This window comes from Bubalus bubalis, chromosome 19, assembly GCF_019923935.1.
Source record: "Bubalus bubalis isolate 160015118507 breed Murrah chromosome 19, NDDB_SH_1, whole genome shotgun sequence".
Classification (NCBI taxonomy): domain Eukaryota; kingdom Metazoa; phylum Chordata; class Mammalia; order Artiodactyla; family Bovidae; genus Bubalus; species Bubalus bubalis.
Window position 1 is genome coordinate 56,782,011 of NC_059175.1, and position 1,153,433 is coordinate 57,935,443.

The 1,153,433-nt window shown below is 41.0% G+C and overlaps 3 protein-coding genes and 2 long non-coding RNA genes across 5 annotated transcripts; 2 read left to right on the forward strand and 3 right to left on the reverse strand.

The window, feature by feature from the left end:
- Positions 1 to 778: 778 nt before the first annotated feature.
- Positions 779 to 7,587, reverse strand: LOC112580646. Its single transcript, XR_003104980.2, has 3 exons — positions 7,125 to 7,587; positions 5,228 to 6,968; positions 779 to 1,102 (listed from the first exon to the last, which is right to left on the reverse strand). It is a non-coding gene; the product is annotated as an uncharacterized LOC112580646 (long non-coding RNA).
- A 308-nt stretch (positions 7,588 to 7,895) lies between these two features.
- On the forward strand, positions 7,896 to 124,932 carry MARCHF11 (membrane associated ring-CH-type finger 11). The gene is made up of 4 exons (XM_025270689.2): positions 7,896 to 8,650; positions 9,837 to 9,992; positions 99,202 to 99,394; positions 124,283 to 124,932. Exons 1-4 carry the CDS (start codon positions 8,120 to 8,122, stop codon positions 124,603 to 124,605), a joined length of 1,203 nt encoding a protein of 400 aa, XP_025126474.1. The 5' UTR covers positions 7,896 to 8,119; the 3' UTR covers positions 124,606 to 124,932.
- A 162,590-nt stretch (positions 124,933 to 287,522) lies between these two features.
- Positions 287,523 to 745,782, reverse strand: FBXL7 (F-box and leucine rich repeat protein 7). The gene is made up of 4 exons (XM_025270690.3): positions 745,594 to 745,782; positions 618,211 to 618,300; positions 298,014 to 298,625; positions 287,523 to 288,827 (listed from the first exon to the last, which is right to left on the reverse strand). Exons 1-4 carry the CDS (start codon positions 745,628 to 745,630, stop codon positions 288,091 to 288,093), a joined length of 1,476 nt encoding a protein of 491 aa, XP_025126475.1. The 5' UTR covers positions 745,631 to 745,782; the 3' UTR covers positions 287,523 to 288,090.
- Positions 745,783 to 746,310: 528 nt separating this feature from the next.
- LOC112580647 lies at positions 746,311 to 770,666 on the forward strand. Its single transcript, XR_003104981.2, has 3 exons — positions 746,311 to 746,538; positions 748,302 to 748,361; positions 769,738 to 770,666. It is a non-coding gene; the product is annotated as an uncharacterized LOC112580647 (long non-coding RNA).
- A 353,327-nt stretch (positions 770,667 to 1,123,993) lies between these two features.
- On the reverse strand, positions 1,123,994 to 1,124,573 carry LOC102393804 (eukaryotic translation initiation factor 1). The gene has a single exon (XM_044932449.2). It carries the CDS (start codon positions 1,124,428 to 1,124,430, stop codon positions 1,124,086 to 1,124,088), a length of 345 nt encoding a protein of 114 aa, XP_044788384.2. The 5' UTR covers positions 1,124,431 to 1,124,573; the 3' UTR covers positions 1,123,994 to 1,124,085.
- Positions 1,124,574 to 1,153,433: the final 28,860 nt, after the last annotated feature.

Genomic DNA, 1,153,433 nt, shown 5'->3' on the forward strand with positions numbered 1-1,153,433 from the left:
CTTGTCAGAACATGTACTTTTCTAAGACACAGGGAAACAGACCAGTGATCCCATTCTAGGGAGAGGCCCTGTGGGAAAAGTAGAGACCCTAGGATTCCATGAGCAGAGAAACCAGGATTCAGGTCAGGAATGCTTCAGCACGAAGGACTGAAGCCAAGCTGCAGCACAGCATCCTTGCATGTTTCCTGTTGTTGCATGTGGGATGCAGTTCCCAGACCACGTGTTGAACCTGGCCCCCTGCATGGGGAGAGTGGAGTCTTACCCACTGGGCCACCAGGGAAGTCTCCCTATCAATAACTTTTAACAAGTAAATGGTCATTTATTTGACCCAAAGTTTCTGTTAATATTTACTAATTTGTTGTTGTTTAGTCGCTAAGTTGTATCTGACTCTTTTGCAACCCCATGGACTATAGCCTGCCAGGCTCCTCTGCCCATGGGATTTCGCAGGCAAGAATACTGGAGTGGGTTGCCATTTCCTTCTCCAGGGGATCTTCCTTACCCAGGGATCAAATATGTATCTTCTGCATTGAAGGTGGATTCTTTACAGCTGAGCCACCAGGGAAGCCCATTTACTTATTTAGTACACATTTACTGAACTCCTACTGTGGCTCAGCTGGTAAAGAATCCGCCTGCAATGCGGGAGACCTGGGTTCGATCCCTGGATTGGGAAGATTCCCCTAGAGAAGGGAAAGGCTACCCACTCCGGTATTCTGGTCTGGAGAATTCCAGACTGAGCAACTTTCACTTTCACTTTAAGTGTCAGTGGTCGTAGTATATGCAGATAAATGATTCATTTAAATAGGCTCAAACTACAAGTAGGTTACAATCTAGCATAAGAAAAAATAGATGCAGATAAGTTGCATGCCTAGTCTCAAGGCAAGGTATAATATAATAGAGGTCATAAAAATCATATTTAATATGTGAGTTTGGTTGAAAAACAGATGATTTTCAGCAGAGGGGAATCAGAGCTGATTTTATTCAAGATCCTTGTAAAGCTTGGGTAGCTCTGTCAGGTCATGCTGATTCAGTTGCATTCCAGATGTCAGTCAGGTTTAGAATTTCCAGTGTACACAGTGATGGAACATATTTCTATGTCTTCAACCTGTCAGGTAAAAAGCCCTTCTGTATTTCCAAGTTTCAAGGTAAGGAGACCAAGGGAGAAAATCATGCTTGGTTATTTTTGAAATTGTAAAAAATTCAATATGATCCTTTACAAATCAAACATGCCTTTAAGATGTTATTTTATTGTTTTGAAGTTCTCAAAGCTATGCTTTTTCAAAGCTAAGTTCTTTAGTCAAAGCTAGGTTTTTCTAGTAGTCATGTATGGATGTGAGAGTTGGACCATAAAGAAAGCTGAGTGCCGGAGAACTGGTGCTTTTGAACTGTGGTGTTGGAGAAGACTCTTGAGAGTCCCTTGGACAGCAAGGAGATCCAACCAGTCCATCCTAAAGGAAATCAGTCCTGAATATTCATTGGAAGGACTGATGCTGAAGCTGAAACTCCAATCCTTTGGCCACCTGATGCGAAGAACTGACTGCTTAGAAAAGACCCTGATGCTGAGAAAGATTGAAGGCAGGAGGAGAAGGGGATGACAGAGAATGAGATGTTTGGATGGCATCGCTGACTTGACGGACATGAGTTTGAGCAAGCTCTGGGAGTTGGTGATGGACAGGTAAACCTGGTGTGCTGCAGTCCATGGGGTCGCAAAGAGTCGGACACGACTGAGTGACCAACCAAAGCACAGGAAGCTAATATAGCTTTGAAAGCTCTTTATGCAGAGTTTAAATATCGGTGAGCTTTCAGAGAAGATGCCAACTTCTTGGAGAAATGCCAGGTCAAAGGAAGCTGGTGAGGATCAAGGCATCTAGTAAGGGTAGAGAGAGGACTGGCCGGTCAGCTTGGATATGGAAGCCTTTATGAGTGGAAGAGCCAGCAGGGACAGAGAACAGGGGAGGGATGCAAGAGGCAAAGACAGAAGGATTGAAAGAAAGTATGGTAGGAAACCTACAGGTTGAATCAACACATGTTGGAATGCAGTGTAGTATAAAATCAAAAGAGGAGCATGATGGATGGTCAGTGAAATTGCTCAGACATGGATACCATCCATCCATATGCTTTCACTTTCCCTTAAGACCAACGGTGTGTGTTTTTAAATTTCTGATATCTTAATATTGGGTCAACTAAGAGTTTGACTTAATATGCCTAGTAGCAAATGACAAATTAGGCAGCAAATAAAACATTTCTAAGGAAAATAATAATTTTAGGTAATTTGGCTAAGAAATGAGAAAAAATGGCATCACATTGAATGCACCAAAATTCTGTGACTGTGTCCTTGTCCTACAGATTTCATTCCCACCTGGAAACTGTGGTTTAGCCAGCTGCACAGTGCCTTAAACAAGAAAGCTGATTAATAGTCACCTGCTCAATTGCCTGTGAGTGAAACTTCGAGTGAGTGAAAGTCACTGTCTTGTCTCACTCTTTGTGACCCCATGGACTGTAGCCTGCCAGGTTCCTGTGTCCATGGAATTTTCCCAACAAGAATACTGGAGTGCGTTGCCATGCCTTCTTCCAGGGGATATTCCCGACCCAGGGATTAAACCTGAATTTCCTGCATTGCAGGCAGATTCTCTACTGTCTGAGCCACCACAGAAGCCCCAAATTTTTCATATACTTGTTCTATAAGATTGACTGAACACTCCTCTGACCAGGCACTGTTCTAGGCACTGAGGATAGAGCAGCAAACAAAATAGTCTTCAACAGAGCAAGTGTTCCAGTGGGACAGTGACACAGAAGTCTGGAATTCAATAGTGGGAAACTATTCCAGTGATTGGAGAAGGAAATGGCAACCCACTCCAGTGTTCTTGCCTGGAGAATCCCAGGGACGGGGGAGCCTTGTGGGCTGCCGTCTGTGGGGTTGCACAGAGTCGGACATGACTGAAGCGACTTAGCACCAGCAGCAGCAGCATTCCAGTGATCCAGATATTAGATGAGAAAAAAAAGCAAGCGAAATACGTGCACATTATGTAAATATATACATAGCAGTAAGTCAACCTAGGAAAGTATAAAACTGGGCAAAGGTTAGAGTTAAAATGGGGGTGGAGGGTTCTATTTCAGTTCAGAAGGTTGAGGAAGGTCTTTCTGTTGAAGTGTCTCAGAGCACAGATCTGAGTGAGGGAGTGAGCCATTATAACTGGATGAAGAGTGAGAAGGGAATCTACTTGGGGCATAGCAAGGAGGCCAGCATGGCAGGAATGAATAATAAGGACCAGGAGAGGGTGGTGGAGAGGATATAGAGATAGATGTCTTTAGAGATGTAGCCAGGAGCTACATTGAGGATTTGTAGGGCATGCTAAGATTTTTGACATTTGCACCAAGAGTGATGGGAAGCCATTGGTGGGTACCGAGCAGGGGGATAACGTGATTGGACTTTCATTTGAATTGGATCATCCAGGCTGCTGTAGGCAACAGACTCAAGAATAAGAAGCAGGTGACAGGAGACTATTTTGATAAACCTGGCTTATCATGGTGGTTTGAACTGGGATGGTGGGAACAGAGGTGAAAAGCAGTGAACTTTGAAGTATAAAAAATGCACATGTGAGAGAATTTTTTGCCACACTGACTGTATGAGCTGAACAATTAAAGTCAAAGGATGACTCCAAGGATTTTGGCTTAAGTACCTGGATGAGTGAAGAATTGGTTTACTGGTTATGATGAAGATCGGGAGATGGGCAGGTTTGGGGTTGTTTGCTTTTGGACTGGGTTAGTTTGGAATACTCTTAGGTATCTATGTAGAGCAGTCATAGTGGCAATTTGACACAGAAGTTTGGAATTCGGTAAAGAGGTTAGAATATGGGATATAAGTTGTCGACTTTTCTGTACATGGCATTGTGTGGTATGGTGCTGACTGCTTCATTTCTAGCATACAATGAAGCTGTTCTCTGCCCCAAGGACTTGCGACCTACTGCTGCTGCTGCTGCTAAGTCGTTTCAGTCGTGTCCGACTCTATGCGACCCCATGGACGGCAGCCCGCCAGGCTCCCCCGTCCCTGGGGTTCTCCAGGCAAGAACACAGGAGTGGGTTGCCATTTCCTTCTCCAACTTGCAACCTACAAATTGCACTTGACTCTCCTCTTTAAAATTACCCTCCCACTCACACAACATAACCTCGTTGCTCTATAATATACTGAGTTCTTAACTACTTTTCTCTCAGATATTTGAAGACAATTGAGAATTCTCTGTACTGTACTCAATAACCACAGAGATAAATAAATACACCCCAAAGATGCCAAGTCAACAATTTTGGAACATCTCTAAAAGTTAAACTTAATTGAAAGGCAACTCTTAAATATTTTTCATTGAAGTATACTTGATTTACAATGTTCCAGGTGTACAGCAAAGTGATTCAGATATATTATGTATTTATATACATATATTTAGGCATGTTCGTATATGTATATATGCATATACATATATATATATTCTTTTTCAGATTCTTTTCTACTATTACAAGATACTGAATATATTAATAGTTACCTGTGATATAAAGTAAGTCTTTGTTGTTTATGCATTTATATACAGTCCTTTGCATGTTAACCCTGGATTCTTAATTTGTTCCTTTCCTCCCCCACCCCACCCCCCATCAACTTCCCCTGTGGTAACCATAAGTTTGTTTTCTATGTCTGTGAGCCTATATTCTGTTTTGTAAATAAGTTCATTTGTATCTTTTTTAGATTCCACATGTAAGTGATGTCATATATTTATCTCTGTCTGACTTCACTTAGCATGATAATCTCTAGGTCCATCTGAAAGGCAGTTTTAAAGAGCTCTTCAGGCTAACTCTATTGGAGGACAGATCAAGGTCATCACACCTAGTGTAGCTTCAAAGTCGTTCCTGAAAAACAACTCTGACCTAGTGTAGCTTGAATTGTTTTCTACCTAATATCCCGAGGTGACTTCAGGGAACAGCTTCAAGATGTGGTCACAGGGAAGTTCAAGGAGAAAATCGTACAGATATCCATTAATATCACCAAAGAAATTTTGGGGACATACTTGCCTGGGGCTCTTCCATCTCTCTTCCATCCTTGGATTCAGCTCAAGAGACTCCTGGTGGCTAAAGAGTTTGCATGCTCATAATGAAAGACCTCTTTTGGTAAAGGTAAGTGTAACTCTGCACATATGGGTGGGTGGGGTGGGGAAAAACATGAGGATGGAGACTTTTCAAGCATTACCTGTATTACTTAGATCTTTCTCTTCCTTTGTATAGGTTGGATGTGCCTTTCTTTGTTTGCTCAGATTGGTAGAATTGCCTCTCCCTTCATCCATTTCTTAGTTGGTGGACGCACATCAGCCATTGGATGGCTGTTGGTGGCTGTGGGTGCCCTGTGGTTCTTTATGTGATGTCTGTGTCTCTCCGTCAGCTCTCCTACTTGGGTGCCAGCAGCTGAGAGTGGTTTATCCTTTCAGTACACTCCATTGTTTTTATATATTCATGGCAGAGGATGCAGCCAAGGTTACAAAGGTATTTTTTTCCTTGATCCATTGAAGACTCACCGAGTTAACTGAATATTACAAACAAGTTTCCCTTTGTTCAGGTCAGCTTTGGAGGTCGCTGCTGCTGCTGCTGCTAAGTTGCTTCAGTCATGTCCGACTCTGTGCGACCCCATAGACGGCAGCCCACCAGGCAGATGCTAGCAAATAATATTTTTACATGGCTACTCATCATCATAATGAAAGTTAATTTTCTCTTAACAGAGTTATTTTTCAACAATCAACTGAAAGAACACATCTAGCATTGTGGCCAGTTTACTCTTTTATACATGTTACTTTGCTGCCTGAGTCATTGCACATTGTTTATCCAGACCTCACAGCTTTTATATGCTGTTCTGCAAATAATGATGGACTGTGTCATATTTGGGAGAAATGTATTAGTTGTAAACTGAATTATTTAGGGGGGTTAAAAAACAATTTAGACACCTTTTAATTCAAGAATTTAGGATTAAGGCTTATGATCATATTTTGACTTGTGGCAGTGTACAGTCTTGTGCAGTGTCATTTTGACAGGTGAAGACAGAAAATGAAAGCAGTATCTACAACCATATTTCTTCAGTGTGATAAGTTCCTAGGGCATTCAAGGATTATTACTATTTTTTAAATGTGCTTGCTGCTTGCCATTCTGCTACCGAAAACAAGCTAGTCAGAGGAGGCTAAGTGTTAGAGGACATCTCTGGGAACTCTCATCTGGAATCACTTGTGACAAAGCATTCTTGACTTCTTTTTTACTACTTCCTTCTCTGCTTTCCAACGAAACCAATTTCTGTTGAAAGAGCTGGACTATTTTTTTCAAGCCAGATATACTTCTTACTGCCAAATGTATAGTGGAAAAATTAAAGTAGGCTGGTAATTTATCTTAATCATTCAAGAACATCTAGCTATTAATGGAAGTCAGTGCCACCAAACATGCCATGTATTATTAATACAATATTGTTTTAGGGGGCAGGAAACAGAATTGGGGGAAAAATCATTCGGTGTTTGAGTCAGAAAATCTGTGGAGTCAGGGAGCTCAAAAGTTCTTTGTTAATAGTTCTGTGACCTTGAACAAGTAACTTTGCCTGTCTGATCCTGGCTCTACAGCTATGAAATGCAGCCAAAAACGACCGACTGGAGAGCAAGTCAGTTGTGTCAAAGACATCAAAGTGTTACACTAGTGAAAAGAACCGATGCTCTGAATAGACACATTGCAGTATATAAATCTATGGCTTTGTGATTTTACACTGTACGAATTTGGAAGCTTCGGCATGTGCACCGGTTTTCCTCCCCCCCAGTCTAGTTCCCTGCAGGTGAGGTAGTTTATTTTCAGAAAAGAACTGAGTTTGTTGCCCTGCAGGAAGAGGAGGTTTTTCGGAGGGGAGTTCCGGAGAAACTGGCTGGCTTCGGGGTGCATAAAATCGAAATCCACGGCTGCAGCAACTTCTGCAAGAGAGGTGTCATTTGAGTCCTTTTTGTGGCAAGGGTGAAAGAAACCACCCGCCACAGAAACGTGGTATCAGGGTTCACTAGGAGGAACCACTGTAGGACATGATATTTACAATGTCACCAGAATATTTTCAAATAAACCAGGATACTCACTGCAGGAGGGAGTGGGCGAGGGGGGCAGAGAAGGAAGATGCAGGTTTCAATGACTTCTGTTTTGGAGGCTCCGGAGGGTCAGTGAGTGTGCCCTTCCCTTGAGGGAGAGGGCTCAGGGGGCTGGAAGCGATCTAGGGGGAGCATCCGTTAGTCCCCAGGGCCCCGCGCGCCCTTTCCTTCGTCCCCTGCTTAGGAGGCAGCTGGGGCGCGCTAAGGGCAGCAGTGTCGCGAGCCCCCCGACCCCCTCCATTCCCACGCGGGTCTTGGGTTCGATCGCCCCTGCCCCGTCCCGCGGGCATCACCCTGGCCCGTCCGGTAACGGTTTCTGGACCCGGTGGCCCCCGACCCTCCCCCCCAACCCCGCCTCCCCCCACTCACCGGAGCCGCAGTGCTGCGCGGTTCCGAGAGGGGTAATCCGCCCCGGAACAGACGTGAGCGGCCCTGGGGCGGGGTCGCGGGAGGAGGCCCAGGGATTCCCCCACCCCCCTCCCCCCAATTCCAGCCTGCCCGCCGTCTCCGCACCTCACCCGGGGTTTGCGCTCGCCCCCCACCCCGGCCCCTTCCCCATCCCCCGGAACGACCCCTGGCTCCTCCCCTCCTACCGCCCGGCGCCGGCTCCCAACGAATACCTCCTCCTGGGCCCAGCCCCTCCGCGGCGCGGCTCCTCCCCCTCCCCTGGTTCCCGGGTCCCCCGCCCTCGCTCCCCCCCCGACACCCCCCCGGGCCGCGCCGCTCTCTCGCGCTGCCGAATCGGGCACCGCCTCCATCAGAGCCGAGCCCGCGGCTCCGCGGAGCAGCAGCCTCCGCCGCCGCCGCCGCCGCCGGACCCTCCGCGTCCCCTCCCCGTCCCGCCCCTCAGTCCCAAGCGCCCGGGCACCCCGTCACCAACCTCCGCCCGCCCCTTCTTCCTTCCCTTCCTCCTCCGTTCTCCCTTAGCCCGCAGCCCGAGCCGGGCCCGCTCGCCGGGCTGGCAGGAGGGCGGCGGCGGCACCACCATGAGCTTTGAGGGCGGCCACAGCTGCGGCCGGCGCCGTGAGGCGGAGAGCGGGGACTCCGAGCCACCCCCGTCGCCTCCCCCGCCGCCTCCCCCGCCGCCGCCGCCAGGAGAGCCGGCTTCGGGCCCCGCGCCCCCTCGCTACCTGCCAGCGCCGCCCGCGTCCCCTGAGCGCCGCGCGGGGCCCGACGAGCCGCCCGCGGAGGTGGTCCCGCGGCACCGGGGCGCCGAGGAGCTGCCGCCGCCGCCGGCAGGGCAGGAGGTGTCGGCGGCCGGCGACTCTGGCGAAGGTCCGAGGCACCTTCCGGAGGCAACGGTCCCCGAGGCGGCGGCAGGGAAGGGCGGCCCCGGGGAGCCCGAGGCCGGCGCGGGTGGGGAGGGCGAGCGGCGGGGCGCAGGCGACCAGCCCGAGACGCGCTCGGTGTGTAGCAGCCGCAGCAGCAGCAGCGGCGGCGGCGGCGACCATCGCGCCGGGCACCAGCATCAGCACCACCAGCCCATCTGCAAGATCTGCTTCCAGGGCGCCGAGCAGGTGAGGCCCGGGGGGACGCTGGGGCAGAGGGAGGTGGGCTCGGGAAGGGCTGGGCTGGCTCCCGGTCCGGATGGCCGACTTTCAGCACCACGGACAGCGTCCGCTTCTGGGTTCCGGGGCTGAGCGGTTGCGTGGCGGCTACCTAGTGTCCCTTTCCTGCAAAGGCAAATAACCTTTGTCCCGGTGGCGATTAGTGCTTGATTTGGTCTACACTTTTTTTTTTTTTCTACTTGGTTTTGCAGTTACACACTCCTCAGGTGTTTTAGTGGTAATGCTATAAGTATCTCTTTTGTGAATTACTAAATGGATTTGGTTTATACATAGAAACCAACCTATATTCCTTTATCTACAAGTATATCGTGAGGCAGATAGCCTTAGAGCACAAACAGGGAGTGAGTCATTTCAAAACCAAAAAGGGCAGAGTCTTTCCTTATTGCAAATTTTGGTGACTCAGTCTCACTGAGGTGAAAGGCATGTTAGAGTTTTTAATAGGACAAATAAAAATGGACTTTGATCTTGTGAAAGAAAGCCTATTTAGCTAACAATGTACTTGATTAGAAACAATTCTAAAATTATTAACTCCGTTAGAAGTGCATGCAAACTTATAAGCAAGTAATCGCTGGGGAAACAGGATATACGTCTCTCTTATGAAATGTGTGGTCTCAGAAAACATTAGGTTTAGTATTTTTGTAAGTAAGGAAATTGCATAAGAACATGTAGGCTTTCAGTAATATTGTGCCCTAAGTCAATATTTATGATGCTACATTTAGAAAAAAAAAAAAAGCATAATGCTATTGCAAGCTACTTTCTGGGATGGCATGCATTTCTTCTTTAGCAATGATTAAGAATAACTGCAGAGGAAATGCATCTGACCATCCACTTAAAAGTTATTAAAGAGATTTAATAGTACAGCTTTCCCCCAAGGGTACTGAGAGCTATAACTTGCAGACATTTTGTATGTTGGTAGAACATTTATGTCATGACTCTAAGTAATATCTTTGAAATAGTTTTAAGACTTTAGTTTCATTCCCACCAGAGATATAAAAATTTAATTTCATTTTCTAAGATAGAGTTTGATGCTTGTATCGTTCTGAGTAAATGGCTTTGCAAGAAAAGAAAGCAAGTGTTGGGTTTTTAAAACAGAAACACAAACATAAAGATTCATGCTGAGTTGTTTTCTTTTCAGGGGGAGCTGTTGAACCCCTGCCGATGTGATGGGTCCGTTCGGTATACACATCAGCTGTGCTTGCTAAAATGGATCAGTGAGAGGGGTTCCTGGACCTGCGAACTCTGCTGTTACAGATACCATGTCACAGCCATTAAAATGAAGCAACCCTGCCAGGTAAACTGATGTGACATTTCCTTCCCTCGAAGTCATTTTGCTACTAAGCATGAGGATATCTGCATATGCTACTTATCATTCTATGCAAATCACACTAAAACCAAGATTTAGAATTTGTAGAGATGTTCTTTGAGAAGTTTGTGACATTTTTATCTGAGAAACTCCAAAGCCATTTTTATTCAAATGGCTTACTTTATTAATTGGTTGTTTATGGATGAAATTATACTCATCCTAGTTTATAAATGGGCAAGTTGGTAAAAAAAAATACTCCAGTTAATTCAATTTTATTAATTAGAAATGTTACACAAATTATTTTAGTAGTATTTTGTTAATTTAAGCATTGAAACTCTAAATGGGCTCCATTTACAGGAGATAGATGCAAGTAAAGCAAAACTTTACTAATCTGGAAACTCTGGTGGAACCCATTATTTCTAATCTGAGCCATTTTTTCACTTAACCAGCCTTGTTTTTTCATGAGTATTTTTCCACAGTTTTATTTTGGCTACTTTCATTCATTGCTCTTTTCAACTACACAGTGGATGCAGAAGTATTCCCAACATTTGCTCTCAATAATATTACTGAAATTTTATATATTCTTAAAACTTTTAGTGCATAATCACATGATCACATAATGCTCATAACCAGACAAAAATTCTTGGAGAGATAAGCTTTTTTTTTTTTTTATGGTAGAACAGATTCAGGTTCTTGGAATAGACTGGGGAGATGTAAAATAATACTAAGAAAGACATCTTAGATTAAAGCAGAATAGTGTGTAATTGATAAGATCTTATAGTGACATGGGATTGAAGTTTAGCCGATATAAAAGAGTAGGTTCAAAATATAGAAATGAAGGAGATAATGGAAGGAAGAAGAGGAACTGAAAGTTAAGAGGGTGAGAAAGTAATAAAGTCCCATGTTCCCTGTTTCACTTTAAATTACCAAATTTAGTTTGCATTGAGCAATATAAAATAGATGGAATTGTTAGTGATGGCAGTAGGAATATGGAAGCTGAATTCAGTTCAGTTCAGTTCAGTCGCTCAGTCGTGTCCGACTCTTTGCAACCCCATAAATTGCAGCATGCCAGGCCTCCCTGTCCATCACCAACTCCCGGAGTTTACCCAAACTCACGTGCATCGAGTCGGTGATGCCATCCAGCCATCTCATCCTCTGTCGTCCCCTTCCCCTCCTGCCCCTAATCCCTCCCAGCATCAGGGTCTTTTCCAATGAGTCAACTCTTTGCATGAAGTGGCCAAAGTACTGGAGTTTCAGCTTCAGCATCAGTCCTTCCAATGAACACCGAGGACTGATCTCCTTTAGAATGGACTGGTTGGATCTCCTTGCAGTCCAAGGGACTCTCAAGAGTCTTCTCCAACACCACACTTAAGAAGCATCAATTCTTTGGCACTCAGCTTTCTTCACAGTCCAACTCTCACATCCATACATGACCACTGGAAAAACCATAGCCTTGACTAGACGGACCTTTGTTGGCAAAGTAATGTCTCTGCTTAATATGCTATCTAGGTTGGTCATAGCTTTCCTTCCAAAGAGTAAGTGTCTTTTAATTTGCAATTAATTTGCATTTCTGTTACTCACCATTTAAGGCATGATTAGCTGGCATGAAATAAAACTATGAATTTTCTCAAGCTGACCTAAGGCTGGTAAATAATTTGGAAAGATGAATAACTAATGTGAATGAATGATGACGATGGTAAAGATAGGCACAAACCTGACATATTTTCTCAGAACCACTAACTGATTGACCTACTTGGGTATCGATTTATAGATCTGTCATAATTGTCTTCAAAAGCAGAGGGAACCATGCCCAAATAACAGGATATGAGTAGTATAATTGAATCTATAATAATTTTATGAATAGAATGTGTGGAGATGAGAAATGGAGAGCTTTGAGGCTCCAGTGAAAAGTCCCATGAGAAGTGCTATGGTCAGATGTTCCAGAGCTGATATAGATTGTTAAGTATTTAAAAAACTTCAACTTATGCCACTATATATTAATTCGCTTGGTGTGGTTAATTCTAAAGTAAATATAAATAGGTACTTGATGTAATTTTAAAATAGAGAAGAGACAGAGAGTTGGGGCAAAATGATATTTACTAATTCTAAACCTATAGCAGTATAGATTATTACTGTATTTTGCTTCATTTAAAAAATCAGTAGTTTTGCTTCATTTTAAAAATCAATAGTTATTTTAACAAAAACAAGTCCCCAAAGTGTGTATGTAATATGACTGAAAAATCAAGGGGAACAAAAAACAACCAAAAACCAAAGGCTAACCTGGTATTACTAATTAATACATTTAGGATTAATTTTATTATGACATGTGCAAATATTGTCATAATCTGATGAAAGTGAAAGTGGAGAGTGAAAAAGTTGGCTTAAAGCTCAACATTCAGAAAACGAAGATCATGGCATCCGGTCCCACCACTTCATGGGAAATAGATGGGGAAACAGTGGAAACAGTGTCAGACTTTATTTTTCTGGGCTCCAAAATCACTACAGATGGTGACTGCAGCCATGAAATTAAAAGACGCTTACTCCTTGGAAGGAAAGTTATGACCAACCTTTTGATACCATATTCAAAAGCAGAGACATTACTTTGCCAACAAAGGTTCATCTAGTCAAGGCTATGGTTTTTCCTGTGGTCATGTATGGATGTGAGAGTTGGACTGTGAAGAAGGCTGAGTGCTGAAGAATTGATGCTTTTGAACTGTGGTGTTGGAGAAGACTCTTGAGAGTCCCTTGGACTGCAAGGAGATCCAACCAGTCCATTCTGAAGGAGATCAGCCCTGGGATTTCTTTGGAAGGAATGATGCTAAAGCTGAAACTCCAGTACTTTGGCCACCTCATGTGAAGAGTTGACTCCTTGGAAAAGACTCTGATGCTGGGAGGGATTAGGGGCAGGAGGAGAAGGGGACGACAAAGGATGAGATGGCTGGATGGCATCACTGACTCGATGGATGTGAGTCTGAGTGAACTCCGGGAATTGGTGATGGATAGGGAGGCCTGGCGTGCTGCAATTCATGGGGTTGCAAAGAGTCAGACACGACTGAGTGACTGATCTGATCTGATCTGGTGGCCTGACCTATTTGTTCCAGTGAACTACAAAATAATATTTAGAAACAAAATTGGTACGAGCATGATGATGATAGTTCAGATCATGCCTGAAAACACAACTTTCCAGGACTGGAGTATATGCTTATAAAGCTCAATACTCTTAATGAACAGAACTCAGTTATAAGGTTCCCATAGCATAGATTGCCATACCTAGGAGCAGATTATCCTCAGATAAAATTTGAATGATTGACTGACCTATCTGTTATTGATGACCCACACACTGAGCATTTACTCTGAGTTTTGGTTTCCTCTGGTGTGAAGCTAATCAAATTTAGCATTTGTCGAACTCATATTTTTATGACATGGCAGAGATCCATCTCCTCACGGTATAGGATCAAACAGGAACCATGTCATGTCCTTCCCTTGCACTTTCTGAACCCCTTCATTTTAAATAGTGAGCCCTCCCATAGCTGTGAGTGCATAGTTACTTGGATGTAGAAGGGAAAAAGATTAAGTAATACTAGTAAGAGAAAGCATTTACTGAACACTTACTTTGTGCCAGGCACTGTTCTAAGTGCTTTACATATACTATTACTGATGTTTAATCTTCAAAATAAACTTATGAGGTAGAGAATATTATCTCTATTTAATACAAAAGGAAACTGAGGTACAGCATAGCTGAGTACCTTTTACTATGCTCATATATAGTAAAAGACAAAGCCAAGATTCAAACAGTCTGAGGCTCTGAGGTCCATGGCCTTAGCCACTGTGCCCTGGTTGGAAAGTGTTCTTCTCAACTTCATCATAGCCATCCTGATGTTTCTGGGTTCATCACGACTTATCCTGTGTTATGCTGAGTCAAGCAGGCACTGGTTTCAGCCTGAGTCTTGATGATGGTCTAGAAAGGCTTTATCTATTGCTGTTTAACAAACTACCTCACACACTTAGTGGTTTAAACAACATCCATCATTTATTATCTCTTAAGAGTCTGTGGGTTGACTGAGATCAGTTGGGAGGTTCCTCTCGATATATGGCATCATTCTGGAGCCGTGAGGTTTGACTGGATGGGAACATCCGAGAGGGGTAACTTTATTTGACTTGATTGACTCAATGGACATGAGTTTGAGTAAACTCTGGGAGTTGGTGATGGACAAGGAGGCCTGGCGTGCTGCAGTCCGTGGGGTCACAAAGAGTCGGACAGGACTGCGTGACTGAACTGAACTGAACTGACTTGTGCTGGTTGTTGGTTGGAAGCTCAGTTGGGGGTGTCAGCTGGTGCTTCACTCCTTTCTGTGTGTCATTTGGGTGTGATGATTGGATTCCAGGAGCATAAAAGTTACAGGTCTGTTATGACCCAGCCTTGGAAGTGACATGGTTTTATGTCTGCTGCATTCCCTTGATTGAAGCAAATCAGAGGACCAACCAGATTCAAGAGAAGGAAAAATAGACTTCACCTGTGGAGCCTGCCCTTCTTTAAAAAGAGTGGACATCTTTAATTCCCTGTGTGAGATAGCTTCTAAAATGGTGCCGTCTACCTACCCTGGTGTTTGCATTTGGTCCTCATCAGGTCCAGATTGGTCAACATGTACCACCATAACTCCCCTTTCAGGGATCAGAAATAAAGAAAGTTAAAAAATGGATGGGAGTTGGACTCTATCGGCAGTGCTTGATGTATCCACTAAAGCACTTTCAAAAGTGACTGTTGCCATGATGCTCCTCTTGGTGCCCAGAGAGATGTGGGGACAGAGAAGGAAAGGAGCAGCTAACCAGGAAGCACGTGTGTATGCAGGAAACATGTTGCAGTGAATCTAAAACCTTAGTTCTACTTGTTTTTCTCATTGAGATTAGAATTCTTTGAGAATTTGGGTGTAAATCTCCCCATTTTGTGAGCTTTTAGTGATGCTCATCAACATGACCCAACAGAAATCTGATGTAGCCTGTAGAATATATTTAAATCTTAATTACTGTATCATTAGCAGTAGGAGCTAATTAAGACATTAGAAGTAATTAACATGCATTTACGTTCCTACTACCTCCTTGCAGAATCTCTTTTATTGATTACCATATTCAAGATGATGCATTAGTGATAATTTTAAGAGTAAAAGCTAATTCTGTTTTGAATCTCATACTGTGGTATAAAATTAGTGCAATCTAAGAACATATAAGATCAAATTTATTTTGAGATGTTGGTGATATTTTAAATTAATTAAGCAAGTATATTTAGCTTTATGAATGCTTTCAGTACTTTTTCAAGAACTAGAGATGTTTGAAGAGAGAACATTTACTAGATGCAGAATTGTATGGGAAACTTTAGACATGCTATAAGACATGGACTATAATGCCTAAAGATAGAAAAATAAAATGCTAATGGAAGGCAGTAGCTATGTTACCTTGGCTGAGTTAGTTAACTATTTGTGCCTCAGTTAACTCATCTTTAAAAGATAAAAATGGCACCTATTTTATACATTTTTTGAGGATTAAATATGTATATACCTGTAAAATGCTTAGAATAGTGCCAGCACGTAATAGGTGCCATTTTGATGTCGACTCTGATGACATTTACTTGTTCAGTCGGCTAAGAGATGGGGACCTTCGCTTGCTCCCACCAACGGTTCCTGTTGTTTCCTTCAGTCTCTTGTCACCAAAATAAAGTTATTGACTCTTCTTTCCATATCATTCTTTATGCCTGCATGTTTACTCTCTGCTTTTTCTAGCAGAGCCCACCTAGGTTTCTGACCAGATTGGTTATTATAAATAAAGAAGGAATCAGGAATAAAAAAAATCAGATGTAGTGAGATATAAAATGATCTCAGCCCGTGGGCGCATATTTACTCTCCAGCTGTTCCTCCCCATGAGTCTTTATTGGAGTCTGCTTGTAATTGGAGAGATGCTTTTTCATGGTCAAGCACAGGGCAGTACCCTCCAGTGTCACTGAGTGGCATTGCGTGTTTATGCTCTGGAAAGGGCCCTGAGTTTGGGGTGTGTGTGATAAGCAGGAGGTCGAAGAAGCTCCAGAGATCCTGGGGTGGGGGCAGTCACAGAGGGCACAGGCAGGTGGTCCGGCATCAGTCACGGTGAATCTGGTATCCATCAGCTTTCCTTCCTCCTCTGTTACTCAGGGCACCAACGTCTGGCAGAGGGCTTGTGCAGTAGGGTCGGAGACTGCCACGTGGGCCCTGCCTTTATAGATAACAGGGCCCTGGCCATCTTTACCAGCCAATAACATTTTTGTTAGTCTGCCCCTGCTGCTTTTCCTTGAAGCTCTTATAATGGGCTGTCAGCGACAAGTCTTCTTCCAGCAGTGAGACGGATTGGAGCGACTCCTTGGAATGAGAGTATTTTTCATTTTATCCATGTTCTTTTCCTGATGGGATTCATTGTGATAGTTTTGAATTAGAGATGAAGTTGACACGAGGCAGCTTCACGTTGGCTACCATTCTAAGGTACAGCTTCTGGACTACGTGCAAAGCGTTTATAGACCTTTCATGAACTTCTTGAGGGCCCCGTGATCATTATTTTGCTAAATAGGGCTCTGTCGTGAAAGGGGTATTTCCTCCTTCAGAGGTGATTTAAGTTGTTCTCATGATGTAGCTGATGCAGTAGGAGAAGCTGACAAACTATCATTGAAAATTGACTGTGATTTTAGACATGTATTAGGGAAACATCAGAGCATGAACTTCAGCGTTGCTGTCTGTTGAAATACTCAAGGCATTTGCATTTAATGGATTAAGAATGTCTGCATACATTCAACATGGCTGAAGTCGTGAAGCCTCCACTTTTACTTTTTCTCTGTTGCTCTTGTTAGCATCTTTGTAGGTTTCACAGCAAATGACACGTCGAGGGGAAGCTTTTCATTACCGTGCCTGAATATCTGAGAAATGGTGCTGAAATGTTAAAATTTAAATACATGTACTGATGTATGTAATAGGTAATTAAAAATATCAAAATACACAAAGAACACATCACGAGGCATCTCCCTGGCCTTTGAAGTGATTTTTGTTTCATTTGCTTACTAATTCTCAAAGCACTTAGATCTGCATTTTACTGTAGTTAAACACTGAACAGTTAAATCTGCACTAGAACAGATTAATAATCCTCTAGTGAATAAAACATGTAAATTATACTGCATCTACTACTATAGCCATCTTAGTTACTGTATGGGCTGTGTGTACAGTAATTTTACAATCTGTTTCAAAGCCAGATGGTTCCAAGATGGTAGTAAAAAAAAAGATGGAGACCCTTCAGGGTATCGTGGACTGGTACTTGCTTTTATCCTTTATGGAGAGAGGACCAGGGATGACGTGGTCCTGATGGATGACACTCTCCAGAACTTTCTTTCCCACACGTGTCTGCTTTTCTACATTCATTCTAGCTTTTTTCAAGTACATCTTCCTTTTGACCCTTTCTCTTCTTTGCTCTCTTGGCCTCTCCACTCAGTTGCTTGTAGAAGAAGAATCTGTCCCTAAAAATCTGTGGGACAGATTTTATTAAAAAAATGAGGTAACACAGATGAGTGTAGCTTGGCAGTCACTTTCTTGGTCACTTCGTGGGCATTCAGTGAATATTTGTAGTAGGCATGAGTGAATGAACACATGAGCAAGTGTTTTAGAAAAATAGAGAAGATCATGGGGGTCATGTTCATATTTCTGTGGTGAGAATGTGATTTAAGGAAATTAAGTTGCATTTACTGCTCACCCATTAGCCACCTACAGTCAATTTTCAACTCCTTCTTAAATTGACCTCATACTACTATTCTGAATCTGCCTGGGAAAATATGTTCGGTTCTTCAGACCACAGGAAATAAAAAATCTTAAAAGTAGGGTCTATTTTTAAAAACCTAGAATAAAAAAAAAAAGGTTTCCAGTGAGACAGATCTGCTCTTTTCAAAAACTAAAATGTCAAGTAAAAGACTCTGTGAATGTGAAATTACCCATGTGTGACACACTTGGTTTCTTGAGGTTGTCACTGGTTGAAGGATTTCATCTAGCATTTTGTTCAGAGAAATTGAATAATTTGTTGGAAATTTTACTGTATGATCGCGGGTATAAATGAACTGCTAAGAATGTCTGCTGGGTAGTTTTCTTGGTGTGAAATCTGCCACCTGGCTGAAAACTAGGTGATGGATTTTTTTTTTTTTTTTTAATGAGCAGTTGTACAGTTGTAACATAACTTCAAAAATGATTTTCCACTGGTGAGTACAATACCCCAACACAGGGCGATGCAGCAAGGGAACAGACCATGTCTCCCTTACTCATTTCCTGCTTTGTCTTGGCGTGTGGCTTTGCCGTGATGTGACTGATGTTTGCTGAAGGGACTGGAACAAAGGAAACTCAGCTTCCTTCTATTTTTGGACCTTCTAAGAGTAGGATGGGATGACTCTGAGGGTGAAGCTACAGTGCTTCCGACCCTTCAGAGCAGCGGGGAATGGACAAGATAATCACCTACAATTACAAGTAAATGGATAGCGGACACTGAGGACATTGCCTGGAAAAACTGCACCGTGGCTTGTACTTTCTGTATCCTTGGATATTTAACAGCATCTTCCCTGTACCCATAACTTATAATTCAACAACTGTTCTTATGATTTAGCCAAATAAAGTCCCACATAAGTAGAGGTGGTCTGGAAGCAGTCCCATGGGAAGACGTGACAAAAACGTTGCTGTGTAAAGTCAATGAGAACTTATTGGGGAGATATTTCCTATTCAGTCCCTCCTTTTAGGTATATATGCTCTGAAAGCGACGTCTAAAACCCTGTTTTCCCCTCTGTTTTCATCTCTTCAACAAAGTTGGTTTTGAATAATGACACCTGGGCAATGCATGTGTCCTTTACATGGTAACAGGGTTCCGTTGCCCTGATATGTTTTTCAGCTTTCTTTCTCATTTTGGTATGCTAATTATGTGCAAGTGGCCAAGGCCTAATCTAGGCACAGGGGCCCTCCCGGTATGAATGGAGCATCCAGCTCTTATTTCAGGAACCCTCTGGGCACTCCTTTGTTATATATGGACCTGCAGTTGTGCCCTGACACTTACATGTCATAACTCCAGGGTACAAAATAGTTCAGATAAACAAGGAACTATTTCAAGAAATGTATACAGGCTTGCCTTGGTTTGTTCAGCCTGTTTAAAAAAAAAGTCTTTAAGAAGGGTAATATCTCTCACAAATATTAGTGGATTTTATTTATATTCCTGTGGCAGAATATTCCAGAAGCCACAGGAAATACTTCTCTTTTCTTCCCACCCCAGTGTTAACTTCTTTTCTGTGTTACATTTGCAGATTTTAATGTAAGTATGTATGTGAGTGTCCTCACTATCAGTTTTTAAAAGAAAATAAGAAAATCAAGGGCTTCCCAGGTGGTACTAATGGTAAAGAATCCACCTGCCAATGCAAGAGATGCAAGAGACTCAAGTTCAGTCCATGGGTCAGGAAGATCCCCTGGAGTAGGAAGTGGCAACCCACTCCAGTTTTCTTGCTAGAGAGTTCCATGAACAGAGGAGCCTGGAGGGCTACAGTCCATGGGGCTGCAAAGAGTCAGACATGACTGAGCAACTGAGCACAAAGAAATTAAAAACTTTACCAAATTTTGGTAAAATTAGTTGTAATCTTAAGAGTAGAGTAATAATAAAGAGCACAGGATTTTCCAGGCATATACTGAGCATTCCGTAAATATTTCTCTTATCCTCCTTCCATCTTTCTCGTCCTTTTCTTGACAACATCTTATCCTTTTTGTACTGAAGATAACTAGATGGGAGGTTTCCAGGGCAGCCTCCAGTTCTTCAGAGAGAAAAGACCCAGTGAACAGGGTGACAGCCCTTGCCCACGATGTGTTCTCTCGAATCAACAGGCATGCCTTAGGGCAAACCTGGAAGTGGAAAGAAAATCTTGAATGTAGAATCCCTTTCAGTCCCCTCTCAAACTGTCTTCCTTTTACCTTTCATACTACAAAAGCTTCTATGAAAGACATTTTCAGAGCTAGACAAGGCTTCTCAATAATTCGAGAAATAGTAGAAAGAAGAAAAATGCTAAGTCAACAAAATTAGAACTAATTGTACCAAAATTTGTCAGGTAGCTTTGAGTGACACGTGGTCCCTAGATTTGGGGGAAAAGACTTCCTTGAGCAGTTTGCTGAAGCATAGGATGGGTGAGGAATGTCCTTACCTCCTGTCTGCCTCTTCTGTCTGACCTACACCCTACTAAGACTGAAGTAGTATACGTTGCATAGAAGGAAATCTGAGATAGAAATGTGTTACTTTCATTTTGGGCATAATTAAGCTCCACTATAGTAAACTTTAGGGGGAAATTCTCAAGCATTCCTTGAAATGCTTTTGGGGAAACTTTCAACTCCTAGTGATGGTGAATGCACAGTGATTATTGATATAACAGAGCATAGAGTTGGATTAATATCTGTTTATTTTTCATTTAGAAGATGCTCTTACTCATGTCAAGGGTTAGCCTCAAAATATTTCATCTTTTTTTCTACTATGAATTAATTGATGATATTTATTGACTATTTTTTCACTCATCAGTACATTAACCACTCCCACGTTGCAGGCACTGTTCTTGGTTCTAGAGCTATGGAATTTGTTGAAACAGGCCTCTGCTTCTAAATTTAAATTCTTGATGATGAAGGACAAACAATAAACAATAAGTAAGCAAACTAGGTAATTTTAGATTAAGTTAATAATTTCAGTAGGAAAAATCTGGATGATTAAAAAAATGATTAAAAAATGATTTAAAAAATGCAATGAACCATGTGATACTGGGTTAGAGTTGGAAACAGTGTAAACTCATGTTTTGCTTAATATAGATACAAATGGTTACATATGGAAATATTTATAGATATGTGCTTGTGCATGGGTTAGTACACACAAACCCATTTCTTCTCTCTGTCTCTTGAGAAGGCCTAATAGTAAAACCCCAGTTACAGTTTACCTAGCACCAGATCTTGGTTTCCAATATCATCCTCCAATAAAAGGAACCAGTCTTATACAAGACGTTCTTCTATGAGGCTGGAGTATGTTGTTCCAGAAAAGAAAATGCTCAAAAAAACACAATGATGGGACTCAGCAAAAGGACACAAGAGCCAGCCTGGAAGAGTCCCCAGTGGCTAAATTTGGAACAATTTGAGCAATAAAGTAAATAATGTAGTATTGGGTTATAATGTAAACTGTAATATGAACTTCCATGTATGCATATTATTATAAATAAATGACTGCATGAATAAGCAAATGCAGGAAAAGAGACAAATCTCCCACAGATGAATTCTAAATTATATATTTATATACTGTCCTCTCCAGGAGGTGGAGCCCGGCTCCCCTTGGCCCTTTGTACTTAGTGGCTTGTTTTCGAAGAGTAGACTGGTTTCAGGATAGAATGTGGGGAGAGGGATTAACTTAACAGTAGAGAAGTCTGGCAAATGCTGCCTAAGCCTTATGGCCAAGTTTAACATTATCAGTGATAAGCCATGTTGCTAATATGTGCCCTTGATATGATGTGATGAGACTACCTTCCTTACCTTTGTAGTCTTCCTTCTAAAAATCCATAACCCTCATTGAACCATGAGAAAAACAGCAGACCAAACCAAACTGGGGCACAGCCTACAAAATACCTGGCCAGTACTCTTCAACACTGTGAAGAAAAAACAAGAAAAGTCCAAGAAGCTGTCACAAGCCAAGAAAGCTAAGGCTATGTGGCGTGCATGCCCCTCTGTCCATGGGGTTCTCCAGGCAAGAATACTGGAGTGGATTGCCATGCCCTCCTCTAGGGGACCTTCCCAACCCAGGGATCAAACCCAGGTCTCCCGTATTGCAGGTGGATTCTTTACCATCTGAGCTACCAGGGAAGCCACCAGGAGATGCGGTAACAAAATGTTATGTGTCCTGGATGGAATTCTGGAAATAGAAAAAGGACATTAGAGAAGAACTAGTGAAATCCTAGTGAAGTGTGCTGGTGGTTTAGTTTCTAAGTCGTGTCTGACTCTTGCGACCCCATGGACTGTAGCCTGCCAGGCTCCTCTTTCCATGGAATTCTCCAGGCAAAAATACTGGAGTGGGTTGCCATTTCCTTTTTCAGGGATCTTCCCAACCCAGGGATCAAACCCAGGTCTCCTGCACTGCAGGCAGATTCTTTACCAACTAAGCTACCAGAGAAGCTTAGCAAAGCTTAGTAAAATGTGGAGCTTAGTCAATAGTAACGTACCAGGGTTGATCTACTAAGTTGTGACAAACGTACCTTAGTGATGTTAGATGCTGACCGTAGGAGAAACTGTGTGTGGCATATATGGGAACTCTTTGTGCTATCTTTGCAACTTTTATGTATATCTAAAGCCACTCTAAAAGTCATTTTTTTTAAAGGTATGGGAAACACTAAGTGTATCCAGATAGAAGGGGTAAGTAAGGAAAGTCTTTCTGAGGTGATGATAGTTGAGCTTAGATCTAAAGATTGATGCTAATCACCCTGAAAGGAGGAGCAGCTAGCTTAAAGACTTGAAATAATGAAGAGCTTGTTGTACTGGACGGAATAAAAGGAGATCCATGAGTGAGGAAGAGTAGGAGATGTTGGGGAGGTAGGGATGCACCTTACCGCACAGCCCACTGTGATAGATTTGTGTTTCATTCTAAGAGCCATGGGACATCATTGTAGAGTTTCAGGCAGAGGAGTAAAATAATAAAAATAACAAATACCTTTGGTTGCTTTGTAATGCCTGGATTAGAAGGAACCTGGGCTGAGAGGAGGGATGCTGCTAGAATGCTCCCTGATGGATAGGAAGGAGGTAACAGGGGTTCCTATTTGGATGATGGCAGCAGAGATGAAGAGAAGTGTATCCAAAATGCTTTGAAAGTAGAAGCAAGAGTTAACAATTTTTTTGGTAATTTATTTCATGACAAAACACCTGAACTGAGTTGAAGCTATTTATAGTCTTTCTAAGGTAGTGTCAGTTTTCATATATTTTGCTGTAGAAATATTGTGATGGATTACAGGATATTGACCTAGACCTTGCTGAGCATGAAGGATCTTATATAATACAATAAAAATGCAACATACTTTAAAAATATGGACAATTTGAAATTCTGAAACACATATGGTCTGAAGTGTTTTGGGTAAGGGATTTTGCTCTAACATATGGTCTATTCTGGAGAGTATTCCATGTGCTCTTAAGAAGAGTATATATTCTGCTCTCGTTGAGTGATGTATTCTATAAAGATCTGTTTGGTGTAGTTAGTTTATTTCCTTGTTGGTCTTCTGTCTAGTTAAAAGTGAGGTATTGAAGTCTCCAAATGTTATTGTTAAATTGTCTATTTCTCTTTTCAATTCTCCCAGTTTTTTCTTTATGTATTTTGGGGCTCTGTTATTAAGTGCAGATACATTCATAAGTGTTACGTCTTGATGGACTGACTTTTTTTTTAATGACAAAATGTTCTTGGTCCTTAGTAACAATTTTATCTGTAAGATACTAGTATAGCTATCCCAGCTGTCTTTTGGATATGTCTGTATGATTTATCTTCATTCTTTTTGTTTTCAGCCTATTTGTTTCTTGAATCTAAATTGTGTCTCTTGAAGACAACACATCATTGGATTATTGGGTAAAAGTGTTTGGACCTGTATGTAGTTATTCCTATAATAGTGTCTAAAGAAAATCAACGAATGTTGTTAGCATTGCTTGAAAGGAACTATATCACCTGAGGCTTGATGTGAGTAATTGAGAATTTGTGGAATCCTAGGCTTTTCTAATAAATAGGATATTCTTCTAGCCATTCATAAATACTCAACTATTTCTTCTAAGTCTTCAAAGCCCCCTGAGTATGAGCATTTTGACACAATTAACCTTTGTAATTTTAGATCTTTTTATACACTTGTTATACATCTTCTAGAGGAGCTGAGATTATATGTAGGTCAGTGTGATATAATGGACAAAACATAGACTTTAGCAACATGCAGACCAGGGTCTAAATTTTAGCTCAGCTACACACTAAGTTGTGTGACCCACAGTGATACCGTATGTATTCATTCCTTAGTGTTGTTGGAAAGTTAAATCAGGTAGCATTTTCAAAGTTCTTGGGGTGTAACTGTTTTAGTAGTTCTGTTAGAACAAGAGTTTGAACACATAAAATTCTGCTAGGTTTTGGATTTGTTGTTTATTCATTTACATTCATCCATTTAATCCAACAAATATTTATTAATTACTTACTAGGCCAGGCACTGTTCTAAGGGTTGGAGATAAACAGAAGACTAAGCAAAAGAAATAAAATTCCTGCCCTCAGAGGGCATATACTCCAGAGAGGGAGACGGATAATAAACAAATAAAAATTCCAAGTAAAAAAATTAGTAAATTAATTCATTGTAAGTGCTAAGGGAGAAACTTTGGCCAAAAAGAGGGGTATGAAAAGCTGAAAGAGGTGGTTAAAATTTTAGATGAAATGGTTAGAAAAGTCTACCCATGCATGAGATTTGACATTGATTGACAGAAATTTTCTGTATGTGGCTTTCTAGAGATATGAAGTAGGATATATTCATGAATGTTTAGGGGCTTCCCCAATAGCTCAGTGGGTAAAAAATCCACGTGCAATGAAGGAGACACAGGAGCCATGGGTTCAATCCCTGGGCTAGGAAGATCCCTGGTTTGAGAAGATCCCCTGGAGTAGGAAGTGGCAATCCACTCTGGTATTCTTGCCAGGAGAATCCCAGGGACAGAGAAACCTGGCAGGCTACAGTCCAAAGGGTTGCAAAGAGTCAGACATGAAAGCATGGCAGTGATGTTTACCATGGTTAGTTTTCTTAGTAAAGTACATTCCATTCTGGGTTTTAGTTTTCCATGAGTAGACTGACGAGGTCAATATTTTACAGCCTATAGTTTTCAAGTTTACATACATATATTAAAAACCTTGGTGAAAGTTGAAAGTGAAAGTTAAGTCGCTCAGTCGTGTCCGACTCTTTGTGACCCCATGGACTGTAGCCCGCCAGGCTCCTCCATCCATGGGATTCTCCAGGCAAGAGTACTGGAGTGGGTTGCCATTTCCCTCTCCAGGGGATGTTCCCTACCCAGGGATTGAACCCGGGTCTCCCACACTGTAGGCAGAGGCTTTACCATCTGAGCCACCGGGGAAATCCTTGGTAGTGGCCCTATTTCCTTGACCTGTTGTATATCTTGGATATTATGGTGAATGTTCAGACATTGGTTTTAAAAGCAGGGAAAAAGACTACACAGTCATATATATATTAAGAGAAAAAAAATAGTGAAAAGTGTATTTTGGATTTTAAGAATCACAGATGCTCAATTTGTACTTCTTGAATTATTTAAATCATTTATGTTGCCACATTCACTGTTCAATCTATAGAATTATCAAGGGGTTAGGATCTTAAATACAAACTATCATATATGAGAAACATGAGAAATTCAGCCTGTTTGGATTATAATTCTTTTTAACACTGATTTTTATAAGTACAATATATTTTATAAATACAGTGATAATAAAACGCTCTTCTGGGAGAAACACATTTTTTTTTTTTCTGTTGAGAAACACACATTTTCTGAGATGGATTATTTTGAAGGGAAGCTCCATCACCTCATGGAATGTCATCCGAGAAACTTGATTATCTGGAGAATGAATGTGTGAGGCTGTAATTTTCAATGTACTGTAATTAGGAGCTTTTGACATGGCATGTACATGACTTGTAATGTACATGTACATGGCCACTCTGAAAGTCTCGCAGGGGCTGAAAGTGGAGAAGTGGCTTTTTATGTTGCTCCTGGAACTACAGAAATTGATATTTGGGTTTCCAAAATCCACTTGACATAAATGGCTTCCATTTGTCAGTGCGGTGGAATGCAGGGTACCCATCTTTTTTGAATCTCAGCCATTGACAGAGAATGAGCACAAAGGAGCTGTGAAGGTTGAACACTTCTTCTTCCTCCTCAGAAAACTTTTAATAATATGGAGACATTTTGTCTCAGCTTATGGTGCTTAGCTCACCAAAATGGGATAATCAGTTCCTCAGATTTGACATGAAATGTCATCTGTAACTTAAAATCCCTGGGTTTCGAAGGCAGGAGCATAAGTGGGTTATTGACAATCTTTTATTCAGGAGAAAAGTGATGGTTACTTCACGGGGAGTGACATGTTATAAACATGTGCAGGAAGGAAGATAGATGTCCTTACAGCAAATATTCTCCATGGAACTCCAGTCTGGGTGTCCTGTGTTTGACTGTAGTGAACTAGTTTAGATCTTCTGTTAAAAATCTAAAGCCTTTCAAGATAACTCAGTATCTTGAGAGTTTGTATAAAGGGCAAGCATCTGATGACTGATATCCCCTTCACCAGTGAGATGTCAGAAAAACTTCACCATGCAACTCCGCCCTCTAGTGTTTCCTGATAACTACAGTCATGGTCTCAAAATTTGACCCATGGTGCCCAGAATTTCACTAGGTTAGAGATATTTCTATATATTTCACATCTTGTTTGAAAATAAATTTGGCCCAGGTTTCATTTGTGTAAAAGGCTTTGACATCTGTTTTTGTTTACCTAATTTGTTTCAGAAAAGGTGCTCCCCCCATTTGATTAGATTTTGATTAAATCAAAATTGTTTTCTTTATTCCACTTTGCAAATATGGAGGATTAAAGTTTAGTCCATTGAGAGACTTTGGAATAACTATGTCTTAAATAGTTTAAGAATATAAATCTGTGAGCTCAAGAAGAATGTTAAATCCATTTAAAGTTATTTTAAGAAGCGCATTCACATGTGATTCCCCACTGAATATCTACGTGCAACAAGTTTACATAGAAGATGATTATGACATCTTACATCCCTGTCAAAGCTGTGGTTTTTCTAGTAGTCATGTATGGATGTGAGAGCTGGACCATAAAGAAAGCTAAGTGCTGAATAATTGATGCTTTTGAACTGTGGTGTTGGAGAAGACTCTTGAGTCCCTTGGACAGCAAGGAGGTCAAACCAGTCTATCCTAAAGGTAATCAATCCTGAATATTCATTGTAAGGGCTGATGCTGAAGCTGAAGCTCCAATATTTTGGCCACCTGATATGAAGAACTGACTCATTGGAAAAGACCCTGATGCTGGGAAAGATTGAAGGCAGGAGAAGGGGATGGCAGAGAACGAGATGGTTGGATGGCATCACCGACTTGATGGACATGAGTTTGAGCAAGCTCTGGAAGTTGGTGATGGACAGGGAAGCCTGGTGTGCTGCAGTCCATGGGTTAAACATGACTGAGCAATTGAACTGAAATGAGCATCTTTGTCAAAATTTTGCAATATATTGATGATCAAGTATTTTATATATTTTGGAAAATAGACAAAAATATCCTTAGTATTTGGATTAATGTATTTAAGAGAAACTGCCTCTGTTGTTATTCAGTCACTAAGTCGTGTCCAACTCTTTGCAACCTCATGAACTGCAGCAAGTCAATTTTCCTTGTCCTTGACCATCTCCCAGAGTTTATTCAAACTGATGTCCATTGAATCAGTGATGCTGCCTCATCTCATCCTCTGCCTCACGCTTCTCCTCTTGTCCTCAATTTTTCCCAGCATCAGGGTCTTTTCCATAAGTCAGTCCTTTGCATCAGGTGGCCAAACAACTGGAGCTTCAGCTTCAGCATCAGTCCTTCCAATGAATATTCAGGGTTGATTTCCTTTAGGATTGACTGGTTTGATTTCCTTGCAGTCCAAGGGACTCTCAAGAGTCTTTTCCAGCACCACAATTCTAAAGCATCAATTCTTAAGAGAAACTATTGATCAAATATTGGGGCGGTTTTATTACTTGAAAGAGAAACTGATCACATTTCAGCTTCTTTTGTTCAGCTTCAGATTTTTCAAAGAGGCCCTTTTATTGTGCTGCAGGCAACATTTTTAAACAGAGAATTAGATGAGAAGCAATTTTCATGATGTAAAACTTATGAACTATATGTGAAAATGAGGTTTTTAACTACTGCTGATTGTTTTACTAATGGTGAGCCATCTTGCTTGAGGGAGAAAATTTTTCCAGGAGGCTTAAGTTCTTAGTTAATAACCAGAGGAACCTTAATTAAGCAGTTACTATTGAGGCCCCAGCCACCTCCTGAGGTTTATCACTGTGGGGAGGGATGGTGGAGAGAGAGTGTTTCTGTCTGGTTTGAGTACCCTCAAAATAACTAGAGTAAATAAAAAGAAATAGCAGAAGGAAAAGGAATGATAAGTAGAGTTTTCTTTTTACAAGTGGGGAATATAATTTTATTTTAGAGATACAAAGGTTTCCAAGAATATTAATAGGGGTATTAGACAAACTTAGTTGTCTTGAAGAGTGTTAATATCCTTTCAAAGTCAATGAGGCCATAGGTAGTCTTGGTTCCATGCTCAGAAACTAAGACCTATTAGTTATTTTGTGTGTGTGCGTGTGTGTTAAACTTGTGGTTTATTTTCTAAGTAGTCTTGGTAATGTGGTTATATAAAATTGCTCGTGGTTAGAAAACTCAGATGTTTTTAAACTTTATATTTTACATTGGAGTATAGCCGTTAACAATGTTGTGATAGTTTCAGGTTTTCGGTAGAGACACTCTATAGCCACACATACACAAATACTCATTCTATCCCATACTCCCCTCCCAACCAGGCTGCCACATTAGCATTGAGCAGAGTTCCCTGTGCTGTATAGTAGGACCTGTTAGTTATTGAAAATGAATAATACGTAACTATCGCTAGGTCAAAGAGCTCAGTTTGTGATACTGTCCCTGCCTTCTTGGCTGAGTAACTCAATTATCAAGAAGTACAAGAAAGCATGGTAAAGGTGGAAGGAATGTTACACTCTGTTGGAGAAAATGATTTCAGCACTGTGGTGTCCAGCCTCATAGGTGGGGCAGGGGGCTTGTAGAAAGCTTCTGATAGACAATTATGTAGGCATAACATTCATTAAATATATTTTAAATAGGGATAATGTGAGGGGGATTTTAAGTGAACAGATAAACATTTAAAAGAAATACACTGTCTCTTCCATAAAGATGCACATTTAGTTCTTTTGCCTTATCAAAAATTGAAAAGTATTTTGAGACCAGTGTAGATTTCAGACAAGATTTTAAAAAGCTGAACATGATAATAATTGCATAAATTAGCATGATAAATTTACAGTTGAGTATCTTGGTCGTGTATAAGTTTTAGTTTCGACAGCTGGAAAAATGTTCTTCATCAGATTTTCATACGGTGAGAAAAATGGCTTACATTACTTGGTAAATGCCTTTTTCTCTCTGAGTAGCAAACCATAGGTGCTAAATGAAATAAACACAGAGTAAATTAAAATTATTTTGCAAGGGTGATAACATGCTTTCAGTGGTTAAATCTTACAGCAAAATGAAAGCATATTCATTTTTACGGTGTTATTGCAATGGAGAGTTAATAGCAAATTGGGACAATTTTCAATGAAATAGCATAACGTTTCATTAAGAGTAAGGGGAGGAATTCTTATATTAATCGTGTATATGCATTACTCGTTCTGTGTGAAAACATATTCGTTTAACCATTTCCCAGCAGCTTCACATAGATATAAGACTAGTATTTCCATAAAGAACTACGAGAATAATGGCCATCATTGAAGGCAGTTTTAGTTTATAGTTTGAAGACAAGGCCCTAACTTCAAATAAGGTGCTAATTATATATAGATGACAGTTCTGCGATATGAAAAGAAAACACAGAACTCCTTATCAACTGTGAGTCAGAATTTGGCCAGCACATTAGAAGTAAAGAGAAGCTCATTTCTCATACGGTATCAGAATCCAGTGATGGAATTTCTTTTCGATATCTGGTCAGAACTAGACAGTGCCAGCAAAGTGACTTTACAATGATTAAATTATACAATTACTATCTTTTAAGTATCTAATAAATCCACTCAGAACTCAGTACAAAATTATATTGCTTTATCTACTTAGAGATATTTATGGATTAAAATGAACTTGATTGCACAGTGAGCAGCAGTGCAAAGTGATGTAGATTAGACAAGCGTTTACTTTAAGCAAATCCCAATATGTCATTTCCAGGACTGAAAATATTTCTAAAGTATGGTTGAGAGCTATCTGCTATAGGAGGATTAGAGTACTTTTGAGCATCTCCCCTTGGACACGCTTTCTCTGCGGCAGAGCCTTTGAAGAGCTCAGAAAATAAGTGTGTTTATTGTAAAGTTTGTGTCGCACTACAAGACACCTATGGAGATTCTTACTGATAATAATAATAGCTGTTGTTTATTGAGATATTAGGTGCTTAAGAGGCATTGCCTCATTTAATTCTCAAAAATACTGTAAGAATTAACATCTGGAAAGATGTATCTTACGTGGAGGTGCTTCAGTTTAAATTTGTCCACATTTACAGGATCAGCCAAACTCTCTGGAGTTCAGTGAAGTTTAAATCAGTTGGGGAAAATGGAAAAACCCTTTCCAATCAGTTAAGGAGACTGAATGCTAGTTTATGAGTCACCGCATATAGTGGCTCAAAGGTGAAGAATCTGCCCGTAATGCGGGAGACACAGGGTTGGTCCCTGGTCCAGGAAGACCCCCTGGAGAAGGCAATGGCAACCCACTCCAGTATTCTTGCCTGGAGAACCCCATGGACAGAGGAGCCTGGCGGGCTACAGTCCATGGGGTCACAGAGTTTCAGACACAATTTAGTGACTGAACAACTACAACAAGGACAACAACATGTCACTCTGAGATTTGGGACAAATTGAATAATTTACTGAACTGTTTTTACACAGATAACTCAGGAAAACATAATATTGTCAAAAAGCATGTTAAAATTGTAATAATTGAGATAATATAGAGACCAGTAAAAAATGAATAATCTTTCTCTTTATTGATCCTCAAGGCCCCACCCCAATCCAAGTAATCACTGTTAAAACATTGGTCTGTATACTTCAAGTCCTTTTTGAAGAATGCATTTACATGTATATACATATATGTTTGTGCAATTATAGTATTTTTTCCTCACTTCATGCTTTATTCTTTAGTTTCTTTTACTTGATAGTATGTATTACTATGACTATTATTTTTTAAATTAATACATTATATTCTTCAGACTGAATCTAACAGTTCACTGAACAGTTTTTCTGTTGAAGGACACTTAGGTTATAATTTTTCACTGTTATAAAAGTGCTGCAGATAACTCTACATGCATGTTGGGAACATAACAGTAGGATGGAGCCAGACATGGAAATGTTTGGGTATAGGGTATGTACCATAAACTTTTGAAAGACAAAGTCACTTCCCAATTGACCACCATCTCCACTGTCTTAATATGACACTCCATCAGCAGTGTAGGTGAGCATTTTCCGTATCTTCACCAACACTGGCAATCATCAATTATTGATAGTAAACTAAATTATTAATGTTTTATAAAAACGATACTTTGCTATTTTAAATTGCATTTCCTTAATTATCAGTGAGCTGGAGCACTGCTTTTTGTGTTTAGTGACCATTGGCATTTCTCTGTGTGTGCAGATTACATGCTCATACCCTTGGTTTGTTTTTGATTGAGACCAAGTTTATTAGTTTTAAAAATTTATGTTCATGTCTTTACAGATTTTCCCCTTTTCTTGACCAGCTTGGTCCGTCAGTTTCTCTTATATAACTTAGAATCTATTGGGTTATAGACATTAACAAGTCATCATGCAGTTAATTTTTAAATGTACAACGATTATCTTTGTGTTACTGATTTTTAATTGAATAGCCTTGTGATTAGAAAACATACTTGATAAGAATTCAATGTTTCAACATTTGCTGAGACTTGAATTTTGGCCAACAGTATGGGTAATTTCTGCAGATATGTAATGTGTGCTTGAAAAGAATGTGTTTTCTTCAGTTATTGGATGCAGTTTCTCAGGTCTGATTGGATTGTCCAGTATGGCTTGCCTCACCCCTTACAGAATTCTTGAGTTCCTAAGGTGAAGTTAACAGATTTGCTGGATGTGTGACTACAAAAAGCCTCTTGCATCACTTTCTCAACCGTGTCAGATAGGATTTGGTTTAGATGCCAGTGGTGAATATCCAAAATACCCAGAGCTCAGAAAAGATAAGAATTTCTTTCTCTCTTTCATAAAAATGTCGGGTAAGGTGCTCTGGTCCTGTGCAAGTGCTCCATGTGTCAGAGCCCAAGTTCTTCCTCTTCTTGTCCTGATATATGAGACCCTCATCTCATGGTCTCCTTGCCGATGTTGGCTGCTTCAGCTCCAGACATTACACCTACTTTCCATGATGAAGGGAAAAAGAAGGGAAAGAATCTTCCTCAAGAGATGTGTGGAAATGTCTAGAGGCCGCTTCCCAGAAGTGGTGCACAGCACTTCAGACTATGTCCCATGGTTCGTAATTTAGTCTTATGACTTTATCCAGCTAGAAGGCAAGTTAAGAAGGGTTTGGTCTTTATTCTGTCACCTGCCTAATCTGGGGAGTTCTTTAACAAAAGGGATGAATAGGTATTGAGTAGCAATTAACTGTCTCTGCCATAACCAGTTTCCATCAATATGTACATATATCAATTAATACTCTATTGAATGCAAATGTCTTGAAATGTAAAGAATACCACTTTAACTTCGTGTGCCATCTTTGTTAAAATACTTAGAACTCCACCTTTCTACATCCTAAACATAACTCTGAGCATCTGTATCCCTTCTTAAGAGCTTTTTCAGCAACTACCGGTTGCCTATTGAGTCACATTCTTGCTCTCTAGCATGGTGGTCAAGGTCTTAATTGACCTTGTCATAGCTTAAGTTACTGATGTATGCCTGCTTCCTGGGCTTCTTCTTGCAATCCTGGTAAAGAGTTATTCTTATTTTCCCAACATGAACCATGAACCCTGCCGTAGTTCCTATGCTGGTGATGCTCCTTTGTCATCTAGGAAGTGTGCGTTCTCTATTTTCTACATGGAAATCTCTTGCTTTCCAAGTCTAATCCGAAAGCCACTTGTCCATTGAGCTGTCTCTGATCACTCCAGAATGTGCATTATCTTCCTGTTGGAATGACTATGACACTTTATCTTTTCTGTAATTGTGTACATATTTTGTCTCTCTGCTACACCGGGAAACTTGTGAGGGCAGATCTAGTGCCTGAGTTACTTTCCATCCTCTCTGCCTGCTGCTGCTGCTAAGTCGCTTCAGTCATGTGTATAATATTGGGCAATAATACATCAATAAAGTGGTAAATAAAGTGAATGATTGATTGCTTGTAAAATGTGTGTATTTAGTGCCATAATATTTATTTTATACAAATCTATAGTATTAAATTACATTCATATAATTCTTTTTCTGTGTGGTCCAAATGATATGGTTGGTTCTTGATCACAGTAATAAGCAGAGATGCTTTCAGTTCAAAGATAACATGACCAGCTGCAGGCGGTGAGAGAAACATGATCCTACTTACTGGCATATCTTAATATTTTAACAGATTTATTCTTAGCCAAACAGAGGAAGCAGAATTTAGAAACAATGCCAGTTCCTGAAATTGGATTCATCAGGGGGCACATTATTTCATAAACTTTGGGAAAGAGTGATGAAACATCTCGGGTTCCATTTGTGTCTCTGATGGAGGGTAAGAAATGGATGTCCGGTTTTGCTGTGAAAGCTGTTTGTAGGTAATTTTATCCTATGGTTTTATATCTATCTTGTCTCAAACAGGATTTCTTTACATCAGACTGGATCTTGCCAAAATTTGGTTTAGTGTCTCTAAGATGAATTAATAAAAAAAGCTTGATATGGTTTGTGACACGGATCTTGATTATACTGTTATTACTCTTACATTGTACATATACTCAGAACATGTGCTTTAACTCTATTTTTGCAAGTTGGTGCAGAAACTTGGAACAAATCTCATGTTTGGACAGAAACTGAAAAAAGGTCTTTGTTAGACAGATGGGTAGGCAGGTAGAAACTGTCTGGTTCATATCACACTCACCATGAGTATCTCAATCAGTGTGTATTCATCTTGATAGATACACAAAAGCTTCATTTGGAAAAAGTCATTTAATCATAATGGAACTGTGAGAGAAATATAAATACAAATATAAAACTCAACTAAAAAGTGTCTTGTGCTTGATAACTGAGATGCTGGAAACGTAACCACTAACGTCAGGTCAGAACACAAGCACCGATGTCGTCACAGCTGTTTGAAAAATTTCTGGAAGTGCAAGTTAATGCAATTCGGAAAGAGATCCAAAAAAATGGACATATGTTTCTTTCCCTGACACTTGCCTCAAGAGAGAATATTACTGTTTGCCTTTGCCTCCAAATGACAGCAACAAAAAAACAAAACCCAAATAGTCATTATTATTTTATTTGCATTCTTTTGGTTAGTGGGAGTTTGGATATCTTTTCATATGTTTATTGGCGAAGTTAAGAGTGAGTGTTGAAATGTTTACTTATGGCAATAACTAGAGACATGGAAGGGAGAATTCTGATTGACATTACTTTTCCATAGCTCCCATCTCTCTCTCTCTCTCTCTCTCTCTCTCACACATACACACACACACACACACACACACACACACACACACACACGTGTGCTCTTAAGGCGAAGTAAATAACTAAGCTGCCAGGTTTGTCTTTCTAGGAGAAGGCAATGGCACCCCACTCCACTACTCTTGCCTGGAAAATCCCATGGACAGAGGGGCCTGGTGGGCTGCAGTCCATGGGGTCGCTAAGAGTCTGACACGACTGAGCAACTTCACTTTCACTTTTCACTTTCATGCATTGGAGAAGGCAATGGCAACCCACTCCAGTGTTCTTGCCTGGAGAATCCCAGGGATAGGGGAACCTGGTGGGCTGCCATCTATGGGGTTGCACAGAGTTGGACACGACTGAAGCAACTTAGCAGCAGCGGCAGACAAAGTAATTAATCAGTCTCCAAGAGTGGGATGTGTGGGGGAGTGGTTCTGGGAAACAGATTTGGGTCCTATAAACTGATACTCTGTTTTAGGAAAGTAATCTAGGAATGTTTATACAAATATAAAATCTTCAACTCTTTGACTTGGCAATCACACCTTGAGATTTACTCTAAGGATATAATTATACAAGTCTGAAATGGTGTATATACTATGATATTGACTTCTGTCTTGTTTGTGATAGAAAAATATTGGAAAAGATTTAAATGCTCATCCATCAGGGTGTTGTACACCATATAGTAGTACGAAACCAATGAAATGTATGGACTTGGGAGAATTTCTGCATTGTTACTTTGAAAACAAAATGAAGGTTCCAGAGCACATGTATGTTCTAATTCTACTTCGTAGTTGGATAGATAGGTAGATTCATATCTATATATCTAAACATATCTATGAATGTAAAGAGATAGTTAGAAAAAACATTTGCTAAAATATTGACATTGATAATTAAAAATCTAACTGGGAAGATGAGCTGGTAAAGATTCCACCTGCAGTGCAGGAGACCTGGATTCAATCCCTGGGATTGGGAAGATCCCCTGGAGAAGGGAATGGCTACTCTCTCCAGTTTACTGGTCTGGAGAATTCCTTGGACTGTATATAATCCATGGGGTCGCAAACAGTCAGAAACGACTGAGCAACTTTCACTTTCAACTGGGCTGCTGCTGCTGCTAAGTTGCTTCAGTCGTGTCCGACTCAGCCCACCAGGCTCCACCATCCCTGGGATTCTCCAGGCAAGAACACTGGAGTGGGTTGCCATTTCCTTCTCCAATGCATGAAAGTGAAAAGTGAAAGTGAAGTCGCTCAGTCATGTCCGACTCTTGGTGACCCCATGGACTGCAGCCTACCCGGCCCCTCCGTCCATGGGATTTTCCAGGCAAGAGTACTGGAGTGGGGTGCCATTGCCTTCTCCGTTCAACTGGGCAGATACATGCAAATTCAAAGCTGATGGGGAGTAATGAGAGATACAGTGAATTCTTAAGGTCTCAGGGTTTCAGAGAAGGGGAAGCTTTGTGTAACAAGAAAGGTCAGAGGGGCTCACATAGTAGGAAGAGCTTGGATTGATTCATTTACCCAAGATAGGGTTTGAGTGGGTAAAGAGGTGGAAACAGCATCTTAGGTGGGAGTAAAGCATTCATCTGCCTCATTGATATGAAGCAGTGAGGGCAGGCACCAAGAATCACGTATAAGTTATGGCCTGCAGACTGAAGGAGCTTATAGTCTAGTGGAGAATAAAAGCACCTAAGTTACAATCCAGTGTGGAACATGCATCTATAAAACTGTGCCCAGGGCACTGTGAGAATACTGAAGATGGGTACTTACCTAAGTCTAGAGGATGGTGAATGAGGGGGAGGAGGGACGGGGAGGGGCTCCATGGGGGAAGTTTCCAGGAATGGTGAGTGTGAGCTGAAACTCAGAGGGTGAGTTAGCTATGTGGGGAGTGAATAATGCTAGAAATAAATGTGAATGTTTACCTCAGTTTTGATGGTTACATGGATAGAAGAGGCTGTCTGCAACCTACCAACAGGAAATGAATGCATTGATGAAAATGAAAGAGGAGAGAGAAAAAGTTGGCTTAAAAACTCAACATTCAGAAAACTAAGATCGCGGCATCTGGTCCCATCACTTCATGGCAAATAGATGGGGAAACAATGGAAACAGTGACAGACTTTATTTTGGGGGGGCTCCAAAATCACTGCAGATGGTGATCGCAGCCATGAAATTAAAAGATGCTTGCTCCTTGGAAGAAAAGTTATGACCAACCTAGACAGCATATTAAAAAGCAGAGACATTACTTTGCCAACAAAAGTTCATCTAGTCCAAGCTATGGTTTTTCCCAGTAGTCATGTATGGATGTGAGAGTTGGGCTATAAAGAAAGCTGAGCACCTAAGAATCGATGATTTTGAACTGTGGTGTTGGAGAAGACTCTTGAGAGTCCCTTGGACTGCAAGGAGATCCAACCAGTCCATCCTAAAGGAAATCAGTTCTGAATATTCATTGGAAGGACTGATGCTGAAGCTGAAACTCCAATCCTTTGGCCACCTGATGGGAAGAACGGAAGCATTTGAAAAGATCCCGAGGCTGGAAAAATTGAAGGCAGGAGGGGAAGGGGACAACAGAGGATGAGATGGTTGGATGGCATTGCCGACTCAATGGACATGAGTTTGAGTAAACTCTGGGAGTTGGTGATGGACAGGGAGGCCTGGCGTGCTGCAGTCCATGGGGTCACAAGGAGTTGGACATGACTGAGCAACTGAACTGAACTGATCTTGTGTGGGTGTGATACCTCCTCTTCTGTGTCCCCTGCTAGGAGTACAGGTCCCTACAGGACTGTGTCTCCTCCTTTCCTACCAGACTCTTTGTGGATCTTTCTTTATTGCTTTGCTTGTAGAAAAGGCCTTTCGCCAGCCTCCTGGTCATCTTCAGTAAGAGGCGCTCCTCATGTGGTTGTATTTTTGACATGTTCATGGTGGGAGATGAGCTCAGCATCTGCTTACTTGACCATCTCCAGCTCTATCACCTAGTAGAGAGCATACTGGTATACCCACATCCAGTCTTCCTCATGATTAACATATTAGTTACTATGGATGAAAACAACAGAATGGGAAAGACTAGAGATCTCTTCAAGAAAATCAGAGATACTAAGGGAACATTTCATTCAAAGATGGGCTCGATAAAGGACAGAAATGGTATGGACCTAACAGAGGCAGAAGATATTAAGAAGAGGTGGCAAGAATACACAGGATAACTGTACAAAAAAGATCTTCACGACCCAGATAATCACGATGGTGTGATCACTGACCTAGAGCCAGACATCCTGGAATGTGAAGTCAAGTGGGCCTTAGAAAGCATCACTACGAACAAAGCTAGTGGAGGTGATGGAATTCCAGTTGAGCTGTTCCAGGTCCTGAAAGATGATGCTGTGAAAGTGCTGCACTCAATCTGCCAGCAAATTTGGAAAACTCAGCAGTGGCCACAGGACTGGAAAAGGTCAGTTTTCATTCCAATCCCAAAGAAAGGCAATGCCAAAGAATGCTCAAACTACCACACAGTTGCACTCATCTCACACGCTAGTAAGGTTATGCTTAAAATTCTCCAAGCCAGGCTTCAGCAATATGTGAACCATGAACTTCCTGATGTTCAAGCTGGTTTTAGAAAAGGCAGAGGAACCAGAGATCAAATTGCCAATATCCGCTGGATCATGGAAAAGCGAGAGAGTTCCAGAAAAACATCTATTTCTGCTTTATTGACTATGCCAAAGCCTTTGACTGTGTGGATCACAGTAAACTGTGGAAAATTCTGAAAGAGATGGGAATACCAGACCACCTGATCTGCCTCTTGAGAAATTTGTATGCAGGTCAGGAAGCAACAGTTAGAACTGGACATGGAACAACAGACTGGTTCCAAATAGGAAAGGGAGTACGTTAAGGCTATATATTGTCACCCTGTTTATTTAACTTATATGCAGAGTACATCATGAGAAATGCTGGACTGGAAGAAACACAAACTGGAATCAAGATTGCCGGGAGAAATATAAATAACCTCAGATATGCAGATGACACCACCCTTATAGCAGAAAGTGAAGAGGAACTAAAAAGCCTCTTGATGAAAGTGAAAGTGGAGAGTGAAAAAGTTGGCTTAAAGCTCAACATTCAGAAAACGAAGATCACGGCATCTGGTCCCATCACTTCATGGGAAATAGATGGGGAAACAGTGGAAACAGTGTCAGACTTTATTTTTCTGGGCTCCAAAATCACTGCAGATGGTGACTGCAGCCATGAAATTAAAAGATGCTTACTCCTTGGAAGGAAAGTTATGACCAACCTAGATAGCGTATTCAAAAGCAGAGACATTACTTTGCCAACAAAGGTTCGTCTAGTCAAGGCTATGGTTTTTCCTGTGGTCATGTATGGATGTGAGAGTTGACTGTGAAGAAGGCTGAGTGCCGAAGAATTGATGCTTTTGAACTGTGGTGTTGGAGAAGACTCTTGAGAGTCCCTTGGACTGCAAGGAGATCCAACCAGTCCATTCTGAAGGAGATCAGCCCTGGGATTTCCTTGGAAGGAATGATGCTAAAGCTGAAACTCCAGTACTTTGGCCACCTCATGAGAAGAGTTGACTCATTGGAAAAGACTCTGATGCTGGGAGGGATTGGGGGCAAGAGGAGAAGGGGACGGCAGAGGATGAGATGGCTGGATGGCATCACTGACTCGATGGACGTGAGTCTGAGTGAACTCCGGGAGTTGGTGATGGACAGGGAGGCCTGGCGTGCTGCAATCCATGGGGTCGCAAAGGGTCGGTCATGACTGAGTGACTGATCTGATCGGATCTGATGGTGCACTTGTCACAGCTAAGGAAGAAATACTGGCACATTATGATTGACCAAGCTTCATTAAAATTTTGCTATTCTCCCCACCCCCAATAAATTTTGTCTGGCTCAGAATCCTCTCCAGGGCAGCACATGATGTTCAGTTGTCGTGTCTCCCTTAGGCGCCTCCGGGCTGTGACATTTCTGAAACTTTCTTTGTTTTTGATGACCTTGACAGATTTGAGGAGAATTGGTCAGGTGTCTTCTAGAATGTTCCTCAGTGTGGGTTTGCTGATGTTTTTCTCTCTTAGGTAGACTGGGATTATGATTATGGTTTTCAGGGAGAGGTGAAGTGTCATTCTTAACACATTGTATTAAGGATGCCTGCTACCACTAGGAATTGTAACCACTGATGTTAACCTAGATCACACAGTTTGAGATAACATTTATCAGGTTTCTCTACTGTAATGTTCCTCTTCCCACTTCCTCCCATAATTTCATAATTTACTCTTTTGAAAACAAGTTAGTAAAGTACGGGCTTCCTTGGTGTTTCAGATGGTAAAGAATCTGCCTGCAATGCAGGAGACTCATGTTTGATCCCTGGGTCAGGAAGATCCCCTGGAGAAGGGAATGGCCACCCACTCCAATATTCTTGTCTGAAGAATTCCATGGACAGAGGAACCTGGCGGGCTATAGTCCATGAGATCACAAAAGAGTCAGATGAGACTGAGAGACTAACATGTCCAGTATTCAAAGGGTAGATCTTTGACTTTATTAAACAAATGTGTTGAACTCTTTTCTATTACCCTAAACTGTTGAAGTGAGTCCCAATTCTTATCCTTATCTAATGGGAAGTTTTTAAAAAAACATTACTGAAATACAGTTGATTTACAATGTTAGTTTCAGGTGTATAGCAAAGAGACTTAGTTATACATATGTATACCTGGAAAAAGAAATGGCAACCCACTCCAGTATTCTTGCCTGGAGAATCCCATGGACAGAGGAGCCTGGTGGGCTACAGTCCATGGGGTCACAAAGAGTTGGACACAACTGAGGGCTTAACGTAGTTTTGTTTAGATTCTTTTCCATTATAGGTTATTAAAAGACACTGAGTTTAGCTGCCTGTGGTACACAGCAAGTCCCCGTTGATTATCTACTTTATATATAATAACGTATATATTTTCATTCCAAACACCTAATTCATCCCTCTCCTCTTTCTTTCTCTGGTAACCATATGCTTATTTTCTATGTCTGTGAGTCTATTTCTGTTTTTTAAATAAGTTCATTCATATAATTTTTAAAAAGATTCCACATATAAGCAATATCATATAATATTTGTCTTTCTTTGTCTGACTTCATTTAGTATAATAATCTCTAGGTCCATCCGTGTTGCTGCAAATGACATTATTTCATTCTTTTTATGGCCAAGTATTCCATTGTGTTTATACCACATCTTCTTTATTCATTCCTCTGTGGATGGACACCTAGGTTGCGTCCATGTCCTGGCTATTGTAAAGTGCTGTTGTGAACGCTGGGGTGGAATTTTCTCTTGTGATTTGCCTGTAAGCTCCATGTATTCTCTTTTGTCATTTCTGTCAGCTATCATTCTTAACTTTGCCCTTTTTTCTTTCTGTTGTGTGTACATGGCATTTAAAATCCAGATTAAGATTGAAAATTTTAGTCAGCTATCCTCCTGTTTCCACTTAATTTAAATGTTTGCCTAATAGCCTAAAAATTCAGATAACAAACTGAAAATTGTTTTTTAATTACAGATTTTGGCAGTGTATGGTGATATACTTACTTTGGCACTGTGAATTTCTCACTTTGTTATTAAATTATATATAATTTCAAGGGATGTGGAGCCACATGACTCATATTTGAGCATTCCTCTGTGGGCTTGATAAACAGATTGCAATATGTTGCTTTGATTAAGAATCAGTGGGCTGCATGCTTTAACTAAAAGTGAAAACCCCTAAATCAATCATATGGGCTGCTGGAAAAACAAGTAAGGTTAGGGGATAGAGAGGAGAAGGTCAGTGAGCACATGTTTAATAGTGCTGGAGAACAAAGAGAGAGAATAGGACTGTAAGTGATGCTGTTAGGAAGTGTTCCATTATGGAGAGGGCTGAGAGGACCTGCTGATGATGGCAGGTGATGGAGATGATACCGCACTGGGAGAGCATATATGGTCTAGGCAACTCGGAGCAACTTGATAAGTTTTATTTTAGAGGGCACAAGTCATCTCAGTGAATATTTAAAGAGTATTCAAGAATGCAGCTATGGGCTTCCCTTGTAGTCGGTAAAGCATTTGCTTGCAACGCGGGTAAGACCTGGGTTCAATTCCTGGGTCGGAAAGTTCCTCTAGAGAAAGAAATGACAACCTATTCCAGTATTCTTGCCTGGAGAATCCCATGGACAGAAGAGCCTGGCAGGCTACAGTTCACGGGATCCCAAGAGTCAGACACGACTTAGTGCTATCTTTCTTTCAAGAACACATTCTTGACTTTTTTCTTTACTAAACTCATTTTTACAGTGTTAATTCTGAGTTTCTCTGAGAAACAGTAAATTAACATTTTCTTCTTGTTTTTCCTTGCATAAAGTGCTTTCACATTCATTCACTGAATAATCCCATATGAAAATATATGATGTTAATTTTTTTCTCAGTCCCATTTTACAGATGGGTCTTTCGAGGCTTGGGGAGGTTAACCAACTTATTCTGGCTCACCTGCTCAGAGATAAGCAGGAATTTCTATTAATTTCAGTTGATTGGCTTCAGTGAACATAAGTGAGTAACCTTGACTGAATGAGAGTGAGTTGTACACCTGGGTCTCCAAACAGCTGCTCTCTACACTGGAGTCCACTGCAGTCTATTTAAATCAGAAAATTCTGAAGTCCTGTCACTGTTGGAGGAGATTTTACTATCAGGATGTCTAGGGAAAGTTTCTGTTTTGGGAGGTGTCACCCAGAGGAACCTGGCAGGCTACAGTTCATGGGGTCGCAAAGAGTCATACACGACTGAGCGACTAACACACACACACACACGCACATGCACACTCACACACACAGACACCCAGACTCAGGCTTGATTATGACTACACCTTCTACTCAGTGCCCACACTCCACTAGACTCAGGCAAGATTCTCTGCAATGCCTGCCTCCCTCTCTCTGACCTTGCCCTAGTCACCCTGGTTTTGGTAAAAAGGGTGGATTAGGGTTAGAGGAAAAAATCCCCTTTTTCTTGCAACATTTCCTGAGGCTTGGCTCTTACTTAGGACAGTTCTTTTTCTTGAACACATTCTTGTTGAGTGATGTTCAGGTTAGCTCCAAGACAGGCTCACCTCAGAAAGGGAGAAGGTCCACATTCAGTGGCACAGTGACCCACTCTGGGGAGTCAGTGAGGAGGAGCAGACTGGCCAGGGGGGCCCAGGAGACCTGGCATCAGGGTCTTAGAGGGACAGGGAATGACTCCACAAGAGGAGCAGTGTGTCCCATCAACTGTCCTCGCCAGCCCCCTGTCTACCTCCCCAGCTCCAGCACGTTCACAGCACTCTCTTACTCCCCACCTCCCTGTGCTGCCTTAGAAATAGGATGCTGCTGCTGTTGAGTCGCTACATTGTGTCCCATTCTTTTGTGACTCAGGCTCCTCTGTCCATGGAATTTCCCAGGCAAGGATACCTGAGTGGGTTACCATTTCTTTCTCCAGCGGCTCTTTCCAACCCAGGAATCAAACCCGGGTCTCCTACTTGGCAGGCAGATTCTTCCCCAGTCTGAGCCACCCACCTGGGAAGCCCCAGAAATCGGGATGGAACAAAGCTATCAGCTAGAAGAGCTTCAAATAGAGTGCTGAGCCAAGGACAGGTGAAACTGAGAAAAAGAGAAAGCAGAGGGAGGAGATATGGGCTTAGGGGGGTTTGTCTCTTTTAAGGTCTGATACGATTTGTGTTTATACATTAGAGGGTGATATGCCTGCATCCCTATGCCTGTCCTGCAAATAGGTTCATCTGTACCATTTTTCTAGATTCCATCATATATGTGTTAATATACATGATATTTGGTGTTCTGTTAGGACAGACATGGTAGGGGAATGGGAGTGGAATGGGAGAGGGGGACGAATTGGGAAGGTAGCGCTGATATATATACTACCGTGTGTAGAATAGCCGGCTAGTGGCAAGCCGCTGTATATAGCACAGGGAGCGGTGGAATGGTGGAGCAGGAGGGAGGCGATTCATGTTGTTGTACAGCAGAAACTAACACAACATTGTGAAGTAATGATGCCCCAATATTAAAATTAAAAAAAATTTTTTTAAATGAGCATTTTTAAGTATTTTTGAAAGAAGGTAAAATACACAGAGTATAAACAGGGCTTTCCCTCTGAGCGGACTAAGAGGAGAGGAAGGCAGGGGTAATGGAAGCTGTGGTGTGATGACCTCCGCCTGGTCCACCAGAGGGCACAGCACCCTGTGCGCCACCAAAACGGCGGCTTCCGGAACTTGCCGGCAGTTTGAATCCTCAGGGCAAAGCCAGGCTGCGTTTTACGGTACTTCCTCTAGGGTATATATATTTTTAATCTGGTTGCCTTAAGAGCCATCCACTTGGCAGAAGACACTGTTGGACTCAGAAGAGGAATATTTGAAGTCTGTCCCAGTGGTCCTGGAGCGGAATTACTCTTCCTGTTGTTATTTTAACGAGGAAAGTGAGTGTGAGCAGAAGAGATGATGAAGGTACCAGGTCCGCCCGGAGGACTGTGTTCTGGTTGTCAAGTACTTGGATGCTGTTGCCTCTTAAACATCTCACCTCAGAAATGACTTGTCTTTGTCAAACAGAACACCATTTAATAGCTTCCCCTTCATTTTAACTACTTGTCGGGAACTGTTTCGGTTTTGGAAACCGCAATGCCAGCTCTTCAGTGAGGGTTTTAGTCATGTTGGCCTGAGTTGATCCTCTGTGAATAAGACAGAATCTGCTGTTTTTTCCTTTGAAAAATGGTCACAAGACTGGGCTCCTAAATTTCTGGCAGTGACTCATGTGGAAACCACGGGGAGGCTCTGACTTGCCTTTTAAAAATCTCTGTGTTAAAAGTGATTTGCCAGGAAAAAGGGAAAGAAGTCTCTTAAAAATCCAGCAACATCCTGATAGCGGAGGGCCTTGAGGGGCTTCCTGTACTGCGAGGTAATGACCATGAAGTGCCCAGATCCTGGAAAGTACCCTTGACAAGGCAGAGGGTTTGTAGGCAACACCACTCTTACTTGCTCAGGATCACAGTATATTGTTCTCATGTGCTTCTTGGCTCTTGAGCCTCAATCCACATTTTCAAGATGAATGAAAGGAAAATTTTATTGGTTTTTAAAAAATGTCCTTTTCCTTCAAACTATTAAAGTGATCCTGCTGTGCAGATGAGGGTGTCCTAAGCCACTGTTTAACTTCTGATGGGTGTGTTTCTTTCCTACTTCTGTTTCTGAATTTCCAAAGACACCCTTTTCTTTTATTTTGCCAATAGGATATGACAGGGTAGTCATGGTTCCTGGTGACACTTAGCCTGCACAACCCATGGGCACCTTGAGAAGGACCACGGTTTTGTATTCATTTAATCCAGTGCCTGAGGTTTGGGGAGTGTTTGCTAATAATAAAGAGGATTCTTACTACTAAGTGCTTCATGTATTTAGATTTAGGACCAGAATACGAGACAGATGAAGACAGTTTATTCTCCTGGTAAATCTCCAGCACCTAGAACCATATCCGGCAGCCTGCAGGCACTCAATAAATACTTGCATGTTCCACGAGCGTGTCTGCCATCTGATGAGATATGCATCGGCTGTTGGGTAAAGCAGAGCACTTGCTGCACAGTCCCTGTCTAGAGGGTCCAGCGGACTCTCAGAGGTAGGCTTTAGATGTGTCTTTTTCTGGTTTGGCAACCAGATGATTCCTGCAACTTTCAGAATAAATCAAGGGTCCTACCTGCTGGGCCCTGCCTCCCTGCTTCCTCTGTTCCCATTGCCCTTGCCTTACTTTCAGAAAAGAAAAAAGAAAGAGTCTGAATAAGTACACATCCACCTTAAACACCACATAGTAAACACTTTATAAATATTAGTTGTTATTATGATGTTACTGAAGTCACATGTTCTTCTATTTTATTTTTTTTAAAAATCAAGTGAATAAATTTTAAATTTTATTAAATTTTGTCCAATTAATTTTTAATGAAAAACATAACATTTCTCTTTTTATTTATTATTACAATGAAAAGTTATGTCAATATTATTCTCTAATGTTGAACAGTCCAAAATTTTATTGGATTATAGTTGATTGATGGGCTTCCCAGATGGCTTAGTGATAAAGAATCTGCCTGCCAAGGCAGGAGACACGGATTCAATGCCTGGGTTTGGATGAGCCCCTGGAATAAGAAATGGCAACCCACTCCAGTATGTCTTGCCTGGAAAATCCCAGGGATAGAGGAGCCTGTCGGGCTACAGGGGTTACAAAGAGTTGGACACGACTGAGTGACTGCACATGCGTGTATAGTTGATTTACAATGTTATATTAGTTTCAGGTATACAACAAAATGAGTCAATTATACATATAAACACTATTTTTAGATTCTTTTCCCTTATAGGTCATTGTAGAGTATGGAGTAGAGTTGCCTGTGCTATACTGCAGGTCCTAGTTTTTATTTATTTACTATTTTGGCCATACCATGTGACCTGCAGCATCTTAGTTCCCCAGCCAGGGATCAAACCCATTCTCCCTGCAGTGGAAGTGCAGAGTCCTAACCCTGGACTGCCGGGGAAGCCCCTAATATTGAACAGTCATTGAACGCCTCTTGTGAGCCCCAGTGAGCTGCATAATTTGGCTTACATTAATTTAGGACTTTTGCATTGAGAACATAAGTGAAATTTGTCTGTAGTTTTGTTTCCTGTGGGTGTGCCATCTGCAGATGTTGGTGTTGATTTTATGCTGGTTTTGTCGAAAGAGTCAAAAACTTCTCTTCCTTTTCCATGTGCATTGTAAGTAGCTGTGAAATCTGATCCTTTAAGGATTTGTAGAATTCACAAGTGTGAAATTGATGAAATCTGGTGCATTTTGGGAGGGTTTATTCTTTTAAAAATGTACTACAGTTTCATTTGCAGTAATTGGTAAAGTACAAAAATCATCCATTCATTTAGGATGTTACATTTATTATAATATTTTTCAGCCAAGTAGTTTTTATGATGCCCATATTCTATGAACAATTTGTGGTTATTTCTATAGTCTCACTACTGTTTCTTTTTCTTTATTTTGGTTAGTCAAAAGTTTATCTTATTTATTGGCCTTAGAGTTCTTAACTTAAAAAGAAGACTTCATATATATATATATATGTATATTTATATAAGTATATTTATATATATATATATATAAAAGTAGTTTAGACCGTGAATTTTCCTTTGAGCACATCCCAAACATTTCAATAGAGAGCATTCTGTTTTATTATATTCTGCATATTCTGTATTCTTGGCTGTTTTATTATATTCTGCATATTCTGTATTCTTGGCCATTTTATTATATTCTGCATATTCTGTATTCTTGATTTTGATTTCATTTTTGACACAAAGTTTATCTTAGAGAATTAAAAATGTTTCAGATGGTAGGATCTGAAAAATTTTTTAAATTTTAAAAATTAAAAAAAATTTTTCAGATGGTTGATCTTCTGGTTTTGTTATAGATTATTATTTTACTGTGAATATAAGTTATTTTTATCTCATGTTAACTTTTGTAATTGATTGAGGCTTTATTTTTGACCTAATAAATACTCAAAATAGAGTATTTGTAAAGAAGTTGTATTCTCTGTTCTAAGATATGGAATTCCATTTATATATCAGTTAGAACAGTTTTGTGTCTTATTATTTCTTGTTCATGTGATCATTCTTCAGCAGGAATAAATTGTCACCTGTATTTCTTATACTTCTGTGCTTCAGATAATTTTTGTTATATAAATGATGCTGGCACATCTATAAATGCTTACTGTGGATTATACTCTTTGCAGGTTTAAAGTAGCCTTTTCCCTTGTAGCTAAGTTGGTAAAGAAACTGCCTCCAATGCAGGAGACCTGGGTTTGATCCCTAGGTCAGGAAGATCCTCTGGAGAAGCAAATGGCAACCCACTCCAGTATTCTTGCCTGGAGAATCCCATGGACAGAGGAGCCTGACAGGCTACAGTCCATGGGGTCGCGAGAGTCGGACATGACTTAGCATCTAAACCAAAACTTCTTATTGGATACTCTTTGCTTTGAATTCAATGTGCCTGATACTAAGATTAAGATTTCTGATTTTTTGTTGGTACTTGCCTGGCATGCTTTTACCCAAACTTTTATTTTCAAATTTTCTGAGTCATTTTATTTTAGGTGTTTCTGACATAGAGCATACAATTTATTTTTTTCCTTTGAGAACCAGGTTGGGGTCTTTTTGTTTTGATTTTGGAATATAATGCACATATGTTTCTTTATAATAGATGTGTTCAGCCTTAATTCTATAAATATACTTTATGCTATTCTTTGCTTTATTACTTCACTTTTTATTATATGGTCTCAGTTTAATTGTATGTTTTTCTCCTGTTATTTGGAAAGTTCTTGCCCATCATGCCATAACTGTTTTAGTGATAACCTTTACAACAATAGCTTCATAGTTAATTATAATCTGTTAACCAGTTTCTATCTATGCCTCCTAAAACTCATGAAGAAATGAGTATAATTCTACTTATTTCTACATTCCATTCCTTCCTTCTACCATCTAGTTTTAGTTGATTATACTATATATTTTTAGTTATTCTATTTCCTTTTATATTTTTACTTCACTTAAATTTCCTTTCCTTTACCAGATTTGAATTTTATGTTTTTACCCTGGCAATAAAAGATGAGTCAACCAGTGCATTCCACGCTTCTTGGCTTCTCTTTCTGCGCGCCCCGAGTTTTGTGGGCTACCTCATTTCTACACCATTTTTGTTCTGTTCTATAGCCACAGTTCCCATGGTGGCTTTAATCCTCATTCCTTCATTAAATGCAGCCAGTGCTCAGTACTAGGCATTTTGCTGAAGGTTTTTTTTTTTGTTTTCTCATCATCTCTTGGTTTACCTTGCCTAAGGACTTGTTGCCTGAGGTCTTCTACCATGTCTTAATATTGAATGTTTCTGGGGGAGAAACCAAGGTTAGCTCACATCTTTTCCTTCAAGATAAAGTCATCTCTTTATCTTATCTGAATGCCCAAGGAATTTTCTTTATTATTTGAAGTCCACCAGTACTCTTGCCTGGAAAATCCCATGGATGGTGGAGCCTGGTGGGCTGCAGTCCATGGGGTCGCTAAGAGTCTGACACGAATGAGCGACTTCACTTTCACTTTTCACTTTCATGCATTGGAGAAGGAAATGGCAACCCACTCCAGTGTTCTTGCCTGGAGAATCCCGGGGATGGGGGAGCCTGGTGGGCTGCTGTCTATGGGGTCGCACAGAGTGGGACACGACTGAAGCGACTTAGCAGCAGCAGCAACAGCTTCATGTTGGTTGTTACTTAGCAGTTTTTCCCCTTGGCGTCCGATGTGCACTTTCAGTCTGCTTTGAATCTTTTCTTTCTAATATTTTCTTGTATTGCTTACCTGTTGTATGTACATATGTATGTATATAAATATTTATCTATCTTACTTGTTTTTCCTTTTTTCTACAGCATTTATACAAATATAGTGTCTCTTTGTTTAATTGCTATCACTTTCTCCCTGAATTTTTGAATATCAGATTACATTTACTCCTTAATTTATAGATGAGAAACTGAGGCATACTAAGAGACAGGACTGGCAAGGATTCAAACGCAGGTCTACCTTTTCTGTGTCTTTGTAGAGGGACACCTGTCTTCCTACTGAAGATCTTTCTAAGTTTGTTCCTCCTCTTTCTCTCCTTTTTTCCTTACCTTCCCCCACCGCATACCTCTCTCTCTGCCCTTCCCTCCTCACTTTCATTCCTTCTTCTTGTCTTTGACATCTTTCCCCACATCTTTTCACTAAGGGACATGTTCTAAATAAAAATGTGGCTGTAACAATGTGTCATTGGAAGCAGTGGCAGAAGAGAAGGAGCTGGCATGAAGGTCACATTACTGACTCATACTGTCTTGGAGGCATTTCCTTCGGTAGACATGGAGACCTCAGTTACTTTTCATGTACCCTAAGACTTCTAAACTTTTCAATAGTGTCCTCTTTGGGCTATGTGATCTTGTTTCTGAAAAGGTACTGTGACATATGATGTTTTCCTTTAAGCCTTTCTTTTTAAACTTTGGATCAAAAACTATAGGTGATATTCATTAAAGACTGAACATGGCCAATGGAATGGGAAGGAATTCATCTCATGTTTTTATTAGTCAATGTAGATTTCCATAATGTACTTGATTTTATACACAGTTTTTTAATTCATGTTCATTCAGTTCCTGGTCCACTAACCCCTAGATCCATTTTAGACACACCTGCACGCCCTCTCTGTATTGCCTAGTGTAATTAATGCATGTATTTACAGAGGATGAGATACAATATGCATGTTCTGTAAATGACCCAGCAGACATCTCTTTTGGATCTCATCCTATTTATTTCTGATCACTTCAGCGTGTAACAATGTCATTCTGAATTCATAAAGTCTTCTGGTTTGGTAAAAGATCCAAAGCTATTATGTTTATACATTGCACCACTGTGTAGTGACCAATGGAAAGATTATAAAATGTACTGAGCCAGGAAATGGCTTCAAAAATTCATCCAAAACTGTACTAATTGTTTTTTCTTCCAGTTTTACTGAAATATATTTGACATACAGCATTGTAGGAGTTTAAGGTGTAGAGCATCATGATTTGACTTACATACATCGTGAACCGATGACTGCAGAGAGGCTAGTGAGCGTCTGTCATCTCACATCGATATAAAATTTGAAAAATAGAAAAAATATTTTCACCTTGTGATAGGAACTCTTAGGCTTAACAACTTTCCTACATAACATGCAGCCATGTTAATTATATTTATCATGTTGTATTAATACATCATATCTCTAGTACTTATCTTATGACTGGAAGTTTGTATCTTTTGACTGTCTTCTTCTAATTCTCCCTCCTCTCACCCCATCTCTTTATCCATTCATTTATTGATCGGCACTAAGGTTGCTATATAACTTATTCCTTAAAAAGTGAATTTACTGATTGTATTTATAACATCAATGTATGCTTACAGTAGGGCTTTTGAAAACTGTGTGTGTGTGTAATGTTACACAAGCGTACTCCTGCAAGCACAATGATTACTTAGTATGCTTTGTGTTTCCTTCTGGTCTTTATATACACACCTACTTTTATTAAATTTTAGTCATGCTGAAATATCTAAAATTGAGCATTGTTTTTCTCTTTGTATTGCTATGTTATTTCATTTTGGTAAATATTCTTTATTTATGGTTTCTGTAATGGCTACATAATTTTAAATAAGGCTATACCAAATTTTAGTCACTCCCATATTATTAAACCTCTTGTATTATCAGATTTTCTTGAAGAGATCCCTAGTCTTTCCTATTCTGTTGTTTTCCTCTATTTATTTGCATTAATTGCTGAAGAAGGCTTTCTTATTTCTTCTTGCTATTCTTTGGAACTCTGCATTCAGATGTTTATATCTTTCCTTTTCTCCTTTGCTTTTCACTTCTTTTCTTTTCACAGCTATTTGTAAGGCCTCCCCAGACAGCCATTTTGCTTTTTTGCATTTCTTTCCAGTGGGAATGATCTTGATCCTTGTCTCCTGTACAATGTTACGAACTTCATTCCATAGTTCGTCAGGCACTCTATCTATCAGATCTAGGCCCTTAAATCTATTTCTCACTTCCACTGTATAATCATAAGGGATTTGATTTAGGTCATACCTGAATGGTCTAGTGGTTTTCCCTACTTTCTTCAATTTAAGTCTGAATTTGGCAATGAGGAGTTCATGATCTGAGCCACAGTCAGCTCCTGGTCTTGTTTTTGCTGACTGTATAGAGCTTCTCCATCTTTGGCTGCAAAGAATATAATCAATCTGATTTTGGTGTTGACCATCTGGTGATGTCCATGTATAGAGTCTTCTCTTGTGTTGTTGGAAGAGGGTGTTTGTTATGCCCAGTGCATTTTCTTGGCAAAACTCTATTAGTCTTTGCCCTGCTTCATCCCGTATTCCAACGCCAAATTTGCCTGTTACTCCAGGTGTTTCTTGACTTCCTACTTTTGCATTCCAAGATGAGCTCGATAAAGGACAAAAATGGTATGGACCTAACAGAAGCAGAAGATATTAAGAAGAGATGGCAAGAATACACAGAAGAACTGTACAAAAAAGATTTTCATGACCCAGATAATCACGATGGTGTGATCACTGACCTAGAGCCAGACATCCTGGAATGTGAAGTCAAGTGGGCCTTAGAAAGCATCACTACGAACAAAGCTAGTGGAGGTGATGGAATTCCAGTTGAGCTATTCCAAATCCTGAAAGATGATGCTGTGAAAGTGCTGCACTCAATCTGCCAGCAAATTTGGAAAACTCAGCAGTGGCCACAGACTGGAAAATGTCAGTTTTCATTCCAATCCCAAAGAAAGGCAATGCCAAAGAATGCTCAAACTACCGCACAATTGCACTCATCTTACACGCTAGTAAAGTAATGCTCAAAATTCTCCAAGCCAGGCTTCAGCAATATGTGAATCGTGAACTTCCTGATGTTCAAGCTGGTTTTAGAAAAGGCAGAGGAACCAGAGACCAAGTTGCCAACATCCGCTGGATCATAGAAAAAGCAAGGGAGTTCCAGAAAAACATCTATTTCTGCTTTATTGACTATGCCAAAGCCTTTGACTGTGTGGATCACAATAAACTGTGGAAAATTCTGAAAGAGATAGGAATACCAGACCACCTGACCTGCCTCTTGAGAAATTTGTATGCAGGTCAGGAAACAACAGTTAGAACTGGACATGGAACAACAGACTGGTTCCAAATAGGAAAAGGAGTTCGTCAAGGCTGTATACTGTCACCCTGTTTATTTAACTTATATGCAGAGTACATCATGAGAAATGCTGGACTGGAAGAAACACAAACTGGAATCAAGATTGCCTGGAGAAATATCAATAACCTCAGATATGCAGATGATACCACCCTTATGGCAGAAAGTGAAGAGGAACTAAAAAGCCTCTTGATGAAAGTGAAAGTGGAGAGTGAACAAGTTGGCTTAAAGCTCAACATTCAGAAAATGAAGATCATGGCATCCGGTCCCACCACTTCATGGGAAGTAGATGGGGAAACAGTGGAAACAGTGTCAGACTTTATTTTTCTGGGCTTCAAAATCACTACAGATGGTGACTGCAGCCATGAAATTAAAAGATGCTTACTCCTTGGAAGGAAAGTTATGACCAACCTAGATAACATATTGAAAAGTAGAGACATATTTTGCCAACAAAGGTCCATCTAGTCAAGGCTATGGTTTTTCCTGTGGTCATGTATGTATGTGAGAGTTGGACTGTGAAGAAGGCTGAGCGCCGAAGAATTGATGCTTTTGAACTGTGGTGTTGGAGAAGACTCTTGAGAGTCCCTTGGACTGCAAGGAGATCCAGCCAGTCCATTCTGAAGGAGATCAGCCTTGGGATTTCTTTGGAAGGAATGATGCTAAAGCTGAAACTCCAGTACTTTGGCCACCTCATGCGAAGAGTTGACTCATTGGAAAAGACTCTGATGCTGGGAGGGATTGGGGGCAAGAGGAGAAGGGGACGACAGAGGATGAGATGGCTGGATGGCATCACTGACTTGATGGACGTGAGTCTGAGTGAACTCCAGGAGTTGGTGATGGACAGGGAGGCCTGGCGTGCTGCGATTCATGGGGTCGCAAAGAGTCGGACACCACTAAGCGACTGATCTGATCTGATCTGATTATCAGAATTTGTCCATATTTATATCTGTTTTATTAAGATAATGTCCAAGTATAGAATTAATAAGTGAAAGATCATGATTTTTTTTCAGTGCCAATTTATTTGTTTGCTGTTTCATTGTGAAATGTTACATGTATAGAAATGTAACATAAGCATGAGCCTTTTTCAGACTCAAAATATGAGACTAATCATAGGAATGGCTTTTTATTTTTACCTTCTCACCAAGAATGTGTTCGAGTGGTTGCCTTCCCATGCCACACTCAACATTTAGCCTGTGGGCTTTAAATTTTATTGTCAATTTAGCATGGAAAAATGGCATTTTGGGGGGGTTTAATTTTTGTTTCTTTCATCTATGGAGTTGTGTGGACTGACTATGATATTTACTATCCATTTGTATTTTTTTCTGTAAATTGTCTAAAGAAGTTCTTTGCCCAATTGTCTGTTGGTGTGTTGAGTTTTGCTTATTTCCTTCAAAGGCATTTCAAATATTTCAATATTTTTCATATACTTATATGTATGCATATGTGGGTACATGTGTATGCATGTTACAATATTTTTGTTCTTATTTAGGTAAATTAGTTAGCTAATTAGTTAGTAAATTAGTTAGTAACTAATTAGTTAGTAACAAAAAATTATGAAACTCAGTGTCTTACACTTATCCTTTATCATTGTTTGTTAGTCTTTGGGCAGTCTTTCTATGGGTTTTTGATCCTGACTGTAGTGTCTAATGTCTTTGCTGTCAGCTATGGGGTAGGGAGATGTTTCTGCTGATCTTAGTCAAGATTTCTTGCATTTTAGGCAATGACAGGCTGGCTGAATCCTGATGACCTAAGCTGGGGCAACTGAGTTCTCTCTTCTTCAGGAGGCTAGATGGCTTGTTCAAATGGTAGGATTTCCAAAAAGCTTGGAATGGGTACACAGCTATTTTTGGTACATTTATTGGCAAAAACCAGAACCAAAGTCACAGAACCAACCCAGATTCAAGAAATGGAGAAACAGACTCCACCTCTCAGTGGGAGGAACTGCAAAATGCATTGCAAAGACACAGATAAAGGGAGGAGGGGATAGTTGTGAGCACTCTTTAAATTTCCCACAGTAGCTAACTAGTTTGGTTTTTGTTTTTCACTGAATCATTTTAGGATATTTCCTCACCTTTTTGTTTCAAAGATTTTTCTAGGAGATATCTAAAAGACATTTTAAAAATTAATTTTACTTTTCTTTAAGTGTAAGATTTTCTCAAGTATGTCTTTGATTATTGCATCTATTCCTGCTTATGTGCATGCTAAGTCACTTCAGTTGTGTCTGACTCTTTGCGACGCTATGGATCGTAGCCTGCCAGGCTCCTCTGTCCATGGAATTCTCCAGGCAAGAATACTGGGTGGGTTGCCATGCTCTCTTCCAGGGGATCTTCCTGACTCAGGGTTCAAACCTACGTCTCTCTTACATCTACATTGGCAGGCAGGTTCTTTACCACTAACACCACCTGGGAAGCCTCCATGTATTCCTATTGCCTGTGTTAATGTCAGTTGCTTACTCCAATGTGAATTTTGTCTTACCTGTTATGTTTTATTATTTCCTTGCAATTATTTGTCTCTGTTGTGGCAAGTTGTGTTTCTATCTGTTCCTGTTAACTTTTCATCTGAGGGTTTTCTGCCCTTGTTATTTTCTGCTTCTAGCTCTTATAAGGCATTGCTTCTTTTATTCTTGAGGCTTCCAAGAAGTCTTTAAGAGGTTCTCTGGGTTTCTTTAATAAAACATCAGCTCTCTTATTTTTGGTCTCCAGACTAACACTCCACACTGTCTTGTTCTCTGACACTTTAAATATAAATCATCCATATCCAAATGCAACCTTTGATTTGCCTGTTTCTGAACCTTTTTCCATATTTTAGTACCTTGCTTATAAAGAGCTCTCCTTATACAGCTAAATTTTCATGTCCTGTTGACCCTTGAACAACATGGAATTGAACTGCATACATCTGCTTACACATGGATTTTTTCATAAATGTTACAGTACTACACATCTGTTGGTTGAGTGAACAGATACAGAACCTCAGATACAAAGGGCTGCCTGTGGGACTCAACAGTTCACAGATTTTGGTCCTTGAACCCATCCCTTGCAGGTACCAGGGACAGCTGTACACACTTTTCACCATTAAGCATCCTTGGTTCTTGCAGTCCAGACACTCTAGGGGGTTTATGAAGGTCATGTTAGGGAAGAAGAAGCCAAAGATGGATGCAAAGTGTAAGCTCCTAGACCAGCAAGGAGTGGAGCCCTGAGATGGGTACTAAGTTGGACTGGTAAGATACACAGGACTGGCCTGAGGCTGATAAGATCAGACCCAAAGGAACGTATTAAAAACGGGGCCCATTATTCTCTTTATCATCACCTTTCCAGACATATTAGTTTCTTTTTGCTTTTAAGCCATTCAAACAACTTGAGAATAAGTCACCTTATGCTTGGTTCTGACCATGGCAACAGCTCCTGCCTCATTCTGCATCACTTGGGCAGCCTCTCCAGCCACAGCTGGGCATGCTTTGAGCTCTTGTACTGAGGGCATGGATCAGGAATGAAAGGAATCCTTTGTAGCCAGCTCTGGGCTACATTCTGGGGCCTAAGTCCTTGACCTTGTCTCTGCTTTTCCTTTCTGTTCTTTCTATGTGGGTGAACCCTACCCCACCTCAGAGCATCTGTGACTTTATCATTGCATCTCCCTTTTAAATGCTACCACATCACTACTATTAAATATTTTGCTTCAGAAGTTGTCAGAAGATAGAACTGAATAAGTACTTAGATACAAAAGGACATATATTCCAGTTCCAAGCACAAAGTAAAATTATCTTTCTATTTAAGCTGTTCTTTGTGAAATGGCAATGTTCCCAGGTTATTTGACCTGAAAAGGATCTAAGAGATTATCAGGTGTACCTGGAAGAAGCTGAGCCCCAGAGGGGTAAGGATGATTCATTCATGATTCCAATATGGGAATTCAGATCCAGGTCCCATCAATCCATTGCTTTTTTTATTCTTAACTTTCCTTCTGGTTCTTCACACTACTTTGCTGGTAACATATTTTATTTTAGATTGTGTGTTGTTTTTTTTTTTCTTTTCTCTCTACTATACTTAATCTCCCAGTTGTGTCTGACTCTTTGCAACCCCCATGGACTGCAGCCCACCAGGTTCCTCTGTCCGTGGGAATTCTCCAGGCAAGTATACTGGAGTGGGTTGCCATCCTTTCCTCCAGGGGATCTTCCCAACCCAGGGATTGAGCCAAGGCCTCCTGCATTACAGGTGGATTCTTTACTGCTTGAGCCATCAGGGAAGCCCAAGAATATGGAGTGGGTAGCCTGTCCCATCTCCAGGAGATATTCCTGACCCAGGAATCAAACCGGGAAATCCTGCATTACAGGCGGATTCTTTACCAGCTGAGCTACCAGGGTTCAAATCTTTTTCACCTTTGTTCTATTTTGTATACTTTCTATATTTCAAAACTGAAAATATATCCAGAATCTAATAGAAAGTCATAAGTAAGAAATTGCAACTTACTATTTTCTGCTTTCCTTTCTCCATAGTAGGTAATTCTAATGGCATTATGTTACTGCTTATGAACTAGAGTACATTACTGCCTGCTATTTCTTTCATAATGATTGTTTGGTTTCTTCCTTACAAATTAATGAGGAGTTACTGCAATTAGGATTAGAATGTTGAACTTTTTAAAAAAAGAATTATGTTGAACTGTTTTATTAGCAAGCGTTGCCTTAAGTTGCGTGTGCGTCCTGGTTAGCTGAGCCTGTCCTTCTGTCCGAATTCCCCAGGCTGTCCCCTATTAAATGGAACAGTCAAGCCACTGCTGGCTTTAAAGTGTGTGTCTAAAGGCATTTGTAAGTATTCACCATTATTTCATCTATTTAAAATGAAATATCAGTCCCATCAGATCTCATTTGCCTGGTAACTTAACATGAGCCTTCAGACATGTTGTTTAGTCACCAAGTGATGTCCGACTCTTTGAGACCCCATGAACTGCAGCACATCAGGCTTCCCTGTCCTTCAGTGTCTCCTGGAGTTTGCTGAAACTCATGTCCATTGAGTCAGTGATGCCATCCAACCATCTCATCCCCTGCTGCTCCCTTCTCCTCCTGCCTTCAGTTCATTCCCAGCATCAGGGTATTTTCTGATAAGTTGGCTCTTCCCATCAGGAGATTAAAGGATTGGAGCTTCAGCTTCAGCATCAGTCCTTCCAATGAATATTCAGGGTCTATTTCCTTTAGGATTGACTGGTTTAATCTCTTTATAGTCAAAGGGACTCTCAAGAGTCTTCTCCAGCTCCACAGTTCAAAAACATCAATTCTTCAGTGCTCAGCCTTCTTTATGGTCCAACTCTCACATCTGTACATGACTACTGGAGAAACCATAGGTTTGACTATTCAGACCTTTGTTGGAAAAGTAATGTCTCTCCTTTTTAATATGCTGTCTAGGTTTGTCATAGCTTTCCTTCCAGGGAGCAAGTGTCTTTTAATTTTGTGCCTGCAGTCACCGTCTGCAATGATTTTGGAGCCCAAGAAAATAAAATCTGTTACTGTTTCCACATCTATTTACCATGAAGTGATGGTACTGGAAGCCATGATCTATAGGCCACAATAAATTTTGTCAGGTGGAAAAGATTTAGGAAGTGAACTAATTTCAGTAAGAATGGAAAGTGTTGTCTACTATAGAAACATATCTGGAGTAAGACTGTCAGCTTACAGTTGGATCTCTGGCAGTGTTACTGGGTTGATTTGTTGGTGACACGATTGTCTTCTGCCTCAATAATGACAAATTAGAGTATATTTTGAGCACTCTGACTTTGTTTAATAATGCTGTCTCAGTTGTATTCACCTATAAAATTGTTACTGCCTTTTGCCATTTTGTGTCTATCCCTTTCTGTATATCACCATCAGACTTTTTTTTTTTTTTTTCACCAGAACCAAGGATGTTTTATTTTCCTTCATTGAGTAGCACCCTGCACAGATTTTGTTCTGTAATATCCTACAACTCTACAGAAGTCTGAAAGACAGTAAAACTATCTTTATAATGCCCAAATATCATGGGCACATTTTGTGTCACAATATCCTAATTTTGAGTGTGTTTAGCATAACAGAAGTCTTCAAGTTCAAGGTTTGTAAACACTCGATCTTTTCAAATAGCTCATGATCTTCATTGATTGGAAACACTGACCAATGTTTAACAAATGGATAGTAAAAATATGAATGCACCTATTATGTATGTGTGTTTATCACCTAGAATTGATGGTACCTCCATCAGCATAGCAATTAATATGAACTGTTAGCTGAGAGGTGGACCAAATTTCCAAAATTAAATCTGGGTTTAATTATTGAGTTTATTAAAGTGAGATTTTACTTGTATTTACATAATTCAGTTAGACAGAATCTTAAGGGCAACAAATAACTATCTCATTTTCTCTGTAACTGATGTAATATTTTGTCTTTATTAATTTACTAGGCAATTTTCACATCTTGAAATGCTAAGAAAGGGAAGACATGGAAATTTCATCCTCTTTGCATTTACTAGCACACATTTTTAATTTCATAGCACAAATGCATAGCATTGAATTCTCTTAAATAAAATTTTGATTTATTTTTGTTTTGGTCCTTTATCACTGATAGGAATTCCTCACTCTGAAAACAGTCCCAGTGCCATGTAAGGACAAAAATAAGTTGGGACAAGTGGCATAAAATGACCTCAAATGAAAGAATTGTGTAATTTATTGGGATGAATGTCAACTGGAAATTACTCTTTCTCTATTGTTTCTCTCTGAAAACAAACTCAAAAATGATGTTAGTGATATCTTACTCAATTCTACAGCTAATTTTTATAAAGTCTTTTTTGGAGCACTGAAACTCAGTATAGAAATAAAGTATTGCTCATCCAGCAAGTTGCTTGAAAAGTAATTTACTTAAGGTATAATGGGAATGTAAAATAATCCAAAAATAAGTATTTTAAATATCTCTATTTGGACATCTTTATAAAGGGCTTTCTAGGTGGTAAAGAATCTATCTGCCAATACAGGACTCACAGGAACTGCAGGTTCAATCCCTGGGTCGAGGAGATCCCCTGGAGGAGGAGATGACAACCCACTCCCGTATTCTTGCTGGAAAATCCCATGGACAGAGGAGCCTGGTGGACTACAGTCCATAGGATTGCCAAGAGTTGGACACAACTGATATGACTGGAGCACACATTACATAAAATTAAATTTGACATAGCTATTTCATATAAAATAGTTGCCTTAAAAATAAGGAAATGTTTCCATTTTAAACTGTGATTTTAAAAATTGTTATAGTCTATTGCTTCATAGAAAAACATGAAGGGCACCAACTGTATGCTAGAAAAATGTTTCCTGAACAATGCCAAGAAAATGTACTCAATATACACTGATAAATAGTATGAAGATGATAGATAACATTTCCAGGCATTCCACAACTTTAAATACCTATAAATGTCTTTGGATGGTTTGACACAATACTGTTTTATTTGTACAACATCTGGGTTTTCCAAAATGAAAGAAAGTATTGTGCCAGGGTAAGCAGCAGCATAGCAGCTTATGTCAATTGTATGTCAGTTGCATCAATTGCATGAACTATGATTAACAGTTGAGAGATTCAGGGTTGCCACATGAAGGACTGAATGATGATTCCATAGGATTTTCCAGGCAAGAGTACTGGAATGGGGTGCCATCGCCTTCTCTGATATTAGAAATAGAGACATTCATCTGTAAGATCACCTTTTAATCAACCCTTACTAATCAAGGGTTCATGGGACTTGTTTGCATAAGCATAATGTTGGAAGGGAGTGTCCTTGTATACAAAAAAAAAAAAAAAGGCACTTTGGAAAATGAAAGCAGCTAGGCACAGAAGGGCAGAGTAAGTGAAAGTCTAAGGTTTAAATATCCATCTGGAATTAGTGTTTTATAAGTTACTTGCATGAACAGATGGCCAAGCTTGCTTACATTTTTTCCCCTGAATTTTGGAATATTGGATCAGTTTTCCTATGAACTTTAAAAGACTCATTTGACACATACACACACACTAAAGTTTAGTATATGACTGGTAAATTCATTCCAAGGAAGTCATTTCTTTTGCTAGGGCACATGCTATTACTCAGAGACTTTTCTGACACCTCAGTCTGGAATTACACAGGGGCTGACAGCAAGAGCATTAAATTCTGGTTCTCTGGTTCTTGCCTCTCCTTTCTAGGGAGGAACCCTGAACAGCTTCAGACCATTTCCAGATACTCCTGGGCTTGCCCAGGGGCTGCTGCAGTGGGCTTGAATACACCTTGGCAGTTAGTAGTTGTTCCGCAGTGTTCAAAGCTTCGTGGAAAGAGCCAGCCATGACCTCTTGAGCCTGTACTCAAGCTGTCTGCAGACTGTCACAGTCCTTGCGGGTCCCTCCACCCAACAGGTGTGAGGATGAGACTCACTCACTAGGGCCCTGAGGTGCCCATGGGTCTCTGGGAGTCTGCATGTAGCCCAGCTGCTCCGGGCCTCGAGTCAGGACAGGGAGAACACCTCACTTTCTCAGTTCAGCTGTATTTCACCTGATGAGGCCACTTTGTGTCTTAGTGTCTTACCATTATTTCAGGAAACATAGTTTTAGCCTTTTAAATTACACGCAGTCTGAATCCAGCCCTGATAGGAAACACAAAGATCTCTAGATATGTCTTGTGGATGCTGTGAGCAGGATTTGTGCATGCTCAGTCACTTCGGTCATGTCTGACTCTTTGTGACCCCTTGGACTGTAGCTCGCCAGGCTCCTCTGTCCGTGGGGATTCTCCAAGCAAGAATACTGGAGTGGGTTGCCATGCCCTCCTCCAGGGGATCTTTCCGACACAGGGACTGAACCTGTGTCTGTTACATCTCCTGCATTGGCAGGCAGGTTCTTTACCACTTTTACTGCTAGGAGCACTTGTGAGCAGGGTAAAGCGAACCAACAAGAGACAGTGGACAGCTTGGATGTGAAGGGATGGGGGAGGGTTCTTGGAGATTGTTTAGAACTGTGCTGTGGAAGAGGAGGTGAGCTGAGGTTAGAAGAATGTAGCCAGTGCCATGTTCATGTCAGGTAAGGAGGGAGCAGGGAGAGCAGACACCCCACCTTCACTCTGCTCCTTCCCCTTGACCTCCTGCAGGCTCTTCCCATCCAACCAGAATCCCGAGGGTTGGGGAGCTGATGTGAGGGTTTCATAAAGAAGACAGCAGACAGAATGGAGATGCTTTGCACTAACAGTGCCAAACTAACAGTGCTTGGCACACCGACTTCCCCTCCCGCCACCCTTGCCTCTCCTGTGCTGCAGTAGACTGGGTCCTGGGAGCTGGGTCCCAGTAGAAATCTGCAAAGCAGGTGGCTTGTCACACTCAGAAGAGTGCCTCTGTGCAGAGCAGTGACAGATCGTAGCTGTGGTGCTTGAGCTCACATGCAGAAGGCTGGCTGCTCAGGCAGATGCGCTGCTGTGTTGACCCAGGCAGTTCTCAGACCTGCCCAGACATGCCTCGTATTAGTCAGAGGAGGTCAGGCTGCACTGTGGATCAGACTGCAAAATCCCGGAGAGTTTACCCACTTAACCCAAAGAGAGCTGATCGCTCACGTTCTAGTTCAGGATGGGTCAAGTGCTTTCTGTCTTGGAGATAAACCATCTACAACACAGAGTCTCCAGAATTCAGAGAAGGAAGAGAAAGGGAGGCTTACAAAAGATAATTTTATGGCCAGGCCTGGTGGGGCTGACATCCGGCCACTCACAATCTCTTGACCTCTTAGTTACATGGTTCCACATTGCATGCAAAGAAAGACAGGACTTTGAAGAGTTTTGACAGCCTCTATTGTGTGCCTGAAGCCCAGCAATGAATGTAACTTAGAGAGAGTGGAGCTCCTTAGGACATGTTCATTGAATACTCAGCCCCCGCTGTATGGGTTCTCAGTCACTCAGTCGTATCCAGGTCTTCATGACCCCAGGGACTGAAGCCCACCAGGCTCTGGGAGAAAACCCATGGAACTTTTTTTCAGGCAAGAGTACTGGTATTGTCCCCCTGCAGGGGATCTTCCTGAACCCAGGGATCGAACTCAACTTCTCCCGAGTCTCCTGCATCACAGGGAATCCTTTACCACTAAGTCATAGGGGAAGCCTCCACAATTGTACATATCCATTAATTCTTGTTATCCTGGGGATTTCCACTGTAGCCTGTGAAACCTGAATGTTTTACTAGTTACTCTAGATCTTTAATTATCCAATTAATTAATTTTATGTAACTTTAATTATCTCCACCATTTATGTTCGGAAGAACCATTGGGGGGTGCTTTTTACTTATTGATTTTTTGATTGAGTTGAGATGATGTAAGTAAGTAGATTAATGTTGTTATTAGAGATTTACAGCCCTTCAAATATATTTCCTCAATTTTTAGTACCTTAATCAAGTTATTAATTTGTCTCCTTATAAAGCATCCATGCCCATTAAAAGTAGATGCTTATCAAAGCAAGACTTTTAGAGATGTCATATCTTAAGGTTAGAAAAAACAGTATTATGGTGGGCAGTTACTATGGTGCATTGATTTAATGTCAGTACTTATTAGAATTTTAAATCTACAACTGGAATCTAATTCAATATGTCCCATTACATAAGCCTTTGAAATATTTGAAACCAAATATTTAGGACTAAAGAGAGGTGCAAAGGGAGAATATGTCATTGAGCTTTTCTTGCCTTAAGAAATACAGGACCATCATATAACACTAATATTTTTCATTCTTATAAGCACTTACTTCTTATAAAATGTCTCTGCAGGGCATTAAAAAAGTAGCTGTTGTAACAATAAGAACAATATAGAAAGCCTTTGCAATTAAAGACTTAAGTTGAATTCCAGCTGCAAAGTGTTATGATTTGAAATAGAGTACAAAATAATTCATGTGTTAAAAATTGGTCTAACTGCCAACTTTTTTTGTAAAAGATTTAGTTGTTAATTAGAGGCGTTTATATGGCACTTTCTTGGCATGCGACTTCATGGAATTGGTGAGCACTGTGCAGATGAGAAACGGATTAATCTTAATTCTTGATTCTCCTTTATTTAGATGTCAAGTGATCCGTATGAGCCCCTTACACCCACCACCACAACTTTAAACCATCCATGGTTTATGTTAAAATGATGGCTCCTTTTTTCCTTCGTTAACAATTTCTCCTTGACTGCACCAGGTTGCAATGCTTAATTTGCACAATAACTGTTAGCTGGAGTGATGTTATTTAAGAAACCCAAACTCAACTGAAGCAGTTAAGGGATTCATCTGAATTCTTTACAGTGAACACTTTCTAAAGACTTGCCAGCAAGAAGTTATGTTCACAAATCAGAATGAGGAAATTCTCATCACACTGACTTGGTATTAATATATAGGGGTTTAAGGGCCCACGTGTCTTTGTTCTCACACATTCTGGATTTCTTGACATGGATCCCTTTGATAGTATAATGAAGCAGAAGTCAACAAGAACTTACAGACTGCCAGGGTTCCCCTGCTGAGAGAAGTCCATGGCTGAAGCAGTCCTAAAGTCCTGGCTACTTTTACAAGCTCCAAATCCATCCTGAGATGCCCGCCTTGGGGCTAGATTCTTCATGGCAGGCCAGGTATTGCTGGGAAGTTATTCCATACTTTAAAAGCCACATGGCAAGTGGCCATTTTGGAGACCAAACAGCGCTGAGAGCTCGAAGATAATAGGATTTATTGAACTTGAACCACATGCCATCCCAGTCATAGGATAGTTACATGTATTTTACTCAATCTGGGTTTCCAGGTGACTCAGTAGTAAAGAGGAAGGCAATGGCACCCCACTCCAGTACTCTTGCCTGGAAAATCCCATGGACAGAGGAGCCTGGTGGGCTACAGTCCATGGGGTCGCTGAGTCAGACATGACAGCGACTTCACTTTCACTTTTCTCTTTCATGCATTGGAGAAGGAAATGGCAACCCATTCCAGTGTTCTTGCCTGGAGAATCCCAGGGTTGGCGGAGCCTTGTGGGCTGCCGTCTATGGGGTCGCACAGAGTCAGACACGACTGACACGACTTAGCAGCAGCAGCAGTAGTAAAGAATCCACTTGCCAATGCAAGAGACACAGTTTGGACCCCTGGGTTGGAAGGAACCCCTGGAGGAGGAAATGGCAACCCACTCCAGTGTTCTTGCCTGAGAAATCCCATGGACAGAGGAGCCTGGCAGGCTGTAGTCCCTGGGGCTGCAGAGTTGGACACAACTTAGCAACTAAACAGCAACAGCAACATCCTTAGTCGACACAGGAGCAGCATTCAGTTCAGTTCAGTTCAGTCGTTCAGTCGTGTCCGACTCTTTGCGACCCCATGAATCGCAGCACGCCAGGCCTCCCTGTCCATCACCAACTCCCAGAGTTCACTCAGACTCACGTCCATCGAGTCAGTGATGCCATCCAGCCATCTCATCCTCTGTCGTCCCCTTCTCCTCCTGCCCCCAATCCCTCCCAGCATCAGAGTCTTTTCCAATGAGTCAACTCTTCGCGTGAGGTGGGCAAAGTACTGGAGTTTCAGCTTTAGCATCATTCCTTCCAAAGAACACCCAGGACAGCCTTACTGATATTTAATATACGAGTTGGCTTTTGTGCCAGTATTCAGTTCAAACGTCAGATGGTCATGAATATGCTATCAGCAATGTTCCAAAGAAGGAACCTTGGCAGTGTCATCCTCACTGGGGTTGCATTTCAGCTTAATGTGACATATCCTGTTATCAGGACCCCATGGGATAGATATTGCAGATTACAGTACTTGGTTTAAACTCCACTTTACCATCACACAACTGACAAGAGGCTAAAAAACATTCCGGTAAAGAAAGCTTGGCTGAAAGGCAATTATAACAATGCACACCTAATCAAACAATAAGAATACGGTTCAGCTGGTGTTCCTTGTACCAGTGCAAATCTAGCACATCTGACAAAACAGTTAGCCCACAACTTAGAAATGATTAACAGATGAGTAGAAATCGAAAGATGTAGATTTGCATCTTCTATTCATAATTATGAGTCTTGCCCATAAGTGTAATGTTGTGTTTGAGATATAAACTAATGATTTTATAAGTCTCTGGCTTGGAAATTCATGCCTGGAAACTTCTAGGGGCACCACTGGATATTTCAATTTTCAGGAAAATACGGCACCATCTGTCTGGAAATGGGTGAATTGCTAGCTCAAGGTAGTTCATGGTTTCAGGTTCCAGCTTCCTTTTGATAGCCTAAGTTTGTAAAGTCAGATTTTCAGGATTGCTGGGATACGATGAAAGTGCTCCGTGAAGATAGAGCTGAAGCAGGGAATGGAAGAGGCAGTGTCTTCTCTCATTTGAAAACTTGAGAAGCCGATCAGGGTGCAGCAGGGATCCATGTTATGTTACAAGTAACTGTGGTCATGGAATAATGAAAATTATTATTATTTCTTCAAGTGGCTACTAAGTTGTTTTAAAAAAAACAGTTATTTAAAAAGTTATTTAATTATCTGGATCTGACTACTTCATAAACAGGACTTTAAGCTATTTTGTTTGGCTTAGAGGCAATGTGAGAAAATTTATTGTGATGGTAGGGGCCCTGTGAAACATTTAGGATTCTTGCCTGTAAATCCATCATTACCAAGACCTTTTCAAAAATTAATAGGCAAAAAGGAACAAATCTATTACATAATTTCTCTAAAGATAGTTTCAAATCACATTTTAACAAAGCAGACCATTTTTACTCATGTGCCTAGAACCTTTATGAATGTCTTATGAAACCTGCTAGTTCTCACCATGTCTGCAAATTTTTATTAGGCTGGTCTCAGCTCTTATCTTGAGGCATTATTCACCCTGAATTGGTGACTGAATTTGCAAGAACCATGGCTTACCTTGGGTTTTCATTTCATTATGCAGCTGTGATGATGCAGGCTGAGGATGCAGCCCAAACACCAGATTCCCTGTAGCCGTCACTGACGTGAACGGATTTGAGGTTCCTTAGCAGGGGAGCGTGTTTCAGCCTTCCCTTTGGGAAGTAGTGATCAGTATTAATAGAACATATGGGGAAGGAGGCCATGCCCTCGTTTTGTCTTCGCTTCTAGGGAACATGCTTTTGTACTCCCTGCACATCTCTTTTCAGTCCATTTTGTTGACCTCCAGCCCTAGCTATCCATCTTGTGTAGAAGTATGGTCCCCGACTCATGGTTCTGTCCTCTCCTGGATTAGTGAATAAGAGAGGTCATAATTTCTGAATTACTGTCTCACTTTTGAATTTCAGGTTGAATTAGAGTCCTTGTTATCCCCGCCACATCCTAACAATACCAGGCAACCAACTCAGCCTCAAAATAAAACCCTCAGTGTTCAGTGATAAGGCAGCACAGGACATATCCTAAGGCCTTTTACTGTGTATGAGTTGCTACGGCTGCAGTAATAGAGTGCTGCTGCACACTGGCCGTCATGAACCACAGAGATTTCTAGTCTTACAGTTCTCAGGCTGAAAGTCCGATCGAGGTGTCAGCAGAGTGGTTCCTTCTGAGAGCCGTGAGGGAAAGGTCTGTTCCTGGCCTCTGTCCATGTCTTGGAGATGGCTGTTTTCTCCTGTGTGTTCATGTGGTCTTCCCTGTATATGTGTCTTTGTGTTTAAGTTCCTGCTTCTTACAAACACACCTATTATACTGGATCAGGGACCACCCTAATGACCTTATTTTATCTCAGGTACCTGGTGTTATGAATCGAATGTAAGTATACCTCTCAAATTCATATATTGAAATCCAGTCTCCAGTGTGATTATATTAGGAGGTGGGAGGTGGAGCCCAGTGATGGGATTAATGCCCTTATTAGAAGGCCAGAGAGATGCCTAGCTGTCTTTCTTCCATGTAAGGATATAAGAAGGCAGTCTTATGGTATCCCTGGGCAGACTCAAGGAGGCATCTTCACTGAACCAATTATGCTGGCAGCTCTGGGGGCTTCCCCAGTGGCTCAGTGGTAAAGATTCTGCATGAACTGCAGGAGACATAAGGGACATAAGGGACATGGGTTCAATCCCTGGATCAGGAAGATCCCTGGAGAAGGAATGGCAACCCATGCTAGTATTTTTGGGTTGCAGAGTCAGACACGACTGACTGACTAGCACACACACATATCATTTTATAGATTCCACATATAAGTGCTATCATATGATATTTCTCATTCTCTGACTTCACTTAGTTTGAAATCTCTAGGTCCATCCTTGTTGCTGCAGTATAGCAGCAAAAATATTTTATGTTACATTGGAACATAGTTGATAACAATGTTGTGTTAGTTTTGGGTGTACAGCAAAGTGATTCAGTTATATCCCTGTCTCTATTCTTTACAAATTCTTTTTGCAGAATATTGAGCAGAGTTCCTGTGCTACACAGTAGGGTCTTGTTTGTTATCTATTTTAAACATATCCATGTGTACATGTTCATCCAAAACTCCCAATCTTTCCCCTACACTAACCAATTCTGTTGGTACCCTTATCTCTTGATCACCATAAATTTGTTTTCTAAGTCTGAGTTAGTTTCTGTTTGTAAATAAGTTCCTTTGCATCATTTTTTTTTTTTAGATTCTACATATAAGTGATATTATATGATACTTATCTTTGTCTAACTTACTACACTCAGAATGATCATCACCAGGCACATCCATTTTGCTGCAAAAGGCATTGTTTTATTATTTTTGTGGCTGAGTAATATTCCTTTTTATATATGTACCACATCTTTATCCATTCATCTGCTGATGGACATTTAGGTTGCTTCCGTGTCCTGGCTATTTTAAACAGGACTGCAATGAACACTGGAGTACATGTATCCTTCCAAACCATGCTTTTCTCTGGATATATGCCCAGGAGTAGGACTGCCCCAATTGCTTGTGTTTAAATCCAGTACTACTGATTCAGTTCAGTCCAGTCGCTCAGTTGTGTCTGACTCTTTGCGACCCCATGGACTGCATCAGCACGCCAGGCTTTGTTGTCCATCACCGACTCCCAAAGCGTACTCAAACTCTTGTCCATGGAGTCAGTGATGCCATCCAGCCACTGCTTAGCACATACCTAAATTCTCTGTCCCCTAGTTTCTGTCTGTACAATGAAGATGATCATTTTACCAATGAGTTAAAATGCATAGTGTACCATAGACAGTACCTGGAGCAGTACAGTCACTTGAAAAGATTCCTATTGTGATTATTGTTACCTGTGATAGGGTAGCTATAATGATATTGATGGCATACCTGATAGGAGAGGCCATGAAAGACTGCCTACTTCAGGACGGGTACAAAGCTCTAGCCTTCCTTTTTGGATCTGTCGGTGGACACTGACCCTCGGCAGTTATAGTGGATTCAGCCACGATCGGAAACAACGGCATTATTGGTGTGACACTTACTTGCAAACTGAAGGATTTATTCCGGGGTTCACACAAATGTCACTACCTCAGCAATTCCTTCTGTCACCTCCAAATCTAAAGGAGACACCAGTACAGTTACTATCTCATCATCCTATTTTACATTTTTTTATACTGGTTATTACTATCTTATGTTTCCTGGTTTGTTTCATTCACTCATTGGCTTACTCATTTCCTACCATGTGCTAGGCATTGTGTCAGTTACAGGAAACATAAGCATGATGAAACAAGAAAAAGTCCTGGTCCTCATGGGACTTATATTCTAATGGACAAGGTAGATTCAAAATAAATAAATATATAAATGTATGGTAAATATCACATATTAGATGATGAGAAACCTCATGAAGAAACACAAAAACAGTGCTGGGCTGCAGTAGGTAGGTGAGTTTGCAGTACTATATACTGTGTGCATTTCAGACTCTTGTTGACTATGAGGGGTACTCCCTTTCTTCTAAGGGATTCTTGCCCATAGAAGTAAATATAATGGTCATCTGAATTAAATTCTCCCATTCCGGTCCATTTTAGTTCACTGATTCCTAAAATGTCGATGTTCACTCTTGCCATCTCCTGTTTGACCACTTCCAATTCACCTTGATTCATAGACCTAACATTCCAGATTCCTATGCAATATTGTTCTTCATAGCATCAGACTTTACTTTCACCACCAGACTCATTCACAACTGGGTGCTGTTTACTACGTTGGCTCAGCCTCTTCATTCTTTCCAGAGCTATTTCTCTGCTCTTCTCTAGTAGTATATTGGGTACCTACAGACCTGGGGAGTTCATCTTTCAGTGTCAAATCTTTTTGCCTTTTCATACTGTTCATGGGGTTCTCAAGGCAAGAATGCTGAAAGAAGAACCAATCCCAAAGAAGGGCAATGCCAAGAATGTTCAAACTACTGCACAATTTCACTCATCACCAACTCAATGGACATGACTTTGAGCAAGCTCTGGGAGATGGTGAAGGACAGGGAAGCCTGGCATTCTGCAGTCCATGGGGTCATGAAGAGTCAGACACATGACTGAACAACAATACTGTGTGCAAGGAATGTCTCACTAAAGGCTCACAGCTGGGCTGAGATCTGAAGAGTGTGATATATGTGGATATCTGGTTGAGGAGTGCTCTAAAGGGAATAGCAACTGCAAAGGTACACAGTTTAGTTGTATTCATGTGACAGTAAGGAAGTGGGTGTGGCGGGGATGAAATGAGTGAGGGGAGATGCATCAGTTGGCTTTTGTTGTGTAATAAGCCACCTCAAAGCCTAGTGGTTTAAAACAGTGACCATTCATTTAGCTTAGTAACTTATTTGTGGGTAGTTTAGCTGGACAGTCTTCTGTTGGTCTTGATGGAGCTCAGTCACATATCTCTGGCAGCTATCAGAAGTTGAGTGCTGATTGGCCTTGGGGACTACAAGGATGGCTTATCTCTGGTCTGCATCCTCTAACAAGTTATTGGAGGCTTGTTCATATGGCAGGTCACTTCTCCCACATTCTGTCAGTCAAAGAAGTCTCATGGCCAATCCCAGGTTCAAGGCCTGGAGAATTTGACTGTTGACAGGACAAACGGCCAAACACTGTGTCCATTTTTTGCAGTGTGCCCTAAGGAGAATGGCAGGGCATGAGGTCAGAGAGGATTTCAGCCTTGCAAGTTGTAAATGTGAGTTGATATTTTATTCATAATGTAAGTCGCAAATGTAAGCTGGAAAGCCATCCAAAGGTTTGGAGCAGAGCTTTGACATGGTCTGAATTAATAATTGAAAAGTGTTTCTTTGGCTGCTCTGTGGAGAAGAGACCATAAAGGGACAAAGTGGAAGTTGAATATCCGGTTAGGAGGCTGTTGCAGGAATCTTAAGTGAGGCTTGGTGGCAACTTGAACTGGGGTGGAAGCAGTGAAAGAGGTGAGAATTGACCACATTCTCCATATACGTTGAAAGTCATCCCTGGCTTATTCTCACTCTCTATCATTTTGAATGAAAACTCCTTGTGGGCAAGGAATATTTTATTTCCCACAATTTTCTCAGCTCCTAGGACCATGGCTGCCATGTGGTAGATGTTCAAAGCATATATGTTGAATGAGTGAATGAGTAAATGAATCTGCTGGACTTTAGATTTCCAAGGTGAACTTGTGGAAAGAGATAGAGCCCCATTCTCAGAAACTCCTCCCGGGATTCCAGTGGCTCTGGGCTGCTCATGGATGCTGCAGAACAGCAGGTGCAGGCCCTGCTTGCTGTCCTTGGACCATCTGCTGGGAGGGGAGTGTCCTTGAGTTAAGCACTTAGCCGTGTAAGTAAGTATGGGCATAAAGCCTAGGGGAAATCCATTTGTGAAGGGTTATTTAGTACACAGTGCATTTTAAGCTAGTTCATTTTACTTCATTTTATTCTGCATGTTTATTTGAATCTGTGGGTTGAGTTTTTATTACCATAAATAGAAGTAATAAAACACTGAGCCTTGGGTTTTTTTTGCCTTAGAGGAATAATTGGTGGAATAAACTCAAAATTGGAGGATTCTTAAAAGGTATTGTCAGCAAGTCAGTAAACATAATTGTTCTGTTGGCTGATTGGACTTCAGCATCACCAAACAGAGAGTCTTCATGGGCAGGCATCTTTTAACATCTTAAATTCCCAAAGCTTCCAATCTTCATGGCTCTGGGAATTTGGATTAAAATCAAGTTTTCCTCAAGCTGTGTGTATAATGTCAGTGATGCTTCCAGCATGATCTCTCCCCAACTTGGACCAGAGAGGGAAGAGCAGCCTCTTCAGAGCTCATAACTCTTCTCTTGCTCCAGACCTCAGCCCTCCCTCCCCACTACCAACAGCTCAAGTCTTTTGTTCCTTGGTTGTTTCTTCTCTTTCTTGACTCTTCAATGTCTCCTCTTCAATTGGATTATTTCCAAGAGTGGTGGTTCAGAGTTCTATAGTCTCCTCCCCCCATTCTAAGAACAGAACTGAAAAAGCAAAAAGCTAACAAATAAACCTACCTTTGACCTACTCAGCTACTATTTCCTTTTTCTTTCCCAGCCACACTCCTTAAAAGTATTGCCCATGATTAACTGTTTCTACCTCTTTGCTTCCCAGCCATTCTTCAACCCACTCTAAGCAGGATTCTTCTGTTATGTTCCTGAAACTGTTCTGGTAAAACCAGTGATGGCATGGAAGAGGAGTCTTCAGACATTCCAGAATATGATATAGTGGGTGATGCCCTCCTTTCTTCTATTGCTCTTGATTTCCCTGACCTGGGTTCTTATCTTCTCTCTGACTGCTCTGGCTTTTTTGTTTGTTTGTTTGAATTTTTATCCTGGTTCTTCCTTCTCTATGTAGTGTGGTAATTCTTTCATGCTCATAAATCCAACTACCATCCTAATATCTCCACCTGAATGTTTAGTGGGAATTTCAAACTCAATGTCTATAGCAGAACTGTTGGTCTTTCCCCTTAAACCTTGTCCTCCTCCAGTCTCCCCGTCTCTGAGTGCTGTACTTCCACTCACTTGCCTTCTCTAACCACCATCTATCTGTCTCGAGTCATGGCCACCTCTTATTTGGACCGCTTGAATGTCCATTTAAATGAATTTTCTACTTCTCTTCTACTCAGATCCATTCTCTATCTATACAGCAGTGAAGGAAACATCACCTCTTGTGTTAAAATCCTTCAGTGGTTTGTTTCCCTGTGAGCTTGGAAAAAAATTTCAGTCCTTAAAATGACTCACAGGTTCTGCCTGACCCGGGCCATGCCTACATCTTCAAGTTCCTTTCATGTTGCTTGCACGTTCACCTGCCACTTTCCACCTCTGGTTCTATATGTTCCTCAAAGTCCCCCTAGGTGTTCAGTGCTCTTCCCCTTGCTGTGCACACCTGTCCCCAAGCTCTTCTCCTGATGAACTCTTGCCCATCCCTCAGGTCTCAGGATAAAAGAGTCTTTTGGTTGAAGGGGCTTTCCTGAACCCCTAAACCCATATCCCCCCTTCCTCCTTCAGAGCAGCCTGTGCTGTCTCATAGCAGTTGTCACAATTTATAGTTACTTGCCAGCTTCCTTTGTGCCACTTTGGGTCTAATTTCTGCGCCTTCTGCTGGCTGGTAAGCATCATGTGAGCAGGAACTTGCCTGTCTTTTCACCAACACATGTCCTACATCAGGCGCGTGGTAAGCACGTTACAGGATGAATGAGTGAGTTTTATGTCTGAGTTTATTGGGGAAGAAAGCAGTCATCAATTCCCTTGGGCCTGTGGCCTTCCTGAGGGACCAGGTCCACCAGTAGGTGTGGCTGGGCTCTGTTGCTGTGTGTAGAGTCCTTCCTACGTGCACGTTATTTTTTCCTGGATGTATAAATGGATGTGAGTTCAGGACTGCAAAGAAAGAAGCTGGCCCTGAAATGTGTTTATGCAAATGAATCAATTTAAGCAAAGAAAATCTGATAAAGTCAATTTTTATCAGATGGCTTTAAAAGGTTAGTGAGTCAACATGCTGAATGGGTCCACAGTCAGGAATAAATAATTCACAGCATCCCAAATGAGCCCTATTACAGCACAGCTGATTCAGTCATATTTTATTTATCTCTGGAGTGAAGAAAATCAATTTGAGGAGATTTGCAGGGCGATCCCGGTATCCTGGTACTTACCTGCTGTGGATAAGTGGGTAAGCACCAGATAACCAGATGTGTTAAGTTAGTTGCTTCTTTTCAAGTGAAACAGTGGCAAAACTTTGTCCTGCTCTTTCTACCTCTCTGGTAAGATCTCCACTGCAGGTATTCAACACCACCGCAGTTTTTGCGCATTTGTTCTTCTCAGTGCACGTCTGACTTGTAATTTAAATGATGGCTCTGGGGTTCTAATAGTCAGAATGACATTTACATTAGAGTTTAGTTCTTCTCCTTTATCCATGTCTTCCCTAAACGTCCTAGCTGGACAATGTCAGATCTTCTCCTTGAGCTTTTATTCCTGTGCCCGAGAAAGTCTTAGCACTTCCTAGTACCTGACCCTTCATGAGGTGATAGGACTCTGAGAAAGCAACTTCTGTTATAAGGGTGCTTTGGGGGAATTTTACCCAAACTTGATTGCTTAAACATTTGTCCCTTGATTTAGATAGCTCTTTATTTAGATGCATGAGTGTGTCTGTGTGCTCAGTCACGTCTGACTCTTTGCGACCCCTGGACTGCGGCCCGCCAGGCTCCTCTGTCCATGGGACTCTTCAGGCAAGAATACTGGAGTGGATTGCCATTCCCTTCTCCATCATGAGCATGGAAAGCAGGCAATCCCAGCTCCCTGCTAGGCAGGGCACACATCATGAAGGTAGCGTAGTGGGTGAAGTATATTTTCTGGTGAGAGGGATTCAGTTCCTGGCTCTAGGCACTGAAGTGTGGTCAGTTTGATTTCTTAGTGTGAGATTCAATTTTGTGGTTGTTGACAGACAGACAGAAGAGACTGAGGACAGTAACGTCAAGAATATGTTCATTGACTTTGAAATACTCAAGCATAAAGAGACTGGTTTTCTTTGTCGTCTGCAGGGTCTCTTTTGATGGTCATTAAGAAGTACATGCCTATTTGAAAGGCGAGAATCATGTCACTAAACTTTGCCATCTCTCTCTCAGTGATGCTCAGCCTCACAAAATGCACGGCAACATGGGCGTCCAAGAGTATCTAGTTCCCACAGAGAAACCCGCAAAGCCAATCTCAACACAAGTGTTCATACTGAAATGTTCCTGGAAAAAAGATGAGTTTTAGAAAAGTAAGCAAGCTCCAAGTTTTCAGTTTAACTGATAAAATTTTCCTATCAGTCTTTTTATTCTATCCTGCTTACCCAATTTTTAAAAAATTGTAGATGACTCCTAACTTACATGCTTCCTGTAAATGCTTTTAAAAAAATTTATTTGTAAATGCTTTTTTTAAGAAAAAAATATTCTCTTTGTATGTCATTGCTTCTATCTTCTCTTCTACCTTCCAAGGGTCTTGATTCAAATTTAGAGATATGATCCTTTAATCCTACTCCTGGGCATATATTTGGAGAAGAACATGGTCCAAAAGGATGCATGCACCCCAATGTTCATTGCAGCACTGTTTGCAATAACCAAGGCATGGAAGCAACCTACATGCCCATTGACGAATGAATAAAGAAGATGTGGGAAATATTACTCAGCCATTGAAAAGAATGAAATAATGCCATTTGCAGGAATATGGATGGACCTAGAGATTGTCATACTGGGTGAAGTAAGTCAGGCAGAAAAAGTCAAGTATCATATATCACTTACATGCAGAATCTTAAAAAAAAAAAGTGATACAAATGAACTTATTTACAAAATAGAAACAGACTCACAGACTTAGAGAACAAAGGTATCCTTACCAAAGGGGCAGGGTGGTGGAGGGAGAGAGAGTTAAGGAGTTTGGGACTGACATGTACACACTGCTATATTTAAAATGGATAATCAACAAGGACCTACTGTATAGCACAGGGAACCCTGCTCAATGTTATATAACAACCTAAATGGGAAAAGATTTGAAAAAGGTTACATGTATATGTATAATTGAATCACTTTGCTGTACATCTGAAACCAACATAACATTGTTAATCAACTATACTCCAGTATAAAAATTTAAAAAAAAAATGGATTTAGTGACGAGGTCATTCTTCTCTCCTACACTCATGAGGCTGTGGCATCAAGCTGCACTTGACAATTCTCCTCAGCCAAGGAGAAAGCCAGAAACTCCAAACACGCACTTCAGGGAAGCACAGGAAGAGGGCCTGAGTGCATAGTGAATGCAAGTGTTATGAAGGAAATGGATGAATTAAGGAATGAGAGGGCACTCATTACAAAATAATGGCTTAAATTGGATTCACAGATTTTATCTTAAGAAGCCGACTGACGAAATATTTCATTTCAAGTTATGCTCACTGCAAGATGCCCTTACAAGGTCCCACCTTAGCCTCCATTAAAAATGTTACTGCAGAGTCAAGACTCATAATCTTATTCATGACCTTCACCGACGACAGGAATTTATTCACTGCAGAAGGATAAAGTAATCGCGAGAGGGTGCGCCATGGTGTGCAGCTAAATACTGTAAATACTGTCAACTAGAAGAGCTTAGACTAATGGCTTTTGATTCCACAACACAGTTTTGTTCGTTTTTTTTTCTTTTATCTTTTTTTAATTCTTAAAAGAACAAGCCCAGTAATAAAAGTAGATTTAATTAAGGGAAAATATGAGACCCCATTGCATTTCTTTTTCATATCATTAATTAAGGCAGCCCATGTCTTCCTGATAACAAAAGAGTTCCAATAATGTCTGCCCTGTATATGTACCACAAGCTCCTCCTCACCTACTGGTCCACAATGTGGTACTTCTGGACCAAAAGGTAGATTGCCACTCAAGAATGATGATGCTCCCTGGGAAACAGACAAGTTGAAGATAAGAAAAAAGGGCATGCTGGCAACTGACCTGCAAGCCTAATCAGTTCACAAATGAAACATCAGAAATCTTTTTCAGATTTTGGCTTCCTTCTGTTTTTTTTTTCTTGAGTTGCATAGATCTCAGTTTGTATGTTATAACCAAAGTTTATATTAATTTTGTTAATTCTTATACTATAAAACAGCTCTGTGAAAAACTAAGATAATAGCCTTCCTTTGAAAAAAATATATGCTCTTGATATAAAGTATTGGTATTAGGAGGGAGGATTGTATTGTTAAAATTTTTTCAAAAACATTGTGGTGTTTTGATGTACAATATTGTATAAGTTTCAGGTGTACAATATAGTATTTTAAAGGTTATGCTCCATTTATAGTTACTATAAAATATTGGATATATTCCTTGTGCTATACATTAAATCCTGTATCTTATTTATTTTACACATGATAGTTTTTGCATCTTAATTCCCTACCCCTTCTCTGCCCCTAATCACCTTCTTGCACCCCGTTGGCCACTACTTGTTTGTTATCTATATCTGTGAGTCTGGTTCTATTTTGTTATATTCACTATTTTATTGTGTGTTTTATAGTTCACATATAACTGTTATCATACGGTATTTGTCTTTCTCTGTTTGACTTATTGCACTTAGCATAATACTCTTTAAGTCCATCCATGTTGTTTCAAATGGCACAATTTCATTCTCTTTTTATGGCTGAGTTAAGATAGGCACAATAAAGGAAAGAAATGGTATGGACCTAACAGAAGCAGAAGATATTAAGAAGAGGTGGCAAGAATACATAGAACTGTACAAAAAAGATCTTCACGACCAGTTAATCACCGTGGTGTGATAATTCACCTAGAGCCAGACATCCTGGAATACAAAGTCAAGTGGGCCTTAGGAAGCATCTCTATGAACAAAGCTAGTGGAGGTGATGGAATTCCAGTTGAGCTATTCCAAGTCCTAAAAGATGATGCTGTGAAAGTGCTGTACTCAATCTGCCAGCAAATTTGGAAAACTCAGCAGTGGCCACAGGACTGGAAAATGTCAGTTTTCATTCCAATCCCAAAGAAAGGAAATGCCAAAAAATGTTCAAACTACTGCACAATTGCATTCATCTCACATGCTAGTAAAGTAATGCTCAAAATTCTCCAAGCCAGGCTTCAACAGTACATGAACCATGAGTATCCAGATGTTTGAGCTGGATTTACAAAAAGCAGAAGAACCAGAGATCAAATGGCCAACATCCATTGGCTAATCGAAAAAGCAAGAGAGTTCCAGAAAAAACATCTGCTTATTCTTTATTGACTACACCAAAGCCTTGTTGGGTGGATCACAACAACTGTGGAAAATTCTGAAAGACATGGGAATACCATATCACCTGACCTGCCTCCTGAGAAATCTGTATGCAGGTCAAGAAGCAACAGTTAGAACTGGACATGGAACAACAGACTGGTTCCAAATAGGAAAAGGAGTACATCAAGGCTGTATATTGTCACCCTGCTTATTTAACTTATATGCAGAGTACATCATGTGAAATGCTGGACTGGATGAAGCACAAGCTGGAATCAAGATTGCCGGGAGAACTATCAATAACCTCAGATATGCAGATGACATTACCCTTATGGCAAAAAGTGAAGAAGAAACTAAAGAGCCTCTTGATGAAAGTGAAAGAGGGCAGTGAAAAAGCTGGCTTAAAACTCAACATTCAGAAAACTAAGATCATGGCATCTGGTCCCATCACTGCGTGGCAAATAGATGGGGAAACAATGGAAACAGTGAGAAACTATTTTTGGGGGCTCAAAAATCACTGCAGATGGTGAATGCAGCCAGCCATGAAATTAAAAGATGCTTGCTCCTTGGAAGAAAAGCTGTGACCAACTTAGACAGCATATTAAAAAGCAGAGACATTACTTTGCCAACAAAGGTCTGAATAGTCAAACCTGTGGTTTTTCCTACAGTCATGTATGGATGTGAGAGTTGGACTATAAAGAAAGCTGAGCACCAAAGAATTGATGCTTTTGAACTGTGGTGTTGGAGAAGACTCTTGAGAGTCCCTTGGACAACAAGGAGATGCAACCAGTCCATCCTAAAGGAAATCAGTTCTGAATATTGGAAGGACTGAAGTTTAAGCTGAAACTCCAATACTTTGGCCACCTGATGCGAAGAACTGACTCATTTGAAAAGACCCTGATGCTGGGAAAGATTGAGAACAGGAGGAAAAGGGGATGACAGAGGAGGAGGTGGTTTCATGTCATCACTGTCTCGATGGACATGAGTTTGAGTGAGTTGGTGATGGACAGGAAAGCCTGGCATGCTGCAGTCCGTGGGGTCACAAAGAGTTGGACATGACTGAGCAAGTGAACTATACTAATATTCCATTTTATGTGTATATGTATATGAATATGGTGCTTCCCTGGTGGCAGTAAAAAATCTGCTTTGTATGTATATATATTCACATCTTCTTTATCTGTGCATCTGTGAATAGACACTTAAGGTTGCAGTCATATATTGGCAATTGTAAATAATGCTATAAACATTGGGGAGCATGTATCTTTTTGAAATAGTGTTTTTATTTTTTTTAAGATATATACCCAGGAGTGGAATTGCTGGGTCATATGGTAGTTCTGTTGTTAGTTTTTTGAGGAAGCTTCATATGTTTTCTACAGTGGCTGCACAAATTTTTATTGCCACCAACTGTGTACCAGGATTCTCTTTTCTCCACATCCTCACCAATATTTGTCATCTGTGTTCTTTTTTATCATAGCCATTCTGATAGGTATGAGATGCTATCTCCTTGTGGTTTTAATTTGTATCTCCCTGATGATTAGTGATGTTGAGCATTTTTTCATGTGCCTATTGGCCGTTTGTCTGTCCTCTCTGGGAAAATGTCTATTCAGGTCTTCTGCTCATTTTTTAATCAAATTGTTTTTTTTTTTTTTTTGATGTTTCATTGTATGAACTGTTTATACATATTAGATATGAACTCTTTATTGGTCATATCATTTGCAAATATTTTCTTCCATTCAATAGGTTGTGTGTGTTTTTTAATTTTTGTTTTTCTTTTGGTATTTTCAGTGATTTCCTTTGCCATGCAAAACTTTTAAATTTAATTAGGTACCCCTTGTTTATTTTTGCTTTTATTTCTTTTGCTTTAGGAGTGGGATCCAAAAAAATATTGCTGAAATTTGTGTCAAAGAGGGTTCTGCCTATATTTTCCTCTAAGAGTTTTATGGTCTCTGGTCTTACATTTAGGTCTTTAATCCATTTTGATTTTATCTTTTTATGTGGTGTGAGAAAATGTTCCAATTCCATTCTTTTTGTGGTAGCTGTCCAGTTTTCCCAGCACCACTTATTAAAGAAACTCTTTTTTCTCCATTGCATATTCTTGCTTCATTTGTTGTAGATTAATTGACCATAAATATGCGAGTGTATTTTTAAGCTCTCTATTTGCTTCATTGACCTGGGCCAATCCATGCTGTTTTGATTACTGTAGCTTTGTAGTATAGTGTGAAGTCAGGGAGCATGATACCTACAGCTTTGTTCTTTTTTCTCAAGATTGCTTTGTGAATTCGGGGTTTTTTGTGTGGTTCAATATAAATTTTAGGATTATTTGTTCTGTTTCTGTGAAAAATATCATGTGTATTTTGATAAGGATTGTGTTAAATCTGTAGATTTCTTTGGGTAGTATCAACATTTTAACAATATTAATCCTCCAATCCAAAACACATTATATCTTTCCATTTCTTTGTTTCATATTCAGATTCCTTCATCAGTGTTTTATAGTTTTCCTAGTATAGGTCTTTTACTTCCATGGTTAAGTTTATCCTAGATGCTCTATTCTTTTTGGTGAGATTTTAAACATAATTAGTTTCTTGCTTTCTCTTTCTGATAGTTCATTATTAGTGTATAGAAAAAGGGTCAATTTCTATATATCAATCTTGTATCCTGTAAGTTTACTAAATCCATTTATTAGTTTTAATGGATAGAGTCTTTAGGGCTTTCTATATTAAATATTATGTCATCTGAAAATAGTGGTAGGTTTCATCTTCTCTTCCAGTTTGGATGCCATTTATTCTTTATCTAGTCTGATTGTTGAGGCTAGGACTCCAATACTCTATTATGCAGAAATTAAGAGAGTTGAAATTCTTGTCTTATTCTTGATTTTAGAGGAAAGGCTTTCAGTTTTTCACTGTTGAGTATGTTAACTATGAGGTTGTCTCATGATAACATGGTCCCTCTGTACTAACTTTGATGAAAATTTTTATCATGAATAAATGAATGATGAAGTCTACCAAATGTTTTTCTGGGTCTACTGAGATCATGTGCTTTTTTTCCTTCTTTGCATTAATGTGATATATGACATTAATTAATTTGCAAATATCAAAGTGTCCTTGTATCCCTGTAATAAATCAGTTGATCATGGTGTGTGATCCTTTTTTATATTGTTTGATTTGGTTTGCTATTGTTATTTCTCCCTTTTCATTTCTTTTTTTGTTTATACCTGTCTTCTCTCCTTTCTTCTTGATGAGCCTGACTCATAGATTATCACTTTCAAAAAACCAGCTCTTGGTTTTATTGATCTCTATTTTACTGGAGGGGATCTCTGTTTTATTTATTTCCTCTCTGATCTTTATTATTTTTTCCTTCAACTGACTTTGGGCTTTGTTCTTCTTTTTCTAATTCTTTTATACACCAAGTTAGGTTGTATATTTGAGATTTTTCTTGTTTCTTGAGGTAGGCCTTCTAAATGCTTTTTTTAAACCTCTAATGTTTAGTTCAAATAAATGCCTGCATGCTAAGTCGCTTCAGCTGTGTCCAAATCTGTGCGACCCCATAGACTATAGCCTGGCAGGCTCCTCTGTCTATGGGATTCTCCAGGTAAGAATACTGGCTTGGGTTACCATGCCTTCGGGGGATCTCCCCAATCCAGGGATCAAACCCATATCTCCTGCATTGATAGGCAGGTTCTTTACCACCCGCGCCACCTGGGAAGCCCATAAAAGTGAACACTAACCCCAACATGATTTGAACACACAATCTTTTGATCTGGAGTCAGATGTGCTACAGTTGTACCACAAGGCTGGCCTCAAATAAATACGTATTTAATATTATATAATTGTATTGTGTTCTAATTGTGCATTCAGATATGAAAATGCTGCTCTTCACCCACTGCTAAGTCGCTTCAGTCGTGTCCAACTCTGTGCGACCCCATAGATGGCAGCCCACTAGGCTCCTTCATCCCTGGGATTCTCCAGGCAAGAACACTGGAGTGGGTTGCCATTTCCTTCTCCAATGCATGAAAGGGAAAAGTGAAAGTGAAGTCACTCAGTCGTGTCTGACCCTTAGCGACCCCATGGACTGCAGCCTTCTAGGTTCCTCCGTCCATGGGATTTTCCAGGCAGGAAGAGTACTGGAGTGGGGTGCCATTGCCTTCTCCGGATCACCCACAACTAGTAACCCACATATAAGCAGTGAAAAATGCAATGATTTTTTTCTTTGAGTTGTGTGATTTTCTTCTTTATATCTGGTTTCCTTTGAGTCCAGTGACACAATTTAATGATTCATTTGTGCAAAACAGACTTACAGGTACAGAAACTGAATTATGTGATCTTGATCTCAGTTAGTGTCCTAAACAATAGTCTTTGTATTGTTCTTGTTTTCTAAAGGAGGCCTTTAAAATTACATGTATTAGAAATTTTCTAAATTAATAAAAACTTACAAATATAATTTGTCTAGACATCTAGGAAGAAAATATCTAGAGATCTAGGAAGAAAATATCTTTTCTATGTTATCAATATGTTGCACCAATGGTCCTGGTGGGAAAAAAAGTGACAGTTGCTGTTTTTGCCTATTGGATTAAACATGCTGGGCGTGCCTTCTCTCAGGGCTCAGCTGGTGAATTTCTGTGAACTTTGACCTCTTTACAGTTAATAGCTAGATGCAGTCCTTTGAACCCTTCTGTTCCAAGGATGCCACTAAGTGCTTAATAAAATCATCTCCTGTGATGCTCACAGCAATCCTATAAGGTAGGTATGATTATCCTGTTCTGAAAATGAGGAAACTGAGGCTCTGAAAGGTCAAGCAGATTTCCAAGCTTATGTAGGAAATAGCAGAATTAGGACTCTCATTGAGACTAGACCACACTGAAGCTTGTTCAGTTCAGTTCAATTCAGTCACTCAGTCATGTCGGACATTTTGCGACCCCATGGACTGCAGCACGCCAGGCCTCCCTGTCCATCACCAACTGCCATAGCTTACTCAAACTCATGTCCATTGAGTTGATGATGCCATCCAACCATTTCATCCTCTGTCATCCCATTCTCCTCCCGCCTTCAATCTTGTGCAGCATCAGGGTCTTTTTAAGAGTGAGTTCTTTGCATCAGGTGGCCAAAGTATTGGAGTTTCAGTTTCAGCGTCAGTCCTTCCAATGAATATTCAGGACTGATTTCCTTTAGGATGGACTGGTTGGATCTCCTTGCTGTTCAAGGGACTCTTAAGAGCTTTCTCCAACACCACAGTTCAAAAGCATCAATTCTTTGGTGCTCAGCTTTCTTTATAGTCCAACTGTCAGATCCATATATGACTACTGGAAAAACCATAGCCTTGACTAGCTGGACCTTTGTTGGCAAAGTAATATCTCTGCTTTTAAATAAGCTGTCTAGGTTGGTCATAACTTTTCTTCCAAGGAGCAAGCATCTTTTAATTTCATGGATGCAGGCAGTATCTATAGTGATAAAGTCTGTCACTGTTTTCATCGTTTCCCCACCTATTTGCCATGAAGTGATGGGACTGGATGCCATGATCTTAGTTTTCTGAATGTTGAGCTTTAAGCCAACTTTTTCGCTCTCCTCTTTCACTTTCATCAAGAGGCTCTTTAGTTCTTCTTCACTTTCTGCCATAAGGGTGGTGTCATCTGCATATCTGAGGTTATTGATATTTCTCCCAGCAATCTTGATTCCAGCTAGTGCTTCATTCAGTCCAGCATTTCTCATGATGTACTCTGCATATAGTTAAATAAGCAGGGTGACAATATACAGCCTTGACATACTCCTTTCCCAATTTGGAACCAATCTGTTGTCCCATGTCCAGTTCTAACTGTTGCTTCTTGATCTGCATACAGATTTCTCAGGAGGCAGGTCAGATGGTCTGGTATTGCCAGGTCTTTCAGAATTTTCCACAGTTTGTTGTGATCCACACAGTCAAAGGCTTTGGCATAGTCAATAATGCAGAAATAAATGTTTTTCTAGAACTCTTCTTGCTTTTTCTGTGATCCAATGGATGTTGGCAATTTGATCTCTGGTTCCTCTGCCTTTTCTAAATCCACCTTGAATATCTGGAAGTTCACACTTCATGCTGAGGCTTGTGATATTAACTATCATCAATGCCAGGCAGGGGACATAGGTATGTGGTCATAAACACACATACTCATGTATACATGTGTGTGTTGACTGAAGAAAAAAAAATACAACATACAAGTTGTAAATTTTTATTTGGAAACCTTCAGTTCAGTTCAGTCACTCAGTTGTGTCTGACTCTACAACCCCACATACTACAGCACACCAGGCTTCCTTACTGAGGATTATAGCCTGGGATCCAGCCACTCAACTCTGAGGAACAGTTCCAAAAAAGTAAGGGAGGAGCCAGGATATATAGGAATTCTTGCGGAAAAAAGAAACACGTAGTCAAACACCAAAAGATTACTGCTAATCACACAAAAAATGATTATAGTGCTTTTCCATGTATAGGAAAGTGCAAGAGTCTGGGCTCATTGAAATGATTTCACAGATATGCATCTTAACTATCCAGGGCCAGTATCCAGAGTACAGAACATTTCCTGTTTTTCTTCATTCTGAATTCCCCTCAGGGCACACTGCTGGGTACCGCTGCCAGGGCTGGTGGCTTGCTGGTGGGCAGCACTCGTAGTTTACTGGAATGGCTGGCAATGTTCCTTTTTCATAGGCATGCACGCACACAGAAACACACACACAGACGCCGCACACACTACACAAATGCTGTCTGCACAGAGCTCTGCTCCTGCAGCTGCAGGAGCAACTCAGACCAGAGCATGCCTTTCTCATGCCCCTTAGCTACCTGGAAAGACACTGGCACTGTTTTCCGTTGCCTGCTCTCTCGGGCCACTGCAGCTCGAATCTCTCAGTTTGCAGACCCCCTTCTCTGCCCCAGGTCGATAAGCCTTCTGGAAATGAATGGAACTGATCCTCTCTGCTCCACCTTTTCTCCAGAGCTTGTCCTACCTGGGGATGATCCTGCCACCAGCAGGCCCCCTTTCTCTTCCCTGACAGATGTTAAGACAGGACATTCCAAGTTCCATGCCCATCACTGCAGCTCTGTACCTGCCCTCCTCTCCCATCTCTTAGCCAGAGATTTAGGCTATATTTCTTTAGCAGGAGCACATTTAATATTGTAGCTATTTAATAATTTATTAATTACTTGGGAGCATAGGAGGCCTTATTTCACTGTCTGCAAAGCATGCTTAGTTTCAGTCATTCATTCTTCCTGCTTCCAACTATACAACTTTTGTCAGAGAAGTTTTTTGAAGAATAGATTTTTATTTAATAAGGATATAACCTCCTAAAAGGACTTCCCTGGTGGCTCAGCCGGTAAAGAACCCTCCTGCCAACGCAGGAGATGCAAGAGATGCAGTTTCAATCCCTGGGTCGGGAAGATCCCCTGGAGAAGGAAATGACAACCCGCTCCAGTACCCTTACCTAGAAAATCCCATGGACAGAGGAGCCTGGTGGTTTATAGTCCATGGGTTGCAAAGACTCAGACATGATGCACGCACACATACAGCCTTCTAAAAAGCAATAATATGGTAATCTAATTTCCAAAAAAAAAAAAAAAAATCAATAGTGCTTCCCTCAAGCCCTTCTCTTTTCTCTAAACTACTTACTTTTTTCACTCTAAGCATTTCTTGGGGAAGGGAAAGCTCTGGAAAAGTTGCCTTCACATCTCCTCTTAGATAAATTCTGTTCATAAATGAAGTGGCTTAAAAGCTAGGTCAGCTGTCACGTGAATAATTTAATATTCATCCCTTCTGTAACGTGCATTATTTTGGACCATTTCTCAGGATAGACAGATTTCCTAAGAAGTAGAGGAGCAGCTTAGTGAACACCTGACCTGTAAGGCAGGTCCCTGGCAAGTGTTGAGGATCCTCCCTGAGTGGCCTCTGACACTGTGGGTCGTGGGGCAGGGAGTTTCTACCACTATCATGAGGTATGGGCTGGATCCGTGGGCTTGACGAGGAAGAGTTAAGAGTGACTAGTACATTAGCCCATAGGAGTGAGAAGATGGCCCAAGTTGAGACAGGAGAGGTGTCAGGGTAAGTTCAGAGGCGTCACAGCAGAGTGGCTGGACCAACATCAGTGGTCACGTTCATGTCCCAGCAGCCAGCTTGGTGGCATTGACTAGCAGTTTACTTCTCTGCTGGGACCTCTCTTTTCTCTTCCTTAAAATGAAGGGCCTCTGAGCAGCTTTCTGCCTCCTTCCACATGTGTTTCTACGAGGATGGGTTCTTGGTTGTGCATGTTCAGATCTGAAACAGGTTGATCTCTGTGCTCAGTAGATATGGTTTTCATCTGCACCCATCATTTCTCTATAAACCAGATTATCTTTGTTTTTCTCTTATCTGAAGAGCTCTCCTCTCTCCAGGACCACAGGATTATTTAGTTTCTAGGGTAGGTTCCCTCTCTGATGTGCCTAATCCAGAAGCTGTTTGGTATCAGAATGTTAGAATTACCCTAAAGTTGTTGAGTAACTTTCTTCTAGTTTCTAATCAAAAATCATAAAAGGCTAATTTGGGTTTCTTCAGTGTATGGAGACTCTGTGCAGGATGATAATACAGCATTATGGATGCTTTAGTGATCTTGGCTGTGGCCTTGGATGGGGGTAAGTCAGTCTGTCTTTCCATCTATCCATTCATTTATCATCCATTTGTCTACCTATCACCCATCCATCCACCCATCTATCCTTCCCCTCTCTCTCCCTCCCTCTGTCCCTCCTTCCCTTCCTTCCTCTGTCCTTTCCTGCCTCCCCCTTCCTTGTTTCCATCACTCCCACCCTTCCTTCCTTCTTTCCATCTCTCCCTCTGTATCTGGAGTTATAAAGAAATCTTTCCTTTAGCAACATGCTTTTCCTTCCTTTATCAATGCTTCACTGAATCATCTGTCATTCATTTCAAAAATTAGCATGCTGGGTTAATAGATGCCTGTAGCTTATTTCATGCAGAATCACAAGGAATTAGAATTTTTTTTTTTAATTAGCACATTAGTCACCGTCTGACATTGTCCTCCCCACACCGTTTCTCACGCATTTTCCAGCTGAGTCACCATGTAATGCAGTTGGCTGGCTAATGGGATGACCCCTGACACTTTTGGACATCACCGCTCTTAGGTTTCTCAGGAAACTACATTGAATTATCTTGAAAAGAATCAGGCTTTTTCCCTCTCATTTTCTTTCTTTCTTTTTTTTTTTTTTAATGTAAGCATACTGTAAGTTCAGAAGGGAGTAAAGCCAAAATACCCACGATCTAAACACAGTGTCTATTTTGGTCTTAAGTGTGATAGACTAGTTTCTCGACCTTGGCACTATCAACATTTTGGGACTGATAATTTTGTGGGGCTGACTTGTACACTGTACGATGTAAGCAGCTTCCCTGGCTTTTACTTCGTAAATGCCAGGGGCACCATTTCCAGTGATGATAAACAAAAATGTCTCCAAATTCTGTCAAATGTCCCCAGGGGAGAAGGTGGGCAAAAATCATCCTTGGTTGAGAACTAGACCAGAAAGTTACAGTGACTTTGGGATCCTTTCATGCTGTCAAAACAAATCACTCGCATAAAGAGATAAAGCAGAACTAAGTCTCCTTCACTGACTCAGTGTGAGTTCTGATGATGTGCCAGGCACAGTGCCAAGTGACAAGGATTCAGTCAGACATTGATAAGGTTTTGTCCCTGCCTGCACAGAGCTCCCAGCGAAGTCGGGGAAGCAGACGTGTAAACCGATCATCATGTATTGATGGGACTTAATAGGGAGAAAGTCATATTGCTGGATGTTCTGTGTCTATCAGATTGTAGACCAACATCACTTCTCAAACGATTCTTCTGGGGTCCTGCGAATACAGCCTGCCTTTAAATCGGGCACCCCAGAAGCATCCCTTGTTCTTTCCTTCACCTTGGAGCCTTGCTCAGGTTGTTCCTCCTGAAAGATCTTATGTCAGACTTTTACATCTCCAGATTTCCCCTGTCACTCACAGGTAGGCCAGGGAGCCATTCTGGATTGCTTTAATTTGCGTTGATGTCTGCCCACCTAATTCCCATTATGAAACTCACAGTCTCTTCTGCACAGTTGATGGCTAAATTGCATGCTGTATTGCTTGATTCCCCTGTTTCTCATGCATTGGTCTCATCCCTCAAGTAGATTATGGGCTGTTTGAGGTGGAAGGCAGGTATTATACTCAAATGTTTGCATTAATGGCCTAAGAAGTCACTATTTGACTGCTGTTGGCTTACAAAACTAAGTGTGAGAATTGAACTCAAATCTATTATAACAGACAAGTAAAAGAATTATAAAATGAAATGAAAGCAAAACCTGTAGCCAAAGAGAGAGAGGTGCTTGGTCTTCTGCCTGGCACATTCTTTTCTGCCTAATGAACCTCTACTGATCCATCAAAACCCCCGAGCACATTACCTTCTTCGTTATGCTTTTGTGGCTCCAGATTGTGAAGCGCTCTGCTCTGCACTTTGAGAGTGCTGTGTGCACAGATGTGGTTGCTGGGGAATCCCCTGGGGTGAGCTGCTGCCTTGGTCTCTAGAACCCAACTAAGGAAGGAGTGCTCGGTGTGAAGATGTCCCTACATGTTATTCTGAGACGACTATGTCAGATGTCATTTCACAGTGAAGAACACTGAGGTCCTTAGGAGAAGAGTAACTCACATGGTAGAACAGCCAATTCCAGTTCTCTTTTTGAACCAGTCCCCCTATAGCCAAGGAAAGCCACCGTGTAAAGACTGCATCAGTTACACAGAAGAGCTGGTTTTGATTCATGCTCTGGTCCTTAACGATCAGGGGTACTGTTCTGACCCCCAGGAGAGTATACGGTGTTCAGTCTTCTCAATGAAAATAACCAATAAACCATCTATGGTAAGAATAGAAAAGAGCTTTATCTGAGATAAATTGAGGACTGTATCTCAGGAGAGACCCTCTCACTAACTCCAAGGAACTGCTCCAGAGAAGCACGGTTTTCCTGCTTGTCAGAACAAAGAGCATGAAACAAGTCAGGGATACATTCCTGGAAGGTTTCAAGAAAAACAGATCAGGATGTCCACAGCCAGTCAGTATGGCTCTGGCACCTGGGAAGACAGTCTTATCATCAAAGGAGGACCACCATTGGCACCTCAGGAAGGGAAGCACTCAATCTTTATTTTTAGCATGGACATTCTCTTCTGCTCCTCAGTGCACCCTTTTCTTTAATAATTAAAGCAGGTGTGCAACGTGTGTGTGATGGGCCACAAACAGGATGTTTTAGTTAGCATAAAATTCATGTCAACTCAAGTATAAGCCGAATGACTTCCCTGTACCTCAGGATGTGAACGTTACTTTCATCAGTCTGCATGAACTGAGTATTTCAAAAGAGAAGGTAGTTGCTTTCCATGCAAATCCTGTTCCAAAAGCAAGGCTGAAAAAAGTAACAGCCCATTGAGAGTTTTAGTAAGTTCCATTAACAAAGGTAGCTTTCAATTCGTGGAGAGAACAAGTAAATACGATTGTGACCACCTACTAATTACTTAGAGATGCCCTGGGGAGTGTGTGTTCAAACATTGTGCTAATACATGCATGCTCAGTCGCTCAGTCATGACCTTCATGGACTGCAACCTGCAACCAAGCTGGTTCCTCTGTCCATGGGATTTTCCAGGCAAGGATACTGGAGTGGGTTGCCATTGCCTATTCCAGGGGATCTTCCCAATCCAGGTATCAAATTTGCATCTCTTGGGTCTCCTGCATTGGCAGGTGGGTTCTTACTGCTGCACCACCTGAGAAGCCCGTTCAAACATCATTAGTACCAAATATTGAGAAGAGTATTGAAACAAAAGTGCTTTATATGCAGGCATACACTTTTAATTCATATGGGATAAAATCTAGTTATTGAGATTAACTATATTAGACAGTTGACACTTGAGGCAAATTTCCATGATTTGAAATAATGGATAGCACTTGCTTTTGTTGCAAGAAAGAATTAACACAGAGAGGGAAAGGGCAGTATAAGGTCTTGAACACTGAAGAGCTGAAGTGTATTTTTATTTGAACACTTGGAACGTTAAATCTGGATCAACATGTCTTTGACAAGTATGGACATCTACAACAATCAAAACAGTTGAACAAGAGATTACCTTGAGGGATGAGATACGGATGGTTCAGAAAGAATTAGACAAATAAAATACAGGAGTAAATATGCATTTTCTTAAGTGAGATACAGAATCTTTGGTATCTTCATGTAGACTCCATACCCTACAGTTGCTAAAAAAAAATACTAGCTTGTGGCCCTAGTGGTAAAGAACCTGCCTGCCAGTGCAGGAAATATTAAGTGATGTGGGTTCAATCCCTGGGTCAGGAAGATCCCCTGGAGGAGGGCATGGCAGCCCACTCCAGTATTCTTGCCTGGAGAATCCCATGGACAGAGGAGCCTGGAGGGCTACTACAGTCCATAGGGTCGCAAAGAGTCAGACACGACTGAAGTGACCTAGCACGAATTACTTCAAAAAACTGTTGCTCCTGTTAATACCAAGTCATTTGAGAGATTTTTTTCTCAGTGAGGCAAAACCTTACATCTAACGATACTCATCTCTTATGAAAAAACTTCACACTTTCTGCTCCTTTGATCTGCCATCTTCCTGTGACTCTGGAGACAGCTAGATAGGTTCAGCCTCCATTTACAAAGACTTGGGATCTGAATAGAGGACAGCTTTGGTTAGAAGGGTTTTTCTGGACAGATATTTTGGAAAGGCTCATCTGACATATGGAGTTAGTGTCCATGTCTCTGGCCATTCACAGACACGTCTCCTGTTCAGCTTCCCTCCCTACTCCATGTCCATGGGCTCTGCTAGTCCTGCTTCTTACTTAGTGATGAAGCTTTCTCTTTGTTCCTCTCAACCTGGAGTTGAATTTTCAAACTTGCTAGGCTTATCTGATCACTCTGGCCCAGCCCTGAATTTTTGATCCCTTTGCTGTTCCACATGGCCTCAGGCCAGTTTAACATTTTTTTCCCTGATTCATCCAAGACTATTCTCCTGGAGTTAAAGTCAAAGGGCAGGCTTGCCTCAGTTCAGTTCAGTTCAGTTGTTGAGTCGTGTCCGACTCTTTGCGAACCCATGGACTGCAGCATGCCAGGCCTCCCTGTCCATCACCAACTCCCGGAGTTCACCCAAACTTATGTCCATTGTGACAGTGATGCCATCCAACCATCTCATCCTCTGTCGTCCCCTTCTCCTACTGCCTTCAATCTTTCCCAGCATCAGGGTCTTTTCAAATGAGTCAGTTCTTCACATCTGGTGGCCAAAGTATTGGAGTTTCAGCTTCAGCATCAGTCCTTCCAATGAATATTCGGGACTGATTTCCTTTAGGATTGACTGGTTGGATCTCCTTGTAGTCCAAGGGACTCTCAAGAGTCTTCCCCAACACCACAGTTCAAAAGCATCAATTCTTTGGCACTCAGCTTTCTTCATAGTCCAACTCTCACATCCATACATGACTACTGGAAAAACCATAGCTTTGCCTATTTATGTGTAAATTCCATGTGACCCCAGTTGTCATGAGGAAACCTGGGATGACTCTCAACACTGGAGGGAAATCTTCTTAGGGTCCGCCTTCTCTCAGAGGTTTCCTTCCTGGGAGAAGAATATTTCTCTCCTACTTCATAATACTTCATAATCCAGACACATAGTTCTGGACACTCATCCCAGGAAGTGTGCACATTTTGAGGTACAGGGAATGCTAAAACATCTTGTTTGTGGTCCATCAAACACACTTTGTGCTGGGCTTCCCTGGTGGCTCAGTGGTAAAGAATCCACCTCCAGTTCAGGGGACTTGGGTTCAATCCCTGATCCCGGAAGACCCCCTGGAAAAGGAAACGGCAACCACTCTAATATTTCATGCCTGGAAAAAAGCCATGGACAGAGGAGCATGGCGGGCTAGTCCATGAGGTCTTAATGTGTCTGATAGAACCTAGCAACTGAACAACAACAAAACATACATTTTACACCTGCTTTAATTATTAAAGAAAAGGGTACAAAGACCAGAAGTAGTGAATGTCACTCGTGCTGCATTATTATATTTATATATTGATGGATTTGATTTGCTAATATTTTATAGAGGATTTTTTTTTTCATCTATGCTCATAAGGAGTGTGGTCTGAAAGTTTTTTTTTTTTTTTTTTTCTTGTAATGTTTTTGTCAGGTTTTGGTACCTGGTTGATGCTGACCTCATAAAATGAGTTGGGAAATATTCTGTCTTCCTTTATTTTCTAAAAGAATATGTGTAAAATTGACATTTTATTTTCTAAATGTTTGATAAAATTCTCCAGTCAAACTATCTGGTCCTGGAGATGTTTGTTCATTTGTTTGTGAAAGGCTTTGGATTAAAACTTCAATGTATTTTATATAGCATTATTCTATTTCTATACATTCTATTTCATCTTGAGTCAGTTTTGGTAAGTTTATTTTTTTCACAGAATTTGTCTATTTCATATTTGTAATTGAATCCATTGGCATAAAGTTGTCTACAGTGTTCTCTTAGTGTTCTTTTCCTCTGCAACATCAGTCATCACATCTCCTCTTTCATTTCTTGGTTTTATTGATTTTATTAACATTTAAAAGAAGCAGTTTTGTGTTCCCCTAATTATTTTTCCTAGGTCATTTAGATTTCACCTTTCTCACACAAAGCAAATTTCTCTTGCATGACTTTTATCTCAGGTCTGACAAATTTATGAAAATGCTTTTCTCACAGAGAAGACTCACATTAAGCCATGAAATCATTTTTAATATGCAACCTATAAATGAGAGCCTTCAAAGAATAGGCATATAATTAACTGAATGTTTTATCCACCCATCAAATTGATTACACATTGAGATGTTTTCTGCCAGCGTTTCAAATTCCAACTTTAGTGGTTCAATTTAAACACCATCCAAAGATGATTGAAAATGGGTTTTCATTTTTCTGTAGAGGACCCTTCTTAAGAACAGGTGTTTTCTCCTGTGACACTGGTAAGTAATACCACCTGTCACACTGCATGTTATAAATCACTGTTCTGCAAATCTATTAGCTGTGATTCATATCTGACCTGCCTTGTAAAAACAAAGCTGAAGCAGTGCTTCAGACTGAATGATTTAATGCACACTGAAACAATCTTCTTTCTCTGAGTTTAGCCTCATTCCCTCCTCCTATTTTCAGGGAGGAAATTGGTTCTAAATTGAGAGGCTGTATTAACTCTTTCAGACAACAGAATGACAGGAACACATCTTTCTAAACAGCTTCCTGGAGGCATGATGGAGTGCACACCTTTCTCTGGTTCTCATCTTACTGGCTAGAAGTGATTTTTACAAGGAGGGGACTCGATCTCGTCATGGCTTGAGCTCCCATCATTTCTTTAAAGAAAATTCCTGGCTTTTTCTTCCATCCTTTTTTGTCTGAAGACAGTAATACACCTGTGATTGTATTGTTGTTCAGCTGCTCAGTCGTGTCCGACTCTTTGTGACCCCATGGACTGCAGCATGCCAGGCTCCCCTGACTTTCACCATATCCCAGAGCTTGTTCAAACTCATGTCCATCGAGAAAGTGATGCCATCCAACCATCTCATCCTCTGTCAACCCCTTCTCTTTCTGCCTTCAGTCTTTCCCAGCATCAGGGTCTTTTCCAATGAGTCAGCTCTTCGCATCAGGTAGCCAAAGTATTGGAGCTTCAGCATCAGTCCTTCCAATGAATATTTGGAATTGATTTCCTTTAAGATTAACTAGTTTGATATCCTCGTAGTCCAAGGGACTCTCAAGAGTCTTCTCCAACACCACAGTTCAAAAGCATCAATTCTTTGACACTGAACTTTCTTTATGGTCCAACTCTCACATCTGTACATGACTACTGGAAAAACCATAGTTTTGACTAATAAGGACCTTTGTCAGCAAAACAATGTCCCTCCTCTTTAATATGCTTTCTAGGTTGGTCATAGCTTTTCTTCCAAGGAGCAAGCGTCTTTTAATTTCATGGCTGCAGTATGATTTCATTGGTAATGGCAACAGTTAGTGCCATGGTTTCAGAGCAGTTTATAGAAATTATTGGGGTACATATCAAGTTTCCCATGAAGGGGATGCCAAACCAATATGGACCCTCACACAACATCATACCCCATTTGGGGCCACACACACTTGTCTGTGTCTTTCTGGTACTGATGGACCTTACTTGGTACATCTCTGAACAGTCATATATAAAGAGAATATTAAAAAGTTTCCAGTATGAGTTTATTTAATTCTTTCCAAACTTTGTTAAAAATTAAAGTAATATAATTCCACTAGCATGTCATCATTATGTTAATATTCATTTATGTGTATGTATATGTGCTTAGTCCCTCAGTCGTGTAGCCCTCCAGGCAAGAATACTGGTGTGGATTGCCATTTCCTTCTCCAGGGGAATCTTCCTGACCCAGGAGTTGAACTCGGGTTTCGTACTGCAGGTGGATTCTTTGCCATCTGAGCTACAAGGAAAGCGCAATATTTATTTACAAACTGCAACTTTCATACTGAAGAAGTATATGAGGATCCCATTTGAAAAGCTATTGGTCAGGTTTAGTTGGTATTCTGCTGAGCTGCTTTTTGCATTTGTTGACCTTTTTCATCCCTAGAGTTACCTTTAGATACCTATAGCTATGTCCTCTTTGGTTTTGCTTTTAGATGAAAGATGTGTCAATTTAAACAGACAGAAGATGTGAAAAGCAGACACTGTGCAGAGGAAGACACTTAAGAAAGAAGTCAGGCTTTGGAAACAAATCTGAGTTTAAATTCTCACTTCTTTACTCACTGGTGGCTTTGCCAGAGCTGAACTTTATCCTGTCGGCAGTGATAGAATAGATGTGGAGAGAATGTTAATCTGGCAATCAGATAGGTGATGGAAACTAAAGTCAGGTATGGTGTATTTAAAGCATTGACTAGGTGTGTTCTGCTCTTTGGTGAACACAACGGGAGATGAGACACAGCTTCTGCTATCATGTCATGCAATGTGTGGATGATAGGATTCCAAGACAACATGGGAGTCCAGTGAAAGAAATCCATGCTAATCAGAGCTATACAGAGTGGCTTGTGGGGTCCATAAGGAGGAATTCTGCTTAGAAGAGAAGGGGCAGGAGGGGGCTGCCTTTTAAGAGGAGTTGGCATTACAGCAAGTTATGGATAGATGAGGGATTTCATCAAGTGAGAATGTGCTCAAAAGCAGAGACGGGACCGAAGTAAAAGGTACACAGCCTTTGAGAGAATACAGAGAATCAGATGAAGCTGAATTGAGGAGTATACCTCTCTCTCCTCTCTCCGTCTCTTCCTCCTTTCATCCCTCCTTCCCTACCTTCCTTCTTTCCTTCTTCCCTCTTTCTTTCCTTCTTCCCTGTCTTCCTTGTAATATTCTTCCATCCCTTTCTTCCATCCTTCCTGCAACAGTTATGTGCCAGGCACTGGGAATATGTGCTGAAAAAAATATTTAGCCTCCTTAATGGAGCTTAGAGTCCAGCCCAGTGGGGGCAGGTTTTCTTTCATTAGGAATATAGATTTGAGTGTTTAAATAGAGGATCAGCAAGTGACTCACAGCTGGCTATGCAGCTAGAAAGCTGTCTTAATAGACCAGAAAAGACAGTCTTGAAGCTTTTATCAAAAAACTGCCATGGCACTGAAATGATAGGGTGTAGGAGAAAGACATGTCAACCCACTCCAGCATTCCTGCCTAGAGAATCCCGTGGACAGAGGGGCCTGGTGGGCTGCTGTCCATGAGGTCGCACAGAGTCAGACACGACTGAAGCGACTTAGCATGAATACATGCAATTAACTGTTATCAGAGCTCAATGAAATTATTACACAGAATAGTAACAGGGTTAAAAGCATGACCTAGAGGCCAGACTATCTGGGTTTATATATCAACTCCAGTTCTTACAAGGTGTTTTAATTTGGAGCAATTGTTAAGCCTCTCTCTACCTGTTTCCTTATCTGTAAAATGGGGATTGTAATAGTACCTCCCTCCTAAGGTAGCCAGGGAAATTAGATGAGTTAAGATGTATAACTTCTTAGAAAAATGCCTGGCACATATTAGTCCTGGATAAATACAGGCCATGAATATTACATTACTTCTTCTTGTACACTAAATTAGAATGAACTTCCCAATGAGGAACCAATTGGTCCAATTGGTCCAATTGGGTCCAATTGGTCCCATTTTTTCTAGAAACAATAGGTTCAATAGTTGCGTAGAGGTGAACAGCTTTTTGGAAATATAAAAGAGTCATACATATTCACATATTATAGACTGAAAGAAAATAACAGCAATTATTGGCTTTAAACCAATCTGATTATTGTTACTTTCCTTTCCAAACTTGGGAAGACATTTAAGTGAAAAAAAAAAAAAAATATATATATATATACATACTTATGTATGAAGTTTCAGAGGAGAAAAAAGTGTGCTCAGCAGTTGACAAATTTTGTTCAAGATTCAGAAGTACCTTACAAACTGCAGTCCAGGCCTTCAGTATTATTGTGGTAGAGAGAGAAGCCCCAAGACACTCGTCTACTGTTTTTATTGTCCAAGCTAATGGTCCATTAACACAGTTCCTTTAGGCTGAGCCTGGTAGATAATGAGTGTCTTCCAGGAGCGTTTCCTTGTGGTGGGAAGTAGTATTTTTCCTAGGGGAAGAATGTGAAAAATCCCACTTTTTGTACATAGTGGTAAAAATAAGAGAGCGGTATACAGTGGGTGAAGAAATTATCAAGATGGTGTCAGTGTTCAAAGGGCAATCTCTAAGTTCATAATTGGGTTCATAAATTTTATTCAGTAACGGTTTGTCCTCATTAGCTATTCAGTGAAATAGTACTAATTTTAAGGTTCATCAGCATGTGAAGAATATACATGCACTTTCAGACACACTTGCACGCACATTTGCACTATTAGCGAAGTAACAGAAAACCAAAATTGCAGGGAGTTCATTACAGATTTTGAACAGTTTGTCCTTCTTTAAAAATAAATTTCAAAAATCTCAAATTACTTCTTATATCCACCACAAAAAAAATCATTTCTATGATAGTAAATAATTGAGCCTCCAGGTGTATTGTAATCAAGAGTTGTTCTTTTTTATCCTAGCTTCCTGATATAATTTTAAATGCATTGATTGCAAACAGCCAGGCATTTGAATTTTAAACCATTTTAAATTTGGTAACACCAAACAAGTGTGAAGCATCAATATTTCCTTTTTTTCTTGTTGGGTTGACTTACAATGCTGTGTTAGTTTCATTTGTACAGTAAAGTGTTTCGGTTATACATATGCATATATCTGTCTTTTCAGACTCTCTTTGCTTATAGTTCATTGCAAAATATTGAGTACACTTCTCTGTGTTATACAGTAGGCCCTTGCTGGTTATCTATTTTAAGTATAATAGTGTGTATCTTTTAATCCCAACCTCCTAATTTATCCCTTCCCTCCCCCACCCTTCCCCTTTGGTAACCATAAATTTGTTTTCTATGATTGTGGGCCTATTTCTATTTTGTATATAAATTCATTTGTATCAGGATTTTTTTTCTTAAGATTCCAAATATAAGTGATACCATATGCTTCTTATTTCTAGTAAGTCTGTCTTGTTGTTCATTCACCTTTCTCGTCAAGGAAAGGCTGAGCCTCATGTTTGGGAAGCCTGCCGCCTGAGCGTGGCCTCCCTGTCCTGGCAGTCAGCTGACTCTGAGACCCAGAGTCACCAGCTTCCTTGTCCCAGGACACACCACAGCACCATAAGACCATCCCCACCAGTTCTCCCAAATCCAAGTGCCTACGAGGGTGTCTGTGGCCACCATGCTGTTACTCAATTGTCATGCAGGCAGCCTGGATCAACTAATTAATTAATAAGCTTAACTGGAGTGAAATATAATTAATTATACAATATTGAGCTGTTCAAATTTAACGCCAGTGAAATTACATAATGAATCTGGCAAAAGGAAAATAGATATCAGTATATAAAGTGCATTCCTGGTGAACCCTCTTCACACACTTTTGACTTTCTGACTCCTGTGATGCAGGCGTATATATTTTGAAACTTGTAGCCCATCCTGTGAAAATCAAACACACATACATACACACACAAATTGGACATCTTTGCCTCATGGGTTTAAAATGATGCTTTGTTTCCATCTGTGTGATGTGATTAATAAATTGATAAAGACTAACATAGTGTATACAGACCTGTTAGCATCCATCTAAGTTGGAGATTAGTTGGAAGCAGTTTTCTATGTTGCTTACCATGCTGTTGTATTTAATGCAGACTTTAATGGGCATAAAAACTAAACAAGACCACAGACACTGACACTTCACACTTGGCTGGCAACATCAAATTTTAAATGATTTAAAATTCAGATGCCTAGTCATTTAAAGTTAATATGCTTAATGTTATGTCAGGAAGATAGTGAAAAAAAATAAAGCTTCAGGTACATGCTCAAAATATAATACTGATTTATTTGTAATGATATAATAATGTGATGATATTGACTAGTTCAGTTATTATTCATGCAAATTTATAAAAATAAGGACCACTTTTCAATAAATTAATCTTCATATTAAAAAGATTAAAAATGTCTTCATTATAGAATCCACAAACTTTGTCATTTGGTTCTGGTTTTTGTTTTGTTTTTTTTTAAGATAAGCCAGTAAGTGACTTGAGAGAATGAAGTATTTTGAATTCATTTTGATATTTAATCTTTAACAAATGTAGCCTTATGTGTCTTAAGAATACGCAAGGTTCAAATCATGCTTAAAATCATTATATGCAACTTATTTGTGGTGAGAGACCGAGGCGATGAGGAAGAGAGGGAAGTTATGAGTAGTGATAGACTTCTTTCCGGGGATTCACATATTCACACTCCAGGTAAGTAAAGAGTTTAAGGAGGTTGTCAGATTCACCCAATGGATTCTGACTGTTGAAGCTCATTTGTTTTTTAAAGGTTATTTAAACTGTTTAGCAATTCTTCTGACAAGCCCTATGTTGTAAGAGCTACAACTCTCACACACAAGGAGACTGAGCGGGTTGTTTTGAGTTTCATTGCTTGACTTACTGGCAGACCATAATAGCGATTCTAGTTGTGTTTCTGTCTCAGTGATGCAAAAGTGAGAACATGATTAATTAATTCTCTCAAGTTGTTAGCACCCTTGAAAGATTTTTCATCATTTGTACAATAAATCCTCTCAAATGTTGATGCTTTGGACACCAAATTATTGTCTCCATTGAATGGTGGTTCCTTATACAGTTTGTGAGTTTCAAAGATACTCCTTCAAGTACAAATTCTAAATCTTGACAAGAATGGCTTCATGGATTGCTCATTAGATAATAAATAGCCAATAATATCTGAGCATATGAAATGTAGCAATAACAGATAACATACAGTTTTATAGTTTCCTTATAATTATTTCAGTGTGTTAAATGACTTTTTCACAGATGTTCTTATATAGCTTCTTTATTTACTTTTTACATTTTTTCACAAAAGGAGAGACTTCCCTTTTTTGCAGTAGCCAGATGTATTAATAGCAAAATAAGTTTCCAGGCAGAGGAGTCCTCACCATGTGTCTTCAGAGTGCATTTAATTTCATGCATGTGTGAAAGATGACAATGTGATTCCTCAGTACTAAATATTCCTCAGCCATTCTCACTCAGTATGGTTATCTGGAACAAAACTAGATTATATTTGCAGAGTGGTGAATTACTGGAAATAATGAAGTTGAGGCAATTCATTAATCTTTATCTACTGGTCTATTTTTTATACACTGAATGAAATGGGAAAAAAAAAATTCATTTGGGGACCAATCAAATTGAAAAGGGTCTAACATGAAGAGAAACATGGGGCTAAAAATGTTTTTTTTTTCTTTTTAAATTATCCACAGCACTTTTTCTTACATGCCTCTGTTTTTCTTTTAGTGGCAAAGCATTTCTATAACACTGGTTGAGAAAGTTCAGATGATCGCTGTAATTCTAGGATCCCTGTTCTTAATAGCGAGTGTGACCTGGCTCCTCTGGTCAGCCTTCAGCCCCTATGCAGTGTGGCAGAGGAAGGACATCCTTTTTCAGATCTGCTATGGAATGTATGGTTTTATGGATCTAGTGTGCATAGGTAAGACCATGACGTTCAACGCTAACAAACTGTCAGTAATCCGTTTCTTCCAGCTCTTTTGTTTCCATCAGTCGGATCTAACCTAGAATGTGGTGGTTCACGGGATCTTGGTTCTCTAGCTCATTAACTGCCTGGGGCACCACAATCCACCACTTTTCTCAAAAAGCATAGCATCTCTGTTCCCAAGTAATCTGAAAAAAAAAAAATGAACAGGATAATGCCCCTTTAAAGTGGTTTATTTTGCACCATAAAGAAGGAGGAGTTGAAGAAATTATTTGGGGATGGGCGAAGGAAGGATAGTCATTTAATTTCTAAGGATGAACAGCAACTAAATCCCCCTCACGAAGCTGGGAAGGTATTACTAATGTCAACGGCCATAGCGTGCGTCCGGGGAGAACACGGATACCTGGAGGTCTTACGTCGTGGCCTGGCAACCTCAGACTCCCTGCCCAGGACATAAAGGGCTCCTTGGAAGGGTAAGGACTTGGGGACAGTTTTCCTTGCCATTCTGTGCCGCTTAGTTTCACTTATTACATTTAGTGGTTCAGAAGAGGAAAAGGATGGGATGCTTTAGCCAAAATAGATGCTACAGAAAGGGTTCTTTACATGTTTCACTGGCCCAATCTCATTTCCCTTGTACCATGGAAAACAGAAGCCAATTCAGGCAGCATCTACTTGATGTGTATGAGATGCCACAGGCATTGCGATGGTGACCAGTTGGCACTGGGGGACAGGCATGGAGAGCAACCGTACCTTACCCAGGAAAGCCCCTGCTCAGATGTGGCTGACAACTTACAGGATGTAAAACAAGTCCAGGGAGGAAAGTGTGGTCCAAGGACCACCCTTGGCCGCAGCAGCATCTGCAGCGCCTTATAAAGAAATGCACGTTCTCAAGACCCGCCCCAGACCTGCCAAATCCAACACTTCAGGGTACCCCCTCTCCAGCCACCATCTGTGTTCACAAGCTCACCGACAGGCAGATAATGTGAGAGCCACTGACTTCAGGGAATGGACTCAACCTCCCATCGGGTGCCTTGGTTTCTAACCCTGGCCTCTGCTTGGACAGGTCAACCTTGTCTCTCTCTATTTCTTTTGTTTCCCCTCACCTATAAAAATGGGAATAAGCCTCCATAGCACACAGACTTAAATAAAGGAAAAGACTATTATAAAATAATTATGTTAGTAACTGGGAGTTGTAGATTAAGTGTGTTTGAATAAGACACAAACACTGGAAGACTTGAAATCACTTAGATTGCCTCTACTCACAAAAGCCTTTCAATTAGCAGCAATTTCAATATTCTCAGTCAGTTTTTCTAAGACAACTTCGTATGTTTAAAAACTATGATCAGCTGGAATTTCACCTCTTTTTCTTTTTTTCGCCATTGTTACTAACACAAGACTAGTAAGAAAGAAAAGTATAAAATTTCAAGTCAAGAAGGAAAAATGAATGGAGGGAGATGTCATGAAAAATATGTAAACTGAGCAGATGTGGCCTGAATAATTGGGCTAATCATGTATATGAACAATTTGCATTAAATGTGATAATACATATGTAGGCATTTGGAAATTCCAACTCTATTCAAATAAGTCTCTGGGGTATGACTCTAAATTGAGATGGATTACAGAATTGTTCTACCAATCCCTCAACAAATTCAGAAATAGTGTTTTCTATCTTTCAATATAAAAGTTATAAAATGTGGTATTCCATTGATATTTAAAGGAGAGATGAAAAATGAAAGAACCATTGGGCTCCCAATCTGACCTGAAGGGAAACAGTTGACTTTATTACAGCACTGAAAAGGCCAGGCCTTTCTTGCTTAGGAAATCATCTTTTTGAATTTCATAGCTTGCATTTAATACTGAGTTATTATATCTTAAATTTTGATTGCTGATGCCAGTCTTTTAATCAAGATTATTAGGATTCTGGTTTTAAGAGCACATACATAGGAACTAATGATCTTTTTGACAACGTAAGATGTATTTGGGCCTCCCTTTTGAAATGTGGGTGTTTGCCCATTTTATAAAGTTAAGTTTCTTAGGAAAAAAAACCAGTGGAGATTTTCCTGGAGAAGCTCTGAAGAGTGAGTTTTTATCTAGGTTTTAAATATTGACAATGCTTTTCATTGTCTTTTGGCTCATCTAATCAAAATCCCATCACTCAATGATTTATTTGTATATTTTAAAAAATATTAAAGAATTCAGATTGAACAACAGTATTTATTTCACTTTGCAATGTCATTAGTTAGCCTTTTTGGACCCAGAAGTGAACTGAGAATCGCTCAGTCGTGTCTAACTCTTTGCCACCCTATGGACTGTAGCCCGTCAGGCCCCTCTGTCCATGGAATTTTCCAGGCCAAAATACTGGAATGGGTTGCCATTTCCTTCTCCATTTTGGACCCAGAGAAAAGCTTATTTTTCCCCCAAGAAATTGGAAACCTATTACATTTAGAAAGCAAATACATGTAGGCTACCAACAGCCAGCTGGATCATGGCAGGTAATTATTCCTGCTAACATTTCAAATTAATTAAAATGTCAGCTAACTAAATGTAGACAGTAACAAAGTAGCTTACATTGATTATACCTCAAATACCCATGACTGCAAGACCAGAGTCAGAGTGAAAAGCGTACATCTTTGTGTCCAGCTTGTTCAGTCCAATCAGCTTTCTAGGTGTCAGACACAGTGCCAAGTGCTGGGAATGCAAATGAGAGCCGGTCACTTTCCTGCCCTCTAGGAGCTCCCAGCCACACAGGGAGGACAGACGTAAGTAACTAGAATTCAGCAGGATGTGCAGGGATGGACTTAAGCACAGGAGATGGTAGTTGAACAAAGCGGGAGGAGATTGACACTGGTTGTTTTATGTGGGAAGGGAACTGTTTGAGGCAGATTTCATGGGGAAGTGATAGCTGAGCAGGCTGATGGATGAAGAGATGCTTGGCACATGGGGAGATGGCCCCCTTGTCACCACCGGAGGCTGTAAGATTGGCTCCCCATTTGGAAGGCTTTAAGGCGGCTGGAAATATTCCCATATTCCTGTTCATCTAATCTTTTCAAACTTATTTATACCTAAACGGAAAAGGAGCAGATTGACAGCTTCATAAATGTTCTTCTTAAAAAATATTTCTGTGAATTCATAGAAGATTATTCCAGAATCAAAACAATGTTATAGTCCAGTCAGGGTAAGTAATGTGTTGTACTCAGTCAGTCACTCAGTCATGTCTGACTCTTTGTGACCTTTGTGACCCCATGAACTATAGCCCTCCAGGCCCCTCTGTCCATGGCATTCTCCAGGCAAAATACTGGAATGGGTTGGCATTTCCTCCTCCAGAGGATCTTCCAGACCAAGGGATGGAACCCACATCTCTGGCGTCTCCTGCATTGGCGCCATCCAGGAAGCCCACATAATGTTTAGGAAGATAACTTGGGGAAATTTACTTATTCCCAAAGTTAATTTGTTACTTTCATTTATTATCAAGTAATACATCTGCTTTCCCAAGATTCAATTTCTTCTTGCTGTTACAGTTTTGAATTCTCCCAAGGGTCTGGGTACCATAATAGTTTAAATACTTAGATCAGGGCTGTCCAAAGTTCTCCAGAACTTGCTGCAATGAGTAAAATGTTGTGTATCTGTGTTGCCCAGTACCATAGACACTAGCTCCATTTGTCTGTTGAGCACTTGAAACGTACTTAGTGTGAATGAGAAACTCAATCTTAAATTTAATTTTACTGAACCTTCACGAAAATCACCACCTGTGGCTCATGGCTACCATATTGGACAGATTTCTAGATGATGGGATGGTAAATGTGTAAGGGTTTGGTCGACAAGTTCCACCTTTATAACAGGTTATAGTTCCTAAATGATGAAGTAATTCTGTTTCATGAGATGAGTAAAGTGAAAATGAGTGCAAGAGGATTGGGAGAAGGGTATTAACAGTGAGAGGGTGGTGGTCCAGAGCTAGACAGAGAGCTGTCAGAGGGAGGCTGTCTTAAGGAAATGGGAGTACAGAGAGATGTAACTTTAGATTATATTTGGGGAGCTCTTTCAAATACTTAAGTAGATGGCATTCAGACTATGACTGTGTACTAGGAAAACTAATATAAAGGATCTAAATCACTGAGATGCTGTAGCCCAGGGGCAGCAATTTAGGGAGAAGTAATAGTCACAGCAGGCTCACAGTGGCTCCCTCCTAAGAAGTTTTGCACAGTGGACACAGAAAGATGAGCCAATTCAGAAATTAAAAGCAAGTGCCTGGCAGAGGGCTCTGGGTACAGGACCTGGTTCTCAGCTCCATACATGGCACATGGAAAAAACAAGATTCCTGCTTATATCGGCCGTGTCCCTCTAAGGATGCTTGGACCACAAAAGGAATATGTTTCTGAGTGACTTGAAGAAATGAGGGATTGAGACGCGACCATAGGATGGGGAATCCTCTGATGAACTTGCATCTGGAAAGTGAGGGCCCTTACCAGGTCCCCTCAGTGTCTGGTGACCCTGAGGAGGTGAGTTCAGCCTCTCATAGAAGCTGTAAACTAGAACAAAAGCCTCATCATGGTCCCTGTTCTGTGGGATTCCCGAAACAGGCAGCAGTGCTTATACCTACCTAGTCTCATGCACACGCAAGGTTAGTGCCAAAACCACATCTGGAAGATCTGTATCTTCCTTGGAATGATAAGGGAAGGGTGATGAGGGTTGTGGCTACAAAATTTAGAAATTTGGATCACTGTTGTTCTTTTAAAAGGTTTTGTTAGTCATCCACATAATATAAACACATACATATTCAGACTAAAACACCTTTCATGTTTACAATTGCAAAATTATATAAAGTTTAAAAAAAAGACCCTTTCCCTCCCACTGCCCTTTTTCATTTCACTTCCTGTGCAGAAATGTCCCCTCTCCAATGTTGATGTCTATCTTCGAGATCTTTTTCACCATTTCCTTTTTTTGACATGGTGATCAGTAGTTTGGATTGTATTTAACGCCATTAGAGTAGTTTTCTTAAAATCCATTCTATGACCATCTCCCTGGAGAAGGAAATGGCAGCCCACTCCAGTTCTTGCCTGGAGAATCCCATGGACTGTAGCCCACCAGGCTCTTCTCTCCATGGGGTTGCAAAGAGTCAGACACGACTGAGTAACTGAGTGCATGACTATCTAGGTTTGTGGGACAGGTTTGTCTAAGAAAGTGGGAGTGGCCACTCCGGACCTTGCTCCTATGCGGCTTGTCCTGTCTGGCGTCTCTCAGGGACATCAGGATTGCCATGTGCAGATTTCAAGAGCAGGACAGTGTAAATTCCATCCTATAATTTATCTCATTATTTCAAAAGCATCCTGCGAGGTAGTTCTGGTTCTTGCTCATTACATCTGTGTGTGTGTGTTTGAGAGTACGTCCTCTGTTCTACATGCTTGTACTTGAGTTTGAGAAATAGAATAATCAGGAGAGTCAGCAATAACAGAATCGGGACGTTAGCCACAGAGCCATGTGACAAAGAGAAGCAATTTTTCTTAAAGCAATTTCTGGGAGTGTTTACTACCTGAGGAAAAGAGATTGAGCAGTGAAAGCCTTTCAGTGTTAACAGTGTAATAGGCATAGAAGAATGTGACCCCAGAGCTCCTGGATGTGCTGGAGGAGGTGGGGGTCTTGGGAGCAGTGATCTGGATCGCCCCTGCTGGATTTTGCTTTCCAAGCTCTTCAGAGCAGATCCAGTATTTCAGTATTGTATTCAAAACTAACCCCAGACACACTAGAATAAGGATCAGATCAAGGTGCCTTCTTCTTTCTGTATCAATTATAGTCAATACTGAACAGTGCTTCTTCTGCAGAAATTTCATGCTCTCCAGTATAAGGTTTTCCTAAGTTTCAAGTCCATTTTTTTTTAATCTATATAAATTTTGTATCTATCATGGCCCTTTTGAAAAATCTGTTTTTCATAGTTGACAATATATCTAGCTAAAGCTACTCAGGCAAATGCAAGAAAACTATTTAAGAGTTACCAGTTGATAACTTTTATTCACATTTCATTCTAGAACTTTGGAAGAACAAATAAATACAACAGATTCCTGTGGTCTTGGATTGACCTGTATTTACTGTTTAAAAGGCACAGTAATTCTCTTTAAAAGGCACAAATTCTCTTGCTTTTGACATTGCTTCACTTCTTTTTTTTTTTTTTCCTTCAGGCAGAACAGCTAAAAGTAACACAGGATTTAACATTTGATTGATGGGAAGTGTAAAATGCAAATTTTCAAAAATTTTTTTTTATATTATATGAGGAAAGATGAAGAAATTTGACAGAAACTTTCAGGATATTCTGAGTCTTGGTTACAAGGAATGAATCCTTGCCCTGGAGGATGACCAGTGTATATTTCATGGCAGGGTTGTTTTCCCCTAAAATGATGCTTCTAGGTCATCTTCCTTCCTGTGGCTGGATTTCAACACATACAACCTAATTACATAAGTGAAGCATAATTGAGAAAGTGAATCAACTAAGGGAAGAAAATCCTAATGCATATTTATATTTCTGAACAAAATATAAGTGACGTTGAAACCATCCCATTTAAAATTTTCCATGCTTTCTGGCACTTCCCAGCATGATTCAGAAGTTGACAATATTTCTTAGAGTATTTTAGGTGAAAAACACACTTACTGGAGGAAATTAGTATTGGAATTGAAACATGCCACAATAATTTACAGCAGAAAAAAAATGGGTTTACTGAAGAGCACCCCCTTCCCCGTTCTTACCTTGTCACATGGGATCATCATGAAACAGAGGCGCAACTGTTGGTGAGGTTTGTAAAATGTGCAGTCCCTGGGTTGTGATAGAGAGACAGAATTTTCTTCTTTTTTAAAAAAAAAAATGTATTGGAGTACAGTTGATTTACAATGTTGTGTTAGTTTCAGGTGTACAGCAAAGTGAATCAGTTATACAGATACATATGTCCCCTCTTTCTTTAGCTTTTTTTCCCATTTGGTCATTACAGAGTATTGATTTGAGTTCCCCATGCTATACAGTAGGTCCTTATTATTGATCTATTTTATATATAGCAGTGTGTACATGCTGAGAGACAGCATTTTCTTAAGCTGTAGAATATGTATGGGTAAATATAGAATTTGCCAAACACTCAATTTCACCACACTCCTAGGGCCAGTGAGGTCCTGCACAGAGCAGGTATGGATGTCCTCCAGGGTCACCTCTTGCCCGGTCCTCCCAGCAGAGAGCCTGGACCACAGAGCCCCGTTTGACCTGAAGTGGGGCATCTCCACTTGAAGAGGCTTTCTCTGTGGGACATGGGACCACTTCTCTTCTTCTCTTCTGCCCAAATGACACACCCCCGACTCATTCAAACTTGCCAGCAACTTTGATCATGAGATTTCAGATGTATGTGAAGTAGATTTTTTCGGGGGGAGACAGTCCACCCTGTCCCAACCCAGTCACCACCACCACCACCACCACCAAATCTGGGATCTGAGTCACTGGAATCACCTGGGAAAACAGAGCTTAGACTGCCAGTAGGTCCACATGGAGCCTTGGGGAGAGGATGGGGATGTGAAAGTTACTTGTGTGCCCTGGTTGGTGCTCTGGGTTGCAGTGAATGGTGGGGGTTGTGGTTGCCTTTGTGTCACGCCTATTTTCATAGGAAGCACGGATGTGGGTGCATCTGCGTGAATCATAAGATGTGAAAAGGAAAGAAGCTCAACTTAAAAAGTGTTTGGCAAAATAACTAGAAAAGTCAATTAGCCCAGTGCTTCCTTTTTGAGTCTTCCTATTACAGTTTTCCCTCAAGACAGGAGAGGACCAGTCAGCCACTTCGGCTCCATTTCCTTCTTCTGTTTCCTGGTCTATAATTTGACTGGGGACCAACATCCCTCCAGCATCTCAGTTTGGCTACCTGGGAGATCTCGGCCCAGCTGCTGACTTAGGACAGACAGAACCCTTCTTCTCCAGCCTGGAGCTCCTCTGGGTTTCTCTTCAAACATCTCCCCAGGGGAAGACTGGGCTGGGAGGTTGGTCACGCTGGCTGGTCTGTTACCCTTGCAGCCAGGGCTGTTAACCAGATTTGAATGCTCTCCTGGTTCATTTAGAATTATTTCTTAGAGCAGAATTCCTTTACAAGCCCAGAAGAACTGCCCCAGAGACAGTTTTTCCTGATTTCAGAATATCTTGGTGTGCTTCATGCCCCCAGGAAATGCCCCAACTTCACTTAGAATCTAGCCAGACCCCTTGGAAGGAGAGGCAGAGTGGCCTCTTGTAATTCAGCATCATTAGGGAAAGAACAGCTCTTTACCCTTTATATGCTGTGAGAAGTAAGCTGTTATTATCTCTTTACTCTGGAGGTACAAATTATAGGCTTATCTATGCCTTAATCATACTGATGTTTACCAGTTTTTCCAAAGATTACTATCATAGTTGGTTATTAGTGGTACTGCTGCCTTTAAAACCCCAGGGAAGAAAGCAGAAGGGATCTTGCTTTTGCTCCTTACCCTCAGGGCTGTGCTGAAACGGTCTCTCAAAGTGAATTCACTCTTCAGCCCTCCTCCTGGCAGAGAAAACCCAACCCCAGACCTTCCCCTCCTGTGACTGGGTACAGTTCAAGTTTTTTTTTGGCGAAACATGGACATGATTAGCTGAGCAGCAGACCAAATATATTGTTGTTGGTGACTTTGTTTCCTCCTTAGGAAAAAGTGTGAATCTTTCAACCTCTCTCAATTGGTGGCTCAGATGGTAAAGAATCTGCCCACAGTGCAGGAGACGCTGTTTTGATCCCTGGGTCAGGAGGATCCCCTGGAGAAGGGAATGGCAACCCACTCCAATATTCTTGCCTGGAGAAGCCCATGGACAGAGGAGCCTGGAGGGCTGCAGTCAGACACAAAGTCGCAAAGAGTCGGACACAACTGTGCCACTAAGCACGCATGATATTGGGGGCGGTTTAGCCAAACAAGTATTAGTCATCTATTGGGCCAACATTAATTGGGTATTTATTGTGTCCCAAGCCTGGAGCACAGGCTAGAGATACAATTAGTTCAGAGTCTGCTGCCTGTTTTTACCATCCAAGATCTAAGAATGATTTTTACGTTTTGAAATGGTTGAATAAATATTAAAAGAATATTATTTCATCACATATGGAAATTATGTCAAATATAAATTTACATGGCCATAAAAAATGTTTTGTTGGAACCCGGTCCTATCCATTCATTGATGTGTTATCAATGAGTGGTTGCAGCCTCAACAAAGAGGGACTGTGATATCTATGTAACCTATAGTACTTACAGTCTGGCCCTTTGCAGAAGAGCTTTTGGACTATAGCATCCTCTCTGCTCTCCAGCTGCTGGCGAGAGACAGTCAGGGAAATGAGCAATTAAGATACAACATGGAAAGTGCCAGGAGAGAAATATATGTGAGAGCAGATGGGGGAAGGGTAATTATCCTTAGGGTTGGAAATTTGAGCTGGGGCTTTATATCTGGTAGTTGAAACCAGCGTCTGCAAGGGAAGTGATTCAGGAGAGATGAGCAGCATTTTGAAGAAGACAGACACAGAGCAAGCAGAGAGATGAGCATGGCCAGAGAAGGAGAGAGTGGGGTCGGCTGAGGTGAGGAAGGGACTTGGGGGCGGAGGAGCAAGCAGCTGACAGTGCCAGCTGCTTTATCAAGAGTAGGTGAAATCAAGCCAAAATGCATCACTGGATTTGGCAGTGTGGGGGTTGGCTGGATAGAAACGGATTGCAGAGAATGGCTGGGATAGGCAGAAGGGGCTCAGGATGTAAGTTTATAAATCATGTTTGAAAAAGAGCACAGTCAAATGAGGGTAGAATCTTGAGGTGGGGGTGTAGAATTGAGAAAAGTTGCCATTCACTTATTTTCATGGCAGAGTGAGGTTTGAGCAAATGTTGAGAAGACAGACTTAGAAGGAATCAGAAGGCAGATTGAAGATCCAGGGGGGTGGGACAGCTGGATGCTCTTGAGGTGCAGAGATGGAACTCAGCACTCAGGAGAGGGGTCTGTCTTGCATAGGAAGGGTCCTCCCAACCCTGAGATGGGCAGGCAGGGGAGGAGAGGGTGGACATGGCTGTAGATGCCTCATGCGCTGCTCTGGGAGAGTAAACAGAGGGACCTCCTTGCAAAAGATCTGTTGCTCAGGCAGTAGGTGGATGTGTGTTCAGTCTCTCAGTCATGTCCAACTCTTTGCGACCCCATGGACTGTAGCCCTCCAGGCTCCCCTGTCCATGGAATTCTCCAGGCAAGAATACTGGAGTGGGTTGCCGTTTCCTCCTCCAGGGGATCTTCCCAACCCAGGGATTGAATCTGCCTCTCCTGCATCTCCTGCTTGGTAGTAGGTCATGTGGTCCTCTGCTGAGGTGGAGAAGGCACTGTGTGGGGAGAGGAGTCTGTCGAGAGCATTATAAGTGATGGTCAGCTGCAGAGAGCTCTGGGGAGAGGAGGCTGAGCCAGGAGACAAGAGGAACCACAGGACACGGCTGACTGCCCTCCTGAGGCTGGGCCAGGGGTGCCCCAGTCTATAGGGCCAGGAGGCTGTATGTTTTTACCCATTAGGGCTGAGGAGTGAGTACAGAGGGGTGAAATAGTGAGGCTAGGCTAGGATGAGGCTTTATATCCAGAGTTGCTGGAACACCAGCAAGGACAAAGATCAACCTTGTCCTTCACCTTGAGAGGTGGAGAGTAATTACAGGATGGGATTGCTTTCTCAGAGACTGGGGAAGGAACCAAAGCCAGAAAGAAGCTGACCAATTGAGGAAGATTGCCCAATAGAGGGGCTTGAAGTCATAAGGAAGCAGAATAGGGTGCATTCATTGAAATGAAGTAGCTCAGTTGGTAAAGAATCTTCCTGCAATGCAGAAGACTCAGGTTCAATTTCTGGGTTGGGAAGATCCCCTGGAGAAGGAAATGGCAACCCACTCCAGTATTCTTGCCTGGAGGATCCCATGCACAGAGAAACTTGGCAGGCTGCAGTCCATGGGATCGCAAGAGTCGGACATGACTTAGTGACTAAACCACCACCACCTTTAAAATGGAGAAAGTGGATGAGTGAGAAGCCCTGGAGGCGGTGGTTGCCAGCAAAGCTGGGAGAGTGTCAGGGCTTGTGGTTGGACCAGTTTCTGGAAGGGAGAGGCCTGAGCTGAAGTGAAGGAGGGACAGCAGAGGGTAAGAGTTACACAAGTCAGGTCACGGTCAAGTCATCCACATGGACAAGAAGGGGGTGGCTGTGTGGGGCTGCAGAGATCCAGGAGCCAGGGAACCAGTCATCCGAGATTATTGGGAGCAGCTGAGGGGTCAGGAGGGGACATCCCTTGTGGTTTCATTCTGTATGTGAGCATGCACACGTGTGTGTGTGTGTGTGTGTGTGTGTGTGTGTGTTTTGTGCAACTTCACTCTCTCTCCAACTTGACTGTTTTCCACAAGAGTGGTTGTGTGATTTCTAAACACATGAGGCTTGGAACAATTACAGCAACTTTGGAGAGAGCTGAATATATCCCTAGGCTACTCTAAAATGAGGTTATTAAAGAGGCCAACTGAACTTGGACACTGGAAGTTTTCCTTGGAAGAGAAAGCAAAGGCGCCCGTGGTAATGGGAATGGTGACGAGAAGCAGTTCCCTTAACTTCAGAACCTAGAGATGGTTCATCAGAACTGGCACCCAGTCTTTGGGGACCTCCTGACTTCAGACTATTTTGCAACAAAGAACTTTCTCATCAAGGAGAGTGTGAATGTGATTCTTCTAAACGATGTTCCTACTTGGAACACAGGTAGGTGTCCTGACAGGGTTCCTCTGGGGTCAGGAAGAACCACAGAGATGAGTGCATTTCCAAACATGTCAAAAAGAGGTTTTCAAAACAAATCTCCAGTGATGGCTAAGATTATGTTTACTCTGATCCAAGCAGCATTCTAAGCACTTTCCCTCGGTTTTTAAACTCAATCTTCATAACAGCCCTATGGGGTGCAGGTACTCTCTTCATTTCAGAGGTGAGAAAACTAAGGCACCATTAACTAGTTTCCAGAGGCCATACAGATTAGAAGAGGGACCCAAGATTGTGGCTCCAGAGCCTGTTACAGGCTGAGCTTGAACTGGTAATTTATAAAATATTCCTGTCTATTCAATAAACTGAAACTACTTCTTTAGTTACTGTCTCAAACACCCAAGGTATGATACCAGAAATAAATATTTCTTTTAACACTAGTTTTAGATCAGAAATGGAGAAAAAAACTTCCCTAAAAACCCAAAGTAATTAGCTATTTTGTGACTCTTTTATTTATTGTTAATTAATAGAACAAAAAATATACAGAAACATATTAAAGATAAAATTTAATATTACCATACCAAAATCCATTTCTCTCTCCATTGTTTTAAGTGAAGCAATTTCTTGATAAGAATTATTTATGTAAAGAATCACATCTCAACCTTGAATTTTCTTGCTAGATCACAGGATAGTATATTTAGGAAGCCTAAGGTCTGAGCCGGAGAAGGCAATGGCACCCCACTCCAGTACTCTTGCATCGAAAATCCCATGGATGGAGGAGCCTGGTGGACTGCAGTCCATGGGGTTGCTATGAGTCGGACACAACTGAGCGACTTCACTTTCACTTTTCACTTTCATGCACTGGAGGAGGAAATGGCAACCCACTCCAGAATTCTTGCCTGGAGAATCCCAGTGATGGGGGAGCCTGGTGGGCTGCCGTCGATGGGGTTGCACAGAGTCGGACACGACTGAAGTGACTTAGCAGCAGCAACAGCAAGATCTGAGCATTTTTATATTCAGGTTAAAAATTCTAATTAACATCAATTCAAATATATCAAATTTAACTGATAGTCTCAGCTACAAAATACTACTGATGTTATGAGGATGAAGTCAAAGAGTTATACATTTTACTTATGCTGAGACAACAGCTTCTGTTTGGAATATTTACCCACAGTCTGTGTGATTTAAGAGAAATGAAAAGCAAAGTCAACAAAACTGAACTAGCCTATGTCAGGTCCAAAGATAAACAGGTTTTAATTAGATATTTCAATTAAAACTTCTAAAATATTGTTCTTACCCCATGAAATGAAACAATCAATACATGTATTGTTTACCCTTAAGGTAAATAAAATCATAATCTGCAAGTTTGCAGTAGACAGTTTATCCATTGGAGATGGAAGGGAAATTTGCATATACATATTTCAGCTTGCCACTAAGAAAAGTCCACTAATAGCCTCCTTCTCAGTACTGGCTTTGGTCCAGAGTGTGGGAAACAAATGGAAATCTACCAAGGTAGATCCTGAATCCTTAAAGAATTAATTCACAGAAGATAGACATCTATCTTTAAACCAGATGCTGTAACATTTGAGGTTTGCAGAGTTATTTATTAATATTTTATATATTGTGAAGGTCACTACAGTCCTCCCCTCTCCTACCCAGATGCAGCCATGCACACTTTAGGATAAAGGTCAGAGGAGAGCTGACCACCGCAGTCTCTTGTGTTACTGAAGAAAGATTTTGACTGCCTAGTCATAGTCAGGTAATATCCCTCGGGTCAGAGACACACTTGTGAGGACAAGCTTTGGCCAGGGATGGCTCCTGAAATCTGAGTTCTTGCAGAGGAGTATACTGAATCAGCCTTCAAGGGTCTAGCTCTGATTCTGGCTTTGAATGTAACTGTGGCCCATTGGTCAAGCTATGTCACTTCTCTGGGCTTCAGAGACTTCATTTCTGCATATGAACAGGTTGGGTTAAATCATACCCAGTATTTCCTAATTTTGAAATTGAGTTACCGTGTTTGTCCACTTCATATGTCTGTGATGCCAGGTTTTCCATCCATCCATGATTTGAAGGACAGAATTGGAGTTGCACTCAACTGAAATTAAACCAATTCTAACCCATGCTTCCAGTTACAAGGAAACTCTGTGTGTCTGTGTGCTCAGGCACTCAGTTGTGTTCGACTCTTTGTGACCCCGTGGATTGTAGCCTCTCTGTCCATGGGATTATCCCAGCAAGAATACTGGAATGGGTTGCCATTTCCTTCTCCAGGAGATCTTCCTGACCCAGGAATTGAATCCTGAGTCTCCTGGGTCTCCTGCATTGTTAGGTGGATTCTTTACCATCTGGGAAGCCCAAGGGAACTCTAGGATACCTGTATTATATATTTAAAAATGTATTGGACTCATTCCTTTATTTCTTTTATTGAAATAATAATATCCACAGATCTTTTTTTCCTCGAGCCCTGTTGCGTGGAAACTTAGATAATATAATCCTTTTTTTAAAAAAAATTTGCATACTGTGTATTTTATAATGTATAACAAGTTTGCAGCTTTTGAGGAATATTCTGTGAATATGCCTATGGTAGATTTGTGCTCCAGGGCTGGTGATTGAAAGAGCAGAAGAATCTCCTTTCTACAAAGGAAGAAAAAAATCATTAAAATAATTAATTGATGGATTGATTTCTGAACAGAGCAAGAGGTCAGAAAAATGGCCAGCATTTTTTTAATTCTCCTGTTTTATCTGGAAATAGAAGAGAATATCCACTCCTGAATCTTAGTCTTTTTGGTCTGGCACAGGCATTTGTAACTATATCATTCATGATTGTTTAACTCAAGTAAACATTTGATGACCAGGCCAACAAGATAGAGGGGGAGGCTGCTGCAATTTACTGAGGCTAAAATAAGCCCTTGTAAAGAATTTTCACTCTTCTACTTCTGGCAGGCTGTGTGTGTGTGTGTGTGTGTGTGTGTGTATTTTGAAAGGGGTGGGGCAAAACCCACTGTTATGAAATAAAGGCCCACATTTTTAAACCTTTTCATTTCTAGTCTCGGAATACACGTTTCAGTTTGTCTTTGGTATCTCCAGGTATTACTCTAACTTTTGAAAGAACTGTACTGGAGACATTTTGTGTTTTAACAGCACTGTTTCACCCAGATGGAGTCAGTCTTATCATCTTTTAGATCCCAGCGACAGTTACTCTTCTCTTTCTCACTCCCTCTCATTTAGCAAAGATTTATTGAGTTCCTACTATGTATCAGCAATTGAAGTCAGATTAGGATTCCTGTCCTCAGAGAGTACATGGCTGATTGGGGTCACAGACAGAAGGTTCTCTGTTCTGTGGTTTTATCTGAGATTTCTTAAGAAGACAGAATTAGCAGAATTCAGGGCAAGAGGACAGACTGCCTAGGTGATCATCGGGTTTTAGCTTAACTGATTTGAGGGGATTGTCATTAGCTGAAATGAGGATAGTAGGTTGAGAAGCAAATCCACATTATGTCAGGACCTTCTAGAAAAGGGAGGGCTTCCCTCACCACCAAATAGTGAGAAGTGACACTTCATGTTAAAGTTTGCCTTTGTGTCTTGTTCTGTTCCCAGGGAGTGTAGGCATCAGCATTGAAGGGGCAGCATGAATGTGCGCTTGGCATCCAGGCTGGTGACACAGATTTCATTGAGTGGAGACGAAGGTGTAGAGGGTGACGATGTTGTAAAACAAACGCTGCAAACTTCCTTTTGTGTGCTCTCCGAGGTGCAGTCACTTAGGGTCTTCACTATGATCATGTCTTCGTGGGTGCCATTCTCTACTTTGAGGATGCAGAGAATTAGATCATCCATGTTTAGATATTAGCCAGTCTCTAGTGTCAGGGATTTCCATATCATGAGAAGTTTCTGAATAATTTGTTGTCTTTATTTCATTTCTTGCACAGAAGATTTTTTTGCCAGTGCTCATGATGAATCTGTTTTTGAACCACTGAGCTTTAAACTGTCATGACCAGCCTACCATTCTCAACTTGGTTCTGGGGGTGAAGTGAAGTGAAGTGAAGTGAAGTCGCTCCTTCGTGTCTGACTCTTTGCGACCCATGGACTATAGCCTACCAGGCTTCTGCATCCCTGGGATTCTCCAGGCAAGAGTACTGGAATGGGTTGCCATTTCCTTCTCCAGGGGATCTTCCTGACCCAGGGATTGAACTCAGGTCTCCTGCGTTGCAGGCAGACGCTTTATCCTCTGAGCCACCAGGGTTCTGGGGGTAGGGGTATATCAAAATATAATAATCAACAATAGAAAAATCAACTCATCTCTAATAGATATAAGTGCATTTTTGTAGAATATCTCTTTGTATTATTTGTTCTGATGGGCAACATTGCAAATTTGTATTCTTAAAAATCCCCAAATGTAATCAGGACACTGTATTGATAGCTCCCAGAGGCCTAGATTTAGGGTATCAGAATGATCACTTTCTTCTGCAAACTTAGTGATTTCTGTAATTGAATATGTATTGTCTTTCAGTCTCTATGGGCTTCCCTCATAGCTCAATTGGTAAAGAATACACCTGCAATACAGGAGATCCCGGTTCGATTCCTGGGTTGGGAAGATCCCTGGAGAAGGGAAAGGCTACCCACTCCAGTATAGTGGCCTGGAGAATTCCATGGATTATACAGTCCATGGGGTCGCAAAGAGTCAGACACAACTGAGTGACTTTCACTTCAATCTTTATATCTCTATTTAAGTTTTGTATTTTTGCACTTCTTTTGTTTTTCTGATTTTTGTTTTACTTTAAGCTTCATATATATTTGAGTCCAACAAAACCCATTCAACATACATAGAAATAACTTATGGTTATTTCTTCAAGATTCATGTTAACAAGATTCAACAATGGAAGAGTGACTTTTAAAGTGATTACCTCTACTCTTACATCTAAGTTCCCATAACTGTTGGGCGTTTAACTGTAGAGCATCTTAGGAAAATGTGAAAGAAGAATTAATGCATTTTATTACATTCTAGCAAAGATGACCTTAACAGAAAATATCTTGGGCCACTGTCTTATTTGGTTAACCCTCGTTGTTATAACCACACTCTGGTCTTCCCCAAGTTCCTCCAGGGGAATTAAGTAGTAAAACTGGGGATACTTTATGCTGTTACTCTTGCTAAGTCACTTCAGTCATGTCCGACTCTGTGTGACCCCATAGACGGCAGCCCACCAGGCTCCCCCATCCCTGCGATTCTCCAGACAAGAACACTGGAGTGGGTTGCCATTTCCTTCTCCAATGCATAAAAGTGAAGAGTGAAAGTGAAGTCTCTCAGTCGTGTCCAGTCCTCAGCGACCCCATGGACTGCAGCCTACCAGGCTCCTCCATCCATGGGATTTTCCAGGCAAGAGTACTGGAGTGGGGTGCCATTGCCTTCTCTGGCTACTTTATGAGGTTGACTCTAATCTACTCTAATCTGTTCTTCTTAAATAGAGTTAAAGGAGACCAAAAGTCACCATTCTGCTGATGGTACACACTGACTTTTCAGAATGACACAGGTTATATTTACAGAGTTCAGTTTTGTGGAAACTCAGAGAGAGAGGAAGAGAAAAAGAATCTTGGCCAGGAGAATATTTAAATTTAATTGAGAAATCTTGGACATTTTCACAATCAAGATAGCCTTTTTTGGCCAATTATCTGCTGAGAGTTCTTTAGCTTTCCCAAGGGTCTCTGTGACTGAACCACACACAGGCCTTTAGATGGTGTCATAATTAGGATTTTGCGTATCTTGGGACAGCTCAGGATGGGACAGCTTACCAGATAGCATGCACACCACTCACAGTGTTGCCTGCATATAAGGTTCCTCACACCTCTCTCTCCTGGGATGGGGGCAAATGCAAAGGGCTGTTTTATTGGCACTCCTAGAGATGAAATAGGGTTGGTGACACACAAGGATATTAAAAATGGCAACTAATTATATCACTTTGCCCAAATCATAGTTTCTGGGTCTTAATTTACTCATATTTTCAGTGAGGGTATTGTAGTTTATATACCAGGTCTGTCTTGGTTTGTTTGAACTGCTATAACAAAATACCACAGCCTGAGTGGCTTAAACAATAAATGTTTATTTCTTATAGTTTTGAAGGTTGTGGGAAGTCCAAAGTCAAGGTGCTGGCTTACTCAGTCTGGTGAGGGCTCTCTTCTCCCTGTTATTATCCCACACGGCCTTTCTTTGGTGTACACACACACACATTTGCACACAGAAAACTCACATCTCTTTCCCTTTGTATAAGGGCATTAGTCACTCTCAGGAATTATAACTCTAATTACCTCTCAAAGATCCCACCTCCAAATACCATCATGTTACAGATTAGTGCTTCAACATGAGGATTTTTGGAGGTACGTTCAGTCAATAGAGTGATCTCTTTCAGTTGGTCATTATGTGACTAGAAGATACAAACATCCATTGGAAATTTACCATGAATAGGCTTGTAGCACTGAAGGTTTGCAATTGGACAGATTTAGGCTTCAGTCTCAGAGCTTATATCATCATAACATTGGACAACTGGCTAAATCTCTCTAGGTCTCAGTTTTCTTAACAGGGAATCGAACTATTCAATAATATATCTATTTGTAGAGTTGCAGTCAAGATTACACAAGAAATGAAATGATTAGACTGGTGGTTTGGTAGTTAATATCAACATTTGTTTATATTTGACCATAAAATTTGCAAGTCTCTGTTAATTGTAACTTACCATTTGTCTATGGCCTTCCCTGGTAGCTCATCTGGTAAAGAATCCACCTGCAATGCAGGAGACCCTGGTTCAATTCCTGTGGCAGGAAGATCCCATGGAGAAGGGATAGGCTACCCACTCCAGTATTCTTGGGCTTCCCTGGTGACTTGGACAGTAAAGAATCTGCCTGCAATGCAGGAGAGCTGGGTTTGATCCCTGGGTTGGGAAGATCCCTGGAGGAAGGCATGGCAACCCACTTCAGTATTCTTGCCTGGAGAATCCCCATGGACAGAGGAGCCTGATGGGCTACAGTCCATGGGATCGTAGAGAGTCAGACATGACTGAGCAAGTAGGCACAGCACAGCATATTTGTCTATAATGAAATAAACATAGATAAATAGTGTATACGTCTATGTGTTCACATAGATGCACACGTTAGTCTGTGTACCTTGAGAGTCTTCCCATTATTTCTTAGCTCATTTTCTACTACCATATAAGAATTTCAACCAGCACATCACTTCCAAATTTGGGATATATCTTACTTTCATAAGCACCGTCCCCTTATTTCAATGAACCCAGAAACTGTTTAAACCTTTTCTGTTGATAAAGATTATTTCATAACAAAAATGTTCCTTTGTACATCAATAAAGGGATGCTCTAATTAAATGCTGCTACTGCTGCTAAGTCACTTCAGTTGTGTCCGACTCTGTGCGACCCCACAGGTGGCAGCCCACCAGGCTTCCCTGTCCCCGGGACTCTCCAGGCAAGAACACTGGAGTGGGTTGCCATTTCCTTCTCCAATGCACAAAAGTGAAAAGTCAAAGTGAAGTCGCTCAGTCATGTCCGACTCTAGCGACCCCATGGACTGCAGCCTACCAGGCTCCTCCATCCATGGGATTTTCTAGGCAAAAGTACTGGAGTGGGGTGCCATTGCCTTCTCTGTAATTAAATGCTACTGGCACGAAAATTATGAAATAAAAAATAAACCAACCACACACACAGGGACACCTACACACATATTCTCCTCAAGTCTCAAAACTCCCAAGTTCCCATGAATCACACCTTGTTGACATCTTTGCCATTAATAATGTAGCAAGGACCATAAAATATTTAATATTTACATTTTCTAGAAATGTTCATTGCTTTTCACTTCAGAGTTAGTGACTCAGATGAAGTAAATCTAAGCTTGTTTTCCTATGACCCAAAATGTCAAGATGACAAATTCATTTTAAGGCTTATCTTGAGATGTGAGCTAGAGAGTGGCTATGGATGATGTGAAGTGATCAGTTATGAAACAAGAGGGGACCAATCATCAGGAGGATTCTCAACACATGAACTAGAATGAAATGAATCCTTACCTCTGGATTTCAATGGTCATAGTAGTCAAATTTTCTCATGAACATTCATAAACACAAATGGTATTTGCCAAAGCTTCAAATAATCTAAAGGAGAAAGAGGGAAAGTGTACATTACAAAGGACAGTCTTGGGGTGAGACGGGGTACCTCATATTTTGGTAAAATGAGAGCCTCTAGAGGGCAAGGAGCAATTCCAGACATTTATGGAGAATATGGGCTTCCCTGATAGCTCAGTTGGTAAAGAATCAGCCTGCAAAGCAGGAGACCCTGGTTTGATTTCTGGGTCAGGAAGATCTGCTGGAGAAGGGATATATACCCACCCCAGTATTCTTGGGCTTCCTTTGTGGATCAGCTGGTAAAGAATCTACTACCTGCAATGCAGGAGACCTGAGTTTGATCCCTGAATTGGGAAGATCCCCTGGAGAAGGGAAAGGCTACCCACTCCAATATTCTGGCCTGGAGAATTCCATGGACTGTATAGACCATGGGGTCACAAAGAGTTGGACATGACTGAGCGACTTTCACTTTTCACTATGGAGAATAAAGCCAAGTCGAAACATCTGTCACAACTTAAATGCAATTAAGAAGCAGCACATGCAGGGGAAAACTTAAGAGGACTTGTCTTCATGAGAACTTCAAGTAGTTTTCCTTCTCTAAATTTAGTTCAGAATGTACTATAAAGACCTGTGGGATTTATTTCTGCTTGTTGGGTAGATTTATGTATTTAGGAAAAGGCTACAGGAATATATTCCCAGAAAATGATTTACGCTCAAGTAACTGATTTGATTTCTGGTCTTTCAAAGGAAATCGACAAAAAAGACTAGGATCCTATGAAATGAGTGGATTTCCCTGGTGAAACCAGCCCCCCTCCCCATTGCTGCCCTTATCCAGAATGAACCTGTTGCAGACTGTAATGGTCTTGTGATTATTGTGAATGAATGCCCCTCACCACCCTTGTGACTTAGCTGGTAAAGAATCCACCTGCAATGTGGGAGACCTAGGTTCCATCCCCAGGTTGGGAAGATTCCCTGGAGAAGGAAAAGGCTATCCATTCCAGTATTCTGGCCTAGAGAATTCCATGGATTATAGAGTCCATAGAATTCCATGGACTATAGAGTCCATGTGACTATAGAGTCGCAAAGAGACACCACTGAACGACTTTCACTGCACCACAAAGATTCACTATTGATTTTTAATTAATAATAATGTCTTATATTTAGATAGTTACCACCCCCAAGGAAATCTGAGTGCTTTATAGTTGATTAATTTCAATCTGTCTTCATAGCATCTGGTGGAATATACAGATTAGGTATTCCAATCACATTTTTAAGGAGGAAAAACAGAATCAGAAAAGTTAAATTATTACCCGTGGAGATTTCAGAAATCTAATGTTAAAGTTATCAGTTAAAATCTGGTAGTCTTGACTTATAATTCTGACTGTTTCCCCAAAACATCTGGTCATTTGGGTCAACTCTAATTATTCCTTAGGGAAAAAAGAATCAAACAATTGAATTGCTATGATTGACAAAAGTTTACATTTCTTCTTATTATTTTAGTGGTATATAATAATTGGGTTCAAGATATTTTTGTTTATTAGACCATATGCATTTTTTAGTGGCCTATGTTAGTGTCTTTGGAATGCTTTAAGTCATATGTGTTAGAAGTTTATCTCCTGGTAAGGATAGATGTTGCAAAGAGTCCTTCATAACATAGCAACTAAACCACAACTGAATGGGATAGATATAAAATTTTAATTCTGATATTAGATAGGTATGATTTTTCAAAGATGAGGTATTTCCATCACCTACCAGCAGCGTCTTCAGTTCAGTTCAGTTGCTTAGTCGTGTCCGACTCTTTGCGACCCCATGAATTGCAGCACACCTGGCCTTCCTGTCCATCACCAACTCCGGGAGTTCACTCAAACTCACGTCCATCGAGTCAGTGATGCCATCCAGCCATCTCATCCTCTGTCCTCCCCTTCTCCTCCTGCCCCCAATCCCTCCCAGCATCAGAGTCTTTTCCAAGGAGTCAACTCTTCGCATCAGGTGGCCAAAGTATTGGAGTTTCAGCTTTAGCATCATTCCTTCCAAAGAAATCCCAGGGCTGATCTCCTTCAGAATGGACTGGTTGGATCTCCTTGCAGTCCAAGGGACTCTCAAGAGTCTTCTCCAACACCACAGTTCAAAAGCATCAATTCTTCTGCGCTCAGCTTTCTTCACAGTCCAACTCTCACATCCATACATGACCACTGGAAAAACCATAGCCTTGACTAGATGGACCTTTGTTGGCAAAGTAATGTCTCTGCTTTTGAATATCTACCTGCTATCTAGGTTGGGCATAACTTTCCTTCCAAGGAGTAAGCATCTTTTAATTTCACGGCTGCAGTCGCCATCTGCAGTGATTTTGGAGCCCCCCAAAATAAAGTCTGACACTTGTTTCCACTGTTTCCCCATCTATTTCCCATGAAGTGATGGGACCAGATGCCATGATCTTAGTTTTCTGAATGTTGAACTTTAAGCCAACTTTTTCACTCTCCTCTTTCACTTTTATCAAGAGGCTTTTTAGTTCCTCTTCACTTTCTGCCATAAGGGTGGTGTCATCTGCATATCTGAGGTTTTTGATATTTCTCCCAGCAATCTTGATTCCAGCTTGTGCTTCTTCCAGCCCAGCGTTTCTCATGACGTACTCTGCATATAAGTTAAATAAGCAGGGTGACAATATACAGCCTTGATGTTCTCCTTTTCCTATTTGGAACCAGTCTGTTGTTCCATGTCCAGTTCTAACTGTTGCTTCCTGACCTGCATATAGGTTTCTCAAGAGGCAGGTCAGGTGGTCTGGTATTCCCATCTCTTTCAGAATTTTCCACAGTTTATTGTGATCCACACAGTCAAAGGCTTTGGCATAGTCAATAAAGCAGAAATAGATGTCTTATTTGACCAAAAAAAAAAATCTCCCCCCAAAAAACTTGTTCCAAACACTAAACTCATTGTCTGTATGGGAGGTTATCATTCTTTCAGTCACCCATTCTTCTAGCCTTAAAAATGGGAGACTGATTTTCCCCCTTCTTGCATTTACACTTTCTTTCAGTTTTTCCTCTGACAAGTTTCTTTGTTTCTCTGTGTTCTCCTACTGCTGACACTCTGCTCCTCACATAAATGTGGTAAACTCCTTATTTATCCCCCTTCTTCTGTTGTCTGTTCCTCAACCCATCTTAGATCAATTTCCCAATAAATTTCCCGTTATTTTTGAAGTTATCAATTATTTGGGTACACAAAAGCATATAGAATAATACATTGAACATTCACATCCCCACCACCAAGCTTAAAAAAATATACTAAAGATACAATAGAAAGCCCTCTTTTAAGCCTGTCTCCAATGTTATCCCCCTCAATGTAATGGACATTGAGATTGTTTGTGAGTTTTTTTTGTAAATACACACAAATGTATAAAACATTTTTTACATGCTTCCTTTTTCTTATTTATCACATGAGTTTTCTAGGACATGCACCCAAGATTCTAAATGCTGGGAGGTGGTAGGATCTTCTCATTTTCAAATTTTGGTTAGATGTGATTGTGTCAACTGATGCATCCTCCTTACGTGCCATATTCCTTTTTCAGAAAGACTTCATTGGCCTCACCTCCAACTTTCAATGGAATTTCACATTCCTCTAAGAGATACTCCTTCTCGCTTTTCTATCTGAAGGGACCTCTCCACCGGGGACTTGTTGTGATGGGTCACAGATTCAAAAGCTTTTAGATTATGTGGTGAAATGTAAATGTGTGAAAAATGCAGGGTGTGCCAGGATCTCGGGTGGACAGGAGCCGTGTATCGGGGCACCGCATCTACAGATGGCCAGTTTGCTGTCCCCGAGGTTCCTGTGTTATCTTGCTTACTTTCCTGAGAGTCTGTCTCAGAAATGTGTGGTCATCCGTTCACTGTATAGCATCAGAGAGCCTCTGGAGCTTGCCTGCCTGGGTCTGAATCCCTGCTTCACTGTTGCCACTAGTGTGCTCTTGAGCAATTGATTTGTAAAATGGAGAACATGCTGGTGCTTGCTTCATAAGGGTGTGGTGAAAACTGAATGACATGATATAAGTAAAGCTCTCAAAAGAAAGAAAGTGAAAATAAAAGTCACTCCATTGTGTCTGACTCTTTGTGACCCTGTGGACTATGCAGTCCATGGAATTCTCCAGGCCAGAATACTGGAGTGGGTAACCTCTCCCTTCTCCAGGGGATCTTCCCAATCCAGGGATCGAACCCAGGTCTCCTGCTTTGCAGGCGGATTCTTTACCAGCTGAGCCACAAAGGAAGCCCAAAAGCTCTCAAGTAGATGCTTAATAAATGTTTGTTGAATTGTTGAGGGGAGGAAAAGTAGCAGAAGGTTTGCTCATACCTCCTTTGTGTCATCATTTGACAAGCTGCGGAGATGGCAGTGAGCTTGACCTCTGTTTCACAAATCAAGTTGACGACACAGACCAAGCCCCTAACACGTTGTTTGGCTCACAGTGGGCACTCGTGAAATATATGCCGGTTGTATAAATGAACCTGATGGTTTCCTAGTGTTAGTCTTAGTCTCTCAGTGGTGTCCGACTCTTTGCAACTCAATGGACTCCATGTAGCCCACCAGGCTCCTCTGTCCATGAAATTCTCCAGGCAAGAATACTGGAGTTGGGTTGCCATTCCCTTGTCCAGAGGATCTTCCTGACCCAGGGGTCAAACCCAGGTCTCCTGCATTGCAGGCAGATTCTTTATTGTCTGAGCCACCAGGGAAGCCCTGATGGTTCTCCTAAGGCAGCATAATAAATACCTAAGCATACCCTGTGCCAAAATGAAGCAAGTAGTTTGTACCCAAGATGACCTTACTGTCTGCATGGCAGTAGATTCTTATTTTTGAATATTGACTACACCTGTGTAATACAGATCGTAGCTTGCCATTAGACATAATATTTGAGTAGTCAGAATACCAATTTGTTTGATGATGCTGAATAACAGATAATTGACTATTTCCTTAATGTCTTACTTGGATACAAAATAACATTCTCACCTTTTTGATGATGACCAGTCTTTTCCCCAACCCCTCAAATTTCAGGTCTCATTGTCCATGAAGGAGCTGCAGTTTACAGAGTGTTTAAGCGCTGGCGAGCTGTCAACTTACACTGGGATGTATTAAATTATGACAAAGCCACAGACATCGAAGAAAGTAGCCGGGGAGAGTCTTCCACAAGCAGGACTTTATGGTTGCCGTTGACGGCTCTGCGCAACAGGAACTTGGTCCACCCAACCCAGTTGACCTCCCCAAGGTTTCAGTGTGGCTACGTGTTATTACATCTGTTCAATCGAATGAGGGCCCATGAAGATTTGTCAGAAGATAACAGCTCGGGGGAGGTTGTGATGAGAGTGACTTCAGTGTGACAAAGCTGAGAAGGTGCGGTGTGGACCACCCTGCACATTTTGGAATGTAATTGCAATGAATGGCAAAACCATAGCACTTCTAAAAACACACATCTATGAACTTTTTAAAATTTATGCTTTTTATATGAACATTTGAATTGCAAATACATTTTTCTGAAAAAAGAGTCCTCCTGTTCTTTGCTTTCTAATTTATCACATCTTTTATAAGTTGGTACTTGAAATCATTATATGTATTATTTAACTCTACTTGGTTAAAAGAATGATAAAAGTTATACTTAAGGTCAAAACTATTTTTTCTTGCTTGTTTTAAATATATTTTTATCAAACGTTTTGCTCCATGTGTAATTTTTCAGGCATGCTATGAATGGGGAAGCATTTAGAATGCTGTGGGAAATTTCCAAAGTGCCCATCAAGGACAAAGCAAAACATCCTCTGTGATGCTCACACTGGTCCTCCTCATGGCGTCCAGCTGGTTGTCAATCTAAGCGTGACTTTTTTGTGTGGGATCAGTTAAGCTGTCACCAGGAATGCAAGTCCTAGGAATTATGGCTTGTTTTCTAACTTCTGAAATAGTTCAGAGAGCTTATAAAAAGATACAGATGATTGGAATAAAAATAGTCTTACAGACATACTTCAAAGATACTACAGGTTCCCCTCCAGACCTGCAATAAAGCTGATATCACAACAAAGCAAATCACTTGAATTTTTTGGTTTCCCGAGCATATAAAAGATGTTTACACTGTACTGCAGTATGTTAAGTGTGCAATAGCATTAGTTCTTAAAAAAAAAAAAACCCAGTGTACTTACTTTAAAAATCTAAATAGTGCTAGCCATCATCTGAGCCTTCAAGCTATAATAATAATATCAAAGATCACTGGTCCCAGATCAACCATAATAAGTATAATAATGGGAAATCTGAAATATTTCAAGAATCACCAAAATATGACACAGATACATGAAGTAAGAAAATGTTAATGGAAAAATGGTGCCAATGGACTTGCTTCACACAGAGTGGCCCTAAACTTTTGATTTGTAAAAAATGCAATGTCCATAAGGCACAATTAAAAAAAATGAAGTGCAATAAAATGGGATATGCCTGTCCTATAGTGCAGGTTACATAGACAGGGCACCCCGCCTATTTATAACTATAAAAGCTCACTGAAATGTTGCATCTTGAACATGTAATAATAACACTGCTTCATATTTCCTAACCCTCTCATAGACTAGCCCCAATTATTTTTGTTAATTATTAGTATCTTGATTTCTGTTGAGTACCATCTTAATTAGATTTTGTTTTTGTGAGAGCTTATATACCTACTTAATCGTTTAAACACTGATTCTGTTAACTTGGTTTAATGAAGTCCTGGGGAATACATTCTCCAGCAGTGAGAAGTGGTTCTCTTTTACTAGATAAGTATTTTTTGAGAGAAAAGAGGAAAAGAAAAATTAATCTCTTGACTCCCCAGGAACAGGTTGCTAAGTAGAAATACCTGGAGACTTTCCACCTTTTCCTCCTCCTCATGGAAGTAAATGGCACATTTTAACGGGTAATGGCAGAATAGACAAGGAGGCAGGCGGCCCAGCTTTCCTTGGAAATGAGATGAACAGGTAGGTTGTTTGAAGTAACTGATGGTGAGATTTTTAAAGCACATGAAATCAAATGCTTTACATTCTATTTTCTAAAAATAACCTTTGAATGATTCATAATAGAACAGTTAACATTTACAGGTAGCCTTCTGATTCATACAGAGCCACTTCTACTAAAAGTTGAAATAATTTCCCAGTTAATAAAAAGCGGCATCACAAATGAGTTAAAGGTGTGACCATTTGCAGAAACGTGAAGAAAGAATCAGGAAATCATGAAAGAAGGAAAATTAAACTACTCTTTCGGGACGGATCTAGAAAGTGAGAGGATCTAGGAAGTGTTGATTGTTTGAACCCGATGTTACAGGAGCACAATCCTGGGTGAGGCACCAAAAGGCAGCGATCAGTCCTGTCCACCTGCTCTCTGCCCTCAGTCTTGCCACCTGGGACAGAAAAGAAGACTGTTTATTTAATAGACAGCAAAACCAGGGACGCAAATGTCCTGGCAAAGCAGCAATCCATGACTTGTGCCCACGAGCGTGGACACTTGCCCTGGACACTTTAATCACCAAGGGAGTCTTCAATGACCACATTTAATGCAGTGTGCTCTTGTTTAATTAAACACACCTTTAATTTTGGGTGCTGTTGTTTACAGTATGGTGGTAAAAATACTGGATCAAGAGACTGCAAACACAAGTGAGACTATCACTGCTCCACCCTTTGTATTCATACCAACTTTTGTATTCATATCAACTTCCCCCAAAAAACGAGGAGGAAGAGAGGATGGGACACTCTTTCTGTAGCCCTGCATGAGTGCCCAAGGCTGAGGCATCTGGAGATGACAGCACAACGGGTCTGTCAACCTGAAAGGAAGAGTCATCTGTCTCCTCTCCTTCCCATGGCCTTGCCCTATGGACACCCATTTTGTCCATACCTTTATCTTCCCTCACCATCTTCACAGACCCCAATGGGAGTGTGAGACACACTCCCATACCCATACGTGACCCAAATCAATGCTGGAAAGAATCTGGCAGAATTTCCATTCAGCAAAATGTTTGGTCCTTGAAATGATTACATAGAAACTCAAATTCTCTGGGTGGAAGGTGGGGTGGCTGCATTGAGAGAACTGAGTTTTCTGTTTCAAAATGAATATTCTACAGATTTCCCTGGTGGTCCAAGCTTCCACTGCAAGGGAACTAAGAGCCCACATGCCGTGTGGGGTGGCCAATATATAAATAAATAAAAATTTTAATATGCTGTATCAGTTGTGAGCTTCCATGATGACTCAGATGGTAAAGAATCCGCCTGCATTGCAGGAGACCTGGGTTCAATCCCTGAGTCAGGAAGATCCCCTGGAGAAGTGAATGGCAACCCACTGCAGATATAAACAATTTTCAATTTGAATGCTGTAGTTCTAGCTAGGGCTGTCTTAAATTTCAAAACCATTCATGGTAGAAAAAAAAAGGTGGAAATATTTAGAGTATTTTTCAATATATATAAATCTAGACCTGTATCCATTCTGTCTCTTTTCAACCAGTAATCTGCAATACAAACAATGATGGGGCACCTTCTGTGTGCCAGACACTGGGAGCCGTGGCTGTGGAATGACCCAGGTTTGCAGGGAGACACACCGCATGATATGGGTCAGGTTCCAGGTGAGTGAAAGGCAGTGGCAGTCCACAGGAGCAGTCAGGTTTCCCTGGGGCAACTGAAGAAAGCATCACTGAGGAACTGGCAGGACCTGGGCATTGAGGCATGAATAGAAGTTTGCGAATCAGGTAAGTGGAGAACATTCTGGGAACATCTTGGGGGTAAAACAGAGGCGTGTCCCAGTAATGGTGAGAGAGCTTACATGGAGGAGTGTAGGGTACATCTGAAAAAGTGATACAACCTGTTGACTTAAAAAAAAAAAAAAAGCACAACCTGAGACTTTCGAGTTAAGCTTTTTGGGGGCAAAATGACTGCAGCCCAGGAGATAGCACCCAGATAGCTCTGAGAGGCTCCTCTAAAGAGCTATGGGGCAAGAACAGTATATATGTTGATTTTGCTGAAGGGGGAATATATGCAATCAGGACTTCCCAAGTGGGACTTCCCAAGAGTCCATCTGAAATGTGGGATATTCACAGAAGATGTGGGTTCAATCCCCAAGGTGGGAAGATCCTCTGGAGGAGGAAATGCCAACCCACACCAGTATTCTTGCCTGGCGAGGAGCCTGGTGGGCTACAGTCCATGGGGTTGCAGTCAAACGTGACTGAGTATGCACTATGTACATGCAGTCAAGCACTTTTTTTTTGGTGGAAATTTCTGCTGGTCTTGTGAGGCTTCTGCTAGTCATGAGAAAACAGTCACCACTGTGAAGGCTGTCAGTGCTTTTCTCTATATGAGGAGATACAAGAACTGGTCTCATAGAACTCATAAAATCAGCTCTTGAGATTATCTATCTGAAGACCTGTCCTGCCGGTTTTCCTGGAGCACAGACTGCCTCATTTCTGCTCTCCACCCTGAACTTCTGGCGGTGTTGGAGGTCAGCAGCTGTAGCGGCACATGATTCAATCCTTGTGGAGGCAGATGGCAAGAACCCAGGGCAGGCGCCAGTTTGTGGTTGGCAAACCCTATGGGGTTTGACTAGGTAGCTGGGACTGAATCCCACGGGGAACAGTGAGAACATGGTGCTCAAGCATCAGGTGCTAAAAGCCGGCAAGATCAACTTTGGGGGGAATAACTATCCTCTCTTGACCCTGTAACTATGGGCCACACTCCCAGTTCACAAGATCAGGGGCAAAATGTAATGAATTATAACCCTATCCTCAAGAGAGTTTGGAGACATCCTACAGCAGGCAGCAGTCAGCCACTATTGCTATACGCTAACTACCAAAGAAACACTGGAGCACCAGATGGATTTTCCTCCTCTCTCCCAGAAGACAGTAAAACCCTTAATTCTGAAGCGAAGAGCATGCTGAAGCTCTTGTGAAATAGAATATAGTTTTATTATTGACAATTTAGTTCAGTTCCATCCCTCAGTCGTGTTTGACTCTTTGCAACCCCATGGACTGCAGCACACCAGGCTTCCCTGTACATCACCAACTCCCAGAGCTTGTTCAAACTCATGTCCATAGAGTTGGTGATGCCATCCAACCATCTCCTTCTCTGTCATCCCCTTCTTCTGCTGCCTTCAATCTTTCCCAGCATCAGGGTCTTTTCTGAGTCAGTTCCTTGCATCAGGTGGCCAAATCATTGGAGCTTCAGCTTCAGCATCAGTCCTTCCAATGAATATTCAGGACTGATTTCCTTTAGGATGGACTGGTTGGATCTCCTTGCAGTCCAAGATACTCTCAAGAGTCTTCTCCAACACCACAGTTCAAAAGCATCAATTCTTCGGCACTCAGCTTTCTTCACAGTCCAACTATCACATCCATACATGACCACTGGAAAAACCATAGCCTTGTCTAGATGGACCTTTGTCAACAAAGTAATGTCTCTGCTTTTTAATATGCTGTCTAGGTTGGTCATAGCTTTTCTTCCAAGGAGAATGTGTCTTTTAATTTCATGGCTGAAGTCACCATCTGCAGTGATTTTGGAGCCCAAGAAAATAAAATCTGTCACTGTTTCCCCATTTATTAACCATAAAGTGATGGGACTGGATTTTCATTTTTTGAATGTTGAGTTTTAATCCAGCTTTTTAACTCTCCTCTTTCACTTTCATCAAGAGACTCTTTAGCTCCTCTTCTCTTTTGTCATATGGGTGATGTTATCTGGATATCTGAGGTTATTGATGTTTCTCCCGGCAGTCTTGATTCCAGCTTGTGCTTCATCCAGCCCAGAATTTCACGTGATATTCTCTGCATATAAGTTAAATAAGCAGGGTGACAATATACAGCCTTGATGTACTCCTTTCCCAATTTGGATCCAGTCCGTTGTTCCATGTCCACTTCTAACTGTTGCTTCTCGACCTGCATACATATTTCTCAGGAGGCAGGTCAGGTGGTCTGGTATTCCCACCTCTTGAAGAAACTTGCACAGTTTGTTGTGATCCACACAGTCAAAGGCTTTAGCATAGTCATTGAAGAGGAAGTAGGTGTTTTTCTGGAATTCTCTTGCTTTTTCTATGATCCAGGATAATGTTGGCCATTTGATCTCTGGTTCCTCTGCCTTTTCTAAATCCAGCTTGAACATCTGGAAGTTCTTGGTTTACATACTGTTGAAGCCTGGCTTGGAGAATTTTGAGCAGTACTTATTGACAGTACATCTAAACATTTCTCAGAGTAAATAAATTTTATCATCTGACTTTTCTTAAATGTCATTAAAAATGTTTTAATTCTATATGTTAAAAATATACCAAAATAAAGCAAGCTCTCACTGTTGGCTTCTGTTTCAGTCTAGGACTGCTATTCTTCTTCTCTTTTTGATTTTTCCCTCATAGATAAGCAACATTTACATACTGTATTATTATTTTTGATTCTCAATCCTTCTTTATCTATGGAGTAAAATTACAAAATTAATTTCTCTTTGCTTATCCAGAGTTTGATTCCTTATCATCTAGCAGTTTATCTTCAATTTAAACACCGGACATGTCTTATCCGTATTTTCCTTTAAAGCTTACTTTTTTAGTTAAAAATTTTAATGATAGTAGATTGCAAATACCAGATATTCTAAAATTTTCTTTCCAAGATCATCCTTTATCAGACTTCAGTGGTGAAAATTTGGTTTTTATTTTTAATATATATGTTCATATAAATGATGTAACACATACAGTATAAATTTATGTTCAGCATATTTAGAAATAATTGGTTAAAGATCATAGGAAGATAATTTAGGCAGTTAGTTTAGTTAGTTTATCAGGTCAGAAAAAAATGTTCCCATCATGTTTGTGTGATACAGAATTGCAACAGGTGCCATATTTTATAACAAAGCTCAAAGCTCAGGCCTCCATAGAATCTACACAATAATTCACTGTCTTCTTAAAGATGCTATTTTATACACAGTGAATTTGTTTAGCCAATTAGTCAAAGACTAATATACAAAGTTATTTTAAGAAAAATTCCCTTAGGATCCAGTGGGGGAATGAAAACAATGCATGATTTTCTGTAAAAATTTTTAAATTTTATGTTTTGGTCACATCATGCAACATACAGGATCCCAGTTTCATGACCAGATATCAAATCCATGCCCCCTGTAGCAGGAAGGCAGAGCTTTGACCTCAGGACTGCCAGGGGTGTCCCACATCTGTAAAATTTTGATGGTGTAGTATGAAACGAGTTGCCAGTCCAGGTTCGATGCACGATACTGGATGCTTGGGACGACCCAGAGGGATGGTATGGGGAGGGAGGAGGGAGGAGGGTTCAGGATGGGGAACACATGTATACCTGTGGCGGATTCATTTTGATATTTGGCAAAACTAATACAATTTTGTAAAGTTTAAAAATAAAATAAAATTAAAAACAAAACAAAACCTTACCCCAAAGCATTTCACATTGATTTTCCAAAACAGGTTAGCAGTCTCTTAGTTTTCATGAAGATTTATTGTATTTTTGAGAAGTTTTTCAGGGCTTTAAGGGGAAATCATCATAGTGTCCCAAGAAGAAAAAAGAGATTTGCTCTCAGATGCAGACAATGGAGTCTAATGTATATAAGCGAATAATGGTAACCTGGGCATTTTAAATCCTGCTTCATGGAGTCAGAAAGCAGGAACATTCATCTCGGCTGCTGGGCCACAGAAGGACATCACCCATGGGTGAGAGGAGCCAGGAGAGAAACATCTTCTGACAATGCCACCTTTAGCTCCTTGTCACAGCTCTAAGGGGAATACTTATTGCCTAGAGGCTGCTATGGCAACAGGGACAATGTGGAAGGATGCTGGAGATTCTCTGTGGGACATTCTTCCCATAACAGTCTTGGTAATGTCAGCAATTAAGAAGGAACCAAGGCATTGATTCAGAGACCAGGAGAAGAAGAAACAGTGTCACCCAACTTATGCTGCTCACAGTGTGATTGGCTGGGTTAGCTGCAGCTCTCAGGATGCTACTTTGGTAAATTCCCTTCCTTATTCATCAATCCTGCCTTCGGCAGTTGAGGTGGATCTATCCTTTGATGTGATGTGCATGAGCTCAGTCATGTCAAACTCTTTGTGACCCCATGGAGTGGCCCAGCGGGCTCCTCATGGGATTTTCCAGGCAAGAACCCTGGAGTGAGCTGCCATTTCCTTCTCCAGGAGATCTTCCAGACCCAGGGATGGAACCCGAGTCTCCTGTGTCTCCTGATTGGCAAGCGGATTCTTTACCACTGAGCCACATGGGAAGCGTAGCCTGTTGGGCCATGGTTAAAAGCACTGTGACTAGGCACACAGCAGGCTGCTCCTGGTGGTGACTACGAAGAACCAGCTTCCCAGATGAGCTGGACACACCCCCTTCCTTAGAGAAGTCGAGAAGAGGTCAGGTGAAGCAGCAAAAATGAAGGGACAGGAAGACGTAGGCATGGTAGCAACAAGTTCAAGGGACTGCCACGAGGTGACACCGAGGGAAGGCCACCTGAGGATGGACACGAGACAGCCTGATTGCAAGAAGTTTGAGGTCTTGGGGAGGATGAAGTCAAATATATTGGCAATTCAATTACAGTAAGTTCCCTACACATGAACGAGTTCCATTCCGGAGCATGTTCGTAAGTCCAATTCTGTTTGTAAGTCCAACAAAGTTAACCTAGTTACCCAGCTAACACAATCAGCTATATAGTACTGTGCTGTAGTATGTTTGTAATAATTTTCACACAAATAACACATAAAGAGCAACAAACACAAAAATTAACATTTTTACTCTTATAGTAGGTACCTTGACAAATGCAATAGTACAGTACAGCAGCTGGCACACAGGGGCTGGCATGAAGTGAGCAGGCAAGAAGAGCTACTGGCTGAAGGAGGTGGAGGAAATGGGAGATGGTAGCACTGAAGGATCGTCAGCAATAGGGGATGACGGCAAACTGCAATTCCACGATGCTTGACATTGACAGCATGTGTGTTCGCATCTTTGAAAGTTTGCAACTTGAAGGTTCCTATGTAGGGGACTTACTGCAGGTGGCTTAAGTGTTGTGATGTCAGAAACAAGAATTTAAGAAAGGAATGCATAAGAAGGACTAAGGAGTCAGATGGAAGGCTCAGGGACGGTTTCCTAAAGAAAACCTCAAAACTGAGAACCTGAAGAATCAGGAGGCAGAGAGAGAGTTCAGGAGACGCCAGAATATCTGGAGAGGAGGAGGTGACAGAATGAGCCTAAGTTCTGTTGTGGATTAGCTGAGTTTCCATGGCTGTAAGACAGCAGTGTGAAGGCATCTAAGAGGCATTCGGATGTGTGAGTCCAGAGCTCAAGAGCAAGGTCTCTGCTGGAAGTACGTGTGTGTGTGTGTGTGTGTGTGTGATCAGCACATAGTGGACCAGCACCCGGGGGACAAGAGCAAGGGGCAGCCCGAGTGGGAAGAAAAACCAAGGAAGATGAATGTTTTGAAGCCAAAGGGAAAGCTCGCTTCAAAAGGGGAAAAGAGGTCAAGAGTGTGGACATGCCAGGTTGCTTCAATTGTGTCCAACTCTTTGCTGACCTGCCAAGCTCCTCTGTCCATGGGATTTCCCAGGGAAGAATACTGGAGTGGGTTGTCATGCCTTTCTCCAGGGTATCTTCCCAACCCAGGGATCAAATCTATGTCTCATGTCTCCTGCATCGGCAGGTATGTTCTTTACCACTAGTGCTACTTGGGAAGCCCTCAAGAGTATTCAGTTCAGTTCAGTTCAGTCACTCAGTCGTGTCCGACTCTTTGTGACCCCATGAATCGCAGCACACCAGGCCTCCCTGTCCATCCCCAACTCCCAGAGTTCACTCAAACTCATGTCTATCAAGTCAGTGATGCCATCCAGCCATCTCATCCTCTGTCGTCCACTTCTCCTCCTGTCCCCAATCCCTCCCAGCATCAGGGTCTTTTCCAATGAGTCAACTCTTCACATGAGGTGGCCAAAGTATTGGAGTTTTAGCTTCAGCATCAGTCCTTCCAATGAACACCCAGGACTGGTCTCCTTTAGGATGGACTGGTTGAATCTCCTTGCAGTCCAAGGGACTCTCAAGAGTCTTCTCCAACACCACAGTTCAAAAGCATCAATTCTTTGGCACTCGGCTTTCTTCACAGTCCACCTCTCACATCCATACATGACCACTGGAAAAACCATAGTCTTGACTAGACGGACCTTTGTTGGCAAAATAATATCTCTGCTTTTCAATATGCTATCAAGAGTATTAATTGTAACCAAAAAGTTAGGTGGAGATTACAAAGCATCAGTGATATTTAGCAAGGGGGCCTTGATAATCTCAACATAAGTGGTTTTTGTTAAAGCAAGTGATGGGGAATAATTTGTGATTCAATTATAATGGCAGTGAAAAGTACACGACAGCTGTGTTCTCAGAGCAGAGTTTTCTTTCTCCCTTAAAAAAGGTTTTCTTTCTCTCCTTCATTCCAGGAAGCAAGCAAACATGGAAATAAGCTGACATGGGATAGGGTACAACTGAGAGGCTGAAATTGTAAATAAATGAGGGAAGGGGCCTCTCTGGTGGTCCTGTGTTTCCGACTCTGCTCTTGCAATGCAGAAGACTCCTCTTGGATCCTTGGTAGGGGGACTAAGATCCCACATGCATCTCAGTGCACCCAAATAATGATAAATTAATTAAGTGACGGAAGGAGATGATCCTTACAAGCTCCCTGAGGAGGGCATGGGGGCGGGCAAGGATCTGGAGCTCAGATGTGTTTGTGTGTGTGCATGCTAAGTCACTTCAGTTGTGTCAGACTCTGAAACGCTATGAAATGTAGCCAGGCTTCCCTGAGTTCGTAAACAGTATTCAAAGTATTCAAACTTTAACCTCAACTTGAGGGGAAGGAGGAAAGAGAAACAAGAGGTGAGGATGAGTCTGTGGCTTTGGGGGAACAAAATTAAGGTGCCTATGCCTAGAGGAGCCTGTCTTCTTGAAACAGCAGCTGAGACATCTCCAGATCAGATCAAATCAGATCAGTCACTCAATCGTGTCCGACTCTTGGTGACCCCATGAATCGCAGCACGCCAGGCCTCCCTGACCATCACCAACTCCCAGAGTTCACTGAGACTCGCGTCCATCAAGTCAGTGATGCCATCCAGCCATCTCATCCTCTGTCCTCCCCTTCTCCTCCTGCCCCCAATCCCTCCCAGCATCAGAGTCTTTTCCAAGGAGTCAACTCTTCGCATCAGGTGGCCAAAGTACTGGAGTTTCAGCTTTAGCATCATTCCTTCCAAAGAAATCCCAGGGCTGATGTCCTTTAGGATGGACTGGTTGGATCTCCTTGCAGTCCAAGGGACTCTCAAGAGTCTTCTCCAACACCACAGTTCAAAAGCATCCATTCTTCGGTGCTCAGCCTTCTTCACAGTCCAACTCTCACATCCATACATGACCACAGGAAAAACCATAGCCTTGAGTAGATGAACCTTTGTTGGCAAAGTAATGTCTCTGCTTTAGAATATGCTATCTAGGTTGGTCATAACTTTCCTTCCAAGGAGTAAGCGTCTTTTAATTTCATGGCTGCAGTCACCATCTCCAACTCTATCCAAACCAGAATGGGTGATCTCGCCTTGAACACCTGCTCCCCTGCCATCATCACAGATGAAAATTGCACTCTTTCAGTTAACTGCTCAGGCCAAAAATCTTGGTATCATTCCTAAATCCTCTTGTGTCCCACAGTAAGGCCACAGGTGAATTCTGTCATTTCACCTTGTAACATTTTCCCTGAGTCTGATGGTTGGTCATTCCCTCCCTTTCTGGTGTAAACCACCATCATCACTCATGCGGATCATTGTCACAGCTCCTTTAACCAGAGACACTGAGATGAATGCTTTTTCCCACCAAATTCATGTCCATATGGACCCTAAGAATGTGACCTTATTTGGAAATAGGTTTTTTACATTTATAACTAGTTAAGATAAGGTGATATCAGATCTCTAAATCCAACAGTTGTGTCCTCATATGAAGGCCACGTGAAAACACAGAGACACAGCCAAGGAGGATGCCATGTGATGATGATGGAGGCAGAGACTTGATGGTGCAACTGCAAAGCAGGGACTGTTGGCAGCCACTGGGACCCGGGAGGAAGTGGAGGAGAATGCACATCTAGAGCCTTCAGAGATCGGCCCTCCCAACACCTTGATTTTGGACTTCTGACCACTAGAACTGTGAGAGAATAAATTTTTGGTTTTTGGCATCCAACCCCATCACTTCATGGCAGATAGATGGGGAAAAAAATGGAAACACAGATAGACTTTATTTTCTTGGGCTCCAAAATCAGCATATTAGAAAGCAGCCAACAAAGGTCTTTATAGTCAAAGCTATTGTTTTTCCAGTAGTCATGTACAGATGTGAGAGTTGAACCATAAATAAGGCTGAACACTGAAGAACTGATGCTTTTCAAACCGTGGTGCTGGACAAGACTCTTGAGAGACCTTTGGACAGCAAGGAGATCAAACCAGTCAATCCTAAAGGAAATCAGTCCTGAATATTCATCAGAAGGGCTGATTTCATTGAATATTCGGTGGACTGATGCTGAAGCTGAAGCTCCAATACTTTGGCCACCTGATGCAAAGAGCCAACTCATTAGAAAAGACCCTGATGCTGGGAAGGATTGAAGGCAGGAGAAGGGGACGACAGAGGATAAGATGGTTGGATGGCATCACCAACCCAATGGACATGAGTTTGAGTAAGCTATGGCAGTTGATGAAGGACAGACAGGGAAGCCTGGTGTGCTATAGTCCATGGGGTTGCAAAGAGCTGGACATGCACAAGACTGAGTGACTGAACAATAGCAATTTTGGTTGCTTTGCCCCAAGAAACTAATCCTCTGTTTTTGTCCCCCCACTGTCCGACCTCAATGGAGCAGCTGAGTCCTCGTTTCCAAATATAAATCACGTCATGTCTCCCTCTACTCAAGGGTCCTCTTAGGAGGCCCCTTCCCTCTGAACATGAAAACAGTGTCCTCATTCTCACAGGTGCCATGTGGTCTGCCTCTAGCTGCCCCTCTGATGTCAGCTCCTCTTATCCTTCTCACAGCTCAGTCAGGCTCGAGCTGGTTTCCAAGCACATAAGGCATATTCCTGCTTCTGAACTTTAGCACCTGCTTTTCCTTCTGCCCAGAATACTCTTGCCCTCCAATCTTCACAGCACCACTTCAGTTTCTTCTTGTCAGGAGGTCCTTCTGGACCTCTTAAAAATGTCACCCTCCTCCCGGTTCCCTTACTTCACTTTGTTTCCCTAGCAAAACACTTCCTCACCCAACGCAGTGTATGCCTACTTATTAAGTACTCTTTGCATCCACAGAATACAAGCTCCACGTAATCTGGGGCCATGTCTGCTCATTGCTCCTTTCCCGATGCCTAAGCGGGTCCTCAACAATTATATTTTGAGAAAAATCAGTAAATGAATCTGCTAAGGATAAAAAGGGAGAGGGTGGAATCAGAGGAGATTGTTGAAAGTACTTAAAATGGGTGAAAAATGGGAAAGAAAGGGGCCTGAGAAAGAGATGGACTGCTGGAATATTGAGGGGACCACTGACAGCAGACACTGTGAATTCAGTCAACCCGGTGAGAGCCACACCTGGGTTTAAGCACAAAGAGGGTTCAATCATGCCAAAGAGGCTCTGCTCACCACTAAGTCCCTTAATAACTGGCTAGCCTTTGCATTAAAAAATCATGTGACAATTTTTAAAGCAAAATAAAGCATGGTCATTGATCTGCTAGGAGATTGCACTGCATGGTCTAGTCAGATTAGATAACCTCTAAGACTTCATTAACCATAGCACTTGCCAATTTTCTTCTTTTCTTCCTTCCTCTCCATCTCCTCCTTCTGTTCCTTCTCCACCTCTTCCTTCTTCATAATTCTTCAGCATCACCACCATTATCAAAATCCATAATTTATTTCCTTTTTTGAGAAAACAGAGCTCTTCCTGACTGTCACCATTTCAAAAAAGAAGAAAAAAAAAAAAAAAAAAAGAAGTATGCTTTATATTAAGCCTAGAAGAAGAAAAAAAAAAATGTTCTCTTTCCTGAATAGATCATCTTTCCAACAGTTACTCTGCCAGCTAGGATCTCTGGAAAAGTCCCACAAATATCTTAAGGGCCTTTGTGCTTGAAGCAAAATCTCCTGAAAGGAACAAGTCATTAGTGTTTTGGGAACATATAAGCTAGGTTGTTTACAAGTCCCTGATTGGATGGATTGGGCTAGGATTAATCTTATCACTGCATATAGAGTTGGCCTAATGGCTATTGAAATTAAAAAATCAATTTTTCATTATATCAGCTTCCTAGAGACTCTTCTGTGAGCTTCAAAAATTATCTATGCAATTAGTGTTTAAATGCCCTCTGTGGAATATTGGTGATAAATTGTTGTTGTTTAGTCACTGAGTCATGTCCATCTCATCCTCTTTTGTCCCCTTCTCCTCCTGCCCTCAGTCTTTACCAGCATGAGGATCTCAGCCTGGGCACTTCTCAGAAGATGAGAAGGAGGTTGTTGAGATATGTGATCGTGAACAGACGAACGGTAAGCTCTGGTGTTAGTTTCCTGTTGCTGCTGTAACAAATCACCACTTACCACTAATGGCTTAAAGCAACACATCTTTATTATCATATATTTCTGGAGGTTACAAGTCCAAAGTGGATCTTCAGGAGCTGAAATCAACAGGGTTCCTTCTGGAGGCTCAAGGTAAGAATTGCTTCCTTCTCTTTTCCAGCTTCCAGAGGCCGCCCACATTCCTTGACTTATGGTCCCTTCCTCCATCAGCAAAGTGCATCACTGCCACACCTCTCTCTTACTTTAACTGTTCTGTGTCCCTTATAAGGGCTTCTTATAAGGGCTCTTGGTCCCCCCAGATAATCTAGAATGAGTATTATTATAATTATATATTATTAATAATTATCCCCATCTCAAGATCCTTAATTTAATTAAGGATTAAATTAAATTATCTGCCAAGTCTTTTTAGGACAAATTTGCCTGGCGTGCCTACGGCAAGAGTGATCTTCAGTTTGTGCTCACCTGCAAGTTCATTATTCTCAGTGTCTAAACTTTTGCTAAGTTAGGCTGCCTCTTCTAAGTTTGGGTCCCAGTTGGGCACAGGTACTGCTAGAAGCAGATGTTTCCAGAGATGCCTTCATCATATTCACGTCATCAAATTATTTGCAATAAAATCTTTAAAGCATGCAGAGTCTAGGTCACCAGGTAGCCCAACAAGAGAGGGGGTGAAAAGGGAGAGCACTGTTCCGCTCTTACCTCCAGGACCCAGAGCAGCTGCACTACGAAGAAGGCAAAGTCTTAAAAGTGCAGGTTTTAGCCGTCCAACTCAAGTTGCAAATTGCGTACGTCCTCAGGCTCCAGGAAGAGCCATCACAGAACAATCTGCTTCAGTTTCTCCATAATCCCTTTATGGCTCAGATCCACCTTCACCCAGGGACTGCCTCTTGAATTAAGAAGCCCATTGGAATTCATGCACAATGCAATGCAATCAGATAGACCTGCAAGCAGAATCATGTCACTCTCCAAATTTCCCTTGCATTAGCTTTTATTTGTTACCCTTATTTAATTTTAGCATTTTTAAAAACAATTTTATTCAGCAAATCATGGATGAGGATGTTTCATGTATACCTGTGGCGGATTCATTTTGATATTTGGCAAAACTAATACAATTATGTAAAGTTTAAAAATAAAATAAAATTAAAAAAAAAAAGAAGGCACAGCTTTAGAATAAAAATCAATTGATTACTTCTTTGAATGTAATTTTCCACTATGATAATTGAATATTATAACCTGTTCAAAGAGAGTGTATGATTTAATAAAAGTAACTGACATTAATGAGTCTTCACTCTGTGCTAGGCAGTGTTTTGTTGTTGTTCAGTTGCTCAATTTTTCTGATTCTTTGTGACCCCATGGACTGCAGCACCCCAGGCTTCCCCGTCCTTCACTGCCTGCCAGAGTTTGCTCAAACTCGAGTAGATGGTGCCATCCAACAATGTCATCCTTGGACACCATGTCGTCCTCTTCTGCTCCTGTCCTCAGTCTTTCCCAGCATCAGGTCTTTTCCAATGAGTCAGCTCTTTGATCAGATGGCCAAAGTATTGGAGCTTCAGCTTCAGCATCAGTGCAATGAATAGTCAATGAAATCAGCCCTTCCAAAAAATATTCATGGTTGATTTCCTTTCGGATTAACCGGTCTGATCCTCTTGCTGTCCAGTGTTTGGAAAGTTTATAATTTCTATTTCATGGATGAAGGAAGTCTGGCCTAAGAGGTGAATGAAACGTGGACGACTGCTGGGTGGTGAGTGGTGAAACTGCGTTCAGACTCAGGGAGCCTGACTCAAGTTTCTTTCTCTTCAACTCAACGATATTCCACCTACCACCTAGTTATTTTAGTATCCCATAAAGGTAAAGCTCTCAGGACTTCCTGGTGGTCTAGGGGTTAAGACTCCATCTTCTAGTGCAGGGGGTATAAGTTTGATCCTTAATCAGAGAACTAAGATCCCACATGCCACAGGATGCGGCCAAAAATTAAAAATGAATAAATAAAAGAAAGCTCTCCAAATCAGATGTTTTTAAATTTCCCGAAATATCCAGATATGGGATTTTAAAATTTCTATTAAGTGAAGGTATTAAGATTCTGCTTAATACCCTTTATAGACTTGCCCAACTTTCCTTATCACTGACACTTGTCTATTGCTTTGGCCTCTGCAAATGCTGTTTCTTAGTCAACCCAACACCCACTCCCTACTCTCTTGCAACTGTCTCTTACAACTGTATGTGTATGTGTGTGTGCTAAGTCACTTCAGTTGTGTCTGATTCTTTGCAACCCAATGGATCATAGCCTGCTAGGCTCTTCTGTCCATGGGATTCTCCAGGCAAGAATACTGGAGTGGGTTGCCATGTCTCCCTCCAGGGGATCTTCCTGATGCAGGGATCTTCCTGACCCAAGCCTCTTATGTCTCCTACATTGGCAGGCCAGTTCTTTAGCACTAGTGCCACGTGGGAAGCCCTTGGAACTATATATGTATACACACATATAACTTCATCATTCGTTTCAGCTTTTTGGCCAAGGATGGCAATGTGCCACTATTTGGGAAAAGATACATAGACACAAGCCAGGCAGGCTAGCTGGGAGGAAGTTCCTGGTTTCCTGATTAGAAGGGTCAGACTGGTGACCCTCCTCCTCCCTGCTTTGAATGTATATGGAGGCTAGAGCTGAAACAGCCATCTGGAAATTTTAGGATAACAGAACTTCAGACACATTGGTGCTAACATCATTGAACATTTGAACCAATGACAGCAACCACTTACCTCTTAGCTTTTTGCTATGTGAGATGAATGAAACTCTGTCATTCATTTTCTGATTTGGTTTTGTTTTTGCAAAAAGAAAGCAATCCTTTTGCAAACTGAACACCAATCTTTCAATTTTTCCTACCACTCCATTGTAGAATTTTCAGCCAGGAGTTTACTTATTTCTTCTTAATCTCTTTATTTTCTTTAACATCAAGCCAAAATTCTTTGTTGAGTTTTAAGACCTAAAATGCAAGAGGACCTTGGAGGTATCCTCTTGAATCTTCCATGGACATTTCACAGTAACAGGTTAAAAGCTCATCATTTCTCCCTTCTGTTCCGCAAATCCACCCCCGCACCATATTCCTTTCTTATTAAATGGCATCACGACCCCCCCAGTTGCCCAAGCCAAGATGTAGGCATCATTCTTATATTCTGCCTTCTGATGGATTTACTTCCTTGATCTCATCCAGTCCCATTTTATCCACACCCACTGCCACTCTCTTTAAAAAAAATACCCTCACGACTTCTTGCCTAGCTTTCTTCAATAGTCTCTTATCTGTTCTCCCAGTTTCTAATTTTGCTCACACTAAACCCCATACTTCTGTCAGAATGATTTTTCCAAGTCACAAATCTAATTGTGTCACTCACTGACTTAAAACATTTCAAAGCCTCCTCCTTTTTGCCTTTAGGATAAGATCTAGACTCCTGAAATGGTACCAAATGGTACTCAAATGGTACCTGTCTATCCAGCCTCATTACTTGCCACGATCCCACCTGCTCCAGCCAGAACAGAATGAAGACTAAAAACCAGAATGAATCAGGATTGAAATGTATATGTGTGTTCAGTCACTCAGTCGTGTCTGATTCTTTGCGACTTTATGAATAATAGCCTGCCAAGGCTCTTCCATCTATGGAATTTCCCAGGCAACTGTGGAGTGGACTGCCATTTCCTCCTCCAGGGCATCTTCCTGACCCAGGGACTGAGCCCACATCTCTTTCTTCTCCGGCAGTGGCAGATTCTTTACCACTGCCTCACCTGGGAAGCCTATTGAAATGTATATACTGTAGCCCAGAATGTCAAAAACAAAACAAAAGGGATTTTAGTTTTTATGAGTGTGACTCTGGAGTTTTGGGGTCCCTACTTGCATTGAAAGTGCAGTTGGGGTAAGGGTGAGATGCTTAAATTTGCTGGTTAAGCTAATTCAATCTCTTCTGGTTTAGAGTACAAGTTTCTAAACAAAAGCTATATCTTGTGAGCAAATGTCTTTTTTAAAAAATAATTTTTAACTCTCCTCCATTTTCTTCTCTATTATTTAGGAGGCAGAAGGGAAAGTGGAAAGATTTGTATTATATACCAGTGATGGGAGGAGGATGTCTGGTCTGCATGTGATCTTACTTTGCAGACTGACCTCAGTCTCGGGTGTAGCTGGTTGACCAAAGGGGCATTAGCCTTGGTGCACACTTCCTACTGGCTACTCCAGTAGCCCACATGCCTTCTCTCTCACTGTGGCTTCTATGGTGATCGCTCCAAGGGAATTTGGCAATCACTCCTGGCTGAGTGTCCTGCCAACCTGGGATCTCATGAGGTTGCTGACTGTCTGAGCCTTACCCAGGTCCTTCAATCAATTCCTAGCAGTGGATTACCTGTCCTATGGTGTTTGATTGTCCGAGGGGTTGAAAACTCACTGCTAATTAACATTATTAATTATAACAAGTTATAGTTAATTACTAATTATAATAAATAGACATGTTAGTTAATTTTTTCTTATAAATTAATTCTATTGTTTTAATGTGCTGTGTGCTCTAGTTAGTCACTCAGTCATGTCCCACTCTTTGCAACCTCATGAACTGTAGCCCACCAGCCTCCTCTGTCCATGGAGATTCTCCAGGCAAGAATACTGGAGTCGGTTGCCATCTCCTCCTCCAGGGGATCATCCCAACCCAAAGACAGAACCCAGGTCTCCTGCATTGTAGGCAGATTCTTTACTGACAGAGCCACCAGGAAAGCCCAGCAGCAGAATGAACACACATTAAGCATACAGTTGATCAGTTCAGTTCAGTCACTCAGTCATGTCCCACTGTTTGCAACCCCATGAACTGTACCATGCCAGGCCTCCCTGTCCATCGCCAGCTCCCAGAGTTTACTCAAACTCATGTCCATTGAATCAGTGATGCCATCCAACCATCTCATCCTCTGTCGTCCCCTTTTCCTCCTGCCTCCAATCCCTCCCAGCATCAGGGTCTTTTCCAATGAGTCAACTCTTCACATGAGGTGGCCAAAGTATTGGAGTTTCATCTTCAGCAGCAATCCTTCCAATGAATATTCAGGACTGATTTCCTTTAAAATGGACTGGTTGGATCTCCTTGCAGTCCAAGGGACTCTCAAGAGTCTTCTCCAACACCACAGTTCAAAAGCATCAGTTCTTCAACACTCAGCTTTCTTTATAGTCCAATTCTCACATCTACACATGATTACCGGGAAAAACCATAGCTTTGACTAGACAAACCTTTGTTGGCAAAGTAATGTCTCTGCTTTTTAATATGCTGTCTAGGTTGGTCATAACTTTTCTTCCAAGGGGCAAGTGTCTTTTAATTTCATGGCTGTAGTCACCATCTGCAGTGATTTTGGAGGCCCTCAAAATAAAATCAGTCACTTTTTCCACTGTTTCCCTCTATTTCCCATGAAGTGATGGGACCGGATACCATGATCTTAGTTTTCTGAATGTTGAGCTTTAAGCCAACTTTTCCACTCTCCTCTTTCACGTTCATCAAGAAGCTCTTTAGTTCTTCTTCGCTTTCTGATATAAGGGTGGTGTCATCTGCATATCTGAGGTTATTGATATTTCTCCTGGAAATCTTGAGTCCAGCTTGTGCTTCAACCAGCCCAGCATTTTGCATAATGTACTCTGCATATAAGTTAAATAAGCAGGGTGACAATATATAGCCTTAACATACTCCTTTCCCTATTTGGAAACCAGTCTGTTGTTCCATGTCCAGTTCTAACTGTTCCATGTCCAGTTCTAATCTGTATGCTTCCTGACCTGCATACAGATTTCTCAAGAGGCAGGTCAGGTGGTCTGGTATTCCCATCTCTTGAAGAATTTTCCATGGTTTGTTGTGGTCCACACAGTCAAAGGCTTTGTCGTAGTCAATAAAGCAAAAGTAGATGTTTTTCTGGAACTCTCTTGCTTTTTGAAGATCCAGTGGATGTTGGCAATTTAATATCTAGTTCCCCTGCCTTTTCTAAATCCAGCTTGAACATCTGGAAGTTCACAGTTCATGTTCTGTTGCAGCCTGGCTTGGAGAATTTTGAGTATTACTTTACTAGCATGTGAGATGAGTGGAATTGTGTGGTAGTCTGAGCATTCTTTGGCATTGCTTTTCTTCGGGACTGGAATGAAAACTGACCTGTTCCAGTCCTGTGGCCACTGCTGAGTTTTCCAAATTTGCTGGCATATCAAGTTCAACACTTTCACAGTATCATCTTTTAGGAGTTGGAATAGCTCAACTGGAATTCCATCACCTCCACTAGCTTTGTTTGTAGTGATGCTTTCTAAGGCCCATTTGACTTCAAATTCCAGTATGTCCAGCTCCAGGTTGGTGATCACACCATCGTGATTATCTGGGTCATGAAGATCTTTTTTGTATAGTTCTTCTGTGTATTCTTGCCACCTCTTCTTACTATCTTCTGCTTCTGTTATGTCCATACCATTTCTGTCCTTTATTGTGCCCATCTTTGCATGAAATGTTCCCTTGGTATCTCTAATTTTCTTGAAGAGATCTCTAGATTTTCCCATTCTGTTGTTTTCCTCTATTTCTTTGCGTTGATCGCTGAGGAAGGCTTTCTTATCTCTCCTTGCTATTCATTGGAACTCTGCATTCAAATAGGTGTATCTTTCCTTTTCTCCTTTACCTTTCACTTCTCTCTATTTACAGCTATTTTTAAGGCCTCCTCAGACAACCATTTTTCCTTTTTGCATTTCTTTTTCCTTGGGGATGTTCTTGATCACTGCCTCCTGTACAATGTCATGAACCTCTGTCCATAGTTCATCAGCTACTCTGTCTATCAGATCTAATCCCTTCAATCTATTTGTCACTTCTACTGTATAATCATGAAGGATTTGATTTAGGTCATATCTGAATGGTCTAGTGGTTTTCCCTTCTTTCTTAAATTTCAGTCTGAATTTGGCAATAAGGAGTTCATGGTCTGAGCCACAGTCAGCTCCTGGTCTTGTTTTTGCTGACTGTATAGAGCTTCTCCATCTTTGGCTGCAAAGAATATAATCAATCTGATTTCGGTGTTGACCATCTGGTGATGTCCATGTGTAGAGTCTTCTCTTGTGTTGTTGGAAGAGGGTCTTTGCTATGACCAGTGTGTTCTCTTGGCAAAACTCTATTAGCCTTTGCCCTACTTCATTCTGTACTCCAAGGCCAAATTTGCCTGTTACTCCAGGTGTTTCTTGACTTTCTACTTTTGCATTCCAATCCCCCGATAATGAAAAGGACATCTCTTTTGGGTGTTAGTTCTAGAAGGTCTTGTAGGTCTTCATAGAACCGTTCAACTTCAGCTTCTTCAGTATTACTGGTCGGGGCATAGACTTGGATTACTGTGATATTCAATGGTTTGCCTTGGAAACGAACAGAGATCATTCTGTTGTTTTTGAGATTGCATCCAAGTACTACATTTCAGACTCTTGTTAACTATGATGTCTACTCCATTTCTTCTAAGGGATTCTTTCCCACAGTAGTAGATATAATGGTCATCTGAGTTAAATTCACCCATTCCAGTCCATTTTAGTTCGCTGATTCTTAAAATGTCAATGTTCACTCTTGCCATCTCCTGTTTGGCCACTCCAATTTGCCTTGATTCATGGACCTAACATTCCAGGTTCCTATGCAATATTGCTCTTTACAGCACCAGACTTTACTTCCATCACCAGTCATATCCACAACTGTGTGTTGTTTTTGCTTTGGCTCCATCTCTTCATTCTTTCTGGAGTTATTTCTCCATTGATCTCCAGTAGCATATTGGGCACCTACTGATCTGGGGAGTTCATCTTTCAGTGTTCTATCTTTTTGCCTTTTCATACTGTTCATGGGGTTCTCAAGGCAAGAATATTGATAAGTATTGACAAATGTATATACCTGTGCAACAAATGTCCCAATGAAAATGAAGAACATATTCATCACTGCAGAAAGTTCCTATATGTCCCTTTCCAGTTGGTTTCTGTGCCCACCAGAAGCAGCTGCTGTCATATTTTCTATTGAGATGGATAAGCATTGGCGGTTCTGAGCTTCATGTAAATTAAATACATACATTCTCTATACTATGGTATATGCAATTTATGCCAGACAACTTTTGCTCTTCAAATGTTTTTGAGATTTATCCATGGTATGTGCATATCAGTTATTTGCTTTTTTTTTTTTTTTTTTTTTTTTGTGGTTTTGAATAGTATTCCACTACATGAACAGACTCTCCATCTATTCTTCTTTGATGGATGTTTAGGCTATTTCCACTTTGGGATTATTACAAAGAAAATGGCTGTGACCTTTCTCACATAAGTCTTCTGTGAACAAATATTTTAAGATATTTCTCTTGGATAAAAATACCTAGGAGTAGAATTTCTGCTTATAGTATAGTTATGAGAACTTTTAGTGTAAGTAAATCCTCCAGTTTTGTCAGTTTTTCATTACAGTTCCATGTACACTTTGAAATCATCTCATCAATTTTACAAAAGCAAACTAAGTCTGCTAGGACTTTGTTTTGCTTTACATCGAAGTCATAGACAAACTTGGGAGCAAATAGACATTGTAAGAATATTGAGTCTTTCAACACATAAACACTCATTTAAGGCTTCATTAATTTATCTCATTCACATTTTATAGTTTTAAGTGTGGAGGTCCTTTGCACATTTTCTTAAAGTCATTTCTAAGTCATTTATATTTTTATGGTTTTGTAGATGGTATTATATTTTATTGCTGGGAGCGAGCTCCGCCCGTGGCAAAGGTCATGAGGAAGGAGGCTTGGCATATGCAAAGGCGGGATCGAGCCTCAGGAGTTCCCCTGGAAATTCTCGAGCATTACCCCCAAAACCAGAGTCTGCCTACTTTCTGCTTTGTGCTTTCACCTACACCTCAGACTTTATGGGGGGCTGTCCCCCACTACCTCTCTCTGAAAAAAGAGTTAGCTTACAGCTCCAGTTAATAAGTCCTGGGTGTGACAGTGTTTCAACCTACAAACTCCTTTGGAAATCCTCTAGCCTGCCTGAATAGGTTTTTCCGGCCACATGTGATTGCTCAGAGCCTCCCAACTGTGAGAGGCATGAGATGTTCTAAACTGTCTAAATACAGATTCCTTTGAGCAGTTAAAAGATTGATTGGAAATTGTATTGGTGAAGGGTTTTTCATTTGTTGGGCCAATGTTTGCTGCTAAGTCTCCATATCCCTTACCTGCTGTGTCCCTGGCAGTGTATTGATTAATATAATTGGTGTAAATAGTAGCTTTAATGTTTGTAATCTGGGACCCTTGAGTTAATTCTTTTTCTTGTTATAGCCCACCACACCTTTGCTCTGTAGGAATGCAACTTTATCTAATGCTTTTGGAGGGTGGCGCTTGACTTACCACCTTTAGAGAAAAATAAGTTTTCTGAAGAAAGGGTCTTAAAATGTTAACAGGCCTCCGGGCCAGAAGATGATGCAAATCACCTAAGCTTTTGCATATGATAAGTTTGCAGGAAGAAAGCCTGGCTTGCTGCATGACTCTACCCCTTCCCCCATTATCCTCTATGCATAACTTAAGGTATAAAAACTACTTTGGAAAATAAAGTGCGGGCCTTGTTCACTGAAATTTGGTCTCCCCATGTCGTTCTTTCTCTCACCTTCTGGCTGAATTATTCAGCCTCTTTTCTCCACTGAATTTCCTCACTGAGCTATCCTTATTTCAGCCTCTTTTCTTCACTGAATTTTCCTACTGAGCTATCCTTATTCTATTACTCTTTATATCCTTAATTAACGTTTAATTAAGCAGTTGTTTCCCTATCCTCGCCGACGCCGTCCCCGCTTCGAATTCCCTGGATCCACCGGGGCTGGACCCCTGCATTTTATCCTTATTTGTTGCTAGCTTGTAGAAATATATTTATTCGAATAGATATTCTTTGAAAAGAAACTATGCCTTCAAACTCTGGTGCTAGAGAAGACTCTTGAGAGTCCCTTGGACAGCAAGGAGATCAAACCAGTCAATCTTAAAGGAGATCAATCCTGAAACCTCATTGGAAGGACTGATTCTGAAGCTGAAACTCCAGTATTTTGGTCACCTGATGTGAACAGCCACCTCATTGGAAAATATCCTGATTCTGGGAAAGATTGAGGGCAGAAGGAGAAGAAGGCAGCAGAGGCTGAGTCACCAATACAATGGACATGAACTTGGGCAAACTTTGGGAGATGGTGAGGGCCAGGAAGGCAAGGTTTGCTGCAATCCATGGGATCGCAAAGAGTTAAACACAACTGGTGACTGAACAAACATGTAGAAAAAATTTGTTTTTCTATGTAGCCCTTGTGTCTTGAGATGTAACTAAATTCCCTCATTATAAGTGTCTTGTTGTCGTTACCGACCTGATGTTCTCTACATGCACAATCAGGTCTGTATCTATAAATAATGACCATATTATTTCTTTCATTCTACTAAATTTGAGCTTAATTTTTCTCTTCTTTGTCTGCTTCTTATGGAAGAAACTCAGACCATGAATTAATTTAAACCTTTAATCTTTTCAAATATAAGGGCTTGACTCCTAAGTACTAGAACATCATTTCTGCCTTGTGCTATTGGTCAAAGCTGGTCTCAAGACCAGATCAAATTAAGGAGGTGAGAAAATAGATTCTACCACTTCACAGGAGGAGACACAAGTAACTGGTGGCCAAGTTTAATGTACTACACTTCATGAAGTTTTCATGATTCTTGAAAAAAGTGTGCTCTTGTAATTGTTGGGTGTGGTGTTCCATAAATTCCAATTATGACGAATTGGTCAATATTTTTCAAATCTATATCCTTACATATTTTTAAAATTTAAGTGTGGTTGTACTGGTTTCTACTATCATTGTAGATTTGTCTGTTTTTTTCACTTGTAGCTTTTTATTTCATGTATTGTAAAGCTTTACTCTAATAGATATCATTTGTTTTCCTGATAAATTGACCTTTTTCATTATGAAATGTTCTTCTTTATCTCTGATATGAAAATTTTACCTGGTCAATATTAGCTGGGCTGCAACAGCTTTCTTATATTTGTAATGATATACATTTTCTCATCCTTTTAATTTTTTGTATTTTTATACTTAAATTTCTGAATTTCCAGGTAGCTCAATGGTAAATAATCCACCTGCCAATACAGGAGACCCAGATTTGATCTCTAGGTCAGGAAGATCCTGTGGAAGAGGAAATGGCAACCCATTCCAGTATTTTTGCTTGGGAAATACCATGGACATTAAATTCTTTTATCTAGATACTTTGAACTCTCAAAATATCTAAAGATAAAAGTATCGTTTGGGCTTCCCAGGTGGCTCATGGGTAAAGAATCTGCCTGCGAATGCAGGAGATGAAGGTTTGATCCTTGGATTGGGAAGATACCCAGGAGGAGGAAACGGAAACCCCCTCCTGGTGGGCTACAGTCCATGGGGTCACAAAGAGCTGGATGCCACTGAGCAACTGAGCACACATGCATACTTAAAGTCTGCTTCTTGTAAACAGGATATGATCGGGTCCCGCCTTTTTATTCACTCAGCATTTTTGCCTTTTAACTCCCCTCTGTCATGTAAGATACCATAGTCACGAGTTTCTGGGATTAGAATTTGGGTGTATTTGGGAGGCCATTCTTTGATCAAAAATACATCATCCCTACATCTCTACGTCCCATCCCTTCAGGACCCAGTGAAATTCTCCTCAGGAAAGTAATAATAACAGTAAACAAAAAAAACTGTCGGTAACCAAAAAAAGAGGCCAACACAGCCTGGGGGATGGGGGGAGAAGTATTATTCTCTTCTATCTTCATTCCCCAAGGACATAGAGGAGAAAAAACAATTAATGGTTAGCAATTAATAAGTTACCTCTACACAATTTCCTTTCTTTTCCTTCCAAACTCATGAAACCCTCAAAATCTCTAAAGATAAAAGTACCATTTAAAACATTAATTTATACAATTCTTTGTCAACATCTATAGCTGAGGTATGTTGTAATGTCAGAAGAATGTTCAGAGAGAGGGTATAACACTCATCTCTCATGGTTTTAATCCTTATTGCTTGCTTCAGTTCTGATAGCTTTACAGGAAACAGAATTCCATGTGCATTTTTGAATTAGACCCTAGGAGAATTATTTCTTGACAATCTGTTCCATTAGAAATCTTCATGGAGCCATGTTTATGAAGAATTTACATTAACCTCCTACAATATAAAAGCAAATTAAATTTAGGATGAAATTTTTCCTTTACTTTTCACTTTTACTTAAAATACACCAGGATATTATTTATGTTGATTTTTTTTTTTTCTGAGGTTGGTAAGACTAGGCTTAATCAAAATAACAGGAAAACTTTTTATATAGAACTTTCTGGCTCAAGTCTTTTATGTTTGGACTAAAATTGCATTAAGATGTCTAGCTCTGATTAACTAAAATAAAAAACTACTTCCACAGGTAATGATTTTTCTGGACATAGGAGAGAATGTGCTTTGAAAATAAGTGAGTGGGTTTTCTTCCAGGACATACACAAGCTTGGAAGGTCTGTGACTTATAGGCTGGGTGAATAATAGCATGCTATGATCATTACTGGTGTTGGACTTGGGAGATTCTGTGGTTCTGCAGAACTTGCTTTGAAAATATGATCAGGATGAGTAGTTCTTTTTGAAATAAATCTCATAAATGTGCAGTTGCAACATCCTACAGAACAACAAGTAACTATTAGCTCCAAGTCCTTTATTTGGTTGTCATTACCAGAAGAATGTATACTCGAGTAAGGAGGTGGGCATCTCAGCTGGGCACAGGTGTTGGGCAGAGATTATAGCAGTTTGTCAGTGTCAGTGGAAAACGTCATTATCAAGACAAAATGTTGGGGCCATCAGTGCTCAAGGATTCAAACGTCTGGAGCTTGCTTGGTGCTCCTAGTCATTGAGCCAAATCTAATTCTCATTTATCATGTCACTTAGAATCAATTCTAACTGTGCTCAGAGATGTGGGGAAGTCTGGCTCCTATTCTAGCCTTATGACCTCACCCAGGGATGACAGTCTTTAATGCCAACAGCACCCAGGATGGGACATGTAAAACTTGCCTTTGGAAATAAGGCTACTCTGTTTGATAAATATTCATCCATCCTCATCATGTGCCAGGCAGTATGAGTGAAGGTAGGGGAGAGAGGGCTTGGATATAGAGGGGAAAAACAATTAATGATTAACACATGACCTCTCCACAGTTTACTTTCTTTTCCCCTGCAACTCATGAAACTCTCAAAATATCTAAAAATAAAAGTAGTGTTTGGGCTTCCCAGGTGGCTCAGCAGTAAAGAATCTGAGAATACAGGAGATGAGCGTTTGATCCCTGGGTCAGGATGATCCCTCGGAGGAGGAAATGGCAACCCACTCCAATATTCTTGCCCGGAGGATCCCATGGATAGAGAAGCCTGGTGGGCTACAGTCCATAGGGTAGCAGAGTTGGACACAATTGAATGACTGTACATGCCTGAAACACCAATTTATATAATTCTTTGTCAACATCTATGCCCACAGCACCAGTCATGAGTTCAGGTAAAGATGGACCCCACCAAGTGGGAAGTGGAATCAATACTGTCCTAGGGCCTGAGAATAGGGGTCCCTGTCGTGTGTCCCTCATTGTACTCATGCTGCTTTAGTCTGCTCCACCTGCACTCCTCCACAAGGCACAAGGGGATGATAGATCAAAGGTACCAGCCCACCAGAGTCTATCCAGAGCTCACTTCTACTGGATGATTTGGACTGTGCTCCAGGTATTAGGATCCCAGAATTTTCCACCCAAATGATCAAGTCTACTTCCAAGTCTTCATGAGCTTCTTTCCTGGGTTATTCTCCTGGAACTGACCATCATCATGACCATCCCTAGGACATAGAACTGACCAAGAGGCGGCTAATGGGGCAGAGGATACAGCAATGAAGTGTGAATGTATGGGCTGGAGGTTGCACACATGTGACCACAACCATTACAACAAGGAAGCAATCCAGTCAAGGCTGTATATTGTCACTCTGCTTATTTAACTTATATGCAGAGTACATCATGGAAAATGCCAGGCTGGATGAAGCTGGAATTAATGACTGTGGGAAGAAATATTAATAACCTGAGATATGCAGATGATGCCACTCTAATGGTAGAAAGTGAAGAGGAACTAAAGAGCCCCTTGATGAAGGTGAAAGAGGGGAGTGAAAAAGCTGGTTTAAAATCCAACATTCAAGAAACTAAGATCGTGGCATCCCATCCCATCACTTCATGGCAAGTAGAAGGGGAAAAAGTGGAAACAGTGAAAGATTTTGTTTCCTTGGTCCCCCAAAACACTGCATACAGTAATTGCAGCCATGAAATTAAAATACACTTGCTCCTTGGAATGAAAGTTAAGACAAACCTAGGTAGCATATTAAAAAGCAGAGACATCACTTTGCTGACAAAGGTCCATCTAGTCAAAGCTATGGTTTTCCAGTAGTCATGTCTGGATGTGAGAGTTGGACCATAAAGAAGGCTGACCACTAAAGAATTGATGCTTTCAAACTGGGGTGCTGGGGAAGACTCTTGAGGGTCCCTTGGACAGCAAGATCAAACCAGTCAATCTTAAAGGAAATCAACCCTGAATATTAATTGGAAGGAACTGATGCTGAAGCTCCAATCTTTTTGCCATGTGACGAGAAGAGCTGACTCATTGGAAAAGACCCTGATGCTGGGGAAAGACTGACGGCAGGAGAAGGGGGTGACAGAGGATGATGAGATGGTTGGACGGCATCATTGACTCAATGGACATGAGTTTGAGCAAACTTCAGGAGATAGTAAAGGACAGGGATGCCTCGTGTGCTATAGTCCATGGGGTCACAAATAACGACTGAATAGTTGTGAATCATCGAATGTTATGTTTGGTTTAGCAGGGACCTCTAAAAATATTTTCAGGGATATAGTAATATAGTTCTGAAGTCAGACTTCTGGGTTCAAAATGAAGCTTTACTTTAAAAAAAATTTATTTATTTTTGGGAGGAGTGGATCTTTGTTGCTGCACACAGGCTGCTCTCTAGTTGTGGTGTGTGGGTTTCTCACTGTGGTGGAGTCTCTTGCTGCAGGGCACAGACTCTAGGAGCATGGACTCAGTAATTTTGGTGGACAGTCTTAGTTGCTCTATGGCATGTGGTATCTTCCCAAACCAGGGATTGAACCTGTGTCCCCTGCACTAGCAGGCAAATTTTCAACCACTGGACCACCAGTGAAGCCCAAGGGTCTATCTTTTAATCTTCATGTTCTCTTGCTGAAGCTAAAATACTTTGGCCACCTGCTACAAATTCCAATCTTTTCATTGGAAAAGACCCTGATGGCTGGGAAGGATCAAAGGCAAAAGGAGAAGTGAGCTGCAGAGGATGAGATGCTAATATAGCATCACCGACTCAATGGATATAAATTTTAGCAAACACCTCACAAGTAAGGAGGACAGAGGAGCCTGGCATGCTGCAGTCCATGGGGCCACAACGAGTCAGACAGGACTAAGCACATGTAGTTACAACCACTCAGTTTATAGAATCTTTTCTAAGAGTCCCATTCATTTCTGCTCTTACCAGGTGAATTGTCTAATATTAATAGATGTTAGATGTTTTAATATCAGTTGTTATAACATAATTTAATTAAATATGATAACTAATAATAGAATCAGAGTGTGAAAAAATGTGCCTTTTTACTCCCCTGTGAAAATTAGGTGAATGCCTTGGAAGGACTGGATAAGAAAAGCCATGCAGGCTAGGCCTTGAAAAACTACCTGCAAAAAGTTAGAATAAATGAAAAATGTTATCTAGAGGGATTCTACATCATATTGCCTCACATGTGTCTCCAGGTTGATTTTGCATCAAAGAAACTGAAACTAGAAAATGTTGAGCATATGTAATGTGTGTGGTTTCTGCCAGGAAAACGGGGCTGCCTTCCAATGTATATTTTCTACCTAAAGAGACTGTCCTGTCCAATTGCTGTTTTAAAGAAAATAGAACATTGAAGGTTTGTGTGAATCCATTTTTAATATTTTCTTATTTCAGTTGGCATTTTGAATTTACTGACTAATTACTGGTACTTATCACAATCAATATGAAGCCTTCTACATACTCGGCCCCTTTTGGCCTCCATTCACTTATCTGTAATATGGCTATTATAATTATGATACATACTTCATAGTATGTATATAATAATTAACTACAGCAATCGACTTGAACCTTTAGCATATAGGAAGCATTTGATTGTTGCTGCTACTGCTGCTAAGTCGCTTCAGTCGTGTCCAACTCTGTGCAACCCCATAGACGGCAGCCCACCAGGCTCCCCTCCCTGGGATTCTCCAGGCAAGAACACTGGAGTGGGTTGCCATTTCCTTCTCCAGTGCATGAAAGTGAAAAGTGAAAGGGAAGTCGCTCAGTCATGTCTGACTCTTCGAGACCCCATGGACGGCAGCCCACCAGGCCTCTCTATCCATGGGACTTTCCAGGCAAGAGTACTGGAGTGGGGTGCCATTGCCTTCTCCAATTTGATTGTTAGAGTTATTATTATTACAAGTACTTGGGGGTCACAAGAAGGAGAGAGGCTTGAGATAACCTCAGGGGGTGGGGGTGTGGAAAGGGGCTCCTGGGGAAGCCTGGCAGGGCGGGTGGGTGTCAGGAAGCCATGCCCACTCTCCCACAGGAGGTGTCACAGGAATTGAAGCATCATTTTGGATCCTCAGGAGTCTGGTCCTTGTCCTGTCTGCCAACAACATCTATTAGAGTGAGTTTGTCCTGCTCAATCCTTATCCACTTTTCTAGCTGATCCTCTCTTTACTCTTGATGTCTCTCTATGACTGCCCTGCCCATATTTCTTCTTTCTACTTCTTGTTTCTCTCTTTCAGCTCCTCCAGAGAAAGGTTCTCACTGTGGAAGCTGGTCTTCATCCAAAAAGAAGCCTGCTTATCCAGCACTTGGCCACCTTATAAGTCACTGGGCTAGCCCATATGTCACATGGCTTTCAGCTGAGGAGCCAATCTCTGGTTCAAGCCATCATGGCCAAGATATCTGTGTCTAGTGACCCAGAACAAGAGAACCCACATGCTTTCACTCTGGCCGTATGTGTAGCAAGGATGAGAGGGCCTTGGAATATCAATTCACGTCTGGACGTTGGTTGAATGCATAGTTAGAGCCGTGCTAGAAGTTTACAACTGATGCTAATTCTGTTTGAGCAGAGCCGGAGCTGTGCCAGTATCTTGACTTTCATCTTTGTATGGTGATTATATGATGATAACCATTAGGAGATAGAGGCAATGTGCAGTAGATCACGGGTGAAAATCCACGCCTGGTTTTTTATTTTGGCATCTCCACTAGAATCAGTTTCTCTCTTTCTTTTTGTCTCTGTCTCTTTTTCCTCTCTTTCTCTCTCTCTCTCAAACACACACACACACACACACACACACAAACAAATATATTTAGTATTACAATTATTCCTAAAACTGATTTGAAATAAAAGTCATTTATTATTGCAAAATATTATCAAAGCATGCACCTACTCAGAGCTGTGGGCAATTCATCCTGCAAATTCATCCCGTGGTCCCTTCTTTGCCAGGATTTGCCTCAGATACATGGTAGGAACACTAAGAAATAAGAATTGAAGCCATTTACCCAATCACTAAAAGTTACCCAATCACCCAAATACAGTAATATTTGCCATTCCTAGTTGCTTAATATTTCAGCATCCTTCAATCTTTAGTGATTATGTACAGTCTATCTTTAGAACTCATTTAGAGAAAACCGTTTGAAAAATGATACAAAAGAATTCCATCTGGTATCAATTGTTTAAAATGCTCAGCAAAATTCTGTTTCTCTTTGGAGCACTCCAATCCCCTAAATAGAATTAAGATTAAAATAGCTCTCCTATCTCTCTCCTGGCCAGAAAGTTGGGGGAAAGGGATGGTCCAACATTATAGAGCAAGAATTCCCACAAAAGATCCCTTTGTATTTTTAACCAGTACTATGTCTAGCTGGTTTCTTCTGGCCCTAAACCTCCCTACAATCACTCCTAGCATGCATGAGCCTAGCAGTTCATTACTTTTCTACATATAGTAAACGAAGAGTGAGCTCACTCTCAGAAAGAGAAGTTAGCACCAGGAGGTACAAAAAAATGATCAATAATCAAGAGGCCTATCTGGCCATCATATCAACCTCAGCTGACAGTATCCAGAGCCTTGCTCAATGGTGTGCATTTTATCACTTGAGGCAGAAAGAAAAATATGCTTTCAAACAAGCCAGGAACAGAAGATCCCTTCTTTACAGGGAGTCAAACCCAATCACTCTTCCCAGCTTGAGCCCGTAAATCCCCTTCAAATTGGGTTTCCTGGAGTGTCGTTTTATCAGAATTATCCTCGATTCTTACTATGTGCAAATATCAGGACATAAATAATGGACCAGACACTATGTAAAATGGTGTTCCAAGACACCAGGAGAAATTGGTTTCCTCCCACTGAGTGGCTTTCACTACCCATAATTCCAAGCATCACCTCTCCCAGTGTCTCTTCTTATTCATCCTAATTAGCAATAAGTGAATCCAGTCGTGGTTCCGTGGTCAGCCAACTTACAATTGGATTTTACATGCACTTCAGACTCAGCAACCTGCCGTTATTTAGCTCCAGGCACTGCCTGATCTAGGGTCAAGGAAAGTGTCTGCGCTTGATTTATTTCTACCCTGCAATGAAAAGGTTGATTCTGTGTGCATACCCGATGCTCTGTTCTTTCATGCTCCTTTTATGTATTCCTCACTTTTGAGAGGTTTAAAATTTGACCATGCAATGGCTGCTTCGCTGGATTTATTGGGTGGGCATTGGGATACATTTTGTAAATAAAAGCCATCTAAGGTCACAAGTGATGGTGCAAAGACAAGTGGAATGTCAGGTAGCAGAGAAGGACAAAGATGTTATGGACTCAGAATGCGCTTTCTGAGCAAGGATTTCGGCACAGTCCTCTTTGATATAACCCCACCTTAGTGGAACGCTACTTGGGAATGTTCTCTGTCTCTTTCTCTGTCTGTTCCCCCCCCTAACCCATCTTGGTGATCAGCACTTTGCAGTTAGGACACCAAAGCTTTTATGAAGTGGAGATAATGATCTCTGCATGTATCGTCCAATTCAGGGCCAAAAAACCCTCTCAACATCAGTGATTTGCTTTCCAATTCTCATGGATCATTTTTTATGATACAGTATAGACCTTGTTCCCTCTGGGGAACTCTTATTTGTCCCATTCAGGGCTCAGGCTGGGCCCTCTGGGATTTCTTAGCTGCTTCTTGGAGCAGATCCAAAAGCTGTGAACAGAAAGCTCCACCAGTCTCTCAGAGCACCAAGGCCCCACCAGGCTCCCATTAGCCAGTATGATACCCATAATGCCAAACTTCAAATTTTTCAGGGTCTCTTTTTATTCATCCTAATTAACAATGAGTGGATCCAACCTCGGGTCTTACCTTTGGAAAAAACCTGGGGGCTGGGGGAGTTTTCCTGTTGGTTGTCTAGAACTTGAAGTTGCAAACCTCTGCTACACAGCAGCGTTAGCAACCCAGGTGGCCTGACCACAGCTCAAGTCTTTCTGTTTCATCCTCTGCCAGCCAGGGTGGTCCTTACTCTGTTCTAGGTTCCACATGGAAGTTATGACCTGCAACAGCCTCAGACCAGGCCTGGACAATCACCCTGCCATCTCCTCTGACAGTGTCAGCTAGCACTGACCCTTCATCCCCCACTGATCGTGAAGACTGTTAGTTAGTTCAGTTGCTCAGTCGTATCCGACTCTTTGCAGCCCCATGAATTGCAGTACACCAGGCCTCCCTGTCCATCACCAACTCCTGGAGTCCACTCAAACTCATGTCCATCGAGTCGGTGATGCCATCCAGCCATCTCATCCTTTGTTGTCCCCTTCTCCTCCTGCCCCCAATCCTTCCCAGCATCAGAGTCTTTTCCAATGAGTCAACTCTTCGCATGAGGTGGCCAAAGTACTGGAGTTTCAGCTTTAGCATCAGTCCTTCCAAAGAACGCCCAGGACTGATCTCTTTTAGAATGCACTGGTTGGATCTCCTTGCAGTCCAAGGGACTCTCAAGAGTCTTCTCCAACACCACAACGACTGTTACCATGCCCAGATAGCTGCTTAATGAGAGGTCCTGGAACCAACCTTGTGCCATACTGGTCACTCTAGTGAAAGTGAAAGTATTAGTTGCTCAGTCATGTCTGACTCTTTGCAACCCCACGATGTAGCCCATCAGGCTTCTCCATCCATGAGGTTCTCCAGGCAAGAATACTGAAGTGGGTTGCCATTTCCTTCTTCAGGGGATCTTCCTGGCCCAGGGATTGAATCCAGGTGTCCTGCATTGCAGGTGGATTCTTTACCATCTGAGCCACCAGGGAAGCCCTGGTCCCTCTAGGTGGAGCACTTTTACAGTCCCCCTTCTCTGAAATTGGATTCCCAGGTGACTCAGGCAGTAAAGAATCTGACTGCAAATTCAGGATGTACAGGAGATGTGGGTTTGATCTTTGAAATTTCCTCTCTCAAAGGACAAGGATTACCATTAATTACACAGATTAATCTAGTTTTTTCCAAATAATCTATACTTGCTATTCCCCTCAGGGAGAAGTTAGGTGTAGAATTGTGTATTCATTCACTCCAAAAATGTTTATTGAGCATCTATCATGGCATTACTCAAAGGACATGAGTTTGAGCAAACTCTGGGAGACAGTGAAGGACAGGAAAGCCTGATGTGCTGCAGTCCATGGGGTCAAAGAGAATCAGACAGGACTAAGTGACTGAACAACAACAACAAATCATGGGCATGACTGGATGGGTGCGTGAATCGTAATACGCATCCTCTGGACGTTGGTGATGCCTTTGCCTGAGACTCTTCCCTGTCAAGGTGTATAAAACGTGTGTGATCATTCAGAACATCTCGTCTCCATAGATTCTACCCTCTCTTGATCTGTCTTCCAAGAACCTACCCCTTACAGACTACCCCCACTCACTAGGTATGTACTACCCCTTAGCTCTCCTGGGTTCTCCATAAACAGTCATTTCAGTTACCGTCTAGCTACAGAGTAAAAGCAGATGTCATGGGTGTATTTGGCAGGGGAGAGGAGGTATGGGGGTGAGGGGAAGAGGCATTTATTGAAGTCATGATGGAGTTAGGAGGGTTGAAAATGTACAGTTAAGATGAAGAAAATATATGCTCTTTGCTCTCTGATTTTTATTTGAACCTGTTTTTAGTATCTGAGTAGGTTTAAATTTATTCTTTCTTTATCCATGACCTCCATTTTTCTGTGATGTCTCATTACTCAGTAACAAGAAAAAAGTATAAATAACCAGGACCTGCAGTGAAACCTCGGAAGTCCAAACATCATTTGCAATCACTTAGCCTTTGAATTCAAAACTAATTAAATAGTGACACTTCATGGGGATGTGGGTGAGTCAAGAACATTACTAAAATTCTCTATTTCTCTATCTTCCCAACCCTTTTCTCTGTCTCCCTCTCCATTAGTGTATCTATGTAAGTATGCATGTGTGTATATTTCTCTCTCCATATTTCTCTACTCATCTATCCACTTAGTTATTTCTCTATCTATCTATCATTTACAGACTGAAGAAATGATTACAAGAGTGTTTCCAAGAGATCTGGACTTTGGGGATCAAACGGTTTTTGGAAATGTGTATATTTGGTCTAAGCGATGGAAACACCTGAAAATCCACCCAGACAACAAACTACGAAGCAACAGCTACTCTCAGGCATTGTTCTGGCTGCCTTACTTAGATCGTCTCATGGTATTCTCACAGTAATGCTCTGTGGCTGGCCCAAGACTATTTCACAAAAGTAGAAATATGAGGTTCAGAGAAATTAAAAACTTTTTTCATGTGTCCCATAGCTAACAAGTAGTAAATTTGTTGGTTTAACTTCCTGGACACACTGGAAAATGGTTTCAGAAGAAAATAATTTTAAAACAATGAAAAATAAACTAAAAAAAAAACAATACCTAAATGCATGTTCTGGGGATCCAAGTGTTTCTTACAGATGCACATAGCAAATTGGGACCCTAGTGAACCCAACCATTTGACATCCATTAGTCTAAATCTCTACTTCACCTGTCCTCTTTCTCCTAATAAACGTCCTTTTACCCCACCACTTCTTTCTGGATAAACTTCCTCAACTCGTAAAACAAATTGTCTTGGCCATCAGCCACCTCCCTGGTCTGGGGACCCTAGCCTGACTGTAAAATTGCTCTTAGCCTGTTTTCATCAATGGACCCTTCCTTGGGGCAGAAGATCCTTCAAAGCTCCTACAGTACTCACCTCTTATGCTATCTCCATCACTCCAAATCTTCACAAATGAATGAATGGGGAGTGTTCGTTTTTGATGAGATCAGAGGTGGGATTTTTTTAAATATTCAATATTTCAGGTAATTTTGGTTTACAACAGAAATATGCTTCCACAAGTACTTTAAAGCCACTGAGCTAAAACAACAACAACAACAAAAAACTACCAGAGTGCACTTTTAGAAGCTATCGTCAAGCTATCAGCATCCATTACATCTTTGGTGGTAAGTCTCTGTCCTGAGGGCAGAAACAGGGTCAGCCAGCAATTGAAGAAAATATTGGTCATCCAGTAAAATGGGTATTGGGACAGGCATCTAAGCTACATGCCACTAAATAGCTTAACTAGCTATGAGACAGTTATTTTATTAAGTATCTTTATTTTCCTATAAGACTCACGAGGTGCATCTTGCTGGCTCCAGAAGGTGTCAATGGAATGAGATAAAGGCTATGAGAGATTTTTCTTAAATGTATTTTAAAGATTATGTATTATGTATATACAATCTTCCATTTATACATACCTTGCATATATATACATATCATATATATACACACACGTAAATATAGTAGTATATACACTATAAACATCACTTACATTAAGTCAGGTGCTGAGTCACTCAGCCTGGCAATGAGCAGATAATGAAGGAGCAGGTTCAGGAGAGAGGCAGACGTAATACTGAGCTGAGTCATCCTCCTTGGGCCCTCATCAGGCCATGGCAGTTCAGTCAGTGGAGGATAATACAGTGGAGGGCACATCAGGGGAGCAGTCGGAGAGGGAAGGGAAGTGGGTCAGGTGCTAGAAGGTGACTGAAAAGAGAGGAAAGTTTTGGCAGCTGAGGACACCCCATCAGGGAACTGTCATCTGCCCATTAATTCATTTAATCAGTTGGTCATTCTGCTTACAACAGTTGAGCACCTTCCCCGGTGGCTCAGACAGTAAAGAATCTGCCTTCAATGCAGGAGACCTGGGTTTGATCCCTGGGTATGGAAGATTCCCTGGAGAAGGAAATGGCAACCCACTCCTGTATTCTTGCCTGGAGAATCCCATGTACTGAGAAGCCTGAAGGGCCCCAGTCCATGGGGTAGCAGAGAGTCGGACACGACTGAGTGACTAACACTGTGTACAAGACAGGGGGCTGGATACGCTGGGGGGTTCAGGTTGCATGATACAGTTCTTGCCTCCAGCCATATAACTAACAAAGCCTAGTGAAGGGCTGCTGCTGCTGCTAAGTCGTGTCAGTCATGTCTGACTCTTAGCAACCCCATGGACTGCGGCCTACCAGGCTCCTCCGTCCATGGGATTCTCCAGGCAAGAGTACTGGAGTGGGGTGCCGTTGCCTTCTCTGCTAGTGAAGGGCAAAATGAAGTAAATAGGGTAAATACAGTCAAGTCATCCCTCCCCAGTTGTGTCCTAGTCTCTGTGAATTTTTTAGGAAATCCAAGAGCTTATGTAAGACTAGCCCTTCCTATGTGCGGTAGAGTTAGATACTCCCATTCAGGGGCTGGGCGTGTGATAGAAGTAGACCAGATGGCTTCTGTAGTAGAGGTTTGCCTACTTTGAAAGAAACCTTCAAAGGAATTAAGATGCTGAGGGATGTGGCTTGGTCACCAAATATGGCATGGGACAGCTTTCAGTTTGGCTAAGTGGGAAGGAGTCAAGGGGCCTAGGGGGAAAGAATCAAGTTCTATCAAGCTTCCAGGGCACCAAACTGCCTCAATCCCTTAACCTACCCCTTTGAAGGGTTGTGACAATCAATCTGGTAATCAGGTGTAAATCACTAGGCATGGTGCAGAACAGAGAGGGGCTCATTAGAGCTCACGGCTCCTCATGCTGACTTTTCCTCAAGAGTACACTGCCTCAGTTCTTGCCTTCTGGAGGTTAATGAGGATAAAATAAAAATTCACACTTTAAGGTGAGACAGGAAAATTTATTTATTTCTTTGTTTTATTTTTTAAAGAAATGTTTATTGGAGCATAGTTGCTTTACAACATTATGTTAGTTTCTACTGTACAGCAAAATGAATCAGACACGCATACACACACGTGCCCTCCCTTTTGGGCTTGCTTCCCATTCAGTTCACCACAGGGCATTAAGTAGAGTTCCCTGTGCTGTACAGTATGTGAGACAAGAAAAACTTAAACATAAACTATTTTCTGTTCTCATTTGAGCCTCCTCTCTGTCCTCTAGTGTACATTGTGCATCTGTATTTTGCATTAAACCAGGCCCCAAATGGAAGACGTACCTGCTCACCCAGAAAGATCAATTTTTCTTCTTCTGATGCTGGTCTGTAACTCCTTAGAAGATAGCATCCCTTTCTCAATCCTCTAAGAAATCCTCATGACCCACCAATTGCCTTGTCCTTGCAGACATTTGTGATAAACGTCACTTTGCTCATTTAGTCACCAAGTCATGTCCAACTCTTCTTGAAGCCACGGACTGCAGCATGCCAGGCTTCCCTGTCCCTCACTATTTCCCAGAGTTTGCCCAAGTTCATATCCTTTGAATCGGTGATGCCATCCAACCATCTCATCCTCTGTCACCCTCTTCTCCTTCTGCCTTCAATCCCAGCATCAAGGTCTCTTCCAATGAATTAGCGGTTGATTCATGGCATCAATTCATGGGGCACATCATCATGTGCCCATGCCAATATATCATTTCCCTTAAAGATGACTATTGGTATGGAACAGACTGGATCAGACAACCTGAAGATACACTGGGCTGCACTTAATTAGAGTTCTTAGCTTAAGTACTTTTGAGCTTATTAATATTACTGCTATATTACTTATATTCTGTTTATTTTACAATATTTTCTTTCTGGCATTACCAAATGTGTGACTAAGCCACAGATAAAATAAAATTAATGATGGTTAGGAGGCTTAAAATGATTTATGAAATGGATAGTTGTGTAAAATCATTGACTGTAATAGACTCTAGATATGGGAAGAAGCAATAGAAGGAAAACATTTCCTGAGCCATCGTAGGCTAGTAGGATAGACAGTGTGGCTACTGTGAATAGGGTCTAGTTGAATAAAAGCACATTGGGTGGCTTAGCAATGAAATCCTCCCCTGACCTGGGAATGAGCATTCCTACCATGGTGAGACAAACTGGTCATGAAATGCCTCCCAAACTTTGGTCAAAATTAAGACCCAAAGGGAAGGCCTGTAAAGTGAGGAATGTGGCCCGCCATCCAGTTTACAAGACTCAAGTCATTAGGCATTGCACTTGCTGACCGACCGTATACCCTGAGAAGAACTGAGCGCAAAGGTCTGGATGAGATACTCTGGGCTCTGAGAAAACTGGCAGAACAGACCTTCATAGCTAGATATTTTCAGAAGTTTTTTATGAACCTCAATTCTTGTGTCTCTCCAGACTTACAAAAGCACTAAAACCATTAGCTGTCTGTTCTTCATGACTAGCAGCACCCTTCTGCCAAGATGGTGCTTGAGTACATGTTCCCTCTTCACCAAATCCTATATATACCGACCTAAGGAAATAGCAACCCACTCCAGTATTCTTGCCTGGAGAATCCCATGGACAGAGGAGCCTGGTAGGTTACAGTCCATGGGGTCGCAAAGAGTCGGACACGACTGAGTGACTGCACTTTCACTTTCCCTGCTCCTACCTCTTTGCAGCAGTTCTCAGAGCTCTCAGAGAAACTCTATCCCAGGTTATAAACCTAAGTTTGAATTAAATAAAAATTTTCATTTCTTTCTTAGATTGACCATTGATATTTTCATCCACAAAGTGCCTGGATATGAGTCTTAATAGTACTTTTCTACTAACTATAGAACTTCACTTAAAATATCCTATAAGCATCAAACTCCACCTCCCCCAGTCTTTTTTAAAAAAATATTCTCCATATATGAAAGGCAAATAGAAAGGGGAAAAGTGGAAGTGGTGGCAGATTTTCTTTTATTAGGTTCCAAAATCACTGCAGATGATGACTGCAGCCATGAAATTAAAAGACACTTGCTCCTTGGGTTTCCCAGGTGGCTCTGTGGTAGAAGAACCTGCCTGCCAGCACAGGAGATGCAAGAGACATGGGTCCAATCCCTGGAGTAGGAAATGGCAGTGCACTCCAGTATTCTTGCCTGGAGAATTCTATGGACAGAGGAGCCTGCTGGGCTACATTCCATGTGGTTGCAAAGAGCTGGACATGAGTAAACACCTGAGCACGGTGCTGTGCTCCTTGGAAGGAAAGCTATGACAAGCCTAGACAGTGTATTAAAAAACAGAGACATCACTTTGCCGACAAAGGTTCTTCTAGTCAAAGCAAAGGTTTTTCCAGTAGTCATGTATGGATGTGAGAGCTGGACTATTAAGAAGGCTGAGCACTGAAGAATTGATGCTTTCAGATTATGGTGCTGGATAAGACTCTTGAAAGCCCCTTGGATTGCAAGGAGATCAAACCAGTCAATCCTGAAGGAAATCAACCATGAATATTCATCAGAGGATTGATGCTGAAGCTGAAGCTCCAATACCTTGGGCACCTGATGGGAAGAGTCGGCTCATGCTTCTGGGAAAGATTGAGGGCAAGAGGAGAAGGGGGCAGCACAGGATGAGATAGTTAGATAGCATCACCAACTCAGTGGACATGGATTTGAGCAAACTCCAGGAGGTAGTAAAGGACAGAGGAGCCTGGTGTGCTGCAGTCCTTGGGGTCACAAAGAGTTGTACATAACTTACAGACAGAATAACAACAACAATATATGAAAGGACTCCTTCCTACGTGATCAAGTGTCATTCTTTATCTGCAGGATGCATAGTAGCTTGGGTTAATGAAAAGATGACTTGGGCCTTGCTGACTTTGAATTTGCCCAGTGGACACATTCTCTGGAAATATAATTTTCAAGGGTATTTTGTGACTCCTCCCTAAATCTGCTCTAGGCTGCAATGGATGGAAATAATTTCACCTGCAATATTTAGAGCTGGAACTAATGAATCTTCATATCTTTTCAAACTCATCTATTCTTATTTAAGAGCGATGAATAGTGGCAGTTTGGAAAGATGTACTTGTTCATTGGCGCAATAAAAAATAGATGGCATTGCAGCACAAAAGTTCTTAATGTCCTTCCCCAAGGGGAAAAAGATAATTGCTACAAGGAATTAGAATTTAACTCGTTGCTCTTATTCTTTTAAAAATGTTCTCTATCATTTTTACCTTTCCTCAAAATATTTTCCCCCCTAGTTTTCCCAGTTCAAGTACATAACATCTTATGTCTACTTTAAGATTTTCTTATCTTTAGTTAGTGTATTGATAACAAATGGAATTTTGATTATTGGATTGCTTTTATAAAGAACTTGAATTCTACGTGCAGAATTCAGACTTCGGGTCTCACTGTCTCCAACTGATAGATGACTAAGTAGTACTGTGAAAAGAATCTCAGGAGAAAAGACTGTGTAAAACCAAACTAAACATGTCCTTGAGGGAAAAAAATGGATATATGTGTGTTAGGGAGTGAAAGTTTTTAGCACTGCTTTCTGGGTTCGTTTCATTAGCAAATGAAGGCCAGTATTACCATCTGGTTATTAAGTTATAGTCATGCTACCAGGATTTTTTCCAAGGCGGTAGTAGAAAAGGAGCCAGGATGTATTGATTCTGACTTTGGCAAAAGTGGCGCTAGTGGTAAAGAATCTGCCTGCCAGTGCAAGAGACACAAGAATTGTGGTTTGTTCCCTGGTGAAGGAAGATCCCCTGGAGGAAGAAATGGCAACCCACTCCAGTATTCTTGCCTGGAAAATCCCATGGACAGAGGAGTCTGTCAGTGGATGGAGTCACAAAAAGTTGGACACGACTGAGCAACTTAGCATGCAGGCATTGGCATTTTTGCTAATGAATTATGGCATCTTGAGACTATCATTTATTGTTTTTGGAACTCGGTTTTCTCATCTATAAGAAGAAAGGGTAGAAAATACCCAGTATGTCTCTCTACCTGTCTCCAATCTTGTGCCCACAAAAGACATCAACATCAATCTTGGTATTATTTCCTGTTGAGCCCACACTTGACCTGAGACATCTACAATGTCATACTCTACTGCTGCTGCTGCTAAGTCGCTTCAGTCGTGTTCGACTCTGTGCGACCCCATAGACGGCAGCCCACCAGGCTCCCCCGTCCCTGGGATTCTCCAGGCAAGAACACTAGAGTGGGTTGCTATCCTTCTCCAATGTGTGAAAGTGAATTTGCTCAGTCGTGTCCAACTCCTAGCGACCCCATGGACTGCAGCCTACCAGGCTTCTCTGTTCATGGGATTTTCCAGGCAAGAGTACTGGAGTGGGGTGCCATTGCCTTCTCCGAATGTCATACTCTAGGTCACCACAATTAATTGATAAGGGTTCAGTTCAGTTCAGTCGCTCAATCGTATGGTTAACCGAAGTAAAATCTATTTGCCACTCCTGAACCAGAAGATTTCAAGGGTATGCTCTAAAATCCCAGGCTTCTCTTCCTTATACAGCCTGTCTAAATCTAATAACAATGATTTAAAACAACTGAACAGTTGGAAAGCACTCATAATGCTTTGTTAGATGAAAACTCCAGGGAACATGGCCCCAGACTAATGAAGTACTTAAAACGTCACACACATAGCCCAGGGCACTCAAGTGCTAACTGATGGGCTTTGGGAGTCTGACTCGGGATCTACAGATATAATCTGATTTCTTCTAAACATAAGCACTACATGTCTTTAAAACTATGCCATAAGCAAAGAAGAAACAGAACATTTAGCAGTAAAAAGATCCAGATATTGGCAGCAATACACTCTTCGATCTCTGTGGAATTTTTGTTGTGTTTGAGATGACATTGCAAAGGCAGAAAGCTCTGAGCCTGCTTCCCTTGCCTTCTGGACATAACTGGAGAATGACGTATCTCAGCAGGCTAGATCTGCAGTAAGGAATGACTATTTGCGTACATTACGCAATGTAAGGGACTTACCGAGTGAGAACATACAGTTTAATGATTGCACTGATGGGGTCCTTATGAACCGATGCTGATACACATTGTCCAGGCTTGTTTTATTTCACTCTGGACTTTAAGTTTCTTTGGCTTGGAGAAATCAAGACATTTGTAAAAGAAGCAAGGCATGTTGAAATGCACTCTTCATTTATATACTTACAAATGGACAACAGCCTAGAGGAGAAGGAGGGCTCCTTTTGTTTCCTTTGCTTTTTTTTTTTTTTTGGTACTATTTGAAGCTGTCTCCTTCCACAATGAGTCTATAAGTTGATACAGATGAGGAGACTCTGCTTTCCTCCGTCTGCAAGTAGCTATGATTCTTCCCAGAATTTCCTCACTGACTTAAGAAGAAAATCTAATGATACAGCTCTGGGGCCAGAAAGATGGAGCTACCTAAAGTGGTCCAGGGAGGTCAGCTCAAGGTGGAAGCGCTAACCACATCCATTCTTCTGTGTCCTGGGTACCTATTCATCTTCCCTCCCTGTCAATCTCCTCTCTGTAAAACAAACGTATATTGAGATCTTGCATTAGTTGGCTTGAGCAGCCATAACAATACAGAACAGCCTGGGCAGCTTCAACACCAGACATTTATCTTCTCACAGTTCTTGGAGGCTAGAAGTTTAAGATCAAGGAGCCAGTAGGGTTGGTTTCTCCTTGTGGTCATACGGAAAGGATCTGTTCCAGGTCTATCTCCATGGCTTACGATAGCCATCCCTTGTCCACATTCTCCCCTGGTGTCTCCTAATCTTTTCTCATAAGGACACAAGTCAGATTGGATTAAAGTCCATCCTAACGGCCCCATTTTAACTTGATTACCTCTCTAAAGGCCCTGTTTCCAAATACAATCACATTCTGGGGTATTTGGGGCTCAATGTGGCATTTATCACCATAGACTAAGCTGCCAACTACAGAGTCCAGTCCACTCACTGAGGTCCAAGATCCCACAGTACAGTCCCATTCATAGTTGCATTCATTATGGTTCGGGCTCTCCATCTAAATTGTTTATGTGTGTTATCTTACCCAATCCTCACAATGACCCTAGGAATTAGGTGTGATTATTGCCCCATCTTTCTAGCAGTCATGTATAGATATGAGAACCAGACCATGAGGAAGACTGAGCACCAAAGAATTGATGCTTTTGAATTGCAGTGCTGGAGAAGGCTCTTGAGAGTCCCTTGGACTACAAAGAAATCAAACCAGTCAATCCTGAAGCTGAAGCTCTAATACTCTGGCGACCTGATGCAAAGGGCATACTCATTGGAAGAGACCCAGATGCTAGGAAAGATTGAAGGCAGAAGGAGAAGAGGGCAGCAGAGGATGAGATGGTTGGAAGCATCACTGACTCAATGGACATGAATCTGAGCAAACTCCAGGAGGCAATGAAGGCAGGGAAGCCTGGAGTTCTGCAGTCTATGGGGCTGCAAAGTCGGACACAACTTAGTGACTTAACAACAGCAACATTGTCCTATTTTACAGGCAAGAAAACTGAGGTCCAAGATCCCAAATATATGCGTATTCAGTTATTTTATTCAATAGAAATTAATTTCTTCATTCTTTGAAAAGTGCTATGAATAAGCTTTATTACATTTGCTATTCTGATAACAGTATCTCCTGCTCATGTGTATAATTTAAGTATTATCCTTTCTCAACATATGTCTGTATCAGGATTCCTTATTGCATACAGTGCCTTGCATTCACAAGGGCTCAGTGTTTCATAATTTGATCTAGGAGTTTCTGAAGGCAGAAAAAGAATATAGAAACTCTAGAAGAGATTCGTGAGACTGGACTAAGTAGACGGCAGTTTAGTCTATGGTGATAAGTACCACATACATATCAGGACATGGAAACTGTGATCAACAGACATCTTTGAATGTCTATTGGTGAATATAAGGAGATGTTATATTTTCCTTATTATTATAGAAAGTATGGATTGGGAGTATCAGTGACTCTCAAAGAGCTTGAAGATATAGTCATAATTTTATAACTTTTCTAGCCATTACCATTATGTAATTGGCAGAAAAACATAATACATAGATATACATTAAATATTTTTCATCCTGGGATACTTAAGCTCCAATATCTCAGTTTCTCATGCAGTACCTTTCCTCCAATTAAAAGATCTGTCTGAGCAGACAATGTTTTCTACCACTTGTCCAAACATCATTTATGTGGAAAGGCATATGATAAATCCAGATACAGAATATTTATATAATCAATAAGTAATTATTAGTTAGTTCGAATCTGAAGCCTCCATCAACTGCACTACCTATTCACATGTAATTCCACAGCATAATGTTTTTCTCTCTTCATTATCACAGCCAGACCAAAACCCCGAAGTCCACTTTAAAGATAGAATGTGCTTAATTATAACTGATTATTTCCCTTTGTTCCAAGCCCATAACTCCTGGACAAGAGCTCATAGTGTCACTCCCTGGATTTTCTTTGTTTTGATCTTGTTGTTGTTCAGTCATTAAGTCATGTCTGACTCTTTGTGGCCCCATGAATTGCTGCACACCAGGCTTCCCTGTCCCTCACCATCTCCCGGAGTTTGCCCAAGTTCATGTTCATTGAATCATTGATGCTATCCAACCATCTCATCCTCTGTCACCCTGTTCTCCCTCTTAATTCCCACCAAGGTGCCATGATGAAGACCACATTATTTTTCACTCAGATTTCTTGCTCTCCAGGTGCTCTCTCGTTAGCAGTGCAATTCCTTAAAAACTAAAGGCTTAGAGAGTATGGGGCCCACCCCTTGATTTAGAGCTTTACTGCAAGGGATAAGAATACAAAACCAAAGTGGAGAAGGAAATGGCAACCCACTCCAGTGTTCTTGCCTGGAGAATCCCATGGACGGAGAAGCCTGGTAGGCTGCAGTCCATGGGGTTGCACAAAGTTGGACAGGACTGAAGCGACTTAGCAGCAGAAGCAGCAGCAGCAAGGGATAAGAATACAAAACCAAAGTGGAGTCTAAATGACTGATGATCCAGTAACCCAGTATGAGCAACCAGAGGAGAGGAGGTCCTTGGCATCGTGTGGAGTGTTCTGTGGCTGGGAGACTTGGCGTAACCTTGACGTTCCCCAAACTTCGGTGGATATAAGCCAAGCTCTAACTCTATTTTCATGTGGTTTTTGAGCCTGAGACTCACACTTACATATTGTATACAGCTGTGGCTGCTTGCAAATCTCTGTGATAATGATTTTGTTTTGTTTTGGAAAGAAATACTACACTTGTATTCCTCAATAAACCTCTACTCTTTCCTCTCTGTGAAGCCAGCAGTTTTATTTGGTCTTTGGTTTCAATGTCTCTAATTTGGCTTTGATGTGAAGTAGATGACTTTTTCAAATGTTATTTTCCTTGAAGTCATCATTTGTTTGATTCCACTGTAAAGAAATAGCTCTATCTGTGCCTATATTAGGCTCCAAAATCTATTTGTGGGTCAGAAGCCTGAGTCTATCTGTTCTTAAGAACACAGGGAATTATGGGATAGCTATTACAAAAATACCCCCTATGGCTATGAATGCCCTGAGTTAAATGAGAATATTTCTCAAGGTAAGGGGTAGAAAACTGTGGCTTGTCTATCCATCTATGTCTTTTTAAGAAACCTAACTGAGAGGCAGGGCTGAGTCACAGTTTTCTCTCAAATACAAAACTTATCAGTCTTATGTTGTAGCTCTGCTTCTGTTATGTTCCAAGAATCCAGGAGAAGCCAACAAACACATATAACTGTTATATTGAAAACTGTAAGTTCCAATGAATAATGTTTTATAATATCCTTCTATTTTTTCCTTTGGATAATGCAGCTTTTTTCCCTTTAAGTCTATGCCAGCAAACTGAGTCTTATTGCTCAGGAGAAGAGAATGGCTATCCCTTAAAATAATCATGATAGCAATAATAATAGGAGTTAATGTTTATAAAGTACATATTATTTTCCTTGTATTGATTTATGTAGTTTGCAGTAGCTCTTTGAATCTATTCTTTTCCCTTACACTAAGGAGGAAAAAATTTTATTTTATATAATGTCCATCTTCTTCACAGAGTGAATAGCTGACTGTAAGTGTAGGAGGAAGGTCATATTTTCTGTTCACATCAGGCCATAGGAAAAGCAACAGGTCTTTCATTCCAGGACTATATCCCTAATCTGTACCTATGCAGCTTCCCAATGGGAAAATTATGTCACTGGTGTGACTCAGAGTGACTTCTCTGGTGGCTCAGTTGTAAAGAATCTGCCTGCCAGTACAGGAGATGCAGAAGATGCAAGTTTGATCCCTGGATCAGGAAGATTCCCTGGAGAAAGAAATGGCAACCCACTCCAGTATTCTTGCCTGGGAAATCCCATGGACAGAGGAGCCTGGCGGGCTAGAGTCAGTGGGGTCCCAAAGAGTTGACTATGACTGAGCACGCACACAGGCACATGATTCAAAGGCTTGTTTTCCTCTCTACTTGCATTTGGTCTATGTTCTAAGATCTTCTTTTGTTACAGGTAGAAAATATATAAGATACAAAAAGATAATTTTATGATATATGTATAGCTCAAATGTATATATAAATCTGCATAATTAATATTATTAAAATTATATTCTGTATGACCCCCCTCAATAAAGCAGGAAAAGTAAAGATATTCTTACTAAAATTTTGAAGAAGACTCCAGAGAGCTTCTAATATGAGGTGGGGACATATTGCTGCTGCTAAATTGCTTCAGTTGTGTCTGACTCTGTGAGACCCCATAGACGGCAGCCCACCAGGCTCCACCATCCCTGGGATTCTCCAGGCAAGAACACTGGAGTGGGTTGCCATTTCCTTCTCCAATGCATGAAAGTAAAAAGTGAAAGTGAAGTCGCTCAGTCGTGTCCAACTCTTAGCGACCCCATGGACTGCAGTCTACCAGGCTCCTCCATCCATGGGATTTTCCAGGCAAGAGTACTGGAGTGGGGTGCCATTATAGAAATATATTTCTTTATTCAAAAAATAAATATTATCTCAGGGGATTGCACAGTGCCAAAACATCTCAGCAATTCAGTGAAAATTTTCAACCTTCCTTCCTCCAAGGAAATTTTCCCCAAACCCCTGTGGATAACACTCTGGAGAGAGGTGGAACCTGCCCCTGCATGAGGGTGACCTATGTGCCCTGAAGGTGGGGATGAGGGCATTGTGTGCAGGTATGGGATGGGCTGAGTATTAGCCACATCTCGAAGGAGCTCTCTCTTCTCTTAACTGCCCCTGGACTGGAAGTGAGCACTTAACCTCCTCTCCCATCCTCTAGGAAATGGGAGAAAATGGCCATACTGAGATGAGCGGGTGGGACCTAGAGACTGTGTCTCCTTGATATCCATATTTCCAGACAGTTTTCATTGATGATCAAACTCTCATCATTGAGTTGATGAGATGTTTGGCATTGTGCAATCCCCTGACATAATATTTATTTTTTGAATAAAGAAATATATTTCTATAATATGTCCCAGCCTCATATTAGAAGCTCTCAGGAGTATCCTTCCAATTTTTAGTAAGTATATCTTTACTTTTCCATTTTATTGGGGCAGCGGTCAAGCAGAATATAATGTTAATAATATTAATATACAGATTTATATATGAATTTGAGCTATACATACCATAAAGTTATCTTTTTGTACCTTATATATTTTCTACCTGTAACAAAAAAAGATCTTAGAACATAGACCAAACGCAAGTAGAGAAGAAAACAAGCCTTTGAATCATGTATATGTGTGTGTGCTCGGTCATATTGAGGACTAACTGCTACTAGAAGCATTGGAATCCACATTTCCAGGTGTTAAAGACTTTGCAACTCGAAAACAATCTTGAGAAGGAACAAAGCTTGAGACATCACGCTTAGTGATTTCAAACTATATCACAAAGCTATAGTAATCAAAACAATATGATACTGGCATAAAAATGGACACATGGACTAATGAGACAGAATCAGGTGCCCAGAAAGAAAACCTTGCGTACACAGTCAACACATATTCAACAAGGGAGCCAAGAATACTCACAGTCTCTTCAATAAATGGTACCAGGGAAACTGAAAATTCGCATGCAAAAGGAGGAAATTGGAACTCTGTCTTACATCACTCATGAAAATTAACTCAAAATGGATTAGAGAATTAAATGTAAGGCCAGAAACCATAAAAATTCTAGAAGTAAATATAAGGGAAAACTCTTTGTCATTGGTCTTGGCAATGACACCAAAAACACATGCAGGAAAAGCAAAAAAAAAGAATAGAGCTACATCAAACTAAAGAGTTCCTCACATCAAGAGAAACCATGTGCAAAATAGACAGCAATCTATATAATGAGAAAAAATATTTGCAAACCACATGTTTAATAAGGGGTTAAAACCCACAATAGGTATTGATGTTGATACAACTCAATAGGAAGAAAACCCAAATAATCCAATTGAAGAATGGACAAAGATTCTAATCTAGGGACAGAGAAGTTTTCTTTGTTTGTTGCTCTGTTTTAAGGAAAAGGATACAGAGTACAAAGTAGCTTAAAAAGCTACACTTCATCTACACTTAAATAAAATTCATAATAATATAAACTAACTCATATTAGGTTATTATTGTTAGATCCTTATTGCTGCCCAAACTCTGTTTTTTTTTTTTTTAAATTTTATTTTATTTTTAAACTTTACATAACTGTATTAGATTTGCCAAATATCAAAATGAGTCCGCCACAGGTATACATGTGTTCCCCATCCTAAACCCTCTTCCCTCCTCCCTCCCCATTCCATCCCTCTGGGTCGTCCCAGTGCACCAGCCCCAAGCATCCAGCATCGTGCATCGAACCTGGACTGGCAATTCGTTTCATACATGATATTTTACATGTTTCAATGCCATTCTCCCAAATCTTCCCACCCTCTCCCTCTCCCACAGAGTCCATAAGACTGTTCTATACATCAGTGTCTCTTTTGCTGTCTCGTACACAGGGTTATTGTTACCATCTTTCTAAATTCCATATATATGCGTTAGTATACTGTATTGGTGTTTTTCTTTCTGGCTTACTTCACTCTGTATAATAGGCTCCAGTTTCATCCACCTCATTAGAACTGATTCAAATGTATTCTTTTAATGGCTGAATAATACTCCATTGTGTATATGTACCACAGCTTTCTTATCCATTCATCTGCTGATGGACATCTAGGTTGCTTCCATGTCCTGGCTATTATAAACAGTGCTGCGATGAACATTGGGGTACTCGTGTCTCTTTCCCTTCTGGTTTTCTCAGTGTGTATGCCCAGCAGTGGGATTGCTGGATCATAAGGCAGTTCTATTTCCAGTTTTTTAAGGAATCTCCACACTGTTCTCCATAGTGGCTGTACTAGTTTGCATTCCCACCAACAGTGTAAGAGGGTTCCCTTTTCTCCACACCCTCTCCAGCATTTATTACTTGTAGACTTTTGGATGGCAGCCATTCTGACTGGTGTGAAATGGTACCTCATAGTGGTTTTGATTTGCATTTCTCTGATAATGAGTGATGTTGAGCATCTTTTCATGTGTTTGTTAGCCATCTGTATGTCTTCTTTGGAGAAATGTCTATTTAGTTCTTTGGCCCATTTTTTGATTGGGTCATTTATTTTTCTGGAGTTGAGCTGTAGGAGTTGCTTGTATATTCTCGAGATTAGTTGTTTGTCAGTTGCTTCATTTGCTATTATCTTCTCCCATTCTGAAGACTGTCTTTTCACCTTGCTAATAGTTTCCTTTGATGTGCAGAAGCTTTTAAGGTTAATTAGGTCCCATTTGTTTATTTTTGCTTTTATTTCCAATATTCTGGGAGGTGGGTCATAGAGGATCCTGCTGTGATGTATGTCAGCGAGTGTTTTGCCTATGTTCTCCTCTAGGAGTTTTATAGTTTCTGGTCTTACATTTAGATCTTTAATCCATTTTGAGTTTATTTTTGTGTATGGTGTTAGAAAGTGTTCTAGTTTCATTCTTTTACAAGTGGTTGACCAGAGTTCCCAGCACCACTTGTTAAAGAGATTGTTTTTAATCCATTGTATATTCTTGCCTCCTTTGTCGAAGATAAGGTGTCCATATGTGCGTGGATTTATCTCTGGGCTTTCTATTTTGTTCCATTGATCTATATTTCTGTCTTTGTGCCAGTACCATACTGTCTTGATAACTGTGGCTTTGTAGTAGAGCCTGAAGTCAGGTAGGTTGATTCCTCCAGTTCCATTCTTCTTTCTCAAGATCGCTTTGGCTATTCGAGGTTTTTTGTTTTTCCATACAAATTGTGAAATTATTTGTTCTAGCTCTGTGAAGAATGCTGTTGGTAGCTTGATAGGGATTGCATTGAATCTATAGATTGCTTTGGGTAGTATACTCATTTTCACTATATTGATTCTTCCAATCCATGAACATGGTATATTTCTCCATCTGTTAGTGTCCTCTTTGATTTCTTTCACCAGTGTTTTATAGTTTTCTATATATAGGTCTTTAGATTCTTTAGGTAGATATATTCCTAAGTATTTTATTCTTTCCGTTGCAATGGTGAATGGAATTGTTTCCTTAATTTCTCTTTCTGTTTTCTCATTATTAGTGTATAGGAATGCAAGGGATTTCTGTGTGTTGATTTTATATCCTGCAACTTTACTATAGTCATTGATTAGTTCTAGTAATTCTCTGGTGGAGTCTTTAGGGTTTTCTATGTAGAGGATCATGTCATCTGCAAACAGTGAGAGCTTTACTTCTTCTTTTCCAATTTGGATTCCTTTTATTTCTTTTTCTGCTCTGATTGCTGTGGCCAAAACTTCCAAAACTATGTTGAATAGTAATGGTGAAAGTGGGCACCCTTGTCTTGTTCCTGACTTTAGAGGAAATGCTTTCAATTTTTCACCATTGAGGATAATGTTTGCTGTGGGTTTGTCATATATAGCTTTGATTATGTTGAGGTATGTTCCTTCTATTCCTGCTTTCTGGAGAGTTTTTATCATAAATGGATGTTGAATTTTGTCAAAGGCTTTCTCTGCATCTATTGAGATAATCATATGGTTTTTATTTTTCAATTTGTTAATGTGGTGTATTACACTGATTGATTTGCGGATATTGAAGAATCCTTGCATCCCTGGGATAAAGCCCACTTGGTCATGGTGTATGATCTTTTTAATGTGTTGTTGGATTCTGATTGCTAGAATTTTGTTAAGGATTTTTGCATCTATGTTCATCAGTGATATTGGCCTGTAGTTTTCTTTTTTTGTGCGATCTTTGTCAGGTTTTGGTATTAGGGTGATGGTGGCCTCATAGAATGAGTTTGGAAGTTTACCATCCTCTGCAATTTTCTGGAAGAGTTTGAGCAGGATAGGTGTTAGCTCTTCTCTAAATTTTTGGTAGAATTCAGCTGTGAAGCCGTCTGGACCTGGGCTTTTGTTTGCTGGAAGATTTTTTATTACAGTTTCAATTTCCGTGCTTGTGATGGGTCTGTTAAGATTTTCTATTTCTTCCTGATCGAGTTTTGGAAAGTTGTACTTTTCTAAGAATTTGTCCATTTCTTCCTCGTTGTCCATTTTATTGGCATATAATTGTTGATAGTAGTCTCTTATGATCCTTTGTATTTCTGTGTTGTCTGTTGTGATCTCTCCATTTTCATTTCTAATTTATTGATTTGATTTTTCTCCCTTTGTTTCTTGATGAGTCTGGCTAATGGTTTGTCAATTTTATTTATCCTTTCAAAGAACCAGCTTTTGGTTTTGTTGATTTTTGCTATGGTCTCTTTTGTTTCTTTTGCATTTATTTCTGCTCTAATTTTTAAGATTTCTTTCCTTCTACTAACCCTGGGGTTCTTCATTTCTTCCTTTTCTAGTTGCTTTAGGTGTAGAGTTAGGTTATTTATTTGACTTTTTTCTTGTTTCTTGAGATGTGCCTGTATTGCTATGAACTTTCCCCTTAGGACTGCTTTTACCGTGTCCCACAGGTTTTGGGTTGTTGTGTTTTCATTTTCATTCGTTTCTATGCAAATTTTGATTTCTTTTTTGATTTCTTCTGTGATTTGTTGGTTATTCAGCAGCGTGTTGTTCAGCCTCCATATGTTGGATTTTTTAATAGTTTTTCTCCTGTAATTGAGATCTAATCTTACTGCATTGTGGTCAGAAAAGATGCTTGGAATGATTTCTATTTTTTTGAATTTACCAAGGCTAGCTTTATGGCCCAGGATGTGATCTATCCTGGAGAAGGTTCCATGTGCGCTTGAGAAGAAGGTGAAATTCATTGTTTTGGGATGAAATGTCCTATAGATATCAATTAGGTCTAACTGGTCTATTGCATCGTTTAAAGTTTGTGTTTCCTTGTTAATTTTCTGTTTAGTTGATCTATCCATAGGTGTGAGTGGGGTATTAAAGTCTCCCACTATTATTGTGTTATTGTTAATTTCTTCTTTCATACTTGTTAGCATTTGTCTTACATACTGCGGTGCTCCCGTGTTGGGTGCATATATATTTATAATTGTTATATCTTCTTCTTGGATTGATCCTTTGATCATTATGTAGTGACCATCTTTGTCTCTTTTCACAGTCTTTGTTTTAAAGTCTATTTTATCTGATATGAGTATTGCTACTCCTGCTTTCTTTTGGTCCCTATTCGCATGGAAAATCTTTTTCCAGCCCTTCACTTTCAGTCTGTATGTGTCCCCTGTTTTGAGGTGGGTCTCTTGTAGACAACATATGCAGGGGTCTTGTTTTTGTATCCATTCAGCCAGTCTTTGTCTTTTGGTTGGGGCATTCAACCCATTTACGTTTAAGGTAATTACTGATAAGTATGACCCCGTTGCCATTTACTTTATTGTTTTGGGTTCGAATTTATACACAATTTTTGTGTTTCCTGTCTAGAGAATATCCTTTAGTATTTGTTGGAGAGCTGGTTTGGTGGTGCAGAATTCTCTCAGCTTTTGCTTGTCTGAAAAGCTTTTGATTTCTCCTTCATACTTGAATGAGATCCTTGCTGGGTACAATAATCTGGGCTGTAGGTTATTTTCTTTCATCATTTTAAGTATGTCTTGCCATTCCCTCCTGGCTTGAAGAGTTTCTATTGAAAGATCAGCTGTTATCCTTATGGGAATTCCCTTGTGTGTTATTTGTTGTTTTTCCCTTGCTGCTTTTAATATTTGTTCTTTGTGTTTGATCTTTGTTAATTTGATTACTATGTGTCTTGGGGTGTTTCGCCTTGGGTTTATCCTGCCAAACTCTGTTTTAAGCACTTTACAGATACTAGCTCACTTAGCTCTCATAACAGCACTATGAAGTGGTTTTCATAGATGAGGAAAGTGAAGTACCAAGAGTTGAAGTCCAAGATCACAGACTAGCAAATGGTAGGACCAGGATTTGAAGCAAGGAGTTGTGGGACCACAGTCTATGCTTCTAATTTCTGTGCTGCCTGTCATAACTTAATAGATATACATCATAATTTCATATATATGTGTCATCATCAAGTAAAATTTGGAAAACACTTTAAATTTAACTAATAATAATGATGATTTTTCTAATGTAGGAAATCCATGTCTCATATAGGAGATGGTTGTAAGAAATGTGCAGATAGTAGAACATATTCAAACATTACAGAGTGCCATAATCAAGGGAGAAAAACATTCTTCCAAATTAAAAAGCTATAATTTGGGGGATTCTATGAGAAAGTACAGACCCCCAACTTCCCTTATAGGTACCACCCACTTTTGGATGTATCTGCAGGGTAGGGCCCCTTGGGCAGCCAGATCAAGCAAATTAGGTGTAGAGAAAAATGACCAACGCATGGTAAATTTCACATCCCTCTAAATTGTGACTCTCCACATTTGCTGTATTTGAAAAGATTCCTGGATGAAGAAGAGAGAAAGATAGTAAAGGTCAGAGATGTAATATTCAGCTAAGAATTTTGCCTCAAGTGTAGAGAAACTTTCAATCCAAAGTAAAGTGAACTGGCCTAGCCTGACCCACAGAAAAGTTCCAGCTTGGGGATTTTTCCAAGTTTTTTGGGGTGGGGGTTCAATATCTGTATGTTTAAATTTCTGGGGCTTCCTTGGGGCTCAGACAGTAAAGAATCTGCCTGCAATGCAGGAGATCCAGGTTCGATCCCTGAGTCAGGAAGATTCCTCTGGAGAAGGAAATGGCTACCCACTCCAGCATTCTTGCCTGGAAAATCCCATGGACAGAGGAGCCTGGTGGGCTACAGTCCATGGGGTCACAAAGGGTCAGACACAACTGAGAGACTAACACTTTAAAGATTCCATTGATTTTTCTGACAAAAATACCTAAATTCATTCAAAAAGCTTGGGTTTCCCATTTCTTGTAAATATTCAGGCCCAGACTTATATACAGAACATATATACAGGAAGTTCAGTGCTTGTGTTCAGCACATTAAAAATTCTAACACAGGAACAAGGGTGACACTTCCTTCCAGTGAGCCTTTTGTCAAATCTTAACACAGAGACACACTATATGGAAGTGAAAGTTGCTCAGTCATGTCTGACTCTTTGCGACCCCATGGACTGTAGCCCTCCAGGGTCCTCTGACCATGAAATTCTCCAGAATACTGGAGTGATTTGCCATTCCCTTCTCCAGAGAATATTCCCGACCCAGGGAGCGAATCCAGGTCTCCCGCATTGCAGGCAGATTCTTTACCCTCTGAGCCACCAGGGAAGCCCAGAGAGCTGATCATTTCCATAAACATACTTGAAAACCATGCAGTTACTCTTTTGCCACCTCTGGCCTTGAGCTCTGTTCACCGCCCCTGATTTCTGGCTTTGCTTGTTGAATGAAGGATCCTCTCAGGTCCCACCCAGGGTAAAGGACTCTGGAGACAAGACCAGAGAAGCAGAGGAGTGTTAACATTTCATTGGTCAATGGTGATATCATGCTCTAAATATCTGACTCTGGGATTAGACTAATTGAAAACAGCCTCCCTTCAGCAAACACCACATAGCAAGATTGTCTCTTATATCTGTAAAATTTTTCTCCAAGTACAATTGTGAGTGCATCAGTATTTTCCCCAGTATAAGTATTCTATCTTGTTCATGTACCAGGGCAGGGCTCAGTAACTAACTGATGTATTCCTATTTTATGCTTCCCTAATGAGCTTAATCTCTAGTTGCGAGATATTTCAGAAACGTGAGCACAAGTATGAGCATGAATGTGTGTATTTGTTACACGTCTGTGTGTGCACATGTGTTGATGAGTCTATTAGCATACATGTTTCAACTTAGTTACAGAATCAAGAGTGAAATGTTGGTGGAACACTTTATTGCTGTTCAAAACGATGTGTTATATCACTGCATAACCATTTTGGATTTCACAGAGAATCTTAGACCTGGAAGAAGTATGAAAGATTTTCTAGTTCAAATCTTACACTGTTTCATGTTACAAAATGAAAAGCAATTTTAAAACCACCAAATCATAAGTTCATGATATCTTCTTTTGAAACAAGCCTGTATTTTTGCTAGTTCTTTGCTTTTGTTCTTTCAATTTTATTAAGCATTTTAAACTCTTATCTGCATATATTGTATTTTGCAGGTCCTTATTTCCTCTGCTTTGACTGTTACTGTATCTGATTACTATTCCTATTTTAAAGACATCATTCTTCTTGTAGGCTTTTATTTTCTTCTACATTGTCTATGTTCTCTTTCCCTTTAAAAAACACTGTACACTCCAATGGATCTAAATCAGAAGAAAAAAGAACTGTGGATTCTGATCCCTCTTACACCAACAGGGATGTTCTCCTTGGTAGAACATCACGTACATCCATGACTATTGGAGTGTATCATGAGATAATTCAGGAATAATTTCTCTAGAGGATCCATTAATGGCCACATCATGTCCCCCAAAAGGCTTCACTGGCACAGGAGAGCATTTTACAAATGGAAGGTAAAATAATGCAGCAGTTGTTTAGAACTTTGTTCCCAAACCCCAAAGAGAAATGCTTTTAATCCACCTGAGCCATATGGAGAACTCCTAAGTGGCCTCATTAACTCCAAAGCCCAAACCCAAGTCTGTGGTTTCATCAGATTGTAAGAAAAAGACTATCAAATGAGCATGAACTATGGCTGAGATGCATGGACCCTAAATGCAATCACAAGTGTCCTTATGAGCAAGAGGTTTGACAGAAAAGAAGAAAGCAATGTGACTATTGAAGCAGGATGCTACTGCTGGCTTTGAAGATGGAGGAAAGCTAGGAGCCACGCAATGCAGGGAATGCAGCTCTTGTATGCTGGTAAAGGTTTCCCCAGGGGAGACTTCAGAGGCGTGCGGCCCTCCTAACACCTTAACTTCAGCGAGGGAAACTGATTTCAGACTTCTGACCTCCACACTTTGAAGAGAACAAATGTATATTCTTTTAACTTTTCAAGTTTGTTACAGCAGCAATAGGAAACTGATGCTCCATGTGACCAAGTTCTAGCCAAAGTAATAAAAGTAGATTGGATATAATATCTGCCCGCGTGTTCTCCTCTAAGTTCATTATAAGTGGATAGAGAACAACAAGGCAACCATAAGCTCCATGTTGATGGTGTCAGAGCTTCCTGCATCTTTGAAAAAACACGTGTAGAAGAACAAACCCTGCTGATCTGGGACTGCTCAGCAAGAAATAAGCTTCCATTGCGTGTAAGCTGTGACTCCTTTTGGGGGTTGCTTTTGAGAAATCAGATATTTCCTGCCATATCAGTACACAATAAGGATGTCACAGACACCAGCCATCACACCCACCGTGAATGATGGTGAGCCTGTGGGGAACTCAGGAAGGAAAGAATACCTACCATCTAGCAGCCATCAGACTGCAGCCACTCCCTATTGTGAGTCCTGGGGAAACTCAGGATGTGAAAACACAGGATACTGGCCCCAGACAGCTGAGGTGCATATCAAAAGAATGATTTCAGTGAGCCTAAACTTTTACATCTTCCCATACACAGAAAGATGGCTCAGAAGGTAAAGCATCTGCCCGCAATGCAGGAGACCCAGGTTCGATCCCTGAGTCAGGAAATTCCCCTGGAGAAGGAAATGGCATCCCACTTCAGTACTCTTGCCTAGAAAATTCCATGGATGGAGGAGCCTGGTGGGCTATAGTCCATGGGGTCACAAAGATCGGACATGACTGAACAGCTTCACTTGTTGTTGTATACACAGAAAAGCAGTGAATTTCTTAATTTGAGGTATCTGGTTTCTTTAATTAACAGTAATCTTTTGTTCCCACCTGCCCTTTGTTGCAAAACTCCCATATATTCTAGCTCCTCCACTCACCTTCTCATGGCAGTTTCCCAGAGCTATCAGAAATTCTGTCTCCCAGGCTGCAGTCTCATTTTGCCCCAAATAAAACTTAACTTTCAAGTTGTGCAAACTTTTTAAATATTTCATTACAGTGGCTGGTGTCATCCTAATTAGGGCAGTTAGCACATGGTTGCTCTTACCCTCAACATTTATCAGTAGATTTATTCTCTTCTTTCCTGGGTAAAGCCAGTCATGGTCCTTGCAGGATGAAACTTGTAATGTCTGATCATATCAGGTGTGCATACAAAATTATGTTTTGTGTTCTTCTCATCTCTGCCAGCACCACTTCTGAGAAAATATACACAGAGGGGACTGATAGTCTGAAACAGCAGTAGGGCACCCTGTAACTGTCAGCTGTGTGTTTACCATCTGGTATTTCATATTCCTCTCAGAGGGAAATAGCAAAAAGGGTAGACTGTTTTCATCTATCTATCTATAGCTACTAAACAGATACTCATTCAATTCTTGCAGTGGATGAATGACAGATAGCTAGACAAATGGATAGATTAAAAACTGCCATCTTTTTATAATTGTGTGTGTATATATATATACACATATATTTATTTATTTATGGGGGGTGGGAGGATTCCCTGGTGGCTCAACTGGTAAAGAACCCACCTGCCAATGCACACAAGAGACCCGAGTTCAATCCCTGGGTCAAGAAGATCCCTTGGAGAAGGAAATGGCAACTCATTCCGGTATTCTTGCCTGGAAAATTCCACAAACAGAGGAGCATGGAGGGCTATAGTCCATGGGGTCGCAAAGAGTCAGACACCACTGAGTATGCACACACGCACACACACACACACACACACACACACACACACGTGTGTGTGTGTGTGTGTATGGGTATTCTGAGCACAGCACCTAGAGTCTTGTGTAAGTAATTGCCATTATTATGATAAAGACAAAGGAAATGCAAGATGCTATGAAACTGCACAACTGGAGGATCTAATTTTATCTATGGGATGAAAAATGTCTCATAGCAAATTATGCTTCAAGCTGATATCTGAAAACTGGATTGACAGCAATCAAAATTGAAGGGAACCAGAACATGCAAAATCTCTGACACAGGAAGGCGAGCACAGTAATTTAGAACAAAAAGAAGTTCCTTCCAGCTACAGCAACATGTAAAGAGAAGGAGAGGCAAGAGTTATAAATAACTTTTATTATAGATAATAAGAGTTGTAAAATAACAGTCATGGGTAAACCAGTATTTTCAGAATCGTTACATGGAACAATGTGTGTATTATTTTAGAGACACTTTGATGGGTTCAGATGAACTCAATTTGCTTTTCTGGTTTGTTTTCAATATTTATAAATTAAACATAATAAATTACAAGTTACTGGGAAAAAAAAAAAAGAGCAAAACTACCAGCCTTAGGATTTCACTTCCCCACCACTGCTAGGGGCAAGTGTGAGACACCAGCCCTCCTTGTTAAGTAGGTGAGCTCAGCTGCTAAGGGACAATCTTGGGTCAGGACACAGCTACACGTGATGTCAATCATGCAAAGAAGGAAGCGTCAGCTCATGCCAACTTACTGGTCCTCAGTCTCCCATCTCCTCAGGGAGTTGAGAAGTGTCAGTGGGTGACCTCTATTCTCATTGACATGAACTGATCCAAGCTTAGGAACCCAGTGCTGCAATAGGCAGACATTATTTCATGACACTTCACAGGTTCTAAAACCAAGATGCTCTGTGACGTCATGCAGAGCAGCACCTGAGAGGAGGTCTTCTTGAGAAAGCTTCGTATTGCTATTGACACCGTATCCTGGATCTTGATGGCTTCCACACTAGCTTCGTGTTTCACAGTCAGAGACCCTCAGCATCACATGTTCACTCAGTGTTGGGAAGCGTGCACTGCCTGAAAAAATGTATCGATGCTTTTGATTTTCATAACATCCCTGTCATGTCTTGTTGTGTGTACAGGCCCTCATTCTGGGTAGTCTGATTTCTATAAAGCTTAGCTAAAATTATGTTCTCCTTTTTTTCTTTGAAAAGAGTTGCTGAAATTTTACTGTGACCAGTGTAGGGTATTTTTTGCTGTAAAAGAAAAACAATGCAGTGAATATCATCTGCTTGGGATTGGCATTTTGGGTTCACTAAGCAACACAAAGGTGGGTTGGAAGATTAGGTTATTTTTAATAATTGATGTAAAAACATTTGGTAATTGTCAAAGCAAAGAGTTATTATTTCTGTTGTTTTCATTATGGCTATTCATCGCTCCATCCACAGACTGAGGACGATGTAATTCCTGACATAGGAAATGATTTTAGATCTTAGGAGACAATCTTTACTGACCCATATTGAAGGAAAAGAAATATCCTTCAGTGTTTAAAGAGAGAGGAGGGTTGGCCCTTAAAATGACAGATGCCAATGGAGATCCATAGCTTAAAGGAATTGTTTTCAGAATCTGAAGGAAGATGAGATAATTAATAGTTGAGCTACAACTTTCAGGTTATAGGATAACATCAGCAATAAGCCTATTCACAGAGGGCTTTTAGTAATAACCTTGTATGTACATCAGAGTGAGAGAGAGAAAACACATCCCATCACGAAATACTAGTTGTCACTAATCTGGCCATCACTGATCACCTTTGCTGATTTGAATTGGTGATAAGCAGGCAAGTGACAGAAGAGTTGAAGATGATCGATGAAGCTACCAGCGGATGACATCCTGGCTTTGAGAAATGTTAAATAATCTCCTCCTTAGTACATGGGATCTTTTCTCTTGGGAGTTTTTGTGATATTGATTACAGAATAATTTTTGATGATTTTCAAGAGGAACCAAGGCCAAAAGTCAGAATTCATCGTGTCCTTAAAATTTGCAATGCAATTATTTTGTGTAATCAGATATTAAATTCGTCTGGAAAAGTTCAAGATAAAAGCCTCCGTTTCCTGGCACTATAGCATCTGGACCCAGTGTTTGCCATCTAGACCCAGAGACATAGATTTTTTCTTCTCCTTATCTCTATTTATATTAAATAATAACAGTAGAGACAAAGACATAGCACTATAAACTACCAAAATTAAACCTTATACTTGCATTGAATTATGAAATTGTGACATTGAGGCAAAACACTTCAGATGTTTTGGACATCCAGACACCACTCAGAGAGAGGACTTTTGCTTTTGCCTTGGCTTCATAACTTGGCTGAGAGCTGACCCTGCATCTCCAAAGTCATTCACCCACTGTTGGTGATAGGCAGGTCAAAATTGCACAGTCTGTGCTACTTGAGCTCAGAGATCTCTGCTTTGCATCCCTGACCCCATGTTCCATGAGGTCTGTCTCCTATAAAATCCTCATCAAGAATGGTGTCTGCTCAAAGTTTTGGCAGTAGAGTGGTTCTATGGATTGAATGTTGCTCTTCTCTCCAAATTTGTATGTTGAAGTCCTAACTCCTAATGTGTTGGTTTTAGGAGGTGGGGCCTTTGGGAGGTCATGAGGGTGGAGTCCGCATAATGAGTTTCATGTATGCTCTGTTGTGTCTGACTCTTTGTGACCCCATGGGCTGTAGCCCGCCAGGATCATCTGTCCATGGGATTTCCCAGCAAGAATAGTAGTTCAGTTCAGTTACTCAGTCGTGTCCGACTCTTTGCGACCCCATGAATCGCAGCATGCCAGGCCTCCCTGTCCATCACCAACTCCTGGAGTTCACTCAGACTCACATCCATCAAGTCGGTGATGCCATCCAGCCATCTCATCCTCTGTCGTCCCCTTTTCCTCCTGCTCCCAATCCCTCCCAGCATCAGGGTCTTTTCCAACGAGTCAACTCTTCGCATGAGGTGGCCAAAGGATTGGAGTTTCAGCTTCAGCATCAGTCCTTCCAATGAACACCGAGGGCTGGTCTCCTTTAGAATGGACTGGTTGGATCTCCTTGAAGTCCAAGGGACTCTCAAGAGTCTTCTCCAACACCATAGTTCAAAAGCATTAATTCTTTGGCACTCAGCTTTCTTCACAGTCCAACTCTCACATCCATACACGACCACTGGAAAAACCATAGCCTTGACTAGATGGACCTTTGCTGGCAAAGTAATGTCTCTGCTTATGAATATGCTTTCTAGGTTGGTCATAACTTTCCTCCCAAGGAGAAAGTGTCTTTTGATTTTATGGCTGCAGTCATCATCTGCACTAATTTTGGAGGCCCCCAAAATAAAGTCTGACACTGTTTCCCCATCTATTTCCCATGAAGTGATGGGACCAGATGCCATGATCTTCGTTTTCTGAATGTTGAGCTTTAAGCCAACTTTTTCACTCTCCTCTTTCACTTTCATCAAGAGGCTTTTTAGTTCCTCTTCACTTTCTGCCATAAGGGTGGTGTCATCTGCATATCTGAGGTTATTGATATTTTTCCTGGCAATCTTGATTCCAGCTTGTGCTTCTTCCAGCCCAGCGTTTCTCATTATGTACTCTGCATATAAATTAAATAAGCAGGGTGACTATAGTGGGCTCCCATTCCCTTCTCCAGTTGTTCTTTTGGACCCAGGGGTTGAACTCAAGTCCCCTGCATCTCCTGCATTGGCAGGCAGATTCTTTACCACTGCACCACCTGGGAAGGCCCCATAATGAGATGAATGTCCTCATAAAAAGAAGTGGAAACTATGTGTGATTAGAGGGCTCTCTCTCTCCCTCTCTTTCTCTGCCATGTGAGGACCCAGAAGGAAGATCCCATTTGCAAACCAGGAACCAGGCTCGCATCAGATACCAAATTGGCCACTGCCTCATCTTAGACCTACCAGCCTCCAGAACTATGAGAAAGAAGTTTGCTGTTTAAGTTTCTCAGGAAGGTATTAGTGATAACTGTCTGAACTGACTAAGATGAAGAAGAACTTTAGCAAACGTCTGCATGCATACCTCTTTGAAAAAAAAATGGGGGCTGGTTAGCAAGCATGTTGGTCTTTGTATACAACAAGATAATGACTACAAACCTGCCAGCAAGTGGATCTGTAGTGCTGGGGGTGGAGAAGAAATGAGAGGGAGTGATCCTGGATCTGTAACTGCCTGGAGCTCCATACCTTCCCCTCTGTGCCAGCCTACTTTATGTGAGAAAGAAGTATGTGCTAAGAAATATACTTCTAGCTTATTTAAGCTGCCAATATTATGAGTTCTAGGTTGCTTGTTGCCTTATCTATTTCACACTAATACAGGCACATAAACTGTTACACTACTTAGTAAAACAGATCCTATATGCTTTGTTATTTAGTCGCTCAGTCATGTCCAACTCTTTTGTGACCCCATGGACTGTAGCCCACCAGGCTCCTCTGTCCATGGGATTTTTTCAGGCAAGAATACTGGAGTGGGTTGCCATTCCTCCTCCAGAGTATCTTCACAATCCATGGATCGAACCCACGTGTCCTGCATTGTAGGCCGATTCTTTACTACTGAACCACCAGGGTATCTTACTCTATTTTTTCTTTCACTCAGGATGGAGAAATGTAGAGCCTGAATGGTGCTGCTAGGAGAAGGTGGGGACTACAACTGGAAGTGACTTAGCACAATAAGAGCAAGATTTGTGCCCAGGTCAATCACAAAGGGCTGGAAATGGCAGGGCACCAATCAAAGCTCTGCCAAAAGACTGTGGTGATTGTCTGTCCCCAGAGGGTTACAAATCAGATCAGTCAGGGCTCTCAGGTGCGAGAAACTAAAAAGCAAAAAAAGTCAACATAAGGAACAAAAGCTTTTATTGAGAAGACGATGGGTAGCTCTTGGAACAACCAGGAAGGCCATAAAAACACACTTGGTTAGGATCATGGGATGCTGGAAGGAGCTAGGACCACACTCAAACCAGGCAACAAAACCAGCCAGGAGAGGACACTATTGCTGCCTCCAGAACTGAACAAGCATGCTGTTCTTGCAATATCCTGCCTGGAGTTTCTCAAAACCTTGAACGGAATCCTCCTACATCTTTACATCTCAAGCTCCCAATTCAGAATTTGGGCAAGGACATCTGATGGCTCTAACCTTGGTCACATGTTCATGCTGTAGCTATAGAGAAGATGCAAAGTAAAACCTGGAGTTTTCAGCATCTGTACTGAGAGTCAAACTTTGCCTCCCCTTGAGACACTTGAACTGAGAAATCATCCATTTGTAAAGGGTTCCAGATGCCCAATAGCCAGAGACAGAGAGACTGGACCATCCAAAAGAGCCCTCTAGCTGCTCTTCTGCAAATAGAGCAGGTTGAAATAAATAATCTCCAATGTTGTTTTAGTTTTTCTCAGGTGTTCTGATTCTAGGGAAGTAATACCTAGATGCTTATGCCTATTATAAGTATGTTTATTGCCATTTAAAAAATATGGGAGGAAGCAGCACATAAAACATCTGCTTTCTGAGCTGCTTGGACGTGGCTGAGAGTCTTGATGACAAAAAGGCTTCATTTTGTATGCTAATTTCTGTTGTTTGTGGTTTCCCAAGCTGTTATGCAAAAAGAAATTCACAGAATGACCCTGCAGTCATCAGGAAAACAAGTCAGAGACTCACACACAGGGACGCAAGAAGGGAGGGGTAGCACCTGTGTGACCTGTTTATCAGCATGTGTGTGTGTCTGTGTGTGTGTGTGCCTGTATGTGTGTGTGCTAAGTCGCTTAAGTACTGTACAACTCTTTGTGACCCCATGGACTGTAGCCTGCCAGGCTCCTCTGTCCATGGGACTCTTCAAGCAAGAATACTGGAGTGGGTCACCATGCCCTCCTCTAAGGGAGCTTCCCAACCCAGGGACTAAACTTGAATCTCTTAGGTCTCCTGCACTGGCAGGTGGGTTCTTTACCACTAGTCCCATCTGGGAAGTCCCTCCTGTCTACCAGTTCTAACCTTAACTCAGAGCCTCTGCTTTGCTTGCACCATGCCCTTTCTCCTCCAACAGAGAGCTGCAAATGGGGTCCAGCCCCTTAGGAGAGCTTCAGGTCATTGCTGAAAACAGCCAGGATGTAATGATTAATTTTATGTGTCAACTTGACTAGGCTGCAATGGATCCAGACATTTTGCCAAACAGCATTCTGGGCTTGTTTGTGTTTTTGGGTTTGGTAGCGTTTGAATTGGTAGACTTTGAGTGAAGCAAATTGCCCTCCTTAATGTGTATCGCCCTCATGAAATCAACTGAAGACCTGAATAGAATAAAATGCTTGGGTAAGAGGGAACTTAGGGCTTCCCTGGTGGCTCAGCTGATAAAGAACACGCCTGTCATTGTGAGAGACACAGGTCCAATCCCTGGATCAGGAAGATCCCCTATAGTAGGAAATGGCAACACATTCCAGTATTCTAGCCTGGAGAATTTCCATGGACAGAGGAGCCTGGCAGGCTACAGTCCATGGTGTCACAAAGAGTCAGACATGACTGAGTGCCTGAGAGTACGCGTGCGAACGCACACACACACACACACAAGAGGGAACTTGGCCTACCTGACTGTTGAGCTGGGACATTCATTTTCTCCTGCCTTTGAACTGAAGTTTACAAGCTTGGTTGTCCTGGATCTCAGATATTTCCTCTCAGACAAGACGTACACCACCAGCTCTCCTGGGTATCCAGCTTGCCAATTGCAGAACTTGGGACATCTCAGCATCCACAATCATGTGAGTCAACTTCTTATAATAAGTATTATTTATATACATGTATGTGCTAAGTCACTTCAGTCATGTCTGACACTGTGCAACCCCATGGACTGTAGCCCACCAGGCTTCTCTGTCCATAGAATTTTCCAGGCAAGAATACTGGAATGGGTTGTTATTCCCTCCTCCAGGGGATCTTTTCAACCCAGGGATCAAACCCATGTCTCTTGTGTCTCCTGCACTGGCAGGCAGCTTCTTGACCACTAGCACCACCTGGGACGCCTTTAGATAGGTGCTGTCTCCTATTGATTTTCTTTGAGGAGAACCTTAAGACACAGGGCAAAGTGAGGACAGAGGACATTGCTGGGACACTGATTACCCCACCCCCAGCTCTGCAGCCAGCCTGATGACCAAGGGTCTCGAGATCATTAGTCACTAGCGTACATACTTGCCCAGACCCTGGTTCAGTGGCCTCACCATAAACATTTTGAAAAAACTGAGCGTAACAGTTTAGACCAGCTCTTCCTGCATACGCGAACTTCCTTCCCTTGAGCACATGCCCCTGGGGCCTCTCCATGATGGGTTTAGAACATAAATGACTGTGCTGGGGTGAAGGGGTGCTAGAAAAGAAGAAAAAGAACAGGAATGAAATTTTTGGCTCAGAAATTTTGGAGATTTTTCCTGCACATTCTTTTCTGTTGGAGGATTCTGTATCTTCTCCCACTTCATCTGCCTCATTCGCTCCTGTGTTTGCCCCCTCTTGACTGTCCTAACTTGGTTCACCAGGATGGTAGGCACACTAGAGTTATAGAGGACAGTTTATTCACACTTACCAAAATACCCAGTAGGAATGTGAGTTTGTCCCTTAGAATTTGCTTGCAGTTGAAAAGTCAGACTCTAGCCATGGAAGAAGTGGAAGCTTCAGTCATTTGCACTTCTCACTTTATGTTGTTGCTCAGTGGCTAAGTCACATCCAACTCTTTGTGATCCCATGAACTGCAGCATGCCAGGCTTCTCTCTCCTTCACTATCTCCCAGAGTGTGCTCAAACTCATGTCCATTGAGTTGTGATGCCATCCAACCATCTCATCACTTTATGGGGCTGCCTGCTAATGATGTGTGAGTCTTTAAAAAATGTTTTTATTTATTTGGCAGCACCAAATCTTCCTTGAAGCATGTGGGATCTTTAGTTGAGGCATGCAAACGAACTCTTTGCAGCAGCATGTGGGATCTAGTTCCTCGATCAGGGATGGAAACCCAGTCCCTTGCATTGGGAGTGCAGTCTTAGACCCTGGACCATCAGAAAGTCCTGAAGGGTGAGTCTTAAATAGACAGAATCCTCCTATAAGGTAGATTAGGAATATTACTATTTAGGAAGTGAAATGGACTCTGTTCCTCTCCATATTTCTCCTTCTGGTATTTCTATCGTGCATACCTTGTACCTTTTATAGTGGTCTCATGGTCCCTGGCAATTCTGTCTTGTTTTTTTCCAGTCTTTGTTCTCTTTGCTTTTAGTTTCTTAAGGATTCTACTGATACATCTTCTAGCTCAGAGTTTTTCCTCAGCCATGTCCAGTCTACTAATAAGCCTATCAAAGATATTCTTCTCTATTCTTGTATTTTTTACCACTGGCATTTCTTTTCAGTTCTTTCCTAGGGCTTCCATCTTTCTGTTTACATTGTCCATCTGGTCTTGCATGTTGTCTACTTCACACAATAGAGTCCTTAACATCTTAATCATGGTTGATTCAAATTCTCGGTCTGATAATCCCAACATCCCTGCTATGTCTAGTTCTGATGCTTTCTCTGTATCTTCAAATTGTGGTGGACTTTTTTGTTTGTTTTTTTGGCTTTTTGGTATTTCTTATAACTTTTTTCTTACAAATTTTTTTTTTCTGATACTTGGTTATGTTGTTTTGGATAAAAGGAATATCTGTGGTCTATAATTGGGTCTCGGGCTTCCCAGGTGGCTCAGTGGTAAAAAATCTGCCTGCAATGCAGGAGATGAAGTTTCAATCCCTGGATCAGAAAGATCCCTTGGAAGAGGAAATGGAAACCCACTCCAATATTCTTGCCTGGGAAATCCCATGCCCAGCAGAGCCTGATGGGCTAAAGTCCATGAGGTTGCAGAAGAGTTGGACACGACTGAGTGACTGAGCATGCACACACACACGTAATGGGGTCTCCAGCCTTTATTGACCCTATGCCTATGCCTGGACTCTTCACAAGTGTTTTTCAGTTTTTTTTTTTTTTTTTTCCCTTCTCCTTTAGCTGGGACAGGGTGACTAGAGCCAGCAGAAGTTAGGAATTCCCTTCCTCACACCACTTAAGTTCTGATAATAGTCCAGCAGGTCGGATCTAGTTAACTGGCTTCCCCTGAGGGCAGGCCTTGTGAAGAAGAATGGAGTGCTTGGGGCTGTTTCTAAATGGTTCTCCATAACCTTCCCCTGCCAGAAGTAATGGGGATTTATTTGGTATGAGAATCTGATTGAGTTTCTGGAGTTAAATCTCACAATATTATGAGGATCTCCTTATAATTTGGTCCCCTTGGAGTTTTTAATCAGAGTTTTTTGCACTGAGCCTCCAGCTCTTTTTTATTATGGTCTAAGTTTTCCTTCCCTGGCACTGGTTCCCATGGTGGTTTGCACTCCTGAGTCTCTGCTCCGGTAAGCCTCAACTCTTTATATTCACCTGTCTGTCCCTCCAATCTCAGGGCAGGAGTTTGCCCTGTGTCCTCCTCCCTCTTATGGATCCAAGAAAAGTTGAAGAAGTCTGTTCACCTTGTCACTCATTGTTAGGACACAAAGGCTGCTTCCAAGGTCCTTATGGTATCACACTCAGATCCAGTTGCTCTCTGCTTGAAAGCCAATACTCGAGAGGCAAGTATTGGTTGAAAAGAAAGATTGCTTTTATCAGGAGGCTGGCAACTGGGAGAGAAAGTAGACTCACCTCCAAGAACCAACTCCCAACTGTTGATCAAGGGCAAGAGCTTTTAAAGGGGAATTTCAGAGGTGTAGGCAGATGGAGGGAACTACATGAAAAACAGTACAGTCAACTCTATCAATCATCTTGAAATTAGTCAAGTGGTGGTCTGATCAGAGTTGTGTTGATTGTTTTAAGTAGTTAGTCTTCAGTTTCAGGATTGGTTGGTTCCCATTTTCTTGAGGCCAGTTCTTAGAATTGTGCAAGATAGAGCAGCTTGTCATGGCTACAGACTGGTCATCATGTAATTAACTTCTTCCACCTGGTAGAAGTTTCAGTCTCTATGAAGCAGCCCAAAGGATATGACTCAGAATATTATCTATAGCCCTTGAGGAGGAACTAAAGGTCCCTGACTTTGCTTATCACTAAATTTTTATTATTTTGTCCTATTTGACTGTTTTCTTTGCTTCTTTATTTTTTCCATTTCTCTGATTACATTTATTTTTTGATACATTTATTCTTTATACATTTAAAGTGTTTATACAGAGAAGAGGTAGGTGGAGGACATGTGGGTGGGTCTGTCCTGGAAAGGGCCCACAGAGTCCTTCTCCATTTCATTTACATGGGGAACTAGAAACTAGAAGACTTAAAGGGACGTCTTTAGTCACTGCCTGTGACTAAATCATGAAATGATGAGGGAGTTAGAAAAATATATTCTGATGTTCCAAGAAGAATTGAGAAGTGGTGATTTTGGTGGAAGCTAGATTCCTCTATTTTTTTAATTCTGAAATTAGTCTTTTTATTTTTTTTAATTTTTACTTATTATTTATTTAAAAAAATTGTGGCTATTGTGGGTCTATGCTACTGCGCATGGGCTTTCTCTAGTTGCAGCGAGTGGGGGATATTCTTTGTTGCAGTGCACAGGCTTCTCATCGTGGTGACTTCTCTTGTGAAATGTAGGCTCTAGAGCTAGGGCTCAGTAGTTGTGGTACACGGGCTTAGTTGCTCCACAGCATGTAGAGTCTTCCCAGCCAGAGATCAAACCCCTGTCCCTTGCATTGCAAGGTGGATTCTTAACCACTGGACAACCAGGCAAGCCCTGAAATTAGTCTTTTTAAAAATACTTTTTATTATGAAATATTTCAGATTCACCACAAAGGACAAAGACCATGGTAAACAATTGTGTTCCAGCCATCTGAGAATGAAAGGTAAGTTCCAGTGTGTTTGTAACTCAAACATCTGTAACAGTTCATCTGCAATCACATATTAGGCCACAAGAAGTTATCTTCATTTCCACTCTGTTCACATGATATAAAACCCATGTATGCAAATGTCAGGCTTTGAGCCCTGTAAGATTCTCTTTCATTGTATAGCCACCTCTCTTCACTGGCTCTGAATGACTTTTGGTTGTTTCTAAGCCACATCAGCCTCTAAAGATGACAACTGTCCCTGATAAAAGGATGTCAAGGCAGTGCATTACGTTCTCTGAAGGCTATTTTAGTGATGAGGTACCAAAGAGAGTTTTCCCAAAAGCAATATCAATGGGATCAGTGTATAAATTTCCAAGGTGGTAACTGAGCTGATGACAGTCACTTGACTATATAAATTCTTGAATGGCCAGAAACATCTGTCACATAATTTTATAGTCAGGATTATTTTCAAAGGTCTTCATGGAAGGAGTTTTCATAAATTTTCACTGTAAGATTTGTAATTCTTTCTTCTCAGAAGCTCCTTTTTATATCAACCTTAAACCTCTTCTCCTGCAATTCAGGAAATTACATTCTGTTTGACTCTGAGTCATAGTAAGAACAGCTACAATTTGATCTCTGCCTGTGGGATGGGTACTATTATAGCCCCTGTTCGCAGATTAATAACATCAGGTTTAGCAAAATGAAGAACTTTATCCAAAGTCACAAAGTTAGGATGGAGGAAAGCTGGGATTCACATGAACCCAGAATCTGACACCCTTATCCATTGCTCTTCAGATCCCACCACAAGAGAATATGGCTTCTTAGATACAGGAGCTAAATTTTCTTAGAGGCAGAAATGGACATGGATTTATCCAACACATAAAGAGAACTCATCCTGAGATAGATGGCTTTATTTTGGACTCCCCCGGGTCTTGCAAACCCAATAAAAGTAAGAGGCCCAGCACAGCGTGCCATGTAAGATGTCTGCCACATACCCAGAGCAAACTGTTGTATCTAGATGAGGTTTCCCTAGAGAAGCATTACTAACTCCATCTCCTTGGAAGATGCCAGACCTGTATCCTTTGCATTGGTTGCTAGGTGACTCACTGTCCTGGCTAGTCAGGATTATAGATGCTAGGCAGAACATAGGAAAAGGCCAAAAATATCCCTCTCCTTAAAATCCCTGGGCTCTTGGGAGAGACCACAATAATTTATGCCACAACCATCCAAGAGAAAGAGAAGGTTCTCTTTTGCAAATCTCAGGACTATAACCATGTACTACATACAGTCCCTTGGTTTTCTGCATTAGTATTGAAAACTCACCCAGGGAAATGCAAACATACATTAATAAGTTGCTTGGAAAATCTCAAGGGACAATCTATACACAAAGATCAGAGAAGGAAATGGCAACCCACTCCAATACTCTTGCCTGGAAAATCCCATGGACGGAGGAGCCTGGTAGGCTGCAGTCCATGGGGTCACTAAGAGTTGGACACTGAGCGACTTCACTTTCACTTTTCACTTTCATGCATTGGAGAAGGAAATGGCAACCCACTCCAGTGTTCTTGCCTGGAGAATCCAGGGATGGGGGAGCCTGGTGGGCTGCCGTCTATGGGGTCGCACAGAGTCGGACACGACTGAAGCGACTTAGCAGCAGCAGCAGCAAGGCCATCTTTAAACTGGAGAAGCAAATGGCAACCCACTCCAGTGTTCTTGCCTGGAGAATCCCAGGGACGGGGGATTCTGTCAGGTGGGCTGCTGTCTATGGCGTCGCACAGAGTCAGACAGGACTGAAGCTACTTAGCAGCAGCAGCAGCATACACAAAGATGAATAGCTGATGGAGACTTAGTTGTTGTGAATTCCTCCCAGCATATTAATCTCACAATGTTAACTTCTATTCCCCACCACACTCTAAACAGTCCTTTGTTTCTTGAAAGTGAATAATGAAAGTTGCTCAGTCATGTCCGACTCTTTGCAACCCCATATACTATACAGTTAATGGAATTTTCCAGGTCAGAATACTGGAGTAGTTAGGTAGCCTTTCCCTTCTCCAGGGGATCTTCCCAACCCAGGGATCGAACCCAGGTCTCTCTCATTGCAGGCAGATTCTTTACCAGCTGAGTCACAAGGGAAGCCCAAGAACACTGGAGTGGGTAGCCTATCGTTTCTCCAGTGGATCTTCCCGATCCAGAAATTGAACCAGGTCTCCTGCATTGCAGGTGGATTCTTTACTAACTGATCTATTAGGGAAGCCCTTTGTTTCTTGGGAAAATGTAAAATCCACCTCACCCCCAGTTTCAGGTCAATGATTCAAAATCACTCAACAACTTTTCTAGTTTAACAACTTAATTAAATATCTCTTTGTTGTGGACTGTTGGATCTTGGGAAATGTTTTTCTAATAGCCTCCCCACGTCCCAGTAATTTTAATTAAACTTCCTCTAGACAACTGATGCTCTGCTTCCTCCTCAGTTCCACTGGAGAAGTTTAAAATATGGATTCTAATTTTTCGCTGTCCTGTAGTATTACATTTAAGATTGGCCAGAGCCAAATGATAGACAGAGTGGCCTTCCTTGAACCTTGACTTTGGACTTGGCCACATGACTTTCATTAGCTGTAACGTTGTTATCGTTGTCAGAACAAATTGCGACAAAGATATTGGCTTAAAAACATTTCCATTTATTATCTCACAGTTCCTGAAAGTCACAGTCCGGTGAGTCCTCTTCTTAGGGTCTCCAAAGGCTTAAATCAAGGTCATGGCAGGATTCGACTCTTCTATGCAAGTTCGAGGGATGGGTTTACTGCCAACCTCACTCAAATGTGTGCTAAGTCACTTCAGTTGTATCCAACTCTTTTGGCTCCATGGATTGTAGCCCCCCAGACTCCTCTGCACGTGGAATTGTCCAGGCAAGAACACTGGAGTACAGTATCATTTCCTATTCCAGGGGATCTTTCTGACCCAGGGATTGAACCCAAGTCTCTTGCATTTCCTGCACTGTCAGGTGAATTCTTTACCACTAGAGCCACCTGGGAAGCCCTGCAACCTCACCCAAATTGTTGGTCAAATTCAGTTCTTTGTGAATATAAGGATGAAATCTTCATGTCCCTACTGGCTGTCAGCTGAGGGCCTGTCTTTTCTCCTATGAGCTGTTTGCATTGCTTCTTGTGCATTGCATGTAATCATCTCCAGCAGTGGTGGGTTGAATTTCTCTTGTGCTTTAGATCTCTCCACCTTCTTTCTGTTGCATTTCTCTCACTCCAGCTGGAGGAAGCTCTCTGCTTTTAAGGCCCCGTGTGGTTAGCCTGCATCCAGATAATCTTGGGCAATATCTTTGTTTTAAGGTTCATAATCTTAATTACAATGTAAAGCCCCCTTTGCTATGTAATATAACATATTTCAAGGGTTTCCCTGGTAGCTCAGGTGGTAAAGAATTTGCCTGCAATGCAGAACACGCAGATTCGATCCCTGGGTTGGGAAGATGCCCTGGAGGAGGAAATGGCAACCCACTCCAGTATTCTTTCCTGGAGAATCCCATGGACAGAGGAGCCTGGCGGGCTACAGTACGTGGGGTTGCAAAGAGTCAGACATGACTGAGCAACTAACACTAACTAACTTACCTGTCTATAATATATTCACAGGTTTCTGTTAAAAAAAAAAATCTGGCCAAAGACAGAAAACTTCATCTAGAATTTTAGTTCTACTTCTGCCTCCTATCATTTTGGACAAGTCATTTGCTTTCTGTATGTCTTGATTTCTTCATATATAAATCCAGAATATAAGTCAAAGTTCAAAGAACTGTAGCAAAATTAAATACAATGGTGAATTATTTCATTCAACTATCTTTTAGTATATTCATAAATGCTTACTGAATTCTTACGGTCTGTGAGACATTATGGTAAAAACTGAGAAATTAAAGATTAATTAAGACAAGTTTCTTATTTTTAAGAAGTCTACATCCCAGTGAGAAAAGTATCTCATAAATGCTAAAGCAGTCTATAAATCCAAGGTATTATTTTTCTAGTTCTTCTTCTAATTTTTTTTGGGGGGCATAAACTACCTTTTCATACTTCCTGTCTTATTTTTCTTCTAAACTTCAATCAGTCATGAGCTTCATTATAAAAATTAACATCTTTCAAATTTCACCTTCACATTCTTTCTTTATCCAAAAGAAAAGGTGGTTACACATACTCATTGGAAAAAAACAATATTCACTTCAGGGAGACCGAAATTTACTAAGTCTTGTAGGAAAGCATAAGAGCTTTCAATTGAGAAAGATTAACCTTTCTTAGATCTATTGAAAATCTTCCTATTTTCTTCACTAATAAAATGCACCTCAGGGGATGTATTATATGTCTCAGTACCAAAACCCAACTACAACACACATGAGTTACATGAAATTCCAAGTAAAAGATTATAATGGGAATTGACTGCATTTGTTGCTCTAATCCTCCAAAGTCCCATCTAACTATTCATCTATTCATCAGGATGGGAGTATTTCTATAAATGCTTATGGCCCTTAATTTTTCTCTTTTCCAGACATAGTCATTATTCAAAATGTAACCCAGTAGAATATTTTTGGAATGCTGCATTATGGTCATTCACTGAGCTATTTTAGTTGTTGGTCTCCTTCCCTGCTTCTCTCTATCTCCTCTTTCCCTTGTACTGTCCCTGGACTAGAGCAAATGTTCCTTTTGTTGGGCTGCCCTGAACAGTCAAAAATGATGCTAAGTGTGCATAGCTTGACCTGTTCTGGAACAATTCACCAACAGTCTAAATGACAGATTATTGGCATAGAAACTGGCCTCAGGGACACATCAACACCCCACCAAGAACTGCCAGGAGGGCTGCTGCACTGTGATAACTTCCTCTATCCTCCAAGGCTGAAATGAACATGTCTCCATGGAGCCGTCTTAAGAAGGATCTCTGGTCCAGCCTCAAAGTTCACTCAAAAGACACGGATGATCACGCATTAGGTTTTCTCACTGCTCTCAAAGACTGTCTTCCCTTGAGGATATTTCCACATAGAATGAAGAGTAAATGTTAGCAGGCACTCAGTACCATCGTGTTTTCAAAGAAGATGGCCAACAGAGTCGAGTTTGCAACCACGCCCAGCTAATGGATCATCGCTCACAGTTAATTGCAGTGTGTTTTTGTCATTATGGCCATCATTTGTAACAGAACATGATATCCAACATTTGAGCCTAAGATCCAGGGAAAATATGACACATTCTGGGAACGAGAGGGACTGTCTACTGGTATTGTCCTTGGAGAAGTGGTGAGAAATGTTGGAGAGGCATTTGGAGGAAATTAGTGCCAAGGACCGACCGAGTCAAGAAAAAGAGACACACCCCTGTGCTGGGGTCCATAGCTGGTGTATTGAATTAAGCATATGCATATTATGATCTGCTGAATGAGGGGGCATAAGACACAGCATGAAGTTGGCAGGTAGCTCCTCAGCATCTGTGCTCTCACTTTGAGGAGGTGAAAACCCTGGGGCCATTTTGACTGAAGGCAGAGTTTCAGTGCTTTTACACAAAAGAAGTCAAGTCATAAGATTTATTACTTATAGATTCTGGGAATGGGACAATGAGCTGGGGGAAGGGTAGTCCGCAGGCGACAGAGAACAGGGTAGCAAGCACCTACTACTTATAAGGTGACCGGGGCAGAGTTCACTCACTTTTCATGAGTTCAGATCTAAGTGGTTATTTTAAAAAGTGTCCCAAGGATTCCCTGGTGATTCAGTGGTAAAAAATCTACCTGCCAATGCAGGAGACATAGGTTCGATCCCTGGTCTGGGAACATCCCACATACCTCAGAGCAACCTGCACTACAGAGCAAGTTGCACTACAACTATTGAGCCTGTGCTCTAGAGCTCGGGAGCCACAACAGCTGAACCCAAGCGCCACAGCTACTGAAGCCCTTGCCTAGAGCCACTGCTCCACAACAAGAGAAGCCACCACCACAGTGAGAAGCCTGCTCACTGCAGCTAGAGAGTAGCCCCCACTCCCCAGAATGAGATAAAAGCTCACACAGCAACAAAGACCCATCAGAGACAGAAATAAACATCAGAGACAGAAATAAAGTTAAAAAAATGTCCCAGGAAAAGCAAAGTGGGAACTAGGGGTGGAGATCCTAAACTCAGGTCCTTATCTAAATGTCAGTACTCTGGGTTTCAGAAGGGCTGTCATACTGTAAAAAGCTCAGACAGCAACTCAAAAAAGCTGTTTTCTCATCACAGCCCTTTGTGCAAAGTGAGATGTTGAAATAACACAGAAGGGGGTTGTCCCCGCTCTGGAGGGACAGGCAAACAAACAAAAGGCTAGAAGACCATGGAGGGCAAATCAGAGGCTAGGGGCCAGACAGGAGAAGCAGAAATGGAATGAGATGTGAATATCAAATAAGGTGCTTTAGGAAGGCACTGTTCTCCTCCTGTTCCACCACTCTGAAGCTTAGTTCAGGGTCCTTATTTGGTCAGAAGCAGAGGTCTTGAATTGGCAGGCTGTCAACATAGCCCATGTCTTAATTCTGTAACTTAAAGAAGTAGATTCAATAAAATTAAGTCTCCTTCAGCTTCTTCCTCTGCAGAATGTATGATAAAACTGCAGAAGATTGACTTGGCTGTCAATGCTTTAAAATATTATGGTTTAAAGGGACCTCAGAGGCCATTTGGATTCTTCTTTTGCCCATACGCAGATTTCTCTAAACCATCCAGGTTAATAGATGTTAATATATGTTAATATAATATGTTAATATAGAGCTATTGTTACATAAGTCAAACCAGAAGAGTTAAAGTCCCAACAGATACGTGGTCCAGGGCTTATGTCTTCTTGTGAAGGGCTTACAGCAAGTCCCTGAATCCTTTCTATCCAGTGTAATCACATTGACCATATGACAGCTTTTTTCAGGTATTCTTACCTCTATCCTCCATTGAGTTTTCCAATGCTTGATACACAGTAGGTGTTTAAGAAATATTTGTGACATGAATGAAAAACGCAGATCAGATCCTTGGCACTCTCATAGCTGATGAAATCTGTTGAGAACTGTATTAACACCATTCTAGATATGAAAATCTTCACCAGGCAGGTTCCACTGCTAGAAAATGGAATCCAGTCTGACTCTTTAGAAGGGAATTGCATTACAAAACTGCATTACAAAAACATTGGTTGGATATAAGTTGTGATGAATAAGCAGGTGGGAAAGAAAAGTCTAAAGGCTTCGGGCCAAAGCAAACACATGATAAAGAATGACTCTTAGCAAATTCTGTCTATGATGACAAATTCATAAAAAGAATATTATATGACCATCTCAACGCTGCTCTAGTGCAGAGTGGAGACTGGATACAGGAAGTTGGCTTTAGGGACTGAGCAACGTTTCAAATGCCAACTGGCCTAAAGTCTCAGATTGGAAGGGAGGAAGCTATAAGCAAGCTGAACAGAGGCTTTTAAATTTTTTAATTTACAAACCTGCCAGTTTCAGAATAGTGATGCAGACATAGACAATGGACATGCGGACACGAGGGGAAAGGGAGGGTGGGATGAACTGGGAGAGTAGGATTGACATGTACACGTTACCATGTGTAAAACAGATTGCAAGTTGAGAAGCTGCTGTATTACACAGGGGGCTCAGCTTGGTGCTCTGTGCTGACCTAGAGGGGTGGGAGGTGAGGGGGTTGCAGTGGGAGGGAGGTTTAAGAGGGAGAGGATATATGTGAATTTATATCTGATCATCCTTATCCATGGGGTCACAGAATTGGACACAACTGAGTGACTGAACTGAACTGATCACCACAAGTTTATTTAACATCCATCACCTCATTAAAGCTTCTTCTTGTGATGAGAACATTTGAGATCTGCTCTCTTGGCAATTTTCAAATATAAGAGGCAGCATTGATAACAATAGTCACAATGCTGTACATTACAGTTCCCAGAACTTACTTATTAATGGAACTTTGCATATTTTGACCACCTTCAAAACATACATCTTTGTGTATACATATCTTTCTGTGTATACATATATGTATATCTATATATGTATTTATAGATACACATATATGTATATCTTTATACATGTACTTTATGTATGCATTTCTTTATATGCATATTTTCTTCATCAAGTTCATTCCAATGTCTTGGTTATTCTGAATAGTGCTGTAATGAACATGGAGTGGGGAAACGGGGCTATTTATTCAAGATAAGGATTTTACTTCCTTCAGATATATACCCAGATGTAAAATTGCTGGTTTGTATGGTTATGACCAACCTAGATAGCATATTCAAAAGCAGAGACATTACTTTGCCAACAAAGGTCCGTCTAGTCAAGGCTATGGTTTTTCCTGTGGTCATATATCGATGTGAGAGTTGGACTGTGAAGAAGGCTGAGCGCCGAAGAATTGATGCTTTTGAACTGTGGTGTTGGAGAAGACTCTTGAGAGTCCCTTGGACTGCAAGGAGATCCAATCAGTCTATTCTGAAGGAGATCGGCCCTGGGATTTCTTTGAAAGGAATGATGCTAAAGCTGAAACTCCAGTACTTTGGCTACCTCATGCGAAGAGTTGACTCATTGGAAAAGACTCTGATGCTGGGAGGGATTGGGGGCAGGAGCAGAAGGGGACGACAGAGGATGAGATGGCTGGATGGCATCACTAACTCGATGAATGTGAGTCTGGGTGAACTCCGGGAGTTGGTGATGGACAGGGAGGCCTGGCGTGCTGTGGTTCATGGGGTCTCAAAGAGTCGGACATGACTGAGTGACTGATCTGATCTGATCTGATGGTAGTTCAATTTTCCAGTAGATTCAAAGGATTAGATCTGATAACCAGAATGCCTGAAGAACTATGGAGGGAGGTTCATAGCAGTGTACAGGAGGCAGTGATCAAAACCATCCCCAAGAAGAAGAAATGCAAAAAGGCAAAATGGTTGTCTGAGGAGGCTTTACAAATAGCTGAGAAAAGAAGAGAAGTGAAAGGCAAAGGAGAAAAAGAAAGATATGCCGATCTGAATACGGAGTTCCAAAGAATAGCAAGCAGAGGTATGAAAGCCTTCCTAAGTGAACAATGCAAAGAAATAGAGGGGAACAATAGAAAGGGAAAGACTAGAGATCTCTTCAAGAAAATAAAAGATATCAAGGGAACATTTCATGAAAAATTGGGCACAATAAAGGACAGAAATGGTATGGACCTAACAGAAGCAGAAGATATTAAGAAAAGGTGGCAAGAATACACAGAACTATACAAAAAAGATCTTCATGACCCATATAATCACGATGGTATGATCACTCACCTAGAGCCAGACATCCTGGAAAGTGAATTCAAGTGGGCCTTAGGAAGCGTCACTATGAACAAAGCTGGTGGAGGTGATGGAATTCCAACTGAGCTATTTCAAATCCTAAAAGATGATGCTGTGAAAGTGCTGCACTCAATATGCCAGCAAATTTGGAAAACTCAGCAGTGGCCACAGGACTGAAAAGGATCAGTTTTCATTCCAACCCCAAAGTAGGGCATTGTCAAAGAATATTTGAACTACTGAACAATTGCATTCATTTCAAATGTTAGCAAGGTAATGCTCAAAATCCTCCAAGCTAGGCTTCAACATTATGTGAACTGAGAACTTCTAGATGTACAAGCTGGATTTAGAAAAGACAGAGGAATCAGAGATTAAATTGCCAACATGGGTGGATCATAGAAAAAGAGAATTCTAGAAAAAATCTACTTCTGCTTCACTGGCTACACTAAAGTTTACTACTGTGTGGATCACAACAAACTGGGTAAAATTCTTAGAGAGATGGGAATACCAGACCACTTTACATACCTCGTGAGAAACCTGTATGCAGGTAAGAAGCAATAGTTAGAACCAGACATGGAACAATGACCTGATTCAAAATTGGGAAAGGAGTATGTCAAGGCTGTATATTGTCACCCTGCTTATTTAACTTATATGCAAAGTACGTCATGCAAAATTCCAGGCTGGATGAATCACAAGCTGGAATCAAGATTGCAGGGAAAAATATAAATAACCTCAGATAGGTATATGACACCATCCTTATGGAAGAAATTGACGAGAAACTAAAGAGCCTCTTGATGAGGGTGAAGGAGGAGAGTGAAAAAGCTGAGTTAAAACTCATCATTCAGAAAACAAAGATCATGGCATCCAGTCCCATCACTTCATGACAAGTAGGTGGGGAAACAATGAAAACAGTGACAGATTTTATTTTCTTGGATTCTAAAATCACTGAGGATGGTGGCTGCATCCATGAAATTAAAAGACACTTGCTCCTTGGAAGTAAAGCAATCACAAGTCTAGACAGTGTATTAAAAAACAGAGACATCACTTTGCCTCAGTTCAGTTCAGTTCAGTCTCTCAGTCGTGTCTGACTGTTTGCAACCCCATGAATCGCAGCACGCCAGGCCTCCCTGTCCATCACCAACTCCTGGAGTTCACTCAAACTCACGTCCATCTAGTCGGTGATGCCATCCAGCCATCTCATCCTCTATTGTCCCCTTCTCCTCTTGCCCCCAATCCCTCCCAGCATCAGAGTCTTTTCCAATGAGTCAACTCTTCGCATGAGGTGGCCAAAGTACTGGAGTTTCAGCTTTAGCATCATTCCTTCCAAAGAAATCCCAGGGCCGATCTCCTTCAGAATGGACTGGTTGGATCTCCTTGCAGTCCAAGGGACTCTCAAGAGTCTTCTCCAACACCACAGTTCAAAAGCATCAATCCTTCGGCGCTCAGCTTTCTTCACAGTCCAACTCTTACATCCATACATGACCACAGGAAAAACCATAGCCTTGACTAGACGGACCTTTGTTGGCAAAGTAATGTCTCTGCTTTTCAATATGCTACCTAGGTTGGTCATAACTTTCCTTCCAAGGAGTAAGCGTCTTTTAATTTCATGGCTGCAGTCACCATATGGGGTGATTTTGGAGCCCCCCAAAATAAAGTCTGACAATGTTTCCACTGTTTCCCCATCTATTTGCCATGAAGTGATAGGACCAGATGCCATGATCTTAGTTTTCTGAATGTTGAGCTTTAAGCCAACTTTTTCACCCTCCTCTTTCACTTTCATCAAGAGGCTTTTTAGTTCCTCTTCACTTTCTACCATAAGGGTGGTGTCATCTGCATATCTGAGGTTATTGATATTTCTCCCAGCAATCTTGATTCCAGCTTGTGCTTCTTCCAGCCCAGCTTTTCTCATGATGTACTCTGCATAGAAGTTAAATAAGCAGGGTGACAATATACAGCCTTGACATACTCCTTTTCCTATTTGGAACCAGTCTGTTCCATGTCCAGTTCTAACTCTTTCTTCCTGACCTGCATATAGGTTTCTCAAGAGGCAGGTCAGGTGGTCTGGTATTCCCATCTCTTTCAGAATTTTCCATAGTTTATTGTGATCCACACAGTCAAAGGCTTTGCCTACAAAGGTGCATATAATCAAAGCTATGGTTTTTCCAGGAGTCATGTACAGATGTGTGAGCTGGACCATAAAGAAGGCTGAGTGCCAAAGAATTGATGCTTTTGAACTGGGGTGTTGGAGAAGATTCTTGAGAGTCCCTTGGACAGCAATGAGCTCAAACCAGTCAATCCTAAAGGAAAGCAGTCCTGAATATTCATTGGAAGGACTGATGCTAAAGTTAAAGCTCTAATAGTTTCACTCCCTGATGCGAAGAGTTGACTCATTGGAAAAGACCCTGAGGCTGGGAAAGATTGAAGGCAGGAGAAGGGGATGACAGATTACCTGATGGTTGGCTTTCATCACTGACTCCATGGACATGAGTTTGAGCAAGCTCCAGGAGATGATGAAGGGCATGGAAGCCTGGCATGCTGAAGTCCATAGGGTCGTAAAGTGTTGGCCACCACTGAGTCACTGATCAACAACAAATGGTAGTTCTATTTTTAAATTTGAGGGAACTCCATACTATTTTCCATAATGGCTGTACCACATTTCATTCCCACCAAAAGTATACAAGTGTTTTCTTTTCTCCATATCCTTACCAGGACTTCTCTCTCATCTTTTTGATGGTAGTTATTCTAATAGGTTGAGGTGATAGCTCATTATGTCTTGCATTTCCCTCATTATTAATGATGTTAAGCAGTTTTTCATGCAACTGTTGGCTATTTGTGGGTTTTCTTTGGAAAATTACCTACTCAGATTCATTACTCATTTTTAATTAGATTATTTGCTTGGTTTTACTATTGAGTTGTACATGTTCCTTACGTATTTGGGTATTAGCCTTTATTAAATACATGGTTTGCAAATTTTTTTATCATTCTATAGATTGCCTTTTCAATTTGCTGATTGTTTCTTTTGCTGTGTAGAAGCTTTTTAGTTTGATGTAGTTCCACTTGTTTATTTTTGCTTTTGTTTGTACTTTAGGTGTCATAACTATAAACTTATTGCCAAGAGCAATGTCAAAGAGATTTTTCCTGTGTTTTCTTCCAGGATTTTTATGGTTTCAGGTTTTATATTTAGGTCTTTAATCCATTTTGAGTTAACTTTTGTGTGTTTAAAAATTTTTAATTGAAGAATAGTTGATTTACAATGCTGTATTAGTTTCAGGTACAGCAAAGTGATTCAGGAGCTTCCCAGGTGTCTCAGTGGGAAAAAAAATCCACCTGCAATGCAGGAGACACAGGAGACATGGATTCAGTTCCTGGATCAGGAAAATTTCCTGGAGGAGGGCATAGCAACCGCTCCAGTATGCTTGCCTGGAGAATCCCATGGACAGAGGAGCCTGGCAGGCTACAGTCCATGGGGTCAAATAGAGTCAGAAATGACTGAAGCAACTGATCACACACACACATTCAAAGTGATTCAGTTTTGTTTATGAGGGGCTTTTTGACTTTACAATTGGGGGACCTTTCTCCAGAGTCAGGGCATTTCTGGCTGCCTCAGGGTCCAGGGTGTAGATGGTCAGGAAGGACAGTGGCTGGCCCATATACAAACAACTTTGTGCAAACCAAGAAAGGTGCTTACTCTTGGTGGATGCCGTCCAGTGCTAGGGTTCATGGTCAGCAAGCAAGACAAAACTGACATTTGGTTTCCGTTTGCCTCCTTGGCCACCCACACTCGCCCAGGGCCCAGCTGGTGTGCCTCGGCATGGTAGCCCTGAGGATGAGCTGGGGCTTCTTGAGTTTCATTCTGAAAAGCTCAGGAGGTGGAGAGAGAAGAGGATGCTTTCTGGGTCTCTCGTTTCTGGTATTTCCTTGGATACAGGAGAGAAATTTGGGCTTATTTTATCAAATTAGAAGTATTTAAAATGGGTCCCTTAGACTCTCAAGCCTCCACAGATAGGCTTTTTTAGGGCTTCTATAAAACTTCAGAGATTTAGATAGCACTTGTAAGCACGTGAATATAAGAGTTTTTTTTATAAAAATATTTCATATCTTTTATCCATCCCAAAGGAATCCATCACCCTAAAATATTAAAATTATTGGTTTAAGTATGTGTTGTAATTCAAAGATTAAACCAATAAACAAAAGAGAGTAGAAAAAAGAGTCTGACAGGAAATTTTTCTTTATTTCATTTTAATTGTCATAGTTCAATGAGCATAACACAAATATATAACATAAACTTTGTGAACAGCTACCCATTCAAGGAAACTTGCTCTTCTTGTCTTCTTCACACAGCCTGGAAAATAACTTTTGGCCACTTTAATGAACAAGTTATTAGATTAATAGAATTGAAAATCTTCCAAACACAGAACAAAGCCCTTTAATGCAGTTCTTTACAAAGGTTGGTAAACGAGCATATGCCCTGGGCAGGCCAAAAGGAAGTTCAACTCAGTGGCTAAGTGCTCCTGCAATGGGAGTCAAGTTCAATTCTTGTCCCTGCCATTAACTAACTAGGAGTTCAAAAGTGTTTAGGAAAGTTATTTGACTTCTCAGAAGCAAATGAAGCTAAGTGAAGGATCTACCCACCTCACAGAATTGCTTCAAGGGGAAAATGCAAAAATACATGGGAGATACTTACTACGATCCTCAACATACAAAAAGAGCTTTATATATGTGAGTTGTTTAATAGCTTTATTATTAATGAAAAAATTAATCTATCAGAAGCAGATTGGGGGCTTTAAAGTTTTGGGTGGCATTTTCTTTTTCTTTTATTTTCCTCAGAACCAGTCTCATTCAATGCAATTTCAGAAGCAAATCCCCAGATTTCTAAGATAAGATACACATCTCCCCTTATTATGCCTTTGAGATCAGCTAAAATAAATTTAACTTTTAAATAATGTAACAGCTATTAAAAATGTACAGTACGTGGGATTTAGAAGAGCAGACTTTGACAAATGGGTAGAAAGAATAAGGATGAGTTGGCAGAGTACATCCATTGGGTGAAATAATGCACAAAGATTAAAACTTTATTTCCCCTGCATTTAGGTTTAGGGCCAGTCTTGATCTCTTTGGGCTTTGGGGATCCTTTTGAATTTAGAAAGGAGCAATCAGCATATCAGGGGCTTCCCAGGTGACTCAATGGTTAAGAATCCACTTGCCAATGCAGGAGATATGTGTTCAATCCCTGGGTCGGGAAGATCCCCTAGAGAAGGAAATGGCAACTCACTCCACTATTCTTGCCTAAGAAATCACACAGACAGAGGAGCCTGACGAGCTATAGTCCATGGGTCTCAAGAGTCAGACATGACTTAGTAACTAATCAACAACAACCGCAATCAGCATATCAAGGTCTAAATGTTCAGAGAATGTGATGCCTGGCTCAGTCCTGAAACTGCCTTCAGCCTTCAGCTTACTCCTTTGTGTGGACAGCACCCTTTCAGTATTCAGGATACTCTCAAGCCCACTTTCCTAGCCATGCCCCTGGTGATAGTCAAGGGATTGTGCCTAGGTCCTGGGCACATTTATTTGGAAATTTTTTGAGATATGACTCAGTTAAAGATTGGGCAGCTGGTCAGAATTCACAATAATAATTACCCAGGTAGGACCAACAGGCAGTAAGATAGTCCTTCCTAATGCTGGCTGCACATCATAACCAATGGACATATATTTACAAATAAACATGGACCTGACCCAACATGAGTCTGTAGTAAGTCTGGGTTAGCACAAACTTTTGGAGAACATTGCCAAAAAGAAGATTAAAAATATATACATTGCTTTACTAGGGCAAAATAAGGTGGAATTTGCATACCTTCTGAAGAGTAACAAAATAAATATGTTTCAGTGGCAATATATGACTCAGTAACAAAGAGCATGAACTTAAGAATACAGGGACGTGATCACCTATGCTCTGTTGGGACTCAAGATTGGAATAAGGTGATGGAAGAGACTATCTGTTCAATGGAAACAGAGGCATGCAAAGAGAGGCAGAAGAGTATCAGGCTCCCATGGGTCTTGCCAGTGCAATTTCTGTGCTACTCTCTTCATGTATTTTATAAAACCAGTTCCTCTACTCCAACTCTTGAGATCCAAAAGGCAGGTGCCTAATTTTATCTCACTGCCCAGAGACACTGGTGTAAGGGTGGACACCTGCCTCAGGCTGGTCCAATCACATCTCAGATGCCGGGCCACAGTGAATGGTCCAGAGCTGTGCTGTCCAGTATGGTAGCCTGGGGCAAAGAGGGCAGTCCAGGCCACACAACTGAAAAACATTAAAGGTCAACGAGAGTCTTTTTCAAGATTTGTTACAACAGAGTTAGCAAATAGAAGTCCTTCTCCTCAAAGATGTCAAAGACGGAAAGATGGAAAGCTATTGAAGGGTGGATACTGAGAGAGAGATTCTCTGGCTGTAGTTTTTTTTAGGAAGTACTCTTGGGGTCAATGGTGGGGGAAAAAAGAAAAGAAGCAAAATTGAGCAGTGGGAAATGTTGAGCTGAAATAAACCCTCAGTGAAGGACTTGGCGGGCCACATGGTGAGCTCTGAAAGGAGGCTTGATCTTCAAAGTTATCCTGAAGTAGTATAAGAGATCAAGCCTTTATACTACTGCACAGATCAATCATTGGATGTGGGCTTCCCTGGAAAGTGGGCATGAACTTGTGTTAGGTACAAGGCAATTCCTGAAGATGGCTGACAGTTAAAGGCAACTGGCAAATAAGGATTTTAGTCCCAGAAGCAGCAAGTCAAAGAATTTACTACAGAATGCCAGCACTTCTGAAAGAGGAAGAGGTGAAACCCAGAGAGTTCTGTGGACATGTGGAACTCCTAATTCCATGCACTCTTGTACTTTCTATGGTTTGCTTACAAAAGCCCATTAGGCTCTTTTTCATATCTGTGCATGCTAAGTTGTTTTAGTCATATCTGACTCTTTGCCAGTCCATAGACTGTAGTTCTCCAGGCTCTTCCACCCATGGGATTCTCCAGGCAAGAATGCTGGAGTGGGTTGCCATGACCTCCTCCAGGGGATCTTCCCAGCCCAGGGATTGAACCCCTGTCTCTTATGTCTCCTGCAGTGGCAGATGGGTTCTTTACCATTAGCATTGCTGTTTTTGTTATTCAGTTGCCTAATTATGTGTGACGCTTTACACACCATGGACTGCAGCATGCCAGGCCTCCCTGTCCCTCACCATCTTCCGAAGTTTGCCCAAGTTCATGTCCATTGCATCAGTGATGCCATCCAGCCGTTTCATCCTCTGATGTCCTCTTCTCCTTCGGCCCTCAATCTTTCCCAGCATCAGGGACTTTTCCAGTGAGCTGGCTGTTCACATCGGGTGACCAAAATACTGGAGCTTCAGCTTCAGCATCAGTCCTTCCAATGAGTATTCAGGGTTTATTTCCCTTAAGATTGACTGGTTTGATCTCCTTGCTGTCCTAGGGACTTTTAGGAGTCTTCTCCAGTGCACAGTTCAAAAGCATCAATTCTTTGGCACTCTGCCTTCTTTACAACCATACATGACCAGTGGGAAGACCATAGCCTTGACTATACAGACCTTTGTTGACAGAGTAATGTCTCTGCTTTTCAATAGACTGTCTAGGTCTGCCATTGCTTTCCTGCTAAGAAGCAATCATGTTCTGATTTCATGGCTGCAGTCACTATCCACAGCAAATTTAGAGCCCAAGAAGAAGAAATCTGTCACTACTTCCACTTTTCCTCTTCTATTTGCCATGAAGTAATGGGGCTGGAAGAAGCACAAGCTGGAATCAAGATTGCCGGGAGAAATATCAATAACTCAGATATGCAGATGACACTACCCTTATGGCAGAAAGTGAAGTGGAACTAAAAAGCCTCTTGATGAAAGTGGAAGAAGAGAGTGAAAAAGTTGGCCTAAAGCTCAACATTCAGAAAACGAAGATCATGGCATTTGGTCCCATCACTTCATGGCAAATAGGTGGAGAAACAATGGAAACAGTGGCTGACTTTATTTTTGGGGGCTCCAAAATCACTGCAGATGGTGATTGTAGCCATGAAATTAAAAGACGCTTACTCCTTGGAAGGAAAGTTGTGACCAACCTAGATAGTATATTCAAAAGCAGAGACATTACTTTGTCAACAAAGGTCTGTCTAGTCAAGGCTATGGTTTTTCCAGTGGTCATGTATGGATGTGAGAGTTCGACTATAAAGAAAGCTGAGCACTGAAGAATTGATGCTTTTGAACTGTAGTGTTAGAGAAGACTCTTGAGAGTCCCTTGGACTGCAAGGAGATCCAGCCAGTCCATCCGAAAGGAGACCAGTCCTGGGTGTTCATTGGAAGGACTGATGCTGAAGCTGAAACTCCAGTACTTTGGCCACCTCATGTGAAGAGTTGACTCATTGGAAAAGACCCTGATGGGGATTGGGGGCAGGAGGAGAAGGGGACAACAGAGGATGAGATGGCTGGATGACATCACCGACTCGATGGACGTGAGTTTGAGTGAACTCCAGGAGTTGGTGATGGACAGGGAGGCCTGGCATGCTGTGATTCATGGGGTCGCAAAGAGTTGGACACGACTGAGCAACTGAACTGAATGGGGCTGTATGCCATGATCTTAGTTTTTTTTTAACATTTAGCTTTAAACCGACTCTTTCACCCTTATCAAGAGGCTCTTTAGTTCCTCTTAGCTTCCTGCCATTAGAGTGGTATCATCCGCACATCTGAGTTTGTTAATGTTTCTCCCACCTATCATGATTCCCGCTTGTAATTCATCAGCCTGACATTTCTCATGATGTGCTCAGCGTATAGGTTAAGCAAACAGGGTGACAGAAGACAGCCCTATTGAACTTCTTTCTCAATCTTGAACCAATCAGTTGTTCCACACAGGGTTCTAATTGTTGTTTCTTGATCCACCTACAGGTTTCTCAGGAGACAAGTAAGATAGTCTGGTATTCTCACTTCTTTAAGAGCTTTCCACAGTTTGTTATGATCCACACAAAGGCTTCAGCGTAGTCGATGAAACAGAGGTAGATGTTTTTTTGGAATTCCCTATCTTTAGGATCCAGCATGTAATTTGATCTCTAGTTCCTCTGCCCTTTCTAAACCCATCTTGGACATCTGGAAGTTCTTGGTTCATGTAATGCTAAAGCCTAGCACGCAAGATTTTAAGTATGATCTTACTAGCAAGGGAGATGAATGCAATTGTCTGATGGTTAGCACATTCTTTGGTATTATTTTTCTTGGGAAGTGAGATGAGGATTGACTTTTTCCAGTCCTGTGGCCATTGCTGGGTCTTCCAGATTTGCTGACATATTGAATGTAACACCTTGGTGCCATCATCCTTAAGGGTTTTTAATAACTCTACTGGAATTCCATTGCATCCACTAGCTTTATTAACAGCAGTGCTTCCTAAGGCCCACTTGACTTCACACTTCAGAATGTCTGGCTCTGGGTGACTGACAACACCATCACAGTAATCCGGTTCATTTAGATCTTTTTTGTACAGTTCTTCTGTGTATTCTTTCTATCTCTTCTTGATCTCTTCAGTGTTTACTAGGTCTCTACTGTTTCTGTCCTTTATTTTACCCATCTTTAGGCAAAGATGGGCACAAAAACCTAGTTCAAATTCTATTAAAACAATCATGTCTAAGACAATTAAGAATATATAATTCTTCAGAGATCTATAAGACCAAAAATTTAAGCATGTCAGAAAATGCATGGGAGTGGGTAAAGGGAGAGAGTAATTCAATTATTATTATTGCAGCAAACTATAGTTAGCTTGACTAGATGGAAGGAAGATGTTTCTTCATAAACACAGGCCACTAAACTGGGGCCAAAGAAAGATTCTTTGTTGGGATTCAGTCCCATGATCATCTGCTGGAGTATCATTGGGCTGCAAGTAAAATATCTTGATACATTCTTGACCAAATTTTTTTACAAATTTTTTTTATTTTTCCAAAGAGGAGAAGTTGGAGAATTGCTGCTATAACCTCAATCCTGAAGAACAAGGAGGATTTAGTTGCAGGGGAGGAAGTCAGGGGAATCATTGAAGAACATGTCTATATTGCTTTGGAAGATTTTTAAAAGATTGGGGGAGGGGGAAAGGCTGGCACGTGGGGGATGTAGAATTAAGGAAATGGATACATTCATGTTACAAGAATTGGATGTGAAAGGGCTCAAGAGGGTTTAGTGAGTGAGTGAAAGTCGCTCAGTCGTGTCTGACTCTTATTGACCCCATGGACTGCAGCCTGCCAGGCTCCTCTGTCCATGAAATTCTCCAGGCAAGAATACTGGAGTGGGTTGCCATTTCCTTCTCCAGAAGAGGATTGGGTAACTCCTAAAACTCAAATTTTGAGCATGTAGCCCCAAGATGGAAGGAAATACAGAGGAAGTAAGGTTATATTCCCAAGAATTAGGAATTGTGTCAATAGGACTAAAATTGTTACTATAGACTGAACATGTCACTTACCCTAAATTCTTAAAGTGTTAACATCTAATCCTAAACATGATGGTATTTGGAGGTTTGATCCTTTGGAAGATGATTAAGTCCTGAAGGCAGAGCCCTCATGAATGAGATTAATGCCCTTATAAAAGGAGCTCCATACACCATGACCAAGTGGGCTTTATCCCAGGGATGCAAGGATTCTTCAATATCCGCAAATCAATCAATGTAATACACCACATCAACAAATTGAAAAATAAAAACCATATGATTATCTCAATAGATGCAGAGAAAGCCTTTAACAAAATTCAACGTCCATTTATGATAAAAACTCTCCAGAAAGCAGGAATAGAAGGAACATACCTCAACATAATAAAAGCTGTATATGACAAACCCACAGCAAACATTATCCTCAATGGTGAAAAATTGAAAGCATTTCCTCTAAAGTCAGGAACAAGACAAGGGTGCCCACTTTCACCATTACTATTCAACATAGCTTTGGAAGTTTTGGCCACAGCAATCAGAGCAGAAAAAGAAACAAAAGGAATCCAAATTGGAAAAGAAGAAGTAAAACTCTCACTATTTGCAGATGACATGATCTTCTACATAGAAAACCCTAAAGACTCCACTAGAAAATTACTAGAACTAATCAATGATTATAGTAAAGTTGCAGGATATAAAATCAACACACAGAAATCCCTTGCATCCCTATACACTAATAATGAGAAAACAGAAAGAGAAATTAAGGAAACAATTCCATTCACCACTGCAACGGAAAGAATAAAATACTTAGGAATATATCTACCAAAGAAGACATACAAATGGCTAACAAACACATGAAAAGATGCTCAACATCACTCATTATCAGAGAAATGCAAATCAAAACCACTATGAGGTACCATTTCACGCCAGTCAGAATGGCTGCGATCCAGAAGTCTATAAGCAATAAATGCTGGAGAAGGTGTGGAGAAAAGGGAACCCTCTTACACTGTTGGTGGGAATGCAAACTAGTACAGCCACTATGGAGAACAGTGTGGAGATTCCTTAAAAAACTGGAAATAGAACTGCCTTATGATCCAGCAATTCCACTGCTGGGCATACACACTGAGGAAACCAGAAGGGAAAGAGACACGTGTACCCCAATGTTCATCGCAGCACTGTTTATAATAGCCAGGACATGGAAGCAACCTAGATGTCCATCAGCAGATGAATGGATAAGAAAGCAGTGGTACATATACACAACGGAGTATTACTCAGCCATTAAAAAGAATTCATTTGAATCAGTTCTAATGAGATGGATGAAACTGGAGCCTATTATACAGAGTGAAGTAAGCCAGAAAGAAAAACACCAATACAGTATACTAACACATACATATGGAATTTAGAAAGATGGTAACAATAACCCTGTATACAAGACAGCAAAAGAGACACTCATGTATAGAACAGTCTTTTGGACTCTGTGGGAGAGGGAGAGGGTAGGAAGATTTGGGAGAATGGCATTGAAACATGTATACTACCATGTATGAAACGAGTTGCCAGTCCAGGTTCGACGCACGATACTGGATGCTTGGGGCTGGTGCACTGGGATGACCCAGAGGGATGGTATGGGGAGGGAGGAGGGAGGAGGGTTCAGGATAGGGAACACATGTATACCTGTGGCAGATTCATTTCGATATTTGGCAAAACCAATACAATATTGTAAAGTTTAAAAATAAAATTAAATTTAAAAAAAATATTAAAAAAAAAAGGGAGGGGGCTCCAGAGAGCTCCCTTGCCCCTTCTGCCGTGTGTGAACAGAGAGAAGGCAGCTTCTATGAATCAGGACTTGGGTCTACAGATCTGCTGGTGTCTTGATCTTGGACTTCCCCACTTTCAGAACTGTGAGAAATAGATTTCTGTTGTTTGTAATCCACTCTGTCTATGATACTTTTGTTATGGTGGCCTGAATGCACTAAGGAACAGCAGCCATCTTAACTCTCTTTAGAAGAGAATAATAATAGAAGGGATGAATTTCTAGTTTGAGCATTCTTGGTATAATAACATTATATTACTGGGTGACATAATATGGACTTTCCCAGTGGTTCAGTGGTGAAAGAACCCACCTGCAATTCAGGAGATGTGGGAGACACAGGTTCAATCCCTTGGTCAGGAATATCCCCTGGAGTAGGAAATGGCAACCCACTCTAGTATTCTCATCTGGAGAATCCCATGGGCAGAGGACCCTGGTGGGCTACAGTCCATGAGGTCGCAGAGTCGGACATGACTGAGCACTCATGACAAATGTGTCACCATCTTCAGTGGCTATTTTCTTTCCAGTTTATTTGTACTTTAAACATGGAAAACCCTCGTCAGTAGGTTGGGAGTGAAATATAAGATGTATGAATAAATGAAAGTGAAACTTTGGCTGTTCTGCTTTCTTGGCTCAGATGGTTGCCTTCCAGGGACCAGAAGTAATAACAACTATGATTTATTGGATTCTTACAAAGTTCCAGGCATTGTGCTAAGTGCTTTATATGAATGATCTCATGTAATCTTTACAGACATTCTTTTGGAGTAAGTATTCATTAATATCCCCATTATACATACACTAGAAGTCAGATTTGAAATGATCAGATGACCTGTTCCAAGGGGCAAAAATTAAACTTAAGACAAAGCCAGTGTTCCAGGCTGCTATACAGAAAGAGCTTACAAATGAAAATAGTAAATCATTTTCTGTGATCTTTGTGGTACAGGGAGGAAAATGAACCATGCTCCTCAGGGCAAGAGCCAAGCACAAGGGTGGTAGAAGGAGGGTGTTTACCAAGGCTGAAATATAACCAACTCTATGCTGGTGGGCAGGCCGTCATTCCTGCAGTGGGACTGTGACAGACCTCAGGAGGGGTTGCTCTTTTCTACCTGGTCCACCAGACCTTTGCAGCCCTTTTGTCTGGAAGTGGAAACATCCTAACTTAGAGAAAAGTTGCCTCGATCTAGAGTTCCAAGATCAAAAGTGAAATAAACCAATGAAGGAATGAGTGTGAGGAGATTAAGAGGCGAGAAATATTAATGTGATTTGCAAAAAGATGAGTAAGGGAGATTTTGACAACTAGCAGCTAGTGAGATTGACTTCCTTCCTGGGCAAGATTCCTGGAAAGGCTTATTAAGGGAATAATTTATCTTCTACTGCCCTGCTTCTCTGAAGAACTTTTTGAAAAGTCAAGAGCAGGAATTACATTAGCCTATATACCCATCCAGACAGAGGGAGTCCCATATGGGTTTAGCACGTATGTTTAAAATATGTATCTTTGTATATTTGTATTTATTTATTGTAAGGTGATGGCACTCAATAAATATTTTTTGAAGAATAAGTAAATGGGTGACATTTACTTAGGTCACCCATAAGTGACATATGAGTATATAAGGTCAAAATGAGTCCACATGTTGATATAGCTGCTTTCAAAATTAATTTGCCTGTATAATCTATTAACTGACATAATGGCAACAATGATCTTATTCATTTTTCTTGTCTCAGATTCAATGTCCTTTCTTTAGAGAAAACTTTCCTGACTTCAAAAATCTAAATCAGATCCCTCCTTATTATTCTTATTTAAAGCACCTAATGTTTTTTTGTTTTTGCTTCACTTACCACAAGTAGTAATTGATGTCTATTGGTGCATTTTCATCTAACGTTGTCTCACCACAGCAGAGGCTATATGTTGTGGCTCATTATTGTACCTTCAACACAGTGCACAGTGTCCAGAACATAGAAGTTGTCCAAGAAAATCTTGTTTAATTAAAAATATGAATTAAAGAGGAGGTCTCCACTTACTAAATCAGAAACCGCTGGGTTATTGCTGTTATCCTGAATGTCAAGCTTTGAATGCATTTGAGAAAAATGAAGTTATGTTGAGAACAGAGGAACCAACCTGTTATTAAAGTTAACTGTAAGCTAGAGAGGAGATTTGATTCTAAGTGATGGAAAAAAATGCAATCGTTTAACCCATAGAGAAAAGCTGCAAGGTAAAGAGTGGTGACATGTGCAAAGACCATTCCCTACTGTCTACAGTTATTGCAAGAGTTGCCTCTGAAGAAGCGAGTATGGCCACACACACACCCACATGCATATTTTAAAATCTGGCCTTACGGTGTAGTTTAGGATCAGTGTTGATATTTATAATGACTGGAGTACAAACATTTGAGATCAATATGAAAAAAAAAACAAACAAACCTGTTTTCTGTTTTTAAACAGTTAAATCTGTCCCCAAAGAGAATGGACAGTTGTGGTGCTGGAGGATTCTTGAGAGTCCCTTGGACAGCAAGGAGATCAAACCAATCAATCCTAAAGGAAATCAACCCTGAATATTCATTGGAAAGACTGATGCTGAAGCTTAAGCTCTAGTACTTTGGCCACCTGATGTGAGGAGCCAGCTCATTGGAAAAGACCCTGATGCTGGAAAAGATAGAGGGCAGGAGAAGGGGGCAACAGAGGATGAGATGGTTGGATGGCATCACCAACTCAGTGGACATGAGTTTGAGTAAACTCCAGGAGATGGTGAAGGAAAGGGAAGACTTGGCATGCTGCAGTCCATGGGGTCCAAAAGAGTTGGACAAGGTTTAGTGACTCAAGAGCAACAGCAAGTCTTCAAATCTTCAGAAAACTCTTAGTGGGTGCATTAGAGTAAACATAATTAAGAAACGGCATAGTGCGTAGACCTGCAGGAAATGGATAGCTCTAGAGAGTCTGGCTCCTTGTGGCTGCCTTGATATTGTGAGGGCTGGTCAGATGATCTTGGCCTTTCTCTAACCTCAAAATAATTGTAAAACCTGCAGAAATATCGCCCACAGTTTCTTAGATCCTTGACCGTACACATGGCTCTTTAAAGAGCTTGAGTAGAAAATTTGGCCTTTTGTGTTTGAAGTACACACGGTATGTCACTGAAACTGTAGGACTTTATAAATTCATAACAAATGTGTGATGATTTAATAACTTTGCTTTCAAATGGAACATGAGAAATCTAAGCAATTGCCCCAAACTGCCTAACTATTAACCTTGATTTATTGGTAACAAAAGCAATTACATATTCTTAGTAATATAAGCCTTCTGCAGATATAGTATTAATAATGTTAGGACACATTTTTTCTGCACAGCAAAAAGAAGCAAACTATTTTTCAAGCACATCAAAATGTAGGAGCATTTTAAGTAGCAAATAACATTGTTACACATAACTACGACTGAGTATATAGCTTAGACATGGCATCTTTTTGAAACCCTATAATCCTAGGTTGAACTACTGCTGTTATTTAGTCGCTAAGTTGTGTCTGACTCATTTGAGATCCCATGGACTGTAGCCCCAGTCTCCTAGGTCCATGGCATTTCCCAGGCAAGAATGTTAGAGTGGGCTGCCATTTCGTTCTCCAGGAGATCTTGCCGATCCAGGGATCAAACTCGAGTCTCCTGCATTGGCAGGTGGATTCTTTACCACTAAGTCACCAGGGAAGCCCAGGTTGAACTACTGTAAGTTGATCTTTTAGGAGTAGAGTCCTGGTCAGCTGTTTTCTTCACTATATTTATTTATTTTTGTCCCTGGAATATGGGATCTTAGTTTCCCCACCAGGGATCAAACCCATGCCCCCGGCATTGGAAGCGCTGAGTTGTAACCTCTGCACCACCAGCGGAGTCCCTGTTCTCTGTATTTAGATCCTATAATAAGTGTTCAATACCCTGGAAAGTCTTTGTTTTTGGAACTAAGATGATGAAATGTTTCAGGATTTTACTTTATTTACGCATCACTTATATTCACTTCCCCGCATCACCCCGCACTCCTCCAACCATCTCACCAAGTCCTACTTGAGAAGAGAACAACCGGGCCCCTTTCTCAGTTTATGTTGTTTATAGGTGTTGCACCATGATTTTCTGTATCTTATTTTCTTATAATTACTGAGAATATCATTTTAACATTCACTACCCATCAGATCCATTTGACTGAAGACAATGATCAGACATCAGATACTTGGGAGACACTAGTTTTATTAGGGCACAGAGTATACAAAGGTGCCCTAGATCCAGCAGGGATGTTCTTTGCTCAATTACGATTAATATTGCACAAGCCCTGTTGCCAATTTTTCTTAACTCATTTTTTCCCTTCAAATTTTTTTTTTAATCTTGTTTCTTTCCCACAAATTATGAAGCAAACTGGCTGCGCCAAGGCAATCTTCAGTACCAATAAATCAAGGTTTCCCATAAAACTGTACAATTTCATACTGATGGTGCTTGAAGAAGAAAGTTATTAAATCATTACTCATTTAACAGATATTTTTAGGATGCGCTACTATTTCTCACGGCATACTCTGGTGCGGTCATAGTGTAGAAATCTAGATATTGACTGGAAAACCTAGGCAAGATCTTGGTGATTTCCTGGCATTAATACTTAGTCTGCTGTTGCTAATGAGGCTTCCCAGGGGGCTCAGTGGTAAAGAACTTGCCTGCCAATGAGTTCAGTCCCTGGGTGGGGAAGATCCCCTGGAAAAGGAAATGGCTACCCATTCCAGCATTCTTGACCGAAAAATTCCATGGACACAGGAGCCTGTAGCCTGGGCTACAGTCCCTGGGGTTGCAAAGAGTTGGACTCGACAGAATGGCTAAGCATGCATGCACAGGTTGCTAATGACCAAACAGATGGGCAGGTAACTTTCAAAGAAGCCTGTTTTCCTTGAACAGCAACAAGCAGGGCCACATGCCATAAAGAAGAATGTTCTGGAGGCAGGCAATGCAGGAACAATGCACTTGCTCAGACATCTCTTGAGTGGGACTCTGATATTCATCTCTGCATTCCCGTGCTGTCTGCTGCAGGTGCTCATTGGTTGGTGAATTTAATCCTGGGTTATTGGAGAATGGAGAATAGAGACAAACCCACGCTGATGAAGAGAGACGCTCATCTTTTTAGGCTAATGGGCTTATCCTTTCTTTTAGTGTGCTAATATAGCTAGAGTAGGGTATCCCTCGAGTGGGATAGCAGAAGGATCTGCAGGTGGTACAAAGAGTCCTCCCAATGATACAGGGGTGTCTAAAAGCACTTGAGGTTATGACAATCCTGAAGCATGAAGCTGCAAAGTTTTATTCCTAGTCTACAATGCAGAGTCCTCAAAGGACAGGAAAGTCTGATCCAAGGCTATATTTTTATAAAAATCTGCTCTATCCTAAACTCTAGGGGAACATGTTCTTTTCCAAGGACAGAAGGAAAATCTCTATGAAGCTGACCCTGAGTCTTTAGTTCTGCAAAGCTCCACTTAGTAAACTGAACGGTGACCTACTGAATTGCATGGGTTGAGGGAAGAAGCCAAGAAAGCCGAAATCTTTCTCAGTATTGTGTTCATACCATGAGAACATTTACAATGATAATGTCACTACAGTGGTTTGAACACAAATTGATAAATTTTTATTTACCTAATCAGCCACAAAGGTAAGTTGAACCCAAAGTATTAGTCCCTGTATTCTTGCCTGGAGAATTCCATGGACAGAGGAGCCTGGAGGGCTGCAGTCCATGGGGTCCCAAAGAGTGGGCCCTAAAACTTTACTGTTAGAAATTCATTTCTTTGTCTGGAGTATTGTCCTCTCTCTCTAATTCCCTTTCTCAAATAGCCTAGATGTAGATTAATATATTAAGTCATTAACACCTTAGTGTGAAAGAGTTTGAAAATTCATGGCTCATAGCAAAGTGGGGAGATGTAAAACTTAAAGCAGTGGTAGGGAATATGAAAAGATTTAAATCAAAGACTAATTTTTTTTTTTTTTTGGCCTAGGAAACCCATCTGTAAGCATAAATTTCACAGATTCTCTTGTTCTCAAGCAGAATTTCTCCACATTGTCCTTAGGGGAAAAGGTGGGAAAAATTTTGTTATGGAGGTGGGTATCCTGTGAATTGCATAAAGTTTAGCAGTATCCCTGCCCTCTAACTATTACATGCCAGTTGCAACCCCAGTTACGGCAACAAAAAATGTCTCCAGTCCTTAACAAAAATGTTCCCAGGGGAGCAAAATCACCCCCATATGAAGATCACTGTCTGGTGTAAATTATCATCTTGGTGATGTTAAGGGTAGAATCAGTACAACTGTTTTCTCCCATAGATGGCGCACTTGCTCAACAAAGTGTTTCATTAAAAGAGCTGTAGGGAATCTGAAAAGTGCAAAGTGTTGCTTCCTCAAGTTGGGTCCCACTCTTTGCGACCCCATGGGCTGTGGCCTGCCAGGCTCCACAGTCCATGGAATTCTCCAGGCAAGTATACAAGAGTTGGTAGCCATTCCCTTTGGAGAGGCAATGGCACCCCACTCCAGTACTCTTGCCTGGAAAATACCATGGATGGAGGAGCCTGGTAGGCTGCAGTCCATGGGGTCGCTGAGGGTCGGACACGACTGAGTGACTTCACTTTTACTTTTCACTTTCATGCATTGGAAAAGGAAATGGCAACCCACTCCAGTGTTCTTGCCTGGAGAATCCCGGGGAACGGGGAGCCTGGTGGGCTGCTGTCTATGGGGTCGCACAGAGTCGGACACGACTGAAGTGACTTAGCAGCAGCAGCCATTCCCTTCTCCAGGAAGGAGATCTTCCCAACCCAGGAATCAAACCCGGGTCTCCCACATTGCAGGCAGATTCCTTACTATCTGAGCCACCAGGGAAGCCACAACAGGGAACCTAACCAGAAGGAAAAATACAGATCACAGGCCACTGAATCAGCTGCAAATTGTCTTTGCTTTTGCCCCTCTTCTGAATCAGCAGGAAATGGACCACACTGGAAAGTTCTGGTTCCTGATGGCTGCCTTGACTCTCTATGGGCTGGCCAGGAAGGCTGATTTTTGACAATGGAAGGTGCTAGCTGTCTGGGCCTCATACAGAAGGGCTCCCAGGCTAGGCTGGGCAAACACCAAGGTTTATAGAGAGTCACCCAAAGCAGCAGTCACTCATATGCTTTTGATATTGCAAAATTGTTCCTAGTTACTCTGCACATTTTGTCTCTAAATTGCTTTCATTGTTTTATGTGGTCTGTGGTACGCACCTCATTTCTTTCAGCTTGCAGCCATAATATTTCCAGCAGTTAGCTCATTCAACAGAAGTTCCTTGTATTTTTATCCAAGGAGTCAACATTACGTTAGGGAGAGGAGGCAGAAGGTTGGAATACATTTCCCTGAGGTGAGAGGCAACTAGCCTCATAAAATGTTTTATTACCCAGAGAGAATATTGTTTAATCAGCAAAGTGATGCGAAGTGGCACAGTGGTAAAGAATTTGCCAGCCCGTTCAGGAAAGACAGAGGATGTGGGTTTGATCCCTGGATAGGGAAGATTCCCTGGAGTAGGAAAAAGCAATCCACTCCAGTATTCTTGCCTGAAAAATTCCATGGACAGAGGAGCCTGAAACACTAGAGTCCATAGGGTTGCAAAGAGTTGGACATGACTGATCATGGACCCACGATGCTAACAAAGCCTCAAAACTCCCCTTGACATTCTGCTGAGATTACTCGCATGTGCTAAATCACTTCTGTCATGTCCAACTCTTTGCAACCCTATGGATTGTAGCCCACCAGTCTCCTCTATCCATGGGATTGTCCAGGCAAGAATACTGGAGTGGATTACTATGCCCTCCTCCAGGGGCTCTTTCCTACCCAGGGATTGAACCCGTGTCTCTTACATCTTCTCTATTGGCAGGCAGATTATTTACCACTAGAGACACCTTGGCAGCCCCCACAGGAACTAGTTATGCGTTAGACAAATTGCAGTTCTCATTCACCAGCTCAGGGCAAGGTCAGGCTACTGAAAAGTAACAGTGATGCTTCTTCCAAGCAGATGTATGTTGCAGGTTTAATGCTTTTCTTTTCCACCTGTGACATGAATGGGTTTACAGTTTCAGAATACAATAGACACTGAGAGCTGACTTCCTCTTTGTTTGTCACTAGCAGCAGATGTTGTCCAAAGTCGGGATCAAGATTCATCATAGCCGGGAGCTGTTGATTGGATCTGTTTATTACCAGTAAACGCTTTTGAACAAATTCCATAAGGACTCCTGTTGCTAGATGAACATCCAAGAAGCAGAGATTCAGGCTCACAGGGAACTTTTGTTGGTTTCATTAATTCAACAAGTGCTTTTGAGGATCGACTATGTGCAGATATAAACTTGGGTCCGCTGAAGGCAGTGATGTCACTCCCAGACCCCAACACTAAGCATAGCCCCAACAGGAAGCACAGAAGCCCATCTAGTATGCAATCTTGGCCACATCTGCTTGTCAACACTCCACAGTCTCCTTTTCAAGAGCTTCTCTGGAGACCTTTTTCCGTTGTCTACTGTAGTAGCAACTCTGTGTGGTGGGATGTTCCACCTTTAATTGGGCGTGAGGAATTCAAGCAAGCAAGTCACACGTGGTCTGGTCCCATTCAATCGGTTCCCTGTCACGAGTGGTGACAGAAGTGATTAGCTCTGCAAACCAAAGAACCTGATTTAGGCTGAGGGTGCTATTTGGATCTGCATTCTTAAAAATTGCTCTGCGTGTTTCTTCTACTTGTTACTGCAGAGATTCTTAACCCTGGCCGCACATTATGATCATGGGGGAAAGTTTAAAAAATGCTGCTGCCTGGGCCCCATCCCTGTGATTCTTTCATTGGTTGGAAGGTGTATTTCTTCTTGGAAAATTAATAAAATTTACATCAGTGGTTCTCCATCTTGGCTGTACATTATAATCATCTGGAGTAGGGGGATTTTTTTTGTTTCTTGATGTCTGAACCCCATTGCAGACCAATTAAAAATGACTCTCTAGAGTGCTAGCATCTATAGTTTTTAGCTCCTCAATGTATTCTAGTGTGTAGATCGATATGGGGCCACTGACGCAAATTCTGGGCTTCCCCAGGTGGTGCAGAGGTAAAGAACCCGCCTGCCTATGCAGGAGATGTAGGAGACTTGGGTTCAGTCCCTGGGTTGGGAAGGCCGCCTGGAAGAGGAAACGGCAATCCACTACAGTATTCTTGCCTGGAGAATCTCATGGACAGATGGACCATGGTGGGCTACATGGACCTGGTGGGCTACAGGGTTGCAGACAGTCAGACTGAGCGTCTTACAGACAGAGAGTAAGACTGAAGCAACTTAGCACGCACTCACACATATGATGCAAATTCTATTACTTTCATGTAGAGATACTCTACACCAGTAATCAAAAAGGCAGAAAGGGTCACTAAAAAGAAGGTCAAATTGGGTTGGTTCTTTGTGCATAAGGAATCAAAAGTCAAACATTTCTTCTGGATTCTGGGAGAGAGAGAGTGTGTGTGAACATAGGCAGGACAGGTTTTGTAGAGTTGCATAAACAGAAGTAGAATGTTTGTGATTAGGAAACAACAAATTCTGCACCACAAACATCTATTCACACCTCCTACATGCCACGGGCTGTCAAGGACGATAAGGTAAGACTGAATCCTTTCTCATGATTCAGAAGCTTACAATCTCAGAAAGAAATATTGTTTCGGCAGACCTCATATAGTCAGAGGGAAGCAAGAGAGACAGAAAGAATCTAATTTGAACTCACAGCCCAAAATTTGTCACAGTGGGACCTTGGAGGAATTCAGTACCTTTCTAAACTTCTATTGCTCAGCTGTCGATGGTCCCATTCAGATTCGAGATGCTGCTTCCCGTATCCTCCTCTCCAATTGCTTCTCTCCTAAAGAAGCCTGCTGTCTCTGCCCCCTACAATCCACATTCATGCGTGTCCTGGGGGTCTGATCTATTCCTGAGTCCACCTCTCTCCTCCTCCACAAGACTCGCTCTATTCTATGCCCTGTTGCCTAAGACTCCGGTTCCTTGAAGTCTGCAGTGACAGCTGAGGAGCCATGAAATGCTCTACAGGTGACATAATAATGGCATATTTTCCCTGGTGGTGGCGCAGATGGTAAAGCATCTGCCTGCAATGCAGGAGACCAAGTTCAATCGCTGGGTCAGGAAGATCCCCTGGAAGAGGAAATGGCAACCCACTGCAATACACTTGCCTGGAAAATTCCATGGATGGAGGAGCCTGGTAGGCTACAGTCCATGGGGTTGCAAAGAGTTGGACACAACTGAGGGACTTCACTTTCACTTTTCAAGGAGGAGTGATTGGGAGCAAAATATCCAAAGTATATTTCCTGAGGGGAGATGGGTGAAAGGTTTTGGAAAAACGTGTTCTCTTGGAAGCCCCTCAACTAACCTCCAAGAGTGAGTTACTTGTTCTTCCTGGGATGGGCCTGTGTGAGCTGCCGTTCCACCCACGTTCCCTCACCCCAGGAGGCTAGATCCTACCGCCAGAAAACAGGGAGTCCTCTCCACTTTGCAGGGACTGGTTAATCCAAGAAACTGAATAAGGTTAAACCCGCAGAGCATTTTTTTTTTTCCTTTGAGAATAGTAACTAATTTCCAAAGAAGTCTTTTCTGGACTGAACTGATCCAAGGTGCTCTGTAAGGGAACTACAATTTTAGAAACAGAAAGTGATATCCTGGTTTTTCTACTTGGGTGGTGCAAAAATGCTGCGTAGGTCACTTTGCCCATCAGACCAAGGATCATGTACCACCATGTTGAGAAAAACTTCCTGTGGTTATTCCAGCAAGAAATAATGACTCCTTTCTCTGATATGTGTATCTACAATTGTTTCTGAAATTATAGAAATTTATTTCCATTTGCAGTGACACGTCACCTTTTCCTCACATGGTAGTTATTTGGGTAAAACTGCTAATTTTTCCGACTAGACTGTAAACTCCTTAAAGGCAAGATCCCACTGTCCAAACAGTGCTAAGCTCAATGTTGGGACTGTAATATTGACAGATCCGTATGGAGGCATGGGTTTAAGTTTATATTTTAAAATAACATAAGAAAATCAAAATTCATCATGTATATAATGAAAGAAAAATTATACAAAAATTAGTTGAATTTGTTTTCATTCATGTGTCATAAAATTTTTAATTAAATTAAATTAAAATTTTTCATTGAAGTATAGTTGATTTGCAATGTTGTGTTAGTTTCAGGTGTAGAGCAAAGTAATTCAGTTTTATATATGTGTGTGTATATACACATATGCACATATGTATGCATATTCTTTTTCAGATTCTTTTCCCTTATAGGCTATCACAGATTATTGAGCACAGTTTCCTGTGCCACACAGTAGGTCCTTATTAGTTATTTATTTTATATATAGTAGAGTATATATGTTAATCCTATAGTTCAAATGTCATAAAATTTTAAATGACTGGCTCTTGGGGAATCGATAGCAAGACCTTGTACAATATCAAGGAAGCTTCCATGCTCACTGGGGCAAAAATCAAGGTGTTTGCCAGGATGAATTGTTGTCTGGAGGCTGCAGTTTTCGTCTGGAGGTCACTGCCAACCTTATGCCTATTGATGGCAGAATTCAGTTCCCAGGATCACAGGACTGAAGCCCCTGTTTCCTTGCTGGCTATTGACTGAAGACCTGAATATTCATTGGAAGTACTGATGCTGAAGCTGAAACTCCAACACTTTGGCCACTGCATAAAAAGAACTGACTCATTGGAAAAGACCCTGATGGTAGGAAAGATTGAGGGCAGGAGGAGAAGGGGACAACAGAGGATGAGATGGTTGGATGGCATCACTGACTGTAAGGACATGAGTTTTAAGAAAGCTCCAGGAGTTGGTGATGGACAGGGAAGCCTGGTGTGCTGCAGTCCATGGGGTTACAAAGAATCAGACACAACTGAGCAACTGAACTGAACTGAACAGACTGAAGACCATGCTGAGCTTTTAAAGGCCACCACATTCCTTTCCAAGTGGCCTCTTCCATTTTCGAGCTAACAATAGTATATCAAATCTTTCTTATGCTTCAAATCACTGACTTCATTTTCTGTGGTCTCTAGACTCAGATTTGAAGAGCTCCTGTGATTAGGAAGGGTCCACCTGGATACTTCCTATTTGTAAATTCAATTGTGCCGTGTAAGATGACCTAACCCTGGAAATGAGATTCGTCACACTCACAAATCCTGGTGATCATATAGGGTGCGCACACCAGCAGTTGGGAAATTTAGGAGCCATCTTAGATTTCTGCCTACCACAGTACTGTCAAGAAGCTTGGCTGAGAATAGAAAACTACTGGGAAGAATAATCTAGAAGGAAGTGGGATTAAATGATTCTTTCTAAAATCATGGTCAAGAGCAAGCCTTGAGCCTATTTGTATGCTGAGAAGACAGAAAGGATACAGAAAAGGGATTAAACATCCAAGAAGGTGAGAATAACTGCAAAGGGACTTGAGGAGATGGGTTCCTGAATGCAAGATTAGAGGGAGAATGCCCTTCTACTCAGAGGATGGAAAGAGACTGTGAAGGTGGATGCTGATATATGTGCAAGGGAAGCAGTTTGATGGAATGCTTTCAGATCGCCTCAATACATTCCCTAAGAAGTAGGAAGACAGGAAGGCAGAGGGAGTAACAGGGTAGATAGAACTGGGGGATGCTGAGAGAGTGGATATTAAAAGTGCAACTTGAGATGGTTGACCCAGGGCATCCACAAGTGGTAGAAGGGTTAATAATAAATCCATCCAATAAGCACAGAGCAGGCTTCCCTGGTGGCTCAGACAGTAAAGAATCTGTCTGCAATGCAGGAGACCCCAGTTAGACCCCTGGGTCAGGAAGATCCCCTGAAGAACTTGCCAACAAACATTCATATAGTCAAAGCTATGGTTTTCCAGTAGTCATATACGATGTGAAAGTTGAACCATAAAGAAAGCTGAGCACTAAACAATTGATGCTTCTGAACTGCGGTGCTGGAGAAGACTCTTGAGAGTCCCTTGGACTGCAAGGAGATCCAACCAGTCAATCCTCAAGGAAATCAATCCTGAATATTCATTGGAAGGACTGATGCTGAAGCTGAGCTCCAATACTTTGGCCACTCAATTCGAAGAGCTGACTTGTTGGAAAAGACCCTGATGCTGAGAAACATTAAGGGAAGGAGCAGAAGGAGGATATAGAGAATGAGATGGTTGGACAGCATCATCAATTCAATGGACATGAGTTTGAGCAAACTCCAGGAGATGATGGATGGAGGATCTGGGCATGCTGCAGTCCATAGGGTTGCAAAGAGTTGGACACGAGCCAGACACGACTGAATGACCGAACAACAGCAAAGCAGGAAGGATGCTGGAGCTGCCTCTTACCTGCTCATGAGTCCCACCATGTGCTTTCTTCCCCAGCACTGAGTTCAGTGACATTATGTTAGCATCTTGAAATTGGCCATAGTGGGGACACTTATACCTTGGAAATTGGCAAACAATGAGATTAGGGCTTTTTAAACAGACAGCTAGCTGTTAAATATTTACCAGCTCACCAGTCCTACAGGAACCGCCCTTTGAATTTCAAAGACATCAGCCTACATCAAATTGCTTCTGTTCATAAGCTCCTAATTCCACAAAGAGGTCATAGGAGCATCTGGATAAATGACAAAATGAGCATAGTTTACAAAATGGTGCCTAAGGTGACTATGATATTTAGCTCTCATACCAATTTAATGTACATCAATAATAAGGAGGAGGTACTGCCAAAGGAGGCTTAAAATAGTAACTTATAAATCTCTTCTCTCTAGAGAATGGGTTTCCACTTTGCATATCGAAATATGAGAGTCAATTGAGATTTGTGATACTCGGAGTATTTTAGATATTGAAGTGAATATGGGCAGATAATAGAAAAAATTCCTTCCTCTTTTCCTTCTTTCTTTTATCCTACCTTTCCTTTCCTTTCTTCTTCCTTTTTTTAAAACAACATTTGAGTTTTTAAGAGAAACATGTTGTTGGAACTTGTCTAAGAAAGTCAGGAAAAGGTGAAAGAAGAAGATTGAACTAGAGAAGGAAGAACAGAAAGAGAAAAAAAGATAAACAAAAAGGTACAAAGGAACTATCAGACATATAACAGCCAAAGAAATACTTTCAGTGAGAAAGCTAATGAAACTCTATATTTTTAAAAATAATTTCTAAGTAACCAATGGTCTTCTTAAACTCAGTAAGGTGAATACAGTTTTGATTTTTTAGTTGAGACATTACCTTCTCTCAGAGCCCTCAAATATGCATGAGGCAATCTGCAGTTTGAGCTACTTGTATTTCAGGAAAGGCCATTGAAGAGTTCTCTCAATGAGCAGCAAGACACTATTGCCATCCTACCAGCTCTTCTATAATTCACAATATTATCTACTTTTTTTTTTTTTTTTTAATTTTATTTTATTTTTAAACTTTACATAACTGTATTAGATTTGCCAAATATCAAAATGAATCCGCCACAGGTATACATGTGTTCCCCATCCTGAACCCTCCTCCCTCCTCCCTCCCCATTCCATCCCTCTGGGTCGTCCCAGTGCACCAGCCCCAAGCATCCAGTATCGTGCATCGAACCTGGACTGGCATCTCATTTCATACATGATATTTTACATGTTTCAATGCCATTCTCCCAAATCTTCCCACCCTCTCCCTCTCCCACAGAGTCCATAAGACTGTTCTATACACAATATTATCTACTTTTAAGCACCCCTCTAAAGGGAGAATTTTGAGTCCAGGGGGAGCCAAAGCAGGCAAAGTGTTGCAGAATTTTGACTTCTGTACCTTATTTTAGCCCAAAGTTATTTGTGATGAAATAAGGCACTGGAAAACTATGACAATAAGAAAAAATTGGAATTATCATTAACACTTAAATGATTCAAAAGATTCAGGGTCTTTGTTCTCCTTTTACCTAAGATCCTTTAGTGGTTCTCAGAGTCTTGCTGGAGAGGTCAACATGAAAAAACTTTTGTAATGCTAGAAGGATGGATTTTACGTTTTTATAAGTCTTCTTTATAGGACCACCCTAAATGTTTGTCTTAGGTCCATGTCACCCAGGAAAGCAAGAGATGAAAGGAAAAGGCTAAACTGCAGAGAGGAAGCTAAGTCTTGAGCTTCCCGTATGTCAAGGTAATTGGCCTTGGCCTTTCTTGCTCATGGGACTTTGGGACAGTAACTCAGAAGCAACATGAAGAATAAATTTGGATTCTGGACAGTTCCTTAATACTCTCTTGTTGATGAACTATCTTTCTTGAGCTGCTTCATCAAAGGCTGCACCAGTGTTCTCAAAGGTCGCCATGATTTATCACAGCTCAACAAACGTATCCACTGGTATATTCCAGTCCTTTATAAATTAAAGTTCAGGATTCTAGATAAATTAAAATAAAAGAAGAGTGAGTCTTCTGTAAGGCCATGGCTCTAACAACTGAATCTCCATGAGCAACTTATCATGCCAGCCTTATGACATATTGAAGAAATTCACACATCCCCAAAAGGTATTCTACAACTCACTGATTTCCTCAATTTGCTTTTCAAAAAAATCTAAGTGACTCTCTGAGCCAGAAGATTATTTAACTTCTGACATTTTAAGGTATGGAACATACTGAATTTAAAATTAAGTCTGAGTAAACATTGATTAATATATGATATCAAAAGTTCCAAATCAAAATGCTTTTAAGACAAGTGTGTATGTAAATACAAACATGTAGCATAAATGTGAAACATTTGCTTTATCTAAATAAATGTTTAAAAATGGGAATAAAGTAAAGCACACTAGTTTTAAAGTCATTCAACAACTATAAAGAAGAGAATAAAGGCAGGCTGCCACGTAATATTGAGCAGAGTTCTCTGTGCTCTACAGTAGGACCTCGATTGTTATCCATTTTAAACATAGTGGTAAGTACATGTAGATCCCTGAGTGGGAGGGAATTTGGGGGGAGAATTGCTGTTGTTGTTCAGTTGCTAAATTGTGTTAGACTCTTTGTGACCCCATATATTGCAGCAGGCCAGGCTTTGCTGTCCTTCACCATCTCCAGGAGTTTGCCTCAAACTCAAGTCCATTGAGTAGGTGATGCCATCCAACCATCTCACCCTCTGTCTTCTGCTTCTCCTCCTGCCTTCAATCTTTCCCCACATCATGGTCTTTTCCAATGACTCAGCTCTTTACATCAGGTGGCCAAAGTATTAGCATTGTCAGGCAGGTTCTTTACCACTAGTGCCACCTGGGAAGCCCTTAGGGGAGAATAGATACATGTATTAATATATGTAAGACTGAGTCACTTTGCTGTCCACTGAAAATTGTTACAACATTGTTAATCAGGTATATTCCAATATAAAATAAAAAGTCAAAAAAGAAGATAATAAAAATCATTCATAATTCTGCTACCTAGAGGTGATTATCATTGAAGTATTTTTAAGGCATGTTGTACAAGTCAGTTGTTACAGTAATAATACTCCTTAACAAAACAGACTACAACAACAGACATTTATTTTCTCTTCATCATGAAGACATAGATTAATAATTTGGCTGGAATGTCTCTTCCTAGGCTCAGCTGGTTTCACCTGCCTTGGCTCTACAAAGGAGGTAAGTTCAGATCTCATTCTGGGTTGGGTGAATGCCCAGTGTCTCTTCCTCTCTCTGTAATGGCAGAAGCAGAGAGGTCAGTTCAACCATGCAAGCTTATTTAAATTGTCTGCTCACATCACACCTTGCAGGAGTTCTTTAAAGCTACTTACATGACCGCCAGAGTCAGTGGGGCAGGGAACATGCTCCCAGATAGGGGAAACTAGAATAAGGCAATGGAGGAAGAAATGGTAAGCAAATCATATAATTACACACATATATATACACATAGTTATATATGTATATGCACATACGTTTATATGTATAACATATGTTTATATATGTAAACATGTATATATAGGTGAGGCTTCCCAGGTGGTGCTAATGGTAAAGAATCCACCTGCCAATGATTTCCCTTACACATTTTTCCTATTGTAATCTTTGTCACCTGCTTATTGGTTTGCAGAAACTCAATGCATTGTATCGTCATATTGCCAATATTTTTCTTAGTTTGTGTTTTACCTATTCATTTTGTCTTTTTGACATTGATATTTTAAATTTTCATATAGAAAAATGAATCGAGAAAAAAACAATTTTTTTTAGATGAATGAGCTTTGCTTTGCAATTTCTTCTTTTGCTTTAAGTTTAGAAAGTATTTACTTTTCTAAGACTGGTACTATTTACTTATTTTGTGCTTTTTTTTTTAAAAATGGTTTAATCCTTTATATTGATATTTTGCTTTTTGACCATTACGAATTTATTTTATTCAGTCTATGGTCTGAGATGAGGAGGTAAATTCTGTCCCTTCTAAAAAATTAGTTAGCACAATACAGAGAATAAAGTGAAGTTGCTCAGTCATGTCTTATTCTTTGCGACCCCATGGACTGTAGCCTACCAGGCTGCTCTGTCCATGGAATTTTCCAGGCTAGAGTACTGGAGTGGGTTGCCATTTCCTTTTCCATGGGATCTTCCTGATCCAGGGATCGAACTCAGGTCTCATATACTGCAGGCAGATGCTTTACCTTCTGAGCCACCAGGGAAGACTATATAGAGAATAACCTTTTACTGATGAAAAAAATTAAGCATATAAGTAATGTACTAAGCGTACCTAAGTATGTATACAGTATTAAGATACTACATAAAGTCTAAATTAAAAACATTATTACCAAAACAAAAATCCTCTAATAATTTAGGGGAGGAATGGCTGACAGACCTGTTAAAGGTAGAATGGTCTCTGTTACTTCATTATCTTATTTATGACACAAAATAATATATGTATAATTGAGAAAACCTTTTTAGCTATCAGCTGGATAAAGTTGACAACTGTTTATATCCATTTATTTGTATTTTTTAAAAAATCGTACTCTTTCTTTGGAAAATAGCCTTGGTGTAGTAGAGGAAGAGATAAATAAACATGGAGCTCACAATTAGGAAACCCACATTCGAGTTCTTTTTGGAAGCTGTGTGACTTTGATCAAGTTAACTTTTTTGATCATCACTGTACTTATCTAAATTGAGAAGGCAACAATGCCACCAGGGTATATGCTGAAGAAAAATAATAAGGACAGAATAAAGACATAATAATAAGGACATAAATATTTTTCAGTTCAGTTCAGTCACTTAGTCGTGTCCGACTCCTTGTGAACCCATGAATAGTAGCACGCCAGGCCTCCCTGTCCATCACCAACTCCCGGAGTCTACCCAAACTCATGTCCATCGAGCCTGTGATGCCATCCAGCCATCTCATCTTCTGTTGTCCCCTTTTCCTTCTGCCATCAATCTTTCCCAGCATCAGGGTCTTTTCCAATGAGTCAACTCTTCGCATGAGGTGGCCAAAGTATTGGAATTTCAGCTTCAACATCAGTCCTTCCAATGAACACCCAGGACTGATCTCCTTTAGGATGGATTGGTTGGATCTTCTTGCAGTCCAAGGGACTCTCAAGAGTCTTCTCCCACACCACAGTTCAAAAGCATCATTTCTTCAGCACTCAGCTTTCTTCACTGTCCAACTCTCACATCCATACATGACCACTGGAGAAACCGTAGCCTTGACAAGATGGGCCTTTGTTAGCCAAGTAATGTCTCTGCTTTCAAATATATGCTATCTAGGTTGGTCATAACTTTCCTTCCAAGGAGTAAGCATCTTTTAATTTCTTGGCTGCAATCACCATCTGCAGTGATTTTGGAGCCCCCAAAAATAAAGTCTGACACTGCTTTCTGAATCTTGAGCTTTAAGCCAACTTTTTCACTCTTCTCCTTAACTTTAACATTTACCGACTGATCATTGGATTGATAAATGTTTCACATGAATTTCTTAATTTTGTCTTCATGTTATCCTTACAAAAATATTCAGTGGTACAAACAATACCCTATTTCACAGATGGGATATCTGAGAAATTAAGTCCCTTGCCACATTCCCAGAACTTGGTAGTGGATGAGGAGGCAAAAGGTTGTATATTAGAACAAAGTAGAGCATTGTAAAAATATCAGAGGTTACTATGCAAGCATAAGTTTCCTTTGAGAATTTCCACTTGGAAGTCCTCTTTCCGTTGCTGTCTTCTTTACTTCATGATGGTTTTAGTCCATTTCATGCAGATGGCTCTGAGCCATAGAAGGCAGGAGAAGAGTCTGAGCTTCACTGTTCATTTTTGGGTTCCTCATCATTGGTAAACTTGTACAATCTCTTCCTACATCTCTGTTTCTTTCCTTTTTTCTTTTATACTGAAGACTCAGAACAGTTTCTCCCCTCTATACCCTTAGTGGATTGTTTCCTGATTTCATTTATGATTTAAGAAACTATGCTTTCCCTAAGGAAACTGAAATTTCTAAGGAAAAACCAATTTTTTCACAGTTATCACCAAAAACATAATAGCCCCCAAGAGCACCCATCTCTTGCACACGCTTGTTCCTGGGAACAGGTATTTATTTAGCAGATCATTTCAAGTTTCAGCTACATCTTTGTCATAGACTCTAAAATAAGACACAGCAACATAACAGATGATTTCTCCTAAACCAAACCATGAAAAGTGAAAGTGTTAGTCGCTCAGTGGTGTTTGACTCTTTGTGACCCCATGGACTGTAGCTCTCCAGGCTCCTCTATCCATGGGATTCTCCAGGCAAGACTATTGGAGTGGGTAACCATTCCCTTCTCCATGAGATCTTCCTGACCCAGGGATCAAACTCAGATCTGCTGCATTGCAGGCAAGTTCTTTACCATTTGAGCCACAGGGAAGCCCCCAACCAAACCAGTACTGTCTACATTTTGAAAAAAAAGTATTCATAAAATTTTTCATTAGTGTAAATAACACATTTACTTGGGTTTAGTAAGTTTTTAATTTTTTACTTGAAGTTCTCATGAGGCTGAAATTCCACAAGGTAAGTGCGGGAAGTGAGAGGAAGATCAGCTTTAATCTAATTGGTAATCAACTTCTCAGTTTACAAGGAAGGTGTAACCTGTAGTCACAGACGACTCAGAGACTCAGCTTCTGCCAAAGCTGGGTATCAGTCTGAGAGGTTTGGCTTGTATCCCAGGGACAAGGTAAAATTTGTTCCTGAGCTATTTCTTTTTTTCTGTTCCAAACTATTTAATAATCTCTCTTTCTAGTTCCTTGTTGTAAGAGTTAGATGTATCATTCTTAAGACAGTCCCAGGCTGCAGGGGACATACTTACTGGGTGTCATATAAGAACTGGGTGTCATCTTTACTGAGGATCTGCCACATTCCTCATTTGGTTCTCAAACATTTGTGAACATCAACATTCAGTCAGGTTGCAGAGATGCCTGTCTTCAGTAAAGATGAAGCTGGACCAGAACTCTGGCAATCTGACTCCAGGTTCTACGCCCTTCCCACACCACCAGCTTCCTTAGACAGTATCTCTCAGCTCTCTGCTTTATAAAGTGAGGGTATCAGCTATACTATTTTTTCATTCTTTTCTCTTCCCTCTTCTACCTTCCCATTTCTCTCAGCTGCACTTACCATGCTCAAGATTGATAAGGCTTACATTCTGTTCTGTAACCATTGATAAGCATTCCATGATTAATTCACAGGTTGCATCTGAAAATTAAAAATAGATATTTATATTATTTGATGGCATTAATATTGCTTGCAGTATCATTGTGTATTAGTATTGCAGTTGTTAATACTACAATCTTCCGGTTAATGAAGGAAGCATGTCAAAATAGATTCTGTTTCTTATTCTTTCCAGTTGCTAATTATGCATTTGGGTCAACTTTATTTATGATTCATTTCTTTCTTATACAAGGTTTTGGTTTTTAAATTTTCCCAGAGTTCTGGTTGCCTTTCTTTCTTTGCAGAGTACAAAATATATTCCCTACTTACTATGGCCCTAATATGTCATAACTTTCCACTAAATACTCATTAATTTTTTTTTGAAACTTACTGGCTTTATATTCCAATTTGTATTTGTTCTACAATTATCTTCCTCCCTGGAGCTTTTCATTATCTTGCATTTGTGTGCTTTAACCTGAACTGATAGTTCTGCAGCAGACAGGCTATTATTCACTACTTTTCTGGGTTAGATTAATATTTTCATCCATGCTGACTTCTTCCTTAGTTTAATACTCTTTTGCTTGAGTACATTCTGACCCAGCTTCTAAGAAAAATTGCATTGGGGGAAACTCTGAATATATTTTTTTCAGTAGTCATGTATGGATGTGAGAGTTGGACCATAAAGAAGACTAAGAACTGAAGAACTGATGCTTTCAAATTGTGGTGCTGGAGAAGACCCTTGAGAGTCTCTTGGACAGCAAGGAGATCAAACCAGTCAATCCCAAAGGAAATCAACCTTGAGTATTCATGGGAAAGCCATTGCTGAAGCTGAAGCTCCAATTCTTTGGCCACCTGATGCGAAGAGCTAACTCATTGGAAAAGACCCTGATGCTGGAAAAGATTGAAGGCAGGAGGAGAAGACGACAGCACCTGAGGACAAGATAGGTAGCATCACTGACTCAGTGGACATGAACCTGAGCAAACTTCAGGAACAGTGAAGCACAGGGTAGGCTGGCATGCTGCGTGCAGTCCCTGAGGTTGGAAAGAGTTGGACATGACTTAGAGGTTGAACAACAATAATGGAAATTTTTTAGATTTGTCCTTTAGTTACTTGAATCATCCATGGGTCAGAATTTTGTATCCTGACCCTTCTCTTTCTTGTTCCAGGTTTCCCCCAAACGTCTGGTTATTTTGGTTGTCTCACAATAAGAATAAGGTTGGGAGCTGGGCACATAGCTGGGGAATTTCAATCAGCAGGCTATTCTAAATATAGAAAACTATCCTGGCAGTCCACCGCCTATTGCTCCAGCTCCTGGACCTAGCACACCATTCTTATACACACACACCTGGAGTTCATTCTGTTTTCCTATATTTGGCATTTATTTCAGACCAGGGCCAGATGTAGGCAGGATTGGAGAGTGAAGAAAGAATAGATTTAGGAAACCTAATACTAATATATTTGAGAAATGCTATATTTGATTTCACTTTCAGAACATAGATTGATATCCTCCTGGATCTGGGGATCTCTTTTGATCAAACTCTTTCAGAGCTAAATTAGAAGTAATTTGACTTAGGATATCAGCAGCAAATTGAAAAAAAAAAAAAAAGTAATAACATTTTCATCCCCCAGGGAAGGCATTTAGGATGACAGCCAGATCGTGAAAGTGCATGAGCCCCACTTGAAATTAATTTTGGTATAAATTATAGGGTAGCTAATGTAGAGCACCTCTCATCTACCTAATTTCTACATATCAGCACTCAATATAATTTTTAGAAAAACACTTAAAAATGTAGTATCGATAGAAAAGCAAACGTAGCAGAATTCGATTAACTCTTTTTTGCAAGTAAAAATTAGGACTTTTCTATTCAAAAAAGAAACATCACATTTTGAAATTACTTATGAAATTTAATCTGACCATTTATTTACTGTGTTCAATTGCAGAATGATTATGAATAAGAGGGACTTCCCTGATGGCTCAGACAGTAAAGAATCTACCTGCAATGAAGGAGATCTAGTTTTAATCCCTGGGTCAGGAAGATCCTTTGGAGAAGGAAATGTCAACCCACTCCAGTGTTCTTGCCTAGAGAATTCCATGGACAGAGGAGCCTGGTGGGCTATAGTCCATGGGGTCACAAAGAGTCAGACACGACTGAGTGACTAATACTTTAAGAGTAAGAAGGTAAAAACTGGGTTGATTCATGATGGTAAAGAATAAAATCTTTGTGTGCTCTTTTTTGTCTACTTAAAGTGTCTCATAGGCTTCTCAGGTGGCTTATTGGTAAAGAACCTGCCTGCCAATACAGGAGACACAGAAAACATGGGTTCAATCCCTGGATTGGGAAGGTCCCTTGGAGGAGGAAATGGCAACCCATTCCAGTATTCTTGCCTGGATAATCCCACGGACAGAGAAGCCTAGCAGGCCACAGTCCATGGGGTTGCAGTGAGTCAGATACAACTGAGCACACATGCATGCAAAGTATCTCATAAAAAGATATTCTGACAACATCATTCTGAATGGACTTCTAAGCTTTTTGCCAGAGATAGGAAAACATTTTCTATCAAGAGCCAATAACTTCACACATGCTATATCAATTTAAGGTTTACATGGAAGAACAATTACCTTAACACAGCTTTAGCTTTTTGTTTTGAAAGACAAAAAGAGAGAAACTTTTTAAAAGCTTAAGTAGAGAAGCTATAAAACTTGATAATATGAGTTACTTAAAAATATACTTCACTTTTGTACTATGCCTTAACATAATGCAGAAGGCTCAGGGAGAGGAAAAGAAAGAGGAAAAACAGAGCAGATGGGAGGAGGAGACAGAGAACAACAGATTTAGAGACAGTGAGAGTAGAGAACAAGTCAATAGATGATGAAGTGTGGAAGTACTTTGGTTACATGATGCTGCCTCTTTGGGCTGAGAGTGTATTAGCAACACTTTCTGAAGCTTTAATTTATTAGCATCTATTCACACATGCTTATTTATTCTTTATTCCTAAATGCAGTGAATATTCACAGTAGCCCACTAGGGGTGGGGGATGCTATTTTTTAGGTTTGCATTATGATAAGCAGGGAAATTTTATTAAAGATCCCGCGCTGGGCTTCCCAAGTGGGAGAGTGGTAAAGAATCCTCCTGCCAATGTAGGAGACACAAGAGACGTGGATTTGATCCCTGGGCTGGGAAGTTCCCCTGGAGAAGGAAATGGCAACCCACTCCAGTATTCTTGTCTGGGAAATCCCATGGAAAAAGGAGCTTGGTGGGCTACAGCCTGCGTGCATGCATATTAAGTTGCTTCAGTTGTGTCCAACTCTTTGTGATCCCTTGGACTGTAGCCCACCAGGCTCCTCTGTCCATGGGGTTCTCCAGGCAGTCTATAGGGTTGCAAAGAATTGGACATGATTGAACACACACAAATACACACACACACACACACACACACTGGACCCTTACTTTTTTTTTTTTTTTTAAACTGAACCACAGACTTAATTGGATTTCATCAGTCTCCTCATTCATGTTCTTTGCTGGCTCATAACTTCATCCAGGATTCCACGCTGCGTTTAGTAATCATGTGTCCACATTTTCATAGTCTATGAGAGTTCCCCTCTCTGTGTCTTCCAGGATCTTGCACTTGTGAAGCATATGGGACATATATTTTGCAGAATAACCCACAATTTGGATTAGTCTAGTGTCTTTTCATAAACGGATTAAGTTTGGGAATTTTTTTTACAAGAGTAGAACAAAGAAGATGCACCCTTCTTAGTGTATTGTACCAGGCAGTAAATGATGAAAATATGTCTTCTTATCAGTGCTGCTAAGCTTGGTCACTGGCTAAGGGTGTTGTCTGCCAGGTTTCTGTATTTTATAATGACTATTTTTCCTTCTGTAACTATTGAAGACTTTAGGGGAGATAATTTGAGACTAAGAAAATAATTGTTTTTCGACAAGATTTTGCCCATTAATTTTGACAATTGTTCTTAGATCTTGCCTTCAACAGTGTTTACTCTGGTGTATTTCCTCTAGTCTCTTTACCTCTTCTGTATTTGTTACTTGGAAGAGCTGTACTCTCTCATTTATTGATTCAACTATTTATTTCTGTTATTATGGACTCATGGATGTTTAGTGTATTCTATTGATTATAATTCAATGCATCATTATTTACTTTGTTACTCAACTTGTTCCACTTTTAGATACTGGAAGCTCTTTTAGGTTGGCTCTTGTGACCTTTTGACAGGCTCCAATCCTTTTTTGAGCACTTCCTTACTTCTTGACCAAAAGATGCTTCAAACTCATCTTATATTTTCCCTTCCTCACTCTCAAAATAAGCTACTTCTACAAGAAGTTCTGGTTTTCATTACTTAAAAACAGCATTTAGAAACAAAGATCTATGCTGCAGGTGACTTCGTTAGTACTGGGATGTCACTGATTCTAGACTCCATCAGTGGTTCATGCCTTTACCAATACCACACTGTATTGATTAATGTGGCTTAATAATAAGCCTTGACATTGTGTAGTGTGAGGGTTATAACTTTGTTCATTTTCAAATTTGTTTTTGTTATTCTAGTTCCTTCTTCACATGTAAATATTAGAATCAGAAGTATTGTTATCTAAAAAACAACTTGATAAAATTTTTATTTGGTTTGCACAGATTAGAGTGGTTTGACAACAATATGGAGTCTTCCAGATCCTTATTTTTTAAAACTCTGGTTTCTATACAAGATTCAGCCCAATGTATGGAAACTTATTTAAGGATACTCAGGAACTGAGTCTCCATACTAAAAACAGACCATAATGTTAGGCAATCGAAAAGTTGGGTAGGAAACAGTTCACAAAGTAATTTTTAATTTGATTTTGTCTCTCCCAAGTCAATAATGAATATAATAAAGGAAAGAAGAAAAAGATTTCCATATGGTAGCAGAGTAAGGGAACTGATAGCAGAATTTATCTATTTGCTTCTAAAGCTCTTGATAACATCCACACCAGATGTCCTGCCAAGTCTGAAATACTGTAAAAACATTCTTCATTTACGGAAACGTAACGTTTCTTTTTTGCTTTGTAAACATTGCAAGTATGCCTCCTGTTTCTTTTCTTTTTCATATCCACCCCCACATATTTTTTTGGATGGAAAAAGCCTAGGATAAGAAAACAAATGACTAAAATTATTTTTCCATCATAAATTCATTACTTGTGGAACTACCTTGGATTTTATTTATCATAGGGACTTTAGAATAATCATTCCCAGTGTATACACTGTGGTTTAGAAACCAAGGAAGACTAGCATATGACCTTTTAAAACCTGTTCTTGCATTTGAGATTTTAAAAAATTAATGTGTTCACCGACATCTTTTAACTTCATCTCATTATACACAAGTTCGAATGATGCTTGGTGGGGAGAATATAAGTAGGTCCCTGTGGTGGTTTAGAAAATAGTCATATAAGGGCATAGATGACTCAGAAAATTTTAACTCTTAAACATTACTAAGGGATAAACTAATATATTCACTTCTAGAAGTCCATATTCCCCATGATGGCTTTGTAGAAAAGTTTCTGATGAAGTAAATTGTGTTGTGGTGTGGTAGATATGTCCTGATTTCAGCTGCTAGACAGTTTGGTCTAGAAAAAAATATATATTATGATATCTATTCAATTTAATACATTTATATATGTATGTATGTTACATACACATGTTATATACATCCGCTATATAATATTTACATATGTATTGCTAATTGCTAAGTCACTTCAGTCGTGTCCGACTCTGTGTGACCCCATAGACTGCAGCCCACCAGGCTTCCCCGTCCCTGGGATTCTCCAGGCAAGAACACTGGAGTGGGTTGCCATTTCCTTCTCCAATGCATGAAAGTGAAAAGTGAAAGTGAAGTCGGCTCAGTCGTGTCTGACCCTCAGCGACCCCATGGACTGCAGCCCACCTGGCTCCTCCATCCATGGGGTTCTCCAGGCAAGAGTACTGGAGTGGGGTGCCATTGCCTTCTCTGTTACATATGTATATATGTATTAAATTGAATATATATGTATATATATCTATTAAATTGAAGTATAGCTTATTTACAATATTGTGTTACTTTCTGGTATATAGCAAAGTGATCCATATATATTCTTTCTTAGATTCTTTCTCATTATAGTTTATTACAAGATATTGAATATAGTTCCCTGTACAATACAGAAGGACCTTGTTAATACTCTATTTTGTATATAGTAGTTTGTATCTGCTAATAATAAACACCTTGATTTATTCCCATCCCCTTTCCTTTTTGGTAACCAAAAGTTTGATTTCTATGTCTGTGTCATTTTCTGTTTAATAAATAAGTTCATTTATGTCATTTTTTAAGATTCTATGGTAAGTGATATCATATGATATTTTTCTTTGACCTACTTCACTTAGTATAACATCTAGGTCCATTCATGTTGCTGCAAATGGCATTATTTCATCCTTTTTGATGGCCGAGTAGTATTCCACTGTGTACATACATATACCACATCTTTATCTATTCATCTGTCATTGAAACTTTAGGTTGCTTCTATGTATTGGCTATTGTAAATAGTGCAGCTATGAATATTGAAGTGTATGTATCTTTTCAAAGTAGAGTTTTCTTTGGATATATGCTCAGGAGTGGGGTTGACAGTTTCTCTTGCTTTGTTAGTTCTCCTCCCCTAGAATTTGCTAGGTTTTGTTTCTCTCTTATTAAACAGTTGTTTTAGACTGCCACTGTCCTGAGCACAGTCATGAGGTAGAAACTTAAGGTTGTTCAGGTGTTCTCAGGATCTGTGCCTTTTCCTGCATATGCCCAGTGACTTTCTAATTTCTCCTACATATTGCTTTTGAATGTCCTTGTCTTTAATGTCTGGTTCCCAAAGGTGGAACAGAGAAATATGAAGAGTAGGGTAAAGATTTTGGTCCCTTAACTCCCTAGGAAGACATTTTAATTGGAGGTGGAGGTCTTGCCCCCCCCTTTTTTGGCTGCTCTCTTTTTTTCTGCACATATGTGATTAGAACTGGGAATCAGAAATCAGACACAGATCTCTGATATTTAGAGGACAGAGTCATCCTCACCCACCCTGCCTTCTGCAAGATGTGTACAAACTTGATTCAGAAATACATGGGAAGTGCAGGATGGGCTGGTTGTGCAAAGCTAACAGTTGAAATTGACTGAAATTAATCACAATGTATCATCCAAGACTTTCCCTTTAAATTGTAAAACTTCAATGGCTCCCCAGTTCCAAAGTATTTATATCAGGAGTCTCTGCCAGTGAAATTTATTTCTAGGTGGGGACTCAGATTGCTGGTATCTCCTACTCTATCTTCCCAGAATTCTCTGGCTTATAGTTTTTGATACAAGGATAGTATTTTTTTAACTGAGATATAATTTATATATTATTAACAATCAGCCCTTTAGGTGTATGCTACTGCTGCTAAGTCACTTCAGTCGTGTCCAACTCTGTGTGACCCCATAGACGGCAGCCCACCAGGCTCCGCCACCCCTGGAATTCCCCAAGCAAGAACACTGGAGTGGGTTGCCATTTCCTTCTCCAATACATGAAAGTGAAAAGTGAAAATGAAGTCACTCAGTCGTGTCCGACTCTTTAGGTGTATAGATCTACACATTTTCACAAATGCATGCAGTCATGAACCACCGCCATTGAACATAACAATCCTATCATTTCCAAAAGGTTTATTTTGTAATCAACTCCTGCCTCAACTGCTGCTCATAGATCGGGAGAAGGTATTTACAAAGCACAGATCTGATAAGGTCTTGTGTCTGAAATAGAAGAACTCTCAAAATTCAAAAGTAAATTTAAAATATCAATAAAAATGGTAAAAGGGTTTAACAAACATTTTAACAAAGAATATATATGGATGGCAAACAAGCGTGCTGTCATTTGTCATTAGAGTAATACACATTAAGATCATAATGAGAAAATACTACTACCACACACACGTTGAATTGGCTAAAACAGATGGACCATGTCAAGTGTTCACTAGAATGAGGAGTATCTGAAACCTCTGTGTACCGTTTGTGGGAACTGAAAATGCTACAACCACTGTGAAAACATGTACTCATTCTGCCATTCTAATTTCTCAGCATTTATGCAAGAGTAATGAGACAGGGATCAAGACCATCCCCATGGAAAAGAAATGCAAAAAAGCTAAATGGCTGTCTGGGGAGGCCTTACAAATAGCTGTGAAAAGAAGAGAAGTGAAAAGCAAAGGAGAAAAGGAAAGATATAAGCATCTGAATGCAGAGTTCCAAAGAATAGCAAGAAGAGATAAGAAAGCCTTCCTCAGTGATCAATGCAAAGAAATAGAGGAAAACAACAGAATGGGAAAGACTAGGGATCTCTTCAAGAAAATTAGAGATACCAAGGGAACATTTCATGCAAAGATGGGCTCGATAAAGGACAGAAATGGTATGGACCTAACAGAAGCAGAAGATATCAAGAAGAGGTGGCAAGAATACACAGAAGAACTGTACAAAAAAGATCTTCACATCCCAGATAATCATGATGGTGTGATCACTGACCTAGAGCCAGAATCCTGGAATGTGAAGTCAAGTGGGCCTTAGAAAGCATCACTACGAACAAAGCTAGTGGAGGTGATGGAATTCCAGTTGAGCTATTTCAAATCCTTTGAAAGATGATGCTGTGAAAGTGCTGTACTTAATATGCCAGCAAATTTGGAAAACTCAGCAGTGGCCACAGGACTGGAAAAGGTCATTTTCATTCCAATCCCAAAGAAAGGCAATGCCAAAGAATGCTCAAACTACTGCACAATTGCACTCGTCTCACACGCTAGTAAAGTAATGCTCAAAATTCTCCAAGCCAGGCTTCAGCAATATGTGAACTGTGAACTTCCTGATGTTCATGCTTGTTTTAGAAAAGGCAGAGGAACCAGAGATCAAATTGCCAACATCTGCTGGATCATGGAAAAAGCAAGAGAGTTCCAGAAAAACATCTATTTCTGCTTTATTGACTATGCCAAAGCCTTTGTGTGGATCAAATAAACTGTGGGAAATTCTGAAAGAGATGGGAATACCAGACCACCTGACCTGCCTCTTGAGAAATCTGTATGCAGGTCAGGAAGCAACAGTTAGAACTAGACATGGAACAACAGACTGGTTCCAAATAGGAAAAAGAGTACGTCAAGGCTGTATATTGTCACCCTGCTTATTTAACTTCTATGAAGAGTACATCATGAGAAACGTTGGACTGGAAGAAACACAAGCTGGAATCAAGATTGTCGGGAGAAATATCAATAATCTCAGATATACAGATGACACCACCCTTATGGCAGAAAGTGAAGAGGAACTCAAAAGCCTCTTGATGAAAGTGAAAGTGGAGAGTGAAAAAGTTGGCTTAAAGCTCAACATTCAGAAAACTAAGGTCATGGCATCTGGTCCCAACACTTCATGGGAAATAGATGGGGAAACAGTGGAAGCAGTGTCAGACTTTATTTTTTGGGCTCCAAAATCACTGCAGATGGTGACTACAGCCATGAAATTAAAAGACGCTTACTCCTTGGAAGGAAAGTTATGTCCAACCTAGATAGCATATTGAAAAGCAGAGACATTACTTTGCCAACAAAGGTCCGTCTAGTCAAGGCTATGGTTTTTCCTGTGGTCATGTGTGGATGTGAGAGTTGGACTGTGAAGAAGGCTGAGCGCCAAAGAATTGATGCTTTTGAACTGTGGTGTTGGAGAAGACTCTTGAGAGTCCCTTGGACTGCAAGGAGATCCAACCAGTCCATTCTGAAGGAGATCAGCCCTGGGATTTCTTTAGAAGGAATGATGCTAAAGCTGAAACTCCAGTACTTTGGCCACCTCATGCGAAGAGTTGACTCATTGGAAAAGACTCTGATGCTGGGAGGGATTGGGGGCAGGAGGAGAAGGGGACGACAGAGGATGAGATGGCTGGATGGCATCACTGACTCGATGGACATGAGTCTGAGTGAACTCTGGGAGTTGGTGATGGACAGGGAGGCCTGGAGTGCTGCTATTCATGGGGTCGCAAAGAGTTGGACATGACTGAGCGACTGAACTGAACTGAACTGAACTGAATGAAATGATATGTGCATACAAAGACTTGTACATGAGTGTTCATAGCAGCTTTATTTGTTGCCTTTTGAGTTTGGCTTCTGTATTTAGGATTCACACAAAGAGAGTTTTTTTTTTTTTTTTTTTAATGAGCTTTATATTCTATCTTTCAATCTGTTTTCTTGCCATTTCTTTAACATGATCAATAGATGTTTTTGAAGAGCATGTCTTCTATCCAGATTATCACCTAAGCAGACGATGTGGTAGATGAGACAATGGCTGTTGTCCTCAAAGAGCTTATGCTCTAGCAGGTATGATGGGCATGGATGCAAACATTATGGGGGACACTAAGAAGTTCAGGTTTCAAGAGGAACCAAAAGTAATAAATTAACTCTAGTGCAGGATATAATGCTTCTGTGTAAATTTAGCATTTAAAAGTAAGCATAAAGACGTATAAGTAGGATTTTACAATCATGTGCTTGATCAGTACTGCTCCGTAATACTTTTCCAAGGTAAAACAAGGAAAAGATAAGGATGATATTGTGAAGTTATTGGATGTAAGAGATTTTGCTTTATCCTGAGCTTGTGTTCCTTCTAATTTTTTGTGTTAACATTTTTTATCTGTAGTATTAAATAATAACTATTTGCATTTTGTGTGTCCATATAGTCAAAGCTATGGCTTTTCCAGTAATCATGTACAGATGTGAGTGTTAGACCATAAAGAAGGCTGAGCACCAAAGAATTGATGCTTTCAAATTGTGGTGCTGGAGAACATGCTTGAGAGTCCCGTGGGCTAAAAGGAGATCAAACCAGTTAATCATAAAGGAAACTAACCCTGAATATTCACTGGACAGACTCCAATCCTTTGGTCATCTGCTACAAAGAGCTGACTCATTGGAAAAGACCCTGATGCTGGGAAAGAGTGAGGACAAAAGGAGAAGGGGACAGCAGAGGATGAGATGGTTAGATAGCATCACTGACCCATTGGAAATGAATTTGAGCAAACTCTGGGAGATGTGAAGGATGGGAAGCCTGATGTGCTGTAGTCTATGGGGTCACAAGGAATCAGACACCATGACTGAAAAAGAAAATATAAGAAATTTATTAAATATTGATGAATTGGATGAAGTGTAAATGGGAGTTCCTTGATTCCTCTTGTAAGTTTTTGGTAAGCTTGATAGTTTTCAAAACAATACATTAAAAAGTCCTTTCACTAATGAAAATAAAGGTATAGTAGATGGTAATCATTTTGATTAAAAAATTAAAAATTAACAGAATTTCATTCAATTTTAGAATTTTTTATTGTTTCTAGAAAACCCTTGTTCCTTCATCATGGCTCCTTCCTCCGTCTTCAAAGCCAGCACCATAACCTCTTCAAATCTCTCTCAAACTCTGACCCTGATGCTTCCCTCATTCAACAATAAGAACGCTTGTGATGATGCAGGATGATCACCCCACCTGAAGGTCAGCTACCTTAACTCCACTTTCCCATGTGACATGGCATACTCTGAGGTCCTGGGGCTTAGAATGTAACATCTTGGGGAGACTATTAGTTTGCCCACCCTGTAGGAAATGTTAGCAGGACATTTCAGGCCACTGGGTGGTAGTGAAAATGTAGTGTGGCATGTAGGGAGAGCAGAGTGGGAAGGAGCTGGTAGCGTAGATGCTTTAAAGACAAGTCAAGGATCTGGGACTTCACCCACTGGGAAACCACAGAAGGGTGTTAAATAGGGCTGACGCTTTCATATTTGTATTCATGGAAGTTTACCCTGGTTTTGCTGGAAAAAATAGGTTGGATAAGAGTGGTTGGCTGAGTAGCAGATCATGAGGCTGTTCTAGTCATTCTGATAAAAGCTGACAATATTCTGGACTTGGTAGCGGCCGTGGGAAAACACAGAAACAAATGACCCTCCATTAGCACTGGGAGAAGTGGAAACTTGGAAGTGGCTTCCCCAGATGGCAGTGTCATCTTCAGTGACATTAAAGTAAAAGTTAGAATGAAGAACTGAATTGACAGGATTTGGTGAATGACCGGATGATGAAGGTTGAGAAGGAGTGTACCGGTCAGGGTTCAATCATGGAAGCCAAACCAGTAGAATGTATGGTTTTTCTATATGGATTTCATATTTGGGATTGCCTTTGCAGCTGTGCAGCTGGGTTAAAAGAGCCCAAGGACCACGGGAAAGGAAGTCAGGGAGGAAAGATCAGGAGCAGGAAGGAACCCCCAGAGCAGAGGTTAGAGCTTATTGCTCACAGGCAGGCGGTTAAGAGAGAAGGTCCAGGTGGAAGGGGAATAATTAATTGCAGAATCGACTGCTGTTTGTAGCCTCTGGGCTCATGAAAGACCTCAAACTGTTTAAGGCAGACCCTCCCAGGATCATCTCCCTTTTGATTATCATAAAGTCAGCTGATTGAGAATATAATTAACAGGAAAAAAAAAAATCCCTTCATAGAGCACGTAGAGCAGTGTTTGGTTGAACACTGCAGAGAACATGTGTGTATGCTACAAAATGGCCACTGCTTTTCATCCATGCTCCAATTCTTATGAGAAATCTCCCTTGAACTCATCTGAGCCACAAACATTCTAGAAAGGGAATTCCAGAGATAGCAGTTGAGCCCAGCCAAGTCAACATGTCACAAAGCTATAACATGGAAGAAGAGGTGAAGGGTGAAGTAAAGATTCATGCATGAGCTAATGGTAGGGGGCTTTGGGAAGACAGCCATGCCTGTGAGGCACAGTGAGCCATATGGTAGAGATATTTTTTTATTTTATATCCTTAGGTGCCATCAGGATCCCGTACAGAAAAGATGGACATAGCAGACGGTAAGGCTTATTCATGAACAATACGCCTCATTCTAGACCTCTCCTCTTTTCCACATTCTACTGTGACTCAGCCCTATATTTGCAGGAGCCCCAGAGAGCTGACAAAGGACATGTGACTAAGACCTTTCGCTTTCATCTGGAATTTTACTGCCTGGTAGCTATACTCACACTCCTTGAATTCTTGGCCTCCTGGATACTCAACTAATGGCATCTATTCTACTCATCTCTCTGGTGGTGTGTTCGCAGGAAGCTGCAGCAGGCACTTGAAGAGGGTACGACCCAGGTGGAGGGATGGATGTAAAGCCACCATCTTGGCTCCCTGTTTCCTTAGTAAACTCAAAGGACCACTCCAAGGTGGCCACTGCTCACTCTTGGCCACATGTGCCCCTTGCACCCTGTGAGAGGACACAGTTGTGCTTTCTTGATGTCATCGTTAGAAAGTTAGAAATATACCTACCACAAGCATCCTTTGTTTTCTGGAACCCATCCAACTTAATGTCTTAGATCTTAGAGTGAAATGTGCCCCCATGATGCTTATTAACACATTTAGTCATTTACACACATTTACAACTTATGGAGCTCTGGGATTTTGAAAGTTACTCTCTTGACTCTGAAATTTAGAAAATTTTCTAAAGCCACCGTACACTGAGCATGAACTATGTGTGATGAGTTTTTAACATATATCTTATTTTTCTTCCATGGCCAATCCAAAAGATGGGCATGATCATCTACACTTTGCAAGTGAGGACACAGCCCAGAGTCACACATTCAGGAAACGGCAGCTTTTTGAAGCCATGCCTGTCTGACTCAGTGGCAATACTTTACCCTCCTTGACTTACTGTGCACCTAAATCCTCACGGGCAACTCAGTGACTTTACCCACATGATCAAGTGATACACCTGGACATCAACAGTATTCTCCTGCAGCTGAACAGGAAAGACACTCATCCTTAAGTACTCCATTACTGAAAATTGCCATTAAATATAAGAAAACCACAAACTAATAGGGCAAACGTGACACAAGTGGCCAGAAACAGTAATGAAATCGAACTTTGTCAAGTAACGTCAAGGTCCTAAAACTTGTTGTTTATTTAGGCACACTTAAGAGATATGGGCTTGAGCCCTGGGTGGGGAAGATCCCCTGGAGGAGGGCACGGCAACCCAGTCCAGTATTCTTGCCTGGAGAATCCCATGGACAGAGGAGCCTGGAGGGCTAGAGTCCATAGGGTTGTAAAGAGTTGGACATGACTGAAGCGACCTAGCATTCATGCACAATGAGACACCTGATAGAAATTGAAAAAAAAAAAAATCTGATACAAATTCTGAGCTAAAGGAATTTTATGTCCTAGTAGAGAGAGTTGTGACATAGATTATTATAACATACGATAGCAAAGACTGGATGTGATAAGGGAAGAGCAGATAAGGTTTCTATAAGACAGAGGGCAGAGATGTGTAGAGGATTCACCAAGAGTCGTGTTCTCGACACTGTCTCAGTCTACCTCCTACACTGAATCCCTACATTTGGAAATATAGTCACCCTGAATTTGGGTTAACCAAGGGTGAGTCTGTTAAGACAATCGAACTGGCTGGCATACAGTGGTCCACACAGACACAGTGTAGTAAAACCAAAGTGTCATCAGTGGCCTTATAAAGGCAGATATCTCTCAAATGGCTTTTACGGGTGGCCAGCATTTAGACCCTGATGCTGGGAAAGACTGAAGGCAGGAGGAGAAGGCCCAACAGAGGATGAGATGGTTGGATGGCATCACCAACTCAATGGACGTGAGTCTGAGCAAATTGCAGGAGATAGTGAAGGATAGGGAAGCCTGACATGCTGCTGTCCTTTGAGTCGCAAAGGGTTGGACATGACTTAGTGACTGAGTGACTGAACAACAACATTGAGATTGACTAATTCTTGGTATGGTCTGTGTTTGTTAAATATCTTACTCTGTTCTCAGACTTTGCAGAAGTATGCAAATGATTGTGTGTGTGTGTGTGTGTACATGTAAGAGAAAAAGAGAGAGACAAAAACAGAAAGACAGAGACAGAGAGGGATCGTGATCACAATAATGAGTTCTAGGGATTCAGGATAGTATCAGCGCAAAAGAAATCCAGACCACTCTGCTTCGATTGTGACTCCTACACCTTTCTCAGTTCTAAACTATACCCATGTTTTTGATAGCTCCCTTTCTTTTTTAAAATTAAAAAAAAAATTTATTTCGGCTCTGCTAGGTCTTTGTTGCTGCATGTGGGCTTTGTGTAGTTGTGGCGAGTGGGGGTTACTCTCTAGCTGTGGTGTGTGGGCTTCTCAAAACAGTGGTTTCTCCTGTTGCAGAGCATGGGCTCTAGATGTGCAGGTTTCGGTAGTTGCAGCACCCAGGCTCAGTAGTTGTGCTGCTTGGGCTTAGTTGCTCCCCAGCATCCCCAGTTGCTTCCCAGACCAGGGCTCAAACCCATGTCCCCAACATTGGCAGGTGGATTCTTGTCCACTGTACCACCAGGGAAATTCTCCCTCTTCCTTAACTGATCTTTGAAGTCTTCTTGCCTCTATGATTCTGAGTATGAACCCATGGCTCAGTTCTGTTCAGTTCGGTTGCTCAGTTGTGTCTGACTCTTTGCGACCCCATGGACTGCAGCACTCCAGGCCTCTCTGTCCATCACCAACTCCCAGAGCTTACTCAAACTCATGTCCATTGAGTTGGTGGTGCCATCCAACCATCTCTTCCTCTGTCATCCCCTTCTCCTCCTGCCCTCAATCTTTCCCAGCATCAGGGTCTTTTCAAATGAGTCAGTTCTTCACATCAGGTCGCCAAAGTATTGGAGTTTCAGCTTCAGCATCAGTCCTTCCAATGAACATTCAGGACTGATTTCCTTTAGGATGGATGGGTTGGATCTCCTTGCAGTCCAAGGGACTCTCAAGAGTCTTCTCCAACACCACAGTTCAAAAGCATCAACTCTTCAGCACTCAGTTTTCTTTATAGTCCGACTTTCACATCCATACATGACTACTGGAAAAATCATAGCTCTGACTAGATGGACATTTGCTCGCAAAGTAATGTCTCTGCTTTTTACTATGCTGTCTAAGTTGGTCAGAGCTTTTCTTCCAAGGAGCAAGGGTCTTTTAATTTCCTGACTGCAGTCACCATCAACACACTCTTAATAATAAACTTGCCCATCAAATGGACCTCAGTGCTGTGCTATCTGGATCTCACTCAAGCCTGCCAAGTAAATGAGAGGTGCTAGGTCTCTCTCCCAGTTCTAGCTTCATATCTGGCAGCACAGCCATGCATGGACATTCTTCATGATCTGATACCCTGAGGCATGGCAACTCCAACCTGAACTGTGCAAGTGTGAACGTGTTAGTCTCTCAATGGTGTCCTACTCTTTGCAACCCAATGGACTGTAGCCCGCCAGGTTCCTCTGTCCATAGAGTTCTCCAGGCAAGAATATTGGAGTGGGTAGCATTTCCCTTCTCCAGGGGACCTTCCCAACCCAGGGATCAAACCCAGGTCTCCTGCATTGCAGACAGATTCTTTATCGTCTGAGTCACCAGGGAAAGCAGAACTGAATCATCCCTAAAAAGAATATAGCTAAGTGCTTTGAGTTCACTTAGAAGCTGATTTTAAAAGTCAGGGATTCTTTTTCCTTCCTATTGATAAAGATAACAATACAGGTGATTACACCCCACCCCCACCCCAGGGAAGCTCACAGAAACACATAGAAATCACAGTATAAGCATAATATTTAACCCCACCATCCAGATGGTCAAAAATAAGACTGATTATATTCTTCAGAGACAAAGATGGAGAAGCTCTATACAGTCAGCAAAAACAAGACAGGGAGCTGACTGTGGCCCAGATCATGAACTCCTTTTTGCAAATATCAGACTTAAATTGAAGAACATATGGAAAACCAGTAGGCCTTTCAGGTGTGACCTAAATCAGATCACTTATGATTATAAAGTGAAAGTGACAAATAGATTTAAGGGATTAAAGCTGAAATATCAATATCTTCAGGCAGAGTGCTGGAAGAATTATAGATGGAGGTTCGTAACATTGTACAGGAGGTGGTGATAAAAATCATCTCAAGAAAAAGAAATATGAAAAGCAAAATGGTTGTCTCAGTTCAGTCACTCAGTTGTGTCTGACACTTTGCGACCCCATGGACAGCAGCATGCCAGGCCTCCCTGTTCATTACCAACTTCTGGAGTTTACCCAAACTCATGTCCATTGAGTTACCACTGTTTCCCCATCTATTTGCCATGAAGTGATGGGACCAGATGCCATGATCTTAGTTTTCTGAATGTTGAGCTTTTTTTTTTTTTTTGATTTTTTTTTTATTTTATTTTTAAACTTAATATAACTGTATTAGATTTGCCAAATATCAAAATGAATCCGCCACAGGTTTACATGTGTTCCCCATCCTGAACCCTCCTCCCTCCTCCCTCCCCATTCCATCCCTCTGGGTCGTCCCAGTGCACCAGCCCCAAGCATCCAGTATCGTGCATCGAACCTGGACTGGCAACTCATTTCATACATGATATTTTACATGTTTCAATGCCATTCTCCCAAATCTTCCCACCTTCTCCCTCTCCCACAGAGTCCATAAGACTGTTCTATACATGAGTGTCTCTTTTGCTGTCTCGTACACAGGGTTATTGTTACCATCTTTCTAAATTCCATATATATGCGTTAGTATACTGTATTGGTGTTTTTCTTTCTGGCTTACTTCACTCTGTATAATAGGCTCCAGTTTCATCCACCTCATTAGAACTGATTCAAATGTATTCTTTTTAATGGCTGAATAATACTCCATTGTGTATATGTACCACAGCTTTCTTATCCATTCATCTGCTGATGGACATCTAGGTTGCTTCCAAGTCTTGGCTATTATAAACAGTGCTGCGATGAACATTGGGGTACACATGTCTCTTTCCCTTCTGGTTTCCTCAGTGTGTATGCCCAGCAGTGGGATTGCTGGATCATAAGGCATGTCTATTTCCAGTTTTTTAAGGAATCTCCACACTGTTCTCCATAGTGGCTGTACTAGTTTGCATTCCCACCAGCAGTGTAAGAGGGTTCCCTTTTCTCCACACCCTCTCCAGCATTTATTACTTGTAGACTTTTGGATCGCAGCCATTCTGACTGGTGTGAAATGGTACCTCATAGTGGTTTTGATTTGCATTTCTCTGATAATGAGTGATGTTGAGCATCTTTTCATGTGTTTGTTAGCCATCTGTATGTCTTCTTTGGAGAAATGTCTCTTTAGTTCTTTGGCCCATTTTTTGATTGGGTCATTGATTTTTCTGGAGTTGAGCTGTAGGAGTTGCTTGTATATTCTTGAGATTAGTTGTTTGTCAGTTGCTTCATTTGCTATTATCTTCTCCCATTCTGAAGGCTGTCTTTTCACCTTGCTAATAGTTTCCTTTGATGTGCAGAAGCTTTTAAGGTTAATTAGGTCCCATTTGTTTATTTTTGCTTTTATTTCCAATATTCTGGGAGGTGGGTCATAGAGGATCCTGCTGTGATGTATGTCAGAGAGTGTTTTGCCTATGTTCTCCTCTAGGAGTTTTATAGTTTCTGGTCTTATGTTTAGATCTTTAATCCATTTTGAGTTTATTTTTGTGTATGGTGTTAGAAAGTGTTCGAATTTCATTCTTTTACAAGTGGTTGACCAGAGTTCCCAGCACCACTTGTTAAAGAGATTGTCTTTAATCCATTGTATATTCTTGCCTCCTTTGTCGAAGATAAGGTGTCCATATGTGCGTGGATTTATCTCTGGGCTTTCTATTTTGTTCCATTGATCTATATTTCTGTCTTTGTGCCAGTACCATACTGTCTTGAATGTTGAGCTTTAAGCCAACTTTTTCATCCTCCTTTTTCACTTTCATCAAGAGGCTCTTTAGTTCTTCCACGCTTTCTGCCATAAGGGTGGTGTCATCTGCATATCTGAGGTTATGTATGAGGAGGCCTTATAAACAGCTGAGAAAAGAAGAGAAGTGAAAGGCAAAGGAGAAAAGGAAAGATATGCCCATCTGAATACAGACATCCAAAGAATAGCAAGGAGAGATAAGAAAGCCTTCCTAAGTGAACAATGCAAAGAAATAGAGAAAAACAATAGAATAAGAGAGGCTAGAGATCTCTTCAAGAAAATTAGAAATACCAAGGGAATATTTCATGCAAAGATGGGCACAATAAAGGACAGAAATGGTATGGACCTAACAGAAGCAGAAGATATTAAGAAGAGGTGGCAAGAATACACAGAAGAACTATACAGAAAAGATATTAATGACCCAGAAAACCATGATGTTGTGATCACTCACCTGGAGCCAGGCATTTTGGAGTGCAAAGTCAAGTAGTCCTTAAGAAGCATCGCTATGAACAAAACGAGTTGAAGTAATGGAATTCTGGCTGAGCTATTTCAAATCCTAAAAGATGATGCTGTTAAAGTACTGCACTCAATATGCCAGCAAATTTGAAAAACTCAGCAGTGGCCACAGGACTGGAAAAGGTCAGTTTTCATTCCAATCCAGAAGAAAGGCAATGCCAAAGAATGTTCAAACTACCACACAATTGCTATCATTTCACACATTAGCAAAGTAATGCTCAAAATTCTCCAAGTGAGGCTTCAATAGTATGTGAACCGAGAACTTCAAGATATATGTTCAAGCTGCATTTAGAAAAGGCAGAAGAACAAGAGATCAAATTGCCAACATCCTTTGAATCATAGAAAGAGCATGAAAATTCCAGAAAAACATCTACTTCTGCTTCACTGACTACTCTAAAGCCTTTGACTGTGTGGATCACAAAAAACTGTGGACAATTCTGAAAGTGATGGGAATACCAGGCCACTTTACCTGCCTCCTGAGAAACCTGCATGCAGATCAAGAAGTAACAGAACCAGATATGGAAAAATGGACGGATTCAAAATTGGGAAAGGAGTATGTCAAGGCTGTATATTTTCACTGTGCTTATTTAACTTATATGCAGAGTACATCATAAGAAACACTGGGCTGGATGAAGCACAAGTTGGAATCAAGATTGCTGGGAGAAATATCAATAACCTCAGATATGCAGATGACACCACCCTTATGGCAGAAAGTGAAGAAGAACTAAAGAGCTTCTTGATGAAAGTGAAAGAGGAGAGTGAAAAATTCAACATTCAGAAAACTAAGATCATGTCATGTGGTCCCATCACTTCATGGCAAATAGATGGAGAAACAATGGAAACAGTGGCAGATTTTATTTTCTTGGGCTCCAAAATCACTGCAGATGGTGATTGCAGCCATGAAATTTAAAGACACTTGCTTTGGAAGAAAAGCACTGACCAACCTAGGCAGCATATTAAAAAGCAGAGACATTACTTTGCCAACAAAAGTCTGTTTAGTCAAAGCTATGGTTTTTCAAGTAGTCATGTATGGTTGTGAGAGTTGGACCATAAAGAAGGCTGAGCACCAAAAGACTGATGCTCTGATCTGAGGTGTTGGAGAAGACTCTTGAGAGTCCCTTGGACTGCGAGGAGATCCAACCAATACATCCTAAAGGAGATCAGTCCTGAATGTTCCTTGGAAGGACTGATATTGAAACTGAAATTCCAATACTTTGGCCACCTGATTGGATGAGCTGAATCATTAGGAAGACCCTGATGCTGGGAAAGATTGAAGATAGGAGGAGAAGGGGATGACAGAGGATGAGATGGTTGGATGGCATCACCAACTCAATGGACATGAGTTTGAGCAAGCTCTGGGAGATGGTGAAGGATAGGGAAGCCTGTCGTGCTGCAGTCTGTGGGTCCAAAGAGTCGGACATGACTACACGTCTGAACAACAACAAAAATCATAAGTCAATAGTTTTTTTCCCCAGGAAAAGTTTTGCTCTTCTAAGTTTCAGTCCATTCCTCAATTAAGCCTTGTAATATAAAGCAATACCAGTAATCAGTACACAGAGGACTGGAAGAAATATTCTTTAATTTTTAGAAAAAAGCCCTGGATTGGGATAAGTTGGCTTAGGCATTTCCTCCCAGGAAGAAAATTCAGGATCATTGGAAAAGTCTGTAGTATATTATAGAGCCTGTGAATGCATCAGGTAAAAAGAATAGTGCAAGTGTGTGAACAGAGGGGCCAGAGGAAAAGCATACTGATTTGGGCTTTGTCAACTCGATTAGTCAAAACCTGTACTTACCCAGATTTCTGTTCCCTGCATGATCATGAGTCGTACTCAGGCAAAAATGAAGGAAGTGATGGAGGGCAGCAGTGATAGTCAGCCATCATGCTCTTATGTTGTCATGATCCCAGAACCTCCTTCCACTCTTCAGTTCAGTTCAGTTCAGTTCAGTCCCTCAGTTATGCCGACTCTTTGAAACCTCATGGACTGCAGCACGCCAGGCCTCCCTGTCCATTACCAACTCCCGGAGTTTACTCAAACTCATCTCCATTGAGTTGGTGATGTCATCCAACCATCTCATCCTCTGTTGTCCCCTTTTCCTCCCACCTACAATCCTTCCCAGCATCAGGGTCTTTTCAAATGAGTCAGCTCTTCCCATCAGGTGGCCAAAGTATTGGAATTTCAGCTTCAATATCAGTCCTTCCAATGAACATTCAGGATTGATCTCCTTTAGGATGGATTGGTTGGATCTCCTTGCTGTCCAAGGGACTCTCCAAGAGTCTTCTCCAACATCACAGTTCAAAGCATCAATTCTTCAGCACTCAGCTTTCTTTATAGTCCAACTCTCACATCCATGCATGACTACTGGAAAAACCATAGCCTTGATGAAATGGACGTTTGTTGGTAAAGTAATGTCTCTATTTTTTAATATGCTGTCTAGGTTGGTCATCGGAGAAGGCAATGGCACCCCACTCCAGTACTCTTGCCTGGAAAATCCCATGGACGGAGGTGCCTGGTGGGCTGCAGTCCATGGGGTCCCTAGGAGTTGGACACGACTGAGCGACTTCACTTTCACTTTTCACTTTTCACTTTCATGCATTGGAGAAGGAAATGGCAACCCACTCCAAAGTTCTTGCCTGGAGAATCCCAGGGATGGGGGAGCCTGGTGGGCTGCTGTCTATGGGGTCGCACAGAGTCAGACACGACTGAAGTGACTTAGCAGCAGCAGCAGGTTGGTCATAACTTTCCTTCCAAGGAATAAGCATCTTTTAATTTCATGGCTGCAGTCACCATCTGCAGTGATTTTGGAGCCCCCCAAAATAAAGCCAGCCACTGTTTCCACTGTTTCCCCATCTATTTGCCATGAAGTGATGGGACCGGATGCCATGATCTTAGTTTTTTGAATGTTAAGCTTTAAGCCAACTTTTTCACTCTCTTCTTTCACTTTGAACAAGAGGTTCTTCACTTTCTGACATGAGGGTGGTGTCATCTTCATATATGTTACTGATATTTCTCCCAGCATTCATGATTTCAGCTTGTGCTTCATCCAGCCCAGCGTTTCTCATGATCCACTCTGTAGATCCACACTAATGACTAAACACCCTTGGCCTTCCAGAATGACCGTTGGTGACTCCCTTCCCTATGTATCTCCCCTCCTGGACTTGAACTTCCCTGCTCCTCCCACGACTGTGTAAGGTCAAATTCCTAGAGTCATGTAACTTGAGTGTTTCTAGCTCCCTGGATGGGCCGTGACTGACATGAGAAGTGACAAGGGGACCAGATGTGTCTCTTCAACTTGCCATCATGAGTACTAACCCCACAGAGCCTCCCAAGGGAAAGCTGTTGCTTAGCTCTGGGAAAATGAGAAATTACAACTTGGGTTTCCAGATTGTAGTAGTATTTGTTCATTCATTCATTCGACACGTATCTAGAAAACTCTCAAAATGTGCCAGATATTTTTGCAGTGAGGATGCAGTTAAACTAAAATAGGTATATCACCCAATTCTTTGTCCAAACTAGCTCTGTTTGACAGTGAATAGGGGACTATTAATATTAATAAATTGGCAGACTTCCCTGGTGGCTCAGATGGTAAAGCATCTGCCTTCAATGAAAATACACCAGGGACTTCCCTGGCCAACTAGTGGTTGGGACTCCATGCTCCCAATGCAGGGGCAGGGGTTCAATCCCCGGTCGGGGAACTAGGATCCTGCATGCCACACAGTGCAAGAATGCCAAAAATAATAATAAATAATAAAAGTGCCAATAATGATAATAGCAATACCAGCAACAATAAGTTAAAAAATTTTAAATGCATAATATTAAAATATATATACCAGAAAAAAAAAAAAGCATAAACTGAGGCTGTGCTAAACAAATCAGGATATAGATGAAACACTGTGGTTGTCTTGGTTATCAGTCAAGTCAGAAAGACATAATTTAAACATAATCTCGCAAATACATGTAAACTTACAAGGATGAGTACAGCTAAGAAGAAGGGGTCCACAGAGCTGATCACTCTTCATGGAATGACTGAGCTCCATTAAGAGGTCAAAGGAGGCTTCTGACTGCTCTCCTGTCATGGATGCTCTCTCCTTCTCCTCCTCCTTCTCACCTTCTCTCTCCTCTTTTCCAGGTGAACGTTACACTGATAGGAAAGGGACCTGCCGGGCGGCCGAGTGTGCATGTCATTCACGTGAGGATTCGGTGTGCCGGTAAAGCCCACATGAAAGTTCAATAATTTAGCGGTTCGTGATTTGGGGTATGCCTAGGCTGGAAGAGGGCCCTTCTAGAACTTAATCTGGTGTAAGTAAAGGATCCTGGGGACTTCCCTGGCAGGCGAGTACTTTGGACTCTGAGCTCCTACTGGAGGGGACCCGGGTTCTAACCCCAGTTGGGGAATTAAGATTCTGCATGATGCATAGAGCGTATCCTGACCTGGGTGGGAGGGATTCCATTTTCATCTTTATATTTTCACTTTTGGACCAGAGATTTTGGTCTTAATGCTGACTTCATTCTTTGCTAGCTATTGGACAAACTCCCTTTTACTTTTCTTAGCCTTAGTGTTCTCATCTGTAAAATGATTATCATAATGGCAATACTTCTCCTAAGATGATTTTAGAGCTAAAGTAAGACAAAGAATGTAAATGCCTAGATAGAGATTGACATATAATAAGCTTTATATAAATATTACTTCTTTGTGTTGAGCATGATTTTTTAAATTATTACTGGGTGATAAAACTATTTGGTGAAACTCACACAGTTATTCCCCAGAGAAAGAGAAATCATTGTTCAAGTGCTTCTCTGTTTCATTACTTTAGTCCCTATGGATTTAAAACATGGTTATTTCCAGAATGTCTAAAATATTACAAATATGAAGAAAATAAATTTCCTGTATTTCTACATCTTAAAGCTATGTATTGTTAACGTTTTGGTTTATTTCCTTTCCATCTTTTTATGTAGTTATGCTAAAGTATATAACATGCTGTGCTGTGCTTAGTCGCTTAGTCATGTCCAACTCTTTGGGACCCCATGGACTGTAGCCCTCCAGGATCCTTTGTCCATGGGATTTCCCTGGCAAGAATACTGGAGTGGGTTGCCATTTCCTTCTCCAAAAATAAATAACATATTGTATTATATACGCTGAGTTTTTTGTTAACATTTTCTGACTTAAAAATTATAGATGTCCAAGGTAGAAAAATTATAAATGCTTACAGAATGCTTACCTGAAACTCTGAAAGTGTACATTTGTTAGTTAATATTGTGGGTGTCTTTTCTTGTAACCTTAATCTATGCTTTTAAAGAAACATAGTGGACACTGTACTCTGCACACTGATTTTAAGCATGAACAAAGAGACATTTATAGATCCTATATGAGTCATTTGTAAAGAATTATTCAGTAACAGCTAATATCAATCCCTGAGTGGATTTATTAGGTTTTCTAATTAAAAATCTCCAATTGCTGCTATCTTCCACATAAATTTTAAAGAAGCCAAAAACCATTACTCAAGTAACTTGCAATGCAACTGGGCGTTACATAGTTTAGGCACCTTTAATCTTATGAATAAAGGAAACAAATAAAACTTTAATCCTACTCATAGCTCTGTGTCCCAAATATTGGGTTGGCCAAAAAGTTCATTTGGGTTTTTGATGCAATGTTATGGAAAAACCTGAACAAACTTTTTGTCCGACCAAATACTTCAGTATTTAGCCATAGTTGGCAAGGGAAGACACAAAATAAAAACAATTTTTACTTCTGGTGTCCTCAACCAGGGCTATGGCTGATTATAAAACATACTGTCTGTTACTAAGTGACTTAAATCCAAAGGAAGCACTCCAGGGTCAAGTTTTACCCCCACATTGCAGATCATTCTGATAACATGTGAACCTTCTCAATTCTAAGCCTGGGATAAACACAGAGGAAGGGAAACCTTAACAAATCTTTTATGCCATTCTTAGTTGTCTGTAAGGGCTTCCCTGGTGGCTTGGGGGTAAGGAATCTGCCTGCCAATGCAGGAGACACATGTTCAACCTCTGGGTCAGGAAGATCACCTGGAGAAGTAAATGGCAACCCACTCCAGTATTCTTGCCTGGGAAATCCCATGGACAGAGGAGACTGGAAGGCTACAATCCACAAGGTTGCAAGAGTCGGACAATGACTTAGCAACTAAACCACCACCACCAGTTGTCTATAAAGGATGAGATAAAAAGATGAGACAGACGTAATCTGAGTTACTTTAGAGAAAGCAATACAGTTTTGTTTTTAGGTATCTTATGTTAACATAAGTTATGCTAAGTAGACTATATATATGGGTGTGTTAGAATTACATTTTGATTCATCTCTCATCTAACTGAAATTATTCAAAATGCCAGGGTCATTTTCTGAGCAACTGAATGTTTAAATCTTTCTCTTGGACAACTTGACAAGGTAACACGCACAGGCTATATATCTTCCTTTGTGCACAGGACTCAATTGTCTTCTTAGAGTATAGATGATCTTCTCAACTGCAGTTAGAGTTGCGGAGAAGATTAATTACCAAAGACAACGGCTATTCATTTATTCAGGTTAGCAGACAACTGCTGACCTATTCCATAGGCTTAACAAATTTTTATTCACTTTTGAAATTCACAACTTCTGTCAGGATGTGGGTGTCTCTTGATGTGGATTTTTCCTAGAACATAGTAAAACTTTTAAATTTGTAGCCTCACATTTTAAAGTTCAACCTCAACAAAGTGTATAAACATGAAAGCTGTTTTTCTCAAATATGCCATTGATTATTGCTTCTGTAGCGCTTCCCCAAGGTCTCTTCCATATAATTTTTTATCTTTAACATCGTCAGTTCTGTATTTTGCTGCCTCCAGGAGAAAGTTTAACCTTGTGATTCTATTGCAAATTCCCTTGGAATAATTCCCTGTTACATTTACCTGCTTTTCATGTCTTCATACTCCTTTCTCATCAGTCTTCTCTCTCCTTCTGACCTTTTCTTCATTTTCATACTTCAATTAGTTGATGTCAGATTTTCAGAATTATCTTGCAGCACTTACAGTAAATACCTTTTAAAGAACTTTTTCTTCTGTCTAAGTCTTCAGGATGGGATTCCCTTTATCTAAGTCTGTTGTATTTAATGTTCACACATGCTCCAGTGATATGAGATATAATCAGACTCCTTGTTAATTTACACAATGCGTGTAGATTATTTTCTGGCTCTGTCTCTGTGCTTGCTGAACAAGGCCTTGCTGATATTTTCTGTTGCCCATGGGCTGCTTTGGACCATAAAGAAGGCTGAGTGCTGAAGAATTGATGCTTTCGAACTGTGTTGCTGGAGAAGACTTTTGAAGGTCCCTTGAACTACAGGGAGATCAAACCAGTCAGTCTTAACTGAAATCAACCCTGAATATTTACTGGAAGACTGATGCTGAAGCTCCAATACTTTGGCCACCTGATTCAAAGAACTGACATTGGAAAAACCCTGATGCTGGGAAAGGTTGAGGGCAGGAGGAGAAGAGGGTGACAGAGGATGGGATAGTTGGGTGGCATCACTGACTCTAGAGATATGAGTTTGAGCAAAATCTGGGAGATAGTGAAGGACAGGGAAGCCTGGCATGTTGCAGTCCATGGGGTCACCAAGAGTCAGACATGACTTAGCAACTGAACAACAGCAAAAAAAAAAAATGGGTTGCTTTGAAGTTCACAAGGCTCCCTTGGCCTGTGGTTTTCAGTTGTGTTCAGGCAATAGGAAGCTACTGCAGAAGAATGGAGGGAGGGAGAGAGTGAGGTGGTATTTATTTCTCTGGCTCCTTCCTGAGGTCGCTGGTCCCTTGATTTAAGGTTACAGGCCGAACTAAGGCATCCCTTCTAGAAGGTTCTCTGTATCTAGATTCTGGCAACTGCTCCACCTTCCCCTCCCCCTGTCATTTCATGCTTGAGGGTAATCACAGCCCTCTTGTTTTTAACTCCAGGGTACTCTCCTCTCAATGTTTATTTCCCTTACATTTATAAACAGTTCTTTCTGAAATGCATCAATGACACATTAATTTCATGTGTCAACTTGGTGAGGTTATGGCGCCCACTAGTATGGCATCTGTCTATGGGGTCGCACAGAGTCGGACACGACTGAAGTGACTTAGCAGCAGCAGCAGCAGCAGTATGGCATCAAACTAGTTTAGAGCTTGCTGTGAAGGCATTTGGTAGATGTAATTAACACTTACAGTCAATTGACTTTTACATTCAGATTCTCTTCCATGGTATCAGTGGGCCTCGTCTAACCAGCTGAAGGCCTTAGGAATAAACATGGACATGTCCCAGAGAAGGAGAAATTCTGTTTCAGAACTGTAACATAGATAATCTGCCTGAGTTATCAGCCTAGGGGACTTCCCTACAGATTTCAGACTTGCAAGTCCTCACAGTCTTGTTCAACCAGTTCTTTAAAATGATTTTCTCTTTTTCTCTCTCAAAAGATCTATCTCTTTATCTATCTGTCCATCTCTCTCTCCAACTTGCTTTGTTACTACAGAGAACTCTGACAGACATATATATACTCAAATTATTCTAATTTGAGAGATGTAAAAGAGAGATACGGGTTTGAATCCTGGGATGGGAAGATCCCCTGGAAGAGGGCATGGCAATACACTCCAGTATTCTTGCCTGGAGAATTCCATGAACAGAAGACCCTGGCGGGCTACAGTCCATGGGGTCGCAAAGAGTGGGATACAACTGAAGCGACTTAGCATGAGCCCAAGCATCTGATTTCTGTGACAACCTTGACCTCTGTGAAGGCCTTTGTAACTATGAGAGTGGTCTGAAGTTCACACCTAAGCTTCCATTCCTTCATTACTTCTCTCAGCAAATTCTTTTGTACCCCTCTGAATTAGCTATTACACCCGACATCAGAAAGAGGAACTGTGGCCCCTGCCTTCATGGAACTTTCAGATATCTGAGAAATCTAAAAACTGCAATAAAATATAGTGAATATGATGGTGGGCTCAGAGAGGGACTGGGGTGCACTTTCCCTTATTTTGGGCTTTGGGAGGCTTCTGTGGAGAAACCAGCTCCAGGTTGAGAAGGAAGTTATGAACGGCCATTCTGATGAATGGAAAGGATAATTGGAAGATTAATGGACACCAGAATTGCCTGTGTGAAGCTGGTATGACTGTGGGTAGTGGATCCATCTACTGTATGTTTATACTAACCTTCCACGTCTTTCTCCTTGGCTTTACAGTGTTTTAAAGAGACAGATCTTAGGAGAATAATCACTGCACGACTGGGACTGTTTCTGTGGCTGCATCCAGAGTATTTAACCTGGGTTACCTCCCCTCCCAGGACATTCTCCTCCAAGCTTCATTCTTCTTGTTTGAAGTTTCCTGGGCATTTCATTCTCCAGTGAATTTAAGCATAAAGGTACTACCACATTTTCAGAATCACATGCAGTGCTTCGATTGGCATTTCCATGGAGATGAGAGGCTGTGGTCCAATCCTCTGACTGGTACCATCCTTATCTTCCTGAGCCAGCAGCAGAAAGTATGCACATTTCCATCAGTTTTATAGTTATTGGAAATGCCTCAAATTCTGGAAACATTTGTCTGTCGGTTCTTCTTTTCAGAGCTGTATGCATCATTGTTACTTAACTATTTGATTGGTGATGAATGGATTTTCAGCCAGAAAAATCAGAAAGTGAAGCAAAACATTAGAGGAAGCTGGGAGACCATTCTTCAGGAACTGTTAGCCAGATGTCATCTTAAAACACGAAGGCTGAACCCATCCTGTGTGAAAAGGGGATGAGATTCAATTCCATTTATAGAAGTTATGTCTGCTTACTAAGGCAGGCCCTTGATTGAATCAAAGAGCGCTTTTGTTGGACGTCTGGGTAATGGCTTCAATTCTCCTAATACCTGTATTTTGCCGAAATAGGGTCCCAGGGGGTGGGGGATGGTTGGCCTAATTGGCGAGTCTGGATTTATACGCAGGCTATTTTCATCATGCTCTCCTTTAGCCCTAATGAGGTTTGTAAAATGATTTTCACTATGTGTCTGAACATGTGACCCTCCTCACCTCACTCTCCCCCTGATTTCATAAGCAGTTGCTGTGGTGGTGGCCGTTTAACAGGATAAACTCGCTCTTTGGGAGACGTCTGCATCCAATAGAGACTGTCTCTGGCATGTCTGTGTCCCTTCTCTGTGGGTAATGTGATGGAAGGCAGGCTCAGGGCTCTGTGTCCCTGCTCTACGTGCTTCTCCACGTCATGAAGCAAACAGTCACTTCCTCTCCAAGTCGCGTGAACACTAGGGGATTTTCACTTTGCCATCCAGAGAATGAGATATTCTTTCTCCCCGTGATCTCAGAAGATCTTACAGCTAACACTTCACAGGAAGTGAAGAAAAGGTCTTCAAGCCCTTGATTGTACCATCTGCTCCACGGCCTCACAAATTCCCAGCACATAGTGAATCCCAGCTCCTCATTTTGGTTTTGGACATGAAAACAGTGGAAATAGAACAAGGCACAATTGATACTCAAAGTTGAACATGATTGGGTGGTGCCGTAAGTATCAAATTCACATCTACGTCTTCATTTTCTTTCCTGAATTTCCCAAAGAAAATAACTTACAAAATAGCCTTAGAAAACATACTATGGCTTCTAAATTCTGATACATTATTTGAAATGAATCACAAATAGACTTATGCACTTTAACCTGATCTTGTCCCAATTAGAATGAAGGCATTTGCTTACCAGAGAAAATGTCTAATGAAGTTAATGGTCTATAATAATGGTCGTCAATGTGTGGTCCTCAGATCAGAATATTAGCATTCCCTTGAAATATGTAAGGGATGCAAATTCTGTGTGTTGTTGTTCAGTTGCTAAGTTGTGTCCGACTCCTCGTGACTCCATGACTGCAGCACTCCAGGCTTCCCTGTCCTTCACCATCTCCTGGAGTTTGCTCAAACTCAAGTCCATTGATCTGGTGATGCCATCCAACCATCTCATTGTCTGTTGTCCCCTTCTCCTTCTGCCTTCAGTCTTTCCCAGCATCAGGGTATTTCCAATGAGTTGGCTCTTCATATCAGGTGGCCAAAGGATTGGAGTTTTAGCTTCAGCATCAGTTCTTCCAATGGAGTATTCAGGATTGATTTCCTTTAGGATTGACTGGTTGATCAACTTGCAATCCAAGGGACTCTCAGCAGTCTTCTCCAGCACCACAGTATGAAAGCATCATTTCTTCAGTGCTCAGCCTTCTTTATGGCCCAAGTCTCACATCCATACAAGACTGCATTGACTATACTGACATTTGTCAGTAAAGTGATGTCTGCTTTTTAATACACTATCTAGGTTTGTCATAACTTTCCTTCCAAAGAGTGAACATCTTTTAACTTCATGGCTGTAGTCACCATCTGCAGCAAATTCTCATTTTCCATCAAAATCAGAAGATCCAGAGATGAGACCTGTCAGCCTGTTTTCTAACAAGCCCTCCAAGTGACTGTGATGCTTTCTTAAGTCCTCAAACTACTGATCCTTAAAGGGTAATTGGTGAAGTATTGATAGAGTTGAAAATAAAATTAATATAGTTACTATGTGTTTGTTTAGTCATAAAGTAACTTTAGGGCCAGGTGACTTTTTCTGTGAGGAATCACTCAAGTGATCTTGTGATTTACTTGTATTAATTAATCCTCACAATGGTCCCATGTGGTAGGTTCTTCGATTCTGATTTCTAAGATGAGGAAATTAAAGGGAAAAACCTGGTTCATGTCACCCAGCTTCATCTTCAGTGGATACTAGGAACTACAAAGGAAATTTGGAGCTTAGAAATAGTCACCTCTCCCTGGATGTGCAGGGATCTTGGAAGGGATTGGAAACTTTTCACAAAAAACCCAGGGACCCTCCGTGGGAAGGGCTGAGGCTGGACCTGCTCCCAGAGGTTCAGCGTTAAGGGAGCTTCTCAAGAAAAGTAGGATACAACTTAATACAGCAAAGCCCTTGTGCTCTCTGCTGTGTGAGCACCTTGTCCCTAGAATCACACTCAGATAGAACATAGAATTGAGTAGGTCAGTCCAGCTCACTCTAATAGAAAAACTTCTCATATTTTACTTCTAATGGATACTTTTCATAAATTTCAACTTCCAAGTTCAGTGTTCCTGATGCTAGAGAGTTCTTCATCGCCATGAAATGAGAATAAAGTTCTGGGCTGAATGGCTCTACTGGGGCTGGTTTGAAATGTGCAGGCTAAACCCACATGTGAGTTTCTAGAGGTGTCTGCTTACATTCTTTGGAGTTAACTTTCCTTCTGCTCTGACTTTGATAGAAACCCATGTGAGATAGTACTTTCACTTAGCTGGAATGAGAGCAGATGGAATGCTCAAACCTTAAAGTTTCTCCTGGATCATTATCATGAGGCAACATTGCATTGTTGGCAATATCATGTGTAAGAGCATTTTACGGCATTGTTTTGTGTTTGAGAAAAAATTAATCAGGAAAAGTTCAGTGTGGGAGTCGTGTGGAATTATAATGAAGATTTGCTCTTTGCTTTCTTCTGTTGGTCTATATACATTATGTTCCCTCTTGGTGCCTAATTTGGAAAGCCCAGATCACAAATGCTCCTGTAGGCCTCTCAAGGACAGGTAAACAGAACCCATGAGCCCTGCTCCCCTCTCTACCTGACTGTCATCCACAGAGAAACTGCCATGTCTCTCACAAACCCTAATCTGTTTTTGGTCACCTCCTGCCAGGAGCCAGCATGAGGAGCTCCGCCCGTGGCAAAGGTCATGAGGAAGGAGGCTCCGCACGCAAAGGCAGGATCGAGCCTCAGGAGTCCCCCTGGAAATTCTCGAGCATCTACCCCCAAAACCAGAGTCTGCCTACTTTCTGCTTTGTGCTCTCACCTACACCTCTGACTTTACGGGGGGCTGTCCCCCACTACCTCTCTCTAAAAAAAGAGTTAACTTACAGCTTCAGTTAATAATTCCTGGGTGTGACAGTGTTTCAACCTACAAACTCCTTTGGAAGTCCTCTAGCCTGCCTGAATAGGTTTTTCTGGCCACATGTGATTGTTCAGAGCTTCCCAACCGTGAGAGGCATGAGATGTTCTAAACTGTCTGAATACAGATTCCTTTGAGCAGTTAAAAGATTGATTAGAAATTGTATTGGTGAAGGGTTTTTCACTTTTTGGGCCAATGTTTGCTGCTAAGTTTCCATATTCCTTACCTGCTGTGTCCCTGGCAGTGTATTGATTAATATAACTGGTGTAAGTAGTAGCTTTAATATTTGTAACCTTGGACCCTTAAGTTAATTCTTTTTCTTGTTATAGCCCACCACATCTTTGCCCTATAGGAATGCAACTTTATCTAATGTTTTTGGAGGGTGGTGCCTGACTAATCAATCACCTCTAGAGAAAAATAAGTTTTATGAAGAAAGGGTCTTAAAATGTTAACAGGCCTCCGGGCCAGAAGATGATGCAAATCACCTAAACTTTTGCATATGATAAGTTTGCAGGAACAAAGCCTGGCTTACTGCATGACTCTACCTCTTCCCCCATTATCCTCTATGCATAACTTAAGGTATAAAAACTACTTTGGAAAATAAAGTGCGGGCCTTGTTCACCGAAACTTGGTCTCCCCATGTCGTTCTTTCTCTCACCTTCTGGCTGAATTATTCAGCCTCTTTTCTCCACTAAATTTTCTCACTGAGCTATCCTTATTTAACCACTCTTTATATCCTTAATTAACATTTAATTAAGCAGTTGTTTCCTGATCCTCACTGACACCGTCCCCGCTTCAAATTCCCTGGATCCACCCGGGCTGGACCCTGGCAACCTCCTCCACATCTGGATGGCTTCCTTCATAGCTCAGTGGGTAAAGAATCCACCTGCAATGCAGGAGACCCTGGTTGGATTCCTGGGTAGGGAAGATCCGCTGGAGAAGGGATAGGCTACCCACTTCAGTGTTCTTGGGCTTCCCGTGTGACTCAGCTGGTAAAGAATCCGTCTGTAATGTGGGACACGTGGTTTCAATCCCTGGGTTGGGAAGATCCTCTGGAGAAGGGAAAGGTTACCCACCCAATATTCTGGCCTGGAGAATCCCATGGACAGAGGAGCCTGGCAGGCTACAGTCCACAGGGTTGCAGAATCAGACTGAGCAACTAAAAAATTAAAATCTTTTGATGTTCTGACTATCTGGTGTTTGTTGCAAAAACTCCTCTATATCCTGGCTCCACCAGCACCTCTTTGGAGCTGTCTCTCAGAGTGATACAAGAGGCTGCATCCTTAAATCCTCAGGTTTGTCTGCTGGGTAAAACAAACTCTCAACTTTTACATGGTGCTGTTTCCTTTTGTTTTTCAGATGACAACACCACACCATGGCTGTCTTCTGGGTTTTTGTTTTTGTCATAGGCCAAAACAGAACAGAACAGATAGAATAGAAAAAAACTTGAGGTACCATTTTCCAGAGATGAAAATACCCAATCCAGGGCTTGGTGCCCAGTCTTTCCCTTCTCCTAGGAAACTTACTGTGCCTGTTAAAGAGACAGCTTCTTTATGTGGGAAAGTGATGTGTTTCCAAATTCAAAACAAATTGGTAGTGTCCTAAGCTCAATCTCAAAAGGCTAAGTTAATGCTTAAGTTTTTCAAACTGCGCCAAGTCTGGCTAATTGCTTACAATGTAGATAAGGACTTACCATTCATCAAACATACATTTTTAGGCTTCCCTGGTGGCTCACATGGTAAAGAATCCACCTTTAATGCAGAAGACCTAGGTTTGATCCCTGGATCAGAAAGATCCCCTGGAAGAGGAAATGACAACCCACTCCAGTATTCTTCCCATGGTGTGGGAAGCTAGGTGGGCTGCAGTCCGTGAGGTCCCAGAGTCGGACACTACTGAGCAACCAACACAAAACACACATTTAAGTGACAAAGCTCCTTCTTGGGCCGTAAATATATTAAAATTAAACTTATAGTTTTTTTTTTTTTTTGTTTGTTTGTTTTAAGAGCACCTTCTTGATATTGACATGTAGAACCTAGAATGCTTTCAAACAGGAAAGAAAATTGAAAAAAATTCACGCAAACTATTCTGGTAGTTCTTTCCCTTTGTAGAAGGCTCTCTTGAAAGCCAAAAGTGTTATATTTTTAGGATATTTTCAGAAAATAGGCTACATTGAGATCATTTTGTATCTTTCTGCTGCTGCTAAGTCACTTCAGTCGTGTCAGACTCTGTGTGACCCCATGGATGGCAGCCCACCAGGCTCCCCCGTCCCTCAGATTCTCCAGGCAAGAACACTGGAGTGGGTTGCCATTTCCTTCTCCAATGCATGAAAGTGAAAAGTCAAAGGAAGTCGCTCAGTCATGTCCAACTCTTCGTGACCCCATGGACTGCAGCCAACCAGGCTCTTCCATCCATGGGATTTTCCAAGCAAGAGTACTGGAGTGGGGTGCCATCGCCTTCTCTGTTTTGTATCTTATAAATGAGTATATTCACCAAGAACCTAATTGTACTAAGAAAGCAAATAAGTCGATATTTGAATCAAACCTAACTGCTTTTGAATTATAGTTGATGTTCTTGAGTTCAGGCTTGATATCCGAGCGTGGTTGCAGTGATGTTATATGAGTAAGAAGCCAGTGAAAATGAAAGTGTCAGTCATTCAGTTGTGTCTGACTCTTTGCGAGCCTGTGGACTATATAGCCTGCCAGGTTCCTCTGTCCATGGGTTTCTCCAGGCAATATACTGAAGTAGGTTGCCGTTCCCTTTTCCAAGGGATCTTCCCAACCCAGGGATTGAACCCTGGTCTCCCACATTGCAAGCAGATTCTTTACCGTCTGAGCTATAAGGGAAGCCTGAAATGTCTATGCAAATAAACTAGAAAATGATCAGGGCCTTTCTACAGATAGCCACGAACAGCTTGGTGGAGCAAAGCATGAAAAGATTTGACACTTTTTTTTTTGCATTTGCACCCTGAAGACCTTGTTGGAAGTGCAAACAAGTTACTTATTACTTATACTTCTATAGGGCTTCAAAGTTGACAAAGCACTTTTATCATCTCTTATCCTATAACCTAAGAACCTGGGCCAAATTCCCACATGTGAAAGATGAGGCCATTGGGGGAAGAAAGATTAAGTGAGATGCCCACGGTCTTATTGCTAACATAGAGCTGGTACTTTTGATGCCAGGACTACTGGTATCTCCATGATTGCAAGCCATCTCAGGATGTAGCAGTGAACCCCACACTGTAGCCACTGCTTCTTCACTCTGATAAAGTGATGAAGGAAGCAATTATAGAAAGCAGCCAGTCATGGTACTGGGGGTGAGTGGTGGAGACAGTGCTGGCATTTTCATGGCCACCATTCATAGTCCCTGGTCCTCCAGCCAAGATGTGGTAGCTGGTGAACTACACCTTATCAGTCCTGTTATCATCATAGTAGACATTGACAAGGTACACACCATCCATCAAAATAGCTCAGATGTGTATATGCCTGAGATCTATATACTTGAATCAATGGTTTAACATTCTACTTTCTTCCTTGAAAAGCATGCATCCTTCATAAAGAGGTTTAACATATATATGGAGGAAAAATATCATGATATATGTTTAGCAGAGATTAGAAGAAAATTAAGGTAGACCCTCCATTATCAAGGTTGGCTCTTTGCAGAAAGGCTTGAAAATATTTGGAATAGCTCTGTCTGCACCAAATTCTGAAGGTGATAATAGAATGTCACCAGCATAAATATTTCTATCTCCTTTCCAGAAAGGAAATACGATAGATTTTTTTAAAAGGAAGTGGAAAAGAAAAGGAAATATCTATGTGTCTTTTAGTTTATCTGAAGGGAACAACATTTCCTGGTTCTAAATTTCCACTCATTAACTCTACCTGACCACCCCCGCCCACAATCTCACTTTACTAGATCATAAGATCAAATTAGATGCTGGAAATGTTATCCAGCCATGATGTCAGCAGATTTGTGCATGCAAACATCCTCTGGGCCAAGAAGTGCTCCTTTGTGTCTCCTTGGGAAGTAAGGATGTGTCAATGTGATCTTGACATGAATATTGATGTAGGATGCCCACATTTCAAGGTCTCTCTCTCATAGACCCCTTACCATCTGTGGGTTTAGAAAAGCATATGCAAGGATTTAAAGTAATTTCAAAAGATGAATGGAAGATGACAGCTGGTGAGTTGGAGTCATTAAGGATGTAGCCAACACTGGTGCTTCAGAACTGATGGAGACGTATAGGCTTTGGGTTCTGCAGGTAACAATCTTCCCTTTGATACCCCTCTGCCATTATTAGCATTACCTACCCCTGCAGAATTCAGAGGAGAGAGCTGTAGACCAGGCTGACCATGTTTTAGATACTTCCAGAAATTCACTAAGGAAGCAGCTGACACCTGTAAGCAAGATTTCTGCCATTCTGTTCCCTGTACTCCATCTGTACCTGATTTCACATCTTCAAATCAAATTGTACCCAATTATGGCTTGACCTGGATTATGAAAATATTGAAGGCTTTGATTTTTATTCCTTTGTGGGAGGATAAAACAGTGTATTCATTTGCTCCGGCTGCCATAACAAGGCACTACAGACGGGGTGGCTTAAACAACAGAAATTTATTTTCTCACATTGCTGGAGATGAGATATTCAAGATCAAGATGTCCCCAGGCTGTTTCTCCTAAGAAAGAACTTAATAAACTTATTGTAACTTAATTACCTCTGGAGAGACCCTGTCACCAAATACAGTCGCATTCTGATTTACTAGGGGTTAGCACATCAATGTATGAGTTTTGCAGAAGGGAGAGACACAATTCAGGACATAACAAATAGTATCCAAGTTGACTCAGAGAAGAGACAAATCTGAATCATCTGTTGGCTCCATGATTTTCAGGAAAAAAAAAAAACACAAAACATAAAAAGACAGGATCTTCCTCCAGAAATTGGTGATATCACCTAAGAGTCATGCATTTTCAGTGGTACTGCTAGAATTGAGTGACAGTCATATGTTGTGGACTTCAGCTTTGGAGCCTGAGTCAAAAATCATTGCTCTTGGCTGGAACTGTCATAATCTACTATTTATATAGAATATAAATCCTGTCTACTACAAAAGGATTGGCAGTGATACATAACTTTAAACATAATGAAAAAAAAAAAGAAAAGGAATCATGAAATTTAGAGAAGAAATAGATGTTACTAATTACCTGCAAAGAGTTATAGATTATAGTTTGAGCTTAATTATTTTCTAGACTTTGCAGAAATGAAGGAAAACATAAATTACAATGAGATATGTTATCTTTGTGGACTGTTAAAGAAAGCAGGCAAGCTTGCCTGGAGAGTACAGTTATTTTGTTTTTTGTGTGTTTTTTTTTTCCTCTAAAACTAAACCCAAGGAAAAATTTATTGCTTGAGACATTTTGCAGAGACCTGAATGAATTGAGGGTTAGATGTTGAATAAGGGATAGCGGATCATGAAAGAGACAGTGTCTTCTAATATGTTTAATGAAAGTAATTATTTAGAATGAAAACTGTCTTATAGCTAACATTAGTGTTACAAGGGGAACATTTGGCATAATTCATATCTTTGGGGAAATAACATCCTTAGAAAACTCTTTTCTCCTTGGAGTGATTATTAGTGGAAGAAGGAAATCGAGAAACTGAGTAAGCTACCACATTATAGCAAAGCCCATTAATGAGACTCTGGACAGGCAGTGGCATGCCTAGAGATGATCCGGGCTTAGAAGCTGGCAAAACAAAGGCTTTTCAAAAGAAAATACAGAACATTTTTTTCTCTTCATTTTCTTTCTTCCTGCACAGTTTTCTTCTTCCTTTTCTGCCTTTATCTCATCCTCACCTTCCTCTTTCTTTTCCTCTTATTTCTTCTCCTCTCCATCTTCTCTTCCTTCTTTTATTCTCTTGGCATCTGAGAGAAAGGAATTAGAAGAGGTAGTCATTGACAGGATGAAAGAACTAAGAGCTGATTGTTTTTCAAGAATGGGAGGCTGGGGGCTTCTGTGGTGAGTCCAGTAACTAAGATTCTGAGCTGCCAATCCAAGGGGCCCAGGTTTGATCGCTGGTCAGGAAATTAGATCCTGCAGACTGCAACAAAGATCCTAAGTGCTGCAACCAAGACCCCATGCAGCTAAAATATAAATAAATACATTTAAAAAAAAAACAAAGAATGCATTTTATGTAGCCAGCCTCCAAGATAGCCCAGAGTGATCCCTGCCAATTGGAATTCACGGCTTTTGTAGTTGTCTCCCACATTGTACCAACCTCTGTCTGTGTGACCAATAGGATGGAGCAGAAAACTCATCAAGGTCATCTGGCTTCCTGCTTGCCATCTCTTATCCTCATTCTTGCTCACTCATTCTGGGGGACACCAGCTGCCCAGTGGCTTCCTGCCAGTAGCCGCTGAGTGAGGTTGGAAGTGGGTTTTCCATCCTGTCAAGCCTTCAGATGACTATAGCCAAGGATGGTATCCTAACTGAAAGGCCCTGAGGCTGAACTGCCCAGTAAACTGTTCTCAAATTCTGCAAGATACAGAACTTATGATACAGTTGTAATACTGTTCTGTGACCCACAGGAGCTGTGAGATAATAAACATCTATTTCTTTAAATTGCCAAATTTGGGGGTATTTTTGTAATCTATATGTGTTTGTGTTAGTCGCTCAGTCATGTCCAACTCTTTGTGACCCTATGGACTGTAACCCACCAGGCTCCTCTGTGCATGGGATTCTCCAGACAAGAATAGTGGAGTGGATAGTCATTCCCTTCTCCAAGGGCTCTTGCAGACCCAGGGATCAAACCCAGGTCTCCTGCATTGCAGGCAGATTTTGTACCATCTAAGGCACCAGGGAAGCCCTGTAATCTATGGTAGGAAACTAATAATAGCATTCTTTTATAAATTGTTTGCAATGCAACAAATTTCAGTGCAAATGCATTTCTCTCTCCTGCTGCCATGTCATTTCCTCAAATTTCTCTCACCAAGCGAGCTGTGAATATCAGTCCTTCTGGTGTTACTGAGCTAATGCAAACTCTGATCTGAACAAATTACATATAACAGTCCTTTACTCCTTTCTGTGTATTACTCCACATGCCCAAATATGCAGCTTAAAAATAAAGCAATAATAACAATGTAAGACTTACAAAACCAAGTATTTCTTTGGCATCTTTAGAATGCGTCACGTCTTCAGCCTGCCCTTGAGTTATGTCTTTTAATAGCCAGACCCAACTGCTCTGCCCAGAAGAAAACGCTAAGAGGCAGCACATCCAAAAACGTAGCTGTGTTCTTTGGAAAGTATTTCCCCAGAATGCAGACTATGCAGACTACTTCTGATTATCAATGGCATTCATTCTGCTATAGTTTTTTCCATAAAAAATCTGGCTAGGGAATTTTAAAAATCAGTACGAAAGACACATTTCACTACCACATTGGAAAAAATATTGTGTTTGGCGAAGGGGAGGCTTTTGGGTGCCATTGGCAAATACCCTCATCTTTAGTCCTAGTAACTGGAGCTGAGAAAAAAAAAAAAAAATCTAAGCCATGAAGCCCTGTCTGCATCCTAATTCAGATGGGTTATTTATCCCCTTGGCTTTCCCCTATAGTGTTTTGATTTTATTGGCTGAGTCAAACATCTTTCTTATCCTTATTCCAGCATCAGTAGAATATCTCTATTCTTCTCCTCTTTTTGGTTGGACAGACTGGCAAGATTCACAATGATTTTGATAAAAATTGAGGGCAGATGCAGCACTCAATATTTTTGATAGATGTGGTTCCATTGCTGTTTTGTTCTGAGTCTCAAAGCTAAATAAAAAACTGAGCCAGTGATAATTTCAGGAACATCAGAAATTTTTATGAGATGCCATCAGTTCTGGGTACTCCTTGCCCAAATATACACATATATGTACATGCACACATGTATATCTATAGCTAGATCTGCCTTTTATATGTAAACCAGTCTGCCATATAAAATATTAACAATGGTCCAAAAAGCCTGGCCCCTTAGCCATTGTTGTTGTCATATCTTCTAACGTAGAAATTAAGTGATGCTTCCAAACATTAACAGAAAATCAGTGGCAGAACCAATTACGAACTGTTAAATCCTAATCTGATGATTAATTAGCTTGATCAGATTTGACCATGTTATGAGAAATTAAGGATGACTTTCCCCCTTTGTATCTGTAATACATGTCAGGGGCAGAGTTGGTCAGTATCTCTGTGTTTGTCCTTCTGGGGACTGTAGGAGGGACTTTGGGCTTCTCTGAGGAATCAGTGATAAAGAATCTGCCTGAGATGCAGGAGATGTGAGTTCGATCCCTGGGTTGAGAAGATCCCATGGAGCGGGGCACAGCAACCCACTCTACTATTCTTACCTAGAGAATCCCATGGACAGAGGGTCCTGGTGGGCTATGGTCCATAGTGTCGCAGAGTCAGACACAACTGAAGCGACTGAGCATGCAAGCATGCAGCAGGTACCTTAGTCCAAGACCATATTGAAGTTCTGCCACCATGGACATCTAATGTTCACAGGAGTGCTGGTGGAGATATTAAGAAATTACCTCAGAAAGCTTAAAGACATCCCAAATGCTGGACCAAGGTAAATTCAGGGCCATTTGGAAGAGGTTAACAAAGAAGCTGAGAACAAATGACCTAAGTGTGTTTTGTCTGTCTTTTGGCAAGACACTCTGCTTTCAGATTAGTGGTAGAGAAAGGTTTTAGGAAGCTTGGGGAAAGGGCCTGTAAGCCCTTCTACTCTTTATTCTGATTCTGCTAAATCAGAAGGACGGTGGTTAAAAGAAGTTTTCTGAAGGATTAGGTGTTCAGATATACATGAATCCTATTGAGGCTAACTGCTTGATACTAACTTGAAGCAGACTTAAATTTATCTCTATGCTAATAATATCTTGGAATACAATCAGTGGTATTCAGAGCTTGTCTACCTCATGATTCATGTCTATTGCACCCATTACAACCCAGACAGAAAGCAAAGTTTTCTTTCTTTTTTTTTTTTTTTGTATAGTTACATAAAGCAGAGGGACCAGCAGGTATTCCCATGATGAAGGCAAACCGAGATAAAAAATTTCTGATTGTAATCCTTTTAACCGAAGTTGGAACACTTCTAAAAATGAAACTTAATCTTTTAAAGAATCACTTATTTGTATTTCAATTCCATTCCTGGACATATAGAAGGGAAATATTTGGGTATTCATTAAAAGCAAGACAAAAGACCTACAAACCTTTTGGTCTGGTGATGTTCTACCAGAAACAAAGTCTCATAAAGAAACTTAAAATGTTTCTCTCAGTGGCTTTTTGAAATTTTAAGTCTCATCTATTGAGCGCTTACCTATAATTTTGTAACCATTTTCAAGAGATTTCCTGGTAGTCACTAATCATTGAGATGAGGAGCCTTGGATTCAAACAGGAGCAAAATTCCCACTGTAAATGCTGCACAAACAGGACCATCCAGGGAAATTAGTAGGAAATTGAAAGTGGTGAGTGAACATCTACAAATTAATAATGAAGTTTTAGGTTTGGCAAAAAAACACAAAAAGCCTTCCAAATTTGTTACACTTACAGTTTATAGCTATGGGGTAATTAAGCCTCTGCATATAGACCCTGATGCTGGGACAGACTGAGGGAAGGAGAAGGGGATGACAGAGGATGAGATGGTTGAATGGCATCACTGACTCAGTGGACAGGAGTTTGAGCTCAAAAGATAGTGAAGAACAGGGAAGCCTGGTATGCTGCCGTTCATGGGGTTGCAAAGAGTCAGACACAACTTAGCCACTGAACAACAATAATACAATTTGAATTCACCTTTGAGAAATACAGTGTAACACCTCTAGTCTTCCAGATCAAGGCTGGTTATATTTCGAGGATCATCTCCAACAATATTCTGTGTCCCCGAAAAATTACTCCAGGGCCCTGACAGTGGTATTTTCTCCTGAATACTGAGCTACCCACACTTAGCAATGTAGCCTGAGAAGTTCTTTGAAGTCACCATAGGTCCCCCAAAAGGGGCACATCTTCTGAAAATGGTGTGCTAAACAAGAGTGGCCACATCCACCTAGCACAGTGAAAAACAAAACAAAAAACAGGATAAAAAAAATAGGACTCCAACTTGAATTTGTGTTTCATCCTTTGCCACAGAGAACTCAAGGAGCAGAACTAAGCAAAAGGTTAATGTCATTTACTCGCTCAGTAGTGTCCAACTCTTTGTGACCCTATGGAATATAGCCCATCAGATTCCTCTGTCCATGGGATTTTCCAGGCAAGAATACTGGAGTGGGTAGCCATGCTCCCCTCCAGGGGATCTTCCTTATCCAGGGATCAAACCCAAATCTCCTGCACTGGCAGGTGGATTCTTTACCAATGAACCTCCAGGGGTGCAAAAAGGTAATACATACAATTTATAAATTTTATATAAAAGATATGAGATACATAAAATTCATTTCACTAGAGTCAAAAAATGGACTTTCCTGGTAGCTCAGACAGTAAGAATCCTTCTGCAATGAGGGACACCTGGGTTTGATCCCTGGGTTGGTAAGATCCCCTGGAGGAGGGCGTGGCAACCCACTGCAGTATTCTTGCCTGGAGAATCCCATGGACGGAGGAGCCTGGTGGGCCACAGTCCATGGGGTTGCAAATAGTTGGACATGACCGAGAGACTAAGCACAGAGTCAGTAAATAATAACCTTTAAAAAAGTTTAAAAGGTTGCACTTGCTAAAGATTTCTTAGTTTCAGCCAAAGCAGACATTCAGCTAAATTCTCCCAAGGCCTTTCTTGGATTCCAGTTGCTCCCAAGCTTTAACTCTGGGTTACCAAACCTGGAAGAGGAACTCTATTGTGAAGTTACTGATATAATACTGTGCATTGACCAGAAAATCAGGAAAGAAAGGTCGCTTTTCTTCATGGCCAAAATAAGCTATTGACTGTGAAGAGTCAAGCATTGGAGCCCTGAAACCAGTGAATTGAGGATGAGGGAAGTCAAAGAAACAGAGACAGTACCTGAGAACGTGTGGCTTTTCTTCTTGTAAAAGCAAAAAGACTCCTTACATAACACGATCACCTTTAAGCTTTATTTTGCCTCATGCATGTGGGATTAAGCACACGTTTTAAAAGGAAAGGAGACTAATGCCCTCCCGTGGCAGTGTTTGTATTTCCCACTGCTTTCCTGAGGGCACTATTTTTAAAAGAAACATCACACCCAGGAGCCCCAAGGTGAGAGTACCAGTGAAACAATGCCAGCTTGGAAATCCGGAGGAGACTCTGGTTTTCATTATGTGAGTTAGAGGTCGTTACTTGAATGTTATTTTTTTTCCTCTTTCTTTCTTTTTTTTTTTTTTTTCATTTTAAATCCACAGCTTCTTGGTCTCCAAACTTCCAGCATGCTCATGGTCATTATTCTTTGGGTGTTTTAAAATTATGAACATAGAAGAGTCAACTGGAGTCTCACACTCTGACTAGCTGATGGGAAACTTGTGCTTCATGAACATCATTCATATAGATCAACTATGTCATAAATCACTTGCTGGCCTGTGTGGCTGTAACAAGAACAAAAGAAATGGTCTGAATTCTCCCTCTCTGGATCTTCTACTAAGACAAGGATCTGTTCAGCAAAATGATCTTTTCAGGGGATTTACCAAGTGGCCAGGGAACATGAAAAACCCCCATTTCTCACATTTCTCCATTACTGGGGGGTGGGACTGCAAAATGAGAGATGGCACATTTTGAAATTCAATGCATTTGTGTAGTTACACTGGAAGTCTGAAAAATGTAAAATTATACAAAGGTAATCATGTCTGTTTTGGTTTCCATCTCCCAAAGAAAGGTTTTGAGATAAAATGAAGAAGGATATATATCAGTTGTGACAGCTTTGTTCCTGTATCTACTTTCTCTTAAATGAAAAGGACCATGATAAGTTTGTTTAAATTCTTAATGTAAATACCCATGTAGAATTCATTCATGATGTGAAACGTGGATTTCTTTTTTTTAAGATTTTATTTATAGAAGGTGGTTGTGTGTTCATTAGTGGTTGGTAGAAGATTAGAGAAAAAGGAAGTACCAATTACTGGTTAATCTTTGTAATGAGAAATCCCCTCCCTTCTATCTTTTGTGTGCCTATCTGGCAATGAGCTTAATAAGTCTACTACTACTCAGACTCGGGAGAGCTTTGGGGCTCTGAAAAACCAGGAGGATTTTGCCTCTGACTGCAGAGAAACAGGAATTAAAAGCTTTCCTATCACTCTCCCAGTTTCTAATGCATTTCCTTGTTTAGCTGATTATTACTGTGGGCAGATAATTTCACATTGACTACCCTGATAAAATGTGAAGCTTCAAAGAACCCATACTCGGGGAATTTACAAGTGAAATCCATTCCTTGGCAATTTTAATGGCTACTTAATCAATCTTACTTGGGTCCTCCAGTATGGTTGAGATAACTGACACAGACTGGTTCTTTATAAGGAGACTCAGCGCACTGAGAAACCTGCTTATTCTGACCGTTCCCATCAAAAGTGCACGAGGATTAGGGTAAAACCAAAGAGCATCATGTTGGCTGAAGAATCCAAGGATTCTTGAGAGAAGGACCTACAATCTTCCTCTCCTTGAGCTAGATTCTGGGGAAATCAGGATGGCAGTTCTCTGGGCTGTGTCTGTATGTTTGGACTGGATGTTGTTTGGGAGAGCATCAGGCTGTTTTGAGGTTCTTAGAGTTTTTCCAAGAATTTATATTTCAGTGTTGTTTTTTCAAAATGTTCCCATCTTTTAGAGATTATATGTGTGTGTGTGGGTGTGTGAGAGACAGTGTGTATGTGTATATAGGAATTAATCTATGGGATGACCTTAGGACAAAAGAGAACTTTCTATTTCCATATGACTAACTGAAGGCAAATTATTTCTTTTTTTCAACCATCAGGGCAAGACTCTTAGTGCCAGCATGGTGTCTGACACATACTAGGTTCTTAAAAAAAATATTTATTTGTTGAATGAATGAAAGTATATCTCCTTTTTCTATTCCCTTTTCCACCTTATAACTTGCATGACATTATTTGATAGGAGTTCCTTTAGGGAAATGATATTGTTTCTTATTCACCCAGAACATCTCATAGTACCTGATCAATAAACCTTCATTAAAGGAGTTAAAGGAGGCTGAGTACCATCTGCTCCTTCAGAAGAAATGACTAGCACTCCCTGGGGACTCACTGTTCATGGAGAAAGACTGCAACATCCAGTTTCCCTAATATGTTGATCATTACATGAGCCAGGATAGAATTCAGACATGCTGATTTCATCAGTATAAAATGCAATAGCTGAGTGGCCAGAAGGAGAAACATTCGACAACATAGAAATAAGCAGATTTGGAAATCTTTAGATCAAGTTTTATTTTATTTTTTAATGATATTTCCAAGCCCTACTTTGATACCTGGATGATGTTGATTGCTATCTTCTGAACTCCAGTACTCTTGCCTGAAAAATCCCATGGATGGAGGAGCCTGGTAGGCTGCAGTCCACGGGGTCGCTAAGAGTTGGACATAACTGAGCAACTTCACTTTCACTTTTCACTTTCATGCATTGGAGAAGGAAATGGCAACCCACTCCAGTGTTCTTGCATAGAGAATCCCAGGGATGGGGGAGCCTGGTAGGCTGCTGTCTATGGGGTCGCACAGAATTGGACACAACTGAAGCGACTTTGCAGCAGCAACAGCAGCCTGAGCAATAGTTTAGAGCTTTCACGTAGCCTTCCTGGATGGTCCATGAGATCAGCATTCTAGCTGCATCCTGCTGAAGATGCCACCACTGTGCTGTTTAACGGCAGGGATGGTGGAAACTATTCAGCTCCCAAAAGACCATGCTCTTTCATCTCATGTAGTTTCAAATTCAAGTTGATCTGCTAACTTGAGAAGGAAAAAAAAGACTACAAAAATGGACCTGTGGCTTTAGGAGATAATGTTGCACTCAAGGAAAGGAGGAATCATCATATCCTGGATATAGTCTTGGTTGGTGTGTCCCCAGTTTGAATGTCTGTGGAAGTACTGGGTTGACCAAAAAAGTTCGTCTGGTTTTTTGTACCATCTTACAGAAAAGCCCGAAAGAACTTATTAGTCAACCCAATATTTTCTTGCCTTCAGTGAACAACTTTGCCCATCTGGTGGTCGTCTTTATGGAATGAGTATGAATTGCTCTTTGGGCAACGGGAGCTGTGTTTAGGCAGGGCTCAATGATGGTATGGTATCAGCATCCCCAGCAGAGAGACAGCAACAGGATCTCCTCTCTCCATGCACCACTCCTTCCTGCACCATTTAGAACCACTACTGCTGTATGAGGGGCTTTCCAGATGGCGCTACTGTTAAAGAACCCACCTGTCAATGCAGGAAACATGAGACATGGGTTTGATCCCTGGGTCAGGAAGATTCCTTGGAGAAGAAAATGGCAACCCACTCCAGTATTCTTGCCTGGAGAATCCCATGGACAGAGGAGCCTGGCAGGCTACATACAGTTCATGGGGTCACAGAGTTGGACACAACTGAAGCGACTTAGCATGCTGGTGTGTGAAGCAAAAAGAAGAAACCATTTGAGCATGGAAAGAGGAAAACCAGTTTTGTTTCATAGACTGCATGAACATATTCATGCAATATTTACCTCATCACTAAATATTCCTGCTCCCTTTTCTACTGTCTATTCAGCATTTCTGCAAATTAACTTCTTCCTGAACTAATCATGATTGCCAGCTATTGAACAAAAACACTACTTTCTGATGATTTTTCTGTGAAAATTTAGACATGGTAGGCAGTTTTACTGCAAAAAAAAAATTCTTTTTCACTTAAAAATACTAAACTGGTTTCATGTTGTGGGCTCTTGGATGTCAAACGTCTCGAAGACTTTAATTCTCAACAAATGTCAATATAAGAAATTATGAACCTCCAGGGCATATGCATTTTATTTACTGCTAACTTTATTCTGGGATCTTGACAAGAATTGTATGCAGCTACCTTCAGTTAATATTTCAAAGCAGTTAACAGTCCTGTTGGTTTATGTGATAGTCCTTAAGCAGCTGAATCAGGGTAAGAAGGAAGTTGAGGATAGCTACTTTTAAAATTGGCATCTCCTAAAATGTTTTTGAGAGTCCCTTGGGCTGCAAGGAGATCCAACCAGTCCCTTCTGAAGGAGATCAGCCCTGGGATTTCTTTGGAAGGAATGATGCTAAAGCTGAAACTCCAGTACTTTGGCCACCTCATGCGAAGAGTTGACTCATTGGAAAAGACTCTGATGCTGGGAGGGATTGGGGGCAGGAGGAGAAGGGGACGACAGAGGATGAGATGGCTGGATGGCATCACTGACTCGATGGCCCTGAGTCTGAGCGAACTCCGGGAGTTGGTGATGGACAGGGAGGCCTGGCATGCTGAGATTCATGGGGTCGAAAAGAGTCGGACACGACTGGGTGACTGAACGGAACTGAACTGAAAATGTTTTTACTTGCTAAAGATGGAATTTTCCATTCACCTCTCAGTACTTGCTTTTTGCCATACTAATTTCTCTGATCTAAAGGTTTGGGTAGGGAGATATTTGGCATTTCCTTTTTTCCAATCGATTGATAATTTTTCCTTTTCAATCAAGTTGCCATATTCCCCTTCCAGGTTTTTTTTTTTTTTTTTTTTTTTTGCTGTACCATCAAAAGGTGGGTTAGGGAACTGAAGATATAAACTGTGAATGTAATGATTTTTACTTACCTGCTAATTTTTAGCCAAAGACAATGAGCTAAGGGGAATGACACAGCCACGGGTGCAACTTTGACAGCAGCAGCAGTGACCTGACGTGCTCTCTATTTCAACAGGAGGCAGGTTTCTCCCTCACTCTTGAGTTTCCCCATCTGAACATCAGGCTACTCTGCCAGGGAATTAAATGAGGCTGAACCTGATTACCAACATATTGCTTTATTTCTCGGTGGTAGTAAATTAAGGCTTTCTAGAGTCATACAGCACGCAGTGATTTGAACATTAGAATTAAAAAACAATAACAACAACAATGAGCATTCAATTTAGCAGAGGCAGGAAGGAAGCAATGTTTAAAAACAGGTAAATTTCCTAGTGAGGCTTTTTGCATGGTCTCTAAAAATCTGCTGAGCTGTTTCCCCAGGAACCACTGTCATAGATTCATATGACAAGGGGAAGTGGAATGGGTGAAGAGCAGACTGGGAGAAAGACCGAAACGGGGAAAGATAGGGCATGCCAGGTAATCAGTGTGAAGGCTGGCTTTGTCTCAAGTTTGGAAGACAGTGTAGGTGCTATGGTCAAGAGGTGGTGATCAAGATATTTGGAATGGGACACTCCCTTTCTGGTTGTGTGAGCCGTTTTGGATCTTTCCTCTTATTCTAGGAGTATTACATTGGCTCACTTGGAAGATCTCAGTACCAAGGGTTAGGGATGATCCTTTGTGACTTATATTCTGAAGCTTTGAACAGAGTCACAAGTCACACAGCAGGGGAATGCTACCTTCAATCCCTTTCATGGTTCTAAATGTTGTTACTAGATACTCTCCCCAGACAAACAATTCCTTTCTCCCTGTGGCACGTGGCATTGACTGCACCTCCAAGTTGCTGACGGTGTTGACTGGACAGGTGGCCATATATCATGTGATGCATCTCACTGCTATCTCCTTCTCAAAATAAGACAAAGACACGCAGGGAGCCTGACATGGGAGTGCAGCTGTCAAGCGGTGTATAGGCTGGATGTGAAGCTGTTCCATGTGCTTAGCTTGGAGATACCAGGCTCTGGGTGTGGAGGGTGGGTCCTCTGAGAAAGAAATGAATGAACTGTTTGGAAAGTGAAGGAGGAGGGGTGTTGCCAGAGAATAATTTAAGAGAGGTCATGGGCTTATTAACAAAAATCAATGAAATGACATGAAAACAAGCAATGGGATTATTGGCATCCTGACTTCGCATGAATGAGGATAGCAAATGGATTTCCATCCAAATAGGACCATTTCACATTTATACTTGGCAACGGCTTTAATGTTGGATATCAAAGTCTTAGCTGGTGGGCCAGTGCCTACGTCTTATCACGTGTTCCCTCTTCCATTTGTGGGGCACTTTTGAGTGGACAGGATTTAAACTACCTGGAAATCTGCTCTGCATATTTGAGGAAGGACAAGCAGACATCACAGGGGAGGCACACAGGGTGGCAATCTGCACACATAAACACTTATGACTTAACCCCAACAGGCTTCACGTGATGCAGTCTGGATGCCCAAGAAAATAAATAGATGAGAAAACAGAAATGTGATCTGAATGACAAAGAACCGAGGCATCTGTTCCTGCCAGCTGCAGGGCAGATGTGTGCGTGCACGCCACGTGTGCAGCGACAGGGATTTGACAAACCCTGGAGGACACGTGTTCTCCTGGGCCTCCCTTGTTAATTAAAAATTGTGAGTGTCTTCCCTCCTACTTGGAAACACTCAGAAAGATCAACCTGACTGGGGGATGTGGGTTGTGCTGTGATTAGGAATTCCATCACCTCCGTGCGATGGGGTGGAGTGGGGTGATGCCAAAAGCATGTGTGTACAGAAGCCGTCCATCTGGCTGGGTAAGAGAAGATGACCAAGAGACTCGCTCATCAAAAGAAACAAACTGAATGACACTCAGATTGGGGAGAAGAACATACAGGAGGTGGGGTTGGCACGCCTCCTGAAAGCACTCACAGAATAGATATCCTTGGAAGAGGTAGATGCCTCTTGTGCTGCCAAGGAGCTTGGGTTTACTGACATCTCTTGTTCCCTCAATTCTAAAATGGGCATGAAGCTCATCCTTGATTAGATCAGAGGAAGTCCTCTGATTCAGGGCTGGAAGCAGAAGCCCAGAGAAGTCAAGTGTTTTGCCCAAGGTCACACAGCTAGTAAGTGGTGGAGCGGGAGTGGGATGGGAGGAACAAGGCAGGTCTCTTCCTTCACCCTGTTAACTGCTGCAAGTGATTCTTTAAAAGGGTTTATAAGTGCTGCGTATATAGCAGGTGCTGTGACGTTTATTTAACAAGAATTTTGCTTGGGTATGGGATGGGAGAGTGTGGTTTAGGCCAGTCAAGCAGTTTAAAGAGGAGGAGGTGTGGCTGCTGCTGCTAAGTCACTTCAGTCGTGTCTGACTCTGTGCAACCCCATAGACAGCAGCCCACCAGGCTTCCCTGTCCCTGGGATTCTCCAGGCAAGAACACTGGAGTGGGTTGCCATTTCCTTCTCCAATGCATGAAAGTGAAAAATGAAAGTGAAGTTGCTCAGTCGTGTCCGACTCTGTGCGACCCCATGGACTGCAGCCCACCAGGGTCCTCCGTCCATGGGATTTTCCAGGCAAGAGTACTGGAGTGGGGTGCCATGAGCAGTATTATTCTGACAATTTGTTGTTACTGTAGGAGAGGGAGGGGTACGGTTGGATGGATGGGGTGCAGAACTCCGGGGATGTGGCCAGGAGGAAAGAAACTGAAAAGGGGGCGTTCTTAAAGACATCGCAGTCAGCTTTCTGAGGCACATGTTTTTGAGAAGAGACATCACCACCAATGACCTGATTCCCCCTGCAAAAAACCGTTGTCTGGAATAGAAATGGGGCTCCCTCACCCTCCTTTCCTAACCCTCTGTTGCCCGTGAGAAATTAGAAAGAAGAAAAGCCAGATCCTTAAGAAGAACCTTCCTGGAAGAAAGAAGCTGTTCCGAGTGGGTGTCGGTGCTTACATAGGCTGCTCTGAAAAAACAAAACAAAACAAAAAAACCAACGTGTTCTGTTCAGGTCTGTACGGCGACAGCGACGGCGGGAGGCTGTCCCTTCAGAAGAAGGCAGGGTTGGTGTGCTCGATGACGCAGCGCTTGCAGTGGCGTTTCACGAAGCGCAGCGCCTCCACGGACACCTCGCAGTCCTGCACGTTCAGCATCTGCAGGTCAAAGCAGTTGGCCGCCACGATCTGCAGGCCCTGGCCCGTGATGCTCTCGCAAGACTTGAGGCTGAGGCGCTTGAGATTGAAGCAGTTCAGGGCCAGGCACTCCAGGCCCGTGTCAGAGACCAGAGGGCATTTGCCGATGTCCAGGGACTTGAGTTTGGCGCAGTTCTTGGCGAGGTACTCCAGGCCGTGGTCCGTGATGCCCTCGCAGCCCCTGGCGTTGAGGTAGCGCAGCTTGCCGCAGTACTTGGCCACGTAGCGGATGCCCACATCGGTGACCCGGCCGCAGTGCGCAATGCTGAGGTACCGCAGGCGGGACTCCAGCTTGGCGATCTCGCGCAGGCCAAAGTCGCTGACGAAGCGGCAGTCGCTGACGCTCAGCTCCTTGATGGAGGTGCAGTAGATCATCAGGTAGCGGAGGCCCTCGTCGGTGAGGCGGACGCAGCGCCGCAGATACAGGTGGGTCAGCTGCGTGCAGTGGGCCGCGATGGTGTGCAGGCCTTCGTCTTCCAGCACGAAGCAGTCCGTCATGTCCAGGTAGCGGATGGAGATCTGTTTGCCGTGCAAGGGGGACAGTTTAATGGAGGCCTCGCGGGTCAAGCTGATGCAGGTCACCTTGGAGCATCCTAGACGGAGAGACAGAACACACGCTCAGAACGACCTTGGGGAATGGGGAATGGTGGGGGGGCTCCTGAATAGATTCCTAGCCATCTCTGGATTTGGGTCCCTTCCCTTCCTGGCCCCTCAGGAGAAGGAATGCAAGAATGGGCTTTCCGTGTTCATTTCATCATTTAACTACTCTGGGCTTAAGAGGCTTTGGGGTTTTAGAATCAGAAAGATAAGGGTTCCAATGGATCTAGATCCATCAGTGGTTGGCCTGACGTTTGGGCAAATCGGTCCTTCAAGTAGGTCCTTTGCTTTAAAATAAGGGTGCTCTGCTTCCCTGGAAGATGGCTGTAAAGAAGACATGAGACTGTGTGTGTAAATATCCCATCCTGGTTCTGGAAAGTTCAGGAAGCTCAGTTCTTACCCTGCAGTGGTCTGGTAGCTCTCTGATCCAAAGAAGTGAGATAGGAAATAGAAGGCTGGACCATGACTGCGGTTTGGCAGAAAGAGCACTGGCTTGGGAGTCACAATCCATCTCAGGTCTACTTTTTATGGTCTGAGGCAGGAGGGTTAAGTTTTCTGAGTCTCAAGACTCTCCTCTGAAGCGGGAGTGAGTAGCTGGTATGCCTATAACTCTGGGGATATAATAATGAGGATGCAACCAGGTAATGGATATGGATATACTTTGAAAACCATGGGAAATATATGTCATTAGTCTAACAAAGTGACCGTCTAGGGATTCAGTTCCACCTTCTCTGGTCCAGGAAGAACAAAATCAGGATTATCCTCTATCCCTTCAACCAGTTTGTCCTGCTTTTACCTGCTACGATCTATTTTCACAGCTGCCAGACACATCCTGGAACAGTACTCCTGTCATGCTCAAGGCTGTCTCACTACAAGTGTAAAAGCTCACGTCGAAAGGGGGCCTCCAAGGACCTGCACCCCTGGGCCCTTATGCCTTCCCCCTCTTCCAAGCCCACTGGCCTCCATGCTAGTTCCCAGATGGCTCAGGTGCCTCCCTGCCTCAGCAACTGTGCACTGGACAGGGCCTCCCTGGATAACGCCCTGGGTCACCCCCACTTTCTTAGGCTTCAGAGCAACTGTCCTTTCATAGGACAACTCTTTGTGAGTCATCCTGAATGAACCAGTACCCTCTGCCTGACTCCCATTTATTTTCAGCATTCGTTATCACTTTGAGGCATTATATACCTATTTATTCACTTTCATTCACACTTATTTATGTGTTTGCTGTCCTCATGGAATGTAAGTTCCTGAGAAAAAAGGACTCACACTCTTCACTGCTGTATCCCTCATACCTCGTTCAGAGCTGGTTCTCACTAAGTACCTGTTGAATAAATGAATGAATGATTTATAGAGTGTATACAGTCCCTATATATCAGGGCTTCTCTGATAGCTCAGTTGGAAAAGGATCCGCCTACAATGCAGGAGACCCCAGTTCGATTCCTGGGTCGGGATGATCTGCTGGAGAAGGGATAGGCTACCCACTCCAGTATTCTTGGGCTTCCCTGTGGCTCAGCTGGTAAAGAGTCTGCCTGCAATGTGGGAGACCTGGGTTTGATCCCTGGGTTGGGAAGATCCCCTGGAGAAGGGAAAGGCTACCCACTCCAGTATTCTGGCCTGGAGAATTCCATGGACTGTATAGTTCATGGCGGTCATAAAGAGTTGGACACACTGAGTGACTTCACTTTCCTTCATTTTCATGCAGTCTTTTATAGGAAAACCTGATAGGATAATCCAACTTCCAACATTTAAATATCCTCAGGATTGTGATCGAGGCTGAGGTATATCTAACATTGATAAACCAACTATTTTATAGTTAATTATAATGTCTTTTATTTCTGTTGAAAGATAACATTTACAAAGTGCTTTTTATAAACATTTGAGAAAACGTTTATTGATTTTCTTCATTCTTTTTTTTTCCCACTTGATTCTTTAAACAATCTGTTTTCTAGATAAGGAAATTAGTACTCAGGAAGATATCTTTAGATGCCTCTCTAAACTCCTTTCCCCTAAATATGTGTGGGAATAAATTTTATATGTATATATTTATACCATATATTATATAACTATTATATATTTTATGACATATGAAACACTCATTTCATTATATATTTCAGTTCATTGTATATTACTATTTAAAATATGTACACAGTCTATTTTAGTATATGAACATATATCATTAATATACATAGCCAAATACATCATATAAATGTAATACATACATATATTTCCTTCCACTATGTAGACTGTACATATACTTTTCATTTTCTCTCTCCTCCACCCAAATCCCTCTGCCGCTCTAAAGCCAGGCGCCTCACCTCCGGGGCTCCGTGCCTTGGCTGATGATGTCATCTCCAAGCCTTCTAAGCGACCACGTGATAGTGTTAATGGGGACTTTCCTCCCACTCCTGGCAGGCTGCCCAGGAAACTCTTATAATATGAAATTCAGGTCCTGGGAATAATGACATTCAGAAGCCATGTGCTACCAAGTCGAAGAATTTCAGGAAGCAGCGAAGCATACACCCCAGCACTGGAGAACAAAGATGTGGCTTGTCAGAGCCTGTGCGCACAACTCCAGGGGGCTCTGTGGTTTTGCAGAAGGTGGTTGGTACCCCTCAATTGTCGCTCTGAACTCTCCCTTTGTTTTGAAGCTCTTGTTTTACACTGACTGCGATCCTGCTTATGCTGAATCTGTAGGTTCACATAGTGGCTGCCCATCTGTCATGACATGACGGTGAAGGCACTTAACAATCACAGGACAACTTTGTTCCTAAACTCTTAGTTCCAGTTTCCTATTTAAGAAAAAATATCCAGTAAAATCTGCTGCACTCCAGGAAGAATACTCTATTCGGTCCAGGGAAATATTTGTCTGCATTTTAAAACCAAACCCTAATTTAATGAAATACTAGCTTAGCTCAGTTTTGATGAAGACACTATTTTGATATGCTTACATCGTTTTAGGTCAATCATTTTAAATTTCAGCTTTAGCCCTTTTATAGATTTGCTAAGTTTGGGTTGAAAATAAACTGATTCATGGCTCAATGGGTAATATCTGTGGCCAGTGGATGCATGTATATATTACAGACTTGCAGAGAACATGAGAAATCATTCCCTTTGAACTTCATTTTTTAAAGATGAGGCATCTCAGATTCAGTGAGATTATATGACTTGTACAGTCAGACTAGAGAGAATTTTCCTGATCTAAGACTTCTAATAGAGCAGGGATGGTAAGAATTGACTAAGAAATAGCATGCAATTGATGAATTGCATGAGAGATGTATGATAGATGTACCAGCATGAAGTGAATATTTAGACACTGGGGTATCATAAGTCTTGGGAGTGGGGATTCTTGGAAGAGAGAAATAATTTGAATACACAAATATGGAACCCAGGTAGTATAAAGTAATAGCAGGAGCAAATTCAAGGGACAGGAAAGTATGGAGGCAGAGGGGGAGTGAGCAATATTCACAGGATAAAACACAGGATTTATCCTGTGTGGCAGCTAAGATGGGAATAATCCACTGGGGTCGGATATTGGGGGCCTGTTTTACCATGCAGGATAAGGAGTAGGGATATTACACAACCAGGAGTGGACAGTATGGGTTGAACAAATCTGGGGCTATCTTTAATTAATTCCAGATTTGGTTCAGCTTTCACAAAAATGCTCATTACCACCTTCTCTCATTATTGGGTAATAATACTCTGGGATATAAAAGGATGATATCAACAAAGACCAACTACTGCCTCGTAAGTGTGTTACTGAATAAAACACACATGGGAGAACTTAACATGAATGAACTCATCTAGTCCTCCCAACCAACTGTTTTACTGATGAGGAAGTTTTAGTCACTGCGCTATAGCTTCCCGAGCGCTTGTTCAGAGTAGTCACGAATGACAACTTTGTTTGAACCCTTTAGATATCAAGATGACTGGGGCTTTGAAACTCCTCTGTTGAACGAATTACATTATCACAAAGTACAGATATAAACCATGCCTCATTTTTTCCCATATAAAACTCATAATGAATTGAGAATACACAAGTACCCAGTTGCAAAACCGAGCAATGCTCTACCTGCTTACACTCAAAATGCAGACACCTGGGAGGATACCCTCAGCTTCCCGGGGGTCAGGCAGGAAAGGCTTTACTTAGGGGATGCTTGCACTGGGCCTTCAGCAATGAGACATCTGTTAAGAAGGTTTTGGGGGAGGTGAAAGGGGGCAGAAGAGGGAATGGCATGCAGGTCAGAGAGGTGCCCACACATCATAGTGTGCACAGGCGTGGTGTACTTGGGAAATTCAAATGGTTCCAGGAAACACAGCATTCAGGTTACTAGGGGCAGGGTGAGATTTGAACCTAGAAAGAGCAGCTCATGAAGTGCCATATATGCTTTGCTAAGCAACTTTTTTCCTACATGTCACGAGGAGGGATTGGAGATTTTATGCAGGGAAATGAAGGGTTAGCTTTTCAGTTTGAAAACATTCCTCTGGACCTTGGTTGTATAGAAGGTGTATTGATGGAGTTGAGGTGGGTGTAAGGCCAGTGATAGGGCAAGCATGCATCCAGGCAGGCAGGCAGAAGAGAGGGGGTGGACTTAACATTCTGGGGGAGTAGAATCACCTGGACAGGACTCAATTGGTCTCATATAACAGATCAGGAAGGGTAGTAAGGAGGACTCCCAGGTCTCCAAGTATAGGGGAACCTTTGGAAGCAACTTCACTTGTAATAATCATAAGATTTAAACTTTAAAAATTGGTTAGTTGTAATATATTCTATTGATGTTTAGAGATGTTATTAATTGTGATGGTTAATTTTATGTGTCAACTTGACTAGGTGACAGAGTGCCAAGATATTTGGCTAAACCTTATTTCTGGGTGTGCCTGTGAGCATTTTTCTGGATAAGATTAACATTTGAACCAGGAGACTCAGGCAGACTGCCCTTCCCAATGCATATGGTTGTTGTCGTTCAGTGGCTAAGTCATTCTTTGCAACCCCATGGACTGCAGCATGCCAAGCTTCCCTATCCTTCACTGTCTTCTGGAGCTTGCTCAAACTCACGTCCATTGGATTGGTGATGCCATCCAGCCATCTCATCCTTTGTTGTCCCCTTCTCCTCCTGCCTTCACTCTTTCCCAGCTTCAGGGTCTTTACCAATGAGTCAGTTCTTTGCATCAGGTGGCCAAAGTATTGGAGTTTCAGCTTCAGCATCAGTCCTTCCAATTAATATTCAGGACTGATTTTCTTTAGGATTGACTGGTTTGATCTCCTTGCAGTCCAAGGGACTGTCTAGAGTCTTCTCCAACACCACAGTTCAAAAGCGCCAATTCTTCAGTGCTCAACTTTCTTTATGGTCCAACTCTCATATCCATACATGACTATTGGAAAAACCATAGCTTTGACTAGACAGATCTTTTCTGGCAAAGTGATGTCTCTGCTTTTTAATACGCTGTTTAGTAGGTTTGTCATAGCTTTTCTTCCAAGGATTAAGTGTCTTTTCATGTCATGGCTGCAGGCACCATCTGCAGTGATTTTGAAGCCCAATAAAATAAAGTCTGTCACTATTTCCATCTATTTGTTTTCTCATCTATTTGCCATGAAGTGATGGGACCAGATGCTATGATCTTTGTTTTTTGAATGTTGAGTTTTAAGCCAGCTTTTTCATTCTCCTCTTTTACTTTCATCAAGAGGCTCTTTAGTTCCTCTTTGCTTTCTGCCATAAGGGTAGTATCATCTGCATATCTGAGGTTATTGATATTTCTCCAGGCAATGTTGATTCCAGATTGTGCTTCATCCAGCCTGGCATTTTGCATGATGTACTTTGCATATAAGTTAAATAAGCAGGGCGACAATATACAGTGTTAACATACTCCTTTCCTATTTTGGGACCAGTCCCTTATTCCATGTCCAGTTCTAACTGTTGCTTCTTGACCTGCAAACACATTTCTCAAGAGGCAGGTAATCTCTTTATATGTATGTACACACACACACACACACACACATATATATATACACACACACATATATGGGACATATATATATAACTGGGACATACATATAAAACACCTCATATATATATATAACTGTCCCATATATATATATACACATACACACACATACACTGTTGCTTCTATTTCTCTGGAGAATCGTGTTGTCTAGTCACTCAGTTGTGTCTGACTCTTTGCAACCCCATAGACTGTTGCTTTCCAGGTTCCTCTGTCCATTGGATTCTCCAGGCAAGAATACTGGAATGTGTTGCCATTTCCTTTTCCAGAGGATCTTCCCAACCCAGGGATTGAACCCGAGTCTCCTGCATTAGCAGGCATATTCTTTACCACTGAGTCACCAGGGAAGCCCTAGAGAACCATGACTAAACATTAATAAAAGGTAATAAGTGATAATGAATAAATGCTAGGGCTAGTTATAGTAACTTTCAGTGACTTTTAAAGATAACTTTCAAGGCAGGCATGCTAGGGATGGGAGGGGCAGTCTCACGTTCTCTGGGGGAGTTAAGCTGTAGACCAGCCAAGCTCTATGCTCAGTGGCAGGTATATTGCCACTGGAGGGCACCGTTCGGAGGTGGCGACACAAGTCCACCCTTAGGAGTGGTTGGGTAGTTGGAGTTCATCTACCTGAAAATACCCACCACCATTCCTGCCAATATTTACAATTCTGTGCTCTCAGTGAGTTAGAGATTCCCCCGTTTACACAGTCTTTATTTACACAGATATCCAGGTCAGGTTGATAGGGAGAAGCTTAATACATAACGGTTAGCACAGGGGCCAAGCAGGGTCCACTCACTCAGGCTAGAAGCCTGGAAATTTCCATCCCCAAACAGCCCAGGCACTTTCCATATTTCTGAATCTCAAAAGAAGCCCAAAGACAAAATACAATTACTCGCAGCCTGTCCTGAGGGTGCACGGGGGAGCCCCTTTAACAAAGATGGGGATTCCAAAATGGTGTCATTTTCTAATCTAAGAAAAATAAAAGAAAATGAGGTGTTTATAAAAGAGGCCCACAGGGTTCAGAACCTTTGAATGTTAAAGAATCCAATCCCTTAGTCCCCACACCCCTGTTCTTTTTTTTTTTTTTTTTTAAAAAAAAGAAGAGGAAAGACATCTAGGGAAAGCTGTGAACTGTCCCAAATCACAGACTTTTGAAGCTAGTTCCCACCGCATCATAATGCTTTCTCTTTCCAGAATTCCTTGGGGGGGGGGGGGGAATGTAAGAAAACCTCTTCGTTTCCTGTTTCTTTATGCCAACAGCTGCTCACGACTAACTGAACATACGGTTTCCATGGCTTTGTGCTGGAGCCAACTCAAGGCGGGGAGCAGGGAAAGAATGTACGAGAAATAATTGACTGTCATCGGAAATATTTTCAGATGTCGGTTTTCAAAAGAGTGAGTGAGCTCCGAGAGCTGACTTTTACCTCAGGTTTTGTTAGAGGATATCGTTTACCTCAGATGCTGGTAAATCCCCAACTCTATTTCTTGGCCTGTTCAGTGGTTTTTACTTTCAACCCCTCCCCAACAGTCCCTGAGGTTGTGGCTCGCGCTGCTCATTTCTTTAACTCCCAGTTGCATCTCACACACTCCAGCCTCTCAAATGTGCATCTTTTGACTGGGTAGCAGATGAGATAAAGAAAGGCTGTTAGTCTGGCTGGATCCACGTCTGGCGCCTCAGTGCGAGTCTGGGCTTTAATTCTTCCTGCCTGTGAGAGGTTTGCAAGCAAAGCAGCCATGCTGGGAGTTCCTTCATTTTAAAAAAAGAACGAAAGGGCTTCCCTCATAGCTCAGTTGGTAAAGAATCCGCCTGCAATGCAGGAGACCCTGGTTCGATTCCTGGGTCGGGAAGATCTGCTGGAGAAGGGAAAGGCTACCCACTCCAGTATTCTTGGGCTTCCCTTGTGGCTCAGCTGGTAAAGAATCCACCTGTGTTGCGGGAGACTTGGGTTTGATCCTTGGGTTGGGAAGATCCCCTGGAGAAGGGAAAGGCTACCCACGCCAGTATTCTGGCCTGGAGAATTCTATGGACTGTATAAGTCCATGGAGTTGCAAACAGGAGGACACGACTGAGCAACTTTGACTTCACTTTCAAAGGCTTCACTTGGTGGGCCCTACCCTTGTACTCTGTAATTAAGAATACTGCTTGATGGCAGAGGCCAATACAATACTGAGAAATGATTTTCCTTCAATTAAAAATAAATAAGTTTGGGAAATAAAAGAATATTCCTTGAGAAAAGATACAAAAGCAACCCAAGGCTGAGGAGGGTAGGAGTGAAATATGAGGAGACCCTGAGCCATGATGGATTTTTCCCAATGTCTGCAAAATTTCCAGCCATGGTGACCACTGGCCACAGCACAGAATCAGCTTAAACACAGCTCTCAGGCTCCATGCGACAGTGACCAGTGGATGTCAGGGCAGTTTCTAAACTACTTTGGTTTCAGCTAGAGAGCTGGCTCTCATTTATCTGTGATTAGATACTTAGTTCCCATTATCCATGGTTTGTGCTGCCCTGCTGGCTCAGTAGGAGACCCAGCTTCGATCCCTGGGTCGGGAAGATCCCCTGGAAAAGGGAACAGCAACTCACTCCAGTATTCTTGCTTGGAGAATTCCAAGGACAGAGGAGCCTGGTGGGCTACAGCCCAGGGGATCTCAAAGAGTCAGATATGACTGAGTGACTAACACCACCACCACCTATCTACGGTTGCTCTGAAATTACTTTGAGAATTATGGGGAGGAAAGACACACTTGACAGTCACACTAACTTGTGGGACTTGCCTAGCTGCTCCAGTGGTTAAGACTTCACCTTCCAAAGCAGGTTCTAGCCCTGGTCAGGGAGCTAAGCTCTCACACGCTTCTTGGGCAAGAAACCAGAACATAAACCAGAAGCTATATTGTAACACATTCAATAAAGACTTTTTAAAAGGTCCACATCAAGAAATAAAAAAGGCACACTAACTTGAATTGCCAGACATAAGATGCCTCTAACTCCTTTAAGAAGTTGACATCATTTGACAAAAGGGATACCTCTGGCCCCCAGAATCATGGTTCCATAAAGACAGTTTTATAGGAAGAAGAGTCACCCTGCTGAGCCCTGAATATCACAAAGGGGGACCCTTCCCAAGTGTCAGCGTCCTCTCCTGCTTTGGGAGGATGCGCTGGGAAGGGCCCACGGATGGCCACATACCTGACACATCCAGGTGCTCCAGGTTGGGACAGAGGGACACCACGTCGAAGACTGCCTCGTTGGAGATGTTGTAGCAGCCGGAGACTTCCAGCCGCCGGAGCTCCGGGCAGCACTGGGCAATGGTGTAAAGACCTCGGTCCGTGAGCCGCCTGCAGCCACTGACACTGACGGTTTCCAGCATGAGACAGACGTTGGGTGTGTCCTGACAGAGTCTGCGGGTGAGCACCTTGAGGGCGCGGTCCACGTTGATGGTCTCGCCCGTCAGGCGGATAGTCCTCCAGAGGCGCGGGTCCCAGGCCAGGTTGTACCAGCGGCGGCACACGCGCGCGCAGCGGCACAGCTGGTTGGTGGGCAGGAAGGAGAAGACCTGCACCATGGCGTGGTCCGGGAGCCGCTCGATGCTGGCCTGCTCCTTCTGGGGCCTGGAGGCCAGCCGAATGAGCGGGTGGGTGAGGCGAGTCGGGGGCGGGGAGTGGACCATGGCCACCGTCTCCCCGGTGATGGAGGACGAGGAGGTGGACGAGCCCCTTCCATTCTGAAATCCCGGCAGGTTGGGTGGGCATATCAGGGCTGGGCTGGGCGTGCTCAGTGTGCGCATGCTCAGGTCGGAGTCTGGCAAAGGACAGAGAACAAAGGGTTAAGGATGGACGGGGCGGAGTGGCGAGGGTGGGGGCGGGGGAGGCCGGGAAGGAGGCAGGGAGGTGGCACCCTGTCCCCTGACATCCTTCCTGGGCAGACGCCGGCTCAATCTGTCTCATTGGAAGCAGGAGCCCATGCAAGTTTTCCCCATTAAGAAACGGGCCAATTCTTCACTATCTCCACTGGGGTGGGCAAACTATCTCTAGAGGGTCAGATAAGAAATAGTGGAAGCACTGCAGGCCATCTGGGTTCCATCCCTGTTGCAGTTACTCAGTCCTGCTGTTTTAGTGCAAAAGCTGCCATAAACAACACAAAAACGAGCCCAGCCGTCCTGGATATTTTTCCATAAAACTTGTTCTGTAAAAACAGATCAGCCGATTTGGCCCCAGGGTTATAGTTTTCTGACCTCTGATCTACATTAACGGTGATTATCTAAAGGGCACAACTCCAAAGTTTTATTATTTCTATACTGGGAGAAGAAAGTTCATATATTGTGAACACAAACTGATTTACTTAGGTTAGGCAGATGCTTAAGCTTCATTTATAAAGGAGAGGAATGCATTTTAAAGGAGAAGACTGGCCAGTGGGGAGAGAGCATTAGCTATCTTTGCCCTCACCTGCCCCCTAGTGTCCAGCCCCCCATCTTTTGATAATGGTACCCCAAACTCTGTGATCTGGGATCTGGAGAGCCACCCTGCTTCCTTCCCCTGTCAGACTAGGCACTTCAGATGGTATTTGCAGTCCTTGAATATCTGTTGCAATATTTATTTTTCTTTCTTATCAATAATTCGTCCCTTTGCATTTGAATAATGTGACTTTTTTTTCTGTTCCTTGGAACCAAAAAGGTCACTTGATGAAGAAGTAAATGGTTTTTAAATTTATGAGGGATTGAGAGACCTTTAGAATGCTGCTTTAAGAAGTCTGCTCATTTCATATCCCTCCCCCAACCTTGATATATATATATATATATGTGGAAGAATTTATTCTTGCCCTATATAAATGTTTGTATGTTATACATTTTACATATATAGATAGATTTATTTAGGAAGACATTTATTTTTTCTAAATATGTTTATATATTTCATACACACGTGTGAATATATATATATATATACACACACACATACGCACACACAAACACATATCATATATACATATATATATATAGAGAGAGAGAGAGTTTACCTCCAAAATACACAGTTCTTTACCTGTGAAATAAGTGAACTGGTCTAGATAATTTCTAAGTCACTTCCAGCTCTAATTATAGCTCTAAAGACTTAAACAAAAATTCTATCCTTGTGTGCTTTTTCACATTTTGTATCTTGGGAATTTTCATTCAAACACTTGTCTTTTCAAAGAACTCCTGGTAATAACACATAGAACTTCTGACACAGGACATCTCTGCTGAGTATTTGTAGTCTTCTCATTGATAGATTTTTTTCTATGCTTTCTTTTAAATTTACTTCTCTGTGGCCTAACACTGAAGATGCCCTACACAGGTCACCACTTTTCTCCTGGAGCATCTTTGAGTTATTGTCTGCCCTCCCTCAGCCCCATACACTTACAGACACAGCTTGTCTGCCTCTTGAAGTACGAAACGTTTTGTGACTGAGTGCAACTGCCACCCCCTCTAAGAATAGTTGGGCTTCCAATGGCACCCACTCCAGTCCTCTTGCCTGGAAAATCCCATGGATGGAGGAGCCTGGTGGGCTTCAGTCCATGGGGTCGCTGAGGGTCAGACACGACTGAGCAACTTCACTTTCACTTTTCACTTTCATGCATTGGAGAAGGAAATGGCAACCCACTACTGTATTCTTGCCTGGAGAATCCCAGGGATGGGGGAGCCTGGTGGGCTGCTGTCTCTGGGGTCGCACAGAGTCGGACACAACGGAAGTAACTTAGCAGCAGCAGCATAGCTCAGTTGGTGAAGAATCTGCCTGCAATGCAGGAGACCCCAGTTTGATTCCTGGGTCCGGAAAATCTGCTGGAGAAGGGATAGCCTACCCATTCCTATATTCTTGGGTTTCCCTTGGGGCTCAGCTGGTAAAGAATCCTCCTGCAATGTGGGGGACCTGGGTTCGATCCCTGGGTTGGGAAGATCCCCTGGAGAAGGGAAAGGCTACCCACTCCAGTATTCTGGCCTGGAGAATTCCATGGACTGTACAGTCCATGGGGTTGCAAAGAGTCTGACATGACTGAGAGACTTTCACTTCACTAATAGTTCCTTTCTATCTTTGAGATAAAATGAATTCCTTCCCTTTTGAAATCCCTACCCTTCCTTATACAGGCAAGTGTGAATTTATCTTTCCCTATTGCTTGGTTGTATTATTTTTCTCACTTTTGCATTTCTCCCTATACCCCCATATCCTTTGTCATGTGATTCTGCAGTCTTCCTAGGCAGAGTATATTTCTTCAGTCCAGTGATGTGGGCTTTGGCCACGTGACTTGCTTTGGTTAGCAAATCTTAGGGGGTGTGATTTGCCCAAAGCCATTTGGGTGGTTGGGCTTGCCTACCTGTTTATATCATCACCCTGGGAAGAACATCCTCAGTTGGTCCACTGACCTTAGAATGACGAGAAGCCCATCACCTCATCAGATGAGCAGACAGAAGTGGCCCCAACCTGCAGCTTAGAGCCAAGCTCAACCAAACCTGGCTGGAATCAACAAATGCCCAAGTGAACCACAGATGTGTGAGCTGGAATACTGAGGTTTGGGGTGATTTGTAATACAGCACCCCAATGGCAACAGATGATGGATACAACTTCTACTACACTAAAATCCCCTTTGAGACAAGGATTGAATCCTCTTCTTCTTTGTGTCCTGGCGGTGCCTGACATGGTTTATGTTACATAGCGCTGCTGTGTGTACTCGGTCGTGTTGGACTCTTTTGAGACCTCATGGACTGTAGCCCTCCAGGCTCCTCTGTCCATGGGATTAGTTTCCAGGCAAGAATACTAGAGTGCGTTGCTGTGCCCTCCTCCAGGGGATCTTCTAGACCCAGGGATAGAACCTGAGCCTCCTGCATTGGCAAGCAGATTCTTTACCACTATGATACCAAGGAAGCCTTACGGTACATAAGACTGGGATTTGAAAGGAAGCATTTATATGTTTAAAAAGGATTAATATCTAGCTTGGCATGTACTTTTCTATCCCAGCTGGTATACATACTGCATTTTAAATCATTCATAAGGAAAAAAAATATGCACTTCTGTCTTTTGTAATCAGCTAAAATAAACAGCACATCTTTAAGGAAAACCTTAAGTGTAAACCAATTAAGGGTTTGAAAACTGCCATCCAAGCTACCACAGTACTAACCATTATTACATGAACTCCTAGAATTGCCTCTAAAGTTACCATTTTTCTTAGGAGGTTGAGCAACTTCTTTTGGATCAGGGAGGAGGGACAATCTTAGGTTTTCAGCTCTGACATTTTAGCAGCTATGAAGGCTCTGAAATCTCTCTCCTGCCTGCCTCTGGTCCGTTCATCTTAAAAGAGAAAGACGCTTAACTGTTCTGCGGAGACCTGTGTAGTTTGATTTGGGGCCTGGAGGAATGGACTCTTCTTATGGTGGGGGTGGAGGTAGATTCCTAAAACCTGTGTCTGTAATGGATTCACTTTTCATCATTCTTTTATACACCCAGTACTGGATCACAGGAACACATGAAGATTGCCTAGCACTGCTCTTAGTTTCTTTTTTTTTTCTTTCTCTTCTTTGCCAATAATCATGCCCTGGTATTAATGGCGTCCACACTCATAAAGTGATGGCAGTCTGGCACCCCTGTGGGAAACATTCTGCCATGGGAGACTCTGGAGCACAGTAATGGCTCTCCACTCCAGCTCTTAGCAGCAGGACTCTCAGCAGTAATTCAGGACAGCAGTGCACTGGGGGCTAAGCAGCGGAGCCTAGGAGATTTCAGCCAGGAGAGCTGGATGTCTCCTTTTGCCAGAGCATGCACCAGGATTCTCTTGAGTTCTTTGTGCTCATTCTGTGTGCATGCCTAGTCGCTTTAATCATGTCTGACTCTTTGCGATCCCATGGACTGTAGCCCACTGGGCTCCTCTGTCCATGGGATTCTCCAGGCAAGAGTACTGGAGAGGGTTGCCATGCCCTTTTCCAGGGGATCTTCCTGACCCAGGGATTGAACTCATGTCTCCTGCATTGCAGGCAGATTCTTTACCGCTGAGCCACCACAGAAGCTTATTCTACAGTAGGTCAAAAACCCTCCAAGAATTTCTGAAAGGATACAGTCTGTTGTAATCGAATGAACTGCACTCAATAATTAGAAAAAGGATGAAGAATGATGAGTAATACTATGGTCTAAATGTTGCTAGCTGTCTCACGTTCGTGTGCTGAGTGAATGTTAACTCCCGAAGTGATGGTAGGATGGAGGGTGGGGCCTTTGGGAAGTGATTAGGTCTTGAGAGTTGAACCTTCGTGAACGGGCTCAGTGCCCTCATAAAACAGACCCCAGGAACTGGCTCTCACTTCCACCCCGTGAGGTGACAGTGAGGAGGCAGACTTATGAGGAAGTGGGCCGCCCGCAGATACTCAATCTGCCAGCATCTTGATCTGGGACTTCTAGAACTGTGAGAAATACATTTTTCTTCCTTATAAGCCACCCAGTCTGCGGTATTTTTCTACAGACAAATAACAACTAGAGATATTCGTGCCCAGATGTTGTCACAAAGTATCTTTTCTTGATACTTTATGTCTCTGTCTATATATATATATAGAGAGAGAGAGAGAAATATAAATATATAAATATTTTTTCACTGCACACATGCTCACATACACACATAAACACATTTTTAATTTGGAAATAAATGTTATTATGGATAAAATACACATAGTTGCCACAGAGTTTCTCTTCCCCTTGGGGACTCAGAGCCATTTATTGCCACAAGGTATGATGTATAATAACAAGAAGTAGTTTTTCCTTACAGAATGATCAAGAGTCCCAGAGTATAAATGCACGTGTGCCAGGAAAAGAGAGTATGGCTTCATATTCAAAACGAGGACCATTTCTGCTACCAAGTCATGACCTCCATGTGCACACAGCCCGGCAGGAGGACCTAGTGCTCTCTTTGCACGCGATTTTTTTCTCCTTTGTCACTTTCAGAGGACTGGCCACTAAATGGACAATGGCAAGAGCTTCTATTTTTTTCTGATACAGATTAGAAGCAAGGATGTTGATATCTGATCCCTGGACATACACTCGAGAGGAAATGATCAAAGACAAATATTAAGATGATAGAGAGAAGCAATCTGGAACCCTTCTCCTGGCCTTATATGACACTGCAAGACAAACAAGCAAGAAGAAAGCTGACTTTATTTGAACTCAGAGTATAAATTCAGACTATTTTGTAAGAATTAACATATTTTCATATCTGAATACCTACTCCAAGTGAATTTCTACCTATCTGATGTCTAAGGGCAAAATCGACCCACTTATTTTAGCAGTAAGATGATCCCATTGGGCGACAACACAGAATAACTGAGAGGGTATTATCGCCACTTTTAATACACTGTATACTTTCTTATCCATTTATATAAATTAGCCATTATGTTACATCTTTCTTTACTGTACCCCTAGGCAAATGGTGAGATGTATGAATAACAAATGGAAGAACTCTTCCCTGAGCCGCATTATTTTGAGAAGCAAAAGTAGCACTTGCAAAATCTGCCTGTGCTCAGCTGCTACATTGTCTCTGATTCTTTGCCACCTCATGGACTATAGCCTCCCAGGCTCCTCTGTTCCTGGGATTTTCCAGGCCAGAATCCTGGAGTGGGATGCCATTTCCTTCTCCAGGGGATCTTCTCAACCCAGGGATCAAACCTGAGTCTCCTGCATTGGCAGACAGATTCTTTACCACTAAGCCACCTGGGAAGCCCTTGCAAAAAGTACTAAGTGAAATATACATTTCCAAAAGCTTCTGTCAAGAGTCAAATCTACGATAACTGGAAATGGGCATCATGATGAAATGGCATAGAGTAGCTTGTTTGGAGCCTCCCTTCCCTGTTGCTTCTGTGGTATCCACATTGCCATGAGATGCAGGTATCACCCACACAGTGTTCTTGGCAAGGATCACTGCAAACCGGCATATGCAACAGCCACTTGTATCAGTTAATTAAAGATCAAATGTCCCCTGAAATACCAGGACAAGGAATGCCCAAACTCTTAGGAGATAAATTCATCTTTTTAACATCTGAAAAATTTTCAGAATGTAAAAAGGAGGTGGCTTTTTTAAATTTACCAAATGGCTATTTACTCTGCTGACATTCTCTGAGCAAACTTTTTTCAATAATAAGTACACGAATTGATAGGGAACTCAGTTACAGGTATACTCAATGAATTACTTCATGGTATGTAGGATGGATGGGTGAATGGAAGAAAGAATGGACAGATAGGCAAAGGTACAAAATGAAAACATTATAAAATCTGCAGAAAGGGCATGTTTGGTTACATATAAATATGGAAATGTTAAAGAAGTCGTTAATCATGAATATGTAAGACTCTAAGAAAGACAGAGATGAACACATGTTAATGTCATGAAAGCAGAATGGGGTAATTTATGGAGAAATAAGCAAACCATTTATTTGCAATAGGACATTATTTTGTGACCTATCTGTTTTTCCTAATGATATCGAGAAGTTGGATCAGATCAGATCAGATCAGTCGCTCAGTCGTGTCCAACTCTTTGCGACCCCATGAATCGCAGCACGCCAGGCCTCCCTGTCCATCACCAACTCCCGGAGGTCACTCAGACTCACGTCCATCGAATCATTGATGCCATCCAGCCATCTCATCCTCTGTCGTCCCCTTCTCCTCCTGCCCCCAATCCCTCCCAGCCTCAGAGTCTTTTCCAGAGTCAACTCTTCGCATGAGGTGGCCAAAGTACTGGAGTTTCAGCTTTAGCATCATTCCTTCCAAAGTATCCACCAAATTGATATATAACACAAAAACACCTACCACGGATGTCTGCAGGAAAATATACAGAATAAACTGCAAGGGATACATAGTGATAGACATTGGGTATTCAAATTCAGTAGTCTGGGCTGCTGCAGAGTCTTGGATTACAGATTTACAGGCAGGAAAGAAAGTGACAATTCATTTACTCATTGGATCATTTAACATACATGGTTACTATTGTCTGAGAGCCCGGTGGGGTCTGGAAGGGAGGAGTTTTTGCATTTGACTAAATTATAAAGTGGGCTTCCCAGGTGGCGCTAGTGGTAAAGAATCAGCCTGCCAATGTAGGAGACATTAAGAGACATGGGTTCCATCCCTGGATGGAGAAGATCCCCTGGAGGAGGACATGGATCCCCACTCAAGTATTCTCATCTGGAGAATCCCATGGACAGAGGAGCCTGGCAGGCTCCATAGGGTCCATAGGATTGCACAGAGTCAGACCCGACTGACGCAACTTAGCACAGAGGCACGCAGATTATAAAGGAAATATTCCTGACCCACCACGTTTCTGCCCTACAGCCCCATTCAAGTACTTCCACAGCAAAGACCCCACCCTTTTCCAAAAGCTTGTAGCCTTTAGGGAGAGAGAAAAAAAGACTCTCTATTGAGAATGTGTCTGCATCACACAAAATCCAGGCTGAAAAGGAGAGCAAAGTAGGTCCAAGTCTGAAAAAAAATCAGTTTTCAGAAGTCTAAGGTAAGGACAATGAAAATATAAAATCTCCCAATAATTTGAATGAAAGACTATTTAATTTGAATTAAAGAATATGTTTAGTAAAAACTTTTGAATTTTCTCAAAATGAGGCTAATTTTCACTTCCTACAATGGAGATCCTAAGTCAAATAAATGTAATTATATTTTTTATACTGATATTTTCATCTGTTGTCTAAAATAAGAGACAGTGAATTCTTTAAAGTTTAAGAACTTGTTGCTCCATTATTAATTTAAAATATTTCCAAGTATGTGATATATGTGTGAATGATATGTTTTATGCTCTTAAATATGTAAAGAATACCCAAAAGTATAGCTGTCTTTTTCTGAGGGGAAAAAACCCTATGAACTTTCCTACTCATGGTTGCAAACGTCCTGGAAATTCTGCCTCTTTGGTAATTATAACACAGTATCAAAAATATTCAAGGCATCTCATGCACACATGCTTATTAGACACATTTTCTTCTAACGAGATAGCTGCTTGTTCTGTACAAGTTTTTATTTTCAAACCACTGCTGTTTACACTCTAGGAAGTCATATTTACATTACATTGGCCTTTCAAAGTCAAAATTTACAAAGCTACTCTGCATTTTCCCCCTGTGATTACCAAAACTTTTGTGCAAGATGCTTTCCATTATAAGTTGTCTTTCTACTCCAGAATTCTTGCCATAAAAAGCAAAGTTTCTTTTCTTAGCTTAAACTCAAGCTTAAAAAAATAGATCCATAAAACCTAGCTTGTGAAAAAAAAAAATACAATCTAAGGGATCTTTTTCTTCTTGTTTGATTTCAAAATATTTTCTTTTAATGTGGTTCACATCATATCCACACCCTAAAATTTATTTAAGGTATTGGTTGCTATGAGGCGGAAATTTATATAGACAAGGTTAACCTTGCGTTTTACCCAGAAGTTACCTTTAGGACTCAAGGGTTCTTGCTCGGAGGTCATCGGCACCCTCAAGTGGGTGTGCATGCTAAGTCACTCAGTCATGTCCGACTCTGTGTGACCCCCATGGACTGTGGCCCACCAGGCTCTTCTGTCCATGGGATTCTCTAGGTATGAATACTGGAGTGGGTTGCCATGCCCTCCTCTAGGGGAGCTCCCCTACCCAGAGATCGAACCCATGTCTCCTCTGTCTCCTGCATTGGCAGACAGGTTCTTCACCACTAGCGCCACCTGGGAAGCCCATGGCACCCTCAAGATCAGACTAAAGTTAGGGCATTTTTTTTTTTAATGGTACAGATGAACTTACTTGCAGGGTAGGAATAGAGATGCAGATGTAGGGAATGGACATGTAGACGCGGGGTGTAGGGGGATGAATTGAGAGGTTGGGGTTGATGTATGTGCACACGCATGTGTAAAGTAGATAGCTAGTGTGAACTTGCTGTACCTGCTGTATAGCACAGGGAACTCAGCCCAGTGCTCTGTGATAACCTAGATGTATAGGGTGGGTAGTGGGGAGGTTCAAGAGGGAGGGGATGTGTGTATACATATAACTGACTTACTTGGTTGTACAGCAGAAACTAACACAGCATTATAGAGCAAATATACCCCAATTTGAAATAAAACCTAAGAAGAATAAAAGAGTAAGATTTCTGTCCAAAAACAAAACTGCTTTGTTGGTCACCTGGATCAGTCCTCTTAAGGGCAGAGCTTGGTGACTGGTCCCTGAAATCTTGACAAGGATGTTGAGGGTCCTCTCAAATCAGAAGATGGAGTCTAGTCCAATGCTTGGCTCTATGTTTATGCCTAAAATAGATTCTAAAAAATTCTAAACACCAGTTCTTCAATTTATCCAGTTTTTGACTCACACTGATTTGAATATGGATACTGTTTTGTCCTTTAGTTCTTCTAAAAGGAAGAGTCATGCAGCTAAAGAAGCCTTTAACTCACGTTGCCCTAAAAGACATAAATATAATGGACGAGATGTACAGAAGCACAAGCTGAAATCAAGATTGCCGGGAGAAGTATCAATGACCTCAGATATGCAGACGACATCACCCTTATGGCAGAAAGTGAAGAGGAGCTAAAAAGCCTCTTGATGAAAGTGAGAGAGGAGAGTGAAAAAGTTGGCTTAAAGCTCAACATTCAGAAAACAAAGATTATGGCATCTGGTCCCATCACTTCATGGCAAATAGATGGAGAAACAGTGGAAAGAGTGGCTGACTTTATTTTTTGGGGCTCCAAAATCACTGCAGATGGTAACTGCAGCCATGAAATTAAAAGATGCTTACTCCTTGGAAGGAAAGTTATGACCAACCTAGACAGCATATTAAAAAGCAGAGTCATCTTTCTAAATTCCATATATATGCGTTAGTATACTGTATTGGTGTTTTTCTTTCTGGCTTACTTCACTCTGTATAATAGGGATGACCCAGAGGGATGGAATGGGGAGGGAGGAGGGAGGAGGGTTCAGGATGGGGAACACATGTATACCTGTGGCGGATTCATTTTGATATTTGGCAAAACTAATACAATTATGTAAAGTTAAAAAAAAAAAAAGCAGAGTCATTACTTTGCCAACAAAAGTCCGTCTAGACAAGGCTATGGTTTTTCCAGTGGTCATGTATGGATGTGAGAGTTGGACTATAAAGAAAGCTGAGCGCCAAAGAATTGATGCTTTTGAACTGTGGTGTTGGAGAAGACTCTTGAGAGTCCCTTGGACTGCAAGGAGATCCAACCAGTCCATCCTAAAGGAGATCAGTCCTGGGTATTCATTGGAAGGACTGATGTTGAAGCTGAAACTCCAATACTTTGGCCACCTGATGCGAAGAGCTGAGTCATCTGAAAAGACCCTGATGCTGGGAAAGATTGAGGGCAGGAGGAGAAGGGGACGACAGAGGATGAGATGGTTGGATGGCATCGCCGACTCAATGGACATGAGTTTGGGTGAACTATGGGAGTTGGTGATGGACAGAGAGGCCTGGCGTGCTGCGGTTCATGGGGTCCAAAGAGTCGGACACGACTGAGTGACTGAACTGAACTGAACTGATGTACAGAATGGCATCTCAGGAATCTAGAGTGCAGGTTGATTCACTTTCAATGCTGAATATCTAGAAAGATCTTTTAGATAATTTATGCCCAGTGAAACTTCAAGTGACCTTAGATACTATGTCAGAGTCCTGGATTATAATTCACAGCCTCTTTATGGTTTTATTTTGTGTTGAAACAATGACGTCTTAGTATTTTTAAAAGTCTGCAAAATAGCAAAGGGGGATAACCTTAGACTACCTATTCTTTAATGGAAATTAGGATGGTTCACCCTGAGAGAAAGTACCACTGTTAGATACTATCCTTTTCAAAAGGTGAGGCTATATTCTCCTTAGGGTAGAGCATGTTTAGAACCTCTTTAAATATTTGTTAATCTTCCTTTTTAATGAAAAGAAAGATTCGGATTGAAAGTCTTTGATAGCCAGCATTATTTAGCTAGCATTTAATAACATTGTAATGTTTTTAAACATTAAATTTACATTTAAATGTTTAAACAATAAACATTTAAATTGTTCACTGTAATTTATTTTAATTTAAAATTCATTTAATTTTGACAAGTGATACTGGTCTTTCCAGGAAGATAATGTAGTATTTGGCTTTTAGATAATTTAAATTTACTTCTAAAAATATTAAGTGAATAGTAATACAGATGATGAGGAGATACGGCAAAAACCATGAAAGCATTTGTAAATGTCTCAAGTTTAGGAAATGCTGTTATGGTGGAAAGAGCACTGAACTTGGATGAACTTGGATTCCTGCCTCTGCTCTACTCTGTGCAGTTGCATCGTCTGAGACAAGTGGCTGCAACTCCAGGGGCCGCCGGCCTCCTCTTGCAGAAACTAGAAATAATTCCACCCACTTTACAGAGTAGTTAGATGGAGTCGATGAAAGGTGATATTGTTATCAGTAGACGCATTGGACAAAAATGATACAGTCTCTACTGAGGACTTCCTGGGGAGACATTCTGGGCCCTCCAGCTGTGGGGGCTATGTTTTGAGGACTGTATGCTTCTGGATTTCCTGGTATATTCCCATCTTCACAAATTCCTTATTGTTGCTGCCATAAACTTTTGAAATGTCTTTCACATCAGTGGGGTGAGGGGGCGGGGATGTGAACGTAGCCTTATTTGGAAATGGAGACTTTGAAGATGTAATTAAGATGCCATCATACTCAGTTAGGGTGATTCATAATCCAATATAGCTGGTGTCCTTGTAAGAAAAGAAACAGACTTGGGGAGAGAAGACCGAGAAAGACACAGAGGTAAGAGGGCCACACAAAGATGGAGGCAGAGACTGGAGGTTCAGTTCAGTTCAGTTCAGTTCAGTCGCTCAGTCATGTCCTACTCTTTGTGACCCCATGAATTGCAACACGCCAACCCTCCCTGTCCATCACCATCTCCCAGAGTTCACTCAAACTCACGGCCATCTAGTCGGTGATGCCATCCAGCCATCTCATCCTCTGTTGTCCCCTTCTCCTCCTGCCCCCAATCCCTCCCAGCATCAGAGTCTTTTCCAATGAGTCAACTCTTGGCATGAGGTGGCCAAAGTACTGGAGTGTCAGCTTTAGCATCATTCCTTCCAAAGAAATCCCAGGACTGATCTCCTTCAGAATGGACTGGTTGGATCTCCTTGCAGTCCAAGGGACTCTCAAGAGTCTTCTCCAACACCACAGTTCAAAAGCATCAATTCTTCGGCACTCAGCTTTCTTCACAGTCCAATTCTCACATCCATACATGACCATTATGCTGCCGTAAACCAAGGAACGTCTGGGGCCCCCAGCAGCTGAAAGAGACAAGAAAGAAGCATTCTCCATGACCCTGCAGTACCCTGATTTGGACTTGTGACCTCCAGAACTGTGACACCACAGATTCTGTTATGTTATCTGGTTTGTCTACTTTGGAAAGGCAGCCCCCCAAAAGCCAGCACACTTCTTACACACTTTTTGACTGAATGATTACCGTGTGCCAGGCATTGTATTAGGCACTACCTAGGTAACAAGGTCAAACATTGTTAGAGGGTGTGGGAGACCCTTTTCCCCAAATTCACATCTCAGAGCACATGTCTCCTGGCCCAGAAGTCCTTTGCCCCTAGACTAACTAACTGGTTGATTCCCAGTCACTGCTCAGATTCCTGGTAGGATGTCAGTTTCTCTATCAAGCCTTTCCAGATCCACCCAGGTTGAATTATTTAACCACTTTTACTGTTTCCATGGAAGTATAATCTATCTGTGCCATAGCCTTTTCACACAGTATCTCTGCATCCACTGGACTGCAAGTACCTTGGAGTATTTCCTGCATCTCTAAGTCAGTCCAGGGTTTCACCTGGATTCAGCCACCTAAGGGAATATTCTTCACTTGGCCCTATAGCAAATCCCTTTCAGTTTTCTTTTGGTTGGGGCTGGAAATATTTACAGGAACTGCAGATCTTCCTTCTTACGAAGGAATTGTTGTTTAGTTGCTAAATTGAGTCTAACTCTTGCGACCCCAATGACTGTAGCTCACCAGGTTCTTCTGTCCATGGGATTTCCAAGGCAAGAATACTGGAGTGGGTCGCCATTTCCTTCTCCAGGGGATCTTCCTGACCCAGGGATCGAACTCGGGTCTCCTGCATTGGCATCGGATTCTTTACCGCTGAACCACAGGGAAAAGCCCTATGAAGGGATTATGTCCCCATAAATCCATCATAAGTTGAAAATATCTTTAAGTTGAAAGTGCATTTAATTCACCTACTGAGCATAACTTAGCCAAGCCTTCCTTAAACATGCTGAAAACACTTACATGAGAATACAGTTGGGCACCTTTATCTAACAAAGCTTAATTTGTAATAAAGTGTTGAGTATCTCATGTTACGTACTGCACACTGTACTGAAAGTGAAACGCAGACTCGTGGTCTGGGCAGTGTTTACCCTCACGATCCTGCGGTTGACTGGTGGCTGAAGTTCATAGCCGCTGCCAGCATCCTGAGGGAGCATGGCACTGCATCACACCAGCCTCAGAGAAAGCAAAATTCAAAACTGCGGATGGCTCTTACACCCTTGTTAACGCTGGAATATCATTAAGTCGGGGACTGCCTGTACTTGGAGCAACCAGATGTTTCTGACTGAACAAGCTGGAACATCTTTGTGCTTTATCATCATTTCATTTTTAGGTCTTTTTTCTTTGGCCTTCGACTTAATTTAGGCTGAGGCAGCACACACACTTAGTTTAATAATATTAGTCTACTTGGGAGATATTTAAATGGACACATGCACACACAAAAACAATCTCTTACAGTCCACATCACCGGAAGTATCTCAGAGCCAAATTCTTAGTGCTTTGTTTGTGGTACCTGCTGTGTAATGAGTCACATCTCTGTTCACTTCTAATAACAATGAAACATGAAAACTCACAATAAATGGGAAAAAAAACAACATTACTACATTGGCCCACAATTTTGAAATATATTCTGTTTAACTTTAGTTAACTACAAGGTTACAGGAACTTTCGTGAATGTGTGTTTCTTCCCCCAGACTGATTCACACATCAGTTGTAATAATCGGAACTGGCTTTTCATTGCCAGTATGGGAGAGATAGTAATATTTATCTGCTTTTTTTCCAGAAAGCTCATGGGTAGCTCTGCAAAGCTGGGGCAATGTGCTAGCTCTTGTCTTGACAAGAGAAGAAAACACATATGTTTCCATGAAAAGGTCTGCAATCCATGATTTTTGACTTCAACTTGCATGTTATATGGCTGCCTTAATTGTCAGATAATGCTTTTTTTTTTTTTTTTTTCAGATAATGCTTTTGCCTTATTTCTCCATGAATAGTTATGAAACTCCAGCATTTGGATCTTTCAAAATGCAGTAGATGGTACAGTATTGAATTTAGATTCTCGTAAAGAGAAACACAAATTTTTAGTTCACAGCAGAAAATAGGCCCCACAGGGAGCAATAGTGGAGCTCACAAATTCAACTCTCAAGTGAGAAAAAAGAGAAATTGCCAATAAACTTACAAACATGTAAAATATCAATAATTAATTAGAATGTTTCCAAAGCAAAGCAAATCCCCGGAATTTTCTTAACTATTTGAAAATACTATCCACATTGTTTAAATTCTTTACAACTTCTTTTAGTTAAGAGTATACACAGTGTTTATTATATAAGACACTGTTAGAAGTGCTATATAAATATTGACTAATATAAACAGTGTCCTTCTTATTTTTTTAAAATGCTTGGGAAAACCAATAATATAGAGAAACATTTTATTCTCTCTATACTATCAAATAGAGAATGGAACAGTAAAGGAACTGAGTACACTTAAGTATTGTTTTCTTTACAAACTGAGGGTCTCTTTGCAGCCTGCTGAGTGGATGGATGCCTTAAAGTGACCTGGGTACATCTTATGGTGAGTTTCTGCTATAGTCCAAGTTCATAATCTCTGCTTGAGAGACCCTTAGGGGTAAGGTTTTTCCAAGGAATAAACCCCAATACTCTGTAGCATGAAGACTGGCTTTTCAATGAATCCCTGGGTTTGGAGGGGCGGGACTTTACATGGCCTAATTCTGGACCACATTATTAATACATACTTGGTTTAGGAATCCTCATTTTAAAGGAAAATTGAATAATAAGCCTAAGGAAATTCAGCTGCAGAGTAGAGTCTAAGCAAACTGAAATACTTCTGGGAAATCCTTCCACACTAACTGTGTGTGTGTGTTGTGTTTTCTTTTTTTTTTTAATCTGGAGAATTAGAACTTTTTATCAACTTTCCAATTACCCATATCCTAACCAGAAATTCATAATTTCTGGATCATATTTCTCTTTAGAAAGATATCTAGAAATGTATACTTACTGGATATATCTCTTAGCAGCACCTGGGTGAAGAATGAAAAAGTAAATCTAAACATAGTTTCCTAATTATAACACGTGGCATTAATCAGTGCTAAAAGCTCCTGCTTAATCCTGAGATCATTAACAAAAACACTTGGGGTCAGGGTCGGGAACCAGGAGGGGAAGAAGTTATACATTTGATTCATTGGACATGATCTCGATTTAAAACAGCTTTGCTGGAACACATGTGCTTTCGGTTCTCTTTTAACCAAAATTCAACACTTACGTTTAGTAATAAACTGACCAAAATGACAGATTCTGGTCCATCATTTATATGGATATGTCATACATGAGAATGTTCCATATTCTGTAGGTTACAGCTCTGATTTCCCCAGGAGGCCATAGTGTGACCTTGGGACATAGGTCAGAGTGTGGTGGGGGACACTTGAGTGGACTGGGAGGTAACTCAGGATTTACCCTCTCCATCCTAACCTCTGCGTTTTCCCCTTTGTCTCCTCCAACCCAAACTCAGATATCCACATGGTTCTCATGGGTGGACCACTTTGCTTACTTTTATGACTTTAGATCTGAACTTAAAATACTTTATTTTTACCAGCAAATGTTACTCTTTGACATTATTCTAGGCTGGTGGCTTGGGTTTTTCTCAAGATTTTTTTTTTGTCCTGAAATTTATTTGTTTGGTTTTAAAATCTCTCTCTACTAAATTAATAAGAGCAAAGATTAGCAAGGATGATAAAAACATTTTCAGATTTATTCTGCAGAGATGGAGCAGATAGAAACCTTGAGGTAGGAATTGTTTTGGCTCATTCAATACGAATGACCTTTAAAAACATTCCTTATTCTGGGCCAGATGATATGCAGGCTGGCCTCTGAACATTGTTAGTTCTTTTTGGTTAAGAAGACCACATTTCTTTCAAGTTCAAAAAGGGAAAAAAAGTTGAAAATGGCACCTTAATTTTAGATTTTGAGAAATTTCAATGCTTGATTGTTTTAGAATTAATTTAGAATTAACTTCATATTATTGTTTTAGAATTAATTTCATATTATTCTGAACACCAAAAAATAATTCATGGTTTACAGCTAAAAGATTGCTTCATTGGTCTCAAGGATCAGGGAAATACAAAGATGATTAAAACAGCATTTTGAACATTTTGCAAAATGGTCTATTTTGGCTCTTTCAGCCATGTTAAGAGCCTTATGAAACAATATAGCTAAACATTCAGTGATTGACTACTGGGATACTTAAGTACATCACAGGATAGCACAAGCCACAAAGAAATGGCCAGATATTTGTACATTTAATAATCTTCTTTGGCCAGTAATGCAATGTAGAGAACACACTCTTCCTTATTATAAAAAAGAACTCACATAAATACAGTCAAATAGTTATGAAATAGAAATTCATTTTCTTAGGGAAAAATTTAGGACCAAGATTAATATGCAAGATATCAAATGTGTGGTTATTAATATGACCCTTTTTGGATCTTACACTCTGAAAATTCATTTTAAGGTTTGAAAAAAGCTATCCTTTATCCCTGGAAATAGTTTTTATTCTTATGATTTGAATTCTGTAAAGATCAAAGCAAAATTAGAAACAACTTATCACAACCATGATCCAGCTAATATTTTTAATTATTGCAAAGAATCTCTGCTTTTGGCAAGAAATCCATAAAGGGTTTATAATTAGTCTGACATTGCTACAGACTTAAAACAAGGAACAAAGCACACTACATAGTCACATCAGGGTTATGAGGTTTGTCTATTCTCATTGTAAGTACACAAAATGTGAGAGAGAGTCTGCTGCAATTGACATTCTACTAACAGATAACCTAGTATGAACATATTTGGCTCAAAACTTAGAATTATATCAAAGCACAGTAATACATCTTTAAATGAGAGTAGCCAAGAAAAATAATGCATGAAGCAGTCCTATGACTTTACTGATAAAAAGCTAAAATTATAAAAACAATTGTTGTTGTTGTTCAGTCGATAAATCGTGTCCCGCTCTTTGTGAATCCCTGGACTGCATGGCTACCCTGTCCTTTACTGTCTCCCAGAGTTTGCTCAGATTCATGTCCATTGAGTCCTAGATGCTATTTAATCACCCCACCCTCTGCTGCCCCTTCTCCTGTTGCCTTCAGTCTTTCCCAGCAAGTCAGTTCTTTGCATCAGGTGACCAAAGTATTGGAGCTTCAGCTTCAGCATCAGTCCTTCCAATGAATATTCAGGGTTGATTTCCTTTAGGATTGACTGGTTTGACCTCCTTGCAGTCCAAGGGACTCTTAAGAGTTTTCTCCAGCACCACAATTATGAAGCATTAATTCTTTGGTGCTCAGCCTTTGTTACGGTCCATATAAACACAATAAACTCATAAACACGCTATGTCCCTAGCAGCTCAGTCAGTAAAGAATCTGCCTGCAATGCAGGTGACCCAGGTTTGATTCCTGGATCTGGAAGATCTCCTGGAGAAAGAAATGGCAACCCACTCCAGTATTCTTGCCTGGGAAATTCCATGGGCAGAGGAGCTTGGCGGGCTATAGGCCATGGGTTAAGAGTCAGACATCTTAGTGACTGAACTACCACGAGGATTCAGACATACTAACATATCATATCTTGAAATGTAGCAACTACCATAGGATGTCCTAAGGGTACGGTATTTCACAATGCCAACTTTAAACTTAGGTCCCTACAGTAACTGTTATTTCCCCAATTCTTCCCTTTGATTTACAAGGGCTGTAAAAAGGTCGTTTCCAGAAGATGCATAAAGAAAAAGCTGTTGTCCAAGGTTTTCATCTCTAGCTTGAAAGCACAGAAGCTATTGTCCCTTGTGTTGGACTTCTAAAAAATTTTTTTTTATTGGAGTATAGTTGCTTTACAATGTTGTGTTAGTTTCTTCTGTACAGCAAAGTGAATCAGCCCTACACATCCATCCATCCCCTCCCTTTCACACTTGCTTCCCATTCATGTCACCACAGTGCATTAAGTAGAGTTCCCTGTGCTATACACTAGGGTCTTCAGATCAGATCAGATCAGTCGCTCAGTAGTGTCCAACTCTTTGCGACCCCATGAATCGCAGCACACCAGGCCTCCCTGTCCAACACCAACTCCTGGAGTTCACTGAGACTCACGTCCATTGAGTCAGTGATGCCATCCAGCCATCTCATCCTCTGTTGTCCCCTTCTCCTCCTGCCCCCAATCCCTCCCAGCATCAGAGTCTTTTCCACTGAGTCAACTCTTCGCACGAGGTGGCCAAAGTACTGGAGTTTCAGCTTTAGCATCATTCCTTCCAAAGAAATCCCAGGGCTGATCTCCTTCAGAATGGACTGGTTGGATCTCCTTGCAGTCCAAGGGACTCGCAAGAGTCTTCTCCAACACCACAGTTCAAAAGCATCAATTCTTCGGCGCTCAGCCTTCTTCACAGTCCAACTTTCACATCCATACATGACCACGGGAAAAACCATAGCTTTGACTAGACAGATCTTTGTTGGCAAAGTAATGTCTCTGCTTTTGAATATGCTATCTAGGTTGGTCATAGCTTTCCTTCCAAGGAGCAAGCATCTTTTAATTTCATGGCTGCAGTCACCATCTGCACTAGGTTCTTATTAGTTATCTATTTTATATATAGTACCAATAGTGTATTTATGTCAATCCCAGTTTCCTATGAACTTCTTTGAATGAATTAGTGGCACTGGGCAATGGTACCCCACTCCAGTACTCTTGCCTGGAAGATCCCATGGACGGCAGAGCCTGGTAGGCTGCAGTCCACGGAGTTGCTAAGAGTCAGACATGACTCAGCGACTTCCCTTTCACTTTTCACTTTCATGCATTGGAGAAGGAAATGGCAACCCTCTCCAGTGTTCTTGCCTGGAGAATCCCAGGGACCGGGGAGCTTGGTGGGCTTCCATCTATGGGGTGGCACAGAGTCGGACACGACTGAAGAGACTTAGCAGCTGACCACTAATCTACTTTTAAAAGTTTGAGTTGGAAGAGAAATAGAAAAAAATAACACTAAAGCAGTTGCTACATTGCAAAGTTTTACAATCTCCTTTAAAGGAAAGTCTATAAAAATATTCATTAATGTTTCTATCTTTTAAACTTAAGAACAAAAACTACGTGTGAAAGAAGAGCCAGATATCTGAACAAATTCTGGATTTTCCTACCTTCTCCCTATTTTTGCATGAAGAAAGGAGAAATTGTTGATGGTCAGAGTCTGTTTTCCACGTGCATGCAGAGACCAGACGCCATAACAAGGTAAAACCATAGCAACTAAGGTGTAGATTTTTCTGGAGGGAAGTGTGCTGGAATATCAAAGGGCAAGGAAAGCTTTAATCAGATTTTGTAGTATTTACCCCTAAACCCCATCCTCCAAACTCCTATATTTAATATTTGTACCCAGCGGGCACAGTGCAGGCAGGGCATGGTAGGGGATAGGAACTGACCTCCAGGTAGGCACCATGTGTCAGAATCCTTCAACTAAATAACTGAGAGTTAGATCTTTTAAGAAACTTTTCTTTTCCTAAATGGGTCCCATTTTCCTCTTTTATTCCTGAAGCATCCATATGTGCAGACTAAGTTGTTTCAGCCATATCTGACTCCTTGTGACCCAATGGACTGCAGTCCACCAGGCTCCTCTGTCCATGGGATTCTCCAGGCAAAGAATACTAGAGTGGGTTGCCATTTCCTACTCCAGGGAATCTTCCTGACCCAGGGATCGAATTGGTGTCTCTTATATCTCCTTATGGGTTCTCTACCCCTAGTGCAACCTGGGACACCCCCACGAAATGTCCATGGTGGTGTGTATTCATCTGGCTGGCCTGGCCTCCAACCTGCTGGATTTTCTGCAAGTAGCCCAGAGCTCATCAGAGTGGTGGCTGCTGTCTTCCTTGCTCAGCACTTTTGCTGAAATGCCCCTTGACCTGGGCTGGGGTAGGGGGCAGGACACTAGTCAGTCCTGCAAGGCTTGCTCTGCCCTGATGGCCTAGACCTTCCACTTGAAACCTTCATCATCAACATCACTGCACCTCTGATGAGGCTACACCTAGGGGTCAGAGGGGAAGAACTGAATCAGCCCTGAAGAACTGATGGTGAATCCACATGGTGCTGGGTTTCTGAGGACAGTTCTGTCTTCTCTCAGTCTAGGGGACTTGGTTAAAGAATTGTAATGAGCCACTGCCTCCTTTTTCTAGGTCATATAACTTTTAAAATTTGTATTATTTCTTTTTTTTTAATTGGAGGGTAGTTGCTTTGTTGGCCTCTGCCATACATCAACATGAATCAGCCACAGGTATACATATGTCCCCTCCTCCCTGAACACACCCCCTCCTCCCTGAACACCGCACCCTCCTCCCATCTCCCACCCATCCACGCCCTCTGGGATGTCACAGAGCACTGGGTTGAGCTCTCTGCATCAGACAACAAATTCCCACTTGCTATCTATTTTATCGTATGTATACGATAACATATACATACGTTTCCATGCTATTCTCCCAACTCATCCCACCCCCTCCTTCCCCGCACTGTGTCTGCAAGTCTTTTCTCTTTGTCTGTGTCTCCATTCCTGCCCTGCAAACAGGTCGGCTGCTGAGCTGTACAAGCCAACTGGAGACCTATGTGAGGCCCCAGGAAGAAAGACAGCAAGTTCTCTCCTAAATTAGAGTAAGCTCTCTACTCAGTCACTGGCAAACTGTGAATATCAGCATCACTACTTAAGCCATACTTGGGGATTATAAGAGCAGATGGAAGTACATCTCCTGCAGGAAACTGAGTTGGACCAGCTTCCTCAAGTCATCTGGACACTTTTTTTCTTTTAATCAAAGCATCAAATTCTTCCTTGTATATTGTTCAGTTGTCTTCAATCAACATAATGGCTGCAAAGAGCGAAAATGTGCTGGCTTAAAACGTTCACCCATTTAGATAATCATAATCGTGTAAACAGATGTGAAATTGGGCACTCCACACTCTATGCTGTGAGGACGTTACGAGCCCTGGGACTTCGCATATGGGGGCATCTGTGCCTTCTAAGGAAAACAAACTGATAACTCTGCAACTTTAAACATCCTGTTCCATCTTAAATATTAAACATATGCCGTAAGGGGGGAAAACGCACAGCCATGTGAAAGCTAGACAGCCAATATAAAACTGTCACTGTGTACTCTACAGTCACAGAGAGGAGGTCAGGAGTGACAGACGAGAGGCAGCTGCAGGGACATTCTGCAGTAAGGGAAGAGAAGCAGGGTTATTGGTGCCGAAGGCTTTTTGTGTCCTAATGAAGCACAGTTTTCTGATCATTGTATTATCACACTCACTTTGACAATCCGTGCAAAGCTAGTTCACTGTTGAAGAATGGAGTTAAATTCCCTACACACTTGTATCCTAAAATGAACAATATCAACCCGATAAAATAAACCTATACAATACAGAGCAACACAGGGCCATCACGCTGCTGGAAAGTCATTAACGACGCAGCGTCAGCCATTCACGTTCATGGCTGAGGATTTAGTACACTGGGGACAAATAAAAAATTCCCCTGGGGACGGAGACTTATCTAGGTTGTACACCCCGCCTGCAATGCGGGAGACCCTGGTTCAATCCCTGGGTAGGGAAGATCCCTTGAAGAAGGCAAAGGCTACCCACTACAGTATTCTGGCCTAGAGAATTCCACGGACTATACAGTTTGTGGGGTCACAAAGAGTCAGACACGACTGAGCGACTTTCACTTACTTACTTACTTACTCAGTAATGGATGGTGTGAAACTGAGTGATATACCTTAAAACTCTGGCTTTATCAGATTCCTGTTTGCTCTAATGCTCTGTGGTCACTCAGGACAAATCTTGCAGGGAAATTAATTATGACTCATTAACTAAAAGTACAGGGATTCCCTGGTGGTCCTGTGATTGGGAATTCGGCTGCTAAAGCAGGGATCTCTGATCCAGGAAGATCCCACATGCCTGGGAGCAACTAAGCCTATGAGCTGCAACAACTGAAGCCCACGCTCTCTAGAGCCTGTGCTCTGCAACAGGAGAAGCCACTGAAATGAGAAGCCCACGCACTGCAACTAGAGAGAGCCCTGTGCAGCAAGGAAGACCCGGCATGTCCATACAGAAATGAAAAAATAATTTAAAAGATACAGTAAGATAAGGAATATTTGGGGCTTGTGGCATCTTCATTCACTGAACTGTGGTGGTGAAGTAGATGGCTTTCAGAAATATATAAATACACATACATACATATACATAAGAAATATATATATATATACACACACACACATATTAGTTTTGAAAGCTCTATAAACTATTCAGTTCTCTTCAAAATGAAAGGCAAAACAAAATCCCTGTAAGAAAACAGGAAGAGCTGGTCCCCAAATAAATACTTGACAGAAGATGACCGGGTGAAATGAAGTGACTTCCAACCTGGATTGGGAAGATTCCCCCGGAGAAGAGAAAGGCTACCCACTCCAGTATGCTGGCCTGGAATATATACTGTAGTCCATGGAGTTGCAAAGAGTTGGACTTGACTGAGTGCCTTTCACTTTCACTTTCCAAGCTGAAAGGGGACATAAACGGAGGAAGAGGCACTAGACATGCATGTGATATTGCACAGGTTCATAACAGTTCTGAGCTGCAGTTCTTCACATATAATGTATTGGTGGAGTCAAGAATATGCTGAGTTTTACCCATGTGTCTATGGAAACTATTTCTGGTGGAGAACTGTGTTCTCTGACACATCTTTAGCTTGAGGCTAAAATCTAAATTTTACCATAAAAATCATTTTTCACATATCTACCCCCAAGGATGATTTTGTTAGAATCAGTACACGATGTCCTTTGAGAATGATGAGCGCTCTAGTCAAACACTTCAGGTCTCTCTTATGCTGTCTGATACATGGACTCTTTCTTTTTTTCCTCTTTCTCACACAAACATTATGTGTCTATCAATCTAGCTGCTAGCTGGCAGCACTCTGTTACCCCATATCATGGCTGGGTTTAGAGATGCCTGTTACTTCAGCCCTCTCCTTCATATTTCCAAGTAAATCAGCAGAATTTCCAATGTGACTAGGGAGAAAGAGACTGAGTCATTTCTATTCCACCAGAAATGGGGAGCTGATGGGTAGCTGCTGTGTGAACCAAAGTTCAAGCTGAATAAATGAGATTCTGGCAGGGCTGGATTCACTCTGTGAGTGTCTGTGCTCTGCATATGGGTAGAATCTTGGTTTCTACTGCTCTAGATGTAGCAGCTAGACTGTGCCAGGTTGCTTAAGTAATGTCCAACTCTTTTCAACCCATGGGCTGTAGCCCATCAGGATCCTCTGTCCCGGGGATTCTCTAAGCAAGAAAACTGGAGTGGGTTGCCATGCTCTCCAACGGGGGATCTTCTCGACCTAGGATGGAATCTGCGTCTCCTGTGGCTCCTACATTGCAGACAGATTCTTTACTGCTGAGCCACTGGGATAAAAATATAACTTTATATTCAATGTTTGAAAAGCATGATATTTATAAGGTTGGGGCGGTCCGCAGAGGGGAGAAGACTCTAGGTAGATATCATTTGCCTTTTTTCTGCATATCTATGCTAAATGTATTCCCTTTGCATGCATGTGACTTTGCAGTGTGTTTCATTATTATTCGGGCCCCAGTGACTTATGAAAAATATTTAATGGTGTGATGGTCACCCAATGGGTTTCACACATTTTATATTCTTTTCCAATTCTAATCCAATTCAGGTTAGATCAACCACACTGCTTTCCCCATTGCCTGCTGACTTTAGACCAAGCTCTGGTCTATCCAGTGAAGGCTGACTGGCCTTGTTGGGGCTTCGGTACACTTTTGCAACCTTTTCTGCTTGCACCTCTCCTGGAGTGGTCTAACCTCCAGAAAACTGGATGGTGACCCCGAGCATGATCTAAACTCTCTCCTACCCAAGCTACCTCTTATTCCTTCTTGGGCATTTATGTTGCTGCTGTTTGAAAATCTTTTTAGGCCTGACTCAAGTACTGTCTTCTTCATGAGCTGTTTACTGGGTTCATCAACATACCAAGTATGCCTCACTTAAACCATCATGCACTTCCTGTTTAATTAAGGCATTCCTTTGTCTTCCAGCTTCCATTGTGAGAGGTACTCTGATTATCTTTCTCAGCATCTACCAAAGTGCCTCACACTTAAAAGGTGTTTGCTGAATAAAGAATCAAGATGAGTAACAGCTTTAGACTGAGCTCCTTGAAGTCTTTCTTTTGTCTCTCACAGCAGCAAGCTTGGTGTCTGCATGGAAGATTCCAATGTATTTGCTGAATTCAGAAGACCCTCCCAAAATATTTGTTAAACTAGGGAAAATTGCATTTGCCCACTATAGTGTATAAAGCACTTTCAGTTCAGTTCAGTTCAATTGTTCAGTCCTGTCCGACTCTTTGCGATCCCATGAATCGCAGCATGCCAGGCCTCCCTGTCCATCACCAACTCCCAGAGTTCACCTAAACTCACCTCCATCGAGTCGGTGATGCCATCCAGCTATCTCATCCTCTGTTGTCCCCTTCTCCTGCCCCCAATCTCTTCCAGCATTAGTCTTTTCCAATGAGTCAACTCTTCACATGAGGTGGCCAAAGTACTGGAATTTCAGCTTTAGCATCATTCCTTCCAAAGAAATCCCAGGGCTGATCTCCTTTAGGATGAACTGGCCGGATCTCCTTGCAGTCCACGGGACTCTCAAGAGTCTTCTCCAACACCACAGTTCAAAAGCATCAGTTCTTCGGCGCTCAGCTTTCTTCACGGTCCAACTCTCACATCCACACATGACCACTGGAAAAACCATAGCCTTGACTAGATGGACCTTTGTTGGCAAAGTAATGTCTCTTCTTTTTAATATGCTATCTAGGGTGGTCATAACTTTCCTTCCAAGAAGTAAGTGTCTTTTAATTTCATGGCTGCAGTCACCATCTGCAGTGATTTTGGAGTCCCCCAAAATAAAGTCTGACACTGTTTCCACTGTTTCCCCATCTATTTGCCATGAAGTGATGGGACCAGATGCCATGATCTTCATTTTCTGAATGTTGAGCTTTAAGCCAACTTTTTCACTCTCCTCTTTCACTTTCATCAAGAGGATTTTGAGTTCCTCTTCACTTTCTGCCATAAGGGTGGTGTCATCTGCATATCTGAGGTTATTGATACTTCTCCCGGCAATCTTGATTCCAGCTTGTGCTTCTTCCAGCCCAGCGTCTCTCATGATGTACTCTGCATAGAAGTTAAATAAGCAGAGTGACAATGTACAGCCTTGACGAACTCCTTTTCCTATTTGGAACCAGTCTGTTGTTATTATTATGTTTCTTCAGACTTAATGCCTTAATGTTAACTTTTGTTTTTGTTTTCCATTTTTAGGTTGAGTTACAAAGGTATACAGAGAAGTGAATGAAAGTTGCTCAGTCATGTCCGATTCCTTGTGGGCCCATGGACTATACAGTCCATGAAATTCTCCAGGCCAGAATACTGGAGTGGGTAGCCATTTCCTTCTCCAGGAGTTCTTCCCAACTCAAGGATTGAACCCAGGTCTCCTGCATTTGCAGGCAGATTGTTTACCAGCTGAGCTACCAGGGAAGCAGAGACGTAGAGAAGTACTAAATATTAATACTAGCTTTTGAACAGGACTGCTGACCTTCTGCTGTTTGTCAACAACAATAGATGCCTGAGTAAGCTGTCCAGGGAGTCAGCATTTCAAAGGGTCAAAGAGGAAGGAACTGGCTGGAGTCATTCTCACTGGTCTGTGGGTTCCTGAGCTGGGGAACTGGGATCACACTCCCCATTCTCACAGCCAGGATACACAGATTTGCTTAAAGGTCATTATCTGCACATGGGGTGACATTCTCCCATCCCACTGCTGGAACTATGAGATGGGTAATTTTAGAAGTTATTTTGCCACTTTAGACTCTTGGAATGGATCCATGGTTTACCCTCCATATTTAGAGTAGGCTCCTTCCTCCCTCCCTCCTTCTCTTCTTCCTTCCTTCCTTTCTTTTTTCTGGTTACAAACACCAGGAAGTGAGGAATGGATGACCCAGAAGGAATTTTAGTATCGTGCTGCCACCCAAGTCCCCTGCCCCTAAACTCTTACCTTTCTGACCTAAACATCTAAGATCAAAGTAGACTCCACTCAACTGACCCTGAGCTCAGTGCCCTAAGTCCCAACTTGACAATTACTTTGGGATTAAAAATAAGAGAAAATACTTTAATCATCAGAATTGGATGATCATTCCTATAGACAATGGACTTTGAAGTATCAGAGATGTCTAAGTTGTAAGATTTGCAAATGATACATCCACTAGAAAGCAATGCATCCAGCTTATTATAACACCTTCCTTAATTCAGTTCAGTTCAGTTCAGTTGCTCAGTCGTGTCCGACTCTTTGCGACCCCATGAATTGCAGCACACCAGGCCTCCCTGTCCATCACCAACTCCCGGAGTTCACCCAAACTCACATCCATCGAGTTGGTGATGCCATCCAGCCATCTCATCCTCTTCGTCCCCTTCTCCTCCTGCCCCCAATCCCTCCCAGCATCAGAGTCTTTTCCATTGAGTCAACTCTTAGCATCAGGTGGCCAAAGACCTGGAGTTTCAGCTTTAGCATCATTCCTTCCAAAGAAATCCCAGGGCTGATATCCTTCAGAATGGATTGGTTGGATCTCCTTGCAGTCCAAGGGACTCTCAAGAGTTTTCTCCAACACCACAGTTCAAAAGCATCAATTCTTCAGTACTCAGCTTTCTTCATAGTCCAACTCTCACATCCATATATGACCACTGGAAAAACCATAGCCTTGACTAGATGGACCTCTGTTGGCAAAGTAATGTCTCTGCTTTTTAATATGCTGTCTAGGTTGGTCATAACTTTCCTTCCAAGGAGTAAGCATCTTTTAATTTCATGGCTGCAGTCACCATCTGCAGTGATTTTGGAGCCCAGAAAAATAGTCAGCCACTATTTCCACTGTTCCCCCATCTATTTCCCATGAAGTGATGGGACCAGATGCCAAGATCTTAGTTTTCTGAATGTTGAGCTTTAAGCCAACTTTTTCACTCTCCTCTTTCATTTTCATCAAGAGGCTTTTTAGTTCCTCTTCACTTTCTGCCATAAGGGTGGTGTCTAAAGTTTAATTTTTTTCTGGAAAAATTTTAAGGAATTTCAATAATTTTCTAAGGCTTTCTGTAAGAATTTCAATTATGCCCCAAGCTATATATATTATGATTACTCTAAGTATGAAAGTTTCATTGCCTTCAAAATTAACTACATCGTTCTTCTTTACTTTTAAATAGCTTTATAAAATTTCAATTATATAAACAATACATGCTCAGTGCTAACCATTCACAAGATATAGAATATAATAAAGAGCAAAGATGATTATAATTGTCTCACTTTCCTGTATATCTTTCTGAGCACAGATTGGATGTGGATATTTCTAAGCACTGATAGATATATTGACAAGTAGAACAGAGAGGAAGAACATTTTGGAATGTTACTCATTTTGAACTGCTTCTGAATCATATACAGGCTTTGATCCTCAATTTGGCCAATCATTTTATGGAAAATGGTTCAACACCTGAAACAGGACACATTGCCATTAAATTTTTAGAAGGCATATTTAGGAGGCTTATTTTCTCTTCTGTGAGACAACTTGCTATCACCTACTCCCTAGTGGCTCAGTGGTAAAGAATTCACTTGCCTTTACAGGAGACATAAGAGACACAGGTTTGATCCCTGGGTCAGGAAGATCCCCTGGCAACCCACTCCAGTATTCTTGCCTGGAGAATCCATGGACAGAGGAGCCTGGTCTGCTACAGTCCATGGGGTTGCAAAGAGCTGAACATGACTGAAGTGACTTGGCACAATTAACATATGAACATCCACCCTGTACAACTAAAAAAAAACTTAAAAAATTTGTTTTAAGTATCTCATTGAGCTCAATGACACAACTAGAATTGAGGTGAGGCACAGTGGTTGAGCAGAATCCAGATGGACCCTTCTAGGAATCCATCTTTTACTGCAGGTTCAGATCAGATCAGTAGCTCAGTCATGTCCGACTCTTTGTGACCCTATGAATCGCAGCAGGCCAGGCCTCCCTGTCCTTCACCAACTTCCGGAGTCCACTGAGACTCACGTCCATGGAGTCAGTGATGCCATCCAGCCATCTCATCCTCTGTCATCCCCTTCTCCTCCTGCCCCCAATCCCTCCCAGCATCAGAGTCTTTTCCAGTGAGTCAACTCTTCGCATGAGGTGGCCAAAGTACTGGAGTTTCAGCTTTAGCATCATTCCTTCCAAGGAAATCCCAGGGCTGATCTCCTTCAGAATGGACTGGATGGATCTCCTTGTAGTCCAAGGAACTCTCAAGAGTTTTCTCCAACACCACAGTTCAAAAGCATCAATTCTTCGGTGCTCAGCTTTCTTCACAGTCCAACTCTCACATCCATACATGACCACAGGAAAAACCATAGCCTTGATTAGACGGACCTTTTTTGGCAAAGTAATGTCTCTGCTTTTGAATATGCTATCTAGGTTGGTCATAGCTTTCCTTCCAAGGAGTAAGCATCTTTTAATTTCATGGCTGCAGTCACCATCTGCAGTGATTTTGGAGCCCAGAAAAATAAAGTCTGACACTGTTTCCACTGTTTCCCCATCTATTTCCCATGAAGTGGTGGGACCGGATGCCATGATCTTCATTTTCTGAATGTTGAGCTTTAAGCCAACTTTTTCACTCTCCACTTTCACTTTCATCAAGGATAGTCAAAACTCCACTTCCCAAACACTGTGTCAATATATAACATACTCTATACCTGCTTCCTGGAAATGGGGTAGGATCTTCTCCTTGGAAGGAATCTTTTAGAGAACTCCTATAGACTTTCATTAAATCTCATCTAAACCATAAACAGAAAATTCTACAGAAAAATAAATTTTATATGTGAAGGCATCATGTCCCAAATATATTCATGATGTCTGCCACTGGTATTTACTTTGAGCTCATATAGGTGATTATGTAAGTCTCATATTTCAATTTTCCCTGCAATATAAATGTTGTCATGGCTTATTTTTTATTTTTATTTATTTATTTTAAATTAATTAATTTATTTTAATTGGAAACTAATAACTTTACAATATTGTAGTGGTTTTGGCCATACATTGACATGAATCAGCCGTGGGTATACATGTGTTCCCCATCCTGAACCCCTCTCCCACCTCCCTCCCCATGAAACTGGAGCCTGTTATACAGAGTGACCTAAGTTAGAAAGAAAAACACTGATACAGTATATTAATGCATATGTATGGAATTTAGAAAGATGATAATGATAACCCTATATGCGAGACAGCAAAAGAGACACAGATGTAAAGAACAGACTTTTGGACTCTGTGGGAGAAGGCGAGGGTGGGATGATTTGAGAGAATAGCATTAAAACATGTATATTACCATATGTGAAATAGATCTCCAGTCCAGGTTCAATGCATGAAACAGGGTGCTCAGGGCCAGTGTACTGGCACAGCTTATTTTTAAAAAATATTTATTTATTTGGCTGTTCTGGGTCTTAGTTGTGGAATGTGGGATCTTGATCTTCATTGCCACATGCAAATTCCTACTTGGAGCATATGGGATCTAGTTCCCCAACCAGGGATTGAACCCAGGCCCCCTGCATTGGGAGCACAGCATTTTAGCTACTGGACCACCAGGGTAGTCTCTGTCATAGCTAATTTTTGTTATTAGAATATTCTCTATGAGCTGTGTACTATAAAAACTGACCAAACGTCCACTTGATACATAGTGACTGATATTGGGTGGACTCTGTCAGCCTACGGCTAAACAAACATCTAGCTTTTTTAAACGTTAACATACTTTCTCTATAACCATGATGAAGTGGAATCTTGCCCAAATACAAGTGTGATCCTGCCTCCATACGACTGGTGACCAGGTACATGGATGGAACTTGAGTCTCCCTCTTCAATGCAAAGTAGCTGCTGCTGCTGCTGCTGCTAAGTCGATTTAGTCCTATCCGACCCTGTGTGACCCCATAGACAGCAGACCACCAGGCTCCCCCGTCCCTGGGATTCTCCAGGCAAGAACACTGGAGTGGGTTGCCATTGCCTTCTCCAATGCATGAAAGTGAAAAGTGAAAGTGAAGTCGCTCAGTCATGTCCGACTCTTAGTGACCCATGGACTGCAGCCTACCAGGCTCCTCCGTCCATGGGATTTTCCAGGCAAGAGTACTGGAGTGGGGTGCCATTGCCTTAGAGACTATAATTAATGTACTCTCTGAGTGACAATAGTCACTTCCATTCTAGCCCCTTAGAAATCTGTTTCCCACACAGCTGCCATGTACTTCCTGTGCTCAAAACTCTCCACCAGACTCTTCCTCTCACTTGGAATAAAGTAAGAGACAAAGCCTTGGAGAGAACACACGGTCCTACACCTTGTGCCCTGACTCACCTCAGTGACCCAGTTTCCTGTTGTTTCCATTTGCTCACTGAGATCTCGCCCTGGAACCCCACCCCCCCACCTCCACTTTGCTGTTTCCAGAATGTGCCAAGCACATGTCCCCACTGCCCCCTTCCCCCAGAGCCTTCCTGACGGTTGGAGCACTGTCTCCGGCATGTGAGATGACTCATACCATCAGTCCCATTTCCCTGGCACTTTCTCTATGCCCTGGTCCTCTTGGGCTGCACAGGGCTGACCTCCACGAGTCATTTCACCAAGCTCCCTTGTTCCATGGGAGGCAGGAGCAGGAAGGGGCAGGGAGAGTGAGTCTCCTCCAACCCTTCCTGCTGGGGATTTGGGCAGTGGCTGTGTTCCTTCCCTCTAGTCCCGGCTGCTGACATGCAGCCCCTCTCCCTCTGCTATAGCTCTGCCCCTTCAGGACTATGAGTAGAACCGCTTCCTGCTGCAGCTAGTCCCTGGGTGCTCACCAGCCCCTGCCCTTAATCCTACCCATATCTCTGTAAACAGCATCTTTACTCAACCTGCTCAGTTACTCGTTGTGCTGCCTGTTTCTTCTCATAGGTTACCTCCTGGATGAAGCCTTCCACAATAACCTCTTTAAAACAAAAATCCTCTCACTTCTTTCTCACACTTTATCTCCATGGCACCTGATACATATTAATTTTTAAAAATTGTGTGCCTTCTTCTGTGGATCATAAGCTCAAAGGACTTTGTTTTTCTTTTTGTTTCCTGATGTGTCTACACCTCCTACTATAGAGTCCAGCTTGCATAAAAGGTATGCTTAGTAAATTTATTTGTTTCCTAATTCTAGGAAATAATATTTGGGGTTTCTTTTTCCTTACAAGATTTTAAATGGTAAAGACAGTGACTTTAATATCAACATTAAACGACTCTGATCTGGACAGTAGAACTTAAGGGGAGGACGGAATATAAAAATCACTGGAAATCTACTGTTCCTTGGTTAAGTTTATAGTAAAAATAATTAGTACATCCTTGACCTGAGGAAGAACTTGAAGACACTTAAAAATACCACTTGCATGACATATCTGAATGCATATGGTAGAATTAAGAAGTGATAAATTAGACAATGTTGTGTTATCTTTTAAAACTATTTCAATTTAGTTGATGAGTCCAAATGGGGCTATAGCAACAACAGTACAACAATACCAGAAGAGAAGTGTAAATTACGTGGAGAAAACTGAGCATAAGATGGCTAAGATTAAGCTTGCATTCTCTGCACAGATGATAGATTTTAGCATTTCCAAAATTCTTCTAATTGTGTAGGTTACCTTTCTGAGTAAATCATTATTGAAGCAATTTTATTTTATCTTAAATGTCATCACCAAATTCATCATCAGAAATTAATTAAGAAATCCTTGATCTCCTTCTGGATTTGTTTATAGTATACAGAGTTCACATACTGAAAGATAAAGCTAGTAAACCAAACTTCTTGTTGGAGTCTCCTGTTAATTTCTATTTTCACATCATCTTTAGAGGATACCAAGTTTGAGTTCAGGCTTCCCCAGTGGCTCAGCAGTAAAGAATCCGCCTGCAAGGCAGGAGCTGTAGGATACGAGGGTTCGATTTCTGAGTTGGGAAGATCCCCTGGAGGAGGGCACGGTAGCCCCCTCCAGTATTTTTGCCTGGAGAATCCATGGACAGAGGAGCCTGGTGGGCTACAGTCCATGGGGTGACAAAGATTCGGACACAACTGAAGTGACTTAGCATGCACACACACAAGGTTGAGTTCTGCCAACGCCATGCTCTTTACTTGGAAAGAGAAGAGAGCATGAAGTTGTTATTCCCAAGAAATTCTGTCCCTTATAAAGTTGTCACTATGAGAAAAATATCTCAGGTTGGGAACAGTCCACTGCCTCCCATCTCACTTCTTAATTTTGCCTGGGTTATGTCACCTGGCTGATTTTTCATTTGTTTCTTGTTTGATTTCACAAGTCTTTGCCTTGGTTTTTATTTCAGAGTGTCTGCTGAATAATCACGTGTTTGTGGAAGGAAAGAGCATATGGATCTTGGAGACAGAAACGCTCCAAGCACAGAGCCCACACCTGCAGACACTCAAAGTGCTTGATTTAATGCACTGATGCTCAGCCTTGGTTGCTCGCTGAAATTCCCTGGGGAGTTTTAAAACAGCACTGATACCTGGATTCGACCTCCCGAGATGATTTTCATTAGTGTAGAGTACATTGTGGGCACTGGAGGTTTTCAAAGCTCCTGTGTGTTCTAACATGGGAGAGAGCTGGAGGACCACTGATTTAGGGAAACTGAATGCCACTGGCAAATCTTTAATGCAAGTTTCAGGTGATTCTAGTCATATGTAACTTCTACTGCTTTAACTCTAAAAACACTGTAGGGATGCCTGCATTCCCTTATTTTGGTTCATTAGAGAAAAAAAAAATCCTGTTGCTCACTGTTTTTCTGATACATGAGATTTGCTTTTCAGTGAAGAGGCTCATCAGAAGTCATGTGTAAGCCTCCTGATGAGTCACACAAGAAGGGATCTTATTTTCATTTTGGGTAGGGCTGTTTGGGGGTACATGCAGAAGGAAGGATGCTACTCCTTGAATAGAAGAAGAAATTCTTGGCTTGTTAACCTTCAACCATTGAAATTCAAAGTGGAGTGTTTACATTGGCTTAGAGCCAGCTGTTGGTAAATTTCACAGTGCTTAATATCATTATTGTCTTTAGGAGAGTATTAACGGCCCTTTCTGGAGAAGGCAATGGCACCCCACTCCAGCACTCTTGCCTGGAAAGTCCCATGGATGGAGGAGCCTGGTGGGCTGCAGTCCATGGGGTCGCTAAGAGTCAGACACGACTGAGCGGCTTCACGTTCACTTTTCACTTTAATGCAATGGAGAAGGAAATGGCAACCCACTCCAGTGTTCTTGCCTTGAGAATCCCAGGGACAGGGAAGCCTGGTTGGGCTGCCGTCTCTGGGGTCGCACAGAGTCGGACACGACTGAAGCGACTTAGCAGCAGCAGCAGCAATGGCCCTTTCCCTTCCTTTTCTGCTTGTATGGCCCACTGGATTTGTCATGACTATTCAAGATGTAGAAAGGCCAGTCCAAGTGCTCTCACAGACATTAACGAAGTCTTAAAGTGGGCAAGGAGCTTTAGTACTACCCGAATAGTCCTGTAGGTTTTAAGAAGGTGAGGATGAAATTTGCGATTTTTCATGAAATGGAAATGTGCTCACAGGTGGGAGAATGGGCACTGGGAGTAAGGTGCAGAAGGTTGTCTTGGACTTCATCTCCTGATGAGAATTTTTCTAAACCTGACCATGCAGTTCCCTTAAGAATTTAATAGCTTTAATAGTCTAAACGCCCATCGACAGAGGAGTGGATAAAGAAGAGGTGGTACATATCTACCATGGAGTATTATTCAGCCATAAAAAGGCCATTCTAGGAGCCATTTGTATTAGCATTTTAGGGGGAATTTACAGAGCGAGGGTCACAAGAACCACTTCATCAGGTAAATTAAGAGCTCTGAAGTTCCTGGATGACAATGCAAGGCAACTGAGTTTCAGTTACTAGGAATGCACTTTAGGAAATCTTAAATCAGCCTCACAGGTTGCCCAGCCATGGGATTCTGGGATTCTGACTGAGGTAAAGAGATCAGGGACCTCTAGCGCTCGTGGCACTGTTATGACGTCAAACCCAAAGAGACTCAATTCTCGACCTGGTTGGAAGGGCTGGTGGACAGCAGAACACGGCAGCCACGGGAGGACAAAGAATCCCAGAATAAGTGAACGTGGAGTTTTAACACTGGCATTTCCTCCTCTTTCCATTGAAAAAAGCACCTATGTATTTAAAATAGTTTCACAGATACTAACACATAGTCACTCCTCTTGAGTTTACCAAAATAACCATGTGCGATACATTCTAATTCCCATAAAAGGGCTATTTTAATGCATGGAACCGTCATGGGTGGCAGTTAATACCATACTCTGTGTTTAGTAAGGTACTTATTAGCTCACTATCTTCAGGGACAACCCTAAACAAAGTCTAGAAGTGCACATGGTCAATATTTATATTTGCTAGACACACTGGGATGGTCTGGAGCCATTTCCAGCAGCTGTGCAAATGGTTGATGCTGAGGTCCTTTCTCAGACTTAAATCTCCATTTAGCAATTCCCGCCTATGTCCAAACACTGAAAATATTTTCGCTTTTGATATAGAGGAGAATCCAGTTTGGGATTTAAATGTCAAGCCAAGAGGGATCACCCATTCTCCTGCCTTCCCTCTCGCATGAGGCTCTGTTCCCCGCCTTCTCTCTCCTCAGTGACAATGCACACTGCCCCGACTCCCCCTTGAGAAATTCCCAGAGCTTGCTCCTTTGTGCTGTCATAAACACAAAGGGTGAAACATTGGCTGGAAATGTAAACTTGGATAAACTTCCAAAACACAACAGAACAATTGGTGGTCTTGTCGGGTCCAGTCCTTTCATTGGACAAAACCATAGCCTTGACTAGGCTGTACTGTTTATAAGGCTCATCCCCACATATAAACGATTTTTTAAAATTATGGGAGACCCACGTTTATAAACGCAATGGTCTGTTTAGAAAAAGCAATTCATCTGTCTCTTGAATGGTTAAGCTTTCTCTCTTTCCTCTTTCCAGCTCCAAAGCAAAACAAAGCACGGTTTGGCTTTTTAATTGAACAATAAACTTGTTCCAGGCAGAAAAATTTTCACGCCACTTTCAGTCATTGTGGGGAGAGTGTAACTGTTAGGTCAGCCATGTTGCTTTGTGAGCCACGACTCTTGAAAAATATGTGCCTCTGAGACTTCGGGCCACATAGATAGGTGTACGTGCATGCACATGGGCAGACTCACACACAGCTTGCAAAGTTTTATCAGATTTTATTAGAAAAGGACTTTCCCCTTGGCTCTATGTATACTATTTGTGCCCTGCTAATTAAGGAAGTGTAAGATCCTTACTTTATGGGGTGAGAAGCGGTACTGGCAGGATCATCATCCATAAACCAGCATAATAAAGGGGAATGTAGGGATAACTGAAATGAGCCTCCATTTAAAGACAAAATATAACTTGGTACGTGTACTAAGTCATATCCAGTGGGATTTCTGTTTGGTGAAAAAAGATAATAGCATACATCAGAGAAAGTAAATGGCTTTTGGAGACAAGAGTACTTTAGGCAACAGCTAATAACTTGAAACATCCCTCTGCCCAGTTTTATGGCCACAGTGAGAAAGGCACAAGGGGAATATACAAGGCCACCCGCTGGGACATGAATCCTCCTCCTTGTGTGTGTTCTCATTGTAAAAACATGTATGCCCACACACATATGTTCACATAGGATCACATGTAGCTCAAGATTATTTCCTGATAGTTCCTTCAATTGATTAGTAGAAACAGAAACACAATATCTAGGTTGTATTCAGTACAGACTATTCCAGCCTGAGTTTGAGTCCCTTCTCCCTTCTTCTTGCCCTCTTTTTGTAATTTTCTTAACTCACATTTTAAACAAGAAAATATCATTTAAAAAGTAAGATTAAATGATAACAGAGATTGCTAACTCGCCCAGTTTGGGCTATACATACAGTCATAGAAATTGCATCAGGTTCTAGAAAGACAATGACTTGTAAGTTTTTAATATTTTGGAGGAAAGTCATGATGAGAACTTAACCATTTCTTTGATTTTCTTCTTTCTCTTGTTTTACTGGGCTTCCCAGATGGCATCAGTGGTAAAGACTCCCCTGCCTATGCAGGAGACATAAGAGACATGGGTTCGATCCCTGGGTGGGGAAGATCCTCTGGAGGAGGGCATGACAATCCACTCCAGTATTCTTGCCTGGAGAATCCCCTGGACAGAGGAGCCTGGGGGGCTACAGTCTGTACAGGCTATTCCAGCCTGAGTTTGATTCCTTTCTCTCTTCTTCTTGCTCTCTTTTTGTAATTTACTTAACACACATTTTAAATAAGAAAATTTCATTAAAAGAAGTAAAACTATGGCACCCCACTCCAGTACTCTTGCCTGGAAAATCCCATGGACGGAGGAGCCTGGTAGGCTGCAGTCCATGGGTTCACTGAGTCGGACACGACTGAGTGACTTCACTTTCACTTTTCACTTTCATGCGTTGGAGAAGGAAATGGCAACCCACTCCAGTGTTCTTGCCTGGAGAATCCCAGGGACGGGGGAGCTTGGTGGGCTGCTGTCTATGGGGTCGCACAGAGTCGGACATGACTGACGTGACTTAACAGACAAACAAAATGATAATAGGGGTTGCTAAGTTGCCCAGTTCTGGCTATACATACAGTCATAGAAATCGAATCAGGTCCTAGAAAGGCAATGACTTGTAAATCTTTAATATTTTGGAGCAAAGTCATGGTGGAACGTAATCATTCCTAGGATCTTCCTCCTTTCATTTTACCAGCACTGAAGGGGAAGCCCGTCACTGCTTGTGGCAGGTGCTTTCTGACATGGGTCTCAAAGAGCGTCCTTGCTGGTATTTACTTCCATGTGTCATCACCTCCCCTTGAATGTGGACGGGACCAACTTAACAGGCTTCTAAAAATAAAAATTTGAGAAAAAGTGATGAGACTTCACTTCTGAAATCAGGCGATAAAGGACTGTGACTTTCCTGTAACTTGTGTTCTCTCTCACCCTCCCGCTTACTCATTCTGATGAAGCCAGATATCCTACGTGAGCTGCCCCAAGGAGAGGTCCAGCTGGCAAGAAAAAAATGGAGGCATCTAGTTAGCAGCTGGTGAGGAACTGCAGCCCTCAGTTCACCAAACTGCAGGGAACTAAATCCTGCCAACAACCATGTAAGGGAGTGTGGAGTGTGGTGGTTCCTAGTCAAGTTTTTTGAGTTGTAGCTGACACTCAATAGCAATTTATCTGTCCCTATGATGGGCCATAGGGCACAGTTAGACTGTGTCGGATTCCTGACCCATAGACTCTGTGTAATAATAAATGGTACAGTTCTTAACCAACAAATCTGGGGTAATTTGTTACTCAGCAGTAGGTAGCCAGTACACCATTCTAAAAACATTCTCCATCTTTCACTGGTAGACTCTGAATATTTTTCAAAATGGTAAGCACACGCATACACAGTTTATAAAAAGTTCCCTTTCACTGTTTTGGGTGGGAGACTGTTTTATTCCACCATCGAATCCCACCATTCTTTCCTTTCTAAAAGAATTTGGTGGTTCACTGTAATTCAAATAGTAAAAAAGTTCCCAATAAAACAAGACTGTTTGTACCAACTGAATTCCTTACTCAGAAAACTGTCTTTTCTTCACAACCTTTAGTATTTGATATTTTTAATTATCTACACTGAATTCATTTGTAGGTAAATTGTGTTTTTCCCTGTTCATCCAGGTTTATTTGTTCATTTCAGCATCAAAATAATAGATAACCAAATAAATGCAGTTTGTTGGGTGAGTGATTACCACCTTCTATTTGCATAAAAAACCTATTTTAGCAGCATTTATTAGGTAGTTGTGTGTGTGCTCAGTCATGTCTGACTCTTTGTGACCCCATGACTGTAGCCCACCAGACTTCTCTGCGCATGGAATTTTCCAGGCAAGAATATTGGACTGGGTTACCATTTCCATCTCCATATTAGGTAGTTAACTGTGTTTAAATCTGTATTATACATTTGGGGTGAAAATTTGATATTTATAAACAAATTATCTGTACTTGAAACAGTTTCTCAAAAAAAGGTGGGTCTAAGGATTTAATTAGGTTAAGGTCCCAACTACATATTCTGGTCTTCCACCAGCACTGAAATATCACTGATGTTTAAGGAAGCTGAATGACCAGCAGAAGTGGTAATTTGCAGCACTGATCTAAGACTTAAGGGAAGAGAGCCAAGACGGCATCTTGGAATTTGCTGCCAAAATCTTTCCAACAAAAAGGATGTCTTTCTCACCACCTGTAAAGTCGTAAGTGAGTTCACAATGCCCAAATGAAGGCTATAAAACCCATTTCTTACAGCACTCAAAATTGTTATGCATACAACTTGTGATGAGAAACCAACATGTGGGAAACCTTTTTTGGTGAATAATAAGTTTTCTATACATGGGTTTAGAAACCGTTGAGTATCTCATGATCTGTTTTCAAGGAGAGTGGGGTTAACTGGTAGGACTTTTTCTTCTGGGAAAAACCAAAAAAAAGAAAACAAAACAATGAAACGAAAACAATTGAAACCTTAAAACTGCCCTGTCAGGGATAAAAGTGCTTGGGAATGTGTATTCCTCTGAATTTCCTGCCCTATCACAACGTTCTCAGTTTGCATCTATACCCAGACAGTAATTATGTCTTATATAGAAATGTAGATAAAAATTTCCATATTTCCTTTTTTATGGTAAATGTTTGTGCTCTTTTAAACCCTAACATCTGAATGGTAAATATGGAAAAGGTAGTTTTAATTATGCTGAAGAATTTTTCAAGTGTTGTGAGTTGGCCGCCATTGAAAGACGAGATAATTTATGATAAGGTGTCTGAGACTAAGAGAGCAACCAGACCTTATCTTATTGATTTTTTTAAATGGCGGGCTGACATATAAGAAAATATCCTTAGTTAATAACACATTTTAACAAAACACGCTATATCATTTTTTCAACAGAATTTTGGAAGTCGGAGCTCTGTTCGGGTTCAGAACTGCTGTGCCTGGTGATTCCACACTTGAGTTGTTTCTACTCTGAAACCTCAGGAGTTTCACCTCGGCTCAGCCTTAGGGTTGGACCAAGGAGAAAGAAACAGTAGTGTGCTCACAGAGCAAGCTTTTCTTCTAAGGGGAGTCGACTGAAAAGAGGCCATGTTACTGCGTTAAAGGTCATTTGACTTCATCGCTAATATCCTCTTCCTCAGAGCGTTAATGTATTTCCAGTTTTGCATAGTGACTTCTGCTGGGTCTGAAATGGAGGTTTAATAGCATCTCGGCTACTATGAAGAGAATGGGAGCTGGTTTCCTTCCTGGTCATAGAGGACAGACATTTCATGTCCTGAGACAAGTCATACGCCCAGAGAAAGCTCTGCACTCTGGTATTAGCCTGGATCAGGTCCTACGAGAGCACCTTGTGTGACTTCCACTGCTGACCCTTCAGCTGATGGGATCCTCATCTCTGATTGGTCACTGAGGCCAGAAAAGCTAGATGATGTGGATTGAGAGCTTCCTGTTAGTATTTTCTGGGATGTACTTGGCAGTTCCGCTTTCTAGATAATGCTGCAAAACATGGACATCCCAGGGATTTGAGTCTCAGCAAAGAGTTACTCGTTATCTGGCAGAGAATGATTCACCATCACTGCTGAGAACTGCAAGGATTTAAAAAATGAACTTGCTCAAATCTGGAAACAATACCAACAAATCCAGCAAAACAATGAAATCATCTATCTTGGGACCTGTTGTTTTTTAAAAAATGGTTTTCAGCTTACTCAGAAGAAGAGTGAATCTGGCCAAAGAATCTGTGCTTTAAAGGCAAGTTCTGACAGTAAAGAATTTTATTAAGTTGCCTCCTGGCTGTCCTTATGTCGGGGCTTCCATGTAAGAAAGTAGCGTGGTTTGGTGGGTAAGAGTGAAATTTCTGGGAACAAACTGCTTGGGAAAGTTAATCTCTATACTGATTAGTTTTCTCATCTGCAGAATGGGGATAGAAATAGTACCAGTCTCGTAGGGTGGTAAAGTCTGGATGAGCATACAGTAGAGATAGGCAGAATGATAAGATAAGTATTCAATCTATGATTTTTTATTATTAAATAAAATATAAAACTATCCTTGGCCTTCATGATTCAGAATTGATTTTACTAAGCATGTTACAAACCAGATTATTTACATGGTAGGGTGTAGTGCTTTTCAAACTTCCTATATTAAAGAACCAGCTTTTTGTTTCCAATTATCTTTGACCAATCAGTTCAGTTAGTTCAGTTTAATTGCTCAGTCGTGTCTGACTCTTTGTCACCCCATGGGCCACAGCACGCCAGGCCTCCCTGTCCATCACCAACTCCTAGAATTTTCTCATCACTGAGTCGGTGATGCCATCCAACCATCTCATACTCTGTCATCCCTTTCTCCTCCTGCCCTCAGTCCTTCCCAGCATCAGGGTCTTTTCAAATGAGTTGGCTCTTCGCATCAGGTGGCCAAAGCATTGGAGTTTCAGCTTCAGCATCAGTCCTTCCAATGAATATGCAGGACTGATTTCCTTTAGGATGGACTGGTTGGGTCTGCTTGCAGCCCAAGGGACTCTCCAAGAGTCTTCTCCAACACCAGAGTTCAAAAGCCTCAATTCTTTGGCGTTCAGCTTTCTTTATGGTCCAACTCTCACATCCATACACGACTACTGGAAAAACCATAGTCTTGACTAGACAGACTTCTGTGGGCAAAGCAAAATTAATAAAAGTAAAGCTCTAGAAAAATGAAATGAAAATGGGATAAGGATATGCAACAACTAAGCCTAAACTGCTGTATAAAATGTTTCTGAAAGCTTCCTTTCATTTCTGTGTTTGTCTCCTTGCCATCCGGTCACCCAATTCACAGATGGACACATGTCTGCAGACTCCATCTGGAACAACACGACTGCAAAGGACAGTGCCTTTTAGTTAGGGCTGCTGTGCACTGGCATCGTTTCTGGGGGAGGTGGGATTTGCCTCTTCCTGAAGTGGGATTCCCCCCTCCCTGTTCCCCCTCCCCCGCAAATAACAACAGGCACTGGGGGAAAAAAAATCCCTAGGGCCAGCCCGTGGGCTTTGACTTGGCCATCAGATACACTGACTTGGAATGGAAGCTAGATATGAGTAGGAGCAGGGAGAACACAGAGTCATTCCAATAAACCATGGAGACAGCAGTGTGCCCCACCTCCAACAGCAACCAGGATTCTAGAAGCTGCCTGGGAGGTGTCTGTGGTGGGAGGGGTCTGTGGGCTCGGCCCTTCTCCAGGCCTGTACCCTGCCACCTTGGAGGGAGCTCCTGGGCCTCACTTTGAGGTTCTCCTGGAGAGTTAACCTACTTACTATTCTTTTAAGGAGTTCTTCCTTAGCTGGTAGATTTGTACTGCTTGAAATTAAGGACCATTAGTAATAGATATGGATTTAAAAGATACAATCAAGGAGAAGAACTATCCTGCTGTTTGAAATCTCATCAACTCTGGCCAACCTATGGCTGTTTACAAACCCTTTGGTATTCCTGTGCGTATGTTTATCCCATTATGGACCCAGATCTACTTGTTTTTCATCCATTTCCCTACAGTACCATGGGGTGTGTAAAGACACTCCAGTTGAGTTCAAAATCATGCTGAAAGTGAATGAACAGTTTATACTACATTCTGATAAATTTAAGTCACACGAGCCAGTAGGGAGGACATGAGTCACAATTATGAAGGAACTGGTCTCCCACGTTGTCCTTTTTTATATTGAAGGACTTTTATCCTGGGAATTCATAATTTTGTGGTCTTAAGCAAGAATTTAGTCCCGCAAAGCTGATTCCCCATGTAGGAGGATGCTCTGGTGCAAACTTTCTGCCATATAGTGGGTGACAGAGGCAGTTTTCTGCTCATCTGACAAAGAAAGGTGCACGTTGGTGGGAGTTCCCCCGGGACGCGGGCCCACCCCCTGGTGCATGGTGCATCCAGGTGCTGTGCAGGTGTCTTTCGGGAAAGCTTCAGATTTAGAAAATAAGGGGTTGGGCTTGTTTTCTGTCCCCTTCCAAACTCTGAGAATCTGCTAGCTGTCCTTCAAGTTTTCTTCTGGCCATCATAATATAATCTGGGCTTCCTGTTTGGTTAGCTGGCACATTTTATGTCAAAAGGCAAATATTACATGATACTGTTTACATCTAATAAAAAAGATACAAATTAACTTATTAAAAAAAAACAGAAATAGATCCACAGATATAGAAAACAAATGGTAACCAAAAGAGAAGGGGGAGAAGGGCTAAATTAGAAGTTTGGGATTAATATAGATACAGCAGTACTACATACAAAATAGTTAACTAACAACGACCTACTGTATAGCACAGGGAACTATACACAATATCTTGTAATAACCTATAATTGAAAAGAATCTAATTATATATATATATATAAAACAGAGTCACTTTCCTGTACACCTGAAACTAACACATTGTAAATCAACTATACTTCAAAAATTTTTAAAAAGTAATGGGAAAAATAAATAGAATAATAAAAACTAAAAAATAAATTCAGAAAATATTTTCTCATGTAGAATTGCTACAAGGAGGTAAAAGGATTAAAACCCCCACACTACCAGAAATTACAATTCAGGAAGATAGGGCTTTGCTGGTTATAAAGGTTCCCTGTCATGATGCAAATAATTATTGAGGAAGGAAACAATGAAATCATCATCTGCTACTGGTGAATCATCAGTGATCCGTGTGCCTACTCGCAGCGGTCTGAACTGCCAGATAGCTGACAGCAAGTTTGTTTGGGAATGAGAGAGTTCAGCGCAACAGTTCTTGACCTTGGCTGCATATTAAAACCACCCAAGAAGCTGGAAAAACTATCCCTGTTTGGTCTCACTTCTAGAGGCTGACGGAGAAGGCCATGGCACCCCTCTCCAGTACTCTTGCCTGGAAAATCCCATGGACAGAGGAGCCCAGTAGGCTGCAGTCCATGGGGTCTCGAAGAGTCGGACACGACTGAGCGACTTCACTTTCACTTTTCACTTTCATGCATTGGAGAAGGAAATGGCAACCCACTCCAGCGTTCTTGCCTGGAGAATCCCAGGGATGGGGGAGCCTGTGGCTGCCGTCTATGGGGTCGCACAGAGTCGGACACGACTGAAGCGATGCAGCAGCGGCAGCAGCTAGAGGCTGATATTTCACAGAGTCTTCAGTAGATAAGACCTGAGATTTGCAAACCCCACCAGTTTCTACACATGAACCTCAAGGAAGGAAACTTACTTTACTTATGAAAATAAGAACCTATTATCCTATGTCCATTTCTGAAACTTTCTGCTTTATAGTCTAACATATTTTTAGTCTAAATTCCACTTATTTTTGATAAATGGGATCTTGATTTCAGTTTCCTTAAAATAAATAATTGCAAAATCAAATTCAGGTAACACTTGTTGGAAAGCATCTTTATGGGATGCATCATGTTATGCCAGAAGTAAACTCATGCATTAGTGTGGGACACAGCACTCCATCCACAGGAGAGAGTTAATAAGTAGTTCAGTTCAGTTGCTCAGTCATGTCTGACTCTTTGTGACCCCATGAATCGTAGCATGCCAGGCCTCCCTGTCCATCACCAACTCCCGGAGTTCACTCAGACTCACGGCCATCAAGTCAGTGATGCCATCCAGCCATCTCATCCTCTGTCGTCCCCTTCTCCTCCTGCCCCCAATCCCTCCTAGCATCAGGGTCTTTTCCAATGAGTCAACTCTTTGCATGAGATGACCAAAGTATTGGAGTTTCAGCTTTAGCACCATTCCTTCCAAAGTATATATAAGTAGTTCAGGGATCGATAAAAGAAAGGTAGAGAGAACACTGAAAACCTACATTCATTTGGTGAACTTTCATGTCAAAGAGCAGAGATTTTAAGTATTTAATATCTCTGTGCATTTGCTTCTCTAGAGATCAGTTCAACTTGTTCTGCTCAGTCACTCAGTCATGTCCAACTCTATGTCACCCCATGGGCTGTAGCCCATCAGGCTCCTCTGTCCGTGGAATCTTCCAGGCAAGAGTACTGGAGTGGGTTGCCATTTCCTACTCCAGTTCAACCTCTTAGCTAACTGCATATTTCAATTACCTTTTACCTTCCGTTCACAAAGGCCAATTGGCTTGTCTCTGATTACACAGTTAGTTAGTACCAAAGCCAAGTCCACTCTCCCACTCCCCAAATTACAGTTTACCATTGAAGGGCTTCCCTGGTGGCTCGGCTGGTAAAGAATCCACCTGCAATGCAGGAGACCTGGGTTTGATCCGGGTTGGGAAGATCCTCTGGAGAAGGGAACAGCTACCCACTGCAGTATTCTGGCTTGGAGAATTCCTGGGTCGCTAAGAGTTGGACACAACAGAGCGACTTTCACTTTCTTTTCACTTTCACTTTCATTCCTACTTAAAAGCTGCCATTGGATTCATTGGACACCTGCAACTCTTAACTTTTGTAGTGGTTTCTCTTTAGTAACATGTAGACATATCACCAAGTATACAAAAGGTTCCCTACTTATTTCAAGATAATATTTTAGTTATGAAGAAAATGCAGCCCGTGTAAGGATCTGGATGGGAGACTTTAGCTCAGTCACTTTACATAGTCCCTACTGACTTAATTGTATGATATTCAAAGACAAGTTTGACTTACATGAACGGAAACAGAGAGATTAATTACCCTGGTGTTGGTTGTTAACTTATGTGAAGGGCTCATTTAATCATATTTAAAGTCATAGAGATTAAAGAGATGCAATTAGCAAAATATGAACTATCTATCTTTGTCATTCTAATTCCCTGCGGTTTGGATCTGTGCACTTGGCAAGGTAAATAACACTGAAAAATGAAATAATTTCAAATATTACTTGGAGCCATCTCTCAGTAGGTAGCAAAAGACAGATGCTGTAATAGAGGAAATTAACAAGCCAGACAGGAAAAAAATAGTGATTACATTAATTTCTAGTCTACTATTATTTCTGCATTGCTGAGCTCATCTGCAGTGTTAATTTTTCCCTTTAGAATAATTTGTAATTCTTTCTAGACTCCTGCTGGTCTAACCACAAGGCTGCTGAAGAAATTTCTGGTTTTCTTTCCTTTTTTTTTTTTTAACATCTCTGCAAAAAAGAAGTGTTACCCTTATAACTAGTTAACTCTCTAGAGGACTGTCACTCTTCTCCTGCTGTTGCTGTTCATATTTCAAGGTCCATTCTGTTTCACGTCTCCCTATACAGTTTCCTTCATGACTTTTGAGTCTTGCCAGGCTTTCAAGCCTGCTCTTTAAAAGGCACTGGGTTTCAGCTTCATGTGAGTGGCTTGATTCCATGGATGCAGACCAGATCATAGCCCATAAGCTCCCAAAAGCACTTGACCGTGAGGAGAATGTGAGTGCGAAAGGCCATGAAAATTCTTTGGCTGTCTTGGCAGACAGCTCATAGAATATGCCACCCACAATGTCACTACATCTTTTTGGATAAAAGTCTGCACAGAAGGTCCAAGAAGCTGGCTTTCTAACAAATGATGGGGGAGGGGGGGTGGGCAGGGTGGGGAGAACTGAGGTCATCGACACAATACCTATAATGGAAGCTGTTTATGAATACGCCTTAACTTCTGATAATAAAATCCCTATACATGTCTCAATTAGAGATGTTAAACATCTTTTCATGTGCATTTTGGCCACCTCTATGTCTTCATAGTTTAAAAGGACACCCCAATATTTAGTGCAGCACTGTTTACTACAGCCAAGACATGGAAGCAACCTACATGTCTATCAACAGAGGAATGGATAAAGAGGTGTACGTATATACAATGGAATATTACTCAGTCATTAAAAAGAATGAAATAATGCCATTTGCAGCAACAAATGGATAGACCTAGAGATTATTGTACTAAGTGAAGTAAGTCAGACAAAGACAAATATGTGGAATCTAAAAAAAAGGATACAAATGAACTTATATACAAAATAGAAATAAACCCACAGAAATAGAAAACAAATTATGGTTACCAAAGGGGAAAGGGGTGGGAGAGGAATAAATTAGGAGTTTGAGATAAAAATATATACATTATTATATATAAAATACATATAATAGATAACCAACAAGGACCTACTATATAGCACAGGGAAATCTATTCAATATTTCAACTAATAAGGGAAAAGAATCTGAAAAAGAATGGATATACTGTATGTATAACTGAATCACCTGTTGTATACCCGAAACTAACACAACATTGTAAATAAACTATACTTCAATAAAAAGGTAGTTATGACTAAATTTTTAAAAATCCTTTTAAGTATAGAAAAGAAGTGAAAAGTCACTTAATCGTGTCCAACTCTTTGCGACCTCATGGACCATACAGTCCATGGAATTCTCCAGGCCAGAATACTGGAGTGGGTAGCCTTTCCCTTCTCCAGGGGATCTTCCCAACCCAGGGATCAAACCCAGGTCTCCCACAATGCAGGCGGATTCTTTATCCAGTTGAGCCACAAGGGAAGCCTGAGAACACTGGAGTGGGTAGCTGATCCCTTCTCCAGCGGATCTTCCTGACCCAGTAATTGAACTGATGTCTCCTGCATTGCAGGTGGATTCTTTACCAACTGAGCTATCAGGGAAGCCCCATATAAGTATAGAACCACATCATAAACTCTGACATCCTTCCAAAAATGTCTATTTGGGTGCTTAGCCTTACGTTGACATACGGCTTCTTTCTTCCCAAATCTCCCTCCGTGTTCCCCAGCAACTCTGCCTGAAGAGGGAAGATTCAACAACTGCAAGGGGAAGTTTCGGCTCAGGATTTAACCTCCAACCCTGAGAGCCTGGAAATACTTTTCAAATTTTTTAAAATTCAGTCTCAAACCATAAGCTAGTTTCTAAGGCCTTAAGGAATTGTCTAAAGCTCAGACCACTTATTTCCTACAGAAAACCCTCTTTCTTCTGGTTGCCTTTATATCATATTACACAGTCTTCCGTCCACCCAAGGCACAGCCCATAGAGTCAATATGAGGGTGAGAAAGGGGAGGGAAGTTGGAGGGAAACCAGGCCGAGTTCTTATGTCCTCGTTAAATTTTGGGGGAGGTGAAACGTGCCACTCTTTTAATACGTTCCTTAAAACCAGTGGTGTGCCTATCGGCCTCCTCCCTTGGCAAAATGTCCTAGGTATGCTTGAGGCCTCTTGGCTGACCAGATCTTGGGCTCTACCAGACCCCAAAGTGAAAGCAGAACCTAGGATCTCCACCAGAAACCAGAAGGCATCTATATTTTTTAAAAGCTTCCCAGGTGACTCTAGGGGCCTTCCCAGGTGTCACAGTGGTAAAGAATCTGCCTGCCAATGCCGGAGATGCAGGAAGACCCAAGTTCAATTCCTGGGTTGGACAAATTCCATGTAGAAGGAAATGGCAACCCACTCCAGTATTCTTGCCTGGAAAATCCGATGGACAGAGGAGCCTGGAAGGCTACAGTCCTTGAGGTTGCAAAGACTTGGACACAACTGAGCACACACAGACAGAGACGATTTTAAGGTGAGGCTAAGACATGGGTTCTGAGCCCCCTGCTTCCTGTATTTACCCTTCCATAATCATCTCCTCTTAAGTATGGATGGGATATAGTAATGGCCTAGAGGTAGAATACAGGGAAAGTGATGGGATCACTTCCAAGGTTAGGTTATAAAAGCATGTGGCTTCTATCTTGTCACTCTCTCTTGCTTTCTGGGTTCGCCTGCTTTGATAAGTCCATGTGGCACACAGTGGCACAGTGGTGAAGAATACGCCCGCCAATGCAGGAGACACAAGAGATGCGGGTTTAATCCTTGGGTTGGTAAGATCCCCTGGAGAAGGAAATGGCAACCCACTCTAGTATTCTTGCCTGGAGAATTGCATGGACAGAGGAGCTGGGTGGCCTGTGGTCCATGGGGCTGCAGAGAGTTGGACATGACTGAGCGCACACAGCACAGCAGCCATGTGGCATGCAGCTGAGGCTGGCCTCCAGCCAATAGCCAGTGAGGAAAGGAGACCCTCAGCCCAACAACCCACAGAGAACTGACTATGGCCAACAACCACCTCCTTCTTCAGCTGAGCCCTTAGATGACTCCAGCCCCAGCTGACACTCTGCAGTCTTGGGAGAATCCCTTAAGCTTTGAGAACCCAGCTAATCTGTGCCTGGATGCCTGACCCAGAGACTGTGAAAAAATACATGTATTATTTTCTTTTGCCATGTTTATTGAGGTATACTTGATAAGTAAAAATTGTATATGTGTATTGAACATGGTGTTCTCTTATACGTTCACATTGTGAAATGATTACCACAATTGAGCTAATTAACACATCCATCCCCATGTGTGCAGTGAGAACACTTAAGAGGAAATCAATGTGTACACTGTTTTAAGTTACTCATTTTGGAATCATTGTCACATGGCAACAGGTAACATACACATGGTCACTCTAGTGATAAATGTTATGGAAAATAAAGCACAAAATAGCACTAGAAAGTGATGGGGATGGAGGTGAAGGAAGAAGTTGAAATTTTGAGTAGTGTTACCAAGGAAAGCCTCTTTGAGAAGTTTCCATTGAGGAAGTGAGCAAAGGAGTCATGCAGATGGCCTTCAGAGAGACCCTCCAGGCAGGGGGGTCACAGACATGCAGTGTAGCTTGTTGTTCAGTCACTAAGGCAGGTCTGACTCTTTGTGATGCCATGGGCTGCAGCAAGGCAGCCACCTCTGTCCGTGGGATTTTCCAAGTAAGAATACTGAAGCAAGTTGATTTCCTACTCCAAGGGATGTTCCCAGTCCAGGGATCGAAACTGCATCTCTTGCATCTCCTCCATTGGCAGGTGGATTCTTTACCACTAGCGCCACCTAGGAAGGCCATATGCCATAATATAATCATATACAATGATTTTAGCATTAGAAACATATTTCTAAACTTTCAAGTTCAGTTCAGTTCAGTCACTCAGTCATGTCCGACTCTTTGCGACCCCATGAATCACAGCACGCCAAGCCTCCCTGTCCATCACCAACTCCCAGAGTTTACCCAAACTCAGGTCCATCAAGTTGGTGATGCCATCCAGCCATCTCATCTTCTGTTGTCCCCTTCTCCTTCTGCCCCCAATCCCTCCCAGCATCAGAGTCTTTTCCAATGAGTCAACTCTTCGCATGAGGTGGCCAAAGTATTGGAGTTTCAGCTTCAGCATCATTCCTTCCAATGAACACCCAGGACTGATCTCCTTTAGGATGGATTGGTTGGATCTCCTTGCAGTCCAAAGGACTCTAAAGAGTCTTCTCCAACACCACAGTTCAAAAGCATCAATTCTTCGGTGCTCAGCTTTCTTCACAGTCCAACTCTCACATATGGCCAAAAACTGGCACATTCTACTTCATTTCATATAAGTGATGAGCATTAGTCACTGATAAAGTCATAAATATAGGAACCATTTCTCACTGAAACGGCGTCTGTAAATTTCTGACCCCCTGTTTCTATGTGCACAGATACGGGCACATATATGTAGACTCGTATGTCAGTAAATATGTACTTATAACCTGTAAATGTTTTGTTGATTCACTGATAGACACATTATATATTACACACTGAAACCAGTCCTTTAATTCTAGGGCACACCTCATTTCAGTAGCATTTACCAACTTCTCTTACCTAATAATCACTGCTTGGTGGCTCATTGTTTTGTCTGCAGAGGACAAGCAAGTGTAGAAATGCAGCCATTCTCTGCATAACTGAAAGCAAATTCTACATCTGTCCCATCTGTGAATCCCATCAGTGGAGAGATGACCTTTTCTTCTGGAACAAATTTGGTCTTGCAGACCTTGTCTTAGGAAAGAGACATTTGCATGATTGTTGGTGTGTGAGAACTGGTTGGCCACTGTGGACATGCTGGGGTGAGGGGTCCCATTGTTGGTGCCTTGAAAGATAATCAGAATGGGTAGGAGATCTGTTCCTCTGGGAAAACTAGAGAATTACGGGTTGTGGTGTCAGGAAGGGAGCAGTCCCTTTATGTGGGCATTTTCCCTGCAGCTGGCATTTAAAGGACTGTTTGCTCTGACCCTGGAGACACTTTTAATTTTCTCAACATGGAAAAGTCAGGATTTCGTCTCTACCACAATGATGGTGAAAGCAGCTCTAAGTAAAAGTGGATTGAAAGTAATTGTCCTCCCTAAATGGCACTATTGTCTGTTGTTTGCAAAGAGCTGTTTTAAAGAGAAAGAAGAGGAGGAGGGAGGGAGGGGTGGGAGGAGGAACAATGAGAGAGAGCAGAGAACAGAATGCTGAGTGAGGCTGTGAAGGGATTAGGAGAGGGCATGTTTGGAGAGTTACAGGCCTGTCATCAATTTCCAGCTCCCTCCATAGATCTGAGAAGTGCTGATGGGGAGTTCAGCTGTATGCAGTGGAAGACTTAAGCCCTAGAGTCATCTCTGCTTCTGGATGCCTCTGACAAATCTACCCCCAATTCCAATATTTTTCCCTTTGGTTCTCTGAGAGTCTGCTTACCACTGAATCCGCTCATTCCACATTCTTCAAGCTCCCATTTGTTTCTAAGTCTTTTTCTCCCGCTGTGGCACTAGGGTCTCCTGCAGCCCTGGAGTGGAGAGCTTTGGCTTCTACCTGCCTTCCTGTGGACCTGCCTCTCCGCTACCCCAAGGGGTGAAGATGGAGCTGTCCGTCAAGGGTTCCACCTCACCCACAGAAGCTGGACAAATGATGCCTGCTCACCTATCAAGAGAACTTTTGGGGACCGGAATGGATGCTCAGGGCCAAAAATGGTTTCTTTCCTTATGAAATTTTAAGTTTTTAGGACCATTTAAGTTTAAAATGGTCACCCTTCCCATCCTGAACCCTTCTGTTCATCATTCAATGAACAAAAGTGAAATCAGAGCCAAGACTTAGAAACAGAGTCAGTTCTTTGAGACTGTTGACGTGCGTGCATGCTCAGTCACTAAGTTGTATCTGACTCTTTTCGACCCCATGGACTGTAGACCACAAGGCTCCTTGGACCATGGGATTTCCCAGGCAAGAACATGGGAGTGGGCTGCCATGCCCTTCTCCAGGGGATCTTTCCAACCCAGGGATTGAATCCACATCTCCTGCATTGCAGGAGGATTCTTTACCACTGAGCCACCTGGGAAGCCCCAAGACCATTCACAAAATGCCCGAATGCAACTAGTCAAAAGCAAGACAACACCAGAACTTTTCAGTAGCACCAGACAATAGATTCTATTTTAGCTTAAAGCTACATTAAGGTAGGTTCTATCTCTCGTGGTAGAAAAATGTCTTAGGTAATATAATATTTTCTTTAAAATCCTGTGAAGTCTGACAGTGATAGAAATAAAAGTCTGCTGATTTGATTCTACTGAAACCTAAACCAGGAGTCTTGGCTACATTTTCACATGAACAGAAATCTGCACTACTTTTTTGGCTTCTCTCATTAAGTTTCTCCACTTGCTCTGAGATGCTTGTGTTAAATGATTTCTGCCAGGATTTGTTCCTTCCCTCTGGGAGACCTGAAGGCTAATCCTGTATTTTCATTCATTCTCAGCCCTCTTTGTCTTCATCATCCACACTAACTTGAGTTAGAAGAGCAGCAGTGATGGATCAGCCCCTCCTCCAAATTCTAGCCTTGGGAGATAGTGATGGGGCTTCCAGAAAAACAGAAACTGTAAGGTGGACAATAAGGAGGCTTTTTCATCAAAGTGAGGTCATATCCACCACTCTCCTAGGGTCCCGGGCAGATATTTTAAAAATAAGTCCATGTTGAGGAAACTTGCCTGGTACTTATCAAATTTCTGCCTTAATTTTTTTTTTCTATACTCTCTGGCATGAGAAAAGACATGAACACTTCGTCTTAAATAAAAATAGGCTCTTAAAGATAAGATGATGACTGCAAGCATATGCTCCAAATGGAAAAGATTAATACTGGAAATCCTTAATTATTAGGGATTTTTATCAATCCTTTCATGGCTTCTCCTTCAGGCTCTCCTCTCTTGGGTTTTTAACTACTTGCTGACACTGATTCCAGGGAGCAGATAAAATATGATCTAATTTACAGTGCATATTCTGTCACCAGGCAGTGCCTTTGAGAAATTTTAGTGGAAGTGGTTGCTGTTCATGCTTTTTCCTGTATGTAAAGTATGGGGATTACAGTTAACCTAGATCTCTATGTGCAGAGTGTAGATACGGCCATATAGAGAAGAAAATGCTCCCAACACACACTGCCATACACACACACACATGAAAACGCCTAAATGCCTGAGTCTCCCAGGGACTTCCTTAGAGGGAACAAGCAGCCTCACATTTTAGATGTAGCAGAGAGTGGAGAGTAAGGTGGCAGAGTCCCTTTCTACCCGGTTAGTCCTTCCCACCAGCTGGACTCTGATGGAGTTGAGAGTTTCCTTTCTGATTCCCACCCTGTGTTCCAATTCAGGATCACTCATCTCCCCCTTGCCCCTTCCTATCCCATCCCTTCCCATCCCATACAGGTGCTACAGAGGCACATTCCTGTTCAGCATGGCAGCATTCTCCTCCATTGATGTCAATTAAAGAAAACAGTAACATCTGGCTCCCTTCCTTTCTGTCCACACATAGCTTTGAGACCTGAGCATGCTATGAAGCATATGTGAGCCCCATTTCTTAATTCATAAGTTGATGATAATAATGACAATGTTAACAGGAGTCTTGGGTTTCCCTGATGGCTCAGCAGGTAAAGAATCTCCCTGCCAATGCAGAAGACACAGGTTTGATCCCTGGGTTGGGAAGATCTGCTGGAGAAGGGCATGGCTACCCACTCCAGTATTCTTGCCTGGAGAGTCCCATTGATGGAGGAGCCTGGTGGGCTACAGTCCAAAGGGTTGCAAAGGGTCGGACACGACTGAGCACACATGCATTCAACAAGAGTCTTGGGAGGACTCAGTGTAATAACATATATAAAGTGGTTGGGTTTTGTTAGATTTTCTGTAAACATTATCTCTCCATTCTCTTCTTTCTATCCCCAAAGACAGTCAGTATTAACTTTATCCATAAGTTAAGTTCGCCGTGTTATCTCCTACCAGCAGCTACACGTGGCCAGTACTAGATGCTCCATTAAGCACTGTTTAATAATTAAACAAAGTCTAGCTGAACACGTATTATCAATTTGTGTTTGCAGAAAGTGAATTCAACCTGGCTCCTTGCACAAAGGGAGTTGGAATATAGTGGATGATGACAGGGTGGGCGTGAGCCACAGCCTCCAGAAGGGAGACTCTGACAACGTGCCACACAGCAGAGGGTAGCTGATTTCCTGTGGTCAGCAATCCAGTGGTAACAGCAGGATGGTCAAGGTTAAAAGGGCCACAGTACCAGCTCTTGCCCTTTAGTTGACAGCCCTCTTGCTGTGTCCTGGAAATGCCTGTGCTCACCCCTCGGCTTGGTTTTAAAACCAGAGGTTGGAATATGTGGGGAATGGGGCTTACTCCACGTGGTCCTCCATGCTCCAGGGCTCTGATGATCAAGTGCTGTGCATCCCCACTGAGTCAGGACAAGCATGTTAATACTTTGTCCATGTAACTATACACCCAGGACACAAAGATGCCTTGGATCTGCAGATGGCTGAGCAGAATGCTTTCGTTGGTCAGAATAACACAGGATTCACTTTCCTCCTTTAGTCAGAGTGGTTGCTGTTGGTCTTTCAAAAGACGATAGATGGGGCTTCCCTGTTGGTTCAGAGGTCAGGAATCTGCCTGCCAATACAGGAGACACGGGTTCCATCCCTGATCTGGGAAGATCCCATATGCCGCGGAAAGCTGCAACTACCTAGCCCAGGTGCTGCAGCTAGTGAAGCCTGTGCTCCTCAACAAGAGAAGGCACCACCAGGAGAAGCCTGCCCGCCGCAACTAGAGCGTGGCCCCCGTTCGCCACAACTAGAGAAGAGCTCATACAGCAGGGAAGACCCAGCACAGCCCACAATAAATACATAAAATAAATAAAATTATATTTATAAAAGACAACTGAAACCCGGACAAAGCCAACATGCCATCCTGGTAAAAAAGACCCCTGCATATGTGGCCTATGAGGCTGCCGTCCTTGGGAACCAGTGCCCATGCCTCAGCCAGAATGACTGCCAAGGCCTTCCTGCTCTCATGCTGGAGAGTGGCTGGGTCTCACGATCACCGTGCCACATCGGAACCTAGACACTAGACATTATCTTGGCAAGGCCAGTTAATAAGCCACAAAAATGTGTTAAATAAAGAATACACAGTGAGCAGACACAGGCCACTCCAGAATCTACAATATATCCCGTGGGTAGAATTCACCACCACCTACCTAGCACATATTATCTTGAAACACATTCCAATGAGCTCTGCTATTGGAAAGAATTTTGTCAGAAAGTGTAGTGCAGAGAGCCTGGAAATGAGAATCAGCAGATAAAGACTGTGGTCCCACTGCGACTGCTAACAGGCTGTTTTACCTTGGCCAAGACACTCAACGTTGTTGGATCTTTTCGTCTCTATACAATAGGATCCTAGACTAGACAATGCTTAAGGCTCTGTCAGTGGTAACACCTTAGGGGTCATTCGGGCACAGATTCCAGTCATTTTCCAAGAGGAGTCCAATGTCAAAAATTGCACTAGCGTTAAGTATTTAGCTGGTTAAGGAACCCTTGGATTTATTGATAGTAGCATGGAAATAAGAAGCCAATAAACTAAATTAAGGGAATTTGATATGCTGATGGGCCAATGTGAGAAGATGAGGGAGGCTGGAATAAACTTTCCAAAGACAGGCTCCAAAGAATTTGAATAAACTCACCAGAAAGCAAAATAAACCCAACTTCCCAAAGAGTGAAATGTTGTCACTAAAACTGGGCTCTATCAATGTCATCTGCAAGGCTTCATCATAATCCCTCATTGGTACCCTCTGTATTTAGTTGCTCAGCTATGTCTGACTCTCTGTGACTCCATGACTCTAGCCTACCAGGCTCTTCTGTCCATGGGATTCTTCAGGCAAGAATGGATTGGTTGTCATGCCTTCTTCCAGGGAATCTTCCCACCCCAGGCATTGAACACAGGTCTCCTGCATTGCAGGTGAATTCTTTACCATCTGAGTCACCAGGGAAGGCTCCCCATTGGTATCCTGGCCACATTGAATTTCTCTGATAAGGGATAACAAGAAGAAAATGAAGCAGGTTGGATGGTCAGAGGACATCTCTTGATATCGGTCAACTAAAAATGAAAAGTTTTGGAAATAATGCATACAATAAAGTGTTTGGTTTGATTTTGGTCAAAATTTGCTATTCTTAATAAACTTTGGCAACTCTTGGCTGTCAAGCAGAAGAATATGCTCTATGTTAACATGAGAGCACAAGGAGTGAAATTTCATGATTAATAAATTGATTGAAAATAGGAATTTATGTTTGGTGGTGTTATTTCCTCAAGTGATTTAAGTAGAGCTTGGTTTTCTAGAAGAATTTTCTTTCTGTTTACTATTTTTACATATAAATCGTCAACTGATCCACAATCCTTGTAAGATACAGTCTCCTAATATTCATCAGTTCAATTCAGTTCAGTTTAGTCGCTCAGTCATGTCCGACTCTTTGCAACCATATGAATCGTGGCATGCCAGGCCTCCCTGTCCATCACCAACTCCCGGAGTCTACCCAAACCCATGTCCATGGAGTTGGTGATGCCATCCAACCATCTCATCCTCTGTCGTCCCCTTGTTCTGATTTTATTTCTTACTCCCCAAGAAGGAATGAATTTTAGTGATAAAAAGTATCAACTTAAGAGTCAGGCCTGAGTTTGGTTCTGATATTCACAAACTGGATCTTTTACAGGCTCAGTTTCCTTATCTGTGAAAAATTAATAGGGTTTCTCAGCCTGATGTTGTAGGCATTTGGGTATGATAATTCAAGCAGCGGCCCTGGACACTACCTGCCAGATATCCATAACACATTTGGCTTTGTGACAATCAAAAATATTTATAGACATTCCCCAATGTCCCCTTTGGGCAACATCATCCCAGGCGGAGGATCTCTGAATTGGGATTGTTGTTCAGTCGCTAAACCGTGTCCGACTCTTTGAGACTACATGAACTGCAGCACCCCAGGCTTCCCTTTCCTTCACCATCTCCCACAGTCTGCTCAAACTCATGTCCATTGAGTCATTGATACCATCCAACTATCTCATTCTCTGTTGCCCCCATCTCCTCCTGCCCTCAATCTTTCCCAGCATCAGGGTCTTTTCTGAATGAGTCAGCTCTTCGCCATCAGGTGGCCAAAGTATTGGAACTTCAGCTTCAGTATCAGTCCTTCCAGTGAATATATTCAGGGCTGATTTTCTTTGCAATTAACTGATTTGATCTCCTTGCTGTCCAAGGGACTCTCAACTGTCTTCTCCAGCACCACAATACTCATGTTTTTTTCTCATGTTGCTGGGAAAATGAAATGAAAGAAGGATAAGAAGCTCATGGCACAGTGTGGGCCCAATAGCTGCCTGTTCTCTCCTTCTCTTGACTCTAGTCTTGGTGGAAATACTAGGGACCATTAAAGGCTCCATCCATCACCAACTTGAGTCAGGTGCCATCTACTCAGCACTGGGATAGAGTCAGTTGGCTTCTTTGATCTCTGTTCAGCCCCTGATACGATGGCTGGCTTTGAAAACCCAACTGACATAGGTTTAGGGTCATTTAAATGACATAGATGGGGAAGAGGAGGGAAAAGATCCAAGGTATGCTTTTTAAATCCCAATATATTATAAGTAGACATTATATATGGAATATTTATTGAGCCATGTTGGTGGAAATTTTTCCAGACTAAATTGTGCATTAATCACATTCTAGTTCATAGCTTATTTTAAAACAATATTTTCTTATATTACATTTCTGGCGATTTACTGTATCCCATAAGGATAGTAAAGATAGGTCTATAAAACAATCCCCTAGAAATTTAAAAGTGAAAATAATGGTAAAGCCTAAAAAATGGTTCTATTTTAGATTTAACCAAAGAAGCAGAGGTGAACAACTTAAATCGGGTTATGGAATCAAAGTAATTTGGCTCTTTTAAAAAGAAAGAAAAGTGGGAGGGGGCGTTTAGGATGGGGAGGGGACACATGTATTACTGTGGCTGATTCATATTGATGTATGGCAAAGACCATCACAATATTGTTAAGTAATTATTCTCCAATTAAAGTATGTTAATTAATTAAAAAAAGAAAATGGGAAAAATAAAAAAAGAAAGAAAAGAAAAAGTAAACAAAAACTAACATCTTGTCAAGATAGCTTGTTCCCTTATGAATTCACAGTTAGAAGCTGCTAAAGATAACGTCATGCAAATATATGTGTGTGTGCTCAGTCACTTTAGTCATGTCCGACTCTTTGTGACTCCATGGACTGTAGCCCGCCAGATTCCTCTGTCCATGGGATTCTCCAGGCAAGAATACTGGAGTGGGTTGCTATGCTTTTCTCCAGGGGATCTTCCCAATCTGGGGATTGAACCCGTGACTCCCGCAGCTCCTGCATTGCTGGTGGATTCTTTACCCACTGAGCCACCTAGAAAGCCCTGCAAATGTATACATTAGATAATTCCCACCAAAATATCTCTCTGTGAAGAAGTTAATGTTCATATAAAGGTATTGCCTATCTTGCATAAACACTGCTGCTGCTAAGTCGCTTCAGTCGTGTCCGACTCTGTGTGACCCCAGAGACGGCAGCCCAACAGGCTCCCCCATCCCTGGGATTCTCCAGGCAAGAACTCTGGAGTGGGTTGCCATTTCCTTCTCCAATGCATGAACGTGAAAAGTGAAAGTGAAGTCGCTCAGTCGTGTCTGACTCTTAGTGACCCCATGGACTGCAGCCTACCAGGCTCCTCTGTTCATAGGATTTTCCAGGCAAGAGTACTGGAGTGGGGTGCCATTGCCTTCTCCATTGCTTAAACACAGTACTTTATAATAAATGTCATCAGAGAATTCTACAGTTCTCAGATCCCAGGAAGTTAACTGCCATAGGGTTTAGGCTGCAAAACCACTGGCTTTCTCCTGAAAACCCTTCTTTCATCCAGTGAATACAAGAAAGAAAACCTTTCCTGACCCAAATACTGGCTGAAGGGTTTAGTGTAGAATAGCCCTTTACTGTGGCTATCAATGATGATGTGTTATTTATGCTAATTTCTCATAAGATGAATTGTGTGAGTGTTTGACACATCTTAAATGTTAAATATACACACACACACATATATATATATATACACAACACACACGTGCACACACACACACACATATTTCCCTCTATTTTTCCATTGTCTAATAGTTGAAAGGTTGAAATTCTCTATGGTTCTCTTGGAGTGTTGCAGAATTTTAATTTGAAAAAAGAAATGGAATAAGACTGGAATATGAAGCCATGAACTTGGAAAGAAACCCAAACTGCCATAGTGATGAACACTACATTCTCTTGAGTCAGGGTGCCAGCTCGGAATAACTGTTTAACTTGTCTGTTTCTATTTCCTCAATTTATGGCTGTTGGGTCCTTGAAACAGAAATACTTTGAACATATGTAGCAAATAATTATACACATATATACCCATATATCAGAGACTGTACTTGAAACTCACCCTTTGTAAGTCATCTTTGTTCACATATCTGTTAGTAGTTAAAAAGATTCAGGACTTTTTTGGAGGAACAAGGAAATTATCTATTTCTGCATAATAAATATGTTTTCTTATTACAATCCAATTGTGTTGATTTCTCACTTTGCCTAGAACCAGAAGAAAACATTCATTACTTTTACTAGGTTACTCCCTTACTAATAAATTTCAGTAATTCCTCTTTCTCGAACAATGGTTTTCAAATGGTGTTCCAGAGGGCACCAGGGTTCCACAGGCATGTACCAGGTGTAACAAGAGAGAACAGACCTCTTAAGTGGACTCTTTTCTGCCCTTACTCTTAAGAGCACAGTTTCCATTCAATCTGAATAACATGGAATATATATATATATATATATATATATATATATATATATTCTGACTTTCATTTAATACATAGACCCACTACTGGAACCAAATGGTACCATAACTTTCCAAAGATTTATGGAATGGGGGCTGCCTGGGTGTTCCCGTGGTTAAGAATCCATCTTCCAATGCAGGGGAGGTGAGTTTGATTCTTGGTTGGGGAAGTAGGATCCCACATGCCACAGGGCAACTAAGACTGCGTATAGCAAGTGGAGAGAAAAGGCTGAACGCTGCAACTGGAGAAGCCTGTGCTCTGCAATGAAGACACCGTGTCAGCAAAAGAAAAAAACACCAAAAGTAAAAGAGAAAAAACAAAGACTCGTGGAATGGTAGTCTGGAGAAGAAATCTGAATTCATTTCACTAAAATCTTTTTCTGCAACCTGGGCTCATATTAAGGCTGCTTTAGGGCTTCCCTAGAAGCAAGGTACGGAGAAGGCAATGGCACCCCACTCCAGTACTCTTGCCTGGAAAATCCCATGGACAGAGGAGCCTGGTAGGCTGCAGTCCATGGTGTTGCGAAGAGTCGGACACGACTGAGAGACTTCACTTTCACTTTTCACTTTCATGCATTGGAGAAGGAAATGGCAAGCCACTCCAGTGTTCTTTCCTGGAGAATCCCAGGGACGGGGGAGCCTGGTGGGCTGCCGTCTATGGGGTTGCATAGAGTTGGACACGACTGAAGTGACTTAGTAGCAGCAGAAGCAAGGTAATGCTCAAAATTCTCCAAGCTAGGTTTCAACAGTATGTGAACCAAGAACTTCCAGATGTTCAAGCTGGGTTTAGAAAAGGCAGAGGAACCAGAGACCAAATTGCCAACATCCATTGGATCATGAAAAAGCAAGAGAGTTCCAGAACATCTACTTCTGCTTCATTGACTATGCTAAAGCCTTTAACTGTGTGGATCGCAACAAACTGTGCAAAGTCTTAAAGAGATATGAATACTAGACCACCTTACCTGCCTCCTGAGAAATCTGTATGCAGGTCAAAAAACAACGGTTAGAACAGACATGGAACAATGGACTGGTTCCAGAGTGGGAAAGGAGTATGTCAAGGTTATATATTGTCACCCCACTTATTTAATTTATATGCAGAGTAATACATCATGTGAAATGACTGACTGGATGAAGCACAAGCTGTAATCAAGATTGTAGGGAGAAATATCAACAACCTCAGATATGCAGATGACACCACCCTTATGGCAGAAAGCGAAGAGCCTCTTAATGAGGGTGAAAGAGGAGAGTGAAAAAGCTAGCTTAAAGCAGAACATTCGAAAAATGAAGATCATGGGATCTAGTCCCATCACTTCACAGCAAACAGGTGGGGAAACAATGGAAACAACGACAGGCTTTATTTTCTTGAGCTCCAAATCACAGCGGATGGTGACTGCAGTCATGAAATTAAAAGAAGTTTGCTTCTTGGAAGAAAAGCTATGACCAACCTAGATAGCATATTAAAAAGCAGAGACATTACTTTGCCAACAAAGGTCCATCTAGTCAAAGCTATGGCTTTTTCAGTAGTCATGTATGGATGTGAGAGTTGGACCATAAGGAAAGCTAAACACCAAAGAATTGATGTTTTTGAACTGTGGTGTTGGAGAAGACTCTTGAGAGTCCCTTGGACTGCAAGTTCAAACCAGTCAATCATAAAGGAAATCAGTCCTGAATATTCATTGGAAGGACTGATGCTGAAGCTGAAACTCCAATATTTTGGCCACCTGATGCGAAGAAGTGACTCAATGGAAAAGACTCTAATGCTGGGAAAGACTGAAGGCAGGAGGAGAAGGGGACCACAGAGGATGAGACGGTTGGTGGCATCACCGGCTGGATGGACATGAGTTTGAGCAAGCTCCAGGAGTTGGTGATGGACAGGGGAGCCTGGCATGCTGTAGTCCATGGGGTCACAGAGTCAGACACGACTGAGCGACTAAACTGAACTGAACTGAGGGCTTCCCTGGTAGCTCAGACAGTAAAGAATCTGCCTGCAATGCAGGAAACCCAGGTTCGACCCCTGGGTCGGGAAGATCCCCTGGAGAAGAAAATGTGAACCCACTCCAATATTTTGTCTAGCGAATTCCATGGACAGAGGTGTGTGGCAGGCTGAAGTCCATGGGGTGGCAAAGAGTTGGACACGACTGAGTGACTAAGCGCTTTCACTTTAGGGAAGGTGAGAAGAGGAAAAGGGAGGAAGAAAAGAGAAGAAGGGAGACTTTAAAGAACAGAATTTGTAAACGGTGAGTAGAACATAGGCTTTCTGTGTTCAGGTTCTGTAAGCAAATGGCGAGTGAAGCATGGCAGACTGTTTCCTGGCTAATGTTTGCAGAGCATCGGGACCACAGACATGCCGGGACACCATAGGATGTTGCGGGAAAATGGTCCTTTGATGGCAGAGCAATGGAGCAAACTACTGAGATTCCCAGAGCTGTTCAGGCAGAAGAAAGGACCCCTGAAGTGTTGGGGGCCTGGCTATGGAGATGAGGAGAGTGGATGGAAGTGAATTACAAAGGATGTACTTATTTTGCTTGACATAACAGGGCAGGTACAATGCCCCTGACAGGAGGCAGGCAGAGAACGTCTATCTACGCTCTCAGGGGCCCGCTAACCCTAAGCAGGCTTTGAAGGAATGAGATCCCTGTGTGCCCATAAGGAACGAACATTGAGCTGTGTAACTAATTTGAGTAGAGTTTCAACTCACCAAGGTATAAACTTGGAACGGATTTCCCAGGTATCTGACTAATTGTGTTCTCTCTACTCGATCACAGGGAACATCTTATTGGATGCCTCACATGACAGTCATTTCCAGTTGTGAAGGTGTTTCTAGTCCAGCCTCATATTCAATTGAAAGCCCTCGCTCACCTGTTAGATCCGTGGCTCGTGTGGCCAGCAGAGAGCAGGGGTGACGGTCCCCATCATCACTCTCTAGATAAGTTGTAAACAGTCTGTATATCATTGTCCCATCAAAAAAGAAAGAAAAGAAAAAGGAAAAAAAAGCTAAAATGAATGAAAACAATAACAAATTCATGTGTATTTTAGCATCTGTATGGAACACAAATGCAGAAAATATATGTTTAGAGGCTCCAGCTATAGTTCATCAGTCAGGACTGATGGGGCATGCTCCTCCACTCACTTAGAGCTGCACAATCTCCTCTACACACACACACACACACATACACACACATGGGCATGTGCCTTGGGTTCTGTTTAACTCAAAATCCTTCATCCTGCACTTCCTCTGCATTTGATGGTATTACATAGGAATTTCTTGCAACTTCTTGATGGACTTGCTGGGCAACTTCAAACAACTCTTGTTAACAACTTAATCAGTAGTACATAAGTATAAAACAGAAATACAGCACGCAGGTTAAGAACAGAAATTTTTGCCAGGGGTCCCCAACCTCCAGGATCTAATGCCTGCTGATCTGAGGTGGAGCTCATGTAACAATAATAGAAATACAGTGAACAAAAAATAAAATGTGCTTGAATCATTCTGAAATCATCCCCCCTCCCCATTTAGTGGAAAACCAGTCTTCTAAGAAGTCAGTTCCTAGTGCCAAAAAGGTTGGGGACTGCTATGGACCACATAGCCTATTTCTGTTGATTGGGGAAAAAAGTCCCTTAGTCCCTCAGTGCCTGTTTCCTTACCTGCAATCCAAGGACAGTAATTGCTCCCAATTTATAGGGCTGTTGTGAGGATTAGATGATTTAAAAGTGTTTAGAACAGTGGTTGGCATGCTAAAGTGAAGCTATCACTATTATTAAATTTTTAAATTATATTTGATACTATAATCTGGGCTGGGCTTGAACCCAGGTCTTACTATATGTATGACGTAATGGGCTAACCATAAGCATTCCTCAGGCTCCGTGTTTGGCTGGTAAAAAGAGGGATGAACAGTCTTCTGTACTCCCTTCATGTGTCAGGGTGCACAGGTGTTGGCTGGGGTACACTTACATAATGCCATGGGACTAGAAGGGCTTCCCAGATGGGGCAGTTGGTAAAGAATATGATTGCCAATGCAGGAGACACAGATATGCATTCGATCCTTGGGTCAGGAAGAACACCTAGAGTAGGAAATGGCAACCCACTCCAGTATTCTTACCTGGAAAATTCCATGGACAGAGGAGAGTGGCAGGTCAAAGTCCATGGGGTGGCAAAGAGTCAGACACGACTGAGCACACACACACCCCTGTGGGACTAAAAAGTGGTAAAATCTTTGTTCAAGGAAAATGTGTGCATACTTTTAAACTCAGGAATTTTTTATTTTTTGTGATTTAGCTTACAAAAATACTTGCACACACATTAATCCAAAAGATAAATATATAAGAACATGTGCTGAAACACTGTTTATAATGACGCTAATCATGCATTTATTAGGTACTGATTACTACCATAAATAATGCTACTTGAGTTTATAGCCATTGAAAAAGAGTTTGATACTCATGGAAGTAAACAGCCAAGTGGGAAAATAAAGGACAATTTGTTAATAGTGCGTATATCAGAGTCCCATCAAAAAAAGAAAGAAAAGAAAATGGAAAAAAAGCTAAAATGAATGAAAACAATAACAAATACATGTGTATTTTAGCATCTGCATAGAACACAAATGCAGAAAATATATGTCTAACAATTACCAGTAGTTATTCTGGCAGTGGAATTATGGATGTCTTTATCTTTCTGTGCTACGTATTCCTTTGTTCTCTAAGTATTTTAAACTCTAAGTAAACATTACTTTGGTGGCTAGGAGAATAAAGCTATTCAATTTTTTTTTTTTAAACAATCATAGACTTTGGAGTCAAACAAGCTTGGGTAAAATGATAACTTTAAACCTTTTTAGCAGTGTGACCACGGGAAAACTATTGAATGCCTCTAAATCTTATTTCCTTTTGTTGTCAAATGGATAATACCTAATCCTCATTATTACAAGGAGATTTAAACTCCCTAACACAAAGCCTGGCATTCCCAAATGTTTCGTAAATGTCAGTTTTATTTCCTCTGCTTAGTGCTAATGATAAAATATCTATGCTGTTTATCTTAAAAAATATAAACAATATTTATTGACAAAGATTTTAATTTGGTGACACATTTTAATGAGTGACACAAATTCAATAAACCAAATTTGTGATACTCTTATTTTAACTGTATCATTTTTCCTAAGATCATGTTTATTTTAGAAGGACTAAGAAATTATGTAACAAATGGGAAAAAAGAAATGGTTAACCGCATGCAGCTTTACAGTGGGCCTATCAGGACAAAGTACATATGTAATTTTTGTGTCCCAACCCATCTGTAATCTAGTAAATCACTGCAGAGTGAAGTAACAGCGTCATTTCACTATGAATATTTATAAATATATCTATATATATTCATATAAATATACATATATACAGAAAAAGCTCTCCTGCACATTAACAGACCTATAAAATGTAAAATAACAGGCAAATATCATTCTTTTGAGTCATTTTTCACCTTTAAAACTTGAAAATCTGTATTTTTTCAAAATAAAAACTACAAACTAAATGCTGCAACATTTTATTTACGTACATCTAAAATATGTAGAATTAAACAATGATGAAAAAACCAAGGTCTTTGATAACCATTTTATTTTTATTTTCTATCAAAATTAGCAGGGCAAACCTTCAAGCGAAATGTTTTCCTAATTTGGATGAGGTCAACTAAACTCTGTGCAGGAAGTGAGAACAATGGATTTTGACTTGTTTCTAACATTAGGAAATACACTGGTCTTATCGTCACAACCGTGGACTTGTCCCCTGGTTTCACTGTAAACAATTGAGCAAAACATTAGTCAAGACGTTGATCAGTATTATTTAGGGAAGAGTATCTGCTTCTGAAGGCTTGTCTGAGTCTGTTATCATCGTAATAGGTTAGCTTTGTGTGTGTGTGTTTCTATGAGAAAGGAATAAGTGTCACAGTGCCCATTCCAAATAGAGTTTGACTCAAAAATTCAGGTAAGTTAGGCAATCGTTGTATGCCATGGGGGATTTTTGTAGCCAGAACTGAAAAACGAAATACGAAGTGGCTGGGAGAGCACGTGGCACAAAAGTGAAGTCTCATACGCTTAGCATGCTCATACTCAAACAGGAAGAAAAAGATAGCACCTGACCTGAACCTGAACTTGAACCAGATATCTCACCTCCAGTCTCTGTACTTCCTTCCCCCAGCCCACGCTAACGTAATTAACATTCAGGGAAGATCAGAAGGCAAAGAGGCCCAAGATTACCTCAACAGATTCCAGATCCTACTGAAAGACAGGATAGTTAACATGATGAGTAACAGGATGTTTATAAAAAGTGATTTCGGAATTGATTCTTTCACGTTTAGGCTGACCTATTAATTATGTGTGTGTGTGTGTGTTAGTGGCTCAGTCCTGTCCAACTCTTTGTGGCCCCATGGACTGTAGCCCACCAGGCTTCTCCGTCCATGGGATTCTCCAGGCAAGAATACTGGAGTGGGTTGTCATTTCCTTCTCCAGACCTATTAACTATGTGAAGTCGCTCAGTTGTGCCCAACTCTTTGTGACCCCATGGACTGTAGCCTACCAGGCTTCTCCATCCAAGGGATTTTCCAGGCAAGAATACTGGAGTGGGTTGCCATTTCCTTCTCCAAGGGATCTTCCCAACCCAGGGATCGAACCTGGGTCTCCTGTGTTGTAGGCAGATGCTTTACCATCTGAGCCACAAGGGAAGTCTATTAAACTATAGTCAACTAGTAAATATACACATTCAGGAGGACAAACACACCCAGGAGGCCCCGGCCCTCTATAAATATTTGTCAGATCAACAGTTAAGGGATGGTTATTTACTATATGGATTTCACAGCTCCTTTGCCTCTTTTTCTTATTTCTGCTTCACATACCGGTGCCAAAAGCCTTTCTTTCCAAAGGCCAGGAAGATGAAATCAGAGTAAGGAAACCCTCAAGTGGTCCACTTTATTTTACTCAATATTTTGGTCCAATGGCTTGGCAGAAACGAACTTTTTAAATGCTGATGAAAACAATCTGTTACATCTCTGTCACTGTTCATTAAGAGAACTGAAAGGATCAAATATCTGTGTGTCATTCAAGAAGATAGCCAATGTTATAGATGTGAAATTTAGAGTTGTCTCCTTAACAAATTCAAGATCTCTACAGCTGGATCACTGATTTTGCTAAAACTGTCCATGTAGGGGAAATTTCAAATCCTGCTCATCCATACAAAACCCTAGTGATTGCACTCCTTCCCATACCCTTAACTTCATGCCCTGCCCCTTCCTGCCTTGCACTTAATAATCCTGTTCCCTGAAAGATGTTACTCTCAATTCAGAGTATCAATGCACCTGAGCATCGATACACTTGAATGTACAGGCACAAAGGACTTAAAGTGCAGAAAGGCAGTGTGAACTGTTCCTCCATGAGGTCTCCTCCCAGATATTCCATGTGAAACATCTCTAGCGCCATCCTAATTGGCCAGGATTGAGTCTAGTCCCTGAGATCCCTGGAACAGATGTTCCTCTTCCATTTCTCACCACTCCTCCCATGAGCCGCAGTAACACCTCTTAATTCAAGGTCTTTGCTGAGCTGTGGCCTCTTCTTGCAGAGGCCTCATGACTCAGCCTTCAACTAGCAACCACTCTCTATCCCTTTAAATATTGGTTCAAGAGGATGCCTCCTTGAAAAGACAGACACACAGCCGGAGACCCTACCTTGAGCTCAACCTCCGCAGCCTGCCTTGTGCCAGGCCAGGTGCCCCTCTTCTGTGCTCCTTGGGATTCAATAGAACAATATATCTAAAGCTTACAACAGTCATCTTCAATGAGTGTGAACTGTTGACAGTGATTACCTGTATTTGCTCTTTCCTCTGGTGCCTCAGACAGTAAAGAATCTGCCTGCAATGCAGGAGACCTGGGTTTGATCTCTGGGTCGGGAAGATCCCCTGGAGAAGGAAAAGGCTACCTACTCTAGTATTCTTGCCTGGAGAATCCTATGGACAAGGAGCTTGGAGGCCTATGGTCCATGTGGTCGCAAAGAGTCAGACACAGCTAAGCACAGCACAGAAGCTGGATATCGTAGTTTATTTTTTTGAGGAAAAGATGTCTTAGTTATTTGTGTATCCCTCACCCCTTACATGGTCTTCCCTTGTGGCTCTGGGGTGAAGAATCTGTCTGAAATTCAGGACATGCAGGTTCAATCTCTGGGTCAGGAAGATCCCCTGGAGAAGGGAATGGCAGCCCACTCCAGTATTCTTGCTTGGGAAATCCCATGGACAGAGGAATCTGGCGGGCCATAGTCCATGGGGTTGCAAAAAGTCAGACACAACTGAGCATGCAGACACACACACTCCTTATGTAGTGCTTGGCACCTATTGAGTGCAATATATTAATACATAGCCGCCAGATGAACTTGTAAGAATAAGAGTAATCATGTCAGAGTCATAGACTTCTAGAACTGGAAGTGTCTAAACATGAACATTTAGCTCCAAGTTCACAGAGCAAAAGCCAGCCTTTTGGGCTTCCCTTGTGGCTCACCTGTTAAAGAATCAGCCTGCAATGTACAAAACCTGGGTTCGATCCTGGGTTGGGAAGATCCCCTGGAGAAGGAAAAGGCTACCCACTCCAGTATTCTGGCCTGGAGAATTCCATGGACAGTTCATGGGATCACAAAGAGTCGGACACGACTGAGTGACTTTCACTTCCACTTCACAGAGCAAAAAAACACTCTATGTAGGTACAGACAGCCATTTTTTCCAGGGAGGAAACACTTGAACATTTCAGATTCACCCTTGAGTGTAAACATAGCCTCCAATGGCATGGTCCTCATGCAGCTTCTGACGAATATCCAGAGGCTTCATGCCCATGCAGGGTGTTCAATTATAGTTTTCAACAGAAAGTGTAAATTACAGGATGCCTGATAAATTCATCCAAAAATGTTAAGAAAAACAGATGGCATTTTCCAAATCTTATCAAACAATTCCCTTTCTCCTCACTCACCAGAGTAGTTTTGCGCCAAATATGATGGAAAAGTAATTTGCCTGTCCCTGATCATGTACACCCTCCAGAGGGAGGGGTAGCTGAGCTAAGTAAGAGATATTGCTTTCCCACACACTACTCTCTTCCTTCTCTGGGTGGCTAAAACAAAACAAAGTATTTGATTTCCCCCATTTTTCTGCTGATGAAAGATGACAGGTCCAATAGTGGAGTTCACAAATGGAAATCTTTATTTTGTGTGATTAGAATCCCTCTGTTTCTACTGTAACCAGTCCAATGGCAGAGACAGGGATTTCAGAGTCTGCAAGAACAGTGCTACAACCGCTGTAATCTAGCATGGATTGATGGACTTCTCAGCGTCCTATCATCTCCCTACACACTCCAGACCTAGCTAGCTCTGACCCTGATGGAACCGACAGGGCAAGCAAAGGAGAGAGGACAGACTGTGCTTAGCGGTTTGCATTCTACCTCTTTGGTCCATTTTAGACACTTCTATCCCTAGTTAAAAGTGAACTTGTTACGTTTTTTTCATAAATCAAGAACTCACCTTAGAAGGAGGCCACTGGGGAACTGCATGGAGAAAACATCCTGGTTTCTGGGATTATTTATACATTCATTGTAGTTTATTTTTTTTTTTCATTGTGCTATTCATTTCTATGAATATAACAATATACAGGCTCACATTTACCCTTAGATATGCTGAACTTCCCCCAAATACACAAAGTACCTGACTCTTAGAATTTGGAAAGAATTTAAGCTATAGAAGACCGGGCATACAAGATTTATTCAGTTCCTATGGATTTAGCCTTGAGAATTACTGTTCACCAAGAGCCTCAGTGACTACAACCCTTACTGTCAGGCATAGCAAGAGGAAAAAAAAAAACCACCCGTATGTTGTAGAACACATGAGTGACTGGAATGATCCGTTAGTTCATTAATTCAGACAGAGTTCTGTTGCTGATGGTCTGAGGTCTAGCCTCTTGGAGGACAGGGAAAGAAGGTCAACCTCCCAAGAGGCTGCTTTCCTGACCTCAGGAAGCAGCATGGCCCAGAAGGACACAGAGAACAAGGTGCAGCAGTCACTGAAGCACGTGCTATTGTGTGAGAGATTCTAAGAGCAAGTCTGCTTTCAGCTAGGACTCCATTTTGCATACAGACTAAAACAGGAAAAGAGGCTGTTTATGCATCATTTTCAAACGGAAAGTACTTGACGGATGAAAAATTTTCTGAACCACGGTTAAGACTTTCCAAACAGACAAGGCAATGCCAAAAAAAAAAAAAAAAAGGAGTGATTGTGAATTGGCCTGGCAGAATGCTTCAGGAAGTGGCCGGGCGTGTGTATCCTTGCTGATTACATACATAATAGCTCCAACGCCATGTTCTATACCGAGAAGGGCTGCACTTCAGAGCTGTGTTTTCAAAAGGAAAAAGAAACAGGACTCTCGCTGAGCCCTGCTGGAGAGAGACAGGGCAGCTTCAGGAGCAGGGAAGTCAGGAGTCCTGTGTGCTGGGGACAGGGTCACATTACACAGGAGGAACCCAGGAGCCAGGCTCACAGCAAGTCAAAGGCAGATCCTGTGGGGACAAGGCTACAGGATGTTCTAGGAAAGGAGTCTGGAAAATAAAAAGTCCAAAGCCTAACCCATATCTCTTTTACTCACTTTGTGGATGAGAGCCCTGGAGAGGAAACGGTAGGTACAGGTAAAGGAGCAAATGGTGACATTCATGAGTGTGTGTGTGTGTGTTAAGTCGCTTCATTTGTGTCTGACTCTTTGTGACCCCATGGACTGTAGCCCGCCAGACTCCTCTGTCCATGGAATTCTCCAGCAAGATACTGGAGTGGGCTGTCATTCCCTCCTCCAGGGTATCTTCCCAACTCAAGGATGGAAACCTTGTTTCCCGTGTCTCCTGCATCGGCAAGTAGGTTCTTTACCACTAGCGCCACCTGGGAAGACCCAGAAACATTCATATTTCAAGTCATATCTAGGATATCTGAACCTTGAGGATGATGGAAATTAGCCTGCTTCCAAGGTGGCTCAGTGGTAAAGAACCCACCTGCCAATGCAGGAGGAGCAAAAGATGTGAGTTTGATCCCTGGGTCAGGAAGATCCCCTGGAGTAGGAAATGGCACTCCACTCCAGTATTCTTGCCTGGGAAATTCCATGGGCAGAGGAGCCTGGGGTTCCTCAGTCCATGGGGGCCACAGTCCATGGGGTTACAGAGAGTCAGACACAGCTGAGGGACTGAGCGCAAGCCCTTTTTGACTGGGGAGGCAAGGTGTGAGTATTAGTGAGATCATACTTAAAAGCACTTTCTACAATGCCTAGTACATAAGTTCTATGAAAAAGTTACAATTCCAAATGATAGTATCAATAATTATAACAAATGTCTGTGTTTTAAGAGGCTCTTCTACCTCTGTCATCCTGGAGATGACATGAAGATGATCACAGCTTACACAATTGTGAAAGTGGTTTTCCTGTGAACCCTCCCCCCAAAACCCAGGACGATTCACTTGATCTGAGACTCTTTCGAAGATATGTCCCTGTCTCTACAGAATCTATGATCCAAAGAGATAGAAGCTATACTTCAAGGACCCCTTCATGGATCACAGCCTTGATGCTTTCTAACTGTGGTGCTGGAGAAGACTCTTGAGAGTCTCTTGGACTGCAAGAAGATCAAACCAGCCAATCCTAAAGGAAATCAACACTGAAGAGCCATTGGAAGGTCCGATGCTGAAGCTGAAGCTCCAATCCTTTGGCCACTTGATGTGAAGAGCTGACTTATTAGAAAAGACCTGGATGCTGGGAAAGATTGAAGACAAAAGTAAAAGGGGACAGCAGAGGATGAGATGGTTAGATAGCATCACAGACTCAGTGGACAGGAATTTGAGCATTCTGAGAGACAGTGAAGGACAGGGGAGCCTGGCATGCTACAGTCCATGGGCTTGCAAAGAATCGGACACAACTTAGCAACTGAACAGCAACCACATTGCAAGGAAGGATATGAGAGAACCAAGAAGAGGGGGCTTCCCACTTGGGAGTCCAAATGGGGAAGAATATTGAGCCATTTCTTTTCAGAATCATCACTTTTCGATCTAGAATGACATGTGTGCATCTCCCTTGAATTGATCAAAGGTATCAAATACTTTCTTATCACAGTCCATGCTACTTTAGCTTCTTTCCATACTTTCACTATCCCTCCACATTAATATTAATAAAAGTTTTCCCATATTAAAAAAGTAATCATTACTAATTTAAAATTATATAACACCTTTAATAGTGAAGACACTTTTCCATGACCCTATGTTATGTGGATACCTAGGATATCTAAGGTCTGATGTCTACAGGTAGAAATGCTGATGCTCAGGATGGCAGGTCCTGGAACCAGACTGTGTGTGTATGCTAAGTCGCTTCAGTCATGTCTGACTCTGTGTGACCCTATGGACTGTAGCCCACCAGACTCCTCTGTTCATGGGATTCTCTAGGCAAGAACACTGGAGTGGGTTGCCATGCCCCTTCTCTCCAGGGGATCTTCCCCAACCCACAGATGGAACTCACATCTCTTGTCTCCTGCATTGGCAGGTGGGTTCTTTACCACTAGGACCACCTGGGAAGCCAGACTGCTGGGATTCAAATCCTCACTCTACATCTACCTACCTAGCATGTCAGGCAAGATGACTGGTCACTCTATACCTCTATACCTCGGTATTCTCATCTGTATAATGGGAGCAGTAAGAGTGCTTCACTCATGAGAGAATTGAAAGACAAAATGCCCATTAAGTTCTGAGAGCATGTGAGGAAGGAGAAACATTTTAATGGACGTGAAGTTTTTCTAGGTAAATAGAATTCAGGCAATCTGTCCTAATAGTATTAATAGTCTCATTTGAAGAGATTGAAAACAAAATTAACATGTAAAAAGCTTGCATTTTGAATCAGCAGTCATTTGTTTCTTCTAATTTATCCATTCATCTATTCATTTATTTACCAAATATATACAAAACTTCTACCAGAAGGTCTCTTTCAGATACAATGAAAAGAAGAAAAATTGATACTCAATTTTAATAGGCAGGTCAAGAGAGGAATCACACACTGTATTCATTTTACATTTAGGCTGCTTTTTGCAAATACTTAAATCACAAACCAAGGGATAAAATTTAGGAGTTGGTCAAAGCTATAAAGGGTTTTTAAGGCATGAAAGAATTGCCTGCATAAACCATACATCAGCAGAGTTCATTAAACCGCACATTACTAGAGCTATAATTTATACGTTCAGTTTTAAGAATACCCTGAAAAACATACTCAATCTTGGCAACTGCCATCTTGGATTTACTTTTCCAGAAGAGAAAATAATTCCAGGCAACAGCATTTGAAAACATTAACCCCTGGCTTTGTTTCCTTCTGAACAGCCAAGGATTTAGCACTACTGCAAAATACTGTTTGAAATAACAATGAAACCCCTAGAGTTTCTGGACTTTTTGTCACGAAACAAATCTTGGGATCTCAGTCATAGACTTAGGAAGCTTTATTTTTGACTTAAAGTTCTCTCTTAGTTAAGCAATTCCATTAAAGCATGTACCCGTGTGCACAGAGACACAAACATTTGGTTTCAGAGAGTATTGTGCCTTGAGCAAGCATATTGAGTTTGCTTTAAAAATGAAAAAATGAGTCAATGGAGGTGGTCCTAATAACCAAAAGGGCTGGAAAAGCCTTCTAAATTGTCTACTGAAAGATCAGACCATTCTAGATAATCTAAGGCACATGCAGTCCTGTAGATTCATCAGAGAATTTTTGTCAGATATATCTCTAGAAGCACAGTGGCAGGGTATACTGGTCACCTGCTGCTGCTGCTGCTAAGTCGCTTCAGTCGTGTCCGACTCTGTGCGACCCCAGAGACAGCAGCCCACCAGGCTCCCCCATCCCTGGGATTCTCCAGGCAAGAGTACTGGGTGGGGTGCCATTTCCTTCTCCAATGCATGAAAGTGAAAAGTGAAAGTGAAGTCGCTCAGTCGTGTCCGACTCTTAGCGACCCCATGGACTGCAGCCTACCAGGCTCCTCCATCCATGGGATTTTCCAGGCAAGAGTACTGGAATGGGGTGCCATTGCCTTCTCCCACTGGTCACCTACTGCTGCGTAACAAATGATCACAAACTTAGTGGCTTTAAACAACACTATTCACAATTTCACAGTTTTAGTGGGTCAGGAGTCTTGGTTGGGGCTGTGTCTTCCAAGGCTGCAATCAAAGTGTTGGCTGGGATATGTCCTTTCTGGAGCTCGGAATTCCCTTCCAAACTGACATGGTTGTTGGAAGAATTTAGTTCCTTGTGTGGTAGAACCTGTTTTCTTGCTGACTGCTCACTGGAGGTTATGCTCAGCTCCTACAGGTCACCTGAAGGTCCTTGCCATGTGGCCCCCTTACAATATGGGTTTACTTCCTCAAGGCCAGCAGAAGAATCCCTCTCTTTAAAGAAGTGCCTTTAAGGGCTTCTCTCCTTTAAGGGCTTTCACCTAATTGAGTTAGGCCCACCTAGGAAGATCTTCCTACTGACTAAACTAAAAACAATGATTTAGGATGTTAATTATATCTGTGCAACCTCTACATCTTATGCTATAACCTAATCAAGAGAATGTTCCCTGATAGCTCAGCTGGTAAAGAATCTGCCTGCAATGTGGGAGACCTGGGTTTGATCCCCGGGTTGGGAAGATCCCCTGGAGAATGGAAAGGCTACCTACTCCAGTATTCAGGCCTTGAGAATTCCATGGACTGTATAGTCCATGGGGTCAGAAAGAGTCGGACACGATTGAGCGCTTTTCAGTCAAGAGACTGAAATCCTATCCTATACCTAGGACATATGCAGCGTTTATAGACAGATGACAAGGGCTTTGCAGACCTTCTTAGAATATGGCCTCATGTCCTGGGCTAGAGTAGTTACTTTGCCAAGGTAAAATAACACTTAGGAATACTTAGGAAGTTTTCACCAAGAGATGAATGGATACAGAAGATGTGTTGCACACACTCACACACACACACGCATATACAGACATACAAACTCTGGGAGATGGTGAAGGACAAGGAAGCCTGGTGTGCTGTAGTCCATGGGGTCGAAAAGAGTTGGACACGGCCAAGCGACTAAACAACAATCACAACAGATGTATCTGGAGAGTTGGATGAGGCAGTTGCCTGTGGCTTTTTCCTTTATTCACTTCTATTAATAAACTTTCATTTAACATTTCAATAAGTAAACTTTGATTTTATATTTGAAAAGAACATAAGTGATGAGGTAATATGTTTAATCCACTTTATATATAAAGGATGCATTTTACTGGGTTATTTGACTATTCTTAATCATATTTTCTATTTGAGGGATATTCATTTACCTGTATGAGCTTTTTCATTTCTCCACACCTGGTGGGTTAGTACTAATTACCCTAGTTGGCAAGAGGAGCTAACTGGGTCTCAGTGAGTCTGCTACTTGGATCAGGGGGGTGGTTGGTTAGACAGAAAAGTGAAACTGTGACCTAGATGCTCAACATCCTATCAGACTATCAACTCTATACCGTCATTCGCAAATGAGAGTTTACTGTGTGCACCTCACATTATACCTCACCCGGGCCTCCCAGCGGCTCAGGTGGTAAACAGTGTGCCTGCCAATGCAGGAGCCATGGGAGACATGAGTTCCATCCCTGCGTCAGGAAGATTCCTTGGAGGAGGAGATGGCAACGTGCTCTGGTGTTCTTGCCTGGGATATCCCATGGACAAAGGAGCCTGGGGGGCTACAGTCCACGGGTTCACAAAGAGTCAGACATGACTGAGAGACTGAGCATACACACGCCTCACGTCAGACTGGGCCAGTGTGTGCAGAAAAACCAACTAGAAGCTCTGGGTCAAATTCATCAGGAAATCAGGAGGGAGCACAGAAATATCTGCTAGGAACAAAAAGAAAACCATCCAAACATTTTCCCCCTCAGTTGGAAAGAACCTACTTCTCAGAAGGACTTATTTTCCCATATTAGATAAGTCAGAGGAATCAGCTGCCAGACCACACCGAAGAGCGGGTAGGAAGTGGTCCAGCCAGCCAACCAGCCGGGCTGGCATCTGTAACAGAGCCTGGAAGGCTGGAGGCTCAGCTAGAGGTCCAGAGGTCCACCCCAGGGAAGGAGGGAACAGGCTGGAACCTGAGGCTCAGGGGGCTTAAGGAAAAGGATCTTTTCCTCCAGGGTCCCTAGCCATTTGGATTTTCTGGTATCTGTGACTTTTAGTTACTTTTCAGTTTTTTTCTTTTCTTTCTTTTTTCAGTGGGGGAGGTTCTGTGAGTGAACCTTCTGATAAAAATGTCTTTTATCTCTGACCCATGCCAAACTCTGGTCCTCTCTGTGGCATACCCCCGCTTGGTCGCTCCAGCTCGCCATGCGCCCAGATGTAGGCGTCCATTCCTCATGCTTGGTTTGCCTCATGCCTGCAGTGTCCTCTCCTGGGGTTTGAGGGAGAAGCAGGAAGCTTTCTTCTTCCCCAGCCCTGCCCATTCCATTCCGCCTCATTCATCTCAATCCGGCCGCACTTTGTGCTCCCGGCTCTCCTCCAGGGTGAAGGAGATGGCCTGGCCACCCTGCCTGGCTTTCTCTCACTGCTCAGAGGGAATAGCCTGCGGGCAGTGCCCAGATGTACAAGGGCAACTTGGGAGTGGTGCTGACTCCAGGAATGTCCCTACTGTGGGACTTCCTTGGTGGTCCAATGGCTACGACTCCATGCTCTCGATGCAGAGGGCCAGGGTTCGATCCCTGGTCGAGGACTTAGATCCCACATGCTGCAGCCAAAGATGAAAAGAAAGTGAAAGTGTTAGTCACTTCAGTCACATCCAACTCTTAGTGACCCCATGGACTGCGGCCCACCAGACTCCTCTGTCCATGGGATTCTCCAAGCAAGAATACTGGAGTGGGTTGCCATTCCCTTCTCCAGGGGATCCACCTGACCTAGGGACCAAACCTGGGTCTCCTGCAATGCAGGCAGATTCTTTACTGTCTGAGCCACCAGGAAAGATTCCACATGCCAAAACTAAGACCCGGTGCAGCCAAATAAATACATAATTTAAATAAATTAGTATTTAAAAAAAGAAACATCACTTTCACTTCTCTCACAGTGGATTTTCAGGCCCTAGAAAAAAAGTAAGACTCTCTCCAGCAGCTAAGTGGAAGCAGATCTCTGATGTAAGCAGTGGAGGTAACACTTCCCCTTTCTTGGCACTTGAAGGGGAAGGACGGAAGCAAAATAAAAGGCCAATCTGTGTGTAATTAAAGGCATCTACTGACAAATTCTGCTCTCCCCCCAGCCCCGACCCCTGTTAAAACAATAGAAATACAAATATTCCACCTTCTTAGGCTCCTCCTCCAGTACTAAACTGTCCATGTGGGAGTGGCGTCTTTAGGCATGCTGGCAAGGTTACCTCCATCAAAGGAAGGAAAGAGTCTTTAAATTAAGGAAAAAAAAAAAAAAAAGGAATTTCTTCAGAGTGGTATTACTATAACTTTTGCCTGATCTTTGGAAAGCGTGTATATATAACTGCCCCTGTGTATTGATTCATCTTTAAAGATTATTCATATGACACCTTCTTGAGATTAAAGATTTTAAAACTCAGACAAAAGAAGACAATTATCCAGCGATTTGTAATCTAGAATTCTTAGAAAATCTAGAGAGCTGTAAAGTCCTCTTTTCAACATTCATTCATTAGATGCAGGAATCTGAGCAGAGTAACTTAAGGATACTCACTTGTCTTCTGAAAACTTTGGTTCTTTGCATTCTTATATGGGACTTTGGGCATCCCTGGTGGCTCAAATGGTAAAGAATCCCCCTGCAATGCGGGAGCCCTGGGTTCTATTCCTGGGTTGGAAAGATTCCCCTGGAGGAGGGCATGGCAACCCGCTCCAGTATACTTGCCTGGAGAATCCCATGGACAGAGGAGCCTGTTAGACGACAGTACACAGAGTTGCAAAGAGTCAGACAGGACTGAGCGACTAAGCACAGCACAGCACATTGGACGTTATCCTATTTTTAACTCTGTGACCAATCAACCACAAAGAGGAAAAGATTCACGTGATTTATTCATTTAAATATTTTCTGAATTCCTACCATGAGGTAGGGGTACAGCAGAGGAAAAAAAGAGGCAAAATCTCTGACCTTAAGGAGCTTTCATTCTCATAGAGAAAGACAGACAATAAGCCAATAAACACTTAAATGTATGTGAGTGAAAAGTGTTACGATGTAAAAGGGGACTAATAAGGACAGATAGAAATGAGAACCTTTATTTTAAATTGAGTGTCTTAGAAGAGGGGAGTATTTTTTTTTTTTTAACAGAAGCAAAAGCTTATATGAATCATCATTTTTCTGTTGGTGGTGCTCAGTTGCTCAGTTGTGTCTGATTCTTCTTGATCCCATGGACTGAGCCTGCCAGGCTCCTCTGCTCATGGAATTTTACAGGCAAGAATACTGGAGTAGGGTGCCATTTCCTACTCCATGGGATCTTCAGACCAAGGGATGAAATCCACACCTCTTGCATCTCCTGCATTGGCAGGCGGATTCTTTACCACTACTTGGGAATCCCAGAAGACACAAATTTCTTGCATTGTTGTTCAGTAGCTAAGTTGTGTCTGACTCTGCCACCCCATGGACTGTAGCACATCAGGATACAAATTTCTTATCACGATACATACATAGAAAATTTGAGGAAAAAGGGCAAAAATGATGTTTCCTAAAAACTATAAAGGTATCACCTATAAGAATGAGGTCAAAATAAGAATGTTTCAAATCATATCCTTTTATCCATAGAGGTGCTTTCATAGTCTTCTCTTTTCAAGTCATAGTTAGCAAAACATGCTACAGCTTAAAGGACCTATAATTGTCTTCCTACTTGTTTCAGTGAAAAGCAATTGTTCATAAAATGCATTTTTCCTTGTCACATTTAAATCATTAATATACGATGGATTTGCCATAAAACATTTGAAAGAGTAATGGCAACAAAAGCTATTCTCACTGGCTTCTTGAATCCACTAGTTTATTCCCAGTCTGTTTCACTGTAGAAGCTTCCTCTTTTCATTCACACTCCATCTAACTCTCCCTTTAGCAAATTCCTACAATTTCAGCAAGAGCGGATGGAACACCTAGAGGATGCTAGTTCCCTGAGATGAAGATAACAACAGATGTCGTTTTAAAAAGATCTTTAGTGTAATAGGCTTGGGAACAGAACTTAAGGAAAGATTTCTCTGAGCCTTCAGGTGTCCATGTATATCATAAGCTAACTTGCAGATTTTTAAAAATCATTTAAAAACAGAATTATTTCGGACAGCTTAATTTGAGAGCTACAAATTCTCACAAATTGATAAATCATGAATTAACAAAAGCCACACTGAAGATTTTCGACACTTGATTCTTTTGGATTTTTGTATCTCCTAGAAAAAAACGATTGGCTTCCTCAAGGAATTTTCTCACTGGGAAAATTTTTAAAAATAATTTATTTTTAATCAGGAGGGTTTTCAAATGTTTTGCACTTATTCTTAGTATCTCCTTAGGTCTAAGCTCAGAAGACACTAGGAGACAAAAACAAACAAACAAACAAACAAACAAAAAACCAGCAACAAAGGGCCCAATAGAAAAATGGGTAAAGTGTATGATGAGGCAATTCATAGCTGAGGACACCTGAGCAGCAGAGCAATGGGTAAAAGGCTCTTGACCTGTGTAGCATTCAGGGAAAACAAGATTTTTTTTTTTAAGTGAGAAAATCACAGTGAAAGAAAAACAAAGTAAAAGTATTAGAAAGTGATGGGTAAAAGAAGCTCACAAAGGGCACATTGGAAATACAATTCCATGGTTCACAGGGTCTGTATGTTTAACAAAAACAAGAAAAAACCAAAACGTAATTACAGATATTTAGTAATAGTTATTGTTATCACTATACTTATAGATCGGAGAAGGCAATGGCGCCCCACTCCAGTACTCTTGCCTGGAAAATCCCATGGACGGAGGAGCCTGGTGGGCTGCAGTCCATGGGGTTGCTGAGGGTTGGACACGACTGAGCAACTTCACTTTCACTTTTCACTTTCATGCATTGGAGAAGGAAATGGCAACCCACTCCAGTGTTCTTGCCTGGAGAATCCCAGGGACGGGGGAGCCTGGTGGGCTGCAGTTCATGGGGTCACTACGAGTTGAACACAACTGAGTGACTTCACTTTCACTTTCATACTTATAGAAAGAACTATCTATAGAATTTAGGGGACAAAATTGAGCTGAAGATAAATTTCCACACAATTTTCAAGGCGGTGGTTTTTAAGTAGTTAAAACTTTTAAGGATGCATTAGAAAGTGTAGTGTGAGAAAAACAGAGGGGTCCAGACAGACCCTGGACGATTAGCATTTCAAATGTCCATCAGGGAGAAGAGATGTCAGTAAGAGAAGACTGTCTTGGTTCTGGAAGGAGAGAAACACCTAGAAACCAGGGGCAGAAAAAGCTTTTCAATTAGGGGGTAGGTTTATCAATACCAAATGGATCAGACATATGTACCGAGATAAAGATATAAATGTGTGTGTGTGTGTGCTCAGTCACTCAGTCGTAGCTGACTCTCTGCAACCCCATGGACTGCAGCCCTCCAGGCTCCTCTGTCCATGGAATTTTCAAGGCAAGGATACTGGAGTGGGTTGCCATATCCTCCTCCATGGGATCTTCCTGAACTAGGGATTGAACCCGTGTCTCTTGTGTCTCTTGCAGTGGTAGGCAGATTCTTTACCACTGAGCCATGTGGGAAGCACTAAAGATACAAATAGTTGTAGATTTAAAAAAAAAAAAGAGCACTGAAGATAGTCTCAATGCATCCATCCATGGAGTGCTTGTCTAATTCCTAAGGTGGAGGCCAAGCTGGCTGAACAAGTCCGGAATCACAGCAGGTGGAGACCACGCTTCCACGTCTCCCACACTCCAGCAGACTGAACTAAACAGTTATCTTTCTTCATGGCCTTCAGCATGTTAATAAAATGAGCCTATCTCTTTTGCTCTCAAATAAAACTTACTTGTCTGTTTATCCTCCTTTTGCTTTGTGCCAAGTAATTAAGTTTCAAAACCTTCTCTCAAAACAAAAACAAAAACAAAAAATCACCCGAAAAACCTATTACTGATCCGAGAGTAATGCGAATAACCCTTGAGGACAGAGTCTGCATTCAGGATTCCACAGCCCCAAGAACTGCGGCTGTCAGATGTCCACCTCCGATTCCTGACTTCCTACCAAGTTAGTTTTGAGGAGGATGCATCACGTTCTGGGTCTTGACCAACTTGACTTCTAGCCACCCTTAGCTCTTAAAATATCTTAATGCTAGTCATAATAATAATAATAAGCAATAGGGAAGTGATTAGCTAATAGATTATCAACAGAGGGTGGTCTAAATCAGCTGTATCTAGAATCTGGCTCACTTTGCCTTTGCTGGATTCAATCTAAGCATGCTTGTCTTAAATGTCAATTGTAACCAAACATAAATGTTTTGTTAAAACAAGTTTATCTACACTAAACTTAACTGTAGTCTCTGATTAACTGTTTTGAACTTAAATGAAGCATATTTATGGCTGTTTTTCCTTTTGACAGTACGTCAGCTACATATGGGCAGAATTGTGTTGTGTCTCAGGTGCTTTAAAAGGTCCTAGACTTTTTTCTGTGACGTTTGAGGGAAGAGGTCACACTTTGATTGGATAAAGTCACACTTTATCCAATCAGATCAGATCAGATCAGTCGCTCAGTCGTGTCTGACTCTTTGCGACCCCATGAATTGCAGCACGCCAGGCCTCCCTGTCCATCACCAACTCCCGGAGTTCACTCAGACTCAAGTCCATCAAGTCAGTGATGCCATCCAGCCATCTCATCCTCTGTCGTCCCCTTCTCCTCATGCCCCCAATCCCTCCCAGCATCAGAGTCTTTTCCAATGAGTCAACTCTTCGCATGAGGTGGCCAAAGTACTGGAGTTTCAGCTTTAGCATCATTCCTTCCAAAGAAATCCCAGGGCTGATCTCCTTCAGAATGGACTGGTTGGATCTTCTTGCAGTCCAAGGGACTCTCAAGAGTCTTCTCCAACACCACAGTTCAAAAGCATCAATTCTTCGGTGCTCAGCCTTCTTCACAGTCCAACTCTCACATCCATACATGACCACAGGAAAAGCCACAGCCTTGACTAGACGAACCTTTGTTGGCAAAGTAATGTCTCTGCTTTTGAATATGCTGTCTAGGTTGGTCACAACTTTCCTTCCAAAGAGTAAGCGCCTTTTAATTTCATGGCTGCAGTCACCATCTGTAGTGATTTTGAAGCCCAGAAAAATAAAGTCTGACACTGTTTCCACTGTTTCCCCATCTATTTCCCATGAAGTGATGGGACTGGATGCCATGATCTTCGTTTTCTGAATGTTGAGCTTTAAGCCAACTTTTTCACTCTCCACTTTCACTTTCATCAAGAGGCTTTTGAGTTCCTCTTCACTGTCTGCCATAAGGGTGGTGTCATCTGCATATCTGAGGTTATTGATATTTCTCCTGGCAATCTTGATTCCAGCTTGTGTTTCTTCCAGTTCAGTGTTTCTCATGATGTACTCTGCATATAAGTTAAATAAATAGGGTGACAATATACAGCCTTGACGAACTCCTTTTCCTATTTGGAACCAGTCTGTTGTTCCATGTCCAGTTCTAACTGTTGCTTCCTGACCTGCATACAAATTTCTCAAGAGGCATATCAGGTGGTCTGGTATTCCCATCTCTCAGAATTTTCCACAGTTTATTGTGATCCACACAGTCAAAGGCTTTGGCATAGTCATATAGTTAAAGATAAATTAAGAGTTTACTGCTTTATGAAAGGATTTTTTATTAAAGCATTACCTATAAATTTCTAATAAGAAGCACTGGTCTAATTTTAAATAACATTATCTACAGTCTAGCTATTTTAAATTTTGAATTTGAATCTTACTATGGCTTCAGTCCAAACTGGGCAACAGACTGAACATTTGTGTCCTCCCCAAATTCATATACTGAAACTTATCCTCCAAATGTGAGGATACTGGGAGGTGATTAGCTTTGGGGACGTGATTAGGTCATGAAGGTGAAGCCCTCATGAATGGTAGTGTTATTGTTCAGTAGCCAAGTCATGTCTGACTCTTTGTGACCCCATGGACTGCAGCAGGCCAGGCCTCCTTGTCCCCTACCATCTCCTGGAGTTTGCCCAAGTTCATGTCCATTGCATTGGTGATGCCATCCAACCATCTAATCCTCTGTCGCCCTCTTTCAATATTTCCCAGTGTCAGGGTCTTTTCCAATGAGTCAGCTGTTCTATTAGTACTCTTATAAAAGAGGACTTAGAGAGTGCCCCCAAATCCTTCCTCCATGTGAGGTTACAGCAAAAAGACCATCACCTAGGAACCAGGAAGTGGGCTCTCACCAGAGCCCTGATCTTGGACTTCACAGCCCCTAGACTGTGAGAAACACATTCCTCTTGTTAATATGCCGCCCAATCTATGCAATATTTGTTATTGCAGTCCAAACTGACTAAGGCAACATATTACCAGAATATCACAGACCTTAGTGTCATAGATTAAAGAGTAACAGAATGTTTCAGCTGCAGGCTATCTAATTCCATGTAATTCTGGGTATTTGTCTGCTAGACACAAGGGAGGGATCCAAAGCTTCAAAGCCTGGATGCCTCGGTGCTTTCTTATAAGAATAAGTAGCAGAAGAAGCCAAAACCTCTCAAGATGTCTAAGAGGAGGTCTTGCCTGGACAAAGGGTGCAAATACAGCTGACAGCTGACTTACCCCAATTCTCTTGGTAAGCTTTCTCTCCAAGGTTCCATCATAGAGTACAATGTGGACAGTCATGGTGTTTGATTGACAGGAGGCTCAAAGCTGATGGAGGCCAGGTCACATTGCTGTCTGCTCCAGAACTTGCATGGTCCAGAACTTGGACTAACTGGGGCAAGACATGTTGCATGATCTGGCTTCTCATTCCTGGCAAACTCAGTTCTTACAACTCTTTGTCTTTTCCATTTAGCTCTAGCACATGGCTCCTCACTGTTCCTTGAACACTCAAGGCCTACTCCCGTTTACAAGCTTGGTATTACCTGTTGCCTTTGTCAAAATACTCTCATCATAAATATCTACATAGCTCATTTCTTGTCTTAGATCATTTTGGCTGCTATAAGAAAATACTGTAGGGACTTTCCTGGTGGTCCAGTGGTTAGGAATCCCACTTCCAACACAGGTTCTATCTCTGGTCAGGGAAGTAGGTTCCCACATACTTCTGGGAAGACCCTGACACTGAGCCTGTGATTTCTACAGCCTGTGTTCCACAACAGAAGCCTGTGCACTGCAGCTGGAAGCCCTTCTTCTGCAAGAGGAGAAGTCTTTGCACCACAGTGAAGACCCAGTGCAGTCAAAAAAAGCTCTGCTTTTGCCATCTTTCAATTCTTAATAATTTTTTTAAAAAGAAAAGACCATAGATTGGGTGGTTTATAAACAATAGAAAATTATTTCTCCTGGTTCTGGAGGTTGAGAGTCCAAGATCAAGGTGCCAGCAGAGTCCATGTCTGGAGGGGTTCACTTCCTGTTTCATAGATGGCTGTCTTCTCACTCTAATTCACATAGTGGAAGATGCTAGGGAGCTCTCTGGAGTCTGTTTTGTAAGGGCACTAATCTTATTCACAAGCGCTCCACCCTCATGACCAAATCACCTCCCCAAACTCCCTTTCCTAATACCATAATATGGGGGGGTGGGTAAGGATTTCAACATATGAATATGAGGGGATATAAACATTCTTCTATCTACAGTACTCCTCACCTGATGCAGGTATTTGCTCAAAATCACCTTCTTGATGAGGCTGACCTAAAATATCTTATTTAAAATTGCAACCCATTGGTCTCCCACTTTGATCTTTCTAATCTCTCTTCATGTCTACCTTTTCTTTCTTCTTCATGTCTTTTTCTTTTCTCCTTTTTTCCATAAACACGTATCACCTTCCAAAGCACTATATTTTTAATTAGCTTGTCCATTGGGTATTGTCTGCCTTCCTTTACTAAAATGCATGCTCCAGAAGAAGGGATCATTATTTGGTTCACTGGTGCATCTCAAAGCTCTGAAAACATTTTCTGGCACATAGTAAGTATGCGATACATATGGGATAAATAAATGAAGGAATTCAATTGGCAGAATATTGTGCAATGATAAGGTATAAGGACCATGAGGACCAAGACCATCTAGATTTTCATCACCACAATGTCCTTAGCACCTAAGGTGGTCCCCAGAAGAAAGCATTTATTGAAGGAATGAATGAATGTTATTGGGGTGGGGTAAGAGTTCATAAAACCCAAATAAATATAAGTGAAAATAAATACCTTTGGTCTGGGATTGAGGTACTTCTGTGCCCCAAATCTTTCCCAGAGTTCTTTAGCTGCATATGCAAGTCATAAAATTACCCAGGATGTTGCAAAAAAGATTCTTTTCTGTTACCTGAGAATTCAGAAGGACTACAACTACTTAGAAGAAAGTCCTGACAGAGGTGACAGCATCTGACTGGCAAGGGAAAAGTACCTGAAGATGATCTGCCTGTGCTATAATGTGCAGAATTCTACTGCAGTAGGAAATTTTCAGCGCTGTTTTCTTGTGCTATAATCAGAGATCACAAGGTTTGGAGTCAGACCAACTTGTATCAAATGTCCTACCCATCACATCCTAGAATGTGTGACTCGGAAGTAAAAGCCACTCAGTCGTGTGCGACTCTGTGAGTCCATGGACTATAGCCTTCCAGGCTCCTCTGTTCCTGGAGTTCTTCAGGCAAGAATACTGGAGTAGGTTGCCATACCCTCCTCCAGGGGATCTTCCCAAACCTGGGATCAAACTTGGTCTCCTGCACTGAAGGCAGATTCTTGACCATTTGAGCCACCAAGAAGCCCTTAATCACCTCCTAAAATCCTATCTCCATATGGTTACAACACGAGGTTAGGGCTTCAACGTACAAATTTCAGAGGGACACAATTCAGTCTATGCTGCTACTGCTAAGTCGCTTCAGTCGTGTCCAACTCTGTGCGACCCCATAGACGGCAGCCCACCAGGCTCCCCCGTCCCTGGGATTCTCCAGGGAAGCATACTGGAGTGGGTTGCCATTTCCTTCTCCAATGCATGAATGTGAAAAGTCAAAGTGAAGTTGCTCAGTCATGTCCAACTCTTAGCGACCTCATGGACTGCAGCCTACCAGGCTCCTCTGTCCATGGGATTTTCCAGACAAGAGTACTGGAGTGGGGTGCCACTGCCTTCTCCAAATTCAGTCTATAGCAAATACTAAAATAACAACTACATACATACATAAACAAAGCAACCTTGCTAAGCCGAGAATAGAGGGCAAAGTGGTTGAAAAGCACAATCTCATGTTTCAATACTCCAAAGCATGTAAGTTTAACAGTTTGATAAATTTAACAAGATTTCTTTATGACCTATTTCATTTTCACAGAAGAAAAACTAAAAATCAGAAAACGTGGTATGATATGGAAAGTAGACCTTAATCATTCCCTAGCACGTTGATTTCAACATGTAAATATGCTCCACATTTTTTTCTAACTTTAAAACAAACCAAAAAAAAATTTCTTCAAATATAGATACCTATTTGGTTAGACAGTATCTTCGTTTCTTCACAGTCACGGTGTGACTCTCAGAAACTCATTTTTTTTTTCTGGACCTCCATTTCTATTATCTTTAAACAATACTCACTCTTTAGGGTTGCTGTGAAGCTAAAAAGGATGTGTCAAGTAAAATGCCTAGACATCCCCACCCCATATCACTGTACCCTCTATGTTCATTCTATAGAAGATTCTAATATTTCTATTGCATAATTACACGTGTGTTTGTGCTAAGTCGCTACAGTTGTGTTGAGTCTTTCCCACCCTATGGATTGTAGACTGCCAGGCTCCTCTGTCCGTGGGATTCTCCAGGCAAGAATATTGGAGTGAGTTGCCATTTCTTGCTCCAGGGGATCTTCTCAACCTAGGGACTGAACCTGCATCTCCTTCATCTCCTGCATTGGTAGGTGAGTTCTTTACCACTAGTGCCACCTGGGAAGCCCATAATTACACATAAAAATCTATAATTACATGCTATAATTCTAAGTAAGATTTTGCTTTCTCATCCAAGGTCTAACCATTAGATCACATTATTCCTTTATTTTTTTCTTGTATTTTACACTGGAACTTTATAGTAGAAAATGTCACAAGAAATGGGGATAAAATTACAGGCCATTTCATTGTTTTCCTCAGTGCAAACCTGGCCACGAGGGTTTATGAATGCTGAGTTCCTTAAAAATTACAGCAATACATCAGAATATTTACTAAAAGGGCAGAGCAGGGATTCATACATTACCCACTATTTACATTTGAAAGGAGCTAATGGTGTACAGCCCTGATAAGTCATGAATTGATTACCAAGCAGAAGTGACCATTAAAAGATGAGAACGTAGTTTACAATGACTAGCTCAGCCCTATGACTTGGAAATATTTCTTTTTGAAATGTGATTAACATTTAGCTTCTGAAATTAAAGACTAAGCAAATTAGTAGCCAATGAATTTGCTAATTTTTCTATTGCCTACTTAAGTCTTCTTAGACATCATGTACATGATGCAAATCGTATTCAGAAAGGAGCACTTCTGTAAGCTGCGTATTTCCAGAAGGCCAAGTATGCAGCTCAAGGCTATAAAACACACACCACAGAAGAGGAAACGGGAACCCTGAAGGACTGAGACCTCTGAGAGGTTTGCATAGCTTTTAAGTCGCAGAGCTATGATTTGAACTTCTTGAAAGAGGAGCTGGTTAAGGCCACAGGATTTATAATCAGAGAGCCATACATTTAAGATTGTCTGGAGTGTTTCCAGCCATCAGATTCAGAGCAGCAATACTTTTACCTGTTTTATGCATGTGTCTTTCATGAAAGACAAAGATCCTATTAAAAAAATCTATATATTACCTGTGTCAAAGTTTAATTTTCAAAAACTTAAAAACATGGCTTCCATATAAATGCAAAATGAACAAATGCAAACATTTTCTTTAACTCTTTAACAAGGGAACCATTGTGAAGGATTCAAAAGAGAGTAAGAATACATAGGGAGTGAAAAAATAATTTTATAAGAAGATTTCTGGGTCAGATGCACAACTGATTCCCTATAGAGAAGACATTTTTTCTGCAGACAGAAGTCATTTGAATGCTACTGGATAAAAACCTACATGTTAACATATAACTTCACAGAATCTAGGGTTATAGTCCAATGTTCTTTAGTGAGTCAAACAAAATTACCTAAACTTCTTCCCTAAATAAGTGTATAATCCTTGGGTAAACTTGTTAAACAATGACTGTATGGCATCAAAATGACATGCCCCACTGGTTTTGCTTTATTTCCAAGTTTTAGTTAACTTTTCTTAACTCCTAATAAGTGTCTACCTGGGAACTGAAAATAGATTTGCAAGTACAATGAAGATAATAATGTTTTATCTACAGATAGCTCTTTAGTTCACCCTTTGATAATCATAAAATTATCTAGACACTGAAAATGGCATCTGGATAGTTCTGATGCAAGAGAGCACGTCTGGGGACTTCCCAGGTGGTCCAGTGGCTAACATTCAATGCTCCCATTGCAAGAGACCTGGGTTCAATTCCTGGTCAGGAAATTAGATCCCACATACTGTAACTAAGAAGTTCATAATGCCAGAATTAAAGATCCCACAAGTGCCAACTAAGACCCGGCACAAAAAACAAATACAAATTTTTTAAACAAAGAGCATATCATAAAAAAAAAAGAGAGAGTGCATGGCTGTTATTTTCTAAGTGTAGAAAGCAGATCTTTCCTATAAAAAGTGTTGTGCTAAGTCACTCAGTTGTGTCTGATTCTGAGATGCCATGGAATGTAGCCCGCCAGGCTCCTTGGTCCATGCGATTCTCCAGGCAAGAATACTGGAGTGGGTTGCCATTTCCTCCTCCAGGGGATCTTCCTGGAGGGACCGAACCATCATCTCCTGCCTCTTCTGCATTGGAAGGCAGATTCACTGAGCTACCTGGGAAGCCCTAGAGTTTTACCAAAATATATATTTCAAATGAAAATGACTATTTGTGCAAAGCAGCTAATGACATCATGAAAATCTTAGGCTGTCCATGTACTTCCTATCAGACTACACTGAGAAGCTGAAGCAAGGGAGGAAAAGTGATGGTTTGAAGGTGACATTCCTGACTTGGATGGGAAGATAAACAAGCCTCCTTTCAGTACAACCCCTTTCTGGTTGAATATGAGTTTCTGTGCATCTCAGGGAGAGATGACAAAACCTGGCCCAACACAGCTGGCAAGAAAGTCAAGGGGGAGGATTGGAAAGGCTTGCCTTTTGTGGTCATTGCTTATGGCAAGGAGTCTGGCTCCATGTTTGCTGAAATTAAATTCAGAAGGAAGATGCCAGAGCAAACCAGAATGAAAAACCCATGCAAGGAATCTCTTTGAATTTTTTAAACTATTTATTTTTAATTGAAGGGTAATTGCTTTACAACATTGTGTTGGTTTCTGCCATGCATCGGCATGAACCAGCCATAGGGATACACATGTCTCCTTCCTCTTGAACCTCCCTCCCATCTCCCACCCCATTCCACCCCTTTAGGTTGTCACAGAGCCTTGGTTTGAGCTCCCTGACTCATACACCAAATTCCCACTGGCTATCTGTTTTATATTTGGTAGCGAATGTTTTCCCCGCTACTCTCTCCATCCATCCCACCCTCTCCTTCTCGCCCCTGTGTCCACAAGTCTGTTTGTTCTCTATGTCTATGTCTCCACTGGCGCCGACTAATGGGTTCATTAGTACCACCTTTCTAGATTCAATCATCCCAGTGCACCAGACACAGACCTCTGAGATCTCTTACTGCGTTGGTTCATCTCAGCATCCGAGAGAGTTCCTACCAGCTCAGTGCCATGTGTCACCCAAGTGTCCGTCTTCTTTCTCCTTGTTCTACTTGAGACAACTTCCCTAACTGAACTAGCTGTTCTCAAGATGGTTAATCTGAGTGCCCTGTATTAAAAAGGATCATCTGACCCAACATAGAATCAAAGCATGATGCGTTTTCATCATCTTTCTGAGAATTATTCGAAATTCCATTACTTTTGAATATATAAATTTGCATTGAATATATAAATCTATATTGGGACTTCCTTGTAGCTCAAATGGTAAAGATCTGCTTGCAAAGCAGGAGACTAGGATTCGATCGCTTGGTCGGAAAGATCCTATGGAGAAGGGAATGGCAATCCACTCCAGTATTCTTGCCTGGAGAATCCCATGGACAGAGAAGCCTGGGGGGCTATGGTCCATGGGGTTGCAAAGAGTTGGACACGACTGAGCAACTAACACACACACAAATTTACATTCAGGTGTAACACATTGATATTTATTAAGGAACACATGATTATCTTGCTTGATTTATCCCTAGGAAGTACACTGTCTACGATTTGTGAAAACCATCTTTAAACAGATGTAATGAAATCATATTTTATGATACTACCAGACTGCTATTCTCTGAAGTTGCTAGCTTCCAGGGTCCTTTCCTCCACTATTTGGGCAGCAGAGACCCCTTCCTCTAGGAACTCAGAGAAAGAGTAATGCAAGAGAGCTCAAAAAAGGCTTTTGAAATTCATAACAGAGGCAACAGTATTCTTGAAAGTCAAAATAATTTAAATCCACAAGAAAGGCCCAGGCCTTTCCAGTAAGAAAAAAGATTTGTGGGTTCCATAAATCAAAGCCTGGAGTATTTAGAACACAGAGTTTATATCATCAATCTTGAAGTAGGGAGGGCCGGGTTTAGACCGATAGCAGCTTACTTGCCCTGGAGGGTGGGGACTGGGGTGGAAAGAACAGCAGAAGCCCTGCAGGGTGGGAGCCAGAAGAGCAAGGACCACGGCCCACCTCTTTATAAAGACCGAGTCACAAGCTGGGGTTCCCTGGGATGTCTAGTCTCTTCTTTCCTAAAGAAAGATGCTCTGCAGGTCTCTGTAGCCCCGCCCCCAGCCCCACAAATTCTGCCACATCCCTGAGAATTTACACCACTTTCCACAAAGGGGAATATTCTCACTGCCTCTGTGAGAGCAGCCTGCTGTGGTCATGGGAACATTGCTTTCTAGAATGAGGTTCAGAGCACAGGACTTGCAGAGCAGATCTCTAGATTCAGCCTGACAATCAGCCTATTAGAGCTTCAGTCAGAGTTCTGTGTGAGACAGGAGAACCTCTTGGTGTTACCTTAGGGTTTCTGACCATAAAAATCCATTAAAAGACAGAGATCTCTTTCCCTGGAATGATACTGATGTTCAGGGCGGCTGTGATTCCTTGAATCACACTGTAGGGAACACAGGACCAGTTCCCTGGCTGTGGGGTCAGTGTGTCCTGGGGTTGGTCTTACGTTCTAGTTTTTCCCACAATAGGAATACCACCACTTAGTATCATTGACAGTATGAGACCAGTCTGTGTCATAGAAGTGCAGAATCTGGACCACTGTAAGGTGCTCTGTTTTACCTCTCCCCCTTTATTCCTCACACACCCCCTCCAGAGTATCTTCTGACTCATGTTGTTCAGCCACTCAGTCATGTCCAACTCTTTGTGATCCCATGGACTATAGCAAATCAGGCTCCCTTGTCCTTTACCAGCTCGTGGAGTTTGCTCAAACTCACTTCTGTTGAGTCGATGATGCCATCCAACCATTTTGTCCTCTGCTGTCCCCTTTTCCTCCTGCCTTCAATCTTTCCCAGCATCAGGGCCTTTTCCAATGAGTTGGTTCTCTCCATCAGGTGGCCAAAGCATCAGAGCTTCAGCTTCAGCATCAGTTCTTCCAATGAATAAGGGTTGATTTCCTTTAGGATTGACTGGTTTGATTACCTTGCTGTCCAAGGGACTCTTGAGAGTCTTCTCCAGTACCACCATTTGAAAGCATCAATTCTTCAGTGCTCAGCCTTCTTTATGGTCCAACTCTCACATCCATACATGACTACTGGAAAAACCATAGCTTTGACTAGATGGATTCATATCCCCTCTCCCCTCTAATCTACATCCTCCTCAGCATTCAGCTGGAAAAGCCACCATCTCCAGGAAGGGTCCAGATTCTCCACTGATGTGCTTGCAAAGCTTTTTATTTCACTTGAAGTTAGATGAGTTGTAAAGAGCTTTAGTAAAATTGGCTACTCTTTAGATTACATTCTTCCCTGTGTTATCATTGTCTGAATATAAGTCTCTCTCCCCCACAGACAGACATTTCTTAAAAGACTGAGACTTTAGTTGCTTTGCTCTTTGAGTGGTATGCATCTAGAAAGAAGAATGATAGGCATCCTCCTTAACTAGAGGAGGCACCCATGTGAATTGAACAGGTTTCTGGGAGACAGAATTGGAAAGCAAAGGGGGAACCTTAAACAGTGAAACAGTAAGTCAGTCAGGATGAGTTAGGCTGTGCTTCAGTAACAAGTAGCCTCAGCATCTAAGTGGTTCACGTAATAAAGATGTATTCCTTACTCATCTACATGAGGGTAAACTGGTGGTTTTATGCCCATCATTCTTGCTCTGAGATTCACGATGCTACCTGGAATACAGCTTGCTGATGTGGCAGAAGGAGAGAACTCTGGATGACATCTCCAACAAAATATCCTGCAAGTTTCTCAGCACCCCATTAGCCAGTCAGGCCAGGGGTAGGTGCGAAGACAGATCACAAGCCCACAGCCGGAGACACCATGTCAGTCAGTTTCAGCAATTCAGGACAGACTCTGGGGCTGGCTGTGATCAGCCTTTTTATCAGAGGTTTACAGTGCTTTCCAAGTGGCACTAGTGTAAAGAACCCACTTGCCAATGCAGAAGACGTGAGAGATGTGGGTTCGATCCCTGGGTCGGGAAGATACCCTGGAGGAGAGCATGGCAACCCACTCCAGCATTCTTGTCTGGAGAATCCCATGGTCAGAGGAGCCTCGTGGGCTACAGTACCATGCGACTGAGCACACATGCATGCAGGCTAAGGCTGCCACTGTTTCATCCTCTGTCCTCAGATTATGAGAAAGAGCTACAGGCCAGGATGGAGAACTTCCTGTCTGAGTCTCTCCAGGCACAAAGATTGGAGGAAAGTAGCCTTAAAAGCACAAGGGGAGGGGGAACAGAGAGAGGGGACCTGCCCTAGGAGGGGCCATGATGGGCTCCAGGGCAAGCCTCCCCTCACCACCCTACTCTCCTGAGGGGCAGAGTTACTACCACAGTGATCAAATATGGTTCCAGTGCCAGCATGGGAGGAACAGGCATAACTTAAAAAATGTTCAACCTCACTTATAATCTGGGGTATGTAACAAAAACAATAAAACTTATCTTGGGAACAGGGATGGACACCAGTTTGGTGGGACCTGAAGTTTGTGCAATTTGGGGGTAGTCCTCCTGGACTTGGAGAGGCAAGAGAAGGGAGTCTTACCTGATTGTGCTAAAATATCTTCCTTCTGCAAAATTCTCAGATATATCTGTTTGAGCAAACTCTGGGAGATGGTGAAGGACAGGGAAAGCCAGGTGTGCTGCAGTCCATGGGGTTGCTAAGAGTCAATCACGACTTAGCGACTGAACGGCAACACAGTGAATCTATCTCTAGACCTTTCCCAGGACCTTGGAAGGACCCCAGAAGGAGCCAGGCAAGTGGGGATGCTGAAGAGTAAGCCTCACTGGCTTGGGGATTAATCCAGCTTTGCAGGGGAGGCTTTGAAGCAGGGAGAGACGAAGCCATGAGACAAAAGACACGTGCGGGCCTTTGTTCACTATAAACCCCACGTGCCATTCTCTGGGCATGCTCCCAGATGCCAATGATTCGAATTTCAGTTTTAATTTAAATTACTGATATAATCATACTAACAGAAGATGGAAAACCTGAGGAGAATCCCTTTTGGGGGCTCTTACAGGGGAAATATCTAAGTGCTGTGTATTATTACTGTGCTAATAAAACAAGAATATTTCAAAAGCAAAATAATGATTCATACTAATGCTTTCAAGAGCAATTCTAGGAAAATACAGACTGAGTGTGGACTGGCAAACTTATATGCCGACTGGTGAATTTTAAAGCAGAGAGTCAATGTTATTAAGATGAAAATAATTGTGTATATTCAGAATCCTAAATCATTACCACATGTTACTTGGGTGACTCCCAACATTAGAAAAAATATAAAAGTGAAAAAAAACTTAATGTTTTATTTTAACCATTCATTTCTTGACATGGTTTTGAAACATGGATTTTAAAGATACTTGAACAGCAGCTGCTAGCTTTCCAAAAGTATGAGGAAACTTTAAAAAAAATGCCTATAAATTTAGTATTTTTGTGGCTATAACTTTTCAGGGATAAATGGTTTAGCAAACAAACAAAGAACAGTAACCAATGAGCTTCATTAAGCATCAAAGATAATTACTATAGGCAACAAGGGTAGAAAGAAAGGCTTCAGATGGTTGTGAGGTTCGAAGGGTTGATTTAGGGTCACTATTAAATAATGATGTGAAAATTCAGTTACTTAATTAGCTGGTTCATGCAACTCTACAGAGAAAGCTGATTAAAAACCTAGTAACCCAGGGCAGTGGCCCAGGTTTCTGAAGGTCATGAGGCACCTTTCAAACTGTGGGGCAAGGAAAGTGTGGGGTGAATTGAGAGAATAGCATGGAAACGTATACATTACCATACGTAAAACAGACAGCAGGTAGGAATTATCTGTGTGGCTCAGGGAACTCAACCCAGTACTCTGTGGCAACCTAGAGGGGTGGGATGTGGAGGGATATAGCAGGGTGATTCAGGAAGGAGCTTCCTTTCTGAAGGAAGGTGATTCAGGAAGGGGCTTCCCTGGTGGCTCAGATGGTAAAGCGTCTGTCTGCAGTGCGGGAGACCTGGGTTCGATCTCTGGGTTGGGAAGATTCCCTCTAGAAGGAAATGGCAACCCACTCCAGTACTCTTGCCTGGAAAATTCCATGGACTGAGGAGTCTGGTAGGCTACAGTCTATAGGGTCGCAAAGAGTCGGACATGACTGAGTGACTTCACTTTCACTTTCTTTTCAGGAACGAGGGGACATATGTACATCTATGATTGATTCATGTTGATGTGTGGCAGAAACCAACACAATATTGTAAAGCCATTGTCCTCCAATTAAACAATTTTTTAAAAGAGTGTGTTACTAATATCGATCTTCTCACACTTCACTTTTACTATTTCATTGAAAAGTCTAATGACTCAAAGGCCAGCTAACTTCTGAGAAATTGAAAAGTACTAAGCAAGGCAGGAAAGCATCCATGGACAGGCTCTCTAGGGCATCGGTTACATTGACTCCAATCCTCTCTCAGATCCAGTGACAAGGGAACTGGCAAACACACGTGCCAGTGACACCCAGATGCGACAGTACTCTGGAAATCACTCTACGATTTCTACTGCAAATGCTGTTTGGCCTTTCTAGCACACCACTGCTGGGCAGGGAGAGACTAAATCCAAACTTCAGCCCTGGCACTGAAAGCCCACAGAACTGGGCTTTCATACAGAATTCATTCAGACCAAATTCCTGACTCACTTTCAGGCATTACCTACCTCCTTACCTGCGCTTACAGAAACCATCTCAGAAGGTGTTCCATTAGTTACAGAAGGTCCCTGCTGGAGGGAACTTGTCCATTCTATTCGGCTGGTTGGGGAGGGAGGAGGGAGGAGGGTTCAGGATGGGGAACACATGTAAACCTGTGGCGGATTCATTTTGATATTTGGCAAATCTAATACAGTTATGTAAAGTTTAAAAATAAAATAAAATTAAAAAAAAAAAAAAAAAAAAAAAAAAACAACCCTTTAAAGCTATTCAATACATTCCTAAACTCCAACGAAGGCTTATTCGTTCTCTCAACCTACAGTTGCCAGATTAAATACAAGACACCTAGTTAAGATGGAATTTTCAGATAGCCAATGATTTCTCAGCAGAGGTATATCCCAAATACTGTATGGGACATACTTGTAATAAGCAAACTATGTGTTATTTCAACTGACTAGCCCATATTTCACTGGGTATTTCATGGTTTTAGTTGGTAAATCTGGAAACCCTAATTCAATCTTATATTAATAACAGCCAGCAACACCGACAGAGCACCAACTATGCTGGGCACTGAACATGTTTTTATGTGTTTTTAATTCCAGCAATAACCTCATGAGGTAGTTATTATTCCCATTTTACAGGTGTGAAAAATGGAAGTACAGAGAATTAAAGTCAACATTCTCTTACGAAATCAAGTATTTCAAACCTGGACCCTCAAGCGTAGATGGCTTCCCATCTTGTGGGTGTGGAAAGGGCCAAAGTTTTCTACAGAAAACAGTTCTGAGCCACTTGAGCACAAGGACAAATGTTTGATCCAGGTCCTAACACTCTTTGGCATGGAGTATCGCATCCATTTTTAGTTTGGAAAATATTCACAGTAGGTGTTACCAAATCCCACTGCAGCCATTAAGATACTCACAGAATATTGAATTTTCAGCAATGAAATTCTGGGTGAGCCATCCAAGATAAACTGGGTACAATGCCTACCTTTAAGAGCCAAATGATTTGATTAGCTCTTTGTTTAATATAGCTGTTTAAATGAGCACCTACTATTCCCAACATGAAGATTTATGTTTTAACATAATTCGATTTATCTTGTACCTCATCTGTGTCAGATTTAGGAGAAAGATACATACAAAATTTAAATGCAATATACTAGAACTTTAGAGTGGGGATATACAGAGTAGTTCTCTAAGTGCACAGCAGAGAAGAGTTATCTACCATTAGGTTAGGGACTATCAGAAGGTCTTCACGGATGAGATGTGATGGAACTACATCTTAAAAGACCAAGGAAGCATTCATCGGATAGGAAGTTGCAAAGGCTGTTGAGGGTGAAATTGGTAATGAAAGAGAGAGACCTTGCTTATCATCAACACTGGGCAGCCAGATCCATCATACCGTGAGCACATTCTTAGTATTAAAAAAAAAAAAAAATGAAGCCACAGGGATGGCCCAGAGCGGAATGCCTTGTTCTCTACAATAGCAGTTCGCAACCTTTTTGGCACCAGGGGTGGGTTTTATAGCAGACAATTTTTCCATGGACAGTTGAGGGGAGATGGTTTCAGGATGATTCAAGCGCAGTTCACAGCGGGGTTCATGCTCCTATGAGAATCTAATGCTGCCACACACACCCCCATACATGGCCCAGGGATTGGGGACCCCTGGTCTACAATGTTAAGAGACAAGCATAAGGAACAGTTATACTGTTTTTTTTCTGGCCTCTCTGCTTTTTAATGTCCTTTTTTTCTCCTTTTGCTGAAACGTGCTAGACTCAAGATTAGATCTTAGCGCATGATGGACAGAACAAAGAAGTCACAGAAGACGTTGGTGCTTTACTTACCCTGTACCTAAAAGCCTGAATTTTATACCCTCTAACCACGATTTTCTCAAAGTACTAAAGTCTTTAAAAGCTCATCTACCTTTTCTGAGAGTTCATCCACATTAGACGTTCAGTATTAAGTGAGGAGTCTTTAAAATTTTTGCAATGTGATTTTTCTCTAGTATTTTCAACTGTGTTAGCTTGTACTAAGAGGTGGGAAATAGACTTTGCAAAAATGAGCTGATGTGGATGTTGGTCGGACATACCACAAGTATCACAAAGCATTGGCTTCAGTACCTTTAATTTTAGTCTCCAGAGAAGTCTTACTTTAGACCTGGCCCCTGTGAACTAGGGAAGAAATGTGAACTGTTTCCTCAAGTTTCCACAACACATTTCTTGCAATTTTCAGTTCACTAAAAGCTCCGTAAGGAGGCTTAGATAATGTACTTTAGGCAGAATTCGATGAGCACTGGCCTGGGAATCAAGGGAACCTGAGCTTGCTCTTGGCTTTGTTTCTTTACTTGGGCAAGTCATCAACTTTCTCCTTTTCTTCATCTCTCAAAGGACAACTGAAGTTGACAATGGCTCTAATCCCCTCTAATTCTAAAGCATTCTACTTTTATAGTTAAATTGTTCAATGGAATTACTTTTACTCATTTGCATTTAAAATTTTTGAATACTAGATTTAGCAAAAATGCAAGAGACCTGGGATAGTATCCAGAAAAAGAAAAAAAAAAAAATAAAGATAATGCTTCCCACTGACCCAAATGCAGAAAAATTCAGAAATTAGGAAACACTTAAAACACAATTCTCAACATTTTATATTTTGCAGTAGGAATTAGAATAATTTCTACTTCTGATTGAAATATGACAGGTCTACTTCTTTCAAATGCATGTGTGATCTCTCCTTCTGTTGGTTCGAAGCCAGTGAAAACCTCAAACGACCCTAAATAAGTAAACTGGAAAGTCACTTTAGTTAGGAGTCGTAAGATCTACTCAGGGTTTTACAGCAACATATGTGGTGTTTTATTGGATCGAGACTTTATATTCCATATAAAGTCATTTTTTTCCAAATAAAGATGATTTTACTGGATTCAATTCAGATAATATTAACATGTATGGACCAATTCCAAGCTTCCTTTGGTTTCTAGTAATCATATACGAATGAGAATGGTCACAGCAATTCTATTAATATATTTACTTCTGTCAGAAGCTGCCTTAGCAAGCATAACAATAAAACATAAGAAAATAAACACTGAAAATTGGACTTTTAAGAGCTTCTTCATAGCTTATGGATTTTATTAAATAAATGCCAAAATAATTAAATTACTACAAAATTTTAACTAAATGTTTATTATTTATTTTGGCTTCAAATAAAAAACCCAGAAAGTTTATAGTATTTGGTGTTCCAAAATTAATATATTTGATTTACTAAAATAAAAACATATCACAATGAATTAGGTTCACATATGAAACTTGCAGAATGGCTTTGACACTGCTTATGGCCTCTTGGAAGCTCTTCTAACTTCTCAGAACCTCAGTTGTGCATCTGTAAAAAGACTGACTTGGTAATTTTCAAACTGTCTTTGAGCTCTGAGAAAGTATGATTCAAGAAAACAGCTTTCAAAAATCACTTAGAAACCCCCGCTCAAACTGTTTTGTTAGATCAACTCCAAAGACCTAATGTAAAGAAGAATATCCTGTTTCCAACATCAACCAGCAGTGAAACTGGGTTCTTTAGACTAAGCAACAATGTTACAGGGGGGTTACAGTATTTGGCTACCACGAAGAAGAAAATTATCATCGTTTTAAATCAGCAGATGCTATGTTCTCCTTTGAATCGCTCTTCGCTTTTTCTCGGAAACGGCAAATGTAAGGAACGGTGATGAACAGCAGAGGGCGCCACAATCACAACCAAAGCGAACAAGAGCAAAACCCTGGCATCAGGACCCACGAGTGCCAGGAAGTTCTGAGACCTGAATCCCAAAACGAGAGACAGTCAGGTGGGAACAGACATTTTCAGATTGTATTTGGGAAACTGCCGGTGAAAATGTTTTACATTTCATCTCAGCATCCACTTCCAGATAAAGGGCGATGCTTCTGTGTTTTGGGTACCTTCTGGAATATTTCCTTCTCTCTGGGACACGACCTACGAGACAGAGGACTGTGCCAGGTGAGACACACCTGGGCAGGCAGGGCGGGAGGCAGGAAGATGGGGCTTGGTGTACAAGGAGTCACTGATCAGAGGACTGGCGGAGTTTGAAGACTAGAATCCTCTGCACTTGAGATGGTCTCATGTGAAGCATGAAAAAGACTTGTGTGTTGCCAGAGAGGCACAGGTCTAGGAAAGATGGAGCTCAGAGGAGGGCAGGGTTGGAGTAACTGTGGGGAGGAGTTTTTAAATAAGTGGAGCTCTCCCCCAACTGAGTCAGAGCGCTTGGTTCGCCTCCAGGCCCTGGCTGCTCACACTTCATTCACAGACCTCAGAGATTTATGAATCTGGTGAGAGGCTGGAGTTGATGACTAAGAAACTAGAAGTCTCAAGCATTAATTACACTTGTCATTATGTCAAATTGTATAGGATCTGATTTACTTCTAGGAAATAAGTATGAGATTACACATGCTTTTGAAACCCAAGCTCATGATTTCCAAATAACAGGTCATAATGACTGTGATGACTCAGAGATCTGCTATTAAAACAAACTAATGATTATAATTGTTAAAGTAAGTATCAGAATGATTAAAGAATTTGCTAATGGTTATTCTCTGTTGATGCAGAATCGGACTCAGTAGCGTGTCTGGTTATTATATACATGCGTATATTCATCCACACATATGTATAGACACCCACCCGTACAAACATGCAGATTTCTATGGAGAAAAGTGGAAACTGGATCTCTGGAAACAGGCATTCTTCTTGTGAAGGTGTGAGAGTCCTGTCCAGTTATTAAACGAGGTTAATGCAAAGGCTTCTGAGACTTGATTGTCTGTGTTTGAATCTAGCCTCTGCTGCTGCTGCTAAGTCGCTTCAGTCGTGTCCGACTCTGTGCGACCCCATAGACGGCAGCCCACCACGGTCCCCCGTCCCTGGGATTCTCCAGGCAAGAACACTGGAGTGGGTCGCCATTTCCTTCTCCAAAGCATGAAAGTGAAAAGTAAAAGTGTAGTCGCTCAGTCGTGCTCGACTCTTAGCGACCCCATGGACTGCAGCCTACCAGGCTCCTCCATCCATGGGCTTTTCCAGGCAAGAGTACTGGAGTGGGGTGCCATTGCCTTATCCAAATCTAGCCTCTAGTACTGCCTAGCTCTGTGGCCTGGGGCAACTTGTCCCATCTCGCTGGCTCTCAGGTGGTCCCTGAAATGGCAGCATTGACATCAGCTTCCTCTGGGAACCTGACTGAAAGGCAAATTCTCAGACCATACCCCAGCCCTCCTGAATCAGAAAACCTGGAGTGGGGTCCAGAATCTGTATTCACAAGCCTTCTAGGTGACCTCTGATGTGCTCTAACATCTGATAACCCTTGTTCCATGTGCCTCAGTGTCCTCATCTATAAAATGGGCACAAATAAGATTCTTGTGAAAAATAAATGAGGTACACTTCTATAGTGTTTAGAAGAGTATGGAGTACATGCAATATGCAATATGTCCATGCTTTTAATATTACTATACAAATCTCAATAGCCGTGAAGAGGAGAAAAAAGAGTAACATCAACTGAAATGTTAATATTATATGGAAGTGGAATCAGTGGGGAAACTGTAATTTTGCTGAAGGTGATAATTTAGGAAATGAATTCCACTGAAACATGGGATAGAGAGATTCAGGCTTCATAAAGCAGGACTGACAGGATTCCTCCAGAGGAAAGGACAGCCAAGCTTGCTCATCGGAGGGCAGTCCTGTCACCTCTTTGCCGGGGTGGGCACACTCATCTTGGTACATCATTTGGGTTTAAGCTGCCCAGCTCAAACCCCACATCGGATGATTCTTCCCAAGGCAACAAAGGAGCTGAGTCTAAACTATCACATCTTCATGTCCATCCCCAAGACTGAAGTTAATCGGGCCACTGTGGTTCTTCCTAGCTGAGAAATTAGGGTGTTGTGAGGGTAAGGGCAACACGAGGACCTTCTCAGGCACTTTCAGCTCACCCCCAACCCCGAAATCTCGGAAAAGCCACTCCTGACTTTTTGGTGGTCATAAGTGAGGACTCGGGAATTTCTCTGTGCAAAGCCCTTAATCTTCCATTTCCAAATACATGAAGCTGGGATGGTGGTGGTGATGCTGCTGCTTTCCTCATAGGGCTTTGGGGCCAGCTAAGAGAAAGGATAAAAGGTCAGCACCCCTGCCCCCGCCCCACGCCCAGCAAGTGCCAACCCGCATTCGCCATTGCTGAGTTATCCATTTTCATGAGTAAGTAAGACGACGTTCCGAGATCTTGCATAAATCGCTTGACATCCCACAGCCAGTAAGTATCAGAGTTGGGATTTCAAGCCCAGTGTGTAGGATGGGAGAATAAATGAGCTCCTCTGGAGACCTGGGTTCTATCCCAGGGTTGGGAAGATCCCCTGGAGAAGGGAAATGCTACCCACTCCAGTATTCTGGCCTGGGGAATTCCATGGGCTGTATAGTCCATCGGGTCACAAAGAGCTGGACACGGCAGCAACTTTCACTTCACTCCCTGAACAATGCTTTCCTGAGAGTTGTCATTCTATAGCAACTTGAGTGGGCCTCACTCAGGAATTATAGAAGATGTTGATTCACATATAACTATGAAATTAGGAAAAAAAAAACTTCACAAGATGAAGATTGTTGCTAATAATATAAAAAATTTAAGGTAAAGATACATCTAGTGGATAATATAACAAAATTATAGTTCTAATTAATAAAATTGCCAATGATTCCATACCTTTGGAGATTAATTCACAACAAAACAATTCAATTTAGGGACAATTTACTGAGGATATACCATGTGTCATATCCTACTTGGTAAATAGAAAAGGAAAGTTGAGTAAGATTTGCCCTTGCCATCAAACAATTGATGTTTTCAAATTATGGTGCTGGAGAAGACTTTTGAGAATCCTTTGGACTGCAAGGAGATTAAACCAGTCAATCCTAAAGGAAACGAACTCTGAATATTCATTGGAAGGACTGAAACAGAAACTCCAATATGTTGGCCACCTGATGCGGCGAGCCAACTCATTGGGAAAGACCCTGGTGCTGGGAAACATTGAAGGCAGAAGGAGAAGGGGACAACAGAGGATGCACCGACTCAATGGACATGAATTTGAGCAAAGTCTGGGAGATGGTGAAGGACAGGGAAGCCTGATGTGCTGCAGTCCATAGGGTCGCAAAAGAGTCAGACACAACTGAGCACACACACTATCTTTTATTTTTTCCCTCCATTGGTGTTTGTTTTAAAATATCAGATTCAAAGTGAAAAGAAAAAAGGTACAATTTCACTCGGTTTCCAGCTTTTTAAATATGTTGAGATCACTCTTGGAATGAAGTACACAAAAGCTTAGTAATAATCATAATGATAACGTAATAGGTGTTTTTTAAAACTCTCGATTTCCAAACATCCAGATGTTTGGCCTTTGCTGAAGGTACCCAGATGACTGATTGCATTTTTTCAGTTTTCATACAGCTCCAGGACTTCATGGAGCCACAAACCTTTTAGCTGCAACAATGCAATTAGAAATCACAGCTATTCTTCTATCCTGGAGGACCCCTGTGAGCAAACTAAGGTCTGCAGGCCAAATGCAGCCTGACCATTCTTTACGTACTGCCTGGGGCAGCTCTCAAGCTGCAGGTTAGAGCTGAGCAGTTAGGACGTCCTGCAATGCTAAAAATATTTACTCCCTGCCCTTTGCAGACAAAGCTTGCCAAACCTTTATGGAGATCATCATCTGCTTTCTTCAGCTAACTGGCTTTCTATGATTGTCTTTAGGAAGTTATAATAAATCAGTAAACTGAGTTGCACATGAGTAATAAACACTGAGAAGATGCACTAATGGCTCTGGCCATTGTTCAGAGGTGAACTTAATGGAATTGAATGTTTAAGAGGCCATTGTGTTAACTGCTCTTCACCTTGGAAATCATTATGCGTTTGGTTAAGAAAAACACGAACCTCAAATGTATGAGTAAATGAATAGAGAGAATGTTCTCACAGTTTCCATTTTTATAATTCATCCCATGGGGCTTTTCAATGATATATATTACAAGAAATGATGGAAAACTCAAATTCACCTCAATATAAAGATTTAAGTTTCACCAAATTTTATTATGTAATAATTTCTTCTAATATGCTTATTTAATGACCAGTATTAAATTGACATTTACATATATAAAGCTAAGGAATAATGAAAACATTTTTAAATGATACATTAGGTAACTATATTTTCTGTATCATTTAAAACTTAAAGTTTTGGAAAATTTATTTTTTTAGCCAACTCTTTCATCATTTTTCCAAAAGAAAGGATTCATTAGGCCGTCTTGAAAGTACGTTAGTTGTTCGGTTGTGTCCGCCTCTTTGTGACCCCATGGACTGCAGCTACCGGGCTCCTCTGTCCATGGGATTCTCCAGGCAAGAATACTGAGTGGGTAGCCATTCCCTTCTCCGGGGCATTTTCCCTACCCAAGGATGAAACACAGGTCTCCCTCATTCCAGGGAGATTCTTTCCCATCTGAGCCACCAGGGAAGCCGTAGCCACCTTAGTACTGAAATAGAAAGGAAAATGTGGTATTGTTCCTCTAATCCAATGTATTTTGCAGAAGACCATCTTTAAGTTCTTCAGTAACTACTTACTAACTCAACTTTATTTATTAAGAATTTTCAATTTTTAGCCACCTTAGTACTCAACATTCTTAATAAATACAGTATATCTACTGTTTAGAGAGTCTTGGTTTCTCACTGGAACACAATCTGGGACCCTCTGGGTATAGCTAGTGCTTTGACAGATTTTATCCCTTCACAAAGACTACATACATGCTATTTACTATAATAATATGTAGAACCATTGTATGTGGGCTTCCCTCATAACTCAGCTGGTAAAGAATCCGCCTGCAATGCAGGAGACCCCTGGTTCGATTCCTGGGTCAGGAAGATCCCCTGGAGAAGGGGTGGGCTACAGACTCCAGTATTTATGGGCTTCCCTGGTGGCTCAGATGGTAAAGAATCCACGTGCACTGCAGGAGATCTGGGTTCAATTCCCATGTCAGGAAGATCTCCTGGAGAAGGAAATGGCAACCCACTCCAGTATTCTTGCCTGGAGAATCCCCATGGACATAGGAGGCCTGCAGGCTACACTCTATGGAGCTGCAAAAAGTCAGACACGACTGAGTGACTAAGCACAGCACAGCACAGCGCTGTCTGTGTGTACATGTGTATATATGCATATAAACAAGGTCAATGAGGAATAATAGAATGCCTGTCATAGTACATACTACTGTCACACGGACCCCCTCTATGGTTTCTGGGGTCTAGATGATTATATGTTGTGCAGAATCACTATAAGGTAAGAAACACAAACTCTTGAAGCTGGATCACAAAGAAACATGCCTTCCTTTGCTGTTATGTCCAAGTGAATATCCGGTCTCTAAATTCTAATCTCTAAATTTCTTCACTCATTTAATCCTCACTCTTACATGCTAACCCTAAACTTGCCTTGAAAGTTGAAAGTTAGAAAGTTAAGTCACTCAGTCGTGTCCAACTCTTTGCGACCCCATGGACTGTAGTCCACCAGGCTCCTCTGTCCATGGGATTCTCCAGGCAAGAATACTGGAGTGGACTGCCATTTCAACTTGCCTTACTTATTACAAATTTACCAGCTGCTCAGGGATTGTGATTCAGACAAAAATGAATTTTTATTTTTCATTTTTTGACAGAAGTCATGTGTTTAGAAAAGAAAATCTCTAATCACATCATTTATCATTTAAAAGAATACCTGCCTGATCCTTAGGACTAATGCATTCATCACTGGCAAAGCCTGAAAACATTTCCTCCCACCAACTTTTGACTTGTTATGAGAGATGTCACTCCCGTTTTACAGATGAGAAAACTGAGGTGCAGTCAGAGTAAGTGACTTGCCCAGAGTTTACAGCAGAATCTGGTACCTGATCCCAACTTTCTGGACTCAAAGTTCAGCAAACTTACTATTACCTCACATTCAACACAGGCTTCTCATGGACATCAGGAACAAAAGCAACCTACACAGAAACCAGGAAGAGGTTTTTTCTTTTGTTTAAACATTGGTTTTTGACAAAGGTTGATTTGTTCTGGAATTGCGGTTTATCTTTGGACAAAACCCTCAACTCAATTATTTTGTGTAAAAAGGCAAATGTCTCAACACCCAGTTTTTAATAGATGATTACCTTTGTGGCCTTCACAATAAAAAGATTAAGTAGCTGCAGTGCAAAATCTTTAAATCAACTTTGAGTTCAAGGGTGGCATCTAAAACAGATCAAATATGAGGACTTTCCTGGTCGTCCAGTGTTTAAGAATCAGCCTTCCAATGCAGGGGACGCAGGTTCAGGCCCTGGTCAGGGAACTAATATCTCAAAGCAACAGGGCAACTAAGCTACAACTAGAGAGAGGATCATGTACAGCAATGAAAGATCTCACGTGCCACAACTATGACCAACACAGCCAAAAATAAAGAAAAATATTTTGAAAAACTTGACTCAAAGCCAGTTAATGTCACATCCAATAGTCTTATCATTAAACTATGCTGCTTTATTGTCATGTTTATATCCTGATTTGGGAATCAAATGAACTGTGTGTTCACTGAATTTGAAAAGGCATTACCTTTATAGGTTGGCTAAGTTGTGTCTGACTCTTTTGAGGCCCCATGGATTGTATGTAGCCTGCTAGGCGCTTCTGTCCACGGGACTTCCCAGGCAAGAAGACTGGGGTGGGTTGCCATTTCCTTCTCCAGGGGAACTTCCCAACCCAGGGATTGAACCTGTGTCCCCCACATGGGCAAGTGGATTCTTTACTGCTGAGCCACCAGGGAAGCCCCACCTTTTGGAATACAAAGCCAAAAAACACTGCGCACATGAGAAAAGCCATCCGTCTCCAAAAGAAAAGAAATTCTTGGGAATTTCCTCGTGGTCCAGTGATTAGGACGTGGCACTTTCATTACTGTGGCCCAGGTTCAGCTCTTGGTGGGAGAACAAAGATCCTACAAGCTATGTGGCATGGTCAAAAAAATAAAAAAAAAAAGGAACAGAAATTCTTCTGCTGATGGATTTTATCATATCCACCTACTAGCACACACTCATGAATTTCTTAAATTTATTGACAAAGGGGAGGGTGGGACAAATTGGGAGAGTAATACTGACATACACACTACCATGAGTAAGGTAGACAGCTAGCTGGAAGGCAGCTTGCAAGCAGCACAGGCAGCTCGGCTCAGTGCTCTGTGTGACCTAGAGGGGTGGGAGGCGGTGGGGTGGGAGGGAGGCGATATATGAACACATATAGCGGATTCACTTTGCTGTACAGCAGAAACTAACAAAGCATTGGAAAACAATTATATTCCACAAATAAAATAAGAATAAAAAACTAAGAAATCAAACACCTTTTCTTTTTGAATACCCAAGAACAGAACAGAGTAGTAGATGAGTTAAAAGGGAAGCAGGTTATTTTGACATTATATTTCTATCTGTTAATTTCTGAGTACTTTCTATCAGAGTGATAAGACCAAATACAGAGAAATGATAATAATAGTTTCCATTGTGATAATTTCTTTTTGAATGTCCAAACATTTCCAAGTACTTAACAGTTTAATTATGTATCTAAACCTTGAGATAGATGTGGAAAAATCTGCATCACACTTGTGAGAATCCAACAGCATTTTTCACATACAAACATCTTTTCATGGCTCTCTCTAGACAGTTTGAAATAAAACATAAATTACAAATTAATCTAAAATAAATTACATTTTCTCAATTTCAGCCATTGGCTGTCACCTTGCTAAAAACAGCCTTCCGCCAAAACTCAATATCTAGCCACTTGATTTACTGCAGGCTACTTTCTTGATGAAAGCAAGAAGTGTGAAAATTTAAAACCCTTAAAGCGAATATAGCACAGTTTGTAGGTGATGAAAATAATTAAGTATAAATCCTATATTTTATTTCAATCTCTCACAAAATTGTCCTGTCCTAAATAGTCAAGTGCCTTGATTGAGTAGACTTTAATGTTCCAAAAATAATCTATCAAGGCACAGTTTTCCCAACAGCAGCATATGACTCTCATCACCTTTAGATATTTCTCGTTAAATATGGATTAATTCACAAGGCCCCCTACTCCACTAAGGACCCACTGTAAATATGCAATAGTTCAGGGAAAGTTGCTAACATCCTTATCAAAGGCATTAACGTCCTAAAGAGCTTAGCAAGTTTGCTTGTATAAAGAGTTCATAAAGAATTCTGTCTCCATGGAGGTTGGACAGCTATTCTGCATTGACACCCTGTTCAAAGTTGGAAAATTATGCTTCCTTCCCTCCAAGAGGCATTTCATTGGCTCTCTTCTTTGCTTCATTCCCTTCAAACAATGAGATAATGAGCTGCAAAAATGTTATCAAATGCCAATCGTTATAGAGAAATATTTCCACAGTAACTCCGCCTGGAGGGAGGAAGTAGGTCAAAAAAAATTGGTACCAGTTGGTAGAATGCAAAAAAGAGAAAGTCAAAATTTAGGAAACAATGATTAACTAGGTAAAGAAAAAGTCTTGTGTTGAATTCATCATGTAGTTTGGAGACAGTACAGAGTTGGAAGCAACTGCTCATGAGATTGGACCCATCACAGAGAAGCTTGTGGTTAGATCAGCAGCCTTGCTCATAGCACCACTCAAACGCAGGGCTGCCAACACAGCGCTGGGCTACCACCGTGATCTGCCAAGTGTGCATTCCAAGGGAAGGTTTGGAGTGTTGAAGGTGTCTGTTTTTAGGGTTGGGAAGTGCTTTTTTTTCCCTTTGGCACAGCCAACAACCTATAGTTTGCTCCTGAGATTCCTAGTGCATGGCAGCATCTTAAAGGGATCTGTTAAATTTGGTCTCACCAAGCATTTCTCAAACCAATCTAGTCATAGAAGATTTTCATGGCCACACTGTTATGGTGTGAACTGCACCGCTCTCCCCCTGAAAGGCTTCCCAGGTGGCGCTAGTGGTACAGAACCTGCCTGCCAATGCAGGAGACCTAAGAGAGGAGGGTTCAATCCCTGGGTTGGGAAGATCCCCTGGAGAAGGGCATGGCACCCACTCCAGTGTTCTTGCCTGGAGAATCCCCATGGACAGAGGAGCCTGGCGGGCTACAGTCCATGGGGTCCCACAGAGTCGGACATGACTGAATCGACACAGCATGGCACCCCCCTCGCCAATCCATATGTTGAAGTCCTACCCCTCAGGACAGCACAGTACCTTCAAATGTAACTGTGTTAGGAGAGAGGGTCTTTAAAGGGGTGATTAAGTTAGAATGAATTCTTAGTGTGGGCTCTAATCCAGTATGACTTCAGTCCTTGCAAGAAGAAAAGATTGGGAAACACACACACAAAGAGGCAAGACCATTTTAATGACACAAGTGGAAGGAGGTATTTGCAAGCCAAGGAGAGATGCCTCCAAAGGCAACTAACTTTTGCTGACATCTTGATCTTGGACCTCCAGTCTCCAGAACTGTGAGAAAATACATTTCTGTTAATTTCAGCTCCTGAGTTTGTGGTACTTTTTATTGCAACCAAAGCAAACTAATACACACAATGTAAAGATTTATTGGAATAGAACATCATCTTACAGTACAAATGTCCCTCTAATTAATGAACAATGGAGGGCACAAAGGCCATGGCCTGTCTGACCTTTACATCCCACCACATGAGCGGCTACTACTAATACATGGTTAATGATTGTGAGAGGATCAGGGGCTTCCCTGGAGGGCCAGTGGTGAAGACTTCACCTTCTGCAGGGGGTGTGGGTTTGATTCCAGGTCAGGGAGTTAAGATCCCACATGACTCCCGAGAAAAAACAAAAACATAGACCAGAAGTGGACTTGTAGCAAATTAAAGACTTAAAAATGGTCCACATAAAAAAATAAAAGAAATCTTAAAAAAAGTAATTGTGAAGATCATAATTTCTTGTATCCCTGTGAGTTGTAAATTTAAAGATACTTCTGTGATTTCTTTTAATTTGCCCAAGGATCAATTTTTGTGTTTTCTTAGGAAAGACGGAAAGCATAAAAATGCAAATGTAACATCTTCATATCTGCATCTTGCTTAATCGTTTACTTGAGAGATACCTGTTAAATGCCTACTATGTACCAAGAGGGCTTCCCTGTAGCTCAGCTGGTAAAGAATCTGCCTACAATGCAGGAGACCCCAGTTCAATTCCTGGGTCGGGAAGATCCCCTGGAGAAGAGATAGGCTACCCACTCCAGTATTCTTGAGCTTCCCTGGTGGCTCAGATGGTAAAGAATCCACTTGCAATGCGGGAGACCTGGGTTGGGAAGATCCCACGGAAGAGGGCATGGCAACCTACTCCAGTATTCTTGCCAGGAGAATCCCATGGACAGAGCAGCCTGGTGGGCTACAGTCTATGGGGTCGCAAAGCATTGCGAATGACTGAACAACTAAATACAGCACAGCTCGTGTGCCAAGAACTGTGCTGAAGAGTGGACACACAGACACAGCAAGATAGACCTGCCTCTTGGATTTTAGAGCTGGGGGAGGGAGAAGTATCAAACAAATACGGATACCTCTTATTATTTCATCTTCATTTTGACAAGTGAAATAAAAGAAAAATATAGTGGCAATTGAAACATAAGTGAAAAAAATTACAGCTTTTACTAAACAAATCCAAGGCAGATAATGATGCAAATAAAACTTATCATCATGGTTTTCATATTAATATGGTCAAATTTGTGTCTCATTTTTAATATTAAATAAGGTTCATTGATAATTATTATTCAATGGTGCCTATTTATTCACCTTCTTAATATTACATGTGGTGAGAGACAGCTAGCAAACATTAAGCAGTACATTTCAATATAAAGTATTTCCCCTACTATTTTTGCATAAAATGAAAACCATGGATCATTACTGTCTGATTTCTTTACTGATATGTATTTAAATTAAAAAATATGTATTCAAATTAAAAAATATATATTACATCAAAATAGACTAGAGTGCTATTTTCTAAACTATCCAAAAATACTTGGTGTTTCTAAAGAAATTTGGGGAATCTAGATTCAAATTCTGTACATTCAAATGACATGTGTCATTTATGACAATAAACTAAAGTCAGGATTTGTAGCTTCGGCTGATAAAAGACTTCAAATGGACATGTCAACATGTCTTCATTTATGCAAAAGAAACATTTTTGCAAGTCATCTTTTCTCATCTTTTTCAGTTCCATTTCAGCTTCATGCCTTAGCTCTCTCTGTTCATGGATTAGTTGAACAATCTTAGTCCCTCTTCTCTTTTGTTGTATTGACTCTTGGTCTTCTATAAAAAAATTTAAAGCTGCTTTTCCTTTAAAAATGATTTGATCTTTGCAGGAGTATCAAAGAATTATATGCATAAGTGATTATTTTAATATTATTAGCTCTTTGACTCTAGAGATATTAATATTAATGACTAATAATTATTGAGCGGTCACTCTGTATTAGACCCTGTGCTAAAATTATTAGTAGTGACTCAGACAGTAGAGAATCTGCCTGCAACGCTGAAGACCCGAGTTTGATCCCTGGGTCAGGAAGATCCCCTGGAGGAGGGCCTGGCAACCCACTCCAGTATTCTTACCTGGAGAATCTCCATGGACAGAGGAGCCTGGTGGGCTACAGTCCATGGGGTCACACAGTCTGACATGACTGAAGAGATTTAGATCAAATTTCATCCACCTAACAGCCCTATGAAGTCAGTTTTATCAGACTTGGTGGCCATCTTTTTTTTTTTTCCCCCAGGAGAAAGTGAATTTTAAGGAGGGTTAGCAATTAGGACTTGAATCCAGATTCCACTGTTTTAGCCACCCCAATGACTGCCTGATAAGGTGAGTGGGCAGACACCCTTAGCAGTAGTCCCAAAGCTCTGAAGGATGAGGATCTCCCCCAGGAAATTCTGAAGTTCAGCATTCAAGTCACCATCTGCATAAACCACTTCCAAATATGCATAAACCATCCGCTTTAGAATATGCAATCACACAGATGTTTGTGATAGGGACACGCGGACACACATTACTCTTAAGTAGAGCGACTTCACATGGTGACCATTATGGGTTACCCACTAGCAAGAATATATTTCTGTGCAGTTAAATGCACGATGGTGATTTAATATTAAAGTAGAGCAATTCCTTCTGAGAGTTCCACTTAAAGGAAACGGCTGGGGTTTGGATGGTTTATTGGGTGAAAATAATAGCCAGCTGTCTTCAGAGATCCAGGATGGGCAAAATGATTGAGTTAATGGAGGCAGACTTTTTAGGGGGTTCGCACATGAATTTTGAAAGGCAGTGGTTAGCAGGACAAAACTCTCCCACACAAACTCACAAATTGTGCTGTAATTAATTCCACACCTTGAGTCCCCACTATGTGTCAGGAACTATCTAAGCGCTGGCAACAGCAGAGTGTAAAGTCACCCAAGTCCTTACTTGCGTGCAGCCTCCAAGCTCTCGCTTACAAAGGAAAATTCAGGCCAAGCGGATCCCCACTGCACCACTTGGGACAAATCTCTCTTGTATCATAATTTATGGCCCTGTTATGATTTCTTCATGTGTTGAGTTTGACTAGGCAAAGAGAAAGTTCTGAGGCTATGTCACATCCATCATTATTCCCAGAGCTCTAGCCTGCTATCCTTCACTCTAATAGTTACTGAAGGCCTGATTTTGAGATACAGTAAGTCCCCTCCGTATGAACCTTCATGTTGCACAGTTTCAAAGATGGGAAGGTGTGTTCCATCAACATCAGGCACATATGAAACGGCAGCTGGCCCTCTGTCTCCTATTGCTGATGATGCTTCAGCTCTACTATCTCCTATTTCCTCACCCTCTCTAGTCAGTAACTTTTCTTCCTGTGAATTCTGGCCGCCCCTCTATGCTGGTTATAGTCCTGTATGATTATACTTTTAAAGGTACTGTACTGTAAGATTAAAAATGCTTTTTTTATTTTTTGTTTGCCTTTTTTATGCATTATTTCTATGTATACATATTATTGTATACATTATACATTATATTTTATATACATTATTTTATGTATACATATTGTTGCATACAGTATTTTATTGTATACATATTATTTTATGTGTGAAAAGTATTATAAACCTATTATAGTACATACTATATAGTGGACTCTGTTAGTTCAGTACATAGGTTACCGTTGTTGGACTTATGAGCAAATTGGACTTACAAACGCACTCTGGGGATGGAACTCTTCTGTATATAGGGGACTTGCTATACCAGGGTCATACAGTGAGAGATGTATGACCACAGACACAGCATCCGTGGATGATGGGAGAGGGGTAAGTCCAGACTGAGCTTGAAGAAAGGGCTCCAGGAAAAGCCATCCTTGACCATCAGAGTTACCTGGCTGGATATGGAAAGATTTACAAACTGGAAGCCCATTGTAAATAAATTCAGGAGTTCATTTTATTCCTCCTAAATACCAAGACTTGGTAAACGGAACACTTGGGGAATCTTCAGAATGTGGCAGGACACTGAGAAAGACAAGCAAGGAAATCTAAAAGAAAAATGCCCGCTGCGGACTCCACGGGAAGCAGGCAAGGGGCTCTGGTGGCTTCCACACGCATTTCAGCTTGATGAGGGGAAAAGGAAGATGATGGGTGATACGGTCCTCAAGACTGTGTGAGTCATTTCCAGCACATGTGCCCCTGCTGCGGACAGACCTGGAACACGGTCTCCTCTCAGTGGCCAAGTCCGGGGCTGTGGCCACAGGGAAAAGGAGCAGACAGAGTCCCCGCATCCCAGAGCTCTGCCTGTCTTTGGTTTCATCCAGCCCAGGAAACCAAACAGCTCCAGCTCTGGAAACCTGTGGCTTCAGAGTGGAGATGGCTGCACTGTGGGTCTCAGTGCAGTGCCCCGAGTCGGGTACCCAAGTCGGGCTTTGGGATTACTTCCAGCTGCGGGCAAGGATAGGGCCCTGAAGTACTTTAGGGGGCGCCTTGCTGCTCGGACACCTGTAGATACTGTGGCTCCTGGATACAAGCTGGAGTTATTCCTGGAAAGGATCTGGGGCATTTGGAAGTCAATTCATGACACCTTCTTCAGAAATGTAAAAGGAAAGCAGAAGCTGGAGACAAAAGTTAAGTCCCTATCGTTGAGGGGGAAGTCTCTAAAACCGGTTTGTAATTTAGGTCTCTTCATCAGGAATGCTGACTATTTAGGACTGGCAGAACACTGCACTGCCACACTCTCACCCACCCTGCATCAGAGTGTGCCGCGTTGTGCCCACTGCTGACTGCAGCTGCCCTTTCCTGTTCAAGCCAGCTCTCCGGGGTCTCCAGGACACAGATGTCTCCCCTCCTCCACCCCCGCACTGTGACCCCCTCCTTCCCTGTAAATGCAGGACCACACATCGGCTGAAGTGAGTGTATGGATGATCTCTAAAAGCAGGGTGGCAGCGAGACCTAATTCCATGTGCCAGAATGTTCGCTTTTCATTTCTAATTATAATAGTCGCATGTGTGTTGTGCTGTGCTCAGTCGCTTCAGTGTGTCTGACTCTGTGACCCCATGGACTGTAGCCCACCAGGCTCCTCTGTCCATGGGGATTCTCCAGGCAAGAATACTGGAGTGGGTTGCCATTCCCTTCTCCAGGGGATATTCCCGACCTAGGGATAGAACCCACGTCTCTGGCATTGCAGGCAGATTCTTTACAGCTGATCCACCAAGGAAACCCAATAAATGCATACATATAATGATAAATAAACACATTTATAATATTTATTTATGTGGCTTCCCTCGTAGCTAAGTTGGTAAAGAATGCAGGAGACCTGGGTTTGATCCCTGGGTTGGGAGGAGGCTCTGGAGAAAGAAATGGCAAACCACTCCAGTATTCTTACCTGGAGAATCCCATGGACAGAGGAGCCTGGTGGGCTATAGTCCATGGGGTCGCAAGAGCCAGACATGACTTAGTGTCTAAACCACCACCATAATATTTATTATATATATATAATAAATATAATATATAACATAAATAACATACAAAAACAAATTATATATATATATATATATATATATATATATGTATATATAATGGACGATGAGAAAGGGCTTCCCTTGTGACTCAGCTGGTAAAGAATCCACCTGCAATGTGGGAGACTTGGGTTCCATCCCTGGGTTTGGAAGATCCCCTGAAGAAGGGAAAGGCTACCCATTCCAGTATTCTGGCCTGGAGAATTCCACAGATTATATAGTCCACAGGGTCGCAAAGAGTCAGACACAACTGAGTGATTTTCACTCACTCACCCATGATAAGGAAAAAAAAAATATATATATATATATATATATATATTTCCTGTTTAGAAATGCAATCATGCCATAGACTTAGGAATGGAAGAAGCATCACAGGACAAGACACATTTGACAGCTGAGCAGCTCTGATCCACACAGCTGGTCTGGGGAAGTCACAAAGCAAAGCACTGTCCCCCTTAATCTAAGCTTCTGTCACTTGTCCCAGGGGAGAGCTGATTCTGGATACAGGTGAGCCCTCACTCTCTTTATTTGGTGTACTTGTGAGACATACTCACTGATCCACTACTGGCTTCTGCCCCATAGCTCTGAGCTGGGCTAATCTTCCTAAAAAAGAAGGTGGCCATGTCTCCAAGGTGTTTGCAGAGCCCTATTTCATACCTGATGTCCCAACCCAATCATTTTGAGAACCTCGCAGCCTCTCCAAGGAGCCCCAGTGTGGAAGAGAAATGCATGGTGCTGCCCGGATGTCACTTGTCCACTCGAAACCTTAAAACTCCTCCCCTGCTGCTGCTGCGGCAAAGTCGCTTCAGTCGTGTCCGCCTCTGTGACCCCATAGACGGCAGCCCACCAGGCTCCCCCATCCCTGGGATTCTCCAGGCAAGAGTACTGGAGTGGGTTGCCATTGCCTTCTCCAATGCATGAAAGTGAAAAGTGAAAGTGAAGTTGCTCAGTCGTGTCCGACTCTTAGCGACCCCATGGACTGCAGCCTACCAGGCTCCTCCATTCATGGGATTTTCCAGGCAAGAGTACTGGAGTGGGTTGCCATTGCCTTCTCCGAAACTCCTCCCCATTCACTGCTAACTCCCTCATCTTCAAACTGTTAATTTATTTTTAAGTTATTTCCTCTATTTTTTTCAGGCTATGCCACAGATTTTATTTAGGTTTTCACATTTACATTTGTCAACACTAATTTAAGCAGATACTTGGAAAGGTACTTTTGAGATAGAAGTGAAAATGTTATTTGTGCAGTCCTGTTCGACTCTTTGTGAACCCATGGACTGTAGCCTGCCAGGCTCTTCTGTCTATGGAATTCTCCAGGCAAGAATACTGGAATGGGTGGCCATTCCCTTGTCCAGGTGATCTTCCTGACCCAGGGATCAAACCCGCATCTCCTGTATTGTAGTCATATTCTTTACGATCTGAGCCACCAGAGAAGCCCAGCTGTTCCTTAATCATCCACAAATCAACACATGAAGTGTGAGTGTTTGAGGAGTTAACTTTTCCACTGTGACTAAGGAAACAACACCAAAAACACCAAAGTGACAGACTTCATGTTATTTTAGAGAATAAAAGCGACTCACTTATGTCACCTATACACAAGCAAACCAGAGAATGGGAGAAATTAAACAGGTTTATTTTCAAGTTTTATATATTTCTGTTAAATTATTCCATCTGTAGTTAAGTCCTTTTGAATTCCTTGGGTCTCGTTACTAGCCCTTTAGGTCATAAGATTAGATCAGATGAACAGGAAGAACTTTATCACTTGTTTAGTTTGAATCTATGATTATGAGTTTTTGTTTTTTTAAAGCAAGTCAACTTGAAAAGCGAACATAAAGGCTGTAGGATAAAAATCCATCTTCATTTTTCTCTCCCTATTTACTCATAGTCTGAAAAAGGAAGATGAGTCATTCGTGTCCATATTTCATACCCAAATTATTTTCCAGTTTAAAATGAATTAATAAAAGCTAAGATTTATTTTAATCAATCTCAGAAGTTGAATGATTAAGTAAACTCCATCAAATACTTAAGTTATCATAAGTTGTCATAAAGAACTTAGCTTTCTTTTTGATATCCTATGATTTCATAACCATTTTTTCCTTGAATGGATTATTTTCTCCTGGGACTGATTACGGTTGATACTAAGTAACCTTATGGGTCAACCTTATAGTTTTGACATTTCTAAAACTTCTCACTGGCTACAGTGATGTAGTTTATCAAAGACCGTCTGTAATGAGATGCCAATATATGAATCCACAGTGAGGACCTGGCCTGTAGACAGATCTTAAGCTAAATCCTTAAAAACTTTAAATCCATAAAAATTAAAATGTTACACCTTAATATAAATTTCTGCTATACTTAGTATGAGATTTTGCTATAAATTCAGAGTGTGGAGTACAGACAATTAACAAATTCAAGTAAATTTCTATTTGGGAAAAGTGAAACTTCAGGATCTAAAAGAGACATCATCCCTCTTCACTCCGTACAGATATTAAGCCATGCTAAGGAATTCAGAACAATTGAGGCACTATTTTTCTACTGCAGTGTCTCTAGAGTTGTGGCCCCACCCCCAAATTCATATACTGAAGTCCTAGCCCCACTACCTCAGGCTGTGACTGCATTTGGAGATGGTGTCTTAAAGAGGTAACTAAAAATGAGGCTTCAGGTTGGGCCCTATGACATGACTGGTATCCACACAGGAAGAGGAGATTGGAACACAGACATGTAGAGAAATGACTGTGTGAAGGTGCAGGAGAAGGTGGCCTTCTGTGAGTCAAAGAGAGCGGCCTCAGACGAAATCAACCCTCTTGACATCTTGATCTTTGACTTCCGGCCTCCAGAACTGTAAGAAAATACATTCTTACTGGTTCAGTCACCCAGTCTGTGGTACTTTCTTATGGCAGCTAACAAACTAATACCATAGTTAACTTTTAAAACTGTATTATAAATGTAGAAAATAATATAGAAAACCCGTTGCAAAAATATATGCTGATGTTAACAATCAGTTCAGTTCAGTCAGTTCAGTCGCTCAGTCGTGTCCGACTCTTTGCGACCCCATGAATCGCAGCACGCCAGGACTCCCTGTCCATCACCAACTCCCAGAGTTCACTCAGACTCACGTCCATCGAGTCAGTGATGCCATCCAGCCATCTCATCCTCTGTCGTCCCCTTCTCCTCCTGCCCCCAATCCCTCCCAGCATCAGGGTCTTTTCCAATGAGTCAACTCTTCGCATGAGGTGGCCAAAGGACTGGAGTTTCAGCTTTAGCATCATTACTTCCAAAGAACACCCAGGGCTGATCTCCTTTAGGATGGACTGGTTGGATCTCTTTGCTGTCCAAGGGACTCTAAAGAGTCTTCTCCAATACCACAGTTCAAAAGCATCAATTCTTCGGCACTCAGCTTTCTTCACAGTCCAACTCTCACATCCATACATGACCACTGGAAAAACCATAGCCTTGACTAGACAGACCTTTGCTGGCAAAGTAATGTCTCTGCTTTTGAATATGCTATCTAGGTTGGTCATAACTTTCCTTCCAAGGAGTAAGTGTCTTTTAATTTCATGGCTGTAGTCACTATCTGCAGTGATGTTAACAATATGGAAGTGTAGAATCAGTAAAGTGTAAAATATTTTAATATTTGGGTCAGAGATGCGTGTGTGTGGTCAGTTGTGTCTGATTCTTTGTGATCCCATGGACTGTAGCCCACCAGTCTCCTCTATCCATGACATTTTCCAGGCAAGAATACTGGAGTGGGTTGCCGTTTCCTCCTCTAGGGGATCCTCTCGACCCCAGGGACTGAACCCACATCTCAGGGGGCTCCTGCATTGGCAGGTGGATTCTTTACCCCTGAGCCAACCAGAATACAGGAAACAGTCACAAATAACTCCAAGGGATGGTAAGAACCTTGTGATGCCTGCTTCAGAAAGAAGAGTTTTCACTTTTTATTTAAGTGGCTGGCCGGTTCTTCTTTAAGTAACACAAAGGATATATATGGAATATTCAGGGGGGTTAATGGAATTTCCAATTCCTGTCTCTCAAAGATGGGGTCCCCATTTGTGTGACACCCTGCACTACTACTTGGGTGGCTTAACTCCCCACCCGACCCCCACCAACACGGGGTCTTTTCAATGGTTGAGGGACAAGCTTATGGATGTAGGTAATGAAGTGATGAGAGAGTTAATTCTTAGGTAGGTTGATAAGGAGTCTGGGGCTCTCCAGAAGAGAGGGGTCCAGGACGCTTGAGAAGGAGAAAGGGGTCCAGGGCTCTCAATGATTAAGCCTGGGCCCTGGTCCTGAAGCTAGATATTCTTCTTCAGAAATCACGAATCCGACATCATTCACCATAAGCTATCAGTGAGATGCAGGAGGAGGTGAAACAGATGTTATTAAAATTCATCTTCATTCATTTCTAAGGAAACAATAAAGCTTTCATACACGGTTCATGTAATGCTGAAGCCTGGCTTGGAAAATTTTAAGTGTCACTTTACTAGCGTGTGAGATGAGTGCAATTGTGCGGTACTTTGAGCATTCTTTGGCATTGCCTTTCTTTGGGATTGGAATGAAACCTGACCTTTTCCAGTTCTGTGGCCACTGCTGAGTTCTCCAAATTTGCTGGCATATTGAGTGTAGCACTTTCACAGCATCATCTTTCAGGATTTGAAATAGCTCAACTGGGTTTCCATCACCTCCACTAGCCTTGTTTGTAGTGATGCTTCCTAAGGCCCACTTGACTTCCCATTCCAGGATGTCTGGCTCTAGGTGAGTGATCACACCATCATGATTATCTGGGTCATGAGTCCTTCTGTGTATTCTTGCCACCTCTTCTTAATATCTTCTGCTTCTGGTATCTCTAATTTTCTTGAAGAGATCTCTAGTTTTTCCCACTCTGTTGTTTTCCTCTATTTATTTGCATTGATCACTGAGGAAGGCTTTCTTATCTCTCCTTGCTATTCTTTGGAACTCTGGATTCAAATGTATTCAAGAAGAGGATAATGTGATGATGAGAAATACCAAAGTTGGTTTGACTCAAACCAATCATTGTGTGTGCATGCTAAGTCAGTTCAGCTGTGTCCAACTCTTTGCAACCCTACAGACCGTACCCCATCAGGTTCCTCTGTCCATGGGATTCTCTGGGCTAGACTACTAGAATGGGTTGCCATTTCCTCCTGCTGGGGATCTTCTCAACCCAAGGATCTCTTGTGTCTCTGCATCTCTTGCATCTCCTGTGTTGGCAAGCGGATTCTTTACCACTAGTGCCACCTGGGAAGTGGTACATATATACCACTGTTACATATATAAACATCCACAATATCAGGAGATCAAGGATACGCTTGTGGTATATTTCAGGATAAAACATTGGTCAAATATTTTTACATGGGTAATTTCCAAAGTGTGAGTATAAAATTTCTGAAAGTCAGGCAGTCCACAGATATTCACTGAAAGTCTACTATGGTTATACAGGTCATGCCCCTGAGAACACAGCAAGAACCAGGTGCTGCTTGTGTCTTCAAGGGTCTCACTTTCTCCCAGGGAGTGATAAACAGACATGAAATCCATCAACAGATTAAAAAACATGATTATAGACATAGGTAATTGCTAAGAAGAAAACATACTTTGATGAAGGATGACTTGGCACTGCTGAGAGCAGTGCTGGTTTATCCAGGAGGGCTGAGGAGGCCACTTTGAGGGAATATTTCAGTTGAAACTGAATGGGTGCCCAATAAAATTCTGGAGTAAACATATTCAAGAAAAACGAAGAACCAGTGCAAAAATATACTGTGCAAGGGGGTCAAACTTAGCATGACCACAGGAGAGAGAGACGAATGGCTAGATGGCAGTGAATGAGGGTAACAGTCAGACCTGAATGTACAGATTTGAACTCAGAGGTGGGCAAGATGGTACAGATACCCTGTCTTGCAGAGGAGCATGGATCTTACCGTAACTGGATTCAATTTTAAGCAGGGACTGACATGATTTTGCTATGCTTCTAAAATATCACTATGGCTGCTTGGATTGAAAGTGGACTGTCTGGGGTTAGCATAAAGGAGGTGAAATCCAAAGAAGGGGCGGGATGAAGGCCTCTTGGAGTGACTGTTATAGAGCAGATGGTGAGAAGTACGCAGGTTCATGACTGCTTTTGGATGAAGAACCAAGTGGACTTGCAGGCGAGTGTAATGGGAGGGGGAAGTGGGAACCAGGGGAACTTAATTGTGTGTGTATGACCTGTCATCTGTTGAGGTGAAGAATACTCCATCAGACTGAGCCCTGTTAACCTAAAGTCTCAACATCTCTGAATTTCATGAATAGAAAGGAGATAAATATACCTCTTTCAAAAAGTTCATTACATGCATCAAATGTATCAGCAATCAGTTGGCAGACTAATCTCCTGCACAAATATGGAACAGAGTACTTATCTTCTCGATTTTGGCCTAGAATCTTCTGTACACCCACCCAGATAAATATTTCTAATGCTAATAAAATAAATATTTATTCAATTAGATAAATACTTCTAATTTCTCAGTTGTGTCCGACACTTTGCAACCCCATGGACTGCAGCCCACCAGGATTCTCCATCCATAGCATTTTCTAGGAAACAGGACTGGAGTGGGTTGCCATGCCTTTCTTCAGTAGATCTTCTTGACCCAGGGATTGAACCCCAGTCTCCTGTATTACAAGCAGACTCTTTACCATCTGAGCCACCAAGAAAATCATTTCTAAAGCCAGGAAAGAATATTTCAAAACCCTGGCTTATGGAGAATCCTATGTGTGTTAGTCATTCAGTCGTGTTTGACTCTTTACGACCCCATGGACTGTAGCCCCCCAGGCTCCTCTGTCCACGGGATTCTCCAGGTAAGATTACAAAAGTGGGTTGCCATTTCCTTCTCCAGGGGATCTTCCTGACCCAGGGATTGAACCCTGGTCTCCTGCATTGTAGGCAGATTCTTTACCATCTGAGCCACCAGGGAAGCCTGGAGAATCCTATATCCATTGATAAACAAAAACTTACAATGAACTTTACAAAACTTTACAAAACTTACATAAACTTTACACTGTTCTCAAAGTGACATGTCATTTTGTCATTTTGACATTTCTTGTCAAAATGAAAGCCACATTTTTGGACCACTTTCTTATATACTGCTTAGAATCAGTTTTCCAAAGTTGTCTGTTCACGTGGCTTGTTCTATAATCTTTAAAGGTATAGTAATCCTTTGGCATTAACTTTTAAGTTACTATTGTTTATTCTAATAAATGGCAGTGCCTCAAATTCCTTATGATGGTTAGATCTATAGATCAACTTGGCCAGACTATAGTACTCACTAATCTAATCAAACACACAGACACACACACACACACACACACACACAGTTGCTACTCTTCTAGCAGCTATCAAGCATAAAGTATAGTATTACTAACTATAGTTACCACACTGTACATGAGATCCTAGAACCTAGAACTGATTTAACAACTGCAAGCTTGTACTCTTTGACCAACATCTCCCTATATTCCCCACCCCTCAGCCTCTGGTAATCTCGCCTCTAGTCTCTGTTTCTACGCATTTGGTTTTTTTAAAGTTTCACATATAAGTGATATCATAGAGTATTTATCTTTCTCTGTCTGACTCATCTGCTCAGAATAAGCAAATGTCAGACTTTACGTTTATTTATGGCTAAATGATATTATACTGTATTCTTTATCTATTTATCCATTGATACGTAGATTGCTTCCATATCTGGCTATTGTGAATAATCATGAATGAAAAATGAATAATAAATATGATGGTGAAGAAATCTCTTTGGGATCCTATTTTCCTTTTCTTTGGAAATATACCTAGAAGTGAGTATATGGTAGTTCTCTTAATATCTTGAGGACCCTCCATACTGTTTGCCATAGTAGAGGCACCAATTTCCATTCTCACCAAAAATGCCAAAGGATCCCCTTTTCTCCACATCCTCACCAATATTTATCTCTTATCATTTTGATGATAGTCATTATAGCAGGTGTGAGGTGATATTTCACTTTAGTTTTAATTTGCATTTCTTTAGTGATCACAGATTGAGTACCTTTTCATGTACCTGTTGGCTTTTGGCATGTCTTCTTGAAAAAAAAAGTCTATTCAGTTTCTCTACCTATTTTTAATCAGATTCTATTTTTGCTATTGAGTTGTATGAGTTCTTTATATATTTTGAATATTAATCAGTTCAGCTCAGTTCAGTCGCTCAGTCATGTCTGACTCTGCGACCCCATGAACCGCAGCACGCCAGGCCTCCCTGTCCATCACCAACTCCTGGAGTTCACTCAGACTCATGTCCATCCAGTCAGTGATGCCATCCAGCCATCTCATCCCCTGTCATCCCCTTCTCCTCCTGCCCTCAATCCCTCCCAACATCAGGGTCTTTTCCAATGAGTCAGCTCTTCACATCAAGTGGCCAAAGTATTAAAGTTTCAGCTTCAACATCAGTCCTTCCAATGAACACTCAGGACTGATCTCCTTTAGGATGGACTGGTTGGATCTCCTTGCAGTCCAAGGGACTCTCAAGAGTCTTCTCCAACACCACAGTTCAAAAGCATCAATTCTTAGTCACTCAGCTTTCTTCACAGTCCAACTCTCACATCCATACATGACATAGCCTTGACTAGACGGACCTTTGTTGGCAAAGTAATGTCTCTGCTTTTTAATATGCTGTCTAGGTTGGTCATAACTTTCCTTCCAAGGAGTAAGCGTCTTTTAATTTCATGGCTGCAATCACCATCTGCAGTGATTTTGGAGCCCCCCAAAATAAAGTCTGACACTGTTTCCACTGTTTCCCCACCTATTTGCCATGAAGTGATGGGACCGGATGCTATGATCTTAGTTTTCTGAATGTTGAGCTTTAAGCCAACTTTTTCACTCTCCTCTAATACCTTGTCAGATATATGATTTTCAAATACTTTCTTTCATTCCATAGGCTGCCTTTTCATTGCATTGATGGTCTTCTTTGCTGTGCATAAGCTATTAATTTGATGTAGTCCTACTCGTTGATTTTGGTTTTTTTTCCTGCTCTTAATATTCTGTGTGATAGCACCTCCTTCATAACAACAAACTCAGTTTTATCATATGTTCATCCTTCATTTTCAATGAAGTTATAAAAATGGATAATGTATTATTGTTAAAAATTTTTTTCTCACTGCCAGGAAGAACCCTTCTCAAAATTATTGTTCCCAAACTGACTCAAAAAAGAAGCTTGCTCAAGAATTTTTGTACAGTGGTGAGTAATTCAACAAAACAAAACAAAAAAACAAGCCAGAGAACTCTTTTAACACTACATGATCCCAATTTCTGGGACAGATATCTGGAAAGAGATACTTTGTTCTGGTTAGAGCTGGTCAATTTCCTCATGACCCACCAATGAAACTCCCAGAGAGGGAGGGAGATAGAAAGGGCACTCTAAGGACAGGATGCTGATCCATGCAGAGTTCTATGATGATGCATTGACCAATGTCTCTCAGCCTTCAAGACACAGCATGGTGACCTTTTTTTCTTTTCCCCAGGAGAGTATGGAGAGGCACCTAAAAGGCCTCTTACTGCAGTTTCTATGGGAATGAGCCTGAACACCTCTTCCTTGATCTGTCTCAGGCGAGGATACCTGGCTCCTTCTCCTGTCCTCCCACATAACTCTACAGTTATCCGTGTCCTGTTCTGTACTGCATACTTCACCTATGACAGTGCACTGATGTGGTGTCCATAGGTTACCATTTCCTCAGTTATGTTGACTCCACTGGGCAGAGTGAAGGTCTTGCTGACCCTTGTGATCAGCTGCCCAGAATGTGCAGAGCAGGTGTCCCCACTCCTCTTATGAATGAGTCCCAAATACACTCCACTGTCAGAAACTAGGAAAAGTGTGACTGTCTACAACAAACTCTGGCAGAGAGACTGCCTCAAGCGACCAAGCGGTACCTGAAAGGCTGGAATCTTATTACTCTTAACTTGAAATCTAGATCAGAATCCTCACTTGCAGACAGGAAATTTCATCTCCTCCAAGGATGACTCAGCAAAGTGACAGGTACCATTTATTGAGAGCTCTAACAGAATCATGTCAACCATATTCTCTCAGAAGAGTGAATGCTTGCTAGACTTTCAAAATCCTTCTGTGGGAGACAGTGTTGATGAAGCATCTGTTCAATACTGCTGTCTTTTGTCTTCACTTTGATTTTAAGTAATATTTCAACTTAACTCTTAAAAATTGGTAACAAATTCATATATGTGTAAGTGAAAAAAATCCAAGCTACACAACTAAAAGTCTTCTAACTCCACCTCCTGCCCATTCAGCTAACTCCTCTCAATGTCACCACTGTTACTAGTCTTAGTGAATCCTAAAGACTTTTTTTTACACTTCAAATATAAATTCTTATTCCCTCCTTTTCACAAAATGATAATGACAAAACAATTCATCAGTTCTAAAGGAAGTTTAAAACAATGTGGAGAAATTATCAGATTCATAAATGGATGAAATTAACACAAAGGAAAAGAGGAGCTGGCAGAAAAGAAAATAATAAAGTGACAAAGTGGGTTTTATTTGCTTCTGCATCAGCCTTGAGCAAAGGAGAAGAGACCCTTCACTCAGCTAAACTTGGCAAGCCTCTGGGTGTCTGTATGCTTCAAGGCAGACTTGTTTGGGCACCAGTCTTTCCAAATAAAAAGCTTAGAGTCTGCCAGGAACATGGAGAACAACAGCAGACCAAGTGATCTGCTACAGCTTATGGTCAGAAGAACAATATGAAATGGCATGGATACTCTTAATGAGATCTTGATCACCTTGCTGTATTCCTCTATCTCAGAGCTCCCATTTTCCTTTGCTCCCTCTTTTCTGTCATCTGGGCAGTATTACTGGAGAAATGGGGACGAACCACAACAATTATATGGAAAAGAAAGTGGAAAAAATCCAAATTACTTTCCCCCAAAAGGTCTGGATGTGCTCATTTGTGTCGGACTCTTTGCAACCCCATATATGTCTGGGCAAATCTAAAAGCCAGTGTTCCTATGATTGAGATGATTACAAGTTTCAGAATATATAATTTCTTTCAGAAGTTTCAAGTTATATTTTTAAACATATAGACATCACACAATTCTTGTCTAAACTGTAAGCTATTATTAAGATCTGTCTTAATTTGTTTTAATACAACCTGATCTTTTCCATTTATAACAAACACAGACAGCGTATTAAAAGGCAGAGACATCACTTTGCAACAAAGGTTCATATAGTCAAAGCTATGTTTTTTCCAGTAGTCATGTACAGATGTGAGTGTTGGACCATAAAGAAGGCTGAGCAGTAATGAAATTATGCTTTTGAATTGTGGTGCTGGAGAAGACTCTTTAGGGTCCTTTGGACTACCAGGAGATCATACCAGTCAATCCTAAAGGAAATCAACCCTGAATATTCATTGGAAGGACTGATGCTGAAGCTGAAGCTCCAATACTTTGTCCACTTGATGCGAATAGCCCACTCACTGGAAAGGACCCTGATGCCGGGAAAGATTGAAGGCAAAAGGAGAAGGGGGCAACAGAGAATGAGATGGTTAGATAGCATCACCAACTCAACGGATATGAATTTGAGCAAACTCCAGAAGACAGTGGAGGACAGAGGAGTCTGGCGTGCTACCGTCCACAGGGTTGCAAAGAGTCAGACACGAGTTAGTGATTGACAACAACAATCTTTTCTATCTCCCATAATGTAGCAGTTCAACTAGTAGTGATTTTAGATCAGTGCTGAAATACTGCAAATATTGAACAAGATTCATCCCCATGAACCTATTTTTAGTACCGATACCACTCTGCTGTTGAAAAGGACAGTCACATACGGTTGTTCCTGGTCATATATTGGAGGTCTGCACCTGCCCAAAGGAAGGGGAGCCGGTCTCTAGCTGGCCACAGAACGCAGCACCTTCTTGTCATTCTCACTGAGTATTCTAGCTCAGCCTTGAAGCCAAGGACTTTCAAACCACTGGCAGTAACAGGTGCCATCATGATTACGCTCATATGGGAGATCGCACATCAGTTCATATGGCAGAGTCCTGCATTATACCTATTGACTGGCTTAATTATTACTCATGCCACTTTCACTCTTAAGCATGTTTGGGACTAGATGACCTATTATATTAGTCATCCTAATCTTGTCAAAGAGATTAATTTACAGGGCTTAACTGAATCCCTTTCAATGCTACACTCTTGAGAATTGCTGTCATTCAGTTGATAAGTTGTGTCCGACTCTTTTCAACTCCATGGGCTGGAGAATGCCAGGCGTCCCTGTCCTTCACCAGTAGCCATGGTGGTCTCTTGGCTGTGTTGTATTTCCTTTTGAAATCTACTTTGTAGTGTGTGTGTGTTAGTCATTCAGTTGTGTCTAACTCTTTGTGACCCCGTGGACTATAGCCTGCCAGGCTCCTCTGTCCATGGAATTCTCCAGGCAAGAATACTGGAGCGGGTTGTCATTCCCTTCTCTAGGGGATCTTCCCGACATAGGGATCAAACCCAGGTCTTGAATTATTTAAAATCAGCCAAAAATGTGTCCTGCTTCATGATGGTTAGGAGAGTTGTGCTTTTTTTCAACTATCCTGTATGTGCATGAAAAGAGAAAATTGGTGAGAGAATAATAAGTATTCTGCAGTAACTCTCTGAGTCTCCCACAGAGGAGTTCTTGATCTCATTATGCACATTCTCAAATCCTTTCTGGGCCACCTTGTCTGTGCCTAGTTTTGGCACTGACTTGTGCAACCTGATAACACCACAGGCAGCTGAGGGAATTCCATAATCCTCACTGGTCTGGCACAGTGAATCCCTGTGAAGTCTGGATCATGCCAATCACAGAAAAAAAAAGAAAAAAACTATTTACTTTTGAGTTGTTGAAAGCTCTGGATGCTTCCATCATTTGCAAACCATATAATAAATGGATGTCTCTGCAGGGTATAAAATCCAACTTTTTTTCTCATGCAATTACCTGTGTATTTTTTAGGAATCTTTGTTTTGATTTGAACGTTTGGGTCAGTAATCAGTGCAGATTCTAAATAGGCAAACTAGTAGAGCACGGGTTGGCAACTTTTTTCTGTAAAGAACTAGGTAATAAACATTTTATGCTTTGCATGCCAATAACGTTCTTTGTTAAAAACTACTCCTCTGCCTTGTAGCACAAAAGCAGCTGTAGACAAGGAGTAAACTAATGAGCATGACTGTGTTCCAATAAAACTTAATTTATAAAAGGAGCCGGCAGGCTGGATTTGGCCTGTGGGCCATAGTTTGCTGACCCCTAGTTAAATGACTCAACTGCCCTCTGGTGTTTCCCTTTGGTTATCTGTTGGAAAATGTGCTCTTATCATCATTATTAGTTCAGTTCAGTTCAGTAGCTCAGTCCTATCTGACTCTTTGTGACCCCATGGACTGCCAGGCTTCCCTGTCCATCATCAACTCCCGGAGCTTACTCAAACTCATGTTCATTGAGTAGGTGATGCCAACCAACCATCTCATCCTGTGTCATCCCTTTCTCCTCCTGCCTTTAATCTTTCCCAGCATCAAAGTCTTTTTCCAATGAGTCAGTTCTTTGCATCAGGTGGCCAAAGTATTGGAGTTTCAGCTTCAGCATCAGTCCTTCCAAAGAATATTCAGGACTGATTTCCTTTAGGATGGACTGGTTGGATCTCCTTGCTGTCCAAGAGACTCTCCAGAGTCTTCTCCAACACCACAGCTCAAAAGCATTAATTCTTTGGCACTCAGCTTTCTTTAAAGTCCAACTCTCCCATCCATATATGACTACTGAAAGAACCATAGCTTTGACTAGATGGACCTTCATTGGCAAAGTAATGTCTGCTTTTTAATATGCTATCTAGGTTGCTCATTATCATCATTATGATTCATAGTAAAGTCCCCACCTTCTCTTTCCTTATCTAGCAAAACATTATTGGTTTTTATGTTAGAAAAAATGTGAAGAATGGATTCATTGGAAAACATCCTGATGCTGGGAATGACTGAAGGCCAAAGGAGAAGAGGGCAGCAGAAGATGAGATGGGTAGATAGCATCACCCAATCAATGGACATGAACTTGAGCAAACTCCGGGAGACAGTGTAGGACAGGGAAGCCTGACTTGCTGCTGTCCATGGGGCCTCAAAGAGTTGGACACAACTTGGCGACTGAACAACAATAACATGAAAACCATTCAAAGATTTTCAGAGTTAATTTTGCGAATACCATTACATCTCAAGAATAATTCATGATTTGACAATTTATCCTTTGGGCAATCTACTGGATGGAGAATTAATGGCACAGAAACATTATAAAGGATATAATGGATCCATAAAATGGCTTGAGTTCAAATAGGATATCTATTGCTTTAGTAAGAAAATATGCCCATTGAAAAAGTTACTTAGGAAAAATACTCTGTAAGGTCATAAACTGGAAAAACAGATGATTGATTATGACAAAACTTTTAAGAAAAAGAAGTATGATAGTTTGGGGCCTGCTATTACTCCAGTTTTAAAATGTTCCTCTCTTTTCTCCTCCCCTTTTTTATTTATGGTAGTAATTTGATGAGAGAGCGCCTTCGAAATCAATGAGGTGCTCACATCTACTTTGATCTCGTAATAGGCAAAAACAAGATGTGTACTTACTTCCTTCTAACTTAAAATAAAAATATTATATTCTCCCAACCTCTCCAATTGGCCTCCAAAATAAAGAACAATGGAGTTATCCATATTCATCTCTTAAAAAATCCTCATGAAACCTTGAGCTGTTTTTAACAATCAAACACATTATTTGTTTGCAGGTAATTTCTGTGACTGAGGCCTTAAGGAAAGTACATTTTGTTCAAATTAGCAATGCTTAAATGGCATGGATTTTAAAATTTTCACCACAGAAAAAGTATTGGGATGATAACCGTAATTTTTGGCTCTTAGGCACATCTTCATTAGAATTCTATACAGTTTAAGGCTTGCAAACTGCATCAAATTTTGGAAATTATGTTAGGCTTTCAAAATCGATACACATTTAAAACCCTGATGTGAAAAACTTAAGTCATCTTTTGACTATATCCTTCTGGACTGCAAACGATTACATATTTAGAAAAATGCTAGTCAAACTGTTATATAGGAAGAAAGTCTTTCTAATTCTGAGTGTTACTACCTCTTCACCCCCCTCAACCCATCATTTCTCAGAAGTTCTTTTAATTCACTCTTATCAGATCCGACTTCCCTGGTGGCTCAGACGGTAAAGCGTCTGTCTACAACGCGGAAGACCTGGGTTCGATCTCTGGGTTGGGAAGATCCCCTGGAGAAGGAAATGGCAATACACTCCAGTACTATTGCCTGGAAAATCCCATGGACTGAGGAGCCTGGTAGGCTACAGTCCATGGGGCTGCAAAGAGTCGGACACAACTGAGCGACTTCACTTTCACTTTCTTTCACTTTATCAGATCCATGGATTCTCCATTCCCTGAGTTGCTCCTGATGGATCCCTGGAGGAAGAGAAGACTGTAAGAAAACAAAATACACAAACAGACTGGGCATGGGGTGTAACGAGCGATGAGGAGCCACAGAGTCAAACGTAAGGCTTCCTCTGGCAAAGCTGTCACCCACCAGCCTCGATCTTTTCATGAGTAATTCATGCTAAGGCATCATGCTAGGGAATGAAGCTAAAAAAAAGTTGGAAAACATTTCCCAGAGGAAATGCGCCCTGCTTGCGCTCTCTGGCCTGTACTGAAGCCAAATTTCTCTCTGTAGAGGAAAGACCTTTGTTTCTTTCCCGCCCCTCTCCCTTCTTACAATATTATTAGGTTGCAAACAATAGCTTTTGTTGCAAAGCAGGAATAAAGGAGCCTAAAATCAGCACACAATTATGTGATCGCTGGTCTGCCTTGTATCTCAAAATTGTTACGGAAAAAAAAAAAAAAAAAGATACAGCATTCACAAAGCCATTCATCTTTCTTAAACCAAAAGATAAGGGAAAGCCCTGAAATCTGTGAGCAAAAATCCTCAGTACCCATTTATAGGGCTCTGGTCATACTTCCCACAAGGACTTGACAATTTAAGACTTGCTTTTCTTGCTTTATTTATCTATCTTTAGTCAAAGGGGATATTATTAGTTCTCACCTTTCCAAGTTTGTTATTCACTGTGCACAACATGAGGGTAATAAGCAGCTGAACCTATAAAGTGCTAAGGGCATCAAAACAAAACATTTGGCAACAGTCATTTGTTACTTTGTTTAGATCTTATTTGTCATTTTCTATCACCTTGCAAGTTATTTTCCAGTTAGCGCTCATCCTGACCAGGAGATGTCACTGTAGTTGGATTAAATAATTTACAGAGCAATTTGAGATATACTAGAAAGAGTCTCTGTGTTACAAAAAGCTTTCTGTGGAACTGTCACTAATGTATAGAAAAGAATTCTGGAATAAAAGTGAACGCTGTGTGCCCGACTCTGCTTTTAGCCAATAGAATACAACATTTGTGTTATGCTCCAGATTAAAAGAGAAGGCTTATTTCCTCCCGCTTTGCTACAAGTCAAACACACTAGGATAAGATATCATAAACTTAGTGATTTATCCATCTAGGTGAGTAAAGGTTTTAGTGACTATAGCCAGGAGGCAGCTTTGTTTCTTCTACTTTTCAAAGACACAGAAAAAAAAAAAAAATCCTAAAATTTGTATGGAACCACTAAAAATCCTAATAGCCAATGCAAGTCTGAGAAAAACAGCACAAAGCTGGAGGCTTCAGACTTCTTGATTTGAAACTATACTACACAACTATAGTAATCAAAATGGTATGGTACCAGCATAAATATAGACACACAGACCAATGGAACAGAATAGAGTCTAGAAATAAACCCTTGCATATACAGTCAAGGGACTGGGGGCAGGAGGAGAAGGGGACGACAGAGGATGAGATGGCTGGATGGCATCACTGACTCAATGGACGTGAGTCTGAGTGAACTCCAGGAGTTCGTGATGGACAGGGAGGCCTGGCGTGCTGAGATTCATGGGGTCGCAAACAGTAGGACACGACTGAGAGACTGAACTGAACTGAACTGAACTGAATATTTGACAAGGACAAAAGCGTGCTCAATGGGGATAGGATAGTCTCTTCAATAACTGGTGCTAGGAAGACTGGATATCCACATGCAGAAGAATGAAACTGGATTCACATCTTACACCACTCAGAATAATCACCCCAAAATGGATTGAAACTTGAATACAAGATCTGAAACCATAAGAATCCTAAGAGAAAACATACGTAGTAAGCTCCTTGGCATTGATATCAGCATTGATTCCTTGGATTTGACACCAAAAGCAAAGGCAGTAAGAGTAAAAATAAGTGAGTGGAGCTATGGAGACAAAAAAAGCTTCTGCACAGCATAGGAAAGCATCAATAAATGAAAAGGAAAATCATAAAATGGGAAAAAACACTTGCAAACCACATATCCAATAAGAGGTTAATAACCAAAATATACAAGGAATTCACACAACTCAACAGAAAAAAAAAAGGAAACCAGAAACAAAACAAAACAAAAACCAACAACAGCAACAAAGAAAAACAATTTAAAAATTGGGATCCGAATAGTGTGCATGAGTGCTTAGTCGCTTAGCTGTGCCCGATTCTTTTCAACCCCATGGAATGAAGTCTGCCAGGCTCCTCTGTCAGTGGGATTCGTCAGGCAAGAATACTGGAGCAGGTTGCCATTTCCTCCTCCAGGGGATCTTCCCGATCCACATACTGAACCCACGACTCTTGCATCTCCTGTACTGGCAGGAGGATTCTTACCACTGTGCTCCTGGAAAGCCCAGGGATATGAATAGACATTTTCCCAAAGAAGATGTACAAATGGTGAAAAGTATATGAAGAAGCGCTCAACATCACTAATTATCAGGGAAATTCAAATCAGAACCACAATGAGGTATTACCTTACACTTGTTAGAAAGGCTGTCATTAAAAAAAAATATATATAGCAAGTGTTGGTGAGGATGTTATGACTGTAACTGGTACAACCACTATGTAAACCAGTATAGCAGTTCCTCAGGAAATTAAAGGAGAGCTACCATATGATCCAGAAATCCCATTTCTTGTGCTGGTAGATGAAGGGTCTCCTTCACTTCATTACAGTCCATCCTTTGGAAAGGTAAGACTGTGTCCCACTTATGTCCATAGTGCACTCTGGAAAACATTTGAAAGTTGAATGTCTGAAAGCCAAGCAACAGACTTCATGTTGTTGAATGGGAGTGTGAAAAAGGAGTATGTCTTCTATTTTTTATTCTCAGCTTTATTGAGGTATAACTGACCAGCCCATGGCTAGTTTGGTGTGTACTGAATACACACTAAATCAAACTGAAAGAACAAGTAAAAATGCTCTAATTACTGCTTCCTCTCATCCCTCCCCTTTCCCTCCAAGATGAGCATCATTTATTCATGGAGACAAGGATAGCTTACTTTAACATAAAATGCCTGACAGCTAAGCCAGCACATGCATTATAATTGCATTCATCTCTTATTTTTTCTAATGTTATAAATATATGAGGTGGGGTCATGCCATTGATTATTATAATATTGTTATGGTTAGGGATTAATAAAGCTCCAGATAACAAAACAATTCTCTCTTTAGGTATTAGCCAAAATTACCTACTGTTCTTGCAAGGTAGGTACTAACTGGATATTTTTCATGGGCTTCTCTTTGGAGTCATGTTCTGCACTTGCTTCATCAGATTCACTATAGAACCTTGTGTAGCCCTTCTCTGTGCCCAGGGACCAGGCTTCTAAGAGTTCCATATATACAATGAGGCACTTTTGCTCTCTGGTTCTTACTTGGAATTGATCAATGGGCAACCCAGAGAGATAGGGGGTCAGGGGGAGGAAGAAGGGAGCGATCACAGCATTTATTACCTGACATCGTCCCCATTCAGCCTTTTCTCTACCAAACTAATGCTTCTCCTTCAGACACACAAGTCTCTCCCAGTCCTGGCAAATACCCCAGGGGTTTGCCTGCCTTTGCCCTCCCAGGCCCAGGAGTTTGCCCAGGATACCACCCATCATTTTTTTGCAGGGTCTATTTTAACCCTGCCCTCAAGTTTGCAAAAGTCTCTCTAGGAAAATCTCTCCAATTGTGTGAATGTTCTATTTTACATACAAACATCATTTCTGGACCGTAGGTGGCACCTGGAGCATGAAATAAGCTTTAGGGAAATGTGTAATATTTACTATTTAGAAACACAACTAGGCATACACCCCTGGTATGTGTCTTACATTGGGAGTAGAACAATTTTTATTTGAATTACCCAAACCAAGTTTTGGAGAGAAAGAAATGTTTAAAGACTATAGAATATTTGAAACAAAGAACCACAGAACTAAACTTAGACTGAATCACAGGCTTAGGACTTCCCTGGTGGTGCAGCGGATAAGAATCCGCCTGCCAATACAGGGGGCCCAGGGGTTTGATCTCTGGTTCGGGAAGATCCCACATAACATGGAGCAACTGAGCCCGTGTGCCAAAACAACTTAGCCTGCTCCCTAGAGCCTGCGAGTCACAACTGTTGAGCCCGAGTGCTACAACTAACTACCGAAGCTCTGCAAGGAGAAGCCATGGTGATGAGAAGCCAGCACACCATAGTGAAAAGCAGCCCCATGCTCATTGCAACGGAGAAAGCCCAGGCAGTGACGAAGACCCAGCACAGCCAAAAATAAATAAAATTAAAAAAAATTCATAGACTTATTTAAACCCGATTCCACATTATATAAGAAGTTCAGTGATCATTCATTGAGCACCTACTAAGAGCTTGACAGTGTGCTCAGGGTTATGTTAAAATCTGTCTGATACACTTGTATCTGTCTTGTATCATCTGTCTGATACACTTGTATGGCAGGTACCATTCCTGTTTCAGAGTTGAGGATAATGAGACTCAAGATAAGTGCATTAACCCGCCCTCACACATGGCCAGTTACGGACTAGCAAGGAATCCTGAAGGGCCACATTCTGTCCACTGGCCAGACCACCCCATCCAGAGGGACACTGGGACCTCATGGGCTCCACATGGCTAAAAGGACTGTAAGAATTCCACAGCCTTAACATAAGCCTGTTTAACTTTACTTAATCTAATCTTCCCAACAGATGTCCTTGAGCCATTCTCAGAGAAAAGGCACTAACATCTGGCATCCATGAATCACAGTTGGGAAATGGGGTCTGTGCCTCTATTTCCTGATTTTTCTCTCTTTGAGTCTGAGGCCTTGTATTCCTTCTGGGATTGGTGATTACATGGAGGAAAAGCTGTTCTAAAACATCAGGTGCACTGGCGATTCTCAAGCACTACGTTGTTATCAAAAGGATGTAGCATATTTGTGAGACTTTCAAAGCATGTCATCATTGGATAATGATAAGGAAAAGGAAAGAGGAATCTTCGTAACAGGAAGTTTTCATTAGCGCTTAATGATTTGGGCAGCGACCAGGCTAGCGGTCATCTGATAAAATGATTTGCTAAGGAAAATGCTGGTATGGGTGATTTTAGTCATAAATGGATGCAGGAATAATATTAATAGCTAACATTTACTTAATATTAAGAATGTCCCTGCCATGATTCTCAACTCCTTACATGTTACCTCATTTAATGTCAATGTATGGCAAAAAACACTACAATATTGTAAAGTAATTAGCCTCCAATTAATATAAATAAATTAATTTTAAAAAAGAAAAAAATATAAAGTTCATGGTACCCCTTTGAGGTAGACCTTATAGTCCCTAATTTTACAGTTGAGAAACTGAGGAACAGGGAGGTTGAAGAGGCTTGAAGTAATTTCAGTGTTAAACAGCCAATGTGGAGGAAGTGGTCTTGAGCTCCAGGTGGATGGATTCCAGACCCTCTGCTCAGAGGAAGGGCTTCATCTGCTTAAGAGACGCTAGCTTCTTTCCATTATGGACCAGCTAGATTTTAATTAAAAAAAAAAATCATGTACAGTGGTGACCTCAACTTACCTTAAATGAGATGTGGTAGGAATAATTTTAAAAATCAAGTCTGATATTAAAAAAGAAGCTCACGAATTCAAGGAGAACTGTAATTTGGCATCAGCCTGGAAGTGACCTGGAGATTTTGGTTAATGGCAATCTAAATAGGAGGGCTTCCCGGTGTCTGTGTTAAGAATCTGCCTACAGTGCAGGAGACCCAGGTTTGAGCCCTGGATTGGGAAGGTTCCCTGGAGAAGGGAATGGCAACCCACTCCAGTTTTCTTGCCTAGAGTATTCCATGGACAGAGGAGCTGGGCAGGCTACAGCCCATGGGGTCCTAAACAGTCGGACAGGACTGAGCAACTAACACTTTCACTTTCAATCTAAATAGGAACAGTGTTATAGGGCTGAAAATGGGGTTGTATGCAGCATCAGAGCAAGTTCAAGTCTCCGAATCTGTCCTTCATGAATTCTCCCAGGAGTATCGCAAGCGTGTGCGTGCACACACACACACACACACACACACACACAAGCCATTTTATTTTGAGCATCGTAGTTTAGAAGGTTCAGAGGCAAGTCATCAGTATGTGAAATGATTCACAGCCCATCTGATGGTCTTCCCGCAGCAGCCCTGGTGGTCCACCCCGCCTGCTACTCTGTCTGCCCAAAGCTGGCCACCGGCCATGGAACCTCAGCCAGGGAGCTGGCTTCAAGCTGAAGTGAAACAGAGGGTCTGCAGCCAGAGAGCTGGGTGGTGCTGCAGTCTGCAGAGGATGGGAGAGACCCACATAGCCAACACTTGTGTATAGACCATACTGCAGAGGATCAGGTAGGTTGTGATCCAAAAGCTCGTTCAGGACAGGATCAGAGCATGGACAGCCTGCGCACCTGCCAGCATGGTGGTGGCTGATGGCCTTCAACTCCCCTCTGTTGTTCTCCACCCTTATGCTCAGCAGATACAGGGCAGACCTGAGCACTGGGTGCCTTAAAGGACAAGGTAAATTCACCGAAACGCATAGGTGGTCTGTTAGGAGGAAGAAGTCTTAGGGTGGTCAAGAGGGCAGTCTTAAAGTATCTGAAGAGTTGTTATATAGAAGGACCTGAAATATACCTGAGATGCTGGGGATAACTTCCTTGAGCCCGTTAGGTAAACACCTCTATGGAGCTTCTGGTCTGATGGAGACCGAGACATGAAACAAACCATTGTGTTATTAAAAATGATGTTCCAAACTGTGACAGCTGCCAATAAAAGAAAGATACTAAGATACAGGGGATCTGGGGAGACATCATCTTTTAGAAGTGCCATTTAAGCTGAGGAGCTAAGGATGTGAAGTTAGCTATGTGGAGAGTAAAGAGAGGGATATTTTGGGTGAATGGTATGGAATGGGACCTAAAGAATCTGGAAGAAGACTGGTCCAGGGAGGAGGAGGCAGGCCAGGGTCAAATCTTACCAGACCTCCTAGGCCCTGCACAGACTTTGGATTTACACTTGTAGATAACACCTGAAAAGTTTCTCTTCCAATTCCCCTTCTTTCCCTGTCATAGCTTTTAGAAATTCCACAAAGTTAATGGACATTATAGGTCTACTCCCTTTGTCAGCAAAAAAATTGCATGCCTAGTCATTCAGTCATGTCTGACTCTTTGCAACCCTGTGGACTGTAGCCCTCCAGGGTCCTCTGTCCATGGGATTTCCCAGGCATGAACACTGGAGTGGGTTGCCAATTTTCTTCTCCAGGGGATCTTCCCAATCCAGAGATCAACCTGCGTCTTCGGTGTCTCCTGTATTGCAGGTGGGTTCTTGGAAAAAAAAAATGCTAAAAAAATTAGTTGTTGCTTATTTTACATCAAACCCTGAACTAGGCCCTGAGGATTAACATGTAAATAGGATGTCCAGTGGGTAGAAAAATGATCCTTTAAAACTGATGTATACTGAGAACATCAGGATGTGACCTGATTTGGAAACAGGGGTTTTTGTAAGTTTTAAGTAGAGTTATGTTATCCTGGTTTAGGCCGGGCCCTTGCCGAAAAATTGATGCTTCTAAACTGTGGTGTTGGAGAAGACTCTTGAGAGTCGCTTGGACTGCAAGGAGATCAAACCAGTCCATCCTAAAGGAAATCAGTCCTGAATATTCATTGGAAGGACTGATGCTGATGCTGAAGCTCCAATACTTTGGCCACCTGATGTGAAGAGCAGACTCACTGGAAAAGACCCTGATGCTGGGAAAGATTGAAGGCAGGAGGAGAAGGGGATGACAGAAGATGAGATGGTTGGATGGCATCACCGACTCAATGGATATGAGTTTGAGCAACCTCTGGGAGCTGGTGATGGACAGGGAAGCCTGGTGCGCTGCAGTCCATGGGGTTGCAAGAAATCAGACACGACTGAGCAACTGAACTGAACTGAACTTGCAAGTAGAGAACTCGGTGGCACAAAGAAGAGGGTCATGTGCCGAGGGAGGCAGAGACTGGAGTGACGTGGCTAACAGACAAGAAACTCCAGGGCACACCAGGAGTCACCCGAAGCTGGAAGAGATGTGGAAAGATTCTTCTCTAGAGCCTGCAGAAGGTATGAGGCCCCAGGACACCTTGATTTCAGACTTCTGTCTCTAGAACCATGAGCCAATACTTCCCTATTGTTGGAGGCTACCCAGTTCATGGTGGTTTGTTGCAACAGCCTAGGAAACTAATACAGCTTGCCTCTCCCTGCTCAGATGGCCCTAGTGTGCAGCAAATGGAATTCTCCAGGCAAGAACACTGGAGAGGGTTGCCATTCCTTCCCTAAGGGATCTTCCCGACTGAGGTATCGAACCAGGTCTCCTATATTTCAGGCGGAATGTTTACCCTCTGAGCCATTAGCAAAGCCCAAAATGCGACCCCATAGATGGCAGCCCATCAGGCTCCCCCATCCCTGGGATTCTCCAGGCAAGAACACTGGAGTGGGTTGCCATTTCCTTCTCCAACGCATGAAAGTGAAAAGTGAAGGTGAAGTCGCTCAGTCGTGTCCGACTCTTAGCGACTCCATGGACTGCAGCCTACCAGGCTCCTCCATCCATGGGATTTTCCAGGCAAGAGTACTGGAGTGGGGTGCCATTGCCTTCTCCAAAAAAAAAAAAAAAAAAAAAAGAAAGAAACTAGCGTAAGAAAGAAACTAGTGTAAGTCAAACAGTATGTAAGTGTGTAGGCAAGGCGTGACAGAGCTTTCAGCACATCCCTGAAATTATTTCTTTCCTCTGAATTTAATATCTTCTTTTCACTAGTGTTTTTTTCAGAAATCTATGTTTTAAAGACAGTTTAATTTTAGGTAGAAGGTGTGAAGTATTTGTTTCTCTATAATCTAAACCGAGCAACAAAGGACCTTTCTATTTGGCCAGATTGAGGCTTTCTGCATTTCTGAACACAACTAAATGCTCAAGGCATTAGAAGTTTGGATGACATCACTTCCTTTATCAAGACCCAGATTTACTCTGATATTTTATTTTTCTTAACTCCCTCTGTCTTAACTCCACTTACGCCCTGAAATTTCCAGCCCTCTGATCAAGGCACACCTCTTTCAAAAGGCCTTTCCAACTGTCTTTATTTGAAACAAGTTTCCTTCATTCCTATACTGTAAGGCCTTTAATGCTGCATAGGTCTCATGTATTAAATACTATAAACTCTTCATGGGAGTTTCATTTCTGCTTGTTTTATTAGGTTTCTAGGGCTGTTCTAACAAATTACCACAGTCTTGGGGCCTTAAAATGACAGAAATGCATTATCTCACAGGTCTAGAGGCCAAAGTCTAAAATCAAGTGACTGGCAGAGCTCTCATGTGTAGGAAGGCTCGAGACAAGAATCTTCCCTGCCCCTTCCAGCTCCCGGTGGCTCCAGGTTTTCCCTGGCTTGTGGCTGCATCACTCCAGCCTCTGTCTCCATCTTCCTATGAACTTCTGCTCTGCACCTTTCTCCTCTGTGGGTTTCTCATAGGGATATATGTCTCTGGATTTAGGGCTCACCGGAATAATCCAGGATGATCTCATGTTGAAATGCTTAATCACATCTGCTAAAATCATTTTTTTTCCAAATAAGATCATCTTTATAGGATCTGGTGCTGAGAATATGAACTTATTTTTGGGGAGGCCACTACTACATTTATCTTTGTATCCATGTGCACCTGTATGTTTGTCATGCATAACACGCATCTAGTAATTAATTTTTTATTAAATGGAATAAAATTAAACTTTTGAACACAGACTCGGAAGGATCTACAAACTATCCTCATTCACTTTTTATCAACCATATTAAACTCATGCTAAGCCACAAATTCCATTCTTGTGTAGAATTACATTTCTGTCAGTTGACATTGTTAAATAGCAAATGACCTTTCCAGTACCAAAGAGACAGTAAGAGTCATCACTGTCTGTATATTATGCGCTGACAAAGTCTTAATACTGTCAGGACATTTAAAGAACATAATAATCTGAACGGAAACAGAGGGTAATTTAAGAAAATAGGAAACAACAAAAAATATAGGGGACTTTTGAATTGTGATGCTGGAGAAGAATCTTGGGAGTTCCTTGGACTGCAAGGAGATGAAACCAGTCAATCCTAAAGGAAATCCACCCTGAATATTCATTGGAAGGACTGATACTGAAGCTGAAGCTCCAATACTTTGGGCATCTGATGCAAAAAGCTGACTCACTGCAAAAGACCCTGATGCTGAGAAAAATTGAAGGCAAAAGGAAAAGGGGCAACAGAGGATAAGATGGTTAGGTAGCATCACCAACTCAATGAACATGAATTTGAGCAAACTCCATGAGACAGTGGAGGACAAAGGAGCCTGGCATGCTAGAGTCCATGGGGTTGCAAAGAGTTGGACATGACTTAGCAACTGAACAAAAGCCAAAAAGTAAGAAAGGATGGGTAAGGAGAGAGAGGAAAAAAAAAAAAAAACTCTGGTGTCACGTACCTTTAATTTCAGTATTGTCATGGTTAACTGAGATTCCCCCTGTGAGAATTCACCGATCAAAAAGTCTGGGGCTTGTGAGGACTCTATTGAGTAGCACTTGTGCTAGGAGAAGACAAGTTTTGGAAACTCAGGACACAACAGAAGCTATTTCTGCGTGTTAGTTTTTTCTGTTCCAGGACTCATTTCATGATGACAGTTTAGCTCAATTGGTTAGATAGATGAAATCATTCCAATATTCAATATTGTTTCTATAAAGTATTTTCTGTTTATTGTACAATTTAGAAGTGTCATTGGTTTACAGATGCCACCCAGAGCCACACGCTGCCACTGCCAAAGCTGGGGATTTCACACTGTTGCAACGTTAGAGCAAACAGGCCACAATATATACCAGATGCAACTGAACAGCAATGCAGCTTAAAAAGACTTAATCGAAAATGTCCTGAATCTACTTTGCCCAAGAATTATCACTGGGACAGTCTGCTCTTTGATATGGTAATACAACCAGCTGCTGGTTCATCTCTGTTTCCAATGTGGTAATCCACACTGCTTTTCATCTTCTTGCCATCAATCATGTGACTTTTAATATTTGGCGGGTTTAACCTTCCATGTGGTCTTCCCAGGTGGCGCTAGTGGTGAAGAACCCATCTGCCAATGCAGGAGATGTAAGAGACATAATGCATAAGGTCGAGAAGATCCCCTGGAGGAGGGCATGGTAACCCACTCCAGTATTCTTTCAGGGAGAATCCATGGACAGAGGAGCCTGGTGGGCTACAGTTCATAGGGTCACAAATAATCCCACAGAACTGAAATGACTACACACACACACACACACACACACACACATTCACACACAAGCTTCCATGTATGAGGTTCATTCGTTTTCCTTTCATTGGGAATTGGGAGGCAGTGATTGGCTTAGACTCTTACCGAGGATGAAGTCACCATTTGCATCTACTAGTTCTCTTCCTCTGTATGTGACACCCTTCAAAGTAGCTTCTCTAAGTTTATAACTAACTGAATGCTAAGGTGACCAGGGAGCCTGCCTCACACTCTGAGATGTTCACAATGGGCTGTGTGTTTGATGCATGTGTAAGTGCGCACCATCGTGGAATTCACCTGTGATGCAGAAGACTACCCACAGCTGGTCCGCACCCTTTCTTCCTGTGCTGTTTGGTGAAAGTATTGCAGAGCACCCAGATGTCTGCAGACATGTGGGAATGTGAGGTTAAGAAGTCTAGGTAGTGATTTTTTTTAAATCTCATAATTAAAGGTTATTTTTCTGAAATGCCAGTAATTGTATAAATCCCATGCTGGTGAAATAGAAGCTTCCTTCATCACATCCAAGGGTGTGTTACAGACTTGATTCATGGAAATAGGTATACCCACCCTCACATGAAGGAAAGAAGAAAAGGACTACAAAAAAATGTGATGGTGAGTGCATGCTTGGTCGTGTTTGACTCTTTGCAACCCCATGGACTGAAGCCCAACAGGCTCCTCTGTCCATGGAATTATCCACAGAGAAATAGTGGAGAGGGCATTTCCTACTCCAGGGGATCTTGCTGACCCAGGGTTCAAACCCGTGTCTCCTGCATCTCCTGCACTGGCAGGCAGATTCGTTACCACTGTGCCACCTGGGAAGCGAATACATATACACGTGAACATATCATCTTATATATTCTGTCGATCTCAGTCACAAATGGAAGCAGGGCACATACGTCAAAAAGGGGGTGGGATGGGAGGCAGGTCTAAGAGGAAGGGGACGTATTTATGGACATGGCCGATTCACTTCATTGTACCACAGAAACTAACACAATATGGTAAGGCAGTTACATTCCAGTACAAAATAAAATAAAATGATGAACAACAACAAAAAGGAAACCCATCAAGGATGCTTCTTTCTAAGTCTAATATCCTTGAGCATTTCTGTTTGATTATATGGACCGAAATCTTTAATTTTAAAGGGCTACAAACATATCTTACTGCATTTCATGTTGTCATCACAAAAGTTAAGCCTGAGGAGGACCTAGAGGGCTATCTCAATTTCTTTTTGAACAGGGACTCTGAGATTCACAGAAGTGACAAGATTTGTCCAGGTTACTCGTGGGAGTGGTGGCAGGGTTATGACGGCCGCTCTGGGTTCTTTCTCTCATGTCCGCACAGTGTCACACTGTTATCATTCTTCAGGCAGCCTTGCCCACAGTAACGACACTGGCAACTGGGGGAGGAGGTGGCGAACGCCTCCTAGAACTGCGATCACCACGCAGGCGTGGGAGGAACAGTGACTGTCGTGCTACCTAGCTAGGAGTGTGGTCACCCCGCTGGAACTCAGCCCATCTGCTGAGAAGAAACTCTCTGAGCTGATTCACTATGTCCCTCATCTCTGTTTACCTCAGCCGCAATCAAAAGTTCAAGCTTCCTGTGAAAGCTGATAACCCCCATTTCCATTCACATATATCCGGTCTCATGACCCCACACGTCCCTCTCCCTGGCTAAGCCTCCGCGTTGTGCCGACCGGCGTTCTCAGTCAAGAATCCAGCACACACATCCTTAACTTCCTAACTCACCTCCTTGAGGGCTCTGAATGCACCCTTCACCTCCTCATGGTCACTGAGACTCATCCCCTGAGCACACTCCTTCCTTGGCAGTCCTGTCCAGTGAAGGAACGTCTTTTCTTCCAGTATCTCCCGAACCGCAGGGCTTGGAACTGGGGTAGGTACCCTCTTGTTCTCCTGGCTACTGCTTTCAAGCCCTATCATTGTTGTTCTGGCAACGCCTCACCCCTTTGAGACTCCTACCAACCAGTCACCCAGCCTCCACCCTCCCAGCTGCCATCTTGGGGATCTCATTCATGCATGGCTCACAATGACCACTCTTGCACAGGTCAGCATTCTGGATCCTGACTTTCCGGTTCCTCAGCCTCTCTTCCAATGGCCTTTTCTTGCATTTCACCTTAGTTTTCTACTCCCAACATCAAATCCAGGACCTGCCCGTCTCTGGGAGCTGAGCCACCTGCTAGTGCTCTACCACCCCTGGTAACCTTCCGGCTCACTTGTTGGTGATGACAGCCCATGATTTCAACTTCTCACACTTAGTGACCCTCTCATTGACTAACCCTGCCACTGCTCCTCAGTCATCTTGTGCTTTCACTTCCTTCTTCACCCGGCCTAGATTCCCTAGTCCACTACCACTATCACACTTATGCAAAAATGCTCACTCTCTGGCTTCTCTGCTCTGTGACTGTATGCACCTGTCAAAACCTCACATCCAACAGCTCCAACTTTCCACCTTCTCCCTGCCTGCACATTAACTGATTTATGCTGCTGGGGAATATCATATAGCTGTGTGGTTTCATTTTTAAACTTATGATCGCCAATGTCAAAGTCTCAGGATTGCCTGGCAACCCTATCTCATTTCCCTCCTCAATTCACTCTTCTGCTTTAAGTATCCTTTTTTCTTAAATATCTTCCACCCCCTGGCCACATCCTCAACCTCTGTCTTAGAATGGAGGAAACATGCCTACCTTTTCATAGGCAACTGTCTTCATTTTGGTCATAGGTCCTAGTCAGACTTCTTTGATCTCTGTTTCTCCTGCATTATCAATCTCTCCATTCCTACTTTTCAATCCTATCAACAAGAAATCCGTACCACAATCTTTTCCCTTCCTCATCTGTTTCAGCATCTGCCCCATTTTTATGTTCTCCATCACAAAATACTTGTCAAGAGATATCTACATGCATGGTATCCACTGCCTGGTTTCTCATTTACATTGAAAAATCTTATTTTTAAAAATCTAAGTAGGGGCTCCCCTGGTGTCTCAATGGTAAAAGAATCTGCCGGCCACTGCAGGAGACATGGGTTCAATCCCTGGCTCTGGAGAATCCCACAGCCTGCGGAGCAACTAAGCCTGTTCACCACCTGTTTAGCCTGTGCTCTAGAGCCTGGGAGCTGCAATTACTAAAGCGCATGGGTCCCAGAGCCCAAGCTCCACAAGTGAAGCCAATGCAACGAGAGACGCACGGAGAACTAGAGGGTAGGCCCCACTAACTGCTACTGTAGAAAAGCCTGCACAGCAAAGAAGACCAAGCACAGCCAAAATAAATAAACAAAATCAAAGTAAAATTGTTATAAAGTTAAGAATATACTTATATATTAAAATGTTTCTCCCTTTAGGCAGCCACTTAAAACTCTTAACTGAATCTCCTGTGATTCACTTTAAAGGACATACCTAAAAAGCACTTCTCTATTTCTCAATTGTAGACACTTATAATGGCTCCCCGTACTGAACACGTCAGCTTATTCTTTTATACAACACCCTACAAACACATATACACACACACGCATCTCCTTTCCTTCTCCTCCCAAATACAGTCATGTCAACCTTTGGTTACATCAGCAGGCAGTGCTGTGGAAACACCGTTTGTGAACAGACTGTGCTTTACCACCACTATCTTTTTTTCTTCGAACAACTTCAAAGTTTTTCTATAGTTATCAATTGATTCAATTTTCTGATTATTTTTCCATATATCACAGACTCAATCACCTCAGGAGCTATAGAATTTGTCTTAATATATTCAAACGTAAGAGGCATACTATCCGTTCCATTTCTACCAGATAAGTCCTTCTGGAATTCTCTGTCCTCTGACTCAGATGCGACTGCAGTCACGAGGGGAGAGAGAGAATAAAAGAGACCCTCCGGCACCCCTGTTACAACTGCGCACGCTCTTAGAGCCTGGCCACCAAGTTTAAGGAGGTGATGATGAGATCCTGAATAGCAACAGCTTCAGGATAAATGGAATCAGAGCACTACTTTTTACAGCCAAAAGGAACTTTTGCACCAGAAAGAAAGACTAGAATTTTCGTCACTTTTTGGTGCAGCATGGCAGAGGCAAACTCAGCTTCTACTAGCGCTCAAATATCTGACTACAGGACAGCTCTTGTTCCCTCGTGTGCATATACTAAAGTCCAGTCCATCCATCCCTACACTAGATTCTTCAGCATATTAAAACTGTATTAACATAGATTCATTGAAGAGCAAAGTTTTATGAAAAGCCTTAACAGAAAAATCATTTTCATCTTTTGTATAATAACCGCAATCACAATTCTCAGAATGTCTTCTGCATGCTTCTTTTATAAACATAGAACTCCTGACCCCTACTTTAGAGGTGCTTATTGAATAAACAATATGGCCATGTCAACCTTTTAAAACGCATTCCTACCTCTTAGTAACTCTGAAATTAGTTTATGGGGCTAATATACCTAACAATTTATTTTCTCTTTTGGAAAATAAAGCGAGTAATCTTTGGGCAATTCCAATTCAAATTATGATACATTCTGAATTATTGGAATTCAGATGACTTGAAATGTTAAAATATATATGACAAATATGAAAATAAAAATATAAACACATTTTACATCTATCTATACATGTACCCCTTTATCCCTGGATTATACCTAAGATTCCTTCCAATAACACAAATATGACCTCCTTCAATTCAGTAAATGGAAACAGGTTATCACATGAATCTGAGCAAATTCTGGGAGATAGTGAAGGAAAGGGGAGCCTGGCGGGCTACAGTCCACGGGCTTGCAGAGTTGGACACAATTTAGTGACAAAAACAGGTTACCAGAGCTCACCTTTAGCTTTTTACTTTGGATGAGTGATTAGAGATTGAATATTAACCATTAATCTTGCTGCTTATTTAGTGAAATCAACTATGATTTGATTTTCAACAAAGAAATACAGACACAGTCATGGAGAGTAGAACCCAGTTACTCCATCTCCCTCTAAAGCTTCTTGGCAGATCCAGGCTTCCTTTACCCCTCAAGTTCCAGAAGACAACTGGCCACAGAGAAATCATTTATTTAATTTGATACCCACATGATGTGGCAATTAGTTTTCAAGTACATTTTTGAAAAACATAAGTAGGACATCTGGAATGAGGTTGGGATGATTAGGTTTGGGGAGAGAAGACCAATAAATGGAAATTTCAGAAATCTTTACTGAAGGAACAAATATTCCAAGAGTAAGTGGTTCTGTCTTTAAAATAAAATTGCCATTTGAAATAAGAAGATGCTTACTGAGTTCTGCTACAGAACAAATCAATTTTTCATGATGATTCTTGGGTAAGAGCCATAAATCAAATCTTAAGTACTTTTGAAAAAGACCACGCCAATATCTATTGTTTAAATTTACTATATCGTTATTAATTTGCTGAATGTAACTAAAAGACTTGAAAATGCTCAGAAATACACAGTGATATTGATTTTGGATGAATTACGATTAAAATACTGAAAATCACTTTAATCCATGTAAAATTTTATCTCAGTGCTATAAAGCACTTTTTTTTAATGAGCCATGGATAATTTTCCTTAGAACACACGATGGCAGGAAACCAACAATTGGGAACCACATTTCCTAAAAAGGCACTCATTTTGACAGACAAAAGGATAATTGCTCCCAAACCACTCTTTTCCATTTTTCATGACATGGCTTTTCCATTCTGTTCTATGTGGTAAGAAGACCCACCGTAAGTGTACATGTTGTCAACTGCACTGACAAATCTTAATAAATAGGGATTTTACTCACTAGTTAAGAAAAAAACAAAAAGGCCATTAAAAGTAATCTCTCAGCATGAACTTCATATCGCGTATATTTAGCAGGAATGCATTTGATCTTGAGAAGAGGGCTGCAGTTGTAAGATATGATTCTTAGTGAGATCATCCCTTCTTTTGTATCTTAGGGCATAATCAACGTTTATTTCTAGCTAAAGTCTCTTCTGGTTTCTTTGGCTTTTGGAAATATGATTTTCTTATTTTTTTTAATATTTTATTTATTTACTTGACTGTGTCAGGTCTGAGTTGCCTCAGGTGGGATCCTTCCATGTGGCGCACAGGCTCTCTAGTTGTGGCCCATGGGCTCAGGGGTCGCGGCATGTGGTCTTACCTGCCCCGTAGCACATTGGATCTTTGTCCTCCAACCAAAGATTGAACTCATGTCCCCTGCATTGCAAGGGGGATTTGTTTTTACCACTGGACCACCAGGCAAGTCCTGAAGTATGACTTTCTGAAGCCATTTCAACCATATTAGAAAGCTGACTGAGCTATTAAAAAGAATAAATTCGAATCAGTTCTAATGAGGTGGATGAAACTGGAGCCTATTATACAGAGTGAAGTAAGTCAGAAAGAAAAACACCAATACAGTATACTAACGCATATATACGGAATTTAGAAAGATAGTAACGATGATCCTATATGCAAGACAGCAAAAGAGACACAAATGTATAGAACAGACTTTTGGACTCTGTGAGAGAAGACAAGGGTGGGATGATTTGAGAGAATATCATTGAAACATGTATAATACCATATGTGAAATAGATCACCAGTCCAGGTTCGATGAATGAGACAGGGTGCTCAGGGCTGGTGCATTTGGATGACCCAGAGGGATGAGATGGGGAGGGAGGTGGGAGGGGCATTCAGGATGGGGAACACATGTACCCCCATGGCTGATTCATGTCAATGAATGGCAAAAACCACTACAATATTGTAATTAGCCTCCAATTAAAATAAATTAATTAATTAAAAAAAAAAGAAGCATCCACAGATAGCCATATATTCTGTGGATGGGAATGGAGGTTCAGGAATTCACTCTACCTACAAAGAATCTTGGAATCATTTGAGGGGAGGTAGAGAACTGAGTGGCTTAGTGGGATAAGGAAAATGGACCACTGGAGAAGACTAATGAACCTTAGAAAGACAGGTGATTCAGGAAGCAGTGCCCCTAAGGAAGCACCACAAGTGAAAACCTGGATTTAACAAGGAAGTTTCTTCTCTGAGCAAAGATTAGGTCAGTGGTTCTCAGTCCAGAGTCTTAACTAATCAGTCTAGACTGGGTACACAGAAGGGCTCTCCAGATGATTGTAATGTGCACCCAGGGTTGAGAAATACTGAATATTAAAGAGACAGAATACAAGGAGGTGTTGAGAAGGAGAGTAATTGAGATGGAAAGGCAGAGTCCACTCTCTCAGTAAAGTGAGAGATGGAGTTAGCTCTTGATACAGAAAATGGGTTAGAGGTTTGGAGAGAATGGGAATTATGTGAAGAGGATGGGGGAATGCAACAGGACTTTAACCAGAAATAACCTCTGAATGACCTAAAATACAGTGTGTCAAGTTATACAATGACCCCTTATTGAATGACCTAAAATACATTATAGTATGTGAAAGTTATATAATGACCCCTTATTGTTGAGCAAGAATAAATAAATTTGCTAAGCATCTCAGATACTATGTACCACGATTTCTTCAACTAATTAGGTATATTTAGGTTCTTTGTTGATTGCACTGGCAAATTTTTACTCATCTTGAATAAATTTAGAGTCAAAATACTATATCTTTCTAAAGATATTTTTATGCAGGTTTACTGTGTTTGGTTAGTTGTTGATGTGCATATAGGGGAGAGAAGGTAACATTTCCCACACTTCTCCAGCATGGCCACAGAGAAGATAATCAATGTTGTTCTAGAGCAAACAATGCTTCTTGCACAGCTGAGCTCTATGCCAATGAAAAAAAGGTATCTCAGTCTTTGAATTTATTTTCTTTTTCTTTACTTTCCTTTTTTTAAAGCGGAATAGAGGTCTGTATGGAGAAGGCAATGGCACCCCACTCCAGTACTCTTGCCTGGAAAATCCCATGGACAGAGGAGCCTGGTGGGCTGCAGTCCACGGGGTCGCTAAGAGTCAGACATGACTGAGCGACTTCACTTTCACTTTTTACTTTCATGCATTGGAGAAGGAAATGGCAACCCACTCCAGTGTTCTTGCTTGGAGAATCCCAGGGACGGGGGAGCCTGGTGGGCTGCCATCTATGGGGCCGCACAGAGTCAGACACGACTGAAGCGACTTAGCAGCAGTAGCAGCAGAGGTCTGTACAGTATGTGTAGCCCATTTCCTTAAAGGGAAATGCTTGGGTGTCTCCTAGGAGCCACATGTTCTACGGACCAAGCTTTAAAATTTTGATTCAACTTCTCTTTCCTTATTCAAAACTGGGTCATGTGTATTGTAATGTTGTCAGCCTGACGTTCTCATACTAAGAGGATTTGAACACTGCAGCTGTTTACCTTTTCAGCCTAACTGAATATGATTCCCATCACTGTCAGTTTTACTCCTCTTTCAGTTGCTAAACTATAATTAAAAGAAAGACACAGGTAGAGAACAGGGAATACGTTATCCATATGTTGCTCATTGATGAGTCTCAACTATAAATATTTTTTGGAAGGAAGATTAAAGAACTACATTATTTGATTTACTCAAGGTTAATATCCAGGTGCACTGAATTTTAAGTTAGGAGAGGAGCCATACTGTGGAAGGAAGATAATGTTAGGTCCTGGGGTACAAGGCTGCCATTTGCCCCTAGGTCCACTTACTAACTGGGACTTCTCAGGTGTTCCAGAGGGTAAAGAATCTGCCTGCCGTGCAGGAGAGGCAGGAGACACGGGTTCAACCCCCAAGTCAGGAAGATCCCCTGGAGGAGGGCACTACAACCCACTCCAGTATATTTGCCCGAGAAATCCTATGGACAGAGGAGCCTGGCGGGCTACAGTCCATAGGCTCGCAAAGAGTCAGTCACTACGAAGAGACTACAGATGCACACATATACTATTACTACTAACTATAAACCATAACTTTAAGTCCCTGAAACTTTTATGTTTCAGTTTTTTATATGCAAAATGGCAATGAAAACACCTTCCCTCATTAGGTTGTTAATAAAATGAATGAAATAATGTGTGTGAAATATATTTTAATGTGACTTACCTTGAATTTAATTCTCTATTTTGGGGATGCGTTATAGTTGCAAATTGAACTTCCCCAAAACAAAGCAAAATAATATTGGTGGCTTATGTATTTTAAGTTCTATAATTATTAGCTTTACAAATATTAGCATTATACAAAACAATGTACAATGTTATGTATAACATAGGAGTATCTCCAATAGAACTTACGAGTACACTTCTGAACATAGTAGGAGCTAGCCCACTTACAGTTCTTTTCTTTCTCTGTGCTGGCGTTGGTGCCATGAAGTTATAAGAAACATATGAGAGAAATTATACTGAAAAATGTGAGAATTTTTTCCTGCCTCACCATCACATATGTTGAGCCCCAGACGCAATTATCCTTTTAGAATGTATTACAGATGCGGCACTTAGCAAATGGGTACAAGATGTTTGTTCAGATAGAAACTTGTGGGCCAATGCTACGGGAAGCTGGCAAAAGCTTTCAGCAGGCAATGTTTCTTGTAGGTTGCCAACCCAGATGATTTTTTTTTCCCTGAGAGTTTGGCAGCTGTCTTCCATGTCTTCAGGTTGCACTTCTAATTGGTTGTTTCCATGGTAACGTGGACTTTCAAACATATTCTTCTTTATTAACTGGCTATAAAATGGAGGTGTGCCCTAAGCAAAATGGGATTTGAGGAGGGGACAACAATTAGGATAAAACCTACCACACTTTTCTGTATGATGGTAATCATGTAACCAAGAGTAGTACACTCACAGTTTATTAACCCAAGGTTGGCAGTTATCGATCCTGACTTCTTCCTGGAATGTTTCACTTAACAAAAGGCTCTGGAATCAGATTAATGCATTTATTGTCATTATTACCATTATTATTATTATTATCATAATACAAGAATAAAAAGAGTGGCTCACATTTTGCACTAAGGAAACTCACAATATGTTGCAGGTGTCTATCTTTAATCCTGAGAAATAATAAAAATTGAAATCTGTTTTATGCTTTACAACTTAAAACTTAGCAGTTTTAGGTGGAAGTTACATAGTCAGAGTGTTGTTGCACCTGCAAGCCCAGAATCTCTGCTATGTCCAAAGTCAATGTCTATGATGAATGGAGTATGGAAGATCAGCTAGGATGTTTTGATAATGTAGCTGCAATGGGGTTACGCTGGCCTTATCAACATGTTTAAGACTGCTGTTGTTCTTAATTATCATGAAGTATGTGCTACAATTCATGGGGTCGCAAAGAGTTGGACACGACTGAGGGACTGAACTGAACTGATGTGCAGCAGACAGGCCTGACCCAATTTCCATTCTGTGCCTCACTGAAGTTCTGAATTAGCTGAAGCAAAAGTTTAAGCACTGGCTTTGTGAAATCTATAATTTTTCCTACAAATAATGTGAATCACAGACATTCAGCACCCAAATTTGTTCCTGATTCCCATGCCAGCCCATCCTTAAAGAATGGAGGCTTGAAAGGTGAGGAACCAATGTATAATGAATATCACAGATATGGTAAGGAGTCAAATCATTTTGCAATATACCTGAAACATTGTAAATCAACTATACTAAAAAATACAGGTTATAAGTTACACAAAGTAGTGTTTTCCATCAAATTACAAACAAAAAATTTTTGAAGTTTTGTTTTTGCAATTCAACTAACAAATCATTACATTTTTACCAAAGATTGACATATGAACCCATTACCTTCTTCAATGCACAAAATGTCCTATTTCCCTTTGGTTATTTGATATTATATAATGTTTAATTATGGTATCTTTTCTGTAGCTGCAATTATTTAAACATTATCTCAGAAAATGTTTCTGTATTTTCTACCTGGCAACCTGAAAAGAGGTACAGATGTCCAACAGCCTCTGACCATCTTATACTCTCTCTCTAAGCTCCCTTCACAACCCTGACTACTTCTTTCTTCATCAATTCAGAATTTCTGGGAGAATAAAGAAACTGGACAGGAGTCCTCACATGTCCCAAGGGTCAAGAGGAAGAACTCAACCCTACCATGGAGTGTGGTTCAGGACCATGGACAACAACTGCAGAGCCATCTGCCTCCACCTTCAAACTTGATAGCCAGGATCAGAGAAGGCCAAGAAAAATTGTTGCTCATGCTACTTTGATAATTAGTTAGGAATTAGTATTATGCTATTATTTTTTAATTTTTCAGTTCAGTTCAGTCACTTACAGTCATGTCTGACTCTGAAACTCCATGGACTGCAGCACACTAGGCTTCCCTGTCCAATCACCAACTCCTAGAGCTTGCTCAGACTCATGTCCATCAAGTCGGCAATGCCATCCAACCATCTCATCCTCTGTCATCCCCTTATCCTCCTGCCTTCAATATTTCCCAGCATCAGGATCTTTTCCAATGAGTCAGTTCTCATATAGTGGTCAAAGTATTGGAATTTCAGCTTCAGCCTCATAGTAGCTTTTCTTCCAAGGAGCAAGCATCTTTTAATTTCATGGCTGTGGTCACCATCTACAGTGATTTTGGAGTCCAAGAAAATAAAGTCTGTCACTGTTCCATTGTTTCTCCACTTATTTACCATGAAGTGATGGGACCGAATGCCATGATTTTCACTTTTTGAATGTTGAGTTTTAAGCCAGTTTTTTCACTCTCCTCTTCCACTTTCATCAAAAGGCTCTTTAGTTCCTCTTTGCTTTCTGCCAAAAGGGTAGTGTCACCTGCACATCTAAGGTTATAGATATTTCTCCCACCATTCTTGATTCCAGCTTGTGCTTCATCCAGTCTGGCATTTCGCATGATGTACTCTGGATATAAGTTAAATAAGCAGAGTGACAATATACATCCTTGATGTACTTCTTTCCCAATTTGGACTCAGTCCTTTGTTCCATGTCCAGTTATAACTGTTGCTTCTTGATCTACACACAGATTTCTCAGGAGGCAGGTAAGGTGGTCTGGTATTTTCTTCTCTTAAAGAATTTTCCACAGTTGTGATCCACATAGTCAAAAGCTTTAGCAGAGACAATGAAGCAGAAGTAGATGTTTTTCTGGAATTCTCTGGCTTTTCCTATGAGCCAATGGATGTTGGCAATTTGATCTCTGGTTCCTCTGCTTTTTCTAAATCAAATTTGAACATCTGCAAGTTCTTGGTTCACATACTGTTGAACTCTAACTTGGAGAATTTTGAGCATTACTTTGCTAGCATGTGAGATGAGTGCAATTATGTGGTAGTTTGAACATTCTTTGGCATTGCCTTTCTCTGGGATTGGAATGAAAACTGACCTTTTCTGGTCCTGTGGCCACTGCTGAGTTTTCCAAATTTGCTGGCATATTGAGTGCAGCACTTTAACAGCATTTTAATTTTTAGGCTGCCAAAATTCATCCTCCAGCCAGGTATAATGGTTTCATTAAAATTCCATTCTCTTAGAAAAATAATGGTCTCAAAAAAGTTATCATGTCAGGCCAGAAATCTGGACTCTCCCTTATGACAAAGGCATGCCAAGCTCAGGGGTCAAATATACAAGGATGAGAAGGTCTAGGGCCATAGCTAGATAGACTGAGAAAGAGAAAATCACAGGAATACAGCACAATTGGAAAGAAAAGCCACCACTAGGTCAATATGTGTGGTAGGCTGAGCAATGGTCTTCACAAAAATGTTCAAGTTAAGTTGAGGATACTGAGATGAGGACATTCTCGTGGATTATCAGGGTGAGACAGTATAATTACAAAGATCCTTTTAAAAGGAGGCAGGAGGAGATGAGTTTGTGACGAGAGATGTGATGAAAAAGCAAGGAAAGGACCATAAGTCAAGGAACACAGGTGGTATCTAGAAGCTGAAAAAAAATCAAGGAAACAGATTCTTCCATCTGAGCCTCAAAGCAAGACAGCCCTGCCAACACCTTGATTTAGATTTTTGACCTCCAGATTTCTAACAGAGTAAACTTGTATTTTTAAAAGCCATTGAATATGTGGTAATTTGCTACAGGAGCAACAAAAAATGAACACAGTATCCACAAGGAGAACTCATGTGCAAAGAGAAAGAAAGGAAGTCAAGCAACAAGGGAGTGTTTATGAGTGGAAGGACTTCCGTATCGTCGCTTTCCTCTGTCCATTTCCTTTAAATGACTGGAACATACAATAAATATACTCTTGCTTTACTCACCCGCCCCTTTCCACATAGAATAGATTATATAGAACCATGTAAACCACACACTTCATTTTATGCCCTAACTCTGCTGTACGATAAACAATGGCAATCATTACGGAATTCAGTAGATTATACTCTAGACCACTGGTAATTTCTTTCATTATTTAAAAATTTTCCAAAGTAACGTGCTTAAAATAAAATATTTAAATTGAGGTCCACTTTAATAAAGTTGGGTGGAACCAAGTGAATGCAATGCAAATAAAGGGAGATTTTTCATTAATCTGTGCTTGCTTTCTTGTTTAAATTTCAGATACTTAGACCTTGATAAAAAGGGTCATATGCTTTTCATAGGTTCTGTGATTTTCATAGGCCGCTGAAGTCTTCAGAGAATTGAAGAGGTGTTAAAAGACTACCTGTCAAGCTAGAGACAGAAAGAACCAATGTGAAAATAAGAAGGTGGATAATGAAGTGTGTTGGGGTGGTGGAGGGGAATGGTGAATAGAAGATTAGTGGGAACTAGCTCTTCCTTCCACTAATTTCAACCATTTACTGAGTCAGGAATCTGTCCTAGAATCTATGCCAATATTTTTTAAATTCATGCAATCACATCACTAAGAGGGTATTATTATTCTCATTTTAATAGACTCAGAGGTCTAAGTAACTGTTCCAAGTTGACACAGCTTGAGTGGCTGAGGCAGGGGACCTAATTTTAAGATATCTGACTCCAAAGTCATGCTTTTTCAATCATGCCTTTCAGTGATGAGAGCATAGAAAGCTTTTGAGTTTAACTAATTGTCTTTACTTGATTTGTCTTCCATGCCCTGGGAATATGGGGTTTTCTTTGTTCCCTTGCCAAGAGAACAGAATTTTCACTCTAGTTGAACAGTGATTCAGAAGTCCACATTCTCACACCAGGTATTTATTCTTCAGCTCAGCTTCCAGAAAGATGTAACTTTTGTAATCATCTGTAAACCTGTGTACACAACATATTCTTTGGGTTTAACTATCTTGTACCATTAAGTGGAGCAGAAGAGGAAGCGGAAGATGCTAGAAAAGTAGAAGTAGAGAATATGTGCTAATATTCGAGGCTTCCCTGGTAGCTCAGATGGTAAAAAGTCTGCCTGCAATGCAGGAGACCTGCATTCAGTCCCTGGGTTGGGAAGACCCTTTAGAGAAGACAATGCCTACTTATTCCTGCCTGAAGAATTTCATGGACAGAGGAGCCTGGCGGACTACAGGCTACAGAGTCCAACATGACTGAGCTACTATGGCACAGAGGGTAAAGAATTTGCCTGCAGTGCAGGAGACACAGGAGATGCCAGTTCGATCCCTGAGTTGGGAAGATTCCCTGGAAGAGGGCATGGCAACCCTCGCCAATATTCTTGCCTGGAGAATCCCATGGATTGAGGCTCCTGGCAGTCTACAGTCTATGGGGTCTGATACTACTCCTGCAATTTTCATGAATAATTTATCAACTTATGAAACTTTTAGTTCACTTATGGATAGTATCTTTTTTAATGAGTTCATCCATTGACCATCCTCTATTAGTCCAAATAATCAGAGAGGGTCTGGTTAGGAGGGGAGGCAATTATTTTTGAATGATAATATCCCAGACTCATCCTTAATATGGACTCACATGGTTACAGCAATCAGCTTTTTAGAAGCAGAGCTGGCTTGTCATCCAGATCTCCTAATCCCCAGTTAAAGCTTCTCCATTTATAACATCCTGTTATCTGTTCTCTTCCCAAACCTCAATATAAACCCCAGAATACTGATGCTCACCTCTCAGATTTCCTATACAGATCCACAGTGCAGCACAGACTCAGCAGGAAAGTCACATCACACAGGAAGACATGCTGCACATTAATTTTCTAGTTCAAAAGAAAATGAACTAAAGCCCATCTGAAAATACCCAGAACTGTACTCCCCTATTGCTTTGAGTCACTTGATCACCTTTCGGCAGGCAAGGCTACATTCAGCAGCACAGTGAAGAATGAAAGTCTCCTTAAGATGAACTGTTTAGGGGAAAACTCAAAGGGATTACAGGCAAAAGCAAATGACATGCATTAGAGCTGACTAGCAAGTGCCCAGAAGCCAATATCCTTCTAAGGTCCACTTATGATGTGACCCTGGACTGTCACACAGCTTTTGGGGCAGAGAAGACCTAAGTATAAATCACAGGGAAGAAAGCTAGTTTGTAACTGTTCCATAGGAGATAAGGATAACAGAAAGGTATCAGAGATATGGAAATTCCTTTATAAGGCTTAACTGATTTTGCTGAGCTATACAGAAAGCCAGTGACAGACTTTATTTTTTTTGGGGGGGGGGCAGGGTACTCCAAAATCACTGCAGATGGTGACTGCAGCCATGAAATTAAAAGATGCTTGCTCCATGAAAGAAAAGCTATGATCAACCTAGACAGCATATTAAAAAGCAGAGACTTTATTTTGCCAACAAAGGTCTATCTATGGAAAAAGCTATGGTTTTTTCAGTAGTCATGTATGGATGTGAGAGTTGGACTATAAAGAAAGCTGAGCCAAAGAATTGATGCTTTTGAACTGTGCTGTTGGAGAAGACTCTTGAGAGGTCCTTTGGACTGCAAGGAGATCAAACCAGTCAATCCTAAAGGAAGTCAATATTGAATATTCATTGAAAGGACTGATGCTGAAGTTGAAACTCCAATACTTGGGCCAGCTGATGTGAAGAACTGACTCATAGGAAAGACCCTGATGCTGGGAAAGATTGAAGGCAGGAGGAGAAGGGGACGACAGAGGATGAAATGGTTGGATGGCATCACTGACTCGATGGACATGAGCTTGAGTAAACTCCTGGAGTGGTGATGGACAGGGAGGACTGGTGTGCTGCAGTTCATGGGGTCACAAAGAGTCAGACATGACTGAGTGACTGAACTGAACAGAAAGCCGAGCTTTCAGGGAATCTGGTCTTGCCACGATACAATCCCCACTACTTGGGTATCTCTGGACAAATTTCCTAACCTAGAATTTTTATTGCCACACAGTGTATACCAATAACCATGCAGGGGCAGTGTAATGTTGTAGAAAAGGAAGGAAATTTACAGCCAGGCACACTTACAGTCCATTTACCTCCATAAATCTCAGTTTCACAATCGGTATAATGGATAGGATGATAATAACACCTATATCAAAGGGATATTTGTATGGATGAAATGAAATGTTTCATGTGAAACTTTTGGATAAATCAGACACATTTTCAAGTTCAAATTTAAAAAAACAAAAACAACAACAAAAACGACCCACAACATTGGCTGAAACTAATGAGCTTTTCTTCGCATATCTAAAAACTTAGAGGTGGGTAGCTGCTGATTGGTTTATTGTCTCAGTGCTGGCATCACTGTAATTTTCTAGGGCTCTGCTCATAAGTTGGCTGCCAGAATTCAGTCCATCACAGTTGTATTAAAGGTAGGTAAAGAAAGCTGAGCGCTGAAGAATTGAGGCTTTCAAATTGTGCTGTTAGAGAAGACTCTTGAGGGTCCCTTGGACTGCAAGGAGATCAAACCAGTCAATCCTAAAGGAAATTAGTCCTGAATATTCATTGGAAGGACAGATGCTGAAGCTGAAGCTCTAATACTCTGGCCACCAGATGCAAAAAGCAAACTCATTGGAAGAGACCCTGATGTGGGGAAAGATTGAGGGCAGGAGGAGAAGGGGGCGACAGAGGATGAGATGGTTGGATGGCATCACTGACTCCGGGAGATAGAGGAGGTCAGAGGAGCCTGGAGCACTATACTCCATGGGGTTACAAAGAGTCTGACACATCTTAGGGACTGAACAACAACAATAACAAGTAGGGAAGTAGGGAGGAATCGGATGTGTCAGGAAAGCCGTCTTCCTTGAGGTGTTTCCTGCGTCCCCTCATTTTATCCTGTGGGCCAGAACTGCCTCACATGACCACTCTAGCTTCAAGGGACACTGGGAGCCCACAGCTGAGGATGACCTATCACCCAGACTGGGCACATGTGGCCCTGAATAAAATCAGGCTTTGGGTGACAAGAAAGAACAGAAAAGGGAATACTGGGAGGCAATTAACCAGGTGGATGACAACGTAGCAATTAGTAAAAAGTGAAAATGTTAGTTGCTCAAGTCATGTTCTACTCTTTGCAACCCCATGGACTGTAGCCCGCCAGGATCCTCTGTCCATGGGATTTTTCAGGCAGGAATACTGGAGTAGGTTGCCATTTGCTTCTCCAGGGGATCTTCCCCATCCAGGGATCAAACCCAGGTCTCCTGCATTGCAGGCAGATTCTTTACCATCTGAGCCACCAGGGAAGCAGCATTTAGTAGCTAATCATTAAATTCAGTCTTTTTGATCCTTCTTCCACCAGTAAACTGAATAAATACATCCAGGTTTAATAGTCTGCAATTCCATGGGATTATTAAATTATAATCAGAGATCAATACTATATAAAATTTTTGAGTGGACTTATTTGAAGATGAGTAGGACAGTGGCAATGGCACCCCACTCCAGCACTCTCGCCTGGAAACTCCCATGGATGGAGGAGCCTGGTGGCTGCAGTCCATGGGGTCGCTAGGAGTCGGACACGACTGAGCGACTTCCCTTTCATTTTTCACTTTCATGCATTGGAGAAGGAAGTGGCAACCCACTCCAGTGTTCTTGCCTGGAGAATCCCAGGGACGGGGGAGCCTGGTGGGCTGCCGTCTATGGGGTCACACAGAGTCGGACACGACTGAAGCGACTTAGCAGCAGCAGCAGCAGTAGCAGGACAGTGACAAATCTGATTCATGGAATATTCTTAACTCTTCAGTTTGAGATGATTTCAGATTTACCAAAACTGTTATAAAAACAGCAGAGTAGGCTCTCACACACACTTTGCTAGGTTTCTCCAAATGTTAACACGTTACATGACCATAATGTGATGATGAAAACATAGGAAAGAACACTGACAGTGTTATTAACTAACCTGCAAGCCTTTATTCACATCAATTCATGCCTTGCTAATGTTCTTTTCCTGTCCAGAATCCAATCGAAGATCCCACTGCATTTCATTTGTCATGTCTCCTTTGCTTCCTCCAATCAGGATGCAGAATATTTTCACAACTACAAATTTTTACGATTTTGATATAGTGACAACAACAAGGCTATTTGTTGTGAAGTTATCGGAATGCACCATATCGAATTTGAAAGTGACATGACCATGTGGTGGTCCCTGGCAGATGAAAAGGCTGATTTGCCACTGTTGATGTGCTTAACATTCTTCTACACTGAAAATATGTGTACATCACAACAAAAAGTATGGATGATTAAGCTACAGATGAGTACAATCTGGATTAATGAGGGATTTCTGTATCTCGTCTGGGTAATGTTAAATTTCTCCTCTGGAGCATTTTCTTGCCCATGACATAAGCATCTATCACATCTGTAATGGGTAAACTTAGAAGGTTCCAGATGAGTATATTAAAGATATATGCTCAAGCAGTGATAATTAGCTAAATAAGGACAGCATCATCCATTAGAGAATTCCAACACGGAGTGCTGGGCTGTCCCTAGAAGTGCAGTCTTTTTACATTCCCCCGTGAGGCGGCAGCTGGCATGTGCCACAAGCCATATGGCAAGGCAGCAGAGACGGGAGCCAGGGCTCCCCACACAGCCTCCTCGCCTCGATGCCCTGCTGCCTGCCTGCTCATGGAATTAGGATGATTTATGACCTTGGCAAAGGGACCTATTTGTAATGCCAATATTTTGGATCAATACGTGAAAGCATGTCTCTAAACGATGTATCTTGCCTCTGCTTGGTCTTTTGCTAAATTGAGCCTTGACTGCCCTGAAGTGGGAGCCGAATGAATCAAAATGTCCACATTTCTGGGCTTTGAGGTATATTTACCTCTCCAGGCCAAACCAGCTTCCTCCAGTTGATGTCTCAGGTACCACTGCAGCCATGGTGCAGGGATGCAGCAGGAAGTGGAACCCTGCCACCGCAGCGCTCATGGGAAAACAACATGCTCTGAGTACAGCACGATGACCGTACTATCGCTGCTGACAACACAACCTCAGAAAAGGACAGCTCACCAGGGTTTGGAATGAGGAGTGGAAGCGGTCTTCTTTGCCTTCCACTGGTGCTCTACACTATGTTTCTATTCTGGGGATTGAGAATGAGCAAATCCGTGACAATGTTACTCTTTAAACAGATGACAAGATGATAGGTATTTGCTGTTAGAGGTATTAATACTACCCTTAGAATAGAAGAGTATCAAAGCACAAGAGAAAAGGATAACATAATTTAAAAGTATTTTAAATTTAAAGGTAGTCCTTTCTCTCCACACTAGTAGCAAAACAGAAAACAACAGGTTTCTGATTCTGATACTCGTTAAACTAGGCACTTGTCAACCAAAGCAATGAGACATACTGCATCTTTGAACACTGTTATTACGACCGTGAAGAGGTCATAAAAGGACATTTGTTCTTTAGGTAAACATGACAAAGCATAGTAAAAGCATATAAAAGTGACAAAATGTCTTGCCATATGTATATATATTATTCCTCTCTTAGGTAAAAATAGCTATGAACAATCATACAGTTAATTTAAGTAAAATATATGTATATGCTTTCCTCGTGGCATCTGCTTTTGCTATCAAATATTCACCTGTGTGCTGTATAATTTTGGAGCCTCATCATATACATATAATAGAATAATGTTGAAAATAAATAGTGACTTAGCAATGGCGAGGAGTAACAAACAAAATTATGTCTCCAGGAAAATGATTACATTTTTGGTATTGTAATGAACTTTCTGCAAATATTTCTTTATATATGTGCTTGCTTGTGTCCCAGTTTTTTCCTTATCCCTAGAGTAGCTCTAGACATTCACAACCAAGTGGTAGGGAAACATACGCATTACACGCAGCGTGGCTCTGGGGCTTATAAAAGCAGTTCCCAGAGCTTAGCCTTCTGCACACGGAAGAGGCTGCAACTCTTGGAGGCAGACACATACCCCACATTAGCAAATCTAAACTAATCTTAGTTTCAGTGCTGTGATGTGCTATGGATATCATCATTAGAGTAAGAGTGATAAACTGTTTCCTAGTAGTTTAAGACACTTTAAAATGAAAACTATGGCTTTTGAAAATAGAATTATTTATCATTTGTGTGAAAGGGAAAAATGAGACTTTTTAGAGGAAAACTGTTCTCTTTTCAGACTATCCTATTTATCACATTGGGGTATAGTAGTATGTTTACAATAGACTGAGTTTCTTCATCAACACCTAACAATTGTGTGTGTGTGTGTGCTCAGTTGTGTCCAACTCTTTGCAACCCCATGCACTGTAGCCCACCACGCTCCTCTGTCCATGGAATTACTTAGGCAAGAATACAGGAATGGGTTGCCATTTCCTTCTCCAGGGGATCTTCCCAATCCAGGAGTCAAACCCACACCTCTCGCATCTCCTGCATTGGCCACCGTGCCACCAGAAATGCAGTGCCTAACACTTAGAAAACTTCAATTTTCTTCCCTACTATTTATTGGTTTGGTTGAAAAGTTCATTCGGGTTTTCCCATAAGATGCAACGGAAAGACCTGAAAGAACTTTTTGGCCAATCCAATATTTGGTGTGATGAAGGTGGAGGAAAAAGTAAACTAAGAGACAGAATAAGTTGATCAGGAAATTATTAATCCTTTTTATTATTATTTTGGAAGAGCAAATATATTCTAACGAGACTCAACTTTAAAATAGGAAGAGTTTTATTTCAAAACAATCATGGATTTGTACATAATAACAGAAGTGGGAACTTGAATATAGACTTTTATATACTAGGTTCCTGAATCCTCACTTATATTTGCTCTTCCACCTTGTGGTGATGAAGACAAGATAAAGCCAGTGGCAGCAAGCCAGTTCCATACAGCTTAATTAAACTGTAAATGTTTACAGAGTGTCTACTTCTTATAAGACTCCTCTCCAGGGATGCAAAAATGAAGACATAGTTCTAGTTCTCCAGTATGTCTGCGAGTAGTGAGGGGGCCTGATGTATCAAAACACTGTTATAATTCAGTGTTAAAAAAGCACACATGCCTAAGAGTAGAATTCTTATTATAAGCTGTTTCTTGCCATAAACGTGTTTGCTGCGAGCTTTTTGCTGCAAATATTTTTGCCATATAACTAATTCCTTTAAGACAATTTTACCATGAAAAATAAAAGAGCCAACGGACAGTTTTTGGATTACAGTCCACTTGAATTGGTTGAGTAACTCAGCTGGTAAAGAATCCGCCTGCAACGCAGGAGACCTGGGTTCGATCCATGGGTTGGGAAGATCCCCTGGAGGAGGGCAAGGCAACCCATGCCAGTATTCTTGCCTGAAGAATCCCCAAGGACAGAGGAGCCTGGCGGGCTACAGTCCATGGGGTCACGAAGAGTCAGACATGACTGAGTGACTAAGCACAGCACAGCACTTCTTCCGGTTAGTGATATTAATGACTGGCTTTATCCAGCTTACAGGGGAAGATGCTTTGCCCCAAGAGTGGCTTCTTCTTTTGACACACACTGTACTGGAGGAAAAAAGAGACTCAGGGCCTCAAAGGTGCAGAGTTGAGTCCTCGCTTCCCATAGAACTCTGGCACTTCTGTCAGGAGCCACGTGACAGAAATAGCAGTTACAGAGGCTTCCACGGGGCAATATAGAACTCGAATAGAACCATGCAGCCTAGTGTTTGGGAACTAACACCTCTCTGAATGACACAAGAAATTTTAGTAACAAAACAAGGATGAGAAGGCAAAACAACGAGCAAAAAACAAAAAAAAGTTTAAAACACTTCGCACAAAAGACTTGGAAGACAAGTGCTTAGGTACAACATGCAAGCTAAACTCAGTTATTTGTGCAGTCTTGCCATGAATCTACACACATTTTCCATCTACTTAAATGTTTGATAATTCACAATAGAGTCTTTTAAATTGTGTTATTTCTCATGGTTCACTATGTCCTCTTTAATGTTCTTTTATTTTTTGTTAATTTGTCTTTTACGGTGAAATTTCTTAACAGCCAATTGATACTGTAGCAAAAATGTTTGCAGCAGAAATGCTTAAGGGAAAAGCACGGAGAATTGCCTAAGACATTGTTAGGAATATGGGTATTCACTTTTTTTCAAAAGTTCACGTTACACCACTTCACTTTCACGACCTACATTAGTACCTGTCTTTGATAACCAAAGAAATCCTAAGATAATTTATGCTTTTACTAATACAGGTAACTGCTTATTTATCATTATTATTACCTTATCATTATTTATTTTTTGCTTTATGCCATTTTGACTACAAAAGGCTTCACAGAAACTTTTTTTTTTTGGTGAATCCTCTCCCTCCCTGCCCCCAAGTGCGTTACTAATAGCATCCGGTAAAGGTGAAGTAATGTCACTTTCGTGGTTTGGTTACAAATGACTGTCCCAGCTATCTTGTGAGCAGGCCCTCTCTCCTGCTGGCTTTAAGAAAGCAAGCTGTCATACTGCAGAGGCCCCCAAGGCAATGAACTGAAGACCATGCCTGACCAACATGGCAGAGAGGAACTGACAACAACTTGCAAAAAACTGGGTCCTGACAACCACGATGAGTGCAGAAGCAGATTCTTTCCTGACCAGTTCTTGAGGTGACCGTAATCCCAGCTGACACCCCGAGACCTTGAAGCTAAAAACCCAATTAAGCTGCATGTGAATTCTTTATCCATGGAAATTGTGAGATAATAAATATGCATTGCATTAAGCTGTTAAGTTTAGGGGTAAATCTGTTATGTGGCCATTGCTATTAGTGGGAGCCCACATTTGCTAAAGGAATTGGGAGAAATTTTATTTTAAAAAGTGATTCAAACATATTTTAAAATAATTTCCAACTATAATTTGCTTTTAAATGATTTATAGGAAAAGAAGCACATCATGGTGCAGTTGCAGAAACAAAGAGACTCAATGAACTAAAATTAACAAATCTTTTGTTTGTGCAGCTCAACAAGTTCAAGGTTGTGAACAACCAGGAAGCCCAGACACAGAGATTAAGCAGATTTCTCTGCAGACCCAAAAGAGCAGAGATGAAATCTCAAGCCCAGTCCATGCATACAAACACCTTTGGGAGCCTAAAGTATCTGTTTTTTGTCTTCTACCTGAAAGCTAATTATGATACTTTTGGCACCAAGGTAGCCATAAACAATTATTTTTAAAGGGAAAGAAAAGGAAATTGCCTACTTAAAATATTAATGCTGTAGATTACTCAGAAAGCAATACTGAAGCAATGGAAAGGAAATGGAAGAAACAGATTGCTTCCAATGTCAACATAATTCTACCTTTGAAATACCCCTTCTGTTCCATGCACACACGTGGTACCTGAGCAAGGCAATGGACAAAACAGCCAGGATAGGGAAGTGGCTGTCCAGAAGGAAGAAGAATGACTTTCACATTTCTTACCTCTTTCATTTCCCTATTCATGCAAGATTCTTATCACTGTCCATGGTCACTTTGAAACACAAATGATGGGTTACTTTTCTGCTTTATTCTCTAGCTATTTCTAGTTACTAAAATGTTTCTCATTTGACCCTTTGCTATGTGGGAATTGATTATTTTGTTCAATAAACTCATTGACCCAGACCATCTATGACCTAAAAGTTAAGTGTATCCTCCTTACCACCATGATCGCCATCCCATTCCCTCTGCCATTTGATTCCAAGAGAGATAGTACCTCCCGCGGTAAACTCATGCCTGGTGCCCTTCCTGGCTCTTATCTCGATTACGGGGATGACATCTTTGCTCTGCAAAATGGTTCATTCCTGGGTCCAAAGTGCCTGGTCACTTATTATTTGATAAAGCAACAAAAAGTCAAAGGATTTAATTCCTATGTAAATTCCAGGCTATTTGGTGATGATCAGCTTGTTGTAAATCTGGGCAGTTTTCTAGCTAAAACATGGTGGACTATCTCATCTCAACTGATTTTTCACTTCTCCAAAACACAGACCATTCAAATGTACTTTGTGTTATATTCAGTGAAGTTGTAACTGAAAATGAATGTATATATACTATAGAATAAAATATATCTTTATTTCATATATGAGAATACCACAGTTGATCATTTTTATATGAGAAAATGATGATAAATGATGAGTAGGTGTGATACACGCATGCCTGGTCAATGTGTGTAGCATGGTGTAAAACTGTCCAGACAGTGTGGTGAGCAGCTGACCTTTGCCCCAGCAGGAGAAGGTGTTCCCAACTCTGACCTTACACCTGCTTTGCGACTTTCTGGATCTTAGCTTTTTCTTCCTCTTTAAAAAACAAATAATGAAGGCAAAAATAATCACACAGATCTCTGGCTCTGTGATGACGTACGTCTACCCCAGTCACTGGCTCATTACTGACGCCACTTAGTCACGTGCTGAGGACCTCGTTTTACTCATATTCCATTTCTAAGAGAATGGTCGATTCTTGGGCAGTGCTTGCCTCTCTAATGCCAAGCTCCACCCTTTGGCACACTGCTCCCATGATCTACCCATTGGAAATGCCTACTTTTCTATCTGGGTGATCAGCTCCACCAGGCAGCCTCTGCTCAGGTTCGCTTGTTTTTGGTTGGGTTAGAGATCTTCCTGCTGTGCTCTGGCAGTCCCTTGTACAAACCTCAGTTACAGGAATGACTAAATTATACTGAAATAGTTTGTTTCATATCTGTCTCCTGCCCAACTAGACACTGAACTCCTCGTGATCAATCTTGAAGAGATTTAATCCCCATGAGGGCAGGGGTATTTTCTGTTTTGTTCCATGTCACATTCCCAATGTCCTGGAATATACAAGTGGCTAAATGAGTATTTAATAAACAGGAGAATGAGTGAATATATGAATTAATGCCTACTGATATCAATGTCATGAGTTCAGTTCAGTTCAGTCGCTCAGTCGTGTCCAACTCTTTGCGACCCCATAGACTGCAGCATGCCAGGCCTCCCTGTCCATCACCAACTCGCAGAGTCTACTCAAACTCATGTCCATTGAGTCAGTGATGTCATGAGTACCTCCAGAGAATAGCATATTAAACATTCAGCAGGACTTCCCTGATGATCCAATTGTTAAGAATTCTCCTGCCGATGCAGGGGACACAAGTGTGATCTCTGGTCCCAGAAGATTCCACATGCCACAGAGCAATTAAGCCCATGTGCCACAACTATTGGGCCTGTGCTCTAGAGCCTGGGAGGCACAACTACTGAAGCTCGCACTATAGAGCCTGTGCTCTCCCAACAAGAGAAGCCACCCCAGTGAGAAGCCTGTGGACCGCAAAGAAGAGTAGCCCCCTCTAGCCGCAACTAGAGAAAGCCTGTGCGTAGCAACAAAGATCCGGCACAGCAGAAAGGTTCGATGCACAATACTGGATGCTTGGGGCTGGTGCACTGGGACGACCCAGAGGGATGGAATGGGGAGGGAGGAGGGAGGAGGGTTCAGGATGGGAAACACATGTATACCTGTGGCGGATTCATTTTGATATTTGGCAAAACCAATACAATTATGTAAAGTTTAAAAATAAAATAAAATTTAAAAATATATATATATAAAAAAAGAAAAGAAAAAAAAAGAAATAAATAACTAATTTAAAAAATTTTTAAAGATGACTGGAGTCATAACAAACCATTTACATTTCCAGAACATAAACTGCTTAGTCTAGAAAGAAAAAACATCTATCTATCTATCTATCTTCCCTTGTAGCTCAGTGAGTAAAGAGTCTGCCTGCAATGCAGGAGACCCGGGTTCAATCCCTGGGTCAGGAAGATTCCCTAGAGAAGGAAACAGCAACCCACTCCAGTATTCTTGCCTGGAGAATCCCATGGACAGAGGAGCCTGGCAGGTTACAGTCCATGGGGTCGCAAAAGTCAGACATGACTTATTGACTAAACCACCACAATACATATACACACATACATATATATATATACATATTGATTTTACAGCATAATGTCAAAGCATAATTATTTTTTAATAGGCACATGCAAAAATGTTCCCTCAAATTTAGAAACTTTTCAACAGCATGTAATAAGTTATCTCAGAGATGGTCAATGGAAATCTCAGAAAGACCACACATAAGAAAGATGAAGAGTACCTTCATTACCACAGTCTCCCTTGAAGTCCATGGTTCAGTTTTAATAAAAATCAGTGAGAAAAGTTATTATTAAATTGTTTGGTAAGACTGGATTCCATGTTAGTCGTGGATTTCATTTTAATGGCTTTAAAAATGTGGCCTGCCATTAATACAACTACACTATTAATATCATAGGATGACAATAATAACTTCAGCATTCTGACACAATCTTATTTCAACTCCCTAAGTAGGAAAAGCCTAAAAAAATTAACTATTAGTGTTTAAAATATAAAGACCTCTGTAAACACCTTATGGGATGATTGATAATTCATAATATCAGGTGGTATTAGAGGTAAAGAACCTGCCTGCCAATGCAGGAGACATAAGAGATGTGGGTTCAATCCCTGGGTTGGGAAGATTCCCTGGAGGAGGACATGGTAACCCACTCCAGTATTCTTGCCTGGAGAATCCCATGGACAGAGGAGCCTTACAGTCTACAGTCCACAGGATCACAAACAGCTGGACACAACTGAAGTGCCTGAGCACAAACACAACTCAAAGTTACATGGGGGCCACAGTTTAAACAAACCCAGGGAAAGACAGAAACCTGTTGGCTCAGACATACATTGTGTGTGTATATGCTCAGTGACTCAGTAGCCCACCAGGGTCCTCTGCCCATGGAATTTTCCAGGCAAGAATAATGGAGTGGGTTGCCATTCCCTTCTCCAGGGGATCTTCTCAACCCAGATCAAACCCATGTCTCTTGCCTCGCCTGTATTGACAGGCAGATTCTTTAACACTGAGCCAGCTGGGAAGCCTCCAGACATATGTGGGCATATTTCAAATGCATGTAGCAACTATTCTGACAATAAACATATACTTTAAAGATCTAATAAAATTATATGGCTGTTTATCATGTGTGCCTCTCAATCAATATCTATTAAAATTGTAACTCGTAAAAATCTGTCATATGATTTTCTTTGAAAATTCATTAGAATTAGTTTTATTAATTCTTTTCTGAATATAAAAGCAATTCAATTTAATCAGGCTAAAAAGATAAATAAAAAGAACACCTATGATCACCCCTATAAACACTTTGCTGTGGGTATATTTAATCATATTTCATTAAGTCTATGCTTTTTAATCAAAGATGGGATCATGCTATTTGGGGACTGGCTTTAAAATGCAATATGTTGTCAAACTTTCTATATCGATACATATATTTCTGTAACATTTTAATTGCTGTGAAATAGTCTATTACACAGAAACACTAAGATGTATTTGTTAGCCCTTTGTTTGGGGGTATTTTTCACTTTTGTAAACATTCATGTACCAGGAGAAGGAAATGGCAAACCACTCCAGTATTCTTGCCTGGAGAATCCCATGGACAGAAGAGCCTGGAGGGCTACAATCCATAGGATCATGAAGAGTTGGACACCACTGAAGGGACTCAGCACAAACATTCATGTATACCAGGATTTTTCAACCTCAGTCCTATGAAGCCTTTGGACTGGATCATTCTTAGTTTCCTGCTGGTCTTCCTGCTCATTGCAGGATGTGCTTCCATCCACTGAAGGCAGAAGCATCCCCTCCCCCCAAGCTGGGACAACCAAAAGTTTCTGCTGATAGTGCCACATATCCTTTGGGGGGACAAAATAATTCCCAGTTGGGAACCACTCCCACAGACCCATCGTTGCATATATAATGGATTATATCAGTTCAGTTCAGTCACTCAGTCATGTCCGACTGTGACCCCATGAACATGCCAGGCCTCCCTGTCCATCACCAACTCCCGGAGTACACCCAAACCCATGTCCATCAAGTGGGTGATGCCATCCAACCATCTCATCCTCTGTCGTCCGCTTTTCCTCCTGCCCTCAATCTTTCCCAGCATCAGGGTCTTTTCCAATGAGTTAGTTCTTCACATCAGGTGGCCAAAGTATTGGAGTTTCAGCTTCAACATCAGTCCTTTCAATGAACACCCAGGACTGATCTCCTTTAGGATGGACTGGTTGGATCTCCTTGCAGTCCAAGGGACTCTCTCAAGAGTCCAACACCAACACCACAGTTCAAAAGCATCAATTCTTCGGCACTCAGCTTTCTTTATAGTCTAACACTGATATCCATATATGACCACTGGAAAAACCATAGCCTTGACTAGATGGACCTTTGTTGGCAAAGTAATGTCTCTGCTTTTTAATATGCTGTCTAGGTTGGTCATAACTTTCCTTCCAAGGAGTAAGCATCTTTTAATTTCATGGCTGCAGTCACCATCTGCAGTGATTTTGGAGCCCAGAAAAATAAAGTCAGCCACTGTTTCCACTGTTCCCCCATCTATTTCCCATGACGTGATGGGACCAGATGCCAAGATCTTAGTTTTCTGAATGTTGAGCTTTAAGCCAACTTTTTCACTCTCCTCTTTCACTTTCATCAAGAGGCTTTTTAGTTCCTCTTCACTTTCTGCCATAAGGGTGGTGTCATCTGCATATCTGAGGTTATTGATATTTCTCCCGGCAATCTTGATTCCAGCTTGTGCTTCCTCTAACCCAGCATTTCTCATGATGTACTCTGCATATAAGTTAAGTAAGCAGGGTGACAATATACAGCCTTGACGTACTCCTTTTCCTATTTGAAACCGGTTAGTCTGTTGTTCCATGTCCAGTTCTAACTGTTGCTTCCTGACCTGCATACAGGTTTCTCAAGAGGCAGGTCAGGTGGTCTGGTATCCCCATCTCTTTCAGATTATATATCCATTGAATATTTCCATTATATATCCATTGAATATTTTCCCTGAAGTAGAACTGCTGGAACAAAGGGTTAAGTTTGAAAGTCTGTGGCCACGTGGCTGCTCTTGAAGACAGTCCCTGTCAATTTCCCCTGAAACAGCATAGCCCTGAAATGGCCTGTTTCTCTTTTAGTCACCATAATCCAATAGTATGTAGTTCCCTTGTTGTTGTTTTTTTTTCTAATCAATACCCATTTGAGAGTATCTCATTGCTGTTTAAAATGCATTTTTTAAAGCAACTGGTGAGGATAAACATTTCAAAGTAGGTTTTGGCATCATTTGCATTTCTCTTTCTTTGGTGAACAGTCTTTTTTACCCTTTCATGTTTAAGGATTTTCTTTCTTTGGTTTTCTGAGAGTTCTTTATAAATTAAGATACTGCCACACTCTTATGTTGAAAATACTTTTGTTTTCCATTTTCTCATCTACTTTTATTTCCATTTAATTATTGTTTATGCAAAAGCTTCATAGTGTTATATCTATGGTTATATATTATATATATATGAAACTATGTATATTATAGCTGCTTAGAAAGAAGGCAATGGCAACCCACTCCAGTACTCTTGCCTGGAAAATCCCATGGATGGAGGAGCCTGGTGAGCTGCAGTCCATGGGGTTGCTGGGAGTCGGACACGACTGAGCGACTTCACTTTCACTTTTCACTTTCATGCATTGGAGAAAGAAATGGCAACCCACTCTAGTATTCTTGCCTGGAGGATCCCAGGGACGGGGGAGCCTGGTGGGCTGCCGTCTATGGGGTCGCACAGAGTTGGACACAATTGAAGTGACTTAGCAGCAGCAGCAGCAGCAGCAGGCAAACTCTGAGCTTGTGATTGTGTTTATGAAGTCCTTTCTCTTCTCAAAGTTACATAAATGTTAAACCATATTTTCTTATAGAGTCTTTACGGTTTTTCCCCTGAGTTTTTAACTATTTTAAGCATTTGACATTTATCTGATTTTGAAGTAATGCATAAGGTGATTTTCAAACTATTTTGATGTAAAAGAGAGGGTCCCCTGGAGGAATGGGAACCTGCAACTGGTTTATCACTCGGTTTCACTCTGCCAGCTTTACCAGGCTCCTAGATTTCCTAATTCTTTCTTGCCATCTCTCCCATTATTATCATAATCTGACCATGAAATAGGTGCCAGCAAAGTCAAACAGAATATAACGGGAGAAAAAAAGGAAGAAAAGGAAAGCATTTTAATTTATCTGTTAACCTTAAAATAGGAACCAACTAGCTGTGGGTAGAAGATGAATATGTAATATAAAGAGGTTGATTAAGTTTGCTGGATAAAGCTTCATTCCTATTTAGTGCTATTCTTCAGCCCTTGGAGATCTGTGGGGCGCCCTTAGTGCACCAAGGTTGTTCACGTATTTAACCTACTTACATCCTCAAAAGAGCCCTGGTTTGGAAATGCTAATCATTCTTAGTTACTGATGACAGAACTGCAAGTTCAGCTTCTCATCAGCGTCATGCAGTTCCCGGAATGCAGAGCAAACCCTGATTCTTTTGTCTATTACTTCTACCTTTAGACAACAACACAAAGCATCTGGTCAGGAAGGTTTGTTGTTGTTGTTGAGAAAATAAATCCCCCTAGCATTTTGGCAGGAATGCCATTCAGCTTTCTGCTTGTCACAGTGAATTGATGTCTTCCGGACTCTGCGACTCTACTTGGGATTAGTGTCTGAAGTCCGAGAGCCTCCTAGGAGTAGACCAAGAATTCGAAGCATTCTGCAAAAAATGTAAAGGAACGTAAGCGGCCAGGTCTCAGAGTTGCACAGCTTTAGTCAATTTCCTCCTAATGGCCTCCTTGAACCGAGGCAAAGCCTGCTATGGTTTTGTGTTATTTCATCATCTCTTCGATAACTTTTCTTAACCACAAAACTCATCTTAAAGGGGGAAAAAAAACCATAAAATCTTCTAGGAAGAAATCCTGAAGCAGGAATTAAGACTCAGAATTTAACATGACAAGGAATCTATTGTTCATTTATCTCTCCCTGATTCCTAAATCAAAACACTGGTTTACTTCCTGAGGTTCACAGAAATACCTTTTCATCTATTCTCTGTAGGCACTACTCCACACAAAGGAAGGCTGCCTACCTCTGACACTCTCCTCCAGTAAACAATACTTAGAAACAAAAAATTAGAAATAAAAAATTAGACTGGCAAATTGTTTGAGTTTGGTACATCTTTAAAATTTTTTTTCCTTTCTTAATATCTATCAAAGTTATTTTCATATTATATAATGCTTAAGAATACATTCGGAGAAGGCAATGGCACCCCACTCCTGTACTCTTGCCTGGAAAATCCCATGGATGGAGGAGCCTGGTAGGCTGCTGTCCATGGGGTCGCTAAGAGTCAGACATGACTGAATGACTTCACTTTCACTTTTTCACTTTCATGCATTGGAGAAGGAAATGGCATCCCACTCCAGTGTTCTTGCCTGGAGAATCCCAGGGGCAGGAGAGCCTGGTGGGCTGATGTCTATGGGGTCACACAGAGTCGGACACGACTGAAGTGACTTAGCAGCAGCAGCAAGAATACATTGAGTTCATTAAAACATTTGTGAAGGAGGGGAAAAGCAGATCTCTCCCCAGAGATAAGGGGAAACTGATCTCTTAATGACTTCAATTATACGTTTACAAGTGGTTGTTGGCAAGTCATTAAAAATGATCCACTTCACACAAATGGATACCCTTGTATTGCTGTGGGGGCTTGATCTTTGAAACCCTTCTTTTTCTTGATTAAGCTCAACACAGCTAGTAAAACTAGGGTCATATGTCTTTAAAATATGTGCATCCAATCAACATACCATAAAAAACAGTCCATTTGTCTCAACACTTGGTGACTTCAAGACTTCACTTGTGATTTACAAAGCACATTCTTGTCATAAGTCAGAGCAAGACAAAGTTACTGGGACTCAGAGCAAGACAAAGTTATTGGGACTGAACTCTCCAACTCAAATTCATTTTTTTGTTGAGAGGATGGACTGACAATAATGTGGTTCAATGAGTATGAAAAGTAATACCAGGATGCCGTCTATTATCTTTAACCCTTTGATACTGGTAATTTTGCCATTTGGAAGCAGCATTATGGACAAGACCAAATGTTTCCAAGTGGATAGTAATTATGGAAATGAAAAAAAAAAAAGAGAGAGGAGGTAATTTGCTTTCAGCTAACACTGAAATTCTTACAGGGAGTGGAGGAAGTACAGATATGTTCTCATAAAACTAAATAAAGTATTTCCTTTTACATGAAAGCATAAAGCAATAGAAACATGGTGGGGGGAGGTTGGAGAGCATTGCTTGTTTTTGCTTTGTCTTGATGTATGAAACTGATAAATGCTATGTCTGAAGCTTACATTTTTCAAGTGAAATACACTGGAGTGAAATATTTAAAAACATCATCTAGATTTAATGGAAAAAAACCTGAGCCAGATCTTGGGGAAATCCTTTAAGATTTCAGAAACATGCAAATCAGTGACTAGATTGGACTGCTTCAGGACTAATTCTGGAACTGTGAAAATTCTCAGTATATTCAAAACACCTATGAAACCTGTCTGCAGGTCAGAAGCAACAGTTACAACTGGACATGGAACAACTGTTCCAAATTGGGAAAGGAGTATATTAAGGCTATATATTGTCACCCTGCTTATTTAACATATATGCAGAGTGAGTGAGTGAAGTCGCTCAGTCGTGTCTGACTCTTTGAGACCCCACAGACTGTAGCCCACCAGGCTCCTCCATCCATGGAACTTTCTAGGCAAGAGTACTGGAGTGGGTTGCCATTTCCTCCTCCAGGGGATCTTCCTGACCTGGGGATCAAACCCGGGTCTTCCGCATTTCAGGCAGACGCTTTACCGTCTGAGCCACCAGGGATGCAGAGTACATCATGCGAAATGTCAGGCTAGATGAGGCACATGCTAGAATCAAGATTGCCGGGGGAAATATCAATAACCTAATATGAAGATGATGTCACCCTTATGGCAGAAAGTGAAGAACTAAAGAGCCTCTTGATGAAGGTGAAAGAGGACAGTAAAAGAGCTGGCTTAAAACTCAACATTCAGAAAACTAAGATCATGGCATCTGGTCCCATCACTTCATGGCAAATAGATGGAGGAACAATGGAAAAGTGATAGACTTTATTTTCTTGGGCTCCAAAATCATTGCAGATGGTGACTACAGCCACGAAATTAAAAGATCCTTGCTCCTTGGAAGAAAATCATATTCAAAAGCAGAGACATTACTTTATCAACAAAGGTCCTTATAATCAAAGCTATGGCTTTTGCAGTCTTCATGTATGGATGTGAGGGTTGGACCATAAAGAAGGCTGAGTACCAAAGAATTGATGCTTATGAACTGTGGTGTTGGAGAAGACTCTTGAGAGTCCTTTGGACTGCAAGGAGATCAAACCAGTCAATTCTAAAGTAAATCAAGCCTGAAAATTCATTGGAAAGACTGATGTTGAAGCTCCAATACTTTGGCCACCTGATGTGAAGAACTGACTCATTGGAAAAGACCCTGATGCTGGGAAAGATTGAAGGCAGGAGGAGAAGGGGATGACAGAGGATCAGATGGTTGGATGGCATCACTGGCTTGATGGACATGAGTTTGAGCAAGCTCCAGGAGATGGTGAAGAACAGGGACGCTTGGCCTGCTGCAGTCCATCGGGTTGCAAAGAGTCAGAAATGACTGAGTGACTGAACAACAACAACAACAACAAGCCAGTTTCTCATTAACCAGATGCTTTGAATGCAATCAGCTAGCAAGGGAGTCTGGAGTCTGACCATCTTCTTTTTCCATCTCCCTTTTCCCTCCACCATTAGGGAAAGCCAGAATGCAGTGGAGTCAACAGATGCAACAAGCATTTTCTGGCCCAGCCATTGGAATGTAACAACAGATATCTTCTGAGCCAGACTTTCTCACTGACTCCATTAGTTGTCTGCAAAACAACCTGTGAACCAGTCATCACATTTTATACACTGGTTGATAACATATGTCTAGCTAGTTCTTACTGGCTAGGAGTTTGTATTGGCTAGCTACTGTTATTGGTTATTTCCAGACAGAATGGAGAGTGTTCACCTTGATGGAGGAAGGAATTCAAGAGGCCAAGGATATTTCTCCTGGATGCTCTTTTAAAAACTGCCTTTGGTTAAAATCAGAAACTGAGCCTTCCTAAGGCTGGTTGCCCAGGCAATGTATAATTATTTGCTGAAAGCTTTATGCTTGTTGATGTTCAGAAATCACTCCCCTATGTGATAGGTAGATGATATAAGTTTTATTTGAAGAGGGGAGACAGAGAAAGAGAGAAAGAAGAAAAGAAAGAAAGAAGCCATACACACACACACACACACACACATGCACACGCACACAGTAGAGCAAGTCAGCCCTTGGAAATTCATCTTTTATGCCTGCTTGATCATTCATATTCTCAATGCCTCTATCCTATTTTTCAATTATAGATGTTCTTGGATAGGATCTATTGATATTTGTCCATCACATTTTTTTTTTTTGCCAGTGCACACAGGACCCCTTTAATCCATTAAATTACACAATTAAATCTCTTCTAGGTTGAGCCTTCCCTAAGACATACGGAGCTTATATTGACAAACTTGTTTTCAACCAATAGTCTGGTATGAAAATATGAGGAACATTATGGGGTTTTGGAAAATGTTTCAGCAATTCAGAAATCCTGAGCAACAGGGGCAGATGAGATTTCCTAAATATTCAGAAATAAACTCCAGCCATGCCCCTTTACTTTCCCAACACAAATTACAGCTATAAATTGTGTTAATCAGTCCCTCTCTTGTTTCCTAGTCTGCATCTAAAAGTCATGTACTTTGGTCCTTGGAGTGAGCAAGGATTTTCCTAATAGCAGGAAGTAAGATATACTTGAAAACAATTTGATACTATTGTGGGCAAGGTTTGAAAAAGCCAAGGATTTATGCTTTCCAAAATCACTAATAGAGTCAGTTAGAGTCTAGACAACAAAGGAAAAAGCCAACACTAGTCTTAGTTGATGAGCTTCCCAGGTGGCTGGGCCAGGGGCTCAGTGGTAAAGAACCCACATGCAATACAGGAGACAGGGGTTCCATCCCTGATCTAGGCAGATCCCCTGGAGTAGGAAATGATAACCCACTCCAGTAATCTTGTCTGGTAAATCCCATGGACAGGGTAGCCTAGCGGGCTACATCCATAGGGTCACAAAGAGTTGGACACGACTGAAGTGACTTAGCATGCACGCATGCACACTTTGAAAGTGTGTGCCATTGCTTGATCCCATTATTTTTACTCTCCCTGCAAACAGCTAAATCTTCTAGGAAACAATAAACATACCTACTATGAGAACTAGATCAAAGCACTTGACCATGTCTGATTAATAGTGTTCAATAATAACACAAGTCATGGATCTCTACCAGTTAAGTTTCTGAAAGGGGAAAAGCAACACAATATGGATTTATGGGTTCTGTCTTTTTTTTATATATATGTATTTATTTGGCTGAGGCTGGTCAAAATTATAGCATGCAGCATCGTTGATCTTTCTCGTAGCATGTGGGATCTAGTTCCCTGGCCAGGGATTGAACCTGGGTCCCCTGAATTGGGAGTATGTACTGTTAGCCACTGGACCACCAGAGAAGGCCCTGGATTCTGTCTTTAGAGCAGAGGGCCATGCGAATCTTCTACCCACACTTCCTTTTCTGCAGATTTTAAAAAATCACATAGCATTTTGACAGTAACGAGGGCTTTTACAACTTGATTTCTAAAGGTACTTTAGAGCTTTTGATGTAGTTTCGCAGACAGGGAAGAAAGCAAGCCAGTTGTGATCAATCGTTCTGTAGAGTCACAAATAATAACATTAAAAATGTGGATCATCTAAAGTTGAGGTCAATTATTCCCCTTGATCGTCCTTGAGTTTGTTCAGATAGCTGATTATTCACTTGCCAAAATAAGCTCTCGAGTAAACAAACGGTCTGCTGAAAGAACAAAGTAGGAGATATTCAAGTGCTTAGCAAATTCAGTCACAAACACTAGCTGGGGGAAAAAAGAAGAAGACAGAGTGTGTCTGAGGGAGCGTGCGTGTGGCAGGGTGTCCAGCCCATGCCTGCTCCCTGCATTCCAGCCTTCTGTGCACACAGCCCCTGAACCCACTGCTCAACAGCCAAGTCCGACTTGAGTTGAAGTGACAGAAGTGTTCAAAGTCTTATCACAACAGAAACAACGTTTTCCAAAAGTCAACATGTTGCTGAAGAAAAAGATTGATTAAACCGAGGACAAATCCCTGGACACATCACTCTGGAACAAGAATGAACTATGTGAAAAGTACAGCCATCCCTGGAGTAGTCTCCAGTTCCCCCAGAACTTTCTAGAAGGGTAATTTGTCACTGATGAATTTAAGACATTACTGGAAAAGGACTAGGGGACTGAAATTGGGGTTGATCTTATACAAATCTCTATGAATATACATAGACTTCCTAAATGGAGCAATAAAAAGTAAGTCAGTAAACAGTACACTATGAATTTTGATATATAATAAATCAGCAACCATGATGCATACTATTGAATTCCATTTATCATTCTTTGCTTGCGTATATTCTTTAAGCTCTTTACCTACAGGTTCAATGAGATGTTTGCAAATTCTTTGATTGCATATTAAGTTGCATAATTTTTTAGGGTTTTTTAAAATCCGAAATCTAAATGCTTTGAAATTCTTAATTTTTGCAATTTGTTACTTGCGTTGGTAATGGTGGGTTGGAGAAATCCAAAAGTTTGAGATTAAAATATAATGCTTTGGGAAACACAGCGTTGTTGATTATTTCTCACACAGGGTTTCCTTTACCTGACATGTTCTGTCCATGAAAACTGCATGACAAAGCACAGGCTAAGAGCCCCTCATCCATCTCACTCCTGTTGCAACACATGCCTCCAGGGAACACATCTGAGGAACACGTTTCCTTTCATTTTTTCCCACAAGATTTTAGTTGAGGTTCATTCTCTGTGTGGAGTGAAAGCTGTGAGAACCAGAAACTAAAAAATTCTGATGATCTGTAAAAGGAACTCACTCTCGACCAAAAAACCTTACACTTATTTAGCGAGTTGAAGTATTTTTTTTCTTCATTCCGTGAAATGATATTGAATGAGAATGACATTGGGGATTTGAAGGTCTGTCTTATTTTCACTCACTCTGTGGATTATCCATTTTTAATCTATTATCAGTTTCCTAACTGTTGAGCAGCTAACTCCCGGACAGCCCTCCAGCTGCTGGGTAATCTTTGTGCATCCAGAGAATACTTTCTTACTTAAATATTAATCTAAGAAAAAATATCCATAGCTAAATCCACTACAAAAGTAATGAGAGGAAACATTCCAAACACTAAATAGGAATGCATTTTTCAAATTTATTTATTTTTAAGTGGAGGATAAATGCTTTACAATATAGTGTTGGTTTCTGCCATACATCAACAAGAATCAGCCAGAGGTAAACACACGTCCCCTCCCTCCTGAATCTCTCTCCCACCTCCCACACCATCTCACCCCTCCAGGTTGTCACGGAGCACCAGGTTTGAGCTCCGTGCATGAGACAGCAAATTCCCACTGGCTATCTATTTTACATATGATAATGTATATGTTTCATTGCTACTGTCTCAATTCATTCCCCCCTCTCCTTCCCCTGCTGTGTCCATAAGTCTGCTCGCTATGACTGCATCCCCACTGCTGCCCTGCAAATAGGCTCATCATTATCATCTTTCTAGATTCCATATATACGTGTTAATATATGATATTAGTTTTTCTCTTTCTGATTTACTTATTTCTCTATAATAGGCTCTAGGTTCATCCTCATTAGAACTGACTGAAATGTGTTCCGCTTTATGGATGAGTAAAAAAAAAGAATTTCAGTCGTTCAGTCATGTCCAACTCTTTGCGACCCAATGGACTGCAGCATGCCAGGGTTCCGTGTCCGTCATCATCTCCCAGAGTTTGCTCAAACTCATGTCCATTGAGTCAGTCCTGTCAACCAACCATCTCGTCCTCTGTCGTACCCTTCTCTCCTGCCTTCAGTCTTTCCCAGCATCAGGGGCTTTTCAAAGTAAAAAATGAGTAATACTCTGTTGTACACACATACCATAAGTTCTTTATCCATTCATCAGTCAATGGACATCTAGGTTGCTTCCATGTCCTGGCTTTTGTAAACAGTGTTACTATGAACATTGGGGTACATGAGTCTTCTTCAATTATGGTTTCCTCAGAGTAAATGCTCAGTAATGGAACTGTTGGGTTATTTGGTAGTTTTATTCCTGGTTTTTACTGTTCTCCATAGTGTTTGGGGAACCAAAGATCAAACTGCCAACATCTGTTGGATCATCAAAAAGCGAGAGAGTTCCAGAAAAACATCTACTTCTGCTTTATTGACTACACCAAAGCCTTTGACTGTGTGGATCACAATAAACTGTGGAAAATTCTGAAAGAGATGGGAATACCAGACCACCTGACCTGCCTCCTGAGAAATATGTATCCAGGTCAAGAAGCAACAGTTAGAATTGGACATGGAACAACAGACTAGATCCAAATCAGGAAAGGAGCACTTCAAGGCTGTATATTGTCACCCTGCTTATTTAACTTATATGCAGAGTACATCATGAGAAATGCTGGACTGGATGAAGCACAAGCTGGAATCAAGATTGCTGGGAGAAATACTGATAACCTCAGATATGCAGATGACACCACTCTTATAGCAGAAAGCAAGAAGAACTAAAGAGCCTCTTGATGAAAGTGAAGGAGAACAGTGACAAATCTGGCTTAAAACTCAACATTCAGAAAACTAAGACCATGGTAACCAGTCCCATCACTTCACGGCAAATACAAGGGGAAACAGTGGAAACAGCGACAGACTTCATTTGGGGGGCTCCAAAATCACTGCAGATGGTGACTGCAGCCATGAAATTAAAAGATGCTTGCTCCTTGGAAGAAAAGTTATGACCAACCTAGATGGCATATTAAAAAGCAGAGACATTACTCTGCCAACAAAGGTCCATCTAGTGAGAGCTATGGTTTTCCCAGTAGTCATGTATGGACGTGAGAGTTGGAGTATAAAGAAAGCTGAGCACTGACGAATTGATGCTTTTGAACTGTGGTGTTGGAGAATACTCTTGGAGAGTCCCTTGGGCAGCAAGGAGATCCAACCAGCCAATCCTAAAGGAAATTAGTCCTGAATATTCATTGGAATGACTGATGCTGAAGCTGAAATGCCAATACTTTGGTCACCTGATATGAAGAATTGACTCATTTGAAAAGACCCTGATGCTGGGAAAGATTGAAGGCGGGAGGAGAAATGGGCAACAGAGGATCAGATGGATGGCATCATGGACTCAGTGGACATGAGTTTGAATAAACTCCGAGAGTTGGTGATGGTCAGGAAAGCCTGGTGTGCTGCAGTCCATGGGGTTGCAGAGTCGGACACGACTGAGCGACTAAACTGAACTGAACTGAACTGATTGAACTGAACACTCCCACCAACAGTGCAAAGGATGCCCTTTTCTCCACACCCTTTCCAGTATTTATTGTTTGTAGATTTTTTGATGATGGTCACTCTGATTGGTGTGAGGTGAGTTTTATTTTGCACTTCCCTAATAATGAGCAATGTTAGCATATTTTCATGTGTTTATTAGCCATTTTTGGCTATAAACCATCTTTGGCATATGTTTTTAAGTCTTCTTTGGAGAAATGTCTGTTTAGGTCTTTTGCCCACTTTTTAATTGGGTTGGTTGTTTTTCTGGTATTGAACTGCACACCTCCTAACACCATACACAGAAATAAACTCAAAATGGATTAAAGACTTAAATGTAAGGCCAGAAACTATAAAGCTCTTAGAGGAAAACATAGGCAGTACACTCCCTGACATAAATCACAGCAAGATCCTCTATGACCCACCTCCTTGAATAATGGAAATAAAAATAAACAAGTGGGATCTAATTAAACTTAAAAGCTTTTTAAGGAAACCATAAAGAAGGTGAAAAGACAATCCTAAGAATGGGAGAAAATAACAGCAAATGAAACAACTGAAAGGATTAATCTCTAAAATATACAAGGAATGCATTTTTAAGATAGGACGTTATATGGGCTTCCTTGCTGGTCCAGTGGTTAGGAGTCTGCCTGCCAAGCAGGGGACACAGGTTCAGTCCCTGGTCTAGAAAGATTCCACATGCTCAGGAGCAGCTAAGCCTGTGCACCGCAACTACTGAAACCTGAGCACATCTGCTGCTGCAATGAAAAAGCACCTCAACTACAGAGTAGCCCACTCACTGCAAGGAAGACCCAGCACAGCCAAAAATTAAAAAAAAAAGAAAAATGACAAGCCATCATCAGAGGCCATAAACACTGCATTCCTCTCTTTGACACAGTTTAAAATTGATATCAAACTCTGAATCTCACCAACATTTACTTATTGCAATAATCACTGCAAGGAGATCAAACTAGTCCATCCTAAAGGAAATCAGTCCTGAATATTCATTGGAAGAACTGATGCTGAAGCTGAAGCTCCAAGACTTTGGCCACCTGATGCTAAGAACTGACTCCTTGGTAAAGACCCTGATGCTGTGAAAGATTTAAGGCAGGAGGAGAAGGGGATGACCAAGGATGACATGGTTGGATGACATCACTGACTTGATGGACATGAGTTTGAGCAATCTCCAGGAGATGGTGAGGGACAGGGAGGCCTGGCATGCTGCTGTCCATGGGGTCACAAAGAGTTGGACACAACTGAGCAACCGAACTGAACTAACCTAAACAGTCACTCTCTACAATGATAGGAAAAGCACGTGAGTCCATTCAATTCATACAGGAACCTACAGTCTCAAATACTCTCAAAGCCTTATAAATGAGTTGAAGCTCATGTAGAAGATATCAAAAATCCTTAGTAGATTCTAAAACAATCATGCCCAAGGTTTTCTGAACTAACTGTTACCTGGAGATGCCTCCACCCCGTGTATCAAGAAGTCTGGCCGGGCCTCCAAGTCAACTGAGTTCTATTTGAACCTCAAAGTTCATGTGAGATCCCTCCTTTTTCTGTAATTTATTAAAAATGTATTTATTTGACTGTGCTGGGTCTTAGATGTGGCATGTGGGATCTAGATCCCTGACCAGGGATTGAACCCCAGGTCTCCTGCATTGGGAGCACAGACTATTAACCACTGGACCACCAGGGAAATCCTGAGAACCCTCCTTTCAAACTAACATATCACACAAATTTTCCCCTCTCCCAATGGTCCCCTTTATTGCACCCCAAATTCTAGTTACCACCTGACAAGGGACCAAGGAAAAGGTGAAAAGAAAAGTGTAACTACCGGCCAGAACTTTATGGAAACAGAAGGCAAGTTTTCAAAAACAGTGAAGAAACTAGGAGTGTAGCTTTACAGAACATCAGGTAAATATCTCCCTGAAAGCACGCAGTCCCCAGAAGTTACAGTATCTCAGAATCAAAACACGGAAAGAGAAATACGCATGAATGATGGCAAATGACTTCTGTCATTTGGAAAAAAAAAAGAATGCATCTTTCTCTTTCAATGTAATAGACATAAGCTGACATACTTTAGGACAGAAATGACTGAGCTTAGTAATTTATATCATGTTGGTTTGGGCATTGTTTCCTTCCAGATGTTCAAGGAAAGACTGATGATAACTCACACCTCAGCAAATACATTTCAGGATTGCATTTCACTTCCGTGAGCTGCTCACTGCTGCCTGCTTTCTCAGCTTTATATTTTTGTTTTCTGTCCAGTACACGCTTTGCTCTTGGACTACAGTTAAAAGGGTGGTGACGACGACATATAAATACTGGAGCAAATACCGGAGCAAAGCAGCCACTTATGACACTGCCCAACACCAACCTCCAAACCCCTGAACAGGAAAAAAAATCTGCAATAAGCCTTCTGACCAATATGGCGCAAGATACGGTTTTTGGATACCCGTGGGCAAAAAAAAATGCAAAACAAAACCCAAAGAGCAGGAAACGCCTCATAAATTCAGAACAGAGCTTTGAAGTCAAATGTTCAATCAGAGACTTGCCAGGATCCACAGGTGGGGCTGTTGGAAGTGTTAAGAGCCAGGCAGGGGGTAAAATGCTTCCTTCTTCACTGAGGCAGGCCACTCACAAAGGCTCGAGGTCAGAGAATAGGGTTACAGTAAGTAAGGCAAGAAGGAAGCTGCGTTAGACCTCAGGATGAGGTCAGCTGAACATCCTGCCGCAAAAAGAAAGCCCAGCCTGGAGCTGGTGAGATTGAAACCAGGCCACTGCTCTCTGGACCCTAATGATGAAACTCCTCAGCCATTTATTATTTTTCACCTAGAGTATACATTTATTATCAACTTAACACAAACGTTTAAAACACAAGCTCTGCTAGACTGGGCTTCTCAGGTGGTTCAGTGGTAAAGAACCCGCCTGTCAATGCAGGAGACATAAGAGATGCGGGTCCAATCCCTGGGTCGGAAAGATGCCCTGGAGGAGGGCAGGGCAACCCATTCCAGTATTCTTGCCTGGAGAATCCCATGAACAGAGGAGCCTGGTGGGCTACAGTTCATGGGGTTGCAAAGAGTAGGACACAACTTAAGAGACTGAACAACATCCATTCAGTGCCACTAGAATGTAAGTTCCTCGAGGTGGAGATCTTTATCTGTTTTGTTTGCTGGGCTACTCAAGTGCCTACAGTGGATACACAGTAGACACTTCACACACATTTGGGCAATAAATAAAGACCAAGAAGGATGCTCAGGACAAAGATACAGCTCCAGCAGGGCTGTTGTGTAAGTCTGTGCAAGTTGTGTCCTGCACAAAAGCACCTTGCATGTGTGGGTGCTTTGGTCATTTCTGACTCTTTATGACGCCGTGGACTGTAGCCCACCAGGCTCCTCTGTCCATATGATTCTCCAGGCAAGAATACTGGAGTGGGTTGCTATGCCCTCCTCCAGGGGATCTTCCTGACCCAGTTATGGAACCTGCATCTCTTACGTTTCCTGCATTGGCAAGCAGGATTTTTACCACTGAGCCAGCTGGAAAGGGCCTATAAAACCACCTGCCCCCCTGCAAAATGAGCCTGGAGACCACCAGCGTGTACCCATCAAAGCCTGGCCCTGCCTGTGAGTGTACAGCTCAGAAAAGGGGCCTTTTTGCAATCTGTCCACCCAAAGAGGAAGCTGTTTTGTGGGCAGGGTCCCCAAGGGCTCTGCCAAGGCAAGCTTTCTCTGGGAGGTTACTCAGTGAGTGTGCAGGGCAAGGCAAGGGCATGCAAGTAATGCAATGAATTTTACCAAAACCATTCTACAATTCAGACATTTTGTCAGTTCATTTCATTACTCAGGTCTTCCTCCATTAATAACGCTGTGCCGTCCGCTGAGGATACCCCTTTACCAAGTCCTTACAAATGTAATTCACAAGTAGAATCAGAAGTCTTGACATTATAAAGACATGTTTGCCCTACTTCTTATGCAGCCATTAACTAGTCAATGTGCTTCTCTGAGCATATGGATCATTTTCTCTTTTTCTTTTGTTATTTCTTAATCAAGTATAATTACTAACTGAAAGTGTCTAAGATATTTAAGTGGAGAGAAATATTAGCATGGGGGTAAGTAATGAATGAATCAATGTCTAGGTATATGTGAAGGTTCCTTCACTTTGGTACTAGTGGTATGTGAAGCCAGATAATTCTTTGTTGTCAGGGGCTTTCCTGTGTATTTTAGGATTTTTAGCAACATCTCTGATCTCCACACACTAAACGCCAGCAGCATTTCAGCCCCCACCTGAATCAAGCAAAATGTCTCCATATATTTCCAAATGTTCCTTAGGAAGCAAAATCACACCCAGTTGAGAACCAATGATATAGGTAAAGCTGCCATACTGGGATTAAGGTAAACCTAAAAGACACTTTAGATATTATATTCATGGAAAATTAAAAAGAATTACTGCAAAATACTAAAATGGGTCTAAGCCTTAACATCAAGCTGGGAAGTGGTCCAAGTTCAGCTGCCCCAGTTGGAGAACACAGGATGGTAAGAGAGCGGAAGGATGAGCAGAGACAAACACCAGGCTAAGCAAAAATATGGGGCAATATTTTTAAGTGGATGAATTAAGTCACAGATGGAAAATCTAGATTGTGCAATTCCCTTTGGGCTCGACATAAGGTAGTAATCTTAGGTTGGATCCACATGTGTGCATTTGAACCAACTAACCATCGTCCACAGATTTTTTTTTTCTCCCTTTGCCTGAAAAAACAATCTTTGCTGCAAAAATCAAGAGTACCATTATACTGTTGGCCTGATTCAGAGAATGTGTTGGTTGAAATAATATCTACTGCTAATGATAAAGAGGGACAACCAAATAAATATAAATGGTTGGTTTGGTAATGACTTCAATGGCCAGGTTGAACCCCTAGAGCCTCCCATTTAAGAGTTAGGTCACTTGGCTTGTGCTTTTAAGGAGGAAGATGTTTAAAACTCTGATCTCACTCTACCCTTGGCGACAGATCTAGCTGCCTTTTCTTTCTTTCTTTCTTTCTTTTTGAGCTTCTTCATTCAGGCTTGTCCCCAAAGTATCTTAGAACAGATTCTCCAGAGACAAAGCTAAAGATTGGTAGAACTGCATCCTATGAAAACTTGTGGGGAAAGGAAAGTGGTGTAAAAGTAAAAGCGTATCTTTGCATCCTTCCTGGCCTCTTTGATCATTCTAGACGAAGTCTGGGAACATTTATATAGGCTATATAGGTGCCTCATTTTTCTTGAGACACTCTCTTCATCTGAATTCTAGAACTATAGTCTTATGTTTTCTAAAAACTTAGAAGCCCCAGCTTCTCCAACTGGGGCAACTGAACTTGGACCACTTCCCAGCTTGATGTTAAGGCTTAGACCCATTTTAGTATTTTGCGGTAATTCTTTTTAATTATCCATGAATATAATACCTAAGTGTCTTTCAGGTTTACCTCCTCATCTTGGTGCAGGCTAACACTGGAAACCCAAAGCTCCCCTTCTCTCATTCCAAGCTTGGTCTGACACTTTGTTATCAGTGTACAGCAAAGTAGGTACAACAAGCCGGCGTAAATGTTTAGAAACTGTGACAGCAATTTGACATAACAATTTCATATCCATTAAATGTAATAGCAAAAATAAAAAAGAGCTGGTATTTGCATTTCTTTCTTTCACTTTTCTTTTAGTTTTATTTCCCTTTAAATTATTTTTAGCGTATTTGACAAAGTGTCCATCTACAGCAACTGAGAAAAAAAAATCAAAGTTTCTTTAGCGAGATCAGAGAGACTTTGAGAAGAACCAACTTCACATGATCTCATTTAATCCCAGAGTTTTAAATCACTATCTTGATGCTGCCGGCATTCAATTTTATATCTCTAGCCAGATTCATTCATCCAAAGGCCTTCTCATCTCTCCACTGAGAAGTCTAAAAAGCATCTCAAAGTGACACATCAGAAATCAAGTCTTGTTTCTTGCTCCTCAATCCTGCTCCACCCGTCTTCTTCACCTCATTAAATGGTACTATAACCGACCCAATTTTTCAGGCCAGACACTCAGGGATCATTATTGACTAGTATGTTTCTGCTGAGATTCCCAAGTGGCACTAGCAGTAAAGAACCTGCCTGCCGATGCAGAAGACATAAGAAATGAGGGTTCGATCCCTGAGTTGAGAAGATTCCCTGGAGGAGGGCACGGCAACCCACTCCAGTAGTCTTGCCTGCAGAATCCCATGGACAGAGAGGCCTGGTGGGCTACAGTCCTTTGGGTCTCAAAGAGTCAGCCATGGCTGAAGTGACTTAGCACACACACACACGTTTCTACTGCCCCAGACATTCTATGCAGTAGAAATTCCTGGTGGCTCTGGCACTGACAGATATTCCAAACTGAACCACTTCTCACCAAGATCGCAGTTCAAACGATCATCTTTTCACTTCAGAAAAACAAGAGTTCTGCGATTTCTCCCTGCTTCTCCTCTTGCCCACTATATAGTCTATTATCCCTGGCAGTTACATTTTTTAAAGTATACACCTGATCAAATTCTCTATGCTTCAAGTTCTCCAGTAGATTCCCATCACACTTACAATGAAGTCCAGTGTGTACCATGGTCGAGGAGATGCTACGCAATCTGCCCTGCCATCATCATTACCTCACTGGTAACCATCTTCCTGCTGGTAACACCTTAACGCACGTTCCCATTTTAGGAACTTTTACATCTTGCTTCCCACTGCCTGAAACATTTTTTTCCCTAGACATGTGCAAGCTGAACTCTCTTGTTTCCCCAAGAACCCATTTCATGTAGCAATACTACCACCCCTCATCATAATCACTCTTACTTCCATGTACCTTGCCTGGAGTATCCCATGGACAGAGAAGCCTGGAGGGCTACAGTCCATGGGGTTGCAAGAGTCAGACACGCCTTAATGGCTAAACCACCATCCATGTATCTTAGCTAAATACTGTAATATGATTTATCTATTTCAAAATTTGTTAAATGCCTCTCTCTACCAACAAAGTTTCGTCTAGTCAAGGCTGTGGTTTTTCCTGTGGTCATGTATGGATGTGAGAGTTGGACGGTGAAGAAGGCTGAGCACCGAAGAATTGATGCTTTTGAACTGTGGTGTTGGAGAAGACTCTTGAGAGTCCCTTGCACTGCAAGGAGATCCAACCAGTCCATTCTGAAGGAGATCAGCCCTGGGATTTCTTTGGAAGGAATGATGCTAAAGCTGAAACTCCAGTACTTTGGCCACCCCATGCGAAGAGTTGACTCATTGGAAAAGACTCTGATGCTGGGAGGGATTGGGGGCAGGAGGAGAAGGGGACGACAGAGGATGAGATGGCTGGATGGCATCACTGACTTGATGGACGTGGGTCTCAGTGAACTCTGGGAGTTGGTGATGGACAGGGAGGCCTGGCGTGCTGTGATTCATGGGGTCACAAAGAGTCGGACACGACTGGGCGACTGAACTTAACTGAACTGAACCCACAGAATGTAAGTTCCACGAGGCCAAGTATTTAGACTTCTTCACTGTAACAACTCTCCTGTGTCTAGAGAATGTCTGACACAGAAAAGAGACTCAAAAATGTGCTCGAATGAATTACTTTATTTCAAACATGTCTGTGAATACAGAAAGGAGTAAAAACAGTGACTAGCTAACAAAACAGTTTTGTTCCTTAGGCTTATCTTTAGTCATTCCTTTTATTCCTTTGACGTTTTTAATTGAAAAACTATGTACCCTCATAACTATGGTGGTCAAACAATTAAATACCTATAACTAATATTTAGACTGTTAAGTAATCAGCCACAGAAATGTGAACTGGAGAGAAATACATTAATTCAGACTCATTTGATCCTTATTTTGTGATAACAGTTTGAGTTTTGTTCAGCAAGCAATAGACTTCCCAGGTGGCTCAGATGGTAAAGAATCAGCCTGCAATGCAGGAGACTCGGGTTCAATCCCTGGGGTCGGGAAGATTCCCTGGAGAAGGGAATGGCACCCCACCACAGTATTCTGGCCTGGATAATTCTATGGACAGAGGAGCCTGGTGGGTTACAGTCCATGGGGTTCCAAAGAGCTAGACATGACTGAGTGACTAACACTTTTACTTTCCTTTACTTTCAGTAAATAATGGGAAGTTTAATATAATTGTGTATAGAAGAGTGAAAGGAAAACACTTGAAAATTTTTAGGAATGCCAACTGTCCAATACTAGGACAGAAGTCATAAAAGTACCAATGATTTCAATGCTAATTACAATGTAGTTTCATCCACTCATCAGCATAGGTCACTCAAGGCTCTACTAGACAGATCTCATTCATTCATTCATTTTGCTACTTAGGCTTATAACTCATTCATGCATGTTACAGATATTTACCAAACATCTACTATGTGCTGGACTCTGTTCCAGGGGATGGGAAGGACAGAGCCATTGACAAAGCACACAGGAGGCCTTCCTTCACTCACCTGACTTTCCAGGACAGTTTTGTTAGTTCTGACACCTGTTTGTGAAAAAAATTTGACTACTTTTCATCAGTCAAATTCTGATTGGTTTCAAGAAGTTTAGATTCTTCCTTTTTAGAGATGGGTGTCCTCTCTTCTCCAGCCTCCATATTTTCAAGTGTCTGAATGGCTTCAAAATTAAGATATATTATTCTCCTCCATCACTACAGGGGAAGACAGTTATGGAAATGCTTTTCAGATTTTTTATTTATTTAAGATAAAACCACTTGTATTTCTCACCAGGGAGTATTTATATAAATATACCCCCTATAAGTAATCTCATCAAGTAGTTTTGGATGAAAAATCTTTGAAAATAGCAGAAAGTGTCCATGAAGCAGAAATGGACTTAAGAAAGCCATGTGCACAATTAATAATTCAGTCATTTTCTGAGCAGTGAGCTGGTGCCAACATGCTACTTATTCTGGCCTCAGTAAAATCGTTAACTCTGATTTTTATTTGAATCTAACTGTCATCATCATCAGACCAGGGACTTAGTATATGTGTCCCCTGATCATCGCACTCTAGTGCATTCAACAAATTTGCTTTATATTTATTTGTGAGATCATCCTGTTCCAGTTGTTGTTCAGGCACTCAGTCTTGTTGGACTCTTTGTGACCCCATGGACTGCAGCACCCCAGGCTTCCCTGTCCTTCACTATCTCCCAGAGTTTTATCAGACTCATGTCCATCGAGTCAGTGATGCTATCCAACCATCTCATCTTCCAGTTGGGTTGGGATGTTGGTGTTTTCAGGGGGAAAATATTCTTCTTTCAACCTCTTAAGGAACGGTTCCATTTTCTTTATAGAACTTAATTGGACTATACAATATCTTCCTTCTTTCTTTGCTTCCCATCTTGCTTTTTTTTCAGTAAGTTAACCTCTGAGAACACATGAATTAATATTCACCACACAGAGCCAGATGCATCTGAAAAATTTGTAGTCTTTGACTCTTTTTTTTTTTTTTAACACCCAAGAGCAGCCTTTTCCAGGAAAAGAAGAAAAACAAAGATCAAGGAAGGAGCTTTAAATCTCCCCCAAGAAGAATTCAATGCCAAAGAATGACTTCTTAAATATACAATTTCACCCTGACTGCCAATCCATAACTTTTGGAAAGAAAGATTTTTTTTAAGCTGGAAATTCATGTGAGAACTATAGGCAAAAGAAGTTTCAAGGACATGCACAAACACCCATATCTATCCAATGGGTAAAGCACTAACAAAAGAAGGTATTATATTTAATACTGGGCTGTAATCAAAATTAAAAAGATGTATCAGCAAACTTAAAGTATATGTGTGTGTGTGCGTGTGTTAATATGAAGGTCCGATACTAGGCCGTATCTAAAGGAATACTGCTACTTAGCATCATGTTTCTCTCTATAAGAATATTTGCTAAAATAATCTTTGACTTTTTGTCTGTTTTGAGGAATGTTACACGAAAGAATATAAGCATATGTAACTTTTAGTGGATGATACTGCCTTTTAGTCCACCTCTCATTTCCGCCACGAGAAAACACAGGAGACATTTCTCTCTTAGGAAAATGTCTGATGATCTTGAGCAACTACATTATTTACTCCTTATAAATGTATTGAATTGTGCAATTGATTGTCTTTCTCTCTTTGTTTGGACAACTAAGGAATTCAGCCAAATCTATGAACCTCCACTGATTCAGGGCAACACCCAGCATGAGTGAACATCATCTATTACTCAGTAATGTTTAATTCTTCTCTTCTTACTTTCCTTTGCCCAATTTCTTCTCTGCTGATTTCATCCCATTCTCTGGGTGAGCCACCTCAAGTCCACTTTATCCAAAAAGTAGGAATTTAAGGAGACAGGGAAATATTTACCAGCAAACATCACTTCTCATTTGATATATAATCACTCTCACATGTGATTTGTAACTACATGTGCATCCTTGGAAGCTAGTGGAATCAGAGGTCATTTAAAGGTGAAATGAAGATGGCAACACATTCCAGGGGAACCTGGAGAGGTCTATGTCCAAACAGGGGGCTCTGGGTTGACAGTAGAGGGAAGACTTCAGTTTTTAAAAAAATGCATTTGTAACATGATGTTACCCAGATGTTTCAGCTGAGGTTTGAAAACTCCAGATCCAACCTGTTAAAGCAAAGGTACCACACTATGCAGAACTTGTGGAAAAGGAAGCAGGGGAAGCCAGAGAGAGTCCGGACAAGAGGGTCAGGGACACACCACAGCAGCAAGAACCCCCTTGTCTCCTTGCCTCTGTCCCCGCACCCCCCATCCTAGAGTGTCAGAATCCCAGGTTAGCAGAATGGGAGGCTGACAGAGAGAAGTAACCCACACACTCTGCATCTGACAGCCTGCAGCCACCCCATGGGACAGGAAGTAATCCAATCTTCCATGAGGTTGGACCCTTTATCATTATATTCGGTCAGACAATTGAGTTACTGAAATAAAGTTGTCTCTGTATCTTAGGTAAGAGCTACTGAAAAGTCTGGGTCCCCATGGGGCTTCCCAGGTGGTGACAGTGTTGAAGAACCAGCCTGACACTGCAGGTAGACATGAGATGTGGTTTCCATCCCTGGGTTGGGAAGACACACTCCAGTATTCTTGCTGGAGAAATCCTATGGACAGAGGAGCCTGGCAGGCTACAGTCCACAGGGTCGCAAAGAGTTGGACTTGACTGAAGCAACTTAGCACGGAGCAAGGGCCCCTGTGACTGCTCATCCCAGGAGGTAATGGCTGGCCCTCACTGGATAACAAAGGGGCCAGGGGAGACAAAAAGACTCTGCTTAACAAATATACGCCACAAGCCATGCTGGCTTGACATGATGTTGACATATTTTTCCAAGTGTGACATATTTATTTGTCACGGTTAATTTTATGGGTCAACTGACTGGATCACAAGATGTCAGATATTTGGCTAAACACTGTATCTGGGCGTGTCAGTGGGCACACTTCTGGATGAAACTAGCATTTGCCATGGTGGATTCAGGAGAGCAGTGTGCCCTCCTCAATGCTGGTGGGCCGCCATCCAACCCATTGAGGACCTGAACAGGACAAAAGGGCAAAAGAAAGCAAAATTTGGCCTTTCCTGCTCATTTTTTGAGCTGGGATGTGGCCAGCTGCAACTCCTGGTTCTCAGGTCTTTGCACCTGGACTGACCTGCACCCCCAGCTTTCCTGGACTCGAGGTTATAGTTGGTAGATTATGGGACTTCTCAGCCTCCATAATAGAATGAGTCAATTCCTCATAATACATCTCTTCATATAAAATACCTCCTATCAGTTCTCTTTCTCTGGAGAACTTTAATACAGTATTATTTCATCCACATCATGATGCTGAACATGTCCTAACATATAAATGATATCCCTTTTCTATGGGTCTCAGTGATTCTCTCCTATTGTTTGCATACATTTGCAGGCAAACATCAGCTCTACGTGGGGATGCAGATGCCCAATCACATGCATTACCTTTCCTGAAGGAAAACCACAGATCTGAAGGGGGCCTTGTTATTTGTCTTATTTCTCTATGGACTATTTGATTCAGATAGTTGTCAAAGTATTAGATAGTGACAATGTCATTTATAGGGAAATACACAAAGGGAGGGGCTTCCCTGGTGGCTCAGATCTTAAACAGTTTGCCTGCAATGCAGGAGACCCAGGTTAGATTCCCTAGGTTGGGAAGATCCCCTGGAGAAGGGAATAGCACCCCCCTCCAGTATTATTATTGCCTGGAGAATTCCATGGACAGAGGAGCCGGGCGAGCTATAGTCCATGGGGTAGCAAAGAGAACACTTTCATTTGTTTTCACTCAAAGGAACAATGGAAAATCTCCTTCAGTACCAGATCTGGCCAGAGGATTCTCAACTCTATGATGATACTGCATAAAGTGGTCATTTGATAAAGTGAAACCCTCTTTATAGAGTAAAAATGTTACTTTCCTCTTATTCTCTTTACTCTTTCTTACATCTCAAGGGATAGCCTCTAGGGTTGGCATACTGTTGCTTTTAAAGTAAGACCACTTGTGTGATATTTGTAAAGTTATAGATCTCGAGTCATTTGTTCACTGAAGTGTTTGTTGAACATCTATAAGTTCTGTAGCTGTGATGTAGGGTATAAAGAATGCACACTGCAACAGAACATTTCATCCATTGGGGGAGATAGGATGTCATAAATGTTGTGGAATGCATAAAACAAAGAGCTTCAGGTGCCCAGTGGAGGAAGGACCAGGGAGAGGTGACTGTGGGGGAGGGGTGAAGATGACTCTAGAACTAGGGTGCTTGTGTGTGCTCAGTCGTGTCTGACTCTTTGTGACCCCGTGGACTGTAGCACACCAGGCTTCACTGTCCATGGAGTTTTCCAAGCAAGAATATCATTTCCTTCTCCAGGGGATCTTCCTGACCTAGAGATTGAACCCATGTCTCCTGCATCTCCTGTATTAGTGGACAGATTCTTCACCACTGCACCGCCTGAACTAGGTTGCTGGGGCTCAGATCTGAGCTTTTCCCCCTTTACTGCTTATATGACTCTGGGTAAGCTAGCAATCTCTCTGTGTTGTCATTTCCTCATCTATGGAAAGAAATGATAATTGTTACAGTTAACTCAAAGAAAGTACACATAACAGTTTTTGGAAAAGAGTGAGGGTCACATAAGTTTCAGATATAATAATTACCAGGTTGCATTATCTGTGGTAATAAGCAAATTTATTGTCCAGTCACTCAGTCATGTCTGATTCTTTGAGACACCATGGACTGCAGTATGCCAGGCTTCCCTGTTCTTCACTATCTCCTGGAGCTGGCTCAGACTCAAGTCCATTGAGTCGGTGATGCCATCCAACCATCTTATCCTCTGTCATCCCTTTCTCCTCCTGCCTTTAATCTTTCCCAGCACTGGGGTCTTTTCTAACTATTAAGTTCTTTGCATCAGATGGCTAAAGCTTCAGCTTCAGCATCAGTCCTTCTAATGAATACTCAGGATTGTTTCCTTTAGGATTGACTGGTTGGATCTCCTTGCAGTCCAAGGGACTCTCAATAGTCTTCTCCAACACCACAGTTCAAAAGCAACAATTCTTCAGCGCTCAGCCTTCTTTATGGTCCAACTCTCACATCCATACACGACTACTGGAAAAACCATAGCTTTGGCTAGAGGGAACTTTGTCAGCAAAGTAATGTCTCTGCTTTTGAATATGCTGTCTAGGTTTCTCAGAGCTTCTCTTCCAAGGAGCAAGCAGATACCTAGTGCCTTTTAATCCATAAAATAAGTAACAGGAGCTGCATATATCCCATCAGACAGAAGTGTGGCAAGTGGCCCCTTGAGGCTATAAGAGAAGTTGAAATTTGAATATTTATCTTTCTAGCTTTTAAGTTGAAGGAGGGCAAAGAGAACTGTTGCTGAGGAGTAAAGGCCTTGGGTTCTAGGATTGCCTCTTTAGTGCATGAGTTTTCTTAAAGCCAGTCAAATTCAGAGGGAGGGACAAAGATGACAAAGCAAAACCAAGGCAAGTGCCTTGTGTTTACAGCAAGTTGTGTGCATTTGCTATTTCATATGGGCTTCCCCAGTGGTTCAGCATTAAAGAATCCACCTGCAATGAAGGAGACTCAGGAGATGCGGGTTCAACCCCTAGGTTAGGAAGATCTCCTAGAGAAGGGTGTGGCAACACACTCCAGTATCCTTGGCTAGAAAGTCACATGGACAGAAGAGCCTGGGGGGCCACAGTCCATGGGGCTACAGAGAGTCAGACATGGCTGAAGTGACTGAGAACACACACCCAGTATTTTATGTATTTATCAAATTTAAGACTGGTGATTTATTTAGGTCTTTTAATTATAAACTTATAAAACCGTACAGGAAAAATTCACCAGTTTATAAAATAATATTGTCATGTTTATAAGAACTTAAGGGTCACCATGCTTATAAACTCAATTTAATATATTTGTGTAAGTTTCTCCAGAATTGGGAGTGTTTGGGTTCTTAGATCTTTGAAAAGTTTAAAAATTGAAATGAATATGTTAAATTTATGAATGCTATTTAAATATTTAATGAAATTTAATTAACTAAGCTGCAAAGGTCCCCTTGAAAGTGACAGCTGAACTGTACCAGATTTATATACAGAATAATGAGAGTTTGAGCTAAATTTAGGAGCGTAAAGAAAGTTAGGCTTTCAAATTTGCAACTTTAATACTTTGAATATTAATCTGCTAAAACAAAAATAGGTACAAATGATCTTTTCTTTGGGTGAAACACCCAGAAAGATACCAAACCTCACACTGAAAACAACTACAGGAAACAGTTCTTGCTTCAAATCATTAAATCAAATTCTAGGTCTTACTATGAATCACTGCACTATATTCTGTTCTACACTGTCTTTGCAAAATATTACATGGTAACACTTCTCAAAATTCTCCAGTGGTCTATTGCTAATAAACCCCAAAGCTTTTAATCTCCCACCTTCCTGAAAGTCGGTGTACCACACTTATTGGAAGCACCCAAATACACCCTTTTTCTTTGAACATGATTCCATTCTTCTGAACAGTTCAGTTTCCTTTTCTGATTTTTCTGGATCATCTCTCACCTTTCAGAAAACAGATCTCACTATCCCTAAGACCATGTCATCTCAGACTCTTTCTAGAAGATTCTGACATTTACTATTCTTGGGCATTTCTTATAGTCATTTATCTTCTATTCCAAAATCAACGATAAGTAGCTTTTTTTCTTATATGTGGTAACTGTCTACTCTTGGAGAGACAGGCCCCTCTACTGTACTCCTTTCCCCAACAAACATTTTAGTTACATTAGATTTATGTCAAACTCCAATTTCTGGTCTCTGCCTTTTACGACAATTATGTTTGAATCATCTTTGAGGCCCTGATTCTTCCCAGCACAGCACTCTTCACACAGAAAATATTCATTGAATATTTTGCTAGGTTCATGAGTGTTCTTTGGGCTTCCCTGGTAGCTCAGACAGTAAAGAATCCACCTGCAATGCAGGAGACCTGGGTTCGATCCCTGGGTCGAGAAGATCTCCTGGAGAAGGAAATGGCAGCCCAGTCCAGTATTCTTGCCTGGAGAATCCCATGGACAGAAGAGCTTGGTGGCCTACAGTCCATGGAGTCATGAAGAGTTGGTCATGATTGAGCAATTAACACTTTCACTTTCATAAATGTTCTTTGGAATTAATTAATATTTATTTTTTTTTAATGGTAGTATACTAATTTCACTTTCCCGTAATTGTGCTCATGTTAAACATATGTTCTAATTTTATGTGTGGTCCATGTCAGTGGGTACCATCTCAGCACACACTACTGTGCTTGTCACAATGGATCATTTCTGTAATGTTTGCACAGTTTTACCCCTTCTAAGTATACAGACAGACCTCATTTTACTGCTCTGTGCTTCATTGCACTTCTTAGATACTGCGGATTTTTTTGTTGCTGTTGTTTTGTTAGTATTAGATTTTTTTTTTTTTAAGAAATTGAAGATTTGTGGCAACCCTGCACTGTGATAGGGATTACAAGGTGTCTCAAATGGTAAAGAATCAGCCTGCAGTGGAGGAGACCCAGGTTTGATCCCTGGGCCTGAAAGATCTCCTGTAGGAGGAAATGGAAACACACTCTAGTATTCCTGCCTGGAGAATTCCATGGACAGAGGAGTCTTGCGGGATATAGTCCACAATGTCACAAAGAGTCGGACATGACTGAGCAACTAACATTTCACTTCACTGCATTGTGATAATTCATTATTATGATGATGGCTAGCATTTTCAGCAATAAAGTATTTTTAATTAAGCTATGTATATATTTTAGACATAATGCTGTTGTACTCAACAGACTACTATATAAAGATACCTTTTATATGCACTGGAAAATAAGAAAAAAATTTGACTTGCTTTATCGTGCTGGTCTGGAACTCAACTCACAATATCTTCAAGGTGGGCGTCTAATTGTTCTGGATGAAACTATTTTATAATACTTAATAGAAAAATCTGAAATCACTTAATCCCCAAAGAAAGAAAAGTCTTGAAGGTACAAAATTCCTTTGCTCTTTCTGCATTAAAGTCCAAGGGCAATGTCATTACTCCTGATGGCATTTTGTTTTCTGTATTTGACACTAGGAAGCTGAAGGAGGAAACTCTAACCGAGAGGAAATCCTTTTTTGATGTTAAGTTGTGGTTCCAAATATGCAAGCATTTCAGTTTTAGACAAAGTGGAGTTTCTATAGATTGTGATCTTAAAATATACAAACCACTCATTTTCATTCTGACCTTCAGCCCCACTACTTTTAAAATGGAATTGCCTAAACTGACCTCACACTTGCCTCTGCAAATTTAGAAATACAAAAGTCCTGCATCTGACATGTGGAGACTTCTTACTTTTATCTAAAAATTAAAACATTATAGAGTGAATGAAAATATAAATAAAAGAGATAAAAGAATAAATATGAAAGGCTTCATTTTAATTACTACTTTATTGCTCCTGGGTTATTTAGTACATCAGTTAATAAAAATGATTTAAAAAAACCCTAATACTGTTTTTGGGTAAGAATCTAGCTACTCCTTCTCTTGTTTTTATTTTGTTTGTTGGTTGGTTTTCACAAACAAAGTGACCCTTAAATCCTGAAAGAAATGCTAACTCTTGATGTGCCCTGTAATTTGAGGAAAGAAAGCATTCCAGACATGAATAAATAAACACATCTGTGGAACTGACCTAAGAATTATTTGGTCAACTTTGCCAGAACCAACTTTCAAATATTGAATTTTATATCTGGGGGAAAAAATGTTCAAGTATGGAAAACAAACATACCATGGGCAAAAGAGCTCGTAAGATTCACCAGAGGGAAATGGAACAAGAAAATCCGTCCATCTGTTCATGTCTTATTTTTTCATCGCATTTGGAAACGTGCTGCACAGAGATAACTTTGTTCAGTCCTGAAGTGCGACTTGACATGACTGTTGTTTCTGGCGCCAGATGCACCACACAGGACCCAAGAAGGGCGAGGAGCCGGCCAGGGGAAGGCAGCTGCCAGCGGCTGCGAGGGGATCAGAGCCCCTGATCAGCCTCCTCTCCCTCTGTCCTCTGAGCACACTCAGGAACTCGATCCATCAGGCAAATTCATCATCTCGATTCGCCAATGGCAAACTTTCAGAATTAACAGGGGACCGTGTGTTCCGTGGCCCACCCCACGTTGCAGAGATGGTTCAAGGGGGACTGTCAGAAGGGGGATGCTCTGCATTGACATTGGTCACCTATGTCTTTGCTCATTAATTTTTTCACCCAGAAGCAACATTCTCTTTTTCACTTTTTTTTCTGCCTAGGATCCTTCCTCTTCTCCCCTCCCTGGAATACTGTGGAGTACTCTTTTTTCTTCTAAAGCACTTTCCCTCTTACAATCAAGAATGAACTCACCAGGTTGTATCTCAGGGGTCAGTGGTATCTAGAAAAACCATTCCCTTCCCAGCCACACTGGTGGAGATGCTCCCCGGCATCACTAGCAAGAGAAATGAGCAACCTGGTTTAAAATACAAACCCTGGGACTTCCCTGGTGGTCCAGTGATTAAGCATCCACCTGCCTCATCCTGGAAGATTATACGTGTTGCAGGACAACTAAACCTGTGTACCACAACTAGTGAGCTTGCACGCCTAAAGCCCATGCTCATCAACAAGAGAAGCCACCACAACGCGAAGCCCGTGCAGTACTAGAGAGTAGCCCCCTCTCAATGCAACTGGAGAAAGCCCACAAAAAGCAGCAGAGACCCAGTGCAGCCAAAAATATATAAATAAAATAAAATAAAATGTTTTTTAAAAATATATTAAAAAATACAACCACTTACCTTTGTCTGAGCAATTAGCATGGGGTTTCCACCTCCAAAGTGTTAGACTAATCAATTAATCAATTCTGATGTCAGTAAAAATGTAGGGATTAGGTTTGTTATTTGGTCATCCAAAACAACACTATTTTATAAGTGATGCTCTGGTGGCTCAGACAGTAAAGAATCTGTCTTCAATGCAGGAGACGTGGGTTTGATCCCTGGGTCGTGAAGATACTCTGGAGAAGGGAATGGCTACCCTCTCCAGTGTTCTGCTGCTGCTGCTGCTAAGTCACTTCAGTCATGTCCAACTCTGTGCGACCCCAAAGACACACAGCCCACCAGGCTCCCCCATCCCTGGGATTCTCCAGGCAAAAACACTGGAGTGGGTTGCCATTGCCTTCTCCTGTCTATGGGGTTGCAAAGAGTCAGACATGACTAAGCAACTAACACACATAAGTGATGCTAGTCGCTGGACAAATTCAAGTTTAACATTCATCAACAGGCACCGGAAAACTATGCAGTTGGGTCACACATCTAATTGTGAATGGAAAAATAAACCCTAGAAATAGCTTCTCCAAAATAGAATGAAACTTATTTTTACAGTAGTAACATGAACAAGGTTTCATGTAATAATGTAACTATATCTATACCCTGTTCCTAAGACCAAACCAAACTAAACCAACCCTCTCTCGTTATTTAACAGAAAATCTCAGTGGTCCTATGTTTATAGAAATTCTATGACTTTAAATAAAACATGCTTTGAATTATTATCTTACATATTTTTGATGTATTTAGTAAATATCTCCATACGATATTGAGTTGTCTTGAAGGGAACTTTTATAATTCAAAAAAAATGAAAAGCAAACAGCTCAAGAAACCAGGACCCATGAAAGATGAGGTAGAGAAATAATAAAAAGCCAAGATATGATTAATTCTGGGACATACTAAAATCCAGGCTTCCATGATGGCTCAGACAGTAAAGAATCTGCTTGCAATGCAAGACCTGGGTTTGATCCCTGGACTGGGAAAATCCCCTGAAGAAGGAAATGGCAACCCACTCCAGTATTCTTGCTTGGAGAATTCCATGAACAAAGGAGTCTGGCAGGCTACAGTCCAGGGAACTGCAAAGAGTTATACACAACTGAGTGATGAAGCACACACACACACATACTAAAATTCGATACAATTTTTACAAGTAGGCTGCACATTTGGTTCTGAATGTCCTAGTGGCCAAAGAAAACAGACAAATACATCAGTTAGAAGATTCACAGCATCTATGCAAAAGAAAAATAAACGAACATTTGTGAGAAATTCCTTCCAAATTTCTCTATTGTCAGAAAGTATAGACTATGTCAAATAGGAAAAATGCCTTTAAAATGTTTTGGTTTTTTTTTTTAAACATCATGTGTTTCAAGAGAATTCTAAGCACACATAACTTTCTGGCCACTGAACTTGTTAACTTGATAATGGGAAACTAGCGGTCGTTAAGGCTTTGCAGTTGTTTCATGAAGCATGTGCTTATTTGTCATGGAAACTCTACTTCCGTTCTTTCTAATCATTCATCGTGGAGCAGCACTGCTCATAGATAAGAGGGTGGAATCTGGAACCGGCACCTTTAACGATTAGTGTGAACTGGCTGACTTGCGTCACTTCTCTGGGCATCATTTTTCCCATTTGTAAAGTGGCGATAATATTAGCATGAACCTTTTCAGTTCGTTGAGGAATTAAACAAATCACTTATAGATATTTCCTGGAGCGGAGTAAGCACTAAAAATGATAATTATGACTTAAATTGTCATTACTATTTACTATTAATATTGAAGCCTCTGTGCACATATATCTATGTATTACTGCTTAACTATGAATGTTTATGTATAACATACAGTAGTATACAATCATAATGTTAATTCTTCCTTAAAGAAAAGATACATATCATTACTAATAGATTGTGCAAAGGTATGTGAACTTCTGTGAAATCAATTTAGCACCAGTTTGGAATCATTGTATTCGTTTTTTTCTTCCTTAAAAGGGAGTCACAGTCAAGGAAAAAGGCTAATAACAGATATTTTACATGTCATTATTTGGAACATTGGTCTTGTAAAAAACACCATCATTAAGTTGATGGGCCTCTAGGAAACAGCATCATCAAAAGATCCCTGGAAGCCATCCATCCATGTGTAAGTTCTCCACTGGCATTAAAAGAAAAAGGGAACACTAAATTATCCAGAACAATGAATTCAGAAACCTAAAAATAAACTTTCAAAAACTGACACCAAGTATCTGCAGCCCTAGTTGATGTGGAAATAGTCTATGAATAAACGGACACAAAGATTTTAATCATCCTTCTTGTCTTGTTTTGGCCAGTGGAGAAACAGATTCTTTAATTATATATGTTCTCATTCTCACTTTAGTGCATTTCTATCAGGCATTAACTCTACCAAGGTTACTTTATTCATTTCAATAAAATTAGGTCCATACACACATTAAATATTGCAGCCCTCTGTGACACTGATAAATCACTCATCATCCAATCCTTTATTCTACAAAACTGAAGCAAACCAGATGATGTAAGAAAAAGATCATTTGGCTGTATCAGGCAGGGATTCATGAAATGCTTGATACATGTTGTTTTAGAAAAGAGTCCAACATGGAGAGGCCGAAGACCTCTGTTTACATCTGAGCTCCACCCATGAGTTTTTGTCTTTGACCTAGATATTTAAATCTCTGAGCCTCAATGCACTAAGCTCTAAAATAGGAAAAGTAATTATCACTAATTCAAAGACATATTGGGAGGATAACATGATATGTTTGTAAAAGCCTTTGAGAATTGTAAAATATTATGCAGAAGTAGAACCATAGTTCATGATCTGACCCTTACTTAGCTACATTCAGATATATGAACCAAGGGGTTTAGGCAAGGATCAGTCTCACAGGAATGACTAAAAGCTAGAATCTCAGTTTTAAAACTTAAGTTACAGGGCATAATTGGTCTAGGGGTTCTTCACAGAGTACTGCTTCCTAATGGCCATGTCTCCTTAAGATACCTAATAATACATGAAAACTTTGCTTTATGAGTACAGTTTCAAAGAAAGCAAAACAAAATAAAACAACCAAATCAAACCAACAAATAAAAACCAAAGAAAACTTTCTAGAGGTTAAGGGCAGAACTCTGGAATCACACTGAGTTGGAATCCTGGTCCACCATTATTTTTCTAAGCCTGCCTGTTAGTATCTCTTTGCCTATTTATTTATCTGCAAAGATAAAGGTAATTACAAAACTTAGAATAGTTGTGAAGACTAGGTGAGATAATATGCATCAAGCACTTAGTGGAGTGCTTGGCATACAGTAAGTGCTCAAAGAATGCTTATCTGCATTATCTATTAACAGAGAACCAATATCCTATATTACTGAATCAAGAATGATCTTCCTTCATGTGAGACATAATTACCTCTTCATTTGAGTATGGAGCTTAAGAAAGGACACAACACAGAGTACAGATGAACAAACCAGGCAGAAGAATGATCCACCATCTATAGATCAAACTATAGGGTTATAGTTTGGAAACTTTATGGGTTAGGTGGAAGACAAACACAATGTCACCATTTCCTTGACTGTGTTAAAGTTTCATTTAAAAATATCAGTAAGACAAGCATTCCAAAACTGACCAAGGAAAAAGAAAAGAGTCTCAAACAAAAACACATTGTAAGTAATGAGAATCAACTGTATAGTGCAGGGACCTCTGCTCAGTACTCTGTAATGACCTATGTGGGATAAGAATTTAAAAAAAGAATAGATATATGTATATGTACGACTGATTTACTGTGCTATACAGCAGAAACCAACACAACATTGTAAAGCAACTATACTTTGATAAAAATTAACATTAAAAAAATTTTAAAGAAAAAAGAAAACATTGAAAGAAAAAGATGATAAAATGAAGGAGACCTACAAATAAAATAGTTGTAAAATAAATTTTAAAACTTAGAGGAAATGGAGAAAATACTAGAAAGTGTAAGTGAACAAAATTGACTCAAGAAGACATAGAAAGTATAAAAAGTCCTAGCATCATAAAAGTATTTGTTTTACTGACATGAGTCAGCAAACTACAGTCAACAGATTGGCTGCCTATATTTGCAAATTAAGTTTTATTGAAGTACTGCCATGACTATTTGTTTACAAGTTATCTATGGCTGCTTTTGTACTGCAAGAGCAGACTTGACTAGTTGTGACAGAGATACTTTTTTCCCCACAAGCTGGAAATGTTTATCATCTACTCTTTAAGAAAAAGTTTGCTAGCCTCTGCTTTTTGAAGTCAAATTCATTTTTGAAAATATATACAAAAAGGATGTTGAAAGAAAAATGATTACTAATAGCTATAGTAGAAAGCATTCAATAAAATCCAATATCCATAATGATTTTTTTAAATGTTAGCAAACCTGGGAAGGGAATATATTTCCTAAGTCTAATAAAATCTGTTTATACAACACCCACAGCAGTCATTAAACTTAATGGTGAAATATGGAAATGCAGTCTAAGAATAAGAAAAATATGAGGCTTACTATTATAACTTCAACTTAACATTGGATGTTCTGGCTAGCATAAATAAGATGACAAGGAAAAGAAACAAATAGCATAAGAGTTGGAAAAGAAATCAAAATGTCATCATCTCCAGGTTTATTATTACTCATATTTTTTTAAATAAAATAATCTCAGATAAGTTATTGGGCTTTATAAAAGGGTTTAGGAAAACAAAAGTAAATAAGATGAATTTTCACAAAACAAATTTTATTTCCATACTTCAGCAAGTTTATAAATGTATTTTTTAAAAAAGAACATTGGGCCCAGCAAAAAGAGCCAGACCCCAAAAATGCACATACTGCATGATTCCATTTATATGAAATTCAAGAACAGGCAAACTAATCTATAGTGACAGAAAGTGAATCAGTGGTTTCCTGGGGCTTGCAAGGAAAGGAGGATTTGACTGAAATAAGGCAATAAGAAATATTATGGATGACAGAAATGTTTTACATCCTGATTGTGGAGGTGGTTACATGAGTGTATACATTTGTCAAAATTCATCAAACTGTGTATATATGGTTTTTCATATGGCTTCACATACATGGTGGATTTCATCATATGTAGATTATAACTCAAATGGACTTGGAAAAAGTAAGAAAAAATCTGTACACCACCAACAAAAATAAATCTAAAAAAAAAAGTTTTAAACATTTTAAGATTATTTTAACAACATGAAGAGATCTACAATAAAGATGAATACAATATTAATGCACAAAAATGCAGTATCATAGAAATGTCTGTTCTCACCAAACTAACCTAAGATTCAATGCAATTTCATTCCAAATTCCAAATATTTATGAAATTCATGAAATAATTATAAAATACCCCTAAAAGATGGAAGTGCCAACATAGCACTCAATTAGAACAGCTATTTCTGAAGAAGAAAACTGCGAAAGAATTGCTCTTCAAGATAACAAGTTTAATTTTAAAACTGAATTCATAGTGTTTTGTCAGAGCAGCGATAAACAAGTAGGACAACAGAACAGAATGTAAACCCAGAAATGACCACACAGACTCTTTAGTCAGTGGTGTTGAGCTATCCTGTACCAGAGCTGGTCTGAACCAATAGCTGACAGTTTTTAAAATAAATTTTTCATTACTTTTTATTTGTACACTGTTGTGTTGGATTCTGCCATACAAAAGCACAAATTGGCCATGATTACAATGAAACCCCACTCCAGTGCTCTTGCCTGGAAAATCCCATGGACGGAGGAGCCTGGTGGGCTACAGTCCATGAGGTTGCTAAGAGTCAGACGACTGAGCGACTTCACTTTGACTTTTCACTTTCATGCATTGGAGAAGGAAATGGCAACCCACTCCAGTATTCTCTCCTGGAGAATCCCAGGGACGGAGGAGCCTGGTGGGCTGCCGTCTACGGGGTCGCACAGAGTCGGACATGACGGAAGCGACTTAGCAGCAGCAGCAGCATACATACATAATCCTATCCCATCCTATCCCTACAGGTCATCAGAGAATGGACTTATGGACACAGCAGAGGAGGGAGTGAGTGAGACAAATGGAGAAAGTAGCATCAACATATATACACTATCAGATAAGATGGATAGTAAGATAGATGGCTGGCGAGAAGTTGTTGATTGTTAGTTTTTTTTTTTTTTAATTTCAAGCTATCTGGTAATATAACCATGAAAAAGTAAATTGCATAAACTTAAAGTAAATGTTATTAATAACAAAAGAAATGAACACTCAAAATTCATGACTTCTTAATGATCTTACTAAAGCCCATGTTCCTGAGGTCATTTATGTCCTTTGAGTTGTGTGGTGGAAATACAATGTAATGTGAACCACAGAATGCCTTTTCCCATCTCTGTGTTCAGCAACGATATGTCCATAGCTGGAAATGGGCACTTGTAGGGGTATTTATATCAAGGAAATTTTCAACACTACAAATCAGGGCTTGATTTATTCTTTATGTATTGACTATTCTTAAGAGCATAATGAAAAAAAAACTGTTATAATGCAGATTAGAATTAAGAGGGTGTCATGTCTACAGCCACTACATTATGAATAGCACAATAAAACAATAAAATATAATCTACTGGTATTCAAATGTTATTATCAGATTCAACTAAGAAGCTACTAATGTCACTGAATTCCCAAATTACATTTTGTTTCACTTTTGTGTTACTTGCTAAGGTAAGGAAAGAAATCACCCAACGGTCACTATTATACTCATTCATCTATTGCAACCATAGGCCAGCTACACATATAATACAATCAATAAAAGCATTCTGTGATAAGCAATCAGTTACATAGAATTCATCCATAGAATAATACTGTATAAACTATAATATATGCATGCATATTTTCACTGTGTGCACGTGCCAGTTTCCCGTTAGTGTAGGGTAAGGCAGGGAATGGGGGTGGGGGAGGGGGTTAAAGAAGAGGGTGCTGTGGGGATGGTATGAGTATGAATAAGGCATCAAGAAGCCTAGAATTCTAAATTCAAACCTGGCTTTTCAGGTTGTTATAAGAAATAATGAATTAAGATTGGAAGATGGCCTATATAAGCATGACATATACCTATTAAATAGTCATCAAATGGTACTTAAGCCTCCACTGTACTCTTGCATTTGTCTCTGAAAGCCTGCTATTGAAAGTACTAAAACATTTCATAATAAAATATTTCTTAAGAAGACAGAGATATGTTAGGTGTACAATAATGTGCATTCTTAGACACTATTTGGAATTTTTAGAGTGGCAGAAATGATTTGGGTAGCCAAAAAACAGTGTACAGCACAATCCTACTTTTAAAATATCCCTATCTGGGCTGAAAATATTCCTGGGAAAATATCACAATGCTAACAACTGAAAGAAAAGATTTTAAAAATGGTAGGTCAAGAGGGAAGGCAATATGCACAAAAAGTATTTCCAAAACTTTACAAAGGAGAACTGAGAATTGGCATACTTGGGTTTGAGAATCCAAAAATGTTTTCTCTCTCTTCTTTAAGTTAGGGAATAGTTATTTTTGTATTATCATGGAGATAAAGAGAGAAGAATCAAAGATGATACAGAAAAAGGAGAAGGGGTAAAAAGAGGGGAAAGAGAAAATATACATAATTTTATTTGAAAGGCAAATAACAAGGTAGGACCTGAAATGACTAATTTTGTTTGCTTCCTTTTTTTTTTATCTTTGTTAGTTATGATTTTAGGCAGAGTATTTACAGATTTTGTGAGTGGCCTTTGCCTACAAGTTTTGGAACTCTTACCACTTTAGGTATTCATGTGCTGTGCAGTGCTCAGTTGCTTCAGTCATGTCCAACTCTGTGCGACCCTATGGACTAGAGCCCGACAGGCTCCTTTGTCCATGAGGTTTTCTAGGCAAGAATACTGGAGTGGGTTGCCATGCCCTTCTCCAGGGGATCTTACCGACCCAGGGGTTGAACCTGCACCTCTTAATGTCCACCTGCTTTGTCAGGTGGTTCTTTACCATTAAAGCCACCTGGGAAGCCCCAGGTCTCTTAAAATCACATACCTAAAGGAATATAGAGATTGTTCTCTTTGATATCATAGATCTCACACTGAAAGCAATTACTTGAAAATTGAAGATATACGTAGTCTCCAAGCAGAAAATGAAATGAAAATTTACGTAATCTTTATAATAAAATGAAATACTGAGCTTCAAAGATGTATGTGGATGAGCATCAAAATAGCCTGCTCCATAAAACAGTTACAACTTCTATCATAAAAGCAAAATTATATATCTAAATTTAAGATGGGATGTTTTTAAACAGTAAAACACTCCAGAATTGCAAACAGATATTACTAATCTGTGGAGAAAGTTACACCATGAATAAAATTTAATAGAGGAAGAAAATACTATACATAAAATTATTACTTCCAAACATTTTTCTCACTTGACTCATTGTTGCCTTTATTTAGCAATTTGCACTGTCAAAATATCCAGTTTGTTCCAGAATGAGCTCATTCTCTGAGTCTATGATGTGAGGTTTTAGAATTTTGTCATTTTTCTCCCAGGGGGGTGTGTGTGTGTGTGTATGTGTGTGTGAGTATGTGTGTTTCAGGAAAGCAGGGGCAACTATCAATTTATGTGGAAAATCTCATATTAAGCTGCTAAAGCATTATATATTTATATATCATATTCTTTTCAATAAATTATTTTGAAAGGAAAGAGCTAAAAACAGATAGTAGCTGACGATGCCACTGTTGCCAAAACCAGTGGCTTAATGTACAAAATGATGTGCCATATTAAAAAAAAAATTGTTAACCAACACATTTCAGATAGTGAGAATTGCTGGATTTATTAAATGCAGAGAAAAAATAAGCTACGTACAAATGAAAAAATCAGATTGCTGGATTTATTAAACGCAAGAGAAAAAAATAAGCTAGGTACAAATGCAAAATCAGACAATTTAAAACTTAAGAATTTTTGATGAATTGTTAAATGCTTTCTTAATATTTACAACCTATACGCATGCTTGAAAAGGTTCACAACAGATAGACCATGTAACCAGGAACAATGTGGTTACGTGTGTGCGTGTGCTCAGTTTGGTCCAACTTTTTGATCCCCTTGACTGTAGCCCACCAGGGTCCTCTGTCCATGCAATTCTCCAGGCAATAATATTGGAGTAGAGTGTCATTCTCTTCTCCAGGGAATCTTTCCGACTCAAGGACCGAATCTGCATCCCTTGAGTCTCCTGCATTGGCAGGCAGATTCTTAACCGCTGAGCCACCTGGGAAGCTGGGAGAAAAGTTAATTTACTCCAGCCACCCAAAGTAAACATAATCAAAGCTTAAATTTTACAACGTGGAAGTTTCTAACTGGATGTCTTCCATCTGATTCTTGAATGTTTTTAGGGAAAGTTACAAAGGAAGTCTTCAAGGAAAATGTCCTGGGGGCTTCCATATTGTGGGCTCCTTATTACTAGCATTACATGGAAGATAATGCCAATTAACAGTCATAATTGCTAATAAATGACTGGTTTAGTGTAGGTATTATGCTTTATTGCTAATAGGTATCATGCTTTATTGCTAACATCTTACTTTATGCATAGCAACTCAACAGGGATTGCAAATTTAGACTTGCAGACAACTGCAGAGACTCAAATGAGTTCAGTACACAGCTTGATGCCTGGCACAAAACTGGTGATCATGCTTGTTGAAGAAACAAGAAATACTAGCTACTGATGCTCATACATACTCAACTTCTTACCTGCCAAGTACTTCTGAGTCAGTGAGGGAATATTCATTGATAAGCCATATTACTTCAGATTCTCCCACTGCTGTTCCATCTCCATTCCAAGAAGGATTCTGGAGAACTTAGCTGGATTCTCCCAGGATCTTTGGTCTCAACCAAGGCAAGCTACCTTGACATTAATCATTCCTGCAGAATGTCTGTTATTTCCTTTAGTCTGAGCTATAAATTTTAATTGACAAATAAATGTCTATCCTTGTTAATACTTTAGGAAGATAAACACACTTATAAAAGACCTAACTGACTGGCTGGTAGAGAAAAGAAATAAAATTGCAACCTTAAAAGGATTTGTTTCCATTTATTTGATTGTCTTTCTGTACCCTGTCACAATGTCTAAGTGGATAATGGAATAAAAGAAAATAAATATCTTTTATTAGCAGGAAGCAGTGTATTACAGTGGTAAGAGCAAGACTATTATTACCAGACCAGGGGTGCCCTGATGGCTCAGCAGTAAAGAATCCACCTGGAATGCAGGAGCCAGAGGAGACACGGGTTCAATCCCTGAGTCAGGAAGATCTCCTGGAGGAGGGCATGGGAACCCACGCCAATATTCTTGCCTGGAGAACCCCATGGACAGAGGAGCCTGGGGGGCTACAGTCCATAGGGTCACAGAGAGCAGGACAGGAATGAAGCAACTTTGCACACACACACGCATTATCAGACCAACCACCACCTACTACCTTAGCTGTATAATTTTCCTTCTCTGTTAAATAAAAGTACCTGTCCTGCAGGGGCTCTTTAGGTATTTGTACCACATCACTGTAGGTGGCAATTCAACTAGAACAATGTCAGAAAAACCATGGCTACTCAAATAATGATATTCACTACAGTTCTGGGTATCTTTTCAGTTCTAAAAAACAAAAATAGAATTTAGAATGACAACAGGATAATTATTTAATCTTCTTGCTGAAAGAGTTATCATGTCAGATTGAGGGAACAAAGAAGGAATTTGTTACTATTTTGCTCATATGGAAATAAAGTGAAGATGTGAAATCACATCAAAAAATGTCTTCAACACTTTTGACTCTTCCCTGGAAAAATGTGTAAATCCTTTTAGGACCAACCTTGGGATAACCATAAAGATAACCCCACTACAGAATTCAGAACAGAACTTAAGTCAGTTCCTAGAAAGTAAGATAAATAAGGGCATACTCTGAGCTTATAGTCCCATTCTGAATTGTATCCAACAGTCAAATGCAGATTTCAGTAGGAAAGTAAAGCCAGCTTGCTTGGATAAGAGTCTGGGCTTATCCTTGTGTGAAGGCCACAAACAAAGGGGCTATGGATCTGTTTACAATAATGGTGAAACTCTCTTGTAACCAGTCTTTTTACCACCTCTTAGTTGAAATTCTGTCTCCCCCAATATACACACACGAGACTTTTTGGTGATCGAATGCTTAAAGAGAAAAAAGGGTTATTTATGCTTTCTCAACAGTGCAAAACTGTACCAATGATATTTATTTTAAACATCATGTATTTTCCCCTTAGAGGAAAAGCCCATTATTATTACAGCTGAAAGCAATAACTCTCAAACTGGGAAACATTTCCCAATCAAAACCTTGTGATTATCACAATGCCTGGATGCTTGGCTGTTATTTTATTTATTTGTTTACTTAAAGGCATCTCTTCAAGGGTCAAATATAAAAAGACATATTTATTTAGCTAGTCTTCAACTGCCCTTGTCTATAAGTGCAAAAATATCCAAATATTATAAAAGATAAGAACAGATTATTTATTTTAGTAGCTTGAGGATTTTCCGCATTAGTTTATCTGAACCTTAACTTAAGTCCAAACAAAAGTCTGGGGAAAAGACCCTCTGGGACTTACTGTCTACCGATCTTCAAATCTTTATTTTGAAAAATGTCAAACTTATGGAAAAACTTGGAAAAATAGTGCAACAAACACCTATATGCCAAATTTACCAGCTGTTAATATTTACACAGTCTCCCTCTCACTTAATTCACATCTATGTATAATACATGTGTATATATGTGTGTATGTATAGGTGTACCCACATACACACATTCCCTTTTTCTGAATTATTTGAGAGTTAGTCGCAAACCTTGTGACTCTGAATCTCTAAAACACTCAGCGCATACCTCTTAGGAAGTACCCCACATCACGATCAATACAGTCCTCACACACACAAAGTTTAACAATGGCTCAATACTCTAAATAACATAAACTCCATATTTAAATCTTCTTCATTGGCTCAACAATGTCCTTCAAAGCTGGGAAAGTTTATTTTGCATTTGAATCCACAATCTGATCAAGGATCATTTATTCTAATTCTAGAATATTCATTCCCCCAGACTCTTCTGACTTACATGACATTGGCAATTTTAGAGCCTAGGTCAATTATTTTGTGTAACATTCCTCCAGTTGGAAATGTCTTGTTTCTCACAGTTAGATTAGATTACGTTATACATCTTTGGCAGGCATACACCAGAAGTGATATTGGTCAAGCAATGTCTTGTGTGTATTTTAATGCAGTTATTTGAGGTCCACTTTCATCTTTTCTTACTCACTCAAATAGTACAATACAGAAGATGGCAAGCAAGTACTTTTAGTATAGCTTCTTATTGTGTGCTGATCACTGGTCTGGAACACCTCTGGGCATCAGAACACCCACCACACTAACAAATCATGATAACTTTTTTTGTAGAGTGGGTGCAGAGAGAATTAAAACAGGATGGTTTAGGTGCTTGGCACTTAGGCATTTTAAATGAACATCTTTAGAACAGTTTGTAATGGAATCTCGGTAGAATTCTACTTTTTATATTCTCTAGGTGGCTTACAGTATACACTTTGAAACTAGACCAGCAACATGGTTGTCATACCTAAGAGAGCAGAGCAGAATACAAAGAACAGGTGTTCCTGGGAACTGGAAAGAAAACAGAAAGGCACTGCCAAGCACAGCTCTCTATACCAAGTGGCATATTCACTGAGGCCTGGCGCATGTGCAGGGCCTTACGTGGCGTGTTATTTAAACTAGAATCAATCCATGTCAAGAGACTCTGGACTTTTTTCTCTATATGTTTTTCAAGATAATAAAATTCTTAATTATCTAGAACAGTTTAGGTAAAGTCACGTCCAAGTAAAAAATGTTCAAGAATATATCCCAATTATTTTCTGCTTTCAAGATAGTAATTAAAGTGAAAGTCGCTCAGTCATATCTGACTCTTTGTGACCCAATGGACTATACAGTCCATGGGATTCTCCAGGCCAGAATACTGGAGTGGGTAGCCTATCTCTTCTCCAGGGGATCTTCCCAACCCAGGAATCAAACTGCAGTCTCCTGCATAGCAGGTGGATTCTTTACCAACTGAGCTATCAGGGAAAGTTATCATCAAATATGATCTTTAATATAAATGAAAGGTCCTAAGCAAACCTGGAGATCAGAGTAGATTGCTTTTTCTAAAACATGACAAGAGCTCTAGTTATAATTGAAAAGGTAAAATAAAAGTAAGAATGCTGTTCTAAACCATTAACATATTTCTCAATATAATCCAAAGAAAACCCCTTTCTCAGGAATAAGCAAATATACAAGCAGAAAAATCCATAAAGACATATCTGAACTCAATAACACCATTAATCAACTAGATATAATTAACACCTACAGGCTATTTCATTCAACACTGAGAATACACGTTTTTCTCAAGTTCACATGAAACATTCACCACACCACAACTGACAACATTCTCAGTCATAAAATATGAAAGAACAGAAATCATACAAGGCTTCCTCTCAGATCACATGGGATTAAACTGGAAATCAATAACAGAAAGTTAAGTGGAAAACCACAAAATACACAAGATTTTAAACCACATACTTCTAAGAAATACATGAGTCAAAGAAGAAAACTCAAAGTAAGTTTTCAAATATTTTGAACTACCTAAAGATGAAAACACAACTTGTCAAAAATCTGTGGAGTACAGCAAAAACAGTGCTAAGAGGGAAATTCATAGCACTGAATGCATAGGTTAGAAAAGAAGAAAGACCTGTAGTAGTCAAGGTCGTGCAGTATTGTTGAAAGAATAGACAAACAGATCAATGAAAAAGAACAGACAGCCCAGAAACAGACCCCTGATCTTTGACAAAGTAGAAAAGGCAATACAATAAGTCTCCTCAACCAAAGGTGCTGGAATAATTGGACATCTGCATGCAAGAAAATGAACCTCAACCCAGATCTTACATGCTTCACAGAAGTTAAATGGATCACAGACCTAAACATAAACACATAACTATAAAACTGCTAGATGATAACACAGGAGAAAAATGAGATGACTTGTATATGGTGATGACTTTACTGTAGGGTTTTTTTGTTTTGTTCTGTCTTGTTTTGTTTTGGGCCTCACCATAGGGTTTGTGGGACCTTAGTTTCCCCGCCAGGGATTGAACCCAAGCCCACGTCGGTGAAAGCACAGAGTCCTAACCACTGGACTGCCAGGGAAGTTCCAGCAGTGACTTTAAACACAACACCAAAGACACAATCCAAGGAAGAAACAACTGATAAGATTATTTACCATTTAAAACTAAAATTAGTCACCATTTGAAACTTCTGCTCTGCAAAAGACAATATCAAGGGAATTCGAGAAGACAAGCCATAGAGTTACAGAAAATATTTGCACATCAGAACATACAAAGAACTCTTAAAACTCAATAAGAAAATACACAATCCAACTAAAAATAGACCAAAGAGCTTAACAGACACCTCACCAAAAAGATATACAGATTGTTAAAAAGTTTATGAAAAGATGCTCTACACCGTATGTCATCAGGAAAACACAAATTGAAATAGCACTGTATAGCTATTAGAATGGCTAAAATCCAGCAAACTGTAACACCAAACGCTGTCAAGGACGAGGAGCAACAGGAACTCTAATACATTCCAGGTGGAATGCAAAATGGTATAGCCACTTTGGAAGATAGTTTGGCCGTTTCCTCCAAACTAAACCTTTATCACACGATCCAGTAATTGTGCTCCTTGGTTATTTCTCCAGAGGAGTTGAAAACGTATGTCCACACAGAACTCTGCACTTGGATGTTTATAGCAGCTTCATCTATAGTTACCAAAACTTGGAAGCAGCCAAAATGTCCTTCAGTAGGTGAATGGATAAATGAACTGTGGGATACCCAGATAATGGACTATCATTCAGCGCTGAAAAGAAATGAGATATCAAGCCATAACAAGATCTGAAGGAACCTTAAAGTGAAAGAAGTGTCTAAAAATGTTACCTGCTGTGATTTTTAACTACATGACATTCTAGAAAAAGCAAAACAATGGAGACAATAAAAATTAGTGGCTGCCAGGAGTGTACGTGTGTTAGCACATTGTACATATGTATATGTGCTCACTTGTGTCTGACTCTATGCAGCCCCATGGACTGTAGCCTTCCAGGCTCCTCTGTCCATAGGATTTTCCAGGCAAGAATATTGGAGTGGGTTGCTACTTTTTACTCCAGGGGATCTTGCCAACCCAGGGGTTGAACCTGTGGCATCTCTCATGTCTCTTGCATTGGCATACAGATTCTTTACCACTAGTGCCACCTCGGAAGCCCCATATTAGTGCATTGGTGAATATGAATAGGCAGAGCATGGAGAATTTGTAGGGCAATGAAGATATTCTGGACTCAAGATTGCCGGGAGAAATATCAATAACCTCAGATATGCAGATGACAACACCCTTATGGCAGAAAGTGAAGAGAAACTCAAAAGCCTCTTGATGAAAGTGAAAGTGGAGAGTGAAAAAGTTGGCTTAAAGCTCAACATTCAGAAAACGAAGATCATGGCATCTGGTCCCATCACTTCATGGCAAATAGATGGGGAAACAGTGGAAACAGTGTCAGACTTTATTTTGGGGGGCTCCAAAATCACTGCAGATGGTGATTGCAGCCATGAAATTAAAAGACGCTTACTCCTTGGAAGAAAAGTTATGACCAACCTAGTCAGCATATTGAAAAGCAGAGACATTACTTTGCCAATAAAGGTCCGTCTAGTCAAGGCTATGGTTTTTCCAGTGGTCATGTATGGATGTGAGAGTTGGACTGTGAAGAAAGCTGAGCGCTGAAGAATTGATGCTTTTGAACTGTGGTGTTGGAGAAGACTCTTGAGAGTCCCTTGGACTGCAAGGAGATCCAACCAGTCCATTCTGAAGGAGATCAGCACTGGGATTTCTTTGGAGGGAATGATGCTGAAGCTGAAACTCCAGTACTTTGGCCACCTCATGCGAAGAGTTGACTCATTGGAAAAGACTCTGATGCTGGGAGGGATTGGGGGCAGGAGGAGAAGGGGACGACAGAGGATGAGATGGCTGGATGGCATCACCGACTCAATGGACGTGAGTCTGAGTCAACTCCAGGAGTTGGTGATGGACAGGGAGGCCTGGCGTGCTGCGATTCATGGGTTGCAAAGAGTCGGACACGACTGAGCGACTGAACTAAACTGAAAATATTCTGTACGATATTATAATGATGGATATGATGGATATATGTCATTATACATTTGTCCACACCCATCAAATGCACATACTTAGAGTGAGCCCTAGAGTGAACTATGGACTTTGGGGGATTATGATGTATTGATGTAGGTTCATCCTGGGTAAAAAATGTACCATTTTGGTGAATGATGATCATGCAAAAGGCTATGCATGTGTAGCAGTAGGAGGTACATGGGAATTCTCTACACCACCCTTTGAATATTATTGTGAATCTAAGAAAGTGTTCTGAAAAATACAGAGAAGAGTCAAATTCAGAGGAAAATCAAACCATCACTAAGTCAGATAATATTTATTGACTATTATGTTTAAATATGATAAACTATAATTACAAACTAGCTTCTGAATATGAGCATCTTAGTACAGTACACGCAAAGATTATGTAAAGTTTCAAGTGATAGGAATGAACTAATCCACATATAGGCCAGGAGGATGTTAGGAGAAGATGCAGAGGAAACAATGATGGTGCAGGCCTAACCGTGGGTGGGGGAAGGATTGAGCCTGAGCTGCTAAGGTTGGAGGTCAGCACAATGAACAAGGAAGAAGGGAGAGGAAAGCCAGCAGGCACGGGAGGTGGGCCAATGTCATTTAGTACGGATATAAACATGATGAAAACAGAACTGTATTTGGCAAGTCAGGTACAAGCAAGCTGTTTTAACTTGCCACATTTATACAGATGTTTGGGGTCAGGTTCACAAAGCATAAAGAAGTACAACATAAGTCTAATAAGGATCCCCCCGTGCAGCAATTTCTTTGGCTAAAAATCACACTGTCTGTACAGTACCTCCTCTGCTGAGAGAACATTTGCCTCCAGAGAGCTGTCCCAGGGAGAAATTATAAACAAAAGAGCATTAGCCATCCTGAAGTCTGTACACAAAAACATGGTTTTACAGTTCAGCTTAATCCTCTGTAGACAGTGCTTGATGAAATACATTTTCATGAGTCGTGCATATTCTTAGCATTAGAAATGCTGGAGGCTTTGTGAAAACACAGTATGGCCTTCTCAATTGGGTAAATCAAGCTAGAGTCATTTAGCACTACTATTTACACCTCTAAGATATAGTCCTTACCATGTGTTAAGAATTAAAGATACTGAGGAATTAAAGATAACTATAAAGTGTTAATAATACACTTCACATCTTCACACTTAAAAATCTTACTGTTTCTGGTTGGAGAACCAATTCCAGACCATTGCTGAATATTCTATATGTACTTCAGAGGGTCATGGGGCACACATAAATAGGAAACGGATTCCAGAAAACGATGAAGTATAGATTAAAACAATAAACAGTGGTGAGGCTTTGGTTTATACTATGTATCAGCAATCTACAGCCTATGGACTGAATCCAGTCTATTGCCTATTTTTGTAAATAAAGTTTTATTGGAACACAGCCACAGCCATTTATTTACATATTGTCTCTGGCTGCTTTCACACAACATGGCAGAATTGAGTAATTGTGACAGACACCACATGGCCCACAAAGCCTAAAATATTTACTATCTGGTCTTTTACAGAAACGATTGCCAAATCCCAGTCTCTGCTTTTAATTGTCAGAGACTTAAAATACGTGTTAGTTTTCTATGGACCCTATAATAAAGTACTGCAAATTAAGTGACTCAAACAACACAAATTAATTGTCTTATAATTCTACAGGTCAGAAGTCCAAAAATCAAGGTGTCAGTAGGTCTATATTCTGTCTGGAAATTCTAAGGGAGAATTCTTTGCCTACCTTCCTGATGCTATCTGCATTCTTTGGTTTATGGCCCCATCCTCCACTTTCAAAGCCAGCATGTCAATCTCTCTCTGCTTCTGTTGTCATGGGGCCTTTTTTCTTCTCGCTTTTGTCATTACATCTCCTTCTGAGAGACCGACGGGCTTGCTTCTGTCTTATCAGTGTCCTTGTTATTACACTGGATCCAGTCAGAATAATCTAGAATAATCTTTCCATCTCAAGCTCCTCAAATTAATCATACCCACGAAGTCCCTTATGCCACATACATTATTATATTCACATCTGCCAGGACTGTGTGTAGAAGCTTGGCTATACTACAAGGACACTGGCCCTACCCTGAGTGGGTCCAGGAGCCTCGAAGGGCTTCCAACAGAGGACTAACATGATCTGACTTCACTTTCTAACTGGATCACCTTGTTATGTTGAGAACAAGCTAAAGAGGACAACAGTGGAAGCGCAGAGATAGCACTTGGGAGACAACAGCAATAATTGGGATAAGAAATGACACCATCATTAATGCAGGCTGGCAGCAATGGACGTGGTAAGTACTCTGAATCCACAAATATCCTGAAGTTAGAGACAAGAATATTTGCATCTTTAGTGATGCCTTTTGAGATCACGATGTAATGTCTTAACTTTCCAACTAGATTATAAGTTCCTTGTGGGCAGGGTCCAGGTCTTCTGTGTCTCCAGAGACTTCCTGGCCCTGGAGTCTTACAGACAGCAGGTAATGCATATAAAACACATTCATGATCAGTCAGTAAAAAGGAACTGTGGTCAGAGACCCACGAATGTCATGTGAACATGATTCAGAACACTTGGCATTTGAGTCAGTGACCAACTATGTGAGAAAACATTTCCTGGAACAAGTCCAGCCTCTCTTCCCTGCCAACAACCCTACAATACATAACTTTATTGCTGTAAATTTAGCTATATTCAAATATTCCAATAGTGTGTTATTAAGCCTTGGGCATTTTTAAATTCCATAAACTTTACTTAAAGTGCTCTTCTGGTTTGAAAACAAATAAAACCGCAAAGAGAAATATATAACTTGGAGGATTCACGTGACTAGAACTGAGACTAAAAGCACATTTGATTATCGGCTCAAGTTGATTGAAGTGAAAGAGGAAAAAAAGGACTGCTTGCTTCTGAAGATACTGTCTCAGCGATTTATACACGTGATCAGGGGATCTGATAACTGATTGCTCATTCCATAAAACAAAAACTAACTGGCAAAAGAGAACTCTTCAGAATGGAGATATCAAACGATATTTGGCATCAGCCACTAAATGTGGCAGTCAAGTTCAGCTCCAAAGTGAAGTCGCTCAGTCGTGTCTGACTCCTAGCGACCCCATGGACTGCAGCCTACCAGACTCCTCCGTCCATGGGATTTTCCAGGCAAGAGTACTGGAGTGGGGGGCCATTGCCTTCTCCCCCTTGCATGAAAGGGGTTGTAATTTCTAGCTACAGTAACTGAACATATATTTGGATAGTTAATTTTTCAGGTAAAGGAATGCTGGAGTTGATCAGTAGTGACAATTAGCTAAGGGTACCTCTCTGCACCTGCTAAGGCAGATGGCAGAGAGTGGACCCAGCACTCCACGGGGATTCAGCACATTTGGTTTTCATTTGGAAACAAACCTACTTGTTTTACAGGTTCGTGCCTCTGTCCCATTAGCTGAGAAATGGAAACCAAGTGATAGGCTGGACTCTTCCTCATCTTTACAGATGGGGCCATTTGTGCAAACACCTCAGCCAGCAGACAATGTTGAGGAAGCATGGACAATTGTGTGATTTGTCTTCAGATGTCAGACTGATATTATTCTGGTTGGAAACCAGGGCAGTCAGGTATCACTCCCTACCAGACACCAAACCAAGCCCTGGGCATGAAAAGACTTAAAATAGAAAGACAAACTGCATGTAGAAAAAGCACTTCAGGTCTTTCAAAAAGAACATATACAGTTTGGCATAGAAACACAAATAAAAATAGTTGTTGGGAACTTCCTTGGTGGTTCAGTGGTTGAGAATCTTCCTGCCAAAGCAGGGGACATGGGTTCGATCCCTGGTCCAGGAAGATCCCATACGCCACGGATTCAATCCCTGGTCCAGGAAGATCCCATACGCCACGGAGCAACTAAGTCTGTGCACCACAGCTACGGAGCCCACGCACCTAGAGTCCATGCTGCGCAACAAGAGAAGCACCACAAAGAGAAGCCCATGCATGTGATGAGAGAAACCCATGCAGCAATGAAGACCCAGCACAGCCAAAAATAAATAAACAAAATAATGTATTGAAAAATACTTGTCAGTTTAGGAAAAGAGCAAGAAAAAGGAATAGAGAGGAAATATTAATAAAGAGATGGTACAGGAAATAAAGTAAAGGGTTGTTTTTGTTCAGTTGCCAAGTCGTGTCCGACTCTTTGCAAGCCCATGGACTGCAGCACTTCAGGCTCCCCTGTCCTCCACGGTCTCCAGGAGTTTGCTTACATTCATGTCCATTGAGTTGCTGATGCCCTCCAACCATCTCATTGGGCGCCGCATCTCCTGTGTCTCCTGAATTGCAGGCTGATTTTTTATCGGCTGAGCCATCTGGGAAGCCCCAAAAAGTAAAGCGAGAGGAGTTGAAATAAAAGGAAAGACACTGGATGAATACAGGGAAGACTGGAGACACTCAGAGAAGAATTTCCTAACCCCGCTCCTGGCAAACTATACAATCCCTCAGTGGCTAAAACAAGCTCTCCCATGCAGACTGAGGGGCACGCAGATGCATCAAGAAACCTTAAAGTGACTAGGGGCATAGGAACTGGACTGACTCATCCAGCTCAGATCCCTGTGGTCTGTAATTCACATTTCTGTCCTTTGTAGAGCTTTCACAGTTCAGTTCAGTTCAGTCACTCAGTCATGTCAAACTCTTTGTGGCCCCATGGACTGCAGCATGCCAGGCTTTCCTGTCCATCACTAACTCCCAGAGTTTACTCAAACTCATGTCCACTGAGTCAGTGATGCCATCCAACCATCTCATCCTCTGTCATCCCCTTCTCCTCCCACCTTCAATCTTTCCTAGAATTAGGGTCTTTTCCAATGAGTCAGTTCTTTGTATCAGGTGGCCAAAGTATTGGAGTTTCAGCTTCAACTGATGTCCTTCCCATGAATATTCAGGACTGATTTCCTTTAGGATGGACTGGTTGGATCTCCTTGCTGTCCAAGGGACTCTCAAGAGTTTTCTCCAACACCACAGTTCAAAAGCATCAATTCTTCAGCACACAGCTTTCTTTATAGTCCAACTCTCACATCCATACATGACTACTGGAAAAACCATAGCTTTGACCAGATGGACCTTTGTTGGCAAAGTAATGTCTCTGCTTTTGAAGATGCTGTCTAGGTTGGTGGTAACTTTCCCTCCAAGGAGTAAGCATCTTTTAATTTCATGGCTGTAATCACCATCTGAAGTGATTTTGGAGCCTAAAAAAATATAGTCTTTCACTGTTTCCACTGTTACCACATCTATTTGCCATGAAGTGATGGGGCCAGATGCCATGATCTTAGTTTTCTGAATGTTGAGTTTAAGCCAACATTTTCAGTCTCCTCTTTCACTTTCATCAAGAGGCTCTTTAGTTCTTCTTCACTTTCTGCCATAAGGATGGTGTCATCTGCATATCTGAGGTTATTGATATTTCTCCCGGCAATCTTGATTCCAGCTTGTGCTTCATCCAGTCCAGCATTTCTCGTGAGGTACTCTGCATACAAGTGAAATAAGCAGGGTGACAATATGCAGCCTTGATGTACTCCTTTCCCGATCTGGAACGAGTTTTACCATGTCTGATTCTAACTATTGCTTTCACAGCAGGTGCTCAATAATTATGTGTTAAAGGTGATTGAACAATAAATATTCTAACACAGTAATTCAAGAGGAAGAGAGACACGGGGTTTAGCACTTTGAGGAGGGCAACCTACTTTAGTAAAAATAGGATAAGAAGTCAATATTCAAACTGACAGTGGTCAGGAAAATATTTGTGCTAAGAAAGGTTGCATGACCATAGCATTGGAGGGTGGATAGGTTAACATACTCTACACCCCACCACAAATGCCCTTTATATAGTCTATAGATGGATCTAGCAAAAGAGCAATAAAACCCACTTCTGCAACAGGCTTCTGTTTAACCTTCTGACTCTCATGACATGATTGTCCTGGGGAAAAGGATATGTGTGCTCAGTCCTCAGTCATGTTTGACTCTTTGTGACCCCATGGACTGTAGCCCACCAGGATCCTCTGTCCTTGGAATTTTCCAGTCAAGAATACTGGACTTGACTGACTCCAGTCAAGAATAGTGGGTTGCCATTTGCTACGTCAGGGGATCTTCCCAACCCAAAGATTGGACTCCTGTCTCCTGCATCTCCTGCATTTGCGGGTGAATTCTTTGCCACTGATTTGCAGATAAATGGGCAACAGAGATATAGGACTGAGGTGTAAACAGTTATAGTTAGTGGTGGCATAAGGCATCAAGGAATGATGTTTCTCAAAACCTCTGGATATACTTACAGAGCAAATTTCATTCAATCAGTAATGCAGTGCTAAAGAAGCCACCTGGTAGTGAAGGAGATTCAAGAGATGCAGGTTTGATCCCTCAGTCAGGAAGATCCCTTAGAGAAGGAAGTGAAAACCCACTCCAGTATTCTCGTCTGGAAAATCCCACGGACAGAAGAGCCTGGTGGGTTACAGTCCATGGGGTCACAACTTAGTGATAGAATGACAACAACAAAGAAAAGAATAGCTTTATTGGTTTGCCAGGCAAAGCACCCATAGCAGGATAACATCCTCAAAACTGTGTGTCCCAGCCAGGAGGTGACAGTGAGAAATTTTACAGTAATGGTTCAAAGAGGGTATGATCAGCTCCTAGACATTCTTCTCATTGGTTGGTGATAAGTGGGAGTCAGCATCCTTAACCTTTAGGTTCCAAGTGGGCTGCGGTCTGTGTGCTTATGGGCATCATACCATTTTAACTTCTCCCACCTGCTGCGGTTTCAGTATCTGCAAAACAGCTCAAAGATATTGCTATGTTTATTCCTCTGAGGGGGAACCAGGACCCTACCCCCAAGGCTGTATTATTGTTTCTTTTGACTGTTCCTCCGTTTTCTCTGTATCCCCTCCCTTCCCTAATTAAGTGCTTGAATCTTCCCTTTGGAATTCAGGGAAAGTCATGGACACTGAATAAAGACTACTTCCTATAATCAAGAAACGGGGGACAAGAAAACCTTTTGTGCCCCAGGAGCCCCATGGGGTCCTGCTTGGTATCAATAGGAATACTGATGATCCAGTATTTTATCTTCCTGGTGAAAAAAATTTTTATCTCAAGACATTATTTGAAACTGTGGGTAAGACGTCTCATGAAAACAAATTATACTAATTCACATGCAAATTGTAAGCTGATCTACAAACGCCCTATAACCAATATTCCTCCCCCGTTCCTTTCTTCTCCCTCCTTTTTGTAGGAATGCAGCTTCAATTTTACTAATATATTGACTGATATGTAATAATATTAGAAACGAAGCTTTTGGGACAAAATAGGATGATCACATAGTTAGCTTAAAAACCCCGTTAAGGAATTGTAGATAGAAAGGGAAGTTTAGGGGGCTTTGGGAGACCACAGTAAGATTAATGATAACTCAAGAAAGTAATGAGAAAATTCTGAAGGAATGTGGGCTTGCTTGACTCATGAAGCAAAATAAGTCACTTAGCATCAAAGTCAGATTGACATGCTTAACAATAAAATTGAGCTATCTTGCTTAGCAACAAAACCATGCAACAGAAGCATGAGATGTGCCCCAAAACAATAAAACAATGTGGCATGAGACATGTATCCTGCCCAGTGAGCTAAGAGCACCAAATATGTATGCTCTTTGGTCTCTAAGACATTTTTTTTTTTGCGCAATGCCCCCAGAACAATAAAACACTAATAGAGAATAAGGCCTACAACCTGCCTGGAGGTGTCATCAAGTTAATGACCCCCAAAACAGGCTCTGTGCACACAAAAAAACAATCATTTATGGAAAGGTGGATGACCTTCCAAAATGAAAGACTGTCACTGTACTGAGACTTGAAACTGTTTTTCCAAAGTGCTAGGACAGTTCTGGCCTGACCATATAGGGACAAGAAAACTTCCCTGCCCTACCTAGGGGAGGAACTGATGATGGAAACACGGCATCTACTCAGAAAGACAAAGATCTTCTCCCCTTCCCCCTTCCTTCTTCTGATTTAAAAAATGTAACCCACTGAGTACCCAGGGCAGCACAATGCTTGATTCCTGCTTCTGAACCTCATAAGCCTCCTATTCTAATAAATCACTTCTTATCTAGCACTCTACCTCTTGCTGAATTCCTTTTGGCATTAACACAAAAAGCACTGTGGTGCCAGAGCTCTTTGGAGCCCCTAAAGGACACCAAATGGTTTCAAAGCCTATACCTAAAAGACTTGGGGAACTTAGAATACTGTATTAATTTAACAATTATCATGGGGCACTAGTTTTTATGAGCCACTGTAAGTAACAGAGTCTAGAAGTTGAGTAGTAGCTGACAGAGGCATCAGATTTGGAGACGGAAAGGAGGGTGGATTGGAGTAGAAAGGCAGGAGATGACAGGCTAAACTAGGACATGCGTGAGAGAGAACTAAAGAACAGAGCCAAGGTGAGGAAGAGTGAGTATGCGTGGACAAGGGTTCTAGGGCAAATAAGGAAAGTATAGGACCAGGTGAAGAATGAAGTGAAAGTGAAAGTCACTCAGTCATGTCTGACTCTTTGCAACCCCATGGACTGTCCATGGAATTCTCCAAGCCAGAATACTGGAGTGGGTAGCCATTCCTGTCTCCAGTGGGGCTTCCCTGGTGTCTCAGATGGTACAGAATCTGCCTCCAATGTGAGAGACATGGGTTCGATCCCTCGGTTGGGAAGATCCCCTAAAGAAGAGAATGGCTACCCACCCCAGTACCCTGGTCTGAAGAATTCCATGGACTGTACAGTAATTAATAACTGCAATTTCCAGTGAAAACTAGGAAGCAAGCAATTGTAAACTGTCTGTGGCCATACCAATATTTATAAGGCTTCCCTAGTGGCTCAGCTGGTAAAGGATCCGCATGCAATGTGGGAAACTTGAGTTCAATCCCTAGGTTGGGATGATCCCCTAAAGCATGAAAGATTGGGCAAAAGTAGGCATCAAACCTCAAGGTAAGCCTTGAGGAAATTCAGGACATGAAAACACAGGATGCTGGCCCCAATAGCTGAGGTACATATCAAAGAATGATTTCAGTGAGTCCAGACTATTGTATCTTCCTATACAAAGAAAAGTGCAAAATTCCTTAAGATTATATCAGTTCAGTCGCTCAGTCTTGTCTGACTCTTTGAGACCCCATGGACTGATTATCTAATTTTCTTTAATTAACAGTAACTGGGATTCAAAAGAGAGAGAAAAAGAATGCCGGGGGTTGAGAAACTAGGTAAGACAAAGGAGACAGACTAAAGCCAAGCCTGCCCTTCAAGAGCTCTGGTCATGGACACCACATTTCAGACATGTGATTTCATTCACAAAGCATTTTAAGTAGTTTAATATGTTGCATTGTCAGACAAGAAAGAGCATTCTGGAGTTAAGAAATAAATAAAAAGATGCAGCCTAGTCTCCAGCAGAATTTAACTCCAACTAAGGGACAAAACAGAAGAAATGCTATATGTCTTGACTTGGACATGACTGACGGGAGATGAAAAACTGTCAGAGGATTTGAATCTAATTCTTGGATTTGATATCACCACATGGAGTTCTGCATTATAGCTGTTTTCTGTAACCGTTCAGAATCCTGATGTCAAATGCTATGGTTCTACTTGAACAATCTCAAAATAAAACTCTTTTACCTCAAAGAAAATTCTTTTGGATTCAAAACAAATATGTTAGGTTTATAGTTTCCATAACCAACACATAGAGAAAGAAAGAGAAGAAAAGAGAGAGAGAGAGGGAGGGAGGGAAGAAAGGAAGGAAGAGAGGGTAAAAAAGAGTTCTGCCATGAATTACAGGCCTTGGAATCTTTGAATATTGAAGTTAGAGAGGTCGTCATGCCAATTTCTCATTTTATAAACAAGGGAACTGAGATCCTGAGACACTGAAGGACTTCCCTAAGTCACCAAGTACATGAGCAGCACAAGCAAGATTTAAATTGGATGACCTGAAGGGTTTCCTCTTTACCCTTTCAGGAAGAGCTGATGTCTTTCTCACCTTTCTCTTCTAGGTTCAGTTCAGTTCAGTTCAGTAGCTCATTTGTGTCTGACTCTTTGCAACCCCATGAATCACAGCACGCCAGGCCTCCCTGTCCATCACCATCTCCCGGAGTTCACTCAAACTCACATCCATCGAGTTGGTGGTGCCATCCAGCCATCTCATCCTCTGTTGTCCCCTTCTCCTCCTGCCCCCAATCCCTCCCAGCATCAGAGTCTTTTCCAATGAGTCAACTCTTCGCATGAGGTGGCCAAAGTACTGGAGTTTCAGCTTTAGCATCATTCCTTCCAAAGAACACCCAGGGCTGATCTCCTTCAGAATGGACTAGTTGGATCTCCTTGCAGTCCAAGGGACTCTCAAGATTGAGTCTTCTCCAACACCACAGTTCAAAAGCATCAGTTCTTCAGTGCTCAGCCCTCTTCACAGTCCAACTCTCACATCCATACATGATCACTGGAAAAACCATAGTTTTGACTAAATGGACCTTTGTTGGCAAAGTAATGTCTCTGCTTTAACCCTTCTCAAAGCACTCCCAGCACATCTTGCCATTCCACCCTGAACCACCAGGAGCAGCAGAAAGAACAGGAATCCAGGCCACTGAAGGACAGACAGCACAGAGGAATCCAGTTTCACTGCAATGCCAGCCTATTCCTCAGCGCTCAAGCTCAGACCTGCCACTGCCTGAGTGACCTTGTTTATCTGCTCTGCTCAATACCAGCTCCTTGTATCCTTGTGTTCTGGGAGAAAATATAACTGTATTTGTTACTGTATGTGTTCAGTCTGTGAATCCTACATAAACTTTTTGAGTTACAGTAAGGTCATTGACACCTAGAAGGCTGAATTATATATTAAATCATATTACTTTAAAATTATTATTAAAAATAAAATTATAACTTTTGAATAAAGTAGGTCACATCCTTCAACATCAGCATCTATTTTTACCATCAAACCAAGTGGCATAGTGGTAAAGAATCTGCCTGCCAGTGCAGGAGACCCAGGAGACTCTGGTTCAATCCCTGGGTCAGGAAGTCTCCTGGAATAGGAAGTGTCAACCCACTCTGGTATTCTTGCCTGGAGAATTCTATGGATAGAGGAGCCTAATGGGCTACAGTCCATGGGGTTGCAAAGGGTTGTACATGACTGAGCACACATGCATGCACCATGAAAAATAAAACACTAACTTTTGAATAAAGTAGGTCACATCCTTCAAAGTTGCACCTATTTTTATCATGAAGCTTCTGGTCTCAGTACTCTACCAAAACTTTGCTCATTTTATGAAATCCACAAGACACATGATCTGTTGAAGAACCATTGTTACTTCTACCAAAGTTAGAAGCTATTTCAGGAAAACTGCTTAAAATTAACAATTTAACACATGTGGCTATGACAAAAGACCTATTAGTCCATGAACCATGACTTTTCATTTAGATCATTCAACACTTTGTTGAATCAACTTTGCCTTATTTTCAGTTCCAAGTTGTTTCAGGCCTACATAAAAAGTGAAGCAGTAACTCAATATGTTGGATACATAAGTAAAAACAGAACTTCACAATAGTTGAATAATGCAAATTTTGTCAATATTATCTGATGCCTCAAATGCAAAATAAACTTAATTCCAATAATAACTTTGTTTTCTTCATCCAGTTCATAGAATCAAAAATTTTTTTTTGAAAATTCTATTAAAGTTGAAACATCTGACATTACTGTGAATGATCCCTGCACATTCAATTTAAAAATTTAACACTGTAGAGGAGGGGGAATGGGCTGGATGAAATAGGTGAGGGGAATTAAGAGGTAGAAACTTATAGTTATAAAATAAATAAGTCTCAGAGATAAAATTTCAGCATATGGATTATAATCAATAATACTGTAATAACTCTGTATGGTGACAGATGGTTGCTAGACTTACTGTGGTGATCATGATGTCTACAGATGTAAGACTACTATGATGGACACCTAAAAACTAATATGCATTGTATGTCACCTATACCTCAATAAAATTGTAATAAAAAATAAAATACTGTATTAAAAATTAACATTGCAAACAAAATGTAAAAACATTCAGGCTGAAATAGCTACATATTTATATGTTATTGTTGTTGTTCGGTTGCTAAGTTCGTGCCCAACTCTTTGCAGCCTCGTGGATTGCAGCATGCCAGGCTTCCCGGTCCTTCACTCTTTCCCAGAGTTTGTTCAAATTCTTGTCCATTGAGTCAGTGATGCTGTCTAACCATCTCATTTTCTGCCGCCGCCTCCTTCTCCTTTTGCTTTCAATCTTTCTCGGCATCAGGGTCTTTTACAATGAGTCATCATGTGGCCAAAGTATTGTAGTTTCAGCTTCAGCATCAGTCCTTCCAATGAGTACTCAGGGTTGATTTCACTTAGGATTGACTTTAATCTTCTTGCAGTCCAAGGGACTCTCAAGAGTCCTCTCCAGCACCACAGTTTGAAAGCATCAATTCTTCAGCACTCAGCCTTCTTCATGGTCCAACTCTCACATCTATACATGACTACTGGAAAAATCACAGCTTTGACTATGTGAACCTTGGTCAGCAAAGTGATGTTTCTGCTTTTTAATATACCATCTAGGTCTGTCATAGCTTTACTTCCAAGGAGCAAACATTCAAATTAAGAATAAATTCTATTTAGCAGAATTTGCTCCAAATTTAACAGGTAGTGAGGCAACTATAAAGAGTATTTTCTCAATTACAAATATTTTGATCTGCAGATAAGAGTCCCTTGAAATTGTCAGTAATTCCTAATTTGTTAACCATAAAATGCAACCTTACAAGACTGCAGGCAATTTTATTTAAAATGAAAGAAGATGACTGTATTGAAAAAATATGTGGTTCTGTAAAAAATCAGTGACTTAGTATTGGAGAAAGCACATGTAGAAAGAAGCAGAATGAGACCACCTAGAGATGGAGAGACAGCCACATGCAGAGTGGCTACTCTTGAGACCAGACACTCTACATTTTGATTTTATGAGAATCCTTCATGTATTAAATGTTTATTTGAGCTGTCTCATTTTTATTTAAGCTCATTTGAGTGGACTTTGTCTTTGTAAACCAAAGGCCTCACTTTCTTTACTTCTCAAAAGTGACTGCCTCTGTGCTCCACAGCACTGCTTTCCATTCTCCAAGGTACAATTTTCACAAGGCTGTGATTCTTCATCCATTTAAGTAACTTTCTCCCAACGTGTGAGTCCTTAAGGCAAAAACCACGTTCTACTCATTGTCAGCACAATGTCTGATACATAGAAATGCTCACTAAATACATGGTGAATGAATAAATATTATAAGGACCAAGAGCATCTTCATTCTAATTGTCCTTTTCAGGAGTGTCTTACAACTCATGGATTTCTTATTTTCTTCTTTATCATTAGTTTTTGCATTTTTTTTCTTGTATTGCATTATATTATTTATCATGTTCCAAAACAGAAGTTTTTCCTCCAAAATCTATTTCCTTGATTATACTGAGAGTTTCTCTTAAGTTTTTTAACCTGAGTGTGTGCATGCAAGCAGTAAATACTTAAAAAATATTTTATATTATTAACTAGTACACCAATAAAATCAATGTAAAAATATTACATTATTAATTAGTACACCAATGAAATTATTAAGTACACCAATGGAAGGGCTTCCCTGGTGGCTCAGATGGTGAAGAACCCGCCTGTAATGTGGGAACATGGGTTAGGAAGTCCTCTGGAGGAGGACATGGCAACCCACTCCAGTATTCTTGCCTGGAGAAATCTTCATGGACAGAGGAGCCTGGTGAGCTACAGTCCAGCAGGTCTTAAGGAGTTGGACATGACTGAGCAACCAAGCACAGCACACACCAATGAAAGAACTGAAGTATGGTGATGAAGATGAAACCAACACCACACAGTAAATTAACTACATTTCAATTTAAAAAATAAATGAATTAAAACATACAGTTTCCAATTAGAAAAATAAATTACAAATAAAATAAAAAATACAGTTTCTAAAGTTAAAAAAGATGAGCTGCAGCCAAAAGGATACCATTAACAACAAAGTGAGAAAACCCAATGACTTGATGATGAACAGCTGATTTATTCTGAGACTGAACTATAATATTTGCTACTCTTTGCCTAAAGGTACTGATTTCCAGTGGTCTTAATATTTATATGGACTGCCAGAGCTGGTCTCTGGATTACTTGGTGTATTACTTAGCTTTTGATTCTCCCGCTTGTCTTTGATGACTACTGACCCAGAGACATGGACAACAGTAGACCTCTCACGAGAATATGTAACTCTTATAAGAATCTGGAAATCAAGGTTTCAGTCACAGTGGAGAACAGATGAACCAGAAAGAAACTGTAACTAGGAACAAGTTTTCTAATTCTGTCTCCAACCTGACCCTGAGGAATGTTCACAGACATTATGTGTATCCATCCTGTCACATTCTTCCTAAATCTAAATCTATACACACCATATGCAAACGTATTTAAATATCTGGCTAATTCATACTAGAAATGAGCTCACTCAAGTCTCTATGAGATAATGAGTCTCTATGAGTTTCTATGAGATAATGATTTAGGCAAAAGACTTTATGTACCAGGTTTATGCAGCAATCATCAAAAATCTGTACTTTACTTTATGTGCCACACCATCAGAGAGGCGAAAAACATACCAGATGGAACTCTGCAAGTTAAATGCAGATCACTGTCAATGTCACTGTTACCAAAAAAAAAAAAAAAAAAAATCCCTTCAGAACACAAATATAAGTAAAATACTCAAAGGAAACTATGAACTGAGTAAAAATGATTCATGTTTCAACTACGTTTGCTTTTTCAAAATGTGTTATTTGAAACAGCCAACATAATAAAAATTATAAATTCCACTCAACATGCAACTCAGTGATCCTGAGACACACTTGTTAATAGTTAAATTGGAGTGACTTCATTTGCCAATGAATGGACTAAATATAAAACTATAGTTTGTAAGACACACATACATTCACATCCAATTGGTTAAACAAGCAACCACTTGCAGACTCCACCTATTATCAAACTTAAAGACATACAATTTGAATTATCTTAGTCTCCAAAATCAGAAAATTGGTTCCATGAAGAATCCTACAATTACTTAGAAATGGTCAGGGATTAACAATGTATGTATTATTGAGTGTGCCTGCAGCAAAGAGTGCTTTTTGCTCCAGACCATCTATATTTTATCTGTATTCTATCATGAAAGGAGGATTTTTAAACATGCCATTTTGATCAAACACATGGCCTCCTGAAATCCTTAGAGACTCGAGTGAGCTCATATTTGCATTTTGGTTCCACTTCAAGAAGAGCTTTTGTGACGATTAATGAAAAGAAAACAGTCATCATGGGAGTGAATGACCCAATTTTCCTCATCCCTTTGATAATTAAAATACTGGAAAAATAAAAACATCAAAACTGCTTAATTTTATAAATGGCTGCTGTTAAGAAGAGCTTTAATTTTCTTTAAAACGATGGGACCATCAGTTAAACAAGCATAATCTGTGAACACCACTTACCTGCCAAAATAGAGCAACATATGGTAGCAGAGCATTGTAAAGATATTACACATAGCTACACGTGCTTATTACATAAGTTTGATGTAGTCATAACTTGTTATTTACCCACTACATTCAGTAAAACATCAATTAAGTGAATGCTTCTAGTAGGGTCCCTTTGAGTGGGTATTTCCTGGAGAGTGGTAATTAATACAGATTCTAAGCACAATCTCATACATCCTAAGACAGACTCTAGCGATCAGGTTAAAGAAACCTGTGATTTTAGCTTGTTCTCAAGAGACCTTTAAAGAAACATGCTGGACAAGTTACTAACTCTGATTTCAAAACCCTGACTTATTGTAGCTACATTCCCTTCCTTCCTCTGTTGTAGGTTAAACTGTGTCTTCCAAAAAGATATGCTGATGTCCTAACTTCCAGCACCTCAGAATGTGACCTGTATTCAGTTCAGTTCAGTCACTCAGTAGTGTCCGACTCTTTGCGACCCCATGAATCGCAGCACGCCAGGCCTCCCTGTCCATCACCAACTCCCAGAGTTCACCCAGACTCATGTCCATTGAGTCAGTGATGCCATCTAGCCATCTCATCTTCTGTCGTCCCCTTCTCCTCCTGCCCTCAATCCCTCCCAGCATCAGAGTCTTTTCCAATGAGTCAACTCTTCGCATGAGGTGACCAAAGCACGGGAGTTTCAGCTTTAGCATCATTTCTTCCAAAGAAATCCCAGGACTGACCTCCTTCAGAATGGACTGGTTGGATCTCCTTGCAGTCGAAGGGACTCTCAAGAGTCTTCTCCAACACCACACTTCAAAAGCATCAATTCTTCGGCACTCAGCCTTCTTCACAGTCCAACTCTCACATCCATACATGACCACAGGAAAAACCATAGCCTTGACTAGATGAACCTTTGTTGGCAAAGTAATGTCTCTGCTTTTCAATATGCTATCTAGGTTGGTCATAACTTTCCTTCCAAGGAGTAAGCGTCTTTTAATTTCGTGGCTTCAGTCACCATCTGCAGTGATTTTGGAGCCCAGAAAAATAAAGTCTGACACTGTTTCCACTGTTTCCCCATCTATTTCCCATGAAGTAATGGGACCGGATGCCATGATCTTCGTTTTCTGAATGTTGAGCTTTAAGCCAACTTTTTCACTCTCCACTTTCACCTTCATCAGGAGGCTTTTTAGTTCCTCTTCACCTTCTGCCATAAGGATGGTGTCATCTGCATATCTGAGGTTATTGATATTTCTCCCAGCAATCTTGAGTGCAGCTTGTGTTTCTTCCAGTCCAGCGTTTCTCATGATGTACTCTGCATATAGGTTAAATAAGCAGGGTGACAATATACAGCCTTGACGTATTCCTTTTCCTATTTGGAACCAGTCTGTTGTTCCATGTCCAGTTCTAATTGTTGCTTCCTGACCTGCATACAAATTTCTCAAGAGGCAGATCATGTAGCCTGGTATTCCCATCTCTTTCAGAATTTTCCACAGTTTATTGTGATCCACACAGTCAAAGGCTTTGGCATAGTCAATAAAGCAGATATAGATGTTTTTCTGGAACTCTGTTGCTTTTTCCATGATCCAGCGGATGTTGGCAATTTGATCTCTGGTTCCTCTGCCTTTTCTAAAACCAGCTTGAACATCAGGAAGTTCACGGTTCACATATTGCTGAAGCCTGGCTCGGAGAATTTTGAGCATTACTTTATTAGGAAATAGGAATTTTGCGGAGGTAATTAGTTTAGTAAAGACAAGGTCATACTGGAGTAGAAAGAATCCTTAATCTAATATGAGTAGTGTCTTTAAGCAAGAGAAACAAGAGGAGAGAGGCACACAGGGACACCATGGATGACAGAAGCAAAGAATGGGGTACCTGCAGCTACAAGCCAAGGAACACCAATGACTGAGGGCTACCAGCCAAAGCCAAGAAGGGATAAGGTTGCAGCCTATGCACTTTCAGAGGGGTAAGAGCAGTGCTGACACCTTAATTATGGGCCTCTCCTCTCCAAAACTGGGAGACAATCAATTTTGGTTGTTTTAAGCCAACTAGTTTATGGTGTTTCATTTTGGCAGCCCCAGGAAGCTAATATATTGCTCATTTACACAACACAAAAAAGATTCAGGGAGGAAATGGTAGAAGTTGACCTTCAACCTGCATTGTCTACCCTCTATTAGAGGAGCCTACCCAAACTTCACACGCTCCCAGATGTTTATTCTCTCTCATGTGGACTACTGTAGTTATCTTTACATCTAATGATGATCAAACTGTGCTTTGAGGACTCTTATTTCAGAAGCAGCTTGAGAGGGCTTCTCTGACCTAGTGCCTCAGAGCTTCCTGCAGGTACAAGAATCTGCATCGTTAAAGAGTACACACTGTTTTCAAGTGCACATGGAACATGCTCCAGGACAGATTACATGCTGGGTCACAAAGCAAGCCTGTGTAAATGCAAGAAAAGTGAAATTATATTGAATATCTTTTCTGACCATGATATTATGAGGCTAGAAATCAATTACAGGGAAAAAGTGTAAAAAACACAAACACATAAAGGCTAAACAAAAAGCTCCTAAACAACCAATAGAAAAACAACCAACTGAAAAAATAAAAAAGGAAAAAAAACTAGAGATGAATGAAAATGAAAATACAGCGCTCCAAAACCAATGGGGTGCAGCAAAAGCACTTCTAAGATTAGGGAATTTTATAATGATACAATCTTACCTCAGGCAACAAAAATATCTTATAAACAATCTAACCTTACACCTAAAACAACTAGAGAAAGACGAATAAACAAAACCCAAAGATAGTAGAAGGAAAAAAAATCATAAAGATCAGAGCAGGAATAAATAAAATAGAGACTAAAATTTACAGAAAAAAATCAAATGAAACTAAAAGCTGGTTTTTTGAAAAAGCAAACAAAATTGATAAATCTTTAGCCAAACTCATCAAGGAAAAAGAAGAGGGCCCAAATCAACAAAAACCAGAAATGAAAATGGAGACATTAAAAACAATATCACAGAAACACAAAGGATCATAAAAGACTATGGTGAGCACGATACAGCAATAAATAAACAACCTGGAAGAAATGGGTGAATTCTTAAAAACATACAAACTCCCAACTGAGCAAGAGGGAAACATGAATGAACCATGTTTGTTCAAATAAACAAGTATTGAAACTGAATCAGTAATTTAAGAACTCTCTACAAGCAAAAATCCAGGACAGCATGGCTTTACTGGTGAATTCTACCAAACATTTAGAGATGAATTAATACCAAACCTCTGAAAATATTTCCAAAAAATTGCAGAAGGAAAATTTACAAAATCTTTCTATGAGGATACCATCACTTTGATATCAAAATCAGACAAAGATACCACAATAAAAGAAAAACATAGGCTAATATCACTGATGAGCCTAGAGGCAAAAATCCTCAACAAAATACCAGCAAACCAAATGCAACAATATATTAAAATGATCATACACCATGATCAAGTTGGATTTATCCCAGGAATGAAAAGATATTTCAATATCCATAAATCAGTCAATGTTATATTCCACATTAACTAAATAAAGAATGAAAACCACATGATTATTCCAACAGATGCAAAAACACTTTTGATAAATGTCAACATTCATTTATGATAAAAACTCTTCAGAAAGTGGACACACAGGGAAGCTACCTCAACCTAATAAAGGCCATTTATAACAATCCCACAGCTAACATTATACTCAATGGTAAAAAGCTAAAAGTATTTCATCTAAGATCAGAAACGATAAAAGGATACCTGCTCTCACCACTTTTATTCAGTCCTGTGGCTAGAACTTCAGTTTTGGAAGTCCTAGCCACAGCAATTAGAGGGGAAAAAAAAGAGGAAAACAAATTGGAAAAGAAGTAAAACTTTCACTGTTTGCACATGACATGACACTATACACAGAAAATCCTAAATATGCTACCATAAAACTACTAAAGCTCATCAGGGGACTTGGTAAAGTTGCTGGATACAAAATTAATATACAGAAATGTGTTGCATTTCTATACACTAACAACACAATATCTGAAATAGGAATTAAGGGAAAATCCCTTTTACCATTGTATCAAATAGAATAAAATATCCATGAATAAATTTACCTAAGGAGGCAAAAGATCTGTACTCTGAAAGCTGTAAGATGCTGATAAAAGGAATTGAAGACAACAAAGACAGAAAGATATACTGTGTCTTTGGATTGAAAAAAATCCATATTGTTAAAATCACCATACTGTACAAGGCAATCTACAATCCAATGCAAACACTATCAAATTATCCATGGTATTTTTCATAGACCTAGAGCCAAAAAAACCTAAAAATTTGTATGGAGTCAGAAAAGACCCCAAATAGCAAAAATAATCTTGAGAAAGAAGAATGGAGCCAGAGGAATCACGTGCCCTGACTTTAGACTATACTGCAAAGCTACAGGCATCAAAACAGCATGGTACTGGAACAAAAACAGAAATATGGATCAGTGGAACAGGATAAAAGTCCAGAGATAAATCCACACACCTCTGGTCACCTAATATGACAAACAAGGTAAGAATATACAATGGAGAAAAGACAGTCTCTTCAATAAGTGGGTGCTACGAAAACTGGACAGCTATAAGTAAAAGAATTAACCAAGAAAATTTTCTAACACCATATATAAAAATAAATGCAAAAAGGATTAAAGAACAAAATGCAAGACTGTATATTATAAAAGTCCTAAGGAAAAACATAGGGAGACCACTCTTTGACATAAATCACCACAATAGTTTTGGATTTGTCTCCTAGAGTAATGTAAATAAAAACAAAAATAAACATGTGGCCTCTAAAAATTTTAAAGCTTTTGCACAGCAAAGGAAACCATAAACAAGACTAAAAGACAACCTATGTACTGGGCAAAATTTTGGCAAACAATGCCACTGAAAAGGGGTTAATTTCTAAAATACACAAATATCTCATAAAGCTTAATATAAAAAAACTATCAAAAAATGGTTAGAAGATCTAAGTAGATGTTTCTCCAAAGAAGACATACAGATGTTCAACAGGCACATGAAAAGATGCTCAAAATTGCTGGCTATTAGACAAATGTAAATCAAAACTACCATGAGGCATCACATCACACTAGCCATAATGGTCATCAGTAAAAAGTATACAAATAATAAATGCTGGAGAGGGTGTGGAGAAAAAGGAGCCCTCTGATTGTCGGTGGGAATGTACACAGGTGTAGCTACTATGGAGAACACTATGGAAATTATTTAAAAAACTAAAAATAGTTACCATATGATCTTGCAATCACACTTCTGGGCATATATCTGGAGAAAACACTAATTCAAAAAGATCAGATCAGATCAGTCGCTCAGTCGTCTCCGACTCTTTGCGACCCTATGAATCGCAGCATGCCAGGCCTCCCTGTCCATCACCAACTCCCGGAGTTCACTGAGACTCACATCCATCGAGTCAGTGATGCCATCCAGCCATCTCATCCTCTGTCGTCCCCTTCTCCTCCTGCCCCCAATCCCCCCAAGCATCAGAGTCTTTTCCAATGAGTCAACTCTTCACATAGATACACATGCTCAAATGCTCATAGCAGCATTATTTACAATATCCAAGACATGGGAGCAACCTAAAAGTCTATCAACAGATGAGGAAATAAAGAAGATGTGTGAGATATATATCAGTTCAGTTCAGTTAAGTTGCTCAGTCGTGTCCAACTCTTTGCAACCCCATGGACTGCAGCAGGCCAGGCTTCCCTGTCCCTCACGAAGTCCCGGAGCTTATTCAAACTCATGTCCATTGAGTCAGTGATGCCATCCAACCATCTCATCCTCTGTCATCCCCTTCTCCTCCTACCTTCAATCTTTCCCAGCATCAGGGTCTCTTCCAATGAGTCAGTTCTTTGCATCAGGTGGCCAAATATGGCTTCCCTGTGGGCTCAGGGGTAAAGGATCCACATGCCAAGCAGAAGACATGGGTTCACTCCATTCATCAGAAAGAGCCCCTGGAAGAGGGCATGGCAATCCACTCTAGTATTCTTGCCTGGGAAATCCCATGGACAGAGGACCCTGGCAGGGCACAGGCCATAGGGCTCACCAAAAGTCAAATATAGTGACTAAAACAGCTATATATATATATACACACACACACATATATATACACATGCATATATATAAACTGAATCATTTGCTATACACTTTAAACTAACACATTTTAATTTAAATATATTTAAACAAATAATCTACATACTTCAAAGAAGTCTAGGCTACTCCAGCAATTATAATTAGTTTTTCTACTCTGTCTAAAAGAATAGAGTTTTCTGATTAAGCTGACTTAGAATTAATTGAGCATTATTCAATAATTCTCTGATTTGCTTTTAGATTTTCTCATGGAAAAATATTGTACACTTTCAGCTCAAATTCTTTCTTAATTAACTTAACTCGATAATGCTAATTGTGATACACTGTATAGCAAAAATATTTAAGCTCTGTGGATCTTAGAGCGGGACAAATAGAATCCTTTTTAAATTAGAGATAACATTGTCGATCAGAATTTATCATCGCTATTTTAAATAAATTTGGGAGTAAAATAGTTTTCTATATTTATAAAAAGATACAGCACACCATCTTTATTTTGCTTATTTTACTTTTAAATGGTAAAGGTAAAAGAAAATTTCTTGAGAATCACTACTCGAGCTCTGAAGTTGTTAACTGGGCTTCATGACTCCTTGGGTAAAATAATAAAATGTCAACCTGCTCACCATATGCAAATATGCATATGCAAAATTTGTATGTAACTTGAAAATCAAGGTTGAAGGCATGATTTAAATTTAGGTGAGGCCTCCTGGGTTGGAATGTGACTTAACTTCTATCATGTTCTAGAAGTTGTCAAGCTTTCATAACACTCCTTAATAACCATTTAGAGAATAGCCATCAGTTACTTTTTAAGGGATTACAAATGATCTGTTTCTCAGTGATTTTTATTAAAAGACTCCCTCTATATTGCTATTTGCTTAGTTTCTACTTACACTCCCTGTTTCTAAACTTCTGGAAGACACATTAAAAATCAGGAAGAAATATTTTGCTTTCACTTTGCAATTTCCTATGTTATTATAAGTGTTTTGAATCATCACCAAATTTCCCTCTAAAATATAAATGAGTAGGTAGGTCTCAGGAGAATATTTCTATTTTATCATAATAACAAACTTAAAGTAATTGGTTAATTTTAGAAAATAGCATTTCCTCATTAGTTCTTTGCTTTAGCATGCTGGTTAGTTATAATAAAATCCAAAAGAGCACTGGCTTTAAAATAGAAAGTTGATTTATTTGCTCATTTTTAAACACACTGCGGTGAAAATAAAAAGAACTTCACAATTTTGCTTTTCAGGCAAGTTTTTAAGATATTTAAGACAGAGAGACAAATGAGTTCCTTTGATAGCTTAATTAAGCCTTATGTGTGTAGATGGCCCATCATCTCTTAAGCAAAATGTCTTTGTCATCTCCAACATCTGTCTCTACTTCCCCCAGTCTCAATTTTTGCATCCTTACCTCAAACCTAGGGTGTGTAAATAAACTCTTAGGAGATTTCTCTGCTAATTCAACTTCTTATTAACCCTGAATATACTATATACTACGGTCATATTAATCTCAAAGCACTTTTCCAATCTTATCATTTGTTGGCTCAAAAACTATTTGCTCTCCAATTGCCTTCAAAATTAAATATGACCCCTCGGTCAGACATTTAAGACCCTTTAAAATGTGTAACCAAATGAATCATTTTCCCACTCATCCTAGACAAGTTCTCTCTTCCAGTCACATTCTATTCTTGAATTTTATTAATAAGTGTGCTTTTAGGCTTTCTAGACCTTGCCATTTTATCATTCCTTGCTCCTGGCATGATTTCTCTATCAAGCTTTACATAAACCAGAGAGGATCTATTTCTTATGGCCCAACCAAGGCCCACTCAGGACCCCACATAGACAGAATCTCACACTCACATGGACCTTGTTAACACGGTGCCTACAACTCATGCATCTCCCTATAATGTGCCTAGTGCAGCATTCCCAAGGAACTTCTCTTAAATGTCCTGCCCTTTTTTTTTTTTTTTAGTAACTTATGTGTTCTTCCTGCTGCTTATTTCTTTTTTTTTTATTTAAATTTATTTATTTTAATTGCAGGCTAATTACTTTACAATATTGTATTGGTTCTGCCACACATCAACATGAATCCGCCACGGGCGTACACGTGTTCCCCATCCTGAACCCCCCTCCCACCTCCCTCCCTGTACCATCCCTCCGGGTCATCCCAGTGCACCAGCCCCAAGCATCCTGTATCAAACCTGGACTGGTGATTCATTTCTTATGATATAATACATGTTTCCATGCCCTTTCCCCAAATCATCCCACCCTCTTCTCTACCACAGAGTCCAAAAGACTGTTCTATACATCTGTGTCTCTTTTGCTGTCTCGCATACAGGGTTATCATTAGAATCTTTCTAAATTCCATATATATGCGTTAGTATACTGTATTGGTGTTTTTCTTTCTGGCTTACTCCACTCCACTTACTCCACTCCACTCTGTATAATAGGCTCCAGTTTCATCAACCTCATTAGAACTGATTCAAATCTGCTGATGGACATCTAGGTTGCCTCCATGTCCTGGCTATTATAAACAGTGCTGCGATGAACATTGGGGCACATGTGTCTCTTTCAATTCTGGTTTCCTCAGTGTGTATGCCCAGCAGTGCGATTGCTGGGTCATATGGCAGTTCTAGTTCCAGTTTTTTAAGGAATCTCTACACTGTTCTCCATAGTGGCTGTACTAGTTTGCATTCCCACCAACAGTATAAGAGGGTTCCCTTTTCTCCACACCCTCTCCAGCATTTATTGCTTGTAGACTTTTGGATCGCAGCCATTCTGACTGGTGTGAAATGGTACCTCATTGTGGCTTTGATTTGCATGTCTCTGATAATGAGTGATGTTGAGCATCTTTTCATGTGTTTGTTAGCCATCTGTATGCCTTCTTTGGAGAAATGTCTATTTAGTTCTTTGGCCCATTTTTGATTGGGTCATTTATTTTTCTGGAATTAAGGTGCAGGAGTTGCTTGTATATTTTTGAGATTAGTTCTACCAATGGTATTTTTCACAGAGCAAGAAAAATAATTTCACACTTTGTGTGGAAATACAAAAAACCTCAAATAGCCAAAGCAATCTTGAGAAAGAGGAATGGAACTGGAGGAATCAACCTGCCTGACTTCAGGCTCTACTACAAAGCCACAGTCATCAAGACAGTATGGTACTGGCACAAAGACAGAAGTATAGATCAATGGAACAAAATAGAAAGCCCAGAGATAAATCCACGCACATATGGACACCTTATCTTTGACAAAGGAGGCAAGAATATACAATGGAGAAAAGACAATCTCTTTAACATCTGGTGCTGGGAAAACTGGTCAACCACTTGTAAAAGAATGAAACTAGAACACTTTCTAACACCTTACACAAAAATAAACTCAAAATGGATTAAAGATCTAAATGTAAGACCAGAAACTATAAAACTCTTAGAGGAGAACATAGGCAAAACACTCTCTGACATAAATCACAGCAGGATCCTCTGTGACCCACCTCCCAAATATTGGCATTCATCCCATGAATAACTGTAGGAGAGGATGAGATTCCAGGAAGACAGAATGGCTCCTGCCCACCTTAGAATTAATACAGATTGTATTTTGACAGAAATCATCTGTTTTAGTTATAAAGTCATGTTAAATAGGTAGACTGAGCATTCATTTAATAGAAGGTTCCCTTTCAAACTGCAATAGTGGTAAAACCTGACCATAAGCAAATCTCCTAACGAAGCTGGGATGATGATAATATAAAATTAAGTTTGTATGTATGGCACACACAGGATTAAGTCTTAATCAGTTATTTAGGTGGAGATTCAACTTATAAGACAAGGGGTAACTGAAAACAAAACCAGCTCACATTATGGTTTTATCTATTTTAAATTTGAATTTAATTAGAATGTGTCTATTAATCCTTCCAATTTAAAATAATCCCTTTCCTCCATTTTCAGTCCAATGTATAGGACTATGGAGAGAAAACTGACATTTAGAAAGACAACTACAGCTTTAAAGCTTGACAGGAGGATCATTTCATGTTTAAAAAATATTGAGTTATGTATTCTGGGGTAGTAAAATATACTAGCACTTTTCGGAAAGATGGAAGAACCTTAAATTGCTGTTAACCACACCATGCCATTATGTATTTCAATAAAGCACTGTTTCATTCCTAGACAGTAAGAGAGTTTGGGGCCAAAAATATACTCAGGAGAGCAAGGATAAGCCACCAAGGTACAAAGGACAAGGGGTAGGAAAAAGAAACAAAGGCAACCTCGTGTTTGACCCGGGGGACACAGTAGGCAAGCCTCTTATGCAAAGAAACAAATCTTTCAAAGGTTTCTTTCCTGCAATTGCATCAGACTTAAGCAAAAACGGAACCAGACCTGGTATTTTGCAGGATCAGAGCAAGCAACTGCAGCTGGAGCTTAATGCCCCAATCCTGAGCCAGTCATTAGCAGCATCACTTTTTTGGAATAGAAGTTAGGAGCTTGATTTCCGGATTCAGACAGGTTGGGCTGAACCCAAACTCCAAATTTTATAGGTTGTGTAATAATCTCTTTGGATATGATTTCCCTGTCTGTAAAATGTACATAATAAAACCTACTTCAGAGTGTTTGTTGGGAGATACAGAGATCATCCATATAAAGTACTCTGTATGCTGACTAACACACAGTGAGAAATCCATAGATCACAGCTGCTGGGATCAAAGCAATCACCCTGGTGCTTGACCTAAATGTGCAAATATTTTAACTAAATATTCATATTCAGCCAGTGAACCTCTTCAGACTAACATAGGGGGGCCTCTTGTTCTCCAAAGGACCATCATTTGGAACCAATTCGGCCTCTAGCCAGAGACCTTCACAGCAGTGTAGGGCTGTATTGCAGACATGCTACAAAGCACGTGGAGACAGGCTACAAAGAGCACTGGGGCTGAGAGAATTGCAGATTTTAACACTCTCCCCTCCCTGGACGAGGACCTGAATGCTCCCTCTGACTTCTATTTCCTCCTGGCCTGGGTGTCCACTGAGGGTCTTAAATAGGAAGTTGTTTTCTGAGAGGTTTCCTGTTCATGCTTTGAGTGAGTGAGTGAGTGAAGTCGCTCAGTCGTGTCCGACTCTGCGACCCCATGGACTGTAGCCTACCAGGCTCCTCTGTCCATGGGATTTTCCAGGCAATAGTACTGGAGTGGATTGCCATTTCCTGCTTTAGGACGCCTCAAATGCAAGAGATGTAGACTAAAGGCAGACTGAAGTCATTTGCAAAGTTCAAGGTCATCTTTCCTTTTTCTTTCCTTTGAATCTAAAAGTTCAGTCATTAATTACATCACAAGTCTAAAAAGGAATTCTCCCCATTGGGTTAGACACGAAGGCAGCAATTTCTGTTTTTGTTTATTTTTGAGCAGGTCTGTTGCCTGTGCTTAAATTTCTTGTTAAATCTCTCTGTTTTATAGCTAATCACATTTTTATAGCAGGCATGAAGCTCTCTACAAGGTCCTTGCTGAGCTGTTCCTGTAAATCAAAACCTTACTCCGCTGTTCTTGTAGCTGGCAGTGGAACAGGGCTAGTTTTACCATTTATGGTTGCAAAGACCATCCAGATTTTTTTTTTTTTTTAGTTCCCTTAGCTTTTTGTTTTTTCTCCACTCAACTCCCTCCCCTCCTGCCTTAAAAATGTATATTCCAGGCTTAGCTAAAACATGTCTGAATAGATTATTTCATTCCTTACCACGGTGCATTAATAAAGGTGTCAAAATGACAGAGGATGCTTGGCTTTCATCCCTGAGTCCCAGATCCATTCCTCGAGGGTAGGCTGTAGCTGTTTGGGGAAAGATGATCTGATCTTTGAGGCTCCTGGAAGCTGACCTCCAAAGTCTATTTAAAGTATTAAACACTTTCTAGTAAAATATAAAGTGGACAGGGTGCTTAAACACATCCTGTCTCGTTAGGCTACTCACACCTCAGCATCGTCTTTGCCGTCATGCCTGTGTCCAGCTGGGGACAGAGGGAGCTCATGCATTTAACCCTAGATTATTTCACTAAAGGAGGATGAGTGTCTTTTCTGTGTTCACACTAGTGTTCAAAACTGTCCTGATGGGTTTCCCTGGTGGCGCAGTGAATACGAATCTGCCTGCCTATGTAGGGGAAATGGGTTCAATCCCTGGTCTGGGAGGATCCCGTATGTCATGAAGCAGCTAAGCCTGTGCACCCTAACTACTGAGCCCACATGCTGCAACTACTGAGACCATGAGCCTAGAGCCTGTGTTCAGCAACAAGAGAAGCCCATTCACTGCCAGGAAGAGTGGCCCCCACTGGCTGCAAGTAGAGAAAGCCCGCACAAAGAAATGAAGACCCAGCGCAGCCAAAAATAAATGGAATTAAAAACAAAAAACTGCTATTTTGCTTGTTAAATAAAAACTGCTATCCTGTTTCTCTTTCTTTTTTTTTCTTTTGATAATTACAGTGAGGCTAAGAAGAAAGAAAGGTGTGAAGATATATGAAAAATAAAAACATATATATGTGTGTGTGTGTGTGTGTGCGCATGCTACGTCATTTCAATTGTGTCTGACTCTTTGCAACTCTATGGACAGTAGCCCACCAGATTCCTCTGTCCATGGGATTCTCCAGGCAAGAATACTGGAGTGCATTGCCATTTCCTTCTCCAGGGGATCTTCCTGACCCAGGGATCAAAGCTGCATCTCTTATGTCTCCTGCATTGGTGGACAGGTTCTTTACCACTAGCACTACCCGGGAAGTGTGTATATATATGAACTATTTTTAAAGAGCATGTTAAAAGAGCACGGGAATAAAGGAACATGGATCCTACCAAAAATTTCCAAAAGAAAAGACCCCTCTCAGGCACCATGGTAGAACCTGTACCTGTGGGAATAATAGAGGGGGCAATGACTCAATGGCTTTGGGTTTTGAGCAAACCCCACACCTGGTGGCATCCACTGGTACCCATTCCAGGTAAATATTCCAGGTGGCTCTACTCACAGGAGACAAAAATCTGGTCTCTGGTTCCAGTAACTGACCCAAGTAAGACCCCAGGACAAGGGAGTCTCAGCTCTGACATTGGGGACTCTCCTTCTCCTGGGCACCCAGGCAGTTCTTCTGCCCAAGGCAGGTGCAGGGCGAGACCCTGGTGGCCTTAGAACCAGTAAGATATTGTCACTGCACTGGTGGAGCTCCTTGGCCCCTCTTTTGAGCTCTAGTCTCCAGCTGGTTCACAGGACCAAGGCGCAACTCAAACATGATTAAGCAGGAAGGAAATGTATTGACTCCAGGAAGGAACAGTGGTAGGTGACAGAATGGAAGAAGAGGGTGGAGCAAGCAGTGGATGTGAGGCTGGAGCAGGATGCTCACGTAGTGGGCTATCTCACTTTCTTCTTCCTCGCTTCTTCCTAAGTCTGCTTCCCTTGCTCTTCCTGCTGACAGGAAATGTGATCCTGGCACCACCAGCTCAGCCACCCCAGAAGAAAGAGAAGACTTGTTCAGCCCAGTGTGTGTATAGCAACTGCAAGAAGGGCTCTGAGCAACAGAGATCACAGGCACGACCCATGGAATATCTTTCTTTGTAGCAGAAGGGGTGTCTTGGTCACACTTGGATCAAGTCCCAGTTCCGTAGCCAGGGGGAAAAGAGTCTGTCATCAGAAGAAAGGGGATTGGAGAGTTAATGAGCTGCCTCTGTTAACTCCAAGACTCAACAGTATAGGATATTTGCCCAAAAGAGAGGCATTGAGAGGCAAGGAAATACATTAAATGGATGGCTTAAACTGGGATTGACAAATACACACACATGCATGCTAAGTCGCCTCAGTCATGTCGGACTCTTTGTGACTCTATGGAATGCAGCCCACCAGGCTTCTCTGTCCATGGGATTCTCCAGGCAAGAATAATGGAGTGGGTTGCCATGCCCTCCTCCAGGGGATCTTTCCAACCCAGGGATCAAGCTCAAGTCTCTTTGTCTCCAGCATTGGTAGGCAGGTTCTTTACCACTAGCACCACCTGGGAAGCCTGGTCTATATGGGAAAAGAATCTAAAAAAAGAGTGGCTATATGTATGTGTAACTGATTCACTTTGCTGTACACCTGAAATTAAAACAACATTGTAAATCAACTATATTCCAATAAAAATTTAAAAAAAAAACAGCAGAAGAAGATAAATGGTGGAATGAAGTGTTAGTATTTAAGTGAGGAGAAAGGCAGTATACTTGATTAGGAAGGTCCACTCTTATAGCCTGTCCTTTTAATAACAAGCCTGTCCTTTTAATAAGAAGAATTATTAACACTACTTCTTAATACTAACAAGAATTATTAACACTGCTTGTTATTACTAGGCACTTCCTATTATTAGGCAGTAAGTACTGTTCCAAGTACTTTATTTTTCTATAATTTTTACTTTACATTGGGGCATAGTTGATATTTAGCCGTATGTAGGATGTCACACCTATGAAAGAGTAGAAAACCTAGATCCCAATTCACGTAGCCTAACCTGAAGGCCCAGGCGCTTACATATACTCTCCTGGTCTGGTTCTTCCCCACCATTTTTCGTGATAAGTCACTTCAGTCATGTCTGACCCCATGGACTATAGCCCACCAGGCTCCTCTTTCCATGAGATTCTCCAGGTAAGAATACTGGAGTGGGTTGCCATTCCCTCCTCCCAGGGATCTTCTCAACTCAGGGGCTGAACCTAGGTCTCCTGCATTATAGCCAGACTTTTTACTGTCTGAGCCACTAACGATTTTCCCTTAGAAGCAAAAATGACCACTCAGTGGTGCTTCTTGGGCATCATCCGCTGTGTGATGCTCTCAAGAAAGGCAGAAGGAAACCTGACCCAAAAGAATGCTATGAACTCCTGTAGCTCCAGTAAGACGCTAGGAGAGGGCAACTGTCTCCCAGACATTGTCCTGGGTGACCAGTGCAGGAAAAAGGTGACATGATTGACTAGGAAATCTTGGTAAGGAGAAGGATGAGATGTGTACCCTGGAAAATGTCCCCCCCCTTGAAAATTAAAATCGAGTACTTTAAATAAACATGAGGAAGTATCCTCAAGTTACAAAACAGAGGCTCTGATAACACTGTACACAGAAAACCCATTCTTTCTTCTCCAGACCGTCCTCTCTTGCTACAGTAATAACAGCACTTGGAGCCTCTGAAGCCTGCATGTTAGACGAACCCAGATCACCTCAAGATTGCCTTCACTCCCATGGCGTTAACTGGAGAATCTGGGAGAACAGCATATATTTATTCTACTCAATGACCATAGGGACAGTTGTCTAGCTGCCTATGATTATTTATTTTAATTGAATTGGGTTTTGATTATACCTGCCAAGCTGGTTATTTAAAATAGTGACAGAGTTTGAAAGTTGGAAAGCAAAATCTTCTTTTCTAAAATGAAGAAATGCCTCATCACTTAGCTCATCTGCTTAAAAAAAATATAAAAAAGAATTTTCCTTCATGATGAGAATAGTGAAAAAGGTGGAATACTGCTTTTCACCAGTGGTTCTCAACCAGAGGCAACTTGTATATAACTGTCATCCATGGGGATATTCGGCAATGTCTGAAGATGTTTTTGGTTGTCACAACTTGAGGTGTGTAACTAGCATCTAGGGAGAAGAGACCGGGGATACTGCAAAATGACCTGCAATGCACAGAGAGGCCCCTCTGTGTGGACCAAAATATCAGCAGTGCTACGGTTGAGAGACTCTGGTTTAGACAAGCTGAAGTCTATCCATCATCAACTGAATGGTTCTTCATGGGCTAGTAACTTAAATTCTGCAAAATAATGAAAGACTGTTGTGAGAAACCGTGACTAGCAACTCTTCTCTTTTACAACCACTACTGTTACTACTAGATCAATTCACCAAGCACTTTGTGTTGTTGTTCATTCACTCAGCCATGTCTGACTCTTTGCCACCCAACGGACTGCAGCACGCCAGGCCTCTCCGTTCTTCACTATGCCCCGGAGTTTGCTCAAACTCATGTCCATTGAGTCAATGATACCATCCAACCATCTCATCCTCTGTCGCCCCCTTTTCCTCCTGCCCATCGAGTACTTACTATGTGTTAGGTATTGGTCTAATTGTTATCCAGTCAATCAGTACAACTACCTTAGGAGGCACTATTATTTCTCCATTTTACTGATGAGAAACTGAGGCAGACAAGGGGTGAGAATCATCCACAAGGCAAGATCTGGCAGAAGAACTCTGGGCTTAGGAGACAACATGCACATTTCAGAGGCTGTATCATGGCTATTGATCTTAGAGGCTGAAGGAAATACTGAGCAGACACTGAAGAAGGGCGCCCCCAGAGGTTCTGCATCAAGACGTGTTGATCAAAGAAGGCAGGATCAGTGGTCAAGCTCGTTCTTTCACACTGGGAAACACTGTCTATGAGTTTTGCTAAATAATACAATAATTGAAAAATATCAAACTGAAGGGAAGCAACAATAATAATAATATTTATAATATTATATATATAATATGTATATTATATAATAATATATATTATATAATATAATAATATTTAGAGCAGAGAAAGGAGTACGAACAGTGAAAGAGAAAACTACAGGGCCTCAGTGTGACCCATAGCCAGTCCAGCTCATAGCAACAGAACCAGTGATGGCGGGGTGTCCAGTTCCCTCCAGGAGCCCAGGGAGAGGCAGAGATGGGGGTCACGTCCTCCACGTGCATAGTCTTGCTACACTGGGGGATGGAGAATGAGGCCTGACTCACTAGCCCTGTCCTAGGCAGTTGGGTATGAAGAGAACCATCCTTTCGGGACCAATTATCCAACATGGGTTACTCTAGAATGTTCCTCTCCCAACCCTCTGTGTGATAGTCTTTCTGAGACTCACCAGTTTCACTTCTGTTTCACAAACAAAGCTCCCTGCTGGTCCCTCGATATGTATAAACACAGTCAGTTACAGAATCAGCCCCACTGACACCAACTTTGAATGTTATTCATAACAGAAACCAAGTGTGCTCTGGTCCTGATGATGGTGAGGGATCTTTAGCCTCAGGGACATGACTGTCCCCAAGTTCACTGCATGTTTTTTCTTCATGTGTGACTCTTATGGGTAGGTGCTGCCTGATCTACATTGAGAACTCTCGGGTACAGACTGGGGAGTCTTTACGGGGGACGAGAACGTGGATTTGCTTTTGCCTGATGAGAAGACAGCAGCACAGCATCTGACTGAGAGCAAATTGTAGAGTAGTTGCGTACGTTGTCTGAGTTACTGGATCTACACAAGCTTGAATGCCTGCTCCCAACTACAAGCATGTTTATGACTTTCACTGAGCAAGTCTCTGTCTTTTGATTTGTAAACTAGGATAATACTGCCTCACATTTATGCTGATAAAGGATAACCACAGTGCCTTTATTACAGTACTAGAGACATGATAAGGACTAGGTCGGTAATTGCCATTGCCAGTGAAACCCAGCACTCCTGTAAGAAATGTATGGTCTTGTCCCCTTCCCGATCCTAAAATGAAATTCAATTAACATACGAAATTTTGAAAGAAATAATAAAATGCCTTAACAATATAATAAAGGAGAAAAAGAAGAAAAGTAAATAATAATAAAATGCCATGCCTTTAAATATGTAATTGGCTAGGTTCTTCCACCCAGGAAGATGCAAAACTAGCTGTGTGCTTCACCTTGAATGCAACAGCGACGAATGCAGATGCAAGTGTGAAGTGCTTGTTACACACAAGCAGCATGGCAGCTCTGATGGGATTGTCTGAAAGTGTCAACAGCTCTTGGGGAAGTTCTGATTCCCCAAGTCCTAACACCCCTCGACATACATGGTAGCTTCATTCTTGGAAAATTCAATGCATATATTCACCCTGCACACACACACACACACACACACACACACACACACACACACAAAGCACTTCGTGTCTACATAGACATGGTTCTGAGCCTAGACTCAAATAATTATTAACAATATATTTAGCCTACTTGAATGCCCAGTAAGCTCACAAACATTGCCTCACTTTTTTTGTTGCGCAAGACTCTTCTGTGCGCTACAGGACACCAGCACCCTTGTCCCTCTCCCCTGAAGTCCAGTAGCTCTCCTCCAGGCATTGTGATAACCAAATGCATGTTCACAAATTTGGCCCAAACACTGCTTCAGAGCAGTGCCATGCCAGCTGAGTACCATCACACCAGATCAATGGTATCACTAATAAAACAATGAGAAAAAATGCCTTATAGTTCTAATAAATGATTATTGATTTCTCTTTCCACACTGCGTTACATTCATTTAAAATTGGTAGTAATTATTAAAAACAAGCTCATGCAGGCTGCTCTCATGGAGTGTGAAGGAATATGAAAAAAGTGGAGGGTCACTTTAAGAGGAGAATGAGCACTGACTGCTCACATTCAGGGCTTCTGGTCTCCAAATGTCCTTTTCTGCTGCCACAATTTAGACTCACTAAGGCTGATATCAGGATAGCAAGAGTTAAAACTCAGACATCTGAAAAGGAAAAGACAGTAGTTATATTGAGGGCTTCTGAATTCTAATCAGCCATGTGGATTTATTTCAATCTTTTTCCAAATATAGGGTTTTCCTGTAAAGGGATTTTGTTAACAGTATAGCCACCTAATCTAATCCAGGGTGGCCTTGGATTGTGCTTCTCTCTAATGATTTCACTTATTAAGTTTTTAAGAAGGGCAAGAGAGAATTTTATTATGGAAGCAGATGGCATGGTATTCTAATTAATTCAACAAACACGAAAGATCCACAACCTGCCAGGCCTTCAGATATTAGGACAGAGTCCCTTGGAACACTACATAGATGCTAAACCCATGTGACTGGTTCTAGAATTTCTCTGGACCAGATAGAGATTATCTTCACTTAATTATAAGTAGGCTTAGGCCTGGAGTTTGACAATCCTAACACTACGTCTGAAGTCCCAGTGGGTGGTCACCATACCTCTTGGCTCAATGGTCCAATGTACTAAAAGTTAAGTAGGTCACAATTTCCGAAACTTTTTCCTTCCAAAAATTTACATTTTCAAGCATCACTGCACTTCCAAGCTATTAAAACTTCAGTAACTGAAGATATAGGTCCAAAAAAGTCCATTTTGCCTTCTAAATCATACTGAACATTATATAAATTGAGGTTTTGCTAATTCTGTACATTTAAGTCTTGGTTAAAATAAACCAATTAAAATAATATCCCTAGAGGTCAATATACTTTGTTCACTGCTACACAGGGAATAGTTGGGAGAGGGAAAAAAAAAAAGGCAAGTTGAATAGGAACAAGGCCCCTACCCAAGTAATATGGCTCCCAAACAAGACAAGGATTTAGATAGAAGAAACACAGAGGGGTCGTTTCATCTGATATTTACCTATTTGAAGTGAAGTGAAGTTGCTCAGTCGTGTTCAACTCTTTACAATCCCATGGACTGTAACTTACCAGGCTCCACAGTCCATGGAATTTTCCAGGCAAGAGTATTATATTGACTTATTTACTGCGCTATTTAAATACTGTCAGATTTATCTAACACAGTTACGTAAATACAATGGCTTGGTCCCATGTGGGATTTTCTCAACCTGAGTGTAATGGGCAACATAACAAAAAGATCCACTTAGTTCTCTATGATCATAAAGGACCGGCCTCACATGCACATCAAGAGCAGGACACCAAGCGTGAAACTGAGACAGGCTGTGACCTGGGGCCCTTTGCTGCAACGCTTGCACCTGGACAATGTCTCCTCCAGCGACAGAATACAGAGAAACAATAAGGGACTAAAAACAATTGCATGCACGAGCAGTTGGGGCAAGTTCTGGACAACATGCTACCAAAAGATCAAAAAGAGCCCAGCTGCCACTTGTGAAGAGTCGGCAACAAAAACAGAATGTCAGGAGCAAAAGCAGGATACTTCGTATGTTCCCCGTATTCAACGTCATCAAAGGGAAGGGCAAACCATCTACGCCGCCCCTCCAGCCTGACCTCTGGACACACCCTGACCCTCACCCCACATAAGGAACAGCTCACCACGCCCCTCAGGAAGCACGCAAGGGGATCTGTTACTTGTTTTCGCTCCCCCCACTGCTGCAGCAGGGGCCCCAGTAATGTCTTGCCTGAATTTCGTAACTGGCCTCTTGTCAAGAAAGAACTTGGAGGTGGCCCAGTGAAAAGCCATTCAGAGAGCCAACCTGGATGCATTTGAAACAAGTGTCCCATACCAGTGTTCAGAGTCCACATCGCCCTGGTAAGGGCGTTCCTTATCATATCTGCTCATTGTTCTCTGACAAAGAGACCAACAGGGCCACTGTTTATAGACACTTTTTTTTCAAGGTTTTTATGTATTTGCACATCTGCTTTGCTGTCAGATGCCTGCCTCAAATACCACTCTGGTGACTGCATATTGGAGATCAAGTCATGATAAGGCACAGGGCTTCCTTGGTGGTTCAGAGGGTAGAGAATCTGCCTGCAATGTAGGAGACTCAGGTTCAACCCCTGGGTTGCAAAGACCCCCTGAAGAAGGGAATGGTAACCCACTCTAGTATTCTTGCTTAGAGAATTCCATGGACAGAGGAGCCTAGTAGGCTACAGTCCATGGGGACACAAAGAGTCAGACATGACCGAGCAAGTAAGGTTTTTACTTTTTTCATTTTCATGATAAGGCATAGCAAGGTCTATTGCAGAATCTATATCCTAATAATAGCTACATTTATTGAGTGCTTCCTCTGTGCCAGACATAGTGCTAAGTTCTGTCCCTATATATTCTTTCACTGAATCCTGAAAATGAAAGTGAAAGTCGCTCAGGCATGTCCAACTCTTTGAGACCCCATGGACTATACAGTCCATGGAATTCTCTAAGCCAGAATACTGGAGTGGTTAGCCTTTGCCTTCTCCAGAGGATCTTCCCAATCCAGGGATTGAACCCAGGTCTCCCCCACTGCAGGCAAATTCTTTACCAGCTGAGCCACAAGGGAACCCTCACTGAATCCTGGATTCACTGCAAATAAGGCACTTCATCCCTTTTTACAGGTGAGGATGCTGAGGCACACAATAGTTAAGAGAAGTGGCCAAGGTCATACATATGGTAATAGGAGAGGTAGGATTTGCACTCAGGTATGATGATGTTAAAAGCCTGCACTTTGTTCTGTAGCCTTACAAAACATCCAGTCTGTTTTGCCAGCACTGAAGAAACACGTGGAATATTCTACTATTCCCCACACACATTTCTTTGTGACATCTGAACTATACTAGATACCATTCCTTTTACCTGAAATAGTCACCCTAGACTTCCAGGTAAAGTTATTCCCAATGTATGTTTTGAGACACTGTCTATGGCTTCCTTCTCCTTCTTTCACGTAATCTTGAGACACATCCCGCTCCATTCAGCTGCAGTAATTCCACGGGCTTCCAAACCCTTTTGTATCCTCCCTGTATGCAAACTCAGAAAGTACATGCATTTCTTCCTTTTAGGTACTTAATGTCATGTTCAAAGACTGCATCCAAGCTTATATTCACACAATGTACACAATTAAGACTTTGGAAAGTCTTTTGCCCAACATGAGTTTTATTATTTGTGCATACTCAAGAGACACGAATCTGAAGCTCCAATACTTTGGCCACCTGATGCAGAGTGGACTCACTGGAAAAGACCCTGATGCTGGGAGAGATTGAGGGCAGGAGGAGAAGGGGGCAACAGAGGATGAGATAGTTGGATGGTATCACGGACTCAATGGACATGAGTTTGAGCAAACTATGGGAGATGGTGAAGGACAGAGAAGCCTGGTGTGCTGCAGTCCGTGGGGTCACAAAGAGTCGGACACAACTTAGCAACTGAACAGCAACCACAACTCAAGAGGAAGGCTTTGCTTTTGTTGTTGAAGATACACTTCTGTCTACCTACCTCTTCTCCGGACTACTTTAAATATATCTTTCTTATAGTATGCATCATGTTACAGTATCATTTACCTGCCTCCTTTACCAGACCAGACCATAAATTTCCTGGGAGCAGAAACTGGTTTTTTCACTCATGTATCCCCATAAGTTAGCATAATGAATTATGAGAATCAGATCAGTAATAACTATTTGGGAGATGAATGGATGGATGAAAGGAGGGGTGTATATAATACGAACTAATGGTAGCATATAATGATTAAAATGTAAAATATATCACATACATATATTGATAGAGCAGGAATGGCAACCCACTCCAGTATTCTTACCTCGAGGAATCCAATGGACAGATCAGCCAGATAGGCTACAGTCCATGGGGTCACAAAGAGTCAGATGCAACTGAGTGACTAAGTACATATGTATATTGAACCATTAGGTTGCACACCTGAGAATAATATAATGCTATATGTCATTTATACTACAGAGGACAAAATGGCTGGATGGCATCATCGACTCGATGGACGTGAGTTTGAGTGAACTCCGGGAGTTGGTGATGGACAGGGAGGCCTGGTGTGCTGCAATTCATGGGGTTGCAAGGAGTCAGACATGACTGAGCAACTAAACTGAACTGAACTGAACTGATATGTCATTTATATCTCAAGTTTAAAAAATTAAACTATGGAAAATTGTCTAAATTGCTTCAATCAATATGGAAAATTGTTAAAATACTTCATTGCTTCAACTTTTAAAAAGGCTTTATGTTCTTTAGTCTGTACATAACTCTTGGGAGGCACTGCAGGGTCTTCATTTTCCATACAAAGACACTGAAGATTAAGGAAGTTAAGGGATCCAGACGTGTAGAAGGAAGGTGAAAGAAGTGATGGGCTTCAATATCCTATCTTTAAACTATGAAAAAAAAATCATTAAGGATTAAGATTTTGGTAAAATAATGTGGGTTTTTTTTTTATATTTTTTGTAATGCAAAAATTGAACAGTTTTCGCTCTAAGTTGGATTTTTGAAGGGAAAGATCATTTTTTTAGATCTAAAACTACTTGCCTCTGTTAAGAGCCACACCTCCCACCGTCTACGTTTTTATGAGGAGAACACTGCATGTCATTATGGCTTCCCTTTTATAGCATGCTTCCAGGAACACCTCTGCTGTGAAACACATTTCTTTCCTCCTCAAATTCATTGAAACTTCCACCCTCTCTGTGGTATCCCAGAATACACAGTTTATACCTCCTTAAAGTAGGGACTCACTCGTGGGACCTGGGAGGCAGATGCAGTACAGCAGGAAATCTTAGATGGAAATTCTTGTGGAATTCAGCCTCAAGGCAAAGAGGTCAAGGTCTAGAAAGGTTACATCGTTCCCAGAGGTTGTTCACCTCTGGTACTGCCTACCTTCATTCTCACACACAATTCCTGGTATAAAGCTACATGACCCAAAAGTGCCTTGGTATGATAATCACATTTGAATAGACATATTTCTAACTGATTAATTAAAAACAACAGTAAACCATTCTTTGTGAGTTGAGAGCTTCAAGAAAACAAAAGACAAATTTTAGGTCTCCAAAGACTACATCGGGGGGCTCCTAAAGCAATGGTTTAACTCTACATATGAAACAGAAACTTCCTATGTCTCAGAAGAATAAGCAATGTAAGTCCTAATACCTCCACCTTTTATTTTGCTCTCTTATTCTATTTACAACCTGCCCTTGGTTTCTGTAAACATTACTAAAAGGATAATTAGAGCTACAGTTTATTTATTATGACCAGACATTGCCTAAAGCTCTAGTTCCAAAAAAAATGGAACCAGGTAATTCCATATGCTTAAGATTTCTTTTACTGCCATCTTCAACAAATAGAAAAATCTCAGACAGTAAAGTGTTTTTCCAGTGTCTGATACAAATTGAAGAGTTTCCAATCAGACATAAACATTTTGGAAGCCAGAGGGTAACAGACTGAATCCATCCATTAGAGTGTAGCCTGCACAAACACATCGTCCGAACCAACAGTCATCTGGGAGTTGTGTTGAGGAAATACGTTACCATGTTTTGGGCATCAATTACCCCCTGATAAATACTTTGTTGTTGTTGTTTTCAGCTGGATATAAAAATTTTAGAGCAATGTACTATCAAAAATAAATTCAGGCAACAGAATAGAATTTAAAAGCAATATTTTACTGATATGCTAAAGTAAAACAGAGTACTGAGGTACCATTCTCTCTATAATTAAAGACAAAAAATCCTTTTTATCTGGTAAGATAATGTATTAGGAGAATGAGGTAGTGACATGTGTTGTATGTTCGTCCAGCTTACTTTGTTTCCCTCCTGGAAACACAGCAAGACTATAATAGGAAGGAACCAACCTGACTCGACGTTAGAGCTGTTCCTTTTTAATCTCTGTGTTTTACTGCTTGTGTTCAGTCATGTTGGCTCTGAACCTTTTGTAAAGGAATGTTGCCTATAGCCTCAAATACACAAGGTAGCCTATTCTCAAGGCTCTGACCTTTAAGTACAAAGAGATATAAAATTTTACAGAACAGAGAATAACATTTGTTTTATTAGAGATGTACAGGAACAGTATGACCTGACCTATGTGGACAGCTGCATGAACAAAGGATTCCAATACCAAGAAGTTTGCAACAACTAACCACACCCCTCCCCATTCTTGTCTTTAAAAAGGCTTTCCTGAAACCATTTGAGGAGTTCAAGGATTGGGGGTCATAAACCACCCATCTTCTTGCATGGCCCTGCAATAAACCTTTCTCTTCTCCAGACTGGTATTTCGGTATTATTTGTCTTCACTGAGAATTGGGCACATGAACTTCTGTTCAGTAACAAGGCTACATTTCCCAGCCTCCTTTGCAGTTAAATTTAAGTACAGCCATGTGATCAAGTTCTGGCCAATGAAATGTAAACAAAGGTGCTTGAGGCCAGCTGGCAATATCTTTTCTTATTTTATGGCAACTTTGGAGGCCACATGTTGACCATGATGGACAAAGTCTGGGTTCCCGATGTCTAAATGACACCAGAACAGTTTCCCTCCCACCTCTCTGACTCTGACCATGATAGTCTATGATGTAACCAAATAATAAATTGTTCTATTAAATCGCTAATAGTTTAGCTGTTGTTTGTTACAATAGTTAGCAGCTTCTGACTAATGCAAACTTGAATTATCTGGGTGATTGGCACACCATGTTTATATAAACCTAGTCTAAATGAAACAAAGCAGAGCTTTCTTATTCCTTGAAAGAAATCATCTTGCCTTGGTTCTAAATTAAAAAAAATTTTTTTTCCTATGTTCTTATTGCAGTTATTCCTGTATTTCTTAACAAAGGCAAAAAGAAAGTGTAAAACTGAGATAAATACAAAAATAAGACCAACATTAGCCCATCTTTATACTTGGTTCAAATGTAATCAAAAGATAAATGGCTATATTAAGTCAATATTTTTGAACCATATTTTTTCTGATTATAAAAGGGATACAGTTTATTATAGAAAATAGAAAAAAATCCAAAAAAGCAGAAAAAAATAAACATCACTCATTATTGTACCACCCATTGGTAACTACTATTCACAGGTTTAAATAAACCATTTTAGTCTTTTCTCTGTGTATATGGGTGGGTGGGCAAATACATACTTAATTTCATAAATCTGCAATCATACAGTTTCAATGATTCCCTTTAAATATTTTTCAATATGTTAAGAACATTTTCACAACAACGTTTCTTCTACAACATACTTTTTAAAGCTGCATGTGAATACACTTCAGAAAATTTCATTTTGATGAATATGTGATTTCAGTTATTATTAGCAGAAGCAATACTAAAGTGGATCGATCTGTAGAGCATCTTGCTACCTCTCTAATTACATCTTTTTGATGAGTTTTTCACGCTGAAGTTTCTGACACAAATTGCCAAATTATCCTCCAAAAAGGTTGTACCAATTTATGTTCCTACCAGGTTTGTCGTGTTCTTCACATTGATCTCCTGACAGATCTATTCTTAAATATTATGCATACTTATTTGTGTCTGTTTATAATTATACTTTCCCACCTGATTCTTGCTGGCATATAAAAAAAGTTATAAATCACTTTTTTTCATTTACATTCTTAGGAATGGCATGGACATTGGATTCCACATAGAGTAGTGTCTCTAAGCTTAAATGATGGGAATGACTAAAAGAATAATCCTCATGAAATTATTATAGCCATTCATGAGATAATATATAGAAAGCATTCAGCATAATATCAAAGTTCCTAATAGTAATTAATGAAAATGATGCACAGACAGTGCACCCTAACACATTTCCAGAAATCCACATGTATAGATCAATGTCATAATCTGACATAAATTAAAGCTTGCTCACACTCATGATGGCAATGTGTTTGTGTGTGCTTAGTTGCTCAGTCATGTCCAACATTTAACTCCATGGACCGTAATCTGCCATGTTACTTTGCCCATGGGAATTTTCAGGCAAGAATACTAGAGTAGGTTGCCATTTCCTTCTCCAGGGGATCTTTTTGACCCAGGGATCAAACCCAAGTCTCTTATGTCTCCTGCATTGCAGGCAGACACTGAGCAAACATTTATTTACCACAAATTACCAGCCTAATTATTCCAAAATCACTGCAGATGGTGATTGCAGCCATGAAATTAAAAGACGCTGACTCCTTGGAAGGAAAGTTATGGGCCAACCTAGACAGCATATTAAAAAGCAGAGACATCATTTTGTCAACAAAGGTCTGTCTAGTGGTCATGTATGGATATGAGAGTTGGACTATAAATAAAGCTGACCGATGAAGAATTGACGCTTTTAAACTGTGGTGTTAGAGAAGACTCTTGAGAGTCCCTTGGACTGCAAGGAGATCCAACCAGTCCATCCTAAGAGATGGGCAGGGAGACCTGGCGTGCTGCGGTTCATGGGGTTGCAAAGAGTCGGACACAACTGAGCGACTGAACTGAACTAAACTGAATTATTTCTGCCTGACATCTCATCTTTACAGCTGTTTTTCTCTCTTAGAGTGGGTACGTTAATTGAAAGTCTTCTGAAATCCAATACAATCAACAAAACACTCTGTGATCTATTTAAGACTGGTTCTTTCCTCTCTATTTGACCATGAGTTAGGAAGATGAAACTAGTAGATTTCTGACTCCTACAGTATTTATTTCCTGGAATAGCTAACTGCTACAATTGTTCAGGTTGTGTATTGCACAAGGGCATCAAATCTAAGGAGCTATAATTCACAGCTCAGCCATCTTTTTTTATTGCAACTTCATTACCTCTAGAGATGAGTTATTAAAAAAAATTCCCCCAAAAAGGCATTGACATTTCTTTCTTCTGATGAACTTAATACTTAGAATAATTTTCTGACAACTAGAAGCAAAATGTTTCATGAAGAGTTATCTAATTAAAACACACATGAAGTCATCACACAGTAGTAGCCTTATCCTCAGAGGCCATGCTGCTGCTAAGTCACTTCAGTTGTGTCTGACTCTGTGTGACCCCATAGATGGCAGCCCACCAAGCTCCCCCATCCCTAGGATTCTCCAGGCAAGAACACTGGAGTGGGTTGCCATTTCCTTCCCCAACGCATGAAAGTGAAAAGTGAAAAGTGAAGTCACTCAGTTGTGTCCAACTCTCCGAGACCCCATGGACTGCAGTCTACGAGGCTCCTCTGTCCATGAGATTTTCCAGGCAAGAGTACTGGAGTGGGGTGCCATCACCTTCTCCCTCAGAGGGCATAGTAGTTTGCAAAAGTGAATATCCAAATTACTGGACAAAATTGCATGTAATTTTCAATTAAAACTTGTTTCCATCACGTCTTAGAAACATGTAGGCTTCCCTGATGACTCAGTAGTAAAGAATCCACCTGCAGGAGACGCAGGAGATGTGGGTTCAATCCCTCGGTTGGGAAGATCCCCTGGAGGAGGGCATGGAAATCCACCCAGTGTTCTTGCCTGCGAAATCCCACAACAGAGAGGTCTGATGGGCTATAGTCCATAGGGTCGCAAAGAGCCAAACGCAACTGAAGTGACTGAGCACACACGCACACGTAGAAATCTATATTGGTCATCCATCCTTCTGCTTCTCCAAGCAACTAATGAAAAGTCTGGACCATATGTTTAACATAAAAAATAGGCTTTCTTCCTTTGTCTCTCACTTTTATAAATGGTGTAAATATCTTTTACTCCATTTTCAGTTTTATCATCATCTCCTTTTTTCCCTCATGATTGAGTTGTTAGATGTGGTTGGTGAACTCTCATTCTATGGAAGACTACACAGTCCTCAAGACTTCATGAAAAACAGCCGTCAGTAAGTTGGACCCAACTAAAAATTTCATTCAGTGCTCAGCTGTTCAAGAGATATTGGCACTCTAGTATATACTGTCATTTTTTAAGGAAAAAATATCTTCTACAACCACATTCAGAAAGTAAGTTTTAGCTTTTGTATTTGTGCATGAGAAGAACACAACTCTGGGGAAAAAATGAAATCAGTGCAGTATCTTATTGATGTTTCTATTGCTTGTATTTCCCTTTTTTTTTTTTTTTTTTTTTTTGCCACACCACCCAGCTAGTGGGATCTTAGTTCCCTAACCAGGGATTGAACCACGGCCACCAGAGTGAATGTGCCAAGTCCTAGCCACTGGGCCACCAGAGAATTCCTCTATTCTCCAACTTTAATTAACATATATACAGTCCTCTAGAAAAGTCACCAGAATAATGTGTAACTTACTCAAAAAACAAAGTAGAAAACGATAATTAAAACTGTAATCTCATCTACAATAGAGATGGTAAGAAGCATGCCCTGGGCTGGCTAAAGTACAGTCCGTAGCAGTCTAGTCATTGTGAACGTTGCTTTCATCATTGGTATTTTATCAACTTTGGCCTTTAACTTTGGGCTTCCCTTGTGGCTCAGATGGTAAAGAACCTGCTTGCAATGCAACACAGGTTTGATCCCTGGGTCAGGAAGATCCCCTGCAGAAGGTCATAGCTACCCACTCCAGTACTCTTGCCTGGAGAATTTCGTGACAGAGGAGCCTGGCAGGCTACAGTCCATGAGATCACAAAGAGTCGGACCTGACTGAGAGGATAACACTTTCACTTTCTTTGGTATTTTATCAGCATTTAGTAAATGAAATGAAGTTTTCCTTTAATCCTGTCTTTCAGTGAGGATTGATGAAAAAATAACCAAGATTTTAAATTAAGCTGATCCAAAATAACTCAACTTCTGTAAACAGGTCAGGTACCTGTATTTTTTCTGTAGCTGCCTGTCCAATGTTGGTCAGATAACTAAGAGTCCAGAAATTGGTCAAAAATATTTCAGGTGGTCAGTTCTATGGTAATAAAGAACCCAAAGAAAAGAAGAGGGCCCTGCCCCATCCTAGTTTTCTCAATTCATAAAAATGAGAACTTAGAATAACTTTAAATGGAGTATAATCCATAAAAATGTTGAATCACTTGGTGGAAACTTGAAGCTAATATAATATTATATATCAACTATACTTTGATTTAAAAAAATAGGAAAATAGTTCAGGTAGAAGAACATTTTTTTTTAAATCTCAGGTGAAAAAAATGAGGAGTTAGAAGTCCAAAGCCATTTGTATCTGCCTGAAATTACATGATATCCAAATGCCCTTTTTCTCTTTGACATTAATATGCTCAAAGAAAGAGTTTGATTGTTTTCCTCTCAAAAGTTTCACAGGACAACTAACTCAGCTACATCACCTTGAAGATGTCCATGCTGCTGCTGCTGCTAAGTCGCTTCAGTAGTGTCCGACTCTGTGCGACCCCATAGACAGCAGCCCACCAGGCTCCCCTGTCCCTGGGATTCTCCAGGCAAGAACACTGGAGTGGGTTGCCATTTCCTTCTCCGATGCTAAGTGAAAGTGAAGTCGTTCAGTTGTGTCCGACTCTTCGAGACCCCATGGACTGCAGCCCACCAGGCTCCTCCATCCATGGGATTTTCCAGGCAAGAGTACTGCAGTGGGGTGCCATCGCCTTCTCTGGAAGATGTCCATAAATATGAACTATTGAGGCATATTTTCTTACATCTATAGATATTAGTAGGGAACCTAGATTTTTGTTGGTCTATATATGTCTCTCCATTTTCTGGGTTGAAGAATCAGGGATCTGAACTCCAGTATCACTAAAACTCAAGGAAAATCTTTCTGATTTCCATCCTGTAAACTCAAGAGCAATGCATCCATGCTTTATTTATCCCTGGAGAGAATTAATTTATTTTTTATTTCGTCTCCCTGTATTTGCTTTGGAGCTTTTCACATATGTTGCTGAAACTGACTAGAACTTGGCAGGGGGAAGACTGTAATGTGATGTATATCCCTTCAGCCTCCCTTGGCCAACTTGGGGAGGCTGTCAATGGAGGTCAAAGGATAGCTTTGTCTCCCATGCAAGGGCCAGAAGATGGATGAGAAACAAAGCCACGGTATGACATTTTTGACCAAAACACTGCAGCGAGGTCGGCACACTTGTTCCAGGTGAATAGTGTTCTTCATACTATCATCTTTCTTAGGAAAAAGCTAAAGAGGAAGGGGGGATAGGGCCAGAAGAGGGGTGGAAGAGGAGTACAAATTCAGAATTTGCTACTGTCCCTTTATTGCTCCCTATGAAAAAGAAAATGGTTAGTGTGATCGTTCAGAAAGTAAATCCACATGGTAGCCTGAGATATATATGCTGAGACATGCTGTTATACAAAGAAAATGTTTCTGACTTTGACCAATGACTTTTAATAAAATTCTCCCCAAACTAGGTTGTTCCCATGTCTTGGCCATTGTGAATGTAACAATGAACATGGGAATGTAAATAAATCCTCAAGATTCTGATTTCGATTCTTTTGGATAAATACTCAAAGTGGGATTGCTGATGTATGGGAATTCTATTTTTACTTTTTTTAGAAACTTCCATACTGTTTTCCATAGCAAGCTGCACTACTTCATATCTCAACAACACCGGGCCAGGTTCATATTTTTAAAATAACAGCCATCCTAAAGGTATAAAGTAGTAATTCATCATGGTTTTAACTTGCATTTCCTGAATAGATAAAGAAAATGTGATATATGTATCTATACTATATATGAGCTTCTCAAGCAGTGCTAGTATAAAGAGCCTGCCTGCCACTGCAAGAGACACACTGGAATATTATTTAGCCTTAAAAAAGAAGGAAACCCTGTGAAAAGAAGGTTAAACAGGGTTAAACCCTGTTAACCCTGTGTTAACATGGATGAACCTTAGGACATCATGCTAAATAGAATAAGCCAGCCAAAAAAAGATAAGTACTATATGATTACACTTAAATGGGGTATCTGTAAGAGTCAAACGTATAGAAGCAGAGAGTGGAATGGTGGTTACCAGGAGGTAGAAGGAAGAGAATATGGAGACTTGCTATTCAAAGGATATAAGGTTTCAGTTATGTAAGATGGTTAAGTTCCAAAGATCTGCTATACAACACAGTTCCTGTAATTAACAGTGCTGTCTAGTATACTTAAAAATTTGTTAAGAGGTAAGATCTCATATTAAGTGTTCTTCATGAGCGCTCAGTTGTGTCCAACTCACCGCGACCCCATGGAATGCAGCCCACCAGGCTCCTCTGTCTATGGGATTTTTCAGGCAAGAATACTAGAATGGGTTGCCATTTCCTCCTCCAGGGGATCTTCCTGGCCCAGGGATTGAACCCATGTCACCTGCGTCTCCTTGCATTGGAAGGTGGATTCTTTTACCACTGAGCCACCAGGGAAGCCCTAAGTGTTCTTACCACAATGAAAAAGAAAAGTCTCCCCAAACTTAAAAAAATAATTCATTGAGAAACAGATAAGGATCAAAACTCACACATTAAAAAAAAACTATTCACATATTCAATATCTCTTCTTTCCATAAATTTCTTGAGGACGGTAATTATATTTCATAACCATTAATCTACCTCAGAAACAATCATAAGGTACTGATGAGCTATAAATCTGACTTACTGTTATTGATGATGATAGGGAAATGATGATGAATCAGCCAACATGAAAGAAGCACTTTGTATTTTCATTTTCACCACAAGAACTTAACATGAGTGTTAAAAAGAGCTGCTTTTAAACTCAGGGACCATATTTAATTTGTGGATTTGCAATAAAAGAATTTAAAATGGCAGGTGAGGAGTGCTAGATCCGAGATTTTCCAGGTAGCACACTTAATGACAAGCTGCTCCTACTACATTCAGGATTTATCATGTGGAACATTGGCTCGGAGGCCATTCATGAGCTTTTCTCCTAGCTGAAAAACATTCGTTTCATCTTCTGTTTCAAATGCTTTTAAACAAGTGTTTTCCTTGGCCAACCCCTCATGAAGAGCAGTGCCCCACTTCATGGTGACCTATGGTTCTGCTTCTGTAACCAGAGCCTTAAGCAAGCAGCCTTCTCAGCACACAGATGATCTCTTTCAGGGCAAATCCAAGATGACATTTTTCACTGGGTAGGAGCGTTTCATCCTTCATGAGAAAGATTATCAGTCAAACTGCCTGAGATAGACACTAAACATCAGAAAAAAAAAATATTGTTTTGAAAAGCTTGAGTAAGATTTTACAAGAACACAGAAACAAAAGCCCTTGCTGCTGTATTCTAAACATGTAACCATATTTTCTGCTTCTCGAATTACAAAGTCTAATGAAAACCTTGGCATCAATATCTCGCTGCATTTTAAGGATCAGGAAGTGGGGTCAAGGAAGGACTTTAGTCCCATCAGATATGAGAAGAGAAAAATGAAGAAGAAAAATATCTCAGTCTTACCCCAGTTCGCTTGCAAACCAACCCCTTACTTAAAGAACATCTGTAAAGACGATTTAGTCTCACAGAAATGTAGACCTAGAAAGTGTCAGCCTTACTTTATTTTCAGTCTTATTTTAGGAAAAAGAAACCTTGAGGTTCAGTGAAGTTAGACTCCATGTTCAAGATCAATTAAAGAAACGAGGGATCTTGGATCTCCTGACTTTCTGCTTGCTCTCTTTACACAATATTGGCAAAAATTTTAACACAGTAAAAAGTATAACCTGAAGGATCACAGAGACACACATTATGGACATTTGAGGACTGTGAAAATAGCCATTGCATACCAATTTCCTATTCAGTGCAGGAAAATGAAGAAGAGTTAAGATTGTGACAGGGAAGAGAACCAAGGAAATAAAGAATGACCAAAGCATAGAAGAAACCTGAGGATAGGACTCAAAGCAGCCTGTAGGTTCAGGAGTGAATACTTCACGCATCAAAGAAGGACTGAAAGTAGACTGCTGGGTGGAGTTTGGTATTCTCAGAGAAGACTTCTCAGAGACAGGATGGATATTCTAGGAGGATGGGAACATCAGGTGATCAAACAGCAGGGCACTATCCTGGGGAAAGGTTAAGTAGGCTACTACTAGTAGGTAGTATTAGCCATACTACCTATTTTTTCCTTTCTTTCTTTTTCTTTTTCAATATGGCTAATCGGTCTTGCACAGAGGATGAGAATGGTAGAGTTGGTGATGCCATCCAACCAACCACCTCATCCTCTGTCATCCCCTTCTCCTCCTGCCTTCAATCTTTCCTAGCATTAGGGTCTTTTCAAATGAGTCAGTTCTTCACATCAGGTGGCCAAAGCATTGGAGTTTCAGCTTCAGCATCAGTTCTTCCAATGAATATTCAGGACTGATTTCCTTTAGGATGGACTGGTTGGCTCTCCTGCAGTCCAAGGGACTCTCAAGAGTCTTCTCCAACACCACAGTTCAAAAGCATCAGTTCTTCAGTGCTCAGCTTTCTTTATAGTCCAACTCAAACATCCATACATGACTACTGGAAAAACCATAGCTTTGACTATACGAACCTTTGTTTAAAAGTAAAGTAATGTCTCTGCTTTTTAATATGCTGTCTACATGTGTCATAACTTTTCTTCCAAGAAGCAAGCATCGTTTAATATAATGGCTGCAGTGACCATCTGCAGTGATTCTGGAGCCCCCAAAAAATATAGTCTTTCACTGTTTCCACTCTTTCCCCATCTATTTGCCATGAAGTGATGGAACCAGATGCCATGATCTCAGATTTTTGAATGTTGAGTTTTAAGCCAGCTTTTTGACTCTCATCTTTCACTTTCATCAAGAGGCTCTTTAGTTCCTCTTCACTTTCTGCCAGAAGGGTGGTGTCATCTTCATATCTGAGGTTATTGATATTTCTCCAGGAAATCTTGATTCCAGCTTGTGCTTCATCCATTCCAGCATTTTGCATGATGTTAAGTAAGTTAAATAAGCATGGTGACATGCTTATAAGTTAAATAAGCATGGTGACAATATACAGCCTTGACTTAATTCTTTTCCAATTTGGAACCAATCTATTGTTTCATGTCCAGTTCTAACTGTTGCTTCTTGACCTGCATACAGATTTCTCAGGAGGAGGTCAGGTGGTTTGGTATTTCCATCTCTTGAAGAATCTTCCACAGGTTGTTGTGATCCACATGGTCAAAGGCCGTGGCATAGTCAATGAAGCACAAGTAGCTGTTTTTCTGGAATTCTCTTGCTTTTTCAATGATCCAGCGGATGTTGGCAATTTGATCTCTGGTTCCTCTGCATTTTCTAAATCCAGCTTGAACATCTGGAAGTTCATGGTCCACGTACTGTTGAAGCCTGGCCTGGAGAATTTTAAGCATTATTTTGCTAGCATGTCAGATGAGTGCAATTATGTGGTAGGTAATTTGAGCATTATTGGCATTGCTTTTCTTTGGGATTGGAATGAAAACTGACCTTTTCCAGTCCTGTGGCTACTGCTGAGTTTTCCAAATTTGCTGGCATATTGAGTGTAGCACTTTCACAGCATCATCTTTCAGGATTTGAAATAGCTCAACTGGAATTCCATCACTTCCACTAGCTTTGTTCATAGTGATGCTTCCTAAGGCTCACTTGACTTTGCATTCCAGTCTGTCTGGCTCTGCTGCTGCTGCTGCTAAGTTGCTTCAGTCGTATCCGACTCTGTGCGACTCCATAGACGGCAGCTCACCAGGCTCCCTGTCCCTGGGATTCTCCAGGCAAGAACACTGGAGTGGGTTGCCATTTCCTTCTCCAATGCATGAAAGTGAAAAGTGAAAGTGAAGTCGCTCAGTCGTGTCCGACTCCTAGCGACCCCATGGACTGCAACCTACCAGGCCCCTCCGTCCATGGGATTTTCCAGGCAAAAGTACTGGAGTGGGTTGCCATTGCCTTCTCCGCTGTCTGGCTCTAGGTGAGTGATTACACCATCGTGATTATCTGGGTCATGAAGATCTTTTTTGTACAGTTCTGTGTATTTTTGCCACTTCTTCTTAATATCTTCTGCTTCTGTTAGGTCCATACCATATCGTTCCTTTATTGAGTCCATCTTTGCATGAAATGTTCCTTTGGTATCTCTAATTTTCTTGAAGAGATCTCTAGTATTTCCCATTCTACTGTTTTCCTCTATTCCTTTGCATTGATCACTAAGGAAGGCTTCCTTATCTCTCCTTGCTGTTTTTTGGACCTCTGCATTCAAATCTTTCCTTTTCTCTTTTGCCCTTTCACTACTCTTCTTTACATAGCTATTTGTAAGCCTCCTCAGACAGCTATTTTGCCTTTTTGCATTTCTTTTTCTTGGGGATGGTCTTGATCACTGCCTCCTGTACAATGTCACAAACCTCCATCCATAGTTCTTCAGGCACTCTATCAGATCGAATCCCTTGAATCTATTTGTTACTTCTACTGTATAATCGTAAGGGATTTGATTTAGGTCATACTTGAATGGTATAGTGGTTTTCCCTACTTTCTTCAATTTCAGTCTGAATTTGGCAATAAGGATTTCATGATCTGAGCCACAGTCAGCTCCCAGTCTTGTTTTTGCAGACTGTATAGAGCTTCTCCATCTTTGGCTGCAAAGAATATAATCAGTCTGATTTCAGTGTTGACCATCTGGTGATGTCCATCTGTAGAGTCTTCTCTTGTGTTGTTGGAAGAGGGTATTTGTTATGACCAGTGTGTTCTCTTGGCAAAACTCTGTTAGCCTTTGCCCTGCTTCATTCTGTACTCCAAGGCCAAATTTGCCTGTTACTCCAAGTATCTCTTGACTTCCTACTTTTGCATTCCAGTCCCCTGTAATGAAAAGGACATTTTTGGGGGGTATTAGTTCTATAAGGTCTTGTAGGTCATCATAGAACCATTCAACTTCAGATTCTTCAGCATTACTGATCAGGGCATAGACTTGGATTACTGTGATATTGAATGGTTTGCATTGGAAACAAACAGAGATCATTCTGTCATTTTTGAGATTGCATCCAAGTACTGCATTTTGGACTCTTTAGTTGACTATGATGGCTACTCCATTTCTTCTATGGGATTCTTGCCCACAGTAGTAGATACAATGGTCATCTGCATGAAATTCACACATTCCCATCCATTTGAGTTCACTGATTCCTAAAATGTCGATGTTCACTCTTGCCATCTCCTGTTTGACCACTTCCAATTTGCCTTGATTCATGGACGTAACATCAGAACAAGACCCAGTTTCCCCCTCAGTCAGTCTCTCCCATCAGGAGGCTTCCATAAGCCTCTTATCCTTCTCCATCAGAGGGCAGACAGACTGAAAACCACAGCTGCAGAAAACTAGCCAATCTGATCACACAAACCACAGCCTTGTCTAACTCAATGAAACTATGAGCCATGCCATGTAGGGCCACCCAAGATGGACAGGTCATGGTGAAGAGTTCTGACAAAACGTGATCCACTGGAGAAGGGAATGGCAGGCCACTTCAGTATTCTTGCCTTGAAAACCCCATGAACAGTATGAAAAGGCAAAAGATAGGACACTGAAAGAAAAACTCCCCAGGTCGGTTGGTGCCCAATATGCTACTGGAGATCCGTGGAGAACTGACTCCAGAAAGAATGAAGGGACAGAGCCAAAGCAAAAACAACACCCAGTTGTGGATGTGACTGGTGATGGAAGGTCTATGTGGAGCCATTTAATTCCAGATGGGAAGGACAGACCTAGGAAGTCAGAATGATAGAACATACAGATAATCAATCTTAAAGGAGTATATGACTTATGGAGAATACAACAGCCAGCTGGAAGCAGTGACATTTTTTGCAAATGACCCTGTCTCAGTAAGTGTTCCCTCGTGTTCTCAGTCATGTGATGCTACTACCATTCTAGACTCCATTTTAGGGACCAATTTCTAGCACAAGAAAGGCATGAAAAATAGTAAAGGAATAAATCAGTCGTGAACTTCTGTTTGATGCCAAAAATTTTAACCCAAGGAAGGAAGTGAACACTCACATGATAAAATGAATGGTTCTATTCAAAGCAAACAAAGGACATGCAGAATCCTTCCCATAGTGTCCTTAGCAAAATGAAAGACTGCTCAGGACCTACAGAATGGTCCTGAGACTTTCATAGACCAAGTGTTAGTAGGTGTTTAATCCTACTATACACAATGGTAGAAATGTAACCCCACTGAGAGAAGTAGGAGCAGAGTATACCACAGGACTAAGCAGCAAGCCTATTTCCTCCAAACAGATAATCTACACAAAACAATACCTTACATTTCAGATCCGTAAGTACATAAGATTTTTGGAGTTCTTATGCAAGTAATTGAAATGGTGAATGGAAGCAAATACATGGACTTCTCAGGCCTTTGCAGGCCAATGCGTGCATGCTAAGTCACCTTAGTCATGTCCGACCCTTTGCAACCCTATAGACTTTAGCCTGCCAGGCTCCTCTGTCCATGGGGACTCTCCAAGCAAGAGTACTGGAGTGGGTTGCCATGCCTTCCTCCAGGGGATCTTCCTGACCTAGGGGTTGAACCCATGTCTCCTGCAGCTCTTTGTACTGCAGCCAGATTCTTTACCACTGAGCCACCAGGGAAGCCCTTACAGGCCAATACTTTGATGCAAAATATCCAGAAAATTGAGATATGAGATTGCTTGTTGAGTTGTATACCTCCCTTTAATCATTTCGAGTAATGCCTAAATTCAGGAGAAAACCTTGCATATATAACATTTTTAACTATCAGGTGATACCCAAGATGGACAGGTCACGGTGAAGAGTTCTGACAAAACGTGATCCACTGGAGAAGGAAATGGCAACCCACTCCAGTGTTCTTGCCTCGAGAATCCCAGATACGGGGGAGCCTGGTGGGCTGCCGTCTTTGTGGTCGCACAGAGTCGGACACGACTGAAGTGACTTAGCAGCAGCAGCATAGCAAAAATACCTTCCATTATTATGTAAGTAATCTAAAACTTCACATTTTAAATACAAACTCTTTTTTTCATGGCGTTAACCTCCCATTCCAGGCACTGCAACCAATGCATTATTCATCTGACTGATGATGTAATGTGTGTTCCAAAATAAAAGCAATAGTCTGACCCAGTCTGCTGCAGTTCAAGGTGGTCTTGGGGGAAAGTCTGTTGACGTCAAGTTCATTCACATAGCAAAGACTCGAAACTGACATGGATGCAGTGATATGAAACCCAGGGGTCCTTCTGGAAGTCATCCTGGAATCGTAACAATCTATCCGAAAGAAATGCTCTGACAGTGTCAGAGCAAATAAAACCCTTCCAGTTAGCAAAGAAAACTTAACTCTTTCTGATAATATAGGGCAATACTAAAATCTCCCAGACATGGTCACGCATCAGTTACCTAGGCTTGATTAGCAAGTACATTTTTGTGGTCAAGAGAGATTGGGCTAAACTGTAACCCAATATTAGAGGGGAGACAGCAAGAGTTCTATTATAGCTCTGTAATCTGATAATTTGCCCCTTCCCTATCTTTTTTCAGGTAAAACCAAAGAAACTGTAATGGTAAACTGAAATTCCAAACCATGTGAGTCCTTATAGATCGGAGTTCTTCCCTTAAGTGATGGGACAGTTATCTTTCCAAAGAGAAACCTCAGACCCATTCTGGTTGGACTTTATACATACAACTCAACTACCTCTAAAGATATTTTCTCAAACAGACCAGTGTTTTAATGGTTTTCCTGAAAAACCTTGATTCACTTGCAACAAACTTTTGAGTTTGTTGGATTTGGTTCTTCTTAAAAACATCACAGGAAACTTCCTCATGTATTATTTTTTTCATTATGTAAGAGTTGATATCCAATAATATAGCTAAAACAACAGGAAACCAAATAAAGCATTCTATGAGCTATGTACCGATGTTCTGATAATCCCAAACCTCATTTACTTATCATTGATTCTGGAGTGACACCAGACACTGAAGTGGCTTACCCTGTGACGAGCTACGACTTGGGACTCTTTGCTACAGCGCTGCAATGCTTGTACCTGGATAATGTCTCCTCCAATAACAGAATACAAACAAATTCTAAGGGACTAAAAATAACTGAAAATCGCTCAGCCATGTCTGATTCTTTGCTACTCCATGGACTGCGGCTCATGACTCAATGGAAAAGACTCTGATGCTGGAAAGATTGAAGGCAGGAGGAGAAGAGGACGACCGAGGATGAGATAGTTGGATGGCATCACCGACTCAATAGACATGAGTTTGAGTAAGTTCCAGGAGTTGGTGAAGGATAGGGAAGCCTGGTGTGCTGCAGTCCATGGGATCGAAAAGAGTCAGACATGATTGACCAACTGAACTGAACTGAACTGGACTGCAGCTTGCCAGGCTCCTCTGCCCATGGAATTTTCCAGGCAAGAATACTAGAGCAGGTAGTCATTGCCTTCTCCTGGGGATCTTTGTGATCCAGGGATTGAACCGGGGTCTCCTACATTGCAGGCAGATTCTTTATCACTAGCACCATCTGGGACTCAATGGGCATGAGTCTGAACAAACTCCAGGAGATAAAGAAGGACAGAGAAGCTTGGCGTGCCTCAGTCCATGGGATTGCAGAGTCGGACATGACTTAGAGACTGAACAACAACAAAAATAACTTCTTGCGTGTACAATTGGGGCAAATTCTGGATAAGATACCAAAAGTACAAAAAAAACCACAACTGTCACTTCTGGAGAGGGAGGAGCAAAAACAGGGTATACTGTGCATGCCCCCTGCCCATGACGTCACCAAAGTGGTTGGCAAACCACCTAAGCCATCCCTCCAACCCAACCCTGGACACACCCCACTCCCACCCCATATAAGGAACCAGATCACCTTCCCTCTGGGAGCAAGCACTGGAACCTGTTATTCATTTTCGCTCCTTCCTTCAAACTTAGGGGCCCAGGAAAGCCTTGGTTGAATTTTGAGACTGGCCTGCTACAATTTCTATTGATTAGGAAGGACCAGAAGCCTGGTCAGTATTACCACCAATGCACATACGCATGCATGCATGCATGCTTAGTCACTCGGTCGTGTCTGACTCTGCAATCCCATGGAGTGTAACCCGCCAGGCTCCTCTGTCCATGGGGATTCTCCAGGCAAGAATACTGGAGTGGGTTGCAATTTTCTCCTCCAGGGGATCTTCCCAACCAGGGGATCGAACCCACATCTCCCACACTTCCTGCACTGGCAGGCGGATTCTTTACCACTGTACCACCTTTGGATGTATTACTACCAGCAGTGCTAATTCTAAACTGCAAGGCCGCTTCTCACAGTTCCACTTCAAAACTGAAGAAATGGTAGTTCCGAAAGACATCTGATATCACACAGTGAGCAAGTAGTGGAATTCATTTTGACTAACCTGCAGGACTCTTTAAAGCCTATATCTTAGTTCTTCCCTCTGTAACATTGCAATGCAATGAGACTGGTTTCCTCAGAGCACTAGACATATCCAAATACATGTCCTCACTTGCAAGGTAATTTGTTCAGGGAATCACATGCTTTTTCCAGTATGCTGCGAATTGATTCATATAGTTTTTGGACTTCTTCCTTTTGGAATTTCAGAGTTTAAAACATACGAAATGTAAGTGGCAATAAACCTCTGTTCTTTATAGATGTGTTTATTCAATGTTACTAAAAAATGAGGAGTCAAGATGCAGAAATAAAATGGATGATCAGGCTTGGGGATACAAAATGAAATGTACCCAAAGCACAAGGTTAATTTTCTTCTGTGGCACAGAGACTGAAGATAATTCCAAAGAGACCAAAAATTGTGTAAGCAGTGGTAACATGTTTGAATCACTGCACTTCCTACCATGTGACCACTCAGCAACCCACTCCAGTATTCTTGCCTAGAGAATCCCATGGACAGAGGAGCCTGTTGGGCTACAGTTCATAGGGTCCATAGGGTCACAGAGTCGGACATGACTGAAATGACCTAGCATGCATGCGTGCACTCCAAAGAGCAAAATTCTGAAGAACAATGGCTACTTAAAATTTTGTTTCTATGTTTCATGATCTATGATTACCATCAGTATGGTCACTAAGATCCATTCCAAAGCATTATTTTGGTAACTACGTGATTAATACTTCTAAAGTATTATAAACCATGAATGAGAATAAGGGTATTAATTTCAGTCGGATTATTGAGCATCTTTCTCCAATATCAATGAATTTTTAAAGTCCAAGGAAACTCTGTCCAGTATCCAATCAGCATTTCTCTCAAATTCTATTTGGATCATCTGGAAAATCTGGTAGAACATTCAAAAGAGGCTAAAAATAGCACTCAAATACATTTTCCAAAAATAGAAAGAAAAAGGACAGGTGGACAACTGGTAAGAATTAAATTTAGGAAAATAAATTACAAAATCAGTCTTGAATTTACCACTTCAGATTTTAAAAGACCTCCTAGAATGTTATTTCCAGCATAAAACCTCTCTATGAAAACAGAATCATTTTTAGAAACTAAATGAAAACACTTTTATATATCTAATTTTAAACAGGAAGAAAAAGAAATGTAATACTGGCCAAAAGTGTTTTAACCACATAAAATAAACTCTTAGGATATTTCAAAGAGTTAAAGCTCTTTAAAATAATACCTCTTTCAAGTAGTTTAAAGGCATTACTTGCTAATGTTCCTGGAAGAAGTCCATTTAGAGACATTAAGATGTCTTGAAATATCCCTCTTGCTGTATTTTTATATGGTCAAGTAATATATATAAAGACATAGGGACTAAATACGATGGTTTTCTCTTTCCCTAAAAGGTAGGGGAAATAAAAGTCCATCAATAAAGATCCTTGTCATTGACACAACCCAGAATTTAATCATGGCATGAAATCAGGGTTTTGTTTTTTTTTTCCTAAGTCCAAGATAATTTGTATAGCAAGTAATATTATTACAATTAGTAGCTCCCACCAACAGGGATAGTTTCAAACTTTCTATAAATGCATATGGCAAAAGAAACATTTGTTAACAAGATGCCTTGTTGACCCAAAGCACTAAAACATGCTTTAAAAGAGTTCTCTATTTCTCACTGTGTATGTCATTAACATACACATTAACAGAGTAGACCAAACCTTAAAGATGATCCTAGAAACCAAAGCGGGATCTTCACAGTGTGGAATGAACCAAATCATCTAAATATTTTTTTCGATTCCAGTTAGACACTAAGCTCTACCATGTACCACTGCCAACATAGCTCTGGAACTCTTGGCCTTTGCACCTACTGTGACTGCCGCAGGACACTGAACCTAGAAATGAATCACCCAGGAGCAGAGAGGGGAGTCCGTTTCATCTCAAACCCAGAGTTAGGAGCCTTTTAATCATGAGTCCTAAGATTAAAAATATTCATTAAACATAAGCAGATTTAAAAAAGAAAACAAACGAATTTGTGATGTTACATACTGCTTCTAACACAGCAGAGGATTAACTGAAAAAATATTGGTGAAACTTTCAGAAAAAATCCTCACTGCAGAGTGTGGTATTATTGATTTAACTGAAATGGATTATATTGGAGAAATGGGATCAGGGTTAGTGGAAACGAAAAGAGATTTAATGAAGGCGTTAACAGTGTGTTCTAGGAGACCATAGACCTGTATAGAAAAGCAGACAAAACAGTTCAGAGATCTATAGAAACCTTACGTTCTTTCCACCACAAAAGGCAGGGAGCAGAGAACACACTTGAAACTGTTGAAATGGAGCAAGGATAAACCTGAAATTGAACAAAACACCATGCATCACTCAGAGATGCCCTGGCTCTTGGAGGACCACCCCCCATCATGACAATAATGCAAAAAGATCTATGAAATGAAGTAAAATAGTAACTAAAAGAGAATTCAAAGAACCACTTTCCACTTAGATCCACCTTAGAGTAAGGTCAGAGGACGAGTTTGGGGAGAATTACATAACAGATAAAGGACAAGACAAAAAGGAACAGAGCTGTAAGTGTACAAAGGTGAGGAACTGTTTGAAAATTACAAATAAATTGTTTATTCCACTGACTCTGACTCTGGTCAGGGTACCTGATAAACTCGAGATCTGGATTATGCACTGTGTCTCCTGACCAGTGGGATGGCCCTGCTGCACTAAGGAAATCTTAGAGGAAGGAGCCAGGCGACCTAACACTCGGCACAAAAATGAATGTGAGCCACCACTTCTATTCAGGATTGTACTGGAGTCCCAGCCACTGCAAAAAGGCAAGGCAAACAAATAAAATACACACAAATCGAAAGAACTGAAATTGCATTTATTTACAGATGACACAATCATTTACATAGAAAATCCCAAAGAACTGATAAAAAATTATACAACTAACAAGTAATCCTAGTGAGTTTGCAGGATACAAACAATATGAGTCAATTGTTCTTCTGTATACTAGCAATGAACATGTGTGATTTTTCAAATTATATTTGTGTCATCAAGACCAGTAGTTAAAAATGTAAAGAAATGAATGACTTTCTCAACATAAGATTGCTTCCTAATAGTCAGATGAAGAAAATTACACAGTCTAGAAGCTTCAAGAAACTGTAGTTGTTCCATCCTGGAATGGCAAACTGCTTGAAAGGAGTTTGAAGCGAGAGAAGCAAGACTCTCAATCCTCAACAAAGCCACAATATGTCACAGGAAATGCTTCAAAGATAACAGAAAATGAAATCAGAAGCATCTAAAAAGTGTTGGGTTACACCACAAGGTCTACCAAATGGATATCAATGTGCTGTACGTTTAAGATTATGTAAAGGGTCTTCATGGACTATGAAGTATACACAGAATCCCTAACAACCTAACTTGGCTATGTCATAAATTTGATCTCAAGCAAATGTAGGGACAGTAATAAACAATTAGCAACTGTGCCGGTGTTCCTGTGTGTGTGTATGTGTGTGTGTATGTGTATTTATTTAAAATTTTTTTATTTTGTATTGGGGTATAGTTGATTAACAAAGTTGTGACAGTTTCAGGTGAACAGCAAAGGGGCTCAAGCCGTATACACACATGTATTCATCCACCCCCAACAGCCACTCGACCCTGAGCAGAGTTCCAGCTACTACACAGTAGATCCTTGTTGGTTATCCACTTCAAATACAGCTGTGTACACAGGCAATCATAAGTTCATTCTCTAAGTCTGTGAACCTCTTTTTGCTTTTTTTTAAGTTCATTTGGTACATTTATATAATAGAATATTACTCAGCCGCTAAAAAAGAGCAAAATAAGGCTATTTGCAGCAACATGGATGGACTTAGAGGTTGTCACACTGAGCTAAGTAAGTCAGACAGAGGAGAAATACCACATGACATCCCTTACATGTGGAATATAAAAAGAAATGATGCTATGTTTGTGTTTTCATAATTAAATGGGACTTTGGGGAAGTGAGCTGGATGGTTGCACATCCCTGAGGAAATCTACAAGAAAGTCTGAGCAGGTGCCTTTTTTCTCCCAATAAATTCATCAAGTCCCAGAATCCAAGACCTTTCTACTGAACTTCGATTTGTTTCAGTGATTGGTAATCATGGTGATTGTTCAGCTCCTTTGAGAACACTGAGAAAGTAAAAGAGTGAAAATGCAGGAAATGTGCTCTTCAGAGGGGATGAGATGAGTGGAGTCAAAGTGGTTCTATCAGAGCTTGGGGTAGGATGTTGAATCCCTGCCTGTTGGGGACCCTCTTGCCGAGGGAAGTGTGGCTCCAGGCTCAGGCAGCAAGAGCAGGGAAAGTACCTCTGCAACTACCACAGAACGTGCTATTGGGCGAAACTGTGAGGGTGGTACAGGATATTCACTAGCATGCATTTTTTCACAATCATTTTGATTACAGAAGCAATAGAGTCAGATGTGGGCTTCCCTGGTGGCCCAGATGGTAAAGAATCTGCCTGCAACGTGGGAGTTCCTGGGTTTGATCCCTGGCTTGGGAAGATCCCCTGGAGCAGAGTATGACAACCCACTTCAGTATTCCTGCCTGGAGAATCCCATTAGACAGAGGGGCCTGGCAGGCTGTAATCCATGGGGGTCACAAAGAGTCAGACACGACTGAGTGAATGAGCACGTAAGGTCAGATGTAAAGTACACAGAAGCATCTTAAGCTTCTCATTACTCCCTCACACATCCAACATCTACACAGTAGTAACCATTTGGTATGCATCTTCTTTAAAATATTACACACTACTCTTACAATATTTTTTTGGCTGTGCAGTATGTGGAATCTAGTCCCTTAACCAGGGATCAAACTTGGGCCCCCTGAATTGGGAGTGCAGAGTCTTATTCCCTGGACCACCAGGGAAGTCTCTACAATATTAATTTTTTATTAAATAAATTTACACATAATCTTTTATACTGGGTTAAGGTTTAATTTGACATTTTCATTTAAAAAATCTATCAGAAATAGTCTGACAAACTGATAGAGACAGACCCACTTAAAATAGTGCAGGAGAATTCCAGACTGAAGGATATAACCCTCCTTATACCATTATTCTCCTGATGATCACTTCAGTTGTTTCCAATTCTAAAGAAAGTTGTGAACTTTCTGGTTTGGATTTATGTGTGTCTGTGTTTGCCTGTCTTAGAAATTGAATGCTTCTGATTTTGAATAAATTTCTTTGAATGAAACTAATAGATCAATGTCTGTCCACATTTTCACTGTATAAAGTATTACCAGGTCACAAGGTTTCAAACCCATTGTATTCCTACCAACAGTTTATAAGAGTAGTAACACGTGTACACTTGTAGCAGATTCATGTTGATGTATGGCAAAACCAATACAATATTGTAAAGTAATTAGCCTCCAATTAAAATAAATAAATTAAAAATAAAATAAAATACCCCCCAAAAAAGAGTAGTTATTTTCCTACATTTTTACATGATCTGAATTCTAACCATATTTTAAGTTTAAACAAATGTGATGGTTGAAACTTGGGATTTTATTATTGTTTTCTGAATGATCTAGGAGGTTATGCAGCTTTTTATTTGCATTTTTTTCTTTAGTGGATTGCCTGTTTATGTCATTTGCATAGTTTTTCCTCTTTAGCTGTTCTGACCCTTTGTTTTCTGGATTGTAATCTTCTTCTCCCAGACTATCATTTGTCTTTTATCTTTTTATGGAAATGACAGTCATAATTCTTAGCAAACACAAGTCACTCCTCCTACTGTAAGCTTAAGAACAATTTTTTAAAGAGTGTTAGATCAATCACTAAAGTTCCCTGAAGAAACAAACAGTTGATCTCTGAGGCCACAAAGCCAGGGAAAATGTCCAAATTAAGGTGATGCATTGTTATACAGGCCTTTCAAGATGTCACTAGTAGCCAATGCAGGAGATATGAGAGACAGGGGTTAGATTCCTGGGTTAAGATCTGGTGCCATCTGAGGGCATGGCAACGCTCTCCAGTATTCTTGCCTGTAGACTCCCATAGACAGAAGAGCCTGGCAGGCTACAGTCCTTAGGGTTGCAAAGAGTCAGACATGACTAAAGTGACTTAGCACAGCACAGTGTTGTTAAAGGAGATACTCTGCTCTCTTCCAACTCTCAGTGTGCAGGATGTCACTGCCAACAGCTGGATGTTTCTCTGTTCACTTTCCACATAATTAATTCCATGAGGCACCTCCTTCTTCAAGTCCACCTTTTCTGAATCAGAAATTAGAATGAGTCCATCTGAATGGTGAGACCAGTCTCAACAGTAGCTGCAAGGGAGCCTGGGAAAGTGGATTTCTGGCTTCCAGTTTAGGAAGGCCAATTTATAAAACACCCCAAACACTTGAATGACATTCGAAAAGTTGGGAGCCAGTGAGAAAATAGTTAAAGTGTCCACTACATGCAGTCTTTGTGTCACATACACTTTCAAATTTCACAAAGTCAAGTATGTGATTGTTTCTTTCTATTTATGGTTTTGGTCTTGCTTTTAAAAAAATACCATCACCACAGGATGACTATACAAACATTCTCTTGTAATGTCTTACGAGATGGTTGTAGTACTATTTTATACCATTCAGACTTTTCTTTCATCTATGATTCGTGGTTATATGATGCAGTATGAATAAACTTGCAGTTTTTTTCAAAAGCACAGGCAGTTCTTTCAGTTTCATTAATTGAATGATACATAATTTATTCACTGATAAATAAATGCCATCTTTAATTATATGTTCAATGATTCCCATTCATTCTATAATATTGTTTGCTTATCACAATTCAGTACTATACTATTTTCTTTAAACTAGTCCTATATCTGGTTTTCATGTCTAGTAGAGAAAGCATCTTTGCCCCTGCTTCATTTCAAAATTTTCTTGGAAATTTTCATATGTTTATTCTTTCATATACACTTTAGAATCACTTAGGTGTTCCAAAAGAGGAAAAATTCTGATTGAGACTGCATAAAATTTACATATTAACTTCAGTAGAAGTGACATGTTTAAGATATTGTCTTCTTTTCCAGAACATGGTCAGTCTTTCCCCTACTTGGGTTTTGTCCTATGTGTTTCAATGTAATTTTATAGTTCTCTTCATAGGGTCTTTCTCATTGAATTCATTCCTAGATATTTCACAGCCTTTTCTACACATGATTATGAATGGGATCGTTCTCATTTCCATTTTTATAAAGTCATTTTATTCTCTTTTTGTAACTGCATCTGATTCTACAATACATATGGTGTACCGTTGAGCCTTCATGTAAGTAATTCCCCGAGTGCTCAATATTGATACTTTAACATCAGACAAGTTTGAGGGGACACAAGATAATCTCCTAATTAAACCTGATTGTCTCATACACTAGGTTTATTGGGTTTTTTCAAATTGATACATTAGATATTCATTGTCTAGAGTTCATCGTTCCAAATTTTCTTTACAGTAATAACACCTAGACATGTAGATATATGCATCCTTACTGTTTACCAATATTATTCTGCAATTTGACATGAGATTCACATAAATCCATGCATTCAAAACTTCTCAAAGTTTATTTCTAACTAAACCTTTAGCAAACATTGTGAAATTATCTATTTTCTATATAGAACCTATAGATCCAGTTTCTATTATAAACCAAAGGGGTGGGCATATGAATAAAGGATGATATTTTTCTTTCTGTCAAACGTTCATAGTAATTTGAACAAAATGAGTATTACAAACACATCTTTATACAAAAAAGATTCTCAACCATAAAATTAGTGGCTACAACTGCACCAGGTTCTGGCTATAGGAACATACCTTGTTCCTATAACAGACAAGAAAACCTGAGACACAGTAACAGTATTACTGGCTGCAGCAGCAAACTGGTTCAAGTGATCCAAGTTTTCATCAAGGCTTTGTGAAATGATAGACTTGTAAGTCACTTACTTTCTCTTTATACAGTTCCTACATCTATAAAATGAGTGAGTCAAGCTGGAAGCAAGATTGCTGGGAGAAATATCAACAACTTCAGATATGCAGATGATACCACCCTAATGGCAGAAAACAAAGAGGAACTAAAGAACCTCTTGATGAAAGTGAAAGGAAAGAGTGAAAAAGTTGGCTTAAAACACAACATTCAAAAAACTAAGGTCATGGCATTCGGTCCCATCACATCATGGCAAGTAGGTGCAGAAACAGTGTCAGACTTTATTTTGGGGGGATGTAAAATCACTGCAGATGGTGGCTTCAGCCATGAAATTAAAAGACGCTTACTCCTTGGAAGAAAAGCTATGAAAAACTTAGACAGCATACTAAAAAACAGAGACATTACTTTGCCGACAAAGATCTGTCTAGTCAAAGTTATGGTTTTTCCAGTGGTTACGTATGGATGTGAGAGTTGGACCATAAAGAAAGCTGAGTACCAAAGAATTGATGCTTTTGAACTGTGGTGTTGGAGAAGACTCTTGAGAGTCCCTTGGACAGCCAATCAAACCAGTCAATCCTAAAGGAAATCAACCCTGAATACTCATTGGAAGAACTGATTCTGAAGCTGAAATTCCAATACTTCAGCACCTGATGTGAAGAACTGACTCATCTGAAAAGACGCTGATGCTGGGAAAGATTGAAGGCAGGAGGAGAAGGGGATGACAGAGGATGAGATGGCTGGATGGCCTCACCAACTCAATGGACATGAGTTTGAGCAAGCTCCAGGAGATAGTGAAGGACAGGGAAGCCTGGGGTGCTACAGTCCATGGGGTCACAAAGAGTCAGCTACAACTTACCAACTGAATAACAACAATAGGCCCTAGGGCTCTCTCTGTTTCATGTTTCAAGTCTCAAGTTTCAAAAGGGGGCCATGTGGTTCCCCCTAAGCCCACAGGAAATGGTCAACACTTCTGGATCCATGGACACAGAACTATTTCAGGGACGCTGAAATCACAACTTTCAATCAGACTAATCAACCAGAGGTTGCCAATAAAGACACTTTACTGTAGCCTCGAATTTTGCCTATGATAACTACCACACATATGGAAATAATGATTACTTTAATCAAAAGTTATATTTCTATATCAATTCTGATACTACAGAAAGAAACACAGCCTTTGCTTATTTCCTCACCTTGGATTAGTTGACACAGGATGTTCAAATGTAGCTTGGACAAAAGTATGTGCTCACAGCAGTAGCCCTCTTAATATAAGTCACACCAGGAATGTGGGTGTTTCTACACCTGCCACGGCAAAGTAGCCACATACCAGCTTATAGTAAGATCCACTTAAGTCAGATTTGGAGGAATTTTCTAGCATGTAAACACAAAAGTGAATATAAACAATGTTTAACATGTAGTTTATCTTCTAGAGACTTATAATTACAGAACCCACACATGTATATCTAAAGTAAAGCTTACAATGGAATCCTATTACATGATTTTTTCAAATCTAAAGTCAAATTTTAAGCCCTAGTCTTCTAAAATTTTTCACACAGAGAGAAGCCACCAAAAATCTTGGACAATACATCTTATAGTGTTTCAAGGAGCCAAGGCAGGCGTCTGTTTTGCTAATCAGGAAGTTTTCTGTCTGAGATTAGAGCTTTGGGGAATAGTTAGAGATTCTGAATCCTGTAAATAACCTTGAATCCTTCAAGCATTAAATTCAAGATAAAAATGAGCCATGAGTACTAGACATGAAGAATATTAAAAGAGGGAGATGGCTACCGAATATGCATCAGGCGTTCACACTGTAAGGAAGTTTATGGCTGATGGTAAGCAGCTTGCTAAAGAATCATTTTAGAGTTTTTGTTGTTTTAGAAATTTCCCTCATACATAGAGTTGTGGCAGATGATTTTCTTTTAATTTCATCCTTGCACAAATGGATTCCCAGGCTCCTTTCTCAATGATGTAAATGGGCCTAATTAAAAACCCTACCATTTACATATTAAGGTAACTATCTGTGAACTGCCAACTTCATCTGGCCTGATTTAGAGAACCATTCTGAGGGATTACAAGGAGTTATAGACCCCTGCCCTAGAGTAAAAATAAACCCTTCCCTAAGAAATGATTGGTTCCACAGTCTATGGGAACGAAAACCAGCTTACTTAAGTCTAATTAGTTCACCGCTTGCTGTGTTTGATGCACGTGAGGTACAAAGGCCACTTATATGACCTTATTCCCACGTGTTGACAGGTTCGGTGCAGCTAGATGATGTTCATAGGTTCTCCAAGTTTCAGTCAAAGCCACTGACTTCACTTGTCCTCAGTGTGTTGTTCATTCACAGAAACTTGGCCATTTACTGAAACGTGAAGTCAGTTTTCAGAAAACGAAGATCAGGGAATCTGGTTCCATCACTTCATGGGAAATAGATGGGGAAACAGTGCCAGACTTTATTTTGGGGGGCTCCAAAATCACTGCAGATGGTGACTGCAGCCATGAAATTATAAGACGCTTACTCCTTGGAAGGAAAGTTATAACCAACCTAGATAGCATATTGAAAAGCAGAGACATTACTTTGCCAACAAAGGTTTGTCTAGGCAAGGCTATGGTTTTCCCAGTGGTCATGTATAGATGTGAGAGTTGGACTGTGAAGAAAGCTGAGCGCCGAAGAATTGATGCTTTTGAACTGTGGTGTTGGAGAAGACTCTTGAGAGTCCCTTGGACTGCAAGAAGATCCAACCAGTCCATTCTGAAAGAGATCAGCCCTGGGATTTCTTTGGAAGGAATGATGCTAAAGCTGAAACTCCAGTACTTTGGCCACCTCACGTGAAGAACTGACTCATTGGAAAATACTCTGATGCTGGAAGGGATTAGGGGCAGGAGGAGAAGGGGACCATAGAGGATGAGATGGCTGGATGGCATCACCGACTTGATGCACATTGAGTTTGAGTTAACTCCAGGAGATGGTGATGGACAGGGAGGCCTTGGCATGCTGCGATTAATGGGGTCGCAAAGAGTCAGACAGGACTGAGCAACTGAACTGAAATGAAGTCAGTTTGGTCTCTCAAAGTCAGAACTGAAGGTCCACGTCATGTCTTGCAGCTTTTGTGCAGAACCCCCAAAAGAAAATTATTTCACTGTAGATAAACACAATGAGAATGAATGGATAAAACAAGTTTTTTCTTTTTTTTTTATTGCACTAACTTTTTGTACAAAAGGCGATATTCTTGAGAATTCTAAATTGCTTCATATTGCAACTTTTTTTTAATTGGAGGAAGATTAGTGTTGTGTTGGTTTCTGCCATATAACAATGCAAATCAGCTATAATTATACAGATATCACCTCCCTTTGAGCCCCCCTCCTGCCCACTCCAGTATTCTTGCCTGGAAAATCCCATGGACGGAGGAGTCTGGTAGACTGCAGACCATGGGGTTGTGAAGAGTTGGACACGACTGAGCGACTTCACTGTCACTTTTCCCTTTCATGCATTGGAGAAGGAAATGGCAGCCCACTCCAGTGTTCTTGCCTGAAGAATCCCAGGGACGGGGGAGCCTGGTGGGCCGCCGTCTATGGGGTCACACAGAGTCGGACACGACTGAAGTGACTTAGCAGCTGCAGCCTGTCCCTCTGTCTCACCCCTCTAGGTCATCACAGAGTGCCTGGCTAGGCTCCCTGTGTTACAAAGCAACTTCTTACCAGCCATCTATTACACACACAACAGTGTACATATGTCGATGATACTTCCTCTGCCCCACTCTCTCCCTCCCGCACTGTGTCCACAAGTCCACTCTCAATATCTGTGTCTCCATTCTTTCCTTGTAAATAGGTTTCTTTTTTTTTTTTTAATTTTATTTTTAAACTTTACATAATGTATTAGTTTTGCCAAATATCAAAATGAATTCGCCACAGGTATACATGTGTTCCCCATCCTGAGCCCTCCTCCCTCCTCCCTCCCCATTCCATCCCTCTGGGTAGTTTTCAACTCTTTTTGAATCAACCAAGAGCATTTTTGGCATAACTTCTTTAAATTCAACTCTGTTCCTCAAGAACCTAAGTAGTCTTACAATCCACTGTGCCAGATGGATGCGGAAAGGCAAAGTCACTTGGAAAATTTTGATAACCTTTCCATCCAGAAATATAACTCCTATCAGGGAAATCAGGCCTGTGGGTCAGAAGTCTTTTGACAGTGCAGTCTGAATAAAGGTTATCAGCAATTTCAGATAAACTGGAATTTAAATGAAATCTTAAGGCATAAATTACCAAATATGTAAAGAAGTAGGCTTATAAAATTGTTTATGAACCAGGAGTTGAGGTGTTGGCCCAAGACTCAAGTAACTTTATACTGTAGGGTGTATGAAAGAAAGGAGGAGAAAATATAAACCCAAAGGGAGTGGAGAAGCTACTGGAGAGAGTTTTGAGTACAGGTAGTCTCCAAGTATGGTGGCATTTACACGACTGGAAAACAGCTGATCAGAAGGTGGAAAACTCCTTAACTGCCAAGGCAATTATTGCTTCATAGAAACAGTCCCACATCTAGATCATGCAGAAAAACTTGCTAAGTTGAAGTACATGAGCTATCACTTTCCATCCTAGCCGTTTGATTGTGCAGCAGTTGCTTCTATCCTAACCAAAGAAATTAGAGAACATCAAAAGTGAATAAAAGAGGAGAGGGACTCAAAGACAAGGAATGAACAGATGAAAACAGAAACACAGGTACAAGCATGGGGTGGACAGAGCAGGCTGCAAAAAGAAAAGAGAGATTCACAGATAAGTCAGATATGAAGAGAAGATGATAGGCAAGAGAGCTTATATATAACACAGAAAAATAAAGAAAGCATATGCAAAATTTCATCCCCAATGATTTGCAAAACAAAAATCCAGGTCTGTGTTAGGTCTTAAGTATCAAACACAAAAGAAAATTTAAGCTGCAGAGACTTTAATCTTTCTCTACTTAAAGATTTGCATGGATCCAGAACATTCCAGGGCAAGTTAGCAAACTAGTGTTTTATCACAACATGTCCTTAAAAGTTGACCACAGCCATGTCAGAGGCGAGACCCAGGCAGACTTTGGAGCCACTATCAGGAAAAAGATTTAGCAACTGATGAAGGTCAAGTTTGGGGGTGAAACACAATGAGTAATGAGAGCATTTTAAGTTCAAAGAGTGAAATAGTGTGGTAAACGTTAGACAGTGAGGCAAAAGTACACTGTTATGCAGGTGCCAGAGCTGATGAGGGGAGATAGGAGATAACTGCATAGCCCAAGGAGGAGAGAGAGCACAGCCACAGTGGGGAGGAATCCAGTAGCACCCAATACTCAAAACCAGAAAGAGACAGAGAAGAGCAACATTGTAAGAAAGCACACACTGCTATATTTAAAAAGATAGCAGTTCTAATGAGATGGATGAAACTGGAGCTGATTATACAGAGTGAAGTAAGCCATAAAGAAAAACACCAATACAGTATACTAACACATATATATGGAATTTAGAAAGATGGTAATGATAACCTTGTATGCGAGACAGCAAAAGAGACACAGATGTATAGAATAGTCTTTTGGACTCTGTGGGGGGAGGGATGATTTGGGAGAATGGCATTGAAATATGTATAATATCATATAAGAAACGAATTGCCAGTCCATATTCCATGCAGGATACAGGATGCTTGGGGCTGGTGCACTGGGATGACCCAGAGGGATGGTATGGGGAGGGAGGTGGGAGGGGGGTTCAGAATTGGGAACACGTGTACACCCGTGGCAGATTCATGTTGATGTATGGCAAAACCAATACAATATTGTAAAGTGATTAGCCTCTAATTAAAATAAATAAATTTAAATTTTAAAAAATTTATATTAAAAAAATAATAATAAAATAAATAAAAAATAAAAAGATAGCCAATAAGCGTATCTTGTACAGCACAGGGAACCTGGCTCAGTATTCTGTAATAAGCTGAATGGGAAAAGAATTTGAAAAAGAAAATAGATACAGGTACACGTATAACTGAATCCCTTTCCTGTATACCTGAAGCTGAACAGTGTTGTGTTCATCAACTATGTTCCAACGTAAGACTGAAAAAAAAAAAGAATGTATAGGAGACTTGTCTGGTGGTCCAGTGGTTAAGAATCTGCCTTCCAATGCAAGGGATGTGGGTTTGATACTTGGTCAGGGAACTAAGATCCCAAGGCTGCAGGGCAACTCCTAAGCCAGTGCACCGTAACAAGAGCCCATGCACTGGAACAGAGAGCTCGCCTGCCACAGTGAAGACCCAGTGCAGCCAAAATAAACAAACGAACAACAACAAAAATATGTACACAATTAAACTGGGGGAGAGGGTGAAGCAGGTCCCGTGGTTACCAGGTACCAGACACAATGCTGAGACAGGGGCTTATTGAAAGTGAAAGTGACCCTATGGACTGTGGTCCACCAGGCTCCTCTGTCCACAGAATTCTCCAGGCAAGAATATTGGAGTGGGTTGCTGTGCCCTCCTCCAGGGGATCTCCTGGAACCAGGTATTGAACCCAGGCCTCCTGCACTGCAGGCAGATATCTTTCCAGACCTTATTAAGTCTTGGAAAAGCCAAGGTAACTATGTTTCTCCTACGTGCTCTTCTTGTTTGGTCTGTTTGTTTTGTCAGTCTTAACTCTTACACTTTGATCTACAATCCATTTCGAGTTATTATTTGTATATAGTGTGAAGGAAGGTTCAGGATTAATTTTGTTGCACATGACTGTCCCATTATTCCAGCATCATTTGTTATAAAGATTATCTTTTTCCCATTGAATTAATTGGCCTGGTACATCTATCACAAATCAATTGTATAAGTCTGTTTCTAAACTTTTTTTCTATTCTACTGATGTATTTGTCTGTCTTTGCATAAATACACACTGTCTTGTTTCCTATAGCTCTAATGTCTTGGAATCAGGCAGCAGTCCACTTCTAAGGATGGGACACAGGTCAGAACCAGATAAAAATAGTTGTCATTTGGTAAAGAGGCCCAGAGAATTCTGCCGGAGCTCCTTAAATCTCTCCGCAAAAGTCAAGATTGGCCATGGATATCAAGTCAAGTTAATGCTACTGGGAGGACTAAAGCAGTCCCAACCACAAAGGAGAAGCACATAGAGAGATTACGAGGACCAAGAATAAATAGCCCATAAATATCTGACCTCAGACTCACAGACACAGACTGATATAATATTGAAATAACAAACTCAGCATCTTTTTCATGTAGTCCTGCCTAGATGCCATCCCAGCAGTCTACTGCAGTTGTACCTCTGTGAGATAAATATCTAAAACCCAAGCCATGAGAACACCCCTGGGTGTCTTCACACTACCAGAAATAATTAAACTTACCTAAGCACAGAAACAGGGGAGCTGAGACAAGTTTAACCAGTTAACTTAGAGTTATCCTGCCAAAATGTGATAGCCTCTTTTCTTCTGTTTTATTCTCAGGACATTATAATATGAATTTTCCTTTGCTATTCTACTATTCCCTAGGTCTATGCATGGCTTTAATAACTATAAGACTTATCTATGTCAATAACTCGAACCAGTAATATTGTTGTTAAGCAACCAATAAGAAAGCTTTGTTAGATTTCCAATGTCAAAGTCTACAAACCCTGCAATAAAAAGAAAATAAGTATATCAGGAAAGGAAATGAAAATATGGCCACTTTCCTAAAGCATTAGAACAAATTTGGCTCCAAAAAAAAAATTGAAATTGGTTTGGCTGGGATTCTGATGAGCACAGTCTGAGACAATAAAACAGTTACGAAGTCTGAGTTCAAGTGGTCATTCCTCCATAGTTTCCAGGGAAGATCATTTCAGCTGGTGTTCATCTTTCTGTTCAACAGAAGTCTTCAACAGGGCATAAGGATAGAGGACGGGAGACATGGAAAATTACTGTGGCTAAGAGAGCCTGAATGGAAAAATAACCTTCACATAAATGCATGTGGAAGTTGGTAACAGAGCCCTTATCTTGCAGGAATATGGGCCCTTCCATTGGCCAGGTTTGAGCCATCCTGGGGCCTGATCCACTTGGCTCTGTGAATACTGAACAGTTCAAACTAGGCTTCAGCTCAGACAGGATAAAAACAATCACCACAGGAATGTTCCAGAAATTTTAAAATGTAGAAGAGAAAACCCTTCATGGCAAGCCCAAAGCCAGAGTCTGGTGCCCGTTCATCTATGTCTAGTTCCAGACCTCTTCATTTTCTGATCTCAGAAGGTTTTACACATACCCAATCACCTGGACTTAAAAAAAAAAAAATGTAGACTTAGTGATAAGGAAGTGGTGCCTTCATTCCCAATTCAGATGTAAAAACAAAGAGAAATAAAAACAGGACGCCCTGTTGAAGAAGATACCACATAGGATTCTACAAAACTAATCTCAATTTTTGGATGACAAATATTAGCGAAAATACACTTGAATGTATATTATAGTCAGATCGATGATCAATGTGTTCTAGACAAACTGAATTTAGTAGTAGGTGCAGACTTCCATGGTGGTCCACTGGCTAAGACTCTGTGCTGTCAATGCGGGGGGCATGGGCTCAACCCCTGGTCAGGGAACTAGATCCCACATGCCTCAACTAAGAGTTTACACATGGCAATTAAAGATCCCCACATGCTGCAATAGAGATTGAAGATCCTATAGCACTAAGATCTGGCATAGCAAAATAAATAAAGAAAGAAAGTTTAAAAAATAAATAAATTCAGTAGCAGGTAACAGTAGGAAAAGTAAGTATGCATTCAAGACATGGTAATTCTCCAGGCCAGAATACTGCATTGGGTAGCCTTTTCCTTCTCCACGAGATCTTCCCAACCCAGGGATCGAACCCAGGTGTCCCTCATTGTAGGTGGATTCTTTATCAGCTGAACCACAAGGGTAGCCCAGGAATACTGGAGTGGGTAGCCTATCCCTTCTCCAGTGGATCTTCCTAACCCCAGGAATTGAACCGGGGTGTCCTGCATTGCCGGTGGATTCTTTACCAATTGAGCTATCAGGGAAGCCCAATATTCATGTTCTTATTTCCTTTATAAAAATGTTCATTAAAAGTGTGTGCCGGTGGCAAGTGTTGAAAACATATTGTTGCACGCTGGTATTTTCAGCATCCACTCTATCCTCTAGGCTTTAGCGAGGCAGCATGCTGATTTCAAAGTGGTACAGAAACTCTCAGCTTCATGAGCTCAGGCAAAGTACTTCCATTTCTTATTCTAAGTATGAAAGTGAAAGTGTTAGTCACTCTGTCATGTCCGACTCTTTGCTACCTCATAGACTGTAGCCCGCCAGGCTCCTCTGTCCATGAAATTCTTCAGGCAAGAATACTGGAGTGGGTAGCCATTCCCTTCTCCAGGGATTGAACTTGGGTCTCCTGCATCACAGGTAGATCTTTACTGTTTGAGCCACCAGGGAGGCCCATTGTAAAACGGATGTACCATTGCCTACTTTAACCCAGATCTCCTGCATCACAGGTCGATTCTTTACTGTCTGAGCCACCAGGGAGACCCACTGTAAAATGGATGTACCAATGCCTACTTGGGCTGTGATAAAGTTGAAGAAATGCAATGTATATACAGTATTCAGTGAGGTGGCAAAATATGCCAATAAATATTAATGTTCCTCTATTCCCTCTTCCTATATCACTGGAACAAATTAAAATTGATTCAAATGTTTTCTTTTCAGGACTCTTACTGTTGCCTACTTTACCGTACTGAGAAGGAATAATCACTGAAGAGCAAACTATGTTTAACTCTCTACTCCAACCCCATATTCACTCTTAAATACTCCCTTTTCAGCACTCTGTTTTTCTAGCTTTTTAAACCCTAAGCCTTCTGGATTTTAGATTTATTGTGGGCTATCATTTGGATTTGGGACATAACATATTTACATGAGAAAGTATAAAAAATGGCCAGTTACCTCCCAGTATTGAGAGATAATGAGAAATAAAAAAGATAACTGCATAGGATAGTCAGAAGGCTTGGTGTCTAAGGCTCATGTTTAAGTCCATGGTGGAACACTTGCAGGTTTGATTATTTTTGAGTCTTAGTTCTCACATTGGAAATGTGGATAATCATTCTTGTCTTACCAAAATCATAAGAATTTGAAAGAATCAAGTGTAATTACTTGTGAAATTTCTTTATAAGTGCTAAATAAATCAATGATTGACACTTGTTTTTTCATTATAGGGGCTTCCCTGGTGGCTCAGAGAGTAGAGAATCTGCCAGTAATGTGGAAAACTTAGGTTAGATGCCTGGCAGGAAGATCCCCTGGAGAAGGCAATGGCTACCTGCTCCAGTATCCTTGCCTGGAGAATCCCATGGACAGGGAAGCCTGGTAGGCTACAATCAGGGGGTCACAGAGTCGGACATGACTGAGCAACTAACATTTTCACACACTTTATCATTACAAGATCAAATAGATAGATTGAAATTCTTATCTTCACTTTTGTCTTCTTGCTCCCATCCTGAAGCTGATCCAATCAAACTTAGTGCAGGACTTTCTAGACTCTGAGCTTACCAGAGTGGCATCAGAGAATCTTAAATGATCCTAAGTAACACTTGAAGACAAAACTAAATTAAGGGTTCTTCTGTGATTTGGACCAACATAGTGACTGCACATTATCTCTGCCCAATAAAGTTCCTCTAAATCTGATCTGAATCCTCAGTGAATAGTAGAATGAACCAGGTCATTTCAGGCTCCTGAGTTTCCTGAGCTTTCACTTGGTCATATATTCCCCAGGGGACTGTCCACTAGATGACCATAATGCAATCACATCTCTGAGACTCTGCATCTAAAATATCCATAACGTCTCAATGTGTGAGTGCTCGAGTTATCCATTAGTATCATAAAGTAACACACCATTAACATTAGACCAGAAAGAGAATTTTAGGGGATTGCAAAACAACAAGATAAGTTAAATCAACAATGTAGTGTTTAAACATGTCCAGCAATTCCAAGGCTCCAAAACAGCTGAAAACGATTTGAGGAATAAGATCAGCCAAGGAGAATGTTTAATTTCCATTAATGTAGGAGCATCTAATCAGATCTGCCATAGCCAAAGAGGCAGCATTTGAGACAGTTTTCAAGCCTGGTTGCAGCTGAACTTGGTGAAAATTATTTCTTGGCTTTGTTTCAATTTCTTCATTCTGGAGCCAGACTGTCTGGGTTCAATTCCTAAGTTGACCACTTACTAGCAGTAAAACCTTTGGCAAGATCCTTAACCTCCATCTCAGTTTCTTCACCTATAAAATGGGGTAATAATAAAGCTACCTCATTCAAGTATTGTAAGGATTAAATCGAAAGTAACTAGAATAATTGAGACACAAAGTAGTTATTTACCAAGTACTATTATTATTATAGTACTATCATAAGTCAAAAGTAACTTTATACATGATATTTATAGAGTAGCAAAGTGAGGCTTTCAATTTGTATAAGATGTGTTGTTGTTTAGTCACTAAGTCCTACCTGACTCTTTTCAAGCCCCATGCACTGCAGCGCCACCGCAGCAGCTCCAGGCTACCATGCCCATCAGCTTCCCCACGCAAGAACACTGAAGTGGGTTGCCATTTCTTTCTCCAGTGGGTCTTCCCAACCCAGGACTCGAACCTGCATCTCCTGCACTAGCAGGCAGATTCCTGACCACTGAGACACCAGGGAGGCGTGCACTATTATCCTCTTTGTATAAATGAAGAGAATACGTGTTACAGAGGTTGAATTCACAGCATTACCCAACAACTTAGTGGGTTAATCATGATTTCTACCAGTTCCCCTCCTCCCACCTCTACCCACCTGCTCCCAAGAATTTTAAAGTGTCTTCAAAACACAAATGAATGAAGCAATCACTGTGGGTGAGTGTTAGAACAGAGAAGAAGTTTGAAGCAAGCCAAACTTCCATGTTTGAAAAGAAGGCGAGGCAATCACATTGTCATTTCCAAGTGAACGATGAAGCCAAGTTGTTTTGTTATTGGACTGAACTTTCAATCTGTAAAGTTTCATATAGAATTGAACCAGATAAGCCCATTATAAAGAGGACAAAGAGCTATAAAGAGACCTTTTAAAAACAATCTAATGGTGGCAAAATGGGTGATGGGTGTAAGATTGAGTTATAAAATAAATCATGGAGATGCAATGTCAGCACAGGACTATAGTTAATAATCCTGTATTGTGTATTTGAAAGTTGCTAAGAGGGTACATCTTAAAAGTTTTCATCACACAAAAATATTGTAACCATGTAGCATAATGAATGTTAAGTAGGCTTATTATGGTGATCATTTTGCAAAGTGTACAACTACTGAATCATGACGTGCCACACCTGAAACAAATATAACGTTATATGTCAATTATATCTCAATTAAAAACAAACAAGAAAAAAAAAAAAACTAAGAAGCAGTGAGACAGCTTTCATACCATGTTGGTCCATACAAAAGGAAGGCATCGATGGATGTACAGATGTAACAATGAATATACATGGCGGTGAAATGGGAAGAAAGCAACAAAAACAGCAAATTGCTTTCCAAAATCAACCATCCACATAAATAAACCTGTCTAGATTGTGTTATCACTTTGTCCATGAAATGGCCGATGATCAGAGTAAGTCAATCTGTTGGTCTTTGGGGAAAGAACAAGGCAAATACAAAGTCCTAGGAGCACAAAGATCTGCAGTGAGCTTGTTGGCTTTCAGGATCTTTTGCTCGACCCCTACCCTGGGTCTATCTGAAGGCAAGGGCACTGGGACATGAGATGCTGTGTCACACAACCGGGGCACACCTGGGGGTCAGCTGCTCTCCTCCCTCCAGTGAAGGGAGGGAGGGGATTTCCTTCTTCCTGAGTTCACCAGATTCCCTATATCTGAAAACCATGGACTCAGGAGCATCTCAAAGATGTCGTTAATTCTGTGAAGATAGCATGTCTCATTAAGACATCAAGTTTCTTGCACATCTCTGATGAGCTAAAATGCAGTATCCTAAAGGAAATGTCAAACAGAAGTCATCTTGAGACCCACGGTGTGCTTCCTTAAAAATGAAGCATTACTCAAGTAGCCAAAAATGATGAATAAGTGTTCTGTCTGTCTCTCACTTTCTTTCTACTGATGTGGCAGGAAATCAGTCATTACCATCCTAACATCACTGCTCTAACATGTCCCACATAAGGGCAATAATGTAACTATTTTTAACTTCTTGCTCCAAATCATCAGAATAAATATCCATGCAGATGGATTTGAAGAGGCAAAAGGGCTCGCCATCCCTTTTAAAGAATGAAAGTACAAACTGTCAAAATTATGTTTAATTAAAAATCATTTATTTTGGTCTTATAGTAGAGGGAAACATTGGATCACACACATATTCATTTGGACAAAAATCCTTGTATTTGTCCAAATCCTTGATGTGGCCTCAAATCAAACCCAAGTAGGCGTGTCTACAGCCGAGAAACAGATCATCCTTCCAGAGACAATTACTGCTTCCAATCAAAACACTTGAGCATATCACATCAAATGGGTGTGAGGGAATTCTCCCTCTTCTTCAATCAAATCAGTCTTCATTTCTATCAACTGTATGTCACAGAGAAGCAAATGCCTCCTAATCTTTGAGCTCAGCCTTCAATTCTTTCTTGACCCAGGAAGATAAAACATGGTTTATCTTAATATTTTTAAGATGTTAGACCCTGTATCTACCCAGTCCTGGCTGCAATGCAAGAGGTAAGGAAAGTAAATAGGACAATGAGGTCTTCCCACATGGTTCCACCCAAGATCGGCTGCTCCATCTAAGATCTTTCTATATGTCTGCCTTTCACATGAGGAAGCCAGGGTGAATCTATTTTTTCTTTTTAGCAGGCATTGCAATAAGTTTCTGACCTACAAATACAAGTAGGATAGAAAAGGACGATGTGATTCTTGGCTAAATTTATTGGCCCCCCAAAATCAGAATTCATGCAAATCTCTAGCTAGATCTAGCTGGTTCATTTCTCCTAAAATATTTCATAAAGGGAAAAGATGAGGTTGGCCAGATCAATCATTCCAACATATAGCAATAGAAGCAGCTCCACGAGGAAGTCTGAGGGCTGGGACCCTTGCTGCTCAAGAGTTCATTTAGATTTATAAAACTTGAGCTCTCTTGGCATGCTTCATAAAAAATTATTACGTGAAAAATCTGGCCGCTCGCTGCATTATTCATTGCAGACCCTCTTAAACAAATAACTGTTAAACACATAAAAGCGTTCACGCATGAAGTGGGGAAAAGCAAATGAAATCTGCTAAACAAATTATAATTGAGATGAGTAAAATGGTCCTCAGGTCACGAGAAGAAAGGTAGAAAGTCATCAGAGTTTTGTGATTCATTTATGAAAAAGAGATTCAATCGTTCCTTTTTATTATTAAGTAAAATCACAAAATCAATTGAACGGGTGGGCAAGTGATCATTATGAGAAAGAAGAATGCCCATGATAGGGGATGTGTTAGATGAGCATCAGAGGAAGGACCTGAAATGGACCCCAACTCTCCTAGGACTTTCATGACCCCTGCTTCCTACAGAGAATCCTGTCAAGGACTGTCTTGTTCTAGGGGCCCTAAGGCTCACCTGGTGTGCTCCCCAGCAGCAACTGGGTCTAGAGCCAACCAGATTTCCTTTCATGTAGAACCACCTGAAAGGCTTAGTTAGCTCCCCCAGCACTTGAGAGTTTGGATTTAGGTAAGGAAGAGCAGGTTTCACAGACCATAACTTTTTACTTTCTAAATACCCCCCAATTCTTGGTCATGCCAACCACGTTGAGCTCATATGAATCAGAAATTGAGGGCCAGGCAGGATTGTCTCTCTATAGTTTTGAGTTAAGCAGGTGCACAAGCCCTGACATCTGTGACCCTCAGAGGCTGGTAAGCACCACAGCTTCTGCGTGTGGTACCCTGGAAGGATTAGACGTCCCGCCCCTCTCAGCATAGATTTGAGTGACTTTCTTTTACTTTGTGTAATGAACAGAAAGAATTGGAGAAACGTAAAAACTCATCCTTGTGTTAATTTTTCCATTCACCAGAAAATAAAAACAGCCTGGAGAAATGTGGAGTGATTGCTGGGTTAGGGTTGGGATAGGTCTCCAAAATCTCTTCTAAGCTATAAAATATCCATTATCGTAACTGCTCAGCTCATTGAAATCATGAGTCAGAAAGCAATACCCCTTCAAACTCTCATTAGATCCCCCAATATGCTGGAGGTCACGTTTACTGCTGCATTAGTCAGTGTTTAGTAGACAGACACAACCAATAGGAGATTATATATATAAATGGGTTCATTATGAGGAATTAGTTCAAGTGGTTATGGAGGCTGAGAGACCCCCAAGACCTGCAGTCAGAGAGTGGGGGCCCAGGAGGGCAGGTGGTAGAGCTCCAGGCTCAGACTGAAGGCCTGAGAACCAGAAGAGAGAATGGCGTAAGTGCCAGTCCAACTCCAAATCCTTAACCAAAGATGGGAGAAGACTGACATCCCAGCTTGAAGACATACAAGCAGAGAGAGAAAATCCTTTATACTCAAACTTTTATCCTAGCCAGACCTTTAATGGACTGGGTGAGTCCCACCAGTATTGGGGAAGACAAGCTGTTTCACTGGGTCCACAGACCTCAGTGTTCACCTCATCCAGGAACCCCCTCCCAGACACACCCAGAATCTGTTTAAGCAAACATCTGGGCCGTCTATGGTACAATCAGGTTGATGTGTGAAATGAACCATCACAACCAGAAGAGCAGTGATGACTGAAAGAGACACTTAACTCCCATTCCTCCCATTGCCCTAGGAAACAATGCCCATGCAACCAAAACTCCCTGTTTCTCTCTGCTGCCTCCCATGTTCAGACCTGGAGGAGGAGAAGTGAATTAACTGTAGAATCTGGCAGAAGGAACCAGGTGTGCAGGACTCTGCCCTGTCTGGGCCTTTCCCTTGAATGCACCTCAATGCAGAGTGAGCATACACCACCCTCAGCTCGAGCCCCATGGGGCAGTTCTGGGGGGATTAGCTCAATTCAAAGGGTCCCTAACACATTAACATTTGCTGCATCTTCTGGGAACCTAGAGAAACCGACTGTGGCTATCTAGAAATAAAACAATCCCTGGAGCATGTGGCAATTCTATAGGCGGGCTTGCCTTAAGTGGCTTGATCCCTGAGGTCTGCAGGCTCAGACCTCAAGGCCTCAGCAAGTGCCAGCCGTGGGAGCCTTTGCAATCTTCCCTGGAACATTCCAGCCCCAGCACATGAGACAGCTCCATCCTAAACAACACAGGCTCCACTTGCCCTGGTGGTAACACTGAGAACAGAGACCCGAGCAGACCAGTCCCCAAGACTTCTGTTATGGGTTAAACTGTGTCACCCTGAAAGATCTGCAGAAGTCCTAGGCCTATTACGTCAGTTGTTCAGTCAAGTCCCGTCTGACTTTTTGTGACCCCATGGACTGCAGCCAGGCTTCCCTGACCTTTACTATCTCTCCAAGTTTGCTCAAACTCCTGTCCATTATGTCAGAGTGTGGCCTTATTTGGAGTTGCAGGGTTGGGGGTGGTCACTGAAGACATAAGTAGTTAAGATGTAAGCTAATAAGTAGTTAAGTCATGCTGAAGTGGGTGGGTCCCTAATCCGTATAGAAGATGAGAAGAGACACAAAGACACACAAGCAAGAAGCAGGCAATGTGATGACAGAGGCAGAGACTGAGAGCCTGCAGCTGCTGGCCAGGGAACACCCAGAACTGCAAGGAAGGTTTTCTCCTACAGGTTTCAGAGCCAACACCCTGACTTCCAATGTCGAGCCTCCTGACCTGTGACACAATATACTTCTGCTGTTCTAAGTCAATCAGTTTGTGGTACTTTGCTTTGGTGGCCCTGGGAAATGATAAAGACTAGTATAACATCAATTCAACACCAAGTCCCAACCTCTAGACAAACACTAAGACATGAACTGAAGTTCTTCATGATGCCCTAAGATGCAATCCAAGGAAATAAGGCTTTCTGTAAATATCCTAAGATAAGTGCCCCCGCCCAACTAGGGGGGAAAAAGTGTTTCAGTGACCTTACACCAACAGGACTGAGCTGAGCAGACGCAGAATCCACTGACTCACTGTATCCGCTCCACTCCTGGCTTCAGATTGCTACTATTCACTGACTTAGTCTACTTCAACAGACACAAATCTGTAAATTATTAAGAATAATGACAATTGTTGATTAAGCATTTTCCTATGCCAGGCAGTGATTTAGCAGTCTTTACATATATTATAGTCTGATGCTTGCAAAAACTTGAGAGATCAACATTTCTATCTTCATTTTCTGGAATGAGAGACTGAGTTTTGTAGGTCCAATAAATCATGAAGCCTGATTTTGAAGCCAGGCCTGCCAGAAACACCAGCTCAGTCTTAGAAAAATTTCAGGACACGAAGAGCCAGATGGATTCCACAATTTGGAAATTTAAGGATACATCACAGCGCCAGAGACTAACAAAAATACAAGCCATCCTAATAATTATTCCCCAGATTGTTTCTTGAAACATGAGAGGTCGTCAATGATGAAAACACAAAACAGCACTCCTTACTGGACTATTTTCTGACTCTGCCAGGGAAACTAGCCTGGGTAGGGAATCAACCTTTGCTTTCTATAGCTCTGATGGTATGTTAAGGTTCAGAGCAGTAAAAATGTGAGCACCAGAGGACTGTTTTTATTCTAAATCTATTTTCTGGTATCACAGATATGGTATGACTTGCTACAAATGCAGTTGAAACACAGCTCCTGGAAGCTATAAACAAGTTGAACTGCAGACTGATGACTGGCAAGGACCAAGTGTGCAAACTGCTGGCTGAGCTGTTGCTAGGATTCTGCAACAGGTCATCATTGCCCTTGGGCAATGATCTGCAGCCAGGCTGGATGGTGAGACAGGTTGTCCAGCCCGCCTCAGCACCCCTGACACTACATGTACTCAACACTAGAATTACACACTCACTCTACAGCAGTGTTCACTCAAACTTTAATGTACATAGCAGTCACCCAGACAACTTGTTAGAATGCAGATCTGGCAGGTGTGGGGGAGCCTGAAATTCAGCATCTCCAACCAGCTCCTGGGGATGCGATGCTGCTGGCCCTGGATCCTACATTAATTAGCCTGGTGCTAGATGACCTATATTCACAACTCCCCCCACCTCCAATTACCACTTTGGGACCCTTCCCTTCAATGCAAAGCTTGGATCTAATATCAGGTCCTCTGTAAACTTCTGAAGACTGGCAGGCATGGCTTCTCCTTCCTCGGGGTCCACTATGGTTTCAAAGTAACCCATTTAAAAAAAAAAAAAAAAAAACTAGAGTTCTCCTTGGGCTTCTCTTGCAGCTCAATTGGTAAAAAACCTGCTTGCAGTGCAGGAGTCCACCTGCAGTGCAGGAGACCCAGGTTCGATTCCTGGGTTGGGAAGATCCCCTTGAGAAGGAAATGGCAACCCGCTCCAGCATTCTTGCCTGGGAAATCCCATGGACAGAGGAGCTGGCAGGCTACAGTCCATGGGGTTGCAAGTGTCAGATAGGACTTAGTGACTAACCACCAGAGTTCTCCTTAATTTTTTTGATTTGTCACAATGTACCTCTGGAGCACAAGGATGGCCTTTAACATGTCTTGTTCTCCTTAACACTCCTCAAAGGGTCTGTCACAGGATAGGTGGTAAACTGGGTTTGCCGGAAAAATAAAGTAGACTTAACATGCTGTGGTTTCAGGAGTTTACACTGTCCTCAATTTTCAAAATCAGATAATTGGTTTTATCTCCAGTTCTTTCAGACTCCTGTGTTGGGACTTGTTTGGGCTTGTTGACTTGTACTCATTTTAAAGATTCTTTTTAAACCATGCCATCACTTTATATGAGCGACAGTTTTAAATCAAAGAGCCCTACAACAAAGAAGGGAATCCAGAAAAAATATGCTTTAGTTCAAGGCACTGAATAGCTGTGTCACCTTGAACCCTCTCACTTCTAAGCTGGTTTTAATAATCAACAGAGCAGGATCCTGCGGGACATTCCTGGGCACAAACCACCCCGCTGCGTGTATCAGCCTCTAGTTTGTAGAAAAGCTTTAAGTCCTTAAGGCTCTCCCAAAGTTTCAAACAGCAAATTTAATCAGACAAGTGATAAAACACAGCAACAAAGGAAAACAGTCAAGCAAGACAAAATGGTGACGTTTAGCCATAAACAAAGTCAAGGACCATTAGTTTCTCCTCAAAGTCTATATGTAATATCTTGAACCATGTCCTTGAGTTGTTGATCAGGTACTAACCTGGCCATCGGGTAGATGAAGTTAACTGCTAACCACCCCAGGTAGACTCCAGACTGACTGGGACCAGAAGGTTGATGATGTTGACTCCCAAAACACCACCCAGTGACCTCACTTCCAACCAATCAGAATGTCCAGGAGCGGATCAGGCAAGCTGAGACCCTCTCCCTTACCACTGTTTGAGAAAAAAATCTCTCCTGAAAGCCACTGGGGCATCGGATCTTTTGAGCATGAGCTGCCCATTCTCCTTGTTTGGCCCGGCAATATCTGCTGTGTATTTTCCTTCATCACAACGCGGTGGCAAGAGATCCGTTTTCCTGCGGGTGGGATCAGCAGACCAGGCTTGGTACAGCCACAGTAACAGCCGCTGCCCCACTGATGCTGGAGGGGAAACAAGGTAATATATGTGATGCATTTAGAACCATGGTCAGCACATGGTGAGCACCGCGAGAAGGTTAGCTGTTGTCACCACTTATGCCTTTCGGTATTTATGGAAAACATGCTCCTTGCTACAGAAATAATTGAAGACCAGCATCTGTGCTTTCCCTCTGCAACTGGTTAAATGATACCATCTTCTGTCATGGCCCTTCTTTGACATGCTTCCCACACTTCATCTTCTCACATAACTTCAAACAACATACCCCTGAGTAGTTCTCTGCTTTTTCATTCTTGTCTGTCTCTGCTCATTTGTGATGCTCCTCCTACTGACACAATTCCTGAAGCTTTGTACTACTTTTCCCTTGATTCTGCACCTGTCTTTATCCCTTTTATAAGAGCTTTAAAAATCTAAGCTCATAAGAGATCCATTCACACTGGCTCCAATTTCTGTTCACTGGAAATAGCCTCAATTATGTGATCAGAATTTCATTCTTTATTCTATTTCTTATTTTATAATCTTCCCCATCATTACTTTTTCTAATCTCCAAGGGATAAAACTTTCACCAGCATGTCTAAATGTATCACATGGTCTTTATTAGCAGAATGAGAATAAAGCATTTGAGGAGCGGGGTGACCCATCACGTCTATCTTTTCTGTCTGACAAGATCAAAGACTGTGTCATTTATGCATTCAGTATGTGCAATAATGAACCATTTCTGCTCCTTTATCCTTCTATCATGAGGAAAATGTACCATTTCTAGTTTCAAATATAGGGATTTCTTATCACACCATTTTAAATTGTATTTCTCCCTATTCTTTCTGTTGGATTTGTTACTTTTGAAAAAAAAAATAGAAGTATATTTCATCCTACCAAGTTTAAAGACATCAAAACTGAAAATCATAAAGATACGTTGCTATATAATCAATGCAAGGAAAAGCACTGTAGAACACCCATCAAGAACCATATATTCAAAGGGAAGGTTTTAACCTAACTTCAAAAGACCGGAAAAATGAATTTATATGTTCTGAGTTAAAAGAAAACATTTATAGCCTACATATTAATTTTTAAGTGAGTCCCTGTTTTAATCTATTTTTTCTAATACTTGTCAACCACAAATTGGCTTCTGCCACCATGAGCAAAAAGTTTTGCCTGATCAATGCAACCAGAGAACACTTAATTCTAAAATGCAAATATGAGACATATGACAAATAAATATTAACAAGATTTAATGAAAGAGCACAATATCAGGGGTCTTAACAGACTGTTAAGAGTGCTACATCCAGATCTTCAGCTGTCACATGTTAAATGAGCAAATGAGAATAAATTTGACCTCCATTGCAGTCTAAGACAGAGAAGGCAATGGCACCCCACTCCAGTACTCTTGCCTGGAAAATCCCATGGATGGAGGAGCCTGGTGGGCTACAGTCCATGGGGTCACTAAGAGTCAGACACGACTGAGCGACTTCACTTTCACTTTTCACTTTCACGTATTGGAGAAGGAAATGGCAACCCACTCCAGTATTCTTGCCTGGAGAATCCCAGGGACAGGGGAGCCTCATGGGCTGCCATCTATGGGGTCGCATAGAGTCAGACACGACTGAAGCGACTTAGCAGCAGCAGCAGCCGCAGTCTAAGAATACCAGCATGTGTAGCTGTAGGCATTCCTTTTCCATAAGAAAAGTCCAGGGCACCCAGGGGTGACACAAAGGAAAAATACAATGTGTGTTAAAGTAAGATATTGTGCTCTAGAAAAGGTGCTTCTCAACCTAGGAGTTAGAAAGGACCAGTATTCTTCCAGCTTTGAAATTCATACTAATACTTCATAAAATGCAACAAAAATGAAGAGAAACATAAAAGTCTTCTTTCTTAAGGCAGACATACAAATTACAAGTTCATGCTCATCCCTTTGGATGTCACAGCATGTTAAGTTGCTCCAAAAGACTCTAATCATTCTTGATTCCTATATTTAGCTTGATAGAAGCAGATGGTTCACAGAATACCACTGACAACACTTTGATTATCACTCTTCTGTCATAAGGTACTAAGGAAAAATGTGAGTGAAAATGGATCAGAACTATACTAATCTCAAGTACTATTATTTCTTGCCTGGTCCACAATTGACATCTAATGGGCTTCCCTCATTGCCCATTCCCAGGGTCACACAGCAGCCACAGGAGGTCTGTCTCTGTTTATGGTCCTCAAGAGCTCCTCCTTGCTCTTAGAATATAATCTACTCATGGCAAGATCCTACAAAGGCTGGCTGTGACTACTTGCCCAATGTCATCCCTTCTCCCCATTGCCATTATCCTGCAAATACACATGGCCTATTGCTCAGAAAAACCCTAAGCTTCTTCCAGGTCCAGGGTCTTCTCAGGAGTTGGTCTCTCTTCATGTACTCATGCACAACCACCCATCCATCCTAAAGATTAAAAACGGCTGCAAATACATCAACCTTCATCCCACAGAGTAGAGTCAATACACCTACCTTCAAATCCAGATGACTATAACCACTGCAACTCACAGAAAATGGCAGAAGTAATGCTGTGTCAATTTCTGAACCCAGAACTTAAGAAACTAGCAGCTTCCACTTCCTGTCTCTTGACTCTTTTTAGAACCCCCATATAAGGAGTCTGATTACCTTGAAACCATCCTGCTAAAGAGGTCACCTGTATGCTCTCCAGTGACAGACTAGCCATCCTAGGCAAGGTTGGGGCACACGTTCTTTACCATCTAGAACAGCCTATTCACTAGCTGAATACCACCAGTGACCTCAGTCCATGCCACAGGCAGCAAAACAATTACAGTTAAGCTCCATCCAAATATTTGACTGGGGAAAAAAAATGTGAAATATATTACAGTGGTTGTTTGAAGTAACTGAATGTAAAAGCAGAATGATGACTTCCCCAAAGATTCCCACATCCTAATTCCCAGAATACTGAACATATTACTTTACATGGTAAGGGGAACTTTACAGATGTGATTAAGATATAGAGATGGTAAGATTATCCTGGTTTACCCGGTGGGCCCAAAGTCATCTCAAAGATCCTTACAAGAGAAAAGCAGAAGGATCAGAGTCAAAGAGAGACAAAGGGAAATATGAAGATGTTATGATGCTGGGTTGAAGGATGAAGGAAGAGGCCATAAACCAATCTGGGAAAAGCCAGGAATGGACTCTCCTCTAGAGATTCCAGAAGAAATACAGTCCTGCCAACAGCTAGATTTTAGTCCTGTGAGATTCATGTAGGGTTTCTGACCTCCAGGATTGTAAGAAGGTAGGTTTTTGTGGTATTAAGCCACTAAATTAGTGGTGATTTGCTACAGGGGCAACAGAAAACAAATACATTAATTACTAGGGTAATTTATTACATAATAATGGGCAACCAGAAGACAGTCCTCCCTGCCACTACATCTCCCAACCCCACATACCTGCATTCACACAAATCTTCGTTCTTGTTCAGTTGCTCAGTCATATCTGACTCTCTGTGACCGGATGGACTGCAGCACTCTAGGCTTCCCTGTCCTTCACTATCTCCCAGGAGCTTGCTTGCTCAAACTCATGTTCATGAGTCAATGGTGCTATATAAACATTTCATCCTCTGCCGCCTTCTTTTCCTTTTGCCTTCAATCTTTCCCAGCATCAGGGTCTTTTCCTATGAGTTGGCTCTTCACATCAGGTGGCTAAAGTACTGGAGCTTCAGCTTTAGGATCAGTCCTTCCAATGAATATTCAGGGTTGATTTCCTTTAGGATTAACTGGTTTGATCTCCTTGCTGTCCAAGGGACTCCCAAGAGTCTTCTCCAGCACTACAATTCTTGACCTTGCTTATTTCTGTTCATTATTCAGAAAAAGAAGAAAGTGAACTCACTCAGTCATGTCTGACTCTGCAACCCCATGGACTGTAGTTGGCCAGGCTCCTCTGTCCATGGAATTCTCCAGGCTAGAATACTGGAGTGTGTTTCCATTTCCTTCTTCAGGGGATCTTCCCAACCCAGGGATCAAACCCAGGTCTCTTGCATTACAGGCAGACTCCTTACCGTCTGAGCCACCAGGGAAGTCATTTTTCAGAACCTTGGCTTAAATGTTTACTTATAGGAATGTATTAAAGAATGTACTCTCAGCATGTAATTCGTTTGTAAGATTATACAATATCTAGGTCCCTACACGATGAAAAGTTTCAGAAGGTGAAGTCATTTTGGTCTATCTGACTCACCAAGGAGTCCCCATTCCACACTTGCAATACTCAGCATTTAGTAAAGATTCAATGTAAATGAACACAGATGAATTAGAACATAGGTAATACACTGGAACTGTAGTTTGTAAATGTATATAAAGAAGACAAACTGTGTTAGAAGTATGTTCAACTAACGAAAATAAAGTTTTAACAATACAAAAATTTTCTGAAAACTAATTATAAAAAGCCCATGAAAGCAAGTGATGGCTGCCTAGATGAGGTTGAATGCATATTTGAGGATCAGGTATGAAAAACAGCAAGGTTGACCTTTATCCAAAAATATTAATCAGAGAGAAAAAAAAATAGTTGAATTTTTGGTCATATCACATTCAATAAAATTAAAAAAAAAAAAAAAAAAACGACCAGACATTCTCACCCTTAAAAAAAATTAAATTGAAATTTCTACAAATTGCCTTTTTAACATGGGAAGTTGGACAATACTGAAAAATACCAAAAAACTATAGTCATCCCTCAGTATCTATAGAAAACTAGTTTCAAAAGTCCCTACATATACTAAAATTTATGGATGCTCATGTCCTTTATATTAAATGGCCTGGTATACAATCTGTAATTTTCAGAGATAGCCATTGATAACATCTTGAAATGTGTCCCCTCAGTCTTTTTTTTCCTCTTTGAATATAATCTTATGCACAACTGGGATCACACAAGAAATGTTGCTTCAAATTCTGCATTTGTCATATTTTTCTATATTGCTAAACTTTGCTAACATGTTTTAATAGCTAAATAGGAATTTGATATACAGTGCCTCAATTAAATATGTTTCCAACATTTTTATATTATAAACATTAAGAAGCATATAACTACAAACAAAACTATAACTACAAACAAAACTAAGATTTGTAAGGTAATTTCCTAGTGTGAAATTCTTAGATCAAAGTATGTCTATACTTTTACGGCTCTTGATTCCCATGGATCAGTGTTTTCTGATTGTGAGGTATAATAAAAGAAGTTTGAGAAATAAAACATGCTATTTAAAGATTAACAACATAGACTAAAGCATCAAAGGCTCCGAGAAGTCCAGCAATAAAAAAGAAACCTGTGTTAGCTTAACGGAAAGATAAATATTTTTAACGACATAAAGACATTTTCTTCCCCATACAGCACGCACTAACCCATGAATGTGCTGGTGGTCTTCTTAAGCTTTATAACTTCTGTTTTCATGCTTTCAAAGGTTCTTCTACCCCAAGATCATAAAATAAGTCATCTATATATAATTTGAACATTTAAATCTTTCATCCATCAAGAATTTATTTTGGCAACAAGAACTTCCACGCTCCTTTTTTAAAAAACGAGAAGCTGATCTTCCTATTAGGATATATTGACAAGGTGTATCTCCTTATCCATGTATTAATATAATGCCATCTTTATCATACCCTAAATTGCCATAGGTGATGCTAGTGGTAAAGAATCCATCTGCCAATGTAGGTGATGCAAGAGACATGGGTTCAATCCCTGCGCTGAGATCCCCTGGAGTAGGAAATGGAAACCCGCTCCAGTATTCTTGCCTAGAAAATCTCATGGACAAAGGAGTTTGGCAGGCAGGCTACTGTCCATGGCGTTGCAAGGACTCAGACACAACTAGGTGACTAACACTACTACCCTGAGCTCTCTGTTCCATTACACCGAGCTCTATCACACCACACTTCTTAACTATTTATAAATGTATAATATATTTTCATAACACTAAGGAAATATGCTTTCATTACTCGTTTCCAAAATTTTTCTTGGATATCCTCATATGCACGTGTATTCATTCAACAAATGAGTTCAACATACTTAAGTAATTCAACATCCATGCTGTGATACATATGGAATTGAACTGAATTCATCATCCACATATGGTAGGTACTTATAGATGTTGGATTTATTCTTATAGGTTAAGAAAGGAGAATTTGGTCAGGTTTCAAAGCTCAAATCTTACTGGGATTTCCATAGCAATTATGTTGAATTAATTTAGGGGAGACTTTTCCATACAAACTCTTTCTGTCCCAGAGTGAGGTTGGATATGAATTTACATAAAGTACTTGATTAAGCTGATGAAACCAAATCAGCTCATATGCAAAGGGTCTCACATTGGATATAATTTGTAAATTTAATCCTCATAACCAACACATGAAGTAGATAATATTACAATTCCTAGTTTACAAAGAAGAAAATAAAAACTAAGCAACTTGTGTCACACACATATGGGGATTTACAAAATCACACAATTTTTATTTCATAGGGTTTTCTCCCCTCTCTCATTCAGATTAAATGAAGAGTTCAATATTCAACTTCATTTTCCAAACACATCCATTAACCATAATTCAGCTCTGTAAACCTCTGCGATGGGATGAATTCAGTTTCCAATCTCTGTGTGTGCACTTTAAGTTGCTTCAGTCGTGTCCGACTCTTTGCAACCCTATGGACTGTAGCCTGCCAGGCTCCTCTGTCCATGGGATTCTCCAGGCAAGAATACTGGCGTGAGTTGCCATTGCCTCCTTCAGGGGATCTTCCCGACCCAGGGACTGAACCCGTGTCCCTTCTGTCTTCTGCACTGGCAGGTGAGTTCTCCACCACTAGTGCCACCTGGGAAGCCCTTCCAATCTCTATCCTGACCTATTCCAATCCAGCGAAATAAAATATATGAACTTAAGAGTTTTGGGGAAACAAAATACAGTTTGCAAAAGATAATCTGAGGTCAAGGTTGGTTCCAGGATAATTCTTTTTTTAAAAAAGGAAAGAACAGTACTATTTTCTTTTTTAGGAATGGTTTTTCTAACATTTTCTTCATAACAAGTCAGTGAATCCAAAAAAATATGAGGATGTTTGTTAACTGGCCAATTCAGCCATATTTTGTGCCAATAAAATGAAACTTACTTCTCCAATTTCATCAGTTAAAGAACCACAGGCTCTAATTTGGTACCTTGAGATGTCAGTAAATGAAGAATTGAAACAATTCAAATGTGTTGAGGTTAAAAGAGATTAAAAATGGATTTGGAGGGGGGAAAAGAACATATTTTCCTCTTCCCTTAAAATTGAGGTTGCACGGAGGGGTATTGAATAGCCCCAGGATACTTAGATTTCTAAGTTTATTTCATTTGCTGATCTAAAATGTTAAAAAAATTTTTTTCTGAGAAAAACTGGTTGTTTATAGACCTAGTATTCAGACCACTTAATCTTTTGGTTTAAAATATTAAAACACACATGAAAACATAGAAACTAGATGTATCTTCTGTTCCATCTTTCTTCCAACATGCCTATTCTACTTTTAAAAAGTTGTTTGTCCCTTTAACACAAAAGGTAACTAAAACAAATCGATGGCAAATATTCTCACGATATGCCTCGTTATCCTAAGCAATAGTATTATTCTCTTTTTCTAAAAAATAACTATGTTTCTCATATATTGGTTTTGCATGGCTTTTGCAGGTACAGTCTTTAAGACTCTAGTTGGAAAGTTAGTCAAGAGGGCTATTCCTTCTTAAAATCTTGAATAACAACCCGGTTATTCATTCAATAAATACTTATCAAATATTTATTATATGCTAAATACTGTGGTGGAGAAGGCAATGGCACCCCACTCCAGTACTTTTGCCTGAAAAATCCCATGGACAGAAGGGCCTGGCAGGCTGCAGTCCATGGGGTCGCGAAGGGTCGGACACGACTGAGCGACTTCACTTCCACTTTTCACTTTCATGCATTGGAGAAGGAGATGGCAACCCACTCCAGTGTTCTTGCCTGGAGAATCCCAGGGACAGGGGAGCCTGGTGGGCTGCCGTCTTTGGGGTTGCACAGAATTGGACACGACTGAAGTGACTTATCAGCAGCAGCAAATACTGTGGCAGCCATGGGGTATATAACTGGATGAAATACAGTTCTTTCCTCAAAGAAATTCAAGCTAGTGCAAGAATGACACCATGGAGCCATGCATGGAAGCACACATACGGTTGATATCTCGACTGAGCTGTAGCCTACTACTTGTTGCTACTGTAGAGCATGCATATATGAGCACATCTAGAGATCTGAAGGGCAGTTCCAACAGAGGTTATAAGTTTGGATGCTGAGTAGCAGATAATCTTAAGATAAAAAGAATTTTATCTTAAGATTTTTATACTAAGTCATATATGACTATATATATATATGTCCTTTTGTATGAAATTTCATTTGTATACATATATATATACACACACACGTATATAGTGCAGGAATTTACAATATACAGTATTATAAATTAGGAGCATTCATATGTACTGTTACCTTAAGAAATACTTTTACCCCTACTCTAACTTGACTAAATGTGAGCCCACAGCAGCAGGAACCTAGATTCCTAAATTTACGTCTTGAATATATTTCTCCACTAAAAGGACCCAGGCTCTTTGGGGACCATGACTTATTCTTTATTCTGGGCAGAAAAAAAAAAGAAAATACAATGTATCTGGACCATTCTTTTACGGCCAGAAAGCAAGGATGGTTTTATAGCATGAAGGACAGTGCTAGAAGGGCAAAGGAGATGCTTACAGGTTTAGTTTTCTCACAGAAGTTGTGAAAGCCAAAGATCAAAAAGTGAATGGCAATTATTAATAATCAGAACAAAGTGAGTTTGCAATTAGACTCAAAAGAGTAAAGGTAATATAAATTGCATAGTTACTACAAATTCTATAAAATACTGTAATATACAATAGAAGATCAACAAAATAGGATACTTAAATTTGAGCTGATTGAAATAGTAATGGAGGGTTCACTGATGGATTCTTAAGAAGTTGGCTTTGGCCATATCTGTGTAAGTTGGGCTACAAAGAAGGCAAGTGAACAGTCTCAAAAGTGAGTCCTTCTCTGACTCCTATAGGAAATCCACTCCATCCAAGCCTTTGGTGAGCTTGGGAAAGACTGACTAGAGATTTTCAGGGACATGGGACAGTGTCACTTTGGGCACCAGTGCCCGACAAGTGGAATCTCTGGAATTGCTGGAATCACTCCCCAGCTACACTATTTCTTCTTCTTCCCATCATCTTTCTCTTCCCTCTCCTGGAGGCCCCCTCTGTCTCCTTCCTTCAAAGCCCAGAATCTGTCTACTGCTCAGACGAATCTAGTTTTCTAAAGACCACATGGGGAAACTCACATAAATAGACACATGCAGCTACTCAGAAGCGCAAACCTCCTCCAGTGTACCAGTGGTCCATTCCGTGCTGGAAGGCAGTCCCAGTTACAAACAGCAGAAAACTCCTTGCTACATTTCCACTTAATAACTGTGTTACTATTCCACTTCCCACAGACCACACTCCTTGTTACAATTTTTCAATCACCTCTTAATGATCGCAAATAATTTCTAAATTACTTGTATATTATTCCCTCCAAAATATGGATTTTCTACGTTTTTTTTAGGAATACATACAATGTAAAGGAATGTCCTTTACACACTTGAGTGCTTTTCTCTCACTATTTGTTAATCAGCCTAACAGCCTTGGGAAGTCAGGGACTTCCTGAGGCAGTTAGTTTATCCTCAGGAAGTTATTTCCTGGTCGAAAAGGAAGTAAACAGACATGTTAACCTGACTTTTAAGGTCAGACTCTGTCCATGACTGTAAAGGGCAAATATTTCCAACATCAGGATATTTGTCCCAAAGCGTTGGTTCCCAACCTCCTCCCTATTCCTTCTTTGCCTTAGATGAGCTCAGAAATCGGTCCTGTAGTGTGAAACCCTCCAAACAACCCACACAAACCTGGTGGGTGCACAGTGGCAAAGAGTGAGAGCCTGTTTGTCACTGACGACTCCAACTGTGTGAGCTCCACAGAAAACCCAGTACAAGGAATACGTAGCCACTCCATAATTAATTGTTTTAGTGAAAGACTGGATGCTCGAAGCAGATGGTAAAGAATCTGCCTGCAATGAGGGGACCCAGGTTTGATCCCTGGGTCAGGAAGATCCCCTGGAGAAGAAAATGGCTACCCACTCCAGTATTCTTGCCTGGAGAATTCCTTGGACAGAGGACCCTGGTGGACTACAAGTCCATGGGGTCACAAAGAGTCAGACACGATTAAGCAAATAACACTTTCACTTTCAACGCAGCCAGAGAAGTCTGTTTAGAAGCCTCCACTTTTCTCTACATGAGCCCAGACAGATTTTCCCAAACTCTTCACACTCTTACATACTGTGCTACATTACCTTCTCCATCCTCCACCTTGTCCACACACAGCAAAAGCTAAGCCCCAGGCTACCAGGACACCTTGCCCAGCTCCTCCCAGCTACTGCATTTCTTCAGATTACCTGTTGGGACACAACCCCATACCACCCAAGTTACTATTTAACTGATCCTAATTGCTTATTTCTGCCAGCAATTGTGAAGGTTTTGGAAGCAGTAGATCTTGTCATAAAATTGAACTCCTTAGGGAACCAAATAACTAACAGCAATATTGGAAAGGGTAATCATCATGGCATTAGAGGATGATGAGGATTCAAGAGCTGCAGGTAGGATGCTCCATTTGAATCCATTAAATTAAACCCAAAATTCATTTTGGAAATTCTTCAGGTGGAAGAAAACACATCTAAGGGTAGCAACTGTTCTCTGTGCTACCAGTCTGTAATTAACATTTTGTAGACCCAGTCAGGGAGAAGGCAATGGCACCCCACTCCAGTACTCGTGCCTGGAAAATCCCATGGACAGAGGAGCCTGGTAGGCTGCAGTCCATGGGGTCTCTAGGAGTCGGACACGACTGAGCGACTTCACTTTCACTTTTCACTTTCATGCATTGGAGGAGGAAATGGAAACTGACTCCAGTGTTCTTTCCTGGAGAATCCCAGGGACGGCGGAGCCTGGTGGGCTGCCATCTATGAGGTTGCAGAGTAGGACACAACTAAAGCGACTTAGCAGCAGCAGCAGCAGCAGACCCAGTCAGAGTTGAAACAAATGTATTTGAACCTAGATTCCATCCTTGCATATATTTGGCAAAACTAATACAATTTCATTTTGATATTTGGCAAAACTAATACAGTTATGTAAAGTTTAAAAATAAAATAAAATTAAAAAAATAAAAAAATAAATAAAATTAAAAAAAAAATTCTCATCTAGTGAAACTACTGAAATTACTGATAAGCATCTTAGGAATGAATCTAAGCTTTTATTGCATAGATACCTAGTTGTAACTTAGATGAACCAGAATGCCTATAGTTGAAATAAACTGATTACTTGAGTGCTATTTTGCAAATGACAAAACATAGGTGAAGGAAATAAACATAGAATAGTTTCGGACATGGCATTAAAATATTGTCCATCCTAAAGGAAATCAGTCCTGAATATTCATTGGAAGCTCAAGATCATACTTTGGCCCCCTGATGCCAAGAACTGACTCACTGGAAAAGACCCTGCTGCTGGGAAAATATTGAGGGTGGGAGGAGAAGGGAATGACAGAGGATGAGATGGCTGGATGGCATCACTGACTCAGTGGACATGAGTTTGAGTAAACTCTGGGCGTTAGTGATGAACAGGGAGGCCTGGCGTGCTGCAGTCCATGGAGTCACAGAGTCGGACACAACTGAGCGACTGAACCGAACTGAACTTTTTTTTTTCCTTCTTTCTCTTAACTCTACATAAAGGCACTGAGAAACTCTGGATGTCTCAATTAAGTATTACTTTTAAATGTCCTTAAACACACACACACACTAATACAGAAGCCTAGTTTCCTTCTGAGACTATTACATGACATTTTTGCCATTCTGGGTAATTCATTTGGGAAGATAATTCCCTCAAAAAATTAAACTTAGTTCTTGAGTCTGAGACAGTATTTATAATTTCAGTGTACATTTCTAGGCTATACATAACCATTTTCTGCATACTGAGCTGATGAGCTTTCTTCTACTTAAACTAATCCTCAGATGAAAATGTGACTTCCTTATTAAATTGGGCACATTGAGTCTATAAAAGGTTCAGCTCACTCGGTGTAATTGGTGCCGTTTTTCAAACGTCACCTAACTTCCAATTAAGCAGTAGCTTCAACAATAAAGGAAATTTGATCAGGAAGCAGTAAGTTGCTAATTTAATTACCAAAATGCATTAAGCCTCAAGAACTAAAGTCTTGCAAAGCATTCCTAAATGACCCTAAAATTATCAGAGGTAGTTAAGTTTAAAATTTAATTTGTAAAGGCAAAACAAATTCTATAATAATTGGTTATTACCTTCCTTATACACCAAACAAAAGCTCCTAAAAACCATTTCTGATTTTGGAATCTCCCTCCCCATAAGGTCCCCTATCTTACCTTCCAATTTGGATAAATGTCAATTTATAACTATTTTAAATGAGATTTGGGGACTTCCCTGATGGTCCAGTGCTTAAGATTCTGTGTTTCCACTGTAGAAGGTGCAAGTCCAATCTCTGGTTGGGGAACTAAGATCCCATATACTTCATGACCAAAAAAACCCAACAAACCAAAAAAACAAACCCTGATGACTAAGGAACCTTCATAGCAGCTCTGAATGCAAACCTTCAGTCCTCTTACATATGAGAGAGAAATAAAATTTATATATATATTTTTTTTTAGAAAAATAAATTTATTTTATTTTACTTTTTACTTTTTTTCTTTTTTTAATTTAATTTTATTTTATTTTTTAACTTTACAATATTGTATTGGTTTTACCATATATCAACATGAATCCACCATAGGTATACATGTGTTCCCCATCCCAAACCCTCCTCACTCCTCCCTCCCCGTACTATCCCTCGTTGGAGGCTAATTACTTTACAATATTGTATTGGTTTTGCCATACATCAACATGAATCCACCACAGGTGTACATGTGTTCCCCATGCTGAACCCCCCTCCCACCTCCCTCCCCATCCAATCCCTCTGGGTCATCCCAGTGCACCAGCCCCGAGCATCCTGTATCATGCATCAAACCTGGACTGGCGATTTGTTTCCCATATGATAATATACATGTTTGAATGCCATTCTCCCAAATCATCCCACCCTTGCCCTCTCCCATAGAGTCCAAAAGACTGTTCTATACATCTGTGTCTCTTTTGCTGTCTCACATACAGGGTTATCATTACCATCTTTCTAAATTCCATATATATGCATTAGTATACTGTATTGATGTTTTTCTTTCTGGCTTAACTTCACTCTGTATAATAGGCTCCAGTCTTATCCACCTCATTTGAACTGATTCAAATGTATTCTTTTTAATGGCTGAGTAATACTCCATTGTGTATATGTACCATTCATCTGCTGATGGACATCTAGGTTGCTTCCATGTCCTGGCTATTATAAACAGTGCTGCGATGAACACTGGGGTACACGTGTCTCTTTCAATTCTGGTTTCCTCACTGTGTATGCCCAGCATTGGGATTGCTGGGTCGTATGGCAGTTCTATTTCCAGTTTTCTAAGGAATCTCCACACTGTTCTCCATAGTGGCTGTACTAGTTTGCATTCTCACCAACAGTGTAAGAGGGTTCCCTTTTCTCCACACCCTCTCCAGCATTTATTGTTTGTAGACTTTTGGATAACAGCCATTCTGACTGGCGTAAAATGGTACCTCATTGTGGTTTTAATTTGCATTTCTCTGATAATGAGTGATATTGAGCATCTTTTCATGTGTTTGTTAGCCATCTATATGTCTTCTTTGGAGAAATATCTGTTTAGTTCTTTGGCCCATTTTTTGATTGGGTTGTTCATTTTTCTGGAATTGAGCTGTAGGAGTTGCTTGTATATTTTTGAGATTAATTCTTTGTCAATTGCTTCATTTGCTATTATTTTCTCCCATTCTGAAGGCTGTCTTTTCACCTTGCTTATAGTTTCCTTTGTTGTGCAGAAGCTTTTAATTTTAATTAGGTCCCATTTGTTTACTTTTGCTTTTATTTCCAAAATTCTGGCAGGTGGGTCATAGAGGATCCTGCTGTGATATATGTTGGAGAGTGTTTTGCCTATGTTATCCTCTAGGAGAACCTTCATAGCATCTCTGAATGCAAACCTTCAGTACTCTTACATATGAGAGAGAAATAAAGTTTATATGTTTTTTTTTTTTAAAGATTTCTTCAATGTCATTTTCTTTCTCCAGTTCTTTATAGTCCTCTTCCTGTTATCACTCTGCTTCTCTTGTGTCACAGACAGAATTTCATTCAACTATAATAGACTGCTTCATGGTACATTTCCAGTCTTCCAAGGCACATGGTCTAAGATTGATATCTACCACTTGTGTGCATTTCCAATTTAAGAATAATTCCCTGGCTTAGTTTTAAGGGGAAAACAAGCAATACGACTATCCAGTACTTTAATATTACATACACTATAGACCCTATATCAAGATTAACTTACATATCAGTTTCAAACCCTAACTCTGTCTGGTGAAGTCTGTTAGGGCACAGTTATGGTTACCGGAAAACTAAAACTTCAACAGTGCAATATAAAAGCAGCTTGGAATGTTTGACTTTTGCTTTCTATAACTAAGGATTTGAAGTCAATTTCTAGACTATACATGAACCAGCAAAGTGTTTCCATGTATAAGACCGGCGATTGAGACACGATTATGAGCTGGCTTTTGAAAAGGTACTTCTCATAAGTACTTTCAAAATACACTTTGATAGAAACTTATAACAATGATTAGTATGAAATTGTCAGTACTTTATCATGGCTTGTACAAAATAAGCATTAACAATAAATGTTAGCAATCAGGCTGGAAGATTATCTTTGCTACTTACTAGTTTTACATGCCTTTGGGCCTCCCTGATTCTTTCCCAGTCTCCCTGTTTTCATCTACCAAATGGAAACATTTATGCCTACTTCACAAGAGAAGCAGCATGATGAAACAAAGTTGAATGCAACAATGTTCATGAAAGTACTAGTAAGAGCCTGAAATAAGTGTCCCCAAAATGTTTATTGAATTTGTTGGATAGTCAAAAAGGCTTTTTGAGAAACAGAATCTACCTTGAGGTAAAAGCTTCATCCTTTTCTTCCTGAATGATTCATGTGAATGTTGTCTGAGGAACACATTCAAGAAGTAAAAAGAAGACAATATAAAGATGACAAAGAGAATAAAAACAAAGCCAGATGCCTGGACATTTTCAAAATAAGTCTATTTGGAATTGGTTTAATTCCGGCACTGAAAACATGAGAAACTGGAAATATATAAATAAACTGGTGATTTTAGGGTTGCAGAAAGAATATCACCACCAATTCTTTATAAATTAACTCATTTCACATGGTTAAGATGAAACATTTTTAAGTGAACTTTTTTCAGGGAGTTAAAGGGACAATTTCACAAAGTAATGTTATACGAATCTTTTGAAGGCTGTTTTATAACCATGAGCTGACGTAAAGGGAGTGTTTACATCTCCAAAAGTGAATGTACTCAAGCAGGTTGAAATCCTTTTACTATTTGAAGCAGCTACTCCCTCATCTACTGGGGCTCCACCATCTTTCTCAAATTCTTCTAAACACCTTGCCTCAGCTCTACAACAAGCTCACAATAGGCAGCAAGAGAACAGGCAGACAAACAAGAGTTAAATTGCTTCATGCTCCAAAGGCCACAGCATTTTTACAGGTTATGCTTTTTTCTAATTGGAACATCTTTCACCAAAACATGACTGTGCCAGACTCCTACTTGACAATGTATTAGGTGTGTAATCTTGAGATGTTACTTTGTCAACAAAGGTCTTTCTAGTCAAGGCTATGGTTTTTCCAGTGGTCATGTATGGATGTGAGAGTTGGACTGTGAAGAAAGCTGAGCACAGAAGAATTGATGCTTTTGAACTGTGGTATTGGAGAAGACTCTTGAGAGTCCCTTGAACTGCAAGGAGATCCAACCAGTCCATCCTAAAGGAGATCAGTCTTGGGTGTTCATTGGAGGGACTGATGTTGAAACTGAAACTTCAATACTTTGGCCACCTGATGTGAAAACTGACTCAATGGAAAAGACCCTGATGCTGGGAAAGATAGAGGGCAGGAGGAGAAGGGGACGACAGAGGATGAGAAGGTTGGATGGCATCACTGACTCAATGGACATGGGTTTGGGTGGACTCTGGGAGTTGGTGATGGACAGGAAGGCCTGGAATGCTGCAGTCCATGGGGTCGCAAAGAGTCGGACACAACTGAGCGACTGAACTCAACTGAACTTGAGTAAGTCTCTTCATTTCTCTGGGTCACAGGTATTTCTTTGTAAAATGACTATATTAGATCAGAAAATTGCCAAGGCTTTTTGTAGCTCTAAAAATTCTCTGATTCCATGGTTGTCTGGCTTGAAAACCAACACATATAAACAGCCATCACACTGATAAATTGTGTTGTCAGGGAGTTCAATACCTGAACTTGAATATGATTAAAAAGCAGCTGAATGAAGCTGACTTCTCAGCAGCCAACTGCATTTGGTCTTTGAACTAGATATTTCATTTTTCCCCAGATCAAGGGAAGGCAAAGTCTTTGAGATGTCATTCTTAAAGCCACACCCTCATCCCCCTCTGCATCCCATTCCAAGAAAGAAGCCCAAACTCAGCTTCCTATTTCTAGGAAGCTTCTTCATGATCTAAAGTCAATTGATTCTGCTCACAGCTGAATGTGATTTCAAAGACCTGCAGGTCAAAGGCCATCCTTTCCTATACAAGAGAAAACATTCTGTGGATGAGATAGACTGAAAAACATGAAAAACATGGAAGAGAAAGAATAATAACACAACTGGAAAGAATTAAGCTTCAGCTTAGCTAGAGGTAAAGAATCTGCCTGCAATGCAGGAAACCCAGGTTCAGTCCCTGGTTCGGGAAGATCCCCTGGAGCAGGGAATGGCTACCCACTGCAGTATTCTTGCCTGGAAAATCCCATGGATAGACAAGCTGGGAGGCTACAGTCCATAGGGTCACAAAAAGTCAACACAATTGAATGACTTTCAGTTTCAGTTATTTCAGTTAGGATGTTCGAATGGAGATTTTGTTGGGGAAAAAATAAATGGAAAGTCTCTAGCTTTCTACACTTGAACCCAAAGACCTTACAGTGTCAGGAAATCAGGAACTTAAACTGTTACAAGAAATATAACAGGTCTTACAGAAAGCTTATACCTTATCAGAGAGAAAACACTGCAGGCTGTTAATTCCTTGGAAGAGGTGTGGCTTTAGAGCCACAAAATTAAAACTCATAAAAGTTTTGCATGAGACTCTCGAACAGAACATTACATCAAGTAAACTATCATTCTCTTTTGTATTAAAGTCAAATTGTATCACCATCTCGGGACCATCTTCCTAGTGGTACAGTCTTATGACCCCAATTATGACCCAAAGTGAATCTTAAGTTGTAACTTGGATTCATTTTGATATTTGGCAAAACTAATACAATTATGTAAAATTTAAAAATAAAATAAAATTTTAAAAAAAAATAAAAAAAAAAAAAGTTGTAACTTGAGATAGATAACAAAGCTATATAAGTCCTTAGCAAAGAAACTGACCTAGCAGTGAATAAACGTGATGCCTCAACTGTTAGGATTGGGTGCCAAAATGTTTCAAACCTGAGATAAGATTGGTCCTGACTGTCCAAGAAAGCTAAAAAATAAATTAATCAATTAAAAGATTGGGAAACCTGTGGGTCTGTAATCCCTCATATCTTCCAGAGCTTCGTGTGAGAATATGCAGGTACCATGATGGGTCCACTCTGACTGGGCACCACAGGCTGGGCCATGAGCCCTGCTGGTTCAGGGATTTGTTATGATGGATTTCAGGCCAGTTCTGGCCCCAAGGCATCTCAGGAGAAGCTTTCAGCCACAACTTGGCACTTTGTACGGCCAGGACTCAGCCTCTCACCACTGTGTATGACCTCCTCTCAGAGTTGGAAGCCAGCACATGAAAAGAACACTTTATGATGGATTAGATTGGGGTCTGAAGGTCAGGCAGCAGCTCCCCTAAACCCATTTTCACATGTTTAAATCAATGAGTTCTAGTAAATTTACTGAGCTGTGTAACTATTGGTATTACCACAATCCAATTTTAGAAAACTGTCATCTCCCCAAAAGGACCCCTCATGCCTGCTGACAGTTAATCGCCTTCCCACAGCTGGCCCCAGGCCAGTGTGTGTGCTGTGTGTCCTTCTCTTCCCCCCTCTCCTGGGCCCTCAGTTTATTTCCCAGTATACACTGAACAGAGGGGTCACCCACGTTTCCCAGCAAAAGACAGTGCCTATACCATCAGCCATCTTGTAGAGGCTGGACACAAATGCATACATGTATGTACCCACACACATGCACACGCACGCACACAGACACACACACATACTACCCAGGGAATGATGTAACACCCTCCCCATCCAGCCCATCAGGGAGAAGTCCAACACTGCTCCAGAATGCTTCCAACCCAGCTATTACAGGGATGGCCACAGTTTTCAAAAGCTGCAGGAAACTTGAATATTATCCTCCACGATAGACACCATGTTTAGAAATCAGTATCACTCAGACTCTTAAACTGAGGATCCTTGCTGTGCTTCCTGAAGACAATATCCTTGAATTCAAAGGAGAAAAACCATAAGAGGGTCAAAGAACTGAAGAAAATAACCATAATCAAACAGCTTCAGAAAAACCAGGCAACCACACACTCAATTTTTTTTAATAGCAAAGGTTAAATATAGTTCTAGAAAAGTGTAGAAAGAGAATCAAAGGAGCATTTTCAATGTGCTCTTCTGAAGCACGTGTAAGAAATCAACGTCCACCTTTTGTTTTCTTTTGTCGTGTGTTGCAGAGAGAGGTTACCTAGGCATTTTCTGGTAGGAGGAAACCGACATGCAAACAGGTAAATCCACCTTGTGGAGGTCAGAGAATGTGACGCTCTGATCACTTTTCCTAAGAAGTGGACCTGGGCTCTGTCATCTGTAAACTGAGGAAATGGGCACTGGCTATTACGCTTCCATCTTGAAAAACCAGACCCATAGTATGAGGCCATTCTGTGGCAAACAACCCTGAAATACACTTTAATGTAACTAATATCCACATCAAATTCATTTTGTACTATTTAAAAATTTTCACTGATGGAAAAACAGAAGCAAAAAGGATTCAAGCAAATAAACAGCAAAACAGCGCATTCTTTTAAATTTTTTTCAGATAGAAAAAAACGGATAGTATCTTTCATAAGGATGAAGTGCATCCATTTAAGACCTCAGAAAAAAATTTCATACCAATTTAGCCCAGTTGCTAAAAATTCTGTTTCATATGAATATCACAGTTTCTTGTTTTCCTCTCCTGAAAATGCATTGTGACCAAAATGTATAAAACATTGGCTGGGCCTACACCAAAAGCATCTTCCTAAGAAAAAGGCAAAATAGAAATGAAAAATTTGAATCCCTATAGTTTATTTTGAAGCATAAAAAGCAGACATTTTTTAAATGCTTGAAATCCCACAGTCCCAACCTTGGCAACATAGCTCATATATTCTTGCATTTTCTACTTCTGAAATGGAGAAAAAATAAGAGAACTTAAATCCATTGGCTAGAATCAATTCACCTGTTTCGCACATTACCTTAACTGAATTTCAAAAATAATCTAATCCCCACATTTGAATTAACAGGCAGAAAATTAAGTTTGGACTGCTACTTGATTCTTTACTGCATTAAGAAGAACACACCAATCTGTTTGCCATACACTGCGGTAAAACAATGCTAAGGCATTAAACACAAGGGAATACAATCCAGTTGTAAAATATATTTATCCATCAGTCTGGGGATAATTAACTCAGAGAAGTTAACTTTTATATGAAACACACCAAGTCAAAGAATACCCAAAGAAGACACACACAACAGAAGTAAATGATCATCATTAATGTAAAAAGTGTAGTGCAGATCAAGAACAATCTAACAGCTTAAATGACCAACACCAGGCTACGAGTACACTTTCTGATATTATAAACAGCAGAAATTAAGCTTCTGAAACAAGGACTGGAAACGCATTTCCACAACACCCTGTACACATCAGGAAAGTAGGCTCTATATAGTGTCATGAGGAATCAGCTGACACCCCATGAGTCTTTCATTACAAATGGCATTCATGTCTTCCACAGACCTTCATTCAACTTTTCATTTAGAAAGAATTCTTCTTCAAAAAAGAAGCCATTTAATTGTGTGTTTCATATTAACATAAAAGGAGCTGAGTCCATAATTGGGTCAACTTTTTACCAAATAACTACTACAGAATCAATTATTTCCACACTCAACAAATAAGTATAACTGAAAAGCTTCTCAAGTATTGGGAAGCAGTTAAATTCCAACACATGTTACTATATATAGTCAAATTCTTCATCAAGAACACCAATGCAACCCATCTTTGTTCTGACAAGCAGGAATTCTCACTTAATTTTTTAAAGAATCAAACAAACCTCTTCTCCTACTCCCCAATATTGGAGACTGGTTCAGGTTCTACAACTCACACAACTATGACCTTCCCATTATCAAAATCCCGAATTCCAGGTGTGCCTATTTCCAAAGTTCTTGCAGGAACTTTCAACTAGAGCAAAAAGATTTTACAGTCATGTTTCCCATAATGAAAAACAAGACATCATTCATAAACATTCCCAAAAGTCAGCTTATTATACTTTGACAAAATAACAGCATTTACCTTAAACTGCACCAAAACAACTTTAGTAGACATTGACAACAATGCAATAAAAGAGAAAGCCTTGGCCTCCCATTTCTGAGAATCTCATATGCTCCCACTCAGCAGAACAGATCTGAGACTCACACATTTTATGTATCTTCCAAATACAGCCAGCCCTGTGACGAGAGCACAAGAGATAATGAAGACCAGACGCCTACCTTCGCTGGTAGCCACATTCTTCTGGGCTTGGGTCGGCGTGTGATCTGTACTTGAACTCACGTCGGATGAGATGCTTGAGCTGCCTTTGCCTAGAGAAAACAAAAACGAGGAGCTTTTGAATTTTGTCATTTCAGAACTGGACTGTGCCTTCCACTCCATCTCACACCAAGCCATATCACTCGTTTCCAAGAAAGGAGCCATAACACTAAGAATGAAGTTTATTAGTTTTCTGGCCTCATGCATTAAATATCTCTGGGGAAATATCTGACCCATGCCATTACGGAGCTAAAGCCCTATTATAATATGGCTTGACTATAAACTCAGACGATTATAAGGTATTGTCAAACATGATAACGTAATATAGTTTTGGCATATATGTGAATAAGAGAGTACGAGTGAGAGACACATCTACAGTATTAATTTTTTCTTTCCAACTATAAACTATACATTTTCTGGTAAAGGACAAAAAGCAAATCTAGGAATGAGGCATCATCCAAGGGGCAAGAGCCTGCTGGCTCCAAACAGCTGCATTGCCTTAAAAAAAACAAATTCCCTAATTTAATGGGTTCTTCGTTAAAACAAACAAAAAAACCTGCTTTGTTCTTCTAATGCAGGGCTTCTTAAATGGGGATGCCTCCTCCTCAAGTGGACATCTGCCAATGACTGGTTTCGTTTTTAATTGTCACGATGGGGGACGGTGTGCTACTGGCATCTGGTGGGTAGAGGCCAGGGAAGCTGCTCAATGTCTTACAATGGTATGACAGCACCCCACAGTTTTAAAAAAATAATCCAGACCAGAGCATCAGCTGGGCTGAACTTGAGAAATCCTGGCCTAAATAACCTAACCTCAGCTGACAACTGACTTTCTGCTCTTCTAACTTTAAATCTGAACATATGCCAATACATTAATACTGCTGAACATTTTGTCTTTCAATCATGTCTGACTCTTTGTGACCCCCATGGACTATATAGCCCACCAGGCTCTTCTGTCCACAGTATTCTTGAGGCAAGAATACTGGCGTGGGTAGCCATTTCCTTCTCCGGGGGATCTTCCCGACCCAGGGATCGAGCCTGGGTCTCCTGCACTGCAGGTGGACTCTTTACCATTTGAGCCCCCAGGGAACGAAAGTCTACAAATAGGACACACACTGTATAAGGAGGGAGGTGCCAGTGACCACTGGGCAGATTCTGAGATGATCTCCATGGTACCTGCTGCAGACTGAATGGCTGTGTTCCCAAAACTCATGTCTTAAAAGTTAATCTCCAGTATCATGGTTTTAGGAGGTGATTATAGTATTTGGAGGTGATTAGATCATGACAGTGGAGTCCTCATGAGTGTGATTAGTGCCCTTATTGAAGAGACCCCAGAGTGTCCCCCTGTCCTTTTATCATGTAGGGATACAGGGAAAAGATGGCCATGTATGAACCAGGAAGCAGCTCCTCAGCAGACCTTGATATCAGACTTTTCAGCCTCCAGAACTGTGAGAATTAAATATCTGTTAACATTATAAGTCACCCAGTCTATGGTATTTTGTTGTAAGCAGCCTGAACAGGCTAAGCCAGTGCCCATGCCCTTGGTAATCTGCTCCCCTTGTGTGTGGACAGAATTTGCAATTTGTTACTAAGCAATAGGACATGGCAATGGTGAGAGGGTTTTGCAGATATAATTAAATGTCTTATAGCATTGACTTTAATCAAAAGGGTGATTATCCTGGGTGGGCCTGACCTAAATACCTAAGTAAACCCTGTTATAGAGCCTAGAGGAGAGAGACTCTTCCTCCTTGTCTTGAAGATGTAAACCATCATGCATGCTAGAGCCGCAAGGAGAAATTCTACCAACCCTGCGTGAGCCTGGAAGAAGATCCAACTTCAGATGAGAAAGCCGACCAGGCCAACATCTTGATGACAGCTTTGCAAGATCCTGAACAAAAGATCCAGCTGACCCAAGCCAAGAATTCTGAGCCAAGGAAACAGTGAAAGAGTAGATATATCTTGTGATAAACTTTGCTAAATTCATGGTAATCTGTTATGCGACAATAGAAAACTAAAACAATGACCAGTCGATGACGTCCCAAATGAACTCTTTTCATGCCACAAATTATGATCTAGATTCTTACACACAGCTGAGAAACACTGTTTTAGAACAGTCTTCTCTGCACAGTGGTACATAACCCAGTTGGGTGGAGGGAGTTTACAGTCTATGAAAGGACAATGTAGAAAAGCACAAATGGGCTTGCATTGAAAGAGCTTCAGGATTTTGTTTGCTAATATTGAGGGCAATGGAAGAATCCAAGTTCATTGGTGATATCACCTGAGCAGGGAATTCAAATGGCTGTTGCTTCTTCTTGCCACTGCACATCGCTCATTATGACTTATCGCTCTGAAACAATTCTGTCATTCCCGTCTTTGCCCATTTCACATGCAGGTGGAGAAGCACGCAGCAGTTTCTCTTGGAGACCAATGCTTTGACCTCCGCAGAAAGCCATACCGAGAACACAGGAGTACCAGGCAAAGTGCTCAGTTCAGCAACCATCACACCTATCAGTCACTCTGTCCTGTATCCATCATGGCTGCCAGCTTCTCGTGCAATTGGAGTGATCCGCTCTTTTGAATGTTTCAAGTACTATGTCTGGAGTCTCTGGCTTCAAAACCCTGCTCTACCATTTCCAAGCCACATACATATCCATGAACAAGTCACTCAAACTAAATCTTGTTTCATCTCCTGGTATGTGAAGATGGAAACCTCTTGCACTTTATGCAAATGAGTGTCATGGTGCCCAGGCTTTGGTGTGTGTATCATTCAGGTTTCTCCAGAGAAACAGAACTGACAGATGTGTAAATATCTCCCACTAGGATACATGTCAGGATCAGGGGAAATTATAGAATTATTTCTATCATATATATATATGGGATTTTCATATATTCATATATATGAGATACTGAGTTGACCAAAAAGTTCATTTGGATTTTTCCATTACCTCATATAAATATTGGCCAATCCAATATTTATACATATATATATATATGACACATATATATTAAAAATATACATTATAAAATATCTATACATATAATATACTATATATAGATACAGAGTCAGAGAGAAAGAGATTTAAAGGCATTGGCTCACAGAATAGTTGGAGCTCACAAGTTGGGAATCCGTATGTAGGGTAGGCGTGCAAGCAGGATGGAAACTCAGGTAGGAGTTAATGCTGCAGCCTTGAAGCAAAACTATTTTCAAATAAACCTCACATTTTACTTTAAAGGCCTTAAAGTGATCAGACTGAAGGCCCACTGTCCAATCAATAGTCATTATCAAAGGTAAACTTAAAGTCAACTAAAACAGCAGATGGTAACCACATTTATAAATCACTTTAATGACAAAACCTAGATTAGTGTCAGATTCCATAACTGTGTTCTATGGCCTGGCCAGGCTGACACAGACAACTTTCTATCACGGTGTCAGACCCACAGGAATTGAAAATCCGTATTTGCCACGCACCATGCCTGGAAGAAGATCTGTCAGACTCTCTAAGCTTCACTGCCTTTCATCCATAAAACAGAGATAAAAACAAATAAAAAACCAACTATTCATTTCCTCTATTAAAAATAGGGGAATTATACCCCCACCTCTCAGGGTGGGAGAGGCTGCTATGAGATATGGTTTATAAAAGCATTCAGTCACATCCGGTCCTGGAGAGAGTCCACTGCATGATCGTTTAATATTGACCCAAAGATCACAGTTCAATTTGTATCAGGAAATAAGAAATAAAATGTAAAACACTAATTATTATTTGACTATATATGCATATATAATAGCAAATAAATATTATGTATGCTTATAAATTAAATTCTACATGCCTTATAGATCTAGTCAAAATCCCTCAGGCATAAACAAAGTTGGCAATTCTGCTCTCTATCCAACTGCTACATGAAAGTTTGTTTATTTGATCAATGGCCAAAACCCCCATTAGGGGTGGTTAGCATATCCAAACTGTGCCGGTTGGATTTGGTAAAGTAAAATTTTGCTCTTTATTGAATTTCCTCCCAAGCGGGCTAGAAGCCTAAATGAGGGCAATTGAACAAACAATTAGGTATCAAATATATAAACATCAAAGAAAGTGAAGACTAACAATGCACTGAGGTTGGTAGGTGTTGCCTGTAACAGGTGAGCATACACTTCTGTGACTCTCAACCACCATATGGACAAATTAGCCAGTGGGTCGATCACTTCAGGGACTTGAGGTGCACCGTTAACCTAAGCATGTTAGCGAAGAATTTGATCCCAATCACAGATCCCTTCAGGCTTTCTGTTAGAGGGTGCCAGGTTCTCCCAATGTCTGAAAAGATGTTCATTAAATGAGGATCCTATTTGAACAGGATTTCAAATCTCTTTTAGTATAAAAATCTCCATGTATAAAACTGCAACACTAAGTATCTTTTCTCTTTCCCAGTGCCCAGGCTGACTGTGCAAAAGCAGATGTTTAAAACAAGACAGACGTTCCACTGTTATTTATTGACAACATGAGGAAGGCAAAGCGGGGAAGAGGAAAGATCAATCAATACATAACAAAAATGAATCAGTGGGGTCCTATGCTTTCTAACATTCTTAAGAGTCCAATAAATCCCTTGCAAAATTGATTCCCTTTATCAATTCCAGATTAGATGCATCAAATTCATTCCTGTGGATTTTGGTCAAAGACCCCTGACAGGAAATGCACAAAGGAGCACGTGGACACATGTGGTGGGGGCCTTAGCCCTTTATTTCCTGTTTCTCTCAGGTACCTTGATTCCAAGTGGCTGCTGCAGGTACACCCTGAGAACCTTATTTAATATCAAATGTCCACACCAAAGGAAAGAGAGTTCTTTTTTCTCAGAATTAGATCAAGGGAGCAGTGGGTCATGTTTGTGTATTGAATTCACTGTTATTTTCCTGATTGTTATCTTGAGATCGTTTCTTATCTTCTTTGATCCACGGTTCAAATGTCTGTATGCACAGAATAATAATATTAGTTATCTCAAAGAATGATCTGGCCTAATCCCTGGCCCAGGTGCATATTAGCTTTTGGAAAGAAACTGAACACATATTCTTGAAGCATATTAGCTCTTTCAGGCCAACGGGAATTTTATAGATGAGTTCTCCAGAGTCGGAGATATTGATGGAGGGTGAAATGAGGAGGTATCAAATACCAGGCCCCTGTTTCACTTCATTGTGAGCAGAAAACAGTAGATGGTGTCCTTTGCTTTGCTTTTCCTATTTTTTGTTCTTTCCTGGTGAGGGTTGAAAGCACAATTTAAGGAGCAGAAGAGTGAGAATGGAAAAGAAGCAGAGAGATCTCAGAGTCATGTTTTGAGTCTTTTTTTTTCCTTTCCTATCAAGCCATTTAATGTCCTAACTGGAACTTTCTTTACTCCCTTTTTCCTAAAGTACCTAACAGGTGGCCTCAGGCTCAATGATCAGGACTCACACGTTGTAACTGGAGGGTGATCTGGGACAGAGACAAAGATTGGTTAACTGAGCACCTACTTTATGCTGCCCTATGCTGGACCCTTCTCCTAAGAGGCCACAGTTCTCACAGGTTTATGTCCATCCTGAGAAAAGCCTAGGACAATTTTCAGCATTTTCCTCTTTGCTAAGAAATGCAAGATTTGCTTCATGGTGCTGACATTCTTTCAATATTTTTTAAAAATATATATAACATAAAATTTGCCATCTTCACTATTTTTTACTTGTAATTCAGAGGTATCCACTCCCAGTGTTGTACACCCATCACTACTGTTTCCACAACTTTTCCATTACCTGACACAGAAATTCTGTATCACAGCCCCATAAATCTCCATCCCTCCCTCTTTCAGTCCCAGGTAATCTCTACCTGCTTTGCATCTCTATGAATTAGCCTATTCTGGATATTTCCTATAGATAGAGTCATGCAATCTTCATCCTTTGCTTTTTTTTTTTTTTCACTTATCATATTTTCAATGGTTCATCCAAGTTGTACGTCCCTCCTTTTTGTGGCCAAATAATATTCCATCGTGTGTGTGTTCCACGTTTGGGGCTACACTGATGGGCACTTCGCATGTTTCTACCTTGTAGCTACTGTGACTGATGCTGCCTTGACAGAGGCCTGGCTTCAGTACTGGTGGCTTGTAATTTAGAAACTTCTGGTGCTTGTTGTTTCTAGCTGAAATCAGATCCTGAGGGCTGTGGCTAAAGCCAGGGGAGGAGAACAGAGTACACAGAGTTCTTCCAGGAGAGAAACAGTGACAATCCCACTGCTGAGGCAGCAGCTCCTCCGGAGCCATTCACTTCCAATCCTGTGGCAGCTTCCGGGTTGAGCAGCCAACTGGCCCACATTACAGACAATAACAGAGCAGCACAGGGCTTTGGGATCTGAACACACACCTGCTGCAAAGCTCGGCTGAACACAGCTCCCTCTTCCAAAGGCTGTGGGACGTTGATTGGAACTGGACTGCCAGGGGATGCCTGGGGATGGCCCGTTTCTCTCCTTCTTGGGGACAGTCCATGTTTTCTCTAGCAGAAGCAAGAGCTTCAGCCTCCAGACAGACAGCTCAGGAGGGGGTGTCCCTGCTCCAACACCACACAAGGGAAACCATGATGTGAAATGCAAGCCCAGACTCAACCACACAGGACCCTGCAGGATACTTCATCATTTAACTGATGTTAGCTTAGAAGCCAAAGGCTAAAGAGAAAAAGAATTCAGGAGAAATGATTTCGGTTGAGCAGCAATCATTTTACATCTCAGCGCCACTTGCTTTACCTTGGTGAAGAAAGCACATATTCTTAGACAAAAATCTCAGTTAAAGCCAATCTTTTCTGCATTGTTCCTGGAGGCTGTGATTACTAAAAAGAAAAAGAATAAAGACACGTGATTTTGACACAGTTCCCTTAAACTCATCCAGGGAACTCAGCAGGATGGCTCTAAGTGTGAGTAAAGCATGAGGGGCCACCTTGCCGTGTGTGTGCAGTTTGAACACCCACTGCCTGGACCACAACTTGGCTTTGCTGCTATCTAGCTGATTGAATCAGACATGCAACAAAGGACTGACTCCAAATTGGGAAAGGAGTACGTCAAGGCTTTATATTATCACCTTGCTTATTTAAATTATATGCAGGATACACCATGTGGAATGCCAGGCTGCATGAAGCACAGGCTGGAATCAAGATTGCTGGGAGAAATATCAATAACCTCAGATATGCAGATGAAACCACCCTTATGCCAGAAAGCAAAGAGGAATTACAGAGCCTAGTGATGAAAGTGAAAGAGGAGAGTGAAAAAGTTGGCTTAAAACTCAGTATTCAATAAACTAAGATCATGGCATCCAGTCCCATCACTTCATGGCAAATAGATGGGGAAACAATGGAAATAGTGGCAGACTTTCTTTTCTTGGGCTCCAAAATCACAGCAGTTGGTGAATGCAGCCACGAAATTAAAAGACGCTTGCTCCTTTGAAGAAAAGCTATGGCAAACCCAGACAGCACATTAAAAAGCAAAGACATTACTTTGCTGACAAAAGTCCATCTAGTCAAAGCTATGGTTTTTCCAGTGGTCATGTATGCATGTGAGAGTTGGACCATAAAGAAAGCTGAGCGCCAAAGAACTGATACTTTTGAACTGTGGTGTTAGAGAAGACTCTTGAGAGTCCCTTGGACTGCAAGGAGATCCAACCAGTTCATCCTAAAGGAAATCAGTCCTGAATATTCATTGGAAGGACTGATGCTGAAGCTGAATCTCCAGTACTTTGGCCACCTGATACAAAGTGCTGACTCATTTGAAAAGACCCTCATGCTGGGAAAGATTGAAGGCAGGGGGAGAAGGGGAGGACAGAAGATGAGATGGTTGGAAGGCATCACTGACTCAATGGACATGATTTTAAGCAAGCTCCAGGAGTTGGTGATGGACAGGAAGTCTGGTGTGCTGCAGTTCATGGGGTCACAAAGAGTCAGACATGACTGAGCAACTGAACTGAACTGAACTGAGCTGGTTGAGCTGGAGGAAGCTTTCTTACTTTCCAAGAACCTCAGTTTCTCCACCTGTAAAATGAAGTGCAAGGATGCTAAGTCATTTCTATCGTGTCCAACTCTTTTCAACCCTACAGACTGAAGCCCACCAGCTCCTCTGTCCATGGAATTCTCCAGGCAAGAATACCGAAGTGGGTTGTTATACCCTCCTCCAGGGGATCTTCCCTATCTAGGGATCGAACTGAAGTCTCTTATGTCTTCTGCATTGGCAGGCAAGTTCTTTACTGCTAGTGCCACCTGGGAAGCCTGTAAAATGGAGTACTAGGAGATATAAACTCATAGCACAACTATGAGTATAAAATGAGGTCAATAAGTCAATTGCTCATAAGGCATACACGTATAATAGATACTTAGTGGTGTTAGCTACTATTAACCATCCTCCCTATTTTTATTGTTAATCAATAATCCAATTTAATTCAACAACTACATGCTAAACCTACTGTATGTGAAGAGTTATGATTAGCACTAGAAAAAAACAAGACAGTCTATATTGGGTGGGGAAGTAAAACACAGATACACAAGTAGAATTGAACATAAATGCAGTATAAAGTTTTAAATATTAAGGTTTAAACATTTTAAACATAAAAGATTTTAAATCATTAGGTGATAATCTCAAACACTTTGATTCACAAAATTTCATCACTGCTTGGTGTGACTGCTATTTTCTTTTATAATGATGTTAAAATTATGTAGGTTGTAAACAATCATGTCTGTCTTCTCTACTGGACTTTCAACTTTACAAAGGTAGATTTCATACATATCTATTCACTGCTCTACTCTCTAAAGCAAGCACAGTGGTTGGTATGTTATGGTCACTCAATACCTATGTGTTAAATGACGTGGCATCAGTGAGTGAAGGATCCACCAAGCAAATAAACTGGAAACGTATTCCTAACGGAATAGCCCTGTTCCCATCATGTTTCCTAATAAACACTACACCTTCCTATGGGCACCACTTAAATCTTTGTTACACCAAAAGACAGGCTTCACATAACGGCTATGTGTTGAAATTACAAAATTCATACATATTCTCAGTGGTGACATACTATATGGTAGTGGTCCTCAACCTTTACGGCACCAGGGACCAGTTTCATGGAAGATAATTCTTCCAGAGGTTGGCAGGGGCTGGGGAGATGGTGTTAGGATGACTCAAGCAGATTACATTTTTTGTACACTTTATTTCTATTATCACATTATGATATATAATAAAATAATTACACAATTCACCATAATGCAGAATCAGTGGGAGCCCTGAGCTTGTTTTCCAGCAACTAGATGGTCCCATCTGGGGGTGATGGAAGACAGTGGCAGCTGCTCCCCAGTGCTAGCAACACTGTCTCAGCTCCACCTCAGGTCATCGAGCATTAGATTCTCACAAGGAGCATGCAAGCTAGATCCCTCGCATGCACAGTTCACAGTAGGGTTGGCGCTCCTAAGTACAGATGAGACTTCACTCACTTGCCCACTGCTTACCTCCTTCTGTGCAGCCTGGTTCCTAACAGGTCACGGATCTATACTGGTCCATGGCCTGGGGGTTGGGGACTACCGCTATATAGTACTCTGTATTAGCTCCTAGGGATGCTATAGCAAATTATCACTAACCAAACGGCTCAAAATAAAAGAAGTTTGTTGTCCCATGATCTTGAAAGCTAGAAGTCTGAAATTAAGGTGCCAGAAGAGCTGTGCTCTAGACAGAATCTGTTCCCTGCCTCTCTCCTAGCTCCTCCTAGTTGCCAGCAACCCTTGGCATTCTCTGGTTTGTGGCAGCATATTTCCAGTCTCCACCAGTCATCACATGGCCACCTCCCTTTTATGTGACTCTGCATCCCTTCTTATAAGGACACCAGCCTTATTGAATTGACTCCACCCAACTCCAGTGTGGTGTGTTAGTGGCCTGGTCGTGTCTTGACTCTTTGTGACCCCATGGACTGTCACCTGCCAAGCTCCTCTGCCCATGGGATTTTCCAGGCAAGAATACTGGAGTGGGTAGCCATTCCCTTTTTCAGGGGATCTTCCCAACTCAGGGATGAAGCCCAGGTCTCCTGAATTGCAGGCAGATTCTTTACCACCTGAGCCACCAAAGAAGCCCAAGTGTGTCCTCATCTTAATTACACTTGTAAGGACCCGATTCCCAAATAAGGTCACATTCTGACATTTCAGGAAGGGAGGGGGAGGACACTCTTCAACCCAGTAGATTCTCCAGCACTATTTTCTGCAGAATTAAGCAGAAAGCCAAAAATCCTACTGTGAATCTATCATTTGAGCATTGATTCAAGTCTCACTGCATGGCAGTATTACTGTGCGAGGAAAAGGAAGATTAGCCATAAGATTTAATGCATCATGGAATGCAGGAGTCCTAAAAAAGTCTTTCAGCATTCGAAAAAGCAAGCCCTTGGCACACCATCACGGGTAGTTTTAAGTTGAAAAGGTCAGGCAATATTTCACTAAAGGCACTAAGGCGGAGCCTGCTCCCCCAAGACTCACACCCACCTAAGGGCTTCAGGCAATGCCTCCAGAGCTAACGCAGATGTCAGCTGACACTAAGACAGATGCTGCTGCTGCTGCTGACAGATGGTGCTTCACAGCTGGGTTCTGAGCAGAGTAATGAGAGGATCAGACCACGGACAGGCTAAAGGGTGCGTGCGTCGGCACAAGAATTTCAGTCGTGCTATAAGTCATTCAGAAGACAGTTTTATGCTAATAACAACACTACAGTTTGCATCAAAGTTCTGAAGGGCTGCTGTGCCCCAAAGATCATGAGAAGACCATGCCTGGCTAAACCATATGGGCAGGGAAAGACAAGCGTTCTTTTTGAAGTTCAAGGCTGTTTCCGCAGGATCTGAGGGCAAATTCAAAGCCACATGCTCATTTCCTGACATCAAGAGTCTCAGTGAGAATAAAGTCATGAGTACCTCTTCTAATTCACCCACTCATTTATTCAGTGTCCCATGTGCCAGGCACCACGTCTGACACAATTCCATGATCAAGTCATCTTGGTGACAGAGGTTACTTTCCCGCAGGATCTTGAGGACAGGGAAGAATGGAGAAAATACAAACTTTACCTTTCAATAGCAATATTTTGTGGTTGCTCAAACCCAATTCACTCTGACAATTACAGACCTTTGTACCCTGTGGCCGGGAGAAGGCAATGGCACCCCACTCCAGTACTCTTGCCTGGAAAATCCCATGGAGCCTGGTAGGCTGCAGTCCGTGGGATCGCTAAGAGTTGGACACGACTGAGCGACTTCACTTTCACTTTTCACTGTCATGCATTGGAGAAGGAAATGGCAACCCACTCCAGTGTTCTTGCCTGGAGAATCCCAGGGACGGGGCAGCCTGGTGGGCTGCTGTCTATGGGGTCGCACAGAGTCGGACACGACTGAAGCAACTTAGCAGCAGCAGTAGCAGTACCCTGTGGCCACTCACTGACTTCAGGGATTTTATACAAAGCATGCTTATATGTGTTTATTTTAAATATCAGTGATGATCTATATAAATTAGTGAAAATTCTGAATTGTGGCAGAGATGGTAAAGAATCTGCCTGCAATGCAGAAGACCTGAGTTCGATCCCTGGGTTGGGAAGACCCCTTGGAGGAGGGAATGGGTACCTACTCCAGTATTCTGGCCTGGAGAATTCCAAGGACAGAGTAGCCTGGCAGGCTATGGTCCATGGAGTCACAAAGAGTCAAACATTGCTGAGTGACTAACACTGAATAATAAATTCTTAAAAGGCATTTCACTATCCTCCTTTCACACATAAGCAGTAAGTTTACCAATAGTGAAAGAGAGAGGGGAAGGGCTATGCAATTTAAATCTGAATCTTATTCAACACAAGACAATTTTAGGATTTTACTATGTTTCACATCTGACATGTCCAATTATTAGGAACTCATGGGCAGAAGTTAGAGAAATATACAAATATATATGTACACACACATATTTATGTCAGCAAATATGTCATCAAGATTCTGTCAAGGGAACTAAAAAAGATTCAGACTGCCCTGCCTGGCAAAGAAGATTACAACAAGCAAGCTTTCGTACCTACCACCAAGAAGATGCAGACAGTAAAGATTAAGAAAGCACTTAAGTGAAAAAATCAGAACTCATATCTCAGATGCTCAGATAAGTCAGATGATCAGATAAGCTCAGATGAGTCCCTGACTAGTTGGGTGGCCCTGAGGAAGCTACTCAAGACTTTTCAGCAACAATGAGTGTGTCACCTCGGACCAGGAAGACAGACATTGGAGGAGGTCATCTTCAAGACCCCTTTCCACTCCCTCATTCTCTATTCCTCCTTGACTGAAAAAGAGATCAACCCTCTTGCAAAGCTACAAACCACTTTACAACCACAAACCAAGATTCTGCAAGTTAACAGACAAGTGGGAGAGATGGAGTTCTTAACCAACTTCTCCCTTCTTCCACTGAATAGAAATTATACATAAATAAATATATATATGGGACTTCCCTGGTGCTCCAGTGGCTAAGACTCTGAGCTCCCAATGCAGGGGGCCTGGGTTCAATCCTTGGTCAGGGAACTAGATCCCATATGTCACAACTAAGAGTTCACATGCCACAGAGAAAGATCCTGCACCCAGGAATGAAGATCGAAGATCGCTCTTGTCACAGCTAAGACCAAGCACAGCCAAATAAATAAATAAAAATAAATTTTAAAAATTATATATATGCATATATTATCATATATAATGTTATATACATGTATATGTGTGTTTATATATATATATGTTTATATATATATATATATATATATATGGTTTCCCTGATGACTCAGATGATAAAGAATCTGCTTCCAATGCAAGAGACCTGGATTTGATTCCTGTATTGCAAAGATCCCCTGGAGAAGGAAATGGCAACCCACTCCAGTATTCTTGCCCAGGAAATTCCGTGGACAGAGGAACCTGGCAAGCTACATTCCATGGGGCTGCAGAAAGTCGGATACAACTTTAGTGACTAACACACATATAGACACATACACACACACACCAATACATAAAAATACTCTGGCATTAAGGAAATACACAAATATATTTGTACACACACATATTTATGTCACCAAATCACAGCTGCTTTATTTAGCCACTGTGTCTTGTCTTTGAGCATGTGACTTCGGACTTGGCCTGTCCAGTGTGATCTTCTTAGTCCCCAAATCAAAGATCCCATTTTATTACCTTCCACATGCTCCCTAAGAGTATCATTATTCTCTTCCTCCATTTCTTCCATTTCCTTGGGGTAAGAGAAGCTTTGCTAGGAACCACAGTGGAAAGCCACAGTTCTCTTCTCTTTCATAGGAGGAGAAGCAACCATTCCCAACACGATGCATCTCTGAACACAAAGCACACGAGAAAATGCACGTGGCAGCAATGTAGTACTTCACAGAGAGCAGAATCCTTCTCCATCAGAACTGGGAGGAAGGGGAGGCCAAAGGAGCACAGTGAGGGTGGTGACTGCCCCCACTCGGAAACCATCCCATCCCTCTGGCTTCGGGCAGCTCTTTCGTGATTGGGTGACAGTGAATTCAACTCTGTCTCCAGCAGGAAGCTCCGCCTGTCCTAAGCCAATCAACATGAGCCCATCCTCACTGCCCAGTGACTGACCAGGCAGATACAGAGGGGCAGGTAAGTGGCCAAAGTTGTCAGTTGTAAGGGGAAAGGTATTCTCCCTATCTCTCTGGAATACAACTCTTGGGTTTGATAGCCACCAAATAGTATCAAAAAGGAGCATCCACCTTACCATCAAGATAAACACAGCAAAGCAGAAAGACAAAAAGAAGTCAGGTAAGAACGTGGTAAATGCCTGCTCAGCCATGCCTGACTCTTGGCAACCCCATGGACTGTGGCTCACCAGGCTCCTCTGTCCATGGGATTCTCCAGGCAAGAATACTGGAATGGGTTGCCATGCCCTCCTCCAGGGTATCTTCCCAACTCAGGGATTGAACCCACGTCTCCTGTTTCTCCTACACTGGCAGGCAGATTCCTACCACTGAGCCACCCAGGAAGACATAAACCAGTTCAACATAAACTACCAAGACATAAACCAGTTTGAACTGGTCCTGATGCTGGCCATGCAACTGGATTTCTATTATGTGAACCAACAAGGGACAAGAGCTCCTGTCTGCTGCTCCTTGATCAATGTTAGAATTGCAGAAATATATGCTTAACAAAGATAAAATGTGGCATTCAAGAAAAAAAAAATTAGGAATTCCTTGGTGGTCCAGTGGTTAGGATTCCATGCTCTCACTGCTGAGCGCCTGGGTTTGATCTCTGGTCAGGGAACTAGGATCCCCCAAGCCATGTGGAGCAGTCAAAAAAAAAAAAAAAAAGAAAAAGAAAACAGAAAAAAAAATTCATCCTTAAAGTATTTTTTTCTATGTGAAAGCTACAATTTCTTCCTGTAGAGACTGACTCTGAAAGGTGGAATAAGTATAAAGTGGAATAAGTATAAAGAAATCATTTTAACAGTGATGAATTGTAACATTTGTAAAAAGCACCACCAAGTAAAAGTAAGAAGCTGTATATATAGCCACATGATAAATCTGATAAGGCTTCCAGACCCTGGAAAACAGTTTAATTTGCTCTGGGCAATGAACAGATGACTGGGTAGGTCTTTCTTCTCTTAAAAAAACTTTAATTTAGCTTCCATCTATAATCTACGTTGTATTTTTCAAAGCTTTATGCATTAAAAAAAATTGCTCTCCCTAAATTTTGCATTTACAGCCCTTTTATCATATAAATTGCGGTCATAACCTAACTTAAGGTTTGCAGGAGCCAGTGAAGGGAAAGGTCTGGCTTGTATAAAATGAGATACACTAAGCAAAATAAATCCTGCCTGGAACTGGAACAGTTCTTGAAGACAGCAACTTAGGAGCTAATCTCTCCTCGCTTTTGAAAATATAATAGCTTTGCCTTTTAGACAAAAATAGATCAAATATTTCACCAATAGCTGTTGTTCCCTTCCTCATTCTCTTTCTTGATGTACAGCTCCTAGGTTAATAACTGTAAAATTCTCTAGAATTCTTCTCCTGAACGCTGGTAGTACAAAGGTATCGCTTCACCCACAAAGGTGACAGAGACATTCTGACTATCACATTTTTGTCTGAAGGAAGAACGGGTCACAGGGATCTGAACTTTCAAGCTGTGCATCAATTCACTCCAGGCCCTTCTTCATTTACCTTCTCACAAAATTATTATACTCACCCTAAAAGTCAAATACCTTTTGTGGAATCCAGATGGAAACTCTAGGGTGTGCTTCATAAAGACTTTGTTGTCATGCAATTTACAGGACCTTCACTGATTTAAATAAAAAGTAAATATTTCAGGCATTTGTGATGAACTTTTTTTCAATGCAAAGATATCTAAGGAAATGTTTTCAGATGTATGGTATGAGACGAGCAGAATAATCTTGCCTGCCTCCAGACTTCTATCTTTTACAATAAAGAGATAGAATGAAGTATTTTGCCATCTTCCCCTACTCCTGGTGAGATGTCACAGATACTGATATTCACATCACCAGATGACACCAGGCCTGTTTAAAACCCCTTAACAGTTTCCTACTGGGTTTGGACTTAAGCCCAAACTCCCTACTATGGCCCATGAGACTGTGTGTGACAGCAGCCACTGCTCTCCCCGGAGGGTCCCCAGAGAAGGACTCTGTCTGTCGAGATCACTGCTACTCACAGTGCCAGCTGCTTGCCCGCTGCTTGCCGACTCGCAATAAAGACTTGAAGGAACCGGGAAATAGCTATCAGGTAAACACAGAATTTGCCTTTCTAGTTTATCCAAACTATAAAACTAGCAAGTTTTTAAAATGCAAAAAATCTCCAAATACAGAAAAATAAACTTAACATAGATCAATAGGGCTTCCCAGGTAGCTCAGTGGTAAAGAATCCACCTGCCAAGCAGGAGATGTGGGTTCGATCCCTGGGCTGAGAAGATCCCCTGGAGAAGGAAATGGCAACCCACTCCAGTATTCTTGCCTGGGAAACCCCATGGACAGAGGAGCCTGGTGGGCTATCGACCGTGGGGTCCCAAAGAGTCAGACACAACTTGTCAACTAAACAATGACAAGATCATTATGAGACAATGATTCAGTGAAGATTCTGAATGTTGAACACTTAAAAGAAATGCCACTTGTATGCTTTAAATCCATAGGAAAACTACTTAAGTAGTTTACTGGCAAGTAGAAACTTGACAGTCATTAAGAGAAAAACAGATACATGAGAAAAGAACAGAAAAGAAAATTAGCTGGAGGCGGGGGAACGGGATGCTTTTGTTTTCTTCTTTTTGAAAAGTCCTCATTTTATTCTTACTCTTGAAGGCTGGCAAGAGTCTGAAGACCACAGCCCTGAATCTCAATTCATTAGTCTGTGCTTTGATTGACCACAGTATTCACCATCAAAAGAAGGTTTCATTTACTTCCAATATTCAATAAAAAGGAAACAATGCTGATTTTTTAAAATGTTGCTATGTATATTGCAATATTTTTGAGGGCAAGTTTATTAAGCTTTTGGAGAAGGTGAAAGAGCCAACATATCCATAAGTGGTATAATCATTAAATATGTACAAAACTCGAAAGAAGATTGAAATGGATCAGTTCTATACCATTTAAGGCATATAAGGTACATCAGTTAAGTCAGAAATACCAGTGGACCACAATGAAGTGCCCATAGATAAATTCATATGTAAATAGTGAAGACAAAACAGAAACCCTGAAAACCAGTGATGAAGGAAGAATTAATAACTGGTACTGGAAGAACTAGGTCTCTACTTTTTACAAAAATCATACCCTTATCTTACTCAGAAAACAAAAATATAAAACTCAAAAGATATAAATTCAAAAGAAAATAAAACTTAAGTATCAAATTTCTAGAAGGCAGAAGTCTATTAACCTAAAACAGAAAAAAAGTGCAAAGAAAATTTCAAGAGATTCAACCATATTAAAAAAATTTAAGCTTCTGTATAAGAAAAATAAATAAAAAGGAACAAATATAATTGAAACCAAACAAGCTTCTGGGGAGCAGAGGGGAGGAATCACAAGGGCAAATGTCTTTATTGTCCAAAGAACTCATACTAATCACTTGAAAGACTCTTAAGAGGAACACAAGTCAGGAAAAGATGACAATAAGCTCTTCACCAAAGAAGAAACACAAAGGGTATAAAAGAACTTGAAACACAGACTAACTCACAAAGAGACAAAACAAGAAGATGCCACTTACAGGCCATGCATTTGCAAAATGCTTTGTCTGAGTGAGAATATCCATTCCACCGGCTGCAAGAATAAACAGATACAAGTACTTTAAAGTGTCTGAAAACACACACATCAAAAGCCTTGATATGATTTAAACCCTTTTATCCCAGCAAGCCCACATCTCCTTAAATTAACATAAGCAGTCTGCTCCTTTCTTACCTAATGTAGCTTTGAGCTTGTCTTTGAAAGTAAATACACTCAAGTCAAGGAGCAGACCATGATGTTAAGAGGGCAGGACTGGCTGGCTACAGAATCTGTGGGCCCCAGAGCAAAATGAAAGTGTGGGGCCCTTATTAAGAAGTGATTAAACTCTCAAGAGGGTAACAGCAGAGCATCCAACCACCATGCATGGGGTCCTGTTAGGGGGAATTCTGTACCCAGATTGCTGGGGTGAGGGTGGGGAAAGAGAGGAAAGCCATTCTCTTAGCCTGGTCCATGCAAGCACTGATTTTCTGATACTGCTTAGTGGATGAGAGCCTTGGGATGGAGTAGGGAGACAGTTCAGTTCAGTTCAGTCACATCCAACTCTTTGCAACCCCATGAACTGCAGCACACCAGGCCTCCCTGTCCATCACCAACTCCTGGGGTCTACTCAAGCTCATGTCCATTGAGTCGGTGATGCCATCCAACCATCTCATCCTCTGTCGTCCCCTTCTCCTCTGGCCTTCAATCTTTCCCAGCATCAGGGTCTTTTCCAATGAATCAGCTCTTCGCATCAGGTGGCCAAAGTATTGGAGTTTCAGCTTCAACATCAGTCCTCCCAATGAACATTCAGGACTGATTTCTTTTAGGATGGACTGAAAAGGGAATGGCAAACCACTTCAGTATTCCTGCCTTGAGAACGCCATGAACAGTATGAAAAGGGAGACAGGGTGGTTGCTAAGAGGAAGTGAGCCTCTTCTCCCAGAGGAGACAGGAAGAGTAAGACCACAGAGGTATGCACCTGAGTAGACACTGGTACCAAAGCCTAGGCACTGACTTGGATGGCCTGGGACGTTTTCATATCTACATGGAACTCAGCTTCTAGACTGGGAGCACGGTCACTCTTCCATCCCCCTGTGCTACAAGGGAAGTCAGATATTTAGTCTCACCAGCTTTGCCCACATCCAACCCAACCCTCTCCTGCCACTGGACAGGCAGGGTCGCCAGCACAGCGGAGGGGGGCTGGCCCCACTCCTGTGTTAGGGAACCACAGACTGAAACTGTCCTCCCTGACCAGGCACCATAGTAACCCTGCATAAATGACTCATGGCAGGAAGTACTCGTAAGGAACATGGAACGAACAAAGCTACCACCAACCGGAAGAATTCAGGAAAAGTCAAAAGGAAAGAGTAGACTCCAGTCCACATGCCCTACCAACTTCCCAGAATTATTCACACTGGAATCCATCTCAGCTGAGTGATGGATTCGCCACCAGCAAGGACCCCAAGTCACAGTGATTGGCCGAAGACCACCTGGAAATTAACCCAACTGCTATAAAACCAGAGACTGTAAGCCACATGGCAGAAAAGTTCTCCTGGGTTCCCTTATCCTGCTGCTTTCTGCTCAGGCACTCCTTCCCAATAAAGTCTCTTGCTTTGAAAACACATGTGTCTTCTTGGACAGTTCATTTCCAAGGCTTAGACAGAGCCCACTTTCAGGCCCTGGAAGGGGTCCCTCTTCCTGTAACACTGGAGCCTGCTTTTCTGAGTCTCTGAAATCAAAGAGCCATCACAAAGGGATTACGAGATAATGGATAATCATTAAGACTGCTTGTATGGTTGCTGAATAAATTAGCACACAAATGATGGTTCAGGACCAACAGTATCTAGTCTACACAGTGCTGCATTTGAAAGCTGATATCCATCTTTATTTTAATGTAGGGAAAACATTTAAAAATACAGAAGTGAAGAGTTTGTAACTATTTCTGAATAATTACTTGTCTCTTTAAAGATAAAACAAACACTCTCTACGTGCACACATATTACCTTCATATTACAAAAAAATTAAATAATTTCTTCATCCACAAACACCAGAATTTATTTTAAAAATGCTGTTTTCTTATTTCAAAAGCCAACCTCAGCCTATTCTGGCATGACCATACAAACTGATTTAGCAGATGTTCAGACAAGAGCCCTTGTTCGTAAGACAAGAGGGCTTCGTATGAATCCCAACTTTGCACTTGAACAAACCACTTCATATCTATGAGCCTCCACTGCTTCTTCTGCCCTGCAAGTATATTAGGGCTGGGATGCTGCCCAGGCTCTCACAGCAGCCAAACCCCACCAGGTAAATCCTGACATCTTGTTGCTCCACTGAATCCTCAGGGCCACCTCATGAGACAGGACCTGTGTTACCATCCCGTGGTTCACATGAGAAAATGAAGACATGGCTTGTGGAACCTTCCCAAAGCTTGTAAACGAAAGCATCATGCATTATTGACCCCAGTCACCAGGCTACCTTGTCTTAGATTTTCATTATAGGCTCCTGGGAAAAAGCCCAAGTGCAGGAAATGGTGCACTTGAATTTGAATCTTTTGTCACTTATCACCTCCTTGACTTTGAAAATACACTGAACTCTATTTCAGAGTCTTTATTTATGAAATGGGGTCCCAGGGTGGTGGATTTTCTGTGAATTAATGCATATAAAGCACCTAATCTAGGCTTGACCCATAGAAAGCACATAGTAAATGTTATCCGTTGATACTGTTCAGAGTATAAATTCACACAATTGTATCACACTTCAAAATTAAGGTCCTAGATCAGCACTTTGTCTGAACAATTTATTTTGTGGTAATAATCAGTATAAAGAACTCGATATTAAGTGATTCTTTTGTCCCTGTGTTGGCCAATTTGATCTCCCTAGAATAGCATCTCTGCCCCTCCTAAACGTGACTCTAATCTACTATCAACTCTTCCACAACAGCCTTTCCCAGGTCTCAGGGACCCCTCCCCACTTGCAATGTTGGTCCATTTACTGTCACTTGGCACTCAGAATGTAACCATCACAAGTGACATTTACAGCCATTATGGGACTATACCCATTTGTTTTTATGTAGACTTTCTCCCTGCACTGGCATTCCTATCTTCTTACACGCCCTGGGATCACAGCCTCTCCCTACACTGCAGCTGGTAAAAAGACTACACCCTCAGGAAACGTTTACTGCTTTAGTCTAGTTTCTAGACAATGCTCTAGAAAATGGGAAATGAAAACAAGGAGTCACAGTGGACTCCTTTTCGCATGCAGTTACATTTTTCAAAGGTAAAGGCTGACCGAGATTCTACATTGGCGTGTGCAGATCCATGCAGGAGCATAACCAAGTAACTGTTCCTGATGGGAACTTACAATCAGGGAAAAGACACTGCATTTCTATTGCAACTGAGGCTTCCCTGATAGCTCAGTTGGTAAAGAATCCACCTGCAATGCAGGAAACCCTAGTTTGATTCCTGGGTCAGGAAGATCCCCTGGAGAAGGGATAGGCTACCCATTCCAGTATTCTTGGACTTCCCTGGTGGCTCAGCTGGTAAAGAATCTACCATTAATGCGAGAGACCTGGGATTGATCCCTGGGTTGGGAAGATCCCCTGGAGAAGGGAAAGGCTACCCATTCCAGTATTCTGACCTGGAGAATTCCATGGACTATACAATCCATAGGGTCGCAAAGAGTCAGACATGACTGACTTTCACTTTTGAGGAACTTTGTAATATGCAAAGAAGAGAGTCTGGCTTTTTAGTCAGCAGCAGCTGGAATATAGCGTGTCACAGTCTAGATTATTATGAAAAAGGCCGGTCTAAACTTCTGAAAACCAGAATTCTGAAACATACACACCCAAGGCTAACCTGTGAGTCTCTATAGTGGACCTGCCCTTCTCTAGCATCAGTCTCTTCGGGTCCCTTAAGGCCATCCTCAGCATCTATGCAAGGCAGAGCCCACAGGTGCACTCCACCATTCCTCTCTACACCCATTCTGAGCCTCAGATGGCCATCCACGCTCCTGTTCCTGTCTCTGAATTACAGGCACCAGGAATCTAGACTTTCTGCTGGTGCCTAATGAGCAGTCTTGTCCTTCGTGTAAAATCCACCTCCCTCGACATCAAGTAAGGACTAGAAACACCATTTCAAAGAGTGGTTGTTAACTTTACTGGCTTGACTGCCCAAGACCAGGATGGATACACTTTTAACCTCTTCAACTATTTACTTTTCAAATGCCTTATGGGATTCTTGACCTCTTTGACCCACCATATATCCTCCCAATATACACAACCTAGACATTAAACCTTCCATTCAGCCATCTCAGCCTCGTTATGTTTTACATTCATTGCATGGCGTAGAGGTGGATGCAAATGCCTTACAACCTATCTAATGAATCTCACTAAATCAACTCCAGGTACTTTATGCCATCAATAACTAAATATTAAGTGACTCATCTATCTGCAATGTATATTATGGGCACCGGACAATGTAATTTAATTTAAAGAAAAAACTGAGTGGACTAGATCTTTAATACTGCATAAGTTATAAAAAAAAAAAAAAACATTTTTGTAGGTAAAGAAGCATCAAAATCCACCATTTCACCTGGTTTGACCTAACTATAAACATTTCTTGGTGATTACACTAAAAGGTTGGTGATCAGCATGAAGTTTAAATTTCATCAGCATAAGTTTCATCGGATGGTGCCCAAGAGATAGTCACTTATCCTAACTTCTTCTCTAGAGCATACAGTGTCACACTGAGCTATCAACGAACATATTTAGAGAAATAACATATATTTATCATAAAGAGAGAAAATTCACAAACCTCCAATAAGCAAAATATTTGTTATACTAATTAAATAATACAAAAACAAATGCTGTGCCTCTTTCTGTCCCTCTCCTAAGCTATTTAACTTCTGACAAAACTCTTCAGAAAATCGGCTTGCTGATTTCTAATCTAAATCTTTGTGTCAGAAAATTTAATGAGCATTCCACACCGAGAACAGATAGAGTAAGATTTGCTTATTTCCAAAGAAGAGAAGTATTTGGAAGAAGTGGGAAAGAGGAAGGGCCTCAGAAGGAAACACAATGCTAAGCAAATGTTCTCCAGCTGCACTGCGGTGCAGGTACTCTTCATTTGAAAGGCTCTACAATTTCAAACGTTTGCCTGTATTGCTGTTGCATAGGGAGAACGCTTTTACTGCTTATCCTTAAATACTTGCCAGCATTCTACCAAATTATCATTGTACAGCAGCATAATGGGAAGATACTTCTTTTGGGTTTGAATACGCCTATTTTATCCTGGAGTCTTCTACTTATCAGCACACTTTTTCTTTTTAAAGATCAAGGAAAATTTTAGCTCTAGGCTCAAAAGTGAAGAAATTATCATGTTAGTTGTAAATTTCTACAAATAATAAAATAATCGCTCACTAATAAATCTTTTCCTTCTATGTGGTTAAGCTGAGCTAAATGTTAGGAATAGAATTTCAGTGTTCTTCTTTTTTTCTTTAATTACAGGATAGTTAACTTGGGGGGCTTCCCAGATGGCTCAGTGGTAAAGAATCTACCTCCCAATGCAGGAGACATAGGAGATGCAGGTTTGATCCCTGGGTTGTGAAGATTCCCTGGAGGAGGAAATGACAACCCACTCCAGGATTCTTGTCTGGAAAATTCCATGGAGAGAGGAGCTTGGAGGGCTACAGTCTATGGCATCACAAAGAGAAAGACATGATTAAGCACACATGCCTGATTATGATCTTAGTTAATTTACAAAGTGTACAGCAAAGTGATTCAGTTACACATATGCATACATATATAACCCATATCAAGCTGTCTTTAGATGTTCAAGCTGGTTTTAGAAAAGGCAGAGGAACCAGAGATCAAATTGCCAACATCTGCTGGATCATCAACTAAGCAAGAGAGTTCCAGAAAAACATCAATTTCTGCTTTATTGAATATGCCAAAGCCTTTGACTGTGTGGATCACAATAAATTGTGGAAAATTCTGAAAGAGATGGGAATACCAGACCACCTGACCTGCCTCTTGAGAAACCTCTATGCAGGTCAGGAAGTAACAGTTAGAACTGGACATGGAACAACAGGCTGGTTCCAAACAGGAAAAGGAATATGTCAAGGCTGTATATTGTCACCCTGCTTATTTAACATATGCAGAGCACATCATGAGAAATGCTGGGCTGGAGGAAGCACAAGCTGGAATCAAGATTGCCAGGAGAAATATCAATAACCTCAGATATACAGATGACACCACCCTTATGGCAGACAGTGAAGAGGAACTCAAAAGCCTCTTGATGAAAGTGAAAGAGGAGAGTGAAAAAGTTGGCTTAAAGCTCAACATTCAAAAAACTAATATCATGGCATCTGGTCCCATCACTTTATGGGAAATAGAAGGGGAAAGAGTAGAAATAGTGGCTGACTTTATTTTCCTGGGCTCCAAAATCACTGCAAATGGTGATTGCAGCCATGAAATTAAAAGATGCTTACTCCTTGGAAGGAAAGTTATGACCAACCTAGATAGCATATTGAAAAGCAGAGACATTACTTTGTCCACAACAGTCCATCTAGTCAAGGCTATGGTTTCTCCAGTGGTCATGTATGGATGTGAGAGTTGGACTGTGAAGAAAGCTGAGTGCTGAAGAATTGATGCTTTTGAACTGTGGTGTTGGAGAAGACTCTTGAGAGTCCCTTGGACTGCAAGGACATCCAACCAGTCCATCCTAAAGGAGATCAGTCCTTGGTGTTCATTGGAAGGACTGATGCTGAAGCTCAAACTCCAGTACTTTGGCCACCTCATGCGAAGAGTTGACTCATTGGAAAAGACTCTGATGCTGGGAGGGATTGGGGGCAGGAGGAGAAGGGGACGACAGAGGATGAGATAGCTGGATGGCATCACCTACTTGATGGACATGAGTTTGAGTGAACTCCAGGAGTTGGTGATGGACAGGGAGGCCTGGCGTGCTGTGATTCATGGGGTCTCAAAGAGTCGGACACGACTGCGCGACTGAACTGAACTGAACTGATACCTATATACTCATATTCTTTTTCAGGTTCTTCTCCATTATACCTTACTAAAGCTATTGTATATAATTCCCTGTGCTATATAGTAGGTTCTTGTTGTCTATTTTATATACAGTAGTGTGTATATTTTAATGCCAAACTCCTAATTGGTCCCTTCTCTCCCTTCCCCTTTGGTAATGATAATTTTTTTTCTATGTCTGTGAGTCCTTTTATGTATTGTATTTAAGTTTATGGGTATCACTTTTCAGATTCCACATATAAGGGATACCATACAGTATTTGTCTTTCTCTGTCTGAGTTACTTTATTTTACAGAATTTCAATTTTTTAGTCAATGGAGAAAACAAAAATACAAGGACTAAGGTCTAGAGCAAGATGGTAGACAGATGTCCCCTTCTTTCTAATGACTGCGGTTTCCAAATCAGTTACTCTAAAACATATGCAGGGGCAAATGTTAACACAAAGCTTTCAGGGAGACTTACATTTTAAATGAGGAGCCTGAATTTAAATGGCTAAATAGTGTGGATTTTAGGCATTATAAGCATAGGAGGAAAGATTATCTATGATGTTGTCAGACAACATGATAGGGATTTTATAACACAGAATCTAATGCAATCTTCTCAACAACATTATGAACCAAGCCTTATTATCTTCATTCCCAAGGTAACAGAATTGGAGCAGAGAAGTTTAACTTTCCCGTGGTCACAGTGCAATTCCATCCCAGAGCAGAACTAGGTCCATGGGATTCCAAACCTCTTCTCTGTGACTCTGTGCCACCATAAATTAAAAGGATAACAATGAGTTTGGAGGTGGACGACATTAAACCAGAGCAGAGAATGAACAGAAAGAAGACTTAGAGTCTAGTCTGAGTTCCAGAATTTTCTAGTTAAATGATATTCTCTGAACCCCAATTTCCTCAGAGCACAGGAATCTCAGAGCATAGACATAGTGGGTGTTCAATGAGTACTTGTTGAGCCCAAATATTTCTATGAGTCTCTGAGATGCTTTCAATGCAGTGGGCTTCAGAAGACCCTCCTTCCACAGAAGGCAGATGGCTAACGATCGGGCCAATCTCATTCCTCACAAATTTCAAGGCTCACATTACAATGTCTGGGGCAAAGGAGACTGGATGTCATTGAGCTCCTGGCCCTGCCAAGTGGAGACAGAAATGGAAGCTGACACTTATAGAGTCAACTTTGGTCTATTCCTAAGCTTTCTGCTATCTGAGCTTCCCTCTTTGTCTGAGCCCTAAACAAGAAAATATTTCCATCTTATAAGCTGAAATTTGCATTCTAATGCCTTCCCCCATGACCTGTAAAATTCCAGTCTTAGTCTTGAACTATATCAACCTGCTACCACTTACAGAAAAAATAGTGTCTTATTTATTCAGGTCTGGGGAGATGCTGAGACCCAAGAAAATCAGATTTGAGTCTTTAACACATTAAGGGAATAAAAAGGATAAGCTGTGATCAGTGTGGTCCAAGACTCACTTACATGATTAAATATACACCTTCTTTACAGAATTCTTCATGCTGTAAAGACAGACAGGAAAAGAGTCAGGAAGTAAAACAATAATGCAACTGTTAACTGAATAGAAGCATTTTCCCAAACAAAGCTATCTGACTCATTACTTTATACAACAGATACAGACTTGGTCCCTACTTTAATGATCAGACATTAGGAGCCGGGAAACTAAGAACAACAGCATCTCTACTCTCAAGATATTTACAGTCCGTGGAGGACTAACCCAAAAAACGCAATCATCCCTACAAGGGGCTCCAGAGTTCACCATAGGTCCACCTGGCTCAGATTTGGCTGGGAGAATTGGCGATCTGGAAATGTAGACAATAGCGAGGGCCCATCCCAAGCAGAACAAAGGATGTAGATGCCAAAGGGAACACTGAGCACTCAAGAACCACAGCAAATCTAGTGGGGCTACAGAAGATGAAGGAAGGGAAGGAGGTGGGAGATGGTCAGGAAACTTGAAGTGTCACAGATCCTGGTGAGGAACTTGAACTATATTCAGAGAGCAGTGAGGCACCTTTGAAAAGTTTGAAGAAGCAGAAAGGCATATCAGATGACTGAAAGGAAGAATGAGCTGCTGTCTAGAGAATGGACCCAAGACTGTACAGCTGGAGGCAGTGAGACTGGTTGGAAAGATGTTACTGGAAGTAGCAGCGGCAGGTGCAGAGAGATGAAGGGGCTTGAGAGATGTGAGTCCAGTAGAAACACGAGAAATCTGGGATTGGGCAGTCAGGGTGAGGCAGACGGCACCCAGATGATCTTCTCAAATGTTCAGAAGGGTAAACACTGCCTAGCCTATGTATCTGAGCAGTTGAACCGTGCCTGCACCCAGAAGCAACCAGAAAACAGATTCTAGTCCCTCTCATGCATGTCTTTCTCCCTCTTGGCATTCTCCCCATGCCTGTATGATTGTCAAAACGCTCTTATTTTTCCTCTTCACCCTATAGATCAGGTCCATCTGGGACTCACGGTCTTCCCTTCCACCACTTGCCTTTTCCACACATGTCTGTATAACCACTGTTGTCCCTCAAGATCAAAGACGTCTTAAAACATGTTGTAAAGAAAGATCAATCCTTTAAAAAAAAAATGGCACAGACTCAGGATGGTGAATGAAGGACCAATCTGGGTTCCCGTTTTAAATACAGAAGGTCAAGCTTCGGTCATGTCTTCACAATCTATTCCTTAGCTGTAGGGCAGATGGAGAAGCCACTTGACCACATGGCTGCAGGGTTCATAGCCACTGTCTGAATCTCTTCTGCGCATCACCACCTCCGATGACAGCGTTGAGGACTCACTGGCTAAGCCCGAGGCTGGCTTGGCAAACCCTAGAGGGATGTTCAGAGAACGAAACCAGCTGCCCGGGCCATGTGTTGGTCGGACTCTACTGCCACCAGAAGGCAACCTATTTTCCAAGCTTCTTTGAGGATAGCTTCCAAAGCCATTCCCTCTGATTTAAAGAACTAATAGGGAAATACTGCAACTTATCAAAGCTTTTTAAGCACAAATATGCAGCAACGTGGTCCCCACACTGCAGGGACCAGGTCCACCCAGGCACAGCAAAGAAGCTGCTGACTGATCCCCAGGGCTACTTACTGGGTGCTCAGGTCAAGAACATGGGGTTTCTTGCTATTCTTCTGCTTATATTTTCATCCTTCTTTCTCATCGAATATATTTTGTAAGTAATTCCATTAGTTACAACAAGAAACCTTTTGCATTTTCTGTTAGGAAAGGGGTTTTTGTGATCTGTACTAGTTCAATGATTTCCATATGAAGAATAAAGAATCAACAGCTTAACAATACCAAAAGAAAGATGAAAAGGAAGCTAATTAAGTTTTTAAAAAGAAAAATGGAACTAAAATCTTCCAAGTTTAAACAAAGGGAGGTTCTGATGGCACTGGCCTTCAAAAACTCATATTAAAATAATTATTCCTTTGTTTGCATGGAAATGGAACATGGACAGAGGTCAGAGGGACATTTATAACTGGGAGTAAAGTCGTGTATGTATGACTTTATACTAGATATATTCCTCCTCGTTGCACATAAACTATTATTCAGTTGAGATTATAACATCACTTTTGTCTCATGCCACAGTTCTTCTGTTATGACCAGCCATGGATTGACACATCAATACTATAAAATGTGTAGTAAAATGAAACTAAAATATTTTTTAAAGTGATAACTTATTTGGGGAATAATAGCGTTCACTTTGAACATTTGACCAATTAGTTCTGAGAGTAAATAAATCACACAATGGTCTCCCCATAGCCTATCACCACTGAATAATAAATCTTTGAATTCAGCGTTACATCAGACATAATGCTGTAAAGGAGAAGTCTAGTTTCAACTCAGCAGCCTCAGTTGTGCCTCAGCTGGACAGTAAATCTGATGCAAAATGAGCAAATATGGGTGGCTGAGTTGCAGCCTGGCATAACAGTGAGGCTCTGACAAGGATCCCAGAACTTAGAGAGTTTTTAGGAACCAAAAAAAAAAAAGTTTGAAAAACAAAAACATATGCTAAACAGCTGGGGATGGGGGAATGAAAGAAGAGCTTTCACCTTAGCTAAGAAAACGTTCTATTTAATGACTTTTTCTTTGAGCTGACCCATTCTCAGGTTTCCTTTTTTAATCTCTAAAACCATTATCTCTAGAAGGCACACATTAGATTAACAAAGATGCATTCACTCTTTCATTCAAATCAACGTTCAACAAATCATGTTTTTATCTCCTATGAGTTCTGAGACTCCGAAGAAATTATTTAACTTCACTGTACCTCAGTTTGGAGAAGGTAATGGCACCCCACTCCAGTACTCTTGCCTGGAAAATTCCATGGATGGAGGAGCCTGGCAGGCTGCTGTCCATGGGGTCGCTACGAGTCTGACACGACTGAGCGACTTCACTTTCACTTTTCACTTTCATGCGTTGGAGAAGGAAATGGCAACCCACTCCAGTGTTCTTGCCTGGAGAATCCCAGGGATGGCGGAGCCCGGTGGGCTTCTGTCTATGGGGTTGCACAGAGTCGGACACGATTGAAGCAACTTAGCAGCAGCAGCAGCACCTCAATTTCTTCATCTGTAAAATGGGATGTCTGTAAAAGTTGTACCTAACTTACTGGACACTTGAACCTGGCCATGCAACCTCAGTACCACACACCATCCCCAAGCTGAGATTTACAACAGTGAATAAAGCAAACCAGATCCCCACTTGCAGGGAAGCAGAGGAAACCAAAATAAACACACACAGAACTTCAAAACTGAACAAGTACCTGGAGAAAGCACCATAGGATACTACTGAAAAAAAAATGGAGAGTTTATGAAATGGAAGGGGTCATGGATGGCTTTGCTGAGTTGGGAATCTTTGAGCTGAAATCTAAAGGTCCCTGGAGTGGGTCATGCAAAGAGAAGAAACTAATCCACTTCTGGTCAAGGATTTGGGATCTATAAAGGTCCTGACCTTGGAATTGGCCAACTCTGTTCCAAAAACTGGGGAGATGTAGGGAACTGGGTCAAATTATTTGGCACCTAGAGGCCAAATAGTAAAGAATTTAGCTCTATGCATCCATGTATATGAATTAGGAAATCACTGGATGGTTTTCCAGTAGGAAAATGACAGATCTTTGTTCTGAAAGATGATTCTGGTGGCTGCATAGTGAATGAACTTGGGAGGTTCAGAGTGAGGGATGGGGGGCTGAACTCATTCTAATGGGACGGGATTATCATGATCACCTTGCACAGGCAGCAACAGGGAAGACAGAAACAGAACTAAAGGCACTCCCGAAATCTCACCAAACGTCTGCCCTGGCCATCTCTTCTCCGGTACAAACTCGCATGAGAGAAAGGGCTAAAACAAGAATTTAAATAGTCCCTATGTTACTACAGTTCTTCAGATGGCTCTGTTTATGAAAGCCAGTGGCCAGAGATGTTTGCCCTGTTTTTACCAAAACCGTTTTACAGCCCTGGACAGATTTGACAGTTCAGGCTGGCTTCTTGGTGTGGTTTAGATTGAGAACTGTAAAATCCCACTACTGAGAAAGTAAAATCAAGATGTACGAGGATGCTAAATCCAGGCAGTGGACAATCCTTTATTGTTTCCGTTTTGGACTGAATTGTAAAATGTCCTTTGGAACATGAGCTAGAGGTTCGATGCCAACCAGGACCAGGAAGTATAGGTTTCTCCACCGTAGCTTCCTCATAAAGGGTCCAGATGCAATAACTTTCTTTTCAGTTTGCCACCCAAAAGTTAACACAGGGAATACTTTGTGAAAAGTATGTGCTTCCATTCCAACCTGTTACTTTGTGTTTTGGGAAAGAAAAGAGAGGATGCAAGAGAGAGATGGAGAAGAAAGGAGGGTGGAAGGGAGAGGGAGAAAAAGAGAGAGAGAATAAATATAATAAAGCCAGAGAACTAAGGCATGATTTGTCATTACCCAGAAGTGCCAACACTGGCTCCCAATCCTCAAGCTCTGATGCCTTCATCAATCTTAACACCCACCCCATGCCCCCAGATTCTGTATAGAGCAAACACGGGGGTGAGCGGGGGGAAACTTCTTAGCTAGATTCTAATATTAGCATCTAGCTTGGAAAAAACGTGCTTTGCAATGACAGCACATATTTTTAAGGGCTTATTGGGATCTTACTTAGGAGACTGGCTCCATGCCTTGTAGTTTCACATATTTTCTTGATTCCTAAGCTAATCATTTTTACATCATCTGCTTTAAAATAAGCCAAAGGGAAGCTTCCTCCAGGAATAGCCATTCATTGGCATTCCACAATTAAAAACGAGATCACATTTGGGTGACTAGCCTTGAACAAGAACTGAACTTAGATTTAATAAGACACAGGCTCATGTGTAATGCATACCAGTGAGTCTGACAAGAAATATTTAATATGATACAAGTCTTGCATAAAACTTAGTCAGTTTTAACAACTCATCAGGATTTATTAGGCATAGCTTAAGCCACTTGATGGCGTTACAGTGAATGGCCCCTGAGCCTTCAATGGAAGACATTTCAAATTTCTTGAGTACAAATTTTCCCTCTTCTTATCAATGTATCTTAGGCACAGAATTAATGATCATCCCCATCAATAACACCCAAAGGAAAATGAGGTTAAAACTCTACCTCACACAATTACAGTATGGTAAATTTGCTAACAATGACAATGAATAGTTTTGAAATGTAATATTTAATTGTGAACACTTAGTTTCTTTGGGGAGAAGGCGATGGCACCCCACTCCAGTACTCTTGCCTAGAAAATCCCATGGATGGAGGAGCCTGGTAGGCTGCAGTCCATGGGGTCGCTACGAGTTGGAAACGACTGAGCAACTTCACTTTCACTTTTCACTTTCAGGCATTGGAGATGGAAATGGCAACCCACTCCAGTGTTCTTTCCTGGAGAATCCCAGGGACGGGGGAGCCTGGTGGCTGCCGTCTATGGGGTTGCACAGAGTCGGAGACGACTGAGGTGACTTAGCAGCAGCAGTCTCTTTGGACAGCAAGGAGATCAAACCAGTCAATCCTAATGGAAATCAGTCCTGAATATTCATTGGAAGGACTGATGCTGAAGCTGAAACTCCAATACTTTGGCCATCTGACTGACTCAGGTGAAGAACTGACTCATTGGAAAAGACCCTGATTTTGGGAAAGATTGAAGACAGGAGAAGAGGACAACAGAGAATGAGATGGTTAGATGGCATCACCGACTCGAGGAACATGAGTTTGAGCAAGGTCCAGGAGTTGGTGATGGACTGGGAAGCCTAGCATGCTGCAGTCCATGGGGTCGCAAAGAGTTGGACACGACTGAGTGACTGAACTGAACTGAAGTCTCTTTACTCTGAAAAATACCTAAGAAGGCATATTTTCCATGTAAACAGGTAGCTTCTATATCTCTGGAGAAATCACATGAAATAACAATAGGCCAAGGTACTCTGACTTTTCATTATTTCTAAACTGCATCATTACTATAAGCCACCTGATGGTCTCATCTATCCCTCTACAAGCAAAGACAGTGAGTTACCACATAGTACCAACAGGTTCATACTTTGGCCTCATACTTTTCAGTGTTTTCCTTTACCTAATAAAAAAAATTATAAACATGTTCCCTTCCTTTTGGTACATGTTGGAAGTCATTAAATCTCACATTTGGTGACTGCCCAACTCTTCAACCCTACTACAAAACACAGATACACATTTTAAACTAAGGGAGAGGTGGAATAAAATCTAATTAATCAGGTATACATCACAGAATCCTTTTTAGGGAATGCATCTGATTGCTTGGGTACCTTACAGTGGAGAGGCTGAAGGGCTCCACTTGGAAGCTTCGCCGCACCTGTGTGCATGACTTCATGGAGACAATTGATTTAATAGCATATTTTTTTTGTTGCTGTTAAGTTGCTAAGGCATGTGTAACTCCTTGCAACTCATAGCATATGGCTGCAAGCAGATGAAATTGTCTTTTCTTATAGAAGACATTTTTTTTTCTCAAAGGCACTAAACAAGCTCCCAAGAGTCTGCTTTGCACTCTGATTTTTCTATCAAATGGTTTTAAGTGCATTGCAGTTCAATCCAAGAGTAAGGACAAAATTCTTTGATGATCATTCTTTCTTCCCCAACACTCAGGAAAACCAGGAGACCAGGAAGTTCACTACTTGGAGCTAAAGTCCAGCATCACCAACTAGTATATCTATCATGGGATTCATCAGCCTGGAAAGAGACCCTCAGGAACCGGGTGAGTATCAGACAAGAACATCAGCTCTGCTGATGCCCACATGCTGCAACCAGGCAACCCAGGAGCATCCTGGACCTCAGGAAAGTTCATGACCAAACTCAGTTCACGAGGCAGGAAAAGAGACTTCCCTGGTGGTCCAGCTGCTAAGACTCAGAGCTCCTAATGCAGGAGTCCCAGGTTCAATCCCTGGTCATGACGGGAACTAGATTCTCACATGTACCACTAAGAGTTTGCACGCTTCAACTAAAGACCCTGCATGCTGCAATAAAGATCAATGATCTCGCAGGCCACAACTAAGACCAGGCCCAGACAAAGAGATTAATGAATATTTTTTAAACAGTAAACAAGATAGATAAAACTCTTTTAAAAAAGATAGAAAAAGGACAGGAATTATCCTGCATCTGACTCAGGCCTGAAAATCAAAGGAGATTCAAGACTGAGGCAGACTTGACCACAAATCTCCTGTTCAAAGATATCCTAGAGATCAACTTTAGCCCCGAGCTTCTTGTTATGTTGTATACACATACTTAGGAAATAACATCTAATAGCCAAAGAAGAGTATTAGAAAGAATATCTGTTCATCCATCCACCTACTCATTTGGCATCCAAAAAACTTCTATTAAATGCAACCATGTGGCTGGAGATGAGGATGTAATTATAAGAAAAACAGGCAGAGTCCCGAGAGTGGAGTTTCCAGTCCACTGGAAGGAGGGAGGTACTAATCAAAGCATCACACTTGAATGTATAATTTATAACTGAAGACTCTAAAGAAAATGAATGTAGTTCCATGATACAAAGGAAAGAAAACAACTCAACCGAAGACTGACCATAAAGGAAGGCCTTCTTTGATAATTAAGAGGTAACTGAAGGCCAAAGAAGAACATGGGTCCAGAAAATATCAGATGGAGAAGATAGTCTGTGCAGAGGCTCCAAGCAAAAAAGGAGAAACCTGTGTTTGGGAGTTAAAAAAGGTTCTCATGCTGGGGGGCATTGCAGGAGGTGCTGACAAGGTGTGGCCAGGAGGAAGACCATACAAGACTTTCAAGACACATTTAGGACAGAAGTCTTTGTCCAAAAGCAAAGAAAAATAGATGTGGAAAAAGTGGTAACAGCGACAGATTTTATTTTCTTGGGCTCTAAAATCACCTTAGATGCTGACTGCAGCCACAAAATTAAAAGGTGCTTGGACCTTGGAAGAAAAGCTATGACCAATCTAGACAGCATATTAAAAAGCAGAGACATCACTTGCCAGCAAAGCTCCATCTAGTCAAAGCTATGGTTTTTCCAGTAGTCATGTACGGATGTGAGAGTTGGACCATAAAGAAGGCTGAGCACTGAAGAACTGATGCTTTTGAACTGTGGCGCTGGAGGAGACTCTTGAGAGCCCCTTGGACAGAGAGGAGATCAAACCAGTCAATCCTAAAGCAAGGAGATCAAACCAGTCAACCTTGGCTATTCATTGGAAGGACTAATGCTGAAGCTTGAATCCTTTGGCCATCTGATGGAAAGAGCAGACACTGGAAAAGGCTCTGATGCTGGGAACAATTGAGGGCAAGAGGAAAAGGGGTCAACAGAGGATGAGATGGTTTGATGGCATCACCAACTCAATAGAATGAGCTTCAGCAAATTCCGGGAAACAATGAAGGACACAGAAGTCTGGTGTTTTGCAGTTCATGGGGTTGCAAAGAGGCGGTTATGACTTAGCGACTGAACAACAATGAGAGATAGCCAAATTTTTAAAAATAAACTCAAGGTTAAGTGAACATTCAGTCCAACATAAGAGCAGCATTTCACATCAACAGGTGGAGAGGTGAATGTGTTATCACACAGAAGTCCACGTGTCCAGTGTAGAATGAGGCCAAACACCAAATGTCAGAGTCTAGAACAGAGAAAGGTTTACTGCAGCGCCACACAAGGAGATGGTGACTCATGCCTTAAAAACCCCAAACTCCCTGAAAGCTTACAGCAAAGCCCTTTTCTAGGAAAGGTGAAGGAGGGCCTTGGTCAGTTGTTGCAAACTTCTCCGTGTCAGATCCTTTGTTCTTGAGGTCAGGTCACTATACTCCTGTAAACCTCCACCAAACAATGTTCTTCTCTGTCCTGACAAGTAACTTGGAGAGAATCAATTGTACAGGATCAAAAGGAACCCATGTCACAGCGAATACCAATCAGGTGAATCCCCAGCTCACAACAGTTGCCCTTCTTTGAGAACAGCCCCAACCACAGAGGTGGACCTGAAATAAGGATGCGCAATGTCCTTGCAACTCAGTCCTGACCTCTGGTTCCTCTGAGGGGCCCATGACTGATCTAAGCTGTACCAATTTTTGAAACATGAATAGAGAGACTGAAACTGGTTGAAGGTGTTGCCTTAACGGCAGCATCTCTGTACTCCAGTTGCTGAGGCCTCCAGGGACTGTGACTCATACAGACCATCACGATCATTAGGTCTAGAAGGTGGGAAGTACAGAGAGGTCCACTGCTGCTTCAGAGCCTGGGCCCGGCCAGTGGGTTGCTGGGCAAGGGCTCTGAGACTCTGCAGGACACAATACTCAGCCTGTCCCCGGGCCCCCTCAGTTTACTCACCAGCCCCGATCCACTTCTCACACTTCGCACTGTCTTTCACAGCGAGAACCATGGCCAGGACCACTGCGAGCTGACTGCTGATGGAACGGGGCCCCTAACTGCTGCACTCAAGGTCTCAGGCTAACGGCCCCTCAAATGACTGCACACCCACCACTATTACAAATGCATCACCAAATATCTTGGGGACAATTATTTAACAATTTAGAAAAAATATAATAAGACTTGATCTGACCTCACTCTTTTCACTTAAATATATTTCAGATAAATGAATCATTAAAATGTAGCAACTGAAAACTGAAGAGGTCCTTAAAAGAACATAAGAGTAAAAGTTTTTCTACTCTGGATTACAGAAATCTGTTTAATGATGAAATTATAATGGAAATAATGCATAAAGGTAGCACTTCTATGAAGCAAAGAGGAAAGAGACAGAAAAACTCAGAATAAGGCAAATGTAAGAAGAAATGAAATAGGAAAAGAAAAGAGTAAAGTACCCTGAAACTACCATATGGAAAGTTGGAAGATTTTTAAGAAAACCACAAAAAATATTAATAATAATGTATTTTATAGACAAAGAACAGTTACCATGTAACACTAGAGGACAAAAAGGTCCAATACAATGATGAAAGAGGCCAAGATTAGGCTATTTAGCAAAGAAAACAATGAAGTCGTTAGCAAACATGTGAAAATGTTCCATCTCAGGGGTAATAATAAAATGAAAACATGAAGAAATTGTGTGTGTGTTAGTGAGATGATAAGATTTTAAAAGAGGGACCAAGCCCACATTTGTGAGATAAGGCAATAAGGATTCCAGGAATCAATAAGAGGGGAAGTTGGGCCCCATGTGTGAGGCCAATTTGACAACATGTATCAGAGTTTAATAGGAGCACAGTCTTTAAGCCAAAGATTTCTCAGAATTTAACATAAGAACTACACAAGTTTAAAAGCTTTATTCCTAAGGCTGTGTATCTAACCATTTGTATGAGAGAGAAGAGTACAGAAACTTAAGTAAATTGCCACTTACATCCAAAGGAAGATTATACAAAAATTAAGATGTGATGCATTTATTGACATGGAAATCTGTCAATGACATTACTGAATGAAATGAGGTTAACACAGTAGCCTGTGTGGCATAAGTTCACCTGTGTGGAGTAATACCCGTGAAAGTTACCTCTGCATGAACACGTAGCATTCTCTCTCCTCTTTTCTTACCTAGAACATGTGCTGTGCTTAGTCTCTCAGTCGTGTCCAACTCTTGGCAGCCTCATGGACTATAGCTACATGGACTGTAGCCCACCAGGCTTCTCTGTCCATGGGGATTCTCCAGGCAAGAATACTGGAGTGGGTCGCTGTGCCCTCCTCCAGGGGATCTTCCCAACCTGGGGATTGAACCCGGGTCTCCCACATTGCAGGCTGATTCTTTACCATCTGAGCCAATAAGGAAGCCCACAGATAGTCATAGATGGACTAATTTATGCCTGATTTCTTACATGCTTTCAGTATACTCTAATTATTCAATGAGATGTCACTGGCCCAGAGTAGAAAACAATTCATGCTGACGTTCTTCTAGCATCTCTTCAATTTTAAGTGTATGCATTTCCATCTCCGGTCACCCTGGAATATATTTGAGTGTAAGGAGTGAGTTCCAATCAAGCCTGTGTTAAGGGAGATTTATGTCAGCAACTGTGAGATGTGGGCTTCAGGGAGGGAACTGGGTATCTCTCAGAAACAATCTTGCATCTTCCTCCCTTCTTCCCACTGCACAAATTCACACAGGGACGCACCACACCCATAAATGCTCACACAGCCACATAAACGAAGATGAGGAGGGAGGGAGGGAGACCAACAGATACAAAAGATTCTGTTTATTAGACCGAGGTCTGAGAGTCTCCCAGCTGTAAAGGGATAGCTTGTTGGGGAGGCTTAAGTGTTTTAATCTGGGAGAAATCTCCGCAACAGGGAGACAAGGTCTCATAAAGCTGGCAAAAAGGGCTACACTCGTTCCAGACAAGCCCGAGGGGCTTGTTTTCTCAGCACAGCATCCTGAACACAGCAGGCAGGAGAAATGGAGGGTCCGCTAACCTCGACATGGGCACTTGTGTCTGGTGCGGTCAGCAGGGAGGGGTGGAGACATGGGGAAGCTGGGGTGGATGCTGGAATGATGTTCCATGTCTCTGCTGCATCCTCTAGCTCATGGGAAAGGGTTAATCTGAAATAATAAACAATAGCTCCCGACTGTTTTAGAAGAGAAATTGCTGATGCTGATCATTACAAATGATACTTGGTATGCCCAACATTATCCTCATTATGCATCAAGGTATTAATAAAATCAATCAATACAGTGAAGTGGCATCTACTACAATTTTGAAGATTTTTCAGATATGATGCAAAATAACCTGAGACTGTGGTCATCTGTGAGGAAGCAAGTGGGCCCATCAGCTAGTGGTACGTGCCCCTGGATACTGGAACTTTTCAACCATGACGAGGGGTTGGTGTAACTCATAATCTTGGATCTAGAGAGACATCTTCGCTGAGTTACCTTACCAGCTTAAAGCAGTACTATCATAGGGTTCCACCCACCCGTCTGCCAATGCTCCTTCCAGTCATGCATTTAAACACACCGCTGCATCTGCAAGCGCTGCTGAGACATTCTCTCAGACCCCTGACCACTCACCGGGACACTTGAGATAGACTATGAGCAGCCAGGAGACTCATCACAGGCTCGAGACACACCCAGAAAGGGCCATTCTCAAGATTCTTAGGAAGGTCATCAGTCTCTTTCCTGTTCTAGCACCTCGGAAACCCCCAACCCTGAGGGTCATGTTCACGTGGCCTTCAGTGTTTTCCCCCCAGGGAGGCATGGCTTGACACCTGCCTATTACAGAAGAAAAGAGTTAAATAGTTCAAGACTTGTTCAAAGTTTGTGAAAGGATGGCTCCTCAGTTTGCATATCCAGGAACAAAGATCAAAACTCTGTTTTTAATTAATTATAAAGAAAGAGTGTAGTATGCTTTTTCCAGAAAGGATAGCACGCTACATCTGCACGCCCTCTAGGCCTGCCATGCTGGCTCCTCTTAAATCCTGGCAGGTAGTGACCCGCATGGCCTCTGAGGTGCAGTGGTGAAAGCAGACACGGCTTCCACCTTGTTCACTGGAACAAACCCTGCTTGAAACCTTTTTCTGCCATATACGCAGATGGATGGCCCTGAGTCTGCCATTTTGCGAGGAAGCCCAAAGTAATCCAGGCGCAGATACCACAAGGAGAGGCCTTGAGACCCGAGGGAGAGACAGACAGACAGGGAGAAAGAGAGAATGCAGTCCCATTAACTGCTCCAGCTTCAGCCCCCGCTTGTCCCCAGAACCACTCTCCTCAGGCCTTCCCAAGATCCTGACCCACGAAAACTACAAGAGATCATCAAATGACGGCTGTTGTTTTAAGCCGCTAAGTTTTAAGGTGATTCGTTATGCAGCAGCAGTAACTGGAACACACTGTGACAATGATCATAAAGAGACTAGAAAGGCTTTATTGGGAATTATGATTTCTCGCCCTTTCGTAAAGCAATTTTGTTTAGCTTAGAGAAGCATCTGTGTTTTATAACATTCATTATTTCCCCTCAGACATGCTGCTTTTTCTGGATAAGGAATTACAAGCTCTATTCTAAAGTCACAGACTAATGGACAAATTACAGCCAGTGGGAGAAGCAGTATCCGGGGGTCCCATACCCCCCTATGACACCAATTATTCACAGAGCCCAACAGGAATATATTCAGATTCCCCTGAAGGAATCTACTTCCCACATGCCTGGGAGGGAGGAGGGGAGTGTTAAATGTGGTCACACTAAGTAATAAGGTATAAAACCTCTTCCTATATGTTTTCATTCTAATGAGGAATAACACTGCGTTCTTGTTCCAATACTGTTGCAGGAAGGGACCTATAAGCCTAAAGACATTAAGACCCAGAATTGAGGGCTTCTTCCCTGGTGGCTCAGTGGTTACAGAATCCGCCTGCCAATGCAGGAGACACAGGTTCAACCCCAGTCCCGGAAGATCCCATATGTTGCCGGGCAGCTAAGCGCTTGCACCACAACTATTAAGCCCGTGCTCTAGAGCCCGGGGAACCGCCTCCACTGAGCCCACGTGCTGGCACCACCGATGCCTGCGTGTCCTAGAGCCTGGGCTCCACAACAAGAGAAGTCACTGCAACAAGAAGCCCATGGACCCCCAGTAGGGAGTGGCCATCACTCACCACAGCTACAGGAAAGCCTGCAGAGCAACAAAGACCCAGCACAGCCCCAAATAAATAAACACAGACCCAGAGTCTGGAAAGAGGAAAATGCCAAAGAATGTGACACTGTTCAGTCTCACCAAACTCACACACTGACGTCTACCAAAAAGCAATGCGTTTTTTGGCACCAGCTGTACATCTATATGTATCTGATGACAAACATGTAACTCACTTGGAAACAGTGAATGCCTAAAGCAGCTGAATAATTTATTTTTCATCAAGATGTTCCATGTCATGGATGATGAAAATCATACATAAACATTTGGCCAATTTCAAAACAATTCAAGTTAATTTAACCCCCAAACCGAAAAAAAAAATGGGGGGCAATGGGATGGGACAAGAGAAGCTGAATATATTTGTTTTGCGGAATTAGTACACCTGTGTTTGCTTCATAATGGATTGGAATTATACCAATTTTCCTTCTAAACATATGGAGATTGTGCTATTTCCCGCTTAAATTATGAAAGTACTTTGGATCTCTCATAGCATCATGAGGGGCATAAAGATGTCATAAGGGGACTCATGCTAAAAGCACTGGATGATGCATTCAGAGTGTTTAGTGCATGCCAGACTTTCCAGAACTACATCTGAGACCACAGCTATGGGTTAGTTTGTTTAGACTTTGCCTAAGAAGATACAGGAGTTCCAAATCCACTGGGCTTACACAAAACCACCCAAAAGGCTGACCAGTCGGACCAACTGAGGTCCTCTGATATCTGGACTCATCCTAGGAACAACACTGTTTCTTTTAAGAGATCAAGTCTCCGCCTCCTGGGAACCACATCCTAATGACTGCCCAAAGGGGATCTTTTTCGATTCAGTGTTGTGTCTTGTCCCAAGAAATTCATTAGTTATTTCAAAACATGACCCATATGCTGTTCTCCACCCCTCTGTTTTATATAAGGATTTTCTCTGCTTCTGGCAGAAAGTTCCAGAAATTTCTCTATTCTCACAAGAATCGCTCTCGGCCCTTTCCCAGCACAATAAAGAAGCATTTTTATGTTATGGGTGATGGCCAGTTAACATCTGTATTTCTTCAGACAAAGTACAGCATTCCTATCAGCCAAGGGAAACACCTGCACAGCCTGCGTTACAACCATGACCACTCACCCCACAAACAACTCACAGAATCCAAAGGACAAAAACCACAGGTGCTGCAGAAGAACAGCTCCATAAGCACCAATTTCTTCAAAACAAACAAGATTATAAGGGTATAATTATAGCTAGGAAACATGGACATCAACCCCAATAACCTATCATTATTTTTATAATGTATGGGGTTTGGACTAAACACGACCACAGATTAAAGCTCTGAGACAGAGTTCCTTGGAGACATATGGTGGCTGACAAAGACAACAGATTGTATTTGTAAAATAATTAGCCAGACATTCCAGCTTCTTTTTTCTTAGCAATTTTAAAACAGAAATTTGACCAAAGGGTACATTTAGACCTCAAGTCCTCTAAACTATCATACCCTTAAGCCTATAAACGCACACACAACGCAATATTTTACATATTAATAATGTTTCGTTACAAGAATCAGAGCAAAGCAAACGCAGTTAGAAACCATTTCAATTTATTTGAAAATGACTGTATCACCCAAAGCACATCTTTTTCAGAAGTCTCGCAGGATGAAGATGCAATGCAGCTACCTAACGGAGAACGGACTGCTCTCTGTGCTCGTGTGCCTAGTCGCTCAGTCTGTCTGACTCTGTGATTCCGTGGACTGTAGGCCACCAGGCTCCTCTGTCCATGGGGATTCTCCAGGCGAGAATTCTGGAGTGGGTTGCCATGCGCTCCTCCAGGGGATCTTTCCAACCCAGGGACTGAACCCAGGTCTCCTGCATTCCTTACTGTAGCAAATAGATGTGTTCCACACTATCAGACTTTCCTTAGAAGATAAGTGACGCCCACAGGAAGCTCACATACACCAGGGGAAGAAAAATAAATGCCCTCAGGCCACTGAGGATGATGGAAATGGGTCTTTTGAAGAACCCAGACACTGTGATACGGAGAGTGAATAACACATTAAAGCCACATGAGATGACGTCATCAGAAAGTACCTGAAGCCAGAGCGTCTGGGGAAGAGAAGAGGCTACTTGTTAGAGGATGAGGAATGAGTGAGTAAGACACGATTGTCAGAAGTGGCTTCATGGTGGACAGATTAAAATGATGCAAGTCTCTTAGGGGACACTGTCAACAAGGTGCTTCTTAAAATATTTCACAAAAAAATCTCATAACTTTGGAACTCCTGTTTGACAAAGCCTGGCAAAAGAATAGTATTTTCTTTCAAATAAACTCTTTTAAAAATGCTTTACTGTTTCCTATATTCGCACCACTGTGTGAGGAAACGTCCAGGATTAGACAGAGGGTCAGAAAAAGTCTCCTGGGCTTCCCTGGTGACTTAGCAGTGATAGAGAATCCGCCTGCCGATGCAGGAGACAAGGATTCAATTCGAGATCCGGGAAGAACCCACATGGCACAGAGCAAGTAAGCCTGTGGGCCACAACTATTGAGCCTTTGCTCCAGAGCCCAGGAGCTGCAGCTACTGAAGCCTGTTGCACCCTAGAGCCTGTACTCCGCAACAGGAGAGGTCACGGCAACGAGAAGCCCGCACACCAGAACTAGAGAGCGGTTCCCACTGGCCATAACTGGAGAAAGGGCTGTGCGGCAGTGAAGACCCAGCACAGCCAAAAATGAAAACATGAATAAATGCATGAAAAAAGAAGTCTCTTGCTCTCAAAGCAGTTACAAAATAATAGGAAAGTCAGACAAACAGATAATCCAAGTGTCAGAAACATTGTGATAACTGCCGTAGTGAAAAGCATACACGCTTGGGAAGGATTTTTCAAGCTGATGGCCCAACTTTAGACAGCCAACCACCTCATCCGAACTTTAAGGTTCCAACAAGTTACTAAGGACAAGAAAAAAAAATCAATCTTTTAAAAGGTATGTATCTTAAATGTCAGTGATCCACTCCAGCTGTTAAGTTAAGCAAGGCCTCCACATCAACTTTGCCTGGTGAATTTTGCCCTTCGCTGAGCACTAACAACATAAATATTATTCTTAATTCCAAAGAGATAGCTTCTTGCTTATTTATAAAGTCTAGCTACTTAAATGTTATCAACCTACTATGAAACTTTCACCATTAGATTCAGAAGTCATCATCTTTCATGTTGCTAGGAAAGTAGTGAGCTATAAACCCAGTTTAATGCCTAAAAGAAGATATGATATTAAGAACTTCTCTGACAAACATTATTTCTGACATTATTTAATAAACCACTAAACCCAGTTCCCACTTAAAAATATAAATCAAACACACAACCTTATGGTGAAGACTAAAGCAAGGAATGGAGAACGTGTCGTCTAGGACCAGAGATGTGTTGCCAATAATTTATAGGTTTATAGGTCTCTTGTTGTTCTTTTGTAGAAAACTGCAGTTCTTTGCTCCCTAGACTAGTGTGCAATGAGACAGGCATATTGGATGTGCTAAAACAAAATAAGTAGCCTGAGATTATACCATATTTCCCAAAAGACAAAGAAATATTTAATATATTTCATTCAACCTACATTACTGCATGCCAGCTTGGAAACAAGTGAAGTACAAGACATAAGAAAATGATAGCTACAGTTACCAGTCATTCTTCATAGGAAATGAAATGTCAGCTAAGCAGTCCAAATGCTAAAGACAAAGAAACAAAAACTGTATTTTCAAGTAAAGCAATACTCAGTTATTATCACAGACTCCAAAAATGAAACCACTGAGAAAGAGGCAGCTAACCTAAAATAATGTGGCCAACCATTAGTTCCTCTAACACAAAAACATATGTCTTTTCTGATCACTCAAAACAGAAAGCATTCTGAAAAGAACAGGAAAAAACACCAAGCAGATAACTATCTTTAATGTGATCTTTTAAAATTATTTTTATTGGGGTTTAGTTGCTTTACAGTGCTATGTTAGTTCTTGCTATACAGCAAAGTGAACCAGCCATACAGCAAAGTGAATTATCTCCCCTCTTTGTTTTCATGTGAGTTTTAATCCTCTTATGAGGCTCATCTGAGTCAAACTCCAGATGTATTTTCTATTGCACAGAAAAGGAAAAGCATGCACACACAAAAATGAAAAAATACATAAATAAGTACACAGTGGAAGGAAGTTTATATAAAAACACATCTCCATAATAGAATGAGTAGGCACCAAGCCTGGAGTGTTCCATAACTCAGGCTGGGAGAAACTATAGACATGCAATTTTTTTTGAGCTGGCTTTTGCTAATTCAGGGTTTCTGAATCTTGGCACTATAACATTTTGATTTAAGCCAGAATAATTATTTGTGTTGATGGGCTTCCTTGGTGGCTCAGCGGTAAAGAATCTGCCTGCAATGAGGAGACATGAGTTTGATCCTTGGTTAAGGAAGATCCCCTGGAGGAGGATACGGCCACCCACTGCAGTATTCTTGCCTGGAGAATTCCACGGACAGAGGAGCCTAATGGGCTAAGTCCATGGTGTCACAAATGAGTTGGACACGACTTAGCCACTAAACAAGGACAACAACAATTCTTTGTTTTAAGATCCTGTCTTGTACATTTAGAAGCCTCCATGCCTTCTAACTAAAGGTTGGAAGCACCCCCCTCCTAGTTGTGACAACCAAAACTGACTCCAGAGAGTAGAATGTCACCTAGGAAGCAAAACGGTCCCCAGTGAGAACCATATTCTAACCCAATGACAACAAGGTGAAGCCAAATAGCTTTAAAGGGCTGCATGACCACAGACTCAATTAGCCTATCTCTGTCCAAGGTGCTCAAGCAAGCCTACTGTGTTCTCTGCTCAAGAGACACCATTTAAGCCAATGTGAAGCAGTGGGGAAGGGTGCGGGGGGCAAGGGGACTTCACACCTCACATCTCCCCAGAATGCTTCCAGAGCACTTCCTCTTCTGAGAGTGACACTGTCCATTTAGACACTGGGAAGTTAACAGAGCTATCTACAGAAGCAAAGTCTATTTAACACATGTCTAGATGACCCAGACACTTTAGAAACCAACAGCAAGGAAAGGAGAAGAAAAACATTTTATAGTCAACAAGAATAATCAAGAAACGAAAAGACCCAAGAAATACTAGAAGAAAGGTTTACAAGATGCCTAAGATATTTTAAAGGATAAATTATCAGTTCATATGATAGATATAAATTGGACATCTACCAGGATTCAAGGCATGAGATAGAAAGATGGTGGCTCAGCTGGTAAAGAATCTGCCTGCAATGTGGGAGACCTGGGTTCAATCCCTTGGTGGGGAAGATCCCCTGGAGAAAGGAAAGGCTACCCACTCCAGTATCCAGGCCTGGAGAATTCCATGGACTGTATAGCCCGTGGGGTCACAAAGAGTTGAACATGACTCAGTGACTTTCACTTTCAGGGTCACATTAAGATCAAAGACATACAGAGTCAGTTCAGTTCAGTTCAGTTCAGTCGCTCAGTCGCGTCCAACTCCCTGCCACCCCATGAATCGCAGCACGCTAGGCCTCCCTGTCCATCACCAACTCCTGGAGTTCACTCAGACTCACATCCATCAAGTCAGTGATGCCATCCAGCCATCTCATCCTCTGTCATCTCCTTCTCCACCTGCCCCCAATCCCTCCCAGCATCAGAGTCTTTTCCAACGAGTCAACTCTTCGCATGAGGTAGCCAAAGTATTGGAGTTTCAGCTTTAGCATCATTCTTTCCAAAGAAATCCCAGGGCTCCTTCAGAATGGACTGGTTGGATCTCCTTGCAGTCCAAGGGACTCTCAAGAGTCTTATCCAACACCACAGACATACAGAGTGCTGCTGCTGCTACTGCTGCTAAGTCACTTCAGTTGTGTCTGACTCTGTGTGACCCCATAGACGGCAGCCCACCAGGCTCTGCCATCCCTGGGATTCTCCAGGCAAGAACACTGGAGTGGGTTGCCATTTCCTTCTCCAATGCATGAAAATGAAACGTGAAAGTGAAGTCGCTCAGTCGTGTCTGACTCTTAGCGACCCCATGGACTGCAGCCCACCAGGCTCCTCCGTCCATGGGATTTTCCAGGCAAGAGTACTGGAGTGGGGTGCCATTGCCTTCTCCAGACATACAGAGTAGTCCTTCTCAAATCTGGCTGTGTATTTAAATCACCTGGGAGAGTGTCTTCAAATAACCAACAGTCAGGCTTACACTCAGGCCAATTACATAAGCATCTGCGTTTCTGTACAGTTCTTCAAAACTTTTGAGCAAGATGCTAGGGTTGGTGGGGACTTGGATGTAGGTAGCGGGTGGGTGGGGATGGCATTTCTGTTTGAAATTACAAGAGAAAAACATCACCATGATCGAAAAATCAAGGGCACATAATGGCAAAAAGATTAAAACAAGTGGTTCAGTTCCCTTGGTTCACAGGATCTGAGTCAAGCAGTAAAGGTGAATATGGTGGGTGAAATGCAGACCGTGGTGTTAAACTGTGAACAAAAGAAGAACCTCTGAACATTTCTGAGAAAAGAGTAAAACTATAATTCAAAAAATTGATCTTTCAAAAACTCAAAGTCTCCAGGAAAGAGACAAAGGCAGGAAGTCAAGTATTGTGTCTAAATCAAGAAGCCCAAAACACACCTTCAGCTATCCTTGGTTCCCAGGGGAAGTCTCCTGGTTGACTCCCTTTCACATTCATCCAGCGCACATCAGATTCCCCAAGGGGTGGGGCTGCACCCTGGAGTCATCTTTTAATTTATTTTCCTTGGATGCTCTTGTGGCTGCTCTTTCAATTCTCATCTGTATCACATGGTTTGGAAATTCTCCTGCTAGACCTTGCCTTGCAATCAGAGTGGCATCACTAAGTGTCTTTTTAATCTCCTCCCTTGGACATGTTGCAACACGCTCAGTTGCTCAGTCGTGTCCAGCTCTTTGTAGCCCTATGGACTATAGCCCACCAGGCTCCTCTGTCCGTGGGATTCTCCGGGCAAGAATACTGGAGTGGGTAGCAATTCCCTTCTCCAGGGGATCTTCCCAACCCAGGGATTGAACCTGCGTCTCCTGCACTAGCAAGTGGATTCTTTATCACTGGGCAGCCTGGGAAATCCCTTGGACATAGTCAGGTGGCCTCAAACTCACCACATCTCCTGAAATCATGATATTCCCCACACAGCCTAGTGCTCTTTATGTTCCTTTTCTCTGGAAGGAGTACCACATTCTACCCAGACACACAGGCCAGATATTTGCACGTCATTCTTGACAACATCTCTTTCATCCCCAACACAACCTACCATCAAGTCTTAGGATGTGACTTCCCTGCATCACTCAGACTACTCCTTTTCTCTCCCCTCTATCTACAGCTCCTTTGCCTAACCTGCCATCTTCTGTGGCTTACCTGTTTTCTTAATGGTCTTGACTTACTGACCCAAATTCACTGTTTCCTCCCTCTTGCTATTGCTAAGTCATTAGGTCAAATTCAAAACCTAACTACAACACCACTTCACTTAAAATTCTTCAGTGAGTTCCCTTTGATCTTAGGATATATGCAAAATGCCTCTGCAAGGCCTGACTATCATTTGAAACCAGTCACCAATGACCTCCTTTAGTCTCACGTGTTTGCATGCACGCCCTGCCATAGGCATTGTTCCATCCACCGAGATCTTGGTCTCCCTGTTTGGACTACTGAACTCTAAGCCACCCTGCAGAGCCCAGTCAAGTCATCACTTCCTCCAGGCATCCTTCCCTGATGCCCTGCCTTACTGCACATCTCTTCTTTGAAAGCTCTAACTTGGATGCAAGTCTATTGATACATTCAGTTGACTGACACTTGATGTAAGTATCCGTAATTTACACTTTTCTCCCAATAGTCTCACTGCTAAATCATCACAGCATGGGGATGGAGGGAACAAAGAATGTATAGGAAGAGAATAAAGGAGACAGGAAAGAGAGTTAAGAGATCTTCCAGTTTAGACATGCCAAACTTAAAGTAGAAAGGTAGAATCAAAAGTGACTACAAAGATTTCAAGTCTGAATGGCTAAGAAATACGAGCAGATAGTATAGTACCGATCTTGATTTGTTTCATTTTTATGTTGTTTTCTTTTTTTCACTCTCCACCATGCCAATTTCCACAACAAAGAGCCCTAGTATTTTATTTAACACAAATGACCTAAGGTTGGCTGCTACCAGAACATTCCAGCTGAAAGCCCAAGTACCATAATTCATGCAGGCTTAAGAGCAGCCTGCAGTCAGGCCCACTCTCTCATTCTCTCCAGTATTAAATATTAAACACCAACGTAGAGTGAAAACTTTATCTTCTGGCAAACAAAACTTCTTCATGGGGATACTTCCAGAGCATGCATGAGGAATGAAGTTACTGAATTATTTCAATCCTTCATGGTTTACATTTAGTCTTAACCTAATTTCAATAGTCCAGAAATATTAACACATCACAAAACATTTCCTCATAAAATAATGACGGATGTATCCACAGGCTGCTAAGATTTGAATTTATTTCATCCTAAAAACATGTCTTCTCTTACAATGGTGACTACTGAGTCGAATCTGAATTATTTTATGGAACATGGCAGGCTCCTGCTCAATAAGTACTTCTGTTGTTAAACTATATTTTATCCTTTTACACTTGAGGCATTAAAGTTTATTTTTTAAGCCAAAGCTGTTATATAATAAACCATTCTGGAGACAGCACAGTCTCTGCATCCATAAGATGTATCTGAATTTTAAGATATACACTATTATAGAGTTACTGAACCTGCAAGAATTGCCGAATATTTGCAATATTTTTGAAATAATAATAAAGACAGGTATAGACAATAAAAAGCTACCAAAGGATTTCTGGGGAAAATAAACTGTCTTCCAAAGTCTTAGAGAGTTTCCTAGAAGTAAAGAAATTATGGGTTTCATTCTGTTTTTAGCAAGATATCCAGTGTAGGGAAAACACTCAGTTCTATATATCAACTTTATGATGTCTGTATGACTCAGAACTTTCTGGCTACATTATTTTTCTTTGGTGGGAAAGTTGAGGTAAATAGCACAAATGCTTATTAATGATTATCTATATTTGGGTGTGTGTCTAGTCACTCAGTTGTATCTAACTCTTTGCGACCCCATGGACTATAGCCCAACAGGCTCCCCTGTCCATGGGATTCTCCAGGCAAGAATACTGAAATGTGTTGCCATTCCCTTCTCCAGGGAATCTTCCTGACCCAGGGATTGAACCCAGGTCTCCTGCACGGCAGGTGGATTCTTTACTGCCTGAGCCGCCAAAGGAGCTCTATCTATATTTATGATAGTACAAATCAAGAACCATATACTAAACTATCAAGTGGAATGGCTGACTTTATATTTGTGGTCTACAGAGATGTGAAGCATATTGATATTACACATTAGTGCTGACTAGCTGAAGAAGGGCATCCAATGAGGAAAACAAGGCATCACCCAACAACAGAATGTACCTGATTGATGTTGGCAGAAGCCACTGTTTACACAAGACCACCTTGTTTCTGGGGGAAACAAAGAAAATCCCACAGTGCAACGGTAACACTGCCCACCTTTGCAGGACTGAGGGATCCTCACTACACGATCCTTCCTTCAGCCAACATCAGTGTTCAGTAGCTTCAGTCATGTCTGACTCTTTGTGACCCCATGAACCGTAGCCCACCAGGCTCCTCCACCCATGGGACTTTCTCGGCAAGAATACTGGCATGGGTTGCCATGCCTTCCTCCAGGGGATCTTTCCGACTCAGGGCTCGAACCTGCATCTCCTGCATTACAGGCGGATTCTTTAACTGCTGAGTCGTCAGGAAAGCCATCACCGTTACTAAAAACAACAACAACAGCCTTACAGCTGCCCTCTTCCCTCCTTCCACCAAGAAAATTGAAACTATCATTTTAGCATGACGTTTTATAAAAAAAGAAAAAAATATATTTTCTGAGCTACCTTGACCATCTTACTGGCAGGGCTGAGAAATCTTCCTTGCTACCCGCTCCTGTTCCCTGTTCAGAGTGAATGAGAATTCTTGACCTTTTGTAAACACATTCTCCAGAAACTTGAAGACATGAGAGCTCAGAGTCACTCAATGCCAACTGAGCACACTTTTATTGAGCTGGATTGCTCACTGGGACTTAGAATTAAAAATAAATTCACCTTTCAGCAGTGTCCCTTGAAAGATTTCACAGCCTATTACAGAAGATAAACATCTGCTGTAAACAAGAGAGTGAAATTACAGAAGTGCGCCCAGGGTCTGAGGGGCACAGCTGGGGAAGGAGAAATGGTCAGTTTTGCCTGATGAGTACTGAATACTTTCAAGACCCTGCGTCAGACAGTATTCTCTGAGTCCTTTCCTGAACCTTCCCTGACAATCATGTAGACATAGAATTTTTGTTTGTTAGGGAAGGCTCAGGAAGGGACTCAGAGAATACTGTCTGATGCTGGGTCTTGAAAGGATTTTATATGAACCTGATTTATATTAGGTTAATGAAGATGGAAACGTATAAAAAGGGGATAGGAATACACAGGGGTAGATAAAGGGGCATGTGGGTCACACTGCTTTGCGTGGACGTGAAGGGAGAGGCAGCGGGCAGGTTTACAGAATCTCTGGCCTCATCTCACCCTGTCTTTAAGCCATCTGCTTTCTGAGTTAAGGTACAGCCATACACTGGCAGGAGAGGCGTTCATTTCCAGCTCCTCAAAGCCCAGAACTGCTGCCATCAATCCAAATTCCCACACCAAAGGAACACATCCGTCTCCAAGTCAGTTGTCCACAATCTAAATACCATCTCCTTTTTCAAAGTCAAAGAGGACACTTAATAAACAGAGCTGCCGGTTGCTAGCCTCTGTTTGATACTTTAGCCAAAGAGCTAAAATGGGTTCCGGCCCAATTTATCCTCCTTCTCCTTTCAGCGAGTGGAATAGTAGTGAAGCAGCTGGCACAAGCAGGGTCCATTATCGTTGCTTCTGCTGAAGCCATTCCCAAGGTTAGCGTGTTTTATCCTCGCATATAACATTTACAGCGTCTAAAGGACTCTGCAATTACAAAGTGTTTCCATTTTCCCTCTCTGACTTTATCCTCATCATTTCCTAATGCAAGCGTTAGTACTTCAATGTTAAAAAGTAAAAACTAAGCCCCAGAAAGTTAAATTACTATGCCAAATTTCTTCCAACAGTAAACGTTAAAAACAGTTGGACAGACCCGGCAGCCTAACACCCCAAATCACAAACTAGTGAGTCACACACATTTTGATTTGGTCCACTTGGGGTGTTTTTGGTTTTGTTTTAAATAAAAATTTTAAAGTTTATCGCACATAAAAAAAGATAGTTTTTTGGAATCTTGTGAAAAACTGGAACCTGGGAGCTCTGACAATCCCAGGCTAATTCTCTGTGGTAAAATAACAGGGTGGGAGTTGGGGCATTTGCAAGCTGGTCTGCCAGTCTGAACTAGCCCACACAGAGGTGCAAGTCACTCATCTTATCTGCCTGACTGTGAGGGCAACTGAATTTGCCACCACACTGCTAAACCTTCTCACAGTAGGAGAAAACATTAGTGATTAAAAGATAGGGATCTACAAAACGCTAGAGGCCATCTCACCCAAAAGCCTTCCAGTATTCACCTTTGTGTCACAGAGGTGGTTCCAGGGCGATTCCATCCAAACTCCACCCAAAAGTCACGTGTTCAACACTGCCACACTACTGCCTCATAGGTACTTACACAGGAAAAAGAAAAAAAAATGGAAAATACTTTCTCTGAAAAAGCACATCTATACCACAGTCAAATCACTTTATTTTTTTTAAATTTTTTTCAAATCACTTTATTATCATAAACTATTTACATATCTGTGGAGGAGAAAAGAGACATGATTGAAAACACTGTGTCAAGTCTCATTCCACTTCTCTATTTTAAAGCAAATACTTTATAATCTTCTGGCATCTTATACCTGTTCATTTTCCAATGACTGAGGAACAGGTCAAGATTTAGAAGTCTTAGAAAAGTCACTTCAACTGCTGCTTGTGTAATTTTAAAGAAATGATGGCCACACTATGGTATTTCTCAGTTTCTACTTTGCTAGTTAAAAGGCATTGTTTGGAAAGGAAAAAATGTTAAGGTGCCATTGATTTAAATGGTAGAAGCAAACTCTTGGTTGGTTTTTATGATTTCAATTCTGTTTTGGGATTTGATTGCTGTGGGGGGAAAAAAAAGATGCTTAGCTGTTAAAACAATAACATCTTAAAGGTTTATTTCATAAAATAAAAGCATAGCTATAAACCAGAAGCTCAAAAGGGGGCAGCCTACAGTTACAGTCAGATGAGGGGCAACTGGTCTCCCAAGTCTCGGTGGGGTGTGTGGACTGCGGAAAACACACCCTGCAGCCTGGCACTGCCATGCATTTTTGAAAGCTGGCAAGTGAGCAGGGCTGCTGGAGTGAGAGAAGGATGGTCCATGGCCTTGAGCAGAGCTGGATGGTCACAGACCCTGGTCACCTCCTTTACCTTGGACTTGCACACTCTGAATCCAGCAGAACTGCACAATTCTCATGGCAAGAAAGAGACAGGATTAAGGAAAAGGAAAGGAACTCTTAAGGAAGATCATCAAGACCCCCAAGTAGTGGGCACTGAAGCTGATCTGCAAGTAGATACTCACATTTTCTAATTAATTCCATTCAACTAATATAGTTTTATGGGGAATAAAAATAAGTTTTGGGGACTTCTTTTCCTACAGACCAAGAAACATTTTTAGACGTATTTCACATATAGTTGGGCACACACCTTAATTTTTCCTGGCTTCTGTTTCCTGATGTAGAAGATGAAAGACTTTAATTCAGTATTCATTAGCTTTCCATCCAATGCAGTTCTATGCTTCTATAGATTTCTACTTAGTTCATATATTTTAGCAATACAAAAAAAAAGGGGGGGGGGAATTGTTTTACTCTTCCAAACCACGGAGTAGAATATTAAGATTTTGAAATATTTAATATTCTACTCTACAGTTTGAATGAAAAAGAAATGAATCTTATTTTTTTTTATATTGCAAAATGTATGTACTAAGTAAAAATTTAAAAGTATTGTAGTCATTAATAATCCATAGAGAAAAAACAGTCCCCTAAGTTAGGAAGCAGAAAGGGATAAAAAGGTAGAGCACAGAGGATTTTTCAGGCCGTGAAACTACTTTGTGTGACACTATAATTATAGAAATACATCATTATATTATACAAACTCACAAAACATCCATCTATGTGAACTCTACTGTAAGCTACGAACTCTGGGTGGTAATGATGTATCCAAGTGGATTCATCGATTAGAATTAATGCCCCACTTGGGCAGAGGATGTTGATAAGGGGGAGGTTATGCAGGTGGGCTTCCCTGGTGGCTCAGATTGTAAAAAAATCTGCCTGCAATGAGGTTCGATCCCTCGGTCAGTAAGATCCCCTGGAGGAGGGCATGGCAACCCACTCCAGTATTCTTGCCTGGAGAATTCCATGGACAGAGGACCTTGATGGGCTACAGTCAGTGGGATCACAAAGAGTTGGACACGAATGAGCAACTAACGCATTCACTTCTCACTTTCATGTAGGTGGCAGGTCAAGAGATATATGGAAATTTTCTATACTTTCCACTCCATTTTAATATGAGCCTGAAACTGCTCTAAAAATAAAGTTTAAAAAAAAGAGAAAATGAGAGGGGGAAAAAGTACTGAAAAGTGATGCTCGTGAGCTACTGGCACTCTCAGGGTGTTAGAGGTTTACAATGGTTGAGTGTGTGGCAACACAGTATGAACCAGATCAGCAGTAAATGCACACCACTTTGATAAAAACGACTGTTCTCTCAAGCTCCGCCACTGGAAGGAGCCTGTGTGACTCAATGTCTAATTTGGAAGAAAAAGTGGTTCTGCCATAAACCTTCTCTCTGACAACCTTTCTAATGTGTATGCATACCACATTTATTTCAGAACTGACACACCAGTTTCCAGGAGAAAGGCCAGCCACTATAGATATGTCATAAAAGAGGAAAATACAACCCAGGACACTGTACCTCACACAGCAGTGCAGAAAAGGAGTCATTTGCTTTTTCAAGTGCTTGCAGTGTCTATTCATTTGCAATAAAATACGTTTCTTGAAAGCTTGCTTCTTGTGCAAAACAGTTTCTGGGGTTGGAACGAGTGTCTGGGTCCCAAAGTTCAAGTTCACCTTTAGAAAGCCAACTCCCTGAGAGTTTGCTCCGAGTCACGTCCCACAGAGCTCAGTGCCGTGCACCGGGTGCTTACTCAAGTTCACCAAACTGAATTAAATGCTTTATAGGCATCCTTGGGGGAAAAGACTCAACCATTGTTTGGTATTTCTAAGTCGATCTGCCTAAATAAAATAAGAGAAGCCAGGGCTTCCTTGCCAAATGCACTTATAATTGAAATGCGAGTTGTTCATTTTTACTACTTATGTTCAAACTTTTTAAAAAGGTCCTGAAGCACAGGTTCTGGGAAACCTGCTCAATTTGAGTCTTGCTGCTGCTGCTGCTAAGTCGCTTCAGTCATGTCTGACTCTGTGCGACCCCATAGACGGCAGCCCACGAGGAATTTGAGTCTTATTCCTATCCAAATTCCCTTTCAGTGTAACAGTGAACTACGACCCCACACTCTAGTCTTGCTAAAACATTCAAAAGTCCACATCCTGAAGCATTTTTACATCATCTTCAATCTATTTTCAACACAGGACACAGAAGAGAAGTGAAATTTTCCAAGATGGATTTCTGTAAATTCCTTCTTCTCCCATCCTCTGTGTTCTTCTCTTCCCCTCCTTTAAAAATAACATCTCTTTTTTTGATATGCATAATGGTTAATTTTATGTAAACTTGACTGAATCGCACAGTGCCCAGATGCTTGGTCAAATGTTATCCTTCATGTGTCTGTGACAGTATGCTGGATAAGGCTAACATCAGAAGTGACAGACTGAGAAAAGCAGAAAGTGAAAGTGAAGTCGCTCAGTCGCGTCTGACTCTTGGAGACCCCATGGACTGTGGCCTACCAGCCTCCTCCGTCCATGGGATTCTCCAGGCAAGAATACTGGAGTAGGGTGCCATTTCCTTCTCCAGGGGATCTTCCCGACCCAGGGATCAAACCCGGGTCTCCCACATTGTAGGCAGACGCTTTACCATGTGAGCCACCAGGGAAGTCCGAGAAAAGCAGATGGCCCTCTAATGCGGGCGGGCCTTGTCCAATCAGTTGAAGACCAGAAGAGACCAAAAGGGCTGCCCTTTCAGAGAGTAAGAGGGAACTCCTCCTGCCTGACTGCCTTGAACTGGGACTCCAGTTCTATTTTGTTTTCCTGACTTTGAACTTGAACTGAAAGCACTGGCCCTTCCTGGGTCTTGAACCTGCAGGCATTCCCCGGAACTGTACAATCAGCTCTCCTAGTTCTCAGGCCTCCAGACTCAGACTGGAACCACGGCACTGGCTCCCTGGCTCCCTGGCTTGTCAACTGCAGATCTTGAGGACTTGTCAGCCTCCACAAGTGTGAGCCGATTCCTTGGCATGTGGGTATGTGCATATAAACACGCACACATATACATATCTTATTCGTTCTGTTTCTCTAGAGAACACTGCCTCACACACCATAACATGGAGGGTTTCTAACAAAGACTATATTTCCCCTTTCACAAAAATAACCAAACTGCTTTGCTGAATAAAAATGAAGGTTTCCTTCCAGGTGAATATTACCTTTCTTCAGCTTTACATTTTTATTATGAAAACACAGTGTCATGTTAGAAACAGTTTGGGTTTCAACAGATATTTTCTTCATGGAAACGTAACAAATTTCTCTTAGGCACGAGTTAATCATATTTTTATGGCATGGAAAATCATATCAGAAAGACAGGAAAATACAGCCTACTGCCATTCATTTTAATTGGAAAGACCAAGTGCCTTTTTTCTCTCTGAAACAGGAAAATGTACTATTTTTATTACTGTTATTTTCATAGTGACATACTAGAAACATCCTTAAATTCTGAGTTTTATTTACTTCTCTCAAGTTGTATCTTTATTTCAAAAAGAGCCACACACAAATACAGTGTAACTTTTTTTCTCATGTGCTGAAAGATTTGAAATGTTGACTTTAAAAAAAAAAAAAAAGACTACCTTACTGTTACCAGGCCTTTTCATATCGGTGCTGTGCACAGAAACCAAAAGTGTAAACCTTAAAACACTTGACTGCATTTCAAGCATACGGTGACTGAGTTTTGTTTTGTTTTTTTTTTTCTTTACTGAACTGCAATTTAGGATTTTTTAACTCTTTTTTTCCATTTCTTGCTTTGATATTGAGAGTGTGTATCTACTTTTTATGCATGTATTCAATGAATTGCATGAACACTGGCATTTACTTTTAGCATCTTCTTTGAGAAAACTTAGATTAAGTTTCACTAAATACATCACATCAGTTCAGTTCAGTTCAGTCACTCAGTCGTGTCCAACTCTTTGCAACCCCATGAACCACAGTACGCCAGGCCTCCCTGTCCATCACCAACTCCCGGAGTTCACACAAAATCATGTGCATTGAGTTGCTGATGCCATCCAACCATCTCATCCTCTGTCATCCCCTTCTCCTCTTGCCCTCAATCTTTCCCAGCATCAGGGTCTTCCCAAATGAGTCAGGTCTCCACATCAGGTGGCCAAAGTATTGGAGTTTCAGCTTCAACATCAGTCCCTCCAATGAACACCCAGGACTGATCTCCTTTAGGATGGACTGGTTGGATCTCCTTGCAGTTCAAGGGACTCTCAAGAGTCTTCTCCAACAGCACAGTTCAAAACCATCAATTCTTCAGTGCTCTCACATCCATACATGATACTGGAAAAACCATAACCTTGACTAGACGGACCTTTGTTGGCAAAGTAATGTCTCTGCTTTTTGATATGCTGTCTAGGTTGGTTATAACTTTCCTTCCAAGGAGCAAGTGTCTTTTAATTTCATGGCTACAGTCACCATCCACAGTGACTTTTATGCACACACACATTTACATATACACACACCCATGTAGATAGATAGATAGTGTTAGTTGTTCAGTCATGTCCAACTCTTTGTGACCCTGTGGACTGTAGCCTGCCAGGCTCCTCTGCCCATGGGATTTTTCCAGGCAAACTCTGGAGTGGGTTGCTATTTCCTTCTGGGGGAATCTTCCTGACCTGGGGATTGAGCCTGGGTCTCCTGCATTGCAGGCAGATTCTTTACTGTCTGAGTCACCAGGAACACATGCACATATACACTCACACATGGAGATAGTACTGACATCATAACTGTCCTACTCACCAGACTGAAGCTGAGAATTGTTATTAAAAAACAAAGCCAAAATTAAAGAATGACCACTTATACTAAAATGCGGGGGGAAGGCACGACTGTTCTGTTGTTTTGTATTAATATGACAAAAACACACATTATAACTTGTTATGATGGAGGAGAGAGAAAGTCTTGATACATAGGAATCTTAAAACATATATGCCAAGAACCCTTTGGTAGCAAGACTACTTTATCCTAACTTTTAACAAAGGAAAGTTAGCTGGTAACTAAAAGGTTCAACATATACTGGAAAGAATGAGGACTTTTTTTTTTTTTTTTTAAAAGAAAGCACTCCCAATTCATCTGTTAAGTTAGCTAACCAGAGTGAACAGTATCCAATGATCACATCTCAAAAGGGCTTCATAAGAAATGAATTTGTTTATTCTAAATGCTGAGACTGGACATTTTATAACATGATGAGACCACTCACATACAGGGTGACTAGACAGAACCACCCATTTTTATTTTAAATATTTTGAAATTAAAAACACAACTCTGGGGCCTGACATACTTCAAGAGTATTTCAGTCCAGAACCTCATTTTATGAGGCATCAAGCCTTCCCAAGCCCCCAAAATTCCCCAAGTACCTTAGATTCATTTTCCATAAGCAAGCAAGGATCAGTTTTAAAGTGTAACACTGCTTGCCAGAACATCAGCCAGACAGGGATGTTCAAAGGGGCAAGTTCAAGTGGGGACGTGAGTACATACAGGAAGCTGGAGCACTCTCTCCTCAGGCTTCAGAAGCCAGGAGCCAAGAGGAAAGCAGGGAGGACATCCTATAAAGAGGACTTGGCATCTTCGAGGGTTGTTTCAAACAGGAGAGTGAGAAATACTTGCAATAAACAGCTAGAATCTACTTGCAGTGTTCCTTTACTGTTAAAGAGGCTTTAGCAACTGCAGCTGTTACAGCCAACAGGAACCTGGCAAATGTCAGAAGGCATTCCCTAAGAACAGTTCAGGACAGAAGACAAATAGAAGACCAGTTCCTGCTTTTCCATGCAAGGTCCCACGTCTAGACTGCAGAGCACAATTAATATGATAAAGGCAATTTTTGCATGTCAACTCTTTCTGCAATGAAGTTCCACTGGATCAAGCAAATATGAGACCAACACGGTGCCATGAACTGTGCTAGCTTTTAAAGATGCAAAGACCAATAAATCATTATCAATGAAAAACCACTGGGCATTTTCAGAAGATTCAGCAGTCCCACTTCTAGGAATATGTACCTGGGAGATATCTCTGTACTTCGGCAGTTCAAGATACATAAAGCAGAGTTCATAATGGCCTCAAGATGAAACAACAAAATGCTATCAGCAGGAGTATGGATAAATGAGTTGTGCCACATTCCCTAACCATCCCTTTTAATGTTGAAAATCATTCCTGCATGCCAGGCTCCCTAACCTGGGTCATGCTTTACCTTTCTGTAGAACAATTAATAACATCTAATATACAAATATTATAACAATTCATTCTGTTTAGTGTCTGTGTCCCCACTTGGAACTTAAGCTCCATGACAGCAAGAACTTTTTTCATTGTTTTTATTAATATATTAGAGTAGAGTTGATTAATAATATTGTGTTGGTTTCAGGTGTACAACAAAGTGATTCAGTTTTACATATACATGTATCTATTCCTTTTCAAATTCTTTTCCCGATTAGGTTGCTACAGAATATTGCTGTGCCTGTCCACAGAGCCTAGAACAGTGTCTGGCACATGAAAAGAATTAAATAAATATATGTGGAAGAAAGGGATAGAGGGAGGGAGAGAAGGAGAAAGAGAAGGAGGGAGAGGGCAAGAAATTGCTAAAAACAGTGAAAATGATAGAATTATAGCTACAGCTTTCAACATGAGCAAGTCTCATGATTACAATGCTGATTGGAAAAAGCAAGGTATGAAAAATACATACAGTATGTTTCCATTTACATTAGGTTCCAAACATCCAAAATTACTATTATGATATGTACAGAAGTAGAAAAGCTAGAGATAGAATAACAAAAGTGTGCTAAATACAAAATCAGGAGGTAGATGACCTGGAGAGGGTGACGGAATTGCAGAGAGCACAGAGGACTTGAAAGTGCTGGTCACATTCTGTTCCTTAAGCTGGGCTGTGGGCTTGCATTTGATTAGTGTTCCCCATATTTCACATGAGGAGCAAACACGCTTATGACTTGCATAATTAATGCAAAAACAGCAAGTCACCTAAGGAGCCTACCATCTGGTGAGACAGTCAAACCTGATAAGAGATGAACCAGCAGATGGGGATAGGTCTTGAACGAAGGAGCAAGCATGGACCATGGAGCGCCCCGTCAGCTGGTCAGACTGGAAATAGTTGCAGTTTTAAAAGCTTCTTTTGACAGTGGCTGAGGGAACTGGTCTCCAGTGGTCACCTGATTTACATATTTTTAAACCTATAGTCCATTGGCTACTGTCAGTTATCAAGAGAAGCATTTTAAATATTTAATAATCTTTTAAAGAAGAACTCTGAGTTTTGAAACTTTATGTAAATCATATTTTTTGTATTCTATTTGCTTTTTAATTGATTGTACTTGAAAGATACACATAGCTGTATTTTAATCTGCTCCATACATTAATCACACTATATAGTTATTTATTCTCATATTAGACACAAATTATTTCCTTTAAAAAAAAATGAAGAAATCTCACCTAGCATATGCAGAATTTGGAAAACTGAAGCAAGAATTAGAGAAAATATTAAGTCATTTGAATAGGTGCTATTAATCTGTTGTCTATAATGGCATGAAATATTTGTTCTGTATATTCATCAATGGATGAATTATCAGGAATTCTAATTATCACTAGAAATAATTACTGAGTAGCAGCAAAATGCAAGATATTTGCTAGATACACAGGAAGGTACAAGCATCTGTAAGATACCCTTAGTGAGTTTATATGCTCCTGCTAAGACATATACATAACAGTTGTACCATAGGCATAGGTACCAGGGTGACCTCGAACAACAGAAGCGACTGTGTGTATTGGGGTTGGTTTCTGCATGAAGTCACAAGAGAGGAGGAGCAGTCTGTTCTCATGCAAGGGAAAGAAATGCAATGTGCATTGCTGAACACTGCCTGGTCTTACATTACTCATAATCGGTCCTAACTCTTAACATCAATGTAAACAGTTATCGTGCATGCCTCCAGGTGTTCTATTGCCAAAGCAATTACAGACACGCTATAAATCCTTCAAACCTCTGCCCTAACTCCACCAATCTTCCTCTTCTTTTTTTTTTTTTTTTTTTGGTTTTTGACAAATGTTTTGCTTCATCAAATACTAGGTACATTGTAACCAATCAAAAACTTGGCAAAATAACCTTTTTATTCTTTGTCCACAGGACATGGAAAACTGTCCGAGAGAATACCGAAAGGGCCTTTAATGAGAGATTTTGGATCACTTTTAGTAACTATTACATAGAGCAAGTCACTTAGGTTCTCAGATATCATTTTCTCATTGGCAAATTAAGGAAGCTCAACTGCATAGTCAAGGACCTTTTATGAAACACACATCCATATGTATGTGCACAGATGAGAATTTCTACCACACGGATATTTTCCATTGTCAGCTCCATGACTGTAGTCTACAAATGGTTATGTCATGTATACATGAGTGTAGCCCCTCTACAGTCCTGAGCTATATGTCTATTTATGCTTATTGAAGTACAGTCGATTTACAATGCTGTATTAGTTTCAGGTGTGCAGCAAAGTAATTGTATTACACACATATATGTATGCATATACACATATTCTTTTTGAGACTCTTTTTCATTTTAGGTTATTATAAGACATTGAATACAGTTTCCTGTGCTATACACTAGGTCCTTGTTGTTTATCTATTTTATATAGTTGTTTGTATCTGCTAATGTAATTCAGCAAACTCCTAATTTATACTTCCCCTCCTTTCCCTTTGGTAACCATAAGCCTGTTTTCTATATTTGTGAGTCTATTTATGCCACTTGCAGCAACATGGATGGACCTAGAGATTATCATACTAATTGAAGTAAGTCAGACAAATATCATACGATAAAACTTACATGTGGGATCTAAAAAGGATAGAAATAAATTTATTTAAAAATCACAATCTCACTTTAAACTGATCGCAAAACGGTAAAGGGTTTCCAGTTGTTTCAGACGCATGACACCTCTTAGCACTTCGTATCTTCCTAATGTGTCCTTAATTTCCTCCTTTTATGTTATCGTCCTATGCACTCTCCTCCCCAAAACACACCTTGCTTCTTATACAGCATCCAAACACACACGCTAGTACTCAGACCACCACTATGCTAATAACGATGGCTCACACCCGCTGAGTACTTACTGTGCGCCAGGCGTTCTCCTGAGAGTTTCATCTGTATTATTCCTTCAATTCCTATAACAAACCAAGGAAATTACGTTCCTTGTGAAGATGACATGGCTCCTTCGTGGAGGATACAGGATTTGAGTCTGGATAGCCTAGCTCTAGAGTACCAACTCCTCAGTTCAATTGTGTCCAACTTTTTGCGACCCCATGGAATGTAGCATGCCAGGCCTCCCTGTCCATCGACAACTCCTGGAGCTTGCTCAAACTCATGTCCATTGAGTCAGTGATGCCATCCAACCGTCTCATCCTCTGTCATCCCCTTCTCCTCCCACCTTCAATCTTTCCCAGCATCAGGGTCTTTTCAAATGAGGCAGTTCTTTGCATCAGGTGGCCAAAATATTGGCATTTCAGCTTCAGCATCAGTCCTTCCAATGAATATTCAGGACTGATTTCCTTTAGGATGGACTGGTTGGATCTCCTTGCTGTCCAAGGGACTCTCAAGAGTCTTCTTCAACAACACAGTTCAAAAGCATCAATTCTTTGGTGCTCAGCTTTCTTCACAGTCCAACTCTCACACCCATACATGACCACTGGAAAAACCATAGCTTTGACTAGACGGATCTTTGTTGACAAAGTAAACCAACTCCTAACCCACCATTATAAATGCCAGGACTGTGGATGCTTTCCTCTGTGCATGCACGGGTGCTCACATGCGCACACGTGCACACACACACACACACACACACATATACATGCATACACACATGATTTATGTCTGAGACTCTATAAAGAATAAAATAGCAACCTCAGTATAAGAGGAGAAAATAAGTCTCTATAAAACGAGTCTGACCTGGAGATCACTCAATGTGGGTTTAATTCCAAGTACCCTAAGGGCCTGGTCTGCAGCCTCACCTACAGGGTGGTGCCATCGCCCGGATCTTAATGAGAGACTCCAGTTTATTTAGGAGCCTCAGGGTTATTTTTGGAATCCAGATGTAAGGAACGGACTATTTCCATATTCAGTCTGTTGGGCATAACACGCTTGGTCCTTAGAAACCACATATGCCAGTCAGAGTCAGACCCAGTCTGGCACCTGTATGATTCCCTTGGCCTGGCGCCCCTTGGCCTGGCAGCAATAAATAGCAGGGTGGGAGCCAGGATTCGTGCTCCGCCTTCTGAAGGGAAGTGAAGATTTATCCTCTTGGAAAGGAAAGGAAACACCAGCCCAGACTCCTCAAGATCCTGAGGGCCTGATGCCCTTAAAAAGAGCTTCACTGTGCAAAAGACCCCACTGCAGGGTTTTGGTTTTCTTCCTTCACTCTATAAAAATTTTAGTTAAAAGCTTGCCATTTTAAAAGTTTTTAGTGTGCAGTTCAGCAGCATTAACTATACACACAATGGTGAGCCACGTCACCAGCATCTGTTTCCTCTATTTATCATCACCCCCAAACAGAAGCTCTGTCCCCATAAAGCAAAGACTCCCCATTACCCCTTCACCCAGTCCCTGGTTACCTCTAACCTACTTTCTGTCTCTATGAAGTAGCCTGTTCTAGAGATTCCACAGAAGTGGAATCTTGTTAATACAGCATCTGTCCTTTCATGTCAGAAGTAGAATCTTAAATATTTGTCTTTTCGTGCCACCTTCAAGTTTCACGTTCATCTATAGCACTATTAACCCCAAGCACGAGACTGGAGAGTGGGGAGAGGGGGTCCCCTCTGGAGGTCTCCCACTGCTTGTCTCCAGGAAGCCACCTCGTCCACCAAGGCTTCATGGATTTCCAGGGTTCAAACAGGAACACCAGACCCAAATGCTTCCTCCACTCAGCTGAATATAAGACTCTCATGCATCGTTCCTGAAATTACCTCTTCAGCTTTCAGACCTCATAACTCCAGATAGAGCATACCTGACTCTCGTGTCCAAGGCACAGATGGAGTAGCTAACATAAGCTGAGGTTCTTTATTATGAAAGGTGTACTCGGGGTCATTTTAAGTGTCTTGTATGCCTTACTCCTCTTAATTTTATAAGCCTTAACCCTATAGGGTATCAGTTTAAAATGACCCACATGCATGCATGTATGTTTTCAGTTGTGTCCAACTCTTTGCAAACCCATGGACTGAAGCCTGCCAGGTTTCTTTGTCCATGGGGATTTTCCAGGCAAGAATACTGGAGTGGATTGCCATTTCCTCCTCCAAGGGATCTTCCTGACCCATGGATCAAACCTGCGGCTCTCACATCGCCTGCAATGGCAGGTGGATTCTTTACTTAACTGTGCTACCTGGGAAGCGCCAAATGACCCACAGCTCACTTTAAATATAATTATGTAGAACTCTGAGTTAAACTGCATTATGCTTTGGTACATTTCAGAGATTGCTAATTCAATCTTTATTCATTACCATGCTATGGTCTCATTTCTGAGTTTAACATGCTTGTAGGGCTTAGGGATGAGACCAACAAATCTTAATAAATAAAAAGTCCCATGCACAAATGACAGAATGTTATATTTCAGGCGGAGTTAAGAATATGGATTCTTTAATGATGTCTCATTTTGGTTACTGGTTATTGCTCTAAAATCGCTTCTAAGTTGAGAAGAGATGAGCTCTATGCAACTCAACCTCCAAACAAGAGATGTAAGCTGTTCCTTATTATCATCAAAACTGAGATAATTCTAAAAGTAGGTTAACAGATATACTTGAAAGTGAAAGTCGCTCAGTCATGTCTAACTCTTTGCAACCCCATGGACTGTAGTCCATGGAATTCTCCAGCCCAGATTACTGGAGTGGGAAGCCTTTCTTTCCTCCAGGGGATCTTCCCAACCCAAGGATCAAGCCCAGGTTTCCCGCACTGTAGGCGGATTCTTTACCAGCTGAGCCACAAGGAAAGCCCAAGAACACTGGAGTGGGTAGCCTATCCCTTCTCCAGGGGATCTTCCCGATCCAGGAATCGAACCGGGGTCTCCTGCATTGCAGGTGGATTCTTTACCAACTGAGCTATCCCTTTACTTCCTTTCTAATTTGCCACATAAAAAGGGGTCTCAATATTCTTAGCTCATAACTTAGCAGGGATTTTTTCCATTTGCAAGCACAAGGTTTCAAGTGTTGCATTTTCCATCAAATTACCTAACTTTTGTCCTCACTAGTGTTAACCAACAAAAAGGGGGTAAAAACAGGACCTGCCCCTCACTGGGTAATTATGAAGAGGAAGCATTTAAGTGCATTTAGGATACCAGGCAGATATGGAGTGCTCACCATTGGTAGATATGATGGTCATACACCAAAGGACACATTTTGCTGAGAATTTCATAGTTCACAAATGAATATGAGAGAGATCTGCTTGGGCTTCCCTGGTGGCTCAGAGGTACAGAATCTGCCTGCCAATGCAGGAGATGATGGCTTGATCCTTATGTCTGGAAGATCCCCAGGAGGAGGATATGACTACCCACTCCAGTATTCTTACCTGGGAAATCCCATGAACAGAAGAGCCTGGAGGGCTACGGTCCATGGGGTTACAAAATGTCATGCATGAGATCTGCTTACACTGGAAGAACATACAGGAATTACAATGCAAGACGGCAGAGACCACATTTCAACTCTGCCATCTTTGGGACAGAAGAAGCTCTGGAAGTTGTCTCCCCATCTACACATCATCTCTTCCAGCCTATACCCAGGACCAGAACCTAGTGGCTCACCCAGAGCCGGGTGGATATGGAGTGGGCCTGGGCTAGACCCCTAATAGGCAGAAAGAATTCAGAAGAAAAGCCCAGCCAATTCAATCTCTCTCCCAGGAACTTAATTGGAACAGGACAAACTTCCCCCGTGGTTTTCCCTGTGAGTCGGTTGTTCAGTGGCCGCAGACTTGAATGGGGATGATAATAGAAGCTGTATGGCCATTTCAACTGAGCAGGACAGAGTTGAACAGAAAGAAGCAAGGATGAGAACCCCCACATGCTGATGGAGAGAAAGAGCCCATGAACAAGGGTAGAAGGAAAGGAGACACAGAGTCACTGACCATCTTCCTGGCTGCTGACAGAGTTCTGTTCTTGCTTCAAGTCCCACATTTGTATTCTACATCATTGCCCTGTGTCCTTTTCCTTCCTTTACTTTGGCTAATTTGCAGCAAATCTTGGTACCCACAACTAAACAATGTTTGTCTAAGAAACTTGAGTAAGCTTTCAATTAACCTCTTAAAGCCTCAGTTTCTTCATCTGTAAAATGGGATTCATTTGTTCAGTTTATGTTTATCTACCATCTACTATTTGCCAAGCACTAGCTAAGTAGTGTGGAGAAGGAAATGGCAACCCACTCGAGTACTCTTGCCTGGAAAATCCCATGGGCGGAGGAGCCTGGTGGGCTGCAGTCCGTGGGGTCGCTAAGAGTCAGACACAACTGAGCGACTTCACTTTCACTTTTCACTTTCATGCATTGGAGAAGGAAATGGCAACCCACTCCAATGTTCTTGCCTGGAGAATCCCAGGGACAGGGGACCCTGGTGGGCTGCAGTCTATGGGGTCGCACAGAGTCGGACACAACTGAAGCGATTTAGCAGCAGCAGCAGCTAAGTAGTGCGGAAACAATGGCTAGACTCTCCAGAAAATATTCCCACCTTTGTGGAGTTTACAGTAGAGAAGGAGACATAAGCTTTAGTGGGTAAATAAATCATAAGATTAAACATAAAATTACAAGTAGGGTAAGTGCAGAAGGATATGATAACATAAAAATACATTCCAAAGGGACTAACTTCAGAGGAAGTCTGAGAGAGAATCTAAGTAGAGATTAACAAAGCCAAGAGGGAAAAGAAAAGCCTTCTAGGCAAAAGGTACATGATTTGCAAAGATTAGGAGAAAAGGAGAATGCTAAACATGATGGCTACAAAAAGACAAGTGGGGAAAGGGCATTGTAGAGAAAAGAAGGGAAACTGTGATGTGAGATGAAGCTGGATGAGAGGACTGGGGTCAAAATGCCAAGGGCTATGTGGGCCATGATGAGTACTTTGATCTTTGTTCTAAGATACTTCTTCCAAGATCAATGCTGAGCTTTAAATAAGGAGATGTTAAGACAGACCTGCCTTTGAAACATGCTGGCCACACCATGAAGAATGTATTGGAGGAGGCAGGAGTGGATGTGGGTTGCACCAAGTTAACTGGCTGCTTTAAAGTCCAGGGCAGAGAACCCAGAGACAGGGGCACAAGTCATGAGTTTGACTAAAGATGTATTGAGTAGAGGTGTCTCTGAAACAGACAAGACTGAACATTTCATCTCAAGGCGACTGTGCCTATGAGTGTAGAACCTGCTGAGAAGGTCTAGGTCAGAGATATATATTCTTGAGTCAAGGAGACGAATCTGTAGACTTAATGGAAGACTTGGGCACAGGTGAGTTTGCCAAGGGAGAGATGATGGTGTGAGGACAGGAGAAGGTAGAGGGTAGCCAGTGGGTAGTGATTGGCATAGAGGCAGGTGGTCCACATGGGAGGCAGAGGCGAAACCAGGAGACTGATGTGTCATAAGCACGGACTGGAAGAATAACCAACAGCATTCATCCAATGACAGTCTGGCTAACAGAATTAAACTGGACAGTAGACAAAACCTCCAGGACAATACAGGGCACGGTGAAGTGAGCTCTGAAAATAAAAAAGGCAGTTACTATCATGAATGGCTCACAGATTTTCTGAGCATCAAACTAGACAATCCATATGTCAGAGCACCTGACAAACAGAAGGCTTTCAGCAGATGTAATTAGCAACTTCTTGTCCCCTTTTGAAAATTGGATGAGGTACTTTATGTCCAAAAATTCCTCCAAGACTAAAGATTACCATGAAATAGGCAAGATGATAAGAAAATGACATGAACACTGAAGGAAGAGATGAGACTCTTGGGAACAGAAGAAACCTGGACATACACTGGACACAGAAGCCAAAAGTGAAATTGATTTTCAAGCTTCTCCCAGTGCAGAGGTTAGAAGTACTGTATTCCCTCTGTTTAGTTCAGTTCAGTCACTCAGTCGTTTCCGACTCTTTGCGACCCCATGGACTGCACCACACCAGGCTTCCCTGTCCATCACCAACTCCCGGAGTTTGCTCAAACTCATGTCCATAGAATCAGAGATGACATCCAACCATCTCATGCTTTGTCATCCCCTTCTCCTCCTGCCTTCAATTTTTCCCAGCATCAGGGTCACATATGCATAAACACACACACATACAACCTTCAAATCCAGAAAAACAATGAATGAATTTCTTTGGAATTTCTTTGGAAAGTGCCTTAACATGTATTTTTTTGAAAACTGCTAAAGATCGACCCCCTATCAAATAAACTTAAAATCATTTTAATAATTATAATTATCTTTATCTAGATAAAGATCAATAGGAAACCCAGCCATTACCCTTCTGCCACCACCGCACAGCGTGAGGCTAGGCAATCTTTAAACTACTCAGGCAATGGTTTTCCTCCTGTGTTTGCGAAAATTCCTTTCCAAGGCTGAAAGAGTAAAATTCTTGCTCCTGACAATATATCATATAACGTATACAGGACAGACCCCTAGTGTGACTACCAGTTGGATAATTATGCAGAGATAATGCACGGTTCTCGTCCTCTGTAGACAGAAGCCCACAGAGCACAAAGGCTTTCTGCCTTCAAAGGGCAACTATTCAAATGTTGCCTAACAGCTAAAGAAACAGGATTCCATGGTAACATAGATGCCCCTGGGTCAAGCACATGTTCTGAGAAAGCAAGGGACATGCAAATGAACCCCAGCTAATGGACCAGGGCTTACTCCAGTGGGGTTTTCTTTAATCGGGTCCTTGTGCTGTGAAGTGACAATTCTGCGGCCGTGCAGGGGACAACACAAACATTTAGAGATGGAAGGCAGGGGCGTCCCAGCAAAACATTTTCTGCCTCATTCTCCCGACCTAAAAAAGTGGATGTTCATTTTACTTAAAATTGACAGAAAATAATAACTCCCACCCTGTTTTGTATGGCCCAGAGCCCAGATTTCAATTTTAACATTTGCTCGTATGCTACTGTTTAAGTCAAGTCTTGAACTGTTTCAGCTGCTCAGAATGGGAGGTCAGAAATGGTGGGTGGGCGAGCTGGTGGCCAGGTGGGCGCCCTTGAGTCAGGATCCAGGTGAGGCATAAGGCGATGGCAGTCTCATTACCTGCAGGCGATTTCTGGAACAGAGGGTGAGGCATTTTCGATGAAGGCTTCAGGAGCACTGGGGTCACCACAAAGAGATCTGGACTTGCTTTAAAATGGTAAACAAAAGTGGGAAATAGAAAGGTTTAAAAGCAGTCTGGTGGCAAAGGAAAGTAGGAAGTTTGCAAGATGCCCTGCATCGACCTCTGGGCCACTCAACAGCTTGGGGGAGAACTTATTTGAGATCTCTGAGTCCCCGTCTTAGCATCTGTGACATCAAAGGGCTGACACATGTCTTTCATGTCTTCATGATTCCTTTAAGGCCTCAACGGCACCTTCCAGGATTCCATCTCTTTGGTCTATTTTTAAATGGCGTATAGTTGATTTACAATGTTGTGTTACTTTCTGCTGTAAAGCAAAGTAATAGAGTTAAATAGATATACACATATCCACTCTGTTTTAGATTCTTTTTCCATGTAGATCATTACAGAGTATTGAATAGAGTTCCCTGTGCTATACAGTAGGTCCTTATTGATTATCTTATATATATATATATTATAGCATATATGATAATCCCAATCTCCCAATTTATACCTTCCCTCTATCCCCCCTGGTAACCAATAAGATTGTTTTCTACATCTGTGACTCTATTTTTGTTTTGTAAATATGTGCATCTGTACATGTCTTTTTAGACTCCATATACTTCTATTTGGCATATCAAACTCGCCATGGGTTCCTTGTCACCAATCACACCATCTCCGCTACCAGAGCCCGTTAACTACATCCCAGAAGCCAAGTGTTACATGATTTTTATTCCAGGCCCCAGTTATCTCCCAACAGCTCAGTGGTGGAAATGAGTTTTCCAAGCCTCCTTCAAGGGAAAATAAAAATATTAAAGTTTCTTTTGAAAAGTCCTGCCAAACTTCTAGCCTTACATCTTTAGAGGACATTTTTTATTTAGAGCCCCCCTGAGAGGTGGAAAGAAAATTGGAATCTGGGAGAATGTTCCTATTTCGACAAATGAAGCCAATGCTTCCTAGCAGAAGAGATCTTCAAAAACATGACTCAGGGAACTCAAACCGGGGCTCTATAACAACCTCAGGGGTGGGTTGGGGCGGGAGGTGGGAGGGAGGTTCAAGAGGGAGGGGACATAGGTATACCTGTGGATGACTCATGTTGATGTTTGGCAGAAACCAACTCAATACTATAAAGCAATTATCCTTCAATTAAAAATACATAAATTTATTTAAAAAAAAAATAAAGAAACATACCCTCCTAGGCCGTTTCCCAGAAGCTCCTGCTGGACACAGGCTCCTGCCAAATTCTCTAAAGATATGCTGTGTGCACCAGCACAGTGACCACTCACAGCCTTGCTTCTAGAAGCATCCTTCTCCAGCCCCTCAGCTACCCAGCTTCTGCCCACTGCACCCTATTGGTAATGACCAGGTTTCTGGTTTTCCAAACTTTCTCCCAGAAGGACCACCCTAGCAGCTAACAGAAACGAAGGCAGCAACAGAGTAGACTGGGTGGCATCCAGCTTTTCTAGAAACAGCAGAAGGAAGCCTTTTAGGCTTTAAAGGTCTAGTGTCAAAATCAAGGTTACTATGTAGATACTTATAATCCAGAAGAGAAAACACTTTCCACGCCTTTTATTCATTGAAATCCACAAAGTAATAACAACAGTATAATCACTCATAGAATACAAGACTACTAATGAAAGACTGTAATTATTTTGGAGGGAGTGGGGATAACATTACCCTTAATTTAGATTCAAAGATATTGCTTCCTATGATCAACTCAATCACAAAGTTCATCCATGAAAACCACCCTCAGCTTTGTGGTTGTTTAGTCACTAAGTCATGTCTGATTCTCTGTGACCCCACGGATTGTAGCCTACCAGGCTCCTCCATCCATGGGGATTTCTCAGGCAAGGATATTGCAGTGGATTGCCATTTCTTTCTCCAGGGGATCTTCAGGACTCAGGGATCGAACACAAGTCCCCTGCATGGGCAGGTGTATTCTTTACTGCTGAGCCACCAGGGAAGCCATCCTCAGTTTAGGGCCCTACAAAAGCAGAGAGCAGGCAGGGCTTGGCTTGCATGCTGCAGTTTACTGATTCAAGGAGCTCTACTGTATAGCACAGAGAACTACATTCAATATCTTGAGATAAATCATAATGGAAAAGAATGCTAAAAATAAAGTATTAAATATATGTATAACAGAATCACTCTGCTGTACAGCAGAAATTAACACAACAATGTAAATCAACTACAATTTTTTTAATTATTTAATTTTTTTAAAAAAAGGAGGTTTAGGACAGAAACTTGACATTCTGGCTAGGCTTGGGTTGAATATTGGTTCTACAACTTACTTGCCAGCTCATGACCTGACTTTTCCAAAACAAAATTTTCTCCTCTTTTATATTAGAGTTTGAAAATCTGACTATAAGCATTCTGTGAACTAATGGCTAACCTTTGTCAAATTCCTATGCCCTGGAAGTTATTCTGTGTGCTCTGTGTGCCTTACGTATTAACTCATTTAGGGATCAAAATATTCCCACAGGGTAGGTACAATTCTTACATGCATTTGAGGAGACTGAAGAACAGAAAGAAAAAGAACGTGAAGTCACTCAGTCATGTCCGAGTCTTTGCAACCCCATGGGCTGTAGCCTACCAGGTTCCTCCATCCATGAGATTCTCCAGGCCAGAAAACTGGAGTGGGTTGCCATTTCCTTCTCCAGGAGATCTTCCCAACCCAGGGACTGAACCCAGGTTTCCCGCATTGTAGGCAAATGCTTTACCGTCTGAGCCACCAGGGAAGTCTCTCTGAAGAACAGAGAGGTTAAAGGTTAAGCAAAATGCCTGCAGTTCTAAGATACTGTATGTTCATACCCCGGTATGAACACAGGCAGACTGAGAGCTCTCTTCACCTCCCCCTGCCTGAGAGTTGTATTTGATGAATGTTAGCTATTATGACTTTTATTCTTGTTAATGAGCTATGTCAGTGGAGTAATTAGGATGAAGTTTTAATGTACATTCCAGAACACAGACATCAAAATGTGCTTTGTCCTTCAAAAGAGTTCAACTTCGTAGGCTTTCCACATTCAGAATAAAGCACCACTGGTCTGAAAGGTTCTTGGTTTTCCCTCTCAAAACCATAGCTTATTAACTTCGGGGGGCATTCTGACTCCTTCCTTCTTTGCTCCTTACTTCCCTTTCTACATTATAAGCTAATATATCAATTAATAGAATATTAGACTGCCTCATCCCATGGGTCTACTGTCGCCTTAGGAAAGAAGAACTTCCGGAATCCTTTATTGGCTAAACAGGAAACTAAAAGGCCAGGCCAGGATGTTTCCCAGTTTGTCAGGGGCTGTCATCTAGGTCTGTTTTTAGGATGCCCAGACACCCGCCCTCCCATAGGCCTGGCCTAGGGGCATGCAGGCGGGGGAACCAACCTGCACGGCCAGCACTCGCCCTTTTGCGGCTGCCCACCAGTCCTCCAGTCAGCTCTCATGGGTTCCTGGTCTTTCCAGCCTTTGCACAACGCTGCCAGAACCTTCCTCCCCAAGCATCCATGTAGTTCCCTGGTGGCCCTGAGGAGCTAAACTGTAGGGGAACATTTCCCCAGAGGTAAATCAGTTTCCCTCATTTTCTTTAAATATTCATCCTTAGAGGCCAAGCATCAGAAGTGGAATAGGACGTGCATGGCAACGGGTGCAAACCTCCCAGAAGGAGCTCATAAATTGCATTCTAGAGGTTCACCCCAAGGCTCTCTCCCCTCTAAGAACCTCAGATACCCTCTGGAATTGTAAGTACAAAATGACAGCTCCAAATCCCTATTACTGGCCCAAATCTCTCCTCCAAGTCAAACGGACATCTCACCTGCCAGACCATGCCCACTGGCACTGCCCACCCGGGGTGCCCACTCTCCCAACGAGCTCAGCCTGTCAACTATGATGTGCTCAAAAGCTTCCTTCTTCCAGTTTTCAACTCGACTTGTGATCACCTCCTCACACACTGCTGCTGCTGCTGCTGGTAAGTCGCTTCAGTCATGTCCGACTCTGTGCGACCCCATAGATGGCAGCCCACCAGGCTCCCCTGTCCCTGGGATTCTCCAGGCAAGAACACTGGAGTGGGTTGCCATTTCCTTCTCCAATGCATAAAAGTGAAAAGTGAAAGTGAAGTCGCTCAGTCGTGTCCGACTCCTAGCGACCCCATGGACTGCAGCCCACTAGGCCCCTCAGTCCATGGGATTTTCCAGGCAAGAGTACTGGAGTGGGGTGCCATTGCCTTCTCCATCTTCACACACACTGCCTCCCAGTTTCCAGACCCTCCACCCTTTGCATCTTCAAAGCCCCTTCCTCACTGTATATCACGTCTATCAAAGATGAGAGCCAAACTCCAGGCCTTCCATGTAATCTGTAACATTCTAGAAGATATACTGTAAAAGTGAAAAGGGTAAATCTAACTTTAATATATTATATTTAATGCAATATAGTCATAATATGATGACTTCGATATGGAATCAATATAAAATTTTAAGGAGATATTTTAAATGTGTTTTCATGTTAAGTTTCCAAAATCCAGGGTGCATTTTCCTCTTACAGCAGGTCTTGATTGCAATTAGCCATATTTCCACTGCTTGGGAGCCACATATGGTCAGTAGCTACCATCATGGACAGTGAAGTGAAGCGAAGTCGTTCAGTCGTGTCCAACTCTTTGTGACCCCATGGACTGTAGACTACCAGGCTCCTTGGTCCATGGGATTTTCCAGGCAAGAGTAATGGAGTGGGTTGCCATTTTCTCCTCCGGGGGATCCTCCTGACCCAGGGATCGAACTCGTATCTCCCGCATTGTAGGCAGACGCTTTACCATCTGAGCTACGAGGGAAGCCATCATGGACAGGGCGGGTCTAAATTCTACCCAACATTCAAGGATCAGCTAAGCCCCTTCCTCCTGCAAGATCCCTCTAGTTCGTGCAGTCCTTGGCACCTTCCTCTGCACTACCAGCATGAGGCCCACCAACACATGCTTTTTGAAAATTTTTTCCCACAGATTTTATGACCATACGTTTTATCATCACAACTAAGTTCCAAACATATGAACCTCTGCTTTATCCTAGTGTATCTATTGTGATGCCAGATATAATCTTTCAATAAATATTAATTTATTGACAGGGAATCCACAAATTGTGTCAGTAGTAAATAAAGGGTAAATTGAGGGCAGAATCATTAAAAATTGAAAGAAGCAAAGACACAGTGACATTCAGTTGAAGAAAATGACAATCATATAAAATATGCTGCTGCCTTTGCACAGAGCTATCATTCAGTTGAATCGATATTTTTGCATGTGTGACTTTCAAATCCTGGCATATTAACATCATGCCTGCAATCCTCAAGGAATACAAGGGAATAACAGTGGAGAAAAACCAGAGCTGATAACAAATTAAAAAGACACACAGCACAGAAGCTCTTTATAACACTGGTTTGGGAAGGGTCATCCCTGATTAGGTGGTAAAGTCATAAGTAGACTCTAGTGTTCAGGAGGGACTTCTTGTCTTGTTCATGTTGAACCCTCGGTCCTGGAGCAGTCAGTTCCATTACTCCACTGCTCCTAATTTCCCTTTTTAAATTATAAACTATTATATCTGCAACCTACACAGCATATTAAAAAGCAGAGGCATTACTTTGCCAACAAAGGTCTGTCTAATCAAAGCTATGGTTTTTCCAGTAGTCATATATGGATGTTAGAATTGGACTATAAAAAAGCTGAGCACCGAAGAACTGATACTTTTGCACTGTGGTATTGGAGAAGACTCTTGGGAGTCCCTTGGACTTCAAGGAGATCCAACCAGTCCATCCTAAAGGAAATCAGATCTGAATATTCATTGGAAAGACTGATGTTGGAGCTGAAACTCCAATACTTTGGCCACCTGATGCAAAGAACTGACTCACTGGGAAAGACCCTGATGCTGGGTAAGTTTGAAGGCAGGAGGAGAAGGGAAGGGCAGAAGATGAGATGGTTGGATGGCATCACTGACTCAGTGGACATGAGTTTGAGTAAACTTCAGAAGTTGGTGATGGACAGGCAGGCCTGACGTGCTGCAGTCCATGGGGCTATAAAGAGTCAGACACAACTGAGTGAATGAACTGAACTGCACTGATATCTGTTAATAAAACATTAGACCACCTCCTAAGGTAATTTATTATTTTTTATTTATTTTTAATTGAAGGATAATTGCTTTACAATACTGTGTTGGTTTCTGACATGCATCAACATGAATCAGTCATAGGTATATATATATATATCCCTCCACCTTGAACTCCCCTCTCACCTCCCACTCCATCCCACCGACTAGGTTGTCACAGAGCATCAGTTTGAGCTCCAAGTCATACTAATTTATTGTTAATGTAGGGTGAAAGGAGTTGCTGGAGTGTGTGGTACAGGACTGGTACTCAATAAAGGTTTAGTGACTGAATTAGTAACAGATAGGATTGTTACCTGAACTATGATGAAAATACAGATAACGTGTGTGATGGGAACTATGGAACCAGTGTAAGCAGAGACAACAACACAGAAGAAATAAACTTAGGTCTTCCTAAACAGCAAAGTGGGGAGATATCACCTCTATCTATAAAAGATGCACAGTGGGGGTTGTGTCTTCAGGAAGATTCTTCTCTTTCCTCCTCTGGATGTAGAAAAATCTCAGTAGTACTTCACAGTAAAGTGTTGGTAGATTTTAGTTGGCACATTAAAGGAGATATATCATGACGCCAGGATGAAAACTGAACAAATATTAAGATGGACTAAAACGAATGAGGTCAGATGAAGATGATGTTCACATGATTCATGCAGGAAGGCAAAACTCTGCCAAGTAGTGAACAGGACACTCTACTATGCTCTGAAGCCATAAGGCTTGATAGGACCTTCAGTGAGCTATTCAATTTCCCTGCATGCATGTGTGCTAAGTCATTTCCATTGTGTCCAGCTCGTTGCAACTCTATGGACCATAGCTCAGGAGGCTCCTCTGTCCATGGGATTCCCCATGCAAGTGAGTTACCATCTCCTCCTCGAACAGATCTTCCCGACCCAAGGATTGCAACCATATCTCTTACATCTCCTGAATTGGCAGGTGGGTTCTTTACCACTAGCACCATCTGGGAACCCCGTTTAATTTCCCTACTCACAAGCAAATTCTGTATCTACAACCTACTGCGAAATTAATCATGAGCATATGTCTAGGCTGTATATTGTCACCCTACTTATTTAACTTATATGTAGAGTACATCATGCAAAATGCTGGGCTGGATGAAGCACAAGCTGGAATCAAGACTGCCGGGAGAAATATCAATAACCTCAGATATGCAGATGACACCACCCTTATGGCAGAAAGTGAAGAAGAACTAAAGAGCCTCTTGATGAAAGTGAAAGAGGAGAGTGAAAATGTTGGCTTAAAACTCAACATTCAGAAAACTAAGATCATGGCATCTGGTCCCATCACTTCATGGCAAATAGATGGGGAAACAGTGAGCAACTTTATTCTGGGGGGCTCCAAAACCACTGCAGGTGGTGACTGCAGCTATGAAATTAAAAGACTCTTGCTTCTTGGAAGAAAAGCTATGATCAACCTAGACAGCATATTAAACAGCAGAGACATTACTTTGAAAACAAAGGTCCATCTAGTCAAAGCTATGGTTTTTCTAGTAGTCATGTATGGATGTGAGTTGGACTATAAAGAAAGCTGAGTGCCAAAGAACTGATGCTTTTGAACTGTGGTATTGGAGAAGACTCTTGAGAGTCCCTTGGACTGCAAGGAGATCCAACCAGTCAATCCTAAAGGAAATCAGTCCTGAATATTCATTGGAAGGACTGATGTTGAAGCTGAAACTCCAATACTTTGGCTACCTTATGTGAAGAACTGACTCATTTGAAAAGACCCTGATGCTGGGAAATATTGAAGGTGGGAGGAGAAGGGGATGACTGAGGATGAGATGGTTGGATGGCATCACTGACTCAATGGACATGAGTTTGAGCAAGCTCCTGGAGTTGGTGACGGACAGGGAAGCCTGGTGTGCTGCATTCCATGGGGTTGCAAAGAGTCAGACATGACTGAGTGACTGAACTGAACTGAACTGAATAAGTCTAGGCTCAATCCTTAGAGTAAATACATCTTTCTTTCTATATATTTTTGGAGGCATTTAGGCATGTGTGGAAGGATGGTGTGTGTGTGAATTGCAAAGATTACACCAAAAAGTGGGTGAACTGGCATTGTCGTATGTCTAAATGACAAATTAGATGAGAAGCAACTACAAAATCAAGCCAGGCAATGAAAAGAGTAATTGTTAAACCTGGGCTTATGGAACAATTACTTCTTGCAAGGACATTTTGACTGTCACACATACTAACTTAAGTGTATTTCCAGTGGATGCTCATCTTAGGGTTCCCTAACCTACTAAAACAGATGAGAAGTATGGATGGATAAGCAAGGGCAGTCTAACTGCTTGGCAGCCTCAGTACACCTCTTTCCTATACCTATTTCATTCTGAGAATCATTTCAAAACACTTGGAAGACTTTAAAAGAAATGGCTATCCCATCTACAGCTCAAAAGCCCAATAACCCTCACTACCCATTGGCCTCCCCTCTAAGCTTGACCTTCACTTTTCACCCATCTGTGCTAGTGACTGATAACCAGACCCTGGCTTGTCAGATCCCCACTGACCTACCAGCGGTTTCTCCCTGCATGTGTCCAGCATTATAAAGAGACAAATCTGAGTGAACACTTTAGGCCCTACTAGACTAGTTTTAAAAGTAGGGAATGTGCATTATTCATCAGTATATCCCCAGTGCCTAGCTCGAAGCCTGTTAGATATTAAACACAATACAAATGGTTGTTGGACCAAACTGCGGTAGCAGATTTTCTTTTGGAAACATTGGAAGAAACTGTCTCTCTTCCAAGGCCAATGCTCCTCTGTATTATTCACAAATGGGCATCCATTAAACCTATATTTAGATTTTCACTGCTTGGGAACGTCAAATTTCCCTTCTGCCTGGCAAGGGCATCTGGTAGATCACCCCCTTCTCTGCACTGATCCCCAACCTGTTTCTGCATCAGGAAACTAGTTCTTCTGTATTATGAAAGCAAATCACCTTTCCTGTTTGCATAAAGGGCATAAAAACCATGGGGACATTAACAGAAAACAGAGTAACCTTGTTCACGTTTCAGTGTATCTTATGATTTAAAAAGCAGAAAAGGAATGTGCAGTTTGGAACAGTTCAGATTTGTCTCAATCAAAATATGCAAAAGGTCTTCTGGATTCTGAAGTTTATCTCACCATTCCATGTCTGCTACAATCACAAAGAGTCGCTTATGATGCAGGCAATAAAAAATTGGATGTTTGAAATTTCTGGCTCTTCATAAATGCTGAAATTGTGCCAAAGAAATAATAATAGTTATAGGTCTAAGTGTATGAAATATATGCTCACATGGTCCATGGTAGATAGCTACAGTAATTATATTAGGAAAAATAGAGACTGTACTAAAATCATGACTTAAAATAGTTTGTCATTCCAGGATTGTAGAACATTCAGGAAGGGCTGATGGGTGATGGCAGAAAAGTCTCCATATTCCTTCTGGACCTGCATTTATTAATCAGTTAAATGAAATAATCCAGAAAAAGTAGATGTATTCACACACTCTCATTTAATGCCATACATACTTACATGAAAGTAAATGAAAAAATCTACATTAAACTTATTTGGAAATATATAAAGAACCATAGTTAGATTAGTAACTAAAGATAAATATTTAAAAGAATTGCTATTTTTCCTTTTTACAATTTTTACATAAAGCAAAGTCACTGGTATATCGATTCCATTGTTTCATTCAATTATATGATGTCTTAAAAATGGGGTCACAAAGAGTCGGACACGACTGAGCAACTGAACTGAACTGAACTGAAACAGGACTACCTGCCTAGGGCTTCCTTGGTGGCTCAGACAGTAAAGAATCCATCCGCAATGCAGGAGAACTGGGTTCGATCCCTGGGTTGCTAAGATCCCCTGGAGGAGGGCATGGCAACCCACTCCAGTATTCTTGCCTGGAGAATCCTGGCAGGCTACAATTCATGAGGTCGCAAAGAGTCTGAAGCTGAAACTCCAATACTTTGGCCACCTGATGGGAAGAACTGTCTCATTGGAAAAGACCCTGATGTTGGGAAAGTTTGAAAGCAGGAGGAGAAGGGGAGGACAGAGGATGATGAGATGGTTGGACGGCATCGCCAACTCAGTGGACATGAGTTTGAGTGAACTCCGGGAGCTGGTGATGAACAGGGGGGCCTGGCGTGCTGCAGTCCATGGGGCTGTAAAGAGTCAGACACAACTGAGCGGCTAAGCACAGCACAGCCTACTAACGAGGCCTCCTTTAGAGAAAGATCTGTAGGAACTTACAGAGAGTGATATCCAGGAGGTATAAAGTTAAAAAAAAAAAAAAGCTTCATCTAAAATAATGCTGCCTTTCCTGTAAGAAAGAATGAAGAAAGGAAACCCCACATTGCAACATTTATTTGTACAAAGAGAAACAGGTGGAAGGTGAACAGGAAAGTACAGAAAATGGCTTCCTACAAGACGAATGGGAAGGGGGAGGGCTAATGGATAGGAACAGCAGACGCCTCTCCCACTACACCTTTTTATATACACAGTTTTGACTTTGGAACCTTTTGTTTCCCATAATAACAAATATAATTAAATTTCCCAAAATGAGAAGAAAAATCAACTCTCTTGGAATACAAAGAGTATGGGTGGGATGTTGGCTTTGTGATGATATAGGAGAATGGCTTTATTCTTAAGATATTCATGCTGGAGTGTTTGGGAGTGAGGCATTATTATATCTGCACTTTATTAGCAAATATGTCAGTTGAGTGAGAACTACATATACAAGTGTGTACTCACATGTGAGAATGTATGTGTGTACTCACACACACATACACATGGATAGAGAAGATGGAGAACTAGAAAGAGATGAGACCAGGGAAAGGTTACCAAACAACATTTTATCTTCTTTCTTTTTCTCCAACCACTGAACATGGTTTTACCCAGAGCCTTGGGGAGCTGTTTAAGGGCTGGAGAGCCTCATTGGTAGAGGCTGGAGGGCCAGGGGATTAGAGAGGCAGGCAGGAGATTTACCCCTTGGGACATGAGATTGGGTCGTGAAGACTTTAAACCTGGGAGGAAATATCTTCATCCAATACAGTGGAAAAGAAACAAACAACTTGGAACAAGTCTTCCTTCAGATAAGATTCCCTGAGGCAAAATGGCTCAGTAAAGGATATGCAGATATACTGCAGTAACCAGAAGTTTGTTTTCAATCTGTGAGTCACCAAAGGGGAAAGTAGGGGGAGGAATAAATTAGGAGCTTGGGATTAACAAACACACACACTACTATATATAAAACAGATGACCAACAGGGACTATAAAGCACACAGAACTCTACTCAATATTCTGTAATAACCTATATGGGAAAAGAATCTGAAAAACAATGAATATATGTATATGTATAACTGAATCGGGCTTCCCAGGTGAATAATGGTAAAGAACCCCCCTGCCAAGGCAGGAAGCATAAGAGACACAGGTTCTAGCCCTGGGTTAGGGAGATCCCTTGGAGGAAGGCATGGCAACCCACTCCAGTATTATAACCTGGAGAATCCCATGGACAGAGGAGCCTGGTAGGCTACTAGTCGATAGTGTTGCGAAGAGTTGGACACAACTGAAGCGACATAGCACACATGCATGCATAACTGAATTACTATGCTGGACACCTGAAACTGGGCTTCCCAGGTGGCACAGTGGTAAAGATTCACCTGCAAAGCAGGAAACGTGTGTTTGGTTCCTGGTTTGGGATGATTCCCTGAAGAAGGATGTGGCAACCCACTCCAGTATTCTTGCCTGGAAAATTCCATGGACAGAGGAGCCTGGCGGGCTACAGTCCATGGGGTCACAAAGAGTTGGACATGACTGAGCAACTGATCTCACACACATATACACACACACACACACACACACACACCTGAAACTAATATAACTGTCAATCAACTATACTCCAATAAAATTACTTTTAAAAAAGGTATGCAAATCTAGAATTTTGAACTTTCATTTATGACCTTTTAAATGACATTGTCCCTGTCAATTAAGGCAAAACACTCTAGACTTTTCTATCTCCCTCAAACTGGTTCCACCATAGTCTATTCCAGTGACCATGGCTAAATCAAGCAGACTGCTTGTTTTGCATCTTTACCTGGGAAAAATGAATAGTCATTCTGGAAAAGCTTTTATCATGAAACAATGATAAAAACAACTAGGAAATCAGATTTTCACCCAAGCTTTGTATTTCCTGAAAACCCAAAAACAGAGTAAAAATGAAGAATCCTTATTAAGAATTGCAGTAAATATTTTTATTTAAAAATTTCATTGAAGTGTAATTTACATTTTTTATTAGTTTCAGATGCACAACATAGAGATTCTCCAAAAAATACAACAAACTAGTAATATAACACAGAAGAAGCAGACTCACAAATACACAGAAAAAAACAGTGGTAACTGGGAGCGGGGGGAGCAGTATAGGGAATGAGAGAATGGGCGGTACAAACTATTGGGTATAAGATAGGCTCAAGAATGTACTGTATAACACAGGCAATATAGCTAATATTTTGTAGTAATTGGAAAGTAAACTTTAAAAATTGTACCAAAATTATTTTTAAAATACCTTTGTAGATTATACTCCATTTAAAATTATTACAAAGCAATGGCTATATTTACCTGTACAATATCTCCTTGAAGCATATTTATTTTATACATATTGGTTTGTACCTCTTAGTCCCATATCCCTAAACGTCCCTACCCACTTCCCTCTCCCCACTAGTAACCACTAGTTTGTTCTCAATATCTGTGATTCTGTTTCTGCTTTGATATATCCTCACAGAAAACTAGTCAATCTAATCACACTAGGACCACAGCCTTGTCTAACTCAATGAAACTAAGCCATGCCCGTGGGGCAACCCAAGATGGGCGGGTCATGGTGGAGAGATTTGACAGAATGTGGTCCACTGGAGAAGGGAATGGCAAACCACTTCAGTATTCTTGCCTTGAGAACCCCATGAACAATATCAAAAGGCAAAATGATAGGATACTGAAAGAGAAACTCCCCAGGTCAGTAGGTGCCCAATATGCTACTGGAGATCAGTGGAGAAATAACTCCAGAAAGAATGAAGGGATGGAGCCAAAGCAAAAACAATACCCAGCTGTGGATGTGACTGGTGATAGAAGGAAGGTCCAATGCTGTAAAGAGCAATATTGCATAGGAACCTGGAATGTCAGGTCCATGAATCAAGGCAAATTGGAAGTGGTCAAACAAGAGATGGTAAGAGTGAATGTCCACATTCTAGGAATCAGCGAACTGAAATGGACTGGAATGGATGAATTTAACTCAGATGACCATTATATCTACTATTGCGGGCAGGAATCGCTCAGAAGAAATGGAGTGCCCATCATGGTCAACAAAAGAGTCCGAAATGCAGTACTTCGATGCAATCTCAAAAACGACAGAATGACCTCTGTTCATTTACAAGGCAAACCATTCAATATCACAGTAATCCAAGTCTATGCCCCAACCAGTAACGCTGAAGAAGTTGAAGTTGAATGGTTCTATGAAGACCTATAAGACCTTTTAGAATTAACACCCAAAAAAGATGTCCTTTTATTATAGGGGACTGGAATGCAAAAGTAGGAAGTCAAGAAACACCTGGAGCAACAGGCAAATTTGGCCTTGGAGTACGGAATGAAGCAGAGCAAAGACTAATAGAGTTTTGCCAAGAAAATGCACTGGTCATAACAAACACCCTCTTCCAACAACACAAGAGAAGACTCTATACATGGACATCACTAGATGGTCAACAACGAAATCAGATTGATTATATTCTTTGGAGCCAAAGATGGAGAAGCCCTATACAGTCAACAAAAACAAGACCAGGAGCTGACTGTGGCTCAGATCATGAACTCCTTATTGCCAAATTCAGACTGAAATTGAAGAAAGTAGGGAAAACCACTAGACCATTCAGGTATGACCTAAATCAAATCCCTTATGATTCTACAGTGGAAGTGAGAAATAGATTTAAGGGCCTAGATCTGATAGATAAGAGTGCCTGATGAACTATGGAATGAGGTTCGTGACATTGTATAGGAGACAGGGATCAAGACCATTCCCATAGAAAAGAAATGCAAAAAAGCAAAATGGCTGTCTGGGGAGGCCTTACAAATAGCTGTGAAAAGAAGAGAAGCGAAAAGCAAAGGAGAAAAGGAAAGATATAAACATCTGAATGCAGAGTTCCAAAGAATAGCAAGAAGCGATAAGAAAGCCTTCTTCAGCGATCAATGCAAAGAAATAGAGGAAAACAACAGAATGGGAAAGACTAGGGATTTCTTCAAAAAAATCAGAGATACCAAAGGAACATTTCATGCAAAGATGGGCTCCATAAAGGACAGAAGTGGTATGGACCTAACAGAAGCAGAAGATATTAAGAAGAGATGGCAAGAATACACAGAAGAACTGTACAAAAAACATCTTCACGACCCAGATAATCACGATGGTGTGATCACTGACCTAGAGCCAGACATCCTGGAATGGGAAGTCAAGTGGGCCTTAGAAAGCATCACTACGAACAAAGCTAGTGGAGGTGATGGAACTCCAGTTGAGCTATTCCAAATCCTGAAAGATGATGCTCTGAAAGTGCTGCACTCAATATGCCAGCAAATTTGGAAAACTCAGCAGTGGCCACAGGACTGGAAAAGGTCAGTTTTCATTCCAATCCCAAAGAAAGGCAATGCCAAAGAATGCTCAAACTACTGCACAATTGCACTCATCTCACAAGCTAGTAAAATAATGCTCAAAATTCTCCAAGCCAGGCTTCAGCAATATGTGAACCGTGAACTTCCAGATGTTCAAGCTGGTTTTAGAAAAGGCAGAAGAACCACAGATCAAATTGCCAACATCCTCTGGATCATAGAAAAAGCAAGAGAGTTCCAGAAAAACATCTATTTCTGCTTTATTGACTATGCCAAAGCCTTTGACTGTGTGGATCACAATAAACTGTGGAAAATTCTGAAAGAGATGGGAATACCAGACCACCTGACCTGCCTTTTGAGAAATTTGTATGCAGGTGAGGAAGCAACAGTTAGAACTGGCCATGGAACAACAGACTGGTTCCAAATATGAAAAGAAGTACATCAAGGCTGTATATTGTCACCCTGTTTATTTAACTTATATGCAGAGTACATCATGAGAAACGCTGGACTGGAAGAAACACCAACTGGAATCAAGATTGCTGGGAGAAATATCAATAACCTCAGATATGCAGATGACGCCACCCTTATGGCAGAAAGTGAAGAGGAACTCAAAAGCTTCTTGATGAAAGTTTAAGTGGAGAGTGAAAAAGTTGGCTTAAAGCTCAACATTCAGAAAACGAAGATCATGGCATCTGGTCCCACCACTTCATGGGAAATAGATGGGGACACAGTGGAAATAGTGTCAGACTTTATTTTTCTGGGCTCCAAAATCACTACAGATGGTGACTGCAGCCATGAAATTAAAAGATGCTTCCTCCTTGGAAGGAAAGTTATGACCAACCTAGATAGCATATTCAAAAGCAGAGACATTACTTTGTCAACAAAGGTCCGTCTAGTCAAGGCTATGGTTTTTCCTGTGGTCATGTATGGATGTGAGAGTTGGACTGTGAAGAAGGCTGAGAGCCCAAGAATTGATGCTTTTGAACTGTGGTGCTGGAGAAGACTCTTGAGAGTCCCTTGGACTGCAAGGAGATCCAACCAGTCCACTCTGAAGGAGATCAGCCCTGGGATTTCTTTGGAAGGAATGATGCTAAAGCTGAAACTCCAGTCCTTTGGCCACCTCATGCGAAGAGTTGACTCACTGGAAGACTCTGATGCTGGGAGGGATTGGGGGCAGGAGGAGAAGGGGACGACAGAGGATGAGATGGCTGGATGGCATCACTGACTCGTTGGATGTGAGTCTCAGTGAACTCCAGGAGTTGGTGATGGACAGGGAGGCCTGGCGTGCTGCGATTCATGAGGTCGCAAAGAGTAGAACACGACTGAGTGACTGATCTGATCTGATATGCATTCATTTGTTTTTTTTTTAAGATTCCACATATAAGTAATAACACAGAGTACTGGTCTTTCTCTGTCTAACTTATTTTACTAAACATAATACTTACTAGGTCTATATACATTGTAGAATATATAATTTCATTTTTTATGGTTGAGTGATATTACATTGTATATTTACACCACATCTTCATCCATTCATTTATTGATGGACATTTAGGTTCCTTCCCCATCTTGGCTACGGTGAATAATACTGCTGCTACTGAGATGCATGCATTTTTTTGGCTTTGTTGTTCATTTCCTTTGGATATATATCCAGGAGTGGAAATGCTGGATTGTATGGTAGTTCTAAGTTAATTATTTAATTTTAATTTTAAATTTGTTTAATACTAATCAGTAGTTCTAATTTTAAGTTAATTACTTTTTAAATGAACTTACAATAATTTGAGTTATATGCAGAATGCTATTATTTCATAAAATAATCAAAATATTATTTACATAATATTCTTCAATTTGCAAAAGAAAGCCTAAGACATATGTTAGAAAAAAATGGCCTCCTTTCATGAAGGCACCAAGGCAGGCAGATGAACTACATGAGGAGCATCTGACCACACCCTCAACAAATAAATGTACAGAGTATCCAATAAAATCTCTCTTCTAGGACACCAAGAGTCCCCAGTCTGTCTCGGTCATTAACAGAAGCTTTTACTGAAGATAGAAAGCATCACAGACCAACCAGTCAATGCACAGATGACTCACAATTAACTTAAAAAAAAGTGACATTTAGAAAAAGTTCCCTTGTGGCTCAGCTGGTAAAGAATCCGCCTGCAATGAGGGAGAACTGGATTCCATTTCTGGGTTGGGAAGATCCCCTGGAGAAGGGAAAGGCTACCCACTCCAGTATTCTGGCCTGGAGAATTCCAGGGGCTGCACAGTCTATGGGGTATCAAAGAGTCGGACATGACTGAGCTACTTTCACACACTCACTTAGACAAAGTACTATGTAGACCAGGAAGAATAATTCTGCTTATGAAAGTCCTTAAGCAAACTCCAAAAACATTTCCCAGCATCCTTGTTCTGAACGTCATCTTTGTGTGTTAGTAAAGGCGAATATTTCATGCAAAGATGCGCTCGATAAAGGACAGAAATGGTACGGACTTAACAGAAGCAGAAGATATTAAGAAAGGTGGCAAGAATACACAGAAGAACTGTACAAAAAACATCTTCATGACCCAGATAATCACGATGCTGTGATCACTCACCTAGAGCCAGACATCCTGGAATGTGAAGTCAAGTGGGCCTTAGAAAGCATCACTACGAACAAAGCTAGTGGAGGTGATGGAATTGCAGTTGAGCTCTTTCAAATCCTGAAAGATGATGCTGTGAAAGTGCTGCACTCAATATGCCAGCAAATTTGGAAAACTCAGCAGTGGCCACAGGACTGGAGAAGGTCAGTTTTCATTCCAATCCCAAAGAAAGGCAATGCCAAAGAATGCTCAAACTACCACACAATTGCACTCATCTCACAAGCTAGTAAAGTAATGCTCAAAATTCTCCAAGCCAGGCTTCAGCAATATGTGAACCGTGAACTTCCAGATGTTCAAGCTGGTTTTAGAAAAGGCAGAGGAACCACAGATCAAATTGCCAACATCCACTGGATCATGGAAAAGCGAGAGAGTTCCAGAAAAACATCTATTTTCTGCTTTATTGACTATGCCAAAGCCTTTGACTGTGTGGATCACAATAAACTGTGGAAAATTCTGAAAGAGATGGGAATACCAGACCACCTGATCTACCTCTTGAGAAATCTGTATGCAGGTCAGGAAGCAACAGTTAGAACTGGACATGGAACAACAGGCTGGTTCCAGATAGGAAAAGGAGTATGCCAAGGCTGTATATTGTCACCCTGCTTATTTAACTTATATGCAGAGTACATCATGAGAAACACTGGACTGGAAGAAACACAAGCTGGAATCAAGATTGCTGGGAGAAATATCAGTAACCTCAGATATGCAGATGACACCACCCTTATGGCAGAAAGTGAAGAGGAACTCAAAAGCCTCTTGATGAAAGTGAAAGTGGAGAGTGAAAAAGTTGGCTTAATGCTCAACATTCAGAAAATGAAGATCATGGCATCCGGTCCCATCACTTCATGGGAAATAGATGGGGAAACATTGGAAACAGTGTCAGACTTTATTTTTTGGGGCTCCAAAATCACTGCAGATGGTGATTGCAGCCATGAAATTAAAAGATGCTTACTCCTTGGAAGAAAAGTTATGACCAACCTAGACAGCATATTAAAAAGTAGAGACATTACTTTGACAACAAAGGTCCATCTAGTCAAGGCTATGGTTTTTCCTGTGGTCATGTATGGATGTGAGAGTTGGACCGTGAAGAAAGCTGAGCACTGAAGAATTGATGCTTTTGAACTGTGGTGTTGGAGAAGACTCTTGAGAGTCCCTTGGACTGCAAGGAGATCCAACCAGTCCATTCTAAAGGAGATCAGTCTTTGGTGTTCATTAGAAGGACTGATGCTAAAGCTGAAACTCCAATACTTTGGCCACCTCATGTGAAGAGTTGACTCATTGGAAAAGACTCTGATGCTGGGAGGGATTGAGGGCAGGAGGAGAAGGGGACCACAGAGGATGAGATGGCTGGATGGCATCACCAACTCAATGGACAGGAGTTTGAGTAAAGTCTGGGAGTTGGTGATGGACAGGGAGGCCTGGCATGCTGTGATTCAAAGGGTTGCAAAGAGTCAGACATGACTGAGCGACTGAACTGAACTGAAAGGTGTATAGGTGTGATCAGTAAGTTTCAAGAAACTGTAAAGCTGAGTACCACTTTAAGAGCTGAAATGTTTTTCCATGGTTCCCTACTTACAATGTCACTCATCCAAGTGCCTCGTTAGCCCAGGTTGCCATCAGTCATCAAAGCCCAACCCTACAAAGCAAGCTAAGACGCCACATAAGTCATTTGCTATTGGGTATAATGAGGTGGTACTGTTGCATTTTTATTGCCATTAGAATAAATTGTTCACAAGAGAAAGATGCTTCAGCTATTAAAATAAGTGAGGGGGAAAAAAGCCCAGGTATAGAAGTATTTTTTATGTGAAACATTCAGTCCAACATCTGCAAATCATTTGTGTTCTGTAAGCTAATAAAAAGTGTATGTGCTTTTTCCTCCGATTTATCCTCTAGAATTTTTTTCTTCTGTCTACCACTCTTAAGAATACATTTTTATTTTCTCCACCATCAACATTTTTTATGGACTCCTCTAATATATGCTGTCTCTAAATCTGTACAGAAGAATTACCCAAACATGCTTTCTGAGTTTGTGTAAACCCACAAGTAAGCAAACAAACTGATTTCCCCAACATTTCAGCTGGAATCGAACCAACACAATGTCGCTGACCCACTGCTCCTACCAACCCCTCCAAGTGCAGGCTGGCCTGTGTGGGGCCCTTCGTAATCAGAGTCAATGCATTTAAATAGATTTAAATAGTGGCTCTGCCAGGATACAGGGAAGAGAGTATCAGGTTCCCTGTGCACATTTGCCATTAATATTCTGAATTCATGAATGCCAATAATTTCTTGAAAACTTGACTTTCAGTGTCAACTTGAATCTGTTGGTTTCTGTCCTATGATTGAGCAAAAATCAATTCTTCTACCTCCTCCAATCCTATCAGTGCAATTAGGCTGAGTTTAAGACATGGGAGGGGGTGACTGGCAGCTTCAGCTTACCCCCTGAAGACATTTTTGTCTTCACTTGAATTTTCTAAGAATAATACACCCACAGAAAAGCATCATTTTGGGGTATTTCCACTCCCTATTAGCAGATACAGAATAGTAGGGTATTAGTGACTTACTTCTAAAAGAAAATCATTTCTTCAGATACAAAGGACATCAAGAACTTCTTCCTATTGGTAGTTACAACCTTCAAAGTGTTCTTCTCATTGTTTCATCCTTTCAAGATGTAACTGCACATTGAATAAGCAAGACTCACAAGGTGGTCATTTACTTTGGTCCTTCACTCCTCCTCCCCACTTGCTGCAACAAGAGAAAAGCCCTCACTGCAATGAAGACCCAGCACAGCCATATTAGTTAAAAATGTTGCTCTCCAAAGACGATTACAGATGGAAAATAAGCATATAAAAAGATGCTCCACATCATATGTCATTAGGGAAATAAAATTAAAACAACACTAAGATATCACTAAGGCCTTCCCAGATAGCGTTGGTGGTAAAGAACCCACATGACAAGGCAAAAGATGCAGGTTCGATCCCTGACTTGGGAAGCTCCCCTGGAGGAGGTCATGACAACCCACTCCAGTATTTTTGCCTGGAGAATCCCATGGACAGAGTAGCCTGGCGGACTTCAGTCCATGGGGTCAGAAAGAGTTGGACACAACTGAAGTGACTTAGCAAGCAAGCAAAGATATCACTAAACATGAATTAGAAGAGCCAAAACCCAGAACACTGAAAACACCAAATGCTGGCGAGGATGTACAACAACACTAAGTCTTAGTCACTGCTATAGGGAATACAAAATGGTACAGCTATTTGGAAGGCAATTGGGCAGTTTCTTGAAAAATTAAACATACTCTTACCATATGATCCAGCAATCACACTCCTTGGGATTTACCCAAATAAGCTGAAAATGTGTGTCCACATAAAATCCCACACATGGATGTTTATGGTAGCTTTATTCATATTGTCAAAACTTGGAAGTAGCCAGATGTCTTTTGGTAGACAAAATGTATAAATAAACTATGGTACATCCAGACAATGAAATATTATTGAGTGTTAAAAAGTAGTATCAACCCATGAAAAGACATGGAGGAAACTGAAATGCATAATACTAAGTGAAAGACGACAATCTGCAAAGGGTACATACTATATGATTCCAGCTGCAGCATCACATCCTGGAAAAGGTAGCCCTACAGAGACAAAACGATCAGCAGTTGCCCGGTGTCAGAGGGGCGGGAGGGATGAATATTTGGAATACAGAGGATGTTTTTTAGGGCAGTGAAACAAATCTGTAGGATACTGTAATTGTGGGTTGTTGTTGTTGTTCAGTTATTAAGTCATGTCTGCCTCTTCGCAATCCCATGGACATAGCCCGCCAGGCTCCTCTGTCTGTGGAGACTTCCAGGCAAGAATACTGGAGTGAGTTATTGCTTCTTTCTCCAGTAATTGTAGGTACACGTCATTATATATTTGTCAAAACCCCTAGAATGTATAACAAAAAGAGTGCACCGTAATGTCAACTATGGGCTCTGAGTGATACTGATGTGTCAGTATAGGTTCATCTATTGTAATAAACGGACCACTTTGACGGGGGAGTGTGGATAATGAGTGTGGATCTGAGTGTAGCGGGCCAGAGGTGTATGGGAAATCTCTGGACCCTCCTTCTCAGTTTTGCTGTGAACCTAGAGCTGCTTTAAAAAATAAAATCTAAAAAAATAAAAATAAAAAAAATAAAATCTATTTAAGAGGAAAACAAACGGGTGGGAGTGGGGGAAATGCTATACCTACATTCAGTAATGAGATATTTTATTGAATATTCTTAAAAGCATTGATACCTTCCTTGTCTCCTCTGTAGTAAACAGGAGAATGAATACTCTGAAGAAGTAGCCAGACTTTGAAAATTACCCCTAAGCCTCCTTACATTCTTTCTCCTTCCAAATCATCCACATCTAGAATTAATCATAGTTTGGCCTTTGATTCTGCCAAGCCACACAACGAAAACTCTGACCCAAATTCCTCCAACCCTGTACAACACCAGCACAGGGCACAAAAGCACAGCCCAGAGGGAACGGGATCCCCCACTGTTCCGGGATTTTTCTGGTTTTCTGAGTTATTCTGATGTGACCTTTGTTCCCTTTATTTGCCTCCAGGATACCAGGCATTCATTCAACCATTTTCATGACACTTCGAGAATCTGATAAAAATGTCTCCTCTACGCATGTCTTTATATAATTTCATGTTTCTGTGGGCTTTCTAAGACTCATTCATAAATTCCTTCAGCTCCCTACACATAAACAATGCTTAATATCACTCATAACCACACACCATGCCCTCTCTATCCTACCACAAAAATGTCTTCTCATTTCTTTGGAGCCAAAATGAGAAAACAATTTATCCTCTGAGCCAATCAGTTTTCCATCATTTTCACCAAATGTTTACAGAGCAGTCTCAGTCTTCAGAACATGAAGATGAGAGCATGCCTTGCCCTGGGCTTACGTGTGATTTTCTAAGAAAGGCCCTCCTCGGCCAACCTTATGTACTTTGTTGTTGTTCTTCAGTCACCAGTCATGTCCGACTCCTAGTGGCCCCATGGACTGCAGCACGCCAGGCCTCCCTGTCCCTCACTGTCTCCTGGAGTTTGTTCAAGCTCATGTCCATTGAGTTAGTGATGCCCTCCAACCATCTCATCCTCTGTTGCCCCCTTCTCCTCCTGCCTTCAATCTTTCCCAACATCAGAGGCTTTTCTAATGAGCCAGCTCTTCACATCAGGTGGCCAAATGATTGGAGCTTGAGCTTCAGTATCAGTCCTTCCAAAGAATGTTCAGGGTTGATTTACTTTAGGAATGACTGGTTTCATCTCCTTGAAGTCCAAGGGACTCTCAAGAGTCTTCTCCAAAACCACAGTTCCAAAGCATCAATTCTTGGGCACTCAGCTTTCTTTATGGTCCAACTCTTACATCCATACATGACTACTGGAAAAACTATAGCTTTGGCTAGATGGACCTTTGTCAGCAAAGTGATGTTTCTGTTTTTTTGTTTTTAATTTTTTTAATTTATTTTTTTATATATTTTTATTTTATTTTTTAACTTTACAATATTGTATTGGTTTTGCCATATCTCAAAATGAATCCGCCACAGATATACATGTGTTCCCCATCCTGAACCCTCCTCCCTCCTCCCTCCCCATACTAGGTTAGTCATACCTTTTATTTCAAGGAGCAAGTGTCTTTTAATTTCATGGCTGCAGTCACTATCCACAGTGATTTTGGAGCTCAAGAAAATAAAGTCGGTCACTATTTCCATTTCTCCCCCATGTGTTTGCCATGGTGTGATGGGACTGGATGCCATGATCTTTGTTTTTTGAAGGTTGAGTTTTAAGCCAGCTTTTTCACTGTATATGTGCTTGAGTGACTTCAGCTACAGGATCGTGCTCCCAGATCTCTGACCCAGATTCCTTCCCCACACTCCGGACTTGAAAGTCTACTGGACATCCCACAGTCACCCCAGACTCAACCAACTGGAAACACACTATCTTGCCCCTAAACCATATTCTTTCTGCTGCATTTCCCTCAGTGAATGACACCTGGTTCAACTTTTATCCAAGTTAGAAATATGGAATACCCTTGACTCTTCTTCATTCAGATACCCAGTCAATCAGCAAAGTTCCATCCATGTTAAGCCCTAAATCTTTTTCTTTAATAATTTTCTTTATTTATTTTTGGTTTCACTGGGTCTTCATTGCTGTGTGCATGCTTTCTCTAGTTGCGGCGAGCGGCAGCTGCTCTCTAGCTGTGGTGCTCAGGCTTCTCACTGCAGCGACTTCTCTTGCTGTGGAACATGGGCTCTTATGCCCTTCAGTGGTTGCAGCATGTGGGCTCAATAGTTGGGGCCCCCGGATTCTAGGGCTCAGGCTCAGTATTCTTGGAGCACAGGCTTAGTTGCTCTGCAATGTGTGGCATCTTCCTGGACCAAGGATCAAACCCACGTCTCCTGCACTGGCCCCTGCGAGTAGTCCTTATCCACTGCACCACCAAAGAAGTCTAAGCTCTAAGTCTTGAACCTACCACTCACCCCATAACCACTGCTCTGGTTGTATCTGATTCTTAACACTGATTTTGCAGTGAGTTTTTCTTTAACTCTGGTTTCCCCCCTCTAAAGGCATAAGACCTTTTGTTCTCTGGTAGAGAGCTAGACAATACAGCCAAAGGATGAGGCTAGAAACAGAGTTCCATGAGAGAGGGCATTGATCACAGAGATTTTATTTCTGGTGATGAGGCAGTTCGGGTCCCAGGCAAGGTGTTTGAAAGGATGACTTTGATTCAGCCTTAAATCCTTTAATTTTCAACTTAGCTGAAGAAATAAATAACTGACAGACACAATAATTTAGCACTCAGAATACATCTTCAAGGAATTACCTTAGAAATATATAGCCTTTATCCAAGTGTTAAATCCAGAAAAATAAAAGCAGTTGAAGAAGCATCAGTTATAGCTTTCTTCTCTTCAACAAACTAAAACAATATCTTGGTCAGATTACCCAAGAAATGTTCATTCTCACTTCAAAATATTTTTTAAACAGTGGAAGGTAATATTAATAATATTAAAATAGGAAACTGAAATAGAGTAACAGATGCAAAGGAACTTACAGTTATCAGGGGTGCAGGGGGAGGGATAAATTGGGAGACTGGGATTGATATATACCCACTGGTATACATAAAATAGATAACTAATAAGGACTTACAGTGTAACACAGGGAACTCTACTCAACATCTTGTAATAATCTAAAATGGAAGAGAACGTAAAAAAGAATATGTATTTATATATAGGTATAACTGAATCACTTTGCTGTACACCTAAAATTAACACAGCATTGTGAATCAACTATACTTCAATAAAAATTATAATAAATAAAAAAATAAAATGGGGAACTCTGTGAATATGCTAAGAATTTTCTGGAAACCAAAGCTCTTCATTTCTAGTGTCTACTAGAGACAGACACTCATTTTAAAGATGTATCAGACTACATCTGAACACGTATTCATCAAGAACACTCAGGCACATACGGTTTAAACAACAACCAGGAACAACTTTTATCTGGCACTCTCTACCAATCAATGTTAACATTTCATACGAAATATGTCATCTCACAGAAGCTATGACATTCTTACTAAAAGTACCTCCATTTGATGGTCGGACACACCAAGATCTATGGAGGTTGGTAATTTATCAAAGATTGTACACTCTTGATCCCAAGCCAACAAGACCAACAAAGGGTTCCTTTATGTATCACTCCAGGTTGTAGAGGAACAGCTAGAAGGGGAGGCATGTAAATTAAATCTGAACTAGTTCATGTCCTAAAAAAGGTGGGGCAGGGGAGAGCAGGGGGGAGGTGGAGAGGGGGCAAAATGGTAGCATACAAAGACCAATTTAGTCTGAGGTACACAGTAGGCTTCAGTGAACCATGACTGATTAAGTTGAATGTATAAGTAGTCAAGGAAAATTGAGTTAGATGGGATAACATCTTGGGCAGAACTTTTCAAACTAAAATGAAAATGACATTATAACAAACATGTAGAGTAAATGGGATTTACTGATACGTGACCACTTGGGCCTCCCACAAGCCCTCATCTGAACCCAGTCAACCTGCCTCAACCCCAGAGACAGTCCCATATAACCATCCCAAACCACAGGTTGTTGTTTAGTCGCTAAGTTGTGTCCAACCCTTTGCGACCCGATGGACTGTAGCCTGCCAGGCTCCCCTGCCCATGGGATTTCTCAGGCAAGAACACTGGAGTGGGCTGCCATTTCCTTCCCTAAAACCACTAGCACATTCCGAAAAACACTAGTTGCTGTCCAATAGGGGTTCTCTCAGTAAACCTTAAATTATATTTTTAGAGCTGCGTTTTCATTTTGTCATCAGTTCAGTTCAGTTGCTCAGTTGTGTCCGACTCTTTGCGACCCCATGGACTGTAGCACACCAGGCCTCCCTGTCCATCACCAACTCCCGGAGTTTACTCAAACTCATGTCCATTGAGTCAGTGATGCCATCCAACCATCTCATCCTCTGTCGTCCCCTTCTCCTCCTGCCTTCAATCTTTCCCAGCATCAGAGTCTTTTCCGATGAGTCAGTTCTTTGCATCAGGTGGCCAAAGTATTGGAGTTTCAGCTTCAACACCAGTCCTTCCAATGAATAATCAGGGCTGATTTCCTTTAGGATGGACTGGTTGGATCTCCTTGCAGTCCAAGGGACTCTGAAGAGTCTTCTCCAACATGACAGTTCAAAAGCATCAATTCTTCAGCGCTCAGCTTTCTTTAGAGTCCAACTCTCACTATTCTAATAAGAAAGTTTGGCAAATTATTAAAAGTATGATTAGGAAAAAATAAATCACATATCTCACAACTTAGAGATCATGATAATTTCATGCCCTTGCTGAAGTTCTTTCCCATGTACATATGTTTTATATATTTTCTACTTATCTGTGTTTGCCCTGTGGTTCCTAGGAGACAACCTCTGAGCCCTTACAAAATTCTGCCTGATATGAATATTATTATATGCCCAAGACCTTGAGTCATTCTGGACTATTGTGACTAGAATAATTTATTCTAGCGAAGGGATTTATGATGAATGACTGTTTTTGCTCCATGGGGCTGGAATATGAGTAGCTGACATTCATTTTGGGGGTGCTATACGCCTACATGACAGATCCCTAATAAACAGCCAGGCTCAGGTGAGCTTTCCCAGTTGGTATCAAGGCTAGAGTTGGTTTCCCTGGTTGTCAACATTTTGCATGTTTTGTCACACATCACTGCTGGGAGAATTAGGGACACTCGTGACTCCTCTGTGCAGACTCCAGGAAAACAGAGAAGCCGGGTGTGCTCCAGTGTATGGGGTCGCCAAGAGTTGGACATGACTTAGCAACTTAGCAACAGTAACAACAACAAAATGTGACTCCACTGGGAGAGAACACGTAGAAGCTTGTGACTTGCTTCTCTTGGACTTTGCCACACAAGCCTTATCCCCATGCCAGTCTTAATCTGCATCCTTTCACTGTAATCAACCATAACCATGAGTATAACAGCTTTTCTGAGTCTTGTGGATCATTGAGCCTGAAGGTGGCCTCGGGACCTCAGACACAGTTTGTCTATCTGAGAAATCTATAAGCTTGAGTTGAGCCAAACTCCAGTATAAGCTAACCATGTCTCTGACTACTTTTAAAAATTCAAAAAGCACAGTCACACCATCTATTAATGGATTTGCCTGCTAAGTCACTTCAGCTATGCCCAACTCTTTGCGACCCTATGGACAGTAGCTCACCAGGTCCCATTGTCCATGGGATTTTCCAGACAAGAAAACTGGAGTGGGTTGGCATTTGATAGTTTTATTACAGTTTACATTACAGATGAATGCTTATTTTCAAAGAATCTCACCTCACTTTTGAGTTATTTTAAACTCAAGGCAGCTTAAAGGCAGGAAAGAAAAAAACACCTGAAAATGAAGAAATGCAAAACGGTGTATTTTTTTCCATTCTAAGTGTACCCAGTCTGAGAGGACAATTAATATTGTAAAGGTCAATAAATCAACTGAACTCCTGCAATGTGAACAGTTAGCAAGATTTTGCACAGCTCCACATAACCTCAAGAGAATAGAGATTCATTCTGAAATAAATCCAGGAATGAGGTTGAGAACCCAAGCACTGTAAGCCCTCCAGGAAGTTTACAATAGCTTCAAGTACTTTCTAGGAAGGCTACAATCCTTCCTTGGCACAGACAACCCTCCCAGCCAACAGAAAGCGAGGGGTCCAGGCTGGTCCAAGTGGAGTGTACATTTTCAGGCCCCTTCACTTTCTCAGTCTAGATCTGATTATGAGCTTTCCCATTCCCAAGGATGACATGCTCATATTCTCTTCATTTAGTTAGAGTCTGATTTTATGCAGGAATGTTCCTCTTCTATTTGTGGATGTAGTGTTTTTTAAGCAGGCTTCCCTCTAGTGGAACAGTACACTCTTACCCTGCTCCTTGGAGCGTCCCAGGTCTGTTTTGAATCAAGAGGCTCTAATTGTTTTGAGATTCTGACATGAGATACTCATTGTTTTACACTGATTAAATGGCTTCTTGATCATTCCTCCCAGGACTGGATGTTAACCAAAACTTTAAGGGCAACCAAAAGATGCCTTTGGAATTCTTGTTCCCACAAACAGACGCTCTGCTTTTTCTCCCCAGACAAGGTGTGAGTGAATGAGCTAGTACAACAGAGAAAAGGCAGGAGAGTTTTTGCTAAATAAGTAAATTGGGTGATCTATGTGGACTCTGCTTGGGCAATTCTTTCCCAGAATCTCTGCTCCATTCCTCTAACCCTGCCTGCCATTCCCTACATGGAACTTACTCTCAAATGCCACTCCCATCATACATTCTGTCCCACTGGCAAGAAGTGCTGGCCATCCTCTCTGCCAAGTCGAGTCCCTGTAACTTCACACATAAACTCCAAATCCAGGTTTCTCCAGCAGCAGTCCCTCCTTTGCCATGCCCACAGCAGATGACCGCATTCATCCCCATCTCCCCACCCCCAGTTTCTTTGATCACTTCCACTTCACTGCCAAAAACCACACAGTATAGTACTTCCTTTTCGGTGGGTGACTTCATGCTCAGAACTGATCACCAGGTTTGTGTAAGTGTGGGTGTCCTCCACTCTATAAAACCCCAAACCTAAGCTGTCCAGCTCCTAAACAGCAGGAAGCATGTATGTTCTAATGTTTTCCTAATATTTCAAATGACCTTGTGCAATGCTGTGTGGAGAGGAGCTGCTTGTTTCCAGAGCTGAGTCAGAGAGAGATTGATTAGAATCTTTAATGTGAGATTCACTCCAGTATTCCTGCCAGGAAAATCCCATGGAGAGAGGAACCTGGTGGGCTACAATCCAAAGGGTCGCCAAGAGTCAGACGGGACTAAGCATGAACACAGATAGACGGAAGACAGACCAAATCAGCAAAACTCAAATTGTTCTAAATTCCCTTCTCATCACATTCTGTGGCCTCCTATCCATGATCATATTGTGAATTCTATCCCCTGTGCCTTCTCGTATACAACACGTATGTATGGATGGATAGATATGTACATGTAAACACACACATAGAGACACTCATGCAGAGCAATGTATAGAGGAAAACCATTCCACTGAAAAGCAAGATAACTGGGCTAAGAAACAACTCAACAGCTTCACTCGGTCCCTGTGCATGGCTGCCTGCACTTCACTGATCAGCTTCAATGATCTTGCTAGCAAAATGGAAAAATGTGACTGGAACATTCTAGAGAAGGTGGGGTCTCATTCTAAAAGTGCCATGATAAAAGGAAAGCATTGCTATGGATTTTTAAAACTGGACAAGGCCAGTTAGGGATATTTAAAATATGTGTAATACCATGTATGAAACGAGTTGCCAGTCCAGGTTCGGTGCACGATACTGGATGCTTGGGGCTGGTGCACTGGGACGACCGGGGGGGATGGTGTGGGGAGGGAGGAGGGAGGAGGGTTCAGGATGGGGAGCGTATGTATACCTGTGGCGGATTCGTTTTGATGTTTGGCAAAACTAATACAGTGTTTCAGGTTTAAAAATAAAATAAAATTAAATTAAAAAAAAAATAAAATAGGTAACCAGCAAGGTGGTCTTTCCAAGCGGCACTAGTGGTAAAGAACCTGTCTGCCAATGCAGGAGACATGAGATGGTTCCTCAGTCCCTAGGTCGGGAAGATCCCCTGGAGGAGGGCATGGCAATCCACTCCAGTATTCTTGCCTAGAGAATCCTATGGACAGAGGAGCCTGGTGGGTTACAGTCCATAGAGTGACAAAGAAACACGACTGAAGTGACTTAGCATGCACGCATGCAACCAACAAGGAGCAACTGCACAGGGAGATCTGCTGAATAATATGTAACAACCTAAATGGGAAAAGAATTTGAAAAAGATACAAGCATATGTATAACTGAATCACTTTGCTGTACAACTGAAACTATCATTAACACGGCTAATCAGCTATACTCCAGTATAAAATAAACAGCTAAAAAAATGATAAAATAAATACTCAGGATTTAAACTTTTAAGAAAAATGGATGATTCATTCATTAGTAACTAGATTAAAAATAAAAATGTTTGAAGACAGGTGCCTTCTCAAGTATTCATTTTCCAAAAGAGACAGTTTCCCTACTTTCCTACATAAAGATGTACCAAAACTGAGTAAACACAGAGAATAACCCCCACCTACAGAGGGCTTACAATGTGCCAGGAACTTCCAATTCAGTTTCGGAATCTTTAACTCATTTAAAAATCTCACAGTTGCCCTCTGAGCTAAGTACTGATATTCTCATTTTAAAGATGGGGAAACTGAGGCATGGGGAAGTTATTTCCCTGGCTGATGACCACATAGCTCACTAAGTGACAGAGCCAGGACTCAAACTGCGAGCTGACAGACATACATGTTGTAGACAGAGGGTTCTGCGGAGAGCTGGAAAAGATCAGAAATCCATGGCACGCTTGAGTATTAAACCTAGTGGGACAGAGGGTAAACATCACAAGCTCTGGGAGCTGGGGGTGCAGCAAACATCTCAGGTACCGTCCTTTTCCATAGACCTGAGACATCTCCTGGCCCTTCCACATGGGACAGGACATAAGTTACAATATACATTTAGCTGCAGAAAGATTAATGTAGACAAGTTGAAGGTTACTTACACTGTAGCTTAATCTCCTATAATAAACAGATAAAAGTAGAATCCAACACATCATCTGAGAAGAGATAAAATTCAACGTGTTGGTTATAATACGAAAAAGAGGAAATTCACGGACCCACCACAATTAATGCCATTGCGTGAGTTATTGCTCCAAGCCATAACTGATAATAACACCAATGAACCAGAGTACATTCTAATAACTTCACAATCCTACCACGTTTGGGGTAAGAGAGAGATGGGTCATTGGCAGCAAGTAGGAGAGAAATCACACACACACATGCACAAATCAGTTCCCATTTTGATTCTAAAATAGAAAAAGGAAAGTAAAACATAATTCCACTAATTTGAAAAGAATGTCTTCAACTTCTCCATAAGAGGTTTAGTGGTTCATTATAGAAATGAGCTCTTCCATCTCCCAAGAAGGAAGCCTCATTTACTCACACTAATGGACCATAAAATCCATTTCTTCAAAGTGTACTTCCCTGACTTAGTCAAGCCTTTTACCTAGAGTAGGAAGAGTGCACGTCTTCCAAATCCCCAAGCCCACTGAGCACTGGAAACATACACCTGGAGTCACAGGTTTGTGGTTCCACGTGAGAATCCAGCCAGAACCACTCCACATACTCGAGTCATTCAGGGGATGGCAGAACTGTACAAAACCTCCTATTTTAGTCTACTAGAATTCTATGTCCATATTTGCTTCAATGATGACATATAATAAACATTAAGAGTCACACACCATTTAAATGAAATCCACATATCATCTCTCCCAACACCCAAATTAATGATGGCAAACGAACCGTCACCTTAAGTATCATATCTCTACACTGAGCATTAACACATAGGGGAGAAATTGCTGGTTGTGCCCCAAAATCCACTCTCTCTGTCTTCCACAGTAATAGTTCAAGCTGCTCACATGGCACCAAGCTAAAGGCCACATTTCCCAGCCTCACTTGCAGCAAGATGTCAATGTGGACCTTCCTGTGGGTCAATAGGATGTGAACAAAAGTGATGCTACAATGCCTGGTTCATTTTTAATCTCTAAGAAAGCCACTAGCAGGATGTCCCTGGTGGTCCAGTGATTAAGACTCTGCTTCCAATACAGGGGGTGCAAGTTCAATCCCTGGTCAGGGAACTAATATCCTGCATGCCATGCAGAGCTGCCAAAAAATAAATAAATAAAAATACTTTTTTTTAATTAAAAAGAAGAAAAAAAGAATGTCCCAGAGTTCTTTATGTTCTTCCTGTAAACTGGGACACATCGATGCTGATAATTTGATGTGATTGACAGGTCAAAAAGATGGAAGGAATCCTATCCCGGTATGACTTCTCATGTGTCATCTGGACTGCTCACTTCTTGAATATATTTTTAAAAATCCTTTCATTTACTGTATTTTTTATTATTTTATTACAGCAGTGTAGTTTTATCCTAATAATCTCGGTGATATCGACCCGTTAGTCCCACTAACCCTAATCAGGTGCCACTAGTGGTAAAGAACCCAGCTGCTAACACAGGAGACACAGAAACGGAGGTTCAATCCCTGGGTTGGAAAGATCCCTTGGAGGAGGACAGGCAACCCACTCCAGTATTCTTGCCTGGAGAATCCCATGGACAGAAGAGCCTGGTGGGCTACAGTCCATGGGCTCACAAAGAGTTGGACATGACTGAAGCAGTTTAGCACACATGTACCCTAGCTTAAATCCTCTGCAACAACTCTGTCCAATAAGGCTTTCTCTATGATGGAACTGTTCAATATCTGCATGACCCAATGTGATAGCAACATGAGGAGACTGAGCCCTCGTAACAGCTAGTGTGTCTAGAGAAATGAATTTATAATTTTTTTTAATCATAGTTAATTAATATTTTAAAGGACTTCCCTGGTGGCTCAGACAGTAAAGAATCCACCTTCAATGTGGGAGACCTGGGTTCAATTCCTGGGCTGGGAAGATCCCCCAGAGGAGGGCACAGAACCCACTCCCACTGCAGGATTTTTGGCAGAATTCCCGTGGACAGAAGAGCCTGGCGGGCTACACAGTCCATGGGGTCACAAAGAGTTGGACACGACTTCCGTCTAGTCAAGGTTATGGTTTTTCCAGTAGTCATGCATGGATGGGAGAGTTGGACTGTGAAGAAAGCTGAGCACCGAAGAATTGATGCTTTTGAACTGTGGTGTTGGAGAAAACTCTTGAGAGTCCCTTGGACTGCAAGGAGATCCAACCAGTCTATCCTAAAGGAGATCCGTCCTGGATGTTCTTTGGAAGGAATGATGCTAAAGCTGAAACTCCAGTACTTTGGCCATCTCATGTGAAGAGTTGACTCATTGAAAAAGACTCTGATGCTGGGAAGGAGTGGAGGCAGGAGGAGAAAGGGACAACAGAGAATGAGATGGCTGGATGGCATCACCGACTTGATGGATGTGAGTTTGAGTGAACTCAGGGAGTTGGTAATGGACAGGGAGGCCTGGCGTGCTGCAATTCATGGGGTCGCAAAAAGTCAGACTGAACTGACTGACTGAGTGACTGAGCAACTAAGCACACACACACACACACACACACACACAAATTTAAAAGCCACACAAGGCTAGTTGCCAGTTACTACTTTATTGGACAATGCAGTAACTGAAACATGTGAAATTGTGTTGTTTTGTTGTTGTTGTTATTTAGTCACTAAGTTGTGTCCGACTCAGTATGGACTGCAGCACACCAGGCTCCTCTGTCCTCCACCGTCTCCCGGAGTTTGCGCAAATTCATGTCCATTGAGTCAGAGATGCTATCTAACCATCTCATCCTCTGTCATCCCCTTCTCCTCCTGCCTTCTATCTTTCCCAGCAGCAGTGTCTTTTTCCAGTGAATTAACTCTTCCCATCAGGTTGCAAAAGTATTGGAGCTTTAGCTCTAGCATCAGTCCTTCCAATGAATATTCAGGGTTGATTTCCTTTAGGATTGACTGGTTTGATCTCCTTGCAGTCCAGGAGACTCTCAAGAGTCTTCTCCAGCACCACAGTTTGAAAGCATCAATTCTTTGGCACTCAGCCTTCTTTATGGTCCAACTCTCACATCTGTCCATGGCTACTAGAAAAACCATAGCTTGAACTATACAGACCTTTGTCAGCAAAGTGGTGTCTCTGCTTTTTAATACGCTGTCTAGATTTGTCACAGCTTTCCTTCCAAGGAGCATGTGTCTTTTAATTTCATGGCTGCAATCACCATCTTGAATGGTGATCTTGGAGCCCCAAAAGTAAAATCTGTCACTGCTTCCACTTTTTCTCCTTCTATTTGCCATGAAGTGATGGGACCGAATGCCATGATCTTAGTTTTTTGAAAGTTAAAATTATAAACGTACAACAATTAGGAAGACCCATTATTATCATAGAAGGACTCATATTTTAAAGCAATGGGCTTTTGCTAGAATGTTACAGAGTAACAGAAGACCTTAAACCACAATTTTCTCTAAGTAGAAATAGATGTCAGGCTGAGACTAAAGTATGAAGTGTTTAGTGTTGTCCTTTTAAAGCTGACACTAGCTTGTATTTCAACATGAAGGACACTTGGGATTCTTTTACACCATCATCAATACATTCATCTTCCATAAAACTAAATTCAGCAGATGATATTTTGTTGGAGACACAAATGCAAAGCAGTTAGCAGCAATCAGGCTTACCAGTAAGTCACCATCTTTATTCCATTACACCGAGACCTGGGGCAGTAAAACTTAATTGAGAGGTACTGGAACATCTTCTGATTGATCTGAGTACTCATCTTATACAACGCTACTTTGGAGAGGTCAAGTTTACATTAATATTGTAAAACACTACAAAACTCCCAGAAAAGACGTGTGTTACAATGGAGCTGAATGCCACGTGAAACATCCATCTGAAACTCGTAGCTGAGGCTCTGAATACAATTATGAGAAACAAATAAACCAAACTGGGCAGATTGCCCAGAGACAACAGTCAAATATAAACTTTGGCGAGGGACAGAAATGAAGGGAGGGTGCCGAGACAAGAGGGTGGTAGTGGGAGAATGAGGGCAAGACAAGGGGGAACCATGGCTGAGGGAGGAGGGGCTGGGAAGATAAATCCACTGGAGCAAGACAAATAATAACACCAGCAATGAAGGCAAAAACCAAAGAGAGGAGACTGGCCCCAAGTCTTATTATGATTTTTTTTTTTAAATTTTTGGCCACACACCCAGCATGTAGGGCCTTAGTTTTCTGACCAGGGATTGAACCCATGCTCCCTGCATTGGAACCCTGGAGTCTTAACCACTGGACAGCCAGGGAAGTCCTCCAAAGTCTTAAAGGTATGCACAAAAGCCCTCATTGAAGCACTCTTGTGGGGGATTTACATAGACACACATTAAAATTTACATGATTTTTGCCCCAGAGTGAGTTTATTAGTAATCTGAAATTTCCATCCCAGTCTCTTTTGTTGGATGAACTTGAACAGCAATGAAACACAGTATTTTCTAACTACTATTAAAAGTTGAATCTGAATCTTCACTCAGTACAAAGAAATTTATAACTGTCTAAAGACTTAACCTATCCAAATACAAAGCGATAACAAACAGAGGAAAATACACACAGCTCAATCACCCCTGAGCCCACGAGCACCAGAGAGAGAGGAGGCTGGTTCTTAAATGGGAATGTGGGTGTTTCTTTACCCTCCTTCTTCTAATAAGCAAAGAGAATGAACCCAGCTGTCCTTTAGGACTTGGAACTGTAAAATGTCAGTGATGCAATAGTTTTAAATCAAATGAGATTACCCAAAGAGAACCAGACTCTGTGTGTTCTGAACAAACAGCTAAAATTTTTATTTCCCAAAGTGAAAGTATCTAAAAATATAGTTTATAAATATCACCTAGACGTACAATGTAGAATAATGGACTAAGTACTGGACTAGGACACATAGCTTCTAATTCCAACTCTGCTTTGTCAGTTAAATAATAGTAATAATGAGAATAAGAATCACAGCATCCTATTTAATTGATTCTAAGCTCCACTGCCCATTTAATACCTTCACCTTACAACCAATACTATCTTAAATCACTTTGGCAAATCTTATTGTAATTTCATGAAACCTTCCAGTCCTGTGCTCTTGAATTCAAGAAAGCAGTGGCCCCTATGCACATTAGAGCTGATGAAATGCAAGTTACAATAAATCAAAAAGTAGCATTTGTCATGTGCCAGGCATGTGTTGAGCATGTGTTGGTGCCAGGCACTGTTACTTTTATCTACTAATTCAGTCCACTCCCCGACAACCCTTGGAGGGAAGAACTAACATTGATCCCACTTGCCAGATGCAGAAACTGAGGCACTGCGAGGTTAAATAACATCCCACAAGATCACACAACTAGTGACTGGCCTGGCATCCAGGTCTGGGCTTTTGGCCACCATGCTCACTGTTGCACCTCATGCAGGACTAAACATGAGTCTTTTTGAGCAACTGGTACCCAAGTTTCTTGATAATGTCCAAAGGCGTGCACTGGAATAAACAACCTCCAGAGTGCCACTGAGCTTTAAAACTCAGGGTGCCCTACCATGAAAGAGATGACACCACATCCCTCTGTGGGGCAGGTACTATATTAGTAAAGAAACAAATGACAGTTTAATTTTAATTTATTTCTTAAATTCCTTACAGAAGGATACTGTTTTTCTCTTCACTTACAGAAAAGAAAAGAAAAAAACTTAGAAGGATAAAACTGAGGCATTTTTATTCCTGGCTAAATATCCTGGTAATTTTAAATAAAGCACCTGATCACTAATGAACCACCTTCTGTCTAATTCAGCTTTTTCAGTTTCTGCAGGATTGGACATTATCGGAAACACTAAATCATAGCACATAAATATACCAGAATCTGGCACACAGAATATAATTTGATCTTGTGACTTTTAAAGTAGGAACAATAAAGTACACACGGACATCCACACCATATCCACACACACACTTGTGTGTGTGAATGGTATTTTACACTGAATTGAGGACACTAGAAACAATGGTTTTTTTTCCCCATTTTAGAACCATTAAAATGTCCATTATTGTATCAAATGGCATAGAAAACTACAAATCAGAAAGCTATTCCTTGAACTTACTTACAAAATAGAAATAGACTCCCAGACATAGAAAACAAACTTAGGGTTACCAGAGGGGATACCTGGGGTCAGGGGAGTTTGGATTAATATATACGCACTGTGTGTGTGTGTGTGTGTGTGTGTGTGTGTGTGTGTGATAGCTTACCAGGCTCCTCTGTCCATGGAATTTTCCAGACAAGAATATTGGAGTGATTTGCCATTTCCTCCTCCAGAGGATCTTCCCTATCCAGGGATTAAACCTGCATCTCCTGCATTGGCTGGTGGATTCCTTACCACTTCACCACCTAGGAAGCCCATATACATACTACTTTATACAAAATAGGCAAACAATAATGACCTACTGTATACCACAGGGAACTATACTTACTATCTTGTAATAACCTGTAGTGGAAAAGAAACTGAAAAGGTATATATACATATATATCTAAATCACTTTGCTGTATACCAGAAGCTAACATAACATTTTAAACTAGCCATACTCAATTTAAAAAAGAATATTACTCCCTATTAATACCAAGTCAGTCTCGAACCACACAAACACCAGATTTCTCTACTTCATAGGAATATTCAGATTTGTCATAATAAAAAAAAACAAAAAATAGCTCAACTCTTTTTCAAATCCTTCATGCAATTAGAACTCAAAAATGAAAACTTTACCAAGAGCTAAACCACATGCTAACTTCCCTCCTTCTAGTGCTGATCTAAAAGGGTCGTCCAAAATAGGGATAAATAGAGCATAACTTACACTGCTCATGTGACAACTTCCAGCTACAGACAGGAATTTCCTCTTTTAAAAAAATGAATTCCAAAAATATAAAAAATGAATTCCAAAACCAACTTTTCTTTCGATTTTCTAAGTTTCTGGCAGAACTTACTCAAAGTCAATCCACTGGCTTATTGGGCCAAATGAGGAGAAGTTAGAAATGTGGTAAAGTAGCATTTTAAGGGAGATACCAAATTAGCTCTCTTAAAAATGAGGTTCTAAGAGGGTCACCTGTCTTGCAAACAATGGGATCCAGATTCTAACTCAGGATGTCTGGCTCCAAAGCTGGTTAACCGGGAACCTCTCTCTGACTTCCTCATCAGACCCAAAGTTCCCAGAGAACAAGATTATTCAGCACTATATCTCATAGGCTGAACTACTCTGGTGGCTCAGATGGGAAACACTCCATCTGCAGTGCAGTAGACCTGGTTTGTTCCCTGAGTCAGGCAGACTCCCTGGAGGAGGGCATGGCAACTCACTCCAGTATTCTTGCCTAGAACATCCCATTGTCAGAGGAGCCTGGTGGGCTACAGCCCATAGGGCCGCAAAGAGTTAGATAGAACTGAGCGACTAACAGTAACTAACAGATCTCATGAATGGGCTTCCCGGGTGGATCAGCAGTAAAGAATCTGCATGCCAATGCAGGAGACATGGGTTCCATCCCTAGGTCAGGAAGATCCCCTGGAAGAGGAAATGGCAACCCACTCCAGTATTATTGCCTGGGAAATCCCACAGACAGAGGAGCCTGGAGGGCTGCAGTCCATGAGGTAACGAAGAGTCGGACACAACTTAGCAACTAAACAACAAATCTCATAGGTAGGCCAAGCCCCGCAGTGACAGACAGAGATTAAGAAATATCTGCTGTCTAGATGAATTAATAAAGGAACTGAAAAATTTAGATAAGCAAATGCCCAAGTTTATCAATCCCAGAAAAATTCCTTCAGATCCTGGGTGATGATGATGAAAGGGAGAGATCAAAGAGCAAATTAACTATCCTGGCCTCCAGATCCAGTTCAGGGAAACTCAAATCAATCAGAACGTGGAGATCTGCGAGCTGATGTCACCCCCAACCACCCAAAGCAGAAGGCAGAGTCTTTCTAGAATCTTCCATCTCACTCATCTCCTTCAGCCAAAGAGTCTTCAAGTACTTCTACCTTTGTTGCATTGTTAAAACCCACACCTTCTTCCTCAATCATGATGTTCCTGCCAAAATCAAGCTTCTACCTGACCTCACTTAGTGATCCTTCTCCCCTCCAACACACAGTACTGTTGGGGTCTTGATGGGGCTCCAGAAACAGCACCCTTCTCTCCCATCAGATTCAAGACAAACTGCAGAAATCATAAAAGAGGAGTGGCAGAGAGAGAAGGGAAATGGCTCCTTTGTTTCCAGGAACTTATAGTTCAGAGGTTGTAGTTTTAGGTCTATAGCCAAGTGGCTAATACTGAATACAAGTGTTGGGAACCATGAGACCAAAGTTGGTCCACATATAGGCAGAGGAGCTGCCCCCCACCAAGGGCAGCTCTTTCCCAAGAGGAAAACAGAATGGAGCTCAGATGTTGACTTTATTCCTCTCAAATTTACCAACCAGGTAAATATCTCCAGGCCAGGAGTTATATTAAAGACACTCCCATCACAAGGAGTAGAGAGGAGGAACCCATGTGCCTGTCCATCAGTCTTTCAAATTCTGTCCCAGGTTGGCTGCCTTCACTAAGCATTTGCCACAGATGCTCCCTCCTGCCATCCACCCTGCTTCACACCATTTTCATAGCCATGCATACCTGCTTACCTCTCCAGGCATGGGGCTCAACTCAGATCATCCTCTCCTCCCCTCTCAGTTGACCCACTGGCTCCTGCCTCTTTGTCTGACCTTCTCTCATTCCCTGCTTAACAGCCATGCCTGGCAAGCCCTTCCTCATTTTCCAGACGCAGTTCAAGGTCCTCTCAATAGCCCTCATGAACATTCTCAGCTAACGCTCACCATGGCCAGGTCTGTCCCCCATCACATGCTTTAGCTTTGCCATCCATGGCTCTTTTAGTACTTTATTCTGTTGCAGCCACTAGACTGCAGACTCCCTAAATCAAGGACAATCTCTTATATTTTTAACCCCTCAGTACCTAGCACAGATTCTGGTACATGGCTGCCTATAAAGACTTACTAGATTAGAGAGATCCTGCAAGTAGGTAAATGCCCAGTAGGACATAAAAATTCCATGCAAATAAAATTCCACAATGGATCAACAAGAACAAAGAGTATATCCAGTGAGAGCACGTGACATATTTCCTCAAGGTAAGGGGTTAAGTGTCATGAACAAGATGTATCTAAGAGAGCTCAAAGGAATTTTTATTTTAAGAGGTTAACATTGAATTGGGCCAGAACTGAGGAGGACTTGCTGGGTAATAAAATGAAAAAAAAGAGTCCAAAAAACAACAACAACAACAACAAAAACTACACATATACATATAACAAAAGAAAATAAAAGATATATTTTAGGAAATATATTCTAGGAAAATAAAAGATATATTTGGGGGATGCTGAGGTTCCTAGTTTGGTCAGGGTATGGAGTACATATAGAAAAGTATCCTGAGAGAAAGCCAAAGAGGGAATCTGGCCTTGCTGCTGCTGCTGCTGCTGCTGCTAAGTTGCTTCAGTCGTGTCTGACTCTGTGCGACCCCAAAGATGGCAGCCCACCAGGCTCCACTGTCCCTGGGATTCTCCAGGCAAGAACACTGGAGTGGATTGCCATTTCCTTCTCCAATGCATGAAAGGGAAAAGTGAAAGTGAAGTCACTCAGTCGTGTCCGACTCTTCTCGACCCCATGGACTGTAGCCCACCAGGCTCCTCCGTCCATGGGATTTTCCAGGCAAGAGTACTGGAGTGGATTGCCATTGCCTTCTCCGAATAGGGCCTTGAGCACCAAACAAAATAAATTTCTACTTAATTTACAGACAATGGGAATCGAAGAATATTTCCTTAAAATGTAGGTGGTTAATGATGCCAAGGAAACCATTTAAAACCGGATCCTTGTAGTAGTGATAATAACAAACTAATAACTTGTTTTTCAATTACTTCCAAATATCTTAGGATCATAGCAACTCTGAGCTTATAATCATTTGATGATCTCAACAGAACATTATCTGAGCATAATAAAATGACTAATAAACTATTTAGGACAATCAAGAGACTAAATATTAATTTGTAGTCATTTTTCATTTTGCTTATGATTCTTTCAACCTACTCCTGCATGTTTCATCTACCTAATGAGTCTGCACTTGCCACCAGTCTATCATGTAATAAGGCTTGCCAATTTTCCAATTCTCTTAATAGCTAGCAACACAAAATGCTGATTTCAGGAAGTAATATCTCTGACCATCTGTTTCTACTTCACCATTTCTTCTTCACTATTCAACTACCAACTACAGAGAGCTTCAGAGATCACTCTTCAGATTGGTAGACAATCAGCAAAACAGAACCACGGAGAAATTATTGAGATGTCTGACTCCAGTGCCAGAGTTGAACAAATGGATCAGACAGATAAATGGTCTCTAGACCCATCTGCAGTCAGTCCTGAGTTACAGCAGCAAAAAACCCCTCTGAACAAATTCCAACATGGCTCTTTGAAAGCAGCACCTGGAACTATAAGCCTGTTTTTGCTCTTTTGCCAACTAGCTATGTATTTTTGGTCAAGTTACTTTAATGCATGGGGCTTTCCTAAATCTATACAATGAAAGGATTAGACTAGGTCCCCAAGCAAAAAAAAAAAAAATCCATTCATGTCTCTTAACTGTCAGCTGAAGGCTCCCATTTAAGAACAGCCAGAATTCCCAGAAAGATCATTTTTCCCCAGCAGCAGCATCCTGTCCTTGACCACTGCCAGAAGAGCATCCTATTTTAGCTTCTCTGTTGTCTTTTTTCTGTGTTTGTTTTTAAATTTTTATTTTATACTGGAGTATAGTTGATCAACAACGCTGTGTTCGTTTCAGGTGCACAGCAAAGTGATTCAAATACAAGTATCTATTCTTTTTCAAATTCTTTTCCCATTTAGGTTGTTACAAAATACTGAGCAGAGTTCTCTGTCCTATACAGTAGGCTCTTGTTGGTCATCTATTTTAAGTAATTAAGTCCCCTATATACAAACTTTCAAGTTGCAAAGTTCAAAGATGTGAATTGGCATTCGTATGTCCGATCACGTGAGTTAATTCACATGTCTAGTGTACAGTCACATGAGTGTATCCTCCACAAGCGGCTGTGCTTCCGTGTACCACACAGTACTGTATAGAAGACAGTGGGACTCTATCTCGGAGAAGGCAATGGCACCCCACTCCAGTACTTTTCCATCCCTGGGTCGGGAAGATCCCCTGGAGAAGGAAATGGCAACCCACTCGAGTACTCTTGCCTGGAAAATCCCATGGACGGAGGAGCCTGGTAGGCTGAAGTCCATGGGGTCGCTAGAGTCGGACACGACTGAGCGACTTCACTTTCACTTTTCACTTTCATGCATTGGAGAAGGAAATGGCAACCCACTCCAGTGTTCTTGCCTGGAGAATCCCAGGGACGGGGAAGCCTGGTGGGCTGCCGTCTATGGGGTCTCACAGAGTCGGACACGACTGAAGCAACTTAGCAGCAGCAGCAGCAGGACTCTATCTGTATTTCAAGCCCAGATGTCCAGAAGCAAGCAGAAGAGCAGCAGTGAAGTAGATGGCGCTGAACTGTATTTTTTGAAGTACTATACTGTACAATTAAAAATGTTTTATTTTTGTGTTTGTTTTCTATATATTATTTGTGTGAAAAGTACTATAAACCTATTGCAGCAGAATACTACAGAGCCAATTGTGATAGCTGGACCCTAGGCTAACTCTATTGGACTTATAAGCAAATTGGACTTACAGATTCACTTTCAGAAGGAAACGTGTTTGTATGTAGGGGACTTACTCTACAGCAGGGTGTACACATTAATCCCAAACTCCAACCTACCCCTTCCCCCTCACCCTTCTCCCCACCATAAGTGTTTCCTCTGTAAGTCTGTTTCTGTTTTATAAATAAGTTCAACTGTATCTTTTTTTTTTTTTAGATTCCACATATAAGCAATATTGTATGATATTTGTCTTTGTCTGACTTACTAAGTGAAATAAGTCTGTTGTCTTATGTTGGGTTCCCCAGGTAATGGTCTCTGATATTATTTGAAGTGCACGTGGTTTATCGGGAAGCTCCTTGCAATCACACTTTGGAAAGGCAAGGGAGAAGACAGACGGGGCTGGGACAGAATTTGGTCTGCAATACAGTTGCAATACAGGACTCAGCCAAGCCCACGGGGAGTTTTGGACCCAAGACGGCTCTTCAGAGTTGTCTCAAGTTACACCCCTGCCTGGAAAGATCATTGGATGGGGGCTGCTTCCTTGCCCTGGCTGAGAATAATTTCTGGAGAAGCACTGAGCCAGGCTGGGAATACAAGAATCGATCCTAGAGGGGCTAACTACACAGAAGGAAAACAGCCACTGCCTTCACCTCAAATCTTCTGAAAGTAACAGGGGGAGGGTGTGAATAAGAAAGAAATGGACTAAAAAGAAACAGATGGACTCTGTGTGACCCTAGTCAACCTCTTTCGTTTCTTTGTGCCTCCATCTCCTTCACCGTCAGCTGATCTGTGGTCACTTTCACCGCCCCCACCAAAACATTCAAGACGCTACTACATGCATCCTTCTTGGTCAACTCTCAAAGCCTTTTTGTTATGTACATCAAAGCTTATAAACATTGCGAAGGAAAACATACATACATACACACACACACACACACACACACACACACATCAAACCTCTCCAGTCTCATTTGAAATTCATCTTCATTAACTGTGAAGAGATGATCAGCGACAGCAAATTCAAATCTACACAGCACAGCAGACACACCACAATCCCACGATTAAATTGAATCTGCAGGCAGCAGCTTGGAGATTTTGACATTAGACTGAATATAATTCCTCGATTAGTTGTATCATTATTACCCATGCTCCCTCTTGTGAGGCAATTTTCCTTATTGGAAGTAAAGGAACCCCAACCAGAGCCTTTAACAATGATCCTTTTCCTGTTTTTATTAGCCCGTATCAAAGAAATGACTATTTGAAGCAAAACCAAGGGGAGGGAATTGGCTTTTTATTGCTGCGTTTCTGTTGTTACGGCTTCAGGAATGGAGAAAGACTCCCCAAGGAAATACTGTCTCTCTAAACAAGCTCGCAGGGTAATCAACAGGAGAGGTTTTTGGCAGAGGTGGAAAATAGAGAAAATTATTAAAATATAATTAAGTAAGCAGTGGATGCAAAATAAAATGTGAAAAGTAAGTTCTTCAGGACAGAAATGTCATGTCTTGGAATTTATTTTCATAGTAGTCTCCAAAATATGCATTGTCCAAATGGGGCTACATAAGTTCAACCAACCGGAGAAGGCAATGGCACCCCACTCCAGTACTCTTGCCTGGAAAATCCCATGGATAGAAGAGCCTGGTGGGCTGTAGTCCATGGGGTCGCTAAGAGTCGGACACAACTGAGTGACTTCACTTTCACTTTTCACTTTCCTGCATTGGAGAAGGAAATGGCAACCCACTCCAGTGTTCTTGCCTGGAGAATCCCAGGGACTGGGGAGCCTGGTGGGCTGCCGTCTATGGGATCGCACAGCGTCGGACACGACTGAAGTGACTTAGCAAGTTCAACCAATGGAACAGCTACTGATCTTTAAAAATCAAAAAAAGACAAAACAATCGTATGAATGCTGCCCATGAATCTGAATTTATACCCCTGGTGTGTGTACTAAGTCGCCTCAGTGGTGTCTGTCTCTTTTCTTTTTTCCTGAAATTGATTATTTCACTTCTGATTTCAGTAAGGAGGGAAGCTAGAAACAGAAGACCTACTAGAAACCATTTCAGTCAGACATATCTAAAAATTTATAGTTTCTATAATAAAAAGGAGAAAAATACAGATGCAGAGCCCCCATCATAAAGCAAATCAACATACAAATTTAAAAGGATTCATAATGCTACAACCCTCTAATCCAGAGAACAGAGTCAAAGGAATGATTTATTAACTTAAAGATCAATTTTTAAATGCTTTCTAGATTGATTTATTTAAACTGTCATGTAAACCCAATTTCCAAAGCAGTTGAAACCAGTATTACCAAACAATATAATTTGAATAAAAAATAAATGGTAGTGTCCTACTTAATACTCAGTGAAAGTAGTTAAGTCGGCAATACACTAAATTAGTGAAGCTTGGGGACTTCTCTCAGTTGATGGGAATCCGCCTGCCAATGTAGGGGGCATGGTTTCAGTTCCTGGTCAGGGAAGACCCCACGTGCCCTGGAGCAACTGAGCCAGTGTGCCACAGTTACTGAGCCTTCATTCTAGGGCCTGGAAGTCGCAACTACTGACCCAGTACTTGGCAACTACTAAAGCCCACAGGTCTAGAGCCCATGCTCCAAAATAAGAAAAGCCATCACATTAGAAGCAAGCCCTTGCACCGCAATGAAGAGGAGCCCCTGCTTGCTGAGACTAGAGAAAGCCTGAGCAAAGAAGATCTGGCACAGACAAAAATTAATACATACATACATGCATACACTTTTTTAAAAAAATCCAAAGTTGAAATATCATCTGCATTGTTTTTAGCAACCCTAAAAAATATGTATTTCACTTTCCTTAAGCACACAAGCTAAACTATTTTCATCCACAAGAAGATGGAACCACAATGTTCAAAATAAAAGTCCAAGTCAGACTATCTTCAGAAGAAAACATGCCCAGAGATACTTTTTTTAAGAGTAAAATGTTCAAGTCTAGGAAAAGTTCACTGAAAATATAAGAGTTTCTAGGCTTTTTTAGACACATAAAGATGGTAACTACAGATTCATCCTCACGGATCTGTTTAACAGAACTATATTAAAGACCTAATATGTTTGCAGGGTTATAGCCACAGCGAGTGGGCACATGGTAGGATAAGCAATAAATACAAAGGAACAAGAAACAGAAAATAAAACAGCAGATCAGAGGATAATGAATGTAAAGTGAAGCAATTAAAGACCAGATGAAAGAATGGATTTCTATCACAATACCAGAAACCTCAGTGACCTCTGGTATCAACTCAACCTGAAGGGCTTCTCCAAGACCTAAACGCTTCCAAAGACCTCTGAACAGTATGGTCCTTCAACAACAACAAAAAAATGGGAACACTGAGAGAATCAGGACACCAGTGATGTTGATCATCCCCAATTTTAGAGTTGAGTCTCTGGTCCTCCCAAAACTAAAATAACTTTCTCTAAGTGTCTGGAACAGAAGTCTTCAAAGGGAAACACCTCTCAGAGCCCCGGCTGAGATTTAAGGGCTAGCAAGCACACCCGAAGGAATAATGTCATCATGTCCTGAATACTTCTAACAGTTCACTCTGCATTCTCATTAAAATGATCTTCCCACTGCAAGCCTGCTCCCGTGAGTCGTGACACAGCTCCGTGGACTGAGAAGACCAGTAGGATACAGGCTTCCTACTTCTTCTAGAGCTGCAAAAGCAGTTATTAAAGGACAGGATGGATGCTTGCAAGACCCTCACTTTCATCCTTGTTGATGTTGTTCAGTTGCTAAGTTGTGTCTGACTCCTTGTGACCCCGTGGACTGCAGCACCCCAGGCTCCTCTGTCCTCCACTATCTCTCAGAGTTTGCTCAAACTCATGTCCATCAAGTCGGTGATGCCATCCAACCATCTCATCCTCTGTCGTCCCCTTCTCCTCCTGTCCTCCATCCTTCCCAGCATCAGGGTCTTTTCCAATGAGTTGGCTCTTCACATCAAAGGATTAGAGCTTCAGCATCAATCCTTCCAATGAATATTTAGGGTTGATTTTGTTTAGGATTGACTGGTTTGATCACCTTGCTGACTAAGGGACTTTCATCCTTGGGTACAAGCAATTTAAAATAACTGTCAAAAATGCCTGGTGACAATACTCTAGCATGACTTTTTTTTTCTTGTAGCAGTTTAAAAGAAGTGATATTATAATGGAAAACATACTAAATTTACAGTTGGAATGACCCCATCCATTCTCAGTTGTATGATCAAGGCAAGTCATTTAACCTGCCAAGGGCTCAGTTTCCTCATCTATAACCTGGGGAACATGACAGAAACTGCCCCCTCCTACAGTCCCTGTGAAAATAAATAAGACTGATTACTGAAATGCTTTATAGTTTCCAAAGCTATTGCATAGACATACTCATGGAGAAGTTTTCCAGGGGGCCAAGCAAATAAAAATACATATTGGAATAATTCCCCTATTCATGGCTATTTCAAATCCACACTTTTGAAGCCAGAGGGAAATATAAGATATAACTTATAAACTAGTTAGGAAGGAAGGAAAACGTGCACACCTCTTTCAGTCCACCCTTAGCTTCTGTTTGTGAGCAAGCGGCTAGCCCAGGTAAGAAGCTCTCCCAGAACTGAAATAATTAAAAGTTCCTGATGCTCTGGAGCCTAGAGGGACAGCCTCCCAGCTCTCCTTGGCACCCGGGAGACTCTACAGAATATGCTAATTATTTTACACGCTGCCATTCTCACAGACACTAGTTTCCCTGCCAATTTGTCAGCAGATTGCTGCCTAATGAGCAGTTAATTGGTCCTTGGGAGAGCCAGGTAGAGTGGGTTGAAAGTTTCTTTCCAAAGATGTCTTTCCTTTTTGTTCACCTCATCCATAAAACCATTGCTTTCACTTTTAAGGGCTACTTCCCAGTGGCTTCATGCCTTTGAAACACATAAACAAAACAAAGATCTGGAAAGAATTTGGCTGCAACTTACATGGCTCAGGCAGAAGGGGGTCAGGGGCACAGCCACAGGGACTTCAGGAGCGACTGGACCACTTGCCAGCTCTATGCCCTGGGCAGTCAGCCCATCTCGAAGCTTCTGTGTTGGCAACTGCAAAATGGGATGATCTGTGCCCACCACCTCCCTGAATGTTGTGAACTAGAGGAGTAAGTGTGTGTAACACACTCATTCGGGGAAATAGAACCCCCTAAGTGCTTAATAATTGTTACTGTTACGGAAATGAAAAATACAATAAACTTGGCAACAGCCAAGCCTACAAGATAATCTAATAGTAACTGTTTTTGTTCCATGAGCTAAGCTACTTGTAGGGCTTCCCTGGTGGCTCAAACTGTAAAGAATCCACCTGTAATATGGGAGTGAAAGTGAAAAGTTAGAGTCACTCAGTCATGTCTGACTCTTTGCAACCCTATGGACTGTACAGTTCATGGAATTCTCAAGGCCAGAATACTGGAGTGGATAGCCTTTCCCTTCTCAGGGGATCTTCCCAACCCAGGGACCGAACCCAGGTTTCCCCGCATTGCAGGTGGATTCTTTACCAGCTGAGCCACAAGGGAAGCCAATACAGGAGACCTGGGTTTGATCCCTGGGTTGGGAAGATCCCCCGTGGGGAGGGCATGGCAACCCACACCAGTATGCTCATTTGGAGAATCCCCATGAACAGAGGAGCCTGGTGGGCTACGGTCCTTGGGGTTGCAAAGAGTCGGACATGACTGAGCTACTAAGCACAGCACAGGCTATTTGTAAGAAAAGAGAACTGAGTACAACAGTGATTTCATTCTTTAGAGTAAAGGGCAATCAAGGCCCTAAATCCCATCCTCTGTGAATTTCTCCTCTTCTTCCCTTTCATATATATATATATATATATATATTTCTTCTACTCCAGCCTCAGCCTCATACCTATTCTTCCTCCCACTAGGGTTTGAGCCACCTCTAACAGCTAGACCATGTGAGACCTGGCCTTAGACTTGAACTTAACCCAGATCTCCTGTGATTTGACTGGAGGACTCCATCTGGTCAAAGGTTCAACTGCACATCCAGGGAGCCTTTTCCTGACTGCCGCGCCTGGCCAAAAAGCGGGACGGTCACTCACAGCCGGAAGGTCAATCCACAAACACAAGAAAAATTCCTGGCATTTTTGTCTAGAAATTTTGATTCCTTCCCCTGCTACTTCTTCTTGGAAAATGAAGCAGAGGAATTTACCACAGAAAGGGGAGCAAACAACAACAACAAAAAAATGTTTTAATAACATTTCTACACATTGCTCAAGGCTTCTAAAGTTACGACGACGAGTTCGGGCAGTGTTAGCAACTGTTTTTCATTTTGTTACGGGTTTAGAAAGTAAACAGGGATTGAGAGAATGAGCACATCTAAAGCACAAGTGAATAAAGATCGAATAAGGATTTACGACTCCAGACACAGTAGACACTCCGTGTACTGGTGAGAACGGTGGCCATATTACTCAGGAAAATTCTGAGACAGTTCATGATCATTTGTGTCAGAAGTCTGAAAGCTGGATGCCTTTGGGGTATGTACCAGCATGTTTAAAAAGCGTCTGCCTGCAGGCTCCTGTCCTCCTTGGTGGCAGGGCACAGGTGTGGTAAGGACCTATGCTGCTCAGATGCTGCTGCATCTTCTCTGAAGCCTTCCAAGGTCCTCGCTTACAAAATAATCACTTTCCACGTGATAAACCACAGCAGAGATAGAACAGGAAGATTTCCAAGAACGACTAGGGAGAAACTCCTAATAAAAGATTTCATTTCTCCCAAGAGTAGAAGCTACTTCCACTCCAATGTACCTGTTGTTTTTTTTTTTTTAAATTAAAGTATAGTTGATTTGCTGCTGTCGTGTCTGACTCCGTGTGACCCCATAGACAGCAGCCCACCAGGCTCCCCCATCCCTGGGATTCTCCAGGCAAGAACAGTGGAGTGGGTTGCCATTTCCTTCTCCAATGCAGGAAAGTGAAAAGTGAAAGTGAAGTCGCTCAGTCGTGTCCAACTCTTCGTGACCCCATGGACTGCAGCCTACCAAGCTCTCCTGCTCATGGGATTTTCCAGGCAAGAGTACTGGAGTGGGGTGCCATTGCCTTCTCCGTAGTTGATTTGCAGTATCATTTAAGTTTCAGGTATACAGCACAGCGATTCAGTGTTTTTATATATATATATATATATATATTAGCATAGATTACCATACATCTTTGCCAACAAAGGTCCATCTAGTCAAGGCTACAGTTTTTCCAGTAGTCATGTATGGATGTGAGAGTTGAACTATAAAGAAAGCTGGGCACTGAAGAACAGATACTTTTGAACTGTGGTGTTGGAGAAGACTCTTGAGAGTACCTCGGACAGCAAGGAGATCCAACCAGTCCATTCTAAATGAAATCAGATCTGGATGTTCACTGGAAGGACTGATATTGAAGCTGAAACTCCAATACTTTGGCCACCTGATGCGAAGAACTAACTCATTGGAAAAGACCCTGATGCTGGGAAAGGTTGAAGGCAGGAGGAGAAGGAGACAACAGAGGATGAGATGGTTGGATGGCATCACCGACTCAATGGACATGAGTTTGAGTGGGCTCTGGGAGTTGGTGATGGACAGGGAGGCCTGGTGTGCTGCAATCCATGGGGTCAAAAAGAGACACAGGTTCAATCCCTGGGTCAGGAGGATCTCCTGGAGGTAGAAAGACAACCAACCCACTCCAGTATTCTTGCCTGGAGAATCTCATGAACAGAGGGGCCTGGTGGGCTACAGTCCATGGGGTCACACAGAGTTTTGACACAACTACTAAAGCCACTTATCACACACATACACATATATAATGTTACATATATGAATATATATATATACACACACTGTTCTTCAGATTCTCTTCCTTTATAGGTTATTACAAAATACTGAGTTGGTTCCTTGTGCTACACAGCAGAGGTCCCTGCTGGCTGTCTATTTTATACATAGTGTGTGTATATACGGTTGCTGCTGTTGTCATTGCTATTTTAGGAAACATGTGCATCCTTTAGATATTTGGCGAGTTGTAGGTATTCTGCAGAGCGATCATCATTTAGAGAGTAGCTCTAATCTTATGCCCACTTCCTACTTATCACTTACGTTCATACCTAGCACATTGGAAAAGCAGGGTCCGTCAGTGAATCTGCATTTATCCTGTTGTGCTGAAATCACTGGCCTCCTAATCTAGCTTTTCAGGTTTTCACTGAACTTCGTTAAAGCAAGTCTTACTGTATCTAGAGATTCAACACGCTGAGTAGATGGAAAAAGAGGTCTAAATTTCTGTAACAAACCCCACCAAAAAGCTACATTCTGGGAAAGTTCAGCTGATGTGGGCTTTATCACCATGTGGCAGAACTGCCCACATGGCTCATGCACAGCAGACATGGTGTCAAACAACTTGAGAACTACTTGAGAAAGATGAGGTCTCTGTGAGGCTCTAGTCAACCTGTAGCTTCCTATCAAATGTCACTAATCCAGGATGTCAATGAAAGTCTTACAAAGGTAAGACATTTATTCCAGACATTCAGCATAAGCATAATTCAGCGGTTGCTTCAACTTCAGTAGATCTACATGTTTTAGACTAATAATGAAAGTAAGAGCAACACCATAGGTAGAGTCCATAGCCATCACTGCACTGAAAACAGGACACATCATTCATCAAACCCAATTACTGCTGCAGGAGGCTACATCCCACAGAAGGCAGGGAAACAAAATTGGTTGATTTTCTAATTGATATTTAAATATATATATAAATGGACATAACACATACATGTAATAGAAAATTAACCTAGAGAAATCAAGGGTAGTACTTTCCAACAACTATAAGGATAGAAATGTATTGGGGGGAGTAGCAATATGAGTTCAAATCAAACAATAACCCTTCATCAAACATAAATGCAACCCACAGGCATAGAAAACAAACTATGACTAGCAACAGGCAAAGGCAGGTAGGGATAAATTAGGGATTTGGGATGAACAGATATATAATACTATATACAAAATAGATAAGAAACAAGGACTCACTGCATAGCACATTGAACTATACTCAGTATTTTGTAATAACTTATAATGGAAAAGATCTGAAAGAGAATATATATGAGTGTGTATATATATATATATGCTGCATGCTGTGTTTAGTCGCTCAGTCATGTTCACCTCTTTGCAATCCCATGGGCTGTAGCCTGCCAGGCTCCTCTAACCATGGGATTCTCCAAGCAACAATACTGAAGTGGGTTGCCATGCCCTCCTCCAGGGGCTCTTCCAAACCCGGGGATCAAATCCAGGTCTCCCACAGCCCAGGAAGATCCTTTACCATCTGAGCCACCAGGGAAGCCATAACTGAATCACTTTGAATGTAAACCTGAAATTAACACAGCATCATCAGTTAACCACACTTCATTTAAAAGAAGAACATAACTGCACATGGGAACATTTTTCCTAGGGAACTTGGTGTAGGGTCATATAGTAAACCCCTTTGTTGATGCAGAAATCTCTAGCACAGCATCCCTTTCTGTGAACCCCCTCCCCATGTGGACGGACTTACTCCCTCATTAGGAAGCCTGTCTCAGGTGTGCACGGCTCTAATCAGCTTTTCCTCAGACTGAGTCAAATCTACCTACCTGCTGCTGCTGTTGCTGCTGCTGCTGCTGCTGCTAAGTCACTTCAGTCATGTCCGACTCTGTACGACCCTATAGACGGCAGGCCACCAGGCTCCCCCGTCCCTGGGATTCTCCAGGCAAGAACACTGGAGTGGGTTGCCATTTCCTTCTCCAATGCATGAAAGTGAAAAGTGAAAGTGAAGTTGCTCAGTCGTGTCTGACTCTAGCAACCCCATGGACTGCAGCCTACCAGGCTCCTCCATCCATGGGATTTTCCAGGCAAGAGTACTGGAGTGGGGTGCCATTGCCTTCTCCGACCTACCTGCTAGTAACTTATATACCTTGGTCTCTAATCAGCACTCTGAAACTTAATCTTCATTGTGACCATGAGCTTTAAGGTATTAAGCTTCTAAACTTCATTTATTACCTTCTTCATAATAAAGAGAATTTATTCACTCTAGATTTTATTCATGATACTGCCACATAGTTTAATACTTTCCTAATGCCATCCTCGGAGAAGGCAATGGCACCCCACTCCAGTACTCTTGCCTGGAAAATCCCATGGATGGAGGAGCCTGGTGGGCTGCAGTCCATGGGGTCGCTAAGAGTCAGACAGGACTGAGCGACTTCACTTTCACTTTTCACTTCCATGCATTGGAGAAGGAAATGGCAACCCACTCTGGTGTTCTTGCCTGGAGAACCCCAGGGACTGAGGAGCCTGGTGGGCTGCCGTCTATGGGGTCGCACAGAGTCGGACACGACTGAAGTGACTTAGCAGCAGCAGCAGCAATGCCATCCTACAGGCTTCCCTGATGGCTCAGTGGTAAAGAATTAGACTGCCAATGCAAGACACGTGGGCTCAATCCTTGGGTGGGGAAGATCCCCTGGAGAGGAAATGGCAACCCTCTCCAGTATTCTTGCCTGGGAAATCACATGGACAGAGGAGCGTGGCGGGCTCCAGTCCATGGGGTTGTAGAAGAGTCAGACATGACTTAGCAACTGAATAACAAAAAATGCCATCTTAAGATGCATGGTATCTAGAAGGTTCTAGTAGTCAAAAAGCCAAGCCAAGTAGTTCCAAACAGCTTCCAGAGGCACTACTAGATAAGGACTAAGGGGAAGAGTAATTATCAAGGACTCAAAATCAACCCAGAATTCATTCTATTTCAAAAGGGTAGAGGGAGCAGAGAGTTGACAGGAGATGATTCCCAAGGAGAAAGAAAAATTAACATCTCTTCTCTCTCTCGTTTAAAACATGCAAAAAGATTCCCCAAATCTCCGAAAATACACTGTCAGACCAAAAATGGCATTGTTAGCTTCACTACTGCTTTGACCTGAGCCAAGTAGTGGAATCAGTATCATGTATCTTCTGATTTTCATCAGAATGAATTTATTTACTGGAGGCAAAAGACAAAGACCCGAATCTATTTAAGAATGACAGAGACCTTTGGTGGGATTTTCAGGGGGGAAGTCACATATCAGTAAGTCAGAAAACACTACTGATCAGAGCAAGAGGAGCATGTCCTAGACTTCCCGTCCTCTCCCTACGAAAGCAGTCACAAAACATCTGATATAATTGTATAAAACACGTTTGCAAAGACTCTAGGCAAAAAACATACGCCCAATGGCCAAACTGACTCGGTTCCACTGTAGCTGACTATTCATAGAAGACCACTGATGATACACTTGCATAAAAAAGATGATGTACACCCTCCAGCATAAAGAGTGGTTCACTTTGGTAGAACACGGTGGTCAAAAGTAACAGTCAACACGCTTTGTGGGTCTTCAGGGATTAGTCCCTCACTTCTTCTAAGTCTCAGTCTAAATGCCAATTTCTCCATAAGGCCCACAGTGACTACTCTAATTAAAATCTGCATACCCTCGTCCTCTCAACTCCCATCAAGAGTCTTCTCCAGAACAAAAGTCAAAAGCATCAATTCTTTGCTTCAATTAAGCGTCAATCTTAACCTCGCAATTTTCTCTATGCAGAGACCTTAGCCCCTCAGAACTCCTCACATGTTTTACTAAGTTACTATGTTAACTGTTCCATTTCCCCTCCTTCCCAACACACATGCACACAGATAAAGATAAGATTGACAAGGATAGGATCTTTATCTAGTTACTAATGGATCCCAAGAATCAAAAGAGGACAAAGCAGGAGTTCAAAAAATGTCACCTGCCATCATTTTTCCAGTAGTCACGTACAGATGTAAGAGTTGGACCATAAAGAAGGCTGGGCATCAAAGAACCGATGCTTTTGAATTGTGGTGCTGGAGAGCCCCTTGGACAGCAAGGAGATCAAACCAGTCAATCCCAAAGGAAATCAACCCTGAACCATTAGAAGGACTGTTGCTGAAGCTGAAGCTCTAATACTTTGGCCACCTGATGCAGAGTCAACTCAATGGAAAAGACCCCAATGCTCAGAAAGATTGAAAGCAAAAGGAGAAGGGGATGGCAGAGGATGGAATGGTTAGATAGCATCACAGACTCAATGTACATGAATTTGAGCAAACTCATGCTCAAATAGTGAGGAGACAGTGGAAAACAGAGGAGCCCGGTGTGCTGCAGTCCAGGGGGTCACAAAGAGATAGACATAGCTTACTAATTGAACAACAGCACCCATCATTATTATTATTTCAAGATATGTTCCCCAAAGCGGTGAGGGACTGGCAAGGATTTATGTTCTCCGGCAACTTGCCCTCCTCACATCTGAAGGGTGCAGATCTGAGATGGTGAAAAGGCACTCAGGGCATTGATAAAGCTACAGAGCTACCAAGGTCAAGCCCATCACAAGACCTCATCAGTGCCAATTTAAAGACACGCAAGAGTTTACATAGGAGCTGTTAACAGTGTGAGGATGACAGACTCAGCCCCGCTGGAGCAGAATAAACATTAACAATGAAACCACCAAGTAAGTGAGGGTGAGGCTGGGAACCTTAAAAGGCAGGAAAGCAGCTTCTCTCTGGCTACTTGAAGGGAGAGATTTGTTTATTTGGTTTAACTGGAGTCAAAGCTAATGGTTCTAATGGCTCGAATCACCCCAAATTATTCTCCAGATTTCCACACATGGGCTGTAACTTAAACTTTATGAAAGAAGATAAAGAAAATCAGCCTCCCATAAAAAGAGTTTACCCGAACATACTAATCATTTAGACATTCGCTTATATTTCTAGAAAGCTGAAGATCAGAAACTGTGTGGTAACATTTTCCTGGAGCAAATTCTAAGTCTGCCTGAAGCCTGGGAATTAAATCATTAATCTGAACATTCACTGAGTCTGTAGGAAAACAAAACACCAGAAACACCCAATATTGATAAGCACAATACCTTTAATCTCAGAATTAAAAGCAGAAACTGTCTGAGTTAAGAGAGAAAGTGGCAATGAGTGAGGAAGACAGAGATGAGGGTACAGGGGATGACAAAAGGGAGAGGAATACTTACTGATTTCAGGCCAATAATGCCATCCCTGGGGGCACAGATGGTAAAGAATCTGCCTGCAATCCAGGAGACCTGGGTTCAATCCCCAGGTTGGGATGATCCCCTGGAGAAGGGAATGGCTACCCACTCCAGTATTCTTGCCTGGAGAATCCCATGGACAGAGGAGCCTGGTGGCTTACAGTCTGTGGGGTTGCAGAGTCAGACATAACTGAGTAACTAACACTTATCAGGCCAATCATACTCATTATAACATATCTTCCCAAAGTGGTCCATTAAAGCATTATATGAACAAACTAAAATGAAGGACTACATGCTCAAGCGTGATTACGACAAATAATGCCCCCCCCCAAAATTTTTTCTCTCCTCACTCTATAGAATAAAGGCCTTAAGGCTTGGGGACAACTGAGAAAAGTCTGGTAGCTAAGTAGAAGCTGGAATCAAATTTCCAGACTCCCAAATCAATGCTTTGCATTCCACACAAGAACTGCCTCGAGCTATAACATGCATGTGATAAATGATTCAGATTCTGCATTTCTGACATGCTCCCAGGTGATACTGATGCTACAGGACCTGGGATGTCACAGAACTAGGAAGCCTCTCACCCACTGCACCTGCTAAGGTAAGTCTTGGGAATATGCTTTAAAATATCTTTTTAAAAGATATTTTTCTGGGAGCAGGACAAAGTGAGATTACAGATGAAATATTGAGGTTTTAAAAGTTCTAATAATTCACAATATTTCTAAAATTTAAGGGTCATTTACATGGTGGTGTCAACTCCAGTAGTAAGCAAAATACATTTAAGTTGCAAATTTTTAAAGTATACACAAACACCAACATTTTATAGTTAAGGGATCTCTCACTGAGCCATTCTATGGATATACATTCTTTGATTATTTAAAATACACCACGCCTAAATTGCACCATGGACTTCCCAGATGGCTCAGCAGTAAAGAGTCTGCCTGCCAATGCAGGAGACAAGAGTTCAATCCCTGGGTCAGGAAGACTCCCCTGGAGAAGGAAATGGCAACCCACTCCAGTATTCTTGCCTGGGAAATCCCAAGGACAGAGGAACCTGGCAGGCTACAGTCTTTGGGGTCAAAGAGTCAGAAAGAACTGATTCTTAGTGACTGAGCACAGATGCAAATAGCACTATAGCTGTAAAACTGTTGATGCTCAATCTCCTCTGATAATAAAAATACTGTGTCTAGGGATTGCTTTGACTTTCTTTAAAATTGGATGTTTCAGATAAGAAAGATGGCATTAACACACCAAGTTCCCACAGGCTTATTTGCATAGACTTTACCATCCACGAAGAATTGACGCTTTTGAACTGTGGTGTTGGAAAAGACTCTTGAGAGTCCCTTGGACTGCAAAGAGATCCAACCAGTCCATTCTGAAGGAGATCAGCCCTGGGATTTCTTTGGAAGGAATGATGCTAAAGCTGAAACTCCAGTACTTTGGCCACCTCATGCGAAGAGTTGACTCCTTGGAAAAGACTCTGATGCTGGGAGGGATTGGGGGCAGGAGGAGAAGGGGAAGACAGAGGATGAGATGGCTAGATGGCATCACTGACTCGATGGACGTGAGTCTCAGTGAACTCCGGGAGTTGGTGATGGACAGGGAGGCCTGGCGTGCTGTGATTCATGGGGTCGCAAAGAGTTGGACACGACTGAGCGACTGATCTGATCTGATCTGATACCATCCAACACCACAATGTAATAAAGTTGACCATACTCAATTACATATATTTTAACCTATAATACATTACATATATTATAATGATATATATTAGGGGGATATTAAAGTGCAACTGGGCAGAGTATAACAGGGGCGAAACGATTTTTGAAAAGCTCTTGTTATTCTAACTCTCTATCCCCCTTCACTACCCCCCATCCTATAAGAAAAGAATCTGGATGCATTTGAAGAGAGTTGATGAACACTGAACACAATGTGTCCCTCCAGCCAAAACTCAGTTACCTCCCAAAGCTTCCTATTGGTCCCCTTGAATCAGCTGAACTCAAGAGATTTTTTTTTTTTCCCTATAAAAAGTCCACTGTGTATCTAAATCGGATTCCAGTAAAAATTTCACTTCAGCTGAAGTGAAAATGCAGAGGTAGCAGTTAGGAATAACAGCTGGAGAACATTAGTTTTCTGTCTCTCCTTTTCTCTCCCAAGGGTTGAAAACTCCACTGTTCAGACAGGAAGTAGTCACACACCACACACTGCACAATACGAGAATGCTGGGATGTAAGAACAAGTTGCAGAGGATTAGAAAGAGTGTGAGGGGGTTTGTTCAAGAACACAGAGCCGCAACCCTGTGTTCCTCTCCGAGTATCCGACTCCCCCCGACCCCCATCACCAGTGTTCAAGTAAAGTAATGGGTACACACACAGAACTGACAAGCACACACTTCACTCCCTGAAAGCTTTTTAATAACTCAAGAGGAAGGAGGCTTAATTTTTCATTTTTCCACCATTTTTTAAAACATTAACTTCACGAGGTTTTGAGGGGTGGCCAAGATTCTCCAATAATCTTTTCTGGCCTAATTTCACAGTTGGCTATCTTAAAAGACCACCTTTCAACTTTCTTAAAGAAAAAAATAAAATGAAATTGTCAGGGGAAAAAAAACTCTCTCACTTAACTGTCCGGAATAAGGAAATCTACATATATCATATATATGTGGAATTCAACACATGATGCCCTGGAAAAAGAATGATTTAAACAAAAGGTTCTTGTGGACACGGTTTTCTTAGGGTCGGTTTCTGCTGTAATTTCACAAAGCTGCTGAGAAGAATCACAGTCGCAGGCAAGTGGGAAAGGCATCCACCTTCCGTGGTCAGAGCTCCTCGAGTTTTGAACTGAATGATTGAAGTTTCTCTAACACCACATGCTGAATAGCCATTCTGCATTCCTAGCAGTCTGCAGGCGCGGGACCCCCGCTTCTAACCGCCGGTCCTCTGGGGGCAGGCTGTAAAACCGACCCCGTCTCTTGCACTCCTCTCCAGCCAAGTTCACGAAAGACAAACCTTCCTAACTTCAGAACTGCAGGGAAATGCCTCTGCAGTATGCCTATCAGGGGCAATGCAGTTAATCAACCGGGTTCCAACACTACGGTTTTATGCAAAGAGGGGGAGGAGGGGCGAGGGAGAAGCCAACCCACACATCCATCACCCTTTTAGGAGTAGGTGGAGTTTAAAGTTTCCCCAACTTCCAAGTTCCCACTTGACAGGCAATATTTCTGTGCAATTTCTAGCCCCACGTAACAGACGGTCCTTTGCCCGTCTCGAGCCCCGGGAGAGCCCAGACCAAACGCCCCCACCGCCCCCCACAACCCGCCACGCCTGGCCTCGCATGGCCCGTAGGTGGTCAGTTTCACGAAGCTGTCAGCTCCGGGGGCGGGGCGGGGGGGGGGGGGGGGCGGCAATGAGCAGAGAATGGAAACTTAACTTCTTCCAGAAGTTTTCCCTGCTACAGGAGAGTCCAAGTGACTGGTGCACAAAGGCCTGGGAAAGTTTTCCCTGCGTTGTTTCTCAGAACCGTCTTCCGCCAGCTGCCAAACTCTCCAACCTAAACCCCAGATGCTCCAGGGAAGGGAAGTTAAGGCACAGGCGTTCCGCCACAGGCAGAAAGGCCAGGCGAGCCGTCGCACGGACAACCTGCGAAGTTGCTTAGAGAGACCCCCGCCGTGAGAAAGCACCCGCGGGGCTCCCGGGCACTCCTGCCTGAGGGGAAGGTGATGGGCCAGACAGGGTGCCCAATGGGGGTGCGCCCCGACGCCACCGGGCATGCGAGAACCTTCCTTCCCAGACGCGAAGGCGAGGGGAAAGGAGACTGGGGGGGCGGGGTGGGGCGCGATCGGGAGTGTGAGGACGGACGGCCCACTCACCCTCGCTGCCGTACTGTTTGCCATTGTTCGCGCCCATCCTGCCGCCGTCATGCCCGCCGTCTCCCCGGACACTCCATAGCTGGGGCGCACCGCCTGCGCGCTCCGCCAGAGGAAAGCCCGCCCGACGGGACCGTTAGCTGCGCATACCCCACGCGCCGGGGCCGATCTCCGGCCGGGGGCGGCCCCCCGCACTCCGGTGGGCGGTGGGAGTGGGCTCGGTCCCCTCCTGGCAATGCCCCGACTACGCCGGGTGGGGACCCGGGGATGGCCGCCGCCCTTAGAATCCGCGTTCGGGGCCGGCGGGCGCAGCGCCGCGGAGAGCCCGCGCCCCGGGGCCGCCCAGAGGCTCGCCGCGCCGCCGCCGCCTGGTCCCCATCCGCCCGCCCCGATCCCCCCGGCGGTGGGCGCTGAGCCGAGCGGCGCGGGCGGCCGGGGCTCCCGGGTTCTGCCGCCTCCTCCCGGCGCCCCCTGCGCACCCGCGGCTTCCCCCGGGGAGGGCGCGGCGGCCACTTGTTGCGGGTGCCCCGAGCGAGCGAAAGACTCGCGGCCCGGCGCGGCTCGCCCAAGGGCCGGACTTTTGTTAGCGCCAGGCGCCTCCTCTCGCCGCCCAGCGTCAATCACAGCTGGAGCCCCGGGGAGGAAGGCCGGCCCGGAGATGCGCGGCCTTTTAAAGGGGCAGCGCGCCTTTTCGGGCTCCGGCTCCCCGCCCCAGCCCGGGCGCAGGCCCCGCGCGCCGCCCGCGAACTGCTGCGGAGGACGAAGGAAGGCGCGGTCTTGGCTCAATTTGACTATTGTTCTTTTCCCGGCTGGGTCCCTAATGAGTAAGATGAGCTTCCGGGTGTCGCTTGAAATCCCTTGGGTCTGCCTGCAAATACGGCCTGTGTTAGGTGTGGTGGCATTCCGAATCAACATGCGTCGGAAGCTGATTCTGTCCGACAGCTCCAGGTATGCATGCCGGCCTCCTCCTGTGGCTCCCACGTTCGGGTCTGAGGCGGGAACCGAGGAGCGAGGGAGGCAAAACTTGAAGGGGAACTTAGCAGGGAGTCAGTGCAGAGCCAAAGACATTCCTCGCCCCGGTGCGGGAGGTTTTCTGGCTCAGAACTTTTAAGAGCTTCTGAGCCAGGAAGTGTGTTCACCGCCCCCACCCCGCCCCGCCACCCCCACTCCCGTTTCTATGATTTTTTTTTCCCTTGTGGTTGGTGTTACCCTTTGTTTTATACATTACAACTTCTTTTGGAAATTTCTATGGCACTTCTAGAGTCTTAAAATGGCCTTTTGGTGTTCACTCCTTTAAATGGAAAAAGGAAATTCTTAATGTTTTATTCCCTTTCCATATAAATACCTAGAATTTTATAACATTACATCTTAGTAATGACCTGGGCATTCACAGCGTAAATTACTTTCTACGGAGGCAGGCACGCAGCACAGTTTCTGTTTATAAGTGTTGGATGTTTTAAATTAAACTTACATAAAGATACATATAATATATAAGCATTTATGATACCTGAATGGAGAACCAGAGTTTTCTTAATTACCTTTTTCTTACAAGACTTGCGACCTTATGCAGAAATTGGTAGTGACTTGACCTTCCATACATTCTCTTTGGGTAATTTCCTTTCATTTAATACTATTTTCGTTCTTAAAGATAAGCAAAAATATCATGTTTCCAAATTTTAAAATCTAGATTTATTGTTCCAGAGAGATCATGTTTTGAAGGAAAAATAAATTCATCTATTTTCAAGCACAGAACTAAGTAATTGTACCAATCACATGTCAACTGTTCTGTTGCAGGAAGGGGGACCCTTTCCAGGGCCCGAAACTGGGCTCTTGTCAAACACTAGGAAATGAATTGTCCTGAGGAGACACATGTGCTGATGAAGCAAGAGATTTTATTGGGAAAGGGCACCTGAGTGGAGAGCAGTAGGGTAAGGGAACCCAGGAGAAGAGCTCTGTCAGGCAGCAGCAGTCTCTGGTTTTATGGTGATGGGATTAGTTTCCGGGTTGTCGTTAGCCAATCACTCTGACTCAGAGTCCTTCCTGGTGGTGCACACCTCATTTGGCCAAGATGGATGCCAGAGAGAAGGATTCTGGGGGGTGATCAGACATGTGGTGTCTCCTTTTGACCTTTCCCAAACTCTTCCGGTTGGTGGTAGCTTATTAGTTCCGTGTTCCTTACCAGGACCTCCTGTCCTAAAACAACCCATGCAAATGGTTACTATGGTGTCTGGCCAGGGTGGGTGGTTCCAGTCAGTGAGCTTCCCCTAACAGTTCCAGTTCAAAGAGATCAACAACTATATCTCATCTTTTCGTATATATAATCTAGCACATTGGCCAATAATATGTGTTTCCCATGTCTGTTGAGTTAAATTATAAACTTACATCACAGGCCCTGTATAGGAAATAAGGGTGTCAAAAATGTGGAAGAGTCAAATGGGTTTTCAGAGGCTCTGCCTGAAAATATAAACTCACACTAGAAATGAATGTGTCCACGTTATCTTCATCTAGAATGGGACTCTGCTCACCTGGTCCCTGTGATTTTTTATCATCTTGTAGGAACTTGCCCTGGGTCTAACCCTGGATCAGATCATTTTTGGAAACTTCATTGGCAATTAATCCACTGTAAGCAGTGGAATGATAGATGCTTCTCTTGATATTCTGTGTTGAGTTGACAGCTTGTTATAGGCTGTTATCTCCCTCCCTCCTTTGAGGTCTACACATGAGGAAAATGCTCCCAGAAGAAACTGAAGCTCCAGCAGTTCATCTACATGGTAAGTGCCAGATGAATGCAGGTTCTCAGACCCTCTCCTCCCCATTCCTCTACTTCTCTTGAACTGGTCATTATTCAACTTAAGAGGCTCTGTCCCCTCTTTTGGTTGAATCACTTCCCAGGATCTTTATATATCAGAGCAAAGCTAACGGTGAAAAGTAAATTGTAGTGACTAACCACTTTTACCTCCTCTGAAATTAAAGTCTCTAAATACTTTTAAAGGCCTATTGCCAGCCATAGAGAGGAAGAGAGACAATCCGGTATAAAACAAAACAAAACAAAACAAAATAGAGGACTTCTCTGGTGGCTCAGTGGTAAAGAGTCCGCCTGCTAATGCAGGAGACACCAGTTCAATCCCTGGCCTTGGAGGATCCTACAAGCCTCGGAGCAACTAAGCCCCTGAGCCACAACTATCAATGCTGTGCCCCGGAGCCCAGGAGCCGCAACTACTGAAGCCCTTAAGCCCTAGGGCCCGTGCTCCACAACAAGAGAAGCCACCGCCATGAGAAGCCCTCACATCTAGAGAATAACACCCGCTCATCACTTTCTTTCTAGAAAGAAAAGCCCTGCTGCTGCTGAAAATAAAGATGCATTCACATGTATATATGGTTTACATTTCAAAACTAAGATACTATATACATGTACAATTTTAGAAAAAAATTCCTACCTTTTTGCCCAGCTGCCAAACAGAAACCCCCACCTTTTAAGCTTCTTGAGAAAAAAATAGTGGGTTTTTCCCCAATGGGTTCTCAATAACTAGCACAGGTCCTAACCCAGTGTACTCACTCAGTAAAATACTGCAGAAGAAATGAATGTTGAACAAAGACATAAAATGACTTAAGTATTGTTCCACTTTCTCTCACTGCCTTTTCTAAGAAGCCACAATCATCGAAAATATTTAAAAATAAGGCACCCCACTCCAACACTCTTGCCTGGAAAATCCCATGGATGGAGGAGTCTGGTGGGCTGCCGTCCATGGGGTCGCGAAGAGTTGGACACGACTGAGCGACTTCACTTTCACTTTTTTATTTTCATGCATTGGAAAAGGAAATGGCAACCCACTCCAGTGTTCTGGCCTGGAGAATCCCAGGGACGAGGGAGCCTGGTGGGCTGCAGTCTATGGGGTCACACAGTCGGACACGACTGAAGCGACTTAACAGCAGCAGCAGCAAGCATTCTGAGCTTCCCAGGTGGCTCAGTGGTAAAGAATTCACCTGCCAGTGAGAGAGATACAGGAGACACTGGTTTGATCCCTGGGTCGGGAAGATCCCCTGGAGGAAGAAATGGCAACCTGCTCCAGTATTCTTGCCTGGGAAATCCCATGGACAGAGGAGACTGGCGGGCTACAGTCTGTGGTGTTGCGAAGAGTCAGACATGTTTGACTGACTGAACACACGAAGAAGCTTCCTAAGTCACCCCAAAACTGAATAATAATGTACCAGGCACTGTTGTGTTTTGTTTTTTTTTCCCACCCAGTACTTTTCCTCTTTGCTCTGGAAATATCGGTTCCTGTCCTTTGGGAAACTTTCACCCATATTCCAACCCTGGGTTTCCTGTGGGACTTGCCAGTTGTGGTGGTGGTGGTCAACTTCGTGGTTAAGTGGGGGTCCAGAATCAGACTGACCCAATCAGACATCCACATCCACGCACCCCTAGCAGTAAAGGGGCAGCAAGTGCCTCTCCTGCTCCTTAGGTGGTATCAGGGCAGAGTCAGGACTTTCCCTATCATCCAGGAGTCTAGGGCCTGCCTCACCACAGTGCAGTGTCCTTGGAAGGAAAGCTATGACAAGCCTAGTCAACTTATTAAAAGCAAAGACATCACTTTGTCGACAAAGGTCTATGTTATCAAAGCTATGGTATTTCCAATTGTCATGTATGGATGTGAGAGCTGAGCACTGAAGAATTGACACTTTGGAACTGTGGTGCTGGAGAATATTCTTAAGAATCCTTTGGACAGCAAGGAGCTCAAATGAGTCAATCCTAAAGGAAATCAACCTTGAATACTCATTGGAAGGACTGATGCCGAAGCTCCAATCCTTCGGCTGTGTGATGTGAAGAGCCAGCTCATTGGAAAAGATCCTGATAGTGGGAAAGATTGAAGACCAAAGAAAGGGTGAGATGGTTAGATAGTATCACCAACTCAACAGACATGAATCTGAGCAAACTGTGGGAGACAGTGGACGATAGAAAAGCCTCACGTGCTGCAGTACATGTGGCCACAAAGAGCCAGACACGACCGAGTGACTGACAAGTAGCTAAAACTTCCTGAATTCCTGAAATGGCAAATTTATAAAAACAGATTCATGGCTGGAATCTGGAAAACAGATTCATGGCTGAATGGCTAAGGTGATTCTGAATAAACAGGGAACATGAGGGATTGTCATGGTACAGGAAATGTTCTGTATCTTGACTTTAGCCATATAGGTATCTCGGTTCTGATGTTGTACTACAGTTTTGCCCATATTTTATCATTCAGTTCAGCTCAGTTGCTCAGTTGTGTCCGACTCTTTGTTACCCCATGAATCGCAGTACGCCAGGCCTCCCTATCCATCACCAAATCCCAGAGTTCACTCAGACTCACGTCCATCGAGTCCGTAATGCCATCCAGCCATCTCATCCTCTGTCTTCCCCTTCTCCTCCTGCCCCCAATCCCTCCCAGCATCAGAGTCTTTTCCAGTGACTCAACTCTTCGCATGAGGTGGCCAAAGTATTGGAGTTTCAGCTTTAGCATCAGTCCTTCCAAAGAAATCCCAGAGCTGATCTCCTTCAGAATGGACTGGTTGGATCTCCTTGCAGTCCAAGGGACTCTTAAGAGTCTTCTCCAACACCACAGTTCAAAAGCATCAATTCTTCGGCGCTCAGCTTTCTTCATGGTCCAACTCTCACATCCACACATGACCACTGGAAAAACCATAGCCTTGACTAGGTGGACCTTTGTTGGCAAAGTAATGTCTCTGCTTTTCAATATGCTATCTAGGTTGGTCATAACTTTTCTTCCAAGGAGTAAGTGTCTTTTAATTTCATGGCTGCAATCACCATCTGCAGTGATTTTGGAGCCCAAGAAAATAAAGTCTGACACTGTTTCCACTGTTTCCCCATCTATTTCCCATGAAGTGATGGGACCAGATGCCATGATCTTCGTTTTCTGAATGTTGAGTTTTAAGCCAACTTTTTCATTCTCCTCTTTCACTTTCATCAAGAGGCTTTTGAGTTCCTCTTCACTGTCTGCCATAAGGGTGGTGTCATCTGCATATCTGAGGTTATTGATATTTCTCCCGGCAATCTTGATTCCAGCTTCTGCTTCTTCCAGCCCAGCATTTCTCATGATGTACTCTGCATATAAGTTAAATAAGCAGGGTGACAATATACAGCCTTGACGAACTCCTTTTCCTATTTGGAACCAGTCTGTTGTTCCATGTCCACTTCTAACTGTTACTTCCTGACCTGCATAGAGGTTTCTCAAGAGGCAGGTCAAGTGGTCTGGTATTCCCATCTCTTGAAGAATTTCCCACAGTTTATTGTGATCCACACAGTCAAGGCTTTGGCATAGTCAATAAAGCAGAAATAGATGTTTTTCTGGAACTCTCTTGCTTTTTTGATGATCCAGCGGATGTTGGCAGTTTGGTCTCTGGTTCCTCTGCCTTTTCTAAAACCAGCTTGAACATCAGGAAGTTCATGGTTCACATATTGCTGAAGCCTGGCTTGGAGAATTTTGAGCATTACTTTACTAGCATGTGAGATGAGTGCAATTGTGCGGTAGTTTGAGCATTCTTTGGCATTTCCTTTCTTTGGGATTGGAATGAAAACTGACCTTTTCCAGTCCTGTGGCCACTGCTGAGTTTTCCAAATTTGCTGGCATATTGAGTGCAGCACTTGTATTTTATCATACGAGGAAGCTAAATTGGGGTAAATGTGATCTTTTTGTCTTAATCATCGCAAATGCAAATAAAACTACAATTATTTCAGCATCAAGTTTTAAGTTGAAAAAAGAGGTCCTTTCACCACAAGATTTCTATGTATTCTTTCTGTACTATCATTTATAACACCTCCCATTTCTTCTTCATCCACATACGGGAGAGCCAGAACCGTAATAATCACTGATTTCTTAGTGTCAATTGGATTTACATCTGCATCTACTCAGCACTGAGTGGTTTAGGCAAAGAAGCCTAAAATGGTTCATACCCTAAACTCTGGATTTGGGAATATCAGAGGTAGAAGAGTCCATTGATGAAAGAAACTGGCCAATTGCTAAATTAGTAAATTGTCCAACGACGTTGACTTGATACAAAAAGAAAAACATAAAAGTAGAGAAATCTAAATTTCAATTGATATTCACATTTTTGTTTCTATTTTTCAGTAGCTAACTCAGTGACCTTTGAGCTACTTTAGTAAATATTGATAAATCCATACTCTGAGTAATGGGAATATATTCTTTTCTAATAGTATATTTTTAGAGTATTGAATCCAAAATCTAGCTTGATTTAAAACCCAATGTGTCCATGCATGCTGAGGCACTTCCATGGTGTCCAATTCTTTGCAGCCTTATGTACCATAGCCACCAAGCTTCACTGTCCCTGGGGATTCTCCAGGCAAGAAGACTGGAGTGGATTGCCAGGCCATCCTCCAGGGGATCTTTCCATCCCAGGGATTGAACCCCTGTCTCTTGTGTATTCTGCATTGGCAGCTGGTTTCTTTACTGCTAGCGCCACCTGGGAAGCCCTTACAAAACCACAGGGGTCTGTTTTTACTGGAGGTGGAGCCCCAGAAGAGCAGGTTAATCTTCTCCATGCACTTGGCCCTGGGAACAGACAGACTGCCAGAGCCCTGTGGAGCCAGGGGGCCAGGAACCAATTAGTGCACCTCTTCCCCTCAACTGGAGTGTTGGTTGCAAGCTTGCAAGGGATCACATTATTGCTGTAAGTCTCCCTGGAAATACTACAGAGAAAATGACTCCTCCCATGAAACCCATTTTGGGGGGAACATTCAAAGCTGCACTCCCTGAGATTAAAAAAAAAAAAAATACTGAGAATGATCATAATAAATACGTGTCTTTAAAAGGAAGAAATGAGTTTTCTTTTAAAGTTTATTTTAAAACTTTAAATAAACTAGAGTTTATTTAAACTAGAGTTTATTCACATTTATATTGACTTTTTTCCCCTTGTTAGCACACTAGGTTGTCTTCAAAAAACTAAATCACCTGCTCATCTTTATTTTCATATTTTAGATTATGGGTGGATTTGCATATTGTTACTGCAATTATGGTGGAAGGTGGCAACTCAGTTCTAAAATGGGCTTGTGATTGAAATACATGTATTAACTAAAAGAGGAAATACTGTTAATTATTATGTTTATTACCAAAATATGAAGTTGCATTCTTGACAAAACAAATACTTGTTTCAGATAGAAAATCGTGGTAAAAAAAAGATTATTATGCCCACCCTAGAACATTTAATATAAGTATTTTTACTTAAACTATAATATTAGACAAGAAAAAATGAACATGCATGAATTTTAACATTGTGCTGTTTTGAACTAAGTATTTTGCATGTCTCACTTAATGTCTGTAATTAACTTAGTGCTTCTAGACTTAACTTCATCGAGAAGACTACTGAGGCTCAGAGAAGTTGAGAAAATCCTAAAATAATGCACAGCAAGATTAGAACTGAGATCAGTTTTCAAGGTCTGTGATATTTCTCCCTATTTTTCTGCCACCAATGTCATGCCATCACAGGCCACCCTAGGCTTGGACCAATCCTGGCTTTCAGCAGAGATGCTATGTGTTTAACTTAGAGTGAAAAATCTTTTGAAATCTGCAAAATTTAATTAGACATGCATTCATTATGCCCCTTGAATCTTAACCATAGTCATAATGACTAGTGGCTAGGTATTTTAGACAAATAATTTAGATGTTATCATCATTATAAAGTAAATAGATTGCTTAATAGAATAGGCACTTTATATAGAACTCTTCAGTATCACAGTAATCCAAGTCTATGCCCCAACCAGTAATGCTGAAGAAGCTGAAGTTGAATGCTTCTATGAAGACCTACAAGACCTTTTAGAACTAACACCCCAAAAAGATGTCCTTTTCATTATAGGGGACTGGAATGCAAAAGTAGGAAGTCAAGGAACATCTGGAGTAACAGGCAAATTTGGCCTTGGAATACGGAATGAAGCAGGGCAAAGACTAATAGAGTTTTGCCAAGAAAATGCACTGGTCATAACAAACACCCTCTTCCAACAACACAAGAGAAGACTCTATACATGGACATCACCAGATGGTCAACACCAAAATCAGATTGATTACAATCTTTGCAGCCAAAGATGGAGAAGCTATACAGTCAGCAAAACAAGACCAGGAGCTGACTGTGGCTCAGACCATGAACTCCTTATTGCCAAATTCAGACTGAAATTGAAGAAAGTAGGGAAAACCACTAGACCATTCAGGTATGACCTAAATCAAATCCCTTATGATTATACAGTGGAAGTGAGAAATAGATTTAAGGGCCTAGATCTGATAGATAGAGTGCCTGATGAACTATGGAATGAGGTTCGTGACATTGTATAGGAGACAGGGATCAAGACCATCCCCATGAAAAAGAAATGCAAAAAAGCAAAATGGCTGTCTGGGGAGGCCTTACAAATAGCTGTGAAAAGAAGAGAAGTGAAAAGCAAAGGAGAAAAGGAAAGATATAAGCATCTGAATGCAGAGTTCCAAAGAATAGCAAGAAGAGATAAGAAAGCCTTCTTCGCAATCAATGCAAAGAAATAGAGGAAAACAACAGACTGGGAAAGACTAGGGATCTCTTCAAGAAAATCAGAGATACCAAAGGAACATTTCATGCAAAGATGGGCTCGATAAAGGACAGAAATGGTATGGACCTAACAGAAGCAGAAGATATTATGAAGAGATGGCAAGAATACACAGAAGAACTGTACAAAAAAGATCTTCACGACCCAGATAATCACGATGGTGTGATCACTCACCTAGAGCCAGACATCCTGGAATGTAAAGTCAAGCGGGCCTTAGAAAGCATCACTACGAACAAAGCTAGTGGAGGTGATGGAATTCCAGTTGAGCTGTTCCAAATCCTGAAAGATGATGCTGTGAAAGTGCTGCACTCAATATGCCAGCAAATTTGGAAAACTCAGCAGTGGCCACAGGACTGGAAAAGGTCAGTTTTCATTCCAATCCCAAAGAAAGACAATGCCAAAGAATGCTCAAACTACCGCACAATTGCACTCATCTCACACGCTAGTAAAGTAATGCTCAAAATTCTCCAAGCCAGGCTTCAGCAATATGTGAACCATGAACTTCCTGATGTTCAAGCTGGTTTTAGAAAAGGCAGAGGAACCAGAGATCAAATTGTCAACATCCGCTGGATCATCAAAAAAGCAAGAGAGTTCCAGAAAAACATCTATTTCTGCTTTATTGACTATGCCAAAGCCTTGACTGTGTGGATCACAATAAACTGTGGAAAATTCTGAAAGAGATGGGAATACCAGACCACCTGACCTGCCTCTTGAGAAATTTGTATGCAGGTCAGGAAGCAACAGTTAGAACTGGACATGGAACAACAGACTGGTTCCAAATAGGAAAAGGAGTTCGTCGAGGCTGTATATTATCACCCTGTTTATTTACCTTATATGCAGAGTACATCATGAGAAACGCTGGACTGGAAGAAACAGAAGCTGGAATCAAGATTGCCGGGAGAAATATCAATAACCTCAGATGTGCAGATGACACCACCCTTATGGCAGAAAGTGAAGAGGAACTCAAAAGCCTCTTGATGAAAGTGAAAATGGAGAGTGAAAAGTTGGCTTAAAGCTCAACATTCAGAAAACAAAGATCATGGCATCTGGTCCCACCACTTCATGGGAAATAGATGGGGACACAGTGGAAACAGTGTCAGACTTCATTTTTCTGGGCTCCAAAATCACTGCAGATGGTGACTGCAGCCATGAAATTAAAAGACGCTTACTCCTTGGAAGGAAAGTTATGACCAACCTAGATGGCATGTTCAAAAGCAGAGACATTACTTTGTCAACAAAGCTCCGTCTAGTCAAGGCTATGGTTTTTCCTGTGGTCCTGTATTGATGTGAGAGTTGGACTGTGAAGAAGGCTGAGCGCCAAAGAATTGATGCTTTTGAACTGTCGTGTTGGAGAAGACTCTTGAGAGTCCCTTGGACTGCAAGGAGATCCAACCAGTCCATTCTGAAGGAGATCAGCCCTGGGATTTCTTTGGAGGGAATGATGCTGAAGCTGAAACTCCAATACTTTGGCCACCTCATGCGAAGAGTTGACTCATTGGAAAAGACTGTGATGCTGGGAGGGATTGAGGGCAGGAGGAGAAGGGGACGACAGAGGATGAGATGGCTGGATGGCATCACTGACTCGATGGATGTGAGTCTGAGTGAACTCTGGGAGTTGGTGATGGACAGGGAGGCCTGGCGTGCTGTGATTCATGGGGTCGCAAAGAGTCGGACACGACTGAGCGACTGATCTGATCTGATCTGATAGAACTCTTGAAATTCTATCTGCTCACAAAGTTCCCTTTACAGCTCTGGGAAATGAAATAGCCATTTGCTCTAATTCAAAATATTATGATACTCACATACTCTACCAAACCATTGCACCTCACCCTGGATCACATTTAGCGTGCAATTCCCTATTTGTCCTTTATCAGGTGACTATCCTATAGGAGGTAAATCACACGAGACGCCACAGTAGCCCAAACCAGCATCATATGCTTAGCTCAGAGTGTTATAGCAGTCAGCCAAGTCCTAACATATTTCATTATCTGGCTTCTTAGAACACAGCAGAGTAGAAGCAAGGCATTAGAAGGAATAATGCTCAACCTGTTTAAGAAACTACAAAAAGTTACATGTTCTTAAAAATAGGGTAATGAGGAAAATCTCTAAAGGGAAGATAGAAAAACTGAATAAAGGAAAACATAAGCAAAACCAATGAAAGATTCAGGGTGATATAAGCATAAGTTATTGTCTTATATAAGGTAATATTGTTGTTGTTTAGTTGCTAAGTCATATCCAGCTTTTTGCAACCCCTTGGTCTGTAGCCTACCAGGCTCCTCTGTCCATGGGGATTCTCCAGGTAAGAATACTGGAGTGAGTTGCCATTTCCTTCTCCAGGAGATCTTCCAGACCCAGGGACTGAACCTGTGTCTCCTGCATTGGCAGACGGATTCACTCATGCCACTTGGGCAGCCCCGTAAGGTAATATTAGCACCTGTAATAGATAAATTTCCCAGTTTTAGTAACAAGCACATGTAACTAGTCCCCTGGAGATTATGCTCCACACAATGATTCAGGGATCCAGGTTTCTGCTGTCTTATAGCTCCATCAGCCACAACATTGTCTGCACACAGCTGGCTGAAGGCACAAAGAGTCAGTGGAAGTCCTGTCTCATCAGCTCTGCTCGCTTTTCACTGATGAGAACAAGTTCAGTGGCTTCATCTGGACACAAAGGAACCTGGGAAATGTAGTCTTCAGCTGACCTACTGTCCTAGCAACACCCCACACTGGGGCGGCGGGCGGGAGGGGGGACAGTAATACTGCTGAACATGCATGTAGCTTAACATTCTTGAGTAGCCCCTGAAGATAATTCTTTGTCCAACAATTAATGCACATAGCCACTACATGTCATATGCTTTGGCCAGGTCACCCAACCCACATTTGCCCTTCCTTCTCCCTTGACGTCTTCTTCTCTTTGAGTCAAAAGTTAAATACTTCTGGGAATTCCCTGGTGGTCCAGTGGCTAAGACTTTGCCTACCAACCAGAGAGGAGTGGATTCCATCCTTTTCGGGGAACTAAGATCCCACATGCCTTGGGGCCAGAAAACATTAAACAGGAGCAGTGTTGTAACCAATTCAGTAAAGACTTTAAAAATGGTCCACATCTAAAAAAAAAAATAAAAATGAAAGTTAAATACTTGCTTTCCCAGAACCCCCAGTAGTTAAGAATGGCCATATGGCCTTGCCTTGGCCAAAGAAATATAAGCAAAATTCAGTAGGAGCACCTGGAATAGATTTTTGTCATGGAAATAAAATCCAGAGATAGTTCTGCCACTATTTCTTCCCTCTTCTTTCTTCAGCTCCACTGTTTTTTGAAACTGTGGCAGCATCTTGTGAATTTCAGGGAAATGTCAGGAGAATTGTAAGGATGGTGACCTGGAGTCAGAAGACACAGAGCTTTTGAGGCAATGCCATCAGCTTCCTACTTTCAAATTCCCAGTAATGGAAGGATAGATGCTGTTACTTAAAGCCAACTGGATACCTAACAGATAGAACTTCCCTGGTGACTCAGTAGTAAAGAATCTGCCTGCAATGCAGAAGACCTGTGTTGGACCCTGGGTCAGGAAGATCCTCTGGAAGAGGAAATGGCTACCCCCTCCAGTATTCTTGCCTGAGAAATCCCATGGACAGAGGAGCCTGGTGGGCTGCAGTCCATGGGGTCGCAAGGGTTGGACACAACTTATCAACTAAACCACTGACATACCTAAGAGATAACATATTTTGTTCATTAAGAAGGAAGAAAAAGTAGAAAATATAATAATATTTCTGTCCTTATAATAATATTTCCATCTAATGTATACTAAAATACATGATGCTTAAATGAGAAATTTTAAATTACATAGAAAATATACATACACAAAACAGAAAATTTTCCACTCTATGTGCCGCTGAAAATGTCACTCTATTCATTTGCCATCATATCTAAATACACTGTTTTAGTGTATGAATTATGTACATTTATTCAACATGAAGAAATGCTATTTTCAGTGTCTTTATCAAGACTCAGTCAGTTTTTAAACTTGAAATCTTATGTCATGTGGAAAAGTTGCAAAATAACAAAGGAATATATCTTTCTCAACTATGGATATTGTAAAACTTTCCTGAAATTCAGTGTGACTTTCTTGATCAATCCTAAAGGAAATCAGAATAAATATTCATTAGAAGGACTGATGCTAAACCGAAGAGCTGACTCATGGAAAAAACCCTGATGCTGGGAAAGATGGAGGGCAGGAGGAGAAGGGGATGACAGAGGATGAGATGGTTGGATGGCATCACCAACTCTATGCACATAAGTTTGAGGAAACTCAGGGAAATGGTGAAGGACAGAGAAGCCTGGGGTGCTACAGTCCACGGGGTTGCAAAAAGTAGGACATGACTTAGCGACTCAACAACAACAGCAACAGATAATTTGTTTGAAGTGGAAACATGTGCCTTGGTTCTCTGGCAGCAGCAAATTCCCTGATATAAACAGTGTTCACTTACGTGTCCGCTTTCTCTGCAAAACTCCAAGGAGTTTCAGTATCGGTCAAGCTATCCCTCTTTCCCAGCTATAAGTGGGCACTTAGGGTGTGACTGGAAAGACTTTGTGACTTCATGTGTGTGATCTTGAGGGCTGTGAAAACTAGAATAATAGCCAATGGCCTTGTAACTAGTAATCACAGCCCAGCTGCACAAGGTTTCAGGAGAGTCCAGTGCCACCTCAGCAGGAATTCAACACTATTGCAAGTCCTAGAACTACTGCAGTGAATAACATAACATTTCTTTGCATTCACGGAGGTGGAGTCATTCATGGATTTTGTTGTTCAGTCGCTCAGTCATGTCTGCCTCTTTGCAACCCCGTGGACTCCAGCATTTCAGGTTTCCCTGTCCTTCACTATCTCCTGTAGTTTGCTCAAACTCATGGCCATTGAGTCTTTGATGCCATCCAACCATCTCATCCTCTACCACCCCCTTCTCCTCCTGCCCTCAGTCTTTCTCAGCATCAGGATCTTTTCCAGTGAGTCAGCTCTTTGCATCAGGTGGCCAAAGTATTGGAGCTTCAGCTTCAGCAACAGTTAGTGTTAGTTAGTGTTGGGCCCGGAGAAGGCAATGGCACCCCACTCCAGTACTCTTGCCTGGAAAATCCCATGGACAGAGGAGCCTGGTAGGCTGCAGTCCATGGGGTCGATAAGAGTCAGATACAACTAAGAGACTTCACTTTCACTTTTCACTTTCCTGCATTGGAGAAGGAAATGGCAACCCACTCCAGTGTTCTTGCCTGGAGAATCCCAGGGACGGGGGAGCCTGGTGGGCTGCCATCTATGGAGTCGCACAGAGTCAGACACGACTGAAGCGACTTAGCAGCAGCAGTGTTGGGGCACTCAAATGTAGGCTTGTGGGCGAACCGTACTTGGTGCCAGAAATCAGGTAAGTTTCAGGTTTCCCCGCAAGCCCCTCTGGAGCCCAGGCCAAAGGAAATAAGGGTCGCTAGTACACACCCTTCTCATGGTGGCTCTCAGAACTCAGAAAGGCCAGGCCAAAACTTGCAAGAGTATTTTAAACTTTCATGAGCATCAGAAACAAAAGTCACTCACCCAAGTTGAAAGCCAATGGATGAGGGAGTGGCTCAGTCCACTTTGGTGCATTACAGAGTCACATGACAGAAGCAGGAAGTGAGGAATTAAGAAAAAACATTCTAATCTACCACAGCCAGGATGGAGAGAATGTTGTGAATAAATGGAAACTTTCCAGGTTTGCTGGAAAAGGAGCAAAAGTCAGATTATACAGGCTTTTGTGAACATGATAATCATTTTGAACTTATTTTAATTATAATGTAAATCAGGGAACCAATTTGATATTGGTTGACCGATATTTTTCAGATCATCAGACTTTATTATGAAGAACTGACACATCATAGAAGCCCAGGGATATGCTAACAGGCATCTGCTGTAGAATAGGTGAGAGGAGTTTGACTGCTGTTAGCACAGCAGTGGGAGCTTCCCACTGCTTTTACTGGAGTATAGTTGATCTACGATGTTGTGTTAGCTTCAGGGGTATGGCAAAGTGAATCAATTGTACATCTACATATACCCACTCTTACCCACTCTTTCTGATATTAAGATGAGCTTGCTACCTGTTTTGCGCCGAGATTCTCAACCTCGATTCTTGACCTCTGCTCTTCACATTTTCAGTTCATGCATTCCTTACTTCTCTAGATCTAGAGGACCACTGACTCCTCTGACGCCGCATCTTCTATGCCTTAGTCCTTTTCTTATCTGGAGCCACCCTCTTGCTTTGTTGTCTGACTTTTCCAGCTTTTACCAGTGATTGTTTTTAACCTCTGTGGTTGGGGAAGGGAGTCTGCCAGCCCAAGTTCTGTCAAACTATTCCCCTGAATTTGTCTTGACTTCCTGCTCCCAGAGTTGCCGCTTCACTTTTTAACTCTGAGATAACTGTGACTATCCCTGGATGCTGCTGTTGCTGCTAAGTCACGTCAGTCGTGTCCGACTCTGTGTGACTCCATAGATGGAAGCCCACAAGGGTCCTCTGTCCCTGAGATTCTCCAGGCAAGAACACTGGAGTGGGTTGCCATTTCCTTCTCCAATGCATGAAAGCGAAACGTGAAAATGAAGTCGCTCAGTCGTGTCCGAGTCTTAGCGACCCCATGGACTGTAGCCTACCAGGCTCCTCCATCCATGGGATTTCCCAGGCAAGGGTACTGGAGTGGGGTGCCATTGGATAGGCAGATCCATATTCATGGGGACAGACAAACAAGTTGTAGGATGGCATGACCTAACACATCTTGCCACAGATGGTAAACTGCAGGGAGAGAACACCTCATGGATCTTCATCACAGTCTACAAGTTTAAAAGGGGTAAGAAGTTTCTCAGGAACCCCTTACATTGTAAATTGGTAGGAGCTCCAAAGAGTTGGAAATTGCTGCCTTCATCCCCCAGTGTTGCACAGATTTATTCCCAGGCACTTGGCTTACTTCGTCTGCCCAATACTTTTGCATCCCCGGAACTGTTTCTGTCAATTACCAAAGTTACTTAACATACATGTGATAATTCACCAAGCCACTTACTGAACCTCATAGTTTAATTATGGTTGTGTTTGGCTCCTCTGCAGAAGCTACTAAGCTTTGGCAGTTTGCCTACATGAATTCTTTAGTTAAGTATTTTTTATAGTGTATACAAGGCAAGTTTGATTAAATATCTCTTAATGCCTTCAAATATTCACAAGTCTTGAAAAGTGAGTAAAGCCACTGTTTTTAAACTGCAGAAACATTCCTGTTTTCACATCAGTCCTGTTCCCATCCATCCCACCAACATTTGTTGCTGTCTTCTAATACACTATTGGCTAAACATTTGCATTCTCTAAACAAAATTTTAAAGCTCCAGTAAGTGTTTCAGTTTAGCCTGACTCCAGTGTAGCAGTGGGTTTTTCAATGTAGCAAAACTATAAAATAGCAACAAAGTATTTCTGGCGAACTAACTGGCTTGCTATGAAGAGATACTACGTGCATTTTCTTTGCAAAGTGGTGCCTTCTAGTTTTATCAAACACTATTTTCTACGATGTAAGAGTTTTTTCTTTTATTTTCTCCTGACTTTTCTCACGGACTCATAAAGAATACGTATGAGGCACTTTAGAGGGATTTGAGGGTAAACAAGTGTTAGGATATGAAAGATTTGCTTCTATGGGTTACATTTTTTTAATTGGCCTTCCCCCCTTCCCAGGTGGTGCTAGTGGTAAAGAACCCACCTGCCAATGCAGGACACAAGAGACCCGGGTTCAATCCCTGGGTTGTGAAGATCCCCTGGAAAAGGAAGTGGCAACCCACTCCAGTATTCTTGCCTGGAAAGTTCCATGGATAGAGGAGCCTGGCGGGTACAGTCCATGGGGCCGCAAAGAGTCGAACATGACTGAGTGACTGAGCACACACTGTTTAGATTAGAAGCCATATGGATCACAGCCAAAGAACAATTCCTCTCTGTCTCTTTTCCTCATTTCCACCTCCTAAAAACTTTCAAACCCATGTACCTTCTTTACTTGAAGAATTTCTACTTATCATTCAAAGAACAGGTCAGATTATTTTTTTCATGTTGAGTGTACAGTAACTTCTTTCCATGCCTCTTCTGTTCAGTCACTTATTTTTCTGTTTATATTATGTCTTCTGTGTATTACTACTTACCTTTTTTGTTGGTTGTTTACATACATTTCTTCTGGATTCTGAGATTCTCAAGGGCAAAGATCCTTTTTTAAAAAATATGTTCAGTCCATTATATTCAGCATACAATAAATAAATAAATTGGTAGTACCCTGAGTAATAGAATTTGAGTTTGTTGCTTAGTGAACAGGAAAAGAAATAGAATTGACAAAAGAACAAATCAACACCTTAGCTATACTAAATACACTAAAGCAGTTGACTTTGGAGTGAAGAAGAAAGGCTACAGGAGTTCTGTCTTCCTGAGATGTGAATATTTGGTTGCGTGCATGCTCAGTGTTGTCTGACTCTTTGTGACCCCATGGACTATATAGCCCGCCAGGCTCCTCTGTCCATGGGATTTCCTGGTTAAGAATACTGGAGTGGGTTACCATTTCCTCCTCTAGGGGATCTTCCTGACCCAGGGATCAAACTTGCATCTCTTAGGTTTCCTGCACTGGCAGGCAGATTCTTTACCACTGCGCCCCTTGGGAAACTAGAAGATTGGTGGACAAACTGTATCAATACAACATCAACATTATAATCTCCTAGGAAGATCTCAGCTCATACTGGCTTTGATTTTCACCTGACAAGTGAAAGGAACTGTGACCTCAGGCCAACAAAGAAGAAACTAGGAATCGTTTCTCTTCCTCTCAGTGAGTCAACCCAACTTTGGAACCAACAAAGAAGCCCTCAGCCTCAAAAAGGAGAAAAAAGAAAGTGGTCGGGGGAATGGAAGCAATCTATCATGGTAGAACAACTTTGTTGTTGTCAGGAGGAAGAGAGGCAACCACAATTCAAGAGGGCAGAAGATGGACTTAGAGGTGGAAGTCATCACAGTGACTGGGCTACCAACACGTGCTGCGCTGGGTGCTGGCTTTCAATCACAGATGAGACATGAAGCCTGTCCTTCCAGAAGCATGGGAATTAGAGCTGATCTGTATCAATAACCTCAGATGTGCAGATGACACCACCCTCGTGGCAGAAAGTGAAGAGGAACTCAAAAGCCTCTTGATGAAAGTGAAAGTGGAGAGCGAAAATGTTGGCTTAGAGCTCAACATTCAGAAAATGAAGATCATGGCATCTGGTCCCATCACTTCGTGGGAAATAGATGGGGAAACAGTGGAAACAGTGTCATACTTTATTTTTGGGGGCTCCCAAATCACAGCAGATGGTGATTGCAGCCATGAAATTAAAAGACGCTTACTCCTTGGAAGAAAAGTTATGACCAACCTAGATAGCATATTCAAAAGCAGAGACATTACTTTGCCAACAAAGGTCCATCTAGTCAAGGCTATGGTTTTTCCTGTGGTCTTGTATGGATGTGAGAGGTGGACTGTGAAGAAAGCTGAGTGCAGAAGAATTGATGCTTTTGAACTGTGGTGTTGGAGAAGACTCTTGCGAGTCCCTTGGACTGCAAGGAGATCCAACCAGTCCATTCTGAAGGAGATCAGCCCTGGGATTTCTTTGGAAGGAATGATGCTAAAGCTGAAACTCCAGTACTTTGGCCACCTCATGCGAAGAGCTGACTCATTGGAAAAGACTCTGATGCTGGGAGGGATTGGGGGCAGGAGGAGAAGGGGACGACAGAGGATGAGATGGCTGGATGGCATCACCGACTCAATGGATGTGAGTTTGAGTGAACTCGGGGAGTTGGTGATGGACAGGGAGGCCTGGCATGCTGTGGTTCATGGGGTTGCAAAGAGTCAGACACAACTGAGCGACTGAACTGAACTGAACTGTGGCTCCATGAAAACTGGCTAAAGAAGAACTTAAGGATCACTGGACTAGAGCAGAGGATCCAGGGCACACCAGGAGAAATATGAACTCTGGCTGGTTCAAGGAGAAGAGAGTGAAAGAGTAAACAAAACCACATTTTCCAAAGGGTGTTTGTCAGACCACGATCCAGTTATGTGTTCCATGAATAAAGTTTTCTTGGACAAACAGCTTAGCAAACACTCCACAACACTGCCTCTGCTTTGTATCCAGTAAGTAAAAATTTCTGGATAATTTCTCATTATCAAAAGACAAAATATATTAAAATTTATTTCTAATTCCAATGATGACTATTGACTCTCCAGCTGGACAAGAAGGATCAGCCTTGCTTAGACTTTTCCACTCATTGGCCCCAAGTCATCCTCAGTTCAGTCACTCAGTCATGTCCAACTCTTTATGACTCCATGGACTGCAGCAAACCAGGCCTCTCTGTCCATCACCAACTCCTGGAGCTTGCTCAAACTCATTTCCAGTGAATCGGTGATGCCACCCAACCATCTCATCCTCTGTCATCCCTTTATACCTTCAGTCTTTCCCAGCATCAAGGTCTCTTCCAATGAGTCAGTTCTTCACATCAGGTGGCCAAAGTATTGGGGTTTCAGCTTCAACATCAGTCCTTCCAATGAATATTCAGGACTAATTTCCTTTAGGATGGACCGGTTGGAGCTCCTTGCAGTCCAAGAGACTCTCAAGAGTCTTCTCCAACACCACAGTTCAGAAGCATCAATTCTTTGGCACTCAGCTTTCTTTATGGTCCAACTCTCACATCCATACATGGCTACTGGAAAAACCATAGCTTTGATTAGATGGACCTTTGTCGACAAATTAATATCTCTACTTTTTAATATGCTGTCTAGGTTGGTCATAGCTTTTCTTCCAAAGAGCAAATATCTTTTAATTTCATAGCTGCAGTCACCATCTGCAGTGATTTTGGAGCCCAAGAAAAGAAAGTCTTTCACTGTTTCCATTGTTTCCCCATCTATTTGCCATGACATGATGGGACCAGATGCCATGATCTTAGTTTTTTGAATGTTGAGTTTTAAGCCAGCTTCTTCATTCTCTTCTCTCACTTTCATCAAGAGGCTCTTTAGTTCCTCTTTGCTTTCTGTCATAAGGGTGGTGTTATCTGCATATCTGAGGTTATTGATATTTCTCCTGGCAATCTTGATTCCAGCTTGTGCTTCCTCCAGTCTGGCATTTCACAATATGTACTCTGCATATAAGTTAAATAAGCAAGGTGACAATATACAGCCTTCACGTATTCCTTTCCCAAATTGGAACCAGTCTATTGTTCCATGTCCAGTTCTAACTGTTGCTTCTTGACCTGCATACAGATTTCTTAGGAGGCAGGTCAGGTGGTCTGGTATTCACATCTCTTGAAGAATTTCCCACAATTCTTTATTTCACTAACACTTTCCCCTAGCACACAATGCTTATATCTTGCAGCTCCTGAGAAGAATTTTGACCAGCTCATACAGCTCTTCTCAGGTGCCTCAGTGATGAAGAACCCTGCTGCCAATGCAGGAGATGCAAGAGATATGGATTAGATCCCTAAGTCAGGAAGATCCCCTAGTGTAGGAAATGGCAACCCATTGCAGTGTTGTTGCCTGGAGAATCCCATGGGCAGAAGAGCCTGGTGGGCTACAGTCCATGGGGTCACAGAGAGTCAGACAAGGCTGAGCAACAACACAACAGCAGCAGCATACGGCTCTTCTACTAATTAATTCACAAAACATTACTGTTAGGAGAAATTTAGAGGACCCTCATGCTTGCTAAGTTGCTTCAGTTGCATCCCGAATCTTTGTGACCCTATGGACGATAGCCAGGCCAGGCTCCTCTCTACATGGGATTCTTCAGGCAAGAACATTGGAGTGGGTTGCCATTTCCTCCTCCATAGAGGACCCTTAGCTATAAACAATTTTTGAAAATCATTCTACTGACCAATGCATTTTGAAGGAAAAAAATATGTTATCTCAATAAATAGAAATAAATCTTTAGGAAACAGATTGGTCTGCTTTCATTTTGTAATGTAAGTTTTATTCTGGATAGGAAATTAAATACTAATAGCTAATTTTAAAAGTTAATAAAGGACTTCCATGGTGATCCAGTGGGTAAGACCCCATGCTTCCATGACAGAGGCACAGGTCCCATCCCTGCTCTAAGATCTCTAAGATCCCTGCTCTAAAATCCCTGAACTAAGATCCCACATGCCACATGGCAAAAAAAAAAAAAAAAAGTTAATAACAGTCCCTAATATAAAATTATCTTTGGCTTGAAAGGTATTTTACATTTGTGTGTGTTTATTTTTTAACAAATAATATACTGAGTAGGGAACTAAGAGTATTAATGTTAAGCCTCATAAAATGATTGAAATTTACAAAAAAGTGAAATTCCTTCCTGGATTATCAAAATCTGAAGTTGAAAATTCCTGACAGGCAAGAGTATAGCTGGAATGGTCATTGGCTCCCTGGTGTGATTTTATCATCTGGAAAGACGATAGAAGTTTCATCCTGTTACCTCCCCAATGGTCACTAAAACCAGAGGCATCTCCCCATTTAATCCATTCCATGGATCGTTGAGTCCAGAATGCCACCGCTGTGCCCTCCTCCTCCCCGCACCTGCCAACCAGTCTGTGCTCCTCTCTTCAATTTGTCTTTCTTGCAGTCAGTTTTGAGCTCCTGGAAGCCAAGAACCATAGAAGAGAATGTACCATTAACCATTGAAGGATAAAAGTGGGTAGGGTAGGGAAATCACAGTATGGTCCTTCTATGTGAAGACACAGTGCAGCCACTGAAAATAGCAATTCCGGGGACTTCCCTGGTGGCCCAGTGGCTAAGGTTCCATGATCCCAATGCATGTGGCTTGAGTTCAATCCTTGGTCAGGAAACTAGATCCCACATGCCTCAGCTAAGACCTGGTGCAGCCAAACAAATAAATGTTTTTTAAAAAGGAAATAACAAAATGGCATTGAAACATGTAAAATATCATGTATGAAATGAGTTGCCAGTCCAGGTTCGATGCACGATACTGGATGCTTGGGGCTGGTGCACTGGGACGACCCAGAGGGATGGAGTGGGGAGGGAGGAGGGAGGAGGGTTCAGGATGGGGAACACATGTATACCTGTGGCGGATTCATTTTGATATTTGGCAAAACTAATACAGTTACGTAAAGTTTAAAAATAAAATTAAATTTAAAAAAAAAAAGGAAATAACATTTCCAAAGAGGTCATGTGGTTTGAAAAGTTTCAAGATATTCCTTAACAAAAACCAGTGAACCAGTGGGTATAGCAGATCCAAAGAGAAATAAGACTGCTGACAACCAGGATAGATTCATAGGTTGATAATGACATGGCTACAGTAAAACCCCAGGCTCTTATTGCTTCACATGTTGGTTGTTAGAACACTGTGTGGCATTTCTGGTTGGGTAAATTTATATGAGTGTGTTTCATATTTTATTTACATTAACTGGTAAAGTATATATGTTTCTTATTCTGTTGAAAGTATCCAGGCATACTTGTACTTTTCTTTGTCTTTAAGAGTCTGAAGTAAACAAACATACAACAATAAAAATTTCTTCTATATGCCTTCTACTGTAAAGGCATATAGGGGATTCAGATGAACCTAGTCTCAATAATGCTGTGATTCTTGGTTGGGCAAGTTCCATGTTACAAGAGACCACTTTTGATCCACCTAAAATCAGGTCTTAGGAATTGAAAAGAGGGAGAAGGAAAAGGGGAGAAGAAAATAGTTGTAAATGAGCACTGAATACTACTTTTCCATTTCTAGTCTCTCAGTAGAAAGCCTGAGAGCATCTGGTTTTCTATTAAAAAGGAAAACTGCTGAATAATATAGCCCATGATTCCATTTTTACCACCATTCTCCTACTGACAGAAATGCAAGAATTAAGTGATTGAATCCTTCCAAACAACGCTCTTCTTTTTTCTCCCCAAGAATGACTCAGAAAAACCATTTGTGTGGCACATGCTGACCATATTCAATGAGAGTCCCTGGAATGTAAGAGTCCAGTGGATTCTAGAGCATTCCAGACTTCAAGCAAGAGAAACTGCTACTATTGTCCTCTTCCCGCTTTGCCTAAGTGCCACTCAATTTTGTCACTAGTGGAATTTGTCTTAGTGAGTGCAAGTCACTCAGTTGTGTCCTGCCCTTTGTGGCCCCATGGACTATGCAGTCCATGGAATTCTCCAGGCCAGAATACTGGAGTGCATAGCCTTTCCTTCTCCAGGGGATCTTCCCAGCTCAGGGATGGGATCCAGGTCTCCCACGTTGCAGGTGGATTCTTTACCAGCTGAGCCACCGGGGAAGCCGCCAGCACATTTGTTTTAGTTGTTTACAAAAATCTCTCTGCCCTTGTTGAAGAGTAGAAGTAGAGATTTTACTACTGAGATATACACTATAGCTATTTATAGTGGGTACTTGCTATCTTTTAACTGAGAATGGCTTGGTCATTTTGAGGGATATAGACTGTTTACAATTAATTGAATGTAACTTTTTGGAACTTAGATACACATAGAGAAAGAATTTCCTGTCAGTTCCTTCCCTTCTCCCATACTTCCTCTTTTTTTTTTTTTTTTTTTTCCTTTCCAGGACGTTCCTTTTGGCTCAAAGATCACTATTAACAGAGAGATATAACACTCGGGGCTTTCCTGATGGCTCAGCAGGTAAAGAAATTCATCGGGAAGCTAACACAGGAGCCACAGGAGACGAGGGTTTGATCCCTGGATTGGGAAGATCTCCTGGAGGCAGGCATGGCAGCTCACGCCAGTGTTCTTGTCTGGGAAATCCCATGGACAGAGTTGCCTGGCAGGCTACAATCCATGGGGTCACAAAGAATGATATGATTGAAGTGACTGAACATGCACGCATAGACACTAGATACTGGATTTCATGACTGTGTTCTCTCTCCAGTGCTGCCATAGACACCTTCTGGCAGTGGCTGAAGTACTTACAAAAGAAGACTGTCTAGGCAAAGACACATTCGGTTAGTTGTGAAATTCTTCTTAAGAGGGGGAAATAAAAAAAGACGATTTTTGAGGAAGAGTGAAAATTTTGTCTGGCACCATTTTGTTTACACACCACTTTTATTCTCAATTAGTCTCAATTTTAATGGTGTTTGCTCACTTTTATTTGCTTCTGAAGGGCACTTGATCCTTTTATTGATATGAAAGCTAAGCTGATTTTCAGATCTTTTGATTGAATCTATAGCCTCTCAATTAGATGAAACTGTGGCTGAGCACACACACATCCCTGAACAAAGCATGACAAATTCAGCTTCTTTCTTTGAAATCCTCCTCTTTTATCAACATCAATGCATAATTATAGCCTCTTACTGTACCTACTCAGATGCTGATTATATTACATAAATGCTTAAATGGTTACGCAGCCTTCATGACATGTTAATTCTGTAATAGTGTTCATCTTTTCAGCTCTTAGCCATGGTGAAAAGGAAACATAATCCAAAAAGAGTGTCTGATGTGTTAATCATTCATAAATCTGAAAAATATGTGTTTGATCAAGGCCATGTCTTTTCCCTTTGAGTAATTCTTTTTTTTTTTTTTTCTTAACATCAGCAAGTTCTTCTGAAATTCACGATTGTCTTTCTGAAAGCTCTAAACAACCAGTGTTGATTTCACAACTGGCAATGACCAATACTTTCTTATTTATAGTAAATCCCAAGTTGGCATTTGCGTGGATAATCAATCTTTGTTTGTTGCTTAAACCATTCCGAGTTCCTCTGATATTTATGACTTCGATGAGTAGAAGATGCTGCATGCAAATAAGTACAGTTCAGTTACAGAAAGCAGTTGTCAGAACACATTTATATTCCAGCAGCAGAGAAGAAATTAATCTCACAGTGGCTTCAATTCAAATTGGTCTGATATTCCACTAATAAATTCCCTGCCCAGATGGAATCATTTTCTTTATCATAAATATTTTAAAACACTTGATCTGCATTAAAGTTGTACGGGACTGAAACTTATTTTAGATATTTTAAATCAAGCCCCAAAGAGAAAAAAAAATTTTTTGCTTTTTTTAGACTCCATTTTTAAAATATTTTCTTATTTTCTATGGCTTTCTCCTATCATACAAATTATTTAACCAAAGAGAAAAGCGCATCAAATGCTATTCATGTCTGATGTGGAGCACCCAAAGAAAGCATACCTTCCTACCGTGTATTAATTGTATCTCTATCATATGTTTTGATGACACCAGTCATTCTTTTAATATAGAAATAAATTCTGAAAATAGCTATTACTCTTTTCCTCCACTTATATACTCATGTGTGGAAGAAGAAGAGGGAGCAATGATTCCAGAATGTAAGCACTGAGAAACTGAGGTCCATAATCACAGAGTGGCTTCTCCAGGCAAGCACAGCAGTTAACAGCAGGGCTGGGCAGTAACACCCACACCTGTCACAGGGACGTGTGTACCTCTCATTACTTTTTGCAATTTTAAGCAACCAGTCCTGGTATGATTATTTGTGTGATTATGTGTGTGTGTGTGACAATTCCCCATTCCTCCACCCCAAACCTTGTGAGTCACTCCAGCCACAAGTCTTCCAAGAGCATCATGAGACAGTAGAGGACATGCGGGTTCATAGAAATGACTTTATACTCTTCAGGTCCCCTAGAATAAGAATCACGAATTAGGCATTTTGAAAGATTTTCCCAGTGTTCCAATGGTTAGGACTCTGAGCTTCCAATGCAGGGGTACCAAGTCCATCCGTGGTTAGAGAACTGAGATCCCACATGCCACACAGCCAAAAAAAAGGGGGGGGGTGTTTTGAGATACTCTGCTTCTAATCCAGCCATCCCTGGAGTAGATCTGTTTCTCATCCAGACTTCTTGGAGATTAGTGACCCCTCATGAATCACCTCAGTTCTATCTTTCTTCTGAATCAGTACTCTGAAATGCTCTAGGTGGTAGAGAGCCCAGAGATGAAACACACTCCCTAAGGGTGAGGTTTGTATCTTTGGAATCCTCTCTTGACTTGTATATCTGGACTTTATAGTCCACCTTGGAAAAAACTGAAGGCAACAGGAGAAAGGGTGACAGAAGATGAGATGGTTAGAGAGCATCAGCAACTCAATGGATATGAATTTGAGCAAACTCTGGGAGATAGTATGTGCTTTCTTGGTGGATCAGCTGGTAAATAATCTGTCTGTGGTACAGAAGACCTGGTTTCGCTCCCTGGGTCGGGAAGATCCCCCTGGAGAAGGGAATGATTACCCACTCCAGTATTCTTGCCTGGAGAATTCCAAGGACAGAGGAACCTGGAGAGCTACAGTCCATGAGGTTGTGAAGAGTCTAACATGACTTAGCAACTGAACAACAAGTCCACTTGGATGTCCAGATGTCTGAATTGAGAAGGGTTGATGGAATCACCATAGCCATGTTGGTCAAATAGTGACTTTCTTGAACCTGGGTGTTACTAACTTCCCAACCACTATGCTGCTCCTTCTAATGAAACATGGCAAAAACTTATCCCTGAAGAATAACCGAAAGCCAAACAGTAGAGTTCAAACTCTGAATTCAATCTTGAAACATAAGCTCCAGTATAAGACCCATGCTAAATACTACACAGAAGAAGTAAATCAGACATAGACTAAAACATTGAGAAATAGACAGGAGTTTTCCAAACAACTCTTCCTTACCATGGATTAAAAACAAATTGATATTTCACTTGCTGATTCTGTCTACATCCTGCCCACCTCTCAGATTACAGGATATTCATCGGCAAAATTGATGACTGGAAAATGCAGCCGGTGTTGGGAAATGATACCAGATTCCTTGAAGATCTGAGTCAAAGTTCTGTGTTTTTCAGATTGTAAACTATTAGAGAGGACAATCTCTGTCAGATAAACCTAGTGTAGGCCCATGATCAGCTGACATTTATATATACTTAAAGACTTTTCGACAGTTGGAGACAGAGGGGCAGATTTCTGGATCTTAGTCTTTGCTCTAATTTGGCTGGATGTGTCATTTGGCCAACTTACTTTACCTCTCAGTGATCTGATCTCCTTATCTGGAAAAACAAAGATCTGTCACATTTTCATTTGTCCAATAACTGTCTCAGAGCACTGATTACCTGTCTGGCTGTTTACATACTGCAGAGGTGTGTGAGGAAGAACGGAGATGATTTCCAGGAAAACCTTTTAAAAGCAAGTCAATGCACAAAGGAAATATGTTATCAAAATTATCTATCCTCTACAAAAATGATCCCCAGAGGAGAAAAGGCTTAAATATTGGTCATATAGAAACCAAAAGTGCATTCCTCAAACAATGGACTTATAGATAAATACAGATATTTACAGAAACTGGGATTAATGTTTGGTCTTCACTCTTCGGACCAATATTTGTGCTGATTCTCCAAATATGTAGTAATATGTGTTATCATATTTCAATAGTCAATTGTATGTCAGGTAAAGACTATATTGAGACAAAGAAAAGTTAGCTGGTTGCCTGGAGTCCCACCCCTAGAAAGTAGCAGAACTGGGATTTAGACCCCCAAAGATCAGACTATAAAACCACAGTCTTATCCTCCACACTCTATGACACTGAGCTGAAAAAAGACAACTATAATGGAATTACTATAATTTCAAGGGTCAGTAGAGGGCCCCTTGTCAAAGTCTTGTCAAAAGACTTTGTTATTGAGAGGTCAACAGCTGACAAAAAAAGGTCTTTCTATTTCATCCCTATTCCCTTTGTTTATCTGGAGAAAATAGGGGAGCATTGAAATCCATGTTTTGCTCAGAAACGCATATTATCCATGTAAATATTGTAAGGAGAACTCAAAACTTTCTACCACTTTTTTCAAGAATAAAGATTTTCAAGGACAAATATTATTGCAAATTGTAATTGGACAGTGAATGTCTTAAAATTCTGCAAAGTCACATTTGAAAAGAAGCCAAATTTATGAAAAAAAAAATGTCCACTTCAAAAGCTTAATGAAGGCAATTTGTCAACAATTTCACACATCATTTGCCCACAACCTCTGAATAAAAGGTTTCCCAGTTTACCTTTTTCCCATGTGAACTTCAGATCATAAGCATTTAGTGATTCATCAATCATAATCTTTCCCAGAAACTGAGATGCAAGCAGAATACAATGTAAGAGATTTGTTAAAATATATTTTATGTGATACACTTATTGCTTATGTTTATTTTTTTACCCAGTGTTAGAGAAACATATGGGGAGTGACATGTATTTAAAATCAGAGTCTGGTTTAAGACTTGGGGTGAATTTGCTATGGCTCAGATGATAAAGAATTTGCTATATAAAAGATTAAAACAACTTAATGCACCTTAGAATGTCTTTAGCTTAGAATTCTAAAAATTCTGTAGAGAAGTGGAGAGAGAAGAGGAGAAAAACAGCTATAGATAAGTGAGTATGACTTATAAAAGAACAAGCAATGCTTCCCCATGGCACTGATACTTTAAATAATTAATAAGAAACTCTTTGCAAAATGCCATACTTGTCAAATAACTAACTGAAAACCATTACTGTTGATTGTCAGCATGCTTTTGTAACCAAAATGCCAGAGGGATAAGTTGATGGAAAGTAATTAATAAGACCAAGAATAGGTTTACTGCATGTAACTGATACTATTTGTAAATCTGGGACTCATAAAGTGTTGTACTGATTGAGGGAGGAGTTGCAGATGTTTCTGCTATTTTAGTAAAGGGAAGAAGTGTAAAACAAATCAGCCAACAGAAAAGGGGGTGCAGATAATTTAGAACTGCAATACCTACAGTAAAACTCTTTTATGTTATATTTTTAATGTAGGGTAAAACTTCCCTGGGCTTCCCTGGCGGCTCAGAGGTAAAGAATATGCCTGCCAATGCAGGAGACATGGGTTCAATTCCTGGGTCAGGAAGATACCCTGGAGAAGGAAATGTCTACCCACTCTGATATTCTTGCCTGGAAAATTCCATGGACAGAGGAGCCTGGCAGGGTACAGTCCATGGGGTTGCAGGGTCAGACATGACTAAACAACAACAATAACATCAAAACTCCCCTTTTGCACACCTGGGCAGCCCACATATGGAACTCAAGTGTGACATCAATGAGGGCAAATAAAGATAATTTTAAAGAAATGAGGTGTAATGTACAGTTGACCCAGATATCTAGATATTTTGACATGAATAATTATAACTGGAAAAAATGGAACAACTGGTGGAGGGTTGGGAACATGTTGGAATGAATTATCCAGATTTTTGCCCTTCAGTATACTTTTTTCAGCATAAAAAAATAATCCCACTTGCTAAACTGCTTGGGCCATGATGATTCATAGTGCTGCTGGTGGAATCTGGCATATTTGTGTGTGTGTCTCTCTGCACACATATTTATGTTTATTCTTTCAAGTACTCTGTCAGAATGAAATGTTTGGGTTGCACTTAGTACCCACCTGATTTTAATTAGTGTCACCAGATATTTACTGAAGTCATCAAAGTTTTTAATTTAGAGATAATTCGGCAAAGGGCAATTTGCTGCTATTTACATTTAGATAGATGTGAAAAAATGCACTGATGTTTTCACAGACAGACCCCAGGACGCTTCTCATGTTCAAGCTCTGGAAAATCTACTCCCTTGAAATGTGGAAGGATCCTATTACTTGCTTTCAACCAATTGAATATAGCAAAAGTGGTGAGAGGTCACTCCATGATTATATTTTCTCATACACACACACAGACACACACACACACACTTGACATTGCTCTGGCACATCTGCGTGTGGAAGCTTCTATCACATTTATAAAAATCTACTTCTTCCCACTGGTTTAGTTTTAAGCAGACCAACCATTGGGTAACAATGAGATACACAAAATAACCTTTGAAAAGAGCAGTGAAATAGGAAGACGCACAGTTCCCAATTTCAAAGCTTACCTTAAAGCAACGGTAAGGAAAATGAAAATGGTGTGGTATTTATATTGATACAAGGATATACATGTAGATTAGTAGAAATGAGATTTCAGAAGTGAGCCCACCTATCTACAGTCAACTGATTTTCAGGAAGAATGCCAAGATCATCTGAGTGGGAAAGAGTAGCCTTTTCAACAAATGGTATTGTATCAACTGAATAGTCACATGCAGAAGACTAAAGCTGTAACCCTGCCTCATACCATAATAAACAATTAACTCAAAATATATCAAAGACTAGTTTTTAAGGAATCTCTGTACTGTTCTCCATAGTGGCTGTGTGAGTTTTTCTTCCCACCAACAGTGAAAGGTTGTCCTTCGGTCGCTGAGTCCTATCTGACACTTTGCCCCCACAGACTGCGACCCTAGGCTCTCCTGTCCTTTACTATCTCTCTGAGTTTGCCTGAACTTAAGTCCATTGAGTTGATGATGCCATCCAACCACTTCATCCTCTGTCACCCCCTTCTCCTCTTGCCCTCCATCTTTCCCAGCATCAGGGTCTTTTCCCGTGAGCCAGCTCATTGCGTCAGGTGGCCAAAGCATTGGAACTTCAGCATCAGTCCTTTCAATGAATATTCAGGATTGACTAATTTGATCTCATTGCAGTCCAAGGGACCCTCAAGAGTCCTCCAGCACCACAATTCAAATGCATTAATTCTTTGGTGCTCAGCTTTCCTATAGTCCCACTCTCACATCTGTACATGACTACTGGAAAAACCATAGCTTTGACTATGTGGACTTTGTCGGCAAAGTGATGTCTCTGCTTTTTAATACACTGTCTGGGTTGGTCATAGCTTTTCTTCCAAGTAGCAAGTGTCTTTTAATTTCAAGGCTGCAGTCACCATCTGCAATGACTTTGGAGCCCAAGAAAATAAAATCTGTCACTATTTCCACTTTCCCCCCAGCTATTTGCTATGAAATGATGGGACCAGATGCCATAATCTTAATTTTTTTAATGTTGCATTTTAAACCAGCTTTTTCACTCTGCTCTTTCACTCTAATCAAGAGACTCTTTAGTTCCTATTCACTTCTGCCATTAAAGTGGTATCATCTGTAAAACAGTGCAAGAGGATTCCTTTCCTCCACATGCTCTCCAGCATTGTTTATCAATATTTTAATGATGGCCATTCTGACTGGTGTGAGGTGATACTTCATTGTAGTTTTGATATGTATTTCTCTAATAATGAATGATGTTGAGCATCTTTTCATGTGTTTATTGGGCCATCTGTATGTCTTATTTGTAGAAATGTCTGTTTCAATCTTCTGCTTGTTTTTTGAATGGGTTTTTTGTTTTTCTGATATTGAGCTGCATGAGCTGCTTATATATTTTAGAGATTAATCCTCTGTCAGTTGCTTCATTTGCAATTATTTTCTCCCATTCTGAGGGGTGTCTTTTCATCTTGTTTATAGTTTCCTTTGCTGTGCAAAAGCTTTTAAGTTTAATTAACTCCCATTTGTTTATTTTTGTTTTTATTTCCATTAGTCTGGGAGTTGTGTCAAAGAGGAACTTGCTTTGATTTATGTCAAAGAGTGTTCTGCCTATGTTTTCCTCTAAGAGTTTTATAGTTTCTGCCCTACACTTAAGTTTTAATACATTTTGAGTTTATTTTTGTGTATGTTTTAGGAAGTGTTCTAATTTCATTCTTTTATATGTAACTGTCCAGTTTTCCCAGCACCACTTATTGAAGAGTCTGTCTTTTCTCCGTTGTATATTCTTGCCTCATTTGTCAAAGATAAGGTACCCATAGGTGTGTGGGTTTACCTCTGGACTTTCTATCTTGTTCCATTGGTCTATATTTCTGTTTTTGTGCCAGTACCATACTGTCTTGATGACTGTAACTTTATAGTATAATCTCAAGTCAGGATGGTTGATTCCTCCAGCTCCATTCTTCTTTTCAAGACTGCTTGGCTATTTGGGGTCTTTGTGTTTCCATACATATTGTGAAATTTTTTGTTCTAGTTTTGTGAAGAATACAAAACTAGATAGGGAGTTTGATAGGGATTACGTTGACTCTGTAGATTTCTTTAGGTAGTATACTCATTTTCACAATATTGATTCTTCCAATCCAAGAACATGGTATATCTCTCCATCTGTTTGTGTCATCTTTGATCTCTTTCATCAGTGTCTTATAGTTTTACTCTTATATTTAAAATCAGCAATAAAGAATAATAAACAATAAACACCAGTGATTGAACCCAGGTCTCCTGCATTGCAGGCAGATTCTTTACCACCTGAGCTAACAGGAAGCCTAATAAAGAATGAGCCCTAGAAATCCTAGGTATCATATTTGTTGTTGTTCAGTCACTAAGTCATGTCCAACTCTTTGCAATCCCATGCACTGCAGCACACCAAGCCTCCCTGTCCCTCATTGGCCTACCCTGTCCAGGCCTTACACTGGACCCCAGTCGAAGCACACCCCATGCCCTGCTCACCCTCTCTGTCTCTCTCCCTCTCTTCCCCAACTTCCGATAACTTCAATGCATAGCCCAGATGTGTCATGTAATTTCCAGAACCTGAGAGTAGTAAACCTTTTTGTTAAAGTTTCCTAGTGGATATTGTTAAGAGCGTCTTGCAATCATAAGAATCTTTAGAGGCTGGTCCAGCCACAACTTTAGTTACTGAAAATCTAAGACCAGTATACAACAGTAGCTATTTACAATCAAGAATCTCCTCTTGCCCCCGCACTATAATATTCATATACATTCAGTATGATGGCTTGACCAAAACATTATTTGTTCCCAAGATATACGTGGTTTGCTTTGGCATATACTATTTTTTTTTTTTTTCCCAGACTTTGGGGAAAAAAAAGCTTGTAAACCTAAGAAATGAGATAAAGGAAGTAGCATGGTGATGTAATTAAGGAGTCTTTCTACTCTAACAAAATGATTTCAAAAGAATATTGTTATCAATACTAAAAGATCCAGGTTCGATACACGATACTGGATGCTTGGGGCTGGTGCACTGGGACGACCCAGAGGGATGGAATGGGGAGGGAGGAGGGAGGAGGGTTCAGGATGGGGAACACATGTATACCTGTGGCGGATTCATTTTGATATTTGGCAAATCTAATACAGTTATGTAAAGTTTAAAAATAAAATAAAATTTAAAAAAAATACTAAAGATCCAGATGAAGAGGAAAATTTGAAAGACTTTTTACTCCTATTGTTATCTTCACCCTTTGTGTGAAATCTATTCATTGGTGAGATAACACAGAACTGGTAATCTGTAAATACAGTTCTATGTGAATGTCACTCAATCGTGTCCGACTCTTTGCGATCCCATGGACCATACAGTCCATGGAATTCTCCAGACCAGAATACTGGAGTGGGGAGCCTTTTCTTCTCCAGGGGATCTTCCCAACCCAGGGATCGAACCCATGTTTCCCACATTGCAGGTGGACTTTTTACCAGCTGAGCCACAAGGGAAGCCCCCCAAAAATACAGTTCTATGGCTGTCTACAATTCTCATAGCTACTTGATATTGTATGACTAAGCATTATTCTAACATCTTAGGATGAAAAGTCAGTGATTAAAAGATAAAGAGTCAGTCTCTCTTTTTTTTTTTACAAGAGCAGGTCACCATAAGATTGGGATTCAATACTAGTTGAGGTTCAAATAGTACCACCAAATATTATAAATAAGTTCAATGCCATAGTCTGCCTTTCCAACAGATCTAAAGAGGCTCAGGAATGATTGGCCTTGTGGGGAAAACAAGGGAATATGGGAAATCCAGGTTAGTTTGAAGGTATTTTTGGTTTTGTTGTTGTTTTGAGCATTTACATTATGTTTTTGACACATCTTTATTGAGTGAACACAAATGATGTCAGGCTCAAGTTTTGTAGGTATTCCTAAATCTTTCTGTGACTAAATCACAGCCCCTTCCAAAGTTAAACATTTTCCCCTTTTTCTAAAGCTCTTAGGTTTTTTTCCGCTAGTTATTCTGGATTTTCAAATTCCACTATTGTGTGTCTAGGAGTGGATGTTATTTCATTCAAACTGTTAGACATTCAAATGGTTCTTTCTATCTGAAAACTCATGGAAAATATCTTTCTATTAATTTCAGTAATGGCCCCTCTTTTGAATTTATCCTTTTTTTTTTTAACCAGAAACTCTATTAGACATAATGGAATTTCTGGATCCATTTTCCAGTTTTCTTAATTTTTTTCTTTTATTTCTTCTATTTCTGTGCTATTTAACACTATATTCTGTGAACATTCACAACTTGAATGTCCCTGGAATTCAGTTTTTATTAACTAATCTGTATTTTTAGTACCTCCAGCTTCTTACTTTTTTATTAATATTTCTATGACCATTATTTTTCATTTCCAAGATCTCTAATAGATTATTTACATAGCAGCCTTCTCCTGATTTATCCTGTCTTTCTTCGTTAATAATGACACTTTATTTTTTTTAAGTTCATTGAAAAAGTGATTCCTGATCATGGTAAGAGTGAAAAAACAAAGTTTCAATGAACAAATAATGAAAAGTAAGTCTCCCTGTTATTTAGGACCAGGAGAGGCCTGGGTCAACAGTTTCTTTTTTGTGGACGTATAATTCCAGAAGTTCTGTGTGTACGCGTGCATGCTAAGTCGCTTCAGTCGTGTCTCTGCGACCCCTTGGACTGTAGCCCTCCAGGCTCCTCTGTCCGTGGGATTCTCTATGCAAGAATACTGGAGTGAATTGCCTTGCCTTCCTCCAGGGCATGGTCAGGGATCTCCAAGAGATCTTCCAGAGACAAGGATCAAATTTGAGTCTCTTACGTCTCCTGCATTGGCAGACAGGTTCTTTACACTAGGGCCACCTGGGAAGCTCTGTTGTGTATAAATAAGCATATATTTTCATGTGGGTACATAAAAATTTTTAAACCAAAAAAGTTAACATACTATATATACTTCTGAATTATGTCTATTTTGTTGTTTCTTTCATTATTTCACATAAAATTTGGGTGTTGATTTCATATTCACACACAGAATTGTCATCTTAAAATATACTTTCTCATAATAACCATAAGGATCAGCATGAATCAATTATTTACCATCCTACTGATGAAAATTTAGTCTGTTTTTTTCCTGTTACAAACAAAGCTGTAATAAACATTTCTGCACATCTATTTTTACACTCATCATGTGGATATAAGTGGCAGATGAATTCCTAGAAATAGAATTGCTAAATAATTCAATGTATACACATTCAGAGCACTGACAAATCGCCCCTCCAAAGAAGTTGTACTATTAATTTGCCTATTTCCCTGTAACCTTAACAGAACTATATATTAAAAACTTTCTGATCTTTGTAAACTTGATTGTTATTGTTAGAAATGGTGTCATTGTTTATTTCACTTTTCTGTAATGAGTGAGAACTTTAAACTTTATGGATAATCTTTTCATACATTTATAAGCCACTTGGATTTTTTTCTATTAATTACTGGTACATAATCTTTGCTTATTTGTGCTTTGGATTATTAGTATATCTCATTCATTTGTAAGAGTTCTTTATATTTTAAAGTGATTAACTCTTTTTCTGTCAGGTAGGTTTCCAATTTTTCTACTTTTTCACTTTGTTTTTAGTTTTATTGCAATACAATTATTGAATACTTTTCTTCATTGTTTCCAGGATTTTTGACATTCTTAAGTTATCACTGTAGGCACTGGGGGTTCAGTTTCACTGGTACTTCAAGATCCATGTATAAAATACATCTTGGAATTGCCCACCTGAAGGAGGGGCAGCGTGCCCATTGTGTTGGGGTCCATAGCTGTTGTATTGAGTTAAGCATATGTATATTATGATCTGCTGAATGAGGAGGCACAAGCCACCCACATGAAGGTGGCAGGTAGCTCCCTCAGCATCCGTGCTCTCACTTTGAGGAAGTGAAAACCCTGGGGCCATTTTGATTGAAAGCAGAGTTTCAGTACAGTCACACAAAAGAAGTCAAGTCACAAGATTTATTACTTACAGATCCCAGGAATGGAGCAATAAGCCATCCGCTGTCCCAAGTCACAAGGGAGCAGGTGATAAGGGAGCAAATGGGATGTGTGCATGCTAAGTCACTTCAGTCCTGTCTGACTCTTTGTGACCCCATGGACTGTAGCCCTCCAGGCTCCTCTGTCCATGGGGTTCTCCAGGCAAGAATACCTGGAGTGGGTTGCCAGGCCCTCCTCCAGGGGATCTTCCAGACCCAGGGATGGAACTCGCATCTTTTACTTCTCCTGCATTGGCAAGTGGTTCTTTACCACTAGCGCCACCTGGGAAGCCCAAGAGAGCCAAGTGGCAAGCACCTCCTACTTACAAAGTGGCTGGGAAGCCCAAGAGAATGGGTTGGCAAGCACCTCCTACTTACAAGGTGGCTGGGGCAGAGGTCTTTTGCTCACATTTCACAGGCTAGACTCTAGTGGTTGTTTTAAAAGGTGTCTCGGGAAAAGCAAAGCCAGAGCTTGGTGCAGGGATCTCAAGCTCAGGTCCATATCTAAATGTCCAGACTCTGGGTGTGAGCAAGGTTTTCATGCTGTAAAGTGCCCTGGCAATAACTCAGAAATAACTATTTCCTCATCACACCCGATTATTTGCTGGCTCCAGTCCCCTGTTGGTTGAGGAATTACCCTCAGAGACTTTATTCCCATTTTGAGGTGTATGCCTGCTGGCTAAGAAGTCCCTGCAGTGTCAGAGAAGAAATGATGTCCCCAAGAAAAGATGACCAGGTTCCTGGAAGACAAAATATACCCTGGACATGCTTGAGGTGAAGCACTGCCAGCCTGCTGCTGCCGCCGCCAAGTCGCTTCAGTCGTGTACGACTCTGTGCGACCCCATAGACGGCAGCCCACCAGGCTCCCCCGTCCCTGGGATTCTCCAGGCAAGAACACTGGAGTGAGTTGCCATTTCCTTCTCCAATGCATGAAAGTGAAAAGTGAAAGTGAAGTCACTCAGTCGTGTCCAACTCTCCCCGACCCCACGGACTGCAGCCCACCAGGCTCCTCTGTCCATGGGATTTTCCAGGCAAGAGTACTGGAGTGGGGTGCCATCGCCTTCTCCAACTGTCAGCATGAGGTGATCTTAAACTGAAACTATCCATTGCATCTGCAGCTGGAATCAAGTATCAGTCAAGGTGAATGATATCAGTTCCTGATGCATCTAAGAACAGTACACATTGGTCTTGGAAAAGTCTTATGAGAAAAAGATCATAGAGCCTATCGTGAATGGTCACTGTCACATCACAGCTAGTTTAAGAGTTCCGGGGCTGAACACAGTAGGAGTTTATTTGTGACTCTCCATCAAAGCATACAAAATGCTCCTCTCCGTCTCTGCAGCCTGAGCTGGGTTTGCTCTATCTGAAGATACATGAGCAGGATCTAAATTCACTAGAACTTTCTGTATTTTATAAACAGCATTGATGATAGGAGCTGATTTAGCATTGTGTGTTAGTCGCTCAGTTGTGTCCGACTCTTTGCGACCCCATAGGGTGTAGACTGCCAAGCTTCTCTGTCCATGAGATTCTCCAGACAAGAATATTGGAGTGGGTTGCCATGCCCTTCTCCAGGGGATCTCCCTGGCCCGGGGATCAAACCCACATCTTTTACATCTCTGCACTGGCAGGTGTTTTTTTTTGTTTGTTTTTTGTTTTTTTTTTTTACCACTAGCACCACGTGGGAAGCCCAAAAGAATGGGTTGGCAAGCACCTCCTACTTACAAGGTGGCTGGGGCAGAGGTCTTTCACTCACGTTTCACAGGCTAGACTGTAAGTGATTATTCTAAAAGGTGTCTCAGGAAAAGCAAATCGAGAATTTGGAGTGGCGATCCTAAGCTCAGGTCCTTATCTAAATGTCCAGACTCTGGGTGTGAGCAGGGTTTTCATACTGTAGAATGCCCAGGCAATAACTCAGAAATAACTGTTTTCTCATCACACCCAATTACTCACTGGTTCCAGTCCCCTGTTGATTGAGTAGTTTCCCTCGGGGACTTTACTCCCATTTTGAGCTGTGTGTGCCAGTTGGCTGAGCAAGTCCCTGCAGAGTCAGAGAAGAAATGATGCCCCCAAGAAAAAATAACCAGGCTCCTGGAAGAGAAAATATGCCCTGGTCACGCTTCAGGTGAAGCACTGTCAGTGATCCTGAATTTAAACTATCCATTTCATCTGCAGCTATCAGTCAAGGTGATTGATATCAGCTCCTGATGCGTCTAAGAAAAGTACACACTGGTCTTGGCAAAGTGTCTAACGAGAAAAAGATCATAGAACTTATTGTGAATGGCCATTGTCATATTACAGCTAGTTTAAGAGTTCCTGGGCTGAATACAGTTGGAGTTTATTTCTGACTCTTCATCAATGCATACAAAATACTTTTTTCAGTCTCTGCAGCCTGAGCAGGGTTTGCTGTATCTGAAGATACATGAACAGGCTCTGAGTCCCTCTAGAATGCTCTATCTGTGTTTTATAAACAACATTGATGTTAGGAGCTGGTTTATCGTTGAAAGTGAAAGTTAGTTGCACAGTCATGTCCGACTCTTTGGGATCCCATGGACTATAGCCTGCCGAACTCCTCTGTCCATGGAATTCTCCAGGCAAGAGTACTGGAGTGGGTTGCCATTTCCTTCTCCAGGGGATCTTTCTGACCCAGGGATCGAACCCAAGTCTCCTGCATTGCAGCAGATTCTTTACCAACTGAGCCACTAGGGAAGACTGGTTTATCGTTACTATATTGTATAATGTGCTGTGCTTAGTCACTCAGTCATATCCAATTCTTTGAGACCCCATGGACTGTAGCCTGCCAGGATCTGCTGTCCATGGGGATTCTCAAGGCAAGAATATTGGAGTGGGTTGCCATGCCCTCCTCGTAATATATAATAGAAAAATGTGAAGTTGCTCAGTCATGTCTGACTCTTTGCAACCCCATAGACTGTAGCCTACCATGCTCCTCCGTCCATGGAATTTTCCAGGCAAGAGTACTCGAATTGGTTGCCATTTCGTTCTCCAGGGGATCTTCCCAACCCAGGGATCGAACCCGGGTCTTCCACATATAATAATAGAGTCTTATTACTTATACAAGAATGGCAAATACATGGCATATATTATTTCCTAGAAATAGAATACATTTGTGTGTGCTTAGTGACTCAGTCATGTCTGACTCTTTGTGACCCCGTGGGGTGTAGCCCACCAGGCTCCTCTGTCCTCTGGAGAATCCTCAGATTCCCCAGGCAAGAATACTGGAGTGTGTTGCCATGCCCTCTTCCAGGGGATCTTCCCAACCCAGGGATCCAGCCCAAGTCTCCCGAATCTCAGGTGATTCTTTACTGTCTGAGCCGCCAGAGAAACTCAGAGAGGTCCTCTTTATATACACTTCCCCATGGATCCACACAGGACCTTAGAATGCTTCTCAACACAATGCTCCAAGTTGGCATCTTAATTTGCCACTTAGAGTATAATAAATTTTCTTGTTTTATTGTCATCATTGGATTTACTCAGTCCTGAAATATTTCATCATAAACATCACAGGCATTATAACATCCAAGAAATTATCGAAGCTCATATGTTAAGATAGACAGCCCTGCTCGGCAGTAAAGCTGAGGTGACCCTCACCACACTGTTGGTCCTGTTGGCAGATTTTAGTTCTCTGAACAGAACAGTGACTAATATTGCTGGTAAATCTTGTGTATACACTGCAATTTCATAAGGTTACAATAAAGTGTCCAGATTGTAGTAAGCCAATTCTCACTTTGCCCAGTGCCACATTATCTAAAACATGTGCTCATGAACTGCACCCTTGCTTTCCACAGTTCTTTTGTAACTGAGATTTAATCTGCGTTGACACTGTACCATGCCAAGCGAAGACATAGTTGTGATACGTAATTCAGTTCAGTTCAGTCGCTTAGTCGTGTCCAACTCTCACAAATTGTCCGAATTACAGAATAATAACCTAGCTCAGTATCTTCTGTGCTTTCTGCTCCAATGTAGAAAGTCACACAGCACATGCTGTTTAAGACCAGGTTTACTGATGGAAGCTGTGCTCTAGAGTATGTTGGTGAACTATCTGTCTAAGCACATGTTCTCTTTAAATTGCTGGGGAAAGGAAATATTCTGTGGCCGAAAAATCACTTGAAAGATTCCCACTAACTATTTTCATCTTTTAAAAATAAGATCCCATACTTATGCCAGAATATCTTGGTTTAGAGTAGTAAAGAAAGCAAACTAAAGATAAGTAGAATATCACATACTAATGCATATGTGTAGAATCTAGAAAAATGGTATAGATGATCTTATTTGCAAAGCAGAAGTAGAGATATGGATATAGAGAACAAACAAATGGGTACAAAGTGGGAAGAGGGTGTGGGAGGAATTGGGAGATTGGGATTGACACATATACATTATTGATACTATGTATAAAATGGATAACTAATGAGAACCTGGGCTTCCCAGGTGGTGCTCATAGTAAAGAACCCACCTGCTGATGCAGGAGATATAAGAGATGAGGGTTTAATCCCTGCGTGGGTAAGATTCCCTGGAGGAGAGCTTGGCAATCCACTCCAATATTCTTGCCTAGAGAATCCAATGGACAGAGGAGCCCAGCGAGCTAGAGTCCACAGAATCACAAAGAGTCAGACACAACTGAGGTGGCTTCGCACACACATGCATTGAGAACCTACTGGATAGCACAGGGAATTCTACTTAATGCTCTGTAATGACCTGACCTAATGGGAAGGAAGCCCCAAAGGGAGAGGATATATGTGTATGTCTGGCTGATTCATTTTGCTGTATGGTAGAAACTAACACAACACTGTAAAACAACTATACTCCAATAAAAATTAATCTAAAAAATATCAATATGACTTCAACGGGCCCAGATAGAGATAACAACTACTTTGATCCAGCTCAGCTATTAACTGAACATCTGTTTCCTCATTCCCAATATACATGTTGAAATCCCAGCTCCCAGTGGGATGATATTAAAATAGCTGGGATGTCTGGGGGATAATTAGGTTGTGAGGGTGGACCCTCATAAACAGGATTAGTGCCCTCATAAGAAGAGACACAAGAGAACTGGCTTCCTGTCTGCTCTCCACTATGGGGGATGCAATCGGAAGAAGGCTGTCTGCAAACTAGCAAGAGGCTCTTACTAGACACTGGGTCTGCCAGCACCTTGATCTTGGACTTTTCAACCTTCAGAGCTATGAGAAGTAAATCGTTGTTGTTCAGTTTCTAAGTCATGTCCAACTCTTCATGACCCCATGGACTGCATCATCCCAGGCTTCCCTGTCCTTCACCATCACCCAGCGTTTATTCAAACTCATATCCATTGAGTCAGTGATGCCATCCAATCATCTCATCCTCTGCCACCCCCTTCTCCTCTTGCCTTCAATCTTTCCCAGATCTTTTCCAATGAGTTGTCTCTTGCATCAGGCGACCAAAGCTTCAGCTTCCGCATCAGTCCTTCCAGTGAATATTCAGAGTTGATTTCCTTTAATATTTGTTGTTTAAACCATCCAGTCAATGATATTTTCATTAGAGAAATGCAAACCAGCTAAGACAAACACGGTTCCAAATCGCATAGTGTGCAAACACAAAGTTGTAAAAGGAGCCTCATTCCTTGATTTCTAATGACATTAATACTTCTGTGGCTAATGACCAATTCACCATTGTCCCTATCCTGGACTATTGTTGGAGACATACTTATCTTTGACCTGCCTTCAAGACAAAAGGCTAACTTACAGTAAGAAAAACTTTGTCTTGCAAACAAGTTTGGGAAATTCTAGAATTAGAACAAAACAAGCAGTTATGTTTATTGAAAGTTTACTATCAAGTTTCAGTTTCTGCTCCTGTCTATTGTTTGTGGTGTTGCTTAATTACCATTTTTACTTGCCAGTAGCATTCTCTCAGCCTTTAAAAATGTCCATTTCCCCAAATATGATGCTACAGAGTAAGACTCATTCTGTTGTAAGGATAGAGGTACAAGCAATTTTAAAGCAAGAAGCATCCATGAAAAAAAAATCAACTAGTCCAATTTTTCATTTTAAATATTAGGAAATTGATAGCTCAGATTTAAGTGATATGGCCGATGTCTCATAACTTTTAAGAAGTGAAGCTCTGTCTTTCTCTAAATCTTCCATTCTGGGAAGTAGCATAGAATAGTTTTGTGAGCATATAGATAATTCCTGGGAGGAAACATGGAAAATAAAGATGAATTGCTTTCATAGGCAGATTTCTGGGTAGTTTCCCTCATTTTAAACTTCTTTTATTATTCTTACAATATGTTTTACAATGACTAAAAACGGGGAAAATAAGAAAGAAGCAAATTGCAAACAATTCGATGTACTGGCTCTTTGTGAAAGATAACATACTTAACATATGTTTCTCGAGGATACAGCAGCCTGTAGGAAAAGCAGTTTGAAATAACAGCAATGAGAAGTATTTTTCTGAATCAGGCCTTGCCCACAGGATTGCAAGATATTTAGCCTCCCTTAAATTCTTCCCAACCAGTTCAGAAAGTGATTATCTCAGGACATTTCATATGAGCACATACTCTCACTCCTCTAGCTCCATGTTAAGCCTACCAATTCTTTTTTTTTAATTAATTAATTTATTTTAATTGGAGGCTAATTACTTTACAATATTGTAGTAGTTTTTGCCATACATTGACATGAGTCAGCCATGGGTGTACATGTGTCCTCATCCTGAACCCCCCCACCACCACCTCCCTCCTCATCCCATCCCTCAGGGTCATCCCAGTGCACCGGCCCTGAGCGCCCTGTCTCATGCATGGAACCTGGACTGGCGATTTGTTTCCCATATGGTAATATACATGTTTCAACGCCTACCAATTCTTATTCACTGTGCTCTGCTGCTGCTTCTCTAGGTCAGTCACTGAGACATCCCTGCATCCTTTCAAGAGAGAAGTCTGGGAATCAGAACCAGTCCATGGAGATGGTGCCACGTATCCCCCAGATGACTGTGTCTGGATTATTCTCTGCTAACCATGACTCTTTTTTTTTTTTTAATTAATTTTTATTGGTGTATGGTTGCTTTACAATGTTGTGTTAGTTTCTACTGTATAACAAAATGAATCAGCCATACACACACATATATGCCCTCCGTTTTGGACTTCCTTCCCATTCAGGTCACCACAGTGTAGAAAGTAGGACACTTGATAATGAAAGCAGGCATAGCAAAGAGCTGCTGCCTCCTCGGTCCAGCACACTTTGGTGATCCTTACCTGAGGAGTGAGATCCGGGTTCTGGTTGTGAAAAGACTTTCTCCAGATGATTTCAGACTGAGGGCTTCCTAGGGGAGAAACTATTGTGGGCCAAAGTATGTTTGCTCAGAGGTCATCTGGGGGCCTACTGATCTCGGTCTGTGACACCAAAGTGGAAACGGAGCTTCTGCCTTCGCTGCCGTTTTGGAGCCCAGAGCTTGTGTTGGATTCTCTTGGGGAAACAATGAACCAGACCGAGGCATGCACCCAGCTACCACCTGAAAGGTGAGAGTTTGCGAATCCCCCACTGGGGCAGAGGACCAGGCTTCCTTTGCAGACAGGTCTAGTGGTGTTTTGTAGGAAGTGGGTTGGGTCATCAGGCTGAGAGAGAGATTCAAAGTGAAAATGTAGAAGGATAAGAAGGACCAAAGGGAGAAGGACATTGGGAAGGAGTGGAGGTCTCCTGGAAACTCCCACCGCATGACATTTCCCCTCCTCGGTGGAAACCAGTGCCTTAGGTATGGTCACTGGTGGCTCTTCTGGCTCTTCAATAAGACAGCAGCTTTTCCTCCATCTGGGTCAGTGTGCGTGGAGGTTGGAAAGATAGGACAGTGGTACTTGGGAAGGACCCAACACCTGCTTCCTGTTTGCCCAGATGGAGACGAGAGCCTCTGGAGGCAGAAAAGAGGGTGGAGAGGAATGTATTAGAATGTATTAGAGGAGGATGAGACTCCCAAGAGCACACAACTCGAGTCCTTGAGTCGCTCAGCACATCAATTTCCCTGGCCTTTCCCTCACTGGGCAGCTAGAGGGATGGCTGCCCAGTTCCAGGAAGCTGCATTCAGATCACTGTCCATGCCGGTGGCGGCCCTTGGGGGCATGACATGTGAATCTATTTGTATTCCGGTGCAACAGATGACCACAGTTTAGAAGACAATACTAATTTGCTCTCTTACAATTCTGTAACTCAGAAAATCCAAAGTCATTTTTACAACACTGAAATCAAAGAGTCAGAAACTCCGTATTCCTCAGAAGGCTCTATGGGAAGACCCTCATCTTCTCCAGCTTCTAGGAGCTGCCCATACTCCTTGACTCATGACTGTTTCCTGCATCTTCAAAGCCAACATCTCTTCCCTCTGCTTTCTTCCTGCATCTTCTCATTCTGACTCTGATCTCCCTGCTTCTCTCTTTAAAGGACCTTTGTGATGACATTGGACCCATTGAGACAATCTAGGATAATCACACCAAAGTGCCTTTTACTGGGTAAGGTGACATATTCACAGGTTCAGGAGATTTGGAAGTGGGCATCTCGGTGGGGGAGGGGGCATGATTCAGCCCACCATAAGTCGCATAGTCTGTGCAGTATGATACACGTGGATGCCCTAAGAAGGAACTTCTTTACCCATGTTGGTGAGGCTGATTCTGGACTTGGGCCATTGTAGCTCTACTTCTTACACATTGACCTCCTAGGCCCCTGCTGTTAGGATTCACACCTACTGAACTGAAGGCTGCATCCCCTGAATATTCTGTCCCATCATTATTTCGTGGACCCCAGAACAGTGGACCCTCCACTATTCACAGCAAAGTCTGAGTAGTATTGTCAAATTGACCTCTCCTTCCATTGCTAGTCCATTGTTACAAACAAATTTCATACTTTTTTACTCCATTTTCCCCAGGGATGACTCTCCCTCCTGGATCTTTCTTGTGCAGAGAAGGTACTTTCGCATCAGGCCCACAGAACAAGTCAGAACACCCACATGTGTCTGAATCCTCATTAAATCAGATACAGGTTAGACCCTTGAGCTAGGATCCTTCTGCCATCATGACTCATGATAAAAGTTTTTTCAGTCTGAATATATACACCAATGAAACAACCTGTTGATCTATTTCTTTTCAATAAAGTAACAAATAATTATGAGGGTGTCAGATTTAAGCAAAACCCGCAAGATATCAATTATAATAAATATTTAACTATGCAATTTGGAAAAATTATATTTGGCGTTATGTAAATGCAGCCTCTCAATAACACAAGGAGTTTATTCTATTAAAATTTATTACTTTAAGATAAATAGAAAGTAGATTTGTCAAAACCAGATAAGCCTTACTACTGATATCACTATTAATACTGATAACAATAAGTAATAATAAGATCCTCAAATAAATATGGATGTTTTGCTCTGGTCTCATAGCCTGGTTGGCTTATACACAAACCAGGAATGCCAAGTGGTAACCACATCTATTCTGCTTTGTCTTCCAACACCTGATTATCAAGGGTTAGGATGGAGTGGCTGAGTAGGTATCATCTTCTAGTGCTCCTTTTAAAAACAATATAATAGAAAAACTGTCATGGGGATGTGCAATTGGTATATCAACTTCAAGTCCAGACTCCCAGTAGAAAGAGGTTCTTCCTGCCAAAGCACCATCCCAACACCCACATACAGTCATTGTAAGGCTCAGGGAACCCTGATCTCACAAAGAGGACAAATCTAACAGAGATTAGACACACACAAAAAAACTCAAGAGTAAAGGAATGCATTGCTGCAGCTCCTCCATCTGAGGTTAAAATCAGAAGACTCAGAAATATCACTGACTGGTAATAAGTAAGAACTGAAATTAAGAAAGCCATATGTTGAAGGACAAAAGGACCTGAATCACCCAGAAAAAAACAGAAATTAGACCAGAGCTATTACCATTTCATTTTTCATGTGAGGAAATTGATGCTGATATCAGGAATCTCACTACAACCATATATAACCAGTTCTCATTCTAAAGCAGAGTCCAGTTATTCATAACGTAAGGAACACAGTAGCTACACAATGTTCAAAGGTCAAAAAGCACCAGTATTTTTCATTTCATGTACTCAACATGCATTAGCTCTGAGCACCATTTGCAAAGGTCAGCAAAATGCCAGTCTGAAATTTTAGGTCAATTTCATAATATTTTAATGTATAAAGCCTTCTCTGGGCATTATTATGTAAGGGTAACTGAATCAGATTCACTTTGCTCATCTTGGATCTCATGCCTAAAGTAGAGAAAGACAATAAGTAGCCTCTATCATGGAATTCTGCTTTAGGGAGATTTGTAGCTCTGTTTAGGTTGCATGAAGTCTCTCTTTTCCAGATACGCAGGCCATGAGCTAATTAGGGATCCACGAGCTGCACTGTGTGCTTTGCAAAATGAAGGGAGAAGAACTTCCTGGAGTCCCTTTAAGGTTAGGATCTAGGGAAATGAAGAGAAGGTGAAAATATGAGGGGAATTTTTTTTTAATTTTATTTTATTTTTAAACTTTACATAATTGTATTAGTTTTGTCAAATATCAAAATGAATCTGCCACAGGTATACATGTGTTCCCCATCCTGAACCCTCCTCCCTCCTCCCTCCCCATTCCATCCCTCTGGGTCGTCCCAGTGCACTAGCCCCAAGCATCCAGTATCGTGCATCGAACCTGGACTGGCAACTCGTTTCATACATGATATTTTACGTGTTTCAATGCCATTCTCCCAAATTTTCCCACCCTCTCCCTCTCCCTCTCCCACAGAGTCCATAAGACTGTTCTATACTTCAGTGTCTCTTTTGCTGTCTCGTACACAGGGTTATTGTTACCATCTTTCTAAATTCCATATATATGCGTTAGTATACTGTATTGGTATTTTTCTTTCTGGCTTACTTCACTCTGTATAATAGGCTCCAGTTTCATCCACCTCATTAGAACTGATTCAAATGTATTCTTTTTAATGGCTGAGTAATACTCCATTGTGTATATGTACCACAGCTTTCTTATCCATTCATCTAGTGAGAGTTTTACTTCTTCTTTTCCAATTTGGATTCCTTTTATTTCTTTTTCTGCTCTGATTGCTGTGGCCAAAACTTCCAAAACTATGTTGAACAGTACTGGTGAAAGTGGGCACCCTTGTCTTGTTCCTGACTTTAGAGGAAATGCTTTCAATTTTTCACCATTGAGGATAATGTTTGCTGTGGGTTTGTCATATATAGCTTTTATTATGTTGAGGTATGTTCCTTCTATTCCTGCTTTCTGGACAGTTTTGATCATAAATGGATGTTGAATTTTGTCAAAGGCTTTCTCTGCATCTATTGAGATAATCATATGGTTTTTATTTTTCAATATGTTAATGTGGTGTATTACATTGATTGATTTACGGATATTGAAGAATCCTTGCATCCCTGGGATAAAGCCCACTTGGTCATGGTGTATGATCTTTTTAATGTGTTGTTGGATTCTGATTGCTTGAATTTTGTTAAGGATTTTTGCATCTATGTTCATCAGTGATATTGGCCTGTAGTTTTCTTTTTTTGTGGCATCTTTGTCAGGTTTTGGTATTAGGGTGATGGTGGCCTCATAGAATGAGTTTGGAAGTTTAGCTTCCTCTGCAATTTTCTGGAAGGGTTTGAGCAGGATAGGTGTTAGCTCCTCTCTAAATTTTTAGTAGAATGCAGCTGTGAAGCTGTCTGGACCTGGGCTTTTGTTTGCTGGAAGATTTTTGATTACAGTTTCAATTTCCGTGCTTGTGATGGGTCTGTTAAGATTTTCTATTTCTTCCTGGTCGAGTTTTGGAAAGTTGTACTTTTCTAAGAATTTGTCCGTTTCTTCCACGTTGTCCATTTTATTGGCATATAATTGTTGATAGTACTCTCTTATGATCCTTTGTCTCTCTGTGTTGTCTGTTGTGATCTCTCCATTTTCATTTCTAATTTTATTGATTTGATTTTTCTCCCTTTGTTTCTTGATGAGTCTGGCTAATGGTTTGTCAATTTTATTTATCCTTTCCAAGAACCAGCTTTTGGTTTTGTTGATTTTTGCTATGGTCTCTTTTGTTTCTTTTGCATTTATTTCTGCTCTAATTTTAAGATTTCTTTCCTTCTACTAACCTTGGGGTCCTTCATTTCTTCCTTTTCTAGTTGCTTTAGGTGTAGAGTTAGGTTATTTATTTGACTTTTTTTCTTGTTTCTTGAGGTGTGCCTGTATTGCTATGAACTTTCCCCTTAGGACTGCTTTTACCGTGTCCCACAGGTTTTGGGTTGTTGTGTTTTCATTTTCATTCGTTTCTATGCATATTTTGATTTCTTTTTTGATTTCTTCTGTGATTTGTTGGTTATTCAGCAGCGTGTTGTTCAGCCTCCATATGTTGGAATTTTTAATAGTTTTTCTCCTGTAATTGAGATCTAATCTTACTGCATTGTGGTCAGAAAAGATGCTTGGAATGATTTCAATTTTTTTGAATTACCAAGGCTAGCTTTATGGCCCAGGATATGATCTATCCTGGAGAAGGTTCCATGTGCACTTGAGAAAAAGGTGAAATTCACTGTTTGGGAATGAAATGTCCTATAGATATCAATTAGGTCTAACTGGTCTATTGTATCGTTTAAAGTTTGTGTTTCCTTGTTAATTTTCTGTTTAGTTGATCTATCCATAGGTGTGAGTGGGGTATTAAAGTCTCCCACTATTATTGTGCTATTGTTAATTTCTCCTTTCATACTTGTTAGCATTTGTCTTACATATTGCGGCGCTCCTGTGTTGGGTGCATATATATTTATAATTGTTATATCTTCTTCTTGGATTGATCCTTTGATCATTATGTAGTGACCATCTTTGTCTCTTTTCACAGCCTTTGTTTTAAAGTCTATTTAAAAAAAAAATAAAGTCTATTTTATCTGATATAAGTATTGCTACTCCTGCTTTCTTTTGGTCCCTATTTGCATGGAAAATCTTTTTCCAGCCCTTCACTTTTAGTCTGTATGTGTCCCCTGTTTTGCGGTGGGTCTCTTGTAGACAACATATGTAGGGGTCTTGTTTTTGTATCCATTCAGCCAGTCTTTGTCTTTTGGTTGGGGCATTTAACCCATTTATGTTTAAGGTAATTACTGATAAGTATGAGCCTGTTGCCATTTACTTTATTGTTTTGGGTTCGATTTTATACACCATTTTTGTGTTTCCTGTCTGGAGAATATCCTTCAGTATTTGTTGGAGAGCTGGTTTGGTGGTGCTGAATTCTCTCAGCTTTTGCTTGTCTGAAAAGCATTTGATTTCTCCTTCATACTTGAATGAGATCCTTGCTGGGTACAATAATCTGGGCTGTAGGTTATTTTCTTTCATCATTTTAAGTATGTCTTGCCATTCCCTCCTGGCTTGAAGAGTTTCTATTGAAAGATCATCTGTTATCCTTATGGGAATTCCCTTATGTGTTATTTGTTGTTTTTCCCTTGCTGCTTTTAATATTTGTTCTTTGTGTTTGATCTTTGTTAATTTGATTAATATGTGTCTTGGGGTGTTTCGCCTTGGGTTTATCCTGTTTGGGACTCTCTGGGTTTCTTGGACTTGGGTGATTATTTCCTTCCCCATTTTAGGGAAGTTTTCAACTATTATCTCCTCAAGTATTTTCTCAGGGTCTTTCTTTTTGTCTTCTTCTTCTGGGACTCCTATGATTCGAATGTTGTAGCGTTTAATATTGTCCTGAAGGTCTCTGAGATTGTCCTCATTTCTTTTAATTCGTTTTTCTTTTATCCTCTCTGATTCATTTATTTCTACCATTCTATCTTCTAATTCACTAATCCTATCTTCTGCCTCTGTTATTCTACTATTTGTTGCCTCCAGAGTGCTTTTAATTTCATTTATTGCATTATTTATTATATATTGACTCTTTTTTATTTCTTCTAGGTCCTTGTTAAACTGTTCTTGAATCTTCTCAATCCTTGTCTCCAGGCTATTTATCTGTGATTCCATTTTAATTTCAAGATTTTGGATCAATTTCACTATCATTATTCGGAATTCTTTATCAGGTAGATTCCCTATCTCTTCCTCTTTTGTTTGGTTTGGTGGGCATTTATCCTGTTCCTTTATCTGCTGGGTATTCCTCTGTCTCTTCATCTTGTTTAAATTGCTGAGTTTGGGGTGTCCTTTCTGTATTCTGGCAGTTTGTGGAGTTCTCTTTATTGTGGTGTTTCCTCGCTCTGTGTGGGTTTGTACAGGTGGCTTGTCAAGGTTTCCTGGTTAGGGAAGCTTGTGTCGGTGTTCTGGTGGGTGGAGCTGTATTTCTTCTCTCTGGTGTGCAATGAAATGTCCAGTAATGAGTTATGAGATATCTATGGTTTTGGGGTGACTTTGGGCAGCCTCTATCTTGAAGCTCAGGGCTGTGTTCCTTTGTTGCTGGAGAATTTGCTTGGTATGTCTTTCCCTGAAACTTGTTGGCCCTTGTGTGGTGCTTGGTTTCAGAGTCGGTATGGAGGCGTTTGATGAGCTCCTGTCAATTAATGTTCCTTGGAGTCAGGAGTTCCCTGGAGTCAGGGTTTGGACTTAAGCCTCCTGCTTCCAGTTATTGGTCTTATTTTTACAGTAGTTTCAAAACTTCTCCTTCTATACAGCACCATTGATAAAACATCTACGTTAAAGATGAAAACTTTCTCTACTGTGAGGGTCACTCAGAGAGGTTCACAGCGTTACATGGAGAAGAGAAGTAGGAGGAGGGAGTTAGAGGTGACCCAAATGAGATGAGGTGGAATCAATAGTGGAGAGAGTGGGCTAGCCAGTAGTCACTTCCTTATGTGCACTCCACAACTGGACCGCTCAGAGATGTTCACGGAGTTATACAGAGAAGAGAAGAAGGAGGAAGGAGACAGAGGTGGCCAGAAGGATAAAAGGGGGGAATGAAAAGGAGGGAGACAGATCCAGCCTGTAATCAGTTCCCTAAGTGTTCTCCACTGTCTGGGACACACAGAAATTCTCAGAGTTGGGTAGAGTAGAGAGGGGTTAGGGAGGAGACACAGGCGACCTGGTAGAGAAAAAGGAGAGTCCAAAGGGAGAGAGAGCAGTCAAGCCAGTAATCTCGCTCCCTAGTGAAAAATGGGTCCTGAAGATTGGGTTCTTAAAGGTACAAAATTGGTAACAAATACATAAAAGCAAAAATTAAAAATCTAGAGTAGAGTTTGGAATTTCAAGGAATTTTGTTGTTGTTCAGTCAGTAAGTCCTGTGCAACTCCTTGGGACCACATGAATTGCAACACATCAGGCTTCCCTGTCCTTCACTACCTTCCGGAGTTTGCTCAAATTCATGTCCATTGAATTGGTGATACTGTCCAACCACCTCATCCTCTGTCACCCTTTCTCCACCTTCCCTCAATCTTTCCTGACATCAGGGTCTTTTCCAATGAGTCTGTTCTTTTCATCAAGCTACCAAAGTATTGGAGCTTCAGTTTCAGAATCAGTCCTTCCAATGAATATACAGTGTTGATTTTCTTTAGGATTGACTGGTTTGATCTCCTTGCAGTCCAAGGGACTCTCAAGAGTCTTCTCCAACACCACAATTTTAAATTCTTTGGTGCTCAGCCTTCTTTATGGCCCAATTCTCACATCTTTACATGACTACAGGAAAAACCATAGTCTGTTAGGTCCTTATTATTTATATCCTTTATCATGTCCATCTGTGCATGAAATGTTCCCTTCATATCTCCAATTTTCTTGAAGAGCTCTCTAGTCTTTCCCATTCTATTGTTTTCCTCTACTTGTTTCCATTGTTTGCAAGAGATACCTGGAATAAGAGGCAAGTTTGGCCTTAGAATACAAAATGAAGCAAGGCAAAGGCTAACACAGTTTTGTCAAGAGAACACATTGGTCATGGCAAACACCTTCTTCCAACAACACAAGAGAAGACTCTATATGTGGACATCATCAAATGGTTAATACAGAAATCAGATTGATTATATTCTTTGCAGCTAAAAATGGAGAAACTCTATACAGTCTGCAAAAACAAGACCTGAAGCTGACCGTGGCTCAGATCATTAGCTCCTTATTGCAAAATTCAGGCTTAAATGGAAGAAAGTAGGGAAAACCACTGTGCCATTCAGGTATGAGTAAAATAAAATCCTATATGATTATACAGTGAAGTGAGAAATAGATTCAAAGGATTAGATCTGATAGACAGAGTGCCTGAAGAACTATGGACAGAGGTTCATGACATTGTACAGGAGGCAGTGACCAAAACATCCCAAAGAAAATGAAACGCATAAAGGCAAAGTAGTTGTCTGAGGATGCTTCACAAATAACTGAGGAAAGAAGAGAAGTGAAAGGCAAAGGAGAAAGGGAAAGATATACCCAACTGAATGCAGAGTTCCAGAGAATAGCAAGGCAAGATAAGAAGGCATTCTTAAATGAACAATGCCAAGAAGTAGAGGGGAATTTGGAGTAAGATGGTAATAGGAAACCTTTCCATTTGCAGGGTCTGCTGTATATTTAAATGCTAGGTGTGAGTGCTTTTACTGGAGTGAGGGGGCTCGTGGAAAATGAGTAACGTTCCATACTTCAGTCAGTATGGAGCAGAGAAGTGAGAGAAATTCTGGGAGGTGAGAACAAGAGTTCCATAGGAGCCAAAAGTGACCAGGAGAACATGAGCCCTCTGGGAAGTAGGAAACGTAGGGAGGTTTTGGACTTCCCACCATGTGTGGTTTAAAGCCAGACTGTGTTTCCTCCACTTCAAGAGATTGTGGGGCCTCCTTGGACATCTGAGTTATGCTTATTTCAAGAAAGTCAGTGTCAGCTTTTTAGAGAAAGTAATGTTTTACAAACCTCATACAGCAAAGGTGAGTTAGGAAACCGCAGCACCATGTTATCATGACTCGGGCAAGAAGAGGAGGGCCCAGATACTCAAAGGAGAATTCTGTGGTGGAAGCTGGGAAGGAACATGGACAGGGAAGCAGGGAGGGAAATAGAGTATATTTGGTGGGAAAGTGGGAGAAAGAACTGAGGCAACCGTGGGATATAGAGACAAGTGACACCATGATGGTGGTAACAACAGGAGGACTCATTTTGGAGTGTGATGGTGAGGTGGAAAAGCTGATCGAGTTGTTGAGGACTCTGATCATCAGACTGAAACATTCTGAAGGAGGGGAAAGCGCTAAGACCAAGCAATCATTTTTGAAAACTGAGCTTAGTTTTGGCCCCCATTTAAGTCAGTCCTGGTGATTCAAATTTGTTAATCTTTCTAAATATTACAATATGTGGCAAAGTGAAAGAAGCTTTCTGACAGATTAAGTTACTTTTTCACTGAGTAACATGGGAAATCTGTCAGTGAAGCCAGTGAGTTTCAGACTTCTGAATGAAAGACAATTAATAATGTATCTAGCAGATGAACAAAGCCAGCCAATGTAATTACAGTAGAACTTGAGAAATTGGCCAAAAACAGTCAGGCACACTATTTGAAGAAAGGAAATCTCCCTCACTCCAACCACACTAAATCAACAGCAAAAAGTCGTTTTAGAGTCTCTCTTAAAGGAAGTAAACTTATGCCAGGAAGATCCATTTTAAGAGCCTTAAAAATAACTGGGTGGGCGGTCAAGTAAATCTTAATATGTTCTCTTGATGAATGAATCCTTTAATATTATGAAATGGGCCTCTTTATTGCTAATAATATTTCTTGTTTGAAAATCTGATATTAATACAGGCAGTCCAGATTTCTTTGGATTAGTACTCTCATGGGGTATCTTTTCCCATCCTTTTACTTTAAAAAGAGTCAGTTTTATTGAAGTATAATTTACGTACAAAATGTTTACCAATTTTAGGAATATTACTTGAGGAGTTTTGATTAATGTGTATAACCATTAACCACCATCCTAGTTATGATCTAGAGCATTTCCTTCACCCTTTCAAGTACCATCATATCCTTTAATGTCACTTTCTTCCCTGTATTCCTGAACCCTGTCCATCCCTGATTTCCTCTCTGTTCCTATGGTTTTGCCTTTTTCAGAGTGTCATGCAGATAGACTCATACAGCATATAGTCTTTTGCATCATACATGTGTAAAATTGCGCTTGTAAGATTTCTGCCCTTTCCATATCCTCACCAACACACTGATTCTTTCAGTTTTAGCTATTCTCTCCTTTTAGCTGTTATTCCCTTTGATTTTACTTAACCTAGTAGATCTGTACTGGTATCTCACTGTGGTTTTCACTGGACATTCTCCTAATACTAATGAGAACCTCTTTATGTGCTTATTTACTACTTACTATTTGCATATATTAATTTTTGTTGTTCAGTTGCCAAGTCATGTCTGACTCTTTTTGACCCCATGGACTGCTGCACGCCAGGCCTCCCTGTTCCTCACCATCTCCTGGAGTTTGCCCAAGTTCATGTCCTTTGAATCAATGATGCCTTCCAACCATCTCATCCTCTGTTGCCCTCTTCTCCTTTTGCCTTCAATCTTTCCCAGCCTCAGGGTCTTTTCCAATGAGTTGGCCGTTCACATCAGGTGGCCAAAGTATTGGAGCTTCAGCTTCAGAATCAGTCCTTTCAATGCGTATCCAGGGTTGATTTCCTTTAGGATTGACTGGTTGGCTCTCCTTGCTGTCCAAGGGATTCTTAAGAGTCTTCATCAGTATCACAGTTCAAAGGCACCAATTCTACAGCACTCTGCCTTCTTTATGGTCCATATATGAGTATTAAGTGTACTAAAATCATTTTTCCCTTTTTAACTGGCTTATGAGATTTTTTATATATCCTGATTACAAGTCTAGATAAATGTTTTGCAAATATTTTATCCCAATTTGTGACTAGACTGTATTTTCTTTACAGAATTTTTCTAAAACAACTGTTTTCAGTCAGTTGGCAGTTCAGCCGCTCAGTCGTGTCCGACTCTTTGTGACCCCATGCACTACAGCATGCCAGGCTTCCCTGTCCATCACCAACTCCCAAAGTTTACTCAAACTCATGTCCATCGAGTCGGCGATGCCATCCAACTATCTCATACTCTATTTTCCCCTTTTCCTCTTGCCTTCAATCATTCCCAGCATCAGAGTCTTTTCCAAATGAGTCAGTTTTTCATATCAGGTGGCCAAAGTATTGGAGCTTCAGCATCAGTCCTTTCAATGAATATTCAGGACTGATTTCCTTCAGAATGGACTGGTTGGATCTCCTTGCAGTCCAAGGGACTCTCAAGAGTCTTCTCCAACATCACAGTTCAAAGGCACCAATTTTTTGGCATTCAGCTTTCTTTATCATCCAACTGTCACATCCATCATGACTACTGGAAAAACCATAGCTTTGACTAGATGGACCTTTGTTGGCAAAGTAATTAGTTTTTAATATAGTGTCTAGGTTGATCATAGCCTTTCTTCCAAGGAGCAAGCATCTTTTAATTTCATGGTTGCAGTTTTAAATTTTACCAAAGTACTACTAAAATTTTTTCTGTTATAGTTTGTGCTGTTTTTATCCTACTTAAAAATTTTTACCTAGTGCATCTCTAAATTTTCTTTTAGGTTTTCTTTTTTTTTTTTTTTTCTTTTAGGTTTTCTTATAGAGTTATCAGCTTTGACTTGTACATTTAGATCCATGATTCATTTGAAATACAATGTATACTATGTGTTAAGATTTCAGGGTTTTAAATATAGATACGTGATGTTTCCAGTATCATTTGTTGAAAAGATTTTTACTTGTTGGATTGCCTTTGCACCTCTGTCAAGGGTCAATTATATGTATAATTGACTAGGTATACATCTTATACCAATATCACACTGCTTCATTACTGCAGTTTGCAGTAAGACTTGAATTCTGGTTGTGCAAATTTCCAACTTTGTTCTACTCTATCAAAATTGTTTTAGCAATTTTAAGATCTGTGAATTTCCATAAAGATAAGAACTTCCTATCTACAAAATAGTATTTCAAATGTCAACAAAAGCATCTCTGGGGATTTTATCTGGGATTATATTGAAAATGTAGTTCAATTTGGGGGAAATTGAAATCTAAATGACACAATCTTCTGAGCCAGGAACATGATATATCTCTCCATTTGTTTTAGTCTTATTTAAGTTCTCTCAGAAATGCTTTGTTGTTTTCAGCACATAGTATTTCAAAAAATTTTGTTAAACTTATACCTGAATATTTCATATTTCTAATTCTCTTGATAATGACATTGAAAAAAGTTTCAATTACTAGTTGTTTGTTTCCTTTTAAAGTGAAAGCGTTTGTCGCCTAGTCGTGTCCAACTCTTTGTGACCCTGTGGACTTTAGCCCACCAGGCTTCTCTGTCTAGGAAATTCTCCAGGTAAAAATACAAAACAAAAAAAAAAACAAGTAGATTGCCATTTCCTTCTCCAGGGGATCTTCCCAATCCGAGGATTGAATCCAGGTGTCCCGCATTGCAGGCAGATTCTTTTCCATCTGAGCCACCAGAGAAGCTCACTTCTTTCCTAGTGTATAGAAATACAATTGATTTTTGTATATTGACTCCGGGTTCTATGACTTTCCTAAATTATTTACTAGCTCTAGGTTGCTATTTTAGATTTCATAGAACTTTCTACCCAGATCATCATGTTGTCCGTGAAGAAAGACAGTCTTATTTCAGTTTTTCAATACTAGTGTCTTTTATTTATTTTTCTTGCCTCACTTCACTTCAGAACCTCTGCTATGAAGCTGAACAGAAGGGGTGAACAATTCAATTACCTTGTTCTCAGTTTTAAGAGAAAAACATGCAGTCTTTCATAACTATATTAATGTTAGCTGTTGAAAGCTGTCCTTTATCATGAAGATCAATTCATTCTTAGGTTACTTAAATTTTTTATCATGAATTAATACTGATTTTTTCCAGATAATTTTTCTGCATCTATTAAGAGAACTTTTCAATGTTAAACTAATCTTGTGTTTTGGGGATAAAGTCATAGCTTTAGTCAAAACTTATATTTACACAAATATGTTTATACTCCTTGATTAGACTTCTTTATGTTTTGTTAAGGATTTTTGGATTTATGCTCATCTGAATATTTGTCTATGGTTTTCATAACTCTTTGTCTCGTTTTGATGCTAGTGTAAAGCTTGCTTCATAAAATGAGTTGGAAAGTAGAACTTTCTCTTCTATTTTCTGGAAGAATTTATGCAGAGTCACTTTTGTTCCTTAAATGCTTTTTAGAATTCACTAGGGAAGCCATCTGTTCCTAGAGGTTTTCTTTGTGGGAAGGTTTTACTGCAGTGAGACTCTTCAGATTATTTCTTCTTGGGTGAGCTTTAGTAATTTGTGTCTTTTAAAGAATGTGTCCATTTTGTTCAAATTGTCATATTTATTGGTTTATAGACTTGCTGGTAGTATTCCCTTATTAGTCTTGCAATGTTTGTAGGATCTTTGGTGATGCCCTTCTTTTACTTCTGATTCTATTAATTTGGCCCTTTCCCATATTTCTTTATCAATCTGGCTAGAATTTTAAGAATTTTATTGATGTTTGTCATAGGACCAGCTTTAGATCCCATTGATTTCTTCTGTCATATTCTGCTTTAAATTTCATTGATTTCTGCCCATATCTGTATTATTTCCCTGTCATTATTTTGAGTTTAATTACTTGTCTTTTTCTGGTCTCTTTAAAGTGGGAGTCCTAAGAGCACTGGCCTGAGAACTTCTTTGTTTTTAATTCTGTTTATTTTCCCAAAGTAATTATAAATTTTGATGAGTTATGTTTTTATTTTCCTTCAATTCATAATATTTCTAATCACTCATTTCATTTCTTTATTGACTCATGAATTATTTAGATACATGTGCTTTAATTTCCAAACAATTTGACATTTTCCAGATATCCATTTCCTATTGATTTCTAGTTCAATTTCACTATGGTCAAACAGCGTGTTTACTGTGATTACATCTTATATTTGATGAGGCGTTTTTTTAATGGCCCAGAACATAGTTCATCTTTGTGAATGTTTTGTGTGAACATGAAAATAGTATGCAGTCTACTTTTTTTTTTAATTAATCTCAACTAGGCAAGTTAAAGTCATCCTGATGCATCCTGTATCATGCATCAAACATGGACTGGCGATTCATTTCACATATGATATTATACATGTTTCAATGCCATTCTCCCAAATCATCCCACCCTCACCTTCTCCCACAGAGTCCAAAAGACTGTTCTATACATCTGTGTCTCTTTTGCTGTCTCACATACAGGGTTATCATTACCATCTTTCTAAATTCCATATATATGTATTAGTATACTGTATTGGTGTTTTTCTTTCTGGCTTACTTCACTCTGTGTAATAGGCTTCAGTTTCATCCACCTCATTAGAACTGATTCAAATGTATTCTTTTTAATGGCTGAGTAATACTTCATTGTGTATATGTACCACAGCTTTCTTTTTTTTTTAATTTAAATTTATTTACTTTAATTGGAGGCTAATTAATTTACAATATTGTATTGCTTTTGCCATGCATCAACATGAATCCACCACGGGTGTACACGTGTTCCCCATCCTGAACCCCCCTCCCACCTCCCTCCACATACCATCCCTCTGGGTCATCCCAGTGCACCAGCCCCAAGCATCCTGTATCATGCATCGAACCTCGACTGGCGATTTGTTTCTTATATGATATTATACCCATTTCAATGCCATTTTCTCAAATCATCCCACCCTCTCCTTCTCCCACAGTGTCCAAAAGACTGTTCTATACATCTGTGTCTCTTTTGCTCTCTTGCATGCAGGGTTATCATTACCATCTTTCTAAATTCCTTATATATGCATTAGTATACTGTATTGGTGTTTTTCTTTCTGGCTTACTTCACTCTGTATAATAGGCTCCAGTTTCATCTACCTCATTAGAACTGATTCAAATGTATTCTTTTTAATAGCTGAGTAATATTCCATTGTGTATATGTACCACAGCTTTCTTATCCATTCATCTGCTGATGGACAGATGCTTCCATGTCCTGACTATTATAAACAGTGCTGCGATGAACATTGGGGTACACATGTCTCTTTCAGTTCTGGTTTCCTCGGTGTGTATGCCCAGCAGTGGGATTGCTGGGTCATATGGCAGTTCTCTTTCCAGTTTTTTAAGGAATCTCCACACTGTTCTCCATAGTGGCTATACTAGTTTGCATTCCCATCAACAGTGTAAGAGGGTTCCCTTTTCTCCACACCCTCTCCAGCATTTATTGCTTGTAGACTTTGGATAGCAGCCATTCTGACTGGCGTGAAATGGTATCTCATAGTGGTTTTGATTTGCATTTCTCTGATAATGAGTGATATTGAGCATCTTTTCATGTGTTTGTTAGCCATCTGCATGTCTTCTTTGGAGAAATGTCTATTTAGTTCTTTGGCCCATTTTTTGATTGGGTCGTTTATTTTTTCTGGAATTGAGCTGCAGGAGTTGCTTGTATATTTTTGAGATTAATTCTTTGTCAGTTGCTTCATTTGCTGTTATTTTCTCCCATTCTGAAGGCTGTCTTTTCACCTTGCTTATAGTTTCCTTTGTTGTGCAGAAGCTTTTAATTTTAATTAGGTCACATTTGTTTATTTTTGCTTTTATTTCCAATATTCTGGGAGGTGGGTCATAGAGGATCCTGCTGTGATGTATGTCGGAGAGTGTTTTGCCTATGTTCTCCTCTAGGAGTTTTATAGTTTCTGGTCTTACGTTTAGATCTTTAATCCATTTTGAGTTTATTTTTGTGTATGGTGTTAGAAAGTGTTCTAGTTTCATTCTTTTACAAGTGGTTGACCAGTTTTCCCAGCACCACTTGTTAAAGAGATTGTCTTTTCTCCATTGTATATTCTTGCCTCTTTTGTCAAAGATAAGGTGTCCATAGGTGCGTGGATTTATCTCTGGGCTTTCTATTTTGTTCCAATGATCTGTATTTCTGTCTTTGTGCCAGTACCATACTGTCTTGATGACTGTGGCTTTGTAGTAGAGCCTGAAGTCAGGCAGGTTGATTCCTCCAGTTCCATTCTTCTTTCTCAAGATTGCTTTGACTATTCGAATTTTTTTGTATTTCCATACAAATTGTGAAATGATTTGTTATAGCTCTGTGCAAAATACAATTGGTACTTGATAGGGATTGCATTGAATCTATAGATTGCTTTGGGTAGTATACTCATTTTCACTATATTGGTTCTTCCAATCCTTGAACACAGTATATTTCTCCATCTATTAGAGTCCTCTTTGATTTATTTCACCAGTGTTTTATAGTTTTCTATATATAGGTCTTTTGTTTCTTTAGGTAGATAAATTCCTAAGTATTTTATTCTTTTTGTTGCAATGGTGAATGGAATTGTTTCCTTAATTTCTCTTTCTGTTTTCTTATTATTAGTGTATAGGAATGCAAGGGATTTCTGTGTGTTGATTTTATATCCTGCAACTTTACTATATTCATTGATTAGCTCTAGTAATTTTCTGGTGGAGTCTTTAGGGTTTTCTATATAGAGGATCATGTCATCTGCAAAGAGTGAGAGTTTTACTTCTTCTTTTCCAATCTGGATTCCTTGTATTTCTTTTTCTGCTCTAATTGCTGTGGCCAAAACTATGTTGAAAAGTAGTGGTGAATGTGGGCACCCTTGTCTTGTTCCTGACTTTAGGAGACATGCTTTCAATTTCTCACCATTGAAGATAATGTTTGCTGTGGGTTTATCATATATAGCTTTTATTATGTTGAGGTATGTTCTTTCTATTCCTGCTTTCTGGAGAGTTTTTATCATAAATGGATGTTGAATTTTGTCAAAGGCTTTCTCTGCATCTATTGAGATAATCATATGGCTTTTATTTTTCAATTTGTTAATGTGGTGTATTACATTGATTGATTTGCGGATATTGAAGAATCCTTGCATCCCTGGGATAAAGCCCACTTGGTCATGGTGTATGATCTTTTTAATGTGTTGTTGGGTTCTGATTGCTACAATTTTGTTAAGGATTTTTGCATCTATGTTCATCAGTGATATTGGCCTGTAGTTTTCTTTTTTTGTGGGATCTTTGTCAGGTTTTGGTGTTAAGGTGATGGTGGCCTCATAGAATGAGTTTGGAAGTTTACCTTCCTCTGCAATTTTCTGGAAGAGTTTGAGCAGGATAGGTGTTAGCTCCTCTCTAAATTTTTGGTAGAATTCAGCTGTGAAGCCGTCTGGACCTGGGCTTTTGTTTGCTGGAAGATTTCTGATTACAGTTTCAATTTCTGTGCTTGTGATGGGTCTGTTAAGATTTTCTATTTCTTCCTGGTCGAGTTTTGGAAAGGTGTACTTTTCTAAGAATTTGTCCACTTCTTCCAAGTTGTCCACTTTATTGGCATATAATTGCTGATAGTAGTCTCTTATGATCCTTTGTATTTCTGTGTTGTCTGTTGTGATCTCTGCATTTTCATTTCTAATTTTATTGATTTGATTTTTCTCCCTTTTTTCTTGATGAGTCTGGCTAATGGTTTGTCAATTTTATTTATCCTCTCAAAGAACCAGCTTTTGGCTTTGTTGATTTTTTCTATGGTCTCTTTTGTTTCTTTTGCATTTATTTCTGCCCTAATTTTTAACATTTCTTTCCTTCTGCTAACTCTGGGGCTCTTCATTTCTTCCTTTTCTAGTTGCTTTAGGTGTAGAGTTAGGTTATTTATTTGACTTTTTTCTTATTTTTTTGAGGTATGCCTGTATTGCTATGAACTTTCCCCTTAGCACTGTTTTTACAGTGTATCACAGACTTTAGGTTGTTGTGTTTTCATTTTCATTCGTTTCTATTCATATTTTGATTTCTTTTTTTATTTCTTCTGTGATTTGTTGGTTATTCAGCAGCAGCGTGTTGTTCAGCCTCCAAATATTGGAATTTTTAATAGTTTTTCTTCTGTAATTAAGATCTAGTCTTATTGCATTGTGGTCAGAAAAGATGCTTGGAATGATTTCAATTTTTTTGAATTTACCAAGGCTAGCTTTATGGCCCAGGATGTGATCTATCCTGGAGAAGGTTCCATGTGTGCTTGAGAAAAAGGTGAAATTCATTCTTTTGGGGTGAAATGTCCTATAGATATCAATTAGGTCTAACTGGTCTATTGTATCATTTAAAGTTTGTGTTTTCTTGTTAGTTTTCTGCTTAGTTGATCTATCCATAGATGTGAGTGGGGTATTAAAGTCTCCCCCTATTATTGTGTTATTGTTAATTTCCCCTTTCATACTTGTTAGCATTGGTCTTACATATTGCAGTAGTCCTATGTTGGCTGCATATATATATTTATAATTGTTGTATCTTCTTCTTGGATTGATCCTTTGATCATTATGTATCTTCTTTTTGTATCCATCCAGATAGGCTTGATAAAGGACAGAAATGGTATGGACCTAACAGAAGCAGAAGATATTAAGAAGAGATGGCAAGAATACACAGAAGAACTGTACAAAAAAGATCTTCACAACCCAGATAATCACGATGGTGTGATCACTGACCTAGAGCCAGACATCCTGGAATGGGAAGTCAAGTGGGCCTTAGAAAGCATCACTACAAACAAAGCTAGTGGAGGTGATGGAATTCCAGTTGAGCTATTTCAAATCCTGAAAGATGATGCTGTGAAAGTGCTGCACTCAATATGCCAGCAAATTTGGAAAACTCAGCAGTGGCCTCAGGACTGCAAAAGGTCAGTTTTCATTCCAATCCCAAAGAAAGGCAATGCCAAAGAATGCTCAAACTACTGCACAATTGCACGCATCTCACACGCTAGTAAAGTAATGCTCAAAATTCTCCAAGCCAGGTGTCAGCAATATGTGAACCGTGAACTTCCTGATGTTCAAGCTGGTTTTAGAAAAGGGAGACGAACCAGCGATCAGATTGCCAACATCCTCTGGATCATCAAAAAAGCAAGGAAGTTCCAGAAAAACATCTATTTCTGCTTTATTGACTATGCCAAAGCCTTTGACTGTGTGGATCACAATCAACTATGGAAAATTCTGAAAGAGATGGGCATACCAGACCACCTGACCTGCTTCTTGAGAAACCTGTATGCAGGTCAGGAAGCAACAGTTAGAAGTGGACATGGAACAACAGACTGGTTCCAAATAGGAAAAGGAATATGTTAAGGCTGTATATTGTCATCCTGCTTATTTAACTTATATGCAGAGTCCATCATGAGAAACACTGGACTGGAAGAAACACAAGGTGGAATCAAGATTGCCAGGAGAAATATCAATAACTGCAGATATGCAGATGACACCACCATTATGGCAGACAGTGAAGAGGAACTCAAAAGCCTCTTGATGAAAGTGAAAGTAGAGAGTGAAAAAGTTGGCTTAAAGCTCAACATTCAGAAAACGAAGATCATGGCATCTGGTCCCATCACTTCATGGCAAATAGATGGGGAAACAGTAGGAACAGTGTCAGACTTTATTTTTCTGGGCTCCAAAATCACTGCAGATGGTGACTGCAGCCATGAAATTAAAAGACGCTTACTCCTTGGAAGGAAGGTTATGACCAACCTAGACAGCATATTCAAAAGCAGAGACATTACTTTGCCAACAAAGGTTCGTCTAGTCAAGGCTGTGGCTTTTCCTGTGGTCATGTATGGATGTGAGAGTTGGACTGTGAAGAAGGCTGAGCACTGAAGAATTGATGCTTTTGAACTGTGGTGTTGGAGAAGACTCTTGAGAGTCCCTTGGACTGCTAGGAGATCCAACCAGTCCATTCTGAAGGAGATCAGCCTGGGATTTCTTTGGAAGGAATGATGCTAAAGCTGAAACTCCAGTACTTTGGCGACCTCGTGCAAAGAGTTGACTCATTGGAAAAGACTCTGATGCTGGGAGGGATTGGGGGCAGGAGGAGAAGGGGACGACAGAGGATGAGATGGCTGGATGGCATCACTGACTCGATGGACATGAGTCTGGGTGAACTCCGGGAGTTGGTGAGGGACAGGGAGGCCTGGCATGCTGAGATTCATGGGGTCACAAAGAGTCGGACACGACTGAGCGACTGAACTGAACTGAACTGAACTGAGCCAGTCTTTGTCTTTTGGTTGGGGCATTCAACCCATTTACGTTTAAGGTAATTATTGATAAGTATGAACCCATTGCCACTTATTTTATTGTTTTGGGTTCAAGTTTATACTCCTTTTTTGTTTCCCGTCTAGAGAAGATCCTTTAGCATTTGTTGGGGAGCTGGTTTGGTGGTGCTGAATTCTCTCTGCTTTTGCTTGTTTGTAAAGCTTTTGATTTCTCCTTCATATTTGAATGAGATCCTTGCTGGGTACAGTAATCTGGGCTGTAGGTTATTTTCTTTCATTGGGTTTTTTTTTTTTTTTTTTTTAGTGAAAAGCTTTTATTTGTGTTTACTCATTTTTTTATTTTATTTTTAAACTTTACAATATTGTATTAGTTTTGCCAAATATCGAAATGAATCCGCCACAGGTATACCTGTGTTCCCCATCCTGAACCCTCCTCCCTCCTCCCTCCCCATACCCTCCCTCTGGGTCATATGTCCTGCCATTCCCTCCTGGCTTGAAGAGTTTCTATTGAAAGATTCAGCTGTTATCCTTATGGGAATCCCCTTGTGTGTTATTTGTTGTTTTTCCCTTGCTGCTTTTTAATATTTGTTCTTTGTGTTTGATCTTTGTTAATGCGATTAATATGTGTCTTGGGGTGTTTTGCCTTGCATTGACCCTGTTTGGGACTCTCTGGGTTTCTTGGACTTGGGTGATTATTTCCTTCCCCATTTTAGGGAAGTTTTCAACTGTTATCTCCTCAAGTATTTTCTCATGGTCTTTCCTTTTGTCTTCTTCTTCTGAGACTCCTATGATTCGAATGTTGGGGCATTTAACATTGTCCCAGAGGTCACTGAGATTGTCCTCATTTCTTTTAATTCGTTTTTCTTTTTTCCTCTCTGATTCATTTATTTCTACCATTCTATCTTCTACCTCACTAATCCTATATTCTGCCTCTGTTATTCTACTGTTGGTTCCTTCCAGAGCATGGACATCACCAGATGGTCAACACCAAAATCAGACTTATTATATTCTTTGCAGCCAAAGATGGAGAAGTTCTATGCAGTCAGCAAAAACAAGACCAGGAGCTGACTGTGGCTCGGATCATGAACTCCTTATTGTCAAATTCAGACTGAAACTGAAGAAAGTAGGGAAAACCACTAGACCATTCAGGTATGACCTATATCAAATTCCTTATGATTATACACTAGAAGTCCAAGGAGTGGTGGCTGCATGGGCACAGGAGGGCCGAGAGGACCTACTCCATGTTCAAGATCAGGAGGGGCAGCTGTGAGTAGATACCCCTTGTCCAAGGTAAGGAGCAGCAGCTGTGCTTTGCTGGAGCAGCCATGAAGAAATACCCCACTTCCAAGGTAAGAGAAACCCAAGTAAGACAGTAGGTGTTGCGAGAGGCATCAGAGGGCAAACACACTAACCATATTCACAGAAAACTAGTCAATCTAATCACACAAACCACAGCCTTGTCTAACTCAATGAAACTAAGCCATGCCATGTGGGGCCACCCAAGACGGGCAGGTCATGGTGGATAGGTCTGACAGAATGTGGTCCACTGGAGAAGGGAATGGCAAACCACTTCAGTATTCTTGCCTTGAGAACCCCATGAACAGTATGAAAAGGCAAAATGATAGGATACTTAAAAAGGAACTCCCCAGGTCGGTAGGTGCTCAATATGCTACTGGAGATCAGTGGAGAATTAACTCCTAAAAGAATGAAGGGATGGAGCCAAAGCAAAAACAATACCCAGTTGTGGATATGATTGGTGATAGGAGCAAAGTCCGATGTTGTAAAGAGCAATATTGCATAGAAACCTGGAATGTTAGGTCCATGAATCAAGGCAAATTGGAAGTAGTCAAACAGGAGATGGCAAGAGTGAATGGCGACATTACAGGAATCAGTGAACTAAAATGGACTGGAATGGGTGAATTTAACTCAGATGACCATTATATCTACTACTGTGGGCAGGAATCCCTTAGAAGAAATGGAGTAGCCATCATGGCCAACAAAAGAGTCCGAAATGCAGTACTTGGATGCAATCTCAAAAACAACAGAATAATCTCTGTTCATTTCTAAGGCAAACCATTCAAAATCACAGTAATCCAAGTCTATGCCCCAACCAGTAATGCTGAAGAAGCTGAAGTTGAATGCTTCTGTGAAGACCTACAAGACCTTTTAGAACTAACACCCAAAAAAGATGTCTTTTTCATTATAGGGGACTGGAATGCAAAAGTAGGAAGTCAAGAAACACCTGGAGTAACAGGCAAATTTGGCCTTGGAATACGGAATGAAGCAGGGCAAAGACAAATAGAGTTTTGCCAAGAGAACACACTGGTCATAGCAAACACCCTCTTCCAACAACACAAGAGAAGACTCTGCACATGGACATCACCAGATGGTCAACACCGAAATCAGATTGATTATATTCTTTGCAGCCAAAGATGGAGAAGCTCTATACAGTCAGCAAAAACAAGACCGGGAGCTGACTGTGGCTCAGATCATGAACTCCTTATTGCCAAATTCAGACTGAAATTGAAGAAAGTAGGGAAAACCACTAGACCATTTACATATGACCTAAGTCAAATCCCTTATGATTATACAGTGGAAGTGAGAAATAGATTTAAGGGCCTAGATCTGATAGAGTGCCTGATGAACTATGGATGGAGGTTCATGACATTGTATAGGAGACAGGGATCAAGACCATCCCCATGGAAAAGAAATGAAAAAAGCAAAATGGCTGTCTGGGGGAGGCCTTACAAATAGCTGTGAAGAGAAGAGAAGTGAAAAGCAAAGGAGAAAAGGAAAGATATAAGCATCTGAATGCAGAATTCCAGAGACTAGCAAGGAGAGGTAAGAAAGACTTCCTCAGCAATCAGTGCAAAGAAATAGAGGAAAACAATATAATGGGAAACACTACAGATCTCTTCAGGAACATTAGAGATATCAATGGAACATTTTATGCAAAGATGGGCTCGATAAAGGACAGAAATGGTATGGACCTAACAGAAGCAGAAGATATTAAGAAGAGGTGGCAAGAATACACAGAAGAACTGTACAAAAAAATCTTCACAACCAAGATAATCACGATGGTGTGATCGCTCACCTAGAGCCAGACATCCTGGAGTGTGAAGTCCAGTGGGCCTTAGAAAGCATCATTACGAACAAAGCTAGTGGAGGTGATGGAATTCCAGTTGATCTATTTCAAACCCTGCAAGGTGATGCTGTGAAAGTGCTGCACTCAATATGCCAGCAAATTTGGAAAACTCAGCAGTGGCCTCAGGACTGCAAAAGGTCAGTTTTCATTCCAATCCCAAAGAAAGGCAATGCCAAAGAATGCTCAAACTACTGCACAATTGCACGCATCTCACACGCTAGTAAAGTAATGCTCAAAATTCTCCAAGCCAGGTGTCAGCAATATGTGAATCGTGAACTTCCTGATGTTCAAGCTGGTTTTAGAAAAGGGAGATGAACCAGAGATCAAATTGCCAACATCCTCTGGATCATCAAAAAAGCAAGGAAGTTCCAGAAAAACATCTATTTCTGCTTTATTGACTATGCCAAAGCCTTTGACTGTGTGGATCACAATCAACTGTGGAAAATTCTGAAAGAGATGGGGATACCAGACCACCTGACCTGCTTCTTGAGAAACCTGTATGCAGGTCAGGAAGCAACAGTTAGAAGTGGACATGGAACAACAGACTGGTTCCAAATAGGAAAAGGAATATGTTAAGGCTGTATATTGTCATCCTGCTTATTTAACTTATATGCAGAGTCCATCATGATAAACCCTGGTCTGGAAGAACCACAAGCTGGAATCAAGATTGCCGGGAGAAATATCAATAACCTCAGATATGCAGATCACACTACCCTTATGGCAGAAAGTGAAGAAGAAGTAAAGAGCCTCTTGATGAAAGTGAAAGAGGAGAGTGAAAAAGTTGGCTTAAAACTCAACATTCAGAAAACTAAGATCATGGCATCTGGTCCCATCACTTCATGGCAAATAGATGGTGAAACAGTGGAAATAGTGGCTGACTTTATTTTGGGGGGCTCCAAAATCACTGCAGATGGTGATTGCAGCCATGAAATTAAAAGACGCTTGCTCCTTGGAAGGAAAGTTATGACCAACCTAGATAGCATATTCAAAAGCAGAGACATTACTTGGCCAACAAAGGTCCGTCTAGTCAAGGCTATGGTTTTTCCAGTGGTCACGTATGGATGTGAGAGTTGGACTGTGAAGAAGGCTGAGTGCCGAAGAGTTGATGCTTTTGAACTGTGGTGTTGGAGAAGACTCTTGAGAGTCCCTTGGACTGCAAGGAGATCCAACCAGTCCATTCTGAAGGAGATCAGCCCTGGGATTTCTTTGGAAGGACTGATGCTAAAGTTGAAACTCCAATACTTTGGCCACCTCATGCGAAGAGTTGACTCATTGGAAAAGACTCTGATGCTGGGAGGGATTGGGGGCAGGAGGAGAAGGGCACGACAGAGGATGAGATGGCTGGATGGCATCACCAACTCGATGGACAAGTGTTTGGGTGAACTCTGGGAGCTGATTATGGACAGGGAGGCCTGGCATGCTGCAAATAATGGGATCGCAAAGAGTTGGAGATGACTGAGCAACTGAACTGAACTGATTGCATTATTCATTATATATTGACTTTTTTTTATTTATTGACTTTTTATATATTTTTATTTCTTCTTGGTCCTTGTTAAACCTTTCTTGGGTCTTCTCAATCCTTGTCTCCAGGCTATTTATCTGTAACTCCATTTTGTTTTCAAAATTTTGGATCATTTTCACTATCATTATTTTCAATTCTTTATCAGGTAGATTCCTTATCTCTTCCTCTTTTGTTTGGTTTGGTGGGCATTTATCCTGTTCCTTTACCTGCTGGGTATTCCTCTGTCTCTTCATCTTGTTTATATTGCTGTGTTTGGGATGGCCTTTCTGTATTCTGGCAGTTTGTGGAGTTCTCTTTATTGTGGAGTTTCCTCGCTCTGTGTGGGTTTGTACAGGTGGCTTGTCAAGGTTTCCTGGATAGAGAAGCTTGTGTCGGTGTTCTGGTGGGTGGAGCTGGATTTCTTCTCTCTGGGGTGCAATGAAGTGTCAAGTAATGAGTTATGAGATGTCAGTGGGTTTGGAGTGACTTTGGGCAGCTTGTATATTGAAGCTCAGGGCTATGTTCCTGTGTTGCTGGAGAATTTGCATGGTATGTCTTGTTCTGAAACTTGTTGGCCCTTGGGTGGTGCTTGGTTTCAGTTTAGATATGGAGGCGTTTGATGAGCTACTCCTTTAGAAGACAATGGGCTGCTTTTCTGGGTGCCTGATGTCCTCTGCCAGCATTCAGAAGTTGTTTTGTGTAATTTACTCAGTGTTCAAATGTTCTTTTGATGAATTTGTGGGAGAGAAAGTGGTCTCCCTATCCTATTCCTCTGCCATCTTAGGACCGCCCCACTATTTTCTATTAATTATTGAGAGCAATGTTGAAACCTACAATTATAATTTTGGATTTTTCTATTTTTTCTTTTTAGGTCTATTTGTTTTTATTTCATGCATTTTGAAGCTCTGCTATAGAGTCCACTTACATTTAAGGTTATTATGTTCTCTTGATATATTGATCCTTTTTTTCATTATAGAATCTCTCTGTTTATCCCCGATCATCTTCTTTGTTCTTAAATTTATTTTGATATTAATAAAACATCTCCAGATTTTTTTCTTTCTGACTAGGGTTTTCATGATATATACTTTTCTATTCTTTTAACTTTGGTCCATCTGTGTCTTTAGATATATGGATACCATTTTTAAAGCATTAAAATATTTCCCTTGTAATTGGAGTGTTTAGATCATGTGCAATTAATGTGATAACTGATAGGATTATAATTCAGTCTATCATCTTGATATTCATATTCTATTTGTCCCATTTAAAAATTTTCCCTCTATTTTCTGATTATTTTAATTATCTATTTTAATAACTATGTTTGATCGCCACACCTAGATTTTTATGAATAACTCACTGTTTTTATGTTTTGTAATTGCCCTCAGGGTTACAACACACATCTTAAACATACCACATTCTGTCTTCCGATACTGTTATATCATTCTTTATATATTGAACAAATCTTGCAATAGACTTCTTGCATTTGTCCTCTGATCTTCTATGCTATTTTTGGCATACATTTTATTTCTGCATGTGTTTTGAACCATACAATACATTGTTTTTAATTTTTGTTTTAAACAGTTTTATTCTAAAGAGGCTAAAATGAGAAAATATGTCTCATATTTACCCACTTACTTTCAATTTCTAAGTCTCTTCATTCCTTTGTTCAGATTCAGATTTCCATCCCTTACCATTTTTCTCTATCTGAATAACTTTCCTTGAGAAGTCTTATACTACAGATTTGCTGGAAATTACTTTCTAAATTTTGGTTTATCTAATTAAGTTTTCATTTTGCCTCATTTCTGAAAGATTTTTTGCCAAGTATAGAACTTTCAGTTAACATTTTTCTGACCCAGTTCTCTAAAGACATTGCTCCATTGTTTTCTGGCCTGCATTTTTTTTTTTTTTTCTGCTAAGAAATATGCTATCATTCTTTTTTTTTTTTTTTTAAATTTTATTTTATTTTTAAACTTTACATAACTGTATTAGATTTGCCAAATATCAAAATGAATCCGCCACAGGTTTACATGTGTTCCCCATCCTGAACCCTCCTCCCTCCTCCCTCCCCATTCCATCCCTCTGGGTCGTCCCAGTGCACCAGCCCCAAGCATCCAGTATCGTGCATCGAACCTGGGCTGGCAACTCATTTCATACATGATATTTTACATGTTTCAATGCCATTCTCCCAAATCTTCCCACCCTCTCCCTCTCTCACAGAGGCCATAAGACTGTTCTATACATCAGTGTCTCTTTTGCTGTCTCGTACACAGGGTTATTGTTACCATCTTTCTAAATTCCATATATATGCGTTAGTATACTGTATTGGTGTTTTTCTTTCTGGCTTACTTCACTCTGTATAATAGGCTCCAGTTTCATCCACCTCATTAGAACTGATTCATATGCTATCATTCTTATCTTTGTTCATCTATACTTAACAGGTCTTTTTCTCTCTGGCTGCTTTTGAAATTATTTTTATTTATCTGTTTCCAGGAATTTGATTATCACTTGAAGTGATTTTCTTTATGTTTCCTTTATAGGAATTTGATGAGCTTCTAGAATCTGTAACTTTTTTGGTTTCATCAAATTTGTAGAAACTTTGACCATTAATTCCCCCCCCCCTTTTTTTCTGTTTCTCTTCCTCTCTTTTTGTAACTCCAACTATATATTTATTAAGCTGATTGATATTGTCACTCAGTCCACTGATTCACCGAAATTATCATTTTTTTCTCTTTGTACTTCATTTTGGATGCTTCTATTGCTATCTTTTCAAAATAACTAATGTTTAAAAATTTAGTGTACATGTCTAATTCTATCCTATATAATATGCATTTTAAATGCTTTGCTCTTTAACTTTGTAAGTTCCCTTTCATTTTGTTTTTATCTTTCATTTCATGTTTCTTCTCTACCTTTTTGAACATATGGAATGTATTTACAATAATCATCTTAACATTCTTCTTGTTGGCTAGTTTCATTATCTCTGTCATTTCTGTGTGTGTGTCTGTTGGATTTTTTCTTATGATTATAGTTTATGGTTTCCTGTTTTCTCACATACCTTATAATATTTGGGAAGGGGTACTGGATATCATGAAGTTTAAAATTTGGTTTGGGATGCTAGATTTTTAAAATTTTGTTTGTACAGTTTTGACTTTTTTTCTAGTTCACACTCAATATTATTTGAAATCAGCAGGACCTTTGATCATCCATCTATGCCTTGTTAGGGTATGCCAGAGCACCCTGCAGGATAAGGGTGATTTCATCCCATCACTGAGGTGATAGACTTTTGTGTGCTCTGGCTGATCAACTTTTTAATACATGCCTTTTTACTCTGGCCAGTGGGCACATGAACTATTCTCAGCTCTGCATGAACTCTGGAATTTTTTCCGTCTATAGCTTTTCAGTGTATTTTTTTCCCCCTCTCCCCTTGGTTATTTTCCTCTGTTCTGTGTATGGAGATCAATACTCAGTTAAATAGTTAAGGTATTATCTCCACAAATATCCAGACATTTCTTTATGGAGTTACTTCTTCTCCTCTCTTTTCTTTCCTGAAGATTCTAATCAACTCTACCCCCCTTAAAAAGGGACAGAGACTCAAACTTCATCTTCTCAACTCAGAAACACTGGTTGGCTCTGTTTGAGTTACTCTTTCCTTTGCTACAGCCTTAAATTGTATCCAGACCTGGGTTCAATCCCTGGGTCAGGAAGATCCGCTGGAGAAGGAAATGGCAATCCACTCCAGTGCTATTGCCTGGAAAATCCCATGGACAGAGGAGCCTGGTAGGCTACAGTCCATGGGGTCACAAAGAGTCGGACATGACTGAGCAACTTCACTTTCCTGTGAGCTATGCCACTATAGGGATCATCTCATTTGTTGTCATTTTCTCAAGCATCACAGTGCTGCACTGTCTGTAGTCCAGTGTATGAAAAGCCACTGTTTGATTTATTTTGTCCATTTTTCTAGTTGTTCCAAGGAAGGCCTTACTCTATCATAAGAAGAAGCAGAAGCAAAGATCTCCTCATAAAGAGCTTTGATTTAGGCTATAAGGATCTTTGACTTTATCTCAAATGCAAATGTAAGTCACTATAAGATATTAAGAAGATGGTAAAGTCAGAGCAAAATTAGGAGAAAGTGTTTGGACACTTTCTCAAAGACATTGCCAGTGTTCATCCTTTGAGAGGAATTAGAGTTTGATATCAGTCCCAGAAAGGGAATTTTGAAGCAGTAGAAAAAATAGACAAACACTGTGTTTGGAGTTAGAATGCTTATAGAGAATGAGTCCTGGTTCTGCCAGCTACTAATTATGTTGCCTTAGAAATTTTAATGAATTAATTACTTAGTAGGTGACACAGGTCAATGAACTTGCTTCTTCACCAGCAAAATATTGGTAAAACCAACTCTCTCACAGGCCTTCTGGGAGAAGCAGCTGGACATAAGAATAGTCAAATATGTGGAAGTCAGGATATGAAAGTACTAATTCCATTTTAGCCACTAATGTGCTGTGTTAACTGCAAGCATAGAAAGATTACCATTGGAAGAGAGCTTATAATTAATTAATTTTAATACCTTTAATCTGTAAATAAGAAAAATCAGACCTTGAACTTTTCTATTTAATTTATGATTTTTTCACTTATAAAATTATTATAGGCTTTGAAAATGAAAACATTTACCAGACCTCAAGTTTTAAGTTGGTTTTAAAAACCAACAAAAATGTAAAGTTTTATTCATATTTAAAAGGCAAAAGAAAGGGTCTTAGAATAGTCTGTGACTTCATTGAAAACATATAGTTAAGGTGACCCTAAATTCTTTTGCTTATGAATATGGGTGATAAAGTTGGAAACTAGCCAAGAATGTGGAAAGAAGGCAAATAGTTCACTTTCCTCCAGAGAAAGTATGATTGGTGATAAGAAATACAGTGGTAAATATTTTTCATATCCTGTACCACAGTTTAGAAGAAATAAATTCAATGTCATCATAAACTAAAGATACAACTATTATAAAACATTTAAGATTCTTCTGAGAAAACTTGAGATGGGAGTTCAGGGTAATGCCAAAATGAAAGTATTATTCTCTTAAGAAAGCTTAGTTAAGACCTGTTTTTATGATTTCTAGCTTAGTGGCAAGCCATAATCCCTTTGTAGTTACAATATTAAATTATTGTTATTTTATATCATTTACTCTTTTTCCTCTCCTCATTAAAAGTGAGTTTTTATTGTTTTTGCTCCCAGGGAATATGGAGTAAGTATATTTTTTCCTATTTCTCCTGCTAAGTAACTTCCCTGGTGGCTCAGTCTGTAAAGAATCCGCATGCATTGTAGGAAACCCGGGTTTGATCCTTGAATTGGGAAGATTGCCTGGAGAAGGAAATGGCAATCCACTCCAGTATTGTCACCTGGGAAATCCCATGAACAGAGGAGCCTGGTGGAACCTACAGAGGAACCTACAGACCATGGGGTTCCAAGTACAATTAAATATAAGATATAAAATAAATGTGAGAATACTTTGAAAGATAGAAGACAGTGGTCAGGTTGGGATATCAGGATCCAAGAGCCAACATAAAGGTGAATTTACCGGTATCTTCTGTGCCTCTCACACAAGATGCAAAAAGGAAGTGAAGAAGAAGTCAGAAACCTGGAAACATCAAAGAATACAAACAACTCCCATCTCTGGCAAATCTCACATTCCCCTGCCAAAAACAAGGAAGTAGGGAGTCTCTCACCAGTGCAGTGTGAGTGGGGAGGCTAGACCTCCATCCTTAGCAGGCCTTAATAGGATGCACCAAACTCCTACCGAGGTGGTTTCAGAGAAGGCTAAGCAGGGAGGCTGAATTTTACCAAGCCTAGTATTAGTGAGGGACCCCGCATGCAAGTTCCTTTGTCAGCCTCCCTGGACACTGATGGCAGTTGGGGGAAGCTTGTTAGTGCTGGGCAGTTGTTGGAATTTCCACTTTCAGCTTGAGTGATATCAGAAGAGGCCGAGGGAAGAGTCAGAACTTTAACCTCTGCTCACCAGGAACAAGGCCACCCTCTGCCCCATGGTATCATTATCTTTTATCCTTCCAGCCAGCTTAGATACTTAGCTGGAAGTGGTGTGCTAAGTCACTTCAGTTGTGTCCAACTCTTTGTGATCCCAGGGACTGTAGAGACTGCCAGGCTCCTCTGCCCATGGGATTCTCCAGGCAAGAATACTAGAGTGGGTTGCCATGTCCTCCTCCATAGATAGAAGTGGAAATTCCCATAAATACTCAGCACTAGGAGAAGGCAATGGCACCCCACTCCAGTACTCTTGCCTGGAAAATCCCATGGATGGAGAAGCCTGGTAGGCTGCCGTCCATGGGGTCACGAAGAGTCGGACACGACTGAGCGACTTCACTTTTATGCGTTGGAGAAGGAAATGGCAACCCACTCCAGTGTTCTTGCCTGGAGAATCCCAGGGACAGTGGAGCCTGGTGGGCTGCCATCTATGGGGTTGCAGAGTTCAGTCGCATGACTGAAATGATGCACCAGCAGCAGCACTCAGCACTAACAACCTTACCCCCTACACTCATCAGTATCCAGGAAGACTAAGAAGGGAACCCGGATGTCTATTCCCACTCAGAAGTAATGAGGCAGTCTCCTCCACATTTTTACCTGACAAAGCAGAGCCTGAGAAAACAACTAAAATAAGAGGTTTAAATAATCCAGAGTTTCATAACATAGTACCCCAAATGTTCAGATTTCAGTAGAAAACTTACTTATCATACCAATAATCAGAAAGATCTCCAGCTGAATAAAAAGACAATCAGTAAATGCCAACTTGAAGATGACAGACCCTAGAATTATCTGTCAAAGTAGTCATCATACAAATGCATCAGTCAGCAACTATGAACATGATTGAAACAAATGAAAAAATACAGATCATCAGTGAAGAGAAAATACAAAGAGAAGCTAGATGGAAAAATTAGAACTGAAAATACAATAACTGAAATAAAGAACTCAGAAGATGGTATGAGAGAAGAAGGGAGGGAACAGAGAAAAGAAGTAAGGGATGATAGAACAATAGGAGTTACTCAATCCGAACATCAACAAGGATAAACAGTCTGAAAAAGGAAAATGAACAGACCCTCAGAGACCTGTGGGACTGTACTAATTAATGTTATGTGGCAACTTGCCTAGGCCATAGTATCCAGATCATTTGTCAAATATTATTTTAGATATTTTTGTGAAGGTATTTTTTAGATAAGATTAACACTTAAATCAGTAGACTTTGAGTGAAGCAAATTATTCCCCATAATGTGAGTGGGCTGCATACAATCACTTGAAGCCTTAATAGAAAAATAATTACCTCCCCAGATAAAGAGGGAACTCTGCCAGGAGACAACTTTGGACTTGAGCTCAAACTGTTCTCTGGGTTTCCAGCCTGCCAGCCTACCCTGTCGATTCTGGACTTGCCAAGCCTCCACAAATGTGTGTGCCAGGTCCTTAAAAAATCTCTCTCTCTCTGTAGATAGATAGACACATAGATAGAATGATAGAGATAGCCAGGAAAGAGGACAGGAAAAGTGCTGAAAGAAATGATGGTGGAAAACTTCATAAATTTAGCAGAAGACATAAAATACAGATTCAAGAAACTGAGTGAAACCCAAAGAAGATAAACTCAAAGAAATCCACACCAAGAAATGTCACAGTCAAACTCCTGCAAACTTAAGACAAAGATCACATCTGTAACGCAGTGAATAAGGAAATGACACCTTTTCTATAGACAAAAAAGTAATTCAAATGACCATGGATTTCTCTGACCAGATATCATGGAGGCCAGAAGAAAGTGCCACGATATTTTTCAAGGGCTAGAAGAAAAGAAATAGTAAGAAGAAACCAAACATACCAGCAATGATTTTGGACTTCTAGCCTCCAAAGCTATGACAAACCTAGACAGGATATTCAAAAGCAAAGACATCACTTTGCTGATGAAGGTCCTATAGTCAAAGCTATGATCTTTCCAGTAGTCATGTACAAATGTTAAGGGTTGAACCATAAAGAAGGCTGATTGCTGAAGAATTGATGCTTTTGAATTGTGATGCTGGAGAAGACTCTGTGAGAGAGTTCCTTGGACAGTAAGGAGATCAAACTAATTGATCCTAAAGGAAATCAACCCTGAATACTCATTGGAAGGACTGATGCTGAAGCTGAAGCTTCAGTACTTTGGCCACCTGATGGGAAAAGCTGACTTATTGGAAAATACCCTGATGCTGGGAAAGACTGAAGCCAGAAGGAGAAAAGGGCAACAGAGGATGAGATGGTTGGATAGCATCACTGACTCGGTGGACGTGAACTTGTGCAAACTCTGGGAAATAGTGAGGAACAGGTAGACCTGGCTTGCAGCAGTCCATGGGGTCACAAAGAGTCAGACACAACTTAGAGAGACTGACCAAAAATCACCTCCAAATGATGAGAGAGTAAATGTCTGTTGTTTAAACCACCCAGTCTGTTATAGTTTGTCATGGCAGCCTGAACTGCTCACTCAGGGAGAAACTGGTTTAAGGGTACACAATGTTTCATATTATTTCTAACAACTTCCTGTGAATCTATAAGCATATAAAAATTAAAAGTTTAATTAAAGAATAAGAAAAATTTACATAAATACCCTGAAAATGAATCTTGTCTTGCAACTGAAGAATGTTTTCATATTCCTTAAGATAATATCTCCCATTTATATGATTCAACATTGTTTCAGGTATTTTAGAGATGATGAAACTGCAACTTCTAGCTGGAAAATAGTTGCAGAATCAATAAGAGTTCAAGTTTTGGCATTGACTCAGGGCTTTCTTCCATTTCAACCAATATACCTTGGGAATCACAAGTTTGCCTAGACAGTGAAGAGGATGAATTGCCTCTCTATCCCTAACAGTAAAGTGAAAATCAATGGAGAATTATATAGGAATATATTAGGTCCAAGCTGACAATATTGGAAGCAGCATAACTTTCCATCTCCCAAGGAGCAGTCAAAGTTGATTTGACTGATCCTTGATTGAAGATGCGTCTGAACAGGAGATGGTTAGATAGCCGACTCAATGGAAATGAATCTGAGTAAACTCTGGGAGTTAGTGGAGGACAGAGGACCCTGGCATAGTGGCTCAGTTGGTAAAGAATCTGCCTGCAATGCAGGAGACCTGAGTTCGATCCCTGGGTTGGGAAGATCCCCTGGAGAAGGTAATGCCACCCATTCCAGTACTCTTGCCTGGAGAATTCCATGGACAGAGGAGCCAGGCAGGCTACAGTCTATGAGATTGCCAAGAGTCAGACATGACTGTGTAACTATATTAGGTCCAAGCTGACAATATTGGGAGCAGAGTGCCTTTTCATCTCCCAAGGAGCAGTCAAAGTTGATTTGACTGGTCCTTGATTGAAGATGCATCTGAACAGGAGATGGTTAGATAGCCAACTCAGTGGATGTGAATCTGAGCAAACTCCGGGAGATAGTGGAGGACAGAGGAGCCTGGCGTGCTGTAGTCCATGGTGTCACAGTCTGATTTAGCAACTGAGCAACAGCAACTGGACAGGACGCCTCTGAGAAGGCAGGGGAAGTGCGGATTCAAGGGCTTCATGAGCACACAAGGGTTAACTTCCAGTTAGTTATTCCAGCCCCAGCCCTCCAGATGAGGCTTTCCTGTGCACACCCTCTGCATGTAGAGCTTGTAGCAAAAACCGTCTCCCCAGAATACGTTCAAGTATAACTATGCAAGGAATGTATGGGGGAAAGTAGTGATCCTCTGTTTGCTTTTCATTAGGAGTGGATTCCTGGTATTCACTGTCCCAAGCAGAAAATCAAGGCCAGTTCCTAAAAACCAACTGTCTTTCTTTTGTGGGCCTGGGCCAGGTTTATAGAAAATATTGTAGGATGCAAAAATAATGGAGCTGGGCTCAGAGTCCTCTTGCTCCAACTGCACTCCCTGTGTTGGGAATCGAATCAAGTGGCAGGTTCTACCTTTCAGCCAAGAGCCCAAGGTTTTATTTTGCATTTGAGAATTCAGGACAGAAAGAGATTCCTGGGTAACTGTTATTTTGTGTGAACACACAGTAAGCTAAACTTACTTTAACAAGAGCCCATTTGAATTTAGAAATTGGCAGATGTATGTGTTGACCAGTCATGATATTTGACTCACTGTTAGGACTTTAATTTCCTTCTTCAGGCTGTCAATCACCAAGGTGCTTTGACAAGAGGCTTTTTAAATGTGGAATGGAACTAAGTTATTCACCATGTTGAGGACAGCTATGAAAACCAGAATTTATCTTTCAGGTAGTCTCATGGCTCACTTGGATCTTTTATTTAACAAGAGGACTCAGTAAACAGATGATCCCCAACATCAACTTGAGCATTTTACATAATGGAAGTGCCACAAGCCACGCTCACGTAACATTAAAACAGTGCACACTGGGGCAGTTGTAGTGGCATCTTTGCCCATCTCTACTGTCAGGGCTTTCCATCCCCTGTCATCACAACCATACTGCAGAAGACCACTGGAGTAGAGGAAGTGACTTTGCTCAGGGCATTCGTATCATCTGGATTTGTTCATTACTTAATTTGCTTGTAAAAATAGTAGCTTTGTCGTTTAATTGCTAAGTCGTGTCCGACTGTTTTGCAACCCCAAAAGAGTAACCCACCAGGCTCCTCTGTTCATGGGGTTTCCCAGGCGAGAATACTGGAGTGGGTTGCTATTCCACTTGGGAGGATCTCCAGGGGATCCTCCCGACCCAAGGATCAAACCTGCATCGCCTGCATTGCAGGCGGATTCTTTCCTGCTGTGCCATCAGAGAAGTCCAACAGTAATAGCTACTACTTATTAAATTGCAATAATTTACCATGTACTGACAATTGATGAGCCATTGTGTCAAGTAATATTTTAAAATGCTAGGCTTTATTGGAATAAGCGTCTTACTACACATTCACAAGCCCCTCATTGGAAAAGACTCTAATGCTGTCATGCTGGGAGGGATTGGGGGCAGGAAGAGAAGGGGACAACAGAGGATGAGATGGCTGGATGGCATCACTGACTCCATGGACGTGAGTCTCAGTGAACTCTGGGAGTTGGTGATGGAGGGAGGCCTGGCGTGCTGCGATTCATGGGGTCGCAAAGAGTCGGACACGACTGAGTGACTGAACTGAACTGATACATTCACAGTAATCATAGATAATAAATATCTACGTATTTATTATCTCATTATCTCATTTATGCCTCACAAGAACTGAAGAGGTGCATCGGATTAACACTGTATTACACATGAGGAAACTGAGCAGATAAACACGTATCCTGAAGTTGCCTATCTGGCAAGTACAGAGGCAGAAAGTACAGAGGATGTTAAGTCTGGCTCTTAACACCCATGTTTTTTTCTCCCATTCAACTTGTTGCATTGACACTAAAACAGGACTGAGAGATTATTGTGTTGAAACAGAGTATCAGAATGTTGAATTCTGATTCTGAATCCCTACAGTTTTTAAAACCTCAAAAGATGCTCTGATATGTCCCGTGTGTAGCAAGATAGAGGAATCCATTAAGTATCTTTAAACAGTTTTTCACAATTACCTTTATTAGTTGATAACATTTTACCTCACTTTTTGGAAGTTAAGTCCTGGACATTTGGTTTCTCAACATTTAGTGCCTTCAGAAATCCGATGTGTCCTGGTAGCAAGTTTTTTTTTTTTTTTTTTTTTTTTTGGTTACCAAGTCGTCTTACTCTTTTGTGACCATAGCCTACCAGGCTCCTCTGTCCATGGGATTTTCCAGGCAAGAATACTGGTGTGGGTTGCCATTTCCTTCTCCAGGGGATCTCCCAACCCAGGGATCAAACCTGTGTCTCCTGCGTTGGCAGGCGGTTTCTTTACCGTTGAGCTACCAACGAAGCCCCCTCTGGCCGCAAGAGCAAAGAGCAATCTAAGCCTGGAGACCTGGGCCTCGGTTTTGTTTTCACATTAATTTTGATTAATTTTGCAGTTATGACATTATACAGGTCAGTTCAGCAATCTGTGCCAGGGTTTTCTTAAATGTCAAAGGAAGACAATGTCAGCATCACTTTACCAGATAGGAATGTTTTCAGTTGAAAGTAATAAAATACTTGAATAACAGTAGTTAAAACATAAGGATATTGATTCTTTATTTAATAAAAAGTATGGAGTTGGGAAGCCTAAGCACAGAGCAGCAACTCAACAGTGGTGTCAAGGACCCATTCTTCCTTACGTCCATCGTACCCTATCCACTATTTGTTAACTTTCCATTCTCGTGTTGTTGTCTTATGGTTGCAAAAGGGTTTCCTCAGCTCCAGCATCATATCCACGCTTGAGAAAGAAAAGAATAAAGAAGGAACAGAACCAATTAAACTCTCCTTTGTAGCTGTTCTTTTAATCAAGAGGCATGCTCAGAAATCCTATGGCACACTTCCCCTTATGACTTCACTGTCAAAAATTAGTTCATCCAGCCACCCACCCATTACTGAGAGACCAAGAAATTAAGCATTTGGCTTTTCAACCCTTGGTATTGGAGGGCAGAAAGGGAGAGAAAATAGTTCAGGATGATTTGTGTAGGTAATCGTCAGGATTAATATCTCCCACATTCACGACATTAAGGGATTGTCCTCAAACCAGACTTTCCTCTTTGTTGTCATCCTAAATAATTTGTAACCAGTATTTTAGACGTTGTGTACATCCAATCATCTTTTTTCTGGATAATGTTTTATACATGTGAAGTACAAAAGTGCAAAGTGAATACCATATTCAGGAAATGATTTATTCCAATGCAGGAAAATGCTCACCTGTGATCTAGTGCCCAGTAAGTTTTCATGTTCAAAGTCACCTTTTATGTTTGTGTTCTCTTCCTGTTTTAGTGAATAGTAAACTAGATGTGAGCTATGTGTAAATAATGCCAGAACATCTGGATTAAAAGGGAAAAAAAAAATCAATTATCTGGATGTTTTGTCTACATAATAGCAAAGCATGTAGCATTGTGTAGACAAAACATCCAGATGATTGAATATTTTACTTTTCATCCAGACAGTTTGTTGTCATGTGAACAAAAAGCATTGCCAAGTTAGGGACATAAGGAAAAAAACAGGATATAGCAAAACTTACCTGATTTGTAGAGTTCAAACGTTGTTGCTTAGGTTATTATGGAAAAAGAGGACAACTGATGAGATATTGTGTCAAGTGATACTTTAAAATGCTAGGCTTTATTGGAATAAGCTTCTTGCTACACGTTCACAGTGATCATAATAAATGGTGGTTCCATTATGAGATGCTTAATAGAAAACACACAAACCACTTTTTCTTTGACATGGTGTTTATTTTGCAAATGAAGCAATGCATTCACAGAAAAGAATAGTGACTACTAAAACGTTCATTTATATCCTGAAAAAACAAATATAGAAATAAATTCTAGTTGTCTAATCATTGGTCAACCCATCAGCACATATTCAGTTCAAATTCTGTAATTATTTAACTTTGCTGTTCCAAGCATGTTGCTGGTCTCTTTTTCATGTGTAAATCATCATTTAATTTATTCTATATTAATTTTGTGGGATTCCAGTTGTTATTCCCACTTTCAGATGGGAATTTGGGTATTAAATATGAAAAAAAGTCTATAAAACCTTATAGGTTGATTATGTCTGCAAATAACATGATGCTAATTTTTTTTTCACTTAGCATGACTTACTTTGTGTCTAATAAATAAATGAGAGTCTTAGAATACCAAATTTCTAGAGTTTGGGGTTGTGATTCCTATAAAGCTAGGATATATGGCTAAATACACTATGTCATTCTGTTTTGTCATTCTAGTATTTGTTTTGTTTCTTTCCCATGTTCTAAAGCCAGCATACTTACATTAAGAACTAAAGTTGACAAAGGAGGGTATTAGTATTCCACAGAAATCTATTTTATCCTTAAAAAACTTGATAGAGCAATATCCTTAAATGCTATCTGTAGGGCCTCACTGAGATAACAAATTAAGTTTTATGACTCACTATTCCCATTCCTTCTTAAGGGGACTGTTCCAAATTCAATATGCAGAGGTCACTAGGGGAACATTCAGTCTTCAAAGTCAGCTTTCTATAGTCTCATCTATTTCTGGCAATGACTTAGCTGGATGGGGTAGTAAGTAAGACCTAAGAGAACTATGGAGCCAAAATTTGTGTGATCAGGACCCAATGGGTCTGGGATTTTCCAGGTCAAAAAACTTTCAAAACTACCAGCAGAAAGGGGATGGGTCTGAGCCATAAAGCAGTAGAATTTTCAACTCGGGCCAAAGTAGTATATCATTCACAACAGAGAAAGTCATCCTTGTGATAACCCCTGAGCCCTGCAGCCACTTTGTTGAAACAGATTTTTCTGATTTATGACTGTGGTATTAATATTAGGGCTGGAACAAGTCTCTGTTTTTTAAAGAAAAAACTCACCTCAACTTCCAGTCCAGGAGCTTCAAGGTAAAGCCTGCATGCAGCCTGTTCATGCATTTCCCAGCATTACAATTCAGCTTCCAATGAACACAATGTGTTTAAAACCTGTATTGGGTTCTAGAATTAGATAGTGGTAATGACTGAACAACTTTGAAAAGATATTGAAAAGTACTGAATAGTACACTTCAAAAGGGTGAATTTTATGGTATGAGAGTTTTATCTTGGTTTAAAAACACTATTGGACTAATTCAAATGGCTTCTTGGACATCAAATAGATCTTACAAAGCAATATTTTGGTGATTTAAGTGTAAATGAAACAGAAACATATGGAGTACATTTCTGCAAAATTGCACATGATTTCAGAAATTAAGAGGGGAAACGTTCTTGGCAAAACTTAGTTGGGTTTCATCTAATCCAAAATATTTGAAAAATAAATTGAGACATTTCATAAACCAAAATACAGCTGTTTTTTCCATGCAGTATGTATTTGCTATGCACTGTCTTTCTCACTAAGTACATTTCCTACTTATATTGAAAGGTACAGTCAGTTCAGGTACCCAGGTACAAAACCATGAATATTAAAGGCATTAGACAGCATAAAGCAAGGTCATTGTTGGTGAAATTTTGCTATGGTAAATTAAACAGTATTCTCAAGGAAATATTCCTTACTGAAACAGTTAGAGAAGAAAGCCTCTTGTAATAGCCTCTGAGTTAAATTCAAAAGCACAGAAAACTGAAATCTCTAAGACTGTTCATCAGAGGCTATCTGATCTCCATTATACATTAAAAATCTCTGGGCATATAAGTACCATTGTTACTGAAAATGCAGTCTTCTATATGGCTTAATAAAACCTGGCCACAAAAATGGTAGATATTTACACATACATTCAGTTTTTGAAGTTGTCGTGCAAAACCTTGAAATCATTCTAAACCCATATATTTATTTTCTCCTTTCTCTTCTGTTTTGTCCTAGACTTCAAGCTAAGCAGCAACTATGAGTACCCTTTTCACAGCTGATTTCCGGTGACTGATGGATGCTTTGTACCCACAAAAATGTGTTAAATAAATGCTCTTGAGAGAATGGAAGTTTAACTTTCCTGCTCAAGGTCTCAAAGAGACTTTCCTTGACCACTTACAAACACTGGCTCTCCACTTTGTATTCACTGAACTTTCTTAAAAAAAAAAAAAATTTATCTGGCTGTGCCAGGTGATTTTAGATCCAGCCTGTGAAGTCTTAGTTGCAGCATGTGGGATCTAGTTCCCTGACCAGGGATCGACCCAGGCCCCCAGCATTGGAAGCATGGAATCTTAGCCACTGGACCACCATGGAAGTTCCTCCACTGACCTTTCTTTACTTCCTAACTTGGTTTTATATTATACATCACTATTTGTTCACTATCCGACTCTTTGACTAGAAGGGTTTTTTGTGAGCCCAGGCGCTTAGTTTTGTTCACTGCTCTCTGATAATCTGAGGATGAATTATCAGAAGATACAGAGAAATAAGAGTTAGAATCAATCATTACTTGGACATTGGTCCCAAGGCCAGGAAAGGAAACAATGAAAGGGGCAGTGCCTGTCTCACAAGTAGCCATTTTTAAAGTACAGAATTTACAAAGGGGACACATCATATAGAACTACTGGACCCAGTTTATCCATCTCCACAGATCTGCTCAGATAAGGCTGTACTAAGGGCTTTGGCAACCTGACCTGTTTCCTGATCCCCATGGAGCCACTTCTTGTTTCTGCTGTGACAGTAAAACCCCACCATGATGCTATCACATGGGTTAACACCATTGATTCTGTCAGTCCTAACCAGGGGTAAGGACCTTCAGCAGTGGGATGCAGGAGCTCTAACATCTAGGTCTTACCCAGCTGGACCCATAGAAGCCTGGCTTCTTTAGTAGCTACACAGAGAGGCTGATGCTAATGCCCCATAGAGGGATCTTTGAACAGTTAAAGATGGAGCAAAACTGGCATATACATTGTTCATCTTCCCACCCCAATTCCATTGGCATGTTCTGAGAAGTAAGAATCCCATTTTGCCTTACTGGAGACATTTCATATATCTGCACAACTAGCTCTGTTTCCTGTGAAACTATGGCCTTCTTGGTCATGCATAGATTTGAATTTGTCTTCCCCTTTCCTGCCTTTGTTTTTTTCCCTTCATTGATGCTTCATGGGATCAGAAGGTCAGCTTTGTTCTGCAGTAATTCTAGGCATCTAGGCTAAGACAACTGATCATAGAAAGCTGCCCCTTGGGATGAGACTTTGTCTGGAGGTGATTATGAAGGCTATGGTGGGTAGGAACAGTTACTGACGCTTTACTCTAATGATAATTGAGGTATTGGAAATCAAGGCATCAGGAGACAATGTGGCTGCTTTCTTGATTGGAGAGAGGGAAGTGGTAATAATAAAGATGGTGGTGAGGAGTGGGATACTTCTTTTGGCCGTAGAGGACTTGTAAGAAGTAAATGAAAGGCTTAGGGCAACACACTGCCCACCGAAATCACACTTTGAAAACCCCCGGAAACCTCTCTGGCAGCTTTAAATTGAACGCTCCCTTCCTTTAGACCGAGGAAAGATTGTATGGAAAAATCATGCACAGTATCTGGTTACCAGCAAGACAGTCGCAAAGGAAACTAAATGCACACCATAGATCCTTTGTGGTAAAGGTGCGAACTGATATAAAGAGTAAGAATGGGGAATTTTTATCAAAAATTTTTATTTTATATTGGAGTATAATTGATTAACAATTTGTGTTAGTTTCAGCTGTACAGAAGGTGATTCAGTTGTACATATATATGTGTCCATTCTTTTTCAGATTCTTTTCCCACTTAGGCTATTACAGAATATTGAAGAGAGTTCCCTGTGCTATACAGTAGGTCTGTGTTGGTTATCCATTTTAAATATAGCAGTGTGTACATGTCCGTAGATCAACACATGTGATAATCTTGACCCTTCAATTCCCAGAACTCTAATGATCAGCGAAAGAAGTCCATTCCTTACCTAACACAGAAGAACAAATGTCCTTTGCCTGGTGATTTTGTAAACACTTCACCTGAACCATGTGTCTTTCAATATGACTTTTTTTTTCCCCAAATGGTCTGTGACTCTGTGTCAAACCAGTCAATCCTAAAGGAAACCAACCCTGAATATTCACTGGAAGGACTAATGCTAATTCTGAAGTTCCAATAATTTGGCCACCTTATGCCAAAGAGCCAACTAATTGGAAAAGACCCTGATGCTGGGGAAGATTGCAGCCAAAAGGAGAAAGGGGCAACAGAGAATGACATAGTTAGGTGGCATCACTGACTCAATGTACATGAATTTGAGCAAATTCCAAGAGATAATAGAAGACAGAGGAGCCAGGCATGCAGCAGTCCATGGAGTCACAAAGAGTCAGACATGACTTAGCAACTCAACAAGAACAACTGTGCCTACTACCTCTTATTGTGACCAGGCTGGGTGACCACACTTAAAGGTCTGAAGTTAGGTGGATGCAATTACTCTAATAGTGATGTTGGACTAAGATTGGGAATCATAGTGTTTGATCCACAGGAATTTGTAGCAATTATGTTTGGAAAAGTAAGAAAAGACAACAGAATGTTTTGATAACTGTGGGGTTGCTTGAGTTGTATAATTAAAAAATCAAAGTCTGGTGAAGTCTGAAGGATGATGTCAACAGCTACAGAAAAAGTTCATCTCCCTCTATTTTGAGATCTAAGTTAATTCCCAGACCCAGAGTCATATGACTGATTGGAAGGGAGGCGTGGTAAGTAGAGGAAAATAAAATGGGAAGGTATTTCCCCAGTCATTCTGCAAAGGGACTCATGGCCAATTTTCAGAACCACCATACCCTGGGGAAAGAAGAGTATTCAAATATTAAAGACCTGTTAGGTACAGAATCTGAGCAGCCATTGATCTAATCAGACCTACAATGCTTTTGTGGTTTCTTGCTAGGAAGGACACTTTAAAGAAATTTAAGGAGATGCAATATATGGAGAGAACTTCCAAGAATGTGGGTGGGGCTAGAATTGGATACCCAGAGTGACTTTGGAAACCAGAGGTTAGGGTTGGTGGAGACAATAATTATATATGCTTAGAGAAGTTAGCAAAGGAAAAAGTATATGGCAAGATGGAAAGCAAGAGAGGAAAAAAAATGTCAAATAGGAAATGGCTTGTCAATTAACATTCTGAAGCAAGATTTCCATTTGTTCTGAGGATTAACTCTTGAGTGTTTATTTCCAGTTGTAGAGCTGTGGAAGACAAGTTCTGCCCACTGAAGTTCATGATCAAAAGACAATTCTTTTTTTCTTTTCTTTTCAAATGGTTTTCGGAAAGAGACTGGAAAGTTTTCTCAGAGTGGGGCTTAGGACAGGGCAAGAATAGATGCCTGAAGTCAAGTTTTGTCTACTGGGAATATGGTGGGAATGGAGAGATAGATTGGTTTAGCTCTCACACTGCCTTCTAGCATTATAGCCTTGGGCAAGTGGGTAAAAACTGGAAGGGGCTTTGGGAGCCATTAAACAGAAAAGGAATTTTGAAGACTTTTTTTAGCCTGAGTTTCCTGAAAAACAGAGTCTGAAGCAAAGTTTACAGGCTAACACTTAATCAAGTTATGCCATCCCATGCATAAGCAAGGGGATAAGGGAAGTGATTCAGGGCACAAAGAAAAGGCAAAAGCAAATGTGGAATTACTTTACCCGGATGACCACATCTTCCCAAGAAAATACACCTCTTTGCTTGGTCAAATAAGAGTTTTATAAATTGTTAAAATTAATAAGTGAATTTATCAAAGTCAATATAAAATTAAATTAATTTATATATATTGGTCACATCAGAAAAGTAAATAAATTGAGAAAAAGTGGAAAGGTTGTGTCTATTACACTGTTAGAGCAATCTGCATTCCACCTAATTTCATAAACAGAGTCTAGAATAGACATTTTTACAATCAACTCTAAATTTTCAGTTATGCAGAAATGTTCTTAGGAAAATATTCAAGCAATTTCCCCCAAAAAGATTGCGATGGTAAAGGATGTCCTGTGACCATTTATAGAGCTTTAATAAATTATCCTCTGATGGTTGATAGCTTTGGTTTTCAAGAAAATAGTGTATCTTCCATGATAAGCCATGCTCATGCTCAGTTGCTCAGTCATGTGTGACTCTTTGCGACCCCCTGGACTAACTACAGCCCTCCAGGCTACTCTGTCCATGGGATTTCCCAGGCAAGAATACTGGAGTGTGTTGCCATTTCCTTCTCCAGGGGATCTTTCCGACCCGGGATCAAACGCTCATCCCTCTTGCGTCTCCTGCATTGGCAGGCGGATTCTTTACCACTGGCACTGCCTGGGAAGCGCATGATAAGACACAAGTAGAACCATCTCAAAGTTGTCTCCAAGTTCTTGATTGAGGCATCTCTCTGGTCTACCTAAATATCTTCATCACACAACCCAAATGAATCTCATCCTTTCATAATTCTCCCCAATATAGCACCTATGTTCTGTTTGGTCCTTCTCCACTTGAACCTCTGACCCATTTCTATGACTTGTTAGTATTTCACAGAGTTTCATGTAACAGAAACTTCTTGAAGTTGAAAGCAATGTGTGTGTCAACAAGAGATTATGATATTGACATAAATATAGACACAGAGATTTAAGTAATTGAAACAAACCATTCATGTTTAAACAACATGAAAATAACAGTTTTACCTCCCTGAGAAATCACTATTGATACAAGTGTTTCCCAGTCTGTTATAAAAGTCATCACCAGCACCAGCTGTCACTTCTTGTGTTCTCCCAAGTAACTGGGTCTATTTTCCTTGATAAATTTGATGATTGTTTTTTAAAGGACCCTCCTTTAAAAGCTGGTAAATTATAGATTTAAAATGTATTTTCAGTTTACCAAACGTTTTCTAGAGTCTAACCAGAGAGTCATGCACTGTTTTTCTAACCAAAATGCTGCATCATTTTAACCTTCAAACAATTTCCCTGAAGAGTGTATAAAAAATCTGGAGTACATATCACTCACATATCACTTGGTGCTCTGTGTTGACCTAAAGGGATGAGATGGTGATGGGTGGGAGGGAGCCTTAAGAGGGGCAGGATATATGTTTATTTCTAGCTGATTCATGTTGTTGTACAGCAGAAACTAACACAACATTGTAAAGCAATTATCCTCCAAATATAAAAAAAAACAAAACTGATGAATCTTAAAAAAAAAAATCTATAATTGGGAAAAGACTGTGGATACTAAATGCGAAAACTGCCTCAGAATGGGGCACTACCCTGTGAGTGAAATATGACAATTGCAAATGGTTAGCAAAGGACTGGTATCTGTTCCCTTGGGTTTGGAGTTTGCTTTCATTTGTGAACTTATAAGTAATCGTAATTATAATAAAGTAAGTTTTCAAGTAAAAAAAACAAAAACAATTGGAGTACACAAAAAGAACTATCTTGGGAGTTGTTTAAATAGCACCAGCCTTCAGTCACCTACGCCACCTACCTGTATATAAAAGTTTGACACTGAATTGTACACATGTTCATAATAAATGCACAAAGTATTTGGATCTGTGAATTTTTCTTTTTTTTTTCTCTTAGCTAAATATAGTGGGAGTGAAAATATTTATTCAATGAAAATGTCACATTTTGTGAGTCATTCATTCAACAGTTTGGTTAATTTAATTTTGTTGGGCATTTTTATAAATCTGATATATTTACCCAGAGGACTTTTGGCACTGGCAACATATTAAAATCAGTTAAAAAAAAAAACACACACAGAACTATCTAGCCTAGGATGGGGAAGACTCAATTGCATCCAGATGAGGACCAAATCTACTCCATGTTTCCAAAACAAATAAAAATAATTGTGTCAAAAATTAATCCTTTGGAGACTTCTGGAATGTTTATTTATTCCCATTCTAATTACTGTGGCATTTTAGTGACCCTATTTTGCATTATCTATACATTCTCTCAACGTCCTTCTTGTGTAACTTTTTGTTCATTATCCTCCTTATTTCTGAGCCTGATAGTTTTTCTGAACCCACAACTGAAACGGAGAATTGAGGCAAGGATAGAGGGGATTTGAGTAAAGAAAAACCACATGTGTTCCAAACTTAGGTCTCATTTTGGACGCCCAACTAATTTGTTTGGCTCTGGGATCCCCATGCTCTCCTTAATCCAGTGTGCCTCATCAGAGACCCCTCTTTAAACAGTCTCTTGCAGCCTATCTGTCCGAGGCTAGGTGGGCATCTCTGAATGCCTAGTGTTGAGATTCACACATGGGTGACTTCCATGGGAGACAAAGGGAGAGTTTACAGTGATTACATGTTGAACAAAGGGCACAAACTTCCAACTAGAAGATGAATAATTTCCTGAGATCTAATGCACAGCATAGTGATCATAGTCAACAACAGTGTATAATAGACTTTAAGTGCTGAGAGTAAATCACAAAAAAGAAATGATTGTTATGTGACATGATTGAGATGTAAAGTAACACTACGGTAGTAATCATATGATAATATGCTAATGTATGAAATCAACACATTGTGCACCTTAAACTTACACAATGTTATACATCAGTTATATCACAATTTAAATAGAATTGTATTAGTGAATGAATGAACAACTCTTTGAGCCACCCCAGAAAAAAAATTATAGCTTAATTATAGCTTAGTTTGGATTGAGAGAATTATTCCTAAATTTTATTTTATTTTTTATTTTGGCCATTTCCCAAGTTAAACCCAAAGACAAATAATAAACATAGTAGAATAATGTGAAACAAGTTGTAAGGGCAGCTTTCCTAAGGAAGTTCTAGAAATGAGTTGAGAAATGGAGCGTCTTTGGAAGAAGTACACTCATCTAAGGTGGGCCTTGGGAGAGTCAGACTTCACCTCCGAGAATGACTAAGCTTCCATGTCCCCGTTTAGCTAACAAGACCATGGTATGAACCCAGCAGTGATGGTTCTTTTATCCAGACTTAAACTGTGTTTTTTTTTCCTCTGCATGAATTTTGACTTCCTGACATTTCTGCAGATAGTCATGTCCCCAGCACTTTCAGAATCCTCCATAAGTTCAAGGTAGTTCTAAGGATGTAATAAGGTCACTATATTCCTGTGCTGGCAGATTTTTAAATACATTTCTTCATTTTTCAATCGACTAAGTAAGTTTAGAAAAAAGTTATTTACTTTAACCCATGCAAACAGAATTTTGATTTGAAAATAAGTTCATTTGTATCAGTTAAACGAGCTCCATAATCTACTTTAAATTAGAATGAATTATTTTTAAACCAGAGTAAAAATGCAGACAAAATTTCTATATCTGAATAGAGTTTTCCTATTTCTGTAGCTATTTTTAGCCACTTCTATTTGCTATATTGCTTCCCATTTTAGTACCACAAAGCAGGTTGATGTGCCTTATGTAAATGATATGCCGAAGAAACTTACTGCAATTTAAAAAATTCTGTTAGACCTAAATTTGTTACTTTCTACAATGCCAGTCACATTAGGCTAAACCAAAATTCATGTGGCTCCATTTCATCCACCATTACAAGGAATCTAAAGACTATCCTTATTGCTCTTATTTCCGGTGAGAACTGACTCACTGGAAAAGACCCTGATGCTGGGAAAGATTGAAGGCAAGAAGAGAAGGATAAGATGGTTGGATGGCATCATGGACTCAATGGACAGAGTTTGAGCAAGCTCCGGGGGTTGGTGATGGACAGGGAGCCTGGGGTACTGCAGTCCATGGGGTCCTAAAGAGTCAGACACAGCTGAATGAGTGAACTGAGCTGAACTGAAACAACTAAGGATTTCCCTGGTGGTTCAGTGGCTGACTCTGGGCTCCCAATGCAGGGGTCCTGGGTTCAATGCCTGGTCAGGGAACTAGATCCCACATACCATGACAAAGAGTTCACATGCCGCAAATAACATCCCACATGCCACAACAATGACCGAAATATAATAAAAAAAAATATTAAAAAATCCAAACATCTGACATCTAATTTCAGAACATTTAAAAAATTTCTTGAACATCTACTTTGTGCCAGTAACTCCTGTTGAAAGTGACAATGTTAGTCACTCAGTCGAGTCTGACTCTTTGCGACCCCATGGACTGTAGTCCGCCGGGCTCCTCTGTCCATGGGGTTCTCCAGGCAAGAACACTGGAGTGGGTTGCCATTCCCTCCTCCAGGGGATCATCCTGATCCACTGATTGATCCCAGGTGTCCTGCCTTGCAGGCAGATTCTTTATCGTCTGAGACCCCATGGTAGCCATCACCTAATAAATAGTGGATGCTATGAGGCATGGCCCAGATGCCCCTTCAGAACTGGCACACTCATTCCTTTGGTGGCTGGGTACATTGATAACTGTTCTGGAAGCTACTTTCTTCTCTGTAAATTGCCTTTGACCAAAGGAACTGCCCCACTCCAGTTTATGTCTCCTTCCTGGGGGGAACCCATCCAAGAGCTAGACGAAGACCTACCCCCTGGTCTCACTTTGGGAAAACTGGAGGCCATCCCTGTTCTCAGAGAGCTCCTCCTGGATCAGCTGGGGCCTCTTTTGCTTCTCAGCTCAATGTCTCCCTCTGTCTTACCCTGCCTCTGTCACTTCTGCAAGTGCTATTGCTTGTTCATGCCCGATCAGCCTCCAAGCTTAATCAGTCTCAATATCTTCTCCAGGCAACCAGACCTAAGACCCTCATTTTGTATTAGCACACCATTTGGTGTATTATAGCAATTCAGATACTTCTTTTTTGTGGTTGCCCTGGGTGTGAGTTTTCTCTAGTTTCAGCGAGCAGAGCTACTCTTCATTGTGGTGCATGGGCTTCTCCTTGCCATGGCGTCTCTTGTTGTGGAGCACCAGCTCTAGGCACATGGGCTTCAGAAATCGCAGCACGTGGGCTCAGTAGTTGAGTCACAGGGGCTCAGCTGCTCTGCAGCTTGTGGAATCTTCCCGGATCAGTGATCAAACCCATATGTGCTGCACTAGCAGATGGATTCCTAAACACTGCGCCACCAGGGATCTCCAGGCACTTTTTAAAAATAGTCAAGATGAAGATAATAGCTCAGCAGGAAAAAAGCTTTTCAAGGAAAGGGTGCTAAAACTCATGGGACAGTAGAAATGGAGTTGTAACACAGCAACATTCCAGGCACCTGCAGACCGTGCTCTCTAGAAACTGCCATGTGGCAGATGGTCCACCATTTGGCTCCATCCACATCTGAAAATGATTCTTTCTACCAAAATGAATAGAGATTGATGGAGCTCCCCTAATTTCAGGGTGAACACAGAATACAGAAGTCAATAAAGAGAGAACTCAGATGACTGAGTCTGAAAATGCAGAACTAACCAAAGAAGGTACTAGAAGACATTTCTGGGTAAAAAGGGAAGTGGGGGTTACGTATTTTGTAGAAGCAACACCTCTAGGGACTACAGAGGTTACCTCTTTTTTTTAGAACTTTAAAAAAAAGTCTTAATGGGGTTTCCCAGGTGGCGATAAGTGGTAAAGAACCCATCTACCAATACAGGAGACCTAAGAGACATGGGTTGGATCCCTGGGTGGGGAAGATTCCCTTGAGGAGGGCATGGGAACCCACTCCAGTATTCTTGCCTAGAGAATTCCATTGACTGGGGAGGTTGGTGGGCTACAGTGAAAAGGTTGCAAAGAGTTGGACACAGCTGTAGCGACTGAGCACACACCCAAAAGTCTTAACAGTGAGTTTTCAGTAACTGTACAGGTAGAGACTGGGGTATAAGGACCACTAGACGAGCAAAAGACTCTCAAGGGTGATGTGAGTGTGAACAGCTTGGGGCAGAAAGCAAGGACCCACAGGACCTAAATAATACAGGCAAACCAGAGATCTCTCCTTTTAAAGCAGGTCAGAGGCAATCCCATTCAACCCACCCTTTCAGTTCAGTTCAATTCAGTTGCTCAGTTGTGTCCAACTCTTTGCGACCCCATGGACTACAGCATGCCAGGCCTTCCTGTCCATTATCAACCCCCGGAGTTTACTCAAACTCATGTCCATTGAGTCAGTGATGCCATGCAACCATCTTATCCTCTGTCGTCCCCTTCTCCTCCTGCCTTCAATCTTTCCCAGCCTCAGGGTTGTTTCAAATGAGTCAGCTCTTTCCATCAGGTGGCCAAAGTATTGGAGTTTCAGCTTCAATACCAGTCTTTCCAATGAACACCCAGAACTGATTTCCTTTAGGATGGACTGGTAGGATCTCCTTGCAGTCCAAGCGACTCTCAAGAGCCTTCTCCAACACCACAGTTCAAAAGCATCAATTCTTCAGCACTCAGCTTTCTCTATAGTTCAACTCTCACATCCATACATGCATACATCCTCAGGAGTTTCTCTGCTCCTTCAAAGGAAAGGATTTGACACTAAGATTAGACAAACCCTTCTTTATATATAAACTCTCTAAATAAGAGGTTATCTTCGCATTTCATTTGTCTCTAGGTCCCATGTCAAGGAACTTCTCTAGAAATTTCTGTGGAGAAACGTTTATATCACTATGGCCTTCACCAAGATTCTGGTGCCTCAGGTGAGTAGGTCCATAGCATCTTTAAATAACTTCGCCCTTAAATGACCTTCCTTCTGTCTGGGGTTGTTACACATAGTATTTTCAGAAGGCTATTCTTTATTGGCTGATTATCTCCTGTTGTGCAGGAGACACTGGGATCCAGAAGAACTCAGATTGGCTTCTGATGCTCCCACCATCAGATTGGCTTCTGACGCTTCCACGTGGCACTAGTGGTTAAAGAATCCATCTGCCAAGGCAGGAGACATAAGAGACATGGTTCGATCCCTGGGTCTGGAAGATCCCCTGGAGGAGGATGTGGCAACCCACTCCAGTATTCTGGCCTGGAGAATCCCATGGACAGAGGAGCCTGGTGGGCTACAGTCCATAGGGTTGCAGAGTCAGAGGCAACTGAACACATATGCATGCTCCCACGAAACCACCCCATGGTTTATAGCAAGATAGTCCACAGCTAAGTTTTGGTTTCTCTTTTTGTCTAATATGTATAGTCCAGGTCAGTGTTATCCAATAAAGCTCTGATCTTTATGGAAATATCCTATATTCTTTGCTCTCCAATATGGCAGCTCTAAACCACATATATCTATTGAACACTCGAAATGTGGCTAGTGTAACTGAGCAATTCAACATTAAATTTATATTTGATTAAATTATAATTAATTTTTATTTAATATATCTGAACGTAAGCAGTCACACATGGCTAGTAGCTACCATATTATTCAGCACACATCTTGGTTGACATTTAGATGCTAAAATTTCATATTGCTATTATTCCAAGAAGTTTGGAGATTCTGCCATTGGTACAAATAGCTCTGAAATTCGATGATTTCACTGCATATAAATACTTGTTATGTTGTCTGTACGCTTGATCTGGCTAATAATTCTCTTTTATAACCTAAAACATAAGTTGGCAAACTAAGATCCTTAGGCAAATCCAGTCTGATGCCAGTGTTTGCAAAAAAGAAAAAACCCAACAGTTGTATTGGAACAGTGTCATGCCATTTGTTCCAGCATCGTCTCTGACTGCTCTTGTGCTACCGTGGCAGAACAGGGCAATGTGACAGAGACTGTATGACTGCAAAGCCAAAAATATTGCTATCTGGGTTTTACAGAAAAATATTTGCCTACCATTGATTTACGATAAGGTAAATTTGCTCTTTTACTGAGTGTTATCACAATTGATTACCCTTTCTGTATTATTTTACTCTGTTTTGAAGGATAAGACTTCTGTATGGGAATGCTGGGTACCTATTTATTTTTCTCTTCATTTGGGCACCAGTTGAAGGTCACCAGCTCAGTGGGTTAGCCCTTCTCCCTGCCTCATTTTAAATTTTGACTGATGATCTGCCTCAGATGGTGGCCATTCCACTAAGTTGGCCAGATGTTGCAGTAGCCTATTAGTGATTTCAAGGGACTTCAAAATCCTTCTAGGTAATTTTTTTCTTTTTATCTGTAGGAATATCAAGTCATTGATTTGCCATATTTTTTGAGAAGGGTTTGTTCACAGAGAAAACGATATTGACTGTTGTTTGAAATACAAATATGACATCAGTCTCTCATTTGTAGCAAGGTTTGGACTTGCATAAAAATTTTTACCACATCTTTGGATGCTGATTCTTGAGAGTCCCTTGGACTGCTAGGAGATCCAACCAGTCCATTCTGAAGGAGATCAGCCCTGGGATTTCTTTGGAGGGAATGATGCTGAAGCTGAAACTCCAGTACTTTGGCCACCTCATGCGAAGAGTTGACTCACTGGAAAAGACTCTGATGCTGGGAGGGATTGGGGGCAGGAGGAGAAGGGGACGACAGAGGATGAGATGGCTGGATGGCATCACTGACTCGATGGACGTGAGTCTGGGTGAACTCAGGGAGTTTGTGATGGACAGGGAGGCCTGGCATGCTGCGATTCATGGGGTCGCAAAGAGTCGGACACGACTGAGCGACTGAACTGAACTGAACTGAACTGAATTATCGAATACTAAATCATGACACTTCTCAAGCCAAAAGCATACTAGCAGGTGACTACTTCAAGAAGGGGGCGTAGGTGATTAATTTACATATCAATTGACGAGCTAATATCTAAGAAGTATTAATACATTTTATTAGCACATTAATATGTTTATTATTTTATATAACAATATACTTAATAATGTTTAAGATTTCTTTTTTAATAGTAGGTAAATATGTGCTAACATTTTGGTTTGCACTTTTATGACTGTAATTCCTGTTTGTTTCTGAGTAGTGAAAACTCTGTAGTGAAAACTCTTTGGAATATATAAGCTCATATGCATCCATATGTGGTTCAGCTTTCTGCTGTACTTACCAAGCACAGTCTGATCTTAAAGGAGACGTTGCCTCTGGTAAAAGCAAAGACAAGCCCACACAAAAGGTGCTAAATAATTGGGAACACAAAGATGTCTCTAATTCATTGACAATATTACATTTAATACCTTACTGTATTAAGGCAATACCTTATTGCTGTAGTTGTTACTCACATTGGTTTTCTTTCCTATTTAAAAAACATGGGGCTTCCCTGGTGGTCCAGTGGTTAAGAATCCACCTGCCAATGAAGGGAGCATGGGTTCAACCCCTGGTCTGAGAAGATTCCACATACACGGGAGGGGCAACCCAGACCACTCTCCACAGCTACTGAGCCTGCGCTCTAGAGCTCCTGTTCTGCAACAAAAGAAACCACCACAATGAGAAGCCTGCGCACTGCTTTGAAGACCCAGTATAGCTATCAATAAATAAAAAGCATGGCATTTTCTTTAGAAAAACAACCGATCTAAAACAATCTGATATTGCAAACGGTGTGATACTGCAGTTTCAGTCTCCTTGGTTTTCAGAACAACTCTGCTGGGATGAAAATTGGGTTCTTCAAAATCATAGTTACAGCTTATAACAAATTCTGTGATGCTATATTGAAAACTAGAAGTACTATAGAGCATAAATATAATTTTGAATGCATATCTGTCTTGTCTGGGCTCCTATAAGAAAAATGGTGTAAAACTGGGTGGGTTATGAACCATAGAAAATAATTTCTCACAGTTACAGAGGCTGGGAAGTCCAAGATCAAGAATTGGTGCTGGTGGGTACCCACTTCCTGGTTCATAGACGGCAGTCTTCTCACTGCGTCTTCACTTAACAGAAGGGGTGAGAGAGCTCTCTGGGGTCTCTTGATAAGGGCATGAATCCCTTCCATGAGGGCTCTGCCTTTGTGGTCTAATCACCTTCTTAAGTCCCCATCTCCAAATACTATTGCATTGGGGATTCGATTTGAACATGTGTATTTGGGGGAACAAAGACATTCAGTCAATGGCAATCTCCCGTGCTGCTGGGTGTCTGTCAAATGGCAGTTTTGTGCACTACTTTCTGCACCAAAATAATCTCTAATGAGATGGGAACTTGGTAGGTGAGCTCTGGTCCTCATATTGCTTCTACACCAGCTATGCGGGTGGGTTACACAGACTTAGCTGGGCACCCAGGTCGTTGGTGAAAATCTGTCAGAATTTTTAACATCTCCTTGACAACATATACCTGATAGCTCAGTTGGTAAAGAATTCACCTGCAATGCAGGAGACCCTGGTTCCATTCCTGGGTCAGGAAGATACACTTGAGAAGGGATAGGCTACCCACTCCAGTATTCTTGGGCTTCCCTGTGGCTCAGCTGGTAAAGAATCTGCCTGCAATTCGAGAGATCTGGTTTCGATCCCTGGGTTGGGAAGATCCCCTGGAGAAGGGAAAGGCTACCCACTCCAGTATTCTGGGCTAGAGAATTCCATGGACTCTATAGTCCATGGGGTCGCAAAGAGTCGGACACAACTTTGCAACTTTCACTTCAATAACAACATATTCGGCTTCCCTGATGGCTCAATGGTAAAAGAATCTACCTGAAATGCAGGATACCCAGGTTCAATCCCTGGGTTGGGAAGATCCCCTGGAGGAGGGCATGGCAACCCACTCCAGTATTCTTGCCTGGAGAATCTCATGAGCAGAGAAGCCTGACAGGCTGCAGTCCATGGGGTCACAAAGAGTTGGACACAACTGAGTGACTGAACACAAACACACAACAATGTATCATTTACTTCTGGCATTTTGTAAGAATATAAATTCTTACTTTACCCTTATTTCTCATTTTCCGTCAACACCATTCTGATCATACCTGTTAGGTGCAGATCCTCTTTGTCCACAGACCCTCTGCAACATGTCTAGAAAAACACGAGGACCTTCATGCTACCTCTCAGAGTCATTTATTGTTTTACAAAGAAAACAGAAACATTAAAAGAGTGTACAATTAGTTAAACTTGAAGACCAACCTATATCTATTTATTCTCTAAGAAACCATAGCACCTAATACTTTCTGAAACTATTGAATTAACATAGAGAATGTCCAATAATCAAGTCTTCCTAGGCTCCTCTAGCACTTTGCCCGTAACACTAGCATGGAGCTGCCATCCTGCACTGTGGCTTCTTTACTGAGATCTGGAGCTCTTGACTGTGGGCAGAACTAAAAGACTATTCTACTCATTTCTGCAGGTGGAGTGTTGATAGCAAAGCCATCCCTTTGATCAAGGTCCTCTGTGAAAGGACCCGAAAAGGCAATTGTTCACCTGACCCTCTTAGTCAAGAGTAAATGCCTCTGTAGACCCACCCCCCATCTCTACCACTCCTGGCTTCTGGGGACTTGGCTGAGTAGAAGCACCCTCTGTCAAAGATGTGGATCACTGACTTTCTTCTGGTTTATTCTTTCTTTTCCTTTCTTCTTTCTTTGACTTATACTTATCATCCTAACACTGTAGCTCAGATGGTAAAGAATCCACCCGCAATGCAGGAGACCAGGGTTCGATCCCTGGGTCAGGAAGACCCTCTTGAGAAAGGAATGGCAACCCACTCCAGTATTCTTGCCTGGAGAATTCCATGGACAGAGGAGGCTGGAGGGCTACAGTCCATGGGGTCACAAAGAGTCGGCCACAACTGAGCGATTAACACTACTACTAACACTCCAGCAGCTTCTTTTCATGTTTTTGCTTTCATTATTTCAGTTTTCATTGTCTTCCTCGTTTGAATCTCTAATGGCCTCCTTTTCCCTCATTGTTTTTCAGCCTTTGTAAAGGCCATGGGAGATGGCAAATCCAGCCATCGATCCCCTGAAATGCTTAAAAAAAAAAAAAAAAAAGGACTACATTTCATCTTTTGACTGTGTTTGGCCATTAAAAGATTGCAGACCCGAGCAAGTCCTCCAGGCCCACTGAACTGCACCCTGGCATCAAGGCCATTGCTGGATTTCAGGAGCTAGGACTCAAATCAGACCAACTACATGTGTGAGTGACTGTACTGCAGTGATGTTGAGCATTTTACCATCACGTGCACATGTTCTCCATGAGCTCACTTTTCACCATCACTTCTACCCACCACACAACAGGGAAATTTCTCTGAGTGCTGGCCCCACCAGCCAGCATTTGTTTCATTTTTATCTTAAAGATACTGTATTTGGTGCTAGCAAACACCATGCCGAGTACAGAAGTGTGGTGGAGGGAGGTGTTAATATGGTCACTGCGTATATATTTTTTTCTTCTCTTTTCTCCCATTTCTCCAATGCCCTCATTAAGTGTTTTACCCAATGTGACTTTGTAAGCCACCACCCATGAATAGTTTCTGGAATGAGGCATGTAGATAAAAAGGAAAGGAGAGAGAAAGAAGAGAGGAAGGACAAAGAGGCCAAGAGTGTGGCATTCTCTCTCCTATTCCAGGGACTTTTCAACATAAAATTCTCCCTTCTTAATCTTTAAATTTTGTTCATTTTTCTAAGATGATGCATTAATGAAAATTATTAAATGTTTAGGTTTTTGATTAATTTCTCTGCCATTATTGTTTTTAAAGATACTTAAGTTATTGGTAGTGCTTTTAAGACAGAGGATGAGATGGTTGGATGGCATCACCAACTCAATGGACATGAGTTTGAGTAAACTCCGGGAGTTGGTGATGGTCAGGCAGGCCTGGCATGCTACAGTCTATGGGGTCGCAAAGAGTTGGACATGACTGAGAGACTGAACTGAACTGAAGATAACAAAGTGTATCACTCCTAAAATGAAATTTTCCAAAATATCTATGGGAAGCTTCAAATTAGATCCCATTTAGCTTGAATGTTTCTGCATTTTCTTTTAAATGATGTCCTTTATTGTGATTGCTTTAATCATACCTTCACATTGAGGTGAATCTCATGGTACTGCAAAGCCTGGGTTATCTGGACCACATCCAGCACCCATAAGCTGCCACTCTGGGGTGAAGGGCAGGCACTATTTCAACAGAGCAGAGCAAAACTGAGAGTAATTTTAGCAGAAAGTGAATGCTCCTTCATCTCACTGCAGTTACGTCCAGACAGGAATCATTCATGCTGGCCCTAAGCCAGGCATCCAAGTTGACTTGACAATCATGCTCAAATGCCAAGGAAACTTTTGTAACCTCACAAGTTCAGAAGCTTCATTTTCTCATTCCAAGTTTTCTGAAAAGTTGGCAATCAGCTTCTGAATCATTCGCTCTGTTTACCAGCACGGCTTTGCAATAAAGTCCCTCTTAAAGAAGTTTAAAAGTAAAAATGTAAACTTTTATCCTTGGAAAGTGATGAGGAAAAAAAAGGAAAAGGTGAGGTTAGCTATTGACATCATTTGTGGGCCCAAAACCTAGCCTTTGTTAACTTTTCTTTGCTTGACATTCTTCAACGATATTTTAGTTTCCCAAACTCTCTAAGATCCTTCTCACAGCAGGGCCTTCTGGCAGTTTCCCACTATGTTTCTCTGGCTGAGTCTTGCCCTTCAAGTTTCACTCACATGGACCTTTCTATAGCCCTAAGACTAAGTTAGGGTCTTCTGTAATATGCACCCATAGAAACCTGTGCTTTCGTTTTTAGTATCTGTTACTATCATGATTCTATATTCAATGATGCCTTTAGGTTATCCATGGAAGTAACCATATCACTTGGGCTTCCCTGGTGGCTCAGTGGTAAAGAACTTGCCTGCCAATTCAGGAGACTCGGGTTCGATCTCTGGGGCGGGAAAATCCACTGGAGAAGGAAATGGCAGCCCACTCCAGGATTCTTGCCTGAGAAATCCCATGGACAGAGGAGCCTGGTGGGCTACAGTCCATGGGGTCACAGAAGAGTTGGACATGACATCAACTAAGCAACAACAGCAAACCACATCACTTACCACAGAGCCTGGGAGGTAGTGATTCCGCGATAAGTGAAAATCAACCCTGGGAATGTCTACAACTGGAGATGAGTGGGGGAAGAAGGAAGAGGTAAGGCCACTACATTGGAACTTCCCCAGCAGTCCAGTGGGTCCAGTGGTTAAAACTCCACCTCCCAATGCAGGGGTTGTGTGTTCAATCCCTGGTCGGGGATCTAAGATGCCACAGATCAGATCAGATCAGTTGCTCAGTCGTGTCCAACTCTTTGAGACTCCATGAATCGCAGCAGGCCAGGCCTCCCTGTCCCTCACCAACTCCCGGAATTCACTCAGACTCACGTCCATTGAGTCAGTGATGCCATCCAGCCATCTCATCTTCTGTTGTCCCCTTCTCCTCCTGCCCTCAATCCCTCCCAGCATCAGAGTCTTTTCCAATGAGTCAACACTTCGTATGAGGTGGCCAAAGTACTGGAGTTTCAGTTTTAGCATCATTCCTTCCAAAGAAATACCAGGACTGATCTCCTTCAGAATGGATGCCACAGGGTATGGCAAAAAAAAAAAAAAAAAAAAAAAATTGACTACCACATTCTATAAGTATTCATCAAACAATGATTATTTCAGACACTCTGTTAGCTGCTATGTAAATAAAGAGAAAGCATACTGTTTTCAAATGTCTCAATTTGGAGAAAGAGAGTAAGCCCATGAAATCTACAACGATGGACCTTAATGAATTATTTTTCCTGGTATCCTTGCCTGGTGTATTTCTCTCCACAGTGGATCTGGGATAGTCTTAAGACTTACATGGACCAATAAAAGATGGGGAAAGTGAAGTTGTGAACTTTGAAGGCTCGGCCTTAAGACATGTACTTTTATCTTTGGCCACTTGAGCACATCATTTTGAATCAGACTCCATGTTCCATTAAGCCCAGTCTTCATGGCGAGAATATATAGTTGATGACCAAGAAGCTAATATCCTCATCTAAACTTCCAGCATCAGTCTTTAGTCTTATGAGTGAGCCATCTTGGATATTCCAGCCTAGTTTGAAGGATTTTGAGCATTACCTTGCTAGTATGTGAAATGAGCACAATTGTACACTACTTGGAACATTCTTTGGCATTGACTTTCTTTGGGTTTGGAATGAAAACTGACCTTTTCCAGTCCTGTGGCCACTGCTGAGTTTTCCAAATCTGCTGGCCTATTGAGTGCAGCACTTTCACAGCATCATCTTTTAGGATTTGAAATAGCTCAACTGGAATTTCATCACCTCTGTTAGCTTTGTTCATTATGATACTTCCTAGACGGGAATACCAGACCACCTGATCTGCCTCTTGAGAAATTTGTATGCAAGTCAGGAAGCAACAGTTAGAACTAGACATGGAACAACAAACTGGTTCCAAATAAGAAAAGGAGTGCGTCAAGGCTGTATATTGTCACCCTGCTTATTTAACTTATATGCAGAGTACATCATGAGAAATGCTGGGCTGGAAGAAGCACAAGGTGGAATCAAGATTCCCGGGAGAAATATCAATAACCTCAGATATGCAGATGACACCACCCTTATGGCAGAAAGTGAAGAGGAACTCAAAAGCCTCTTGATGAAAGTGAAAGTGGAGAGTGAAAAAGTTGGTTTAAAGCTCAACATTCAGAAAATGAAGATCATGGCATCCGGTCCCATCACTTCATGGCAAATAGATGGGGAAACAGTGGAAAAAGAGTCAGACTTTATTTTTGGGGGCTCCAAAATCATTGCAGATGGTGACTGCAGACATGAAATTAAGATGCTTACTCCTTGCAAGGAAAGTTATGACCAACCTAGATCAGATCAGATCAGATCAGATCAGTTGCTCAGTCATGTCTGACTCTTTGCGACCCCATGAATCTCAGCACGCCAGGCCTCCCTGTCCATCACCAACTCCCAGAGTTCACTCAGACTCACGTCCATCCAGTCAGTGATGCCATCCAGACATCTCATTCTCTGTAGTCCCCTTCTCCTCCTGCCCCCAATCCCTTCCAGCATCAGAGTCTTTTCCAATGAGTCAACACTTCGTATGAGGTGGCCAAAGTACAGGAGTTTCAGTTTTAGCATCATTCCTTCCAAAGAAATCCCAGGGCTGATCTCCTTCAGAATGGACTGGTTGGATCTCCTTACAGTCCAAGGGACTCTCAAGAGTCTTCTCCAACACCACAGTTCAAAAGCATAAATTCTTCAGTGCTCAGCTTTCTTCACGGTCCAACTCTCACATCCATACATGACCACAGGAGAAACCATAGCCTTGACTAGACGGATCTTTGTTGGCAAAGTAATGTCTCTGCTTTTGAATATGCTATCTAGATTGGTCATAACTTTCCTTCCAAGGAGTAAGCATCTAATTTCATGGCGCAGTCACCCTCTGCAGTGATTTTGGAGCCCAGAAAAATAAAGTCTGACACTGTTTCCACTGTTTCCCCATCTATTTCCCATGAAGTGGTGGGACCGGATGCCATGATCTTCGTTTTCTGAATGTTGAGCTTTAAACCAACTTTTTCACTCTCCTCTTTCAGTTTCATCAAGAGGCTTTTTAGTTCCTCTTCACTTTCTGCCATAAGGGTGGTGTCATCTGCATATCTGAGGTTATTGATATTTCTCCCGGCCATCTTGATTCCAGCTCGTGTTTCTTCCAGTCCAGTGTTTCTCATGATGTACTCTGCATATAAGTTAAATAAGCAGGGTGACAATATACAGCCTTGATGTACTCCTTTTCCTATTTGGAACCAGTCTGTTGTTCCATGTCCACTTCTAACTGTTGCTTCCTGACCTGCATACAAATTTCTCAAGGGGCAGGTCAGGTGGTCTGGTATTCCCATCTCTTTCAGGATTTTCCACAGTTTATTGTGATCCACACAGTCAAAGGCTTTGGCATAGTCAATCAAGCAGAAATAGACGCTTTTCTGGAACTCTCTTGCTTTTTCGATGATTCAGCAGATGTTGGCAATTTGATCTCTGGTACCTCTGCCTTTTCTAAAACCAGCTTGAACATCAGGAAGTTCACGGTTCACATATTGCTGAAGCCTGGCTTGGAGAATTTTGAGCATTACTTTACTAGCATGTGAGATGAGTGCAATTGTGCGGTAGTTTGAGCATTCTTTGGCATTGCCTTTCTTTGGGATTGGAATGAAAACTGACCTTTTCCAGTCCTGTGGCCACTGCTGAGTTTTCCAAGTTTGCTGGCATATTGAGTGTAGCACTTTCACAGCATCATCTTTCAGGATTGGGAATAGCTCAACTGGAATTCCATCACCTTCACTAGCTTTGTTCGTAGTGATACTTTCTAAGGCCCACTTGACTTCACATTCTAGGATGTCTGGCTCTAGGTCAGTGATCACACCATTGTGATTATCTGGGTAATGAATATCTTTTTTGTACAGTTCTTCTGTGTATTCTTGCCATCTCTTCTTAGAAGAAGAGATGGCAAGAAGAGACCAACCTAGATAGTATATTCAAAAGCAGAGACATTACTTTACCAACAAAGGTTCATCTAGTCAAGGCTATGGTTTTTCCTGTGGTCATGTATAGATGTGAGAGATGGACTGTGAAGAAGGCTGAGCGCTGAAGAATTGATGGTTTTGAACTGTGGTGTTGGAGAAGACTCTTAAGAATCCCTTGGACTGCAAGGAGATCCAACCAGCCCATTCTGAAGGAGATCAGCCCTGGGATTTCTTTGGAAGGACTGATGCTAAAGGTGAAATTCCAGTACTTGGCCACCTCATGCGAAGAGTTGACTCATTGGAAAAGACTCTGATGCTGGGAGGGATTGGGGGCAGGAGGAGAAGGGGACGACAGAGGATGAGATGTCTGGATAGCATCACTGACTCAATGGACGTGGGTGTGGGCGAACTCCGGGAGTTGGTGATGGACAGGGAGGCCTGGTGTGCTGGGATTCATGGGGTCGCAAAGAGTCAGACACGACTGAGTGACTGAACTGAACTGAACTGACCTGAAGGCCCACTTGACTTTGCAGTCCAAGAAGTCTGGCTCTAGGTGTTTGATCACACCATCATGGTTACCTGATGAAAAAAGAGTGAAAAAGTTGGCTTAAAGCTCAACATTCAGAAAACTAGGATCATGGCTTCTGGTCCCATGACTTCATGGCAAATAGATGGGGAAACAGTGGAAACAGTGGCTGACTTTATTTTGGGGGGCTCGAAAATCACTGCAGATGGTGATTGCAGACATGAAATTAAAAGACAAAGATCTTTTTTGTATAGTTCTTCTGTGTATTCTTGCCATCTCTTCTTAGTATCTTCTGCTTCTGTTAGGTCCATACCATTTCTGGTATTTCATGAAATGTTCCCTTGGCATCTCTAATTTTCTTGAAGAGATCTCTAGTCTTTCCCAGGAGAGAGGATGACACCTATTGACCTGCAGGCTCATCTTCTGGTGTCATAATTTTTCGCTTTTTCATACTGTTCATGGGGTTCTCGAGGCTAGAATACTGGAGTGGTTTGCCATTCCTTCTTCTGGTGGACCACATTTTATCAGAACTCTCCACCATGACCTGTCTGTCCTGGGTGGCCCTGTATGGTGTGGCTCTTCACTTCACTGAGTTACACAAGGCTGCAATCCATGTGATCATTTTGCTTAGGTTTTTGTGATTGTGGTTTTCATACGTAGTTACATTTGGAAAACTGCATAGAGTAAAAAGCATATGTAGAGCAAGGGTGAAAAGAATTGATCTAAAAAGCATGTTGAGTCCAATTTCCTAAAATCATTATGTATATTAGGTATGAAATGTATAATGTAAGACATGGAACTATAAAATATTCTAAGGCTAGAATACAGAAGAAATTACATGTTTCAACCAAGTTACAAGAAGTTACATTCATTCAACCAAGTGTTTACTGAACACCTCTCTTTTAACTGACACTGTAGTACATGTTGAGGAGCCATAGAATGATAATAACAAGCTAGCATGACCTATGACTTCATCAAGCTTGCCATGTAGGCAGAGAAACAGATCAAGTCATAATGAAAGTAATGAAAGCTTAGAAATTGCAGAGGAGGCTATGACAAAAAGGAAAAAAGTACTGTGGAAGGACACTAAGATGAATAAAACAAATTCCGTTTATTGTCTTGATATAATAAATCCTCACTACGTGGTGGCACCGTGGCTGACAAATTGTAGAGAAAAAGAAATATTGGCGGCAAAGAGAAGAGTTGTGAAAATATTGCCATAATCCACGGAAATAATGAGGCCAGGGGTAGAGTGATGGGAATAGAAATGTAGAGATAGGAAGTAACATTTCAGAAGCACAGTTGGCAGACATGGAAACTGATGTCCAGACGAAAGGGAAAAGTATATTGAAGACAACTCCAGTTTTAATAGTGAATAAAGAGTTTTGATCTAACAAAAGTGACAGAAATAGAAAGCACACTAGCAATCTCACAAATGTAGAGAAAAAGTAATGAATTTTGCTTTGTGAGCCTTGAGTATGAGGTAATTTCAGATTTCTTACTGACTTTGCAGTCTCTGTTATTCCATTTATTTAAAAGTCTAGTAAATTGAAATTAATCTGTAATAACAGAAAGGGAATCAGTGTTTACCTGGGGACAAGATTAAAGTTGTTGAAAGGGGTCCAATGAAGAAACTACTCCAGATCATCAGAAAACTTTTAGGGGTGACAGATGTGTTTATTATCTTGATCATATTTCAAACTCAAGTGTATAGCTGAAATACTTTGTTTATTTTATATAAATTTTATCTCACTAAAGCCATTTCATATAAAGAAATACTAGATAAGAAGAGATTTATGAGTACCATGAACAATTGCAAACAAAATTTGAAACAAAAAGAGTTGAAAAAGAGCTTGAACTATTTGTGCTGTGTAAAATAAGTTATAATTGAATTAAAAAGAAAAAGAAGAATGTCATTTTACTTATGAAGAAACTCTCACATTCATCCTAAAGCACATTATCAAGACTGAACATTAGGGATATTTATTTCTGTTCATGAGAAACGGAGGAAAATTTTCTTAAAGTTGAAAATAAAATGATCTGATTAAGAAAGCAGATTAAACTGAGGATTAGGATAAATTTCAAATATAAAATGTCTCAGAGAAAAGTCATTGCTTGATCAGAAACTAGGCAGAAAAAAATTAAAAGCAAAAAAACGCCCAGAAATTCGCTTAAGCAGGTCAAAGATTCCTATACATTGTGAGTATTGGCATGGCCTGGGGAAAAGTCATCATAGAACATCAAAGCCGAAGAAAAAAAAATAGAGAAAAAAAGAAAAGCAGAAAGGAAAAGCCTTCTATTGAATGAAATATAGCTATAAGAGCAAAATAAGTGCAAATTAAATGTTATACTTACATTAAGACTAAGATAATAATAAAAAAAAATCTAGGGCTTGTAAGTCTCTTCTTTTTATACAAAGCCAACCTCAATATTCATTTATTTTTTACATACAAAAATATTTATTGAAATCTTTCCATGCATCAGATCTTCATGATGTACTCTGCATGTAAGTTAAATAAGAAGGATGACAATATACAGCCTTAACGTATTCCTTTTCCTATTTGAAACCAGTCTGTTGTTTCATGTCCAGTTCTAACTGTTGCTTCCTGACCTGCATACAGGTTTCTCAAGAGTCAGGTCAGGTGGTCTGGTATCCCCATCTCTTTCAGAATTTTCCACAGTTTATTGTGACCCACAGTCAAAGGCTTTGGCATAGTCAATAAAGCAGAAATAGATGTTTTTCTGGAACTCTCTTACTTTTTCGATGATCCAGAGGATGTTGGCAATTTGATCTCTGGTTCCTCTGCCTCCTTTAAAACCAGCTTGAACATCTGGAAGTTCACGGTTCACGTATTGCTGAAGGCTGGCTTGGAGAATTTTGAGCATTACTTTACTAGCGTGTGAGATGAGTGCAATTGTGTGGTAGTTTGAGCATTCTTTGGCATTGCCTTTCTTAGGTATTGGATGAAAACTGACCTTTTCTAGTCCTGAGGCCACTGCTGAGTTTTCCAAATTTGCTAGCATATTGAGTGTAGCACTTTCACAGCATCATCTTTCAGGATTTAAAATAGCTCAACTGGTATTCCATCACCTCTACTCGTTACAATACGTTAAAATAGAGTCTCTTATTTGGGCAACATTGTGAACTTTAACACAATGCCGAATTAAAAGGGTTTCTGCTTTTCCTAGTGAATGCATTCTAAGAGTGGTGATGTCAATAGTGATTAATGCAAACTATTTTTATTCTTTACTTTAAAGAAAGATGATAGAGGAGCTATCTTTTTATACATGCTTTCAGAAGAGTAAACCTCAAACACACATGTGCTTCCTAAAATTACAATGTCATCATCAATTTTTTTTTCATCCACTCTGGTATTTCTAGAGTTTCTATCATTATCTTGGGTTTCTCCGGTTGAGAAAAGAATTGAAAATTCTTTGCCAGATGCATAGTTCAAAAGTCAAGATTGTAATATTATTGCCTGAAGAATTCCCAACACCAGGGAATCTCCCAAAGAATGCCAGAGCCCGTGTTCCTTTACAGCCCCTGCAGCGCTTTGCAGGCTACAGCCTGGCTGGACTTTCGGCTGCCAACAGAAACACGAAAGTGAGAAATTATCTGCAAAAAACAACACGGCCATCCTCACTGGGACTGTCTTATCAGAAATCAGGATATCCAGCTCAGCTAAACATTTCAGATTAAAAAAAATCACTTTTCATCATCGATGCTAGATGTGCCTGGTTGGAAGTTTGGCTGACCAACCAAGAAAAACAGTAGAAGGAAAGAGAGAAAGAGAGAGAGGAGGTGAGAAAGGAAGAAAGGAAAAGAAGGAAGGAAGAAGGAAAAAGCAAATAAGAAAGAAAGCATTCTATAGCAACAAAATATGGAAATGCTCAAAATGATTTTCTTTCAGCATAAAATATTTCGTCTCCTTATGCAAACTGACCTGTGTGAGAGTTTGCTTTGAACTGCACGAAAAGATAGAATTGCTACAATCCTTGTGTTTGGAGAAAGTTATAATCCTTCTATAATTTTCTAACTTGTTTATTAAGTGTAAAATAGTTTGACTTCTCTTTGCCTTCCCCTCTATTACAAACAAAAATCTCCCCCATCCAAGTCAAAGTTTAACTGTATTTCTCATTTGGGCCAAACTACTAAGAATCTCATGTGTGTGCATGAGCACTCAGTCATGTCCTTCTCTTTGTGACCCCATGGAGTGTAGCATGCCAGGTTCCTCTGTCCATGGAATTCTCCAGGCAAAAATACCGCAGTGAATTGCCATTTTCTACTCCAGGGGATCTTCCTGACCCAGGGATCGAACACGAGTCTCTTGAGTCTCCTGCATTGGCAGGCAGATTATTTACCGCTGCTCCATAACGTGCAATTTCAGGAAAACAGATGACTTTACCTTTAAATTAAAAGAAATGATTTGTTTCACTCTTGGTGGAATACACTTCAAGTGTTGGAACTGTAAAGTAAATACCTGTAGGAATATTTTACTACCACCTCCCCCTTTATACTGCAGTCATTTATACTCCTAAATATAAAAGAATGCTATTTTCAAGATAGCTTTGAGCTATGTCTTTTCTCCCAATGGAATTTTATAAAAGTAAAACCTTATTTCCTGCCAAATTTAGTTTATTGACCATTAAGTTGTAAATTAATGTTTCCTTGGCATTACGGTTGCCAAATCGTGGAAACTCATGGCATCAGTATTCGTGCAAGATATGTAGAAAAGCATGAAAAGTATTGTGAGTCTTTGGTCTTAGATACTGTATCTGTGAAAAATCACTCAGTTCCCCCTTTATTTTTAAAGACTGATGATGTATCTCACAAGGAAAGTAGGCTTCAAAGATGCTTAAGTTCAGAGAAGTAGAAAGTATAAATGAAGACTCATCTAAAGGGGGGGGGGGGAACACCATAAGGCAGAGCTTGAAGTAAATGCAAGGCCAAAGGATATTTGGTTTGTCACTTTTTATGAAGTGCTAACAAGGAAAAGAGTCAAACTGCAAAAATCCCACTCTTTAGATGTCTTACTGCTTGAATTTTTCTGACATGAGGTTATGGAATATGGATGTTCTTGAACAAATCTTTTAATAACTAGAGCCTACATGTTGTTTTAAAAAAATATCGATTTGTCTCCTGGAAGAGATCCCCAAAACCATAATTGTCTGACTTTATTTAGCTTGGGCTAGAAGGCAAATCCTATGTCTAAGAATATGCCAGTGCCCTCCAAAATAGTTCTTTGTCCAAACCGGTTTCTTTTTGCCAGAAATAAAAATGAACACAAAGCTATTCTAATGTTCCTGCATCCAGAAGATGTAAAACAAAGATACTTGTCCAAAAAATCCTGTTGGGTTTTCTCATTGAGAAACCATCAGTCGAGGGATCTGAGATCCCTAGAATATAAGAATTCCCATTTTCAACCCATGTGACCCCATTCTTTGAGGATGCCTGGGGAAAGTAAATGAAGCTCTTTGAATTTACTTTTATCATCTGTACTCAAGGAAAACACACTGTGTTCATTTTAATTTCCTTTATTTATTTTAATTTGTTTTAATATTCAATAGAGCTAAAACAAAGTTTGGGTTTCCCAGGTGGCTCAGTGGTAAAGAATCTTTCTGCTAATGCAGGAGACTCAGGTTTGATCCCTGGGTCAGGAAAATGCCCTGGAAGAGGAAATGGCCACCCATTCCAGTATTCTTGCCTGGGAAATCCCAGGGAGAGAGGAGTCAGGCAGGCTACAGTCCATGGGACCACATAGAGTCAGTCTGACACAACTGACTGATTAAACAACAAGAACAAAGCAAAGTTTAAAGAAAGGTGAAAAATCTTCTCTTCTTTTGGTTCAGAGAGTTGGTAAAAATGGTTCTAAAGTGAGGAAGTGTGGAGACTAACTCTAGTTACAAATTGCTTCTTTCTAATCCTAGAAACTCTGACCTGCCCCCTTACACCCTTAACTCACATCAGCCTTTCAGAGGCTGTACACCCTGAGTGAAGCAATTTGATTTATTGGAGACATTTTGAAGTGAGAATTCTATAAAACCTGAGGCTGTTAGCAGCTCTGTTTTTTTTTTTTTTTTAAACTGAAAACAGTTTATTATAAGAACGAGGCAATAATAGATCTTCTTCTAAGGAAAATGCACAAGCCAGGATTAATTTTGTTATGAGGTACACGGCAAGAACAATTCTAAACTCTGATCTCTCCCTAAATGATTCAGTTTGTGTGTGTGGGTTTTAAAACAAGAGTAGCATCTGAAAAGTCTTCATCTCCTCCTAAAGGTGTGTTTAAATTGCATTTCTTCTTTGTGAAACAAACCCGACTGGACGTTGCTTTCAAAAGAGATCATAAGATCTAAAATTTTGTTGTTGTTGTTTAGTCACTTTAGTCTTATCTGACCTTTTGCGACCTCATGGACTGTGGCCCTCCAGGCTCCTCTGTCCGTGGGATTTCCCAGGCAAGAATACTGGATTGGGTTGCCATTTCCTCCTCCAGGGATCTTCCCCACTCTAGGATCATGCCTGTGTCTCCTGCATTGGTAGGCGGATTCTTTACCACTGAGCCACCATGGGAAGTCCCAAGGTCTAAAATACTTAAAGATTTTATGAAAAGTAAATATAAATATAAAATGTAAAACCAGGGGAGGAGAAACAGATAAATAGGTGGAACACAGAGGGTTTTTAGGGCAGTGAAAATACTCTATGACATTGTAGTGATGCACTCTTGTCATAACTCATTTATCTAAACCCATCGATGTACACCAGCTGTGAACCCTAATGTAAACTATTGACTTTGGTTGATTATAACATATCAGGGTAGGTTCATCAATTGTAACAAATATCCCACTCTGGTGGGGGAGGTTGATCATGGGAGAGGCTGTGCTTGTGAGGGACAGAGGGTACAGGAGAACTCTCTGACCTTCCTCTTTTTCAATTCTTTACATTTTCATTTCAAAATTGATACTCAAAGCATCTGTTAGAAAACTTTTGTGTGCTTGGGATATGTTTTGTGCTTGAAGCAACTTAAGTAACCAAACCTTTTTCAACTGAAAATTGTATATGTAAATATTGATCAAGTAGTTCTTCCCAGGTGGTTCTAATGGTAAAGAACCCACCTGTCAATTCAGGAGACATATGGGATGTAGGTTCGATCCCTGGGTTGGGAAGATTCCCTGGAGGAAGGCATGGCAACCCACTCCAGTATTCTTGCCTGGGGAGTCCCATGGACAGAGGAGCCTGGTGGGTTACAGTCCACAAGGTCTCAAACAGTGAATTAGTACACACACACATGCACACACACACACACACACACACACATACACATTGGGCTTCCCTCATACTCAGTTGGTTAAAAATCTGCCTTCAATGGAGGAGACCCCGGTTTGATTCCTGGGTCAGGAAGATCCTCTTGAGAAAGGATAGGCTACCCAGTATTCTTGGGCTTCCTTTGTGGCTCAGCAAGAATCTTCCTGCAACGTGGGAGACCTGGGTTTGATCCCTGGGTTGGAAAGATCCCCTGGAGAGGATTTCACTTTACTTTCACACATTGGTCAAGCATTTCCACTTGAAATTTAGTGACCAAATAGATGGGCTGAAGTGACCAAATGGATGGGCTGAAAATATAAAGCACACACTACATTTAAAGACATAGTCCAAAAAGAATGTAAGATATTTTTAGATTAACTGCATGTTGAAGTAATATTTTAGATATGAAAGAAAGTGAAAATGAAAGTCACTCAGTCATGTCTGACTCTTTGTGACTCCATGGACTATACATACAGTCTAAGGAATTCTCTGGGCCAGGATACTGGAGTGCATAGCCTTTCCCTTCTCCAGGGGATCTTCCCAACCCAGGTTTCCCTAATTGTAGGAGGATTCTTTACCAGCTGAGCCACAGGGGAGCCCATTTTAGATACACTGGGTTTAATAAAATATATTATTAAAATTTTACAATAATCTGTATGATACTACAATAGTGAATTCATGTGATTATACATTTATCCAAACCTATACAACCTATTGAATCAAACCAGCCAATCCTAAAGGAAATCAGTCCTGAATATTCATTGGAAAGACTGATGCTGAAACTGAAACTCCAGTACTTTGGCCACCTAATGTGAAGAAATGACTCATTGGAAAAGACCCTGATGCTGGGAAAGATTGAAGGCAGGAGGAGAAGGGGACGACAGAGGATGAGATGGTTGGATGGCATCACTGACTTGATGGATTTGAGTTTGAGCAAGCTCCTGGAATTGGTGAAGGACAGGGAAGCCTGGTGTGCTGCAGTCCATGGGGTCGCAAAGAGTCGGAGACAACTGAGCGACTGAACAGAACTGAACTGACGGAATATACAGGCCCAAGACTGAACCCTAATGTAAACTGTGGACTTTGGGTGACTATGATGTGTCATTGCAAGTTCATCCGTTGTAACAAATGTCCCTCTCTGGTGAGGGATGTTGATGATGGGGAAAGCCATGCTTGTGTGGGGACAGGTTGTATATGGGAAATGTCTGCACTGTCTTAATTTCACTGTGAACCTAAAGCTGCTCTAAAGAAAATAAAACCTAAAAAACAAGAATGGTTAAGACGGTAAGTTTTACATTTTGTATATGTGCTTGTGTGCTCAGTCATGTTCAACTCTGCAACCCTATGGACTGTAGCCCACCAGGCTCCTCTGTCCATGGGATTCTCCTGGCAAGAATACTGGAGTGGGTTACCATGCCCTCCTCCAGGGGATCTTCCCAACCCAGGGATCAAACAAGTGTCTCTTGTGTCTCTTGCACTGACAGGTAGGTTCTTTACCACTAGCAGCACCTGCTATTTTACCACAATTAAAAATTTAAACATATTTTCAAAGGAAAACAAATGGTATTGTGAATCACTCTCTGAAATGTTAACTTTCCTGACTCAGAGTTCAACTTACTTTTTTTTGCACCATCCCAAAAAGAATGAAGACTGAGCTTGCTTTACTGGAAGATCATACTCCACAAGCTTATGCAAGACTCCACAAAAACTATAAATGAGAGGTCCTCTTAAAGTCTTCTGTAACCTGTTGTCAAACTGACCAAATTTGCCCGAACCTGAAATACTCATGAACTTCTCTGGCTCTACCCGAGTTTAATATGCAGAGCAAATCCAATGAATTTTTGTCCTGTGTACACTCCAGATGCTGGCCAGATGTGCGTGCATTACAGCCCATCGGCCTGTTTGGAGATGTCTGGACATCTACGCTACAGTCAGCTTTTGTTTTAGTATCATTAAAAGGCAATTTGCTTAAAAGAGAGATTATGGAATGTGATTATTGTCACTTGAAAATGGTCCTGCTGTAGCCTGTCATCGCCGCTGCTCCGTCTCTTCGGTATTTTCATTGTCATTCCCACTTTTAAATGAACTGACGGTCTCTGATCATTCTTTTAACACCCAGCTTCCAGGCAGGGCCTCCGGGAACTGTCCCCTTGGTCAACACCGTCACGCCTCTGTGGGATTTCCACCCAGTCTCCACGCTCCTGGGTTTTTCCTGCACACCAGCTTCCTGGTCTCCTCCATGCAAAATCTCTGCCTTTGGCAATTCATCAGTTTCAGCTGAAGTCTGCTTCATACTTCATTGAAAGAATAGAGCTCTGTGAACAGGATCCCCTGCCCCTCCTCCCCTCCACGCCCCTCCCCACTTTGAATAAACATTTCCACCTTCCTTTCCAGCATCCAGACCAGGACTCAGCATGGAATGGCCCGTGAGCCACTTCCCGCCCTCCGCATGTTTTTGTATGGCCCACCAGCTTCCAGTGGTTTTAACATTTTAAAATAATTGGAGGGGGGAAGAAAAAAAAGATGAGCTGTATTTCAGGCATATGAAGGTGGTACATGCTCAGTCATGTCTGACTCTGCCACCCCATAGACTGTACCCCGGCAGGCTCCTCTGTCCATGGCATTCTCCAGGCAAGAACATTGGGGTAAGTTGCATTAATTTATATGAAATTTGAATTTCTTTGTCCACAAATAAAGAGCTCTTGGAACAGAACGTGCTCATTTGTTCACCGACTGTCTAAGTCTGCTCTAGGCTGTAACAGCCTGTTGAGAAATTGCCTAAGAGACCATATGGCACAGAAAGCTGAAAATATTTACTCTATGGCCCTTTATAGGTTTGTGGATCCCTGATCTAGAGGAATCTCCTTTGTTCCTCCCAGCAAAACACAGAGAGGCTCTCTCCTCCCTTCAAAGGCAGAACCTCCCCAGTGGCCCCCTCCCTTTGCACACACCTCTCTGGAACGTACCCTTTGACTCTTCAACCCTTTCTCTGCTCCCTGGACAGCCGCACTCTTAACACCGCAGATCAAATTCTCCCCCGCCTTTCTGCTCAGAATCTCTCAGCCTTTGCATGCTTTTCCTGATCTTCAAGTGTTGGAATTTCTTGGGAATCTATACAGGCTCTTTCCTCCTTCTCTATGCTTTTTCTGATCAGCTGTGTGTGCTTAGTCATTCAGTCATGTCTGATTCTTTGCCATCCCGTGGACTGTAGTCCACCAGGCTCCTCTGTGGGATTCTTCAGGCAAGAATACTGGATTGGGTTGCCATGCCCTCCTCCAGGGGATCTTCCCAACCCAGGGATTGAACGCAGGTCTCCCTCATGGCAGGTAAAACCCCTTCAATTGCCAGATCTTCAACATTCATGAGCTACAAGTTCCCGATTTTATCTTAAGGTCTTCAGCCCCAACCTCATCTCCACCATACAGTGTCACAAGCCCACGTGACAACCTTCTCAGTGTCACTGTGTCCTAAGTTGACTTAGAACACGTTGACTAAGTTGGGGAAAGATGACTTCCCCTCAAAATCTGAGCCTGTTTAGGTCCCTCCCACCTGTCCAGTTGCCTTAGCCAGACACTTGGGATTTAATCTGGACATTTTCCTTCAATGTGCACTCCACATCTAGGAAGTCCTGTTGGTTCTTGACTGTTTCTTGGATATTCTAATTCAAGCCACCTCCTTTCCCCAGACTGTACTGGCTTTCCAGCTCATCCTCATGCACCCTTAAAATCCATACAGCATCACAAATAGCTCCACCACCCGACATTCTCCTTATTGCCTGTTCCCTCCAGAGAAAAAACCAAGTGCAGGAGCAGGCAGGCTAAGTGGAGTGTGGACCAGCTCCCTGGCCCTGTGGGAGCCCAGCCAAGCTCTCCTGCTCCCTTGAGCACCCAGCTGTCTCATAGGATGGGAGAAAATACAGAGGGGATGGAGAGGGGACCAAGGGCAGAGAAGGTCTGAGCCAGACTCTTTGGCTCTGGCTCAGACCCCTTCCTGGGACCCAAAGCCTTATCTCACTGGTGAGACTGGACTGGGAGTGGAGATGATGAATTGAGGGAGGGTCATCATAAATCTATAAAAGAAAAATAAAACCTATCACCCAAAAATGCAAAACACAGGTAAGAGTGGGGATCTTTTCTGTGCAAGACTCCTTCCAGCAGTTTCTCATGAAAAATTAGCATTATAGAAGGAAATGAACATACGCACACTGCATTCATGCATGCTAAGTTGCTTCAGTCATGTCTGACTCTTTGAGACCCTATGGACTGTAACCCACCAGGCTCCTCTGTCCATGGGATTCTTCAGGCAAGAATACTGGAGTGGGTAGCCATTCCCTTCTCCAGGGGATCTTCCTGACCCAGGGATTGAACCCACATCTCATGCATTGCAGGCAGATTCTTCACCTCTGAGTCACCAGGCAAGCTCTCCTACACACACTGCTGCTGCTGCTGCTAAGTTGCTTCAGTCGTGTCCGACTCTATGCGACCCCACAGACAGAAGCCCACCAGGCTCCCCCGTCCCTGGGATTCTCCAGGCAAGAACACTACTACATATAAAATAGATAGCTAATAAAAACCTACTGTAAAGCACAGGAAACCCTACTCAATATTCTGTAATGACCTATATGGGAAAAGAATCTAAAAAAGAGTGGATGGGTGTGTATATAACTGATTCATTTTGCTGTATACCAGAAACTAACACAACACTGTGAATTAGCTATGCAGTACTCTAATAAAATTTTTTTTTAAAAGAAGAAAATGAAAAGACACAGGGTGGCCCCTAGTCAAGCCCACAGAGTCACCCACGCACACATGGCCACAGAGGCCAGCCAGCTGGAGCCACTTGGCCACCGATGCCCCCACCCTGTGGAGGGGCCACAGTGTCGGGAGGGGAGGGCACAGCCCAGAGATGAGAGAGCTGGGTGGGGGCGGGGAGCTGTCACCGCTGTGGAATAACACTGCCCAGATTAGTGCTACTGATGGATGAAGGGGAAACAGTGGAGTGTGTATGGAGGTGGAGGGAAGGGTGAAATAGGGGAGGGAGAATAGGGGCTTCAGACAAAGCTTCTTTGAGGTCCCTGTTGCCAGGGGAACAGCTGACCTTGCCCAGCACTCCCCTCCCCACTCCCTATCCTGGGTCTGCCCCCTTCTACTCATGATGGAGTTTTTCACGTTTGGGGAGAGATTGCACTCGCTTCTGAGAAAGAATCAAAGGCCTCAAAGAAGTTTCTGGAAGGAAAGGTGCAGCACTGGGGAAGGAGGAATCATAAAGACCCCCATCTTTACCTCCACAGCCCCCACAGCTCCTAGCCCCCAGCTACCCAGGCCTCAAGCCTGTAAAGTCCACCTCTGCTTGTCTGCCTATAGGGGAGAAGGGAACAAGAGGGTGGAACCCTGAAGTGGGCCTGGCCAAGGCGCTGACTGATGGGGAACTCACCACCCTTGAATCTGAGCCACTCTCTGGGACACCCTTAGGTCCAGTCTTGACTGACAACGGGCCAGCGAGGAAAGGTGGTCAAGGGAATGGATTTTTTTTTCTTTTTTTTTTTTGCCAATAAACCATGTGTTAGTTGAACCATGAAGAAGGCTGAGCGCTGAAGAATTGATGCTTCTGAATTGTAGAGCTGGATAAGATGCTTGAGAGTCCCTTGGACGGCAATGAAATCAAACTAGTCAGTCCTAAAGGAAATCAACCCTAAATATTCATTAGAAGGACTGATGCTGAAGCTGAAGCTCCAATACTTTTGCTACCTGATGCGAAGAACTGACTCCTTAGAAAACACCCTGATGCCAGGAAAGATTGAGGGCAGGAGGAGGAGGGGGCAACAAAGGATGAAATTGTTGGATAGCATCACTGACTCAATGCACATGAGTTTGAGCAAACTCTGGGAGAGGGTGAAGGGCAGGGAAGCCTGGCATGCTGCAGTCCATGGGGTCACAAAGAGTTGGACAAGGCTGAGTGACTGAACAACAACAAGATTAAAGGAGAAAGCTGAGCCAAGACAACAGAGAGCAGAAGTTGACTTTGTGGCTGTAATATTTCTAGAATGTGAGAAGTAAAGGTAACTTATCTTGTGAGACACACAGAAAGAGTTAGTTTGGGATGGGGAAGCTTTTAGAATTATGGTCCAGCATAAGCATTTACATGGTGAGAGCTGGTGATTTCTGGTTTTCTTAGCTAAATAATAATGAGTCCACATCAGGGAAGCCTGGTCTGCTGCAGTCCATGGCATCATAAAGAGCTGGAAATGACTGAGTGACTGAACAACAACAATGTGTTAGTTAGTAAGATGCTTACTCTGTTCAACAGCTGCACCAAGGAGCCTATTATACAGAGTGAAGTAAATCAGAAAGAGAAACACCAATACAGTATATTAATGCATATATATGGAATTTAGAAAGACAGTAATGACAACTTTATATGCAAGGCAGCAAAAGAGACACAGATGTAAAGAACAGACTTTTGGACTCTGTGGGAGAAGGTGAGGGTGGGATGATCTGAGAGAATAGCACTGAAGCATGTATATTACCATACATGAAACAAATGATCAGTGCAAGTTTGATGCATGAAGGAGGGCACTAAAAGCCGGTGCCCCAGGACAACCTAGAGGGTTGGGATGGGGAGGGAGGTGGGAGTGGGTGTTCAGGATGGGGGGACACATGTACACTGGTGGTTGGTTCCTGTCAATGTATGGCAAAAACCACCACAATATGGTAAAGTAATTAGCCTCCAATTAAAGTAAATAAATGAATTTTAAAAAACATCAAAAAAAAAAAAAAGGTGGGGCTTAGCTGACTGGTATATCTAATAGGACTTCCAGACTCCACCTCTGAGATCCATCATGTTTCTATCCTGCAAGAATTCCAGGGCAGTAAAAGGGGGACTGCCATGGAAGGCAGCCAGTTTTTGGCCAAAGGCTAATTCGTTGCTGAAGCTGAAGGCGGTCATCTTGGTATTAGCCTCAGCCCCAACGGCAGGCGTTCTGCCTTCAGGCCTGTCTGAGCACTGAGGTTCTGTAGACAGTACTGCGCACCAGACCCTGTCTGGTGGAATTGGGCTCCAGACTCTTTTTCTTTCATGCTTCCACAAGGCAGCAGATAAACAAACACCTTTTCTCTATTGGTGTAACCCATGGCAAGACAGCATGTCACTTAGTCCCTTCAGAACTTGACTACGTTGGGCTGATTTACCCCTTATCTCTCAATGATCTTCATTCATATCTACTCCTTTCCAGGTCACAGCGAAGGAAGCTGACCTGTGCCAGTGATCTCAAGGAGCTTCCTTTCCGCTGAGGTGGCCAGTTTGCAATCTCACAGCATGAAGGGCTTTCTGCTGGGCTTGGTCAAGGTGTCCCAGGTGGGGCTTAAAATGGAAAAAGCTGGTGAGAAGCTTGGGCCAAATTGCCTCAAAAGCAAATCACTTCCAAAGAAAGTCCACTTCATGCAATTATCTTTGTAATAACTTCAAACACAAGGCAGATGAAAGTAAAAATACCAAAATTATTCCATCAAATGATATTGTTTAAAAAATGAGAAAAACAAATAAAGATACATTAGAAAGGCAAGTATGAAAAATTATGGAAGTAAAACGTGAGAAAAACAAAAAAGAAAAATGAGGCAAAGAGAATGTTTAAAAGGAAATAAAAAGGAGAGCACAAAGAAAGAATAAGAAAAAAGAAATTAAAAGTTAAGGAAATGAAAAATGAGAGAAAAAAATTAAAAATAAAAAATGAGAGAGAAGACAAAAAGAAAATGTGTTAAAAAAGAAAAAAATGTGAAATAAAATGGGCAAAAATTTTTAAAAAGAATAAATTTTAAATTCAGAAAAATTAGAAAATAAAGACAAAGAGGAAAAAGAGTAATGGAAGAAGAAAATAATTTAAAAAATTTGACAAAGACAAAACCCCTACAATAACAACATGATATTTTTGAAGGAAGAAATAAGCAAACTTTGGTCAAACTTTTCAGGCAGGTGACAACCACCATCCTGAGCTAGAAGGATGCAAACCCAGGTAGTGGGCCCCTTCCTGAAGTCCAGACAGAGATTAACTCCTTATGTTGATGTTCAGTCACTCAGTCGTGTCCGACTCTGCAACCCCACGGACTTCAGCATGCCAGGCTTCCCTATCCTTCATCATCTCCTGGATCTTGCTCAAACTCATGTGCATTGAATCAGTGATGCCATACAACATCTCATCCTCTGTCGTCCCCTTGTCTTCCTATCTTCAATATTTCCCAGCATCAGGCTGTTTTCTAGTGAATCATATTAAAAAACCAACCAAATAGTGCTGGGGACTATCACCCCAAGCTTCATCCACAGCAGTGTTTTTCCTTCACTTTTTGACCTCAAGAAACTTTTACACTAAAAAATAATTGAGGAATTCAAATAGCTTTGTGGGTTTTTGTTCTTTTGTCTTATACAATAGCCATCTCCATTTATCTCATTAAAAATTAAACCTGTAGGCTTATTCAGTGGCTTCTTTTTTCTTCCTAATTTGAAAAGCTATAACAATTTTTGGCTTTAAAAAATTTGTTTTGTGTAGACTTAAAATTTTCAATGACTTTTTCTTGAAACTCAAAATTGTCTCAAAATTGCACTGTAACATAACTAGCATAACAATACTATACAAACATGTGGTTGCATAAGACTCAATAAGGTACATTAGTAACACCTATAAAGCTGAAGGGAAGATAGCTTTTGGCATATTTTCAGGTCTTATTTGCAGTTTGGCCCAGTTTCTTTAGATTCTTCCCTGCCATGAGTCAGAGAACTCACTGATATGTCAGTTAAACATGAAGGTTAAAGCTGTGGGTTGAGAACACAGGTCTTCTAATCTCCTTTTTTTTTTTTTTTAATTTTATTTTATTTTTAAACTTTACATAACTGTATTAGTTTTGCCAAATATCGAAATGAATCCGCCACAGGTATACATGTGTTCCCCATCCTGAACCCTCCTCCCTCCTCCCTCCCCATTCCATCCCTCTGGGTCGTCCCAGTGCACCAGCCCCAAGCATCCAGTATCGTGCATCGAACCTGGACTGGCAACTCATTTCATACATGATATTTTACATGTTTCAATGCCATTCTCCCAAATCTTCCCACCCTCTCCCTCTCTCACAGAGGCCATAAGACTGTTCTATACATCAGTGTCTCTTTTGCTGTCTCGTACACAGGGTTATTGTTACCATCTTTCTAAATTCCATATATATGCGTTAATATACTGTATTGGTGTTTTTCTTTCTGGCTTACTTCACTCTGTATAATAGGCTCCAGTTTCATCCACCTCATTAGAACTGATTCAAATGTATTCTTTTTAATGGCTGAATAATACTCCATTGTGTATATGTACCACAGCTTTCTTATCCATTCATCTGCTGATGGACATCTAGGTTGCTTCCATGTCCTGGCTATTATAAACAGTGCTGCGATGAACATTGGGGTACTCGTGTCTCTTTCCCTTCTGGTTTCCTCAGTGTGAATGCCCAGCAGTGGGATTGCTGGATCATAAGGCAGGTCTATTTCCAGTTTTTTAAGGAATCTCCACACTGTTCTCCATAGTGGCTGTACTAGTTTGCATTCCCACCAACAGTGTAAGAGGGTTCCCTTTTCTCCACACCCTCTCCAGCATTTATTGCTTGTAGACTTTTGGATCGCAGCCATTCTGACTGGTGTGAAATGTTACCTCATAGTGGTTTTGATTTGCATTTCTCTGATAATGAGTGATGTTGAGCATCTTTTCATGTGTTTGTTAGCCATTTGTATGTCTTCTTTGGAGAAATGTCTATTTAGTTCTTTGGCCCATTTGTTGATTGGGTCATTTATTTTTCTGGAGTTGAGCTATAGGAGTTGCTTGTATATTTTTGAGATTAGTTGTTTGTCAGTTGCTTCATTTGCTATTATTTTCTCCCATTCTGAAGGCTGCCTTTTCACCTTGCTTATAGTTTCCTTTGTTGTGCAGAAGCTTTTAAGTTTAATTAGGTCCCATTTGTTTATTTGTGCTTTTATTTCCAATATTCTGGGAGGTCGGTCATAGAGGATCCTGCTGTGATGTATGTCGGAGAGTGTTTTGCCTATGTTCTCCTCTAGGAGTTGTATAGTTTCTGGTCTTACGTTGAGATCTTTAATCCATTTTGAGTTTATTTTTGTGTATGGTGTTAGAAAGTGTTCTAGTTTCATTCTTTTACAAGTGGTTGACCAGTTTTCCCAGCACCACTTGTTAAAGAGATTGTCTTTAATCCATTGTATATTCTTGCCTCCTTTGTCAAAGATAAGGTGTCCATAGGTGCGTGGATTTATCTCTGGGCTTTCTATTTTGTTCCATTGATCAATATTTCTGTCTTTGTGCCAGTACCATACTGTCTTGATGACTGTGGCTTTGTAAAAGAGCCTGAAGTCAGGCAGGTTGATTCCTCCAGTTCCATTCTTCTTTCTCAAGATAGCTTTGACTATTCGAGGTTTTTTTTATTTCCATACAAATTGTGAAATTATTTGTTCTAGCTCTGTGAAGAACGCTGTTGGTAGCTTGATAGGGATTGCATTGAATCTATAAATTGCTTTGGGTAGTATACTCATTTTCACTATATTGATTCTTCCAATCCATGAACATGATATATTTCTCCATCTATTAGTGTCCTCTTTGATTTCTTTCACCAGTGTTTTATAGTTGTCTATATATAGGTCTTCGGTTTCTTTAGGTAGATATATTGCTAAGTATTTTATTCTTTCCATTGCAATGGTGAATGGAATTGTTTCCTTAATTTCTCTTTCTGTTTTCTCATTATTAGTGTATAGGAATGCAAGGGATTTCTGTGTGTTGATTTTATATCCTGCAACTTTACTATAATCATTGATTAGTTCTAGTAATTTTCTGGTGGAGTCTTTAGGGTTTTCTATGTAGAGGATCATGTCATCTGCAAATAGTGAGAGTTTTACTTCTTCTTTTCCAATTTGGATTCCTTTTATTTCTTTTTCTGCTCTGATTGCTGTGGCCAAAACTTCCAAAACTATGTTGAACAGTACTGGTGAAAGTGGGCACCCTTGTCTTGTTCCTGACTTTAGAGGAAATGCTTTCAATTTTTCACCATTGAGGACAATGTTTGCTGTGGATTTGTCATATATAGCTTTTATTATGTTGAGGTATGTTCCTTCTATTCCTGCTTTCTGGACAGTTTTGATCATAAATGGATGTTGAATTTTGTCAAAGGCTTTTTCTGCATCTATTGAGATAATCATATGGTTTTTATTTTTCAATTTGTTGATGTGGTGTATTACATTGATTGATTTGCGGATATTGAAGAATCCTTGCATCCCTGGGATAAAGCCCACTTGGTCATGGTGTATGATCTTTTTAATGTGTTGTTGGATTCTGATTGCTAGAATTTTGTTAAGGATTTTTGCATCTATGTTCATCAGTGATATTGGCCTGTAGTTTTCCTTTTTGTGGGATCTTTGTCAGGTTTTGGTAATAGGGTGATGGTGGCCTCATAGAATGAGTTTGGAAGTTTACCTTCCTCTGCAATTTTCTGGAAGAGTTTGAGTAGGATAGGTGTTAGCTCCTCTCTAAATTTTTGGTAGAATTCAGCTGTGAAGCCATCTGGACCTGGGCTTTTGTTTGCTGGAAGATTTCTGATTACACTTTCAATTTCCGTGCTTGTGATGGGTCTGTTAAGATTTTCTATTTCTTCCTGGTCCAGTTTTGGAAAGGTGTACTTTTCTAAGAATTTGTCCATTTCTTCCATGTTGTCCATTTTATTGGCATATAATTGTTGATAGTAGTCTCTTACGATCCTTTGTGTTTTTGTGTTGTCTGTTGTGATCTCTCCATTCTCATTTCTAATTTTATTGATTTGATTTTTCTCCCTTTGTTTCTTGATGAGTCTGGCTAATGGTTTGTCAATTTTATTTATCCTTTCAAAGAACCAGCTTTTGGTTTTGTTGATTTTTGCTATGGTCTCTTTTGTTTCTTTTGCATTTATTTCTGCTCTAATTTTTAAGATTTCTTTCCTTCTACTAACCCTGAAGTTCTTCATTTCTTCCTTTTCTAGTTGCTTTAGGTGTAGAGTTAGGTTATTTATATGACTTTTTTCTTGTTTCTTGAGGTATGCCTGTATCGCTATGAACTTTCCCCTTAGGACTGCTTTTACAGTGTCCCACAGGTTTTGGGTTGTTGTGTTTTCATTTTCATTCATTTCTATGCAAATTTTGATTTCTTTTTTGATTTCTTCTGTGATTTGTTGGTTATTCAGCAGCGTGTTGTTCAGCCTCCATATGTTGGAATTTTTAATAGTTTTTCTCCTGTAATTGAGATCTAATCTTACTGCATTGTGGTCAGAAAAGATGCTTGGAATGATTTCTATTTTTTTTGAATTTACCAAGGCTAGCTTTATGGCCCAGGATGTGATCTATCCTGGAGAAGGTTCCATGTGTGCTTGAGAAAAAGGTGAAATTCATTGTTTTGGGATGAAATGTCCTATAGATATCAATTAGGTCTAACTGGTCTATTGTATCATTTAAAGTTTGTGTTTCCTTCTTAATTTTCTGTTTAGTTGATCTATCCATAGGTGTGAGTGGGGTATTAAAGTCTCCCACTATTATTGTGTTATTGTTAATTTCTCCTTTCATACTTGTTAGCATTTGTCTTACATATTGCGGCGCTCCCGTGTTGGGTGCATATATATTTATAATTGTTATATCTTCTTCTTGGATTGATCCTTTGATCATTATGTAGTGACCATCTTTGTCTCTTTTCACAGCCTTTGTTTTAAAGTCTATTAAAAAAAAAAATAAAGTCTATTTTATCTGATATAAGTATTGCTACTCCTGCTTTCTTTTGGTCCCTATTTGCATGGAAAATCTTTTTCCAGCCCTTCACTTTTAGTCTGTATGTGTCCCCTGTTTTGAGGTGGGTCTCTTGTAGACAACATGTGTAGGGGTCTTGTTTTTGTATCCATTCAGCCAGTCTTTGTCTTTTGGTTGGGGCATTTAACCCATTTACGTTTAAGGTAATTACTGATAAGTATGATCCTGTTGCCATTTACTTTATTGTTTTGGGTTTGAATTTATACACCGTTTTTGTGTTTCCTGTCTAGAGAATATCCTTCAGTATTTGTTGGAGAGCTGGTTTGGTGGTGCTGAATTCTCTCAGCTTTTGCTTGTCTGAAAAGCGTTTGATTTCTCCTTCATATTTGAATGAGATCCTTGCTGGGTACAATAATCTGGGCTGTAGGTTATTTTCTTTCATCATTTTAAGTATGTCTTGCCATTCCCTCCTGGCTTGAAGAGTTTCTATTGAAAGATCATCTGTTATCCTTATGGGAATTCCCTTGTGTGTTATTTGTTGTTTTTCCCTTGCTGCTTTTAATATTTGTTCTTTGTGTTTGATCTTTGTTAATTTGATTAATATGTGTCTTGGGGTGTTTCGCCTTGGGTTTATCCTGTTTGGGACTCTCTGGGTTTCTTGGACTTGGGTGATTATTTCCTTCCCCATTTTAGGGAAGTTTTCAATTATTATCTCTTCAAGTATTTTCTCATGGTCTTTCTTTTTGTCTTCTTCTTCTGGGACCCCTATGATTTGAATGTTGTAGTGTTTAATATTGTCCTGGAGGTCTCTGAGATTTTCCTCATTTCTTTTAATTTGTTTTTCTTTTATCCTCTCTGATTCATTTATTTCTACCATTCTATCTTCTAATTCACTAATCCTATTTTCTGTGTCTGTTATTCTACTATTTGTTGCCTCCAGAGTGTTTTTAATTTCATTTATTGCATTATTCATTATATATTGACTCTCTTTTATTTCTTTTAGGTCCTTGTTAAACCGCTCTTGCATCTTCTCAATCCTTGTCTCCAGGCTATTTATCTGTGATTCCATTTTGATTTCAGGATTTTGGATCAATTTCACTATCATTATTCGGAATTCTTTATCAGGCAGATTCCCTATCTCTTCCTCTTTTGTTTGGTTTGGTGGGCATTTATCCTGTTCCTTTATCTGCTGGGTATTCCTCTGTCTCTTCATCTTGTTTAAATTGCTGAGTTTGGGGTGTCCTTTCTGTATTCTGGCAGTTTGTGGAGTTCTCTTTATTGTGGTGTTTCCTCGCTCTGTGTGGGTTTGTACAGGTGGCTTGTCAAGGTTTCCTGGTTAGGGAAGCTTGTGTCGGTGTTCTGGTGGGTGGAGCTGTATTTCTTCTCTCTGTAGTGCAAAGAAATGTCCAGTAATGGGTTATGGGATGTCTATGGTTTTGGGGTGACTTTGGGCTGCCTGTATCTTGGAGCTCAGGGCTGTGTTCCTTGTTGCTGGAGAATTTGCTTGGTATGTCTTGCCCTGAAACTTGTTGGCCCTTGTGTGGTGCTTGGTTTCAGTGCAGGTATGGAGGCATTTGATGAGCTCCTGTCAATTAATGTTCCTTGGAGTCAGGAGTTCCCTGGAGTCAGGGTTTGGACTTAAGCCTCCTGCTTCCAGTTATCAGTCTTATTTTTACAGTAGTTTCAAAGCTTCTCCTTCTATACAGCACCATTGATAAAACATATACGTTAAAGATGAAGAGTTTCTCTACCGTGAGGGTCACCCAGAGAGGTTCACAGCATTACATGGAGAAGAGAAGAGGGAGGAGGGAGTTAGAGGTGACCCAAATAAGATGAGGTGGAATCAATAGAGGAGAGAGTGGGCTAGCCAGTAATCTCTTCCTTATGTGCACTCCACAACTGGACCGCTCAGAGTTGTTCACGGAGTTATACAGAGAAGAGAAGAAGGAGGAAGGTGACAGAGGTGGCCAGGAGGATAAAAGGGGGGAATGAACAGGACGGAGATAGATCCAGCCAGTAATCAGTTCCCTAAGTGTTCTCCACCGTCTGAAACACACAGAAATTCACAGAGCTGGGTAGAGTAGAGAGGGGTTAGGGAGGAGACACAGGCGACCTGATGGAGAAAAAGGAGAGTCCAAAGGGAGAGAGAGCAGTCAAGCCAGTAATCTCGCTCCCTAGTGAAAAATGGGTCCTGAAGATTGGGTTCTTAAAGGTACAAAATTGGTAACAAATACATAAAAGCAAAAATTAAAAATCTAGAGTAGAGTTTGGAATTTCAAAAATACAATGTTATAGAAAAGAAGAAGGAAAAGAAAAAGAGAAACAACAAACAAACAAAAACAAACAAGGTCGCAAAAATTATAAAGAAAATATAGGTACAAAATTGATAACTAATACCAAAAAGCAAAAGTTAAAAATCTAGAGTAGAGTTTGGAATTTCAAAAATACAATGTTAAAAAAAGAAGAAGAAAAAGAAAGAGAGAGAGAGAAAAAACAAACAAGAACAAACAAAGTCGCATAAATTATAAAGAAAATGCAGGTACAAAATTGATAACAAATACCAAAAAGCATAAATTAAAAATCTAGAGTAGAGTTTGGAATTTCAGATATACAATGTTATTTAAAAGAAGAAGAGAAAGAAACAGAGAAAAAGAAAAAATAAAAAAGGGTCACAGAAATTATAAAAAAAACCTATAGGTACAAAATTGATAACAAACACCAAAAGGCTAAAATTAAAAATCTAGAGTAGAGTTTGGAATTTCAAAAATACAATGTTAAAGAAAAGAAGGAAAAAAAAAAAAAAACAAGGTGAAAAAAATTATTAAAATATATATATATGAAGTTTGCTTAAAAAAATAGGGTCTTCTTTTTTTTTTTGCAAAGTAATCAGTTATAAAAGTGAAAATTAAAGGAATAATAGAGGACTTAAAAAAATTTTTTTTTTAAAAAATAAAAAAGAAAGAAAGAAAGAATGATCGTAAAAATAGTAAAAATATATCTAGGACTTTGTCTGGTTTTGTTGTGAGTATTGTGGGTTCAGTTCATTTTTGGCTAGTTCCTTGGTCTGACTTATATTTCTCAAGATCTACAGGCCCCTTCCTATGTAGTTGATACTAACCACAGGGTTTTAATCTATTGCCTGTAGCTTCCAAGGCAGTTCCCTCTGTTATAGCTTCTTCTGTTTGCTGGTCTCTTCAGTGTCTGGTTTCCACCCTAACACAAAAGGGTCGGTGGAGGACACTTTTTTTTTTTTTTTTTAGGCTCACTTGTTCAGTCACGCTGAGGGGAGGTAGGGCGGGATGCTGCAAACAAATAACACTGGCGTGTGCTCGCAGTGCCTCAGCCACACTGGGTCTGCCCCCGTTCACGGTGCGTGTAGCCTCCCTGTCCACGCTGCTCAGGCTCTAGGTTGCTCCGCCGGGAACCATCCGTGGCCGGCCCTGGGCTGCCTGCACTTCCCAGGTCCAAGCCGCTCAGGTTCAGGCACTCGGGTAGTCCTCAGAGGCGCAGACTCTCGGTTGGGCCTGGGTTTTGTGCCCTTCCCAGATCCTATCAGCTCAGGTGATGAGGTGTTTGGCGCGTGCGATTGCTGCGACTTATCTCCTCCCCACCACTCGTTTATCTAGATGTGCAACCGGCGCACCTTCTCAGGCAGATGTTGACCGTCCAGACCCCCAAGAAGTTTTAGTTAGCAAAGGATCCTGCTTACAGCTTTATAGATAGTGTCTCTCTGGGGCTGCGATTGTCCCCTTCCTGCTCTGGCTGCCTGTCACGGGAGGGGGATGGTCTGCCACTGGCTATCTCTGTTCAGTCCTTTGTTCCATGCGCAGGCCTGGCGGTGTCTTAGGTTAGGGCTGGCTTTTCGCGTGGTAGATATCCCACAGTCTGGTTTGCTAGCCCAAATTATTTCGCTCAGATAGTGCTCAGGGTATTCAGGCCAGATCTTTACTCTAAGCGATGCAGCCTGCGCTGCGCCTCCCTGCCCAGCCCCCGCTTGCTAGTGGCGTGTGCAGGCGTCTGCGCTGCTTCTCCGCTGGGGGAGTTACCGTAGGGCTCGCAATGTGCGGGTTTTAATTGTTTATTTATTTTTCCTCCCTGTTATGTTGCACTCTGCGCTTCCAAGGCTCGGCACAGATTTGGCAGTGAGAAGGTTTCCTGGTGTTTGGAAACTTCTCTCTTTTTAAGACTCCCTTCCCGGGACAGAACTCCGTCCCTCCCTCTTTTGTCTCTTTTTTTGTCTTTTATATTTTTTCCTACCTCCTTTTGAAGACTTGGGTTGCTTTTCTGGGTGCCTGATGTCCTCTGCTGGCATTCAGAAGTTGTTTTGTGGAATTTACTCCACGTTTAAATGTTCTTTTGATGAATTTGTGGGGGAGAAAGTGTTCTCCCCGTCCTACTCCTCCTCCATCTTAGCTCCTCCAGGGAATATCTTCCTATGTGGCCCGCTGATTATCAGGAGAAGATTTTGTGGGCAGGGCTCCCTGCATTTCAACTCTGGCTTAACCTCAGGACAAGAGAAAAGGATAACCCACAAAACCTGATATATTTACTATCTGGCTCTTCGCAGAAAAATGTTTGGTGTCCCCCTAAATACTCTGAATATTGTTCTGTTTAGGACCAGTTCAGTTCAGTTCAGTTGCTCAGTTGTGTCCGACTCTTTGTGACCCCATGAATCGCAGCACGCCAGGCCTCCCTGTCCATCACCAACTCCCGGAGTTCACTCAAACTTACGTCCATCGAGTCAGTGATGCCATCCAGCCATCTCACTCTCTGTCGTCCCCTTTTCCTCCTGCCCCTAATCCCTCCCAGCATCAGAGTCTTTTCCAATGAGTCAACTCTTTGCATGAGGTGGCCAAAGTATTGGAGTTTCAGCTTTTGCATCATTCCTTCCAAAGAACACCCAGGGCTGATCTCCTTTAGAATGGACTGGTTGGGTCGCCTTGCAGTCCAAGGCATCTCAAGAATCTTCTCCAACACCACAGTTCAAAAGCATCAATTCTTCAGCACTCAGCTTCTTCACAGTCCAACTCTCACATCCTTACATGACCACTGGAAAAACCATAGCCTTGACTAGACGGACCTTTGTTGGCAAAGTAATGTCGTCTCTGTTTTTCAATATGCTATCTAGGTTAAAACTACTTAGGATAAAGCTATGGAAATAAAATTGACCAGAATGTCAGCTTTATGATGGCCAGGAATTTTGTTAGCTTTGTACACTGCTTTATCTTTAACCCTAGAATACCTTATGGCATATGGGTACATGCTTCGTCACTCAGTCATGTCTGACTCTTTTCTATCCTCTGGATGGTAGCCTGCCAGGCTCCTTTGTCCACAGGATTTCCCAGGCAAGAATACTGGAGTGGGTTGCCATTTCCTCCCCCAAGGGATCTTCCTAATCCAGAGACTGAACCTGCATCTTCTGCATCTCCTGCATTGGCAGATGGATTCTTTACCACTGAGCCACCTGGGAAGCCTTGTCATGGCATATAATAGGTATTCACTAAATATTTGTCAAATGAGTGAAACATTGTTCAACAAAGCCATTTTAAATGTAAAATTCAATGTATTTCATCTCCGTTTCAGTTGTTAAGGACAAATGATCATTTGTTTCATTTAGTATTCCATGCCTAATGTGATGAAGTTTTTATTTGCTTTTTGGCAGCATATAGATATAGCTAAAAGTTTTACCAACAAAGGGAAGAAATTATGTACATAATGAATGGAAATAATGTGAACAAGGGCAAACAAAGAGTTTAAGTTTAGGGAATATAGCAACTCACTCCATGAGTTCATCCTGCTTCCCTATACCCAGTTCTTTCTAACCTCATTTCTGTCCTTGCGGACAGCTATTCTGGGATGGCCCAAATTCCTGGCTAGACCACAGTTCTCTATGAGAACGCATCAGTGTTCAGTTTCTTGACATACAGTGTTGAATTCAGATACTCAAACCTGTACTCAAGACGGGTTCCGTGCTAGAGCCTATGCATCCAGTAATGAAATTCCATGTCTTCCCAGTGATACTCAGCCTGAGACATCCCTTCCTGCACTCCAACACCCATGTACAAAAAGAGTAATATAATTATAAGCTGCAGATAACTGCACAGTCCTCAGGCTCCATTAAAAGTCCTCTCTGGCTTGTGTATTTGTGGTGGACCTTATTTGATCCTCGACATCAGGAGGTCCGCTCTGCATCCCCAGTTCAGGTTCTTATTATCTCCACTGTCACACTATGGGCATCAGCATTCTTCATCATTTTCTTCCTTCTTCTCCACCACTCACTCCTTACTGTTCTTTTTTGTTTCTAATTAGTTTTACACATCTTGACTTGCAGAAAAGGAGAGTGTTTCATCAACCCGTGAATCAGGGTGGCTAGGGTCTATGAATGTCCTAATGTTTTATTCTCAAGGACTACTCCTATAGACCTAAGGCAGTCCTGAGTGTTCACAGGAAGGACTGATGTTGAAGCTGAAACTCCAATACTTTGGCCACCTGATGCGAAGAACTGACTCATTGGAAAAGACTCTGATGGTGGGAGGGATTGAAGGCGGGAGGAGAAGGGGACGACAGAGGATGAGATGGTTGGATGGCATCACCGACTCAATGGACACGAGTTTGAGTGAGCTCCGGGAGGTGGTGATGGACAGGGAGGCCTGGCGCGCTGCCGTCCATGGGGTCGCAAAGAGTCCGACATGACTGAGCAACTGAACTGAACTGAACTGACCTGAACATATGTCATCAGATTCTCCAAGTGCCCCTTTCTGCTCTTTCGAATTCTCCACTCCCTAAATCTCCTGCTCCTTAATGGGAGAGACCATTTTGTCAGCCCTGCTTCAAGATCTGAACAGTTCTGATTTTCTCCTTGAATAAAACTTACCTGTCCTTTTGCCTCAGGCCTTTGGAGGTTGAGAGATTTCATTCAGAAGATGGTACTTGGCTCTCCCACCCTGTGTGTGGTGTCCTATGAACTTGTCCTTGAAAAAAGTACTCAGTCTGTCTCTCACAGTTCTGAACTTAATGCTACAGGAGTCCTACCAGAGAATGTCTACCCAGTGGTTTAATTCTTTGCAAGCACAACATTGCTCTATCCTCAACAGGAAAGAGAGGAAGAATAACTCATCACCTGAAGTCTAAAATGTCCTGATGCCCCTCTTTGGGAGTAGCCCCTAGAATTGCCTAACAAAAAAAGAGAAATGCCCCATTCCTCATTGAGACTACAGAATTATTAAGTGGATAGCACAGATTTGCAGCAAACTGGTAGAGAACACATACAATTTTATAGCAACTCTATCATCTTTTTTCAGGACTTCTTTAGTCCCAGCTTTCTCCACCCTCAAATGAGCCTCCCCAAAAATGGAGAAAATATTCCAGATGCCATGTGTTCAGTAAAATGTCACTTTCATCTGGTCTGTGTTATTTGGTATTTTTTTTTTTTAATGTGAATAAGCATCTTATTTGTTCTTCTGATGACTGTTGAGCACTTGGCAGCTGCCGGCATTGTTCCACAAACAGTAATTCTGACAACACCCTTACTCAATAGAACCCAGCAGAGGGCATGGGAAAGTCAGCCTCATTTATTCGGAAAAGCATGAAATACCAATCCAAGTGAACTTTTATTTATAATACAGCCCAAGTCTGCTAATCCCTCAAAGTCTATCCAGTTGTTTTTTAAAAGTGTTAATGATGTTAAGAACTCAAACCCCATTGTCTGCTAACCATACATTAAACCAACACAAATATGCTTCTGAGAATATTTTGATGCAATTAACTGTTTGTCATATTCCAACTTGGGAACAGCTGTAAGTGCAACCCCTGTTACAGTAAGATATGGACACATTTCCCTTCTTCCTTTTTTACAAGGAAAAACCACCACCACAGCAAATATTTGGAATCTCTGTACAGTAAATGCCACCAAACTACTTATGTTTCGCAGCCACCCCATTTGTGCAGGTGGTGTGTGTTAGTTGCTCAGTTGTATCCAACTCTTTGTGACCCCATGGACTGTAGCCTGCTAGGCTCCTCTGTCCGTGGGGATTCTCCAGGCAAGAATATTGGAGTGGGTTGCTATTCCCTGCTCCAGGGGATCTTCCTGACCTAGGGATCAAATTCAGGTCTCTTCACTGCAGGCAGATTCTTTACTGTCTAAGCCACCAGGGGGTAGGGAATTGCAAAATTAAAGGGAAAAGATGACATAGGAGAAACAACTGCTTTTATCCAAGATTTCGCTTCTTTTTGTTCTCCGTGTCATTCTGCATCAGTTAAACGATGGAAATTTCTGAATCCCTGGCAACCCAGTCTGCTGCTGCTGCTGCTAAGTCACTTTAGTCGTGTCCAACTCCTTTAAATTGGAAACATCATGAGCCACGATAATAGGGTTCCCACTTCCAAGGGCCGTTAACCTTTAGGAGTCAGAGCACAGAAGGCCTTTAGCTAGAACTGATCCACAAGTGAGGAGAGCTACAGGTTACATGAAGATTTGATTTTTCAAATCCTTTAATTTTTGTCTTTCCTGATGAAAGTCTCCCCTTATTTATCACTTAGACACATTGTGATCAAGTAACTTGGGCTGGGGCTCCTCTGGTGGTCCAGTGGTTAAAACTTCACCTCCCAAAGCAAGGGGTGTGGGTTCAATCCCTGGTCAGGGAGCTATGGTTCCCCATGCTTTGCAGCCAATAAATAAATAAAACAAAAACAATATTGTAAAAAAATTCAATAAAGACTTAAAAATGGCCCACACTTAAAAAAAAAAAAAATTCTTAAAAAAAAGAAACTTGGGCTATGGGCAAACAAGAGAAAACAGTAAAAACTTCCAGAGTCTAGAAACAGTGAAACAAATGACCATTGGAATAATGCCACTCAAAGACATTCTGTCTGTTAGTGAGTTTCCTCTGGAAGTTGTTAGATCCTGATGTGACAACTTACTGCTAAAAGGCCTGATCTGGTGTACATGAGAAGTGTTTCCTTAATCAGCTGCTTTACTCCTGTTCACAGTCCATACAGCAGTGAATTAAAACCCTGAATCAGTCTCATATTTACCATTTCAGAATTCCATCACTCCCTGGTTGTTGTTGTTGCTCAGTCACTCAATAATGTCCAACTTTTTGTGACTCCATGAACTGCAGCACACCAGACTTCCCTGTCCTTCACCATCTCCTAGAGCTTGCACAAATTCATGTCCATCAAGCTGGTGATATCATCCAACCATCTCATCCTCTGTTGTCCCCTTCTCCTCCTGCCTTCAATCTTTCCCAGCATCAGAGTGTTTTCTAATGAATCAGTTCTTCCCATCAGGGGGCCAAGTATTGGAGTTCCAGCTTCAGCATCAGTCCTTCCAATGAATATTCAGGATTGATTTCCTTTCAGGTGGACTGGTTGGATCTCCTTGCAGTCCAAGGGACTCTCAAGAGTCTACTCCAACACCACAATTTCAAAAGCATCAATTCTTCAACATTAAGCCTTCTTTATAGTCCAACTCTCACATCCATACATGACTATTAGAAAAACCATAGCCTTGATTATACAGACCTTTGTTGGCAAAGTAATGTCTCTGCTTTTTAATATGCTGTCTAGGTTTGTCAGAGCTTTCCTGCCAAAGAACAAGCATCTTTTAATTTCATGGTTGAAGCTCTATCAGATCAGATCAGATCAGTCACTCAGTCATGTCCGACTCTTTGCGACCCTATGAATCGCAGCACACCAGGCCTCCCTGTCTATCACCAACTCCCGGAGTTCACTCAGACTCACATCCATCGAGTCAGTGATGCCATCCAGCCATCTCATCCTCTGTCGTCCCCTTCTCCTCCTGCCCCCAATCCCTCCCAGCATCAGAGTCTTTTCCAATGAGTCAACTCTTCGCATGAGGTGGCCAAAGTACTGGAGTTTCAGCTTTAGCATCATTCCCTCCAAAGAAATCCCAGGGCTGATCTCCTTCAGAATGGACTGGTTGGATCTGCTTGCAGTCCAAGGGACTCTCAAGGGTCTTCTCCAATACCACAGTTCAAAAGCATCAACTCTTCGGCACTCAGCCTTCTTCATAGTCCAACTCTCACATCCATACATGACCACAGGAAAAACCATAGCCTTGACTAGACGGACCTTTGTTGACAAAGTAATGTCTCTGCTTTTGAATATGCTATCTAGGTTGGTCATAACTTTCCTTCCAAGGAGTAAGCGTCTTTTAATTTCATGGCTGCAGTCACCATCTGTAGTGATTTTGGAGCCCAGAAAAATAAAGTCTGACACTGTTTCCACTGTTTCCCCATCTATTTGCCATGAAGTGGTGGAACTGGATGCCATGATCTTCGTTTTCTGAATGTTGAGCTTTAAGCCAACTTTTTCACTCTCCACTTTCAGTTTCATCAAGAGGCTTTTGAGTTCCTCTTCACTTTCTGCCATAAGGGTGGTGTCATCTGCATATCTGAGGTTATTGATATTTCTCCCGGCCATCTTGATTTCAGCTTGTGTTTCTTCCAGCCCAGCGTTTCTCATGATGTACTCTGTATATAAGTTAAATAAGCAGGGTGACAATATACAGCCTTGATGTACTCCTTTTCCTATTTGGAACCAGTCTGTTGTTCCATGTCCAGTTCTAACTGTTGCTTCCTGACCTGCATACAGAATTCTCAAGAGGCAGGTCAGGTGGTCTGGTATTCCCATCTCTTGAAGAATTTTCCACAGTTTATTGTGATCCACACAGTCAAAGGCTTTGGCATAGTCAATCAAGCAGAAATATATGTTTTTCTGGAACTCTCTTGCTTTTTCTATGATCCAGCGGATGTTGGCAATTTGATCTCTGGTTCCTCTGCCTCTTCTAAAACCAGCTTGAACATCAGGAAGTTCACGGTTCACATATTGCTGAAGCCTGGCTTGGAGAATTTTGAGCATTACTTTACTAGCGTGTGAGATGAGTGCAATTGTGCAGTAGTTTGAGCATTCTTTGGCATTGCCTTTCTTTGGGATTGGAATGAAAACTGACCTTTTCCAGTCCTGTGGCCACTGCTGAGTTTTCCAAATTTGCTGGCATATTGAGTGCAGCACTTTCACAACATCATCTTTCAGGATTTGGAACAGCTCAACTGGAATTGCATCACCTCCACTAGCTTTGTTCATAGTGATGCTTTCTAAGGCCCACTTGACTTCACATTCCAGGATGTCTTGCTCTAGGTGAGTGATCACACCATCGTGATTATCTGGGTTGTGAAGATCTTTTTTGTACAGTTCTTCTGTGTATTCTTGCCATCTCTTCTTAATATCTTCTGCTTCTGTTAGGTCCATACCATTTCTGTCCTTTATTGAGCCCATCTTTGCATGAAATATTCCTTTGGTATCTCTGATTTTCTTGAAGAGATCCCTAGTCTTTCCCATTCTGTTCTTTTCCTCTATTTCTTTGCATTGATCGCTGAAGAAGACTTTCTTATCTCTTCTTGCTATTCTTTGGAACTCTGCATTCAGATGTTTATATCTTTCCTTTTCTCCTTTGCTTTTTGCTTCTCTTCTTTTCACAGCTATTTGTAAGGCCTCCCCAGACAGCCATTTTGCTTTTTTGCATTTCTTTTCTATGGGAATGGTCTTGATCCCTGTCTCCTGTACAATGTCACGAACCTCATTCCATAGTTCGTCAGGCACTCTATCTATCAGATCTAGGCCCTTAAATCTATTTCTCACTTCCACTGTATAATCATAAGGGATTTGATTTAGGTCATACCTGAATGATCTAGTGGTTTTCCCTACTTTTTTCAGTTTAAGTCTTCAGTTTAAGTCTTCAGTTGAAGCTCTATACAGGGAGCAAAAACAAGACAGGGAGCTGACTGTGACTCAGATCATGAACTCCTTATTGCAAAATTCAGACTTAAGTTGAAGAAAGTAGGGAAAACCACTAGGCCATTCAGGTATGACCTAAATAAAATTCCTTATGATTATACGGTGAAAGTGACAAACAGATTTAAGGGATTAGATCTGATGGACAGAGTGCCTGAAGATCTATGGACGGATGTTTATAACATTGTACACAAGGCAGTGATCAAAACCATCCGCAAGATAAGGATACATGAAAAGGCAAAATGGTTGTCTGAGGAGGCCTTGAAAATAGCTGAGAAAAGAAGAGAAGTAAAAGGCAAAGGAGAAAAGGAAAGATATACCCATCTGAATGCAGAGTTCCAAAGGATAGCAAAGAGAGATAAGAAAGCCTTCCTAAGTGAACAGTGCAAAGAAATAGAGGAAAACAATAGAATGGGAAAGACTAGCGATCTCTTCAAGAAAATTAGAGATACAAAGGGAACATTTCATGCAAAGATGGGCACAATAAAGGACAGAAATGGTATGAACCCAACAGAAACAGAAGATAATAAGAAGAGGTGGCAAGAATACACAGAAGAGCTATACAAAAAAGATCTTCATGACTCAGATAACCACAATGGTATGATCACTCACCTAGAGCCAGACATCCTAGAGTGGGAAGTCAAGTGGGCCTTAGGAAGCATCACTATGAACAAAGCTAGTGGAGGTGATAGAATTCCAGCTGAGCTATTTCAAACAGTCACTGGTTCCATGGCTATATTTTAGAAGTCAGTCAATGCCAGCTTTCTTTTTAGTCTGTGATTGATCCATCATTCATTAAAATTTTTAGAATGAATGTTTTCTAGAAATAGCATAGAGCCATAGGATTTTCAAGCTGGGAGTGTCTTAGAGATCATGGTTTTAACTCCTATACTTTACAGATGAAAAACCTGTTATCAAGACTGGACCAATGGGAATAGCAGGGGCCCAACACTAATTTAACCTGGGTTCTTGTTTTTTCTTCTTCAGCAAAGAAGGTGCCATAAAACCACGGTGGATCCTGGACAACAGCTCTAGCTCCACTCGAGGGCTAGAAAGGAGAAAGTGCCCAGAGGTCAAAGAAGCAGAGGTGATATTCAAAAGATTAGCAGCTGGTGTGGTACAGGCAGTGACCAAGCAGAACTGGTATTGGCCACACATCTGGAACTGGGTTCCAGGTAACTGTTGTGCTGGGCACTAAATTTTAACTACTGAATAAAGGCGAGGAATGGTAGGAACTGATGCCTCAGCTGGTAAAGAATCTGCCTGCCAATTCAGGAGACACAGGTTAGATCCCTGGGTCTGGAAGATTCCCTGGAGAAAGAAGTGGCAACACTTTTCCATATTCTTGCTTGGAAAATTCCATGGACAAAGGAGTCTGATGGGCTACAGTCCATGGAGTCACAAAGATTTGGACAAGACTGAGAACATGCGCACACACACACTGCTGGAAACAAGGGAGGAGCTGGAGCAGCCAGGGATGGGGCTCTTGGGAAACTGACACAGAAGTATTTCAGTGTTTAAACAACTAGGATTCCATGTCATCATATGGCAGCCCTGCTTAGAAGAGTAGATACTTAAGGAAAGGGTTATAATTAACCATTCTATGTTCCAAAAACTTAATGTGAAAACTATGTGGCACCCAGGGACACTGCCAGAGAAAAGTAAAGGGAAGTGATTCTAGCTCTGGTGTCATCAATGTCGATATCTTGTCCCACTTTGCATGTTGGAATGTGATGTGCAGGCAAGTTCCAAATTGCAGAATGAAATGCCACAAGAGGGTGTTGCTTTGTGGCATGTACAGAAAAGAGGAGCCAGCTTGTACCATAGGATTCTGCTTGCCATCAGCAGTGCCAGCCCTCACCATGGGCACTGCAAGAGACCAAATGTCCCGACTCCTTCTTCCTCTAAAGAAACACATCATACATAAGACACAACTCATCAGCATAGGGTCTACTGGGCTGCCATCAATCTTTATGGCTAGCACAGAGTCAAGCTAGAGGTAGGGCATGTTCTGGCCTCAGAACCATCCTTGAAAGCTCTTGGACACACTGCTGGAAGGGTAGCATTGCCACAATGATGCTAGAACTTTCAGGTGGGAGGTCCCAGCTGTGCTTGTTCTGGGTATGGACAGATCTACCCATTGACCTGTGAGGAGAGAGGCACTCATTGTGCTTTCTCAAGGTAGCATGGCTAGAAATGCCTGGAACTAGCTCCCTTATCACCTGACCCACAGTACTGTGTTCTCCTCCCAAACATGAAAATGACAATGCATCATACTGGGACATTCCTATGAAATAAGGTATAGAACTTGACTCTCCATGAAAAGAGGATCACAGGAAACCCATTGTTAATAATTGCTTGTTTCAGGGATTTTTCATTCACTCAGTCATTTACTCCTTTCCAATGGATCTGAAATGACTTTGGTTCCTATACTGTCTGAAGATAGTGCTGAGTTTAGGATCTATGTTGTTGTTTTTTTTTAATTTAATTTTATTTTATTTTTTAACTTTACAATATTGTATTGGTTTTGCCATATATCAAAATGAATCTGCCACAGGTATACATGTGTTCCCCATCCTGAACCCTCCTCCCTCCTCCCTCCCCATACCATCCCTCTGGGTCATCCCAGTGCACCAGCCCCAAGCATCCAATATCGTGCATCAAACCTGGACTGGCGACTCGTTTCATATATGATATTATTTTGATCACTCATTAATTTATCCATTTAACACTCTTATGTCAGAATCTGAGCGAAGCCCTGGGAATATAAAAATGCTGTGATAGTTTCATCTGATCTGTGTTTAAGCCTTGAGCCAACAGACTCCAAGAGTTAGCATCTTAGGTGGGGACAAATGTCCTATGAAGTGAAAGTGAAAGTCTCTCAGTCATGTCCAGCTCTTTGCAGCCCCATGGACTATACAGTCCGTGGAATTCTCTAGGCTGAATACTGCAGTGGGTAGTCTTTTCCTCCTCCAGTGGATCTTCCTGACCCAGGAATTGAACTGGGGTTTTCTGTATTGCATGCAGCTTTACCAACTGAGCTATCAGGGAAGTCATTTTGTCATTCCATTTAATCAGCTTTTAAAATGTCATTACAGAAAGTTCAGTGGTGCAGCACTAGAAAGACCAGGATTGATTAGATCAGTACACAGCTGTTTTTTATTAACTACACCACAGTACTGACTCATTGTCCTGAGACCAAACTTAGAAGCCTGAATTCTTCCTTCCTATAGGATGAGTTACTCCTCAAAAGCCTCCCTGGTCTTTGTAAAGAGTTAATGGTGGCCTCATAAAAGATATAATCGTGTCTTAGCTTTCAGAACCATGAATGCAACTTTATTTGGAAAAAGGGTTTCTTTCTGCAGATGTAATTCTGATACCGAGATAGGATCATGCTGGATTATGTGAGTGCACCCTAAGTCCAGTGGTAAGTGTCCTTACAAAAAACAACTTACAAGAGAAGAAACTTACAAGAAACAGAAGAAGAGCACACAGAGAAGAGGACTATGTGAAAACAGAAGCCACGGTAGAGTGATACAGCCCAAAGCCAAGGATGCCAACAGTGCCTAGAAGGTGGAAGAGCCAAGAACGTTTCTCCCCAGAGCTTCTGGAGGGATTCTAGTCTTGTTGTTGTGCAGGTAATAAGTCATGTTGGACTCTTTGCGACCCATGGACTATATCACATCAGGCTTTCCTGTCCTTCACTATCCCCCAGGGTTTCTCAAACTCGTGTCCATAGAATTGGTGATGCCATCAAACCATCTCATCCTCTGTCATCCCCTTCTCCTCCTGCCCTCAGTCTTTTCCACCATCAGGGTCTTTTCCAGTGAGTCAGCTCCTCACATCAGGTAAACAAAGAACTGGAGCTTCAGCTTCAGAACTGGTCCTTCCAGTGAATATTCAGGATTGATTTCCTTTAGGTTTGACTGGTTTGATCTTCTTGCAGTCCACGGGGCTATCAAAAGTCTTCTCCAGAGCCACAATGTGAATGCATCAATTGTTCAGTGCTTAACCTTCTTTATGGTCCAACTCTTACATCCATACATGACTACTGGAAAAATTACAGCTTTGACTACACAGACTTTTGTCAGCAAAGTCTCTGCTTTTTAATATGCTGTCTTTGTATGGGCTCTGCTTTGTAATCAACACGTGTATGGGGTGTGTGTGTGTGCGTGTGTACACATCTCATCACATAAATTCCTCAAAGGCAGGGATGTATCTCATAATACATTCATAACCTCTCTCCCACACTCAGAGCATCCATCAAAGTCCCTTTTGTGCAGAGGAGGCTGAAAAGTCCTTTTTGAGTGAAAGCTTCCAGGTCTCTCTGATTTTCTTATCTGGAGATGCCACAGCAGCCCTGACTGCCAGCTGGATAGCCTAGTAGATGATGCAGAGAAGCGACAAACAACTGTGGCCTCCTCGTATCCCATTTCTCTTTTATATACTTTCCATTTCAGTCAGCATTATTCTTGGAGACATTCCTCCTTGGTGGTTACAAACTAAGATGCTGCTGCCTGACCTGGGCTGCTGTGTGAGTCGCTTGAGATCTTCCCCCAAGAACAAACTGAAATGTCCTGCATCTTCTCTGTTGGTCACAACCATAATTTATTTAAAACCAGCCTGTTGCAGTTTATTTATCTCCATGGCCCATTCTGTGGGATGCACGCCCCTGTGTGTTCTGGCTCCATCTTTAGTCTCACTTGCCAAGACGTTTGGCAATTGAATTTATCAGGCTTTAAACTTAAGTCCTGTCCTTGTTAGGAACCAGTGCTTTTCAGCTATGACTGGACTACATTGCCTTAAGCATTTATGGGGAATAGCACACTTTTTACATATATTTATTTTTATATTGGTATTTTACTCCAGAATTTTTAAAGAGTTTTGCCAATTTCTGGGGGGAAAATATTTGGTTATCTTTTCCTTTTTTCTTTCCTTTTTTTTTAGAATTTTGTTGATCTTCTTACATTGCATTCTATTACATTTTTATTTCAGGATTTTTCTTAGATGGTTCTATTCTTTTTCCTTGAGAAGTGCTCTGCTTGTTTTTCTATATATTTTTTTTAATATCAGAGCATAGTAGATTAACAATGCTGTGTTAACTTCCAGTGTACAGCAAAGTGATCCAGTGATACATATACATGTGTCTATTCTTTTTAAAGTTCTTTTCTCGTTTAGGTTATTCCAGAACATTGAGCAGAGTTCCCTGTGCTATACAGGAGGTCCTTGTTGTTACCCATTTTAAATATAGCAGTGTGTATGTCAATCCCAAACTCCCCATCTATCCCTTCCCCCAGCCTGCCCTCTTCCTGACCATAAGTTCATCCTCTAAGGCTATGAGTCTGTTTCTGTTTTTTAAATAAATTCATTTGTATCATTTATTTAAGATTCCACATATTAGCGATACTGTATAATATTTCTCTTTCTCTGTCTGCCTTACTTCATTTAGTATGATAATCTCCATGTTCATTCATGTTGCAAATTCTGGCAGAATGCTTGCTTTTATACACCAAAAATATGGGCATTTAATGATAATATGCACTAGGAAATTATTTTGTTTTAAGAAAGCTGGCCTTTGGAGGACATAGCAAACTTCACACATCACACGCATTGTGGTTATTTCCTTCTACTTAAAATACAGATAGTGGTTGGATTGTGTAGCAAATGCTTCATTCAGTTAAGGTGGCTGTGCCTAGGTTCCCAAAAGACATGTGAGCCTTGCTTTGAAAATAGAACTTGAGAAATATCTAGCTAAACCACAGGTTGTTTTGTAGAAGGCTGATCCATGGATACAGTGAGAAATACAAAGTGACTTTGACCCAGATCTTGGTTTCTCAGTTTCAAAATGGCCCTAGCAGTGGAAAGGCAAGGCCCAGGTGAATCACGTGATGTTCGTGTCACTTGGGTGATCAACATACAATAAACTGAGAAACAGAAACAAAGCCCTTTCTACTTCTGAGTACTCAATACATATTTATTCAATTTAACTAAGTAAATGAAGGCTTCAGAATTTAACTATTACTTTAAAAATAAATATAAGCTTACTATTTATTTTTAGAGATCAGTGTGCATTTAAATCATGCATAAGAAAAACATAAGCTACACTCCACAGTTTAAATATTTGTACCATGCAAATATTGCTACAACACTGATTGACCAAGATTCACATTTTTATTATAACTTCCAAGGAGAAACCTAAATCCAAGATCCACTCATGAGTAATGTCAATTTCATAGGCAGCAGATATCACTTTGTTGTTATGCAGTCACTAAGTCATGTCCACCTCTTTGCAACCCCAAGGACTACAGCATACCAGGCCTCCCCGTCCTTCACTGTCTCCTAGAGTTTGCTCAAATTCATGTCCACTGAGACAGAAAATCATAAATTGATTGCACAATGCTTTTTCTTTCACAAAACTCATTCCTCTTTTTCTCCTCAATCCCTCTCACAGCCAGCCTCTCAAATCTGCTCCAAGATCAGACAGGGAGGGAGTGAAGGCTTTAATAGGCCTTTGGTGAGAAGATGAGGCCCTTAAGGAGAAATCAACGATACTGTTTTCTAAGGAGTGGTGTTTTTCTGGGTAAGATACATTTTGTTGTTCCGTTGTTGGTGTTCTTCAGACACTGGGTCGTGTCTGACTCCTTGAGACCCCACTGACTGTAGCCCTCCAGGCTCCTCTGTTCATGGGACTTCCTAGGCAAGAATACTGGAGTGGGTTGTCATTTCCTTCTCTGGAGGATCTTCCTGACCCAGGGATCGAAACTGTGTCTTCTGCATTGGCAGGCAGATTCTTTGCCACTGAGCCAGCCACCAGGGAGACACAAACAAACTTTGATCTAGAGCTAAGTTGTGTGGGGTGCAGAACAAATTTTGGATCCTCAGTGGTGGAAGGAAGCAGGGCTTGGCTTTGGGAGGGAGCTTGTAGGTCTAGGCAGGACTCGTCTGCAAGCTAGTGTTGATTTACAGTTTCCATAGGCAGCCAAGTTGTCTATTAATTATGAGGTCTCAGTCCACCTCCCCAGGGCACCTCTTATGAGCACAGCAGTGTCTGAGTCAGCATCAGGAATTTCCCCAGGTGCCTCTTAAAGTAACTCTGCAATGGCCAGCATCAGGAATTTCCCTAGGTGCCTCTCAAAGTAACTCTGCAGTGTTATACCTCTTTGCCTGGGAGAGCTCCAACTGTAATTCAGCTTTGTGCTGTGCTCAGTTGTGTCCAACTCTTTGTGACCACATGGACTGTAGCCTACCAGTTTCCTCTGTCCATGAGGATTCTCCAGGCAAGAATACTAGGATGGGTTGCCATGCCCTCCTACAGGGGATCTTCCCAACCTAGGGATCGAACCAGGTCTCCCGCATTGCAGGTGGATTCTTTACCCTAAGAGCCACCAGGGAAGCCCAAGAATACTGGAGTGGGCAGCCCTACCCCTTCTCCAGGGGATCTTCCTGACCTGGAGATTGAACCAGGATCTCCTGCATTGCATGCAGATTCTTTACCAGCTGAGCTACCAAAGGGCCCTAATTATTGCTTTGATTTATGTGATATTGAGAAAGCTTTTGGTCAATCACATAAGACTTGAGAATGAGCTGCTTCTTTGAGATTAAACATATCAATGTCAGGATTTAGTTGTGTCCAGCAGAGTACTTTGGAGCCCAAGGTTATATCTGGCTTCTTCTTCATCGGGGTTGAACCAGACATGAGCAGCTCTCACTCCTGTGGGGGCCCTAACTCCTGTGTGGGACTCAGGGCAATAACTCAGGGCTCACTTTGAATCCACCTAGAGGTGGCCTAGCATAAAGTGCTGGGTATAGACATGGCATCCCTCATTACCAAAGTCTGATCACAGCGTAGGCATTTGGGTATCTAACACACCCTGTGTTAATTTCCTATTACCAATTCTGTAACAGATTCCCAGAAACTTAGCAGCCTAAAACAATATAATTTTATTAACTTGCAGTTCTGGAACCCTAGATGAGTCAGCAGGGCTGTATTCCTTATGAAGATTCTAGCAAAGCATTCATTTCCTTGCCTTTTCCAGCCTCTAAAGGTTGCCCTTATTCCTTGGCTCATGGCCCTGCATTGCTCTGACTTCCACTTCTGTGTGATGTTTCTTCTGATTCTGATCCTTCCTAATTACAAGGTAATTGGGTTTATATTGTGCCTATCAAGATCGTCTCCCCATCTCATGGTCTTTAACTTGATTACATCTATAAACTCTCTTTTTTTTCCTGTAAGGTAATGTTCCTAGGTTCTGGAGACTAAGGCATGAGCATCTTCGAGGCAATCATTCAGCTGAACACACACTCATTTCTTCAGCTTCCCAGGGTCAATGCCATGAGTGGTCCTCAGGATTGTTGAGTCTTATCTCTGGCAAAACCAAGGCGTCTCCACTTGAGTCCTTCTCATTTCTTGAGGTTTTCAGACTTGCCTTAACTTTTCTATCATGAGCAGGGGAGTCTCCTGTGCCAAGGCTACAAGAAAAGAATCTTCTTCAGAAACAAAACAACGAGCTGGGCATTTCTGTTGTGCATTCCAAGGAGCTATCTCAGAAAGACTTCCCTTTGAGGCAGCGCACCCTGCCATGTGAGGAAAATATTCTCTAAAATGTTTTGAGCCAAGCCCTTGACAGGCTGTTACCCATCTTTCCTCTCCTCTGATAATTCATAAAATACCTAACCAGCATTTCTGTGGCTAGAGATACGTAGGTATTGCCTGTCTGGGAAAACTTGAAAACTCCAGGGCAGACTGTTTAAGAGTTCTGGCCCCTGACATTCTCCCAAACTACTCACTGTCACCCTTGCAGGCTTCTGTTAGGGTGGGTCAGCCAAGGTTCAAATGTCTTTTCTCCTGGAGCTGATGTTCTATTGCTGGAAAACAACTTCCGTTTCTGGGACATCACTATTTTTTCTGCAGACAATGTGACCTTTCCTATCTCCTGTCTGTCTGTGTTAGTCACGTTTCTGATGGACATTCTGGGCTTCGGGTGATGGTCTGAGATAAGAGTGTCAAAAAATATCTCTCCCTGCATTCCCCTTCTCAGTTATCTCCCAGAAAGGGTTGATAGTCCCAGAGAAATTATTTTCAATAACTTGACTCAGTATGTTATCCCTCTCTTGCAACCACATTTTATCTTCAGAGGACTTTGAGTCAGTCATTCTTAACATCATCCAACTGTATTTTAAAAATCTACACTGTATAGCTATTGTTTCAAACTCAAAGGACTCTCATTCTGGGGATTTTCATTAGTCAATGATAGAGAATGATATAGCATAAGAATCTTTAAATCCAGGTCTCGGGCTCTGACATGGAACTTCCACGATCTGCAACCCAGTTCAATCTTTGGGGCTTCCCTGGTGGATCAGTGGTAAAGAATCCGTCTGCAATGGAGGAGACCCAGGAGATGGGAGTTCAATTCCTGGGTCCGAAAGATCCCCTGGAGAAGGAAATGGCAACTCACTCCTGTATTCCTGCCTGGGAAATCCCATGGACAGAGGAGCCTGGTGGGCTACAGTCCATGGGGTTGCAAATAGTCAGACACAACTTAGCAACGAAACAACAACAATTCAGTCTGCACGTATGTTTTTCTCTCTTTCATTTGTTCAGTTAAATGCTAAGCACTCACTTGCCTTTTTAGCAGAGAAGTCTCTGTCCTTTCTGAAGCATCTCACACAAATAGAGATGCAATTCCTCAGTGAGTAAGGGGTCCATCAAGTTGCTAGGCCTAAGTGAAGAAAAAACTAGGGTTTCCTTAGCTCACAAAACTCGTGGTGTCGCAAAGCTGCAGTAGTTTTCTGCATTGCAACCATTCCTTGTTGGCCCAAGTGCCACCACAGACCTCTAGACATGTTCAGGGAAACCAAAGACCACTCCACAGTGCCAAACTCAGCCATGACATCTCTAAGCTTGGGATTCTGTGATTGGCATGCTGTGGTCAGCTCCTGACTCCCCAGGCTTGCAGGCATTCCCTACAGGGTGAGGTCTCCTTACAAACCCATAACCATCTCCAGCTTTATTTCAAGAGGGTCATCCGAGGAGGACCAGATGCTTGTGATTTCCCAACTCTGATCTGATTACACTGTATTCCCCCAGACAATCAATGTCCTGCCCAACTTCTCAAGAGAAATTCCCCCCAGTGATTCTAAGTGATGCTTCATTCATCTCAATAGTGGCTACTGGAGTGATTCTAAAGTGTCTGCACCTAGCTGTCTAGGTGAGCTTCTCTTAGTGGGTCTAAGTTGGTGCCCCAACAGCTCTCTTGTAGAGCAAAAGGTTATGACTTGTAAATCTGTTTAATGAGGAGCTTTGGACATCTTTCTCTCCATTGATTTCCTGCTCAATAATTAGCCTCTTATTGAGCAATATTTGCTCAGTTCTATCACTTTCTAGTAACTTTGAATTACAAAAACAACTACTTCTGGTTTTTAAGACTCAGGTCCTGGTCACTGAGAAATTCCCATCTCATATGTCCCCCTTCTCACACTTAGAGATCATGGGAGGCTTGGGTCACTGAAGGAGGATAATGTCTAATCTCTAACGCCCACCTTTCCTTTCCCCTGGGCTTTCCTGCAGAGTAGGGAGGAGGAGCAGGGAAATGGGACTCCTTCTCTGTCTGCTTGTATGAGGTTGTAAGCTTCTTTGGTTGAACCTAACTTCTAACGAACTCATTGTCTGTTATGTCAAATGAGTGAAGGTGGTGTCCCGGTCTCCTCTGTCTTGGAGACTATCGGTGAGATTCAGATAGCTCTAACTGACCACTAGCTTGCAGCATCATATGACAGACCTCTTATCAGGGATGCTTTCTTCTTAAGGCTACCTTCACGCCTAGCACGCCTGCATCACCCTACCTCACACCCTTCACCATCTTATCTACCATCTCAGTCTCCCAGCAATTGCCAGGATCTGTCTTCCACATCACTCAAGAATAAGGAATGGAAGAGCAATCTTTGTCCTTTTCCACATGCTCAAACCTCACACAATTTCTCGCTAAAGCTGGCTTCTCTGAAGGAATAAAAGTTAGCAAGCGTAATGACCAAGCAGACATTTAACTATAAAGTTATCAATAAAGGGAGACAATAAATGTGTCTCCCTTCTTGAAGATCCCTCATATTATTTACAAGTGGATTTTATGAGTCTTTCTCCCTAGACTATGGAAAGTGGAATAGCTTCTTTATATGAACTCTGCATAAAGGTGCTAACATTACCCAGTGTTGACCTTTAATAACTCATCCTTCCTACTAGCTGCCCTATTGCTTTTTAGTTATTGTATCTTTAACTCTTTAAAAGAGGTATTTGCTTATTCTTTCATGTTATTAACTATTTTAGTCCTTATTATCATGGAATCTGTATAAGTTGTCTTACTGAGATTTTTACCACTTTTGAATTATAAAAGAATATTCTTATTTTTCCCCTAACTCAAATTTCTTAACTTAAAATTTAGATATTTAACTGAAATGGAATTTGTTTTCCTGTGTGGTGTGAGGTAAGATCGATTCACATTTCATCCACCACAAATTCATAACATTTTGAATCTTTTGCAAGAGTTGCAATTTCCACTAAAGTGGGTTTGCCTAATTTTTACATTTCTATTTTGCATAATATGCAAGATGTGCCTATCAGATAAAAAGGGCTAACACTGATGGAGAAATTGGCATAACTGGGAGAAAAGTAGATTCAAAAAGGAACAGAGAAGAGTCTGTTTCTCAGTCTCAGTTTTTAATCAACATTTCTGGTTATGATGTCTTCTAGATGTCATCTTTAAATACATACTTGGGTAAGAGGACCCTGTACCATCAATGATGTTGGAAGTGAATTTTTTTAGTAAATGTTATTTATTTATTTATGGCTGCTCTGGGTCTTCAATGTTGCAAGAGGGCTTTCTCTCCTTGTGGCTACTCTTTGTTGCGGTGTGCAGGTTTCTCGCTGTGGCAGCTTCTCTTGTTGTGGAGCACGGGCTCTAGGGTGCACAGACTTCACTAGTTATGTTGCTTCTATTCAGTCGTTGTGGCATAGAGGCTTCACTGCTGTGAGGTGTGTGGGATCTTCCTGGACCAGGGATTGAACCAGTGTCCCCTGCATCGCAAGGCAGATTCTTAACCACTAGACCACTAGGGAAGTCCAAGGCAAGTGAAATTTGCAAAGTAAAACATGCTGTGACCAGATCTGTGCAGGTCCACACTCAGTTTCTTTAGGTGGGAAGCACCACAGAGTTTGCTTCTGAAGTCATGTGGGTGCCATGAAATCTCCCAGTACTTGGATCAGAGGAGACAGGCATGTTGTCCAGTATGGCCCTAAGAGTCTCTAAAATCTATGTTATTCAGTGACTTCCCCAAGGGGGAAAAGAGCAAGGTTTTTTAACCATAAGCAATATAATGAATCAAACAGATAGAGAATGTATATCTCAGCAGAGAAGAAACTATGGTATGTATGTACTTTATTAAAGAAATTATCATGTGAAAGTTACTACTACATTTTTACATTGACTCAGTGAACATTAGTTGTATCCTCAAGTTGGAAAGCACACTGGAAAGGAGAATTCAGAGATAAATAATAGTCATCATTTTATAAGGTTCTCTTTTCACAAAGAGATTTTTTTTCCTGATATGAAGACAGAACCCTTATTTATGAGACATGAAATGATTCTGCAGGAAAATAAATGCTGTAAGAGTGATGGATCATTACAGGCAGTGATGACAAAGAGCAGCTCGTGAGGAGGTGAAAATCAGTGAGCCCCAAAGAACCTGGATGCACAGAAAAAGGAGGAGAGACTATTTCAGGAGGGAGGAACATCAACAAAACAGGCAGGTGGAATTTCACAGGTGCCATCTTTTTATTTAATTTTATTTTGCAAAAGTCAAAGAGGCTGTATTTTGCTGCAAAATTGTGCATAAAAAATTTAACTTACCTTTTTTAGTTCTATAAATATAATGAATACCTATGAAGATTCCTTTTCCCCCAACTTTGCTGTAAGTTATATTGGTTCTCCAAACAGAAGCTGTCTGATTGACTCCGCAGTGTAATAGATCCACACCTGTTTTATTTTTAGCACCTTTTCCAGCTTTACATGGTGAAGGCAATGGCACCCCACTCCAGGACTCTTGCCTGGAAAATCCCATGGATGAGGGAGCCTGGAAGGCTGCAGTCCATGGAGTCGCTGAGGGTCGGACATGACTGAACAACTTCACTTTCACTTTTAATTTTCATGCATTGGAGAAGGAAATGGCAACCCACTCCAGTGTTGTTGCCTGGAGAATCCCAGGGATGGGGGAGCCTCGTGGGCTGCCGTCTATGGGGTCACACAGAGTCGGACATGACTGAAGTGACTTAGCAGCAGCCAGCTTTACAGAAAATAAAAATAATTTAGGAAACACACAAAATATCATCTTAAAGGCACACTTCTCAGAAATTTAAAGTAGTTATAGACTGCTCCAAAGAACAGATCACTGCTGAACACACCATGTGACAGACAAGTCCATTCAACATCAGGTATTAGTGAAAGAGGCTTAAACAGAAAGCAGCAGAGCTGAAATAATGATAGAGTCAGCAGTTCATAAAAAGAGACTCCATGTTTATTCACCATGCATAATAATGCTTTGAATGCACACTGGAGTTGGTCTGATCGGCAAAGTTCCTTTTGGTTTTGAATAGCATGCTTTCTTTGCTCTTAGCGTCTCAGTGAGTTTCTACCTTGGCGATGCATCCTTCTCCCACTTTCAGATCTCCTGGCAACTAAACAAGCCCTTTGCAACATCCTGGCTTTTATACTGTGTGCTCTCCTTTCCTTCTTTACCCCTCCCAGCTGCTCAGGCCTCTCCCCAGCTACTTTATTTTTTTTGGAGGCAATGGATATATTAATTAGCTCAGCTGCAGTAATTATTTCACAATGCATATGCTTCAAAACATCAAGTTGCATGCATTAATATATTCAATGTTTGTATGTCGATTATATTTCAATAAAGCAATGAAAATTAAAAAAAAAAAGCTTAAATGATTAAAAAGGAAAAAAAATCAGAATTTCCGATCCTACCCCATACCTTCTGAATCAGAATCTCCAGTCTCCACCCACCTACTTTTTGTCTCCTCCAAACCCTCTGACCACGTGCCAATTCTCATTCTTGGAACCATTTCCCAATTAATGTACAGCAACTTTCTCCACCCCTGCCCCTCCAGCTCCGTTTAGAGGCACTCCTGGGGAAAAAAAAAAATGCTCTGCAAAATATTCCAGCCCCAAGAAACCTGCATGGCAGCCCCTTTTCTGTACTGGTTTACACTGTTAGGCTGAAATAAACAGGGAGGGGCATGAATAATCATTTTTCCTGGGTGCCCTAGGAACACTTAAAGTGCCATGTCATTCATGCAAGATTTACCATAGAAGAATTCTCTCTCCTGAGCTGGTTTGTCCCATACCCCTGGGGACATATCAGTTCCTAGAATGGCCCTGTTTCTCACAACTCCAATGTCAGTTCTCCCTAGGGATATACCTGCTTTGTTCTCTTTTCTAAAACCAGCAGCCTCTTTATTTTTCCCCTCCAGTACAATATCCAGGCACAAAGATTAATGGTGGGAGCTTACGGCTGTTCTGTGGGTCTCATCCTTGAATATGTACACATACAAAGAAACCATGGGCTCTAATGAGATGACTGGAAGCCTTGGCCTTTATTCCAAGTTTTAAACTTTTTGTGAGGTTTGGCTGAGCTTGGGTTTTTAAAATGTCCCCTTAAACCAAATTGAATCCACACTGTGCTGGCAATTCCCACAAAATCTCTTACCCTGAACAGAAAGGTGCCAGGGTGGGGGGGGTGGGAAGTGTGTAGTAGAAACTCTCCATGTCTCTCATTTGGGAATGCACAACCATTTGTGTTTTTCTTATTAAAATGAGTAACTGGAAAATAAAAAATATATATATATATTTTTTAGTCCACAAAGCAGTAAGTTTTCAGTTTAAGCTGTTCCAAAGCACATTATTTCTGTAAGCCTTGAAAGTTTTTGTAAATGAATTCCAAATAATTAAACAAATGAAGTGTTCCTGTGTTCTGCATTACCCTTCCCTTTTGTACAGGGACCAGTCCATGTGCACAAAGAGATCAGTTGTGGCAGTGTGGGGAGGAGCAAAGATTGTCATTTCTTCAGCAGCCACTTTCTTGTCCATGTCATGATCATATGCCTTCATTCAAGAGCTCCTATTCCTCTACCCCCTACACTGTTGGTGGGAATGTAAATTGCAGCCACTATGGAGAACACTCTAGGGGATCCTTAAAAAACTAAAAATAGAACTACTATGTGATCCTGTAATCCCACTCTCGGGCAAATATAGTTCCTGGAAAAGATGAAAACTCTAATTCAAAAAGAACATGCATCCCTATGTTCAGAGCAACGCTAGTTACACTAGACCAGACATAGAAGCAACTTAAAAGTCCACTGATAGATGAATGGATAAAGAAGATGTGGTGTATTTACACAATGGATACTATTCAGCCACAAAAAGAATGAAATAATACCATTTCTAGCAGCAGGCATGGAGAAGGCAATGGCACCCACTCCAGCACTGTTGCCTAGAAAATCCCATGAATGGAGGAGCCTGGTGGGTTGCCGTCTATGGGGTCACACAGAGTCGGACACAACTGAAGTGACTTAGCAGCAGCAGCAGGAATGGACCTCAGTTCAGTTCAGTTCAGTCGCTCGGTCGTGTCTGACTCTTCTCGACCCCATGAATCGCAGCATGCCAGGCCTCTCTGTCCATCACCATCTCCCAGAGTTCACTCAGACTCACGCCCATTGAGTCAGTGATGCCATCCAGCCATCTCATCCTCTGTCTTCCCATTCGCCTCCTGCCCCTAACCCCTCCCAGCATCAGAGTCTTTTTCAATGAGTTAACTCTTCGCATGAGGTGGCCAAAGTACTGGAGTTTCAGCTTCATGCATCATTCCCTCCAAAGAAATCCCAGGGCTGATCTCCTTCAGAATGGACTGGTTGGATCTCCTTGCAGTCCAAGGGACTCTCAAGAGTCTTCTCCAACACCACAGTTCAAAAGCATCAATTCTTCGGTGCTCAGCCTTCTTCACAGTCCAACTCTCACATCCATACATGACCACAGGAAAAACCAAAGCCTTGACTAGACAGACTTTGTTGGCAAAGTAATGTCTCTGCTTTTGAATATGCTGTCTAGGTTGGTCATAACTTTCATTCCAATAAGCAATTGTCTTTTAATTTCACGGCTGCAGTCACCATCTGCAGTGATTTTGGAGCCCAGAAAAATAAAGTCTGCCACTGTTCCACTGTTTCCCCATTTATTTGCCATGAAGTGATGGGAATAGATGCCATGATCTTCATTTTTTGAATGTTGAGCTTTAAGCCAAATTTTTCACTCTCCCCTTTCACTTTCATCAAGAGGCGCTTTATTTCTTCACTTTCTGCCGTAAGGGTGGCATCATCTGCATATTTGAGGTTATTGATATTTCTCCCAGCAATCTTGATTCCAGCTTGTGCTTCATCCAGTCCAGGGTTTCTCATGATGGACTCTGCATATAAGTTATATAAGCAGGGTGACAATATACAGCCTTGATGTACTCCTTTTCCTATTTGGAACCAGTCTGTTGTTCCATGTCCAGTTCTAACTGTTGCTTCCTGACCTGCATAGAGGTTTCTCAAGAGGCAGGTCAGGTGGTCTGGTATCCCCATCTCTTTCAGAATTTTCCATAGTTGATTGTGATCCACACAGTCAAAGGCTTTGGCATAGTCAATAAAGCAGAATTAGATGTTTTTCTGGAACTCTCTTGCTTTTTCCATGATCCAGCGGATGTTGGCAATTTGATCTCTGGTTCCCTCTGCCTTTTCTAAAACCAGCTTGAACATTTGGAAGTTCACAATTCCCATATTGCTGAAGCCTGGCTTGGAGAATTTTGAGCATTACTTAAGTAGCATGTGAGATGAGTGCAATTGTGCGGTAGTTTGAGCATTCTTTGGCATTGCCTTCCTTTGGGATTAGAATGAAAACTGACCTTTTCCAGTCCTGTGGCCACTGCTGAGTTTTCCAAGTTTGCTGGCATATTGAGTGCAGCACTTTCACAGCATCATCTATCAGGATTTGAAATAGCTCAACTGGAATTGCATCACCTCCACTAGCTTTGTTCGTAGTGATGCTTTCTAAGGCCCACTTGACTTCACATTCCAGGATCTGGCTCTAGGTCAGTGATCACACCATCGTGATTATCTGGGTCATGAAGATCTTTTTTGTACAGTTCTTCTGTGTATTCTTGCCACCTCTTCTTAATATCTTTTGCTTCTGTTAGGCCCATACCATTTCTGTTTTCTATCGAGCCTATCTTTGCATGAAATGTCCCCTTGGTATCTCTAATTTTCTTGAAGAGATCTCTAGTCTTTCCCATTCTGTTGTTTTCCTCTATTTCTTTGCATTGATCACTGAGGAAGGCTTTCTTACATCTCCTTGCTATTCTTTGGAACTCTGCATTCAGATGCTTATATCTTACCTTTTCTCCTTTGCTTTTCACTTCTCTTCTTTTCACAGCTATTTGTAAGGCCTCCCCAGACAGCCATTTTGCTTTTTTGCATTTCTTTTCCATGGGGATGGTCTTGATCCCTGTCTCCTGTACAATGTCACAAACCTCATTCCATAGTTCATCAGGTACTCTATCAGATCTAGGCCCTTAAATCTATTTCTCACTTCCACTGTATAATCATAAGGGATTTGATTTAGGTCATACCTGAATGGTCTAGTGGTTTTCCCTACTTTCTTCAATTTAAGTCTGAATTTGGTAATAAGGAGTTCATGATCTGAGCCACAGTCAGCTCCTGGTCTTGTTTTTGTTGACTGTATAGAGCTTCTCCATCTTTGGCTGCAAAGAATATAATCAATCTGATTTTGGTGTTGACCATCTGGTGATGTCCATGTGTAGAGTCTTCTCTTGTGTTGTTGGAAGAGGGTGTTTGCTATGACCAGTGTGTTCTTTTGGCAAAACTCTATTAGTCTTTGCCCTCCTTATTCTGTATTCCAAAGCCAAATTTGCCTGTTACTCCAGGTGTTTCTTGACTTCCTACTTTTGCATTCCAGTCCCCTATAATGAAAAGGATATCTTTTTTTGTGTATTAGTTCTAAAAAGTCTTGTAGGTCTTCATAGAACCATTCAACATCAGCTTCCTCAGTGTTACTTGTTGAGGCATAGACTTGGATTACTGTGATATTTTTGCCTTGGAAATGAACAGAGATCATTCTGTCGTTTTTGAGATTGCATCCAAGTACTGCATTTCGGACTCTTTTGTTGACCATGATGGCTACTCCATTTCTTCTGAGGGATTCCTGCCCACAGTAGTAGATATAATGGTCATCTGAGTTAAATTCACCCATTCCAGTCCATTTCAGTTCGCTGATTCCTAGAATGTTGACATTCACTCTTGCCATCTCTTGTTTGACCACTTCCAATTTGCCTTGATTCATGGACCTGACATCCCAGGTTCCTATGCAATATTGCTCTTTACAGCATTGTACCTTGCTTCTGTCACCAGTCACATCCACAGCTGGGTATTGTTTTTGCTTTGGCTCCATCCCTTCATTCTTTCTGGAGTTATTTCTCCACTGATCTCCAGTAGCATATTGGGCCCCTACTGACCTGGGGAGTTCCTCTTTCAGTATCCTATAATTTTGCCTTTTCATACTGTTCATGGTGTTCTCAAGGCAAGAACACTGAAGTGGTTTGCCATTCCCTTCTCCAGTGGACCACATTCTGTCAGATCTCTCCACCATGACCCGCCCATCTTGGGTTTCCCCACGGGCATGGCTTAGTGTCATTGAGTTAGAGAAGGCTGCGGTCCTAGTGTGATTAGATTGACTAGAGATTATCATACTAAGTGATGACAGTCAAATATCATATGATGTCACTTATAGGTAGAATCTAAAAAAATTGAATCAAATGAACTTGTTTAGAAAACAGAAACAGACTCACAGATATAAAAAACAAACTTATGGCTACCAAAGGAGAAATGAGGGGTGGATAAACTTGGAAATGGGGATTAAAATATACACAGGTCTTCCCTGGTGGCTTAGCGGTAAAGAATCCACCTACCAATGTAGGAGACATGGGTTCAGTCTGTGGGTCAGGAAGATCCCCTGGTGTAAGAAATGGCACCCTGCTCCAGTATTCTTGCCTGGGAAATCCCTTGAACAGAGGAGCCTGGCAGGCTACAGTCCATGAGGTTGCAGAGTCGGACATGACTCATCAACTGAACAACAACAATATAAAATAGATAAACAATAAGAACCTTCTGTGTAGCACACAGAACTATACTCAGTATTTTGTAATCACCTATAATGGAAAAGAATCCGGGAAAGAACAGTCCATGGGCTTGAAAAGAGTTGGACATGACTGAAGAGACTGAGCACACATGCATACACATATATTTTATATATATACACAACCATATATGTATGTGAATCCATATACATATATGCAAATATATATAAAGAATACAGACTTGGCAACTGAACAACATGCATATATATATATATATAAAATACATATGTATTATATATACAAATGAATCACTTTGCTATACACCTGAAATAATGTAAATCAACTATACTTCAATTAAAAAAAAAAACAAAAACCTCAAAATAATTAATTTTAAAAAAAAAGAGCTCTGTTCCTCTGAAATTCAGGCCAATCCAGCTACAGTTTTCCCCTATCTTTCTTCATCACTGTGGTCTACTGACCTCTTTGTCAGTTGTACTCATTGAATACCTTTAAGACATGACCCACTTTCTCCTCCTCTGTATACTGTTGTTATGTGGGTTATCTAGGTTGCTTGTATTCTAGAGTTACGTAGGTATTGCCCGTCTCGGGAAACTTATGACCTTCAGGTGATCTCTTTCTACTCCTGAATGGCAATGCCTTATAGAAAGTACATTTGGAAAACCAGCCTTGCCTCCTCAATTCCAAACACTTTTTACTCTTTTGATTACTCACTATTCGTAGGCTCACATCTTAGATCTAGTTATCACCAAATGGAATATTGTCTCCATACATCAATACCTGAAGTTTCATGCATCTTAAAGTCCCTCCCTTGATTCTCCAATTATCACTCAGATTTTATTTTGCATATCAGTTCAGTTTAGGCACTTAGTCATGTCTGACTCTTTGCGACCCTGTGGACTGCGGCTCTCCAGGCTTCCCTGTCCAACACCAGCTCCTGGATCTTGCTGAAACTCATGTCCATTGAGTCGGTGATTCCATCCAAATTTTGCATCTAAATCCTTCTAAATATGTTCTACACTTGCTATGTTCCTTTCATCACCCCCTGTAATTATTAAACCTGCTCTGACATGGCATCCATCTCCACTACGCTACCTAAAGTGTTCTCACTGGAGTCACCCAATGGCTCACTTTACGAAGCCAGTGGTTTGGTTTTTGGAACAATTACACAGCATTTTGGGCTTCCCAGGTGGCTCAGTGGTAAAGAATTTGCCTGCCAATGCAGGAGACACTGGTTCAATCCCGGGTTGGGAAGATCCCCTGGAGAAGGAAATGGCAACTCACTCCAGTATTCTTACCTGCAGAATTCCATGGACAGAGGAGCCTGGTGGACTACAATCCATGGTGTCACAAAAGGATCAGACATGACTTACTGACTAAATAACCACGGAGTTTTATACTGCAGAACACTTCCCCTTTGCCTTGCACATGTGACAGCATATTCATTTGTTTCTGCACAAATCTCTGTCTCACATATTTTGTTGGCTTTGTGGACTCCTCTTAAATGTTGTTTTTTCTTTTTTTTTTTTCAGGGTTCCATCTTAGATGTTCTTCACTGCAATTTCACTATGCTTTCTCTGGATAATATACTCTTACCCCAAATTTTAGCTAACTTTTGTCTGTCTGTCAATCAATCCCAAATCTATATCCTTAGCTGTGTCTTCAAGTTTCAGACTCATGGTAACTATTACCAGCTTCTACTTATTGCCACCTAACTGTCATGAAAGATGACAGTTGTTTTGTGCTGAGTTGGAAAACTCAGCAATGGCCACAGGATTGGAAAAGGTCAGTTTTAATTCCAATCCCAAAGAAGGGCAATGCCAGAGAATGTTCAAACTATTGCACAATTGCACTCATCTCAGATGTTAGCAAAGCAATTGCACTCATCTCACACGCTAGTAAAGTAATGCTCAAAATTCTCCAAGCAGGGTTTCAACAGTATGTGAACCATGAACTTCCAGATATTCAAGCAGGATTTAGAAAAGGCAGAGGAACCAGAGATCAAATTGCCAACATCCGTTGGATCATAGGAAGAAAAAATAAATTCCAGAAAACATCTGCTTCTGCCTTATTGATGACACGAAAGCCTTTGACTGTGTGGATCACAACAAATTGTGGAAAATTCTTCAAGAGATGGTAATACCAGACCACCTGACCTGCCTCCTGAGAAATCTGTATGCAGGTAAAGAAGTTACAGTTAGAACTGGACATGGAACAACAGACTGGTTACAAATTGGGAAAGGAATACATCAAGACTGTATATTGTCACCCTGCTTATTTAACATATATGCAGAGTATATCATGTGAAATGCTGGGCTTCATGAAGCACAAGCTGGGATCAAGATTTCCAGGAGAAATATCAATAACCTCAGATATGCAGGTGATACCACACTTATGGTAGAAAGCGAAGAGGAACTAAAGAACCTCTTGATGAAAGTTAAAGAGGAGAGTGGAAAAAACTGGCTTAAAACTCTACATTCAAAAAATAAAGATTATGGCATCCAGTCCCATCCCTTCATGGCAAATAGATGCGGAAACAGTGGAAATAGTAACAGACTTTATTTTGGGGGGCTCCAAAATCACCACAGATGGTGACTGCAGCCATGAAATAAAAAGGTACCTGTTCTTTGGAAGAAAAATTATGAGCAACCTAGACAGCATATTAAAAAGCAGAGACATTAGTTTGCCAACAATAGTCCATCTAGTCAAAGCTATGGTTTTTCACTAGTCATGTATGGATGTGAGAGTTGTACTATAAAGAAAGTTGAGTGCTGAAGAATTGATGCTTTTGAATTCTGGTGTTGGTGTTGGATAAGATTCTTGAGAGTCCCTTGGGACTGCAAGGAGCTCAAACCAGTCAATCCTAAAGGAAACCAATCCTAAATATTCATTGGAAGGATTGATGCTGAAGCTGAAGCTCCAATACTTTGGCCACCTGATTCAAAGAACTGAGTCATTGGAAAAGATCCTGATTCTGGGAAAGACTGAAGGCGGGAGGAGAAGGGGACAACAGGGGATGAGGTGGTTCAATAGAATCACTGACTCAATGGACATGAGTTTGAGCAAGCTCCAGGAGTTGGTAATGGACAGGGAAGCCTGGAGTCCTGTGGTCCATAGGGTCACAAAGAGTCAGACAACTGAAGACTGAACGACTGAACTAAACTGTCATGAAGACTTAAATCTTGACATGTGCAGAAGAGAAGTCATCACCTTCCCTCAGAATACCGCTCATGTTCCTGTGTGCTCTTATGGGTCAGTAGTCACAGCCAAGGACAAAGACTAAAACAATAGTCTCTACTCCTCCCTCTTCTTCATTTCCTCCTCCCAAGACATATAAAGTCCTTAGCATGGCGCCTGGCTCATAGGAAGTGGTCACTAAAATTCATCAGTTGACAAAAGCAAATTTATAGTTTGCAATTTTTAAAGAAACTACAATTAATTTGGAATACATAAATGTAAACATGTGGCAAGTACTCTTGCTGTTCAGTTGCTCAGTGGTGTCGGACTCTGTGACCCCATGTACTACAGCACACCAGGCTTCCCTGTCCTTCACCATCTCCCAGAGTTTGCTCAACTCATGTCCATCAAGTCTGTATTGCCATCCAACCATTTCATCCTCTACCGCCCCCTTCTCCTTCTGCCTTCAATCTTTCCCAACATCAGGGTCTTTTTCAAGAAGCTGGCTCTTTGCATCAGGTGGCCAAAGAATTGGAGCTTCAGCTTCAGCATCAGGCTTCTCATTGAATATTCAGGGTTGATTTCCTTTAGGATAGTAAATGGTTTAATCATAAATTGACCTAAACAAGTAGCATATAATATATGTGGAGTTGATGTTCGATTATATCCTTCCTCTTCATTGAAATGAGACATTCTAACTCTCAGGAGGTTTGCTGTCTTCTGAGGTGTGCTTTTCTGCAGAAAGGCACACCCCCAGCCCCGCCCAGATTTGTTGTCTGGAATTGACTTCAAACTATGGATGCTCTGCTGTATCAGCTTCGTGCCTTCTTGTAAACCACATTCTACAAGGTCTTTGCCAACTCATGGCAGTGGTGAAGGGGGATTTTATATCCTTACCCTTGTCTGAAAAAAGAAAGTTTAAGGCTCAGCATGACTGTTTGTAGGCTGAAAAAGACTTCTTTGGAATGTAGATGTCATGGACTCTCTGTGTGTGTTTGAAGCCAGGCTGCCAACACTCCCAGTGACTATAGCTGCTTTGGGGAGAAGACAGGTTTGTTGTGAATGGCAAAATTATCTCCACTAATCAATTTTTAACTTTCTAATCTTTGGACTTTCTTTTACACTCCATTACCAATCACAGGATTAAATCGTGAGGCCTTTTGAAACAAAACTGCAGGAATATAATATATTTGCATATTATGCTCAGTATACATTTAAGAAGTTTGAGCAAGAAATTTGGAAGAATGAACCTTTTTTAAAATTGCTTATTTTTAAAAATATACTTAAAATTTTATTTATTTATGGCTGTGCAAGCTTTTCTCTAGTTGCAGAGAGTGGGGGCTACTCTCGATGGTGTGCGGGCTTCTCATTACAGTGGCTTCTCTTATTGTGGAGCACAGGCTCTAGGGCTTGGGGGCTTGAGTTGTGCAGTTGCCCGACTCTAGAGCACAGGCTCAATAGTTGTGGCCTAAGGGCTTTATTGCTTTGTGGCACGTGGGGTCTTCCTGGACCAGGGATCAAACCTGTGTCTCCTACATTGACAGGTGGATTCTTTACCATTGAGCCATCAGGGAAGTCCAAGCTTTTTATTTTATACTGGAGTATAGCCAATTAACCACTTTGTGATAGTTTCAGGTAGACAGCAAAAGTATATAATCATATACATATATTTATCCATTCTTCCCAAAATTCTACTCCCATCCAGGCAAGCGCATAACACTGAGCAGAGTTCCCTGTGCTATACAGTATGTCGTTGTTGGTCATCCGTTTTAAATACAGCAGTGTGTGCATGTCCACCCCAAACTCCTGAACTATCCCATCCCCTCATCCTTCCCCTCAAGCAACTATAAGCTCATTCTCCAAGCCTGTGAGTCCACTTCTATCCTGTAACTAAGTTCACTTGTATCATTTCTTTTTAATTCCACATATAAGGGAGGCCATATGATATTTCTCTTTCTGTATCTGACTTACTTAGTTCATTATGTGGAAGTCCCAGTCTTATGCTCCCTGACTAATACTATTTTACAGATATTGGCCCATTGTGAGGCAACCCTTCAGTTTGTTCAGACAAGGTGACAAGGAATCAGTGGCTCCCCCTCGGCACCTGGCAATGACACAGCATCAGAGCTTTCAGCTTCCGTGCCTGAGTGAGCATTTCCTAGCTAGTCATTTTGGGGGGTAATCTGTTCTACTGGTAATGAAAGTACTTCTATACCTATGCCTCTTTAGGTTTAGACTTCATGTGTGATGCAAGGATATTTAGAACCACATGGTCATGTCTGTGACTCTAGGCTCTGTCCTGACTTGACCTTGTTCATGGCTGGCCCCCTGCTGGTAATCCCTGGGATATGCAGTGTCCCATCTACTGGTCAGAGGCAAGCATTACTCCTGACCATTTCTGTTTTGATCTGAACGTTAGTAACTAGCAACCTGCCACACCACTCCACTATACCAGTGTGTCTGACTCACATCTAATAGGTGGAAGCTGTTTCCCATGGGCTGATTTATTCCTTAAAACTCTATATTTCCAGGCTTCCCTGATGGCTCAGTGGTAAAGAATCTGTTTGCCAATGCAGGAGTCATGGGTTCAATCCCTGGTCCAGGAAGCGCCCACCTTCTTCAGAGCAACTGAACCAGTGCACCGCAGCTGTTGAGCTTGTGCTCTAGAGCCTGGGAATTGCAACTACTGAGCCCATGTGCGGCAGCTACTGAAACCTGCACACCCTAGAGCCTGGGCTCCTCAATAAGAGAAGCCCCTGCAATGAGAAGCTGGAGCACCGCAACTAGAGAGTAGCCCCAGCTCGCCACAACTAGAGAAAAGCCCGTAGAGCAATGAAGACCAATACAGTAAAAAATAAATAAATAAAATTATTTAAAATATCCTCCTTATCTCTACACTAAAATTTTTTAAACTTGTCTTTTTGACGTTTAGGGACGTTTGACCTTAAAGGTTTCTTCTGCTAGAAATAAATTGTTCCCTTTAATTCTTAGATGTTAAGATGTCAAAGGTGCCATTTACCTGTTTGCCAATGGGTCCACTCTAAGCAGTTTATCTTGCCTACATTTTTATGCCTATTATTTCAGCTCTAACTGCCATAATAAAAAACCATACCCTGGATGGTTAAACAACAGACATTTATCTCTCACAGTCTGGAGGCTGGAATTTTGAGCTCAGGGTGCCTTCATGGTTGGCTTCTGGTGCATGCTCTCTTCTTAGTTTTCAATTGGCCACCTTCTCACCATGTCCTCAGGAGGAAGAGAGAGAACAAGCTCTCTGGTGTCTCTTTATAAAGATACTAATCCTACCAGGAACGTCCCAGGTGGCTCAAGTCGTAAAGAATCCTCCTGCCAATGCAGGAGACTTAAGAGATGCAGGTTCGATTGTTCAGTAGGGAAGAATTCCTGGAAGGAAATGGCACACCACTCCAGCATTCTTGCATGGAAAATTCCATGGGCAGAGAAGCCTGGCTGGCTGCAGTTCAGCTGGTGGAAGGAGTAGGACATGACTGAGCAACTGAGCAATCCAGCAATCCTATTGTGACCTCTTCTAACCTTAATTACTTCCTGATAGACAGAGTGCCTGAACAAGTATGGATGGAGATTTGTAACATTGTACAGGAGGCAGTAACCAAAACTATCCCAAAGAAAAAGAAATGCAAGAAGGCAAAATGGCTGTCTTAGGAGGCCTTACAAATAACTGAGAAAAGAAGAGAAGCAAAAGGCAAAGCAGAAAAGGAAAGATACACCCATTTGAATGCAGAGTTACAAAGAATAGCAAGGAGAGATAAGAAACCCTTCCTCAGTGATCAGTGCAAAGAAATAGAGGAAAACAATAGAATGGAAAAGACTAGAGATCTTTTCAAGAAAATTAGAGATACCAAGGGAACATTTCATGCAAAGATGGGCACAATAAAGGAAAAGGCAAGGACCTAAAAGAAGCAGAAGAGATTAAGAAGAGGGGGCAAGAATACACAAATAAACTGAACAAAAAATGTCTTAATGATCCAGAAAACCATGGTGCTGTGGTCACTCACCAGCCAGACATCCTGGAGTGTAAAGCCAAGTGGGCTTTAGGAAGCACTACTACAAACAAAGCTAGCAAAGGTGATGGAATTCCAGCTGAGCTATTTCAAATCTTAAAAGATGATGCTGTTAAAGTGCTGCACCCAATACACCAAGTTTAGAAAACTCAGCAGTGGCCACAGGACTGGAAAACACGTTTTCATTCTAATCCCAAAGAAGGGCAATGACAAAGAATGTTCAAACTGCTGTACAATTGTGCTCATTTCATATGCTATCAAGGTAATGCTCAAAATTCTCCAAGCGAGTCTTCAACAGTACGTGAACTGAGAACTTCCAGATGTAAAAGGTAGATTTATAAAAGGAAGAGGAACCAGAGATCAAATTGCTAACATACATTGAATCATAGAGAAAGCAAAAAAATTTCAGAAAAACATCTACTTCTGCTTCCTTAACCATGCTAAAGCTCTTGACTGTGTGGATCAAAACAAACTGTGGAAAATTCTTCAAGAGACGGGAATACCAGACCACCTGAGCTTCCTCCTGAGAAACGTGTATGCAGGTCAAGAAGTAACAGTTAGAACTGGACATGGAAAAATGGACTGGTTCAAAATTGGAAAAGGAGTACGTCTAGGCTGTATATTGTCACCCTGCTTATTTAACTTATATGCAGAGTATGTCAGGCAAAATGCTGGGCTGGATGAAGCATAAGCTGGAATCGAGATTGTCAGGAGAAATATCAACAACCTTAGATATGCAGTTGATACCCTCATGCCAGAAAGTGAAGAGGAACTAAAGAGCTTTTTGATAAGGGTGAAAGAGGAGAGTGAAAAGCTGTCTTAAAACTCAACATTCTAAAAATGAATATCATGCCATCTGGTCCCATCACTTCGTGGCAAATAGATGTGATGAAAAAGTGGGAAAAATGGCAGATTTTATTTTCTTGGGCTCCAAAACCACCACAGATGGTGACTGCAGCCATGAAATTCAAAGATGCCTATTCCTTGGAAGAAAAGCTATGACCAATCTATACAGCATATTAAAAAGCAGAGACATCACGTTGCTGACAAAGGTCCATCTAGTCAAAGCTATGGTTTTTCCAGTAGTCATGTATGGATGTGAGAGTTGGATCATAAAGAAGGCTGAGCACCCAAGAATTGATACTTTCAAATTATGGTGCTGGAGAAGACTCTTGAAAGTCCCTTGTATAGCAAGATCAAACCAGTCAATCCTAAAAGAAAGAAATCCTGAATATTCATTGGAAGGACAGATGCTGAAGCTGAAGCTCCAATACTTAAGCCACTTGATAGGAAGAGCTTGCTTGCTGGAAAAGATCCTGATGCTGGGAAAGATTGAGGGCAGGAGGAGAAGGAGGCAACAGAGGATAAAGTGGTTGGATGGCATCACTAATTCAATCAACATGAGCTTGAGCAAACTCTGGGAGATACTGAAGGACAGGGAAGCCTGTATGCTGCAGTCCATCAGGTTGCAAAGATCAGACATGACTTAGCAACTGAACAACAACTTTCTTACTGCAAATATAGTCACACTGATGGTCAGAGCTTCAGTATATGAATTCGGAGGAGGGGACACAGTTTGGTCTACAGCACCAGCTTTGTGCTGGTTACACGGCAAGTGAATTGTAAACCAACAAAAGGGTTTCCAAAGAGCATCGGGGTTCAGAGAAAAGGGAATGTGAGTTGCTAATGGAATGATCACCTGGGTGGGATGGCTTTCTGCACTGATAGGCAGAAGCTTTAGAACAAATCAGTGAAAGAAGAGAGAGTGTATATGTATTATCTAGAGCAGTTAGAGTGAACAGATAAGAACCAAACATTTTAAAAGCAATGATTAGCAAATCAGCCAGAGCTTTTCATAACTAGCTGATCTTAAAACCCATCTTGCTAAACTTCCTATAGGATTTAGGTGAAGAAACTGAGGCTCAAAGATGTTCTAAGACTGGGAATCCTTGGCACACCAAGATGAATTAGACCTCCTATTTTTCCAATGTGGCACACTACTATGAATGTAGAAAAGAAGTTCCTCAAAGAATAGTAAACCTCCAAATACAATTCAGCTGTGACAGGGAGATGCTGTAATGACAAATACAGTACTGTATTTCCATAGAACATTCCTCTGCAGAGACGGTCAAATTCCAAACTTCCAACAAGTTTCCCACACACATGGGGCTTATTAGAGGCCCCTGCCTTTCCCTTGGCGAGAGAGACAAGCTGCATTTAAATACTAACGCAAGCCGCTCTCCACAATGTATGCAGAGTGGGCTCCGACCATGTGTTGGAATGACATCAGCAATCCACAGCCCTAGACTGCAGAGGTTCAGAATCTTTGCATGCCAGAAATGTTAAAAGAGTGGAATTGTTATATATCAGTGGAAAACTGACAAATTTACCCACCTCAGCTAACAGAGGATTTTCCATTTGTCTCAAACTGAATGAAGCCTTAAAAGATCTCTGATCTTAGCTATTTAACTATATGTTATTTTCATTAAATGTGAAGAGCAAATAAGGCGAAATATGTCTTTCATTTGCATGGTCAAATGAGTTCCATGGCAAAGCCCTATGAAGACCTTGATATTTGTGGATCTGCCTCTTAGACACCAAAATATATATTACACACCTTCCTCAGACACAGAATTCAAGTCTTCCAGATAATAAATTGGGACATGCTTTTATTGGGCGGTGGCTAAGATGATAAAGAATCTGCCTGCAATGCAGGAGACCTGGGTTTGATCTCCTAGGTTGGGAAGATCCCCTAGAGAAGGGAATGACCACCCACTCCAGTGTCCTTGCCTGGAGCATTCCATGGACAGATGAGCCTGGTGGGCTACAGTCCATGGGGTTGCGAAGAATCAGATTATTAAGAGTGACTAACATCATAACACAGTAACTTTGTGGCAACTCAACATCTTTTTAAACGACTTTCCAAGTTTTCATGAGATAAAACAGTCCCCGCAATCTCTTTAGATGGATAACGTTCAACTGTTCTCTTTTTCTTCATTGTGGTAGAAGTTCTTTTACCTGCTCGCTCAAAAGTATAAGCCGAGAATCTGGAACTCTTGCCAACATGGAAGAAGATAAATTGCCTGGGCAGCTGCCATTCTATCTGTGAGTAATATTCATTTAAAAACCATAGTTGGTGAAATATTGATAAATCAACTCATTCTTCCCGCTGGAACACATTGCATGCCATTAAGGCAAAGAGAATTTCACAGGATTTCTAAGCTGTGAGATTTTGGATGTTTTCAGCCTGGAAAGAGCAATAGATTTAAGATCAGAAAAACTGATTAAAACTTTTGCCTAAGGGCTATCTAACTGGATATCTAACTTGTGCAAAATGTTATGGACTAAATGTTTGTGTCTTCCCAAAATGCATACTTTGAAAGCCTACCCTCTGATGTGACTGTCCTTGGAGATACTACCTGTGAGGAGGTGATACAGGTCAAGTGAGATAATAAGGATGGGGCCCTAACCTAATAGGGCTCATGCCCCTGAGAAGGGACACCAGAGGCCAGAGTGTACTCACTTGCTCTCTCTCTCTCTCTCTCAGTCTCTTTCTTTCTTTGTCATGTGGGGCCTCAGCATGAAGACAGTCATCTGCACCCCAAGGAGAGAACTCACATCAGACAGTTACCCTGCTGGTCCTCCCATCTTGGATTTTCAGGCTCCGGAATTGAGAAAAAATAAACGTTTGTTGTTTAAATCACCCAGTCTATGGTTATTTTGTTATGGCAACCCAAGAAGACTAATACATACTTTTATTTTAAAAAATTATTAAAGCCTCAATTCCCACTCTCATACCTTGATTCCAGCAACTAGATTCGGGCTCAGTCCAGACATTTGCCAATTCAACACTATTAACACTTTGGATTTGATTGTTTTAGGAAAATATCTTTAGATAAGACTTCTCTGTGCTTTCAAAAGCTATAAACTTTTTTTACAGAAGTGAACTAAGATGGTCAATTGATTTTTGGCAAGGATGACAAGACCATTCATTGGGGAAAGGATAGTCTTCCCAGCAAATGGTTCTGGGAAATAATATCTACATACAAAAGAATGAAATTGATCCATTTCTCACCCCATATACTAAAGTTAACTCAAAATGTAGCAAAGGCCCAAACTTGAGAGATAAGACTAAAAACTCTTAGAAGAAAACATAAGAGAACTTCTCATGATATTAGATTTGGCAGTGATTTTTATGACACAAAACAAGCAACAAGAGAAAAATAGATAAATTAGGATTCATTAAAACTAAAAGTGTGTATCAAAGAACACTATCAAGAAAGTGAAAAGACAACTCACAGAATGAAAGAAAATATTTGCATATCATTTATCTGATAAAGCACCAACATCAGGAATATATAAGAACTCCTATGCCTTAATACTAAAAAAAAAAAACAATAAAATTTCCCAAAACCCCAATTCCAAAATGACCACAAAACTTGAATAGACATTTTTCAAAGAAGATATACGAATGGACAACAAGCACACAAGATATTAGATCTCTAGTCATTAGAAAAATGCAAATCAAAACCACAGAGAGATACCACTTCACACACATTAAGCTGACAATAACATAACTATTTCAAATCCTAAAAGATGATGCTGTGAAAGTGCTGCAGTCAATATGCCAGCAAATTTGGAAAACTCAGCAGTGGCCAAAGGACTGGAAAAAGTCAGTTTTCATTCCAATCCCAAACAAAGGCAATGCCAAAGAATGCTCAAACTACCACACAATTGCACTCATCTCACAAGCAAGTAATGTTCAAGATTCTCCAAGCCAGGCTTCAATAGTATATGAACCATGAACTTCCAGATGTTCAAGCTGGATTTAGAAAAGGCAGAGGAACCAGAGATCAAATTGCCAACATCTGTTGGATCATAGGAAAAGAAAAGAGAATTCCAGAAAACATCTACTTCTGCTTTATTGATTACGCCAAAGCCTTTGTGTGGATCACAACAAACTGGAAAATTCTTCAAGAGATGGGAATACCAGACCTCCTTACCTACCTCTTAAGAAACCTGTATGCAGGTCAGGAAGCAAGTTAAAACTAGACATGGAACAATGGAATGGTTCCAAACTGGGAAAGGTGTACGTCAAGGCTGTATATTGTCACTCTGCTTATTTAACTTATATACAGAGTACTTCATGCAAAATGCCAGGCTGGATGTACTGCAAGCTGGAATCCATATTGCTGGGTAACCTCAGATATGCAGATGACCTCAGATATCCAGATGACACCACCCTTATGGCAGAAAGTGAAGAACTAAAGAGCCTCTTGATGCCTTCAGAATGGGAGAAAATAATAGCAAATGAAGCAACTGGCAAACAACTAATCTCAAAAATATACAAGCAACTCCTACAGCTCAACTCCAGAAAAATAAATGACCCAATCAAAAAATGGGCCAAAGAACTAAATAGATATTTCTCCAAAGAAGACATACAGATGGCTAACAAACACATGAAAAGATGCTCAACATCACTCATTATCAGAGAAATGCAAATCAAAACCACTATGAGGTACCATTTCACACCAGTAAGAATGGCTGCGATCCAAAAGTCTACAAGCAATAAATGCTGGAGAGGGTGTGGAGAAAAGGGAACCCTCTTACACTGTTGATGGGAATGCAAACTAGTACAGCCACTATGGAGAACAGTGTGGAGATTCCTTAAAAAAAAACTGGAAATAGAACTGCCTTATGACCCAGCAATCCCACTGCTGGGCATACACACTGAGGAAACCAGAAGGGAAAGAGACACGAGTACCCCAATGTTCATCGCAGCACTGTTTATAATAGCCAGGACATGGAAGCAACCTAGATGTCCATCAACAGATGAATGGATAAGAAAGCTGTGGTACATATACACAATGGAGTATTACTCAGCCATTAAAAAGAATACATTTGAATCAGTTCTAATGAGGTGGATGAAACTGGAGCCCTATTATACAGAGTGAAGTAAGCCAGAAAGAAAAACACCAATACAGTATACTAATGCATATATATGGAATTTAGAAAGATGGTAACAATAACCCTGTGTACGAGACAGCAAAAGAGACACTGATGTATAGAACAGTCTTATGGACTCTGTGGGAGAGGGCGAGGGTGGGAAGATTTGGGAGAATGGCATTGAAACAAGTAAAATATCATGTATGAAAAAAAAAAGCAACAACTACTACTGAATAATGAACTTTTATTCTAGCATTAGTCTGTAATTAAAAGAGCTTGAATAAAATAGACAATTAAAAAAAAAAGAGCCTCTTGATGAAAGTGAAAGAGGAGATTGAAAAAGCTGACTTAAAATTCAACATTCAAAAAACAAAGATCATGGCGTCTCATCCCATCACTTCATGGAAAATAGATGGGGAAACAATGGAAACAGTGACAGATGGGCACCAAAATCACTGCAGATGGTGACTGCAGCCATGACATTAAAAGAAGCTTACTCGTTGGAAGGAAAGTTATGACCAGCATAGACAGTATATTAAAAAGCAGAGACATTACTTTGCCAACAAAGGTCTGTCTAGTCAAAGATATGGTTTTCCCAGTAGTCATGTATGGATGTGAGAGTTGGGCCTTAAAGAAGGCTTAGTGCCAAAGAATTGATGCTTTTCAACTATGGTGTTGGAGAAGACTCTTGAGAGTCCCTTGGACAGCAAGGAGATAAAACCAGCCAACCCTCAAGGAAATCAATCCTGAATATTAATTGGAAGGACTGATGCTGAAGCTCCAATACTTTGGCCACCTGATGGGGAGAGCGTATTCGTTAGAAAAGACCCTTATGCTTGGGAAAAATTGGATGCAGGGGGAGAAGGGAATGGCAGCATGAGATGGTTGGATGGCATCACTGACTCAATGGACATGAGTTTGAGCAAGCTCCGAGAGTTGGTGATGGACAGGGAAACCTGTCGTGCTGCAGTCGATGGGGTCACAAAGTGTCAGACATTACTGAATGACTGAACAATGACAGCAACAATAATAATAAAAAAATTTTGGAAAGTAACACCTCCTGTTGAGGGCGTGGAGAATTTGGAAAACTCATACACTGCTGGTGGGAATGTAAAATGGTACAGCCACTGTGTAAAACAATTTGACTGTTTCTCAAAAAGTTAAACATAAAATTACTGCATAATCCATCAGTTCCGCTCCTAAGTATATACATAAATGAAATGAAATCAGGGACTCAAACAGATAATTGTATACCAAAGTTCAGAGTAACATTATTTACAATAGTCAAAAGGTGGAAATGACTAATGTGTGCATCAACAAGTGAATGGATAAACAAAATGAGGTATATGCATATGACGGAATATTATTCTGCCATAAAAATTCTGATACATGCTGCAACATGAATCTTAAAACATTATGCTAAGTGAAATTCAGTTCAGTTCAGTTGCTCAGTCATGTCTGACTCTTTGCGACCCCATGAACCGCAGCACGCCAGGCCTCCCTGTCAGTCATCAACTCCTGGAGTTCACCCAAACCCATGTCCATTGAGTCGGTGATGTCATCCAACCAACTCATCCTCTGTTGTCCCCTTCTCCTCCTGCCCCCAATCTCTCCCAGCATCAGGGTCTTTTCCAATGAGTAACTCTTCTCATCAGGTGGACAAAGTATTGGAGTTTCAGCTTCAACATCAGTCCTTCCAGTGAACATCCAGGACTGATCTCCTTTAGGATGGACTGATTGGATCTCCTTGCAGTCCAAGGGACTCTCAAGAGTCTTCTCCAACACCACAGTTCAGAAGCATCAATTCTTCTGCACTCAGCTTTCTTTACAGTACAACTCTAACATCCATACATGACCACTGGAAAAACCATAGCCTTGACAAGACAGACTTTTGTTGGCAAAGTAATGTCTCTGCTTTTTAATATGCTGTCTAGTTTGGTCATAACTTTCTTTCCAAGGAGTAAGCATCTTTTAATTTCATGGCTGCAATCACCATCTGCAGTGATTTTGGAGCCCAGAAAAATAAAATCAGCCACTGTTTCCACTGTTTCCCCATTTACTTCCCATGAAGTGATGGGACCAGATGCCATGATCTTCGTTTTCTGAATGTTGAGCTTTAAGCCAACTTTTTCACTATCCACTTTCACTTTTATCAAGAAGCTCTTTAGTTCTTCTTCACTTTCTGCCATAAGGGTGGTGTCATTTGCACATCTGAGGTTATTGATAGTTCTCCTGGAAATCTTGATTCTAGCTTGTGCTTCATCCAGCCCAGCGTTTCTCATGATGTACTCTGCATATAAGTTAAATAAGCAGGGTGACAATACACAGCCTTGACGTATTTGGAACCAGTCTGTTGTTCCATGTCCAGTTCTAACTGTTGCTTCCTGACCTGTATACAGACTTCTCAAGAGGCAGGTCAGGTGGTCTGGTATTCCCATCTCTTTCAGAATTTTCCACAGTTTATTGTGATCCACACAGTCAAAGGCTTTGGCATAGTCAATAAAGCAGAAATAGAAGTTTTTCTGGAACCAACACAAAAAATAAATATGATATGATTCCATTTACATAAGCTACCAAAATAGGCAAATTCATAGATTGCACATGTGTACTCTGTCACTCAGGTGTCTGACTCTGCGACCCTAGGGGCTGTAGCCCACCAGGCTCCTCTGTCTATGGGATTTTTCAGACAATAATACTGCATGGGTTGCCTTTTCTTCCTCCAGGGGATCTTCCCATTCCAAGGATCCAACTCATGTCTCCTGCATCTACTGCATTGGCAGGAGGATTCTTTACCACTGGACCACAATACAGAAAAGCAGATGGGCATTATTGAGGGCTAGAGAGTTGGAAACAGGGAGATAATGTTTAATGGATACAGAGCTTCTATTTGGAATGAAGAAAAATTCTGGAAATAGATAGTAGTCTTGTATGTAAAACATTGTGAATATATCTAATGCTGCTGAATTATACACCTAAGAATGGCAAAGATGGTAAATATTACATTATGTATACATTATGACAATACAAAAACTAAAAAAAAAAAAATCCTGAATAGTCTCAACTCTTTGTCCTACTTCCAATTGAGCCCACAGCACCACCTCTGCCACTGGTGCCCCAGTAAGAGCCTCCTAAAGAGTGTTCCTGTTCCCACTCTTGCCTTTATGCCATCAAATTTCTCTATAGCCAGCCACAGTGTCTTTTAAACATACAAATCAGATTTTGTTATTCAGTCTCCCAATGGCTTCTCATCACATTTCTAATGAAACCTGAATGCCCTCCAACGTCCTCCCAAGCCTTCATCATCTGCTCCCGCATCCTGCATCTCGTGTTAGACTCTGTCCTCTTTGCTCCTTCTACAGCCCCACATGGGCTGTCAGATGACTCCCTCCTCTGAGTCTCTGCTGCTTTGATCACTCTTTTCCTCCAAAGCCTGGCTTTGACTGCCTGGCTCCTCATCATTTACTTCTCAGCTCAAGTGGTATATCCACAGAGAGGCTTTCTCCAGCTCCCATCTAAAGCGGTCTCCAGCCTTCAGCACTCTTCATCTGGTTGCTTTTATTTTCATCATGAGGATGATTGTTATCACTGTCCAGAACTATCTTTTTAAAAATTAAAGTAAATACTTAAATTTTAAGCATTCATTTTATTGGCACTATCTTGATTATTTACATATTTAACACTTTATCTGTTTCCCTTTATTTTATTTATTTTTTTATGGAGTGTAATTCTGTTTTCATTTTTATTCTATTACTAGAATGTGTTTTTATTTAGAATGTAATTTTTATTTTATTATTCTATTTTTATTCTATTAAATATTTTCTAATTTTCCTTGTTATGGCTTCTTAGGTACACCCATCAGTTAAAAGTGGACATTTAATTTCCAAATACAAGGGGTTTTGTTTAAAGTATCTTTAAATTTATTTCTCATTTTAATACTAATTTCTCATTTAAAAGCTTTCTTCTCTGCAATTATCTCCTGTGTTCTTTTCAATCTAACTTTATTGAGGCTTTCAATGACTAAGTTGAAGATCTCTCTTGGCAAATGTCACATTGTACTTGAAAATAAGTGAGTTATTTGAAAATATCTTTTGATACTGATTTCTAACATAATTCCATGGCACTAAAAGAACAAATTCAGAATGATCTAAATATGTTTGGACCATGACATTTTTGTACCTTGTTTAATGTCCCTGAATATATATGTTCCAGTGTCTCCTAGTTTACAATCTGTGGGAACATGAATAGAATTTGTATCCTACTATTGTGTGAAATAACTCAAGAAAGAATGAAGAGATGGAGCCAAAGCAAAAACAGCACCCAGTTCTGGATGTGACTGGTGATAGAAGCAAGGTCCGATGCTGTAAAGAGCAATGTTGCATAGGAATCTGGAATGTTAGGTCCAGGAATCAAGGCAAATTGGAAGTGGTCAAACAGGAGATGGCAAGAGTGGACATTGACATTTTAGGAATCAGCAAACTAAAATGGACTGGAATGGGTGAATTTAACTCAGATGACCATTATATCTACTAATGTGGGGAATAATCCCTTAGGAGAAATGGAGTAGCCATCATGGTCAACAAAAGAGTCCAAAAGGCAGTACTTGGATGCAATCTCAAAAACAACAGAATGATCTCTATTCATTTCCAAGGCAAACCATTCAATATCATAGTAATCCAAGTCTATGCCCTGACCAGTAATGCTGAAGATGCTGAAGCTGAACGGTTCTATGAAGACCTACAAGACCTTTTAGAACTAACACACACAAAAAAGATATCCTTTTCATTATAAGGAACTGGCATGCAAAAGTAGGAAGTCAAGAAACACCTGGCTGCTGCTGCTAAGTTGCTTCAGTCGTGTCCGACTCTGTGCAACCCCATAGACGGCCTCCTACCAGGCTCCTCTGTCCCTGGGATTCTCCAGGCAAGAACACTGGAGTGGGTTGCCATTTCCTTCTCCATTGCATGAAAGTGAAAAGTCAAAGTGAAGTCGTTCAGTTGTGTCCGACTCTTAGCGACCCCATGGACTGCAGCCTACCAGGCTCCTCCGTCCATGGGATTTTCCAGGCAAGAGTACTGGAGTGGGGTGCCATTGCAGGCAAATTTGGCCTTGAAGTACAGAATGAAGCAGGGAAAAGGCTAACAGAGATTTGCCAAGAAAATGCACTGGTCATAACAAACACCCTCTTCCAACAACACAAGAGAAGACTCTACACATGGACATCACCAGATGGCCAACACCAAAATCAGATTGATTATATTCTTCGCAACAAAAGATGGAGAAGCTCTATACAGCAAAAACAAGACCCAGAGCTGACTGTGTTTCAAATCATGAATTCCTTATTGCCAAATTCAAACTTAAATTTAAGAAAGTGGAGAAAACCACTAGACCATTCAGGTATGACCTAAATCAAACCCCTAACGATTATACAGTGGAAGTGAGATATAGATTTAAGAGAGCAAATCTGATAGACAGAGTGCCTAACAAACTATGGATGGAGGTTTGTGACATTGCACAGGAGTCAGAGAGCAAGGCCATCCTCAAGAAAAAGAAATGCAAAAAAGCAAAATGGCTGTCTGAGGAGGCCTTACAAATAGCTGTGAAAAGAAGAGAAGTGAAAAGCAAAGGAGAAAAGGAAAGATATACCCGTTTGAATGCAGAGTTACAAAAAATAGCAAGGAGAGATTAAAAAAAAAGCCTTCCTCAGAGATCAGTGCAAAGAAATAGAGGAAAACAATAGAATGGGAAAGGCTAGAGATCTCTTCAAGAAAATTAGAGATACAAAGGGAACATTTCATACAAAGATGGGCTCAGTAAATGACAGAAATGGTATGGACCTAACAGAAACAGAAGATATTAAGAAGAGGCGGCAAGAATACACAGAAGAACTGTACAAAAAAGATCTTCATGACCCAGATAATCTCGATGGTGTGATCACTCACCTAGAGCCAGACATCCTGGAATGTGAGGTCAAGTGGGCCTTAGGAAGCATCACTATGAACAAAGCAGGTGGAGGTGATGGAATTCCAGTTGAGCTATTTCAAATTCTGAAAGATAATACTGTGAAAGTGCTGCACTCAATATGACAGCAAATCTGGAAAACTCAGCAGTGGCCACAGGACTGGGAAAGGTCAGTTTTCATTCCAATCCCAAAGAAAGGCAATGCCAAAGAATGCTCAAACTCCTGCACAATTGCACTCATCTCACACACTAGTAAAGTAATGCTTAAAATTCTCCAAGCCAGGCTTCAGCAATACGTGAACCATGAACTTCCAGATGTTCAAGCTGGTTTTAGAAAAGGCAGAGGAACCAGAGATCAAACTGCCAACATCCGCTGGATCATCAAAAAAGCCGGAGAGTTCCAGAAAAACATCTATTTCTGCTTGATTGACTATGCCAGAGCCTTTGACTGTGTGGATCACAATAAACTGTGGAAAATTCTGAAAGAGATGGGAATACCAGACCACGTGACCTGCCTCTTGAGAAATCTGTATGCAGGTCAGGAAGCATCAGTTAGAACTGGACATGGAACAACAGACTGGTTCCAAATAGGAAAAGGAGTACATCAAGGCTGTATATTGTCACCCTGCTTATTTAACTTGTATGCAGAGTCCATCATGAGAAACCCTGGACTGGATGAAGCACAAGCTGGAATCAAGATTGCTGAGAGAAATATCAATAACCTCAAATATGCAGATGATGCCACCCTTACGGCAGAAAGTGAAGAAATAAAGAGCCTCTTGATGAAAGTGAAAGGGGAGAGTGAAAAATTTGGCTTAAGGCTCAACATTCAAAAAATGAAGATCATGGCATCTATTCCCATCACTTCATGGCAAATAAATGGGGAAACAGTGGAACAGTGGCAGACTTTATTTTTGGGGGGTCCATATCACTACAGATGGTGACTGCAGCCGTGAAATTAAAAGACAATTGCTTATTGGAATGAAAGTTATGACCAACCTAGACAGCATATTAAAAAACAGAGACATTACTTTGCCAACAAAGGTCCATCTCATCAAGGCTATGGTTTTTCCAGTTGTCATGTATGGATATAAGATTTCTATGCTAAAGAAAGCTGAGCACAGAAGAACTGATGCTTTTGAACTGTGGTGTTGAAGAACACTCTTGAGAGTCCCTTGGACTGCAAGGAGATCCACCCAGTCCATTTTAAAGGAGATCAGTCCTGGGTGTTCATTGGAAGGACTGATGCTGAAGCTGAAATCCAGTACTTTGGCCACCTGATGCAAAAAGCTGATGCATTTGAAAAGACCCTGATGCTGGGAAAGATTGAAGGCAGGAGGAGAAGGGGACAACAGAGGATGAGATGGTTGGAATAGCATCACTGACTCCATGGACATGAGTTTGAGTATACTGCAAGAGTTGGTGATGGACAGGGAGGCCTGGCATGCTGTGGTCCATGGGGTCACAAAGAGTCGGACATGACTCAACGACTGAACTGACTTGATTGTGTGAAAAAAGGCTTCCCTGGTAGCTCAGTTGGTAAAGAATTTGCCTGAAACGCAGGAGACCCCTGTTTGATTCCTGGGTCCGGAAGATTCGCTAGAGAAGGGATAGGCTACCCACCCCAGTATTCTTGGGCTTCCCTGTTGGCTCACCTGGTAAGGAATCTGCCTGCAATGTGGGAGACCTGGGTTTGATCCCTAGGTTGGGAAGATGCCCTGCAGAAGGGAAAGGTTAACCACTCCAGTACCTGGCCTGGTGAACTCTATGGACTGTATAGTCCATGGAGTCAGAAAGAGTCAGGCATGACTGAGTGACTTTCACTTTGATTGTGTAAAAATTGTGTAAATCTTAATTATGTTGAATTGGTTCACAGTGCTTTTCAGGTCTACTACATCCTTCTGCTGCTGCTGCTGCTAAGTCGCTTTAGTCGTGTCCGACTCTGTGCGACCCCAGAGACAGCAGCCCACCAGGCTCCCCTGTCCCTGGCATTCTCCAGGCAAGAACACTGGAGTAGGTTGCCATTTCCTTCTCCAATGCATGAAAGTGAAAAGAGAAAGTGAAGTCGCTCAGTTGTCTCTGACTCTTAGTGACCCTTGGACTGCATCCCATCAGGCTTCTCTGTGGTGTCCTTGGCAAGGACATTCTTGTCCAAGGCAAGAATCCCTTGCCTGGGATTCTCCAGGCAAGAGTACTGGAGTGGGGTGCCATTGCCTTCTCCAACTATATCCTTCTACTTCTATGTATATTCATTCTATTAATTTTTTAGAATTTACTATTGAAACTCCAACTAAAAGTTATTGAAGTATATAGTGAAACTATATGTAAACTTGTTCTGTATTTTCAAGTCTCCTGAAAATGCCTTATCATATTTTCATAATTTAAAAACAATAAAAATCTAAAATATCAAATTAAATTATATTAAATAATTAAAAGTTTAAACATCAATTTTATTGGAGCCAACTTGATTATTTATATACTTAAATACCTGTCTCCTTAATTTTATTTATTTTATTATTTTCTATTGGAGTATAATTGCTTAACAATGTTGTGTTATTTTCTGCTGTACAACAACATGAATCAGCTATATGTATACATAACCTTCTCCCTCTTGAGCCTCCCTTCCAATCTTCCATCCCACCTCTATCTGTCTTCCTTTAGACTACAATCCATGAAAGCAGATGCTGTCTGTTTTGTTTACTGCTGTATCTTTATTGCCAGAGGTTATCACATAATAGGTAATCAATATTTTTCAAAGAACTTAATATTTTCAAAGTGAGCTGAAGTACAACCTATTCTATAGCTATAGTTTACAAGGAAACAGTCCACCAAATTATCATTTCTGTCTTAAATTAGAAGTGAATTCTTCACATTTTTCTTGGTTACTTTTTATTAGTATATTTCAACAAACTCTTAGCAATGTCCAAGTGTACTACTTTATTCTTTAGCATTGCTAAGTCCTAAGGAATGATATGACAAAGAAACAAATGTAATCCACTTATATTTTACACATAGAAATTATGTAAAATTGCTAAATATAAAAATACTTTATCCAGATACAGTTTCAATATAAATAGCATTTTCATGCACTTTCTCAATAATTACTTAGCAATAGTACACTGGAGAAACTGTAAGAATAAAAATAGGTCCAACTTATAAAGACTTTAAATCCACCAAACTATATACACAGTTTAACATTCCCACAAAAGCTGTATTACAGGACCCCAATTATTTCAGAATTAAAACCTTCCACTTCCAGAAAAATACATACTATTTCTCCAGAAAAATATTAAAACATCAAGATCCTTGGAAAAATAAAATTTCCTTGGGAATCTATAAGAGATAAGAGGATTAGTTGCAAAGGGAAAGATAAAAATTGCAGAATATATAGGTAAACAGGAAGCAAGAAACACAAAGTCTGTACTTGAGACTTTGAGTAAAAGCTTGAGATTTTTAGCTAGATTGTCATCAGTAGAGTTGAACCATAAAGAAGGCTGAGAGCCCAAGAATCGATGCTTTCAAATTGTGATGCTGGAGAAAACTCTTGAGAGTCCCTTGGACTGCAAGGAGATCAAACCAGTCAATCCTAAAGAAAATCAACCCTGAGTATTCATTAGAAGGACTAATGCTGAAACTGAAGCTCCAATCCTTTGGCTACCTGGTGCGAAGAAAGTCAAAAAGTGAAAGTGAAGTTGCTCAGTCATGTCCAACTCTTTGTGACCCCATGGACTGTAGCCTACCATGCTCCTCTATCCATGGGATTTTCCAGGCAAGAGTACTGGAGTGGGTTGCCATTTGCTTCTCAAGAGGATCTTCCCAACCCAGGGATTGAGCCTGGGTTTCCCACATTGTACGCGGACGCTTTACCATCCGAGCCACCAGGGAAGTCACCTGATGCAAAGAGCTGACTCATTAGAAAGACCCTGATGCAGGTAAAGATTGAGGGCAGAAGGAGAAGGGGATGACAGAGGATGAGATGGTTGGATGACATCGCTGACTCAGTGAACATGAATTTGAGCAAACTCCAGGAAATAGTGGAGAACAGAGGAGCCTGGCATGCTGCAGTCCACAAGGTCCCAAAGAGTCAGACTGAGCAACTGAACAACATCAGTGGAACTTTGATCAGAGTTTCAAGCAGAACTGTGAATCCCTGTACCTCTCTCTCCCCAAGGCATCCTTGACCATCACCCCAGATGTAAGCCTCATGGCTGGTCTGTTCCATCCTCTGCTTCCTTCATCTGCCTTTTCACCTGCCCAGCAATCTCTGCGTGATCCTCTGCAGTGCCCATTCCTCAGCCTGGTCCCAGGAGGCATTGTCTTCCATCTTTTGCCTCTTGAGTACCAGTTCCTGCTATTTCCTATGAATCTCAGGATAGGGGTGGGGGGTTTCTCAGTCTTAGCTGTTTTCACATTTTATCCTCATTTAAAAGCATCTCTGGGCTCAGAATCCTCAGATTGAAGGTCCTCTAGTAATCTATATTACAACCATATGCCAATCCCTTACCTGTGCCCACTTTCAGCTGAGATCCTTGGCATTTGGCCCATCCTCTTCCTTTCAGTTCCCAAAGCCACCAGGATCCCAGGTGACTGCAACATGGCAGCTGACCAACCTTTCAATTTCATTCTCCTTTAGTAAACTATTTCCAAGGCTAAGCCCTGGACTTGATTGCTTTGCAAAACTGCTTCATCTCTGAAGTCATAAATCTCTAAGCCCACCAGCTACAGACATCTAATAAAACTCCAATCTCATATTCATCTAAACAATGAAATTTTGCTCACACAACTAAGTGGCTGAATCCACCTTGGAGAAACCATTTGTCTGGGGGAGGGGAAAGAAGTCATACTGGCCTTTAACTCTCCCCAATAATCCCCGTAAATGTCCTGAAGCTCCTATCTCGCCTTTGCTTCTCAAGACCGACTCTATGCTTCCATTTCTCATCTTCCTGTAGGCCCACCTTGTCTCTCAGCCAGTGGCTTAGCTCTTTCTTCATTGAGGGAATAGAGGCTTTCCAGTTAGTAACTCCCTCAAACTCCTGCCCATCTAGCTTATCAATTTCTGTACATCTGTATGTAGTCACACTCCTACTCCTCTTGTTCAGGGCAAGGCACAGACACCATCCCTCAGTCTTCTCTCTGGATCCCACCCTCACTGGCTTCCTCAGGGATTTTGCTCCATTTTTTTTGCTCAGTCAGGAAGTCTTTTCAGACTCTTGGTGACCCCATGGACTGCAGCACACCAGGCTCCCCTGTCCTTCACTATTTCCCAGAGTTTGCTCAAATTCATGTCCATCGAGTCAGTGGTGACATCCAACCATCTTACCCTCTGTCGCCCCCTTCTCCTCCTGCCTTCAATCTTTCCCATCATCAGGGTCTTTTTCAGTGAGTCAGCTCTTCACATCAGGTGGCCAAAGTATTGGAGCTTTAGCTCCAGCATCAGTCCTTCCAATGAATATTCAAGGTTGATTTCTTTTAGGATGGACTGGTTTGATCTTCTTGCAGTCTAAGGGACTCAGAAGTCTTCTCCAGCACTATATGAAAGTGTTTGTTACTTTTAAAGGGCTATTTAAATATTAACTTCTAATTATTCTTCCCAATATTATTCACACTTTAGGAAGGAACTGGTTACACTTTAGGAAGGAACTGGTTTTTCCAGGTCATAAATCTCTAGCAAAAAAAGTGCTTACATTACCATATATAAAGTAGATAACTAGTAACAACCTGCTGTATAGCATAGGCAATTCTACTCAATACTCTGTAATATCCTATATGGGAGAAGAATGTAAAACTTAAATAAAAAGAGAGGGTATATGTGTATGTAGGGCTGACTCACTTTGCTGTACACCTGAAACTAGCACAACATTGTAAAGCAACTATACTCCAATAAAATATTTTTAATCAAAAATAATGCAATAAAAAAGAGTGTTTATGGTGAAGTTTCAGACACTGGAGTAGGTCGGACCAAAGGGTATTTTGGGCAGTTCAGTTCAGTTCAGTCGCTCAGTCGTGTCCAATTCTTTGTGACCCCATGGACAGCAGCACACCAGGCCTCCCTGTCCATCACCAACTCCCCGAGTTTACCCAAACTCATGTCCATTGAGTCAGTGATGCCATCCAACCATCTCACCCTCTGTCGTCACCTTCTCCTCCTGACTTCAATCTTTGCCAGCATCAGGGTCTTTTCCAATGAGTCAGTTCATCACATGAGGTAGCCAAATATTGGAGTTTCAGCTTCAGCATCAGTCCTTTCAATGAACACCCAGGACTGATCTCCTTTAGAATGGACTGGTTGGATCTCCTTGCAGTCCAAGGGACTCTCAAAAGTGTTCTCCAACACTACAGCTCAAAAGCATCAATTCTTCGGTGCTCAGCTTTCTTTACAGTACAACTCTCACATCCATATGTGACTACTGAAAAAACCATAGCCTTGACTAGATGGACCTTTGTTGGCCAAGTAATGTCTCTGCTTTTTAATATGCTGTCTAGGTTGGTCATAACTTTCCTTCCAAGGAGTAAGCGTCTAATTTCATGGCTGCAGTCACCATCTGCAGTGATTTTGGCGCGCCCCCCAAAAAAGTGGCCATCATTTCAGTCCAACTTCACCTTACTAGCAATTCACCCTTAACTTAGTTCCAGTGGATACGTTCACAAAGGAGTTTAGAACTGAACTATGGTTACAGTCTGATGAAGGTCACAAACTACTTTCCAAATGTTTGGGGTTCAATAAAATTCCAGATGTATTGGCTCTGAGCAATTTTATTTTTTTTTTAAATCCATGTGTGCTTTATAGAAAATTTTGTCCATATGTTTTTGATTCATTTACACTTGAATCAATAAAATTTGGTTTATTTCATAGTTATCTAATATCCAGGAAGGTTTTTTTTTTAATTATTGTTGAAAACTACTTTCCTTTAAAAAAGAAAAGCCTTCTCTAAAGAAAAGGTCAAACAACAGGGAGCTGTGGTTTGCCAAGAGTAAATAAATTTTATGTACCCAAAGTTTCCATTTTGAGTCCAAACTCCAAACTTGTCATCTCTGTGTTGTGCCTAAAGAAAATCTTAACAAAACAAGTTCAACTCTCCAAAATAAGCAGAAAAGTGCCAGGTGAACACCAATTTCACTAACAAAATGTGGCACTTGTATCCACAACTGCAGATATCTACCAGCTGATTCTTAAATAGGTATTGGCCTTGCAGCATGGAAGCAGGAAGAGTACTTAAAGTCATTGAATTCAATAGGGACTCAGTTTCTCTCCTGGAGAAGAAAATGGCAGTATTCTTGCCTAGAGAATCCTGTGGATAAAGGAGCCTGGTGGGCCGCTGTCCATAGGGTCGCATAGAGTCGGACACAACAGAAGCAACAGCACCAGCAGCAGCAGCCCTACCTACATCAGGTGTTAAAGACACAATCAAGAAATGTATAGGATATTACAGCCTGACGGGAAATATCAAGTCCTATGGAATTCTGTTATATCTAAAGAACAATAGTAACAACATAATTATTACTGGGAAACAAACAATTGTGCAAAAATATCAACTTTTGGGAATTACAATAGAACACTATTAGCGAAAACATTTTTAATTTGAATTCAACTTTTAGGCTTTTTAATTTATAATCATCAATTTTATAACGCTGTGACATTTATTCACCCTAATTTTTTTCATCCAGAGGTATTCCAGAGAAAGTTTTAAGAATTTTAAACCCTATGATTGTAATAAATACTCATTAAATATTTACAAGGTGACAATCCCTTTAATACACAGTGTTTCATTTTATCCTCACGTAATTCTGTGAATAAACATAATACTCAATTTACAGGTGAGGACATGAAGACACAAGTTGAAGGTCACAAAGAAAGTGGGCAAAACAACACTCAAACCAGAATACTGATTTATACTCCAGATATTTTGATTTCCTTTAATGAAGTTGTTTCTAACTGCTCAAAATGTAAAGAAAAATTCTAATACAAAAAAAAGTTGTATTCCTCTTCCTGGAAATACAAAGGTAATAAAAATAAGTAAAACAAACTTCTTTAGTGCTTTCCTGAGCCAACATTTTCTTGCCTTAAAGGAGTGGCTGTTTACAATGTATCTTTAAGTATTAAGTTCAACAGCAGTTAAACATCACTGTGATTGGATTAACACAGATTATTAATTTTATTGTTTCTTTAATTGGGACTTGTACCCTGTTTGCCACCTGGGCAGACATATCTTCTTTAGTTTTATAATGTGACATTTTGCTGTTTGATATATCTTGAAAACCACACTTTAAAAAGGGCGGGGCGGGGTGGGGGGACGGGATTTCCCTGATGGTCCAGTGATGAAGAATACACCTGGCAATCTAGGGGACATGGATTCAATCTCTGGTCCAGGAAGATCCCACATACCTTGAAACAACGAAGTCCACAAGCCACAGCTACTGAGCCCATATGCCTAGAGCCCAAGCTCAGCAACAAGAGATGCTTCAGCAATAAGAAGCCTGTGCAACGTAACCAGAGAGTAGTCCCTGCTCGTTGCAACTAAAGGAGGCCCAGCAACCAAGACCCAGTGCAGCCAAAAATAAATAAATGAATAAAAATCTTTTAAAAGGAAAAGAAGAGAAAGAAAAAGAGAAGTCTATCATAACTTTTGGGCTTCCCTGGACTCAGTGGTAAAGAATCCGCCTGCCAATGCAGGAGATGCAGGTTCAATCTCTGGGTCAGGAAGGTCCCCTGGAGAAAGCAATGTCAGCCCATTGCTGGGCTGGGGCATATTCTTGCCTGAGGCATCCCATGGACAGAGGAACATGGCGGGCTACAGTCCATGGGGTCCCAAAAGAGCTGGATGCATCTTAGTGACTAAAACAACAACATCATTACCTATACAAGAGCAAATGAGCCACCTCAAGAAATAGTTTTAACAAAGCCCGAGAATGTTGATCCAGGTAGATCCTTTGGTTTGCTCAATATTTGCAATGATTGTGGATATGCAGCCTACATTATGGTGTCCTGCTTCTACAATTCACCAGGTTTTTTCTTTCTTTTATTTTTAAAGAGCACTGTGTTAGTTAGCTCCTCTGGTGTAATAATGACCTCACAACCTAATAGCTTACAACATCTATTTAGTCCATGACTCCGTGGATCAGCTGAATTCTTCTGACCTGAGCTGACTTGGCTGATCTCTGCTGGGCCACCTCATGCATATGTAGTCAGCTGGCTGAATAGCTGGTGGCTGGGTGGCCCAGGCTGGCTTCACTGAGTTGTCTGGCACTTGGCATTGGCGATTGTTAGTGACAGGAGTGATGGGCTGTGTGTCTCTTACCAACTGGAAGTCTGTTCCCTGCTTCTTCAGATAGGTGTCTCAGGCTCCAGGAGGGAATAGGAAGCCTCTTGAAGACTTGACTTGGTTCTTGTGCAATCTCACTTCTGTTTCATTTTATTTGCCAAAGTCAGTTACTGATATAACCCAGATTTAGGGTGAGGGAAAGAGACTCCTGGATGGCTCAGCACATAAAGAATCCACCTGCAAAGCAGGAGACACAGGAGATGCTGGTTTGATCCCTGGGTGGGGAAGATTCCTTGGAGAAGGAAATGGAAAACCATTCCAGTATACTTGCCTGAAAAATCCCATAGACTGAAGAACCTGGTGGGCTACTGTCCAAAGGGTCGCAGAGTCAAACACTACTAAAAGACCAAGCACACACATGAAAAGACTCCACCTCTTCCTGGGAGGAGCTAGAAGTGGCCATTTTTGGCTACTCATCACAAGCTTTCTTGCTCATTTTCCAATTCAATGACTAGTCCCAACAGCCTAGTAAAACTGTGTAAGTCAAAGAACAAAGATGTTCACTCTAAACTACCTTTGGTATTTTGTGATTCTGAGTTAACAATGCAGGTGACAAGTGAGAAAACAAACCTTTAAATAGGTTCTTTTTTAAAATCTCATTTAATTGATAACTGACTTCCAGTTCAATGCCCCCAGCAATGCAATAAGGAAGTTTAGCATTTGAGGGTTGGGGAAAGCTGAGATGGAGGCCAGGAAGTTAAGTGTTCCCCCCACCCCTCATTTCCTGTGAAAGAGCAGGGCTCTCAGGAACAATTTCTGGGTTCTCTCCTCACCACCCACACTCCCTGTTCTAACCTCCCTGCTGTACAGCTCACCTGATTGTACAATTCAACTGACCTTACTGATATAATCCAGTCATGTAAAATACACATTAGACCCAACTTCAGACTCAAATAAGTGCCCTATCTAAAGTATTTTTGGAAAATACTGATTATTGTTTCATATGCTGCTATAGTCAGTATTTAGACATGGTTTGATTAATATGATAGTTCCCTAAGAAATTTACCATGACTTTATGTCATATAGCTTTTATGGAAATTACACAGACTGTGTTTCAGGATTCAAAGATACCAGTGTTTCAAAGGTTGTTTAATTATTATCACATAAATAACTTTTTTGGTCAGTGTCTTATTAGGTATATTGGTCAGAGAACGCTTTATCTGTATTTTTAATCTAGCCTCTGTGGCAGTGAACAGAAATTTCTCTCCTCTCAATATTCTTAGTGGTATCCTCTGAGCTGACAGAATTTGTATAAATAAAGACTTCCTTACAATGTATAACACCTCTGGCATTCCTTACTCAGGGTCCAGCCATCAACTGAGTTCCAAACTACCCAGACACTCTTTAGCAATCCTAGGACACTCCCCAAATGGTAGACAGTATATGTTAAAAACATTTTATTTAAGTCCTTCTACCTGACTCTGGCCTTTTTTCTTATTTCTGTGAAGTTTCTGACTGTTTGCTTACTTTATCCCAACATATGGGATAACTTACACCTTTCTCTAAATATGTAATTTAAATCATCTTTCCTGCCCAGCAGCTTGTCTGTACTCAGTCACCTGTAGGGACCTGAAGAGATCATATGCTGAAAATCCTGAGTTCTATGCTAATCCTATCTTCTGCTCTTGAGCCTGGGGCTAGATGATTCCACAGCTCACCATTTCAACATTCACTGATTATTTGAAAAGTACTGTGTAAGTTACTCTGGAGGATCCAGAGATGAATTTTTATCTACATGCTCTAGAGAGTCCACGAAGTATCTGGGGAACACATGTGTGTTTGATACAACATGAGGCTGACTATGATATGAGCTATGATAGAAGCACAGTTGAGTGGTGGGATTTGGATGACATCCTGAAAGATTCATGACAAGTCAAACACGATCATGGAGCTAGGAGGGTCTCAGGGTATGTTAGAGAAATGGAATAATTACCAGTGTCATTGAAATGAAGGTTTGCATAGGTGTTCTGGGGTACCAGGGTGCAAAAGAAGTTAGGAAACAAATGGCCAAGTGCTTTGAACTTCAGCCTTTAGATTGTGGCCCCTATTCTGATTGCAACTCATACAAGTTATAAGCAGGAGTGTTGATACCACCAGATCTGTGCTTTATGAAGACCGAGTACATGCAGGGGACAATTTAAAGTAGACAAAACCTGATAACAAGAATGCTATGAGCTGGTGTAGCAATGATCTATTATCTTTTGACTTCAGCACACCAAACCCTCATGACCTTTTCCTCTGAAAACAGTTATTCAATTTCCTTTTAGGGACCCCAATGCTCACATCTAATGCATATCAAATGGTGTTGAATCCACTCTTGGTTCCAGGTGTGGGCATGTGGCTTCTGTGGCATCAACCAAAACAATGTGTTCCCCTGGCTAAAATGACTGGTTTTATAATGAGTGTGTTTGGGTTCCTAAAGAAGTGAAAGATTATTTATATTGGAATTGTTCTTGAAAGCTAGAATTGACTGCCACACAGCATGTATGCAATTATTATACTTTTAATAAATGAAGGCAACCATTTGCTACTCAAAATAGAAAGTCTGTGAATAGAATTTAAACTTGGATAGAGCAAGAGATACTGGTACCTGATGACATAGTCTAAGCCCTTGAATCAAGCCTTGCTTAAAGCTATCTTTGCTCTAAGACTTTTATCAGTGAAAAACGTATAACTGATAAAGCATCATAAAATGCCAAGAAAAGGGTACTAGTTCAAGGAGCTGCCTTCCAACATGGGTCCACTGGTATCAGTCAGCTGTGATACGATAATTCTGTGTGACAATTCTGTTAATCACTCAGTCATGTCCAACTCTTCATGACCCCATGGACTGTAACCCACCAGGCTACCGTGTCCAGTTGAACCCATGTCTCCTGTATTGCAGGCAGACTGTTTACTGCCTGAGCCACCAGGGAAGCTATGTGACAAGCCATCCCAAAACTAAATGGCTTAAGATATAGAAGAAACCTCTGTCCATAAACAGATGACTGGATAAAGAAGATGTGGTGAATATATACAATGGAATGAATGTGTGTTTAAGTCGCTTCAGTCATGTTGCAACTCTATGAACTATAGCCTGCCAGGCTCCTCTGTCCATGGGATTCTCCAGGCAAGAATACTGGAATAGGTTGCCATGCCTTCCTCCAGGGGATCTTCATGATCCAGGAATCAAACCTGCATCTCTTGTGTCCCCTGCATTGGCAGGCAGGTTCTTTACCACCAGTGCCACCTGGGATGCCCAGCATACCACTCAACCATAAAAAAGATGGTTTTTAAAAGAGGACTTCCCTGGTGGCTCAGACGGTAAAGCATCTGCCTACAATGGAAGAGACCCAGGTTCAATCTCTGGGTCAGGAAGATCCCCTGGAGAAGGAAATGGCAACCCACTCCAGTACTCTCGCCTGGAAAATCCCATGGATGGAGGAGCCTGGTAGGCTACAGTCCATGGAGTCGCAAAGAGTTGTACACGACTGAGCGACTTCATTTTCACTTTCATAAAAAAGGATGACATTCTGCCATTTGCATCAGCATGTATGGACATCAAGGTCATTATACTAAATGAACTAAGTGAGACAGAGAAAAACAAATAGGGTGTGATTTCACTTACATGTGGAATCTAAAAACACAACAAACTATTGAACCTAACAAAAAAGAAGCAGACTTACAAATATAGATAATGAGCTAGTTGTTCCCAATGGGGAAAGGGAAGTGGGAGGAGAAATAAAGGAATAGGGAATGAAAGATATAAATTATTAGGATATAAAATAAGATACAAGGATATATTGTACAACACAGGGAATATAGCCAATATTTTATATGCTTCCCAGGTGGTGCAGTGGTAAAGAATCCGCCTTCCAATGCAGAAGACCCAAGAGACCCAGGTCCTATCCCTGGGTAGGGAAGATCCTCTGGAGTACAAAATGGAAATCCACTCCAGTATTCTTGCCTGCAAAATTCCATGGACAGAGGAGCCTGGCAAGCTACAGTCCATGGGGTTTCAAAGAGTTGGGCATGACTGAGTGGCTAAGCACATATACACCAAAAAATGGAGGATAATCTCTAAAAATTGTGAATCATTATACTATGTACTTGTAACATATCATCAAGTATATTTAAATTAAAAAAATTTTTTTAATTAAAGATAAAGTACCTATGATACTGGGAGGGATTGGGGGCAGGAGGAGAAGGGGACGACAGAGGATGAGATGGCTGGATGGCATCACCGACTCGATGGACATGAGTCTGAGTGAACTCTGGGTGTTGGTGATGGACAGGGAGGCCTGGTGTGCTGCGATTCATGGGGTCACAAAGAGTCGGACACGACTCAGCAACTGAACTGAACTGAACTGAACCTCATGGCTTAAAATTATCATCATTTATTCTTGTTCACATGTCTGTGTGTTGGCTGCAGGATAGCTGGAATAGACTGAAAACAGCAGCATGACTTTGCTTGAGTCTGTGTACTTGGCCCTTCCTGATCCTCACTGTAGATTTGACTTGTGTCTGCTGCATGTTTGTTTATTCTGGAGTCTATAATTGGGGGGTAGCTACGTGGGACAAGTTTTCATACTTATGGCATAAATGTAAGATGACAAGTCCAAACCCATGAGTACAGGTCTAGCCTCTCCTACTGTCACAGCTGCTAACTTCATTCGACCAAAAGCAAGACACATGGTTGAGCCTAAAGCTATGGCTCAGGGAAGCATACTCTCTATGAGTTCAAAACAAAACTCGCATGGACAAGCGTAACATCAGTGGCAGAGGTAAGTATCTTTTGAAAATGTGTGTAAAAAGGCGATTAAATACTTTTGAATAAAAATATGTTCTGATGTAGTACTCAGACTAAGCTGATAGGCAATTACCAAGGATGAGAAAATAGCTCACAGAATGAAGAGGAGGTCCACGCAGAGGCCATGACAAGACTAGTCCATACAGACTACTACTGCTTTCAGTTCAGTCGCTCTGTCGTGTCTGACTCTTTGCGACCCCATGAATCGCAGCACACCAGGCCTCCCTGTCCATCACCAACTCCCGGAGTTCACTCAGACTCACGTCCATTGAGTCAGTGATGCCATCCAGCCATCTCATCCTCTGTCGTCCCTTTCTCCTCCTGTCCCCAATCCCTCCCAGCATCAGAATCTTTTCCAATGAGTTAACTCTTTGCTTGAGGTGGCCAAAGTACTGGAGTTTCAGCTTTAGCATCATTCCTTCCAAAGAAAACCCAGGGCTGATCTCCTTCAGAATGGACTGGTTGGATCTCCTTGCAGTCCAAGGGACTCTCAAGAGTCTTCTCCAACACCACACTTCAAAAGCAGCAATTCTTCGGTGCTCAGCCTTCTTCACAGTCCAACTCTCACATCCATACACGACCACAGAAAAAACCATAGCCTTGACTAGACGGACCTTTGTTGGCAAAGTAATGTCTCTGCTTTTTAATATGCTATCTAGGTTGGTCTAGCTTTCCTTCCAAGGAGTAAGCGTCTTTTAATTTCATGACTGCAGTCACCATCTGCAGTGATTTTGGAGCCCAGAAAAATAAAGTCTGACACTATTTCCACTGTTTCCCCATCTATTTCCCATGAAATGATGGGACCAGATGCCATGATCTTCGTTTTCTGAATGTTGAGCTTTAAGCCAACTTTTTCACTCTCCTCTTTCACTTTCATCAAGAGGCTTTTGAGTTCCTCTTCACTTTTTGCCATAAGGGTGGTGTCATCTGCATATCTGAGGTTATTGATATTTCTCCCGGCAATCTTGATTCCAGGTTGTGCTTCTTCCAGCCCAGCGTTTCTCATGATGTACTCTGCATACAAGTTAAATAAGCAGAGGGACAATATACAGCCTTGACATACTCCTTTTCCTATTTGGAACCAGTCTGTTGTTCCATGTCCAGCATGTTGCTTCCTGACCTGCATATAGGTTTCTCAAGAGGCAGGTCAGGTGGTCTGGTATTCCCATCTCTTTCAGAATTTTCCACAGTTTATTGTGATCCACACAGTCAAAGGCTTTGGCATAGTCAATGAAGCAGAAATAGATGTTTTTCTGGAACTCCCTTGCTTTTTCCATGATCCAGCGGATGTTGGCAATTTGATCTCTAGTCATGATTAAAAAAATAATAAATCCTCAAATAGGCATATTAAAGAGCAAATACAGTGAGACTTCAATCAAGTAATGATGTCTCTTAGAAGGCTGGAAGTAACAAGGTGTAATATTCTAGGAGAAAATTTACACATTGAGATAGAAAGGAACCAAGGACCAAAACCTGTGGGAATACTACATCTCAGCAGAGGCAGGAAAACCTGTCAAAAAGAGAGGAAACAGGAATTACAGGGAAAAGAGACCCAAAGAAAGCACTAACAGAGGAAAAAAACACCTTAGATATTTGAAGGATTTGTTGAAGGTTAAAGTGTTAAAGACTTTTGAAGGGCTCAAAAAGAATAAGAACTCAGTTAATGACATCCTTAGTAACTGAAAAGTAGGTTATTAATGTCCTTTAAGAAAACAGCTATGTAGCAAATTGGGGTCAGAAACAAAATTACAAAGCACAGGAGAGACTGTTGGAGTAGAAGTGAATGGTCATTGGTAATATCTTAGAGCATTTTCACTAGACATTTTCTTCTTTCTTCTCTTACACAAAATTCTGTATTTTGCTTTTCAAAACAATATAATAAGTAGATTCATGTCATAAAAATTTCTTTGATAATGCTACTTCTGTTTCCAATAATGGTATCTGTTTATACATGTGTCATAAGTCTCATTTAAGCATTTCCTATGGTAGAGCATTTAGGTTCTCCTCTTTGTAAGAAAAAGCATATAACATATTACTATGTATACTTTATTTAAAAGTAGCCAAATATTTCTGTAATTTCTTTAGGAAAGATCCCTGGAAAATAAATTATTTGATCTTCTTAAAGACTCAAGACAAATACTATAAAATTTCTGAGCCAATTTATTTATATTAAAAAAATTCTTTTTCTGAACCAATTTAACCTCTCACCAGTAGAATGCTGCAAACACCATCGTTATTAGGACCAAGCATTTTCAATTTAAAATGTTAGATTATTTGATATTTAAAAATCAAATTCATTTCTTGTAACTCATTTTTCTGGCATTTTATTTTTAAATTTCACCTAAGTATTTTTATTGGCTTTCAAAATTTTTTCTTTGTTGTCCAGTATTTTAAAATCACTTTTCATTGAAGAATATGACTTTTATCAATAATTTATGAGATAAATTATATAAATATTAAAGATATTCCCTGTTGTCATATTTCTTATACACCTTTGATCAACTACGGTCATCCATTGAGACGATGCCACCACTCATTTGCTCAAACAAGCATTTATTTCTTGTGTACAGTTCTGTAGATAGGCTGTTTCTCTGCTGGGTTCACCTGCAATTGGCTGGACTTGTTCCATGATGCAAGTTTATATACAACATCAGCTCCATTTGTCACTGCATCCTCTGTGGCCACACAGAACATTTTCTCATGCGATATGACTGTTCAGTTGTTCAGTCGTGTCTGACTCTTTGCGACCCCATGGACTGCAGCACACCAAACATCCCTGTCCTTCACCATCTCTTGGAGCTTGCTCACATTCATGTCCATTGAGTTGGTGATACCATCCAACCATCTTGTCCTCTGTTGTCCCCTTATCCTCCTGCCTTCAATCTTTTTCAGCATCAGGGTCTTCTCCAGTAAGTCAGTTCTTCGCATGAAGTGGCCAAAGTATTGGAGCTTCAGCTTCAGAATCAGTCCTCCCAATGAATACTCAGGGTTGATTTCCTTTAGGATGGGCTGGTTTGAGCCCCTTGTAGTCCAAGGGACTCTCAAGTGAAGAGTTGGAGAAGCTGGAGAAGAGTTGGAGAGTGTTGGAGAAGTCCAACACCACAGTTCAAAAGCATCAATTCTTCTGCACTCAGCCTTCATTATGGTCCAACTCTCACATCCATACATGACTACTGGAAAAGCCATAGCACTGACTAGATGGAGCTTTGTCAGCAAAGTAATGTCTCTGCTTTTTAATATGCTGTCTGGGTTGGTCATAAATTTCCTTCCAAGGAGCAAGCATCTTTTAATTTCATGACTGCAATCACTATCTGCAGTGATTTTGGAGCCCAAGAATATAAAGTCTCTCACTGTTTCCATTATTTCCCCATCTATTTGCCATGAAGTGATGGGACCGGATGCCATGATCTTAGTTTTCTGAATGTTGAGCTTTAGGCCAACTTTTTCACTCTCCTCTTTCACTTTCATCAAGAGGCTTTTGAGTTCCTCTTCACTTTCTGCCATAAGGGTGGTGTCATCTGCATATCTGAGATTATTGCTATTTCTCCCGGCAATCTTGATTCCAGCTTGTGCTTCTTCCAGCCCAGCATTTCTCATGATGTACTCTGCATGTAAGTTAAATAAGCAGGGTGACAATATACAACCTTGATGCACTCCTTTTCCTATTTCAGGGACACCAAATGACATAATTGGTTAGTAACTTTAACACTGATCAAATGCATGATTCTGTTTGTCATTTTTATCCGCTGAACACATGATGATTTAAATTTTACTCAGTATAAGCATTTATTGTGGAATCTAAGATAATATGACCTACATGTTTATTTTTGATGACTTACCTGAATGCAAGAATAATGCTTGGCCATTCTGGAAAATAATTTCTTTCCAATATCAGGTTTATTACATGAGCAACTTGCAGAAACTGATCAATCCAATGGTGATGGAGTTTTCTAGAATATATTTGTGGTGTCTGTGCAGTTAAAGTGGGAGTGTGAGTGTGCTCAGTTGCTCAGTCGTGTCTGACTCTTTGTGACCCCATGGACGGTAGCCTGCCAGGCTCCTCTGTCCATGGGATTCTCCAGGCAAGAATACAGGAGTGTTTGCCATTTCCTCCTTCAGGGGATCTTCCCAACCCAGGGATTGAGCCTGCATCTCCTTTGTCTCCTGTATTGGCAGGCAGATTCTTTACCACTGAGCCACCTGGGAAGTCCCTTAAAGTGGGAAAACTCTACACTTTAGATGTCACAGGTAGTAGAAGAGACTTTCTGCAGCTCTGAAAATATAGTGCTTGGCTTTTGTTTCATTACCTGCAGGTCCACTCAACCCATATCAGCAGCAATCTAGCACCTGATGGAATTTGTTAACCAGTCGAAAATTAAACCACAAAGTAGAACATTGCATTAGGAGATCTTGGTTCATGGCAAAATTACTCCTTCTTTCACACAAAGGAAACTGGTGCCTGAAGTAGAAACTAAAAGTGAAAATTACCGTTTTTCTCTCTCAAAATAAAGAAGACATTTTTAACTAGTCCATACCACTTGTAAAGATGCCACAGCCAAAATCCTCCTTTAAAGGGTATATTAATTTTGACAGTCTTAACATTTGTATTTCAAATTAAGTGTCTGTGTGGGGCAATCTTACTCATATGTTGAAATGTTTCCTAAACATGAGGTGTGATTATATTTATTTGACATTTTCTCAGCAATATGCTTAACATATATACAAGTGAGAAAAAATTTTAAGTCAATTCACATAAGTTATATCAGTAATAAAATTTTTCCAACATTCAGCATATCTGGAGAGTATCAACTACAACATACTTTGTCAACTGAAATCATATATAAAGCTTAACCCATTGTAGTGATGCTATGCTATCTAAACATTTTGACTGTCATTTGTTTATACTAAATCAAATTTACTCTCTTAAAGCTGGGGAAGAAGCCCCTCTTCAATGGCTCAGCTTCGATTGTAGACCTTGTTTGGATCATTTTACTCTCTACACTCAGATTTCCAATTATTTAAATTAAATTTGAATTATTTAAAATGCTCAGAAATGTGTTCCTCTCAGATATCTCCTCTCATGTACAATGTTGAGACTGTCTGGTCCTTGATTGACACAGAAGAAACAAGAAGAGTTTAGACTCAGTGGTACCCTCTGTTGGAATTTTCTTGTATCCTGTTTAGTCCTGCTGTGGTTTCTTTCCTAAGATAGGACATTACTGGTTAATCGACTAAAATAACACAAATATTTCCTGCCCAGGTTTGATACAGTTAGATTCAAATTAGATATCTAAATATTGAGTGATCCATTAATACATGTTATGAGATCTTAAATGAGGGAGGGGCAAGAATTCTGCTTCTGTATCTTCTGCTGCAAATTGGATGACTGTGTCCCCTCATAATTCACATGTTGAAATCTAATCCCCTGACTTCCTTGGTAGTCCAGTGGTTAAAAATCCACCTGCCCAATCTGGGGACACAGGTTTGGTCCCTAGTCCAGGAAGATTCCATGTGCCACGGGAAACACCCTGTGCACCACAACTACTGAAGCCTGAATGCTCTAGAACCCATGCTCCGCAACAAGAGAAGCTACCACAAAGAGAAATCTATGCACCACCATGAAGCCAAGATTAAATAAATAAATACTAAAATTAAAAAAATTCTAATCCCCAATGTGGTGGTGTTAGGAGGTGGGACATTTGGCAGGTGATTAGGTCATGAGGGTGGAGCCCTCATGAAGTGTTGATGTCCTTAAAAAGGACACCCCAGAGTGATCCCTCACCTCTTCTGCCACATTGAGGACACTGAAAAAAATGGCTGCCTATAAACCAGGATGGAGGAGGGAAATGCTACCCACTACAGTGTTCTGGCCTAAAGAATTCCGTGGACTGTATAGTCCATGGGGTTGCAAAGAGTTGGACAGGACTAAATGAACTTCACCTTCACTCTTCACTTTCATAAACCAGGAAGTGGACTTTCACCAGACACCAAATTTGCCAGCAGCTTGATCTTGGACTTCTCAGTCTTCAGAACTCTGAGAAATAAATTTTAATTGTTTATAAGTCATTGTTAACAAAACAATGGTGTTTTGTTACAACATTGCAATTGACCTAGGTCACTCTCTCAACATAAACCCCTATAACTCTGGTTGAAATACATTACAAAACCATTTCTGACATTATGTACCTGGCCTCAAAGTGCAGTAATTTTTTACAAAACATTTAGCTATTTGGTTGCACTGGGCCTTAATTATGGCATGTAAGATCTTTGACCTTCCTTGTAGCATGGAGGATATTTAGTTGCATTATGCAGGATCTTTTTTTTTTTTCAAGTTGTGGCATGTGATATCTAGTTCTCTGACCAGAAACTGAATCTGGGTCCCCTGCATTGGGAGTGTGAAGTCTTAGCCTCTGGACCACCAGGAAACTCCCTACAGTGATCTCCGAGAAAAGAAAAATATGAAAACGTAATCCCACACTTGTCTTGGCATTCAGACTGCAAGCCATTTCCGCACTATGGCATGGGGAAGTGGTACAGTGGTAAGAAGCAGAACAAAATGAAAGTTTTGCTAACCTGAAAAGACAGAGCAAAGAATTCCTGGCTGTTGAATCAGATGAAATTTTGTGTGTCAGGATACTTGGAAGGAGAAAGTGCACAGAGAGGAATCCTGAAGTCTGCCCAGTGGTCCTTTGAGTCTTTAACTGGGACTGAGCTGTGAATGGGCTTCCCAGGTGGTGCTAGTGGTAAAGAACCTGCCTGCAAATGTAGGAGACTTAAGAGATGAGGGTGTGACCCCTGGATTAGGAAGATTCCTTGGAGGAGGAAATGGCAACCTACTCCAGTATTCTTGCCTGGAGAATTCCATGGAGAGAGGAGCCTGGCAGGCTACAGAACATGGGATTGCAAAGAGTTGGATGCAACTGAAGTGACTTAGCATGCTAGTATGCACCAGCTGTGCATGTGCCAGGCAAGACTATGTCATGCATAGCAGAGTGTGGCTCCAGGAATGAGAGCTGCACAGAAATAAAGAGATCACAAATCTCAAAGATATGGAAATTCCAGTTCAGCCAGAATGGAAAGAAATGATTAAGCAACTTAGATACTAAGTATAGACCAAAGAAAAGTGATATTTTGGGATTAAGGAGTGTGCCCTAGGAAAAAGGACAAGCCCTAGGACAAAAGAAAAATCCAGTCCAGGTCTGCTTTAGCAAAGCATTGTTGTTGTTCAGTCGCTCAATTGTGTCCATCCTTTTTTGACCTCATGAACTGCAGCACTCCAGGCTTCCCTGCCCTTCACTGTCTCCCGGAGTCTGCTCAAACTCATGTCCATTGAGTCGGTGATATCATCCAACCATCTCATCCTCTGTTGTCCCCTTTTCCTTCTGCCTTCAATCTTTCCCATCATCAGGGTCTTTTCCAATGAGTCGGCTCTTTGCATCGGGTGGCCAAAGGATTGGAGCTTCAGTATCAGTCCTTCCAATAAATACTCAGGATTGATCTCCTTTAGGATTGACTGGATGGATCTCCTTGCTGTCCAAGGGACTCTCAAGAAGTCTTCAGCACCACCGTTGGAAGGCATCAGTTCTTTGGTGCTCAGCCTTTTTTTATTGACGAGCACTCACAGCCATATATGACTACTGGAAAAACCATAGCTTTGACTATACAGACCTTTGTAGGCAAAGTAATGTCTCTGCTTTTTAATATGTTGTCTAGGTTTGTCAATGCTTTTCTTCAAAGGAGCAAGCATCTGTTAATTTCCTGACTGCAGTCACTAGCAAAGCATCAGTTCAGTTCAGTCACTGATCGTGTCTGACTCTCTGTGACCCCATGGACTGCAGCACACCAGGCTTCCCTGTCCATCACCAACTCCTGGAGTTTACCCAAACTCATGTCCATTGAATCGGTGATGCCATCCAACGATCTCATCCTCTGTCGTCCCCTTCTCCTCCTACCCTCAATAGCATAATTCAATGCTAATAAGATCAAGAGGGTGTTCCAGTAATTTAATGGCTGTCCAAACAAAATTCAACAAACTTCAAAGAAAGACAACCTACTACACATACACTATAACAAAACATTCACAAAGTTTTGTATACAGAAAAAAAAAAATTAGGCATGCAAACAGAAACCAGAAAACTTGACCAATGATCAAGAAAAAAAACAAAACAAAATAATAGAAACAGACCCTGAAACAACTGAGCTGTTGGAATTAGCAGTCTAGATGTTAAAATTCTTACTGTAATGTTATTCAAGAATTTAAAAGAAAGTATTAACATAAAGAAGGAATATAAAGGGAATATTTTGACAAGAGCTGTTGTTGTTCAGTCTCTAAGTTGTGTCAACTATTTGTGACCCCATAGACTGCAGACACTTCCCTGATAGCTCAGTTGGTAAAGAATCCACCTGCAATGCAGAAGACCCCTGTTGATTCCTGGGTTAGGAAGACCTGCTGGAGAAGGGACAGGCTACCCAGTCCAGTATTCTTGGGCTTCCCTTGTGGTTCAGCTGGTAAGGAACCCACCTGCGATGTGGGAGACCTGGGTTCAATCCCTGGGTTGGGAAGATTCCCTGGAGAAGGGAAAGGCTACCCACTCTAGTATTGTGGCCTAGAGAATTCCGTGGACTACATATAGTTCATGGGGTCACAAAGAGTCGGACATGACTGAGCGACTTTCACTTCACAGACTGCAGATGCCAGGCTTCTCTGTCCTTCACTATCTCCCAGAATTTGATCAGATTCATGTCCACTGAGTCAGTGATACTATCTAACAATCCCACCCTCTACCACCTCCTTCTCCTCTCTCCCTCAATCTTTCTCAGCACCCAGGTCTTTTCCAATGAGTCAGCTGTTCACATCAGGTGGCCAAAGTATTGGAGCTTCAGCTTTAGCATAAATCCTTCCAATGAATATTCAGGGTTGATTTACCTTAGGATTGACTGGTTTGATCTCCTTGCTATCCAAGGGACCCTCAAGAATCTTCTCCAGCATCACAGTTCAAAAGCATCAATTTTTTAGTGCTCAGCTTTCTTTATGGTCCAACTGTATATAGCTGTACATGACTACTGGAAAAGCCATAACTTTGACTAAATGGACCTTTGTCAACAATAGACTGAAATAGCACTAAGTCTAAAAATTAAAAAGGAACTAGAGGAGATTGAGTGGATTTTGGAAGTTCTTGTTCCAGGATAGTAGCAAGAGGAGCCCTGTGGACTCCCTACCCAGAAAAATCAAGCATAACTGGTAAAAATTATTAGAAGAACCAAACTGTTTAAAGTCTTGGGAAATTTGTCCTGAAGGAAATGAAAGAATATCAAGAATATATGCTTAAGCTATGCTGAACAGTGAGAGCATGTGCAATTTGAAATACAACCCCCTTTTCCTCACTTCTCCCAACTCAGCAAGATGGAAACTCCACTCCAGATGGGTGCAGAACACAGGGCTTCTTCTTCTTCTGGGCTCCTGTTGAAAGTTATAGTATGGTTATGGTCTGAATGTTTGTGTCCCACTGAAATTCATGTTAAGATTCTAACCCCCAAAGGTGATGGTAATTAAAAGTGAGACCTTTAGAAGGCACGAAAGTCATGAGGGTGAAATCCTCATGAATGGGATTACTACCTTAAGAGATTCCAGAAGGATCCATCATTCCCTTCCATCATGTGAGGATACATGAGAAGTCTGACATCTAGAAGAGAGCCTTTACCTGACCATGCTGAAACCCCGATCTCAAACTTCCAGCTTCTAGAACATGAAAGATAAATTTCTGTTTTTATAAACTATCCAATCTGTGGCATTTTATATAGAAACTAAAATGGACTAAAACAAGTATCTCCCTGGGATGGGCAGGCCCCTAGGATTTCTCATGACTTCCACGTATACCTTGTTGAAACCAAACTCCAGATGAGTCCAAACTGAAAGGAGATCCTTTCTTCCACCAACGTCTCACTGATAAGACAGAGGCTTAGCCTCAAGCTTAGATGCTGAGATGCAACCTCAAGCCTGGAATGCTGAGAACACTGAAAACCTAACTGTTTTTTTCCCCAGTTCATTTGGTGGGCAGAGTCCAGTGCCTAGAGAGGTAAGCCAAGAATACCAAAGGCTCCTCCACTCACCCAGCACCCTGCTTTTGATATGAGACTGTGAAGAACTGAGCAACTATCCCTGCCCCAGATCCAGAACCATGGTTCAGAAATTTGGCCCAAAAGAATCAAGAGACATAAAACAGAAAGCTTTGAAAAATCTCCCCAAATGAATTAAGCTTTTGGAAGAACAGAGTGTGAGCCTAAAAAGCCTAACAAGGCTTTCGAAAGCAATGGTGGTTTTGGTGCTAACCAATTAAGAGGAGGCAGGTAATTTTATGAAAAATACAAGCTAAACTACTGGCCATTTAGATTTCCAGTGAGGAGCAGTTAAAGAGACAATGAAGAAGAGCCTTATTAGGGTCAGAACAAACCTCAAACACTGACCTCAAAAACTACCCCCACAAAGCAGTCTGAATCTAATCAGATCAGTCTGTGGAGCAATGTATTCACCCGGGCATTGCTGAAATCAAAAGAGCCCCCATCTGGAACTTAGTAGCATGTGACATCTGGAAGCAATTAGGGAAAGAGAAAGTCAAAGAGAGCCTTGCTAAACCTACTGTCATCCCAGGTGACAGTGCATGCCCCAAAGCTGTGCTTTTTGAACAGTAACATCAGAAGCTTATACTGCAGAGCAAAGAGAATTCACTAACATAGTCCAGTCAATCAATAACAAATATTAGTTTTAATAGTTTTCAGTAGATTCTGCAGGAATTTTTATCTAAAAGATAGGGCTTCTACAAAGAGATAGTTCTACTTTATACATAAGCATAAAAAGTAAAAAAGCATGCAATTATCTCAATAGAAGGAGGAAAAGATGATAAAATGAAACATCCATTCATGGGAAAATTTTAAAATGTAGGAGTAGACATAAAGTCCCACAATCTGATAAAGAGACCTATGAAAACCTACAACAAACATCATAATCAATGCTAAAATAGGAAACTCATTTCCCCTAATTTTAGGAACCAAGCCACCACAGTATAACCAAAAAAAGGTACAAGTGGGAAAAGAAAAATTGAAATCATTTTATTCACAGATGACTTGTTGGTTTGTGTGAAAGTCCTATGGGATCTAAAATTTTTACTACAAATAAAATTTGGCAAGGTGATAGCAGATTAATATACAAATATTAATTGTGTTACTATATACTAGCAAAATATAATTATAAAATTAAATTTTAAATGCTATTTAAAAGAGCATCAAAAAGATTTTCCAGGAGCACGAAGTGGAGTGTACAGTCTCCACAAATGGGTTTGTACAGACATAGCAAGATGTATTGCCACTTAACCTCAGCAGCAGCAGCAGGTGGGGTTTGAGAATTAAGTAGATGGGAGATCTACCAGTGTGCATCCAGCAAGGAAATCTTACTCCTGGAGTAGTCTCTGTGGGTCATATACTTGGAGGGCTTTTGGAACCCCAGCTTTCAGTCTGGCTCCATAAAAACACTCAGATTGCCCAGAAGTAAAAAAGACTGGAAATTACAAAGACTGTGCCTCCTTTGAGTTTGACTGTGAAGCTATTGGGCTCCTCTGGTGGCTCAGCAGTAAAGAATTCTCCTGCCATGCAGGAGATGCAGATTTGATCCCTGGGTTGGGAAGATCCCCCGGAGGAGGGCATGGCAACCCACTCCGGTACTCTTGCCTGGAGAATTCCTTGGACAGAGGAGCCTGATGGGCTACAGTCCAGAAGATTGCTAAGAGTCATATACAACTGAAGCTACTGAGCATGCACCCATGTGAAGATAATTGCCAGGACAGTGGCTGAAACAACAAACAGCTACCATCTTGGCAAAGAACCTTCAAATGTATGTCATCTGAAAATTTTCTTTTCCTTTTCCTTTTCTTATGTTGTTGAATACTTTATGCACAAGGAAAATAACCATATTCCAAAGAGAGAGCAAGCAGCTGGATTGTTTAGCTTTTGTTATGGTTGCTATTCTTTCCTGTTATCTGCTTAATCGAACTTTGTGTCGTAGGAAAGGGCTTCCCCAGTGGCTGAGCCCGTTGGTTCAATCTCTGGATAGGGAAGATTCCCTAGAGGAGGGCGCTGCAACCCACTCCAGTATTCTTTCCTAGAGAATCCCATGGACAGGGGAGCCTGGCAGGCTACAGTCCACAGGGTTGCAAAGAGTCAGACACGACTGAAGTGACAGCATGGCACGTGGTGGGAAAAAGTACGTGTGGGGTGATGCACAATTGGGATGCATAGAGGAGGAGACACTGTAGCAACAGCTTCTGTGACCAGCCCTTTGGGCACTCACCCCTGTGTTCAATCACTGTTAATGACAACATGACTTTATAACTGTATTAAATTAATGCTAATAATTTGGATATTTTATTTTGTTTCTGACTTCTAGGACAATGTTCGCCCTTAACCAAGCATATGCATTTTTTTCCTTTTTCTTTTTCTAGGTACAGCTGTAAAATATTTGGATATAGCAAATGTTTTATTATTCTTGCAGCCTTGATATTTAGGATGAGTTGTAAAACATAAATTTTTGTGAGATTTCAAATATTAAGTTTAATTTGACAATGTTATTTATAGATTTAAAAGATGGGATTATTGCAAGTCTGTTTGGGGAAAAACTACTGTATAAAATAACATAGAATAAACATTTTTCATCAGTTTGGGAAGAACCCCCCCCCCCAATTTAAAGCCCAGAATGTTCTATTTTAAGACATCATATACTACCAGCTGAATAGTATAAAAATAAGTGAATACTTAACAAAAACTCAAAAGGAAAAAGGAATTTTAAAAAAAGAAAATGTAAGAAGAAAACAGCTAACTTAGGAGCAAACCGTGATATTTCTTCACTGGTCTTATTGAAAGAGGGAAAAAAATATCTCAAGCACCAATCATCTGAACTCTGAGTTGTCAGGTTTTATCAAAAAAGAAAAAGCTGTTTTAGGTACTCTGACTCTCTGAAGATGATTCTGTACAGCCAAGGGCACACAACAGTTCACATCAACACTGATGGAGATGTGAAAATTGCCAAGGGGCTGCAACAGAGAGTGATGATAATATAGTTTTCAAACACCTCACATCTAATATAAAAGAGGAAATTGTTGTTGTTGCTTCATCACTAAGTTGTGTCTGACTCTTGTGACCCCAAGGACTGTAGCTTGCCAGGCTCCTTTGTCCATGGGATTTCCTGACAAGAATACTGGAGTGGGTTGCCACTCCCTCCTCCGGAGGATCTTCTCCACCTAGGGATCAAACCTATTTCTGCTGAATTGGCAGGTGGATTCTTCATCCCTGAGCCACCAGGGAAGCTCCAAAGAGGAATTACCAGGGATACAATCACCATACACATTCTGGAGCATGAAAAATGAATATTAGGCCATCAGAATAAATGACACACATTCTGAACATATTATGTATTTTTTTCTGAAAATGTGATTGTTGTTCAGTCTCTCAGTCATGTCTGACCCTGCAACCCCATGGACAGCAGCATGCCAGAGTTCCCTGTCCTTCACCATCTCCTGGAGCTTGCTCAGACTCATGTCCATTGAGTTGATGATGCTGTCCAACCAGCTCCTCCTCTGTCATCCCCTTCTCCTGCTTTCAATCTTTCCCAGCATCAGAGTCTTTTCTAATGAGTCAGCTCTTCATATCAGATGACCAAAGTATTGAAGCTTCAGCTTCAGCATCAGTCTTTCAATGAATATTTAGGATTGATTTCCTTTAAGATTGACTGGGTTGATCTTTCAGTCCAAGGGACTCTCAAGAGTCTTCTCCAGCACCACAGTTCAAAAACATCAATTCTTTGGTGCTAAGCTTTCTTTAGTCCGGCTCTCACATCCATACATGACTACTGGAAAAATCATAGTTTTCACTATATAGACCTTTGTTGGCAAAGTATTGTCTCTGCTTTTTAATATGCCATTTAGGTTGGTCATAACTTTTCTTCAAATGAGCAAATTTCTTTTAATTTGATGGCTGCAATCACCATCTTCAGTGATTTTGGAGGCCAAGAAAATAGGTCTGTCATGGTTTCCATTGTTTCACATCTATTAGCCGTGAAGTGATGGGACTGGATGCCATAATCTTCATTTTGTGAATATTTAATTTTAAGACAGGTTTTTCACTCTCCTCTTTCCCCTTCATCAAGAGACTCTTTAGTTCCTCTTCACTTTCTGCCACAAGGGTGGTGTCATCTGCATATCTGAGGTTATTGATATTTCTCCTGGCAATTTTGATTCCAGCTTGTGCTTCATCCAGCCTGGTATTTCACATGATGTACTCTGCATATAAACAGGGTGATAATATACAGCCTTATGTACTCATTTCCCAATTTAGAACCAGTCTGTTGTTTCACGCCTGGAACATGTGATAATTAGGACTGATTCCTTACATTTTGATATGTGCAATGGAATGTGACCATTGGAAAGATTTGGGGAATAGAAATTTATTGTTGTTTTGAGTAAATAAGGGAAATTATAAGCAATTTTAACTTGCCTACCCTTGCTGAAATGCAAAGATGCATAACAAGCTCACAGTGGCTAGCCTCGTGCTGCCTCTTTGTTCTGTTGGTTTCTTCTAGTTTATTTTGCAGATCTTTCAGCTCTTCTTAGTTACTCCACTTAGATGGAAGTCAGAATGTTAACTGTAGGCTTATGTACTAACCTGCAAACTCAGCTGTCACCACCAGTTCTTGTTGACATCTTTACATTATGGTTGACATCTCTAAACAGTGTACACTAATCCATTAAAGGCACTTTTCAAAGTTCAACCTCCAATGGTTAATTTGGAAAGCTAAATTAAGCTAGAGAGTAAAGAGGCATTTCAAACGTTATTGCAGATTTATTTATTGCATATGACTTATTTTTGCCAACAATGTCAATTTTTTGATGAGCTAGGATGGATCAATAAACATTGTTTCATAATGGTAGTTACTATCATTTTGTAATAGTTACATCACTGTACAATTACATTCCAAGATTTAAACACTGTCCAGCAAATAATTTTCCTTTCTATAATTTGTCTGAATGCAAGTGGGACTTAGAAATCTTGAAATAAAATAATGGGATTTTGCCTCATCAATTAAAAAATATAGCAACAAAAATATAATACAAGAATGCCTTATTTGATTGTGCTTCACTTTATTGAGCTTTAAATGTACTACATTTTTTATAAATTGAAGGTTGTTGGCTTCCCAGGTGGCGCAGTGGTAAAGAATCTACCTGCCAATGCAGGAGATGCAAGAGACTCGGGTTTGATCTTTAAGTCAAGAAGATCCCCTAGAGTAAGAAATGGCAACCTACTCTAGTATTCTTGCCTGGAAAATTCCATGGACAGAGGAGCCTAGCCAGCTATAGTGCTTGGGGTCATAAAGAGTTGGACATGACTTAGCAACTGAGCACACACACACACATGCCATGCAAGTGTATTTGAGCCATTTTTCCAACACTGTTTTAAGTCATGGTATTACCGTTTTTTTTAAAGACATACACTACTGCATATATTTTAGACATATGCTACTGCATATGCTGGACTGGATGAAGCACAAGCTGGAGTCAAGATTGCTGGGAGAAATATCAGTAACCTCAGATATGCACATGACACCACCCTTATGGCAGAAAACGAAGAAAAACTAAAGGGCTTTTGATGAAAGTGAAAGAGGAGAGTGAAAAATCTGTCTTAAAATTCAACATTCTTAAAACAAAGATAATGGCATCTCATCCCATCACTTCATGGCAAATAGATGGGGAAACAACGGAAACAGTGAGAGACTTTATTTTCTTGGGCTCCAAAATCACTGCAGATGGTGACTGCAGCCATGAAATTAAAAGACAGTTGCTGCTTGGAAGCAAGAGTCTATGACCAACCTAGACAGCATATTAAAACACAGAGACATTGCTTTACCAACAAAGGTCCATCTAGTCAAAGCTATTGTTTTTCCAGTAATCATGTACTGATGTGAGTGTTGCACTATAAAGAAAGCTGAGCACCAAAGAATTTATGCTTTTGAAGGGTGGTGTTGGAGAATAATCTTGAGAGTTTCTTGGACTGCAAGGAGATCCAACCAGTCAAACCTAAAGGAAAGTAATCCTGAATATTCATTGGAAGGACTGATGCTAAAGCTGAAACTCCAAAACTTTGGCCACCTGATGCAAAGAACTGACTCATTTGAAAAGACACTGATGCTGGGGAAGATTGAAGGTGGGAGGAGAAGGGGATGACAGGATGAGATGGTTGGGTGGCATCACCGACTCAATGGACATGAGTTTGAGTAGACTCCGGGAGTAGGTGATGGACAGGGAGACCAGGCATGCTGCAGTCCATGGGGTTGCAAATAGTTAGACACAACTGAGTGGCTGAACTGAACTGCAGTGCACTGCACATTGAATAGAATTCAGTAGAGTGTAAACATGACCATTACATGCGCTAGGAAAGCAAAACATCGGTGTGACTCGTTTTACCACAATGTTTGCTGTCTTGTGATGGTCCGAAACCAAACCCACAGTATCTCCAAAAATATGCCTATTTTTAGGAAAAAATTTGCAAAAAATATGTATAATTATTTTCATGAAAATAAAACACCACTGAGAGAAAAGATTTAAATAAAAGAGCGTATCAAATCATGTTTGTAAGTTAGACAAAAATATTGTTTTCATGTCTTTTGACATTGATCTATAGATTCAATAAATTACATGGTACAATATGTCAAGTAGATTCCAACATTTATTTGGAAATGAAAAGGACCTAGAATAGCAAAAACGTTTCTTTAAAGAGAAAAACACAATTGAAAGACTTATGCCCACTTGATTTAAAGACTTACCATAAAGCTGCAAGAATCAAGACAGAAAGAGTTTAGCAAGACAATAGACAAATAGATCAACAGTACAAAACAGGGAGTCCAGAAATAGAGCAATCTGTGTTTATTGAACTGACTTTCAAGAATAATGTCAAACCTACTAATGGGGAATGAAAATCTTTTCAATAAATAATATTGCAGCACTTAGATGAATAAATGAAATAGCAATTAAGTCCTACCTCACACCATTGAAAATAGTCCTAAACTTTGAAGCAAAATCTATAAAATTTCTCAAAGCAAACATCAAATAATATCTTCATGATTTGGGGGCTAGACAGGATTCTTAGAGACACAACATGCATTAACCATACAATTTTCAAAAATGAATAAATTAGACTTCATCACAATTTAATATTTCACTCTTCAAGAAATACTAGGAAGATAATGAAAATATGTCCTTATTTTCTGGGTGGAAATTTTAGGTAGATAGATATTTCATCCCTCTCTCTGAAAGAGGGCTTGTATCCAGAATGTTTTAAAAAAACTCCTACAGCTTTAAAATAAAAAATCAAATACAGATATAGAATATCTATACCCATGGTAGAAGTACTATATAATTGCCACAATGGTGCTACTATAACATGTAGCAGGATGTTAACATGTAGCAAAAATACTAAACAGAGAGGCAGCTGAAAAGCCAGAGTGCTTCTGTAGCTGTTTGAATGCCTGAAGTTACCGGTACTTTCCTCCAATCATCTTTAAACTGTGAATGATGTCCCCAAGGATATTAAGAGTATCAGAGCACAAATATTTAGAAAATGAACCACAGTCCCTCCAACAAAATTCCAGATTAGCCAGGAATGAAAGGGTAGAAAGGCCTCTGAATGGAAAGCTGAGATAATCGTGTTCTGGGACTAGCAGCTCTACTATTCTAAATTCTGTGCAAATTCGACCAAACCATAGCCTCATTGAGTCTCATTTTCCTTTTGTGAAACATGAAATTTGGACAGTAAAATCCCTTATATTTCTTCCAAATCTAAAATCCTATGATTTATTCCTCTATTCACTCATTTCATATATTAGCCATTTATTGGTAACTACTAGCTATATTTGCTAAGCACCATTAATATGCAAATGAATAAAAGAATCACTACACATACTGAACTCAATCCTGTTGAAAAGACACCTATAAACCAACTAAAGACATTTACAGATGGCTAACAGAATTCAGATCCAAGGATTGCTCAAGCAGGATTTGAAAGTACTGGTGCGTCCAAGAGCAGCAAATGGTCCCACATGTAAGCGCTGTGGTGTGAGCCAGTCCATGGGTGATGGAGCATTGGTGGAAGAGAGTGATGGCCTGGAAGGGTGGGCTATGCCAAGGAGCTTGGGCTTTTTTCTTTAAAGTCTTTTGAGAATCTTCAACATTCCCTTTCCTCTTATTTTTTTTAAAACAAATATCTGTTTTGGAAAAAAAATTTTTATTAATATACTGAGTTGATCATAAATTACTTGGCAGTGGTTTAAAATGAATATATTCTTTAAAACACTATTTTTTTAAAAAGTTTCCATAATGAATCTACTGCATGTTGAGATATTTGGTTTCTATCCTGGAAATAATTTTTCCTTTCTTTTAAATCTGCAGGGTGTCACTCAAAAAACCCTGACACACCATTAGAAATACAAAGTTTTTCCAGGCAGTTTGACTAAAAGATGCGAAGGAGAGTCAGCTCATGCAACTAATATATATATATATATATATATATATATATATATATATATATATATACACACACACACACACACATATAATCTTCTTTGCTGAAATTAACTATCCCTCTCATTTCCTTTCCCCTTTGTGATACAGAAGAATATGTACTTCAAGTTAGATAAAATAAATTTAAAATAAGAATGTTTTCAAAGCCATGTGCTTGGATCTGTCATAGTTTTCACACAATGAAACCTGCTGCTCTATTCCCATTTATGTTGGCAAACTCACAGTAAGTTATACTGGCAGAAACACCAGCAGGGTAACATTTTGGGAGGCCGACATAATAAATAGGAGTTGGCTGGATATTCAAGCAAACCAATTAAATCTATTTTGTTTTGCTTATAGCTGAACGACTTAAGCTATATTTCACAATATGCAGCACATGTAAATATACCATTTATGGGCTATCTTTGTATTGTAGGATAATGCTGCAGGTAAACACTTATTTAGGCCTGCATTTTGAAATATGTTTGGGAAGATATTTTCTTATTTTTAAATTGGAAGATAATTGCTTTACAATGTTGCATTAGTTTCTGCTGTAGAACCAAGTGAGTCAGAGAGAGAGAGATATATATATATATCCCCTCCTTCTTGAGCCTCCCTCCAAGTCATCCCCATCCTACCCTTCTAGGTCACCACAGAGCACTGAACTGAGGTCCGTGTCTTATACAGCAGCTGGAACTAATTTCCAGTGTTCACCTTACATGGTCTCATAAAGTCTTCATAGAAGCCACTGGGCAAATACAGTAATAAAGATACAGTATATGAATTAGTCAGGATTTGGTCAGAAAAATAGAAACTATTTGTTGGTATTTTAAGCAAGAAAAGGTATAATACAGGGAATTTTGGTCTTACACAATTACTGCAAAGTCAAGGAAGCTAAAAAAAAGAGCATCAAACAATCCAAAAATAGAAGAACCCAAATAAATCCCCACCAATGATACATGCTGCCTAGAGCACTGCAGAAGGACACCTGAAAGTCACTGGCAAAACCCCCTTTCTGCCATCTGCAGATGCCCAGCTGCTCCTGGAGATAATGGCTTCTCTATATTTTCCACTTCCAAATCTCACACAAATGCCTTCCATTGGGAGAATTGAAACCAAATCCCTATTGGTCAGTAAATCTAGTTAAGGTAGCTTCCAAACTGTCAAGCTCCATGTTACAAGACACAGTTTAAAAGAACAGGGATCTTACTATGTATCAAGACACAAGATCTAGTTGGTTCTCCATACATCTGTGTTTAAATTTACAAATAGCAACAATATTTTGCTTTCGACTGACCTACCACAATGTCTCTCGACCTAACAAAGATATACTTACTCTCTTCCTCAAAAGGCAAGGTATGAAAACTCATATGGCACGGTAGCCATCTCTGGATGTTCATCCTTTTTTTGGCTCAGTTATAAGCCTTATGTGATAGAGATTTCAGGCTAAGTTAGAAGTTTAACCAGCACCAACACTCCTTATATAAACTAGTAGGAGAAGATGAAGGAGATAACCAGTTTGGCTAATATAAAATATACATAATATAGAAAACAAGAATATAAGCACCATTACTGCATCCCTTTTTGTAACTGATCGTAATGTTGTAATTGGTTTAGAACCTACATTTTCTGTTACCTATTTCATATTCACTTTATCCTTGGTCAACACTGAGGTGGATGTGGGATTTTGGTGGGCAGAATAACCCTAAACTTCATTCCTGAGTGATCCAATTACTAGTCGGGTAGTTGCGACTTTTCATTCAGTTCAGTTCAGTTGCTCAGTCGTGTCCAACTCTTTGCAATTCCATGAATCGCAGCATGCCAGGCCTCCCTGTCCATCCCCAACTCCCGGAGTTCACTCAAACTCACATCCATCGAGTCAGTGATGTCATCCAGCCCTCTCATCCTCTGTTGTGGCCTTCTCCTCCTGCCCCCAATCCCTCCCAGCATCAGAGTCTTTTCCAATGAGTCAACTCTTTGCATGAGGTGGCCGAAGTACTGGAGTTTCAGCTTTAGCATCATTCCTCCCAAAGAACACCCAGGGCTGATCTCCTTTAGAATGGACTGGTTGGATCTCTTTGCAGTCCAAGGGACTCTCAAGAGTATTCTCCAACACCACAGTTTGAAAGCATCAATTCTTCGACACTCAGCTTTCTTCACAGTCCAACTCTAGCATCCATACATGACCACTGGAAAAACCATAGCCTTGATTAGATGGCCATTTGTTGGCAAAGTAATGTCTCTGCTTTTCAATATGCTATCTAGGTTGGTCATAACTTCCCTTCCAAGGAGTAAGCGTCTTTTAATTTCATGGCTGCAGTCACCATCTGCAGTGATTTTGGAGCCCAAAAAAATAAAGTCTGACACTGTTTCCACTGTTTCCCCATCTATTTGCCATGAAGTGATGGGACCAGATGCCATGATCTTCGTTTTCTGAATGTTGAGCTTTAAGCCAACTTTTTCACTCTCCTCTTTCACTTTCATCAAGAGGCTTTCATTAACACCTTTTAATATTGGAAGTCACACTCAGATAATCCTTATATTTTGTGCACATTATTTCATATCCAGTGCTCTCATCAGCTCTACTTCCCCTTCATAATCAGGATCAGTCATCTCAGTAAGTACGGTGTTTCTTTTTTATTGTTGTTGTTCTTATTTTGATGACATTGAATAAGTGAAGTCACTCAGTCATGTCTGACTCTTTGCGACCCCATGGACTGTAGCCCACCAGGCTCCTCCATCCATGGGATTCTCCAGGCAAGAATACTGGGGGGTGGGGTAGGGGGTGTTGCCATTTCCTTCTCCAGGGAATCTTCCCAACCCAGGGATCTAACCCAGGTCTCCCGAATTGCAGGCAGACACTTTAACCTCTGAGCCACCAGGGAATCCAAGTCCAATATGGCCAGGTTGCAATCTGAGCTTCAAATTGAATATGCTCCCTGGTAGACATTCTCATTTCTTGGGAATCAAGATCTCAGAATCTGCAGAGCCCAAGTTATGGGATCAGGAGGCATAACTTTTGACAGAAGTTTACTAAGTGAGAAGATTGAGGACAGTCATGCCTGCTTCCAACCCTTGTTTCTCAGACAAGTGATTTCCCACTAAAGGAGAAAGAGAACCATATCCTGTTCACAGGTATAGGCATTTGGCTTAAACTTCTGCAAACTATTGTCTGCCAGGCAGCACAAAACTGTGTCTTTCATAAGCTAGTAAATTTTCCTCTCAGGATGTTCTACTATTGTGAAGTTAATTCCTTGATCATGGGTGGTGAATGCATTAAAATGATAGTGAACAAAACATCATTAAATCTATAGATGGTAGTATAGAGAGAAGCACTTAGAGCAGAGAGGCTAATCCATAGTAAGAGGGAAAGGCTATTCTAGTGAGGATACACCACAAAAGAGTTCCAGTGTAATTAACCTGATGTCCGATGGTTAGTTGCTCTGGAATATGGCGCTGTATCAGAAGTTCGGTGTTGGCCTCTGCTGTAGGCAGGTTGGCTGCTCAGCAATGACCATGGCCAGGCTCTCCTTGGTTAAGGAAGCCCCCGGTTTTTGATCCTACTCCTAACCTCAATCCTACTCCCATGTCTGTTTAGTTCATGGACCCATAGAACAAGCACTTAAGTGGTGGGAAAAGATGCTGATTGGCATTCACAGTGAGTCACCTTTTTAAAACTGAAGTATAATTGATTTACAATGTTCTGCAAATCTCTACTGTACAGCAAAGTGATTCAGCTATACACATATATACCTTCTTTTTAATGTTCTTTTCCATTAAGGTTTATCACTGGTTATTGAATATAGTTCCCTATGCTAAACTTTAGGGCCTTGTTGCTTATCTATTCTAAATGAATAACTTTTGATTAGCATTCCATGGAAGAGAAATATGTTCATACTTTCTGTGCATTCTGATAGCTCCATCTTATACATTCTTTTCACCTTTCCTCTAGGATAATTCCTTCTAAATCCTTGACCATGTGGCCAAATTGTTAGGTACCACCCATGAACAGGGCTTCCCAGATGGCTCAGTGGTCAAGAATCCACCTGCCAATGCAGGAGACATCAGTTCAATATCTGCATTGGGAAGACACCCTGAAGAAGGAAAAGACAGCCCATTCCAGTATCCTTGTCAAAAATTCCACAGACAGAGGAGCCTGGTGGGCTATAGTCCGTGGGGTGGCAAAAAGTCAGACATGACTGAGTGACTGAACAACAACCACCCATGAATTAGTATAGATCTTTATCTCTGGTCACTCTCTTCTCTTGTGCAATGAAAAACAAGATGCTTAGAGTTCTTTGAAAGCACGTCTCTTCCCTTTCATCTTTCAGGGCATCCTCTGAGGGAGTTATGGATTTGCAGTGGTCCAAACATGACCAGTGCTAGGATATCCTGTGGAACCAGCCTAAGCCAAGAGCAATTCTTGTATTCCTCAACCAACTGGTTAGAGGAAATTCCCCTTGAGGATGTACTGTGAGTTGAGGGAGAGGTAGCAATACATTAGGAATAGTTTCATAAGCATCGAAGTCATCAGCACATTAAAGAAACCCGACTTAAGACTTGTTTTGTATGTATGTCACTCTCAGTTGAAGAAAAGTGCTTCCATACTGGTCCATCATTCTGTGACTTGATGTTATTTCATGGTCATGTGATCATGAGGTGCCCATGATTGGGCAATATGAGGTCCCAGTAGCAAAACAGGAATTGTTTCTGAAAAGGAGAAAGCTGTGTGCAATAAGAGGTTTTGTTTTTGCTCTATAACTCTAGGAGTCTTCACACTGAATCTCTTAAGGGTGTGTGCCAGTGACTCCGAATAGCATTCCTGTTTGCAAAAGAGACAAGCCAAGCTGGATTGGATCTATGGGTCATAAACTGCAGTTGGCAGAGTTGCCTGGGCAGGTTGGAAGACTTGAGGAATGATTAAGAAATGAATCAGAGCAGCACACTCAAATATAGTGTATTCAATCCAAAGAAGCTCTCGAGTATTTTACCTCTTTCTTAGGGATAGGGAGTAAAGGCTCAGCACCTTCACAGTGAATTGACATCTCAGCCAGACCAGACTGCTTTGGCACTAGAAAACTCGCCAAGGTGAAAAGTCACTGTATTTTAATGGGATTATCCTTCATCATATGTCATACAAGGGTCTCAGCAAGCCATCTAAGGTACTGTCTAACTCCTGCTCATTCGATTTTATCAATATGGTGGACAACTTTAGCATTTTGTGGGACAGAATAACACAATGATTTTGTGGATTGGATTATGTCAAATAACTAGAAAGAGAACATAGCTCTGAGATCAGTTAAACTGCACTACTATTCCTAAAAGGTGAAAGTAAATTGTTTCTATTTTTCTTTTATGAATTAGTATATATAAAAGGGGGCTTCCCTGGTGGCTCAGTGGTGAAGAATCCACCTGCAACGCAGGAGACACAAGTTTGATCCTTGAATCAGGAAGATCTCCTGGAGAAGGAAATGGCAACCCAGTCCAGTATTCTTGCCTGGAAAATCCCATGGACAGATGAGCCTGGAAGTCTATAATCCTTGGGGTTGCAAGAGTCAGACAGGACTTAGCAGATAAACCACCACCACCATACATAAAAAGACATTTTCTAGAACAATAGCTGAATATCGGATTCTAGAAGTTGCTGCAATCAGAGTGACTATCAGCTTCCATTTACAATAATATTATTCCCCAAGATCCATCTGTCTTTTTCCATAGGCTAGTTAGGGGAATTAAATAAAGAATGTAGTAAGACTCAACTCCCTGGTATCTTTCAGTGTTTCGATGGTGATATTAATCTCTGCAATCTCCCCAGGGATGTGTTATTGACTTTTGTTTACTTTTTGATAGTGGTTATAAGGCTGCCAACAGTCACTTCCTTCCACAATAGCCCAGTCTCCATGAGGGAATTTTGTCAATTACTAGCTATGTCTAAATCAAGTATGTATCTAGGAACAGGGAAAAGAACCTCAGTGGTTTTGCAGTTCTGCTGGGACCTCCATAAGTCTCCTCTCTGACAAATGCAACAAAGATGAATTTCAGTTTCCCATTTCATCTCAGGGCAATGGTCCAATAAATCTCTAAATGTCCAGGTAACTCCATGTTTCTAGGGCACAATCACTATATTAAAAAGCCACATGTCTCGAGAGGAAGGTTAGAAGGCAGATTTACTGTAAATGTATGTGGCAGTGTCACAGGATCTTCTCTCAAGAGCACACGGCCTTCTTTTAATCAGAGCACTCTTGGTCCTTAAATTGATTCAGGTTTACGAAATGAGTGAGGGTCGGGACACCATTTTCTATCGTGTTGAATCAAGACCTACGCTTTACTGGATTATTGGATTATACATTCTAAGTAATACTTTAGCTGTGTGCTCAGTCGCTCAGTTGTATCCAACTCTTCTGTGACCCCATGGACTGTAGCCCACCAGGCTCCTCTGTTCATGGGGATTCTTTGGGCAAGAATACTGGAGTGGGTTGCCATGCCCTTCTCTAGAGGATCTTCCCAACCCATAGATCGAACCCAGGTCTCCTGCATTGCAGGTGGATTCTTACCAGAGAAGCCCAAGAATACTGGAGTGGGTAGCCTATCCCTTCTCCAGGGGATCTTCCCCACCCAGGAATCAAACTGGGGTCTCCTGCATTGCAGATAGATTCTTTACCAGCTGAGCTTGCAAGGAAGCCCCAGTTCACTCAGAACTGGTTAATACTTTAGCAGGTTTCCTATTTTTTATATGCCTTACAGTCAACATAATCAATTAGCCATTGCCAAAAAACAGTTGCTAACCAAACTATTCTGATTACCACCCCAATTTTGCAGCTTATTTCAGTATCTGTCCCCACTTGTTTCTGGGCTTGATTATACCCAATAACTTCTGCTACTTTGGGATGTTCTTTTTTTTTTTTTTTTTTTTTTTACGCATGACATCATTCCCTCGATAATATCTCCCAACATCATCCCTGACTTGAACAGAGTAGTCACTAAAAGCCATAGGGATGTTTTGTTCTTTTTTACAAAGTCTTAGAAAAGAATTATGTTCTGGATCCTCATGGGACACATGGGAAGAGAGCTAATGAGTTGATTGCACATGATAAATTCATTCCAACATCCCTAACCTTCTTAAGCTTTTGGATTCCTCTTTTCCATTGTGTAGCATTTTGATATCTCAGCCTTATTTACTGGAGGACAACTTTTAAGTTTAGGTTTCAACCAAAAAGTGAAACTGTAGGAGTGATTCCTATCTATTTGAACCATATATGAAATGTGTGTGCAAGAAATATCAATAAATTTGACTATTTCAATGCTGTGCTCCTTAATCCCTGGTCTTAACTGCTTCTTACTGGCTTCTCAGGTTGTGCTAGTGGTAAAGAACCTGCCTGCCAATGCTGCTGCTGCTGCTGCTAACTCACCTCAGTCGTGTCCACTCTGTGCGACCCCAGAGACGGCAGCCCACCAGGCTCCCCTGTCCCTGGGACTCTCCAGGCAAGAACACTGGAGTGGGTTGCATTTCCTTCTCCAATGCATGAAAGTGAAAAGTGAAAGTGAAGTCGCTCAGTCATGTCTGACTCCTAGCGACCCCATGGACTGCAGCCTGCCAGGCTCCTCCATTCATGGGATTTTCCAGGCAAGAGTACTGGAGTGGGGTGCCATTGCCTTCTCCTACTGCCAATGCAGGAGACGTAAAAGATGTGGGTTCGATCTCTAGGTTGAGAAGATCCCCTAGAGGAGGAAATGGCAACCCACTCCAGTATTCTTGACTGGAGAATCCCATGGATGAACCTGGTGGGCTACAGGCCATAGAGTCGAAAAGAGTAGGACATGACTGAAGAGACTTAGCAGCACATGACTGTAAGAGCTGAGAAATATCTTTAGGACAGTCATAGAAGCTCTCTGCTTCTTTGAATTTTAAACTCATCTTTATATGACTCAACTGCCCATTGCAGTAAGAAGCAATCAAATCATTCCAATCATTTCTACTATAATATTGTATTGCAACAGCCACTTGATCTTCCAGTGTCCTTCCTTTCAATAGTCATGTAGTTACAAGTACCTTTCACTTCAGTTCAATTCAGTTGCTCACTTGTGTCCAACTCTTTGCGACCCCATGAACCACAACACACCAGGCCTCCCTGCCCATAACTCCTGGAGTTTACCCAAACTCATGTCCATTGAGTCGGTGATGCCATCCAACCATCTCATCCTCTGTCATCCCCTTCTCCTCCTGCCCTCAATCTTTTCAAGCATTAGGATCTTTTCAAATGAGTCAGCTCTTTGCATTAGGTGGCCAAAGTATTGGAGTTTCAGCTTCAACATCAGTCCTTCCAATGAACACCCAGGACTGATCTCCTTTAGGATGGACTGATTGGATCTCCTTGCAGTCCAAGGGACTCTCAAGGGTCTTCTCCAACACCACAGTTCAAAAGCATCAATTCTTCTGCACTCAGTCATCAATTCTTCTTCACAGTCCAACTCTCACATCCATACATGACTACTGGGAAAACCATAGCCTTGACTAGACAGACCTTTGTTGACAAAGTAATATCTCTGCTTTTGAATATGTTGTCTAGGTTGGTCATAACTTTCCTTCCAAGGAGTAAGTGTCTTTTAATTTCATAACTGCAATCACCATCTGCAGTGATTCTGGAGCCCAAAACAATAAAGTCTGCCACTGTTTCCCCGTCTATTTCCCATGAAGTGATGGGACCAGATGCCATGATCTTAGTTTTCTGAGTTGAGCTTTAAGCCAACTTTTTCACTCTCCTCTTTCACTTTCATCAAGAGGCTTTTAGAACAGTCTTATGGACTCTGGGGGAGAGGGAGAGGGCGGGAAGACTTGGGAGAATGGCATTGAAACATGTAAAATATCATGTATGAAATGAGTTGCCAGTCCAGGTTTGATGCACGATACTGGATGCTAGGGGCTGGTGCACTGGGACGACCCAGAGGGATGGAATGGGGAGGGAGGAGGGAGGAGGGTTCAGGATGGGGAACACATGTATACCTGTGGCGGATTCATTTTGATATTTGGCAAAACTAATACAGTTACGTAAAGTTTAAAAATAAAAATAAATAAATAAAAATTAAAAAAAAAAAAAAAAAGAGGCTTTTTAGTTCCTCTTCACTTTCTGCCATAAGAGTGGTGTCGTCTGCATATCTGAGGTTACTGATATTTCTCCTGGAAATTTTGATTCCAGCTTGTGCTTCATCCAGCCCAGCATTTCTCATGATGTACTCTGCATATAAGTTAAATAAGCAGGATGACAATATACAGCCTTGATGTACCCCTTTTCCTATTTGGAACCAGTCTGTTGTTCCTTGTCCAGTCCTAACTGTTGCTTCCTGACCTTTAGATGTTACTTTAAGCAAACGTTTTGTCTCTGTACACTAAGAACTACTAATGGTCCAGATTTCATTGTCAATGAGATCATTACTGCCTTCAAATATAACCCAATTGGATAACCAATTCCAGATCCCTGTGAGGTTCTGTATCTAACAAACTTGGATGTCAAATTCTGTGTCTAAGACCTTCGGTCAGGAAATTGGAAACCATTTTTATCTATGTGCAGGCACTAGAGGCTTGCATAATCATTGGGAAAGTCAGAGGAGTGAAAGTCAGGGAAGGTGGTACCAGCCAGAGATCAGATTGCTGGGATCCCAAATGGCAGACACTGGGATGACCTCAGATGCCAGCAGCATGGCAGCAAGTGATTCTAAGAGGTCACCAAGAAGCCACTGGCAATATTCTGTAGACATCTGCCACTAGAGAACAGAAGCTTCTTTTCTTTTAACTCTCCAGTCTCTAAACGGCTGGGAATCTCTAAAGAACCTCTAAACGGATGAGACTAAATGGAACCCTGCTGACAAGGAAGTCCGGGCTTTCCACCCCTGCAGTAAAGAAAAGCATTTATAGCAGGGAGTGTACTGAATCTCAGCTCAGATTTCTGACACAATAACAGTGGAGAGAAAAGAAGGTCACAAGAATTAGATTTCTTTTCAGAATGTCTCAAACTAAATGAACTAGTCGTAATTAACTGTAAATTCAATTCTATAATTCTAGATGGGTGAATTTGGTCAATAGTCTTTTTTTTTTTAATTTTATTTTATTTTTAAACTTTACATAACTGTATTAGTTTTGCCAAATATCAAAATGAATCTGCCACAGGTATACATGTGTTCCCCATCCTGAACCCTCCTCCCTCCTCCCTCCCCATTCCATCCCTCTGGGTCGTCCCAGTGCACCAGCCCCAAGCATCCAGTATCGTGCATCGAACCTGGACTGGCAACTCGTTTCATACATGATATTTTACTTGTTTCAATGCCATTCTCCCAAATCTTCCCACCCTCTCCCTCTCCCACAGAGTCCATAAGACTGTTCTATACATAGTGTCTCTTTTGCTGTCTTGTACACAGGGTTATTGTTACCATCTTTCTAAATTCCATATATATGCATTAGTATACTGTATTGGTGTTTTTCTTTCTGGCTTACTTCACTCTGTATAATAGGCTCCAGTTTCATCCACCTCATTAGAACTGATTCAAATGTATTCTTTTTAATGGCTGAGTAATACTCCATTGTGTATATGTACCACAGCTTTCTTAGCCATTCATCTGCTGATGGACATCTAGGTTGCTTCCATGTCCTGGCTATTATAAACAGTGCTGCGATGAACATTGGGGTACACGTGTCTCTTTCCCTTCTGGTTTCCTCAGTGTGTATGCCCAGCAGTGGGATTGCTGGGTCATAAGGCAGTTCTATTTCCAGTTTTTTAAGGAATCTCCACACTGTTCTCCATAGTGCCTGTACTAGTTTGCATTCCCACCAACAGTGTAAGAGGGTTCCCTTTTCTCCACACCCTCTCCAGCATTTATTACTTGTAGACTTTTGGATCGCAGCCATTCTGACTGGTGTGAAATGGTACCTCATAGTGGTTTTGATTTGCATTTCTCTGATAATGAGTGATGTTGAGCATCTTTTCATGTGTTTGTTAGCCATCTGTATGTCTTCTTTGGAGAAATGTCTATTTAGTTCTTTTGGCCCATTTTTTGATTGGGTCATTTATTTTTCTGGAGTTGAGCTGTAGGAGTTGCTTGTATATTTTTGAGATTAGTTGTTTGCCAGTTGCTTCATTTGCTATTATCTTCTCCCATTCTGAAGGCTGTCTTTTCACCTTGCTTATAGTTTCCTTTGATGTGCAGAAGCTTTTAAGGTTAATTAGGTCCCATTTGCTTATTTTTACTTTTATTTCCAATATTCTGGGAGGTGGGTCATAGAGGATCCTGCTGTGATGTATGTCAGAGAGTGTTTTGCCTATGTTCTCCTCTAGGAGTTTTATAGTTTCTGGTCTTACATTGAGATCTTTAATCCATTTTGAGTTTATTTTTGTGTGTGGTGTTAGAAAGTGTTCTAGTTTCATTCTTTTACAAGTGGTTGACCAGATTTCCCAGCACCACTTGTTAAAGAGATTGTCTTTAATCCATTGTATATTCTCGCCTCCTTTGTCAAAGATAAGGTGTCCATATGTGCGTGGATTTATCTCTGGGCTTTCTATTTTGTTCCATTGATCTATATTTCTGTCTTTGTGCCAGTACCATACTGTCTTGATAACTGTGGCTTTGTAGTAGAGCCTGAAGTCAGGTAGGTTGATTCCTCCAGTTCCATTCTTCTTTCTCAAGATCACTTTGGCTATTCGAGGTTTTTTGTATTTCCATACAAATTGTGAAATTATTTGTTCTAGCTCTGTGAAGAGTGCTGTTGGTAGCTTGATAGGGATTGCATTGAATCTATAGATTGCTTTGGGTAGTATACTCATTTTCACTATATTGATTCTTCCAATCCATGAACATGGTATACTTCTCCATCTGTTAGTCCTCTTTTATTTCTTTCACCAGTGTTTTATAGTTTTCTATATATAGGTCTTTAGTTTCTTTGGGTAGATATATTCCTAAGTATTTTATTCTTTCCGTTGCAATGGTGAATGGAATTGTTTCCTTAATTTCTCTTTCTGTTTTCTCATTATTAGTGTATAGGAATGCAAGGGATTTCTGGGTGTTGATTTTATATCCTGCAACTTTACTATAGTCATTGATTAGTTCTAGTAATTTTCTGGTGGAGTCTTTAGGGTTTTCTATGTAGAGGATCATGTCATCTGCAAATAGTGAGAGTTTTACTTCTTCTTTTCCAATTTGGATTCCTTTTATTTCTTTTTCTGCTCTGATTGCTGTGGCCAAAACTTCCAAAACTATGTTGAACAGTACTGGTGAAAGTGGGCACCCTTGTCTTGTTCCTGACTTTAGAGGAAATGCTTTCAATTTTTCACCATTGAGGATAATGTTTGCTGTGGGTTTGTCATATATAGCTTTTATTATGTTGAGGTATGTTCCTTCTATTCCTGCTTTCTGGAGAGTTTTGATCATAAGTGGATGTTGAATTTTGTCAAAGGCTTTCTCTGCATCTATTGAGATAATCATATGGTTTTTATTTTTCAATTTGTTAATGTGGTGTATTACATTGATTGATTTGCGGATATTGAAGAATCCTTGCATCCCTGGGATAAAGCCCACTTGGTCATGGTGTATGATCTTTTTAATGTGTTGTTGGATTCTGATTGCTAGAATTTTGTTAAGGATTTTTGCATCTATGTTCATCAGTGATATTGGCCTGTAGTTTTCTTTTTTTGTGGGATCTTTGTCAGGTTTTGGTATTAGGGTGATGGTGGCCTCATAGAATGAGTTTGGAAATTTACCATCCTCTGCAATTTTCTGGAAGGGTTTGAGCAGGATAGGTGTTAGCTCTTCTCTAAATTTTTGGTAGAATTCAGCTGTGAAGCCATCTGGACCTGGGCTTTTGTTTGCTGGAAGATTTTTGATTACAGTTTCAATTTCTGTGCTTGTGATGGGTCTGTTAAGATTTTCTATTTCTTCCTGATCGAGTTTTGGAAAGTTGTACTTTTCTAAGAATTTGTCCATTTCTTCCACGTTGTCCATTTTATTGGCATATAATTGTTGATAGTACTCTCTTATGATCCTTTGTCTTTCTGTGTTGTCTGTTGTGATCTCTCCATTTTCATTTCTAATTTTATTGATTTGATTTTTCTCCCTTTGTTTCTTGATGAGTCTGGCTAATGGTTTGCCAATTTTATTTATCCTTTCAAAAAACCAGCTTTTGGTTTTGTTGATTTTTGCTATGATCTCTTTTGTTTCTTTTGCATTTATTTCTGCTCTAAGTTTTAAGATTTCTTTCCTTCTACTAACCCTGGGGTTCTTCATTTCTTCCTTTTCTAGTTGCTTTAGGTGTAGAGTTAGGCTATTTATTTGACTTTTTTCTTGTTTCTTGAGATGTGCCTGTATTGCTATGAACTTTCCCCTTAGGACTGCTTTTATCGTGTCCCACAGGTTTTGGGTTGTTGTGTTTTCATTTTCATTCGTTTCTATGCAAATTTTGATTTCTTTTTTGATTTCTTCTGTGATTTGTTGGTTATTCAGCAGCGTGTTGTTCAGCCTCCATATGTTGGAATTTTTAATAGTTTTTCTCTTGGAATTGAGATCTAATCTTACTGCATTGTGGTCAGAAAAGATGCTTGGAATGATTTCTATTTTTTTGAATTTACCGAGGCTAGCTTTATGGCCCAGGATGTGATCTATCCTGGAGAAGGTTCCATGTGCGCTTGAGAAAAAGGTGAAATTCATTGTTTTGGGATGAAATGTCCTATAGATATCAATTAGGTCTAACTGGTCTATTGTGTCTTTTAAAGTTTGTGTTTCCTTGTTAATTTTCTGTTTAGCTGATCTATCCATAGGTGTGAGTGGGGTATTAAAGTCTCCCACTATTATTGTGTTATTGTTAATTTCTCCTTTCATACTTGTTAGCATTTGTCTTACATACTGCGGTGCTCCCGTGTTGGGTGCATATATATTTATAATTGTTATATCTTCTTCTTGGATTGATCCTTTGATCATTATGTAGTGACCTTCTTTGTCTCTTTTCACAGCCTTTGTTTTAAAGTCTATTTTATCTGATATGAGTATTGCTACTCATGCTTTCTTTTGGTCCCTATTTGCATGGAAAATCTTTTTCCAGCCCTTCACTTTCAGTCTGTATGTGTCCCCTGTTTTGAGGTGGGTCTCTTGTAGACAACATATGTAGGGGTCTTGTTTTTGTATCCATTCAGCCAGTCTTTGCCTTTTGGTTGGGGCATTCAACCCATTTACATTTAAGGTAATTACTGATAAGTATGATCCCGTTGCCATTTACTTTATTGTTTTTGGGTTCGAATTTATACACCGTTTTTGTGTTTCCTGTCTAGAGAATATCCTTTAGTATTTGTTGGAGAGCTGGTTTGGTGGTGTAGAATTCTCTCAGCTTTTGCTTGTCTGAAAAGCGTTTGATTTCTCCTTCATACTTGAATGAGATCCTTGCTGGGTACAATAGTCTGGGCTGTAGGTTATTTTCTTTCATCATTTTAAGTATGTCTTGCCATTCCCTCCTGGCTTGAAGAGTTTCTATTGAAAGATCAGCTGTTATCCTTATGGGAATTCCCTTGTGTGTTATTTGTTGTTTTCCCCTTGCTGCTTTTAATATTTGTTCTTTGTGTTTGATCTTTGTTAATTTGATTAATATGTGTCTTGGGGTGTTTCGCCTTGGGTTTATCCTGTTTGGGACTCTCTGGGTTTCTTGGACTTGGGTGATTATTTCCTTCCCCATTTTAGGGAAGTTTTCAACTATTATCTCCTCAAGTATTTTCTCATGGTCTTTCTTTTTGTCTTCTTCTTCTGGGACCCCTATGATTCGAACGTTGTAGCGTTTAATATTGGCCTGGAGGTCTCTGAGATTGTCCTCATTTCTTTTAATTCGTTTTTCTTTTATCCTCTCTGATTCATTTATTTCTACCATTCTATCTTCTAATTCACTAATCCTATCTTCTGCCTCTGTTATTCTACTATTTGTTGCCTCCAGAGTGTTTTCATTTCACTTAATGCATTATTCATTATATATTGACTCTTTTTTATTTCTTCTAAGTCCTTGTTAAACCTTTCTTGCATCTTCTCAATCCTTGTCTCCAGGCTATTTATCTGTGATTCCATTTTAATTTCAAGATTTTGGATCAATTTCACTATCATTATTCGGAATTCTTTATCAGGTAGATTCCCTATCTCTTCCTCTTTTGTTTGGTTTGGTGGGCATTTATCCTGTTCCTTTATCTGCTGGGTATTCCTCTGTCTCTTCATCTTGTTTAAATTGCTGAGTTTGGGGTGTCCTTTCTGTATTCTGGCAGTTTGTGGAGTTCTCTTTATTGTGGCGTTTCCTCACTGTGTGTGGGTTTGTACAGGTGGCTTGTCAAGGTTTCCTGGTTAGGGAAGCTTGTGTCGATGTTCTGGTGGATGGAGCTGTATTTCTTCTCTCTGGAGTGTAATGAAATGTCCAGTAATGAGTTATGAGATGTCTATGGTTTTGGGGTGACTTTGGGCAGCCTGTATCTTGAAGCTCAGGGCTGTGTTCCTTTGTTGCTGCAGAATTTGCTTGGTATGTCTTGCCCTGGAACTTGTTGGCCCTTGTGTGGTGCTTGGTTTCAGTGGCGGTATGGAGGCGTTTGATGAGCTCCTGTCAATTAATGTTCCTTGGAGTCAGGAGTTCCCTGGAGTCAGGGTTTGGACTTAAGCCTCCTGCTTCCAGTTATCGGTCTTATTTTTACAGTAGTTTCAAAACTTCTCCTTCTATACAGCACCATTGATAAAACATCTACGTTAAAGATGAAAAGTTTCTCTACTGTGAGGGTCACTCAGAGAGGTTCACAGTGTTACATGGAGAAGAGAAGTGGGAGGAGGGAGTTAGAGGTGACCCAAATGAGATGAGGTGGAATCAATAGTGGAGAGAGTGGGCTAGCCAGTAGTCACTTCCTTATGTGCACTCCACAACTGGACCGCTCAGAGATGTTCACGGAGTTATACAGAGAAGAGAAGGAGGCAGGAGACAGAGGTGGCCAGAAGGATAAAAGGGGGAAATGAAAAGGAGGGAGACAGATCCAGCCAGTAATCAGTTCCCTAAGTGTTCTCCACCGTCTGGAACACTCAGAAATTCACAGAGTTGGGTAGAGTAGAGAGGGGTTAGGGAGGAGATACAGGTGACCTGGTGGAGAAAACGGAGAGTCCAAAGGGAGAGAGAGCAGTTAAGCCAGTAATCTCGTTCCCTAGTGAAAAATGGGTCCTGAGGATTGGGTTTTTTAAAGGTACAAAATTGGTAACAAATACATAAAAGCAAAAATTAAAAATCTAGAGTAGAGTTTGGAATTTCAAAAATGTGATGTTAATGAAAAGAAGAAGGAAAAGAAAGAGAGAAAAAACGAACAAAGAAAAACAAACAAGGTCGCGAAAATTATAAAGAAACTACAGGTACAAAATTGATAACTAATACCAAAAAGCAAAAGTTAAAAATCTAGAGTAGAGTTTGGAATTTCAAAAATGCAATGTTAAAAAAAAGAAGAAAAATAAAGAGAGACAACAAACAAACCAACAAAAACAATGTCGCAAAAATTATAAAGAAAATACAGGTACAAAATTGATATCTAATGCCAAAAAGCATATATTAAAAATCTTGAGTAGAGTTTGGAATTGCAGATATACGATGTTATACAAAAGAAGAAGAGAAACAGAGGGAAAAAAAAAGTCACAGAAATTATGAAAAAAACTATAGGTACAAAATTGATAACATATACCAAAAGGCTAAAATTAAAAATCTAGAGTAGAGTTTGGAATTTCAAAAATACAATGTTAAAGAAAAGAAGAAAAACAAAACAAAACAAAACAAAACACGGTCAAAAAATTATAAAATATATATATGAAGTTTGCTGAAGAAGAAAAAAAAATAGGGTCTTTTTTTTTGTTTTTTTTGTTTTTTTTTTTTTACAAAGTAATAGTTATAAAAGTGAAAATTAAAGGACAATAGAGGACTTAAAAAAATTTTTTTTTAAATTAAAAAAAAAGAAAAGAAAAGAAACAAAGATTGATCGTAAAAATAGTAAAAATATATCTAGGTCTTTCTCTGGTTTTGTTGTGAGTACTGTGGGTTCAGTTCATTTTTGGCTAGTTCCTTGGTCTGACTTACATTTCTCAAGATCTATAGGCCCCTTCCTATGTAGTCCGTAGTAACCACAGGGTTTTAATCTATGGCCTGTAGCTTCCAAGGCGTTTCCCTCTGTTACAGCTTCTTCTGTTTGCTGGTCTCTTCAGTGTCTGGTTCCCGCCCTGACACAAAGGGGGACGGTTGAGGACACTATTTTTTTTTTTTTTTTTTTTTAGGCTCACTTGTTCAGCCGCGCTTTGGGGAGGGAGGGAGGGAGGGATGCTGCAAACAGATAACACTGGCGTGCGCTTGCAGTGCCTCAGCCACACTGGGTCTGGCCCCGCTCACGGCACGTGTAGCCTCCCTGCCCACACTGCTCGGGCTCTAGGTTGTTCCGCCGAGAACAATCAGAGGCCAGCCCTGGGCTGAGCTCCCAGGTCCAAGCCGCTCAGGTTCAGGCACTCGGGTAGTCCTCAGAGGCGCAGACTCGGTTGGGGCTGCGTTTTGTGCTCTTCCCAGATCCGAGCAGCTCAGGTGATGTGTTTGGCGGGCGCCAATGCTGCGACCTATCGCCTCCCCGCCACTCGGTTATCTGGGTGTAAAACCGGTGCACCTTCTCAGGCAGATGTTGACCGTCCAGACCCCCAAGAAGTTTTAGTTAGCAAAGAAGCCTGCTTACAGTTTTATAGATAGTGTCTCTCTTGGGCTGCGATTGCCCCCTTACGGCTCTGGCTGCCTGTCACCGGAGGGGGAAGGTCTGCAACCGGCTATCTCTGTTCAGTCCTTTGTTCTGTGCGCGGGCCTGGCGGTGTCTTAGGTTAGGGCTGGCTTTTCGCGTGGTAGATATCCCACAGTCTGGTTTGCTAGCCCAAATTATTTCGCTCAGATAGCGCTCAGGACATTCCAGCCGATTCTTACTCTAAGGGACACAGCCCGCGCCGCACTTCCCTGCCCAGCCCCCGCTTGCTAATACCGTGTGCAGGCGTCTGTGCTGCTTTTCCGCTGGGGGAGTTACCGTAGGGCTCACAATCTGCGATTTTTAATTGTTTATTTTATTTTATTTTTTTTCTCCCTTTTATGTTGCCCTCTGTGCTTCCAAAGCTCAGCACAGATTCGGCAGTGAGAAGGTTTCCCGGTGTTTGGAAACTTCTCTCTTTTTAAGACTCCCTTCCCGGGACGGAACTCCGTCTCTCCCTCTTTTGTCTCTTTTTTTGTCTTTTATATTTTTTCCTACCTCCTTTCGAAGAGGTGGGTTGCTTTTCTGGGTGCCTGATGTCCTCTGCCGGCATTCAGAAGTTGTTTTGTGGAATTTACTCGACATTTAAATGCTTTTTTGATATTGTGGGGGAGAAAGTGTTCTCCCCATCCTACTCCTCCGCCATCTTGGCTCCTCCCCCCTGGTCAATAGTCTTAATCCTTCAATTTTCATTTCCTCCCCTAAATTTGGAGTTAATTATGCTGAGTTTTTCCAATTTTGCTGGGAAGATTTAATATGCATGTAAAGAAGCTAAAACAAATGTAAGCAACTATTATTGAAATATGTGATATAATAATGTGTCATTTAAATGGATGTTTTGCATCTAAACACATTTCTGTGTATACTATGTTTTGTATCTTAGAAAAACCCACAATTTTAGGGCTCAGGAGAACTTTATTTAAATAATATAGACTTAGTAATAAATCTGACAAAAATTAAAGACAAAGATAAATAATATAGGCAGAAAAATTAATACATAAATAAAAAAACTACAGATAGAGTGAGATTAAATACTGTTAAGTAGCTCTGACAATGTTGCTGAACTTTAGGCTTACCTGCTTTGCAGTATCTTACTTTGTTTATAAATATAGATTTGTGATGACATCAGAGCTATGTTTTTGTGAGTAGTTTATATACAACTTGAACTAAAGTAAAATCATCAAATTTGAATGCTTTACCTGAGAAAAATAATACCATAGGATCATGAAAACATGATTTGTATTTGTTTTAAAGACAGAAATTAAGTAGACATTAACTTCAATAATTCTAATTCAGGATGTGATATTTATTCCAATTTAAACCTCTCAAGGGATTCATTCAAGAGTTAAATTAGCAAGTTACATGGCATCTTCAGGCTGTGTTATTGAAAACAAGATTGATAAATAAAAATTTTTATTTTCTAACTCTATAAAGAAGGCTTTAATTGATGCTAAATGGTTTGCTTTATTGGAAACTTTCCATTTTATTACCCATCTGATAATCTAAATTAGTCATCACTGAGTTGTAAACAGAACTACATGTTTTATAACTTTGCTCTATTTTCTTGTGTTTAAAGTTTTTCTAATTATAACAGTAATCTAGAATGAAAAATGAACAAGCATGCATGTAACTAATTGCATAGTAAACTTTTACAGTCAGCTATTTAATTATTCCCTTTTCCTATTGCAAGCTTATTATCTCTAGTTACATGCTCCAAACATTGACTAGGGAAACTATGTTTCAGTGTAATGGATTCTTTTTTTCCCTTTAAGAAAATGGCAACAAAATGCAAAAAGCGTTTATTGCTTCCTGAAGGTGACATTTGGGGTGGAGGAAATGTTATTTATTGATGTATAAACTGCCCCTTGTTATTCTTCTTCACAAATATATTTTTTCTCCAGTGACATTAGAACAGAATGAGTATTGGAAACATATTTGTCAATATGCATTTCCAGACCAATTTGTACAAAGATAAACATGTAACTCTGTGATTATTTGCCCCATATAATGTCTAAAATGTATGTCATCATTGAGTTAGAAAGGGACATGGACTCTTAGGGACATGCGCAAAGAGTGCAATGCTGACAACTGACAGACAAAACTCTTAATTTTGAGATAAAAGTCAGAAGAAAACAAACAGTATGCACTTTGACATTGGTTTTAGCAATATTTTTTTTGGATCTCTTTCTTCAGGTAAGGAAAACAAAATGCAAAAAATAAACAAATGGGACCTTATCATACTTAAATTTTGCACAGTGAAAACCATCAGCAAAATGAAAGGCAACCTACTAGTTTGGAGAAGATATTTGCAAATGGTATGACCAATAAGAGTTAATATTTAAAATCTACAAAGACCTTATAAAAGTCAACATCAAAAAACAAGCAACCCAATTAAAACGTGAACAGAGGACCTGAATAAACATTTTCCAAAAAAGACATGCAGGTGGCCAACAGGCACATGAAAAGATGTTCAGCATCACACATAATCAGTTCAGTTCAGTTCAGTTGCTCAGGTATGTCCGACTCTTTGCAACCCCATGGACTGACTGTAGCACACCAGGCCTCCCTGTCCATTACCAACTCCTGGAGTTTACTCAAACTCATGTCCACTGAGTCAGTTAAGTCATCCAACTATCTAATCCTCTGTTGTCCCCTTCTCCTCCTACCCTCAATCTTTCCAAGCATCAGGGTCTTTTCAAATGAGTCAGTTCTTCGCATCAGGTGGCCAAAGTACTGGAGTTTCAGCTTAAGCACCAGTCCTTCCAATGAACACTCAGGACTGATCTCTTTTAGGATTGACAGGTTGGAACTCCTTGCAGTCTAAGGGACTCTCAAGAGTCTTCTCCAACACCACAGTTCAAAAGCATCATTCTTCTGCGCTCAGCTTTCTTTCTAGTCCAACTCTCACATTCATACATGACTACTGGAAAAACCATAACCTTGGCTAGATGGACCTTTGTTGGCATAGTAAGGTCTCTGCTTTTGAATATGCTATCTAGGTTGGTCATAACTTTCCTTCCAAGGAGTAAGCGTCTTTTAATTTCATGGCTGCAATCACCATCTGCAGTGATTTTGGAGCCCAAAAAAATAAAGTCAGCTACCATTTCCCCATCTATTTGCCATGAAGTGATGGAACCGGATGCCATGATCTTCATTTTCTGAATGTTGAGCTTTAAGCCAACTTTTTCACTCTCCTCTTTCACTTTCATCAAGAGGCTCTTTAGTTCTTCTTCACTTTCTGCCATATGGGAAGTGTTATCTGCATATCTGAGGTTATTAATATTTCTCGCACAATCTTGATTCCAGCTTGTGCTTCTAACAGCCCAGCATTTCTCATGATGTACTCTGCATATAAGCTAAATAAGCAGGGTGACAATATACAGCCTTGATGTACTCCTTTTCCTATTTGGAACCAGTCCGTTGTTCCATGTCCAGTTCTAACTGATGCTTTCTGACCTGCATACAGAATTCTCAGGAGGCAGGTCAGGTGGTCTGGTATTCTCATCTCTTGAAGAATTTTCCACAGTTTATTGTGATCCACACAGTCAAAGGCTTTGGCATAGTCAATAAAGCAGAAATAGATGTTTTTCTGGAACTCTCTTGCTTTTTCCATGATCCAGCGGATGTTGGCAATTTGATCTCTGGTTCCTCTGCCTTTTCTAAAACCAGCTTGAACATCTGGAAGTTCACGGTTCACATACTGTTGAAGCCTGGCTTGGAGAATTTTGAGGATTACTTTACTAGCATGTGAGATGAGTGCAATTGTGTGGTAGTTTGAACATTCTTTGGCATTGCCTTTCTTTGGGATTGGAATGAAAACTGACTTTTTCTAGTCCTGTGGCCACTGCTGAGTTTTCCAAATTTGCTGGCATATTGAGTGCAGCTCTTTCACACCATCATCTTTTAGGATTTGAAATAGCGCAACTGAAATTCCATCACCTCCACTAGCTTTGTTCATAGTGATGTTTCCTAAGGCCCACTTGACTTCACATTCTAGGGTGTCTGGCCCTAGGTGACTGATCACACCATCATGATTATCTGGGTCATGAAGATCTTTTTTGTACAGTTCTTCTGTGTATTCTTGCCACCTCTTCTTAGTATCTTCTGCTTCTGTTAGGTCCATATCATTTCTGTCCTTTGTTGAGCCCATCTTTGCATGAAATGTTCCCTTGGTATCTCTAATTTTCTTGAAGAGATCTGTAGTCTTTCCCATTCTATTATTTTCCTCTATTTCTTTGCACTGATCACTGAGGAAGGCCTTCTTATTTCTTCTTGCTATTCTTTGGAACTCTGCATTCAAACGGGTATATCTTTCCTTTTCTCCTTTGCTTTTCACTTCTCTTCATTTCACAGCTATTTGTAAGGCCTCCTCAGACAGCCATTTTGCTTTTTTGCATTTCTTTTTCTTGAGGATGGTGTTGCTCCCTGTCTCCTGTAAAATGTCATGAACCTCCATCCATAGTTCATCAGGCACTCTGTCTATCAGATCTAGTCCCTTGAATCTATTTCTCACTTCCACTGTATAATCGTAAGGGATTTGATTTAAGTCATACCTTAATGGTCTAGTGGTATTCCCTACTTTCTTCAATTTAAGGCTGAATTTGGCAATAAGGAGCTCATGATCTGAGCCACAGTCAGCTTCTTGTCTTGTTTTTGCTGACTGTAGAGAGCACATTAGGGAAATACAAATTAAAACCACCATGAGATAGCACATTGGGCTTCCCTGGTAGCTCAGCTGGTGAAGAATCCACCTGCAATGCAGGAGACTCCAGTTCCACTCCTGGACTGGAAAATCCACTGGAGAAGGGAACAGCTACTCATTCCAGTATTCTCTCCTGGAGAATTCCATGGATGTATAGTCCATGGGGTCACAAAATTTGGACATGACTGTGTGACTTCCACTTTGATGAGATACCACATCGCACCTGTCAGAATGGCTATCATCAAAAAGATCACAGATAAAAAGTTCTGGTGAAGATATGTAGAAGAGGTAGTCCTTTTGTGCTGTTAGAGGGATTATACATTGGGGCAGCAGCCACTATGGAAAATAGTTTGGAGATTCCTCAAAAAATTGAAAATAGAACTGCCATTCAGGAATTTCCCTTCTGGGTCTTTACCTGAATTATATAAAAACACTAATTTGAAGAGATAATAGACACACCAATGTTCATTGTAGCATTATTTATAATAGCCAAAATATGGAAGCAAGCGTAGTGTCCATCCATAGATGAATGGATGAAGACGATGTCTCACACACACACACACACACACACACACACAATAGAATATTGTTTGGCCATAAAAAATACTGGACATGAATTTGAGCAAACTCCAGGAGATAGTGAAGGACAGGGAAGTCTGGTGTACTGCAGTTCATGGAGTCACAGAGTTGGACATGGCTTAGTGACTGAACAATAGCAACAACATAAAAAATACAGTCTTGCCATTTGCAACAACATGGATGGATCTAGAGGGTATTATGCTAAGTGAAATAAATCAGACAGAGAAAGACAAAGTATGATCTCATTTATATGTGGAATTAAAAAAAAAAAAGACAAAAAAATGAAATAAAATGAAAATAGATTCATAGAGACAGAGAAAAAGTAGGTGGTTGCCAGAAGGGAGGGTGATGGGAGTAGGGGTAAGTAGATGAAGGAAATTAAGAGGTACAAACCTCTAGCACAAAATAAATAAGCCACAGGGATGTAACATACAGCAAGATCAGTAATGCTGCAGTAGTTTTGTATGAGGACAGATGGTTACTACGCTTATCATGGTGATCATTTCATAAAGTATGCAAATGTCAAATAATAATGTAGTACACCTAAAACTAATGTATCATACATCAACTATACTTCAATTTAAAAAAAAAGATAAAAGTCATAACTAAAGAAAAAAGTCATAACTAAGAAGATCAGGATCTCTGTCCTCAAATAACATAAATAGAAAACTAATGATAAGGATGGTTCTGACATAAGGGAAGGGTCCTTTGTCATTGATGAATATTATAATAATGATTCCAAGTTGATGGCATCTTGTTTCTCTAATTAGTCCACATACTCTGGAATTACTGCTACATTATTATTTTTGTTTTTTAATCCTTAGTGTCACTTGAAAAAGAGCCATTCTTGAGCCAAACTAAAGGCCACATTATGCTTACTTCCAGCTCCTTACTCCTATTACTTTAAAACTAATGAAAAATGTAACCATCAAGTTGAGGGAGGGGGAGACTAATTATAAAAGGCCCTTCTGAAGAGGTGTTTCAAAGAGGGGCTTGGCAATTCTATCCTATCACCTCAGAAGTGAAGGATGTTGGGACTTGCATTTGTCCAGGCAATCAACTCCAATTGCCACAATGGGTATATTTGAGGAACTTAGCACATGAAAGGTTTGTTTTTGCATACATAAGGTCCAGTGGACGTCTAGTAGCTCATCCTATCCCTTCATCATATTGATCCTCCCAAGTCACTATGGCAAGGACAGAGAGAATGAAGAATCTTGAGTGATGTATTACTGGACCAGGCTTACAAATGACACATCATTTCTGTCCATATCTCAATGGCCAGAACCAAACCCAACTGCAAGGGAGTCTGGGAAATGTGGAGGAGCAGAGGGCTATTTGGTGATCTCTGTGAAAAACATAGCAAAACTGATTTATCAATTATCCAGTTCTCATGCCTAAGAATGAACAGTGTTACAACTCATGTGATCTCTCTTTCTCTAACTCTCTGTCTCTGAATCTCTCTCTCAAGTATCAAATAATGATAATGCCATTTAAGAGCCTCTTGATAAGGGTGAAATAGAAGAGTGACAAAGCTTAAAACTCAACATTCAAAAAACTAAGATCATGGCATCTGGTCCTGTCACTTCATGGCAAACAGATCAGGGAAAAGTGGAAACTGGCAGATTTTATTTTCTTGGGCTATCTGAAATCACTGTGGATGGTGAATGCAACCATGAAATTAAAAGTCACTTGCTTCTTGGAAGAAAAGCTGTGACAAACCTAGACAGCTTGGCGGACAAAGGTCCGTATAGACAAAGCTCTGTAAAAACAAGTTTTTCAAGTCATATGTGAATGTCAGAGTTGGATTATCATAAAGGTTGAGTGCCAAAGAAGCAGTGCTTTCTAATTATGGTGCTGGGGAAGACTCTTGAGAGTCCCTTGGACAGAATGGGGATCAAACCAGTCAATCTTAAAGGAAATCAGTCCTGAATATTCATTGAAAGGACAGATGCTGAAGCTGAAGCTCCAATACTTTGGCCACCTGATGCAAAGATCCGAGTTATTGAAAAAGACCTCGATGCTGGGAAAAACTGAAGGCAAAAGGAGAAGGGGGCAGGAGAGGATGAGATGGTTAGATAACATCATTGACTCAATGGACATGAGTTTGAGCAAACTCTGGGAGATAGTGAAGGGCAGGGAAGCCAGGTGTGCTGCAGTCCATGGGGTCACAAAGAATCAGACACGACTTAGTGACTAAACAACAACAACTTAGGATTCACTCTTGGAAACTTTCATATGCAAGTCAGTTCCTCCCACTAAGGGGAGGTAGGTGTTGGGATTCCTCAGGTATCTCATAAACCACAATCAGTAACTGTGTAATTGCTGGATTTTTTTATATACCTTCATACCTGGCTTTGCTGCTGTCCAGAAATGTCCTTATGCCCTCACCTTCCCAGTTGAGCAGTAATATCACCAGCTCACCAGTGCTTCAGGCACAACCTGCCCAACTTCATTTCTCCATCGCTCCTAAAAGCTGCCATTTCTTCAAGACATTTGTGCCGGGCAATGAAACTGAGCTGCAGGGAGCTATCTACTTTTTCTTCCAAGTGGTGCAAGAACATGTCTCACTAGCACCTTGACTTCTTTTGATAGCTGTTCAATGTCAGACCCCGAATCTGGACAAAAATAAAGAATAAATTCAATCCTCTTCCTCCCTCTCTTCTATAAGAGGAATAACACTCCTTTCAGAATCATAAGCCACACTCCACTCTCTTCCAGTCTTATTATAAAGCAACTCAACTTTTTCTCTCAGGAACCCAGTCTTTTTCATGATTGTGCATGCATGCTGAGTCACTTGACTCTTTGCCATCCCATGGACTGTTACCCACCAGGTTCCTCTGTCCATGGAATTCTCCAGGCAGGAATACTGGAGTGGGTTGCCATGCCCTTCTCCAGGGGATCTTCCAGACCCCAGGATCAAACCCGTGTCTCTTACGTCTCCTGCATTGGCAAGAAGGTTCTTTACCACTGGTGCCACCTGCTGCTGCTGCTGCTGCTAAGTCACTTCAGTCGTGTCCGACTCTGTGAGACCCCATAGACGGCAGCCCACCAGCTCCACTGTCCCTGGGATTCTCCAGGCAAGAACACTGGAGTGGATTGCCATTTTGGAAGCCCCTTATTATCAATCACTTCTTACAGAATTTGACAGCAACTTTGTCTCATATTTTGAGGGTATTTACTAGGGAATTTGCTACAATGGCTACAAAAATTGTTTACTAAATTTACAGCATAGTCTAGGAGTTTTATTTTAGATTTGCTTAAAAACATTAATTTCTGCCATATTGAGAGGAGATTTTCCAGAAATAAAACTCTTGGTGATACTCAACATGTTCTTCATTTCCTTTATTGTAGCATCTTGGGACTTGATGCAGGCTGATGACCCAGGGGAGAGTTTGACTGAATGTATGGTCAGGTCCCTCAAGATGGTTGCTCTCTTGCTTTTTGTACATCCCCAGCCGGTCCCAGCTGGACCAGCCGGTCTGCTTCATCTATATTTTAAGCACATGGCTGGCCTTCCTCCATACTGGCCACAGGCTCCATCTAGTGATTGTTCTTATCAAAATGATTGCTGAGAAGTAGGCTTATGCTGGTTTTCCTGCTAATTAATAAGCCCACCTGAAGTTAATTCCCCCATAACTGATAACAACCCCCACCCCTAGAAAGTGAAGCCGCCACCATGTCCTGTCTGCTGCTTCAGACAAGTACATTCCCCCATCAGTTAAGCCGCTGATGTTTCTGTTGTTGATGCTGGGTTTTCTTTTCAGCCTTGAAGCTGGGCAAGCACAAGCTTTGTAGGCCTGTGGGGTATAGCCCAACACAAAACAAGTACAATTTGGAAACATTTGTTTTAAAAAGATCTCACCGGCATGACTGACATTTAATTCCTAGCTTATCTTCATTATCTTGGAATTGGTCAATCATTTTCACTAGACGGTGAAACCCTTAAAGGTAAGAACCATATTTTCTTTATTTTCACGTAACAGAATATAATATCATTTCATGCAAATGATGGAAATTAGGTAAAAATCATAGGAATAATTAGAAAAATAATTTCCCACCTGTTAACCATCTTCATCCCTTTTGTATTCATAATAAGACCAAGTAGCACATGTCTTGTGAAAACAAATGTTTTTGACATTGAGATTGGAGGTCTTTTCTGTATTTGCACTGTTGCATCCTTGCTACTCATATCAATGACTTGCACACAGTAAGCTCTCAAGGGTGGAATGAATAAATAAAAAGCAAAGGTTCATTATGGAATAAAGAAACACTTAATTTTGGATGAAGAATGTATTAATATTGCCATCTATTCGCATTTCTTTGAGTCATACTCCACATGTTATCTTAACCTACATTTATTTTGAGAAATAAAAGTGATATATAGGTTTAAACATTTATATAATTACTCTCCCAGTTGGCACTAGTTATAAAGAACTCGCCTGCCAATGCTAGGATATGTAAGAGAAGAGGGTTAGATGTCTGGATCAGGAAGATCATCTGGAGAAGCGCATGGCAATCCATTCCAGTATTCCTGCCTGGAGAATCCCATGGACAACTTTAGTCCACAGGATCACAAAGAGTTGTACACCACTGAGCAACTAACACTTTCACTTTCATAATTACTCAACCTGGGTTCAATCATTGGGAAGATCCCCTGGAGAAGGAAATGGAAACCCACTCCAGTATTCTTGCCTGGAGAATTCCATGGACAGAGGAGCCTGGTGGGCTACAGTCTATGGGGTCTCAAGAGTCAGATACGACTTAGCAACTAAACAACCACTACCACCTAAACAGATTTTTAGAAAAACTTGTAATTATTGATATATCATCTTTCTACTTCTCTTTTGACTCATACTTAAGGAGAAATTTCTGCATTTTTATTTCAATCCTAAAGGCATTAAGAAGTAAAACAAATGTATTGGGCTTGGTTGTCTATTAACAGGAGTAAGAAATCACTCTGCCTTCCAAGAAAATAATTAAGTACCCTTACATAAATTAAATCTGGTACCTACAAATTATAATATGCAAATAAAATGTCATTACTTTAATCATTTCATATATGAAAAACTAGGGCACAAGACATTTCTGCAACTTACTCTAGCTCTGTTTCCAGGCTTACAGACTCATGCCTTGACTCTGTCTTGGCCATTTCATAGATGAATCCTTGGGTCACCTCTTCTGCCTAACCCAGGACCTCTCACTGGGCCCTGAGGTTTCAACAGACCCTAATTGCTCTGGGCATGAGCAGGTCAGCGCAGTCAGAGCTTTGCATGGAGTAGGAACTCAGCAAATGGCTTTTACTCGAACTCAGCTGCTGTGATTACTAGATCATTTGTGATTCTACAGATGAACTTCTATTTTCCTTCCTTTCCTTTCTGCCCGCGCTTTATCAAGGGAAGAATCAAGAAAGGTTGTTCATTCCAACCAGATAAATACATATGTGCAAGGATCACACATGTTTAAAAATATATAAAATAAAATGGGAAAGGCAGAACTCGTTTCCTTTTCATCACTCGGAGATTTTAACAAGTACAGTGTTTCACATTATAATGAATAACAAAATTGATCCCAAGGGGGATTAAAATGGCTTAGGTTTCAAAGAGACAAAATAGTTCTCAAATTATTTTTCTTCTGGCCTTGTCAATCAAATGGAGTCTAAATTATCCCTCCATAGTTAATTTTTGAAATCAGGATGATAAGCAAGTGTAGGCCCAGGAGTTATCTTAAACTTCTCCCTCTCCCTAACCCTGTTATCTAATCTAGTGCCAGATCCTGTTAATCCTACTCCTTAATATCTCTTAAGCCTTCCCCCTCTGCCACTGCTTTATTTCTCTCCCTGATTTCTAACCATCTCCCTGAATCTAGTTCCATTTCTGTCCGTTTCAGCCTCAAATCTATATCCAGAATGATTTTTCTAAACTCAGATTTGATCATGTACTCTTGGGCTTAAACTTTCTCTGAGTTTCCTGAGAAACTACAATGAGTCACTTGGTAAGGTCAAAGAGATTCCACAAGCCTTGGATAGCAGTACTGGCTCTGTGGACAGAAAATGAAAATAGAAAAATGTTATGATGCATGAAACATTAGGGCAAAAAAATTTTTCAGTGCCCAAAGACAAGGATTAATTAAATAAATAGGGTACATCCCAAAGGTGGAATACTATGCTGCCATTAAAATTCATTTTGTAAATGAATATTTAATAATCTATGGAATATATATTCTGAAGATGGTCTGATGAGAAAAAAGCATGATATTACTTGAAAATATTTTGAAATTTAACTTATGAGCTTGACAGTACACAATAGGTTGTAGGCTTTAGGAAGAGGAAGAAAATTTCTGAACTAAGTGGGTTATTACAAGTGCCATTTTGATAAGAAAAAAAAAGACAGAGTGGTGTAATAAGCTTCCAGGAGCAATGTTAAGTCCCATTACTGAACCCCTGACTTCCTACTTTTGCATTCCAGTCCTCTATGATGAAAAGAACATCTTTTTTTTGGTGTTAGTTCTAGAAGGTCTTGTAGGTCTTCATAGAACTGTCCAACTTCAGCTTCTTCGGCATTAGTGGTTGGGTCATATGCTTGGATTACTGTGATATTGAATGGTTTGCCCCGGAAATAAACAGAGATCATTCTTTAAATTTTGAGATTGCACCCAAGTACTGCAATTCGGTACTTGGTACTTGCAAGTTCCAAAGAATAGCAAGGAGAGATAAGAAAACCTTCCTAAGTGATCAATGCAAAGAAATAGAGGAAAACAATAGAATAGGAAAGACTAGATAGCTCTTCAAGAAAATTAGAAATATCAAGGGACTATTTCATGCAAATATGGGCACAATAAATGGTATGGACCTAAAGGAAGCAGAAGATATTAAGAAAAGGTGGCAAGATATGACTCAGCAGTCCCACTGCTGGGCATACACACCAAGGAAACCAGAATTGAAAGAGACACGTGTACCCCAGTGTTCATTGCAGCACTGTTTACAATAGCCAGGACATGGAAGCAACCTAGATGTCCATCGGCAGATGAATGGATAAGAAAGCTGTGGTACATATACACAATGGACTATTACTCAGCCATTAAAAAGAATGCATTTGAATCAGTTCTAATGAGGTGGATGAAACTGGAGCCTATTATACAGAGTGAAGTAAGCCAGAAAGAAAAACACCAATAGAGTATACTAACGCATATATATGGAATTTAGAAAGATGGTAACAATGACCCTATATGTGAGACAGCAAGAGACACAGATGTAAAGAACAGTCTGTTGGACTCTGTGGGAGAAGGTGAGGGTGGGATGATTTGTGAGGGTAGTGTTGAAACGTGTGTATCATCATATATGAACCTGATCGCCAGTCCAGGTTCGATGCATGGGACAGGGTGCTCAGGGCTGGTGCACTGGGATTACCCTGAGGGATGGGATGGGGAGGAATGTGGGAGGAGGGTTCTGGATGGGGAACACATATGGGCCTGTGGCTGATTCATATCAATGTTAGGCAAAAACCACTACAATATTGTAAAGTAATTAGCTTCCAATTAAAATAATTAATTAAAAAATAAAGGTAATTTCTTTTTTAATTTATTTATTTTAATTGGAGGCTAATGACTTTACAATATTGTAGTGGTTTTTGCCATACATTAACATGAATCAGCCATGGGTGTACATGTGTTCCCCATCCTGAACCCCACTACCACCGCCCTCCCCATCCCATCCCTCAGTGTCATCCCAGTGCACCAGCCCTGAGCACCCTGTCTCATGCATCAAACCTAGACTGGCAATCTGTTTCACATATGATGATATACATGTTTCAATGCTATTCTCCCATATCATCCTGCCCTTGCCCTCTCCCACAGAGTCCAAAAGACTGTTCTATACATCTGTGTCTTTTCTACTGTCTCGCATAGAGGGTCATCGTTACCATCTTTCTAAATTCCATATATGTGCGTTAGTATACTCTATTGGTGTTTTTCTTTCTGGCTTACTTCACTCTGTATAATAGGCTCCAGTTTCATCCACCTCATTAGAACTGATTCAAATGCATTCTTTTTAATGGCTGAGTAATAGTCCATTGTGTATATGTACCACAGCTTTCTTATCCATTCATCTGCCGATGGACATCTAGGTTGCTTCCATGTCCTGGCTATTGTAAACAGTGCTGCAATGAACACTGGGGTACACGTGTCTCTTTCAATTCTGGTTTCCTCAGTATGTATGCTCAGCAGTGGGATTTCTGGGTCATATGTGGGCCCGTGGCTGATTCATGTCGATGTTAGGCAAAAACCACTACAATATTGTAAAGTAATTAGCTTCCAATTAAAATAAATAAATTATTTTTTTTAAATAAAGGTAATTTCTATTAAAAAAAAAAAAAAGGTGGCAAGAATACACAAAAAAGCTCTATGACCCTGAAGGATGGGATGGGGAGGGACGTGGGAGGGGGGTTCAGGATGTGAAACAGATGTACACCCATGGCTGAGTCATGTCAATGTATGGCAAAAGCCACTAGAATATTTTAAAGTAATTAACCTCTGATTAAAATAAATAAATTAAAAAAAAAAAAGATCTCAATGACCCAAATAACCATGATGGTGTGATCACTCACCTAGACCCAGACATCCTGGAGTCCACAGTCAAGTGGGCCTTAGGAAGCATCACTATGTACAAAGCTAGTGGAGGTGATGGAATTCCAGCTGAGCTATTTCAAATCCTAAAACATGATGGTGTGAAAGCGCTGCACTCAATATGCCAGAAAATTTGGGAAACTCAACAGTGGCCACAGGACTGGAAAAGGTCTGTTTTCATTCCAATCCCAAAGAAAGGCAATACCAAAGAACGTTCAAACTATTTTATGATTGCGCTCATCTCACATGCTAGCAATGTACTATGCAAAATTCTCCAAGCCAGGCTTCAACAGTACATGAACCAAGAAATTCCAGATGTTCAAGCTGAAATTAGAAAAGGCAGAGGAATCAGAGATCAAATTGCCAACATCTGTTAGATCGTTAAAAAAAAAAAAGAGAGAGAGAGAAAGCAAGAAAAAGCAAGAGAGTTCCAGAATAACATCTACTTCGGCTTCATTGACTACTCCAAAGTCTTTGACTGTGTGGATCATAACAAACTGTGGAAAGTTCTTCAAGAGATGGGAATACTAGACCACCATACCTGCCTCCAGAAAAATCTGTATGCAGGTCAAGAAGCAACAGTTAGAACTGGATATGGAACAACGGACTGATTCCAAATTGGGAAAGGAGTACTTCAAGGCTGTATATTGTCATCTTGCTTATATAACTTATATGCAGCGTACATCATGTGAAATGCTGGACTGGATGAAGTACAAGCTTTCAAGATATCTGGGAGAAATAGCAGTAACCTCAGATACACAGATGATACCACCCTTATGGCAGAAAGTGAAGAGGAACCAAAGGGCCTCTTGATGAAAGTGAAAGAGAGTGAAAAAGCTGGCTTAAGCTCAACATTCAAAAAAATGAAGATCATGGCATCTGTTCCCATCACTTCATGGCAAATAGATGGGGAAACAATGGAAACAGTGTGAGACTTTATTTTGGGGGGCTCCAAAATCACTGCAGATGGTGACTGCAGCCATGAAATTAAAAGATGCTTGTTCTTGGAAGAAAAGGTATGACCAACCTAGACAACATACTAAAAATGACGTCACTTTGCCAAAAAAGGTCCATCTAGTCAAAGCTATGGTTTTTCCAGTAGTCACATATGGATGTGAGAGTTAGACTGTAAACAAACTGAGCGCTGAAGAATTGATGCTTTTGAACTGTGGTGTTGAAGAAGACTCTTAAGAGTCCCTTGGACTCCAAGGAGACCCAACCAGTTCATCCTAAAGGAGATCAGTCCTGGGTGTTCATTGGAAGGACTGATGTTGAAGCTGAAACTCCAATACTTTGGCCACCTAATGTGAAGAACTGACTCATTTGAAAATACCCTGATCCTGGGAAAGATTGAAGGTGGGAGGAGAAGGGGATGACAGAGGGTGAGGTGGTTGGATGGCATCACTGACTCAATGGACATGAGTTTGATCAAACTCCGGGAGTTGGTGATGGACAGGGAGGCCTGGCGTGCTGCAGTCCATGAAGTTGCAAAGAGTTGGACACTATGAATGACTGAACTGAACTGAACCAAAGTGGACCCCTGACACTTTTTTAAGACTTCAAAGTGGGTCACAAGGGGACTACAGCTACAACACATCCCCCTTTAAAGTAATTGTGTCATTGAAAGGGCGAAAGCCTTCAGTTATCTTTCAGCTGTAAAAGCTGAATAGAGTTCAGGCAGACTGGACTGTGATGTCTTGGTCCTAGAGAACCATCAGTATTTTAAGTCCCAACTCTGCCCCTCTTTATTTCCGACTTGAGGCTACTTCTTAACCAGTTCTCACCTCATTGCCCTTGTCTACACAATGAAGATGATAATAGTACCTTGTTGTTGCTGTTGTTCAGCAGCTAAGTCATGTCCAACTTTTTGCAACCCCATGGAATAAAGCCTGCCAGGCTCCTCTGTCCATGGGATTCTCCAGGCAAGAATACTGAAGTGGGTTGTCATTTCCTTCTCGAGGGGATCTTCCCAGATCCAGGGATCTAACCCACATCTCCTGCATTGGCAGGTGGATTTCTTTACCCCTGGTCACCAGGGAAGCCCAATAGTACCTACTCAGAGAATTAACTGCAGCAAAGCACACAGACCAATGATTCTCAACAGGGGCAACTAATCCCCTGGGGATCTTTGCAATGTCTGATATATTTTTGATTGTCGTAACTGGGGTGGGACATACTACTGGAGTCTAGAGGGCAGAAGCCAAGGGTGTTGCTCAACATCCTGCAATGCACAGGATAGTCCCCTCCCCCGACTCCACTCAAAGTCATAGTGTCTGGCTTCAAGAGAACTTACATCATAAACTCACGCAGTGTTAGCTATTATTATGATGTTCTCCAATCATGTACCTCAGATTTTCTTTTTAATCTCTGTTGACATTAACAAAGCAGAATTCTTATAATGTGAATGCTTTTCTTTTTGAAACAGTCTCAATTTCTTGGTCAGCAAGTAGTTTCATTCGTCTTCTAACATATAAAGCATACTCACTTCTACCTCCCAGGAGGAAAACACAAAATTCCGTATTGTAATCACACAGCTCAGTGTCCACGATCTGTGGGTATCATTCACTTCTGCCCATCAGTCCTACCCAGATGTGTCACTTGTCCCCTGCAGACCAAAGAAGCAGATCCACCACACACCCAAGGCTGAAACCTGATTTGGTGCTTCTAGAACTGTCTGTGAGGAAGAGCTAAGTTGTTAGTTTTTTCCCTAATCCATCACAGACTGACAGTTTAAAATTTTAACTTAAGTAAATCATTGGAAAAAAATCTTTTTAAAGACATGCAAACAGTCTTGGTCTTTTATTATTAGATTCAACAGCCATAAAATTACTTTTCAGTAGATATAACTATAATAAACACTGCACAAAGAAATCAAAAAGCTTGCAAAATTATGCACATTGCTCATTAAAAGCATATGCATAGGAGATTAATATATATGTAATTACTGTTACACTTGTTATAGTAAGACAGTAGTTTCTGTATTAAATATTTTATACAGACTTTGAATAAACACTGTACACATCAATATACAAAGCTTTCAGTGTGAAAAATGAGTTTATTTCTGGTTTATTAATTCACATAATCTAGGTCAGATTGACAAGAACACCTCTCAGGAAATACTGTGTATGTAAAGTGCTACTATGTTTTGTTTTATTTTTTTTAATTTATTTTAATTAGAGGCTAATTACTTTACAATATTATATTGGTTTAAATGTCATATTTTCAACATTCATTTTCAAGTCTTCAAAATTAATCAGTTCCAATAATTTATCTTGCAAAGTTGAATTATTGATAAAATTTAAGGTAACTTATTGGTAAAATTAAAGGTAAGATTTTAAATTATTTTTTGGTAAAAGAAATGGACTTTCCAGGTGTTTCTTTGGATGGAAAGCAGTAGTCAAAGCATTCTATCACACAGGCTGCTCTCAGCATGTGGGTTCTGCAGTCACTGATGACAGAAAAGAATAGAGACCATTTGTGTGATGAGGATTACGGGCTAGATTTGCAAAGCAGTACATCAGCTGCCCACATTTTATTGGTGAGCATGAAGCACATTGTCCCATCTATTAGTTGATATGCACCGTTAGAAACTCAGTCACTCGTATCCACTGTTACTGAGTTGTGATAACAGTTATCACAGTTATTTAGTTGTTCAGATCCACTTGTCCAGAAATCTGATCAAGGTAAGATCCAGGTGCTCTCCCAAATCAAAATGAGAAGTCAGGAAAGGTTTCCTGAAGAAGGTCATACCTGAAGGACCCCATTGTTGGTTGTCATGTACTGACTGACTGGCTCAGCAGTAAAGAATCTACCTGTCAGTGCGGGAGATGCAGGCTCCATCCCTGGGTTGGGCACATCCCCTGAGGAAGGAAATGGCAACTCACTCCAGTATTCTTGCCTGAGAAATCCCATGGACAGAGGAGCCTGGCAGGCTACAGTCCATGGGGTCACAGAGAGTTGGACAGGACTTAGTGAATAAACAAAAACAACAAATAATTCACTCAAATGTCGAGGCCCTAAATCCCCAATCATGATGGTTCTGGAGATGGAGCCTTGACAGGTGATTAAGACTGGTAAGGTCATGAGGGTGGAGCCCCTATGATGAGCTTAGTGTCCTTAAATAGAGGAGGAGAGACCAGAGCCCTTGCTCTCTCCGCTCTGTGTACCCGGCAAGAAGGCATCAGTCTGACAGCCAGGAAGCAAGTCCTCACCGGGTACAGAATCAGCGGGCACATTAATCTTGGGCTTCCAGCCTCCAGACTGTGAGGAGTAAATATCAGTTGTTTAAGCCACCTGGCCTAAAGATGAAGGGGATTCCCAGCTCAGAGTTGGACATGACTGAGCAACTGAACACATCAGTAACAGAGCATGGGAGTAAAATCCAAGGATTGTTAAGAGATCCGTATGAGCTGTATTATCTCACAGGCAATCAGTGCTCTGACTCTCCCCACATCACAAAGCAAACTGTTGGTTTTTTTTTTTTTTTTTTTTTCCTCCATGGGGATAAAAGTGTCTGGCAGCTGCAAAAGTGGGCAACCAACAGTTTTGTCCTAAAATATAGTACGTTTGCATTGCAAAATATTCACACATTCAGGTCAAATGTTATTAAGCCAGCGTCCTAATTGGGAACCTAACTTTGCAGCAAGGCTTAAGATTCTTGACTCTTATCTACAAATCTTTCAGCTGCCTCTGGTAAGCAGCCCATGTTTTATTGGGTTATTTGGCAGTTTTTTGCTTCAGGAGGTAAAACTGAACATTAACCATAGCAAGATAAATCATGTGCCTGTCAGCTCATTTAAAACTCGGTGAACAGCTTTTCTAAGCTCTGACATTTCTTGCTTTTTCATTGCACTGAAGTTTCTATTGGCTATCTCTTCTAACACTCTTTCAACTCTAGAAACCACTTTCTGTGAAGTGAATTTGTGAACCTTTAATAAGAAAGATAGACTTGAATTAGATACAAGGACTTCTCTAAAGGCTCTTGCTATTAGAAAGAAAAGGTTACGTTTACTTAAAATATAGAGTTTTTTGGAACTGATGAAATTTCTGTTACCACATTAAAATTATGTTTACCAGGAAGTGAAGAATGGGTTGCAAATTTGCTAAACAGCTGATTTTTCAGTAATGCATAGACTCAATATTGAGTTTTTTAGTTTCCAGATTCATGGTTTAATTGGTTCACATTAAAAGAGCAAGTTCTATATTTAACTACATGGAGATAGTAGAATTTTTTACAGTTTAAGATTTGGGCATACAACATTATTTTCCAAGTAATTCATTCTAGGATTGGTTTCTAAATAAATGTTATTTGAAAAAGTTTAGCTACTACATACTTAGCAATTTCTTCTTATGCTTCAGTTTTTACCATGAATGGATATCAAATAAAATCCGTCATCTCCCACCCTCACAAGGAAAAAAAAAAAAGCCTTACAAGAAATTTGTGGCAAAGTTTGAATATGGTCCATAAGTTGTATAGTAGTATTATAGTAATGTTAAATGAGAAGCAGTAAGAAGCTTGGGGGTCTCCAGGGAGGCCATGGGCTTTGCTTTTCTCTCTACTCTCCATTTATGGGGAGCAGAGAGAGCTCACATGGCCATCCCTAGAGAGATATAAGGAGGCAGCAACCCCCAGGAAATAATGGCTGTGAAAGTGGAAGTTTTATTCACTCATGGAATTCTCTGACTTTTTGCAACCCTGTGGACTGTAGCCTGCCAGGCTTCTCTGTCCATGGAATTCTCCAGGCAAAAATACTGGAGTGGGTAGCCATTCTCTTTTCCAAGGGATCTTCCTGACCCAGGGATTAAACCCATGTCTCCCACATTGCAGGCAGTTTCTTTACCATCTGAGCCTCAAGGGAATAATCCCTGTAGATGCATTTAAGCAGATGGGATCCTAGATAAACACAGGGTGTCCACAGCCTAGGGTGAAGCCTAGGGTGAAGTATGAAAACAGCCGAAACATTCCCAAGAGGGACCGTGTTATAGCTTAAGGTCTTGTCCAGTGATAACATACAAAGAGTGACCCCGAAATAGCAAGGAGAAGGACTGAGCTGAGGGAAATTGAGGTGAGCTTGAAGGGTGAGTTAGTAGGACCCTTACCTTAAGGACCAAATGGGTAATAGACCAAAGGAGATATTATGACAACCAAAAAAACCCCCAGAAAACCCAGTTCCTTCCCCACAGCCTTGTGAAGAACACAACACAGTGCCCTCAGTACATAGACATACACCTGTAGAAAAAGAGATGTCGATGGTGAGATAAACTTCAATTGTCTGAGATTTAACTTCCACTATGTGATGGTTTTAGAAAAGGCAGAGAAACCAGAGATTAAACTCCCAACATCCGCTGAATCATTGAAAAAACAAGAAAGTTCCAGAAAAACATTTATTTCTACTTTATTGACTATGCCACAGCCTTTGACTGTGTGGATCACAACAAACTGTGGAAAATTCTGAAAGATATGGGAATACCAGACAACCTGACCTGCGTCTTGAGAAATCTGTACTCAGGTCAGGAAGCAACAGTAGAACAGGACATGGAACAACAGACTGGGTCCAAATAGGAAAAGGAGTATGTCAAGGCTGTATATTGTCACCCTGCTTATTTAACTTATATGCAGAGTACATCATGAGAAACGCTGGGCTGAATGAAGCACAAGCTGGAATCAAGATTTCCAGGAGAAATATCAGATATGCCAATGACACCACCCTTAATGGCAGAAAGCGAAGAACTAAAGAGCCTCTTGATGAAAGTCAAAGAGGAGAGTGGAAAAGTTGGCTTAAAGCTCAACATTTAGAAAACTAAGATCATGGCATCCAGTCCCATCACTTCATGGCCAATAGATGGTGAAACAGTGGAAACAGTGTCAGACTTTATTTTGGGGGGCTCCAAAATCACTACAGATGGTGACTGCAGCCATGAAATTAAAAGACGCTTACTCCTTGGAAGGAAAGTTATGACCAACCTAGACAGCATATTAAAAGCAGAGATGTTACTTTGCGTACAAAGGTCCATCTAGTCAAGGCTATGGTTTTTCCAGTGGTCATGGATGGATGTGAGAGTTGGACTGTGAAGAAACCTGGGCACTGAAGAATTGATGCTTTTGAACTGTGGTGTTGGAGAAGACTCTTGAGAGTCCCTTGGACTGCAAGGAGATCCAATCAGTCCATCCTAAAGGAGATCAGTCCTGGGTGTTCATTGGAAGGACTGATGTTGAAGCTGAAACTCCAATACTTTGGCTACCTGATGCAAAGAGCTGACGCATTTGAAAAGACCCTGATGCTGGGAAAGATTGAAGGCAGGAGGAGAAGGGGATGACAGAGGATGAGATGGTTGGATGGCATCACCTACTCAATGGACATGAGTTTGAGTAAACTCCAGGAGTTGGTAATGGACAGGGAGGCCTGGTGTGCTGCAGTCCATGGGGTTGCAAGGAGTCGGACACAACTGAGTGACTGACCTGAACTGAACTGATGTGATAGAATGAGGGCTCCAAACAGAATTAAATTTAAATTCACTTGTTAAAAAATGTGGGTGTGTGCTGAGTTACTCAGTCATGTAGCCCGCCAGGATCCTCTGTTCATGAAATTTTCAAGGCAAGCATACTCAAGTGGGTTGTCATTTCCTACTCCAGGGGATCTTCCCAACTCAGAGATTGGAGCCGTGTCTTTCTCCTGTGTTGTCAGGCAGATTCTTTACCACTGAACCACCAGGGAAGCCCAAATGATGGTCCTTTAAAAAGTAATGCAAATTATAACATAAAACACTTGAGTTTGTGATCTGAAATTCATACCTTGCTACTTCAGAGTGTATTTTAAGTCTTCTAAAATCAGTCTATAATTCCTCTTCATGATGGAGCATAACATAACTTTCATTAGAGCTAAAGAAATAGTGTTGGTTGAATATGGATCCTGTTCAAAGTGCTCTGCAGTGTTCATATCACACATGATGTGATATGGGATGGCCATGTCTAACTTTGAGCTTGTATTACTAAATCTGAGTAAATACATCCCAATATGTATACTCAGAGTATATCATATAAGGACTGAATCTTTGCCAGTAACGTCAATGGAAGGCTTTGCTTTTATACAAAAATTCTATGCAAAATCGTAGCTCTGGCCATGTTTCTTCATTCCATTTCTCTCTGATCTCAGGATTCTGTGTCTGCCAGTGGCTTCATTCAGTCTATTTGTGGGAACCAGTGCTTTCTATCTCGCTGGCAGCTGTGTTCTCTCTGTAGGATCATCAGTCTTCTGCAGGCTGTGGTGATAGGATGGGTTTTTAAGCTCTTCTGGCGGAAAAAGTCACTTCCTGCCCTAAGAGAAAGATTAAAGTGAACCCCACACTGTGCAGAAACGTGGACACCATGACACTCCCTGCACTGCACGGTTCGGCTTCCACACTGCATCCCCCCATTCCACACACACACACTCACTCAGAACCTAACTGCCTCTGCCTTCCCTGACCTGGACCATATGAGCTACATCCACTTCTTAGCTGCTGTCACATCCGTTCAAGCGAAGGCTATTTCCAAATACTTGGAGACTTGGCTTTATAGTATTAAAAGTTCATATTAGTACCTGTGTTTCCGACTGTTGTCTGCCTATGGCCTAACATAAGACTCCTACAGTCTTTGAAATGTGCACACCTCACATTAAAAAGTATCTGCCATCAAATATGTAGTGAAAATCACGAGCTACATTATTGAAAAAGGTGTTAGGTTATGGTCACTGATTATTGGGATGCAAGGGAAGACATCTATATTACTGATTCCTTTCTGTAACTTGACTATGTGTGCATGCCTGCTAAGTCACTTCAGTCGTATCTGACTCTTTGCGACCCCATGGACTGTAGCCACCAGTCTCCTCTGTCCATTAGGATTCTGTAGGCAAGAATACTTGGGTGGGTTGCCATGCCCTCCTCCAGATCTTCCAGACTCAGGGATTGAACCTACGTCTCTTACATCTCCTGGATTGGCAGGTGGGTTCTTCACCACCAGCTCCACCTGGGAAGCCCCCCAACTTGACTTTGCTGCTGCTACTTCTAAGTCGCTTCAGTCGTGTCTGACTCTGTGTGGCCCCATAGGTAGGAGTCCACCTGGCTCCCCCATCCCTGGGATTCTCCAGGCAAGAACACTGGAGTGGGTTGCCATTTCCTTCTCCAATGCATGAAAGTGAAAAGTGAAAGTGAAGTCACTCAGTCGTGTCCGACTCTTTGCTACCCCATGGACTGCAGCCTACCAGGCTCCTCCACCCATGGGATTTTCCAGGCAAGAGTACTGGAGTGGGGTGCCATTGGCTTCTAAATCAATACAAATTATAAATGCAGTTCAGGATCTGTCTCTGTTGTTTTCATATATGGAAAACAACCCATGGAGGATCTGCAACACGGTTTGAATAATCAGAGAAACAACTTGTGACTCTGGAAAGAGTCTTAGGGAGAAATAAGGACACTGAAGTGTCGTGGTAGAGCCCCCCATGTGGACCTTTCTCCCGCCTTCATACAATCCTGCCTGCAGAGATTCAGGAGTTATCATTAAGTAGTTTCATTTCTCTGGAGAGTTGATCCAGTTTCTCCCAAAGCCAGGAGCTGGTGGGGAGCATGAAGACTCCACTCTCAGATCACTAGCACTCTTATTCATGGATCACGCAGTCTGGAGAGGGGACAGCGCTTTGCCACAGGGATTCCTTTAACCAGTGGATATAATGTGCGCGTCTGATGGCAAGAATGCCCCACAATGCTGGACAGCAGATGTCACAGGCGTGCTCTCTCTCTGTAATTCCTCAGTGAGAGCCCAGGATGAGCTCAGAGGACCAGGAAGACAGATTCATGACCGTCAGTGGAAGATTAGAGAAGAGCACAGAAAACTGATTTCTACTGGAGGTCATTCTGTCCTTTAGACTTGGTTCTCAAGGCTCTCAACTTAAAACAGAAGGTAACATAGATGTAACTAAAGCTAGATTTAGAGGCAGCCAGGCAAGGGTAGTTGGAACCATAAACCTTAAAGACATATAGCCAGACAGAGAAAATAGCATCTCCCCAAACACTTTGCAGAGAACGTGAGATTAAAAGGGAACATCCCTAGTCTCTACTATAAATCCAGTAGAGCTGCCCACCCTAGGGACCTGGGCTGAACTGTCTGAACCATAGAAAAGAAATGAAGGGCAACAGCAGCTTTCTCACATGGAGGGTTTGACCTCTATCTCAAATGAATATTAATGATTATTTTTCTTTTCGTTCTGTTAAAAATGCAGTGGCTCAGTGGTACAGACTTTGCATCCAATGCAAGAGATGCTAGAGTCGTGGGTTCGATCCCTGGGTCAGAAGATCCCCTGGAGAAGGAAATGGAAACCCACTCCAGTATTCTTGCCTGGAGAATCCCATGGACAGAGGACCCTGGTAGGCTGCAGACCAGGGGATCGCAAGAGTCAGATATGACTTGGTGACTAAACAACAACAAAAAGGTACCAATTGATTAGCCGATCAGATTCAGCCTGCCCAGGGCACCAGTGTGCCCACCCCAGCCATGACCCCACAGACATTAACTTTAAATTGTCAACACTTTTTTCACCATGAGTTGTCTTTTTTGCATTTATTTTGATTTTTTTTAAATATACTACATCAAAATATTATTTTGATCCTGAGTTTTCTGGCTCCCTCTTACATTTTTTTGTGCCTGTACTAGCTTCCTAGGACTTGCTGTGACTAATTACCGTGAACTGGGTAGCTTAAAACAACAGAGCCTATTCTCTCACAGTTCTGGAGGCCAGAAGTCTGAAATGCCACTATGGCCACACTTTCTCTGAACCCTCTAGGAGAGACAGTTCCTTGCCTCTTCCAGTTTCTGGTGGCTCTAGACGTTCCTTGGCTTGTGGCTCCATAACTCCAGGCTGTTTCTGTCTTCACGTGGCCTTTTCCCCCCATGCCTCCGTGTGTCAGGTCACCCTCTGCCTTTCTCTAATAAGGACACCTATCACTGGATTTAGGGTGGGGTTTCATCTGCCTGACTGACAAGTGCTCAGTCGTGTCCGACTCTTTGTGACCCCATGGACTGTAGCCTGCTGGGCTCCTCTGTCCATGGGATTTCCCTGGCAAGAATACTGGAGTGGGTTGCCATTTCCTTCTGCAGGGGATCTTCCTGACCCAGTCTCTTGTGTCTGCTACAGTGGCAGCCAGATTCTTTACAACTAGCGCTACCTGGGGTTTCTTTTGGAGATTCTTAATTGCATTTGCAAAGATGCTTTATCCAAATAAGATCACATTCGCAGGCTCCAGGGTTAGGATCTGGACATACCTTTGGAGGCCACTGTTCAACCCTATGCAGCACCCAAGGCAAGTACTCCATCTAGTCTCAACCCTGCCACAGAGATGTGTGTCCCTCACACATTCTCTATCTCAGGGGTCCCCAACCTCCAGGATCTAATGCCCGATGATCTGAGGTGGAGGTGATGTAATAATAATAGAAATACATTGCACAATAAACATAATGCATTTGAGTCATCATGAAACCATCCCCCGGACCTCATCCGAGGAAAAATTGTCTTCCATATAATGGGTCCCCGGTGCCAAAATTGTTGACAACTAGTGCTCCAGCTGATCATGAGAGGCTCATGGCTGGTTCCCTTAGGTGGTGTGGAAAGAGGGCTGCACAATGAAACAGTGACAAGCATACACAGAAAGTGCAAGTGGAGTTGCTCAGTCGTGTCCGACTCTTTGCGACCCCATGGACTGTAGCCCACCAGGCTCCTCCATCCATGAATTTTCCAGGCAAGAGTACTGGAGTGGGCTGCCATTTCCTTCTCCAGGGGATCTTCCTGACCCAGGGGTCTCCCACATTGCAGGCAGATGCTTTTACTGTCTGAGCCACCAGGGCAAAGAGTAAGGACTTTTCTGTAGTCCACCCCATCTGCACAGAGAGTACGTGGCAAGGGAGACAGAACTGATATGTTTTCATGTTGAAGTCTTTCACAGAAGGCTTGAAAATCAGTTGTACAGAAGTCATCAAACTTCTGTTGTTGCAATAATATGCCTTTTGGGGTTTGTTTCACATAATTTTCTTTGTCCCTTGACTTATTTTCTTTCAATATTTATTTTCAATATATGTATATAGGCTTCCCAGGTGGTGCAATGGTAATGAATCTCCCTGCCAATGCAGGAATTGCACAAGATACAGGTTCAATCCCTGGGTTGGGAAGATCCCCTGGAAGAGGACACGGCAACCTACTTCAGTATTCTTGCCTAGAAAATTCCATGACAGAGGAGCCTGGCAGGCTACAGTCCATGGGGTCACAAAGAGTCAGACACAACTAAGCAACTGAGCACGTATATATATGATTGAGTTTTTGAAAAACCACAGCTGCATGGCTATTTTAAACTGAAATTCTTCGAGCATGATCTTCTTCCTATGATCGTGGGAAAGAGCAAGCTACTTTAAAAACACATATGCACACACTTCTTGAAGCCATATGGAGATCTTATTCATGCAAATAGAAGTCTGGTTTTCTCCTAATTTCCCACAAGGAGCTCGTTACCTTCAGTAGGACTTGCAGAAGAACCTTCTCTCACTAAAAGTCATCCCTTGACTTGGCTTTTAAATAGGTACCTTCCTCCTTGCTATCACAACGTTGTCAAGGAGTTACAAAATAAGAATAAGGACCACAATCAGTTTTGTTGACCAACTTACGTCTTTTACCAAATTAAAGAACCAATACAATATTGTAAAGTAATTAGCCTCCAATTAAAATAAATAAATTTAAATTAAAAAAAAATCTTTGGTTGAATCTCTGTGTGAATCTCTATAATATTAGACAAACCATGACTGTTACCTCAAAAAAAGTGTACAAATTCTATGACTTTGAAAACCTCATATTTAATACACTTAAAAGTCAGCATCATGGGGGCAAATTATTTGCAGGTTGTGAGACAGGATGAATAATCTGATGCCATATGGAGACTATTTATGAATGACAGCAATTTCTACACTGTTGATCATACATAACATAAACAATGGAAATGAAGTGAATTATTAGCTTTCCATTATTTTCTGTATTACACTTAATGATCAAATTGAGAGAGCAGTTTTTGAGTCTCTTATACATGTCTCACTATTCGTTAGTTAAGGAGGAATCAATTGTGTTTGCAATTTTGCTACTTTAACCCCAAACATATTTTCCTCTTCCTGAATGTCAACTGAAATTTCATGGAGCAAAGAGTTACATAGCAGAATATTAGGCCAACAGAAACTTTTGCTAAAGGGAGTTAAATCTTAGGGAACTCATCATGAGGAGGAGGATGTCAAATAGAAGGTGTGCGAAAATAGGGGGTGGATAGGTGGATGGCAGTTATGGAAAATGAGAATTATGATTTAGCTTTTGGTCTTTCACTCCCTGTCTACCCCAGCTTACACCCTCATGAGTACTGTGGAGAACAGACTGTCAGTGCACACTGCTGCTGTTGCTGTTCAGTCCCTAAGCCGTGTCTGGACTCTTTGCGACTCAATGGACTGCAGCACACTAGGCTTCCCTGACCCTCACCATCTCCTGGAGTTTGCCCAAGTTCATGTCCATTGAATGAGTCATGCCATCCAACTATCTCATCCTCTGTCACCCTCTTCTTCTCCTGCCTTCAGTCTTTCCCAGCATCAGTGTCTTTTCTAATGAGTCGGCTCTTTGCATCCGGTGGCCAAAGTATTGGAGCTTCAGCTTCAGCATCAGTCCTTCCTGTGAATATTCAGGACTAATTTCCTTTAGGTTGGGCTGGTTTGATCTCCTTGCAGTCCAAGCGGCTCTCAAGAATCTTCTTCAGCATTTTAATGCCATGAAAATGCTGTATTGCTTCTCTTAAAAAACTACAGGTATCAAATTTCTCTTTCCATTGAGAACAAAACAACAATATTGATTGATTGAGCACCTGTAAGTTGCAGGTACTGATATGGGAAGTGAGATGGATTGAGGTATAGCCCCTGCATTTAAGGGGCTTACAGTTAGGACCTTTACAAATTTTGGATTTGCAATGAGAAATTTGCCTATTATAGGAAGTTATGGCTCAATGCCTCCTGTTATTCTTAGATAGCCAAAGGAGAGAAAGACTGGATGTGATGAAAAGGATGTTCTGTAGAGGAAGTTTAATGAACAAGGCACTTTCTGGGCCACAGATGAAAGATAGGTGCATAGGCAGGGCTGGTCTCAGTTTTAAGATGCCAGCAGGCAGCGGACATTTCTGCTTCTCAGAGCCCATCTTGATGCAAGTTTCTGCTTTAGAGTAAGAGGCTTTCTGAAGCATTTAATTGGCCCTATATCTCTGAAATCCTTCCAATCAGACCCACAGCTTCATCCTCATCACATCTGCCTCATGTCTGCAGGAGATAAGAGAAAACTTAAAAGCTGCCGTTGCAGGCTTCTGGCTCTCCATGCACATTCTTAAGTGAATATTTGTTTTTATGGGGTGCAAGCCAGTTGTTGTAGTCAGTTGTCAGCTAACGCTGTATAACAACCTATCAGTTGAAAGCTAGTGAAAAGTCACTAGCTACCAATACAGCACTGGCTTTTCTTGACCCCAGGCCTGAGGGATGGCGGAAGTGGCTTTGCTCTGTACTTAGCCGCATGGATTTAGCCTCAGGTCAAGTTCATTTCTGTCCCACTTGTTTCATTCTGAAAACCAGGCTGAAGATCAGCAACTAGCAGGGATAAGCTCTTCTAACAGCAATCTTGGGGCCATAGAAGTAAGTTCGTTTATCTATCTATCTGTCCAACTAACTATCATTCATCTATTTATTTAATAATATACACATTTTTATTAAATAAAAAGATGATCATTTATGGGCTTCACTTGTGGCTGGGTTGGTAAAGAATCCTCCTTCAATGCAGGAGACCTGGGTTCAATACCTGGGTTGGGAAAATCCCCTGGAGAAGGGAAAGGCTACCCACTCCAGTATTCTGGCCTGGAGAATTCCATGGACTCTATAGTCCATGGGGTCACAAAGAGTCAGACACGACTGAGTGGCTTTCACCTTCACTTTCATTCAGTTCAGTTCATTTCAGTTGCTCAGTCATGTCTGACCCTTTGCAACCCCATGGACTGCAGCATGCCAGGCATCCCTGTCCATCACCAACTCCCGGAGTTTACTCAAACTCATGTCCATTGAGTCGGTGATGCCATTCGACCATCTCATCCTCTGTCATCCCCTTCTCCTCCTGCCCTCAAACTTTCCTAGTATCAGGGTCTTTTCAAATGAGTCAGTTCTTCGCATCAGGTGGCCAAAATATTGGAGTTTCAGCTTCAACATCAGCCCTTCTAATGAACATTCAGGACTGATTTCCTTTGGGATGGACTGGTTAGATCTCCTTGCAGTCTCAAGAGTCTTCTCCAACACCACAGTTCAAAAGCATCAATTCTTCAGCACTCAACTTTATTTACAGTCCAACTCTCACATCCATACATGACTACTGGAAAAACCATAGCCTTGACTAGACAGACCTTTGTTGGCAAAGTAATGTCTCTGCTTTTGAATATGCTATCTAAGTTGGTCATAACTTTTCTTCCAAGGAGTAAGTGTCTTTTAATTTCATGGCTGCAGTCACCATCTGCAGTGATTTTGGAGCCCCCCAAAATAAAGTCTGTCACTGTTTCGACAGTTTTTCCATCTATTTGCCATGAAGTGATGGGACCAGATGCCATGATCTTTGCTTTCTGAATGTTGAGCTGTAAGCCAAACTTTTTCACTCTCTCTTTCATTTTCATCAGGAGGCTCTTTAGTTCTTCTTCACTTTCTGCCATAAGGGTAGTATCATCTGAATATCTGAGGTTATTGATATTTCTCTCAGCAATCTTGATTCCAGCTTGTGCTTCATCCAGCCCAGCATTTCTCATGATGTACTCTGCATATAAGTTAAATAAGCAGGGTGACAATATACAGCCTTGAAGTACTCCGTTTCCTATTTGGAACCAGTCTGTCATTCCATTTCCAGTTCTAACTGTTACCTCCTGACCTACATACAGATTTCTCAGGAGGCAGGTCAGGTGGTCTGGTATTCTCATCTCTTTCAGAATTTTCCACAGTTTATTGTGGTCCACACAGTCAAAGGCTTTGACATAGTTAATAAAGCAGAAATAGATGTTTTTCTGGGAAAAAAAAAACTTTCACTTTCATACAAAATTTATAAAATATATAATAAAATACAATGTTTATTATTACATGATTTATTGATTATAAAAATACATACTCATTTAACACTTCTTTTCACATCACATTCATTTGCTCACATTCCATTCATTGGCCAAAGCAAGAGACATGGCCAAGCCCAAAGTCAAAGGGATACGAAATACATTCCATCCCAGGGGGAGCGTACAGTATAAGTGCCTGGCATTAAACTTTTTGACTCTAAGTGGCTAACTTTAAGCTTTTAATTGCCAAGGCATCCATTTCAAAGACATATTACCAGCTGTATGGCAGAGCTACTAGTAAAACAAATAGGTAAGAAACTAACTTTTCCCACCCATGATGTTCTTATAGAAGCCCTGGGTAACCTACATACCACTTGAGATATCTCCCCCTCCCCGCCTGGGCCCTAATTCCTACTCATTTGTTTTAAATTCGCCAATAAAGAGTAAAGCCATAGACTCCCCACCTTCAAACTCAACAATGGCAGGGCCACAAGTCTTCCTTTCCACCTGCAACTTCACTGTGTGGCCCTTTCTAGGACTTGTGAGTAATTTATCTTTTTTTTTTTTTTTCAAAGTTTCTAATTGCTGATGCTGTGGTACATCTTGCAATCATAGTAAGAAACCGAAGGGCCAGTCTAACCATAACATTGTTTCCCTTCCCAGAAATGTCTGTTCTGGCTCAGGACAGGTATACTTTCTCAAATGAGTGCCCCGGGCATTCCTAGCCAATAGCATCATTATTGATAGGCAAATTGATAAAAAAAACATCAGGGGAGGTTAGTGAAGAGGGATGGAACAATAAGACTTCTACCAGACCAGGTGAGGCTACAGCCTTTGTGGTGGTTTAGTCATTAAGTTAAGTCCAGCTCTTGCAACCCCATGGACAGTAGCCCTCCAGACTTCTCCGTCCATGGGATTCTCCAGGCAAGAGAACTGTAGTGGGTTGCCATTTCCTTTTCCATGGGATCTTTCCCACCTAGGAATCGAACCTGGATCTCCTGCATTGCAGGCAGATTCTTTACCAACTGAGCTACAGGGGAAGCTTTGTAATTACTAAGGTTTCCATAGTGACTAAATGCTATAGACACTGGCTCTCCCAATGCCGTGCCCTACACTTGCACTTCATCCCATGTTACCACAGATAATATGAAATACCATGAGACTATCGCGTGCCTTAGGTTACTGGTGTCCTCCTCACCTTCCCACCTCCCTGCGCATAACAATGTTATTCAAGTCCTCATCCAATATTAAGAACTATCCAATCCCAGAAACACATTTTGAGAGTCTGTTTCCTGGTGACTCAGAAGGTAAAGAATTCACCTGCAATGCAGGAGATCCTTTGATCCCTGAGTCAAGAAGATCCCCTGCAGAAGGTAGCGGCAACCCACTCCAGTATTCTTGCCTGGAGGATCCCATGGACAGAGGAACCTGGTGGGCTACAGCCCAGCCAGAGTTGCAGAGTCAGACACAACTGAGTGGTTAACACTTTCCTGAAACTACTCCTGGTACCAATCACACTGCCAGAAGCAGAAAATAATGTTATACCTGGTTTATGTTCATAATACTCTGTGCACAATCATACTAAATATTCAAATTTTATACATCCAATAGATAGGCAGGAATTGATGTTGTAAAAAATACACCCAATCCCTCTATAAATCTCACTGGTAAAAAAACACATGCAAAATTTTGGCTCTATTCCCTGCTCAACTCTTTGTAACAAATATTGAAAATCCTCAAGCTTGCTAAGAGTTTTAAAGACACAGGCTTATATTATGCAAATTCTATACATTTAGTGCTAATCAAAAATTGTGTCTGTGAGGAATTGCAAAATAAAATATATATGAAAGCATAGTAATAATTGAAAAACTTGGTTTATTAAGGTAAGTTGTAGCTGAAACTCATCAATCGCCCAAGAATGTTATCAATATATCATCTTTGTGAAAAGAAACAATAAAAGATAAAGGGTTCTTCACTGATGAAAACGAGAATTTTGAAGAAAAGTTCTTCAAAAAGACTCCATGCTTCAGTGCTTAGTCACTTAGTCGATTCTTTGCTACCCAATGAACTGTAGCCTGCCAGTCTCCTCTGTCCATGGGGTTTTTCAGGCAAGAATACTGGAGTGGGATGCTATCTACTCCTCCGGGGTAACTTTCCAACCTAGAGATTTGTACTAGATATCTAACTGCTCATTGTTTTAGGAAAAAGAATGAGAATAAAATCTAACCTCAAAATATCCCTTAGGCTTCCCTAGTGGCTCAGATGGTTAAGGATCTGCCTGCAATGCAGGAGAGACCTGGGTTTGATTCCTGGGTTGGGAAGATCCCCCGGAGAAGGGAATGGCAACCTACTCCAGTATTTCTTGCCTGGAAAACCCCATGGACAGAGTAGCCTGGCAGGCTACAATCTATGAGGTCACAAAGAGTCGGACACAGCTGAGTGACTAACATATATATCAAAAAATCCCTTAGATCGTCGAACAGTTAGTTTCTTTAGTGTCATATCTCAAATTTTTTTTTAAAGTATGAAATACAGATGTCTCTTTCTTATAAACTTATAGCATAAACAATTCATGAAAATATGCATACTAATCAAAAAATGTCTGTTTCCTGCCCAAGGAGGTGTCCTGGCTCTGATGAGTGAGATTATCTCTGATGAAAATGTGATTACCACATTTGGCAATGAGGCGACACCGCTATGCACCTTTAATTCACCATCTGTTTGTTCTTACAAACTGGACACCTTAAAAGTCTTCAACACACACATGCAAACAAAACATATTGTATTATCATCTGCATGATGATCAACTCATTATTTCCACCTGGCAGTGAAGTGCATCTCCTCGAGGAAAAGGATGTGGAGGGCTCTGGATCGTGAATCCACTGCTAACCAACACAGAGGGGCTGTGAGAACAGAAGTCTTCTACTGCACATGAGGATGCTTCCCGTCCTGTCTGGGAAGGTCTGAGGACATCCGAATGGCTCTGTTCTTTCCTAACTCTGCCTTCAGGTAAAGCTGCTGCTGCTGCTGCTAAGTCGCTTCAGTCGTGTCCGACTCTGTGCAACCCCATAGATGGCAGCCCACCAGGCTCCACCGTCCCTGGGATTCTCCAGGCAAGAACACTGGAGTGGGTTGCCATTTCCTTCTCCAATGCAGGAAAGTGAAAAGTGAAAGGGAAGTTGCTCAGTTGTGTCTGACTCTTCGCTACCCCATGGACTGCAGCCTACCAGGCTCCTCCATCCATGGGACTTTCCAGGCGAGAGTATTGGAGTGTGTTTCCATTGCCTTCTCCATCAGGTAAAGCTAGAAACATATATTATATCCCCCAGGGACTGCAAGGACAGGATAAGAAAGGAGTTGGATGACTCTCCTGCACTCAGGCGTGATGGATGTGAAGACACAATCTGCCGACAGAATGGGAGCTCAAATCATGGCTGGGATGACCAGAAGCAATTACTGGCACAGTTGCAACCTTCCTTGACAGCTTTTCCCTTCTCTCCCAATAAATATTTCTTTAGGGGTGGGGGCTGGGAATCAGTTATAAAACCCTTACAAGGGAAATGATATATACAATAGGTCTAGCTCAGGAACTTTATTTTCCGTAGATTGACTTAGTTTCCATTTTGAACTTCCCTTCAGCCAAATAACAGGAAACAAATCCAATTTCTTTAGGGTTAATGCCAGGAGACCATGTGTCCTGGTTTGCCTGGGATGGTCCTGGCTTACATTATATTTTCCCAGCCTGATTATAAGTGCTCTCAAATGTGTCTTGTTGTCTGTATGTGGTCACCCTGCTAATCACTCCCCAACCCCAGGTCATCTCAGAGTTCTCAGAGGCTTACATGCTTTGGCGTAGGAGAAGGGGACAGGTTAAATTATATAAGCTCTCTCAGAAGTGCCCATCTTTTGGCCTGTATAGATAAGCAGGTGTGGGGCCTAGGACTTTCTTCCACCTCTCTGCCATGCCTGGGGATTAGCATCTTTTCAAATATGTCCACATACTCTAGGGGAATTCACCTGCCCTCACCACCCCAGGACCAGGTATCAGACAACTATGGACAGTTCCTATGCTCCAGAACCCAATAATATTTAAACTAGACAATCCTAAACCTGCTTGCCCTGCCTTTCCTGGTTTTCCCAAGAAACTGCAATAAATGTTCTTATATCCTGTTTTTCCCCTCCCTCTGCCTCCTGACTGACCCTGGTGCCTCCCTGTATGGCCCTACATGGTATGGTATGAGCTTCCGCTTAGGAACTGTGAGTAACGATCTATCTTCATCATCTAATCTGTTGGCCTTATTATCACTCAAATCTTCTATTAATACACTGGATACACTCTTTTTGTCTTTCCTCCAACCAGGGGCATCTTTTGTAGTTAAGCAGGTTTAGAATGAAATTTTACTTTCCTCCTGCTACTGGTCAAATCTTTTGTCTGAATATCATGCCCCAACCATTAAAAGTCAGAGACCACAGGTCTTTCTTGCTCTCAGCCTTGTCTATGTTGCGTGCTCAGTCACTCAGTCATGTCTGTCTATTTGCAACGCCATGGGCTGTAGTCCACCAGGCTCCTCTGCCTTGTCTATAGGCATAATCTTTATTGAATGCAAAGGGGAAAAGGAAATACTAGGTGAAAAATTCAGAAATTAATGCCAGAAATATCCTGCTACAGCTTTGTGTTTGCTTTCAGGAATGTGAAGCTTTTCCAAAAACAGTTCTGAAGGGAGAGAAGCCCAGGAAAGAGTGCACAGGAAATGGTAAGCTGAATCTTGAAGTTCATAGGAAAGAAAGTAAAGGCTTACAGGAATGAGGCTGTGGCTGAAGGAATCCTTAAGGATTTCCATGGCAATGAGGACCACCAAAAGTTCAGTAAATTGATCAAAATGTTCACATAATGGGATTTCTGCATGTAGACTGTTTTTAAAAGAACTAGTTTCTCCTATGCTCCAGCTCTAAGAAGAAGTCTGTGATTAAAGTAAGTTCTGCCACTAATGTTGACTTCTGAATACCAAAAAGTTCTTTTAAAAGGCTTTGGGTATAAAAAAGAAGCACAAAAAGGGCTATTCTAAGTATGTGTGTATGTTTTTCCATTCTCCCCCTTCCGTCCCCCCACCCCGGTAAATGTATATTGAGTAGTTCATTTAATAGAAGCTTTCTTGAAAACCACAGTCCATGTGGTAAGGTTTGTTTTACATGGGTCACTAATATGGAAAGCTTTGATACCTTCTGTTGAAAGTAGAGCAGTCAATTAATTCCATGAGTGTGAACTTGGCATCATATCCAATTTACCCTTAGGGGAAAGCTTCCAGCTTTCCAAATACTGATTTCTAAATAAAATACTTGGTTCTCTGACTTGAAGTCAAAGCATGTTGCTTTAATTCATGAAGCATGAACTAAAATTCTATTCTCTATAATCTTATTTCCTATAAAGGAGTCTTGGGCAAAATGTGGCTTCAGAAGGATAGGAATTCTAACTTCTTACAGAGAGATGCATGCCTATCTTGCTCAGCCTTTGTATTAGTCAGGATATGATGGGTTATGCTGCAGTAACAAACAATTCAAAATCTCAGTGGCTTCAAGCAAAAAATAGATGTAATTTCTCCCTCATCCAATATTTCCATCAGGGATTGGCAGCTGTGCTCTTTTCTGCCTAATCTCTCAGTGAGCTGTGGTGATGGAAAAACCGTATTTCAAGTCTTGCCTCTTTCTATGCCAGAGAGAGAATATTCTGGAGGAGCTTGAACTTGCTAGTACATGCTCCAACCCACACCTCATTGGCCAATGCTGGTCTCATGACCCCACTAAAGCATGACAGAGCCAGAAATTCAATCTCTATGAGTCCAGAGGAGAGGATAACTGGATCTAGGGGAGTTGCCCCTATAACTACCAGAAGTCTTTTTAAGAGAACCAACTTGAACTATACAAATACACATCAGACCCCACTGTGTTGCCTGTGGGGTATATTCCGTAGCTCTTCCAAGGGTCCAAACCACTTTTATTTCACCCTCAGTAGTTAATCCTTGTTTCCTCTTGTCTTCATTTTAGAATTCTCTAAGCACTGAATTTTAGATGCCAATTAATTAATGGCATCCTGTCCAATTAATCGAGAAGCTTGCACACAAAAATGCACATTATAAACACCTGGGAAACTTTGCTAAACATTAATATCCAAGCACCACCCAAAAACCAATGTCAGAACGTTTGGGGTATGGGAGTAGCACACACTCATCATTACCTTTTAAAGTCCCACATGTGAATCAAAAGTGCAGCAGAAAAAAACACTGTTGCAATGGCTTGAATTAATAGCTTCCTGTTTGTCTCAGCACTAACCCTTCAGAAGCCTCAAGAAGGAAACACACTAAATGTATGAACTCGTTTCCCCTGTTTGAGCAAGAGGAATTCTGCCCTCAGATCCTACAGTGCATTTCTTAGCAGAGGAAGATCACACATCCAAATATATTCCATCGGATGTCAACCATTGATCTTCCAACCATGAAATCAAGTTTCTAGGAAACATCAGTTATAGAAGTGAGATAAGAGAGCCAATTAGTCGAATTTAGAAACTTGAAATCATCCTATCCATCCTAGTCAACTATTATTGGGTCAAATATCACCCCCAAGTTTAGAAACTCGGAGTAAGAGCAATCACTTATTTTGCTGACAAATCTGAATACAACATGCTCTAGGTAGTGTGTCATCTGGGGTCACTCACCTGAGCTGTGCTAGCAACCCCCAAAATAGCTCCCTCCTTCCCTGGAGAGCAGCTGCTGGCTACCTGTCCCTCTCCATACAGGCTTCTCCATGAGGCACCTTTGTGCTTCCCCACAGCATGGCTGGATTCCAAGGGAAAAAAGCTCAAGAGAATCAGGTCAAAAATGTAATGCCTTTCATAACCTACAAGTCACTATCCAGTCACAGGTCCACCCACATTCTCGTGGAGGAATGAGAGACCCCACCTCTCAATAGAATCTCAAAATCACACTGTACGCATTGTACGTGGATGGGAGATGTTATTGAAACCATTTCTAAAAATATATTCTTCTACATATTCTCAATCATTCTCCAAATGATTGGAAGAATTCTATAATGATTTTAAAATCACTAGCTCTGGGATAAAACTTATAAGCTCTTTACACTGAATGCATGAACTTGATTGGTTTCCTACCCACCTACCATCACTCAATTTTCCATCATAAATGGGAATGAAGATAATAAAAATAATAGCTACCTCACATGCAAGATGATTATAGATGCTGTTACTTTCCCACCTTACACCTATTTTGATAGATAGAGTGCCTGATGAACTATGGAATGAGGTTCATGACATTGTACAGGAGACAGGGATCAAGACCATTCCCATAGAAAAGAAATGAAAAAAGCAAAATGGCTGTCTGGGGAGGCCTTACAAATAGCTGTGAAAAGAAGAGAAGCGAAAAGCAAAGGACAAAAGGAAAGATATAAACATCTGAATGCAGAGTTCCAAAGAATAGCAAGAAGAGATAAGAAAGCCTTCTTCAGCGATCAATGCAAAGAAATAGAGGAAAACAACAGAATGGGAAAGACTAGAGATCTCTTCAAGAAAATCAGAGATACCAAAGGAACATTTCATGCAAAGATGGGCTCGATAAAGGACAGAAATGGTATGGACCTAACAGAAGCAGAAGATATTAAGAAGAGATGGCAAGAATACACAGAAAAACTGTACAAAAAAGATCTTCACGACCCAGATAATCACGATGGTGTGATCACTCACCTAGAGCCAGACATCCTGGAATGTGAAGTCAAGTGGGCCTTAGAAAGCATCACTACGAACAAAGCTAGTGGAGGTGATGGAATTCCAGTGGAGCTATTCCAAATCCTGAAAGATGATGCTCTGAAAGTGCTGCACTCAATATGCCAGCAAATTTGGAAAACTCAGCAGTGGCCACAGGACTGGAAAAGGTCAGTTTTCATTCCAATCCCAAAGAAAGGCAATGCCAAAGAATGCTCAAACTACCACACAATTGCACTGATCTCACACGCTAGTAAAGTAATGCTCAAAATTCTCCAAGCCAGGCTTCAGCAAAATGTGAACTGTGAACTTCCTGATGTTCAAGCTGGTTTTAGAAAAGGCAGAGGAACCAGAGATCAAATTGCCAACATCTGCTGGATCATGGAAAAAGCAAGAGAGTTCCAGAAAAACATCTATTTCTGCTTTATTGACTATGCCAAAGCCTTTGACTGTGTGGATCACAATAAACTGTGGAAAATTCTGAAAGAGATGAGAATACCAGACCACCTGATCTGCCTCTTGAGAAATTTGTATGCAGGTCAGGAAGCAACAGTTAGAACTGGATATGGAACAACAGACTGGTTCCAAATAGGAAAAGGAGTACGTCAAGGCTGTATATTGTCACCCTGTTTATTTAACTTCTATGCAGAGTACATCATGAGAAACGCTGGACTGGAAGAAACACAAGCTGGAATCAAGATTGCCGGGAGAAATATCAATAACCTCAGATATGCAGATGACACCACCCTTATGGCAGACAGTGAAGAGGAACTCAAAAGCCTTTTGATGAAAGTGAAAGTGGAGAGTGAAAAAGTTGGCTTAAAGCTCAACATTCAGAAAACGAAGATCATGGCATCCAGTCCCACCACTTCATGGCAAATAGATGGGGAAACAGTGGAAACAGTGTCAGACTTTATTTTTCTGGGCTTCAAAATCACTACAGATGGTGACTGCAGCCATGAAATTAAAAGACGCTTTCTCCTTGGAAGGAAAGTTATGACCAACCTAGATAGCATATTCAAAAGCAGAGACATTACTTTGCCAACAAAGGTTTGTTGGCAAACCTATGGTTTTCCCTGTGGTCATGTATGGATGTGAGAGTTGGACTGTGAAGAAGGCTGAGCACCGAAGAATTGATGCTTTTGAACTGTGGTGTTGGAGAAGACTCTTGAGAGTCCCTTGGACTGCAAGGAGATCCAACCAGTCCATTCTGAAGGAGATCAGCCCTGGGATTTCTTTGGAAGGAATGATGCTAAAGCTGAAACTCCAGTACTTTGGCCACCTCATGCAAAGAGTTGACTCATTGGAAAAGACTTTGATGCTGGGAGGGATTGGGGGCAGGAGGAGAAGGGGACGACAGAGGATGAGATGTCTGGATGGCATCACTGACTCGATGGATGTGAGTCTGGGTGAACTCCAGGAGTTGGTGATGGACAGGGAGGCCTGGTGTGCTGCGATTCATGGGGTCGCAAAGAGTCGGACACGACTGAGCGACTGATCTAATCTGATCTCATACAGTAACATTTGACCTGAGTTTTCATGTTTTAGCCAAATTTTACTATTTATATTTATATTAAAATAAGCCAGAATATTAGTGGACCTCTGCTTCATACTTTGAATTTCTTCTATTACCACTTGTCTAGTAATGTGTGATACACACATGGAATGAATCAGGTTCTTCCAATGTAATGTGTTTACATCTGTAACTTGATCATCAATTTCTCATCTCTTTATGTTAACCTTTTCTTATAACTAATATCTCCATTTCAAATATACTAAGTGAAACAAATCAGACAGAAAAAGAAAAATATCACATAATATTAATTATATATGAACTCTTAGAAAATGATACAAAAGAACTTATTTACAAAACAGAAACATACTCACAGACTTAGAAAATAAACTTGTGGTTACCAAAGGGGATAGATAGATGGGTGCCACCTGGGCAGGAGGTATAAATTAGGAGGTTGGGATTAACATACACACCCTACTGTATATAAGATGGGCTTGCCTGGTGGCTCAGTGGTAAAGAATCCACCTGCCAATGTGGGTTTAATCCCTGGGTTGGGATGTTGGGAAGTGGTAGGAAATGGCAACCCACTTCAGTATTCTTGCCTGGAAAACACCATGGACAGAGGAGTCTCCAGGGCTACAGTCCACGGGGGTGCAAAAGAATTGAACACAACTTAGCAACTAAACAACAATATATAAAATAGATAATCAACAAGGTCCTACTGTATAGCACAGAAAACCCTTACTCAATACTCTGTAATAATTTATACGGGAAAAGAATCTGAAAAAGAATAGATATAGGTATATGTATAACTAAATCACTGTAAACCTGAAATTAACACAACATAGTAAATAAAATATGTCAATATAATATTTTTATTTTTTTAAATAAGAAAAATAATAGCCTCCCAAAGATGCTTATACCCTAATCCTTAGAACCTATGAATATTTTGTATTTCATGGCAAAGGGGAATTAAGGTTGCTCATGGAATTAAGGTTGCTAATCAGTTGACTTTAAGATTATCCAGGATTATCTGGATGGGTCCAATATGATCACAGTTCAGTTTAGTTCAGTCCCTCAGTTGTGTCCAACTTTTTGGGACCCCATGGACTGCAGCATGCCAGGCCTCCCTGGGATCCTTCAAAGTGAAGGTGAGAAACCAAGGAAGAGTCAGAGTCAGAGAGATACCCTGTGCCTCAACCAGCTGTTGCTGGCTCTGAAAATGGAAGGGGCCACCAGCTAAGGAATGTAGGCACCTCTGGAAGCTGGAAAGGACAGGAATGGATGCCGCTCCAAAACCTCCAGAAGGAATTTGGCCCTGCCCGCATCCTCGTTTTAGCACCATGAAATCCTCACTAAACATCTGACCTCTAGAACTGTAAGAAAATAAATTTGTCTTGTTTTAAAGCCACTAAGTGTGATAATGTTTTACAGAAACAATAGGAAACTAATACAGTGGCTTACTTTTGATATTTTGTAGCTGAACTTCAGACTAACTTGATTTTTGATTTTCCATGCTTCAATGGAGTTCTTATATTTAATTAGATAACTGAATAGTCTGTATCAAAATGGACTAATAATGAGAAGGCCTATGATTTCACAGTATCTGCTTGTAGTAGAACATTCAAAGGTATCAGGAAAAATTTAGACATGCTTTGTCTTATAAAAATATCTATCAAGTAAATGTGCTATGAATGGAAGGGAAAAGACAGTATTTATGAAACTATTGGGGCTGAAATATTTGTAGACTTCAATGAGAAAATCGATAATGCTTACTTTTAGCAACTTTGCTTAAACTACGAGACACTTTCACCCTTGAGGCTTCCCAGGTGGCTCAGTGGTAAAGAATCCACCTGCCAGTGCAGGAGATGCAGGAGACACAGTCTCAGTCCCTGGGCTGGAAGATTCCCTGGAGAAGGAAATGGCAACCCACTCCAGTATTCTTGCCTGGGAAATTCCAAGGACAGAGGAGACTGAAGGGGGAGAGTTCTTAAACTAACAATATTATGGTCTACAGAAAAGTGTCAGATAAATGTGTCAACATTTATATATTTATTAGTCATAAAATACAATCTTAAAAAAGAAGATATGTAACTTTATGCAAAAAATAAGCCTGTAGTGAAAATAAAAATATCTTTTGAAAAATTTCAGTAACATAGTATTAAAGAGAGAATGCCTGAAAAACCAATTGATGTATGGGAATGTGTTCCATACATAACTACTCACCTTATGTTATTTTAAACCTTTAGATGATCAATATAACGTTTTCTTTTAATATAATGCACATGGTTATATTTTACATTTTTATTTAAGTAATTTTATATTTAAAACTATTCTTGTGACTACAACCGTATATCTGTACGCCAACACATAAGAACAACTGAAGCTCAGTAAATAAATAATTAAAAGATTTAAATGATTTTAGTACTTCATTAACTCTCAAAATACCTTTTAATATGATAAATTACATGGTCAAGTGATTCATAATTAATTTATTATATGCTTAAATTCGTGACTAAATCCTGTCCATTGGAATTGGTGAAATACATACATTATTCATAGTTCATCCAAATAAATGATGATATTCTATCATTCAAAAAGGAAGCCATGGTTGCCAAAATATATAGATATTTATATACAACAGTTGGAACAACTGAAATACCAGGATATTTCCTCTTTGTTTGAAAAGTTTCAGTTCTTTTCTTCTTCCTAATTTCAAACTTTCTCCTCTCTCACCTGCGTGAAAACTTGCCTCTCAGTTCTCAGGGGCTAGAGTGTTAATGCAAGTTCAAGTTCACCTGCCCAAAGCACAGTAAGGCCAAACAAACTGAAACGTCAGAGCTTGGAGCAGAGAAATGTTTATTGTGGAGATATGCAAGGTTGCTCAAGCCCTTTAAAGCCTCAAGCTCCCCAAACAGTTTTGGCAAAGCATTTTAAAAGGGTAGGTGCAGTGGGGGTATCTCAGGGTACCTGATCAGCTTTTGCACAATTCTCTGACTGGTTCATGGTGAGGGAAAAGGGTAACGTCATGTGGGTTAACATTATCAGTCCTCAGGCCCCAGAAGGCCTGGGGCTATATGCTCATGGTCATCAAATTGTTAACATCTTCCATTTGGTCGAGAGTTTTCACACCTGCAAAACAACTCAGGAAATGCTCATCAAATACTAGTATCTAGGCACTTCAGAGAGGAGCTAAAGCAGAGGATGCAGGGCAAGGCCTGTCCTGGGGAGGCCCCTTAGACTGCAAGTGTGCATCACAATCACCAGCTGTGTTTGCAAAATGCCAGTTCCTGGGCCCTACCTGGGCTTCCGATTCAGTAAATTTGGACTGGAACCCAGGAATCTGCTTGTTCATAGCCCTTGATATCTCAATTGATAAAGACTCTGCCTGCAATGCAGGAGACCCCAGTTCGATTCCTGGGTCAGAAAGATCCACTGGAGAAGGGATAGGCTACCCACTCCAGTATGCTTGGGCTTCCCTGGTGGCTCAGCTGGTAAAGAATCCGCCTGCAATGCAGGAGACCTGGGTTTGATCCCTGGGTTGGGAGGATCCCCTGGAGAACGGAAAGGCTACCCACTCCAGTATTCTGGCCTGGAGAATTCCATGGACTATATAGTCCATGGGATCGCAAAGAGTTGGACATGACTGAGCAACTTTTACTTTCTTAGATGATTCTGATGCAGTCCTTTCGTTGGAGAGTAGGGAGCTCAATTTGAGGAATACAGCATCAGTTTCACACCCTTTGCATGTCCCTCATGGCTACAAGAGTGATATTTCCAAAATCAAAGCAGCATCTTTAGCAGAGTATATAGGAACATTCAGCAAGATCTCCAATGGCTGGCTCTCCCACCTCCTCTGCAGCTGGGTTCAGCCTCCATCTTCAGGGATGTGCGACCACTTACGTCTCTGCTGTTCCTGCCCACAGCTTCCAGTCCCCTGGAGATACGGCAGTGCTTAGCAAACTCCGAAGGCTGTCTCACATCCTGCAAATCCCTGCTGAATCCTTGACTGGTCCACCCAAATATGGCTCGCCCCAAATATCAAGTTGCTGGCCCTGCCCACTGGCTTGCCGCAGAGTTGTGGCTGTAACTGACAGTCACATGAACACCTTTCTCCAGGGACAAGTAAGCTGGTGGGCATTATGGCAGTCCTCCCTGCTCTGGATGAACTACAAGGGACAGAACTGGGCATCAGCAGCAGCACCTGGGTATGATGCCACAGACCCACACCATTCTTCCCCAAGGTTCAGTAGTGTTCATGAATAAAACCTTCTCATGTTGCTGCATGCTTTTGATCAGTTCCTAGAGTGCTAGAAAATGGCTGGTTTTGAGAATTTTTTCTAGCTTGAGAGCTGCTTTATGGGGGAGAGGGTTTGTCCTGCCAGAGTCAGAACCACTCCCATAGCAGATGTAAACCCCTGAGAACTCCTCAGAAGAGCCTTCACACAGACACACACATACACACCCTGCACTCCCTTGTGTATGACTATGGAAAACTATTGATCACCAGGGAAGTATGTTGTGTTCTTCAGTTGCTAAGTTGTGTCTGACTCTTCGCATCTATTTGGAATTAATGTCCCCCTAGGTAGACGCTCAGGTCAAGCATGAACATACCCTCTTCTAGCGACCACCAGAACCCATTTGTATGGTGGCCGGCCAAGGCAAATGCAGGTCTCTCCAGGCTTCTCATTTTTCAAAACAAAATCCAAAGACGCTTTCCCCTCCAGCTCATTACAACTAGTAGCAGATTCAATATCTGAGCTGAGGAGTGCCTCCAGCTCATGTATAATTTTTTTTTTGATTGGCATATAGTTGCTTTGTAATGTTGTGCTGGTTTCTGCTGTACAACAAAGTGAATTGGCTATATGTATACATATATATCCCCACCCTCTTGAGTCTCTCTCCCACGTGCCCCCCACATCCCACCACTCTAGGTCATCACAGAGTGCCGAGCTGAGCTCCCTGTGGTATCCCGCAGCTCCCCACTAGCTATTTTACACATGCTGCTGCTGCTGCTAAGTCGCTTCAGTCGTGTTTGACTCTGTGCGACCCCATAGATGGCAGCCCACCAGGCTCCCCCATCCGTGGGATTCTCCAGGCAAGAGTACTGGAGTGGGTTGCCATTTCCTTCTCCAATGCATGAAAGTGAAAAGTGAAAGTGAAGTCGCTCAGTCATGTCCGACTCTTCGCAACCTCATGGACTGCAGCCTACCAGGCTCCTCCATCTATGAGATTTTCCAGGCAAGAGTACTGACAGTGTATATATTCAATGCTACTCTCTCCATTCATCCTACCCTCTCCTTCCAAGTCTGTTCTTTGCATCTGCACTGCTATTTCTGCCCTGCAAATAGGTTCATCAGCACCATTTTTCTGGATTCCATGTATACGTGTTAATAGATGATATTTGTTTTTCTCTTTCTGACTTAGTTCACCATGTATGACAGACTCAAGCCTAAATTTAAGACTTTAGTTTAGAACTAAAACCAGTACCTGCTCAAAGTATAACAGAACCCATTGCAACACTGTGAGAACTTTCCAGGTGCTTCGAAATAATTTCCCTCCAAAATAGTTCATGAGCCCACAGTGCAAACATTCCAAGACAGCTTCAACAACAATAACAGCAGCAACAAAAAGATAAAGGATTGTTTAAATATGCAAATAAAACATACAAATCTTTTTCATGTCTTGTCTAGATTGATCTGATTAGCTCATGAGAATAACGCCAAAGCCTTGCCAGGGCATTGCAGGTTTTCTGCCTAGGTCTAGTTGGAAAGACAGAGAAAAACTACATACAGCTGTTCCAAGGCTGGGAATCGCTGCTTAGATCTGACAGCAGCTGTTTGTATGCCAAATCGTTCCAGCAACTTCTAATTAAATCCAGCTTAGGAGAAATTTTATGATCTGTGTCACATGATTTCTGTTTCTGGGATGTTTTCTCTCTCTGTTTTGAAAGCCCCTCCAGTGAAGTCTATGTTCTTCTTCTTAAAGGGCTAATTAATCCAGAGGCAAACATGGCATTTTATTTCTGAGGTTAGAACACCAACAGGAATCAACCACCAAAGTTCTAAGGGACAAGGAAGTGTCCCCCAGCACCTTAATCCTAAGGAATGAGCAAGCAGGATTCTTGGGGTGAAATATCCTGAGGCCCTCACTTTTTATAACACACCCCTTCCCCCATAGGGTTCTCGAGTTTACTAAGGGAATGGCATGCACATTGGTGCTTTTTCGACTATGGTTCATGACTCTCCAACTAAGAATCCTTAGTTACAATAACACATTGGTATAACACTTTATAAAGCACTTGCATGCATGTTACCTCATTTATAACTTAAAAGGAACATGTGAAATAGGCTAGGAAGATATTATTATCTCTACCTTGCAAATGAAAAGACTGAAGCTCTCAAAGATTAAATGATTCCTGATACATGTCAAGGTCACAGCCATAACTGTCAGAAAAGAATGTGTCAGCTGGCTTTCTAGCCTGAAGGCCATTGTTTCTTCCCCTTGGCCCAGTCCCCCCCTCACCTCATTAGCCGGACAGACGTACCCATTTGTTCCTGGTTTCAAAAGTGTCACTTGGCTCAAGAGTGTCTATTTGTCTGCAGGAAGATTATCCATATTTTTGATAACCTGCAAGTGTTTTCAAATTACATTCTCCCTCTCTCAACAGAAATGTGACATATAGATTAACACTACATGAGACTAACTGAAATGGAAGCATGAAGCAGGTCGGCATATGCAGTAGTGACTGCTAAGTCTGGCGGCTCAGATGGTAAAGCATTTGTCTGCAATGCAGGAGACCTGGGTTCAATCCCTGGGTGGGGAAGATCCCCCAAAGAAGGAAATGGCTACCCACTCCAGTACCCTTGCCTGGAGAATCTCATGGACAGAGGAGCCTGGCAGACTCTCCTGGCGGATGGCAAAGAGTTGGACTTGACTGAGTGACTAACAACAACAAATAAATACACTTAAAAGTAAGCAGTCTTGCCTGAGTTGTATGGGAGTGTCATCTCCCCATCTCTCTGGGACACAGTTCCCAGAAATTAATAATATGCATTTGCAAAATCCCTGAGGCCAAAGACCAAGAAGCATTTATTTCATGTGGAAATAGAAGTCTGGCTGTGAATAAGACTTCCACTAAGGTAAACAATATAACAACCGATGGCCCATTTACACTCTTCTTCAGGCTATTAATGCTTTCTTCCATGTGATCTCACATTCCTAGACTATTGGTAAATGTTCGAGGGGCCTGTGAACACTTTGTCCCATTACTAATGAGATCAACCCACAGGAGAATATTTAATGGGACCAAATCTGATGAAAGCACTTGACAGCCACCCTATTTGATTATTTTCTGAGCTTATTACTCAGGACAGTCATTGCTAGTTGTCGCAACAGATTAGCCCCCAAATCAACAACATGATACAAAAAGTTTATTTCTCTCTCACACAAGTGTGATGGATTTGGTCAGCTCTGGATGGATGGTTTGAAATCTGGACAGTTTTCATGGGGTGTTTTTGAACATCAGACCCGGCAGGAGCACAAGTCACTGCCATGTACATTTCATTGGTTGGTTTCATAGCCCCAGCCCCACAGCAAAAAATTTTGAGGAACATACTCCTCTTGCATCCCATGGAAAGCAAAAGGCATGAGAAACACCAAGAATCATTTCCACCAACAACGAAGGAGAGATTTCTATGCAACTGGGTTTGCTCTGCAACCACATCATTCCAGAAGCAGCGAATCCTCTGTTTTGGACAAATAATCTAAGAAGAGGAATTCTGTAACCCTGTCAACAAGAATTTACTAACTTTAGAGGAACTGCTCTGTTGAAGAGTTACTCTCAAAGCCTCAGAGGCTCCTGGTTATAAAGGCTGCGAGGAGAGAGCTGATAGCAGCAATGATGTGTGAATAGTGGGGATGAAGCTGGGGGAGGCTTAGCTCTCCAGACCTGTCATGTCAATTTCATGATATAAATAAAGACGTTCCACCAGAGAAAATACATGTGCATTTATACATATATATTTTGTACACACATGTATATGTATACATCAGTTCAGTCAGTTCAGTTCAGTGGCTCAGTTGTGTCTGACTCTTTGCAACCCCATGGACTGCTGCACGCCAGGCTTCCCTGTCCATCACCAACTCCCAGAGCTTGCTCAAACTCATGTTCATTGAGTCGGTGATTCCATCCAACCATCTCATCCTCTGTCGTTCCCTTCTCCTCCTGCCTTCATTCTTTCCCCAAATCAGAATCTTTTCCAATGAGTCAGTTCTTCGAATGAGGTGGCCAAAGTATTGGAGTTTCAGTTTCAGCATCAGTCCTTCCAATGAACACCCAGGACTGATTTCCCTTAGGACTGACTGGTTTGATCTCCCTGCAGTCCAAGGAACCCTCAAGAGTCTTCTCCAACACCACAGTTCAAAAGCATCAATTCTTTGGCACTCAGCTTTCTTTATAGTTCAACTCTCACATCCATACATGACTACTGGAAAAACCATAGCTTTGACTAGACAGACCTTTGTCGGCAAAGTAATGTCTCTGCTTTTTAATATGCTGTCTAGGTTAGTCATAGATTTTCTTCCAAGGAGCAAGCATCTTTTAATTTCATGGCTACAGTTACCATCTGCAATGATTTTGGAGCCCCCCAAAATAAAGTCTGTTACTGTTTCCACTGTTTCCCCATCTATTTGCCATGAAGTGATGGGACTGGAGGCCATGATCTTACTTTTTTGAATGTTGAATTTTAAGCCAACTTTTTCACTCTCCTCTTTCACTTTCATCAAGAGACTCTTCAGTTCTTCTTTGCTTTCTGCAATAAGGGTGGTGTCATTTGCTTATTTGAGGTTATTGATATTTCTCCCGGCAATCTTGATTCTAGCTTATGCTTCATCCATCCTGGTATTTTGCATGATGTCTTCTGCATATAAGTTAAATAAGCAGGGTGACAATATACAGTCTTGATGCACTCCTTTCCCAATTTGGAACCCGTCTGTTGTCCTATGTTCAGTTCTAACTGTCACTTTTTGACCTGCATACAGATTTCTCAGGAGGTAAATCTGGTATTCTGGTCTGGTATTCCCATCTCTTTCACAATTTTCCACAGTTTGTTGTGATCCAGAGTTAAAGGCTTTGGCATAGTCAATAAAGCAGAAGTAGATGTTTTTCTGGAATTCTCTTGCTTTTTCGATGATCCAGCGGATGTTGTCAATTTGATCCCTGGTTCCTCTGCCTTTTCTAAATCCAGTTTGAACATTTGGAAGTTCATGGTTTACGTCCTATTGAAGGCTGGTTTGGAGAATTTTGAGCATTACTTTACTAGTGTGTGAGATGAGTGCAATTGTTTGGACATTGTTGGCATTGCCTTTCTTTGAGACTAGAGTGAAACCTAACTTTTCCCATCCTGTGGCCACTGCTTTAACAACATCATCTTTTAGGATTTGAAATAGCTCAACTGTAATTCCATCACCTCCACTAGCTTTGTTCATAGTGATGCTTTCTATGTATGCATGTATACATAGATACCCATATATATGTATATATGTGTAGTATATATATATGTATATATGCATTTGTGGGTATATCTCTGGTAGCTCAGCTGATAAAGACCCCACCTGCCAAAACAGGCGATGCAAGGGACTTAGGTTCATTTGCTGGGTTAAAAAGATCCCCTGGAGAAGGAAATGGTTACCCACTCTAGTATTCTTGCCTGGAGAACTCCATGGACAGAGGAGCCTGGCAGGCTACAGTCCGTGTGATGGCAAAGATTCAGACATGACTGAGCGAGCATGCAGGCATACATCCGTATGTAGAGAGCTACAGATAGAGATAAATGTAGTTATAGTTAAGTATTTCTGCTGAGCTGACCAGGGCAAGCTCTGCCATGTGGTTTGGATGACCAGCTTGGAATCATAATTGACTAAGGAAATCTGGATTCCCACAAAGGACTCATGTTCAACAGCATCCAAGTGCTTGTTATAAACAAATGGTACAAGGAAACCCCTCTCTTATAGTGCCATTCATGCTTTTTTGTAAGGAAGTCACAGTGGATCTACTCATGTTCAGTCATATATCTTTAACTGTTTTTTTTTTTTTTTTTCAGGCTGGAACAAGAAAAGATATGAGTGTGCTAATGCCTGATTTTAGTTGTCCCTTGGTTCATCTAGACGCTTTTCTTGTGTCTGTTCAGTCATCATTCTTCAGACATTAGAATCTAGGAATTCATTTTTTCAAAGCTTAGGAAATCAAGCTGCATGGATTAGTTCCAGAACTTCCACAGTCAAATCATGGTGTGTATTTTTTTTTAATCCTTCATAAGAAAGACACAATCAGGTTTAGACATCAATATCCTGCTCGGTGTTATTCTCATTTCCATTAAAAAAAAAAAAAGAAACAAGCTCTGAGACCTAAGATAATTTTACTAACCCTCCAGAGCACGTCTAAGGAGAAGTGTAGAGAAAACAAATGACACTGACTTCTCAGTCATAAGCACTTCTGCTTTCCAATTTAGCTGCTCAGCTTTTAAAATGTGGGTGCATCAAACTCTTGAGTAATAGAGTATGCTCTTGGATTTAGAAATAAATAAATTCCATCTGTTCTCAATAGCTCTGTTCATATGTTTACTGCACATATTTGTTTCCCCGAGGGTGGAACAACGTATGTGAACCTAATAGAAACAGAGTCTCAGTTTCTTATAAAGTGCAGTCCAAACCATGTTGACACAGACAGTATCAACTTTTCTCTCATCTCAAAAACATTTCATATTCTATGGCATGTAAGCATGTCAAGAGACAGTTTTCTGCCAATAGCAGACTTGTGCATTTTGTGTTCAGAGTAGAATTAGATCTAGATGAAGACAATGCTGAATACCATTGGGGATTTTGAATTTATCATGGACAAAATGAAAATAGTCACTGAAACGGTCAGTTGTATCTATTTCACCACTTTTCAAAGAGTATTTTTTGGCTTAGAAAAATATACATTAGAAACTGGAGAATTTCATTGGGCCATTTAACTACTCCTCGTGTATTTTCATATACGTTAGAGGTTATTGTATATTTTCAAGAAATAAAGAGAACTCTTACAAGCAGCAGAAAAGAAATGATGCTCAAATTTCTTTTTCATGATTATTCAATTTGATTTAGAATATATTCAGAGTTAGCACAAGGATATAAATATAAGTGGGGGCACCTAAAAGCAACTTATTTTCCAAGTTGTTTGTATGGAACACGTAATAGCATTAGAAACAGCTCCCATAGTCAAAAAATTGGGAGTGCTTGAATAAATGAAATTGGACAGCTTTCTTTTATTGAAGGAGTTTTCGGAGCCCTTAATAAACTAGTATACACTGAGACTCTCCCAGATATATGGGCACCAAATGCTGTATTTCCTAAACTGACTTGGCCACCATAAGCTTTTCTTGGCAGACCTGTGTTAACATTGAGTTATATGAATGTTCTACACAACAGAGTTTAGGAAAGTTGCAGTAGGGACTAAAACCTCCTCTTGGATTTCCAAGAAATTACTTTCTTGTTCTGTCTACACCGTGTTGAAGGAATTCAGCAGCTAAATGGGGAAAGTCAGAACTAATTAGTTCTATGTGAAAGAGCTATGTCAACACAGCAAAATTTATTGAGTTACTAGTAACACAATGAGGTATCAATGCTATCTAAAGGTAAGTACCTAATTATGAAAATCATCTCATTGAAACATAGCCAAACTTTAAAAAATAACAAAATGGTTATATGCAAACTAATGTATATGTCTCAGACACACTCACCATGTATTCATTTTACAAATAGTGAAGGAGTCTCCAGCATAAGCCAGGCATTGGGCTAGTCATCAAAGACATAGTAATGAGCTGACACTCATGGTCCCACCTGTGCAAAGGTTTTGTAGATCCCTTGCAGAGCCATCTAGGCATTATTAACACCTTTGCTCCTGGTGAGCCGTTATCATTCCTACTTAAGGTTTACCACGATAGAGAAGCAATTACGATCACCTACAACAAGAGAATGGGAAGATCCCCTGGAGAAGGGTAAGCTACCACTCTGGTATTTATGGGCTTCCCTGGTGGCTCAGATGGTAAAGAATCCACCTGCAAGGCGGGAGACCTTGGTTTGATCCCTGGGTTGGGATGATGCCCTGGAGGAGGGCATGGCAACCCTTGCCATGGAGTATTCTTGCCTGGAGAATCCCCATAGGCAGAGGAGCCTAGCAGGCTACAGTCCATGGTGTCGCAAAGAGTCAGACACAACTGAGCAACTAAGCACAGCACAGCCCAGCCCAGCAAGAGACATGTGTTAAATACCAGACATGTGTTAAAACTGAATATTTCCTAGTAAAAAGTTGCAGATATAATTTAGTACGCAGATGATTAAATATTTTATTCTCAAGTCTGTTAAAATACACACATGGTACTAAGCAATGACTGTAGTTAGAGCCAAAAATGACTTTTTTTATCTCAAGTTTCTGTTAAGTTTACGAAACAATTTTTTTTGCAGATTTCCTCTAGACGCTTTCCCTCCTAAGAAACCATGAGGCTATTATGTGTAGGAAATGTCACCATTTTCCCCTCATCACCATAAAGGAACTGCATTACTGTACTATCTCAAAACAGAGTCATACGTTTTCCAAACAAAACATGAGCTAATCTAAAAGTCTTTTTTCGATATATAAATTTTCCGTGTTCCCCAGGCTTGCCAGGTTAGAGATGGGGCCAAGGAGATTACAACATTAAGGGAATGTGACTTCCTTTTGAACATAGGAAACTGCCATCCTTTTCTTCAGGTCCAAGGGTGGGGTAACATGGGGGAAGGGGATGAAATTGGATAGAACTCTTTTTTTTCTATTTCTAGTTTAAGCCACTCCCTTTTGTCTAGCCCACACTTCAGGCTTTGGTACCAGGGAACAGAGGGCAAGTAAAGAGGGGCAGGAAGATGGAGGAAGATGCCTAGATATGTTTGGAGTAGGCAGTGCGTCAGCGTGTGCAAGGGTTCCTGGGCACAAACCTGTCAGGGCAGGGTGGAGACTGAAGGCACCTTTAGAAGATAAAAGATGACACTGGCTTTCTCCTTTTTTCCATTGATGACTTCATTTGTAGCAACTGTAAAAATCCAGCTTTAGAACAACAGCTGAGTCAGGCAGTTCATAGTCTATTGACCCTTGATATGTGCACCTGACTGTGTGTTTGCCTTACCGGCTCAGTGACTAACACTCCCTCAACCAAGGTCAGTGATGTCTGCTTCCTGCTTCCAAATCTCTATCATTTTCAGTGCTCCACTGTTTGCTCTCATGGGGAGAGGTTAGAATTTAGTGGTCCATGGGCCAAGCCTGGCTTGCAGGTGGGTCTTGGTTAGACTGGGCTTTTCCTTCTCCTTGAAATGTAGACCAAAATAAAATCAGGATATTTCACATGAAGTCCAAGCTTCTGGCTTCTTTTGAAGAACTGGAATGTCTCACAACCCTGGCTTCAATATTCCGCAAGATCCAATCTGTTGGGGCTGATACACCTGAGTGCACCAGTTCCTCCTAAATCCGACCATTCCTGTAACACCTGCAGATGTGCTTAATGCAGGCCAGCTTCATTCATGTAGACCACCTGCCGGACCCCTGGAAGCAGGGACCACTCATCTCCGTGAAACCTGAAACTCAGCATATGAAGATGACCCAGTCAAGATAATTCTTCCATCCTTGCTGATTTAGGTTCTCTTTAAAGCTCATCCAGCCAGAATACTCTTGTGTCCTCAGCAGTCTTCTGGACCTCAACCATCAAGTATTCCTTCTTTCCTGTTTCTTCACCATTTTCCTCTCCATTGATTCTCTCCTATCCACATGGAAAACAGTTTTTATCACTGTAAAAGAAAAACACTTTCCCATGACACTTTGTCTCCAGCAAGCTATTCCCCTTCTCTTCACAGAAAAAAAGAGACAATCATAGGAAAAAAAAAAAAGTCAGAGAAAATAAGGAGATTACTCACAGTGGGTAGACAATTTCTCAATAGTGATAATGGGAGATAGAACACAGAGGATTAATATCTTCAAAAATGCTGTGAGAAAGATAAGCATTAATTAAGAATTCCACTCATATCTCAACTATCATTCAAGAATGAAGACAAAGATATTTTCAAGCAAAAAATAATAACAAAAGAATAGGCAATAACATATGTTTCAGTAAAAGAAAAAAAAAAGTAAATCGTGAACAAATGAAATAATCTCAGGAGGGAGACTGGAGATACGCTAAGGAGGGGAGAGCAAAGAAAGCGATAAACACACGGTCAGATGTCAACAAACACCAAGTGTTTCAAACAGTAATATTTGATTCTAGAAAGTTAAAAAGATCACAATGATACATTGGATAGAGATAACATTAATAGAGAATTAGTTTTAAACTGTTCTAAGGTCCCGCATTATGTGAGAAGAAAATAAAGAGAATGATTAACTTTAGACTGTGCTGAATCTATTAATCATGTTATTATTTTAAGGATAACCACTAAAATGATTTTAAAAAATCATGTATAACCTCCAGGAAAACAAAGAGAAAAAAATGAACTTAATGATCAATCAATTTGAAAAGAAAGGAAAAGAGAGAAACAAAATCCTGGTGTATGTGTTGCAATAGACAGATTGAATTCCTTAAAACTCGGGCAGGTTGAAATCAAAGCACAGGGAAAAGATACACCAGGTAAAACCAAACAAAAGGAAACCAGCATGGCTGTATGAGTAATAGACAAAGTAGACTGTATGCCACAAAGCATTACTAGTGATAAAGATTTACCATGGATATGTGATATAAACATTCACATACTACTGTTTGCAGTTATTGGGTTAAGCTCAACATCAATACAAAAATTGAAAGACTCACAAGGAAAATCTAACACCAGTAAGGTGGGAGAATTTAGCATACTTCTCAGTAACTAGATTCTCTGGTGGCTCAGATGATAAAGAGTCTGCCTGCAATGTGGGAGACCTGGGTTCAATCCCTGGGTCAGGAAGATACCCTGGAGAAGGAAATGGCAACCCACTCCAGTATTCTTACCTGGAAAATCCCATGGACAGAGGAGCCTGGAGGGCTACAGTCCATGGGGTCACAAAGAGTAGGACACAACTGAGTCACTTCACTTTCAGTAATTAATAAACAGACAAAACTGAATACACATACAAGAGAAATGAACAGTATAAGAAAACAGCAATCAAAAAAAGAAAAAAAAAAGCTTAAACTGAAGAACAACATCTATAGAATGAACATGTGTCACAAGCAAATATGGAACTTTTATGAAAACTGACTAAGTATTTGGCTATGAATCAAGAGCTAATGTATGTACTCAGCTGTGTCCGACTCTGTTAACCCATGGACTGTAGCCTGCCAGGATGCCCTGTCCATGGAATTTTCCAGGCAAGAATACTGGAGTGGGTTGCCGTTTCCTCCTCCAGGTGATTCTCCCAACCTGGGGATCAAACCCAAGTCTCTTGTGTCTCCTGCATTAGCAGGAGAATTCTTTACCATTGAGCCACCTGGGAAGCCCATAATAATGAATATATAACACAACAAAACTTGTGGGGTGGGGCTAAGCTCTTAAGGAAAATGTATATTCCTAAATGTTAATATTAGATAAGAAAAACAAAGACCAGCATAAGAAGCTAACTGTTCACAACTTGCAAATGTTAGAAAAAGAATAAAATGAGTCTAAGGAATTTAGGAGGAAGAAAATAATAAAGATAGGAGAAATCTTTGTAATAGTAAATAAATATTTAGTAGAGACAATAAAGCCACAATGGGGTCTCTGAAAGACTAATAAAATGGTCAAATTTCTCATAAGATTCACAAATAAAAAAGAAGTTACAAATAAACAGTTCAAATAAAAGTGGTACATAGCTCCTATAAGGTATAGCTTAAAGAAATAGAAAATATTACAAATGTATATTGGCCTATACATTTGACTAACCGATGAAAACGTACAAATTCTTGGGAAAATATAACCTATAAACTGAAGCAAGAAAAAAAGAAAACCTGAGTAGCCTTATAACTTTTAAAGAAATTGAATCCATAGTAAGAAATCTACCTGTCAAAATAGCACCAGGCCTCAAAGCAAGCAAGTTCTGCCAAATACTTAAGATGGAATAATTTGAATCTTATAAAAACATTTCTCCAATAAATAAGATATTAGAGAATGCTCAACTGACTTAATGAGATTTGCAAATCTTTGACACCAAGACTAAATAAGAAAAGCATAAGCTACAATATTACACTGAAAGTAAAATCATCAATAAAATACTAGAAGCTGGATCAACCAGGTGTCACAAATGAATATTGCTACTCCCCAACCCAGCCAGTCCAGGGGAGGGGAAAGCAGGACTTTCTCCTCTGCCTGGGGAGCCATGAGTGGTGGGAGAAGCTGGGTGAACAAGGTTCAGGAGCTCAGTCACTTTCCTGTGTTTTATCTCAAGCTACATTGTGACAGGTTGCCTGCCTCTCACTTTAAAATGAAGGAAATCAAGATTTGGAAACCTGAAATGATCTTCCCATATTAGAGTTGGTAAGTAGTAGAGGTAGATTTGGGATTTCCCAGATGGCAGTATTGGTAAAGAACCCAACTGCAAATGCAAGAGACTTAAAAGGCACAGGTTCAGTCCCTGAGTGGGGAAGATCCCCTGGAGGAGGTCATGGCCACCCACCCCAGTATTCTTGCCTGGAGAATCCCGTGGACAGGGGAGCCTGACGGCCTACAGTCCATGGGGTCATACAGAGTTGAACACAACTGAAGCAACTGAGTAGGCACACGTGCAGAGGTGGGTTCAAATTTAAATTCTCTGATTTCAGATTTCATTGTTTCCCTTATATAGTCACATACGGATAAATGTTTGATAACCAGCTCTCCAGGAGGGAAAAAGTCCTCATGTATTGCATTTGCTAATTTTGGGAGTTTAAGCTCCCGGGGCTGGTTTTAAACTACTGCATGATGTTACTGAATACAGAGCTGGGAAGATAGACTCACAGCTGGCTCTGTGAACTGTGCACGCTGGCTCCAGCATGCACTGCCCCAATGGGGTTTAGCCCCGGTACCTTAATGCCTTACCTATTCATTTCCATTTGTTCCCTGAACACAGCATTCTACCTTCTTTTGCATGTAATAATCCACAAGCATCATTTCATAGATATTTATTGATCATCTACAATGTGCTGGTGGGTTTTCTTAGCAATTAAACAGAGTAGTTTAAAAAAAACCCTAAAAACAAAACATCTTGTTCTCAGCATGCATACATACATAGTAGGGAGGATGTGTGTGCGTTTGTCTTTTCAGTTGTGTCCAGCTCTTTATGACCCTATGGACTGCAGCCCGCCAGACTCCTCTGTCCATGGGATTCTCCAGGCAAGAATACTGGAATGGGCTGCCAGTTCCTTCTCCAGGGGATTTTCCTGAGTCAGTGACTGCATCCGCATCTCTTGTGTCTTCTGCATTAGCAGGCAGATTCTTTACCATGGCACCACCTGGGGAGTCCCAGTAGGGAAAACACATAGAACCAAAATGAAAAGTAAATCACATAATATATTCAAAGGTAATAATTGCTATGGAGAAAATCAAGCAGGAAAATAGTACAGAAAGAATTGGACATTATGTGTCCATTTTAACGTGATGGGCAGGATAAACCTTATTGGGAAGGTCATATTTGAACAAGGACCTTATGAGGATAAAGAATCCAGGCATGGGTATATCTGATGAGGAACCTCTACACATAAAGTAGAAGGGATAGAAATATCAGGAAGTCTTATCAGACGACCCTGGTGTACTCAATTCAATGATCGTGAGGAAGCACGTATAGACAGTGCAGAGATGGTACTGTCAAGAATTAACAGGAGATGAGGTCAGAGAGAAGATGGAGATACCTATTACATAAAGCAACTGAAGGTTTTTTATTTTTACAGTTGATCTTTAAACAACTTAGGGAAGGGTTAGGAATGCCGACCCTCCACAAGCAGTGGAAAATTCCAGCATAACTTACTCCTGTACCTGGTTCCTCCTATCTTTTCATTCACAGATTATACCAAGCGAGACTGAGTAGTGCTCAGTATTTATGATTGAAAAAAATCCACAATTCAAACCTGTGTCCTGTAATAATCAACTGTATTTGGAACGAGTTTTCCATGTAAACTCTTCTTTATCAACTTTTCCTTGCATACCACATGCCATTTCAATCTACAATTTATTTCTCCCTTTATTTAAAGAGAAGTTTCCTGCATTGTACATTTTTGCTTTTTTCTGTTCCACTAATTCAGTTCTCTAATTAAAGGAAACCAGTTATTTCTATACTGATAAAATTTCAAAAGATTTTGCTGGTTATCATTCTTTCCTCAGTACTGCTATGGCTGTTGGTTCAGCTGATGCTCTAACCTATCTGAACCACATGTAGTTCTTTCCTTGACTAACACTTTTTGAGATTTTTACCACAAAGTTACGTATGTTTCCTATTTTGATTTCTACTAGTGCATTTTAGTTATTTTAATATTTTTAAAATTTTATTTTCATAGATATTGGGAAAATGTTTATGATCCCAAATTATCCAGCCTCCTTATCTAGATATTTCTTTTTAATCAGTACTTGCTAAAAGTAGTTAGCCCAGAAGTGACACTAATATCCTACAAAATAACCGGTATGCATATCGTCAGATAATCCAGTGATTTTTGGAGACCGTACTTTTGCAGTTACTTTTATTACCACAATAGAAGAATTTCAGTGATAAGGAATAAAGTAATACCTCCAAATACCTTGAATCTAAAAGAAAAAAAAGTCTTGTTTTCCTAGAAGTCAATGTCTTCTCTATTTGTTTCATAAGAAGCTATTGTGCTCAGGACTGGGAATGCACATATTCTGCTGCTGCTGCTGTTAAGTCACTTCAGTCGTGTCCGACTCTGTGCGACCCCATAGACGGCAGACCACCAGGCTCCACCGTCCCTGGGATTCTCCAGGCAAGAACACCGGAGTGGGTTGCCATTTCCTTCTCCAATGTATGAAAGTGAAAAGTGAAAGTGAAGTCGCTCAGTCATGTCCGATTCTTCGCGACCCCATGGACTGCAGCCTACCAGGCTCCTCCGTCCATGGGATTTTCCAGGCAAGAGTACTGGAGTGGGGTGCCATTGCCTTCTCCAGCACATATTCTAGCCTTCTCTAATTCACAAAAGAATTAGGTAACTATTTTCCAGATACGGTCTACCTCTCTCCCTCCATTCCCTTCAATTATAGGTGTCATGACATTTATCATGACAATAACTGTCATTTCCAAGAAGTATAATATTACAATGAACATTGCCTATCTGTCTTAGCTAGCTGATGCCCTCTAAGATCCATAGTCTAGTGTATTGGTCTGTTTGACTTCTCTGAGATTTCTTTCAACAGTTTGTGAGAAGAGACAAAGGTAATAGGGATGTGTAGTTAGGCTCTATCGAGGTAAGGGAAGTGTTTATTAAATTCAATTGATTTAATAATTTTTATCAATATTATTCTAAAACATGAAGAATTTTTCCATGGGGTCTTGGACTGCATCTCCGTTTGTCAGCCTTGGTGAATAAGTGGTCTCTGGGTGTCATATATGAGCACTGTTATTTTGACTAAGAGTCAGTTGAATTTATAGTATTTGGTAAATGTCTATTTAGTATTCTTGGCATTATTAGGCATCTTTCCAGAATAAGAGTTGCAAAATGGGACATTTTTTAATCGGAAATATAATGCAGTAACTCCAGTTCTAAGAGCTCAATATAAGTCATAAGCTAAATGGTAAGGCTGACACCTCTCCTTAGCACATCTGATAAGGGGTTGGATGGAGATCAGAAATGCAAGTCACACTGGGTTCCAGAAAGCTCTGAACTGTGCCATTCAAGGTGGGAGGATTTGCTTCTCTGGTGAGCAGTGGAAAGCTCCTCTATGGATTAAGACCTTTAGTTTCTCTTAAAGGATGAATGGATATTATAAACCCCAAAGATTCAATAAAACCTTTATGGCTTTAGTGGAGCAGAGCGTCCATAAGCCAATTCCGTGATTTTACTGTGTTTGTCTTTTGCAGAAATCCATGTGAAACCTCAAATGCTCCTTTTATGAGTTCTTTTGTTACACACACATGTTTTTGGTTAAATTAGTGGTGGTTCAATCTGGAAAAGATATCTGTAATTAGAGTCTGATTTTTGAAGTTGAAAAAAAAAAAAGAAAGAAAGAAAAAGGAAGGGGGTTTAGCACATTTTCTATCAACTTTTCCTCACAAACAATTTTCTCTACCTTCAGGGAAGATGGCTTAACACAACAGCTCCTGGGATCCTTCAGAAGGAAAATTGTCACTTACTGTCATACTGTTAGAAGCAGAGGAGACTTCTAAAAGTGTTAAAGATCTTAGTCTTGTTATACTCACTGAAAAAATGAAGGTGTTAGTCATTCAGTCGTGTCTGACTCTTTGCAACCCCATGGACTGTAGTTCCCCATAAAACTCCTCTGTCCATGGGATTTTCCAGGCAAGAATACTGGTGTAGCTTGCCATTTCCTTCTCCAAACTCATTATGTAATAATTTCTATACCATTCTTATGGCGCATTCGCTTTCAAAAAGGCATTATATGTAATTAAACATGATCTTCAAACCAGTAATTTCATTCATGAAGGATAAGTATTTGTATTAGCATTTGTATCAGTGTTAGTATTATCCTCATTTTTTAAAATATAGTTGCTTTCCTTTACAATTCTAGGCCTTTTATTAAAGGCATATAAATACATTTATATGTATTTATTAATATAACCCCCTGAGAAGAAGTCGATGGGCTTTTGGTTTTTGTTGTCATTGATTTTGGCTGAACCATTCAGCATGTGGGATCTTAGTTTCCTAACCAGGGATGGAAACTGCACCCCCTGCCTTGGAAGCATGGGGTCTTCACCTCTGGACTTCCAGGGGAGTCCCTATCCTGGGACTTAAACAGATCTAGAAAAAAAAGAAATTTTTTAAAGAAAAGAAACAGAACTAGAAAAATTATGCCTGCTGTCAAGCTGAGAGAGATTAAGTGAAAATGTGCCTCCTGACATAGAAAACAAACGCCTATTCCTTTCCTTTCTGTGATTCCAGGGTCAAAAACTGCAACAGGGCAATATCTCAGCAGAAGGATGGCAGAAATGCCACAGCTCTAGCTTTCGCTGGAACTCTGCTGGGTTCCATGACTGCATAGTCCCCATAAAGTGTGCGTCACACCCTTAACAACGGAGAAGGAAGGTGAGAGAGAAAATGGGGATTAGAGAATAAGGTCTTTTTCAAGTTTAAGAGTCTTGCCACAGTTTCTTCTCAGATTCCCAAACTAACCTTCCTGCCACTTCTTTCCCATTACCGTAACTCGCCTAAGATTGATGAAGTAGTAAATGGATATTTGAGGTTTTAAGCAAAAATAAAGAGTATTTCCCCCTATTTCTTTATTCTTAGCCTGCCCTTTACATTTAATTCTTCTCCTGCAAAATCATATTTGAATAATAAAAAATTAAATATACTCACGGGAATACTTTACTCCATGTTTTTTCTTCTCAAAGTTAAACACTGGCTATTGAAAACATTGACACTACTTTTTAAAAATATATGCAGAGCTGGGATCTGTTTGGCATTTTTTAGGAAATATTAAACCAAATTTTTAGAGCAAGTGAAGTATTACAAATTGAACTTATACTGTAAGTTGAGATGAACTATGAGGATAATAAAAATTCATACCAGAAAGAAAAAAAATCCTAGAAAAATTCTCAAAGCAAAGCTTTCAGAAATCCCCCAAGATGTCAGAGTTGTTTTTCTGATGAAATGTTGGACCTATTTAACTGATATTTATTTCATATTTCTGGTTATTATTAGTAGCTCCAGCCTATTTTGGCCCAAATAGCTATTCTTGTAGATAATCTTTTTGGTTTAAAGCAGGGTTTCTAAACTTCATCACTATTTGGACTGAGTGATTCTTTGTCATAGTGCATTGAACAGCATCCCTGGCCTCAGTCCACTAAACTATACAGCGCTCTTTCAGACCCTAGTTTGGACAATGAAAAAGTCTTTACATAAAGTCTTTTTGAGGACAAAAATCACCACTGGGTGAGAATTACTGACTTGAAGTATAGAAAAATGCAGGAGTTCTAATATTCAGTAATTCTAATGATTTAATATAGGGTTCACATTCAATCACCAAATATTTAATAAGTTTATTAAATGTTCTAGGCACTATGGGGCATGCAATGATGAGGATGACATGGTCTCCAGCCCCAGGAACATATAATCCAATAGGTAAGTATAGGAAAAACAGAGACAGAAGCAAAATATGGTAGAAGACATAAACATATTTTTCTTGCCACTCACTCCACAAAATAGCTGTACATGGCTTCCCTGGTAGCTCAGCAGTAAAGAATCCACCTGCAATACAGCAGACACAAGAGACGTGGGTTCAATCCCATAAGTCGGGAAGATCCTCTGGAGAAGGAAATGACAAACCACCTCCAGTATTCTTGGCTGGGAAATCCCATGGACAGAGGAGCCTGGCGGGCTACAGTTCATGTGGTCGCAAGAGTTGGACATGACTTAGCAACTACAACACCGCCACATGCCTAAAAATAGAACAGTCCTAGCTCTGTGAAGAATACCATTGATAGCTTGATAGGGATTCTTCACAGAGCTAGAACAAATAATTTCACAATGTGTATGGACATACAAAAAACCTTGAATAGCCAAAGATATCTTGAGAAAGAAGAATGGAACTGGAGAAATCAACCTGCCTGACTTCAGGCTCTACTATAAAGCCACAGTCATCAAGACAGTATGGTACTGGCACAAAGACAGAAATATAGATCAATGGAACAAAATAGAAAGCCCAGAGATAAATCCACGCACCTATGGACACCTTATCTTTGACAAAGGAGGCAAGAATATACAATGGATTAAAGACAATCTCTTTAACAAGTGGTGCTGGGAAAACTGGTCAACCACTTGTAAAAGAATGAAACTAGAGCAACTTTCTAACACCATACACAAAAATAAACTCAAAATGGATTAAAGATCTCAATGTAAGACCAGAAACTATAAAACTCCTAGAGGAGAATATAGGGAAAACACTCTCCAACATACATCACAGCAGGATCCTCTATGACCCACCTCCCAGAATATTGGAAATAAAAGCAAAAATAAACAAATGGGACCTTTGTTAAAAGTTAAAAGCTTTGGAAATAAAAGCAAAAATAAACAAATGGGACCTTTGTTAAAAGTTAAAAGCTTCTGCACAACAAAGGAAACTATAAGCAAGGTGAAAAGACAGCCTTCAGAATGGGAGAAAATAATAGCAAATGAAGCAACTGACAAACAACTAATCTCAAAAATATACAAGCAACTCCTACAGCTCAACTCCAGAAAAATAAATGACCCAATCAAAAAATGGGCCAAAGAACTAAATAGACATTTCTCCAAAGAAGACATATAGAAGGCTAACAAACACATGAAAAGATGCTCAACATCACTCATTATCAGAGAAATGCAAATCAAAACCACTATGAGGTACCATTTCATGCCAGTCAGAATGGCTGCGATCCAAAAGTCTACAAGCAATAAATGCTGGAGAGGGTGTGGAGAAAAGGGAACCCTCTTACACTGTGGGTGGGAATGCAAACTTGTACAGCCACTATGGAGAACAGTGTGGAGATTCCTTAAAAAACTGGAAATAGAACTGCCTTATGATCCAGCAATCCCACTGCTGGGCATACACACTGAGGAAACCAGAAGGGAAAGAGACACGTGTACCCCAATGTTCATCGCAGCACTGTTTATAATAGCCAGGACATGGAAGCAACCTAGATGTCCATCAGCAGATGAATGGATAAGAAAGCTGTGGTACATATACACAATGAAGTATTACTCAGCCATTAAAAAGAATACATTTGAATCAGTTCTAATGAGGTGGATGAAACTGGAGCCTATTATACAGAGTGAAGTAAGCCAGAAAGAAAAACACCAATACAGTATACTAACGCATATATATGGAATTTAGAAAGATGGTAACAATAACCCTGTGTACGAGACAGCAAAAGAGACACTGATGTATAGAACAGTCTTTTGGACTCTGTGGGAGAGGGAGAGGGTGGGATGATTTTGGAGAATGGCATTGAAATATGTATACTATCATGTATGAAACGAGTCGCCAGTCCAGGTTCGATGCACGATACTGGATGCTTGGGGCTGGTGCACTGGGATGACCCAGAGGGATGGTATGGGGAGGGAGGAGGGAGGAGGGTTCAGGATGGGGAACACATGTATACCTGTGGCAGATGCATTTTGATATATGGCGAAACCAATACAATATTGTAAAGTTAAATAAAATAAAATTTAAAAAAATAAAAAATAAATAAATAAAAATAGAATAGTCCATATTAAGAAAGGTTGTTCATGGACAGTAAACAAGGGCATATGTACAAAATTCTGTGATCTACAAATTCCTTTCACATGCTTTTTTTTTTTTTTTTCTATTTCAGTTCAGTTCAGTTGCTCAGTCGTGTCCAACCCTGTGACCCCATGAATCACAGCACACCAGGCCTCCCTGTCCATCATCAACTCCCAGAGTCTACCCAAACCCAGGTCCATAGAGTTGGTGATGCCATCCAGCCATCTCATCCTCTGTCATCACCTTCTCCTCCTGCTCCCAATCCTTCCCAGAATTAGGGTCTTTTCCAATGAGTCAACTCTTCACATGAGGTGGCCAAAGTATTGGAGTTTCAGCTTCAACATCAGTCCTTCCAATGAACACCCAGGACCGATCTCCTTTAGGATGGACTGGTTGGATCTTCCTGCAGTCCAAGGGACTCTCAAGAGTCTTCTCCAACACCACAGTTCAAAAGCATCAATTCTTTGCACTCAGCTTTCTTCACAGTCCAACTCTCACATCCATACATGACCACTGGAAAAACCATAGCCTTGACTAGACGGACCTTTGTTGGCAAAGTAATGTCTCTGCTTTTCAATATGCTATCTAGGTTGATCATAACTTTCCTTTCAAGGAGTAAGCATCCTTTAATTTCATGGCTGCAATCACCATCTGCAGTGATTTTTCTATTTATTCCTCACCAATGTATTAGGTGGTTTATTATGAAATTTGTTTTTAAAATAAATGTCTTAACCACTGTCACACACTAGAGAAGTGGTGGAGCCAGGAATCTGTCTCAGATGGATTTGTTGTAAATTCAGCTTCCTTTGGTGATAGTGATAGATGGGGTCTCTGCCGCATCTTCTATGGTTCTATAGAAGAGGGAGGGACCAATTCCTTTGGAAGGAAAGATATGGATTCTATCTGGGTTTCTTATTAGACCAGTACTCTTTTATCAGACTGAGAAAAGTGAAGTCATTTCAAGTGAAGGAAGAGTCAAGGGGTCAAAAGATATCCTGACATGTTGCACTTGATACAGGTGGAGACCTTGTAGAAAATAAAGCTGCCCAAGGAAACTGGAGCCAGAGTTGGTAAGTTCTTGTATGACAAATTAAAGTTTTGACTTTATCTTAGGATTTGGAGTGACTGAAAGCCACAGTAATATTTTTAGGTAGTAATATCATATTTTTCTTTATAAAAATTGAAGTATTGTTTGATTTATAATATTCCAGGGATACAGCAAAGTGATTCAGTTATATAGTATATGTACACATGTATATTCTTTTTCAGATTTTTTCCGTTATAAATTATTAAAAGATACTGAATATAGTTCCCTGTGCTATACAGTAGATCTTTGTTGTTTCGCTATTTTATGTATAATAGTATAGATCTTTAAGCCCAAATTCTCAATTTATCTCCCCTAATTTCCTCTTTGGGCTTCCGTGGTGGCTCAGACAGTAAAGAATCTGTCTGCAATGTATGAGACCCAAATTTGATCCCTGGATCAGGGAGATCCCCTGGAGAAGGGCATGGCAACCCACTCCAGTATTCTTGCCTGGAGAATCCCCATGGACAAAGGAGCCTGGTGAGCTGTAGTCCATGGGGTTGCAAAGAGTTAGACACAACTGAGTGACTAAGCACAACACAGCACTTTCCCCGTTGGTATCCATAAGTTTGTTTTCTGTGTATATGAGTCTGTTTATGTTTTATAATAAGTTCATTAGATCATTTTTGTTTAGATTCCACATTTAAGTGATATTATATAATATTTGTCTTTCTCCATCTGACTTACTTCTCTTGGTATGATAATAACCGCATCCATCCATGTTGCTGCAAATGACATTATTTCATTCTTTTCTATGTCTGAGTAATATTTCATTGTGCATATATATATATACACCACATCTTCTTTATCTATTCATCTGTCCATGGACATTTAGGTTGGTTCCATGTCTTGGCTACTGTAAATAGTGCTACTCTACATTGGGATGCAATATCATTTTTCCATTAAAAAATAAGCTATTACTTATTTGGATGAGATCTGGGAAAGAAAGTAAGAGACCATTTCAATGGGCTAATGACAGGTGATTAACGGCCAAAAAAATCAAGCAGCTATTTAGGAAGTAGATCTGACAAAGGATTTGAGGATGGTTGAATATGGAGGATGATGGTGTGAAAGAAGACACTGAGGCAACCCAGTTTCATTTTCTGGGGCAGTTTATACAGGAGGAGACACAGTTTTGAGGAAAGAAGGGGAAAGAGAGTAAAAAGAACTAGTCTGTTTTTGTTGTTTGAAACCCCACGGACTGCAGTACACCATGCTTCCCTGTCCTTCAAACTCATGTCCATTGAGTCGGTGATGCTTTCTAACCATCTCATCCTCTGCTGCCCTCTTCTCCTTTTCCCTTCAAAAGACTAGTTATAACTTGTTAAGTTTAAGAGACTCAAAGGACAAGAAAGTTGATATTTGCCTTGGGAAAGTGGAAATGGTGGTCTTGAGCTCAAAGGAAGGGTCAGGTATAGAGAGTGGTTGAGGGCCCATGGGCAGAAATTGAGTCATAAGGATAAATGTGCTGTGCTGTGGCAAAGAAAAAACTGACTCAAAGTCATGTTCTTTTTGACTTGGCATCAGGAGGTAGGCCCTTGTTTGAAACTGAAAGCTATTTAGCCATTAAGATCTATCTCAAAGGGAAATGTAAAAAAAAAATCTTTCTGGTTTTTGTTTGCTTTTTATCCAGAAATTAATGTGCTGGTGGAAGAGTGAAAGAAATAAGACTATCATGGATGGGGAGTGAATGGAAAAATGAGGGAACAGAGTTTTCAGAAATTTTGTTAGAGAAATGAAGAAGCAATCATTTAAGTCAGTAGCTATAAAGTATGACAGACCAGATGAGCTTCACATGCATTAAGGCAAGGAGGAAAAATGGCAAAAAGATATAAAGGTCATGAAAACAAAAAGCCTTCTTAGAAATGAAAGCACGCTAGCAAACCTTCAAGTTCAGAGTTCAGAACATCGCTCTTTAAGACCGTGTTGGCAGTGCTGACCCAGTTCCTATGTGACTACTAAGTTAGCTGATTTATTTACACACTTTTTTCCACCTTATAATTTATCCCACAGCAAAAAGACTGACACCTTCTGTTTTCTTCACTTAACACTAACAAAAGAAAATACTCTACTTAAGGGATTTTCTTTTGTGTAGATAGCTAAATTTAAGCCTTTGGATTGAGAGGTACTCTGTAGAACCATAATAAATAAAATCCCTAAGGCCACTCTGAGTACTCTAAAAAGAGTTGTTGCTTCTCCTAGGATGAGTCCATTAAGTGGCTTTTTAAAATGAGATTTAGCAACTGCCTCTAAAAAACTAGAGATGATCTTTTTGCCAAGTCACAGATAGAAGAGTGTTGAGGAAATAAGCAATCTCATAAAATAATAATAAAACAAATCCTCTTTGAGAAATAATAAAAAGAAATTTGGGCCCAAGACTGGAGGAAACATACAGATTTAACAAATCCACCAAGAATTTGTTGAGCTTGGTTTCCTTGCTTACTTTTTCATAGATTCCCTAGCTTGCTTACTCTTTGAGTTTTGGTTTAAATTTGAGGGCTACCTACAAATATTCCTTAACTGCATTACTGGCATTTATGAGAGAAACGGAGGGAGGGGGACAGAGGGGGAAAGAGAGATTTTGTTTGTCCTTCTGGGCTCCATCAACTTGGCTCCAAATCTTGAGATTCAAAACCTCATTTGAAAACCTATTGTTGCTGTATTTTTCTACTCATATAATGTAAAAGATTAAAGACTGAACCTGTGGGAAATGCAAAAATTAATTGTACTTGAAAAACAGTGAATTAGAAAAACATTCTACTGAGCATTTCTAATGTGTAAAAACCTGTCTAGAAGAATGAAACAAAAGTAGAAGGAATTGAACTCTTGAGAGATGTGGGTAACGTAATGAAAATAACTGAAAATAGATGGGGGATGGAAACAGAAGAATCATAGTGCTTAACCTTCTGTCAAGACATTCTGAATTCAATATGTCTCAACAACAGGCCTACGGGACAGCAGTTTATGGTCTGTTGCCTTTTAACATTTTATTGTATGGAATTCGTTCAACAAGCATAAGTTGAATATCCACCAAACATACTACAGTTGCTTTGGAGAATTCAAAATAAGAATGTGGGGATTTTTTTTTTTTCCTTCAGAAATCTTCTAAGCTACTTGCACACATTTCAGGATTTATCTACGTTTTTATTTCCTTCTTGATTTGCTGTGCTACTTCTTCTGTTCTTAAATGTGCATTTCAGATCCTTTTAGTGTTATTTACACATGTATTGTAGTAAATAATTCATCAACAAAGTTTCTAGATGATGGGCTCCTCAACAGTGGGGATAGAATGGTCTTTGTTCTATCCAAAGGCATGTTTGGTGAATACGTGGAAAAGAATGAATGAATGAACAAATGAACAACTGAGCCTGGTATATAATGTGCTGTATACCATAGACCATTCAAAAAATTGATATTAGAAATTCTAAGAATAAAGCTAAACAATTAAGCATTGTTCATTGTCAGTGAAATAAGCTTAAATTGACTTGGTAAATACAATCTTGCAACCAACAAACTTGCCTGAACCTAAACAATACATGCTTCACAAATACATGCTTCTTACCATTTTATGCTGTGTAACTATCCAGAGGACTCCAGGCTCCTCTTAGCAAATAGTTTCTTATGTGGATGAATTTCCAGGGTTGTAAAACTAACAGAATCTTGAACATGTCCAAAGGATACCTAACTGCCATGGCAATCAGACAAGAAAAAGAAAGAAAAGGAATCCAAATTGGAAAGGAAGGAGTAAGTGTCACTACTTGCAGATGATATGAAATTATATACAGAAAATCCTAAGCACTGCACAAAAAACTACTACAGTTCATCAACAAATTCAGTAAAGTTTCAGGATACAAAATTAATATACAAAAATTTATTGCATTTCCATACATGACCAGTGAACTGTCAAAAGGGAAATTAAGGAAATAATTCCATTTACCTTCACATCAAAAAGAACAAAATAAATTGGAATAAATCTAACTAAGACACTGATGAAAGAAATTGAAGATGATACAAACAGAAAGATATAGCCTTTTCATGGGCTGGAACAATTAATGTATAACATGACCATATTATTCAATGAAATTTACAGATTCAATATAACCCTTATCAAAATAACAATGAAAATTTTCACTGAAATGGAACTAATGATTCTAAAATTTTAGAATTTTAGTAAGCACAAGAGATCCTGAATAGCCAAAGTAATCTTAAGAAGAATGGAGCCAGAGGAATTATGTGCTTTGACTTCAGACTATACTACAAAACCACAATTATCAAAGCAGACACATAGATCAATGAAACAGAATAGAGGCCCAGGAAATAAGCCCAAGCATTTATGGTCAATTAATCTATGATAAATGGGGTAAGAGTATACAATGGAGAAAAGGCAATCTCTTCAAAAAATGGGGTCAGGAAAACTGAACAGCTACACTTAGAAGAATAAAGTTAGACCAGTTTCTCTCATCATATACAAAAATAAACTCAAATTGGATTAAAGACCTTCATGTGACACCAGAAACCATAAGACACCTAGAAGAAAACATAGGCAGAACAATCTTTGGCATAAATTACAGCAATAATTTTTTACATCTGTCTTCTCAGGCAAAGGAAACAAAAGTAAAATATAAACAAATGGGACCTAATTAAACTTAAAAACATTTACACAGCAAAGAAATGGTTGACAAAATGTAAGACAACCTACTGAATGGGAGAGAATATTTGCCAATGATACAACCTATAAGGTGCTGGTATCCAAAATATATAAACAGTTCATACAACTCAATATCAAAAAGACAAACAGCCCAATTAAAAAACATACAAAAGACCTGAATAAACATTATTCCTAAGAAGATACACAGATGCCATCAGGCACATGAAAAGATGCTCAATATCGCTAATTATTAGAGAAATGCAAATCAAAACCACAATGAAATATCACCTCACAACCTGTCAGAATGTCTGTCATCAAAAAGTCTGCAAATAACACATGTTGGTGAGGATGTGGGGAAAAGGGGACCCTTGTATATTGTTGGTGGGTATGAATTGGTGCAGCCGATCTAAATTGAAGAAAGCAGGGAAAACCACTAGACCATTCAGGAATGAACTAAATCAAATCCCTTACGACTATACAGTGGACGTGACAAATAGATTCAAGAGATTAGATCTGTTAGACAGAGTGCCTGAAGACTATGGACGGAGGTTCATAACACTGTATAAGAGGCAGTGATCAAGACCATCCCCAAGAAAAGAAATGCAAAAAGAAAAATATTGTAAAACAACATCTACTTCTGCCTTTAACTGTGTGGATCACAACATACTGTGGAAAATTCATAGAGATGGGAATACCAGACCACCTGACCTGCCTCCTGAGAAATCTGTATGCAGGTCAAGAAGCAACAGTTAGAACTGGACATGGAATAACAGGCTGGTTCCAGATAGGAAAAGAAGTACATCAGGGCTGTATATTGTCACCCTGCTTATTTAACTTATATGCAGAGTACATCATGAGAAACATTGGGATGGATGAAGCACAAGCTGGAATCAAGATTGCCAGGAGAAATATCAATGACCTCAGATATGCAGATGACACCACCATTGTGGCAGAAAGTGAAGAAGAACTAAAGAGCCTCTTGATGAAAATGAAAAAGGAGAGTGAAAAAGTTGGCTTAAAATTCAATATTCAGAAAACTAAGATCATGGCATTGGATACCATCACTTCATGGCAAATGGATGGGGAAACAAAGGAACCAGTGAGAGACTTTATTTTCTTGGGCTCCAAAATCACTGCAGATGGTGACTGCAGCAATGAAATTAAAACATGCTTGCTCCTTGGAAGAAAAGCTGTGACCAACCTAGACAGCATATTAAAAATCAGAGACATTACTTTGGAAACAAAGGTCAAAGCTATGGTTTTTCCAGTAGTCATGTATGGATGTGAGAATTGGACTATAAAGAAAGCTGAGCGCCAAAGAATTGATGCTTTTGAACTGTGGTGTTGGAGAAGACTCTGGAGAGTCCCTTGGATTGCAAGGATATCCAACCAGTCCATCCTAAAGAAAAATCAGTCCTGAATATTCACTGGAAGTACTGATGCTGAAGCTGAAACTCCAATACTTTGGCCACCTAATGCAAAGAACTGACTCACTGGAAAAGACCCTGACGCTGGGAAAGATTGAAGGGAGGAGGAGAAGGGGACGACAAAGGATGAGATGGTTGGATGGCATCACCAACTCAATGGACATGAGTGTGAGCAAGCTCTGGGAGTTGGTGATAAGCAGGGAGGCCTAGTGTGCTGCAGTCCATGGGGTCACAAACAGTCGGACATGACTGAGCGACTGAACTGAATTGAACTGACTATGGAAAATCATATGGAGGCTCCCCCAAAAAACTGAAAAAAGAACTACCATGCTGCTGCTGCTAAGTCGCTTCAGTCGTGTCCGATTCTGTGCGACCCCATAGGTGGCAGCCCACCAGGCTCCCCCGTCCCTGGGATTCTCCAGGCAAGAACACTGGAGTGGGTTGCCATTTCCTTCTCCAATGCATGAAAGTGAAAAGTGAAAGTGAAGTCGCTCAGTCGTGTCTGACTTCTAGCGACCCCATGGACTTCAGCCCACCAGGCTCCTCCGTCCATGGGATTTTCCAGGCAAGAGTACTGGAGTGGGGTGCCATTGCCTTCTCCAAGAACTACCATATGATCCAGCAATTTCACTCCTGGGGCATACCCAAAAAACCCAAAACATACTAATTCAAAAAGATACATGCACCCTAATGTTGATAGCATCATTATTTACAATAGCTAAGATATGGAAGCGATCTAAGTGTCCATCAACAGATAAAGGGATAAAGTAAACGTGGTACATATGTACAATGGAATACTATATTATACATTAAGATTAGGAGGTTCAAATTACTATATATTAAATTAAGAAGTTACAGTGATATATTATACAGAACAAAGAGTATAACCAATATTTTACAATAACTTTAAATGACATATAATCTATATAAAATTTTGAATCATTAGGTAGTACACCTGAAATTAATATAAAATTGTAAATCGCTAAATCTCAATAAAAAGGATATAGCTAACTGAAGCTGTGATTTCTGGAAATTACTGAAGTGATACATAACATTGCTTTGAATACTCTGGGAATATGACTTATCTTACACAAAGGAAACCAAAGAGCAACCCCCTCTCTCTATTTCCATGATGTCACTCATTTTAATGTGAGGTGGCCATCTCACCTTCTAGGCCTTAATTTCCATAACTCTTCCTGGTCGCTGGAAATAATTAAGAAGTCTCCCCTCTTCTCTTGGGCAGGATTTCTGTCTCTAGTTGGCACCTATTAACTGACTTGGGTTGCAGGATTGAGAGTGCTCACTCCAAGTGAATTACATATAAACAAGAACTGAAGACATTACTGAACTTACTGTGAAAATGGTCTTCTAGTATTATTTTGTATGAGTTCATGAAAGATTAGCTGCTACATTTTGGTAACATATTCTTCTGATAGGTTTGAGTTTCACAGGTGGATACAGAAATGACAGAGTCTATCCATTTAGACTAGGTAGGTACTTGACAATCTTTTCAAAGCCTTGATTGATTGAGTCTGGTTTAAATACATTTGATTATTTACTACTATTTAAATACATTTAGGATGATTCACAGGATTTCCCCGGTGGTCCAGTGGCTAAGACTCCACATTCCCAACAGGGAGCTTGGGTTTGAGCCCTGGTCGGGGAACTAGGCCCCACATGCCACAACTAAGAGTGTGCATGCTGCAGCTAAGACCTGGTGCAGTCTAATTAATTAACAATAAATAGTTTTATAGGGCTTCCCTGGTGGCTCAGATGGTAAAGAATCTGCCAGCTATGCGGAAACCAGGGGTCGATCCCTGGGTTGGGAAGATCCCCTGGAGGAGGGCATGGCAACCCACTCCAGTAGTCTCACCTGGAAAAGCCCCATGGACAAAGGAGCCTAGAGGACTACAGTCCACGGGGTCGCAAAGAGTTGCACTCATTTTTTTTAAAAGACGATTAACTTCATCATTCTCACTGAGCTGTATATCTAGTGCTGGAGGCTCACTAGGTTAAAGAGACACGAGGTCAGAAATCTAGGACTAGGACTTCTAGACTTTTCAGACTTTACTCCTAGATTGCAATCCCTCATCTCAAGCAAAGCTCCTTGGTCTGCTGCCTGCTCCTTCACTCTCCCCACTGCCAAACACACAACCTCTAGAGGCCAGGAAACCACAGGTATCAAAATAGTGCTGTGACTGAGAACACAGCTGGGTCAGCAGGAGCTGCAAGCAACCTCTCCTCCTACAGAGCAGTGAGGAGAGAGATGAAAGACAGTGCAACATCCAAGTCAAGTTCCCACTGGGGGTTTTCCTGCACATAACCTTCTTGTTTTAAAATAACTGGCCTAGGACTTGTAAAAGAACATTGCTTTTCCTACACTGCTTCTCTGAATATGAGTTACAAATCACTGATCTTCAAAAAAAGGGGGGGGGGGCGGGAAATCTTAGGATACATGGATCTGAGTATTGATAGAAAACTATGATGGTTTATTAATTAATGATAAAGTTCCTTTAACTGACATACTTCGGGCAGTTAACAGGTCTAGGAAATCTTGTTATGGAAACTTCTTTGGGAGGCAGCAAATATGTTTGAATTACTAGTAGTATACATTTTCCTCATCCCTCAACCCCAGGATACAGCCTGGGGAGGGGTGGTGGGAGGAGTGCATATTTTATTACCCCAATGCATGTGTGCCAGGATATCATGCTCAGTCCCCTGGTGGGACTTCTGAAGTCCCCAGGTTTCAAGACACTAGCCAACTTTTGAATCACAATTCCTTTTTTTCCTATGTTGCTTTTTTTGGACCCAAAAGATTAGAATATGATCGAAATAATGAAGTAGTTAACAATCGAGGGTGGAAACACTCCCTGCTAAAGGTCACTGACTTCCCTTTGCAAAATGGAAAAGACAGTCTTACTGATTTTCAAGGAAATCAGCGTTTATTTTTTCACTCTAATGTGTTCTCTGCATGTTTAGCTATTGCGATGTGGACTGCTCTCACCAGTGAAAAGGGCTTGCTCTTTGGGATATCAAAATAAAACAAGTTTTCAGGAGGTGGGTGGGGTTAATACGGTTTGTCCTATAACTGACACTCCCAACACTTTCTATCTGCCAACATCTGCATGTATTCAGTGCTCCTTTCAAACAAAGAGATTTCTGATTATAATCCTGGGCTGTTATTGCTGTGACTGATGCAAAAGGGTGTTTATTTTTATCCATCTCTCTCTCTCTCTTTAGTCGCTCAGTCATGTCCAACTCTTTGTGACCCCATGGACTATAGCCTGCCAGGCTCTTCTGTTCATGGGATTCTCCAGGCAAGAATACTGGAGTGGGTTGCCATTCCCTTCTCCAGGGGATCTCCCTGACCCAGGGATCAAACCCAGATCTCCTGCATTGCAGACAGATTCTTTACCAACTGAGCTATAAGGGGAGCCCTTATCCATATAAAGTAGTTTTTAAAAAATATTTCCAAAGAAAATTCTGATTTATAATATGTTTCACTATGACTAATACATAGCATTTAGAAATTTCTATTTTAGAAGTTCATTAAAAATAAATTATTCATTGTACTTTTTTTATCCCTTATTCCATCTACTCCTTTTTTAAGAAAATAAGTGTTAGCAAGTAGAAAAAAAAGCCATTTCAATTAAAAGATTGTTAAAGCAAGATTACCACCATATATATTTATACATAGCACCTCCTTCAGAAAGGGTGTTTGTTTGAAGAGTGCGTTTAAACATCAATTGTTTTGTGACTTCTCTGACGGTCCAGTGTCTAAGACTCCATGCTTCTAATGCAGGGAGCCTGGGTTCCATTCCTGATCAGGGAACAAGATCCCACATGCTGCAACTAAGATTTCGAATGCCACAACTAAAAAGATCTTGCATGCCTCAACAAAGACTGAAGATCCCACATGCTGCACCTAATAGTGCAGCCAAATAAATATTTTTTTAAAAAAACATGAATGGTTTTATTTATCAGGCTGTCCCCTTTGTTCCAATTTGTGTGTCCCTTTACTGTCTTTAGGTCACACAGGGGATTCGTATAAGAACATGATTATAATTTAAATAATCCCATACAGTTTAGACTGTTTCAAATGCAATAAACCTGCCTCTTTCTTTCCTCAAACATGAGCAGTCATTAGATAATAGCTGTACAACATGGGTGAAAGTGAAAGTGAAAGTCGCTCAGTCCTGTCCGACTCTTTGCAACCCATGGATTGTGTAGTCCACGGGATTCTCCAGGCCAGAATACTGGAATGGGTAGACTTTCCCTTCTCCAGGGGATCTTCCCTACCCAGGGATTGATCCCAGGTCTCCTGTATTGCAGGTGCATTCTTTACCAGCTGAGTCATGAGGTAAGCCCACAACATGGGTAGTAACTATAAAATAGTAAGCAGGATTTCTTTAAATCATACAAGAGAATAGTTCTACAATTATATCATGATGACACATTCCTACTGAGTATCCTGCTGCTTCTACTGCTAAGTCACCTCAGTCGTGTCCGACTCTGTGTGACCCCATAGACGGCAGCCCACCAGGCTGCCCCATCCCTGGGATTCTCCAGGCAAGAACACTGGAGTGGGTTGCCATTTCCTTCTTCAGTGCATGAAAGTGAAAAGTGAAACTGAAGTCGCTCAGTCGCATACGACTCCCAGCGGCCCCATGGACTGCAGCCCACCAGGCTCCTCCGTCCATGAGATTTTCCAGGCAAGAGTACTGGAGTGGTGTGCCATTGCCTTCTCCAACTGAGTATCCTAGAGGAAAACAAAATGGAAAGAAAACTGAAAGACAAAAAATTTTAAGTTAACATCAGTTTTCAAATTGGCTACTCTATCAGTTCAGTTCAGTTCAGTCACTCAGTCCTGTTGGACTCTTTGAGACCCCATGAATCGCAGCATGCCAGGCCTCCCTGTCCATCACCAACTTCTAAAGTCCACCCAAACTCATGTCCATCGAGTTGGTGATGCCATCCAGCCATCTCATCCTCTGTCGTCCCCTTCTCCTTCTGCCCTAACCCTTCCCAGCATCAGGGTCTTTTCCAATGAGTCAACTCTTTGCATGAGGTGGCCAAAGTATTGGAGTTTCAGCTTCAACATCAGTCCTTCTGATGAACACCCAGGACTGATCTCTTTTAGGATGGACTGGTTAGATCTTCTTGAAGTCCAAGGGACTCTCAAGATGTCAGTTTTTATAGAATCCATGAATATAAAGGAAGAGGAGACCAACCATGCAAAAGCAGAAGTATAAGACATATAAAATGGTAATCAATGAATATTATTTCTAATGAGCCTATATGTCTACAGTTATTTATAAGTCTCAGCAGTAGAAGCTAATCTGTAATTAGGGAGCTTCAAGGTCAAGAGCTTAATTGCTTAGGTGTTCCATTAGTTAACAACACACAATGTTCTTTCCTTTTCTGACATTCTTTAGCAGACTTACAGCATTCTCAGTTCCCTGTCACAAAAGCAAATTAGTGTCTGTTCTTTCTCAGAGGTAAATAAAGCATCAGAGGTGGGTTAAAAAAAAAAAAATCCCTAAACTTAACTGCCTTTAGTGAATTGACATGGAAGGAAATTGGTCATTAAAAGCCAATTTCTTGGGTCATAAGGTCTCTGCTGAAACAGCTTCCCTTTCTGGGTCACTTAAATTAAAAGTTAATTTCTAGGCCATGCACTTAGTAGGCAATAATCTACTCTGGTTTGTAAATTGACATAAATCTAAACCGATGGTCCTACTTCCTGTGTTCAGAGAAAGGTCAAGGGGACAATTACAATGGCAGCCAACTTTGTCTAATCTTTCCATCTTTGGCAGGAAGTCTGAGGTAAATGTTAATTGGGAAAATACAGTGCCTGATATGCAGTCTTCCAAGAGATGTAGTTTGAAGAAGGTCTCCTTACTGACAAAGATAGGCTTGAAACTGCTTGCCTCTACCATTCCAATTCTCAGAGGCTCCTTCGAGAATGAATATTAATTCAAAGGAAGAATTGCAACGTCCCACAAATGAACTGTTGTAATGTCCCACTAATCCGTTCCAGTTTCCAGCCCAACTGAGAGCTCACTTTGGCAAGAATACAGGTCAATTCTCAGATGGTACATGTTATGGTCCAAGTTCCCATTATATTTTTAAAAGAGGGAGAATGGTAATGTCAGCAAGATGGCAGACTAAGAAATTCCAGGCCCTCATTGTCCCATGGAAACATTAAATAATTAAACAACTAGAAACTGGCTAAAATAATTTTATAGGTGCTCTGGAAATCAGTAACAACCAAATGCCCAGTCAAGAAAAAGTCACATTCAAAATGGTAGGAAATTTCATTGAATCTTATTTGCCCTTTTCCCACCCACCACAATTTGGGAGAGGCAGTGTCTTGGTCCCCATCTACTTCCCACAAGCCAGACGGAGCAGAGCAGAGTGAAATTTTAATGTTCTACCCTGTCTGCACACCGCCTGAGAGATTGGTTTCTAAGTTATCCAACTTTGGGTTCAAAAGAAACTGAGATCTCAAACTAAGGGAAATACTGGGAAGTATCAGGCTTAGCTTATGAAAACTGCAAGAAGACTACCAATTCTAAATGCCCTTGGTAAGAGATTTCTGACTGAGGAATTAAATAGAACAACCGAGGCACCAGGAAGAAACAGGGGTGAGACTCTAACAGAAATCAAAACATTTAAAAGCAGCTGTGGATATGGGGGAATTTGGAAAAAGCACACACATACCAGCCCAGGAAAGATACCCAGCATGAAAAGATTTAGGACCTTAAGTATGTATGCTGGGTTAATTAGTGAAGGTTTTCCCCTGCACAGTCAGTCTGTAAAAACTGGAAGAGATAACTATTTTTTCAAATGTCCAATTAAAAAAAAGAATCACAAAGCATACATAAAAACAGGAAAATATGATTCAATCAAAGGAAAACTAAATCTATAGATGCCATCTCTGAAAAAATAAAAGCATTAGATTTACTTGACAAAGACTTTAAAGCAACTGTCTCATATATGCTCAAAGAGCTAAAGGAAAACATGAACAAAGAACTAAAGGAAATTAGGAAAATGATATGTAAACAAAATGAGGATATAAGCAAAATAGGAATTATTAAGAAAAACAGATTCTGGAGTTGAAAATTTTACTAGAGGGTTTCAAGAGCAGACCTGAATAGGCAGAAGAATCAATAAACTTGAAGAAAGCTAACTTAAAATTATTGAGTCTGGAGAACAAAAAGGAAAACTAGTGAAGAAAAATGAAGAGAGACTAAAGGATTCATGGGACTCTATCAAAGAGATGAATATATAGATTACATGATGAGAAGGAGTATTAAAGGAGAGAAGTCCCAGGAGGAGAAGAGCAAGAATGTATTTGAAGAAAGAGTGGCCAAAAACTTCCCAAATTTGAGGAAGTACATGGATATACAAATAAAAGAAAGCTCAACAAAACTCAAAGAAGAGGAAGCCAAAAAGAGTCCCTCTGAAATAACTTATAATCAAACTGTTGAATGCCAAAGATAAAGATGGAATCTTAAAGGCAGCAAGAGAAAAGCAAATAGTCATATATCAATACAAGGACTCCTCAAAAACATCATCAGTATAGTTCTCAACAGAATCTTACAGGCAAGAAGGCAGTGGAAAGATATATTTAAAGAGCTAAAAGAAAAACAGCAGTGTCACCTGAAAGCTCTATATCTGGCAAAACTCTCCTTCAAAAAGAAGAGAGAAATTTAGACATCTCAGGTAAGTGAAAAGCTAAAGTAGTTTGTTAATACTAGACCTGTCCTATGAGAAGTATACAGTTAGAACTGGACATGGGACAACAGACTGGTTCCAAATAGGAAAAGGAGTATGTGAAGGCTGTATATTGTCACCCTGTTTATTTAACTTATATGCAGAGTACATCATGAGAAATGCTGGACTTGAAGAAACACAAGCTGGAATCAAGATTCCCGGGACACATATCAATAACCTCAGATATGCAGATGACACCACCCTTATGGCAGAAAGTGAAGAGGAACTCAAAAGCCTCTTGATGAAAGTGAAAGAGGAGAGTGAAAAAGTTGGCTTAAAGCTCAGCATTCAGAAAACGAAGATCATGGCATCCGGTCCCACCACTTCATGGCAAATAGATGGGGAAACAGTGGAAACAGTGTCAGACTTTATTTTTCTGGGCTCCAAAATCACTGCAGATGGTGACTGCAGCCATGAAATTAAAAGACACTTACTCCTTGGAAGGAAAGTTATGACCAACCTAGATAGCATATTCAAAAGCAGAGACATTACTTTGCCAGCAAAGGTCCGTCTAGTCAAGGCTATGGTTTTTCCTATGGTCATGTATGGATGTGAGAATTGGACCGTGAAGAAGGCTGAGCGCCTAAGAATTGATGCTTTTGAACTGTGGTGTTGGAGAAGACTCTTGAGAGTCCCTTTGACTGCAAGAAGATCCAACCAGTCCATTCTGAAGGAGATCAGCCCTGGGATTTCTTTGGAAGGAATGATGCTAAAGCTGAAACTCCAGTACTTTGGCCACCTCATGCGAAGAGTTGACTCATTGGAAAATGCTGGGAGGGATTGGGGGCAAGAGGAGACGGGGACGACAGAGGATGAGGTGGCCGGATGGCATCACTGACTCAATGGACGTGAGTCTGAGTGAACTCCGGGAGTTGGTGATGGACAGGGAGGCCTGGCGTGCTGCGATTCATGGGGTCGCAAAGAGTCAGACATGACTGAGCGACTGATCTGATCTGATCTGATGAGAAGTATTAGAGTTCTTCAAGTTTAAATCAAAGGACATCAAATGCTAACTGAAAGCTCATATGAAAATATAGGATTCTGGCAAAGGTAAACATGTGGACAAATACGAAAGCCAGCATTATTTTGATTTTGGCTCATAACTCCACTTTTATTCTTCTATAAGATTTAAAGGCAAAAGCATAAAATTATTATAAATCTATGTTCAGATCAGATCAGATCAGTCGCTCAGTCATGTCCGACTCTTTGAGACCCCATGAATCGCAGCACGCCAGGCCTCCCTGTCCATCACCAACTCCTGGAGTTCACCCAGACCCACGTCCATCTAGTCGGTGATGCCATCCAGCCACCTCATCCTCTGTCGTCCCTTTCTCCTCCTGCCCCCAATCCCTCCCAGCACCAGAGTTTTTTCCAATGAGTTAACTCTTCACATGAGGTGGCCAAAGTACTGGAGTTTCAGCTTTAGCATCATTCCTTCCAAAGAAATCCCAGGGCTGATCTCCTTCAGAATGGACTGGTTGGATCTTCTTGCAGTCAAAGGGACTCTCAAGAGTCTTCTCCAACACCACAGTTCAAAAGCATCAATTCTTAGGCGCTCAGCCTTCTTCACGGTCCAATTCTCACATCCATACATGACCATAGGAAAAACCATAGCCTTGACTAGACGGACCTTTGCTGGCAAAGTAATGTCTCTGCTTTTGAATATGCTATCTAGGTTGGTCATAACTTTCCTCCCAAGGAGTAAGTGTCTTTTAATTTCATGGCTGCAGTCACCATCTGTAGTGATTTTGGAGCCCAGAAAAATAAAATCTGACACTGTTTCCACTGTTTCCCCATCTATTTCCCATAAAGTGGTGGGACCGGATGCCATGATCTTTGTTTTCTGAATGTTGAGCTTTAAGCCAACTTTTTCACTCTCCACTTTCACTTTCATCAAGAGGCTTTTGAGTTCCTCTTCACTTTCTGCCATAAGGGTGGTGTCATCTGCATATCTGAGGTTATTGATATGTGTCCCGGGAATCTTGATTCCAGCTTGTGTTTCTTCCAGTCCAGCGTTTCTCATGATGTACTCTGCATATAAGTTAAATAAACAGGGTGACAATATACAGCCTTGATGTACTTCTTTTCCTATTTGGAACCAGTCTGTTGTTCCATGGCCAGTTCTAACTGTTGCTTCCTCACCTGCATACAGATTTCTCAAGAGGCAGATCAGGTGGTCTGGTATTCCCATCTCTTTCAGAATTTTCCACAGTTGATTGTGATCCACACAGTCAAAGGCTTTGGCATAGTCAATAAAGCAGAAATAGATGTTTTTCTGGAACTCTCTTGCTTTTTTGATGATCCAGCGGATGTTGGCAATTTGATCTCTGGTTCCTCTGCCTTTTCTAAAACCAGCTGGAACATCAGGAAGTTCACGGTTCACATATTGCTGAAGCCTGGCTTGGACAATTTTGAGCATTACTTTACTAGTATGTGAGATGAGTGCAATTGTGTGGTAGTTTGAGCATTCTTTGGCATTGCCTTTCTTTGGGATTGGAATGAAAACTGACCTTTTCCAGTCCTGTGGCCACTGCTGAGTTTTCCAAATTTGCTGGCATAATGATTGCAGCACTTTCACAGCATCATCTTTCAGGATTTGGAATAGCTCCACTGGAATTCCATCACCTCCACTAGCTTTGTTCGCAGTGATGCTTTCTAAGGCCCACTTGACTTCACATTCCAGGATGTCTGGCTCTAGGCCAGTGATCACACCATCATGATTATCTGGGTGGTGAAGATCTTTTTTGTACAGTTCTTCTGTGTATTCTTGCCATCTCTTCTTAATATCTTCTGCTTCTGTTAGGTCCATACCATTTCTGTCCTTTATTGAGGGACAATATATAAAGATGTGATTGTGACATCAGTAACACCAGGGCAAGTACAGAACAGTAAAGGCGTAGAGTTTTTATGCAATTGAAATTAAATTGGCAGTAGTCTAAAATAGATTGTTATATCACGAGAATGTTTTATATAATTTTATAATACACAAAAAGAATATCTGTAGAATATACACACACACAAAATGAAAAGGAAATCAAAAGTGTCACTATAAAAATCTACTAAACACAAGATAAGGCAGTAAGAGAAAATGAGAGACAAAAATGCTACAAGACAAAATGGCAATAGTGAGTCTTTTCCTATCATAATTAATTTAAATGTAAATGGATTAAACTCTCCAATCAAACTACATAGATTGGCAGAATGGATTAAAAAAAAAAGATCATCTAATTATATACTGTCTACAAGAGAGTCACTTTAGATATGAGGACATAGGTAGAAGTTTGAGACCCTAACTTCTTCCAGTAGAACTTATGTCCTTACAAAAAGAGAAAGAAAAGAGAGATTTATGCACAGAAAAGAGGTCACATGAAGACACAGTGAGAAGACAACCATTTGCTAACCAAAGAGAGAGGCCTCTAAACCTACCAAGATCTTGATCTTGGACTTCCTGTCTCCACACGGTGGGGAAATAACTTCCTGTTACTTAAGACACCCCTTCTCTGGTAGTTTGTCATAGCAGAGCTAGCAAACTAACACATAACTCTGTTCCTAGGATTCAGGTAGAAATGATCCTCCCCTTACCCCTACAATTCCAAATTGTGGGCAGGTGACTGGAGCCCATCCAATCAAAGTTCCACCCCAGACCTCAGAGATTGGCTCAGGGTGTAGCCTTCCACCCAAGCCAGACCAATCAGAGTGAGTCCCAGGTCAGGTGCTGGCACTCAGGGCCAAGGGGCACTCTGTGCTCCTCTGAAGTCCCTTAGCAGATGGAACAGAAGCTTGCAGCTGCTGAGAATCATCTTCTCCCATGAAGGAAAGAGTTGCTTGAGAATGAGGACAAGAAAGAAAAAGCAGGGGCAGGAGAGTGAGAGACAGGTTTCAGATGTCATCTTGTGAGCACCTGGCCTTGTCTTTGGCTGATAGCAGCTACCTTAGCCCTGGTGTTCTCTGAGCAGCAAATCTTCTCTCACGATTTGGACACTTGGAGTTGAATTTCTTTCGCTCACAACTAAAAAAAATCCTGACAAAAGCAGGAACCTGAGTCTTATTTTACTATGGAAATATTTAACTATGGTTTGATATTCTCTCGATAAGCAGCACTGTTATTTAAATATTTCTAACAATTACATGCCTTGTTAGAAATTACAATTTCTAACAATTACATTTCTAACAACAATTCAATAAAAAAAAAAAACTCCTTAAAATGTATTGTAAAAAAAAAAAGTATTGTAAAATTTGGTTTTTAAAATTCCCCATAGAAGACCAGCTGTTTTGCTTAAAATAGAATATAACTATCCTATTCATGAAAACACTCCACATTAGAAAACAAGGTGCTCAATGTCTCAGAAGTCCTCTGATCTTGTCAGAGTTCATCTGTTTCCCGCACCATCTTTCTTGCAGCTGCTTCCACTGAATGGCATAAAAATGGGTGTGGCCATCTAGTTTTCTGAAAGGAAATGTCAAAGATGAGCTAAGACTACAAAATAAAGCCATCATTTTTTTTCTCTCTTCCTGGTGACTTAACCTGCCAGGTGTTATTTCTTATTGAAGTGGTGATTTAAAAGGTTATTTTTATTATTTTATAAAAGATGTCTTACTTGAAACAAAGAAGAGACATATTTTCAGGAAAATGCATCAGGATGGCCATTAGATGTGTTTTCCCTGCTCCTTCCCATGGTGGAATGAAAACACTTCTTCAATGAGGTAAATGTTAGTGGATATCTTTTACTCTCAACTCTGCAGGATCCTATGAGTGTCTGCAGTGTCTCCTCTGAATACAGAACAAACACTCCTTTGGCACATGGTCACTGATTCCCCCATCCTTCCCTAAAGGAGCCTTGGAAGTAGAAGTGCTTCTTCTAGAAGTAGCCCATAGAAATATAGACTTTCTCAAACAAGGAGAAGCTTGTGTTATTAAAAATTTTATTTGTACCAACATAAGTCAATCTTAAAGGATGCTGATTTTTACCAGTAAGTTACCAACTATCAATTGAAGACTGAATCCCATAGGATCTAGGTCATCCCATCATATTTAAATTCTACTATTTATTAATACATAATCCAAAACCTCAACCAAGTCATAAGCCATGCCATGAAGCAAAAGAGATACAAGAATAAAAGAATGGAGTATGTTTAATTTATATCTGAAAACATATTCAGTTAATCTACTTTTGTGTCTAATATCCATCTCAAACACAACATGCCAAAAACTGAACTCCTGATTCTCTCTGAAAAGAGAGAAAGAAGGAACTAATAACATTCTTATCTCAGTAAATAAGAAATAACAGCCTTTTCCTCTTCCTCTTCTTCCTTCCTGTTTTCTTCCTTTCTTCCATCTTACTTCCTTCCTCCAAGTTCTTTTTCTTTCCTTATAATTAATTAATAGATCTTTATTGTAGAAAACATAAGTATTTTGGACATTGACTTGTTGGATTTATATGCTTTTAAATTTCTTGATACTGTTGTTAGATCACTTTCTGATCTAATATGCCACTTCACCTCTCATCAGCAGCACTTGAGAGGGTCTGGTTTTCTGCAATCACAGTATAGCACCAGACACTCATTTCTTTTACTTTTGTTATCTTAATGAGCAATAGTTAAAAATGATGCTGCTTTGAGATTTCCATTTCCTTGATGACCAGTAGGGTACAACTTTCCTGGCTAAGTGAGAAGTTACACAACGTGCTCTCTCCTCTTGGAATTCTATTTTGTGGTTCACAGGATGTTAGAACTGGCAAGAGGTCAATCCTCTCATTTTACAGAGGAGAAGACTGAGGCTAGCAAGGCAAAATGTCTTTTGTAAGTCATCTCCAATTTGTAGCAGGACTGGGACCAGAATAAGGAGACATTTGGTCCAAAGACCAGCTTTCTTTCCGTTACACCAATTGAAAAGGGGTTATCATTTTAAAGTTCATATAATGGGAGGATGGTTTAGAAAATACTTGCATTATTAGTCAGGTCAGGGTCCTTACAAATAGCAGCTCTTTGAGAACCTGAACAAATGTGGATGGGTCCTTTGAGGAGCAGCATGGGAAACTCAAGGACAGAGAGTTCCAGCGTTATGTTCAGAGTTCAGAGGCATGGCCTTTTCAGGCACACATGATAATATAAGATTTTCCTCTCCTGAAACATAAGGAAGAAAGGTCACCCAGCTATGCCACTTGGCCATGCGCCCTAGGACTGAGTGATATGTGATTAGCAGCACGTAAGCAACCTCAGCAAGGTTACTGGCTGTTTCAGGGCCACTCCTAGGCTTCTGTCATTTCCCTTCCATCACCATTTCTTTACTTCTCCCAGACAGAGGAAGGAATTCCCCACCCAGCGATTATCTTCCTGGCTGACTTGCCTTTCTCTCATATATAATTTTTTTTTTTAACACTTTCTCTCGCTAATTCTTGCTAGCGTTAAGCAAAAAAAAAAAAAAAAAAGATTTACCTCAGCAGTCTCTACAACAGACAAAACATACACAGCCTCTGTCTGAAAGAGATTAAGATCTAAATAAACTTGACAGAAGAGGCCCATGTTTCCTCAGGGAGAGGATCTCTGAGAGAAAACGCAAAGGATTCTGGGGGGAGGTAGCGTCGTGTGACGCGGAGGGAGAGACCTGGCGGGCTGCGCCATGTATGCAGATCTGGAGAGAGTGAAGCTCTGGCTTAACAGGGGCTCAAATTTCTTAAGGTTTGTCAGAAACCTTTGTCATTTTGGTGCTCTGAAAACACACGGAGAGGAGAGAAGAGGCCGTTTCAAAGCTGCTTTCTCCAGGTGAGGCTGGAGAATCAGAGTCTGTGAACCACTCTTCTGTAGGAAGCAAGAGACCCCGACGGTCTCATGTTCTCAGAGATTAGCCCTCTGCAGAGCTTTGCACCCATCTCGCCAGGCGGCCCTGCACACAACAGGAACCTGTAGTCGTTACAGCCCTGGCTCCTACCTGCCTTCCCGCAAGGTTTCTGCATGAAACCTACCTGCATCCCATCAGTCCAAGAAGCCTGAGTTTCCCAGGCCGCCCATTGTCCCCGGGACCTCGGTACATGTGAGCCCGAGCCATCTTTCCAACCGCCCTTATTTTGGCCCCTGAATTGTGCTTTCTGAGCACTCTGTCATCAACAAACCCTTATGACCTTTAACTTCTCTGAACATCTTCACCTTCGTGCCTGTATTACTGATTCCTGTTGCCTTCTCCTTGGGATACTGTTCCATAACTGTTTGCATCGTTCAAGCCCTGGAGATGCAGTATCCTTCAGACTCTTCACTGCTGCTTCCAAATCATCTCACTTATTTTTAATTGATTATTTTAAATTGGAGGATAATTGCTTTGCAATGTTGTGTAAGTTTCTGCTGTACAACAGAGTGAAGCAGCTGTATGTAGACAGAGGGGTAGGATGGGGGTGTGGTGGGAGGGAAGCTAAAATCACTTCACTTCTTATTTCAAACTTTGCACTTTCTGGGACATTCCCAACATGTGAATATGATTTTGCCGCTCAATAGACATTCTTCAGTCATCATATACCAACATCCCAACCACATCCTTCATTCTCTGATGATGACTATCACACCTGCATCGCTGCCTTTATTTTCACTCCTCTTCCATCATTTCATTTGGCTACAGCTTCTACAAAAATGATCCCCCAACAATTTACCTCTCTGCCTTTTCAGCTCCTCACCTCTAGGGAATCTTTATTTTTCACCTCCCATTAGCAACCTCACAGTCATCTACTTGCCTTCCTCATTTCTCGTTCTTACATTATCTTGAAATCCTCAGTTTCAAGCTTCTCATTCAGCAATAACGAGATTCAATTATTCCAGCTCATCACTTAATTCTACCATTTCATTCCTCTAAACAAAATGTAAAACCCATGGACCATACACACGTTTCACTATCCATATTCATCTGTGTGTCTTCAACTTTCATTTTACCGAATTGAAGCTCCATAGTCCATCATTATGATATTTTTCTTACAAACATTCTGATCATAAATAACATCTCTGTGCTATAAAGTTCACTGAGACATATACCTTCCAGGAAATATACTTCCTATACAGCAAAGTCACTTGAAGAATATGTCTCTTTCAAGGACATTTCTTGACCCTCAGGAAATTAATTCAGAATTATGTATTGAAACTTCTAGTTGCTTAAAATTTAAGTGACAGTTAAATGTAATTATAAATGCTTATTACTGAAAATAAGGATCATAAGGAATGACACAATCCTTGTGAACTGTCAGAAACTGACTAAATCATGCTATTTTTATTTGGTGTATGCATTCCAAATACTTAATCTTCAAATAACCTCAATAATTGGCTTACCAATTAATTTTCATATCCTGGAAAAGTGAAAGTTTTCTATACTTTTATTTAAATACCATTAATATCATTCTTTTTGTTCTATTGTCAAAGAAGTGTTACTATATAACAGCAAGTAAATGTCTTATCAAGGCTTCCCTGGTGGCTCAGTGATAAAAAATCCATCTGACAATTCAGGAGATGGGGGTTCAATCCCTATGTTGGGAAGATCCCCTGGAGAAGGAAATGGAAACCCACTCCAGTGTTCTTGCCTGGAAAATCCCATGGACAGAGAAGCCTAGCAGGCTACAGTCCATGGGGGTCACAGAAAATTTGGACACAACTCAGTGACTAAGCAACAACAACAACAAATGTCTTATTAAGGACCAAAATGGTGGAAACATTTGTATGGGCCACAGAGTGCACTATCTCTTTTACAGATTTTTTATTGGAAAAACTCTGCTTAGTCACTTCAGTCATGTTCAACTCTGTGCAACCCTATGGGCTGCAGGCTGCCAGGCTTCTCTGTCCATGGGATTCTCTAGGTAAGAGTACTAGAGTGGGTTGTCATGCCCTTCTCCAGGGGATCTTCCTGACCCAGGGATCGAACCGAGGTCCCCACATTTCAGGCCGATTCTTTATCACTGAGCCACCAGGGAAACCTGAGTGAGGTGCATTTTTGATCCTACAGATCAGAAAAGGTAGATTTCATAGCCAATATCCAAGTACTTGAGAGTATCTGTTTAGTGAAAAGCAAGGCAGGATTGTATGTCATATGCCATCATTAATTCAATTATGTGCATTCATTACTTCTTTAATATCTACTATGTGTACTTATTCCATTTTTGTTGTTATTGTTCTTATATTGGATAATCCACCCCCTTTATCTTAATTTTCTCATGCCAGTTTTTCTACAAAGCAGATCTTTGCAGAGAAAATTTGGAGAAAAATAAGGGATTGTGTCAGTGTAGACTCATAGTGAGACGGGGACGACAGAGGATGAGATGGTTGGATGGCATCACCGACTCAATGAACATGAGTTTGGGTAAACTCCAGGAGTTGGTGATGGACAGGGAGGTCTGGCATGCTGCAGTCTATGGGGTCTCAAAGAGTCAGACATGACTGAGCGACTGAACTGAACTGAGACTCATAGCCAGAGCTCTATTCTTAATCACTACTCTCTTATTCAGGAGTTCATATCTAAAACCAAGGAAAAGATTTTATTAAGGACCAAGGTCCCTGGTGGCTCAGATGGTAAGAGAATCTGCCTGCAATGCGGGAGACCTAGGTTCGATCCCTGGGTTTGCAAGATCCCCTGGGGAAGGGAATAGCAACCCACTCCAGTATTCTTGCCTGGAGAATCCCATGGACAGAGGAGCCTGGCAGGCTACAATCCATGGGATCACAAAGAGTTGGACACGACTGAGTGACTAACGTGAAGAATCAATCAGATAAGAACCCCTGAGTGCTAATTCTGAGGTATTTGTAACTTTGTAAGATCACCACTAAAACATGTGCTTGGCAAAATAAAAGAAAAACATTAGGCAAAATTGTTCTGATTATCCATTTTACATTAGCTTTGGAGCTTTGGTCTTGGTGGTTATGACACTTTTCTTTATTGTGTTGTGGGATTTGATCCCTGTTGCAACCTAACAGCCAGTTTTTCTTTTTTAAAATTTGGACACCTGTTTTATTTCCTGGCCAGGATCTGTAATCCCCACTGGATTCACTTCTCCAGCATCCTCCCCTGGGCACATGACTCCACTGCAGGCCATATTGAAAGATCTTTGTCTATTCCAATGCTCAATGTTTCCCTAGCATTGCCTCTGATCACTTTCTCTGCCAAGGTGCCTATTTGTTCCCACTCAGAATCCAAGTAGTGACACAATCCTAATTATTTTCAGATGATTTTTAATGATGTCATTTTATTTGAGCCCATGGCAAAGAGTAAAAGTGAACAGTCATACATCCCTGCTTGAAATAAGCATCCAACAGGAATAAATTTCCAAATCCCTGTACCAACAAACAATATGTTGATTCACAGCTGCTTTCGATATAGACTAGTATTTGGTATAAACTTCCCCATGTGCCCTTCACCCAAAGGAGACATTTTCCCAAGTCTTAGAGCTGCATTTGAGTGAATGAAAACTGCTCTGAAAAAGAACCACTCAACCATGTGTCATATATGAAATATTTCAGGTACCAAGACCTTGCCTTATGCAGGCATTAGTGTCTTGTTGGAGTTCAGTCATTTCCCATTCATGATAAGTTTCCTTTAAAAGAAGAGATCTCCCTCAGAATTACAGTTCATTGAATAAACAACTACAGTCCTTTATTCAAAGGTTCTACTCCAAAACAATGATTTCAAGTATTAGATGATTTAGAATTTAGTTTCATCTGACTCATACCACTTGCTATAAAAGTTTGAAAGTTTTTCAACTACCACTACATTTTAACATTATCTGTGTTTCCTGCCAATACACTAAACAAAGGGGGGAAAGATGTTATTCTTAGAAAGTAATTATTATTTGCCAATTAAATGATTTCTCCATCTAGAATATCTCTCAAAATAATTAACACTGTTGAAACCCCTAAGATCTATTAAGATTGGTCTAATATAGGATAAATATACTAAAATAATAGTTTTATTTTATATTAGCAATAACCGGCTCCATAACATAATGAAGAAACCATTTATATTAGCAACAGTTAATATAAAATGTATAGAAATTAACTTTATGAGAAATGAGCAAGCTTTATATAAAGAAAAATTTTTTAACTTTATCAGAGGTCAAAAAAGAAAGATTGAAAAGATAGACAAACATATCACATTCCAACCTGGACAATCTTAATAATACAATCCTGCCAACTCATCGAAAATTCATTCTATAAACTTAATACAATGTTAATGATCATTTCAAAGGATTTGTTCCATTGACAAATTGAATTTAAAGGTCATCAGAAAGATTTAATGTTCAGATTCAGTATTAATCACAAGTAAATTGCTTTGGGACCACAGGGCTTCCCTCATAGCTCAGTTGGTAAAGAATCTGCCTGCAGTGCAGGAGTCCCTGGTTCAATTCCTGGGTTGGGAAGATCCCCCAGAGAAGGGATAGGCTACCCACTCCAGTATTCTTGGGCTTCCCTTATGGGTCAGCTGGTAGAGAATCTGCCTGCAGTGTGGGAGACCTGGGTTCAATCCCTGGGTTGGGAAGATCCTCTGGAGAAGGAAAAGGCTACCCACTCTAGTATACTGGCCTGGAGAATTCCAGGACTGTATAGTCCATGGGATCCCAAAGAGTTGGACATGACGAAGCAACTTTCACTTTCACTTGGGACCATGACAGCAGTATTTTTAGATTTTAACCACTCTTCATAGCAATTTGTGTGATGATTATATAAGGAAAACTTAAATATTTTAATAAGACATTCAGGAGCGTAGGGAGAACAGATGCTGAAACCTGACTTCATCTTTGTTTCCTTTCAACTTCTCTTCCTCTTCCTCCTGTCCCTCAAAGTAATCAATGCCTCATCCTCAGTGATGGTTTTAATCCTTATCCTGTGTATTGTTAAACCAGTGTCTTCAGAAGTTTCTGTTCTTTCAGTTCTCCCAAACATTCAAAAGACTGCTTTTTTAAACCTGCATAAGAGTTTAAATTTGCAAAGATCTGTAGTTGACTATCAAATCAAATCTAAATGACCAGATAGTTGGATAGTCTTAGAATGCTATAACCATGAAGTTGGCAGACTCCCCAGTAATAATTGCTTTCCAGGTGACTCACTGGTAAAGAATCCACCTGCCAGTGCAGTATGTGAGTTCAATACCAGGTTGAGGAAGATCCCCAGGAGGAGGAAATGGCTACCCATTCCAGTAATCTTGCCTGGAGAATCCCATGGACAGAGGAGCCTGGCAAGCTACAGTCCATGGGGTCTCAAAAAGTCGGATAAGACTGAGCAACTGAGCAAAAACCACTAACAATGTCATCTTGGATATATTTCTAGAATGTCACTAAGCCTCAACTTCCTCCTCCTTAATGAGCATTATATTACCTCATACGGTTGTCGTGACAATGAAATGCCCCAGGATAGTCAATAGAAATATTAACAAGTTTTTGTGTTCATGGACCTAGAACACTAAAAAGAATAAAAGAGAGTCTTTTCACATCCCAAGAAGCTAGACAGAAATTGTGTTTTGAGTTATGAATTTCTAGCCTCAAGATTTGGATCATAAAGAAGATAGAAATTTTCAAGAATCCATATCATCCCAAGCCTTTAACCATCTCATTGTCTCAGAGGGCATCAGTAGCCAGCTTAGAAATGAGAGATTTTGACAGCATTTCTTGATGAAGCTGAAAGAGGAGAGTGAAAAAGTTAGCTTAAAACTCAACATTCAAAAAATGAAAATGTTGGCATCTCATCCCATCACTTCATGGCAAATAGATGGGGAAACATGGAAACAATGACAGACTTATTTTTTTGGGATCCAAAATTACTGTGGATGGTGACTGCAGCCATGAAATTAAAAGACTCTTGCTCCAGAAAATCCATGGCAAACCTAGACAGAATATTAAAAAGCAGAGACATCACTTTGCTGACAAAGGTCTGTATAATCAAAGCTATGTTTTTCCAGTAGTCATGTATGGATGTGAGGTTGGGCCATAAAGAAGGCTGAGTGCAGAAGACTTGATGATCTCAAACTGTGGAGATGGAGAAGACCCTTGAGAGTCCATTGGACAGCAAGGAGATCAAACCAATCAATCCTAAAGGAAATCAACCCTGAATATTCTTTGGAAGGACTGATGCTGAAGCTGAAGCTCCAATACTTTGGCCACCTGATGTGAAGAGTCAACTTGTTGGAAAAGACCCTGATCCTGGGAAAGATTGAAGGCAGGAAGAGAAGGGGGTGACAGAGGAAGAAATGGTTGGATGGCATCATCTACTCAATGGACACGAGTTTGAGCAAGCTCCAGGAGATAGTAAGAACAGGCAAGCCTGGTGTGCTGCAGTCCATGGGGGTGCAAAAAGTTGGACACAACTGAGTGACTGAACAATGACAACAACCATAGACATAGGAGGTGGTTAACTTGGACATTTCAGGCTCATGAATGGTGAGAACAGTGCCAGGTTTCCCCAGGTAGCTTGAGGAATACTTACAATTTTAAATAGTAAAAGCTGGTAGGTGCTTACTTATGCCCACGCTTGATTCAGAGCCACTTGCCTTCAAGAAACTCCATGAACTCAGAAACTAAGCATATCAAGGTTAACTCAGGCCAGTGGACTCATCTCTAAAACGTTCAGGCCCGGTGCTCAGCATGGTCCAAGGGAGAGAAAAGTCCCCATTAAACAATCAAGAGAGAACACTCCCTCAGCTGCGTCAGTAGAAACAGAGAACAAAATTGAGTGTTCTGGTACTAATTCCAAAGTTGGGGAGCATAGTTTTCCCACACCTCCAAGCCACTGTCAGATCCTAGCTGGGTGTCTCACAATTCAACTCCATTTTATCAGGAGACAGCACCAGATTCTACAGGCCTATTAGACAACCCATCCCCCATACTCTGAATGCCAATCAGGGGCCTGGGTGCTTCTGACCCATTGACTATAGATTAGAGGTTCCAAGAATGCCCTCCTTGGATTTCACACACCAGTCAAAACTGCATTCACAAGTGCAATATACATTGGATACAGACAAATAGTGTTTGATTCCACTTATACGAGGTACCTGGTTATTGTTGTTCAGTCACTAAGTCGTGTCTGACTCTTTGCAGCCTCATGGACTGCAGCACACCAGGCTTCCCTGTCCTTCACTATTTCCCACAGTTTGCTCAGACTCATGTCAGTTGAATCGGTGATGCCATCCAACCATCTCATCCTCTGTTGCCCTCTTCTCCTCCTGCCCTCAATCTTTCCCAGCATCAGGTTCTTTTCCAATGAACCAGCTCTTTGCATCAGGTGGCCAAAGGATGGAGTTTCAGCTTCAGCATCAGTCCTTCCAGTAAATATTCAGGGTTGGTTTCCTTTAGAATTGGGGCTTCCCTGGTGGCTTAAATAGTAAAGAATCTGCAGGCAATACAAGATACCTAGGTTCCATCCCAGGGTAAGGAAGATCCTCTGGAGAAAGAAATGACTACCCACTCTAGTATTCTTCTCTGGAAAATGCCATGGACAGAGGAGCCTGGTGGAATACAGTCCATGGGGTCCCAAAGAGAAAGACACAGCTGGGTAACTGAGCACACACAAACACATACATTAATATAACTTGGAAACAGCCAGAAGAGATGCATATGGCAAAGTGTGGGGAAAGAGTGGGGGGCTTCCATGCTCTCTCAAAACTCTGTCATGCTCCCAGCACCCCCATGTGCCCACCAACTTGGAAACTCTGAATCTGTTCCTTCAGATATGAGGCTTTAATTACATAGACAGAATTGATTAGATGATCAGTTCAGTTCAGTTCAGTTCAGTCGCTCAGTCGTGTCCGACTCTTTGAGACCCCATGAATCGCAGCACGCCAGGCCTCCCTGTCCATCACCAGCTCCTGGAGTTCACTCAGACTCACATCCATCGAGTCAGTGATGCCATCCAGCCATCTCGTCCTCTGTCGTCCCCTTCTCCTCCTGCCCCCGATCCCTCCCAGCATCAGAGACTTTTCCTATGAGTCAACCCTTCGCATGAGGTGGCCAAAGTACTGGAGTTTCAGCTTTATCATCATTCCTTCCAAAGAAATCCCAGGGCTGATCTCCTTCAGAATGGACTGGTTGGATCTCTTTGCAGTCCAAGGGACTCTCAAGAGTCTTCTCCAACACCACAGTTCAAAAGCATCAATTCTTTGGTGCTCAGCCTTCAGTCACCAGCAAATGATTTACCTTCTGTTTCTCTCCCTTCTCTGGAGGTGTGGGGAGGGCTGAGTCATTCTAACCCTCCAGTTACAGAGTTGGTTTTCCTGGCAAACAGCCCCAATACCTAGGTGGGGTCCAAAAGTCACCTCCTAAAGATGCTTTTATGTCCCTAATCAATTGGAAAATTCCAAGGGTTTTTAGGAGCTCTGTGCCAGAAAAAAAAAAAAGATATATATATATAGTTATAAATCACAGTATCCCAGGAACAGATTTAAATTGATCTGGAGATTTTCTTTTAATGTGGAATTCTTATACCAAGATGTCATGGAATAAAATTGCATGCATGCTACATAATAAAAGATAATAAAATGAAAATACAGGGCTCTCAGCACAGTAATAAACATATATATAGCTACAACGTATCAGCAGATATAATCATATTTTATTATTTATCTTTCATTCATGACATCCTCAGTCAGTACTGCAAAAATGAATGAAGGGAAGCTTCAATTAAATACAGTTAGGAGTTGGTGCAGAGAAGGTAATGGCACCCCACTCCAATACTTTTGCCTAGAAAGCCCCATGGACGGAGGAGCCTGGTAGGCTGCAGTCCATGGGGTCACTAGAGTCGGACACAACTGAGCGACTTCACTTTCACTTTTCACTTTCATGCATTGGAGAAGGAAATGGCAACCCACTCCAGTGTTCTTGCCTGGAGAATCCCAGGGACGGGAAGCCTGGTTGGCTGCCGTCTATGGGGTTGCACAGAGTCAGACACGACTAAAGCGACGCAGCAGCAGCAGCAGGAGTTGGTGATGGACAGGGAAGCCTGTCGTGCTGCAGTCCATGGGGTCCCCAAGAGTCCTACCGGACTGAGCGACTGAAATGACCTGAACTGAACTGAGGAGGCCAGAAGGGGGAGCTCTCACACTCTGCAGAGCCCAATAAGAGAAAGACCTTTCCTGGTGAGGATGCAGCCAATAAAAGCTGTGGATTCTTTATTGACTATAGCCCTCCCAACCTCCTTTGCCCCTCTCTGAAAGCATTCTCCTTGCCCTTGACATGGGGACTTGCTCATACTTTCTTATATGCTGTCTTAGGATAATGACTTCTCTTCCTTAATTGTTACCTTCCCCAAAAAATGATTGGTTCACCTAGGGCAGAGCATGTCTTTTCTTTCGTGGCTGCCAGTCTGTGATCCATTTGTCACTGCAATGAGATAAGTGCAATGAGTAAGTACCTAGAGAGTTTTTTAAAACAATTTTCCATTGCCAGATCATCCAAGTGTATGATCAGTGGGATCACCTTGTGAGCAGGTAAGAAATATTTTGGGAATGGTCAAACTTTTGTGATGAATCCTGTGTAGTGTAAGCTGCCTATTAATCATGTGCAGTATGAATATGTATTCCATGTGGATGGGGTAGAAATTTCATAAAAGGAGTCTCTGCCTCAGATAATTTGAAAACCACTGCTCTAGAGCATTTCAAACAATCCTGGGTATATTAATACGCATTGCACACTGTAATTTCACTTAACATTTTGCTTTTTTAGACATTGAGGGATAAATAGTAGTCAGCTCAGCAGATATATGCCCACTTTTACGTGACATTGATTCTTATACAGATTAATCCCAGGATGAATCATATGCATACTTATTTTGGTCCAAATGTGTACCAGGATTTACTGACAGACTAGTAAGCTTTACATATTGTTGCTGTTGTTCAGTCGCTAAGTCATGTCCAACTCTTTGCGACCCCGTGAACTGCAGCATACCAGGCTTCCCTGTCCTTCACTACCTCCTGGAGTTTGCTCAAATTAGGTCCATTAAGTCAGTGATGCCATCCAACCATCTCATCTTATGTCGCCTCCTTCTCCCCCTGCCCTCAGTCTTTCCCAGCACCAAGGTCTTTTCCAATAAGTCAGCTCTTTGCATCAGGGGTCCAAAGTATTGGAGTTTCAGCTTCAGCACCAGCCCTTCCAATTAATATTCAGGACAGATTTCCTTTAAGACTGACTGATTTGATCTCCTTGCAGTCCAAGAGACTCTCAAGAGTCTTCTCCAGCAACACAATTTGAAAGCATCAATTCTTTGGCACTCAGCTTTCTCTATGGTCCAACTCTCAAATCCATACATGACTACTGGAAAAACCATAGCTTTAACTATACAGACCTTTGTTGGCAAAGTGATGTCTCTGCTTTTTAATACGCTGTCTAGATTTGTCATAACTTTCCTTCCAGGGAGCAAGTGTCTTTTAATTTCATGGCTGTGGTCACCATCTGGATCACTTTTGGAGCCCAAGAAAATGAAATCTGATGCTGTTTCCACATTTTCCCCATCTATTTGCCATGAAGTGATGGGACCAGATGCCATGATCTTCATTTTTTTGAATGTTGAGTCTTAAACCAGCTTTTTCACTCTCCTCTTTCACCTTCATCAAGAGGCTCTTTAGTTCCTCTTCAGTTTCTGCCATTAAAGTGGTATCATCTGCATATCTGAGGTTGTTGATATTTCTCTTGGAAATCTTGATTCCAGCTTGTGATTCATCCAGCCTGGCATTTCACTTGATGTACTCTGCATATAAGTTATATAAGCAGAGTGACAATATACAACCTTGATGTCTTCTTTCCCAATTTTGAATAAGTCCATTGTTCCATGTCTAGTTCTAACTGTTGTTTCTTGTCCTACATACAGGTTTCTCAGGAGGCAGGTAATGTGGTCTGGTATTCCCATCTCATTAAGACTGTTCCACAGTTTGTTGTGATCTACACAGCCAATGGCTTTCGCATAGTCAATGAAGCAGAAGTAGATGTTTATTTGGAATTCCCTTCCTTTTTCAGTGATCTAGTGTATGCTGGCAATTTAATCTCTGGTTCCTCTGCTTTCTCTAAATCTAGCTTTTACATCTGAAAGTTCTTGGTTCACTTACTGCTGAAGCCTAGCTTGGAGGATTTTAGCATAATTTTGCTGGCATGTAAAATGAGTGCAATTGTGTATAATGTAATTTGAACATTCTTTGGCGTTGCCTTTCTTTTGGATTGGAATGAAAACTGACCTTTTCCAGTCCTGTGGCCACTGCTGAATTTTCAAAATTTGCTGGCATAATGAGTGCAGCACTTAAACAGCATCATCTTTTTGGATTTGAAATAGCTCAGCTGGAATTCCATCCCCTCTACTAGCTTTGTTCATAGTAATGATTCCTTAAGGCCCATTTGACTTCACACTTCAAGATATCTGGCTTAACAAAAGAGTCTGAATACTTACTTGGGTGCAATCTCAAAAATGACAGAATGATCTCAGTTCATTTCCAAAACAAGCCTTTCAATATCACAGTAATCCAAGTCTATGCCCCGACCAGTAATGCTGAAGAAGCTGAAGTTGAATGATTCTATGAAGACTTACAGGACCTCCTAGAACTAACACCAAGAAAAGATGTCCTTTTCATCATAGGAGATTGGAATCCAAAAGTAGGAAGTCAAGAAATACCTGGAATAACAGGCAAGTTTGGCCTTAGAGTACAAAATGAAGCAGGGCAACAGCTAACAGTTTTGTCAAGAGAACACATTGGTCATAGCAAACACCCTCTTCCAACAACACAAGAGATGACTCTACACATGGACATCACCAAATGGTCAGTACTGAAATCAGATTGATTATATCCTTTGCAGCCAAAGATGAAGACGCTCTATACTGTCAGCAAAAACAAGACCTGGAGCTGACTGTGGCTCAGTTCATGAACTCCTTATTGCCAAAATCAGACTCAAATTAAGGAAGTAGGAAAACCAGTAAGCCATTCAGGTATGACCTAAATCAAATTTCTTATAATTATATAGTGGAACTGATGAATAGATTCAAGGGACTATATCTGGTAGACAGAGTACCTGAAGAACTATGGACAGAGGTTTGTAATATTATACAGGAGGCAGTGACCAAAACCATTGCCAAGAAAAAGAAATGCAAGAAGACAAATTGGGTGTTTCAGGAGGCCTTACAAATAGCTGAGAAAAGAAGAGAAGCAAAAGGGAAAGAAGAAAAGGAAAGATATATCCAACTGAAAGCTTTACACGGTGGAGACTAAAAAAGAAACTGACAAAATTCTGAGATGCTAAAAAAAATCTGGAGACACTGAGGGTTTGCCCTAACCCTTTCTTTTTGCCTTAAACCATCTATATCACTTCAGACTTGATCTCTGGGTAAATTTTATCTCTGATTTCAAAATAGTCCTCCTGCTTTCTTGTCCCTTTCTTTTAAAACAAATCTGAGAAGGAAATAAAGCATTTTGAAATCCTAATCATCTGTCATGGTCTTATCCCCAGGGGAGAGGTGAGAGCAAATGAAATAAAACCAAACAGGGAATCATTAACTCTGTTTCTTTGAACTTTAGTGATCATATTTATTTGGAGAAAACAAAAATACCCCTCAACCTTAAGGATGGGATTTTGTATCTCAAGACATCTCCCAAATATTAAGTCTATGGATTACAATTCATTTTCATAGAAAATATTTTTGTACAAATTTTACGTGTAGTGAGGAGTGGGTCATAAATCCCTGCTTGTTTTAACAGGGTAGCAGGGTAGAGGAATGGTGAAAAAAATGTTTTTTTTGTACAGATCTGTTTGGAAGGGTAGACATGAAGAGGGAGAACCCTACCTTCTCATCATCTATAGCAAATGGCTCCTTAACTCATTTTTTAACTCATCATAACTTAGACCTATTTATGACATAGTGGTTCTATGTATAGGCAATACTTCATTTTATTGCACATCAGATCAGATCAGTCGCTCAGTAGTGTCCGACTCTTTGAGACCCCATGAATCACAGCACGCCAGGCCTCCCTGTCCATCACCAACTCCCAGAGTTCACTCAGACTCATGTCCATCCAGTCAGTGATGCCATCCAGCCATCTCATCCTCTGTCGTCCCCTTCTCCTCATGCCCCCAATCCCTCCCAGCATCAGAGTCTTTTCCAATGAGTCAACTCTTCACATGAGGTGGCAAAAGTACTGGAGTTTCAGCTTTAGCATCATTCCTTCCAAAGAAATCCCAGGGCTGATCTTCAGAATGGACTGGTTGGATCTCCTTGCAGTCCAAGGGACTCTCAAGAGTCTTTTCCAAAACCACACTTCAAAAGCACCAATTCTTCGGTGCTCAGCCTTCTTCACGGTCCAACTCTCACATCCATACATGACCACAGGAAAAACTATAGCCTTGACTAGACGGACCTTTGTTGGCAAAGTAATGTCTCTGCTTTTGAATGTGCTATCTAGGTTGGTCATAACTTTCCTTCCAAGGAGTAAGCGTCCTTTAATTTCATGGCTGCAGTCACCATCTGTAGTGATTTTGGAGCCCAGAAAAATAAAGTCTGACACTGTTTCCACTGTTTCCCCATCTATTTCCCATGAAGTGGTGGGACCAGATGCCATGATCTTCGTTTTCTGAATGTTGAGCTTTAAGTCAACTTTTTCACTCTCCACTTTCACTTTCATCAAGAGGCTTTTGAATTCCTCTTCACTTTCTGCCATAAGGGTGGTGTCATCTGCATATCTGAGGTTACTGATATTTCTCCCGGCAATCTTGATTCCAGTTTGTGTTTCTTCCAGTCCAGTGTTTCTCATGATGTACTCTGCATATTAGTTAAATAAGCAGGGTGACAATATACAGCCTTGACGTACTCCTTTTCATATTTGGAGCCAGTCTGTTGTTCCATGGCCAGTTCTAACTGTTGCTTCTTGATCTGCATACAGATTTCTCAAAAGGCAGGTCAGGTTTTCTGGTATTCCCATCTCTTTCAGAATTTTCCACAGTTTATTGTGATCCACACAGTCAAAGGCTTTGGCAAAGTCAATAAAGCAGAAATAGATGTTTTTCTGGAACTCTCTTGCTTTTTCCATGATCCAGCAGATGTTGGCAATTTGATCTCTGGTTCCTCTGCCTTTTCTAAAACCAGCTTGAACATCAGGAAGTTCACGCTTCACGTATTGCTGAAGCCTGGCTTGGAGAATTTTGAGCATTACTTAACTAGCATGTGAGATGAGTGCAATTGTGTGGTAGTTTGAGCATTCTTTGGCATTGCCTTTCTTTGGGATTGGAATGAAAACTGACCTTTTCCAGTCCTGTGGCCACTGCTGAGTTTTCGTAATTTGCTGGCATATTAAGTGCAGCACTTTCACAGCATCATCTTTCAGGATTTTTAAGCCAAGACCTAGTTCAGAGCAAGACCCTTCCACTCTTCAACTTTATGAAGGCTGAGCTATGACAAACCTAGACAGCATGTTACAAAGCAGAGACATCACTTTGCTGACAAAGGTCCATATAGTGAAAGCTGTGAGTTTTCCAGTAGTCATGTATGGATATGAGAGTTGGACCATAAAGAAGGCCAAAGAACTGATGCTTTTGAATTGTGGTGCTGGAGAAGACTCTTGAGAGTTCCTTGGACAGCAAGATCAAACCAGTCAATCCGTGGGTTGTAAAATCATAGGGAACAATGATTGAACAACAACAGAAGAAAAATGTGAAGCTGGCAGAGGTTGGTTCATAAGGTTTAAGGAAAGAAGTTGTCTCCATAATGTAAAAGTGCAAGGTGAAGCAGAAATGCTGACATAGAGGTTACAGCAAGTTATCCAGAAGATCTAACTGAGATAATGAGGGTGGCTACATTAACAACAAGGCTGTGGTCCGTGTGATCAGATTGGCTAGTTTTCTGTAAGTATGGTTTCAGTATGTCTGCCCTCTGATCTCTCTCGCAACACCTATTATCTTACTGGGGTTTCTCTTACCTTGGACTCGGGGTATCTCTTCATGGCTGCTCCAGCAAAGCTCAGCCGCTGCTCCTTACCTTGGACGAGGGGTATCTCCTCACCGCTGCCCCTCCTGACCTTGAACGTGGAGTAGCTCCTCTCAGCCCTCCTGCACCTGCACAGCTGCAGCTCCTTGAACATGGGGTTGCTCCTCTCGGCCACGTCCCCTGACCTCGGGGGTGTGGTAGCCATGCCATATGGGGCCACCCAAGACAGGCGGGCCATGGTGGAGAGGTCTGACAGAATGTGGTCCACTGGAGAAGGGAATGGCAAGCCACTTCAGTATTCTTCCCTTGACAACCCCATGAACAGTTTGAAAAGGCAAAACGATAGGATACTGAAAGAGGAACTCCCCAGGTCAGTAGGTGCCCAATATGCTACTGGAGATCAGTGGAGAAATAACTCCAGAAAGAATGAAAGGATGGAGCCAAAGCAAAAACAATACCCAGTTGTGGATGTGACTGGTGATAGAAGCAAGGTCCAATGCTGTAAAGAGAAATATTGCATAGGAACCTGGAATGTCAGGTCCATGAATCAAGGCAAATTGGAAGTGGTCAAACAGGAGATGGCAAGAGTGAACATCGACATTCTAGGAATCAACGAACTAAGATGTCCTGGAATGGGTGAATTTAACTCAGATGACCATTGTATCTACTACTGTGGGCAGGAATCCCTTAGATGAAATGGAGTAGCCATCATGGTCAACAAAAGAGTCCGAAATGCAGTACTTGGATGCAATCTCAAAAACGACAGAATGATCTCTGTTTGTTGCCAAGGCAAACCATTCAATATCATGGTAATCCAAGCCTATGCCCCAACCAGTAATGCTGAAGAAGCTGAAGTTGAATGATTCCATGAAGACCTACAAGACCTTTTAAAACTAACACCCAAAAAAGATGTCATTTTCATTATAGGGTACTGGAATGAAAAAGTAGGAAGTCAAGAAACACCTGGAGTAACAGGCAAATTTGGCCTTGGAATATGGAATGAAGCAGGACAAAGGCTCATAGAGTTTTGCCAAGAGAACACACTGGTCATAGCAAACACCCTCTTCCTACAACACAAGAGAAGACTCTACACATGGACATCACCAGATGGTCAACACCGAAATCAGATTGATTATATTCTTTGCAGCCAAAGATGGAGAAGCTCTATACCGTCAGCAAAAACAAGACCTGGAGCTGACTGTGGCTCAGATCATGAAGTCCTTATTGCCAAATTCAGACTTAAATTGAAGAAAGTAGGGAAAACCACTAGACCATTCAGGTATGACCTAAATCAAACCCCTTATGATGATACAGTGGAAGTGAGAAATAGATTTAAGGGCCTAGATCTCACAGATAGAGTGCCTGATGAACTATGGACGGACATTCGTGACACTGTACAGGAGACAGGGATCAAGACCATCCTCATGGAAAAGAAATGTAAAAAAGCAAAATGGCTGTCTGGGGAGGCCTTACAAATAGCTGTGAAAAGAAGACAAGTGAAAAGCAAAGGAAAAAAGGAAAGATATAAGCATCTGAATGCAGAGTTCCAAAGAATAGGAAGGAGAGATAAGAAAGCCTTCCTCAGCCGTCAATGCAAAGAAATAGAGGAAAACAATAGAATGGGAAAGACTAGAGATCTCTTCAAAAAAATTAGAGATACCACGGGAATATTTAATGCGAAGATGGACTTGATAAAGGACAGAAATGGTATGGACATAACAGAAGCAGAAGATATTAAGAAGAGGTGGCAAGAATACACAGAAGAACCATACAAAAAAGATGTTCACGACCAAGATAATCACGATGGTGTGATCACTCACCTAGAGCCAGACATCCTGGAATGTGAAGTCAAGTGGGCCTTAGAAAGCATCACTACGAACAAAGCTAGTGGAGGTGATGGAATTCCAGTTGAGCTATTTCAAATCATGAAAAATGATGCTGTGAAAGTGCTGCACTTAATATGCCAGCAAATTACGAAAACTCAGCAGTGGCCACAGGACTGGAAAAGGTCAGTTTTCATTCCAATCCCAAAGAAAGGCAATGCCAAAGAATGCTCAAACTACCGCACAATTGCACTCACCTTACATGCTAGTAAAGTAATGCTCAAAATTCTCCAAGCCAGGCTTCAGCAATATGTGAACCGCGAACTTTCCTGATGTTCAAGCTGGTTTTAGAAAAGGCAGAGGAACCAGAGATCAAATTGCCAACATCCTCTGGATCATGGAAAAAGCAAGAGAGTTCCAGAAAAACATCTATTTCTGCTTTATTGACTTTGCCAAAGCCTTTGACTGTGTGGATCACAATCAACTGTGGAAAATTCTGAAAGAGATGGGAATACCAGAAAACCTGACCTGCCTCTTGAGAAACTGTATGCAGGTCAGGAAGCAACAGTTAGAACTGGCCATGGAACAACAGACTGGTTCCAAATAGGAAAAGGAGTACATCAAGGCTGTATATTGTCACCCTGCTTATTCAACTTATATGCAGAGTACATCATGAGAAACGCTGGGCGGGAGGAAGCACAAGCTGGAATCAAGATTGCCGGGAGACATATCAATAACCTCAGATATGCAGATGACACCACCCTGATGGCAGAAAGTGAAGAGGAACTCAAAAGCCTCTTGATGAAAGTGAAAGAGGAGAGTGAAAAAGTTGGCTTAAAGCTCAACATTCAGAAAATTAAGATCATGGCATCTGGTGGAAGCAGTGTCAGGCTTTATTTTTGGGGCCTCCAAAATCACTGCAGATGGTGACTGCAGCCATGAAATTAAAAGACGCTTACTCCTTGGGAGGAAAGTTATGACCAACCTAGATAGCATATTCAAAAGCAGAGACATTACTTTGCCAACAAAGGTTTGTCTAGTCAAGGCTATGGTTTTTCCAGTGGTCATGTATGGATGTGAGAGTTGGACTGTGAAGAAAGCTAAGCACCGAAGAATTGATGCTTTTGAACTGTGGTGTTGGAGAAGACTCTTGAGAGTCCCTTGGACTGCAAGGAGATCCAACCAGTCCATCCTAAAGGAGATCAGTCTTGGGTGTTCATTGGAAGGACTGATGCTAAAGCTGAAACTCCAATACTTTGGCCACCTAATGCGAAGAGTTGAATCAATGGAAAAGACTGTGATGCTGGGAGGGATTGGGGGCAGGAGGAGAAAGGGATGACAGAGGATGAGATGGTTGGATGGCATCACCAACTCGATGGACATGAGTTTTAGTGAACTCCGGGAGTTGGTGATGGACAGGGAGGCCTGGCATGCTGTGATTCATGGGGTCGCAAAGAGTCAGACACGACCGAGCGACTGAATTGAACTGAACTGAACATTAACAACAGACTTTCACTGTAGATGAATTAGCTTTCTCTTGAAAGAAGATGCCATCTAGGGCTTTATAGTTAGAGAGGAGAAGTCAATGCTTGGCTTCAAAATTTCTAAGGACAGGCTGACTCTCTTGTTAGGGGTAATACAACTAGTGACTTTAAGTTAATACCAGTGCTCATTTACCATTCTGCAAAATTTAGAGTCCTTAAGAATTAATCCAATTCTATTCTGTTTTTGCTCTCTAAATAGAACAACAGTCTGGATGAGAGCACATCTGTTTACAACATGATTTACTGAACACTTTCAGCCCACTGTTGAGAGTAACTTCTCAGAAAAAGATTCCTTTCAAAATATCACTGCTAAGTGACAATGCACTGACAGAAATATACAATGAGATTAATGTTATTTTCTTTGCAAACACAACATCCATTCTGCAGCACATGAATCAAGGAGATTTTGACTTTCAAGTCTTGTTATTTTATGCATTTTGGAAGGCAAGATCTGCTGTAAATAGTGATTCCACTCATGGATCTGGGAAAAGTAAATTGAAAATCTTCTGGAAACGATTCGCTATTCTAGATGCCATTAAAGATATTTGTGATTCATGAAAGTCACTCAGTCATGTCCAATTCTTTATGACTCCATGAACTCTAGCCCACTAGCCTCCTCTTTCCATGGGATTTCCTAGGCAAGAATATTGGAGTGGGTTGCCATGCCCTTCTCCAGGAAATCTTCCCAACCCAGGGTTCAAACCCAGGTCTCCTGCATTGCAGGCAAACTCTTTACCATCTGAGCCAGAAGAGGTCAAAATGTCAATATTAGCAGGGGTTTCTAAGAAGTGGATTCCAATCCTCATGGATAATATTGAAGGGCTCAAGACTTCGGAGGAGGAAATAACTATGAAAGTGGTGGAAATAGCAAGAAAACAAGACGTGGAGCCTGAAGATATACATGAATTGCTGCAAACATTATTAAACCATAAAAAATGAGGAACTGCTTCTTAAGGATGAGCAAAGTAAGTGGTTTCTTGAGAAGAAATCTAATTCTGGTGAAGATGTTGTTATGATTGATGAGAGAACAACACAGGATTTAGAATATTACATAATCTTGGTTGATAATGTAATGGGAAGATTTGAGAAGATTAACTCCAATTTTGTGGATAAAACAGCATTGCATGCTACAGAGAAGTCACTGCCAACATCAAGGTAAGACCCTCCACTAGCAAAAAGATTACAGTAATGTAGACACCTCAAAGTGGAGAGAGGCATAAGAAAACGCCCAGGCATGGTGAACAGCAGGAGTGATATGAAAGATACCTGGGGTCATCAGAGGTGACACCTGCCATTCTGGCCCTGCCTCCTTCCCACAGAAAGGCTCTTGCAATCGAGAAGGTCCATGGTGCAGTAAAGGGTTTCTTTCTTTGTAATGTCCTTTTCTCTCAAAGCTAAGGTTTTTCTGTTGGTGGTGTCTCTCTTGCACCCTGGGCATAAGCAGAAATATACAGAACCTTACCTGCTTACCTGGGGCCATCCTAACACCAACCTCAACTCACCCAACCTGGGTTGGCTCCCACAAGGCTGTCATAAAATTTCTTGTTTCTTCTGTTGCTTAAAATCTTTGACTTTTGCTTTTTTCCCTAAGCAAGAGGGCTTCCCAGGTGGTGCTAGTGGTAAAGAACCCATCAGCCAGTGCAGGAGATGTAAGAGACCTGGGTTCACTCCCTGGGTTTCAAAGATCCCCTGGAGGAGGGCATGGCAACCCACTCTAATATTCTTGCTGGAGAATCTCATGGACAGCTGGCAGGCTACACTCCATAGTGTCACACAGAATTGGACATGACTGAAGCAACTTAGCACGCACTAAGCAGATTCTGAGTAAAGAGCCTTAAAGACTTCCATTATAGAATTACATATTTGTTTAAAACTCCTGAAAAAATAATTAAAAAGCAATTCCAAAACTTTACATTTAATTTCCCCCTTAAAGGGATCCTCAAGCAGTCATGGAAAAAATGATCTCATCACATCAACTGCACAAATTCCAGGGTCAATACAGAGTCTAGAGTCATCAGAAAAGTTAAATGTCAATCAAATCCCTAATATTAAATATGCATGCACATATGTATATTACACATATGTATATGTATATGTTCGTATATCATATATAATCACATATATGAGTTTTTAGGAAAGAGCTGGAAATTGCTGACACATGTTTAACAAAATACAACAGAATCTTTGATAATCTGAAATCTGCCTATGCAAACTTGGAACTCCCAGAAAAGTGAAATTTTCATTAACTCCATCTCCTGGCATAGCCAAAGTGTGCCAATTTTCATGGATTTTGTAAATAAGGATTTTCCTCCCTCGAAGTTTGCAACTTAAGCTTAGTAATTGATATAAATATATTAAGTACATTAGCAATCATAAGACCTGGTACTAACATGATTTTCTCCTAGAAACTATGCCTTCCAAGTGGAAAATTTAGAAACCCAATTGAAGGATAAAACATTTATTTTAAAAGTATATATTGCAAAAGCATGAAGTTGCTAGATGCACTAGGCATAACTTTGATGAGCTTAAAATCTTCAGCCAATTAAAGATTGCTTCAGATGAAATATTAGTGGGTAGGGTAGTGAGATTTCTGTTATTACTTAGGGCCCTCCAGTGGCAGAGATTTTATCAAAATTTAAGTTACCTGATGATTCTAGGGGAGAAGGAAATGGCAACCCACTCCAGTATTCTTGCCTAGAGAATCCTGTGGACAGAGGAGCCTGGTGGGCTGCTGTCCATGGGGTCGGACAGAGTAGGACACGACTGAAGCAACTTAGTATGCATGCATGCATGAAATCTAATTAAGCTTTTGAGCTTTTTTTTTTTAATCCCCCTCAGTCACATTTTTTACTGTTGCTATAAACCTCTGCCTCTACATTGGACTTTTACAGTTCTGTGGAGTTTCCACTTGACCTGTGGCAGCAAGAAAACTGTTTCCATCAGAGTTTGAATATTTTATATATGTTATAGGTGAGCACTGTCATATTAAAATAATTTTATCATTGGCTACCTTTAGATAAGAGTTTCCCTGGTGGCCCAGTGGTAAAGAATCTGCCTGCCAATGCAGAAGACACAGGTTCAATCCCTGTGGCCTGCAGGATCTTAATTCATCTACCAGGAATTGAACTCAGGAGTCCTAACCACTGGACCCCCAGGGGATTCCCATGACCTTGTATTTCTGACCCCATTTTTACCAAATGAAATGCTGTGAAGTGAAAGTCATTCAATCGTGTCTGACTCTGTAACCCCATGGACTATACAATTCATGGAATTCTCTAAGCCAAAATACTAGAGTGGGTAGCCTTTCCTTTCTCCAAGGGATCTTCCCGACCCAGGAATGAAACCAGGGTCTCCTGCATTGCAGGCAGATTCTTTACCCACTGAGCTATCAGGAAAGCCCTAGCCATTAATACATACCTTGGCCTTCCTAATAATTTATGTTGGTGTAAGGAATTCTAAAAATACAGGGTGGGATGTTTAGATAGGTACAAGAGAACCATTTAGAAAGAATTTATTAGATAAAATGGAAAGCTATGAATATTCACTAGAATTAAATTCTTTTCTGGTTTGATAACCACAAATATATTCTTTTTAAGTTTGTCTATAAAAATCTCCCTGGAATCCAGATGGATTTCATAGGTTCAATGTCACCTCCTATGGAATGTAAAAATATTGATATTACATGCTAATTGATTATCATGGTATTATTTTGAAACTGGCATCTCTAACTCCAAGAAGTTTTGATTGGCAGAAGAGCTCAGATGTATTCCAGCTCTTCTCCATGAGGCCAAAAGAAAAGTTAATAAATCAATGACTGCAAGGTGATGCATAGAGAATTTGTATTACCACTTCCAAAGCAGAATTACTCTTCAGTAAGCAAGAGAAGAAAGCTGGCTAATACTCCAAAACTGTGTCTCAGCTGGACCTCTGTGATCTAATCTTCAAAATGGGCTTCATTCCACTTTATATTCCTGCAGGCAAGACATGGTGCCAGAACTTCTCCTAAGAGTCTCTACAGCTCTAGAGCCTTTTATTCTATGGTTAAACAACTTCAGAATTTTCCCACTGACTTCAGAAAAGTCAAAATACAATGTTTCTGGGAACCAACATTCTTTACACTATGGCTCCCCCACTGCACCTCTCAGCTATCCATTCTCTCAGTACATCCTAACATAAGACTAAACCAGCCAGAAAACTTCCTCATTGCCCTTAAACATATTGTATTCGTTTTTTTATAATATGGAAACTTATTCCTCTCTAACCATCCCAATTCTACCCAACTGTAATAAGCAGAATAATAGCCCCAGTCCCTGGAACCTGTTACTAATTTATCTGACATGGCTAAAGGGCAATTGCAAAAGTGGTTAGATTAATTGTCTTGAGATGGGGAGATTATCCTGGATTATCTCGATTCAGTTCAGTTCAGTCGCTCAGTCGTGTCTGACTCTTTGCAACCCCATGGACTGTAGCAAGCCAGGTTTCCCTGTCCATCATCAACTCCTGGACCTTGCTCAAACTCATGTCCATTGAGTTGGTGATGCCATCCAGCCATCTTGTCCTCTGTCATCCCCTTCTCCTCCTGCCTTCAATCTTTCCCAGCATCAGTGTCCTTTTCTAATGAGTCAGTTCTTCACATCAGGTGCTCAAAGTATTGGCGCTTCAGCTTCAGCATCAGTCCGTCCAATGAATATTCAGGACCGATTTCCTTTACTATTGACTGGTTTGATCTCTTTGAAGTCCAAGGGACTCTCAAGAGTCTTCTCCAGCACCAAGGTTCAAAAGCATCAATTCTTCAGCGCTCAGCTTTCTTTAGGATCCAACTCTCACATCCATACATGACTACTGGAAAAACCATAGCTTTGACTAGATGGACTTTTTTTTTTTTAATTTTATTTTATTTTTAAACTTTACATAATTGTATTAGTTTTGCCAAATATCAAAATGAATCCACCACAGGTGGACTTTTGTTGGCAAAGTAATGTTTTTCCTTTTTAATATGTTGTGTATGTTGGTCATAGCTTTTCTTTCATGGCTATAGTTACCATCTGCAGTGATTTTGGAGCCTAGGAAAAGGAAGTCTGTCACTATCTCCATTGCTTCCCCTTCTATTTGCCATGAAGTGATGGGACCAGACACCATGGTCATGATCAGAGGTAGAGATAATTTCTGACTTTGAATGAGCCAAGGAATGTAGGCAGCTTCTAGAAGATGGAAAAAGCATGGAAATGGATTCTCCCTTAGAGTCTCCAGGAGAAGTACAAGCCTGCTAACACTTTGATATTTTGGATTTTGGATTTCTGGTCTCCAGAACTATAAGAATAAAATCGTGTTTTAAGCCTCTAAATTTGTGGCAATTTGTTATAGCAGCAATGGGAAACTAACACAAAAGTCTTCAAGGTTCAACTCATCTCACTTCTTTGGAAGCTCTACCCAAGCTCTCTAATCTGTCCTCCACAGCTTTCTTTAGAGTTGCCTTGTCCATCAACTTGCTTTACAATTATGCCTCCAGTGCAAATATCTGGTAGCAATAAAATTTCATTTTGACATACAAGAGAGAAGTATGAGTGGAAGATCCATATAAAGCTGATAGAAGACAAGCCACAGAAAGGAGATAAAATCTCTTAAGGTTGGTAGCATGAGAATAGAAGAAGTGAAGACTGTCCTTCACTTGCTGAAATGTTCTTGAACTATTTTTTCATGATTTATTCCCCATGCATGTTCTCCCGTCTAGAACTACTCTTACTCACAAATGTTAAGCTTCTTTGACTGCTTCTCTAATTTTCTCAGCATTTCTCTCCTATTGTCCAGCTCAACTTTGATTGATCTACTTTCTTCCGCCAGAGTCCCTCAGCTTCATCTTTTAACTCTTCCAAATATTTTTTATTTCTGCTGTCAAGTTTTCAAGTCCCAAGAACAATATTTTGTTACCTGATTTTTTTCTTGTTTTTATTTTTATTTTAAATATATTCTATTCTTACTTTGTGGGTGCCAGATATTCTCTCACCCCTAAAGAGGTTAAAGTTGGTTAGAAGTTTTCCTTTTTATTTTCTATGTCTCCAGGTTGCTTGCATTTTCTATTTTATTGTTTGGATCTCTAACTTTAGTAGCCTTCTTTAGATGCCTGCTCACAATTGGTTGTTTGCTCCTGATTCTCAGTGAGAAAATAAAAATATACTTGGAAACCCTGAACATGCAGAAAGGGCTTTTCCACTTGGAGCATGATTGTAGTGATCTTGGTGGGCCTTTTGGGAAACTCATGATGTCAGTAAATTGCACATTTGCTGTTCCCGTCTTTCATAAGTATATATAATATACATGTACATGTATCATGGAGTATGTACATGTACTATATATAATGTCATCTATAGGCATGGCATGTATGTGTTCTATTGAATTAAGATAGTTCTCTTCAATTCCTGTCTTGCTGAGAGGTTTTGCTGCTGTTCTAATCAGGAATGTGTACTGAAATTTGTCAAACTTTCATTGCAAACATAGAAATTTTGTATATATTCCTTTTTCTATATTTATTAACGAGGCAAATTACATTTAATGGTTTTTCACTTATTAAACCAATCTTATATTCCTGGGATAGAACTAACTTGGTAATGATGAATTGTTCATTTATTAATATTGCTGGATTTGACTTGTACCTTAATGAGAATTTTTGAGTCTAAGTTCAGAACAGAGGTTGGTCTAAAATTTTGTTTCTCTGTGATGTCTTTGTCAGGTTTTGATATCAAGTATACACTGCCCTCAGGTTTCCCTGGTAGCTCAACTGTAAAGAATCCACTTGCAATGCAGGAGACCTTGTTTCGATTCCTGGGTTAGGAAGTTCCACTGGAGAAGGGATAGGCTACCCACTCCAGTATTCTTTGGCTTCCCTGGTGGCTCAGACAGTAAAGAATCTGCCTGCAATGTGGGAGACCTAGCTTCGATCCCTGGATTGGGAAGATCCCCTGGAGAAGGGCATGGCAATCCACTCCAGTATTCTTGCCTGGAGAATCTCCATGAACAGAGGAGCCTGGCAGGCTACAGTCCATGGGGTCACAAAGAGTCAGACAGGACTGAGCGACTAAGCACACAGCATACACTGGCCTCTTTAAAAGAGTTAATAATGTTCTTTCTCCTCTATTTCCAGGAATAATTTGTGTAAGAGAAATATTACTTCTTACTTAAATATTTGATATAATTAATCAGTAATGACAGAAGGGACTGGTAAATATCTAGAATTACTTTTAATTAAAAATTCAATTTCTGTAATAAACAGAGCTATAAAATTTTTCTGTTTTTTTCCTGTAATTGTTTTGGAAATTTTCCCATTTCATTTAAGTTGTTAAATTACTTCCACAAAATTATTCATAATACTCTTTTACTGCTTTTGCATTGATTGTAGGATTTGTTGCTAGGGAACTTATTTATTCCTGATATTGGTAATTTGTGTTTTCTTTGTTTTCTTATATGGGTTTTTTTTTGGGGGGGGGGGGATTAAGTGTGAATGTAGCTAGTGGGTTATATTTTTCACTATTCTTTTCATATGAAATTTATTGATTTACTTCACTGTTTTTTATTTCTACATTCATGTTTATTATTTCTTTTCTCCTATAACTTTGCTTTTAATTTCTTATTTCCATTCAATCTGTCTTTTTATATTTACTGGGAATTTCTCATAAACAGAGGTTGAATATTGCTTTTTTTATGTAGTCTGAAACCTTGCCTTCTACATAGAATTTTTAGCACATTTACTTTTAAAACAATTATTGACAGAATTTATTTAATTTGTTATCTTACTAAATGTCATCTAGCCATTATTTCTGTTTGTGTTGCTGTTTAAATTTTTGGTCCTCATTTCTACTCTCTTTTGGATTGATTTAGTGTTTCCACAATGGCACCCCACTCCAGTACTTTTGCCTAGAAAATCCCATGGACAAAGGAGCCTGGGTAGGCTGCAGTCCATGGGGTCACTAGAGTCAGACACGACTGAGTGACTTCACTTTCACTTTTCACTTTCATGCATTGGAGAAGGAAATGGCAACCCACTCCAGTGTTCTTGCCTGGAGAATCCCAGGGACGGGGAAGCCTGGTGGGCTGCCATCTATGGGGTCTCACAGAGTCGGACACGACTGAAGCGACTTAGCAGCAGCAGCAGTGTTTCTTAAGTATTCCATTCTGTGCCTTCTATTGGCTTTGTATTGACACCTCTGTCTTTCTCTTTCATATGCATACACATATGTGTGTATATATATATATATATTTAGTGATTATCCAGGGATCATACTATGCATCTTTAACTTATCACAGTCAACTTTGAACTAATACTATATGACTTCCCATATAATTTATGAATCTCACGATATATCTTCTTCCATCTTTGTGATATTACTGTATATTTTATGTCTACAACTATCACAAACCCCTCAATACACTATTAATATTTTTGCTGTTAGAAGTCAATTGACTTTATAAGAATTTGAGTTGTTAGGTATTTAAAGTAACTGCAGTGAATATATTATAAGAAAACCAATCCTCTTTTGATAAGTTGGAATTTGAAGTTTAAAGCATGTGTTTTCTTTTTAAATAAGTACAGTCTTAACAGAATGTAAATAGAGGCACAGGAGGGAGTCATTCTAAGGATCACACAGGTGTAGAGTTACATCATTTTTTTCCCCACCATTTAGTCTGTTGTACCAGTTGAGTCTTAGGGTATCATTTTTACCACAGATCGGAAAGTTTATACTGATTTTGAGAGATATTCTCTTCCTAAACATATTTTTAATACAGTTTTTTATATTTTCCTGCTTGTTTCCTATGAAATTTCTTGGCCCCATTTCAATGCATCATGTACACACAAGGGGGCAGAGTTAAACTGGAGGTGAGAACGCAGACCCTGAACTTCCTGGTTTCAAGTATTTCAGATTTCTTATTTGATTTCTAATAATCATTTTCTTTGTAGAGTATTTTAACTTTCCACTGAAACATACTTGTCTACAAGAAACAGTCTAGCTAATGAGATAATAGTTGTACTTTAGAAATAGTCCGTATTTACAATTTTGATTCTTGCTCTTGAATATTTCTCATTTAAATATTATCTAAATTTCACTCACTGTTCTTGGTCTCTGTGAAAAATGAGCACATGAGTATGATTTTTTTCCATAAACTAAGCAACTAATGAGAATGCAGACCTCAGTGTTTTTCTTTTTTTCTTTATTCTTTTTTTGTCAAAAGAAGGATAAAATTCAAAAGAGAACAAAACCTCAGAGGAAGCTTGGAAGCTTGAGAGTTGTAAGCAGGCTAAATAAGCTGCTTTCTCAAAGACTTTCAGACACTTTCTCAAATATGACTCTGGTTCTCAAAGGCAAAATTCATCACATAGCTTCTTTCTCCTGTTGTTGTTCAGTCGTTCAGCCATGTCTGACTCTTTGCAACCTCATGAACTGCAGCATTTCAAACTCATGTCCTTTGAGTCAGTGATGCCATCCAATCATCTCATGCTCTGTCACCTCCTTCTCCTCCTGCCTTCAATCTTTCCCAGCATCAGGGTTTTTTCCAATGAGTTGGCTCCTTCCATTACGTGGCCACAGTATTGGAGCTTCAGCATCAGCATCAGTCCTTCCAATGAATATTCAGGGTTGATTTCCTTTAGGATTGACTACTTTCTTTATCCCACAGGTATTTTTGAATTAGAATGCTTGTTCCTGTCCTGGCCTTAAAGACCGATTTTCAGCATTAAATATATAATCAGTGAAGAACTAAAGAGACTTGCTTTTCTTCTTTAAAATATACTTCTTCCACTTGTTAGGAATTGAAAAATAGGTTACCTGGAAGTAAGCATTTTCTTCGCCATTTATTGCTGAGACTTAAAATGCCAAAAGCATGGGTGAAATGATTTAGTGGTTTCAGTTCACTTAGAGAAGAATTGAATGAAATCACATCCCTTCCTTAGCATATGTTTTGATAAAACTCAGAGGCAGGAAAGGCTGAGAGAAAAATTCCACCTGCCAGGGGGGAGTTGAAGAAGAAACCAAAAAAATGGAAAACAACCCAGAAACAGAAATGGGCTGATGCCAAGATGAAATAGAGCAGGATTCTATGATCCTTCCCCTCTATGTCCTCCAGCCGCCTTTTGCCTGTAGAAAATCTTTAGTCAATAGATAAATGTAACAGAGAAATGAGAAAATGAAGAAGCAAAGAAAGTCAAAGAAGACCAAATAATAATTTAGTCATTACGCAGAGTCGAGGACCTTTAGTCCCTATTCAAGTGCTACAGATAATTTTCTGAGCCATGTTTTTGAGCTGTTTGGTATATACTGAAACTCCCATCAGGCAGAAGAAGTTAACTACAGGATGACCAGACTGTAGCCATGACATAAGCTGACCTCAAAGAAATGGGAACAAACTAACCCTGGAACTGAAGATTAACTCTACTCAAAATGATCAAGATGACTGTCATAACTGACTGTGCTGTTTCTGCCTATAGCCACCTCCCTCTGCTCATACAGCCCTGAAACTTCTCTTTAAAAACTCTTGCACACTGATTGTCAGTGGGAGAGTCGGCCTTTGAACAAGAGTCTGCTCACTCCTCTGGTTGCCAGTCTCTGAAATAAAGCAAACTTTCCTTTCTACCAACCGTGCCTTTTAAGGAGTGGCTTTTGAGCAGTGAGCATCTGGACCCAACTTTATTCCTTCTTCTTCTTCTTTTTTCTTTTTTTTGTTGTGGACCATTTTAAAAGTCTTTACTGAATTTGTTACAGTATTACTTCTAGTATTTATGTTCTGGTGTTTTAGCCTGGAGGCATGTAGGATCTCAGCTTCCCCCATCCAGGATGGAGCTCACATTCCCTGCATTGGAAGGCAAAGTCTTAACCACAAGGCCACCAGGGACATCTCTGGACCCAGCTTTCAAAGAACTTACTTGTATCACAGTTTAATCTTGAGGACAACCCACTAAGCAGCCTGTTTTATTGTCATTTATTTCAGCACTCCTTCTAGAATAGAAAATTTATACTGAAATGTAATGTGTCTGAGGTTTGACAAGATAGAAGAGAACTGATGGCTAGTAAACACATGAAAAGATACTCAACATTGCTCATTATTAGAGAAATGCAAATCAAAACTACAATGAGATATCACCTCACACCAGTCAGAATGGCCATCATTAAAAAGCCTACAAACAGTAAATGCTGGAAAGGGTGTGGACAAAAGGGAATGCTTTTGCACTGTTGGTGGGAATGTAAATTGATACAGACACTATGGGAGATGGTATGGAGAATCCTTTAACTAGGAACAAAACCACCATATGACCCAGCAATCCCACTCCCAGGCATATACCCTGAGGAAACCAAAATTGAAAAAGACACATGTATCCCACTGTTCATTGCAGCATTATTTACAATAGCTAGAACATGGAAGCAACCTAGATGCCCATCATCAGATGAATGGATAAAGAAGTTGTGGTAAATATATACAATGGAATATTACTCAGCCATAAAAAGGAACACATTTGAGTCAGTTCTGATGAGGTGGATGAACCTAGAACCTATTATACAGAGTGAAGTAAGTCAGAAAGAGAAAGATAAATATTGTATTCTAACACATATATACAGAATCTAGAAAAATGGTACTGAAGAATTTATTTACAGGGTAACAATGGAGAAACAGACATAAAAAACAGACTTATGACTTGGGGAGAGGGGAGGAGACGATGAGATGTATGGAAAGAATAACATGGAAACTTACATTACCATATGTAAAATAGATCTTTTTTTTCTACAGTTCTTCTGTGTATTCTTGCCATCTCTTCTTAATATCTTCTGCTTCTGATAGGTCCATACCATTTCTGTCCTTTATCGAGCTCATCTTTGCATGAAATGTTCCTTTGGTATCTCTGATTTTCTTGAAGAGATCCCTAGTCTTTCCCATTCTGTTGTTTTCCTCTATTTCTTTGCATTGATCACTGAAAAAGGCTTTCTTATCTCTTCTTGCTATTCTTTAAGAAGAGATGGCAAGAATACACAGAAGAACTGTACAAAAAAGATCTTCACGACCCAGATAATCACGATGGTGTGATCACTGACCTAGAGCCAGACACCCTGGAATGTGAAGTCAAGTGGGCCTTAGAAAGTATCACTACGAACAAAGCTAGTGGAGGTGATGGAATTCCAGTTGAGCTATTCCAAATCCTGAAAGATGATGCTGTGAAAGTGCTGCACTCAATATGCCAGCAAATTTGGAAAACTCAGCAGTGGCCACAAGACTGGAAAAGGTCCGTTTTCATTTCAATCCCAAAGAAAGGCAATGCCAAAGCATGCTCAAACTACTGCACAATTGCACTCATCTCACATGCTAGTAAAGTAATGCTCAAAATTCTCCAAGCCAGGCTTCAGCAATATGTGAGCCGTGAACTTCCTGATGTTCCAGCTGGTTTTAGAAAAGGCAGAGGAACCAGAGATCAAATTGCCAACATCCGCTGGATCATGGAAAAAGCAAGAGAGTTCCAGAAAAACATCTATTTCTGCTTTATTGACTATGCCAAAGCCTTTGACTGTGTGGATCACAATAAACTGTGGAAAATTCTGAAAGAGATGGGAATACCAGACCACCTGACCTGCCTCTTGAGAAATTTGTATGCAGGTCAGGAAGCAACAGTTAGAACTGGCCATGGAACAACAGACTGGTTCCAAATAGGAAAAGGAGTTCGTCAAGGCTGTATATTGTCACCCTGTTTATTTAACTTTATGCAGAGTACATTATGAGAAATGCTGAACTGGAAGAAACACAAGCTGGAATCAAGATTGCCAGGAGAAATATCAATAACCTCAGATATGCAGATGACACCACCTTTATGGCAGAAAGTGAAGAGGAACTCAAAAGCCTCTTGATGAAAGTGAAAGTGGAGAGTGAAAAAGTTGGCTTAAAGCTCAACATTCAGAAAATGAAGATCATGGCATCTGGTCCCACCACTTCCCGGGAAATAGATGGGGACACAGTGGAAACAGTGTCAGACTTTATTTTTCTGGGCTCCAAAATCACTACAGATGGTGATTGCAGCCATGAAATTAAAAGACACTTACTCCTTGGAAGGAAAGTTATGACCAACCTAGATAGCATATTCAAAAGCAGAGACATTCCTTTGCCAACAAAGGTTCATCTAGTCAAGGCTATGGTTTTTCCTGTGGTCATGTATGGATATGAGAGTTGGACCGTGAAGAAGGCTGAGCACTGAAGAATTGATGCTTTTGAACTGTGGTGTTGGAGGAGACTCTTGAGAGTCCCTTGGACTGCAAGGAGATCCAACCAGTCCATTCTAAAGGAGATCAGTCCTGGGTGTTCATTGGAAGGACTGATGCTGAAGCTGAGACTCCAATACTTTGGCCACCTCATGTGAAGAGTTGACTCATTGGAAAAAACTCTGATGCTGGGAGGGATTGGGGGCATGAGGAGAAGGGGACGACAGAGGATGAGATGGCTGGATGGCATCACTGACTCGATGGACGTGAGTCTGAGTGAACTCCGGGAGTTGGTGATGGACAGGGAGGCCTGGTGTGCTGCGATTCATGGGGTCGCAAAGAGTCGGACACGACTGAGTGACTGATCTGATCTGATCTGATGTAAAATACATAGACAACCGGAATTTGCTGTATGGCTCTGTATCAACCTAAAGGATGGGGAGGGAGGTTCAAAAGGGAGAGGATATATGTATACCTATGGCTGATTCACATTGAGGTTTGACAGAAAACAACAAAATTCTGTAGAGCAATTATCCTTCAATTAAAAAATAAATAAATTTTTAAAAAAGACAGAAGAGAACTGATATTTACGTCTTTTAATTAAACTTTCATGTGCAATTTTTTGTTAGGTACCAGTAACCTGATTTATAAAGCTACTAATTTTTTAAATTGTAAAAAGCACACACAGAAAGATAATGAGCATATTACAGAAAACTAAGACATAAATATATAAAATTATGCCACACTATATCCTGTATGTTGTAATTTTAAACATTTTCCTTTGTTCAATTAAAATAGCATTTTCACAAAGATAATAATCTCAAAACAGTTAGCATTCTGTTCCTAGATCAGGGGAACTGTCTCATAATTGCGTGTTGTGGATTGAAGAGCTGAAAATCAACAGTACCTTAGAAGAGGAAGTACATGAGGCATAAATGAAGAAAGTGCCTGGAGAAAATTTGAATGCCACTGAAAAACAAGTGTCGCAGCTTCCAATTTCCAACTATCCACTAGGGAATAAAGATCTTTTCCTGTCCCATTTTTTAATTTTAAATGGAACTGCAAGGAAACATTTCACAATTACTAGTTTCTTTCCAAATGCTGAATTTTTAACATTTTTAAAAATCCATCCAACCGCTCAAAAAAAGAGCATGCTGATTAAACTTGTCAGTGTGCCTGGAAAACTACCTGAATGGGTTTGTGTGTTTGCTAAGTCACTTCAGTAGTGCCCGACTATTTGCAACCTTATGGACTGTGGCCCACCAGGCTCCTCTATCCATGGAATTCTCCATGCAGAAATATTGGAGTGGGTTGCCATGCCCTCCTCCAGGGGATCTTCCCAACCCAGGGACTGAACTGGTGGCTTTCATGTCTCCTGCACTGGCAGGTGGTTTTTTGTTTGTTTGTTTTTACCACTAGTGCCACCTGGGTACTTTTTTGCTAATAATTTTACGGAGATCTCATTTGATATAAAATAATTTATTAGGCCAGATTCTTTAGACTTTAATGTCTTCTTTAACAGTATCTTTTATGCTTCCCTCAAATATCAAAACAAGCTGCTGTCTCTTAATTCTTTCAACTAATATAGTAATAACCATGCAAACGTTGAGATTTAAGATGTGTTCAGATAATGCATTTGAGGAAAAAATTATACAGAGAGGACATGGACAAAAGGATTCATAAAAAGCAATTCTCACTTTCAGGATCTTTACACTTATTTCTCATTTCATCTTTATCCCTGTTATCACCATAAAGTCAGCAGATAAAGCATTATGACCCCAGTTTGTAGTGAAGAAATTGAGATGCAGAAAAGTTTAGTGACTTGCTGAGCTTGAAGGACTAGTGGATGAGGTAGGGTGTCAGCCTGGGTTCTGGTTTTATTATTTAAAATTACTACGAATAATAACTAGCATTTGTTCAGCTTTTTGCTCTATGCAGAGCACTATTCAAAACACTTCCCATGTGTGATTACACACAGTTCTCAAAATAAGCCCCTTATGTTTATCCCTAGTTTACAGAAAAGGAAACTGAAGCAGGGGACTTTAAAGTAACATGTTCAGTGGTGAACACTGAAGTTTGCTTCACATGCTTTGGCCATTTGCTTATCGAAACACTTTTTCTACAGAAAACTGGTCCTGTTCCTTTCTTACGTGGTTTTCTTTTCTCCTCTAAATCTAGGCTATCATGGAGGTTATCAGCCATAGGCATTGATCTATCTTTCTTTTCTCTCAGTTGGGAAATAGGACCCCCGCATTGGGAAGAAGGCTGGAATTCCACTCTAGCCTGTGGCAGCCAGCTATTACCTTGGGTAGGTCATCCAAACTCCTCTAGACCTTGACTTCTATAAAGTGAAGATCCAGTTAGCTCTAAAGAGAAAGGGTTAAAATCCACGATTCATAAAACCTCTTTCCATTCTCACATTCATAGAGTAATGCTTTTGGAATCCACTCTTTCCGTCTTTGAAAGAAAAGTTTTTGTTTTAATTGTGCTGGGTAGTGTCCAACTTTAAAAACTATATAATTACTGTACCAAATAGGAATATGAAATACATTTGATTCAACAAAACTTTGTCAATCACCTAATCAAAATATTTCAGAACAGCAATTGTGTAAGATGATATACAGCAAGCCAATCATAAGTTATCCATTGCCAAAATGGAAATAAGAACATCAATAAGGTGCCATGAGATAAAACTTTCAAAGTGTAACTCCATTTTAATAAAGTCCAGAACTAGGTCTGTAACTATTGAAGTTAACTTTGATTATCTCAAGCACAAACATATTTCTGATGTTCAATGTGTGGTTGAAAAGTGACAATGTAGCCTATTATGGAAGATCAGAGACAAAGTCATATGTCTATAAAATAATTAAAACTTAGATCGATTTTGATTACTACATCTTTCAAAGGGGTACAGTAGGAAAAAGAACAGCTTTAGAATCCATTTGTATTGATCAAACTTCCTATTACAGAAAATTTTACATGGCAGACATTACATATATTAGAAACAAGAAAGAATTTGGAAGTAAAAATAGTCAATTTGAAATTCTGGTGTTATTTCTGTGGTTTCTCTTTGGGCAAGTTTCTTAATTTTTCTGAGTCTCAGTTTTCTTGTTTTTAGCTTGTGATACCTGTCTTTACCACGCAAGGCTCAATTCTGGACTCACTTTTGTTTTCATTAAATATTTGGCACCTGATAGATCTTACTGAGTTTCATACTTTTAAATGCCATCTATCACCAACTCAATGGACATGAATTTGAACAAACTCCAAAAGATAGTGGAGGACAGAGGAGCCTGGTGTGCTGCAGTCCATGGGGTCACAGAGTCGCACACAGTTTAGCAATGGAACAACAATAAAAAATACACAAACAACTCCAAACTTCATTCTCCCATCTGGAGTTTTCCTTATCCTCCAAACACATACATCTGATTCTGAGTTTGACATCTCACTATTGATGTCTACTAGACATCTCAAATTTAAAAACCAAATTCCTGAATCAAGGCTCTCCCCATTACCTATTGGAAGAGGAAATGGCAACCCACTTCCGTATTCTTGCCTGGAAAATTCCATGGACAGAGAAGCCTGGCGGGCTACAGTCCATAGGGTTGCAGAGTTGGACATAACTGGAAGCACACATACAACTACCTAGAATAGCTTTTGTTTTAGTAAATAGTATGAATAACTCCAGTTGCTCAGACCAAAAACCTAGACTCATTCTTCACTCCTGTCTTCTCACATTTCACATTCTATCCACCAGAAAAACCTGTTGGTTCCACCTTCAAAATATATACAGATTCCAGCCACTTCTTACCAACTCCATTTCTAACAGTCTGATCTGAGCCATCTACATCTCTCATGTGACCATTGCATGAGTCTGCTATAGGGTCTGTCCTCTTTTACCCCTGCAAACCATATCTGTTTCCTGTGGCTTGAAGAAATAGAAATGTATTGGCTCACAGTTTTGGAGGCTAGAAATCCAAATTCAAGGTGTCAGCAAAGCTTTGCTCTCTCTGAGTCTCTGAATAGAATCCTTCTTTGCCTCTTCTTAGCTTCTGGTTGTTGTTGTTATCATTCATTTGCTAAGTTGTGTCCAACTCTTTGTGACCCCATGGACTGCAGCACACCAGGCTTCCCTGTCCTTTACTATCTCCCTGAGTTTGCTCAAACTCATGTCCATTGAGTCAGTAATGCCGTCCAGCCATCTCATCCTCTGTCACCCGCTTCTCCTCCTGCCTTCAATCTTGCCCAGCATCAGAGTCTTCCAATGAATCGACTCTTCACATCAAATGGCCAAAGTATTGGAGCTTTAGCTTCAGCATCAGTTCTTTAAATGAATATTCAGGGTTGATTTCCTTTAGGATGGACTGACTTGATCTCCTTGCAGTCCAAGGGACTCTCAAGAGTCTTCTCCAGCAACACAGTTTGAAAGCATCATTTCTTCAGTGCTCAGTCTTCTTTATGGTCCAACTCTCTCATCCTTACATGACTACTGGAAAAACCATAGCTTTGACTATATGTCCTGCAGTCCTTGGCTTAGAGCAGCATAGCTCACTCCTGCCTGTCGCTGTCCTCACTTGGCATTCTCCTTGTTTGTCTGTGACCATGTTTCTCTCTTCATATAGATCAGGCATATTAGATCTAATCAAAAAGGGCTAAATCTAATGACATTATCTTACCTTGATTGTATCTTCAAAGACCCAATTTCCAAATGTCGTAATTACAGATACTAGGGATTAGATCTTTAGTATATCTTTTGGGAGGAGACACAATTTACACCATAACACCAACCATCAGAATATCTTCAATGCATCCATCAGAGTGCCCTCCACATCACTTGTCTGTTTCACCTCCTTAGCTCATACCATCACAATGTATTCTCTATTTATGTTTGTTTCCCTCACTGACTGTAAGAACAGAGACACTGTTCTATCCACTCTAATTTTCTTAAGACTTAATGAGCACTCAATAAATAGCTATTGAGCAAATAAATGAATGAATCTGAACAAGCATAAGGTGGCCTGCTTTTTAAAGTTTCCTAGCTTAGGGAAAGACTGATCTTCTTGTAGTCATGATAATAAATAACAATCAGAGTCATTTTATTTATTTTTAATAAATAAATAACTTATTTTTAAATATTTATTTTAATATTTTAAAATATTTTAATATTTTGTTAAAATAAAATATAAAATTTAAAAATAATAAAATTTTTCAAATAATTAAATGATAAATAATTATTATTATTAAAAATAATAATATTTTAAAAACAATAAAATTTTATTTATTAATTATTATTTATTATTAAACCTGTTCAATGATAAGGACCACTTACTTTCCAAAAACTTATTTTGCTCATCAACTAATCATCAACAGCTCATTGCTTCTGAAAAAGTTTAGCCAGTCAGAAATGGACTCCTTCAATGACCACATCCCTGCATGCCTGCTAAGTCACTTCAGTTATGTCTGACTCTTTGTGATCCCATGGACTGTAGCCCACCAGGCTCCTCTGTCCACGGGCTTCTCCAGGCAAGAATATTGGAGTGGGTTGCCATGCCGTCCTCCAGAGACACACGCCTAAGTGAAGTGAAAGTCACTCAGTCGTGTCTGACTCTTTGTCACCCCATGGACGATACAGTCCATGGAATTCTCCAGGCCAGAATACTGGAGTGGGTAGCCCTTCCCTTCTCCAGGGGATCTTCCCAACCCAGGGATCAAACGCAGGTCTCGATCACTGCAGGCAGATTCTTTACCAGCTGAGCCACCAGGAAAGTCCAAGAATACTGGAGTGGGTAGCCTATCCCTTCTCCAATAGATCTTCCTGACCCAGGAATCAAAGTAGGGTCTCCTGCATTACAGGCAGATTCTTTACCAACTGAGCTGTCAGGCAAGCCTGTCCATACCTCTAAGTGCCCACAAATCAATGGTGTCTTCTGTTTAACCATACTTCTGCTGGTGACATGAGCCCACTTACACCTCTGGAAGTCACCAGTCTCTGAAGGAGGAACTGTCTCTGACCAGCTTAGCTGTCTTCCCATATTCAGCAATAAGTGACATGTCTTTTTAAAATTTCAAATATTAATCAGTGGCCTCATACATTGACAAACATACATAGAAAAAATCTGAGAAGTCTTTGGGAAAATACCAGGTGCTTTATAAATGTCATTTAACATTTAACATTATGTTACTATTGTGCCTTAAGAATGGTTAATTATTAGAAAAAAATAGACATCTTGTTTGGATATTAAATTATTCAGAAAGCACATTTCCACCAAGGGATCCTAGTTTATTATTCATTTATTACTTCTAACTTAATCAGGCTGGTTATTCATTCACTTAGTCCTTCATTTCTTCAACTTAAATATTCCAAAACTATACCATATCAGCAAATTTCACGGTGTGTATGTTTCATTTTTCACAAATGAGCATCACTGAGTTGCATGCACTTGAGAAGTATTTATTCCTGTCAACATTCTGATTATTGCATGACTTCTGTGTACCAAGGGCTCTCCTGGATCCTGGGTAAATGCAGTCTCTACCTTAGGAAGCTCAGGGCTCAGGGGTGGGGCATAGAGATTAAGGCTGCTGACATGATACACAAACACATTCACCCTGTGTGCCAAGTGCAGAGTATCCTGAGAGGGGGTGCCAGGAGCTTGGGCTGAATGGAGAGCAGGGAAGTCTTCCTGAGGCTGAGACACTTGAGTGAAGAAGGAGGAGGAGAACAGTGTGGACAAGGAAGGGATTTCTTGTGGTTATCAAAGCATTTCCCTGTAGACTGTCTATTTTGATACTTATCCTGGGTATCAAGAACAAATCATCTCATTTTAAAGAAAGCTGACACTCAGGAAGGGTAAACAGGTAAAAGTGAGTAACTGGTTAGTGAAAGACCCTGAAGTAAATTCCAAGTCTTGATGGCAGTGTGTTCTCCATGTGCCCATTCACTTCAGCTTGTTCCTCACCGCTAATCCATCGTACATAACTCACTGCTGGGGACTGTCTCCAACTTTTATTTTATTTTAAAATTTTTATTGGAGTATAGTTACTTTACAATGTTGTGTTAGTTTCTATTGTAGAGCAAAGTGTATTAGCTATACATATATCTCCTCTTTTCTGGATTTCCTCCCCATTTAGGTCACCACAGAGCACTGAGCAGAGTTCCCTGTGCTATACAGTAGGTTCTCATCTGTTATTTATTTTATGCATGATATCAATACTATCTATGTGTCAATCCTAATCTCCCAATCCCTAAGCCCATTTTCCCCTTCATATCCATTCATTTGTTCCCTATATCTATGTCTCTACTTTTGCTTTGCAAATAAGATCACCTATACCATTTTTCTCGGAGAAGGCAATGGCAACCCACTCCAGTATCTTGCCTGGAAACTCCCATAGGAGGAGCTGGTACGCTGTAGTCCATGGGGTCGCGAAGAGTTGGACACAACTGAGCAACTTCACTTTCACTTTTCACTTTCATGCATTGGAGAAGGAAATGGCAATCCACTCCAGTGTTCTCTCCTGGAGGATCCCGGGGACGGGGGAGCCTGGTGGGCTGCCGTCTATGGGGTCGCATAGAGTCGAACACGACTGAAGTGGCTTAGCAGCAGCATACCATTTTTCTAGATTCCACGTATAGGCACTAATATACAATGTTTGTTTTTCTCTTTCTGATTAACTTCACTCTGTATGACAGACTCTGTCTCTGACTTTTAACTGCACACCTTTGTCCTCTGAAAACAAAGATATGGCTTACACTCCACGTGTATCATATATACAAACATATGTGTATAGTAGCCCCACACCCAAAAAGGTATTTGTTGTTGGTAAGTCACTAAGTCATGTCTGACTGTTATAATCCCATGGACTGTAGCCTGTTAGGCTCCTCTGTCCATGGGATTCTCAAGGCAAGAATACTGCAGTCAGTTGCCATTGCCTTCTCCAGGGCATCTTCCTGATGAGGGATTTAACCCTCGTCCCCTGCATTGGCAGCCAGATTCTTTACTGCTAAGCCACCTGGGAAGCTCCCCCCTGCACCCCTGCCCCACTCAGGCCAAAAAAGATATATTCATGTCCTCATCCCTGAGACCTGAGAATGTTACTTTATTTAGGAAAACTGTCTTTGCAGACAAAATTAAGTTAATCATTTTGAGATGAGATCTTCTTGGACAATCCGATTGGGCCTAAATCAGAAGACACGTGTCTTCATAGGAGAAGACAGATCAGATCAGATCAGTCGCTCAGTCGTGTCCGACTCTTTGCGAGCCCGTGAATCACAGCACGCCTGGTCTCCCTGTCCATCACCAACTCCCGGAGTTCACTCAGACTCATGTCCATCGAGTCAGTGATGCCATTCAGCCATCTCACCCTCTGTCATCCCCTTCTCCTCTTGCCCCCAATCCCTCCCAGCATCAGAGTCTTTTCCAATGAGTCAACTCTTCACATGAGGTGGCCAAAGTACTGGAGTTTCAGCTTTAGCATCATTCCTTCCAAAGAAATCCCAGAGCTGATCGCCTTCAGAATGGGCTGGTTGGATCTCCTTGCAGTCCAAGGGACTCTCAAGAGTCTTCTCCAACACCACAGTTCAAAAGCATCAATTCTTCGGCCCCCAGCCTTCTTCACGGTCCAACTCTCACATCCATACGTGACCACAGGAAAAACCATAGCCTTGACTAGATGAACCTTTGTTGGCAAAGTAATGTCTCTGCTTTTGAATATGCTATCTAGGTTGGTCATAACTTTCCTTCCAAGGAGTAAGCGTCTTTTAATTTCATGGCTGCAGTCACCATCTGCAGTGATTTTGGAGCCCAGAAAAATAAAGTCTGATACTGTTTCCACTGTTTCCGCATCTATTTGCCATGAAGTGATGGGACCAGATGCCTTGATCTTCATTTTCTGAATGTTGAGCTTTAAGCCAACTTTTTCATTCTCCACTTTCACTTTCATCAAGAGGCTTTTGAGTTCCTCTTCACTTTCTGCCATAAGGGTGGTGTCATCTGCATATCTGAGGTTATTGATACACAGAGGAAAAGACAAAGATGAAGAGAAAGGTTGTTGCCATGGAGGCAGAAGTTGGAAAGATGAAGCCACAAGCCAAGGAACACCTGAAGACATGAGAAGCTGGAAGAGACAAAAAACAGGACCTGCCCTAGAGCCTTGGGAAGGAGCGCGGGCCTGCTCACACCTTGGTTTCTGACCTCTGGCCTCCGGAACTTCAGGATAAAGCTCTGTTGCTTTAAGGCACCCCATTTGTTGTCGCTTGTTACAACAACCCTGGGAAATGAATATGTGATTGTCTCTTCCAGTAATCTCAACAAATTTAAGATTTTCAGTAGATCTATAACCCAAATGAATGTTAACTGCACTCACTTTCCCTTCTGTGTTTCCTTCCATAAAGTTAAAATTGTACTACCACTACTAATAATTATAATAATATAATACCATAAATAATGATAACTATTTTATTATAATGTATTTATTAAGTGGCAATTTTTCTAAGTACTCTACTTCTTTTACATCATTTCACCCTCACAATGGGCTTTCCTGGTGGCTCAGCAGTAGAGAATCCGCCTGCAATGAGGGAGACCCAGGTTTAATCCCTGGGTGGGGAAGATCCCCTGGAGGAGGAAATGGCAACCCACTGCAGTATTCTTGCCTGGAGAATCCCATGGACAAAGGAGCCTGCCAAGCACAGTTCATGCGGTCACAAAGAACCAGACACGACTGAGCAATTAATGCACAACCCTCACAACAATGTTATGAATTAGATGCTCTTATAAAGCCAGGTCTTCTTCACTTAACTGGCCCTTAAGCTCAGTTTAATGTCATGTGACAGTGCAGTTAGTATGTGGTGGAAATGGCCTTGACTTCAGACTTTATTCCCAGCTTCTCCTACTATACCATAGTGCCTCCTTAGAAATGGATCCACTGTTTAATTCCTTTAGTTATTACTTTTAGTAACATTTAGTAATACAAATATATATATATATAGTACAGTAAATAGCATGTCTTTATTCTATTGATGGTACATTTGTTACAAATATAATCTATTTTTGAAAAGTTTATTTTTAATTAACTTGAGCAGATTTACATTTTAAACAGATCAACTCAATTGTTAAAGTTACATGATAAAGAATAGATAATTTAAATGACAAAAAAATCTCATATTGTGAAATAATTTACTCTATTCTGCAATGAATGAGAGGGAGGAAAAAGTCAAACTCTTTCCAAAACTATATTCAAAGAATCAGAACAAAAGTTTTTTTCTTCTTTTTACAAAGTTATGTACAAGCCATAGGAACTATCAGATACTGAAGTATGAAAACTTTATAACCAAGGTTCAAAACTGATTTTAGAGAATTGTGAGAAGTGAAACAAGAAAATGTGTATCTAGCCCTCTATATAACTTCACAGTAAAGCTGGAATTTATAGACTAAGTATATAATATAAATATAATATTTAGTAATATTACTTTAGTTATTATGTTTCATCAAAGATGAGGATGTGGCTTCTCTTGATGTCCAAACACTTTCTTTCCCTCTCTCTGTTTCTCACTCTCTCTCCTATCCTTCCCTCCCTCCATTCCTTCCTCCTTCTCCCTCTCTCTATCTCTCTTCCTTCCTCCCTCCTTTGAGTTCCATCCAACTAAAGGAACTCATGTCTCCTGACACCTTGTCCTGTTGAGCTATTTGGAGCTCCAATCACAAGAAACTGGCAGGTTTGATACACTCCAAAACTGCTAAGTCTTCTAAGGGTTTTAAGATTGGGACTTGTGGAGGAGATTTCCTGGAAGAAATGTCACATCCATTATTTTCAGTTTTAGCTTTGGAAAGGTTGCCTGGAGAATGTCACTGAACACCAAATTTAACCTTTCAGTGATATTTGATATGAGAATAAATGAAACAGTCCATAAAGCTTGGACCTACATAAAATAAAGATGTTAAAGCAATCCAGCAAATGTGCTGGAACTGTTAGGGCGTTTTCATGACTAACTTAATGGGTTGGAAGCAATGTGTTCAACTCTTCCAACTACACAATTCACTGCTATAAAATAACTGTTGAATTTGTAGATGGAATAAATCTGGCTCAAGACTGGTTGGACTTTTTGGTGACTTAAAAGTGACCCTTCACCTTAAGGGAGCTGGCATAGGTAGTCTGGGAAACACTTAGACTTCCTTAAAGAATCAGCTCAACTGAATCAACTCATCTAGAAAGATTTACAGACCTTTCCTCCCTCCCTCCAAAGAATAAATGGGCCTTTCCTTGGGGCTACCAGCCATGTCAACTCATTACAATGAAATATGCCATTCTTTTTCAAAAGAGCTTTTAAAATCAATTTATTTGGGGCCGTCCTATGTCTTACCCGCTGTGTGTGGGCTTCTCTAGTTGCAGCAAGCAGGGGCTACTCTCTAGCTGTGGTGCACGGATTCCTTGTTGCAGTGTCTTCTCTTGTCGCAGAGCTCAGGCTCTACGGGGCTTCGGCAACTGCGGTTCACAGGTTTAGTTGCCCCGGGGCATGTGGAATCTTCCCTGACCGGGGATTGAACCCATGTTCCCTGCCTTGGCAGGCAGCTTCTAAACCACTAGACCGCCATGGAAGCCCCCTGTGCTATTCTTTGATGTCTTCCCAAAAGGGCTGCACGTTTCTCAAGGCAGGACTGATTCCATGTCTTTGCATCCCCATTGCCTAATTTAGTGCCACTGTAAGTCTTCCTACATGTGTGTTCCTCATGAATCTCCTAAGCCTACACCATTTACAAGACCTGTCTTACCAGTCAACAGGGTAGTATGCCCTTGGAATAAATACAAATTCTGGTAGTGTTCACTGGGTGCTTGTGTTATCCTTCTCCATTTGGAGAGGGGAAAAAAAGAGTGAACATGGAGATCAAAGAAAACAAATGAACACAAACCTAACAGTTTAATCCAGTGAGCACTGACTTTTGAAACTTCCTGGACTTCCATTTTAAACCTCCTGGCTTCCCAGCTGGCTCATTGGTAAAGAATCTGCCTGCCAATGCAGGAGATACAGGAGACATGGGTTCCGATCCTCGGGTCAGAAAGATCCCCCAGAGAAGGAAACGGCAACCCACTCCAGTATTCTTGCCTGGAGAATCCCATGGACAGAGAAGCCTCTCAGGCTATAGTCTATGGGGTCACAAAGAGTGGGACATGACTGAGCACAGAGTCACACATGCAGACTTTCATTTAATGCTAACTCCAACTGATGATTCCACTTCGGCTCAAAGATTTCACAGGTTCTTCTCCTCTCAAGACCAGAGTCTCCTGGAATAGTCAACTGCTTCACCAACAAGAAAACTAGAGTTGTAGCTTTGAGCACAGACTAAAATCTAAGTTAAAGAGACTCCCAGCAAGTGAACTGACCTGAGAATATATTTATGGGGAATCTGATTTTTCTGAAGAAAAAGTGCTAACATACCAGGAACTAGAGACTTTGGACGTGAGAGCTGAGTAGAAATTAGAATTCAGTTTATGGCCCAGACTCACTAGATCTCAAGACCTACCCTATTTCCGAAGCATTTCTTTCTGGAGTAGTTCTCTACTGGGCAGCATTTTGGAAGTTACAGAGGAAGTTGTTGGATGTGACAGTCTCCAGGGAGAGAAGGTGCTACAGGCATTGAGTGGGTGTGTCTTTAGCTGCTTAGTCAGGTTCGACTCTTTGTAGCCCCATGGACTGTAGCCCACCAGGCTCCTCTGTCCTTGGAATTTTTCAGGCAAGAATACTGGAGTGGGGTGCCATTTCCTACTCCAGGGGATCTTCCCAACCCAGGGATTGATCCCTCTTCTCTTGAATCTCCTGCATTGGCATGCAGATTCTTTATCACTAGCACCACCTAGAAAGCCCATATTCAATGGATGGGAACAAGCAAAATTCCTCTTCATTCTAATGACATCTCTACTTTACTTATAAATCCAGTTCTCATAATTTGTGGTAGTTTTGTTTTATAAAGTCAGCATTAAGACTGAATTAGCAACTCCTAAGCCATTTTGTACAAGAATTGTACAAAAAAGATCCAAATGAACTGGATTCCTATGATGATTTGGTCAGACACCCAGAGCCAGACATTCTGGAAAGTGAAATCAAGTGGGCCTTAGGAAGCACTGCTGTTAAAAAAGATAGTGGGTGTGTTGGAATTTCAGTAGAATTATTCAAAACCCTAAAGAATTCAAAACCCTAAACATCAAGGTGTTGCATTCAATATGTCAGCAAATCTGGAAGACCCAGCAGTGGTCACAACAATCTTCATCCTAGTTCCCAAGAAGGGTAATACTAAAGAATGTGCACACCATCCAACAATTGCACTTGTCTCCCATGCTAGTAAGGTCATGCTTAAAACTTGCATGCTAGGTTTCAGCATTATGTAAACAGAGAACCTCCAGATGTCCAAGATGAGTTTAGAAAAGGAAGAGGGACCAGAAATCAAATTGCCAATATTTGCTGGATCATAGAGAAAGCTAGGGAATTCCAGAAAAACATCTACTTCTGTTTCATCTACTAAACCAAAGCAATTGACTGTATGGATCATAATAAACAGTGGAAAGCTCTTAAAGAGATGGGAAGACCAGACCATCTTACCTGTCTCCTGAAAAACCTGTATGTGGGTCAAGAAGCAACAGTCAGAACCCTGTATGGAACAACTTATTGGTTCAAGATTGAAAAAGGAGTACAGCGAGGCTGTCTGCTGTCACCTTGTTTGTTTAATCTATACTCTGAGCACATCATGAGAAATGATGGGCTGTGTGAGTTACAAGTTGAAATCAAGATAGGCGGGAGAAACATCAACAACCTCAGATATGCAGATGATACCACTTGAATGGCAGAAAGTGAAGAGGAACTAAAGAACCTCTTGATGAGGATGAAGGAGAAGAGTGAAAGAGCCTGCTTAAAACTAAATATTTAAAAAAACTAAGATCATGGCATCCAGCCCCATTACTTCATGGCAAATAGAGGAGGAAAAGTAGAAGTAGTGACAGATTTCCTCTTCGTGGGCTCTAAAATCACTGTAGATGGTGATGCAGACATGAAATCAGAAGGTGTTTGCTTCTTGGCAGGAAAGCTATGACAACCTAGACTGTGTGTTGAAAAGCAGAGACGTTACTCTGCCAACAAAGGTCCATGTAGTCAAGGCTACAATCTTCCCAGTGGTCACATATGGTTGTGAAAGCTAGACTGTAAAGAAGGTGTAATGCTGAAGAATTAATGCCTTTGAACTGTGGTGCTGGAGAAGACTCTTAAGAGTCCATTGCACAGCAAAGAGATCAAACCTGTCAATCTTAAGGAGTATCAAAACTGAATACTCATTGGAAGGACTGATACTAAAACTGAAACTCCAGTATTTTGGTCATCTGATGCGAATAGCTGACTCATTGGAAAAGTCCCTGATGCTAGGAAAGATTGAGGGAAGTAGGAGAAGAGGGCATCAGAGGATGAGATGGCTGGATGGCATCACTGATGCAATGAACAAGAACTTGGACAAACTTTGGGAGATGGTGAGGGACAGTGAGGCCTGGCGTGCAGCAGTCCATGGGGTTATAAAGAGTTGGACACAACTGGATAACTGAATAACAGCAACAAGTCATTGCTCCTAAGGGAAATACAGAGTTAGGTTCCTACAGTCCTCTGACCACAATATTTTCATCAACCCATCAATATTAACCTTGTTTTATGTCTGTTTCTGTTTAAAGACATTTATTGTTGATTTGTTAACATCAAACTTACAGCCAACTGCACTGTAAGTCATGCCTAATCAAAGTTTAGCTAACTCACATATTTTCTCCACAAGTGTGCTTAAGAGCACTAGACCATACTTCAGCACTGTGCTTTGAGTGTATTTTAAACAGCACAATCATCAATAAAAAGCACAAAAATGTGAAAAGCATGGCACCAAATAGACCACAAAATGGCCACACCGGATTTCAACATGACAGCTGAAGGAAAAAATCAGAGTTGTGTTGTAACACCTCCACTGGGGACATGCACTTTAGTGACTCAGATTTTTCACTGCTCTGCACACACCCAGCAAAGACTGCAAAAGCACTCAAGTGTCAGTGAGGTTACAGATAAATTTTGGCAAGTAGCAAAATTAGCAAACATGGAATCTGTGAATAATGAGGATTGACAGTATACATAAAGTATTTTTGCACTGAATTTTTCAGAAACACACAATGAAAACCAAGGGAAAGTTATCCTTTGACTCGGGACTTTGCCAAAAGTTGGTCAATATTTGGAACTCAGGTTACTGAAGGCAACACTGCTAATGATACCTGAGTCACAAGAAACACACAAATAGCATTCTGCACTAGCAGCGTAGCTCTCGTGGAAGTTGGCTTACAGGTGCAAGCATCTGCATGATTTTTATATAGCATGGCTCTAAATGAGCATAATACACTCATATATAAATAAGTATAATGAAATCTATAAAATTTCAGTGTAATTCAGTTTCCTCTCAAGTTAATTGGTATCTCTATTCCTCTCCAATGAAAATTAAGAAAATTAAACACAATTCACCCATTTATTGATGGCTGCCATCTTTTATTTTGTATAGAATTCTTTACTATCTCTTTTTTAAACATAAAAGTTAGTTTTTGCAATCAAAATTTTATTGACCTAGAAACCTGTGTTCAGGAGATTTTATTTTGCTTTGTCTCCTGCTCCTTTCTTCTGAGTTACTTACCACCCTTATGGCAGAAAGTGAAGAAGAACTTCACTTGATGAAAGTGAAAGAGGAGAGTGAAAAAGTTGGCTTAAAGCTCAACATTCAGAAAACTAAGATCATGGCATCTGGTCCCATCACTTCATAGGAAATAGATGGGGAAACAGTGGAAACAGTGTCAGACTTTATTTTTGGGGGCTCCAGAATCACTGCAGATGGTGATTGCAGCCATGAAATTAAAAGACGCTTACTCCTTGGAAGGAAAGTTATCACCAACCTAGACAGCATATTAAAAAGCAAAGACATTACTTTGCCAACAAAGGTCCATCTAGTCAAGGCTATGGTGTAATAACCTATTATGGAAAGACTTTTTAAAAGAATATATATATTATATATGTATATATATATGTTGTTGTTATTCAGTCACTAAGTTATGTCTGACTCTTTGTGACTCCATGAGCTGCAGCATGCTAGGCTTCCCTGTCCTTCACTATCTCCCAGAGTTTGCTCAAATTCATGTCCATTGTGTCAGTGATGCCATCTAACCATCTTATCTTCTGCAGCCCTCTTCTCCTTTTGTCTTCAATCTTTCCCAGAATCAGGGCCTTTTCCAATGAGTTGGCTTTTCACAGATGGCCAAACGATTGGAGCTTCAGCATCAGTCCTTCCAATGAATATTCAGAGTTGATTTCCTTGAGGATTGGCTGATTTATTTTAAGAAATTGACTCACAGGATTATGGGGGCTGCAGTCCAAGGGACACTCAAGAATCTTCTCCAACACTACAAATAAAAGGCATTAGTTCTTGGGTGCTCAGTCTTCTTTATGGTCCAAGTCTCACATTCATACAAGACTACTGGAAAAAAAACATTGTTTTGACTATATGGACCTTTGTCTGCAAAGTAGTGTTTCTGTTTTTAATATGCTGTCTAGGTTTGTCATAGCTTTCTTTCTAAGGAGCTAAATATATATATATATATATATATATATGTACACACACATATATATATATACACACACACACACATATGTGTGTGTGTGTGTGTGTGTGTATTATGTGGTGCATGCTCAGTCACTCAGTAGTGTCTGACTCTTTGCAACCACATGGACTATAGCCCACCAGACTTTTCTCTCCATTGGATTTCCCAAGTAAGAATACGAGAGTGGATTGCCATTTCCTTCCATCAGTAGAAGGACTAATGCTGAAACTGATGCTCCAGTTCTTTGGCCACCTGATGCAAAAAGCCAACTCATTAGAAAAGACCCTGATGCTGTGAAAGATTGAACGCAGGAGGAGAAAGGGACAACAGAGGATGAGATGGTTGGATGGCATCACTGACTTGATGGACATGAGTTTGAGCAAGCTCTGAAAGATGGTGAAGGACAGGGAAGCCTGGCATGCTGCAGTCCATGGGGTCACAAAGGGTTGAACACAACTGAGTGACTGAACAACAATTGTTTTCCATCTGAGCTGGTTTGATGAATAGCCTTCCATTATTATGACACAGAAACATATTTTCTTAGTACAATGAGAGCTTATTGAAATGATACATAGGCAGTTTAAGATAAAGCAAAACCGGCATCCCTACCATGCACTGTTACCCAGCAACTTTTCTCTTGGCTTCCCCTTCCTCTTTTCCTTGGGGCCTCTGTAATTTCCTTTCTCTACTTGCTGCTCTACCTCATGGTTTCTGCCAATTCATAGTTTCTACTGCCCTCATCACTTTCTGCTTGCAATCTACTCTTTCTACATCTCTTGAATTCTGTTTTATTCTACTGCCTCTTTTGGTCTTTCTTGTATTACTTTCAAATTTCTCAAAAGAGAAGATCTTATTGATTTGTGAAAGTTACCACCAAGAGAAGCAGAATAACCCTTCTTACGAGGTATGACTCGTGCAAAACTACATTGTGTAAGCCACTCACACTTCTCATGCCTACACATCATCCCTGGTTCCAGCAGTAGCAGTCAAATTTATGGGGTTTTTTTAGTCTAAAGCATGAACATCTACATTTAAAAAAATAGGTTATTATTAAAAAGGATGAAATAATGCCATTCGCAGCAACATGAATAGACCCAGAGATTATCATACTGAGTGAAGTAAGTCAGACAGAGTAGGCGAAATGTCATATGACATTCCTTACATGTTGAATCTAAAAAGAAATAATACAAATGAACTTACTTGCAAAACAGAAAGAGACTCACAGACTTAAGAGAACGAACTTATGGTTGCCAGGAGAGGAGTGGGGGAGGATGAGGGGAAGGAATATTTAGGAAGTTGGGATAGACATGTACACACTGCCATATTTAAAATGGGTAATCAACAAGGACCTACTGTACAACACAGGGAACTCTGCTCAAAGTTATGTGGCAGCCTGGATGGCTGGATGGGTGGGGAGATTGGGGGAAGAATAGGTACATGTGTATGTATGGCTAAGTCCCTTTGCTGTTCACCTGCAACTATCACAACCTTGTTAATCAGCTACATCCCAATACAAAATAAGAAGTTTTTTAAAAAGGCTCTTGTTTCTTTGCTCAGAAACAGAGTGAGTGTGGCAGGCACCTGGAAAAGCATACACCATGCAGTATGGAGCTAGGCTAAGTCCTTTCTGTCCCTAGCTCAAAGCATCTACAATTATATTCATGGTAATTGAAGGTTTTTTGCAAATATCATTACAGGATTCCTTTCATCTATTAGTAAATTCTAATTTTGTGGGTAGTATTTTTTCTTGTGAAATTATACCCTTGGGAAATGTTGCATATTTCTTAAGACTGCAAAATATCCATAAGCATTCACAATCATGAATATTGATTCCAGAGTGAGATGCACAATTGTGAGAAGTTAAAAAAAAAATTAGGTAAATTTGTGCCTGGCTATGTTTTTAAATACTCTTTAAACACTTATACTCTAAAACAAATCTAATTTTCTTTATGGCACTTTAAATTACCATCTAATTTTCTTATCTGTTGGCAATTCCTTATAGGTTTAAATTTAACAGATGAAGGCCATCAACAAGCCATCTGCACTTCTAGTGGGCCACCCTACCACAAGTGCACAATTGCCATAGATAGCACTTAGAAACTCTGTGCCAGTGAATGAACAAATGGTCACAATTGGGAACCTTTTTTTTCAAGCTCTAATCAAAAGCTGAAGACTATTGCAGGCTATTCATATGGCATTTAAATTGTACTTTCTGATTAAACATACCATGTGCGTAAAAGAAGGTAACATAATGTTGGTTACTTTGCTAGAAACTCCCTCAATTTCCAAAATTAATTTTGCTATTTCCATTTCCCCCATGGTGAGGTGGTAAGTGAAGCAGACCCCATCTGTTCTGTCAAAGGGACAAGGGAGTCTTTAGTCCATACTAAGTATCTGGCCATTGGACTAAATTCATGTTTGTAAAATCCGCATGGAACATGGAACAAGGCCTAATAATGCCTGAAAGCAGGGAGAAGGCCTGGCTGAGCCATACAGGGTGAGAGGCATTCCTGGTAATATGATGGCTTGGTATTTCTCATGAAAAATCATTTAAAATGCAGGTAGAAATAAACCAAAAAAAAAAAAAAAAAGGCATCTTCCTAAAAGCATTGGTGAGCTGCAAGGTAATTAGAAAGTCCGAGGCCAAAATCTAAGTGAAAGCTAGAAGCTCTAACAGGAAAGCAGCTTCTTAACTGCTACAAGGGCATTTTCCAAAGGAAAAGCTTGAGAGGTGCTTTTCAAGATCTCATTTGGGCATCTAGAACAGAAACAAAGTGGGTGGTTTAATAACAAGCCTTCTTGTAAAGCTAGAACCCCAAAGGATTCCAGTTTTGATTTGTGGACCAACTGGAAGAATATTTATCACCCTCCTCAGTGAAGACTTCAAGGCAAGGTGCATTATTGCTTTGGCAATAAGAAAAGCAGAAGGGAAAAAAAGAAAGGGAAGAAGTGAGGGAGGGAGAGAGAGAGAGAGAAAGGGAGAAAAGGATGGAGGGTGGGAAGGAGAGAGGAGAGGAAGGGAGAAATGGCAATGTCAAGCTGATTGTGCAGAATTTTTGCCCAGATTCACGTAAGCAAATTCAAGCAGTGCATTATTTAGTTTAAAGAGTGTTCCAATGGGGATGGCTCACAGGGACCTGGCAAATTCTGTTTAGAGGAACTTGCCCTCATTCTAGACCTCAAAGATTCTCATAATTAATTCTCCAAAGAATAAGGAACCATGAACAATAACCAACAGCTCAAAGGAAAAATTAAAAGGGAAGCTTGAGAATATCTTCAGAGTAAAGGAAACAACAAAGAATTTCAATGTACACTTGTGCAGAAAGCAAATAAATTTTGATATAGAAATGCAAAGAATAAATGAAAATTAAAATGGCAGTGGACAGGTTTAATAGCATATTGTATGCAATGGAGGAAACATGGAAATTAGCATGAATATATTTGTAGATTTTTCAGCCATTGTCACTTGAAATATTGCTTATGCTCCATTTTTATCTGTTCCTGAAACTCTAAATGTTTAATTTCTAGAACTAGCAAATATTCACTGACATCCAAATATGCAGAGTCCCAGGAGAGAGCAGAGGATGGAATTCAGGCAATACTTGAACTTTTCCCAGATACAGTGAAAGATCTAAGTGTAGTTTTAAGAAGCCATATGAATCCCAAGTAGAGTGGATATAAATAAATTGACACCTAGATACAACAGAATGCAACTGGAAAACACAAAAGATGAAGAATACAAAATAAAAGCACAAAGAAAGAGAATAAGAACATAATCTAAATTGACAGATGGCTGCTGAAAAGCAGCAGTAGAAGCAAGCATAAAAGCAAGCAATGTAATACATTAACATAATCAAGTTTCAGTTCATAATGGCTGGAAAACAAGTCACTGACTTCGAACAACAATGGTCATTCATTGTCATCCTGAATCTGTGATTTGGGCAGGGTGGCAGGCATGTCTCATCTCTGTCTCCTGAAGCCTCAGTCCCAACGCTGGGATGATCTACCTACGTACTCTGTGATTATGGAAGAAAGTGAGAGAGTGTTTTGACTGACAGTTTTCCTACCACCTCTTGGACCACCCGTTACTGGTTCTTCTCTTCCACCTGTCATCCAAATATTTCAATGTCCTGGAGTTGAGTCCTTCACCTTTTCTTATTTCTATCTATTCTCAGTCTCTTGTGATCTCTTCCAGTCTTGTGGAATTATTATCTATATGCAAAATCTTTCTAATTTATATCTGTAGCTTAGATCACTCCTTTGAATCCCAGATTCATACATCTACCATCTTACCTAAACTCTACTTAAACATCAGTAACTGTCTCAATCTTCCTTTGTTGAAACCAGGCTTCTAGTATTTCCCCTATATCTGCTCTTTCCCTACTACCTACTATCCCATGAAGTGACAGCTGCGTTCTTCCATTTGTTCAGGCCAAAATATCTTAATTACCATTGATTACATGGAGAGTCCTCATGGACAGAGGGACCTGGGGCTACAGTCCATAGAGTCGTAAAGAGTCAGACACAACTGAAGTGACTTAGCACACACTTTAAGAATTCTGCTCAATCTGCTTTCAAAATAATCAATATATCTGTTCACTTTTCATTCTCTCTATTGCTACTACTTGAGTTCAAGCCATCATGATGTCTTTTTTAAAAACATTTATTTATTTCTTTTGGCTGCACTGGGTCTTAGTTGCAGCACATAGGATCTTCCATCTTAGTTGCAGCACTCAGGGTCTCTAGTTGCAGCATGTGGGATCTAGTTCTCTCACTAGGGATTGAACCCAGGCCCCCTAAATCTTAGCCACTAGACTACCAGGAATGTCCAACCCCCTTGTTTTAAAGCCACCATGATCTCTTGACTATTGTAGTATCAATATCAATCAAAATCTGTCAATTTTGTTTTTAACTCTTGACCCACTACGATCTCTTATCAACATGCAGCCAGAGCCTTCCTATTGAAATGAGAGTCAAATCATGCCATACCTCTGCTCAAAATCCGCCCATGGCTTTCTATTTCCAAGTATATTTGCGTGACTGCTCCATCCCTCCCTCTAGATGCATTATGTTCCTAGTGAGGACTTACCCTAGACTGAGAAAGGACACTCTCACCACATCTAAAATTGGATGAAACAAAACCATCATCTACCATCCTCTTTCTCTGTTCTTCTCTTCACCTTAACGCTTAACAGGTATATGCTATAGATCATTAATTTGCAAATATTGATATACCTACATCTTGCCTGGGGATCTTGCTAAACTAGACTTTAATTCAGCAGGTCTGGCTGGAACCAGAGATTCTGCACTTCTAACAAGCTTTCAGCTGAAACTAATGCTGCTAGAACATAGGCCACATAGTGTAAATTTAAAATTTTTAGTTCAGTTCAGTTACTCAGGCGTGTCCGACTCTTTACAACCCCATGAATGGCAGCACATCAGGCCTCCCTGTCCATCACCAACTCCTGGAGTCTACCCAAACCCATGTCCATCGAGTCGGTGGTGCCATCCAAACATCTCATCCTCTGTGGTTCCCTTCTCCTCGTGCCCTCAATCTTTCCCAACATCAGGGTCTTTTCAAATGAGTCAGCTCTTCACATCAGCTGGCCAAAGTATTGGAGTTTCAGCTTCAGCATCAGTCCTTCCAATGAATATTCAGGACTGATTTCCTTTAGGATGGACTGGTTTGGTATCCTTGTGGTCCAAAGGACTCTCGAGAGTCTTCTCCAACACCACAGTTCAAAAGCATCAGTTCAAAATTCTTAGTAGCTGCATTTCAGAAATAAATCAGTGACATTAATTTTGGTACCATATTTTAGCTAACCCCATATATCTTTATTATCATTTCATCTCAGTTTAGACTGGCTGCATTTAAAAGGCTCAATAGGCACATTTGGCTACATGCTACCATGTTGAACAACACAGGTCTAGACTTCACTAAATTTTCCTGTTTGTCTTTCTCTTCTTCCAGAATGAAAGCTACCTAAGGACATAGATTTTTGGTTTGCTTACTAATGTATCCACTCTGTGCCTGGAAGAGTGTCTGGCCTGAGCAACCCTCAAAAATATTTGTTGATGGGACTTCCCGCTGGTGGTCCAGTGATTAAGTCTTTATCTTCCAATGCAGGGTGTGCTGGTTCAGTTGCTAATCAAGGAGCTAGATCCCATGTGCCTTGCAGTGAAAACAAACAAACAAACAAAAAACAAAACATAAATCAGAAATAATATTGTAACAAATTCAATAAAGATTTTTTAAATGGTCCAGATCAGAAAAAAAAAAAATCTTTAAAAAACCATTGAATAAATGGATCAATGAGTATGTTAATGTGTGGAGAGAAAACTGGATTGGCTCTGTTTTATGTCATTTCCCAGAATCTCCCACAAAAAGTAAATCCATCACCCAAAGGGGTAGCTTGTCTTCTTGGCCACCTTCCTTTCATTAGCCACGTCTTTACTCTGTTCCAAGAAAAGTACATGCACTAGGATCCTTAAGCTGGGTCTGCTTCAGGCGAAACTCAAACCAGTACCTTGGCTTCAACCATCAGTTCATTCCTCTAACATTCGGTTGGATGTGGGTCCTTCTGTCTTAGGTCCCCTCACCCTGCTGGATGAGGGCCATAATTTATTCACAAAAGAGACAAAATGTAAACTTAGCATCACTCCACACCCAGTTGTCAATCCCACCTCCTCCTTTTCCACCCACCACCAGATTTAAAGAAAGCAATTCGTTAGATAGAAATGACCAAAATATTACCCAAAGCACATGAACATGCCCGGAAAAGTTAAATGCGAGCTCTACCCCAGAAATTCCTGAGGAGTGACAAGACTTTCTTTATATTTTGCGTTGGTGTTGACAACTGAGAGCAAATGTACACAAAACAGTCCTCTCGATACAGCCTCAGGCTCGCTGAGGCTGGAGATTGCCATTTCTTCTTAAGGGACAGAAACAAAAAGCCTTTTTATTGAGGATTACTTACCAAAATCAACATTTTTGAAATGGTGCCCATTCTCATAGCCTCCTTCTCTGAAGCATAAACATTGCAACCACCTCTTTGAATCTCAAGAATTAGGCCACAGGGTCTGGGTACAAATACTGTGTTCCAGTGTTGAATGCCAGATCAGATATCATCTCTAATCCCTGGGGTCTTTTACAACAATATAGCTGTCTGAAGGAGAAGCTTTTTTTTTTTTTTTTCCTTCTTTCCCCAACGTAACGAATTCTGCAGCTCTGAAATTCTGAGTTCTGGATCAGGTTTGTTTTGATAATGCATACCTCAGCTTCTCCAAGAAAGTTCTTCCCAGTAATGAATTGGAAGCTTCAACTGGACTTGGTTACACCGGTCAAAGCCTGAGACTGTGATTCAATAGATAGTCCATGGTTTATTCCACCACCTTCAACATAAATTGTTTACTGTCTGTGGCTCAGCTCCAGCTCTGTTTAATGGAAACCATCCATATGGGTAAAATATGCCCCTTGCACAACAGAAGCAATCCTGTCTTCTGGATGGCGTGGTGCCCATCTCCCTCTTTCTACCTGCAGATTCCTCTTAAAAAAAAAAAAAAAACACTTCATTCCACTTTCTCTCTACCAAAGAAAGTCTACACGTCACTCCAGAATGCTAGGATAAGCCTGGGTGACACCAAAACTCTAGGAAGAGGCAGATGCAAGCTGACTTCTTATGATGGTGCCTGAAGTATTAGGAAAAGTGTAGGAACAGGGAAGACTTGGACTTTAAAAATGTAAGAAACAAGCATCAAATATGTTCTATTGTTTCAGAAGCAGAAAAGTTATCTTTGTGAGATGTTTTACATAAAAGTGTTTCAATTCATAGGAATGACTCATCTCCTCATTTTCTCACTTCCAAAATCCTCTACCTCTACTATGGAGAATGTAGATAACTAATAAAGACCTACTGTACAGCATGGGGAATGCTATACAATACTCTGTAATGGCCTATATGGGAAAAGAACCTAAAAAAGAGTGGATACATGTGTATGTATAACTGATTCACTTTGCTGTGCCACTAAAATTAACACAGTATTGTAAATCAACTGTACCCAAATAAAAATTTCTTTAAAATCCTCTCCCCCATTTCCATCAAGTGTTTGCTCAAATATCCAAGGGTTATGTTTTCAATGAGGTCTGCACCGACCATCTGATTTAGAAGTACAAAATCTTCTCCTTCACCATGCTCTCTCTTTTGCTACACTATTTGTTGCCTTCTAATACTGTATATAATTTGCTTATTGTGCATATTATCTATTTAAAGCAAACTCCATGAGAAAAGGAATCCTTGTTAATTTTGTTCAAGAACCTAGAGTAGCATCTGTCCAAATCAACACTGACTAGATACTCTTGAACGAATATATAAATGAATTAGTGAATTGAGGCACTACAATGTAGCAGCCACTAATTGAGGCACTATGGATACAAGGATAACATCATATTAGATCATTGTGAACTCAAATACCCTCAGGGTCCAAGGAGATGCAATCAATGAGTGAAGTAGGCCAGGTATAAAATAATAGAAGATGCTGGAATTGAGAGGACCAGGAGAATACCCACCCTTACTAAGGCATCACATTCAATTTAGAGAAGTTCTCTGCCAAACAAAACACACATAGAGGCTCTGAACTTCCACATGATGATCTCTGTAATCCTATGTCTTTTCCAACACACCCATATTTTCTCCCTCCTGCTTTTAATTCTTTCCAATCTTCCTATCTCAGAAAGTCAAAATACTATAAAATCAGACTCAACTCTTATAAAATTGACATTCCATTTTAAAGTAATTCCATTTCAGGTTCTAATTAAAAACAGTTATGATCAAGTGTTATTCAAGAGATTTAAAATCTATTTCATGTGTAGGAAACAATAGTTCCCAGTATCTGCTTTATTGACAATGGATGTATACCTAGAGACACAGTCTAGTCTAACTTCGTTTTTCATTTGTAAATTAGTGTGTGAACCATTTAACCTCCGTAGAGCCTAGTTTACTCATCTATATAAGAAATACTGAGTTCTTATTCTCCAGGATAGATCACATCCTGGGCCATAAATCTAGCCTTGGTAAATTCAAAAAATTTGAAGTCATCTCAAGTATCTTTTCGGATCACAATGCAGTAAGATTAGATGTCAATTACAGGGAAAAAAAACTATTAAAAATACAAACATTTGGAGGCTAAACAACATGCTTCTGAATAACCAACAAATCACAGAAGAAATCAAAAAAGAAATCAAAATATGCATAGAAATGAATGATAATGAAAATACTACAACCCAAAACCTATAGGATTCAGTAAAAGCAGTGCTAAGGGAAAGGTTCATAGCAATACAAGCTTACCTCAAGAAACAAGAGAAAAATCAAATAAATAACATAACTTTACACCTAAAGCAACTAGAAAAAGAAGAAATGAAGAAACCCAGGGTTAGTAGAAGGGAAAAAATCGTAAAAATTAGGTCAGAAATACATGAAAAAGAAACAAAGGAGACTATAGCAAAAATTAACAAAACTAAAAGCTGATTCTTTGAGAAGATAAATAAAATAGACAAACCATTGGCCAGACTCATCAAGAAAAAAAGGGAGAAGAATCAAATCAACAAAATTAGAAATGAAATTGGAGAAATCACAACAGACAACACAGAAATATAAAGGATCATAAGAGACTACTATCAGCCACTATATGCCAATAAAATGGACAACTTGGAAGAAACGGACAAATTTTTAGAAAACTATAACCTTCCAACACTGAACCAGGAAGAAATAGAAAATCCTAACAAACCCAGCACAAGCATGGAAATTGAGACTGTAATTAAAAATCTTCCAACAAACAAAAGCCCAGGACCAGATGGCTTCACAGGTGAATTCTACCAAAAATTTAGAGAAGAGCTAACACCTATCCTACTCAAACTCTTCCAGAAAATTGCAGAGGAAGGTAAACTTCCAAACTCATTCTATGAGGCCACCATTACCCTAATACCAAAACCAGACAAAGATGCCACAAAAAAAGACTACTACAGGCCAATATCACTGATGAACATTGATGAAAAAATCCTTAAGAAAATTCTAGCAAACAGAATCCAACAACGTATTAAAAGAATCATACATCATGACCAAGTGGGCTTTATCCCAGGGATGCAAGGATTCTTCAATATTCACAAGTCAATCAATGTAATACACCATATTAACAAATTGAAAGATAAAACCATAGGATTATCTCAATAGATGCAGAGAAAGCCTTTGACAAAATTCAACATCCATTTATGATAAAAAATCCTCCAGAAAGCAGGCATAGAAGAAACATACCTCAACATAATAAAAGCTATATATGATAAACCCGCAGCAAACATTATCCTCAATGGTGAAAAATTAAAAGCATTTCTCCTAAAGTCAGGAACAAGACAAGGGTGCCCACTCTCACCACTACTATTCAACATAGTTTTGGAAGTTTGGGCCACAGCAATCAGAAAAGAAAAAGAAATAAAAGGAATAAATATTGGAAAAGAAGTAAAACTCTCCTGTTTGCAGATGACATGATCCTCTACATAGAAAACCCTAAAGACACCACCAGAAAATTTCAGAGCTAATCAATGAATATAGTAAAGTTGCAGGATATAAAATTAACACACAGAAATCCCTTGCATTCCTATACACTAAAAATGAGAAAACAGAAAGAGAAATTAAGGAAACAATTCCATTCACCATTGTGAAGAAAAGAATAAAATACTTAGGAATAAATCTACCTAAAGAAACAGAAGACCCAAATATAGAAAACTATAAAACACTGATGAAAGAAATCAAAGACGACACAAATAGATGGGGAAATATACCATGTTCGTGGATTGGAAGAATCAATATAGTGAAAATGAGTATACTACCCAAAGCAATCTATAGATTCAATATCAAGCTACCAATGGTATCTTTCACAGAACTAGAACAAATAATTTCAAAATTTGTATGGAAATACAAAAAACCTCAAATAGCCAAAGCAATCTTGAGAAAGAAGAATGGAACTGGAGGAATCAACCTGCCTGACTTCAGGCTCTACTACAAAGCCACAGTCATCAAGACAGTATGGTACTGGCACAAAGACAGAAATATAGATCAATGGAACAAAATAGAAACCCAAGTACCTATGGACAACTTATTTTTGACAAAGGAGGCAAGAATATACAATGGAGAAAAGACAACCTCTGTAACAAGTGGTGCTGGGAAAACTGGCCAACCACTTGTAAAAGAATGAAACTAGAACACTTTCTAACACCATACACAAAAATAAACTCAAAATGAAATAATGATCTAAACGTAAGACCAGAAACAATAAAACTCCTAGAGGAGAACATAGGCAAAACACTCTCTGACATAAATCACAGCAGGATCCTCTATGACCCACCTCCCAGAGTAATGGAAATAAAAGCAAAAATAAACAAATGAGACCTAATTAAACCTAAAAGCTTTTGCACAATGAAGGAAACTTAAGCAAGGTGAAAAGACAGCCTTCATAATGGGAGAAAATAATAGCAAATGAAGCAACTGACAAAGAATTAATCTCAAAAATATACAAGCAGCTCATGCAGCTCAATACCAGAAAAATAAACAACCCAATCAAAAAAATGGGCCAAAGAACTAAACAGACATTTCTCCAAAGAAGACATACAGATAGCTAACAAACACATGGAAAGATGCTCAACATCACTCATTATCAGAGAAATGCAAATCAAAACCACAATGAGGTACTATCTCACACTAGTCAGAACGGCTCCTATCAAAAAGTCTACAAACGATAAATGCTGGAGAGGGTGCAGAGAAAAGGGAACCCTCTTACACTGTTGGTGGGAATGCAAACTAGTACAGCCACTATGGAGAACAGTGTGGAGATTCCTTAAAAAACTGGAAATAGAACTACCATACGACCCAGCAATCCCACTGCTGGACATACACACTGAGGAAACCAGAATTGAAAGAGACACATGTACCCCGATGTTCATCGCAGCACTGTTTATAATAGCTAGGACATGGAAACAACTTAGATGTCCATCAGCAGACAAATGGATAAGAAAGCTGTGGTACATATACACAATGGAGTATTACTCAGCCATTAAAAAGAATGCATTTGAATCCATTCTAATGAGGTGGATGAAACTGGAGCCTATTATACAGAGTGAAGTAAGTCAAAGAGAAAAATACCAATACAGTATATTAATGCATATATATGGAATTTAGAAAGATGGTAATGATGACCTTATATGAGAGACAGCAAAAGAGACACAGATGTAAAGAACAGACTTTTGGACTCTGTGGGAGAAGGTGAGGGTGGGATGATTTGAAAAAATAGCATTGAAACATGGATATTACCATATGTGAAATAGATTGCCAGTCCAGGTTCAATGCATGAGACAGGGTGCTCAGGGCTGGTGCATGGGGATGACCCTGAGGGATGGAATGGGGAGGGAGATGGGAGGGGGCGTTCAGGATGGGGGACACATGTGCACCCATGGCTGATTCATGTCAATGTATGGCAAAAAACAATACAATATTGTAATTAGCCTCCAATTAAAATTAATTAATTAAAAAAAGAAATACAGAGTTCTTTTAATTGTGTGATTCTACACACATTTTACTTCCCCCTCTTGCCTTAAGAATATAAAATCTAACCATTTTTTAGTTTATCATGCTGAAGAATGTTTTATAAGACATTTTTCATTAAGCCATTGTATTAGTCAGCTATTGCTGTATAACAACCACAAAGTCTCAGAGGTATACAGTCACGACTCTGCAGATTCGAAGGGGTGTCTCTGCTACACACATCTCATGTTAGCTACTGGAGAGGTGGCAACAAGAGCAATATCAGATGGCAGGTTCACCAAGGAAGCATTTTGTAAAACCCCTGTCCACATCACATCTAGTAACCTGTCTCTGCCCAGGGGAGGTATGAGAATGCACCACTCAGATATCTTGCTGCAGGGAAATGAACTGACTGAAGGAGTCCATTGTTGCTGTTGTGTGTTGACCTCCACATTCATGATGGGGACACATTTCCCTTCGGTTACTCCTGGCCAATGACTGAGATCGGGAATAAATGTTGCAATGCAGATCCATTCCTGAAAGATAAAGGGCCCCTTAATTGGCTTTGGCTCAAGGATTGCTTTTGAATCTGGACAAAACTTTGTTTGGACTGCCCTGCAGTCTGTCTCTTCTCCAGCCTTCTTTCTTCTCCTTCTCCTGTTCCTTCTAGGTCTGCACTTGGATCTGAAAACTTGCCACCTTCTTAGTACCATATCCTTAATTGTTCCAAGCGAGTCACCTGGTCAATGTCAAAACCAAGGGTGGATAATTATCCTCTCCCCACATTAAAGTCATGTCAGGTACGCAGATATATAATGCTCTGACAGGGGAGTGAAACATGGGAACCAACTGTTCAATTTACAGCAGTAGTAAAATGAAGGTGCCGTGCTCTGTTAAGAATCTGCCTGCAATGTGGGAGATCCGACTCCGATCCCTGAGTCAGGAAGATCCCCTGGAGAACAGAATGGATACTCACTCCAATATTCTTGCCTGGAAAATTCCATGGACAGAGCAACCTGGCAGGGTACAGTCCATGGTGTTGAAAAGAATTGGACATGACTGAGGGACTAACACTTTCACTACTACCTTAGAAAAAGAAAAGCAATTATAGAAATGCTATAGGCAGAATCCTAAAAAACCCTCAAGATTATCACCTGATACCCTGAATCATCCACTCCCCTCAAGTATTGTCTAGACTTTTGAATGTGATGGGATTTCATTTCTATGACTAGGTTGCTAATCAGTTGACTTTGAGTTTATTGATGGGCAGATTATCCTAGATGGGCCTGCCTTGATCAAGTAAGCCCTAACAAGAGGAAGTCAGAGAGATTGTCCTGCTGGCCTTGAAGAAGTAAATGGTTACATGGGAGAATCAGCCACATGGCAATGACTGGAAAGTAGTCCCCATCCAACAACCAGCTGAAAAATCAGAAGTCAACCCTACAACAGCAGGAAACTAAATTCTTCCAACAACACATGAACTTAGAAGAAGAACCTACACCTCACGTGTTTGCAGCCCCAGACAGCACCTTGATGTCAGCCTGTTCAGACACTGAGCAGAGGACCCAGTTAGCCTGCACCCAGCCTCCTGATGCATGGAAACTGTGACACCATAAATGGGTGTTTTTTAAAGCTGCTAAATTGGCAATAATTCATTATGCAGTGATATAACATTAATATAAAAAAATATTATGAACTCAGTGGGGAGGGCATGGCAATATTTATCAAAATTACAGAAACCCTTCGGCAATGAGTGATTTATACCTTCAAGCACTAGAGGAAGCAATAGTTGCTAAGTCATACCCCTGACCTCCTACCTCCAGTGGGCCCTCCTGTCAACTATGACTTCCTCTCCACTGGTGGCCTCCCTTCCCATCCTCCCTAGGAGCCCCCCAACTCCCTTGAAAACATGGTCTCGCCATGTTCCCTTCAGTTTCAGATGACGTCACCATCTAATTCCAGCCACATAGAGCAATAAGTTCCATTTGTATTTATGCCACTTTGATTTAGGTTTTCTGTTTCTTGGAATTAAAGATTTCTACTGAACAAATCTCTTCCAGCCATTATCCTATCCCTCTTGATTTCCTTTCACAACCAGTGACTTGAACACTTTGCTCCATTCTCCTACCCTTTGGGGCATTCTTAGCTCACTGCGGTCTGAAGTCTTCCCCACCACTCCAAAGAAACTACAGTTGTCAAATTCCCTAAAGACCTCTGTTCTTGGTGAAATGTTCCCTCCTCAAAGCTCAGTTTGCTTGACAGCTGAGCAGCATTTGACCACTCCATCCCCTGGAACTACGCTCCCTAGGCTTTTATTTTTCTTCTCTAACTGTATTTCAAGAAAGTTATATAACTTATATATAACTATATAACTAATGTGTTATATTTTATGCTCTACATATATTCTTAGAAGTTATCCACAGGCTCCTCCAAACTGCTAAGGGGGTTGCAGGGCATTAAAAAAAAAAGAGTTAAATATCCTCACTTTATATACTAAAATCACACAAAACACCTCTAACAGTTCTCTCAAAAAGCTCTTGAAAACAGGCTTTGCCTTTCTCTTTCATAACTATTGTCTCTGGAATTTACATTAAGAGTCTACTTTGGAATGGTAAAACTCTTAACTCACTCTCTTTGCATTTTTGCTATAATCATAACCTCCCCTGTGCAGTGGAAGTCTCTGGATGAACTGGGAGAGGACCAGGTGTTATGAAATATGGATAAGTGTATTGTTTAGCATCAGGGAATATTATTTGCCTAAAAGTGCTCAGTAGTGAAGGACAGGAAGGTTCCTCGGCACTCGAAAGAACCAGAGATTGATTCTTCCTGTGACCCATGTCCCTCCTAGTCTAGTCTCGACTGAAAAGCTACTGTGTCTGACCAATGAGGTTGGGCAGGGACAGGAAAGAATCTATGGCTTCCACAGCATTATAGACATTATAGACATCAGGGACCTCAAGTGGATAATATAGGGACACCCAGCCACCCGCCCAGCAGAATACAGTCCACAAACGATCACACTTCTGTCATGGCACCCCCAACACAAGAGTCTTGAATTCTGATGGGAGATGTCCCCTTCCTGCCTTCCCTGTCCAGCCAGCCACTTTCCAAAAGCTCAACTCTCTCATCAATGACCACAGTCATTAAGTGGGTGACACTGCAGCATTAGATCCATTATACCACACGCTCTCCTCTGGCCCTGCTCGACTAATGAGAGAAAATCGGTCGTTAGTTCAGGTTTTTGCAGGAAACAACAAGGGAACCAGGGTACAATACCCTTTGAATCCATTCCTCTTTCGTTTTTGTCTCTTTGTGTTATTTCCCATTCAGACATCTGCAGTGGTCCCCAAAACTCATGAATTTACGATGCCATTGGTGTTTTGAAAAGCAAGTACCTCTTTTCCCAGATGTCATTTTGTATAAAAATTGTTCTTCTTCTGTACCAGTTCAAATAAACCAAGTCATGGGTCTAATTTGAATGAAGGCACAGACCTCACTCTGTCACATGCCAGCTGTTATGAATAAATATTATGACAGCCTGGACACATGATGTGTCTTGAGGCTGGTAGGAACAAGGCAGGCTTCCACCCAAAAAGGCAGCCCAAACCATAATGTTGGCACACCGCCTTCCTCTTCCCCTAGATCTCTGTCAAACCATTTGGAGGGAACATTAATTTGCAATCTATCACAGAAACTTGGAATCAAAGGAAAGAGCCATGTAAATACTCATGATTATGCATAATCATTTAATTCAAAACCTTGAGATGTACAGAAGTCCCAACAGCACACTCTGGGGCTTATCATTTTATCTAAAATTCCCTAGTATGCTATTCAGGTCTCTGAAATCATTGTTGTTGTTCAGTCACTAGGTTATGTCCAGCTCTTTGCCACCCCATGGACTGCAGCACTGTAGTCTTCCCTGTCCTTCACTATCTCAAATTCATGTCCAATCTTTCCCAGCACCAGGATCTTTTCCAAGAGTTGGCTCTTGGCATCAGGTGGCCAAAGTATTGGAGCTTCAGCTTCAGCATCAGTCCTTCCAATGAATATTCAGGGTTGGTTTCCTTTAGGATTGACTGGTGTGATATCCTTGCTGTCCAAAGGACTCTCAAGAGTCTTCTCCAGCACCACAATTCAAAAGCATAAATTCTTTGGTGCTCAGCCTTCTTTAGAATCCAACTCTCATGTTTGTACATGACTATTGGAAAAACCATAACTCTGACTATATGTAACTTTGTTGGCAAAGTAATGTCTCTGCTTTTTACTATATAGTCTCGGTTTGTATAGCTTTTCTGCCAAGGAGCAAGCATCTTTTAACTTCATGGCTGCAGTCACCATTGGCAATGATTTTGGAGCCCAAGAAAATAAAGTCTGTCACTGTTTCCATTGTTTCCCCATCTATTTGCCATGAAGTGATGGGACCGGATGCCACAATCTTAGTTTTGTGAATGTTGAGTTTTAAGCCAGTTTTTTTCACCCTCCTTTTTCACCTTCATCAAGAGGCTCTTTAGTTTCTCTTCACTTTCTGCCATATGGGTGGTATCATCTGCATATCTGACGGTGTTAATACTTCTCCTGGCCATCTTGATTCCAGCTTGTGTTTCATCCAGCCCAGCATTTCACATGATATACTTGCGTATAAGTTAAATAAGCAGGATGACAATATACAGCCTTGATGTACTCCTTTTCCAATTTTGAACCAGTCCACTATTCCATATCCAGTTCTAACTGTTGCTTCTTGACCTGCATACAGATTTCTCAGGAGGCAGGTAAGGTGGTCTGATATTCCCATCTCTTGAAGAATTTTCCACAGTTTGTTGTGATCCACATGGTCAAAGGCTTTAGCGTAGTCAGTGAAGCAGAAGTAGATGTTTTTCTGGAATTCCCTAGCTTTTTCTATGATCCAATGGATGTTGGCAATTTAATCTCTGGTTCCTCTGCCTTCTAAATCCAGCTTATATATCTGGGAGTTCTTGATTCACATACTGTTGAAGCCTGGCTTGAAGGATTTTTTTTTTTTTTTTTTTTTGGCTCTTTTCAGTTTATTGCATGAAGGAGTTACACTAGTCCAAGTTAAAAGCAGACCCCAAATGGTTACATTATACAAGCTGTGAGGTTTTTAAACTTGTGACAAGGGACAGAAGGGAAATTCTACTCATTGCAAGGAAATCCTCACTTAAGCTTCAGTGAGCCAAAAGCACTTAAAACCCATGAACCTTCAGCTGGTCGTCCTTAGCCAGTCCAATCTCTACCAGGAACAACTGGCATATGTTCTTGCGCTGGTCACCCTGTAGCTGAATTACTTCTCCATATTCTGGATGCTCAATTACAGTACCATTGCAGGCAAATTTCTTCTTAAACGCCTTCACTAGTTTCTTTTTATCGTAATCATCAGCGATCCCTTGGACAGTAGTAAGGGTCTTCCTGCCGTTTCTCTGTTGAATTCTTATATGGATATAATCCTCAGTGCCAGCAGGAAGCAGATCATCACCCTTACTTGCATCAGCAAAGGGGTCGAAAGAGTGGAGGTTCTGGATAGCGGACATACGATACGATTCCTTTTCCTCGGTGGAAACGGCCTGCGGAAGGCGGCGGCGGGAGAAGGCGGGCAGGGGGGACGGAGCGTCGGGAAGCGAGGGGGCTCAAGGGGGAGGCTGCTGAGTCCTCGGCGGCGGCTCAGTGACTGAGCTGGCTTGAAGGATTTTGAGCATAAACTTACTAACGTGACATGTGTGTAATTGTAGGATGGTTTGAACATTCTTTGTCATGCGGGGAGAGCACACCCTTAAATAGAACAGAACTAGCTCAGACCCAGCCTCAGGACTTCTGCTTCAGCAGACTGGGACCTGACCTTACTCCAAATATGGTGCTATTGGCCACTGAACAGAGGAGAAGGCGCAGTTCACACGTGGTCCCAGCCTCTTCATCTCCACGCCCACCTCTTCCAAGGCAGCAGCTGTCAGCATACCCTGGGACGTGTGACTCACACTCACACCAGATCCAGCTCTCCCACCAAAGCAGACAATGTAGCGATGCTCCTACAAAGTGACACCCCTTCAAGACCACATTAGGTCACTGGTTCACCAAATTTCATTGAGACAGGGAAAGTTAAGAGAAAAAAAAAGGGGAAGAAGAATACATTTCTATTGAAAGAATAAGAGAAAACTCCTGAAAAAATATTAATGAAATAGAAACAAATAATTTACAAATAAAGAGTTCCAAGCATTAGTAATAAGAATGCTAATTGAATTAGGGAAAATAAATGGTAAACACAGTGAGAATTTTCACACAGAACTAAAAAAGATATAAAAAGAAGAATCAGAACTGAAGAATACAAAAACTTACATGAAAAACACACCAGAAAGAATTAACAGTAAACAAGATGATACAGAAAGGTACATAAGTAGCCTGAAATATAGAGAAATGGAAATCACTGAACCAGAATAGCAGAAAGAAAAACACTTTTTTAAAATGAGAGCAGTTTAAGGGATCTCTGGAACAACATCAGTTGTATCAACATTCACATTATAAGGTTCCCAGAAGGAGAAGACAGAAACATACTGAAAATGTATTGTATAAAATTATGGCTGAAAACTTTCTGAACCTGAGTGAGGAAGCAGATATCCAGGTACAGGAATAACAGAGGTTCCCAGACAACATGAACTGAAACAGGTCCACGCCAAGACATATCATAATTAAAATGGTAAAAGTTAAAGATAAAAAGAGAATTCTAAAGGTGAGAAAAGAAAAGCAAAGAGTCTTATACAAGGGAATTCCCGCAAGGCTATCAGTTAATTTTTTTGTAGAAATTTTCAGGCCAGAAGGGAGTGGCATAATAAATTTAAAGTACTGAAAGGGAAACAAAACCTGCAACCTAGGATATTCTGTGGACTGTAAGTATATAAAATAGTGTCAGAGCCACTGGGGCTTTGCACCATTATCCTAGCTCTTGTCTTCAGGCACATGCACAATTGTACCAGTTACTTGAAGTACAGCCTTGTGATTTAATCTGAGCAGAAGAATTGGCTTGTGCAAGTCCAGACTGACTCACAGGGCAAAGTCAGTGTCAGGGTGGAGGCAGGACCCCCAGACATCCCTCAATGGGGCAGGAAATAAACCTTTGTTATTTTAAGTCACTGAGATTTAGGGGCTGCTTTTTATCTCATTCACATGGTTATCTATAGAAGTGATAGAGAAACATTTTGTGTGAAAATATTTCCTGTCTCTGTCCAGACCCCTCACATAAATCTTCTCTTTTCTGAAGTGTTTGAAGCCATAAGAATTTAATAAAGGAGATTTTAAAGAAGTGATTTCACTTAGCCCACTTTCTGTGTATTCAAAAAATACACAGAAATCCTCTTGGAAAAGAACATATCTCATCTTACAGTTTAATTTCCAATGAGAGAACATGTGTATCAGAACAATACCTCATTTAGGTGGGATAACCTAGAACTTTCTAACCTTTAACTCATCTTACAGTTTAATTTCCAACGAGAGAGAACATGTGTATCAGAACAATACCTCATCTAGGTGGGATAACCTAAAACTTTCTAACCTTTGTGTCATCACCTCATCTAGGTGGGATAACCTAAAACTTTCTAACCTTTGTGTGTAAAGAGCACCTTGTGGCTCTTTACACTGAAGAAGAAAGATTGGACCATCTTGGTTCATTTGGAAAGAGTAAATGTTTCTGGGCCTTGTCCACTGACCAGCTGGGAGTCACCAGGCAAAGCTCTTCTTCATTTGTATGGTATCTTATCAGATTATATATGTATCAAGTCATATCACATTCAAAGGTTTTTAAAATGCATTCTTTAAGTGATTCCATACCAAACCAAGTATCAACTTGCAAGCAAAGCTTACCAAGCCAAAACAATTGCAAAGCACCACCACATTAAAATTTTCATTTAAATAAATGGTCTCATCTTAAACTAGAAAATATAATTAGCATTTCCCCTTTCCTAGCAGTGAAGAAACCACCCGCCAGATTCCAAAGAACCTAAAACCTCCCAAAGTTACACAGATAGATAGAGAGATGCTGGCTGTTGGTGCTAGACAATTATTTTCATCAATTCAAAGATGACCAAGAATGGCTAAAAAATGCATCAAGTGCTCAAATCACTTTTCAAAATTTGTCTCAATATTTTGTACATATAATATTGAGGAATGCTGTCATATATTGAGAAATCTCTCATATACACACATAATCAAAGACTGGTTATGCCTGCACTCCAGGAAAACAAAGGACTTTATATATGCCCCTTCTTCAAAGGAGAAAAGAATAGATATCACGATGTCACAGCAATTCACAAAATTGTCTGAACTAGTGATACCTATCACCTACATTAAATTACTTACCAGGGGTCATAATTTTATTGTGCTTGGAGCATCCAAGGCAAAGCTGTTTCATCTGGGAGATAAAAAATAGTGAGTGGTGTATGTTGATATCTTTATAGAAAGGAAGCACATTATCTTGATTACATAATGTGCCATATGTTCTGGCCTTTACAGAGGCTGAAAAACTTCCATGGGAACATTTTCAGCTGCATACACACATAATTTGTAATTACAAGGAGCTCCCTCGGAGTTGGAAAACCTGGTTGAATCTGAGGATATAGAAAAGTATCTCAAGTGCATTTCTGAAGGTCTTGGCTCCCAGAAAACCCCAAGTGCAATTGGCCAACCACTTTCCCCCTTTACTTTCAAGCTTATGTGTATTTTAAAGGGAAATTCAATCCGTATGTTTCTGAATCATAGATGCTGAACCCATTAAGATTTTTGTTTGGTAAGGGCTTTCTAAATTCCAAGATGACTTATGAGGCTTTTTATAGCCTGTTTACTTTGAAGCAAAGGAGTCACGTTCTGCTGAAAGTAAACAGGATTTAGAAGTAAGAAACTTTGAGGTTTAGATAAAACAAGAGTTCAAGAAAGTTTACGTACATCCAACCTGTGCAAAACTCATTAGTCGATTCTTCCCATGTACTCTACCCAAAGCAGAATTAATGGCATCTTGGGCCAATAAATAGCTATTTTTATAAACATAGTCCACAGTATTTGAGAACAGCATAGCTCTTTTACTTGAGGCAATAGTTAATCATTCGATAGAATTGTATATTTATTCCTTTTTTTAGTGGAAACATTTTCAAAAATGAGTGTTGCTTATTTTGAGTTATGATGCATGGCTTGATTTCAGTTTGTGTGTGTGTTAACTCTAAAGGGCTGTTGGCAAAATCTTCATTAATTCACATGCTGTTAATTCAGAATTATTGATTTGGAGTAAAGTTTACTCATAGCTCAACTGTAGAAAAGGATTTGGAAACAAATTTACATATAAATAAGAGTTGGGTCCAGTCTTATTTCACCCATGATAACAAGCTTCTTTAAAGTAATGAGAAATCCTTTTCACACAACAATATATACTGATTATAAATAAATTTTGAAGAAAGTCATAAAAAATTTTATATGTCAAAATTCGGTTTACCTAAATCTAACAAAAATAAAATGGACTAAAGACCGAAGTGTAAGACTGGATACGGTAAAACTCCTAGAGGGAAACAGACAAAACACTCTTTGACATATTAATAAATAATAGCAATATTTTTTGTCTCTTAAAACAAAGGAAGTAAATGCAAAAATATGCAAATGAGGCGTAATTAAAGTTAGCTTTGCACAACAAAGGAAAACAAACAAAAAAACCAACCTATTGAATGGGAGAATATATCTGCAAATGATATGCCCAATAAGGAGTTAATATCCAACATATATAAACAACTCATACAACTAAACATCAAAAAACTCAGACAACCCAATTGAAAAATGAGCAGGGCAGAATAGACATTTTTTCCAAAGAGGAAATTCACATGGCCAACAGGCACAAGAAAAGATGCTCAACATTGCTAATCATCAAGGAAATGCAAATCAAAGCCACAATGAACTACACCTCACACCGGTCAGAATGGCTATCATCAAAATGAACAGAAATAACAAGTGTTGGCAAGGATGTGGTTGGAGAAAAGGGAATCCTCATACACTGTTGGCGGGATTGTAAATTGGTGCACCCCCTGTGGAAAACATTATGAAGGTTTCTCAGAAAACTAAAAGTAGAATTACCATGAAGTGAAGTGAATTGAAGTTGCTCAATCGTGTCCGACTCTTTGTGACCCCATGGACTGTAGCCTACCAGGCTCCTCCATCCATGGAATTTTCCAGGCAAGAATACTGGGGTGGGTTGCCATTTCCTTCTCCAGGAGAACTTCCCAACCCAGGGATCGAACCTGGTTCTCCCACATTCTAGGCAGACTCTTTGTCATCTGAGCCACAAGGACCGAGCAATTCTACTCCTGAGATATACTAAAAATGTATGTGAAAGTGAAAGTCACACAGTTGTGTCTGATTCTTTGTGACCCCATTGTCTATGCAGTCTGTGGAATTCTCCAGGTCTGAATACTGGAGTGGGTAGCCTTTCCCTTCTCCAGGGGGTCTTTCCAACCCAGGGATTGAACCCAGGTCTCCCACATAGCAAGTGGATTCTTTACCAGCTGAGCCACAAGGGAAGCCCAAGAATACTGGAGTGGGTAGCCTATCCCTTCCCCAGCAGATCTTCCTGACCCAGGAATTGAACTGGGGTCTCCTGCATTGCAGGCAGATTCCTTACCAACTGAGCTATCAGGGAAGCTTAATTAATTCAAAAAGATACATGTACCCCCATGTTCTTAGCAGCATTATTTATAATAACCAAGATATGGAAGCAATCTATGTGTCCATCAACAGAAGATTGGATAAAGAAGATGTGATATATATGTATATACATATATATTACACACTATGGAATATGGAATACTCCTCAAAAATTAAAAGAAAAAGAATTGATGCCATTTTCAATAACATGGGTGGACTTAGAGGGTATTATGCAAAGTAAAATAAGACAGAGGAAGACAAATATTCAATGTTATCACTTAGATCTGGAATCTTAAAGAAAAAACAAACTAGAAAACAAAACAGAAACAGACTCACAGAAATGGAGAACAAGCTAGTGTGTACCAGTGGGAAGAAGAAAGAAGGGAGGGGGAATTAGGAGTATGGGATTTAGAGGGAAAACTACTATGTATAAGATAAATATTCTGAATATGTATATACTGTACAGCACAAGGAATATAGCCAATATTTTGTAATAACTATAACTGGAGCATAATATTTAAAAATTATGACTCGTACACCTGTAATTTGCATATTGTACATCAATTATACTTCAATAAAAAATAAAAGAAAAAATTTAGTATACCTAAATCTAGCAATTGTGTGAAATTGAATAAACAAAATACTACTTATTTAATTAACCTGTCGTTATGGTTGGTCATTTTTCTCTTGCTTGCCTGAATTAGTGGTGTGGGTTTTAAATTCAAACAGATTAGCAGAGTCAAAGCTGTTCCACTTTGTGACTCAGCCACATTAATTACAACATATTCTGGTTCCAAATAAATAAATAAATTATTTTGTCAACTTTAAATACCTGGCAGAAACAAACTTATGAATAATTTCAGAATTTAGTTCCTCTATGGATTTACAGAAAGCACATACTTCCATTAACATTTCAGATGAAAGCCTAACTAAAATACACATAGAGGGTGTTCAGCTCAGTTTAGTCACTCAGTCCTGTCCAACTCTTTGCAACCCCATGGACTGCAGCATGCCAGGCTTCCCTGTCCATCACCAACTCCCTGAGCTTTCTCAAATTCATATCCATCAAGTCAGTGATGCCATCCAACCATCTCATCCTCTGTTGTCCCTTTCTCCTCCTGCCTTCAATCTTTTCCAAAATCAGGGTCTTTTCCAATAAGCCAATTTTTTGCATCAGGTGGCCAAAGTATTGGAGTTTCAGCTTCAACATCAGTTCTTCCAATGAATATTCAGGACTAATTTCCTTTAGGATGGACTGGTTGGATCTCCTTGCTGTCCAAGGAACTCTCTAGAGTCTTCTCCAACACCACAGTTCAAAAGCATCAATTCTTTGGCGCTCAGCTTTCTTTATAGTCCGACTCTCACATCCATATATGACTACTGGAAAAACCATAGCTTTGGCTAGATGGACCTTTTTTGGCAAAGTAATGTCTCTGCTTTTTTAATATGCTGTCTAGGTTGGCCATAACTTTTCTTGCAAGGAGCAAGCGTCTTTTAATTTCATGACTGCAGTCACCATCTACAGTGATTTTGGAGCCCCCAAAAATAGTCTCTCACTGTTTCCACTGTTTCCCCATCTATTTGCCATGAAGTGATGGGACCGGATGCCATGATCTTAGTTTTCTGAATGTTAAGTTTTAAGCCAACTTTTTCACTCTCCTCTTTCACTTTCATCAAGAGGCTCTTTAGTTCTTTGCTTTCAGCCATAAGAGTGGTGTCATCTGCGTATCTGAGGTTATTGATAATTCTCCCAGCAATCTTGATTCCAGTTTGTATTTCATTCAGCCTGGCATTTCACATGATGTACTCTGCATATATGTTAAATAAGCAGGATGACAGTATACAGCTTTGATGTACTCCTTTCCCAATTTGGAACTAGTCTGTTGTTCCATGTCCAGTTCTAACTGTTGCTTCTTGACCTGCCTACAGATTTCTCAGGAGGCAGGTCAGGTGGTCTGGTATTCCCATCTCCTGAAGAATTCTTCAGTTCGTTGTAATCACTGACTCAATGGACATGTGATAGAGGGTGTGAACTCTAACAAACAATACAGTCCAGTTTTCATCTGTTAAAACAAATAAAAAGCCTCCGTTAGCACTGCCTAACTCACTAATCCCTACAAAAGATGAGATCTTGCAGGTAACTGAAATAGTCTATAAACTTTCAACAATCCACACAAGAAGCCAACATTTGGTATTTCCATTCTTTGTTCACTTTAGCTATCCTGATAGGTGTGCTGGGGCATCTCATTTTATTTTAACTCATGTGACTAATGAGATTGAGCAGTTTCATATGCTTATTGGCCATTCAGATACCCTCTTTTGTGATGTCTCTTACCCACTTTTCCACTGGTTGTCCCTATTTTTCTTTATTGTTTGCTGCATTCTTTCTGAATTTACACATTCTGAATACGTGTACTGCAAAATTTTTTCCCACTCATGGGTTAAATATTTCACCTTTCAATGATTGCTTTCATAAACAGAAGTGTTTGTTTTTAGTATGTGGTCTAATGTATCAGTTTTTTCTTGATGGTGAATACTTTTTTCAAAGAAATGTTTGCTAATGTCAAGCTCAGGAAAATATAACTTATTTGTCTTGCCTTTAAAAGCTTTATTGGTTTGCCTTTCATGCTCAGATCTACAAAGCACCTGGAATTTACTTATTGTATGCTGTGAGATAGGGGTAATGTACGTTTCTTTTCCATGTCACTACCCAATTGACCATTCTTTTTGGCTGCACTGCAGTGTTGAATTTGTCATAAATTAGATAAAAGTGTACACCATGGCCCGTTTGTGTGCTCACTTCTTTTCTTTTGGTCTGTTGGTCTCTTCTTGCATTCAATACTACAGCTATTAATCTTCCTCAAGATTACCTTGTGTGTTCTTGGCATTTTGCATTTCCAAATAAATTTTGTAATCAGCTGGTCCAGTTGTGTACACACAAAAAAATTTTTACTTGCACTTGGAATGGTGTTGCATTACTTTAAGAATAAATTTGGGATAGTTGATGTCTTAATAATATTGAGTTTTCTAGTCCATGCCTTTATGTTTATAAAGTCTTCTTTAATTTGCTTGTTTGTTGTTGATGTATAGAAATGTAATCGATCACAGCACTATATTGTATTCCTGAAACTAATATAAGGTTGTATGGCAATTATACCCCAAAATATATACATATTATTTTAAAAGAAATATAATTTAAAAGGCTTGCTAAGTTCATGTGAATTCTAACAGTTTGTACATTCTTTAGGATTTTCTACACACACAATTATGTCACCTGGGGATAATGCCACACTATTGCTCATAATGCTTTCTCCTTACCAATTCTGGGATTAGAGTATATAAGGAACAAAAGTAATGGGAAAAAAACTATGAAAAGATAACAGGAAATCTCAAACATATTTAAGAGGAACCTGCTTTATGCTTATTTTAATGTTAGTATCTTAGAGTAACAAGCAATATGTTGCTTCCTGAAAGCAAAGTACTTTTCTTTTTATTTAATTTATATGTTTATTTATTTTTGATATGCTAAGGTCTTCTCCAGTTGGGGCCAGCAGGGGCTACTCTCTAGTTACATGCATGGGCCTCTCATTACGGTGGCTCCTCTTGCTGCGGAGCATGGACTCTATCTAGAGCACAAGGGTGTCAGTAGTTGCCACGTGGCACGTAGAAACCTCCCAGATCACAATGCAGGGATCAAACCCGTGTACCCTGCACCGGCAGGCGGATTCTCAACCACAAGGAAATCCCAAAGTACTTTTTTTGGCTAGTCAAATATCAAACATTGGCTGGGGGCGGGGCAGGTCAGGACAGAGCTGCCTCAGTTCACAACATCAAGGGTGGGGAAGGGCGGAGCTTTACTAAGTGTGGTCAGGGGCCTTACCCAGAGGCCCGGAGGGCAGGCTAGGCCTGGGGAAGACTGGAGGGGCAGCTCCTGGTGTCCCCCAGGAGAAGATGCTCCCGGGCTCCATACTGGTCCTCATGCCTGCCCTCCCCTCTGGCCCTCCCAGACCTCGAGGGGGCGTAGCCTTAGAAGTAGGGCCGGGCAGAGAGATGGATCCCTGGACCCGGTCACTGCAGAGTCAAGGGCACACACCCACGCGCTCACATGCTCCTGCACACACACATACTGCCTGGTAACATGGGGACAGCTGGAGCCCCCAACAGCCCTATCCCTGAGGGGCCAGGACAGCAGAGGGCGGCCGCCACCCGCCCCCAACATTCACACACACATGCACTAACCTCGCATGGGCTGGGTCCCACAGTGGGGGCGGGGGACCTGTCCTGGGAGTCAGCACTCAGGGCCACCCCCAGTCTAGGATTCCTGGCTCAATTTGGGGGGCAGGAGAGCCCGATCCTCCTGCAAGGCTGGCCAAGGCAAAAGAACAGCAGCGGGGGAGGCTGGACGGACAGACGGAGGGGTGGACAGAGCCGCTTGTGCTCGGCAAGTTAATAAATAGGTTTGTGCGGGACAGGAGCTGCTAGACTGGAGGGGAGGGTCCAGCTTGCCCAGCCCAGGCTGGGGGCCCCCAATCCAGAGACCAGCTCTATCCCTGGGGGTTGTTCATACTGGGGCAAAGGTGGGCAGGGCTGGCTCCAGGAATGTAATGATTTCTGCCGTTTCTAAGTAAGACGTTGATCCCGGGGGTTGTGTAGGCAGGGCCCCGCCAGGCGCGCGTGTGCACGCCGTGTGCACCCTGCACTCCCCCTCTCCCCACCCCCACCAGTCCATGGAGAGACTCTCGTGCCCGTCCCCAGTGGGGCTGCCTGCCTCGGGCCCCGCTCTGGTCCCGCTCGACTGGAGGGCAAGGGGCGGCTGCCTGGGATCAGGGCTGGACGAGCGGCAGCCCCAGCAGGGTCTCGGCGAGGCCCTGGAAGTAGACCACTTGAGCGATGCCTAACAGCGGGGCGATGACCAGGGCGCGGCAGTAAGCGCCCTTCAGGAAGGCAGAGGGGCCCTCGTTCCGCAGGATCTTCCTGGCACAGTCCAGGAATCCCGAGTAGGTGTCCTCGTTGATGCTAGGCTGCAGTGACTGGAGCCGGGTCTTAACCACAACACAGGGGTTGACAGCCACAGCAGCCGCTCTCCCAGCCACGCAGCCGGCCAGGAAGGACTCGTAGAAAGGCGACTTCTCCCCAGATGCTGGCCGGCCCAGCTCTGTGTTTAATTCAGGAATCCTCCTCTCCCCTACCTTCCCCCTCATCATCCTGCATGGTTACAGGAATGCTGCCATAAACTTTGGCTTAGGAATTCTCACTCTCAGTAAATCTGCTGTGAATTAATACAAATGCCCAGCAGACCAAGAAGTAAGACAGAGCAAGATCCCTTGCACAGTGAGATTGGATGGGCACCAGGAGGCATGTGGGGAGGGAACATCAAATGTGTTCAAAGCTCAAGACTCCTGCACCTGCACCCTTGCCTTCCCTACAGCAAACATCAGTCTTAAGCAAGCAGAGAGCCGAGAAAGGGACAAACAAGGTAATATGTCCTTCTTCACAATTAGACTGTTTTATTTGTTGTTTGGGGTTTTTTCCTTTTTTTTTTTTTTCCATTTTATTTCATGCTTTTAACTTTATATTTTATATTGGAATATAGCCCATTAACAATGTTGTGATAGTTTCAGGTGGATATCGAGGGGACTCAGCCATACATATACATGTATCCATGCTCCCCTCCCATCCAGGCTGCCACATGACATTGAGCAGAGTTCCCTGTGCTATACAGTAGGTTGGTTATCCATTTTAAATGTAGCAGTGTGTACCTGTCAATCGCACACTAACTATCCCTTCCCCCTTTCCTTGCCCCCAGCAACCATAAGCAGATTGGTTTAGTCTTTTGAAAAATCTCTTTGAATATGAAATAGCCATTTCTATTTCATCTTTTCTTTATATTTCCCTATAAGAGATGAATCTAACCTATGGCAAAAGCCCCAGAGCACACATAGGTGATTTGATTTCTACAGTAATAAAACAAAAGTCTGGAGGAGTAGAGAAAAGTGCTTCTTTTGTATTTCCTCTGAAGTATATGGCAGAGTCTCAGAAGGGGGCCCTTGAGAATGTAAGCAAATACCTGAAGCTTGCTTCCGCTCATCACAGCCCTATATTTACACCTGTGCTGTGCATGGGGAAAGCCCCACACCCACACCCTGACACAGGTAGACCCACTGGGCTGCAGGAACACAGAGGCAGAAGCACATGAAGAAATTCAGGGACATGAGCAGAGAGACAGAATGGGACTTGGAGAGGTAGAGTTCAAATGCTTCTTAGGTTGGTGTCCCCTCAGAACAATCCCTGAGAAAAGAAGCTCTAAGCCAAACATTTCTGGGGGAAATGGGCAGGCTGCTCTAGAGAAATTTAAAAAATAAGAACATGTATAGAAAGATATATTGGAGAAGGCAATGGTAACCCACTCCAGTACTCTTGCCTGGAAAATCCCACGGACTGAGGAGCCTGGTAGGCTGCAGTCCATGGGGTCACTAGGAGTCGGACACGACTGAGCGACTTCACTTTCACTTTTCACTTTCATGCATTGGAGAAGGAAATGGCAACCCACTCCAGTGTTCTTGCCTGGAGAATCCCAGGGATGGTGGAGCCTGGTGGGCTGCCGTCTCTGGGGTCACACAGAGTTGGAGACGACTAAAGCGACTTAGCAGTAGCAGCAGCAGAAAGATATATTTTGTATTAGGATTAGCTCAAATGATCATGGAGGCTGAAAAATCTGATGGTCTGCCACGTGTTCAAGCTGTATGCCTGGGAAAGCAGGTGGTGTAGTTCCAATCTAAACCAGAACTAGAGGGGCCAATGGTGTAAACCCCAGGTCGAGTCTAAAGTGCCAAGAACACAGCACAGACCTTAGGGCAGAAGAAGCTAGATGCCCTGTGTATGTCAGTCACTCAGTCGTGTCTGACTCTTTGTGACCCCATGGATTATAGCCTGCCAGGCTCCTTTGTACATGGAATTCTGCAGGCAGGAGTACTGGAATGGGTTGCCATTTCGTTCTCCAGGGGATCTTCCAGACCCAGGGATCAAAAACCCAGGTCTCTGATGCTTTACTGTCTGAGCTGCTAGTAGAGCTTACTAGCAGCAAGCAAACTCGCCCTTCCTCCACCGTTTGGTTCTAATCAGGCCTCAACAGATCCGATGATGCCCACTTGCATTGGTGTAAGTGATCTTCATTACTTAGTCTATGGATTCAAATGCTCACCTCTTCATGGCGCTAGTGGGAAAGAACATGCCTGCCAATGTAGGAGACATAAGAGACATGGGTTCAATCCCTGAGTCAGGAAGATCCCCTGGAGGAGGGCATGGCAACCCATTCCAGTATTCTTACCTGGAAAATCCCATGGACAGAGGAGCCTGGTGAGCTATGTTCATAGGGTTGCAAAGAGTCAGACAGGACTGAAGAGACAGCATGCATGTACACATGCATTCTTCCAGAAACACCCCAGGAATAATGTTTTACCAGCAAGTAAATAATGTTTTACTTGCTTTGGGCATCCTTTAGCCCAAGCAAGACAACACATGAAACCGACCACCACAGGAGGTAATTCCAGGGAGGAATGAGGACATGAAGCAAGAAAGGAAGATATATTGATGAGTGGATAACCGCAATGGGCAACTGATTCTCAGTCTTCCCCGGGACTATCCAAGGGGCAGTGTGTGTTCACTATGCAACATAGTAGCCACGAGTCATGTTGGCTATTTAAATTCGAATTTGTTAACTAAAATTTTAAATTCAGTTCCTTATTCTCACTGGCCACACTCCAAGTGCTCAGTAGCCATGTTTTGCTCGGTCACTAAATCGTGTCTGATTCTTTGTGATCCTGTGGACTGCAGTGTGCCAGGCTTCCCTGTCCTTCACTATCTCCCAGGGTTTGCTCAAACTCATGTCCATTGAGTCAATGATGCCATCCAACCATCTCATTCTCTGTTGTCCCCTTCTCCTCCCTTTGATCTTTTCCAGCATCAGGGTCTTTTCCAATGAGTCAGCACTTCACATCAGGTGGCTAAAATATTGGAACTTCAGCATCAGTCCTTCCTATGAGTATTCAGGGTTAATTTCCTTTAAGATTGACTGGTTTGATCTCCTCTCTGCCTAAAAACTCTCAAGGGTCTTCTGCAGCACCACCACAGTTCAAAAGCACCAATTCTTTGGCGCTCAGCTTTCTTTATGGTCCAACTCTCATATCTGTACATGACTACTGGAAAAACCACAGCTTTGACTACACGGACCTTTGTCAGCAAAGTGATGTTTCTGCTTTTAAATATTCTGTCTAGGCTTGTCATAGCTTTTCTTCTAAGGAACAGGTGTCTTTTAATTTCACCATCCGCAGTGATTTTGAAGCCCAAGAAAATAAAATCTGTAACTGGTTCCCCATGTATTTGTCATGAAATGATGGGACTGGATGCCATTACCTTAGTTTTTTTAATATTGAATTTTAAGCCAGCTTTTTCACTCTCCTCTTCACCTTCACCAAGAGGCTCTTTAGTTCCTCTTCACCGTCTCCCATTCAGGTACCCTATTAAGGCAAATGATAGAATGTTTCCACTATCACAGAAAGTTCTATTGGGAAGTGATGGTGTAGGGCCCTCCCTTGCAATGAACACAGAAGCTGGGGTAATTACCTACCAACTGTCATTCCTTACTGCATAAGGCTCATTTGTGGAGCCTTTACTACCTTGCCTTCTGGTGTGCTCCCTCTACCCAAGACCACTTCCAGGCTGAGAGATAGCCAGAGCCACCCAAGTGTACAGATGTTGCTGACAGGTAACCCCTGGAATGGCTGCAGGGATAAGTGGGAAGCACCAGGTGTCTGCAACAGTTTCATCCAAACCAGATGGGAGGCAGGAATCATGAGAGACACAGAGAAAACTGGAAATGAAATCCTGCTAAACAAGAAGGAAAGAGAGAAGTGGGAAGAAGAAAGGCAGAAGGAAGAAAAAAGAAAGAGGGAGCGAGAGAAAAAGAGAGATGAAGGAAGGAAGGAAGGAGCAACTATCACAGAAAACAGCCATATGCAAAGTAAGGTCTGTATTACCCAGTTGTCCTGCCAAGAATCCCAACCCTGCACCAACACACCCCAGCCTGCTCCTCTCTCAAAGGGGAACTTGACCTCACTGAGGCCCAGCCCCGGGCCATGGTTTCCTTTTTTCAAAAAGAGTGTTACAAATGGGCAGGACTTACTGCTTAGTAAGGAAGACAGAAGATTAACTAGGACAGTGTCAAGGGTTCTGCAAAGAGAACACAATCCTCCCAGCTCCCCGCCCCGCCTCCTCCTCTGGGCCTGCATGATGGCTCAGGAAAACACTAAACCCTTGCCAGGCAGCCTATCAGCCTTCTTGATGGCCAAATAATTTTACTGAGAGACATAAAGTTTCTCTCTCATGATTCCATCATTAGAGATAAAGCTGGGGATATGAGCATCCCTGGAGAGGAAATGATATTTAAATATTTCGTTGGTTGCATATGATCCTCTTACATATTATTCTGAGAGGCCTATATTTAGTTGAGAAAGGGAATCCCCCTTGAGTAGGAAGAAGGAGGTGATGATAGGGACAGTGAGCTGTAAGAGACAAAGATTAAAAACGAGGCTGCCTGGGAGACAGGACCTGAGACAATCAGTCAATGTTTTTACTAACCGTGAGTGAAGCCAGTGAGAAGGACACTTCACCTTACAATATTCTCAAAAATTCATAACCCCCGTTCAACCATAAGAAACACATCAGGCAACACAAGTAAAAGGATATTCTAGAAAATCTGTGGATTAACAAGGTCATGAAAAACAAGGGCAGTCTAAGAAACTGCCACAGATGAAAGAGGAATGACAACTGAATACAATAAGATGTTCTGAATGGGATCCTGAGAGGGGAAAAAAGACTAGTGAAATCCAAGTATGCAGTTCAGTTAATAGTTATGTTGTTGCTGTTGTTCAGTCACTAAGTCACGTCCGACTCTTTGCCACCCCATGGACTGCAGCACTCCAGACATCCCTGTCCTTCAACATCTCCTGGAGCTTGCTCAAGCTCATGTCCATTGAGTCGGTGATGCCATCCAACCATTTTGTCTTCTGTTATCCCCTTCTCTTCCTGCATCCAATCTTGCCCAGCATCAGTCTTTTCTAATGAATCAGCTCTCCCCATCAGGTGGCCAAAGTATTAGAGCTTCAGCATCAGTCCTTCCAATGAATATTTAGGATTGATTTCCTTGAGGGTTGACTGGATTGATCTCCTTGCTGCCCAAGGGAGTCTCAAGAGTCTTCTCCAGCGCCACGCAGTTATGCACCAGTGTCAATTTCCTAGTTGTGATAAGTGTACCACAGTTACCTCAAATGTCAACAATAGGAGAGACGGGGGGAAGCATGTGTGGGAACTGCCTGCCACTTTCCCATAAATCTAAAATTGTTCCAAAATAAAAACCTTGGGTTTTGAAAAGGCTGCATTACCGAAGACCAATTACATAGTTCTGCTTCAGGGTGACCCTGGGATGAGAACAGATAGAGAGAAAGTGAAAATTGCAAAAATTGTGATACTTCATGGTTAGAGACATCGGAGGTGTGGGCAAGTGGGTGTATAACAGGGAAACAGAAAGTAGAGTGGAAAAAGTCCTTGTTTGCTTACCTTTCTCAACTATTAAAAATTCCAGACAAAGGTAAAGGTTTTATTTGCCAAAAGAAGAGGAAGCCAGCACGGGGGCAAGAAGAGAAAAAGAAGAAAGAAGGAGGAGGAGAGGAAGAGGGGAAGGAGGAGAGGAGGAGACTGGAGGGAGAAATATCAAAACAAGGTAACCTGACAAAATGCAATACAAATAGTTGCGTTCAGATGAGTGAAGGGGAAATGAACTGTACTCTATGTGCCTGAGCCAAACACAATGGTCTAAGATCCAGTGGTAACAGATGGTGTACAGAAATTAGGTCCAGCACAAAGCTTTTCGGATAAGTCAGTTGAAATTAAAGGAAACAAAACGTTGAACTGTGTATGCTTTTAATGTGTACATGATGCACACTGGCCTAGTGACAAAACAACAAACTGAAGTTTTATTTAGCCTCGGCAACAAAAGTTCTAATTTAGGGAATTTCTTTACAATTATTTTAACTGACTTTCACTACACACACACACACACACACACATACACACACACACACTGTATTTTTATGATATATAACTGAATAGTTAACAATTCCAAGACTCAACAACTTCAACAAGGGTTCTATAAATGGAAGAAATCCTCCAAACCCACTAACAGTATAACTGGAAATATGGAAAAGTTTACCAAGTTTACAAAAAGAAAGCCCTGAATCATATGAACTAAACAAATAAAGAGCCCAAACTGCTGACATAGCATCAGGGGTTGAAGAGGGTGAAGATTAAGACATGGTAGGAAAAAAGCAATTAAGGAAAGATGGGGAAAGTGCAGCGTGCAACCAAGACATAAATAAAACTTCTGCACGTGCCAATGTGATGGCATCAGATACAACCCTCACTCAACCCCCAAGCATAGTTCATGTGACCTAATTAGTGTTAAAAATGTGCCACCTCATATTTTCTTTTAACTCAATTTTTGTCCATTTCCTGTCTCAGTATTTCATTCTTTGGAAACTTACAGCGCATGTGTATGTCCCAGATGCTAAATGTTTTTTTTTCTGGTTTCAGCAGCAGCTTCCAAGCACTTTCAGAAGCACTAACCATTATAAGTTCTTCATTGTCACCTCTCCAATATTCACAAATGTAAAAATCACCTAGGAATCTTGTTGCAATGCAGGTTCTGTCGGGTGGGACAGCAGTCCAATGTTTGCATGGTCACTAAGCTCCCATGTGGAGGCAATGCCAGTGGTCCAAGGACTACGCTCTGAAAAACAGAATCTAGAGCATCCCAGAAAGATGGGCCGAGAGATGAAACAGCTTTGCAGGTGTTTCCCTTCAGGCCTCACAACAGAAAACAGAGCTTTCTCCAGGTTTTTGATGAAACCCCTCACGAGGACCTCCTTTGAAGAGAGTGCTTTACTCTCCCCTCCTCCCCCGTAAGCCAACTGAGAAAGGTTTTAAGAGAACTTCTTAAGGATAGACTGTATCGTCTAGCGTTTGGGAAACAAGGAAATGGCTACCTGATTCCCACCTGTCTACTGATGAGAAGGGAGGTAATGAACTGAACTTTCAGAGTTTGCAGGGAAAAGATGCATGCAGCGAAGAGAACAGCATTTGGATGCTACCACACTGGAGGGAACTGACATCAGATTACTTCTGCCAGGAACATAAAACCTTCCTTCCCCTTTTCCTCTTCCTCTACCTCTTCAAAGAGCCGCTAGTGAGGAAGGGGGTGGAGAAAGGGATGAGGAAGCGGGTGGAGACTGGAGAGAGAACCAGCCAATGACAGTGTCAGTTTTTCCCTCCACCACGCCCACTAAGGCTTCCCAGGTAGCGCTAGTGGTAAAGAGTCCGCCTGCCAATGCAGGAGACATAAGCGACGTGGGTTCGATCCCTGGGTGGGGAAGAATGTCTGGAGAAGGATAAGGGAAACCAACTCCAGTATTCTTGCCTGGAAAATTCCATGGCCAGAGGAGCCTGGCCCGATGGGGTTGCAAAGAGTCAGACAGGACTGAGCACAAGCATCTCACACCCACTAGGCATCTGAGTCCGAGGCTGGCCTGGGACAGAAAAGAGGAGAAGCTCTAAAGTGGAATTGAAAGAGGGCAACACCTGATTTTTCAACTGGAGTGAACTTTTAATCATGTACGAAAAGCAGGATCTATTGAGATGCCCAAGACTTTATCCAAAGGTGAAGTTCCGTGTGAGGTCATGAGAAACCATAACATTGCTTTGTCTTTGCACCTGAGATGCCCATTTTGTTCCCTATTTGAGATTCTCAGTAATGCTTGTAATCGGAAAGAATCTTGCATCTCATTGTGCACATGTTGTGATAAACAAGGGGGAAGATTCAGAAAGTGTAGAGTACCTATGTGAATCAAAAATAGTAATCCTTCAGCAGACATCAGACTGCTGATCTGCTAAAACTTAGACTCTGAGAGCTCCTAAGGCTCAGCCTGTCAGATCTTCACATTTCACCGAAGCTTCGCTGGGAGGGGAAACTGAGATCTTTATTAAGTGAGCTGACTGAAGACACAATCACTCTTACTGGTAGCAAACTCAGGCCTGAAAACTCCACCCCAACTCTTAATGCAGCATTCTTTCCAATAAGCTGTAAGGACAAGCACATAATTTCAAAGAAATAATGTACCTAAAATAGCCAACAGATTCGTAGTAATTTATTTGTGGAAAAGCCATTTCAGTGGGGAAATTGGTTCTGGTAAGTAAGGCATAAAAACCACTATGATATAAATCTAGTATAAATTTTATTTTAAAGTAATGTTAAGCCAAAACTTGGGGAAGAAGAACAAACTTAAAGTACTCACAGTTCTTGATTTCAAAACTTAAAGCAAGCTAATCAAACCCGAGTGATGCTGGCATAAAGACAGATATTTAGGACCGTGGAATAGAATAAAGAACCAAGAAATGAACCTTTGCATACGCGGTAAATTTATTTTTGACAAGGATACCTATACAACTCAATGGGGAACATCAGTCTAAATGATGCTGCAAAAACTGGATACGCACATGCAGAAGAATGAAGCTGCACGTTTCCTTTACACCATATATTAACTTAAAGTGAGTCAAAGACAAGAACATAAAAGCTAACACTATAAAACTCTTAAAAGACATATAGGAGAAATGTTTCTTCATGACCATGGATATGGCCATATACTGGATATGACACCAAAAGCAGAAGTAGTAAAAGCAAAATTAGACAAATGGACCACATTGAACTTTAAAAATTTTACCCATTGAAGGAAACAATCAACCGAGTAAAGAAACAACCCACCAAATAGGAGAAAATACATGCAAATCATATATTAAATAAGAGGTTAAGATTCAGAATATGTAGATAACTCCTACAATTCAACAACAACAACAAAAATTCAAAGAGGGCAAAGAACTTGAATAGACATTTCTTCAAAGAAGACATAAATAGCCAATAATCACATGAAAATATGCTCAAAAATCCCTATTCACTAGGGAAATTGAAATCAGTACCACAAAGAGATGATCAACTCAAACCCATTAGGATGGCTGCTATCAAAACAAAACTAAGGCAAACTTTTGTTTTTCCGTCTTTTGACGGAAAGTAACAGGCACTGATGAGGATGTGGAGAAACTGGGATCCTTGTACACTGTTGGTGGGAATGTGAAAGAGTACAGCCACTGAAGAAAACAGTAGGGTGGCTGTTTAAAAAACCTAAAGACAAAATTACCATATTATCTAGCAATTTCACTTCTGGACATATACCCCAAAGAACTGAAATTAGAGTCTCTAGAAGATATTTGTATATTCATTTTCATACAGTATCACTTACAATAGCCAAAGTATCTCTTGGTGGATGAATGGATAAACAAAATTTTAAAATAGCATTGAAAGTGACTTTTAAAACTTCAGTGAAGGTTTCTTCAACCACATCTTTTTTCCAAAGCCAGTCTCCCCATGGTTTGAGGGAAGAATGGCAGAGTCCAGTTCACATGCTGGCTCTGATGTCTGTTGTTAACTTCATCTTGTTCATCTCTTTAATATTTAGCAGGTTGCAAGAAGCAGCTCCAATTTACATAATCAAAAATATAGAAATATATAATTTCTTTAAGCAATCTAGAAGGACAGACAGTATAATTTTCAGTTCAAATAGTTACATACAAAGAGAGGTAGTCATAGCAATAACTCCAACTCCTGTTCAGTCCAATTCAACCTACCCAACAATGAGTACTAAACTATGTTCAGAAAGCTACAAAGAAGAATAAGGCATTGTTGCTACCCCTGCCAAAAATAAATCCCTGGGTTAGTTACAGTCTAGCACATCAGTGACACATTTTGAAGACATCTTAAAAGTTTTACCATACTCCCCCAACCATCAAAATCTGAAAGCAAACAGATTTCAAATCAGCAATTTGATTAAGTGGGGAGAAACTGCCTTGTTACAGTCTTGTGGGTCAAGGTTAAGGAATGGAGATGGGAGTTTTAATAAAAATTAGGCACCATAAGTTTCCTGACTAAATTAAGAATTGTGCAGTGGGACTTCCCTGGTGGTCCAGAGGTTAAGAATCTGCCTTGCAGTGCAACAGATGAGGGTTCAGTCCCTGGTGAGGGAAGTAAGATCCCACATGCCCCAGGGCAACTAAGCCTATGAGCCACAACAGAGTCCATGCATTGCAAGGAAAGATCCTCAATGCATCCAAGACCCCGCATGCTGCAACTAAGACCCAACACAGTCAAATAAATGAATGACTACTTTAAAAAAAAGAACTATGGAGTATAAACAAACACTAGAGCCAGGAGACAGATATCAAACTGTCAGATTTAATACTGATCAAAATGAAACAAAAAGCGGCTTGAGCACACCCAGTGACCACTGGGAGTGCCCAAATTCATGAGGCACCTGTATAGTGAAGGCCAAAGTATCTGGCCGGGTCTTCCCTGGTAGCTCAGTTGGCAAAGAATCCGCCTGCAGAGCAGGATCAAAACCCGGGATTTGATCCCTGGGTTGGGAAGATGCCCTGAAGAAGGAAATGGCTACCCACTCAGTATTCTTGCCTGGGAAATGCCATGGACAGAGGAGGCTGGTGGGCTACAGTCAGTGAGATTGCAAAAGACTTGGACAGTTGGACTGAGCATGCGCGCACTCATATACACACACGCTATCAGGCCAGGAAGATCACTCTAATGGAAATTCCTTCACAGGGAAACAAAATCAAGGAAAAAGGAGTTTCCACCTTCCCACACACAGGTGAGTACCATTTCCGAGCAGAATTTTCAGTTCTAAAATTGCCATCCATAATCAAGGGAGCAGAAATTATTACAGGGAAAGAACTAGTCTTGAAGTCAGGAGTTTTTTCCCAAACTACTTCATCCATTTAGAAGTTCTGTCTGAAACTACTAAGTGGATGAAAGTCTAGCCTCCTGACCTCCAGGAAACTTGTTGGCACACTTCCATAAAGAAAAGGTCATCCCCACGCTACTGGTCTCACAGAGCTAGCTGCTTGGAGGGTACAAGAAATGCTGTGCGTTCAGTGCTTGACAGACTGCAGTAGCGCTGGGCACAGTGCATTTTTCCAGTTTTCAAACATATAGACTGCCAAGCTTTCCCCAATCTGCTAAGCACATCATATGAAAGAATATCATGACCTTTTAGTTTCCTTATTCAGACCAAGTAAGCCCCTAATTTGCTCTTAAATCTCTGCGCTTGAAATCGCTTATGTTAGAGAGTCTGTCTTTATGAGAACATTTCCTTCTGGAATGGCAGCCAGGAAACTTCCAACCAAATGGGAAGGTCCCCATCCAGGTGACCTGGAAGCAGGATACAAGGAAATGTGGGCAAGTCCGAGTCACAATCTGCAGGCTGCCTGTGTCTTACGGTTGGTGCTACTGTAACTTAAGTGATAAATCGTCAACTTGAGAAATATAAACACCGGTTACACAAACAAATTCCATTTCAGAGACCCTTAATGAACCTTTAACAAGTTACATGTGCCCCGAAGATGCCCTACAGGCTGTTCCGTGTGTTTGCTTTTGAAAAAAATAAAAATAAAAATGCATCAGCTTCCATGTCTGATGACTCATCTCTTTAGCAAAATGCAGCTGAAACCACTGACTTTTTTGAATTAAAATGCTATTTACTGAAAGAAGCAGGGAAATGCATCTGCCATTGATAAAAAAAAAAAAAAATGATCCAACTGAGAAAATGTAATTCCCTGGATTAGGAGAGAAAGGAACCAAAGAATGATGGTGGTTTTTCTGATGAATGAGGATTTATGAAAAATCCAGAAGTTTCCATTTGCTGTATATTATGACCTAATCAAAGTGACCCTTTTTCCTTTTCTCACACTTGGAACTCGAAATTATAGGATTGTCCTCCTCAGACTGTGTGTCTATTGGCTGAGACTTAAACACACACTGTCATATACACAAAGCACTTTATTCTGGAGGCAAAAAGATAAGGGTTCAGGTCCGTATAAAGAATGACTAGATTGCAGAAGGCAGTGACAGCTATAATTTTTTTTTCCATGATGACCCAAATCTACCCGTAGCATTTCCATTCACTGATAATGAGAAGCACAGAGTCCAAATAGATAAGACGTGGGAGCCGTAAGGAATGAGCTTTATTAAAAAGACCGTGCCTATTGCTACCATGCCAAGGTGTTTTACAAAGGCGGTACGTGACACCGGACTTCATTTATTCTGTGAATGTCCTTATGCAAGATTCTTTGGCTCTTCATACAGTGAGGATTCAGACCTTAAAGAGTTTTAGCTGAAGGCCAGATCCAGCTGGACAGGGCCAAACAGCTAGGAAGTAGCCTACCACCAGGTCAAGATGAAACGGACTGTCAGGATGGAGACAGGGGGCCAACAGAAGTAAGTTAGCCTGGGGAGACCCACTCCCTCCATGTCAGAGCGGCCCACTCACTGCAAAGAGTTCTTCCATCGTTTGGTGACCTGACTTCAATTTATGGAAAGTCTTAAATATTTGTATGAAGGGAGGAGCGAGGGGAAGCCCTCAGTACAAGGTCTAGAAGCTGCTTAGAACAACATCTTCCAGACACAGTAGGTGGAGCCCCTCTCTGTGACTTTGGGACCTTGAGTGAAACCTGCCAGCCACCCAACCTGGTGCCTCATACTTCTACACCCTGGTTTGAATCTCTCCTGTGAAATATCTTCCACTATGTTAAGATAAAAACAAAAATAACCCTGGTATGTTGTTGTTTAGTGGCTAAGTCGTGTCTGACTCTTTGCGATCCCATGGACTGTAACTCACCAGGCTCCTCTGTCCATGGGGTTCTCCAGGAAGGAGACTGGAGTGAGTTGCCATTCCCTTTTCCAGAGGCTCTTCCCAACCCAGGGACTGAACCCAGGTCTCCTGCATTGCGGGCAGTTTCTTTATCATCTGAGCCATCAGGGAAGCGCCAACATACTGCATGTGTCTCATTTAATGGGAGAGGGAAAGAAACAGCCTTGTTGATTGACTACCACGAGCCAGGGTGTTCTTCATATCTGCATCTTAGGGGTGACAGAGTCGGTAACTTACCCACAGTCACAGCTGGTACACAGCCCAGTCCTACACGAAGCTAAGTATATATCAACTTTATGTTCTTTTCACTAGGTTCCTCCATGTACTTATTATATACATGTGAAGAATTGCTTTTCTGTACCACAGAAGCGTATGCAGACCAATACTTTTCTGGAAAAAAAAAGTCTAATATACAAAAGAACTTTTTGAAAGGAGAAAATATGTCTCTGCATCTAAGGAAGAGAGTTCCAATCAGCGACTTGCTGGCATTTATGCCTGAGCAGGGGTTTCCTTCAGCTGTTTTCAATATGCTTGCACAGTATTCTTAAAGGCAAAGCACCTAAGTTGCCATTGTTGGTCATAGTTCCAGAAACTTGGCATCTGAACACAAGCCCACTCCTAACATTTATATTAACCACAGACCTGCCACAGATGTTTGATTTCAGTCCCCCAGGAATCTGAGAAAACCACTGGGGAAAGTTTCCAATTAGAATTGGAACATTTTACCATATTTTTCAGATTCAACATAAATGTTTCATAGGTGTCCGGAATAGCTAATGTGGACCTCTGGTTTGATTTTTTTGTCTTTATTTTTTGCATCACCTAAACTAGAGTGATAGGTTGAAGTTTTAAACCATGGAAATATGCAACCTCATTTCCAGTCAACTTGATCTTTCTCATTGGAGAACCAGCATCCCTTTGGCCACTAGACCTCGGGTGGAAATGAAATCATTATAGGTGCCTGGATCATCAGAAATTAAAAACTTTATTAGCTGTTCTCTGCCCTCACACACCTTTGGGGCACAAGGTTCAGAAATGGTTGATTCCAGCTGTAAGAGAGAAGTCTATGGGTCTGAAATGAAAGTAGAGAGAATGGTTTCATTTCTCTATTCATTTCTCATTGACAAGATGAAGGGATTTCCTGTTCACTCCCAAATAATGTTTTTTGTCTCTCCAGGCAGTAGGAACCAAGAAATGGCACTTTTTCTAGAAATTTTTCATTCTCTCTCCCCTTAGAGCCATCCTATCTTGTCCCCACCAAACAGAGGTCACACAGATTTTTAGGAGAATGAACTGGAAAAGGCACCTGGTCAACCGCTGAAGCTGTTGCTCAGTCACTAAGTCATGTCTTGCTCTCTGTGATTTCATGGACTGCAGCACGGCAGGCTTCCCTGTCCTTCACTGTCTCCCGAAGTTTGCTCAAACTCATGTCCATCTAGTCGGTGATACCATCCAACCATCTCATCCTCTGCCATCCCCTTCTCCTCCTGCCTTCAATCTTTCCCAGCATCAGGGTCTTTTCCAATGAGTCAGTTCTTCCCATCAGGTAGCCAAAGTTTTGGAGCTTCAGCCTCAGCATCAGTCCTTCCAATGAATATTTGGGGTCAATTTCATTTAGGATTGACAGGTTTGATTTTCTCAACCCCTACTCTCTTCCCATTAGATACCTGACAAACTTACCAAATTCGAGAGACTTTTGTAAAAATAGAAACGTGAAACCTGTCTCAGAGATTCTTATCTCATGGGTCTAAGTGTTATTAAAGCTCTCCAGTATGTTCCAGTGCAGAGCTGGCCAGGAGTCCTGCTTGATCAGAAGGTTTCTGTTTCTCGGGGGGTGGGAGGGAATGTTTTGGTCCATCTCTCCTTTTCATCTGGAAGTTTCCTCCTGCTGCTGCTTCTCAAGAGTCACCCATGGCTTTGCTTCTCTGCAGAGACACTTTAAGCCAGAGGCTGTCGAGACTAGGCATTTATTTCTCAACACTGACTGCCCACAGCTGTTTGCCAGTATTACCCTCCAATAGGGGACCCATGCAGAGCAGAAAGGAGCAAATGGGCCTCATGCCTCAGGATGCCCACAGTAATGGAGGGTCTCCAGTGTAAAATCTTTGCCCTTCCACAAACAACTGGATTCATGCAGTCAGCAGAATACACTGGCAGACTTGAAAGAAGACTTACATCTGATAGCTTTAAATATGAATGCTTTTACTAAAGTATACCACCTAGAGTGTACCATGAATTCATAAATCATAAAATTAATTTTGAGGACTTCCCTGGTGGAACAGTAGATAGAAATCTGCCTGCTAATGCACGAGACATGGGTTCGATCTCTGATCCTGGAAGACCCCACATCCCTTGGAGTAACTAAGCCTGTGTGTCACAACTACTGAGCCCCTGCTCTAGAGTCTGGGAGCCGCGATTCAGCCCTCACCGCTTACTATCAGAGAATCCATAACAGCCAGGACTCCGGTGTAGTAAGACACACCTCGGGCCAATATCTAAGATGGCAATCACTCCCAGGTACCAACACAGCATTTGTACAACCCTGAGAGTGATGACCTCCTGAAATACTGAACTGTGTGTACTCAGGTCATGCACACTTAAGGGCACACGCACACACACACACACACTCACTGGTCCAGCCATCCCAAAGCCAATATGATGACAAATTTATGAGGTAAGGCATCCCACCAAACTGCCTCTTATTCAAAAGTATGCTTTGCCTTGGGCTTCCCTTGTAGCTCAGTTGGTAAAGAATCTGCCTGCAATGCAGGAGACATGGGTTCGATCCCTGGGTTGGGAAGATCCCCTGGAGAAGGAAATGGCAACTGGTGGGCTGCAGACCATGGAGTCACAAAGAGTTGGGCACAACCGAGCAACTAACACTTACTCACTTATGCTTTGCCTTTAAGAGACACATTCCATCTATGGATTTTCTATCATAACAATGGAAAACATTTTTTAACCCTGCTACTGGACATTAGTAATCACAGAGAGGAGGAAACAGAAAATGCATCTGTGGGCTTGTTGGTATGCAGGGTCCATCTCCACACATACGTAAGTAAGCAGGAGAGAGCTACAGGGACTCTTGGCAACAGAGCTACCGAGACTGTTAATTATTCCATTTGTTTCCAGTGAGGGGAGTTTTTACAAAACATAAAATATATGATGTTCTTTGAAATGGTAGCGACTATGAGGAAAAGACCAAATCTAATCCAGCCAAACTGAAAATTATGTTGTGAAGACCTTGGCGATATGCCTGTGATTAATCCTAAGGCCTTTTTTCATGAAAAATAAGATCTCCAGAAGAGCATCATTTGGTTCTTCCTTAAGAAAAATTTTTTTGTTTTAAATATTTTTGAAAAGTTAAAAAAGGTTAATATCATTTATATCAATTTATTATTTCAGTTCATCGCAAGTTCAATATTGAAAAGACTCCTACATCACTGTATGTAGACATAGAAAAACACCGCTTGATCAAAAACACCACTTATTCATTGCCTCAGCTCTCTAAAGAAACACTATTTCTTTTGCAGAGAAAAGGATGCTATTCTTTAAGAGGACATCTGAGGAAAAATAGCTTCTCTACTGAATCCCATACACACACCTCTTCTAGGAGGACTGTTCCTTGTCCACCAATCTTGATTCTGTCTCATCATTGAATGATCCTTGTCGAATGAATGGCTTAAGGAGTAATTCAGTGCAGAGGAACAAGTCAGAGCAGACCTGTGTCCTATGACCTGGTCAGTGTCACCTCCAACCCTACAACCAATTGATATGATTGAAATTACTTTAAAAATAAATGATGTTCTGGGACTTCCCTGGTGGTCCAGTGGCTAAGACTCTGCAGTCCCAGTGCAGGGGGCCCAGGTTTGATTCCTGGCCAGGGAACTAGATCCCACATGCTGCAACTAAGAGTTCAAATGCCGAAACTAAAGACCCTGCACGCTGCAATGAAGATCAAAGATATCCACTGCCGCAACTAAGACCTGACATAGCCAAATAAAAAAATATTTTTTTAAATAAATGAATGAATGTTGCTCTGGAGTTTAGCCCTCTACCGTTGCATGAAGAACTCCACCCCCACCCCCCCAAAGTCATACTCTTATTTATTTCACAATTGTCAAAGTGAAGAAAAATGTCTATAGGGGAGATTTTGCTTATCCAATGGAGTTTTTACTTTCTGATTCTTCAATGAACAACCAGTGGGATCGTGACTGAGAGGTAGCATAGCTTAATGGCTCAGAATGTCTGCCACCAATAATGTCAGGTTCTCTGAGTTCAGATCACCACTCTGCCATGTTTCTGCCCAGATGTGTTCCAGTAAGTTACTTAGCCTCTCTCTTACTAAGTTCTTCATCTGTAAAATGCAGACAATAAAAACCCCTTCCTGCAGTACTGCGGTAACCAATAATCCACCTTCGATGTGTTATTGCTTGCCGAATGCTTAGCACAGTGCCTACCTTATAGACAGGGCTCCAAATTTACCTATAACCCTTGATGTAATTAAGAATCCTTAAATGATTTGTCCTACTCATGAGTTTGAGCAAACTCCAGGAGATGGTGAAGGACAGGGAAGCCTGGTGTGCTTCTGTCCATGGACTGAAGTCAGATAGGACTTAGCGACTGAAGTGAAGTGAAAGTCACTCAGCCGTGTCTGATTCTTTGCCACCCCATGGACTATACATTCCATGGAATTCTCAGGCCAGAATACTGGAGTGGGTAGCTTTTCCCTTCTCTGGGGGATCTTTCCAACTCAGGGATCGAACCCAGGTCTCCTGCATTGCAGGCGGCTTCTTTACCAGCTGAGCCACAAGGGAAGCCCATGGCTTCAGACTGAGCGACTGAACAACAACAAACAATTTGTCAAGATGCGAGATTCTTTAAAGAGATCTTTTAAAAGATCTTTTATAATTTGTCAGAATACAAGAAGTCTTTTTTTTTTTAAGTAATCTCTTTACAAGTTGTTTTCAAAACCATCAGCCTGTGCTAGAGGACTAACAATGGCCCTTTGGGAAGAAGCCGAAAAGTCCAATTCATTAATACAGAATTTATCAGCAAGCATTACTGTTCATGCATATCGTAGGTTCCAATTACACTAAAAGCTTGTCTACTTTAACTCAGAGCCTTCTGTTGACGTTAGCTGAGACATTACGTGTTTCCCTAGCAACTGACCTGGGTTGTTAAGGGCAGAGCAGTATGAACCCATCCTTCTGGACTTGGAGATGAAAGTCACTCTTTTCAAAGGGAGGGTAGCCCTCAAAAAGAGAAAGAAAAACAAACTCTCCAGAAACAAAGATGTTTTCATGTAAATATCCTTAAGGAGAGAAAGAAAAAGGGCGGTAATCAAAGCTAAAGGGAGACGACATGGAACAGATTTGTTCTGCATAATTAGTGAGTTTTGTAAGCACAGCCTGGAAGGTGGAAGTTGCTGGATATCACCGTTCTCTTCCTGGTAGGATATTAGTTCTGTGTGATGCACTTGGACAAGCAACTTCTATCTCTCTTTCTCAGTAAAGCCACAAACATGATCGATATCATCTCAACAGTAAAGCCACAAACATCAATATCAATTTAAACTGCATCCTATCCCTGGAGTAATCCTATCCTTGAGTAAGCAGAACAGAAGGCACCATGAAGGTAAACAAACCAAGAAACGTTGGAAATTGCTTGCCTTTTGCTTATAGGCACTTTTCTCCTCTCTGGCCAACCTCTCCCTCTCTAGAGAAAAGCAAATGAATGACTGGCCAGATGAGAAAGCACTGCCATGGAGGGTGGATAGCACTCAAAGTGGGATGGCATGGTGGTTCATATGGCAGTGTATTACATGCTACTCAGGAACCAATACATTAGCCATTCTAAATAATCACAACTAGACAAGAATCTGAAATCTTGGTTCCCTGTCCCATCTTTACTTATGTATTTATTTATTTATCTGGCTGTGGTGGGCTTCATTGGCTCATGCACTTTTCTCTCATTCTGGAGAGCAGGGGCTACTC

Coding starts and splice junctions, on each gene's coding strand:
- MARCHF11 (XM_025270689.2), top strand. CDS start 8,120: ATGAGCTTTGAGGGCGGCCACAGCTGCGGCCGGCGCCGTGAGGCGGAG. Junction 8,651..9,836: donor GCTTCCAGGGCGCCGAGCAG/GTGAGGCCCGGG, acceptor TTTTCTTTTCAG/GGGGAGCTGTTGAACCCCTG. Junction 99,395..124,282: donor TATGGATCTAGTGTGCATAG/GTAAGACCATGA, acceptor CTCAAATTTCAG/GTCTCATTGTCCATGAAGGA.
- FBXL7 (XM_025270690.3), bottom strand. CDS start 745,630: ATGGGCGCGAACAATGGCAAACAGTACGGCAGCGAGG. Junction 618,301..745,593: donor CAAACAGTACGGCAGCGAGG/GTGAGTGGGCCG, acceptor TGTTTTCTCTAG/GCAAAGGCAGCTCAAGCATC. Junction 298,626..618,210: donor GAATGTGGCTACCAGCGAAG/GTAGGCGTCTGG, acceptor GTCCTTTGCCAG/ACTCCGACCTGAGCATGCGC.
- LOC102393804 (XM_044932449.2), bottom strand. CDS start 1,124,430: ATGTCCGCTATCCAGAACCTCCACTCTTTCGACCCCTTTGCTGATGCA.